General features: G+C 42.3%; 10 protein-coding genes, 2 long non-coding RNA genes, 3 other non-coding genes and 1 pseudogene across 38 annotated transcripts; 6 read left to right on the top strand and 10 right to left on the bottom strand.

The window, feature by feature from the left end:
• Nucleotides 1-6,179: 6,179 nt before the first annotated feature.
• Nucleotides 6,180-55,395, bottom strand: MATR3 (matrin 3). 6 transcript variants are annotated; one of them, XM_010591013.3, is made up of 19 exons: nucleotides 55,353-55,395; nucleotides 53,036-53,146; nucleotides 52,033-52,062; nucleotides 51,386-51,463; nucleotides 50,018-50,098; nucleotides 24,916-25,993; nucleotides 19,870-19,931; nucleotides 18,696-18,737; nucleotides 18,251-18,363; nucleotides 17,944-17,996; nucleotides 17,314-17,439; nucleotides 16,033-16,158; nucleotides 15,679-15,846; nucleotides 14,467-14,598; nucleotides 12,731-12,774; nucleotides 12,260-12,626; nucleotides 10,489-10,852; nucleotides 9,869-9,990; nucleotides 6,180-7,233 (listed from the first exon to the last, which is right to left on the bottom strand). In XM_010591013.3, exons 6-19 carry the CDS (start codon nucleotides 25,816-25,818, stop codon nucleotides 7,183-7,185), a joined length of 2,673 nt encoding a protein of 890 aa, XP_010589315.1. In that variant the 5' UTR covers nucleotides 25,819-25,993; nucleotides 50,018-50,098; nucleotides 51,386-51,463; nucleotides 52,033-52,062; nucleotides 53,036-53,146; nucleotides 55,353-55,395; the 3' UTR covers nucleotides 6,180-7,182. The 6 variants fall into 6 exon arrangements, with proteins under 6 accessions (XP_010589315.1, XP_010589319.1, XP_064132952.1 ...); XM_010591017.3 differs by lacking the exons at nucleotides 50,018-50,098; nucleotides 51,386-51,463; nucleotides 52,033-52,062; nucleotides 53,036-53,146; nucleotides 55,353-55,395 and adding exons at nucleotides 30,060-30,135; nucleotides 37,758-37,774; XM_064276882.1 differs by lacking the exons at nucleotides 50,018-50,098; nucleotides 51,386-51,463; nucleotides 52,033-52,062; nucleotides 53,036-53,146; nucleotides 55,353-55,395 and adding an exon at nucleotides 37,758-37,890.
• Nucleotides 50,168-50,366, bottom strand: LOC111751882 (small nucleolar RNA SNORA74). Its single transcript, XR_002786957.1, has one exon. It is a non-coding gene; the product is annotated as a small nucleolar RNA SNORA74 (small nucleolar RNA).
• A 64,380-nt stretch (nucleotides 55,396-119,775) lies between the features above and the next one.
• Nucleotides 119,776-444,616, top strand: SIL1 (SIL1 nucleotide exchange factor). 8 transcript variants are annotated; one of them, XM_064276810.1, is made up of 11 exons: nucleotides 205,007-205,115; nucleotides 205,334-205,413; nucleotides 207,434-207,548; nucleotides 214,975-215,110; nucleotides 293,769-293,889; nucleotides 303,751-303,850; nucleotides 327,194-327,385; nucleotides 337,621-337,742; nucleotides 427,102-427,198; nucleotides 427,697-427,861; nucleotides 431,375-431,893. In XM_064276810.1, exons 1-11 carry the CDS (start codon nucleotides 205,107-205,109, stop codon nucleotides 431,729-431,731), a joined length of 1,494 nt encoding a protein of 497 aa, XP_064132880.1. In that variant the 5' UTR covers nucleotides 205,007-205,106; the 3' UTR covers nucleotides 431,732-431,893. The 8 variants fall into 8 exon arrangements, with proteins under 8 accessions (XP_064132889.1, XP_064132906.1, XP_064132915.1 ...); XM_064276819.1 differs by lacking the exons at nucleotides 205,007-205,115; nucleotides 205,334-205,413 and adding an exon at nucleotides 119,776-119,873; XM_064276836.1 differs by lacking the exons at nucleotides 205,007-205,115; nucleotides 205,334-205,413; nucleotides 214,975-215,110 and adding exons at nucleotides 119,813-119,873; nucleotides 126,561-126,671.
• Nucleotides 121,550-122,573, bottom strand: LOC111750995 (large ribosomal subunit protein eL33-like; annotated as a pseudogene).
• On the bottom strand, nucleotides 444,604-640,007 carry CTNNA1 (catenin alpha 1). Its single transcript, XM_064276791.1, has 18 exons — nucleotides 639,913-640,007; nucleotides 605,425-605,531; nucleotides 603,907-604,102; nucleotides 573,538-573,704; nucleotides 572,632-572,751; nucleotides 565,388-565,657; nucleotides 562,561-562,764; nucleotides 501,599-501,679; nucleotides 500,257-500,409; nucleotides 481,089-481,181; nucleotides 468,057-468,213; nucleotides 460,306-460,506; nucleotides 459,615-459,766; nucleotides 455,546-455,656; nucleotides 454,197-454,378; nucleotides 453,953-454,058; nucleotides 452,109-452,243; nucleotides 444,604-445,841 (listed from the first exon to the last, which is right to left on the bottom strand). Exons 2-18 carry the CDS (start codon nucleotides 605,527-605,529, stop codon nucleotides 445,554-445,556), a joined length of 2,721 nt encoding a protein of 906 aa, XP_064132861.1. The 5' UTR covers nucleotides 605,530-605,531; nucleotides 639,913-640,007; the 3' UTR covers nucleotides 444,604-445,553.
• LRRTM2 (leucine rich repeat transmembrane neuronal 2) lies at nucleotides 512,846-517,001 on the top strand. The gene has a single exon (XM_064276864.1). It carries the CDS (start codon nucleotides 512,903-512,905, stop codon nucleotides 514,415-514,417), a length of 1,515 nt encoding a protein of 504 aa, XP_064132934.1. The 5' UTR covers nucleotides 512,846-512,902; the 3' UTR covers nucleotides 514,418-517,001.
• An 84,349-nt stretch (nucleotides 640,008-724,356) lies between the features above and the next one.
• Nucleotides 724,357-833,662, bottom strand: LOC111750993 (uncharacterized). 7 transcript variants are annotated; one of them, XR_010319429.1, is made up of 6 exons: nucleotides 832,600-833,662; nucleotides 826,460-826,550; nucleotides 825,974-826,080; nucleotides 824,406-824,570; nucleotides 747,278-747,398; nucleotides 724,357-740,503 (listed from the first exon to the last, which is right to left on the bottom strand). It is a non-coding gene; the product is annotated as an uncharacterized LOC111750993 (long non-coding RNA). The 7 variants fall into 7 exon arrangements; XR_010319427.1 differs by lacking the exon at nucleotides 724,357-740,503 and adding an exon at nucleotides 740,566-744,493; XR_010319431.1 differs by lacking the exons at nucleotides 724,357-740,503; nucleotides 747,278-747,398 and adding exons at nucleotides 819,416-819,528; nucleotides 827,787-827,914.
• On the top strand, nucleotides 833,637-853,987 carry HSPA9 (heat shock protein family A (Hsp70) member 9). The gene is made up of 17 exons (XM_003404525.4): nucleotides 833,637-833,804; nucleotides 835,311-835,369; nucleotides 835,599-835,686; nucleotides 836,392-836,573; nucleotides 837,389-837,513; nucleotides 838,121-838,194; nucleotides 838,287-838,393; nucleotides 840,495-840,657; nucleotides 841,116-841,208; nucleotides 845,817-846,026; nucleotides 846,870-847,097; nucleotides 847,976-848,080; nucleotides 849,111-849,228; nucleotides 849,634-849,728; nucleotides 852,888-852,980; nucleotides 853,162-853,302; nucleotides 853,628-853,987. The coding sequence occupies exons 1-17, from the start codon at nucleotides 833,724-833,726 to the stop codon at nucleotides 853,703-853,705; spliced, it is 2,040 nt and encodes a 679-aa protein (XP_003404573.1). The 5' UTR covers nucleotides 833,637-833,723; the 3' UTR covers nucleotides 853,706-853,987.
• On the top strand, nucleotides 846,455-846,529 carry LOC111751883 (small nucleolar RNA SNORD63). The gene has a single exon (XR_002786958.1). It is a non-coding gene; the product is annotated as a small nucleolar RNA SNORD63 (small nucleolar RNA).
• On the top strand, nucleotides 847,578-847,649 carry LOC111751886 (small nucleolar RNA SNORD63). The gene has a single exon (XR_002786960.1). It is a non-coding gene; the product is annotated as a small nucleolar RNA SNORD63 (small nucleolar RNA).
• Nucleotides 853,988-869,932: 15,945 nt separating the features above from the next.
• On the top strand, nucleotides 869,933-898,126 carry ETF1 (eukaryotic translation termination factor 1). 3 transcript variants are annotated; one of them, XM_064276729.1, is made up of 12 exons: nucleotides 869,933-870,060; nucleotides 870,221-870,324; nucleotides 877,131-877,225; nucleotides 885,568-885,743; nucleotides 886,138-886,277; nucleotides 891,469-891,607; nucleotides 891,943-892,133; nucleotides 892,893-893,022; nucleotides 893,608-893,763; nucleotides 894,438-894,502; nucleotides 895,262-895,409; nucleotides 895,834-898,126. In XM_064276729.1, the coding sequence occupies exons 4-12, from the start codon at nucleotides 885,581-885,583 to the stop codon at nucleotides 895,914-895,916; spliced, it is 1,215 nt and encodes a 404-aa protein (XP_064132799.1). In that variant the 5' UTR covers nucleotides 869,933-870,060; nucleotides 870,221-870,324; nucleotides 877,131-877,225; nucleotides 885,568-885,580; the 3' UTR covers nucleotides 895,917-898,126. The 3 variants fall into 3 exon arrangements, with proteins under 3 accessions (XP_064132799.1, XP_003404572.1, XP_023405183.1); XM_003404524.4 differs by lacking the exon at nucleotides 877,131-877,225 and having other exon boundaries at nucleotides 869,950-870,060; XM_023549415.2 differs by lacking the exons at nucleotides 869,933-870,060; nucleotides 870,221-870,324; nucleotides 877,131-877,225 and adding an exon at nucleotides 870,342-870,444.
• A 766-nt stretch (nucleotides 898,127-898,892) lies between these two features.
• Nucleotides 898,893-908,572, bottom strand: LOC111750987 (uncharacterized). Of its 2 annotated transcripts, none has more exons than XR_002786056.2 (5): nucleotides 907,893-908,457; nucleotides 907,258-907,505; nucleotides 905,994-906,182; nucleotides 902,464-902,519; nucleotides 898,893-902,070 (listed from the first exon to the last, which is right to left on the bottom strand). It is a non-coding gene; the product is annotated as an uncharacterized LOC111750987 (long non-coding RNA). The 2 variants fall into 2 exon arrangements; XR_002786055.2 differs by lacking the exon at nucleotides 907,893-908,457 and adding an exon at nucleotides 908,465-908,572 and having other exon boundaries at nucleotides 898,894-902,070.
• Nucleotides 908,573-922,082: 13,510 nt separating this feature from the next.
• EGR1 (early growth response 1) lies at nucleotides 922,083-925,877 on the bottom strand. Its single transcript, XM_003404523.4, has 2 exons — nucleotides 925,364-925,877; nucleotides 922,083-924,662 (listed from the first exon to the last, which is right to left on the bottom strand). The coding sequence occupies exons 1-2, from the start codon at nucleotides 925,656-925,658 to the stop codon at nucleotides 923,311-923,313; spliced, it is 1,647 nt and encodes a 548-aa protein (XP_003404571.1). The 5' UTR covers nucleotides 925,659-925,877; the 3' UTR covers nucleotides 922,083-923,310.
• An 8,061-nt stretch (nucleotides 925,878-933,938) lies between these two features.
• REEP2 (receptor accessory protein 2) lies at nucleotides 933,939-943,365 on the bottom strand. Its single transcript, XM_064276717.1, has 7 exons — nucleotides 943,244-943,365; nucleotides 942,765-942,841; nucleotides 941,262-941,382; nucleotides 940,978-941,091; nucleotides 940,465-940,612; nucleotides 940,220-940,350; nucleotides 933,939-940,125 (listed from the first exon to the last, which is right to left on the bottom strand). The coding sequence occupies exons 2-7, from the start codon at nucleotides 942,830-942,832 to the stop codon at nucleotides 940,057-940,059; spliced, it is 651 nt and encodes a 216-aa protein (XP_064132787.1). The 5' UTR covers nucleotides 942,833-942,841; nucleotides 943,244-943,365; the 3' UTR covers nucleotides 933,939-940,056.
• A 3,736-nt stretch (nucleotides 943,366-947,101) lies between these two features.
• KDM3B (lysine demethylase 3B) lies at nucleotides 947,102-1,024,913 on the bottom strand. 3 transcript variants are annotated; one of them, XM_003404522.3, is made up of 24 exons: nucleotides 1,024,695-1,024,913; nucleotides 1,001,569-1,001,733; nucleotides 1,000,238-1,000,351; nucleotides 999,097-999,202; nucleotides 996,720-996,844; nucleotides 995,058-995,132; nucleotides 991,568-992,167; nucleotides 987,070-988,318; nucleotides 985,953-986,154; nucleotides 981,060-981,274; nucleotides 979,770-979,922; nucleotides 962,928-963,035; nucleotides 960,850-960,977; nucleotides 959,332-959,611; nucleotides 958,387-958,643; nucleotides 955,656-955,922; nucleotides 954,520-954,691; nucleotides 954,043-954,133; nucleotides 953,771-953,901; nucleotides 952,791-952,910; nucleotides 951,534-951,673; nucleotides 951,087-951,263; nucleotides 950,438-950,572; nucleotides 947,102-948,538 (listed from the first exon to the last, which is right to left on the bottom strand). In XM_003404522.3, exons 1-24 carry the CDS (start codon nucleotides 1,024,896-1,024,898, stop codon nucleotides 948,458-948,460), a joined length of 5,295 nt encoding a protein of 1,764 aa, XP_003404570.1. In that variant the 5' UTR covers nucleotides 1,024,899-1,024,913; the 3' UTR covers nucleotides 947,102-948,457. The 3 variants fall into 3 exon arrangements, with proteins under 3 accessions (XP_003404570.1, XP_010589272.2, XP_023405175.1); XM_010590970.3 differs by lacking the exon at nucleotides 1,024,695-1,024,913 and adding an exon at nucleotides 1,014,310-1,015,759; XM_023549407.2 differs by lacking the exon at nucleotides 991,568-992,167.
• Nucleotides 1,024,914-1,025,156: 243 nt separating this feature from the next.
• Nucleotides 1,025,157-1,035,687, bottom strand: FAM53C (family with sequence similarity 53 member C). Its single transcript, XM_023549386.2, has 4 exons — nucleotides 1,035,579-1,035,687; nucleotides 1,035,125-1,035,182; nucleotides 1,032,341-1,033,125; nucleotides 1,025,157-1,031,429 (listed from the first exon to the last, which is right to left on the bottom strand). The coding sequence occupies exons 1-4, from the start codon at nucleotides 1,035,654-1,035,656 to the stop codon at nucleotides 1,031,172-1,031,174; spliced, it is 1,179 nt and encodes a 392-aa protein (XP_023405154.1). The 5' UTR covers nucleotides 1,035,657-1,035,687; the 3' UTR covers nucleotides 1,025,157-1,031,171.
• Nucleotides 1,035,688-1,039,806: the final 4,119 nt, after the last annotated feature.

Raw genomic sequence — 1,039,806 nt, 5'->3', positions numbered from 1 at the left:
ACTTTGTACCCACACACCCAGACCCACACCCCAAAAATGAGTGTCACGCTAAGTGATATGTACCGAGTCACATCCAGAGATCGTGACACAGAAATATGATAAACATAATAAACTAATACAGAGATATACTGATTATCTACAAGCACTTGCCCTGAGACACGTATGGGCACACAAACACAAAGCCGGACCTTTATGTACAAACGCAAAATTTGAATACATGGTTCCCAAGCAGCCTATGGAAACCTTTGTGGCTGAGAGGGGAAATCCCTGTTCAGAGACATCCTGGATAAGACCTTAGGGCCCATGACTTTTTTAGCCCATGATCCTGGATGCAGTACACCCCATACGTTTATTAATCTTATTCATGCTTCTTTACTATCATTGGCAAGCTCCAAGTTACATTTTAAAGTGAAACTAAATACACAGAACAGTGTAAGAAAATTGGATGTTTGAATACGTATACATTGTATTAGAAGGGGACACACAAAAACGGGTAATTTCTTGCCTCTTGGGAGGGCAAATGAGGGACTGGGAAACATTTAAGATTTACCGTTTATTGTAAATCTTCTTGTTACATTAGAGCCTTTTTTAAAACTGTTCTTGCAAGAAAAAAAAATTCTTTTCATGAGAATGCTTGAATCCAGAAATAGGGCTAGTTTTCTTTAGAACCGTTTCATTCATTGAAAACCTGTTTTGTGTTAGTTCCAAAGTCCCAAATAAGGAACACAGGTGCTGTGCTTTAGTCCCCGTCTACCACTCTGGCAAGATTTTGTCTCACATACTTTGGGTATATTATCAGGAGGGATTGGTTCCTGGAGGGCATCGTGCTTAGTAGAGGGTCGACGAAAGAGAACACAACCCTCAACGAGGTGGATGGACAGTGGCTGCAACGATGGGTTCAAGTGTAGTAACAATGGTGAGGGTGGTGCAGGACTGGGTAGTGTTTCCTTCTGTCGTACATAGCGTCGCTGAGTCCAAACCAATTCTACAGCACCGAACATCCTAAACTTAGAGGAAAGGTTTGGTTTTGCTGCCTGTTCTGGGAGGAAAGAGATGATACTATTATCATTCTGTGGAGTATGTTACATCCAAGGGGTATAGGAGAGGTACCTGGGAGATAAACCTCACAGGTTGGAAGAGGCATGAACAGGATGGGGGATACCAAAAATCAAAATAGATGGAAGCTGGATAATCTGTAGTGGAAACCCTGGTGGCGTAGTGGTTAAGTGCTACGGCTGTTAACCAAGAGCTCGGCAGTTCAAATCCGCCAGGTGCTCCTTGGAAACTCTACAGGGCAGTTCTACTCTGAAGGCTCCTCTTCCACTTGTGAAATGGGAGTTCACAATACCCATGCTATCTTTGGATGGTAGTGATGGTCTATGCATGGAAAACACTGCCAATAGAGTGAAGGCTAGTCAGCAATTTGCTAACGGTGAGGACTGAGACACTGCGACGGGACTAGCAGAGGCCCACAGTTTAAAAATACTGTGGAGATTCAGCTGCTTGGTTTGTAGTAACAATCTTAAGTATTGGAGTAGAAATCAAGATGGTAATGAAGAAGCAGGATGACTAGGAATAGGCTTCCACTCTGAAACTCTTAGCACCTTCCTGAACAGCTCTAATTTTTATGAAAATACAAAATATGTACACCTTCTGACCCAAACACCACACATAATCTACCCAAAGAAATTAGACATGTGTGAGGCATAGAAGGATACTCATAGCTATGCTCTGAATGCCAAAAAAACGAAAAGCCTATCAATAGGGAATTAAACTATGGTGTATTAGGATACCCACAATGCAGTTTAAGATAGGTGGCGAAATAGCATGTATAATGTTCTAAAATTGTCTATGTAAACACAGACATACATGGGTATAAATACGAGTAAATGGTCACCAAAATATTGCCATCTCTAGGTGATCAGATTTCGATGGAGTTTTACTATCTTCTGTATACTTTTCTGTATTGTTTGAATTCTGTATGAAAGCTTGAACTGCGTTTAAAAATAAGGGGAAAAAAAAACACTCTGAATTAAAATTTAACATAGGTTTCTACAGTAGCTTGTTAAGAGCCTTGTCCCCATGCTAATCTCACGAGGAAGCTGCGCAGACAATGGTAGCCCAGCATTACTAAATGCTGCATAAAGGCCTAGCAGTGTGGGGATGAGCAAAGGCCCCTGCTCTGAATGAATTTAACAATTCAGGTGAGGAAGTAAACATTCAACACTGAAAGCCTATGTGCCAGCACTGTTCTATGCACTGATATGCAGCAAGGCAGTAAGTAGTTATCTTTTCCTGGAAAAGTCATGCCCAAGTGTTGGGCTTAAAAATGGCCAGGACTTAAAAGGGTGGAATTTGTATATGTTGAGGAGGCAGGCTTTGCTGGATCTAAGAACTGAGTAGATGTGTAATAGAAGAGGGATCTGAGACATTTTGTGCTTATGAACAGCAGAAGCCACAACAGGAAAACAAATTAGGAGGTATTATTAGAGTCTTACTAACTACTTTACCAATAATCAACTTAAAAGGAAATTCCTTTCCACAAGCTTTCAGGCACCACACAAATTCGAAAGAATTCACAAAAACAGGGCATAAATGTGGGCTTATGCTAATACAGGAATCCCTGTGGGTAGTGCAAAGTTAGAGTATTTGCCTGCTAATGTAAAAATTTGAGTCCACACAGAAGTGCCTAAAAGGGCTTAGCAATCTACTTGCAAAAAACCAGATACTGAAAATCCTATGGGACACAGTCCTGCTCTGGCACACACGACAACTAGTTTTGTCCTTACAGAAGTGGAGCAAAAAAAAGCCCATGTAACAAAGGCAGACTGTTGGTAGCTGCCAAGAAAGTAGCTGGGAACTAACTGCAACTTCTGATTGTATGTAGCCAAGTCTTTTCGTGGAAAAGTCTCTCTCCTCAAATTTCCAGATGGCCATTAGCCATTGCTTCTAAGTTGAGCAACGAGAAATTGGTCACGTTTTTGACTGGCAGGGCAATGAGTGAAATTGGAAGAGCATCCATCCTATCAAAGGTTAAAATTCTCCTGCTCTTGGTGTTGGCATATCCCATTTGGATCAGGTCCTTTAAGGCAACATCTCATCAATACTACCATGTATGAAGCACAGTGTCATCACAGTTGATTAAAACCTGCACCCAATGTCAATAATTTCTATCCTGTGTATGCTGAGTGTACGTATCCTCCTGAGGCGGAGGGGCTGACAGACGTTTATTGGCTTTTGTCTGTTATACCTAAGAGGTTGCCCTTTCCTTTAGTTTCCACTTTCACATTTTTCATACTTCCTACTGTGCACTTGACTTCAGAGTTCCTAAGTTGTATAAAAATTACATTAACTTTCTAAAGCTACAATGTTAAGTACAAGAAAAGGTCAGGGCGTAAAACCCCAAGCTAAATTCTTTAAGACTGTGAATATATTTTATTCCTTTCAAAACTGTTATTACCTTCTGACAGTTCTTAGACTTTTTAAAATTCATTTTCCTAAAGAATACTTTGATGGCATACCTTTGTATATTGAGCTGGGGTTAAAGTCCACATTCTTTTGAAGTGTAAAAAGCCAAGAAACATGCCTTCTGGAAAATTACTCCACTCTGGTTCAAGTTCTTTGAATGTCAGGGAGAAATCAAGATTCTTAGAATCAACAGTAGAGCAACAGTAGGACTTTTATCTAATTACTACTTCTCCAAATGAGTCTAGCCAGTTTCGACTTCAAAGTATTATCAATCAACAGGTTGGATGCACCCAAGCGGTTAAGAGAGTAACCATTCTCCCTTTGCCATTCAGTAGAAACTATCTAATATCAAGCTGGTTCATGAAATCCTATGTTGTGACTGACTAGAGGTCCACTGTAGAAGATGGGAAAAGAAACCTAGTCAGGCTTCAGCTAATTCTCAAGACTTCACTAACCTTCCCGGGAAGGTATGAGTGCATGAAGTACCCAGAAGACTTGAACTTTTTTGTTTCCAGCAAAACATGGAGAAGGGCAGGTCTGGGCAGTGCAATTAATTATAGAGGAAAGCAGTATTTATAGGGTCCGGAAACAAGTTTCTTCCACTGATTCACGGAAGAAACCAAACCAAACCGCCCTCCCACCCCAAAAAGGCTTTGCACAAGGTGTGTCCTCAAAAGAGGACAGTAGCGAGACCTGTTCTTCAGGCAATGTTAACTAAATCAGGACTCTAGTTACAACTATCTAAACACACTTTTATAGCTATAGTTAAAGCAATCATTCTCCTAATGTCTCTATTCTTGACATCACTACCTAGTAACCCGCTAAAAATGCAAATTCTCTGGACCCATCCCAAATCTAGTAAATCAGAAATTCCAGGAGTGGGGCCCAGCAATGTTTTAACAGGTTTTTCAGGTACTTTTGATGCATGCTAACATTTGAGAACCTCTGGTATAGAGGAAAAGAATTCAATCATTTTTGCTCTACTGTTGATTCTAGGAATCTTGACTTCTTGCTGATATTCAAAGAACTTGAATCAGGGTGGAGTAATTTTCCAGAAAGCATGCTTCTTGGCTTTTTACACTTTAAAGACGTATACTTTATCCTCAGCTCAACAACTCTATTTCTTGTTAGGGCATACAATCTCAAACTCATAACCTCAATATAGGTGGGTCCCTCCAAACTGCTCCTAGTTGCAGTGCAATGTACTTCAAAATAATCCAGACTCTACCAAATATTTTTCTACTGCCTTTCTGATTAAACAAACAAAAAACTGCAACTTCTCTGCAGATTCTTTACATACCAATGAGCTTTTTTTTGGTCTCAACTTTTAACTTATGCTAATCTGTTGATATTCTTTGGAGTTCCCAGAAATCATTATGAACTTAAAAAAAAAAAAAACTCTTCTCCTATGATAGCCTTGGAAACCCCAGTGGCGTAGTGGTTAAATGCAAAGGCTGCTAACCAAAAGGTCGATAGTTCAAGACCACCAGGCACTCCTTGGAAACCCCATGGAGCAGTTCTACTCTGTCCTATAGGGTAGCTGGTAGCTGATTTGGAATTGAACGGATGGCAACAAGCTTCATTTGTTTTATGATAACCTATGTACTTGCCATAACCTTTAGCATTTAGTATTATTTCCCACTCTCGTCCCACCACCCTTAAAAGGGGGACTGGTATAAGAGAACCTCTCTCTTAGGTTGGAATTTAGATACACAGAATCTGTTTTGTTTTTTTTTATTGTTTAAAATACCTACTGGGGAAGTGGTGGCGGCTTACTCACTCTGGCCAAAAATTCATCTTCCTAATAAAATTTACTTAAATGAGATATTTTCAGGAGTGTAAATGTTCCTAATAAATAACACGTTAAGAGGTTTGGCTTAATCTGTGAATTAGCTGTTACAGATCTATGTATCATTAGCCACTTATTTATGAAAAGTCCTGCTTTTTAAATGCTATCAAATAATGATAGTCAACTAAACGAAGTATTCTTTTCTTGGTATACTCAACAAGTAAGACTTAACAACAAAAAAAAAAAAACCACCACTGACAGGAAACAAGGATTCCACTGTACACATAATGCTTTCTGTAGCTACTGTTAGTTAAAATTTGGAATTAAAAGTGGGCAATTAGTAAAGGCTAAAATTAAATCACGTAAGTAAACTGGCAAGGATTTTTTGTGCATGTTACATTAAAATAATATCATGTGTCCCTAAATGGGACAATAAAATTTTATTTGAAATATCCTTTAATACTTTTGAAAACAGAATCCATCAGTTCTTGTTTATTTTTTAAAATTAAATATTTGTTTTCTGACAACAGATAAATCTCATATATCAATGATCTCAACATAATTACTTTGAAAGGCTGGTAGAACATGATGCTTGCTATTACCAAGTTATTCCCAAATTTACTGTAAAAACAAGTCTAAACACAAGCTTTTGCTATTTCTTTATCCATAGCATTTTAAACTCATAAGGTTTAAAAAAGAACTAATGTCCGATTTTTAGTTATGCAACAGGAACAAGAAATCCACCAGCACCAGAAAGTTTAAAACTCAGGTCTTTAGTAAGAACAGTCTTTAGCACACTCACTCTAGATTAAAAAAAGTAGTAATTTGTTAAAACATGCACAAAAGTGTAACAATGAATAAAAACCACACCTGACAAATATATTGGTTACATTCCAAACACATATAACCAATAAACATGGCCTAGGTTTTCTTTTTTTTATTGGTATTCACTTCAGTAACTTGAATCCACAGATATAAGCAGTTTACAGGTAAACACAGAGTATACATGCAAATTTCTGTTCACAAAGATCACATGTGCAGGTACATGAATTAGAAGCGTGCGTCTAGAATTATGGCCAAACTGTTCTTAAAATGCAGAAAGGTAAAATTACATCTTGAAAATATGGAGAGATGGTCTACACACTTCAAAAATCAAGTGGTGCTTATACCAGAGATGTATGACAGCTACAGGATTCAAGTGACAAGCAGTAAGATCTCAAGAAATTAATACTGGTCAAAGAGAACAGGAATATTTTTACATTTCACTGAAAATACATTGACTACTAGAATACGAAATCTAGCAGGAACTTAGGGAAAAAAATTACAAAATCTAAAGCCAATTACCTAGTATTTCTTATTACCTAAATAACAACATGACATTAAAAGAAAACTGCACCTGCAATCTAATCATCAATCTCATTAATGAAGATCACCAAAAATGAAATGCAACCAAAAAGCTTCAAACTCCAAATGAAAAGTCTGCAAGGCTCAGATTAAACTGTGGAATGTTTCAGATGAAAGTAATAAAAATACAACTGGTTTTGTTCTTTATTGAATGGAATCAAAAGTTGTTGACATTTCTTTGAAGCTTGGAACTACTAAATTTCATTTCTCTGAATGTTTCTACATATCTTTTTCTTAGTGGTGCAAGTTATCTTAAGTAGCTTACAACATCAATCTCTACAAAGTAGTTCTGTCTGTTGCCATTCTGATAAAACAAAAACTATTCATTAACTTAACCGTATCTGTATTTATTCTATAACATTTAAACACATGAAGAGACATCTAGTATTATTCCACTAAAACAAAAGAGTACAATATTTTTCTTCTAACTATCAGTATTGTATTTAAAAAAGGTTAACATTAAAAACAAACCAAAAAAAAAAACATTATTTTCTTTGAAATCATTAAGCTTCTTGCACATCTTAAGCTTCCTTCTTCTGTCTGCGCTCTTCTGCTAATTTATTCAGAAATTTCTGAAAAGTGAAAGAGGAAAAAACAAAAACAAAAAGAATTACAGGAATTAAGTCACCTAAGAAAAACACAACAAATGGATACTAGGGACCTATTCCCAAAATAAAATACTATATCCAAATTTAGGGACTGTAATTTAAAATATAACCTTATCAATATTTTCAAGAATGAGTTATCTTTATTTGTCAGTGTACAAAACTAAACTGGTTCAGAGGACACCACAGTAAGGAATGAAAAATGACAAAAGATGAAAACCTGGTATTAGGATGATTAATCTTAATTTTCAGAGATGAGGAAAAAAAGACCATACTCACACAGAAGAACTGATGCTATTCTAAAAACATAGATCAATTAAAATGACAAATTCATTCAGTGCTCTACCCATCAAACTAGGGGTTGCCAAACATATTTTAAAGGATCAGCAGTCAATGCTTCAGGTTTGTGGGCCACTTGGTCTGTTGCAACTACTCAATTCTGCTGTTACAGCACTAACACAGACAGTAAGTAAGTGAAGATAATGGCTGTGTTCCAATAAAACTAGTTACAAAAGTAGGTGCTGGGCCGCAAAAGTGTAGCTTTCCAATCCGGCATTGGTTAGACCTGTGACTTCTAATCTGGAGTTCCTAGACATGAGAAATCTGTTGAGACACTAACGAAATTAAAAAACATCTATTAAAAAATTTAAGCTAAAACATCAAAAATTTCGTTACTTCTGATTGGAACCTATGAAACAAACTCTAGTTATTACAAATTGACGAGAAAGTTACAACTCATTTTATCTTTCAAACAAATGAAAAATATGTTGAAAGTCTGTGGGACAAAGAACTTGGTTTGGCCCTTTTGACTCTGGTTTCTGAAAGTAACGGAAGCAATAAAAAATAATTCTTTTCCCAAATAGCTGGGCAAGTAGGGGCTACATAGGTCCCACACCTGGCAAACCCATATCAGGAAGGCAGAAAAGTCTGAATGTAGTTACGCATATTCACTGAGGTCCAGATGACTATGAGACATATGACCTGGGCCTTGGAGTGCTCTCTTGGGTATTCCTATACTGGTGAGAAGAGCCATGCAAAGTTCCTGGGGACGATGGAGGCCCTGTGGTGAGCCAGGAACTCTCCCAGTCCTTGCCTGATACATCTCTATGCTTGTATCCTTTCTGGTTATAACAGGTTACTGAAAATACAGGTAATAGTCTCTGTGTTCTGTGGTGTCACGGCAGTCAACTACAAAACCCACGGGGGGCAATGAGAAGCAGCGGAGAGGCTAGAGTTTGCCTATTTTGCAGGACACTCCTAACTTGTGGAGCTCCAACTCTGAGTGGTTACAGTCACAGATAAAGTACTACGTGGGTCACTAGTGTCAAAATAATGGACTGGGCAAGTGGGACTATGAGGTGTCTTAATTTGGAAATGAACCTTATTCTGGCTATTATTCATACAAAGTTATTTATCATCTACTAGTTAAGATATCATTTATAGTGTATTAATTTCGGAATGAAATTGATAAAAATTTCTTCAAAATCGAAGGAAATGATCACAAGTCATCTTCAATAGACCAAACATCTAGGTACAGAGCAAAATATTGTTTATGAATTACTAAGCACCTAGGGATTCCTTCCATATTTAAATACTCTTCTAGGTAATACATAAAGTTTCTGCCCCAAACAAGTAAGTAACCACCATTTTCCCCACAACCAATCATAAAAGATAGCAAAAAAAAAAGGTGATACAGCCAAAAACTGCAACAACTTCCTAAATTTAGGCCCGTCTTTATCCAGCTAGTCAACACACTAAAAAAAATTAATGAATACTAGTTTCTATTATAAAACAGTATAAAAAAACAAGTTATCTGCAATATGAGTTCTTTAACTTCTACTTTCAACCTCCACCCCATATATTTGAATACTTGGTCCTTAAAGTGAACCCTGGCGGTTAATACCTTAGCTGCTAACCAAAAAGGTCGACAGTTCAAATTCACCAGCTGCTCCTTGGAAACCCTATGGGACAGTTCTACTCTGTCCTACAGAGTCGCTATGATACGGAACTGACTCATCATTACTGGGTTTGGTCTTTTTGGTTTGGTCCTTAAAGAGGCCACTAAATAAAAAACAAAATTTCTAAATATCCAAAACAGAATTTGTTATTCTTTAATTATGTTGTGCTTTGTTCCTGTTTTAGCTCTGTATGCTTTTAAAGTCATAAAAATAATTGACAAGTGTCATTCTTAATAATTTGAAGTCAATGTAAAAATTACTAAATATGAAGGGACACAGCACTTTACAAAGTTGAAAAGGTTTTTTATTATTCCATTTGGTTTTTATTCCTCCAGCATCTTCCAAATTATAGGTACACGTCTACCATCCATTTGCAAACACGTCAATGACTTTAATTCCAAGAATATCACACAATTTATAAAATGGTTAGAAATTACAACTATTTTAGTTTAGGTGCGAAAAAAGGTTCAACAGATGTTTCTAGAACTTAAAAGATAACATTTCTCAGTAAAGAGAAATGTTATCGCCAGGATAATGCACCATGATGGTTCCATAGATGGCAGGATTTTTACTTACACATCCCACTTATTTTCATTCATGATTTGTTAATTTTAACAAAACTCTCTTTTTAGATTCAGCCTTACCTTTAATTTCTGATAATGAGGAAGGCTGCTGCAATGAGTATTCTTTGCAACGTCTTCATTTGTATAAAAGAGTGAACACAGCTTACAGTAAAACCCTGTTTTAGGTATCACATAGTCTATACCTAAAAACACAAACATATATTCTTACAAATTAAGTTAACTCAAGATTTTAATTAGTACTGTCACATCTTTTTTCCTGCCAGCGTAATGTGAATATTGAAACACTTTTGAGACGTCCAATATGGCACAAGGTAAAAACAAAAACAAAAAAACCTCCATGACACTATTAGATGAGTTTGTACTTAACCGATGCTTGAGTTCCCTCCTAATTGTATTTTTAAGAAAAGACAGAAATGTGACAGAAAAACAAAGCAATGCTAAATTGTCAGAAATATGAGTAGAAAAAAAAATTGATATGGAAACATAAGATAATAAAAGATCCAGAAACATGGCCAAGAGGGAAAGACAGAAAATATTAATTAAGGTTTACAAATTGTTTTGCACAGAAATAAAGCTAATTTAAAATCCTATTGGAGCTTTTGAAATGAATCTTAAAATTGTATCTTAGTAAGGGTTTGGCTGTGGGGGAGAAAGGAAAAGAACAAAGCCTTAAATCTTACCAACAGGAACATTGGGCTGATATGGTCCAATTCTATACTCATCTGGGATTGTATAGTCTTCCTTGTTTTCATCACTTTGGCCATCTGCATTTTCACTTGTATCTTTGTTGGGATCATCAGCATTCTCAGCAGATTCACCTGTCTCTGTATTTTCCTCGTTTTTAATTCCATTTTCCAATGCTGCTTCACTTTCTTGATCAAGTTCCTCGATCTTGTCCACCTTAATTTCAACCAAACCATCATCATTTTTGTCACCAGATTTAAATGCCATGCCCGATTTACGAAGTTTCTGAAGTTCCGAATCTTCCTCATCACCAACCTCATCTAGAGTGACAAAACCTTCCATACTCCCTGGGAAACGACGCTGTTAAAAAAGACAAATTTACTCTGCAACAATTATCCTGCAGCATCCCTTCCATTGTTTTACTCGAAAGGAAAGGGATAGCGTCTTTGTCTTGAGTCATTCTCTCAAAAAAAAAAAAAAAAAAAAAGACTTTTCCTTCTCTCCCCCAAATCACTGATAATTAACAATTTAGGTTGTTTTAAAATTAAATAATGGAAGGCCTGCCTTACACAAGGAGCAGAAAACAAATGATACAGGACATTTATATTCTACATTTCTGAGATTATACTGCTAAGAGTTTGTCAAATAACTAATTTGATAAAAGTAGTCTGGCAATGTCCTTTGCAAGTAAATACCTCACGATATGATAAAACTCTTGTTTAGAGACTTCTCAGTCTAAAATAGTGCAGGGGTCAAGAAATCAAGCTCTGGAAGCAGACTGCCCAGGGTCAAATTGTGACTGAAATTTAGAAGCTGCAGGACCTAGGACAAGTTATTGCACTTCTCCACAACAAATTTATGAAATAGGTTAATAATGGTATCTGCCACAAATGGTAATTATAAGGATTAAGTTCATTTATATATATATATATATATATATATGAAAAGCTTAGAAAAATTTAGAGCACGTAACAAATGCTCAGTAATTGTCAGCTCTTAAGACTACAAACTTATTACACAAGTCTCCACTCCAGCCAGTAGAATATTTTCAAGACTCAGGCTATCTGACCAAGATGTCAAAGCCTGGACGTACATATTACCTTTCCAATAGTTTAATGTTGCTTAGAAGAAACCAACGGAAAACAATGACAGAAATCTCCTTTCATTCTGCATTTTCGAGAGTCATTTAACATAGTGGGCCTTAAGGACATTTTAATGTTCTAATTCTTAGGTAGTCAGTACTTCAGTGTTTTGTTTTACTGTTCTTTATACTGTTATATACTTTTATATTTATATTCACCTTATAAGCTGCCTTATGTGACATTATTATCTAATGCAGTTTTAAAAGCTATTAATATATTTGATCGAGCTTACATTTCTCAAACTGGAAAATTCTTCAACAATTTCTGAATGAGTGGCAAATTGTTTTTAAGCACCTTGGGTCAGTTAACTTATTGCAAAGTCATGCTCCATCTTTTCAAAAAACAAACTGTATTATAAGGCTATCAGTATTTATTGACTACCACAACACAGAATAGTATATGAGTCAATCTTTCGCCTTTATTACTAAAAAATTCCCAGTGAGAGTTGACATTTTTTGCAACTATAAAAAAAAGTCCTATTTAATCTATACATTGCAGAGTTTAGACTGAAATGTAGTATGGCTTATACATTTTTGTCTGATTAACTTCCCTAAATCTGACTCTGCTAGGGTAAATAATTTGGAACAGTGATCTGATCTAAAACTGGTCAGTATAAAATCTTTACCTTTTTAAGCTTTTTCTTTGCTGCTGAAGCACTTGCATCTTTTTTCACAGCTTTCTCTGAAGGCTCCTTTTTCCCATCAGAAGCCACGTCACCTAAATTAGCAAGATCAGTCTCATCTCCCACTGAACTGCCACTTTCTAGCAGTGCTGCTGCTTCTTCTTCATCTACAAGCAGCTCATCTTCAGATTCAAGAAGCATGTTAGGTTCTTGTTCTGTCTGGTCATCCTTTGTATCTTTCTCACCATCTTCCCCTGATTTCTCTTCTTGTTCTTTACCTTCAGCTGTACTTTCAGTCTTCTGGGAACCATCAGTTTTGGATTTCTTATCGCTTGGAGATTCTTTGCCATCTGGAGAATAAGATCTTTTTCTGAAATAAAAAAGACAGCACCTCAAGTGATTTCCCTGGGTTGCTGAAATATAAGGAAAAATTTAATATACTAGTGCATATAAACACACACAAAAGGAAATTACCGGGATTTATCTTTTTTCAGTAAGTCAATGCCTCTGTTGGGAATCTAAAAGACAAAAGTTTTGCTGAAGTTAAATAAACGTATTAAAATATATTCCTTACAGAACAAGACCACTATTATAAGAATTCGAGAAATAGTTTAAACAGAAAAGAAAATATTCTTTGATGGTTACAATAGTAGAGAGGGAGGGAGAAAGGTATTCATTAATTAGATAGTAGACAAGAACTACATTAGATGAAAGGAAAGACAATACACAATACAGAAGAGGTCAGCACAACTGGACTAAACCAAAAGCAAAGAAATTTCCTGAATAAACTGAACACTTTGAAGGCCAGCATAGCAGGGGCTGGGGTTTAGGTACCATGGTTTTAGGGGACATCTAGGTCAACTGGCATAATAAGATTAAGAAAACATTCTGCATCCCACTTTGGAGAGTGGCGTCGGGGGTCTTAAATGCTTGCAAGAAGCCATGTAAGATGCATCAATTGGTCTCAACCCACCTGGACCAAAGAAGAATGAAGAACATCAAAGCCACAAGGTAATTATGAGCCCGAGAGACAGAAAGGGCCACATAAATCAGAGACTAAATCAGCCTGAGACCAGAAGAACTAGATGATGCCCGGCTACAACCAATGACTGCCCTGACAGGGAACACAACAGAGAACCCCTGAGGGAGGAGGAGAAAGGAGGAGAGCAGTGGGATGCAGACCTCAAATTCACGTAAGAAAGACCAGACTTAATGGTGTGACTTAGGCTAGAAAGACCCTGGAGGTCATGGTCCCAGACCTTCTGTAAGCCTAAGACAGGATCCATTCCCAAAGCCAACTCTTCAGACAGGGATTGGACTGGACCATGGGATAGAAAATGATACTGGTGAGGAGTGAGCTTCTTGGATCAAGTAGACACTGAGACTATGTGGGCAGCTCCTGTCTGGATGGACGATGAGAGGGCAGAGGACGGTCAGAAGCTGGCTGAACGGACACAGGAGTGGAGAGAAGGAATGTGCTGTCTCATTAGAGGGAGAGCAACTAGGAGTACACAACAAGGTGTATATAAATTTTTGTATGAGAGACTGGATTTGTAAACTTTCACTTAAAGCACAATAAAAATTTATACATATGTAAGTATATTCCTTACAGAAAGTGTCAGATTAAAAACTGGTAGCCATCCCTTAAAAGAAAAAATTTACAGGAACTTAAAATATAGAAAGAAGTAGCTCATTTTTGGTTTGATATGTTTCCCACAATACAGTATTTCCTAACATGGTACACACAATGCCAAGTATAAAGTAAAGGCTATTTTGCAGTCCATGGACTATTCTTAAAAGGAAAAAAGAAATCCACTGCATTAGTATTATAAATCTTCACTAACAACCAGTTTTTCAATAATGACCGAGACTGTAACCACAGCTTGTTTTATTTCTGTAACCACACCCAAGTACTTAACCTGCCTATAGTCACCAGTTCATCAAAATCATCACTCCAAGAGAGTTGATAAACTTTTACGGTAACAGAACTGTTTAAAATAAAACTGTAAATAATACACATAAAAATAATGAAAGTTCTCTTTACAGAACATCAGTTAAACTCTTCTGCTACTAGAGAAACCCAGAAAAGAAAAAGGGTTGTTCTCTTTCAACAACCAAATCCTGTATTTTTAGCACACAAAAATGCTTACAAGAATATAGTCTCTCGAAATATACTATAACAAGCTTTAATGATGACAAACACTACATACCCTCAGTACCAGTTTTTTATATTTCTCAGATAGGTCAACCTTCACACATCTCCCCTGAAACCAAAGAGCTTTTTTCAAACAATGATCAACCATTGCCATTGCATCTTCTCTGGTCTCCATCTCAATAAAGGCCTAAAAAAAAAAAAGGGAAATAAAGCATTTTTTTCATATACTTTTGTAAAACTTTAATGTTTATTATCACTTCTATCCACACGTTAGAAAAATATAATCTTTAATACAGAGAGGCTGGTAAGAGTTAAATGTCACTCAATTAACTTAAAGACAACCTGCCAGATTTACAAAATTGTCAAGAATCACCATAGCACCAATTATCCTATGTGGTCATTCTGCAAAAATATAACTAAAGTAATAAACTCAGAAGATATTAACCAAAATACTGCAAGAAAATAAGTCTGGAAGGATACAAACTGAGAATGCTTAGTTACAAAAAGGTGTTTATCTAGGGGAAAAAAAACGAACAAAATCATTAAAGATGCTCTCCACACTCTGAATTTTTAAAAGGAAAAGTATGAAATAATTCACCCATGAAATACGAAGAATTTGTTAAGTCTGTAATATCCAATGTTTGCAAAACATTCTCACATAATGTTGGTATGATGATAAACTGGTACAAATTTTCTGAAGAGCAATTTTGCAATATCAAAGTAAAGAATGCATATATCCAGATCTAGAACGGCAATTCCAAAATTTTATCCCCCAGTTACATGCATTCAAACATGCCAAGATCCACATGGTGTAAAATCCATAGCTGCACTAGTGGTAAGGCCAAAAAACGACCAACTCTAATGTCTATCAACCCAGGAAATTTAAATACATTAGTTTATTCAATGGAATTGTGTATAAAGTGGAAAAGTAATTGGACAATACAATCCCAGCTGAAGAGGGGAGGGAAAAAAAGGCATGCATATACATGCATAGAAAGAATTTTGAAGCAAACCCAAGAAACAAAGTGTTACAAGGCTGGGCAAAAGAAAAGACCTTTACATTTTATACCTGAATTTTCAGTATTGATTGAATGTTTTACCGTAAGCATCTACTTTAACTTAAAAATCCCCCATTCATCACTGCATGGCTAAGAAAATTTACAAAGAAACTCTCTCCTACCCCCTCTTCCCTCAGTGAAATAATATACTGAATAAAATTAAGGCACTTTGTAAAATAATCTTTTCAAAACCACCATATATGTATTACCTGACTTTTCATCCTCATCAATATGTAATTCTTTATTTTCCCAAAGGGCTCAGCAAGTTTGAGGACAGCACTGTCAGAATAACCAGAATGGGGTAAATTGCTGAGATGGATCACACGTCCAAGCTCTTGCTTTTGATCGAACTTCTGATCAGGCTTTCCTTCGGGTTTCTTTATTTTTACAAAACAGAAAGGGCAAGTGAAATGTTGGAACATATGCTATAATTACAAGTCAGTAATTAAGACTATTCTAGTTGTTAGCAACAATTTTAAATAGCAAAACTTAATAATATTAAATTATATTAATACCAAAATGGTAGGTTATACATAACCTGGAAAAAAAAATACTCAATTTACCTTTATTCTTTTATACTTCTGTGATAAATGAACTCTCACTGGCTTGCCAAATACTAATGCTGGTGTAGTTGTATAATAATCCACTGCAGCCTGAGCATCTTCCGTGGTTGCCATTTCAATAAATGCCTAAAATAACACAAAAACATTATTTCTAAAAAAAACTGATCAAAGACTTTCCAGATATTAACTTATTTAAAGTATTTTCAAGAATTGACCATCATGATTTAATTTTTCTATGTGTTTTTTAATTGAGAGCAAATTCACACAGCATTAAATTCACCATTCTAAAGAGTATAATTCAGTGGCATTTAGTATATACATTGTTGTACAACCATCGCCCCAAACATTTTCATTACCCTCAAAGCAGACCCTGTAGCCATTAAGCAGTCACTCCCCATTCTCCCTTACCCAGGTCCCTTACAACATGAATTTTTTTCTGTTTCCATGGACTTACTTATTCGGGATATTTCATATATGTGGACTCACACAAAAAACCGAAACAAACACCCAACACTACCCATTTGCTATTTATTAAAAATTCATGTTATATTACCTTCTTACTACTAAACTACTTCATCATTTACTATACCTACTGAATTTGCAGTAATGATTTGGCACCACTTTGGTTATAGGACAGTTTTACTCTGTCCTATAGAAGTCTGAAATGCCTTTCTAAATAATTTTCCTTTTGCATCCCTTACACAAGTAGTTTGATAATGACAGTTCCTGCTCAGGATTGTAATTTATAAAGTTATTAATAACCCATTAGTTGCTGTTAGCGCCTGTCAAGTAGGCACCTGATTCATGGTGACCCCATGCACAATGGAAGGAAATGCCTGGTTCTGCACCATCCCAGGACTGGTTGTGGATCGGATCAATGTGATTCATAGGGTTTCACTGCTGATTTTCGGAAGTGGATTGCCATGCCTTTTTTCCTAGTCCATTTTAGTCTGGAAGTTCAATTTAAATCTATTTAGCATTCACTGTAAGCCTCACTGACAAACAGGTGGTAGCGCTGCATTAAGTGCACTGGCCAGGAATTGAACCCCAGTCTCCAGTATGGAAGATGAGACTTCTATGCCTGAACCACCAATACTCTCGACCCATTAGTACTACAAATTAATATTGTTGCCTCTATCTGTTACGTTCTATGCTGATTTAAGATTAACACTGAGTTCCTTGATATAAGATTAACACTGAGTTTCTAATACAGAATCATTTAACTTCTTTAAGATATATATCATTGGTATAAATAAATAGTATACATATCTCTACTCATACCTCATTAATTTTATTTAGAATCAGATGATTTGAAATTACTCCGAACGGTTCCACCAGCTGTAATAACTGGTATCTCAAGTTTTTCCCTCGCTGAAAATCCATGATGTGAACAACTCGGCTAGTTTCCTATCAGTTAGGAAAAAAGCAATTCAATATGTATCTTTAAATGCAATGTGATAACAGGTTACACGTTAGAAGTTTACAGTCTATAATTACTACAACAGATTAAGTATTTAAAAGAATTTAAAAACTATACAACAAAGCAAATGTCACTGGGGTAAATTTCTTTTCTGACTACAACTCAATGAGTTATACTATCTCAAAGTTTCAGAAAAGAGCCCCTGCACTGATTTTTACATTGAATAATGTGTATATATCTGGATAGTAAAGTTCCTAACTCTTGAGTAAAACACAAGATCTCCAAAGTATGGGCAAATAAATATAAAGATTTAACTCTTATTTAAGTCATATAAAAGCCTGGGGTTCTCAGACTGCAAAAGTCTGGTAGTTTTCATACTACAGCAATTTTCCAATAATAAGGATTATGACAGGCTCAATCAGCCAGGTTTTAAAAAAATCACAGTTCCGAAAAAAGTAAACACAATAAAAGCAAGAATTGTTATTACTGACCACTCTGCCTTTTTGCATGTGTCTTGATCCTTGCAGGTTTCCGTTTCCAGCGCCTTCATGGGGGAAAAAAAGTTTTTTTTTCTTTTAGCCTTGTAATAAATATACTTGCTATAGTAGGCTAATTAAAAAAAAAAAAAAGTACCTTTCAAAAACAAAGAAATTACTAATATCATATGCCTACCACGTCTTGCCATGCAATGTTATTCAGGAATAACATTTCGATTAGACTTCTTTTGCCTGTAATCACTGCATTTAATGTTTATGGTAAAAGCTCTTAGGGAAAGTAACATGCATTTTATATAATCACCCAGATTTCCTCTTGGTCCAACTGCTGGTCCCCCAAGATGAAATGAGGGAGGTGGAGGTCCCAGAATTCCTGGTGCTGGGTTTGTAGATTGCTGCAACATGAATGGATCACCCCTAGAAATGTGACGATAATAAAGATGATAAAGGGGTCCGTCAGAAATAATTAAGATTTATTATTAAAGTACCCTATGACCTCTTCAAACTTGGGAAAATTTGTGTGTGAAGAATGAAAAAAGTCTGTAATAGCACTATTAGAAAAAAAATCATAATAGAAATTACTACATGAAATACATTCTTTTAATTCAACCACAATAACTTATACAAAACTCTCATATATCCAGTAAAGAAATTTTGAAAATAATTTTATTTACAAAATGTTGAAGTTAAACCTGAATTCCTTACATTGATCTCCTTTACAAACAATAGCTTAAAAAAATTTAACTTACATTGTGTGTCCTGTATCATTGTCAGGATTCCATTCTGGGTAGCTTTAAAAAGACCAGAAAATTAACTTTAAAATAAAACTGTCCTTTTCACAAAGCAGCCTCGTTTGGCCTCTAAAACAGAGGATTATTTATTAGTAAAGTTATTTGAGGGCCTAATGTTAGCAATATTAACAGTTTTAAAGCATGTCATATAGGTATTTCCAAAGTTAAGAAAAATTTTGTTAAGTTCAAAATAATTCAAATGAATGAGAATAAACCTATTCCGTATTCCTTGAAAACGTTAAAGTTAAAACTTTTTCTGTATTTGTTAAACCATAAGGAAGAAAAGTGCTATATGAGGAATTGGAAATGTGGGTTATATAAGTGAAACAAAAAGAGACCACAGTGCTTCCTCCTCCAGTATTAAATACAAAGAGCAGAGTGGTGACACTAAGAAAGTTTAACCTAAACAGAGCCGGGTATATGTGAAAATTGCCATGCCAGTGAATCATGGGCATTGTGTGCTGCTATGGGAAGGAGTTTCTTTAGAAATTCTGTTTCATTATAGCAGCTTAAACTCAGAACCAAATGGTAAAAGTATCTCAACAAGTTAAAAATACACCATGAATTGGACACAGGGAATACACGGTGGAGAGAAGGAGTGTGTTGTCTCATTAGGTAGAGAGCAGCTAGGAGTACATAGCAAAGTGTGTTTAAGTTTTTGTATGAGAGGCTGATTCGATTTGTAAACTTTCACTTAAAGTACAATTAAAAGAAAAAACCATGAAGGATATTGCTTGACAACCAGTTTGTAACTTTTAATAACCTTTCCTTTTCTGAATCTCCTTTATTTTTAGATGTATTACTGGAAGTGCTATTAAAAAGTGTATCTATTCTACGTATCAAAGGCTATCTTTAAGTCTATTAAAGTTTCCAAACTTGTTTAAAAAAAAAAAAATTTAACCTAGCGATAATATTACGTAAACAAGGTATTACTACATCACCATCACTTCATCTGGTATTCAACAGGAAGTTTTAAATGTAAGCATTTTATTTGTAATTAGTATTGCCAGGACGATATCAACTACGTAGCAGTAACACTGTGGATACAAGTAAATGATGAACTCCCCCAAATCAATCAATGACTGTTTCTGATTTGCGATAAGGATGCTTTAAAGGTATTTCAAACTCCTACATTTCAAGAAGAAGCTGGCATCGACGACTGTGACTTGCTCCATTGATATGTTGACTCCACTCCTGCAGCAAAGTAAATTAGTAGAATTAACAAAAATAAAGCTAAAATACTTTCATTTGAACCATCCAAACTCTAGGGCGTTAATCTATGCAGTATCATAGGTTTTACAAACACCTACCCATTCATTAAATCACACTGATTTAATTTAAAACAATTTCTCTGAATCCTGATAACTTGATCCTGCCCTCAAATACGCTACGCACATTCTTGGAAAAACTGGATAATTTGGTTAGCATACTAAGAGGCCTGACAGGGAAAAAATATAATGAGTATCAAGAGATCAAGAGTAGTTAATGGACCTTGAGTTCAGCAAGGCAAATTAATTTCTGCTATGGACCAATTTGAAATATATTATGAGAACTATTTTAAGGGAATCTAAATATGATTAAAAATACCAATGTTTAGATCTACTTTCCTATAATACATGCTATAAATATGAACAATTAGTTAAAAATAGAATCTTTTATTTCACCCAGCCCATGAGGTGTTGTTGGCGTTGTACCAACAGTACTAACTACTAAATATGTAGTGAAAAACGCACCATGGTTTGTGCTATAAAAGTTTAAAGCGATTCAATAAAAATGACTTTTCTAGAAAATACTCTTTTATAAAAAAAACTAGGCTTTCGTTACATTTCTCAAAAATAAAAAAGCAAACTTCAGGATGCCAATTTTCAAATTTTAAGAGGGAAGCATATTACATTCTGTCCTATTTGTCCCTTTGTGATTTATTTTAAATTTAAAGGAGTTAACTTTCTCCCTATTTCATTGAAATAAATTTTCCTTTCTTTAGCAAAAAAATCCAAAAACGTAAGTATAAGTGAGTTACATTCCCAAAGCTGCCACTTTAGAAGATGTGAATACGTGGTATTATTTAAATTCACTGTTACCACAGGGTTGTTGTGAAAAGTGAGTTAATAAATATAAAAAACTTATCAGAACATTGCCAGGAATACAGAAGTGCTTAAAAAAAAAAAGTGAACTATAATTACACTGTTTATAAAGCCATCTTGTTTTGCAATTCTTTCTTCACAACTATTATTAAATGTTGTTTTACAAATTCCCACAAGTTGAGACAATTCTACAATACCCACATTATCTAATACAATTTTATTTGGAATATAAAACATGGTCAGGCAATTTTTTGTATAAGGGAGTCTCACTTAGACCTAAGGTAAGGCACCCAATTATAAGAGATATTCTTTCGGTGAGCTTCAGAATGGTATTTTATAAACAGGACCCTAATTTTTAAAAGGTGACTTATATTACACTAGTTTACATCCATTCTTATGCTCCAAGAGAATGAACTAAAACCCTGTGGAAGATCTGAGATGAACACATTGAGGCAGAATGGTACTTTCTCAGAACTTGCATGCGCTATCAAATACTATTACCATGAATCTCTAAAGCTAGAGTGTCTTTTTAAAAAAATAACGGCTAGTATAAGGAAGGAACTCAAAGAGATCTCTCTTCAGCTGGCTCTACAAGCAGGTATTTGGGATATGAAAAGTTTCTACTTGCAAAGCAACAGAACTGTGACTTGCTAGAGGTCGCTTTTTAAATGGCTGTAAGCAAGATGTCACCACAGGTAAATTTCAAACTTCAGAAGAGGGATTAAATAAATGCCTTTATTTATTTATTTAAACTAAAAATCTCCAGGTTTAAAATATCCCTGAAAAGTAGTATTTTGGGAAAGGAATGAAAGTTTTCCTATTAGGCAAGCTTCTAATTCACAGGAGACAGAAAGGGTATATAACCGAACCGAAATTATTTATACCCAAGCCCCCATGCTCTTTAAAGGTTCAGACTTACAGTAAAAGTGGGGCTGGTCTTTCAAAGTGCTAAAAAGCCAAGATGAGAAAATGAGATATGGACTTCCCAAACCCAGCCATTACTAATCTGCACTACCGGGAGCAACTCATCTCTCACCGTTTAGTCTAAAGTAAGGACTAAAAATCAAGAGAATTAAAAAAACATATCCTTGGATTTTACATTGACTCTTACATCAGATTAATAAAGAATGAGGATTCGATTTTTTAATTCAGAGGTTTCTGCAGGAAAACTACATTCACCTTAATGCTTTTAATACAAAAGCTATATAAAGAAAGAATAACGTGGAGAAGCACTTCTGGAATGGAGGAATAAAGAATAATTTAAGGGTTTCCTTCTAGAATAATACTAAGAGGAAAAATATGAACTCAAGTGACAAGACAGTGAGAGGGCTGTATGGGCAGTTTTATTTAAGTGTAAGGAACCTGCGGGAATTTTTTGTGTAGAAAAGCACCCAAGGTTCTAAAATGACCCAGGAAGAAATAAAACCAACAGCATCCCTGGAAGTTACTTAAAAATGTCAAAAATAATGACACTCCTATGATGGCAAATTATATAATGTTTTCAACCTAAAGTTCTTTTTTTCATAGAACTTTTGATCATGCAGGCTTTAAAGTTACCACTAAATAAAAAGAACAGATTTTCCAAGTTTATGCAGCAATACCAGAGAGCAGGATTAAATGTTAAAAAAAACTTCACTGTCTACTTCCACCACAGGAATTTCCCCTAAAATCAGTTTCCACATCAGCTATAAAATGAGAGGTCTACTTGTACAGTGAACAGTTATTTTATCAATAACGTAGATACAAAGAAAACATCAGCTATGTTAAGGAAACTAGAAAACATTAAGAGAATCCAGGTGCTTAAACGTCTTAAAATTGACCAAACTTAAAAATGTCATAAATTTTCAAATCAAACAATTAAACAAAAGGCCTCTAAAATTGTTCTTAAATGCACTCAATATTCTGACAAAACATGAAAGCTAGTTAAGGTCTAAGCATTTTTACCGGCTAAAAATACCTCTTATGCTAGTAAAGGAAAAATATATCTTACTCTCGAATCCAGTTTCGTCAAGTACTTTAAAACTGCTCGTTTGTTAATTTAGATCCATTTAAAACAGCCTTCTTCAGGAACTAGGAGGTAGCAAAATCTTGAGAATAAAGTCTTTTCTCTGATCAAAGCCCTCTCATGGTTCTCTCTTGTTCCTTTCCTGCACTATGCTTTTCTACGTGCTGGCAGCGAAGTTAAATTACTGCTCAAAGTCAGGAAGTAAGCGTCCACTGACAGCTTTATAGTGGACTTATGATGACTCCAGTAGCAAAAATTTTAAGTCCCCTAAAATTGCTTTCATTTGAGACACTGTAACTGGCTATTCCCCTTGGAATTTATTATCTTTTTTGAGAACATTGGTTGTAATACCATTGCAGCTATCGTTTCTTTATAAACGGGCAAAAGTAATACAGCAAAAAACAGGAGTCACCATACCTTAAAGGACTTTTTCATTTTATCAACTCACACCAAATCTACAACTTAGTTTAGTAATGTACGAAGAATAAAGTCCATGATATTCTAAGTACATCTAACAAAAAATCTGAAAGAAGGTAACACCAAAAGCACCTACCGAATAAAATATGATGACTTTTATGAGTTTGGGGGCTCTATTTCTTAGATGAAAATAAACCTATAAACCTAAACTCAGCATTTATCATAACTTATTTTGGTGTAGATTAAAGACTAAAATATTCGTTTGTGTACTTGAACTATTTTATATAGCAATTCAAAAGATTGTTGTATTATATAAAGACTTTTAAGCTAAAAATTATTTTTAAAGACATATTTTTCAAAGTACTCCGTAAACTCAAACTAAGAGAAGTCTCTTCACTTAATTATCCAAGAGACCAAAATTCTGAGATCCAAACACAAGAGACAGAGTGGTAATACATTTTAATAGAATTTTTAAGATAAAATCTCCAATAATACACGATTTAGGCTACTCAAAAGTCAATACTCACTAAAAAATAAATTTCAAAGGAGTAGATATGAAAAGAACATGACCCTTCCAGATGTTACTGTAAAGAAAAAGCCTGTAATAGTAACCATCGAATCAATTTCATGGCAGCACCATGTTGCAGTTAAGTAGAATAACTATACAGCACATCAGGAAAAATGGATGGTCACAGATCAAGCTGGTGGAGTGCTATGTAGTTGACTTTAAGTCAACTGCACTGTATGTGTATTTTTTAAATCAGTGAGAATGAATAACACTGAAAAAGTTGAAAGAGAAAGGACAACATATTCAAAAGGGCATTTTGAAAAAGTTCCCATTTTGCCAGATGTGATATGATAATTACAGCGAAGGAGAATTAGATTTTTTTTGGTTGTTCAAATGACTATACCAGAAGTCTAAGTCTAAATCAGAAAAAGAATATGCTTACAAGGAACACAGAGCAGAATACTGCAGTAGTTGATTTTTCCAAGTCTCTAATGGGATAGATGCAATATGGGATAATAAAAAGTGAATTCTGAAGTATGTTTAAGAAAGTTGTGGAAAAGGAGGAAAAAAAATGATGAAAAATTTCAGTCATACTATGAGAGTTTGTGTTAAAGGGAAATCAAAAAAGGAAGAATGAGCTAATCTAAAATATGAAACATACTGAAACACCAGGGCTCTACATTAACGCTTTCCCTATAAGCCACAGATAAGGAAAAAAAGAGAATTGTTCAAGAATACATCTTTACTACATACAAATCAGCAATCAAGACAGATGGAGAGCTAAACTCTAGCATCCTGAATGGCAGAGCACATTGACTGCAAAATAAATAAAAATACTTAAAACAATTCAACAAAGCAGACAAAAAACCTGCTTAAATATATGATTAAGAAGAACATATTGATGCCAAAACCCAACAAGATAATCCCAGTGGATGACAGTTTTGTGGCCAGAAGTAATCTAGGCAGATTGTATTAATGTAAAGCCCTGGTTTAAAATGCTCAAAAACAATTACCTTCCAAATAAAGTAAGTGTTCTCAAAAGTATAAAAATTCTTGATCAACTCAGTGTCATCAGACTACAGAAATAGAGTAAAAGATTTAGGTAAAAACAGAATAGGCACTACAATGTAAAAGAAATTAGAAGTATCTGTTGGATTAACTCACCTTATTAGAATGAACTGGCAAATCACATATAGAGCACAGATGGGGATAACCCTTCGGTAAGAGTCCATGGAAGTCTTCAATATTGCTACTTGGAGGAGCGCCTCTCTTTTTCTCAAAGAGAGATCTCTCTTGTAAGGGGCCAGGACCACGTCCCATCCTCTCATACTCACTGTCAAATTTATGATAGTTATGCGAGGTCTCACCAAAAAAAGAATCATCCCTACACCTTTCTCCATCTCTTAATCTGTCATCTTCATAATCCATTCTGTCATAATAACCAGATTCTTGAGAACGACTTCCATGGTCATAATCAAGCACTGGGTTGAGACTAGGACCACGATCATCAAAACTATCTCTTCTAAAGTGCCTTTTTTCTTCCCAATCATCCCTAGGTACTCTGTATGGTGGATCCCGTGTAGCAGATCTGCCATCTCTACCATAACTCAATGTAGGGCCTTCTTCAGTTCTCCTCCTTTTAAGCTGTAGAAGGATTTGGGGCAAATTCTCAGGAGTAATCTTGTCCTCTGGATAACGACTCAGTTCATCTAAGTCTCTAGCAGACAGACCAAAGCTGGCCAAAATGTTACTGGCCTGGTCTGCTTCTCCACGGTGTTGAGAAGACAAAGGAAGTGGACCTCTACTTCCGATGTTAAATATAGACTGCAAATTATGGGAAGAAGTACTAGCAGAAGACAGTGCACCTTGTTGATTCAATGAAGAACTCATTCCAAGATTCATTAAACTAGCAAGGCGTGCAGTACCCTGGTTCATCCTTCCAAGAGATGCTGGCATACTTAAAGACTGGGTAGCAGCAGCAAGAAGGCCTATTCCTGCTGCAGACAGGTCACGCCCATGACCCTGTGAGTCCCTACTGAGAGATGACTGCTGGAATGACTTGGACATTGTAGAACTATCTCTTGTCTATTTTATAGATCAAAAAAAAATTTTTTTAAGACGGCCAAAAAGAAAGCTCACACTAGAAAGCTAAGTTAACTTTGCTTCAAAAAATGGTAACGCCAAGAAAAAGGATCAATAAGGACTGGAGAATCTTCTTCAAGCTGAGAACCAGCAGACAACTCTGTAGAAAAATAAGCAATTTTAGTCATAAATCCCTTTAAGTAGATGCTGTTTTTTAGAAAAAAAAAAAAAACAAAAAACAAAAACTTATGCATCATGTTGATTAAAAAAAAAAACATTTAAGATCTCAAACTTACAAGGAACTTATTACATATCTTAAATGGATTCCAGATGTATGCAGCGCCTGCATGTATTTAAAAAGCAGACTTTTGTACTAAAGTTTAACTATTAAAGGGAATTTTATACTAAGTTTAAAAACATTTAAATTGAAGGGTTAGATGTCCGAGTACATAAAAATTTCAATAAAAATATAGATGGGTCTTTTCTTTTAGAAGAATAAAATATACCCTATAGTATGATGCTTAAGTTCCAGGAGAAGACTAAAACAAACAAAAAGTCTAGGTCAGCAAGTCCAAGATGAATCAATTGTATTTTGCTTTGGAAAATGAGACCTATTATCACTACCAGAAAGAACCTAGTAAAATCATAAGTACATGAAGCTTAAGTGCCAAGTACCTACTATAGTAAGATCTAAGACCAAACACAACAGTTGAGACCTTTATGCAGCAAAATAAATTTGAGGTGAAGACAGACAGATGTAAGAAAAATAAGTCATCTCCTACTGTATAAGGATTTCTACCCATATTTAAACCATTTAACTGCCTTCTTACTGCCCATCCTACACCAGGCAGTGCTTATTTCGTATCTAATACTTTTAAGGCAAGGAGAACCAAGTCTGATCAGTACAGGAATAGGAGATCTCCCAAGAAAAACCCAGGCACAGGAAGTACAGGTAATTTAAAGAAGTGACACTCTCTCCAAGTTGGCATCAATCAATGATCATTTAATGCTTAGGGGCTACAGCACCTCTAGGGCTCAAAACAGATAAAAATGAAATCTTGGTTACAGAGATTTGTGTGAACTTTTCTCAAGAATAGTCCACCTGGGGAATTTAAATTCTGAATCTGAATACGATCACCAAGATGTCTTTCTGGATGAAACTATTTTCAATTTCTTCCTTAAATTATCATTTTACCTTATCTTTTGTTTCAGTTACATAAGAATTTACAAAGCATTTATGATTCTCATAAAATATTAAAAGATATACATAAATGTCCTCAACGAAACAATTTTATAATCACAACTACATACATAGGTTAACTTTAAGGTTATGTTTGCACAGAATTCTATTACAAGGCATTGCGCAGACAAATTTTATACATTTGATCACTCATACACCTAAGCACTGATAGTTAATAAATTAAACTTCATTACAGCAAAAACCAGTCACTATTCAATAGTTACAAGTCTATTATGAGGCCAATTCCACCAATGATAGATTAAAGCAAGGATACACTGGACGAAAACAGTGTCAGAAGAAGTTAAAAAAAAAAAAAAGTTAGAGTTAAGAAAGATTAGATTTTTTAAAAAAAGATGTAATAAAAGTTAAAAAGACACAGAAATGCTATCAGAGGTGACCAGAGTTAAAGAGAATGTTTTTGCACACCAAGAAAGATGAATTTGAGAAAAGACACCAAAGAAACCAGTGCTAGATGAGATCCACTATGTAAAACTACTTAAGCGTTAAAATAAGATTATAAAAGACAAAAGTGGACTTCCTTGGATGAAAGTTTCTTTGATATGTCATGTAAACACCATACACAAATGGCAGCTAACAGGTAGAACTCTCTAAATTGTTCATGTATCCTATAAAAATACCTTAGGTGGTTTCTCAAAATATCAAGGTTATTAATTGCAGCTTTATAGCTAAAGTTTTGTATTACCGAAAAGCTAGTCTTTTGAAAGAACTATTCTTTCCCCTCAGGGAAACTCTGTAAAATATAAAAACTGACCATATTTTAAAAGAAAATGATTGTTAGAATACAGAGATCTCAATATTTTTTTCCTGTAGCTTATGTGACAACAGCGAATCTACAAAAGGTTAAGAGAAGTAAAAAGATGATAATCTTAAGACAAAACATAAAATGGATGTCAGCAAAACTCAGAAAAAGGACAACACAATGTAAATTCCAGAATTTGTAATTCCGTGAGAATAATCTTAACATTTTTGAGTTGAGTTTCAACCTAAAATGCAGTCACACACACAAGAACACGATAGTAGTATTACTAAAAAGGAACTTAAGGCCTGCTGTAGGACCTTCGATCGAAACAATTAACCAAACCAAATTCTTTAAAAAATCTTTTATTAGAAGAATTGAGAGAATTCAGACACACGTTGGCGTTGCTGAACATAAGTTGTTCCGTACGAGCCATTTTTAAAGGCTCATTTAAACAAACCTGCTGCCTATTAGTAACCCATCACAAAGGACATTTACTAAATTACTAGGAATTAATTAGCTTCTTTTACCTTATGTTTTTATCTGTAATTATACAATTTTGAAAATAACCTACTAGAATGTAGTGTCAAAACCCAATGTACCCATTAAATCTATACGTTCATCAATGCAGTTATCTTTCACTTCCAAAACAAAAGCAGCTCAACCCAAAACCATTAAAAAAAAAACTATCAACATTATCCATAATTTGATTTCGAAATGCCATTTTCTATAATCTGATGCTCAAATTATTAACTTCTAGGTCTTAAAAGTCATTTATATAGACAACTTTGAAGAAAAATGGAAAAGCTGTTAGTCAACTGTCCTGGAAATGTCAGCTTCTTATTCAAAATCTGAGCAAGTACTGTCCTTACGTAGAGTTAGAAAATAAATTTCAGTTAATAATATTCTACCTGCATTCCATGAGCAGCTGATACTCTTTATTGGGCTTCTTTTCTTCTCCAATTAAAAGTAGTGGAATACCAGAATATTTCACAGCTCAAAGTTTAACATACTCAGAAAATTAATGTAGAACAAAAGCAAACCGTTGTTCCGTATCTGGATTTCCTCATGTGTAAAATAAAGATTACCTAATTGTCTTTTTTTGTCTTTTTTTTTCCCAGAGGTTATTTAGCAGGATTACTAGAATGGGAATAAGATGGCCTTAGTTCTTAAAATATATTAAAAAAAAAAAAAAGGAAAAAACCTTCCACTTCTAACTTAGAAGTAAAAAATACTATGTTTTAAAGGTATCTTTACAGCCAATATTTAATTATGTTCTCGAGTTGTAAGATAATCATTCCTTAAAAACTAATTATAATTTCTTATAGTATTTCCCCCTCTGAATTACAAACACATACAAAGGAATGGTGGGAGCAAAAAATTTCAGATCTCCCAAATATTTTATCAAGCTCAAACACCCTTGTGAATTGTAAAAAAGGCCCAAATATATTTAGGGTAGCAACCAACAAAAACAATTAGTATTAAAAAAACGTCTTAACCGTATCACTGCTGGATGACAGGGATAGTTCACTATCAGTTATTTCAAAGAAACATCATTTGGAAAGGTAGATTTGATTTTTGTTATTAATCACACAAAAATATTGATTAAAGATTTCTGTGATCAGGACTTTTAAAGCAAACACCTAACTCAGTTTAAATACAAGGTTAACTACTAAGTTCTTATTACTTTCTTTCCCCAGATTACAGTCTTTTTATCGATCTTCTTCTCACACATTAATCTTTCTCACTTATTAATTTTAAAGTGGGTTTATAAAGAACTTACCAACCTAGTTTCAAGTGTTAGAAATTTTTCATTTTAATGTTAGTTAGCATTACTATATCTTTCTTCAATATATTTTCTAACTTTCATTTAAGGGTTTGATTTTTCGAATTATAATAATATCTGAGGAACTACTCAATTTCTTCCTAGAATTTGAACTACTCTAAAATCTTTTAATGTGTGCCTTTCAGTACCATAATCTCATCTTGGTACAGCAAATACCTTTAGGCAACTGGGATTTTTAAAAATAACGTATTAACGTAAATAGTAAACCCCTTAGGAAACAGACTCCCAGTTCTATTAACTTCAGTTTTGTATTGAGCAATACGTGCATCACAACACACACAAAAAGATAAAACGTTATAAAATGTAGTGCCCCAGGAAGGCTGAAAAATAGTATTAATACTTTTAAGCACTTTAAGGCTATTGCTCTTAATCCACCGACAGACCTGAATTCAACTTCTAGACCACTTCTTGATCCTTAGGTCAATGATAGATAAAAGTATTGCAGAGCGCCTTCAGCTGCTGAGAAGATAAAAAATTTTATGTTAATCAGTGGAATGGATTCCTGTTCAGGCTTGGAACAGTATTTACTTTCTTCTTCCTAGGATTTAAAAAAAATCTCCCAGTGACTTTCGATTAATTAGGCAGTAAACGTTTTCAGATTAAGGCTACTGGAATCTGATTCAAAACCCACAGCTCAGAAGAGAACTTCATTCCATTTGCCTGACACTGCTGACTCTTGATTTGATCTGATACTAACTTGGCTTACTCTCTCTCCACTTAAAACTAGAGGCTTCCCTCAAGGCTCCACTCTGCGCCCTTTAAGGTTTCCAAACTCACTCAATTAATGCTATGCTACTCTCTTGGTTTCCACAACATTTGTACAACTCTTTATTTGATAAAAACAGATTTTTGGAGCTTGAATGCTTTGATTCCAACCCTGCTTTACTACACAATAGCTATGTGAACCTTCTGCAATTTAACAGCTTCATTTTTGTTTCCTCCCATGTAAAATGGGAGTAAAAATAATACCTACACTTCACAAGGCTGTAGACTAAGGATTAAACAAATCAGTTTGTGTAATAGTTAGAACAATGTCTGGGCACATAGTAAACACTCGTAATATTTTTTTTTACCTAATTTAATCCTTACAAGTCTAAGAAATACAACTTATTTTTCCTTTATTTTTAGATGAGAAAACAAACTGTAGATGCAAAAAAGACTGTTCCAGGGACACATGAATAAAACCTGCGAAAGTCAAACCTGTGTTAAGACGGAAACCTGTCAGAGAAGGAAACTAAAATATCTTCCATGAATACGAGTGATTAAAAAATGCTAAGACTGTATTCTATCGAGATGGAAAACTTTTGAGACCTGGGAAAACAAAGCAGTTTCGCTGAGTACCGGTTCTCACAAGTTTCACTGCGTTATCTTTTTTCATTTACACTGTACTCCCTATTTCATATATCAACTTTAAGGTCCCATCTATTTCTATGAAAAATCTGGATTCAAAATTGGACTTTGTCACCTCCCACCTTTAAAGACCAGATTTAAAAACTGGCAGTAACCCTGACAAAGTAAGAACTGAGAAAGAAAAGCTGGTTTCTAGTGAAAGCAGACAAACATATATCTCCTCTTTACTCTCTATTGCCAATCTGTCTTTAAATTACCTTTTTGCCCTTCAAAATGCAGCCCCTGCCTTTCTATTCCCTCTGCCATAACGTTACTCAAGATTCTCAGGGTTCGTGCTTTTCATCCGGTATCCCTGCATCCACGGTCACAAGCTCATCACCTTCCAATATATAAGTCCTGAAATTTCACTCTCCTGCTGAATAGCCTACAATGGCTCCCTACTACTTTTACCACATGAAGTCCTTACTATAGTTTTTCAATGCCTTTTGCATGCTGGGGCCATCTTGTTTCTCTAAATCTATCACCCACCATATTCATACAAGAAAGGTCAGCTTGCTATTCCATTGTCAGAGTTCATGCAAATGCAATTCTCATTAGCTGGAACACATTCTCCCACTCCTCATTCAAGAAGCCCTGGTTGCATAGCGGTTAAGAGCTACAGCTGCTAACCAAAAGGTCGGCAGTTCAAATCCACCAGGCGCTCCTTGGAAATTCTATGGGACAGTTCTACTCTATCCTATAGAGTCGCTAAGAGTTGGAATCAACTAGAAGGCAACACGTTTTTTGTTCTCATTTAATAACACTGTTAATTCTCTTTAGGCACAAAAACCAAACCAGTTGTCACCGACTTGGTTCCAACTCATGGGAACCCCCATGTTTCGCAAAACAGAACAGACTCCATAGGGTTTTCATCGTTGTGACTTTTTTGGAAGATCACCAGGCCTTTTTTCTGAGGTGCCTCTGGGTGGATTCAAATCACCAACCTTTCAGTTGGTAGCCAAGCGCTTAACCATGTGCACCACCCAAGGGGCTCCTTTAGGCCCAAATCTATTGCTATCGAGTTGATTCTGATGCATAGGGCCCCTACAGGACAGGGGTTTCTAAAGAATGGCTGGTGGATTCAAAATGCCAATCTTTTGGTTAACCTTAGCTCGCCATTATCTACGTTCAGGCCTCCGCTTTTATTCACGCAATAGGTTATGAACACTACCCATAAAAAAACCCACTGCCGTTGAAGTCGATTCTGACTCACAGTGACCCTATAGGCACTATCGTGTATACAAATACCCATGAATCTAACACCCAACTGTAGAAACATTAAGACCACCTTAGAAACCTTCCATCTGCCAGTTTCCAAGGCACTCCCCCTTAAGTGTATCCTTAAAGATGTGTTTTTGAACTTTATACAAATTGACTTAATACGTATGTATTGTTCTTACTCTTTAAAATTGATTTATACACACTTATACACGAACAGGAAACCCTGGTGGCTTAGTGGTTAAGTGCTACGGCTGCTAACCCAGAGGTTCTAAGTTCGAATCCGCCAGGCGCTCCTTGCAAACTCTATTGGGCAGTTCTACTCTGTCCTCTAGGGTCGCTTTGAATCGGAATCAACTCAACGGCAGTGGGTTTGGTTTTATACATAAACAAATTAGATCTACATTTCATTGCCGTATAGATGTTATGGCACATATCCATTCTGAAGATGGACATTTAGGCCATTTCCAATTTATTGCTAATACCAAGAATGTTCCTATGAATATTCTGTGTCTCCTTGTGGTTAAACGCAAAACTTCCCTCCTCCACATGCTTTTCCAGAATACTATGCTCTACCCATGAATAGACAGGACTGTTAAAACTGATCTGTTGTTTCACATCTTCACAAAAGAATATTTTAAGTACAAATGTATACACTTATCTGATATTACTGTTTCTTCCCAACTACTGCTCAAGTCAGGCGACCAAACGCTTGCAAATTTTCACATGTAGCATAGGTTCTTCTATAAGTCACTATATCAAAGAGAAATATTTAATATGCTTCTACTTCTCAGAGAATGGAAAAACCATATGAATCACCTTGGAAGATCTGAAAGCTGTCCATCTTCTAACTGAAAAGCAACCAATGATACTACAATCAATGAGCCTATTTAGACCCCTAATATTAATTACTGCTTTTCATACTAACAGCATTTATTGCCACCCACCACACCTTACCATAGAAGTTTGTTGTTTTCCCTCTTTGCCCTCTGCCAAGCAGCAGAAGCCCGAAGAACCACCGCCCCCCAAATCCCTGTGAGTATCCTTTTATTTTTTCCCCCTACTAACCTATTTCTGTACCAACAACCACAGGCTACTGGCCCTACTAGTGAGACTGTAGATCAAAGAGAATGTCAGAGACACTATTTTTTAAATAAGGTTGCAGGAAAAAAACACAAGTCTTTTATGTCAACTATCCTTTAAATTTTGAAATAGTTCTAGAAAATCAAAAAACCTAAGCTTTCATTGCTACTTCATGTAGATTTTAATTTCAAAGAGTTTTGAGTGTTATTTACCCAGAAAAATCAGGGCTTTATATACAATTAGAAAATTATGTCTAAGCCACATCATATCCAAGCGGTCCATTCCACAAAGACCTGCCATAGTAATAAATTACATGCAGGTCATTAAAGACAGCACAGCACTTTATCATTTACTTCTTACTATATTACAAGTTTACATCTAAGCTTATAGTAGTAAAAAGCCATAATAAGGCAAAAAGTAAAGTTCAACTCATTTAAAAAATCATTTATAAAATTCCTTTTCAAGGTTAAAAAAAACAAAAACCAAACCCAGTTCCGCTGAGTCAATTCCGACTCATAGCAACCCTATAGGACAGAGTAGAACTGCCCCATAGTTTCCCAGGAGCACCTGGCGGATTCGAACTGTTGACCCTTTGGTTAACAGCTGTAGCACTTAACCACTATGCCACCAGGGGTTCCTTTTCAAGGTTATATACCTAAAAGTCTCTTGATCCATACTTACATTCTCTGTCTTTTAGTTCTCCACTACACTTCTCTATATACAAACCTTTCAATCAAGAATTTCAGAGCTCCTGATCTTGATAAGAAAGGCCCACTACATGGCTTAAGTATTATAAATTATTGTACTTGATTTCCTGACGCATTTGTAAACTTGGAAAAAACCAATGATACAAAAAATTGCAAAACTAAACTGTGTCCACAACCCTTCCACCCCATCCCCCCCAAATCTAGCTTCGTTCACTCCAAATGTTGGGTCAGTCATCTACTCTTATCACCTCTTACAAATGTGGGAGAGTTCTAATGTAATCCTAACTAAACCCACTGCCATCAAGTTGATTCCGACTCATAAGGACCCTATAGGACAGAGCAGAACTACCCCATGGGGTTCCCAAGGCTGTATTCTTTACGGAAGCAGACCGCCACATCTATCTTCCATGGAGTTGCTGACCTTTTGGCTCACAGCTGAGCACTTAACCACTGCACCACCAGGGTTCCTTAATCCTAAAAGAGGTACATAAAAACAGAGAAAAAGCACTCTTCACTAAAAGATTCTTGTAAGAAAAACATCTAACAAACCATTATTCAATTCCAGCCATCAAAATGGTTTCACTCTTAAAATAGCTGATGCTGCAGTTCATATCGTAACCTAATTAGTATTAGACCCAATAATAAAACAGCAAGTTTAATCTTTATATAATATTTTCAGACACGCTTGTTTACACATAATAACCTGAATATCTTATGCAATAAGGACTAATTTTTGTCACTTCTGAATACCCGGTACACATCAGGCTTCATGAAGTGGGCTCACTTCTATCTCAATTCCTCTTTAAAAATACAAGGGATTCTAAACAACAAACAAGAAACTCCAGGATATCTGAAGTTTCCGTTTAATCACTTCTAGAATTTACAATTTTTTTAAACTTCCTTTCTTACGTAAAACTAAAAAGAATTTCAGAAAAAAAAAAAAAAAAAGGATACAGAAATCATCCATAATGCCAACATACAGTTACCAACATTTTTTGGTGTTATCTCCCCTCTATTTTTATGCTTACTGACATGTTCTTTCTAAAAACAAACAAAAAAAAAACCAAATTTGACATCAACTTAATTTTATTATGTTTTTCTTTCCAGTCAGTATTATGTACCATTACCATTTCCCCCTCATTATCAAAACCAAACCAGTTGCTGTCGAGTCCATCCCAACTCATGGCATCCCCAGGTGTGTAAAAGTAGAACTGTGCTCCATATTGTTTTCAACGGCAGATTTTTCTGAAGCAGATCGCCAGATCTCCCTTCTGAAGTGCCTCTAAGCACAGTTAACTGTGTGAGCTACCCAGTGCAGTGACTCCCTCCCATCATTACTCTCCTTAAAGACTGTTTTAAATAGTTGTATAGATTTGCATTTGATGGTTACAATACAGTTAACAGATTCCCAACTGTTCAAACTTTAGACTTTTCACATTTAACAGCCCTATGTTAAAGGAATCTTTGACACATTATTTTCTCATAAGCTCCTGTAAGTTAAATTTTTCCATTTCAAGGCCTATACAATGAAGCCCCCTAGACTGAATCAAGATCCAAAGGGGTCTAGACCAGACTGGTAGCAGTACCACTGGTTAACTACGTAACAACCACCACCTCCCTGGATTTTAACCTTTTCTTTCTTCCATAAAACTAGGAATTTGAACTAAATTCAAACTAAAATACAACAGACATTATTGTTGTGTTCATCACTTGATCAAGGGTGGTTAAATCCTAAATTAGATTAAAAACGCTGTATAAAAGCAAACCCATACCGAGAATAGACGCACTACTTAAAATAATGTAATCAATGTTACTGAACTGTACATGCAGAAATTGTTCAGATGGTGTTGTTTTAAGTTTATTTTTCACAATTAAAAAAAAAAAAAAACAAGAACAGCATATCCACATACACAGTTGAAGTACAAGCTAATATTATATGACGTTAACTTCAAAGTAAGAAATGCAATTTAAAGCACTTCAACACAAATATCTTCTGGCTAAACAATCTTTCCCAAATCTTACGTAAGCAACCAGAAGAATCTTCATGAAGCATTTCAATTGTTTAATTTCATGTTTGCAAAAATATTCTAGCCAAGTGGAAAAGGCATAATCAGAATATTTTGCAACAAAAATGTCTCCCCCACCCTTCTTCATTTCTAAAACAATTTATTGTTGAAAACTATGTTAACAGACTGTGTAGATGACATAGCCGTTAGGAAAATAATGAATTTTAAAGACGAAAGTTTATTTTCAATATTTACGAAAACAGCCTAAAATAAAAATTTTACCCACTATCAACTATTCCGTGATTTTTAAGTATATTGTACTTGGGAGAAAAATGTGCTTAGCCGACTATTTTCAATCCCGAACCAAGCTTTGTTCAACACGCAGAACACAGTATCCACACAAAATGACAACGACCTGCGAAAATCAACGGCTCTGAAATTATTCCAGTGCACGTGAAAGACGAGAAATTTCGAATCGCCATAACCATTCTAGAAATGTGAAGCAAATTCCGAAAACCTGTTAACTGATCCAACAGGATTATTACACAAAATAGGGTATTTCACAGAATAGGGCCACAGAAGACGATAAACACCTAGGGGATATTCATCCACAGTAAAGAGTGAAACGGGAAAGTCCCCTTCACAACATTAAAAAAGGGCACGATGCTAGCAATAAAAAGAACAACGATGCGGCGAATACACCACGGTACTCCAAGCCCTTTGTCTGGAAACCGGAAGGTCCCACACCACGCAACCCTCCAGAGGAGGCTGAACTAAATAGTATTTTGATAAATAGAAAAACGATGTGAGGCGACTCTCTAAACAGGAGCTAATCTCCTGCCTCTCTGCGTAGTGCAGAAGGCTTTATCTGCGACGCAATACAAAAAACAAGCGTTAACGTTTCATTTTTCGGCCATTTTTAACGCGATGGGGTGGGGGTGGGGAGGAATTGTTCCAGATGTCCGGCTAAAATCGCGTGTGGGGGGGGGACAAGGGTGGGGGAGTCTTAGTGGGTGCTATGACGTGATGGCCTAGAAGGGGCACAAAGGCCATAATAGGTAAGGAAAGAAACATTAGTCAAATGGCTAAGGGTTTTCGGAGTATGCGAAATCCTCCATCTTGGGGCACATTTGCAGGCGCAGAGGGGAAAAACGCAAACGCACTACGAATCCCGTAAATGGGGCAAGCGCTGTACGACGATTTCACTTTCTTACTTACTCCTCAACCGGGGGCCCCTAATGGACACTCGGTCCCTCAGGCCTCGAGCGCTCCCCCTCCCCGCCCCAGCGCTGCGGCCCTCGTGTAACGGGCACGTCGTCCCGCCCCCGCCCACAGCAAGCCCAGGGCGCGGGAAGCTCGGCCACTCGGCAGCCCTCCGCGCCCCCAAACTCAACCTCCACATCCCGGGCCCTTGACTGGCTGCGTATATCCCCCTCGAACCGCTCACCTCCGCGGCTCGTGGAGGCTGGCTGCGCCGCCCCTGCGCTCCTAACATGGCGGCCGCCGATCAGGCGGTTCACATACGCAGCGCGGCGGGAGGCAGAGCGGGCGAGAGGGAGCGAGCAAGAAAGGCGCGCCGCCGGCTCCCCGCGGCTCTTGTGGCCGTCGCTGCCGCCTCCCGGCGAGCGCGGAGAGCCCCCAACCACACCACCCAGACTCTTACCCGCCTCACGCCTACCTTAAGAAAACGGGAGAGGGAAAAGGAGAGGTGCCTCTCTCTCTCCCAGCGAGCGGGACACGAAGACTCCCACAATCCCCCGCAGCAACGGCGCTAGTAGGAGGTGGCTGCAGCGGCTGCTACCCAAGAGCTAAATCCACTCTCGCGAGAGCGCGCCCCCACCCTCTCGGGTCCAGTTTCGGCGCGCGCCAGGCGCCGCCCCTGACGGCACAAGCACCTTGTAAGAGTTTTGCGTTCCCGTCGTCGTTCTCTTATGCTGGAGCCCGCCTCTCCTATACCCAGCTGAGGCGGGAAATGGACTGAAAGCCATAGCAACGGAGTTCGAGTCCCATTTCCTGAAAAGGTGTTTTCAGCCCCCAAATTGTATAGTGCAGAGATTTAACAGAAGTGTGTCGTAGGAGTCCTTGGCTTAGACTCTACTTACGCTAATTCCCCGATTACTTGCCGAAGAATTGTAGGAAGCGCCAGGGAAAAGGGCCAGAGGGAATACCATTTTGGCTGCTTGCGAAATCAGGAATTCAATGGAGGAGGTTTACTGGTTGGGGCTGGGGGAGACGGCGAGCTCTTTCCCCCCAAATGACCAAACTAAATAGTAAGGGGTTTTAACACGATAAGGAGCCTTAGAAGCATGGCTACTCACTAAAAGGTTGGAAGTTCCAACCCACCCACTGGCTTCTCAGGAGAAAGACTTGGCAATCTGCTTCCCATAAATATACAAGAAAATCCTATGAGGCAGTTCTACTCTGTCACTTGGGCTTGCTGAATTGGAATAGCATCTAAGGCACCCAGCAACAGACAACACAATAAGCATTTTACCTTGGTACTATGATCATCCCTTTGATAGGTGAGGAACCCCTGTGGCGCAGTGGTTTAAGTGCTTGGCTGCTAACACAAAGGTCAGCGACTGGATTCCACTAGCTGAGGGAGAAAGCTGTGCCAGTCTGCTTCGGTAACGATTTACAGCCTTGGAAACACCAATGGGGCAGTCCTACAGGATCTCTATGAGTCGGAATGGGCTTGACTGCAGTGGGTTTTGATAAATTAGAAAACAGAGACGTAAAAAGGTCATGTAATTTAGCCAAGGTGACAAAGCTAGTAAATGGGGTCAGTCTGACTTCTTAAAGACTCTTAACCAGATAGCTAAGTATATATAATACCTGATGGTGGCATTGCTGTAAAAATTAAGTTAACCTTTCAGCCTAGTGGCCTTTGATATATCCACCAAGTATGTAGCAAACCCCTGGTTCACAAGATTGCTTTACTTCAATCTAATTTAGTCAGTGATTCCAGAAATACTTCTGGAATACTTCTCTCGGTGGTTAGGCCTCAGGAAAACGAGCGACACAAAAGCAAACTTTGTTCTTAAAAAGCTTGTGTTATATATAGAAATCGGATCAATAAATATATGTACAAGGCCGTTACAGCTGAGTAACTTGAGGGATGGGAAGCTTTCTTAAGTTACTGAAGTTTGAACTAATATATGATGGGTAGGCATTAACTGGAATCTCAGGGTAGTGCAAACAGTTAGGTACTAGGCTGCTAACCAAAAGCTTGAGTTCACCAAAGGTTTGAGTTCACCCAGAGGGACCCTCAGAAGAAAGGCCTGGCAATCTACTTCCAACAAATCAGCCTTTGAAAACCCTAAGTGTTCTAATCACACACGGGGATGCCATCAGACCAAACTGACTGGACCCAACTGGTTTGATGCTAGGCATTAACTAGGTGAAGGGGAGAAGTAATTTCCAGGTAGGCAGAAGGAACAGCATATATGAAGACCTTGAGGTAGACTTTGGCTGGAAAGTTAGGTTACATTTATTCAAATATAGACTGACAGGCAGGCACCTGAAGTCAGAGATAAATTAGTGATTTCAAGTTCTGCTTAATAACATTAAACTTTTCAAACCTTTTTAAAGCATTGTGCTGGCCATTTAGCAAAACCTCTTGGTAAGTCATTAACAGATTTCTGAAAAATCATTCTGGCTCCACTGTGAAGATAATGGAGCGGGAAAAGATTGAGAAGACCAGGGAACCAGTAGGTTAATATATTTATGAGGAAAAGAGACAAGTCATATATTTGACAAGATATGGAGATGAGGGAGAGAAATATGGATGAATGACAAAAGGACAGTTGACAGGGCTATTTATTAAGAAAAGGAGCACTGGAAGAGGATCGGCTAGGGAGACAAAAGGGTAAGTTCAGTTTGGGACACATTTTTAATACATGGGAAATACAGGTCTTCAGCTCAGGAAGAAGCGAGCAAATAAAGGGTTAGTGGCAAATTTTTAAGTGAATGAAGTAAGTGAAGCAATGGAAGTTGAAAGATGAGAAGACAGTATCATGAAGAGGCCATAGGATCAAGCCTAGGTATAGCTGAATGGCAAAGGAGACTGAAGGGGCTGAAGAAGGTAGAGAGAGCAGAAGAATGTTAAGAGGAAAAGGTGAATACAGGAATAAACTGTAGGTGGTGCTCTGAAAGCCAGAACATTTCAAAGATAAAGTGATCAGCAAGGTCAAATATTACCAAGAGGTCAATATGATGAGCAAAAACACCTAGAAAATTTAGCAACATTTAAAAGTCATTGGTAACATTGAGAATTGCTTCCAGTAAAGTGGGAGAAGACTGGAGGGTCTGAGAGTATGGAAAGGAGGGAGACGCAAACTACCCAAATGCAGAAAAATTTTGGCTAGAGACCAGAGGAGGAAGCTTGTTTTAATACGGGAAAGACTTAAACACAATTAAAGTATTTTTTATCATAGAAAAGGGGTGGTTGAAAAGACAGGGAAGAGAATGGATAATCTGTAATGGAGATTCCTAAAAGAATAAATGAGATCTGTAGACAGAGATGCCTCTACTATAACAAGAGAAATGGAGGACAGGATGGTGCTGAAGAATTCACTAAGTTTGGTGGAAGGAAGACAGGCACTACTGAGGTAACTTCAATTTCTCTGTGAAGTAGGTATCTACTGAGGTGGGCTGGAGTTGTAAGGAGCAGAAAATTCTGAAATAGCCATTGCGAAAACTAGGACTTCAGTTTTAGGGCTCAGATGAATTTAGTGATCAGGAATGTTATTTTAACTAATGTGCCATACTGTATGATTTTCTACAGGCTTGGAGAAGGCATTAGGCAGGATTTACTAAGAGTCTAAGTATCTTCTTTCCACAACAAATCTGATCATCTTCCTATTCTTTGAGCATTTGATTCCAACACACTCCTGTTGTGCCCAGCTCTCAGATGCTCTCTGGAAGCCAGAAACATGTCTGCATGTCAAATTTCAGTTCAGATATGTACCTACCCATGTATTTGTATATGGCTGTAATGCCATCTGGTGATCATGTGGAGAAAAAGTCTGAAACTTTAATTCAGTAATTGCTTATTGAACGTCTGCCTAAAGATGTTGCAGGTCAAAATATTACAGATGCTTACAATATATTACAATGAAGGCACAAAGGAGACCAGCATTAATACAAATCCATTTGTCAAATGCCTATTCCATGCAGGACACTACTTGGTCTTCTGAGGGAGATGGACAAGGAAACCAGACAGTCTGGCCTCAAGATGGGCCTGGGTGAAGAGAGACTGATCACATTAGTGTTACTTATGAGTGGGTGTGGTGTGTATCATAGATGGCAAAGAATGAGGCCTTAGATCAAGAATTGCTGTTGAGACTTTTGAGAGGTCTAAGTGAACCCCTGGTGGTGTGGTGGTTAAGAGCTCGGCTGCTAACCAAAAGGTTGGCAGTTAGAAACCCTACAGAGCAGTTCTTTTCTGTTCTACAGGGTTGCTGCTATAAGTTGGAACTGACTTGATGGCTACAGGTTTTTTTTTTTTTAAATGAAAGGTTAAACAAAAAAAACCAAACCCAGTGCCGTCGAGTTGATTCCGATTCATAGTGACCCTAGGTACAGCTAAATAGTGGAAGCCTTTAAATGTTAACATAGAATTTTGGTTTGAACTAGTAATGAAGACCTTCTACAGTTTTGAGCAGCGCAAGACAAACGTTAAGAGAGTAAGGGCAAATTTTTTAAGTACCACGCAACTCATTAAAACTGATTCATTAGTTGAATATGATTAGCCATGTCACCGATAACACTCCTTTTCTTAAAGGTTCTTTTGAATAAAAAAAATTAAACTTGACAAAAGTAAAAGGTCTAAGTAAAATGTTGCAAAATGGGATTAACACCTCTGAACTCAATTATTTTCAATTCCCAGTGCAGCTGTAACAAAAAATACTACAAGTGGGTAGCTTTAAAAACAAAGTTTATTGTCTCAGTTTTAGAGGTTATAAGTCCAAAGCAGGGGGTAGAGTCGTTGTCAGTAGCCCCCAGCATTCCCTGGCTTGTAGATTCCTCAGTCTCATCCCCCGTTGTGTCGCTCACCTTCTGTTTTCCCTTTTTATAAGAAACTACTCACGAGGGAATACATTTAGGATGTACCCTAGTGCAGCCTGACCTCATTAACATACAAAAGAAAACATCTATTTCCAAACAGGTGATATCTCCAAGTATACGGGTTAGGACTTCAACGTAACTTTCTGGAAGACACAACTCTATCCATTAACAATAATCAGTTGACACTCAGCAAATATTATTTAAAAGCCTATTATATGCCAGGAAAAACTGAGTACACAGTAGTTAAAGGGACTCTGCTCCCATGTTGCCCAGAAATCTGGTAGAATTGTACTATACTAAGCAGTGTAGTACTAGGACAGCATTGTGACTAGCTTACACCAATAGAATGCAGAAATGCATCTTTCATCCACTTAAAACCTAGTTGCAATCCTATGAGAAACCCATGACCTATCAAGGCTATATGAAAGAGGACCAAGGAAGGCCCTCTAGTCAACAGCACCAGCTGAGCATCCAGGAGGCAGCCATTACCAGCTGCCAGCCAAAGTGGGTGAGTAACCAAGAGAGCTATCTTGGAAGTTCCAACCCAATCCCAGCCAAATCCATGTAGAACACAACCACCCACTAAGTCCAGAAAGTTTTATTAAACGGTGCTGTTCAAGAACAGACTCCATAAGTTTATGTCAAGGGCCAGATAGTATTTTAGGATTGTGCCCACATGGTCTCTCTGCCACACTCAACTCTACCATTGTAGTGCAAAACCAGCCATATACAATTATGCCAACAAGTGAGCATAGCTGTGTTCTACTAAAATTAAAATTTCACAAAATGAAATATTTCAATTGTATTTTAATTGTCTGGTCAGAGGATGCACGTTTTTAATCTTAAAAACTAAACTGCCCTCCACAGAGGTTGTACCAATTTATTCTGAACAAATAAGTGTCTTGTTTTCCCACTTTGATAACTGTTATTGTAATCTGTTTGAAAATCTGATGGCTGAAAAATGGAATCTCAACTATAATTTTTATTTGCATCTCCTATTAATACTGGGGTTAAGAATCACCTGTGAACTATTCATATCTTTTGCCCATTTATCGAATTTTTAGGTTTTTACTTTTTGATTTATAAAAATTTTGTAAAGGAAAACACTTGGGAAGCATCTCTTAGCCTTTTTTGTTATTTATGGTGTTTTGGCATTCAGAATTTTCTTTAATGAAAATTAACACAGTTCTAGCACATGGTCAACATACAGTAAATGCTGCCAATATTCTAGAGTGAGACACTAACTTCTACTGTATATTTATACCAATACCCTAAAATGACAAAAAAAAAAAAAAAAAACACATATAATTAATTACTTTTATATAGCCCCACAGTAAACATGTTAAAGTTCCCATTTAAATCTGCTTTTAACAAGTTTTATCCTGGCACCTACCTGGCAGTGCTATGCCTGCTAGTAAAATACGATCTGTACGCTATATTTGCACTGAAAAATGTTTAACAAATTTCCGTAACTATAAGATATTTACAGATTACCAAAAAAGTAACAGAAATCTCACATATACTTGAGTGAACAGATATCTCAAATTTGAACAGTAAATTCTCCGTGAATCCACTATGTTTAATATTTCTGAAGCTAAATTTATCTGCAAGTATCTGTGCACTAGGTTATAACGAGAAATCCTGGTGACATAGTGATTAAGAACTATGGCTGCTAACCAGAAGGTTGGCAGTTCAAATCCACCAGGCACTCCTTGGAAACCCTGTGGGGCAGTTCTACTCTGTCATATAGGGTTGCTCTGAGTCGGAATCGACTCAACGGCAACAAGTTAGGTTATAATGACCAAAAAGCAGACAAATTGTGGGATGACATCAAGGACATTATACATGAAGAAAGCAAAAGGCCATTAAAAAGACGGGGGAAAAAAGATCGAAATGGATGTCACAAGGGGCTCTGAAACTTGCTCTTGAACTAGTAGCTAAAGCAAATGGAAGAAATAATGAAGTTAAAGAGATGAACAGAAGATTTCAAAGGATGACTCAAAAAGACAAAGTATTTTGCACGTGCAAAGATCTGCAGTTAGAAAATCAAAAGGGAAGAACACACTTGGCATTTCTGCCAAGAACTGAAGAGAAAATTCAAGCCTTGAGTTGCAATATTGAAGGATTCTATTGGCAAAATACTGCACGACACAGGAAGCATCAAGAGAAGATGGAAGGAATATGCAGTCCCTGTACCAAAAAGAATTGGTAGACGTTCAACCATTTCAGGAGGTAACATAATCAAGAACCGATGGTACTGATGGAAGAAGTTCAACCTGCACTGAAGGCACTGGTGAAAAACAAGGTTCCAAAAACTGATGGAATACTGATGGAGATGTTTTAACAAACAGATGCAGCACTGGAGTCCAAGAAGTTTCTATACCAAAAAATCTGGAAGATGGCTACCTGGCCAACCAACTGGAAGCGATCCATATTTGCGCCCATTCCAAAGAAAGGTGATCCAGTGGACTGCAGAAACTATCAAACATTATCATTAATATCACGTGCAAGTAAAATTTTGCTGGAAATCATTCAAAAACAGTTGCAGCAGTACATTGACATGGAACTGCCAGAAATTAACCCAGATTCAGAAGAGGATGTGAAACAAGGAGTATTATTGCTGATGTCAGATGGATCTTGGCTGAAAGCCGAAAATACTAGAAAGATGTTTACCTGTGTTTTATCGACTATGCAAAGGCATTTGACTGAGTGGATCATAACGAATTATGGTTAACATTGGGACACATGGGAATTCCAGAACACCTAACTGTGCTTGTGCAGAACCTGTACATATACTACGAGGCAGTCATTCAAACAGAACAGGGGGATATTGTGGTTTAAAATCAGGAAAGCTGTGTCAGGGTTGTATCCTTCACCATACTTAGTCAATCTGTATGATGAATAAATAATCCGAGAAGCTGGACTATATGAAGAACTTGGCATCAGAATTGAAGGATCACTTATTAACAGCCTGCAATGAAGAGATGACACAACCTTGTTTCTAAAAGCTAAGAGGACTTGAAGCACTTACTAATGAAAATCAAAGACTACAGATTTCAGTATGGATTACACCTCAACACAAAGAATAAAGTCCCTACAACTGCACCAATAAGCAACATTATAAGCAGAAAAAATATTGAAGTTGTCAAGGATTTCATTTTACTTGGATCCATGATCAACGCTCATGGGGAGCAGCAGTCAAGAACTCAGTGGACATGTAGCATTGAGCAAAACTGCTGCAAAAGACCTCTTTTGTTAAAAAACAAAGATGTCACCTTGAGGACTAAGGTGCATCTGACCCAAGCCACAGTACTTTCAATGAAAAAGGAAAGCCAAAGAAGAATTGATGCATTTGAATTACAGTGCTGCCGAAGAATACGGAATATGCCATGGATTGCCAGAAGAACAAAAAAATCTGTCTTGGAAGAAGTACAGCTAGAATGCTCCTTAGAAGCAAGGATGGCAAGACTTCACCTTCTGTACTTTGGACATGTTTTCAGGAGGGAACAGTCCCCAGAGAAGGACATCATGCTTAGTAGAGGGTCAGTGAAAAAGAGGAAGTCTCTCAATGGGATGGAATGACACAGTGGCTGCAACAATGGGCTCAAACATACCAACAATTGTGAGGATGGTACAGGACCAGGCAGTCTCGTTCTTTTGCACACAGGGTCGTTAATGAGGTGGAAGCAATGCAACGGCATCTAACATCAGGCTGTATCTTTAAGGTCTACTAGCAAATAATTTGGAAATTTGACTCTTGTTTTCATGTTCTTCCTGGGATACCAGTGAAAAGCATTTCTATGCTCTCTTATCTTGGGTACATTATGACACATAGATATAAATATTTATCAGCTGAGCCTTTTTTCCGTCAGCTGTCGGTAGAACTGAAGCTGCCCAAGTGTAGGAAGGTGAGGTAAACCCTCAGAAGCTGGTGCACAGTATCTTTTCAAAGCACTCTTACATGGCATCTGTATCTGGTCCTGTGATATGATGTGAAGTACAGGTGGTGCTCTGATAGTCAGAAAAGACTGCAGAATTGCCGACTGAGCTGAGGTCTCAGAGTAGATAATTAACAAAGTTGAAAAGAAAGGTTAAACCAGAAAGGGAAAACAGCAATGTGGCCAGAAGGGAATCTGAGTGGTAAAGATGAGAGGATGGGAGAGGTAAGGTTTAGACTATGCAAGGCCTGACAGGCATGTTAAGGTCAACAGGGAGTACATCTTATTGATCACCAATGTCAAGCAGACAATTAATAAAAGCCATAAACCCATAAAAAGGCTAGCAGTTAAATGACCAGACTCTGATAATGCAAATGAGAGGGAGGTTGAGGGTCTGAGAAATAAAATGTGAGAATGCCCTGTAGAGAATAAGCATGGTTATATTCTAGCATAGAAGGTAGGAAGTAGAAGCCCAGTGTAGAAAAGTGCCATGGGTGTAGCACTAGTTGGGGCTAGGATAGAACTTTTCTGTTCTGTCCCTTTTTTTCCTCCCATTCATTATCCTATGTGCAATCCATCACTGGCTAGGGTTACCAGCATATCATAACAAGTTTAGATAGCCATACTTTGCCCACTGGAAGTTCTTGAGAGACTTACAGCAGAGTAAAATGAAGAAGTTCTACCATTTGCTGCTCTAGAGGAGCCCTGATTTTAACTCAGAGGGTCTCTGCCTTGAAGTATATATATCTCTACTTTCCTTCAACTGAACTGGACACTAGGGCCTAGGCTCTGGCTCCTCCCTTCAACCAGCAGCTGATACAAAATCCCCATCCTCTACTCTGAGCTCATACAGTAAAAATAATCAGTTCTGAGGACTAGCGTACTCATTTATAAAAGACAACAGGCTCAACTACATATTCCAAATAAAGCAATAAATGAAGACCACAAAATAAAAATGCATTGAGTATCAAAAATGTTTATAAAATATAGGGGGCAATGAACTAAGGATCCTGGTTAGTATACATGTACTTCCTTGTTCTGTCAGCTGATATGGCTCAGATGGCAGCACCTCAGTAACAAGGAGCACATCTGCTGCTCAGGTCTTGGTTCCTAATACCATTCTCTAGTAAAAGGAACCAGGGCTCCTTGGATGAATAGTTGATTCTGGGACTGGGGCAGGAAAATTAACATCAGCTGAAGCAGACCATAGTCACATAAAACAAAGTGCTTTTTGAAAAATGCCCACAATGGTGGGGATATGCCAAAGGGGCACAGGAGCATAAATAAATGAATAAACAAATGGGGGAGAAGAGACAAATCTTCAGAGCAGAATTTCAAATAAGTAATGTAGATACTCTGCCCTCTAGGAAGTAGAACGCAATTCCCCTCTCAGTTAAGAGTGAGCTATGCGTAGTGATTTCTTTCTAAGAATATAGTATAGAAAGGGAGAAAAAGGAATAACTTTATAATGGAGAAACCTGGCAAACATGACCTCAGCCAGGTGATCAAGGTTAACATAAACAGTGATAAGTAATGTTGCTAGTATGTACCCTTAACATGTGATGAAAATGGCACTTTACCTCTGTGGTCTTACTCCCCAAAACCCCATAATCCCATTCTAATCATTAGAAAAGCTTAGACAATCCCAATAGAGAGTCTTTCTACAAAATACCCAACTGATACTCCTCAAAACTGTCAAGATCACCAAAAACAAGGAAAAGTCTGAGAAACTGTCACAGCCAAGAGGTGCTTAAGGAAACATGCCAACTAAATGTAATGTGGTATCCTGGATGAGATTTTGGAACAGAAAAGGGACATCAGTTAAAAACTGGAAATCTGAATAATGTATGGGCTTTGGTTAATAATAATGAAGCAGAGCCTTTTTCACCACCCTGAAGGGCCTTTAGTAGAGGAGAGGTAAGGCCCAATGAGTAACAGGGGGGCTCCTTTGAACCAAGCCTTAGATTATTCAGTTGACAAATACATAACTTAGCTCATTAAAAGTGTTTCTAAACAGCAGTGAGGGGACTGATGTTGCCAAGCAGAGATTTTAAGTATTAGTTGATTTGTTAGTTCAACCAAATTGTTTTCCAAGAGAATATTAAAAGGGCCATTAACTGGAGCTGTTCATAAAGCCCTAATTAAGCAATACGATTCACACGAGTCATTGTCACTCGAGTTCTTAATTAGTTGCTCTTAGCAGGTTGTTTTCTTTTGTGTGAATTCCTAAACACTTAGCCACCTTTTTGTGTCCCTTTGGGACTGCAGAATTTATTGCTCTTGGTTTTATTTTCCTGTTTAAAATTTAGATGTGATCCAAAATTTCAATGCAAAAAACCCATTGTCAGTATTTTCTTCCAACCCTGTAAAAAAGTAAAATACTGACAAGTGCCAGGGAAAGCTCTTAATAATTGGGATCCCCTGCTCACCTTCATTGCTTTTCCTCTTACCATGGTACCTGAAGAGATGTACCTGTGTTTACTAACTTCTTATCTATGGCAGAAGAAGGCAGCTTGGGTATTTATAACATAGTAGTCCATTTGGACTTTATCCATTGCATCATGGGAAAATACAGAAAGGGATGGGATGAATAAAAAAGGTACTTTGAAACGTTTTGCTTCATGATATGTCTTCTTAGACTTACCAGGAAATAAAATTCTTCGCTTAAAAAAAAAAATTCAAGTCAACTGGGAGGAGGTGACTATACTTATCAAGTAGGAAATCGCATTAAATCATTTTAATTTGCACGATTAAGCCACTGAAAGCTCTTAAACTGAATACAAGCGTCAACACAAGAGCCCTTCTCTGTGCACACGGGTAGCCCTACTGTGGTCAAGACAACCCACATGCTCAGAGGAATCTGAAACTGTGTATCTTAAATCCTATAGCTATTCATAACATATAAGCTTTCCTCCTTTCCTTAAGGGCCATTTTTATTTCACTACTTATTATTTAGTGATCACAGGCATTGCTGAAAACCGAAAACTGCTGTTCTTCCTTTAGACCTCCCTTGAGCGTACATTAAAAATGGAAAGAACCACTATGCAAAGAGTAACCCTGTGAACAAGTACATACAAACCAACCCCCAAACACATGCAAATAAGGACTATTCTCCTACTAGATAATTTACTAAAGTTACCTTAGTCCTCTAGAATATGAGAAGAGTTTAAGGCTATAAGACAAAGAAAACTGACCATGGAATTTTTAAAGGAGACATGTTGTTATTGCAAGAGGCTGACTGGCTCTGCATGTGTCGCTAAAGAGCTGTTCAACTCTCAAGGTCCAAATTTTATTCTCCAGTTCAGGGATTGGCAAGCTATAGTTCATAGGGTAATTTCGGCCTGCCACCTGTTTTGGAATGGCCTTGGAGCTAAAACTGGTTTTTACATTTTTAAATGGTTGGGGGGACAGATGGTACAACTATCTTGTGACACTGAAAATTTTATAAAATCCCAATTTCAGTGCCCAGAAACAAAGTTTTATTGGAAGACAGACATGCTTATTTGTTGTCATATTATCTATGGCTGCTCAGAGTTGAATAGTTGCAACAGACACCAAATTGCCCACAAGCCTAATATATACCTGGCCCTTTGCAGATCCCTACTCTACAACAGCACTATATAATAAGACTTTCTGCATCGATGCAAAAGTTCTGAGTTTCCACTATGGTAGTCATTAGCCAAATATTGGGGCTAAGAAACTGAATTTTTAAATTTTATTTTAATCAATTTAAATAGCCACACGTAACTTGTAGCTATTGCATAGCAAAGCTCTAGAAAATGAGGGGTTAGTTTAAGTCTTGGACTTAGACTCAAAATATCCTCTACAACTGACACTCTACAAAACTTAAAAAAACATAAATTTTAAGTTTTTCCATCCATCTGAGCTGATACAAATTAATTAGAACCTACATGAAAAAAGGACTACATACACTTCTTATCTTGGTGTCACACAGAGCTGTCAAGATATTGAGGTCCTGGTGGAGGCAGGTTTCTCATTCACGTCAAGGTACCTAGTAATCAAGAGGAAAAGAATGACAGGCTGTCCCTAAGACAGGGCTCTTTTCTAACAAGGAAAAAAAATTGTTTGCACCCAGACTAGGACCAACTCCACAGGAGGAGTCACTCCACTCTCAGAGGTGCAAATGCTACCGAAAGGTACTAACCTCAACACCAAAACAGTGCTTGGAGCCAGACCTCAACAAAGGCAGCACTTGTTCTCCCAACAGTGTAACACCACCCCAGGCATCACACTAGCCTGGATAGCTGACAACCATTGGGTGATTCCTTAAACAGTTTTCCTATTCTTGTTTCAGAACCTTGGCACTCCAGGTAGAAGACCTGCATAAAGGCATCACTATGAACGAGTGTTCTGCTCCTGTAAAGATTTCAGCCTCGGAAACCCTATGGGGCAATTCTACCTTGTCACATAGGGTTGCTATGAGTTGGAATCAACTTGATGGTACACAGCAAAATGAAATGAATGTTTACTGCAAAAGGTCAGGGCCACAAAAAGACAAATATGATATAATCCCACTTACATGAAATAGGCAAATGTATAGAGACCACAGTGGTTACCAGAGGTGTAAAGCAGGAGAAGTCATTGCTTAAGGGGCACTGAGTATTTTAATAGTGGTGAAACAGTCTGGAAACAGATAGTGGTGATGGCTGCACAATATAAATTTATCTAATATCACTGAAATTATACACATAAAAAACACTGAATTGGCAAATATTTTGTTACATATATATTTCCCACAATAAAACAATCTAAAAAAAAGAAAAAAAAAGGAGGGGCAGGGAAGCTTTGGTTCCAGACCCTGCTGCCAAACCCTTGAAACAAATACAAAAGAGGAATCCCTTTCCCATGACTTCAGTGTTTCATTCAACATTCAAGGCGTTCCTGCCATGTGCCAGGCACCGTGGTTGGGATCTAGCAGTGATCAAGGCAAGATACACTATTATCCTTTCCCTGATGAAACTTGCAATCTGTCTTAAGACGCTAGTGTTGCTTCCAAGTCCAACTGCTAGCAGATTCTAGCAGTATGTGTCATTTAATTAAGGCCTTTCCTCTCTCCCTAAAAATTCCTCAGACTTAATGGCACAGATAATCTGAGATCCTAGATGACTTCAGAATGTAACCACTAAATTCCTACCAAGCCTTTTACTGCTCAGACGCTGAATTTGCTGGGGACAAGTACGGGTGGTTTTGCCTCCCAACTGTTTCCTGATGGACACCAACTAGCCAAAAGGCTTGGCACATGGAAGGCAGTCAGTATTTGAAAAATAGGGACATTTACCTGAAAACTAGAGGTGCAGACTGTCCTCCTGACACTAATTTCCTTTCGTCAGGAGTGCTGCTCTATTTTCAAATCATCCTAAAAAGAAACAGACAAGCAGATGTGATACATTTCCCACAGATTCCATCCTTCTATACTCAAGACTAAAACAGCAGCGTGTAAGGTAGCTTTTCTACAGAGATCAAAACAGGGTACTACTGACATTTATGATTAATCATAATTTCTATGGTCTCAGCAATTATTTTATTTCCCATTTTTCTCCCTACAAGATGAGTACCATAAAGCCAACCATCCCCCAAGCCCTCTAGATATCATTAGTCTTAAGACCCCATATGTAAAAGGCTATTCACAATGAACACTTGAGGCATTCACACAAAGCACTCAATGTTTAGCTATGAGAATCCTTCTACAGGAAGCCAATCCATGGAAAAGAACACGCTTTGATAAATAACTTCCCCAATCCTCACCAGCTCCTCCCGTGGAAACTAGGATGTAGCTTTTCACAGAAGCAGTAACTAAGTCAGTTCTTCTGGACGAGCTCCAGCATCACCCTGAGTGTTAAGTGTTTGCTTAACACTGAGAAGCATCTCTTCTCAGAAAATTAGTATTCTAAAACAAAATCACTAGAAAGGGGACTCAATACTTACTGTTCTAAGGGGCAACAACTCTGTCCACGCCTGAAAATCAATAAGAAATCAACACAAATACTGTCATACCAAAGAAGAAAATGAGTAAGGTTGTAGTTAGCCTAGTACCTTCCTACCAAAAAAAAAAAGAACAATCAACCAACCACTTGCCATCTAGTTGATTCCAACTCATGGCAACCCCATGTGTTGCAGAGTAAAACTGTGCTCCAGAGTTTTCAAGGCTGTGACATTTTGGAAGCAGATTGCCAGGCCTTTCTTCCAAGGCTCCAGGTGGGTTCAAACCACCAATCTCTAGGTTAGTGGTCAAGCACTAAACTGTCTGCACCATCCAGGGACTAGAAGTACCTTCCTAAAGTCTCTCCATCAATTATTTTTATATTAAAGAGCTAGAGAAGAATGCCCATGATTTTAGAGCAAATATACATCAACATTTCCCTAACACTGCATTCCCATAGATAACTACAGCTATGAAACCCCTACATAAAGAGAGCAATATGACTAGCTTTGTATGGTGGTGGAGTAGAAGCCATGCCCTTTGATTTCAGTGAGATGAGCAAAAATCGCATCTCACACTTCCATCCCTTTTGAGAACGTAGTTGGTACTCAAAGGTTATTGCCATATTCTTCAAACAGGAAAAAAAATTGCTATGACAAATAAAAGCCCTCTATTTGTACATTCCTCCCTGGCTTGACTACCTTTGTTCAGTTTCAAACATATGATTCATACTAGCCAAACCTGTTGGACCAGAACCATTAAGATCTGGATTTTTAGGCTTCTCTCAACAAAAGTCATGCTCTTGCAGGTTTAACCTTAATAGATAGGGAACTGTGCTGGCATCCTGGTACAGTTGACAACAGAGTTGGAATGAACAAGGCCCAGAATGCCAACCAGCTAAATATGGGCTGCTGTTCTCCCAGCGGTATAACACTTGCCTAGGTACTAGGCAACCTAGGCAGCTGCCTATAGCTGGGGCCAAAGGGGGGCTAAGGGGATTGCACTCACCTGGGGTAGCAGCTGCCCAATGTTCACAGCTGGTCTCTGTGCAATTAAACCACTTCAGGTCAGTCAGCCAGCAGTTACTGAACACTTATGTGTAGAGCTCAGGAATCCTGCCTGCAAAAGTCCAAAACTTAGTGAGGTTTAAGCAAGAAAACAGTAGCCAATGAAACAATAAAACAAAACCCCTTTAGCTTTGTTTTCACCTGTAGCCCTAGTGGTGCAATGGTTAAGAGCTATGGGGAGCTACAGAAACCCTATGGGGCAATTCTACTCCGTCCTATTGGGCTGCTATGAGTCGGAATCGACTCGCTGGCAACAGGTTTGGTTTTCATTGGTTATGTTTCAGTGGTTCAACAATAGCATATTAAAGGCCTAGTCAACAACTACAGATAGCTTGGCTCCATAATTTATCAGCCATGTGACATTAGGCAATTAATTTAACCTCTCTGTACCTCAGTGTCCTCATTTGTAAAATGAAAACAGTAATAGTACTCTGTACACATAGGAAAACCCTGGTGGTGTAGCGGTTAAGAGCTATGGCTGCTAACCAAAAGGTGGGCAGTTCTATTCTGTCCTTTAGGGTTGCTGTGAGTTGCAATCTACTCAATGGCAACAGGTTTGGTTTGGCTTCCTACATATAAGGATGGTTGGGGAGCAAAGGAGAATGAAGAACACAGGGTAATTATGAGTCCAAGAGACAGAAAGGCCACATAAGTCAGAGACAACATCAGCCTGAGGACAGAAGAACTAGATCGCCCCAGCTACAACTGCCCTGACGATGAACACAACAGAGAATCAGTGGTGGAGCAGAACAGCAGTGGGATGCAGACCTCAAATTCTCATAAAAAGATCAGACTTAATGGTCTGACTGAGACTAGAAGGACTCTGGAGATCATGGTCCCCAAATCTTCTGTTAGTCAAAGACTGGAACCATTCTCAAAGACAGACAGGGATTGGACTGGACTATAAAACAGAAAACGATACTGGTGAGGAGTGAGCTTCTTCGATCAAGCACATAGGAGAGACTATGTGAGCAGCTCCTGTCTGGAGGAGAGATGAGAAGGCAGAGGGGGACAGAAGCTGGCTGAATAGACAAGGAAATACAGGGTGAGAAGGAATGTGCTGTCTCATCAGGGCGAGAGCAACTAGGAGTATATAACAAGGTGTATGTAAGTTTTTTTATGAGACTGACTTGATGTGTAAACTTTCACTTAAAGCACAATAAAAATTAAAAAAAAAAAGGTTGGGAGGCTTAAAAGGAATACAAGTTAAATTGTGTCCAAAAGATAATATCTAGCATAGAGTGGGCACTCAGTAAACACTTGATATTATGAAAAACTACATTTCAAGCAAGAAGATATGAAGCAGGGTGAGTATAAGTGGAAAAGTTACCCTTGGAGAGCAATGGACAGTGAAATTGAAAGGCTGTTTTAAACTAGATTGAGGAGGACCTGGAATGTGGGACCTCTCGAGAAGGACAATAAAAGCAGCACTTTAGAAAAATAATTGGATGAAGTGATGGTTGTGAGGGGAAATGGAAGCAGTTAGGGTGCCATTCTTGCCAAGGACCTCAACTATGCGTTGAAAACAATCAAAATGTTTACAGGAATTTTAATAAGCATTCCCACCAGCTCCCCCACCCCTTCACCCTTAAAATTTATCATATTTATATAAAGTAGAAAGCCCTGATGGTCCAATGGTTAAGCACTGGCTGCTAACCGAAAGGTCGGCAGTTTGAACCCACCAGCCAGCCGCTCTACGGGGCAAAGATGTGGTAGTCTGCTTCTCTAAAGATGATAGCCTATGAAACCCCTCAGGCAGTTCTCCTCTGTCTTATATGGCTGCTATACGGTAACTATGAGCCGGAATCGACCGGACAGGAACGGGTTTGGGGTTTGTTTTTGTACATACAGTATCTAAAACAATGCCTTTTTCCAGCCATCCTCTAAGTTCACTCCTAAGTAAAGTAAGAAGAACGTGAATAGAGGGGCTCATTGTCTTTAACAACAGTGTGCCCCTTTCCGGGGCTTCGGTTGAAACACCTGACCCAACTCCACCCAGAGGCGTATTCTTCACCAACCTTCCCAGGTTCGTGGACCCGGCGCCCCGAGGAGCGAGGCTCTGTGAGACAGGATACATGGTGGAATATAGGGAGAGACTCCGGGGCTACTATCACCCATTCGAGATGCCTTCTAAGCCCCGAGCCACGTGGAAAGGAACCCCAACGTCGCCCCGCGCCCCTGCAGAGCCTCCCCACAGCTACCTCTTATCCTGGGCTGACAGGCCTTCAAGACCTTCTCCCCACTCGGTCCTTACTCACCCACACGTGTCCGCAGCTCCACAAGGAGCAGCCGCCTGGTCACAGGCCGAAAGCGAAAGGGCAGCTGGGAGCCGAGGGGAGCCCCGCCCCGGGGCCGCGGCTGGGCGGGGCCTCAGTGGGCTGGGGAAGGGCCGAAAGTGCGAGCGCCGAGGGGGAGGTGATCCTACTCCAGGGAGGAGCCAGACCCCCAGAGGAAGGGCTGGAGTTCGAACAAAGCAACATTTCTTTGAACCATTTCTTACTTACGGATTGAAGGGCCTCTGGATTTGGAATTGCTAAAGAGAGAATCGGGTGTGTCTTAGTGGGGCCGTACTTCAAGCCTGCCCCCACCGAGCGCCCCAGGGACGCCTGTCCATTTCACAAGCGTGGCGCCTTTCGGCTCCTGCAAGCCCAGTCCAAGCTTTTTCATTTCCCAGGCAGATCCTCTTTCTGGCTTTCTGCGGCAGCGCTGTCACTTAGCTAATGAATCGCCCACCCACGCAGACCACCTTGGTCTAGTCTTGGAAACCTCTCCGGGAGGTTTTCGGAATGACCGCCTCGCATACTAACTAACCTTTCAGGACCCCATCCTTAATGCCCTGCGGAGGAATCTTAGCTGAGCTGTAGACACTAAACACTGGCTTTCTCTGCCAGAGCTGCCCTGCGCGGTGGCACAATAAGCCAGGGAGACAACGTCCTTGGTCTACACACAGACTGCCTGCCAGGTAACCAGCGTTTCATTTGGGAACTAAGACTGCCTTCCCCTACTAACCTAAGTCAGTATGTTTCTGGCCTGTTGGACAGATGGTGAAGCTGAGGCACAGAGGGGCAAAACCCAGCAGCAGTAATTCCTAAAGTCATTCCCCAAATCCCGCAAATTCTAGAGTCCCTCCTTTCCCCCTCCCCCTCAAGGGCTCTGCTGATCTATTGTACCTGGCACCATTGCGAGGAGCCCCTAGGAATCACATTGCCCTTGGCATCCACCAACATGTTTCATTACTATTTCCCCAGCTCTTTCATAATGAAAAAATGTGCTTCCAGCAAGAGACCTTAGGCTCTGGGACCACGGGAGATGCTGGAGTAGTGGCAAGAACAAATTCTCCCCGGTTTTGATGGAGTTGGACACAGGCTCTAGTTGGGAAAAGGCTTACATAAATACAGTAATTAAAAAAGCCACATGATCAGTGCTTGGCTGATAGGCAGGAGCTCTGCTTTGCAGTAAAATAGGAATGTGGCTGAGGACTGCTGCCATAATCAATGCCCGCATCTGGCTGTCACTGTGTGTTCGTAAAGGAGGGTTATGAGAGCTATAAAACCAGGCAGATTGGGTGGGTAATTGTCCTGCGGAGCTCTGCTACGGGGAAAAATTACGTTGGCATCTCTTTTTTTTTTTCTTTCCTTCCAAACTCACAAAGTGGAGAAGGCAGAGCTACCCTGAGGATTCATGAAAAGGAAAGATGTGTGTCAACGTGTGTGTGTGTGTGTGTGTGTGCTTTCAGAGACAGGAAGTAATTGAGGATAGGGAGATACTAGGGCCTTTGGGGAGAGAGAAGCCAATGACCTGGTAACAATTGGGTTCACCAATTAGTCCAGGTAGAAGGCAGGATATGTGTGGCAGGAAAGCCAGCCATTACGAGTAAGGCTGTGCAGTGGGCCGTGTGCTTATGTAATACTGAAAATGCAGCCATCTTTTTTAGGTATAGGCCTTTCAGTATCCTTTGGAGAAACCCTAGATTATGATTTCTTTTCCTCGTTAAAAAAAAATATATATATAGTTAAGAAAAAAGTCTTTATAACCCATTTTCTTGAACATCTATCCTTTTAGATTCTGAATTCATTTTTGGTGAATTGATTTATGTGGTGTTTTACCTCTATTAGCAACTACTTTTCTACCTTTTTGTTTGTTTCATATTCTTGCAAAGATGAAATTGTTAGGAGTAATAATGAAAAAGAAAAGGAAAATTATCTAGAGGGGGGGAAAAAGGCATCCAGAAGAAAAGGTAAAGAATTAGAGCAGGTCCATTAGCTCTGAGTTTGATTCATAACTGAAAGTCTGGCCCCCGGTGACAACAGGTCCACAAGCTTTTTGCCTGCCTTTTTCCTTTCTCTTCCACCTGTCCTACCCTTCTCACCTCCCTCCCTGCCTTTTGCTCTCTGAGTCTGCTGTTTTCCTCTCCTTCGTATAACCACGTTTAGAGAAGTACTTAATCATTTGCTCAGTCAGCCAATCAACATTTGTTGATCATTTACCATGTGCCAAACCCTGTTCAGGTGCTGCAAATAACATAAGAGCAATAGAGATTCCTGCCTACTGAAGTTTATAGTCTAGTGGAAAAAGAAAGACAAGTACTATAGACATCCATGGGCATGTGTAAGGTGGCAGGTAACCCAGCCTGGAGGGTTAGGGAGATTACTAGTGGTAGCTGGTCCTAAAGGCTTAAAGTAGAGGAGGGACACCTCCCCCATCCTAATACTCCTCTTGCTGCTTTGTAATGTCTACTCAAGTTAGAGGGGAATTCTGCAGTTGTCCTTGTTATTTAATTCTCAAAAGCATAGTTAGAGGCCTGAAAGATCTGCAGTTCTTATTGTGGTCTGCATGGTCATTGCCAATTATAACGATTAGAAAGAACTTTTTATTTTCGGTCCTGTGACCTCTCAGAGCTCCTTCTTCAGCCTAGAAATTTAGGGTATTTGGGTGGGCAGAACAAATAGATGCAAAGGGCTAGACTGTGTACTCCCATGCTTTTTCTCCCTAATTCAATTCCCTCATAATCATTTGGTTCAATATTTATGGTGTACATACCATGTAGAAGGCATGTGAGACCTGAAAGAATCAGAATCTCATTATCCCTTCCAATTAAATCATTAATATAAGGTCATCCGTATAAATAAAACTCTTTTGACAATAGGCAATGTGGCATAAAGAATAGGTGCAAGGCAGCCTGGGTTGCTGGGCTACCTCTACAGCATGTGGGGAAAATATCCTGATGACATCAGCCAGAGGAAGACCAATTCCCAGTCCTTGGAATTGAGTAAATTCCAGGACTTGGCTCCCTCCTCACATGACTCCAATCCTCCCTTCTTTTGATTTCTAGACTCAATTTGTTAGTCTATTTCCACACCTCTCATTTTCTCACTAACCCCAACCCCCACAACGTCCAAATTGGCCCTCCAAATAGGGAAACCATTTGCCGGAAATTCATTAAGCTGAACACATGGGAAATTATAGAGGAGATTTTACTTGTCACTTAGGCTCAGATATAGAAAGTAATTTCAAAAGGACAGTGGAGAGAGACTATTTTTATCTTGCTTGTATGTGCTGAGTTTTCTTTTCTTGCTGTCTCTCATTCTCTTCCTGGCTACCTTTCTGCTTCCTTGTTTCTTCTTTTAACTAAATGTTGACCTTTTTGATACTTGTCCCAGGTTCTCCTCTTTTGCTTTTTTAGAGTCTTCTCTTTCTGTTTTATCATTCATTCATTCAACAAATGTTAAGTATCTACCATCCTAGGCATTAAGAGTGATATAGTGATGAGTAAAACAGCCGTAGTCCTCACCATTATGGAGTTTACAGTCTAATGAGGGAGGTAGGCATTGGTCATAGAAAAACTTTGAAAGAATAATTTCCGTCTTTCTGATGTTAAGTTCACCTTCCAGTAAATGAGCAAGTGAAAATAGCCAGAATTCCAGCATGTTTGAGAGATTGGAGAATAAACCATATATTTCACAGAAATGCAAGGAAACCAAAGACCTAGATTTCTGTGTGATATATAGAAGCCTCCTAGGTAGAGAGAACATGGATTTGGGAGTGAGATGTGGATCTGATTCTGACTCTGCCACTTACATATTAGCTGTGTCACTTTAGCTAAGTGACTTCCCTCTGAATCTCAGGTCTCTTACCTATAAAATGGGAATAGTGATCTTTATACTTTATGGTTGTTTCCGGATTGCATGAGATATGTATAAGGGACCAGGCAGATGCTCAATGTATATCATTTCCTTTCCATTACCTCCCTATTCCACTTTTGAATCTCACAACAACAAAAAAAGTAACCTCCCAATTAATTGAAATTGAGGGGCCTCAAATGGTATACCTGGAGAGATGTGTTGTTACTATACTTGTTAGTATGATTGGCAATATATACGCAATTTATGGCAGTCAGATCACTCCCTTCTTCTGGAGTAAGACCCAAGAAACCAAGCCCATTGCCATTGAGTCAGTTCTGACTCGTGGCAACCCCATGTATATTACAGAATAAAACTGCTCCATAGGGTTTTCTTGGCTGTAATCTTTACAGAAGCAGATCGCCAGGCTTTTCTTCTGTGGTGCTGCTGGTAATAGAGCAAAACTGCTTGTCCCCCCCCCCCCCGCGGCCTTCTGGGGCAAGGGAGAGTCAGTAATTAGTATAAGACTGAAATGAGACACAACAAAGGATTTCCTTACAGGAAATGTGAGTGGATGCCTAAGAGACGCTGCAGAATTTCCTTTTCTAAGAGTATCTGTTTGGACAGGGCTGGGGCAGGCCTACCTGGAGGTAGAGAATGAACCTGAAGACCTCTTCATGTCCCCTCTAACCTAAGGAATCCTTGCGGGAGGAATTGCTGCCCCCTCCCTTTTCCTTGGGCTCTGAGGAGATGAATGCTGCAAAGAAAGGCTTATTTCTCATAAGCAAAGGCAAAAGGGGCAGCTGCCATTTCAGGCGCTTAATAAGTACACTAAATTAAGAAGCCGCTGATTTGGTATACCTGATTCCTCCTCCCTGTTAAAGAATACATCTCTACAATCAGTGGTTCCTTGAAGCCGTCACTTCCTGAAAAAGAAGCCTGTGCTCCAGCCGTGGAAGCTGGCAGAGACAACTTTCAAAGGAATATTCGGGGCAGCACTAGGATTCCTGGACTCCCCTCCTCGACCCCGTCCATAGAAATTCCAGGTTGCCTTTGTTCTGTAGTCTTTTTGAAAGGGATTAGTTTAGTGGTCCTTTTTTTTCCTCACCGCCATTTTTCTTTCTTCCTCCTCCTCCTTTCCCTTGTTCTCACGTTCTTTTCCTCCTATTCCTTCTCCTCCTCCTCCTCCCTCCTCCCAATCTCCATTTCAGCTGTTGGATCTCATCGCCCACAGCATTAGGATTTCTGTACCAAGAACTGTAGAATTTCTACTCGGTCTACAGCAGTAATAACAATGAAACTGGTGAGCGCCAGAACTTCGACAGGACTGCTTTGTTTTTCCGGATCTCACAAGTTTTCTGCCTTTGACAGGATGCAGTCTTATCATTTTCCTTACTGGGCATGACTCGTATGGGCCAGTAAACAAGAGACCGAGGTGGGAGAACAAGAAAGGCACCTTTATTTCATCGAGGTGGGAGAACAAGAAAGGCACCTTTATTTCATTGTACAAGGAAAATGGAATCAGTTGGAACTGCTGCTGCCAAGACTGTTTACCAAAGGCAGGCAGGCAAGTTACTTTTAAAAGGTATTATAAGTAGGGAGATCAAACAAGTTAGGTCAGCAACATTCTTAATCATACCACGCAGGCGCAATGGTGTTTACATATACCCTCCAAGCAAAAAAAAAAAAGCAAAAGCAGGGTTCAAAAGCAAAGCGGGGGTCGGGGGGTGGCAGGGAGCCCAGCAAAGGAAACAATTTTGTAATACAACACTGTAGGGGAGGAAGCCAGGTAAAGAATACCGCACTGTAGGGGCTCCATCTTACTATTGCTCGTTTTGGTGGAAAATATTTGAGTTTTCCTTCTCTGACTCACAGTTTCAGACTTTCACAGGTTCCACTTATCCTGATAACAAACAAATGCTCTGTATTTGTACAGACCAGGTTTTCTCAAAGTATAGTGTGGTGCACTGGGAGAAGACATTTCAGTGCAGGACTTTGAGGGCCTTTCATGTGCTAATGTAAATTGTGAATGTCCTAGAGGGGAATGTTGGGACCCACATTTCCCAAACCTCTTTGACCAGAGCACCTCTCCTTGCAGCATTTCCTGGGACAAGTCTTTGGAGCATATTCAGAAACACGTGTTGAATTTTTTGTGAATGCTAAAACATCTCATTTCATTCCTACAACCAGCCTATGATAGCCTCACTTTATAAATGAGTAAAACTGAGGCTCAGAGAAGTTACATCCTGGCTCATGGACACGTAGCTAGCCAGTGAGCAATAAAGCCAGATCTTCTCATTTATGGTCCTAGTCAGCACTGCCTTGTACTACATTTAAACATAATGTATGTGGCATATCCTAATATGACATGTGATGATGTGTGGCATCACATGGCATATAATATGGGATCTTGAAGACATACTATTATTGATGAATTATAACTTTTTTTCCCATTCAACTAAATATGCATTATGTACCCTTGGAAACCCTGGTGGCATAGGGGCTGAGAGCTATGGCTGCTAGCCAAAAGGTCAGCAGTTCGAATCCATCAGGTGCTCCTTGAAAAGTCTATGGGGCAGTTCTGCTCTGTCCTATAGGGTCCTGTGATACCGCAGAGTATCAGAAGAGACTCTACTAGCAACTTTTTTTTTTTTTTTTTAATGTGCTAAGCACAATTCCAGGTGTTAGGGATAGAGCAGTAACCAAAACATAAATACACTTAAAAATTCCTACCTTTGACAAATAATCCAATTAAAAAATGGGCAAAAGATATGAACAGATACTTCACTAAAGAAGACATTCAGGTAGCTAACAGATACATGAGGAAATGCTCGCGATCATTAGCCATTAGAGAAATGCAAGTCAAAACTAAATGAGATTTCATCTCCAACAAGGCTGGCATTAATCCAAAAACAGACAAAATAACAAATGTTGGAGAGGCTATGGAGAGACTGGAACACTTATACACTGCTGGTGGGAATGTAAAATGGTACAACAATTTTGGAAATCGATTTGACGCTTCCTTAAAAAGCCAGAAATAGAACTACCATACGATCCAGCAATCCCACTCTTTACAATATATCTTAGAGAAATAAGAGCCATTACCCAAACAGATATATGCACACCCATGTTTATTGAAGCACTGTTTACAATAGCAAAAATTTGGAAGCAACCACGGTGCCTACCAACGGATGAAGGGATAAATAAATTATGGTATATTCACACAATGGAATACTACGCATCGATAAAGAACAGTGATGAATCTGTGAAACATTTCATAACATGGAGGAATCTGGAAGGCATTATGCTGAGTGAAATTACTCAGTTGCAATAGGAAAAATATCGTATAAGACCACTATTATAAGAACTCAAGAATAGTTTAAACAGGGAAGAAAATATTATTTGATGGTTACAAGAGGGGGGAGGGAGGGAAGGTGCGAGAGGGGTATTCACTAGATAGTAGATAAGAACTACATTAGGTGAAGGGTGAGACAACAGACAATACAGGGGAAGTCAGCACAACTGGACTAAACCAAAAGCAAAGAAGTTTCCTGAATAAACTGAATGATTCGAAGGCCAGTGTAGTAGGGGCAGGGGTTTGGGGACCATAGTTTCAGGGGACATCTAAGTTAATTGGGATAATAAAATCTATTAAGAAAACATTCTGCAACCCACTTTGGAGAGTGGCTTCTGGGGTCTTAAACGCTAGAAGGGGGCCATCTAAAATGCATCAATTGGTTTCAGCCCACCTGGATCAAAGGAGAATGAAGAACACCAAAGACACAAGGTGCTCACGAGCCCAAGAGTCAGAAAGGGCCACATAAACCAGAGACTACATCATCCTGAGACCAGAAGAACTAGATGGTGCCTGGCTACAACTAATGACTGTCCTGACAGGGAATACAACAGAGAACCCCTGAGGGAGCAGGAGAGCAGTGGGATACAGACCCCAAATTCTTGTAAAAAGACCAGACTTAATGGTCTGACTGAGACTAGAAGGACCCTGGTGGTCACAGCCCCAGACCTTCTGTTGGCCCAGGACAGGAACCATTCCCAAAGCCAACTCTTCAGACATGGATTGGAGTGGACAATGGGTTGGAGAGGGATGCTGGTGAGGAGTGAGCTTCTTGCATCAGGTGGACACTTGAGACTATCTCGGCATCTCCTGCCTGGAGGGTAGATGAGAGGTACAGGGGATTAGAAGCTGGCGAAAAAGACAAGAAAAGAGAGAGTGGAGGGAGGGAGCGGGCTGTCTCATTAGGGGGAGAGCAATTGGGAGTATGTAGCAAGGTATATGTAAGTTTTTATGTGAGAGACTGACTTGATTTGTAAACTTTCACATAAAGCACAATAAAAATTAAAAAAAAAAAAAATCCTTACCTTAATAGAGCTTACAGCCTAGTGGAGAAGATAATATACGATTTTCAAATTGGAGTAACAGTTCTACTAACCTATTGTCAGTTGAGTTGATTCTGACTCATAGCACTTTGACTTTTAACCACTTTGCCACCAGGTCTCCAACGTTTTGTCTAACCAGTCAAAATTTTCCAGAGAGGAAAGAACTTGCAAAGACTCTTATACCCCCATTTTCTCAACATTGTCATGGAAACAGGACCAGAACAGTGTTTATATAATAATGTTTACCCTAAAATACAGTTTCTAGTCTCACCTTAAGAGTTTCTGCTTCTAGAAACTGACTGCACATAGGTAATCCTTCAAAAGAACACAATGCCTAAGGCAAAACAGTCTTTACTAATTTGTCTAGACCATTGTTTGACTTAAAGTTGACTTTTAGAAGCCAGTTTTCTCAAGGCTCAAGGTTCAAAAGAATATCTCAGGGCAATGGCCTGAGTGAGTCACCACCCCAACTCCATGGAACCCAGAAATCTAGATTCCTAGAGAATTAAAACTCTGTTTCTCAATATGTAAAATGTTATTATAAAGGTCATATAATTATTAGGGCCAAAGATAAAAATAAAGCAGGCAAAGGGATAGGGAACGTGTGGGAGTTGTACTTTAAGGGGTGGGGAGAGTTCAAAGAAGGCTACACTGAAAAGGTGACATTTAACCTGAAAGAGGTTAAATAACAACCCTATAGTAGAGCTGTCCCATAGGGTTTCCAAGGAGCACCTGATAGCTTCAAAGTGCCTATTTTTTGGTTAGCAGCTATAGCTCTTAACCATTATGCCACCATGGTTTCTGAAAGAGTTAAGGGAGTGACCATATAGAGATGGGAGTAGAGGGTGGCCTCAGGCTGAGAGAAAAGCAAATTCAAAGACCCTGAGGCAGGAGTGAGCCTAGGGTGAGGCAGAGCTGGGAAAGGAGTGGGAGTGGTAAGTGATAAGATTAGATACTGATGGGGGTGGTGGCCAGATGACAGATCTTGAAAAGTGATATAATACAGATGATAAGTCATGATGTAATAATAATACCACCATAGGACAGGTGTATTATGTTGCTGCATAACAAGTTACCCCCGAAACTTTAAGTGCTTAAAACAACAAACATCTCACATAGTTCCTGAGCGCCTGGAACTAAAAGCAGCTTAGCTGGGCCTTTCTGGCTCACAGCCTGTCATGAGATTACAGTTAAGATGCCCACTAGGATTTTAGTCATCTGAAGGCTTGACTGAGGCTGGAGAATGAGTGTCCAAGCTCACTTATGTAGCTGATGACTGAAGGCCTCACTTCCTTGCCACATGAGCCTTTCCATAGGGCTGTTCACAACATGTCATCTGGTTTCTCCTAGAAAGAAAGTGACAAGAAGGAAGCCATTCTGTCTTTTATAATCTAATATTGGAAGTAACATATCATTACTTCTGTCATATTTTATTGGCCACACAGACTAACCCAGGTACAATGTGGGAAAGAACTTACACAAGGGTGTGACTACCAGGAGATAGGGCTGGCTACCACAACCTATTTGCAGAAAGCTTCCTCAGAGTAAAAAAAAAAAAAAAATGCCTCTTAAATATAAAATACCAACTATATGCCAGGTATTGTGGTGGAAAGCAAAGATTTTTAGAGTGTGGCCTCTAAAATACTCAAGCTCATAACTTTATCGGGGTTGAGGCCTGAACAAGGACAAAACAGAGAGCAGAAATCTGCTGAGAATCTGAAGGTCTTATTTCCATTCTGCATGAGTATGCTTGTTTCTTCAAGGCCCCACTTCCTTTAGGCCTGCCCTCATTATTTCATTTGCCCAATTAACACAATTTAGGATAATCTTAAACCTGTAAAGAAAAAAAAATTTTTTTTCTTTGAGGAGAGCTGTAGAGCTTCAAAGGCAGGATAGGACCCTTCTGGGTAATTTAACCTTGAGATGACGCTAGACTTTTATGAAGGGCAGAGTAGACCCACTCATTCCTCCAGAATCCCTAGGGATCTTCTTTTTGAAAAAGACGCATCCTGCCAAATCCAAGAAGCATGACCACAGGGAACAGAGGACTTACTCTGTCCCTGAAGGCCGCTACTGGTTTATCCAGAGATGAAGAGATGGCTCTCCTGAAACCCAGGGTCAGCCTCTTGCCCAACCCCTGCCAAACTTGGTCTTGGCTGTGCAGCCATATTTTGCCAGTTTCCTAAGCTGATCAGCAGATGGCATCGCAGCCTCAGGAGCGAGCAGCTGATACTGCTGTCAAGAATAATGGTACTAGAAGGAGCTTAGGCTCCTGGCTTGGCATCCAGGGGCTCCTGGGGCCAGGCCCTTGTCTCCCCAGCTCCTGGCTCACAGAAGTTTCTGTTCTTACCCTGCAGATTAGAGTACTCAGGCAACTATTCAGAGAGCTAAACCTGGAGCCCCTAATTAGGAAACAGATGGTAAACACAGGGTCTTTTCTGAGAAAGATGAAAATCGGGGGTTGCTGTTCCCAGAACACTGCCTGTCCCTTGATTATGAGGGTCCACATGGGGTATACCCTGGTTTAGGGGCTGGAAGATCCCAGATAGAAGCCTCCTGGGATGGCCAGATGGGGCCAGAGACAACTCAAGGGATCAGTTGGCTCCAGAAAGCATCTAGGGGATTCCAAGGGTTTGAAATTCAATCTGTTTTTTCTAGTGACCCAGATGAAGAGCTATACCCCAGGGCTGCCCCCCAGCAACACAGGCAGGGCTCAGTCCTGCAGGCTTTACATCTGTGCCTCAGTCTCCTCCTCTCTCCTTATGTTTCTTACTCCTCCTCTCTGGTCTACCTTTTCTCTCTTTCCCTTTTCTTCTCCCGTATCTCTCTCTTCAGGTCTTTCTCTCTGTGGATCTGTTTTTATCTCCATTCCAGAGTAGGAAAAAAAAGTGGTTACCAACGGTCTCAGCAACGTGGCCTTGGGCACTGCGGCTGCAACACCATTGTCTGTCTTTAGGAACTCAGACCTTCTCCATCTGGCCTTCCTTTTGTTTTTCCCTCCCTGCTGCTCCTGCTCCTAGCTGCAAGGAGCCCTGGGCAAAGGGAAGTTCAGAGTCACTAAAAGCAGATACTTGGGGACCTCTACCTCTAGAATTCACTTCTCTGGAACGTGTGCTCCTGCTTTGTAGCTCCAGAGAGTCCCCAGGGGCTTCCGGGTAGAACAGAGATTCACTGAATCTCCTGTTCACTGAGCACCCACTATAGGCCACTAGAATGTGAGCTGGAGGACAGCTCTGCCTTGTTCACCACTGCACTCATAGTATTTACCATATAGTAGATAGATACTCAGGAGCCCTGGTGGTGCAGTGGTTAAAGTGCTCAGCTGCTAACCAAAAGGTTGGCATTTCGAACCCACCTGTGGGAGAAGGATGTGGCAGTTTTCTGTAAAGATTTATAGCCTTGGAAACCCTATGGAGGCAGTTCTACTGTGACCTCTAGGGTTGCTATGAGCTGGAATCCACTCAATGGCAGTGGGGTTTAGATAGCAGGTTCCCTGGGTGGCACAAATGGTTAAGCAGTTGACAACTAACTGAAAGGTCGGCGCTCAAACTCACCCAGAGGTACCTCAGAAGATGGGCCTAGCGATCTGCCTCTGAAAGGTCACAGCCTTGAAAACCCTGTGGAACAGCTCTACTCTGCACAGATGGGGTCGCCATGAGTTGGAATTGACTTGACAGCAACTACCACCACTACAAGATAGATACTCAATAAACACTTGTTAAAAATAATGAGAGGATTGATGGAAGGATGAATGCTAAACTCTGTATAGGCACTGAGAGTACAAACATTGAAGGTGCCATTTTAGTCCATAAAGAGAGAGGAACACCCAGATCAGCAATCATATTTGATCCAGAGTGGTAATTACCAGGACAAGGATACCAAAAAAAAGAAAACCTCCTGCCCTCACATTGATTCCGACCCATAGCAACCCTATAGGACAGAGTAGAACTGCCCCATAGGGTTTCCAAGGAGCAGCTGGTGGATGCGAACTGCTGGCCTTTTGGTTAGCAGCAGAATGCTTAACTACTATACCACCAGGGCTCCAACAGAATAAAAATGATGGTGGTAAAATCTGCAGTGTGTGTCTGAGTCTGTATTGGAAACACAGGGGAGGCTTGATTCACTTACCAATTCAGCTGTTATCTATGGAGAGCCCGTTGGTACTAGACTCTGGGCTACGGTAGGGAATAAGGCAGGTTCTTGCCCTCAGGGAGCTCCCAGTTGAGTGTGGGAGACATATGAGTAAATAAATAAAAGAAAAAAAACCATTGCTGTGGAGCCAATTTTGACTTATGGTGACCCCATGTATTACAGAGTAGAACTGCTTCATAGGGTTTTATTGCCTGTAATTTTATGAAAGCAGATCACCAGGCTGGGGGATTTTGAACCACCAGCATCTAGGTTAGCATCGAACTACAAACCACTCGTGTCACTGTCTTAGTTTCCTAGTGCAGCTATAACAGAAATACCACAAGTGGGTGGCTTTAAGGAACAGAAATTCACTTTCTCGCAGTTTAAAAGGCTAGAAGTCTGACTTCAGGGCATTGGCTCTAGAGGAAGGCTTTCTCTTTACTGGCTCTGGGGGAAGGTTTTGTCTCTTTTCAGCTTCTGTTCCTGGCTCTGGGGTGAAGGTTCTTGTCTCTCTTTAGCTTCTATTCCTTGGTGATCTTTATGTGACGTGGCATCTATCTCCCTCCATCTGTGCTTGCTTGCTTCTAGGCCTGATCCAATACACTGACATGGGCCATTAAGCTAGCAAAGAAATCCCTTTTCCCAAATGGGATTACATCCACTGGTATAAGAGTGAGGATTTATAACACATAGTTTTGGGAGGACTCAACTTAATCCGTAACAGCCACCCAGGGACCTGAGTAAATAAATAGTAACAAAAGAGGCTAAAGGGTAGGGGGAGAGGGGAAGATACTGGGCAGTGGGAACAGAAAGCAGAGGCAGCTGGCCTAGTCTGGGATCTCTGGAAGCCTTCCTGGTGAAATGAGTTCAGGCTGAGACCTACCTGAAGGGTCAATAGAAATTAGCTGGGGAAAGAGAGTTCCGGGACAAGAGAGAATAGGCAGGATTCAAAGAACTGAGCAAACGTATCAGGAACTTTGGCTTGAGTACCAGTAGGGTGACAGGCAGGGCCAGAAGAGAAAAAGCAAGAGAAGTAGATAGAAGTGGGGGTGGAAGAGCCTCCAAAACCAGGTTAAGGAGTTATGATTTTACCCTGAGGGCATGAGAAACCATTTAAGAGTATCAAGAAGGGAAGTGATAAGATCAAGTTTGCATTTTAGAAATATTACTCTGGGTGCAGAGTGGAAAATGGATGGAGTGAGACCAGGGTGGCATCCTAGAATCCAGTTAGGGAGTAGTCCGGGCAAGAAATGACAGCCTGAATGATGATGCTGTCAGTAGGGGTAGAGGTCATGTTTGAGTTGAGATTTAGAGTAATTAGAAATTTCCCTAGTGAAAAACTTCGTGGTGGTGGTGGTGGTGGGGTGCTGGCATTTCAGAGAGAGAAAATGTACATGCAAAGTTTTCAAGAACCTGTCATATTCTAGGAAGTGCAAGTGGTTATGTATTTTTAGCCTGTGAAATAGAGCAGGGGTAGGTAGTGGAAGATGAAACAGGGAGGATCTAACCTTTGCTGAATGGTCCTTGAATGGTACAAACAGCTTGCACTAGGCTGCTAATCCAAAGATTGGTGGTTGGAACTCACCCAATGGCATGGCGGAAAAAAGGCCTGGAGATCTCCTTCTGTAAAGATTACAGGCAAGAAAACTTTATGGAACAGTTCTACACTGTGACATATGAGTTCACCATGAGTAGAATCAACTCAATGGCAACTTTTTTTTTTTTTTCTTTAACTTTTGCTAAAGAGCCTGGGAAGCCCAGATGAGGCCAGGCCCCTTTTGTTAGAGCTGGGGGAGGAGAGGGGAGTTACCAGATATCCGGGTTGTCTGAAGGGCTTCCAGAAGGTCCTGATCAATGCAGGCACTTTCAGAACAAACAAGTCACCCAAAACCCAGAAGACAAGAGCAAACAGTGTCCAAGTAGTAGAAGGAGGAAGTGGGAACTGGAGTAGGCAGGTGGATCAAAAAAGGCAGTGGAGAGAATGGGCAGAGAGGACTGGCTTCCTAGTGCAGGGAGGCCAGCAGTGCTGAGGGAGATGGGCCCCATTAGAACCTGGAAATCCCTTTTTCAGAACTGTCCAGCCCTGAACTCACTCTTTCCCCTTCTGCCTCCAGATCTCAAGTGCTTCATACACACGTCGCTAATTTTTTTTCCTCAAAGAAGAGATTTGGAAAATGAGAGAGAGCATGCATGGACTAGTTAGAGTAATGGTTAAGCAAATGGGCTCTGCTTCTTCCTTCATTCCTGACTTAGGGAAAATAAGCCATTTTCTTCACCTGTGAAGTAGGAATTATAATCGTGCTTACCTCATAGGTGCTGAAAGATTTAAATGAGGTAATGTGTACAAAAAGCGTAAAACAGATGGTTCTCAATAAATCTTTGATGTTATTACTTTTACTGAAATTTTTGTATGAGCCAAATGGGGCAAGATATGTGGGGGTGGTTTGGTGAAGGGGCAGAGGGCGATAGGAACAGATGTAAAAGAGGTGGGCTGAATGGAAAGGTGCTGAGTTCCACCTGTTCAGAATTCTTCAGTGGCTTCCCTGGCCTACAGGACAAAATCTTAACTCATTTACATCCATCCATCAAGGCCCTCCATCAAGGATGGCTCCTGCCTTCCTGTTCTGCCCCATCCCCCACTACTCCTCCACCTCGCTTTGCAAACTAAACATGACACCACCACTTGTCATTCTCAGAACATGCCAGGGTCTTCAAGCCTTTGCGTGAGGCATTTTTTTCTGGAGAGAAAATGGATCCTAAAATCTGTCATCATAACAAACGCCAGGAAGCTTTCAGAGACCTGGGGCAGTGTCGGAAAGGGACCCAGGTTGTGTTTATTAGGGAGGAGCATGGGGAACTAAGGAGGGAGGTAGCAAGAAAAAGTTAATATGGCTCAAATAAATGACATTTGACAGACTGCAGGCAGGCCAATGGGCATGCTTCCCTTGGCAGAGAGGCTAAGACAGGAAGAAAGGTGAGAGGGGGAAGCTCCAACATATCCAGGGTCCTCTACTCCCACCCCTGTTCTCTATCTCCTTCTTCCTTTTAGGTTTCTATTTCCCTGGGAGAGAATTTTTGGCCTGGGAGTATTGTGGGAGGATTCACTTGTTCTGTTAAGAGCCTTAGCTAAGGTCCTAGGATACAAAGATCCAATATAATATAATGTGGAAAAAAAGGTGCCTCATAAAGACGTGTGCAAAGGACTACAGGAGCCTGGTGGAAGTTGTAGCTAAGCCTGCCAAGGGGAACCTGAGATAGTTTCAAAGAGGAGGGAGCTGGGCTTTGGCAAAAGAGTAGATTATCAAACGGGAAAGGGTTTCCAAGGGTGACCACAGCATGAATGGAGGCAGATTCTGCCTGGTTACTGTAAAAAAAAAAAATTTTTTTTTTTTTTTTTTTACTGTAAAGACATGTTATATTCTTTACTTCCTTTCCTTTCTCCCATCTCCAGAGGGGAGTTCTGAGCTCTCTTTCCTTCCTCTTCTCCCAGCCCATCCTTAGAATTAGTATTCAAGAGAAATATTAGTGATCTTATAGGTCATCCTGGTCTTTTGAATCTTACAGTTGGGGAAACTGAGACCCAGAGGGAGGAAGAGATTTAAGATCTCTTGGTGTATGAAGAACTTAGATCTAGAACTCAGGATTTAAGACTCATCTTCTGCTCACATTGCCCAGTGTCACACTGCCTCACCCACTTTGGTTCCATTCTCCATCTGCAGCCCCAGAGGCTGGGATTTTTTTTTTTTTTTTTTTTTCCAGCTGAGGACAGAAGAAATCTTAACCTTACCCTATTATCCAATAATGGAGCCCTGGTGGCACAGTGGTTAAGTGTTTGGCTGCTAACCAAAAAGTTGACAGATTGTATCTGCCAGCCGTTCCTTGAAAACCCTATAGGGCAGTTCTACTCTGTCTTATAGGGTCATTTTGAGTCGGAATCGACTCGACAGCAACAGGCTTTTTACAGGTTATTGTCTAATTATAATAACTGCAGCAACTATTCTCTTTTGGACATTTCTTGTACATTAGGTACAGTTCTAGGTTCTGGGAACCACAAACAAAACAAAGTCTCCACTAATGTGTAGCTTATGTTCTAGAGTGGGGACAGAAGTTAAGCAAATAAACATACAATGTGTCAGGTGGTGATAAGTGCTATGAACAAAATTAAGGTTGGCAAGGGGGATTGAGTATGGCTATGATGGGCTATTTTAGATAGGGGTGTGTATTAGTTATCTATTGCTGCATAACTACTCTGTGTTAGAGGCTTAAAACAGTAATAAACATTTATTATCTCTCACAGTTCTGAGGGTCAGGAATTTGGGAGCGGCTTAGCTGGTGGTTGTGGCTCAGGTTTTCTCATGAAGTCAAGATGTCAGCCAGGACTGCAGTCATATGACACCAAAAACCAAACCAAACTCAGTGCCAGCGAGTTGATTCTGACTCATAGCGACCCTGTAGGACAGAGTAGAACTGCCCCATAGAGTTTCCAAGGAGCACCTGGAGGACTCAAACTACCGACCCTTTGGTTAGCAGCCGTAGCACTTACCCGCTACACCACCAGAGTTTCCTAGCTTTGACTAAGTCTGGTGGATCTACTTCCGAGATGGCTCACTCACATGGTTGTTAGCAGAGGCCTCAGTTGCTTACCACGTGGCTTTCTCTACAGGGCTATTTGAGTGTCCTCACAACATGGCAGCTGGCTTTTACCACAGCAAGTGATCCAAGAAAGAGAACAAGGAGAAAGCCACGATGCTTTTTAAAATTTTCAAAACTTTTTTATTTTGGAATAATTTCAGATTTACAGACAAGTTGCAAAGATAGTACAGAGAGTTTCCATATACCCTTCACCCAACTTCCCGTGTTAACATCTTACGTAACCATAGTACATTTGTCAAAACTTAAGAAATTAACATTGGTACACTATTAACTATAGACTTTTGATTTGGATTTCACCAGTTTTTCCATTAATGTCCTTTTTATGTTCCAGGTTTCAATCTAGGATACCATGTTGCATTTAGTCATCATGCCTCCTTAGTTTTCTTCAATCTGTGGCAGTTTCTCAGTCTTTCCTTGTTTTTCATGCCCTCGATGATTTTGAAGAGTACTAATTAGGTATTTTGTAGAATGCCCCTCAATTTGAGTTTGTCTGATATTTTCCCATGATTAGATCGGGATTATCACAATGCCTCCTATGACCTTGTCTTGGAAGCCACATACTGTTACTTCCATCATATTCTGGTCTTTAGAAAGGAATCACTAAGTCCAGCCAACAATCAAGGGGAAAGGAATTAAACTCCATATGTTGAAGGGAGAAATATCAAAGAATTTGTGCGTATATTTTAAAATCACCACAGGGAGGTTAGGAAGGCCTCCCTGATGAGGTAACGTTTGACTCAAGACTTGAAATAAGCAAGGGAACAAGCCATGGAGATATCAGAGTAAAGCACTGCAGGCAAAGGGGTCAGCACATGCAAAGGACCTGAGGCAGGAGTATACTCAGTATGTTTGAGGAACAGTCCGGAATCCAGTGTGACTTACCAGAGAGAGCAAGAGGGAGATGGTAGAGCATGAGATCATAAAGCTTGTGGGCTGGGGGAGAGGGGTGGGGATAATGTAGGGCCTTGTAGGCCATGGTAAAGATTTTGGATTTTATGCAGAGTGAATGGGGAGCCATTGGAGGATTTTGAGAAGAGAAGTGACATGATTTTAAAAGGATCACTCTGACTGCTGTGTGAATAGACTATAGGATCAAGGGTGAAGTCTGATGTCAGATAAGGAAGAAATCAGTGTTCTTCCAGAAGGAGGCTCTTTCCGTGGTGCAAGTGAGAGGTAATACTTATTGTTTTCGTTTGATCTCTACCTCAAGGGCCATTATGAGTATTAAATAAGGTAACACATTTAGAGGCAGCCCTGGTGACACATTGGTTAAGCACTTGGGTACTAACCAAATGGTTGGCGTTTCAAACCCACCAGCTGCTTCATGGGAGAAAGATGTGGGAGTCTGCTTCCGTAAAGATTTACAGCCTTGGAAACCCTATGGGGCAGTTCCACTCTGTCCTATAGGGTTGCTATGATTCAGAATCAACTCCATGGCAATGGAAAATATATTTAGGGTGCTTGGCACTTAGTGGACACTCAGCATAGCAAGGTTTTGAGGAGCAGCAGTATCTAGAGGAAGCATATGAATGTCTATGAGCCTGAACAATGTTCTTTTATTTTTTTTAGGTGGCCTGGCTCTGGGGATACAAAAAAGAGACTTGACTTTGGGGAGCTCAGAGTCCAGAGGGTTGGGCATTCCTGCAAGAAATAACCCAGCACAATTGGCCAAGTACTACAGCTCATTGGGGACAGGGGGGAATGCCTGAATTTAGGAATTGGGGAAAGTACCAAAAAGGAGACTTTAGTATTAGCTAGATGGAAAAGGGAGAAAGGGACTTCTGGGCAGAAGGAATAGCATGTGCAAAGGCCCAGCAGCCCCAATTAGGCCAGTGTGTTTCTGTGCCTCCTTTAACACCACTCATGTTTTTCAGAGGCTCAGAAAAGGTAGATGAGCCAGGCTTTACTCTCAGGGCTGTCTGAATCTCAAGGCTCACATTCCCAAACACTCTGATATATGCTGACATGGCTTTCCTGCACTTAACCCATAGTCTTGCTTGTTATTCCCTCAGCATGCCCTACTGTGCAATGGATTGAGAGTTTTCAAAGCCCTGATGAGAGAGGAAAGGCCAGGCTTATTATCCCTGATTTATACTTACCGCAACTAATACTAACTAGCACATAGAGAGGGAGAGAAAATACCTCTGTCAGGGTGTGAGATTCCCGTGACCAAGGCTTTGGTGAGGCTTCTGTAGATGAGAATGTGGAAGGTGGGTCCTGTGACCCTGAGACCTGCACATACCCATCTCACCCTGACCCACCACAACAGATCAAAAAACACTGCAGGAGAGCTGGGCAGGGAGAGTTTGGCCCATTTTATAGATGGAGGTGCACGGAAAAGGTTTTGGCACAAAATTAAACTTCCGCTTGGCCTCTGAAATCACCAATTGCAATTCAGTTGGGTAAGCTGTCTCTCACGAGAGTCCCAGAAAAGAAAAACAAAGAAAGAAACAGGGAAGCAAAAAGAACAAAAGTGAGAGTAAGAAGAATTGAAGGGGATACAATTAGAAAAGGAGGCAAAATTAATCCTGGGACAGGAAGGGGCAGAAAGTTTAAGCAAAGAAGAAGAAACAGAAAACAGCTGAAGAGTAGGGAGGAGAAAATGCACTATTTCCTAACTAAATAAACGTCAGCTGATAATAATCCCCTCCATTTTTTATGCAGTGATATAGCACCTTAGGAGTCAAGATGGTGAAGTGGTTAAGTGATATAGCTGCTGACCAAAAAAGATCAGCAGTTCAAACCCTCCAGCCACTCCTTGGAAACCCTAAGGGGCAGTTCTTTTTCTGTAGGGTCACTATGGGTTAGAATCGACCTGAGGGCAGCAGGTTTATAACACCTTCAGAGCCTGCCCTCAGTTCACTGTCACCAACATCCTGTTTGGGAGGCAGATCCGATGTTCACTCCCCATGAGTGTCTCATTTCTTCATTCATTTAACAAATACGTATTGAGAATTGGTACAGTGGTTAAGAGCTTGGCTTGTTAAAGTGTTTAAAAGATTGACAGTTTGAATCCACCAGCTGCTCTTGGAAAACCCTTCGGAGCAGTTCTACTCTACCCTATAGAATCACTATGAGTCGGGATCCACTCAACAGCAATGGGTTTGGTTTTTGGGTTTTATGAGTCAGAATAAGCAACATCATGATAAATGGCAAAGAAGTTGAAGTTGTCAAGGATTTCATTCTTGGATCAATAATCAATGTCCATGGAAGCAGTAGTCAAGAAACCAAATGACATATTGCATTAGGCAAATCTGTTGCAAAAGACCTCTTTAAAGTGCTAAAAAACAAAGATGTCACTTTGATAACTAAGATGTGCCTGACCCAAGTCTTGGTCTTTTCAATCACCTCATATACATACAGAGTGAAGAAGGAAGCCTGAAGAAGAATGGATGCATTTGAATTGTGGTGTTGACAAAGAACATTGAATATGCCATGGACTGCCAGAAGAACAAACAAATCTGTCTTGGAGAAAGTACAGCCAGAATGCTCCTTAGAAGCAAGGATGGTGAACCTTCTTCCCGCTTACTTTGACATGTTATCGGGAGGGACCAATCCCTGGAGAAGGACATCATGCTTGGTAGAGTAGAACGTCAGCAAAAATTAGATAGGAAGACCCTCAATGAAATGGATTGACACAGTGGCTGCAACCAGTGGGCTCAAACATAGCAATGATTGTGAGGATGATGCAGAACCGGGCAACGTTTTATTCTATTACACAGCACATTAGATTAATATGAGTTGGAGCTGACTTGACGGCACCAAACAACAACATGGGTCAGAAACTGTTCAAGGTACTGGGTATATAGCTGTGAACAAAGCAGCTGTGAACAAACACATAAGTAAGTTGATAAGACCATTTTAAACAGTGGTAAGTGCTGTGAGGAACTCTGGCGGCACAGTGGGTAAGAGTTTGACTGCTAACCAAAAGGTTGGCAGTTTGAATCCACCAGCTGCTCCTTGGAAGCCCTATGGGGCAGTTCTACTATGACTCGGTGGCAGTGAGTTTTTTGGTTTAAGTGCTATGAAGAAAATAAAGCAGAGTAATAGGACGGGATGTCAGGAGAGGCTGCTGCAGCTAGGGTGCCCTCATCTGTACAATTGGATAATAACAGGACTTTCCTCACTGGGTAACTCTGAGGATTATAGCAATTAATACAAATCAGTGCCTGGCACAGAGTGAGTTCTCATGACCATTATCCTGTATGGTCAAGACCTGTTTCTCTGAGCAAGTTTTATTACCTTTGTTTGACTGTGTGCCCTTTAAAAGCAACAGCTATTATCCATCTTGTTTTCTGTTGTATAGCCAACCCCACAATGCCTAGCATACAATCAGTAAATATTCATTGTTGGAGGAATGAATAAATTCTCATCTTACCAATGAAGAAACCAAGGCTGAGAGAATTTAGAGGATTTGTCTAAAGCCATCCAGCTAAGTTAATGGCAGAGCAGGTACTGGGACCCAGCCCCCTGGAACAGAAGGACTTTAGGCCCAGGTTTTTTATTCCTGATGTTCCTAGAATCCACCTGTTCTCTGGATAAAAGTGGACAGATAATGGTGGAATGTGATGGGAAGAGGTTCCAAGAGGCCTTTGATGCTACCATAAAAGTTGACTTAAAAGCAGCCCTGTACCCTGGGACTGTACTCACTCTTCTAACCTCCCCTGACCAGCCATGAAGGCAAGAGAGCTTGGCATTCACCCAAAAGACCTCTCAATTTGTCTCACCTCCATTCACATCCTGCAGAATCATTCCCATTCCTTCCCATCACTAACCTTTGGATGCTGAGACAGCTTTCCTTCTTCCTTCCTTTTGTCCCTCCCTTCTCGTTTCTTTCTATCCCTTCCTCCCTTCCTTCTGCCCTCCTCGCCTAAAGCTCTCCCTTTCTCCCAGTCTCTTCCCCTCACATTCATCCCTCTCTTTCCTGATCTCTGATCTTCCTCCCTCCCCTTTTCTTTCTTTCCCTCCTTCCTTCCCTCCCTTATAAAGCAATAGCTTTCCTCTTTCCTCCCTAAATTGAAGGGCAGTGGTGTTGTAAAACAAATCTGCTGTCAATAAAAGTACATTTCCACTGTATTCATTCCCATGCAGAGAAGATTTATCAGGGTCTCCCACCCTGCACTGTTATGTAAATGTGGTAATCCAGTGGAAATATGATCTCTGGGAAGTCTGAGGATAAAATCACCATAAAAACTATCAATTACCCACTGGGCTTGGGTTTGGTTAACTCGCTCACTGCCTGGCCTGCCTCCTTGACAGGTAGTGACGGATTATAAAAGACGCTTTCTGCCTTCTTGGGCCCTGGGAGGTCATCTGGGGGATCAAATGTTTGTAAAGTGCTTGAGAAATTATAAAGTGCTACATAATTCAAGGGTATTATTATTTCAGTTGTCACATGGGCTGTCTCTGTGCCTCTTGAGTTTGACAGATGTCTGCTCTGTCTGCAAGCTTGGATTAACCCCAAGCTTGGGTGTCTGTAGCTTCCTTCTGACTGCCTTACTTACAAGCAATACCCTGTCTTTTCCCTCTTTCTAGGTAGCTCCTGGGCATCTTAGCATGACATTGATATTTGTTTGCCCGAGAAGTTTGATAAGAAGATGAGTTCTAGAAGGGGATGAGAATCTTTGAGTAGCCCTCCACATTCCCACCCCCCAGGAGTGGAGAGATAGGCAGATCTTCCAGAAAGATGGGGGACTAGGTTGGAGGCTAGGATGGAAGCTCTCAGCCCCAGCCCAACCCCAGGGCGGCTATACTGAGGGCCTCAGGATTGCATGCGCAGCCTCTACCAACCTCCATGACTCAGGGACTTGCTCAAAGAGCTCCACACTGCCCTCTGTTCCCAAGGCAGCCAGGACAGCCTGGTAGTTAAAGAGCCCAGGACTTGAGTCCTGCATATGAATCTCAGCTCTGCTACTTTCCAAGTTAGTTTTCGCTCACTTTCTGCATCTGCAAAATGACAGTGATAATAATATCTGCCTCATAGAGTTGTGATTGGAATAAACAAGATGAAACTTGTCTCGTTTTACTTAGTGTGTGGTAAAACAATTTACTTATTAATTTGTTTAGCATGTAGCAAAACATTTTTATTGTTTTGAGTGTTGCTCAGAATGCTTTCTAGAGTCATAGGCCTTGCCCCTCAAAGGCCTGGCCATAGGGATTTAGATCTTGCCTGGTCATCTCTCTCAAGGAAGGACCCTAGGTCTGAGTTGTGTCTACTTTCCTTGGAGTCAGGCTGTTTCAACCCAGTAGCTAAGGAACCAGAGGAGGCAATGGAAAGGCAAGAAGAGTTTTGGGGGAGGTGGGTGTCTCTTACTTATAAGTGTCAAGAGTCATAGCTGGAAGTGAGGGAGGTGGCGGGGGTGGAGGGAGGAGGGAAGAGCATAGGATGTCTCTAAGCTGTCAGAATCCGGATGGGGCCCTGGCACTTCCTGCCACCCTCAGTCTTGGGAATGAGTCACTGGAGGGAGGAGTAGGGGAGGCGTCACACTCTGCCCACAGAGCATCAGGCTCGGTTCCCCAAGAGAGCGGTGGGAGGGAGAAGGGGATCCAGAGCTCAGGAATGAGAGGAACTGGGAATAAAGGGAAGGAGGAGGAGCTCTTAAAGCTCAGCTCACCTATCACAAGGCCAGGGAGGCCAGGCTCCATTCTCTATCTCCTGTGCAAGCTTCATTGCCCTCCCTGGCCATGAATACTCAAGCCACAATTGCTCTCCTGACTTCTGCCTCTGCCATCCTGGGTCAGCCTGTCTGTCAGTAGGCTCTAACCAGTTGTCTCCAAAGAAGGGTGCTTTACATCCTTCTGTTCACCCACAGTGAGGGAGGGAATGAGGGTCCACCATCCCACTTCCATTTGGCCAACTCTTAAAAGTCTCCTCCTCTTTAAAAGCAACTTGCCCATGACTATTGCAGCACTTGACTCATTTTGTTGTTTTTTTTCCCCCCCAGGAATGCCTGATTCCTCAGCCTTCTAGATCCTTAAAGTCAAGGATTTCTTTGTGTCCCTAGAGCCCAGCTAAAGGTCAGGCATAAATGTATGAATCTGGCCTTGGCCCACAAATACAGTTTTCCTTCTTTCAATGCTGTTCTCTGGCTTTTCCTAATAGTTCCCATTTGCTGAGCTCCTACTATGTGCTAGGTGTCTTTAGACATTGTCTTAGGCTAGACTGAAATATATATATATGTGTATATATATACATATATATCTCTCAAGAAAATGGCTCATGCGGTTGTAGAGGCTGGGAGTCCCGAGTCCATGGGTCAGGCATCAGGCGTCAGGCCGGAGGTTTCTCCTCACTCATGTAGCTGTAGGGGCTGATGAACCCAAGATCCACAGGTCAAACGGCAGGCTGCTGGCTCATGGCTGGGATGGCTGATAAATCTAAGATTGGCAGGTAAGACAGCAGGCTACTAGCCCAAGTCCCGAGAACTGGAGGTTAGATGCTGATGAGCCAAATGCAGGATCCAGAGCAGAGCAAAAGCCAAAAAGCATTGCCAGAAAGTCCACATATATTGGATGTAGACCACACCCTCAAGGAAACTCCTTTCAACTGATTAGCTACTCACAGCAGATCCCATCATGGAGGTGATCACATTATATCAGATCTCATCATGGAGGAGATTACATTACTATACAACTGCTAAACTACATCACGACTGACAAACCACTGAGAAGCATGGCCTAGCCAAGTTGACACACAACCTTAAGGATCACATATGTTGTAATGTATTTAATCCTCAAAATGACCTAATGCTCGTTTTACAGATGAGGAAACTGAGCTCAGTGAGGTTACGTAATTTGTTCGAGATCACACAGTTAGCAGGTGGCGAAACTGGGACTTGACAGCTAAGGCCTCACTATTTTTGTTGTTTGTTTTAAGAACCTTATATAATTATTATTTTTAATAGTGTTTTAGGTAAAGTTGTACAGAGCAAATTAGTTTCTCACTGAACAATTAATGCATATATTGTTTTGTGACATTGGTTGCCAACCACATGACGTGTCAATACTCCCCTTCTCAACCTTGAATTCCCCATTACCAGCTTTCCTGTCACCTCTTACCTTCTTGTCCTTGCCCATAGGCTGGTGTGCTCATTTAATCTCATTTTGTTTAATGGGCCTGTTTTTTTTTTTTAATCTTTGGCTGAAGAGTGACTCTCAGGAGTGAAGGTATCTGGGGTCTTTTATTATTATTTTGTATATGCGTAATTGAGTAACATTCATCATATTCATCTTGTTCAACCATCACCACTGTTCATTTCCAAATTTTTCTGTCACCATTATTATTATTTTTTTCATAAAACTATTAGACATCTCACTTATAATAATTACATACAGAAATTTTTTTGGGGGGGATTGCCTATTGCTTTCATATACACATATAATTACATATATCAGCTTTATTGAGCTATAATTCGTATACCATACCATTCACCCATCTAAAGTGTTTTATTGACTATGCAAAGGCATTCGACTGTGTGGATCCTAACAAACCATGGATAACATTGCAAAGAATGGGAATTCCTGAACACTTAATTGTGCTCATGAGGAACCTTTACATAGATCAAGAGGCAGTTAGTTGTTCGGACAGAACAAGGGAATACTGATCGGTTTAAAGTCAGGAAAGATGTGTATCAGGGTTGTATTCTTTCACCATACCTATTTAATCTGTATGCTGAACAAATAATACGAGAAGCTGGACTATATAAAGAAGAACGGGGCATCAGGATTGGAGGAAGAGTCATTAACAACCTGCGTTATGCAGATGACACAACCTTGCTTGCTGAAAGTGAAGAGGACTTGAAGTACTTACTAATGAAGATCAAAGACCACACCTTTCAGTATGGATTACACCTCAACATAAAGAAAACAAAATCCTCACAAGTGGACCAACGAGCAACATCACGATAAATGGAGAAAAGATTGAGGTTGTCAAGGATTTCATTTTACTTGGATCCACAATCAACAACCATGAAAGCAGCAGTTAAGAAATCAAAAGATGCATCTCATTGGGTAAATCTGCTGCAAAGGACCTCTTCAAGGTGTTGAAGAGCAAAGATGTCACCCTGAAGACTAAGGTGCACCTGACTCAAGCCATGGTATTTTCAATCACATCGTATGCATGTGAAAGCTGGACAATGAATAAGGAAGACCGAAGAAGAGTTGACGCCTTTGAATTGTGGTGTTGGCGAAGCATATCGAATATACCATGGACTGCCAAAAGAATGAACAAATCTGTCTTAGAGGTGCAGCCAGAATGCTCCTTAGAGGCAAGGATGGCAAGACTGCGTCTTACGTACTTTGGACATGTTGTCAGGAGGGATCAGTCCCTGGACAAGGACATCATGCTTGGCAGAGTACAGGGTCAGCGGAAAAGAGGAAGACCCTCAACGAGGTGGTTTGACACAGTGGCTGCAACAATGAGCTCAAGCATAACAATGATTGTAAGGATGGTGCAGGACCAGGCAGTGTTTCGTTCTGTTGTGCATAGAGTCGCTATGAGCCAGAAGCGACTCGACGGCACCTAACAACAACAACAACAAAGTGTACAATTCAGTAGTTTTTAGTATATTCACAGAGTTGTACAACCATTGCCACAATCGATCCTGAAATTTTTCATCACCCAAAAAGACACCATATATCCATTAATAGTCACTTGCCATTTCTCCCCATACCTTCCAGCCGTAAGCAACCACTAATATACTTTCTGTCTCTGGATTTGCCTATTCTGAACATTTCATATAAATGGATTCACATAATATATGATCTTTTGTAATTGGCTTCTTTCACTTAGCACTATGTTTGCAAGTTTCATCGTGTTGTAGCATGTGTTAGCACTCCATTCATTTTTATTGCCAAATAATATTCCGCTCTATGGATATACTACATTTTTATTAATCCAGTCATCTGTTTATGTATATTTGGGTTATTTCTTCTTTTTGGCTTTCTTGGCTATTGTAAATAATGTGTTATGAACATTTCTGCACAAGTTTTTGTGTGGGCATATGTTTTCAATTATCCTAGGAGTGGATTTGCTGGGTCATATGGTAATTCTTGGAGCCCTGGTAGTGTAGTGGTTAAGGACTCAGCTGTTAACCAAAAGGTCGGCAGTTCAAATTCACCAGCCGCTCTCTGGACACCCTATGGGGCAGTTCTGCTCTGTCCTGTAGGGTCACCATGTGTCAGAACTGACTCCATGGCACCTAACAACAACAACAACAATGGTAACTGTATGTTTAACCATTTGAGAAAGCGCTAGACTGTTTTCCAAAGCAGCTGTACCATTTTATACCCCCACCAGCAATATATGAGGGTTCCAGTTTCTCCATATCCTCACCAACACTTGTTATTAACTATCTTTTTTATTATATCCATTCTAGTGGTGTGAAGTATCTTGTTGTGGTTTTGGTTTGTTTCCCAGATGACTAATGATACTGAATATTTTTTCATATGCTTACTGTCCATTTAAGGAGTCCTGGTGGTACAGTGGTTAAAGCACTTGGCTGTTAATTGAAAGGATGGTGGTTCGAACCCACCAGCCACTCTGCACTAGGAAGATATGGCAGTCTGCTTTCATAAAGATTACACTCAAAACCAAACCCACTGCCACTGGGTTGATTCCAACTCATGGTGACCTTATAGGATAGAGTAGAGCTGCCCCATAGAGTTTCCAAAGCTATAAATCTTTATGGAAGCAGACTGCCACATCTTTCTCTCATCAGGCAGCTGGTGGGTTTGAACCACAAACCTTTTGGTTAGCAGATGAACTCTTTAACCACTATGCCACCAGGGCTCCTCATAAAGATTAAAGCCTTGGAAACCCTATGAGGCAGTTCTTCTTTGTCATATAGGGTCACTATGAATTGGAATTGACTTGATGGCACCGGGTTTGGTTTTTGGTATTGTCTATTTGCCTATCTTCTTTAGAGAAATGTTGATTCAGATCATTTGCTCATTTTTTAGTGGGGTTATTTGGCTTTTTATTACTGAGTCGTAAGAGTTCTTTATATATTCTAGATACAAGTACCTTATCAGGTATATGACTTGCAAATATATTCTCCTATTCTGTATGTTGTCTTTTCACTTTCTGTTTTTCAAATTTTTATTGTGCTTTAAGTGAAAGTTTACAAATCAAGTCAGTCTCTCATACAAAAATTTATATACACCTTGCTATATACTCCTAATTGCTCTCCCCCTAATGAGACAGCACATTCCTTCTTTCTACTCTCTATTTTCGTCTCTATTCGGCCAGCTTCTGACCCCCTCTGCCCTCTCATCTCCCCTCCAGACAGGAGCTGCCCACATAGTCTCATGTGTCTACTTGATCCAAGAAGCTCACTCCTCACCAGTATCATTTTCTATCCCATAGTCCAGTCTAATCCCTGTCTGAAGAGTTGGCGGAAACCCTGGTAGCGTAGTGGTTAAGTGCTATGGCTGCTAACCAAAAGGTCGGCAGTTCGAATCTGCCAGGTGCTCCTTGGAAACTCTAATAGGCAGTTATACTCTGTCCTATAGGGTCACTATGAGTCGGAATCAACTCGATGGCAGTGGGTTTGGTCTTTTTTTTTTTTTTTTTTTTTGAAGAGTTGGCTTTGGGAATGATTCCTGTCTTGGGCTAACAGAAGGTCTGGGGACCATGACCTCCGGGGTCCTTCTAGCCTCAGACCATTAAGTATGTTTTTTTTTTTTTTTTTACGAGAATTTAAGGTCGGCATCCCACTGCTCTCCTGCTCACTCGGGGGTTCTTTGTTGTGTTCCCTGTCAGGGCAGTCATTGGTTGTAGCCGGGTACCATCTAGTTCTTCTGGTCTCAGGCTGATGTAGTCCATGGTTTATGTGGCCCTTTATGTCTCTTGGGGTCATAATTATCTTGTGTCTTTGGTGTTCTTCATTCTCCTTTGCTCCAGGTGGGTTGAGACCCATTGATGCATCTTACATGGCTGCTTGCTAGCATTTAAGACCCGAGACGCCACTCTCCAAAGTGGGATGCAGAATGTTTTCTTAATAGATTTTATTATGCCAGTTGACTTAGATGTCCCACGAAACCATGGTCCCCAAACCCCCGCCCCTGCTATTCTGGCCTTTGAAGCGTTCAGTTTATGCAGGAAACTTCTTTGTTTTTGGTTTAGTCCAGTTGTGCTGACCTCTCCTGTGTGTTGTCTTTCCCTTCACCTAAAATAGTTCTTATCTACCATCTAATTTTTTTTTTAGTTAGTGAATACCCCTCTGCCTCCCTCCCCACTCTCGTAACGACAAGAGTGTGTTCTTCTCTGTTTAAACTATTTCTCGAGTTCCTATAATAGTGGTCTCATACAATGTTTGTCCTTTTGCAACTGACTAATTTCACTCAGCATAATGCCTCCCAGATTCTTCCAAGTTATGAAATGTTTCATGGGTTCATCATTGTTCTTTATGGATGTGTAGTATTCCATTGTGTGAATATACCATAATTTATTTTATCCCTTCATCTGTTGATAGGCACCTTGGTAGCTTCCATCTTTTTGCTGTTGTAAACAGTGCTGCAGTGAACATGGGTGTGCATATATCTGTTCGTGTAAAAGCTCTTATTTCTCTAGGGTATATTCCAAGGAGTGGGATTGCTGGATCATATTGTAGTTCTATTTCCAGCTTTTTAAGAAAGCACCAAATCGATTTCCAAAGTGGTTGTACCATTTTACATTCCACCAGCAGTGTATAAGTGTTCCAGTCTCTCCACAACCTCTCCAATATTTATTATTTTTGTTTTTTGGATTAATGCCAGCCTTGTTGGAGTGAGAAGGGATCTCATTGTAGTTTTGATTTGCATTTCTTTAATGGCTAATGATTGTGAGCATTTCCTCGTGTATGTGTTAGCTACCTGAATGTCTTCTTTAGTGAAGTGTCTGTCATATCTTTGGCCATTTTTTTTTTAAATAATTTTTATTGTGCTTTAAGTGAAAGTTTACAAATCAAGTCAGTCTGTCACATATAAGCTTATATACACCTTACTTCATACTCCCACTTACTCTCCCCCTAATAAGTCAGCCCGCTCCCTCCTTTCAGTCTCTCCTTTCGTGACAATTTTGCCAGTTTCTAACCCTCTCTACCCTCCTATCTCCCCTCCAGACAGGAGATGCCAACACAGTCTCAAGTGTCCACCTAATACAAGTAGCTCACTCTTCGTCACCATCTCTCTCCAACCCATTGTCCAGTCCCTTCCATGTCTGATGAGTTGTCTTCAGGAATGGTTCCTGTCCTGGGCCAACAGAAGGTCTGGGGACCATGACCATTGGGATTCCTCTAGTCTCAGTCAGACCATTAAGTATGGTCTTTTTATGAGTATTTGAGGTCTGCAGCCCACTGATCTCCTGCTCCCTCAGAGGTTCCCTGTTGTGCTCCCTGTCAGGGCAGTCATCGATTGTGGCCGGGCACCATCTAGTTCTTCTGGTCTCAGGATGATGTAAGTCTCTGGTTCATGTGGCCCTTTCTGTCTCTTGGGCTCATAGTTATCGTGTGACCTTGGTGTTCTTCATTCTCCTTTGATCCAGGTGGGTTGAGATCAATTGACGCATCTTAGATGGCCGCTTGTTAGCATTTAAGACCCCAGATGCCACATTTCAAAGTCGGATGCAGAATGTTTTCATAATAGAATTATTTTGCCAATTGACTTAGAAGTCCCCTTAAGCCATAGTCCCCAAACCCCCGCCCTTGCTCCGCTGACCTCTGAAGCATTCATTTTATCCCTGAAACTTCTTTGCTTTTGGTCCAGTCCAGTTGAGCTGACCTTCTGTGTATTGAGTATTGTCCTTCCCTTCACCCAAAGTAGTTCTTATCTACTAACTAATCAGTAAATAACCCTCCCGCACCCTCCCTCCCTCCCCCTCTCATAACCACAAAAGTATGTGTTCTTCTTAGTTTCTACTATTTCTCAAGATCTTATAATAGTGGTCTTATACAATATTTGTCCTTTTGCCTCTAATTTCACTCAGCATAATTCCTTCCAGGTTCCTCCACGTTATGAAATGTTTCACAGATTCGTCACTGTTCTTTATCGATGCGTACTATTCCATTGTGTGAATATACCACAATTTATTTAACCATTCATCTGTTGATGGACACCTTGGTTGCTTCCAGCTTTTTGCTATTGTAAACAGAGCTGCAATAAACATGGGTGTGCATATATCTGTTTGTGTGAAGGCTCTTATTTCTCTAGGGTATATTCCGAGGAGTGGGATTTCTGGGTTGTATGGTAGTTCGATTTTTAACTTTTTAAGAAAATGCCAGATAGATTTCCAAAGTGGTTGTACCATTTTACATTCCCACCAGCAGTGTATAGGAGTTCCAATCTCTCTGCAGCCTCTCCAACATTTATTATTTTGTGTTTTTTGGATTAATACCAGCCTTGTTGGAGTGAGATGGAATCTCATCCTAGTTTTAATTTGCATTTCTCTAATGGCTAATGATCGAGAGCATTTTCTCATGTATCTGCTAGCTGCCTGAATATCTTCTTTAGTGAAGTGCGTGTTCATATCCTTTGCCCACTTCTTGATTGGGTTGTTTGTCTTTTTGTGGTTGAGTTTTAACAGAATCATATAGATTTTAGAGATCAGCCTTTGGCCATTTTTTAATTGGGTTATTTGTCTTTTTGTAGTTGAGTTTTTGCAGTAGCATGTAGATTTTAGAGATCAGACGCTGATCGGAAATGTCATGGCTAAAAACTTTTTCCCAGTCTGCAGGTAATCTTTTTACTCTTTTGGTGAAGTCTTTGGATGAGCATAGGTGTTTGATTTTTAGGAGCTCCCAGTTATCTAGTTTCTCTTCTTGCGTTTATGCATTGTTAGTAATGTTTTATATACTGTTTATGCCATGTATTAGGGCTCCTAGTGTTGTCCCTATTTTTTCTTCCATGATCTTTACCATTTTAGATTTTATATTTAGGCCTTTGATCCATTTTGAGTTAGTCTTTGTGCATGGTGTGAGGTATGGGTCTTTTTTCATTTTTTTGCAGATGGATATCCAGTTATGCCAGTGCCATTTGTTAAAGAGACTGTCTTTTTCCCATTTAACTGACTTTGGGCCTTGGTCAAATATCAGCTGCTCATACGTGGATGGATTTATATCTGGATTCTCAATTCTGTCCCATTGGTGTATGTATCTGTTGTTGTACCAGTACCGGGCTGTTTTTACTATGGCGGTATAATAGGTTCTAAAGTCAGGTAGAGTGAGGCCTCCCACTTTGTTCTTCTTTTTCAGTAACGGTTTATTTATCTGGGGCATCTTTTGCTTCCATATGAAGCTGGTGATTTGTTTCTCCATCTCATTGAAAAATGTCTTTGGAATTTGGATTGGAATTGCATTGCATCTGTAGATTGCTTTTGGTAGAATAGACATTTTTACAGTGGTAAGCCTTCCTATCCGTGAGCAAGGTATGTTTTTCCACTTATGTAGGTCCTTTTTAGTTTCTTGCACTAGTACTTTGTAGTTTTCTTTGTATAGGTCTTTTACATCTTTGGTAAATTTATTCCTAAGTATTTTATCTCCTTAGGGGCTACTGTAAATGGTATTGATTTGGTGATTTCCTCTTCGATGTTCTTTTTGTTGGTGTAGAGGAATCCAACTGATTTTTGTATGTTTATCTTGTATCCTGATTCTCTGCTGAACTCTTGTATTAGTTTCAGTAGTCTTCTTGAGGATTCTTTAGGGTTTTCTGTGTATAAGATCGTGTCATCTGTAAATAAAGATACTTTTACTTCTTCCTTACGAATCTGGAAGGCCTTTATTTCTTTACCTAGCAGAATTGCTCTGGCTAGGACCGCCAGCACAATGTTGAATAAGAGTGGTGATAAAGGGCATCGTTGTTGTCTGGTTCCTGATCCCAAGGAGAATGCCTTCAGGCTCTTACCATTTAGGATGATGTTGGATGTTAGCTTTGTATAAATGCCCTTTTTATGTTGAGGAATTTTTCTTCTCTTCCTATTTTGCTGAGAGTTTTTATCATGAATGGGCTTTTTACTTTTTTGATGATGCCCTTTGAAGCACAAAAGTTTTAAATTTTGATGAAGCCCACCTTATCGTTTTTCCTTTTTTTGTCACTTGTGCATTTGGTGTCATATCTAAGAAGGCTTTGCCTAACCCAAGATTATGAAGACTTACTCCTATATTTTCTTCTAAGAGTTTTGTAGTTTTAGCTCTTACACTTAAGTCTATAATACATTTTTAGTTAATTTTTATACATGGCGTGAAGAAGAGGTCCAACTTCATTTTTTTTCCACGTGGATATCAGTTGTTCTAGCACCGTTTGTTGAAAAGACTGTTCTTTCCCCATTGTATTATCTCGGCACCCTTATTGAATATCTATTGACCATAAGTATGAGAGTCTTAATTCTAGTCCATTGTCCTATATTTCTGTCCTGATGCCAGTACCAAACTGTCTTGATTTCTGTAGCTTCATAGTAAGTTTTAAAACTGAGAAGTGTTAGTCCTCCAACTTTGTTATTTTTCTTCAAGGTTGTTTTGGCTATTCTAGGTCCCTTGAATTTCCATGTGAATTGTAGGATGAGCATGATGATTTCTGCAAAAAACCAGGTGGGATTTTGATAGGAATTGTGTTGAATCGGAGATTAATTTGGGGAGAAAGCCCTAGCTCTTACCCAGGATACCATACCATCTATCAATCCCAATGAAAAGGTGAAGGGAAGGGCATGCAAGGGGAGAGACAGAGAGAGAGAGGAGAAGGAAAATGAAGGAGAGGAGAAGGAAGGTGAAGAAAATAAGGAAAGGGGAGTAGTCACTAATATGGAGCAAAGAGAAGTGAATCCAGGTATGAGGAAATCCCAGGTCATTCAAGAGGTAGAATCTTGGGATCACTGAATTCTTCCTCACCAGATGTGTCTTCCGTTAACTCCAATTTCAGCCTGTATATGGGTAGATAGCCTGGCTCCTTTCCTCTCAAGATCAGTTTCCTCTTTTCCCTAGGATCTCTTCCAAATATCTGGAAGTTATGGGGATGCCTTATATGGCTACATTTGTGGGACTTAATGGAAGGTCCCTATGGAAAAGCTTCTTGTCTCAATAATGGAGAGAAACAAATCTTATTCCTACCCCTTTTCTGCAGTGGAAAGTTTTATAGCCCCTTCTTTGTAATGTCAGGGATGTTGGCCTGCCCTGGGAATTTTGCCCGGGGGAGACTGGCATCTGGAGGGTTTGTGAGTCTTAGAGGGTGCTGTGGGGTGTGTGCAGGGTGAGAAATAGAGCTGTGACTCTGATGGCCTCATGATCCGGTGAACTCAGCTAGGTTCATAGTGTCTTGCTACAATCTGTACCTTCTGTAACCTTACCTGGACCATCTCCTTGACTAAGACCTGGTGAGGGAGTGAGGGTATGGGAGATGGGGGGACAGACTGGAGAAGAAGTGAGCTTAACTTCTTCCAAGTAGATGGAGAAGGGATGACTGAAATTGCTCATTTAGCAAACAATTTCTCCAGGTATAGAAAATCCTGTTAAATGACAATTCTTATTGTCTCTAGCTCCTTGGAAGAGCAGCTCTGGGCTTTGTGAAGACCAAGGTACAATCTTGCTGAATCTGGTCGAACAGTCATCACCAATAATAAGCTAAAACCCAGAAGCAGGCAAACTTCACCAGGTCTCCCTGTCTCTTCCCACCCTTTCACCCTAGTCCCTCATGTCATCCGTCAGTTATCTGATTAGTTGAGACTTTTCTCTGCCCATTGTAATATAAATAGCAAGCATTTTATGGGTCCCCATTAAGCAATGTGATCAGCGTCAATTACCTAATGAGGCTCCGGAAAGTTGTGATTTAAAATCCTGTCCTCAATTGTGACTCAGCTTTGTCTGGAGCCAACGTGATAATTGCAGTGACATCCAAACTAATTACACTCCAGATGTGTGGCCCCACTCCCAGCCTGAGTTTGTCTTTGGGGAAATTCACACTCTGCCCAAGGGGACTGATCTCTATACTTTATCCTGAAAGGGAGAGTTTCACATGTCCTTTCAAGACTCAGGGGGTTATGAGTGAACCTACTCAGTTCTATCCTGCAGTCTCAGGTACAAGGGTCTCTGGGTGTAGAATGAAGAGTGTGGGGCCTGAGGGAAGTACAGGAACACAGGAGAATATGAGCTCCCCAAGGGCAGGGATTTTGTCCCTTTTGGTCTCTGCTGTTTCCATAGTCTCCGGAACATTACCTGGCACATGGTAGGGGGCGTCATAAATAGCTGGCGAATGAAGGAACCGAATCTCAGGATGGTTTCTTCAGCCAACAACCCCTTCTCTTTGCAGTATACTCCTTCCCCCCACTGGAGCCCTCATAGATTTTAGGGAGGATAAAAGCTGGAGTCGTCACAGGTTCTAGAGAGGATATATGCTGGAGTCTAAATGATAAGTGTGTTAGACCTGTGATCAGTTTAGGTGTAGTTCCCTGGAAGATGAGGAGAGATTTTTCTTGTATTCTGTGATGATCCTTGTAGCCTGAAGATAGTAATTGCCCAGTTTGGGCTGGTGGCCTGAGACACAAATATTTGATGGCGACAATCTGGAGAGTGTCATTTTCTCTCTCTCTCTAAATATCCCTCATCCCACCCCTGGACAGGATGATATTCTGGCTTTTTCCAGAGCAACACAAATGGTCCCTTCTCTTCCTCACTTTTCTTCGCTTTTCTCTTAGATAAAAAGCAATTTGAAGTCACTTGCCAAATCCATTTGTCAATTTTCGATTGTCATTTATTCAGTGTCTTAGCAGCATTTGACCCAGTTGATCACATCTTTCCTTTTGAAACACTTTTTTCACTTGGATTCCTGGGCATCAACACTCTCTTGGTTTTCCTCCTGCTTTACCTTGTAGCTCCTTCCCAACCTTCATTCCTTTTACATGTTCCAGGCCCAGAATTCCGTCTTCTATCCACACTCATTTCTAGGTGATCTTCTCTAGCATCAAACTTTAAATGCTTTCTATCGATGTATGGATGGATGGACGCATGGATATATAGATGGACAATGAATGACTAAACAAATGGATAGATTATTAGATGTATGAATGAATAAAAAAACAGATGGATAGAAGTTGGTGCCACCACTATCTACTCCAGTTGCTCATGATAGAAACTGGGTGGTGAGGGGCCTCATTCTTGATTCGTTTCACACTTCCCACATTCAATCAACTAAGTCCTACCAATTTTACCCCTCAAATATTTCTCAGATTTGTTCCCTATTTTTCATTTCAACTTCTATGGCTATAGTACAGGCTGTCTTCATTCCTTGGATGGTGCTACAACCTTCTAACTTACCTCTCCTCTTTCAGCCTTGTACTCATCCTACCACATTCCACATTCCTGCCAGAGGAATCATTCTAAAATGCAACTATACCTGTGTCACTCCCCTGCTTAAGCCCTTAGAGTAAGTTTAAATTCCTTAGTATGACATAAAGCAGCTATGATGACCTGGAGCTTGGCCATTTCTCTGGCTTCTACTCCTGTCACTCTCTACCTTATAATGAGAAAAATTGGACTTCATAAAAGTAAAAATAAAAAACCATTTGTGCATCAAAAGATATAATCAAGAAAGTGAAGAGACACCTTGCAGAATAGGAGAAAATATTTGGGAGCCATATATTTGATAAGGGTTTAATATCCTGAATATATAAAGAACTCTTATGACTCAACAACAAAAAGACAAACAACTCAATAAAAATATAGGCTAAGGACTGGAATAGACTTTTCACCAAAGAAGATATCCAAATGGCCAAAAAGCATGAAAAGGTGCTCAATATCACAGCCATCTAAAATGCTTCAATTGGTCTCAACCCACTTGAAGCAAAGAAGGATGAAGAACATCAAAGACACAAGGTAATTATGAGCTCAAGAGACAGAAAGGGCCACATAAATCAGAGACTAAATCAGCCTGAGACCAGAAGAACTAGATGGTACCCGGCTACGACCAATGACTTCCCTGACAGGGAACTCAACAGAGAACCCCTGAGGGAGCAGGAAAGCAGTGGGATGCAGACCTCCAATTTCCATAAAAAAAACCAGACTTAATGGTCTGACTGAGACTGGAAGGACCCCAGAGGTCATGGTGCCCAGGCCTTCTGTTAGCCCAAGACAGGAACTATTCCCAAAGCCAATTCTTCAGACAGGGACTGGACTGGACTATAGAATAGAAAATGATACTGGTGAGGAGTGAGCTTCTTGTATCAAGTAGACACATGAGACTATGTGGGAGCTCCTGTCTGGAGGTGAGATGAGAAGGCAGAGGGGGACAGAAGCTGACTGAATGGACATGGAAATAGAGGTTGGAGAGAAGGTGTGTGCTGTCTCATTAGGGGGAGAGCAACTAGGAGAATATAGCAAGGTGTATATAAATTTTTCTATGAGAGACTGACTTGATTTGTAAACTTTCACTTAAAGTACAATAAAAATTAAAAGAAAAGATGCTCAACATCAAATGCAAATCAAAACCATAGTGAAATACCACTTCACACCCAAAAGGATAACTATTATAAACACTTTTTTAAAGAAAGGAAAATAAGTATTGGAGAGAATGTGGAGAAATTGTAATTCTTACTGTGTGTCATGGATTGAATGGTGTTCCCCCAAAAATATGTCAACTTGGCTAGGCTATGATTCCCAGTATTGTGTGATTGCCCACCATTTTGTCATCTGATGTGATTTTTCTATTGTTGTAAATCCTTCCTGTATGATGTTAATGAGGTAGGGTTAGAGGCAGTTATGTTAACGAGATATGACTCAATCAGTCTCTTTTGAGATATAAAAGAGAGAATCGAGCACAGAGACATGGGGACTTCATACCACCAAGAAAGCAGTGCTAGGAGCAGAGCATGTCCTTTGGACCCGAGGTTTCTATGCTGAGAAGCTCCTAGACCAGGGGAAAATTGATGACAAAGACTTCCCCCAGAACCAACAGAGAAAGAAAGCCTTCCCCTGGAGCTGACACCCTAAATTTGGACTTCTAGCCTACTAGACTGTGAGAGAATAAACTTCTGTTTGTTAAAGTCATCCACTGGTGGTATTTCTGTTACAGCAGCACTAGATAATTAAGACACTGTGGGAGAAAGTTTGGTGGTTCCTCAAAAAGTTAAACATAGAATTACCGTAAAAAACCAAACCAAACCCATTGCCATTGAGTTGATTCCAACTCAGAGCGACACTATAGGACAGAGTAGAACTGCCCCACAGGGTTTCTGAGGAGCAGCTGAGCTCTTAACCACTGCACCACCAGGGCTCCAGAATTACCCTACGACTTTGAAATTCTACTCCTTGTTATATACCCAAAGGAATTGAAAGCAGAGACTCAAACAGTACTTGTACACCAATGTTCATGACAGCATTACCCACAGTAGTCAAAAGGTAGAAACAACCCAAATGCCCATGAACAGATGAATAAGACCCATTGCTGTCGAGTTGATTCTGACTCATAGTGGCCCTACAGGACAGCGTGAAGCTGCCTCATAGAGTTTCCTGGAAGCCCCTGTTGGATTTGAACTGCTGACCTTTTGGTTAGCGGCTGTAGCTCTTTGCAACTACGCCACCAGGGTTTCCAACAGATGAATAGATAAACAAAATGTGGCATACTGGTTTATGTACAATGGAATATTATTCTGCCGTAAAAAGGAATGAAGTTCTAATACATGCCACAACATGGATGAACCTTGAAAATATTTTTCTAAGTGAAATAAGCAGGATACAAAAGGGTAAATAATGTACGATCTCATTTATATGAACTATCTAGAATAGACAAATGCATGGAAACTGAAAGTAGATTAGTGGTTACCATGGGCTGAGTAGGGGAGAGGATGGGGAGTTACTGCTGAAGGAGTACAGCGTTTCTGTTTGGGGTGACAGAAAGCTTTGGAAACAAGTAGTGGTGATGGTCGCATAACATTGTGAGTGTGAGTAATGCCACTGGGTTGTACTCTTGAAAAAGGTTAAAAATGGAAAATTTTATGTTGGGTATATTTTACCACCAAAAAAAAAAGAGAAAGAAAAGAAATACCAGACTGCTTGTGGTTCCCACCATGGATCATGCTGCTTCCCATCTCTGTCCTATACTCATACTGGTCCTTCAATCTGGAATGCTCTTCCCTCATCTCAGTATCACGGAATGCTTACCTGCTTTTAGTTGTTGCAAGTACCTACTTTTTTAGCTGTGTTTATGCTTATTAACAGGGCCAGGACTATGGTGTAAAATTTAAGAAGAGCTTTGTAAGTGAAAGTGAGTATTTCCTTACATTTTTTTTTGACCTAGGTGCCTCATTTGCCTCACCCTAGTTTCCTAGATTGGGAGCTTCTTGAGGGTAAGAACTTTCTTTTTTACTCCTGTAATCTCTTGTACACTGACTGGTGCCTAGTAGGTGCTCAGTTAATGTTTGTGGGAAGGAGAGAGGAAGGATGAATTAAAGGTTCACTGCCAGGGACTTCAAATCTAGATAATATCATGTACTGGCTGTGGGTATCTGAGCATGTTATTTCTCTGTACCTCAATTTCCTCATTTGTGGAAAAAGAATAAACACTATTTCCATCATAGAATCTCCACCTCTGTTTTAAAGGAAATTGTCCTTTTCATCAACATTTTCAAATTTATTGACTTAACATTCTTTATGATATTCTGTTATGACTTTAAATTTTTTGCTAGGTCTGCAGTTATGTCCCCTTTGAAAAATTTTGATATTGTTTATTTAAGCCTTATCCTTTTCTTGATCAAGCTTGTAAAAAAGTTTTGTTGATGTTCTTAGTATCTTTCTTTTCTAATTTATTAATGTTGCCTTGGTCACGATTTCTTCCTTCTGCTTTCTTTTGAGTTAATCTCTTCTTTTTTAATATTTTGAGTTGGATTTTTTTTTCACCTTTTCTTTTTTTCTTATGTAAGCATTTAAATCCATACATTTCCCTTTAAGTACCACTTTAGCTGTACTCCACAGCTATCTTTCATTTCTAAATATCTCTATTATTATTTTTTTTTTGTCCCTTGAGTTTAGAAGTTTTTCCAAATGCATGGGGCCCTTGTTATCCTTGCATTGTTGAGGTCTTTGATTTCTTGGCATCTGATGAGGTATGCTGTCTGGTCTAGTATTTGACCAGAGTTTTTGTAGATGTTTCATGGGTGCTTGAAAAGAGAATTGTTAGTTGCCTTACAGGGTTATTGTGAAGATAAATATTAGATATAACATGAAGAGCACTTAAAACAGTGCTGAGCACTTAATATACTCTCAAGAAGTGGTAGCTATCGTTGTTGCTGCTGATGCTGTTATTGTTATTATTACTGGTGACTGACAACCTCGGTGGTTGCTCTGTGTGTCACTGGGTATCCTGGAAATTGGAGAAATCAAGCCCTTCCTCTTCCACAGGTCAATGCTTTACAATTCACTGTCTACACTGAACGTGTTGTTGTTGGATGCTGTCCAGTGGATTCCAACACACAGTGACCCGCTTGACAGAGTAGAACTGCCTCATAGAGTTTTCTTGGTTGTATTTTTTTTATATATACATTAGGTGAAAATTTACAGAGCAAATTAGATTTTTATTCGATAGTTTGTATATAAAGTGTTTCATGGCCTTCGCTTCATGCCCTACCATGTGTCAGCACTCTCCATTTCCATCCTGGGTTCCCCATTTCCTTTCGTCCTGATTTTCTACCCCTTCCTGTCTTCTTGTCTTTGCCTTGGGCAAACATTGCCCTTTCGATCATGTATGAGAGATTGTTTTAAGGAACACGTTCCTCTCGGGTGTTATTGTTTGTTTTATGGGCTTGTCCATTGTTTGGCTGGAAGGTGATATACAGGAATGGTTTCAGTTCCAGGTCAGACAGGTGCCTTAGGGCTATAGTCTTGGGGGTTCTTCCAGTCTCTGTCAGACCAGTAAGTCTGGTCTTTTTTATGAATTTGATTTTTTGTTCTACACTTTTCTCCCCTGCTCTGTCTGGGACCCTTTGTTGTAATCTCAGTCAGAGTGGTTGGTATTGGCTGTATTTTTTATGGAAGCAAATGGCAGGTCTTTCTCCCTCAGAGCCTCAGGGTGGGTTCAAACCACCAACCTTTGCGTTAGCAATTGAATGCTTAACCACTCCTCCAACAGGGCTCCTTACACTGACCCCACACACAAGCACTCATCTCATTTATAGTAGAACAAGCTCTGAGTTTAAGTTGTACTCACCTGCACTGAGGCCCTGGCTTGTCCCTTCACTAGCTGTCACCCTTACCCCAAACTCTTTCTTTACTTGTAAAAATAGGGATAATCTTGGACTTGCAGGGTTATTGGGAGGATTACTGTGAAGGCCTTCAACATAGGCCTGGGCACAAAGTAGACCTTTGGTAAGTGTTGGTTTATTTCCCTTTCCTTCCACTGAGTCTGCAAGGATGGAGAGGAAATGAAGTTAGAGCTGACTGGCTGCTGTTACAGCCTTCTCAGCTCTCCTTATCTGATCTTCCTCTCTCCTTAGAAAGCCTCCTTCTGGTCGCTGCACAGCTGTATCCTCTGATGCCCCTCCCAGGGAGCAGGTTGAAACCAGCAGTGACTGAGGGAGAGGGGAGAGGGAAGGAAAGGGTATGTTGGCACAAACAGATCAGCACCTTGCCTCCTGCTGAGTTAGCCTGACAACTGCTTGGACAGAATTTTCATTTTATCTCCCATCTGGAGCAGCCCAATTAATTTTTTTTTTGAAAAAATTTTTAAAAAATAATTTTCATTGTGCTTTAAGTGAGAGTTTACAAATCAAGTCAGTCTCTCACACAAAAACCCATATACACCTTGCTACACACTCCCAATTATTCTGCCCCTAATGAGACAGCCCACTCTCTCCCTCCACTCTCTCTTTTTGTGTCCATTTCACCACCTTCTAACCCCCTCCACCCTCTCATCTCCCCTCCATGCAGGAGATGCCAACATAGTCTCAAGTGTCCACCTGATTCAAGAAGCTCACTCCTCACCAGCATCCCTCTCCAACCCATTGTCCAGTCCAATCCATGTCTGAAGAGTTGGCTTCGGGAATGGTTCCTGTCCTGGGCCAACAGAAGGTCTGGGGGCCATGACCACTGGGGTTGTTCTAGTCTCAGTCAGACCATTAAGTCTGGTCTTATGAGAATTTGGGGTCTGCATCCCACTTGCCCAATTAATTTTTTAGGCCACCAGTTACATCTCGCAGATGACAGTTCCCCAGACCCTCAGTGAGAGTAGGGTCTTCCTCCTCAGCAGCCACACAAACTTGAGGTTTGCCCCTGCCCTTCATGGAGTCCCTGGTCAGATGAACATCTTGGGGACCACTCCTGCCTTGCCCTGGAGCTGTTGCTGAGCTTCCCTTCAACACTGATTGCAATTTCTCCTACCTTCTCTTCTTGAGGCCTCAGTCCTAGTGTGCCAAGTGGGTTGCCTGGTTTTCCTACCTTTGAATCCAGGAAGGAGGAGGCATGAAACACAGAAGCACAGGTGCTAAAGGGGAAGAAAAAGGGAAGATCTGGACAGGGGTATTTTAAAAGTACTTCCAGACAAAGACAGGTATTTTGCCTCCATTTTACCACTACCTGTAGTTCCTTTGTCTCCTGTCATTTCGTCCCTCCCACTCTGATTTCCACACATAGATCAGACAAGGTTCATTTTCTCTCCTTCTGCCTCCAGACTGCTAGAGAAAACCACAGAACCATGCTCACGAGTGCCAGTGTCTGATTTCCAGTTGTTGTCTGGTCTTCAGTGCCCCTTGGTAAGCCTTTTAACGTTCCCAGCCCCCAGTCTCTCATTCTCCTGTTAGGGGCACTTGGGGGTTGTTTGCAGTTTTAGCTATTATGAATAATTGGTATGAACATTCTTATACACTTATTTTTGTGGACATATGTTTTTCTGTTTCTTGGGTAAATATCTAGGAGTGGAAATGCAGGTCATAGGATAGGTGTATATTTAACTTTATAAGAAACTGCCAGTTTTGCCAAATGGTTGTACTACCTGGAACACTTTTTAAAAAGAAAGATCCCTGCACTCTAGAATCAGAACATCCCAGGGATAAAGGGCAGCAGGCTGTATTTTTTTTTTTTTTTTTTTTGAGTGGAATATCTAAATTCTTTATTTGGAAATGGGTATTTTATCAGAGACCTCTTAGGCACCATTTCTAATCCTCTTGGCTCTCCTATCTCTGTTTCACATGCTACTGTGACAATCAGCTCTGAAGGCTCAGATTTACCTCATGAGGGACCAACATCACAACCTCCTGCACTTTGTCCTTGTGTCACCTGACTCCCCACCCTTCTCTGGGTTTCTGTGTTGATGCTGAGGTGGGCGATGCCCCAGGATCAGAGCCCACACATGCACAGCCAGGTGCCTTGTTGACTCTGGGTGTGTGTGTGGTCTGTGTATTCAGTGAATGGTCATTGTGGTGGGGGTCAGTATGATGTTAGGGTATGTACATATGATTTTCATATTTGGGTACAATCAGAAGGTAGATGGTCATTTCAGGGTGTCTGTATGTATGTTTGCTATGGTCAATTGGGTGTATCGACATGTGGGATCTTGGACAATGTGCAATGAGTGTATGCTTGTTCTCAGCGTTTTGTATATTTTAAAGGTAGACTAATGTGAGAATGTGTGGTCAGTGTGTGAATTCAGGATGTGTGGTCAGAACATGTGTGAGTTCTCAGTGTAGATGTGTTGTCAGAATACACAATCATCTGCAATATCTAAGCGTGTCTTGCATTGATTTTCATGTGGTCAGAAGTTTTTTTTTTTTTTTTTTTTTTAATTTTTATTAAGCTTCAAGTGAACATTTACCATTCCAATCAGTCTGTCACATGTAGGTTTACATACATCTTACTCCCTTCTCCCACTTGCTCTCCCCCTATTGAGTCAGCCCTTACAGTCTCTCGTTTCGTGCCAATTTTACCTTCTTCCATCTCTCTCTATCTTCCCATCCCCCCTCCAGTCAAGAGTTGCCAACACACTCTCCCGTGTCCACCTGATTTAATTAGCTCGCTCTTCATCAGTATCTCTCTCCCCCCCACTGACCAGTCCTTTTCATGCCTGATGATTTGTCTTCGGGGTTGGTTCCTGTCCTGTGCCATCAGAAGTTCTGGGGAGCATTGTCTCTGGGATTCCTCTAGTCGCAATCATACCATTAGGTGTGGTCTTTTAATGAGAATTTGGGGTCTGTATCCCATTGGTCTCCTGCTCCCTCAGGAGTTGTCTCTTGTGCTCCCTGACAGGGCAGACATCGATTGTGGCCGGGCACCAACTTGTTCTTCTGGTCTCAGGATATTGTAGGTCTCTGGTTCAAGTGGCCCTTTCTGTCTCTTGGGTTCTTAGTTGTCGTGTGACCTTGGTGTTCTTCCTTTGCCTTTGCTCCCGGTGGGTTGAGACCAGGCTGTATTTTTTTAAAGCTTCCCATATGATTTTGATGCAGCTGGTTCATTGATTGGCTTTTGGAAACCATTGGACTACACTTGGTGTCTTTTCTTTCTCATTTTCCATTCTCTGCTCAATAACTGTAATTATGATTTCCATGTCCAGCATGTGTCATCGTTGTAAACAATGGAATAGTTGGCTAACAGCGATTTAAACAGTAGGGACATTTATTTATCTAACATAACAAGACATCCAGAGGTAGGTGGTTCCAGATTTGGTTAATTCATCCACTCAATAATGTCATCAAGGGCTCAGGCTTTCCTCTTTTCCCCTTTGTCATCCTAAGGGTATTTACTCCATTTCTGGGCCTGTCCCCTCACAGTCCCGAGATGGCTGCCATAGCTCTAAACAGCATTAGCTCACATGACAACCTCGAAGACAGGAAGGAAAGGAGCTGAAAAATTCTCCCTGAATATATTTCTTGTATAAGGGAAGAAAATATTTTCCAGAAACTTTCAAAAGACTTCCCCCCAAGTCCATTATCCCAAACGGGGTTACCTATCCATCTCTAGGTTTAAAGGGGGAGAGGGAGCTGAGAAAGTATCTGATATTTTTGAGCCCCTGTAGTGGGAGGTGGAGCCCTGGTGGTACAGTGGCTAAGAGCTATGGTGCCAACCAAAACGTTGACCGTTTGAATCCACCAGCCACTCCTTGGAAACCCCCTAGGACAGTTCTACTCTGTCCTATAGGGTTGCTATGAGTTGCAATTGACTTGACAGTAAATTTTTTTTTTTAATAGTGGGAGGTAGTCCCTGTCAGTAAGGAAGAAGGGTGGGAAAATGGTTTTTGGTAGGTAATAACAGTGTCTTCGGCATGACCTCTCTAAAACTGCTCTTAAAAGGTCACCAAGGATCTCCTTAATTGCTACATCCAATGATTTCTCTCCAGTTTTCCTTGTACTTGACCTCACTGTGGTGTTTAACTTTGCTGGCTCCCTCTTTCTTGAAACTCTTCTCTTGGTTTCTGCTATACATTTTTTGTACCTCTCTAATTACAGCCTTCTCTACTATCCTTCTCCTCTTCATATGTTGGTATCATCCTGGGTTTTGAACCAGACCCTGTGTTGGCAGCTCTGAGCATTTAACCAAGCAGTTCACCCTAACCATGTGAGCAAGACCTAATGACAGCTGATTGAACCCTTGAACTCTTTGTGTTTGGCTACGGGATTCCTTTCCCCCTATAGTCCTGAATCTCCCTTTGCTATGTCTCTCTTCTTTTAAAGACCTATTGCTGTTTCTAAGGTCCTTACCAGTTTTTTCTTAAGTATTGACTTTTTTTTTAAAGTTATTTATAACCTCTCCTATGCTTGGTCCTAGAGCTGAAGGGACCCTTGTTTTACCACACATCCTGGGATTCTGGAGTACAAGTGAATTGCTCTGTATAATAAAAGAAGATAAATTTGGAGCCCCGGAGTTTAAAAGATCAAGAAGGAAGAGACTAGAGTCACTTGAGAAATCAGTGATGGAAAAGCTGAGAAAGACCTACCACTTATGGTTATGTAACGGAATCTGGATGAGACGTGTCAAGTGCAACAATGTGTGTTGTGACTCCTCTCTATGATTGCACAAATTTTCGTTGAAAACTTCTGAAGCCACTATGTATGTGGTGTGACTCAATTTCAGGTAGACACCAATGAGGGGACCGCAGATTTTATGAGGCTAGCCCCACGTCCAAGTCAACTCAGACTGTTGAAGCCTCTCTCACTGCTCTCTCTGTTTTTGGCATTGTACCCCTCCCAGCTTGCCCTCCACAAGCCAGGCAGAGTGACCTAAGACACAAACCCAGATCATTTCCTTAAAACCTTTAATGGCTCCCAAATTGGCATTTCTCAAACCTGGGATTCATGGACCCCTGGGGACACATTTTCAGGGGTCTTGAGTACCTTTTAAGAAGTTTCTTCCTTATTTGTTTTAATTTCAAGATTAACCTTAAAAAAAAAAAAAAGTGCACATAGTTTGTAATACCCAGGTGGCCACCTTTTAATCAAGCACTTTCAGGAGATTTTAGTGCCTTGGTTTGCACTTGTATTTATCGATTGGATTGGATTGGTGCCAAGTAATCTTCTGAAATGATAGCATTTAACATTATTTTTATCTCATTGTTCACAGCGCCTGGCACATTGTAGGTGTTCAAGAAAGATTCATTGAGTAAATAAATGAGTGGATAAAGTTTCTCAAACTGGTTTCCCTGGATAGCTCCTTGGGGACCCTCTATAGTCTGAGGTCTTCTTAGCATGGCATGTGAGTCTCTTCACAATCAAGTCATTAGCATAAAATAGTCAACTAGCCGGAATACTACCTAACTCATTCTATGAAGCCACCATCTCCCTGATACCAAAACCAGGTAAAGACATCACAAAAAAAGAAAATTACAGACCTATATCCCTCATGAACATAGATGCAAAAATCCTCAACAAAATTCTAGCCAATAGAATTCAACAACATATCAAAAAAATAATTCACCACGACCAAGTGGGATTTATACCAGGTATGCAAGGCTGGTTTAATATTAGAAAAACCATTAATGTAATCCACCATATAAATAAAACAAAAGACAAAAACCACATGATCTTATCAATTGATGCAGAAAAGGCATTTGACAAAGTCCAACACCCATTTATGATAAAAACTCTCACCAAAATAGGAATTGAAGGAAAATTCCTCAACATAATAAAGGGCATCTATACAAAGCCAACAGCCAACATCACTCTAAATGGAGAGAGCCTGAAAGCATTTCCCTTGAGAACCGGAACCAGACAAGGATGCCCTTTATCACAGCTCTTATTCAACATTGTGCTAGAAGTCCTAGCCAGAGCAATTAGGCTAGACAAAGAAATAAAGGGCATCCAGATTGGCAAGGAGGAAGTAAAATTATCTCTCTTTGCAGATGACATGATTTTATACACAGAAAACCCTAAGAAATCCTCCAGAAAACTACTGAAACTAATAGAAGAGTTTGGCAGAGTCTCAGGTTATAAGATAAACATACAAAAATCACTTGCATTCCTCTACACCAACAAAAAGAACATCGAAGAGGAAATCACCAAATCAATACCATTCACAGTAGCCCCCAAGAAGATAAAATACTTAGGAATAAATCTTACCAAAGACGTAGAAGACCTATACAAAGAAAACTACAAAGTACTATTACAAGAAACTAAAAAGGACCTACTTAAGTGGAAAAACATACCTTGCTCATGGATAGGAAGACTTAACATAGTAAAAATGTCTATTCTACCAAAAGCCATCTATACATACAATGCACTTCCGATCCAAATTCCAATGACATTTTTTAATGCGATGGAGAAACAAATCACCAACTTCATTTGGAAGGGAAAGAAGCCTCGGATAAGCAAAACATTACTGAAAAAGAAGAAGAAAGTGGGAGGCCTCACTCTACCTGATTTCAGAACCTATTATACATCCACAGTAGTCAAAACAGCCTGGTACTGGTACAACAACAGACACATAGACCAGTGGAACAGAATGGAGAACCCAGATATAAATCCATCCACATATGAGCAGCTGGTATTTGACAAAGGCCCAGTGTCAGTTAATTGGGGAAAAGATAGTCTTTTTTTACAAATGATGCTGGCATAACTGGATATCCATTTGCAAAAGAATGAAACAGGACCCATACCTCACACCATGCACAAAAACTAACTCCAAGTGGATCAAAGACCTAAACATAAACACTAAAACGATAAAGATCATGGAAGAAAAAATAGGGACAACCTTAGGAGCCTTAATACAAGGCATAAACAGAATACAAAACATTACCAAAAATGACCAAGAGAAACCAGATAACTGGGAGCTCCTAAAAATCAAACACCTATGCTCATCTAGAGACTTCACCAAAAGAGTAAAAAGACCACCTACAGACTGGGAAAGAATTTTCAGCTATGACATCTCCGACCAGCGCCTGATCTCTAAAATCTATATGATTGTGTCAAAACTCAACCACAAAAAGACAAACAACCCAATCAAGAAGTGGGCAAAGGATATGAACACACACTTCACTAAAGAAGATATTCAGGCAGCTAGCAGACACATGAGAAAATGCTCTCGATCGTTAGCCATTAGAGAAATGCAAATTAAAACTACGATGAGATTCCATCTCACTCCAACAAGGCTGGTATTAATCCAAAACACAAAATAATAAATGTTGGAGAGGCTGTGGAGAGATTGGAACTCTTATACACCGCTGGTGGGAATGTAAAATGGTACAACCACTTTGGAAGTCTATCTGGCATTATCTTAAACAGTTAGAAATAGAACTACCATACAACCCAGAAATCCCACTCCTCGGAATATACCCTAGAGAAATAAGAGCCTTCACACAAACAGATATATGCACACCCATGTTTACTGCAGCACTGTTTACAATAGCAAAAAGCTGGAAGCAACCAAGGTGTCCATCAACGGATGAATGGGTAAATAAACTGTGGTATATTCACACAATGGAATACTACACATCGATAACGAACAGTGACGAATCTGTGAAACATTTCATAACATGGAGGAACCTGGAAGGCATTATGCTGAGCGAAATCAGTCAGAGGCAAAAGGACAAATATTGTATAAGACCACTATTATAAGATCTTGAGAAATAGTATAAACTGAGAAGAACGCATACTTTTGTGGTTATGAGGGGAGGAGGGAGGGAGGGTGGGAGAGGGTTTTTTACTGATTAATTAGTAGATAAGAACTGCTTTAGGTGAAGGGAAGGACAATACTCAATACATGGAAGGTCAGCTCAACTGGACTGGACCAAAAGCAAAGAAGTTTCCGGGATAAAATGAATGCTTCAGAGGTCAGCGGAGCAAGGGCGAGGGTTTGGGGACCATGGTTTAAGGGAACTTATAAGACAATTGGCAAAATAATTCTATTACGAAAACATTCTGCATCCCACTTTGAAATGTGGCTTCTGGGGTCTTAAATGCTAACAAGTGGCCATCTAAGATGCATCAATTGGTCTCAACCCACCTGGATCAAAGGAGAATGAAGAACACCAAGGTCACACGATAACTATGAGCCCAAGAGACAGAAAGGGCCACATGAACCAGAGACCTACATCATCCTGAGACCAGAAGAACTAGTTGGTGCCCGGCCACAATCGATGACTGCCCTGACAGGGAGCACAACAGAGAACCCCTGAGGGAGCGGGAGATCAGTGGGATGCAGATCCCAAATTCTCACAAAAAGACCATACTTAATGGTCTGACTGAGACTAGAGGAATCCTGGCAGTCATGGTCCCCAGACCTTCTGTTGGCCCAGGACAGGAACCATTCCCGAAGACAACTCATCAGACATGAAAGGGACTGGACAGTGGGTAGGAGAGAGATGCTGATGAAGAGGGAGCTAATTATATCAGGTGGACACTTGAGACTGTGTTGGCATCTCCTGTCTGGAGGGGGGATGGAGGATAGAGAGAGTTGGAAGCTGGCAAAATTGTCACGAAAGGAGAGACTGGAAGGGCTGACTCATTAGGGGGAGAGCAAGTGGGAGTACGGAGTAAGGTGTATATAAACTTATATGTCACAGTCTGACTTGATTTGTAAACGTTCACTTGAAGCTCAATAAAAGTTAATAAAAAAAAAAAAGGAAAAAAAAATAGTCAACTAGCAAGTTTACCAGACAGTCTGGGGAGGATGTGGGGGTGTAGTCCTCTTTAGAAAATAAAAAAAATGAAGTATAAAGGATTTATGAGCATTTTGACAGGGCAGACGTGATATGCAAATAACTTACAAAATAATGCAAATGACATGCAACTCCTCATGCAAATGAGCATCTTGTCTTTGGGATCAACTGCCTGGGTATTCACTAACTTGTCTGCAGTTCTGGCAGTAAATCTTTCAAGGGCTCAGGATGTGAGTTGCTTTGGTGGGGATGTGTATGTACTGGGGAGGAGGTGATGGGAAGGGGTCTCTCAAGAAGGAGTTAGAAAAATCATTCTGTTGGAATATTTCAAGGGCTGGCCTTTTGTAATTGGAGAGGGAGCTCAGCGGGGTATGGGTAATGAAATGCAACTCCCTCTGTACCTTCAACTCTTCAGCCACTTCTCATCTCTTGTCCCAACCATCTCACACTATCCTGGCTCTGGTCTACAGGGGTACGGAGTTCCCTGGCCTTCAGTCCGTCCTCACCAAGAGGACCACAGAAAAGCCTGAGATAAGAGCTCTTGCAAATCCTATCTAGAAGAAGTTAAGAGCAGGGTGTGGAGTTCTGTGTTTTCCAGTCTTATGACAAGCTGAATTTCTGCTAGACCTGTTAGAAAAAATGAGTGGTTATAAGAAGCATGAGGGCTTTCTGAGAAATATAGTTCCTTTAGCTCATGCCAGTGATGCGGTAGCTGACAAAACTGGAAGCTTACTTGGAAGTCTAAAGGAAAAAAATGTCAACTGTGACTTTTTTCATTATAAAAACCTGTTCTTCTCTGTCTTTGGTGTGAAAGGGAATTTTTAGTCACACAGACTCTCTCCTCAATGAGTATAAAAATATTGGGCAACTGAAACAAAAGAGCTTCTAGCAGATATAGTTTTAACATAATTCAAAACCTGTTTTTTCTCTGACCCATTGCTTTGTAATCAGACTTGGATTCAAATACTCACCTCTCAGCTCTATAAACTGGGGCAACTTACTCAATGCTTTGAGGTTCAGTTTCCTCATCTGCAAAATAGGAATAAAAGTAGAATTCTTACGGGGTTGCTCTGAGGGTTAAATGAGATAATGCATGTATGTAGCACAGTGCCTGGCTTACAGTGCCTCGCTCATTCCATAGATGTAGCTATTCGCAGTGGTCATCTGTGGCTTTGCTACCTAGTGTCCATTCACCCTCCCTCTGATAACTGTACTCCATTTCTTTCTGGTGAACCATCATCCTTCCCCCATGAAGTCTATGTGGATCCACTGAAGTTGACTCCATGTTAAGCAATAGGACTAGAGTATGTGATTTAGGTTTAAACCAATCAGACCATTCCATCCTCCAGGTCACAGTTATTGGTTCAAGAATGGGCACATACCTAGAGTTATCATATGACCCAGCAATTCTACCCCTTGGTATATATCCAAGAGAATTGAAAACATATGTTCACTTAAAAACTTTTATATGAATGTTTATAGCAGCATTATTCGTAATAGCTCCAAATTGGAAACAACCCAAATGTCCATCATCTGATGAACAGATAAACAAAAAATGTTATCTATAAAATGGACTATTATTCAGTCTTAAAAAGGAATAAAGTAATTCATACTACAACCTTGCAAACCTTGAAAATATTTTGCTAAGTGAAAGAAGCGAGACACTAAAGGTCAGATATTGTATGATTTCATTTATATAAAATGTCCAGAATAGGCAAGTCCATAAAGACAGAAAGTAAATTAGTGGTTGCCAGGGACTGAGGGGGAGAAGAAATGAGGAATGACTGCTAATGGGTTTGGGGTTTCTTTTTGGGTGATGAATTAATGTTCTGGAATTAGATAGTGATGATGGTTGCACAATTTTGTGAATATATCAAAACCCATTGACTTATATTCCTTAAAAAGGTGAATTTCTTTCAGGGGTTTACAACCAATGTCACAAAACAAGTTGTGTATAAATTGTTGACTGGGAAACTAATTTGCTCTGTAAACTTTCATCTAAACCACAATAAAATGTTAAAAAATAAAAAACAATAAAACTGAAACTAAAAAAAAAAAAGTGAATTTTGTGGTAAGTGAATTATATCTCAATAAAAATAAAATAAAAGAATGGGCGCATGACTTAGGCTAACCCACTGCCGTCAAGTTGATGCTGACTCATAGTGACCATATCAGGCAGAGTAGAACGGCCCCATAGGGTTTCCAAGGCTGTAAATCTTTACGGAAGCAGACTGCCTAATCTTTTCCCCATGGAGCGGCTGGTGGGTTCAAACAGCCAAGCAGCAGAGCACTTTAATCACTGTGCGATCAGGGCTCCTTAGAGACAATAAGACTCAATTCAGTCCTTTGGAGCTTGAAGGGAGCAAATTAGCTCCTTTCCTGCAGGACTCTAGCTTGAGAGAATATAGGGTTTGGAGCTACTGATCTGTCTTGCTATGTGTAGAGCCTGGGATTAAATCATCCAACCCAGCTGAAAGCAGAGCCAAGAATGAAGAGACACCAAGACCTGGTTACATACTGGGGCTAGAGTAACTAATTTGCCTGGAACTTCCCTGGTTTTAGCACCAAAATCCTGCATCCTGGTTGGTCACCCTAGCTCTGAATCCAGCTCTGCTTGAAACTCAAGAGCTCTACCCATGGGCTTTTCAATTACACAAGTCAATAAATTTCTTTTTCATTTTAGCCAGTGTCACAGGTTAGTTTTCTCCAGAAACAGGCTCTGAGACAGAGTTTTGGCTTCAAGATGTTTGTTAGGGAACGACACCCAGGATTGGGCAGAGGAAGAAGTTAAATGGCAATGCAGGTCCTTGGCCAACCCAACGGGGAACTCTGGAGCAAGTGTTGTTCTTCGGAAGACCCCACATTGGGCCAAAATGGTTGGGCATTTATACTCTCCTCTGCAAACTTCTAATCCTCTTTCAAGTCTCAGCCTAAATGTTGCTGTTTGGAGGATGCTTTTCCTAAACCCCTAGTGATATTAAGTCCCACGTGGCCTATCTCTTTTATGTGTAGTAATTTAATAATTATATTTTTGTTTAATATTTGTCTTTTAGCTTCATGAGAGAAGGGACTGCTTTGGTTAGCTATTGTTAGATAACTACCCCAAAACTTAATGCCTTAAAACAGGGGTCGGCAAATTAGGGTCCACCAGCCAAAACCAGCCTGTGGCCTGTTGTTTGTATTGCCGGCAAGCTAAAAATAGTTTTTACATTTGTAAGGGTCATCTGACTGTGTGGATCATAACAAATTATGGATAACATTGTGAAGAATGGGAATTCCAGAACAATTAATTGTGCACAGGTGGAACCTGTACATAAACCAAGAGGCAGTCGTTCGAAGAAAATGAGGGGATACTGCATGGTTTAAAGTCAGGAAAGGTGTGCATCAGGGTTGTTTCCTTTTACTGTACTTATTAGTACAGTATAGTGAGCAAATAATCTGGGAAGGCGGGCTGCATGAAGAAGAATGGGGCATCAGGATCGGAGGAAGACTCAGTAACAACCTGTGATATGCAGATGACACAACCTTGCTTGCTGAAAGTGAAGAGGACTTGAAGTACTTACTGATGAAGATCAAAGACTACAGCCTTCAGTATGGATTATGCCTCAACATAAAGAAAACAAAAACTCTCTCAAATGACCAATGAGCAACATAATGATAAACAGAGAAAGTATAGACGTTGTCAAAGTTTTCATTTTACTTGGATCCACAATCAACAGCCATGGAAGCAGCAGTCAAGAAATCAAATGGCTTATTGCATTGGACATGCCTGCTGCAAAAGATCTCTTTAAAATGTTAAAAAGCAAAGATGTCACTTAGAGGACTAAGGTGAGTCTGACCCAAGCCATAGTATTTTCAATTGCTTCATACGTATGTAAAAGCTAGAGTATGAATAAGGAAGACCAAAGAAGAATTGATGATGCATTTGCATTATGGTGTTGGCAACGAATATTGAATATACCGTGGACTGCTGGAAGAACGAACAAATTGTCTTGGAGCAACTATAGCCAGAATACTCCTTAAAAGCGAGGATGGCAAGACTTTGTCTCGTACTTTGGACATGGTATCAGGAGGTACCAGTTCCTGCAGAAGGACATCATGCTTGGTAAAGCAGAAGGTCAGTGAAAAAGAGGAAGACCCTCAATGAGATGAACTGATGCAGTGGCTGCAACAATAGGCTCAAACATAGCAGCAATTGTAAAGATGGTGCTTTACAATTTTATTGTACATAGGGTCACTCTGAGTCAGAACCAACTCGAGGGCACTGTTGTGGATTGCACTGTGTCCCCCAAAAATGTGTGTCAACTTGACTAGGCCAGGATTCTTAGTATTGTGTGATTGTCCACCATTTTGTCATCTAATATCATTTTCCTATGTGTTGTAAATCCTACCAAAAAACCCCAGTGCCGTCGAGTCAATTCCTACCTGTATGATGTTAATGGAAACCCTAGTGGTGTAGTGGTTAAGAGCTCTGCTCCTAACCAAAAGGTCAGCAGTTCAAATCTACCAGGTACTCCTTGGAAACCCTATGGGGCAGTTCTGTTCTATCCTATAGGGTTGCTATGAGTCAGAATGGACTTAAAGGCAATGGGTTTGGTGTTTTTGTTTTTTTTTTAATGATGTTAATGAGGCAGGACTGGAGGCAGTTATGTTATATCTCACAATTTTGTGGTTCAGGAATTCAGGAAGTATTTGGCTGAGTGAGTCTTCTGCTCTATATGATGTTGACTGGGATCTCTCAGCGGTATTCAGCTGGAGGCTGGTCTGGTCTAAAAGGTCCAAGTTGGCTTTCCTCACATGTCTAGTGCCTTGTGAAGGTGGTTGGAAGGCTGGACTCAGCTGGGTCTCTTTTCCTTTCCATGTTTTCTCCATCAGAGTGGTTTGACTTCTTACAGTGGTTTAGGACTCCAAGAGACAAGAGGGGAAGTTCTCAAAGACTAGGACTATAACTGGTATAACGTTACTTCTTTTGTTACCTTATTGGTCAAAGCAGTCAGAGGCCAGCCTAGATTCAAAGGAAGGGGAAATAGACCCCACCTCTCAATGACAAGAGTGGCAAAGAATTCATGGCCATCTTTAATTTGCCTTAGGACTAAGTCTGTTCACTCATCATTGAATTCGCAGCTCTTAGCACAGCACCTGATGGCATGAACTCAATAAATCTGTTAACTGACACATTCAGTGTCTTCAGCTGGGTTCTCTAAAGAAGCAAAACTAGTGAAGCGTATATACATATATACATATATGTATATATGTATGTATGTGTGTATGGATAGAGAGAGAGATTTATGTCAAGGAAATGGTTCACATGGTTGTAGAGGATGGAAAGTCCCAAGTCCATGGGTCAGAGTGAAGGCTTCTCCTGACTCATGTAGATGCAGGGGCTGGCAAATCTAAAATCAGCAAGTCAGACAGCAGGCCTCCAGCTCATAGGCTGCACAGGCTGACAAATCCCAAGACGACAGGTAAGCTGCTAGCTCAAGTCCCAAGAACGGGAGGTCAGAAGAACAGGACCCAGCTGCAGGATCCAGAGTGAGCAAAAGCCCACAAGCCTTGCCAGAAATTCCACCTATATTGGATGCAGGCCACACTCCCAAGGAAACTCCCTTTTAACTGACTGACTGCTTATAAAGGATCTTGTCATGGGGATGATCACATTATATTAGATCTCATCATTGAGGTGATTACATTACCACACAGCTGGCAAACTACATCATAACTGCCAAACCACTGAGAATCATGGCCCAGCCAAGTTGATACATAACCTTAACCATCAATCTCAGATAGGTGGAATCTGCTGTATTTGTGATGTTAAAAGTATTAGGTTTGGAGATATATTGAAGCCGAGGTTTATTTGGACCGTTACAATTAGCCAGTTGCCATCAAATTTATTCTGACTCATGGTGACCACACATATGTCAGAGTAAAACTGTGCTCCATAGGGTTTTTAATGGCTCATTTTTCAGAAGTAGATTGTTAGGCCTTTCTTCTGAGGCACATCTGAGTAGACTCAAACCTCCAACTTTTTTTTTTTTTAAACAATTTTTATTGTACTTTAAGTGAAAATTTACAAATCAAGTCAGTCTGTCACACACAAGCCTATATACACCTTACTACATACTCCGATTTACTCTCCCCCTAATGAGCCAGCCCGCTCCCTCCTTCCAGCTTTTCCTTTCATGACCTTTTTGCCAGTCGAACCTCCAACTTTTTGATTACCAGCCAAGCACATTAACCATTTGCACCACCCAGGGGTCTTGGACCCCTAGGAGTACTCCATTCCATACGTCCTGTTTTGGTTTTCTGTGGGCTTAGCACTGAGCTGCATTTTAGTACCTCTGAACTTCAATTTCCTTTTTGGTAAATGAGGGGCAATAAAATTTGTATCTCACAGGATTCTTCTGAGAATTAAATGACATAATGAATGTGAGAAAGCTTTATAAATTGTGAAGTTCTGTTTAGTGTTAGGTTATTATTATTGTTGTCACCACTGCTCAGGCCAGGGAGTGGCCAAGGCCAGAGCCCGTTTACCTTCCCTGGGAAAGAGCCCCTCATCCTCATCCCCCTCTCCAGTTTTCACTCCTGCCAGTTCCTGAAAAGCAGGTGCTAGGAGAGGGAAGTAGGGTTCCTATGGTTTGCAAGCCAGTTGCAGCCAGGAAGATTTACTTCCCTACTGTGATTCTAATGATGGTTCGATAGGTTTCATAATTCCATAACGATCTTGGTGCCAATGCCTCCCACCCTGGCTGTCTCTGTAGAGACTGTGGGGAAATGGGAAGTCACACCAACTAAACAAATAAGAAGGATTAGTTGTATGTGGCCAGCACCTTATCGCCTGAGCCAGCCTATTGTGTCCTCCAACATATGGAGTAACAAAGACGCTGCTGAGAAAAACAACATCCAACTTGTCATCCTCACTTGACTCAGGGAATACAGTATTACTTTTCCCAGAAGAGCCTCGGAAATCCTTTGCCCCACAGGGGTCTGGGGACCATAGTTTCAGGGGATATCTAAGTTAACTGGCATAATAAAATCTACTAAGAAAACATTCTGCATCCCACTTTGAAGAGTGACATCTGGGGTCTTAAAAGCTACCAAGCGGCCATCTAAGATGCATCAATTGGTCTCAACCCACCTGGAGCAAAAGAGAATGAAGAACACCAAGGACACAAGGCGATTACAAGCCCAAGAGACAGAAAGGGCCACATGAACCAGAGACTACATCATCCTGAGGCCAGAAGAAGTAGATGGTGCCTGGCTACAACCGATGACTGCCTGACAGGGAACACAACAGGGAGGGAGCAGGAGAGCAGTGGGATGCAGACCACAAATTCTCATAAGACCAGACTTAATGGTCTGACTGAGACCAGAAGGACCCTGGTGGCCATGGCCCCCAAACCTTCTGTTGGCCCAGGACAGGAACCATTCCCGAAGCCAACTCTTCAGACATGGGTTGGACTGGACAATGGGTTGGAGAGGGATGCTGGTGAGGAGTGAGCTTCTTGAATCAGGTGGACACTTGAGACTATGTTGGCATCTCCTGCCTGGAGGGGAGATGAGAGGGTGGAGGGGGTTAGAAGGTGGTGAAATGGACACAAAAAGAGAGAGTGGAGGGAGGGAGCAGGCTGTCTCATTAGGGGGAGAGTAATTGGGAGTGTGTAGCAAGGTGTATATGGGTTTTTGTGTGAGAGACTGACTTGATTTGTAAACTTGCACTTAAAGCACAATAAAAATCATAAAAAAAAAAAAAGAAAAGAAATCCTTTGCCCCAGAGACACTCAGATACTTTCCATTTCCTGTGTGTCTCATTTTTGACTGGAAGGAGAGTTTGTCTACCTGGTAATACCTATTCTTCCAACCTTTTCACAAAAACCCACCTACTGCCCAGGCATGATGTATAATGTGTATGCAGGTCTGAGAGTAGGATAATTACTTGAGAATAGTAAGTAGGGACATAAAACAAGGTCACCTCTGTGAATTTGTAAGTACTTACATGTGTATTTGTGCGTGATTTAAATTTACCAAGATCTAGCACAATGCCTGGGTAGCCAACAAGTATGGAAAATAATAATACTAATAGATAAAAGCTCGAGCTAACCAAAAGATTGGCAGTTCAAATCCACCAGCTGCTCCTTGGAAACTCTATGGGGGCAGTTCTACCGTGCTCTATAGGGTCACTATGAGTTGGGACCGACTCAACAGCACCTAACAACCACGACAATAATAGATAAGATATATTCAGCATTACTTGTGTGCCAGGCACTGGGATGAATGCTTTACATATATATTTTTTCTTATTTAATTCTCATAACAATTATTGAGGTGAGCACCAATATTATCTCCATTTTATGGATAAGGAAATTCCCCTGTAATGTTGGTTAGGGTTAAGTGATTTGCTCAGCTAATGAGGGACAGAGTTAGGATTTGAACCCAGGTCTCTGCAATTCCAAAACCTGTTCTTAATTGCTTCATAATCCCAAATTCAGGCTCTCTGCTCACAGTGATATTGGATTTGATGATATGATGTCCTGAGACATGCCACACAGCAACCCTTATTCCCTACATGTGGTCCCCCAAAGCTATGGTGAGGAATTTGGAAGCCTGAGGAAAACATCAGAGAGGGAAAGGTGAACTGGCTGACTAGATACTGTGCAAGGAAAAGAAAAGATAAAAAGTGATCCATGGAGGTGATACAAGAGAGACATGGGAGAAAAGAATTGCGTAAGTAGGCTTTCAAGTTGTCTGCTATGGAGTGTGTGGTGTTAACATCCTCCCCCATCACTGCTACAACACCTTCAGTGAATTCTGCATTTCTTCCTGATGCTTTTGTGGGGATGGGTTCCTCATGAGGAAGTGGAAGATGAGGGGACAGCTCACATCTAGATTATATACTCCAACTACCCTCAAACTTATTTCCTTAGAGTTTCTGACTGGTTTTCAAGGCTTCTATATATGTGTATAAGGAGCTTCGGTGGTGCAATGGTTAAACACTTGGCTGCTAATCGAAAGGTCAGTAGTTCAAACTTGCCAGTGGCTCCAGGGGAAAAGATATCTAGTGATCTGTTCCTGTAAAGTTTACAGCCTAGGAAAACCTATGGGACATGAGTCGGAATTGAATCAACAGCACATAACAACAATATATGTGTATGTTTGGATGCTTGACTACATACCCACTCCTTACTTACAGATGTGGTTAGATTCCAAAGACCAGGTCATTATGCAAAAATAAGTGTTATGCAAAAGCGGAGGATGACCACATCAGATCACAAAATAATTATATGGGACACTCAAGTCCCTCTGGACCTGAGAGGCAGAAAATGTTGGTGGGTGCTGTATGTCTCACTGGTTGTGAAAAGGTTTCTACCAGACTTACATCATTAATGTGCAAAATAGGTAGTAGATATCTTACTATTGTTATAAAACTGAAACGTTGGATAATGAGATAGTCGAAAAGGGAGTAGTAATTGTGTAATTGTGTGGGTAATACATCTATAGGAATGTGTGCGGTTGTGTGACAGTGTTCATGTATGTGAATCCAGAATGTTTTGATTTATCTACATGTGTAAACATGTCTGTATGTTTTATATATGTGCATGAGTGTGGGTGCTTATACCAGGGTACGTGTACTGTGTAAATGGGGCTTGTGGCAGATTGTATTTTCCAGGGCTGTCTGCCATGATATATCCATCCCACATGTTCTTTTTACAATGAGATGCTGACACTCCTCCGGCTGAGGTGGTATGATCTCTTTCCCTTTCCTTGAGCATAGACAGAGCCTTGTGACTGCCTCAACCAATACAGTATGGCAGAAGTGATGCTATGTAACTTGTGATGCTTGGTCATAAAAAAATGTCATGCACTTTTACCTCTTGTTGTCTTGGAATTCTCAGTCTTGGAAACCTACCACCAAGGTGTAAGGAGGCCAAGCAGCTACTTGGAGAGGCCACTTGTTGGTGTCCTGGCTGACAACACCAGCAGAGGTCCCAAATGACAGCCAGTACCAAATACCATTCATGTGAATAAGCATCTTGCCTTGTTGAGCCACCCCAGCTGACAGTGCATGGAGCAGAGTCAATTCTTCTATGCGAAGTCCTGCACAAATTGCTAAATAAAAGATTGTTGTTCTTTTAAGCCACTAAGGTGTGGGATGCTTTGTTATGCAGTAATAGATATCTAGAACAGGGCTATAGCTGTGTCTGCCCTAACTGTGTGTATACAGTAGTGCTCTGATTCAGTGCCTCTGTGGGTTCCTGCAGGTAGTGCATTTATGTCAGATGTTTGTGGACATGAGTAGCTGTGTGGTCGAAGGTGCTTCTGGAGACAGAATCATGGTTCTTGGGGCTTTACTCTGATCTCAGTGGGATGTTGTTTGGTGAGAACCCTTTGAAATTTTGACTGTCTTCTGCGTATCTTCTTTTGAGTGTTTCTCCTTTGAACCAGAGTGTTTCTCCTTTGAGAGCAAATGCAGCTTAAATTTACGTACCTGTTCTTGGTCCAAGCCCCTTCGAGCTGCCAAAGACTTCCAGCAGGTGGGAGGCTGCCATCCAGAGCCCTTGTGTCCCTTTTTTGCAGGAGCTAGAAACACTTTTTCTCTTTTCCTTTTTCTGCTATTGAGGCCTTTAAAAATAAACCAGAGACGGAACAGAGCATAGTCACTGGGGCCTTGAGATCTCTTGAGGATGAAGAGGGTCAAAATTCTTGACTGCCACAAAGGAAGCTGCTAATATAGGCTCAAGTGTGCCTGTGACCTAGGCTAGAGATTATCTGGTTTCTGCCCTGCCTTGGCTGTTGAAGTCTGCTCCATCTCAGTGTAGCCCAGATGGTACTAGGCAGAGGACCCTGGTTCTGAAGATGCCCAGTTCCTCTTGGTCTGCTCCGTAGTACCATTCAGCTTTCTGTTTCTTTCACAGGATTTAGCAGCTAGACTTAGCTTTTCTGGGAACACTGAGGGCTCTAGCTTCACACAGTTGCCCTTGCACTGCCTTCCAGGACCACTAAAGCATTGGTGTCCAGTAGATCTTTCTATAATAATGGAAATGTCCTGTAATCTGAGCAGTTCAGTATGGTAGCTATTAGGCACATGTGGCGATTGAGCACTTGAAATGTGGCTAGTGGGACTAAGAAGCTGAATTTTAAATTTTATTTAATTTAAATTAATTTAAATTTAAATAGCTACATGTGGCTACTGGCTACCATATTGGAAAGCACAGTTTTGGAGAGTTCAGAAAGAAAAAAAATTTGTTTTATGTGTAAAATGAGACTAAAGTCTGTGCTGCCTACCTCACAGGGATGTTTAGAGCAAACGAAATGATGAATGTGAAGGAACTTTACTCATAAGGGTTCTGGATAGAAAGACAGCACTATGAACTGAGTTGCCTTATTCTTATTTTTTTAATATTTCTTTCTAAAAATATTGTTTATATTTATGTTTTATGGCCTTTTCTGGACTGTTTTGATTTGTTCTATTTACATTTCTGTGTTTCCATTTAATCCTGAGCTCTTCTCAGGATAAGAACCTGATAGGGCTGTTGCACAGTTGTGTCCCCACAGCCTATGGCTGGTGTGTAGCTGGGTGCTCATATTCAAGTGAATGAAATGTCTGGGGTCCAGAAGGATTCCTGGCAGCAGGGTTTGAGCTGCATGATGAAAACTGGGTGGGCAGAGAGGAGGCACGACAATACCATGGTGAGACTGCTGGGCCTCCTGGCTTCTGCTCCCCACACTCAGCATTCTAGGCCCACCCAGAGACAGCAGGGAGCCAATTCCTGATGCTGGAAATGATTTACCCCAATAGGATATTAGGCCTGTGGGAGATGAATTGAGAAAGACTGATCAGAGGAGAAGTGATGTTCTCAACACATTCTGCTTGTTAAGGAAGGCCAGATTGATCATATAAATTTCTGCCTAGCCAGGCTCCAAGGTGGGTATTGTGGATTCCTTTCATTAGATTGATGGTGGCTGTGTTGAAGGTGATTTCTCACACTCTCTACCCTTCCAAGCACCTGCTCTTCTGAGGGGTGCAAAAGGGAACCTAGAAGCTCTCAACAGGGATGCAAGGAAGAGACAGCTTTTTAGTTGTTGTGTACTTATTTAAAAGGATATTTTAAATTTATTTTTGCTCAATTACAAGAGTAATACCGGAAAATGAAGAGAGGAGACTACAAGCTCCTCCTTGCTTGGGGGCCATATAAGTAGATGCTATCTGCTTAGCCTGGCCCTGCACACTTGCTTCAGCAGGTCAGGAGGCTTGAGTTCACAGCTAGTTCCTCTGAGAAGTTGGTTTTCAGTTAGGGCTTTTCAAGGCTTGGAGCTGGGTACACAAGGTATCCCTTTCCTAAATACCTGAGCTGGTTAGATTTGTCCTAAGGAGGAAGCCAGGCCCCTGTGAGTACTGGCAGCTGTTCTAGCTGGGCTCTTCTCTTGGTCCATGTGTACATTTATTCATTCTATCATTAAGATTTGAGCTTACCCTATTTTAAGCATCTACTCTTGTAGCACTTTATTAATATTTTTTATAGCATGTTCCAGCTTTGATTGTAATTTATATGTTCATTCTGTAATTTATCACTCATGTGATGAATATTTGCTGAGCATTTATTATCTGTCCTCATGGTACTAGGCAGTGACACAGCTAGAATTATTCCTGAGCCCAGCTACTTTTTTTAAAAAAATTTTTATTGTGCTTTAAGTGAAACTTTACAAATCAAGTCAGTCTCTCATACAAAAATTTATATACACCTTGCTATATACTCCTAGTTGCTCCCCCCTCCTCCGCAGTGAGACGGCACATTCCTTCCTACCACTCTATTTTCGTGTCCATTCGGCCAGCTTCTGACCCCTCTGCCCTCTCATCTCCCCTCCAGACAGGAGCTGCCCACATACTCTCATGTGTCTCCTTGATCTAAGAAGCTCATTCTTCACCAGTATCATTTTCTATCCCACAGTCCAGTCCAATCCCTGTCTGAAGAGTTGGCTTTGGGAATGGTTCTTGTCTTGGGCTAACAGAAGGCATGGGGACCATGACCTGTGGGGTCCTTTTAGTCTCAGTCAGACCATTAAGTCTGATCTTTTTCCTAGAATTTGAGGTCTGGATCCCACTGCTCTCCTGCTCCCTCAGGGGTTCTCTGTTGTGTTCCCTGTCGGAGAGCCCAGCTACTTTTGCTGCCGTCCTGGGTGTTCCATGGGATGGGAGAAGTGTCTTGAGGGAAGTGTCCTATCTAGGCCTTTCTCATAAACTGGCACTTCCCATTCAACTATTGTCCAGGGGCTTATTCTGAGCCTGTTCTCCCTCCCCAGGCCGTCAACCAAGGTTTGCTCAGTGGTCACAATGTCAGTTTTCCATCTGCTTGATGTAAACATAAACAAGAAGGTAACTGACTGCTAAATAGATACTCAATGCTTCAAAAAGAGAAAGGAATGCCAGAGATAGGTTGCTTGCTCTCAGGGGAATATCTGCTGTTTGAGGGAGGTAATTGTTCGCATTATCCTGTTCTCCACTCACAGATGACCAGGAATCACTGTGTTGGGGCTCTGAGGGCTTTACACAGGACCCTGTTTTACTGGTCAGGTTAAGCAAGTCTAGGCAAGGGGAAGGTCCAACATAGTGGTGTAGTGGAAGAGAATAGGACTTTGGAGGCACCTAAATCTGGCTTGAATTCTCAGTTCTGCCACTTCGTTACTGTATGACCTTGTGTAAGTCTTTTAAACTCTTTGAGTCTCAGCTTCTCCATCTATAAAAAAGAATGACAGTTCTGATTTTAGGAAGTTACGAGACGTAGGTATAATGTGTATGCACATATAAAATAACAGATATTCAGCGGTAGAGCAGAATTAGAATTGCAGGTGATATTTTATTTTTAAAATAATTGTCGTTGTCAAAAATTCACAAAGTGTGTGACCCGCAGGTGGCCTATTTCGCATGAAGTTTCAAAGGATCATTTACTGCTTCAGATTCTGCTGCTATCCCGATCCGACTCACAACAGCTTGATGTATTTTTACCCTTATCTCCCCACCCCTCCTTTTTTTTTCCTAAAAATCCTTCCGCGAGAAAAAAAAATTACGCTGATAGGAAATCAAACAATAAACTTCAAAGTTCTATTTTGGTCAAGCTTCTAAGCAAAACAGGCCCTCATACTTCTTTTGGCGTGTCTAACTCTACCGAGGGACACAGAAAAAAGTTCAGTAGTTCTGTGAATGAGACGCTAGGGGGCGGGATTTAGCAGGAGTCGAAAGAGGAGGAGCTAACAACTCCACGTGCAGAAAGGGAGTGAGGCGGCTGGCCGCCGCTCTGAAAAAAAACCAGCTGCTCTGGCAGGTTGCAATTGGGCGAGGCGGCGAGCTACGTAATAGCCGCGCGCTCACGGGTTCAGGCAGTCGCCGCCGCGTCTGCGCACCGGCCGCCTGGAATTGTGGGGGTTGTGTTTGCCCCTCGGCTGCCGCGCTGGAAGCCGAAGGTAGGGGCGGTGAGGGCCGCCCGGCCCTGAAGCTAGGCTGGGGTCCTAGGGGTCTAGCCCGAGCCTCCTGCAGCCAGTGGCCTCGGCGCCTTCCCAGCAGTGTTCTGGGGCCTCCACAACCCTCCCTATCCTACGCAGTGTCTCCAAAGCGGGAGGTCAAAGTGGGCCTTGAGCTTCTTGGTACTGTCCACAGACCTGGCCCCTCAGCTCATGGGATGCCGTCCCTACCATTGCCACTCACGTCTTTAGTAACCTTTCTTCAGCGGCAGGAGATGAGGTCGTGGGCGTCTGAGGCTGGTTTCTGGTGCCGCCTGTGTTGTTTCCATCTACCAGCCTCAGTTTCAGCATCTGTCCAAAGAAGGGGTGGATTAGGTGATCTCCAGTACCCCTCCACTGTTGGAATTCCGGCTCCCTGCCGGGATCTGTTTACTCCATCCATCATGTGGATTCGCGCCCTTCTGCCCCGCTTCTTGTTTCTGCTATCCATTTGCATTTTCCGTAAATGAAGCTTACCTTTATAGGTGGCACAGTGGTTTAGAGCTCAGGCTGCTAACCAGAAGTTCGGTAGTTTGAGTTCACCAGCCTCTTCTTGGAAACGCTGTGGAGCAGTTCTGTTCTGTCCAAATGGTCACTATGAGTCGACGGCCACGGGTTTTATAGTAGAGGTTATAGAGTTTGGTGTGTTTCAGGTCACCTAGAAAATTTGTGCATAGCCCTGGGCTCCACTCCTAGGGATTTCGATATGGTGGGGCATGGGAATCTGCAAGTTATCCAGGTGTTTCCGATTCATATGGTTTCGGAGTCCTTGCCTTGAGGCTCTCTTTGTTGGGTAGGAGAGAACGAGTCGGCACGTCTGAGCCCCTGGGATGGGACCGCAGGTGGGAAAGGTGAGGAATCAGGAAAATACCCAACACATGAGAGGCCAGTGGCCTTCCTTTGCACTGTAGGAGTTAGAGGGCGATTTGACGCCTTAAAAAAAATATTGACAACCTATATGTAAGATCAGTTTTCTAATAAGTATTTTAAAATGCCTGGTTTTGGTTCAAGCCCAGCTGGCTTTGCTGCCTCAATAAAAACAAAACCACGAATTGCTTTTGGGGATAGAGAGGACTAGATTAACACAAACTAGGTAGGCAGATCCTGAGGAGAAGAAAACGTCCATATTTGCAAAGAGAAGAAACTGATGTGTGTATAAACGCTAAGTGTTTGTTTTGACAGCGTGAAAATGTTGTGTGTCTGTCTTTTTAACTCTCACCCCACCCAAGCTTTTTTTTTTCCTCTGATAATAGTATAGCCAAATTTGGGGATTAGATAGGATTTTGATGGGAGGCAGAGCATGATATTAGGATTGATGTTTGTACAACATCGGTCAGGACTTAGTCTGTGGCTTCACTTGAGAACATGGCTCTTGGATACTTAAGATACTATTGCTACATCAAATTTATTTTAGCCTTTTTTTAGAGTGTTTAATCTGCTAATTAACACGTGTTCTGATGAAATTGGCAATGCAGAAGATTTACTGCCTGGATTTTATGGATGATGGGAATGGTAAATATGTCAGTAGGGATGTGGCAGCTTGGGAATCAAAAATTGCCTGGTACTTTGATTCCAGCTTTGATCCCCTTCCCTGCTGTCTTCTGAAGGCCAGCTATTACTTGCTTCTCTTCAGAGACCAACCTTGAGCCCTGGTGTGTTTCATTGGCAGGAAAAAAAGCTAATTAAGTGAAATAGAAAAGTAACAAAATGGATTTTTAAATAATAGACATGCCAGAACTTGATCTTCCAGAGGATGTTCTCCTTTAGAATGGTGTATGTAGGTGTGGGAGTTGGGGATTGAAGGTGGCATCATGTAAGTATTATGGCCATCATCCAAAGCAGTTTTGAAAATCCATCTCTGAAATTATCTTCCCGGAGACTTAAAAACAAGTCTACAATTTTATTTACTTTTCAATAAGCTGGAATCTTTGAAGGGTACAATATCACATGGATTCTGTGTTCAGTGGCCTTAGCAGGAAGGTTGCTCCGCAATTTGGCATGAACCATGCCACTGTTTTCATGGGTACGAATTAACATTTCCCCAGATTACTCTGGTTTTGTTAGGTTTGCCGCCAGGAGTCACTGTGTTGTTTCTTGTTTTGTACACATAAGCACATCTCTTGGCTAAATAGAATTCAGTTTCATCTCAGGCATAAACACTTTCAATTTTAGAAGAGCTATGTGCTTCCTCTGGTTCTGGAGACCGTGCTTATAATCAGCAAAAATGGCCTTGTACCACAGTCTTCCAGACATATTTGCCGTTTTACAAGCTGTTCCAAGCAGGCCTGCACAGGCTCACAGGCACATTAAAATAAATAAATTGTGGTGAAAATACAAACAAAACATCACTCCAACAGTTTCTACTGAAATACAGTAACATTGATTATATTCTTCATGTTGTGCAACTGTTATTGCTATCCTTTTCCAAGTTATTCCACTGCCATTAACCTAAACTCAGTGCCCCTTAAGCAAAAATTCTCACTTCTCACCTCCCTCGCATTGCTGGTAACCACTACTAATCTTTGGTCCTTATGTATTTGCTTATTCCATATAAGTGAGATCATATAGTATTTGTCCTTTCGTGACTGATTTTGCTCGGCATGATGTTTTCAAGGTTCATTCATGTTGTAGCATGGATCAGGACTTCATTTCTCTTTACGGCTAAGTAAGATTCCATTGTATATATATACCACATTTTGTTTATTCACTCACCTGTTGATAGATGTTCAGTTGTTTCTACCTTTTGGCTATTGTGAAAAGTGCTGCAGTGCACCTTGGTGTACAGGTTTTTGTCTGTGTTCCTGCTTTAACTTCTGGTTATAGACCTAGGATTGGGATTGCTGGGTCATATGGTAATTCTATGTTCAACTTTTTGAGGAACTGCCAAACTTTCACATTGGCTGTACCATTTTACTTTCCCACCAGCAATAAAGGAAACCCTGGTGGCATAGTAGTTAGGAGCTCCAGGTGCTAACCTAAAGGTCAGCAGTTCAAGACCACTAGGCGCACCTTGGAAAGTCTGTGGGGTAGTTCTACTCTGTCCTGTAGGGCTGCTATGAGTCGGAATCAACTCAAGGGCAACGGGTTTGGGTACCAGCAATGAATGACGGTTCTGTCTCTCCACAACCTTGCCGACACCTGTTTTCTGTTTTTTTAATCTTTGCCATTCTAATGGGAGTGAGGTGGTATCTCAGTTGTGGTTTTGATGAGGGAGCCCTGGTGGTGCAGTGGTTAAGAGATGGCTGCTAACCCAGCTGCTGCTTGGAAACCTTATGGGGCAGTTCTGCTTTGTCCTATAGGGTCACTATGAGTTGGAATTGACTCGGTGGCAATGTTTTTTTTTTTTTTTAATAGTTAATGAAGGAGCCCTGGTAGTACAGTGGTACAGCTGCTAACTGAAAGGTCGGTGGTTCAAACCCACCAGCTGCTTTGTGGCAGAAAGATGTGGTAGCCTGCTTTTGTAAAGATTTATGCCTTAGAAATCCTATGGGGCAGTTCTCCCTGTCCTATAGACTCATTATGAGTTTGAATCTACTCCACAGTGCTGGGTTTGATGGTTTGTAATGGCTAAAGATGTTGAACATCTTTTCATGGGCTTGTTGGCCATTTGAATATCCTCTTTGGTGAAATGTCTGTTCAAGTCTTTTGCCCATTTTTTGATCAGGTGGTCTTTTTGTTGTAGAAGTTTTTTTTAATATAGGATATTAGACGTTTATTGGATATATGGTTCCCATAGGGCATTTTAAAACTATATAAGTCTCATCAATACATGCTACTAACTGTATTCTCTTTTTAAACCCAAATGTCATGGTTAAGTAGCCTTGTTATATGAATTGTCCTTAGATGAATTAGCAGTTCTTTTGAAGTGGACATAACAGAACTTTGGGAGTCTGGTGAGCATCAGATTTGATTCTCAGTCTCCCATTTAGTAGCCATATGACCTTGGAAAGTTGCTTCATGTCTTAGGTTCTGTTTTCTTTCATAAAGATGGGACTGATATTTACTTCAAAGAGTGATTAAGTGAGGTAATACACATTAAAGCTCTTGGAACATAGTTGGAATGCAATAAATTTTGTTTTCACCCTTAAAGAATAAAGATTTGCTATTAGACTATCAAAAGCACATGAGAGGCTCTAAAGGCAAGTTGTATCTTTTTCCAAATAGGTAGATGCCTTCTAATGCTCTTTTCCCTTTTGTATCAATATGTTTGTGGATTCATGTGCTGACCTTCTCATCTTGCCTCCTGTCTTTTTCATTTATTCTTCATGCTCGCCTAAGTGAAGCTGTTCAGAAGACTGTCTGCCAGTCTTTTTGGAGTAAGCCTCTTTTCAGGAGAGCTAATCTGAAGACTTTTACAATGCCATCCCCTTGGTTGTGTATTCCTAGAGATTTTTCTCTGGGGCTACAGCTGGTGCTTGGATCACTCTGTGTAGCACAGGCATCTCTAACTCCTAGATTTGATGTCAATTTGGAGACCCGTCCTTGTGGAGCTAATCTTTTCTCTAAGTGAGATGAATACTTTATCCTTCTCTGAGTCTGCCTTAAGCTGCAAGCCTGAGTCTTCATAGCAGAGAGCTTCGTATTTTAATTATATGTGGTCTAAAGGGAGGATATGCTGTCCTTTTCTTTGTTTACTTTCATCAAAGGCTTCACGGTTGAGTAGGAGGAGAATAGCCTGTCACCATTTAAGTGGGACTGGGTGACCCCTGTTTCCTAAAATCAATGATAACTGAGTTTGTCTGTGACAAAACCCTTGTAAAAGGTTTAAGCTGCTCAGGACACATGTGAAGAACCTCATGGAATTTTTCCTGAAAAATGCTTGGCTTGTGAGGTGTTTACACCTGGCATCCTCACTTGTATAATTTCCTAAATCGGAGACAGTGAGAATCCAATAGCAAGAGAACTGTGTTTAGCCCAGACTTGTAGTTCCTTCAGGTTCCACTAGGCACCTCTGGGCAATTCATAAACAAGGGCGTGATTGGCTGTGTCTGCCCTCTCATCCTCCACATCCTGCCTTCGGCTTCATGTTTGAGGCATTGAGAAGGAAGTGGCATAGTCAAAGTATGGGTAACATTCCATGCCAAGGCCTTGATGGAGGTCAGGGGCAGAGACTCTGAGCCCAAGGCTGAGCAAATGGCAAATGCTAGTCTGGTCAGTTGAATGCTGCTGAAGTGCTGTGAAGCTGTAACAGCCACCATGTTCCTTGGTGTCACCTCATTTGTGAAATGGGAATGCCTTTATCCATCTCTCCCATGAGAAGAGTAAACAGCCAGCCTGGTTTGCCCAGGACAAAGGGTTTCCCACATGTGGGACTTTTCAGTGCCAAAACCAGGGAAGTCCAGGGCAAACTGGGACAAGTTAGTCACCCTACCCCTGAGCATTATACAGACTAATGAATGCACTATCCTTGTGGAAACTAGGTCAGCTCTTTTTTTTGGTTATCTAATCGAGTTCATTATTGCCTTTTTAGACCTTTTTTCCCTAATACTCCACTTCCCTCCTCCCCCATGAAATTTTACTACCACAGAAACGCTATATATTTGTTAACGTACTGTCTCCCTTTGGAAGGCCACAAACTGTCGTGAAATCTGTTTTTTCACCCCTAAAAATCAATTTTCACCCTCTTGGGGGCGATATTGCCCCCACTGAGAAAACGTGATATAATCTTATAATCTCTCTAATAGGATCATCAAGGCTTGTTTTCTATTTAGAAGATGCAGCCTTTTCAATGCCTCAAACACCAAAACTAGTGAGAGCAGGGGAACATTATCTCATCCAATCCTGTAAAATAGATGGTATTATCCCCATTTTGCAGATGAAATAACTGAGCTCAGTGAGGCTAAGTGATTTGACCTAGGTCAAAAAACTTGGTATACCACCAGGATTTAAGCCTAGCTCTGACTTCAAAGCTCTTCCTCTTGGACTGTGCAGCCCCTCCTCCCCGACCACAAGTCTGCAGTTATCAGCAGGACATTTGGCTATTTAACTTACTTTTCTTGAGCTCTGTGTAAAATGTTGGGGACAGACTCTAAGGTGAAAAGTCAGTTCCTGCTATTGAGGAGCTCACTGAGTTGTTTTTCCAAGGTGGGGATACCTTAGGGCCAGTGTTTTTGTCACCTTCTCGTGGTTGGGCTTCTAGTGAGACGGTTGGCTGTGTCATGGAAAGAATTAAGCTAGTTGGCCTTTAGCAGGGTCAGTGCTGTGGATTTGTTCTTGCTAGTTCCATTTCCCAACCAACTGCATTGTTCCTAATCAGCTGATCATGTTGCCCACAGGGTATAACCCAAAGGGTATTTATAGCAGGCCTGGTAAGTTCCTTGGCAGTAAGATAATTGTGAGCAATAGGATTAGTAAGAATGGCATTTCTACTTTGCTTATCGATAGTCCTAATAATTCAGAGCAGAAGTTGTTTGTCCTTTTCTGAAGTTATTCCAGGTTGTCTGTTTTGATGCCTAATGCTATTAAGAGATTTAGAGGAGGATTGGAATGTGGGTGTAACTGGAGGTGGGCATGGGAGGTATGATTTTTACTTGGACTCCTTCAAAGAGACTGGAATTGAGTTTATTGTTTTTTTTTCTTCCAAATCTTGGACTTTAAGATGTTCCATTTACTGTCTGCTTCTCTGGTGCCTCTTGGGCCTTCTCTTTTCAGAGCTGAGCCTGCTGTTGGCCCAGGTGTTCCCTAACTGGATGTTGGAACCTTTGGGTAGTGTCTGCTGTTTAGCCTATGTCACATTTCACATCCACAGAGAAATGGAGAGAGGTATGTTTCTAAGATCTGCTCACTCACTTTGTAATGACTAGGGAAGTTCTAAGTTATGCCTCTTTATTATCTTCACAGGCAGAGGAACATCTCAGTAGTAAGTGAACCAGTCTTTAGGTCTAGCCAGTTCCTTCTCTCCAAGTAGCCTGTTCCTTCTGTCTTCTGATGGGGAGGAGTTCTAGAAACTAGAAAACGAGTCTGAAATGCATTCCAAAGCTCTGGTGAGAAAGTCTGATCCCAGTGGATTTTTAAATGGGCATTTCTTTACCTCTGGGAAATGCTGATGGTGCAGTGGTTAAGAGCTGTGGCTGCTAACCAAAAGGATGGCAGTTCACATCCACCGGGCACTCCTTGGAAACCCTATAGGGCAGTTCTACTCTGTCATATACAGTCGCTGTGAGTCGGAATCAACGTGATGTCAATGGTTATTTATTTATTTTTTTTATTAACTTTTATTGAGCTTCAAGTGAACGTTTACAAATCAAGTCAGTCTGTCACATATAAGTTTATATACATCTTACTCCTTACTCCCACTTGCTCTCCCCCTAATGAGTCAGCCCTTCCAGTCTCTCCTTTCCTGACAGTTTTGCCAGCTTCCAACTCTCTCTATCCTCCCATCCCCCCTCCAGACAGGAGATGCCAACACAGTCTCAAGTGTCCACCTGATATAATTAGCTCACTCTTCTTCAGCATCTCTCTCCTACCCACTGTCCAGTCCCTTTCATGTCTGATGAGTTGTCTTCGGGAATGGTTCCTGTCCTGGGCCAACAGAAGGTTTGGGGACCATGCCCGCCGGGATTCCTCTAGTCTCAGTCAGACCATTAAGTCTGGTCTTTTTATGAGAATTTGGGGTCTGCATCCCACTGATCTCCCGCTCCCTCAGGGGTTCTCTGTTGTGCTCCCTGTCAGGGCAGTCATCGATTGTGGCCGGGCACCAACTAGTTCTTCTGGTTTCAGGATGATGTAGGTCTCTGGTTCATGTGGCCCTTTCTGACTCTTGGGCTCTTAGTTGTCGTGTGACCTTGGTGTTCTTCATTCTCCTTTGCTCCAGATGGATTGAGACCAATTGATGCATCTTAGATGGCCGCTTGTTAGCATTTAAGACCCCAGACGCCACATTGCAAAGTGGGATGCAGAATGTTTTCATAACAGAATTATTTTGCCAATTGACTTAGAAGTCCCCTTAGAGCATGGTTCCCAAACCCCCGCCCTTGCTCCGCTGACCTTTGAAGCATTCATTTTATCCCGGAAACTTCTTTGCTTTTGGTCCCGTCCAACTGGGCTGACCTTCCATGTATTGAGTGTTGTCCTTCCCTTCACCTAAAGCAGTTCTTATCTACTAATTAATCGGTAAAAAACTCTCTCCCTCCCTCCCTCCCTCCCCCCCTCGTAACCACAAAGGTATGTGTTCTTCTCAGTTTATACTATTTCTCAAGATCTTATAATAGTGGTCTTATACAATATTTGTCCTTTTGCCTCTGACTGATTTCGCTCAGCATAATGCCTTCCAGGTTCCTCCATGTTATGAAATGTTTCACAGATTCGTCACTGTTCGTTATCGATGTGTAGTATTCCATTGTGTGAATATACCACAGTTTATTTACCCATTCATCCGTTGATGGACACCTTGGTTGCTTCCAGCTTTTTGCTATTGTAAACAGTGCTGCAGTAAACATGGGTGTGCATATATCTGTTTGTGTGAAGGCTCTTATTTCTCTAGGGTATATTCCGAGGAGTGGGATTTCTGGGTTGTATGGTAGTTCTATTTGTAACTGTTTAAGATAACGCCAGATAGATGTCCAAAGTGGTTGTACCATTTTACATTCCCACCAGCAGTGTATAAGAGTTCCAATCTCTCCACAGCCTCTCCAACATTTATTATTTTGTGTTTTGGATTAATGCCAGCCTTGATGGAGTGAGATGGAATCTCATCGTAGTTTTAATTTGCATTTCTCTAATGGCTAATGATCGAGAGCATTTTCTCATGTGTCTTTTAGCTGCCTGAATATCTTCTTTAGTGAAGTGTGTGTTCATTTCCTTTGCCCACTTCTTGATTGGGTTGTTTGTCTTTTTGTGGTTGAGTTTTGACAGAATCATGTAGATTTTAGAGATCAGGCGCTGGTCGGAGATGTCATAGCTGAAAATTCTTTCCCAGTCTCTAGGTGGTCTTTTTACTCTTTTGGTGAAGTCTTTAGATGAGCACAGGTGTTTGATTTTTAGGAGCTCCCAGTTATCTGGTTTCTCTTCGTCATTTTTGGTAATGTTTTGTATTCTGTTTATGCCTTGTATTAAGGCTCCTAAGGTTGTCCCAATTTTTTCTTCCATGATCTTTATCGTTTTAGTCTTTATGTTTAGGTCTTTGATCCACTTGGAGTTAGTTTTTGTGCATGGTGTGCGGTATGGGTCCTGTTTCCTTTTTTTGCAAATGGATATCCAATTATGCCAGCATCATTTGTTAAAAAGACTATCTTTTCCCCAATTAAGTGACACTGGGCCTTTGTCAAATATCAGGTGCTCATATGTGGTTGGATTTATATCTGGGTTCTCCATTCTGTTCCACTGGTCTATGTGTCTGTTGTTGTACCAATACCAGGCTGTTTTGACTACTGTGGATATATAATAGGTTCTGAAATCAGGTAGAGTGAGGCCTCCCACTTTCTTCTTCTTTTTCAGTAATGCTTTGCTTATCCGAGGCTTCTTTCCCTTCCATATGAAGTTGGTGATTTTTTTCTCTATCACCTTAAAAAATGTCATTGGAGTTTGGATCGGAAGTGCATTGTATGTATAGATGGCTTTTGGTAGAATAGACATTTTTACTATGTTACGTCTTCCTATCCATGAGCAAGGTATGTTTTTCCACTTAAGTAGGTCGTTTTTAATTTCTTGTAGTAGAGCTTTGTAGTTTTCTTTGTATAGGTCTTTTACATCCTTGGTCAGATTTATTCCTAAGTATTTTATCTTCTTGGGGGCTACTGTGAATGGTATTGATTTGGTGATTTCCTCTTCGATGTTCTTTTTGTTGATGTAGAGGAATGCAAGTGATTTTTGTATGTTTATCTTATAACCTGAGACTCTGCCAAACTCTTCTATTAGTTTCAGTAGTTTTCTGGAGGATTCCTTAGGGTTTTCTGTGTATAAGGTCATGTCATCTGCAAATAGAGATAATTTTACTTCCTCCTTGCCAATCTGGATGCCCTTTACTTCTTTGTCTAGCCTAATTGCCCTGGGTAGGACTTCTAGCACGATGTTGAGTAAGAGCTGTGATAAAGGGCATCCTTGTCTGGTTCCTGTTCTCAAGGGAAATGCTTTCAGGTTCTCTCCATTTAGAATGATGTTGGCTGTTGGCTTTGCATAGATGCCCTTTATTATGTTGAGGAATTTTCCTTCAATTCCTACTTTGGTGAGAGTTTTTATCATAAAAGGGTGTTGGACTTTGTCAAATGCCTTTTCTGCATCAATTGATAAGATCATGTGGTTTTTGTCTTTTGTTTTATTTATTTGGTGGATTACATTAATGGTTTTTCTGATATTAAACCAGCCTTGCATACCTGGTAGAAACCCCACTTGATCGTGGTGAATTATTTTTTTGATATGTTGTTGAATTCTATTGGCTAGAATTTTGTTGAGGATTTTTGCATCTATGTTCATGAGGGATATAGGTCTGTAATTTTCTTTTTTTGTGATGTCTTTACCTGGTTTTGGTATCAGGGAGATGGTGGCTTCATAGAATGAGTTGGGTAGTATTCCGTCATTTTCTATGCCTTGGAATACCTTTAGTAGTAGTGGTGTTAACTCTTCTCTGAAAGTGTGGTAGAACTCTGCAGTAAAGCCGTCCGGGCCAGGGCTTTTTGTTTTTGGAAGTTTTTTGATTACCGTTTCAATCTCTTTTTTTGTTATGGGTCTATTTAGTTGTTCTACTTCTGCATGTGTTTAGGTAGGTGGTGTTTTTCCAGGAATTCATGGATTTCTTCTATGTTTGCAAATTTGTTAGAGTACAATTTTTCGTAATAATCTGATATGATTCTTTAAATTCAGTTGGGTCTGTTGTGATGTGGCCCTTCTCATTTCTTATTCGGGTTATTTGTTTCCTTTCCTGTATTTCTTTAGTCAGTCTAGCCAATGGTTTATCAATTTTGTTAATTTTTTCGAAGAACCAGCTTTTGGCTTTGTTAATTCTTTCAATTGTTTTTCTGTTCTCTAATTCATTTAGTTCAGCTCTAATTTTTATTATTTGTTTTCTTCTGGTGCCTGATGGATTCTTTTGTTGCTGACTTTCTATTTGTTCAAGTTGTAGGGACAGTTCTCTGATTTTGGCTCTTTCTTCTTTTTGTATGTGTGGATTTATCGATACAAATTGGCCTCCGAGCACTGCTTTTGCTGTGTCCCAGAGGTTTTGATAGGAAGTATTTTCATTCTCGTTGCATTCTATGAATTTCCTTATTCCCTCCTTAATGTCTTCTATAACCCAGTCTTTTTTCAGGAGGGTATTGTTCAGTTTCCAATATTTGATTTTTTTTTCCCTAGTTTTTCTGTTAATGATTTCTAGTTTTATTGCCTTGTGGTCTGAGAAGATGCTTTGTAATATTTCGATGTTTTGGATTCTGGAAAGGTTTGTTTTATGACCTAATATGTGGTCTATTCTAGAGAATGTTCCATGTGCGCTAGAAAAAAAAGTATACTTTGCAGCAGTTGGGTGGAGAGTTCTGTATAAGTCAATGAGGTCAAGTTGGTTGATTGTAATTAGGTCTTCCGTGTCTCTATTGAGCTTCTTACTGGATGTCCTGTCCTTCTCTGAAAGTGATCTGTTGAAGTCTCCTAGTATAATTGTGGAGGTGTCTATCTCACTTTTCAGGTCTGTTAAAATTTGCTTTATGTATCTTGCAGCCCTGTCATTGGGTGCATAAATATTTAATATGGTTATGTCTTCCTAATCAATTGTCCCTTTTATCATTATGTAGCATCCTTCTTTATCCTTTGTGGTGGATTTAAGTCTAAAGTCTGTTTTGTCAGAAATTAATATTGCTACTCCTCTTCTTTTTTGCTTGTTGTTTGCTTGATATATTTTTTTCCATCCTTTGAGTTTTAGTTTGTTTGTGTCTCTAAGTCTAAGGTGTGTCTCTTGTAGGCAGCATATAGACGGATCGTGTTTCTTTATCCAGTCTGAGACTCTCTGTCTCTTTATTGGTGCATTTAGTCCATTTACATTCAGGGTAATTATAGATAAATAAGTGTTTAGTGTTGTCATTTTGATGCTTTTTTATGTGTGTTGTTGACAATTTCATTTTTCCACATACTTTTTTGTGCTGAGACGTTTTTCTTAGTAAATTGTGAGATCCTCATTTTCGTAGTGTTTTACTTTATGTTTGTTGGGATGTTACGTTTTTCTTGGATTTTATCTTGAGTTATGGAGTTGTTATACCTCTTTGTGGTTACCTTAATATTTACCCCTATTTTTCTAAGTAAAAACCTAACTTGTAATGTTCTGTATCGTCTTGTATCACTCTCCATATGGCTGTTCTATGCCACCTGTATTTAGTCCCTCTTTTTGATTATTGTGATCTTTTACATATTGACTTCAGTGATTCCCTGTTATGAGCATTTTTTTTTTAATTAATATTAATTTGTTTTTGTGATTTCCCTATTTGAGTTGATATCAGGATGTTCTGTTTTGTGACCTCGTGCTGTGCTGGTATCTGATATTATTTGTTTTCTGACCAAACAATATCCTTTAGTATTTCTTGTAGCTTTGGTTTGGTTTTTGCAAATTCTCTAAACTTGTGTTTATCTGTAAAAATCTTAATTTCGCCTTCATATTTCAGAGATAGTTTTGCTGGATATATGATCCTTGGCTGGCAGTTTTTCTCCTTCAGTGTTCTGTATATGTCGTCCCATTCCCTTCTTGCCTGCATGGTTTCTGCTGAGTAGTCTGAACTTATTGATTCTACCTTGAAGGTGACCTTTCTTTTCTCTCTGGCTGCTTTAAAAATTTTCTCTTTATCTTTGGTTTTGGCAAGTTTGATGATAATATGTCTTGGTGTTTTTCTTTTTGGATCAGTCTTTAATGGGGTTCGATTAGAATCTTGGATAGATATCCTTTCGTCTTTCATGATGTCAGGGAAGTTTTCTGTCAGGAGATCTTCAACTATTTTCTCTGTGTTTTCTGTCCTCCCTCCCTGTTCTGGGACTCCAGTCACACGCAAGTTATCCTTCTTGATAGAGTCCCACATGATTCTTAGGGTTTCTTCATTTTTTTTAATTCTTTTATCTGATTTTTTTTTCATCTGTGTTGGTGTTAATTCCCTGGTCCTCCAGATTTCCCAGTCTGCATTCTAATTGCTCGAGTCAGCTCCTCTGACTTCCTATTGCGTTGTCTAATTCTGTAATTTTATTGTTAATCTTTCAGATTTCTACATGCTGTCTCTCTATGGATTCTTGCAACTTATTAATTTTTCCACTATGTTCTTGAATAATCTTTTTGAGTTCTTCAACTGTTTTATCAGTGTGTTCCTTGGCTTTTTCTGCAGTTTGCCTTATTTCATTTCTGAGGTCATCCCTGATGTCTTGAAGCATTCTGTAAATTAGTTTTTTATATTCTGTATCTGATAATTCCAAGATTGTATCTTCATTTGGGAAAGATTTTGATTCTTTTGTTTGGGGGGTTGTAGAAGCTGTCATGGTCTGCTTCTTTATGTGGTTTGATGTCGACTGCTGTCTCCGAGCCAGCACTGGGAAACTTGTTTTTCCAGAAATTCTGCTGAAAAAAAAATGCAGTCAGATCCCTATCAGAACTGCCTTTGGATTATAACCGCCACCTTGTTCCCTGTAAGGATGAAAGTCCGAGATTTGGTTCATATATGCTTGGCTGTAGCTGGTTCTGTGTTTTTAGTCCAATTAGGGATGGATTTTTGGTCCCTGGGTTTTTTGTGGTTCCTTCTCTCAGGCCGGAAGAGTGGGTTAGGAAAAGACCAAAAAAAAAAAAAAAAGGAAAAGCAAAGCCACCGCGGAGCCGGAGCTGTTCTCCCCCTGGCTCAGGAAATTCCAATGTTAATGAAGCCGACTGGGGAGGGTGGGGGAGGGATCAGAGAGATAGGAGAGTAGCACCTCGGAATATAGCCAGAGTTGCTTGTCTTGCTTGGAATGACTGTTATATTTGAGGTTCCCCGGGGGGCTTGTCGCCTATGTGTGCTGGCTGTGTGGAGATTGCCCCCGGGGGTCTGGCCCGCTGAAGCCTCGGTCAGATCCTCCGCTGCCAGTCCAAATCCTAGCGTCAAGGTTCCCCTGCTGGGACGCTTTACTCCCGGCTCCAAAATCAGTCGCTGCCTCCCGGGGATTTCTCGTCCCGCTAGCCGAGTCGCTGTGCCGCTCCTGCGGACCGGCTGGGCCCCCTCCCGGGGTTAGTTCAGGGGAGTAGGGCTGTGCCCCGTGCTTGCGCCATGACAGTGCCCAGTCAAATACCCAGCGCCAGGGTTCCCCGGCTGGGACGCAGCACTCCCAGCTCCAAAACCAGTCACTGCGTCCCGGAGAGTTCTCCCACCAGCCGTGTCGCCACGCCGCCCGCACGGACTGGCTGGGCCCCCTCCCGGGTTCAGTTCGGGGGGTAGGGCTGCGCCCCTTGTTTGCACTGTCGCAAGATTTATGAGTTCAGCTCCCCTGGGCCCAGATGCCCGGCGCCAAGGTTACCTGCCTGGGGCGCTGGCTCCAGCCTCCGAAAACAGTCGCTGCTTCCCTGTATTTGTTCGTTTTCCGTCTCTAAATCTGTGTTTGTTGTTGTGGGTTCGTAGATTGTTATGTATGTGATCGATTCACTTGTTTTTCCTAGTCTTTGTTGCAAGAGGGATCCGGGGTAGCATCTACCTAGTCCGCCATCTTGGCCCCCTCCCCCTATTTTTTTTTTTTTTAACCTCTGCGAGTTGTCTTATGCTTAAATGCCTCTTGTTTCTGTGTGACTCCTAAGGGGGCAGCAGATGTCTGACCAAGTTCTAGAAAACTAGTAGGCTTCAGTCCAACGGAAGTAACATAAAGTAGGACAGTCAATACAGACAACATTGATTGGTCATGCTTTGAGTTCAGTGAATAGTAGGCATTCGAAGCTTAAGGGGGCAGATCTAAGCAAGGTCTTTAAGGTTGATTTCTTTTCCCCCTTCCACCCTCCTCCTTCCCAGTATCATACTCATGGGTTGGGAGTTCAGTTTGATTGTATTGATAAAAGATGTCTTGATCCTTGGACCCAGCTGCTGAAGTCTAAAATCGTAGTGTTTCTAGGCTGAAAGAGATCATCCCAGAGATCCTTGCAGCCACAGGACTGGGCCTGGTTCAGCTCCAAGGGATGGTTTTTTGTGGTTCCTTGGGTGAGTGAAGAGTCAGGAGATAATGGGTTCTAGTTCTGCTTCTGCCACTGCCCGCTTACTCAGTTTTGTAGACTAGCTACCATTCAGTGGGTTCTTACTTTGCTGATGACAAAACTGAGCCTCAGAGAAGTGAAGTGAGCCACATACCTTTTAGGGCCACCAGTGTATATTAATGGCAGAGCTGGGACTCAAGCCAGGGAACTCACAGAGGGTGACCATAGAAGTTGTTAGAATTGTTTAAAGTGTCGTAAAGATTCAAGATGCTATTGCAGTTAAAATCTCCAGAGAAGGAGAAAGCCCCGCCTCTACTGGCTTCCTTGTATTATCTTAACAGTCCTCACTGTTGAAGGGCTTTGTCTGTCATGTTGATTTTTCTCCTTCTCATGTCCAAGCGGAGCCCTGGTGGTGCAGTGGTTAAGAGCTCGGCTGCTAATGAAAAGGTCAACAGATTGAATCCATCAGCCACTCCTTGGAAACCCTGTGGGGCAGTTCTACTCTGTCCTATAGGGTCACTATGAGTTGGAATCGACTTGACAGCAATGGGTTTGGTTTTTTGGGTTTTCATATCCAAGTGTGTTTCCTCTTGTTCTTACCTCAGTGAAGTAGATTTGAAGTTTTCCTCTGTAGTAGGAGTAAAGAAATAGTGCTCAGCCCAGACTGCTGTGATTTTTTTCTGTAAAGAACAGGGCCAGATGCACCAGTGGACCTCATCTGGTGACCCAAGCAAACCTTTAATATATCTCTAAAAGAGAGAGAAGAAATGAATGGTATGTCAGAATGGTTTAAAAACACTTTGGAGTCAAATCACTTGGGTCATATTCTTCTCTCTACTTATTAGCTGTCAGATCTTGAGGGAGTTACTTATTTTCTCTAAGCCTTAGTTTAGGTTCGTGATCTGTAAAATGGGAATAGTAATAGCCGCCTTTGTAGCTGTCTTGAGAATGAGAGAATGCATATGGAGAGTGCTTCTTCTGGTACAGTGTAAGTGCTGCGCATTGTCATCATTATCATCAACAATGACAACCATAGCAGTTTCCAGTTCCTGACCCAAGACTTGGTTTGAGACTAAATTATGCTGACCAAGCCAGTTGTATCTAAACCATTGCATCATTGTCTGTCTTCTTTGGTGGTTGGTTTATTATTTGTATCAGCAGTCACAGCTAGCTCATGATGAATAACTAAAAGTTGTGAATAGCAAGGAACTTTGCAGCTTCCTTGCAGTCTCCTTCCTTATTCGACTCTTCCTACCTTTCTGAGGTGCTCTCTCACTGAGTGCCCAAGCCAGCAGACTCTGTTTTCTGGGCGGTTTCTGACATGAGTATTTTATTAGAGCAGGACTGGCTGGTCCAGAGCCTGCCTGGGGCCCTCTGACAGTGTGTTCTCCTTGTCTCTTGCTTTCTGCTCTTTAGCCAGACATGAAGCAATTAGCTCATTAAGAGAACTTTGACTTCTGTTATGGCTTTCCTCTGATTTGTTTGCCCATTTCTGGTCCTTGTGCAGGGTCAGGAGGGCACAGTCAAATACACTGACCCGAATTTTGTGTTGAAGTTGACTTTTTGTCCCTTTGAGATTTACATTTGATTCTGTGTAGCTGTGGGGGTGGATAGGGGGCCAAAGCTCCTGATCTCAAGGTGAAAAAATTTTTTTTAATTGTGCTTTAAGTGAAAGTTTACAGCTCAAGTTAGTTTCTCATACAAAAATTTATACACACATTGTTACGTGACCCTAGTTGCTCTCCTTGTAACGTGACAGCACACTCCTTTCCACCCTGGATTTCCTGTGCCCGTTCAACCAGCTCCTGTCCCCTTCTCATCTTGCCTCTGGACAGGAGCTGCCCTTTAGTCTCATGTATCTACTTGAACTAAGAAGCACACCCTTCACGAGTATCTTATGTCTTATAAATAGCCCAGTCTAATCTTTGTCTGAAGAGTTGGCTTTGGGAATGGTTTTAGTTCTGGGTTAACAGAGGATCTGGGGGCCAGGTCTTCCGGGGTTCCTCCAGTCTCAGACCATTAAGTCTGGTTTTTTTAAACTAGAATTTGAGTTCTGCACCCCACATTTCTCCTCTGTCAGGGACTCTCTGTTGTGTTCCCTGTTAGCGCGGTCATTGGTGATATTCGGGCACCATCCAGTTCTTCTGGTCTCATGCTGATGGAGTCTCTGGTTTGTGTGGGCTCTTTCTGACTCTTGGGCTAATGTTTTCTTGTGTCTTTGGTGTTCTTCATTCTCCTTTGCTCCAGATGGTTTGGGACCAATTGATGCATCTTAGATGGCTGCTCACTAGCTTTTGAGACTCCAGACGCCGCTCACCAAAGTGGGATGCAGAACATTTTCTTAATAAACTTCGTTATGTCAGTTGACCTAGATGTCCCCCAAACCATCATCCCTAGATCCCCACCCCTGCTACTCTGTCCCTTGAAGTGTTTGGTTGTATTCAGGAAACTTTTCAGCTTTTGGCTTAGTCCAGTTGTGCGGACTTCTCTGTATTGTGTGTTATCCTTTCCTTCACCTAATCTAATTCTTGTCTACTATCTAGTTAGTGAATACCCTTCTTCCCTCCCCATCCTTGTAACCATCAAAGAATATTTTCTTCTATGTTTCAACCTTTTCTTGAGTTCTTATAATAGTGGTTTCATACAATAATTGTCCTTTTGTGATAAATTTTACTCAGTATAATGCCTTCCAGATTCCTCCTTGTTACGTTTTGTGGATTCCTTGTTGTTGTTTACCATTGCTTAGTATTCCGTTGTGTGAATATACCATAATTTGTTTATCCATTTGTCCATTGATGGCACCTAGGTTGTTTTCGTCTTTTCGCTATTGTGAACAGTGCTGCAGTGAACATGGGTATGCATATATGTTTGTGTGACGGCTCTTTTTTCTCTAGGTTATATTCCAAGGAGTGGGATTGCTGGATTGTATTGTACTTTTATTTCTAGTCAAGCTGAATTTTTAAAAACAAAACGTACCATTACTATAGCCTCTGCCTTCCCTCTTCAAATGAAGCAAATATAGTAAAGCCCACTATTATGGAAAAAAGACCAATCTGAATTGGTAAAAAATAGGAATTAAAGAGTGCTTTCCGGGAAACACCATTGTCTTAGGTTTTTTGGTGAGTTTCTGAAGTATCTTCCCGTGTTTCCCATTACTTTCTCCCAAGTTACTGCAAGAGCCTCCTCCTGTCTCATGTTTCTGCTCCCTCTAGGTCATTGTACACTACTGCCATGTCAGCCTTTCTACACACAGTGCTGCTAATCAGAGCACTTCAGTGGCATCCACTGACTACTGCATAAATTCAAATGTATTAGTTGTCCTGATGTTCCAAGCCTGTGGCAGTGTATCCTTGTCCTATGACTTTAATTATATCCTTTACCGTCACCAGCATATACCCTTTGCTCTTGATAAACTGGTCTACGTGGTCCTCTAAGCATGCCTCATGTTTGTGCCTCTGCCAGTTTCTTTGCTCAATACCCTCTCCCTAGTGCCCTACTTTATGCCGTAGAGCCACCTTCTTCAGTGAGCCTCGTCTGATGCTGCCTCATCTGTATTGCCATAGCAACACCTTGATTATAGAATTCAGCTTGCTGTATTCTTGTCAGTTATTTGTCTCTCATTATATGAGCTTCTCAAGGACATGGGCTGTTCTTTATTTTCTGTTCCCAGCTTAATGCTCTATTAACATGAATGCCGTAAATATGCTTGTTGAATGTATTAAAATGAAAGCTAGAGGAAAGGTAATAATTCTGTTCAAATCCCACTTCTTCCCTTGACTACTCCCAGTCAACTCACACAGCACTGTGTGTCCGAACCAGTCTGAATCCTTGGAATAAGTCTTCCCAACTGGATTACAAATTTCTGGAGGGCAGAGATTGCATCCCTCATTGTTTTTTGTGTCCCTAGCACAGCTCCCAACACATAGAGGGCATTCAGTAAATGCTTGTGAATGCAAGAGTCCTCTACCATTTGGTCAGCTGACATGCCTGCCAGTTGATTTGTCTGTTCTGTCACTTGCTGACCAGGGGTCTCCAACTCAGATGCTTTTAGGGCCAGGCAGGGAACAGTCAGTGAGGCAACAGGAATTGGTGGGTATGTGTCAAACTGGAGCACTCGTGTCCTTTCAGAGGGGCAGCTGCTACTCAGCCTGTTGCTGTCATGGGTGAATGTGCCTCTACTGTGGCCTGATAATCTCACGTTGCAGCAGAAGCCAGAAATCAAGATTTTTATGTGAGATCTCAGGGCTGTGGTCCAGATTTGACCTCTAGGCCCCCATCGTAGCCTTTGTGTAGGGGCTAGAGTTTCACACATTTAAATTCCTTGTCGAGGGAGAAAGAGGGGGAGGGTATTACCTGAAAGCTTATGAAGGAGTCTGATGAAAGCCTAGCTTTGGCTGAGAGTGTCCTGTAAATTTCTAGGGGCAGTGTTTTAATCTTTTGGGCAAGGTCCTGCAGAGCTTCCTGTATTGCCTGGGCTTTATCTTCCCTTGTATTCTGATTTCATTGGGCTATGGAAAGCAACTTTTGTCTCTAGAAAGATGGTGATTCAGGGACTTCTGTAATTTTTGCCCTTTTTGTTCAGTCTTTGCTGAAACAGGTTTGATGGTTGTTTCTGCTTCTGGCTACTTCCAAAAGCCTGGTGGTCAGGCAGGTTTAGCTAGAGGATTTAGGGCCAGGCTTGGCTACAGAGAACCCTCGTGTTAATGACATCTCCAAGAAGGGGTTCTGGGTGAACAAACACAACAGAAAGGGAAATATATTGTACAAAATCATTGCCTGAATGTGGTCAGCCAAGGGGCAAAGCAGTATAATAAAAAAAAAAAAAATAGCCAGAGGGAAATCAGCACCTCCACAGAACCTTTAGTTGGGCAGTATCTTATCCTCTGGCTGTCCTTGTTCTTTTCATGGTCCCTAAGTGCCCCCAGTCATCTGCCTAATAGCAGCAATAATACTCAGCAAAGAAAAGGAAACCAGACTGTTGATTCAAGCTTTCCTGAAAGATATCACACCCTGATGAGAACCCTTAAACCAAACCAAACCCAAACCAAACCCAGTGCCATCGAGTCGATTCCTAGGACAGAGCAGAACTGCCCCATAGAGTTTCCAAGGAGCGCCTGGTGGATTTGAACTGCTGACCCTTTGGTTAGCAGCTGTAGCACTTAACCACTACGCCACCAGGGTTTCCAATGAGGACCCTTAGTTCTCTCTATTCAAGAGAGAACAGGCCTGTGTAACTGAAAGTCTGAAAGAGGGGAGGGCTCAAACCAGAAGAGGAAGGGCCACCACAGCACCATTCCCGCCCCAACTGAAAGTGTCCCCTGCAGTGCTTTCTTGCTTGGCATTACCACATAGGTCTGAGAGTATTGCCATCAATGGTATCCTTATCTGAGGCAGAATGTAGCTGATTGGAATATCTCTGGAAGGATACGTGGGGCACTGAAAACAGTGGCTGCCTCTGGTGAGGGCCTTGGGCGGCTGGAGAATGGGGGAGGAGAAAGACTTGTTTTTCACTGTATGCTTTTGTGGGCCTATTCAAATTTAAACAATGTGCGTGTTTTATTACTAGTTTTTAAAATGTATCTGAGCAGACCCATGTGTGATGTCTTCTTCAGATTCCACTCTGTCCTCTCTTTACTCCTGAAGTGTGGGTTCTCTTGCAAAAACCTGAACCTAGTGACTGTAGACTGCCTCTCAGAGGCGGCAGTCTTGCTTCTCTGCTCCCCAGAAGTGTCTTAGGTGTTCTTATCCAGGGATCTTTGGGATAACAGTCAGTCCTAATGTGTGTTCAGCATTTTGCTGTTTATAAAGGGTTTTCAAATACATTATTTTATCTGATCCTTATGACATCCCCATTTTATAGAGGTAAGAGATTGAGGTTTGGAGAGCCTAAATGACTTACTCAGGGTCATACAGCTAGTTAGGGACAGAGCTCTGACTAATCCAGGTGGGCATATATCATCTTCATGCCCCTTGCTCTCAGTTCTTGTGGTAGTGATGCAGTCCTTTTTGAATTCTTTTACTGGTTTCCAGAGCTGTTTCAGTTAGGGCATGTCTTAGTCATCTAGTGCTGCTATAACGGAAATACCACAAGTGGATGGCTTTAACAAAGAGAAATTTATTTCTTCACAGTATACAAGTCAAAATTCAGGGCATCAGCTCCAGGGGAAGGCTTTCTCTCTCTTTTGGCTCAGGAGAAAGGTCCTTCTCATCAGTCATCCCCTGGACTAGGAGCTTCTCCACATAGGAACCTCAGGTCCAAAGGATGTGCTCTGCTCCTAGCACTGCTTTCTTGGTGGTATGAGGTCCCCACTCTCTGCTTAACTTCCTGTTTCTTTTGTCTCTTGTAAGATAAAAGGTGGTGAGGCCACACTCCAGAGAAACTCTCTTCATGTTGGATCAGGGATGTGACCTTAGTAGGAGTGTTACAATTCCACCCTAATCCTCTTTAACATAAAATTACAATCACAAAATGGAGGACAACCACGCAATACTGGGAATCATGGCCTAACTAAGCTGACACATATTTTTGGGAGACACAGTTCAATCTGTGACAGGGCAGGAGTGGAGCAGTGGTGGTCCCTCTTTCTCTCCTGGTTTGAGCTCTCTCCTCTTTTGGACTTTCAGTTACATAGGCCTATTCTTTCTGGAATAAAGGAGCCAAGAGTAGGTTTCTCCATATTCTATATGGGGTAAACTAAGGATGTCTCCATCAGGGTGTGATACCTTTCAGGGAAGCTTGAATTGACAGTCTAGTTTCCTTTTCTTTGCTGAGTATTATTGCTGCTATTAGGCAGAAGGCTTTGTTTCCAGGTTACAGGTCTTTTTAGCAAAGAAGCAAATGTGTAAGAGGATTGGAAGGACTCATGTAGTCCTTGGATATAATTTAATGCTCCACGTCCCAAAGAGAGTAAACATTGTAAAGTGTGCAAGATGGGTTTGGATTAATATCCTGACAACACATGACTTAGCATGTAGGGCATTCCTTGGAGACCCTCCTCATCAAACACAGCTTGTCTTTGCCGGTGGCCTCTTCTCATAGGTCTTTCCAGCAGCTATTGTGCACCTGGGTAAATCATCAGCTTCACTAAACTTGGGGGGGTGGGGAGGGTAAAATTTTGAATGATGAAGGGCCTCAAACAGGAGATGAAATAAACAGACTTATGAGACAGTGTGTTTTAGAACTACTGCGTTTCCTCTGGGTTTGTCCAGTGTATTCAACTCCACTAGAACACTGGTTGATCCTTGTTGCTCGCCTCTTCAGAATACAACATTGAAAATCACCTTGGCCTTTCTACTCTGCTGTCCCTGACATCACAGGTATGGAAGGTCTCTGGAAGCTCCGGGGAGGCAGAGAGAACTGTAGAGGGAAGGTTCAGTTGCTTCTAAGGACCAAGCAGAAATCCTTGGCTTTTTACCTCTGATACTTCCCACTTAAATCAGAGTTAGGTGGCCTCCGAAGAGAATTCTGTGCATTGCTGACACAGCTTGGAGTAGGGAGGCTCCTGGTACCTCCTTTGCAATCTCTGAAGATAATTTGTTGGGGGACATGTAGAGATCGTGCTCAGATTGTCTTTGCCTCACCCAGCCCTGACCTGTTGCTGTGCCAAGGAAGGTTGCCCTAGAGAGAGGTACCAGCTGGTGACTTAGGTCCTCACTGGTGGGTAGCTTTGTAGGTCTGAAAACTTAGCTTTCATAGTTCACCTAATTTCAAGTTCCAGGGGGCTATCTCAGGCACATAAACTTCATAAGAGACTATCAAGCCACAGTTCTGGTTAATTAACTCTGAGGAACATGACTACCAAGTTAATTTGTTTGGATGGGAACAGCATTCTCTCCCTTATAGGAAGGAAAGGTTAGGTTGGAAGCTAGATCACCCTTGGTGGAAATCAAAGTGGACAATGGTAAAATGCTTTTGGACGGGAACAGCGGACATACCCAGATTTAGACCATATACTAGCTATGAGATTTTAGATGAGTTATTTAACCTCTTGGAACTTATTTCCTCATCTGTAAAACTTCCTGGGGTTTTCAGATAAGCACATAGTAAGCATTCAGTAAATGTTTTGAATTCACTTGCTGTCCTCTCCTCCCCACTTTGTCCTAGGTCTATACCTGTAGTCTGGCCAAAATACACCTGTCAGATGTATTGTGGTGCCTTGGAATGTATTGGAGAGAGCCTCATTTTTATTCTCTACCTTCCCTTTTATGTACTCTTTGCAGACAATGGCCCTTCTGTTACCATAGGTTACAGTAAGAACAACTACATTCTAGCTCTCATCAATCAGTTCCCACCCAAGGATTCTTTCTGGTCACCATTTAGTCCACATTTACTTACTGAGCACCCACAGTGTGCCAGGTGCTGCTGCATGCCCTGCCCTCAGTAACACCTCTCCAAACTTCTTCCTTAGATCGATTAATCCTGTGGATGACTGATCTTGTTCATTCAATGTCACTTCATATTAATTTCCTTCTGAGAGGGCAATCATCTTCCTAGACCTAGGGGACAGTGCCCCTTTGTACCGCCTGGGCCTTGCCTGCTGGCTCGGCTGCTTCCAAGCGATGAGTACAGTGTGCTGAGGCTGAAGGAGAAAGCCCCGTGGGTTACTACTGCCTCTGCCACACATGTCCCAAGAGGCTGTGCTTGGCACTCCTGAATGTTCCTTTTCTCCTTGCACACAGATTATAGTGTTCACTGGTAATTTAAATTCAAGTAACCTTCTACCCCCTTGCTGCCTTAAAAAAAAAAGCCCTGTGTATTACAGGGTAGAGAACAAAGCAGGCCAGCCTCAGTCCCCTGGCAGTGGTTTGTTTTATCGTGTATATTTTTTATGTAGTCTCACCATGGGTTGCCTTTGCTTTAATAGGGGTAATGTGTGATTCAGGCATATAGATATTCTGCAGTCATAGAATCTTACATCTTTCTCTACTTTGTCATAAATAGTGTGACTGGTAAATTCAAGGGTTCTGGGACTTGTTTCTCTGCTTTAGGCTCCCGACTCCATCCTGGTCCCCAGTGGGCTCTGCATAAGGAAGGCCCTGCAGCCTGGATGATGGATTTCTCAGCTTCAAAACAGGGCCTTGAAGATAGCTGTCTGCTCCCCCCTTCCTCTCCCTGTTGCCAATTTTACCAGCAGTTGCCAAGAAGTGTGTGGGGGGAAGCAGGCAGACTAGCTCTCTGGGAGCCATTTATTTGAGAACTCCTAGTTGAGAGATGCATTTTCCTCAGCTTCTTCTCTTGCTTTGGTGTGTAGCATTGTGATTTGGTACTGCTTGTCCCTCTGCAATACTGAAGCCTGTGTATGACTCTTCCAGGCCTTTTGGGGTTTTTAGCAATAAATTGCTTGCTGGTTGGTGTTTCCCGCAAATTCTGTCATCTTCCTGGGACGGAGGTGGGTGTCAACAGTTAAGGACCCAGTCGAGCCTCTGTTTCTGGCACTGTGACCCTGGAAGACATGCTGAGTGAGACCAGATGAGCTGTGTTTCCCATTGCTATTGGGGATGGGCATTTGCTGCAGTTGGATTTAGCTTTAAGAGTCACACCAGAGGCTTGATTGCAAAGGAGAGAGCACTGCATAATTATTGCCTATGTACCAGTTAAACCTATCAGCCAACAGATGTCAAGTGCAGGAAAAATGCACAATAATGTTATTACAATGGCATGATAGTTATCATCATAATAATCAGCTGGCATAGCTTTTGATAAGAGGCAGATCCTGAAATGAATACAGGGGGAAGGGTTAACCTTGAAGTACAGCACGATGAATGGGTGCTTAACCTTGTATGAAGTAAACGTGTGGTTGTGGAGAATTCAGGTTTGGAGTTGCTAAACTCTGCATAGTCAGGGGAGCTATGGGACTTTAGCTGGGGTTGTTTTCCTGATGGTATGAATGGAACACACCTTCCTTTCGTTTGAGGTGCTCTGGGCTGCATGATTGCCATCCCAGCCCCCAGCAACAGTTGGTTTTGGGAAAGGCAGAGACAATCCCTGTGGGCTCATATGGGATTTTCAGAAAATCCAGCCTCATTCCCATTCCTGCAGATGATGAAGTCTGGTCCCTACAGCAAACTGCGCTCCATCCCTAGTCAGTGGTGGTGGATGTCAATTGTGTACATGCCGATTGTGGTAGGCTCTGTTCATGCAGAACAGGCTTTCTGTTCCGAGGGAGCTTGTTGGAGGCTTTATTCCTATTCAGGTAGGAAGGTGATGGCAAACGGGTGACGAGGAGGAAGGGCAGCAGCAGGGCTGGGCTCATGGATGACCCCCACAGGCAGCAGTAGAATAGAAGAAATAGTCTCACTAGCTGTGGGCTAGTTGCTTAACCTCTCTGAGCATCAGTTTCCCATCTGTGTATGTGCTCTTCTATTTCTCATTTGTTTTTCACTAACGGCCCTGTCTGAAGTGCCTGTCACTGTGCCCACCCACCCTAAAGAATAGAAGAGCTTCTGTAGGGGGGAATTTTCCCTCAGCTAGAGCAAAAAAAAATAAATAAATAAAGAGCTTTACGTGAGCTTTCTCAGGCGCTGGTGCTGCTTCCCTGAGCCACAATCTGTAGACTTCCTCTGAAGCTGCCTCATCAGGGAAGACTTTGATATTTAATGTTTGGGCACATCTCTGCCTTATCCAAGGAGTAAGAGTTAGGGCTTTAAATCCTCTCAGGGAATGGTGTACTTGCTTCTGCCCCAGCCTCCTGTGGCCTTGCCCCCTCCCTTTTTTTCTTCGGATGGGTCACTTGGGGACACCACCTACCCTGGGGAACACTTGTTTCTTGCAAGGGATACTTGGTTGTTTGGCTCAGTGTCTTTCCTGGGTAAAGGTTTTTGTGTTTCTCTCTGTCTGGGTCTTTGCTGTGGATTTTTATTTTGGAAGCCTGGGGCACTCAGAGAGATGATCATCTTTTTAGACTATTTTTGGCTGTAGGCCAGCTTATCACTATGGCTACCACCAGCCTGAAGAATGGCAGGACATGGAAAGTAACTTCTGTAAGAAATTTGGGAAAGATGAAGTAGGGAGGGCAAAGAAGAGTTTGGCTTAAGGTCACGTGGGAGAACAGATTCTCTGAGCACAATGGCTTGATTTGGACAGAGCTTCATTTCCCATTTTCCTGAAATTTTGTTCTTTTGGTCAACAAACGTAGAACACATGTTACATTCCAGACATGGTATGCCTGTGGTGGGCCCTGGTATACCAGCATGATCAAGTCAGATACAGTTCTTGCTTAGAGTGTATTGATGAATATAGACAATCCAATTAGAATCACACACATAAATGTAAAATTCCGCTTGTAATTAGTGTACTGAAAGAAAGGAATGTGGTACCATGAGAACATTTGACAGGAATTTTGACTGGGTCCTGGGATTAAGAGAGTATCAGGGAAGGGTTCCTTGAGGAAGTAGTGTTTAAGTTAAATTGTGAAGAACAGATAGATATTTACTAAGCAAACTGGGATGAGGTTGAAGAGCATTTCAGGCAGAAAGCCTGGCTTTTGCAAAGTTTCCTTGGGATCAAAGAAACATAACTTCTATGAGGAACTGAACGAATGTGTGGCCAAAGCACAGAGTGAGGAGAATGGGTACAAAATGAAGCTGGGGGGATTGGCAAGGTCAGCCATTTGGCCCTGAAGGCCTCCGTAAGACATTGTGTCTTTACCTTGAGAGCAGTGGGAAGCCTTTGGAGGGTGGTCAAGAACAGTTGTGATGGTGAGATGATTGGATTTGCATTATGAATAGATTACCCTGTCGGACAGTATGTTGGATAGGTTTCGATGAGGGAATGAGAATGAAGATCAGAAAAAGAACATTATTGTAATGGGTTCCCCGTTTTCCTTCAGTCGGCTGAATGATAATCTTGAGACTGACCCCCTGAAGTGTTGCCTTGTTCCTCCTGATTCAAGTCCTCTCTCAGTGCTTGTAATCAGCATATTATTGGAGCCACCTGGCCACTCAGTAGAAGCGGTGGCTCAGGGAGCCAACATTTGACATTTTTCCACCTGCCCAGAAAAAGGCCTGGAGGTTTCAGACCTGTCACTTGTTAACGTCTGACAGTTACAGAGCCCTTTGTAACCTGCTGTCTTGCTGTCCCTCTGTTGGCTGTCACTACCAGGTGGGGGCTACCCCTTTCACCTTGGATCACTTAAGCCACCGACTCTGGCAACTCCCTGAGATGTGATGTGCCAAGTTAGCAGTGCCAGCACCTGCAGTTTGTGTAACATTCAACTCTGGTTGATATAGGTGTGCACGTGTTCTCTCTTGGAAGCCGCCAATGTCTAGGGGGCAGGAAAGGGCCTGGAGTTATTCTTTCCACTGTATAGCCTGTGGTGTAAAGAAGCCTAGGTCAATCAAATGCTGCAGACCACGTGTTAAGTGCATGGGCGGTTCCAGACCCTAGACCAGTCCTTCTTCAGTGGTATGGTGGCCTTGCCTACCGTTCCTTTTGTTTACTCATCTGGAAGGCCATGCAGCACACTGGTTAGGAGCATGGCCTATGAACTTGGCAGACTTTTGTTAGAATCTTGGGTTCCTCGTTTACAAGCTTTGTGACCCTGGATGAATTGCTTTTCTTCTCTGACTTAGTTGTCTCAGCTTTAAACGGGAAATAATAGTACAGTAAAACCTGTGAGAGCTGGAATATGATGGCACTGTCTTGTTTTTCTGGGTCTCTCAAGTTTCCTCCTTTGACAGGCTGCAGTCTTACCACTTTTCTGTTCTCTATTAGTGGAAAATATTTGAATTTTCCTTCTCTGACAGGTTTCTGCCTCACACAGATTCCAGCTTTCACAGATTTTACTAGGTCTACCTCACAAAGTTACTGTGAAGTATAAATGAGAATATATAAAAGGTGCTTAGCACAGTTCCTGCAGAGGATAAATGCCGAATACAAGAGGGTAATCATCTTAAGATTAATTTGGCCAGCATTTTCCCCCCATATTTGCTATGTGCCAGGGGAAACAAGTATAAAGATGGGGTCCTGGCTTTGAGGTGTTCAGTCTTGTGGTTGCCTCTCCTGACACTTGTCCTGTGTGGTCATGCTTCAGCAACCCAAGGAGCTTCCCTAGAGAGTAGCCTAGAGGGGATCCAGACCAGATGCGCACTTGGTGACACTGTCTCTGGTGGAACTGTTCCAACTCCTCATCCAGGCCGCCGCCTCTTTCATGGCGCCAGCCTTCACACTGCTTGGGGGCAGGGAGTGCCCAGCTCTTGGTATAGTGGCCCACTTCCTGCTAGGACTACACCGTCTGGAACAGCCTTTTCTTTTTGCTGCTTCATAAGTCTCCATATTTGGTCGTGAACATCCCTGCCCTCTTGTCTGTTCTTTAAAACACTTTTATTGTGCTGTTAATTTTCCTTTGTGAAATACAATGAGAGATGGTTGACATAGAAGAGACTGTGAAAAATAAGCTGGGTTCTGTTTTCTGTAAAGGTTATTTCCGTACTGGGTTATTGAAATAAAATTCTCACCAGTGGTCTTAGGGGGAAATGACTTTTGTAATGGGATTGTATTTGGTGGAGGTGTTGGGAAAAGATAATTTGATTACATTTGATTTCTTTGTTGTGGAAAGAAACGAAAGCCGTTCCTGTTTTCCAAACTGGTACCTACATTGGCTGAGAAGATGAGAGGATTTGTTAGTCTGGAGTTGGAAGTGGTAGGTGTACGCTCTGACCTGGGCGTGCACTTTCTTCCTCATTCGTGGGAGAGTTTTGGGTTGCCATGATGAGTTTGTGTGTCCCTTCATTCACTCACCAGTCATTTATGTATGCACTGCACTCTATAGGAAAAAATAGAATTCCACTTCTACTAATTATTACCTTTGTGACCTTGTGCTGATTACTTCTCTGACTTTGCTTCCTCTTCTGAATAAGGGTGTACTGATACCTACCTCCGTTAGTTACGATTAAATGAGATAACACAAGTCATGTGCCTTGATGGGTCTGGCAGGTGCTTAATGAATGGTGAGGATTAAAATGCCTTCAGAGAACTGAAACCCCCTTAGGGAGAGAAGCCATGGACCCTAGGTGCTGAGAGAGCCTGGCCAAAGGGCACAGGGCAGTGAGATTGGGTTTGACTAGTTATGGAAGGTTTCTTGAAGAAAATGTCAGGCCCCAATCTGTGTCTCTCAATGAGGAAGATGAGTGACTACTTCTGGTAAAGGAAAGCTGATAGGTAGAAGCCTTGACTGTTGTCTCTTCTCCCCTTGTCACAGAAGGGGGTGGAATCATAATCATCATTGCAACATGGTTGGGAGCCCTGGTTCGTGAGTCACACAGACCTGAGTTCCCATTCTGCCGTTGTCATGTACTTGCTGTGTGACCGTGGGCAGGTCATTTCACCTCCTCTCTGAGCCTTGGTTTTCTCATCTGTAAAGTGGAAATAATATCTACTCATAGGGTTGGGTGAGGAATAAAGAAAATAATTATGTAAAACACTTAGCACAGTGCCCTTTACATAGTACATATCCAATAAATGATAGATTACAAAAAACACGAACAAGCATTTCCCTTGGGAAATTCAACTGTTCTAAACCCCATGGCCAGAGAACTTTTTTGAAGAAACAGTTTACATCTTGGAATCAGTTATTAACTTCCTTCAATAAGTTCTTAAGTGGCATATCACTCCACTGCCTCTAAGTATGATGGTATAACCGAGCCAAACTTGTTGCTGTCAAGTCAATTCCGACTCATAGCGACCCTATAGGACAGAATAGAACTGCCCCATAGAGTTCCCAGGAGTGCTTGGTGGATTTGAACTGCCGACCTTTTGGTTAGGAGACATAGCACTTAACCACTACACCGTCAAGGTTTCCATGATGGTATAGTTTACCATCATACTTAGAATAAATCCAAATTCATCACCTTGGTTACAAGGCCTTTCACGATCCGATGCCTGCCTGCCTGCCTGCCTTGGCAGCCTCATTTCCTACGCTCTATTCATTGCTTTCTGTGTTTTGGCCACAGTGACCTTCTTTCTGTTTCTCAGACAGAAGGCATTTGCTCCAGCTGTACCTGCTACCTGGAATACTCTTCCCTCATCTTCACTTGATTGGCTCTTTGCCATTCAGCTACCAGCTCTGCTGTTTACTGAATAGAGAGACTCTTACTTTCCTCTGGAAACCCTGGTGGCATAGTGGTTAAGTGCTATAGCCACTAACCAAAGGGTCGGGAATTTGAATCCACCAGGCACTCCTTGGAAGCTCTGTGGGGCAGTTCTACTCTGTCCTATAGGGTCACTATGAGTTGGAATCGACTTGACGGCACTGGGTTTGGTTTTTTACTTTCCTCTGGTATAAAGTAGCTACTCATGCCACCATAGCATAGCTGTCTGATATTTTGCTTGTTGATTCTCTTTTCCCTCCACCAGAATGTAAGTTCTATGAGCATAGGGACCATGATTGCCATGTTCACAACTCTATTCCCAGTGCCAAGAACAGTGCCTGAAACATAGTAGATGATCAAACAAAATTTGTTGAATGAATGAGCTTGTGAATGAGAATGTGTTCTGTTTTCTTGTTTTGCAGGACTTGGGAACACAGGTGTTCACATTCATACTCTTTTTTTTTTCCTAAATAAATGTAATTAAGGTGATTTTTTTTCTTGTTTATTACTAAGGGTACCCCCTCACTCTAACATCATCATTTAGAACTTTCTGAGGAGAGGCCTTGCTTCATTTTATGTGGCTTTCTTCCTGGAGTTTTGTTTTTAGCAAGGGAGTTTGTGATGGGTGGGCTTTGGGCATTGGTTTTTAGGTTTTCTATTATAAAGAAGCAAGCTTTAGTACATTGTCTTAGAATAAAACAAACACAAAAGCTCAGCAGGACAAGGCAAATTTGTCCCAACTTGATCTTCCAGTGACACTTTTTGCAATACTACCTAAGTTCTTAGAGAGGGGCATTAGACAAGAATTGACAATGGCCAGATAGAAACAAATTCACATAATGTGAGTGAATTTTGGTGGCGAGGTGAAACATGGAGAGGTTACAGAGGATAGCACTTCTCTTTCTGGCAGTGGCCAGGTTTTTTTTTTTTTTTAATTGTGTGTGCTTTAAGTGAAAGTTTACAAATCAAGTCAGTCTCTCATTCAAAAATTTATATACATCTTGCTATATACTCCTAATTGATCTCCCCCTAATGAGACAATGTACCCCTACTCTCCACTCTCGTGTCCATTCGGCCAGCTTCTGTCACCCCCTGCCCTCTCATCTCCCCTCCAGACACAAGCTGCCCACATACTCTCATGTTCATGTGTCTACTTGATCCAAGAAGCTTACTCTTCACCAGTATCATTTTCTATCCCATAGTCCAGTCCAATCCCTGTCTGAATAGTTGGCTCTGGAAATGGTTCCTGTCTTGGGCTAACAGGCGGTCTTGGGAGCCATGACCTCTGGGGTCATTCTAGTCTCAGTCAGACCATTAAGTCTGGTCTTTTCCCTAGAATTTGAGGTCTGCATCCCACTGCTCTCCTGCTCCGTCAGGGGTTCTCTATTGTGTTCCCTGTCAGGGCAGTCATCAGTTGTAGTGGGGCAGCATCTAGTTTCTTCCTGGTTTCAGGCTGATGTAGTCTGTGGTTTATGTGGCCCTTTCTGTCTCTTGGGCTCATAATTACCTTATATCTTTTGTGTTCTTCATTCTCCTTTGCTCTAGGTGGATGGAGACCAGTTGATGCATCTTAGATGGCCTCTTGCTAGTATTTAAGATCCCAGATGCCATTCTCCAAAGTGGGATGTAGAATGTTTTCTTAATAGATTTTATTATGAGCGGCCAGGTTTTTAATGGCAAATGTTGGCAGTATGAGTGAGGCTCTGGATCAGTAGCTGTTCCCCTTTCAGAAGGCCTATAACCTGGGATGCTGTAGGAACTGTAGAGAGCTGTTCAGTGGTGGTGGGCCCACCTGCTGAGGTCTAGGCAATCCTTTTTTTTACTTTTACTAGGGAATCACTTCAAGTTCCTTGGAATAAGGAGGAGGTGGGACTCCAGCCACCTTTGCAAATGTTTGAGCCCTAAATGTTATCAGAGCTCAGGGTCCTGGTCCTAAATCTAAGAGAAGGCAAGGGTGTCTGGAGCAGGCTTAGCAGAGACATGGATTTGTATTTCTAAAAAAGTTCTGTATTTATGGAGAACAGTAGCCCTGCAGGTACTGGTCTCCGCTCATTCCTAGGACTCCATTTCTCCCACCCAAAGCTACCTTCTCCTTTTCCTTTCCTTTACCCGCGTAGTTGGAGCCCTGGTGGCGCAGTGGTTAAGAGCTTAGGCTGCTAACCAAAAGGTTGGCAGTTCAAATCCACCAGTTGCTCCTTGGAAACCCTATGTGAGCAGTTGTGCTCTGTCCTGTAGGTTCGCTATCAGTCGGAACTGACTCAATGGCAACCAGTTTTGGTTACCCACTGTCATGGATTGAATTGTGTCCCCCCAAGATATGTGTATCAGTTTGGCTAGGCCATGACTCCCAGTATTGTGTGATTGTCCACCATTTTGTCATCTGATGTTAGTGAGGTGGAATAGGTGGCAGTTATGTTAATGAGGCAGGACTCAGTCTACAAGGTTGGGTTGTGTCTTAAGTCAATCTCTTTTGAGATATAAAAGAGAGAAGCGAGCAGAGAGATGGGGACCTCATACCTCCAAGAAAGCAGCATGGAGAGCAGAGCTTGTCCTTTGGACCCAGGGTTCCTGTGCAGAGAAACTCCTGGTCCAGGGGAAGATTGATAACAAGAACCATCCTCCAGAGATGACAGAGAAAGCCTTCGTCTGGAGCTGACACCCTGAATTTGGACTTCTAGCCTACTAGACTGTGAGAGCGTAAACTTCTGTTTGTTAAAGCCATCCACTTGTGGTACTTCTGTAACAACAGCACTAGATGACTAAGACACCCGCATAGTTACTTTAACCTGCCTTAGGTATCGTTGACTCTTCACTATTCATAAAGCTCTCAAATGTAGGACACTGGACAGCTTCTTTGTCAGCTTTCTCCTTTGCTTATTTTCCTCTTTTGAAGGACTTAGCCTTATGGCTAACTTAGGGTACTCAGTCACACTTGCTACTACTTTAAAGCTGGTATGTTAACTTGCTATAGTTACTAACCATCCTACACCCCTCTAGGGTAACCTTTAACTTATGTTTAAACTTATTCAGAAGTCCATTTTAGTAAAGAAAAACAAATTTTTTTTTAAATGCAAGAATTTTAGCTTATAATAAGTTAGCAAGACAGGTATTTGAAGGATTTGGGTCCAGAAGGTGGCTTTTTGGTAAAAGAATGAGTTACTCTCAAGCATCTTTCTCTGGGCTCAAAAATCATTATTAAGCATCTTCTCATTTCTTTCAACTCCCCTTTTAAGTCTTTTCTGGGCTAAGTGATGATCCCTATTCCTTTCGTCTTTTCTCACTTAGGCTATTTCCTGGCCCTTGTATTGTTTCTGCAGTGCTTGTTCAAAAGAGTGTTTTCTTTCAGTGTTTTTCACAGCTGTCTTCTGGACCAAGGTTTTGGTAATGTGTGAGGCTCCATCTCTTCCATTCCCAAAGTCTATAACATACCTTTCTGTGCTGGTAAAGATGTGGTTGGGATGGATAAAGTGTACTGTTATACCCTCCCACCATGTTTTGACTACCATTCATGATGTCATTTAAAGGTGGACAGACCAACCAGAGTCCCCAAAACTGGAGATGCCCCTGAACTTCAGGTGTGGTGATGGTCTGAGTTTCTATGATGCCTAATCAGGCTGTTTTTTTTTTTAATTTTATTTTTTAGATTGAGAGTGTTTTTGTTTTGTTAGAGAGTAAACAATGGACATCTCTTTTTATTTTAACTTGCATTTTTTTCTTCTTCTTTCCTTAATTTCTAAGTGAGAGCTCCTTCAAAATCAGTTGCCAACCTTGTGTTCACAAGGATTTGGAGGCTCAGGCCTCCCGGCCTTGCTCCCATATTCTTACTTATGTGTCTGATACAATAATAGACCACTATGGAAACAGCTCTCAAATGTCTTTTTTCTCTCTCTCTCTCTCTTACACACGCGTACGCACACACACGCACACCCAGCAGTATTCTAAGGAATGGGCACTTCTCTAAGAGGAGTCACCCTATTTTATACAGATGCCCTCCATTCCAGAAAAATTCAGGAGATGTTGAAAGAGGTAGAATTAGGATTTTTTTTCCCCAAGAGGCCTCAAAGCTCTTAAAATAAACCTTGAAAAATCTGGTGCTCTGAGCCTCAGCTCTGAAAGCAGACAAATTGCAATCCTGATACAGTAATACTCGCCTTCTCTCCTCTGATCTTTTTCCATTTTTCTCTCAATTTATTTTAACATCCCCCTTTATGGTCTTCCCTTTCTAGAAAGTCTATTCAGGCCTTCCTTGCTGGCTCCTGGCAAGAGAGGCAGCAGGGCTTCCGGCCCTAACTTACAGTTTACATTTCTTCTCCATTCCCTCTCCTTGCCGTCCAGGCTCCCCATCTTACAGCATTCTACTGGCCTCTCCCTTATCAGAATGAATGGTGCTGCCTGGAATGATTTGTAGCCTTGGCATTTGGTGTCTTCATGGCATAGTGGTTAAGAGCTATGGCTGCTAACCAAAAGGTCAGGAGTTCGAATCTATCAGGTGCTCCTTGGAAACTCCATAGGGCAGTTCTCCTCTGTCCTGTAGGGTCACTATAAGTTGGAATCGACTCTACGGCAGTGGGGTTTTTTGGGGGGAGGGGGAGGGGGACTGGCCTAGTGATTTGGGTGGGAGGAAGTAGGGGTGGGGACCTAGGAACCTGTTTTGTACATGTGCTGCTAGTGGAAGAGATGGAGGCTTTTTCTTTTCTTGGTACTTTCTCCTTGCTGCCAGCCCCAGCCCTGGTGAGCCCCATTGCCAGGGGATATGGAGAACTCTACCATAATTAATTCTGGGAATTATCCTATGAAGTTGCAAAATAGCATTTCAGACCAAGATGTCAGAGAGTCTCCCTGCAGTTCCCATGGAACAAGCTGACCTTTCAGTTACATTTTTTCGGGATCTTTGGGGGCCCATTTAAGAGCTAAAGCAATAATTACGATTAAGCAAAGACAACTAATTTGGAGCCAGATATTTTAATGAGAAGCTTAAAAAAGCAGAACCTGCTGATACATAATAAATAGGAGTCTGAGCTTTGTTCTCGTCTTACTTATTCCTTCCCCTTTTGCATTAGTTTTTGTTTTTCTCCCCCAGACACGGGGGCTGTCCATTATTTTATTTCCCTGGTGGTAGGATGAGAATCTTTTTGATGACAGCCTGCTGAGATTCAGGCAGGTGGTTGAAGCAGGGGTGGGCTGTCTACACATACTGCTAAATCCAGGGGTTTGGGTTCATCTTGGGGAGAGGTAAGCTTGCTTTCATTTCTAGATCCTTTTGCATCTTCAAGGTGTCTTTAGGGACTGTCTATTTTCCAGATGATTCTCTCTGAGGTAATGAGAAATGGAAGAAATTTTCCAGACAGTTCTAAGAGCAGTTTTGCCAATCTTTTAGAGATCCAATGCAAAAATATGTGGATTTGTCTCCTTAAAGTCTTCTCTAGGTGACAGTGGTAAGGTCCGCCAATTCACCTGGGAGCCAGGTAGTATCATGTGGTAGTTGAGACCTTGGGCTTTGGATCAGACCTGCTTTCTAATTCTGACTCTGCCATTGACTAGCTTTGTGACCTTGGGAAAGTGACAAACTCTCTGAGCCTCAGCTTCCTCATTTGTAATAATGGTCCTTAAATGACATAAGGTTGTTGTAAGCCCAGTGTCTGGTCAGTAAATATTCCCTGTTAGCTGTAATTGTTATTTTGGGGTACTGATGGAAAATAAGATTGAACCTTCTCGGCAAGAGAAATGAAAGTAGAAAGTTGCTAGAAGAACCTTGAAGGAAGATATAGGGTTGAGGGAGAGGAAGGAAAAAAAAAAAAAACCTACAAAAAAAAAGGGAAGTAGATGAACTCTGGGTACTCTAATGATACGTCTTGTTTACTACATTAGTATGTTCCAGGACTCCCCCTTTGCTAGTCTACCAAGATAATTGTTCTCCCAGGAACCCCAAGCTGGTTCCCTTGGCTCCTCAGCAGAGATTTAATAGCCACAGTAGCCACAATGCCATCTATTACAAAGACATTATTTTCAAAACCATATTGCTGTGTTTTTGCCACCTGCACTTTGAAGTGTTATAAATAATTAAGGCTGAAGTGTACTTTCAGGATATGTTTGAAAAATGCACTTTGGGAAGCTGTACCTTTGCCCTGACAACGTGTTTATTAGCTTGCATGTTAATTCCAGGGTTGGTTAACCTGAGGTACCTCTGCAGCAGCCTGCTCACGTCAACTCTCATCCCAAAGGCCTCAAGAGAGGGGCTCATCTTGGCTCACTCCTTCTCTCAGTGTTCCTGAGAAGTCATCAAGTGGTGAACAGCAGCCCTTCTCGGGGCAGAGGGGAAACTGAAATATGTGCTGGTCAGGGACTTGTAGGCTGATATTCCTCCCCAAATATGTCTGTGGGAAAGAATAAATTGTGGCTGGATGGAGCAGAGGGCCAGAGGTTAGGAGCCTCTCTGTCTTGAAAAACAGTTAAGTGCAAACAAATACATTAGATGAAAGCCTTTGTTAGACAGTTTCTTTTGCTTTCTCATGAAGATGTTGGACTCAGGGCTCTTTCTCTCCATACCTGATAATTAGTACACTAAGATGTTGATTCAGTCTCTGATAAGTAAGCATTTGCTGTGATGGGGGAAGAAAGAAGAGGCTCATCTGGGGAACCACAGCTGAGGAGCTGTCCAGTGCCAGTTGCTTTAAGCCTTGGCAGGGTCACTTAGAAACAGGGAGACTATATATTGGGGAGACTGTATGCAAGGAAAGAATGAGGTACTGGGTCTAAGAGAACAGGCCTGGAATCACAAGGACCTAGGTTCACAGCTTGACTTTGCCACTACTAGCTGGGCTTATCAGTTTTTTGTGGCTGCTGTAACAAACTACCTCAAACTTGGTATCTTAAAACAACAGAAATTTATTTTCTCATGATTCTGGAGGTCTGAAGTCTGAAATGGGTGTCACTGAGCTGAAATCAAGGTTTTGGCAGGGCTGTGCTCCCTCCAGAGGCTCTAGGGAAGAATGTGTTCCTTACCTCTTCAGCTTGTGGTAGCTGCTGGTGTTTATTGGCTTGTGTCCACATCTCTCTAATCCTCAAGGCGAACGTCTTCAAACCTTTTTTTTGCCCTGTCTTTGTATTGGCTTCTTCTCTGTGTACCACTCTCTTATAAGGACACTTGTGATTGCATTTAGAGCCTGCAGGAATAATCCAGGCTACTCATTTCAAAACCGTTAATCCCATTTGCAAAGACCCTTTTTCCTTACAAGTAACATTTACAGGGAGTAGGACCTGATATATTTGGGGGCCATCCTGCTTACCATACTGGGCGATTTTGGGCATGTAATTTTTACCAGTCAGCTTGTCTACAAAATAAAAATGGTAATCATATCTTCTGTGCTGAACTGCCACAATGCTTAAGTGAGATCTTTGCATGTGGAATACTTGGCATGATGCCAGGTGTCTAAGTTATCTAGTACTGCTATAACAGAAATACTGCAAATGGATGGCTCCAACAGAGAGAAGCTTGTTTTCTCACAGTCCAGTAGGCCAAAAGTCCAAATTCAGGGTGTCAGCTCCAGGGGAAGGCTTTCTCTGTCATCTCTGGAGGAAGGTTCTTGTCATCAATCTTCCCCTGGACAAGGAGCTTCTCTGCTCAGGAACCCTGGATCCAAAGGATGCAGTCTGCTCTCCACACTGCTTTCTTGGTGGTATGAGGTCCCCAACTCTCTGCTTGCTTCCCTTTCCTTTTATCTCTTGTAAGATAAAAGGTGGTGCAGGTCACACCCCAGGAATATTCCTTTATATTGGATCAGAGATGTGACCTGAGCAAGGGTGTTACATCCCACCCTAATCCTCTTTAACCACAGGTGGAGATTATGATTTGTAACACATAGGAAAATCACAAAATGGAGGACAACCAGAAAATACTGGGAATCATAGCCTAATCAAGTTGACATATTTTTTGGGACCACAGTTCAATCCCTGACATCAGGTATGTAGTTGGTTGGTGCCTAGTGCTTGAAAACCTGTTGCTGTTGAGTCCATTCCAACTCACAGTGACCCTATATCACAGAGTAGAACTGCCACATAGGGTTTCCAAGGAGCGCCTCGTGGATTTGAACTGCTGACCTTGTGGTTCACAGCCATAACTCTTAACCACTGCACTACCACGGTTTGCCTAGTACTTAGCAAGTATTATTATTTATATACATATGTTACTCCTTGGAAACTCTTTGGGGCAGTTCTACTCTGTCCTATAGGGTCGCTATGAGTCGGAATCGACTCGATGGCACTGGGTTTTTTTCTGAATACATATATTGTTGTTAGCTGCTGTGGAGTCGGCCCCCTACTTACGGTGACCACATGTGTTACAGAGTAGGACTGCTCCATAGAGTTTTTTTTTTAACTGTAACCTTTATGGAAACAGTTCACCAGGCCTTTCTTCCGTGGAACTGCTGGGTGAGTTTGAACCACCAGCCTTTAGGTTAGCAGCTGATTGCAAACTGCTTGCTCTACTCAGGTTCCCTGCACGTATTATACATTACTGCCCTGGTGGCACAATGGTTAAGCACTTGGCTGCTAACCAAAAAGTCTATGGTTTGAACCCAGCCAGTGGCTCCACGGGAGAAAAGACCTGGTGATCTGTTCCCATAAAGATTACAGCCTAGGAAGTCCTGTGGGGCTGTTCTACTCTGTCATATAGGGTCACTATGAGACAGCATTTATTCAACAGCACATAACAATAACAATGTTACTGTTTAGCCATCTTCTGAAGGGAGAGGAATAGTTCTTAAGAAATTATTTGACACTTCCTCTTACCATCCCCCCTCATCTGTGGCCCCCTTAGTTAGCCCTGGGATCTCTGACCATTAGCTTTCATGGTCAGCAGATGTCCCTAAGGCAACCCTCTTACCCAGTCCCCATTTTTCCTTTCTCTGTGCCTGGGCTGGTCTCTGGGAATAGGCTTCACCCTTCAGAGGGTATAACCTGGCTTGTGCCTGTTTGTGCCCATACACTTAGGAAGATGCTTGGACTCTGGAATTATTCCCAGTTACCATTCAAGACAGTTTGCTATGTTGCTGCTTTCCTGTAGATAATTGTGGCTCCATAATGGAGGATATTATTTTTACAGTGGTATTTAGTATCTGCTAGCTATTTTTTTTTTTTTTTTTTTTTAGCTATTAGCCAAAAGGCAAGTGTCCCCAGTGAGGTACTGTAAATACATTTTATCTGTTCTGTTACCTGCTGTTTCATGAACACATCCCTGAAGCATTTTAATCTTGTTTTTCATACTTGTCTTCAAGTGAGGAATTGCTCTGATTTGCAACTTTGGGGGATAATTACTATGTTCATTAATTTCTGTTCTTCCCCTCCACTTATTACTGGTTCCTTGAGAAAAAATTTCCCCTAAATCTACACTAACGGGAGACAAGTCACTTGATTAAAAAGAGTGTTTTACAACACTGATTTCTGTGGTTCCCTTGGTACGGCATTGGGAGGGCTGTGTCAATGTCTCCTTAGGGGTGCAGGTATCCCTGGTCTAGATTGAGATGAATAAGAGACTTTTGAGGGGCTTCTGACCCTTACGATATTTTTTGCACTGGGGTATTCCTGGGCAAGGGACAGGAGAGGCTCACATGGTTTCTTTCCTATCTATGATTCAATCATAGACATTAATCAAGCATGTGTTATGTGTGGGACATTGTGTGCAGCATTTTGGGGGGGTATGGTTCTATGGTTCTTGGCTTACAGGGGTGCTTGGAATGTGTTGGTTAAATGAATGTGTGGCTGGATAGAAGGGGCTTAGCATTCAGAGAGGCTGAAGGGCAGGCCCCTGGGTCAGTGCCTGTGGGCTAGCAGATGAGGGGCTCTATAGCTTCTATCAAAATTTAACAGAATTAGGAACATTCTCTTGAGGGTCATGATGCCATAGCACTTGGATCTGTAAAAGGAAGCAGTAGTGGAGGGCTGGGCTGATGATAATTAATTTTTTCCTGAAATTTTGGCCTCATGAGCCCCCTCTTCTTTTTACTGTAGACAGGAACTGTTACGTATGTTCTGTGTAAATATTAATGTTTTATAATTGTAAAGTGACCATCCAAGAGAGAAAAATAGTGGTTTGGACAAGTTGGCTCAGGATAGGGCAGAGTCAGGGATGTGTGTGAGATGCCAGGGAAAAGAAGGTGATAAGGCAGAAGCCAGAAAGGTTTTGAATTAATTTAGAATGGGAGTCCAGCTTAGATAAGTCTAATTTGGGCTACATACCCAGGGGAAGAGCACAGGAGGAATTTCTGTCTGTGAGAATGGGGTGGGACAGAGAACAATTAGCCTGATATACTGGGGGAAAGGAGAGATGTGAAAGAATGGCTTAATTCTGAGGTACCTTTCTTACATGTGCCACCATTATGATATTTGTCACACCATGTGGCAGTTATTTGTTATATGCTTTTTTCTTCTCCTAGAAGTCAGGAGGGGACTTGATCAGCTTTGCATCTCGCTTATTTTACACCGTGTTCGTCACATAGCAGGTGCCGTACAGATGACTGATGAACATGCTTGAGGCTAATGCCTGACCAAGCCATCCAGAAGGGTCTAGTTTCCATAAGGACTGTGAAATATAAGGGATTGGGGGATGTGTGAATAATAACTGGCTTGTTGGGGGGGAGGGTTGTGAATCAAGATAGAACTGAGAAGCAAACCTGAATACAGTCTCTAAATCATCCCTCAAGGATTTACTAATTGTCTTTTCTGTGTCAGGCATCAGACTGTATGGGAAGAATGGATGTGGCCTGTGTCCTTAGGATTCTTAAGGTCTCACGGGGAGAAAGACAAACTATATACGAAAGTGTTATGAGTGCTGTGAGCAGGGAAGAACAGGGTGCTGTGGCAGCTTGTAATCTGGTCAACTGGAAAGTGTTGGGAAAGGCCTCCTAGAGGAAGTATCTTTTAAGCTGAAATCTTTAGAATATATAGAAATTTGCCTACTCACACTAGATAAAGAGATGGGGAAACAGCATTCTAAGCAGAGGGAATGACATGTGCAGAGGCCTAGAGGTGTGAGGCAGGATGTCTTAGAGCATTGGCGGGGAGGGGCGGAGGGGAAGTTCCATAAGGCCAACTGTAGACAGGGAGAAGAAGGAGATGAAGCTGGAGACATAGGTAGGGGTTGGATGGTGGAGAGCCTGGATAGGAAAAGCCTGTTTTATCTTGGTGGCCTGGAAAACCTTTGAGTGATTTCTTGCAGAGGACGATAGGACCAAATTCGTGTTCTGGCTGTAGAATAGTCCCTTTAACACTTAATCAAGGGGGTGTACTTGTAATTTGCTGATCTTTTACCCCAAGATCCTTTGACGCTGCTGCAAAATCTGCCCACTTGCTCTAAATCACTGTCTGAGTGTGGGAGCCTGAAGCATGGTGGAGAGCACAGCCTACCACAGGCCTGAGTCGCTGGTGTTTGATCTCAGACCCAGAGCCCAAGGCTGTGTTGCTGAGCCTGAGGTGTTCAGGACTTCAGCTCCTGCCTCTTCTGCAACTCTTCCCGCTCTCACCTCACAGCCCCTTCGGAGCAGCTTAAAATTACCTGCCTCTGCTTTGTGCTCTCTATAAGTTGAACATTCTTATGACAATGTCAAATCAGTGGGAAAATTTTTGAAAAGTAGAATCGAGAAATAAAGACCTCTTTGCCTTTTCTCCTTGCAAGGGAATTTGAAAAATATAGAAATTCTATGTTAAATATCCTCGGGGTTTCCTTTCCTTCCCTTTTGAAAATTTTTTCCATTAACCAAAAATCCGACAGAGATGCTTGTGGGAAGATAATTCCTTTTGGCTGGAGCTTAAGCTCCACATTGTGAGCTTTTTAATTTTCTTTCGTTGGTGGTGGGTTGGGACCCAACTGTGCAGTTGCTAGAGCTCATCACAGTCCTGTTGCCGGGCAGGTTATCTCTGTGAATCTGTATATTTTCCCCTTGTACCTACCTAATGAAAGCCAAATTAAATGAATTTTTGATCAAGTAGATGAATGACTGGTTTTTCCTTAGAAAAGAAACCACAAGGTCCCCAAAATACTAGATACAATAAAAAGTGAAGTTTTTATTTGCATGTGTGCTTGTTAGGCCTGGCTTTAATGTCAGGAAAACAGGAGGTGTTGTTAAAGTGGTTATTTGGAAAGATGCCATGTCAGGGAGACGAAAGCAGTGCTTCTCCTTTACTCTTCTTCTTGTTCAGAGTTTGTGCGTTCCTTTGTATTCCCAGCACTTGGCACAGGTATATAGTACATGGTAGGTGCTTGGAGACATCTGAGTGAATGAAGGGATGATTTCAAGCAGGGCTTTCTTTCTCTCCCATTGCCTTCTTCCTCCAACACTTCAGCCTGCTGCTTTTCACTTGTTAATCCATTTTTTGTTCATTCAGCAAACACTCCTCCTGGGCTGGTGAGGGCCAGAGGTGGGAAATGAGGTGAAGAAACGTTTTCTTTGAGTTGAGCCTGGGAAGCATGGCTAGATCTTTCCTTCTTCCTCAGTACCTGTGATGTCCTTCACTTTGGGAAACAGGTTTTCAAGCTACTATCAACACCAACATCGTTCTCCTGAAAATTGCTGCCTTCTTCCTGCCTTGGTGGAAGGAAATGGTTCTACCAAATGGTTTTCCTTATAGGAAAGGAAGGTGGTAGAGGAATGGAATGGGAGAAGACTGTCAGCTCACTAGCCATGCCTGTGGTATTTCTCCTTGTGTTGTGAGGGATGGGACTGTGGGGAGCTGAGCTTCCCTTGCCTGGGATTTAATTGCCATAGTCATAGGTCTGGCTTTGGCCTGTGGGCTCCTAAGGCCTTGGCAACTCCAGAGGACTCTCTTAAAGCACCAAGCTGTCCTCCCAACCCACATTCCTGTTTGCTACTGCAATTGAATGGGCTCCCTGAGTGCCCCTCTCCATCTGAGGAGGAAAGTGACTTTTATTGAGAGCTTCTTTGAGGAAAAAAAAAAAAAAAAAAGAAAAAAAAATTTTTTTTTTTTTCCTCAAAGGGACTCAGGAGACTGGATATTCTAGAAACCTGGGCTGAGCAAATAAGAGATTCAGTAAGCTGTATGCTTTCTGCATCCTCCTTGTGCTGCTCTGCTTGGGTTTGGCCTTATTCAGAGCATGCTTGGGTTCCCCTCACCTTAGAGGTGGGGGTGGGTATAACGTTTTGGGCCTGTGAGCAGAATTGAGAGGGGGAAGGGAGATATTTAGTAAATAAAATTGATAGTCCTTGAAGATGGATGGATACGGGAGAGGGAGGTGTTGAGAGCTCTTGGTTTTCTGGCTTGTGCAGTAGATGGGCAGCTCTAGAAGGAGGTTCGGGGTTGTGGAAGGAAGAGCATGAGCTCAACTTTGGACTGTTTAGTGGGAAACATAGGAGAGGGGAGCAGAGCAGGCATATCCTCCAGGAGAGGTGGCACAAAGACTGTGCCTAAAATTTCAGGCTGCTTTCTTATTCAAGTATCCACTAGAGTTTTAGGCCACTGTGACTGAGTAATACAGTCCAACTCCAGATTCAGTTTACTGGCTTCTTTTATTAATAAATGTTGAGAATTGGCAAGAGTTAACAAATCCCTGAACTTCAAGGCAAAGGAATGAGTTCAAAAGCAGAGTTTACCAACAGTGGAGACCCTCCTATCCACGTAGCAGGCTTACCATGGGCTTCCTTCTCTCCCTTTCCCCACCCCTTACATTGTGGAAAAACGTGGAGCAGTTCTGAAAAGGAGATTCCAGAGGTTTGCTGAGACAGTGCAGTTTGCTGTGTTTAGAACCCATCTGGCCCATCTGGCCAAGCAGGTTCTCTGTAAGCCCTTTGCTCCAACCTTGTGGAAATAAGTGCAATTCCTAGTTTCATGCCTTTAGACCTTCAAAGGAACCCTGGTGGCAGAGTGGTTAAGAGTTCAGCTGCTAACCAAAAGGTTGCCAGTTTGAATCTACCAGCTGCTCCTTGGAAACCCTATACGGCACTCGTATTCTGTTGTGTAGGGTTGCTGTGAGTCGGAATCCACTTGATAGCAAGAGGTTTTAGACCCTTCAAAAAATATTCTTGCCTCTGCCTGGGATGCCTTTTTCATTGTCTTTGTTTGGCTAACTCCTTTTCCTCTTTTAATCTTTAAAAGCTCACCTCTTCCAGGAAGTTTTCCATGACCCCCATCTCCTGCCTCAAAAACCTCTGAGCCATCCCTATCAAGGCTCTTAAAACCCAGCACTTAAACAATAATTGCTTGTCTGTCTCCATTGCCCCTCTGGAAGCTCCTGAAGGATAGGACTCCTATTTGCTTAATCTTTGTATCCCCAGCAGCTGGCACATGCCTTGGATGCACCAGGTCTCAGTAAATATGTGTTGAAGGATGAATAATCTGCTGATGGATGTGTTGGGGGTGGCAGCAACTGGATGTTTATTCCCTAGTAGGCAGTAAGGGCTTCTTTATCTTCTGATAGTGCACAAAAAATGGGAGTGCTAGCAAATTCTTTTCAGAAATATTTTTCTGGATTGGCATGGCTGTTAACTGCTCATCTGGGGTTGAAATGGCTTTGGCTAGGTGTGGAGCCGCAGGTAGTGAGCAGCGTGAGCATAGTGCTCTTCTGTTTTTCTGGATGCTCTCCATGTTTTTGTGAGCTACAACCCAAACATCTGGCTTTGAGGCCAGGGCTTGTGCCTAGTTGTTTATGGGAGTGGTTGCCTTGCCTGATGAGAGTCAGTAATACTAACCAGGCTTCCTGTACACAGTGTTTTCTGCTGGCATTACCAGGGGCTGCAATAGCTGTTCTAAGGAGAACTGCCACAAGAGGAATCCCTGAGCAGTGAGAGACGGGGTGGAGTAATTGCAAAATTGTCTCCTACTTTGTGGGGAGGGCAGGCCCTTTAGGCAAAAGACAATAGGGAGAATAAGGGGGGAGGGAGGTGCTGAGTGGCAAAGACAAGAAGTAACGCTAACCGAGAGGTGAGGAGATGGTTCTGTAAGGAAACTAGAAAGAACTGGGGCCCCTGCTCTAACAGTAGGCAAGGGAGGGCATCTCTCGTACCCTTGATGCTCTTAAAATGATGTTGTCTTACTCATGACCCAGTAGAATTGGGTTCAGAGCCTCTGCTGCCCAAATGTAGGCTCCAAATACTTAATGATCCTTGGCTGAATGTGCTGTGCTCTGTCTGGAGGCAGTTAGTGAGACAGACTGTTTCCAGGATATATTTACCTGAGCAGGTAGCTGGCATGTCATCCCCCTTCACTGGTGTGGTGAGGCGGCTAGCAGGCACGCGGTCCGCATGGAGCCTACTGTGGCAGGAGAGATTTCCTGGGACTCTGTTGGTATTCCCATCACAAGCTCACTCACTGGAACCCAGAGCCCCTTTGCAGGTTCCAGAATGGCTGGGCTGTACCCCTGTCAGTTGCAGGCTGATGACTCCTGGCAGGCTGGGATTTGGTTGGTGGCATCTTGCAAGGCCCCCTGACCCTACCTGCTGTCATGAATACTGTTTTGTTCCCCTTGTGCATGCCTGAATGTTTCATGATCTACCACTTTTAAGGAGAACAGATACCAGATGGGGAAAGTATCTCTCTTGGGTTTCTGTGTGCTTTTTTTTTTTAAATGCACTTTAAAAAATAAATCGTTGCCCGGTTTGGCAATTTTTCGTGCTCAGAATGTGTTTATTTGCCATGTTCTTGCTGCCCTATGGAGACCAGCAGAGCTGTGAAGAGAAACTACCTCATTAGGAGACTCTAGAAGAAAACTAGGGCTCTCCTGGGACGTCCTCAGTGTTACGGTCCCTTCGACTTCCACAGCCTGCCAAGTCCAGGGCCTAGGAATGGCCCCCTATGGGGAAATGTGTTCTGTGCCACTGTCCAAGGATCTTAAGAAATTTAATTAAGCAACTAATAGACTAGGTTGTGTTTAAGCTAAAGTGTGATTTTGTTGACATTAAACACAGTTAGTTAAATATCAGTTAATTAGAGCTTTTAATATTGCTTCTTGAACTCAAGGTTGGTTACTGTAGTTGACATAGGTACTTGACAAGCTTAAGTTCACTGTGGAGGCATGGGACACAGTTGAACATGGACTCAGAGGAGGAGGGAAAGAGCGAACACATAATTTACAGCTGCTGAAATAGTTCAGCTGTTTCCCTTGCTGATTGCTCTCTCCTCGGACTGCTGATGCAGTGAATTGTTAATGGGGTGGGCTCTTGCTGTGCCAATCAGGGTTGGGATGAGGCCATTTTGATTGTTGAGAGTAAACTCTCAGATTGGGAGGAACGCTTTAAGTTTGAAACTAATGCCACATCCCCCCTCAAACCCAGCACAGGATCTAAGTTTTGAGGTATGTTGTGATATGAGGGCTACATCCTGTTGGATGATGGCAGGCACCTAAGTGCTGAGTGTTGTTGATTCGGTAATGAGGGAAAGTGGAAGATAAGCGTCTAGGGGTAGAATTCAGATTACAGAGCTGCAAACACTGAGTTGCCTGCAGAGCAGATGTGTATGGAGCGGTTGCAAGCCTGTGGAAGATGTTCCTGCCTGAAAAGAGCTACTTTGCATGGGTGCCAGAGTGAACATAACTATTCTGAATTAAGGTGCTCATTTGCTCACCGGTTCATCTCTCTACTCATTCATTCACTTAACTTGTTCATCAGTCATACTTTTATTGTCTACTGTGTGTTGGGGAGTCCCTGGGTGGTGTAAATGGTTAAGCACTTGACTGCTAACCAAAAAGGTTCACTCAGAGGCAACTTGGAAGAAAGGCATGGCGATCTACTTCTGAAAGATCAGCCATTGAAAACCCTATGCAGCGTAGTTCTACTCTGACACATGTGGGGTCGCCATAAGTCAGAATGGACTTCATGCCAACCCTTTTTTTTTTAAATTGTGTGTTGGACCCTGTACCAGAAGTCATCCTTGTTCTCAGGGATTTTATATATACTATGCAGAAAAAAAAAAAAAATGGCTCTCATGATAGAGACCACACAGAGAATTATGAGTATACATAGAGGAGCAACAGAATATTGCATATTAAATCCAGCAGGATATAGAAATAATAATATGACCAAGTTCGGCTTATTCCAGGAATGTGAGGGTGGTTTTACATTAGAAAACATACGCATATAATTCGCCACATTAATAAGTTAAAGGAAAAACTGTATGATCATCTTAGTAGATGTGGAAAACATACTTGTTAAAATTTAGCACCTGTTTATGATAACTGGTTTAAATCGGGAAAGGTGTGTGTCAGGGTTATATCCTTTCACGATACTTGCTCAATCTGTATGGTGAGCAAGTAATCCGAGAAGCTATTTGAAAAAGAACACGGCATCAGTATTGGAAGAAGACTTTTTAACAACCTGTGATATGCAGATGACAGCCTTTCTTGCTGAAAGTGAAGAGGACTTGAAACACTTACTGATGAAGATCAAAGACCACAGCCTTCAGTATGGATTACACCTCAACATAAAACAAAAATCCTTACAAATGGACCAATAAGCAACATCACGATAAACGGAAAAGATTGACGTTGTCAAAGGATATTTTACTTGGATCCACACTCAATGCCCAAGCAACAGTCAAGAAATCAAACAACGTATGACATTGGGCATAACTGCTGGAAAAGCCCTCTTTAAAGTATTCAAAAGCAAAAATGTTTTCCAAAGTGGTTGTACCATTTAACATTCATGCCATCATCAGGGTCTCCAGTTTCTCACCAACAGTCGTTATTGCCTTTTTTTTCTTTTTAAAATTATAGCTGTATGATGGGTGTGAAGTGGTATCTCATTATGGTTTTGATTTGGATTTCCGTAATGACTAACGGTCCACCACTCTTCTGTCAGTTTGTCGTACCGTGGTGGCTTGCATATTGCTGTGATTCTGTAAGCTCTGCCACTGGTAGTTAAGATACCATCAGGGTCACCCATGGTAGACAGGTTTCCTTACATTTTTGGTGAATGATTTTCAACAAGTGTGCCACCGGAGCTTCCAGACTAGGACAGACTAGGAAGAGGGACCTGGTGATCTACTTCTGAAAATTAGCCAGTGAAAACTATGAATCACAACAGGACATTGTCTAATATAGTGCTGGAAGATGAGCCCCTCAGGTTGGCATGCACTCAAAATATGACTGGGGAAAAGCTGCCTTTGAATTACTGTGTTGGTGGGGAATTATTGAATACACCATGGACTGCCAAAAGAATGAACAGATCTGTTTTGGAAGAAGTACAGCCAGAATGCTCCTTAGAAGCAAGGATGGCGAGACTTGGTCTCATGTACTTTGGACATGTTATCAGGAGGGACCAGGCTCTGGAGAGGACATCATGCGGATAGAGGGTCAGTGAAAAAGAGAAGACCCTCAATGAGATGAATTGACACAGTGGCTGCAGCAATGGGCCCAAATGTAGTAATGATTGTGAGGACGGTGCAGCACTGGGCAGTGTTTCGTTCTGTTACACTTAGAGTCGTTATGAGTTGGAGCCAACTTGACGGCGCCTAACAGCAACAGTTACTAATGATGTTGAGCGTGCTTTCATGTACTTATTGGCTTATTGTATATTTTCTAAAGAGAAATAGCTGTTAAAATCCTTTGCTCATTTTTAAATTGGGTTTTTTTTTCTTCTTATGTTGAGTTGTAACAGTTCTTTATCTGTTTTGGATGTTGTCGTTGTTACTTGCCGTCGAGTTGATTCCAACTCATGGCAACTCCATGTGTGTCAGAGTAGAACTTTGCCCCATAGGGTTTTCAAGGCTGTGACCTTTCAGAAGCAGATCACCAGGTCTGTCTTTTGAGGAGCCTCTGGGTGGGTTTGAACCACCAACCTTGTGGCTACTAGTGTAGTGCTTAACTGTCTTCACCACTCAGAAACTCTATATTCTGTACCCTCGTTAGAAATATGATTTTATATGATCCATTGTGAGGAAAATTGTTTGAGGAATTGGTGGAGGGGAGAGGTCAAAATTTTTTTTTTTGCGTGTGGATTTCCACTTGTCCCAGTACCATTTATTGAAAAGACTATTCCTTTCCTCTTTGAATTGTCTTGGCACTTTGTCAAAAATCAGTTACCATAAATGTAAGGGTTTAGTTCTAGAATTTCAGTTCTCTTCCACTGATCTATATGTCTGTTCTTATGACAGTACTACATTTTCTTGATTATTGTAGCTTTGTAGTAAGTTTTGAAATCAGGACATATGACTCCTCCAGCTTTGTTCTTTTTAAGATTATTTTGGCTATTCTAGGTTCCTTGCGTTTTCATCTGATGCATAAGATCAGCTTGTCAATTTCTGCAAAAAAGGCAGGTGACATTTTGATGGGGATTGTATTGAATCTGTAGATCAGTTTGGGTAGTATTGCTGTCATATCATCATTAAGTCTTCCGATTAATGATTATGGGATGTCTTTTCATATATATATTTTTTGGGTCTTTAAATTTCTTTCAACAATGTTCGTACAGTTTTTAGTATACAACTCTTGCAATTCTTTTGTTAAATATATTTCTAAGTATTTTATCCTTTTGGATGTTATTATAAATGGAATTTTCTTAATTTCAATTTTGGATTCTTCATCGCTATTGTATAGCAATAGAATTGATTTTTGAAAAATAATTTTTATTGTGCTTTAAGTGAAAGTTTACAAATCAAGTCAGTCTGTCACATATAAGCTTATATACATCTTACTCCATACTACCACTTACTCTCCGCCTAATGCGTCAGCCCACTCCCTCCTTCCAGTCTCTCCTTTCCTGACAATTTTGCCAGTTTGTAACCCTCTCTACCCTCCTATCTCCCCTCCAGACAGGAGATGCCGACACAGGCTAAAGTGTCCACCTGATACAAGTAGCTCACTCTTCGTCACCATCTCTCTCCAACCCACTGTCCAGTCCCTTCCATGTCTGATGAGTTGTTTTCAGGAATGGTTCCTGTCCTGGGCCAACAGAAGGTTTGGGGACCATGACCGCCGGGATTCCTCTAGTCTCAGTCAGACCATTAAGTCTGGTCTTTTTATGAGAATTTGGGGTCTGCATCCCACTGATCTCCTGCTCCTTCAGGGGTTCTCTGTTGTGCTCCCTGTCAGGGCAGTCATCGGTTGTGGCCAGGCACCATCTAGTTCTTCTGGTCTCAGGATGATGTAAGTCTCTGGTTCATGTGGCCCTTTCTGTCTCTTGGGCTCATAGTTATCGTGTGACCTTGGTGTTCTTCATTCTCCTTTGATCCAGGTGGGTTGAGACCAATTGATGCATCTTAGATGGCTGCTTGTTAGCATTTAAGACCCCAGACGCCACATTTCAAAGTGGGATGCAGAATGTTTTCATAATAGAATTATTTTGCCAATTGACTTAGAAGTCCCCTTAAGCCATAGTCCCCCAACCCCCGCCCTTGCTCCGCTGACCTTTGAAGCATTCATTTTATCTCGGAAACTTCTTTGCTTTTGGTCCAGTCCAGTTGAGCTGACCTTCCATGTATTGAGTATTGTCCTCCCCTTCACCTAAAGTAGTTTTTATCTACTAACTAATCAGTAAATAACCCTCTCCCACCTTCCCTCCCACTCCCCCGTCGTAACCACAAAAGTATGTGTTCTTCTCAGTTTATACTATTTCTCAAGATCTTATAATAGTGGTCTTATACAATATTTGTCCTTTTGCCTCTGACTAATTTCACTCAGCATAATGCCTTCCAGGTTCCTCCATGTTATGAAATGTTTCACAGATTCGTCACTGTTCTTTATCGATGCGTAGTATTCCATTGTGTGAATATACCACAGTTTATTTAACCATTCATCCATTGATGGACACCTTGGTTGCTTCGAGCCTTTTGCTGTTGTAAACAGAGCTGCAATAAACATGGGTGTGCATATATCTGTTTGTGTGAAGGCTCTTATTTCTCTAGGGTATATTCCGAGGAGTGGGATTTCTGGGTTGTATGGTAGTTCTATTTCTAACTTTTTTTGAAAATGCCAGATAGATTTCCAAAGTGGTTGTACCATTTTACATTCCCACCAGCAGTGTATAGGAGTTCCAATCTCTCCGCAGCCTCTCCAACATTTATTATTTTGTGTTTTTTGGATTAATGCCAGCCTTGTTGGAGTAAGATGGAATCTCATAGTAGTTTTAATTTGCATTTCTCTAATGGCTAATGATCGAGAGCATTTTCTCATGTATCTGTTAGCTGCCTGAATATCTTCTTTAGTGAAGTGCATGTTCATATCCTTTGCCCACTTCTTGATTGGGTTGTTTGTCTTTTTGTGGTTGAGTTTTGACTGAAGCATATAGATTTTAGAGATCAGGCGCTGGTTGGAGATGTCATCGCTGAAAATTCTTTCCCAGTCTGTAGGTGGTCTTTTTACTCTTTTGGTGAAGTCTTTAGATGAGCATAGGTGTTTGATTTTTAGGAGCTCCCAGTTATCTGGTTTCTCTTCGTCATTGTTGGTAATGTTTTGTATTCTGTTTATGCCTTGTATTAGGGCTCCTAAGGTTGTCCCTATTTTTTCTTCCATGATCTTTATCATTTTAGTGTTTATGTTTAGGTCTTTGATCCACTTGGAGTTAGTTTTTGTGCATGGTGTGAGGTATGGGTCCTGTTTCATTTTTTTGTAAATGCATATCCAATTATGCCAGCACCATTTGTTAAAAAGACTATCTTCTCTCCACTTAACTGACACTGGTCCTTTGTCAAATATCAGGTGCTCATATGTGGATGGATTTATATCTGGGTTCTCAATTCTGCTCCATTGGTCTATGTGTCTGTTGTTGTACCAGTACCAGGCTGTTTTGACTACTGTGGATGTATAATAGGTTCTAAAATCAGGTAGAGTGAGGCCTCCCACTTTCTTCTTCTTTTTCAGTAATGCTTTACTTACTCGGGGCTTCTTTACCTTCCATATGAAGTTGGTGATTTGTTTCTCCATCACCTTAAAAAATGTCATTGGAATTTGGATCGGAAGTGCATTGTATGTATAGAAGACTTTTGGTAGAATAGACATTTTTACTATGTTAAGTCTTCCTATCCATGAGCAAGGTATGTTTTTCCACTTAAGTAGGTCCTTTTTAGTTTCTTGTAATAGTACTTTGTAGTTTTCTTTGTATAGGTCTTTTACATCCTTGGTAGGATTTATTCCTAAGTATTTTATCTTCTTGGGGGCTACTGTGAATGGTATTGATTTGGTGATTTCCTCTTCGATGTTCTTTTTGTTGATGTAGAGGAATGCAAGTGATTTTTGTATGTTTATCTTATAACCTGAGACTCTGCCAAACTCTTCTATTAGTTTCAGTAGTTTTCTGGAGGATTCCTTAGGGTTCTCTGTGTATAAGATCATGTCATCTGCAAATAGAGATAATTTTACTTCCTCCTTGCCAATCTGGATGCCCTTTATTTCTTTGTCTAGCCTAATTGCTCTGGCTAGGACCTCTAGCCCAATGTTGAACAAGAGCGGTGATAAAGGGCATCCTTGTCTGGTTCCCATTCTCAAGGGAAATGCTTTCAGGCTCTCTCCATTTAGAGTGATGTTGGCTGTTGGCTTTGTATAGATGCCCTTTATTATGTTGAGGAATTTTCCTTCATTTCCTATTTTGGTGAGAGTTTTTATCATAAATGGGTATTGGGCTTTGTCAAATGCCTTTTCTGCATCAATTGATAAGATCATGTGGTTTTTGTCTTTTGTTTTATTTATATGGTGGATTGCATTAATGGTTTTTCTAATATTAAACCAGCCTTGCATAAAAAAAATTATTTTGTTTTATTTTATTTTTTTTACCTGGTATAAATCCCACTTGGTTGTGGTGGATTATTTTTTTGGTATGTTGTTGAATTCTATTGGCTAGAATTTTGTTGAGGATTTTTGCATCTATGTTCATGAGGGATATAGGTCTGTAATTTTCTTTTTTTGTGATGTCTTTACCTGGTTTTGGTATCAGGGAGATGGTGGCTTCATAGAATGAGTTAGGTAGTATCCTGTCATTTTCTATGCTTTGAAATACCTTTAGTAGTAGTGGTGTTAACTCTTCTCTGAAAGTGTGGTAGAACTCTGCAGTAAGGCCGTCCGGGCCAGGGCTTTTTTTTGTTGGGAGTTTTTTGATTACCGTTGCAATCTCTTTTTTTGTTATGGGTCTATTTAGTTGTTCTACTTCTGCATGTGTTAGTTTAGGTAGGTAGTGTTTTTCTAGGAATTCATCCATTTCATCTATGTTTGCAAATTTGTTAGAGTACAGTTTTTCGTAATAATCTGATATGATTCTTTTAATTTCAGTTGGGTCCGTTGTGATGTGGCCCATCTCGTTTCTTATTCGGGTTATTTGTTTCCTTTCCTGTATTTCTTTAGTCAGTCTAGCCAATGGTTTATCAATTTTGTTAATTTTTTCGAAGAACCAGCTTTTGGCTTTGTTAATTCTTTCGATTGTTTTTCTGTTCTCTAATTCATTTAGTTCACCTCTAATTTTTATTATTTGTTTTCTTCTGGTGCCTGATGGATTCTTTTGTTGCTGACTTTCTATTTGTTCAAGTTGTAGGGACAGTTCTCTGATTTTGGCTCTTTCTTCTTTTTGTATGTGTGGATTTATCGATATAAATTGACCTCTGAGCACTGCTTTTGCTGTGTCCCAGAGGTTTTGGTAGGAGGTGTTTTCATTCTCATTGCATTCTATGAATTTCTTTATTCGCTCCTTAATATCTTCTATAACCCAATCTTTTTTGAGCACGGTATTGTGCAGTTTCCAAGTATTGGATTTGTTTTCCCTAATTTTTCTGTTATTGATTTCCACTTTTATGGCCTTGTGGTCTGAGAAGATGCTTTGTAATATTTCGATGCTTTGGATTCTGCAAAGGTTTGTTTTACGACCTAATATGTGGTCTATTCTAGAGAATGTTCCATGTGCGCTAGAAAAAAAAGTATACTTTGCAGCAGTTGGGTGGAGTGTTCTGTATAAGTCTATGAGGTCAAGTTGGTTGATTGTAGCAATTAGGTCTTCCATCTCTCTATTGAGCTTCTTACTGGATGTCCTGTCCTTCTCCGAAAGTGATGTGTTGAAGTCTCTTACTATAATTGTGGAGGTGTCTATCTCACTTTTCAGGTCTGTTAAAGTTTGTTTTATGTATCTTGCAGCCCTGTCATTGGGTGCATAAATATTTAATATGGTTATATCTTCCCGGTCAATTGTCCCTTTAATCATTATGTAGTGTCCTTCTTTATCCTTTGTGGTGGATTTAACTTTAAAGTCTATTTTGTCAGAAATTAATATTGCTACTCCTGCTCTTTTTTGCTTGTTGTTTGCTTGATATATTTTTTTCCATCCTTTGAGTTTTAGTTTGTTTGTGTCTCTAAGTGTAAGGTGTGTCTCTTACAGGCAGCATATAGATGGAGTGTGTTTCTTTATTCAGTCTGAGACTCTCTGTCTCTTTATTGGTGCATTTAGTCCATTTACATTCATCGTAATTATAGATAAGTATGTGTTTTTAGTGCTGTCATTTTGATGCCTTTTTATGTGTGTTGTTGACAATTTCATGTTTCCACTTACTTTTTTGTGCTGAGACGTTTTTCTCTGTAAATTGTGTGTTCCTCATTTTCATAGTATTTGACTTTATGTTTGCTGAGTCGTTACGTTTTTCTTGGGTTTTTTTTTTTTGAGTTATGGAGTTGTTATACCTCTTTGTGGTTATCTTAATATTTACCCCTATTTTTCTAAGTAAAAACCTAAGTTGTATTGTCGTATATTGCCTTGTTTCCTGCTCCATACGGCAGTTCTATGCCACCTGTGTTAGTCCCTCTTTTTGATTATTGTGATCTTTTACGTACTGACTTCAGTGGTTCCCTGTTTTGAGTGTTGCTTTCTTTTTAAAATTAATCTTAATTTGTTTTTGTGATTTCTCTATTTGAGTTGATATCAGGATGTTCTGTTCTGTGGCCTTGTGTTGTGCTGGTATCTGATATTATTGGTTTTCTGACCAGACAATTTCCTTTAGTATTTCTTTTAGCTTTGGTTTGGTTTTTGCAAATTCTCTAAGCTTGTGTTTATTTGTAAATGTTTTAATTTTGCCTTCATATTTGAGAGAGAGTTTTGCTGGATATATGATCCTTGGCTGGCAGTTTTTCTCCTTCAGTGCTCTATATATGTCATCCCATTGCCTTCTTGCCTGCATGGTTTCTGCTGAGCAGTCTGAACTTATTCTTAGTGATTCTCCTTTGTAGGAGACCTTTCTTTTCTCCCTGGCTGCTTTTAAAATTTTCTCTTTATCTTTGGTTTTGGCAAGTTTGATGATACTATGTCTTGGTGATTTTCTTTTTGGATCAATCTTAAATGGTGTTCGATGAGTATCTTGGATAGATATCCTTTCGTCTTTCATGATGTCAGGGAAGTTTTCTGCCAAGAGATCTTCGATTATTCTCTCTGTATTTTCTGTCATCTCTCCCTGTTCTGGAACTCCAATCACACGCAAGTTATTCTTCTTGATAGAGTCCCACGTGATTCTTAGGGTTTCTTCATTTTTTAAAATTCTTTTATCTGATTTTTTCCCAGCTGTATATATATTTTTTTTATATAAAAAAAAAAATTTTTTTTTTTCTTTTTTAATATGGGCGTTAGTTCCCTTGTCCTCCAGATCCCCCACCCTGCGTTCCAATTGCTTGAGTCTGCTCCTCTGACTTCGTATTGAGTTGTCTAATTCTGTAATTTTACTGTTGATCTTTTGGATTTCTGAATGCTGTCTCTCTATGGATTCTTGCAGCTTATTAATTTTTCCACTATGTTCTTGAATAATCTTTTTGAGTTCTTCAACTGCTTTATCAGTGTGTTCCTTGGCTTTTTCTGTTGATTGCCTTATTTCATTTCTGAGGTCATCCCTGATGTCTTGAAGCATTCTGCAAATTAGTTTTTCATATTCTGCATCTGGCAATTCTAGGATTGTATCTTCATTTGGGAAAGATTTTAATTCTTTAGTTTGGGGAGTTGTAGAAGCAATCATGGTCTGTTTCTTTATGTGGTTTGATATCGACTGCTGTCTCTGAGCCATCTCTAAGATAATGTAGTGATTTATTCTATATTTGTTCACTGAGTCTTATCTTGTTTTGTTTTCTTTCAATATATGTAGATGGGCTACTAAATTGTGCTGTCTTGATTGTTGTAGCCCTTGAATCACTTATGTTCTATTACCAGCTGGTTTGGGCTGTTACCAGATATATATGCCTGAGTCCATTCACTATTCTTGAGTAGAATCTGATTTTGGGTCATCAAGTGTGTGGTGCAGACTGTCACCTATCCACCTCGAGAAGTAGTGGTGATAGTTGTGTGCACCAGATTCTAGTAGCAGCAGGATTTCACACTCCAGGTGGGGCAGGATGCTGACAGGCTTCCCCCAAGTGCCAGTGAGGTATTTGTGTCTGTATTCCTAAAGCACTTTGGTGGATGGACTCTGCAGCTGTACCTTAGGCCCCCAGTGCAAGTACCTCTACAGATTGGTAGATGTCACCCTCCTTAGACCCCTAAGGCAGGAGGCTAGGTGGTCTGGAGGGGAGCTTCAGCCCTCAGTTCCCCGTTGTGGGTCAGTGAGGGCTCTGTTGAATATGCAGAGATATCAGACCTGGGAAACCTGTCTTTCCAGTAATCTGCTAAAACAATTACAGTCAGATCCCTATCAGAATTTCCTTTGCATTAAAATAGCCACCTTGTACCCTGTAGGGGTGAAAGCCGAAGACTGTGGATCACATATGTTTGGCTGGAGCTGGTTCTGGGTCCCTGGGTTTTTTGTAGCTGCTTCTCTCAGGCCATGAGAATGGGTTAGGAAAAGAAAAACAACAACAAAAAAAAAAACAAAAAAAAACCACAGTGCACTTCACTCTCTGGCTCAGGAAATTCCAATGTTAATGAAGCCGCCTAGGAAGGGGAGGGGAGGGGAGGGTTCAGATAAATAGGAGAGAGTAGCACCCCGGAATATAGACAAAGTAACTTATCTTGCTTGGGATGACTGTTTTATCTGAGATTCCCAAGGGGCGTGTTGACTGTGTGCGCTGGCTGGGTAGAGGTTGTCCCCAAGGGTCAGGTCCGCGTCCTGTGCTTGTGCTGTCTCAGAAGCCGTGGTCAGTTCCTCCGCTCCCAGTCTAAAGCCCAGCGCCATGGTCAGTTCCTGCGCTCCCAGTCCAAAGCCCAGCGCTAAGGTTCCCCGGCTGGGATGCCGCACTCCAGGCTCCAAAACCAGTCACTGCCTTCCAGTGACTTCTCCTCCTGTCAGCCGCGTCACTGCGCTGCCTGCGTGCGCTGGCTGGGCTTCCCCCGAGGTCACTTCTGGGGGCTAGGGCTGTGTCCTGTGTTTGCACTGTCTCAGGATAAGGTGCTCAGCTCCCCTGCGTTCAGTCCAAAGCCCGGCGCCAAGGTTTCCTGACTGGGACGCTGGCTCCAGGCTCCGAAAACAGTCACTGCTTCCCCGTGGTTGTTCGTTCTCAGTCTCTGTCACTCAGGTCAACTCTTTAGATCTGTGTTTGATGGTCAGGGTTTGTAGATTGTCATGTATGTGATCGATTCACTTGTTTTTCCGAGTCTTTGTTGCAAGAGGGATCCGAGGTAGCTTCTACCTAGTGAGCCATCTTGGCCCCGCCTCCAGAATTGATTTTTGTATATTGATCTTATAGCCTGTAAACTTGCTGAACTCGTTTTCCTGCAAATTTGTTGAATTCTACTAGTTTTTTTGTGGCTTCCTTAGAATTTTCTATATACAAGATCATGTTACCTGTGAGTACAGATAGTTTTACTTTCACCATTCCCATCTGGATACCTTTTATTATTATTTTTTCTTTCCTAATTGCCCTGGCTAGAACTTCCAGTATAAAGTTGAATAGATGTAGCAATGGGGCATCTTTGTTTTGTTCCTGATCTTAGTGGAAAAGCTTTCAGAGTTTCACTGTTAGGTATGATGTCACCTGTGGGTTTTTCATATATGTCCTTTTCAGGTTAAGAAAGGTCTCTTCTATCCCTTGTTTTCTGTGTGTGTGTCTTTTAATAATTCTTTACTGTGTTTTCAGTGAAGGTTTACACAGCAGTTTAGCTTCCCATTCAACGATTTCTATGCAGATTGTTCAGTGACATTGGTTACATTTTAACTGTTCATGAACATTGTTATTATTTCTGTTCTGGTTGTTCCCTTTCCATTAATCTAGTTTCCCTGCCCCCTTACCTTCTCATCTTTGTTTTAAAGTAACTGTTGATTGGGCTTATATAAATGATTTTTCAGAGGAGCGCAGTATTCACAGGTGAGCTGATCTGTTTTAGCTAAAATGTGACCTCAGGGGCTAGTTTCAGTTTAAGGTTTAAAGAGTATTTCAGGACAATAGTCTCGGGGAGTCCTCCAGTGTCAACTGGTCCAGAAAGTCTGGGTTTCTAAGGAATTTTTTTTTGTTTTTTGTAATAATTTTTGTTGAGCTTTAAGTGAACGTTCTAAGGAATTAAAAAAAAAAATTGTGCTTTAGGCAAAAGTTTACAGCTCAAGTTAATTTTTCGTACAAAAATATGTACACATGTTGTTTTGTGACATTAGTTACAATCTGCACAATGTGACAACATACTTCCCCTTTCCATCCTGGCTTCCCTGTATCTATTCAGCCAGTTCCTGCCCCTTCCTATCTTCTTATCCTGCCTCTGGAAAGGAGCTGCCTATTTGGTCTTATGTATCTGATTTAACTAAGAAGCACACTCCTCATGAGTATTATTTTTTGTTTTATAATCCTGTCAAATCTTGGTCTGAAGAGTGGGCTTCAGGAATGGTTTTATTTCTATGTTAATGGAGCATCCTGGGACCATAGTTTCGCGGGTTCCTCCAGTCTCTGTTAGACCATTAAGTTTCGTCTTTGTACGTGGATTTGAGTTCTGCTCTGCACTTTTCTCCTGCTCCTTCCGGGACTCTCTGTTGTATTCCCTGTCATTGGTGGTAGCTGGGCCCTGGTGGCGTAATGGTTAAGTGCTACGGCTGCTAACCAAAGGGTCAGCAGCTTGAATCTGCCAGGTGCTCCTTGGAAACTCTATGGGGCAGTTCTACTCTGTCCTATAGGGTTGCTATGAGTCGGAATCAACTCTACGGCACTGGGTTTGGTTTTGGTTTTGGGCACTATCTAGTTCTTCTGGCCTCAGGCTGCTGGAGTCTCTGGTGTATTTTTGTCTTTTGGGCTAATATCTTCCTTGAGTCTTTGGTGTTCTTCATCCTTTTTTGCTACAAGTGGGTTGGGACCTAGATTTTTTAAGAATTTAAGGCTCCACATTTTTCTCCCATTTTATCAGGATCCATTGTTGTGGCTTTCTGTGTGTTTTTATTATGAAAAAGGGTTAGATTTTGTCGAGTGTTCTTTTTGTGTTTGTTTAGATGATCATGTGGTTTTTGTCCCTTATTCTATTAATATGGTGTATTATATTGATTGGTTTTCATATTTTAAACCAACCTTACTTTCTGGGGATAAATCACATTTGGTCAAGATGTAGAATCCTTTTTATATGTTGCTAGATTCAGTTTGCAAATATTTTGTTGAGAATTTTTGTGTCTATTCATAGAAAGTATTGGTTTGTAGTTTCTTGTGATATCCTTGTCTAGCTTTGGTATCAGGGTAATACTGGCCTTATATAATGAGTTGGAAAGTGTTCCCTCCACAGTTTTGCAAGAGTTTTTGAAAGATTCATGTTAATTCTTCAAACTTTTGGTAGAATTCACCAGCGAAGTTATCCGGGCCTGGGATTTTCTTTGTGGGAATTTTTGATTGCTAATGCAGTTTCTTTATTTGTAGGTCTATTCAGGTTTTCTATTTCTTCTTGAGTCACAGATTTGTCTTGAGACACAGTTTTGATAGTTGTGTCTTTCTAGGAACTTGTCCATTTCATCTATGTTATTTAATTTGTTGGTGTACAAATTGTTCATAGTATTCTCTTATAGTCCTTTTTATTTCTGTAAGGTTGGTAGCTGTAAGCCCCTCTTACCGATTTTGGTAATTTGAGTCTCTTTTTTCCTTGGTCAGTCTCGCTAAAGGTTTGTCAAGTTTGTTGATATTTTGAAAGAACCAGCTTTTGGCTTTGTTGATTTGCTTTATTGTTCTTGTGTTCTCTATTTCATTTATTTCTACTCTACCATATTTTTACGCAAATAACGCACACCTTCTAAGTTTATTTGCCAATCATGCTCTCTCCCCCGCGAGGTATTTTTGTAAGTGTTACTATGCCAATTTTTTTTACATGTTGTTGTAAAAAAATTTGCGTAGTATACTTAAAAAAATACCTCTCAGGGGATGGGCATGGTTGACAAACAGCCTTAGAGGGTGTGCATTATTTGTGTAAAAATATGGTTTTTTAACCTTCTGCTTGCCTTGGGTTTAGTTTGCTGTTTTTCTAGTTTCTTAAAGTAGATGATTATGTAACTAGTTTGAGATCTTTCTTCTTTTTAATATAGGCATTTATGGTTATAAATTTCTCTTTAAGCACTACTTTAGCTTCATCCCATAAATTTTTGTATTTTGTGTTTTTGTTTTCATTCATCTCAGTGTATTTTCCAATATTCTTTGTGATTTCTTCTATAACCTGTTTATTATTTAGGAGTATGCTGTTTAATTTCCACATGTTTGAGTATTTCCCAACTTTTCCTCTGTTGCTGATTTCCACTTTCATTCCATTATGGCCAAAGAACATAGTTTGTATGATTTCAGTGCTTTTACATTTACTGAGACTTGTTTTTATGACCTAACATATGGCCTATCCTGGAGAATGTTCTTTGTGCACTTGATATGAATGCATTTTCTCCTGTTGTTGGGGGGAGTGTTGCATAGATGTCTGTTAAGTCTAGTTGGTTTCTAGTGGTTTTCATATTTTTTTTCTTTGTTGATCCTTTGCCTATGTGTTGTATCCATTATTGAAAGTGGGATATTGATATCTGAAATTAGTATTGTTGAATTGTCTATTTGTATATTTTTGTCAGTTTTCCTTTACGTATTTTGGGACTCTGTTAGATGTGTAAATATTTATAGCTGTTAGTCTTATTTTTCATCACCATAAAATGTTCTTGTTTCTAGTCATGATTTTTGTATTAAAGTCTATTTTGTCTGATTCTACTGCAGCCACTCCATTGTTGCTATTTATGTGGTATATCATTTCTACCCTGTTACTTTCAACCTGTTAGAGTCTTTGAATCTAAACTGTGTCTCTTGTAGATAGCATATAGTTGGATCGTTTTTAAAAAATCATTTTGCCAATCTGTGCCTTTTGATTGGAGTGTTTAATCTATTTGTATTTAATGTAACATTTAATGTAATTACTGGCAATGTAGGATTTACATCTGCCATTTTGTTATGTCTTCTACATATGTTATGTCTTTTTTGTTCCTCTAGTGCTGTACTTATGCCTTCTTTAGTGTTAAGTAGGTCTTTTTTTAGTATACCATTTTAATTCCCTTGTAATTTCTTTTGCTGTGTTTCTTTGAGTTATTTTCTTAGTGGTTGCCCAGGCAATTACAATTAACATTTTAACTTATGACAATATAGTTCAGATTAATATTGACTTAATTTCAGTGCTGTACAAAATTTTTGCTCCTACATAGATTCATTCCCTGCCTGTCCTTTTTGTGCTGTTATTGTCATAAAAATTACATACTTATACAGTATATGATCATAAACACAATTTTGTAATTATTGCTTTATACTGTTGAGTTAACAAATAGAAGTTTTATTGTTTGTTATATTTACCTATGTACTTACCATTATTAGTGCCCTTTGTTTCTTCATGTGGTGCCTTAGTTATCTTGAGCTGCTATAACAGAAGTACCACAAGTGGATGGCTTTAAGAAAGAGAAATTTATTCTCTCACAGTCTAGGAGACTAGAAGTCCAAATTCAGGGTGCCAGCTCCAGGGGAAGGCTTTCCGTTTCTGTCGGCTCTGGGGGAAGGTCCTTATCATAAGTCTTCCCCAGTTGAAGAGCTTCTCAGTGTGGGGACCCTGGGTCCAAAGGACACACTATTCTCCTGGCTCTTGTTTCTTGGTGGTATGAAGTCCCCCCACTCTCTGTTCACTTCCCTTCCCTTTTATTTCCTGTAAGATAAAAGGGGATGCAGGCCACACCCCAGGGAAACTCCCTTCGCTTTGGATCAGGGATGTGATCTGAGTAAGGATGTTACATCTGCCCTAATCCTCTGTAACCTAATCTAATCTTGCCTCATTTAACCACAGGCAGAGATTAGGATTTACAACACATAGGAAAATTACATCAGTCACAAAATGATGGATAACCATACAATACTGGGAATCATGGCCTAACCAAGTTGACACATATTTTTTGGGTACACAATTCAATCCATGACATGTGGGTTCAAGTTACTTTCTAGTTGTCTTTTAGCTATAAGGACTTTCTTTAGTCGTTTTTAAAGGGAAAGTTTGCCTGCATTGAATTCTCTCAGTTTTTGTTTATCTGGGAATTCTTAATATCTCCTTCATTTTGGAAGGTATGGTTTTCACTGTACATAGAATTTTTGGTGGACAATTTTTTTTTTCAGTACTTTGAATGTGCCATCTCACTATCTTCTGGCCTTCATGGTTTCAAATGAGAAATCAGCTGTTAATCTTATTGAGGAGCCCTCGTGCATGATGACTGATACCTCCCCGTTTTTTTTCCATTGTGATATAATTGACATGCTTTGAAATTCACCCTCTTAAGGGGTTCAGTGTAATTGTTTTTAGTGTATTTCCAAGGTTATGCAACCATCACCATTATCTGATTTTAGAGCATTTTCACACCCCAAAAAGAAACTCTATGCTTATTAGCAAGTTGCTTCTCTCTTGCTGCTTTCGAGATTCTCTTCTTCATCTTTAGACAGTTTGGTTATGATGTGCCTAGGTGTGGATCTCTTTGACTCTATCCTACTTGGAGTTCTTTGAGCTTCTTAGATGTGTAGAATAATGTTTTTCATAACATTTGGGAAGTTTTTGACCATGGTTTCATTAAATACTCTTTCTTCTCCTTCCTCTTTCTGTTCTCCAGTGTCTCCCAGTGAGTATGGTGGTATGCTTGATGGTGTCCCTCAGGTGTCTGAATTTCTGTTAATTTTTTATTCCTTTTTTTCCTTAAATTGGGTGATTTTAATTGACCTGCTTTCAAGCTCAGGATTCTTTCTTCTGCCAGTTCAAATCTGCTGTTGAGCCCGTCTAGTGAATTTTTCATTTCAGTTATCGTACTTATCAGTCCAGAATTTCTATTTGGTTCTGTTTTTATAAAAATAACTTTATCTCTTTATTCTATTGTCAGGAGCCCTGGTGGTGCAGCGGTTAAGAGTTAGGCTGCTGACCAAACGACTGGTGGTTTGACCCCACCAGCCATTCTGCAGGAGAAAGATGTGACAGTCTACTTCCATAAAGATTTATGGCCTTGAAAACCTTATATGGCAGTTCTACTCTGTCATATATGGTCATTATGGTCAGAATCAGCTCAACAGCAGTGGTTTTATTTGTATTCTCTATTTGGTGAGACATCAATCTCATACTTCCCTTTAGTCCTTTAGACATGGTTTCCTTTAGTTCTTTGAACATTTTATAATAGCTGATTTAAAGTCTTTGTCTAGCAAGTCCAATATCTGTGCTTCCGTAGAGACATTTTCTATTGACTGTTTTTTTTCCTTTGTATGTACCATAAAACTTTTCTGTTTATTTGCATGTCTCATTTTTTTTGTTGTTGTTGATTACTGAACTTTTAAAATAATATAATGTGGCAACTCTGGAAATAAGATTCCTTCCTAGAGTTTCTTTTATTGTTGTTGCTGCCTGTTTGGTGACTTGAATTAATTCCATAAAATATGTATTTTTTGTTGTGTGTGGCCACTGAAATCTCTATTTGGCTAGCTTAGTGGTCAGCTAATCATTGGACAGAGATTTACTTAAATGCCTGAAACCAGTAAGCCTCTTAGCCTTTGCTGAGGGACTCTGTGTGTTGGGACATGACTTTAAGACTCCAGCAGTTTACAACTCTGTTTTAGTTTACAACATGCTTGTTCAGAGACTCAAGGTCGGCCAGAAGTGACAGTTCAGGACCTCTCAGGTCTTTCCTGGACATACACACAACCCTGTGTATGTGTGTGGCTTTCTAGATTCCTAGGAATATGTCAGAACTTTTCAAAACCCCCTTGCGACATCTCATTCCTCAGCTCTTCCTTTTAAGTTTCTTGGCCAGCCTCTTGTTTGCCCCAACTGCTATTCCCATCTCAGGCAGCTGTGATGTTAAACAGTTGCAACTGACTGTTTTTGACAAATGGTGAAGGGGAGTGGTGGGGGAGGGGCTGTTTGCAGTGAGTGAGCTCTAAGTCAAGGCAAATAAAGATGAACCCTGCCAGTGGGCATTTACGGGGAGCTGTTAAACAGGTCAAATAATGACAGTTCTCTGCAAGTGGTGATTTCCGGGGATCTCGAAACTGTTCTACCCCCTCCAGGGCTGTTAGGATCCTGGTTTTCACAGTTATCATAGTTGAAAGTCTCTTGGTTTTCAAAGGCTAGTAAGGGGTTTGGGAGAAGGGCGTAGGAATAGGGGAAGTGAAATGCCACAAAGCTCACTGTTTTTTTACCAGGATACAGCCATTTTTATTAAAAAAAAAAAAAAAAGCTCATTGGATTGTTTCAAGCTTTTAGTTAATTTCTAGAGTTCTGAAATTGATTTTCACACCTTTTGCCAGTGTCCTTTCTGCTTTTATGGAGGAGCAGACTTCCAGAGATTCTTACTCCTTCATTCTGGAAGTTCTCTTGTTAGAATGTACATTTTAACAAGATTACAGGTGATTCATATACACATTAAAGTTTGAGAAGCACTGCTCTAGGTGATGAAACAGGATGGAATCATTGTATAAACTGGCCTGCTGAGACTGGGGCATAGGGTGGTGATAACAGGCAAGTTTTCTCATGGAGGAGGGAGTGAGTTAGAGTATTATGAATTGAATTATGTCTCCTAAAAGTGTGTTATAAATCTAACCCCTATTCCTGTGGCTATAATCCCATTTGGGAATGGGTTTTCTTTGTTATGATAATTCGTATTAGTGTAGGGTGTGCCTTAAGTCAGTCGTTCTTGAGATATGAAAGAGCAGATTAGGCATAGAGAAGCAAGCAGAGATGGAGGAAGACAGATGCCATACCACATGAAGATTGCCAAGGAACCAAGAAAGAGAAGCTCAAAAGAGATAAGGACTTTCCCCTAGAGCCGACAGAGAAAGCCTTCCCCTAGAGCTGGTGCCCTGAATTCAGATTTCTAGCTTCCTAAACTGTTTGTTAGAACCACCCACTTGTATTTCTGTTATAGCAGCACTAGATAACTAAGACAATGGGCTACTTTGGAAATCAGGGTAGCGATCTGGCTGGAACTAGACATTTCAGATTCATCTACATAGAGGATGTAATTGCAACCATGAGAGAGGTTGAGATCACCAAGGGGCAAAAAGAGCAGTGGACTGAGGACAGAACTTTAGAGGATACGCTCCATTTAATAAAGGGGAGCTGGAGGAAGAAGGGCCCATAAGGAAGGTGAGGATGATCAGAGTACCAGAAGAGCCAGGATGATGAGAGTCAGGAAGGCTATGGAAGGTACCTGTTAGTTTGTTACATGGGAAGAGTATGGCTGGCTGAACCTGTGTAGATGGATTGAGTTAACTAAATTACCAACTGTCCTCTAGAGGAAAGCTGATTTTGAAGAGGGAAGATAAGCAGCATTTTTCAAACTTTAGCTTTTGTCAGAATCATCTGTAGGTTGCTAGCCCCTACTCCTAAAGTTTCTGATTCACTAGGGCAGAGATGGGACCCCAAAATTTGCACTTATGCAAAGTTGCCAGGTGGTGCTGATGCTACTGTGGACCACACTTTGAGACTCACTGGTCTAAAGCTTGGGGATACTTTCTAGGGATGGAAGCCTTAATCAGACCAGAACTATGAAGAGCTCTTGTCAGCTAGGGAATCGTTCCAGGATTCTGGATGCCATTCGGAGGTACTCAAACTGGGGTGGGGACTCTTGCATACGTGTTGCATGGTTTGGAGTTTGGTCCACTCCCGCCCTTCTTAACAGGGACTTTGCTGACTAGCAGGCCCTGGGATGTCATGCATGGTGGTGGGTACCCATTTGACATTCTGGCCTTGAAACTGGGCCAGGTCAACTTTTTCACATTCTGTCCGGATACCTCCACCTTGACCATCTGCCTAGGGAGCCAATCATACTGATGATCCAGACTGAAAATGCCCTGGCAAACAGGGCCAAGTTGGTAAGTTGGACTTTCAGAGTGAGCTTTTCCCCCATGTGCTGTTTATCTGGGCTGATGGGTGGATGGTCTGGTCTTGGTCTAGAGGAACAAGCCATATCGGGGACAAGATCAAGTCAGCCAACAAGGGTTCTGTATTGAAAATAATATTTATTTAAAGCATGTTTTCATATATCTAACATTTTAGGAAGACTCCGTAGAGCACAGCTTTCCGTAATTCTAAGTTCACATCTGATCGTAGAGGTGGTCACACCACACTTTTTTCAAAGCAATTCATATACAGATACTTTTACATTCTGCTGCTTCCACTCAACGATATCTTATGTATCTGTTTCCATGTGTCACCACAGTCCATATTCTTATTTTAACGGCAACATCATTTACCATTGTGCTGTTCCAGATGACCCTTTTTTTGTTGTTGATTTTATTCAATCAACAGATATTTTTTGAGTGCCAGGCACAGTGCTGGCCAATGAGGATACAGCAGTAGGTTAGGTGGACAATTGTCCCTACCCTTTTGGAGCTCCAGTCTGGTGGTTCTGGTTGTTATAAGCCCATGAAGTGGAACTTCAGTGACCTCCTAATTCTGCCCTGGAAAGGATGAAGAGGTTGTGCAGTCCCTAGCTCTGGCTTCTATTGCTGCTTTCTAAAATTCAAGCGAAGCCTTGCAGTTCTGCGCATTGCTGGGCTCTCAGTAAAGCCCAGGATGGGGAGCCGTGGGACCATGGCAAAGACAGCTTTGAAACGGGGCTGCCAGAGCAGGGAAGACTGCCGTTTCCTAGGCAATACTCTGCTTAATATTTTTAGTGCGTGGTCACGGCAGAACTAAATGTGGTTTCTGATCCCAAATTGGTAATAAATGTAGACATATTTAGAGTCTGAAACAATGCATTTAAAATCCTCTGCTCCTTAATTGTCCTGCCAAGTGCTGAGTTTAGGTTTCTTTGTTTCTTGGCTACTTACCCAGCCTCCCACCATCTCTCGGAGAAGGCGCCTGGATTTTCTCTGGGCGTTAGGTAGGATTGTGAAAGCCGTGAGTTATGGCTCCCCGAGCTGTGTTGAGAGGCATTTGATTTTTGCGTTTCTGCCCACGTATGTAAATGTGTACACTTTAAAATTCATCTCCCTTTCAAGTTTTTAAGGATCTGGGATTATAAGTAGTCTTGGGCTCTCAGGTGTGTTAAAAATAAAATGTTTCAGTTGCTGACTTACCTGGAAGACATTGTCAGTGCCGGTGTGGTGGTGCTAGTTCTGTGTTTGGTGATCTGTCCTCGTGCTGCTGCTGTTTCTGTGAGTAAATGCTGTTTTCTCAGGGCTCCTGAATTAGTTTAGGAGCACCCTAATTGTTGCCTAGCTTATCATTGCAAAGTTGTAATTTGTGTCTCAAGTTGCCCAGACAGTAGCCGTTTTCTCATGGCATTGCCTTTAATAGGAGTTTCTTTTTAATAATTGTGCTGTCTGAGACTCAGATGTTGAAAGCCATACTGTCCACTGAATGTGAACAGGACATCAACCACCTGAGGGCAGAGATGGTTGTTTTTATATGTTTCGTTCTATAGTGTGGTGCCCAGTGTGCTCTGGGGACTGAGGCTAATGCTTAAATATCTTTGGCACCTGTTTTTAGATTATCAGTGCTAAATGTTTACAACCCAGACTGCCAGACTGACTGGTACAGGATATGGGTTGGTGTGCTTTCCTATTTGTAGATAGTTTGGAGCTACGGATTGGAAGTCATACCTCCTCCCTCCCTTGGTTCCGCTAAGAGGCCATGACCCTCTCTAGAAGCTTGGAGACAGCAGGGGAAAGGTAGGATGAACTCTGATCCCCTCTGTAGCCCCAGACTGTGATATGCGCATGAGTATGTGAAAGTCTCGGGGGTTCTTTGGAAGCAGGCTGTAGAGAAGAAAGCCCATTGTGTTTACTGTTAGGAGATCCAGTTATTATTTTAAAGGAAAGGGAAGAAGGCAATCCTGGGGGCCTTTTCACTGGATGCTAGCTGACCCTGTCTAGAGTGGTCCCAGCAGTCTGGGTCTACTGCACTTGCTCTGACTGCTCCTGTTTTCCCTAATTCTCCCATAGAGGCAGGAGAACAGCAGCAGGAATTTGGAGATAGGCCTGAGTCATCAGGCAGCTGGGCTCTGAAGTGGCTACTCTCAGTCAATTCTTCAGTGGGCACTGATGCAGAGCCAGCCAGTGTTGCATAAAGGTTTCAATGGAAATGTGCCTGTACCAAAAACCAAGCCCATTGCTGTTGAGTTGATTCTGACTCATAGGGACCCTGTGTGTGTCTGTAGCCACCAAGAATGTGTGTTGGCAGACCTGTGGCTCAGGGAAGCTGGGCTCCAAGGAGGGCCTTGGTGTCAGAACAGAATACAATTCTGTACGGGCATGAAGCTCTCATTGCCATTGCTTATCCTGCTCTCTGCTCAGAATTTTCTCTAACAATGATTAGTAGTAGGAGCCACGAGCTTCTTGAGCCCTGTGCTATGTACTTTATTTAACCTCATTTAATCCTGACAACCATCCTAATATGGTTACTATCATATCCCTTCTACAGGTGAAGAAATGGAAACTTGGAGAAGTTAAGCATGTAGCTCAAAGGCACACAGCTATTCAGGGGAGACCTGGGTTGGACTCCAGAACCTGCACTATTCCACTGGAGTGGAGGTGGAGCAGCTTATGGTAATGGCTGTTACCATCAGATACATGCCAATTACTCCCAGGACCTCAGGCGGTGTCAGGGAGCAAGTATAAGGAATAGGTCCCCTTGCCCCCTCCTTGCTAGGAGCTTACAGTCTAGGGCCTATTGGAAAGTACACCAACCAGGGCTGGGGCATTTCTCTAATTCACCTGGCTACTTACTGGTATGCTTAGGCAAGCCCTGTCCCCTTTCTGGGCTCCGTTTTCTTCATTTGCCATGTGGAAGTAATTGTATGTATTTCCTGGATATGACTGGTTGGAAATGATCTTAGATATTGTCTTGGGCAACTTTTACCCAATACAGGTCTCCCCTCCTTCTGCCAGGTTCTCGTCAGACAGTTGCGGGTATGTGAGGGGAGTGCTTGGTTTTGGGCTCTTTGAGTGGGAGCAGGGACGTTTTTGCCTCTTGTACAACTGGGCAGCTTAAGTGGCAGGAGGTTAGGAGCATGCCTTAAGCCACACAGGGTACCAATGACCCAGCTGCCGTCTGAGCCGAGGATTTTCTTCCTCCTGAATGTTGTGCCTCTGTTGTGGGTGGGCTAGGCCAAGGGTATTCAGTACTCAATGTGTATATATGTGTGTGTGCGTGCGCCTACACCCACGCACACAGTGTGCAGACAACTTGGATATGGTAGAGGTGGGTCTCTCCACAAGAGGGCCCCAGTAGGCTCAATTAAAACTTTCCTGTTACGACAGAAAATGTGTCCCTTTTATACCGGACAAATAAAATAATGAGTCAGTTTTCTGTGGCTTATTTCACAGACCACTGGACAGGCAGCATGGTCAGTGAAAAGAGCATGGGTTCTAGGGCCAAAATGACTTGGAGTCCTGCCTCTACTTCCCTCTGGCTGCAGGAACTCTAACAAGTTACTTAACCTCTCTGAATTTCAGTCTCCTCATTGGTAAAATGAGCAGAATATTAGACTTCCTCAGAGGGTTGTTATGAAGAGTAAATGAGCTTAGTACTGGACTTGGAACGTAGAAAGTGGTCTGTAAGTGTTGACTATATTATTTGACAAGATTTATTTTCCCTGGGATGCCCAGGTATTGCATTTGAATACTGAGGGAAAGGAGTGTCACAGGGGTGTTTCTCTCCCTCTTCCACCCCAAGTGCTACAGTTTTGATTCTTACAGCTTTACTAAGTGTAAGGACTAAAGCTACTGAGCAGCGCCAGGCATGGTTGAGAGTTCAGAGAAGGTAGAGTTATGTTTGATGAGAGTTTCTTCTTGAAGAATTTGCTGAAGAATTTTCCTCCCTGCCTCCTCCCTCTGCTGTGCGATTGTGTTCCATCACAAGGAGGGAGAGTAGCTCTATACATCGTAGGCACCTATTATATGCATTGGAGAATCCCTCTATAGTGCCACTGGAATGAGTTTTTTCTCAGTTATCATTAAGAACATAGTGAAAATGTTGAAAACAAGGCCTTTAGAGAAGTGGCGCTGAAGCTCGAAACTTCTGCGAACCCGCCTTTGTGCCTCCATTTCTTTTGAAGGACCCTTTGGCTGCCTCATTACCAAATCCAATGGATTTTTCTCTTCATTCTCATTGATTTCTTGATATTGTTGCCCACAACTTGATTTTCTCAGGATTCTCTCCTCTCTTGACCTGTGTAATTCCGTACTATTCTTGTTGCTCTTATACCCTGACTGCTCTTCCTTGGTTTCCTGGCTTGCTCCTCTTCCTTTTCCTAACCACAGCCATAAGTTGAAGACTATAATCTTGACCCACTCTTACTTTCTCTCTAAGTTTTATCCCTAGGACAGCAACTCTGCTTCTGTTGCTTTGGTTATCACTTCTGTGTGAAAGCTCCCTTCCAGCATTCAGATTCTTTGAAGGCTGTGGCTGAGTAGGATAGATCTGGAGATGGTTAGGCAGGGCTCCCTTTCATTCGATCACTTTGTTCATCACTTGATTTCTTTTAGATGGAGCCACTATCTTTTGTCTCTGAGATTGTAATTTTTTGCTAATCTGCTTGGCTACCTTCTTGAAGATCTGTTTTTTTTTTTTTTTCCCCTAATCAGTTGGGAAAGGTTGGTCATATCCCCTACCTCTTAAGAGTACAGCATGTTGAGAAGGGGCCGGGAATGCCCTTTCAGTGCCCTTCCCACTTCATCCCATCCTGTATTGCCCTCCTTACAGGCCTCTAGTCTCAGCTGGGCCACTGGAGCCCTTCTTGGCTCTGTGTATCCTCAGGCAGGGCCAACACCTATGCTTGCACTGCCACTAGAAAGGCCTCCCTTGGGCTCTCCCTTGTAGGCTGCCTGTGTGAATTTTGATTTTGTAGCTCTGGCCTGGAGGAGGCTGAGGTCCACTGTGAACCTTCTACTCTCCAATAGCCTTCCTTGATCACTTCCTTCTTGAGTACCTTAGGTTTGTTAAGAGTAGTCCCCGTTTGCTTGGCCCTACGCATGACTTTCACTACTATCCTCACAAGTGGACCAATAAACAACATCATGATAATTGAAGAAAATATTGAAGTTGTCAAGTGTTAATAGGCAAAGATGTCACTTTGAGGACTAAGATTCGCCTGACCCAAGCCATGGTATTTTCATTTGCCTTTTATATGCATGCAACAGCTAAACAATGAATAAGGAAGATGGAAGGAAAATTGATGCATTTGAATCATGGTGTTGGCAAAGAATATTGAATATACCATGGACTGCCAGAAGAGCAAACAAATCTGTCTTGGAAGAAGTACAACCAGAATGCTCCTTAGAAGCGAGGATGGTGGGACTTTGTCTCATTTGCTTTGGACATGTTGTCAGGAAGGACCAGTCCCTGAAGAAGGACATCATACTTGGTGTCATGGATTGAATTGTGTCCCCCCAAAATATCTGTCAACTTGGCTAGGCCATGATTCCCAGTATTGTGTGACTGTCCACCATTTTGTCACCTGATACAATTTTCCTGTGTGTTGTAAATCCTACCTTTATGATGTTAATGAGGCAAGATTAGAGACAGTTATGTTAATGAGGCAAGACTCAATCTGCAAGATTAAGTTGTGTTTTAAATCAGTCTCTTTTGAGATATAAAAGAAGTGAGCAGAGAGACAGGGGGACCTCAAACCACCAAGAAACAAGAACCAGCAGAATAGCACATCCTTTAGACCCAGAGCCTCCTCAGCTGGGGAAGATTGATGACAAGGACTTTCCCCCAGAGTGGACAGAGAGAGAAAGCCTTCCCCTGGAGCTGGCACCCTGAATTCGGACTTCTAGTGTCCTAGACTGTGAGAGAATAAATTTCTCTTTTTTACAGCCGTCCACTTCTGGTGTTTCTGTAATAGCGGCACTAGATAACTAAGACACTTGGTAAAATAGAGGGTCAATGAAAAAGAGGAAGACCCTGAACAAGATGAATTGACACAGTGGCTGCAACAGTGGGCTCAAACATAGCAACGATTGTGAGGATGGCGCAGGACTGGGCGATGTACCATTCTGTTGGGCATAGGGTCACTGAGTCGGAACGGACTGGAGAGCACCTAACAACAACAGGCATGACTTTCGTACTTGGGGTGGATACCATCCCCATTGCACAAATCTAGAGTGACTCAGGCATATTCCAAATCCAGCCTCCTAGACAGTTAGGGGCTGGACTGGGGTTAGAAGCCACATTTTTGTTGTTGTTGTTCAAGTGCTCTGTCCACTTAATTGCTGTCTACCTCCTGACTTACTGTTTGGTTTTTTACTGATGGGAAAAAAGCCTGTTTGCCTGACTACTACAAACTTGTTTCTCTTGTCCTTCAAATTAGTCTTTAAAAATCCATTTCTTTTCTTAAGCCTTTGCACATTGTTCTCCCTTGTCAGGGCTGTCCTCTCAGTGTCTTCTTTGGATTGTTTCTTCAGCTTCATATTTGCTCAAGCTAGGTGGTGAGCTTCTGTTTGTGAAGAGGTGACTGTGTATGTGTGTATGAGCTTGCCCATAAATAGTAATGAATTCGTGTCTGTGGGAAGAGCTCATCCCCTATCCTTCAGTTTGGGAATTGTGGCCTAGCCAAGTGACATTGTCTTACAAGATGCTCCTGCAGCTGGCAGTTCTGCGTGCTGGTGGCCTGGCTTTCTGGACGTGAGGATGAGGGAGAAGCATTGGATGGCCTGGGTCTGCCTTGGGACTCAGCAGGAAGTTGACTTGGTCTTTCCATTTTCAGAGGGTCTTCCTTTAACATCTTTTTCTTTTACCTCCTCGTAGTAACTACCCAACAAAGGGCTTTGGCCCTCCAATTTGAGGGTGTAGTCAGCTGGAGAATATGTGGATCTTGCATGAGGCCGGAGCTCTGGAGAGTGGCCCCAGCGTACCTGGCCTAGCTCTTCGACTACTAAACGAAAGGTTGGCAGTTTGAACCCACCGAGAGGTGCCTTGCAAGAAAGGTCTGGCAATCTGCTTTTGAAGGATCACAGCCTTGAAAACCCTATGGAGCGCAGTTCTATTCTACCCTGAAGCACATGGGATCGCATGAGTTGGAATCAACTCTAGGGCAATGAGTTTGGGTTTTTTTTTTTTGATACCACCTTTTGAAGTAGGAATCCTTGTTATCCCCTACTTCATAGATGAAGAAACTGAAGCATAGTGAAGTTGTGTCCAAGATCGCATACCTAGGAATTGACAGAGCCAAGATTTAGCCTTAGGTCTGTTGGACTCTAAGGTCCAAGTGCTATACTTCGTACCAGATGCTTTTGTCCCTTTATGTCAGTTTTCTCCTATAAAATGGAAGTAGGAATTCTCACCTTTTCATTTTTTCCAGATGATTTGGGAAAACAAAAGCATAGTCATATACCGTAGGTTAAGAACATGGGCATTTTATGAAATGGAGCTATAAGGACTCTGAGGCAGGCTGCTGAGGTGGATTTGCCTGCCCAGGATGCTTGTCCCCTTTTTCACTTCTCCCTGAGTTCTGCTCCTGAAGTTTGAGGACAGGCAGCCACTATCCACAGGGCCTGCCAGCCATGTCAGAAGCTGCCAGAGACCCAGCAGTTCACTCTACCTCCCTCTCTTGGCTTCTTGCCGTCTGTATCCAATTCTTTTGTTTTTCTGTCTCTAGAGAAGACAAAAGTTACAGGAGGATGTCTTGTTTACACAGCATCCCGCCCGCTCCCCCAGTCTTGTCTGAATTGAGTGGAGGACATGAGGGACAAGGGAGGCAAGGGCTAGAGAGTCTGCAGGCCTCCTCCTACACACTCCCCAAGCATCTGCTCCGGGCTGCAGTAAGCTGGCAATACAGATTGCTGAGAGCATCCAACGTCTATTTAAGTAGAGGTACAGTTTTGATAGAAAAATCGGCATCTCAAGTACCTTTTTATCTCTTTTGTCCTGAAGCCCAAGGATGCTTAAGGAAAGACTTGCTGGTGATACACTGAAGTAGGTTCCCCTTTCCCGTACTTAGCGATGGTGTTTTAAGTCAGAAGAAGGCCATAAATGTAAAGATGCAGATCTGTCCTCCATTGAGAGCCAAGGATGATGGGAAGGTTTGTTTTGCAGGGTATACAGGGGCAGGTGATCAGGTGAACCCAGGGTTAGTGGATGGCAAGTGGTTTGGGGAGGGCACCGCCCACAGGCCAAGTGTGCCATACTATGCCTCAATGGGAAATCATGATTTTGGCTTTACTTATGTCAGAGACTGATGTTCCCTTTCACTGCTGCTGCTGCCTAGGTCCCTGTCTGTGATGGTAGCCTTACTGGTAGGAATAGCTCTGTGCCACTTCCCCCTTCACCTTTCCCTCACCTTCATCATGAAGTCCAGGGAAAACTATGCCTGCTTGCTTTCCACCTACCACTTCTTGAGTAAGGACCAAGACCAGGTGACATGGCTGCAGGCCAGGCCTTAAGAGGACACCGATACCCATGCCTCCGTGCTGCAGAGTTTGCTCTTGCTCCCTAGGTGCCCCTGCCAAGCCTAGGAAACTGTCTCACACTTGTCTCCCAGCCACACTTCTCCGAGGTCTCTCCCTAGTCTCTACTCCACCCCACCCCATGTGTTCAGCTTCTCTCTGTCTCTCGCTCCTGTTTTCTTGGAAAAATAGAGAGGTAGTAGATAGGTCAGGTGTGTAGTCTATATGGAATTACTGGGTGGAGATGAAGGATCCACTTGCGAATCGATCTCTCATCCTTAGTATCAGCAGAAAGTGCTTCTGAGAATGTTAGTGTGTGTGCCAGAGATGGCGTTGGCTGGGAGCCCTGTGGGAGCTGCCATTCCCCCCCTCCGCCCCGCCCCGCCCCACCCCAACACACCCTTCCCATTCCAGGAGGTTGGGGAAGCTGCCGTTTGTGTATTAGCCGCCCTTGACCTCTTCCTTACTCCCTTCTGGGCCTCCTCTTCCTGCTCATTTGTCTTCTTTGCCCTTGACTTCTTCCTTCTTATTTACCTGTTCTCGTCATCTTTTTCCTGAGCACCAGTTTCAGCATTCATCCCTGGCTATAAGAAGGGAGCATTTAACTCTATGTGTGTATATGCATATACACAAGAACACTCTTATGTCAGGGAAGGGATAATCTTGGTTCTCTCTTACTGTATGTTGTCCTAATAATGCTGTGAGCCCCTTGGTTCCATCCTTTATTCCTTTTTTCTCACAGCCAGGGCTGCAGGGTTTAGAAAGGTATAGAGCATGATAGGAAGCTCCAAGGCTGTGTGTACTCTCTTGAGATCCTTCTGCTTAGGCCTCCCAAGCCTTCTCCCTTACGATATGGCAGCTCCTGCCCTTTGGACATCCTCACCCAGCCTGGCCCCTCTCCTCCTCACACCCAGGCATGCCCAGACACCTGCTTGCAGCACCTAGTGTGAACTTAACTCCCTCTCTTTCAGTGTGATTGGTACGCCAGGGAGTCAGGTTGCTGGGGGAAGCTCATGTGGCACTCAGCCATTCCATTTTGTCGACAAAAAGAGAGGGGGAAACTGGCAGAAAGCAAAGGCTTTTGCTGCTGGGTGAGTGTAGCAGCTATTTTTAGTACCCAAGCCTTTGCTTTTCCATTTGGCTGTGCTTTTTTAGCTCAGTGTCAGTCCAGCAGGGCTGTTTTCCTTCATGGCTGCAGATGTCCTTAGGGAAAGTTTCTGTGTGCCTTGTGGCAAGGGGGTAATAACCTCTGAGAGCAGTTCAGGCACGGCTTTTGTTCCCACTGCAGTCATGTCATGGGACCAATTTCTTGAGGCAGAATAGAGAGAAATGTGGTAGGGTTGGAATTGAGAAAACGTAAACACCACTCTCTTCAGAAATGTTCTCCTGTAATTAATTCACTTAAGCCTCTATTGAGTAAATCACCCTAGTGAGGTATATTGGGGGCGAGGGATAAACACAGAGACCTTTTATAAGGGTAGTGTAAATGGTTTGTGCTCTACTGCTAACCAGAGGTTGGTGTTTGCAGTTCACCTAGCAGCAGCACAGAAGAAAAGCCTGGTGAGCTGCTTTCGTAAAGATAAAAAAAAAAAAAAAATTACAGCCAAGAAAACCCTATGGAACAGTTCTGTTCTGTACACATGCGGTTGCCATGAGTCAGAATTGACTCAATAGCAGTGGGTTTGGTTGTTTTTTTTTTCTGGAGGAGGGGTTGATAGACATTCGGATTTTTGTTTTTCTAGATCATTTGCCAATTTGGATTAAGTTCATTTGACTTCCGTTCCAGTTTATTGATTAAATAGCCAATTTTTCTGCTGAAGAGCATAGTCTGCTGAAGAGCAGCTCGCAGTTGGGCAAGTAGAGAGAGGTGTGTCATGAACTGTTCGGCAGAAGAAGGCTCAGGTGGATAGTGAAGCACGCTATCTTTGAGGAGCCTCGGTGACGGTGACATTGTAGGACTCCCTGCCTAAAATCTTCCATTGGCTTCTCATGGCCTTTTGAATAAAATGTAGACTCCGTACTAATGCCTACAAGCCCCTTTCTACTCCTCCAACCTTACCTCATTCCACTGTGCTGCAGCCAGCAGATCTTTTATTTATTTTCAATTTCTCAAAAATTTGATAACTCATACCGCCTCAGAGCCTTTCCACACATTGTTCCCTCTGTGTGGGACACTTGCTTTTCTTACAGTTGGCCGTTCTTACCTTCAGGTCCAGTCCAAATTCATCTCCTCTTTTCCTGCCTTGTTTACCCTTATTCTCCTTCTCTGTACCCTGTTCCCTTCTATGACTGTGCTCGCTACAAGTTGTGATTTTTGTATTTATTTTTGTTTTATTACCTGTCTCCCCAGCTAGACTGTGATAGCAGGGACTTATGTTTTGTTCATCTGGTGTCTGACCACAGTAGATACTCAATGAATATCTATTGAATATGTCAAGTAAATTGAGATGGACATGGTGGTGGTTGTAGTCCCATGGTAAACAAGATCATCCAGGCTCTCTTGGGACTGAGCCAAGCATTTCCTGAGGAGGGACCCTTTGGTTGGCTGTGCTCAAGGAGACTGGATTTGAGCTGAGGCAAAGGGAGCCACTCAAGGGGGCTGGAAACTGGGCCTACTCTTCAGGGGTAATATGAGCCCCTCCTGGTTTGGCATAGGCCATCCCCTCCACTCCTAGCTCTTGTGATCTCCTAGGCCATTTGAGCTGAATTTGAACTTGCTTGTATTCCCTCATGTATTGGGGCATCCTGTAGAGGCAGTGGTCTTTCCTTTTCCTTTTTGACCTGTCTTGACTCTTGGGCTTACTAACTATGTCACCACCAGAACCCTGGAGATGGTTTTTTGCTCATGCTGTGTGTTAGTGTTTCCTAGCCTTTCTTATACTGATGGGAATCATAATGCCATATGTAAAATAATAGAGTGGAATGTGGATGGGACCAAGCTCCCATCGTAAACATTACTGCCATATGGGAGTAATGATGATGGTGGTGAGACCCACCTGTTGCTTGTGTAGGGCTTTGTGCTTTCAGCATTGTGATCATGTTTGTGCTTGACAGTGGCTCTGTGAGGTCAGTCTTTAGGTACCAAAAACTTCATTTAGTGGATGATGAAACTGTGGAGATGATGAGCCTTCAGTAAGTGGCAGATACTACTCTATCCTTGGGGTGGGACTTAACAAGCATTATCATGTAATCCTCGTAACCCTAAAAGAGGCCCCCCATTTTTAAAAATAATTTTTATTGTGCTTTAAATGAAAGTTTACAAATCAAGTCAGTCTCTCACACAAAAACCCATGTACACCTTGCTACACACTCCCAGTTACTCTCCCACTAATGAGACAGCCCGCTGTCTCCCTCCACTCTCTCTTTTTGTGTCCTTATCGCCAGCTTCTAACCCCCTCCACCCTCTCATCTCCCCTCCAGGCAGGAGATGCCAACATAGTCTCAAGTGTCCACCTGATCCAAGAAGCTCACACCTCACCAGCATCCCTCTCCAACCCATTGTCCAGTCCAATCCATGTCTGAAGAGTTGGCTTCAGGAATGGTTCCTGTCCTGGGGCAACAGAAGGTCTGGGGGCTATGACCACCGGGGTCATTCCAGTCTCAGTCAGACCATTAAGTCTGGTCTTATGAGAATTTGTGGTCTGCATCCCACTGCTCTCCTGCTCCCTCAAGGGTTCTCTGTTGTATTCCCTGTCAAGGCAGTCATCAGTTGTAGCTGGGCACCATCTAGTTCTTCTGGTCTCAGGATGATGTAGTCTCTGGTTCATGTGGCCCTTTCTGTCTCTTGGGCTCTTAATCGCCTTGTGCCCTTGGTGTTCTTCATTTTCCTTTGATCTAGGTGGGTTGAGACCAATTGATGCATCTTAGATAGCTGCTTGGTAGCGTTAAAGACCACAGACGTCACTCTTCAAAGTGGGATGCAGAATGTTTTCTTAATAGATTTTATTATGTCAGTTGACTTAGATGTCCCCTGAAAGCATGGTCTCCAGACCCCTGCCCCTGCTACGCTGGCCTTCGAAGCATTCAGTTTGTTCAGAAAACATTTTTGCTTTTGGTTTAGTCCAATTGTGCTGACCTCCCCTGTATCGTGTGCTTTCTCTTCACCTAAAGTAGTTCTTATCTACTATCTAATTAGTGAATGCCCCTCTCCCCCCCGCCTCTCATAACCACAAAAGAATGTTTTCGTCTCAGTTTAAACTATTTCTCAAGTTCTTATAATAATAGTCTTATACAATATTTGTCCTTTTGCAACTGACTAATCTCACTCAGCATAATGCCTTCCAGGCTCCTCCATGTTATGAAATGTTTCACAGATTCCTCACTGTTCTTTATGGATGCGTAGTATTCCATTGTGTGAATGTACCATAATTTATTTATCCATTCATCCATTGATGGGCAACTTGGTTGCTTCCATGTTTTTGCTATTGTAAACAGTGCTGCAGTAAACATGGGAGTGCAGATATCTGTTTGTGTAAAGGCTCTTATTTCTTTAGGATATATTCCAAGGAGTGGGATTGCTGGATCGTATGGTAGTTCTATTTCTAGCTTTTTAAGGAAGCGCCAAATCTATTTCCAAAGTGGTTGTACCATTTTACATTCCCACCAGCAGTGTAGAAGTGTTCCAGTCTCTTCACAACCTCTCCAACATTTATTCTTCTGTGTTTTTTGGATTAATGCCAGCCTTGTTGGTGTGAGATGAAATTTCATTGTAGTTTTGATCTGCATTTCTCTAATGGCTAATGATCGTGAACATTTCCTCATATATCTGTTAGCTACCTGAATGTCTTCTTTAGTGAAGTGTCTATTCATATCTTCTGCTCATTTTTTAATTGGGTTATTTGTCTTTTTGCAGTTGAGTTTTTGCAGTATTATGTAGATTTTAGAGATCAGGCGCTGATCAGAAATGTCACAGCTAAAAACTTTTTCCCAGTCTGTAGGTAGTCTTTTTACTCTTTTGGTGAAGTCTTTGGATAAGCATAGGTGTTTGATTTTTAGGAGCTCCCAGTTATCTAGTTTTTCTTCTGCAGTCTTTGTAATGTTTTGTATATTGTTTATGCCATGTATGAGGGCTCCTAACGTTGTCCCCATTTTTTCTTCCATGATCTTTATCATTTTAGATGTTATATTTAGGTCTTTAATCCATTTTGAGTTAGTTTTTGTGCATGGAGTGAGTTAGTTTTTGTGCATGGAGTGGTCTTTTTTCATTTTTTTTGCAGATGGATATCCAGTTATGCCAGCACCATTTGTTAAAAAGACTGTCTTTTCCCCATTTAACTGTTTTGGGGCCTTTGTCAAATATCAGCTGCTCATATGTGGATGGATTTATGTGTGTATTCTCAACTTTGTTCCATTGGTCCATGTATCTGTTGTTGTACCAGTACCAGCCTGTTTTGACTACTGTGGTGGTATAATAGGTTGTAAAATCAGGTAAAGTAAGGCCTCCCACTTTGTTCTTCTTTTTCAGTAATGCCTTATTTATCCGGGGCCTCTTTCCGTTCCATATAAAGTTGGTGATTTGTTTCTCCATCTCATTAAAGAATGTCATTGGAGTTTGGATCGGAATTGCATTAAATGTATAGATCGCTTTTAGTAGAATAGACATTTTCACAATGTTAAGTCTTCCTATCCATGAGCAAGGTATGTTTTTCCACTTACGTAAGTCTCTTTTGGTTTCTTGCAGAAGTGTACTGTAGTTTTCTTCGTGTAAGTCTTTTACATCTCTGGTAAGATCTATTCCCAAGTATTTTATCTTCTTGGGGGCTACTGTAAATGGCATTGATTTGGTGATTTCCTCTTCGATGTTCTTTTTGTTGGTGTAGAGGAATCCAACTGATTTTTGTGTGTTTATCTTGTATCCCGATACTCTGCTGAACTCTATTAGTTTCAGTAGTTTTCTGGGGGATTCCTTAGGGTTTTCTGTGTATAAGACCATGTCATCTGCAAATAGAGATACTTTTACTGCTTCCTTGCCAATCTGGATGCCCTTGAATTGTTTATCTAGCCTGATTGCTCTGGCTAGGACTTCCAGCACAATGTTGAATAAGAGTGGTGATAAAGGACATCCTTGTCGGGTTCCTGATCTCAGTGGGAATGCTTTCAGGCTCTCTCCATTTAGGGTGATGTTGGCTGTTGGCTTTGTATAAATGCCCTTTATTATGTTGAGGAATTTTCCTTCTATTCCTATTTTGCTGAGAGGTTTTATCATGAATGGGTGTTCAACTTTGTCAAATGCCTTTTCTGCATTAATTGATAAAATCATGTGATTCTTGTCTTTTGTTTTATTTTTGTGGTGGATTACATTAATTGTTTTTCTAATGTTGAACCATCCCTGCATACCTGGTGTGAATCCCACTTGGTCATGGTGGATTATTTTTTTGAATATGTTGTTGAATTCTATTGGCTAGAGTTTTGTTGAGGATTTTTGCATCTATATTCATGAGGGATATTGTTCTGTAATTTTCTTTTCCTATGGTGTCTTTACCTGGTTTTGGTATCAGGGATATGGTGGCTTTATAGAATGAGTTTGGTAGTATTCCGTCCTTTTCTATGCTCTGAAATACCTGTAGTAGTAGTGGTGTTAACTCTTCTCTGAAAGTTTGGTAGAACTCTGCAGTGAAGCCATCAGGACCAGGGCTTTTTTTGTTGGGAGTTTTTTGATTACCTTTTCAATCTCTTGTTATGGGTCTATTTAGTTGTTCTACCTCTGTTTGTGTTAGTTTAGGTAGGTAGTGTGTTTCTAGGAATTCATCTATTTCTTCTAGGTTTTCAAATTTGAGTATAGTTTTTCATACTAATCTGATATGATTCTTTTGATTTCAGTTGGGTCTGTTGTAATATCGCCCATCTCATTTCTTATTAGGGTTATTTGCTTCCTCTTCTGTTTTTCTTTTGTCATTTTGGCCAGTGGTTTATCAATTTTTTCAGAAAACTAGCTTTTGGTCTTGTTAATTCTTTCAATTGTTTTTCTGTTTTCTATTTCATTTAGTTTAGCTCTGCTTTTTATTATTTGTTTTCTTCTGGTGCCTGTGGGTTTCTTTTGTTCCCCTCTTTCTATTTGTTCAAGTTGTAGGGATAACTCTTTGATTTTGGCCCTTTCTTCTTTTTGGATGTGTGCATTTACTGGTATAAATTGGCCTCTGAGCACCGCTTTTGCTGTGTCCCAAAGGTCCTGATAGGAAGTGTTTTCGTTCTCATTGGATTCTATGAATTTCTTTATTCCATCCTTAATGTCTTCTATAATCCAGTCTTTTTTGAGCAGGGTATTGTTCAGTTTCCAAGTGTTTGATTTCTTTTCCCTGCTTTTCCTGTTGTTGATTTCCACTTTTATGGCCTTATGGTCAGAGAAGATGCTCTGTAATATTTCAGTGTTTTGGATTCTGCTAAGGCTTGCTTTATGACCTAATATGTGGTGTATTCTAGAGAATGTTCCATGTGCACTAGAAAAGAAAGTATACTTGGTTGCTGTTGGGTAGAGTGTTCTGAATATGTCTACGAGGTCAAGTTGGTTGACTGTGGCATTTAGATCCTCCGTGTCTTTATTGAGCTTCTTTCTGGAGGTCCTCTCCTTCACTGAAAGTGGTATGTTAAAGTTTCCTACTATTATTTTGGAGCTGTCTATCTCACTTTCCAGTGCTGATAGAGCTTGTTTTATGTATCTTGCAGCCCTGTCATTGGGTGCATAAATATTTAATATGGTTATATCTTCTTGGTGTATTGTCCCTTTAATCATTATATAGTGTCCTTCCTCGTCCTTTCTGATGGATTTAACTTTAAAGTCTCTTTTGTCAGAAATTAATATTGCCACTCCTGCTCTTTTTTGATTGTTGTTTGCTTGATATATTTTTTTCCATCCTTTGAGTTTTAGTTTGTTTGTGTCTCTGAGTCTAAGGTGTGTCTCTTGTAGGCAGCATATAGATGGATCATGTTTTTTAATCCATTCTGCCACTCTCTGTCTCTTTATTGGTGTATTTAGTGCATTTACATTCAGGGTAATTATGGATATGTGTGAATTTAGTGCTATCATTTTGATGTCTGTTTTTGTGTGTTGTTGACAGTGTCTTTTTCCCACTTGATTTTATGTGCTGAGTAGATTTTCTTTATCTATTGTCCTTTGCTCATATTTGTTGTTGTTGATTTTGTTTCTGCTGAGTCTGTATTTTTCCCTCGTATTTTATTTTGATGAGTAGGGTAGTTTGTCTCCTTTGTGGTTACCTTATTATTTACCCCTATTTTTCTAAATTTAAACCTAATTTTATTTCTTTGTATCGCTGTATCTTCCTGTCCATCTGGAAGGTGTGTGATTACATTTCTTGGTCCCTCTTTATTATTTTAATGTTGTCTTCTTTTATATGATTACATCGCTGTTATGCTGTTTTGGGCTTTTTTTGTTTGTTTATAATCTTGCTTTGTTTTTTTGGATTTCCCTGTCTGGGTTGACTTCTGGTTGCTCTGCCCAGTGTTCTCTTGGGTTGATACCTGATATTATTGATTTTCTAACCAAGGAATTCCCTTTATTATTTCTTGTTGTTTTGGTTTGGTTTTTACTAATTCCCTAAATTTGTGTTTATCTGGAAATGTCTTAATTTCACCTTCATATTTAAGAGGCAGTTTTGCTGGATATATGAATCTTGGCAGGCAATTTTTTTCCTTCGGTTTTTAAAATATGTCATCCCGTTGCCTTCTTGCCTGCATGGTTTCTGCTGAGTAGTCCGAGCTTATTATTGGCTCTCCTTTGTAGGTGACTTTTTGTTTATCCCTTTGCTGCTCTTATAATTCTCTCTTTATCTTTGGTTTTGGCGAGTTTGATTATAATATGTCTTGGTGACTTTCTTTTCACATCTACCTTATGTGGAGTTCTATGAGCATCTTGAATAGATATATCCTCATCTTTCAGAGTATCACGGAAGTTTACTACCAACAAATCTTCAACAATTTTCTGTGTATTTTCTGTTATCCCTCCCTCTTCTGGTACTCCAGTCATTTGTAGGTTCTTGAATAATCTTTCTAATCTGTTCAGTTGCTTTATCTTTGTGTTCCTTGGCTTGTTCTGCGTATTGCCTCATTTCCTTCCTGATGTCTTGAAGGGTTCTGTATGTTAAACTTTTGTGTTCTGGCTTTGGTAATTCCAGGAATGCACTTTCATCTAGAAGATCCCTGGATTCTTTGTTTTGAGAGCCTGTTGAGGTGATCAAGGTCTGTTTCTTTATGTGACTTGATATTGACTGTTGTCTCTGAGCCATCTATAAGTTACTGTATTTGTTTATGCTTGCTTACTGTATCGTAGCTTCTTGCCTTGTTTTGTTTTGGTATATCCCTATGGGTTGCTTGAGTGAGCTAGCTTGATTATTTTCACCTTTGGAGCTCTGGTATCCTCTCCCCAGCTGGCTAGAGCTGTTATCAGGTATGTCAGGCTAGGAGTCCATTCAGTTTTCTTGTATGAATTCAGCTCAGGTTTCCAGGTAGCTGATCACCAAGTGTGTGGTACAGGCTCTGTCCTACAGCCTTAGAGGGGCAGGGGTGATTGGCATATACACCGGTATCTGATTGCAGCGGGGTGTCACTCTCTGAACAAGGCAGGGGGCTGAGAACTGACCCCCAGGTGTCTCTGAGGAAAATGCATCTCTGTTTCCTAGAGCGTGCTGGTGGGTGGGTTCTACAGAGGGACAATAGGCGCCCAAATTTTTTGGTTGTAAGGACTGGGAGGCACCAGTTATCTTTGGACCCCTGTCGTGGGTGGCTGGGTGACCTTAGTGGAGCTACCAGTCCTTAGATCCCTGATGTGGGTAGGTGAGGACCTTGTTTAATAGGCAAAGCAATGTCAAACGTCAAACACTCACTTCTTTACGGCACAGCTGAAATGGTTGGAGTTTGCCCACAAGGGCCTATTCTCCCGAAATAGGCCCACACAGGTCCATGCAGAAGGGAAAGGTGCTCAAGGTCCGTGGACAGTTTATGCCTGGACAGGAGCCGCTTCTGTCCTGAGCTCCCCTGGTTAATGGAGCTAGCAAATTATCTTTTCCCCCAAGTTGCAAATTTTTTCCTTCCCTAAGGCCGGGAGGATGGCTGTAGGTGCTCACCAGGGTCTATCTCAGGCCCAGGGATTCAGCCGCTGAAGCCGGCTTGGGCGGGGTGGCGGGGGGTGTGTTAAAATATACGCAAGTACTTATTAGCTTTTCCCGAGTGGGCCATTCTTCTCAGGTTCCGGAAGTGTGAGTAGGCTGTATGGCTGGCTGCTTCTGCCTGAAGAAACTGCCGCTGATTGCTAGTACCAGCCTGCCGCCGCAGCTCTGGGAATGTTGCCTGAGGGCTCCCCATGATTCAGGTCCAGTAACTCCTTTCCACTTCTGAACGGTCTCTTCCTCCCCCTGCCCCTCAGTTCGTTGCCTAAGCTTGCCTTTGATGCTCAGGGCTCCCAGCTTGTCACAAATATACTGGTTTCACTTGTTTTTTCGGGTCTTTGTTGTAAAGAGGGCTCACCGGAAGCGTCTGTCTATTCCACCATCTTGGCTCTGCCCCCTCCCCCCCATTTTTTTCTAACAGATGAAGAAACTGAGACACAGAGAGGGTAATAACTTGCTCAGTGCCACCCACCTAATCATTGTTGGAGCTGGGACTCAAATGTAAGTCTGACTTTAAAGCCCGTGCTTTTAACTATGCTGCTATGACTGCGCCTCAGAGCTATGATGTCTCTAGGCCAAGATCACACCCTAGGACACTGGAAAAATTGGAACCATGGTTACGGTGACCCAACTCCTGGTTTAGGTGACTTCCGTTATGGATATCTTGCTCCTCCCTCCCCTTAGATCCCTTCCCTCCTTCCCTAAATTCACTTACACGTTCACATTACCAGACGTGATGAAACGAGTTCCTTTATATGGGCTTTTGCCTTGGTTCTTTGGAAAAACATTTTGAGAGATTTTCCGCCTAAGCCCCATGGACTTACCTTTGCCTTAGTTTTCTACTCAGAGGGTTTGTTACTTTTGTCCAGGTTGATTGATATTTCCTGGGTGAGCTGTAAACAAGGATGGTTTGCTACTTTTTGCCTGGCCCTGGGCTGTAGCCTGCCCTGTGATTGGTATGCACCTTGCAGAGATTGATCAATAAACTGTGCAGATGAAGTGACTGTGGACTATGTAAATGAAATGTCTGTAGCCTCCTATGCAAATGAAGTATCTGTGGCCTACCAAGATGGGATTGGTCAGTTCCTGGCCCTGGTGGGAGGGCCATGCCTTGAAATTGGTGAGGAGTTTGTAGATATAAGCAGCCAACCTCACAGAGGTTTTAGCGACAGAGAGTAGCAGAAAGAAGAGAGAAGAAGCAGAGAAAGGAGGGAAGGAACCTCCTAAAAGAGTTGTAAACTGAAGGTGGTGACAGTCCTGGAATGGTCCCAGTGGCAGAGCCAGCAGCAACAGGTCTGGAAGGGGCTGTATGGCAGAGTTGGTGGTGACAGATGGTAGGGCCAAGAGGAGCCTGTTCTCAGTGGGATGAGAGGAGCCTAGAGAGCTGTCCTGCACTGAAGAAGGGAGACTTTGCCTACATGCTTCTTGATCCTGAGTTGTAGCCTGTTACTTATGGTCTGTGAGTTCTGTGTGGCCACTGCAACAGATTATCGAACCTAGCAAAGAAGTAGAGAGTGCCATGGGAGGGACAGCTCATGTCAGAATTGGTAAAAAGGTTGGAGGATGGAGGTATGTCTCACCTCCACCTCACAGGGCTCAGCCTTGGGCTGACCTTGATTTGCATTATCCCGGCTGAAGTTAGACAGGTTCTGATGCTACTACTCCCACCATTTTACACCAGGTCAGATGAATGTTGCATTTTAGGTCTTTGTAAGATTCTGAATACAAAATAAATACCATGTGATCTTTATCACAGATTATAAAACTCATAGCAAATTAAATTTAGTGGTTCTTTTAGTCTTTGCAGTTGCTTTAATGAGCAAAGTTACTTAATGCATTCTTGTGGCATTTTAGTTTTAACAGCTAATTGGGGCTGCACTTTGGTTTTCAAAGCAGCTAGGGCAAGTAGAGACTGTTCTGGACCCAAAGTTTGGCATCATTCTCAGAGAATGCTTACAAAAATTATCTCCCCTCCCCAAGAAACTTCTGGCACGGTTCCAGATACATGTGAGAGACTGAAAGGTAATGTGAAAGGCTTTGTGGCTTGGAAATGTTGAACCTGACTGGTTTAGGAGGCACCGATGGCATCTATCTTCAAACATGACAGTGGGTATAATTTAAAAGCAGATGGTTATAAAGACTTAAGTGTATTTGGGCCCATGTTTATTCACATGCAGATCAATTCGTCAGTTTCCCTCTCTGACCAACATAGCTGACACCACTGCCCACAACCTAACAAGTTGATGATGACGAAAGAAGGGACTGGGCTGTTACAGTTCACAGTTCTGATTGGCTGTAGAGTTCCAAACAAGGGCATATCCCTCTTCAGGTGGCTAGACTCCTTGTGGAAGATGGAAGCTTACTTCAGATTTCTCTACCCCTGTGGTAGAAGACCTGTGATACCTCTATGCAGAAAATGTCTTAAGTCTCTCAAATGGGTGACATCATGAGAATCGTGATGCTACGGGACCAGGCTGCAGCTTCCCATTGACCCTCTGTTTTCTGTGTTTGCACTCCTCAGGTCTCTAACTGTGACTCCCCAGGGCCTGCCCCCTTCCAGAATGGCTCCTCTGGGCATGCTGTTCGGATTGCTGATGGGCTCTTGGTTTACCTTCTGCCTCAGCCATCAGAACCCTGTAAGTATTGTATTGCACGTGGGAGGATTCCCTAATGGGGTCAGAGAAAGCCTCGGTGTCACCAAGGTTGCTGTGGGAGTGGGGTGGGCATTTATTTTTTCCTCTTATAGAAATGTGGCCAGCACTGGGAATGTGGCAAAATTTCCTGGCACAGTTTATCATTGTCATCATCATCAGCTTACCGTTTACCAAGCACTGTATTAAGTACTTTATATATATTCTCATTTAATCCTCCCACAACCCTACGAAGTAGGCAGCTACAATTATTATCCTCATTTTCTAAAGGAGGAGACTAAGACTCATAGACATTAAGTAACTTGGCCAAAATCACACTGCCAGTTTTTGGCACAGGTGGGAGGTCAGGATTCTCCCTAGAGGTTGATTGCCTTGTGGTGAGCACTAATCCCCAGCAACACTCTGCTTCTTCCTCTGCTCCCCTCTTCCTGTACTTCCCTCAGACTGTATGTTTGTCTTCCACCCACCTCTACCATTTTCTGCCTATTCTTTCCAGGCTTCTCTTCATTAACTCAGACCTCATTGCTCAGGGCTTCTGTCATTGCCACAGGCAGGAGCAGAACACCCTAAAACGCCCTGCTGCGCTTGGCCTAGGCTCCTAGACCTGTTGCCCCAGCTTGTTCTAGCAACAGCCTGTCCTTGACCAGCTCCATGCCCTCCCTTCTCCCTCCCTTGAGAAGCCCTGTCAGCTCTTTGACAGTCTCACCCTCCCCTGGCCACCTTTCCCAACCCCCAGGGCTCCCACTAAATGTTGGATAAAGCACTGGAGGCTTTGGAGCAGGAGGCCCTTGAAGTGCAAATGACAGTTGTGATGAATTTAATAACAATCCAGCTCAGCTGAGGTTCACCTCTAGCTTGTGGCAAGCTTCCGCCTTCCCTCTGAAGTCATTTGTTTTCTCTCTGCCTTTTTCCCCACTTTGTGGAGCAGGAGAGAACGTACAGTTGGGAGTCACGATTCCTTTTTGAGCTTTTAGTGTTCTCTGACTAAGATCCTGTTGATGCCTTTTTTTGGCCTCTTCTTAAGGATGCTGAGAATGTGATCCCTGTGGCCTCCAAGGGTGGGACTGGTCACAGCATGAGGTTGAGATAGCCTCTTGCATGGTCTAGCTGTGGAATGACCCAGAAAGGTACCCAAGAGTCTCAAGGGAGAATCAGAGCTGTGTCCCCTCTCCAACCTCCAGCTCATGAGAAACTCTGTGCTCTCCATCATGAGCTTTAGCAGATGCACAATTAACAAAAGCGTGCTGATGAATTTACTTAAGGACCGTGTGTTAGTAAGTCCCTTTTGGATAATAGTCCAACTAAATAGATGAGCTTTCAGAGCCATAATTATTCTGGCCCATTTATATTAGCTCTATTGAGTCTAGTCTCAGAAAAAATGTTAATACTGACTTTCATCAACAGAAGCTGCTTTTATCCTTACGTCTGTTCCTAAGCTGTATCCATTTGTCATAATCTTTCATCATGTGCTAAGCACAAGTAGGAGTCGAAGGATCTTTTCTCTCATACCATAAAAACTGCTGCCCTGATGGCATTTAAAATCCAAATTTCGAAAGCCAGCCACCTTCACAACAGGGAAAACGTGTAGGGATAGGAAGGAGGCTTATGATCCATTCTCCAGAGCCTGGGGTCCAGGCAAATACTCCTGGTGACCCGGAATTGTCCTCCCCTAAGGCATTTGTGTAGGTTGATGGCTACCCAGGAGAAGTTGGCTGCATATCAGGGTACTATCCTCCCTCCCTGGGATGTACTTCCTGGGATGCCACATCTTAGGAGGAGTGAGGATTGTGTGGTACTGGCCTTCAAAGAGGAGGGAAGGAGTGGAGTCTTCCCAGTGGAAGGAGCATAAGCCCTGCATAAACCCATTTTGCCACCTATTTGGCAAGATATTAACCATATCTGAGCTTTATTTCCTCATCTGTAAAACAGGGATGGTACTTCCCTCTTAACGTTTTAGTGCCGATTAAATGTGATTGTATATGTGAGCACCTAAAATTGGGACTGGCACAGTATGGTCAATGAGTGGTCAATAAATGTCAACTATTACTTTTAGTAAAGAGTTGACTGCTTCTTTGGTTTATTTTGGGGTGGTGTCAGGCAGGAGACCTCTGCAGTACGCCTCTGTCTGTCAGCCCGCCATTAGGGATTCATTCATTCTCTTGGATCTTGAAGGCTTTGGTCTTTAAGAATCTCTCATTCAGGAAGTGTGACATGGTAAGCTGTTGTCAGCTAACACCTTAGCTGGGTTTTCTTGCCAGTCAGTTGAGAGGAAACTGGTACTTAGAGTGATGGTGGTGGGAAGAAGAAAGTGCTGGGGATCCAGGAGGGGAGGGAGCTCTTCTCAAAGCCAGCTAGGAAGGCACCAAAGTATGGGATTACTTCAGAGCTGACCAAGGACTGGCCTGCCTTTCTCACTTTTTTGTCTTGCCCTCCTGTTCAGGATATTGCCCAGACATAGAGAGGCTGGTCTTCCTTGTCCCTTCTCTGGGACTGTGGTTTTTCACCTTTCTTATGAAAGTCTTTGTTTGGAGAGGGAGATGTGCTGCTAAATGTGCTAATGTGCTCTCGTTGTCCCAGCTTCATTCCGTCAGCATCCAGGGCACTACCATTAGTCTGTATGCCCAAAAACAGAAACACAAACGTGTCAGAATTTATACATGGGTTTTGGAGCCAAGCAGGCCTGGACTGAAATCTCTGCTGCTATTCTTAGCAGTGTGGTTTTTGAACAGGCCCAATATCCGTCTTCACCTATAAAATGGGAATAATATTACATACTTCACAGGTGAGACTAGGATGAGTTGAGGCACGCACGCATGGGAGGCACTTTAGCCCAGTGTCTGGTGTATAACGCCAAAAAAAAAAAACAACCCATTGTTGTTGAGTTGATTCTGACTCATAGTGACTCTATAGAACAGAGTAGAACTGCCCCATAGGGTTTCTGAGCAGCAGCGGGTGAATTTGAACTACCGATCTTTTGGTTAGCAGCTCTTAACCACACTACCAGGGCTCTACCTGGTATATTAACCAAAACCAAACCTGTTGTCATTGAGTCTATTCTGACTCATAGTGACCCTAAAGGATGGAGTAGAACTGCCCCACAGGGTTTCCAAGGAGCAGCTGGTGGATTCAAACTGTTGACCTTTAGTAGCAGCCAAACTCTAAACCAGTACACCACCAGGGCTCCGCCTGGTATATAGAAAAAGAAAAACAAAAAACAAACCTGTTGCCATCAAGTCAAGTCCAACTCATAGTGACCCTAAAGGACAGAGTAGAACTGCCTCACAGGGCTTCTAAGGAAAAAAAAAAAAAAAAATGAGTGCCTGGTAAATTCAGACTGCAGGCCTTTTGGTTAGCACTGAACCACTGTGCCACAAGGGTTTTGGTATATTGTAAGGGCTTAATAAATGGTAAACTCTTCAGCCTATGATAAGTTCATATGGCTGGCTGGATGTGATTTGGGCAGCCTAAGGGCGCTCACAGCCAGATCTGATGACTAGGGTGGGCTGGGTAGACAGGGGAGCATGGAATTTGTGTCACCCATACTAACCAAAAGGTTGGAGGTTTGAGTCCACCTAGAGGTGCCTTGGAAGAAAGGTTTAGTAATCTACTTCAGAAGCATCAGCCATTGAAAGAAAGCATTATGGAGCACAGTTCTACTCTGACACAGATGGAGTCTCTATGAGTTGGAATTGACTTCACGGCAACTGGTTTACTGTAAAATAATGGCTTTCTGTGTGTGTGTGGCTTAAAATCTGATTCAAAGATGATACCAGGAGAAAGCTCAGAAACTTTTTTTTTATTTTTAAAATTTTTATTGTGCTTTAAGTGAAAGTTTACAAATCAAGTCAGTCTCTCATACAAAAATTTATGTATACCTTGCTATATACTCTTAGTTGCTCTCCCCCTAATGAGACAGCATGCTCCTCTCCACTCTCTATTTTTGTGTCTATTTGGCCAGCTTCTGACCCTTCTGCCCTCTCATCTCCCATCCAGACAGGAGCTGCCCACATAGTCTCATGTGTCTAACTTGAGCCAAGAAGCTCACTCCTCACCAGTATTGTTTTCTATCCTATAGTCCAGTCTATTTGGGAATAGTTCCTGTGTTGGGCTAATAGAAGTTCTGGGGACCATGACCTCCCGGGTCCTTCTAAGTCTCAGTCACAGCATTAAGTCTGGTCTTTTTACGAGAATTTGAGGTCTGCATCCTACTGCTCTCCTACTCCTTCAGGGGCTCTCTGTTGTATTCCCTGTCAGGGCAGTGATCAGTTGTAGCCAGGCACCTTCTTCTGGTCTCAGGCTGATTTAGTATGTGGTTTATGTGGCTTTTTCTGTCTCTTGGGCTCATAATTACCTTGTGTCTTTGGTGTTCTTTATTCTTTGCTCCAGGTGGGTTGAATCCAATTGATGCATCTTAGATGGCTGCTTGCTTAATGTTTAAGATCACAGATGCCACTCTGCAAAGTGGGATGCAGAATGTTTTCTTAATAGATTTTATTATGCCAGTTGACCCTGCCCCTGCTATACTGGCCTTTGAAGTGTTCAGTTTATTCAGGAAACTTCTCAAAAAACATTTTTGAGCAATGACAGGATTGTTACAAATGTTTTGCCCCCTATAGCTTGGAATCTAAGTGGTTTAAGGGCACTGTGCCTCAGTAGTCCACCAGTCTCATTGTTCTAATTCTTCCTTTTGAATCTTTCCTGTTAACCTTGTTAAAGAAATCTAGGAAAAAAAAAGCTTTTTCAGCCCCCAGTTGTCAAAATGAATGCTAACCCTTGCCTAGATTTTCATGGGTTTCCTGCCATGTTCCCATCATCTCTGTTCCCTTTGTCTCTTTCTGCTTCTTTTGATAATGATAGTTTGACTGCTTGCATACAACTGCACCTGCCAGGAGTTACCTGGCTAAAGCAAGAGTTGCAATTTGAAGTTTAGATATGTTTAGTTTGGCCCTTTTAGTGTTCTAAAAATAAGAAAATTTCACATAGAAATCTTGATTTTTGTTTTCTTAAAATTGAATGTCTGCATGGCAGTGGTGAGCCAGCTACATAGCAGCTGCTTTCCTTAGTCAAGGCAGGAGGGCTCCAGTTCCCCCAGTCCCCACCACTCCCTGTTGTTTTACACCTGGCCCACTTCACTCATTTACATCCATCCCTGCCTGGTCCCTGAAGGCACTGGATCAACATACCTCTAAGGCAAATTTTATTAACATTCTCTTAGTTCCATGGTCTTGTGTGTGGTAGAGCTTCTAGCAGGGGCTGACCAGCATTAGTGGGCCTGTAATACATAAACTCCAGGTACTTAGCCTACAAGGCAGTCTTTGTTGTGGGATGTGGGCTAGTGTCTAGCCTCCAGCAGACTCAGTACCTTGGGCTTGCCTTAGTCTAAGGCATCCAGAAGACAACCTTGTAGGAGGGAACGTTCATTCACCACATTTGTTAAGAATTATAAAGCTGAGCCCTATCCCAGGTGTGAGGGTACAGTGGTGAAAGAGACTACTAATATAGTGGCTGCCCTCAGGAACTCAAATATTGGAAGTCCTTGACATCCATGTCCTCAGAATGTAGGATGCCTCCTGCCAGTCTCTTCTCTTCAGGCTCATGAGCACACCTGCTCTTCTGTTCCTAGGTTTCTTTTGAGCTCAGATTTATCAAATTTCAAGTTGAAGGGGTGGGAAAGGTTTGAGGGATCAAGCTGCACTGGTGGCCACCACCCCAACCTGAACCTGCCTGAACGATGCCGTGTTGTACAGTCAGTCTTGGATGTCATAGCACGGACTCATGTGACCTGGACCCTGTGCTATGATTGATTGCCTCTGCAAGTAGTGATAGTAGTGGCTACCATGTACCTAGGGCTGCTGTTTGACATTGTAGAACCTCATCTAATGAATGAGTTAGATACTGCTATTATTTCTACTTCATAAATGTAGGAACCGAGGCTTAGAAAGTTAAGTAATTTTCTCAGTTACAAGAAACTGGGATTCAAATTTGGGGTTATCTGATGTAGAGCTTGAGTATTAAACACTGCTGTAGTCAGTGCCTCTCATTACATGTGACATGATTTGAGGGCCTCTGCTTGTCCAAGATACTGTCCTTACTGGTCCTTAACAAGGTCTGAAATTCTGCCATCTGAATTTCATGACTTTATTTCTTGTTAAAAGGCAAAAATTCTTGGAGGGGCTTTACACTGTCATCATCAACACCTTAACACCTTAACCTTTCTTACGACAGCTAATTAAAGATGAGACCCTGAGGGATCCCAGCACATAGGGGTACCTATCTGGAGCTGGGGCACTGCTCAAATGAGATGCATTATTACCCCCATGCAGGGTTACAATTGCTGGGAGACCAAAATGAGATCTATGTAAAATACCTAGCACAGGTTTGGGTCCTTAGTAGGAATTCAAAAAATATACCTATTATTATTAGGGGAAGAATTGGGAGGTAGAGGAAAGGTGATGACAGGGGAGGCAGGAGGGCTGAAATAACCTCCTTGTGTGCTAGTGTGGGTTCCTCCTTGCTCTCCCAAATGTAGTTTCCCAGAGCTCTGGAACCCTCCAGTTCCAATTTCTTGAGGCCTTGCTGCTTTTATGCAAGAACAGGTTTAAAAATGGGACAGGAAGGATGGGAGGCTGGGAAGGAGCAAAATGAATAATACTTTGTATTTCTTTTGCATCTCTGTTTCCTGAGCTCAAAGTGCTCCACAGACACCGTCTCATTAATCCTCCGTGCTCTCCACAGGGTGAAGGGAAACAGGTTTAGGAAACAGTTTCCAACCTGGGCATCTTCCTCCCTCAGACCAGCTGGGCTCTCACCTTCCCACTGGCACCTGTTTCTCTATGGATTGGAACATCCCAAGAGATCATTTATGCCCTGTAGGTCCCCTGGGGAGTTGCCAAAGCCCTAACGGTTTCCTGCTGGGCTTCTTGGGAATCAGTTGGGCCTCAGCTGCCAGCTTTTGCATATCTGTGGTGGCCATCTGAAGCCTTACTCTCCTCTTTAGATGTGTTTCTTTCTTTTATAAGTATCTTTATTATAAAAGTAATATGTATAAGCTTTAAACACCAAACAGTTATAGTAGTATATCAAATAAAAGGTTAAAGGCCCTGTTGTCTCCTTTTGCCAGCCCCTCTCCCTAGTATGTTCCCTTGATCCCCTCTAGATAGTATGGAACCTTCTGGACCATTTCCTTACGCGTATACAAAGGTACTATATACACAAAATAATATGCTATGTTCATTTAATCACATTCTGTCACACATGTTGGTTCTGAGGTTAACCTTGTGAAAGAAATTGCATGTGTCCAAGAGGAGAAGAGGGGTATGGAAGGAAAAGAATATGCCACCGTAGGTTATTTTCTTTCCACTTGCCTGGTGCCTAGCTGTGGTGGGCTGTGCCCTCTGTTTTCTTTTCTTAGAAGGAGTTTGCACTGACCAACCCAGAGAAGAGTACCACCAAAGAAACAGAGAGAAAAGCCAAAGCAAAGGAGGAGCTGGACACCGAGGTCCTGGAGGTGTTTCACCCGACCCATGAGTGGCAGGCTCTTCAACCAGGTACCAGTCCCAGCCCTGTCCCTGTTAAACACATTCTGAATTCAGCCTGCATATGTCCTTTGTCCCCTCAGGGCTGCTTTAAAGGAGTCGACACTCTCTGGCCTGCTGGAGAGGAGCAGTGTGGCCCGTCAGAGTGGTGGCTGCTGCAGGGCTCAGGGACCTTCATTTTCTAGCAGAACAGAGATTGTAGCATCTGAGTGCCCTGGAAGGAAGGCAGGTGGTGGGTGGCCGTGCTTTCTGAGCAAGTGATTGAAACCTTTCTTTCCTTGCACTTCTGAAGCACAGGAGAGGCAGTGACATGTGCCTTGCTCTGCAAATGCTATTTTGGGCTCTGCTGCTCGGCTCAGTGCCGCTGAAATATTGTTCACGGGAGAGTCCTGAGCACCAGTGTGAAGCAGGAGTGTTCTGTTGTCAAAGGAACCTGTGCCAAAAAGTGGGCTGGTCCTGGCCTGGTTTTTAAATGGGGCATCCTCAGGAGGAATGACTTTCTGACCCTTTCATGGGCCTAATATAATCATGAAAACAGTTAGCAGTTATGGAGTGTTTACCATGTGCAGGTACTGTGCTAGTGCTTGGTGTGTATAATCTTGCTCAGTTCTCATAATAGTAGGAACTAGTGTCTTTATTTTCAGATGAAAACATTAAGGCTGAGAAAGGTTAGGTAACTCGTCCTATGTCATTCAGCTACACCGATAGTTTGACCGCAGAGCCTGGACCTTCCCTCCTCCCTCTAGCCCTTCCCAGTCCCAGCTGTCCTTGCTGGAGCCCCACTATGCTGACACCTGGGCCTGTTCTCAGGGGTAGGCTGTTTGCATTCTGCACTGTGCAAAGTGAATGGCAAATCCTGGCAGCTGCCATAGTGTAGTGTCATCAGCTTCTTGCCAATAATCATCACCATGTCCTCACTGCCCCTGTTGCTGCTGTGCTGGCAGGGGCAGCGTTTGCTGTGCCAGCCAAGTTTCTGGTAGCAATAGCACTCCTGCTGGGGTTGCATACGGGTAGTTGCTGCCACAGAGGTATGATGCAGCACCAAGGAAGCCAAGTGGGAGCTCATGGCATTAGGCAGGTTTTAGGAACAGAGGTACTGGGTTCAGCAGATACAACTCCTGGCTGCCTTTCTTCAGCTTCCCTGAGAACTAAGCCCCTGTTTTTTGAGGACTAAAACTAGAGGGGCTACTAGGAGTATGGAAGGGAAGATATGGACTTTATCCATTTCTTTTATGTAATGTAGCTTATACCACTTTTAACCAGGTGAGTGCCTGGAGCTGATGCAAGTCAACATCTGGTGTCCCCACTCCTCCATCTGCTCTTGTGGCAGAGTCAGTAGCACCCTTCAAGGCCCTGGGTCCACATTACAGAGCAAGGCTGAAGGGTCTGACACTGAGCCCTTGTCCAGCCCTCTAGGCAGTGGGGCTGAGCAGAAGAGCCCTCTCTGTATCTGTGGAGAGGGACAGCCAGAAACTGAGTGATAAGGGACATGTGGACTCTTAGGACTCTTAGAGCCTCATGGAGAATTGGAGTGGAGGACTGGCTTTTACATTTAACCCAGGGCCTGATATGCCGTTGACATCCTCCCATGCCTTCTAGTTTCTCAAGGGCCTCTCATAAACTCTTATGCTCCAACTTCCCTTGAAGCTGCCCCAAAGCCTTCTCTCCCTACTCCTGAGATCTCAGTGGACAGTTAGTCAACTTTGCAGTTGAGTACAAACACTCAGGCCCTGTAGCTTGGAGGGCAAAGCAATTCTTGTTCTAGTCAAGCGTGCCTCACCCCAAACCCTGTCTTCCCTACCCTTCATTCCCAAAGCAGGACCGGTGGGTGAGGGGAGGTTAGGTGAGAGGTTTGTTCTGGCATCAGCGTGTGATGTAGGATGATTTGGGGTCTGGTGCTGTGGAGTGAGACCAGTGGAGGCAGACAAGATATTCTCAGGCTTTAGTGTAAGTCTGAGGTGTGTTCTATGTATACTGAGAAGGTTTTATTGTATGCCTGTCTATTGTTAGGAAATTGACTTCAGTGGTATGTGTGGATGGCAGGCACTTGCCTTCAACCAGAGTATAATATTTAATTTGCTACATTCTAAGTTCCACCTGGGAGTTTGCAACACAGCTATATAGAGGTAAAAAGGTTCATAGCTTATTCTGGAGACTTCTTTAATGGGTAGGTGAATAGAGAGTATAGTTTAGTGGTAAAGAGGACAGACTTGACACAGGCAGTCCTGGCTTCACATCCTAGCTTTGCTGCTTAGGGGATCTTGGGCAAGTCACAGAAACCTCCTGCTCTTCAGTTTCCCCCTCAGTGACATGGAAATGTCCTGCCCTGCCTCCTGCAGAGGCTGTTATGACGATTCAATGAGATGGTGAATGTGGCGCCCTCGGCCCAGTTCCTGGCCTTAAGACATTGTTCAGTACATAGCAGTCCTGATTTTAAATGGTAAATTTCCACTCACATCACCCTTTCAGTTCAATTGTGGAATTGGATGCCAGTGAAGGTGCATGAGTATGTTGCTTTCCTGCCCTCTCTGGTCTTAAGACAGAGAAAGATGTGAAGAAGAGACTTCCATGGTCATGAATGTTGTTTTCCTTCTGTCCCTCCACAGAGATTTTGATGAGGGAGTAGAGTTAAGCACGAGCAGAAGGGATTAGCAGAGCATGCCTTGCTTCTGAATCAGGGACATGGCACATGGTAGAGAACCTTTGAGAAAATGGCAAACCAGCTAGTTTATGTTGACAGTTATTGACCCTAGTTCAGTACCTTCTGTCCCCTCAGATCTTTGGAGGCAGGACCAAAGCTTTCTTGTCTTCTAGCCTCCAAGGGGGTACTACTGGGGAACATGGGCTGTTTTGGCTATAGACTGGGCTCATTTGAAGGCAGATTTCCAGACTGCCTGCAGTGGCCTGAAACATCAGGGGGACTAACCCATGACTTCATGGGCGTCTCCACCAGGCCAGGTGGGAATTGGGCTCTAGCCATTCAGCCCTGAAGCAGCTGCAGGTCACTCTCCTGGAGTTAGCCTGCCTGTTATTACTGCCAGCATCCTCACTGTGAGCCACTTGTTCCTGGAAGTGATTTTCCTGTCTTTCTTCTGGTTTATTTTGGGATCTGCCTCACCTTACGGAGGCACAGCAAGCATCTGAGTGTAGATTCAGCATCATCTGTTCACAAGCAAGCAGAGGAAAGCAGTTTGTTGGCAGGTCCTTTGGGTTCTGGGCAGGCCACTCAGAAATTTGTACTGGGGCTGAGGACCCTTGAACGCCAGGAATTTGTGCCTTTGTACTTATTACCAGAAGCCAACCTTGGCCAGATTTGGTGGGGCTTCTGCTCCCTGGGCGTTTTATGAGATCCTGCTTTGTGCCATGTACTGCACTGGTGGCCAGAGATAGAGATAACAACTCACATTTATGGAACATAGACTCTGCCAGGTGTCCTTTGAGGGCAGGTGCTATAACTGTTCTCGTTTTTACGGACAAAAGGGAGTCTTAGACAGAAGTGACTTACCCAGCTGTCTTGGTTGTCTAGTACTGCTATGACAGAAATACCACAAGTAGATGGCTTTAACAATGAGAAGTTTATTTTCTCACAGTCTAGGAAGCTAGAAGTCTGAATTCAGGGCAACAGTTCCAGGGAAAGGCTTTTTCTCTCTGTCAGCTCTGGGGGAAGGTCCTTGTCAAGAATTTTCCCTTGTTGTGGAGCTTCTCAGCACAGGGACCCTGGGTCCAAAGGACATGCTATTCTCCTGGCTCTTGTTTCTTGATGGTATGAGGTCCCCCTGTCTCTCTGCTCGCTTCTCTCTTTTATACCTCAAAAGAGGTTGACTTAAGACATTGCCTGATTTTGTATATTGAGTCCTGCCTTATTCACATAACTGCCTCTAATCCTGCCTCATTAACATTGTAGAAGTAGGTTTTATAACACATAGGAAAATCATATCAGGTAACAAAATGGTGGTCAGTCACACAATACTGAGAGTCATGGACTAGCCAAGTTGACACACATTTTTGGGGGGGACACAATTCAATCCATAACATCGATCAACCAGTAAGTGATAGAGTTGAGATTCAAACCTAGCTTTTTCTGGCTCTAAAGCTAGAGCTTACTAACCACTGTGTCATACTGACTTCCTGGGTAGCAAATAGGACATGACCCCTGCACTTCAGTACCTGATAGTCTCACAGAGGATACAGAGACAGAAGAGGCACCGAAGTGTTTCAGTTGTCCTGGTAGAAGTGTCTTGGGCTCATTGGGGGCAGAGAGGAGGGTATGGCAAGGTCAGAGTCTTTTCTCTCTACTTCCGAGATCTTGGTGGGGTGGTTAGTCAAATTTTGCTCATGCTGAACTCCAGCCCCACCTCAGTTCTGTTTTTGAGCTGTGTGGCCTTGGTCAGGTTGCTTAGAATCTCTGAACCTTAGTTTCCTCATCTGAAAATAAAGATATCTATCTCACAAAGATGATGTGAGAATTAAGTAAGAGTAACACATATAAAGTACTTTGCATAAGGCCTGGCACATAGGAAGTATTCAATAAGTGGCTGTATTTGTCATTTTTAAAAATATACTTTTGTTCCTGAAGTGGTTTGTCTCCCTTTCCTTGGAGACCTGAAGGTGAAGTGAGGGTAGGAGGCAGCCTGGGCAAAGGGCCTTCTCATACTGACCATTCACCGGTACCTGTGTGTCAGCCCCACGTGGACCCAGGCTATGAGCACAGCCAGGCTCAAACTTGGGACTCTTTATTGACCTGAGTTGACTTCCAGGCAGCTGTGAGAGTCTTTGAAATATTGGCATTAGCACAAAAAGCCCACTCGATAGGAGCATGCAGAAAGCCTGTGCAGGAACATGTTCATGGGGGAGGGGGAGGTTGGGAAGGAAAAGGAAAAAAAACCAAATCATCAACAACTGATGAGAGCAATCCAAGAATTATAGAGCACCAGCCATCTGGTCAGATCATTTTCAGATCTACACGAGCAATAGGAGGGAATTGAATTTTAAAAACCTCATTTATAGTAGACCAACTACTCTGATTTCAAGTATTTAAGAGACCAGTCTGATTTCCTGCAGGCCCTGGGCATCTCTCTGAAGGGGAGCACCTGACTCTGGCCTGGGTGATTCTGCAGGACTGTCTCAGTGGGCCCTTTGTCCCCTTGCAGCTTGGGAGGGGCTGTAAATGAAGTGGGACCAAGGGGTAAAGCTCCCAGTGTCTTCTGGCTTGGATCTGTGGTTGCGAGGCAGGTGACCCCCCCACCCCAGCCTCCACTTTTCAGCCTAGAGGGATCTCCCTTATGTGTCATCTCATTGCCCAGGATGGTCCCCAAGAGTATGACCTACGTGTATCCCATCCTCCACACATAGACATGACCAAACACCTTGAAGGCCATGAGCAGTTGGGGAGGGTTAGTTAAGGGCAGTTCATACCTAAGCCCCCATGTCTCATCAAAGTGGGGCAGTGCTAATGGCCAGAGGAGGGAGATAGCCCGGGGCCTCTGTCGATCTTCCATCTTAGTCCAAACATAGTGCTGTAAAGATGGGTCAGGGGATGGATAGAGGATTTTGTGTAGGTGTTGGGGGTGGTTTGTCTCCTTTTTTATACACAAGTTGCTGCGTCCAGCAACTTCACAGGGGGAAGTGTTCACCAGAACTTTTCTTCAGTGCTACTTCCTTTTGAAGTCCCCTGGGATTTCCTAAGAACTTCATTTGTTCTTCTCCTCCCTGTACTTCTGACCTATCTTGCTGTTCCTACAGCCTCCCCAGCCTTTGTTAAGTATTCTTCACCCTGAATTCTTCATCCTTTGCTCTTTGGAAATACAAATTTGTCAGGGGGCATCACTTGGGGAATGGCAGGATACGAGGCTTCTTGAGGCCTGTAGGAGCAGTGTCTTCTGAGGCTTCAAATTATCCTCTACTGGGAGAAAAAAGAGCAGTGGACTAGAATACATGAAGGCCCTAGAAGGCTCCACACAGACAATTTACATCTCTTCATCTCAGAGAGAACTCACTCATTGCCGATGTGTGGAGGTTTCTTTCTAGCCTCCCAGGATGGCTGCCCATTGCCCCTTAACAGCCATACCCCACACTTGTCTGAAGCAGCAGGTGGAGGACCGGGCAGGAAGGCCTGTGACTTCCATGGAAGTCACTGCCAAGGCTGAGGCCACTTTGAGGCCAGCTGGCTGAGTTCCCTGTTGGCACCAGAGCATCTTTGCCTGGGCTTTGGTCTTCATTACCCGGACGGAACAGGCCTGGGTCCAGTTTGCAGTCTGTGGACTTGGGTGGTGATGGAGAGCAGCTGTTGGCCATCTTCTTTCTAACAAGCATTTGTATGCTTAATACTCACCCCAGGCCCTTCTCCTCCCCTTCCTCTGCTTCCATCCAACTGTTCTGTGTGAGGTTTAATCAAGAGTACTTGGCACAGTGGCAGAGCCTCAGCTCTCAAAGGCCTTGACACCCAAATTGCCTGAGATGAAAACTTAGACCGGAATAGGGATGATAGAAAACTAGCTGCCAAATGAGTTCCAGCCCTCATGCCAAGGACTTAGCCTTAATTCAGAGAATCTGTGTAGCCCTGACTTTTCCTCCTCTCATACTGGCCTTATTTTGCTGGCTAAGACAGTCCAGGCCATCTCCAAGTTAGGACTAACCAGGCTTGGGAATAGCTCTCAAGGGCTGGCCTCGAGATGGAATGAAAGACCCTTTTCCAGAAACTCTTACATTCTTAGTTTTGTCCTACTGGAGGTAGGAATTGATCTGTAGGGAGGTAATATTTGATTAGGAGTGCTGGTGGCACAGTGCTTAAGTGCTCGGTTGCTAACTGAAAGATCAGTAGTTCGAATCCACCAGCTGCTCTTGGGGAGAAAGATTTGACAGTCTGCTTCCTTAATGATTTACAGCCTTGGAAACATTTTGAGGCAGTTCTCCTCTGTCCTACAGGGCTGCTATGAGTCAGATCCACTCAATGGCAGTGGGTTTTTGGCATATTTGACTAGGTAGAGAAGAAGACAGGGTAGTAAACATGAATGGAGGGGAGGATGACATGAACAAAGACCTGAAGGTGAGAGTACATCTGCCTGGTTGCAGAGGCTGGTGTGTGTAGAGGATGTTGCTGGAGGGCAGCATCTACTCTATGAGGGAGGGTTGGGGAAGAAGGAAGTAGAGGCAGTATGGAGGAAAACTGACAAAGGCCAGTAGATTTAAAGATGTGAAAGTAAGTGTAACCTATGAGTGTATAGTTATGGGGCTGTGCCATAAGTGGGAGATGAAGAAATGAGGAAAGGAGATGTGAACCTCTGGGTTTGAGGTGTTTGGAAGTAAGTGGAAGAGAACTAAAATGATAATTTCAGAGATAGCCAGATCAAAAAACTTGTTTATTTCGTGTTAGTATTTGTTGAACTCCTACAGCGTTCCACGTATAGTGCTTGATGCTGATATCTTGGTGGGCATGACAGAGGCTTGTTTGTCTGGGCTTATGGAGTCCCAAACAGCTAACAGGCACAGACTGTTTAGCTCTGTGAGAGCACAGAAGAGGGCCCCTGAAGGAAAGGCATCCCAGAGGCAGGGGCATCGAAGTTAGGTGAAAAGAGCTTTTGTGTATGTTGGAAGGCAGAAGGGAAAGGAACCAGTGTTTGACAGAGATCTAAAATCCCAGAGAGGAGACTGTTGATGGGACAAAGTTGTTTAGGTGGCAAATGAAAAGTCTTGGCCCCATGAATATGATGAGCCTTGGAAAGAAGAATCAGAGGCTAAATGGAAACACCTTTGTGGGTGAGCTAGGCAGGAAAGTTGAGGAAGTTCCCATTAGAAGTCTTCAAGTTTCTCAGCCAAGCTGAGGGTGGGGCTTCTGTCTTGGATGATGGAAGAGGACTTTCACCCTTGAGGTACTTGAGGAATGGAAAGAAGGTTAGAAAGTACCACGGTTGGGAAGATCCCTGGACACTCAAGAGAAGAGAAATAAGCATCATCCAGCATCAGAAAGGGCCCTTTTGACATTTGACAACCTGACTTTGTGGGGGGCCAGGACTAGTAGATTTGGTAACTTTCTTGAGCAGTCTGAGCCCTGGACAGTAGATAGGTGGATAGTGGGATAGCTTCTGTCAGAGGAATGATGGGCAGATGATTTAGGAGGCTACTGGGGACTGTGTGGAGTGAGTGAGGGAGACCTTTGTCTATCTGGCCTATAGGGCTTTGTGAGGAAGAAGGGTGGGTAACTGGAGAGCTTTCCTGGATGCTCCTCTGAACCTATTTCAGCCTTCTCTCTTCTGAAGACAGGGAGTATCAGGACTCTTTGAGGCCCCTAGCAATGCCCAAGGTCAGGGTGGTGTTGGCACCCAACTGATCTTCTGGGCAAGCCTGAAAAGAACCTGAATAGAACAGGGCTTTGTGTGTAGGGGGCTCTGTAACCCTTTTGTTGCTTGTGCTCTAATCAGGCTGATTGTATTTCTGTTCATGTTGGAGTTTCGTTATTGTTCATAAAGTAATAGATCATTAGTCTTGCCTTATTTCTTATAGTATGTTGATTCGGCAAAAAAAGATAGAGTTCTATTTTAATTTCTTTAGTTCTCAGAACAGTCTGTTTACGGTTTGTATAATACAGTTGTTTGAAAGGAGAAAACCATTTCTTTGGATTAAAAAGCTTGTTATTTGATTACATATGGCCGTAATTAGCTTATCTGGGCAGAGGTGAGTTTTTATGGAATAGTAATATGGTGTATTTGTAAAGTTCTTTTTGCCTGGGAAGGAGGGGGGAGAAAAAACTACCCCTGCCTCTACCCTAGAAGTGCTCTAAATGTTGCATAGACATCATCTTGTTTATTTCCATTCCATCATCCTGGTTTTGCCAAGTCAGGCTTTTAGACAAAGGATGAGGAGGCTATCTAGTATCTCATGGCCCAAAATGAGGGAGAATTAAACAAAGAAACAAAAAAACCAAAACCCAGTGCCATCGAGTCAATTCTGACTCATAGCCACCCCATAGGACAGAGTAGACCTGCCCCATAGAGTTTCCAAGGAAGAGGGAGAATTAGGACCCAGTAATACTAGCCTAATTGTTGGGGGAAGAGAAGAAAACAAACATTTTTGGGGGAAACCTTCTTGTGCTAGTACATTATTTCATGGTGCCCTCAAGGTGCCCCATAAAGGAGTGGTTATATTTTATCTTGGTCCCTTTTGACCCTGTGGTCAGTCACTGAAGAGGCTTCAGCTCCCATTTCTTTTCCCAGGATTTCCTTTCTTACTTCTGAAGATAGATACTGTGGGACCATTGCCTGAAAGCATTAGTACTTTCTGAGGTCTATGTGGGAACAAAATAGACTTTATAATATGAATTTTGGAGGTTACTGATATTGAGAGGATGTAGCTTAGAGCTGCCCAGTCTTGTTTTTCTAGGTTAGATCTTAGCGATCCTTGAGGCAGATCCAGATGTTCCTAAACACAGTGGAGTAAGTGACCCTGTGTACAGTGTGATTTGAGGGGTATTAGTTGACTTTTACATTCCCAGTGGGTTAGATCACAGATGGAGAAGCTGAAGGAATTGTTCCCAAAAGACGGTTAGCATTTCAACTTTCAGTATTTTTTTATGTTCTTTTTTTGTTGTGTTTTTTTAAATTAATTTTTATTGTGCTTTAAGTGAAAGTTTATGAATCGAGTCAGTCTGTCATACAAAAATTTATATACACCTTGCTATATACTCCTGATTGCTCTCCCCCGAATGAGACAACACACTCCTTCCCTCCACTCTCTCTTTTTGTGTCCATTTGGCCAGCTTCTGACCCCCTCTGCTCTCTCATCTCCCTTCCAGACAGGAACTGCCTACATAGTCTCATGTGTCTACTTGATCCAAGAAGCTCACTCTTCCCCAGTATCATTTTCTATCCCATAGTCCAGTCCAATCCCTGTCTGAAGAGTTGGCTTTGGGAATGGTTCCTGTCTTGGGCCAACAGAAGGCTTGGGAACCATGACCTCCGGGGTCCTTCTAGTCTCAGTCAGACCATTAAGTCTGGTCTTTTCCCTAGAATTTGAGGTCTGCATCCCACCGTTCTCCTGCTCCCTCACGGATTCTCTGTTGTGTTCCCTGTCAGGACAGTCATCGGTTGTAGCCAGGCACCATCTAGTTCTTCTGGCCTCAGGCTGATGTAGTCTCTGGTTTATTTGGTCCTTTCTATCTCTTGGGCTCATAATTACCTTGTATCTTTGGTGTTCTTCATTCTCCTTTGCTCCAGGTGGGTTGAGACCAATTGATGCATCTTAGATGGCCGCTTGGTAGCGTTTAAGAGCCCAGGTGCCACTCTCCAAAGTGGGATGCAGAACGTTTTCTTAATAGATTTTATTATGCCAATTGACTTAGCTGTCCCCTGAAACCATGGTCCCCAAACCCTGCCCCTGCTATTCTGGACTTTGAAGCGTTCAGTTTATTCAGGAAATTTCTTTGCTTTTAGTTTAGTCCAGTTGTGCTGGCCTCGCCTGTATTGTGTTGTCTTTCCCTTCACCTAAAGTAGTTCTTATCTACTATCTAATTACTGAATACCCTTCTCCTACCCTTCCTCCCTCCCCCTTCTCGTAACCATCAAGGAATATTTTTTTCTCTGTTTAAACTATTTCTCGAGTTCTTATAATAGTGGTCTTATGCAGTATTTGTCCTTTTGCAACTAATTTCACTCAGCCTAATGTGTTCCAGATTCCTCCATCTTATGAAATGTTGCACGGAGTCATCATTGTTCTTTACTGATCCGTAGTATTCCATTGTGTGAATATACCATAATTTATTTATCCGTTCATCCATTGATGGGCACCTTGGTTGCTTCCATCTTTTTACTATTGTAAACAGTGCTGCGATAAACATGGGTGTGCATATATCTCTAGGATATATTCCAAGGAGTGGGATTGCTGGATCGTATGGTAATTCTATTTCTAGTTTTTTTAAGAAAGCGCCAAATCAATTTGCAAAGTGGTTGTACCATTTACATTCCCACCAGCGGTGTCTAAGCATTCCAGTCTCTCCATAGCCTGTCCAATATTTATTATTTTGTGTTTTTTGGATTAATGTCAGCCTTGTTGGAGTGAGATGGAATCTCATTGTAGTTTTGATTTTCATTTCTGTAATGGCTAATGATCATGAGTATTTCATCACGTATCTGTTAGCTACCTGAATGTCTGCTTTATCGACTTTCAGTATTTGATCAAAATAGCTAGTTGATGATACTTTGGGGTTAGACATAGAACTTCAGAATGGAGGGGCTCTTTCTTCATAAAGTTGACAGTAATAGTTGCAGTCAGATGAAAGGTTTGATTAACAGGAGTGTGTTGGGGGGTGCACCTTGGAGGGTAAAGGTGAGTGGGGAGAAGTATGAGGAACACTGGTCAAGGGAATGCTGAGTCTTTGTCACCTAGTTGCTGGCGTCGTCTAACCCTGCTAATGTACGTCAGTGAAAGCCTAGGTTTTGTAATGGCTCGGTTGGAACAAAATGCTCTCTTTTTCCTCTGTTTCTGGTTTTTCATGCTCCGAGATTCTCTCTTTCCTTTTCTCCCTGTCTGCCCTCTCTGCCTTCTTTTCTCCCATGCTGTAATGGCCTCTATTTGCAGCTGAGTGGCGGGTGGCAGGGATGGATAGATATGGGGCATATAGCTGGGGGAATATTCTTCAATTCTGCCAGCATCAAAGAAATGACTTCCAAGCCAATCCGTCTAGCCACGTATTCCGCTGATCTGTCAGAATGAGAGGACAAACACATTAGCATTGCCAGAAAAGGGATTTGGGAAAAATCAAGTCTGTGGAACTGAGTGATCTAAAGTCACAAGCATTAAAAATGAATCCTGGAGCTCTTCCCAGCCCATCTCCCAGAGCCCTGTCCCTTGACACTGAGACCCTGTGCTACATCATTGGTTTGCACCTCAACTTTCCCAAAGAGCCTAGTGCTTAAGAGAAGGCACTGGCTTATGTTGTCTGTCATTGGATGTTTCTGGACATGACGTGGAAAAGAATCCCAGAGGGCTTTGTTTTGTTTTGCTTTTTACTCTGTGACTGTCATGTCTCCATACACTTGTAAAGGCCTTTGGAAGACTGTTCTCTCTGGTGTTGAGCACACCCACGTGCCCATAGATTTTCCCTCTGCCTGCTACCGAACCATAGTGACATCTCAGAAGAGCAGTGGCCTTCTCCATTGTCCATAGGCCAGGAAAGGGCTTCTAGTCATGAGAAAGAAGTCTTCTGGCTTTATGAGCAGAACTTAAAAATTAAAGTGTAGTATTTTATCTCCTTTGGAGAAAAGAAAAAAGCCTAGAATGCCCTTTCTTCAAAGAGACATGTCCTTCATACAGAGGAGTGGCCGGAGAGCTGAGCCCAGGCTGTATTTTGGCATCTGGTTGTGGCAGTGCCTTGATTATTTAGACAGTTTAGTGTTGTAGAGTTAGTCCACCTGGGTTCACACTTCTGCTCTCCTTTGGGAAATTACTTAATTCCACCAAGGTTTAATGAAATATTCCCATATGTAAAATGAAGATACTAATAATACCTACTTCAGAGAGTTGTTTCAGATAGTAAATAAGGTAAGCATATGGAGTGTTTAATATAGTGCCAGGTACATAGAATAGCTCAATAGATGTTAGCTGCTTTTGTTTCTCTTGTATTAAAAATGAGAAGCCCAAATTGAGGTACAGTCTACAAAATAACCAAACCCATTGCTATCAAGTCGATTCCGACTCACAGCGACCCTATAGTACAGAGTAGAACTGCCCCATAGGGTTTCCAAGGAGCGGCTGGTGGGTTTGAACTGCTGACCCTTTGGTTAGCAGCTGAGCTCTTAACCACTGCACCACCAGGGCTCTGAAACTAACCGGTACTCTTTAAATGTGTCTAGACATAAAGACAAGGAAAAACTGAAGAACTGTTGCGGATTGGAAGAGACTAAGGAGATATGACAACTAATTATAATGTGGGATTCTAGATTAGAATCTGGAACAGAAAAAGGACGTTAGTGGAAAAACTGGTGAAGTCCGTATTAGGCCTATAGTTTAGTTACTAGTATTGTACCAATGTTAATTTCTTAGTTTTGATAATTGTTCTGTGGTAATATAAGATGTTAATATTAGGGGAAGCTGAGTGTATGGGAACTGTGTACTGTTTTTGCAACTTTTCCGTAAGTCTATAATTATTTCAAAATAAGTGAATGTCCAAGTGACCTGTTAGATAAAGGAGAAACTGACCTGGGCGAAGCCATGTGCTCCCAACCCCTGGCACAGCAGGTTGTACCTGACTCAACCCCACCTCCTGTGTCACAAGGAGAGCTCTTACTAAGGGGCCAGGAAGCCTGCCTGTAGAGCTCTTACTAAGGGGCCAGGAAGCCTGCCTGTTTAGCCACGGCACACCTGCTGCATCCTGAGGAGAGATCTGCTCTAGGCAGGTTAATTGGTCAGATAACAATGCAGACATACACCCCAGGTCTGATTCTGTAGCAGTGCCTTACAGGGTCTGGGGAGGAGGCCATTCATTTGGCATTAGGACTCTATGCAGGGCTGAGTGATCAGGGCGCTTGTCTCTATTCCTTCAAATCCTTCCTGTTTCACCCTCTATCTAAGCACCAATCACTATGGCAAGATGTTTGCCGATCTTGGTGCCTACCCCTACGCTCACTGTTTGATCATCCAGAAGAAAGAAAAAGAAGTTCAAACCCAGATTTGCAATCATTTATTATTTTCTTTCCTGTTTTAAGTACCTTGCACTTGCACAAAGCAGGTATTTTGTGTGCTCTTTTTGAGCACAAAAGGTACATGTGCTTTTCTTATGACTGATGTGGCCATCCCTGTCATACTAATAGCAGGGTTTGTAGAAGAAAGCCATTATTATCATTGGGAGAATGTGAGTCTTGGAGTTTTTATTTTTGCAACGAAGTCAGCTGTCAAGGGGGTCTGGAAAGTATAAAGTCTTCCATTCCAGCATACGCCTTCCTCACAAGTATTTATCCTTGGAAGCCCATGTTTTCTAAGTTGAAAAAAAAAAAAAAATCAATGTTAAAAAATGTTCTTTGTATTTTTTAACTCAGTGGCTGAGGTGTACTGCCTTTCGCTATTGATTTACAAATTTTATTGTCAGGCCCTTGGGATATGTGTGGATTACTCAATAGTGTGACAAATGGCCAGGCTCTGAATTATGTTTTTTTGTTTTTATTTTTATTATTATAGAGGAGTTCATAAACCATATTTCTCTATAGGTTATTTTAGACATAAGACTAGTGAACTGTCATTTCTCTTTTAGTCATACATGACTGAAAAAAAAAAGGGGGGGGGTGGGCAATGGTGGTGGGAGGGAGAAGTGCCTGGTTTAAGATTGAATAGTAAACCACTCCTGAAAGCATGTGAATGCAGAGGCTTGAAGTAGACAAACCTCGGGTATTGATTGTGGGAGTGCTTGGGTTAGAAGAGACAGAATCTGCTCGAAATTAAACCTTTTGCCTTACCTTTGGTCTGTCTAGAGCCCCAGAGGAAAGATGATGGTTTTTTCCTCTCTTGGGGTTTTTGTTCAAATAACAAGTGGCCGGAGACCAGAGAATCCTGCCCCCTGAATGGGCCCTCCGTGCTCCTGCCTCCCTCCTGCCCCACGCAGCCACTTATACTGATGGATGTGCAAACCCTTTACAGACAGTTTGGCACTGCCTGGCTCACGGAGATCATCTGTCTCCTTTGAATGAGCAACTTTATGTTTTCAGCTCCTTTTCCCTGCACGGAGAGAAATTGCCTTGTGCCAGCTTCTGCCTTCTGATGGAAATGTTTACCTTCCCTGGGGAAAGGCACTATTCTTTGGGGGTAATGTCTGCCGATGTTCCCTGCCCCTCATGGGAGCATAAGCCTGTGCTCTAGTGCTCAAGGGTGGACGAGGGGAGGCAGCCGTTGGAGCGTGCAGGATTGCCACTGGGGCAGCCATCTGCCAGTGTCGCGGCTCGCAGCCTGCCTCTGAGCCTGCTGCTGGGAGGGAGTGTCTGCACTCTGGGCCTGCATGCATTATGCGCAGCCCATTCCCTAAATGAACTTTCTAAGTGTGTATAACTCAGTTCTACCTTGTTCTTGTATGGCCTGCCTCAGGGCACTGTTCAGAATCTCCCCAAATTATGCAGAGCTAAGCTTCTAGTGCTGAGCATTTAGAGTTTCTGGTAATAGCTGATTTTTTTTTTTTTTTTTTGTGGGGGGAGCTAGATTTTTAAAATTGCAGTGAGCTATTGATTTATGGTTATGGGAAGGTTTGCTTTTTATAGGAAAATTATCAACACAATGATAATATAGTTTCGTGGCAATGGTATTTTGACTCCATCCAAAGCTGCAGTCTGGTCCCCTGGCCTGCCTAGCTCTTTTTGTAATGTGCCCCTTATGATTGGAGGAGGCTGCTTTAGTATTAGAATGAAATCTGGCTTCCAGTCACAGACCCCCACCCTCCCCGGTTGTCACTCCCTTCCTCCCCACCTTCCCTTCCTGAGATGGAGGAGTTTTTGCACATGCTGCTTAGAAAAAGGAGATTCACAGCATGACTCAGTTCTCACCCATGCATCTAAGATTCCTGCCATCCAGTAAATTTTGGCAGACAGGCATTGGTGTGTATGGAGAGCAGTCCTACTTCCCTATCCCTGCACTGCTCCCATTATTGCGTATGCCTTTTGGGTGGAGTCTGGGGTGTGCACCCTCCCACTTCTGCTTTTCTTCTCAAGCAGCCCTTGCTTCTCCTATAGGGCTATTCTTTAGTATCTGTGAGGTACTAGGGACAGTTTTACAATCCAAGCACCTTGTGGAGAGAGTTATGGGAAGAGTTCAAGTCCTGAGGTATTTGAGGGCTTGTGTTAAATATAGTGAGGGTGTAGCAGATTGCCTTGGCCTTACGAACCTGGAGCTGCCTGGAAATCTATTCAAACAAGAAGGTTCACAGTTCCACTCCTCCACTTATAGAGTCTGGATGTATAGGTGTCTTCGTGTCTGTCATGACAGTGTTGACCTCTCAGTGTCATTGAGGTCTCCAGGCTAGGGCTGGTGAGGCCGTGAATGCTGTTGAAGGTGAGTTGCTGATGACATGGGGCTCTCCTTTTTCCTTTAAGGGGAAAAGGAGTATTAGGTTCTAGAAAATTCTTCTTGACTACGAAGACTTGGTTAAATTTTGTCTTCTCACCCACCCCTAGATAAGTCAGGATAACAAAGTCAGGGGCTAAATGGGACTTTGAGTGACCAGAGACAAGGAGAAACCTAGAGGGACAGAGAGGGCCATCTGTTGGTTCACCAGCCTGTAAGAACAAGAGGAAGGATTGCCTTCCTTTGCCTGGCCAGCCGGGGAGACCCATGCTGGATGCACCATTGGCCCAGTCTAGGAGGGAGTGGTGTCTTCTCTCAGAATATTGCTGCTGCCTGGGGGACTCTTGGTCTGCTCCCTACACAGCCATACAGTCATGGAAAAGTAAAGGGTACTTGAGCTGTTTGGCTCCTGTATCAAAGAGACTGTCTACACAGGGAGAAGTTTAGGGCAAGTCTGGACCAGAACAGAAGATACGGCTTGTTTTTTAGCCCAACCAGTGGGAAGCTCTTGTCGTAGGGGGCCCCTCCCCCCTAGTCTGTGTAGATATGTCTGGAGCTAAGCCTCTCCCTTCCAGCCAGTCCCTTGTGGGCTTTCCTTCCCATTTGTGGCTTCACCAAATTGACCTGCTGGATAGTTCTGGAATCTTCCCAGGCCTGCAACACATATGGCTTGGCAGTGAAAGATTTGTGTTGGAGGGCTGCATTTATTGGATGTCCTTTGAAATGAACTTTTCATAGTTCACGAGTACCTCACAGGGGCCCTCTTAAGGGGTCTTGGCTTCCCTTAAACTTCATACTTGTGTGGACTCCCACACACATTCTTGTGTTTTTCATTTTAAACATGGTTGGTAATTAATTGGAGGAGAGAATGGGAATTTGCTTTCCTCTGCACCAGAAGTGCAGTGCTGCTAATTTCATTCTGTGCACTCTCTCTGAGATGAGCAGAGTCCTCTGTGCCCATGTTTAGTACCTCTGTGTTGCTGGACTCTCCGGGCAAAAATTAGGCTAATGTCTCTGACGACTGCATTAGCCACTGAAATGAGGTTCTAAATTGAAGATACTACACCAAGGCTCTCTCCAAGGTATCGCCTTGTTCTGGCTTTTATTATTCAAATTCATTCTCTCAATGATTCTCCACAGACTGACTGGCAGGCAGGTTCAGTGCAGCTCATTGTACTAGCTGAAAGCCAAGATCACCTTTTAAGAAGACAGAGAAAGGAAAGGGGGAAAAAATGAAGCAAAGGATGAATGCTGTAATGCGAAGAGTCAGCAGTTTGTCTGTTCTAAGAGCTACTCAGCAGGCTTGTGCAATGCCCAGAGATAGAAGAGGAAGGGAGCAGAAGAAGGTGGAGGGGGTGACATGGGGATGGGGTATTGCCATTGCATTAGTGGCATCCGTGTTTAAAACTTCACCCCTTTTACCGAGCCCCTAAATATGTGCCTAACAGGGTGCTGAGAACTCCCTCAAAAAGCTTAGTCTTATAGTTTCACTGATCTTCCCTCCATCTTGGGTGTGGAGGTGGCAGCTTGGACTTTAGGATTCTTGCGTTTTACATTGGAAGTAGGAGTCTTCAGCAGTCAAATGCCCAGACAGTTGAGAATATTTCTCTTACATGTCTGTTTTTAGGATGTGTTTTTTTTTTTTTTTTTTATGTGCTGACAAAGTAGTATATTTTCAAAGCAGGAGACTTGGAAGACATAGAAAAGCACGAATGGAAAAACAAAACAAAACAAAAAATAACAAAATCACCCAAATCCCACTATCCAGATGTAAAGGTAACATTATGGCTTGTTTTCTTCTGGTCGTTTTTGCAAAAGTGCTGTCATGCTGTACATAGTATTTTGAGGCTGATACTTTTGATTTGGAAATGGGGAGCTAAATTTTGGAAAGTTTTGGGAGTTATAGCCTCCAGCACATAATAAGGCACACAGTGGGTGGTTTTCAGTTGCTGATTTTTAATCAATTGTATGAATATACAAAGTTATACTTTATTATTACCATTAAACATTTAGGTGGTTTCCAGTTCTTCACTGTTAATAATTCTTTAGTGAACATCCTTGTGTATATTTTTATGTGCTCTCTGACTATATTCTTAGAAGGGATAGATTCTCCAAAGTAGCAGTGCTTGTCTTTTGCCTAGCACTTCAGCTGGGGGAACCTCTTTCTGGGCTGTTTAGACTATCCCATAGTTTTGAGTCTTTCACACTCCTTATTATCAAGTGCCCTGGGGTTTCTTCTTTACCAGGTACCTGGATACTTCTCCCTTGACCAGGAAATAGTAGCTGGCCTCAGGTGAAGCAGGGCAACAAGGACAGAACACACTTTCTCATTGTTTTGTGCTAAGACTATAATGTCCTCAGGAATAGGGACATTATCATCAACCTCTTTGGTAGTAAGCAGTTATTGAGTGCTTGCCCATCTGTGTCCAGTCCAATACCAGATGGAGGATAGATACAAAACTGGGTCCCTACCCTCAAGGGGCTTACTGAGTGATTGGATAACAGAGTTGACATAAGACAGTCTGTACACATTTATCAAGTACCTGCTATATGGTAGGTACTTGTGGCAAGCTATTGTTAGAAAAGCAGAAAAGGCTGAAATGCTGTTTTCCTTCTTAAAGTACATATAAATAAGAGATATGTTTAGAAAAAGTTAACTAACCACACAGGTCAATAAGTGATAATACCCAGTTACATAGACAATGAGTGTTACAGAGGCTTGAAGTTGGTAGACACTTGAGTACTAAGGGCAGCTTCAAAGAGGAGGGTCATTCATTGTGAGCCAGAGTAGTAAAATAAAGCTCAGAGAGAAGATAGGTCATTAGTTTGGGCTTGAGGAAGGGATGACATTTGATGAGGAGGAGTGGGAATGGTTTTCCAGGTGGAAAGAACAGCTTGCAAAGGGGTACTGGCAATAATGACTGTCTTATGATGGAGACCAGATGCAAAGCAGCCACAGGAGCATCCTGGGAGTGGGGATTGCAGAGAGGTAATGAGAGTTAGGGTTGCATCTTGAGAGTTAGGGGATCCAGTGCAGTACACCGTGGATGGGAAACAAAAACTTGTTAAATTTGTTACTGACTAAAGGGCAGGCAAGAAGGTCTTGTTTTCTCTCAGGGCTCCCAGGCTCAGTCCTGGAACCTCTAATCTTCTCTGTCTACACTTATGCCCTTGGTGATCTCATCTGGCCTAATGGCTTTACATTTCACCTATATGCTGATGACTACCAGATTTATATCTCCATCCCAGACTTCTCTTCTGAACTCCAGACCCATGTATCCATCTGCCCAGTGAATACTTTTACTTGGATGTTTAATAGGCATCCCAGATTTAAGATGTCCAAAACTAAGCTCCTGTAACCTTTCCCACTTCGGTTAATGGCAACTCTATCCTTCTGATTACTCAGGCCAAAATTCTTGCAGTTATTCTGACTCCTTTCTTTCTCATACCACACATTCTGACAGCAAGCCTTAATAGCTCTATCTTCAAAGTATATCCAGAATATGATTTCATTACCCCTACTGCCACCATCACCTATCACCTGGGTTATTGTATTAGGCTCCTCTCTGGCCTCCTTTCTTCTGTCCTCATCCCCTATAGTCAGTTTTCAACATAGCAGCCAGAATGATCCCTTTATCATGTCTTCCTGGGCTCAAAAGTATCCTCTAGCTTTCCTTCTCTCATAAAGTAAGACTCAAAATCTCTTCCATGACCTACACATCCTTTGTCATTTCATCTCCTCCTGTTCTCCTCTACATTCTCTCTGCTCTAGCCACTCTTGCTTCCCTCGTGTTCCTAGAACACACCAGGCCCATCACACCTTGTGATCTCAGATGTTGTTCTCCTAGATATCTTTGTGGCTAGCTCCCTCACTTCCCTTACATCTTCACTTAGAAGTGACCTTCTCTCACAATGGCCAAAGCTGAAATGATTTAAACAACAAAATAAATAATGTGATATTGCATTATAACCCAAAATATAAAATAAATATACATGAGTCTGAACTGATATAAATAAATGATTGAATAAATAAATAAGCAGAGGAGAAAAGACAAATCTTTCTTACAGAGAATTCCACTAATATATGTGGATACTCCCCCCTCCAAGAGGTGGAATTTAGTAACCCCTTCGAGTGTGGGCCGAATTTAATGATTAGCTTCTACAGAACAGAGTATGGAAAGGGAAAAATAATAACTTTATAGTGGGGGATTTTGAAGAAATCTTTTTTATAGTTTTATACTTTAAATCCTTATAGTGGAGAAGATATTGAAGTTGTCAAGGATTTCATTTTACTTGGATCCACAATCAAGAAATCAAATCATGTTGCGTTGGGCAAATCTGCTGCAAAAGATCTCTTTAAGATGTTAAAAAGCAAAAAACGTCACCTTGAAGACTAACGTGCCCCTGACCCAAGCCATGGTGTTTTCAATTATCTCATATATATGTGAAAATTGGAAACCTGGTGGCGTAGTGGTTAAGTGCTGCGGCTGCTAACCAAAGGGTCGGCAATTTGAATCCGCCAGGTGCTCCTTGGGAACTCTATGGGGCAGTTCTACTCTGTCCTATGGGGTTGCTATGAGTTGGAATCGACTTGATGGCACTGGGTTTTTGGTATGTGAAAGTTGGGCACTGAGTAAGGAAGACCAAAGAAGCATTGACACCTTTGAATTACGGTGTTGGTGAAGAATATTGAATTTACCATGGACTGCCAAAAGAACGAACAGATCTGTCTTGGGAGAAGTACAACCAGAATGCTCCTTAGAAGCAAGGATGACAAGACTTCATCTCACATACTGTAGACATGTTATCAGGAGGAATCAGTCCCTGGAAAAGGACATCTTGCTTGGTAAAGTAGAAGGTCAGTGAAAAAGAGGAAGACCCTCAATGAGATGGGTTAACAGTGGTTGCAACAAGGGGCTCAAGCATAACAATAATTGTAAGAATATGGTGCAAGACCAGGCAGTGTTTCATTCTGTTGTGTATAGGGCCTCTATGAGTTGGAGGCGATTCGATGGAACCTAACAACAACATAGTGGAGAAGCCTAGCAAGCATTACCTGTGATAATGTCACCAGTGTTGTAATATGGATATGATGTACTCCTTGATATGATGTGATTCGAAGGGCAGTTTACCTTTGTGGTATTCTTCCCCAAGACCAATAACCCCAGTCTACTCATGAGAAAAAATCAGATGAATCCGTATTGAGGGACATGCTATAAAATACCTGAGCAGTACTCTTCCAACTATAAAGGTCACACACACAGACAAAAAAGTGACCTTCTCAACGAGGCCTTTCCTGGCTACTCTCTCAAAAAAATTTTATTTCTTAACATTTCATATCTTCTTTTCCTGGTGGTGCAGTGGTTAAAAGCTAAGGCTGCTAACCACAAAAGGTCGGCAGTTTGAATCCACCAGCCAATCCTTGGAAATCCTATGGGGCAGCTCTACTCTGTCCTAAAGGGTCGCTATGAGTCAGAATCCACTCATTGGCAATATTTTGTTTTTTTTATTTCACCTGCATTATTTTGCTCCTTATCGTTATCTAGCAAACTGTACATTTTCTTACATTGTTTATTGTCTGTTTCCATACTAGAATGTAAGCTCTGAGAGGACGGGGATTTTGTTCTGTCATCCTCAGGGCCCAGAACTATGCTTGACTCATAGCACGTATTCAATAAATATTTGTTAATGAATGAACGAATGAGTTCTTCTTTATCAGCCTTTTATCCTTAAGCAGCGTGAGGGTTTTGTGTATGGGTTTCCTTTCTCTTTTGAGATTTCCCGTGGTTTCCCATTCCAGTGGGGAAAATGATCTTGTTTCTTTTCTGCTTTTGCTCAGCATGGAAATGAAAGTCATGCCAGAGGTGGGTTGTACAGAAATGCTTCCAATGTGTTCACCCCACTGACAGGAAAAGCAAGTAAATAGCATCATTTAGTACTCTCCTGGCAGAAATTGTTCCTCCCGCAGGTGAGGGCTGGTTTATGAGCCACCCCTCCCCCCATTTAAACTTGTGATTTAGGACTGGCTTCATGAGAAGAGGAATAATTTCTGATTCTGGTTCATCCATGACAGATATTGTGCGTGGGTGTGAAGACAGTAGGAGAAGCATAGGACTCTTTGATCTGGAAAAGTAAAGCCAGAGAAGGAAAACTCATTTAATCATAAATATGTACTGAGTTTCCCTATGTCAGACACTGAAAACTTGAATGCTGAAGATACTGGGAATGTAGACTAGTTAGATAAAATCCTGGTCAGTAGAAGCTAACAATACTGTTTGGCCTCAGGGGGGACTAAATTTAGAACAAACTAAAGAAACTCTACCTCACACAGCAAGTAGTAGTAGTTACATGGTTGAAAATATGGCTTCAGAAATACCTTAGAAAAATGCATGGATGACAGCAGTGTAATGGGGGAGATATGGAAAGAGGGTTTTGAGGACCTCCTTTGAACATTATGGAGAAGGACCGATTAATCTCCCATACCTAATGCCTGTGGCTAGGAGTCCTGGATTGGGTTTCCTGTGGGTTCCACTGAAACTTTTATGGAAGTAGTGTTGGGTGGAGAATTGTATTGTTTTGCATCTTTTCTGGTGCAAGAAGTGGGGGAGTGTTCGAAGAAAGATGGATCTGACCAAGCTTTGGAAGATTAGGGGCAGCACCTATTTTTTCTGCCTTGAAACTTAATTCATCACGTATTACATTTTAAAGCCTCATGGAATACAACTCCCCAGGAATGGAGTTACACTGATTGAGGCCTGAACAAAGTCATCAGGAGCAACAAAACTGTAAGATAAAAGATATTTCCCTTGTGCCTGACACACTCCATCTGTTGTTTTCAGGTTCCCCTTGTCTTGAGCCCAAAGACTGTGGTAGTTTTGCTTTCTTTTTGGTGCTATGCCCATCATACCTATGGTGCTCTCTGAACAAAGGCTTGCTCCATGTTGGGCATAGGAATTGGGTCTGGGCCTGTGGCTAGATTCCTTTTGGAGACAAATAAGCATGGCTTCTTGCATCCTTTTCCATTTTGCCTGTCTTAAGAAAGGGGCCAAGGGTTCTCTCCCCTTGCAAGTAGAGCAGAATGTACTTTCTTAAACTATTCAAATATCACAGTTGGGTTCAATTATCTGCAGAAATAGATGCATATAAAAGGAAAACTTACAAAGGACAGATTTAACCTTTCTGTTAAATTTTTTTTTCTTTTTTCAAGGGCACCTAGTTTAAAGTCTAAATGCCCAGGAAAGAAAAGGGGAAAAAAGAAAAGAAAGGAAAAGAAACCAAAGCATTTATAGATTGTTGAGGGTAAATCTGAAGTCTCAGTGATCATTATGCTCTTCACCAGCATTGCAGTCTGCCACGGGCCTTCCCTCCTTGGCCTTCTTCCCCACCTTCCTTCATCTCCTCTTCCCCTTACCCCCACGTTGGATGGTTAGGCAAGGAAAGCTTGCCTACATAAACTGAGATAAAAGCCTCAGTTGTTCTAAGTTCCCAGCTCTGCCTACTTGCTTCTCCAGGCAAGATAAATGGCCTAAGGTCTCACACAGCTGACTTATTCCCATCTCTGGGTCTTGGCACGAACCCTGTCTCCCATTTGCAGGGCAGTATTAGTTTTCCATTGCTGTGTAACAAATTACCACAAACTTAGTGGCTTAAAACAACACCCATTTATTACCTCACTGTTCACATAGGTCAGAAGTCTGGGCTTGAGTTAACTGTATCCCCTTCTCAGGGTCTCACATGCTGAAATCTAGGTGTCACCCAGACTGTGTTCTTTTCTGGAGGCTCTGGGTAAGAATGCACTTCCAAGGTCATTCAGGTTGTTGCCATTGTGTTTTTGAAATCTATTCCTAGAATTCATGCTTCCAGGTCAAAGGGTAAATGCAATTATAATTTTACTAAACGTTGTCAAATTCTGCTTCATAGAGGTTGTGCCATTTTGCATTTGTAACAGCGGTGTATGCAAGTGCTTATTTCGCTATAGTCTCACCTGCAGAGTGTGTATTTGCCAATCTGATAGGTGAGAAATTGTGTCCTGCTGTAGTTTTATTTTGCCTTTTTCACATTATGAGCAAAGATGAGCATTTTAAACAGTTGAGGGATATTGTATATCTTTTTCTATGAACTGTTAATAACTGTAGGCCTTTTTTTATATAGGGTTGTTGACCTTTTTCTTCTTTATTTTTGAAAGCTCTTTATATATTAGGGGTATTAACCCTTTGTCTATGCAGTCTTTTTCCCAGTTTATCATTGTCTTTTTAGTTTTCTTATGATATTTATCTATGTATTTTTAATTTTCATAAATAATTTTTATTTTTACATACTCAAATTTATTAATGCTTCTGGATTTTGAGTCATAATAGAAAAGAATTCACTACTCCCAAGTTAAAGAGAAATTCAACCATGTTTTCTTCTGGTACTTATGTGGTTTCATTTTTTGTATTTAAATATCTAATTTGTTTAGAATTTATCCTGATGTATAGGCATAAGGAATGGATTTAATTTTATCTTTTTCCATATGGCTGTTAAGTTATCTTAACACTGCTTATTAAAAAGTCTGTCCTTTCGCCACAGATCTGAGATGCCATCCTTATTTGTGTACTAAACGTCCATATGCAGTGAAGTCTATTTCTGAATTTTCTGTTCTATTGGTCATTCTGTCTATTCATGTGTCAGTACCAAACCATTTTAATTATAGAGGCTTTGCAATATTCTTTTATTATCTGATGGGCTCTTCTAGTTTTTTTCTTGTGTGCTCCTGTGTGTATGTGAGTGTGTAAATGGCAGTTGGAGTCATGGGAGCTGACAAGCTCTGGGAGAGAGCCAAGCATAGACTCTTGAGAAATTTCAACCCTTAAAGGTCAAGTAGAAGAGGATAGCTAGTAAAGGAACGTGGGGAAGAAGAGAATCTAGAAGTAGGAGGGAATCAGAGGAGCGTTGTCTCAAGAAAGTCAGGGCAGAATGCTTTTAAGATTAAGGTATTGGTCTCCTGTGTCCACTGCTGCCAAGAGGTCTCGTGAGATGAGGGGTAAGAAGTATCAGTGGTTTCCACTGGGTGGGAGTAGAGTGGAGTGGAGAGTGGAGTGAATGGGAGATGAGGAGATTTCAAGTATAGACAACCCTTGAGAAGTTTGTCAGTAGGAGAGAAATAAGGGGAAACAGGAGAAGGTGGTACCCGGAAGGGAATATGGGGTCTAGAGAGGTTTCTCTCTCTCTTTTTTCGTTTAAATTGAGGTTAAATTCATATAACATAAAATTTTAAAGTCAACAATTCAGTGGCATTTAGTACAGTGACAATGTTGTGCAACTACCACCTCTATCTAGTTCCAAGATATTTTCATCACTTTGAGAACAAACCCTGTACCCATTAAGCAGTTACTACCCATCCCTTACTCCCACAACTGCTAACAATCACCGATCTGCATTCCGTGTCTGTGGATTCACCTATCCTAAATATTTCATACAAATGGAATTGTATATGACCTTTTGTGTCTGGCTTATTTTACTTAGCATAATGTTTTCGGGGTTCAGCCATGCTGTAGGATGTGTCAGTACTTCATTCCATTTTACAGTTGAATGATGTTCCTTTGTAAAGATATACCACAGTTTGTTTATCCATTCATCTGTTGATGGATTTTTTTTTAATCGTGGTGAAAATATATGTAACAAAACATTTACCAGTTCAACAATTTTTACATGTATGATTCATTGTCATTAATTACGTTCATTGTTGTTGGACTCATTTTTTTAACAAAGAAGAAACTGGAGACTGCGTATGAATGCTGAGAGATAGGTAGAGGATTCCGGAAAGATGGTGGGTTAGAGGTGAAGTTTTTGAAAAGGTAGACTGTATCCATTTGGAAATGGGAAGTTGGAAAAAGCCCATCCGATAGCTTCTGTTTGCTCAGTGATGTAGGAGCTCAGACCTCCGCGGAGAATAGGGAGTCAGAATTTGAGAGAAGGGTAGAAGCTGTGAACTAGTGGTTGAGTAGAGGAGGAGAACTAGAGAAATGAAGTTATGATCAGTGAATAGTGCTGACACCAAGTTTTCCCTTGAAGGGTGATTTGGGCACATCTGCAACAGTTTAAGTAGTTTAGTTGGGAGCCTAGCTGCAACAGGTGGGGTCCAGGTATATGAGAAGTGGGCTTTTTTAGGATGACTCTTTCCATTATTGCTCCAGAAATTGTAATTAGAAACTGAGCTGATGCACAGGAGCTGAGTAAGCTGGCGAAGCTGATGCTGGAAGTTGCACTCTGTTTCTCAGGTAGAATGAGCTGAGCCTTAGCATTTGAGGACAGGAGCATGTGTTCCTTTGGGGAATGAAATTTTGCTTATTATAAATGCTTTACTCTTAGGCAGTCAACTGACCAGGAATAGTTTGGATTTTGAAAACATTTCAAGATGTTTTTGACTTCACTGTTCTTTGTGAGAGGAATGACCAAAGGAAAAGTGCACCTAGTCAGCAGTTAGCAAATGTTTGCTGAACAAGTGAGTACAAGAACCATTGTGGGCTGAGCAGCAGCAGGAAAAAGAGGGTCAGAATTCTATGTCAACTTTGCAGGGGAGTCTGGACTCCAGAGGCAGCAGCTCAACAGGATTAATAATTGCTGAACATGAAACAAGAAGGGAGGATAGAGCCTGGAGCAGAGGCAGCTTCCTGGGGTAGAGCGGGGAGGTACCCAAGTTATGGTAGATGCAGTTGCCAACTGCCTCAGCATGTCTGTAGGAGGAGAGAGTGGGTGCTTGGCAGTGAATGGTTGGCTGAATGCTTGCCATGTGTAGCCACTTGGAACGAGAAGGGGGATGGTTTAGTAACCCTTTTCCCTGAGGAGGCCTTTCCCCTTTTCCTGTTGTTGAGAAGTTGGCACAAGGCAGGGAAGATCTTTGTCTTTAGCCCAGTTCCTCCTATATCCTTCGAAATTTCAGGGTCCATACCCACCTTTTCTCCTATTGCCTTCCCCTACTTTTGACAGCTCCCTCCTATAGCCTCACAGCCCCCTTTGTCACCTCCTCCCCAACTCTGGTCCATTGATTGCTCCCAGTTCAGATAGCCTGTTGTTTTACCTCGGGGAACCACGCCTATTGCCCATCTGACCTCATCTTTTTTCTATAGTTTCTCAGTGTTCTTGCAGCCTCACTCTTCTCCACATAGCATGAATCTCATGGTGCCTGTAATTTCCAAGATACTATTGCCGTGCCCTTGATTCTCTCACCTTGTTGCCAGATGGGGAAAGAGGTGAGACCATAGCAGGATATTGGGTTAGCAATGAGGAAATGGCTATTGGATGGTAGTTAGGGTCCTGGTGTCTGGGCTGCTGTTGATGTCTGTAGCCCTAAGGGAAGAGTGGAGGTGGGAGGAGGGTAGGAAGAAAGTCTATGAATATAATAATTTATTATTTTAACAACTCTCTTTTTCGTGGAAGTTGATTTTGGCAAATTGCTTCTACATCTGTTATTTCAGTGGAGTCCATTCTTAACTCTTTCCTGACTCTTTTCCTCCTCCTACTTTTCAGATTTAGCTGTTCATCAGAGCTGTCATAAATATTGTTTGTTTCTCTCTTTGCTTTCTGCCTCAGAAATTTCTGGCTTTAGTCCTCATTGCCATGCAGGTGACTCCCAGGCCTGTATTTTCAGCCTCAGCCTCATCCTTTGTGCCCCTATCCCATATTTGCAGCTGCTTGAATTTTATCCACCTGTCCCATTGGTGCTATATACCATTTTAAACTCATCATAATTTCTCTCAAAGCCAGTTCTTCTTCCTGTTTAATCATGGTCTCATCATTCTCCCAGTTACCTCACCTTGAAAGCTGGGTATCTCCCTCCCTTTCTCCTCCCTCCCTCCCCAGCACACCTTCCTTTGCTGTGTCCTATCACTTGTTTCCATTCCTATTGCCCCCCTCTTGTTCCCATCCCATGAGTTCTTACTGAGCTATGGCAATAGCTCCTTGCCCATCTTCCCCATCTCTAGATATGTCTGCCTCCAGCTCAATCCTACACAGAAACCCTGGTGGAGTAGTAGTAAAGAGCTATGACTGCTAACCAAAAGGTTGGCAGTTCGAATCTACCAGGCGCTCCTTGGAAATCCTGTGTAGTGGTTCTACTCTATCCTATAGGGTCGCTGTGAGTCAGAATTGACTCGATGGCAATGATTTGGTTTTTTATTTTTTTGGTTTATTCATATTGTAACATGATTTTTCCCTGAAGAAACCAAAATGCTTCCTCATTGCCTAGAAAGTTAAGGTCTGACCTCAAAACCTGGGATGTGAGGCCCCACAACCTCCCTCTCCTCATCTCTGGCTATGCGCCCCCTTCACACCTCCACACACACTTCGTTTACTAGCCATGAGATTGCTGCATTTCTCTGATTGCATTCTGGACTTTCCTTCCTCCCTGCTTTTGTTCATGTTCCTTTTCATCCTTCAGCTTCTCCATTCTTGCCCCTTAGCCTGCATAATCTTTACCTGTTAAAATCATACTGATTTGTATCCATTGCATTGGAATACAGTGACACTGTTGAGAAATGAGGTAGATGTATATGTGCTGACATATCTAGAAGAAAAAAATATGTTGCAGACAGTATGTAAGGTATGATCCCATTCTTGAAAATATGTGTCACTTACATATGTAAAGAAAAATTGGAAAACTATGCCGTGTTAATGATTATCCTTGAAAAGAAATAATGACTATAAGAGGGATTATTATAGGGTGATTAGAATTCAAGGTTTGGTTTTTAAAAAATAATGGTTTTATATTTTTGTAGTAATCAAAAAACATAAAGCAAGAAAAAAGTGGAGAGAAAGGTTCTTGCCAACCTTCAAGATGCATCTGAATTTTCTTCTCCCTAGTTTCTCCCAGTGGCAGGTACTCTTATTCATATCCCCACTCCTCCCATACCCTCTTGCATGAAGCTCACATCAAGTCTCATATTACAATAGTTTATGGATTTGTCTTATTCCCCTCTTCTTGCTCATGAATCAGGAGCAGTTGAAACCATTTGAATCCTTGAGTCCCTGCTGGGCCTGGCTGGGTGCCATTGGCACCATCAGTGTTTGTTGAGCTGGGAGGCTGCCATGGCTCTGGCATGTGTGGGCATCCTAGGGACGTAGTGCTCCTGTGGTCTGAGAGGGACTCAAGTTCCTGCTCCTTCCATGGCAAGAGCTCTGTGACTGAAGGGGCTGATCAGTTGGCCATTAATTCCTTACCGGTTTCCTGACTAGGATCCTACTGATTATGATTGATAAGGATGTGATTAGAAATCTCATCTGTGTTCCTGCTGATCCCTAGAGGAATCCATTCATGTATAGGAACCTAGGCTCTAACCTAGCATTAGAAAAGTTCAGTTTAGCAACCCATCGTGACACAAAGTGATTGAAGTATGGATTAGTGCCTGCGAAAAAAGGTAGGAGGAAATGATGGAAGGGTTTTTGGCCAAAGGGGCTGAGCTGTCCATCTCCTAAAAAAAAAATTTTTTTTTTTTTTTATTAAGGAATCTGTTATTCTACCAGCCCACTGATCTCTCTGTCGAGCGTAACCATGTCTGCTTTATAGGGACCTCCAGGCCCAAATCAGAGCATGGTGTGGTGAAATGAGTTTCTTTATGTGACCTTTTGCCTTAGTTCTTTGGAAAGATACCTTGAGAAAATTTACCCCTAAGCTCTAAGGAGTACCTTTGCCCTAGTTTTCTACCCGAGAGGGATTGTTTGTTTTGTCCAGGTTGATTGACATTTCCTGTAAGCTGTAAACAACTTTTTGTCTGGTCCTGGGCTGCAGCCTGCCCTGTGATTGGTATGCACCTTGCAGAGATTGGTCAATAGACTATGCATATCAGGTGAACTGTAGCCCGCTATGCAGATGAAGTGTCTGTGGCCTACTGAGATGAGAGGGGATTGATCAGTTTGTAGCCCCTGCTGGAAGGGGCCATGCCTTGAAATTGACAGGGAGTTGTGTATTTAAGCAGCCAACCCTACAGAGGTTTAGCAGAGAGAAAGCAGCAGGAAGATACAAAAAGAAGAGAGAAGCAGAGAGAGGAGGCAAGAAACGTCCTAAAAGAGCTGTAACACTGAAGATAGCAAGAGGCCCAGAAGGGGCCCAGTGGCAGAGCCAGCAGCGACAGACAGCAGGACCAAGAGGAGCCTGTCTTGAGGGGGCCAAGAAGAGGCCTGTTCTGAGAGATAGAGACCTGCACAGCCGAGAGAAGCTGAGAGTGCTTTCCTGCACTGAAGAAGGGACTTCGCCTACATGCTTCTGGATCCTGATTCTGAGTTGTAGCCTGTTGATCCTCATCCCATGTTGTACCCGGTTACTTCCTTAATAAACCACTTAACTGTAAGTATGGTCTGTGAGTTCTGCATGTCCACTGCAACAGATTATTGAACTCAGAAGAGAAGTAGAGAGTGCCATGGGAGGGACTGCTGGTGTAAGGATTGGTAAAAAGGTTAGAAGAGGGAGGTATATCTGACCTCTACCTCATGGGAATCAACTTTGAGCTGATCCTGGTCATCATCCCCCCTGAAGTTAGACAGGTTCTGACAATGCTGATTCTACTGCTACCACCATTTTACACATAGATTCTGGTCTTTGCATCAAACAACTTGTAACAACACAGTGAGAGACTAACTTTCTTTGGGTGGCAGGGGTGATGCTGACGGCTACTTAGGATTCAGTTGTTCCTGTGGTGCTTTTTGCCTCAGTGTGTCCTCAGCCTTGCTCAGACAGAGGGAGGCAGTGTCAGGTAGTGGATGAAATGTTTTTGAAGTCAGACACATCTGGGTTGGAAGATCTAGTTCTACCACCAGCCTGACGCGTACTTTAGGCAGGGACCACTGTGGGTTGCAGCATTCAAAATGCCTTCCATGTTGGTGTTTGGTAAGCATTTGTTGAATTGAGCTAGTTGTGCAACCAGAGTATTCCTATCTATAAAATGGGACTATCTACCCTGTGATACTTAAACAAGATTAAGTAAGGTAATATGTGTATGAAAGCTATTCGAGGGCCTAGTACCAAGAGGTAATTGGTAACTCTAGTTTCCTCTTATCTCATCTCTTCCCCTTTATGCCCTTTAAGATTAGGAGTCTTATGACCTACTGTGTGTGTACTTACTAGGCTGGATTGAGAATGCTTGGGCTGATCTTATTTATAGCAAGTGTGACTACTCTCCCCTAGTAGGGTTGTCTTCTGTGGCCCTTGTAGCCATCTACATAGTTTACGGGTGACTCTGTTCCCAACAGTGGCTCAGGGCATAGCAAAATGCTAGAGTGGAGAGAGCTAAGGACTACGGTAGGTTATTTGAACTCTTTGTCATCTGTTTTCTTATCTGCAAAAGAGTAATATTTACCCTATCTAGAATTTACATTGAATCTAAATCTACTTCTTTCTGAGCGGGCCTCCCCATACCCCATTGTTCCTGAGGGACATTGTGTCCTGTAGCATGCTTCCCTTCCTATTGCCCTGTCTGTATTCACGTCACTACCTGAGTGTCAGTCTTAGGACAGGAATTTACCAAGTGAACCATGACTTAACACCATGTTAGGATAGCAGTGGGTAATGTGCTCATAGTGTAGTTGTCCAACTCTTTTATGAGACTGCCTGCTAGTAAAAAGAATTTTAAGTAGCTTTTAGTTAAAGACACACATATAGAAAACTGTTTAAATTAAAAATAAACTTTCTGTGGGTGTGGTGGTTGGGAAAACAAATATAATAACTACCTTAGCTACCTTAGTTATGGGACCTAAACATTACATATAGTTCTGAATGTCCTGGAAGTTATGAGAAAAGGGAAATATGATGATACATCACATAATTATCTAATAAAAAAGCCAATAATTATATTGGTTATCTGCTGAGAAGGAAGCTTTTTTTTTTTGGTATAAGTAAGAATTTTTCTGAAAGCATTTTTATAATAGACATTAAATTATGTCTGGACAATGTCTTTAACAAGGTTTTTTGTTTCTCCAGAAAATTCAAAAATGTTTTTTGTAGACTACTTCTTACATACAGACCCTGAACAGAATCTGAGAGCATAGAAGAAAGCAGGTTCCTTGAGTTTGTTTTTTAGGGAATGAATCCAGAGAGCATTCTTGTGTTTTAATTTGATACAAGGATACAGTATAGACCCTCATTAGCAGAATGAATAAAGAGCCCGTCTTTTAAAACTACCTTCCTCAAATATCTGCTGTCAGGTTGGTTTTTGCAGGGACTGAATAGTAGTCAGACTAAGATTAAAGTCTCTAGCCAGGATTTGATACACGCCAGCTAACCAGTGTTTTATCTTTCAAGACAATCTTAGCCCACAGCTCTTTATCTGGAATGATCCAACTGTATTCATACTATATGTATTGTGGCAATGTGAAAATGAATGAATATATGTTGACTTTTTTTTAACCTAATGGTTTGTTTAATCGTCTTCATTAGTATGTCCAATGGGCAATAAAATCTATATACAGCAAGTTTTGTGTTTATATATAGCTTTATTTGAAGAAGAATACACTCATTCACAATCTATTGCTAGTTGCAGTAACATGCGTCAGCTACCCCACTGAAGATGGTAGCCTTCAGTTACATAAGAAATTCTTTCATTTGAGATCAGAAGTATAAATATAGGCATAGGAGACCTGCTGAGAGATGTTACTTAAGGCTACATGAGAGAAAGTAGAAATCTCAGATTTTTCTGTCTGTTCCTTTTGGTTTTCTCTTCTTGGTATTTTGAAGTTGGAGTGGGGAAGAAGAGTCCTGGAGTATGTTGGTGTGGCCATTTACTAATGGAGAAATTTTCCTTAGACCTGAGAAATGAGGGAAAACCACAAAGTTGTATGTGAAAAAAGTGACTGTGAAATGATTTTTTTACTTCGTTGAACCTTTTTTTAAAAAAAATTTTTCAAAAATTTTGTTGTGCTTTAAGGGAAAGTTTATAAATCAAGTCAGTCTCTCATATAAAAATTTATATACACCTTGCTTCGTTGAACCTTTTGGTGTCAGATAATCTCATAAGAAGCTACTCAAAAGAGTTTAATTTTCCATTTCTTTTTGACTCAACGGCACTGGGTTTGGGTTTTTTTGAGCTAAAGAAATCCAGGGCAGTTTATGTCCCTTTGCCCCTCGTTAGTAGGTTATTTTCCATCCTGCCCCCCTCAGTCTCTGAAAAAATAGAAAGGGTTATCTAAATTGTTTGAGAGGGCAGGAGGTTCTATACTTGTTTTTATCCATTGTTTATGTTTGCATTCAATTATACTCAGCCTTCCTTTCAGTTATGGAGATTGCCCTTGAACATTTTTGTTTTAGGGAGTGGATCTCTGTTATAACAATTGCTCAGGAGAAAGGGGAATTACCTATAATTCTTGTCCTCAGAAGAGATGTAGTACTAATGGATCCCTGGTCTCCTATCTGACTTCTCTAAAGAGCCACTGCTCTTGCTTACTCCTTGGCTCAGAGTCTCCTGAATTGGAACTGACAGGAGATGCTCAGTATTGTAAACCAGATTTGAGTGTCCCCAGAGAGACTTCTGCTGTAAGGCCCCAGGACTCTAGCTTATGTTTATACTACCTATCATGCCTCTCAAAGCCCTTTTCCATCTGATGTTTCACTGGGCCCCCACTGTACTCCAGGGATGTACCATTGCTGGAAAGGAGGTCTACTTCTGTGCTAATACTGTAGTCACCAGCCATTTGTGACTATTTAAATCAATTAATTAAAATTACAAATTCGGTTCTTTAGTTTCATTAGCCAAATTTCAAGTGCTCAATAGCCACATGTGACCGGAGGCTACTGTAATGAACAGCACAGGTATAGAACATTTCTATCATCACATAAAGTTCTATGAACAACGTTGGTCTAGAAAATCGTTGGCTGATGCTAGTCTGCCTTGATTGGCTGCTGTTGTCAAACTGCAGCCTTTCCTCCTATACTATCACTTAAATAGCTAGTTGATGATGATGATTGTTATTTTGCTGCTTTATTAATTAAAAGTTAACGAGTGAAAAGTGCTAGATATTTCTAGCTAAATCCATTGGCAACAGTACCTAAATTCTGTTTCTTTTGTCTGGGGTGTTTTTTTTTTTTTTTTTTGGTCTGGCATTTTATATGTGTGTCATGTGGTGGTGGTTCTCTATCTGCCAGGAATGGTGAGGAGTTGACATGCAGGTTGTGAGGCTAAACTTGTCAGCAGAGAGGCCATACATGACCACAAGGTTGGACTCTGCAGACTGGTTTTTGTCTTCTTTTCCTACTGCTCTGACTTTTGGAAAAAATAAGTCTGGTGAAATCTGGAGCTCAGCTGGGAAGATGTTTGGGTTTCAGGACCTAGATTGTGAAAATCAGGTCCAAAGGCTTCTAGGAGAGATAAGATCATTCCAGAAATGTTTTTTTTTTTTTTTTCTTATTCCCTAGAAACCTTGAGAGATTGAGAAGATTTTTTGTCTTTTAGGTTATTATAACTCTTTAGTTTTTTTCAGGCAAGATAGAGTTGGCCAAACAGACACATGAGGAAATGCTTGCGATCATTAGCCATTCCATTGCCGTCCTGAGTCGATTTCGACTCATAGTGACCCTATAGGACAGAGTAGAACTGCCTCATAGGGTTTCCAAGGAGTTCCTGGTGTATTCGAACTGCAGACTTTTTGGTTAGCAGCCGAACTCTTAACCACTATGCCACCAGGGTTTCATCAGCCATTAGAGAAATGCAAATCGAAGCTACAATGAGATACCCCGACATTACTGGCACTAATAAAAAAAAAAAAAAAAACAAAATAACACATGTTGGAGAGGTTGAAGGGAGATTGGAACTCTTATGCACTGCTGGTGGGAATGTAAAATGGTATAACCACTATGGAAAATGATAGGGTAGCTCCTTAAAAAAAAGCTAGAAGTAGAAATATCATATGATCCAGGAATCCCATTTAGGAATATATCCTAGAGAAATAAGAGCCAATCTCATGAATAGAAATATGCACACCCATGTTCACTGCGGCATTATTCACAATAGCAAAAAGTGGAAACAACCTAAGTGCCCATCGACAGATGAATGGATAAAGAAATTACGGTACATATATGCACAATGGAATACTACACAGTGATAAAGAACAACGTGTATAAATCTGGAGAGTGTTAGGCTGAGTGAGATAAGTCAATCACAAAAGGACAAATAGTGTATGAGACCACTATAATAAAACTCAAGAAGAGGTTTATGCACAGAAAGAAACAATCTTTGATGGTTACTAGGAGGGAAAGGGTGAGGAGGGGAAATCACTAGATAGTAGACAAGTGTTAACTTTGGTGAAGGGAAGGACAACTCAATATAGGAGAAGTCAGCACAGCTTGACCAAGGCAAAGTCATAGAAGCTTCTTAGACACATTCAGACACCTTGAGCGACCAACTTACTGGGGCTGAGGACTGAGGACTATGGTCTGGGGGACATCTAGGTCAATTGTCATAACATAGTTCGTAAAGAAAATGTTCTACGTGTTACTTTGGTGAGTAGTGTCTGGGTCTTAAAAGCTTGTGAGATTCCATCTGAGATACATCTATTGGCCCCATCCCGTTCAGAACAAAGGAGAATGAAAAAAAACGAAGACACAAGGAAAATTCTAGTCCAAGAGATTAAAGGGCCACATGAACCACAGCCTTCACCAGCTTGAGCCCAGAACAACTAGATGGTGCCTGACTACCACCACCGACCGCTCTGACAGGGATCATCATGGAGGGTCCTGGACAGAGGGGGAGAAAATTGTAGAACAAAATTCAAATTCACAAAAAAAGACCAGACTTACTGATCTGACAGAGACTTATTGATTCCCGAGGTTATGGCCCCTAAAAAAAAAAAAAAAGAAAAAACCCTAGATCCCTACTAACTCAGAGCTGAAGCTACTCCTGAAGTCTACTTTTCAGCCAAAGATTAGACATGTGTATAAAACAAACAATAACACACATAAGAAATGTGCTTCTTAGTTCAATGAAGTAGATGAGACCAAATGGGCAACATCTGTCCAAAAGCAAAGACGAGAATACAGAAAGGGACAGGAAGCCTGGACAAATGGACACAGGGAGCTTGCAGTGGAGAAGGGGAGAGTGCTGACACATTTTGGGGATTGCAGCCAATGTCACAAAACAATTTGTGTGTAAATTTTTTTAATTGTACTTTAGATGAAGGTTTACAGAGCAAATTAGTTTCTCATTAAACAATACACATATTGTTTTGTGACATCGGTTGCCAACCCCACAACATTTCAACACTCTCCCCGTCTCTACCTTGGGTTCCCCGTTACCAGCTTTCCCATCCCCTCCTACCTTCTTGTCCTTGCCCCTGAGCTGGTGTGCCCATTTAGTCTCGTTTTGTTGTATGGGCCTAATCTTTGGCTGAAGGGTAGACCTCAAGAGTGACTTTAGTACTGAGTTAAAAGGGTGTCCAGGGGCCATACTCTTGGGGTTTCGTCAGTCTCTGTCAGACTGATAAGTCTGGTCTTTTTTTTTGTGGGAGTTAGAATTTTGCTTTACATTTTTCTCCAGCTCTGTCCGGCACCCTTTATTGTGATCCCTGTCAGTAGTCCGTGGTGGTAGCTGAGCACCAGCTAGTTGTGCTGGACTCAGTCTGGTGGAGGCTGTGGTAGTTGTGGTCCATTAGTCTTTTGGACTAATCTTTCCCTTGTGTCTTTGGTTTTCTCCATTCTTCCTTGCTCCAGACAGGGTGGGACCAGTAGAGTATTTTAGATGGCTTCTCATAAGCTTTTAAGACCCCAGATGCTACTCACTAAAGTAAGATGTAAAACATTTTCTTTATAAACTATGTTATGCCAATTGAGCTAGATGGCCCCGAGAGCATGTAAGTTTTTTAATCAGAAACTAAAAAAAAAGGTAGGGTTGGCCAAATATTAGAAACACAAGAATGTATAGAAATAAAACATTGTTTATGCATCTAGAAGTGTGAATATGAGACTTTCCATGAAAAAAAAATAGCCACATTTAACAAGTGACACTAGAGGGACATGTTTGCTTCACTGAGGGTCACTGGGCCCATACCAAAATTGACCTCTCTCAAGTCATCTCTAAATATGTACCTTCTCGCTCTGTGCTTTGGTTTACCTAGGTTGTGTTAAAAGGAATGAGGGAAGCATACCCATATATGCTATTCCTCTTACCCTCCCTCCCCCTCTCCCCAAGGTACACTAAAGCATGTGATTTGTGCTAGGATAAGCTGAAGATTTGATTCAAGGGGATGACTCTCTAACAGTGGGATTTCATTAGTAGGATTTTCGGGGGTGTTGAGGTTGAGTGTCTCCCTGATACCTCTCAAATCCTAGCACATCAGTGACCACCTACTCAGTTTGCATGTGTTTTGTGTCTCTGGTTGTCTTAGTCCAGAGCTGTTACTTGTACATTTGACTCAAGCAAAGGTAGAAGACTCTTCTGTGCCTCTGTGTAGGACTGTGCCCACTGCTCTGCCCTTTCAGACTGAGTACAGGTTTATTTAGAAAGGAGGCGTTTAGGAACTTCCAGCTGTTTGATGAGGCCTTGGTATCTGGCTCAGGAGGTATGGTGGAAGCTGTTAGGAACAGCCCTGGGGAATTAAACAATACATTCCCAGAGAGAATGGAAAAGGTTGCTAGACTAGAATAAAAATAGGGGAAGAACTGTTTGGGAAGATAGAGTTTTGTTGTTGGTTGGGACTCTGGCCTCCATTTCCTGGAATTGGGCCTGTTGGAATTTCAGTTAAGAAAAGCTGGTGAGAGCACCAGTCCCATTTGATGGGTAGTCTTTCAGGTGATCTTTTTTTTTTTTTTTTCCCTAAGCCTCAACACTTCTCTGTAGCTCATAGAGATCATAGAATGCCTCCTCCATTCCATTGTCCTTTCTGGAGACACGCTGTCATGCTGGCAACTGTACAGAAATTAAAATTAAAAAGTCACTGTCCCTGGCCACTGTGAGCTTGTAACTGAAAGTTATAGAGAATATGTAACTAGTGCCTTTGACTACATATGTAAAGTTTCTAAAAATGTGAAATAAATGAGGAAGTCTTGGGGACTGGATAGTAGAAGTTTGGGGGGAAATTGAGATATATACTTTTGTATCTTTACTTATATACTTTTTATAGTTTTTAAGTAATTTTATTTATTTTGGAACAAAGTAGGGATTGTATCTTGTGCTGTTAATAAGGCATCATGTATTTAGAACTATGAAATTCTAGAAGAATTTGGGAAACAACTTGGGTTTTAGATCGAATGGTAGGTCAGGGAATGGTTAAAGAACCAGAATTAGCTCTGACGGAAGGAGGGGGAGATGGCTTTTTTTTTCTTTTTGGTGGCTCTTTATTGCTCAACTTGGGTCACAATGGTCTTTGGTTTTTTTTTTTTTTTTTAATTTTATTGTGCTTTAAGTGAAAGTTTACAAATCAAGTCAGTCTCTCACACAAAACCCCATATACACCTTGCTACACACTCCCAATTACTCTCCCCCTAATGAGACAGCCTGCTGTCTCCCTCCACTCTCTCTTTTTGTGTCCTTTTCGCCAGCTTCTAACCCCCTCCACCCTCTCATCTCCCCTTCAGGCAGATGCCAACATAGTCTCAAGTGTCCACCTGATCCAAGAAGCTCACACCTCAGCAGCATCCCTCTCCAACCCATTGTCCAGTCCAATCTATGTCTGCAGAGTTGGCTTTGGGAATGGTTCCTGTCCTGGGGCAACAGAAGGTCTGGGGGCCATGACCACCGGGGCCCTTCCAGTCTCAATCAGACCATTAAGTCTGGTCTTATGAGAATTTGGGGTCTGCATCCCACTGCTCTCCTGCTCCCCCAGAGGTTCTCTGTTGTGTTCCCTGTCAGGGCAGTCATCGGTCGTAGCCAGGCACCATCTAGTTCTTCTGGTCTCAGGATGATGTAGTCTCTGGTTCATGTGGCCCTTTCTGTCTCTTGGGCTCTTAATCGCCTTGTGTCCTTGGTGTTCATTCTCCTTTGATCCGGGTGGGTTGAGACCAATTGATGCATCTTAGATGGCTGCTTGCTAGCTTTTAAGAATGGGTCACAATGGTCTTTGAATAAGAGCGACCCTTACCGATACTAATTGAAATGAAATTTGTTTCTTAGTCACTGTGCTGGTGAAATAATGAGGTAGCTATAAATCTGACCTTTTTTGACATCGTGTCCCCAGTTTTCCCGCTGTCTACTCACCTGTTGAGGAGTCCTGGTGGTGCAGTGGTTAAGAGCTTGGCTTCTAACCAAAAGGTTGAAAGTTGAATCCATCAATTGCTTCTACCCTTGCCCTATGGGGCAGTTCTACTTTATCAGGGAGACACTCAACCTCAGCACCCCCGAAAATCCTACTAATGAAATCCCACTGTTAGAGAGTCATCCCGTTGGATCAAATCTTCAGCTTATCCTAGCACAAATCACAGGCTTTAGTGCACCTTGGGGAGAGGGGGAGGAGGGAGGGTAAGAGAAACAGCATATATGAGTCAGAATCAATTGGATGGCAACAGGTTTGGTTTTTTGGACCCACCTATTGAAGGAGCCCTAGTGGCACAGTGGTTAAAGTGCTCAGCTGCTAACCAAAAGGACAGCAGTTTGAACCCATCAGTGGCTCTGCAGGAGGAAGATGTTGCAGTCTGCGTCTGTAAAGTTTACAGCTTTGGAAACCTTATGGGGCAGTTCTACTTTGTCCTATAGGGTTGTTATTGAATTGGAATTGTCTTGATAGCAATGGGTTTGGTTTTTTTGGACCTACCAATCACAGGCCTTAGGAATAATCATTTGCTCTTCTAAATGGAGGAGCTCTGAGGAACTGCAGCTCAGAGATTGATCTTGGGATGGAGCAATATGCAAATGACTGTATCCGTGTCAAACTTTTGGTGTTCGCAAGGTTTATATATTCAGCCACTTTAGTGGCTTTCCATGCAATGCATTTGGCTTTTAGCTTCAGTTGCTAAAGTAATGGTAACATATTCTATTTTCCATTTGTTTATTTATGGTCTTGTTTTCTACCCTTACAAAACTTGATATAGGTACAAAGCTTCAGAAGTGTACCCATACCAGAGTAATAGATAACTCTGATTTGGTTGCAAGGCAATAATTTCAGTTGACAGGTTTAGCTGATAACATAAAGCACAAGAGAGAAATAGGATCAGTTTATAATGTCAGTAGAACCCCTGAGAGTGAGTTGCTGCCTTGGAGCTGACTCTGGTACTGTTGTTTTGTCTAATATATTTTAAAGTGAAATAAACTGATGTCTGTGAAAATCTGGCTGACCAAGATTAAAGAATAGGACTGTCAATTAGCCACTTCCTTTATGTCACGTTAAGCAACTTTCAGAAGGGAATAAACGACAGGACATTAGAGTCCTGGGAAAGACTTAGGGTTCTGCTTCTCAGGAATGCCAAGAGGTTAAGAGCATGACTGGACCTACTTGTGGCAAGTCCTGTTGGGGATGACAACTTGCCAGCTCTGCCTACCCCATTGTGCCTCCATCCTGGGTAAATGGGACCTTAAAAAGGACGAGATTGTGAAGTCCAGATGTCTGGAAGCTAGACATCATGGGAGGTCTGTCACTGATGACAGCCATTGCCATCCAAAATGATGATAGTAAAATACTTTAGATATTTGGAAAAACTGAAACCAATTCAGCATAACGGGAACTGACACACAGGATCACCATCTCCCACGTTGACGATAAATATTCCTGCTTTACCTTGACATTTATTCCCCATAAATGCACTAGCGTTTATGTAGCATTATCTTGTGATCGTGTTTTATTCCCTGTGGCGTGCTCTGTTATTGATGTCTGCAGAGCCAGGAGAAGTGGTGGGGACTACGTAGGGCATCCAGGAGCAGTTGGCTTTTAGGGAACTGGTTTTAGTTTGGCATAGTTAGTAGGAATAGACATAAAAACTAAGCACACGCATCATTTTCATGCATGTCGGTGGTTACCACACGCTCAGAAAAGCCTCTGGAGTATTGCTTTTCCTCTGTAGAGCAGTTCAGACTGATGTCGTCTAGAGATATCTCAGGCAGCAGAGGAAAAATAAAGTTCTATAGGATGGAAATTTTTAAAATGTTATGCTTTCCACCCATTTCTTTCAAGGCAGAACTTCATGGAACACTGTCCCGGTTGGTCAGGACACCCTCCTCCTTTTAGAGGTTTCTCTGGATAATGCTCGCAGGCTCTGGTTTGTGCTTGTCAGTTATAATGGGCATTTGTTATTAAATATAACCCAGAGATGCTTAGCTCTGGAGGCCAGAAAGGATAAAAGGAAATTATTCCTTTAAAAAAAAAAAAAAAAAAACAGCTCTTTAATCTCTTCCACTCTTACCTCACCCACCACTGCTGTGTGGGTATAAATGTTTCTGAAATGTCCATCTTCTTCCTTTCTTCAGCTTCCCTGCCTAAGTCTTGAGGGTCAGATTGGCTGGATGGGTGAGTGCTGTGTTCAGGGTCATTTAGGAATAAAAGCATAGAGGTTGAACCCAGCATCTTGTCAGTTTGTGTCCAAGCACGCCCCCGTAGTAAAATTTGTCCTTTCTGAATCTGTAAACTTAGTTCTCATGTTAGAATGAAATGGTCACACTTTTCCATAAAGGTCTGCATTGAAGTCATTGGGATAAGCCTGCACTAATTTCTTGGATGCCTTCATGCATTCTTCATCAAGTGTATCCACATTGTTTAAGAAGGAAAATCTTTTTGAACTTCATACACTTTTGGCCTTCTTTTCATGTAAGATTCAAGTATGGCGATGATGGTGTAGTATGTGGTTATGTGAAATTGATCTCTGGCACTCGATACTTCTGGACCACTTCTGTCATTTACTTATTTCTTCGTAATGCTTCTGTGATGGTGAACTGATTGGTAATCAGTATTTGGCAGTATTTGTTTTGTTTTTTTTCTTTTCAAAAATTTCTCTTAAATTATGTAAGTGCCCTGTATCTTAGTCATCTACGGCTGCTATAACAGAGATACCAGAAGTGGATGGCTTAAAAAAGAGTTTATTCTCTCACAGTCCAGTAGGCTAGAAGTCCAAATTCAGGGCTCCGGCTCCAGGGAAAGGCTTTTTCTCTCTGTCAGCTCTGGAGGTAGGGCTTTCTTGTCAGTCTTCCCCTGGACTACAAGCTTCTCTGCACAGGAACCCTGCATCCAAAGGATACACTCTGCTTTAGGTGCTGTTTTTTTAGTGGTATGAGGTTCCCTGTCTCTCTGCTTACTTCTCTCTTTTATATCTCAAAAGAGATTGGCTTAAGACACTATCTAATCTTGTAGACCTCATCAGTATAACTGCCACAATTCATCTCATTACATCATAGTGATAGGATTTGCAACACTTAAGGAAATCACATCAGATGACAGAATGATAGACAGTTGTACAATACTGGGAATTATGACCTAGCCACGTTGACGGATATTTTTGGGGGACACAATTCAATCTGTGACACCCTGTTAATGAGTGGTGGAGATCTGTGCATGTCTTTAAATTTACTTCTGAATCTTGGAGAGCTTGACTTACCTGACAAAATGCTGCAGTATATTATTCCACATAAACAACACAAGTACATGATCTAGTGTTTTCATTTTCTTGGTGATGTTTTCAGCTTCTCTTTTGGTATATCCTTTTTGTGTCTGGTCTTTAGCACACACTCTAGTGTTTGCATTTTGTTGGTGATATTTTCAGCTTCTCTTTTGGTATATCCTTTTTGTGTCTGGTTTTCAGCAATATTTTCTAAGGCATCTAGAATCTGAGTACGATTCCAGGATTGTACTCATTGCTACAGCACACACTTCCCAACGTGTATTAGAAAGACATTTTAATACTTGACCATTCCCGAAATACATTTTAAGAACTGCCCATCAGTGAGTAGATGTGGCAGAAAATGTGTTGAGTAACTGAACAATAGAAAAGAAAAAAAAAAAAAGTGCTTCCAGACAACAATCTACTGTGCTGTGCCACATCCTACGAGATTAAATGAGTGCACAGCACATGGTATGAAAGTGGCATTTTCTTTGCATTCTAAAATTTTCTGTTGCATGCCTTTATAACGCCCTGACATACTGACTGCATTGTCATATGACTGGCCTCTGCACTTACGGAAATCAGTTACGCAAACTTCACATAAATAGCGAAGTAACTTGATTTGCAGTTTCTTCATTAGCATGACTTTTTAAGCTAGTAAATGTGATAAATTGCTTGACAGGTTTCCCATCTGTTGGTGATACATATCATAAAACAATACCTAGCTGATCTGTATGAGAAAGATCAGGAGTTCCATCTACACTTATTTCACTGAAAATAGCTGATCAAACTTTATCACTTATTAAGTTTACAAATTCTTTACACATTGTTTTAGACATATATGATGGGTTGCCCTTTCCTGTGTTATTGTTTTATGAGATGTGATGTGCTAAAAATGGATCAAACTGAGCAACAAGTTCAAGTAAACTCCCAAAATTTCCATTTTGTGGGGACCCAAACATTTCTTCCTTGAAAAGATAATCCATGTTCAGTGATTGCTATAATGACAGCAATAACCTGCTGCAAAACGGCTTTCCAGTACTGGCGTTCTTCATTAATTTGTATTTCCAGTTCGTGAATTAAGCCAAAACCATGTCTTCATTTTAAATATGACAACATACAGCCTCCGTGAATTGAACTGTTTTCATGTCTATCATATGAGTTGCACCAATCGCTAAATTCATCTGTAGAAAATCAAGAATTAAACGATTTAAGACTGAATAGTTTGCAAACAAAACAATATACAGAGCTGACTTATCGAGGATACGGTAGCCACTCCTTCTTATAATTTTCACCATTAGCTTTACACCCTAGAAGCATATTCTAGCTACAGAACCTTGTTTGTTTACCATCCAGAAATTTTGGACACAGATTTCCAAATGGTCTACTGTGATGTTGACAATCATTTGGCCCTCTTGGGAGACAATAATTTACATCATTGGAAGAAAAATTATTCCACAAAGCAAGATCTGTGTTTGCTATTTATGGGGTGTGCATATGCAACAAATTCAGATTTTAAAATAGTTTCACTTTTCTATACTGTTAATTTTTTTTCCCTACAGCAAGGAATGAATGTAGAATTTGGCTGTTATATTCATATTGCTATTAGTAATTTCAGCAATGGCAGCACTAGTACAACAATTTGCACCCATTAAACTCGAGCGTTAACAGAAGAAGTCTCTTCTGATTCATTATGTTTTAAAAAGGAAGTTAATTTTTTAAATGTCTTTAGGGAATCATGAATCCTTTTCTTTTTATCTTCTGCGAGCTTTTGTTTTTGTGCTGCACTTAGTTGTTGCCATTTCATTTTACCTGGATATAAAATTATGTCACTTTTTAAATTTTGTTTCACTGTAGCAAATAAATTTGAATAATTGAAAATAATATTTATAAAACAAGTAAAAGTTAGGAAATTTACATTCAGATTTGGACGTTAATGCAAAAATTTATGTTTGAAAGTTAGTAATTTAAAAATTTGTTTTGGAATGTGTAATTTTGTTCTTCAGTTCTGAGTCAGTCAAAAGAAATAGTACACAAAAGGCATTCGGAAATAATTTTCTTCATTTGTTGTATGACTTTTGTTGACAGGCCATTTGCAGCTCTCCGTAAGTGTTTTTTGTCTTGAAATAATACTTAAAACATTGTGCACTCACTTTCCAGCCTCTGACGCTGTGTCTTCACCGTTCATTGGACTGCTGCTGATACCTGATGGGGGTGAGAGCAGTCACAAAGAGCAAGATACAAATACAAGGGTATGCTCAACCTGAAGACGCACTCTGTTTCTCTTTGTGCAGGACCAGACACGTAATGAGTCACGTGATTACAGTGCTGCTTGTGTGTTCTTATATGCTCAATGAGAGACAACGGAATGTGAGGTTATACCCAACCGGTCTGAGATGAAAAGGAATATAAAGTTGTTTATTTTATGTAAAACTTATAAAATGGTACGAATTTCATTTAGTGCCCTGCCAGTTCCCTTCCACTGTGACACTTGCTTTTCCTTGTGTCATGTCTGCTTGGCATCTATGGGTTTTTGCTTTGGATTACTGTTGTTCTTTTGTTGATGCCCTTCGCACATTCTTACCTTGCTTATTGGATTATATGTCCCTGGTATCACTCTTAGAACCACAAGCAAAATGGGAGAGACATACAAAGACCAAGAATCGCACTGACAGAAAGAGAGTTAAGAGATCTAAATAGAATGAGAGAGAAATATGATTTAGTTCTTAACTGTTAGTAAACTACACACTGTGGACTTCAGAGAATTATTACCTCTGATCACATGCTTTAGTGGATCAACAGTTTTTCATAGCTCTACAACTACTCTTTATCCTAAACTTTCAGATGTTCCCAAGCCCACCAAGCAGAAACAAGTGAAAGCTGGTGGTTAGGAAGGCCATGACAAGAACAATGTGACCTGAGACTAGCTGGTAAAGTCTCTGAAAGTACATGTGAAAATTTTAAGTATACAATTATATTTTTCTGAGGAGAAGATCCCTGGTTTTCACCAGATTCTTAAAGAAGACACACAAACACTCATAGCTTAGAGAGCCTTTGGGCCAATGTTGGCAAGGCCATGCAGCAGTAGGCATTCTGATATACTGTAGGTAAGGGAGTAAATTAGTACAACACTTTTGGGCATCTGGCACTGTCTATTAAAACTGTAAATGTTCATTTGACCCAGCAGATTCCACTTCTAGGAATTTATCCAACAAAAATGTTCACAGAAATGTACAGTGATATATGGATAGAATGTTACTACAGCATTTAAATTAAAAAACAATACAGATGTCCATAAACATAATACAATATGTCCCTCCAGTGGAATACTATAGTCTTGAACAAGAAAGAGGGAGACTTGTATTGACATAAAAAGATGATTAAGGCAGATTAAGCAAAAAGAACAAGCTGTAAATATATTTTATCTCTTAAAAAAAAAAGTCAACGTGGCAGTAGATCCCTGAGTGGTGCAAATGGTTTGCCCTCGACTACTAACTGAAAGGCTGGTGATTCAGATCCACTTAGTGGGGCCATGGAATAAAGGCCTGGCAATCTCCTTCCAAAAATCAGCCAGTGAAAACCTTATGAATCACAGTGGTCCGATCCGCAACCCATCATGCGGATGGTGCAGGACCAGGCAACATTTCATTCTGTTGTGCATAGGGTCACCATGAGTCAGGGACAACAGTATGGCAGCAGCATAGTTCTTTAATCTAACCAAATTCCTACACAAAAGCAGAATCAGTGACTAGATAGCAAAACAAAACCCACAGACAACATTTGTATCAATACTAAGTGCAAAGGTATCCATGAACTCCAAAGTATAAGCAAGTAAGGAGAAATTACCAAGTGACATCAGATCTGTAAGAATATCAGCCTTTGTGTGGGAGGAAGCAATGAGGTGTCTGATACACCCAAGAACAGGAAAACCCAAGGTAACATTCACTGTTGGGGTAGCAGCAGTTGAACCTAGGAAAGGCTTTTCCTGATCAAGTAGTGGATAAGTGCAAGAACCCTGTGGTAAGATCTGAAGGGGTTAGAGAAGTCTGGCTCCATTGAGCTCTCAAAACTGATCAACCAGGGCTCCCTACCAGGACAGGGCTGAACACTGAGGAAGCACTGCCAGGAGTGGAATAAAAATTGAGCAGAACTGGGACAATAGAGATAAAAGAAGCGTCCAGGTAAAAGCTGGGGAGGGGAACAGAGCCAGGAAAGCTCATGGAGCAAGCTGCCATGTTTTGGAATACTAGATGAAAACATCTAGAGAGGGAGCTCTGTGAAATTACAAGTAGACACATGAGACTATGTGGGCAGCTTCTATCTGGAGGCAAGATGAGAAGGCAGAGGGGGACAGGAGGTGGTTGAATGGGTGTGGGAAATACAGGGTGGAGAGAAAGAGTGTGCTGTCACAGTATAGGGAGAGCAACTAGGGTCATATAGCAGTGTGTGTGTAAGTTTCGTATGATGTACTGACTTGAACTGTAAACTTAAAGCACAATAAAAAAAAGGGATCTCTGTGAAATTAGAAAAAGTAATTAAAAACAAGCTTTTTTCTGAAAGTTTAAGAAATCTAATTTCACAGAAAAATGAACAGGAAAATATTGAGGTCAAATCCTACACAAAGTTATTATAAGAAAAAAAGATAATAAGGAGAATAACATCCTCACAGACAATAAAAGCAAGCCAGGAAGACATGACCACAAACAGATCAAAACTGTAACTTACTATTTCAAAATGAACTAGATATTTTTTAAATGTTACAAGATATGAAAGAACATAAATCAGAACTGAGGTGCTAGAACTCAAGAACTTTCAAGTGACCAAAGATGAGACAATTTGAGCTTCAATAAAGCTAATAGATAGAATGGATTGAAATCCACCAAATATGCTTAAATTCATGAGTTCATAAAGGAAAATGAGAAATAAAACAACAAATGAACATAACAAAAAATGCCTTAAATAGAAATTGAAAAGGAAAATCTGAAAAATGAAGAAAAAAAAAAAAAAGATTTGCAAGAAACTGATAAACACTGAAGATGAAGAAGATCCAACATATGGATAAGGAAGAAAACCCATACAACAAATACCAAAAACCGTAATTAAAAAGAAAAGTTTATTTAGGCATCTAAGCAAAACCAGCAAGTGACTTATAAATAAATCAGATTGTCATGAGTGTTTTTAACAGCAAAGCTTGCTGCCAGCAGAGGATTAAATAACATAATTAAGATACTCAATAAAACAAACAAAATGTGAAGATTTTAGATCTATCCAAAGTGACTTTCAGGTATAAAGACCACAGATAGTCTTATCAACAGAGGGAAATACAGAATATTTTTTCAATGATCTCTTCTTGAAGAATTTACTAGAAAATATATTTTAGACAACCAAAAATAACTAGAGAGGTCATTATATAACTCTCAAGTTACGTTATTTGTCTTAGGCTGGATTATCTAGAGAAATAACCCAGCAAAGCACATAAATTGATTTATATCAAGGAAATGGCTCACGTGATTGTAGAGACTGAAAAGTCCCAAGTCTGTGGGTCAGAAAAGAGGCTTCTGATTCACGTAGTCACAGGGGTTGGTGAATCCAGGATTGAAAGGCCAGAGAACAGGGCTGTTGCTCACAGGCTGTGAAGATCACCGAATCCTGAGATTGGCAGGCAGGACCGCAGGTAAGCTGCTAGCTCAGGTTTCAAGAACTGGAGGTCATATGAACAGGAGCCAGCTGCAGGATCCAGAAAAGCAAATCCCCAGCAAGGACAGAAGGAAGAGATAGATGGCAGAGGGCGGAGAGATGAAGGCTGATAGGGGGATGGTAAGCTGCCATAGGCCCTACCCCCACCAGTACACCATCATGGGGGTGATCACGCATCAAATCTCAACAAAGAAGTGATCACAACATTATACAACTGCCAAAATACTGGGAATCATGGCCCAGCCAAGTTGACACACAGTCTTAACCATCACATCATTACATAGCTGCCAAGTTACATCATTATATAACTCCCAAATTACATCATTAGTTAACTGCCACCCGGCTGAGAATCATGGCCCAGCCAAGTTGAAACTTAACTCTAACCGTCAAAGCCAGTGTTACTCTTGCCTGGTACCTTGGCATTCATTACTGCCAGATGTACATCATTAATGCAAAAAATAGATAGTAGACTTTTTACTGCTGTCTTAAATGCGAAATGTCAGATAATAGGATAGTCCATAAGTGAGGAGGTGTATTTGTTTTCTGATCATTGCATTTTCTTTTGTGATATCTTTTCATTTTGTTCATTTATAGTTATAGCATTTATTACAAAACAAGCGTCAAAACTGAAGTGTGATTTGTTTAAAGCAAAATTGGTGGAAGTCAGTTTTTTGTTGTGGGAGGTCAACAGAATTTTACATTGATTGTTGAAACAACTAAGTTCACTGATTCATTTTCTTTGCTGTAGAATATGTGGAATATCATTTTTGTAGGAAATGTATATAATAAAAATCTTGGTACCCCACATCCACTAAAAATTAGAATCTAGTTCATCTTATTCCTCTATAAAGGCATATGCCACTTTGAGGTTCAATTGCTAATATACTCATTTTAAAAAGAAGTTACATCATGGGTAGTGTCTTAGGCTGGGTTCTCTAGAGAACCAAAATCAGAGATGCGTGTGTGTGTGTGTGTGTGTGTGTGTATATATATGTATGTATGTATAGAGAGAGGGGAGGAGGGAAGAGAGAGAGTATCTCAAGGAAATGGCTCGTGTGGTTGTAGAGGCTGGCAAGTTCCAAGTCTGTGAGTCAGGTGTCAAGCTTCTACTGACTCATGTATGTGTAGGGGCTGACGAATCCAAGATTGGCAGGCAAGACAGCAGAGCTGCTGGCTCAAGTCTGAAGACCTGGAGGTCAGATGATGACAAGCTGGATGCAGGATCTAGAGCAAGCAAGTGAGCTTTTCCAGAATGTCCATATATATATTGGATGCAGGCCACACCTCTGGGGAAGCTCCCCTTAGAACTGATTGGCTGATCACATGAGATTACATCGTAAAGAATGACTACATCATTACATAACTGCCAAACTGCATTCATATATAACTGCCAAACTACATCAATACACGACTGCCAAACCACTGAGAGTCATGGCCCAGCCAAGTTGACACACAACCTTAACCATCACACATAGCTAAGACACACACACACAGTGCAAGGCAAGGCAGTGTTTCATTCTGTTGTACATAGGGTTACTACGAGTCAGAACTGACTTGATGGCACCTAACAACAACAAGAATATGTAACTTACGTATTCCATTCAAATGCATGAGTAAGCAGAGGAGGGGGCACCACAGATTATCATTGTTTAGGGCTCTCACATGCCTTAATCTGGCCTTGAGTGATACTGTAGGATTAAAATACATTAAAAAATGTGTTGTATTTGTTAAATTAAGTTTTATTTTCCCATGATTTCAAGTTAAAAACTGTTTAAATTTTGCAACAAAACATCCCTCCGCTTCACATTTCAGAAAGAGGGAATTGCTTGTTTTTCTTCCCATAAAACTCACTCATCTTCGTTCTGGAACATATACACAGTGGACATGTACTATTACCTGGCGCTCTGTATGGCAGTGTAGGAAATGTTAAGATGTCCTGACTTCAAGGAGAATATAACCTATTGGAGAAAATTTGACACGTGTCATAATTAAAAAAAAAAAAAATTGATTGTGCCTTAAGTTAAAGTGTACAAATCAAGTCACTTGCTCATACAAAAACTTATACACACCTTGCTATGTACTTCTAGCTGCTTTCTCCTGAATGAGACAGCATACTCCTCCTCTCGACCCTGTATTCCTCGTGTCCATTCAACCAGCTCCCGTCCCCCTCTGTCTTCTCTTCTTGCCTCCAGACAGAAGCTGCCTACGTACTCTCATGTGTTTACTTGAGCCAAGAAGCTCACTCCTCACCAGTATCATTTTCTGTCATATAGTCCAGTCTAATCCCTGTCTGAAGGGTTGGTTTCTGGAATGGTTCCAGTCTTGGGCTAACAGAGGGTCCAGGGACCATGACCTCCAGGGTCCCTCTAGTCTCAGTCAGACCATTAAGTCTGGTCTTTTTCATGTGAATTTGAGGTCTGCATCCCACCGTTCTTCTGCTCTGTCAGGGATTCTCTGTTGTGTTCCCTGTCAAGGCAGTCATGAGTTGTAGCTGGGCACCATCTAGTTCTTCTTGTCTCAGGCTGATGGAGTCTTTGGTTTATGTAGCCCTTTCTGTCTCTTGGACTCATTTTTACCTCGTGTCTTTGGTGTTCTGTATGCACCTTTGCTCCAGGTGGGTTGAGACCAATAGGTGCATCTTAGATGACCACTTGCTAGCGTTTAAGACCCTAGACGCAACTCCCCAAAGTGGGATGCAGAATGTTTTCTTAATAGATTTTATTATGCCAGTTGACCTAGATGTCTCCTGAAACCATGGTCTCAGACCCCCATCCCTGCTACCCTGGCCTTCAAAGCGTTCGGACAAGTATCATAATTTTTATTGATTTGTTTCCATCACTAAAACAGTGATCTCAAGAGTATAGAGGCTATGTTTCAACCTTGGTTTCCTGAAAACTGGACACATAGTAGGTGGTCAGTAAATGACTGCTTAATGAGTAGTAAGAACCCAAATGTCTAAGAGAAAATGAATACAGGAAGTGCCATTAGAGAGGAAGCAAGACACTCTGGAGATCAAAAGGAAGGGATAAGAATATGTAAAATTGCATGCAGTTTGGTGTTTGAGCTATGCCATTAAAAAATGGTTTGAATTTGACAGGCTAAAAGCAGAAGAAAAGGTAGTTTCAAGGTTCAAGGAAAGCATGGGGTGAGTTTGGCCAGAGCACAGGGTACCTTTGGTTGAGGGGAGATAAGGCAGACAGTATTAGGCGGGGACCTTATTGGGTTAGGTAGGCTTTGAACACCAGAAGGGGCATTGGTACTTAGGAGAGCAGCAAGGATCCACTGAAGGCTTTTAAGAAGGAATGTGCCTACAGGGCTGCAGTGCAGGATGCATTGAAACAAGGAGGGAACATTGATCTTGTCAGTGGGGGTTTGATCTCATAAGGTTTTTTCTAGCTAAGGATGCTGGAGTCCTTGGAGTTCTGAGGGATTTGCCTTCACTTTTATAAACTGAAAAATGGGAGGCAGGAAGAGGGCATTGTGGAGATGGCTCATTGGGAGATGACTTCAGTCAAAAGGGATCCACCCCAAAGGACTCGGTAGGGACTTGAATCTGTTTATGAGTGTGAGGGAGGATCATGATTAGAGCTTCCAAGTACTGCCTGGGTATGTACAAGAGACTTGAGAATATATGGCAAGCAGAAGTGTACATAATGAAGTGACAGTTGCAAAGTTCATATTAGGTGCTCAGGATTGGGAGTGTTGAGGGAAGGCACAGCTGGGGGCGGTGTCAGTTGTTTTGACGGCTGGGTGGAGGTCTGGAGCAGGCTGCTTGTCAGAAGTATGCTCATCAGCAGATTTGCTGGAGCACCAGCCTTGTGCTTAGCGGCCCAGAACATCCAGGCATCCTTGCCCATGCTTGGGTGGGCACCCGCCGGCACAGCCTCCTGAGGTGCAGAAAGCCAGAGCAGGACAGCTGCTTGTATAAGCTCTTGGTGCATTGTTGCAAAACTGGCTTAAGCCCATTATTGAGCTAAATTTATCAGGAAACTTAAAACCTTCCACCTTGTTCCTGGTTGGCAGTTGCTCTCATTTAAATCCTCCCCATGTTTACCTAAGTTATGCTGCTGGATGTAGCCTCTTTGATTTCTGTTCTGATGTTGCGGGGAGTGGGATAGAGACTGCCCATCTTAAATGGTTTTGGTTAGCCTGCAGGTGGTCTGATCCAAGGAAGGCTGTAGGGGATATTTTCATTGTAGTACAGGCCTGGTTTAACTGGCTCATTTGCCGCCTTCAGTTTGGATGCCCTGAAGCCTTCATGTTATTGAACTTTTGCAGCTTTAACGTCGCAGCCTGATATGAAAATTCTACGAAAACCGTGTACTCACCTCTCCTCTGTAGAACACAAACAATTATGTATCGAGAGCCTAGTAATGCTCAGTGTGACTGTCTATCATAGCACTGGTCCCTGCCTCATAGCCGGGAAGGCTGAGCAAGTCACAGAGAGGCAAGAGCCAGGCAAACAGCTCTCTGGTATCCATGCTAAGCGTATCACTTGTATCATCTCTTCTCACAATGAACTAAAATAGGTACTGCAAGCCCCATTCTGCAGATGAGGGTTACAGGTGTTTTGCCAAAGGTCTCAGAGCTATTAAATGGTGGAACTGAGCCTGGAACCAGGCTCTTCCTGAGCCTGTACCTTCTACCACCAGGCTGAACAACTGCCCAGGTCACCCCAGTGTTAGAGGTTGTAGTTCCTTCTGGTGAAACTAGAAATGCAGGTAAAGAAAAAGCAAAGCGTGGCACTCCTTAGTAGGTCTCTTAATACTGATGATCCAGCACTTTAAGCTAAGAGGCAATAAATTGGGATCATTATTAAGCTTTAGCAGGTGAAAGAAAGTTCATTTGACTGACCTGTTTTGTTGTTCCTGTTGCCTATTTTTAAGGGGACCCTCCCTCAGTGGCGGGGAGGGGGGCGGTGCAAGGACTTGGGGCCAGTTGCTTCCATGACTGCTTCCCCTTTCTGTTCTTGTTGCACCATCTGCTTCTTCTACTCTGATTTGCATTCTGTCTTCCCCACATCCTCCAAAAGAGATTGTAGAGTTCCATCCTTTAGAGTGGAAATTCTGGTGGCATAGTCGTTAAGAGCTAGGCTGCTAACCAAAAGGTTGGCAGTTTGAATTCACCAGGTGCTCCTTGGAAACCGTATGTTCTGTGTCCTGTAGGGTCACTATGAGTCGGAATCGACTCAACAGCAACAGATATCCTTTAGAGCTGGTCCACAGAGAAATTCTGCCCTAGGATTTCTGCTGCAGTCATATCTATGGATTTCCTCAATTTCCCCTGTAGGGACCATCTCAGCTGAGGGGCTTTTGTAGCAGGCACTGGGGTAATTGTAGAGGTCAGGAGTAGTTGATACTGTTTTTGAAATAACTCATAACACTGTGTTTGGCCATAGAGGTTAACTGTAAATGAGAAGAAATAGAGCCAATTATGATGTCAGGATCCCTGTGGACTGGTAGGGTGGGGGAAAAAAGGATTAAAAATTAAAATGTAATATCTTGGCATGTTGGCTTTTTACCCCCTTATTAAATTATGACTTCTGTTTGAGGAAAATAAATGAGAACAAAGGGTATGTTTAGAATACAGCCTTTGTTTTTAAATTTGACTAATGAGTGGTTTTAGCACTTTCATTTGGTTCTCGTCAACCTGTGTTCAAAGTATCAATTAACCAATAAATATTATGAAAAATAAGTGTCAGAAATGGTTGCACCACTCCTGCTAATGAGCTGCTAATGAAATTGTGCCTGGGTGGGCAATGTTGGTCTTCTTCAGAAAATGAGCAGTCATGGAGTTAAGGCCCCTGACCCCTGGGAGATGGGTGCTTTTAACTCCTTCACTCCCGATCTGCCCGTTTTTTCCCTCCTCATTATGAAGATGCTCATTGCCCATATCTCACGGTTAACTTCAATGATAGTGTGGATTTAAAAAATGCAGTTTTATTTGCCTCAACAATTTCTACGTGGGTTTATAGAGGTGGAAGAACTCTAACTGTGCAGCAGTTTATTTCCAACTGCCAGGCCTTTGGTCTGTTGGTGATTCTCTTCTAGATTTCTTGAGCCTTTTTCAGTCTTTCCATCCTCAACACACACATGCACACATGCACAATTGAAATAGAGGGATGTCTGACCGCGTTCAAGGTTTTGTAGGGATGAGGGAGTGGGATAGTAGACCACAGTCATCAGGGTTATTGAAAACCAGATTCCCAACATCAATGTCAAAGCCCCAGTGCTCTGATTAAGGGGGTGTGCCACACCTGTTAGTTGCACTTACTGGGTCTTCTAGGCTTAAGAGGAACTTGGGACATATCGGAGGTAGAGGTAGAAGGAGAGCAAAAGCAATTCACGGGATAGGAAGTTGGTGCAGGATGCTCATCATGGGTCTCTGGTCAAAATCCTTCTGCTCCTTCTCCTCTGTTCTCCTTTATTCTACCCCTGGGCTTATTGAATTTTGGGGCTCTGATGGGTCCCCTGGGCTGGTGGGAGGAATCACTGTACATGCTAAAGGGTCTGGTGCTATTTGGGGAAAGGCTGACGGGGTCAAATCAGGATTCTTAGTATTTTTGGCCAAAATACTATTAACCCTTACTGCCGTCTCAGTCTTACCATTCCCTCCCTAGCTCTCTAGTTCAGGCCTTATTATGTCCATTTAGGACAATTATAACAGCCTTCCAACTGGCCTCCTTGCTTATCTCTGTTTTATGTGCTGAGCTCCAAATGCTTTAAATAAGCGTGTCCACTTTTTTGCTTGGCCAAAAGCTGTTCCCTGGACTTGGAACTTAAGTGTCCTATACTCCCTATCCCTCTATTTATGTCAGACTCCTCAAAGGCAGGAATTGGTCTTGTTTATGATGGCATCCTTCCAAGTGTCCAGCACAGTGAGTGGTACTGAGTGGCTATGCAGTAAGCTGTGGGAGAGGGAACACATACAAAAGAGCAGGCCCTTGCCAAATCCTCAATAAATGTCAGTTGTGGAAAGAACCTCCTCACATCCTACATATGGCTACTTTGAACCCTTGTTGGTTGTTGAACCTTGATGGTTGTTCAGAGTGTGGTTGTTCAGGGTACCTCTCCCACTGTAACACAGGAAATCGTCTAAGTAGCACTGTCAGTTTTTGTCTCGGAGAGCACTGCTCTTGTGAATTCTGTGTATAGAGTTTGGTGACCAGCTGGTGTCTGTCCCCCTTGAGGGCTAGGAAAGGAGATGCTAGTTAGATCCCAGCAGATGAGATTTTGGGGAGTGGTTCCTGGGAGTGGTGGGAGCTGTCAGGGTACCTGTTCTCTGAGGGAAACTATAGCCCTCTTGTCCTGAGGGGCTTTAATGCAGGGGAGGAATTTCTGCCTTTCTGAGACGCTAAATCAGGGAACTTTTCTAAGGCTCTGCCCAGATTCTATACTCTGTGACTCAAGGTAAAAAGTCAGTTTGGAGAATATTTTCATTGACTAATTTTGTTATAGTTTGGTCATTTTAGAAAATGCATAATTATAGTTCAGACTATTCACTATTTGTTTTGCTGTTTTGAAAAACGGGTCTCTGTTTATGGTTCCCTTAAAAAAATAATAACGTTAAGCATTGGTTAAGGGTTCAGCACCCTGGAGAGGTTTGTGCACAGTTTTTGTTACTGGTTCAGTTTAAGTCTCTGCCTTGGATACAGGATAGATGCGCATTTGTGTTGAGGTGGGGATCTTGCCAGGTCTTGTTTGGGTGTTTTGAATAAAAATGTAGGAGGAGAGGGCTGTGGTAGTCATGGCAACCGGGCCTGTAAAGCCTGTGCTTTGATCAGCCCTGGTTAGGAGCTAGGAGGCCCCAGTGAGGTGAATGGCTTTCCTTCCTGTTCCATATTCCTCCTATCCCTTCTGGCCTGGGAGGAAGGAAGAGCCAGCATTCAAGATGACCTTTCTGGAGCCCTAATATGTGTCTAGAGCTGAGTCTGAGCTGTGGGCACAAGTAATTGGTCCCTGCACTCCAGAAACTGAGCATAGTTGGGAGTTTTTGCTCTAGTTATCACATAAAGAATTGATAAATAAAATGTCCTTGTTTTATCTGGTTGACATTTACCCTTTTTGGCCTGTGTGTCCTGAAGCACTTTTAACTTCTGAGTGCTGACATAGCTTTCTCATTTGTTCTTCACAACAATTTAGCACATTATGGAAAGTGGTTGTGATAGAGTCTTCTCATTTGACACGTAAGGGCATGAAGATTCAGAAGGATGATGGAATTTGACTAAACTCACCCTGCTGTCAAAGACAGAGCTAAGTTGGGCAGCAGACTCCCTGGGCTCATGGTGGCATACCAGTTCTCATGTGAGCAGGCCATGCTGGGGCAGCCCTTGATTTTTTTGCCATTGCCCAGGGTGACTTAAAGGAGTGTGGAAAACCCTGGAGTGGGAGGTCTCTGGGCAGGAGTCTGCAGAGGGCACCCCATACCTCTCACTCCTCCCAAAGCCACATAACTACCAACCCTTCTGATGCCAAGACAGACACGGAGAGCACTGTAGCATCTCAGTTGGCTGTATCTCTGCTGAAGGAGGGCAGCCGGGCTGCACAGCATTCTCACTGAAGGCACTGGCCAAGGAGGGGGCTGTCACTGAGAGTCCAGGAGGAACAAGTTTCTAATTACTTTTGAGCACTAGGATGGGTTGAGACAAAAGCTGTGTCAAGTAAAATTTATCAGTATGTACAACTTAATTTTTCTAGCAGTCAGATTGGCTGTCTGTGGGTTGAATTCTATTTATAGATACTTATTATTTGGCTTTTACATTTTAAATTTGAATATTTTTAGAAGGGGCGTGTAGTAATTTCCCAGGGCTGCCTTAACGAAATACCATAAACTGGGTGATTTATAGGAAAGGAAATTTATTGTCTCAGTTCTAGAAGCTAGATGTCCAAATTCAGGATGTCAGCAGGGCCATGTTCTCTCTGAAGGGTCTGGGGAAAATCCTTTCTTGCCTCTCCCAGGTTCTGGTAGCCTCAAGTGTCCCTTGGCTTGCGGTTGCAGCGTGTGGCCATCTCCCCTATGTGTGTGTCTCTTTGTATCTTTTATAAGATCACCACTCATTTTGGATTAGGCCACCCCCTACTCCAGTATTACATCATGTTAACTTAGCTGATAACATCTTCAAAGACCCTGTTTTGAAACAAGGTCATGCTCATAGGTACCAGGGGCTAGGACTTCAATATCTTTTTGGGGGACACAATTCAGCCCATAACAGAGCATTTTTTATAGCTTTCACCACTCTCTGTTGTCTTATAGATGGCCCTCCTCACTTGTCTCTCTTACCTGCCTGCTTCCTGTGGGCATTTGAGTTGGTACCTACCTCTCAGATCAACTATTTCTTACCTGGTCTCATGTCGGGGTTCGTCTTACCCAGGTGCTTCATGGTCTCAGGCTTCCTAGATTTCCTTTCCCTCTTTTTATCCTATCCAAGATTGCCTTCCTGAGGCTATGTGTAAGCTCTGAGCTTAGCTCTTGTCTTAGGCTGGGTTCTCTAGAGAAGCAAAACCAATAAAGCATATATATATATATATATATATATATATATATGTATCAAAAAAAATTTTAAAAACCAAACCTGTTGCTGTTGAGTCGATTCCCACTTATAGTGACCCTATAGGTTTTTTTTTTTTTTTTTTTTTATAGGTTAGAGTAGAACTTCCCCATAGGGTTTCCAAGGAGCGCCTCTTGGATTCGAACATGCATATATATGTATATAGAAAGCATATATATATATGCATGCATAGAGAGAGAGATTTATGTCAAGGAAATGGCTTGTGCAGTTTTTATTTATTTTTATTGTGCTTTAAGTGAAAATTTACAGCTCAAGTTAGTTTCTCATATAAAAATTTATACACACATTGCTATGTGATCCTAGTTTCTATCCCTGTACTGTGACAGCATGGTCCTCCTTTCCACGCCGGATTTCCTGTGTCCATTCAACCAACTTCTGTCCCTTTCTGCCTTCTCATCTCACCTCTGGACTGGAGCTGCCCATTTAGTCTCATTTATCTATTTGACTAAGAAGCACACTCTTTGTGAGCATTGTTTTATGTCTTACAGTCCAGTCTAATCTTTGTCTGAAAAGTTGGCTTCAGGAATGGTTTTAGTTCTGGGTTAAGAAAGTCTGGGGACCATGTCTTCTAGGGTTCCTCCAGCCTCAGTCAGACCATTAAGTCTGATCTTTTAAATAGAATTTGAGTTCTATACCCCAGTTTTTTCCTGCTCTGTCAGGGACTCTGTTGGGTTTTCTGTCAGGGCCGTCATTGGTGTTAGTCGGGCACCATCTAGTACTTCTGGTCTCAGGTTGATGCAGCCTCTGGTTTATGTGGCCCTTTTTGTCTCTTGGGATAATATGTTCCTTGTGTCTTTGGTGTACTTCGTTCTCTTTTGCTACAGGTGGGTTGGGACCAATTGATGCATCTTAGATGGCCACTTGCTAGCTCTTAAGACCCCAGATGCCACCACCAAAGTGGAATGCAAGAAATTTTCGTAATGAACTTTGTTATGTCAATTGATCTAGATGTCCCCTGAAACCATGGTCCCCAGACCCCTGCCCCTGCTACTCTGGCCTTCAAAGTGGTTGTATTCAGGAAACTTCTTAGTTTTTGTTTTCGTCCAGTTGTATTGACTTCCTCTGTATTGTGTGTTGTCCTTCACTTCACCTAAGATAATTCGTGTCTACTATCTAGTTAGTGAATTCCCCTCTTCCTCCCTCACCACCCTCGTTACCATCAACGAGTACTTTCTTCTGTGTTTAAACCTCTTTAGAGTTCTTATATTAGTGGTCTCATACAATATTTTGTCCTTTGGCCACTGAGTAATTTTGCTCAGCGTAATGCCTTCCAGATTTTTCCATGTTATGACAAGTTTCACAGATTCTTTGTTGTTTTTTATCATTGTGTAGAATTCCATTGTGTGAATATATCATAATTTGTTTATCCATCCATCTGTTGATGTTTCTATCTTTTTGCTGTCATGAACAGTGCTGCAGTGAACATGGGTGTGCTTAAATCTATTCGTGTGATGGCTCTTATTTCTCTAGGATGTATTCCAAGGAGTGGGATTGCTGGATTGTATGGTATTTCTATTTCTAGCTTTTTAAGGAAACATCAAATGAATTTCCAAAGTGATTGTACCGTTTTATATTCCCACCAGCAGTGTATAAGTGTTCCAGCCTCTCCATAACCTCCCCAACATTTATTATTTTGTGTTTTTTGGATTAGTGCTAGCCTTGTTGGGATGAGATGGTATCTCATTATAGTTTGATTTGTGTTCCTCTAGTGGCTAATGTCCTATAGGGTCGCTATGAGTCAGAAACGACTCGATGGCACTGGGTTTTTTTTTTTTTTTTTTTTTTTAATGGCTAAAGATCATGAGCATTTCCTCATGTATCTGTTAGCTGCCTGAATGTCTTCTTTCGTGAAGTGCCTGTTCATATTCTTTGCTCATTTTTTAATTGGGTCATTTGTCTTTTTATTGTTGAGATTTTGCAGTATCTTACAGATTTTAGAGATTAGACCCTGATTGGGTATGTTGTAGCAAAAATTTTTTCCCAGTATGTAGGTTATCTTTTTACTCTCTTGGTAAAGTCTTTTGAAGAGCATAAGTGTATGATTTTTAGGAGTTCCCAGTTATCTAGTTTCTCTTCTGCTGTTTGTGCATTGTTAGTAATGTTTTATATACTGTTTATGCCATGTATTAGGGCTCCTGGTATTGTCCCTATTTTTTCTTCCATGATCTTTATCATTTTAGATTTTATATTTAGGCCCTTGATTCATTTTGTGTTAGTTTTTGTGCATGATATTCACACAGTTTTTAGAGGTTGTAATGTCCCAAGTCCGTGGGGCAGGAAAGAGGACTCTTTTGATTTATGTAGCTGCAGGGGCTGGAGAACCCAAGATCAGCAGGCCCAAAAGCAGGGCCGTTGGAGACTTCTGGTGATTCATGTAGCCACAGGGGCTGGCAAACCCAAGATCAGCAGGTCGGAGAGCAAGGCTGTAGCAGTCTGTAAAGATCAACACATCTCAAGATCCGCAGGCAGGCTGTTAGCTCAAGTCCCAAGAACTGCAGGTCAGATAACGGGAGCCAGCTGCAGGATCTAGAACAGGCAAAAGCCTGGTAAGGTGAGCAGGAAGGAAGTAGGTGGAGGAGGGTGGGAAGATGAAGGCTGAGGGGGCGTGAGGCACCACAGGCCCCAACCCCCGCCAGTACCACTTAGAGCATATCCCATCGTGGGAGTGATCACATATCAGATCTCAACAGGGAAGTGATCACAACATTATACAACTGCCAAAACACTGAGACTCATGTCCCAGCCAAGTTGACACAACAATCTTAACCATCACAGCTCTCTACCCTGGCCCCTAGAAATACTTGCATCACATTGGACTACGTCTGATAGACAGTTACTTTTCAGGGATTCACAGGAAATAGTACTGCTTTATCCAAAGGAATGAATGAAAAAAAAAAAAAAGTTTTATTGAGGTATGATTTATATGACATAAAATTCATTCATTTTAAGTGTACATTAGGAATAATTCTGAAATGTCCTAGAGAAGGTTGGTAGAATGGATAGGTGGTTTCTAGACTATGGTGTTTAATGGACCAGAAAAACCCCCAAGGAAAATTTGGAGAACCAAAGGCCAATTTTCTACTTTGCTGAGGAAAGGACATTAATATAGAAACAACTAAATACTATCCATCTCGTTTTCTTATTTTATAAAAAGACATTTTAGCACTAAAAAGATAGAAACTATATAATTTCAGAAAAAAGCTGTTATTTATATTGGGTACTTTTAACTTCTTGTTCCAGGATCATTGAATAGATTGCTGCAATAAACACATCACCTAAAAACTCAGAAGCTTAAAAAACAGTAATTTATTTTTGTGGTTTTGACTTTTAGAACTGTAATAATTGTTTACATAACCTCCGTATGTCCCCCAAATAAACCAACCATAATGTGGCGGTGGGGGCTGCAAAATGGAATACAAACACTAACAAATGAACCATACCAAAGGGGATGAGAAAGAAAAGAAGTAACCCCTCTAACTTGGGAAAACAGTATCTTTCTTGACTGAGTACTGTAATACTGAAGACGAAAGAACTCTGTATAAATGCTATAATCTAGACAGTAAATGTGCTTCCCACAGGGGTGTGGGCTAGCAATTTTGAAACTATTTTATATATATTAGAATTGAACAATAAGTAAATGTATTGTAGGTGATGAGAGCCAGATTTCTCACTGTTGGAGAAAGAAATTACAAATAAGGAAAGCAGGAATACTAAAATAAACCCTGTGGTATTAGATTGGATTCTGAGGTTTCAGTATGAACTTATATGACTTTAACTTATATATAACTTTATATATATATGTATGTGTATATATATATACACATACATACATACATACATACATGTGTATATACACATAGATACACAGATATAAATGGGTATGTATGTGTGAGTTAGTCACGTACATAAATTTCCTAGCTCCGTCCACTGAGAAAGCCTAAAAGCAATGACATCCCATTTGAAATGGGCACACCTAGCACCCGTCTTGGTTTCTAAATGCTGTTCTCTAATAAAAGAAACCAGGCCCCTTTGAGAAGTGGTTGATTTCAGTGCTTGGGCAAGGAAAATACAAAATGAGCCTGGAACATCTTATGGAACCAGAAAGTAAGGAAACACTTAAAAAATAAAAAAAGGAGGGGCAAGGACTAGTCAGAAAAACACAAGTGCAAACCTGAAGGAGCTCCTAATTATCAAAGCTGAAACAATTTGAGCAACAAAATAAATATAGTATTAGATTAAAACCCATACCAGCCACAATTGCTGTTGAGTCAATTCCTACTAGTAGCAACCCCATATAACCCATAGAATACAATAAATTAGTATATACTATTATAAATAAATAGATAGATAGATGAAGAAGTAAATTTTTCCTTGCAGTGAAACTCTAATAAATGTGGAAAGGAGAGAAATAGAAAATTGCCGTTAGACAAATACCACAGTGGTAATTTTTGCAGATGAAGTCCTGTGATAGCTGGCAAAGGCTTAAAGAAAAAAGGAATTTGCATAATCTCCAAGTATTTACTCCATGATTTTTTTTTTTTTAACAATTCAGTGGCTTTTAGTACATTTATAAGGTTGTGCAACTATTGCCAGTATTTAATTCCAGAATATTTTCATCAACCCAAAAGGAAACCCCATATTGTTAGCAGTCACTTCCATTTCCCCTTCCCCAATCCCAAGCAATGCCCTGTCCATATTAAGGACACTAATCTACTATCACTATGGATTTGGCCATTCTGGACATTTTATATAAAGGAATCATACAATATGTGGCTTTTTGTATATGGCTTCTTTCATTTAGCATAATGTTTTCAAAGTTCGTCATGTTGTACCATGTATCAGAGCTTCATTTCTCTTAAAAAAAAAGAAAAGAAAAAACCAAAAAACTCATCCTTGAGTCGATTCTGACTCATAGCAACCCTATAGGACAGAGTAAAACTGCCACGTAGAGTTTCCAAGGAGCACCGGTGGATCCCAACTGCCGACCTTTTGGTTAGCAGCTGTAGCTCTTAACCACTACGCCACCAGGGTTTCCATTAATCTGTAACCATGAGTGATAAAAACCAAAAAAAAAGAAAAAAACCCACTGCCGTCGAGTCGATTCTGCATTGTATATATACACCACCTTTAGTTTTGATCAGTTGATGGACATTTGGGTTGTTTTCACATTTTGGCTGTTGTGACTAACGCTATAGTGAACATTGGTATACAGGTACCTGTTTGAATCCCTGCTTTCAAGTGTTTGGACTATATATCTGGGAGTGAAATTCCTGGGTCATATGGTAACTCTATGGTTAACTTTTTGAGAAACTGTCAAATTGTTTTCCACAGTGGTTTCTCCCATGATTTTGTTTATTACAGTGGAAAAACACTAGAAATTCACCTTTATTAGCTAACTAAGGCCAATATCACCAGTAGTAAGACATAAAGATATTATAAATCCTGTGATATGATACACTGAGAAGAACACAGCATCATTTTTTTGATGCTTCTGCCAGGGATGCATGTCCTCAGTCTAATAGTCATGGGAGGATACCAGGCATGCCTAAATAACTGATAAGTATTTCTTGATGGTGTCAACATTAGGAAAGACAAGGACAGACTGGGCAACCGTTGCAGATCAGGAGACTACGGAAAAACAACAACCAAAGGTTATGTGGAGTCCTGGAACAAAAGGAGGATGTTAGTGGAAACACTGATAAGGTTCAAAAAGCGTCTTCAGTTTGGTTAATTGTATTATTAATTTCCTGTTGTTGTTGGTAGGTACTGTGGAGTTGGTTCTGACTCATATCAACCCTATGTACAACAGAATGAAAAACTGCCCTGTCCTACGTCATCCTCCCGGTCTTTCTTATGTTTGAGCCCATTGTTGCAGCTACTGTGTCAGTCCATCTTGTTGAGGGTCTTCCTCTTTTTCGCTGATCCTCTACCTTACCAAGCATGATGTCTTTCTCCAGGGGCTGGTCCCTCCTGATAATATGCCCAAAGTACATGAGACTAAGTCTCACCATCCTCCCGTCTATGGAACATTATGGCTGTACCTTTTCCGAGACAGACTCGTTTGTTCTTCTGGCAGTCAATGGTACATTCAATATTCTTTGCCAACATAATGATTCAAACCCATCAATTTTTCTTCGGTCTTCCTTACGCACTGTCTAGCTTTCACATGCATATGAGGGGATTGAAAAAACCATGGCTTGGGTCACGTGCACCTTAGTTCTCAAAGTAACATCTTCGCTTTTTAACACTTTAAAGAGGTCTTTTGCAGCATATTTAACCAATGCAATAAAAACATTCTTTGATTCTTTTATTGTGCCTTACGTGAAAGTTTACAAATCAAGTCAGTCTCTCATACAAAAACTTACGTACACCTTGCTATATACTCCTAATTGCTCTCCCCCTAATGAGACAGCATACTCCTTCCCTCCACTCACTCTTTTCCTATCCGTTTGGCCAGCCTCTGACCCCCTCCACCTTCTCATCTCCCCTCCAGACAGGAGATGCCAACATAGTCTCAAGTGTCTACTTGATCCAAGAAGCTCATTCTTCACCAGTATTATTTTCTATCCAATTGTCCAGTCCAATCCCTGTCTGAAGAGTTGGCTTTGGGAATGGTTCCTGTCTTGGGCAACAGAAGGTCTGGGGACCATGACCACTAGGGTCCCTCTAGTCTCAGTCAGACTATTAAGTCTGGTCTTTTTATGTGTATTTGGGGTCTGCGTCCCCTGCTCTCCTGCTACCTCGGGGGTTCTCTGTTATGTTCCCTGTCAGGGCAGTCATTGGTTGTAGCCTGGTGCCATCTAGTACGTCTGGTCTGAGGCTGATGTAGTCTCTGGTTTATGTGGCCCTTTCTGTCTCTTGGGCTCATAATTCCCTTGTGTCTTTGGTGTTCTTCATTCTCCTCTGCTCCAGGTAGGTTGAGACCCATTGATGCATCTTAGATGGCCGCTTGCTAGCGTTTAAGACTCCAGACGCCACTCTCCAAAGTGGGGTGCAGAATGTTTTCTTAATAGATTTTATTATGCCAGTTGACTTAGATGTCCCCCGAAACCATGGTTCCCAAACCCCCGCCCCTGCAATTCTGGCCTTCGAAGCGTTCAGTTTATGCAGGAAACTTCTTTGCTTTTGGTTTAGTCCAGTTGTGCTGACCTCTCCTGTTCTGTGTGTTGTCTTTCCCTTCACCTAAAATAGTTCTTATCTACTAATTAATGAATACCCCTCTGCCTCCCTCCCCCCTCCCTCCCCCCTCTTGTAATCATCAAAGAATATTCTCTATTTAAACTATTTCTCGAGTTCTTATAATAGTGGTCTTATACAGTATTTTTCCTTTTGCAACTGACTAATTTCACTCAGCATAATGCCTTCCAGATTCCTCCATGTTATGAAATGTTTCCTGAATTCATCACTGTTCTTTATCGATGTGTAGTATTCCATTGTGTGAATATACCGTAATTTATATATCCAGTCATTTGTTGATGGGCACCTTGGTTACTTCCGTCTTTTTGCTGTTGTAAACAGTGCTGCAATGAACACGGGTGTGCGTATATCTGTTCGTGTAAAGGCCCTTATTTCTCTAGGATATATTCCAAGGAGTGGGATTCTGGATTGAATGGTAGTTCTATTTCTAGCTTTTTAAGGAAGTGCCACATCGATTTCCAAAGTTGTTGTACCATTTTACATTCCCACCAGCAGTGTCTAAGTATTCCAGTATCTCCACAACCTCTTCAAATTTTATTATTTTGTGTTTTTTGGATTAATGCCAGCCTTGTTGGAATGAGATGGAATCTCATTGTAGTTTTGATTTGCATTTCTCCAATAGCTAATCATTATGAGCATTTCCTCATGTATCTGTTAGCTACCTGAATGCCTTCTTTAGTGAAGTGTCTGTTCATATCTTTTGCCCAGTTTTTAATTGGGTTATTTGTCTTTTTGTAGTTGAGTTTTTGGGGTATCATGTAGATTTTAGAGATTAGATGCTGATCGGAAATGTCATAGCTAAAAACTTTTTCCCAGTCTGTAGGTAGTCTTTTTACTCTTTTGGTGAAGTCTTTGGATGAGCATAGGCGTTTGGTTTTTAGGAGCTCCCAGTTATCTAGTTTCTCTTCTGCGTTGTTAGTAATATTTTGTATACTGTTTATGCCATGTATCAGGGCTCCTAACACTCTCTCTATTTTTTCTTCCATGATCTTTATTGTTTTAGATTTTATATTTAGGTCTTTGCTCCATTTTGAGTTAGTTTTTGTGCATGGTGTGAGGTATGGGTCTTGTTTCATTTTTTTTGCAGATGGATATCCAGTTATGCCAGCACTGTTTGTTAAAGACACTGTCTTTTCCCCGTTTAACTGACTTCGGGCCTTTGTCAAATACCAGCTGCTCATATGTGGATGGATTTATGTCTGGATTCTCACTTCTGTTCCGTTGGTCTGTGTATCTGTTGTTGTACCAGTACCAGGCTGTTTTAACTACTGTGGCAGTATAATAGCTTTTAAAATCAGGTAGATGAGACCTCCCACATTGTTCTTCTTTTTCATTAATGCTTTACTTATCCGAGGTGTCTTTTGCTTCCATATGAAGCTGGTGATTTGTTTCTCCATCTCATTAAAAAATGTTGGAATTTGGATCAGAATTGCATTGTATGTATAGATTGTTTTGGGTAGAGTAGACATTTTTACAGTGTTAAGTCTTCCTATCCATGAGCAAGGTATGTTTTTCCACGTATGTAAGTCTCTCTTGATTACTTGTGGTAGTGTCTTCTACTTTTCTTTGTATAAGTCTTTTACATCCCTGGTAAGATTTATTGCTAAGTATTTTATCTTCTTGGGGACTACTGTAGATGGTATTGATTTGGTGATTTCCTCTTCAGTGTTCTTTTTTGTTGGTGTAGAGGAATCCAGCCGATTGTTGTATGTTTATCTTGTATCCTGATACTCTGCTGAACGCTTCCATTAGTTTCAGTAGGTTTCTTGAGGATTCCTTAGGGTTTTCTGTGTATAAGATCATGTCACCTGCAAATAAAGATACTTCTTCCTTACCAATCTGGATTCCCTTTATTTCTTTATCTAGCCGAATTGCTCTGGCTAAGACTTCCAGCACAATTTTGAATAAGAGTTGTAATAAAGGGCATCCTGGTCTGGTTCCCAATCTCAAGGGGGGAATGCTTTCAGACTCTCTGCATTTAGGATGATGTTGGATACTGGCTTTGTATAAATGCCCTTTAGTATGCTGAGGAATTTTTCTTCTGTTGCTATTTTGCTGAGAATTTTTATCATGAATGGGTTTTGAACTTTGTCAAATGCCTTTTCTGCATCAATTGATAAAATCAGGTGGTTCTTGTCTTTTGTTTATATTATGGATTACATTAATTGCTTTTCTAATGTTGAACCATCCCTGCATACCTGGTATGAATCCCACTTGGTCCAGGTGAATTATTTTTTTGATGTGTTGTTGAATTCTGTTTGCTAGAATTTTGTTGAGGATTTTTGCATGTAAGTTCATGAGGGATAAACCCAAGTAATTTTCTTTTTTTGTGGTGTCTTTACCTGGTTTTGGTATCAAAGATATGCTGGCTTCATAGAATGAGTTTGGTAGTATTCCGTCCTTTTCTCTGCTCTGAAATACCTTTAGTAGTAGTAGCGTTAACACTTCTCAGAATGTTTGGTAGACCTCTGCAGTGAAGCCGTTCCCAGGCCATGACTTTTTTTGGTTGGTAGTTTTTTGATTACCTTTTCAATCTCTTCGTTTATTATGGGCCTATTTAGTTGTTCTACCTCTGTTTGTGTTAGTTTAGGTAGATAGTGTGTTTCTAGGAATTTATCCATTTCTTCTAGGTTTTCAAATTTGTTAGAGTACAATTTTTCGCAGTAATCTGATATGATTCTTTTAATTTCTGTTGGGTCTGTTGTAATATCGCCCATCTCATTTCTTATTTGGCTTATTTGCTTCCTGTCCTGATTTTCTTTTGTCAGTTTGGTCAGTGGTTTATCACTTTGGTTAATTTTTTCAAAGAACCAGCTTTTGGTCTTGTTAATTGTTTCAATTATTTTTGTTTTCTATTTCATTTAATTCTGCTCTAATTTTTATTATTTGTTTTCTTCTGGTGCCTGAAGGTTTCTTTTGTTGCTCTCTTCCTGTTTGTTCAAGTTATAGGGATAGTTCTTTGATTTTGGTCCTTTCTTCTTTTTGGATGTGTGCATGTATTGAAATAAATTGACCTCTGAGCACTGCTTTCGGTGTGTCCCAAAGGTTCTGATAGGAAGTGTTTCATTCTCATTGGATTCTATGAATTTCTTTATTCCATCCTTCATGTCTTCTACAACCCAGTCATTTTTGAACAGGGTGTTGTTTAGTTTCCAGGCGTTTGACTTCTTTTCCCTGCTTTTTCTGTTATTGATTTCTGCTTTTATGGCCTTTCGGTCAGAGAAGATGCTTTGTAATACTTCGATGTTTTGGATTCTGCTAAGGCTTGCTTTATGACCTAATACGTGGTCTATTCTAGAGAATGTTCCATGTGCGCTAGAAAAGAAAGTGTACTTGGCTGCTGTTGGGTGGAGTGTTCTGAATATGTCTATGAGGTCAAGTTGGTTGATTGTGGCATTTAGATCTTCCTTGTCTTTATTGAGCTTCTTTCTGGATGTTCTGTCCTTCACTGAAAGTGTTGTGTTGAAGTCTCCTACTGTAATTGTAGAGCTGTCTATCTCACTTTCCAGTGCTGATAGTTTGTTTTATGTATCTTGCAGCCCTGTAATTGGGTGCATAAATATTTAATATGGTTATATCCTCCTGGTATGTTGTCCCTTTAATCATTATATAGTGTCCTTCCTTATCCTTTGTGGTGGATTTAATTTTAAAGTCTCTCTTGTCAGAAATTAATATTGCCACTCCTGCTCTTTTTGATTGTTGTTTGCTCGATATATTTTTTTCCATCCTTTGAGTTTTAGTTTGTGTCTCTAAGTCTAAGGTGTGTCTCTTATATAGGCAGCATATAGATGGATAATGTTTTTTTTTTAATCCATTCTGCCACTCTCTGTCCCTTTATTGATGCATTTAGTCCATTGAGCATCATTATGGGTAGGTATGAATTTAGTGCTATCATTTTGATGTCTCTTTTTGTGTGTTTTTGACTGTTTCTTTTTCCCACTTAATATTTTGTGCTGAGTAGTTTATATATTGTCTTTTCCTCTCATCTGTTGTTGTTGATTTTGTTTCTGCTGAGTCTCTATTTTTTTCTTGTATTTATTTTGATGTGTAGGATAGTTTGTCTCCTTTGTGATTACCTTAATATTTACCCATGTTTCTAAATTTAAACCTAACTTTTATTTGTTAATATGACCTTGTCTACCTCTCTATATGAAAGAGCTATGACTACATTTCTTATAAAAAATTCTTAGTTCCTCTTTATTGTTTTAATGTTGTCTTCTTTTACATAGTAACATCACTGTTTCCCTGTTTTGAGCGTTTTTTTTTTAAACTTGATTTATTTTTGTGATTTCCCTATTTGCATTGACATCTGATTGTTGTATCCAGTGTTCTACTCTTTGGTTGATACCTGATATTACTGGTTTTCTAACCAAAGAGCTCCCTTTAATATTTCTTGTAGTTTTGGTTTGGTTTCCAGAGATTCCCTAAAGTTCTGTTTATCTGGAAATGTCCTAATTTCACCTTCATATTTGAGAGACACTTTTGCTGGATATATGATTCTTGGCTGGCAATTTTTTTCCTTCAGTGCTTTATTTAAGTCATCCCATCACTGTCTTGCCTGCATGGTTTCTGCTGAGTCGTCTGAGCTTTTTCTTACTGACTCTCCTTTGTAGGTGAATTTTCCTTTATCCCTAGCTGCTCTTAAAATTCCCTCTTTATCTTTGATTTTGTCAAGTTGGATCATAATAGTCTTGGTGACTTTCTTTTAACATCTACCTTATGTGGAGTTCAGTGAGTGTCTTGGATAGATATCTTCTCATCTTTCATGATATCAGGGAAGTTTTCTGCCAAGAAATCTTCTACAATTCTCACTGTATTTTCTGTTATCCCTCCCCATTCTGGTACTCCAATCACTCGTATGTTATTTCTCTTGATAGAGCTCCACGTGATTCTTAAGGTTTCTTCATTTTTTTAAATTCTTTTATCTGATTTTTCTTCAAATATATTAGTGCCAAGTGCTTTATCTTCAAGTTCACCAGTTCTGCCTTCTACTTGCTCAAGTGTGCTCTTCTGACTTTATCGAGTTGTCTAATTCTGTAATTTTATTGTCAGTCTTCTGAATTTGTGATTGCTGTCTGTCTGTGAATTCTTCTAGCTTATTAAATTTTTTGTTATGTTCCTGAATAACCTTTTTAATTCCTTCAACTTCTTTATCTGTGAGGTCCTTGGCTTGTTCTGCATATTGCCAGATCCTGTTCCTGATCCCGTTCCCTTTCGTGATGTCTTAAAGAGTTCTGTATATTAATCTTTCGTATTCTGCATCCAGTAATTCCAGAAAGGTACTTTGATCTAGAATATCCCTTGGTTCTTTGTTTTGAGAGCTTGTTGAAGCGATCATGATCTGTTTCTTTATGTGGATTGGTAATGACTGTTGTCTCTGAGTCATCTGTAAGTTATCGTATTAGTTTATTTTATGTTTGCTTACTGTATCCTAGCTTCTTGCTTTGTTTTGTTTTGATATGCCCAAATGGGTTGCCTGAGTAAGGTAGCTTGATTATTTTCTCCTTTGAAGCTCTGACGTCCTGTCACCAGACAGCTAGAGCTGTTATCAGATATATCAGGTAGGAGTCCATTCTCTTTTCTTGTATGGATTTGGCTTAGGTGTCCAGGTAGCTGCTCATCAAGTGTGTGGTTCAGGCTCTGTCCTACAGTCTTAGAGAGGCAGGGGTGGTTGGGGTAGGTATCGGTATCTGGTTGCAGCAGAGGGCCATGCTCTGAACAAGGCAGGGGACTGGGAATCATCCCCCAAGTGTCTCTGAGGGAAGTGCGTCCCTCTTCCCTAGAGCATACAGGTGGGTGGGTTCTGCAGACAGACCGTTGGCACCTGATGTTTTTGGTTATAAGTACTGGGAGGTACCAGTTATCCTTAGACCTCTGTCGTGGGTGGCTGGGTGACCTGAGTGGAGCCACCAGTCCTTAGGCCCCTGATGTGGGTAGGTGAGGACCTTGTTTAATAGGCAAAGTGGTGTCAAAGATCAAACACCTTCTTCTCCACTGCACAGCTGAAACAGTCGTAGTCTGCCAACAAGTGCCTATTCTCCTGAAATAGGCCCACACAGGTCTATGCAGGGGGGGGGGAAAGGTACTCAAAGTCCACGGACTGTTTATGCCTGGACAAGAGCTGCTTCTGTCCTGAGCTCCCCTGGTTAGTGGAGCTGGCAAATTATCTTTTCCCCCAGTTGCGAATTCATCCTTCTCTAAGGCTGGGAGGATGGCTCTAGGTGCTCAACTGGGTATGTCTTAGGCCCAGGGAAATCAACAGCCACTGAAGCTGGCTGGGAGGGAAGGGGGGTGTGGTAAAATATACGCAAGTACTTAGCTTTTGCCGAGAGCACCGTTCTTCTCTGGCTCTGGTGGTGTGAGTAGGTTGTGCGGCTGGCTGTTTCTCCCTGAGGAAACTGCGGCTGAACACTAGTACTAGCCCACCGCAGCTGCTCCCGGGAATGGTGCCTGAGCATTCCTGGCAATCCAGGTCTGGTAACTCCTCTCCACTTCTGAACCGTCTCTTCCTCCTCTTGCTGCTCAGTCCATTTTCTAACTTTACCTTTGATGTTCAGGGCTCCTAGCTTGTCATAAGTATAATCGTTTCACTTGTTTTTTCAGGTCTTTGTTGTACAAGGGTTCGCCGGAAGTGTCTGTCTATTCAGCCATCTTGGCCCCACCTATCTTTTGATTTCTTGACTGCTGCTTCAATGGGTGTTGTTTGTGGATCCAAGTAAAATGAAATCCTTGACAACTTCAGTCTTTTCTCTGTTTATCATGATGTTGCTTATTGGTCCAGTTGTGAGAATTTTTGTTTTCTTTAGTTGAGGCGAAATCCATAGTGAAGGCTGTGGTCTTTGATCTTCATCAGTAAATACTTCACGTCCCCTTCATGTTCGGCAAGAAAGGTTGTGTTATGTGCTTAACGCAGGTTGTTCATGAGTCTTTCTCCAATCCTGATGCCCCATTCTTCTTCATATAGTCCAGCTTCTTGTATCATTTGCTCAGCATACAGATTCAATAGGTATGGTGAAATGATACAACCCTAACACACGCCTTTCCTGACTTTAAACCACTCAGTATTCTCTTGTTCTGTCTGAACAACTGCTTCTTGATCTATGTACAGGTTCCTCGTGAGCACAATGAAGGGATCTGGAATCTACATTCTTCACAATGTAATCCATAATTTTTTATGAACCACACAGTCAAATGCCTTTGCATAGTTAATAAAACATAGGTAAAAATCCTTCTGGTATTCTCTGCTTTCAGCCAGAATCCGACTAACGTCAGCAGTGATATCAGTTGTTCCACGTCCTCCTCTGAGTCTGGCTTGAATTTCTGGCAGTTCCCTGTTGATGTACTGCTGGAACTGTTTTTGAATGATCTTCAGCAAAGTTTTTCTCATGTGTGATATTGATATTGTTCCATAATTTCTGCATTTTGTTCGATCATCTTTCTTTGGAATGGGCACAAATATGGATCTCTTCCAGTTAGTTGGCCGGGTAGCTGTCTTCCAGATTTCTCGGCATGGCCGAGTGAGCACTTCTAGCAGTGCATCCATTTGTTGAAACATCTCAGTTGGTCTTCTGTCAATTCCTGTAGCCTCGTTTTTCACAAATGCCTTCGGTGCAGCTTGGAATTCTTCATTCAGTACCATCAGTTCTTGATAATATGCTACCTCCTGAAAGGGCTGAAGGCCTATCAGTTCTTTTTGGTACAGCGATTCTGTATATTCCTTCCATCTTATTTTTAATGCTTCCTGCATTACTCAATATTTTGTTCATAGACTCCTTCAGAATTGCAGCTTGAAGTGTGAATTTTTTCTTCAGTCTTTCAGACTTGAGAAATGCCAAGCATGTTCTTCCTGTTTGGTTTTCTAACTCTAGGTCTTTGCACATCTCATTATAATGCTTCACTTTGTCTTCTGGAGCTGTCCTTTGAAATCTTCGGTTCACCTCTTTTACTTCATCATTTCTTCCATTAGCTTTTGCTACTCTGCATTTAAGAACATGTTTCAGAGTCTCTTCTGACATCCATTTTTGTCTTTTCTTTCTTTCCTGTCTTTTTAGTGACCTTTTCCATTCTTCATGTATAATGTCTTTGATGTCATCCCACAACTTGTCTGGTCTTCAGTCATTAGTGTTGAGTGTATCAGATCTCTTCTTGATGGTCTTCAAATTCAGATGGGATATATTCAAGTTTGTATATTGGCTCTTCCAAACTTGTTTTAATTTTCTTCAGCTTCAACTTGGACATGCATATGAGCAGTTGATGGTCTGTTCCATAGTTGACCCCTGGCCTTATTCTGACTGATGATATTGAGCTTCTCCATCATCTCTTTCTGCATATGTAGTCAGTGTGATTCCTGTGCTTTCCATCTGGTGATGTCCACCTGTATACTCTCTGTTTATGTTGCTGAGAAAAAGTATTTGCAATGAATAAGATATTCTGTCACCAAGACCATATTTTCTGACTACTGATCCTTCATCTTTCTTTCCAACTTTTGCATTTCAATTACTGGTAATTATCAATGCATCTTGATTGTATGTTTGTTTAATTCCAGACTGCAGAAGTTGATAAAAATCTTCAGTTTCCTCATATTTGCCATTAGTGGTTGGTGAATAATTTTGAATAATAGTCATATTAACTGGTCTTCCTTGTTGTATGGATATTATCCCATCACTGACAGCATTGTACTTGAGGATGGTTCTTGAAATGTTCTTTTTGGTGATAAATGCTGTGGCTTTCCTCTTCAATTTGTCATTCCCGGCATAGTAGACCATATGATTGTCTGATTCAAAATGGCCAATACCAGTCCATTTCAGTTCACTGATGCCTAGGATATTTCTTTTTTGACAACCTCCAGTTTTCCTAGATTCATACTTTGTATGTTCCACATTGCAATTACTGATGGATGTTTGCAGCTGTTCTCATTTTGAGTCATGCCACATCAGCAAATGAAGGTCCTAAAATCTTTACTCCGTCCATGTCATTAAGGTAGACTCTACTCTGAGGAGGCAGCTCTCCCTCAGTCGTATTTTGAGTGCCTTCTGATCTGAGGGGCTCATCTTCTGGCACTGTTTCAGACAACTTTCCACGGTGTTTATAAGGTTTTCACTGGCCAGTTTTTTCAGAAGTAGACCGCTGGGTACTTCGTTTTATTTTGTCTTAGTCTGTACACTCCACTGAAACCAGTCCACCACGGGTGACCCTGCTGGTATTTGAAATACAGGTGCCATAGTTTCCAGCATCTCAGTAATGCCCAAGCCACTGCAGTCCAACAAACTGACATATTTGTGGTGGGTTAATTTCTAAGTTTTGATAATTGCATTACAGTTGTGTAGATGTTAACATTGAGGAAAACTGTATGAGGGATATATGGAAACTCCTGTGCTGTATTTGCAATTTTTGTATAAGTTTAAAGATAGTTCAAAGGGGAAAGTGAAAAGCAACCAAAAACTCATTTATTGTTCACATATCTTGCCAATCAGCTGGACTTGGTCCTGATCTGTGATTTGGGTCCAGGTTTGCTTCATGCGTCTCTAGCGCTTATTGGACCAGAAGGCTAGTGGTGGCATGTTCTTCTCATGGTGATGGCAGAAGCTCAAGAGACAAGCCAACCATGCAAACACATTTCAAACCTCAGTTTGTGGCATATTTACTAGCATCTCATAGGTCAAAGCATGTCACAAGCCACCCCAAAGTCAAGTGGCAGGAAAGTACACACTCCCTCTAGCAGGAGGAATTGCAAAGTCACATGGCAGAGAGTATAGAAGAAAATTGGGAACAAGGATGAGATCAAACACGGATTTTTTTCCCCTAGGAAGAGCATAAGGTTTTTACCTGGTTCTTGGGCTGTGATTAAAGTCAGTGACAGAGAGTCTCAGTGGAGGTCAAAACTCAAGCATGATGTCACCTTACCTAATGTGAATAAGTTGTCTTCCGACTGGGACACTCATCCTTGGGATCTACCCCTACAGGAGTCAGTGACGGGAAGACAGACATTGTAGGCTTTGTCGGCCTGTTTTCCTTTCTGGATCCCTATCTTATTTTCTGCCTGTCCCCTTGCCTTCCACCCCTCAATCCTTGACTCTTTACCTTTAGCTGCGTGTGTGTTGTGACTTCTCTTTGCTACTGCTCTTCCCTAGTGTTCCTGCCCTTGAGGCCTTGAAGGATGCAGGTCAGATGACACATTCTCTATAACTTGGCTCTTTTCCCACTGGGGTGGAAACATTTGAAATACTGTATTTTCTGCTGCCTCTGCTGTTGCTGCTACCATGGCTGGTTTCGTATATTTTAAATGAGCACAACCTGAATTTTAAGTTAATGGTATTGTGGCTGCTCTTGCCCCCTGTGGTGGCTTATGTGAAGGGAGTAATTTTGGAATTTTCCCCAAATAAAATTAATTGATTCACATAAGATCTTAGTCTCTTCCTTGGCCAGCTTAGCACAGTATAACCTGTTATGTTCTGAAGCTTATAATCTCATATACTTTTTTCTTTTCCATTTCTCTTTGACCGAAAGTCTGTAAAATCAAGATGCTATTATTGCTAGCATTAATACTGCTACTACTAAAAACAACTATTACTATGACTGTTAATTATTATGAATCTACCTGCCCTATTGAAAATCCTTATTGGCCTTTTCAGAGCTATTAAAAGCACACATCCCTACATCAACTAGAATTTTCTCTCTTTCATTTTCAGTTTTTCACTCAACAAATTACTACTGAGGGTTTACTATATGCTAGACTGTGTGAGAGGCCCTGGGGATAAAATGGTGAGCATTCATGTAACCTAGATAAATATGAAAACTAAAATAAAGCCACTGACTGTGGTCAGGACTTGGAAGAAATGTTTCATTATGCTATGAAAGCCTTTGGAGGGGTGCGAGCTGTTCTGGTCTAGGTAGATTGAGGATGCCTCTCAGAGGAATCTTAGCTGGGATTGGGAGGATGAGGAGATAGAGGCTGGGTTTGGAAAGAGCATACTGGACAAAGGAAACTGCAGGTGAAACAGCCTCATGGTGGGAGGGAGCATGGTTCTTTCAGGGAGTGGGAAAAGGCCAGTGTGGCCTAGATTGTGGGGAGTGAAGGGTGGACAAGGCTTAAGAGGCAGGCAGGGACTGGATACTGCTAGGCCTCATCAGCTGGGGTGAGGATTTTTATCTTTATTCTAAGAACAGTAGAAAATCATTAAAGACTTTGAAGCAATGGAATAACGTGGTCAGATTTGTATTTTGGAAAAAAAAAATCATTTATTAGAAAAAACAGCATGGTTAAGAGCGACTAGGGGTGGCCAGTTGGGAGGCTATTGCAGTATCCAGAAGAGTGATTGTGATGGCCTGGACAGGAGCAGTGATGGGGAAGATGGAGAGAAGGGGATGCATGTAACAGAAATAGCAAGAAAAATCGACAGGTTTTGGATATAGACTGGGTATGGGTGATGGTGGTGTTTCGTCAGTTTGGGTCTCTTGAGGTAAGGCCACCTACCCCCCTCACAATGCTAAAGAGGCTACCTTTTGCTTCATAATTATAAGAATAGGATAGAAATTGCCAGTTCTTTGTTCTTGGAAACCCTGGTGGCATAGTGGTTAAGTGCTACAGCTGCTAACCAGAAGGTCAGCAATTCGAATCCGCTAGGTGCTTCTTGGAAAGCTGTGGGGCAGTTCTTCTCTGTCTTATAGGGAAGCTATGGGTCCGAATTGTCTCGACAGCAACGGGTTGTTGTTCTTGCCAGTATTTGGCCTCACTTCCTCCTGGAACCAGCTTCCTCAGCTGTTAGCTTTATTTTGCTACTTGAGCTTGGGCTTCATGATGCCACACTACCCTAGCAGCCTCCCCACAGCCCTTCCAATTCTGCCAGCCTCTTCTGCTTGCCTCCTGAATGCGGCCTCTCAGTTTCTGTGTCCGAGCCTAGGCACAGGGGCCTCCCTCTGTTTGGGATTCCTTTTTTCCAAGTCTGGGTCTCATTTTTTGCCTCATTTAACCTCCAACATAACTTATTCAAGAGGTTTTCCAGAGAAGGATTTCCACACTCCACTCTGGACATATTTTTAATCGTTGCAGCATTTTGGATGGATTTTGGATCAGAAGAAAGATCCCATGTGCGCATGTAGTTATACACTGGAAGTTCCCATTTTATTTCACCAAGGATACAAAAACTCCCCACTGAAATGGGGTAGCAGGAAAAGAAAAAGCATGTCTTGGGTGGTGTTTCCCTGGCTCTGTGCCTCTCTGATGGGAGTACAGTGGCTGGTGAAGCTCTGAGTTCACTGGGATCTTGAATTAAGAAAACTATTGAATCCTTGTTACATCATTGCCCTTTTATACTCAGAGTTTCCTGATGGTTCATGAGAATCTGTGATATGCTGTTCCATGGAAGAAGTTTTTTTAGATTGCCATCCTTTTTTGGTTCTTGAATCAAACTTAGCACCAGCAAGGCGATGCCATCCTCAGGCAGGAGAAAGCTGAGTCAATGCTCAGGGGTCAGAGCAGTATCTCTGCTTCTAGATTTCCTGTCTTCAGTCAGTGAAGAGCCTTTTCCCTGAAACTCTGTATCCTTGTTACCATTCACTTTTGTCTTTGTATTTCTAGTGCTTACCACAGTGGCTGGTGTATAGTAGCTGCTCGGTAAATATCATCTGCATGAATGAATGAATAAGTGTAACATTCCTTTTGTAGTAGGTGATCTTGCGCAGTTGCTTTTTAACCATCCTTGGGTAATTGTGTGCAGTTGTGTATATGAGTATCTCATTCACTCATGACTCTTGTTTTCCCTGTTAGTGGATCAGCTCCTCTGAGACAGGTCGGTGTTGGTTTTTAATTTTTGTTGGTTCCAGTCCTGGCCTCCTTGGCTTGCTGCATCCTCCTGCCTTCCAGGCTCTGTCTTCTTCCTTCTCATAAAAGTTAAGTGCCACAAATTTTTGTGCCAAGCTCTGGCCTGGGGCAGAGGAAATAAAGAAGGAAGAGACAGAGTCCCTGTGCTCAAGGAGGAGAGAGCTGGATTAAACAGATGAGAGTGGTGAAGTGTAAGCATGCTGGCATGGCAGGCTGTCTGGGATTCTGTGGGACCCAGGGGAGGGGGAGGAAGGTGTGATGGAGGAGGCAGTAATACAGCTGCGTCCTGAAGAATGAGTAGGTATTTACCAGGGTGCTGTAAGTACATAGCAAAAAGGTTTATTTGCTCAATTTAAAGAAAACATGTTGTTGTTGTTGTTGTTAGTTGCCCTCAAGTCATTTCCAACTCCTGGTGATCCCATGTGTTACAGAGTAGAACTGTTCTATAGGGTTTTCTTGGTTGTAATCTGAATAAAAGCAAATTGCCAGGCCTTTTCTTCCATGGTACAGCTGGGTGGGTTCAAACTGCCAACCTTCAGGTTAGCAGTCAAGCAAAAACTGCCACATAGGGGCCTTAGGATAGCTTAAATATGCAGGTTCTGATGAGGAGGCATTGGTCTCTGGGTTCAAGTGTGGATCCCCTTGCCTACCTTGCCTCATTGCCTTATTAGATGTGGACTAGCAAAGGGAGTATATGTGAATGGTGTGTGTGTGTAGCAGAGAGAGAAGAAAAGAGAGATGGATGGGTGAATTAAGGAGGGAAGTGAACACAGCAGAGTCTGGTCTTCATGAACTAATAAGTCCTCTTGGCCTTTTCGCCAGCCATTTCATCCCAGTGCCCCACCAGGGACCCTGCACTTCATGAGCCTTCTCTCTTCTTGTCTTTTAGGTCAGGCCGTCCCTGCAGGATCTCACGTGCGGCTGAATCTCCAGACTGGGGCAAGAGAAGTGAAACTCCAATATGAGGACAAATTCCGAAATAATTTGAAAAGGTCGAAAAAAGGCAAAAGGTACAGTGTCATCCCTAGGGACTGGGAGGGTAAGTGATGGCATCGATTCTGTAATACTGAAAGTAATGACGATGTAATGTTTCTTCCCCAGATTCATGCAATTTTTTTTTTTTTTAATTTGAAATTTAACAGCCTAGAATTTGTAATAAATCTGTCAGGGTTTTATGGAAGTTTACTTCTACAGTCTTTGGAAAGAAACAGTTTGCAAAGCAAATTGATATGTTAAAAAAGGCTGTAGGGGGAATGCTTAACCTGCTTTAAAAATGAAGCTATTTTTCCCAGTACTTTAAGAGCAACCCATTTGAATCCGAACAATTAATGTGCTGATTACAGATGAGTCATCTATTCATTAAAACAGGCCTGTTAGGCTTCTGCTTTGCAGTAATACTTCCTTGGTGAACAATAAAATTGCATTTTAAAGTCTTTAATTCAGACTAACTTTTCTTCCTGTTAGTCCATATTAAAACAGGCTTTCTTATGGTATAAAAGTAGAGGCCATTGCAGTGCTCCAATGGTTAGAGGTTCCAGTTTAGATTATTTGATTTTGGAGAATTCACTGTCTCTATTTTTCTGTCCTTTGCCTTGAATTAACAAGCTTTCTCTGCTTAGTATTTGATTTGTGCATGAGAGGAGAAAGAGGTTGAGGTATGGGCTTACAGGGGCTGCTGGACGTGTGTGATTTTGAAGGTTGTCATAAATACTAGCCATGAAGTTTCTAACACAGGGGCCAGCAAACTCTGCCTGTTTTTGTATGACCCATGAGCTAAGTTGGTTTTTACATTTACTAATGGTTTGAAAAATAAAAAGAATATTTCATGACTTATGAGAATCATATAAAATTTAGGTTTCAGTGTCCATAAATAAAGTTTTATTGACTTATAGCCACGTAATTCATTTACAGATTGTGGCTGCTTTCTTGCTACAGTGGCAGAGTTGAGTAGTTGGGAAAGAGAAGCCATAAGGCCCTCAAAACCTAAAATATCATCTGGCCATTACAGATAGTTTGTAAATCCCTGTTCTTGTACATGTAAGTTCTGCATGGATTGAGTGGGGTTAGTGTGTTACTCAGTCCTTTGATTTTTGTTATTTAAAGAACGCTTTTAGTTAGATAGGATGCATCCTAAAATTAGAAGGGACCCTAGAGATCCAGTTCTTAATCTGAGTCTTTTTGACGATTAAAAAAAAAAATTTTTGACGATACACCTGACAAAAAGGTTATTCAGCTGTCCATGCACCTCTTCAGTCAGGTAGCACTCACAACCCCACAAAGCAGCCTGCTCAGATTTGGGCAGTTTTCACTGTTAGAAAATTCTGCTTTATTTTTAGAGAGAGGCATTTGGCTTCCTTGCAGTCTCCTCAAACTAGGAAGAATCTTTCATCTTCCTCCCTGTCTCCAGATAAGCCTGTACCTGGAGTGGCCCATGTCATAGGATTATTCCTTTCTCACAGCCATCTAAGAAAGAATCAAACGTCACTCTCCTAGCCCTTGCCAACCTCTCTTCATCCCCAGCATACATATATACACATATTTCACTGTCTCAAAGTATGTTTAGGAAGTCTTTGTCACATTTAAACCAAGTCTTACTTTCTAAATTAAAAAAAAAAAAAAAAAGTATTTTTTTCTTGGTTTACAAATACTTAAATTAGGAACTTGATTAGAGTTTCTTGTTGATTTTTATACGGTTGGATATTACTTCTCTAATACCTGATCATCAGTAGAAGTTTACTGCCTTGTCTGTTGCTCACATCTTTTTAGAGCAGAAAGCAGAGCCATCTATGTGGTTTGTAGTAGACCCACCATAAGGAAGAAATATTTGTCCCCACTCCTGCCTCTTTACTTTTCTCCTTCGGAATTTTTCTGAGAGTTCTGCACTGGAATGGCCTCCAGGATATTCTGGACCTGCCTTCTTCCTTCTCAGTGTTTACAGCGAGTGGCAAATCTGTCTGAACAGAAGCCCAAAGGGCATTGACAAAGTGGTGTGGGTGTTCAGCGCTGTGAGTTCAGAGAGTCTCTGGCTGCCTTTGGCAGCAACTCCCCCCCCCGCCCCGCCCCGCCCCAGGGTGGACCTCATCCTGTGCTTCTCTAATTCCACTCCCCAGTGTCTTCTCAGCTCTTTATGACTGGAATGAGAACAGAGGCCTAAGTATGTTGGCCAGTCCCCTGAAATTGTTACAGTATTTTGCTTACCTGTTTGTTCTGTTTTGGGGACAAGATCCACAGCTTCCACCAGATTGTCAAAGAATTTGGTGATCCCCCAAAAAGTACTAGGTTAGAGAGAGATAGAGATAATACATTAAGCCTAATCCATAACAGCCTCTTCATTGGTCCTGCTGGATGTGTGGCTGTCCATTCTGCTACCTTGAGCTACAGTGCCTATGGGCACTATGGCCTCGGACAGGATCCCTGACCCTGGCTTGTCCTAGAGGCTTCTTCTGGCACTGCCTGACCTCAGTGCGTATTTGGCTCGTTTCAGCAGGTTTTCCACTTGCTATTTATGTTTTTGGCATTGCCATCCTCACTGGTTTTAGGTAATCATCCCCCTATGCTTAGAGGAGCCCGGGTGGTGAAGTGGTTAAGAGCTCAGGCTGCTAACCAAAAGGTCAGCAGTTCAAATCCACCAGTTGCTGCCTGTAAACCCTATGGGGCAGTTCTACTCTGTCCTATAGGGTTCCTATGAGTCTGAATCGACTCCACAACAACCACATGCTTAGAAAACTGAAGTATGAACTACACTGAAGTTGTCCCATCTTGGATTGTGCACTTACCAAGGTACAATATGGTATAGTGGTTAGGGGGGTAGGCAAGGATAGAGCCACTTACTTGCTCTGTTTATTCATTTCACAGAGACCTATTGAGTGTTCATATGCCAGGCACTGGGAATACAGTAGTAAACAAAATAAACAATAGGTCATCCTCACAGAGGCTGGCAGACAAAAAACAGACAGGTAAAGAAACACACAAATAATATAATTACAGATTGTGATAAGTGCTAAGGAAGAAATAAACAAGGTGATGAGTCCCTGGAGAAGGCCACTTTAGATAGGATAGTTTGGGAAGTTTTCATCAAGATGATGTTTGAGCTGAGATCTGAAGAAGGAAGATGATTTAGCTATCCAGAGGGTTAGGTTTATAAGCTTAGGGTTAAGTATTTTAGGCAGAGGAAACAAGATGAACCCCTGGCTTTGTCAAGGAAGAGTTTTCATTGTGTTTGAGAAACAAAAATGATCAAGGTGACTAGAGACTAGGAGAAGGAAAGAGACTGATAGGAGATGAGTTTGGAGAGGTAGATAGGGGGCATATCGTGTGGAGTTTTAAGGAACATGTTGAGTGTACTTCACATAATTTTAAGTGCGGTGGAAAGCCATCGGAGGATTTTATGCAGGAGAATGATTTGCTTTAATGATCTTGGGAAAGATCATTTTAGTTGTTATGTGTGTGGAAAACAGATTGAAGGTGGACCAAAAAGGAAGCACAGAGGCAATTAGGATGTCATTTAAGTAGACCAGGGATGACATAATGGCCTAGTCTAGGATGTCACAGTGGAAAGTGGATGGATTTGGAGATTTAATTTTGTGGTAGAACCTACAGGACTTGTTTATGATTTAGATGTAGAAGTTGAGACAAACGGGGTAGTAAGAGTAAAGCCTCTTGGTCTCAACCCACCTGGAGCAAAGGAAAATGAAGAATGCAAGGTAATTATGAGCCCAAGAGGCAGAAAGGGCCACATAAAGCAGAGACTGCATTAGCCTGGGACCAGAAGAACTGGATGGTGCCCAGCTACAACCAATGACTGTCCTGACAGGGAACACAACAGAGAATCCCTGAGGGAGTTGGAGAGCAGTGGGCTGCAGACCCCAAATTCTCGTAGAAAGACCAGACTTAATGGTCTAACTGAGACTAGAATAACCCCGGAGATCATGGTCCCCAGACCTTCTGTTAGCCCAAGACAGGACCTATTCCCGAAGCCAACTCTTCAGACAGGGATTGGACTGGACTATGGGATAAACAATGATACTGGTGAAGTATGAGCTTTTGGGATCAAGTATACGCATAAGACTATGTTGGCATCTCCTGTCTGAAGGGGAGATGAGAGGGTAGAGGGGGTCAGAAGCTGGTGGAATGGACAGGAAAAGAGAGAGTGGAGGGAAGGAGTGTGCTGTCTCATTAGGGGGAGAGCAATGAAGAGTATATAGCAAGGTGTTGATAAATTTTTGTGTGAGAGTCTGACTTGATTTGTAAACTTTCACTTAAAGCACAATTAAAAAAAAAAGAGTAAAGCCTCATTTTGGGGTTTGAGCAGCTGGGTGTTTGGAGTTACCATTTATTGACATAGAAAAGATTGAGAGAGGAACAGGCTTATGAGGAGAAGAATCAAGAGGCTATGTTTTAGATGTAATGAGTTTGAGGTACCTGTTAAACATCCAAGATCAGAGGGGTGATAAATCAGTTATGTAGTTGTAAAAAGATTGATATCCTAGGCATTAGTGAGCTGAAATGAACTGTATTGGCCGTTTTGAATCGGGCAATCATATGGTCTACTAAACTGGAAATGACAAATTGAAGAGGAATGGTATCACATTCATTGTCAAAAAGAACATTTCAAGATCTATCCTGAAGTACAATGCTGTCAGTGATAGGATAATATCCATACACCTACATGGAAGACCAGTTAATACAACTGTAATTCAAATTTACACAACAACAACTAAGGCCAAAAATGAACAGTTGAAGATTTTTGCCAACCTCCACAGCCTGAAATCAATCAAGTGTGCAATTAAGATGCATTGATAATCACTGGTGATTGGAATATGAAAGTTGGGAACAAAAAAGAAGGATCAGTAGTTGGAAAATATGGCCTTGGTGATAGAAATGATGCTGGAGATCCACTTGATAGAACTTTGCAAGACCATTGACTTATTCATTGCAGATACCTTTTTTCACCAACATAAGCTACAACTATGCACGTGGATCTTGCTGGATGGAATACACAGGAATCAAAACTACATCTGTGGAAAGAGATGATGGAGAAACTCAATATAATGAGTCAGAATAAGGCCAGGGGCTGACTGAGGAACAGACCATCAATTGCTCATGTGCAAGTTCAAGCTGAAGCTTAAGAAAGTTAAAACAAGTCCACGAGAGCCAAAATATGACCTTGATTATGTCCTAGCTGAATTTAGAGATCATCTCAAGAATAGAGTTGACCCATTGAATACTAATAACCGAATACCAGATGAGTTGTAGGATGTCATTAAGGACAACATACATAAAGGAAATAAAAAGTCATTAAAAAGACAGGAAGAAAAGAAAAGACCAAAATAGATGTCAGAAGAGATTCAGATTGGTGCCCATTCCAAAGAAAGATGATTCAGCAGAATGCAGAAATTATTGAACAATATCATAAGCAAGTAAAATTTTGCTGAAGATCATTCAAAAATGATTGCAGCAGTACATTGGCAAGGAATTGCCAGAAATTCAAGCTGGATTCAGAAGATGATGTGAAACAATTGATACAATTGCTAACGTCAGATAGATTTTGGCTGAAAACAGAGACTACCAGAAAGGTGTTTACCTATGTCTTATTCACTATGCGGAGGCATTCGACTGTGTGGATCGTAACAAATTATGAATAACATTGCAAAGAATGGGAATTCCGGAACAATTAATTGTGCTCACGAGGAACTTATACATAGACCAAGAGGCAGTTGTTGGAACAGAACAAGAGGCTATTTAGTGGTTTAAAATCAGGGAAGGCATGCTTCAGCATTGTATCCTTTTACCATACTTATTTAATCTGTATGCTAAGCAGACAATCCAAGAAGCTAGACTATATGAAGAAGAATGGGGCAGCAGGATTGGAGGAAGACTCGTTAACAACCTGAAGTACACAGGTGATACAACCTTGCTTGCTGAAATCGAAGAGGACATAAAGCACTTACTGATGAAGATCAAAGACTACAGCCTTCAGTATGGATTACACCTCAACGTAAAGAAAACAAAAATCCTCACAACTGGACCAATAAGCAACATCATGATAAACAGAGGAAGTATTGAAGTTATCAAGGATTTCATTTTACCTAAGTCCACGATCAGCCCTCATGGAAGCAGCAGTCAAGAAATCAAACGGGGTATTGCATTGGGCAAATGTGCTTCAAAAGACCTCTTTGAAATATTAAAAAGCAAAGATGTCAGTTGGAGGATTAAGGTGTGCCTGTCTCAAGCCATGGTATTTTCATTCACCTCATATGCATGTGAAAGCTGGACAGTGAATTAGGAAGACCAAAGAAGAATTGATGCCTTTGAATTATGGAGTTGGCAATGAATATTGAATATACCATGGACTGCCAGAAGAACGAAGAAATCTGTCTTAGAAGTAGTACAGCCATAATGCTCCTTAGAAGCAAGGATGGGAAGACTTCGTCTTAAGTACTTTGGACATGTTGTCAGTAAAGACTAGTCCCTGGGGAAGGACAACATGCTTGGTGTCTTAGTCATCTAGGGCTGCTGTAACAGAAATACCACAAGGGGATGGCTTTAACAAAGAGAAATTTATTTCTTCACAGTTAAGTAGGCTAAAAGTCCAAATTCAGGGTGTCAGCTCCAGGGGAAAGCTTTGTCAGCGTTCTCATCAATCATTCCCCGGACTGGGAGCTTCTCTGTGCAAGGACCCCAGGTCCAAAGGACGTGCTCTGCTCCTGGCACTGCTTTCTTGGTGGTATGAGGTCCCCCTGCCTCTCTGCTTTCTTCTCTGTTTTATATCTTAAGAGATTGCCTCAAAACACAATCCAATCTTGTATATTGAGTCCTGCCTCACTAACACAACTGCAGCCCATCCTACCTCATTGACATCATAGAGGCAGGATTTACAACATAGAGGAAAATCACACAATACCAGGAATCATGGCCCAGCCAAATTGAAACACATATTTTGGGGGGGTCATAATTCAGTCCATGCCACTTGGTAGAGGGTCAGCGAAAAGGAGGAAGACCTTCAACAAGATGGATTGACACAGTGGCTGCGACAGTGGGCTCAAACATTGCAGTGACTGTGAGGATGGTGCAGGACCAGGTAGTCTTTCATTGTGTTGTACATAGGGTCACTGTGAGTTGGAACCAACTCAATGACACCTAACAACAACAACACAATAGTCTAGTGCTCTGGGGAGAGGTTTGGGCTAAAGATGTGAATCTGGGCATCATTGGCAAATAGATATTTAAAGAGAACTAGGGGAGAGTGTGAAGATAGAGAAGATTGTCCAGGACTGAATTTCAAAGCATTCCATATATGGAGTTTAGGTAAGAAAGGAGGAGCCAGTTAAAGGGTTAGAGCCGGAGTAAGGAAGAGGAAGAACCAGGAGAGTCTGGTAATAAGAAGCCAAGAAAGGAGAGTGTTTCAAGAAAGGAAGGGTGAACTGTGTAAATGCTTCTGAGTAGTTGAGGAACACGAAGTTGGAGAAGGGTCCACTGGATTTGACCATCCACTTATTGGTAATTTAGGGAGCAGTTTTAGTGCAGTTGCAGGGACAAAATCCAGATTAGATTAAATGGTAATGTAAATAGGAGTCAAGAAGGTGGGAATCGTGAGTCAAGAGAATGTGTTCAAAAAATTTTACTTTGATGGAAAGTAGGGAAATGGCATGATAACTAGAAAAAACTGTGAAGTTAAAGTATGCTGATGGGAATAATCCTATATAAAGGGAGAGCTTGATGATACAAGAGAGAAGGGTATAATTATGAGAGTTAAAGCTTTTAAAAAGGCAAGTGGGACCTGGAGTGTAAGATTGATAGAAGCAGGGACACTGTCATCCATTATAGCAGAAGGGAAAGCAGAGAATATTGATCCAGGTGCAGGTTGGTTTATAGAGTTGATGATGGGAAGATGAGGGAGTTCCTGCTGATAATGTCTATTTTCTCAGTGAAGAATGAGGTGAGATTGCCAACTGAGGGTGGGGTGTGTGTGCGTGCACATGTGGCTTTTTCATGTGTGTAGTTGGGGTTGAGAGTAGGCGTGATGATGGATGACCTGGTAGGGTGAGACTTAAGACAGTAAACAGATAGGAGACATGGCAGGATTCGTCCTGACCAAGTCTGAGAGGAGGAATAATGTATTCACTTATAACCCTCAATACTTAGCTCCCAGGGAGGGGAGGAGCCAGGGCAGTGGCATCCTCATGCAATGGGCAGTGGATGGGGCTCTGCAGGGCAGGGGATGCTCTCTCATGTCTTACAGGAGTGTGCTGATGATTTGAATAAAATATTACTTTTTAAGACATTAACATAGTACTCAACACATGGTTAAGTGCTCAATAAGTAGGAGTGATTAACTGTTATTCATTAGCTTAGGAGGACTGAGAAGACAAGTTATTTTTCCCAGGGGCCTAGGATGAAGCAAAGACTGAATGAGTAAATCCCTGAGAGCTTGGCCCTCTCATGAGAGCTGAAGTTGCTGGGGTCTTGGACTCTGAGATATATGCACTGTCTTTCCTGGAGTAGAACAGGCCAGTGGTCCCTGTCTTGATTACCTAGTCCCGCTGTAACAAAAAATACAAGTGAGTGGCTTTAAAGAACAGAATTCTATTTTCTCGCAGTTCTTGTGGCTAAAAGTCTAAATCAGGGTCTCAGCTGTGTCAATTCCTTCTGTAGGACTCTCTCTCCTAGTTTCTGGTATCTGCCAGCAATCATTGGTGTTCCTTGGCTTGTTCTCACATGGCATCTGTCTTCTCCTTATGTGTGTCTCTGTGTTTGTTTTGTTCTTGTTATAAGACACCACTTAGAAGTGATTAGGTTTAGGATCCATCCTACTCTGGTATGACCTCATTAACATAAGAAGACCCATATTTCCAAACATTGTCATGTTTACAGGTACAGGGATTAGGATGTCAACATAACATTTTGGGGGACACAGTTCAATCTGTAACAGTCCCTTCTTCCCCCACCTCTGAAATCTCATGGGTTATCCTTAGCCCACCTATAGCTGGACAGTCTTGTCAAGCATAGCCCATATTCCACACTTCCCTTTGACTGCATCACCTTTGTTCTTACCTCTCCTCACTGAACTGAAATGAGTGCCAGTGGCAAAATCTTGCCCCTCATGGCTGCCTTCTCTCCAGTCAAGACAAATGGCTGTAGCTTGGATTGGTTCCAGGAGCCTTTGTGGGGATACCACTCTTTAGTCTTTGGCAGGTTCCCAAGATTACAGCTATGTTGGTTCCTTTCCTATCCTTCCTCCCCTTGGAGGCTAACTGAGGAAAATGGGTGTCCTAGATCCTAGTACTCCATGTCTCAAATCCCTTCCATTGTTATGTTGATACATACCTTCTGCACCTTCTCTGTGCCCAGGGATTGGTCTTCAGGTCTGAATTTACCCAACCCAGTTTTGCGAAGACAGGCTGGTTTGTCAAACCAGATCTGGCACACATGGTGAGGCTCAGGACCCTGTTGTTTTCTTTTCTAGAAGAACATAAATAGGGTGCGTGTTACTCCTTGTGTCTGTGTCCACTGCCTTCCAGGAAGTCCTGCCCTGGCATGTGCTGAGGGAACAGCATCGCACAGACATTCCAGGGTTGCTTCTGCCTGGGCAGCTGACTGAAGCTCTCTGTCCATGGTGTCCATGTCTGCTCCATGCCCTTCTCTCCTTTCTCATGAAATGACCCTAACATCAGCCATGTCTTTCCCCCTTAGCTTTAAGGTCAGGTCACCCTGTTGGACCTTTGGTTGCCCAAAAGCGAAGGCAGGATAATGCAGTCAGAGTCAGACCTGGTCTGGCCCTACTTGCCTTGGGCCGCTGGCCTCCCAGGAGGGTTTTCTTTATTGGGAAAAGTGATGCCTCCCTCCTGACTCTCAGCTTCTCTTTGGGGTAGGCTGGACATCAACACTGATGCCTACACATCTGAAGACCTCAAGAGTGCGCTGGCAAAACTCAAGGATGGGGCAGAGATGGAGAGTTCAAAGGAAGACAAGGTGAGTGATATTCTTCTCAGGGAGTTAATATGAGCCAGCAGGACAGCCATGGTGTTTTTGCAGATAAGAGAATCACTTTTCCCTGAAACTTTTACAATAAACATGGGATAATAATAATAGTAATAGCGTAAAATGATTTAAAGAACAGTTAATGTCAAATAACTAACCCTTCATAGACTATTAAAAAATATATATTGGGAGCATTTCTGTCATAGTTAAGGTTAGAATCCAACTTTCCATTATATGTATGGGGGAATTGAGGTACAGAGCAAAGGTGGCCATACTCTACATTGTCATAGACATGAGGAGGAGAATAGAAAGTAAACCCCAGATCTCCTTATTTATAATTAAACACAAGCTTGTTCCAAAAGGACAGCGAAGCTAGGCCAGGAAGGAAGAGTTCTGGGTGCTTGTTATTGTCCTTTAAATCTGAAGCAAATTCATTCTGTCTTTGGGCCTCAAATTCCCTAAATGTAAAACGTGGAGCTGGAACACGAGGATAGCCGAGGTTTCCTCCATCTCCAAATTACAAGTTCAGGGAATGAGAACAGAAAAGAGGTGGAATTACTGCATACAAGATAGTGTATAGCCTCTAGACCCTGTCCCTAATATCAGAAGGTTCCTAGGCATAGACCTAAACTAAAGAGAAATACTACTCTTAGATGGACCATGAGCTCAAGCAATAGCTAGAAAATATCATAAATCATCTCTTTACATTCCAGTTGAGTCCTGTCAGGTCTTAAAAGAGCCTCCTCTGACGGCCGCCTTGGAGACCTTTCTAAATTCTCTCTCCCTCTTCTCACAGTTCTTTTAGCCTTTGTATGTCTTCTCCCCAGAATCATGGCAGTCACTTGGAGAGGCAGCATTAGACCTTTGACAACTTGAATGTTAGTGGAGGAAGCCTTGGGTCCTTCAAATCCTTGGGAACTAAGTATTTCTGAGATACATGAACTTTTTTTTCTTTTTTGGTGAGGATTGGGAGGTTGGTGTTTGACTTAATAATTTGTGTTAATATGCAAGCCAAGTCTCCATGTCTTTACTCATCTTACCGAAGTCACGCTTCCCAGCATGGAAAGTGTATGTGGTATGGGAAGGCGGAAGCAGGCTGGCAGCAGCAGCAGCAGTGGGTGAAGGAAGATGATGCAGAGAATTTTATCCTGTCACAGGTGCATTAGCTGAGTGGGGTAAGGAAAAATGAATTCTCTACCTGGTGAAGGCAGGCCAGGAGAGGACAGCAGTGTATGCCTAAGTGCCTCGGGCAGAGATTGGTGTTCGTGTAGTCAGGGTTTGGGCTCCTTCCCACCTACCACCTCTGAAGCCCCCCTTACCACGGGCTCCATGTGGGACCGATGGGAACGTAAAAGTCAGCTTCTGTCCTATGTCTTCTCTGCAGATTAAAAAAAAACCCATGCTGTCCAGTCATAGCGTCATATGAGTCAGTTCCCACTCATAGCGACCCTATGAGTCTCTGCAGATAGAAGACCAATTCTTCCCCTTCCTCTTCTCTGTCCTCCCTTTTTGGGAGCTCAGTGGTCTTTCTTTCCTCAGGGAATGGCATTTTTGTGTTTTTTCCCCCATAATTCAGTTAGGGTAGAAAAGTATGAATATTTATGAAAAGATTTTTTAAAAATGTAAAATCAAGAGATTATTTAAAAGTTTTCAGTTGCTGTTTTTGCAATTAAAAATAATCCTCTCCCCTTGCATGGGAGATTTCAGTACCAGTACCCAAATGAAAAATCCCAGAACCAGCTGATTCAAGTCAGCTGCCCTGTTCTGAGGTATACTTGTCCACCCTCTGTCTTTACTTCCTTGGAGCTTAGGTTCCTAGCTTCTTCAGTGAGGTGCTGGGTCCTGGGGTCCTTCTCCCACTTCCCTTTGGAGCCCATCCAGACTGACTCAGCTCACTGCCAATGTGCTACCAGAGCTGACTCTGGGAATGGAAAATCAATCGACTTAAAGTAGGTTGGGGAGTTTCTTACATGTCTGAAGCTTCTGGTTTTGGATGCTATCATACTTTATGTTTACCAATCTTTAAACCAAGCCTGTGTGGTAGCTTGTAAGGGCAGGATGGTGCTTTGCTATTTATAAAGACAGTACTGTCTGAAAGGCCACATCCTGTCAATTGAGTATTTTTCTGGGTTTGATTTTTTGGGGGAAAGGGCATCAATTCCATTGTATCTAGTGGTACCTTAGTAGATTTGATTGATTTAGTCCTTCCCAGAGTCCTTTGCTTCTGAGAAAAAAGCCTTGCTTCACCCAACAGATTTGGGCTTTTATTGTTGAGTCTGATCCATTTTTCCTTCTATATTACCATATATATTGCTTAATGCTTTATGTCTTATCATATCGGTTGTTGTTCACCTATATCCTAGAAATTACTCCAGTTTATAATATGGCCTTCCTAAGCCAGTTGCTAGATAAGATGGAGTAGACCCGTTTCTCCCTATTCTTCCTGCTAAAGACAACTAAAAACCTTGGCTCTCATACTAAAAGAAAACATAGGAGACACTGGAAGGTAGAGAGAAGATGACAGACTGGATAGCTGTCTGGGTTTTCTTTTTGTCTTCTATATACCTCAGACTGGGTGCTGGAGAAGCCTGCAACCTGGAAATATAGGTTGCGGACTATAAAAACCCTAAGAGAAATCTGCTCTCCCTAGACAAAGGACTGTGAAAAAGCAGCCTAACAGGACAAAAATCTCTTTGCCAGTACCCATCCTACTTGTAGTAAACTGCACTTTGATTCCTCCACCAAGGTAGCATCAGCAGAAGCCAAGCAGGCAGCCTGCATCTGTACCCCTTCCTAGTGGCAGCAAGGTAGTGAGAGGCAAAGCTTCACTTCCTCTGCCATGGTGGTATGAGTGGGGACCAAGTGTTGAGACTGGTTTTCTATCCCCTGCCTGGGTGTAGCAGGCTGGTTTTCCCACTAGATATTGTCAGCAAGGAACCTGAACTGCCTCCTGCCAGGCAGCGCCAAGGTGGTGTTTCACTCACCCCTGCTGAGGTGGTGTCAGTGGGGGTAGATGAGGAGTCTATAATTCCACTCCCATCTGGTGGCAACAAGGTGGTGCGAGGCAGCATCACTTCCCCCTGCAGAGTAGTGTCAGTTATTGTGAGGAGCCTCAACTTCCTCCCCCAGACAATGACCATGAAAGAGTATTTTACTTCCCTCACTGGGGTGGTATGAGTGGAGGCCAGGAGAGGAATCTGGACTATTACCCTGTTGTGGTTTGAATCGTGTCCCCAAACATAGGTGTTGTAAATTTTAACTCCTATACCTGTGGTTATAATCCCATTTGGGAATAGGTTTTTTTGTTATGTTAATTAGACAGTATTACTGTAGGGTATGTCTTAAATTAATCTCTTTTGAGATATAAAAAAGATTAAACAAGCAAGCAATCAAGTATAGATAGGGAAAGAGAGATGCCAAGCTATGTGAAGATGGCCTGGGAGCAGAAGTTCCAAAGACACAAGGACCTTCCTCTAGAGCCTACAGAGAAAGAAAACCTTTCCCTAGGGCCAGCACCCTGATTCAGACTTCTAGCCTCCTAACTGTGAGAAAGTAAATTTCTGTTTGTAAAGTCACCGATTTGTGGTATTTCTGTTATAGCAGCACTAGATAACTAAGACGCACTCCCAGTGTCCAGTATTGGCAGGTGACGCTCTTCTCCCTCTTAACTAGAGTAGGGGGAGGATGTTGGAGAGAAAGGAGCTAGAGAAAGGGATTTGCATATAAAGTTCTGGGAAGACCCCATATTGACCTTCACAAGAAACTGACCAGTATTAACACAGCAAAATTATTTGAGAACTGAATTACAGTGTGGAATATTGTCCAGATTTTCATATTAGCCTTTGAGTAGCACGCAAAGGAAGCAGACCAGAATAGCACTTCAAAGGCTTTGAAAACTAAATTGTCATTGGAGCCCCAGCACATAAAAGTAACCCAGAACCAGCATGCTACACCTAAATAGAGTGACTGCCTAATAAATAAGATTAAATAGAATCAGATCTCATAATTTAACAATTAGGATATCTGAGATGTGATCAAAATTCACGCATTATACCAAGAACCAGAAAAATCACAACTTGAATTAAAAAAGAAAATCAATAGATGCTGTCATGGATTGAATTGTGCCCCAAAATATCTGTCAACTTGGCTAGGTCATGATTCCCAGTATTGTATGATTTTCTACCATTTTGTCATCTGATGTGATTTCCCTATGTGTTGTTTAAGTCCTATCATTATGATATAATGAGAAGAATTAGCAGCAGTTATATTGAGATCTATAAGATTAGATAGTGTCTTAAGCCAATCTCTTTTGAGATATAAAAGAGGGAAGCGAGCAGAGAGACACAGGGACCTCATACCATCAAGAAAGCAGCACTGGGAACAGAATGTGTCCTTTGGGCCTGAGGTTCTTGTGCAGAGAAGCTCCTAAACTATGGGATGATTGATGACAAGAACCTTCCTCCAGAGTCGACAGAGGGATAAAGCCATTCCTGGAGCTGCCACCCTGAATTTGGACTTCTGGCCTGCTGGACTATGAGAGAATAAACATCTCTTTGTTAAAGCCATCCACCTGTGGTATTTTCGTTACAGCAGCACTAGATGACTAACACAGATGCCAACATTGAGATGACTTAGAAGTTGGAGTTATCTGACGAGAGTTTTAAAGCAACCATCATAAAAATACTTTAATAAGCAATTATGAACCCTCTTGAAACAAATGAAAACTTCAGCAAAGAAATAGAAGATATATGTAGAAAATTGAAGTTATAGAACTGAAAATATAACTAAAATGAAAACCTCACTGGATAGGCTCAATAGCGTACTAGAGATGACAAAGAAATAAAAAACGAAGACAATTAGAGGTACACAAGAATAAAGAGTAACTATCGTAAATGCTGTAACATATACAATCCTGCAACAACAGTAATAACAATAATTTTTGAGTAGATAATTAGGCAAATATGTATGCTACATAGGTGTGGGAGGTTGTTCAGGAGTATACCTGCGTGCATATATAGGTACCAGAAAACCAAATCCATTACCATCAAGTCGATTTCAACTCATTGCGACCCTATAGGACAGAGTAGAACCAACCCATAGGGTTTCCAAGTAATGCCAGGTGAATTCGAACTGCTGACCTTTTGGTTAGCAGCTATAGCTCTTAACGACTGTGCCACTAGGGTATCCATGCATATATAGGTAGGGATTGGATATTTCTACTTATATATTTGTAAATGTTGCATGTATACTCATCTATATAACAGAGCACATAGGGAACATAGTTATAGAAACAGCTCAGATATTGAGACTGAACTACTAGACTTGAAGGCTAAAGACTAACAGTCTCAGGGGACATCTAGGTCAGTTGACAAATCATAGTTCATAAAGATAATGTCTACATCTCAGTCTGATGAGTAGCATCTGGGGCCTTAAAAACTTGCAAGCACTAAGAAACATCTCTTGGTTTCATCCTGCCTGGAGCAAAGGAGAATGAAGAAAAACTAAGAATCAAGGAAGCAATTAGTCCAAAGGACTAATGGCCCACGGGAACCACAATCTCTACTACCCTGAGACCAGAAAAACCGGATGGTGCCCAGCTACCACTACCAACAAGTCTGACTGGGACCACAATAGAAGATCCTGGTTAGAATGGGTAAAAAATGTGGAACAAAATTCAAATTAAAAGAAAAACAGACTTATTGGTCTGATAGAGACTAGAGGAACCCCCAAGACTATTGCCCTAAGACAACATTCTAACATGAAACCGAAGACACTCTAGGAGGACACCTTTAAGCCAAATAATAGGTGGGCCGATAAAATAAACAATAACACTTGTGAAGAATGTGCCTCTTGGAACAATCAACTATACAAGACCAAAAGGGAAACATTTGCCCCAAACCGAAGATGAGAAGGCAGGGAGGGGCAGGGAAACCGGACTAATGGAAGTAGGGAACTCAGAGAGGCAATGGGGAGAATGCTGACAAGCTGGGTGGATTACAACCAATATGACAGAACAATTTGTATATGAATTACTGATTGGAAAACTAATTTGCTGTGTAAACTTCCACCTAAAAAACAACAAAATATTTAAAAAAGAAAAAGACATGTCATAGTCAAACTTCTAAAAACTAAAAACAGAAAATATCTCAAGAACAGCTAGAGAGAAACAATGAATAGCAGCAAATTTCTCTATGATTTTTGTAGAGGCCAGAAGGATGTAGCATATTTTCCAAGTGCTGAAAAAAACAGACTTTCACTTGGAGTTCCCTAGTCAATGAAAAGATCCTTCATGAGTGAAAGGGCAATCAAGACATTCTCAAACAAAGGAAAATTGAGAGAATTTTTTACCAAGAGACCTACCTTAAAAGAAGGGCTAAAGGATTGTCTCCACATAAAAATGAAGTAATAACAGAAGAAAACTTGGAACATCAGGAAGGAAAAAAGAAAAATGGAGTAAACATAGAAAGTATAATAGACCGTCTTATCCTCTTGGGTTTTAAAAATTATGTTTGATAGTTTAAGCAAAAACCATGACATCATCTGATGTGGTTCTCAATGATGTAGAGAAAATATTTAAGACGATTTTAAAGACAAAGGATTAAGAGAGTTAATTGGAAGTAAGTTTTCTACACTTCAAAGTGGTAAAATATTGGCATCAGTAAACTATGATAAGTTATTTATATATATTTTAATAGCTAGATCACTAAAAATACTCTATAAAGAGATATTCTCAAAAACACTACAGATATATAAAAATGCAATTCTAGAAAGTATAACCCACAGGAAGGCAAGAAAAGGGAACAGAGGAACAAAAACAGAGGGAACAGAAAAAAAAAAAGGCAGACTTGAGCTCTTAACATATCGATAATTACATTAAATGTAAATGATCTAAATATAATTGTTAAAAAACATGATGGTAGCATAGATTGAAAAAAAAATGACCCAAATATATGTTGTCTACAAAAAACTCAAATATGATGATAAAGCAGGTTGAAAGTGAAAGGATGGAAAGTATATCATGTAAGCATTAGTTAAAAAAAAAAAAAAGAAGAGGTGGAGTCAAGATGGTGGAATAGACAGACAGTTCCGGAGAGCCTTCTTTACAACAAAGACCCGAAAAAACAAGTGAAACAAGTATATTTGTGACAAGCTGGAAGCCCTGAGCTTCAAAGACAAGCTTAGAAAATGAACTGGGGGGCAGGGGGAGGAAGAGATCGTTAAGAAGCGGAGAGGAGTTACTGGGCCTGAATTGCAGGGAGCCCTCAGGTACCATTCCTGGAGCAGTGGCAGCAGGCTGGTACTATTGTTCAGCCGCAGTTTCCTTAGGGAGAAGCAGGCAGCCACACAGCTTACTCACATCTCTGGAGCCTGAGAAGAACGGTGCACTTGGCAAAAGCTAAGTACTTTCATGTGTTTTACCGCGCCCCCCTCCCCCAAGCTGGCTTCAGCAGCTGAATTCCCTGGGCCAGACATAGGCCCTGTTGAGCACCTAGAGCCATCCTCCCAGACTTCGAGGAGGAAAAAATTTTCAATGGTAGAAAAAGATAATTTGCCAGCTCCACTAACTGGGGGAGCTCAGAACAGAAGCAGCTTTTGTCCAGGCATAAACCGTCCATGGGCTTTGAGCAGCTTTCCCTACTGCGTGGACCTGTGTGGGCCTATTTCGGGAGAATAGGCCCTTGTTGGCCTATTCTGTGCAGTGGAGAGGTGGGTGTTTGACGTTTGACATTGCTTTGCCTATTAAACAAGGTCCTCACCTACCCACATCAGGGATCTAAAGACTGGTAGCTCCACTCAGGTCACCCAGCCACCCGCGACAGGGGTCCAAGGATAACTGGTAACTCCCTGTACTTACAACCCAAAAATTTGGGTACCCATGGTCTGTCTGCAGAACCCACCCACCTGCATGTTCTGGGGAACAGGTACGCATTTTCCTCAGAGACACTCGGGGTCGATTCTTAGCCCCCTGCCTTGTTCAGAGCATGACCCCCTGCTGCAAACAGATACCGGTATATATGCCAATCACCCGTGCCCCTCTAAGACTGTAGGACAGAGCCTGTACCACACACTTGGTGATCAGCTACCTGGACACCTGAGCTGAATTCAAAAAAGAAAAGTGAATGGACTCCTAGACTGATATACCTGATAACAGCTCTAGCCAGCTGGGGACAGGATGTCAGAGCTCCAAAGGCGAAAATAAGCTAGCTCACTCAAGCAACCCATTTAGGTATAACTAAACAAAACAAAGCAAGAAACTACGACACAGTAAGCAAGCATAAACTAATACAATAACTTATAGATGGCTCGGAGACAACAGTCAATATCAAGTCACATAAAGAAACTGACCATGATCACCTCAACAAGCTCTCAAAACAAAGAATCCAGGGATCTTCTAGATGAAAGTGCATTCCTGGAATGACCACAGGCAGAACAGAAAAGTTTAATATACAGAACCCTTCAAGACATCCGGAAGGAAATGAGACAATATGCAGAACAAGCCAAGGAACACACAGATAAAGCAACTGAACAGATTAGAAAGATTATTCATGAACATAATGAAAAATTTAATAAGCTGGAAAAATCCATAGACAGCAATCAGAAATTCAGAAGATTAACAATAAAATTACAGAAGTAGACAACGCAACAGAAAATCAGAGAAGCAGAACTGAGCAAGTAGAAGCCAAAATTTCTGACCTTGAAGATAAATCACTTGGCGCTAATATATTTGAAGAAAAATCAGATAAAAGAATTAAAAAAAATGAAGAAACCTTAAGAATCATGTGGGACTCTATCAAGAGAAATAACCTACAAGTGGTTGGAGTAGAACAGGGAGGGATACCAGAAAATACAGAGAGAGAATTGTTGAAGATTTTTTAACCAAAAACTTCCCTGATACTGTGAAAGATGAGAAGGTATCTATCTAAGATGCTTATTGAACTCCACATAAGGTAGATGTTAAAAGAAAGTCACCAAGACATATTATAATCAAACTTGCCAAAATCAAAGATAAAGAGAGAATTTTAAGAGCAGCTAGGGATAAACGAAAAGTCACCTGCAAAGGAAAGCCAATAAGAATGAGCTCGGACAACTCGGCAGAAACCATGCAGGCAAGAAGGCAATTGGATGACTTATTTAAAAAATTGAAGGAAAAAAATTGCCACCCAAGAATCATATATCCAGCAAAACTGTCTCTTAAAAATGAAGGTGAAATTAGGACATTTCCAGATAAACAGAAGTTTAGGGAATTCATAAAAACCAAACCAAAACTACAAGAAATACTAAAGGGAGTTCTTTGGTTAGAAAATCAGTAATATCAGGTATGAACCCAAGATTAGAACACTGAACAGAGCAATCAGAATTCAACCCAGACAGGGAAATAAACAAAGCAAGACTATTAAGAACAAAACAAAAAAAAAAGCTCAAAATAAAAAGCGATGTTATTATATACAAGAAGACAACATTAAAACAATAGACAGGGACTAAGAAATGTAATCATAGATCTTCCATATGGAGAGGAAGATACGGCAATACAAAGAAATGAAAGTTAGGTTTAAATTTAGAAAAATAGGGGTAAGTAATAAGGTAACCACAAAGGAGACAAACTATGCTACTCATCAAAACAAAATACAAGAAAAAAATAGAGACTCAGCAGAAACAAAATCAGCAATGAATATGAGGAAAGGACAATATATAAAGAGAATCTACTCTGCACATAAAATCAGGTGGGAGAAAGAAACTGTCAACAACACACAAAAAAAGACATGAAATTGATAGCACTAAATTCATACCTATCCATAATTACCCTGAATTTAAATGGGCTAAATGCACCAATAAAGAGACAGAGAGTGGCAGAATGGATTAAAAAACAAGATCTGTCTATATGCTGCCTACAAGAGACACATCTTAGACTTAGAGACACAAACAAACTTAAACTCAAAGGATGGAAAAAAATATATCAAGCAAACAACAATCGAAAAAGAGCAGGAGTGGCATTATTAATTTCTGACAAAATAGACTTTAAAGTTAAATCCATCAGAAAGGATAAGGAAGGGCACTAATGATTAAAGGCACAATATACCTAGAAGATATAACCATATTAAATATTTATGCACCCAATGACAGGGCTGCAAGATACATAAAATAAACTCTATCAGCATTGGAACGTGAGATAGACAGCTCCAAAATAATAGTTGGAGACTTCAACACACCACTTTTGGTGAAGGACAGGACATCGAGAAAGAAGCTCAATAAAGACACGGAAGATCTAAATGCCACAGTCAACCAACTTGACCTCGTAGACATATTCAGAACACTCTACCCAACAGCAACCAAGTACACTTTCTTTTCTAGTGCACATGAAACATTCTCGAGAATAGACCACATGTTAGGCCATAAAGCAAGCCTTAGCAGAATCCAAAACATTGAAATATTACAAAGCATCTTCTCTGACCATAAGGCCATAAAGGTGGAAATCAGTAACAGAAAAAGCAGGGAAAAGAAATCAAACACTTGGAAACTGAACAATACCCTGCTCAAAAAAGACTGGATTATGGAAGACATTAAGGATGGAATAAAGAAATTCATAGAATCCAAAGAGAATGAAAACACTTCCTATCAGAACCTTTGGGACACAGCAAAAGCAGTGCTCAGAGGTCAATTTATATCAATAAATGCACATATCCAAAAAGAAGAGAGGGCCAAAATCAAAGAATTATCCCTACAACTTGAACAAATAGAAAGAGAGCAACAAATGAAACCCTCCGGCTCCAGAAGAAAACAAATAATAAAAATTAGAGCAGAACTGAATGAAATAGAAAACAGAAAAACAATTGAAAGAATTAACAAGACCAAAAGCTGGTTCTTTGAAAAAATCGACAAAAGTGATAAACCACTAGACAAAATGACAAAAGAAAAACAGGAGAGGAAGCAAATAACCCAAATAAGAAATGAGATGGGCAATATTACAACAGACCCAACTGAAATTAAAAGAATCATATTAGATTACTATGAAAAATTTTGCTCTAAGAAATTTGAAAACCTAGAAGAAAAATGGATAAATTTCTAGAAACACACTACCTACCTAAACTAACACAACAGGGGTAGGGGGGTAGAACAACTGAATAGACCCATAACAAACGAAGAGATTGAAAAGGTAATAAAAAAACTCCCAACCAAAAAAAGCCCTGGTCTGGATGGCTTCACTGCAGAATTCTACCAAACTTTCAGAGAAGAGTTAACACAACTACCACTAAAGGTATTTTAGAGCATAGGAAAGGACAGAATAGTACCAAACTCATTCTATGAAGCCACCATATCCCTGATACCAAAACTAGGTGAAGACACCACAAGAAAAGAAAATTATAGACCTATATCCCTCATGAACGTAGATGCAAACATCCTCAACAAAATTCTAGCCAATAGAATTCAACAACATATCAAAAAAATTTAAAAATGCCCAAAAGATATGAACAGACACTTCACTAAAGAAGACATGCAGGTAGCTAACAGATACATGAGGAAATGCTCACGATCATTAGCCATTAGAGAAATGCAGATCAAAACTACAATGAGATTTCATCTCACTCCAACAAGGCTGGCATTAATCCAAAAAACACAAAATAATAAATGTTGGAGAGGCTGTGGAGAGATTGGAACACTTATACATTGCTGGTGGGAATGTAAAATGGTACAACCACTTTGGAAATCGATTTGGCACGTCCTTAAAAAAGTAGAAATAGAACTACCATACGATGCAGCAATCCCACTCCTTGGAATATATCCTAGAGAAATAAGAGCCATTACACGAATAGATATGTGCACACGCATGTTTATTGCAGGAATGTTTACAATAGCAAAAAGATGGAAGCAACAAAGGTGCCTGTCAACGGATGAATGGATAAATAAATTATGGTATATTCACACAATGGAATACTACCCATTGATAAAGAACAGTGAGGAATCTGTGAAACATTTCGTAACATGGAGGAACCTGGAAGGCATTATGCTGAGTGAAATTAGTTGCGAAAGGACAAATATTGTACAAGACCACTATTATAAGAACTTCTGAAATAGTTTAAATTGAGAACAAAATATTGTTTTGTGGTTACGAGAGGGGGGAGGGAGGGTGGGAGAAGGGCATTTACTAATTAGATAGTAGATAAGAACTACCTTAGGTGAAGGGAAAGACAGCACACAGTACAGGGGAGGTCAGCACAACTGGACTAAACCAAAAGCAAAGAAGTTTCCTGAATAAACTGAATGCTTCGAAGACCTGCGTAGCAGGGGCAAGGGTCTGGGGACCGTGGTTTCAGGGGACATCTAAGTCAATTGGCATAATAAAGTCTGTTGAGAAAATACTCTGCATTCCAGTTTAAAGAGTGGTGCCTGGGGTCTTAAACGCTAGCAAGCAGCCATCTAAGATGCATCAATTGGTCTCAACACACCTGGATCAAAGGAGAAGGAAGAACATCAAGGACACAAGGTGATTACGAGCCCAAGAGACGGAAAGGGCCACATGAACCAGAGAGCACATCATCCTGAGACCAGAAGAACTAGATGGTGCCTGGCTACAATGGATGACTGCCCTGACAGGGAACACAACAGAGAACCTGTGAGGGAGCGGAAGAGCTGTGGGATGCAGACCCCAAATTCTCATAAAAAGATCAGACTTAACGGTCTGACTGAGACTTGAAGGACCCCAGCCACCATGGCCCCCAGACCTTCTGTTGGCCCAGGACAGGAACCATTTCTGAAGCCAACTCTTCAGACATGGGTTGGACTGGGGAAGGGGTTGGAGAGGGATACTAGTAAGGAGTGAGGTTCTTGGATCAGGTGGACACTTCAGACTATGTTGGCATCTCCTACCTGGAGGGGAGATGAGAGGGTAGAGGTGATTAGAAGCAGGCAAAATGGACACAAAAAGAGAGAGTGGATGGAGGGAATGGGCTGTCTCATTAGGGGGAGAGTAATTGGGAGTATATAGCAAGGTGTATATGGGTTTTTGTGTGAGAAACTGGCTTGTAAACTTTCACTTAAAGCACAATAGAAAGTATAAAAAAAGAAAACAAAAATTGGCTATATTAATACCAGATAAAGTTGACTTCAGAACAAAGAATATTATAAAAGGCAAAGAGGACTATTACATAATGATAAAAGGGTCGGTCCACCAAGAAGACATAGCAATCCTAAATGTGTATGCACCAAATAACAGGGCTTTAAAATACATGAAACAAAAACTGATAGAACTGAAAGGAGAAACAGAAAAATTCACAGGCATAGTAGGGGACTTCTGTCCTTTTCTCTGCAATTGATAGAACTACTAGATAGATAATCAGTAAAGATATAGAAGAGCTGAATAATACCATCAACCAGCAAGATTTAATTGATTCCACAAAATAATAACAAAATAGATGTTCTTTTCAAGTGACCATGGAGCGTTCACCAAGACAGACCACATCCTGGGTAATAAAACAAACCTCTACGGACTTTAAAAGAGTTGAGAGTATATAGACTATATTCTCTGGCCTTAATAGAATCAAACTAGAAACCAGAAATGAAAAAATAATAGGAATATCTGCAAACTCTTGAGTCTAAGAGGAAAGAACCAAACCAAAAACCCAATGCCGTCGAGTCGATTCCAACTCATAGCGACCCTATAGGACGGGGTAGAACTGCCCCATAGGGTTTCCAAGGAGCGCCTGGCGGATTCAAACTACCGACCCTTTGGTTAGCGGCCGTAGCACTTAACCACTACACCATCAGGGTTTCCAAGAGGGAAATTTAAAAAGTTCATTGAACTGAATAAAAATGAAAATACAACTTATTAAATTCGTTGGATACGAATAAAGCAATGTTAAGAGGGAAGTTTATACTATCGTTCTTTTTTTTTTTATTAACTTTTATTAAGCTTCAAGTGAACGTTTACAAATCCAATCAGTCTGTCACATATAAGTTTACATACACCTTACTCCGTACTCCCACCTGCTCTTCCCCTATTGAGTCAGCCCTTTCAGTCTCTCCTTTCGTGACAATTTTGCCAGCTTCCCTCTCTCTCTATCCTCCCATCCCCCCTCCAGACAAGAGCTGCCAACACACTCTCAAGTGTCCACCTGATATAATTAGCTCACTCTTCATCAGCATCTCTCTCCCATCCGCTGACCAGTCCCTTTCATGTCTGATGAGTTGTCTTCGGGAATGGTTCCTGTCCTGTGCCGACAGAAGGTCTGGGGAGCATGGCCGCCGGGATTCCTCTAGTCTCAGTCAGACCATTAAGTATGGTCTTTTTATGAGAATTTGGGTATACTATCGTTCTTAAATTAGAAAAGAAGCAAGGTTTAAAAACTACAGCTTCTACATCAAAAAACTAGAAAAAAACGAGTGAAACAAGCAAAAGGACAGAGATAATAGAGAACAAAATCAATGAAATTGAAATCAGAGAAGCAGAGAAAATCAGTGAAACCAGAAGTTGGTAAACTTCTAGAAAGCCTGACAAAGAATAAAAGTAATTAAGGTACAAATTACCAATATAAGGAATGAAACAGGGAGTGTCATTACAGATTCTGTGTATATTAGAAGAATAATAATACTAGGAACAACAACTATGCATAGAAATTCAGCTTAAATGAATGCTCCAATTCTTTTTGAAACATATACTATAGAAATCTACCCAATATGAAATAACTAATCATACTATATAGGAATGGTCTGTATCTATTAAAGAAGTTCCCCCATGTGTCTGTCAGTTTGTCGTACTGTGGGGGCTTGCATGTTGCTGTGATTTTCGAAGCTATGCCACCGGTATTCAGTTACCACCAGGGTCACTTATGGAGGACAGATTTCAGCTGAGCTTCCAGACTAAGACAGACTAGGAAGAAGGACCTAGCAGTCTACTCTGGAAAAGTATTAGCCAGTGAAAACCTTATGAATAGAAGTGGAACATTGTCTAATATAGTGCTGGAAGATGAGCCCCCCAGGTTGGAAGGCACTCAAAAGATGAGTGGGGAAGAGGTGCCTCCTCAAAATAGAGTTGACCTTAATGACGTGGACGGAATAAAGCTTTTGGGACCTTCATTTGCTGATGTGGCACAACTCGAAATGAGAAGAAACAGCTGCAGACACCCATTAATAATTAGAAACTGGAATGTACGAAGTATTAACCTAGGAAAATTGGAAATCATCAGAAATGAAATGGAACACATAGACATTGATATCCTAGGCATTAGTGAGCTGAAATGGACTGGTATTGGCCATTTTGAATCAGACAATCATATAGTCTACTATGCTGGGAATGACAACTCGAAGAGGAACAGTGTTGCAATCAATGTCAAAAAGAACGTTTTAAGATGTGTCCTGAAGTACAGCGTTGTCAGTGATAGGATAATATCCTTATGCCTACAAGGAAGACCAGTTAACACAATTATTATTCAAATTAACGCACCAACCACTAGGGCCAAAGATGAAGAAATAGAAGATTTTTATCAGCTGCGGCAGTCTGAGATTGATGGAACGTGCAGTCAAGATGCATTGATAATTACTGGCGATTGGAATGCAAAAGTTGGAAATGAAGAAGGATCGGTAGTTGGAAAATATGGCCTTGGTGATAGAAACAATGCCGGAGATTGAATGACAGAATTTTGCAAGACCAACGACTTCTTCATTGTAAATACCTTCTTTCACCAACATAAATGGCGACACATACACATGGACCTCGGCAGGAGGAACACACAGAAATCAAATTGACTACATCTGTGGAAGGAGACGATGGAAAAGCTCAATATCAGTCAGAACAAGGCCAGGGGCCGACTGTGGAACAGACCATCAATTCCTCATATGCAAGTTCAAGCTGAAACTGAAGAAAATCAGAGCAAGTCCATGAGAACCAAAATATGACCTTGAGTACATCCCACCTGAATTTAGAGACCATCTGAAGAATAGATTTGAGGCTTGGAACACTAGTGACTGAAGACCAGATGAGTTGTGGAATGACATCAAGGACATCATACATGAAGAAAGCAAGAGGTCATTGAAAAGACAGGAAAGAAAGAAAAGACCAAGATGGATGTCAGAGGAGACTCTGAAACTTGCTCTTGAACATCGAGCAGCTAAAGCAAAAGGAAGAATTGATGAAGTAAAAGAACTGAATAGAAGATTTCAAAGGGTGGCTCGAAAAGACAAAGTATTATAATGACATATGTAAAGAGCTGGAGATGGAAAACCAAAAGGGAAGAATACGCTCGGCGTTTCTCAAGCTGAAAGAACTGAAGAAAAAATTCAAGCCTCGAGTTGCAAGTGACGGGTTCCATGGGGAAAATATTAAATGATGCAGGAAGCATCAAAAGAAGATGGAAGGAATACACAGAGCCATTACACCAAAAAGAATTAGTCGTTGTTCAGCCATTTCAAGAGGTGGCATATGATCAGGAACTGATGGTACTGAAGGAAGAAGTCCAAGCTGCTCTGAAGGCATTGGCGAAAAACAAGGCTCCAGGAATTGATGGGATATCAGTTGAGATGTTTCAACAAACAGATGCATCGCTGGAGGTGCTCACTTGTCTATGCCAAGAAATATGGAAGACAGCTTCTTGGCCAACTGACCAGAAGAGATCCATATTTATGCCTTTTCCCAAGAAAGGTGATCCAACCACATGTGGAAATTATAGAGCAATATCGTTAATATCACACGCAAGCAAAATTTTGCTGAAGATCATTCAAAAATGGCTGCAGCAGTATATCGACAGGGAACGGGCAGAAATTCAGGCCGGTTTCAGAAGAGGATGTGGAACCAGGGATATCATTGCTTATGTCAGATGGATCCTGGCTAAAAGCAGAGAATACCAGAAGGATGTTTACCTGTGCTTTATTGACTATGCAAAGGCATTCGACTGTGTGGATCATAACACACTATGGATAACGTTGCGAAGAGTGGGAATTCCAGAACACTTAATTGTGTTCATGAGGAACCTTTACATAGATCAAAAGGCAGTTGTTTGGACAGAACAAGGGGATACTGATTGGTTTAAAGTCAGGAAAGGTGTGCATCAGGGTTGTATTCTTTCACCATATCTATTCAGTCTGTATGCTGAGCAAATAATTCGAGAAGGTGGACTATATGAAGAAGAATGGGGCATCAGGATTGAAGGAAGACTCACTAATAACCTGTGTTATGCATACGACACAACCTTGCTTGCTGAAAGTGAAGAGGACCTGAAGCACTTACTAATGAAAATGAAAGACTACAGCCTTCAGCATGGATTGCACCTCAACATAAAATGAAGATCCTCATAATAGGACCAATGAGGAATGTCATGATAAACGGTGAAAAGATTGAAGTTGTCAAGGATTTCATCTTACTTGGAACCACAATCAACAGCTGTGGAAGCAGCAGTCAAGAAATCAAAAGACGCATTGCATTGGGCAAATCTGCTGCAAAGGACCTCTTTGAAGTGTTGAAGAGCAAAGATGTCACCTTGAAGACTATGGTGCGCCTGACCCAAGCCATGGTATTTTCAATTGCAACATATGCATGTGAAACCTGGACAATGAATAAGGAAGACCAAAGAAGAATTGACGCCTTTGAATTGTGGTGTTGGCGAAAATATTGAATATATCATGGACTGCCAAAAGAATGAACAAATCTGTCTTAGAAGAAGTAAAGGCAGAATGTTCCTTAGAAGCAAGGATGGCGAAACTGCGTGTTATATACTTTGGAGATGTTGTCAGGGGGGATCAGTCCCTGGAGAAGGGCATCATGCTTGGCAGAGTACAGGGTCAGAGGAAAAGAGGAAGACCCTCAACGAGGTTGATTGAGAAAGTGGCTGCAACAATGAGCTCAAGCATAACAACGATTGTAAGGATGGCTCATGACCAGGCAGTGTTCATTCTGTTGTGCGTAGGGTCGCTATGAGTCGGAACCGACTCGACGGCACCTAACAAGAACAACATTAAAGAAGTTTAGTTTGTTGTGAAAAATCTCCCCAAAAAGGAATTTCTAGGCCCATGTAGTTTTACTGGAGTCTTCTACCAAACGTTTATGAAGAATTAACATCAGTTCTACACAATCTCTTCCAGCAAATGCATAAGGGAGGAGCAGTTCCCAATTTATCTTACAAGGCCAGTAATATACTGCTACCTAAACCAGAAAAAATACAAAAAAAGAAAACTACAGACCAATATCCCTCATGAAGATAGATGTAAAAGTCTTCAACAGAATATTAGCAAATCAAATTCAACAGTATAAGAAAAATTATATACTGAACCAAGTGGGATTAACTGAGAAATACAAGGCTGGTTTAATATATGAAAATCAGTCAGTGCAACCCATCATATCAGAAACTAAGGAAGAAAGTTTCATGATCATATATCAGTTATGCAAAAACAAAAGAAAACTTTTGACAAATTTCAATACCTATTCATGATAAAAACTCAGAAATACAGAGGACCTTCCTCAGCCTGATAAAAAGGATCTACAAAAACATCTCTACCCAATATCATACTTATGGTGAAAGACTGAATCTTTGCCATTAAAGATCAGGAGCAAGGCAAGGATACCTACTCTTAGCACTCTTATTCAGCATAGTCCTAACCAATGCAATAAGGCAAGAAAAGGAAATAAAAGACGTATAGATTGCAAAGGAAGAACTAAAACTATCCCTATTTTCAAATGCCATGATTGTCTATATAGAATTCCCAAAGAACCTACAAAAAAGAACCTTCTAGAATGAATAAGTGAATTCAGAAAGGTCAGAATACACGACTGACATAAATCAATTGTATGTCTATATACTAGCAACAAATATTTAGAAATTGAAATAAAAAGCACAGTACTATTTACAGTTGTTCCCCTGAAAATAAAATACTTAGTAATAACTCTAACAAAACATGTACAGGATCTACATGCTGATAATTACAAAGCTCTCATAAAAGAAATCAAGGAATATTTAGATAAATGAAGACACATACTGTGTCCAGGAGTTGGAAGACTAAGCATAGTAAAAAATGTCAGTTCTCCCTGAATTGATCTATAGGTTTAGTGCAATTCCTATCAAAATCCCATCAAGAAACATTGAGAATTAAAGTATTTTATTTTGTCATAAGATTCAGGGACAGGGGAAGGAAGACCGAGGAATCAGGGGTGGATGGTAGGGAAGCAAGAATAGTGGAAATAGAACAACTAGAAATGAAATAATGAGAATGTTGATGCAATGTCAAAGATGTAACCAATGTCATTGAACAGTATGTGTACGAATTGTTGAATGGAAGCCTAGTTTGTTGTGTAAATTTTCACCAAAAACTCAATAAAACGTTAACAAGAATAGTTTGAACAGGGCTTTTCTTCCGTGATATAAAGCAAGCATTCTTTCTATGTCTTGGTGAATTGTCATACTCCTTTCTATGTACGGATCAGAGTCCAACATTTTATCCTTTGTGCTTTCAGTGTTGTGAAATATCTCTGAGAGTTCCTTTAATGTGAAGTTATTTGCTAACATCACTTCATCTTTTTTGTCACTTTCCTAAGTCGTTAAGTTTGCCTTTGTTAAGTTCCTCTGGCTGCATATCTAGAGTATATAGAATAGCAGGAGCCTTGGTGGTGAAGTGGTTAAGAGCTCAGGCCGCTAACAAAAACGTCAGCAGTTCAAATCCACCTGCTGCTCCTTGGAAACCGTGTGGGGCAGTTCTACTCTGTCCTATAGGATTGCTGTGAGTTGGAATAGATTTGACAGAATACAACAACATAGAGTAGGCTGGTTAGCATTCCCACGGTCCGTTATTTCTTCTGTAATTCCAGTTGTATTCATTTTGAATTTCACTACCAGAGTTATCACTGTTACTTTCTGCACTTCCATCTTTGCCAGCCAATTCTCTCTTTTAGTTATCCATTTTTTGTAAAATGTTATCTGGGTTTATCATTGGGAGACGAGGAGCAACACAACTGAATGCTTTGTTTTTGTGTGAACTAAATAACAGATGCACAGTGACCAATCACTGACTGACTTCGAAGATGTGATGTGATCGATCAGTCACTGATCATGGTGGACATTTGTTATTTATGTAGTGATTTGTGGACTGAAGAACTAACAGCAAGTTTGTACTTTATGAAATTATTCATAGTTAATATACTGTGGTAACTGAAATTTGAGTCATGTTGGGGGACTGGTGTTATTTAAACTGATATTTGGAACTGGTGCGTATGAGAACCATGCAAAGTAGGGACTGCCGTGTTTGACAAAGGACTTGAGTCTGGAATCTGTACTCACAAAACTTAATCATAATATACTTCCCAACAACCTGTTTGGAAAATGGACATTTCACCAAAGATGATATGTGGGTGGCAAATTAGCACCATTATTGGCTGTTAGGGAAATGCAAATTAAATCTACAACAAGAGATCACTACATGTCGTAGGCTGGGTTCTCTAGAGAAGCAAAATTAGTGACGTGTATAAATATATGCAGAGATTTATATTAAGGAAACAGCTCACACGATTGTAGGGGTTGGAACATCCCAAGTCCTTGGATCAGTGTAGAGTCCTTTCCCAATTCACGGAGCCGCAGAAGCTGGTGAACCCAAGATGAGCAGGTTGGAGAGCAGGAATTCTGCTTACAGGTTGTAATGGCTGAGAAATCCCCAAGGTCAGCAGGCAAGACCACAAGGTTTCTCCTGAGTCAGCTGCAGGAGCTGGCGAACCCAAGATAGGGAGGTCGGGAGCAGGACTCCTGCTCACAGGCCATGAAGATCGGTGAAGCCCAAGATGGACAGGTAAGCTGCTAGCTCAAGTACCAAGAACCAGAGGTCAGACAAGAGACAGCTGGTGGATCCAGAACAGGCTAACAACCTTTGCAAGGCAAGCAGGAAAAAGGAAGTAGATGGTGGAAGGTGGAGAGATGAAGGCTGAGGGGACTGTGAGCTGCCACAGGCCCCACCCCCACCAGTACCACTCAGCAGATTCCATCCTGGGGGTGATCACATATCACATTTCAACAGGAAAGTGATCACAACATTATACAACTGCCAAACACTGAGTATCATGGCCCAGCCAAGTTGACACACAGTCTCAACCATCATACTACATATCTAGTAAAATGGCTAAAATGAAAAATGGTGATAGTACTAAATACTGGTGAGGATGTAGAGAAACTGGATCTTTCATATATTGCTAATGGGAGTCGTAAAGTGGTATGGCCACTCTGGAAAGTAGTTTGGCAGTTTCTTATAAAACTAAGGAGCACTGGTGGTGCAGTGGTTAAGAGTTTGCTGCTAAACAAAAGGTGGGCAGTTCAAGTCCACCAGCTGCTCCTTGGAAACCCTATGGGGCAGTTCTGCTCTGTCCTGTAGGGTTACTATGGGTCGGAATCAGCTCGATGGCAACAGGTTTGGTTTGGTTTTGGATATAGAACTAAACATAAGCTTATCATGTGACATAGCATTTGCACTTGTGGGCATTTATCCCAGAGAAATAAACACTTATGTTTATGAAAAACCTGTACACAGGTGCTCATAGCAGGTTTATTCATAATAGCCAAAACCTGGAAACAACTCATGTTCTTCAACAGATGAATGGTTAAACAAACTGTGGTACATCTGTATGATGGAATACTACTCAGCAACAACAACAAAAGAACTATTGATATGTGCAATAATTTGGATGGATCTCAGTGAAAAAAGGCAGTCTCATAAGGTTATATACTATATGATTCCATTTATATAACATTCCTCAAATGCCAGAATTATAGAGATCGAGAACAAATTAGTGGTTTCCAGGGAACAGAGACAGGAGATGGGGTGAGAGGATGGGGCATACCTATAAAAGAGGAGCATGGAGAAGTTCTTTGGTGGTGATGGAACAGTAATGTAGCTTGATTGTTTGGGTGGTTACATGAATCTATATATTGGATGGAATAGTATGGAACTATGCACACACACACACACAAACAAGTGCATATAAAAACTGGTGAAATCTTGAGTAAGACTTGTAGCCTAGTTTACAGTATTGTACTTGTGTCAGTTTTTTTTTTGGTTTTGATACTGTACTGTCATTATGTAGAATGTTACCATTAAGGAAAGCTGAATGAAAGGTACATGGTACACTCTAGCTAACCTATGTTTGTAACATCCTTTGAGTTTATAATTATTTCAAAATAAAAAGTTAAACCAAGAAAAAGTCCTCTCTGAGGACTAGGCACAAGCCATTTTTGTAAGGCAGAGGTGGCGAGTTTCTTATCTTGTTCACTTGCATGTCATTCCACAATTCTGGACAGTGACTCAGCCTTCCCAAACCTCTTTGCCTGGGTTTTGGTGACCACCCAGGGCACTCTAGCTGGGTTCAGGGAGAACATGTCACTATTGTTTTAGCTCAAGCAGGATGTGGCACCCCATAGTTGTGATTGCTCTGCTAGGAGCTTATCTTTTTTAGGATAGGCTGATTCATTTCTTTGGTTGGTGTTTCTGTGCAGCACTTGGAACTAGGCAGAGAAACCCATAGGTAATAGTTGAGCAATTTGGAGCTGACAGCTGCTCATCATCCTGCTTCTTATAAATATTTGTGCCTTTTGATTTTTCTTGGAAGGTAGAAACAGAAACCACTGTAACCTTTCAGACTGTCTTTGTAAGCAGCATCCTCTAAAATCAGGAAGAAAACAGTGTGTCACATGTATAAAATATCCAATTAAAGTCCTTTATTCACTTCCAACATAACTTTATTTTAAAAATCTTTATATGTGTGTGGGGTGGGAAGGGATTGAGAGAAAATTGCTTGAGGTCTCAGCATAGTACATAAAGTAATTTAGCTATTTCAAACAGTCGAACACATTGTACACCTGTGGTTAGATTGACAGTAATGACAGTGATTTAATTTTCATCAGCAAATTGCTTCTGCTCTGACAACTCATTACCCACAGTTTCCTATGCCTGGGTTTCCCTAAAATGTGGCCGGATTGGGCAGGGCAAGGCCAAGATATTCCAAGAGTGGAAGTTAGAGAACCAGGGCGTGGATTATTTTACTTCAGACCACAGTTGTCCCGCGTGAGGTTAGAGGTTGAAGGTGAGCTTTTGTTACTTCCTCTGACTTCAGTGATTACAAGAAGACTTTCCATACTTCTTGAAAATTGGAAGATGAGCTAGAGTAAGTGTACCTTGGAAAATCTTGAGTGTGTTTCTGGAGCAGAAGGCTATATTGGTAGGCTGTAAGGACTGTCTTCTCTGGGCGTCTCAGAATGTACAGGTTAAATAAGATTGGGAGTCCTGGAGCAACAGTTCTTTGGTTGAGCCTGGGCAACCACAGAGGTCTTGGGCATATGTTTCCAACTGATTGGTTAATCACCTCTTTGCTACTCTCCTTAGGCAAGGCAGGCTGAGGTAAAGCGGCTGTTCCGTCCCATTGAGGAATTGAAGAAGGACTTCGCTGAGCTGAATGTCGTCATTGAAACTGACATGCAGATCATGGTACGGCTGATCAACAAATTCAATAGTTCCAGTTCCAGCCTGGAAGAGAAGATTGCTGCACTCTTTGATCTAGAATATTACGTCCATCAGGTACTGTAGTTCTTTGTCCACAACTCTGACTTTTAATTAACAGCTCCAAAAATAAATCCTTCTCTTTCGAGCTCTAAGAAGATGACATTAGCATCTTTGCTTCCCTCACAGGGCATAGAGTATTGTTAATCTAGGTGAATGTCTATCTGAGTAAGAAACATTCTTAGAGGCCAGCCTCTTTTTTATTTGGAGTGTTACCTCTTTTATTTTTCCAACGCTGAGGTTACAGTAAAAACATAGACATAGTCCCTGTCCTGTGGAGCTCATAGTCTGGAAGGGGGAACAGACAAATGAACAATTAAATAATGAGATAATGAAAGATCGTGATAAAGCCATCAAAGAGTAATGTGGGAGTATATAAGAGGAGAGCTTAGCCAGTCAGGGTATTAGGGAAACCTTCTCTGAGGATGTAACATTTAGGTTGTGCGTTAAAGGATGAGTAGGGGTTGGCTAGGTGAAGAGGAGGTGTTTTAGTTTCTTAGTGCTGCTGTAACAGAAATACCACAGTGGGTGGCTTTAACAAACAGAAATTTATTTTCTCAGTTTGTTGTGTGCCGCCGAGTCAATTCTGACTCACAGCAACCTTGTAGGGCAGAGTAGACCTGTCCCACGTGGTTTCTGAGGCTGTGATCCTTATGCGAAGAGATCCCCAGGTCTTTTCTCCCAGGGAGCAGCTGGTGGGTTTGAACTGCCATCCTTTTGGTTAGTAGCCAAGTGCTTAACCACTGTACCACCAGGCCTCCTTTCTCACAGTTTAGGAAGCTAGACGTCCGAATTCAGGGCACTAGCTCTAGGGGAAGGCTTTCTCTCTCTGTTGGCTCTGAGTGTAGGTCCTTGCCTCTTTTCAGCTTCTGTTCCTCAGTTCCTTGGTGATCTTCCTGTGACATGGCATCTGTCTTCCCCCATGGGTGCTTCCTTGCTTCTGTGCCTAATCTTCACCTTTTATATCTCAAAAGTGATTGGCTTAAAACATACCCAACACTGATATGGCCTCATTAACTTCACAGAGAAAATCCTATTCCCAAATGTGATTGTATCCACAGGTATAGGGGTTAGGATTTACAGCACGTATTTTTTTGGGGACACAATTCAATCCATGATAGGGGGTAGTAGAGCAGAGTTCAGCAGGCTACAGTCATGCACCAGATCTAGCCTGCTGCCAGCTTTTGTAAATAAAGTTTTATTGGAACATAGCCACACCCATTTGTTTTCATACCTTCTATGGCTGTTTTCATGCTACAAGGCTAGAGTTGAATAGTTGTGACAGAAACCATGTGACTCACAAAGCCAAAAACATTTACTATCAGGCTGTTTATAGAAAAAAATTGCCAACCTTTGGATTAGAGCATTCCAGACAGGGGAGACAGCCTACGTATCCATGAGGGATTGGTTCCAGGTCCCCTGCAGATTCCAAAATCTGAGGATGCTCAAGTCCCTTATATAAAATGGTATAGTATTTGCACATAACCTAGGCACATCTTCCCATGTACTTTAAATCATCTCTAGATTATTTATAATACCTAAGACAATGAAGATGCTCTATAACTAGTTTCATCACAACTGAAGACTTGCTCTGGAAGGTAGCCTTTCTCTCTGAGTTCCTTGAGCTCTTCTGGGAACACCGATGCTGCCTGGCATCAGCTGATGCTGATTCTCCCTTGATCTTTAAGTTCTTGAGGCTGTAGTGCTTAACATAGCTAGCCAGCCATCTCTTACTAGCCTTAAACTTCTTCCTCTCATTCGCCTCAATCCCCTTACACTTAGCCTTTGAGGGATTGCTTTGCCTACTTAACTGCCTTTTAGGAGCCATTTTTTCACAGAAACAAAGGGTGCACGCAACACAAGTAATGAACTAAACAAAAGTGAGGCAAACAGTGCTCAAATATTGAGTGCTGGAGAGAGACTGGGGATCTGTGAAATGGCAGGAGGCTACAGCAGGGTGTGCCTACACATCACTTCATTCGAGTGGATTTAGCATAGTGCTCCACACGTGGCAAATTCAAGTTTTGCATTTTGGAACTTTTCTATTTCCTCAAATATTTTTGATCTGTGGTTGGTTGAATCCTTGGATATGGAACCTGTTAACATGGAGGGCCAACTGTACGAAGATTCTGAGGCAGAGATGAGTCTCAACTGAGGACCTGGAAAAGATTAGAATGCCTGGAGCACAATGACTGAAAGGTTGAGTAGCATGAATAAAGAGGAGAAGTTAGGAAGTCAGAGAAGGGGGCGTTTGGTCCATCATTCTGTTTATGATTTTAACCTTAATCTTAACCACTGGAGAGTTTGAAGCAGGAAGTGACTGATCAGACTTGTATTATAATTATAATAGCTAATATTTATTGAGCATATCACATACTAGGCACTGCTTTGTTTTGTATACATTAACTCTTTGACTTCCACGACTACCTTATGAGTAGACAGTACTATTAATCCCATTTTATACTTGAGGAAGATGAGGAACAGTGAGGTAATCTGACTGCTCAAGGTCACCCAGCTAGAGAGTGATAGAGCTGGGATTTGCAGAAAGGTCTTTCTGACCCTAAACCCTGTGTTTATGACCTGTTGGCCTCTCACAGGATACTGGTACCTTTTGAATGAAACTCAAAAGGGAACAGGAGCTAAGAAGGAAGGGCCAGGAGGAGCCATTCATTTATTTAATAAATAGATTTATTGAGTACCTTCACCTAGGCACCATTCCAGGCACTTGAAATACATCTATATGAATAAAATTGGAGCTTACGTTCTAACAGAGCAGACAGACAATAAGTGTCACAAATAAATCATACATAATGTGTTAGAAGATGATAAGTACTGTGGGAAGACAAAATGTAGAACAAGGTAAGGATTGGCGGTGTTGGGGAGGAGCATTTCAGGGAGAAGGAACAGCAAGTCAAAAGCTCTAAGGTGGGGAGTACCTAGCATGTTTGAGGAACTGCAAGGAGATCAGTGTGGCTGGAAATGAGGGAAGAGGGAAGGAAAAGTAGATGAAGCCCAGAGATAATGGGAGGAAGATCATGAGGACCTTGTAGGCCATGGAAAAGAGTGAAATTGGATATTGTTGGAGGATGTGAAACGGAAGAATGACATAATCTGATTTACTTTAAAAAGGATCTCTCCAGCTGCTATGTACTAGCATGGAGGCGGAGGGCATGGGTAGAAGCAGGGAGACTAGATAGGAGTCTATTGCAGTGTTCTAGACTAGGGACGATGGTGGCCCAGGAAGGCCATGTAATCATAATCAAAAGCTTGTTTGAGATCCTCATCAAGACATATAGTCTCAGCGTCCTCCCACGCACGACAGTGTCCTTATTCTCTATAAAGTAGGCTAAAAGACAGCTTTTCTTTCTTTTGGATTTTGCCAGCTTTTGTTGTGAGAGAGGATGAGTGTGTACTGTATCTGAAGCAATTATGGAGCAGTCTCTTCATCTACTCTTTCTGCTTGTAACTCTTGCTCAGGCCTCAAATAGGAGGACTGTTCCCCTTAGGGAAAAAATTGACCTGGGTTCTCTTTTTACATTTCCAGCCTTTTTCTCCAGGGTGAAAAAGGGAAAACTCCAACAGCTTTTCCATTATAGGTATTTAAAGGATGAAGGATCCTAGGGGATATTGGCCAACTCAGTCCTGCTGTGATATTGACAGCTTTTATTTTTTCCTATCTTAACATACTTGGACGGGTCTTTAGGATCAGGTTTCTACAGGCTCTTGCTTTAGCTGCAGCACGAAAGGCCAAGATGACTGGAGAGCCTGTCATACCTAGAAGAGAAGGAGTGCACAGGAAGCTTGGGTTAGCAGTGCTCTAACAAAGTTGTCTACCCGTTCCCGCAGGCCCTCCAGTCATCTGGCAGTGTCATCCCCAGGGTGACATTCCATCCTGCTCTCATGGGTCACTGGGTAAACAGTTTCATGGACAGCACTAGACACAGCCAGAGGTCAGCCCAGGAACCAGTCCCCTGGCAGAGGCCAAGGTTGTGCTTCTTGGCAGAAGGGTGATAAATATTCTAGGTCATTGGTCTTTTGATTGGAAGTGTAAGGTCCTTGGTTTAGGCTGGTCCATCAGGCTGCCATGAAACAGTACTAAATTGAGATTTCACAGGGGGATTGAAGGATATATTTTGGCCTTGAGTTCCAGTTGTGATGGGGAATTGGGGTTATATAGGGCTAGCTTTGAGGAACATAGGACTTTTTTAGCCAGGAAACTCCCTAGTCTGCTCCCATTCCACTGAATGGTAGTTTTGAGGAGCCATGGGCTTCAAAGACTCGAACTGGGTCTGCCTGAGGATTCCTCACAGCCGTATTTGAATTATTAAACAGGATTTGTGAAAAGCAAAACCTTGTGTATGGAAAACAGTTGGTGAGTTATTTATGAGGATCAGCCTTTGTCTGCCCCATCCATCCTGGAGCGGTGTACTTTCCTTCCCTCTTGTGACTTCTCAATTATTTACCACCATTTCTCCTTTTCTCGGTTTCTTGTTCTCTCACAGCCATGTCAGTGCTCTGGTTCTTTCCTTTTCTCTTCAGTCGTGGCACAGTTCTCCTTTTGTCTGCTTTCAGATGTGCTCCCTCCCTCTGCCTTGGGGTCTTCTCTGCCTGTGCTGTCCTATCCTAAAGACAGCCTAGGAAGAGTTCTGGCCCCAGACTCGGATGAAGAACTGTGGACCTGGGTCCTGGTCATGCCCTCCTCCCATGTGATGCTGGGCAGAGCCCAGCTTTTGGAGCTTGGTCCTTCAGGTGTGCAGTGAGCAGAAAGACTCTTTTCTTCCTCACTTCCAGTGAAATTTTAAATGAGAAAAACCTGAAAAACACTGAAGTGCTTATATAAATGTCAGCATATCATGCTGAACTATCATTGTAGTAGTAAAGATAAGCTGAGTCTAAAACAGGATCTCTGTGAATGGGGGCTGTGTTGCTTTGTGCTTGACAGAGTGGCAACTGTTCTGCTAGGAACTCATACCAACTTTGATAAGTGACTGACCCAGGCATGAAATGACAGGACCCTGAGCCATGGTTTTGTTTCTGGAAAACCTAGAGGAAGGGGAATCAAAGGAGAGGCAGTGAATTCTTAGATTTTAAAATCAAGCATGTTAGGAAGGAAAGCTTAGTAAGTACTGTTTGTGTTTATGTCAGCAAAGCACCCAACTTTGAATCTCCATAGTTAGCTGGTTTTAGCCTGTTAATCATTCCTCTTTGTAAGGACCAATTGGAGCAAAAAAGTCTTGGCTCTGACTTGTGGCCGCATGGTATTGCAGATTTGATGCGTACTTCATGACTTTGGATTAACCATCTCTTGAGGTTTGTGATGCCAGGGCCTCCTCCATTTTGTTGGCACAGATACCTCAGATTGCCCTTTTGCTTCATAATGGAGTTTATTTCAGGAATATTTTTTATGATCAAATTTATTCAACGATTATTTATTGAGCACTTAACTATATGCCCACCACTATTCCAATCAATGGGGCTGTAACAGTGGACAGAGAGACAAAAGCCCCTGTTCTGTGAAGATTATATCAAAATGTATAAGAGTGATTTTCCAAGTGGTAAAAGCGGGTTAGACCCACCCAAAAATATTGGCAGTGTCAAACACAATGTTTTCCTTTCAAACTCAATTTCTCAGTCACAGCCCTTTTCCAGTTTGGAGGCAGAGGTGGGAAATTGCTCTGTGAAATCTGGAGGGAAAAAGGTGGGTAGAAGTCATGTTGTTGTTGGGCTCTAGCTTCCTGAGTTTTCCCAATGATTTGTAAAGTGGGATCATGTCTTAGTTATCTAGTGCTGCTATAACAGAAATACCACAGGAGGATGGCTTTAACAAACAGAAATTTATTCTCGAACAGTTCAGGAGGCTAGAAGTCCAAATTCAGGGCATCAGCTTCAGGGGAAGGCTTTCTCTCTCTGTTGACTCTGAGAGAAGGTCCTTGTCGTCAGTCTTCCCCTGGCTAGGAGCTTCTCAGCGTAGGCACCCCAGGTCCAAAGGACATGCTCCGTTCCTGGCTCTTCTTTCTTGGTGGTATGAGGTCCCTCTCTGTTCACTTCTCCCTTTTATATTTCAGAAATAGATTGAAGATACATCCTAACCCTGTAGATTGTATCTGGCCTCATTAATATGATTGCCTCCAATTCTGCCTCATTAACATCATAGAGGTTAGAATTTACAACACATAGTATAATAGTATCAGATCACAAAATGGAGGACAACCACACAATACTAGGAATCACGGCCTAGCCAAGTTGACACACATTTTTTTTTTTTAATTTTTATTGTGCTTTAAGTGAAAGATTACAAATCAAGTCAGTCTCTCATACAAAAATTTATATACACCTTGCTATATACTCCCTAGTTGCTCTCCCTGACACACATTTTTGAAGGACACAATTCAATCCATAACATTCCACTCTTGGCCCCTCAAAATTCATGTCCTTGCTACATGTAAAACACATTCACCCCATTATATCATCCCAGAAGTCTTAAAACAACAAGTCTGTCTTAGTTATCTAGTGCTGCTATAATAGAAATATCCAAGTAGATGGCTTTAACAAACAGAAATTTATTGTCTCACAGTCTAGGAGACTAGAAGTCCGAATTCAGGGCACTAGCTCCAGGGGAAGGCTTTCTCTCTCTGTTGGCTCTGGGGGAAGGTTCTTGCCGTCAGTCTTCTTCTGGTCTAGGAGCTTCTCAGTGCAGGGACCCCGGGTCCAAAAGATGTGCTCTGCTCCTGGTGCTTCTTTCTTGGTGGTATGAAATCCCTCTAACTCTCTGCTTGCTTCTTTTTCCTTTTATATCTCTTTTAAGATAAAAGGTGATACAGACCACATCCCAGGGAAACTCCTGTTATATCAGATGAAGGCTGTGACCTGAGTAAGGATGTTGCATCCCACTTAATCCCCTTTAACATAACCTCATCTTGCCTCATCAATCACTGGCAGCGATTAGGATTTATAACACATAGGAAAATTACATCAGATCACAAAATGGAGGACAACTACATAATACTGGGAATCATGGCCTAACAAAATTGACACATATTTTGGGAGGACACTATTCAATCCATGACGGAGTCCAAAAATTCCATCCTGGGGCAAAATTCCTCTTCATCTGTGAAATCTAAAATCCAAACACTCTGTTTCCACAGTACAATGGTAGAATTAGCACAAGGTAGATATTTCGATTACAAATGGGAGAACTTGGAGGGAAAGAAGAAATAACAGGCACCAAGCATGTCAGCAGAACACGTTAAATTAGCTCTCAAGGCTTGAAAATAATCCTGTGTACCCTGAGACCATTTAGGCAATGGCCCTGCCCTCCAGACTCTGGGTGTTGGCGACACTCTCTGGATTCTGGATTCTCGGCCCTAGGCTTCAGCTCCGCCTTCCAGGGCCACTGTGACAGCAACTCTGTACCCTTGGATTTGGGCAGCCCTATTCTCCTAGTCTGTTTGAGTGACAACCCTACCACCCTGGCCCTGGCAGGCCCCATTCTTCTGCCCCTTGTGCATGTCAGCCCCACCCCCCTTAGCTTTGGTTAGCAAATTCAGCCCCATCTCACTGGCACTTGTGAAAGGTGGCCCCACATTCTAGAATCTAGTTGGTGAAGACCTGACTCCTAAACCTAGGAAGCTGTGGTCCCACCCTTTGAGACCCAGCAGGCTGTGATTCCACCTTTTGAGACCCCAGAGCTTGTGGCCCTACCCTTTGAGACTGAGGCAGCTCTGCTTCCTGTGCTCCTTGTCTCTTCTGCTTCCTGGTTCCCTGATGACTTGGCCCCTTGGATCTCTCAGGCTGGCTGGGGTCTGCACTGCTTGGACAAGTGTTACAGAGCTCTTTAGCTCTACTGATAAGTACCTGGAGGCATCCCTACTCCACCAGAAAACTTTGTCTGGCAGGTACTCTCTGCTGCTTGGGTCGGCAAACCTAGCTCCACTGGTAAGTGCCCAGAGGCTTCCTACTCTGCCAGGAAGCCTCTTGCCTGAAGGCATTCAGTTGTCTTGCTCCATGGGTTGGTTCCTGTGCCATCTTGAACTGGTCTCCTGGTTCTGCTGCAGCTGTTCTCTGCTGCTGCTTCTTGCCTTCTGCACTCTCTGGTTTTACAGCTCTCCTCACTTCCTTCTAAGCCCTGACCAGAATTGTCTTTGATGTCCATAATTCCACCAACAGTCTCTTCAAGCCTTTTACTATTAGACACTTTAAAACTCTTCTAGCCTCTACTCATTACTCAGTTCTGAAGCCTCTTCCACACTGGAGGTATCTGTTTAGAGCAGTACTCTGCCGGTACCAAATTCTGTCTTAGTTGTCTACTGCTGCTATAACAGAAATACCACAAGTGGATGGCTTTAACAAACAGAAATTTATTCTGTCACAGTTTAGGAGGCTAGAAGTCTAAATTCAGGGTGCCAGCTCCAGGGGAAGGCTTTCTTACTCTGTCGACTCTGAGAGAAGGTCATTGTCATAGATTGAATTGTGTCCCCACAAAATACCTGTCAACTTGGCTAGGTCATGATTCCCAGTATTTTATGATTGTCTACCATTTTGTCATCTGATATGATTTCCCTATGTGTTGTAAACCTATCACTATGACGTAATGAGATAAATTAGTGGCAGTTATATTGATGAGATCTACAAGATTAGATAGTGTCTTAAGTCAATCTCTTTTGAGATATAAAAGAGAGAAGCAAGCAGAGAGACATGGGGAGCTCATACCACCAAGAAAGCATTTCCAGGAACAGAGCACATCCTTTGGACCTGAGGTATCTGTGCTAAGATGATCTTAGACCAAGGGAAGACTAATGACAAGGACCTTCCTCCAGAGTCGACAGAGATAAAAAGCCTTCCCCTGGAGCTGGTACCCTGAATCAGTACATCTAGCCTACTGGACTGTGGGAGAATAAACTTGTCTTTGTTAAAGCCATCCACTTGTGATATTTCTGTTATAGCAGCATTAGATAACCAAGACAGTCCTTGGCATCAATTTTCCCCTGGTCTGGGAGCTTTTTAGCATGGGGACCCTGGGTCCAAAGGATGTGCTCTGCTTCTGGCTCTTTTCCCTTGGTGATATGAGGTCCTTCTCTGCTCATTTCTCTCTTTTATATGTCAAAAGAGATTGACTCAAGATACAACCTAATCCTGTAGATTGAGTCCTGCTTCATTAACATAACTGCCTCTGGTCCTGCCTCATTGACATAACAGAGGTTAGGATTTACAACACATATTATAACAGCTTCAGATCACAGAATTGAGGACAACAACGTAATACTGGTAATCACAGCCTTGCGAAGTTGACACACATTTCTGAGGGACACAATTCATTGCATAACAGATCAACATGTGGGTAAGAGGCAGCCTTTGTAGCAACAAGGATATCTTCGAGGGAGTCTGCAGCTGCTAAATGGGGAAAAGAGGATCCAGTGACTTTTCTGAGGGAACTGAGTCATCTTATTCCAGGGTACTAAAGAAACTTGGGGAATGAGATCCCCTACAGAATAAAGTCTGGACTCAGGGCTTTGGACCTTAAATGATAGCCTAGGCCAATGCTGTCAAATGGAGCTTTCTGTGATGATGGAGTTGTTCTGCGCTGCCCATTACAGTTGCCGCTAGACACTAACACAGACCTAGACTAAAGCCTTTGAGAGGCTTTTGTGATGATCTTATCATGAATGTTTTCAGATTTAGTCAACCTTAGAATGTCTGAGGTGAAAGGAGAAAACAGGAGGTATTGTTGTTACTCCTCTTCCTAGTACTCATCCATCATCCCCACTACAGGGCCCCTTTTATAGGTCTTGGCTTCTAATTAAAAATCAGCTTTTTTGTTTTTTTTAAGTCTCTGCTGCCTCCACTGCCCTCATTGGAACTGGACATGAACAGGAAGCATGGCACCATTTGGTGGTGCTGATGATGCGAGGTTCTTTGTGTTAATAGCTTGTACATTAAGAGTAAGCTTTGTGACTCACTACGATATTGGAATTTTCCAGGACATGTTTGGTATAAGCAATAGCTAGGTGCCATTTCCTTTGATTCCCACGCAGGTGCTCATAAATTGTGTTAGATGAATTAGAGGCTCTCAAATTTAAGATTATTAAAATTTTGTGTTTGTTTTTGAAAACCATGTCCTAGTTAGACAGAAAGGCCACCAGTGCTTTTTACTTGGTTTTTAAATTTGTTTTTGGACAGTCACCAAAAGAAAGGATATAAGAAGAGCTCTACTTTCCTTGATGGTTGTTCTGTACTAAGCAGTGCCTTTGTTGCAGATGGATAATGCTCAGGACCTGTTTTCCTTTGGGGGCCTTCAAGTGGTGATCAATGGGCTGAACAGCACAGAGCCCCTGGTGAAGGAGTACGCTGCATTTGTGCTTGGGGCTGCCTTTTCCAGGTGAGCAGTATGGATGGATGTCTCATTGGCGCAGATGGTTTGAACCCCTCGGGTGAAATCTAGCTTTATTCTTCAGCTGGTTGGATGGGAAAAAAGGTTACAGTTGAACTCCTGCACATCCATTCCCAAATTGCAGAGTTATCCCCAGGGAACTGGAGTAAGGATTTGCCCTCATCCCAAGTAGATACGAATTTTTACTCATATTGTCACCATCTATGACTCTGTTCCCCCATCTTATATGTGTAGACATTTAATAACTCACCTTTTTTTTTTTAATTCTTATTGTCCTTTAAATGAAAGTTTACAAATCAAGTCAGTCTCTCAAAGAAAAATTTACATACACCTTGCTGTATACTCCTAGTTGCTCTCCCCCTAATAAGACAGCACACTCCTTCTCTCCACTGTCTATTTTTGTGTCCATTTGGCCAGATTCTGACCCCACTGCCCTCTCATCTCCCCTTCAGACAGGAGCTGCCCACATAGTCTCATGTGCCTACTTGGTCCAAGAAGCTCACTCCTCACCAGTATCATTTTCTATCCCATAGTCCAGTCCAGTCCCTGTCTGAACAGTTGGCTTTGGGAATGGTTCCTGTCTTGGGCTAACAGAAGGCCTGGGGACCATGACCTCCGGTGTCCTTCTGGTCTCAGTCAGACCATTAAGTCTGGTCTTTTTACGTTAATAACTCACTCTTGATCTCATTCTCTGTTTCATTCTACTAAAATAGACCAACCAAAGACAGTAGGGAGGGCGGGGAATAAACTCCAAGAATTGATCCTTTTGACAGTGAAGCTACATCTTGTGATGAATAAAATATGAACCTGACCGATGAAGGCATATTGAGGGGACTGTGTCTTCACTTAGTTGTTCAGAGCCAGTCAACAAGTAGCCAGGCTATTACGCTTTTTGAATTAAGAGTTGTTTAGAATTTCAGTTAGTCTTGCTTATGCTTGAAGACTGATTGGGCAAGAGGAGTGGGGAGGCAGCATCTCCAAAGAGTGAATGTAGAAAGATATGTGGGCACTACAGCATTATACTCATCCTGAAAATGTTAAGATGTCTTCATGCTGCAATTGGTTCATTGGAGCTATAACTCCTCCCGCTTTTGAAAATCTGCTCTTTAGACCATTTGTGCCTCTAAAATGGGAACCAACATTCTTATCCTTGCTGCAGTGACATGGGAGGTGGCTATTAGAAGTTGCCTGGCATACATGTCGTGGGGTTGTTAACCAGTGTCATACAACAATGTGTGTATTGTTTGATGAGAAACTAGTTTGTTCTGTAAGCCTTCATCTAAAGTTCAATTAAAAAAAAAAAGGAAAGAAAAAAAAAAAAAGTTCCCTGGCTTGACTGCAGGGACCGTGATATTGCAGGAGAAAGGCTATTCTGAACATGTTTACACTGAAGGCCTATGTTTGAGAAGATTTCCTTTTCCTTTATCCATTCTCATCTTTATTTAATTAGAACCTCAGTTCGATACCTGTCATCCTGAAAGGCTCCAGCATCTTTTCTTAGTATATTGAGGGACAGAGCTGAGAAGCTAGGAAGAGTTGTTCTGTGAGGTGAGGCTGAGAGCACTGCAGGCCTTTCTCTTTGTTTGACTTACCAGTACACTGCCTTGATCATCAAGCCCTGGTTGTCATGTGATTGTGTTGTTGACAGGCAAGGCTGGGGCCTCCCGGGAGACTCCACCACCCCTGGTCTCACCTCTCAGAACCAGAGAGTCTCCTGGGAAGCCCTCCCCTGGGAAGGGAGAGGATCTGAGTTTTTTAGTGGTCACTGCAGTTTCAGCCTTGGGGAAGTGTAGGGTCTTATCCTAATGAGGCTTTAGAGGCTTGAACTTTTGCTTTCAAGCCAGAAAAGAACTGAATCAAACATTATTAATCTATCTCCAGACCCTTCTTGAAAATCTCTATAATCTCAAGTGCCTTCTTTCTACCTTCAATCTGAACAAATTACCCTACATGTCTCTTGCCACCGATTCTAGAAATACATTTCTTGGGGGAAACCGTGTAACATCTTGCTGTCACATCCTAGTTAAGGAGGACTAACTAAGTGACTTGAGAGGCATGCATTGGGCCTGCTTAGCAAGCCATAACTTATCCAGGGGCTGTGCCAATATGTGGCATTATTAAGACTTTTCCGTGATTGTATTAGCGTAAGACTGGGTTAACATTTATGCAGCATCACTAAAATTTAAATAGAGATAAATATAAAATATTCAAATTTAGTGTTTTGGTGGCAAGCAAACTGCTGTATTCAAAATGTTCTAGCTGGGCTTTTGATGGCTCACTGGAGAGCTGTTACAATGACGGCATGGTATGGCGCCAGAGCTTTTGGAAGCCAACAGCAGGCTCCTGAACATCATGAATATGTCAGTGTTTTATGTAAAGAGGAACTTGATGCAAGGTAAGAATATTTCTAGCCAGAGAGTCAGGTTTCAGTGCTCTAGTGTGATGTTCACTATTTACTCTTGATGTCCTAGGTATTGGCTGTGTACCTCTCTACCTGTCCACAGTCCCATGTGCACATACATACCAAACACATGCACGTGCACACACACACTAACTGAATGAACTGACTCTTTCTCAAGAGGGTATTCAAGGGATAGTGAGCACCTTAGAATCATGGAGTCCCAGGGCAAAGAGTATATCCTGAGGTCATTCCTTCTAGCTTTTTGTTGATGGGCAAGAGTACTGCCCCGTTTGTCCAGATGTTTTGGTATTTGGGAGCAGTAGGCAGACCACATGTAGAAGTCCTGGTGGTACAGTGGTTAAGAGCTTGGCAGCTAACCAAAAGGTTGCAGTTTGAATCTACAAGCCACTCCTTGGAAACTCTGTGGGGCAGTTCTACTCTGCCCTATAGGGTCACTGTGAGTGGGAATCGACTCAATGGCAATGTTTTGTTTTTTTTAAGCAGACCTCTGGACCTGGAGTCACAAAATTTAGGTGCAAGTTCAGTCTCTAACATTTTCTTGCTTTGTGCCCATGGGCAAGTGATTTTACCTTTCTGAGCTTCAGCTATTTCTTATGTTAACTGGGGTCAATAATAGATGTCCTGTGTGTTTCAGCCCTAAGGTGTTGAGTGAGTATCAAATAATATAGAGTAAAAGAAAAAAAAAAAGCCAAACCAGTTGGTGTTGATTCAAACTGATGGTGACCCTGCGTGTTGCAGACTAGAACTGCGCTGCAGGGGGTTTTCATGGCTGTGACCTTTTGAATCTGATGACATTTCTTCCAAGGTGCCTCTAGGTGGGTATGAACCACCAACCTTTACATTAAGTCCTGTGAAAATGGTTATAAAGCACCTCTCAGTTATAAGGTGGTATAGTAATATCACCATTGCCTGCATTATGATGTGTCCTTTTTACTGTGAGTTTTTACTATAAGGAAGTTCTTTCTTAGGTTAAACCTGAATCATCTTTCTATATTATAGACCTTTATCCTCCTCATTTTCTCTTCTCTTAAATGCTCATGTTCTATTACATGTTTCTTGGTGCTAATCTTGCTGCTTCATGTAGGTGTTTATTTGCCTGCCTGGGTTAATTACTTAATACGGCGTCCATATATTTCCATGGATGAAGATATCTCATCTCTGGTGTTAAACATGATGCAATTATTCCAGGATCAAGGAGAGATTGTTGACATAAATGTAACTGATGTGGCCACTAAATGTTACATGGCCACTGAAGTAAAATTTGTCTCTCCTCTATTTGAATGTTATTCACGCTTGTTTGTGGGTCACATACTCTCATTTTCTGCTATTTGTTGCCCAAGCCCTTGCATAAGGAGATTTGAGGCGGGGAGGAGGCTGGTGCTTTTAAACATTTCATCTTTTCATGGTGTCACTTTTTTTTTTTTAAACCTTCTTCCTCCTTCTTCAAGTCAGTTGTTTTCATTAGCCTTTCTGTGACCTGATTACCTCTTCACGATGGCACCTGTGTGTCTGTCTGCAGTCTGACCTACCAGGAGTCTCTGGAGTCCCAGACAAGTCATTTGTGTTTCTGTATAGGGAAGTCTCAGCAAGGCCTTGTGAATTTAAGAGCCCATGCAGCCTTCTGTAATCTGGTTTTGGTTTTAGTTCTAAGCAAACTGGCTGCCTGCTTTTGGTTTCCTCTTGCCTCTCTGCACGTAGCATTTACTTTTTTTTTTTTTTATAATTTTTATTGTGCTTTAAGTGAAAGTTTACAAATCAAGTCAATCTCTCACACAAAAACCCATATACACCTTGCTACACACTCCCAATTACGCTCCCCCTAATGAGGTAGTCTGCTCTCTCCCTCCACTCTCTCTTTTCGTGTCCATTTCTCCAGCTTCGAACCCTCTCCACCCTCTCATCTCCCCTTCAGGCAGGAGATGCCAACATAGTCTCAGGTGTCCACCTGATCCAAGAAGCTCACTTCTCACCAGCATCCCTCTCCAACCCATTGTCCAGTCCAACCCATGTCTGAAGAGTTGGCTTTGGGAATGGTTCCTGTCCTGGGGCAACAGAAGGTCTGGGAGCCATGACCACCGGAGTCCTTCTAGTCTCAGTCAGACCATTAAATCTGGTCTTATGAGAATCTGTGGTCTGCATCCCACTGCTCTCCTGCTCCCTCAGGGGTTCTTTGTTGTGTTCCCTGTCCGGGCAGTCATCAGTTGTAGCCAGGCACCATCTAGTTCTTCTCGTCTCAGGATGATGTAGTAGTCACTGGTTCATGTGGCCCTTTCTGTCTCTCGGGCTCATAATCACCTTGTGTCCTTGATGTTCTTCATTCTTCTTTGATCCAGGTGAGTAGAGACCAACTGATGCATCTTAGATGGCTGCTTGCTAGCATTTAAGACCCCAGATGCCACTCTTCAAAGTGGGATGCAGAATGTTTTGTTAATAGGTTTTATTATGCCAATTGACTTAGATGTCCCCTGAAACCATGGTCCCCAGACCCCTGCCCCTGCGTAGCTTTTACATTTTCACTATCAAAAATTAAACTATCAAGACTGGTGTGCCTACCCCAGATATCACTGGCTTTTGCTGTCCTCATGCCCCTGTCTTAGTCACTTTTGGCCTCCTAAATCCATTTTAAGAGCTCACATTCTCATCTGTACGTGTATGAGTTATTGTGTAATTATATGAGCTTGTAAGTGTTCACTGTACCCAGTGCTTTTGTTTGAACGAGTCCACAGTCTGTAGGATGTCGTGGAACTGAGCCCTATACAAAGGATGTACACGTGCCATCCGTCACAGTGAGGTTGTGTTCTGTTGTATTGGATCCCTAGAACAGGATTCTGTTTTAACTTCTCTCTCCTTGGCAGATTTTAGGTTACACATACCCTTTTCCAAAATGAATGGTCTCCCCTGCACCCCCTCATCCTGTGCTTTGTTGGCTCTCCAGTGTCCTCAGTTGTACTCACCCCACTGAGGTTTTACCAGTTCATTTTTAGCCATTTTCCCTATGTCATATCTGCATCTCATCTGTATCTTCTCCTTTTGAAACCTGATGGCTTTTGTGAGCTTGCCGAAACGCAGCATTCTTAACTCTTTACTTATACCATCCACTGGATACTTTGAAATTCATTTCCCATTTTTTCCAAGATCTTATATTCTCTGACCACCCCCCATTATCTCTTCACATCTTCATCTCTCCTGGTGAGCATGATTTTTGTCCTTCTTGTGACCTCCAGCCCCTGCACGCCTTCCTGTTTTCCTTATCGCCACCAGTGTTCCTCACTCTTTCTCTCTGTCTAGGCTCCTTCGTCTTAGCTCACAGATGTGTTCAGGTTACCTGTCTACTAACCCCTGTCCTGCCACCAACCTATCCATTGACTTCCTTTTATTTCTAAGCTTCTTGAAAGAGTGGAAAAAAAGGGGGGGTCGAAACGAGTGCACTTGAGTATGATGTTAACGTTCTCAAAACGATTATTCCCACAATCTGGTTTCTGTCCCTGCCATTGTGAAATTTTCCAAGAGTACTTTGACATCGTTAACATCTCTGTAGCAGTCAACAATGATGACCTCTGCTTTCCTTTGGAAACTTTACTTCTTGGCTGCCATGTCATTGTAGTCTCTTGGTTCTTGGATTACTTGAATTACTCCCTCTCCTTTTCATTGTCTGGCAACATCCTCTTCTTACTGTATCCTAATTGTAGCTATTCATCACAGTTCTTCTGAACTTGTTCTTCTTCTCTTCTTTTATATTCTCCCCCCAGTGGGCCTGTTTGTTCCATGGGTTTAAGTCTTCCCTCATTGTGGGTGAATCCCATGTCTACATTTAAGTCCAGCCTTTCTCTTGAGGTCCCATCCTCTATCTCTGGTACCAGACTGTCTGATTGTACCTCAAACTCAAAAAGAAATAAAAGAAACTTATTTGTCTCCCTCATAAACTAGGTTTTTCCCCCATTCTTTTTCTTCATCTTTGTCGCTATGATATAGTCACCAAGCTTGGAACTCCTGAATGACACAAGTCATCTCTCTTTATTCTCTCATTCAGCTAGTGAACAAGTTTTGTAGATTTTTATCTTGACTGTTATTGTTTACTAAACCACTGTTCTACATTCCTTTTCTACTTTAAGGAACCATGATATTGTGAGGGCAGCAGCATGCTCAGGGAGGGGGTTGTCTCCCCAAATTATAGGAAATGAGACATGGTTAGTGTAAACCAAGTATGGTAATCCTGTTCTCCATGGCTGGAGATTGGTTTAAAGATGAGCATTATCTTTATGTCTCCTTTCTCACCAGTGAGACATAAAGAGGTGTTTGCTGGGATGGCTTCTGGAAAGATTTTGCTCCTTTATGAAAAAAGAGATAGCAAGGAGACCCTGCCCATTTCTTCCTGCCTTGACTGCAATTGTCTTGGAGCTGCAGGACCTGTCTTGGACCTGTGAGGTGAGATACACAAAGTCAGCCTGCTGAGGAGGATAAGGTGATGTGGTTTAGCCACTGTAATGATTCTGAAAGCATTTGCTTCCATACTTCTTATATGAGAGATAGTTAATGTCTTTGTTTTTTTAACACAATGTTAGTCACTGTTCTGTTACTTGCAACTGAACACATCTATATTGATAACATTTCCAAAATCTCTCTGGAATCTTTTGAATTCCCCCTCGTTTTCTTCATAGCATTCATCTCAATTTTCAGTTATATATTTGATTACTTGTTTGCTGTTGATGTCCCTTAGATAGTGCTAGGAGGATCGGATCCCTTCTCTGTCTTAATCTTGCTATCTCCCTGTATAACACGACCTAGCATTGAGCAGATGTTAAGGAAATAATTACTGAATGAATGAATGAGAAAACAAAGGAGTGAACTGATACCCAGGAAATGAAATGTTTTTCAGATAGCATATGGGGGTTGCGTGGAGAGTGCTGTCTTTTTTATTAATGATGCAGTAGTAGATGATTCAGATTCCACATCATGACCCTTTAAAATCTAAGGTCAAGGAAATGAATGTGTAGCCCCACTGGCTGAAGGCCCAGAAAGTAGAAGGTTAGAGATTGTGATGAGGTCAGACATTGAGAGATGCCAGCATTTGAATAAAAGTTCAGATGTGACCTTTAGGACTAGTTCTGACCTCCTGATCCAGTAGTTAATTTTTCCACACTCCCCCTGTGACAGGCTTGCCCAAACCATTTTGTATGTGACAAATTGATGCACATATTAACCAAGATCAGCCCAGGCAATTGGGTAGCTATGACTCTTAAGCTGCATTCAAAGTCTGATTACTTTTTTTTAATGGCAATTAATGACAAATAGAAAATGAGCTGTAAGCATGACCAGCCATCCTGAGTACTGTGGAAACCAAGACTTCATTCTGAAGAGGGAGGCACCATTTTGCTTAATGAACTTGCCCCTTCAGCATTTCTTTTGACTGTATCTCTGTGACATGCCCTTGCCTCCCCCACATCCTCTGTGTGGCTGTCTGCAGACTTTTTCTTTAACCCCAGCCCACAAAGTTCTTTCCTTTATCTTCAGTTTTATTAGCGGGTTCCCCTCCGCCCCACCCCCGGACTGCTAAGTATTACATCTACTTCTCAGTTGTACTTCAGTTGTTTCATCTGTTTCCCTAGCAAAACCGAAAGCCTCTTGAGAGCGGGAACTGGTGCCCAAGTCTGTGGTACCCACTGCATCTTATAAAGGGGTAAGTTGCCTGTGGCTGCTTAGAATGTTTCACAGTCTCACCCCAAAGCTGAAATCACCAAAATTTTGTTGGAGGAAAGAAGCCACTATTGAGCAGAAAGTCTTTTTATTTTCTATACTTCTATTTTGTTTGATTTTTCTTCTAGTAAGTATGTATTGCATTTGTAATTAAAATTTAAATAATAAGTAACAGCAACAATAGAAGAGCAGGGAGACTTCTCTATCTAGCAAATGGTGGTTTACATTTCCCAAGAGGCGCTCTTGGTTCAGAATACCTGAAGATGCTCAATTAAATATTTAAACATTCCCTCAAATGCACAATTCAGCTCGCAGGAAACTTCTAGGGCTGCTGTTTCGTGCAACTCCAGGGGGGATTAATAACATCGTATTCTTTATGTGATGGCCTTGCAAGAAAATCAGAGAAATCCTAAAGCTAAATATAATGGAAAGCACAAATCCTAAGAGATACAGAATGCTGAAACCAACATATGTCCTGGAGACATTTGCCTTTCTCTAGTGGCTGAGGGATTTTGGTTTCAACAGGCTTTGTTAAGTAGGGGGACAGGAAACAAAGCCTAGAATCCATGAAAGGGAGAATTAGAAAATAAAAATCTGCTCGTCTAAAGGAGATATCGAGGAAACTTGGTTTTCAGTGGAAAGGAAAAAAATTGTCCAGAAAATTCTTCACCCAAGCAAGCCCTGGAGTACATTTGGGCTGCAAATCATACTGTTTTTATGCTCTGAAAGTCTCCAAGCTGATAATTTAGTTTAAAATGGTTTCAACAAATTAAAAAGCTGAAAAAAAAGTCTGCAACTTATATCACAGAGCATTAATATTCCTAATATATATAAAGAGTACCTAAAAATAGAAAATAAACCGACTAACAATCCTGTTAAAACCCTGGTGGCGTAGTAGTTAAGAGCTACAGCTCCTGACTAAAAGGTTGGCAGTTCAAATCTACCAAGTGCTCCTTGGAAACCATATGGGACAGTTCTCCTCTGTTCTGTAGAGTTGTTATGAGTTGGAGTCGACTCAATGACAACAGGTTTGGTTTTGGAACAACCCTATAGAAAAACAGGCTAGCCATACAGTTCATAGAATAAAAGAAATGGAGATGGCTAACCATCTGAAAAGATGCTCAACATTGTTCTTTAGAAGAGAAACACCAATTAAAACTACACTGAGATACTACTTCTCATCAGACTGGCAGAAGTCCAAATATTGACAGCATATTCTGTTGGCAAAGCGGTGGGAAAACAGGTTCTTACACATTGTTGGTGGAACTGTAAAATGCCACAGCCTTTATGGAAGGAAATTTGTCAAATCTAGCAAAATTATATATGCATTTATTCTTTGAAATAGGATTCTCACGGCCAGGCTTGTACCTCTAAAATACATTGGCAAAAATATAAAAAGACATGTATGTTCAAGGTTATTCATTATAGCACTATTTATAATAGCAAAAGACCAGAGACAACCCAAATGACCATCAGTAGGGAACTGATTAAATAATTTATATAATTTATTCCATGGTATACTCTACAGATATAGTAAGGATTGAAGAATATTTATATATACTATAGCATATTTTGTATAGCAGTATTTTCCAGGATATATTGTTAAATGAAAAAAGGAAGGTGGAAGGTAGAGAAAAGTAGGAATAAAATGCCATTATGTGCGTGTGTTTATATTTTTAAAAATAATTAAAAAGTAAAATTTACTAATGGGAAAGGAACTTTACAACCATGCACATATTTTATATAATTTTAAAACAAAATTTAAATTTAAAAATTCATAAAAATTGAAAGCAAAATGAAGTAAGTGAATCTGTCTATAAAACTGGTGGCATAACTACACAGAGAGAAACTATTTTGTGTGATTAAAAAAGCCATAATTCAGAGTCTCAGGTTATAAGATAAACATACAAAGATCACTTGGATTCCTCTACATCAACAAAAAGAACATCGAAGAGGAAATCACCAAATCAATACCATTCACAGTAGCCCCCAAGAAGATAAAATACTTAGGAATAAATCTTACCAAAGATGTAAAAGACCTATACAAAGAAAACTACAAAGTACTACTGCAAGAAACTAAAAAGGACCTACTGAAGTGGAAAAACATACCTTGCTCATGGATAGGAAGACTTAACATAGTAAAAATGTCTGTTCTACCAAAAGCCATCTATACATACAATACACTTCCGATCCAAATTCCAATGACATTTTTTAATGTGACGGAGAAACAAATCACCAACTTCATTTGGAAGGGAAAGAAGCCTTGGATAAGTAAAGCATTACTGAAAAAGGAGAAGAAAGTGGGAGGCCTCACTCTACCTGATTTTAGAACCTATTGTACAGCCACAATAATCAAAACAGCCTGGTACTGGTACAACAACAGGCACATAGACCAATGGAACAGAATTGAGAACCCAGATATAAATCCATCCACATATGAGCAGCTGATATCTGACAAAGGCCCAGTGTTAGTTAACTGGGGAGAAGATAGTCTTTTTAACAAATGGTACTGGCATAACTGGATATGCATTTGCAAAAAAAATGAAACAGGACCCATACCTCACACCATGCACAAAAACTAACTCCAAGTGGACCAAAGACCTAAACATAACGACTAAAACGATAAAGATCATGGAAGAAAAAATAGGGACAACGTTAGGAGCCCTAATACAAGGCATAAACAGAATACAAAACATTACCAAAAATGATGAAGGGAAACCAGATAACTGGGAGCTCCTAAAAATCAAACACCTATGCTCATCTAAAGACTTCACCAAAACAGTAAAAAGACCACCTACAGATTGGGAAAGAATTTTCAGTGATGACATCTCCAACCAGTGCCTCATCTCTAAAATCAATATGATTCTGTTAAAACTCAACCACAAAAAGACAAACAACCCAATCAAGAAGTGGGCAAAGGATATGAACACACACTTCACTAAAGAAGATATTCAGGCAGCTAACAGATACATGAGAAAATGCTCTCAATCATTAGCCATTAGAGAAATGCAAATTAAAACTACGATGAGATTCCATCTCACACCAACAAGGCTGGCATTAATCCAAAAAACACAAAATAATAAATGTTGGAGAGGCTGTGGAGAGATTGGAACTCTTATGCACTGCTGGTGGGAATGTAAAATGGTGCAACCACTTTGGAAATCTATCTGGCATTATCTTAAACAGTTAGAAATAGAACTACCATACAACCCAGAAATCCTACTCCTCGGAATATACCCTAGAGAAATAAGAGCCTTCACACAAACAGATGTATACACACCCATGTTTATTGCAGCTCTGTTTAAAAAAAAAAAAAAAAAGCAAAAAGCTCGAAACAACCAAGGTGACCATCAACGGATGAATGGTTAAATAAATTGTGGTATATTCACACAATGGAATGTTACGCATTGATAAAGAACAGTGATGAATCTGTGAAACATTTCATAACATGGAGGAACCTGGAAGGCATTATGCTGAGTGAAATTAGTCAGAGGCAAAAGGACAAATATTGTATAATACCACTATTATAAGATCTTGAGAAATAGTATAAACTGAGAAGAACACATACTTTTGTGGTTACGAGGGAGGGGATGAAGGGAGGGTGGGAGAGGGTTATTTACTGATTAGTTAGTAGATAAGAACTACTTTAGGTGAAGGGGAGGAGAATACTCAATACAGGGAAGGTCAGCTCAACTGGACTGGACCAAAAGCACAGAAGTTTCCGGGATAAACTGAATGCTTCAAAGGTCAGCAGAGCAAGGGCGGGGGTTTGGGGACTATGGCTTAAGGGGACTTCTAAGTCAATTGGCAAAATAATACTATTATGAAAACATTCTGCATCCCACTTTGAAATGTGGCATCTGGGGTCTTAAATGCTAACAAGCAGCCATCTAAGATGCATCAATTGGTCTCAACCCACCTGGATCAAAGGAGAATGAAGAACACCAAGGTCACACGACAACTAAGAGCCCAAGAGACAGAAAGGGCCACATGAACCAGAGACCTACATCATCCTGAGACCAGAAGAACTAGTTGGTGCCCGGCCACAATCGATGACTGCCCTGACAGGGAGCACAACAGAGAACCCCTGAGGGAGCAGGAGATCAGTGGGATGCAGACCCCCAATTCTCATAAAAAGACCAGACTTAATGGTTTCTGGCTGAGACCAGAGGAATCCCGGCAGTCGTGGTCCCCAAACCTTCTGTTGCCCCAGGACAGGAACTATTCCTGAAGACAACTCATCAGACATGGAAGGGACTGGACAATGGGTTGGAGAGAGATGGTGATGAAGATTGAGCTACTTGTATCAGGTGGACACTTGAGACTGTGTTGGCATCTCCTGTCTGGAGGGGAGATAGGAGGGTAGAGAGGGTTGGAGACTGGCGAAATTGTCACGAAAGGAGAGACTGGAAGGGCTGACTCATTAAAGCAAATTAGGGGGAGATTAAGTGGGAGTATGGAGTAAGGTGTATATAAGCTTATATGTGACAGACTGACTTGGTTTGTAAACGTTCACTTAAAGCTCAGTAAAAATTATTAAAAAAAAAAAAAAAAGCCACAATTTATAAAATTCTAACTCAAAAAGAAAGACCAGACTTGCTGGCCTGACAGAGACTGGAGAATCCCTGAGAGTATGGCCCCTGGACACCCTTTCGGCTCAGTAATGAGGTCACTCCTGAGGTTCATCTTTCAGTTGAAGATTGAACAGGCCCATGGAACAGAAGAAGACTAATGGGGTTTACCAGGCCTGGGACAAGGACTGGAAGGCAGGAGGGAACAGGAAAGCTGGTAATAGGGAACTGAGGATTGAGAAGGGAGAGTGTTGACATGTCGTGGGGTTGTTAACCAATGTCAGAGAACAATGTGTGTACTTACTCTTTGATGAGTCTTGGTATTGTTATTCTGAGACTGTTGTACGTATTGTGGGATAAAGCAAATAAATAGTTATGCTGGTGTCTCTGAAAGCCAGGATTTTCAGCATGAGAGAAAAGGAGGTACTGGTATGTCATCAGAGATTGAGTAAAATCTCCCATACTCTTCAGTTTGAATTGGAAGTATTAGTGTGAATTTTTGATGAATCTTATCCTAAAGATATATATATATTTTTAGCTCTGTCTACCAAAAGGGTCTAGAAGAAAGACAACCCAATAACATCGAGCGCCCTTAACTCCCAGATTGTATTTTCTATATATCATTTCCCTCTAAAATAGTATTTTTCAGTAAAAGGAACTGTGATTTTATGGTGAAATGGCTGATTTCAGGTCTGGAGTAGAATATGTACAAGATAATCTGGTGCGGTGGATTAATTACTTTTGTGTGTGGCCTTTCTAGCCATGGTCTTGTAACTCCTACCCAGGTGATTGGGCAGGACTGTGTGATAGGATTATTGTCGTGCACCAAGGGGATTGGTCAGTTTTGCCTTAAAAGAGAGCCAGTTCCAGAGCATAGAGGACGATCCTGCCACCACCAAGGAGATGAACAGCTGGGAATAGAGAGTGGGTCCTTTGGACATGGAATCCCTGCACCGAGAAGTTCCTGGAAGCAGGAGACTTAGAGAGAGTAAGCTGTAACCCTGAAGATAGTGAGAAGTGGTGGCAGTAGAGACCCAGCAGCAGGAGATAGTGCTATGGGCTTCCTGGCCCACAGGGAAAGAAAGCTGAGTGCCTTTAGAGCCAAGGAGAGGTGTGCCTGTAAGCACAGCTGAGAAGAGGCTGTCCTGATAAAAGATCTGTATCCTTAAGTGTTACTGAGCCTGAATTGTAACCTGTTACTTCCCTAATAATCTCCAAAATTGTGAGTATGGTCTGTGAGTTCTGTGTGGCCATTGCAATGAATTATTGAATGCAGCAGAGAAATAGAGAGTGCTGTGGGAGGGACAGTTGGTATCAGAGTTGGTAAAGATGGCCAAGAGAGGAGGCATGTCTGACCTCCACCTCATAGGAGTCAGCCTTGGGCTGTTGATCTTGTTTGTCCTTTCCCCTTGTGAAGTTGGAGGAGGCCAGACATTGCCCTCATGCCATTTTTACATCTTGGAATAGCTTGCCATAATAGAAAGCAAGGAAGCTGTGAAAAACTACTATGGTCATGTGAAAAGGATGTAGGAGTCAGCTTGAAAAGGTTCCCATTGACCAAAGATTGGGCAGTTTGCACTTCAAGAAGAATAATATCGACAATGAATTCTAACTATCAAATATGTTTTAATTTCTGAGTTCATTATGGAGTTCATCATGATGCTTAAAAAAGGAAAGAAAGAAAACAAAACAAAAGAAAACAAGAACCCTGTTGGCCATATTTGGAAGATACTAGGGGAAAAAAAAAAAAGGAACTAACTAATAATAATCAAAAGTAGTAAACAGATTAAGCAATCAAGCATTTATTCTACCTTCCCAGTATGAACTGAGCCTCAGGGTAACGAAATAGTTGATGAGGGGAAGTTTAACAGAAAGAGTAATACAATTAGAATGTCACCATTTTGTAACCCCTCATGAATTAATAAGGAGCCGTGGTGGTGCAACGGTTAAGTGCTTGGCTGCTAACCGAAAGGTTGGTGGTTAGAACCCACCCCATAGCTTCATGGGAGAAAGACCTGGTGATCTGCTCCCATAAAGATTAAAACCCCTTGCCGTCAAGTTGGATCTGACTCATAGCAACCCTGTTAAGACAGAGTAGAATTCTCCCACAGGGTTTCCAAGGCTGTAAATTTTATATGGAAGCCAACTGCCACATCTTTCTCCCTCGGAGCTGCTGGTGCATTGGAACTGCCGACCTTTCAGTAGCAGCCGAGTACTTGACCATTGTGCCACCGTGGCTTTATTACAGCCTAGAAAACCCTATGGGACAGTTCTCCTCTGTCACATGGGGTCTCTAGGAGTCAAAATCCACTCAATGGCAACTGACAACAATAATGAACTAATGCATCTAGGCAATGATCATCAATAAGTGCTAACATTACAAAAAGAAAGGCAATCGAACATCATGTTCCTTACAGTGAATGTTGTGGTGCACGTCTAGATATCCCTTAAGGAATAAGGCATTTATTCCCCCCAGTTCTGGATTATCTACTACTCAAGGCTAATAACTGAGTTCCTCCAAGAATAAATCCAGAAGGAAGCTACTCTACCCAATGTTACCTAGCAGTGCCACAGTGCAGAGGTTCTAAGGCTTCTGCCCTTGCCTCAAAAGAGACAACTTTAAAAGACCATCCCAGTTCCAGAGTTCCCTGTGGGATCAGTTGACACCTCTACTGCAATTGCGTTACAATTCAACTTTTTCCGTTGCCTAATCCTGCTTCCCTCATGCCTCACAGTTCCCAAAAGCACTCCCCAGTACACCTCCTGCCCGAAAGTCTTAGTCTTTTTCCTGGGACGTGCCTGCTAGTAGAAGTACATACTACCACGCATGAAGTACTTTTGATATAAAATCAAATCTGCATCTGATCAGGCTTCAAGATCCAACTAATAATTTAAAGGAAATATTGGGGGCAGGGGATATGTTAATTGGTATAATGGATGTGCAATCAGTGAAATCCAGGATGTGGGAAACTGTAGGACAAACTACTTGATTGTTTTAACAAATAAATTACAAGAAAAAAGAGAGAGGGGATAAAACCCATAAATTAAAATATACTTAACTTTTTTTTTTAAGATAAATATCAACCAATTACAATGTATTTAGATTTTGATCTAACCAGCAATGTATTAAAAAAAAAAAAAAGATAATTGCGGAAATTTAAATACTTAACATGGTATTTAATAATATTAAGGAAGTGTTTTTTTTTTTTTTTTTTAAAGAATAAAATTTTATCTTCTCACAGTTAAGAGACCAAAAATCAAAAACAAGGTCTTGGCTATGTTGATTCCTTCCTCACCAGTGGCCCCGGGCATGCCTGGGTGATCCTCACATGGCGTTTACCTTCTCCATGTGTGGGTGCCTCTTTGTATAATCTGCTTGTTTTAGGATTTGGAGATGATTAGATTTAGAACCCACCCAGATGGGTATTATCTAATTAACATAACAGAAAACCTTGTTCTAAACAGGATCACACCCACAGTTATAGAGGTTAGGATTCCAGCATACATTTTGTGATACCTTTTTTTTTTATTCTTCATATAGTCCAGCTTATTGGATTATTTGCTCAGAATACAGATCGAATAAGTATGGTGAAAGGATATGACCCTAATGTACATCTTTCCTGACATTAAACCGTGCAGTATCACCTTGTTATGTTTGAATGACTGCCTCTTGGTCTAGTACAGATTCCTCGTGAGCACAGTTAAGTGTTTGGAATTCTCATTCTTCACGATTTATCCACAATTTGTTATGATTCTCACAGCCAAATGCCTTTGCATAGTCAATAAAATACAGGTAAACATCTTTCTGGTATTCTCTGCTTTCAGCCAGGCTCCGTCTGACATCAGCAATGATAGCCCTTGATCAACGCCCTCTTCTTAATTCTGCTTGAGTTTCTGGTGGTTCATGTTGATATACTGCTGCAACTGCTTTTGAATGATCTTCAGCAAAATTTTACTTGTACATGGTATTGATGATATTGTTAGATAATTTCTGCATTCTGTTGGGTCACCTTTCTTTGGAATGGGTATAAATATGGATCTCTTCCAGTTGGTTGGCCAGGTAGCTGTCTTCCAAATTCCCTGGGATAGATGAATGAGCACTTCCAGCACTGCATCCATTTGTTGAAACATCCCAATTGGTATTCCGTCAATTCTTGGAGATTTGTTTTTTGCAAATGCTTTCAGTGCAGCTTGGACCCTTTCCTGCAGTACCATTAGTTCTTGATCATATGCTGCCTCCTGAAATGGTTCAATGTCGGCCAATTCTTTTTGGTACAGTGACTCTGTATTCCTTCCATCTTCTTTTAATAATTCCTGTGTCGTTTAATGTTTTCCCCGTGGAATCCTTCAATGTTGCAACTTGAGGCTTGAGTTTTTTCTTCAATTCTTTCAGCTTGACAAATGTCGAATGTGTTCTCTTTTGGTTTTCTATCTCCAGGTCTTTGCACATTTCATAATTCTTTACTTTGTCTTTTTGAGTCACCCTTTGAAATCGTCTGTTCAGTTCTTTACTTCATCATTTATTCCTTTTGCATTAGCTACTTTCAAAAGGAAGTTTCAGAGTCTCTTCTGACATCATTTTCAACTTTTCTTTCTTTCCTCTTTTTAATTTCCTCTTGGCTTTCTTCATGTATGATGTCCTTGATGTCATTCCACAGCTCATCTCCTCTTCAGTCGTTAGTGTTCAGTGCGTCAAATCTGTTCTTGAGATAGTCTCTGAATTCAGGTGGAATATATCCAAGGTCGTACTTTGGCTCTGTTCTGACGTCAGCCCCTGGCCTTATTCTAACTGATAATACTGAGCTTTTCCATTGTCTCTCCCCACAGATGGAGTCGATTTGATTCCTCTCTATTCCATCCGGCAAGGTCCATGTTTATAGTTGTTGTTTATGTTGTTGAAAAACAGTATTTGCAATGAAGAAGTTGTTGGTCTTGCAAAATTCTGTCATGCAATCTGCAGCATCCATTCCATCACCAAGGCCATATTTTCCAACTAGCAATCCTTCTTTGTTTCCAGCTTTCGAATTCCAATCACCAGTAATATCAATGCATCTTTGACTGCATGTTTGATCAATTTTACACTGCAGAAGCTGGTAAAAAATCTTTTGTTTCTTCATCTTTGGCCTTAGTGGTGCATAAATTTGAATAATAGTCATGTTAACTGGTCTTGCTTATAGGCATATGGGTATTATCCTATCACTGACAGTGTTGTACTTCAGGATAGATCATGAAATGTTCATTTTGACAATGAACATGACACTATTCCTCTTCATTTCGTCATTCCCAGCATAGTAGACTATATGACTGTCTGGTTGAAAATGGCCAGTACCAGTCCATTTCAGCTTACTAATGCCTAGGATATCATTGTTTATGGATTTCATTTCATTTTTGACGATTTCCGATTTTCCTAGATTCATACTTCGTACACTCCACGTTCCCATTATTAATGGATGTTTGAAGCTGTTTCTTCTCATTTTGAGTCATGCTGAATCAGCAAATGAAGGTCCCAAAAGCTTGACTCCATCCGCATCATTAAGGTTTGTAGGTATAGGGGTTAGGATTTGAACACATATTTTGGGAAACACAATTCAGTCTATTCAATTAAGTAAATATAGATCAATATTTTCATTATTAATGGTTACCTAATGGTTCTCTTGGAGCCCTGGTGGTGCAGTGGTTAAGAGATCGGTTGCTAACCAAAAGGTTGGCAGTTCAAATCTGTGAGCTGCTCCTTGGAAACCCTATGGGGTAGTTCTGCTCTGTCCTGTAGGGTTGTCATGAGTCGGAATCAACTTGATGGCAACAAGTTTGGTTTTCTTTTTAATGTTTGTCTTGACTGTGTGTACTGTATTTTGCCGTTTCCGTATTGATAGATATTAGATTGTTCCAATTTTTCCCTTATTACAGCACTTACTCATACATCCTTTTACATATAGCTTTTCCTGCTTGGAATCTGTTTAGGATGAATTCCTAGAAATGGAATTGCTATATCAAGGGATATACACTCTTTACATTTTTCCCCAGCAGTTTATAATGAAAAATTTGAAGTGTACAACAGTGTTGAAAGAATTTTACACTGAGTTCTTGTATACCCATCACCTATATTCTACCATTGACATTCTACTATACCTGCTTTATTAGATACCTGTCCATTTACCCATTTTGTCAATATATCCTATTTTTTGGATATACTTCAAAGTAAATTGCTGGCATCAGTACGCTTCTTTCTAAATGTTTCAGCAGCAAATAATTAATTAGAATTCAATATTTGTTTACAGTTTTTCTTCAGATGTATACTTTGTATACAATGAAAGTCACAAATCTTAAATGTACATTCATGGAGTTTTGACAAATGCATGTATCTGTGTAACACAAACATCTATCAAGAACATTACCATTGCTGTGGAAGCTGCCTTCATTCCCCTCCCAGTTAACTCCTGCTCTGACTGTGAAAGAGGTAACTGCTTTTCTGATTTTTTTTTTCCCCTACTACCTTAGGCTGAGTTCTCTAGAGAAGGAAAACCATTGAAGTGTATAAATACATATATTAAGGGAATGGCTTATGTGGTTGTAGAAGCTGGAATGTCCTAAGTCTGTGGGTCAGGCTGGAGGCTTCTTCTGATTCATGTAGCTGCAGGTGCTGATGAACCCAAGGTCGGCAAGTCAGACAGCAGAGCTCTTGGTCAGACTGTGAAGACCAACAAATCCCAAGATCAGCAGGCAAGATGGCAGGTAAGCTACTAGCTCAAGTCCCAAGAACCAGAGGTCAGACAAACAGGAGCCAGCTTCAGGATCCAGGGAAAGCAAAAGCCCACAAGCCTTGCCAGAAAATCCACCTATATTGTATCCAGGCCACACACTCAAGAAAACTCCCTTTCAACTTATTGGCTACTCACAAGCAGATCCCATCATAGAGGAGGTCACGTTATTTCAGGTCACATCATGGAGATGGTTACATCATTATACAACTGTTAACTACATCACAACAGTGAAACTACTAAGAATCCTGGGCCAGCCAAGTTGACACACAACCTTAATGATCTCACCTACTGTCTTAGTCCTGTAGTGCTGCTATAATAGAAACACCACTAGTGAATGACTTTGACAAAGAGAAACTTATTTTCTCACAGTCTAGTAGGCTAGAAGTCCAAATTCAGGGCATCAGCTCCAGGGGAAGGTTTTCCCTCTCTGTTGGCTGTGGAAGAAGGTCCTTCTCATCAGTCTTCCCCTGGACTAAGAGCTTCTCCTTGTAGGAGCCCCAGCTCCAAGAGACATGCTCTGCTCCTGGCACTGCCTTCTTGGTGGTATGAAGTCCCCATTTGGTAAGTATTCACATGAGACACAAACATCTTTCCTTCTTTGACCCATTCAGAGAATTCTATCCACGTACATCTTCTCCATAAATCCTCATCTCAGATTTTCCAATCCTTGACCATCCAGCCAAACCATTGGCCACACCTTGTGAATCAGTATACAGTCGCACATCTGGCATTTCTGCTTCCAAACAAAGTGAACAGCCAGGTGCACTGCTTGAAGTTATGCCCACTGGGAGGATTTCCCTTCACTGCTGTCCTTCAGGGAGGTCTCAGAAAGGGGTTGTAGTGCTGCTGTTGCCACTTTTGAGTGGTGCCTGCAAACTGCTCAGAACCATCTGTAAACTAGGCATGAGTTTTCTCTACCTTAGTCAACTGATTATAAGGAACACCCCATGAGGCCATAGGTGTGGACTAGGAGGTGGAAGGTAATGTGACAGGAGTGGAGACTGGGGGCATTTGAGCCACTTTCTTGTGCAACTTGTACCTTCAGATCCTGTTTGGGCCCAGTCTTGTATATACCAGTTCCATTTAACGATGGAGTTCTGCTGTGCGTGTCCAACTTTATGACTTTGTGAGTGAGACAACACCGAGTTCATGATGGGCACCTCAGGCCGCATGGTGACTTGGTGTTCCATGGTTAAGTGTTCAGTCTCTACTAAGGCCCATTAACAAGCCAAAAGCTGTTTCTCAAAAGGAAAGTAGTTATCTGCAGAGGATGGCAGGGCTTTGCTCCAAAATCTTAAGGGACTGCACTGTGATTCACCAATAGGGGACTGCCAAAGACTCCAAACAGCATCTCTATCTGCCACGGACACTTCAAGCACAATTGGAGTAGCTGGATCATATGCCTCAAGTTGCAGAGTGGCTTGCACAGCAGCCTGAACCTGTTGCACAGCCTTCTCTTTTTCTGGGCCCAGCTGAAAACTAGCAGCTTTTCAAGTCACTTGAAAAATAGGCCGGAGTAGCACACCCAGATGAGGAATGTGTTGCCTCCAAAATCCAAAGAGCCCCACTAGGCGTTGTGCCTCCTTTTTAGTTGTGGGAGCAACTAGATGCAGTAACTTACCTTTCATCTTAGAAGGAATATCTTGACATGCCGCACACCACTGGACCCCCAGGAATTTCACTGAAGTAGAAGGTGCCCAAATTTTTGTGGGATTAATTTCCCACCCTCTGGCACGCAAATGTTTTACCAATAAGTCCAGAGTCATTGACACTTCTTCCTTACTAGATCCATTCAGCATAATATCGTCAATATAATGGACCAGTGTGACATCTTGTGGAAGGGAAAGGCAATCAAGGTCCCTATGATTTAAATTATAACATGGGGCTAGAGAGTTGATGTAGCCCTGAGGTAGGCAAGTGAAGGTGTATTGCCAGCCTTGCCAGCTGAAAGCAAACTGCTTCTGATGGTCCTTCGAGACAGATATGGAGAAAAAGGAATTAGCCAGATCAATAGCTGCATACCAGGTACCAGGAGATGTATTAATTTGCTCAAGTAATGAGACTACACCTGGAACAGCAGCTGCAATTGGAGTCACTATCTGCTTAAGTTTTCAGTAATCTACTGCGATTCTCCAAGATCTATCTGTTTTTTGCACAGGTCAGATAGGCAAGTTGAATGGGGATGTGGTGGGAGTCACCACCCCTACATCCTTTAAGTCCTTGATGGTGGCAGTAATCTCTGCATTCCCTCCAGGAATGCAGTATTGCTTTTGGTTTACTATTTTCCTAGGTAGGCGCAGTTCTAATGTCTTCCACTTGGCTTTTTGTACCGTAATAGCCCTTACTCCATTGTCAGGGATCTGGTGTGAGGGTTCTGCCAGTTGCAGAGTATATTCCAATTATGAATTCTGGAATTGGGGAAGTCACTGTAGGGTGAGTTTGGGGACCCACTGAACCTACTGTAAGTCAGACATGAGCCAAGACTCCATTAATAACCTGACCTCCATATGCCTCCACTCTGACTCGTGGGCCACAGTGATATTTTGGGTCTCCTGGAATTAGTGTCAGTTCAGAGCCAGTGTCCAGTAATCCCTGAAAAGCCTAATTGTTTCCTTTTCCCCAGTGAACAATCACTCTTGTAAAAGGCCGTAGATAACTTTGGGGAAGGCTAGGAGAGAGATTAACAGTATAAATTTTTGGCAGCATATTGGAGTCCTTCCTTAAGGGGACCCAGCCTCCCCTTCATTCAAGGGGTTGTGGGTCTTTAAACTTGCTAAGCTCTGAGAATTGATTGACGGACCCCGACTCTCTTTTCTGGTGATTCAGGTTAGACTGATATTCACCTGACCTGGAATTCATCTGTTTGTACAGATCAGGTAAATAGTAGATTTCCTATTCATTTCACTCCTAGGGACACCATGACTAAGTAGCCAATGCGATAAGTCCATACGAGTCAGGCTATTCTGATTACAGCTTTGACTCCAGTATCCATTACTGTAACCATACCCAACTTGCCTTTGTCGATGGAGTGCCGCCACTTGGCCCTTACTACCAGGTCCAGTCAGCCCTGTTGTAGTTAGCTGTCTTAATTCAGTTAGGGCAGTTTCCACTATCAAATCTGATTTACATAAAATAGCAATCACAGCAGTCTTGAAGGATGCTGGGGCTCCCTTCACAAATTTGTTCCTCACAGTTGCGGTAAAAGTTGTGTCCTCTGGGCATTCCATGTGTGGGTCTGTGGGTCTAACCTGATAAATCCACTCTAATATGCCAGTTTCCCTAAGCCTTTGGATACCTTCTTCTACAGTATACCAAGGCAGGTCTGGTACTTCAGTTTGATTTAGTGTAGGGTACCGTGTAATCCATGCCTCAACAACCCAACCAAATAAACTATTAGATCCTTTCCTACTTGAGCTGAAACATTAAATGAAGATTCTGTGCTTAGTGGACCTGTATCAATAAACGCATACTGATCCATCTTTATGTTCCTTGCACCACCGTCCCACACCCTTAATAGCCATTTCCACACATATTCCCCAGGTTTCTGTTTGTACATATTGGAAAAGTCAAGCTGTTCCTTTGGAGTGTAGCGTAGCTCCTCCTGCGTCACACTTTGTACTTCCCCTTTTGGGGCTCACTGGGACTAAAGTCTAGTTATAGGTCTAGAAACCAGAATCAGTAGTGTGGAATTGTTTTGAGAACATTCAGCATTGTCCTGTAAAGCATCTGCCTCAGGCGATGCCCCAGGCAACAACTCAGGCAACAGTTCTTTAGAGGCAGCTGGGCTGGGGCTAATGACATTAGATGGGAATGGAGGGGCTAATGGTTTTTCTGGGCAGGGTGGCTTAGCAGACAAACATGAAGTAATCTGTTCAGGTGGGTGTGGTTCTTTTGGCAGGAATGATTCAGTGGGATATAGGGGCTCAGTGTCTCCAGATTCGTGATTATCTGCCCATACGTCCCCATCCCAAGTTTCAGGATCCTGTTTCTTCCGAATCAGTGCCCTCTCTTTAACTTCAGACTCCTCTTGAGGTTGGCAGTTGAACTGGTGTTGTAATTTAGCCACTCTTAAAATAAGACTCTGGGTTCAGTTTTTGGCAATATCAGCCCTGTTACTACAAGAAACAAGGCTTTCTTTCAAAGCGCAAGTGGAAACTTTGAGGTCATTTATGAGGCACTTGGCCTTTGATTCTGAAGGCCTGAGAGCATCTCTTTCTTTCACCAGTTTGTCTAAGGAAAGTAGGCCCAACCAACCAACTTCCTTTTATTTCTCATTCTGACAAAACTGTAGAAAGATATCACACATGTGTTCACTCAGAGCCTTGGCCTTTCACCAATACCTGATCTACTGGTGGTGATATTTTGTGTATTTGTATCACTACCTCCATGGATTAGCAGTGCCCTCTTTACTGCTGGAAGCAGAGTCCTCAGCATCTTTAAGACTAAACAGACTTGAGAATCAATTTGGAAAACTCATCCTTACAATGTTGTTTCTCTAGAACCACTCTCCGTACCAAATGTGTTTGGCCAAGTTCTCTAGAGAAGCAAAACCAGTAAAGCATATAAATATATACAGAGAGAGATTTATATCAAGGAAATGGCTCATGCAGTTGTAGAGGTTGGAACATCCCAAGTCTGTCAATCAATGTCATGGATTAAATTGTGTCCCCCCAAAATATGTGTGAACTTGGTTAGGCCAAATTGTGGTTTTCCTCCATTTTGTGATTTTAATTTTATGTTAAAGAGGATTAGGGTGGGATTGTAACACCCTTAACTAAAGTCACATCCCTGATCCAATGTAAAGGGAGTTTCCCTGAGGTATTTTTTTTTTATAGCCTGTACCATCTTTTATCTTACAAGAGATAAAAAGAAAGGGAAGCAAGCAGAGAGTTGGGGACCTCTTAACACCAAGAAAGCAGCACCGGGAGCAGAGTGTATCCTTTGGTCTTAGGGTCCCTGTGCCTGAGAAGCTCCTTGATGAGGTGAAGATTGATGACAAGGAATCTTCCTCCAGAGCCGATAGAGAAAGCCATACCCTGGAGCTGACACCCTGATGTGGACTTGTAACCCACTAGACTGTGAGAGAATAATTTTCTCTTTGTTAAAGCCGTCTACTTGTGGTATTTCTGTTATAGCAGCACTAGATGACTAAGACAATCAGGATGGAGGCTTCTCCTGATGCACGTAGCCACAGAGGCTGATGAACCCAAGATCAGCAGGTTGGATGTCAGGGCTCTTATTCGCAGGCTGTGAAGGTGGATGAATCCCAAGATCGGCAGGCAAGACTGCAAGGCTTTTCCTGATTGATATAGCTGCAGGAGCTGGGGAACCCAAGGTTGGCAGGTCCGAGAGCAGAGCTCTTGCTCACAGGCTGTGAAGATTGATGAATCCCAAGACCAGCTGATAAGCTGCTAGTTCAAGTCCCAAGTCTGTCAGATGAACAGGAATCAGCTGCAGGATCCCCAAGCAGGCAAAAGCCAGAACGCCCACTTATATTCTGATGCAGGCCACATGCCCAGGGAAACTCCCTTTCAACTGATTGGCTGCTCACAGCAGATCCCATCCTGGGGATGATCACATATAAACACTGAGAATCATGGCCCAGCCAAGTTGACACACAATCTTAACCATCACACTCTCCTAGCAGTTTACCCTCTTATTCAAAATGGAAATGCCCTTTTTCTGTATACTTACCATAACTGGCTTTTGTTCATCTTTTTGAACCTTGCCAGTTAGAAATGTAATAAATAGTATTCCATTATTTTTACTTCAATTTATTTAATTTTTGGTGAACGTAGATATTTTTTCCTATCTTTATTGGCCGTTTGTGGGGGGTGTGTGTGTATGTGAATTTTCCTATTTATGTTTAGTGTTCAGTTTTTTTCTTCAGGGAATTATAATTGCTCTTTATATTTTTGGGATTAACCTTTTGTGTTGCAAGTATTTTTTTCAGAGTTTGTCATTTCTCTATCAACCGTATTTATAGTACTTTTCTATGTGGAAGTTAAAAACGTTTATGTAGACTTGTGAAATTTTTATGGTTTCTATTTCTTGCCAATGCCTTCAGTGCAACTTGGACTTCTTCACTCAGTGTCATCCATTATTGATCATATGCTGCCTCCTGAAATGGTTGAACATTGACCAATTCTTTTTGGTATAGTGACTGTATTCCTTCCATTTGCTTTTAATGCTTTCTGTGTTACTCAATATTTTTCCCATAGAATCCTTTGGTATTGCAATATTGAATTTTTTCTTCAATTCTTTCGCTTGAGAAATGCTAGGTGTTTTCTTTCCTTTTTGTTTTCCAATTCTAGGTCTTTACACATGTAATTATAATACTTTGTCTTCTCGAGCCACCTTTTGAAATCTTTTTTCAGCTCTTTCACTTCATTCTTTCTTCCTTTTGCTTTAACTACTGTACGTTCAAGAGCAAGTTTCATAATCTCTTATGACATCCATTTTGGCCTTTTCTTTCTTTACCGTTTTTTTAATGACTTTGCTTTCTTCATGTATGATGCTCTTGATGTCATCCCACAACTCGTCTGGTCTTCAGTCAGTAGTGTTCAGTGCATCAAGTCTATTCTTGAGATGGTCTCTAAGTTCAGGTGAGATATACTCAAGGTTCTATTTTTACTCTCATGGACTTGTTTTAATTTTCTTCAGCTTCAACTTGCATGTGAGCAACTGATGGTCTGTTCCGCAGTCAGCCCCTGGCTTTGTTGTGATTGATGATATTGAGCTTCTCCATCGTCTCTTTCCATAGATGTAGTCAATTTGATTCCCATATATTCCATCCAGCAAGGTCCATGTGTATGGTTGCTGTTTATATTGTTGAAAAAAATATTTCCAATGAATAAGTTATTGGTCTTGCAAAATTGTATCATGTGATCTCCAACATCATGTCTGTCACCAAGGCCATATTTTCCAGCTACTGATCCTTCTTCTTTGTTTCCAACTTTTGCATGCGAAACACCAGTAATAGCAATGCACCTTGACTGCATGTTTGATGAATTTCAGACCGCAGAAGTTGGTAAAATTCTTCAATTTCTTCATCTTTGACATTAGTGTTTGGTGGATAAATTTGAATAATACCATATTAACTGGTCTTGCTTATAAGCATATGGATATTATCCTATCACTGACAGCATTGCACTTCAGGATAGATCTTGAAGTGTTCTTTTTGACGATAAATGTGATACTGTTCCTTTTCAATTTTTTATTCCCAGCATAACTGACCATATGACTGTCCAATTCAGAGTGGCCAATACCAGTTCATTTCTGCTCACTAATGCCTAAGATATCGATCTTCAAGCATTCCATTTCACTTTTGACAACTTCCAGTTTTCCTTGATTTATACTTCCAGTTTGTACTTCCATGTTCCAATTACTAATGGATGTTTGCAGCTCTTCCTTCTCATTTTGAGTCATGCCACATCAGCAAATTAAGGTCCCAAAAGCTTTACTCTGTCCACATCAAAAAGGATGACTCTACTTTTTTTTTTTTTTTTCTGAAATTGTTTTTTATTACATTTGCAAGATTACAGATTTGTATGACAAAAAAAAATTTATGTCAGGGTCCCACCCTCGTATGTAATTTGCTCCTGCTCCCCCAAGGTATCCAATGTTAATAGACACATGTGTATCCTTCCCTACGTTTCTCTGCAGGGACACATACACACAGTCACAGGAACACAAGTACATCTGCTGGGGTGTTTACTTTTTTTTTTTTTTTATTAACTTTTATTGAGCTTCAAGTGAACGTTTACAAATCACATCAAACTGTCACACACAAGTTCATATACACCTTACTCCGTACTCCCATGTTCTCTCCCCCTAATAAGTCGGCTCTTCCAGTCTCTCCTTTCGTGACAATTTTGCCAGCTTCCAACTCTCTCTATCCTCCATCCCCCCTCCAGACAGGAGATGCCAACACAGTCTCAAATGTCCACCTGATACAAATAGCTCACTCTTCATCAGCATCTCTCTCCTACCCACTGTCCAGTCCCTTTCATGTCTGATGAGTTGTCTTTGGGAATGGTTCCTGTCCTGTGCCAACAGAAGGTTTGGGGACCCTGACCGCCGGGATTCCTCTAGTCTCAGTCAGACCATTAAGTATGGTCTTTTTATGAGAATTTGGGGTCTGCATCCCACTGATCTCCTGCTCCCTCAGGGGTCCTCTGCTGTGCTCCCTGTCAGGCCAGTCATCGATTGTGGCCGGGCACCAACTAGTTCTTCTGGTCTCAGAATGATGTAGGTCTCTGGTTCATGTGGCCCTTTCTGTCTCTTGGGCTCTTAGTTATTGTGTGACCTTGGTATTCTTCATTCTCCTTTGACCCAGGTGGGTTGAGACCAATTAATGCATCTTAGATGGCTGCTTGTTAGCATTTAAGACCGCAGATGCCACATTTCAAAGTGGGATGCAGAATGTTTTCATAATAAAATTATTTTGCAAATTGACTTAAAAGTCCCCTTAAACCATGGTCCCCAAACCCCCGCCCTTGCTCCGCTGACCTTTGAAGCATTTAGTTTATCCCAGAAACTTCTTTGCTTTTGGTCCAGTCCAGTTGAGCTGACCTTCCATGTATTGAGTATTGTCCTTCCCTTCACCTAAAGTAGTTCTTATCTACTAACTAATCAGTAAAAAACCCTCTTCCACCCTCCCTCCCTCCCCTCCTCATAACCACAAAAGTATGTGTTCTTCTCAGTTTATACTATTTCTCAAGATCTTGTAATAGTGGTCTTATACAATATTTGTCCTTTTGCCTCTGACTAATTTCACTCAGCATAATGCCTTCCAGGTTCCTCCATGTTATGAAATGTTTCACAGATTTGTCACTGTTCTTTATCGATGCGTAGTATTCCATTGTGTGAATATACCACAATTTATTTAACCATTCATCCATTGATGGACACCTTGGTTGCTTCGAGCTTTTTGCTATCGTAAACAGAGCTGCAATAAACATGGGTGTGCATATATCTGTTTGTGTGAAGGCTCTTATTTCTCTAGGGTATATTCCGAGGAGTGGGATTTCTGGGTTGTATGGTAGTTCTATTTGTAACTGTTTAAGATAACGCCAGATAGATGTCCAAAGTGGTTGTACCATTTTACATTCCCACCAGCAGTGTATAAGAGTTCCAGTCTCCCCGCAGCCTCTCCAACATTTATTATTTTGTGTTTTTTGGATTAATGCCAGCCTTGTTGGAGTGAGATGGAATCTCATCGTAGTTTTAATTTGCATTTCTCTAATGGCTAATGATCGAGAGCATTTTCTCATGTATCTGTTAGCTGCCTGAATATCTTCTTTAGTGAAGTGTGTGTTCATATCCTTTGCCCACTTCTTGATTGGGTTGTTTGTCTTTTTGTGGTTGAGTTTTAACAGAATCATATAGATTTTAGAGATGAGGCGCTGGTCGGAGATGTCATTGCTGAAAATTCTTTCCCAATCTGTAGGTGGTCTTTTTACTGTTTTGGTGAAGTCTTTAGATGAGCATAGGTGTTTGATCTTTAGGAGCTCCCAGTTATCTGGTTTCTCTTCGTCATTTTTGGTAATGTTTTGTATTCTATTTATGCCTTGTATTAGGGCTCCTAGGGTTGTCCCTATTTTTTCTTCCATGATCTTTATCGTTTTAGTCTTTATGTTTAGGTCTTTGGTCCACTTGGAGTTAGTTTTTGTGCATGGTGTGAGGTATGGGTCCTGTTTCATTTTTTTGCAAATGCATATCCAGTTATGCCAGTACCATTTGTTAAAAAGACTATCTTTTCCCCAGTTAACTGACACTGGGCCTTTGTCAAATATCAGCTGCTCATATGTGGATGGATTTATTTCTAGGTTCTCCATTCTGTTTCCATTGGTCTATGTGCCTGTTGTTGTACCAGTACCAGGCTGTTTTGATTATTGTGGCTGTATAATAGGTTCTAAAATCAGGTAGAGTGAGGCCTCCCACTTTGTTCTCCTTTTTCAGTAATGCTTTGCTTCTCCGAGGCTTCTTTCCCTTCCATATGAAGTTGGTGATTTGTTTCTCCGTCACATTAAAAAATGTCATTGGAATTTGAATTGGAAGTGTATTGTATGTATAGATGGCTTTTGGTAGAACAGACTTTTTTACTATGTTAAGTCTTCCTATCCATGAGCAAGGTATGTTTTTCCACTTCAGTAGGTCCTTTTTAGTTTCTTGTAGTAGTACTTTGTAGTTTTCTTTGTACAGGTCTTTTACATCTTTGGTAAGATTTATTCCTAAGTATTTTATCTTCTTGGGGGCTACTGTGAATGGTATTGATTTGGTTATTTCCTCTTCGATGTTCTTTTTGTTGGTGTAAAGGAATCCAAGTGATCTTTGGATGTTTATCTTATAACCTGAGACTCTGCCAAACTCTTCTATTAGTTTCAGTAGTTTTCTGGAGGATTCCTTCGGGTTTTCTGTGTATAAGATCATGTCATCTGCAAATAGAGATAATTTTACTTCCTCCTTGCCAATCCGGATGCCCTTTATTTCTTTGTCTAGCCTAATTGCTCTGGCTAGGACCTGTAGCACGATGTTGAATAAGAGCGGTGATAAAGGGCATCCTTGTCTGGGTCCCATTCTCAAGGGAAATGCTTTCAGGCTCTCTCCATTTAGAGTGATGTTGGCTGTTGGCTTTGTATAAATGCCCTTTATTATGTTGAGGAATTTTCCTTCAATTCCTATTTTGGTGAGAGTTTTTATCATAAATGGGTGTTGGGCTTTGTCAAATGCCTTTTTTGCATCAGTTGATAAGATCATGTGGTTTTTGTCTTTTGTTTTATTTATATGGTGGATTACATTAATGGTTTTTCTAATATTAAACCAGCCTTGCATACCTGGTATAAATCCCACTTGGTCGTGGTGAATTATTTTTTTGATATGTTGTTGAATTCTATTGGCCAGAATTTTGTTGAGGATTTTTGCATCTATGTTCATGAGGGATATAGGTCTGTAATTTTCTTTTTTTTGTGATGTCTTTACCTGGTTTTGGTATCAGGGAGATGGTGGCTTCATAGAATGAGTTAGGTAGTATTCCGTCATTTTCTGTGCTTTGAAATACCTTTAGTAGTAGTGGTGTTAACTCTTCTCTGAAAGTGTGGTAGAACTCTGCAGTAAAGCCATCCGGGCCAGGGCTTTTTTTTGTTGGGAGTTTTTTGATTACCTTTTCAATCTCTTTTTTTGTTATGGGTCTATTTAGTTGTTCTACTTCTGATTGTGTTAGTTTAGGTAGGTAGTGTTTTTCCCGGAATTCATCCATTTCTTGTAGGTTTTCAAATTTGTTAGAGTACAATTTTTCATAATAATCTGATATGATTCTTTTAATTTCAGTTGGGTCCGTTGTGATGTGGCCCATCTCGTTTCTTATTCGGGTTATTTGTTTCCTTTCCTGTATTTCTTTAGTCAGTCTGGCCAATGCTTTATCAATTTTGTTAATTTTTTCAAAGAACCAGCTGTTGGCTTTGTTAATTCTTTCAATTGTTTTTCTGTTCTCTAATTCATTTAGTTCAGCTCTGATTTTTATTATTTGTTTTCTTCTGATGCATGATGGATTCTTTTGTTGCTCAGTTTCTATTTGTTCAAGTTGTAGGGACAGTTCTCTGATTTTGGCTCTTTCTTCTTTTTGTATGTGTGCATTTATCGATATAAATTGGCCTCTGAGCACTGCTTTTGCTGTGTCCCAGAGGTTTTGATAGGAAATATTTTCATTCTCATTGCATTCTATGAATTTCCTTATTCCCTCCTTAATGTCTTCTATAACCCAGTCTTTTTTCAGGAAGGTATTGTTCAGTTTCCAAGTATTTGATTTCTTTTCCCTAATTTTTCTGTTATTGATTTCCACTTTCATGGCCTTGTGGTCTGAGAAGATGCTTTGTAATATTTTGATGTTTTGGATTCTGGAAAGGTTTGTTTTATGACCTAATATGTGGGCTATTCTAGAGAATGTTCCATGTGCGCTAGAAAAAAAAGTATACTTTGCAGCAGTTGGGTGGAGAGTTCTGTATAAGTCAATGAGGTCAAGTTGGTTGATTGTTGTAATTAGGTCTTCTGTGTCTCTATTGAGCTTCTTACTGGATGTCCTGTCCTTCTCCGAAAGTTGTGTGTTGAAGTCTCCTACTGTAATTGTGGAGGTGTCTATCTCACTTTTCAGGTCTGTTAAATTTTGATTTATGTATCTTGCAGCCCTGTCATTGGGTGCATAAATATTTAATATGGTTATATCTTCCTGGTCAATTGTCCCTTTTATCATTATGTAGTGTCCTTTATCCTTTGTGGTGGATTTAAGTTTAAAGTCTATTTTGTCAGAAATTAATATTGCTACTCCTGCTGTTTTTTGCTTATTGTTTGCTTGATATGTTTTTTTCCATCCTTTGATTTTTAGTTTGTTTGTGTCTCTAAGTCTAAGGTGTGTCTCTTGTAGGCAGCATATAGACGGATCGTGTTTCTTTATCTAGTCTGAGACTCTCCGTCTCTTTACTGGTGCATTTAGTCCATTTACATTCAGCGTAATTATAGATAAGTATGTGTTTTAGTGTTGTCATTTTGATGCCTTTTTATGTGTGTTGTTGACAGTTTCATTTTCCACTTACTTTTTTGTGCTGAGACGTTTTTCTTTGTAAATTGTGTGTTCCTCATTTTCATAGTATTTGACTTTATGTTTGCTGAGTCGTTACGTTTTTCTTGGTTTTTTTTTTTTGAGTTATGGAGTTGTTATACCTCTTTGTGGTTATCTTAATATTTACGCCAAAATTTCATACTCATACTGTTTTGTGACATTGATTGCAATCCCTACAACGTGACATTACTCTCCCTCTTTCTACTCCAGGTTTCCCATGTCCATTCATCCAGTTTTCCTGTCCTTTCTTGTCTTCTCATCTTGATTTTGGTCAGGTGTTGCCCATTTGGTCTCATATATTCGACTGAACTAGGAAGCTTGTTCCTCCCATGTGTTATTGTTTTATAAGCCTGTCTAATCTATCTGAAAAGTGTCCTTCGGGTGTGGCTTCAGTTCTGCATTAGCAGGGTGTCCGAGGGCCATAGTCTTGGGGATTTCTCCAGTCTCTATCAGACTCGTAGGTCTGTTCTTTTTTTGTGAATTTGAATTTTGTTCTACGTTTTTCTCCTGCTCTGTCCAGAACCCTCTATTGTGATCCCTGCCAGAGCAGTGGGTGGTGGTAGTCAAGGACCATCTGGTTCTTCTGGCTCAGGCTGGTGGGGGTTGTGGTTCATGTGGTCCTCTAGTCCTTTGGGCTAATATTTTCCTTGGGTCTTTGGTTTTCTTCATTCTTCTTCCCTGGATGGGATTGGACCCATAGATGTATCTTAGAAGGCTGTGCACAAGCTGTTAAGACCCCAGACACTGTTCACCAAAGTAAGATGTAGAACATTTTCTTTATTTTGCATTATGCCAGTTGACCTAGATGTCCCCCGAGACCATGGTCCCCAGCCTTCAACCCCAGCAGCTTGGTCCCTCGAGGTATTTGGATGTGTCTAGGAAGCTTCTTTGACTTTTACTTGGGCAGATTGTGCTGACTTCCCCTATATTGTGTGTTGTCTTTCCCTTCATCAGAGTTGACACTTTTCTACTGCGTAGTTAATTATTTCCCCTGCTTATCTCTCCTCTCCCTTTTAACTTTCAAAGATTCCTTTTTTCTGTATGTAAACCTTTTATGTTTTTTTATAATAGTGGTCTCATGCAATATTTGACCCTTTGTGATTGACTTATTTGACTCAGCATAGTACCCTCCAGATTTATCCATGTTGTGAGATGTTTTGGAAATTCATCATTGTTCTTTATCCTTGCGTAAAATTCCATTGTATTTACGTACCATAATTCGTTTATCCGTTCATCTGTTGATGGGCAGTTAAAGTCTGATTATTCAATAGTTTATGTTTTTTCATTTTTCTTGGATGTTCTTTTTGGGCATTCATATCATCTAAAAATAACCACAGTGTTTTTTTCTTCCTTTTTAATCTTTACCCCTCATTTTTCTTTCCTTTCTTATCACATTGTCTAGCACCTTTGATATAATGTTTATTGAAATAGTAACAGTAGGCATCTGTGTCCTTTTCCTGTCTTTAAAGGGAATGCTTCTTGTATTTTACCATTATATATGTTGTTTGTTGTAGGTTGTTAATAGATTAAAAACATCCTCTTCTATTCTTCGTTTGCTAAGATTTTTTTTTAAATCTGAATTGTTATTAGATTTTATTGACAGTTTTTTTTCAGAATCTATGGAGTTATTATATTCTGTTACTTTACAAATGTGATGAATTGCTCTAAGAGATTTTCTAATATTCTGCTTGGCTGTGATGTATTATTATCTTTAATATTTAGTTAGATTTAGTTTGCTAGTTTTATTGCACATTAGGTGAAAGTTTACAGAGCAAATTAGTTTCTCATTTGATAGTTTGTACATTAAGTGTTCCATGACATTAGTTTCATTTCCCACAATGTGCCAACACTCCCCCATTTCCATCCTAGTTTTCCCATTCCATTTTGTCCTGAATTGCTACTTAAACAAATAATTTCTTTTGTAAGGATCAGCACAAAGCTGGTTCCCATGAGGTAGAAGTTAAAGATGTCCCAAATGTCCAGTTTGTCGAAGCTGCTGTTTCACTCCATCATCTCTAACATGTACCCTCAATACTCCCCCTCCTGTTCTGTAATTTACTGTAACATCTCACAGAACCCATGAACCATATTTAAGGAGATGGCTCAACTGGTTGTGGAGGCTGGGAAGTCTGAAATCTGTGAGTCAAGTATAGGCTTCTTCCAAACCACATGGCTGCAGGGGCTGATAAACCCAAACTGGCAGTTCATATCTCAGGCTGCTGGCTCACGAGGCTGCACGAATCAAGTCAGACGATAGGCCACCAGCCCACGGGGCTGTGGAGGCTGGAGAATCCCAGAATGGGCAGATCAGACAGTAGGCTCCTGGGTCAAGTCACAAGAACCGAAGGTCAGTTGATCTGAACCAGACAAGGGATGCAGACAGAGAGAGAGAGATCCACGCCAGATCATCCACACATATATCTTAGATGCAGGCCATGCCCCAGGGAAGAGCGTAACTTTAGTAAGGGTAGGACTCCAAGGCTGTGACCTAAGACACACCCCATACCAACCCTGTCTCGCCAACATGTAGAAGTCAGGATCCACAACACACAAAATGGAGGACATTCATACAGTATTGGGAATCATGGCCTAGCCAAGTTGACACATAACCCCAACCATCACAGGTTCCATATACCTTATTTGCATAGTCCCACTCAATCATTGTGTGTGAGTCTCAAAGACCATGGCTAAAAGGGCCATATTTAGTAATTCATTACACAGCACTACGCCTTCCTGCCTTGTCATCTTTAGTTTGGGTAAGTGTTGCCCTTTTAATCTTGTATAATTGATTGTCTTAAGGAGCACATTCTCCTCAAGTGTTACTGTTTATTTTGTGTGCCTGTCTATGGTTTGACTGAAGGCTGATGCCTTAGGCTATGTTCTCTAGAGATGCAAAGCCAGTGAAGCATACACACACACACACACGCAGAAATTTATCTCAAGAAAATGGTTCACACAGTTGTAGAGACTGGCAAGTCCCAAGTCCGTGGGTCAGGAGTCAGACTGGAGACTTCTCCTGACTCTCATAGCTGCAGGGGCTGATGAACCCAAGATCCACTGTTCAGACGGTAGGCTGCTGGCTTACTGCTGTAAAGGCTGATGAATTCAAGATCAGCAGGTAAGATGACAGGCTGCTGGCCCAAGTCCCAAGAACTGGAGGTCAGATGCTGATTAGCAGAATGCAGGATCCAGAGTAGAGCAAAAGCTAGTGAGCTTTTTCAGAAAGTGCACATATATTGGATACAGGCCACACCCCCAAGGAAACTCCTTTTCAACTGATTAGCTGCTCACAGCAGATCCCATCATGGAGGTGGTCACATTATATCAGATCTCATTATGGAAGATTACATCATTATACAACTGCCAGACTACATCATAACTGCCAAACCACTGAGAATCATGGCCTAGCCAAGTTGACACACAACCTTAACGATCACAGGTGGTCTCTGGGAATTGCTTCAGTTCCAGTTCAGAAGGGTGCCTTAGGACCATGATCTTGGGGGTTCCTCCCGTCTTTGTTGGACCAGTAAGTCTGATCTTTTTTCTGAATTTGATTTTTCTGCAGTTTTTCTCCTGCTCTGTCCAGGACCCTGTGTTGTGATTCCAGCCAGAGCAGTCACTTGTGGTAGCTGAGCACCATTTAGTTCTTCTGGTCTCAGGTTCCTGTAGGCTGTGGTTCATGTGGTCCATTAGTCCTTTGGACAAATTACTCCCTTGGGTCTTTGGTTTTCTTAATTCTCCTTTGCTCCAGTAGTAGGACATCAATAGTTTTATCTTAGATGGCTGCTCGCAAGCTTTTAAGACCCTAGATGCTATTCACCAAAGTAGGATGCAGAACTTTGTTTTTATGAACTGTGTTGTAACAACTGATGTAGATGTCCCCTAGTGTGTGGTCCTTCATCTTTGAGCCTAAGAACTTCACCCCGTGAAGCATTTGGTTATATCTAAGAAGGTTCCCTGACTGTGGCCCTTGTGTACTCTATTGTCTATATTAATATATAAGTCTCACCTACAGTTACGTACGTAGAAGTATCCACCACCAAACCTATATCTGCAGGTGTGTGTTTTCCTTTATACCCTCTGACATCTCTTGGCATATCTAACTATCCATTTGTAAATTAGTGTTAACACTATTGTTGCAGGATTGTCTATGCTATAATAATTACCATTGTTTCCCTTTGTTCTTGCATTCCTCTCAGTAGTCCTCCCATGCCTTGGTCACGTTTTGCTGACTTTCCCAGTATTGTGTATTGCCTTTCCCTTCATAAGTATTAACATGTGTCTTTTATCTATTTCGTGGTTTTCCCTCCTTCCCCCTCCCATCCCTGGTAACCATCGAAGAAAATTTTCTCTGTGTGTGTGTGTAAACCTTTTCTTGTTTCTTTATAATAGTGGTCTTGTGCAATATATGTCCTTTTGTGATTGACTTATTTCATCAGCATAATGTCCACCAAATTCATCTGTGTTGTGAGATGTTTCACAAATTCATCTTTATTCTTTGCCGTTACATAGTATTCCATTGTGTGTATGTACCACATTTTGTTAATCTCTTTGTTAATGGGCACTTAGGTTGTTTCCATCTTTTTGCTATTGTGAATAATGCTGCATTGAACATGGGTGTATATATGTGTATTCATGCCACAGCTCTTATTTCTATAGGGTATATACTTAGGAGTGGTGTTGCTGGGTCCTGTGATATTTCTAGCTTTTTAAGGAACTGCCATACTGTTTCCCAAAGTGGTTGTACCATTTTACATTACCACCAGCAGCGTATAAAAGTTCCAGTCTCTCTGCAGCCTCTCCAACATTTGTTTTCTGTTTTTTTGATTAGTGCCAGTAATGTCAGGGTGAGATGGTATCTCATTGTAGTTTTGATTTGCATCTCTCTAAAGGCTAATGGGGAAACCCTGGTGGCATAGTGGTTAAGTGCGACGACTACTAACCTAAGGGTCGGCAGTTCAAATCCTCCAGGCCCTCCTTGGAAACTCTGTGGGGCAGTTCTACTCTGTCCTATGGGGTCGCTATGAGTCGGAATCAACTTGATGGCACTGGGTTTTGTTTTGTTTTAAAGGCTAATGGGAGCCCTGGCGGCATGGTGGTTAAGTGTCTGGCTGCTCACCAAAAGGTTGGCAGTTAAAATCCACCAAATATTCCTTGGAAACCTTATGGAGCAGTTCTACTCTGTGCTATAGAGTCACTATGGGTTGGAATTGACTTGATGGCAATGGGTTTGGGTTTTTGGCTTAATGGCTAATGAGTCAGACTTGATGGCATCAGGTTTGGTTTTTCAAATAATGGCTAATGATCACGAGCATTTCTTCATATATTTGTTAGCCATGTGAATGTCTTCTTTGGTGAAGTGTCTGTTCATATTCTTTGCCTATTTTTTAATTGAATTATTTGCCTTTTTCATGTTAAGTTACTGAAGTTTTCTATATATTTTAGAGATTAAACCCTTGTCAGATATGTTGTAGCCAAAAATTTTTCCCAGTCTGTAGGTTCTCTTTTTACTTTTTTGGAGAAGTCTTTTGTTTAAGCACAAGTGTTTAATTAGTTTGCTAATTTTTCACTTAAAATTTTTACATCTATGATTATAAATGATATTGGCCATATGATTCCTGTTATACCATTCTCGTTTGGTTTTATGACAAAGTTATATTGTTGTTGTTAGGTGCCATTGAGTTTGTTCTGACTCATATACAACAGAACAAAACACTGCCTCGTTTTGTGCCGTCCTCACAATTGTTGCTATGTTTGAGCCCATTGTTGCAGCCACTCTGTCACTACATCTTGTCAAGGGTCTTTCTGTTTTGCACGGATCCTCTGCTTTGCCAGGAGGGACTGGTCCCTTCTGATAACACGTTCAAAGTACAGGAAACAAAGCCTCACCATCCTCGCTTCCAAGGAATGCTCTGGCTACATTTCTTCCAAGACAGATTTGTTCCATGATATATTCAATATTCTTCTCCAACACCACAATTCAAAGGCATCAGTTCTTCTTAGGTCTTCCTTCTTTGTTGTCCAACTTTCACATGCATATGAGGTGATTAAAAATATCATGGCTTGGATCAGCGCACTTTAGTCCTCAAAGTGACATCTTTGCTTTTTAACATTTGAAAGAGATCTTTTGCAGGAGTTTTGCCCAATGCAACACATCCTTTCATTTCTTGATTGCTGCTTCCGTGGGCGTTGATTATGGATCCAAGTAAAATGAAATCCTTGACAGCATCAGTCTTTTCTCCGTTTATTATGATGTTGCTTATTGGTCCAGTTGTGAAGATTCTTGTTTTCTTTATGTTGAATTGTAATCTAAACTGAAGGCTGTAGTCTTTGATCTTCATCAGTGCTTCAAGTCCTCTTTGCAAGCAAGGTTGTGTCATCTGCATATTGCAAGTTGTTAATGAGTCTTCTGCTAATCCTGATGCCACATATCAAATTTATAGTGATACAAGAGGATTTGGTGTGTGTTCCTTTTCTTTCTAGTGTCTAGAATATTTTGTATAAGATAGGGATTGTCAGTTCCTTAAAAGCTTGATAAAATGAATCTGTAAAACTCTCTGGGCCTGATACTTTTTTGTGGGTAGATTTTTAATTTGTTATTCAGTTTCATTAATATTTTAAGTTTCTTTAGACTTTCTCTTCCTGAGTTAATTTTAGTCTTTTTTCCTATATAAACTTATTTATTTCATTTAGTTTATTAAATTTATTGACATGAAGTTGTTTATAGTATTCTCTTGGTATTTAAAAAAAATCTATACTCCATCTATAGTTACGGTCTCCCTATTCATTCCTAATATTGTTTTTCTGTGCTCTCATTTTTTAGTTGGTCAGTCTGACTAGAGGTTCGTCTTCTATTAATCTTTTAACTTTGTTGGTCTTTTTATCCCCCCTTTGTTTTCTGTTTATTTCTGCAATTAACTTTATTATTTTCTTCTGTATTCTCTTTTTGGGTTCACTCTGTTGTTCTTTTCCTAACTTCTCAAGTTCAATGCATAGCTTATCAATACTTAGTCTTTTTATATTTGAAAATAAATATGAGGCTTTAGTTTTCCCTGTATATACCATTTAAGCTAAATGTTTTGTGACTTTTGACTATTTTTTAATCTATGAATTATTTAGTAATGTGTATTTTAGTTTTCTAAATAGTGTTTTCTGTTACATTTTTGTTATTTTTAGTTTTATTGTGTTGTGTATGATAGTGATGCTTCAGTATTTGTTGAGACTCTTTTTTGCTTGGTAGGTGATTAGTTTTTGTAAATGTTCTGTGGGTGCTTCTAAACAATGAGTGTTTTTTATTTGTTGGATGTGGGCATATATAAATTTTTTTGCTTTGTGTTTGTGTATTTAATTTTATATATAAGGTGTTCATGCTTCCTATTTATTTTCTTATTAAGTTGTAGCGGAAACCTTGGTGGCGTAGTGGTTAAGTGCTACAGCTGCTAACGAAAAGATCAGCAGTTTGAATCCGCCGGATGCTCCTTGGAAACTCTGTGGGGCATTTCTACTCTGTCCTATAGGGTCGCTATGAGTCGAAATCAACTCGATGGCACTGGCTTTGGTTTGGTTTGGTTTGGTTTAAGTTGTAGCAGTCTCACTTTTCTGAAATTTGTAATAAAGTCTCTTACTATGGTTATGTTTCTGTTTTTCTCTAAAATTGACCAATTTTTGATTTATTTTTCTTGTGCCAAGGTTGTTGAATGTATACAGATTTCAGATTCTAATAACTTCCTGGTGAATTTTACCTTATATCATTAAATTATGATCACCTTTACCCCAGTAAGGCATTTTTGACTTATATTAATTTTGCCTGAAATTAATATATCTACCACCTTTTTTCCTGTATTTTCTTAGTATATCTTTTTCCATCCCTTTTCTTTCATTTTTTCTCATCATTATATTTTACATATATCTTTTTTACACAGCATATAGCTAGATTCTGTTTTATTAATCTAATTAAGCATCTTTGTTTTTAATTTGGTGAATTTAATCCACTTCCTTTTATTTACTGACATTTGAGTTTATTTCTACCACCTGTTTTAGTGATTACCTTTTAGTTTTTAACATGATCGATTGCCCTGATGTTGTTTAGTTTTCTACCTCCTCTCAAAGAACACAAGAACTGTAAGAATGCTTAAACTCCAGTTTCTCCAGTCTCCATTTTCCATTGTATTGTTGGCTAATGTTTTGTTTCCAGTTTTTTCCCATAATTTTTATTTTATTGGTTGTTTTGAGGATCACTACAGAGGCATTATGAACAATTTGTGCACAACTCTTAATGTATATACCAAAAATCTAAAAAGTCATGTGTACTAATAACTCTTTTTTAAATTCCAGATTTGAATTTGGAGGCAAATTTTCCTTAATAGGATATCAAGTACCAGTTATCTTTAATTGTTGATAAGCTGTTACATCGTTGTTGTTTTTAGGTCCCGTCAAGTCTGTTCCCACTCATAGCAATCCATATGCACAACAGAACGAAACACTGCCTGGTCCTGCGCCACCCTCACAATTGTTGCTATGTTGAGCCCACGGTTGCAGCCATTCTGTCAATCCATCTCATTGAGGGTCTTCCTCTTTTTCACTGACCCTCTACTTTACCACACATGATGTCCTTCTCCAGGGACTGATCTCTCCTGACAACATGTCCAAAGTATGTGAGACGCAGTCTTGCCATCCTTGGTTCCAAGGAGCATTCTGATTGTACTTCCAAGACAGATTTGCTTATTCTTTTGGCAATCCATGGTATATTCCGTAACCTTCGCCAACTCGACAGTTCAAAGGGGTCAATTCTTCGGTCTTTATTATTCATTGTCCAGCTTTTTCATGCATATGAGGCAATTGACAACACCATGGCTTGAGTCAGGCGCACCTTAGTCCTCAGGGTGACATCTTTGCTTTTTAACACTTTAAAAAGAGATCTCTTGCAGCCGATTTGCTCAGTGCAATGCGTCTTTTGATTTCTTGACTGCTGCTTGTATGGGTGTTCATTGTGGATCCAGGTAAAATGAAATCCTTGACAACCTGAGTCTTCGTTTATCATGATGTTGCTTTTTAGTCCAGTTGTGAGGACATTTATTTTCTTTATGTTCAGGTGTAATCCATATTGAAAGCTGTGGTCTTTGATCTTCATCAGTAAGTGCTTCAAGTCCTCTTCACTTTCAGCAAGGTTGTTTCATCTGCATAATGCAGGTTTTTAATCCTGATGCCTCATTCTTCTTCATATAGTCCAGTCTCTAGGATTATTTGCTCAGCATACAGATTAAACAGCTATGGTGAAAGGATATAAATCTGATGCACACCTTTCCTGACTTTAAACCATGCAGTATCCCCTTGTACTGTTCTAACGACTGCCTCTTTATCCATATACAGATTCCTTATGAGTACAATTAAGTGTTCCGGAATTCCCATTCTCTGCAATGTTATCCATAATTTATTATGATCCGCACAGTCAAATGCCTGAGCATAGTCAATAAAACATGGGTCAATATCTTCCTGGTATTCTCTGCTTTCAGCCAGGATCCATCTGAAATCAGCAATGCTAATCTCTGGCTCCATGTCCTCTTCTAAATCCAGCTTGAGGCAGTTCCTTGTCAATATACTGCTGCAGCCACTTTTGAATGATCTTCAGCAAAATCTTACTTGTGTGTGATATTAATGGTATTGTCTGATAATTTCCACATTCGGTTGGATCATCTTTCTTGGGAATAGGCATAAATATGGATCTCTTCCAATTGGTTGGCCAGGTAGCTGTCTTCCAAATTTCTTGGCATAGATGAGTGATTACTTCCAGTGCTGCATCCGTTTGTTGAAACACCTCAATTGATATTCTGTCATTTTCTGGAGCCTTGTTTTTTGCTAATGCCTTCAGTGCAGCTTGGACTTCTTCCTTCAGTACCATCAATTCTTGATCCTATGTTACCTCCTGAAGTGGTCGAACATCAACCAATTCTTTTTGGTATAGTGACTCGGTGTATTCCTTCCATCTTCTTTTGATGCTTCCTGCATTTTTTAGTAATATTTTACCTGTAGAATCCTTCTGTATTGCAACTCGAGGCTTGAATTTTTTCTTCATTTCTTTCAGCTTGAGAAATTCTGAGCGTGTTCTTCCCTTTTGGTTTTCTATCTCTAGCTCTTTGCGCATGTCATCATAATACTTTGTCTTCTTGAGCCGCCCTTTGAAATCTTCTGTTCAGCTCTTTTATTTCATTATTTTTTCCTTTCACTACTCCACATTCAAGAAAAAGTTTCAGAGTCTCTTCTGACATCCATTTAGGTCTTTTCTTTCTCTCCTGTCTTTTTAATGACCTCTTGCTTTCTTTGTGTATGATGTCATTCCACAACTTGTCTGGTCTTCACTCATTAGCGTTCAGCGTGTCAAGTCTATTCTTGAGATGGTCTCTAAGTTCAGGTGGAATATACTCAGGGTCATACTTTGGCTTTCATTGACTTCTAATTTTCTTCCGTTTCAACTTAAGCTTGCATATGAGTATTGATGATCTGATCTGCAGTCTGCCCCTGGCCTTATTCTGACAGATGATATTGAGTTTTTCCATCGTCTCTTCCCACAGATGTAGTCTTTTTGATTCCTAGGTATTCCATCTGGTGAGGTCCACGTGTATAGTTGCTGTTTATGTTGGTGAAAAAAGGTATTTGCAATGAAGAAGTTATTGGTCTTGCAAAATTCAATCATATGATCTCTGACATCAATTCTATCACCAAGGCCATATTTTCCAACTACCAGTGCTTCTTCTTTGTTTCCAACTTTTGAATTCCAATTACCAGTAATTATCAGTGCATCCTGATTGCATGTTTGATCAATTTCAGACTGCAGAAGTTGGTAAAAATCTTCAGTGTCTTCATCTTTGGCCTTAGTGGTTGGTCCGTAAATTTGAATAATAGTTGTATTAACTGGCCTTCTTTGTAGGCGTGTGAATATTATCCTCTCACTGACAGCATTGTACTTGAGGACAGATTTTGTAATATTCTTTTTGACAATGAATGCGATGCCATTCCTCTTCAAGTTGTCATTCCCGGCATAGTAGACCATATGGTTATCTGATTCAAAATGGCTGACTCCAGTCCATTACATCTTACTAATGCCTAGGATATCAATGTTTATGCATTCTATTTCATTTTTGATGATTTATAATTTTCCTAGATTCATACTGCATGTGTTCTGGGTTCTATTTAGTAATGGATGTTCGCAGCTGTGTCTTCTCATTTTGAGTCATGCCACATCAACAAATGAAGGTCCCAAAAGCTTGACTCCATTCACATCATTAAGGTCAACTCTATGTTGAGGAGGCAGGTTTTCCCCAGCCATCTTTTAAGTGCCTTCCAAACTGAGGGGGTCATCTTCCCACAGTATATCAGACAGTGCTCTCCTGCTATTCATAAGGTTTTCACTAGCTAATTCTTTTCAGAAGTAGACTGCTGGCCGCTTCTTCCTAGTCTGTCTTAGTCTGGAATCTCAGATGAAACCTGTCCACCATGGGTGACCCTGCTGGCATTTGAGTACCAGTGGTATAGCTTCCAGCATCACAGAAGCACGCAAGCCCCCCATAGTACAACAAACCAACAGACTTAGGGGGATGTTACATCATAAGTCCCACTACTTCACAATTTAATATCACACACGCTACACACTCAAAAGTTCAACCTGAAAACTGGAGTACTACGTCCAAAGATGTTACAGAATGCACACAATTCTGACAGGGAGAGCCAGGATAAGGGAGCCATTTTCTTTAAGAAACAAGTCTACTAAAAAACAACATAGAAATAGAAGTAATTTAAAATGTTCAAGACATAAATGCATGACTGTGAGTCCAAATTGCCATTAAGTATCCAGTTCATTTTTAACCAACTTCATAAATTAGACATTATTATCATTATCAAGAAGCCATGGTGGCATAGGTGTTAAGAGCTTGGCTGCTGACCAGAAGATCTGCAGTTTGATTCCACCAGCTGTTGCTTCAAAACCCTATGGGGCAGTTCTACTCTGTCCTGTAGGGTCGCTATGAGTCGGAATTGACTCAGTGGGAGTGGGTATGGGTATCATTATCATTATCAGTATTTTACAGTTGATACTTATTTGTGTTTATCAACATGTTTACTAATTTCTTTGCCCACTTTTTCCCTCTGGGGTTCAATTTCTTATAGTTTTTTTTTTCAGCAAATGTCTGGAAGTCATAAGCTTTCTTAGTTTTTCTTGATAATATCATCATTTTGCCTCATTCTTGAATGATGGTATTCCTACTTATCCTTCTCATATCTATGTTGTTGTCGTTAGGTGCCATCGAGTCGATTCCAATGCATAGCGACCCCATGTGATAGAATAGAACTGCCCCCACAGAGTTTTCTAGGCTGTAATCTTTTTTTTTTTCTTTTAATTATGCTTTAAGGGAAAGTTTACAGCTCAAGTTAGTTTCTCGTACAAAAACTTATACACACTTTGTTATGTGACCCTAGTTGCTATCCCCATAATATGTCAGCACACTCCTCTTTTCCACTCTGGATTTCCTGTGTCCATTTAACCAGCTCCTGTCCCTTTTTGCCTTCTCATCTCACCTCTGGGCAAGAGTTGCCCATTTAGTCTCATGCATCTACTTGAACTAAGAAGCACATTCTTCACAAGTATCATTTTATGTCTTATAGTCCAGTCTAATTTTTGTCTGAAGAGTTGGCTTTGGAAATGGTCTCAGTTCTGCGTTAACAGAGAGCCCGGGGGCATGTCTTCTGGGGTTCCTCCAGTCTCAGACCATTAAATCTTGTCTTTTTACTAGAATTTGAGTTCTGCACTCCACTTTTTTCCTGCTCCATCAGGGACTCTGGTGTGTTCCCTGTCATTGGTGGTATCTAGACTGTAATCTTTACAGGAGTGGAGCATCAGGTCTTTCTTCCATGGAGCAGAAGGATGGTTCGAACAGCCAAACTTTCAGTTTGCAGCTGAGCATTTAACCATTGCACCACCAGGGCTCCTTTCTGGTATCTGTAGTGATGAAAAATCTATTGCTAATCTAGCTGTTTTTCTTCTGTAGGTAGTCAGTTTTCCTTTTGTTGTTTTAATGTTTTTAATTTGTATTTCATGACCAACAAATTTTACCGTTTCGTCTGAAAACCAAGAGCTACCTAAAGCAGAGACCCTTCCCACGTTTATCTTAAAAGCGTAGTCTTAAGCTTAAAGGTGAATCATAAATATTGGACTGGCTGCCAAACTCAAAACTCAAGTTTGGCTGAATCAACAAATGCTTTTAGGCATGAGTGGCTTCAGTACTGATTTTCTCTGGGTTCCCTCTCTCCCTTAGCTTTTGTCCTGATAGTTTCTAATCATCTGTTTGCTTTTTGATACTTTCAAGGAAATATTTTTTTGTGTTCTATCTAGCTTTTTGATGGTTTTTAGAGGACAGGTTGGTCTGAATAGTCTAACTCACCATAATTGGAGATGGGAGTTGGCTATTGATTTTTATAAAAAATATTTCCAGCTATCTTACTTAATTGCCTTACTGTTTCTAATAGGTTTTCAGTTGATTCTTGTTTTTTTTTTTTTTTGCAGTCATAATACCTGTAAAGACTGATTTTCTTTTTTTTTTTTTCTATTTGTAATAGTGGTAGTATCGGGTTCTTGTACCCATTTTAAGCAGGGATGCTTTCAGTATTTCATGGCTATTCATGAAACCAGGACTTGGAAATGCGTATGTATTTTTGTTTGTGTTATCTATTTATTTGTGTTTGTTTATGTTAAGTAAATGTGTTATGCTAATATTAAGTATATTAATCAATTTCGTTTTTACCAAAGGGTGCTGCTAGAAATTTATGGTGAATTTTATGCCTTTTGCCCTCTACCAAGGTGACTATATGATATACTTCTCCTGTGACCTCTTTTTTAGTGATTTGTATTTATGTATTTTCTAGTAGTGAATAATCCTTACCTTTCTGGGATAAATTTTCTTGGTCATTGTTCTGGCTATCTATTGCTGTATAACAAATTACCACAAACTTAGCAGCGTAAAACAATGCACATTTATTATATCACAGTTTCTCTGGGTCATAGAGTGTAGACATGGTATTGTTGTATCCTCTGCAAGGCCACAGATCAAGGTAAGGCTCAGCTGGTGAAGGATCTCCTTCCAGGCTCACATGGTTGTTGGCAGAATTCAGTTCTTTGCAGGTTGTTAGACTGAGGGTCTCAGTTTCTTGCTGGCCGGAAGATGGAGGCCACCCTCTCAGTCCCTTGCCACGTGGTCCTCTCCATAGTCAGCTCACAACCTGGCAGCTTATTTCTTCAAAGTCAGCAAGGGAGAGATGTTTCTCAGCAAAACATATGTAACTCCAGCAGTCTTATGGACTGTAGCCATGTACCCGTAATCACATACATCCTGTTAAATTTGCTGTATTTTATTTGTTAGAAACAAGTCATACTTCCATACTGAAGGGGAAGGGATTATACAAGAATATGTTGGGTTTTGGTCTAGACATTATGAGTTTGACCATAAGTGACAGAAAATATCACAAATAAGATACATGTTTATTTTTCTCTCAAGTAGGCAATGTGTTCAGGTCAGCAAGCTAGGGCAGGTGTGGCAGCTGTGCTTCAGGTAGACCCTAGGATCTTGAGCTTCTTCCAGTAACACTGTCATTCATCCTAAGGAGTACCCTTTTCTCATCATCCCAGATGGCACAATCTGCATTCCAGAAAGTCTCATAAGGGAGATCCTAGAAGCTGTCAAATACTACTTCTGCTTATATCCTATCGTCTAAAACTTAGTCCCATGGCCATACTGAGCTGCAGTGGAGGTTGAGAAATGTGGTCTTCATTCATTATTTGCCCAGAAAAAGATTCTGCTACTGTAGAGGAATGGGAGAACAGATAATGAGGGACCACTAGTAGTTTCTGCCATGGTTAGGTTTATTAAGGGGGGAAAAAAAAGTTTCTCTTTGCTCTGGAATAGTTTAGCATAGAATTATTTATTTCTTGGAGATTTGAAAACATAGCTTGAGAAATTACCAATAACTTATTTCCTTATCTGGACAATGGACAGGACTTGAAAAGCATAGTACACCAGAGAGGACTGGACTAACCTGGACTAGGTATAGTGTGGATAAGACTGGTTTAGGAAAGGAGCCAGCCACTACAGGGCCTTTACACATGTTGTCTCATTGAATCCTTAACGACAGCTCTTGGTGCTTCTTGGAGGGAGCTATATGTCCAAGGGCACTTAGGTAATTTATTGGAAAGCTACACTTTCATCCTAGAACTTTGATGTTAAAACCCATGTTTTTTTCCATAGTTTGAAGAGCTAACAGATTCACACATGAAGGGCCATCCCTCTGAGGGTCTTGATTGGAGGCCCTAGACTTTTTCTTCTTTAGTCACCACACTCTTGATTTTGATATTTGGCAGTTATAAGAAATAAGATGGGGAGAAAGTAGGTGGAATTTGTGGAAAGGTCTCCTTATTCAGGCTAGTTCCCACAGCCACCAGGCTGAGTGGGGATATGGCTGGATAAAAGGCTGTTTTGTACCTTCGTTCCTTCCCTGGTCCACATATACATGTAGGAGGTGTGGAATGCAGTGACTGGATTGAGCGTCATTAGGAATGGAATTCCCACAGGCTTCTGCCCATTGGCAGTGAACCCTGAAAACAGCTCCTCTGACCAACCTTTCCAGACATAGGTCTGCTCAAATTGTGGTAAGCAGTTTTCTAAACTCTGCTGCTCTGGTTCATTTTTCTGAACATTCAAGCCCTGTCCGAGTGGTTTCTCTGTGAGATTTAAGTCGCAGGGTTATAGATAGGGAGCCTTCCCCCATACGTCCTTTCTTCTCTCCTTCCTGTAAAACACTGTGTTTTGTTTGTTGAATCCTGATCAGTTAGGAGCTTTCTCTCCGGCCCTGTTCTGCTGGTAATAGTAGTCTGTTAAAGAGGGGAGACCAATAAAGGAAAGGGGAATGGCAATAACTGAATGTTGGCAGGAAATATCACCCTGCCTCCCCTCCCGCTCATGACTACAGCCATGCTTTGCAGCCTTGTGTTTCCTGGGTGTAAGACCTCGGGGGGAGTCTCAGGGCTTTTTCTGGAAGTTAGCCGCATCCCATTATCTCGAAATGTGTGTGAAATGTTTAATGTACAGCATTGAGTAAGAGGCTGTCATGTGGCTGTGAAACAGAAGAATTTCCATATATCGGACAATCCATAATCTCTTTGTTTCAGGGAAGTCTCTAAGACTGGCTTCCCAGGCAGCCTCCCAGCCCCCATTGCATTCCACTTGCGTACACAACCTTGAGGTTTAAAGCTAATTTATTTCTAACCCATTTTTTTCAGCTTTTATACTGTATTTAATCAGTTGCCTTGGTCCCACTGCCACTTCAGCAAGGCTGCCGGGAAAGGATTATAGCTGGGCCTTGCTGTCCCAGTCTCCATCCAGAGCATCTGGCCAGTGTGCCAGAATGCAGGGTGTCTCAGAGGCCTTCTTTTCTCTCTGACTGGGAAGCTTAGGGTGGGTTGGGTTGGGGAGTCTCCTGTCATGGATCCCTCTCTGTGTAGAGCACCCAGAAAAGGAAAGGATAAAGGGGACTGAAGGTTCTTTTAAAAAAGCCAGCTGGAAAATGTGTAAAAAATAAAACGCAGACCACCTGCCTAATTCCCAGGAGTCCCTCCAAGTTATCTTTTGTGGTTACCTGGTCAGTTAGACTCTCAAGGCAAAACATTGAATTTGAAGGCTGTCCCAGTATGGTTTCTGTTTAACATTAGACTGGAAGTTCTAGGGGCAAGTGGTGGATTGTGGAGGAACTTTCCCTAACAGAAAGCACTTGGTGCCTTCACTCTGAACAAGTGTCTTTCCAGTCTTTATTTTCTTAGTGGAAAACTCTTTTGGGTAAGTGTAGGCCCACGTTGGAGTCGGTGCTAAGATATGAAGAGAAGTAAAGGCCAAGCAGAAAGTGGGCACAGGAGTGTACTTGCCTGGGAATTCTCAGCCAGGAAGTGAGGACAGGAATGAGTGTGCCCTAGTGCATAACTGTCTTAGTCATCTAGTGCTGCTATAACAGAAATACCGCAAGTGGATGGCTTTAACAAAGAGAAATTTATTTTCTCACAGTCTTTTTTTTAGTAGGCTGGAAGTCCAAATTCAGGGCGTCAGCTCCAGGGGAAGGCTTTCTGTCTGTGTTGGCTCTGGAGGGAGTCCTTCTTGTCAGTCTTCCTCTGGTCAAGGAGCTTCTCAGGCACAGTGACCCCAGGTCCAAAGGACACACTCTACTTCCGGTCCTGGTTTCTTGGTGGTATGCGGTCCCCTTGTCTCTCTGCTCGCTTCTTTCTTTTATATCTCAAGAGATACAAAGATTGAGTCCTGCCTCACTAACACAACTGCCACCCATCCTCCCTCATTAACATCACAGAGGCAGGATTTGCAGCATAAGAAAATCACACAATACCTGGAATCATGGCCCAGCCAAATTGATACACACATTTTGAGGGGACATAATTCAATCCATGACAATACCTGTGGCATTTAACATGAAATCCCAAATGCAGGGATGCTCTTGCTAAAGAGCTGTGGACAGCGATCAGTGGCTGAATGGAGAGGCCTCAAATCCCACTCAGTGCCTCTGTTGAAATGATTTTTTCAAGACCGAAGAGTGAGTTGGCAGGCAGAATGAGAAAATGAGTCATGGCTTTGGTTTTTCAGGCTAAGATACGGCCTTCAGGTGGCATTTCCTGCCCCGCCAGAGAACCTCTGGGGTCTGAAATGATATGTTTCTGCAAGGTTTAAATAATGGCCCCCTCCCCAGCCCTGTAACTCACTTTTGATTATGCCTTAAATGAGCAGCAGTTTCCCCTCTTGCAAAAGATAAGTAATTGTTGTGCCTCATGGAGTAATGGGTGTCTTATTCAAAGAAGCCTAGCCTTCACTCCTAGCCTTTCTTTCCTTCCTGTCTGCCTGCCTGCCTCCATTTTCCCTTCTCTCCTTCCCTGCTAGGGCTTATCTTCAGATCTGCGTAGTGGCCACTTGGGTCCCCACGTGTCTCTTGCTCTTACCCCTGCAGTCTTGAAGTTTATACCTGGAGGAGGCTCACTAAAGCTGTGTGGTAAGAGACATGTAAGACTCTTGTTTTCCCCATGGAGCACAGTTAGACTTCTCTGTAGTATTTTGGTAAATGTCCAGATGAGTGTCTGTGAGGTGGCTTATTTAAATTTATGCCTTCAGCTTTGATTTGGTAATATATTCACATGGTTCAGGATTCAAAGGACACAAAAGGGCATGGTGAAAACACTTCCTCCCACCCCTGCCTCCATGCTGCCCAGTTTCCCTTCCTCACGGCAACTGAGGTTGCCAGTTTCTTTTAGAGATACTTATGCATATTCAAGCAAATACACCCATATATTGTTTTTTTTCCTTGCTTTTACACAAGAAGTATTTTACTATAAAAACATGGTTCTATAACTTGCATTTTTCTATTTAACAGTATATCTTGGATATCATTCTTTATCAGCACATAAAGAGTTTCTTATGAGGTAGCCTTTGTTTTTAATAAACAGTGACTCAGGTGGAAGCTTTTGGGAAATGCATGCACTGACCCATGTTTAAAAACAACAGAGTGCTCCAATTAATTAGACTTATTACTAGGCAAAATTTATTGTCTAAATGAAGGATGTGTTTGATTGTTGTGTCTAAGAAGTGATTACTGATGGCTTTTTAGAGCCAGTATGACTCACAAAGCATCTTTGATGTTAAGTTTGGAATGAATGTGTCATTAGCTCTGATTGGGAGTTTTGTACAATTCAGAATTTCAGTGTAAAACCCATTAAGACAATAAAGAGGCTACATGCTGGGTCACCTTGGCTATAGTGTGACCTTTTTAACAACCCAGGTGTAAGGGGGCTGTGCTAGGTGTGCCCTGGCCACTAGGAGCTTTGGACTCTCTAGAGAGGCCTAGATGCTTTGTCTTTGTAACTGTGAAAAGTAAAAGTGAAAAGCTTGGCTGTTTGCATTTTCCCTGCCAAAACCTGCTGACAAGTTAGAAATGCTTCCAGTCCCAGGTGACCAATTGGTTGGGCCATGGCCCTTTTGTGGTCGTATTTCTGGTAAAGAGGCCATCCCCAGAGTGAAGAGAGATGAGTGGGAAATGGATAAGAGGCCTCCATCCTTAGTGTTTGCCAAGGCAGCTGCTTTAATGCTTCTGGGAGAGTGTCTCAGTTATCTAGTGCTGCTGTAATAGAAATACCACAGTGGGTGGCTAAAAGTCCAAATTCAGAGCACCAGCTCCAGGGAAAGGCATACTCTTTCCGTCAGGCTTCTCTTCAGTGTTCCCCTGGACTAGGAGTTTCTCCCGCAGGGACCCTGGATCTAAAGGATGCGCTGTGCTCCCAGTACTGCTTTCTTGGTGGTAGGAGGCCCCCAACTCTCTGCTTGCTTCCCTTTCCTTTTATTTCTTGTAAGATAAAAGGTGGTGCAGGGCACACCCCAGGGAAACTCGCTTTACAATTGGATCAGGGATATGACTTAGTAAGGGTGTTACAATCCCACCGTAATCCTCTTTAACATAAAATTACAATCACAAAATGGAGGACAACCACACAATACTGGGAATCATGGCCCAGCCAAATAGACACACACATTTTTGGGGGACATAATTCAGTCCATGACAGAGACCTGCCCTTTAGAGGGGCATGAGGGCTTAGAATCCTCAGGACCAACCTAAGACCTCCAGAGGTCCTAAACCCTGAAAGGACATGATTACCCTCAGCATCTCTCACACACAAATAGGTAATTTAAAATAAAAATAATTCTAAATTATTTCCACTAGTTGAAGGATGACTAGTTTGACTTTTAAAAATATAATGTATGAAATATCAAATTGACTCAATTTTTTCTCACATTTCTGGGTACCCCTGCTTTGCTGATGCCCAAGGACAAGTTGAGCCTGTTGGATGGTCCAACGTTGACAGTTTCTGGTTCTCCTTAGGAGCTGCTCTCTTCCTAGGATTTGGGTGCCAGGAGTTACGTTACAACTGAAGAATTGAGGTTTTTTAAAAAATGTTCTTTTGTTTATTTAATAATGTCTGAACGTTAGAATAGTTCTGAAATTTTCCTCCAAGAAATGTGCTTTCTTCTTGAGTGTTCCATGATGAAATCAGTCTTAATTTCAGCTTAACTAGTGTGTAAAAACACACAGGGAGTGATTATTAGTCCCCGAAGGAGGCAAGACAGATGGAGCCCAGAATGGAATTGGCTTTATGATTAAGTGAATCCTTGAAGAGTTGAATAGAGTTAGAGCTGATTTGACCCAATCAGTGCCTTGAGACGGCTGGTGCTGTCCTGAGCCTGGGAGAGGAAAGGGTCACAATAACCCAGATTTATCCTCTATTAAAATGGATTGGATGTACGTACCAGACGGCTCCCATTTTTAAACCATTGATGCAGGATAATTGGAATGGAAACAAACAAGATTAGAACTAGATTACAGGTATTTGTGCAAGTTGCCTCCAAAATCAATCAGAGCCTGTGATTTGTTCTGAGAGCTTGTTATCATTAGAGTGAATCATTGAAACTCAGAGGCACATCTGGAGCTGTCCAGCCAGGAGGGGAAAGGGGGGAGGGGTGCAGAGAGCTGCTTGGAGTTGGAAACTAGTTACAACTCCACATTGCTTTCTGTCTTTTTGGGCAGAAGTCTTCCAGAGAGAATTTTAATTTAATTTTGCTCTTTTTTCTTTCCAGCAGGGATGCATAATGTATAGGTTTGAAATGACTGTCTCTTCCCCCACAGTGAATAAATGGATTTATTTATTTTTTTTTTAATGTTTGGATCAAATAGCCACCTAGGGCAGCTGCTGCTTATGGGGACCCTGCAATCCAGGGAGAGGGAGAGAGAAAGCCTGGTGCTCTGTTGCTGTGAGGGGCCGCAGCCACATTAATCACCAAGTCCATCAGGGTGGTGGGTGCACTGATGCCTTGCAGAATATTGTCGATGGAGTTAGAGAGCTTGATGTTTGCCTTCACGGAAACCTACCCAAGTTATTGCCTCAACCCTCTGCTACCACATATTTCTAGCCATTGTTTTGGAGCTGGATGTGGGCCAGGGAGCCCTGATCCAGAGTAACACTGATCTAATCCTGAACCCAGGAATTTGGAAACATGGGTCACAGTTCTAGGTCTAAGCCAGCTAACTGACATTTCAGCAATCATTTTACTCTTATGGAACTTTTAGTACCTCCTTGTAAAAACAGAACAAAACAAAAAGACCCAAACCACTGCCACTGAGTCAATTCCAACTCATAGCAACCCTCTACAGAGTAGAACCACCTCATAGGTTTCCAAGGCTGTCAGTCTTTATGGAAGTGACTGCCAGCCACATCTCTCTTCTACCAAGTGACTGGTGAGTTCGAACCACCGACCTTTTGGTTAGCAGCCGAATGCCTTAGTCACTGCGCCACCAGTGCTTCTCCTGTAAAAAACAAGGGGACTTTATATCTGAGTTTCTTTCTAGCTTGAGAAGTGTGACATGGTCCCTTTCCTTTCTGAGCTGTCTTCCAGGAGCTGGTACCCATGCCAGGTCATGGGCAGTGTGCTGGGCACGGGTTTAGGGTGACAGACCCGTAGAAGCCCCACCTGATATGCAAGCCTCACCCTTATCTTCAAATTATGCTTTTTATTTTTCTTTTCATTTTTCCATTTTGAGCTCTTGTGAGTCAGCTCATTTACATGGGAGTCAGCCAGAAGGACAGCGGCTTGAAGTCTACTTTCATTTTGCCGTGGGAGGTGTTTTCCTATTGAATTGCTAACCAGGCAGGTCAGAGGGAATCATAAGTGATTTCATGAATCCCTAGATGGAAACGAGTATAGCTAAGGGTCTCAGAAAGAGGTTTAAAAAAAAAAAAAATTCCTTGATGTTGTTTCTCAACTCTGTTGTGCTTAAAAGATGCCACCCCCAAGGGAAAATGAGACTTCTTGGTCCTACATCAGAAATGGGGAAACCGAGGCCCATGCCACACACTCGGGTTGCTATAGAGATAAGAACTGAACCCTGCTTCCCTTCCCATTTCTGCGGTGCCATGTCCTGTCATTGCCTTGGTCGCTACCTGCATTGTGTTAAGCATCAAAAAAAACAAGCATAAAGGAGTCTAATTTGCCTGTTTTGTTGGTGTCCCTTTGTGAAGAATCCCACTGCTGTCAAGGCGATTCCGACTCATAGCGACCCTATAGGACAGAGTAGAACTGCCCGATAGAGTTTCCAAGGAGCACCTGGTGGATTCGAACTGCCAACCTCTTGGTTAGCAGCTGTAGCACTTAACCACTATGCAACCAGGGTTTCCTTTGTGAAGAATAGAGCCTGAAAAAAATATCTCATCCCCTTGCATCTGATACAGCCTTTGTTCTTGTCAGAGGCATCTTTTCCCTTGCCATCTCAGCCTCAGCTGGACCCTTTGCCCACACCCTGACCCAGGCTTCCAAGAGCCAGCAGTGCTCAGCAGATTTTCCTTCCTGTTTTTGTGTGGGTATGTTGATGTGGGAGGTGTCAATCCTGCTGGGCCATACCTAGTCTCCTAGAACTGAAGGGACGCAAGCATGTATAGGAGAGGAAGAGGTTGGTGGGGCAATGTCCATCTTGCCTGGGACTAAGTAGCACTTAGCATTCAGGGGCTAAGGAGTTCACTCCTCTTTTGTTCTTACGCATGGATCTTAGCTCCCATCTTCCTAAAGCAGTGTTTCTTCTGGAGTCCTAGAGGACAGGCTAAGGAGTTAACCCTGCTGGTTATATAAGGTGGAGAAGGAAGTTGGCGGTGTCTTTCTTAGCCTTGGACTCTCCAGGGCTTGGTTGGTTAGAAGGCAGCTGTGCTTATGAAACCTGTACTCTGGACTAGGAAGCATTCTAGTTACCTTTGCTAATCCCTGACGTAGCTCAATGTGACAGAAAAAAAGAGAAAACCAAACTCATTGCCATCGATTTCGACTCATAGTGACTCTATAGGGCAGAGCAGAACTACCCCATAAGGTTTCCAAGGACTAGTTGGTGGGTTCGAACTGCCAACCTTTTAGTTAGCAGCCTCATCTGTCTGTCCGTTGCCCAGAGCTGTGAGTGGGGTATGTATCAGGGAAATGGCTGGATGAGCTGTTCCCAGAGTAAGAAGCCCTTGTCCAGGGGTGGTTAGGATCCACCTCTGGTCTCTGGGAGAAGGTATGCCAACTAGGCCTGTATCTCACAGAGACTGTCTCTGTCTGCTTGTGTATCACCGTCACTCACACTCACAGTTTCTGCTAGGTTTCCTTATCTCCTTTTCTTGGGGTGAGGCTTCTCTATTATAACTGGGTAGATGGACAGGCTGTACTGGGAAGGGCTGGAACATAGGAAGCCTCTTAGGGTAAGGGGGTGGTGGTGGGACAGGCATCTACTTGAATGTCTCATGGAGTAAGAAGGACCCATTCTTGCCCTGCTACCTTCTTTTGTGACACCTCAGCCTCTGGACTACTGGGCAAATGTGATTCTCGATGACAATCAGGAAGGAAGGACTGAGCCAGGTAGCTGTCATGACTAAGGGCTTCCCTCCTTGACAGTTGCTTTTTGAAATAGTGCCTGATGCCATCCTCCCCTCAAGGCTTTGTTGCTAAGAGGTGAGTTTTCTGCTTGTTGTTAGTTGCTATCAAGCCAGCCCCCAACTTATAGCAACCCATGTGTTACAGAGAGCTATTCCCATAGAGTTTCCTTGGCTGTAATCTTATTTATTTATTTATTTTTATTGTACTGTAGATGAAGCTTTACAGAACAAACTAGTTTCTTATCAAACAGTTAGTACACACATTGTTCTATGACATTGGTTAACACTCTCCCTTCCCAACCCTGGGTTCCCTATTACCAGCTTTCCTGTTCTCTCCTGCCTTCGAGTCCTTGCCCCAGGGCTGGTGCGCTCCTTTAGTCTTGTTTTGTTGCATGGGTCTGTTTAATCTTTTGCTGAAGGGCAAACCTCAGGAGCGACCTCATTATTAGCCAAAAGGGTATCTGGGGGCCATACTCTCAGGGTTTCTCTGGTCTCTGTCAGGCCAGCAAGCCTGGTCTTTTTTTTTTTTTTCAGTTAGAATTTTGTTGTACATTTTTCTCCAGCTCTCTTCCTGGACCCTCTATTGTCAGAGCAGTCAGTGGTGGTAGCCAGGCACCATCTAGCTATACTGGACTCAGTCTGGTGGAGGCTGTGGTAGATGTGGTCTATTAGTCCTTTGGACTAATCTTTCCCTTGTGTCTTTAGTTTTCTTCATTCTCTCTTGCTCCTGAAGGGGTGATACCAGTGGAGTATCCTAGATGGCCGCTCACAGGCTTTTAAGACACCAGATGCTACTCACCAAAGTAGAGTGTAGAACATATTCTTTATAAGCTATGTTATTTGGCTATAATCTTTACGGAAGCAGATTCCCAGGCTTTTCTCCTGCAGAGCTGCTGGGGGTTCAAACTGCCAACCTTTAGGTTAGCAGCCAAGTGCAAACTGCTTGCGCCACCCAGGCTCTGCTTTGTCTGCTAAACATCCCGAAAGAACCGTGCGGGACAATCCCTACAGGAAGCAGAAATGTTAGTGCCATCCAGGGATTCTGAGGGATCCAGAGGCCAGGACCCTTAGGGAACCCACTGACTTGCACAGTGACCTTGGCCAAACTTTTTGTCCTCTCTGTGCTCATACCTGGAAGTGGGAAATATTCTCCTACACCTCCTGGGGCCATGGAGAGATAGATGAGAGTGTCCCTACAAAATGCTCCAATTGTCTTGGAAGAAAAATATCGTATCTCTGCCAGTTGTTGTTATTAATAGTGACACTTGAAAATCAGTAGGGCATAGGTCTAAGGAGCTGCAAGTACTGCCCACGCCTGTTTGTTTTCCAATTTATTCTGACCTTTTCCTAATGAAGGGAGGGGTAGGTACTGCCCACCCTGTGTACCTCACTGGTGGTTGTAAGGATTAACCTCGATGTAATGAGCACAGATGGAACCTGTAAACTGTACAAATACACTTGGTGGCTGTACTTTCTGCCCATGGCACACAGGCTAAGAGAGGCCACCTCATTTGACAAATGTGTACTGAATTTCAGTTCTGTGTTAAGTTCTCAGGGGATAGAAAGATGCATTTGACACAGTTACTGCCCTCAAAATGGTTAGAGTCTAGACAAAGACATAAAGCATGCTTAGAAATAGCCAAAGTATACCTACAACATGCCAGGCACTGAGCTAAGAGGTTTACCTACATTTTCTCATTGAATCTGGCTGAGTAAGTACTGTTATGAAGTAAGTACAATTATTAATCCCATTTTACACTTGAGGTAATTGAGGCTTAGGGAGGTCAAGTACTTGCCCAAGGTCACATAGCTATACTATGTTAGAGCCAAGACATGAAGCCAGTCAGTGTGACTTAAAAGCCAGGTGCTTAATCACCGTGCCGTGCCGAGTACTGGTAAATGCTATAAGAGAGATGTCCCAGAGGTGAGAGAACTCCCTTTTCCCAGAAAAACTCGGCCAAGATTCTGGGCCCTTGGCACAGGACTGGAACTGCAGCCCCTGCTGGCCACTGGCTCACATACAGTCTGGGTCCCTATTGTTTTTTTTCTCAGTGGGTGATTATCAGTCTGTATTTCTTGCCTTTATTTCCAAGGCAATAAATGTAAATACAGACCTGTGCCATAGGTGAGATCCAATCCCATGAGGAAAATCCTGGTGTATGAGTATCAGGACTGGGCAGTGGATAAGAAACTTGATTTTTGCTGCTCAATAATCCGGTGAAATGACCCTTGTCAAACACTCCCGTGATGAGGTGGATTCCGAATCTTCCCTGGGGAGGGTAGTTTGGGGCTTCTTTCCTCCTTTTTGGTACATTATGTTCTGGTGCCTCTGTAGTTGAATTTTCCAGTGAGTCCTCTATTGACCTGCCCCCTTCTCCTAAGAGCTCTTTTTGGGTTCATTGAGAGCATCGTTGCCCTCTGAGCAAGGCCGGGCTCTGCTTGTGGTCGGGGATCCAGAACACATCTCAGAAATCATCTCCTCATTTCCAGAGACAGGCACCCACGGCGAGCCTCTGTTGGAAACGTGAGGCTGCCATGGCAGCGCTGGACCCACCACACTGGGAGGAGAATCTGCCTCTTGTCACCAAGCATAGGAGAGGAACCCTGCCTTTGGGGAGAGGGTCAAGAGCAATATTTTTAGCAAGCAGTTGTTCAGTCAGCCACTTTAAAAATAAATAACACCCTGTCTTTCTAATTGGCACCACTTGTCATCCCCTGTCCTTGCTTTTCACACAGTGAACTGTTCATGAATATTTATTTACCGTCCCAGAGGCAGTGCCATATATGTGTGTGTGTGTGTTACATGCTTGCACATCTCTCAAACTTACTCTGTCCCTTCTTGCTTTTCTATCATAAAAGGTGGCATCATGGAAGGCAGGGAATGGAAGGACAGGGACCTCGTCTTTGAACCCCTTTCTTTGATGCTGCAACTGATGAGTTCTCATACCTCTATTCTAGACTCTTGCTTATCCGTAAGGTTACCTCTTCCTCTGCCCTAGGGCTTCTAGCAGACTGGGTGTCCAAACTGTCTACCTTTTTCAGACCTCAGCCAAACTTGAGCTCCCATACCATACCTCCAGCCTCTTTGCCTGGCTAGTGAAATGCCTCCTCTCCGCAGTCAAGTCCCGGATCACTGACGTGCTTTGATGAGACACCCCGTCTTGGACATTCAGGTCTAAGATTTGTTTTTTGTTCTTGGCAAAGGCTAGGTTAGGGGGGTGGGGAGCCAGCTTTCACCTCCCTTTTTCCAGGAAAGCCTCTGCTTGTCAGCCATACAGACAAACTGAGCTCCAGCAGTTTTGAAAACTAGAGGAGCCTGAAGCCTGCCTCAGGGATGTTGTTGTGAGCTGAGGACTCTGGAGAGAACCACCCCCTCATGACTGGACCCCTCTGCCTGAGGTGTCCCTATTCCTGAGTCCTTGTTCTCTCTTTGGCTCTTCAGGGTGACTGAGTAAACAAGATGACTGCATGAGCATTTAAATGAGGGAGTCTGTTATTGATTACGATGTATACTTCTCAGGCATGTTGCATCTAACACCCCTCAATGCCCTTTTCCCCACCTTCCTATAGAAGACTACATTCTCTCCCTCTTAATAAATTCTGTGGATTGGAAATTATTCCAGAGATCATCTCGTTCACTCCTTGCCTCCCAGCAGAAAACCCTCTTTCATAATTTAGTGCAACACTTACCCTTTCTGGCCTTAAAAATTCATTAATTCATTCAAAAAAATATTTATTGAGCACCTCCTATATATCAGATACTCTGCTAGACTGGGAATATAGTGCTGAACAAGACAGGTCTCTCTTCTTCCATAGCTTATCTTTTAGTCAGGGGAGACAGTAAACAAATTAATTTTTAAAAGTCAGCAAGTACATCATCAAAATTAAAAAACCTTTATTCTTCACAGGATACCATAAAGAAAGTGAAAAGATACCCACAGAATGGAAGAAGATTTTTGCATACCATATATATGATAATGGATTTGTATCTACAATATATAAATAACTGTTACAGCTCAATAATAAAAAGACAAATAATCTGATTAAAAATGGGCAAAGGATCTGAATAGACAGCTCTCCAAAGAAGTTATACAAATACCCAATAAGTGCACAAAAAGACTGCCAACATCACTATCCATCAGGGAAACGCAAATTAAAACCACAATAAGATACCACTTCGTACCCATTAGCATGGCTATTATCAAAAAGGCAGATAGTAACAAGTGTTGATGAGGATGTGGAAAAATTGATACACTAATACACTGCTGGTAGGAATGGAAAATGGTGCAGCCACTTTGGAAAATAGTCTGACATTTTATCAGATGGTTAAGCATAGTTACTGTATGGTCCAGCAGTTCCACTCTGAAGTATATACCTAGGAGAAATGAAAACATTGTCCAGGTAAAAACTTGTACAAGAATTTTCATAGCAGCTTTATTCATAATAGCCAAAAAGTAGAAACAACTCAAATGTCCATTAACTGATCAATGGATAAGCAAACTGTAATATATCTGTATAATGGAATATTATTCAGAATAAAAAGAGATGAAGTACTTATACATGCTGCAGCATGGATGAACCTTGAAAACATTATGCTAAGAGAAAGAAGTGAGTAACAAAGGACCACATATTGTGATTCTGTTTATATGAAATGTCCAGAATAGGCAAGTCTATATAGACAGTAGATTAGTGGTTGCCTAGGGCTTGGCAAAGAACCCCTGGTGGTGCAGTGGTTAAGTGCTTGGCTGCTAACAGAAAGGTCAGCAGTTTGAACCCACCAGCTACTCCACAGGAGAAAAGTGTGGCAGTCTGCTTCTGTAAATATTACAGCCTTGGAAATCCTATGGGGCAGTTCTACTCTGTCCTATGGGGTCACAGTGAGTTGGAATTGACTCGACGGCAACAGGTTTTTTGGCTTCGGGCTTGGAAGGGGGCAAATTGGAGTGAAAGAAGGAGTGGCCATCAATGGACATAGGGTTTTTTTTTGGAGAGGGGTGGTGAAAATGTTCCAAAATGGATTATGGGAATGGTTTTACAACTCTGTTACTATACTAAAAGCCACTGAATTTTCCACTTTAAATGGGGAAATTGTATGTTATGTGAATTATATTTCAATAAAACTGTTAAAAAGTCGTAATTAAGGGTCCCAGACGGAGCTGGAGAAAAATGTAGAACAAAATTCTAACTCAAGAAGAAAAGCCAGGCTTGCTGGCCTGACAGAGACTGGACAAACCCTGAGAATATGGCCCCCATGACACCCTTTCAGCTCAGTAATGAGGTCACTCCTGAGGTTCACCCTTCAGCCAAAGATTGAACAGGCCCATGGAACAAAACAAGTCTAAAGGGGCACACCAGCCCTGGGGCAGGGACTAGAAGGCAGGAGGGAACAGGAAAGCTGGTAATAGGGAGCCCAGGGTTGAGAAGGGAGAGTGTTGACATGTTGTGAGGTTGTTAACCAGTGTCATAGAACAATGTGTGTACTAACTGTTTGATAAGAAACTAGTTTGTTCTGTAAAGCTTCCTCTAAAGTACAATAAAAAAATCTTTTTTTTCAAAAAAAATCAATGATTAAGTATTATGAAGAAAATAAAATATGATTATATAGGGATTCTTTAGATGGGGCAGTTAGGGAAGGCCATTCTGAAGAAGTGTCATTCTGGCTTCAGCTCAAATGTCAAGATGGAGTCAGCCATGCACAAATTAGAGTAAGAGTTTTCCAGTCAGAGGAAACAGTCAGTGCAAGGGCCCTGAGGCAGGGACAAGCTTGGTCAAACAGTGGAGTAGCCACAAGGCCAATGTGACTGGAGTAGGGTGAGGTAGAGAGACAGTATGAAGAGGTGAGTGTGGGGAAGTTGGCATAGTGCCTTGCAGGGCTTAGAGGCCAAGATAAGATATATTTGGATTTTAAGGGCAATGGGAAGCCATTGGTGGCTTTAATCAGGGGAGTAACAAGATCTGATTACATTTTTTAATCGATCCTTCTGCTTTGTGAGAAAGAGCTTCACGTTTTCAGAAGGTAGAGCTTCCTACCCTGTCATCTTATAATTTTCATCCTTTCCATCAGGATTCTGGGTTGTAGATGTAATGGTCACAATAGTCCTCCATAACTGGGAAGATTATTGTTCTCCAGATTAAGAAATGGAGTCAGATAGCTTCTATGTCTCTGCATGAATGGACTACTTCCATCATGAGATTATGGCTGTTCAGGCTCAGGACCATTGTATCTAACTGTCTTTCCAAAGTTGGGGCTCGCTCTGGCCATGGGACCCTGGTCTTAAGATGAGTAGGGCAGTCCTGTTGCCCCCACCAGCCATTAGCGGACCTACCTCCTTCCCCTGAGGTTGAGGCTGATCTGGAGGGTAGGAGCACAGGGTAGAAGTTCTACAACCCATGGCTGGTTTGGGATGAGCCTATTTACAGTTCCAGGCAACTCTTGAGAGGCTGTGTGATACTGTGAATTAGGATATAAGGCAGGAGGTAGACTGCCTGGATTTGAATCCTGACTCTGCCACTCATTAGCTGTGTAAGCTTGGGCAAGTTATTTCATCACTCAAGCAGTTACCTCGTCTGTAAAGTAGGGATGGTAATAGCACTTACTTAGGGTTGGTGGAACTATGTAGAGGTCCTTGACCCCCAAATGTTTCTTCTCCTGATGCTACTGCCTGAAATTCTATTAATATCGTTGGGAATTAGTTCTTTGGTGTTCTACATCTATCACTTCTCTTTGTGGGCAAATGAGAGATAGTTCTGTGGGATCCATATAACTTCTTTGAGCCTATACTTAACCTCTTTAAGCCTGAGCTTCCTCACCTGAGAAATGGAGAGGACATTAGTGCTTCACAGAGTCATTGTGAGGATTAAATGAGACAATATATAGATATATAGAAAGCACCTAGCACAGAGCAGGGCACATGGTAAGGAAATACAATAAGCACTGTCACTGATAGTATTATTAATATTAGTATCACGTCATTGTCATTGTTAACGCATATTGCCTCTAAGTGAGGCTGAGAGAGAGGCAGTGACTTGCCAAGCAACACAAAGGGAATCTGGGCCTGGGAGTGAGGTCTTCTTCCCTCTTCTAGCATTCATACTTTCCATCTTAAATTTTTTTCCACAGGATGTGGGAACCACAAATAGAAGTTTGGGCAACTCCCAATTATCCCTAGTGTGACTAATTCACTCTGAGATAATCTGTGTGCCTTGCTGGCTTCCCAAATCAGCTGAGTGGATTATGCTCCTCTGTCAGTTATTCAACGGTACAAGTAATTGGGAGCTGGAATTAGAAAGTGAAGGCCACGAGGTCATCTCCTGTTGTTCTCAGTTGCCCAGCTCTGCCAGTGGCAATGTTTCAGAGGAACATGGGAGCTGTAGAGCAGGGTCCAAGAGGGTAGGAGAAAGGTGATGACAGGTATGCAGATAAAGGATGAGTGCCTAGGATGACAAGCTGGGAGAGGCAAAGCAGCTTTATGAAGGCTGCTTTTCTTTGCCCCTGGGCAGAGGGAGAGGCCCTGTTGGAGCTAAGCGTTCTGCTTCCTAGGAGCTCTTTGGATTCGAACTTGATTCTGGAATGTTAGACCTTCCTGGAGACTTTTAAAATATGATTGACCATCCCTCCTTCCTTCTAAGTGCTGCTGTGTTTGGCATCTGGGGACTGTACCAGGAGACCCAAGGAGCATCTCCTTTCTGTAAAGTAGGGCCTTTACATTGAAAATGACATGCGTGGTCATGATCCGTTCATATAGAAATAAATGAGTGGATATTTATATACAGATAGTATATATTTTTGATATATAATACTGTATAAAAATCAGCTGCTACCCTGAGGGTATGGGGAAGAGGGACTTTTCTGTTTTGCACCCTTCTGTACTGCTGGATGGAAACCCAGGTGGTGTAGTGGTTAAGAGTTATGGCTGCTAACCAAAAGGTTGGCAGCTCAGATCCACCAGGGACTCCTTGGAAAACCTATGGGACAGTTCTACTCTGTCCCATAAAATTGCTCTGAGTCGGAATCGGCTTGACGGCAATGGGTTCGTTTGTTTGTTTGTTTTTTTAATACTGCCTAGTGGAGCCCTGGTGGCGCAGTAGTTAAGAGCGTGGCTGCTAACCAAAAGGTCAGCACTTGGAATCCAGCAGCCACTTCTTGGAAATCAACAGATTTTTAAACTGCTTGAAAGGAGGAGCCCCTGGTGGTGCAGTGGTTAAGCACTGGGCTGCTAACTGAAAGGTGGGTGTTTTGAACCACCAGCCACTCCATGGGAAAAAGATGTGGCAGTCTGCTTCCATGAAGATTATAGCCTTGGAAACCCTATGAGGCAATTCTAATGTACCCTATAGGGTTGCTATGAGTCAGAATCAACTTGATGGCAGTGGGTTTATAATGCTTGAATTTTTTTCTTTTTTTCCTCATGAGCTTATATTATTTTCTAATTAACAGAAGTAAAAGTAATAAAATTAAGACATGTAAGAAGTTGCTGTTGGATTTTGTGGCAATGGCCCTTTAAACTGTGTTTTAGTTCTCACAGATGCTTTCTGGGGACTATACCAGGAGACCCAAGGAACATCTTTCTGTCAAGTAGGGCCTCTACATTGAAAATGACATGTGTGGTCATGATCTGTTCATATAGTAGAAATATGATTGGCCTTTCATTGGCTTGAGTTTGGGGGTGGACTTGCCCAGATTCCTTCAGTCAGGTGGCCCAGGCTCATCTCAGAGCTGTGTTCCCCTTATTGGGGCTAAACGGGTACTTCTTTACCCTCAAGTCACCAGTGCTTTGGCTCTGAGGCTGCTGTTTCCCACTAGCTCATATTACCCCTCTGTCTTCTTCCATGAGGCCCCCAGAACCATTTTGCCTGGTTCTGCTGAACCCAGGCTATCCTGAAGTTACCAGCATGGTCCTCTCTTTGCCTCTGGGGAGAAGAATTAAACTCTTGATTCAGACACTATTTTGGTATGTGCACTTTGTCCACATTCAGTAGTTTCGAAGGGGGATAAAGGTTAGTTGCTCTTTGAACTGTTCCTCTGGGTTTTTAAAAAACACACTTTCATTTAGTTTGTGACTCAAGAAAAATTGTTTGAGCTCAGTTTGGGGTTCACAGTTACTGAGGTTCATTCCAGGTTTTGGTTGGTGATTGGCTCCAGCCTGCGCTCAGGAAGGACAGAGGAAAAGTGGGAGGTGGGAGCTTTCTCTCTGGGGCTCTTAACAGCAGCAGTAAATTGTGGTGTGTGTGGAGCAGGAGCAGAGCCAGCTCAAAGAGCTCCAGGCCAGAGGGCCCATCCGTGGGCAAGCTGCTTTTCAGCCTGGCTCCATGTGCTTACATCTGGGCCCAGCATGGGAACACTGAACCAGACCTTCAAACATGGCTCTTAGCACCAGGCATAGCCAGAGCATTTAGCTGCTCTACGTGGGAGCTGAGCTGCATTTTTCTACATTTTTAGGGAAGCCTCAGTGGGTAGGTACTAGTGACCGAAAGGACTTGGTATCCTCGTGTTGGCTGGTACCCCTGCTTAGGGCAGGCCCCAGGTCAATGATGAAGCTAACCTGATGGAATCACTTAAGAATGTGCATAACTCAGGAGCTGGAGCTAGTTATACTTCTGCTGGGTCTGCCTCCTGAGGGTCCTTATAACCCCCGCCCCGTCCCCAGTGGCCTAGGAGCAAAGTGACCTCCTAAATGTGTCTCATCTCCCCCAGGGTTCCCAACAGAGCTCAGTCTGGGCTTTTGGTGGAAGGGTGTTACCTATGTGGCCTGAAGGAGATCTGAGTTCCCAGAGATGCTTGAGAAGGGAAGCTGCTTTGAAAATTAGATACATGATTGAGGCTGTTGCCTGGAACCTGCTGAGGGAAGTTGGAGGAGTGTGTGGTGGACCCTGGAGGTGAGGAAGGAAGGCCAAGGGACCTCTCGTCCTTCAAGCCAAATTGGGGCTAGGTACCACCGCCAGCCCTTTGTGTTCAGCACTGAACAAAATGATGGCAGTGGTGGCAGTGGGGATGTGTGATAGCTTTTCTACTTCTCTAGCAAAAATACCTCCCTGCCCTCCCTAAGAGATGGGAATATCTTGGAATAGAGAGCCATCCTATAGAACGATGGGTATGAATGAGGATCAACTCAGGGCTGAGCCTCATCCCTATCCTTGTCTCCTTATCAAAGGTGCTGAGCTAAGCTTTCCAGTGTTGGGGCATTTATTCTCCGAGGGTGGTGCTCTGGGAAGGAGATGCAAATTGGTGGGTGCTGAAAGCCTCCAAGGAGTTTGGCTGCCTGGGGGCTCCTCTCTGTGCATTAGTACTGTATGCATTTCCTAAGTATGGAGCTTAGGAAACTATGTTTGTTGTTCATATGACCCCATACGTGGGCCTTGGGGACAGGTCTAAATGGACTGGCTGCTGTTAAAGGGACAAGCAGCAGAGCCTTTGGGGCATTTAAAGTTAGTAGGGTCGAACTGGATCTCTGCAGTCAGAGCCCCAAATAGACTGATTTACAATCTAGTCCCAGCAATTATTATCTAGGACGTTGGCTTGAGGTGGTATAAAACAACGTAATGGGCTCTGAAGGCTTTTGCTCTATGTGTCTCCCAACACATTCTTTCTCTCCTTTTTCCTTTTGAAAACAGCACTTCTTTCCTTTGGGAATCTTTTCACCAGTACTATATGGCTAGGTGAGGGCTGGTCATATGACTTACACTAGCCAGTGATACCTCTTCCATCTGTACAGTGATTGGTCACAGTGGTAGGTATGCGCTCAGCTGTGCTTTTACCTTTGTCTTTCTTTATCATGATGGGACCCAACAAACTCCCTTTTTGCTTAGGTGAGTTTGAATCCAGTTTTGATCACTTAAAACCAGAGTTTTGAATAATTTGAAACACCCCCCATTTGATCTGACTGTTTAATCCCATGACTATTGCTGTGTCACAGGGAAGCTGCTTCCTTAGTGAAGCCCTGTGCCTAACACTGTGCTTTGCACACACTGAGTGCTCACCTCACGTTTGTCATGTGAGTGACTGCACCCGCACCTTCTGCTGCCAACTTTAGGGAGGAGAGTGAAGGCTTGAGGCTGAATCTCCAGCCCTGCTCTACTGGTGTCAGTGAATACTGTCATGCGGACATGCATTTTTTGACTCCCTTCTCCTCTGCCTGAGCTTCTGCAGAAATAAATGCAATCTGTCAGTCTTGCTTTGCAGGGGCCTTGCCAAACATGCCAGTGGTGGGGAGTTTATCGGTCTACCTCAGGCTGCCTTCTTCTAGATGCAGACAGGACACCTTACCCCCATGGCACAACATTGTTGGTAGCCGTGGGTCTGATTATCTCCCTCTGAAATCAGGCTGTGCCCTGTTGCTCAGTTTGAGCTGATGTTAAATTTATTGTGCCTAAAACACCGGGCCAGTGTATGAGGTTCCTTGCCCACTGCTTCTCTCCCAGGCTGCTTGTGCCAGATGCAGGGCCCTTGTGAGGCTGTTAGGTGTCTCTCTGTGGCAGATTCATTGTTCCATATTTTTATTTAATTACTTACTTTTACAGCTCTTAGAATAAATCTAATTATCCATCTGTTATGCTACATTATGCCACTGCAGTTTATGCAGTTCTTTCTCGTTGTATGATATTTGTCAACTTGACCTTGCCCTCTTCCAATGTTCTTACTCCTCTGTGTGGCTCTGTGCCACTTTCTTAATGGATCTCCAGCACCAGTCAGTCTACCAGGGCCCCCAAGCATTGCTGACTGTGAGTGGCTCTTAGATGGAGCAGAGACTGGTGGAGTTTGGAGTCTTACAGGAAGAAGAGAGTGACCAAGAGCCATCTCTACTGTGATGCTGACCTGACATAGGGCTGGAAAGTTGGATTCGTATTGGAGTGCCAGAAAAAAAGCACAGAAGTTCCAGCCTAGACCTCCTGGCCTTTGTCAAGGAGGACAGCCAGTAAAGGTCAGGCTGAAAGGAGATGACAGTGGCCACCATGGACATGTCTGTGTATTCCCACACCATGGCTGGCAAGTGGGGCCTAACCTTAGGATTGGTCAGGGATGAGCTTAGACACAAGCAGAGGCCGTAGTTACCTAACAGAGGTGATTTAAAGAACTATGTGGAGGTCCTTCACTCCCAAATCTTTTTTCTCTCAATGCTGCTGCCAGCAAGTCAATTAATACCCTTGGGAACTGATTTTTTGGTATTCTACATCTATCACCTCTCTTTGTAGGCAAATGTAGATAGTTTCAGAAGGGGTACTTCATAGGGTTGTTGAATACATCTGCTATATCATTCTCCTCAAAACCAAAAAACCAAACCCAGAGCCGTTGAGTCAATTCCGACTCATAGCGACCCTATAGGTCAGAGTAGAACTGCCCCATAGAGTTTCCAAGGAGTGCCTGGCAGATTCCAACTGCCGACCCTTTGGTTAGCAGCCGTAGCACTTAATCACTATGCCACCAGGGTTTCCCTTTTTCCTTAAAAAAAAAAAAGTTTTTTTTCCTTAAGGAGGTAGGAAATGGGTGGGGATGGGGACTCATGAGGGAGTTGATTAAGGGAATCAAACTAAAGAGGAAGAGGAGGAGAGGACAAAATTGAGGACATTGGCTGGGGTCTGCCCTGTGTGAGCTCTTAGTGAGTAAGGTGCTTACAAAAGTAGGGAGGTCGTTGCCCAGCCCATCCATGTACCTAGTTACAGGGCTAGGCAATCCAGGCAGGGAAAAATGAGCTAAGCTAGAGAAGGGACATGGAGCTGGGCCCAGAGCCAGCTTCATCTCTTCCAGCAGCTCCTGCTAGTTGAGTACCTACCAGGTGCTGGGTGTTGGGCCAGACCATCTAGAGAGTGAGGAAACAGATAAACAAGGCAGCAAGGCACAGTCCATGTCCTAGAGGGAAATTATATGGTTTGGCATAGGAAATAGGCTTTGACCAGGTCTGTGAAGAGCTGTGAAGGAGAAAGAGAGCCTCAGGAATGCATAGCAGGGTCCGTGCTGGTCAGGTGGCCAGCAAGTGTTTCTTTGAGGAAGTGATGTCTAGGGTGAGATGTGGAGGAGTGAAAACTAGCCAGATGAAGACAGGGCAGGCACGGAGGGAAAGGGGGCTGGAGTAGGGCAGTTCAGGCAGAGGCAGTAGAGCAGCATATTTGAGAAATTCTGGGAGTGTGGCTGTGGAGGAGGGAGGAGCTTCTCCCTTATCTTTGTCAGTCACTTTTGACTCTGAAATAGGGTCATTTTCAGCAGAATCCTGAATGGAAGCACTGAGGTGCCGCTGTTACTGCTTCCAAAACGCGTACCCTGGGGTCCAGGGAGGACCTGTATGTGGCCAGTAGGCTTCCTGGTGAAGGACTTTGCTCAGAGGCTGTGTGTTCTACGCCTCATCCTCCAGGGTGTCTACCGCCCAGGGCAGTGTCTGCTACATAGGACTGACAGGATTCCTCTTCCTAGTCCCCCAACCCTCCTCCAGCCAACCCCACATTAAAGGCCTTCTGACTTGGATGTGGGCCCAGGCTGGAGCTCATTATAACCGTGTGACCAGGCCCTCCATTTTCCTTCCAGGTTAAGCCTTGGCAGGCATCAAAGACTCCCAGGAACACCCCACAGGCCTTCTCCCTTAATGATCTCCCGCCCTCAATCTGCATGGCCTCCTTAGCCCAGTGTTCCCCACTAGAGCGTTTGGTGACTTTCCACAAGTTTCCTCCCATTCCAACAAGCAGGATTCAGTGACTAATTGCTGGTATTTTTTTCCCCTCAAGACTCTATTTATATAGACTTGTCATGTTGGAGGTGGGGGAGAATGAGCTTTAGTCTTGCAGGGGGCGGGGAGCCGTTGTTCCTCGCTATTGCCATCATTAGACTGAGGCCCATGTGGCACTGATGTCCACACTTTGTCTTTATTCTTGTATTTTTATGTCGTTTCAACATTTGGTTCTTTGAACATCTAACATCCCTTTTATGTTTCTCATCTCACACAGAAGATTGTTGTATTTTGTCCGCCTCCTAAGCTGCATTTTCCTTTTGTCGGATTTCTCACTTTCTTCTTTATTGTATTTTGATCAGTGTGGCCATGTAGGTCTAGGTTTTATTGGGAGATTTTCATCCTGGCAGTGGCCCTCAGGGCCTGGGTCTTCTTGTAAAAGCCGGGCTCTGACTCAGGCCCCTAAAGCAGGCCTTTCTGGGCCAGTGTGAGAGGGAGCCCAGCTCAGTATCTGTCCAGGGAAATTCTAGCCCAGTGGTTCTCAAACTTGAGCATACCTCAGTAGCACTGGGAAGGCTTGCTAAAATACAGATTGCCAGATACAACCCCCAGAGTTCCTGATTTAGTAAACCTGAGCTAGGGCCGAGAATTTGCATTTCTAACTTGTTCCCAGGTAATGCTGGTGCCACTAGCCCAGGGACCACACTTTGAAAACTACTGGTCTAGTGTAATTTCTCCTTCTTAATTAAGCTAGAGTGTTCAGGGCCCTTGGGAGGAGAGACCAGGTTTCTTCTCCAGTCTGGGTCCAAGAACACTTCCCAGTTCACTAAAACTAAATGATGGAAGATGTTGGCAGTGGCAGTTAAACACTCTTACTGTGATTTCACTTGCCCTGTCTCATTTGATCCTCACAGCAAACCCATTGGTTCAGTAGGACAGCTTTTTGACAAATAATTGAAGTAAAGTTCACATAAGTTAAGGACTCCTTCTTGGTCATTCAGCTAGTAGTTGGTGGTATATCCCCAGTGGAATCCAGGTCTCTTAACACCCATTCTAGAACTTGCCTGACTCTGCCACTTATTAGCTATGTGGCTTTGGGCTAAACTGCCTAGCTCTCTGTGACTCAGTTTCTTGATTAGTAAACTGGGGTAATAGTGTCTGTCTCATGCAGTTGTCATGAGAATTAACATGAGTTCACATTTGAAAAGCACTTTAGAACTATTAAGTGGGAACAGCTATGAAGGGCTGTCCTTTGCATTTCTGTGTCACAAGAGGCCCAGGAGAATACACTACCACCTACCAGGCAGCATTATCTGGGGCCACCACAATGAGGCTCAATCACTTTGGATAACATTTGCCTTTGGAAGTTGAAGATGGAGTTGTAGCTGATGGGCTGGGTCAGTGTGTGAACTCTAGGACCAGGAGGAGAACAAGGCACCCCGAGTCATCAGGGCCACTCTCCCAGGAGCTGCTGCAGTTGAGGCCCTTCCACCACTCAGCCCAGGAGTGGCCCTTATGGTGCTAGTGTATAAGGAAGAGAGGGTATGTCTGCCCTTTTGGTGTTATTCTTTCTGCCTTTCTTCCACCTGCTGCCTTGGGCATTTACATCAGGCAGTCCTGATAATGCTAGTAATAATATTGAACACTGTGTGCCAGGGACTGTTAGACATTCAACATCTCATTTAATCCTCACAACCTTACGAAATAAACCCTCATTTTACAAACAAGGAAGCTTGGACAAAGACAGGTTAATTAACCTTCTCCAGGTCACGCAGAAAATAAGCCCAGAATTCAAACTGAAATTTATCTGGCTCCAGAGCCCATGTTCTTTACCACTGCTACGCTGCCTCCTTGGTTCCTGCCATGATATTTCCCTCTGGGGTGCCGTCTTCTCCCTTCCGTGGGTACCTAATCTTGACCTGTTCCTAGGATCCTTTGCCCCTCAGTTCAGTGTCCAGAGTTTGGGTCTGTCACAGTACCTTATTCATCTTTGTTTATATCTTCCTGTTATGGATTGAATTGCATCCCAAACAAATATGTGTATCAATTTGGCTAGGCCATGAATCCCAGTATTACGTGACTGTCCATCATTCTGTCATCTGATGTGATTTTCCTGTGTGTTGTAAATCCTATCTCTGTGGTGTTAATGATTTGGGATTAGTGGAAGTTATTTAATGAGGCAGGACTCAATCTACAAGATTAGATTTAGTCTTAAGCCAATCTCTTGAGATACAAAAGAGAAGTTAGCAGAGAGATGGGGATTTCATACCACTAAGAAAGAAGCACTGGGAGAATAGTGTGTCCTTTGGACCCAGGATGCCTGAGCTGAGAAGCTCCTTGAGCAAGGGAGGATTGATGACAAGGTCCTTCACCCAGAGTTGACAGAGAGAAAGCCTTCCCCTAGAGCTGGCACCCTGAATTTGGACTTCTAGCCTCCTGTGCTATGAGAGAATAAATTTCTCTTTGTTAAAGCCATCCATTTGTAGTATTTCTGTCATAGCAGCACTAGATGACTAAAACACTTCCACAGAACCTAACACAAAGCCTTGTACAGTGGGTGACCTATGATCCATTTATGCCTCTTATCCTATTACAATAATTTTAATAGTGCCCCCTTTCACTCTTAAAAAGTGTCCCAGTTTGGACAATAAATTATGTAGTCACTCTACTTAAACCTGACTGACACCCCCATCCCAGGGGCAGTGACATTTTTACAGGGGGCCCTGAAAGACAGAATTGTCTTTAAGACTCAAGGAAATAAATCCCAAATGGTGAAATTTTAAGTACTTTAATAGCTAAGAGAATTGAGGCAAATGTTCTGCTCAGTGCTCCACAAATCTGCCACAAATAACTATTTACAAGGCCAGACTTCAGGGCTGTGGGGGTAACTCGGTCTGTACCCTGATTCAGCAGGTCAGGAGTTCTACTGTGGCTACACGGACGTGTCTGACAAGTAAGGTCGCAAAAGGGGAGGGAGTGCTTTTGCTTCCCCACCTTTCTGTAGGCAGAAGCAAACCCTGCCTGCTAGTTGCTGTCAAGTCAACTCTGACTCATGGTGACCCCATGTATATCAGAGTAGAACTGTGATCCATAGGGTTTTCAATGACTGATTTTTCAGAACTAGATTACCAGACCTTTCTTCCGAGGTGCCTCTGAGTGGACTCAAATTTCCAACCTTTCTGTTAGCGGCTTAGTACATACCCAAAAACCCAAACCAAACTGTTTGCTATGGAGTCCCTTCTGACGTGTGACACCTGCATGTGTTACAGAGTGTAACTGTGTTCCATAGCATTCTCAGCGGCTCTGATCTTTTGGAAGCAGATCACCTGGTCTCTCTTCTGAGGCACTTCTGGGTCGGTTGAAACCACCATCCTTCCAGTTAGTAGCATGTACTTAACGTTTATGCTACCCAAGGAATCAAACTCCTGTCTAACATTTCGCCATCCTTAAGTCTACTCTTTCAGCAGGAGCTAGTTGGGGATAAGCTCTCTCCACGGTGCCGAAGTCCCATGCTTAAGCCCTGGCGGAAGCCCTGGACTCAGCTTTCCCGTGCTTCCTTGTCTGGGATTCTGTTCACCTCAGGCCCTGCCTCTCTGCCCTGGATGTTGGTCCATGTTGAGAGCTGGACCCAGGCCCACCGTCAGCTGTGGCATGTGCAAGTCACATTCCAGCCTGTGTCCTGGCCCCATTTGCAGGCAGCTGGAAACTGTTGTGCATATGTCAGTTTACACTTGAACTGTTTTAATGTTTTTTCTTTTAAGTTGCAATCTAAAATTCAGCCAGACAGGCTTTAACAAGCACTAAATCGTCAAGCCTTTTGTTTCCCTTGCTATTCAAGCCATAGAGATTTTGTGTTTGATTCAGCAACGATTGCTGAATCTTAAACAAACCATTTACATTTTGACATTAACTATTTTATGAGTGTAACTTTTTCTTTGGGATTAGAATAATTCCCACAGAAGGCTTTTTAATGATTTATCAGAAAAAGAGTTAAAAGAGTCTGTGGAAGGTGATTCTTAACGTTTTCTTTGAGAAAAAAAAAGAGTGGATTTGTGTCTGACTTTAGCTGGGTAATAACTATATGATTTTAGCCCTTCTCCTTCTGTCTTACTGACTTTTGATCTTGTCAAGATTGTTCTTCCAGGAAGCCTTCCATTTTTCAGGTTAAACCTAATATTGAAGTCTCACCAAGTGACTAGTCTAATTGAATACCTCTCTGCATGTCTCTGTTGGCTGTTAATTTTGTCCAATAGGGGCAGGGACTATTTTCGTTCCTTGCTCTGGCTCCAAGATGCTTAGCTGAGGACCTGTGTACTCTGGGCCCAATCAGTATTTCTCCACCAGCTGACTGGACAAAGAGCCTCAGACAAATAGCATGTTCACAAACAAAACCATCCTATCATCCTGTCTGCAGAAAAAAAAAAAAAAGCTGTAAGTAATTGGGACTTTTCTCCAGTTCTTAGAGTTCTCCACAGAATGAAGGGGCCTTCGGTTTCCTTTTAGGCTCTCATTCCAGCATTTGGTGAGTCAGGCCCAAAGAGTCTTAGGTGAGGTCAGGTCTCCCAATTTTGTTTCAGCATCAGGATCAGAGAAAGTTCTGTCTCTTTCTCAACCTGGAAGAATATCCTCTTGGAATGAACCGTGAGCCTGGCTGGGAAGTCAGCAGATCTGCTTCATTCAGTTTTCTCCCCTATTAAAACACCAGAGAAGCAGCTGGGGACAGGAAATCCATGCTATCCGGAGCCATAAGGCCATCCCCATGAAATGGAGCTGACCAAAGAGACCACGTTGATCTGCCCCCATGGAAAATGAGGCTGCCTCAGTGGCACACTTGCCTCTCAGAACTAGAACTAATTGTTCAAAAAGATCTTTCCAGATATCAATGATGCAAAATATTTGGGTGGCTCACCATATTGTTCACAATATTTAAACAGTCAGAAACCTTAAATATCTGAGCAGAACCTCAGCAAACAAAGGATATTTTGGGGACTTATTATGTATGTCGCACAGCAGAGGGATTTGTAGTTGATACGACTTGCAGATCCTGTAAACGAAGCATTTCAGTGTCATTTTCAGCTATAGACCATCCCACGATCATTGCCTTTTCTTTTGCTGTTCAGAGAGGGCCGGCCCATTCATAAACATTTCCACAGTCATGTAGAAAAAGCAGAATAGCCCCTGCTTGATTCCGTTGGCTCTGATTGAGGGAATGAGGAGGTTGGAGGGAGAAAGGATTGATTTCCCAACACATTCCAGAACTCTTGAGGGCAAGATCTGGGCCAGTAAGGAAGCTTCTTCCTGAGCCGCTAAGAAGTGTATTGCCTGTAGCTTGGAGCAAGGATTGGCTGGGTGGTTTCCCTGAAGCCCCTCTTACACTGTAGAGTCTGATCTACTGTGCTCTTCACCAGCCGCTAGCACCTGTGGGGATAGTTGTATCACCAGTGGGTATATAAAAAAAAAATTCTCTGTGCTCTCTGATAAATCTTGAAAAATCTCCCATACAGTGTAGTCTAAATTTTCTTCTGCTTAACCTTGTTACTCGTACTTTGCCTCCCTCACATTGCCTGAGACAGTTATTCGGAGACATTCTTTGAATAATTATAGGCCACAGATAATTTCTCTTTACCCCTCTCTCTTCCATGTTCCCCACCCTGTGGCCTCCCTTTAGCCAGTTCTAATTAACTGCTTTGATCCTTTCTCCGTGTCTCTCCTTCTACCTTGTTAATTACATTTCTCCCCCATGAATTCCTTCTGTACTGTCTTTGTCTGTCCAGCCAGAGGAGCTGAGAATGAGAATCTAGGGCCACTCAGTGGGAGGTGGTGTGTTCTTCTTTGTCCCCCACCACAGGTCAGAAGGTGGTAAGAATCCCCAGCAAAGGCCTTTGGTAAAACAAGTACCAATAGGTTGCTGAGAGTGAGCGCATCATAATTCCTACCGTGACTGCGACTGAGGGGTGTTTTCTGCTGTGCTGTGAGGATGGTATGAGTACTGCTGTTCACTCTTTCCCCCATTCCTGGGCTCCCCTATCAGATGGCCTGGACAGTCCCATGCCCCCCCCCATTCTTCTAGTGCAAAGGACAAGTTGTTCCCCCTCTCCAGGTTAGATTAGGGCTGCATGAGATGGAGCCTCTCAAGGTAGAAAGAGGGAGGAACTACCTTCTGAGGAACCTGGAAGCCCTGGCATTCTGTCTGTCTTAGAAGTAAAATAAAAATGACAATTTTTATTAAATGGTACAGTATAACAAAACTGTTATTTGAATGCTTGGTATTTGTCAGGAACTGTGCTAATCTCTTTATATATGTTATCGTATTTCATCCTACAGCAATCCCATGAGATAAATGTTATCATTAATCCCCATTTTACAGATGAAGAAACTGAGGTCCAAAGAGGATTAGTAACTTATTGTAGTCACATAGCTTGAAAACAGTAGAACTAGGCTTTGAACCCAGGTCTCTTTGACTCCAGAACAGCTCTTATTACTTTGATACTGAGTTTGGATTTCTTGGTAGAAAAAAAGTTCCGATCATTGGCACTTAACCCACCCAATCTCAAGAAAAAATCGCCTGTGGTAAGGTGTTATCTGTTCACCCTCAATGTGGAAGAGGCTTTCTGAATTGAGATTATAAAACTGGTGCAGAAGCAAGCTGGTATGGTGCTATAGATCTTTACGTATCTGACCAACTAGAAATCTCCTTCTACAAAAAAAAAAACGATGAATTCTTGACTTGCATTAATTCTTAATTCACTTTTCTGACAGTTTCATCTCTCGGGAGGTTAGGGAAGCAATAACGAAAAGGACCTTGCAAATTATATTCTAAGCAACAGGAAGGATTTGTTTGAAGTGAAAGTGTTGGGAACCCTGGCAGAAAGTGACCATGTTTGCGGAAGCCAAGGAGAATGCACAGCTCTCAGACTCTGAGTTTTCAGAAGGTCCAGGGAAAAGGAGATGTGAATGCTGGGCAAGAGTTTCTAGAGGGAAGCTGGTTCATAATCTGAGAAAATGAAATGTGCTTAACACAGTCAAAAGTAGATTACTGTAAGGAACAAGAAAGGAGACACCTAAAGGGATGAACATAGCTGCGTGGGGAGCAGTTAGAGTTGAAATTTTGTCTAAGACGTGAAAAAAAGAGCCTATAACCAAGAACAAATAGAGAAGAAAGGTGTAAACCTCTGAGAACACTGTCAGGAATACTAGATGGGTAAGACCTGGGAGATGCTGAGAGCAATCAAAGGACTTGAGCAGTTAGTGTTCAGAGTGAGAGAAATGGCAGGCAAGGCTTAGGCCACCTGCTTCTGTCAGATGATTCAGTGTAGCAAATGATAGAAAGGGCATCTCAGTTTTCTCTTCTATTTATGTTTTTTCTCTGACTTATCTTTCAAGGAGAGTAGCCTTTCTGTCAGAAGGAGTAAAACAAACATGGTTAAGAAGAACTTGACCTCAAGAGTGTTGGAAGAAGTAAAAGAGCAATCTAGCCTGTCCAAATTAGAGTCTGAAAAATCAAATGTCAGATGAAAACTTATGGACATCATCATGAGACCTGTGTGTGTGTGCGTGAGAGAGTGAGAGAGAATCTTTGTGGCATCTTGGGGGTTAAGAGAGGGACAAGAAGACAGGATGGGTGACTATTTTGGTTTTCAAGATGACAGCGCAAGTTTTTGAGACTTGTGATTTGTGAACGTGTCTAAAGAGAACAGATGATCTTTTGGAACTAGCATGGGTTCCGTAAGAACAGGTCTTGCCAGATTAACTTAATTCTTTCTTTCCTTTCTTCTCATTTTCCTTCCTTCTTACTTTGCATCCTCTTTTTTTTCTTCTAGATGTATAGAAAAGTATATGAATCTTAGGGTACCACTTGATGAATAATTAAAAATGAACACATCCACATAACCACCACTTAGGTCAAGAAATAGAATTCTGTCAGCACCCCAGAAAACTCGTTTATGCTCCTTCCCTACTCTAATTTCCTTTTTCCAGAAAGAGAAAAGGCAGCCTGGGAGATCAGGCCCATGTTACAGACACAGAAGGAGTCTGCATTTCAGGAAAGTGTCTGACAGAATCTTATGATAACCTAATGGGTCAGGTAGAGAAATTATGATAAAGGCATGAGGGTTTATAGCTTCTTGAACAGTCAGATCTGATGAGTGTTTGTTTATAAAGGGTTCACAGTGTCAACAGAGTCTTCAGGGTAGTGATGTGCCAAAGGGTTCCATGTCAGACTGTCAGAATACCAACGTGGATTCTAGTTCTTACGTGAGGACATGGGGGCAGATGACACAGATCAGGAATGAGTGTGTTGGATACGTGACAAATGAGGATCCAAAAGAATAGTGACAGACTAGGATGAAGGGCCCAGGTAGCAATCTGACTTTTTTTTTTTAATAATTTTTGTTGTGCTTTAAGTGAAAGTTTACAAATCAAGTTAGTCTCTCGCATAAAAACTTATATACACCTTGCTACATATTCCCAATTACTCTCCCCCCCACCCCAATGAGACAGCCTGCTCCCTCCTTCCACTCTCTCTTTTCGTGACTATTTTGGCAGCTTCTAACTCCCTCTACCCTCCCATCTCCCCTCCAGGCAGGAGATGCCAACATAGTCTAAAGTATCCACCTGAACCAAGTAGCTCACACCTCACCAACATCCCTCTCCAACTCATTGTCCAATCCAATCCGTGTCTGACAAGTTGGCTTTGGGAATGGTTCCTGTCGTGGGCCAACGGAAGGTCTGGGGGCCATGATCACTGGGGTCTTTCTAGTCTCAGTCAGACCATTAAGTCCGGTCTTTTTATGAAAATTTGTGGTCTGCATCCCACTGTTCTCCTGCTCCCTCAGGGGTTTTCTGTTGTATTCCCTGAATCTGACATTTTTTATTTTGTTGCTATTAAATTTTAAATTTTAAGGTAATCTGTATTCGTTGTTTTTTAAAAAAGAAAATCTCACCACCCTGAAACAAATACATGGTGTCATATCACCCATACTGTTTGTAACTTGCTTTTTGCCTGGTGACACTTAATATCTATTCTTTAATAAGAATAAATAGGAAACCCTACACTTTTGTGCAGGGCCAGGTTGGGGAACCCCTGGCTCGTCAGAGGAATGTGTGAATAGCTTCCAGTGGCTTAACTTCAGCAGGTCCAGTGTCAGTTCTGTGACGCTTAGAGATAGTCTGAGGCATTAAGCACAGAGTTGGCCTGGTACACAGGAGACTGCACCCACCAGACTCTGGAGGAGTTGGCCATGCTGGAGCCTTGCTGGTAGGTTTGGGCGCCACCTCTGCAGGCATTCATTAGTGCATGGAGTTGTCAGGAAGACAAAGGATTTTAAGAGTGGCGTGAAGAATGACTATAGGATGTTGCATAGTACCTGGGGTCTTAAAAGGTTGCAGGTGGCCCTCCAAGGTACACCAGTTGGTCTATATTTGCTTGGAGCAATAGAGGAAGAAGGAGAGTCAGGAATAGGAGGATACGGAATATGTGGTTAATTGCCCCATGAACAACTGCCCCCTTTGCCATGAGACCAGAAGAATTGGATGGTGCCTGCCTACCATTACTGAACATTTTGATCAAAGATTCTATAGAAGAATCATGATCAAAAGGGAGAACATACAGAACAGAATTTCAAAATCTCATGAAATCGGATTTTTCAGAAGCCATGGAGGCTGGACAAACCCTCAAAACTATTGTCCTGAGATAATCTTTAAACCTTAAACCAAAAATGTCCCCTCAAGTCTTCTTGAAAAGAATGACTGTCAGGGTTCCGTGATGCCAGATTATGAGAGGGTAGCTCTATCTGGGCAGTTGGCTGCTCCTAGCCTTCAGAAGGGCTGGCTTGTTGGGGCAGGACCCTCTCTACGTTGAGAGGGTAGACATGGGATCAAAGGGTATACATTTCAGGAAAGCAGCAGATTTCAGCTCAGTATCAGAAGATGTTTTTCCAGCAGTTGGACATAGTTTAATAAAACTAGCATAAGGCTAGTTTTTTCAAGGACTATGCAGATGACTGTCAGGGATGCTGTACTGGATAAAAGGTTGGGTGTCGGGTCTAGTTACCCCAGGTGCTGGTCCTCAGAACAGTGACTGGCTGACTGGTTAGAATCATGTGGGGTATTCATTTATGAAGAATCAGATTTTTGAGCCCTGTCCTCTTGAGATTCTGATTTAGTACGTATAGAGTAGGGTTGTGAATTAGTATTTTAATAAAGTGCCCAGGTACTCCTTGGAGAAGTGGCTGAATCCAGGGCTGGGACAGGAAAAGTACAAGATCTTGTACAAGAACATCTTGTGCCAGAAAATAAGGAAGTACTCAAAGAATGATGGAAATACGTCAGAAAGACACAGAAGCCAGCATGAAAAGGCTCTCTGATGGTTAAATCGGGATACTTTGAGTATCAAAATAAATAATGATGAAAATAGCTTATAACCCGTAGATTAAATGAGAATCCATGAGTCCATATTGATAAATAATAAATGAATGAATAAATAGATGGGGAAGAAGGAAAATCTCTTCAGTTAGACCTCTAAAAATTAATATGGAAGGAATGATGGAATTAGAAGGTCATTTGACAAATATCATGGTAATAATTTAAGCAAGAATTGGCAATGAATGCTAAAACTAGCAGGAGAAAGTTTGATGAGGAATAGGATGTATTCATAATCTCAAAGCCTCTCTCCACAAAACATTTATAATTTCAAAGGACAAGTAGTATCTTTACAGTGGAAAAATCTGGCAGATACCACTGTAACCAAGTAATCAAAGTGAACATGACCAGCCATGGGGCTAACTGACATCATATGACTCCTGATAAGGTGCACTGAGAATGGCACAACATCGAGTTTACGTCATTCCTGCCAAAATGCATGACCTCAATCTAATCATGAGAAACATCAGTCAAATCCAAAGTGAGGGACATTCTACAACACAACTGTCCTTGCTTTTGAAAAATGTCAATGTCTTGAAAGACAAAGATAGGCTAAGGAAGTTTTCCAGATTAAAGGAAACTAAAGAGACACGCTACTAAATGCATGGTGTGGTCCTGGACCAAAATTATTTTTCTAAAAAGGCTATTATTTGGACAGTTGGCAAAATTGGACCATCTACAGATGTGTCAGAGTTTCCTGATTTTGATAATTGTATTGTGGTTATATTCTTAGGAAATATACCTTGATGCATTTAGAGGTAAAGGGCATCATATCCACAGCTTACTCTCAAATGTTTCAGAAAAGAAGATAATGTGTAGTTATATGTTGTTGTTGTTAGGTGGCATCGAGTCGGTTCTGACTAATAGTGACCCTTTGTACAAAAGAATGAAACACTGCCCTGGTCCCGAACCACCTCACAATTGTTGTCATGCCTGAGCACGTTGTTGCAGCCGCTGTGTCAATCCATCTTGTTGAGGATCTTCCTCTTGACCCTCTACTTTACCAAGCATGATGGCCTTCTCCAGGGACTGATCCCTCCTGGGTAACATGCCCAAAGTATGTGAGACACCGTCTCACCATCTTTGCCTCTAAGGAGCATTCTGGTTATACTTCTTTAAAGACATATTTGTTCTTTCTTTTGGCAGTCCATGGTATATTCAGTATTCTTCACCAATGCCACAATTCAAAGGTGTCAATTCTTCTGTCATTGTTCAGCTTTCGCATGCATGTGAGGCAATTGAAAACACCATGGCTTGGGTCAGGCGCACCTTAGTCTTCAAGGTGACATCTTTGCTTTTCAACACTTTAAAGAGGTCTTTTGCAGCAGATTTGTCCCGTGCAATGCATCTTTTGATTTCTTGACTGCTGCCTCCATGGGCATTGAGAGTGGATCCAAGTAAAATGAAATCCTTAACAACTTCAGGATTTTCCCTGTTTATCATGATTTTCTTATGGTCCAGTTGTGAGAATTTTTGTTTTCTTTGTGTTGAGGCGTAATCCATACTGAAGGCTGTGGTCTTTGATCTTCATAGTAAGTGCTTCAAGTCCTCTTCACATTCACCAAGCAAAGTAGTGTCATCTGTATGACGCAGGTTGTTAATGAGTCTTCCTCCAGTCCCAATGCCCTGTTCTTTGTATACAGCTTCTTGGATTACTTGCTCAGCATACGGATTGAATAGCTATGGTGAAAGGACACAACTCTGATGCATACCTTTCCTGACTTTAAACCACGCAGTATCCCCTTGCTCTGTTTGAATGACTGTCTCCTGATCTATGTACAGGTTCCTCATGAGCACAGTTAAGTGTTCTGGAATTCCCATTCTTCACAATGTTATGATCCACACAGTTGAATACCTGTGCGTAGTCAATAAAACACAGGTAAACATCTTTCTGGTTTTCTCCACTTTCAGCCAAGATCTACCTGGCGTCAGCAGTGATATCAATTGTTCCATGTCTTCTTCTGAGTCTGGCTTGAATTTCTGATAGTTCCCTGTTGATATACTGCTGCAGCTGCTTTTGACTGATCTTCAGCAAAATTTTACTTGAATGTGATATTAATGATATTGTTTGATAATTTCTACATTCGGTTGGATCACCTTTCTTTGGAATAGGCATAAATATGGATCTCTTCCAGTGGCTTGGCCCGGTAGCTGTCTTCCAAATTTCTTGGCATAGATGAGTGAGCACTTCCAGCGCTCTGTTTGTTGAAACTTCTCGGTTGGTATTCTGTCAATTCCTGGAGTCTTGTTTTTTGCTAGTGCCTTCAGTGCAGCCTGGACTTCTTCCTTCAGTACCATTGGTTCCTGACCCTATGTTACCTCCTGAAATGGTTGAACGTCGACCAATTCTTTTTGGTATAGTGACTCTATGTATTCCATCCATCTTCTTTTGATGCTTCCTGCGTCGTTTAATATTTTCCCCGTAGAATCCTTCAGTATTGCAACTTAAGGCTTGAATTTTTTTTTCATCTCTTTCAGCTTGAGAAATGCTGAGTGTGTTCTCCCCTTTTGGTTTTCTATCTCCAGGTCTTTATACATGTCATTATTATATTTTGTCTTCTCGAGCTACCCTTCGAAATCTTTTGTTCAGCCCTTTTACTTCATCATTTCTTCCTTTTTCTTGAGCTATTCAATGTTCAAGAGTAAGTTTCAGAGTCTCTTCTGACATCCATTTTAATGACCTCTTGCTTTCTTCATGGATGATGTCCTTGATGTCACTTCACAGCTTGTCTGGTCTTAGTGTTCAACACACCAAATCTAATCTTGAGATGGTCCCTAAATTCAGGTGGAATACACCCAAGGTCGTACATTGCCTTTTGTGGACCTGTTCTAATTTTCTTCAGTTTCAACTTGAATTTGCATATGAGCAATGGATGGGCTGTTCCTGGCCTTGTCCTGAATAATGATATTCAGCTTTTCCATCATCTCTTTCCACAGGTGTAGTCGATTTGATTCCTGTGTATTCCATCTGGCAAGGTCCACATATACAGTTGCTGTTTATGTTGGTGAAAAAAGGTATTTACAGTGAAGAAATCGTTGGCCTTGCAGTTATCTAGAGTGAGAAAATGAAAACGCAAATGTGGTAAAAATGTTAACAATTGGTGAATGTCTGTGGGAGTTCTTACTATTCTTACAAACTTCTTGAAGTTATTTTTCCGTATAATTACTTTTCTGTGATTATTTTTAAGTGCCCAGTCTGAAATGATTAAAAAAAAAAAGAAAAGTCCCTGGTGACTGTGATACAGTTAAGTTTGAGAGCCAGCAGATGTCTGTCAGGAAGATTCCCTCTGAGGGCCTCCTTATCTCTCCAGAAGTGGGCAGATGTCACCACACAGGTGGGGCTGGAAAGAGGCCCTGGAGTGAGCCTTGTGATTTGGTGAACTGTGAGTTCCCCATGTTTGCTTGCATGATTGGCTTCTGATTGGAGTCCGTATATGAATGGGTGAAATGATACCTCACTTTCCCCTGGTATCCAGATGGAATTCTTGAAGGGCCCAGTGTAGTTGCCACCACGCTTACATTAGGCCAGATGTTTTGTTTCTCTTGGAGGCTTCACTTCATGCGGAAGGTATGTGGCGTTTATTTTTTCCGTGAACCTTTACCATTCTTATTCAAGTTGGTAATCGTCCGTATCTCGATGGATTGATTGATTGATTTCCTAACCACATTAATTCCTAGGTGGTAGGCTAAGGTAGATCTCTGTTGAACCTACCTATTTTACAATTACACATTCTGTAAATCCTTGTGTATCACAGATGATCAAAACCACAGGCTAGGATGCAGAAAAGGTGGGGCCACCAGAGAAGGACTCTTTCTGGGCAAGATGGTAAACATGCACAGCTTCACCAGGCAGGACCGTAGTGGTTAAGCCTGACCACAGCTGCCCCTGGGCTCTCTTCCCCCACCTGCACAGCATCTTCTCAAGGGCATTTCAGAAGACAACAGCAGAGTTTTCTCCATTCTCTGTTATTAAGAGAATAAAAAAAAAAAAATTGTCTGTCTTAGAAGTATTGTGAGGACTCAGGAGAGAGCACAGACTGTACTCTGCCCTCATTGTCATGGGACAAGCCTAGGTCCAGGATCACAGGACACAGGCTTTGCTTCTGGGGTTTCACCTTAACATTTCCATGTCCCACATATAACCAGTCACCCTAATCCTTGTTCCCCACCCCAGAGCTCTGCCTTTTCTAGGTTTTCTCCTTTTCCCCTGATTCACTCTCCCTTTTCACCCATGTTGTTTCAGTTCACCCCATCAGAGTTTCTGTGCACATTCCGAGGCTTTGCACACATTCTTGGTGCCAGTAGCCTGCATGAGCTGTGCAGTCAGACAGGACCCTGCACCCAGAAGGGCCCCATGCTGGGTTTAATGCCCTTCCCTCACCATCTTGAAATTCTGACAGTTTTTGAATGAGGGCCCTGCGTTTTCATTTCATGCTGGGCCCCTCAGGGTGCCAGGGATAGAGAAGGGCAGGTCCTGGATCTGCAATGGGCAGTGTTCTCATGGGGCCCTTGCCAGCTTGGCTGCTCACCCTGAGATCAGCTCATTTCTCCCCCACCCCTCACTTGCTCAGCTTTAGTTAGCTAAAGTATGACCTCTGGCCCTTGGCAGATTGCCCACATCGCTGCCACCCTGACCCAAACTGTTTGGTTTCTGCAAATGCAATCACTTCCATTTCTGTAGTCCCTCTGCGCGCCCCCCCCCCAAGATTTACAAAGTAGCAGCTGCTGCAGTCCCTCTGCACACAGACAGCTGACTTGCCTGCTGATTGTGAATATCCCAGTAATCCAAGTGCTAATGGTATTTATTCAGTCCAGCCAGCTTAGCCCTGAACAAGGTTTATTCTCATTTATCGAGTCAGAGGCGAGCTCCATCCTTAATATCCTTCTGTTGACTTTGAGCACACCAGCTCCACTGATGTCGCAGGGAGGCATACCAGGTCCCTGCCCTTTTAACCCACTCAAATCCCCAACTGTCAGGGCACCCACTTAGCAGTAAGCGAGACTGCCCCCCACCTCAGGCCTGCAGCTCTGGCCCAGAGTCTACAGGGTGAGAGGGGGATGGAGCTAGCATCTCGAGGCTGAATAAAGTTGTGTTCTAAAGGATGTGGTCTGGCCTCTTTGTGTGGGAAACCCACTGTAATTATCTTGCAGCCACAACCCAATGGCCAGCATTTTGACATTCATTAGCTCTTCTCTCCTTATCATAGGGTTTTTTTTTTTAGCTCAGCCTCACAGGTGGGGAGACTGACGAGAAGGCACTTGCCCAAGGTCGTCAGCCATTGTTCACAGGATTTCCGCCAAGGGTCCTCCTTACCTCGCTTTGCTCCTCCCCTAGGCCTCATCTGAGCTCTTTTGGTCGTTTCCCTCCATAACCACACAGTGGAGAGCCTCCAGAGCCCAAGGCTGAGCTGCCTTGGGAGAGAGGGTCTGTTTCTCGGAGCAGGTCAGAGTCTACTGAAGGCGCCAGCGAGGGCAGGACTGCTTGGAGACTCCTGGCTCTGCGCCCCTACATGACATACTGGGGGGCATTAGAATCGCAGTCTGGGTTTTTGCCACCCTCCCTGGGCTGTGTGTCCTCAGCCTCTGACTGGGCAGCATTAAAGGGCCAGCATTCAGAGGAGCGTTTCACGGGGGCTGGATGTCTGAGGAGCCCCTGAACCCACGAGAGCCTTGGGGCAGGGCCCCGAATGAGTATGGGTGCCCTCTTTAAACTGGTAGTGAGAAAAGGCCAGGCAGGGCGTGGGCACAGGGCTGTCCAGCCGAGCTCTGCCACAGGCCCATGCTTGGCCCCCAGTCCTCCTCCACCCACCTAGGTCCTGCAGGGACTTAGGAAATTGGCCTCAACAACTTAAAAAAGGTCATCAGGCTCTCTCCCTTTTCTCTCTTGTGTACTTAGTTTGAGCTCTATTCTCTCCTACTCTAAATGGACTTTACTTCATGGGGATGAGTGGGGAAGTTAGCCTGAGGGAGGGAGGGAAGGTGGGTGGGGCAGTAGTGAGCCTGAGGGAGGGAGGGTGGGTGGAGCAGGAATGAGCTGCTACTGGCATGGCTGTAGCCTGCTCCTGGCTTACATCTATCTACCTCCTGGAGAAGAGAGTTTCTCTCTATCCTGGTTCCAGTGCAGGAAATGAAAAGGCTTTGAGGGGCCAGCCCTGTGGCTTAGGGCATTGGGCTCAGTACACTGGATCACAAGGAGAGGGAGAGGGAGCAGTTTCTCAAAGGAAGGAAGGAAAAGGATGTCAATGCGGGAAGGTAGGGAAGAAGGGACCCTGGGCAGAGAACAGGGACACACCACATAGCCAGAGCAGAGCAGAACTGGAGGGGGCTATGCCTGGCTTGCAGTGTCCTGCTCATCTTCTGGGTTATGGCCCTGCTGCTGGACCCTCTCTGGTGTCCGGGTACCCTGCAGCTCTTGTTTCTGACTCCACACTTAGAACAGCCTGTCTGCTGGCTGGGCAGGGTCTGGATCCTGCGCTGCCCCTCCTCAGTCCATGCCAGCAGACCTACTTGGCACACGACCAGCCTGGCCTCCTGACCTGTCCTGAGACCTGCACTTCTCAACCTCAGTTTCTACAACACTCAGGGCAACCTCCTGAGGAGTGCTCTCCTTGCCTCTCCGCACAAGCTCGTGCTGTTCTTAGAGTACCTGCCATTCCTTCTGTTCATGGATTGTTCCCCTCACCTGTACTCCAGGGCTCACCTCTCCCATGCAGTTCTCCCAGCTCTTGCGGCCCAGACTTCCCTCTTCTTTCTCTGAACCCCGAGAGACCTTAGGCTCAGAGCCGTCTCTGGTGTGGTGTAAAGTTATACAGCCATTCATTCATTCATGCACTCACTCACTCACTCTGAAACCTGTCATTAGAGTTTTATGTTGTCGTTAGGTGCTGTTGAGTCCATCCTGACTTACAGTGACTCTTTGTACAACAGAACGAAACACTGCCCAGGCCTGCGCCATCGTCACAATCATTGCTATGTTTGAGCCCATCGTTGCAGCCACTGTGTCAATCCATCTTGTTGAGGGTCTTCCTCTTTTTCTCTGACCCTCTACTTGTAGTGTGGTCTGTTTCAGATGTATGGGTCATATCTTGATCAGTTGGGGGCCAGAGAGCAGGTGCTTAACTTCCCCAAGGATCTGTCCTGCCTTCTGGGGCTTCTCTGAACAGCTGCTTGGTGGTGGCTTGCCTCTGGATCTTTTCTAGACCAAAATGCTGTCTGGCCCTCTGGCTGCCACCAGAGCCATCGGCAAGAAGTATCAGGAAACCATCTTGCTCATGTCTTTAAAAGGCCTTTGGCATCTTTTCTTTACTCTCCATCAGTTTATTCTTTCTCTAGAGGCCCCAGGGATTTGCCTGTGCAGTATGTACCTCCTCTTTTGCCCCTCTTTCTTTCTTATTGTTTGTGCTTGATTCCTTAGGGGTTTGCATCTTTTCTCCGCTTCTACCAGGTGAGACCCCAGTGGGCAGAGTCCAGGCTTCTATATGCAGGCCCTCCCCCCCCACCCCCAACACTGCCTGTGTTTGTGACAGGGTTCTGCCCTGGGATGTGCCTGGTCTGGCCTGGGGGAGGTCCCTGGACCCAGCATGCTCAGGGTACTCCCTCTGTTCCAGGGCTCTGATCTGGTCTTCTGGAGTTGGCTGGGTGATTTTCTCTCCTCTGGACCTTAGTCACAGCAGATCTGTAAGCAAGGATGGAGCTTCATGTGCTGTGTCTGAGGGCCTTCTATCTGCCTCTCCACAGGCCGTGAGTGACGGGGCTCCTTGGTGGTGCTCCCTGAGGCAGATGTGACACCAGGCTTCGCTGCCCTCCTTCTTTGGGAGGCAGCATTTGACATCTGTGTGAATTTCTCAGCGTGGTCGTTGTCTTTTCCTAGACCCTGCCTGTCTCGAGTGAGCGTTCCTCAGGCACATGATGGCAGAGACAGCCCCAATTAGCTCACTTTTTGATGAAGCAGCTGCTTTTCCTCAAGTCGCTGGAGCAGAGGCCAAGGGGAGGCTGAGCTCCCAGCTCCCCTCCACCACCCTGCATCTCGCCCACCTGCCTGACCAGAGGGCTGTCAGCCTCTCCTCCCCAGGGCCCAGCCCATCTCTAGACTGCTCCTCAGACATAAGGGTGGAGTGACAGTGGGCCAGGCCTGCAGCCCCTGCACTTCCTTCTGGATGCACAGGGATGAAGGACCCTCCCATTTTACAGCTGGGAAACTGGGCTTTGAACCTTGTAGTCAGTCCCTGGTTGGAATAGACTGACTCAAGGCCATTGCCATTCCATTCTGCCAGCTTTTATGGAGCACACTGTGTGCCAGGCCCTTTCCTGTGGGCAGCAGCTCAGAGTGTCATCACTCTTGTTATCTGTCTCCTCTTTTTCTGGGTATCCAACTAGAATCCTGCACCCTGTGGTCTCTCTGTGCTTCCCCACACCTGCCTCACTCTCCAGGATGCTGTGAGCGCATCCTTTCGAGGCTGAGGTTAGAAGGAACAGGTATTTCTTGGGTCTCCAGGGAGCTTGTGGCCTTGCTAAGGTAAGGCAGCCAGAGACAGGTGGGGACTTCGATGCCCTTCATGGGTTGTTGGGCTGCGTATGACAACCACTGTCTGATGTAAGGGCCCTCCCCCTCTGGCCTGGCCCCTCCCCTTTGCTTCTGGCCATAGATGTTTTGCATGCCACCACCCCTCCCCCACCTCTTTGGTGGGCTGCTGTGTTCAGGGATCCTTGACCTTCCCTGAGGGTGGGAGCACGTGGGGTCACTATGCTTGTCACTTGCTTCCTGCTTGGGTTCTGAACCATGTTCCCTTCCCTAATGGAGGTCACTCCCTCTAGGCTCCCCATCCTTTCCTTTGGGAGGGCTGGGCCTGAAATGTTTGTTTTTATCTTGTCACTGTTCCTCCTGCCCAGAATAGGAGAGGAGTTGGCAGAAGCGGCACCGGGTTTCACATTTATCGGTTCCTTCCCTATTGTCCGAAGCCCTGCTACGTCACAGGCTCTGCCAAGCTCTGAGAACACGGAGACAGAGACACAGTAGCCACTCCTAAGTGGGTAGTCTGGTACGGAGACAGATGGGTAGATCCTGTTTTAGGATCTGCTCAGGTATGCTGAGGCTCCCTGGACGTTGCTCTTTCGTCCTACATTCCTCCCACAAGTGTTTACTAAGTGCTGTCTGTTCTTCCCAGAGAGGAGAGGATCCCTGCCCCTGCCCTCGAGGAGCTCCTAGCCCAACGAGGGGGCAGACCCATTAATAATAGCCCCCAATGTGGTACATGCCTGGGATCCTGGAAGAGGGAGCAGCCAACACTGGTTTGGGGTGTGTCAGGGACAGCTTCCCACAGGAAGGACCCTGAAGAAGCCCCTTTGGTGTTGGGAGGATCTTATAATTGTAGAGGTGATTTGCCTTCCCAGATCAGCTCCAGCCCATTGTCTGCTGTAGAGTCGGAGACTGGCAGGGGGGCCCTTGGTCCTGTCTTCTTTGCCATGGGCTGTTGTACCCAGAGGGTTCCACACCAGCTGGTCATTGTTTCCCCAGCTGAGTTCCAGCTTGTTTGGGTGGGACCCTCCCTTGTGTCCTTTGTATCCCCAGGATGGCTGGTGTGGTGTCCGCTCCCTAGCCACCTGACCCTTGGGCTGGCAGTGTGTGGAGTACCCCCACGTTGGGGAGCAGCTGCAAGATCACGCTTTCCTATGCTTCCTCCTCCAGCAACCCAAGGGTCCAAGTGGAGGCCATTGAGGGAGGAGCCCTGCAAAAGCTGCTGGTCATCTTGGCCACTGAACAGCCTCTCGCCACAAAGAAGAAGGTGTGTTTCTGCCCCCTACCTCCCTCCCAGCCTCCAGCAAACCTGTGGAGCCTGAAAGGAAGGGCTCCGTTTCCACAGCGGCTGTGCATGTCACCCCTGGGAGCCTGACTGGTCACCTACTAGGTGCTGTGGGTTGGTGCTTAGACTCAGCTAAGGCAGCACAGCAGCAGTGTGTGAGGGGTCTGGGGCCTGGGCTCAGCTGCAGGTGTGCAGTCTCGGGCTCCACCCCTGCCTTCCCATCCTGGGCCTCCATTTCTCACCCTTTGTCCACTGGGTGACATCAAATGTGTATGGGGTCCCTCCCGGCTCTCACAGCGCTGGGCTCTGAGCCGGATGGGCTGCCCGGGGGTGTAGCTGTACCTGAGGATGTTGGGTGGGGCCAGGGGGAATGGAGGCTGCACTGGGTTCGTTGGGGCACCTCCAGCTGCCTTTTTTGGGCGTTAGGGCAGGCCCAGCTCCGTGTGGCCCCTCACCTGGCCCTCGACCTGTGTCTCCCAGGTCCTGTTTGCACTGTGCTCCTTGCTGCGACACTTCCCCTATGCCCAGCAGCAGTTTCTAAAGCTGGGGGGGCTGCAGGTCCTGAGGAGCCTGGTGCAGGAGAAGGGCATGGAGGTTCTGGCCGTGCGTGTGGTCACTCTGCTTTACGACCTGGTCACTGAGAAGGTGAGTGCCCAGGCCTGCCCCTCTCCCCCCTCACTTTGTGTTTGCTTCTGGCCATTTGACCCTCATCCCCTCCTAAGACTCTTCCATCCATCCATCTATCTATCTGTCCCTGTAACTGAGTGTTCCTGAGCAAACATGTCTGGTCAGGGCTGGAGGAGGTGCTAACCCAAGGTGCCTGAGACATCAGGGAGGATGTCCTGTGGGGAGGGACCACCAGGCTGAAACCTGAAGACTGTCAGGAGGCGGACAGGCCAGGTTGGGGGGTTGGTGCTGGCAGTGGTTAGGACCACATGTTCAGGCGGAGGGGTCAGCACGACTGAAGGCCAGAAACAGCCAGCATCAGGGCCTTCACTGAAACGCAGGGTGGTTTGGCTGAAGCAGCAAGTGGGGTGGTGAGAGCAGGTAGGATGGGGCAGCTGAGCCTGGGTGCCACTTAAGGGCTGGAGGCCATCACAGCAGCCCAGAGACCAGGAGACAGGGCTGGAAGGGTGCTGACTCTTAAGATTCTATGAGCCTGGAGGAGCCTTCTTTGGGAGCTCGGGCTCTAGGCCGGGGCTCCTAATAGCTGCCGTCAAGAACCTGAAGGACCTCAGTTGCCTGCTGGCTGGCAGGAACTTAGTGCCCATCCCACTGTAGTCTTTGCAATCCTGAGAAGTGTCTTAATTAAGGAGGAAAGAACAAAACTAGCCGGGCCTGGATTCTGAATTCAGCTACTGCAGAGAGCATTGGCAGGGCTTTCTCATTGCCTCTCTAGGGCCACACTCTCCACAGAGCCGTGGACTGGTGATTGGTGGAGCTGGGCTGGTGGCTCTGGGGCTGCACTGAGTGTGGGAGGCCTAGGCCCCCTCCTACCCTTCCCGACTATGAACTCCCCCTCCTCTCCAGCCTTCCCTCCCAGAGCAGAGGTCTGTCTCTCTCTGCCATTTGCTCTCTGCCCTTCTGTCTCTCTCTCAGCCTGTCTTGTCTCTCAGTCTGTGTCTGTCTGTCTCTTGGTCCAAGCTGCAGAAATCCAGTTCTCAGAACAGCAGACAGCCATGTGGCGCTCAGATCCACTTACTGAAGCCTGGGCACAGTTGGCATCCTGGGAGGGGCCAGCAAGCCTGGGGAGGGACATGTGTGTTGGCCTGGCGTTTCCCAGGAGAGACTGACCTTTTTCCTCTAATGTCTTGGGTTTGTGTCTGGTGCCCAGTGTGGGTGTCACAGGCGGCGTGGCATTGGCATCACCAAGCACTCCCGCCAAGTGGTCTCCCCAAGGCTGCTGTAGTGAGCCAGAGTTGGGAGCCACCTTGACAGTCTTAGGGGGCTGTCATGATGGGGAGGAGGAACTGGGGTCTCTGTGTAAACAGCACAGAGGGCCATCGTCCTCCAGGAAGGAAGACAGTGGAGGAGCTTAGCCTGAGGGCTTTAGGACAGACTGCAGGCTGTACTCATGATGCAGCCAGGGCTTTTCTGTTCTTGCATTTCCTAAGAAAGAATGAAGAAGTAGCCAAACCAGGGTGGGCCCAGAGCTGCTAGAAGGTGGAGATGGGTCAGGCTGCCCCCTGGGCAGCATGTACCTCAAGGGCGTGGTTGGTATGGGGACAGCAGCTGAACGCAGACTCTGCGTGGAGAGTGTGGATCCACCTCTCAGATTGCAGGGACCTTGGACTCCCCTTCTGTGGTTGTCAGGCCCCAGGCATTTCCGTCTCTGTCCCTTGGCCTGTGGCAGGACCTCTACTGAGAGAGTGTGCCCTGGCAGCCTGGGGGCTCCTGTAGAGGTGGGATGCCCACCTGGATCGTGAGCACAGTGTGACCGTGCCTGCCAGTGCTCCTTCCACAGCATATAGGGAGTCTGGTCTGCCTGATGCTGTGCCAGGTGCTGGGGAGATAGTCTGTGGCCCCTGCCCTCCTGGTGCTTCCAGGCACACACTTATCTGAGACATCCCAGAGTATGTAAGCCAAGGCCTGTGAAAGAGCCCTGACGTCTTCTGTGGATCAGGGGGCGCTGAGGTCTGAGGGGTGGGCTGAGTTACCTGCGGAGGGCAGGTGTGGGATGGGAAGAGCTCCTCAAAGTGGGGACTGTATCTGCAAAAGCTCAGGGGAGAGTCAGTGTGACCAGAGCATAGAGTGAGGGCACATAGAGGGGGCACTACCAAATGCAAGCAGGGACCAAATCCCTCTGGCGTTGGAGTCCCAGGGAAGGGATTTAGCCATTATCATCAGAAATGCCAAGCTGCAAAGGGTCTGAGGCCAATGCCCAAGGTGCTAAGCCCAGGCTTTGTGCTGCAGGGGCTTCTTCAAGCAATCCACTATGGCCCCTGATCTTCTCCTGGACCTCCTTCTTGCCTTCCTAGGCCTCCACATCCCTCATACTCCCCTGGGGTTAGGGCAGGGATTCCTTTTTTTTTCCTGCAGGTACACTCAGTACAGCCATGTGGAGCAATCCCTCCCCTCTTTAACCTCTGCATAGCCTCCCCTGACACTGAAACAAGCTGGTTGCTTGTCAGGTTTCAGGTGTGGCAGCCTGGAAGAATTGGTTCCCACCATATTGTACTGATGGGGCTGGGCTTCTGCACATTCCAGACATGGCCGAGCACGTGATGCCCCTGCTCAAACCTCCTGCAGCTCCCCAGGCCCTTGGAGGGGTACCCAGGGCTCTGCACATTCTGGCCCCAGCCTGGTCTTCAGGTGCTCACACTCCATTTTCCAAAACAACCTCCCCTTCCTCAAACATGAGGCAGGCCCAGGCCTGTTGTGTGGCTTTCCTTATGTGTGGATGGCCCTCCACTCTTGTCCATTTGGACAACTCCCCATTTTGGCCCTCAGGATTTGGGAAAATAACACGTTCCCTCCTTGCACCCCCCCCCCCACTAATAGCAGCTGAGGAGGTGAATTTGGAGTAGTAGTGATGTCGATGATGGTGATGGTGATGACAGTGACAACAGTGTGGTGTATATGATGTGGTACTTGGTAGTGTGCTAATGTTGGTGGAGGGGGCACGTTCATTATTTCCTTCAGGCCCCCCGGAAGTTCTGAAGGGATTACATTATCTCTGTTTAAGAGATGATGATACCGGGTGAGTTTTAGGGAGGTTAAGTGACCAGACCAAGGTCACTGAGCTTGTCAGTGGTGGAGCAGGGACAGGAAGGCAGACTGTCCACCTCACACTGCACTGTTAGATTATGTTTATCTTGGGTTGTTCAATTGCTTTTATTCTTCTGCTGGACCTGGAGCTCCTTGAGAGACAATGTCTTTAACTTGGTTTCTCCAGCACCTGGCACAGTGCTCAGTTGTTTTTGGTGAGTGGATGGATGGATGAATGGACAGATGGACATATGGATGGGTGGGTGAGCATGTGTGAACCGTGGACCCAGTTGCCCTTCTCTGTGTAGGTCCTTTGAGGCCCAAGGGGATAGAGAAAGGGTGGGGCCTCAGGGTTCACATCTGACGGGCAGGGCTGGCTTTGTGTGCCCTGACTGCTCTCTGTCTTCTCTCCGCAAACCCCTCCCTGGCGCCTGGCTGTGCGGACGGCAGATGTTTGCCGAGGAGGAGGCTGAGCTGACCCGTGAGACCTCCCCAGAGAAGCTGCAGCAGTATCGCCAGGTGCACCTCCTGCCAGGCCTGCAGGAACAGGGCTGGTGTGCGATCACCGCCAGCCTCCTGGCACTGCCTGAGCATGATGCCCGCGAAAAGGTGCTGCAGACTCTGGGCGCTCTCCTGGCCACCTGCCGAGACCACTACCGTCAGGACGCCCAGCTCAGCAGGACGCTGGCCAGCCTGCAGGCAGAGTACCAGGCGCTGGCTGCACTGGAGCTCCAGGATGGCGAGGAGGAGGGCTACTTCCAGGAACTACTGGGCTCTATCAACAGCTTCCTGCAGGGGCTGAGATGAAGCTCCCGCTCACACCAGACCAGACTGGGGTTCTGCTAGCAAGGCTGAGAGACACCAGCTGGGTGGAACTCCGTGGGACATCAGGCAGGAGGGAAGACTTCCCTCTAGGGCATGGGGATCATCTGGGCAGTGCTAACTTGGCCATTAAATGGAGACACGAGGGCCATTGTCTCTCTGCCTTCTGTGTGTCTGTATCTTAGCCAGTGCAGGCTATGCCCCCCCTCCCCCCACCACCAGCCGTAGTTAGTTGAGCTATTGGGCGACATGCTGGATGGTCAGCCCAGGGTGGCCCCAGTAACAGGCCCCAGGGGAGAGGTCTGGGCTCAGGAGTTGGGAGCCCCTGGTTGGGACCCAGCTCTTCACACCCAGTAGCTCTGTGACTTTGGGAAGTCACTTAACTTCTCTGAGCCTGTTCCTCATCTGTCAAGGGGAATGCCATTACATGAGAGAAAGTACACATAAAGCACAACACCAGGGACCCCCACCCTGGCTACAAGGGAAGGTGGGGCCATCTTCTCACTGTCCTCTCTGCCCTGTGTCCAGGTAACAGCATCTAGGCCACTGGCGGTGGCGGGAGCTCAATGACATCCCACACGCAAGAGATGCTCGTAAGCATGGGCAGCTGATGGCCACAGGAGCCATTGGAGACAGGGCCTCAGTGGAGAAAGGACACTGTGACAGATCCTAGACCCTAGAAGCCCTTGGGTGTGGGCCTCACTTTGGGAGAGGAGGGATCTTGCTAAAGCTGGCATTGGGAGCCTAGGCTAGCTCAGGCCTGCCCTGCCCATCTGACAGGGCAAGGGTGCCTCTGGGTAAGCGTGGAGTGGACCCCTGTCCTTGCCCCTTGCCTCTGTCTGTGCTGGAGCTGGGCCAAGCCTGAGGAGGAAGCCTCGGGGTCGGGGGGCAACTGAGTCTGGCAAGTCCTGGCCCCCACCCCAGAGAGGCTGAGTGCCAGGCTGGGAGCCTGCTGCAGGTTGCCACGGCAACCCCAGCTCCAGGCTTTCCTGATTTGGATTCTGGTGTGTTTGTTTTTCAGCCTTTCCAATGCACCAGAGGCTCACTCCTGCTGGCTCAGGCAGCCCCTCCCGGCCTCCAGGAGGTGAAGTCAGGAAAGCCAGAGCTGGGGTGTAGTCTCATCTCCTTACCTCCAGGCCTAAACCAAAACCAAACCAAACCCATCGCTGTCGAATTCCAACTCCTAGCGACCCTATACAACAGAGCAGAACTGCCCCATGGGGTTTTCAAGGAGCACCTGGTGGATTCAAACTGCTGACCTTTTGGTTAGCGGCCGTAGCTCCTAACCAGTGCACTACCAGGGTTTCCACCTCTAGGCCTAGGATGTAGAAATTCCAGCCTTACTGAGCTGATGGGGAAACTGAGGCCCAGAGAAATGTGGGATAAGTGGTGGCCTCCTTTGCTTAGCCTCAGACCCTCTCCTACCCACCTCCTGCACAGCACCAGGAGGCTTGGGAGCAGACCTGTGGACTGCGCATAGCCCTTCACTGGAGGGAAGCAGGAGCCCCAGGCTTACATTTCCCCGGGGTTGGAAGCCCTTGAGGGCTTGGGCACAGTGGGGACCAGACCTGAGTACCCACTGCCTCACTACCTCTATTTTTAACCCCTCAGTAGCCTTTGAAGGAGATAATGTACAATGAAGAAATCATGGCTCAGAAAGCTTTAATGATCTGTCTGAGGCCGTGCAGCTTGTGGTGGCAGAGCTGGGGTTTGGATCATGCTGTGGAGGCCTTGAGTGTGCGGCTGAAAAGGGGACAGTGTTTAATTTGATGGGCAGTGGGGTAGGAGTCTCGAAACCTCTTGGGGCCAGGGACAGAGGTCAGAGCAGCTGTGGCCATGGCAGAGCAGGGCCTGGCTCAGGTTATGGTCAAGAGACACTTCAGAGATGGTATCGGCAGGCTCTGCAGGTGGATTTGAGAAAGGGGGAAGGTGAGACTTGGGATGGGGCACACTCCGGGAGAGAGGAGGGTTGGGGTTGGGAACCAGTCTGGTCTGGGTCTCATCCTTGCAGAGGTAAGCACTGAGCTGGAGCAGGTGCAGCTGTTCAGTGAGGGCTGGCAAAAATGTGGGACCCTGCGGGTGGAGGCCGGGGATCTCAGAGACCTTGAGGTCTCTGTGACCACCAGGGTCTTATCTTGGGTGTGGGTAGGGGCCCCCATGGGAGGAGATATACTAACAGAGCACAGACCTGAGGTCCCCAGTGTCCTCTGCCCCAGGTGTGCTGCACAAAATGGTCAGAGCAGCAGGCCAACCTTGACCTTTGGGCCACAAGCTCTTGGGAGGTCCGTAGGAGCCAAGGAAAGAGCATCTGGGGGCTATGGTGAGGAGGGTTGGGCCAGTGCAGAGAGGCTGAGCCCACAGGTTGGGTGGGATGGCTCCTGCCTTCTTCCTCCTCGTCGTCATACACAGAGAGAGGGCATCAGGGATGGTGAAGCTGTGCTCAGACCCCAGGCCAACTTCTGGTGTGCAGCCTGTGTTCTCATTGGCCTTCTCTGGGTCTGTCCTCGGCCCTGAAGCAGACCCTCTGAGGAGACAGGCAGCAGTATGGCTCGGGGTTTGGGGTCAGGCTGCTTGGTGTAGGTTCTGGTTTCACCACTCATTTTGTCACTGATTGCTGTCCATAGATCTGGGAGGAACCCTGTCTCTGCCCTTTGTGTGCCATCCTGGGAGCTGTGGCCATGGCGAAGGGGTATAACCTGGGCTGGAAGTTAGGCAGGAAATGGTAATGGGAGATGTGGGAGCTGTAATCACCAGAACTGGGTGATGTGACCTCTTACCACCAGGGCCTACAGGCTGCTTTTCTCTTACTGCGACCCCTGTCCTATGGTGGGGCCACTGGGCTCTCAGCCTGATGGCGAGGACTAGGATGGGAGCTGTGACTGGCCAACATGCTGTAGGCACTGGCTGGTTGTTTGTTCCTGGCTCTCCCACTGGGCTGTACTAGGTCCTCCATGTGAGAGGATGATAGCGATGGGGAATAGGGTGGTGGTCCCAGGTCTCTTGGGGGAGGCAGTTACAGTGTGACATGAGCTGTGATGGGGGTGGCTTGGGCCACTGGAGCTGAAGAGGCCCCAGACGGACCTAGTTGAGGAGGTCAGGCGAGGCCTCCCAGAGCAATCATAGCCAAGCTGAGACATGAAGGATGCTTGAATGGGCCAGGCGAGGTGAGGAGAGGTTTTCAGTCCTAAGAAGATACCAGGAAGGCCTGAGGTGAGAGCGAGTGATACGTTTGAAGAATCTACAAATTTATCGTAGCTGGAAGAAATGAAGGGGGTGAAGGACCAAGGGGCCGAAGGTATAGCTTAGAGGGATTAGTGGGGCCAGATCCTCCAGCACCTGGTCAGTCTTGCCTAGAAGTGTGTCCTCATCCTGGTGGAGTGGGGAACAAGGGGAGAGTTATAGGCATTCTCTTGGCTGCTGCTCATTATTTGTTCCACAAATCTGATTTAGTACTGCTCTGAGCTGGGCATTGCTCTAGAGCACAAAGTGGTAAATAGAATGGACACACCCCTGCTCTCCTCTCCGGTAGGGGGTCAGGGGCACAGACCATGAATGCCAAGAGCTATGAAGAAAAATAAAGCAAGGTGAGGGGATAAAGAGTGTCAGGAGCTGCTGTTGTAGATCAGTTGGTCAGAGAAGGCCTCTCTGCGGAGGTGGAATGTGAACAGAGGCCTGAAGGCAGTGAGCTATGTGGAGAAGTGCTTTGTTGGCCAAGGGAATAGCAAGAGCAAAGGTCCTAAGGTGGGAATACAGCTGTGGTGTTTCAAGAAAAGCAGTGAAAGCCAGTGTGCCTGGAGCAGAGTCAAGGGGAGACTAAACAATGAGGCCAGGGAGGTAGCCAGGGGAGAGATTGTGGAGGTTGTAGTAAGGACTTTAGATTTTTTTTTCTTTTTTAAAAATTTTGTGTTTTAGGTGAAAGTTTACAGTGCAAATTAGATTCTCATTCAAAAATTTATACACAAATTGTTTTGTGCATTGGTTACAATCCCCTCAGTGTGTCAGTATGCTCCCCCTTTTCCCTTTATACTCTGGGGTTCCCTGTGTCCATTCGTCCAGGTTTCCTGTTCCCTCCTGCCTTCTTGTTTCTGGTTTTGGGCAGGTGTTGTATACTTGATTAACTAAGGAACACGTTCCTCATGTGTGTTACTGTTTGTTTTATAAGCCTTTAGTTGAAAGGTGGACTTAAGGAGTGGCTTCAGTTCTGAGTTAGCAGGATGTCTCGGGGCCATAGCTCAGGGGGGTTCCTCTAGTCTCTGTCAAACCAGTAAGCCTGGTCTTTTTTTGTGAACTTGTATTTTGTTCTATGTTTTTCTCCCCCCAGCTCTGTCTGGGACCCTCTATTTTGATCCCTGTCAAAGCTGTCAGTGGTGGTAGCCAGGCACCATCTAGTTCTTCTGGGCTTAGGCTGGTAGAGGCTGTGGTTCATGTGTATTTGGTTTTCTTCATTCTCCTTAGCTCCGAATGTGATGGGACTAAGATGTATTTTAGATAGCTGTTCACAAGCTTTTAAGATCCCAGACACTACTCACTGAAGTAGGATGTAGAACATTTTGTTTATGAACTACGTTAGGCCAGTTGACCTAAATGTCCCCCAAGACCATGGTCCACAGCCCTCAGCCCCAGTAAACTGGTCCCTCAAAGGGTTTGGATGTATCTAGGAAGCTTCTATGACTTTGCCTTGGTCAAATTGTGCTGCTGACTTCCCCTATACTGTGTGATGTCTTTTCCTTCACCAAAGTTAATACTTACCTACTATCTATTAGTGATTTCCCTTCCCAACCCCCTTCCCTCCCTCATTACCATCAAAGATTGCTTTTTTTCCTGTAAGCCTTTTCTTGTATTTTTATAATAGTGGTCTCATACATTATTTGTCCCTTTGTGATTGAATTATTTCACTCAGCATAATGCCCTCCAGATTCATCCATGTTGTGAGATGTGATTCATCATTGTTATTTATCATTGTGTAATATTTCATTGTATATATGTACCATAATTTATCCATTCACCTGATGAAGGGTACTTAGGTTGCTTCCATCTTTTTGCAATTATGAATAGTGCTGCAATGAACATGGGTGTGCATATGTCTATTCATGTGATGGTTTTTATTCTTCTAGGATATATTCCTATAAGTGGGATTACTGGATCTTATGGTATTTCTATTTCTAGCTTTTTAAGGAGGCGCCATATCGTTTTCCATAGTGGTTTATACCATTTTACATTCCCACCAGCAGTGCGTAAGAGTTCCAGTTTCCCCACAACCTCTCCAGCATATTTATTTTCTGTTTTGTTTTATTAGTGCCAGTAATGTTGGGTTGAGATTGTATCTCATTGTAGTTTTGATTTGGATTTCTAGATTTTTCTTTGAGATGGGAGCCGGTGGAGAGTTTTGAGCAGAGGAAAGAACTGATAGTGCTTTCGTTTTTTAACAGGATCACTTTATTGCAGTGTTGTGAATACAGTATACAGAGACAAGGATGGAAACAGGGAGATCAGTGAGTAGTCTATTACAGAATCCAGGTGAGAGTTGATGTGGCTTGAACCGGGGTGACAATAGAGGAGGTGTTGAGAAGTGGTGAGATTTCAGATATGTTTTAAAGGTAGAGCTGCAAGGATTTGCTGACTGATTGGATGTGGGTTGTGAGAAAACAAGAGCCAAGGATGAAGCCTTACTTCAGGGCTTGCGCAAATGGTGTGTGGGCAAGAGAGAGGGAAGAGTAGGAACAAAGATCAGGGCTTTGATGGGTATTTGTTTTGGGCATGTTTATACTGAGATGCTAACTGGACATTCAACAGAGATGTTGAATAGGCAGCTGAGATAGAGTCTGGAACCTAGAGAAGAGGGCACATCTGAAGAGAGACTTGGAAGCAGGGTATGCTGAAGCCAGCTCATACCAGCTTGGAGCCGTGTGGATATTGGAAACACTGTGAGCTCATTGTTACACATGACTGGTATTAAAAATTAAATTATATAAACTATATTAAAAAGAAAAGGTAATTTTAAAAAAACTAGAAGAGCGAACTAAACCCAAAGACAGCAGAAGAAAAGGAAATAATAAAGAGCAAAAGCCAGTAAAACTGGAAACAGAAAAACTGAAGAGAAAATCAATGAAATTAAAAGATGGTTCTTTGAAAAAAGAGTGGACGCAAATTACCAGTATTAATAATGAAAGGGATATCACTACAGACCCAACAAGCATTAAAATGATAATAAGTAAAAACTACATACAACTCTATGTCCACAAATTGGACAACTTAGAAGAAATGATGGAAAAATTCCTTGAAAAACACTGTTATTAGTCTTCTGTTACTGCTATAACAAATTACTGCAAACTTAGTGCCTTAAAACAACAAAAACATATTGTTTTATAGTTCTGTGGGTCATAAGTTTGACATGGATCTCATAGGTTAAAAAAATTGATTTTTTTATAAAGACAAGTTGATTCTAGAAGTTATATGAAAATGCATAGGAACCAGAATAGCTAAAGTGATTTGAAAAAGGAATGAACTTGAAGGATTCATACTATCTGATTTTAGGACTTACTATAAAGCTATAGTAATCAAGACAGTGTGGCATTGGTGAAAGGACAGATACATAGATCAGTGAATCACTAGAGAGAGCTAAAAAATAGACCCACACAGATACAGTTAATTGATTTTTGACAAAGATGCAAAGTCACTGGAGAAATGATAGTCTTTTCAATAAATGGTGCTGGAACATTATTGGACATGCACATGCAAAAAAAAAGAACCTTATACCTCACACCTTACACAAAATTTAACTCAAAATTGATCACAGACCTAAAGATAAAATGTAAATTTATAGAACTTTTAGGAGAAAAATCTTTGTGGCTTTGAGTTAGGCAAAGAGTTCTTAGATCTAACACCAAAAACACAATCCATAAAATAAAAAATTGATAAATTAGACTTAATCAAAATTAAAAGCTTTTGCTCTGAAAGACATTTTTAAGAAAATGAAGAGACAAGCCACAGACAGGGAGAAAATATTTGCAAATCACACACCTGACAAAGGAGTTGTATCCAGAATATATAAAGAACTCTGAAAGCTCATCAATAAAACAACCCAATTAAAGAAAAAATGGGCAAAAGATTTGAAAAAACTTCACCTAAGAAGATACACAGATGGCAGATAAACACAGGAAAGATGCTTAATGTCATTACTTATTAGGGAAATACAAATTAAAGTCCCTACTACATACCTATTAGCATGCCTAAAAAAACAAACAAAAAAAAAACCTGGCAGTAGGATGTGCTGGTAACGATGTGAAGCAACTGGAACCTTCATGTATTGCTGATGGGGTGCATAATGATGCAGCCACCTATGGAAAACAGTTTGGTTGTTTCTTATAAAGTCGAATATATACTGACCGTGTTAGGTGCTGTCGGGTCGATTCTGACTCATAGCCACCCTATACGACAGAGTAGAACTGCCCCATAGAGGTTCCAAGGAGCGACTAGTAAATCTGAACTGCCAACCTTTTGGTTAGCGGCCGAGCTCTTAACCACTACGCCACCAGGGCTCCATACTGACCATACAACATAGCAATCTCACTTGTAGGTATTTACCCACAGTCAGTGAAAACCTGTACACAAATGCTTATACCAACTTCCATAATTGCCCCAAACCAGAAACAACTAAAATGTTTAACTGGGGAATGAATAAACAAACTAGGGTATGTCCACGCAATGGATCACTACTCAGCAATAACAAGGAACGAACACAACGTGGTTGACTATCAAATGCATTATGTGGAATGAGAGAAGCTAGACGCAAAAGGGTATATGCGGCATGATTTCATTTATATGACATTCTGGAAGGGACACCACTATACAGAGGGTGTTGCCAGGAGTTAAGTATAGGGGAGGGGCTGCTACAATGGAGGAGCACGGAATCTTTTGCGGGGGGGGGGCGGTGATAGAGCTGTATCTTGACTGGGTGGTGGTTACACAACTATGCATTTGTAAAAACTCAGAATTCTTAAGCAAAACAAGCGTATTTTACTGTACAGAAATTTAAAAGTAATACTCAAAACTTATCCTTTTGTAATTATTTTATTACAGTTTACAATTTTCTATGCTCTTGAAGTTTTTTAGGTGTTGTATCTGTAGCTTGGAAATACGACATAGCGGCTCCTTGCTTCTCTTCCCAAGGACTTCCTGTTGGTCGCTTGAAATCTGCTATGGTTGGAGTGTTTACACTGTGGAAATTGGGAAATGCTACAAAACAGGGCTGGATTTATTATTCTGTTGATTGTCTAGACTGAAGAAAATGTTAATAATGCTGATTAAACTTACAAGTGTGCTTTGTCTGTTGTGGTTATATTATGCAGAACACAAAAGGTTGAGATTGTCTTTCAGTATTTAGCAAGTATTATCTGACTCAGCAAAGAAGTGACCTACTGACAGGTGAAATTCCAACATAGGCTTTTGTTGTTTAATCTTACTCCTTAAGGTAAACCAGCACACTCATGTCAGAACTACTCTCAACCATAGGGTGGCTACGGATTCAAGAGTTCAGCAAAAATCAAGAGACAGCATTCTGTAAGAATAAATTGGCTATATGGAATTTATAGTAAAAAAGTATTGTGTATTTATTACTGTATTTGTAAACTATGTGCTACAGTTCCCTTAGAGCAGTAAAACTAAATGCGTGTGTGTGTGCGTGTGTGTGTGTGTGTGTGTGTGTTCCCCTCATGTCCCTACCCCAGATAACTAGTTGTTAGAAATTCACCAGCACACCACTGCCTGGGAGGCTGATGTGGAGGGTGCAGGCAGAGATCTGAGCCCTGGACCCCCTCGACACTAGAGGTCAAGAGGAGAATGACCTGGTAAAGGTGCTGAGGAGCAGAGATCTGAAGGGTGTGGAACCATGGACATCTAGAGAAGGTGTGAGGATGAGGAGGGCGTGGCCACTGGCCTCACGTGCTGCTAAGAGGTAAGAGAGAAGAACGGAGTGGTGTGAGCTGAGTGGAGCTGGGAAGTGGAGACAGTGAGTGTGAAAACTCATCTGAGGAGTTTTGTATGAGGGGAGGAGAGAGATGGATTCAAGGGATGCTTTTTTGGATTGTCTTTTATTTAACTATGGGAGATATCAGAGCATGTCTTTTGTGTGCTGATGAGGGAAAATTTGATGAGGCAAGGAAAACAGTTATGGTGGCAAGTCCTTGAGTGACCGGGGCCCAGTCATAGCCAAGGGTGGCCTCAGCCAGGTGCCTGGAGAGTGCTGGGGAACAGATGCAGGGAAGGGGCAGATGTGGTGGGAGCATGGGGGAGCTTCTGGGGGAAGGTTGGGGAGCATAGACGGATGGTCAGAACCTCTGGGGGCTTTGTAGGGCCTGGAGCTTGAAGCTGGGTGGGAGGCTGAGCCACTTGCCAGCTGCCTCTTTGGTAAGGGGCTTCAACTCTGAGTGTTTTCTCAGCTGTAAGATAGCATTGATGCCTCCTGCGTTGGTTTTAAAGTGAAGTGGGAAGATGCAATAAAGGCCTTCCACAGGCTCTGGGAGGTCCCAGAACATAGCTGCTCCTTCCATCTTCAGTGGGTGTGACCCTAGCCTGGGTGGAGGGTGCAAGATGTTGGGCAGGGCAGCTGTGAGGAGAGGTGAGTTGGGGCCTTTGAGATGTATGTCCAAGGGCCACGGGGAGCCCCTGCAGGGTGGCTAGCAGGTCAAGGCCAAGGGTAGAGCATACTTGGGATACAGTGAGGGCTGGGGGAAAGCTGGACTGTTGCAGTTGCTGAGTGCAGGTAGAGCTGTGTGCAGGTAGAGCTGTGTGCGAGTAGAAGGTGACAGGCTGGTGATGTGTCATGGGGTGGAGGGAGCTGGGACTATTGGCTTCCCTACCACAAGGGGCACGTCTGTCCTGGCTGAGAAGCAACGATCCTCAGGATGCAGAGAGGAGGCAACCACCTCACCTGCAGGGTGGCAGGAGAGCGCACACCTGAGGGCCTTCAGACCAGGTCTGCATGTAGGGGGAGTCAGGTCTCCCTCTTCTGCTCAGCCCAGGCTGGGCCACTTTTAGATCATGGTCTCTAAGGAGGATGGGAAGGAGATTTCTGGACAGGCCTCTGGAGCCACCTCAGCTGCATGTCTTTTGTCTTCTAGTAATTTTTATAGATTGGTTTAAATAAATATATGGTTCATATAGTTCAAGTGTTGGTCAAGCACGTGCTCGGACCTTCGCTGGATGATGGGGTAAGACCAGCGCTGTTCCCTGAAGGAACCTGGAGTCAGTCTGGGTGTCGTGGTGCTGTCACCGCATGTGCTGAGGTGGCGGCGGAGGTAAGCGACATCCTCACTGAGGCCTGGGGAGCAAGGGAGGGGTGTGGGCTGTTTCCTAGTGTGGTACAAGGGGTGATCTTAGGTGGTATGTGAGTGAAATTTATGGTGATGACTGGCAGAGGCAGGTGACTGAAGCAGGGGAGAGCAGGCAGTGATGGCTTAAGATGGCCAGACACTGAGTCGTCACATGGCACGTGCAGTGGGTAGCCCCCTGAAGGCGTCATGCAGAGGCTGACTTGGCGAGATGTGTTTTAGATTCTTTTGCTACTGGTGGATATGGATAATGGAGTCTGGGGCTGAGGTAGGGGGCTGATTTAGGAGGCTTTGCAGTAAGTAACCCAGATGCAGAGGTAGGAACTTGGCCTCTGCTTCAGGGAAGCAGATGGATAGGGGATCTGGGGGGTAAACTAGATAGAGACTGGGGACTGCTGGGGTGTGGGCTCTGGGACAGCCAGGCGAGGCGGTTGGCAACAGAATATCTGGAGGGTGGTTTTAGAGTCTGATAAACTGATGACCACAAAAGCAATGCATGTCCTGGGTCAGCATGGGGCAGGGGCCAAGTAAAGGGAGGCCAGAACCTTCTGAACCCAGCCCCACTAGGGAAGGCAGCTAGAGATCCCAGGGGTAGCAAATATCTACTGAGTGTCTTCTACGTGCCAGGCAGTGTACTGGAGATTGAGTACTGAGCAAAAGAAAGATCTCCACCCATGTGGAGCTTACATTTTTGCCAAGGCGAGAGAGAACTGAAATAAATGGGTAAGCAAGGCACTCAGTGCTACAAGGATAAGGCAGGGTAAGGATTTAGAGAATGACCATGGTCGGAATGTTTTTCTGGTAAGGTGACTTTTGATGGGACACTTGAAGACAGTCCTAAAGAAAGCAGATATCTCTGCCAATAAGTGGATTCTAGGCTGAGGCGGGAGCGTGCTTTGCTTGGTACGTTTGAAGAATTTGAGGGAGACCAGGCTAAGAAGCAGAATGACAAAGAATAGCAAGAGAACAGGTCAGAGTGGGGCAAGAGGCCACACTTGTGACTTAGAACTTTGGCTTTTACCAAGGGAGACAGAAACTGCTGGAAGCTTTGGGCTAAGGCAGTGACATGATCTGACTTTTGTATTCTAGGGCTATTCTCACTGCTTTGTGGAGTAGATGTGGGAGTTTGGGGCAGAGGTCAGGAAGCAAGGAAGTTGCAGGCAAGACTAGCGGGGAGGCAACAGTCTAGCCACAGATGACTGGCATTGGCACCCCTTGTCCCCTCACACTGCACAAGGGTGAGTCTGTGACCAACAGAACACAGCAGAAGTGATGACATATCCCTTCTGAGATCAGCTTGTAAAAAGGCACTGCAGTTGTTGTTCTGGTAGACAAGTCCCTCTGGAGGAAGCCAGCTACCATGTGTCAGCTGTTCTGTGGAAAGGCCCATGTGGCCAGGGATAGCCTCTGCCAGCAGCCATAGGAGCAAGTTGGGAACCAGATCCTCCAGCCCATCAAGCCTTCTAAGAGTGCAGCTTCATGAGAAACCAAGTCTGAACCACCCAGCAAAGCTGCTTCTAGATTCTCCACCTTCAGAAACTGTGAGGTAGAGCAATTTGTTACACAGTAACGGGCAAGTAATACAATGATGATGGCTGAGACCAGGTAATAAGTAAACAAGTAAGAAGCTGGCTCCTGGATATATTCTAGAGTTTGATTTGTAGGCATCAGGCCTGAGAAGTGAGGTGACGGGTAGTGCCAGTCTGCAAGGTGCGGAAGGCCACAAGGAGGAGGGCTCTGGGGTTAGAGGGCAGAGATGGCAGCATGATTTGGAAAAGTCAAGTTTGAGATGTTTATTGGAACCCAAGTGCAGAGTCCAGGAGGCAGTTATACAAGTTGAGTTCAGAGGCAAAATCTGCATGTGGATGGTGTAAAGCCAGGAGTGTGGCTGAGATAAGAAGAAGAGGTCCAGGTCTTGAGCCTGGGAACAGCTAGGAAAAGGAGAAGGAATATGGAGTAGTACCTACCAAATAAGAGAAAAAATCACAAGACGAGTGTGATGTCCTGGTAATCAAGTGAAGAGAGTTTCAGAAGGTGGGGAGTGTTCTCCTGAGAGGGTTGGTAAGATGAAGAAAGAGCCAGTCTGTTTGGCCCTGTGGAGGTGGCCACCTTGACAAGAGGGACAGGGTGGAGTGGTCAAGATGAGAGCTGACTGAATGGTGCGCGGAAATGGGAGTGAGGAAGGGAGTTTTGTTCAAGATGGGAATGTTTGCTAGGAAGTGACACAGGTTAGGGAGAGTTTTTCTTTTTAATGCAGCTATGGCCTGGTCTGGTGGTATGCCGATGGGAGTGACTCAGGAGAGAGAGCGGCGAGGAGAAGCACAGAAGTCTCCAATGTTTCGACCTGAACTACTAGAAGAATGGACATGCATATCCCTGAGTTGAAGTACAGTCTACCTCGCTGGGCAACACAGTCCTGGGGGAAGAAGACACCCTGGAGGGCACACACTGTGGGCACATCCAGGAAAGGTTTAATATAAAACTTATGACTCTACTGGAAGGTTGAGAAAAGGACTTTGGCTTCTTAGATTTGGTTTCATAGTGGACTTTATTGGGAAAAGTTAGTGTAAAATCATTAAAACTCAAAAAATTTAAATAAGACAGTAAAATTATTATACCTTGTAGCTGCAGTAATCGCTATAGTAATCACAAATAATGTAAAGTCTAAATTATTGCCTAAGCAAACACTATTTTTTGCCAAGCTTCTGTTGCAAGCCCAAGGCAGGAAGCACTGCAATTATTAGACATGAGCCCAATGATGAATTTGCATTTGAGGTTGGAAGAAAGGGGAAAAAGCAATGTTCTGATTACAGCATCACAACATTCTAGCCTGAAAAAATGCAACGTTATTAATGTCCTATAACAGAGTACATTAGTAATTTTAACCATGCATTAAAATTCTCATTTTATGTCATAAAGAGAGCAGTTTTCTTCATGCTACATTGTTTTACCGAGTTTTATATGGTTTGTCCCTCTGAACACCTTTCTGAGAACGTAGTTTTCTAGGGAATGCTTCCTAAGATACCTGGTTGCTCACCACGGGTTGTCTTTGGTCATTTAATACCAGACCAGGCAAGTACTTGAGCCTGTATTGGTGGAAGCACCCTCTCCTATACCAGGGTGAGTCAGACTCCCTTCCCTCAAACCCACAGTGCCACCAATAAGAACGGGCATCACGACATGGCCAAGAGGATTACTAACAAGTTAATGTGGGATTCTCGAGGATTACTAACAAGTTAATGTGGGATTCTCTTTGGTTATGGAATTCTTACTTATGCTTATAAAAAATATAGCTAGAAATATGCTCCTGAATTCTAAAAGCATTTCTGACCATCTGAAATATGTCCTTGCAAAATTCACCACCTGGCCAGGCTTAAAATCTGCCTATTTACCTGTGGAATCTAGCACTGGTGTTCTATTTAGCAAATACATTGAGTGAAGAACAGTGATCTTTAGAAGCCACAAGGGCTGGAGCAGGCTTAGATGCTGTCCATAGCTTTGAACTCACTAAGGGCCTGCACAGGGTTCACATGCTTCTTCTGAGATGCCCGTTTGATCTTGGTCTGCGTCTCATCCTGTTTCTCTCTCTTCACCAAGGGCTTTTTCTCAGGTGCCTTCATCTTCCACGACACGGCAGGGAGGTTGAGGGAGGCCATGCCCTGAGACTTCTGGTATTTGGTGGAGGCTACGTAGGACGCCTTCACTGTCTGCACCACAGCATTCATCAGGTTCTTGGCCGCCTGGATCAGCGACATGGCGCTGTCCACCTAGAAGGACAGACAGGTGGTGGTGAGCACAGGCCCAACCTCCAGCCCCACCTTCCCTGGGGACCTGGGGCTGCTGCAGTACCTGACAGTGCCACCACCACCACCCCGCCCCCTCCAGGACCAGGGTCTGGAACGGGCCAGAGAATTCCTGACTAGCCTTCTCCAGGGCTGCTCTTATCCAAATACCCTGGAAATGCCCATGTTTCAGATCTTTGAAGAAAAGGGAGTGGTAACAGACACAAGACACCATCACCTTGGGATGCCACTCACACGTTTTTATTCGATAAAACAAGTTGGAGGAGGATCTGCCTCTTTTTTTGGCACTCTGAATGGTCAGAGAGCTATAACCACAAGCCCCGTTAACGGCCACAGAAGGGGAGGAGGAAAGAAGTGAAGCCATCCTGGGACCTCTGCCCCCCTTCAGCAGTGTCTTGGTTATCTAGTTCTGTGCTGCTATAACAGACATACCATAAATGGGTGGTTTAACAAATTTATTTTCTCAGTTTGTTGTTGTTAGCACTGTCGAGTCTGTTTCAACTCATAGCGGCCCTATGCACAACAGAATGAAACACTGCCCGGGAACTACACCATCCTCATGATCTATCTTTGAGCCATCCTATGTTTGAGGCCACTGTGGCAGCCACTGTGTCAATCCATCTCACTGAGGTCTTCCTCTTTTTTTTGCTGACCTTTTACTTTTCCAAGCATGATGTCCTTCTCCAGGGACTAGTCCCTCCTAAAAACAGGTCCAAAGTATGTGAGACAAAGTCTTGCCATCCTCACTTCTAATGAGCATTCTGGCTGTAATTCTTCCAAGACAGATTTGTTGTTTGTTCTACTGGCAGTCCATGGAATATTCAATATTCTTCACCAACACCATAATTCAAAGGCATCAATTCTTTGGTCTTCCTTATTCATTTTCCAGCTTTCACATGCATATGAGTTGATTGAAAATACCATGGCTTGGGTCAGGTGTACCTTACTACTCAAGGTGACCCAAAAGCGACCCTATAGGACAGAGTAGAACTGCCTCCATAGAGTTTCCAAGGAGAGCCTGGCGGATTCGAACTGCTGACCCTTTAGTTAGCAGCCGTAGCATTTAACCACTACGCCACCAGGGTTTCCACTCAAGGTGACAGCTTTGCTTTATTAACAATTTAAAGATGTCTCTTGAAGCAGATTTGCCCAATGAAATAATGTCATTTGATTTCTTGACTGCTACTTCCATGGGTGTTGATTGTAGATCCAAGTAAAATGAAATCCTTGACAACTTCATCTTTTCTCCATTTATCATCATGTTGCTTAGTTCCAGTCGCAAGAATTTTTGTTTTCTTTATGTCGAGCTATAATCCATACTGAAAGCTGTAATCTTTGATGTTTATCAGTAAGTGCTTCCTTCCTAGCAAGCAAGATTGTGTCAGCTGCATATCAAAGGCCATATTTTCCAACTAACAATCCTTCTTTGTTTCCACCTTTCCCATTCCAATCACCAGTAATTATCAATGCATCCTGACTGCATGTTTCATCAAATTCTGACTACAGAAGTTGGTTAAAAAAAAAAAAAAACTCAATTTCTTCATTTTTGGCATTAACAGTTGCTGTAATGCTAGAATCTATATCACCAGTATTTCAAATACCAGCAGGGTTACCCATCTACTTCTGAAAAAATTTGCCAGTGAAAACCTTATGGATAGCAGCGGAACACTGTCTGGTATAGTGCTGGAAGATGAGAATATGAGTCCTTCAGGGTGGTGGTGGTTAGGTGTCATCAAGTCAGTTCCGACTCATAGCGACCCTATGCACAACAGAACCAAACACTGCCCGGTCCTGTGCCATCCTTACAATTGTTATGCTTGAGCTCATTGTTGCAGCCACTGTGTCAGTCCACCTCGTTGAGGGTCCCTCTTTTCCTCTGACCCAGTACTTTGTCAAGCGTGTTGTCCTTCTCCAGGGACTGATCCCTCCTGACAACATGTCCAAAGTATGTAAGATGCAGTCTCAACATCCTTGCTTCGAAGGAGCATTCTGGTTGTACTTCTTCTAAGATTTGTTTATTCTTTTGGCAGTCCATGGTATATTCCGTATTCTTTGCCAACACCACAATTCAAAGGCATCAATTCTTCAGTCTTCCTTATTCAATTGTTCAGCTTTCACATGCATATGATGCCATTGGGTCAGGCACACCTTAGTCTTCAAGGTGACACCTTTCTCTTCAACACTTTAAAGAGGTCCTTTGCAGCAGATTTACCCAATACAACCCGTCTTTTGATTTCTTGACTGCTGCTTCCATGGCTGTTGATTGTGGATCCAAGTAAAATGAAATCCTTGACAACCTCAATCTCTTCGTTTATCATGATGTTGCTCATTGGTCCAGTTGTGAGGATTTTTGTTTTCTTTATGTTGAGGTACAATCCATACTGAAGGCTGTGGTCTTTGATCTTCATTAGTAAGTGCTTCAAGTCCTCTTCACTTTCAGCAAGCAAGGCTGTGTCATCTGCATAACACAGGTTATGAATGAGTCTTCCTCCAATCCTGATGCCCTGTTCTTCTTCACATAGTCCAGCTTCTCATATTATTTATTCAGCATACAGTTGAATAGGTATGGTGAAAGAATACAACCCTGACACACACCTTTCCTGACTTTAAACCACTCAGTATCCCCTTGTTTTGTCCGAACAACTGCCTCTTGATCTATGTAAAGGTTCCTCATGAGCACAACTAAGTCTTCTGGAATTCCCATAATTTGTTATGATCCACACAGTCGAATGCCTTTGCATAGTCAATAAACACAGGTAAACATCTTTCTGGTATTCTCTGCTTTCAGCCAGGATGCATCTGACATCAGCAGTGATATCCCTAGTTCCACGTCCTCTTCTGAAACCTGCCTGAATTTCTGGCAGTTCCCTGTCGATATTCTGCTGTAGCTGTTTTGAACAATCTTCAGCCAAAATTTTGCTTGTGTGTGATATTAATAATACTGTTCCATAATTTCCACATTCGGTTGGATCACCTTTCTTGGGAATAGGTATAAATATGGATCTCTTCCAGTCAGCTGACCAGGAAGCTGTCTTCCATATTTCTTGGCATAGATGAGTGAGCACCTCCAGCACTGCATCCGTTTGTTGAAACATCTCAATTGATATTCCATCAATTCCTGGAGCCTTGTTTTTCGCCAGTGCCTTCAGAGCACCTTGAACTTTTCTTCCTTCAGTACCGTCGGTTCCTAATGATATGCCACCTCTTGAAATGGTTGAATATCGACTAATTCTTTTTGGTATAATGACTCTGTGTATTCCTTCCATCTTCTTTTGATGCTTCCTACATTGTTTAACATTTTCCCCATAGAATCCTTCACTATTGCAACTCGAGGCTTGAATTTTTTCTTCAGTTCTTTCAGCTTGAGAAACGCTGAGTGTGTTCTTCCCTTTTGGTTTTCCATCTCCAGCTCTTTACACGTCATTGTAATACTTTGTCTTCTCGAGCCGCACTTTGAAATCTTCTGTTCAGTTCCTTCATCAATTCTTCCTTTTGCTTTAGCTGCTCGACATTCATAAGCAAGTTTCAGTCTCCTCTGACATCCATCTTGGTCTTTTCTTTCTTTCCTGTCTTTTCAGTGACCTCTTGCTTTCTTCATGTTTGATGTCATTCCACAACTTGTCTGGTCTTTGGTCACTAGTGTTCAATGCGTCAAATCTATTCTTCAAATGGTCTCTAAATTCAGGTGGGATGTACTCAAGGTCATATTTTGGCTCTCATGGACTTGCTCTGATTTTCTTCAGTTTCAGGTTGAACTTGCATATGAGGAGTTGATGGTCTGTTCCACCGTCGGCCCCTGGCCTTGTTCTGACTGATGATATTGAGCTTTTCCATCATCTCTTTCCACAGATGTAGTCAATTTGATTTCTGTGTGTTCCATTTGATGAGGTACATGTGTATAGTCGCCGTTTATTTTGGTGAAGGAAGGTATTTGCAATGAAGAAGTCGTTGGTCTTGCAAAATTCTATCATTTGATCTCCGGCATTGTTTCTATTACCAAGGCCATATTTTCCAACTACTGATCCTTCTTTGTTTCCAACTTTTGCTTTCCAACCGCCAGTAATTATCAATGCATCTTGATTGCCTGTTCGATCAATTTCAGACTGCAGCAGCTGATAAAAATCTATTTCTTCATCTTTGGCCCTAGTTGTTGGTGTGTAAATTTGAGTAACAGTCATATTAACTGGTCTTTCTTGTAGGCGTATGGATATTATCCTGACACTGACAGCATTTGTACTTCAGGATAGATCTTGAAAAGTTCTTTTTGACAATGAATGCAACACCATTCCTCTTCAAGCTGTCATTCCCAGCATAGTAGACTATATGATTGTCTGATTCAAAATGGCCAATACCAGCCCAATTCAGCTAATGCCTAGGATATAGATGTTTATGAGTTTCATTTCATTTTTTATGATTTCCAATTTTCCTAGATTCATACTTCGTACATTTCCAGGTTCCAATTACTGATGGATGTCTGCAGCTGTTCTCATTTTGAGTCGTACCACATCAGCAAATGACGGTCCCAAAAGCTTTACTCCATCCACGTCATTAAGGTTGACTCTACTTTGAGGAGGCAGCTCTTCCCCAGTCATCTTTTGAGTGCCTTCCAACCTGGGGGGCTCATCTTCCAGCACTGTATCAATGTTCAGCTGCTATTCATAAGGCTTTCACTGGCTAATAGTTTTCAGAAGCAGACTGCCGCATCCTTCTTCCTAATCTGGAAGCTCAGCTGAAACCTGTCCTCCATGGGTTACCCTGCTGGTATCTAAGTAACAGTGGCATAGCTTCCACCATCACAGCAACACGCAAGCCGCCCTAGTACGACAAACTGACAGACACGTGGGGGCCTTAGGTTGGAAGGCTCTCAAAATATGACTGGGGAAGAGCTACCTTCTCAAAGTAGAGTCGATCTTAATGATGTGGATGGAGTAAAGCTTTCAGAACCTTTATCTGCTGATATGGAATGACTCAAAAGGAGAAGCAGCAGCTGTAAACATGCATTAATAATTAGAACATGGAATGTATGAAGTATGAATCTAGAAAAATTGGAAGTCATCAAAATGAAATCCTAGGCATTAGGGAGCTGAAATGGACTGGTATTGGCCATTCTGAATCAGACTGTTACATGGTCTACAATGCTGGGAACAAATTGAAGACAAATGGCGTTGCTTTCATAGTCAAAAGGAACATTTTAAGATCTATCTTGAAATACAGTGTTGTCAGCGATAGGATAATTTCCACATGGCTACAAGGAAGACCAATTCTTCTCACAGTTTAGGAGGCTGGAGTCAGAATTGAGGGTGCCGGCTCTTTCTGTCTTGGCTCTGGGGGAACATCCCTGTCCTTGAGCTTCTGCTCCTGGGCAGTCTTCATGTGTCTTGGCATCTGTCTTCCCCTATCTCTGCTGCTTCTGCTTTCTAGTTTAATCTCCTTTATATCTCAAAAGAGAGTACATCAAGACACACCTCACACTAATCCTGCCCGTTAACAGACAACCCATTCCCAAATGGGTTTGTAATCACAGCCATAGAGATTAGAATTTATAACACATATTTTTGGGGGACATGATTCAATCTATAACAAGCAGCCAATTATGACATAGTGGGTCTCCTCCCCCACATGGAGAACAGGGGTAATTTGCTCCCTAGAGATAGGGGCATTTATGTTGTAGCAGATGAGCAAATGGTATCAGTATCTCTAACAGTACAAAGGATTTCTTTTAGAAGACATTCAATGGAATTCCTGGAAGCCAAGTGGAGGCTGGTACACTCAGCAAAGCTACTTCTTCCCCCTCCCCAAGGTGAGAAGGGGTCCAGGATGGTGACAGTAAACAGAAAAAGAAACAAATACTCTGAGAGGGCAGAGGAGGTCTGAGAAAGCAACCTATGTCTACTTAGCAGTTTTTGAACAAGCTTAACTCCTGTCTGGGGGGAAGAAAAGCAAGGAAGATAAAAATATTTTTGCCAGTGAGTGGCCAGCAAACAAGAAGACGCTGCCCTTGTAATGGCTCCCCACTGTCCCGGCTTCACCATGCTGAAAAGAACTGCAATTTAGCAGGGAGCAAAGTGTGCTGCCCTGGTCTCCAGGGGCCAAGAAAACCTTGGTTTCCCCCATTACATGCACACCCACTTTGGGCAGGTAAGGAGTATAGTGAGCAATAGGCTACTTTCGTTTCAGAACAAGGTCCAGCACACTCCTACTGACCCGTGTTTTCTTGGAGATAAAACTTACCCCTGAGACAACAAGCTCCCCGCCGAGGTTCTGCACCTCGGCCTTGACTTTGCTGCAGATGTTGAGCTGGTGGCAGTAGAGGGCGATGCGCTGCAGGTAGGCCAGCAGGTCCTGCTTGCAGGCGGAGTCTGGGCACTGTCAGAAGAGCACATTAGCACCAGGACCTTCTGGCCCAACCACCACCCCTGGCTATTCCAAAAGGCTCAGTGGGGGACTACCTCGCATCCTCTCTTCTTGCTGGAGCAAATGGCAAGAGAGCTGAGTTCTCTAATTTCCTGGGGACGGTCACATCCCTACCCTCCTATCTGCTTGAGGATGGAGGCAAGTGAACCCCATGACACCAGGAAATCACCAATGTCAAGGATTCTACTGCAGACCTTTCATGAGCGTGGAAGCCTGTGGCCTTTGAAGGAGAGAAAAACCCTCAGTAAGCAAGAGCCTGGCTACAGGGAAGAGTCAGAATGTTTTGAGCTAGGTAATAACCACCCAAATGTATAGCTCTTCTGCTCAGAGGCACTTTATCTGCTCAATTATGATGCACACTATAAACATCAGAGGAAAGGAAACATTCATTTTAAGCAAATATGAAGGAACAGTGAGTAAACCAAAGCCTGAAAAGGGGTGCTCAGGGACTGTGAGGTCATGTGGGAAAACTCAAGGGAGAGGGTGGCCGTGCCTGGGTCCCCTCTTGCTGTCAAAGCTCAGGGCTATGGAGGTGCCTAATCAGGGCAGGGTCGGAAGGTTCTACCCAAAGAAGGAACCTCTCAAATGTTCACAGTAAAATTTTCTTCCAGGGAAGGCTGGGGTGCAGTGAATGACAGAGAGTAGTTACAGTGAGGCCAGAGGGACCTTGTAGACCACACTGAAGACTGCATTTTATTCTAAGAAGCTACTGCAGGATTCTGAGCAGGACTTAGCATTTGTGTTTTGCATTTTAACATGATCAGATAGGTGAGCATGCTGGGTCTGTGTGGAGAATGGACTGGAGAGGAAAGAGTAGGAAATCAGGAATAGCAAGGAGTGACTAAGCTGGGGGTTGTGGAGAGGAAAAGATGGATGGTGTTAAGATACATATGGCCAGCAGAAGCAACAGGCTTTTGGTATTGGGTTGCACCTAAGAGAGGAGAGTCAAGGATGACTCCTGAGTCTTTGGCTTGAGCACTGAGTGACAGCTGTCACTCATCCTGCAGCCTGGATGCAGACAGAGAGGCTGATACCGCAGGGAGAGTGGGGAGAGGTGCAGCTAGGGAGTGTAACTGCAAAGGAGAAATAGCATCTCTGATAATGACTCTCAGAGCTTCAAAGGAAATGTGTTACAAAACTTTCAGTAGGAGGGACCCACAACTGTTTTAGGTATCAGCACGAGGGAATAAAGAGGTGAAGGCTGCTGAGGACACAGTGCTGATGCCACAGAAGCCTGTTCCATACTGGCCACACATTAGCCTTCAAAGGACTGGCCAAGTAGGTTCCTGGTTCTTATAGTGTGTCAGTGCTGGCCCAGAGCTAAAGTTCTGAAGACAGAGAACTGAGAGATAATAAAATAAGAGTAGAAGCCTTTTTTAGCCATCAACCAATGGAAATTTTCAGAATATATACACCCGCTTTACAGGCAAACTGAGCCTAACTCACAGGACTTGTCAAAGAAAAAAGCAGGAACTCAGAAGTCTTTAAAAATCTATGCCAGTATATTCATCAAGTAGGTTGGCAAGTTAAAAACAATTTTGAGCTAAGTGAAAAGAGCTATGACCCATGCAGTACATGGCTAGAGCGACCTCAGGAATGGGCTAGGCTGCCTAAGCCCCAGGACGAAGCTGAGAGACCCACACGGCTAATCTGTCACTTACATGGTCTGCAATGGTACGGCCAAGCTTATCCATCCTGGAACCTGCCTCAGCAATTTTCTTGGCGGCACTGATCACATCTGAGGTATTTTTGAGTGGTCCTTTACCGCTATAAAAAGAACAACAAGAATCACTGTATATGAAGCCCTTCAGAGCTGGGAGATAAGGGAAAACCTAAGATGCCTACATGGTGGCAGGGACTTGTAGGGGGAAAACTGTCCTGGTACAGTGTGGTGTGCAATCTCACCGGGTGAAGTCGGTCATCTCCATCATAATCATGCACATCTGCTTGGCCAGTACGATGATGTCGTTGCCACTGTCGTCCCATTTGGACACTTCAGCATCCAGCTTGCTCTTTTCTTCCTGGAAGCTGGCCACCTGCTCTGCAATCTTTGCTTTCTGCTCCTGGGGAAGCTGAGCCATGATCGCCTAAAAGCAGAGACACAGAAAGCTCTACATAAAGAGAATATGAAGTTCTCATGGTGAATTAGCCAAGAGTATTTCCAACCGGCAATCTATGACATCGGTAGGATAATGCTTTAATAGGTTTCATTTTGCCTGAAGGGCTATTCTCATCTTGCTCAGAAGTCTATGGCAGCCTGAATTCCCGACCCACTTTCTAGAACAAGTTCTAGTGTGGAGGGAAATGGAGTGTGAGGGGTAGAAGGCCAATATGGAAGCTTCGTGATCACACCTGCACAGGGACAGAACCTGCTACCTTCATTCTCTTGGTTTCAGCTGCGGGCTCTTGCAGTGGGCAGAGTGAGGGAAAGAAGAGGCTAATGCAGAGGGCTGTTGACCTGATGGGCCCTCAACAGACATTTCCCCTGGCCACATTCATCTTTACAGCTCCAACTTTTCGAGGTAAACTGGAAGTAGTTTTTGAATGTAAGCTGGGAGGAGGGAATGTGCAGGAGAACGTGCTGAGAAATACACATTTTGGCTACCTGACACGGCATTAAATCTTATTAAAAGCAGTACTTGGAGGCCACTGCCCATTTTAAGCCCCACCAACTCTAGGGTCCGGCGTACCTTCCCACTCAGCTTACTAAAGTGCCAGTGATGGGGCCTAAAACACACTTGCTATTCAAAATTATTTCCAAGAAATGAAAAAAGAAAAAAGACTCCTTGGAAATTTTTTCATGGTGTTCTCCCAAAACATAGATGCTATCGATTAAGGATTTAATGACTCAAAGGGATACAGTGGCTCTGACTGGTTTTCTCAAATGCACCACTTATTTTTTTCTTTTTAATTCATGAATAATTAAATATTCCATACCCATGGTATCACTGGGATAGGCAAAAGCAGCCATCTTTTTTTGAGTTTCCCAATCTTTTTAACAAACACTACTGCAGGATCCCAGGGCTCTCCCTCTGCAGGCCTTGGGCTCCAGTGAAGAGGCTCCTGTTTCTGCCCTGGTCCCAGCTGAGAAGACATTTTGGAGGAACCTACAGCTGACCTAGCAGGTGCTACAACATAGGTTAATTTCACTCCTCCTGAAGCAGAAAAAGAGGGAAAGTGGGGTTCTAGATACCGAGAGTCTGCTTTCCCGTAAAAGATGAGCTCCGCAGATGCCCCCCAGGATGTTCTCTTACCCGGGCACTTTGGCCGGCGATCAGCTGATCGTCTTCTGTTTGGACGCTTGTTCTACTTCTGACGTCAAAATCTTCCGTCTCAAAGTCAGAGTCATCCAACTCCTCAGGGGTCTGCCAACAAGACAGAGATCGTGAGTCAAACACAGCCCTGGGCCTCCATGGTCCTGCCTCTGAGGCTCTGGGCCCACCATACACCTGTTACCTGCTATTACACTGGTAACAGTGGCTGGCTCCCTGTGACCACTGTTGCTGCCCCTAAACCAGAGGCCTAGTAAGTCCACAGGGGAGAACATGAAACCTGGCTCTAGAATCCATGCAGATCAAATTCTGGATTTTAATGTGCAGTGTTTGGAACAGCTCTGGGACTAAAGTTAAAGCTGCTCATTATTCATCTTTGAGTCTGCTTCACAAAAGCACCGGCCAGCCGCCAGTCAGGTGGCAGGTGTGGGTACCTCACCGGGACTGCCTAAAGGGCCAGGATTCTTTTATGGGGATAGGGCTTCACTTTCAACTACTTAGTCAAGAGGCCCTTACTTTGTATAACACAAGGTTTTCACTTCTTAATGTACTTCCGCAACACCTGCATCTTAAAAAGGTGAGAATTGTCCTGGGCAGAAAGGGTGCTATCTTAAAAATAAAGGTGTTTTATACAGCATTAAGCAGATTCTTATACCTTTCCCACTTTATGACAAACAGAAAATTAAATGAATTAAATAATACAGGACCTTACTTTAGGGAATCAAAGGCTTTTTTTTTTTTTTAACTTTTATCAAAATATCAAAGAAAAATAGAGGGAATATAGCAGGTAAAGGCTGAGTAAATACCAAAGGGACTGATTACTGGTCTTAGCTCTTTGCTTTAATTATGAAATAAAATTCTTATTTTGCACAAACTGTCAGCCTCTCGTGATTAGCTGCTGACTTGAAACATAATGCCAACTTCTGGAAGTTATCAGCTGAGGGGCAGCAGGAACAGCTGGGGCTGGCTCCTGGCCCTGCCAGCCAGCCTGTGACAGGCGATCAGCGAGGCAAGTCCCTCATCTGCACCAGGACCTAATCCAGGCCCAGCCCCAGGCCTGCCGAGATGCTTCAGTGAGACAACACGCGAGAATGCGCTCTGAAATGGCCCAAAGTGTCTTAGGTTTGTACATGTGCAGAGGCTAGGCCTGCCCTCAAGGTGAGAGCAGTGGCCACATCTACTCTCAGGGCCACATGGGCACTAGTGGGCGCAGAGTCCTGCTGACTCAGCAGCACATTTTAATGCTGGGCTCACAGATATCGGTAGAGTTTGGTGTGCGTGTCTGTTAAGAAGCTTCTTCAAGGACTGCCTTACATTATCTCTACTTCCTGACCACCCACCACTCTCAACAGCCCATCATGGACCCAAGAACTGTTCTTGCCAAGATAACCAAATACCCTCTTTTTTCTTTTCTTCTTTTATTCATGAAATATTTGTTGGGTATCTGTGTGCCAACCACTGTTCTGGGCTCCAGAGATAAATATGACCAACATAGGCAAAAATCCCTGGTTTTACAATGCTTATATTCTACTAGGAAAAATGAGACCAAAGTGAATGATTTGACATATTAGAAATTATCACTGCTATTAATAAATAAATAAAGCAGTGAAGAGGGATTTTAAATGACTGATCAGGAAAGGTCTTATGAAAAAGTGACGTCTGAGCGGAGACCTGAGGGCAGTGAGGTAGGAACACGACAGGTACCTGGGGGGAGCACTTCAGTAGGAAGGAGGAGCCACCTTGTTGCCTTCAGGTCACAGGGCCAGCAGGAGCCCTGAGAGCACAGAGGACAGCAGGAGAAGAGCTGAGAGGTGCGGGCTCATCTCCTAGAGAGGGGCATTGTGGCCAGTGCTAAGGACTGAGGTTCTCGGGCAGCTTTTGGAGCTTAAGCAGTAGTTATGTGATCTGCTTTAGGTTTAAAAAGGTCACTAACTGATTTGTGGATAATGAGAGTGCAGGCAGCTAAGGGTGGGAACAATGGTGAGGGTCTAGATTTATTGTGAAGGTAGAGCCAACATAATGTGCAGATAGATCAGATGTGGGTTATGAGACAGAATAGGAAATTTCAGGGGTGAATCCAAGTTTATGGCATGAGCAACTGAAAGGCTAGAGCTGCGATCAGCTGACACGCAATGACTGTGGGTGGGACGGGTTGGAGGCAGAGAGTCAGGAGCTCAGGCTGGGACAGAAGCTTACGATGCCTATTAGACAATCAAGCAGTGAGAGACAGTAGGCAAGGTGGCAAGATAGAATGGAACTCAGGCAGTCAACATCTAGATGGTAATCTCAGGCTTTGCATACCACAGGAATGACTAGAGACAGAAAAGAGGTCCAGGACTTGGCTATGGGGCATACCAATGTTAACAGGCTGCAAAGATGAGGAGTAACCAGCGAAAGAGGCTGAGGAGGAGGGGGGTCAAGTGGTAGATTTTTTTTTTTAAGATGAGAGAAAAAACAGCATGTTTGTGTGCTTGGGAAAGGGCTGGAGGCGGGGGGGGAGGTGGTGAACTGATAGAGCAAGAGGGGGTGCCATCTAATGCCCCAGCAGAGGGCATGCCCTTAGCGAGCAGCACACTAAGAGGGCCATCCATGGTAACAGGAAAGAGGCGGAATACATGAGCACAGATGCAGCAGGGCAGATGTTCCAGCTGCCTCAGGAGAAAAGGGAACGAGGCCATCCATGTGGAGAGGATGGAGACACAGGTGTGAGAGGCTTAAGGACAGGAACGCATGAAATGGTCAAAGAGCCTAGCACGAGCATATATCAGTGAAATCTAGCTGTTGCCTGCGGAACACGGTATAGAAAAGCACAGGCACCCTGACCGGAGTCACTGAATCCGTGACCTTTGGTCCTCCCACACACAGTCACACCAGAGGTCACACTCCAGTCCTAGACTCTTAAATCCCACAGGCTTTCACCTCAGACACCCGACAACTCCTCCTCCTCATTAGGGTTTCTTTTTTTTTTTTTCTATTTCTAGGTATCTGTCTGCATGAAAAGAACTTGGGGAAACAGGGCTGTGTGCATTACCACTGGTAAATGTGACCCAGGGACCCTGTCACACCACCAAGTGTTACTGACTTCCTTGGGCTCAGTCAGGCCCTTGTTGAATGCAGGTTCTTCATCAGCACAGCAGCAGGAATGAAGAAAGCAAAACCCACCAGCAATGGGAGAGAATATCTGCTTATCTTGGGAGATCTGACCAGCAAACCATAGAGGCTGAAATGGTACTCCCCAGGCCAACTAGATCCATAGCACAGCAAAGCAGCATCAATGCATCAGGTAGGCGCCCATTCCCACTGTCACTCTATAGCTAGGGTAAAGCCTGGCCCAGAGACCTGGGAGATGGCCATGTGGACCTGGGGAGAGTCCTGCTCTCAGCTTTCAGAATGACATGCTCATTATCAGAGCAGCATGCAAAGGGTCAACTAGTCTGGGAAAAGCAACTGTGAGACCGAGGCCCAGTACCCTGGAGGGGTCGGTAGTTTTCTGAAACCCCTCTGTTCATGCCAACCCAGAGGGGGCCCTGGACTTTTCCTCAGGCACTGTGAACCGCTCGGTGCTCACTCAGCCTCATGCTAGAGAGGCACCACCAGGGGCTGGCACAACCCTTCTTTCCCATCCTGAACATACTGAAGTTCTACCAGGGAATGCTTGCCTGCAGCCACTGTGAGGAGGGGGGCGCTAGTGTGAAGAGCAACTTAAACCCGCATTAGGAAAATGCCCCTTTCTCTGAAATTAACAGTCTTTATTTTTTGTAGTTCCTTCTAACTCAAACTGAAGTCTCATATTGCACTGACTGTTTGCTCTAAATTAAATCCTCAAGGCCAACTCATGCTAGCTCCCCTTCTCAGCCCAAGTTTGGGCTCTAACTTGCAACTAACAGTCATTTTAGACAACATAATTAAATATATCTCATTCTAAAAGCCTTTAGATTCATGGCTTTAATATACTGCCACCACATCTGCTGAGTTCCAGAATGATGCATTGCTCGAGTTTAGCAAATGATAAGAAAGAAGCTGTTAAAACATCTGAAATGCAGTTACTCACCCTTATCATCAACACTGCTTTCCTGATGTCCCGGATGCCATCGTACACCAGGCGGGAGGCATCGATAAACTCATTCTCGTCCATGGGCTGGGCGGGGTCTGAGCTGAGGGCTTCCACCGCCGCTTCCACTTGCTCGGTGAAACGTGGCATGACTGTGGGGAGAGAAGCATACCAGATCCTGATGGCCAAGAGGACACGGTCATTCCACCAACCCTCCCTAAATCCCTCAGGCCGTCAGACAGAGGCGAGGTGTATGAGGAAGAGCCTCTGCTGCTACCATATGAAGGGTATTTATGGTTGAAATAATTTAAATACAGTATTTTATAAACACTCGAGTCATTTTCTTTGTCTCTGACTAGATTCTGCAACACAGAACTTGAAGTGAAATTTTCTTGAGGCTATGTTTGGGTCTCACCTTAATTTTGTATTTATTTACTAACAGGAGACTTAACTCAGAAGTACATCTTTATGTGTTCACAATTAGCCATGATCACGCACTACAAGGAAGAAAATGTGCTTGTGAGGTCTTCATCCTGCTAACTTCTCATGAGTTAGATGTTTCACCCAGAACTCTCCTCTTATGACCTGAGCTCTGATTCCCTAACAGCATGGCCCTGCCCTACTTAGGCCATGGCAGGGGGGTGGGGGGAATGGGGGGTGGGGGACAATGGACAAGGAGGAGCCTCCACACCTGTGTTGGAAAGCAGCTTGGTGGCCTCCAGAACCTTCTCCGTGTAGACCCCTGGCTCGTAGTTGTCCATCTCTGAGGTGACCACATGAATGACCCGGGCTGCCCGGCCTCGAATTGCTCCAGCTGTGCGGTCTAACCCATCCACATCTTTTTCTTGCAGAGCAATGACGCATTTGTTCACATCTTCCAAAATGTGATTCTCTGAGCAACAAGAAAAGCCAAATGAGGGAGGAGGTCTTCCATAGAAGGTGACAACTGTAAGCTAGCCTCTATTATTTCTTCCATGCTTCCTCTGTGCCAGCCACAGTGCCAAAAACTTTACATGTATCATTCATTCATTTCACTGAAGAGACCAGGTGAGCTGTTAAATTGTCCCACAGAAACTCAACCTATAATAACCCCTAAGAACCATCTTTAATTCAGGTTAGGAAAAAAAAAAAAGTCCATTTCTGAAGCATAGTTCTACAGACCAGCTCAAAATTCAGATCACAGACAAATCTGTGAAACATTTCATAACATGGAGGAACCTGGAAGGCATTATGCTGAGTGAAATTAGTCAGAGGCAAAAGGACAAATATTCTGTAAGACCACTATTATAAGATCTTGAGAAATAGTATAAACTGAGAAGAACACATACTTTTGTGGTTACAAGGGGCGGGGGGAAGGAGGGTGGGAGAGGGTTTTTTACTGATTATTTAGTAGATAGGAACTACTTTAGGTGAAGGGAAGGACAATACTCAATACATGGAAGGTCAGCTCAACTGGACTGGACCAAAAGCAAAGAAGTTTCCGGGACAAACTGAATACTTCAAAGGTCAGCGAAGCAAGGGCCGGGGTTTGGGGACTATGGCTTAAGGGGACTTCTAAGTCAATTGGCAAAATAATTCTATTATGAAAACATTCCACACCCCACTTTGAAGTGTGGCATCTGGGGTCTTAAATGCTAACAAGCGGCCATCTAAGATGCATCAATTGGTCTCAACCCACCTGGAGCAAAGGAGAATGAAGATCACCAGGGTCACACGATAACTATGAGCCCAAGAGACAGAAAGGGCCACATGAACCAGAGACTTACATCATCCTGAGACCAGAAGAACTAGATGGTGCCTGGCCACAACCCATGACTGCCCTGACAGGGAGCACAACAGAGAACCTCTGAGGGAGCAGGAGAACCGTGGGGTGCAGACCCCAAATTCTCATAAAAAGACCAGACTTTATGGTCTGACTGAGACTAGAAGAATTCCGGCGGTCATGATCCCCAAACCTTCTGTTGGCCCAGGACAGGAACCATTCCCGAAGACAACTCATCAGACATGGAAGGGACTGGACAATGGGTTGGAGAGAGATGCTGATGAAGAGTGAGCTACTTGTATCAGGTGGACACTTGAGACTGTGTTGGCATCTCCTGTCTGGAGGGGAGATGGGAGGGTAGAGAGGGTTAGAAACTGGCAAAACCATCATGGAAGGAGAGACTGGAAGGAGGGAGCGAGCTGACACATTAGGGGGAGAGTAAGTGGGAGTATGGAGTAAGATGTATATAAGCTTATATGTGACAGACTGACTTGATTTGTAAACTTTCACTTAAAGCACAATAAAAATTATTAAAAAAAAAATTCAGATCACAGAAACCTTAATATCTACTCTTTACTTTACTCTTAGTTTCACTGATCTTACATTCCCAAGTCTAAATCAGAAGAACAAAATTCCACCGTAAGGCTTTTATCCTCCCCACCCCTGCCGCCCCTAAGATGCCAATGGTGTTCAAACAATCTACCAAGAAGCCAACACAGCCCTGGGACAGAAGAAGGTCCTGGAAAGCAGGCTAAAGCCTCCTTTGGAGGGCTCTGAGGAGCCCACATGAGGCAAAACATTTAATAACCTTCTCGTGGTAAGCAGTTGGGCCAATTACGAGTCCCTAGTGGCATCCACCAGTCATAAAGTTGGGTTTTGGAGGACCCATCTCTAGAACGGAGATAGTAAGTTTGACCTCATAAGACAACCAAAACAAGAATGGTCATGATGCCACTTCTTTTCATCCCAAGGTGAGCTGGGGCAAGCAGTATTTGGCACATCTAGCCAAGATGGGGGCCACCACAATGCCCTGCCTGTAGGCTGCAGCCCGAGAACCAAGGCTCTTCTCTAATTCCCAAGAGACAGTAGGCAGGGACTCTTTAAGGGATAAGACCTTTGTTCTGAGACCACAGGTATGATGGAATAAGATTTAAAAAAAAAATTATTAATGATATGGAAGAACTGAAAAGACACTTGGTAAAAAAAACTAGAAGACAGGAAATAGAATTCCTGTTAAAGAAGGAAAAATGAATTCCTATAATAAAGAAGACCTAATCTAGCCTCTACTAGTTCGGAAATTATTGTGCTATCAAAAGAGAAAACATATTAATCTAATATAAACAGATTTTAGGGTATATATTTGAATCAATCACAAGAATAAAATGGTCTGGGGACCCCCTCCAGAGCACCTTTTATATGCTATGTGCTAATTTAAACCGACTATGCCTGCCCAGGAAACCCTGGTGGTATAGTGGTTAAGAGCTTGGCTGCTAACCAAAAGGTCATCAGTTCAAATCCACCAGGCACTCCCTGGAAACCCTATGGGACAGTTCTACTCTGTCCTATAGGGTCACTGCTATGAGCTGGAATCAACTCGATGGCAATGGGTTTTTTTTTTTAGTGCCTGCCCACCATACAAGGCACTGGGTTTAAACTGCTGCCTTTACTGAATCTGGCACACCGTTTATCTGTCAGATGAACCATCACACATTAGTATCACGTATCACTAAAAAAAGAAGAGATGCTGGTAATCCAATGTTTTCTCATATTGATTTTAACACTTATCCAGGTTTCAGAAATGTTAATACATGGAGGGGGGAAAGTGTATCTTCAAATCAATGAAGCATGGCATTCTCTTTTGTTCATTAAATGGTGGCCCAAACTTCCACCTGCAATTAGATATCCATGTTTTAAAAAATCAATTTGGACCTTCTTCAGCTCAGACAGGCTTTCTTTCAGATGAACCCAAACCAGGGAAGGGTTTTCCATTCTCTAGCAACAAAGGAAGCCCTTTCATTTCAGGAAGCTGACTAAAGTCAGATTCTCTACGTTCACTCAACAGCCATCTCTGGGAAAGCCCTGGCCTGGCTGAGGCCACAGCACCCCCAGGACACAGCCCCGAGCCTGCTCTCTGCTCCCAGGCCCTAGGGGAGGCTGAGAGTCCACTGAACCTGCACAAATCGGGTGAGGAGGTAGGTGCCCACGCTAATTTACCCATAAATTACCTTAGTTTTAATTGAATTTCCAAGGAAACAGAATGGATCTGTTATGATGAAACACACCAATCGACACCCCATTAAAGGCTGATTGTCCAATATGGTCTTTATTTACAGGTGTGTTTCAACAAGAAAAAAAAATCCTCACTCACACACACCAGTCTGTCTGTCTATCTATCTATTTATACACACACACACACATATACACAGAGCTATATGTAGATTAACACAAAAGGGACCACACTATGGACGCAATTATATCCATTTTTCACCTAAAAACCTTTCTAGGTCTGCCCATAAAGAGCTCTTGTGTCTATTTTAATGGCTGCATAGTACCCTGCTGAATGCATGGAAGGGCCATAATTCACTTATCCAGTCTTCTTTTAGACATCTGGGTTGAAGTGAATATCCTGGAACAGGTATTTTGGCAAACTTTGGTATACATATCCTTGGGGAAAATTTCTAGCAATGAAATTACTGAGTCAAAGGGTATATACGTTTAAAATAGACACATGGTGCCTAATTGCCCTTGAGGAACCATGCCAACTGGCACCCTCCTGAAAGACTGCAAAAATTTACATTTCAGTCCACAGCATGTAATAACAGGGCCTGCTCTGTGCACCCTTTGCCCTGGATATCTTTATTGGTGTACCTTTTATGCACACACAGGAGATAATAATATTGCTTAATACTTTATAGTGCTTACTCTATGCCAGGCACTGTTCTGACTACTTAACATTTAACTCTCTATGTAGTACGCACTGTTTTTTATCATCGTTAATCAATGAAGAAATTGGGGCACAGAAGTATTGAGTGATTTGCCCAAGGTCACACAACAGGCAGTAGGCATCAGGAGTCAGGAATCAAACCTGAATTTATCACTAGCGATACCACTTCCTCCAAAGGAACTCTTATTTTCAGGTTTTTATTTTTGCTATTAAAGAAAAAAATTAGTTGCAATAATCCTTTTATTTAATAATCTTCCAATCAGACCAAATTTTATGAGCACATTGACACTTAATGAAGGAGAGTACAAGTTACCACTCTTGTGTATTGCCCCAAAGTATTTCCTGCGATATATCATTTGTTTCCAAGAGCATTTGGTAAAGAAACATGATAAATCCAATTAGAACCACTCCGAGCAACCGTTTTTAAAAAAACAAATCCAAAGCTTCAGCATGTAAGCGGAATAAACAAAGGACAAAGTAAATTGCATTTCCATGGAAAACATTTATCAAATGAAATTCAAACAGTCTTTATCACTTTGATAAATTTCAAACCATGCTCCTTAAGAAATCAGTCAATATAAATATATTCTTGGTTTGCTGCATGCTGTCCAGCATCTCAAGCTGTCTCCAGTATTTACAAGGCAACACTCTGAATACAACAGCCTGGGGAAGAAGAATTCCCACTCCTTCTTCCCTAAGGGTGGCATGTATGTCCCCTTCTTCATTAGCAAGTGCCACTATCTTATGTTCGACATGCAGCGACCCAAGCTCCCCATGCTCTAAAGCCTCATGAAAAGCTTGTATCTGGGTCTTGGTGACGTCACCAGGTCATACACAAGATGGCCATTACCTTTTAAACTACAAATCAGGATCAAAACCCACTGCCGTCAATAAGACTGCCACATCTTTCTCTCAAGGAGCAGCTGGTGGGTTTGAACCACGGGCCTTTCAGTTAGCAGCCAAGTGTTTTAACCACTGCCCCACCAGGGCTTCCCTACAAATCAGGACATGACTTACGAGAAGTATAAGGAAACTTCTGAGACTAAAAGGACAGAATACCCAGCAGCAGTTGAGATGAAGCAGCAGAGGGCCCTCTCAGCCCTGCTCCCTAAGTAACTTCCCTTGTTTGGGTTCCCAGTGAGTAAGCCAAGCTACAGGGAATGCCCAGGTCCCAAGGATTCAAAGAGAGAATTTCATGGTAGAAAATCATCAGTGAAAATATTCCACAAGACCTCTCACACTGCCAAAGGACCACAGGCTCCAGAATACAGAGAAACACCAATCCAAAGAATCATGCAGCCCCTTTACATTTCATTCAGCAAAATTTTATGAAGCGCACCTGTCTTAAGCTAGGCCCTGGGCTGGGCACTCGCCTGGCAGCCCTTCTACTTGGAAACCAGTCCCTCTCACTGACAGGCACACTGAAACACCTGTGTGCCTCCGGGCAAGTGGCCAAAAAGGTGAATGGGGCAGATGAGGGAGAGCCCAGCCAGATCTGGCTTCTCGTCTAAATTCTGCCGAATGCTGCAGATGATGCCTGCCTGCCAATCTGTGGCACACTTCCAGAGAGCTAAGGACTGAGGACCAGTGAGGGGCTGGTCCAATCAGGAGTTGGAGTCCCCTCAACAAGAACCATTGCTCCCCTGCCTCAGCTGGGCATCAGGTGAGATGAGGTAACTTCTCTAGTCCCCCCACGTAACAAGTGTTAAACCGGCCATGGTGAGGTAGGTGTGTGAGGGGATAAAGGAGCATAATACTAAATATTTAATTGGTCGATCCAGTAGAACTCCCACCCCCTAAAAAGCACACCATAAAAATCAGAGGAACTGTGCATAATGGCCGTTGCCCTATTAACTATTTAATTATTCAACAGTTCTAAGCAAGCCTGTGACAGAACATTAGAAAAACATGCCAGGCAGACCTCTAAAATTCAGATGCTCTGAAAACAACACAACACTACTTCCTAATGAGAGAATTGTTCCATGTTTTTATTTGCTAAATGGAAACTGTCTAAACTCCTTTCCATCAAGTCCCCCCTCTCTTATACTCTCCTACATTTACATAAAAATTGAACATACTCACCAGACAAGAGTGTGTCTATTAGAGGATCTGATTTCTCTTTTCCATTCTTCTATTTTATGTCATATATACCCTGAACATATTGTCTGGATCCCACTAAATGCTGCTGCTGGATTCCTTTTGTTCTCCGATTTGAAGAACGGTGCATGAGAGACATTTGATTCTATTAAATTTTATTTTCCTGTAAGAAGGCCTGAAAATCCCTTGAGACCAACCCTGAGAGATCCATAACCTAATCACAAGAAAGTAAGTTTGGAAATCTATCCGGAAGGGGGCTTTGCATTTAGATTTCAGAATTTTTTGTTTGCTTGAAAGTGTGCTGTGAAGGTGGAATGTTTTTCTCTAAACCTATAAAAGAATAATTCAGTACTTTATTGGGAAAAGCAGCAGAAGGCCAAGGTTTCCCCAAACAGCCATCGCTGCATTTCTGGCACCTGCAAGATGTGCTTATGAATGGGTTTTTGCTTCAAAGTACCACCACCTGCAATTTGGCAGCCCCCGCAGCAGCACGGGCCACCCCCTTCTCTCTGCACTTCAGGGAGTGCAGGCTCCCCACTGGTACAGGCAAAGCCCAGGGAGCGAGCAGAGACAGGGAGACATTGGTATGCGGAACACGCCGTCCCCCTTATATAGGTCACTGCTGAAGGACCGTGCTGTGCACGTACTTAGCCCCGCTTCTGTTTCAAGGCCCACTGCCACTCACATCTCCTCTGTTCTAGCCTGCAGCTCCCTGGGGTGACAGGTAGTTTCAGCCCTACAGGCACCCAGCCGCTGACTCTGCCCACAGCCTCTAGCCTCAGGAAGCCTGGCACTCCCAGACAGCAGGCAGTGTGGCCATTTGAAGGGCAACCACAGCCCCATTAAATGGAGAATGCCTTTATACTTACTCAACTCTAAGGAGATGGGACTGAGATTTATCTCTGTGTGATAAACACTATGAATTGCATCCGACAGACATTTTCTATATGAATGCAATTTACTATGTCATTACCAGTTTATGTTTATATAATGAAATCAACTGTTTTTGTGAGGTGAATTACCCAGATTTATTTTTTTCCAAATTCATAATTAAATGGCCCTTAAATACTTCCTCCCTGTTTTCTATCTGTGCATCATGCAGACACAGAAGAGTCTGGGAAAAGTAGGCAGTTAAAACTATGATCATTTCTAAGGGAGAGAGAAGAGGCTTTCCAAGAAGGGAAAAATTATTTTAAAAGAAACTAAAGGTGATGGTGGTGGGAGTTGCTTCTAAGTTTCACAGCCTCTGGCCAGAACACAGGTCAATGATTTTTTATAAAAACAACAGTAGCAACTGGGGTGGGTGGCCATAATGCCATATAGGTCACACTTGCAGGCTCTCACTCTATACAAACAAGGGGAAAAAGCTCTCCAGCTGCCTTTCAAATCACGCTTCTGAGGTCAAATCAGCCACTCCGAGCCCTGAGACAAGACAAGAGAAACTACTCCAATGCCACCTTCCAATGCTCAGCAGTCAGGGGTAGCTTTTTTTTTTTTTTTTTTTTTTAATTAAAATGAAAACCCATACAATATTATTGCCAGACTACTTTACCTGCCCAGACTTGAGGACTTTTTGATTGTAACTTAGTTGGAAGCAATTACCCACATCTCATATGCTTCTCTGGGGAACCCTTATTACCTGAGACAGCCAAGAAGTCATCAATGGAAGTAATGTCATCTACAGCATCGGTGAGGACACGGACTTGTTTTTCCCATTGTTCTTTAAAAAGATCCATGTTCTCTTGGGCCAGTTTACTCTGTGGTTTTGCCGCTAATGCCAGTGCAGCATTGATAACCTGCAAGAGACATTCAAGTTCATTGTTAACTCTCTTTTTCAGAGCCATGCAAATAAAAGAGACAGGGCAATGCAGTCAATAGATTGGCCACAGCTTTGTCTCACCTGCATTTCACGAGGACCCTGTACGTGCTACCACAAACCTTACGAAGTTGAAGCAGAGAAATGCTAAACAACAGGTTTTACGTATCAATGTAGAATACATATTTTATCTAGAAACTAAGAGCAAGTATAAAATAATAAAAAGTACCTCCTTGTATATAAATTTTTGTATGAGAGACTGACTTGACTCGTAAACTTTCACTTAAAGCACAATAAAATTTTTTTTAAAAAGAACCTCTTATCTCTCTACTCTGCAACAGCAACTCCTTACAATTTTTGGTATTCTGTTCCAGGCTTTTTTCTCCTAATATATACACGTATGTAGACGCATCAAAAAATATCCAATTACGTGACATAAACTGACTATTCTGTCCCTTCCTTTTAATACTTACCCATATAATTATGTATTAAAACATTACTACTGTACCTAAATATGTTATATTTCAATGCCACAGGCAGCCCTCTACCCTTTTTTTAAAAACTGAGGCATAACTGACATGTAATAAACTGAATGTAGAGTATAATCTAAAAAATCTCTTTTAAAATGTTTTGAGATGTAATTCACATATCAAACAATTCACTCATTAAAAAGTGTACAATTCAATGCTTGTTTTTTTTAGTATATTCAGAGTTGTGCAATTATTACCACAATCAATTTTAGAACATTTTCATCCCCACAAAAGAAACCTTGTACCCATTATCAGTCATTCCCCGTTTCCCTGACCCTTTGTCTCTACAGATTTGCCTACAATGGACATTTCATATAAATGCAATCTTACAATAAATAGACTTGTGACTAGCTTCTTTACTCAGCATGTTTTAAAGCTTCATCCATGTTGTAGCATGTATCAGTACTTCATTCTTTTTTATTACTAATAAAAATATTTTACTTATCCATTTATCAGTTGATAGGCAGTTGTTTCTACTTTTTGGTTATTATGAATAATGCTGCTGTGAATATTATACACATTTTTGTGTTTTCATTTCTCTTGGGTATATACCTAGAAATGGAATTGTTAGGTCATGTGGTAACTCTGTTTAACCACTTAAGAAGCTGTCAGACTGTTCTCCAAAGTGGCTACACCATTTCACATTCCCACTAGTACGAGAGTTCCAATTTCTCCATACCTTCTCTACTTACTCCCCCCTTTTTATTACAGTCATCCTCGTGGGTGTGAAGTGGTATCTGATTGTGGTTTTGATTTGCATTTCCCTGACCCCTGGTGATGTTAAGCATCTTTTCATGTGCTTATCGACCATCTGTACATCCTTCTTTGGATAAGTGTCTATTCAGATCCTCTGATATACTCTTTAATGAGTGAATAATGAGAGTAACAGAAAAATGAAGGATTCATTAGTTTTCTAGGTCCATGGGTGCTTATGGGTTAGGGGGAAAATCTGTTTATAATAATGGAACTTGGAAGCATAGCAAAGACAGGAGGGAACTGGTATGACGGAGCAGAGATCTAAATGAGTCAGAAGAATAGTTGCTATAGAGGCATCTGGGCATGCAAACCTGAGGGTAGGCGCTGGGATGATATTTTAGGTGCTACACAGGCCAGCAGATCATGTGTATAATTTCCAGCATACCGGGCGGCTATTAAAAAATGATGTTAGACTAAAGATGACTCAGACCCACTAGGCTGGTGTCACTACTCCTCTTCCAACCTAAACACTTGGACACCGGTAGATCTGATACAATTATTAACAGGCATGGGGGCAGCAAGCCACCCTAGTTTATTAACTACTAATAGCCTAACACTCTCAAATGTGTCCCAGTTTGGTAATAAATTAGAGAAGGCATCCTATCTTCCTCAGATGTTTTGCTGTGGTTTCCCATTTTCTTCAGTTTAAGGCTCATTTGATGGCATCTCTTCCTTCTTGCCATTCATTTCCTACTAGATGTCTTCACCATTATGGACTACTCTCTTCATTAATTAATTCATTAATTCACTCAAGTAATTAATACAGCAGAGTAGAGCTAGGCCTTATAAGAATATTTGGCTGGAGAAAGTGTTTCCTAAGATAGCCAAGTAAACATGGGCAAGGAATTAATTTTATGTTTTAAATACTAAGATAATTTCCCTTCACAAAGAGAAAATTGCTCTTTGTTCTGTAATATATCTTATTTCATACAGTATAATGGGGGAAAAGCACCTTGTTTAGGGTTAACTTTCTCATTTTGATTATAAAACTATTTACAGATAAAAAGCCATTTAAGTGACCCAAGAAAAACATCTGATAAAATGTTAATACTCATTTATAATGACTCTTGGTAATTAATAGGTATGTCTTTAACATACTACCCAAACAGCCATCCAAAATGATACTTATTAGTGAACCACTAAAATTACTTATCTTAAAAATCAAGATTTTATTGATCAGCACACCTTCTATAACCATTATATAAATAATAATATTATAGCCTTTCTAACCAATGAAATAATATGGTAAATGGAAATAAGAGAAAAAGCTATTGGGAAGGAGACAAAATTTACTTTTGAATGCAAATGATCTTTGTCTATCTAGGAAACTGAAGTGAATCAACTGAAAGCACTCTCAGAATTATGAAGAGTTCATTAAGCTAGAGACAATATAAATACATTTTTTAAAAAATCAGTACCTTTCCATGTACTGGGGCGGGTGGGAAATATATATATATATACACATACACGCACACACACACAAAGTGAGAGATGTTAGCTCTTCATAAAAGCAATTAATACAAAATACACAGGATTAAATTTGTAAATAAATGCAGAGGCCTGATATTTTAAAAAAAAGAGGCTTTCTGTGGTCATTTAAAAAAATAAATAAATAAGTGGAAACACGTTCCATGTGCAGGGATAGGAAGACTCAATATGTAAAAAATGTTAATTTCTCCACAAATTAATTGTTAGGTTTACTGCAATTCCCATCAAAATTCTGACCAACATTTATTCACAAATTAATCTGGAACAATAAATGGTTGAGAGCAGTCAAGAAAATCTTTGGGATAAAGAGGAGGGAGACGGTTAAAATGCAGTATAAAGCTATAGTAACTAAAACAGAAGAGAATTTAATGTGTGAGAAAAGCGGTATCACAAATCAGTGGGGAATGGGTTATTTCATGTATTTTGGTACATTATTTTTTACATTCGATCAGATACTCTGGGAAAAATGAAGTTATAGCTTCACTTCATAATTTTATGTACTAGGATTGTTTCCAGATACATAACAAATTAAATTAAAAACAAAGCTAGAAGAATGTATTTATTAACAAATGTTTAAATAGAAATATTTCTTATGTCTAGAAAATTCTTGTTTCCAAGTAACAACGGGAGAAATCATTTTGTAAATTTGATTATATTACTTTTGTATTTAAATATAAGAGATGAAATGTATGGTGTTAGATAAATCAGTAAGAACACCAACAAAATACCAGTAGAAAAATGGGAAAAAGACATGGACAGCTTCCTAAGGTGAAGTACAAATTACTAGGAAACAAATTAGGGAAAAGTTTACTCACCTGTTATCAAGGAAATGCAAATTAATGAGAGTTACTTTTTTGCTTAGAAAATTTACTAAGAGTCAAAAAATAGGCACGACCACTGTATTGAATGGTAACTTTTAAAATGTTGCTGTTGGCTAGAACCTCGGTAGTGTTGAATAGAAGTGGCGTCAGTGGACATACTTGACTTGTTTCTGCCATTACGTATGATATTAGCTGTTGATTGTTTGTATCTGTCCTTTATCAGGTTGAGGAATTCTATTCCTAGTTTGCACTGTTTTTATCAGTACTGAATGTTGGATTTTGTCAAATTCATTTTCTGTTTTTTCATTCCCACTATTCTGGCTACTCCTTCTGTCCCCTTTGCTGTCTTGTCTTCTTCTACCAGTGTTAGAGTTTCTCAAGGCTCAGTTCTGTGCTGCCTTCTCTCCTCTTTCTACATCCACTCCTACCATCCCCAGGCATTATCATTAAATCTCATAATTTTAATTACCAACTATTTGTCAACTACTCCCATTATCTCCTACCCCTAGACCACTCATTCTAAACCCCAACTCATATACCAGCTACATGCCCAGTATGCCTTCCCTGATGTCTCAGATGATTTCCTGTTCCTCCTCCAGTCTTGGATATCTGTGAATGGCACCATCATCCAAATCCATTTGCTTTAGCTAGAAACTAAGCTGTCATATTGACTCCTCCTCCTTTCCTCTCACTCCCCAACTTCCCATCAATTACTTATCAAGTCCTATCAATCCTATCTCCACAACACCTCAGATCTCTCCACTTCAACTCCACTGGCACCTCTCATATCAGCTGCTACAAGAGCTACTATTATTATAACAGCCTCCTAACTGCTTCTACTCTTCTCCACCATGCAGATGGTTTGGCTCACTGCGTACCCAGCAAAATGAATGAAAACAGATTCACAGGAAGGCACATCAGTATGAAATGTCATATACTTTCCACGTATCTTTCACAGGTAACTATTAGAGGATGTGTTCCATCGGAACTAGGGAATAAACCAAGGAAGAAGGAAAACAGGGGATCCAATATGAGAAAGACAATGGAAATTCTCGGGATGATAGTGAAGGGAAGTCCCAAGGTTACGGCTGTACAGCAAATCTATAGAAGAGCTTGCCCAGACTGAGGCAGGCTTGAAGGGCAGTCTCCAGGAAAAAGAAAAAAACAGGATGTCTTGCTCTGTTCAACTGTACTGATGTTACAATTCTGTGGGAAATTTGCGGAGAAATACCGATAGCAAATAAACAGCAAGGCAATGATTAACTCCAGAAAAAAGTGCACAAGAAAAAAATTCAATCATACCATATCATAGTATACTACTCAGCTGTAAACAATATTTTCACAATGTAAACAGTGAATATTACCTGAATCCACAGAATATTGTTTGAGCCTACTATATTTTCCATTGTCCCTTGCTTCACTTTTTCTGGCTTCAATTCCACAGTTCATTTTAATCAGCTGTGTATCTACTCAATTCTCTTACCCCTGTTTTATTTTGTTGTAGTTATTTGAAAAAACCTCAGTCATCGTTAAATCCAACTTTCAACCTACAACGATGCTGCTAAACTTAGCTTAAAATAAACAAATGTAACCATGGTGACTGGGTCTCACATTAAAATTATTGGTCACTGAACTTCACCTGGACTCTTAGTGTTGGGGGCAGCAAGGAACTGCCTTTCCTTAGTCCAGTCATTCTTTCCCTCTCCTTAAGTCTGGACCCTAAATTAGTAATTGTTTCATACCTTCTCTAGCTCCTCGAACCTCTAACACCTCTGCCAGCATCCTCTCTCCACTTATAACTCTGCTCCCTATTTCAATGAGAAGATGGATGCAATCAAAACAGTGTCTCTACAGATTCCTATCACATCTGTCCATCCACTTCAGCTGTGCCCATGTATTTTGTTTTTCTTCCTGTTAACTATGGGTGCTCCTGTCTATGCTCCTATCCCAAAACAATCCCTCTACTTGTCCACTGGGTTTCATTTCCTCTCCTCTATTCCAGGATACTGCTCTAGCAAGTCTCCCCTCTCTTCATCAAAATTTACCTCATTTCCGTAGGAAGGAAGGCTAGGGAGGGAGGGAGGGAAAGAGGGAGGGAGGGAAGGAAAGAAAAAACACTCTCAACCTCATACCCGCCTCGTGCTACCATCCCATCTCTCCACGATCCTTACATAGTGCAATATCCTCTGAAGTATTTTTCTATTGCTCCTATTTACAAATTACCACAAACGTAGTGGCTTAAAACAACACGCTACCACCCCATGTCTCCACAGTCCTTACACAAAAAAAGAGATGTCAACTTTCTATATTCTTCTCTCTTGGACTCACTCCAATCAGGCCTGTCTACTCTAAAGTCCTCTTGTCCAAGGTCAACTATGACCTCTATATGTTGCTAAATTCAATGATCAATTCTCAGTTCACGTTCTACAACCATATGACATAAAGAATCACTCTTCCTAGAAACACTTTTTTCCCAACTTGGCTTCTAAGGTGTAACCAGATTCTCATCTTAATAACCATTATTCAGTCTCCTTTGCTGGACCCTGCTTCTCTCTCCAACCTCTAAATGTTACAGAACCCCAGGTTCAGTCCCAGACCTTTTCTCTATCTATATTCAGTCTCTTGGTGATCTCATTCAGGCCTTAAGCACCATGTATATGCTAATGAGTCTCACATTTATATATACTGTTCAGATTTCTCCCCTGAACTCTAGTCTTGTATCTCTACCTACCTACCTAACACCACCTCTTGGATGTCTAATGTTGTATGTCGTCAAGTTGACTCCGACTCAAAGCTACCCCACTGTCCCACCGAGTTCTGTAGGCTGTACTCTACAGGAGCAGATTGCCAGGTCTTTTCTCCCAAGAAGCCACTGGTAGGTTTGAACTGTCAACCTTTTGGTTAGCAGCAGAACACTTAACCATTGTGTCACCAGGCCTCCTCTAGATGTCTAACAGGCACCTCAAAATTAACATGCCCACAACTGAACAAAACCATTCTTGCCCATCAAAATAAATGGCAACTCCATCCCTCCAGTTGTTTAGGCTCACCCTTTTTCCCACACTTCACATCCAATCTACCTTCAAAATATATTGAGACTCTAACCACTGGCCACCACTTCCACTGTACTATTGCCTAGATTTGTACAATTGCCTCTGAATTAGTTTCCCATTGCAGCTGCAACAAATTACCATAAACTCTGTGGCTTAAAACAACACAAGTTTATTATCTTTCAGTTCAGAGGTGAGAAGTCTAAAATGGGTGTTGTGGGGCTAAAATCAAGGTGTCTGCAGAGCTGCATTCCTTTCAGGGCTTCAAACCAGTTCGAACTGGTTTAGTTATGAAGAAAAACCAGAAGAGACCCATATGTTTAAAATTTGTGTGATCCAGACTGATAACCAGAATGGGGACAATTACGGGTTGATGCCCTGGAATGGGAGACTTGGAAGAGGCATAGTGAGCCCCTTCAGGAGTCTGTTAAGTGAGTCTGGATTATTGGCAGGACTGTGGAGAATGATACACATTTAACGGGGCACAGTCGACTGCCATCATTGAGTGACGCACTGCTGTTTCCAACTCTGCTCAAAATCCAATGGGCAAGAATTTGGCTGCTATGCAACACATATAATGCCCTTGTTTTCTAAGAGGGAGATTTAAGTTTCTAGCAGGGCTTCGACCTGTTGATTTTTCCTGTTCTAGTTTTAGTTATTGTTCCAGGTCACCCAAATTTTGAAAATTTACCAACTTTTATGATACCACAATCAGACAAAGACTTCATAAGTAAAGAAAACAAGAGACAGTATCAACATGCAAACCTTACAGAAAGACCTCAGTGTTTCTGGGGGTGTGTTACCTGCCTAGGCCCAAACTCAGTCTGGGGGTTGGGGTGAGGGGATACAGCAAATGCTCAGAGAAACTTTTGGTCAGAAGCATCTCCCCTCAAGTTCTTTTGTGAATTTTGAGCTTTGTAGGAAAATTAGATTAGAGAAAACCAGAAGCAGAAAAGTGAAGTGATTCATAAGTGGATGGTCCCAGCCTGAGACCAGAAGAACCAAATGGTGCCCGGCTACCACCAATGAAGGCCCTGACAGGGAACACAACAGAGAGTCCCTGACAGAGCAGAAGAAAAGTGGGATGCAGAACTCAAATTCCAGTAAAAAGACCAGACTTAATGATCTGACTGAGACCAGAGGGACCCTGGACGACATGGCCCCCAGACTCTGTTAGCCCAAAACTAAAACTATTCCCTGAAGCCAACACTTTAGACAAAGATTAGACTGGACTATAACACATTAAATGATACCTGTGAAGAGTATGCTTCTTAGCTCAAGCAGATACACAAGCCTAAATGGGCAGCTTCTGTTTGGAGGCGAGATGAGAAGGCAGGGGGACAGGAGCTGGTTGAATGGTCATGGGAAATAAAGGGTAGAAAGAAGGAGTGTGCTGTCACATTATAGGGAGAGCAACTAGGGTCACATAACAATGTTTACGTATAAATTTTTGTATGAGAAGCTAACTTGAACTGTAAACTTTCACTTAAAGCACAACTGAAAAAAGGAAGTGGGTGGCCTACAATTGTGATGTGCTGGGTACATGAGAGATGAGGCGACAGGTCTACCCTGGCTGGGAGGCCTCAGATGTTCCTTTAAGAGCCATATGCTTCCTTACCACCTAGAGGCCAGGTCTGTCTGGGCTGGTGCTTATTTGATGTTTGTCAAGCCTGCCAGCCACAAAGTGATCAGGGTTTTCACAAGCACAACAGAAGAAGCAATATATAAGATAAAACTGAGGCAGAAGAAAGAACGGACAGTTCAGAAGTTATTTCTCAATTTAGTGAGAAGCTGAAAAAGAAATGCAGATAAGTAGTGGTTTCAAGTACTTAATTCACCCCTTGTGTAGATTTCCAAGCGAGGCCATGCATTAAAACGGGGCTATATGAATTATTAAAAGACCAGATTTATATTAACTTAAATGTGTGATACTCATTCTTGCATAACAAACTAAGAAAAATAAAATATTAAATGAGATCATTTCCAGAATGCCCTTCTTTGATTTTAAAAAGTCGCAACTGTCAGAAACAGGCGGCTGGCAGGGTTGTTTTTTGTGTCTTTTTATTTTGGTTTTTGGTTCTGGCCAGCCCCAAGTGGTTTTGAATTACAATATTTTAAGCAGCTGCCATAGACTTGGGCACACTCACCAGCAAGGTATAATGTTGTCCAGGACATCTGGGGAACAGATTCAGGTCCTTCCCCCAACCAAAGCTCGTGAGGCTAGGGCTCTCTGCTCATATGGAGGCAGGTCCCCTTTCTGACAAACAGAGTGAGGCAGTGCAGTCACAAAGCAGAAGACAAGACAGGGAGAGAGCTGACCTACTTCCTTTCCTACTCATGTAACAGCAAATCACCAAAAATTTTGAGTGCTTTTTTCTCAGGCAACAAAATAAGCCATTTTCAAGTTTAAAAGCATCCACATTTCCTCCTTTTATTTGTTGCTGTTAGCTGCAATCAAGTCAGCCCCCGACTCATGGTGACCTCAGGCACAATGGGACTGGACTGTTGTGATCCACAGGGTTTTCACTGGCTGATATTTAGTAGATCACCAGGCCTTTCTTCCCAGTCTTAGCCTGGAAACTGTAAAAGCCTGTTCAGCGTCACAGCTAAACTCTAGCATACAATGACAGATGGTGGTGGCTGTGCCTGAGGGTACACTTGCCGGGGATGAAACCCCGTCTCCCACATGGAAGCGAGAATTCTCCACTGAACCACCACTGCCCTTCTTCCTCCTCTACTCAACTTGAATTTCTCAAATATTCACAGTTAATGTTGCTTAACTGCTGAAAATTTAGAACTTTAGAACCAAATTTCCTACTTCTAAAAGTTAATTTGCTATAGGGCAAACTGAAAAATGGGGATGAAAACTCCTCTGGGGGCTCCATCTGTCACCTCTCCCCACCAGATAGGGACAAAGAGGTGTAGGTGCCAACTGTGGACAGGACCAAAGAAAAGGGACCCTCAGGAAAGCCACACAAGGGAGCACAGCAGCCTGGGTGTGAGGGACATCAAACATCCTGTAAAACTTAACACATACTCTGGACTGTGGACAGCGTAAACAGTAGGCTCACAATAAGGAAAACGTTTTAATATACAGGTAGCCCCAACTTATGACAGGATTCCATTCCAGTGGCTCCACTGTCAGTCAGTAATGACATGACTTAAACACCTCATTTTTTTTTTTAAGTTTTCATTATTATTACCTTTTTTTAAATTATTATCTTTATAAATCCAATCTTGGTCTTTGGGGGGTGGAAATATGACATATAAACATAAATTTTAACATTGTGGTACATATTACTAACGATAAGATGTAATTAAAAAAAAAAAAGTCAAAAGTGTAGTTCGTCATAACTTGTATCTTAAGTCGGGGATTATCCGTAATAAACGTTTGTCCACATAATGCATATTACGTATCAAACACCCTCTTAAACCCCTGGTGAATTAAGTGGTGAATTAAGTAACTACCAAGTTATCTCCTGTTGCCTAGAGTCTATTTATCAAGCAAGCCAGTGACTCGGGAAGCAGTAGCTCAGGACAAGGATCCCAAGTCCCTCAGATATTGCCCACGACAGGCTGGAGACTAGGGAGAGAGCTCCACAATCAAATCCTTCTGCCTCAGAGGGACGAATATCAGCCACCTTCAAAGACGGGTCCTTTGAATATGAAAGGGGTAGACAGGGTAGTCCAGATCCAGATCCCAGAAGGGTTTGATTTATGCCCAAGATTTTCAAAACTTTGAATTCGTTACCAATCATTTAAAATTAAGACTTGACAGTGACGAGTTAGAGCGAAGTCTTGGCTGTCTCATTTAGAAACAGCATGTGCTGCCCAGCCTGCCATTACCATATCTTCAAACAATTCCTGGATTGGCCATTACCAAACCTGCCTGGCCCCAGGGGCAGAGCAGGGTAGCAATGAGCCCAGGTGAGCATCCAGAACAACAATCACACCTGGAAAAAACACCTTTTTATCCAAGACATATCATCAGTACCGAGTGTGGTTGCCACTGTCTGTCTCAGCTCACTCTCCCGAGGTCTGTATAGCAGCAGAAATGAAACTGGAAAGGTGAGAATGAAATAAATGAAACTTTCCAACAGCAATCTCAAATCTGTGTGGCATGGCCCAGCAGTGCATGATCTATGCACACACATCATTTCATTAGGATCTACTAGACTCTACATGTGATTTTCTTCCCCCCCCCACCCCTTGGCTTTAAGATCATTTATAAAAATACTCTTGGTAGGTGTGATCAGCGTATGTTACCATCTGTTTCAGCCGATATGTGAAAGCATTGTCGCTTTTCAAGCATTTCAGAACCAAATGGAGAACCAAAGACATTAAAAATAAAACGCTGATAGGGTAAAATGGCAAACTTGAGAAAGGATGCCAAATCTTCAGAAACCCACTCTACATTTATTTCATACAACTTGGTCATCCATGACCTTTCTGGAGGTGGCGACTGAACCCGCTGGATTATTATCTGTACAGCTGTCAATCACTGGCAGATTTCACGACAGGAATAAAGCTAGGAAAAGGTCCCTCAGGTGAACTGGGTTCACACTGGTATGAAGATGAAGCAACTCTCATCGCAAACTAACCCATGTGGTTGGGAATTAGAACAAATGCCCTAATTAACCTATGCAGCAGTTAGGTTCCCTGATAAACAGCCACCCAGACAAGCTTTACTTACTTTGGTTGCCTACCTTGCATGTTAGGGATTATTATCTGAAAGCACCAAAGTAACAGTCCCAGGGTATTTTAAAGTTGGCCACAGACATAGTAACTTCATTCCTGCGACCTCTACTCCATCACTGTAGTCTCTTGGCTTATTCCCCTTTATTCGTGGCCAATGCCATTTGGCAGGACACTCAGAGAGGGGGGACGCGTAAGTCCTCAGTTAGCATGAAGCCCCATCTACGTATGGGTCAATTTTAGGGACATATCTGAAATTAATCTAGTATTTCAGAAACATTCTCGTCCAAGTTATAGAAAACAGGTTCTTTAAAATGTACCAACATATGGGAGGGCCACAGCACATGTGTCTCTACATCAGCTAGACTCAGACTGTGACAGAGAAGGTTGGGAAACATTTCATTCTGGAAGGTCCATTCTATCCTTCCATTCTGCACAGTATGTTCCCGTGAGCATTCTCTACTTGAGAAATCAGAGAGGCAATTCTTTCACTGACACCTCACACACTGCTTCGAAATCCCTGGGAATGGCAAGGAGTTTATCAGGCTGTACAAACAGGACCGCTCCCCTCACAGGAGGCAGGCAACACATCATCACTTAACAAAGCATCGGTCGGTCAATGTCCTCCAGAGTCTTTCTAGTCTCAGATACTTAACCTAGCCTTTAATACTGGTCTTCCAATATGCCATCATCAATGGAGAAATGCTCTTGATTTTACTTTTTACTTCAGTAGCTGACTGAATTAAGTTATTAACATCTGTATCATAAGGCTACTTAGAGTAAGGGCCCTGGTTCTTGAATCTGGTTCCCTCCAACAGAGACTCAAATACCAAGTATTAAAATGGAGTGTAGGTGGATGGCTGTTTCTCTTACAGGCTTGAGAGGTAACCATCCTGATTTCAAGGCTGCCAGATGCTTGCAAATGGCCCTCCCTCAAAGAGGGTGTAGACTAGGCAGTGCTCATCACCATTTTCCAGCAATGGCAGGCACTATGCATTTTAAATGAAGGGCAAGGGGGTATTAATATGTGATGCCCTGAGGAAGGAAACCCTGGTGGCATAGTGGTTTGGCTGCTAACCAAAGGGTTGGCAGTTCGAATCCACCAGGCACTCCTTGGAAACTCTATGGGGCTGTTCTACTCAGTCCTATAGGGTCGCTGTGAGTCGGAATCTACTTGACGGCACTGGGTTTGGGTTGGGCCCTGAGGAAATTTCACTTGAAGTTAAAACAGTGTGAGTCTAAAGGGGCACACCAGCCCAGGGGCAAGGACTAAAAGGCAGGAGGGGACAGGAAAGCTGGAAATAGGGAACCCAAAGTCAAGAAAGGGAAGTGTTGACATGTCATGGGGTTGTTAATCAATGTCATAAAACAATATGTATACTGTTTAATGAGAAGCTAGTTTGCTCTGTAAACCTTCGTCTACAGAACAATAATAAATAAATTAAATAAACCCTGTCTTTACTCCCAAAAAAATCCAATTTGGTGATATCTCAAACGCTGCTGCTTGTACTTTACCTGAGGACAGAGGGCTTCTAATTGGCTTGCAGACATTCGGACAAGCTTCACACCTTCTTCATTGTTTGAGATAGAACAGGCCAGGTTGGCAACCTATAAGAAGGAACAACATAAAAAGATCTTTAAAGATATTTTTCTTTTGACTGCTAAGGGAAACAAACACATGCCCACCTCACCAAACCCCAGACCATTCCAGAATAGATGACAAGAGCATATCCGGCATTTTTTAGAGACTTCTCAAGTCTTTTGGGGACACATTTTTTAGCTCTGTGCTAGGCACATAACACAGACTCGTAACACAGGTCACACTGCGGCTGGTGAGAGAGCCTTGAAAAATCCTCGGGCCTGTAACTTGAGTAACCTGCCTGTAAACTGTAGTCACTCTACAAAGATGTTCTCCTGGCATGGGCAATGATTTAAGAAAAGCTGCAGAGTCAAGGCATCTGGATAGATTTGTTGGTAACTGCATTTTGCAGCTGTTCTCAAAGGAAGGAAATCAAAATTCTAAGTTGCTATTCTCATTTGGCAGGTGAATGGATGGTTACTTTAAGCCAAGATGAGGATTATTTGAACAAAGGCTATTTTCCAAATTTAAAAAAAAATAGTATTGAGACAACGTCAAGATGGAATAAAGGCCATCCTCATCAAAAATGGAAGAAAACAGGGATGATGTCCCGTAGTTAAGTACAAAACTGTCCTTCCACTGGGCTCTCAAAAACACTGACAGCTGGACTCTTTCCTGAATGATGCTGCTTAATTTGAAATACAATCTTTACCTTCCCATCCAACTGTCTCATGATTCAGCTCATGTACAACTATAGCCAGAAACAATCTAAGTTGTGTCATACTTCCTCTGCTGAAACTCTAGCTGTGCTGAGAATGTTGCTCTGTAGTGACTGCTAAGGCTATGATCATTTCCCAGTGTTTCTAAATGAATAGACTTGCCAACTCCATTAGCAATTCCAGGACCCAACTGAATCCACAGTGCTGAGACACATCCTTCCCCTAGTTGCAAATTGAGTTATGAATGATAGAGGCGTAGGCAGTTGAATATCAAAGGCACTTTCCGGGAATTTAAATGCCAAGAGTAAACAAGGGCAGTGGCAATAACCTTTGATTTTCACTCCTCCACCGAACTTAAGCACATAAGCACACGAGAAAAATTATACACTATTATGGCTGTTGTTTTGCAGTGTGTTACAGTTAAGATTATCAGCTTTCTATAAGACTGCTAACTATCAGAATTCCGCAATGCCTAATAACCACAAAGAGAAACAAAGGAAGCAACATGCAATTTAAACAAAAATGTAAGCAAACTGAAAATTAGGCCAGATCTATCATGTTTATGGGGCCTTCAAAATCACACCAAGAAGTAACATCTGTGCTCCCTGCAGCTCAGAAGACCACCTTCTGACGTAACTGGATGGCAGCAGAGGTACTGCTCTCCATGATGACAATGTGTAGAGCTAACTGTAGTTTTATTTTTAAATATCACTGCAAAATACAACCTAAACTAAATTTTGTAAAACATAAGATTTTTTTATAAAACCATAACCACCAAGATGTACGTTTTATGACGCTACACTGAAGGAGAAAGCTTAAATTACATGCGTTCACGAAGGGTAATCTACAACTTCTGTTGCTTTACAGAAAAACAAATATGAAATTTTATGTTGATCACTGAATGTGCAGTTTGGGAATCACGAAGATCACTGGAGAGTTGAGTGTACTACCCAGCACCCTGCCCCATTCTCACTGTTTAGGAGGCCAGCCAACAAAATGTTGGATTCAGAAGGGCCAGGCACTGTTTCTGCCTTCCACCCTCTAGTCATTTTATTGCAATTTATATTCTCCCATTTTCACAAGTCCTTAAAACTCAGAAAAAAATATTTAACTTAAGAAGCAAAAGATTCCATAAGTAGTACCTACTACCAGATCAGACACATGAGGGTGATTTACGGCTAAGGCTGAAATGGCTGACTCCTTTAAACCATCTTTGCTACTTCCTGATACAAATCCTAACAAAACAAAGGTTATGGAAGACTTGTTCTTTATTTTAAAACATTACTTAAAAACATTTCTGATGTACTGTCAAGGCAGTAATGTTCTACGCATGCACACTGCCTGTTCCAGGAGGTGCCCTGCCTGGCCTGGGAGGAGGAAGTGGGCACCTGCCACTGCCAACCGTCTCCAGATGAATGCGCTTCAATTCGCGCCCCAGGGACAGGGCTACTCACTTCTAACAATGACAAACGTGCAAATGCAACATCTCTGTGAGGCTAACCTCATGTATTAGTGCCACATTCAACTACAGTGAAAGCTGGGGGGCAGGGAAAGGGTCTTCCTAAATGCCTCCTGCAGCGGCAAATCTGAGGCTCTAGAAACCTGGGAGAGCAGTTAATACTGAGACTAAAAAAGAATCTGAAGTTTGAAGTAAAGACATTTGCAACAGCAAACTTACACAGAGAACCCCGCATAGTCGAGACTCCATAGAGGGATGAGTAGTATCTCTAACTTTGTTTGGAGAATAAATTATTATATCTTTGCTACCACGGTAATTAGTATATTAGTAATTTAAATGTCTGATTCCTGCTAATCCCAGAGGTGGGCTAACACTGACACTAAGTCCACTAGCTTTGAGTTGTGAAGCCTTTTTTGCACTGCTTCTGCCTATCCTAGGTAAGTGTGGGCCAAGATTTCCGGACAGCCCTGGAGGTGGGCGGGGGAGGACTGGTCTTGGGTTCTTGCTGGTTTCTGTCACTGCCCAGTAAAACAATCTGAGCTGTGGAGGAAAAGGGCGTCACAGCCAGGGTGTGTCACTTCAACATATATGACACCTGTGCATGATGAGAAAAGACAACTTTTTTCGGTCATTTAGGAAATTTTTACACGCTGGATTTTCTTTACTTACAAATTCTGCGTTGGAAAAAACAATCCTCTTCTGATCATTTTTCTTCATTATATATGCTGTGATGACTAAAATAAAGTTCAAATTTGCTTAAGTCAAACAAACAGGTCATTTTGTACTACCCTCAGTAACTGCTCCTGGCTTCTTATTTGGCTGAGTTTCTCCACTGTTTCTTACCCTGAAACCTTTGTAGGAAGACAAGGAAAGATTTCTTTCTGCTCTTGGTAATCTACTAATTACTGCTCTAATAACCTGCCACAAGTGAGAAGAGCTGTGGGAGGGGGAACTTTAAAGTCTAAGTTAGTGACACCATGCCCTAAATAGCAGGCCATTGGGCTGAAGCTGAAAACCTAGATCACTTGCCTTGTGCCCTTGGATCAAGCTACCACATGAGTTCTCTTCTTTAAAACTGGATGGTAAAGCAAATCTGAACTCATAAAAAGTCAAAAATAACAATGAAAACAGTAATTCAATTTTTCAAACTTGTCTTAAGTGAGAAGTCCCAATTATAGGTCATTAAATAAATTTCAGAGCCACTCAAGAAGTATCCAACAATCATTCCCAGTCCCCCAGATGAAATGATGATGGAACACAGGTTAAGCCACATCTTTCCGATTTCCAGGGAAGGGTGCTGGCAATCTTACTAGGAGGAATAAGAAATCATACTAACATCTTCTTACTGTAAGGTTGAAGTCCACAGGCTGGGTTAGCCCCTTACCAGGTCATAGCTATTTGGATCACAACTTGGTGGCCTTGCCTTTTTAGAGGGTTATTGTTGTTAGGTGCCATTGATTCAGTTCTGACTAACAGCAATCCAATGTACAACAGAAAGAAACATTGCTCCATCCTGCGTCATCCTCGTGATCATTGTTATGCTTGACCCCACTGTTGCAGCCACTGTTATCAGTCCATCTCATTGAGGGTCTTCCTCTTTTTTGCTGACCCTCTACTTTACCAAGCACGATATCCTTCTCTAGGGATGATCCCTCCTGACAACATGTCCAAAGTATGTGAGACATAGTCTCACTATCTTTGCCTCTAAGGAGCATTCTTGTTGTACTTCTTCCAAGACAGATTTGTTTGTTCTTTCGGCAGTCCACGGTATATTTGATGTTCTTTGCCAACACCATAATTCAAAGGCATCAATTCTTCTTCAGTCTTCTTTATTCACTGTCCAGCTTTCACATGCATATGAAGCAACTGAAAATACCATGGCTTGGGTTAGGCACACCTTAAGTCCTTAAAGTGTTATCTTTGCTTTTTAATACTTTAAAGAGGTCTTTTGCAGCAGATTTGCCCACTGCAATGTATTGTTTGATTTCTTGACTGCTGCTTCCATGGGTGTTGACTGTGTATTCAAATAAAATGAACTCCCTGACAACTTCAATCTTTTCTCCATTTATCATGATGTTGCTTACTGGTCCAATTGTGAGGATTTTTGTTTCCTTTATGGTGAGGTGTAATCAGTACCGAAGGCTGTGGTCTTTGATCTTCACCAGTAAGTGCTTCAAGTCCTCTTGACTTCTGGCAAGGAAGGTTGTGTCATTTGCATAATGCAGGTTGTTGAGTCTTCCTCCAAACCCGATGCCGTGTCCTTCTTCTTATTGTCCAGCTTCTCAGGCTGTGAAAGGATATAACCCAGATGCACACCTTTCCTGACTTTAAACCATACAGCATTCCCTTGTTCTGTTCGAATGACTGCCTACTGGTCTGTGTACAGGTTCCTCATAAGCACAATTAAGTGTTCAGGAATTCCCATTCTTTGCAATGTTATCCATAATTTATTATGATCCACACATTCAAATGCCTTTGCACAGTCAATAAAACACACGTAAACATCTTTCTGGTATTCTTTGCTTTCAGCTAGGATCCACCTGACATCAGCAATGATATCCCTCGTTCCACATCCTCTTCTGAATCGGGCTTGAAATTCCGGCAATCTTCTTTCAATGTACTGCTGCAGCTGCTTTTGTATAATCTTTAGCAAAATTTCATTTGTGTGTGATATTAATGATATTGTTCAATAATTTCCACATTTGGTTGGATCTGCTTTCTTGGGGATAGGCATAAATATGGATCTCTTCCAGTCGGCTGGCCAGGTAGCTGTCTTCCAAATTTCTTCACAAAGATGAGTGAGCACCATAAACCAGAGACTCCATCTAGCCTGAGACTGGAAGAACTATACGGTGCCCAGCTACTACCACCAATGACTGCCCTGACAGGGCGCACAATAGAGAACCCCTGATGGGGCAGAAGAAAAGTGGGATGCAGACCTCAAATTCTAGTAAAAACACCACACTTAATGGTCTGACTGAGGCTACAGGGATCCCAGTGGCCATGGCCCCCGGACTCTCTGTTAGCTCAAAACTAAAAATTCCTGAAGCCAACCCTTCAGACAAAGATAAAACTGGACTATAAGACATAAAATGATACTGGTGAGGAGTGTGCATCTTAGCTCAAGTAGACACATGAGGCTGTGTGGGCAGCTCCTGTCTGGAGGCGAGGTGAGAAGGCAGAGGGGGACAGGAGCTGGTTGAATGGACAGGGGAAATACAGGGTAGAGAGAAGGAGTATGCTGTCACATTGTAGGGAGAGCAACTAGGGTCACATCATAATGTGTGTGTAAGTTTTTGTACAGGAATCTGACTTGAATTATAAACTTTCACTTAAAGCACAATAAAAAAAAAATTGTTTTAATAACAAAAAAAAAAATGACTGAGCACTTCCAGAGCTGCATTAGTTTGCTGAAACATCACAATTGGTATTCCATCAATTCCTGGAGCTTTGTTTTTCACCAATGTCTTCAGTGCAGCTTAGTCTGGAAGTTCAGCTGAAACCTGTCCACCATGGGGGACCCTGCTGGTGTTTGAATACTGGTGGCATAGCTTCGGAAACCCTGGTGGCATAGTGGTTAAGTGCTACGGCTGCTTACCAAGAGGTCGGCAGTTCAAATCCGCCAGGCGTTCCTTGGAAACTCTATGGGGCAGTTCTACTCTGTCCTACAGGATCGCTATGAGTCGGAATCGACTTGATGGCAGTGGGTTAGGTTTTCGGTTTTTAGCATAGCTTCCAGCATCACAGCAACACACAAGCCCCCAGAGTACAATGAACTGATAAACGCATAGGGGTTTAGAGGGTAGTTACAAGGAGAGAAAGGAAAAAAAAAAAAAAATCACAGGGAACATACCGTTACATTTATTATTAAAACGTTGGGGCCCCTATTCATTTAATCATTCACTGTCTCTTATATAGAAGTCCCATGTTAAGGAATTCTTTAGATTTTATTGTTATGATAGACTCTATTTCCCATGGGGAAAAAATGGGCATACTGCCTCCATTTTGATACAAGAACTACAGAGTTGATTGTTTTACCCTTTCCCCCTTGCTACCAAGAAGTACACTGCCAAATCCGAATTCAAGCATGGCAATTATAGTTCATACATGTCTATTATTCTTTTTCTTGGTCCTGAGTTTCTATATCTATTTTATCATGTTTTGTTCAAAATAATCAGATAAAAAACAGAATTAGAAATAACGAACTTCCTAAAAAGTGACAAGGTCTTTTAAACAGCTTGGCTATTTGATATTTTTTTAAAGGTTTTCATTTGTAGATCACCACCCAGATGATCTTATAACCATTTCCATTTCCATGGTATTATATGGACCACTTAGAAGGTTCTCTATTTCTACCTAACTGCTTGAATAATCCAGCAATAAAGCTAGTAAGAGAGCCCATTTAGGCACACAGTCCGTCAGCTCCACTGAAGAGGAATCAGGAGGGCCTACACTCTTTCCTGGAACAGAGAAGGTGGAGCAGGGTGCTTGCTTATTAAGCATTCCTACCAATGCTCGGGGAGAAAAGAAGACTCTTGCTGCCCCTTAGAACAATGTTCCTCCACTGACTCTCACCATCCTGAGATTTGACCAGGTGGTTAAGTTCAGGGGGAAAAAAAAAAATTTGTTTGGAGGTAAGCAATTAAAAATAGTACATGCAAGCCACTTTTGTCTCAGAAAGCTCCATGCATCTGAACTTACAGACCCTTGAAAATGTGAGAAAACCAAGCTCAATATGTTTAAAGAATTACTCTGGATTCCAAGGTCAGCATTCCCCAAGGACATCTGATTGTTTTCATGCAAACATCCTACAGTCCCAAAATACTGAAATTTCATTTAATTTGTTATTTGCAAGGATTTCAGGCTACAGTATCTTACAGAGGCACTGAAAAAATACCCAAGATGTCACAGGTAGATTGTATAAGGTCAGTGTTTAATCCAAATGCTCCTTAGAGAGCCTTCTTCAAGGCCACTTTACCAAGCATTATCAGTGTACCACAGTATAAAAGTTAGAACGCAGATCATTCAATTTGCAGTTAAAATACACATTTCAAACCAATAAAGCCATATCCTACGAAGTCCTAGATAATGAGAAATACTTGCGGGGGGCAGGAGGGAGGCAATAATAATCCAGCTTAAAAGCGTATCAGTTACATTCACGTTTTGGTTCTTAATTCACAAGGCAGTGAAGGAGATTTATTATAGCAAATTCATTATAATAAAAGACACGTTTTAATACAATGTCTAGAGCTGAGGGGAACGGGATACTAAATGATATATGGTTTTTATAGGTAGGACTTCATGAACTGCCTTCTGTATGTATTCCACTCTCTCAATTTGTGAATCTGAATAAGGACTCAGAAGAGAGCAAAATTAAAGGAAAAACTGATAGCTCTTTAGCTATTAAGCTGCTCACAGCCAAAGGAGGTGGGCAAAGAATGAAGCAAATAAAAACGACACATGGGTATTGCATTATTGACAAAAGGGTTAACATTTCTGACAGCAAATAAGTTTTTCACCTCCGTATACTTTAAATTGAAGAGCAACGTTAAAAAAAAAAATCATTAATTAGATAGATATAGGTGAGAGTCAAGTACAAAAGACCCTATCTTTACCTTGAAGCACAGCCATGCCACTTTATAAACAGATGAAAGAATAGCTGTCGGTTATACATTCTAGAACATAAGAAACTGGTAAAGAGACGTGTCACCCGGCCCAGTGATACTGGCCCTGAGCTCCTGCTCCCCCCAACTCAGTGGTATTTGGGGACATACAACATCTATGCACCCTTCAGAGAAGAAAAGGGGCTTTAACACGATGTAGAAAGTGGACAGATTCTACTGACAACTGAGGTATGAGGCAGTCAGGGGTCCACCAAGGCCCTGAGAAAATAGGAAAGAGAGGTCCCATGGCAATAATCCTGCTATTTGCTTTCAAGTGAAATTACAAAAGTCACTTAATAAGGGTCCAATAGGCATTCAGCCCCACACAGCCTCAATGAAACTGTGCACACAGAGGGACTGGAAGAATTTGCTTCTGCTTATACAACTTCAATAGTCAGCATGTGGCTTTTACTCTTGAAACCAACCTTACATTTCCATAATGTCATATGTATACAGAAGGCACCATAAAAGGTTTCCATTTCTGAGAGGGTGTGCTCCCCAATACTATTCAGGAACTATTAATATATTTGAAGCAACTTCACATGATACCCCAAATTAAAACATAACCTTGCTATACTATTTTATTCAGTCTAAGGGGAAAGTTTTCCTATTAAAGCAATACATAAGACTTCCAAAGCTCAAGTTAGCAAGAGCCAACACATCTGCTCCAATTTTATTTTGGTTATGTATTAAAACTGCTGCTGAAGGAACAGCTTTTACCCAGCTTCCATTTCCAACTCTGATCAAATAGATAACTATTTTCGCATGTCACCTCAGTACCATTTATACATTATACAAAATGTACACACTATATAATGTATTTTATTATTATTATTATTGGCTCCCTCTCTCCCTAGTAGAAGGTAATCTTCATATGGGTAGAGATTTTTGTTTTATTTACTACTATTTCCCTAATGCCCAGAAGAGTGACTGGGACATATTAAAGCAAAACCCAAACCAGCGGCCATTGAGTTGATTCCGACTCATGGCAACCTCATATAGTGCAGAGTAGAACAGTGCTCCCTAGGGTTTTCAAGGTTGTGACCTATCAGAAGAAGATCACCAGGCCTTTATTTCCAAGGTGCCTCTGGGAGGGTTCCAACTGTCAACCTTTTAGTGAGAAGTCAAGGACTTAACTGTATATGCCACCTAGGGACTCTCAGGAACTCCATAAATATTTGGTGTAAGAATCCATTACAACTTTTCTCCCTCAACCTCAGAAAGTTTTCTATAGGTTTGTGAAAGCTTTTATTCTAGCCAAAGAAAATATTACTAAATAACTGTCATTTAACCTTAAAAAAAAAAAAAAAAGTCTCCCAATTTTTCCCACCATCTCCACATCCCAAAACATTTTACAATTCATATCTTCATGTACACATTATTGAGAATGATGCACCATGGCGCTCTTTTGGATGGACATTACAGATACTTCAGTAAGACAAAGCTCACGAACACAGATGTTCAATCATTACACAGAGTTCTGTGTTCCTAAATCTACAGTCCTCAGACCACCTGAGTCAGAATTATTTGGGGATAGGATCCAGGAACATGAATGTTAAACTCTAATGTTTATTAACTTTGGGGACCACTAGGTTCATTCATCTAATAATTTTTGAGCACCTACTATGTTCCACCACTACTCGTCTGTCAGTTTGTTGTACTGTGGTGGCTTGCAAGTAGCTGTGAGGAAGAAATTGAATGTTTTCATCAACCTCTGCCATCTGAAATTGAGCAAACACGCAATCAAGATGCACTGATTAACTAATGAATGGAATGTGAAAGTTAGAAACCAAGAGGAAGGATCAGTATTTGGAAAATATGGCCTTGGTAATAGATAGGACACCAGAGACTGCAAGGTAGAATTCTGCAAGACTGAGGACCTATTCATTGGAAATAGCTTTTTAAGGCAGCTACACACGTGGACCTCACCAGATGGAATATACAGGAATCAAACTGACTACATCTGTGGAAAGAGACAATGGAGATGCTCCATATCATTGGTCAGAACAAGGCCAGGGGCTGACTGCGGAAAAGACTATCGACTGCTCATAAGCAAGTTCAATTTGAAGCTGAAGAAAACTAAAGTCCACGAGAGCCAAAGTACAACCTCAAATATATCCCACCTGAATTTAGAGACCATTTCAAGAATAGATTTGATGCACTGAACCCTAATGACCGAAGACCAGACTAGTTGTGGGATGACATCAAGGACATCATACTTAAGGAAAGTAAAAGGTCATTAAAAAGACAGGAAAGAAAGAAAAGTCGAAAATGATGTCACAAAAGACCCTGAAACTTGCTCTTTAACGTACAGTAGCTAATGCAAATGGAAGAAATGATGAAGTAAAAGGGCTGAACAGAAGATTTCAAAGGGCGACTTGAGAAGACTAATAAGTATTATAATGAAATGTGCGAAGGCCTGCAGATAAAAAAAAAACCAAAGGGAAGAGTACACTCAGCATTTCTCAAGCTGAAGAACTGAAGAAAAAATTCAAGCCCTGAGTTACAATTCTGAATAAGTCTATGGGCAAAACACTGAACGACGTAGGAAGCATAAAAAGGTGATGGAAAGAATATACAGAGTCACTGTACCAAAAAGAACTGGTCAACGTTCAACCATTTCAGGAGGCAGCATACGATCAAGAACTGATGGTATTCAAGGAAGAAATCCTAGCCGCACTGAAGGCACTGATGAAAAACAAGGCTCCAGGAACTGACGGAACACCAATTGAGATGTTTAAACAAAAAGATGCAGCACTGGCGGTGCTCACTCATCTATGCCAGGAAATTTGGAAGATGGCTACCTGGGCAACCAAATGGAAGAGATCCATATTTGTGCCCATTTCAAAGAAAGGCGATCCAACAGAATGCAGAAAGTATCGAACAATATCATTAATATCACAAGCCAGTAAAATTTTGCAACAATGGTTGCACCAGTACATTGACATGGAACTTCCAGGAATTCTAGCTGGATTCAGAAGACCACATGGAATGAGGGAAATCACTGCTGATGTCAGATGCATCTTGGCTGAAAGCAGAGAATACTAGAAAGATGTTTACCTGTGTTTTATTGATTAGGCAAAGGCAAATGTGTGGCTCATAACAAATTATGGGTAACACTGCCAAGAATGGAAATCCCAGAACACTTAATTATGCTCATGAGGAACCTGTACACACACCAAGAGGCAGTCATTCGAACAGAACAAGGGAATACTGCGTGGTTTAAAATCAGAAAAGGTGTGCGTCAGGGTTGTATTCTTTCATTATACTTATCCAATCTGTATGTTGAGCAAATAATTCAAGAAATGACTATATGAAGATGACGAGGGTATCAGGATCGGAGGAAGATCAACAACCTGCAATATGCAGATGACACAACCTTGCTTGCTGAAAGCAAGGAGGACTTGAAGAACGTACTGATGAAGATCAAAGACTACAGCCTTCAGTATGGATTACACCTCGACATAAAGAAAACAAAAATCCTCACAACTGGACCAATACGTCACATCACGATAAAAAGAGAAAAGATTGAAGTTGTAAAGGAGTTCATTTTACTTGGATCCATAATCAACACCCATGCAAGCAGCAGTCAAGAAATCAAACAACAAATTGCAGCGGGCAAATCTACTCCAGAAGACCTCTTTAAAGCATTAAAAAGCAAAGATGTCACTTTAAGGACTAAGGCGTGCCTAACCCAAGCCTTTTTTTTTTAACCCAAGCCATGGTGCTTTCAATTGTCTCATATGCATGTGAAAGCTGGGCAATGAATAAAGAAGACTGAAGAAGAATTGATGCCTCTGAACTATAGTGTTGGCAAAGAATATGGAATATACCATGGTCTGGGTTATCTAATGCTACTGTAACAGAAGTACCACAAGTGCATGGTTTTAGAAAGAGAAATTTATTTCCTCACAGTAAAGTAGGATAAAAGCCCACATTCAGAGTGTCAGCTCCAGGGGAAGGCTTTCTCTCTCTGTTGGCTCTGGAGGAAATGCCCTTGTCCTCAATCTTCCCCTGGCTGAGGAGCTTCTCAGGCTTAGGGACCCCGGGTCCAAAGGACGTACTCTGCTCCTGGCGCGGCTTTCTTGGTGGTATGAGGTCCCCTTGTCTCTCTGCTCACTTCTTTTACATCTCAAGAGATTGCCTCTAAACACAATCCAATCTTGGAGACTGAGCTCTGCCTCACTAACACAACTTCCACCCATCCTCCCTCATTAACACCACTGAGGCAGGATTCACAACATATAGTAAAACCACACAACACCAGGAATCACGGCCCAGCCAAACTGATACACACATTTTTGGGAGATATAATTCAATCCATAACAACCATGGACTGCCAAAAGAACAAACAAATCTGTCTTGGAAGAAGTATATAACCAGAATGTTCCTTAGAAAAAAGTGGTGGTGACACTTTGTCTCCCATACTCTGGACATGTTATCAGGAGGGACCAGTCCCTGGGGAAGGACATCACATTTGGTAAAGTAGAGGGTCAGTGAAAAAGAGGAAGATCCTCAACGAGATGGATTGACACAGTGGCTGCAACAATGGGGTCAAGCATAGTAATTCTGAGGATGGCACAGGACTGGGCTGTGTTTCATTCTGATGTACACAGGGTCTCTCTGAGTCAGAAGTGACTCGGTGGCATCTGACAACAACACTGTGTTCCAAAGGAACCATGGTGGCGCAGTAGTTAAGTCCTTAGCTGCTAACCAATAGGTCAGCGGTTCAAACCCAGCAGCCACTGCATGGGAGAAAAGATGTGGCAGTCTGCTTTGGTAAAGATTACTGCTTTGGAAACTGAGGCAGTTCTACTCTGTACAGGGTCACTATGAGTTGAAATCTACTTGATGGCAACAAGTTTTTTTTTTTTTTTTAATTTTATTTTTTTTTGTTTACTGTGTTCCAGGCACTGTCCTAGGCCCATGTTCTCGTAGAGTGTACATTCTACTGGAGTATCGGAGGGGGAGGGCAGACAAATGAGAAAATTGAACCCAATAATGTCAGGTAATAGGAAGTGTCATGAAGGACATAAAACATGGTAACAGATGAAAAATGACTGGTAGAGGGTAGGATAGAGGGGTGAGGCATCCAGGAAAGCCCCTCTGGGGAGGTGACATTTGGGCAGAGGTCCGTATGATAAGTGGACAGAGAACTCCAAGCAGAGGGCACAGCAAGTGCAGAGGACATGAGGTGGGGACAAGCTTGGGTATGGTGTAAGAGGAAGAAGTATTCAGGTATGTTGGGGGCTAATCAGTGAGGGACACACTGGGCTAAAAAAAGGCAGTGGAAAGGCAGGAATGAGGCCTCACGGGCAACGGTTCAGAGCCTGGATTTTAGGATTTTATATCAAAGAGTGCCTGGAAGCCACTGAGGGTGTGGGTGGGGGTCTTGAAGCAAAGGAATGCCATTATCTGCTCTAATGGGACTGTGTTGGCTGCTTTCCAGAAGTCCAATGAGAGATAATGGCTTGACTGGGGGGGGATGGTGAAAATAAAGGAAAGTAGAACGAGCTGGCACATTATGAAGGCTGCACCAAGAGGACGTTAGATTACACACGGAACATGAGGGAAAAAGAGGAATCAAAGATGACTTAGATTTTTGGCTTGAACAACCGAGTGGGGCAAAAAAAAGCACAAAGATGTTTATCAGTGCATTATATATAACAATAAAAGACTAAAAACCACCGTTGTTGTTGTTAGCTGTCACCAAGTGGATTGTGACTCATGGCAACCCCATGTATGCAGAACTGTGGTTAAGCGTTTGGCTGCTAACCCAAAGGTCAGCAGTTCGAATCCACCACCTGCTCCTTGGAAACCCTATGGGGCAATTCTACTCTGTCCTATAGGGTCACTATGAATCAGAATCAACTCGACGGCAACGGTTTTTTATAGGGTTTTCAAGGCTGTGACCTTTCAGAAGCAGATCACCAAGCCTATCTTCTGAGGCGCCTCTGGGTAAGTTCAAATCACCAACCTTTTGGCTAGTAGGTGAGTGCTTAACTGTTTGCACCATCTAGGAACTCCCCAAAACAACATAAATAACCTTATTGCCTAATGGTAGGAGACGGGTTAAACAAATGGAACAGTAAACAATCAGTGTAAGTGCCATAAATGAGTACTTCACAACATGGTAAAATGGCCACAGTACACTGGGCGGGGGGGCAGGGGAGAGATTACAAAACTATGATGATGTTAACCTCGAAAAAAAAAAAAAAACCAGTATGTTGAGTTTTGTGTATTTAAGAAAAAAAAAGCTCACATACGGATAAGATAAAATGTGTGTAAATCTACCCCAAAGTGTTATTTGCTTTATTTTCTTTGTGCTTCTCTTATCTGTATTTTCTATAGAGAACTTGTATTTTGTTAGTAGCTTTAAAAAAAAAAAAGGCTATATTTCAAAATGGTAGTGGAGTCCCTGGGTGGTGCAAACAATTAACTTGCTCAGCTGCTAACCAAAACGTTGGAGGTTCAAGTCCAGCCCAAAGTACCTTGGAAGCAAGGCCTGGAGACCTGCTTCTGAAAAATTAGCTACTGGAGGAGCAGAGTTCTACTCTGACATGCATGAGGTCTCCATGAGTCAGGGCATGATTATAACTGGTTAAAATGGTCGCCAAACTGCATTTAAACTTAATGTAAATTTGTGCTTTATCTTTTTTTTTTTCCCCCAGGCACCTTGCTGCACAGGGATACTTGCAGAGTAATTTCTCTAATAATAAAGACGAGCAGATGAGTCTAAGCACTGTTGCCCTAGAGCAACCTGGCATACGCTGGCTGGTCAGAGTTTTATTTGATGCGAGATCCCTACTGCAGCAATTGCACACCGTTCCCAAATGGTTCTGGGAGGGGCCTGGCTTCCAACAGCTAATAAATCACACCACACACTTCAGGGGTCAGCTGTGAGAAGCGTTCATCTAACCCCAGCCACAGCTACCTGATCTACTGCAGCACCCAAGTGTTCGTTGGGAAAATTTAAACAAACAAAAGTTTAAATGTAAGCCCAAAATATTTTTAGAGAACAGCAACTTATTAAACATTAAGCAAGGTCAGAATGATCATACCTGAGCCAACACAGATAACTAATTTTTCAACCACAAGCCGTAACCACAAAGTCACTTTGCAAAGCAGATGTTCTCTATCAACCTTGCTTATTTGCTTCCCATTTTCTAAGTGAGTTTTCATAATATGAAATTACTGGACACATTAGCAGAACCTGCTCTGGGAAGTGGACAGGCAGCCCGTATCTACAAAGAAGCTGCTAGACCAGACTATGCTTCCTACAGGTGCCCCAATTTGAATGGGGTAACCATTGCAGACATTGAAAAGGCATGAGGGGAACAGTGTAGACATGTTTGATCTAGATATCTTAGACTCCCCACTGACAAAAATGAAGGGATTTTTAATTGCCTGAAGGGCCCGCTATATACAAAGAAGTGTTTGATCAAGAGAATGGTGTCTAGTGGCAAGCTGAAAGGTTCTACCCTGTGTCTTAGACAATATTTTTAAAAATCAGATTTGATAAAGGGAGAAAAGATGTAATTATTTTTAAAAATGACACAGGTTTGGGAGGGATAGCTAATAATATTAATAATGCCAGCAACAATTCCGACAGAACATTCGACTTGTTTCAGAAGTTTACACTGCATGTGGGTCAAAACTGCAAGTAGAGCCAAACAACTGGCCACACCCATGTGGACAAGAATGGAGAATGGGACTGGGCAGCAGCAACTCCTGCAGAGGGACCCCTGGGGCTCTGGTGGACTGCGTGCGCAGTGGAAACTGCATAGCGAGAATGCTGCTCAAAAGGCTGAAGCCGTCTTGCTGTACACTGGTCAGAGTCTCCCTCAGGAATGACAAAGGCCTTGACTGGTCTGTGCCCATTGGTCTGCCCCTGAAGCAGGCATTCAATGAGGGCTGGCACCTGAGTGGAAGGCATTCAGAGAAGAGCAGGGGAGAAGAGAGCCTCTGAAAGGCCAAAGGAAATCATCTAGACCAGCACGGTCCAATAGAAATATAACGTGAGCCACATATGTATTTTTAAAAAATTTTAGTAGCCACATTATAAAAAGGTGAAATTAATTATAATATAGTTTATTTAATCTTAATGTTTATCATTTTAACATGTAATCAATATAAAAATTATTAAGGAGATACTTTATATTCTTTTTTTATACTACAGCTTTGAAATCTGATGTGTACTTTACACCTAAGAGCATCCTCAATTCAGCCTAGGCCTGTATGCGTACCAACAAGAAGACAGACTGAGGTAAGTTCCAGAGAAGCTAACTGTGGCTCCTCTTTCCTAACAGCCAGAGACCCCACTGATAGAGTGTGCTGCCTCGGGAGGGACTGATTTCCCTCCCAGCACTGAGGGGATTTATACACCAGACTGAAAATCTATGAGTCCACTCTGGTTTGAGGAGATGGGGAGATCCCTTTAGAGAACAGAAAACCTGGCTCTTACAGGGCAGAACCCAGGGAAAAGGAAAAGGCCAACACCACAAAGTACAGCAGGCAAGAGAAGTAGTAAAGCACTAGGTAAGTGGCCACAAACAGGGTCTACATAAAGCTGCAGGAAAAAAACCTAGCCCATCTTACCTCCTCCTTCTATGTTCTATAGCAAGCCAGGCTGCCACACGTAGCCACGCAACCTGAACACCATGCATCCTACACATCGTCAAGATGCAGAAGGCTGCCCCTCTAAAACATAACTGGCAGAATGGCTGCAGAAGAGAGTTTCTCTCTTCCTGCTAGAGGCCTATCACCCCCAGGCCTGCCCAGCTTTTATACAGCACTCTTTTTCTAAACCTCCAAGGGAAATGGCAAATGGCCCCTAAAACCAGAGTTGGCCTCTGGAAATTTATTCCATTTAGGAGGGAATTAACCAAAAGGAATGAAAAAACTGGTGGTTAACAAAACAATCATAGTGAAGTACCTTACCTTTGCTTAAACAAATCTCTCACTAGTTCAAAGTGTTCAATTTTATTATAATACAAAAGTAGTGAGGGGAGAAGCCCTGTCATTGAAGAATAAACTTCAGCCTTGAGTCAGGAATTTAAGGCTTCAACAACACTTTAAAAACTCATTTCCTTTTCATGCACATATGCAATTATATATCCAAGTGTCTCTATTACCATAAATGTAATTTAACTGTTTGCAGAATGGCACTATGAAGTCTATGGTTACGCCTCAAGCGATGAAAGGCCATGTGTCGTTCAATACATGTATAATATGTGTGGGGAGCGATGGGGGTGGAGGGCATGGAGAGGGGAGAGGTGAGGAAGGGTTCAGAACTGAGCTGTGATGGGGAACACCAAACTCTAGGGAGTCCTTGGTTATAAGTTTCAGAATGAAAAAGTATAATCATGGAAAAAACTCCTGAAGCACGGTCTCTAATCCCATCAGGTCCACCTAACACTTGCCTGTGGGTGTTAGGCTGTCCACCAATCCAATGACCTTGATGGCACAGCTGTCATTGTTGGAAGAATGCAAACTGGGTGGCTTCAGGAAAGTTACTTAACCTCTCTAAGCCTCCACTTCCTTACCTGAGAAATGTGGTTGTGAGAAGTACACTGCACTTGCACACACCTAGCACAGAGTAGGCATTCAGCAGGTGTCGGCTCTGTTAGGCTGGAGAGGCTGGTGATGACACAGCTGGCCCGATAAAGAGCCATCCAGCTCCAGTACAGACAAAGGCTGCCTTCTGAAGTTCAGCCATTACTGGTGCCTGTCACCCAATGCCCTGAGCTGGTAGTGTCTCCTCGCTTCCTGCCACATACTGGTGGGGTACAAACAGCCACCGAACTCTCTAATGCGTAGGCTACTTATTGGAGGTTGGCTTTCTGAAGACAATCTTTGAACATATGGAGGTTATACCTCATGCTGTCATGTGATTATCGTGAACAAGATTATGTTCAATGGAGACACAAAACGATAGTCTCCCAATTTTAATTCCAAATGTCAGAATCGTAACTCGAACAGCAGACTGGCCTATGTATTCTGTACATAATTAATTCAGGCCAGAATAACACTTAATATTCAAAGAAAACCAGATTTAAAATTAGTAATGCATATAATGTGATTACTGGTATTTTCCTTGGAATATTCTTATGGCATTAACTTGGCCTAGTATCACTATAAATCCAAATGTGCAAGACACGTTTTACATAAAGGCTCATTTTCTATTCTTACATACTAGCCAACTTACCAAGTGTTCTATGGAATATCTTTTCCAAATATTATATGTTCTGCATGGAGGTTATAACATCAAATAGCTTGGGCACATGCTTACTGTGTCAAATTTCCAATATACAATAATAATGAATAAATTAAATAATAATTTCTGTTAGCAAAAGGCAGGAGCAGTCTAACTTACCTGAAAATTAAATGGCAATTCACACCTCTTACAGATTTCTATTATACAAACATATCTAACCAGTGGCATGTTAAGGCTTAGTTTCTTCACTTTTAAAATAAGAGGACTGGGCTAAATGCATATGGCTAAACACCTGACATGCACCATCTCTTTTAGTCCTCAAAATAGCTCTGAGGTAGGTATTATTATCATCCTCATATTACAGACAAGAAATGGAAATTCGGAGAGTTAAGTAACTTGCCAGGATTCAAGCCCAGGCAGTTTGACTCCAGCTCTTAACCACACCTCTCTTCTATACTGTCTTGCCAGTTAGGGGTACATTACCCAATAGACAAAGTAAGCACAGTGCTTACCTTGCTTACCGGATCATCTATAGTGAACAATTTCACTTTTTTTTTTTTCACCCCATCAAAGATTCTGCTTCTAGGAATGGCTGGCATCTGTCTCTCTCTCAAGCCCACAGCACCTTCCTACAGAATCAAAGCCTCTTCAAATTTATAGTCCCTGACAGGGGTAGATAACCTGGTAAGCAAAGTAAGCACAGGTTTACTTGTTCAGTACAGATTAGTAAATAAGCACAAGTACGCCTGTGCTTGTCTTGCCTATTGGATAATCCACTTCGGTTTTTAATCATTATCCACCTTTATTTATCTGCCTTAACATGAAGTGGAGACGTCAAATTTCCAGGATAGAAACCTATATCATACACACTAATTAAACTATTTGACAAGAACGGTAGTTTTATATAAATCTTACGTATAATGCAAGACTATCACTCTGTACACATTGTGGTCCCTTAATAATTTTAGATGATTAAATAACATCTGTTTAAAAATCAAACCATTCCACCAAGTTACCTACAGTTACGAAACTGCTGATAACACTTACCTCAATCAATTTGTTGGCATGTTCACGGAAAACCTGGGCATACTCCTTAACTTCTTTTTCATTTCCATTCTTTGCAGCTTCGATCAATACTAAAAGTGGAACGTTGGTTTCCAGGAAAGAATCTGAAACGTGGTCCATGACAGCTTTGCGGAGCTAATAATTAAATTGTAAAAAATTTGATTTTATTTTGACCAAAATGCTAGATCACTGTTTTTCTCTTGAACTTTTAAATCTAATGGAAGCACATAATAACTTGGCTGCACTTCCATACTGATCCCTCATGTAAGCCATGCAGTTCTGTAAACCGCAGCACAGGAAACATATGATGGTGGACAGAATGCTTTACATTGTAGTTACAGCATTTCAGCAACAGAATCTCAGCTTTCAAGACGGTATCTTTTTTCCTCAGGAATTACAAAACTGAGGCTTACATCTTAAAGGAATAATGGAATGTAAGTTGAACAGAAAGTAGCTCCGGTGTGAGTTGGCCCATAACCTTGGAATATATGTAATTAGCCTAATAGGCTAAATAAAAATGATTGGGGGATGTGGCATTTTCTGGTTTATCCGAACAAGATTAGCACACCATGAACCTTAAACTAAAACGACATCTTTATAACCATTTGTGATACTGCTTCACCAAAAGGAAACTATGGATTTAGTGATATATTCCAATTTTAAGTTTACTTTTGATCATACATGAGGAATAAAATATCCCTCCACTAAATCTTGGATATTGTACTATTATTACAACTTCTTTTTATGTCTTAGTACTTTTTTTAAAAAAATTAATTCAACCCTACCTTCTTTAAAGACTAAAATTCAACTTAATTCCAGAAAGTTAATGGGGTTATTTAACATTAAATGAGGAGAATCTTTACCCTGTATTTACTAACTAGGATGATTCAGCACCCAAGTACACCCACCATATTCAAACTATAAACTCTTCTCTACCAAGGATCCAAGAGAAATACAAGTTTGTAATCAAAATGGGACAAGTCAAATAAATAACTGGGATTTCTGTCTCTATATAAGCTAATATATTGAGATCCTTTAGGGTATTTTCACAGGTTCCAAAGTCATTTTAAACTGATTCTCTTACCTGTACATCCTTTTCACATTAAAGCTAATTTACTCAGTCTATCCCAAAGGGACTGAATTATTCCAGGTCCCCGTGAGATTAGCCATTTAGAAGCTTATTACCAAATACACAGGCAGAGATAGTCGCTTTCCAGAGAAAATCTACCCTTTTTCCTAATAATATATGAGTATTCGTTGAGATTTTAATCAAAACTACAAAATTGAGAATTTGGGCAAGAAATGGTGCTTTCTTCCAGCTTACCTGTCGACGTAAGTCCCTGGTCTTCTTGGTCATTTTATCTATTGCAGAATTGAGTGCATCGCTTCTTTCTTTACGTCCAGCCTGGGGCGGGGGTGGGGGGGGGGATGAGTTGCACAATTTAGAACTTTAATAATCCATAGTTATTTATGTTTAAATCAACACTAAAAAAAGCACATTTTTTTTAATTCAAAATTGGAAAATAAAAAGAAAAACTATGTGTCTTTGCCCATAAAAACCCAACCATACTATTCTTAGGCTCCACATTATCAGATGATTAGAATTGAGGTCGTTTTGCCAAAATAAGGGAAGCCAAGAGTCAAAGACTTTCATTTAAAGTTTGGCTTTAAAAATTAAATTTGTATTTTAATTTAAGGTTCATGTTACACCACTTTCACTAATGAACCCACTCTCCTTAAACTGCAAGCAAGAACAAGTCACACCTGATTCTGATGAACTCTGAGATCTGAGGAATGTCAAGATGTGAAAGATGGCACCTGGCACTGAAACAATGTGAAAATAAATTTTAAAACTAAAATGTACCTTGATGGGTCAGAGTTATTAATATATACTACACGGCTGGAATTAAGAGTGTTTTGTAAAATTACCTCAATCGTATTTTTTAAATTCTAGGCTATGCTTAATGCAATGGTACTGCAGAGCAAAGAATATATTAGCCATTGCTAGAGAGGTATGTAAATCAGCATTCTCCAGAGGTCATCGGGTCGTGTTGAGATTTGCCCGGGCAACATTTTAAGCAAAATGAAAATAGATTATGATTGAAAGAAAAGAGACAAATGCAATTATCAAAGATAGAGGTAGCCATGCCTCTGAAAGTAACTTTTAAGACATCAACTAGGTTAAACTATGAAATATATTAAAAGTTTGTTCCCACAGGCTGTCCAGGCCAATAAGTATGCCTTTTTTCTGTAAAACATGTTAGTAATCATAGGAGACATGCCAGTGGACCAAGGAATTTAGCCCTATGTTCTCCCTTTGGGTGCCCTCTTGAACCATTTTGGTAGGGGTAAACCAGCACAGCAGATGAGTGGCTGGGGATCAGGACAGCTGGTTATATGTTTATTGAGTGCCTTTTATGTACATATGTTACTCACTTTACCTCTTAACCTCCCCCATCTGTTTAACGGAGACAATGCCACTTGTCCCTCTGCCCCCATTACTATGTACTGGAAAAAGGAGAAGGAATACTGAGGTAGGTTATAGGTTATCTGGGACTCTGGTGGTGCAGCGGTTAAGAGCTACAGTTGCTAACCAAAAGGTCAGCAGTTCGAATCCACCAGCCGCTCCTTGGAAACCCTATACGGCAGTTCTACTCTATCCTATAGGGTAGCTATGAGTCAGAACTGACCCGACAGCAATGGGTGTTTGGTTTATAGATTATCTGGGAGCTCTGGTGGCACAGTGGTTACAAGCTTGGCTGCTAACCACAAAGTTAGCAGTTTGAATTCACCAGCAGCTCCTTGAAAGCCCTATGGGGGCAGCTCTACTTGGTCCTATAGGGTTGCTATGAGTCGGAATAAACTCCATGGCGACACTTTTTTTTTTTTGGTACAAGTTATTTGTTGTTATTGTGTGCTATCACATTGATTCCGACTCATAGTGACAGCATGTGACAGAGTAGAACTGCCCCATAGAGTTTCCAAGACTGCAGATTGCCAGGTCTTTTCTCCCACACATCAGCTGGTAGGTTCAAACCGCCATCCTTTTGTTAGCAGCCAAGCACTTAACCAATGTACCACAAGGGCTCCTCATAGGTTATTTAGTAGAGAACAAAACGGAGACAAGGGGGGACTTATGAATATTAACAGCTGAAATACAAGTGAGAGATTGATAGGGTCATTATCAAATATGGTCAGGGTTGCATCCTTCACTTTGCCCCCCCAATACTCCTATACTGTTAATGAAATTAAACAGTTCACTGTATTAGTGTGGGAAAAAGTCACCCTCAACAAAAACAAATTCAGTTAAGAGAATTTCTACCTGCAGAAATAAGCTGTGGTTTATTCAGGGCCTTCAGTCAGAACAGGAGTCACACTGAAAGTATCATTAGTTACTGACAATCTCAAATATCAAAATACCAAGGTCTAAGGCAAAAGTGGCCACAACTGAATCAAAAATCAAACTGACCTCATAATTAAAGCTTTAACCAGGAAAATCTCAGTATTCCTTAGACACTCAAGTACTCACTTCAAGTAAACTTCTCTAAATAAACCCAATAAAACATAGTAAAGTTCCAGCCACATTTTTTGAGAGTTTCTTAATAGATCATTTGTTCCAGAAAACATTTGGAATTTGAAACCCGAAAGCTGGACTGTTCAGTGACCTCAGGAGAGCCCAATTCCCTTATGCCTCAAATGCCCAGGAATTTTCTTGAATTTGGGTAAAAAGATTTACTTTGAAAGTTATGTAAAGGCAAGTTCTTGTCCTTGACTTTTGAGGGAATTATATTCACACAGCGAAATTCACTTTAAGATACAACCCACATCATGAATCTCTTAATTCCATCTTTGTCAAACTACCCTAAAAATCAATTTGTCTCTCTCCTTACTGCAGGAAATAGAGGTTTGTGCCTCATTAATCAGGAAGGGTAGTTCAGCTGCAGTTATTTACGGAACCTTTTACGTTATACTAGACAGACCACCTTTTCAATCAAGCAGCCCTTTAAAAAAAAAAAAAAAAGGAATCCACAAAGCAAATTCATGGTTCTAACCATTTAAAATATAATACGGGTAAGTACACACACAGCCTTAACACTGAGCTTGGTAAAGTCTGCTGATCTTCAAATCAAAATTTTAATTCTCAATTAAATTAAAGCTCTTATGATTTTTTCTACTTCTAGTTTAAGCTGGGCAAAAGTAAACTTGCTCAAACAATGTTAGAAAAGGCAATCCTGTAGCATAATAACTTCCTGGAAGTAGCACGGAAACTTTAAAATGTAAGTAACCCTCAGTTCCCACCTATTTGAGAGATTCCATTCTATTGAGCAAAGACACCACCCAGGTTCACACAATTTTGATAAAGGTATTCCTATCAAAGAGTGGCAAAAGGGCCTTCTAACTAAAAAGACAGGGCATGTTTAGGGCCTTGTCTTAGTCATCTAGTGCTGCTACAACAGAAATACCATAAGTAGATGGCTCTAACCAAGAGAAATTTATTTCTTTACAGTGAAGCAGGCTAAAAGTCCAAATTCAGGGTGTCAGCTCCAGGGGAAGGCTTTCTCTCTCTGTCCGCCTTCTCATCAGTCTTACCCCTGACTAGGAGTTTCTCCATACCGGGACCCCGGGTCCAAAGGATGCGCTCTGCTCCTGGCACTACTTTCTTGGTGGTATGAGGCCCCCCACTCTCTGCTTGCTTCCCTTTCCTTTTTATCTCTTGAGAGATAAAAACTAGTACCGGCCACACCCTAGGGAAACTCCCTTTACACTGGATCAGGAATGTGACCTGTGTAAGGGTGTTACAATCAAAATGGAGGACAACCACACAATACTGGAAATCATGGCCTAGCCAAATTGATACACACATTTTGCGGGGGACATAATTCAATCCATGACAGGCTTCAGCATAAAGCTTCTCTCCAACAAGTAAATAATCTGCTTGAGTTGAGGAGAGGCAAATGTTACCAGCTGGATGATGGCCTCTAGCCACACAGTTCTGGCTGAGATAGTAAAAAGGCTTTTCAAGCTCATCTTTAACAGAAGCATGAAGGAGCTACTCCACCTTACTCTTGTGTGGACAGACTACTATTTCTTTCAACAAACTAAGCAGCCATTGGATTGGGCAGAACTAGCCATAATCCTCCCCTCAAGCAGTTTATAATATGAGATAAAATTACTCAGAACAACATATAATACAGCAATACCCTGTACTGTGCAGGACCTGATATGAGTTCTGAATGACCTAAGTGCGGATTAGAATAGTAAATGCAAGGGATGCAGAGAAGATTACATTTAAAATAGGCATTGATTTTTTTTAAAAATAAGAAGAAGAAATAGAACTTCCTGGAGGATTTTACTCCATTTTGATGGTGACCTCTGAAAGAAGCCTGTCTTCTTCAGAGAACTGACTACTGCCTAAGAAAGAGCAAACGTTCTCCTATAACAAATTCATAATCCACCAACCACATATACACACAGCCTTTGCCACAGATGACACCACGTCTCACTGCTGTGGCAGGTGACTATGTCCACCAGTTCCTCACCCATACCCTACATCCTTCTCAACTCCTTGACTCCACTCTACTCCACCCCTTATTAGTTTGCCTCAAATTCCCAGCAACAGCTAGGAAGAGGTGCAATATGTCCCTGGCAATGCTGGCGGAAATTCAAGGCACAATTTAGTCCCCAGAAATAATATGACAAAGGTCGGGTGAGCCCAGAGAAAACTACTCAACGTAAAAGGTAACTGCACAAGATAAATATCATTTCACACTGCTTCCAGGGAAAAACAAGCTCTAAATTGAAGATTCTCTTCAAGACTCTTCTGCCAGGGGCTTCCTTCTCTTCTTACTCTGCACACTGTGCCTGGTGGAGCCTGGCCATTCCCATGACTTCAATGACTATGGTTACTCCACCATCTTCCAGCTATGATCCATCCACATGCATTTCGGTTCTTCAGACATGTCATGTTCTCACTCACCTGTCTGGGATACTTCCTGCCCCCTCCCCCGAACCCCACACACACTTCTTTTAACCTCTATCCATCCCTTAGATGAGGTATCGCTTCCTTGTAGAAGCTTCTTTTAGCCAACTTCAGCCTTAAGTTCAAGTTAGGTCTCTCTCCCCACAGCACCTCACACTTCCCCATCACAGCCCTTCTCAGATCATATGCTGGGATAATTACCTGTGAGCCTGCCTGTCTCCCACTGGATATGAATTAAACAAGAAACCAAGGACCAATCAGACAGACACAGGATTTAGTGTGTAATGTATGTGGCAAATCATCAGTCTCCTGCCTACTAATCATTAATGAAAATATAAGACTTTTCAAACGATCCCAAATACTTCTTTCTATCCTCATTTTAACTTAAAATAACGTTGGCAAGAGCAGAGGAGGAGGTAAAAGCCAATGTTTTAACCCTTAAATATTTAAGGACTATTTAACAGAAAACAGGAAGGTCTGATTAATTTAACAAGTAGGCCTAACTCATTAGACACAAGACCTCCACCAGTCATGATGCACGAGTAACCCTCAGTTCCCAGAAAATTAAACAAATGTCAAGAAACTAAGAACTATGGCATTCCATAAAGCCTGAGTCAGAATGGGTATGTGATGCCTCTTCCACACAAGACAAGAAACAGGAAGGACTAGAGCAGCACCTCCACTTCCACGTTGTTGTGTGCCATCGAGTTAATTCTGACTCACAGCAACCCTATAGGACATAGTAGAACTGTCCCACAGGGTTTCCAAGAAGCAGCAGGTGGATTCAAACCGCCAGCCCTTTTGTTAGCAGCCTGAGCTCTTAGCCACTTTGCCACCTGGGCTCCCCACTTTCAGGTACTAAACAGAAAAACTAAGGCTATCACGTATAGACTAGAGGCCTTCAAGTAAAGTAGGGGGTGAGGAACTTTAGAAGGGAAGTCATTTCCAAGCTCCTGCTCACAGGTGGAAATAACTCTGAGAAGAATGGAAACTTTAATATTAATGAGCCTCTTGAGAAAACAATGTTTGAAAACCAAGGAAGACCAGCATTTATTAAAGAGTCAATTCATGTCTTCCTAAGTAGAACTAAAAGGTTTGCTGGGAACTGGGCAACGCATTGCCATTTAATATGCGGTTAGTATATAACATGAGAAGCAATATGACCCTGGTTGTTCCACCTGGCCCACAGATGGTTGACAGACTCAGCATAAATGGAATACTGGAAGCCCTACGCAAAAGCTGAGTAGTTCAATCCTAGAATAAAATGGTTGTATAGACCTGCATTCTCAAACTCATTTTAAGGAGTATCTTCTCCTTAGGTTACAAAGAACAGAACAATTTCTAGTTTGCCTCATGTTACTATTTAATCCTATAAATTAAAAAAAAAAAAAGGTAGGAGACTCTAATAAATATCTCCTTTCTTTCTCTTTTTGCCATAAAGAGCAGAAGTTTAGAAATGTACTTTACAGATTTGCCTGGGTATTTTCCCAGATGACAGAGCTAGCCTACTCACCACCTTTACATTTTTCTTGGCTCAACGCTACAACACACCCAGAACCTTGCTGGGGTGCCTATCAATTCCAAAAAGCTTCTCAGCTCTGGCCAGAGAATCGTGCTGAAACATGGCTTTTCGGGTATCCCACCATGGCTAACAGTTACACCACGTCCAGTTACATGGCTGCTATAGCACAGAAATGACCATCGGTAAATGAACCGCAATGAACATGTGGCACCTTCTCACCAAATCCTGAGACATCAGAACTATTCCTCTCTTCCCAGGGAAAAAAAATGACAAAATTCACAGCAAAGAAAGGTCAGAGGATTCTGAGAGAATGAAATTTTCAAGCTTCAGGAACCAAGCCTGATAGCATCTAGCCAACATACATGCAAATTCACCCCCTTTAAATTTAGCCAATTGGGTCAGAGAGTCCACTAAAATTAAAAGGGGATTCTTCAAATAAGTATGAGTGGGTAGATTAACTCTTAGTTCTATCTTGTGCAAATGGCTTTGCGCAGCACATGGTTATCAATGGAGGAGGAAACACATCTAAATCAAGGCAACACAAAATGTAAAGAAAGAGAAGGTAGAAAGACAAACCCAAACTTGGCTATGTTCCAGAATAAAAAAAGCATGTTACACACACAGGAAGGGGAAACATGTAAAGCCACCAACAGAACAACTTTCAACTACTCTTTAGCCAGCCTCCAACATGAAAGATTGGGGAAGCCATCACTCCCTACATTTCTATCTGCCTCTGTTCCATAGGTTCTGTTTCTTGGGAAGACAGACAAACTGACCATGTTTACTGCCAAATCCCAGTGATCCTCTAGGGTTTCCCATAATCTTCTCCCAACCTCTTTCTCTCCTCCCTCCAAAAGCAAAAAATAAAAGGACTAGTAAAATTATATACTCTAATGTGGGTCTCAATACAATATAGGCCAAGTATGTGGTTGCCAAAAAGACTCCCCAAATCTAGGATCTCCACCCTAAAAACTGCTATCACTTATTAATAAATGTGAAGAGATTCTCCAAGTAGAAACCAAGACCCCAAGTAACAAGGTTTATTTTAAAAGACTTTTCCAGAGTCCCTCTGTGTAGCACCTGAGGTCAGGGTATTAAAAATTTTGGAGTTGGGCATGATTAGTTAAAAGAAACATTAGGCCTTTTAGCATAAAGCAAAATATCAAACTATCTCCCTACCACAATAGAAGATTTCACTTATATGCCTATACATCTGCTTCTTCAAGTGGGGGAAATAACTCTCCCTAATTTTTTTTTTAATCAGTAATATGTGTTAAATGCAAACTCTCAGGCAGAGGAATGCAGACAACTACTTTCACCTAAGTCCCCCATTTGACTCAGATTTGCTTAAAACCACCTACAAAGAGGAGCTGGATTAGATTTTACTTCTCCTTTGCCTTATCACGAACATCCAAAGCAGTGAAAACTGAAACAGATGATATGGATAGTACCTTCCAGAAGTAGTAAAAAAGTCACTTTAATTAAGTCAAAGGCATATGTATGCATAATAAAGCTGCTCTAAAATGAAACCAAGAAAAAGGTTAGTTCAGAAAGAACAAGAGCTTCTGTTTAGCCCTGTTAGCTAAAGAAGGTAAAGATTAAAAACGGTAACAAAATTCCATCAATGGAAGTGCATACTCCACCAGTTTTAAGGCAAATATCACATCTTCTTTGACGCTACAGTCTGTACACCTTTTGAAGTCAAAGAGAAGGCAGGTAAGAAAGGTGGCTGGTGGCCCAGAAGGAACTGCGTTCTCTGGGTGCTGTGATACAGCAGGCATTATTACCCACTTCTCCAGATACATCGAAAAATAATTACTCTCGATTGCATCTGTGCTTCTCTGGGCAATTTTCCTTGCCCACAAATCTGTTATAATAGTACTCGGATAATATAATTTAAGTAGTATCAATTTGTTAAGACATAAGAGGTATGCCAAGCAGACCAGAGAACAGAAAGGAACCAAGAGTCTGAGGGGAAGGAGATACTTTTCCTTCTGAAGAAATTTTCACATATAGCTCATTCCTAATCATAGTTGCTCTAATCCAATTGACTCAAATGCTTTTCTCTACACGGAACTAAAGTTGTTACTTGAGGGAAGAATTTAATCCAGTCCTCCTGCATAGCAAAGGTTTTTTTCATTTGAGGGTGGCTGACTTCGATAATGGCAATTACACTATCACAAGGCCTTTTTTCCTTTTTAAAAAAAGTTAGAAGAGGCCACCCCTATGAGAGTCCCCTCCTTGGGACTTTTAGGAGAAAAGTTCCTGAGGAACAGTGGTTCTGAAACATTGTGAGTCCTAGGCCCTGTAAGAATCTGATTAAACCTATAAACCTTATCTACAGAAAAATGCACAAAATGCAACAAAATTTTTCTGTCGGTGGATGCAGGTTAAGAACACTTAGCCTACAGAGTGTGGAAAGGATCAAGGTCAGTGGGAGAATGGTTGTCCTTGGGGTCTAAAAGGGGACATGTCTCCCCCTCTTCCTTAACCAGAAAGTAGGAACACAGTGGGAGTACCAACGCAGGTTCATACCTGAGGACATAAGCAACTTCAGCTGGGGGGCTTCCTTTGGGCCCGGCAGAGGCCAGGACTCAGAACTGTGCTGCACTCTGAGGCTCTGCCTACCTAATCTTCTTTGCTTCCCCTCTCTTTGCACAAGTATTAGACCTGCTTTGTGGTCTGAAGGCTCTCTTGGCCTACTCTACCCTTACCAGGTGTTTCCCACCAAAAAAAACTCTTATAGTTCTAATCTCATCTTGGGGCCTGCTTCTGTGAGGACTCACAATGACACATCTTTATTTTGGCAGTTCACAGCACCTTTACACAAGGTCCCAAGGAACGGTCCTTGGCGTGTTCCAGTCCTTACTCCAACACAGAAACTATACCCCAGTGACTTCTTAAACTTGTCCAGTGGGATGAAACCCTAGGAAGCCAACAGTCTGATGATTTTCTTGTTTCACAGATGCCAGGGTAGGTTTGAGATTTCTGTCTCCATGTCTAAGAAAAGACCTACTGCGGATAAGTGCCAGTGGTATGGGAGAAACTGATATATAGGGCCAAATCAATAAGTCAAGATGTGTATATAAGAGGCCTTACCTTCGTTAGGCTTGGAAATGTGACACTGGCTCATGCTAGAAACATTTTTCACATTTATACAACATTAAACCTGGAGCTGTATATCCATAACCAAAGTCTAAAAAGTGACGATACTATTCAGCAGAGAGAAGCTAGAGTTAGGTCAAGTAAAAACAGCCAAAGCAAAAATCCTATTAAAAAATATGAATCACCTTTTTTATGCACTACAGATTCCTATAACAGTTAGTACAAGACTCAAGTCAGTTCTTACATGTGCCAGTATTCAGTGCAAAAATGCTCTATTGTTTGAGCACCACAACCCCAAACCCAGCATCAGCTGAGGCTTTCAGTTGAAGGAGTTCTGGGGTAAATACAAGGAAGCATGTCAGAATCCAGCCACACTATATCACTTATTCTAAATAATTTCTGCTCCAGTGTTAATGCTTAATGCATGCAGTATTAAAATGACTGCATCAACCCACCCTTTTCTCCTAGTAGAACATCAAAAATCAACTCAGCATTATTCTTCAGTCAGCATGATGATAAAACATTGTTACAGAATAGGACAGAGAGAAGTCTTTTTAATGAGAGTTCTCCTGAAATTCTCAGGGTAAAATAACCAAATGTTTTGTTTTGCAAGCATCTTTCCCCCTACCCTTTATACTTGGTTTATGATGTTAAGCTCTTAATGACAAGAGAAGCCACTTCCACTTAGCTAGTTTACCAACACATCTAAAGCAAATCAGAGTCATACTTCTATTTTAACCAAACATGACAGCAAGATGATTGAGGAGCAGCTTTCCAAACTGCCAGAGCAGCGGGCACTATCTTGCACAGTCTGGCATTAAATCAGCACTTCATAAATCGTGCAGGCTCCTGCCCATTTAGATGATCTCTCTGTGCAGAATCGGCAGTCTAACACTGGCTCTCGCAAGCATTAAAAATCATTACTATGCTAACCCGACTCACTCACTGTTCAGACGGGTCTTCTTGAATGCAGCCTTTATTACAACCTCACTGCTGCTTCCTACACTGAAGGAATACCATGTTTTTAAGTCAGCAGTTCTTCTTTCTCGCTTTATTATAATCAGGTGGTCTTGCAACAACCCCAATACTGTTACAAAGCACGGCGCTTTGTAACAGTAAAGCTTCTGGAAAACCCAAACAAAAGACACGTCACCCAGTGACGTCAGCCTATATACAGTTCTGTGTGGTCGCGGCACATAAGCAAATCCATTCTTGTGCCGTTTCTCGGAAAAGCTTTTCAGTAAATGCACTCATGCTGCTCCAGGAGCTCTTCTCTGCAACAAGCTGCCCATCTGCCATCAACAAGTTAAGACCAAGAGAACTAACGGCTGCGGAAAGACTGAAGCTTTGATTAACCAGCTGAGCAGTTGGAGGAAGAGAAAATATCTTATATGCGAAGCTGATTTAGAGGATCAGAGCGGTCACAGAAAATGAAGCCAGTGCCTTCCAGAGGAATATCCTAAAGAAAAATAAACAACTCACCCTGGTGGATTAAATTTTACTCAGAGAGCCTGGGACATAGAAAACAGGAAACTGGTCAGAGGCTCCTGCATGTTAGAGCCTTTTACAGACTCACTGTGCTGAGTCTAAGAACCGCGACTGAATGCAGCCTCCAATGTGCTCAGAAGAATGGGTAAGTCCATGCATTCATATGTCTTGTACAGTCAGCAAGGAATCATGCTTTTAAATGAGCCACTGAATTCACATATAGGAGTGAAACTGTTGTCACATTTTTTGATTTTGAGGTTTATCTGAAAGCATATAATGCTGATGACAGGGACATGTTTTATTCTATTTTTAAATATTCAAGTTTTGTTCCAGTTATACTAACAAGGTTAGTTTTTCTGCAGCAAATGCAAAATAAGTTATATGCAGTGAAATCTTCACCATAATGTTGCTGTTTTTTGTTGTTTTTTTTTTCCCCCAATAGCCCATATGATCTGCTGAAAAATATCCTATCTTCTTGTTTCCTTAAATTATATTCTGCAGGCTTACATTTCAAGTGGCCATTAGGGGCCCCTATGCTGGCAGCAATATATGCAATGAGTATGGTTTTAAAAATGCTGCCTGCCCTGGGTATGGCGTGTCCACCCAAATGCCGCTGCGAGAAGCTGCTCTTCTACTGCGACTCTCAGGGCTTCCACTCAGTGCCAAACACCACTGACAAGGGCTCTCTGGGCCTGTCCCTGAGGCACAATCATATCGCGGAGCTCGAAAGGGATCAATTTGCCAGCTTCAGTCAACTTACCTGGCTCCACTTAGACCACAATCAAATTTCAACAGTAAAAGAAGATGCTTTTCAAGGACTATATAAACTTAGGGAATTAATCTTAAGTTCCAACAAAATATTTTACTTGCCAAACACAACTTTTACCCAACTAATCAACCTGCAAAATTTGGACCTGTCTTTTAATCAGCTGTCATCTCTGCACCCAGAGCTTTTCTACGGCCTCCGGAAACTGCAGACCTTGCATTTACGGTCCAACTCCCTGCGGACTATCCCAGTACGCCTGTTCTGGGACTGTCGTAGTCTGGAGTTTCTGGATTTGAGCACAAACCGTTTGCGAAGTTTGGCTCGCAATGGATTTGCGGGATTAATCAAACTGAAAGAGCTTCACCTAGAGCACAACCAGCTGACGAAGATTAATTTTGCTCATTTCCTACGGCTAAGCAGTCTGCACACGCTCTTCTTACAATGGAACAAAATTAGCAACTTGACATGTGGGATGGAGTGGACCTGGGGCACTTTAGAAAAGCTAGACCTGACTGGAAATGAAATCAAAGCCATTGACTTGGTGGTGTTTGAAACTATGCCTAACCTTAAAATACTCCTCCTGGATAACAACAAGTTAAATAGCCTTGATTCCAAGATCTTAAACTCCCTGAGATCCCTGACGACTGTTGGCCTCTCTGGCAATCTGTGGGAATGCAGCCCCGGAATATGTGCTTTGGCCTCCTGGCTGGGCAGTTTCCAAGGTCGGTGGGAGCATTCCATCCTATGCCACAGCCCTGACCACACCCAAGGAGAGGATATTCTAGATGCAGTCCATGGATTTCAGCTCTGCTGGAATTTGTCAACCGCTGTCACTGCTATGGCTACAACTTATAGAGATCCAACCACTGAATACACAAAAAGAATAAGCTCATCAAGTTACCATGTGGGAGACAAAGAAATCCCAACTACTGCAGGCATAGCAGTTACCACCGAGGAACACTTTCCTGAACCAGACAATGCCATCTTCACTCAGCGGGTAATTACAGGAACAATGGCTTTATTGTTTTCTTTCTTTTTTATTATTTTTATAGTGTTCATCTCCAGGAAGTGCTGCCCTCCCACTTTAAGAAGAATTAGGCAGTGCTCAATGATTCAGAACCACAGGCAGCTCCGATCCCAAACACGGCTCCATATGTCAAACATGTCAGACCAAGGACCGTATAATGAATATGAAGCCACCCATGAAGGACCCTTCATCATCATTAATGGCTATGGACAGTGCAAGTGTCAGCAGCTGCCATACAAAGAATGTGAAGTATAATATCTACCTGTCATCAAAAATCACATCAGATAAGTAACCTATTTTACATAGTAGGGGCTAAATACATATCTAATTTTTACCAATGGTGACATTAAGCCTAATTTTCCAAGCCAAGTGGAGACTTAGTTTTTGAAGTGTTGAAGTATTTTTAATTTTTTTTTAACAAAACCATATTTTAAGTGTTAAATGAAGCAATGCTCACATTAATTTGCATTCCTGTTGGAAAGTTAAAAAATGCTCACTTCAAAATAAGATGTTTCATGTATGTAATTATATACTACCATGTGTAAACATTTACACTAAGGTCTCCATATGCTATTTTTTTCTACTGAACACAGTTTGGAAAGAAGCTACTAAGCAGAAAAAGACAGGGATCAATACTTGTTTGACCATTGCACTCCATCCCACATACCACAACTGGCTTGCTGCTTAAAAGGAGGCTGAGCAAAGTTCTCTTGTATGATAATTTGGTATTAACTAAAATCAACAATCTACTGCCAGTATGGGAAGTAGATTTTCACATATGCTGAAGACTGGTGAATATTAAATACTCTTTTTCCAGAGTTTTTGCCTGGGTTAGTAGATATTATCAAAGTCCACATCATGAATTCAGAACCCTTTATGTAATTCTAATAAGCTGAGTGACTCTTTAATATACTTAAACAATAAATTCAAGTGTTTGTGAAAAGGTCTCATTAAAATGAAATCAATACTAAATAATTACACTGACATCATACATCTCTAGCTTGTCTTATAATGGACATGGTGATTTATGTGGCATTTAGGCTATTATTTTAAGCTAGTAATTACCATTTTACTAATTAATTTACTAAATCCTATATTTACATGTATATTTTAAAAAAGATTTAAAAACTATCTGAGATAAATTGAGTCAATTTAACAATCCTATGACACGCTCCCTTCCTCATTTGGAATACATACACACAACAGTCTCTTCTTTCCCTCTTTCAACAGTCATGATCAAAGATGCCTTGACAAAAAGGTTTAAACCTCTTTCTTCTGCCTTTTCCTGATCTTCAAACCTCAAAGAGCCAAATTAAAAATAATTGGCTAGCAACAGGCATAACACTGATTCTTGTTAGAATGCATTATAAAGGAACCATGAAAAAAAACCACTTCCTAAAATATTATATGCTAAACTTCACCTTTTAATAAACATACATATCTACATTGTAAAAGCAGTTCTAAGGGAAGGAAAGGACATATTACCCAGTCAAACCCTCTCATGGGTAGAACACCTTACATGCCTATTGCAGCCACACAGCAGTTAAGAGAGGACGAAGGGGAAAGGCAGCATTATGAAATCTGGCTCTCACAGAAGCAGGTTAACTGCAACTGTAAGACAGCCAGGACACGATCTCCATCATACAGGGCAAGGGCCCAGGAGCTGAAGGGGTGGGGGAGAGGTTTTCGTGCTATCAATATAAACATCTCAAAATTAACAAATGATAATGGTGCCACATCTTCATGCAGGAAGAACAAGTATTTCATTTCCTCAATTATGATTTCTGTGGAGAAACTATGACGTGTTTGGGAATTCGATACAAGTTATAAATTCACATTTAAAATTTTTCCATAAACAAGGATATATATGTGTACTAGCAAAATCTGTGAAATCAGAGCACTCACTTAATTTTAGAAGAATGAGCATTTTTACAACTGCCATTTTACCTTATGTGAAAAAAGGCATAAATCCTTAGAGAAAACCACTACCATTTAAAAAAAAAAAGTTATCTTTTCCTAAACATGACCGTTAATATAATGATATTCTTCATTCAAGGCATGTTTTCCTCCCAGGTTTGAACTGAAAACATTATGACTACAGTTTAACCCTTAAGAATTAATCAACGTTTTTACTTTTTAATATTACCAGAATGCATGCCTGTATTTCAAAGAAAATGTGCCTCAGTAAAATGCAAATAAGATCACAAATTATGGTAAAATGGGCTCTCTTAATTTTTTTAAGGTGGGCAGATTACTCTGACAAAGACTCAACCCAGTCCAGCTGATTCTGAACGGTGAGCATTTCATCTCTTATTAACGCCAGCCCTGGGCTTGCCTGGGCAGGGACAGAAGCAGATTTAGCAGGAGAGAGTGCAGCTCACTGCTTCTCCACCAAAGGGATGGATCAGAAGCTCCCTACAAATAAGAGGTCTACGAGCTAAAATTTACCAACCCAGTTATCAGGGTGACCACAGCCATTTGTCAGGGAACAGACTGGTCACATCATAACTGCCCTAAGCATACAAGATTTCATCAGTCCTGAAGGATAGCGGAGAAGGAGTATCTTCCATTATTTCAACCACCACCAAAATTAATTCAAACTTTGAGTTGGAAGGGTAAGAAATATTGGCTGGGGATCCCCACATTAATCCTAAAGGTTACAGTTAGTAAAATGGACCACCAACTGGCAAAATCCTAAATGCACGTGCAAAAAGCAAACTGGAAAAGCCTGCTATTTAATATGGTAATGCAGGGGAACAGCATAACCAAGGCCACCGAGGTACTTTCCCTTGAAAAATAATAGATTTCTTTTTTTGCTCTCCATTTTTTTTTTTTTTTTGGTAATGTCCTCTGAAAAAAATGAGTAACAGTGTCAAAAAGGTATTTTCCTTTTTCATTTACAAAGCAAATTTCCCTTTCCTATTGCCTATAGAAGGCAGGGTTTCATTTAATTTTGGTCTATATGTGTTTCAGTATCAGCACAGGTTTGAAGATGAGACTGTTGGGCATCTGTGCTCTCTTTACCAACTGGCTAGGATGGAACATCACGGCAACACTGCAGATGCTGTTAACACAGTGTTCAGGCTTTCATTATTTTTGGTGGAGTTTTATCCTCTCCCTTTCCCACCCCTCCTCCCATCTTTTTTTTTTTGGTGGAGGTAGGGGTAATTCATTTTCAAGCTTAGAGGAAAACGACCACTTAACCAGGAACCAGAAAAATAATTAAATCTTTCGGGAAAAAATGAAAACTAAAAGCTAAAGAAGGCTATGATACTGTACCCACCTAGCAACCAAGAGCTAGTTTGGAATCATTCAGATTCATTTCTGTAGCTCGCCAGAGATTTCAATCACCTTTCTGAAAAGAGAGCGGGCTGGTAAATTTGCAAATCCACACACGACTCTGAGAATACCCACTCCCAACATCAAAAAGCAAAGATACCAATTTTTTAGACCAAAAATCTGTACTAACACAGGTAATTTCTTGATGTGCCTAAGTTAATTTCTGTACCAATTCGATGAATGGAATTGAATGAATTTCCCAACTCCACTAATTATTAAAATCCACCTCCTTATTCTAATGCTAGTCACTAGGGGCTAGACTCCATCTTTCCAATAAAAATGAACCCTGTGTAGCACTAGGTCTGAATCCTAAAATTCAAAACAGGGAAATCACTTTCTTAAGGTATACTTCCTACACACAGGTATCAGGAAAAAAAAAAAAAAGTTATAAAATGCCCTGTTCTCTCTCTCTCTCAACTGTGGATATCAACATGAAATTTTTTAAAGAATAATTTTAGCAGCTGACTTACATGATTATTCTCCTAACAGAGCAATACAGTGACAGGCGTGTCTCAAAAGTTTGCTTTGGAACATGCTTTTCATATCTTAGTGGTTAAAGTCCTTCAGCCAGAAAAAGACAAAGGGCCACCCACAGATAATTAAGCATTTCTCTATCTAACCTGGGGCAAACTCATAGTACTTGAATAAGACCAAAAACAAACACAAAATGACTGTTTAAGCTTTCACACTGCTGTTGCAAACATTGGAAACTTCTACTCTTTCAACTAACCTTTTCCTCCTTGGTGATTTAAAAAAAAAGCCTGATATATGGAATGTTTGGTGAACCTTCCTACGGACACTGAGACCGGAGACTCGAAGTACAGTCAAAACACATTGTGTTCAATCACCTTCAAGAGCCATTTTTTGGTGGGAGGTGGGAAGGTGGGCTGGGGGTGGGAAGAAACTATTATATGGGAGTCTTTGGGGAGGGCAAGGGTAACATAAAGTGCAGTGTACAGGAAAGTTTTGTTATTAAAAATTGTGTATACTGTAAAAAATGATTTTTTTTTTTTAATTTTTCCTTGGTAACCTATCAATTTTGACATGTGAAATTTGAAAAGCCATTTGTGACAGATATAAAAACCTCAAGTGAACAGTTGTTTTATACCATGTACCTCTACAAAGCCAAATGTGCCCGTGGGCAGCTACTCACCTCGTCTTCATCGAGAGAGGCAAAAACAGAGAAGGGGGTAGGAAGTATACACCTAGAAAAGCCATTATGCCAATAAAAAACAGCCATGCTATAAGAAGCTGCTCTATCATGATCGCACAAATCTTAGCAAGTAGACAATTAGCTATCCCTGGGGCTCACAGAGCCTAGGAAGGCCACCCCCCACCCCCCCACCCCATGGTGGACCACTGCCTCAGCCTGGGGACCTTCGAAAAGGCACCCAATAGCCAGTACCTAGGACCAGTAGCAACTTGGCCTCTATCTCAAGGGTCAGTTAGGGTAGATCCCAACAGCGCCTTGCACACCGATGGGGGTGCGGGGGGTGCTGACCATGCTGGGACCACCAGCATCCCTGTATGACCCACTCTACCCCAAACACCAGATCAGTAAGTATGGATAGGGGAAAGGAAGGGAAGATTTGTGACTAGTGTCCCTCCCGTGGCACAGATAAACACCCTGGGACAGGATGCTATGCCTGGGTGGTTCTGGTGGCAGAACTGCCCTGGCCTTGAGGTGCTGACTGCCAGCAGTCTGCCAGGCTTGCCAGGATGCACTTGCCACTCCTCCAGCCCTGCGGCAGTACCAGGCAGGCGAGAACAAGTCAAGTCACGCCTCTTCCCAGGCCCAGTGACACTGGGATCAGAAAGTCTACAAGAGACAGAGCTCTGACGCCAGGAAATCTCAGCAGTAACTAGGGCAAAGGCAGGAAGCACAGCACACAATTTTACTGTCAAATTTGCACAGTATGCACTCAAGGGCATAGGTGATGGTTTTAAATTGCACAAAAGGAACTAATTCATACCCTTTATGAAATAAAAGCACAGCTTATTAACAAATAATTCGCATACATTTTAATCTTGAAAATCCCATGTAAAGCTACATCTGATTTCTTTATCGGTTATTTTAATTAATTTTGCCAGTATGCCACAGCATTCTCAGGTTCCCACTCAAATTTATAATCGATTTCTTCAACGTCTGTTTAAAGAGAGTTTTTTTTTCCCCCCTTTAAATATATCTAACCATCTTAGTACTCAAATCTTCCTTAGAGAAACAAAATGTACTACAAATTTTCTTTTACAAAGACAGGAAGAAGAGGTGAAAATCAAACCTAATCCAAACATCTCTCCTTAGCATGAGTTTCAGTTTCTCCCTCACTAGCAATGTTTTGGGAACACTCTTAAGGGACCGAACCTTGAACCTCCCCCTTCCCCTATCTGAAGGGGGCATTTTAAGAGCAAGAAATCTCCAAAGGCAAGTACAGTGAAGCATCCTATCCTGGGAAGCCCACAAACTGAATAATTCATCTCTACACATGGAGGCCCAAGTGCAAGGCTTCCCCCACGCCTCCAACAGAGGAATCCCTCACAGGAAATCCAGCAGGAAGGGATGCCTGTGAAGGACAGCCCTGACCACAGAGGCCAATGGTTCCACCTCTACCCTAAGAGAGAAGGGTCAGTCAGAACTCTCCTTGCCCCGTGGAGGCTCATCCCTCACTGGGAAATCAGATTTTTAACTGCAGCCCCAGAGAAAATTCTCAAAGAATTTTTTTACTTTTCACCAAGAGACACTACCAAGAACCACAGGAAAGAAATGTAAAAATGTCATAGTTAAGCATTACTGAATATCCATTCACAATTGTGCTTCAGAGTACAAAAACTCCATCTCTGTAGCTATTAGATGCGGCCGACTCGATTCCAACTCATAGCGACCCCATGCAGAACTACCCCATATGGTTTTCTTAGCTACAATCTTTTTTCTTTTTCCTATAGTCAGTATTCTTTTTTTTTTTAATTGTATTTATTTTGTTGTTGAGAATATACACAGCAAAACATGTGCCAATTCAATATTTTCTACATGTACAATTCAGTGACACTGATTACATTCTTCAAGTCGTGCAACCGTTCTCACGCTCCTTTACTGGGTTGTTTCTCCCCCACTAATATAAACTTATTGCCCCATAAGTTTCCTATCTAATCTTTCAATTTGCTGTTGTCAATTTGATCCCATATAGATATATCTTAAAAGAGCACAATGCTCAAGGCAGGCATTCTTTACTAGTTAAGCTGAACTACTGTTGGTTTTAAGAAAACTTGAGGGAATATTTTTGGTTTAAGGTTTAAAGATTATACCAGGGCAATAGTTTCAGGAGTTCATTTAGTTTCCATGGCTCCAAAAAATCTGAATTGCATTTTCCCCCCTTTGATTGAGACTTTTCTATAGATTCTTTGATAAAAATGTTCAGTAATAGTAGCTGGGCACCACAGTATTATTTAAGTAAGCAAAATGTAAAAAACAACGTAAATGCCCATTGGCTGCAATCTTTAAGGAAGCAAACTGCCAAGTGTTCCTCCTGGGGAGACACTGGGTAGGTTCAAACAGCCTACCTTTGGGTCAGCAGCCGAGTGCTGGCATTTGTACAAAAAAAAAAAAAAAGATTTACACAATCTCCAGGTTGCTTTTTCTGGAAAATCACCAGACAAAAGCCCCATGGCATTTTTATTAGCCAGCCTGTTTTTAATCAACGTAAGAGTAAAAAAAAAGTTCTCCTGTGATAAACAACAACAACAACAAAAAACACTTCCCATGGTCTAGAGGTCCCTGGGTGGTCCAAAAGATTTGCACTCAGCTACTGGCCTAAAGGTGTGCAGTTTGAACCTACCCAGCAGTGTGTGGAAAAAAGGCCTGGCGATCTGCTTCCATAAAGATTACAACCAAGAAAACCCTATGGAACAGTTTTACAGAACATGGGGTTGCCATGAGTTGGAACCAACTAGAGGGTAACAAGTTTGGCTTTTTTTGGTTTGGCTGCCAAAGACATGGAAGGTAACCGCGTATCACCCAAAACTTCTGAAAACAATGTATTTAGTATTTACACATAACCTACTTCTATAGAATCAAGAAACTTAGAATACTATATTCATATGTACAGAATAAAAATAATGATGTAAAATTATCAAAAGAGGGTATTCATAACCCCAAGGGTCCAGAATTATTTGTCAGAGGAAATTATAATTAAATTTTGACATTCTGTGTGAGCTCACAGATTTCCCAAGATCCTAAAGGGCTTTGATAACTCACGAAAAAGGGTTAGGAAGCCCTGAGAGGGCAATGGAACAGATTTTTCTACTATACAGCAATTTTACCCTGATCTTCCAGGTGGTTAAAGCCAAGAACTAACAGTTTTCATCTGATAAAATGGAGTATAGCGGCTTATCTGGGGAGAGAATCAGGCACAAAAGCCTGTGAATTACTTATAAAATGGAGTCGACTGTAAGAACGATTAAAAAAAAAACACACACACACATAACTGACAGGATCTCCAAGGAAGTTTTGGAGAATAGGCAGGCTTGTTCTTCATTTCAACCCTTGATGAAAATCTAAGGGTAAGAAGCCGACACAAGCACGTTGCATGCTTTGTGCTGATCTAGTCAAGGCTAGAGCCTTGAACATCTATAGAAATGCATGTGCACCATGGTTCCTCCTTATCACCTCCCTGGGACCCAAACTACGGTGTTCCAACACCCCGTAAATACTACCACATTACATTGCAAGGAATCCCTGGGTGGTGCAAATGGTTAAGCACCATGGTACTAACTGAAATTGTTGGCGGTCTGAACCCACCCAGAGGCTCCGCGGAAGATGGGTTGGTAATCTGCATCCAAAAGGTCACAGGCTTGAAAACCCTATGGAGCAGTTCTACTCTGTACACGTGGGGTCACCGTGGATCGGAAACTGACTTGATGGCAACTAACAACATTATACATCTTCTAAACTAGAAGGACAATTTGAAATTTAAAACATCTTCCACTACATCCTGAATGAGCAGACTCATGTTTCATGCCTCATCTCTAGTGCTAACAATAATCATAAATAGTCTCCTTGGTAAAAATCTTTCAGATGATAATTAATTTCCTAACAAAGAACACATTTTAAAAAGTTAAAACAATCACTGGTCTAAATAGCTGTTAGAAATTTACATGTCTCTTTAAAATTTAAAACTCATTCTAAGGTCACTAGAGAAACCACCCAGATTCCAGGAGGAGCAAGTAACATGGCAGTTAAGAGGCTGCTCCACACCTGGGCCTGTCACCCTGAAGAAGTCCCTAACCTCATGCCTAAAACTGAATTAACAGCAGTAACAACCACACCAAAAAAAAAAAAAAAAAACTGTGCCGTCCAGTCGATTTCAACTGACAGCAACCCTACTGGACAGAGCAGAACTGCTCCGAAGAGTTTCCGAGGAGCACCTGGTTGATTCAAACAGCCCACCTTTTGGTTAGGAGCTGTAGCATTTAACCACTATGCCACCAGGGAACAATCGTAACCCCAAAACCCACTGCTGTCAAGTCAATTCCAATTCATAATGACACTGTAGGAGTTAATACATTTACATTCCTGAGAACAGACTGCACATTGTAAAAGCTCAGTAAATGTTTGGTATTTTTTAATAGCAATATGTGGAGAATCATATGGTACAGATTCAGCAGGTATAAAATGAAGTCACAATAAAAGCATGTTAGACCCATGGATTGCTCTCCGAAGCTCCCTACTTCTAGTTTTTCTTCTCTCACCAAGTCAATATGCAGTACCCAAAATGAAGACTGATAATTAATCAGAGCTTTTAATAAGCCTCAAGAGCCTGGATATACTTTTTACATCTAATATTAACATAAAACCAATCATATTATCTCAGAGTCAAGTAATCTGCTTTACAAAATATAATATTAGATATAGCATTACTCTGGTTTACCTTTATGAATTGAGGCTAAATTTCTAAAGGTTTAGAAACTCTAATTCCAATTCTGGGTAAGGCAGTCATTTAAAATCTAATGATCCCTCTTTTCCTTGTGCATTAAAATTATATAGGACAACACATCTATCCATTATCATAAATTGACAATATTTTTCAAAAGAAATAAAAAAAATCTCATTGACGTCTCAGCTTCTCACAACTATATCTTAGGGCAAAATACATGGTTGAGAATTAAGGATTATTGTTATGTTCATCCTCTGATAAGACAAAAATGTACTTCCAACCTACCATATCTAATTTAGGAAGCAGCCCGTCCAATTGTGGCAGATTTGGTTTCCAGGCAGATTTGCCAGAATTATTGAGTGGCGTAGGCAGGGAAGGTATGAGAATTTAAAAACATGAGGACAACCCAACACTCCAGTGCACACAAGAGGGTATGATCTGCAAAAGCTGAATAGTGATCCTCCATATTACCAAAATTTCTATTAAATATAATGCTTGCTCAAAATTAACCTGTCTAAACAACCCAATCAAAAAGTGGGCAAAGGATATGAACACACACTTCACTAAAGAAGATATTCAGGCTGCTAACAGATACATGAGAAAATGCTCTCCATCATTAGCCATTAGAGAAATGCAAATTAAAACCACGATGAGATTCCATCTCACTCCAACAAGGCTGGCATTAATCCAAAAAACACAAAATAATAAATGTTGGAGAGGCTGCGGAGAGACTGGAACTCTTATACACTGCTGGTGGGAATGTAAAATGGTACAACCACTTTGGAAATCTATCTGGCGTTTTCTTAAAAAGTTAGAAATAGAACTACCATACAACCCAGAAATCCCACTCCTCGGAATATACCCTAGAGAAATAAGAGCCTTCACACAAACAGATATATGCACACCCATGTTTACTGCAGCACTGTTTACAACAGCAAAAAGCTGGAAGCAACCAAGGTGTCCATCAACGGATGAATGGGTAAATAAATTGTGGTATATTCACACAATGGAATACTACGCATTGATAAAGAACAGTGACGAATCTGTGAAACATTTCATAACATGGAGGAACCTGGAAGGCATTATGCTGAGCGAAATTAGTCAGAGGTAAAAGGACAAATATTGTATAAGACCACTACTATAAGATCTTGAGAAATAGTATAAACTGAGAAGAACACATACTTTTGTGGTTATGAGGGGGGGAGGGAGGGAGGGTGGGAGAGGGTTTTTTACTGATTAATTAGTAGATAAGAACTGCTTTAGGTGAAGGGAAGGACAATACTCAATACAAGGAAGGTCAGCTCAACTGGACTGGACCAAAAGCAAAGAAGTTTCCGGGATAAAATGAATGCTTCAAAGGTCAGTGGAGCAAGGGCGGGGGTTTGGGGACCATGGTTTAAGGGGACTTCTAAGTCAATTGGCAAAATAATTCTATTATGAAAACATTCTGCATCCCACTTTGAAATGTGGCGTCTGGGGTCTTAAATGCCAACAAGCGGCCATCTAAGATGCATCAATTGGTCTCAACCCACCTGGATCAAAGGAGAATGAAGAACTCCAAGGTCACACGACAACTAAAAGCCCAAGAGACAGAAAGGGCCACATGAACCAGAGACCTACATCATCCTGAGACCAGAAGAACTAGTTGGTGCCCGGCCACAATCGATGACTGCCCTGACAGGGAGCACAACAGAGAACCCCTGAGGGAGCAGGAGATCAGTGGGATGCAGACCCCAAATTCGCATAAAAAGACCATACTTAATGGTCTGACTGAGACTAGAGGAATCCCGGCAGTCACGGTCCCCAAACCTTCTGTTGGCACAGGACAGGAACCATTCCCGAAGACAACTCATCAGACATTAAAGGGACTGGACAGTGGGTAGGAGAGAGATGCTGATGAAGAGTGAGCTAATTATATCAGGTGGACACTTGAGACTGTGTTGGCATCTCCTGTCTGGAGGGGGGATGGGAGGATAGAGAGAGTTGGAAGCTGGCAAAATTGTCACGAAAGGAGAGACTGGAAGGGCTGACTCATTAGGGGGAGAGCAAGTGGGAGTAAGGTGTATATAAACTTATATGTGACAGTCTGACTTGATTTGTAAACGTTCACTTGAAGCTCAATAAAAGTTAATTAAAAAAAAAATTCAGGTGCAAAAACCAGCATTAAAACACAACCACAACTATTATAAGAACTCAAGAAATAGTTTAAATAGAGAAGAACATATTCTTTGATGGTTATGAGAGGGCGGAGGGAGGGAGAGGTGTTTTCACTAATTAGATACTAGATAAGAACTACTTTATGTGAAGGGAAAGACAACACACAATACAGGAGAGGTCAGCACAACTGGACTAAACCAAAAGCAGTTTCCTAAAGAAACTCAATGCTTCCAAGGCCAGCGTAGCAGGGGCAGGGGTTTGGGGACCATGGTTTTAGGGGACATCTAAGTCAACTGACATAATAAAATCTATTAAGAAAACATTCTGCATCCCACTTTGGAGAATGGCGTCTGGGGTCTTAAACGCTAGCAAGTGGCCACTGAAGATGCATCAATTGGCCTCAACCCACCTGGATCAAAGGAGAATGAAGAACACCAAAGACACAGGGTAATTATGAGTCCAAGAGACAGAAAGGACCATGTGAACCAGAGAGTACATCAGCCTGAGACCAGATGAACTAGATGGTGTCCGGCTACAACCGATGACTGCCGTGACAGGAAACACAACAGAGAACCCCTAAGAGAGCAGGAGAGCAGTGGGATGCAGACCCCAAATTCTTATAAAAAGACCAGACTTAATGGTCTGAGACTAGAAGGGCCCCGGTGGTCATGGCCCCCAGACCTTCTGTTACCCCAAAACAGGAACCATTCCCAAAGCCAACTTTTCAGACAGGGATTGGACTGGACAATGGGATACAAAAAGATACTGGTGAAGAATGAGCTTCTCGGATCAAGCAGACACATGAGACTATGTTGGCATCTCCTATCCAGAGGGGAGATGAGAGGGCAGAGGGAGTCAGAAGCTGGCAGAATCGACATGAAAAGAGAGAGTGGAGGGAGAGAGTGGGCTGGCTGTCTTATTGGGGGAGCGCAATTAGGAGAATATAGCAAGGTGTGTATAAATCTTTGTACGAGAGACTGACTTGATTTGTAAACTTTCACTTAAAGCACAATAAAAATTAAAAAAAAAATTTAAAAACTTTTGCTCATCAAAAGACTTTACCAAAGAAATGAAAAGACAAGTGTCTCAGTCATCTAGTGCTGCTGTAACAGAAATACAAGTGAATGGCTTTAACAAACAGAAGTCTATTCTCTCACAGTCTAGGAGGCTAGAAGTCCAAATTCAGGGCGTCAGCTCCAGGGGAGGCTTTCTGTTTCAGCTCTGGGGGAAAGTTCTTTTCATCAATCTTCCTCTAGACCAGGAACTTCTCTGCACAGGAGCCCCGGTCCAAAGAACGTACTCTGCTCCCCGTGCTGCTTTCTTGGTGGTATGATGTCCCCCTGTCTCTTTGCTCACTCTCTTTTATATCTCAAAAGAGACTGTCTCAGGACATAATCCAAACTGCTGCCTATCCCACCTCATTAACATCATAGAGGCAGGATTTACAACACATAGGAAAGCTACACCAGATAACAAAATGGTGAACAATTACAATATACTGGGAATCACCGCCTAGCCAAATTGATATACATGTTTTCGGGGGGACACAATTCAATCCATGACAACAAGCTACCAACTTGGAGAATGTCTTTGGAAACCATTTATCTGACAGCAATCTAATAACCAAAATATATATAAAACTTTAACAACAACAAAAAGACAAATGACCCAATCTTAAAATGGGCAAAGGACTTGAACAGCCATTTTACCAAATAGGACAGGCAACTAGCTACCAACCACATGAAAAGATGTTCAGCGTTATTAGCCACCAAAACCACAACAAGATATCATTTCACTTCCACTAGAATGCCTGGCGAAGTGGTTAAGAGCTCAGCGCTAACCAAAAGTCGGCAGCTCAAATCCACCAGCCACTGCTTGGAAACCCTATGGGACAGTTCTACTCTGTCCTATAGCATCACTGAGTCGGAATGGACTTGACAGCAATGAGTCTGGTATTTTGTTGTTGTTGTTTAGGATGGCTAAGATTAAAAAGAAAATAACAAAATGTCAATGAGGGCGTGGGGAAACTGTAACACTTATCCATTGCTGGTGGGAATGCAAAATGGTACAGCCATCATAGAAAACAACGAGGTGGTTCCTCAAAAAACTAAAAACAGAACTACTATATAACCCAACAATTCCACTCCTAGGTATATGCCCAAAAGTCTTGAAAGCAGAGACTCATACACCAATGTTCACTGCAGCACTATGCACAATAGCCAAAAGGTATAAAGAACCTAAACACCCATTGACAGGTGAACGGATAAACAAAATGCGGTACATAGATACAATGGAATACTACTCAGCCAGTGGGAGAAATGAAATTTTGATACATGCTACCATATGGATGGAGCTTGAAGACATTTTATGCTGAGCGAAATAAGCTAATCACAAAAGGGCAAATACTGTACGGCCTTACGTATATAAAAAGACAACAAAAGGCACATACACACACATAAAAGAACTGTGCTTAGGAGCAACTTGATAGTGCCACTTCTCCCTGATCAACCTCTCTACTTTGCCTTGAATTTAACAAGGGGAAAATGGCAGTGGGAAGGAAAGGGAAAGGAATCCCCGCCTTCTCTGCACTCTTACAGGTGTCTGGGACAGTGCCACGGTCACTACATCTCACTTTTTTCTCCTGACAATCCTTCGGGCCAGTGTGTGTAAAACTGCTCCCTAACACTTGCCGTCAACTTCCAACAACTAGAGCCCATTTTATTATTGTGTTAAAACTGTCGGTCTCAGATTTATCTGTTACTCTACATGAAAACCTAACAGCAGGTGGTCAGAAATTCTCTTCCTTCTGATGCAGCCTTCCTGAGGTGTCAAAAGGCATTAGGGTGCATCAGCAATATCATCATGTAGACACCCAATTTGTGCTTGCTTAGATTTAGATGTGAGATGAATCGCAGACAGATACAATGTGAAGAACAGGACAAACTGTAAAGGACTTTTACCTAACGTCTAGTTGACACTCCCATCAAATACATCACCCTAAATTATATTAAATATTATTAAACAAATATATTTCCACCTAAACACACAATCTACTAGGTTCCCAAAACAATAATCGGTATCTGGGAACCTTTTAAACATTTTATGTCAATTTTAAAACACACACACACATACACACAACTCAGTTTAAATTGAGGAGGGGATTTGGGTATTATATAAAACCTAAGAAAGGGTGGACCCTTTTTATTCCATCACTAACTGAATTCCAAGATCTGTTATCAATTAAGAAGACTATGAGTGAAATAGATTGAGATGGGGAGAAATAGGGGAAGAGTAAGATGCTGTTTTTGACATGTTAAAGCTGGGATGTTTATTAGACATCCAAGTAGAGTTGGCAAGTAGGCAGTTAGATATACAAGCCTGCAGTCCAGGGGATGGGTCCAGACTGGGAATACAAGTTATTAGAAATATCATCAGTGAACAGAGGTATTTAAAGTCATGAGCCTAGATGAGATCACCAAGGGAAAGAGTAGATGGAGAATCGCAGAGCCACATTTTCCTCCCCGGACCAATCCGAGGAATCTTTAAACAGTTATCTCTCATGTGGCAGTCACACACACACACACACACACACACACACACACACGAGTGTCAACGGCAGGATGACCTCTCTATGTCACTTGCGCATAACATGTGCTGCTGGAAAACTAACAGGAATACGGTCAGCTTAATTCATGAAAGTGGGGGCAGTGGTGGTTCAGTGGTGGAATTCTCCCCTTGCACCACCCTCAGTGAATTGAGGGGAGACTTGGATTCAATTCCTGGCCAATGCACCTCGTGCACAGTAGCCACCGCCTTTCTGGCATTGAAGGCCTACATGTTGCTGTGATGCTGAAGAGTTCTCTGTGGGACTTCCAGACTAAGGCAGACTAGGAAGAAAGGCCTGGAGATCTACTTCTGAAAATTAGCCAATGAAAACCCTACGGTCCGATCCACCACTGACCACGGGGATGACGCAGGACCAGGCAGCATTTTGTTCTGTTGTACATAGCTCACCATGAGTCAGAGGCCAACTTGACAGCTAACATGAAAATGATCTGAAACATATATGAAAGGAACTTTTATCAATTAAGGGTCTGTACACAACCGATTCAGGGTGTCAGTGTGATGACTATTTTAAATCCATAATTCATTACACCTATGCGTGTTCTCCATGCCGAGCAGGTGCAGAGATGGCCCTGTCCTCGATGAGGTCAGTGTAATAAACTAAGAGAACCAACAAAAGACAATCGGAAAATCAAGTTTTAATTTTGGGGGAAATGTATAGATTGAACCACAAGATAGCCAAATATTCTGTACCTTGACAGAGGTTTGGGTTACAAGGTGTATTCATTTATCAACACTCATCAAATAGTACACTTAAGATTTATAAACTTCACTGTATATAACTTTTACCTTTAAAAAACTAACTCTAGTAAATGACAGGCATGCTACAATGTTTAAAGGTAAAGTGTACAAGCGTCTTCAGCTGACCGAAATGCAGCAAAACAAGACGGATACAGGAATGAATACACATGTGATAAAGCCAATATAGCAAATGTTAATCACAGAATCTAGGAGGTCTGTTATGGATGTATCAATCTCATATAATTCTTGCAGCTTTTCTGTATGTATAAAAATTTTCATAATATACTATACTGAAGTCATTCGAGAGGTTCACCCTTCAGCCAAAGATTAGACAGGCCCATAAAACAATAATACTCGTAGCTCAACCATGTATACGAGACTAAATGGGTACACCAGCCCAGGGGCAAGGGTGATAAAGGAGGGGGGAACAGGAAACGTGGACTAATGAAAATGGGGAACCCAAGGTTGAAATGGGGAGAGTGTTGACATGTCACGGATTGGCAACCACTGTCACAAAATAATGTGTATTAAATGTTTAATGAGAGACTCATTTACCCTGTAAACCTGCATCTAAAGCCCAAAAAGAGAAAAATAATAAATAAAACTTTTTTCATAATAAAATGTTGGGGAAAAGGAAAAAACAATTACAATTGTAATTTATGTATGGGTAATCTAACACACCATCCCTCTCAGTTAGACCAGCAGTATGGCATGGTGGTTAAGAGCTCAGGCTCGGAGCCAGGCTGGGTTCAAAGTGTGTACCACCTCCACCTACCAGCTGTGAGACCTTGGGCAAATCATTTAACCTCTGTGCCTCAAGAGGACCAAACTCATGCTTTGCAGATTAAATGTGAATGCATCTAAAGCACCAGAACAATTTCTGGCACACGCAAACCAGCTGTCCCCCAGTCAATTCTTACTGATGGCGACTTCATTGGTTTCAGAGTAGAGCTGCTCTATAGGGTCTTCACAGCTGTGACTTTTAGGAGGCAGACTGCCAGGCCTTTCTTCTGAGGCACCTCTGGCTGGGTTCCAACCACCAAACTGTTCAGTCAGTAGTTGAGGGTTTAACCATTTGCACACCATCCAGGGACTCCTTCCTTGCACACAGATAGCACTGAAGTGTGAACTCTAACTGTTGTTGACTTTTAAATAATTCAACAAGTATTACTTTGACTTCCACCACATCCACATCAACATACTAGATGCTAAGTTCCTTGCCCTCAGGAACTCGTAAGTTTAACTGGAGATAAAACAATATAACGATAAATAACTAATACCAGAGAATAAACCCAAAATTGTGAACTGCATGATGCCACCCAGATTACAGATCATTTAAAGGACAGCTAGGACACTGAAGAATGCAGTGGCGAAATGAGCCTTGAGCTCAGTCTAAAAGTATCAGCAATATTTTAACATGGCCGAGGCAGGGGGAACCAGAGCCCCAATCTGACAGATAATACCAGTAGATGCAGCTACTGTAGGCTTGGCCAAGGTAAAGCCAAAAGACAGGGGCCCTCTGGGCCCAGGCAGAGAGCTTAGATATATATAGCATGGTTGGCTAGGGCAGGCACTCCAGATTTCTGGAGAGAGCCAGGATATGATATCAAAACAGTCATCTAGAAAGAAGTATTCCGGCAATTTTTCTTGTTTTGCTCAGAAAAACAAAACTCATAAACTTTCACAATCAGAAAAGGGCTGGTAAGTAGATGGACAAGGGAAGAAATTTCTTTAAAGGACAGGCAAAGGGTAAGAACTAATTGCCAAGTGAGAAAAGAACAAATGACCCTCCCTAACAGGTTCGATCAAGAGAAACATGCAGCAGATTGGGGCATGAGGGAAAATGATTGCAAAATCAAAAAAGTTTCAGAGTTCCCAGGCTAAATTTCAAGTGTTCACTACTAATGTCCACTCTAAAAATATTTTCTAAAAAGATGCACAGTTCCCTCCTAATATGCTTCCATATTTACAGCATTCTTTTCAAGCCTCAATAAGGGCTTCTTCTCATGAGTTAGACACAGAAAACACAAGACCCAGTTTCTCCTTTGTGAAATACGGAGCATAAACAAAGGAAAAGCTCTTGCTTGGATCTTGTGATGGCTAACTTTATGTGTCAACTTGGCTTAGCTTATGCTGCCCAGCTGATTGGTCAAACACTAGTCTAGAGTATGGAGTATTTATATGTGACTAGCATTTTAAAATAATTGGCCTTAAGTAAACCAGATTACCCCTCATAATGTAAGTGGGCCTTCTCCAATCAGTCGAAGGACTTAAGAGCAAAAATGGAGGTTACCTGATGGAGGATTCTGCCTTCAGACTATAAATTGACATTCTGCCAGAATTTTTCATTCTCCCCCACCTCCTGACCTACCAATTAGGGACATAAGACTGCTGCAGTATCCAGCATGTCATCCAACCTACAGATTTTGGACTTGCTAACCCCCACAAATATGTAAGCCAATTCCTCAAAAATCTCTCCCCCCTTTCCTCCCCCCCCCACCCCATCTCCGTATATATCTGTATATATCACTGGTTCCCATTTCTCTAGAGAGCCCTAAGACAGGTCCCATTCACCCTAGTAAAAACCTGCCCCTTTTTCCAATTTTAACTGTGTACTCTTAAATTTTTTGCAAGATAAGTTTTAAACTTTTAGAATAATTTATGGCATCTTAATGTGGTTCAGGAGCTCTAGTGGCACAGTGGTTAACTATCTGGCAGCTAACCAAGAGGTCGGCAGTTTGAACCCACCAGCTGCTCCTTGGAAGCCCTATGGGGCAGTTCTGCTCTGGCAATCCACGTGGCAATGGGTTTGGTTTTTGGTAATGTGGTACCTGAGCCCTGGTGGTGCAGTGGTTAAGAGCTCAGCTGCTAACTAAAAGGTCAGCAGTTTGCATCTACCAGCTGCTCCTTGGAAACCTATGGGGCAATTCTACTCTGTCCTACAGGGTTCGCTATGAGTCACAATCAACCAACAGCAACAGGTTTGGTTTGATTTGGTTTTAATGTGGTACAAGTAGTAAACAAAATGCAGCAGCACAGTGTAGTGACAACCTGTTAATTTAACTCCCTCACATACTACAAAAGAACCTTATTATAAGGTTTAATTTGTTACTTTCATATATAAGAGGTTCATTAATGGCTTTACTATTAAAACCTCAGTGGAACTGCTGTTTTTGTTTTAAAAAACTATGTGGTATGACTGCTAATACAATTTTAATAAAGTCCCAAACTATTATCTACCTCCCACCTTAGTAACAGAAATTGAAGATGAAAAATGATATCTTCAGGGTTACATGTCAAAACAACAACAGGTTTCAGGATTTCAGAATCCCTTCATCCCCTACCCAAATTTTACTCTATCCTGTCTCTTTTTCCCCTCTCCATAATCAAATACTTTATCTTTCTTTAGAAAGACTCTTTTTCAGAAATCATTGTAATTATAAGAGCTTTTCAATGTCTCAAATAAAAGCACACATTTCTTTTCTTTCCGTATTTTCATTACAATCAAGACCAGCTGACAACTCAAATTTCTCCACTTAAACAAACCATGGAAATTATCACATGACCAGACTGAAGGATTCTACACTAATTTTTATTTAATCAAAGTGGGAAAAAAACAACCCAAATAGGGAATATCTACCAGAAATCTTTTTACAAGAAGGCAACGGACATGCTGTTCCCCTTGCTGAGGAAGTGACAAAGTGGGGACCTTGTCTCACCCACCAAACATTAAATGGAAGTGTTGAGTTCTCTACACACCTCCAGGCAAGGGTCAGCAACTAAGAACACCGGTAAAACAGTATTCTAAGCTAAAAATGAGAAAATGAAAACTCACCGAGGTATAAAATTTTAGGAAACAGGCAGAAAAATGCTTAACCTAGTATGTACTTGTTTTTTTTCTGATTGCTATTAAAGGGCTTTTATTGGTAACTTCATGATTTCCTGCAACCTCAGTAATATTTAGAGATAGGGAATACAAAAGCTGGCTGGTTAGCTTGCTTGGTTAGAACATGGTTTTGGTCTCTGTGTGGACCAGTTTTGCTCTTCATATCCAAACATTTTTTTCCCTCTGAAATGGAAAATATCTGTCAACGGTTACAACTGGCACTCAAAACTGTGAAAACGTATTACCAATGAAGGGGGAAAAATCACTCAAAGTTTAGGTTCCACAGACTAAGAAATACCTCTACATATACAGGATCATATTATTTCTGAATCACTGTTAGTCTTTTTAATGGATAATGTTTACATAAGACAAGGAAGAAGAAGAAGACATCACAAAAAAATTAGCCAAAGAAAAGGGAACTGAAAAAATGTCTATGGAGATGGCTTATTTGAATTTCTTTAATAGAGAAGCCTAATGGGTCAAATCAATTCTGCCCTTAAAATCCTTCATTCTATTTTCACTGTACCACATAATTTCTATATTTTACAGTATTGCAGTTGGAGGAGTTTGTCAAACTGTTCTTTCCTCCTCTTCTTCTCCCACTTAAGTTTCTCTTCAGTGATGCTTTGCAGCCCACTCATTCAACATTTTGTTCGGTCTTTCCTTAGTTGGGAGTTCTCAAGCATTTACACTTTTTACTTAAGTCTACGTAAAAGAACGTGTGTACGGCATGAGTACATACGGTTCAGCTAGGGAAAAATGGAAGCAAACAGACACAGATAAAGATAAAAGAGCTCCCATTTATTTCAGAGAGAAAGCCATTATTTAGACCATTTCTTGTCAAAGTTTTTTTTTTTTTTTTTTTTAACTTTGGCTCTCCCCCCTGATTCTGAGTCTTATACTGGCTGTTTCTACTTGACGAGAAAAAGAACCACTCACTTGAATATGTGTAGAGTCACATTCAGTGCTTGCATTCAGGAATTTGTGTATCTGTAAATACTGTGCAGATACACACAAATTTCACAGGTGTTCGTAAAAATAAAAACAAAATAAATGTTCTTAAAACCAGATCAAATGAATTCTGATCCTAAATAATTAAAATGGCCTGTATAAAAATTAAAAAAAACCCAAAAGCTCAAAGCCAGGCATTTAATTGTATTCAATTTGTATTTGGAATATCTCAGTTTATAGGAAATTTATGTGAAAATCTCATTTAAAATGTGAGAATTCTTTCCTAGAACCACTTGTTGGTCTCTTCAGTCTTTATTCATATTACTTTTGTATGCACTACACACGCACAGAGCCGTTAACACCTTCCTTTTGGATATTTTTGTTCAATTCTTAAGCAAGAACTAGGAAATACGTCTTTTTAATACAGTTGTGTCATACACATGTGGGTGAGTTAAGATTTCCCTTCTGAAGATTAACCATTAATGGAGGATCCTAGGATTCAAGCACTAGCTGTCGGTGTCAGTAACTCATAACTTATTAAATCTCTAAGGTCAAAAAGAAAATCTATTAGTGTTGAAACACAACTAAGTTTAGACCAATTTCTTAAACTAAAAAACCCATTGCCGTCAAGTCGATTTCAACTCATAGCAACCCTATGGGACAGCGTTGAACTGCCCCAAAGGGTTTCCAAGGAGCGGCTGATGGATTCGAACTGCTGACCTTTTGGTTAGCAGCCAATTGCTTAACTACTATCTCACGAGGACTCCGCTTAAACTAAAGCAAATATTTAATACATGACAGGGTAGTATTTCAGTTCAGTAGTTAAAAGATGGTTTGTCTAATAAATGGTGTAAACACAACCCACTATCCAACTGGAGGAAAATTAAGTTAGAGTCATTGTTAGTCATTATACAGACTGTGGTAGATTTATATTGTGTGAATTTAGCTAATCACCAACTATGTTTCCCAGAATTCCCTTCCCTGCATAGATCCAAGTTAGCCTAGGCCACAGAGGACATCCATTCTTGCATGAAGTTTGGAAGGCAGAAATGAAACCACAACCATCTTCTTTTTATGCTGGGATGGCTGTTGCAGGCACATGGCACTACGGCAGCTCAGACACTTTGTTGCTTCTCTGCTGTCTCACTTTAGTGACATGGGGCAGCAACCAAGACCACAGCTCCTACACAATTTTTCTCCTTTAGCTTTTCTGACTCCTGGGTTAGGTACATGTTTAGATCTGTGAAACAGACAGTCAGCTTCTCCTTCAGAAAACCCCCATCCTCAAAGCTGGAGTGAGAGGCCATCCTTGTAGGATTCAGTTCCTGTTCCAGAGTGACCTTGCTTCACATATAGCATCCATCTTCTCTTACTAACTGCCCATTCTGCTAATGTCTGGCTCCAGCACCACATACAAAAGCAAACACTTCATATAAACTGTTCAATTTGCTTCCAACATTGCATATGGTCAAATTCCTGTAATAAATCCCTTACATATAATTCCTAGCTGTTCTGCTTCCGTGACTGAACTCTGAGCCACATCAGGGTGTGTTGGTATGTAAAATCAAAGGGGGAGAAAACATTCTTTTCCAAAACAGGAAATCCAGCCGTAAAACAAAAGATAAGTATGTTGTTGTTGTCAGAGGCCATCAAGTCAGTTTGAATCCACTGCAACCCTATGTACAACAGAACAAAACACTGCCTGGTCCTGCGCCATGCTCACAATCCTTGTTATGCTTGAGCCCGTTGTTACGGCCACTGTGCCAATTTACCTTGTTGAGGGTCTTCCTCTTTTTTGCTGACTCTCTATCAAGCATGACATCCTTCTCCAAGAACTGATCTCTCCTGACAACGTGTCCAAAGTATGTAAGATGTATTCTCGCCACCCTTGCTCCTAAGGAGCATTCTGATTGTACTTCTACCCAGACAGAACTTTTCGTTCTTTTGGCAGTCCAAGATATATTCAACATTCTTCGCCGACACCACAATTCAAAGGCATCAATTCTTCTTCGGTCTTCTTTATTCACTGTCCAGCTTTTGCATGCATATGATGAGACTGAAAATACCATGGCTAGGGTCAGGCGCACCTTAATCTTCAAGGTGACACCTTTGCTTTTCAACACTCTAAAAGAGATCTTTTGCAGCAGGTCTGCCCAGTGCAATGTGTCTTTTGATCTCCTGACTGCTGCTTCCATGGGTGTTGACTATGGATCCAAGTAAAATGAAATCCTTGACAACTTCAATCTTTTCTCCATTTATCATGATGTTGCTTATTGGTCCAGTTGTGAGGATTTTTGTTTTATGTTGAGGTGCAATCCATACTGAAGGCTGTGGTCTTTGATCTTCATCAGTAAGCACTTCAAGTCCCCTTTACTTTCAGCAAGCAAGGCTGTATCATCTGCATATTGCACGTTGTTAATGAGTCTTCCACCAATCCTGATGCCTCGTTCTTCTTCATATAGTCCAGCTTCTTGAATTATTTGCTCAGCATACAGACTGAATAGGTATGGTGAAAGGGTATAACCTTGACACATACCTTTCCTGACCTTAAACCATGCAGTATCCCCTTGTTTTGTATACATACATGAAAATAAAAACTGGTTAAAAAATATACTCATAACCAATCCCAAAAGACAAATGACAGATTCACATGAACCAGACATTAGATAATAGCTGTAATACATAAAGAGCTTCAGCAAGGGAAAAACACACACAGGCCATTAGAAAACTGGGCAGGAGATATGAATAGGCAATTCACAGAAGAGCAATTCCAATAACCTACAAGTATATAAAAAGATTATCTGAATTCAACGCTGGTTAGGGAAATACAAATTAAAGCAATAGTAAGCTATTACATTACTTCACACCCATCAGACTAGCAAAATTAAAACAAGTAACACCTACTGTTAGAGAAGATGTGAAAAAGAGGCTATTTTCTTACACTGGTAATAGAACTGCAACTAGTTTTAGCCATTTTGAAAAATAATCTGTCAACATCCATTCTGATAAAAATATATGTGTACCTTTCAACCCAATATAACACAGAAATAAATTCCAGAATCTATCCCATATACACAAGGATATATAGTCAAGGGCGTTTACTGCAACACTGTTCATGTGCTTTAAAAAACTTTAAAAGTGAATGTTCATAGCAAAAGGGGAGTGGTCAAATAATTTATGGTATATCCACACCATGAAATATTATACAGCAAATAAAAGAATGCGTTAGTGGTAAACTACGAGACTGCAAAGTATTTCCATGAGGTATTGTTGAAAGAAATTAAGACACACAGGTTTGCAAACAATAATCCCAGTTTGATCAAACATTTATACCAAAAAAAAAAAAAAAATCCTATGGGGGGGGGATATTATATAAGAAAAACATAGAGACATTCATACCAGATTGTTAAGTCTGGCTCTTTGAGGAAGCAGGATGTGGGAGAAACATAGGTGGAAGGAAGAAGACAGAAGAAAGGGGAAAATAAGAGCACCCAACGTGTACATGATTCCATTTATGGAAAAGCTGTGTGTGTGTGTATAAATTAAAAGACAGTATTGCCTTTGCCTCTGTGTATTTTGTTTCGTATAGCTGTACTTGTCAAAATGATTGTAATATTAAAAGAGAAATACAGGCTATAGGAAGGAACTATTAGAGCTCTATAGTAATCATCAAATTCACAGGGTGTAAGGTAAGTGATAACCAAGTTTTTAAAAAGGCAGAAAATGAAAGAAGCATGAAGGCAATAGAGAAGAGGCTGGAATCATTGTCCTGGAACACTGCCCAAGAAAGGTAGAAGGTAACTGCCTGAGCTTAGCCTAGAAGAAGCAGGAAACATAGATATGGTAATGGGGGGTTCTGCTGTTAGCCCACACCCTCATAGGCAAGGCTCATCTTCACTGGGGATGCACTGATGCACTGTCAAAAACACTGAAATACTCCATACCCTACCAGTACCTAAAGGGTTAATGTCAGGCCTAGTAGAACTAACTACCTTCAAGCAGATGCAACTAATAACAACCCCATGTGTGTCAGAGTAGAACTGTGATTTATGGGGTTTTTAAATGGTTGACTGTTTTCAGAATTAGATCTCCAAGCCTTTCTTCCAAGGCATCTCTGGGTGAGCTGAACCTCCAACCTTTCAGGGCCTCAAGGATTCAGCTCCAGCACTAGTTAGTGTACAATATACTGTGTCTCCCCTGCTTGGAGGCAGAAATCATCCATCCCCTCCTTGACTATCAAAGCCACTTTCACCCACACACATCACCTCTCATGATGAACAGCTGCCATGATCAACTGGACAACCTCTAGAGAATGTAAGGCCAAGAGCCCCAGAAGCCCTAAGGTCAGAGATAGGCACAGTAGTGGCCAGAAGGATAGGAAAAGAGGCTCAGTGAGCAAGAAGCCTAAAAAAGAAAATGAGGGTGGCAATGTGGGTTCTTCTCTCTTCTCTCATGGTTATCCATGCTGTGCTCCAGTCAGATACATTTTATGGAATTAACCTGAACCTGAACTTCCCAGGCATACATCCCTGGTGACAATACATTACATGCTTTCTTGCACAAGGCAAAAAGTGCCTTTTATTTGTTTCTTTATTTATTTATTGAACAGTCTTCTTTCTTCCTAGAGCATAGCATGCCCATTTTATGCCATGCTTCTAGGTAACGCTCAATATCCCCTAAGCCAAATTTAAAAACTCTTTGTGCGTGGCTAAAGGTTCAATATTAGAATGCAGAAACCACTATCAATCACCAAAATACCTACTAGACAATTTTTTTTTTTTTGTAGTGATAATGGGCATACTTTAAATCTAAAGAGGTATCATCTTTTGGGCTCCAAAACCCCAAAGCACCCATTCAAGGTTAACAAAGAACATATGAAGACTTTCTAGACAAGGGCCCAGAGCTAAAAATCATAGGAGCTGTCCAGTAAGTAAAACTGAATGAGAAACTATAGTAAAATGGTAAAACCTTAAAAGTTATTATAGAGAATAAAGGCTACTTGAAACCATCTATGATGAAAAAAGGTAATAAATTAACAAAGCATAAAACCACCTGACACCCCATAATAGACATATGAGAGAAGACAGAAAATGTCTAATGGCTATATAGGTAACACACTAATTCAAAAAACCAAACCCATTGCCGTTGAGTCGATTCCAACTCATAGCAACCCGATAGTAGAACTGCCCCACAAGGTTTCCAAGTAGTAGCTGGTGGATTCAAACTGCTGATCTTCTAATTAGCAACTGAGTTCTTAACCACTGTACCATCAGGGCTCCAGATACAGGGAAGAAGACAGGAAATGACAGCTATATAGATAATACACTAAGATGGGCTATTATTATTAATTATTTTGAAATAGAAGTATCGCCCATATACAGACCAGTCAATAACAGAGATCTGGCCTAGGGCCACCCAATTTAACTTGGTTGAAAAACATTCAGCCATGACACAAGACACTTGATTACATTCCCAACAAGTGGGGTTTATAGACTTCATCAGCTGATGCCACAGTAGAGAGAAAGGAACAGGGACATCTGGGATTAAATGTCTAAGAAAGAAAGCAAAGACAGGGCACAATTTTCTTAGGAGTAAAAAGGGAGGATGCAGAAAGTTCTGGCCGAAAAGAGGATGTGAGATGACATTCAGTAGCCGTAAGAGTAAAGAATATTTAGGAAAATACATTTTAAAAGATAAAATAGGTAGAAGTCAGCAAACTGTCATAGCAAAACCTATTTCACAAGCAAGTAATATTAACTCTCAATACAAGATCAAAATACACATACAATAATCTTTAAATTGACTTTCTCCCATGTGTATAGGCATACTTTGTTTATGCATAAAATATTTCTGGAGGGAGATAAAAGAAACTGTAGTGAGAGATACTAGAAGGCTAGGAAACGGGGTGAGAGGTGATGTCTCACTATATATGTATTATACACTTTTAAATTTGAACCATGTGAACACATTACCTATTTTACGAATTTAAAAAAAAGAAAACTTTATATTAGGTATAAAGAAATGATGCAGCCTTGAGGACCTCAGCTCAGTAACAGAGGCCGTTTTCGAAAACAAGAAAACCTATGAGAGCCAGAAAATGAAATGCTTTTCTATTACTCTGAGCTTTAGTGTCATTTCTGAAGCAACTAACCATTATTCCAATAAACAAGTTTATTATTTATAAACAGATAACATCTGAAGGCAACTGTTCATATACCAGCCAGCCCACATGCCTCGCTTCAAAGCCAGCACAGCTTAACTATATAGATTTTTTCTAATAAGACTTTTCTCTTCAGCCATTTTAGAACTCTAAAGAGAATGGTTAAAACATTAAAGGAAAAGAGACCTTCTAGCACAATGGTTAAGAATTCAGCTGCTAACCAAAAGGTCAGCAGTTTGAAGCCACCAGCTGCTTCTTGGAAACTCTATGGGGCAGTTCTACTCTGTCCTATAGGGTCGCTATGAGTAGGAATTGACTCAACAGCAATGGGTTGTTTTCTGTTGGTTTTTTTTTTAAGATCACACTACCCGCCCCACGTAGTCTTTTTTTATACTACATAGGCAATGCCTAACCTTAATGTTTTTTGGTTAATTATTCAACCACCTAACAGGCATGCAAATTCTCTTAAACAATGAGTAAGTATTTGTGGATGGGTTTATTAATAAGACCAGAAAAGGTCCTATTCATAACAGCTTCTTTCTGTAGGGATAGAAAAGATTTTTTTTTTAAATAAGCTAGAGAGGAAATATAAATACAACTTATAGAAAACGAACAAGAAAAGACAGTATTCAAATAAAAAGTCTATTTCAAATGCAATTGCCAAATAAATCCAAAATGGGTGGGAAAGAATAATGAAAAGATTTTATACAGAGATGCCCATAACAAAACTCAATTCAGAGAATGAACACTGATGATCAGAAACTCGCTTCTCTATGCCAGATAACTCAGAATTAACTATAAAGAAGTATTTCAGATCCAAGCAAAATGTACATTTTAATAGTAAAGAGAACATATTTTGAATCTGGGAATAAGGCCACCAACTTCACGCAAGACAGTTAAGACAAACGGAGAACAATAAAATAACCTCTGCATCACAGTTGGCAGAAACATACTTGCTAAGCAACAGGAAATTAATATAATCTTTAGACATTATTACCAGAATGCACATAAAAAAGGGAAAACTCTCCAAATATATTTGACCACTGTGAAAAAGAGAAGAGAAGTGAAGGGGAGAGAGAGAATCAATTAAACTCTTTCACTCAAAAGAATGAAAATGCAACTACTCTAAGTCACCAAGAGGCAGAATTGGTTTTAAAAAGTGTAAAAAAAAAAGAAGAAGAAGATGACTTGAAAGTTGAACCATCCAGACTACAGTAACTTTATTGGTAACAGCAGTGGTAATAGTGGCAGCGTTATTAATGGCTAGGGCTGTGCCCTGCACTGTGCTGTTTGACACTCTCACAGCCGTGCCTCCTGCAGAGGTACCATCATCATCCCCAGCTCACACCGGAGGCAACTGAGACGGCAGAGTTTTGGTCACTTCATACTAACTGCTGTTAGAACAATACCTCCCTGCAGAAAATCCCTTCGATAAAAAATTTAATGTCAACAATCTATTTGTATTAGTAAATAGGTAGTTCAAACATCTCTAGAGGGGAAATTAAGCCTCAAATTAGGTAGACTTTATTAACCCAAGAAGCAAGACTACTGAATACAGCCTAAGCAAAAGAGAATATTAAAGAAACAAAAGAGTCACTTATTCACCTCTACAAGCATAGGGTAACAGTAAAAGTTCCTGACAACCTCACAAACCTAATGTTACAACTGTCCTGTATAACCTCTGCCATTTTCAGTTTCTAACCTTCAACTCCTCAGTCCCAGGTAAGGAAACACTAATCTCATTAGTACCAAACTCCAAGCAGCAACAAAACTGCACAAGCGTTTCCTTTCTGCAATTCATCTTTGATTTACTTGGGGCAGCAAAGAGGTGCCCCACCTCTGGGAACATCAATTTAGAGATCTATGTTCTAACCCAAAAGAGGCTTCAAAAGCAACTGTCCACACTGATCTGACTGCTCCTACCAAAACACATCTTCCTCACTTCCTGCCAGTGCCTGAAATTTTACCATCAAGCTCCTCAAGAATTTTATCTTTAACAACAACCAAAAGCTGCACATATTCCCCAGATAAAGCAACAATATGTGTATTTGACTTTTTCAACTAACACTTTCACTAAGAAATTATGACAGGTAAAAAGGAGTTTTGTCAGTTTTCCTTATTGCAGAAAAAGCTTAAGAATTTTTAAAAATTCCTTCTGTCACATGAATTTGTCTTTGGGTGTCCTAGTTCAAGCTGGTAGCAAGCACCAGTAGTCTAAGGAAATAAACCCACATAGCAAGTTAACATTACTTAAAAAAACAAAAACAGAAAGAGGTCATTATGGTTCATTTGACACCTTATTAGTGGCTACAATTTTATATTATGTACACAGCATAGTAAGACTTATTTTCTGCTGGTAAAGTTATTGCTGGCTTCTATAATGTAACTGAGCAAGCTTCTGTGATAAAGCCTCCAGATCACTAAAAGTTTGGGGAGACTGTTAACCTTGGTCTACATTTCACCATAGGCTGGGCCAGCCTCTTGCTTTAACCAAAGTTGGCAGTTTAACTCCACTGGGTAGCAGCAAACTCTACAGGGTCTGCCACACCAATTTGGTAGGTGCACCACAGAGACCAGGAAAAGCCTGTATGAACAAAACTGAAAAATTCATGTACCACCCATGGCAGGAAACAAGGAAAATCTATTGTACATAAACAAAGTAATTAATTAATGTTGTTTAAGCCAGCCACTTCACCTATAACCTACTATAGATATTTTTGCAAATTCTTGAAGTTCAAATGGCCCTGAACTATAGCATGAGGTACTATCAGCACCATTATTTCAATAAAAATTTCCCCCAAACCCATTATATTTCTCTGGCCCCCTGAAATATTTCAAAATTATTATGTAATTAATATAAAAGCTGACTCATTTTCATTTTTCTCAGAATTTTTGAGTCAAATTCTAGGTTATTATACGCAGAATCTTCAAAAAAGACTTACAAAATCCAAAATATTTTAAAATGTGATAATTTAAGGGTCAAGAATTTGCATATTGTACAGCTCCACAACTCTTCCACAAAGGAGACAAAATAAAAATTAAAAAAATAGCTTGAAATGATATCTGTTTACTCTGATTTCTGAGTTTCTATTTTTGATTCTGTAACCCTTAACTGGACATTTTCATAATCTAAATGAAACAGCCACAGAAAATTGCTAGCCATCGAATTCACCTGGCACTCCCCGGAAAGCCTATGGGGCAGTTCTACTCCCTCCAATAGGGTCTCTATGGGTCAGAAAGGACTGGGAATGATGAGAGAGGTTATAACCCCACTTGGGAATGAGTTTTCTTTGTTATGTTAATGAGGCAGTATTAGTGTAGGGTGTGTCTTAAATCAATCTCTTTTGAGACTTAAAAGCGTAGATTAAGCATGCAGCAAGAAAGCACAGATGGGGGAAGATAGATGCCATGCTTCATGAGATCTCCAAGGAACCACAAAACAGACAAGGATCTTCCCCCAGAACCAACAGAGAGAGAAAACTTCCCCCCCAACCCCCAGCCAGCGTCCTGAATTCGAACCTCTAACTTCCTAAACTGAGAGAAAATAAATTTTTATTTGTTAAAGCCACTCATTTGTGATATTTCTGTCATAGCAGCATTAGATAACTATGTCAGAATTGTAACTTAAAATACTAATAAACATCACTAGACTACATACATGTCAGGATGCATGTTAATATTTAAATACTAAATTTTAAATACTCAGGGCATGGTGAGCACACTTGGTATAAGCTAAAAAGCTCTAAATTCGTTGTCTTTTCTTAAAAGTAATTTTTAATAGATATCCAGCCTAAATTTGCCCCTAAGCCTCCACGATCACAAATTAATCCATTCTCTTTCAACACTCTTCAGGTAATTCCTATTTGTGAAAAACAGTACCAAGGCCATCAAAACCAAATTATGCTCCCTCACACATACAAGTGCAGCACTTCTTCAACACCTACCAGCAGTTAAACAAAAACATACAAAGACAAAGCCCATATACACACTTCTGAAGTTTTATCCAATACTTCCAACATGACAATAAGTAACCATTCTTATTCTATATCATGTGACCTTCTTAGGCTGAAGAAAGTACAAACTAGATCCAAGTCCAGCTGTGCTGAACTTAACAGGGCCTTAAAGAATGTCAGACACTCTCCTTCCTCCACCCACATTAAATATACACCCCCTAAAACTGTTGATTCACCGGATTCTGAGCTGCCAAATAAAGTAGACTAGCTTAGTGTTTGACATTTCCTTTTGGCAGTCATTAGTCCTTAATGTGTCACTGTCTACAGGCTAAATGGAAATGTTTTATTCGTTTCTACTTTAGCAGTTCATTTTCTTGGGCCTGAGGAAATGTATCAAAGGCTAAATTCACCCCAGAAGAAAGCTGCCAATCTAAGATTTTATAATATGAAAATAATATGATCAAAACACCTCTCTCCACAGCCCCCTATCACTAGACTGTCTGCATCAGTCATGCCTTCTTATGCAGTAGCTTTCTACCCAGGAACAAATTAAAGGGAAAAAAGCAAACATTCCCAAGACCTCTAACAATATCAGTGAGCCACCCACTAAAAGAAGACTGCCTTTAGCCAATTTTACCTGTAAAATGGTTCTTCAATGGTTCTTCATTCCCACCACGCCAAGAAGTTTTCCATTCCCTGAACACTAATTCCTGAATCTCATTCTATTATTGCTTCTTCTTTCACCTACTTCCCAATGCCAGCCCTTTCTTTCTTTCTGTCCTCGTATATCCTATTTAATATAAACAGTTCTATACTTGTTCCAGTACTTTATAATTATAAAAAAACTGTTTATGCTTTTTGCTAAACCTCCATCTTACTATATCATCTCCTCTAAGCCAGATCTCCTAATTCTTATTTTCACCCCCAAAAAGAACATCAAAAAGGGAAAAAAGACAAAGACAATAGTAGACTGGATGTTTATAATCAAACAAGGCTCTCTCTGGCTAGGAGCCATGTCTTTTAATAATGAACAGCAAAAGCAAGGAATCTGAAACCACGATGGCCAACAAAATAGTGTTTAAGCAAAATGTGTTGAGGCAAATTCTCAATTAATAGAAAACCTGTAGAAGGCAAGACCTCACGTACCCAAAAAAAAAAAAAAAAACTCATTACTACTATTTCTATTAAATTCTATTCAACCAAAGGCTAGTGAACAACAGTGTAAACATCACTACTAAATTATGTAACAGTCAAGTAGATTTTAAAAAAGTTTCTTACTACATGTGACATAGCCTTAAAAATATGACTAGGGAAGAGCCGGGACTCCGGTAATGCTTACGGAACTAGACTATGGACTGCCTAGATGATTAAGCAACGATCATTTCTGACCTTTAAAAAAAAAAAGTAGTTACTAAGAATTCATCCAAGAAAAATCTGCATCATTCAATGACTATAGTAGTTATGCTTCTTTTTGGGTACAGGGAACTCAAATTGAATCTAGTGACAGAGGATTTGCTCCAAGGACAAATATGCAGAAGAACCAGAGCACAGCTGGGAGCCCAGAAAGCCCAAAACCTTCCTCTTAGCTGACTCCAATCTCAAATACCCAACCCACTCTCATCCTCTATACTGCTATCTAACTCATAGCTGCCGCTCACCCACAAATTGACTTTGCAGACCCCTCATGACCCTTACTCTACTTAATGGCATCATTTCCGGCTTCAGTTCTCATTAGTAACTGCCTGTTTGCCCATTATTTTCCTGTACAAATTCCCAAGAGAATCTAATTGGCCTAAGAGACATCATAACCACGAGCCTGCCTGTGAACCAGGCAGTGAGAAGGGGGCTGGGCGGGATAAAAACAAAGCCTTCTAGGGGTTGCAAGACAGACAAATGTCCACAAAATGGCTATATACATGACAAGCACTGTGTCCTGAAACTTCTAATATGCTGACACCTCCTCAGACAACCATAATGGTGGTTAAGAGACACCATTTTTTAAACTTTTTATTATGGAATTTTCTAAACATACCCAAAAGAAGAGAACAGTCAACGAACTCACTCGTGTAACCATCACCAAGCTTTACCAACCATCAACTTTCTGTTGTTCGTTTCATTTATCACCCTTTTGTTAGATTTGTTTTGAAATACTCCAGCAAAAAACTAACACATCATGTCATTTCATTTCATAAGGAATTCTCTTTTATGTACCACTCCCATAAACCTAGTTCATACTGGCTATACTTAAATCTTAAGGGTTAAGAGAACTGCCACCTGGCCAAATCAAAAACATATAGCTACTGACATTATTATAAACCTAAAATTAATATAATCTGTCTCAGAGCGATTTTAAGAAAATGGCTAATTTTGCGCTGGTTCTAGGAAAACCTAGTCAAAAAGGATAGTCTGATTCTAGCCTTTATGGTTTGCCAAAATGAAATAGCTGTAGACAGCAAATAAGATCTAGCCACTGGAGTCAAATTATCTAGGTCTTTGGAATTTTAATTTTATAATTTTATTTTTTCTGAATGTTATAAAATCTAATGCTGCTTTAAAAAAGAAGCTTTGAGCCTCTTTCTTCAATTAAGAAATTTTAATAATCTAAAAAAAAAAATTTTTTTTTTTTTAACTGAGAAGCGAAGGCATGGAACCCTTTAACAAAACAAAAATCTCTAATTACGGGTATATATTTTAAAAAAAGTTTTTTTATATATTTTTTTTATGAATAACTTTAAAAAATTTCCCTTGTATAAATGGCTTTATTTTTTCCACCAATAATACAGAATCTTAAAAGAAACATAAACATAAGCAATTAAATATGTTATGCTTCTCAGCAACAAGTGTATTCATTAGTATGACCTTTTAAGATTCTTCTAAGTATCACTGATCAAATATTTATGATTTTTCTTACAAAATACTTCAGGTCATTTTACATCAGGGCCTAATAAGCAATTTTCATACAGACACAAGAACAAAGGCAAGCCAAAGCATAAATCTTTTCATTCTTAGAAGATGAGTTTTATATTATAACTCTCCCTTCAAAGCAGGTAAGAAGGAATTCAGGACAGGTAAGGTTTTAAAGGACAATTAGCAAGGAAGTCCTGAAATAAGATGCCACACTGCATTCTATTTGGTAGACTATTACAAGATACAAATTATAAAACCAAAAGTTAGAATATCTGCAACTAGAATAAAATCAGAACAGGAAGCCAATCATTTCAACACATCTGAAAATAATACTTGTAAGACAATTTACTGACCAGATGTTATTTTAGCATAAAGCAATTCAAAGGAACTATCTTCCTGATATTATGCTTCCAAATTGTGCCAAATCATGAAAAGACTTTAACTGCCATTTTCAAAGACTCTGACCAAACAGATTCAGTTCTCAGCCGTCTTTGGTTCTAAATATCCAATATCCCACTTTAAAATAAATAAGCTATTTAGTGACTGGCAAATACTTACTAAGCAGCCATCAGATGTTAACACAGATTCAACCCAAAATAAACAGAAAGAATAAAGACATCTACTCAGAGAAGAAAAACATCACATTTCACAGGCTCTCGCCCTTCTAATTTTGCATTATGACTAAGAATTATGTCAACCAAAGTGGCAACTTTCAACAGAGCAGGCCTGAAGTCAGAGAAGAGGAAATTTCCTGGCAGACAGGGCCATATATGTCTCTGGCAAGGATAGTTCAGAAGCTCACAACAGAACCTGATTCTAGAGAAGCATCTGAATGACATACCTAAATGTAACTACGTCTAATGAGCGGTGAAAGGGTTAAGGCAAAAAACAAAATACAGTTGGTTGGAGGTGGGGGGGAAGAGACACATACAAACACAATTTGTTTAATCCTAAACTGCCATATTCACAATGAGTTCTCATAAACAAACTTAAGTCCTGTAAAATAACATTAAAAAAAAAAATGCTTTTAAAGATCAATGGACAGAAAATATTAGGGTAAAAAGTTATGATTGATAAGCTTTTGGTTTTACATGTTTGTCTCATATGGGTATTCTAAATAAAATAAACAAGTGGCCTCCCAAAACGCTTAGTTGGCTACATTTAAATAATTACAACATTTTCAACAAATCCACTTTTTATTATCAACATACAACAACTTCGCCAAAAGTAAAACCTAGTCCGTGGGCCAAAAAAGAGTAAATGAGGAAAAGTAACTGTATTATAATTTCCTAATACCAATTTGCATGTATTTAACACTTTCTACTTTTATGTTCACATCAAATATGATATTTCTCCCAGACAGGGGGACGGGGGGAACCCCCGTTGTCATCTACAATTAAATGTTTGAACTCCAGGATCATGCAAACTGGGAATGGGGGCTGACATTGTGACTCTTTGCTATAGCAGACAGCAAGGAATGGAGCAGACATGCAAAGCTCAGAAGAACCTGTCACAAGAGACCTGGAGGGCAGCCTTGGTCCCTGCCAATCCAGATCCCTGTCCACTCTGTTCTCTGCTACACTTCATTTTCTGCTCTTTCGTTTCAACGCATTTTGATATTTTTGCAGTAACACCACCTGTCTGCATTAAGCCCCACCCCCACCCCACCCCCATTTTACTTGATCTTGTTCAAGAGGTTCCCTTGTGTCTTTTAACAAGGTCAAGTAGAATGGCAGCTATTACTGACCCCGTTCTACAGTTGATAAAGCAGCCCTGAGGACATTAACTTACTTGACCAAGCTTTAATGAGTCCTATCCTGTGGAAGCATCAGCTTATTGGCCAACGTCCATGATATCACATGTGAAGAGATACCACCAGGAGTAGCACTGGACTAAAAGTTAAAAACTTCAGTTCTACTCCTAACTGTTCTTATCTGCGTATGACCATGGCCGAGTTACTTCACTGGTTTTGAGTTAGGCTCAATTCTGAAAATTAGTTGGTTGGGTTCTGGTTCTGGTTAAGATGCAGTTAAACACACTCCACCCTGTCTATTCCACTGAATGCAACTAAAAACCCTAGACAAAATTCAAGAAGCATCTGAAAACTGAATGGAAAAATACATAATTATAGTTAAAGATGTTTAACATCCCTTTCTCAATAATCATTGGAACAAGTAGGACCTCCCCCCCCAAAAAAAAAACCAGCAAGGATACAGAAGAACTGAATAATGCCATCCACCAACCGAATCTAACTGATGTTTACACAGAATACACATTCTCTTCAAGTACATACAGAGCATTCACAAAGGTAGAACTGGGAACTAAAACAAATTTCAACAAACAATTTAAAAGAACTAAAATCATGCAAAGTATTCAACCGAATTAAATGAGAAATCAGTAACAGACTGCAAGAAAATCTCCAAATACTTGGAAATGAAAGAGCATACTTCTAAGTAATCCATGGTTAAAGAAAGAAAAAAAATTTTTTTAATTTTGAACTAAACAAAAAATGAAAATACAACATACCAAAATTTCTGGTAGCCAAAGCAAGGCTTACATGGAAATTTGTAGCATTAAATGCTTATATTAGGAAAAAAAACAAAAGGTCTCAATGCAATAATCTAAGTTTTGACCTTAAAAATTGGAAAAAGAGTAAAATAAATCCAAAGTAACCAGAAGGAAGAAAATATTAAAAAGAACAGGAATCAATGAAAACTAAAAACAATAGAGAAAAATCATTAAAACCGAAGCTGTTTTTTTTTTTTAAGATCAATAAAACTGATAAACCTGTAGCCAGAATGACAAAGAAAAAAGAGAAGCTACAAGTTACCAACATCAGGAATGAGACTATCACTTGGATTCCACAGATACTAAAAAAGATAATAAGGAAATGCTGCAAACCACTCTATGTATAAAACTGACTCAAGAAGAAACCTGAATAGTCACGTGTGTATGAAAGAAATTGAATTTGTAATTAAAAGCCTTCCAAAAAATTAGTTGGTAGGACTAGATTAGGGTCAGCAAGCTTCTTCTGTACGTGGCCAGTGTTACGGATTGACTTGTGTCCCCAAAAAACGTATGTCAACTTCGCTAGGCCATGATTCCCAGTACTGTGTGGTTCTCCATTTTGTGATCTGATGTAATTATCCTGTGTGCTGTAAATCCTATAGGGATCGACTCTACTGCAATGGGTTTGGATTTTGCTTTTGTTGTAAATCCTAACCTCTATGATGTTAATGAGGTGGGTTTAGAGGCAGTTATGTTAATAAGGCAGGACTCTATCTAGAAGGTTGTGTTTTAAGTCAATCTTGTCTGAGATACAAAAGAGAAAAGCTGTGGGAGAGACATGGAAACCTCATGCCACCAAGAAAGAGCCAGGCGAATAGCGCCTCCTTTGGGCCAGGGATCCCTGCACTGAGAAGCTCCTCGATCAGGGAAGACTGATGACAAGGACCTTCCCTCAGAGCCGACAGAGAAGGCCTTCCCCTGGAGCTGGCACCTTGAATTTGTAGGCTGTGTGAGGACAAATTTCTATCCACTTGTGGTATTTGTTATAGCAGCACTAGATAACTGAGACAGACAGAGAGCAAATGTTTTAGCTTTGGAGGCCATACTGTCCCTGTCGCAACTACACGACTCTGCCGTTACAGTGGAAAAACAGCCACAGATGATACTCAAACAAGTCAGTGTTGGAATAAAACTTTATTTACAAAAATAGGAGGCAGGCCAGATTTGACCCAAGGGCTATAATTTGTAGACCTCCTAGACTGGATGATAACTAATGTCACTTCCAAATTCTAAACTTCATAATTTCATACTTCTGTGGTAAAAAATCTCTTTGATATACATCTCAAGAAAAGTAAAAAGCAAATGCTATCAACAGAGATAACTGACTGTTTTGACCAAGACTTGCTAGAAATCTACATTAAAAAAAAAGTCAAATCAGTCTAGAATGAACCATTACCTCAAAAAGATAAATCAAGATTTTAATACATGTAAAAAAAAAAAATCCTCAAATTTTCTGTATTAGTACTACTTTAAAAATGGTCACAGAATATAAGTCTAAACAAAACCTAAAGATCCAAGACCCAAAAACTATGGCTCTAAGTTTATTTTTAAACTCTGTGTCATTGTGAATATAAGAAACACTGTCAAAAACAAGGGGGAAAAATAGAAAATTTACAGTGCCCATCACTGTACCCCCTAAAAATAATTACTAACATTCTGATGTATTTAGGGGTTATTGCCTTTTAATCTAGAAATATTTTTTAGATATGAAATCTTTTCAAGCCTGTCAGACATCTAAAGAGCATAAAGTGATACCAAGGGCAGTCTAACGGCAATCTCCTGGAGGCTAAAACCCTATCCGTCTGCAGCCTGACACTGGGCAGGCTTCCATGTCTGTTCCATCATCCTGATTTCAAGGGACCACTGTACTATTGCTCCATCAGGCCAGCATCGCTTCATCTAATACATAAACATACATCTTTCTGGATATAAAAGGTTAAGAACTTGCCTGTTAAATATTGCAATTCATAATGCCAGAGTAGCATACATAGAAAGTACCTCAAGCCTCTCTTAAAAAGCAACACAAAATACAACCGGGGTGAGACATCTTCCTTAGAACTGAAGTCTTTTAAACCTCTCATCGTACACCATAGGAAAATCACACATTCATTTTTGACAAAGAAGGTTTCCAAATTAAACAAATGCAGCTCTGTGTCACTGTGAATATAAAAAGCGAGTCTTACACATGCTCAGATTTTGCATTCAATGCAACATCTATTTATATCCAAATTCTCCCCAATATACTAGGCAGCTCACAGAAAAGCTTACACTAACAAATCAATAAAATCATCTGCAAGCACAGCCACAAAACTATGGACTAAGAAGTACAGGTGAGATTCTACTGCAGGAAATCCAAGGGTTCAAACAAAGACGGAAATCCTAGGGTATTGTACAACAAAATTCATCCCCGATAGATGCACATCACAGGGCCAGTGTAAATATCCATGACACTGGAGTACCACCAAAGAATCTAGCATGGGAGGATACTGTAAAAAGCTTTCTTATACTGCATGGGCTTATTTTATGTAATCTGGGTTATTTAATTTCAGAACAGATATTTATAAAGTTTTACAACGGAAAACTCCACTGCAAGTAAAGATGATGATGTAACACCCTATTTGTTGATTTGGGAAGATGACCAATGGTAGAAGTAAGTGTTAAAAGCTCAGGCTTTCAGATCAGACAGATAGATCTGGATTCAAATCCCAGCTGTACATGTATGTATTTTTTAGCAACAGTCCAGTAGGGTTATTATGGAGGTAAAAGAAGCAATAAATGGCATGTGGCAAACAGTATTATATAGTAGATAATCCTTAATTTCACTGCCAAACAAAAAAGAAAAGATAAACATATTCTGAATTAAGGCTGGAATGCTACATAACAAAAATGAGAAGTGGGATTACAGGTGGTATGTAATGAATGCAGAACTTTCATAATCAGGGGAAAAAAATTTTTTTTAAGTTATTTTCATTATAAAGACCAGAAAACGTGGCCACAAAATAATGCAGTAGAGCAAGCTCCGTGAAGACGGAGTCCTTCAAAGGCTGGGAGGCTCTGGCTGTGTTGAAGTGATTCCAGGAAGGCATTTGTAAAACTGAGAAGGGATTAGCAACCAAATTGAGTGCTTCCCTTTGCTACAATAACAATTTATCTTTTCAAATGATCTTTGAAAGTGAGCATTAACTGCACACTATTCATACATTCCACATCAAACTATTACCCAAATCTAATTAAAATTTTATACCTGATACATTAACATAATCAACTCCTCAAATGCATGTCCACTCCAACACAAAAAATGTGCAGTGCTGTCACTCCTCTTTGGAGACCCTACCAATCACTACATACAATGTTTTTGAATAAGAACAAAATAAAATTTACTTTAAGCAATATCATTCTCACCAGGTCCTAAAACACCAATTTTCTTCTGCCTAAAGCTACAGTTTGAAACCTTAAATTAAAAAACAGGAAGCTATAATGGGTTACCATGCATGGATTACTGTACCAGTTAGACAGACATCCAATGACTAGGTTGATGCTAAATGCTTATCTACTCACCTTAGCCAGCCAGTTATCCAGTAGTTAGAGCTATCCAACAGAAATATAACGCAAGCCAGAAACACAAACCACAACTACATTTTAAGTTTTCTAGTAGCCATTTTAAAAAAGTAAAAAGAAACAAGTAAAATTAATTTGAATAATATTTTATTTAACCCAATATAGCCAAAATATTATTAATGAGATGTTTTACATTCTTTTTTTGTGTACTGAGTCTTCAAAATACAGTGTGAATTTTACACTCATAGCACATCTCAGTTCAGAAGTCACATTTCAAGTGCTCAACAGCCACATGTGGTTAGTGGCACAGACCTAGAGCTTGTTCTCATCAATTACAAGCCCTAACTCTGGTCACTCAACAAGTGATCATGAATTGCCGAGCAAGATTACTCAGGCCAAAACCAAATGCCATTCACTTCAAAGATTGAAAGTCATCTATGTTTTCAGATTTGTATTTTCTGGGGGGTGGAGGGTGTTTGTTTTTTAAGGAGATAAGGGATTGAGGTGGAGTGTGGTAATCTAGACAAATAAACTTGATCCCAATAAATTCTACCACTGTAACAACTTTAGGCAAGTGCTTTAACAAAGAGAGAAAGGAACACATAAAAGGGTCTGCATATTCCTCAGCAGAATGGAAAGTATGAAATAAGGAATTCAGCTGCATAAAGCATTAGAACACACAACTGGGCTCCAAAGTCAGCTACATTACTTAAGAAACAAATTTTAATCCATTAACTTAATAGTTTGTTTTAACCCCTTCACCTATGTCTGAATCCTAGTTACATGAATATTTTAGGCTTATACACAGACAACATTAAGATGGTTAACTATATTTTAAAAATGAACAACAAAAACACTGCATAGAAAATAGAAGAGGAAAAAATGGAAATATATATCCCCAAATGTTAACAGTGATATATGGCAATAAACAGAATACCAAACATAAATAAAAATGCATAAACAGCAGAAGATGAAGTAGATCAATGGGACCTCCTAAAAATTAAACACTTATGTTAATCAAAAGACTTCTCCAAAAAAACAAAAAGAGAACCTACTGACTGGGGAAAAAAGTTTTTGGCTGTGACATATTTAACAAAGCTCTACACCCTAAAATTCTTAAAAAATTTCAATACCTCAACAACCAAAAGACAAACAGTCCAATTAAAATGGGCAAAGGATATGACCAGACACTTCACCAAATAAGACACTCAGATGGCTAATAAATACATGAAGAAATGCTCACAATCAATAGCCATTAAAGAGATGAAAATCAAAACTACAATGAAATACCATTTCACCCCATCATTACTGGCACTAATCAAAAAAAAAAAAAAAAACCCAGAAAAATGGCAAATGTTGCTGTTGCAGAGGTTGTGGAGAGGCTGGAACTCTTCTACACTTCTGGTGGGAATGTAAACAGTACAACCACTTTGGAAAACAATACGGAGCTCCTTAAAAAGAAAACAGAAATACCATATGCACAGCAATCCCATTCCTAGTTATATACCATAAAGAAATAAGAGCCATGACATGAACTGACATATGTACACCCATGTTCACTGCAGCATTATTCACAATAACAAAAAGATGGAAACCTAAGTGCTCATCAACAGATGAATGGATTAAAAGCAAACTGTGGTACATACACACAATGGAATACCACATAACAATCAAGAAAAACAACAAATTCGCAAAACATCTCACAACTTGGATGAATTTGGAGGACATTATACTGAATGAAATAAGTCAATCAAAAAGGATAAATATCGTATGAGACCACTATTATAAACAAGAAAAGGTTTATACATGGGAGGGGAAAAAAAAACTTTCTTGATGGTTATTAGAGATTAGGGGCGCGGGGAGATTACCAAATAGATAGAAGACATGTGTTAATATTGGTGAAAGAAAAGCCTATACACAATATGGGGGCAGTCAGCAAAACATGACCAAGACATGAGAGAACACTGTGAGGAACACAAGAATAAAAGACAACAATGGTAAATACTATATCCTACAACCACAGTATCAACAAACACTAAATTATATGAATGGATACGTGAGAAGATATATACACCAAGAGGTGTGGGAGGGTATAAGGGAACACTCTCAACCTGCAGATACAGGTTTGGTGGTGGATATTTCTACATATATAACTGTAGGTATTGCCTATACATTAATATAGACAATTGAGCACACAAGGACCACAGTCAGGGCAACTTCTTAGTCATAATCAAACACCTCACGAGAAAACGAAATTCCCAGGCTCGAAAACGAAGAACCATAGATCTGGGGGACATCTATGTCAATTGGCACAACATAGTTCATAAAGACAAAGTTCTATATCCTACTTTGGTGAGTAGCGTCCGGGGTCTTCAAACCTTGAGAGCAGCCATCTAAGATACAACTATTGGTCTCTTATGTCTGGAGCAAAGAGAATTAAAAAAAAAAAATCAAAGATCCAAGGGAGTAATTAGCCCAAAGGGTTAACGGACAACATAAACAATACAGCCTACATGACCAAAAGAACTAGATGTACTGGCTACGACAACCACTCACTCTGACTGGGATCACAACAGAGGGCACTGGACAGAGCCGGAGAAAAACTACGTAACAAAAAATCAAATTCTCACAAAAGACCAGACTTACTGGTCTGACAGACTAAAGGAACCCCAAGACTACAGCCCTAAGATACCCTTCAGAACTGAAATTAAAGCCATTCCCAGAGACCACCTTTTAGCCAAACCATAGACAGTCCCATAAGATAAATAATAACACCCAAAAGGAACATGCTCCTTAGAACAATCAATTATATTAGATCAAAAAGGCAACATTTAAAGACCAGAGCTACTGGTCTGACAGAGACTAGAGGAAACTCTGAGGATATGGCCCCCCGACACCCTGCTAACTCAGAACTGAAGCTAGTCTCAAAGCCCACTTTTCAGCCAAAGATAAGACAGGCCTATAAAACATATGGTAACACACATGAAGAATATGATTCTTAGTTCAATGAAGTATATGAGACCAAATGGGCAACTCCTGCCCAAAGGCAAAACAAGAAGGCAGGAAGGGACAGAAAAACTGGATGAATGGGCACCGGGAACCTGGAGTGGAAAGGGGAAGACTGCTGATACATTGCGGGGATTGCAACCAATGTCACAAAACAATGTGTATGAATTTTTGAATGAGAAACTAATTTACGCTATAAACTTTCACATACAATAAAATTAAAAGCAAATGGGGGGGGGGGCAACATTTGCCCAAAAGCAAAGATGAAAAAGCAGGAAGGCGAAGAAAATCAGGATGAAAAGAAAACGGGCAACAGAAATGGGGAGAGTGCTGACATATTGTGAGGAACGAAACTAACGTCATGGAACACTTTATGTACAAACTATCAAATGGGAAACTAATTTGCTCTGTAAAATTTTCATCTGAGGCACAATAAAAAACGTAAAATATAATAAAAAATAGTAGCAGTAGTTCATCTAATGCAGGTGTATGACTTGATTATAAAACATAAACAAGGGGAGAGAGTGCTGACATATTCAGGGTTTGCAACCAATGTCACGAAACAAGCTGTGTATTATTTGTAATAATGGGAAGCTAATAAGCTCTGTAAACTTTCACCTAAACAACAAAAAATTCAAAATATAATAAAACAAAAATTGCAATAACTTTTTTCAAATTAGATGACATTTTAATTTCAATCCATTCACTTCTAAACATTTTAAGATAAGACACCCATCCAAGCTCTTTTCCTTTCTCTAGAACCTTCACAGGCAGAGCAACCTCGGGCTGATATAGCAGGAACAAATTAAACTTAACCACATTTCATTTCAAGGACACCTGGAAGTCATTTGTGAAACTACCAGGATCCACTGAATAGTCGCAATACTCTACTGTCATGCCTCTGAGGCGCTTCCATAATGTTAAGTAAGTAAGGGTCAAATGCATTACTTTTACATCAATATCTCTTAAAGCATCACACAGAAAGCTAGCTATTGAGCCAAGACAAACTCTTCAGACCACAGTATAAGCAGGAACATTAAGACTGCTGGTCTCTTGACGCTTCGAGCCTTTAAAATGAAATTTGGCCCTCACCTGATGAATTAAATTTAACTCCGCGCTAAGATATTACTTTCTCTATTCCTTATTTCATAGTATTTGGTTTAATTTTTTCTACAAATTACATCTGTATATTGAAAGACCTTCAGGAAGTAAACATAAACTGTTTGCAGCTTCTCCCCCCTGTTCCCTCTAGAACATAATGCCCATAAGGGCAAGGATCTTTGTTTTTAATCACTAATGTATCCCTAGTGCTCACCACCCGTGTGTCAGTTTGTCGTACTATAGTGGCTTGAGTGTTGCTATGATGATGGAAGCTATGCCACTGGTATTTCAAATACCAGCAGGGTCACCCATGGTGGGCAAGTTTCAGCTGAACTTCTAGTCTATGATAGACTACGCCATCAGGTGGGATCTACCACTAAATGAGGAAATCACGTTTGGTGATATAGAGGGCCAAAGAAGGTGTAGGAGATCCTCGGGGAGGTGGACTGGCACAATAGCATCAACGATGGTCTCGAACATGCTGGCAATTATGGGGATGATGCAGGACCAAAGGTAAGGTTCTGTTCTTTTGTACATAAGGTCAATATGCATTGGAGTCAAATTGATGGCAGCTAACAACATCAATAATCTCTAGTGCCATGAATATCCAAAATAATTAATTTTGTTCATTCTCCCAATTCAGCCAGCATTCATTAAGCAAGCATTTACTGAACACCTGTTCTAGACCCTCAAAGAATATTTTAAATAGTTCCCATCTCCAAAAGCTTAACACCTGGTTGCAGAAAAGACATGGATAAAGGAAATAAAGCAACAATTAAAGGAAATACACAATTAAGTGCAAAACTTCGAGCACCAAAGAAATAATCCAGGATAGTACAGTTTAAAATAGCCTTCAGCAAAGAGATGAGAAAAAATGTGAGCCTTGAAGGCAGAGCAAAAAACCCATTTCTGTCGAGACAATTCCAACCCACAGTGACCCTGTACAACAGCGTAGAACTGCCCCGTGGGGTTTCTAAGGCTGTAATTTTTATGGAAACAGACTGCCACATCTTTCTCCCACAGAGGAGCTCGTGGGTTCAAAAAACCAACATTTTGATTAGCAGCTGAGCAATTAACCACTGTGCTACCAGGGCTCCTGAAGGAAGAGCAGGTTAGGTTTAAACAGGCGGGAAGGAAATTTCAAGAACAGAATGAACAATGTCTTACCAAGGGCATAAGCTCCACCTAACCTGAGTAAGCAGAACACATTGGAAAATGCAGACAGTAAAAGAGAGCCTGGACTAAGGCAATGGCAGTGAAAACAGAACAGGTTCTCAACCTTAGTTACATATTGGGATCACCTGGGGAGCTTTAAAATATACTGACACCTGGATCCCAGCCCAAGTATTTCTCCTTCATTGGTCTGAATCAATACACATCCAAAGTTAAGAATCACTGTCTAAAGGGAAAAACCAAAGGTACTTAATAACCGGCAACATAAGATGAAGAGATAAGACTCAGAAATTATGACAAGATTTTAAGATTGTGTATCTATAAAAACAGTGGCATTACAAGAGAATCCAGGAAACAAAAAGTGAACATACACAAGCACTTCTGGACTTTACCACTCTGTCTACATAATGTTCCACATGGTAAACCAGTTTTTATACATCTGGGTTATCTCAATTCTCCACATACTGCCACAATTACTTGTCTAACACATCATTCATCTTAAAACTTAAAATGAACCGTTTTTTAAAAATTAAGATAGAACTCAATCAAAAGAACATAAATAAATCTGCCATAAAGTCTTCTCAGGTTTCCCAGTTAGAAATAATTTCATTCTCCTTGTAATTCCCACGGCATTTCAGCTTCACTTATTAATGGCATCCCCATTAAATGTCCTGTACAGACCTAACTATTCCAGAAGGGAGGGATCAGTACTCCATTCCTCTTATACAGTGCCAAGCACACTGCTTTACATATGGCACACACTCAATATGAACTGAATGACAGGCAGACATTGCTGGTTAAAGTCGGATTGTCACAAGAGGTTCTAAGTGTTTTTGACTACTTCATAAATAACCAAAAATCTGTTCCCAGTTGCTTCTGCTTCCTACAGACCCTTTTATCGTTCTAAGCTTTCTTCAAGCGTTGCTCCATTTTCCTCCCCCTTTATCTTCACTTCATCACTTTTTGACAGGACCTAGCTAGCTCACTGTTAAAATAAAATGAAGCTAAAGATTTTTATCATAAAGAGAAACATACCCATCTCTAAATTACATTTCTGATTCTCACCTATTATAAACCTTAAATTTCAGCCAAAAATCAAGCATTGGTCTAGTTTTTACTTACAAAATAAAATGAATGTAAGCATGCTCTTATGGTCTCCACGCCTTCAGTATAAATGAGTGCTTCCCACCTTTTCTTACATCATGGCATGAACAAAAAGCACTATCTGTATGACATTCTTGGGAGTAATCAAAACAGAAAGTACTACTTGTATGACACTCTTGAGAGTAACCAGAAGGTAACTTATGACCACGAATGGCTAGCCCAGGAGGTCTGACCAACCCAAGGGCTCAAGGGATACCTTGTACATCAGTTAGGAAACTCTAATATGCAACAATCAGGACAGATTTACCACATACTCTTCCCCATCTCATAACTACTTCAAACATTATGTACCACTCCAGCACTACATATGATTAAAAAACCAAACCCTTTGCCAGTGAGTCAATTCGGACTCATTGCAACCCTACAGGACAGCACAGAACTGCCCCATAGGGTTTCCAAGGCTATAATCTTTACGGAAGTAGATTGCCATGCCTTTCTTCCAAAGAGCAGCTGGTGAGTTTGAACCACCAAAGTTTTTCAATTAGCAGCCCAACACCTAACCACCGCACCACCAGGGCTCCTCTTACACCATGGGGCCTCTATTTTCTTATTTAAGATTTTAACATTGTGAGCCATTCTTCAACTTTGCCGTTTTTTATTATCTTCTGATTTTCAAGCTTCGATATGGATTTTTAAATGTGTCCCACATTTTAAATGTGCCTTATCAACTACTTTTTCCATTTGATTTAACTAAGACTCTAATCTCATTTTTCTGAGATAGACTGCCTATGATCAAAACATGGCAACTGTCTGAAAAATTCAATATACTTCACTAATTTTGCAATATCGTAGAAACAAGATAAACACAGGAAGGGATTCATCTTCACCCTAGGAATTCCTTCATAACTCACCATTATACGTTCACTTATATAGGCATATAAGTGAACAAATAAGATATATGGCAAATGAACAAATGAGAAAGGATCAAGATCTTTTTTCTGAAAAGGGTTATATATGCCAAAAATACCAGTGACGATGACTAATTCATGTTGCCCCTCTCCCCCGAAAACGATTTTATACAACTGTAATTTAATTTATTCCTTCTTTGCCACAGTAAAATATTGACTACAAGGTCTATAAAACCATATTGCCATCTAGTCGATTTAGACACATAGCAATCCTATAGGACAGAGTAGAACTGCCCCAAAGGGCTTCTGAGGCTGAAATCTTTACGAAAGCAGACTGTTCCATCTTTCTCTCACAGAAGAGCTGGTGGGTTTGAACCACTGACTTTTCAGTTAACAGCTGAGCACTTAACCACTGTACCACCAGGGCTCCCTACAAGGTCTATAAAACCCATTGCCGTTGAGTCGATCCCAAGTCATATCGACCCTATACAACACAGCAGGACTGCCCCATGGTTTCCAAGAAGTGGCTGGTGGATTTGAACTGCCGACCTTTTGGTTTGCGGCCAAACTCTTAACCACTGTGTCACCAGGGCTCCACAAGGTCTATAGTGACCCTAAATTAGCATTAAATAATTAGAATTGAAGAGGGAAGGAAAAAGTAAGACATTAACAATAGAGAAAAATCAACAAAGTATTTTCTAAAACAAAAAGTCAGGTGTCAAATACAAGTCTAAAAACTAAAAAAAAGAAAAAAACTATGCAGTTTGCCTAATACAACTCTACTTGGCAATTGCCTACTCTTATTTTGTGTGGTTGATAAAAATATTTCATAAACTATAAATATTAAAGAGATGGATCTTCAGTATTCTCTGTCCAAAATTAGATGTCCACCTAAATGTGATAATGGAATTTTAGTTGTATAGGTCTTTATCTTTAGCAGATGCATGCTGAAATATTTAGAGGTGAAGTGTCACAGTATCTGCAACTTACTTTTAAAAGTTTCAGAGGAAAAAAAGGGGAAATGTATGTGTATATGTATATATACACATACGATTACACACACATACATGCACATGTATCTAACTGGTAAATCTAGATAAAGGGTATAACAGATGTACACTGTACGATTTTTATAAGTTTAAAATTTTTCAAAATAAAACTTTGGGGAGGAAATAGTCACCCAGGAGGCCATTTACCATTCCTTAAAGAATCTGCCCACCCAAAAGAGTCAAGGAAATTTTTTACATTTATAGTTAAAACATCTCAGATCCAACATGTTATGGAAAACTCCTCAGACATAAATACTTGACTTCAAAGAAAAATTCTAACACTCACGTTGCCCATGTACTCAGACAGCAGGTCCTGCAGGGCCTGGCGGACTGCGTTGCACTCTGCCACAATTCGTTCACGCCGGTCATCACGTGTGCAGGATGAGTCTGCCATTAGGGCAGCTCCACTAATGATGCTTTCCAGGCGTTCCTCAAGGGAAGGCCTAAAGCGCTCCTCGCTGAAGCTCAAGGGGTCCACGATGATTTGTTTCTGCAGAGGAAGCATTACTGAAGTTAGTGCTAATCGCTGTTCCCTCCATTATCCAATAAAGTGAGTCAAGTGTTGGTATCAAGATTTAACACAAAAATCTCAATGCATGAAAGAAAGTCATACATTTTGGAAGATGAGGTGCCATCCCATATAAGTTGGCCTCTGATAGATCACTTCCCAAAGAAGGTACTGAAAGCAATACTACCCAGTACAACAGGCCTAGGTAAGGCATGATACCAAAGATGTAAATACAAATATGCTGACATAAAAATCATGTTCGAACTGCTTAATGTGAATACCTACAGGTCAGCCTATACAGTATTAGTAAGTCATCAAATAAGAATTACAAGAAAAACCAGTTATCTTTTTCTTTTGATGTGTACAGTATACATGCTATATTACATTAGTAAAACTGTTTCATGGGGAAAAAAATAAGAACAAAACTGGCCTCTGACCTCAAAGTTTCAGAAAGGGATGCATTCATAATGAAATTCAATTCTCACCTCACACATCTAATGAAATTTTATAAACAAACAATTTTTGATCTCAAATTCATCCTGATGTGTCTAACAGATTTTCCTTCCTTAAAGACCTACAGATATTCTGTAAAAGATATCCAACCTCCCCAACAAAACCACTCCACTCTGTGAGGCGTATCCGTTCTAAAACAAATAAATTCTTTCTCTGTATTCCCCTTCCTTCCTCTCCCTTCCCTGACTCCATTAAACACAGGTTTACCAGTGACTAGTGAGGTCTGGTCACAGCAAGCTATAGGTATAAGGTCAAACATCAACACCTCTAGGATAGCAACTACTGGCCTCCCTCCAACTTCTCTACTTGATACAATTAATGTTCACACTGGTAAATATCTGTACAAATATTTTGCCTTTTTCCTTATAGGGACTATGTTTCTATTCACTTCAACCTAAATGTCAGTTTTTTTTCTACCGAAACCTTGCCCTTTTTCGGTAAGTAAACATTTCCTCCTTCCCTACCAAAGAAACTTCAGTTTTGAAACTGAACATACAATATCTTGAGTTCATTATTAACTTACATTTTAGCTGGCCATTTTTCTTACCAGATTAAGTTATTACAGGTTTTATCTGGTCCAAACTGCATATACGATGCTTGTGGCCAGTGAGAATAAGGCGTGAATGGGTCACAGAATTCTAAAAGTTTTTTAGCAATGGACCTGACATCACTTGGCCCAATTCCCTCTTTTTACAAATGAAGGAACTGTGGCCCTAAGAGGTTAAGTGGCTTCTGATACAGATTACTCAAATGAGGGCAAAATGCCATCCTTGCTGTCTTCAAAGAGGCAAGTTCTTAATACTACAAAATTTGAGTAGTGAAAAGCAACAGTGCCAGTAAATTGTAAGATGCATCACAAGTGTTTGCTATAAAGTTATTTAATGTTTAAGGTTCCAGGGTAAAAATTCAGTTCTAATACCATGGTCTTTAGACTTACCACTGTCTTTATGATTTATGAAAGTTTTAAATCAGCCATGCACATCAGCAAGGATCAGTTACCCAAGTCAAAGAAAAAGGGTGAGACAAAGGTAAGAAACAAAAGGTAAAAGCAAGGAAAAACTGTTAAAAACAAAATGCACTCCACTATATTGATTCTATACCTGAAAGTATATTTTTTACTTATGAAAGAATGCTGGTCACCTATAAGACAATTTTCTCTTACTTAAAAAAAGTACCCAACACTTGGTTTTACAGATATATAATCTTCAAACCCTGGTTGCATAGTGGTTAAGAGCTACAGCTGCTAACCAAAGGCCTGCAGTTTGAATCCACCAGATGCTCCTTGAAAACCACATGGGGCAGTTCTACTCTGTCTACAGAGTCTCTATGAGTTGGAATCGACTGGACAGCAACAGGTTTCGATTTTTTTTTTTTTTTTGGTATACCTTCAAAAAATCTTAAGCTGCTGCCACCTACTGGAAGCCATAAGGCATTATGGTTAAGAATAAAAAACAAAATAATTTTTAAAAAATTAAGATTAGAGTTGTACACATAAGACAGTGAGCTTGCACATCTGTTGTAAAAGGTAATTATATGGCACTGTGCTAAGAAGGTATTTTAATCCCAAATTTGCTCCTACTTGATTAAATTTTTGTCCGTTATTATTTCAATTTAGTCACTGCCAAGATAAGTGCATCTAGACAGACAAGTAAGATTACAGTGTAAGTAAGATTCTGCTGCAGCCACTTATGATATGTCTGTATCTCCTACTAGACTATGAGCCCCTGGAAGGCTAAGCCAAAGTCCACATCGCCTTCGTATCTCTCATAGCTTCATATCTGCAAGATCAAAATTTTGGTTGAAATGAACCAAACTCATATCCTCAATAAAGAATGAACTCATGGGAAACACAAATTGTACAGAAGAATTCAGAATTTTAACTCAAACAAAAATAAAAAACCGAAAAGATGAACACTTTAGGTCAAGTCAAGATCAAGCAGGCTGATGATTCATAACAATTTCTTTCCACTTAGACTGCAAATCTAAGTGGAAACTGAGCTTTCATTAGAAGCCTTGATCACATATCCCTAAGAGCCTGTTGTCTTTTGGGTGGTGGTCAAGAGCCTGAAGATTCCTCCCAAGTATAACTTACATCAAAGTTATTGAGCGCGTAAGCCAGTTCTCCTCCACCACCACCCTGGTGCTGGGAGGCATCGTCTGACGCGGTGGCCTGGGCAGCGTTGGAAATGCCCGTGACCGCCTGCTGCAGCTGCTTGTATATCAGGTCCCTGTTGGCCTTATAGGCTGCGACATCAGGGTGCTGTAGGCATGCCTGGGATGCAGTATAGAGGATCGGAACATTTTTCTGCAGGATTCCTCTGGCTGCAGCCATCTGATCACGATGGCCCGCATCTTTCAGTTCCTACAAAGGTGAAAAAGGAATTGGAACAATCTTTACATGCATTCCAGTCATATAAAAATTTGTTAGTAAATGCTGAAAAATTAGAATTTCTACTAATAGACACAATATCATTAACAGTCTGGCCTGAAAGGTAATTACAAGGGAGGCAATATGGCTTAGCAGGAAAGAGTCCAAACTTTGAAATCAGACAGACCTAGAATTAAATCTTCAACTCTACTTCTTCCTAGCTATTGCGGTCCTTTTTAAAACTCTGTACTCAGTTTCTCTTTCTGCAAAATAGGAGCAATAGTAGTACCACTCATATACTTATTAGAGGACTAAATGGGATAATGCATGTAAAGCACCTAGCACAGTACTAAACAAGGCACGAAATAAAAGGCAAAACATAAAACTGCCTAGTATTGTAATTACAGTTAATAAAGATGTATATACTTATCCTGACCAAAATAGAAAGATCATTTGGAGATACATTTAAACACAGTATCATTTATTATGAGGACTTCTTTTTTTATTGTTATACAAATTCATTAAGAGTTTTGTGAAAGTTGGGATGGGATACCACAACTGTATATGAACTATGCAAACTGACCAGGTGAGGACTCGGCAGCCTATTCTCAGAAGTACACAACTTGCGCTTAGCCCCCTCCTACCCCAAAAGGCCACCTTAGGACACAGAAGCATCCTTTCTTCACACAGTAAAGCCAAACAGTTCACTGATCAAAAACAGGTCATTCAGGCATAAAGCTGAGGCCCATGTGCTCCATGATCTCAAAGAGGTATTTCATTGTAATACTCTGCACAGTTGTGGCCTTGAGTGACTGTCCTTTTTCTGTTTGCTTTACTTAATAATTATAATCCAGTTAAAAAGACTTGAGGTTCCTAGCATTGTTTCCACTTCTGGCATCAACTTGGTACAACACTGGGCAGGATAATAAATGCTAAGTGACAAATTTGCATTACTGACAATAAGAAAGATTGGAATGGGGTATTTCTGGTACCCCATTGTTATTCAAATTACTCAGCAGAAGGAAAAGAAACCCAAGTCTTTCATAAATGTGGGTCATCATCACAGAGGAAGAATACAGGCGGTAACCCTAACTAACCACAGTATCTGTTCCAACTCCATTTTACATATGATCATAGAATTCCAATGTTAATATCATCAACTAAATCCTAGAGGTTTAAAACTGAGTTATTACATGTGTAAACGGTAAAAGAAAATTGGCTAACATAGAAAAGGCTGAAGTCAATTACTCAATTAAAAGTCTGATTTAGCCACTTAATGGCTCATCTTTCTAGATGAGCTCCTAAGTAAGCACTGGAAACATGAAACTGGCTTCCTTTTTCTGAAACTCTACCTCGGTATGTATCTTAGGTTTGCATCTTTATTGAAACCTTGTATAATATGACAGCTTACTTCTCCTCCTAGAATTCTTTTCTCATTTGGCATCTGAATTTGCATCTAATAACTCACAGCCCTCCAAATGTCCTGTAGCTCAGTACATTAGGCTAAATATTCAGAAACAGGACCCTGCGGATTTAGAAAATCAGCGATCATTTCAAGATTCAAGTTAATCTGTATGACAAGAGGCTGAAGCTAACCATTATGCTTCAACACCTGGTGCACATATTCTGTGTGGCATTTTCTAAATGTCCTGCCCTCCCTACAATCTCAGGGACTCTAATTTAAGTCTCCTAGGGAGGCACTTGCCTTTACGCATTTATACTGTCCTCTCTTTTATAAAACACTTTGTAATCAGCTTTGGCATCCCTCCTAAGTATCTGTAACACAGATGAGTACAGCATCTTACACAGGTTACCAAAGACACGTCCACCTAAAGTTAACAGGTGCCAGAATTACTATTCAACAGCTTACTTTCCTAAAGCCACAGTCAGGCCTGGTACGATAAACTTCTACCTCTCCAAAGACTACATTTGGTTAAATATTCAGAAACAGAACCCTATGGCTTTATAGACTCCAGCTATGACAAGGGGCTGGAACTAACCATGAGTCTTAAACAGCCAGTGAACATGTTCTGTGTGGTTATTTTCTAAATTTCCTGCCTTCACCACATGTGTATCTCTGGTAGATCCTATTTACCAGGTACGGTGGATATATTTTAATCTATGATGAAAATGACAACTAAATAGTATCATTCGTCCTAACTGCTGAAGTGTTCTACTTTCTCTCTTTAGAACTGTTTTTGCCTTGCATAAGGAAATTAGATTTTGTTAAGACAGGAAAATGGACACTATTTAAGGTAATAAGAATAGTTATCAGTCAAAAGCATTCTTTTCAAGATACACAGTGGTGATAGGGAGCCCTGGTAGCACAATGGTTAAGCACTGGGCTGCTGACTAAAAAGCTGGCGGTTTGAACCCACCCAGCAGCTCCACAGGGGAAAGACCTGGTGATCTGCTTCCACAAAGATTACCCTATGGGGAGGTTCTACTTTATTACTTGGGATCGCTATGAGTTGAAATCGACTTGACGCCACCTAACAACAACACAGTGCTGATACTTAAGTCAGATTACAGAAAAAAGCGAGCTTTTAAGCTATACAGTAAATAACATGAAATCAGAGCCCACTGGGTCTATGATTCCCAACCTCACCAATCCAGTTACGATTCAGACAAACTCAAGATCAGCCAAACAAATGTATAAAGAGGAAATAATGGAATTCAACGTAATCCGAACTATCCATCCCAAGCAGCAACCAAGAAATAAAGGGTAACTTCTGAGCAATCTGTAACACTATTTCTACCCAAGAGCTGAAAATTAAATTGAAAGTATCCTCTCATTTCTTTCTGAACAATATAAAACTGAAGCCTTGATACATTTGATCAAAATGTCTTCTCTTTAATTCAGACAACTATACTTAAAGAAATGGTCCATGGACAAACAACCCACGTAGTCCAGAATACTTACAAATAAAACACTGACAGTACCATTGCCAACGGCTCTGTTCAGATTTTCAGAAAAATAATCATGGAAGCCAGAATTAGGTAAGAAATAAGAAGCATCAAGTTCTCGCCAAATACCTCAACAAGTTCTATGTACCTGGGCGGATGGAATGCAAACATCAGAGCATTCCATCTCAGTCTGCTGGGGAGCAAGGCTGACAATGTGAGGCAGAGGTGGTCCTCTTCACAGAGACCAGGGGTGATGCCAACTCCTCCTTACCTCTGCAATCATTTTTACCATTACAGCCAAAGAAGAGCCTAACGGAAATCCAACACTTCTAGTCAGCAAATAATACTCTAGCCCAAGAAAGAAATAACGGATTAGGGTAGTACTTAGAATCCCATTACAGGATGGATTAATAGTATAGCAAAGTGATTTTTTCACTCATTCTTTAAACAAATAATTATTGAACACTACTAGGTCCAGGCAACATTCTACACATTGGAGATAAATGGTGTAGTGTTAAAAAAAAAAAAAAAATACCGTATCCCTGTCCTCTGGAGCCAGCCGGCCTGGATTCAAATCCTGGCTCCACCAATTTCTAGATAATGGCCTTGCACAAATTACTTTATCTGTGCTGCAGTTGCTTCATCTATAAAAATTAATATGTGACAAAGTGTTAGATCTATCTTATACTCTTTTGTAAAGATTGAGTTTATGTTTATAAAGGGCTTATGAGAGTATTTTAGCACACAGTAAACACTTTATTGGAGCTATCCATTACCATCAGCAACATCACCACAACTACCACACCAAATCCCAGAAAATCCTTAAGGACAATTAGGTAAATTCCAGAGAGCCAGCTAACCTTATGAGGTTTATCATTTCCTCATTGGGTGGCTGCCTACTCAAATGATAAGAAGGCTAAGCCAAATACTGCTCTTTAGGAAATACTCCCTTTTCTAAACTAGAGGTGCCTGCAAAGATGAGAGGTCACTGAGAGGTAAATTACTACATACCATGGGTAATGAAAAAGTCAAAGGTCCAAACAGTCTAGCGGGCTAAACACATAAAAAAAAACACATAGCAGTGGGGAAATTCTGCCAGAAAACACACATGAGAAATATGACCAGTTGCTAAAGGAGGCCAGTTGTCAGAATTCAAAGGGAGAATAAAGTTTCTACCAGGCTGGGCCCTCAGGATGAAATGAATAGAAGTTTAATTCCCATGAGAAACACTAACTTAAAGGAATACACACTAAGGCCCAGGTCCTATGAATAGCCATTTTGTGAACAGGAGGCATACAGGAGTCTACAGCCAGGCTACTCAAAGGTTTCTCTTGTAGAAGGTTAAGGCTACAGGTTAAGGAATTAAGGAAAACTACAATGACTATGACATAATACAAAGCCAAGAAAAACTTTAAAATAGGAACAGGTATCACTCAGAATTCCAACAGAAAATAATAAAAGCAAATTGGGTAATTCAAAGACGGTTTGGGGACTATGTTACAAAGGTACAGGCAAGGTACAAGGAAACCACAAGGCTGTTTAGTGTTTAGGACACTTAAACCTGAAGCGGGCAAGAGGAAGCAGCAACTACCTGAACTGAGGAAGAAGGTAAATTTTAGCCACCCAGAGCAACCAGCAAGGAAAGAGTCAGGGCAATTTCGACCCCAGCCTCACTCTGACCCCAGCCTCACTCTCCTCTGTCTCCTGCTGGTACTCCTACTCGCCAAGCCCTGAGGGGCAAAGGAACCCTTGGATAGAAGCCAGACAGGTCAGGTTCCTGGTGCAGAGCTGGATGAACAAGGATGGAAAGCAGATGTGGAAGGGTAAACAGAACAATAACCAGCATATGCACAGAAGTTCAGAATTTTTGTGACATCATATTTCAGAAATGTTTGACATTTACTATTACTTTTTTTCTAACACATCAGGAATTATGTATACGGAACTCTTCTTGGATTCATGGCACAAAGGATTAAAACTCAGCCGATATTACTTTCTATTAAGTTTCTCCAGTAGCATACAAAATTCTGGATTGTTAGTATGTTTTACCTCAAGAGCATCATCTGTTTACTTATTCCACCATTTTGCAAAGATACATAATATTAAGTGGCAGTCTAAATGTCCTTACTTTGCTCAAATAACAGCAAGTCTTCAAAAACCAGTATCAGACTGTTAAGACAGTACTATTCATCAAACTTTGTTTTTAAATATAACTAACATTTATTTCACTTATTCAAATGAGAATTTATATCAAGAACATTAAGTATAATAAATCATGAACATAAACTGGCTACCTTGCCATATTTGTAGAATTATCAGACTATTGACAAGTTTTCTTAGAATCAATCAGTACCAACAAAAAGAAAAAAGCTACTTGTGATTTATATGGTAAAGAGATAAGTCAACAAGATAAATGATCAAAGCACACTGTGCCTACACTAACTAAATTCCTCAAGCAGTACACCAAATCTAACTATATTATTGTATATACTGGAAATGTTAAAAGCAGGATCTTAAATGTTCAGAGTCAATTTGATTACATCTTATGAGCAACATGAGTTAATACTATGGCTTGAAATACAAGCAATAGCTACTATTCACTGATCGCCTAGTGCTGAGGGACTACTAGTACCAGATATTGTACTTAACACTTTAGATACATTATTTAATTCTATCTCCTCAACCCTGTGGGGGAGAGATTATACTCTAAGGTAAATATAAATGAATGAAGGTTACAAAAAGTCTCCAAAGCTGATGTTGTCATATATTAGACATTTATAGTACTGACAACCATCTTCCCTTAATAAAAATGGCACTGTTGGCTGCTACCCAAGCCCGCTCCACACGCCCACTCTATCCCCATTTTCCTCCTGCCTGTCAGAGCTCTTCTTGGGTGTTCCTGTCCTCAGGAAGCCTATCCTTATCCACCAGGCAGAAGATGGATCTTGATTACTCTGCATCAGGGATGGTAGCTCCTTTCCTCTTGCCAATGATTGGTGGGGAATGGGCGTGTTACACAATTCAGATTTACGAAAAGTCTTCTGGGGGCTTCTAGACTTGTTAACTTACAAAGACAGACATGGAAGAAAGTTTCTTTTTTCCCACCAGACACACTGATCTGTGCAAATGTCATGCCTAGAGCTTCTGTGGCCATTGGGAACAGGACACTGAGAATGACAATGCTGGAAAATGTGAAGAACTGGATCCTTGATGACATTGCAAAGCCCCTAAATTTAACAACCCTAGAGTCACTCAATCTACTGTGGGACTACTAGTTAGTGAGAAAATAAATGTCACGTTGTTTAAAGCATTTGGGGTTTTCTGTGAACTGTAGTACAAAGTATACCAACTGAAACAGACACTGACTAACAATAACAAAAATTAGTCTTTTTAGGGCTTTTTTAAAAAATAAAACATCAGGGCTACCAAAGTTATAAACAGCTGGATGGCTACACGTGTATCTTGCCTGCAAAAAACACACCTAAAACACACAGCATCCCACAGGAAAGGTTTCAAAGCAGCCCAGGAGCAAAAAAAAAAAAAAAAACAGTTATCAAGCTTGGAAAAATAAGAATATAATACTAATGTGCCACACAACATAAATTCACAACACTATGGAATTACTAATAAGAAATACTCAAACAGTGACAAAACACTGGGCAGGGGGGTACTTTCTGATATAGACATAATTCTAACATGTTTTAACCTGTTTAGATTTTTCTTAAAATGTGAATTAAACTTCACCAGCCACTCAGGTTAATCCCTCAATGCACCTAACAAAGGCTTATCACCTCTCCAGACACTATCTTCATCTAGAATTACAAAGCCACTTAAAGTAAAATTACCCAAAGAATTAAAATAGGAGCATAACTTGAATGCAATTTAATTACAGCTTTATTAACAACACAATACTGAAAGGATATGCCTTAGTTAAGATGTTTTGATGAAACTGTATTGGCAGAGGGAGGCAATGATACCTTCAGAAAACATAGGCAGATGGATTTTTCTCAATAGTCAGTAATATAAACGGCTTTAATATATCCCCCAAATCATGACTATACCCGTTGTCTTTTGGATGCCATAATGTTCAGCTTATCCACTTCAGGTTTCAGGGCTTTATACTGTATTCCTAAGTCTTGTTCGGTGCCAGCGTTCCTCAGTTTCAAGATACCATCTTCTACCTATAAAACATGCCCCCAGAAAAAGAAAAATTCTGAACTCTAAGTCTGTATATAAAATAGACAGTACCCTAGAATTTTTTACGGCTTTTAACAGCTCCTCAGAAAGCCAGCAATCCAAACTTTCTCTTGAGCTTGCATGGCCCTCAAATATTTAAGCAGCTATTATATCAGAGCATGATAGGTAGTACTGGCCCACAGCAGGAAGGACAGCATTACACTGATCTCTGTCTAAAAATTTAAGGAGCCCTGGTGATGCGACAGTTAAACACTCAGCTGCTAACCAACAGGTCGGCAGTTTGAACCAACCCAGCAGTGCCACAAAAGAAAAGGTCTGGCAATCTGCTTCTGTAAAGATTACAGCCAAGAAAACCCTATGGGGCAGTTCTACTCTGTCACATGGGGTCGTTATGAGTTAGAATCAACTCAATGGCACCCAATAATAACAATCTAAAAGTGTACAATTTAATATATTCTTTGTTTTTCAATTCTGGAACTCTACTGGTACAAGGAAATGTTTAAACATTACTGAAAAAAGGGGAAGGAGTAAAAACAAGACCTTTGCTACAAATTCTTTATTAGAAACAGTAACAACACTAGCTCATAGTGGAACCAGCATCATGTACATTTGGAATAGAGTAGTAAGTGGTATTTAAACAAAAACATCCCTAGTTCATTTAGGTAAACCGGGTTCAAAACCCCACTAAATCCTAAGGAATGCTGAACTAAGTCTTGCCAGGAGCAACCTCACTGTGATAGAGCGAATTACAGACATAGGCCTGTACTTACGACTTTCAGCTGAACAAGTAATTTGTAGACATCTGCCATGTCAGCCAAAATCAGCAGCCGGGTAACGGCAGAGAGCAACGCTCGAGCCGCGCGAACCATGTTGCCACGTTTCACAGAAGAGCAGGGATCATCCGCAAACTCTCCCGCAGCACTCTTCATCAAGTCACCTGTGTCAGAGTGAAAAGGCAAATTCAACAGGAATGTACCTGAATAACTGCCCTATATTTTTTAAAACTGAAATAGTTCAAACTATATATTCTAGGGACAGATTTAGTTTAAAGGTTTTTATTTTTGTTTGTTTTACAGCTGTCACTAAGAATAGAACCCTCATACTGCTGATGAAAGCACAATACCCAGAATGTGATTTGGCACTGCATATCAAGAGCCTTAAAAATACTTCTTCCCTTTGATCTAATAATACCTTTTTCCAGAATGTATCCTAAAAAAATAATTCAAGATTTGAGTGGGACAAAAAATGGATCTAATGTAACTACTCTCCCAATCACAGAATGTGGTAACCACTATGCAGGACTATGACACTTTATTAACTATCCCAAATGTCTAATGTATAAAGCCCTGGTTCATTTTTCTCATAGGAAAACTCACGAACAACTGAAATGCTCCACAATAAACATCTAGGTAAATAAATTACGATGCAGCCTAACAGTTGACTATTATGCAAATATTAATATATCTATGAAAAGTGTTAGGGCTTATGATGAATCCTTAGGCAGAAAAAAGACAAATTATAAATGTATGTGGTCTGTGTTTAAAAATACAGGAAAAAATTGGAAGCCAAAGGCAAGTAATAGTTACCACTAGGTTATTCTGTACTTATTAAAACATTTTCTACAATGAACATGTATTACATCTCTTATCAGGAAAAAAAGAAAAGCTTAAAATGTATAATAGATTTCATTATAGTCATTAGGGATATTCAACTTACACAACCCTGAGTTCAGCAATGCTAAAAATTTATTTTTAACATTTCCTGGAAAACGTATAAAACAACTTAAACTTTTATTATTTATTTCTATTAATAATCTTTAAGGGTACCTACTGTCCCTCTCTTCTCATAGATGGAAGCAACTAGAGGACCACGGCTGTGGCTTGTCCACCTGTTGTACTGAGCACCTGTATGGTAATTATCTCTGGATTCCTAGAAAAGCAATTACTCCCTCCCTGGGACGAGCATGTTCTCTTGAGGTTAAAGCCCAAATAAAGGCCGTGCACTCTCCCACCTCTTCCATGAATGCAAAAAAAAAAGAAAAAGGCACTCTCAAGAAGTCTAGCTATTTCGGAACCCAAAACCAAAAAAACCCATTGCCTTCCAGTCGATTCTGACTCATAGTGACCCTACAGGAGGACAAAGAACTGCCCCATACAGTTTCCAAGGAGTAGCTGGTAGATTCAAACTGCCTGTCTTTTGGTTAGTGGCCGTAGCTCTTAACCACTACACCACTGGGGTTTCCGTTTCTGAACAGACCTACCAAATTTCTCCTAGCTATGAATTTTTGTTGCAGAAATGAGTTTAGGAGGGGAAAGAGTCAAATTCATCCTCAGATGCATATAGCAATTAGACTTAGAAAAACTAGATAGTACATGAAGAGTAAAGGAAGGCACCACATATCTGTCAGGACAGAATTAACTCGTAATGAAGAATTTTAGAGTTAAAAATAAAAGGGTTTTCCTGGATCTAATGAAGTCTTACCTTATATCTTTAGAAAGATACAGACATACGGCAATCACTAAGTGGACACACAAGATAAACAATGGTATTTAAAAAGACTCAGCTCAGTCATTTGCTCATTGTGTTTAGATTTACCTGCTCAACAGCTACCTTCAAGAGCATTCATGCCTTCTTTCAACAAATGTTGAGTGAGCACCTTCTATAAATGAGTCACTATTCTATACACTTGGGGTACAGATAAACTAACCAAACAAAAATCCATGGCTCCAGGGAACTTACATTCTTGTGGAAGGAGAAAGACAATAAACATAATAAGCCAATCATATAGTTTGACAGAAAATAGTACCTTGGGGGTGAGTGGGTTGACAGGAGGAATGGGGAGAGTGGGGATATAAGATGTAATTTAAAACAGGGGGAGAGTCAGGGTAAGCCTCATTGAAAAGGTATCATTTAAAGTCTTGAAAAAGGGTAGGAGCTATATGGCTATCTGCAAGAAGAACATTCCTGGTAAGTGCACACTAGCATGATCACAGAAGGCCAAGGCAGCCCATGTGGCTGGCACAGAGGGAATGAAGAACAGCTTTGTGGGAGGTGCAGAAGTCAGATTTCAAGGGTTATAGAACAAGTTAGGAGCCCTGGTGGTACAGTGATTAAAGCATTAAAGCGCTCAGTTGCTAACCAAAAGATAAGTGGTTCAAACCTGCCAGCTGCTCCGTGGGAGAAAGATGTGGCAGTCTGCTTCCATAAAGATTTCAACCTTGGAAACCCTATGGGGCAGTTCTACTTTGTCCTCCAGGGTCACTATGAGTCAAAATCAACTTGATGGCAACGGGTGGGTGGTATAGGACAAGTTAGAAATAAGACTGCTGTTTCAAGAAGAAGGAAAAGTCTAGAACCTACCAATGGAAAAAAAAATTTTGGGGGGGGTGGTGGCGTAGGGATAGCAGTATGATGAAGAGGGTAGGATCATGAACTCTGTCAGACAGACAGAAACCACAGCTTCAGTACTAAGTAGGCCTCAGTTTCCATAACTGTAAAACAAAGATAATAATACAGACAGTCCTCACTTTACACAGTAGTACAGGATTTTTTTTTAAGCTGAAACAGTACAAAGACACCTTAACAATCAATGGAAAAATTATGATTGTCCCATGACCTTTAAAATTTGTCAAAATATTAAAAGCTCCTTTACTGTCAATTATAAATACAAGAGGAAGTAAAAAAAATAGCACAACTAATATTTATTTAGTACGCTAACTCAGAACATTAGAAACACTGAGCATTAAAGTGTTTGCTTTCTTTGCCAAAAAAAAAAAAAAAAACTCGAAAATAGTTTGAACAATGCTTGCCTTATCGTCACATAACTTAGGATACAGAGCGAGCATCTTTTCTATGCCTTGGTGAATTGTCATACTCCTTGCAAAGTCTGGATCAGTTTCCAACATTTTGTCCTTTTCAATGTCTTGAAATATCTCCAGGAGTTCCTTTAATGTGAAGTTTTTGATGACAGCACTTCCTGTGGGACATCCTTCATCCTTTTTTCTTTATTTACATTGATAAGTACACCTTCACTAAGTTCCTCTGGCTGCACATACAGAGTAAGAGTACCAGCAGGAGGGTCAATATTTCCCCCATCAGCTATTTCTTCTGAAACTCCCATTTATGTTCGATTCAAATTTCAAGCAAGTTTATCACTTTTCATTTCTTTACTGCACTTCCATCTTTGTTAGCTAATTCCCTTTCGATTATCCATTTTTGTAAACCGTCATGTGCATTTACCACTGGTAGACAAAGAGGCAACACAATTCCATACCAAGTAAGATCTGTGCAGTGACCAATCACCAAAAGACTTGGGAAGAACTTGCCAGCCTGGTCACTGATAATGATGTGCGTGTGTTATTTACACAGTGATATGTGTACTTCAGAACTAGCAGAAAAATCTGTACTTTATTCAATTACAGTTAATATACTGTCATAACTAAAGTCTAAACTGCGTAGTTGGGGAACTGGTATTGTTTAACTAAACTGTTGTAATTAAAATGTATACAAATCTGAAACATATAAAGCAAGGGCAGCATGTACCTACCCCCCAGGGCTGCTGTGGAGGTGAAACCAAATTCTCTATGACTCAAAGTACTCAGGAGAGTACTCACAACAGTGCCTGACAGTCACGCCCTATTATCACCGCTGGGATGACTTACAGATAGACTGGGGTGAGGGGAGGCAGAAGGACCCTAAAGACACCTAATGTGGGAATGAAGATTCCGGGTAACAGACAGGAGCACACATAATGAGGACCCAAGAAGCAAGTGAGAGGAGGGAAAGGCAGGTCTTACATCCTCAAAAGAAAAGTGAAGTAGAGGTTGCAAGAGGCTTCCAAGTAGTATAAAGCCTAGCAGTGTCACAGAATCCCATTCTTCTCAGAAGCAGTGAGTAAAGCTCTCCCCTGAAAACTGAGCAGGAGGAAAATGGAAATAAGGGTTTGGGATAGTGAAACAAACTGTGAAACAGCTGCTTACAGGAAATGAAAAAAGGAGTTAACTTGAGGTGAGTTAAAGAACTGTGCCACAGAAGAGCGTACAGTAGGTCAAATGGAGTGAACTTAGACTGTTAAAACTAGTCATCTAAAGGAACCAGACTGCTTCAAAGGCTAGCTTACATTCAAATAAACAAAAGTCTTGGAGATAATTTTAAACACGTAATATTACTGTTGTTGTTGCTGGCTGCCATTGAGTCACCACCAACTCATGGAGACCCCATGTGTTACAGAGTACAACTGCTCCACAAGGTTTTTTTCACTGTAACCTATACAGTGTTAATTCGCCAGGCCTTTTTTATGCAGAGCTGCTGGACAGATTCAAACCATCGACTTTAAGGTTAGCAACTGATCGCAAGCCACTTATGCCATCCAGGCTCAGTAACAGAACTATACTAATCTCCCAATTTTTCACCAACTCCAAACACTCTTTTAACATCCTCCTTTCTCTAAATTTTCACTCTGACCCAGGCTTCTTTTTAAACAGTCTCATGCGTTCTACAGCTAGCGTCACAAAATCATTCCAAAACAATATCAGGTCAAACGACAACAAACAAGTGGAACTAGAAGGAAGAAGCAAAGGTCTAATCTTTTTTAGTTCACAGCCACAATGGCAAATCCTTAACTTCATGGCTAACATAAAGCATTGGGAATGAAAAAAATGAATCAGCAACACACCGTATGATGAACTAAAGCATTTAAATTTTTCTCTCCTCACAGACCCCACGCATCTGTCAGTTTGTCATACTATGGTGGCTTGTGTGTTGCTGTGATCCTGGAAGCTATCCCACTGGTATTTCAAATACCAGCAGGGTCACCCATGGTGGACAGCTTTCAGCTGAGCTTCCAGACTAAGACAGACTAGGAAGAAGGACCTGGAAGTCCATTTCTGAAAAAATTAACCACTCAAAACCTTATAAATAGTAGTAGAGTAGAACATTGTCTGATATAGTGCTGGAAAATGAACCTCTCAAGTTGGAAGGCACTCAAAATACGACTGGGAAAGAGCTGCCTCCTCAAAGTAGAGTCAACCTCAATGACATGGATGGAGTAAAGCTTTCAGGAAATCTTCATCTGCTGATGGGGAATGACTCAAAATGAGAAGAAACATCTGCAAACATCCGTTAATAATAGGAACATGGAATATACAAAGCATGAGTCTAGGAAAACTGAAAATCATCAAAAATGAAATGGAACACAAACAGGAGATAACAAGACTTCATCTCATTTACTTTGAACATGTTATCAGGAGGACATGTTACGTGGAGAAGGATATCATGTTTGGTAAGGGAGAAAAACCAAAACCGCTGCCATGGAGTCGATTCCAACTCATAGCAACCGTGTAAGACAGAGCAGAATTGCCCCATAGAGATTCCAAGAGAAGGCCCTCGACAAGATGGATTGACACAGTGGCTGCAACAACGGCCTCAAACATAAAAAGATTTTGAGGATGGCGTAGGACTGGGCAGTGTTTCATTCTGTTGTACACAGTCATGTGTCATAACGGACTCAACAGCACCTAACAACAACACTACTCACAGAACTATGAAAAAAACATGTAAATAAGCCCTTAGCCAAAGACAGGGCCTCCAACTTTTGCTAAATAGCCATCCCTCTAAAAGAGTCAAGACACTAAGATTGACTTGAGATGTTCAGAATGTAAAAACTTTTCAAATTCAAAAATAATCAAGAATTCTTTAAAAAAAAAGAAATTGTCAATTAATTTACAGATGCATTGAGATCAAAAGCACTCTTTCCACACACACAAAAAAATGGCAAACTGGAAAAAATGAGGCAAACAGTCAATCTGCCCGAAGTCACATGGTCAGCAGAAAAGGCTGAGAAACTAACTGGGTCTTCTGGCCCTGTCCCAACTGTCTCCAATCAAGCACGCTACATGTAGCATTAACTAAGATAAAAAGGAGATGAAACTTAAGAGAACCCAATGCCCTTCCCCTGGTGCTCTCCTCGACTAAGCTGGTTATCAAAGGTAAGCTCCTCTGGAGTTCAAAACAAGGACGAAGGGCAATTATAAAGGAAGTGGACCAAAACCCCACAGTTCTCCTTCAGAATAGGACAAGATCAAGGCCTTTCTGATACATCAAAATATCTCAAGTAAATTCCCTTCAAAGCAACCAAACTTTATAAAGTTACAGCGGAATAACAGGCTTGGAGAAAACTGTGTATGCACACGCAAAAGAGAAAGAAATAAAGGCTTTTTTTTTTTTTTAACCTAAACCTGAAAGACCTAAGATATTTTATTGCATTGCCCCTCTAAAACAAAGAATGGTACAAAGTAATGCTAATGAACACATACCACTTCTATCCCAGAAAGCTGCATGTTATAGGTTAAACAAGGTATCGGAGCTGGGCCTGAATTCCTGCTTTCCTATCTGGCGGCTGTGAGACCTTGGGTTACTTCACCACTCCCTGAGATCTCTCTTCTGTAAATAGAACACAATCTCCCACGTCACTGGGTTGTTAGAAAAATGAAATGAGGTAATACATGCAAAGCAATTATTTACTACACAGTATCCAACACACAGTATGTGGTCAAAGAACAAATACTTCCACACCCCCTTCTACTTTCCTATCTACTTTTTCCAATTTGTAAACCTATTCAGAATATGGTCACTAGCCACATACCAACTGTTTCTCACATTTTTGGATTTTAAAAAGTCTTGATATCAAGTTTCCTGAAGGATGGAGGAAAAGTTGGCTTTTAATTTGTGATATTGACACAGTAAAAGGGGCTTGGTCTGTCACACAAATTTCCATAGTGCAGAAGTAGTAAAAACCGGTGTTTTTGTGGTACTAGTCACAAAGTTTGACTTAGTTCCCCTTGCTGGCCCCTTAGTTTTTCCATCTGTTTTTTTTTTTTTTAAAGTAACGTTAACAGGTCAATCTGAAATTCCGTCCAGTTTTTAGGAAACGGACGTCTCCTTCACCTCTCCTATTTACAACCTGACATCCCATAGAGCCTATATGCAACAAGAATGACTCCCAACCCCAATGCTGTGGTAGAGGGTCCCAATGCCTCAGAAATCCAGTGTGGAAACATCTCCGCAACCTTCAAAAGTTTTCCAGGGAGCCCTGATAGGTATCTCTTGTTGTCTAAAATAACATTAAGAATACTTTTTTTTACTGCGGTAAAACATATGAACAAATAAATTGCTATTTTAATGATTTGTAAGTGTACAATTCAGTGAAATTATCTTTACCATGTTGTACAACCATCACCGTTATCTATTTCCAAAATATTTCATCACCCAAAAAGAAATCAAATTGGGAGTATGTAGCAAGGTGTGTATAAGTTTTTGTGTGAGAGACTGACTTGATTTGTAAACTTTCACTTAAAGCACAATAAAAATTTTTTAAAAAGAGAGACTTTTATACCCACACTGTGTGTACAGTCATGTGCCCCCACACAGTATAGGTATACAAATGCTCCCTTGACAGACCTGGCCTCCCCTGAAATGTTTCCAAGGATGCCATAAAGAAGAGAGCCATCTGTTAAAGACAAAGCCCCACCCAGGAGGTTTTGACTTACCTGATACAGGACTGAGCCCAGAGGCTTGCTGTCTGACCTGTGGATTCTGAGATTTGCTGGTCTCCACAGCCCCTGGGGATGGTGGCCTATCGTGTGACCTGACTGGCCAGCTTCTGCAGCCTCTTCTGGTTTGGACTCGTCAACCCCTACAGCCATGTGGGTCAGGAGAAGCCTATGCCTGACCCACGAATTTGGGACTTGCCAGCCTCCACAACTGTGTGAGCCATTTCTTTTATATGGTTTGTGAGTTCTGTGTTATGTTACAGCAATTTAGGGAACCCAAAGACGGAAGGGAGTAGTGAGGGGACAGGGATTAGTTGATGTTAGAGATGATAAAGTGGTAAAATAGGTTGGAAAAGTTGGACATTTGGGACATCTTTAACCTCAACCTTATAGAAACCAGCTTTGTGCTGAACCTTACAGAATAAATTATTCATTTACTGGACCAACGGAAATGGGGAAACCTAGGTCGAGAAGAAGAGAGTTTTGATATGTTGTGGGGGTGGCAACCAATGTCACAAAACAATAAGTATATTGTTTATTGAGAAACTGATTTGCCCTGTAATCCTTCATATAAAGCACGATAAATTTAAAAAAAAAAAAAAGAAGAAGAAGAAGAAAATCAGTACCCCTTAAGCAGTAACTACCCATCTCCCCTTCTCCTTTGCTCCTGATAATCACTAATAAGCTTTTGTCTCTATGCAGCTGCCTATTCTAGATATTTCAAATAGTGGAATCATACAATATTTATCCTTCTGTGTCTGACTTATTTCACTTAGCACAAAGTTTTCAAGGTTCATTCATGTTGTAGCATGTATCAGAACTTCATTTCTCTTCACGGTTGAATAGTATTTCCTTGTATGTATGTACATACATACAATTTTATCCTTTTACCTATTGATGGTCATTTGAGTTCTCTCTACCTTTTGACTATTGTGAATAATGCTGCAATGAACATTGATGTACAAGTATTTATCTGTTTGAGTTCCTGCATTCAAGTCTTTTGGGTATACACCTAGGAGTGGAATTACTGAGTCATATGGTAATTGTAAAGGAGCCCTGGTGGTGCAACGGTTAAGTACTTGGCTGCTAACCTAAAGGTTGGTGGCTTGAACCCACCCAGAGGCTCTGTGAGAGAAAGACCTGGCGCTTTGCTTCTGTAAAGATTAAAAAAGATTACTACCTAGAAAACACTATGGAGCAGTTCTAACCCTGTCACATGGGGTCACTACAAGTAAGAATCTACTCAACAGCACCTAATAAGAACATGGTAATTCTATGCTTAACTTTTTGAGAAACTCCCAAACTATTTTACACAGAAGTTGCACCAATTTACATTCCCAACTGCAACTCAGAAGGATTCCAATTTCTCTACATTCTTATAAATTCTTGTTAGTTTCAGCAGTCATCTTAGTGTGTGTAAAGTGGTATCTCATCGTGGTTTTGATTTATATTTCTCTGACACCTAATGACACTGGGTGTCTTTTCATGTGCTTTTAACCATTTGTGTATTTGCTTTGGAGAAAAAATGTCTGTTGAAGTTCTCTGCCCATTTTTCAACTAGGTTATCTTTTTGTTGTTGAGTTTTAGAAGTTCTTTGTATATTCTGAATATTAAACCCTTATCAGATATAAGACTACCAAAAATTTTCTCCCAATCTGTAGGCCGTCTCTTCACTTTCTTGGTAAAGCCTTTTGAGTCGCAATAATTTTTTCATTTTGATGATGCCTGATTTAACAATTTTGTCTTTTGCTGCTTGTGCTTTTGTTGTCATATCTAAGAACTCCTTATCAAAACAAGGTCATAATGCAATTACCAAATGTTTTCTTCTAAGAGCTTTATGATTTTAGTTCTTATATTTAGGTCACTGATCTGTTTTGAATTAATTTTCACACATGATCCAACTTCATTTTTTTGCACGTGGAGAACCAGTTGTCCCAGCACCATTTTTTGAAGAACGTATTCTTTCTCAGTTTAATAGACTTGGCAACCTTGTCAAAAATTAATGGGCCACAGATGAATCGGTTTATTTCTGGGCTCTCAATTCCATTCCATTGGTCTATATGTCTATCCTGATGCCCACAACTACACTATTTTGATTACTGTAAGCTTTACAGTACATTTTGAAATTGGGGAGTGTACGTACTCCAATTTTTTTTCTTTTTTAAGATTGTTTTAGCTCTTCAAGGCCCCTTGCAATTCCACATGAATTGGAGGATTGGCTTTTCCATTTTTGCAAAAAAAAAAAAAAAGACTGTTGGAGTTTTGTTAGAGATTACATTCAACCTGTAGACCACTCTGAGCAGTACTAACGTCGTAATAATATTAAGTCTTCCAATCCATAAACACAGGGTGTGTTTCCATTTATTTAGGTCTTTAATTTCCTTCAACAATGCTTTACAGTTTTGAGCGTACAAGTCTTTCACCTCCCTGATCAAATTTATTCCTAGGTATTTTAGGCTTTTAGATGTTATTGTACATGGAATTGTTTTCTTAACATCCTTTCAGATTGTTCATTGCTGGAGTATAGAAACACACCTGGATTTTTAACTGTCGCTCTTATACCCTGCAACTTTGCTAATTTCATTTATTAGCTCTAGCAGCTTTCTGGTGGATTCGTTGGTATTTTCTATACATTGGATCATGCCATCTGCAGATAGAGACAGTTTTACTTCTTCCTTTCTGATTTTGATGTCTTTTTCTTGCCTAATTGTTCTGGCTAGAACTTCCAGTACAATGTTAAATAGCAGTGGTAAAAGCAGGCATTCTTGTCTTGTTCCTGATCTTAGAGGAACGTTTTCAGTCTTTCACCACTGAGTATGTTACCTACGGGTTTTTCATAAATGCTCTTCATCAAGTTGAGGGATTTCCCTTCTATTCCTAGTGTCCTGAATGTTTTCATCAAGAAAGGGACTAAAGATATTTTTAATATGTTCCTTGACTACAGCTTTCTCTATCTTTTAGGTCCAGGGAGAGACATAAACTTTGCTAGCCTAGTAGAAGAACATGGCCTATCTTCTATAAATTACATAGTTCACCCACCCCCAGGTCTTCATTAATGAAATTTTTATTTCCACCTTAAATAGCAGATACACAACAATCTCCACCGCACAGTAATAATGTGTTTATGTCACACGGGAGTAATGGGGGGAATTACACTGACATACAACAAAATATTAACAGTTTATCACAAGGTGATATAGCCTGATGGGTGATTATTTTCTACTGTTGGCCTTTTTTTTCTTTCTTTCGTTCTTTTTAACTTTCTATAACGAACATACTTTCATAGGAAAAAAGTTTTTAAATGATCACAAAAATTAAAAATACTTTTAATGCCTATGTGTGGGTAATATATAAAACTCAGAATTTCCTAGAAAGGTATCATCTAAAACACTCACCAAAAAAAAACTGTCTGTATACAAAATTTCTCTTTTGTGAGGCATAAAAATCCCACGGCTAGTAAAAGAAAAAGTAGAAATATGCAAAAAGGAAAACTAACATGCATTATTAAATCTCTTTTTAAAAGCTTTGTAAAATCTGTTGTCTTGAGATGCTTCTCCAAAATATGGTAAGCTAAATGATGAAATAAGGGGGCTCTCTGCAGCCCCAATCTCACTGCAGTAACTTTTTGTTTAGTTGCCGCAAAGTGGTTCAACTTAGACTCAAAGTAGGCATTTCTTAAACAGAACATTTTGTGACAGAATGCTGTCTGTTGTCAACTGACAAATTTAACAGAGAGAAGATATTTTACGGAACCCACCTGAATATGATTTTGCAAACCAACAAACACGGTCCTGTGTCAAAATGACAGAAGATTCCACGTGAAGAGTTAAAAGCCATTTACCATCTAAAAGATGTTCACTATATCTATTTATTTCAGGATCAATTCATGGCCATACATGGAATTCTCATCCCCTTCTCCCAATGATTTCCTGGGTGACCTTGCTTAAGTCACTCTGGTCTTCTTAGCTGAAATGATATTAAATATCTAAAATCTTTTTTCTTCTCAGGCAGCTATCTCATACTATACTTGTTAACAAAATGGCAGCCTTCAGACTTTAAAAAACTCATTACCACACTCCTTTAAAAATTTGAAAGGTAACTAAAACTCTGGTCATAATATGAAAGGGAAGCCTTTATTTTCTGGTTCAAAATAACCTTCTTAAATCATATTATTCTACAGGGAATATTGTTCAGCCATTAAAAATTATGCTATTAATAAAATCTATTAAGAAAACATTCTGCATCCCACTTTGGTGAGTAACATCTGAGGTCTTATCCGCTAGCAAGAGGCCATCTAAGCTGCATCAACTGGTCTCAACCCACCTGGAGCAAATGAGAATGAAGAACACAAAAGACACAAGGTAATTATGAGCCCAAGAGACAGAAAGGGCCACATAAACCACAGACTACATCAGCCTGAGCCCAGAAAAACTAGATAGTGCCCGGCTACAACCGATGACTGCCCTGACAGGGAACACAACAGAGAACCCTTGATGGAGCAGGAGAGCAGCATGATGCAGACCCCAAATTCTCATAAAAAGGCCAGACGTAACGGTCTGACTGAGACTAGAAGGACCCTAGACCTTCTGCCAGCCGAAGACAGGAACCATTCCCAAAGCCAACTCTTCAGACAGGGATTGCACTAGACTATGGAACAGAAAATGATACTAGTGAAGAATGAGCTTCTTGGATCAAGTAGACTCATAAGACTACGTTGGCATCTCCTGTCTGAAGGGGAGGTGAGTGGGTAGAGGGGGTCAGAAGCTGGCCAAATGGACTCAAAAAGAGAGAGTGAGGGAAGGAGTGTGCTGTCTCATTGGGTGAGAGCAATTAGGAGTATATAGCAAGGTGTTTATAAATTTTTGTATGAGAGTCCGACTTGATTTGTAAACTTTCACTTAAAGCACAATAAAAATTTAAGAATTATGCTATAGAAAAATACTTAATGATACTGGAAGATGTTCAGGATCCACTAAGTAAAAAAGTAAATGACACAACAGAGCACACATATTTCCACCCATGTGAGTATATTAATGGCAAACAAACTACAAAGGTTTAGACCAAATTGTTAACCACTGATTTTATCTCTGGGTAACAAAATTACAGGTAACTTTTATTTTTGGTCTTCTTATCAAAAACATGTTCACTGCAGAAAATTAACTTTTTGTTTAAAAATAAATTCTTAGTTCCAGTCAGGCAGTGGTTGAAGCAAGGCAAAAAAAAAAAAAAAAAAAGGCAAGCAACCAACATCACAGGCAAACATCCCTGTACTCAATAGCTCAGCATCTTGTTACAAGGTGAAAAGTAAAGAAGTCCAGCCCTAGATCTGGATATCTAAAACTTCCCTACCATGGGATTCTTAATTTTTAAAAGTTACTTTTTAGTGCTTTAGCTCCATTGATAAACCAACTTTATATCAAATTATTTTTAAAATATCTGATTAAAGTATCTTAACAAGTGCAATATAACTGAGAAAAAAGTGATACAATTGTTCTTATCTCTTTATACCCATTGTACCAACTCTCATTTTAAAAAATAATGAACTAATACAACCAAGGTTTTAAAAAATTATTTGTTAATTTCAAGATAACCAAGAGTTAACAGCCATTTCCTACCACACCCCATTTACTCCCCTAGGGGAAAAAAAAGAAAAACCACAAGATTAACTCATTTGCCAATTATCTGGTAATAAGACATTTTCCATACTTGTTAATTAAGATAAAGTGACAACACAGTGGCAAAAATTAACAGACTTCACAAAACAGCCCTTACAGTAGCAAGGGAGAATGAAGAAAACTAAAGATACAAGGGGAAGAGTAGTCCAAAGGACTAATGGACCACATCTACCATGGCCTCCACCAGACTGAGTCCAGTATAACTAGATGGTGCCTGGCTACCACCACTGACTGCTCTGACAGGGATCACAATAGAGGGTCCTAGACAGAGCTGGAGAAAAATGTAGAACAAAGTTCTAACTCACAAAAAAGACTAGACTTACTGGCATCACAGAGGCTAGAGAAACCCTGAGAGTATGGACCTCAGGCACCCTTTCAGCTCAATAACGAAGCTACTCCTGAGGTTCACGTTTCAGCCAAGGATTAGACAGGCATTTAAGACAAAATGAGACTAAAGGGGCACACCAGCCCAGAGGCAAGGACTAGAAGGCAAGTTGGTAACAGGGAAACTAAAGTAGAGAAGGGAAAGTGTTGACATGCCATGGGGTTGTTAACCAATGTCATAAAACAATAAGTATATTAACTGTTTAATGACAAACTAGTTTGTTTTGTAAACGCTCATCTTAAGTACAATAAAAAATATAATAATAAAAATAAGAAATAAAATTCTTGTTTCTAAAAGAAGAGACTCTACCTAAGCAGACTGGAGAAAGACTCTTCTGCTGGCCTTGAAGACGCAAACTGCCATGTTGTGAACTGCCTATGGAGAGGGCCATGTGACAGGGAACTGTGGGCAGCCTCTAGGGCATGAGCATGAGGGCAGCCTTCAGCCAACAAGAAGCTGAGACCCTCACTCACACAGCCACCAGGAAATGAATTCTGCCAACAACCCAGATGAGCTTGGAAGCTGACTCTTCCCTAGTTGAGCCTCCAGATGAGAACACAGCCCAGCTGACACTTTGATTACTGCTTGTGAGACCCGGAGCAAAGAACCCAGTTGAACCACGCATGGATTCCCAAACCACAGAAATTGTGAGAAAAGAAATATGTACTATTTTAAGATACTAAGTTTGTGATAATTTATTACATGGCCACAGAAAACTAATACACCTCAAAATAAATAAATAGATCCACAGGAGGGAAAAAAAAAAAAGCCCTTATGGGATGGGACTGAAATGATGGCATATCTGGAATAACCCACATGCCCTGTGGTTCATTCCAAATGAGAATGAACCTGAAAAAAACACTCTGATTCTCTGTACCTTTGCTCCTCCATTCAATGATGCCAGAGGAGTTGGCAAAAAAACAGAGACCCCCTGGAAGATACCTCCATAATTACAGATAAACTGACAATTCATAAGCACCCCTGACAGATGCTTTAAAATAACTTTTTGGAATGTTGTTTTTAATCTACAAAACTGTTTTTCTTTTGAAAGTCAACCCAAGAAACAAACATTTAATATCAAGTTATTTAAATACTGCAAGCCCATCTGGATCAGATACAGCCCAGAAAACAGGTCTCTCAATTTAGCCACTCTTTCCCCACTCCCTGGGGGTGAAGGGACTCTGGGGCGGGGGGCGGGGGAGGGGATTTTTTTTTTTTTTTTTCATTTGAGAATGGATTTTTAAAAAAAGTTAAAATAGAGTACCACACATATTCATGTTCTCATTTTCCTTACTAATTCAAGTGTGCCCTGCTGCTACGCAGAAACACTCTAAAGAGAGGCACTTACTTCCTGATTACACATTCAAATAAATGCATAACATGCATTTCAACTTGGAATTACTTTCTTAAGAAATCAGCCTGTAGAAACCACGTTACTGCAACATCATGGTTGAAGTCACATCAGAGCCAAAATGTTAATACCTACAATAATTTCCTCACCTACACTATATAAAATGTATTAAACCCACTGCCGTCAAGGTCGATTCTGACTCATAGTGACCCTATAAGACAGAGCAGAACTGCCCCATAGGGTTTTCAAGTAGCAGCTGGCGGGTTTGAACTGCCAACCTTTTGTTTAGTAGCCTAGCTTTTAACCACTACGCCATGAGGGTTCCAAATATATTAATGCAGTAATTAATACTACCCACTGTAACTTAAAGTTATTATCCTGGCTACTGTTATTTATTTTTGTGAATTTAAGACAAACTTGGGGGTGTGGGTGGGCAATTGTAAAATGACAGGAATCATCAGAATATAAAAACCTTCTTCTCCTTTCCTTACTTCCTAACTGCCTAGACGAAAACCCAAGGCTTTGAGAAGCAGCATATGCTCACACCAGGGTAGTGATCCAGAAGCGGACAGCATCCTTGACACATCCTGAGTCAAAGAAAATACCGCCTCTACCCTAGAGACTTACAGTTTAAGTCAGACAGACAACTTTAAGACATAAAACACTCTCTTGACAACCAGTTAATGATTTTTTGGAATTTATACTTTGCTTTTCCTGCTCAAGTTAAATGAAGAGCAAGAGAAAACGCGTTAAATGGTGAGACTGGAGGAATGGGGGTCAATAATGAACAATTTTTAAGTTAATCATAGTCCTCTGGAACATGTGAAGGGTAGGAATTGGAGCAGGAGCACTTCTAACAGCAGATCCAGTCATAAGGAGGATCACACGAAAAGAGACATCCGCAAAAATATGAGGAGAAAACAGGATGAAAATTTTACCAAAATGGCAAGAGAAAAAGGCAGGGTGATAAATGAGAAGCCAAAACTCAAAGTAAGAGTATGCGAGAAATCAGCTGATTTCTTGTTAGGCTTAGTGAAGAAAGTGGTTACACTAATATGAAAACCTAATTACCTTAACTTTAATCTTTTTCACAATGTTAAATGCTTGCCTGCTACTGCTCTTCCAGAGCACTTTTTGAAATCCATACTAAACATTCCAGAGTAGGAATACTTATTTGTCATTTTCTCCTTGAAAAATTAAAGAGCCCATATGTAAGATCAAGCTCAGGATCCCAACCTGATTAAAATCACACCAACCAGATCAGAGAAATTAAAATGCAATCTCTCTCTCACACACACACACAAAGCTCTTCAAAGACATGTTTTAAGTCTTCACACCACCAACTCTGCAAACTCAGACTCCACTCTGCCTCCTTCCTGTCTACCTCTCAAACCCTACTCAAAACAGTCCCTGACAGTTGCTTTGTCCTGATCACATCTGCCTTTTAACATCTATCTTTCAGGCTGAGTGTATATTAGATGTGGGTACATCACTCTGAAGCTGTCAACATCTGCATTGGACAGGAGACCAATTTTCACCTCCTTCAATCTGACTTGATCCTCTAGTCAGTTGCCGGGGAGAAAATTATGCCTCAAGAGCCTGATAGCTTGTGCTCAATATTCTTTTGTTAGGGATGAAATACATTGTTATTTTCCTTAAAATTGCCTTGCCAAGATTCACAATGAAAATAGATACACACACACTCACACATATGTATTTTTCTTCTCCCTATACACAAATCAAACCCTGGTAGTGTAGTGGTTAAGCACTACAGCTGCTAACCAAAGGGTCAGCAGTTCGAATCTGCCAGGCACTCCTAGAAAACTCTATGGAGCAGTTCTACTCTGTCCTATAGGGTCGCTATGAGTTGGAATCGACTCGACGGCACTGGGTTTGGTTTTTTGGTTATACACAAATCATTCAGGCTGTACACCAAGATAGCATCTATTTTCTCAAACTCACTACACAATTACTACGATAAATAAAAGACTGTCACTTAATGGATTAAAAACTCTTATCACCTATCCTTCATTTATGAAAATGTCCTAAGAGATCGTCAAGTTTTATCTGACTGAATCTAAGATATTTCACTGGTCCCATCCCGTCTGGAGCAAGGGAGAATGAAGAAAACCAAAGACAAAGGGAAAGATTAGTTCAAAGGACTAATGGACCACAACTACCACAGCCTCCACCAGACTGAGTCCAGCACAACTAGATGGTGCCTGGCTACCACGACCAACTGCTCTGGCAGGGATCACAATAGAGGGTCCCAGAAAGAGCTGGAAATAAATGTAGAAGAAAATTCTAACTCACAAAGAAAGACCAGACTTACTGGTCTGACAGAGACTGGAGAAAACTCTAGAGTATGGCCCCTGGACACCCTTTTAACTCAGTACTAAAGTCACTCCTGGGGTTCACCCTTCAGCCAAAGAGTAGATAGGCCCATAAAACAAACAGTAATACAGGTAGCTCAACCACGAATACCAGATTAAAAGGGCACACCAGGCCATGGGCAAGGACGAGAAGGCAGGAGGAGACACGAAAGCTGGACAAATAGGGATGGGGAACTCACGGTCAAGAAGCGGGTATCTTGTATGTCACGGGGTTGGCAACCAATTTCACAAAACAATATGTGTACTGTTTAACGAAACACTAATTTGCTCTGTATACCTTCATCTAAAGCACAATTAAAAAAATAAAAACAATTTTTTTAAGTTTTATCTGACTGAATAGTTCTGTGCTTTTACTATTTAAGAAAGCTGAGAAGATTTCTGTGCAACAAGACTACGAATCAACTCTTAAGTACTAGAATCACCCAGGTGCTAGCAAACTCAATAGTTTTAACTCTATCGTTTTAATAGAGCAATATTGTTTTAATGCTCCAAAATTGACAACAAGACACTTTCAAAGATATTTTCTGTAACAATTAAGATTTAGTATTGAGTAACACTAATTATTCTCAATAAGTTGAAGTCCTACTTCTCCTAAAGGATAATGCACTTTCACTATTATCAAAGTTCACCTGAAATGGAATAATTATCTGAAAGCCAAAATTTGAAAATAACAAGCCCCCAAAAAAATGTTAAGATAAATATTGCTAAACGTAAGTACTTGATTGTGAAAGGGGGAAAGCTACAAGTCAAACATTAAGGTGCCTGCCTTCTATTTACTAGACAAGGATATTCAGTAATAGAACTTACTTTATTTCGCCTTCTAATCATTTGGGGAGAAGGGGTATACAGGTATCACTATCAAATGTTTTTCCAGTATTGGATTAGAGGTTGCAGTGAGTTATGCAGATGTTTTCACTTTGTCCACCAGGTGAATAACACCACATACAAGAGACGTGATTGGCTTTGGTTAGTGGCATGGTAGTTGTGGAACAAAGATGAAACCAAATGGTCTATTAAGCAGTAAGAATCACTGGCTTTAGCTACAATCCTTGCTGGGTTCAACAGAACTCAACCACCTTTTCCAGGACTACCATAAATCTTGTCCCACTATTAAAACAGAAGATAAAGACACACAATCATTTCTTGATTTTCTACTCCAAATTCGTTCTACCTCTGCTATGCTAACAGATTAGTGATCGGAAATCTAGAAAATCAGCACCTTTGGTCTAATGAATCACGGCTAAATTGCTGCAAACCTAGTAGAATCCCAACCAGTAAGAAAACCAATAATGCTTCAACAAATCAACAGGCAAAGAGGCACTAATGTTTATAGATACTTGTCACAGCCCTAAGGGCTCTCACAAGCACCATCATGTTTCAGATACATTAATAAACCAAAATGGTAAAATGCTTAACATAAAGTACCATCAAATAATGTAAAATTTTAAAAAGAAAATAGCATTTTACATCTATAAAGATAGTAAAATTGTTAACAGTACTATCCCAGTACTGAAGGCCCTGGTGGCGCACTGGTTAAGACTTATGTCACACTATGGCTGCTAACCAAAGGTCGGCAGTTCAAATTCACCAACCATTCCTTGATAACCCTTGGAACAGTTCTACTCTGTCCTATATGGTCACTATGAGTCAGAAGCAACTTGATGGCAACAGGTTTTTTTTTTTTTTTCTTGGGCGGGGGCAGGCGGTGGAAGCCCAATACTGGTCAAGAGAGAAATTTTTTTTTCCATGCAAAATCACATTATTATACCCCACCCCTGTGGAGAGCTCCACTCTCATTCCTGAGATGAACGTATCCTGAGATGAACATGTGACCCAGGCTAGCTAATCAAGGATATAAACAAAAAGGAAAACACTGCATGCACAGTGGTGTTCACTCACTGCAGCGTTATTTATATCAAAAACATGTAAATAATCTATGAGTCCAATAATTGGGAAATAATGCAATATGCAGCTTTTATTTAAAGATTGTAAATTCCAAGGTTATACTAAATCATTAAGGATGCCAGTAATTAAAGGTTTTAATGGCAAATTTTTGATATATATATATTTTACAATAAAAAATTTTAAATGCCTGTGATTGGTATAAAAAAAAATTTTTTTTATTTATTTTTTTTTTTTTAAAGAAGATAAATAAAGATATTGAAAGCTAGACTTAAAACTAGGTAAAATGCACATGCATGTGGCCAGGAGTCGAAAAGGAATACAAAATCAAATAAATATAAAATATGATTTATGATTGCTCTAAAACAGTGAAATACTTACATGTAAATCTAACAAAACATGTTCAGGGTTTGTATGCTAAAGGCTATAAAACACTGATTTAAAAAAAATCAAAACAGATCTAAATAGATGGAAAGACATTCATGGATTAAGACTCAACATAATAAAGACGTCTACTCTTCCCAAACTGACATACAAGTTTAATGTAATTCCTACCAAAATTTTATAGAAACAGGCAAGATTATTCTAAAATGTATATGGAAAGGCAAAAGAACTAGAATAGCTGAAAAAGAATGAAGCGGAAGAAATCACACTACTCAATTTGAAGACTTATACAGCTATCACAATCAACACTATGGGTATTAGAGGGATAGCCACATAGACCAATGGAACAAAACAGAGAACCCAAAAATAGCCCCAGAGAAGTAGGGCCAACTGATTTTTGATTCCAATACACCAATAAAGAGAACGATGAAAAGGAAATCATGGAAACAATACCATTTGTAATATCCCCTAAAAAATAAAATACTTAGGAATAAATCTAACCAGGGATGTAAAAGACCTCTACAAAGAAAACTTTAAAACACTACTGCAAGAAACTAAAAGAGATCTACAAAAATGGAAAAACATACCATGCTCATGGATAGGTAAACTCAACATTGTCAAAATGGCAGTTTTACCCAAAACAATTTACAAATACAATGCGATCCTGATCCAAATACCTACAACGCTCTTTAAAGAAATACAAAAACTAATCATTAACTTCATATGGAAAAGGAAAAAGCCCTGGATAAGTAAAGCACAACTGAAGAAGAATAAAGTAGGAGGGCTAGCACTACTTGACCTGAGAACCTACTATATAGCCACTGTATTCAAAACAGCCTGGTGCTGGTACAATGACAGATACTTTGACCAGTGGAACAGAATTGAGAACCCAGATGTAAATCCATCCACCTACAGTCACCTGATCTTCAACAAGGACTCAAAGTCCATCAAATAGGAAACAGTCATTTAACAAATGGTGCTGGCAAAACTCCATGTCCATCTGCAAAAAAATGAAACAGGACCCATATCTCGCACCATACACAAAAACTAATTTAAAATGCATCAAAAACCTAAATATAAAGCCAAAAACTATAAAGATCATAAAAGAAAAAATAGAATCACTGCTAGAGGCCCTAATATACGACATTAACAGGATACAAATCGTAACTAACGGTACACAAACTTCAGAAGATAAGCTAGATAACTGGGATCTTCTAAAAATTAAACACTTATGCTCATCAAAAGACTTCACCAAAAGAGTAAAAAGAGAATCTAGAGACTGGGGAAAAAAAATTGGCTGCTATGAATCCGACACAGTTCTAATGTCTAAAATCTCCAGGAAAATCCAACACCTCCACAACAAAAATACAAATAATCCAATTTAAAAATGGGCAAAGAAAATGAACATACACTTCATCAAAGAAGACATTCAAGCGGTCAACAGGCACATGAGGAAATGCTTGGGATCACTGGCCATTGGAGAAATGCAAATCAAAACCACAATGAGATATCATCTCACCCCAGCATTACTGGCACAAATCAAAAAAACAGAAAATAACAAATGTTGGAGAGGCTGCGGGGAGACTGGAGCTCTTATGCACTGCTCGTGGGGATGCAAAATGATACGGCCATTTTGGAAAATGATATGGTGCTTCCTTAGAAAGCTGAAAATAGAAATATATGATTCAGCAATCCCACTCCTAGGAACACATCCTAGGGAAACAAGAGTCGTCACAAGAATAGACATATGCACGCTCATGTTCATTGCAGCATTGTTCACAATAGCAAAAAGATGGAAACAACGCAGGTGCCCATCAACAAATGAATGGATAAACAAACCATGGTACACACACAATGGAGTACTTGCTATGTTATAGATAAAGAACAATGATGAATCTGAGAAGCATCTCACAACATGGATGAATCTGGAGGGCATTACGCCGAGTGAAGTAAGTCAATCACAAAAGGACAAATATTGTATGAGGCCACTACTATAAAAACTCGTGAAAAAGTTTACACACAAAAAGAAACAATCTTTGATGGTTACAAGGGAGGAGAGAGGTGGAGACAGAAAAACACTAAACAGACAATAGTACGTGGTAACTTTGGTGAAGGGTGAGACAGTACACAATACTGGGGAAGCCACCACAGCTTGTACAAGGCAAGGTCATAGAAGCTCCACAGACACATCCAAACTCCCCGAGGGACGAAACTGCTGGGCTGAGGGATGTGGGAACCATGGTCTTGGGGAACATCTGGCTCAATTGGCATAAAACAGTTTATAAAGAAAATGTTCTACATTCTACTTTACCGAGTAGCGTCTGGGGTTTTAAAAGCTTCTGAGCAGCCATCTAAGATACTCCACTGGTCTCACCCCTTCAGGAGCAAGGGATAATAAAGAAAATCGAAGACACAAGGGAAAGATTAGTCCAAAGGACTAACGGACCACAACTACCACGGCCTCTATCACTGACTGCTCTGACAAGGATCACAATAGAGGGTCTGGGGCAGAGGTGGAGAAAAATGTAGAAAAAAATTCGAACTCACAAAAAAAGAACAGACTTACTGGCCTCACAAAGACTGGAGAAAACTCTGGGAGTATGGCCCCCAGAAACCTTTTTAGCTTAGTAATAAAGTCACTCTTGAGGTTCACCCTTCAGTCAAAGATTAGACATGCCCATAAAACAAAACGAGACTAAAGGGGCACACCAGCCGAGGGGCAAGGACTAAAAGGCAGGAGGGGACAGGAGAGCTAGTAATAGGAACCCAAGGTTCAGAAGGGAGAATGCTGATATGCCATGGGGTTGGCAACCAGTGTCATAAAACAGTATGTGTACTGTTTAATGAGAGGCCATTTTGTTCTAAAAACCTTCAACTAACATACAATTAAAAAAAAAATTCCAAATTCCATTAAAAAAACAAATAGGGCCAACTGATTTTTGACAAAGGTGCAAAGGAATTCATTGGAGGAAATATAGTCTTTTCAACAAATGATACTAAAGCAATTGAATATTCACAAGCAAATAAATTTTTTAATTCAGAAAATACAAGGCATTAAAAAAAAAAAAGAATTCAGCCTAAACCTTACACCTCATACAAAAAAATAACTAAAAATGGATCAAATATTTAAATGTAAAATTATAAAACTTTTAAAAGGAGAAAATCTTCATTAGCTACAGCCTGATGAAAAGTTCTCAGATTGACATTGAAAGCATGATCCAAAAAGAAAAAGGGAGAAAAAAAAAAAAGATAAATTGGACTTCATCAAAATTAAAAACTTTTGCTCTACAAAAGACCCTGTTAAGAGGATGAAAAGACAAGCTAGATCCACACCACAGAATATTACTCAGCAATAAAAAGGTACAAGCTATTGATACAATTTGGATGAATCTCAAGGATATCATGCCCTTTTAAAAAGAAAAAAAAAAGCCAATCGCAAAAGGTCACACACTGTATGAGTCTATTTACACAACATCACTCTCAAATGACAAAATTATAGGGATAGAAACCAGATTAGTGGTTTCTAAGAGTTAGGAGTGGTGGGGAAAAAAGGGGGATAAATTTAACCATAGAAGGATAGCATGAGAGAGATCTTTGTGGTGATGGAATAGTTCTGTGTATTGACTGCTGTGGCGGTTACACAAATCTATAAACCAGTTTTAAAAAAAAGGTGCCGTCAGGTCGATCCCAACTCATGGCGACCCTATATGTGTCAGTGTGGAACTGTGCTCCAAAGGGTTTTCAATGGCTTATTTTTCTGAAGTAGATCACCAAGCCTTTCTTCCAAGGCACCTCTGCGGAGTCAAACAGCCAGCCTTTCCGTTAGCAGCTGAGCTCTTAACCGTTTGTGCCACCCACAGATGCTTCACACACAAATCTGTATGTGTGGTAAAATAACACAGAATTATATGCATTGTTGTCGTGTGCCATTTGGTCAATTCCAACTCACAGTGTGACCTTACAGGACACAGTAGAACTGCCTGTAAGGTTTCCAAGGCTGTAATCTTCACAGAAACAGACTGCTACATCTTTCTTCCGCTGGGTTGGAACCACCAATCTTTCTGTTAGCAGCTGAGGGCTTAACCACTGACCACCAGGACTCCTTGCACACATTGTACAATATCATTTTCCTGATTTTGATATTTTATTATCGTAACGTAAGATGTAGCCATTGGGGGAACCATTGGAGGAAACTCGATGAAGGTCATACAAGACCTCTGTACTACCTTTGCAGCTTCCTGTGAATCTATAATTATTTCAAAATTAAAAGTAAAAATAATAATTAAAAAAAAAAAACCTGTTAGCTGACTTTTTATTACTGTAAATAAACAATGAAGCAAATATTGTGATGCATTTTTTTTTTTTTTTAATTTGACCAAAATCTGGCACAGGAGAATTCTAATGACTCTAAACTAACGAGTACATACTCTAATTTGGGTAATGTATCTGGCATTCTTAGTAACACACTGCCTCAACACACACCCTATATGACTCAAGACACAAGAAAATAAATCACTACAAATTTTCACTTAACAGATCCCTTAGTTTTATCTATTGAGAAGATCAACCATTTGCACAGGCCAAGCTGGCAGTTAACTTGCATGAGACTGGCCAATTCTCCCTTCCCAATGTCTGCCATGGCAGTCCCTTCCTTATCCCCCAACTACTATGATGGTCTCCTGGCTATCGGTCCTGCCTCCAGGCTCTCTTCCAACCCTTTTGGCCTTTCCTGCACACATCTTAGAGGCTAATCTCCCCAAAATACCACTTTTCCTCATATTCTGTATGGCCCAGATGGCAGAACTTCTTATAACAGGAAGAAAGTTAAGGAGACATATTTCAGTTTAATTTAAGAAGAATAAAAGTATAAAAATAAACACAAACCAATACTGGAAAGAGCTGCTTCCTGAGAGAGTGAGTTCTGTGAGAACCTAAACCATCTAAGCTGTGAGGCTTGGCCCAACCATAGAATTCTCTGGTTCTATGTCATTTCTCTAATAGTCTTCTGCCTTCTTCACCTGGCACTTCAGCCTTCTAAAATCTGGCTCCAACCTCTCTCCTTCTAACCTCTCCTCCCAGCAGTGCTCAAGAACACTCCTCCCTCCTCCAGTCAGGGCCCTCAAGGTTCCCCAAGAACGCCTTGCATAATCTGCTATTTTTCTTACTAGATGCCCTTCCCCCTCCTCCTCCTTCCACCTGTTAAGACCCAGTGAAAGCTCTAACACTTTCAGGAAGTGTTTTTTATCCCAGTGTTACCATCCATTCCTCTGCCCATGACATCCTATTACTTTTTACGTCCACGTGTCCTAATTATAAACTCTGGGACAATAGGAAAAGTAGCCTCCTGTATGCTGGAAGACCAACTGCACGTCACCAGGCAGAGAGGGAAGATGATCATCAGGGACTACAGTCACTCAGCCTTTTCCCACTCTGGTTTCTCCAACACAAACTTCTTCCCATGAAATCTACTGTTGCCCAGTGTACCAATCATCTACCTCTTCAGCAGCTTTACCAAGCAAAGCATCCCCAGAAGCAGTGTGGGATTACATAAAGGTATGCTTCAGCTTCCCTGGATCTTTTCTTCCTTCATCCACCCAGAAATACCCATGAGCTACTGATGAAACGGCAAGTCTCTGATCTTAGCCTCTGAGATCCAAATGTGAATTGTGACTAAGGGATTTTTTTGTCTGTCTTTATCTTGTTCTTGTTGCTGCTTAGAATATATACAACAAAATATACACCAATTCAACAATTTCTATATGTACAATTCAGTGACACTAACTACACTCTTCAAGTTGTACAACCATTTTCCCCCTCCTTTTCTGAATTGTTCTTCCCCCATTAACATAAACCCTCTAAGTTTCCTATCCAAACTTTCAAGTTGCTGTTCTCAACTGGGTCCCATATAGATAGCTTTTAAAGGAGGCACAATGCTTAAGGCAGACATTCTTAACTAATTTGTAAATTGTTTTGTCTAAAGAAGACTTCAAGGGATATTTTCAGTTTAAGGTTTAAAGATTATCTCAGGGCAACAGTTTCAGGGGTTTATCCAGCTTCAATGGCTCCAGAAATTCTGGATTCCATGAGAAATGACTAATAGATTTTAAAACCCTGCTCTAGTAGAAGCTATTCCTTACCACTCCACTTCCAATCTACCATCACTGGTTCTCTTTTTTTAATGTCTCTCCTTTTTCAAACAAGTTTCATTTAGGTCTTTCCAACTCTGTCCTTCAGGTGCCCTCTGCCCAGCTAAGGACCCTCTTTTTCTAGCCAGATCCCTAGTCAAGAATTAATACGTTATATACCAAAGGCAGCTACTACTCTTTTCTATGTACTGTTTATATTTGTGTGTGTGTGTGTGTGTGTGTGTGTGTGTGTGTGTGTGTATAGCAAGTGGCTTAATGAGTAGGTGGTTTCTTTTTTGGAGTAATGAAAATGCTCTGAATTAGTGGTGATAGCTGCACAACTGTAACTGTACTAAAAACCACCGAAATGCACACTTTAAAGTGATGGATTTTATGGTATGTGAATTATATCAATAAAAAAGAAATATAAGATTCTCTACCCTTACCCCTACATTTATACTTGGCACTAGGGAGAAAAATTCATTTTCAATGTTGAGCAAAGAGCCTTTTCTCACATACTCCCTGAAGAGCGGAGTTAATTATCTTACTCAAACATTTAAGTGCCTATCTTGCACCAGGCACCATGTCGGGTGCCACAGAGAACTGTCACCAGAATGGAACAGAACCTGCCCTCCCGGAGACTGGAGAGGCGAAGACATATGACCAAGTTTTATAAGTTGAGAACGACTTGATCAGGATGGGGGAGATGGACGCTGGGAAAGGCTCCCAAGAAGAAAAGAGCACATCTATAAAGTACATATATGCCTCAGCCCATATATTTAACACTTAGGTTGAGCCGAACAATGAAACCCCTCCAGCACAGGGATCTAGATGCTGTGCAATTGGGTTTTGGCTGCCATCCACCACAGGAGGCTCACCTGGCCATTTCTTTAACCATGACATAAAATGTTTTATGTGCATGAATGTTTTTACCCCACTTATAGCATTATAGCAAGTTTTAGTATACTTATAAAGTTCATGTTTATTACCTATGTAATCAAGGATTAATACAAAAGTGAAGTTATGCTACAAAAACTATATATATTCAACTTTCTAGTTATAAGTTATGACTGCACAGAAAGCACAGGGGCAGCACAGGGTATGTACAAACCCAAAGATATGGAAGGGCTTATTTTTGGCTCAAAACCATTATAAATACATACCTAAATATTTCTTCGAAAACAGTGAGCTCTTACATTTTAAAAATCAAGGGATCAGCAAACTTTAGCCTGTGGGTCAAATCCTGCCCACCTGTTGTTTTTGTAAATAAGTTTTATCAGTACACAGCCATGATTCACTCATTTACATACTGCTATAGCTTCAACTTCAACGAAGACCTAATGGCCAGTAAAGTCTAAAATATTTACTATCTGGCCCCTTACAGAAAAAAGGTGCCAACCTGTCCTAGACAAAAGTCGTCAAAACTAATTCAGAATAAAGAAATCTTCTTACACATCCTTTAGCAAGTAGGTGGTCCAGTGGTTAAGCAACAGACTTAAAATACAAATAATTCTAACCCAACTTCTGGAGCTCTGGGTAGGTCATAGTACCCTGTATCTCAGTTTTATGTTTTATATGTCAGTAAAATTCAGAGTAATAAGGTCAGAGTTTTATATAAGCGCTCAAGATTACTGAGGCAAAATCTGGGAAAGCTGTTTGTACTAATTATTTTTCACTGCATAACAAGTTAACCCAAAACTTGGTAGCTGAAAACAAACATTTATTATCTCCCAGGATTTTCTGAGTCAGGAATTCAGTGCTGAATGGGACTGTGGTCATCTGAACATTTGGTTAGAGCTGGAGGATCTGCCTCCAAGGTGGCAGATCAGGGGCACTTCCTGAATGTCCTCATGGGAGGGCAGGTGGCTTCCCCCAGAACAAGTAAGCCAAGAGAAACAGCCAGGTGGACACTATTCCCTTTTTATCACTTCACCTCCAAAGTAATGTATTATCACTTCCATCACATTCTATTCATTAGAAGCAAGTCACTAAGTCCAACCTAGCAGTGAAGTTAGGCTTTACTTTTTGAGGGAGGAGTGCCAGAATCCATGGAAGTATTTTAACACCACTAAAACCAAACCCACTGCTGTTGAGTCAATTCCGACTCATAGCGACACTACAGGACAGAGTAGAACTGCCCCGTGGAGTTTCCAAGGAGCGCCTGGCAGATTTGAACTGTCGACCTCTTGGTAGCAGCCACAGCACTTAACCACTACACCACCAGGGTTTCCTTAACACCACTACTGGGTCTCAAATGATGACTAAGCAGCTTCAACAACATAACCAATAAGGCTTGGTTGATTAAAATAATTTTTGCCTAATCATTTTCACAGTACATATTTTGTTCTATTTATCACACAAGTTTCATCACCATTTGTTAAGATTCTCTAAAGAAAAACAAGCCAAGAGAAAAAAAGCAAGGCATTTCGGCTTTTCGTATCTGATGTGATAATGATGATGAGGCAGTTATATTTTGTCATACTCTGGTTTGGGATTTTTTTTTTTTTCTAGACAGAAGGCAAATTATGGTAAATAGATCATGATCATAAGTAACTGCAAAGCTGGACTTGGGATACACAAGTATTTATGATTCAGGGACACATAAAAAGGATTTCTCAGATATAAACAAAAATAACAGGAAAACAGAAATTTAGGTATGCATTCAAAAATCCTGAGATTTTTTTCTAGAGGGTGAGGATACATATTGTACCATGACTGCTGCAAACACTGCATCAGAAAAAATTCTAAAGCAAGAGATATGCATAAATAAAAAGTTACCTGCAACAAGCAAATGTATTTTGAAAATGTCTTAGTCACTAGACTCAGTGAACACTTGGCCACTCATCGGTTAATATTATTGTGAGTTTCATTACAGGAGACAAAGGCTTTGGAAGCAGAGCTGTCCCACTGAGAACAACAAAGTTGCCACCCTGATTTCCTTAACAGGACTTTAAAAAACTGTCCTGAAATGGACAATTAAACAGCTTTAAATTTATTCAAAATCACCTAGCTAGTAATCTCATCATTTGCAGCCTAAAAATTAAGAAAATATTTACCATTCAAGATTTTTAGTTCACAAATCCAGAACAAGTGAAGATATTGGCTCCATTTAACACACTGCCCTTACTATTACAGGGATGAATATGACGTAAGGATCCACTGGATTATGCACTTTGCTGTAGGCCACCAGAGATCTAGGGAACTTCCCAGAAGCCAGTAAAGCGCTACAGAGTAGGGGCTCAGCGAATATCCAATGGCCCTACAATAACCTACATCCTTGTTCTAGTCCTTCTGCCCGACCAGACCAGAAGCCTAACACCAAATTAAGTTTCAAGAAGTTTATCTCCCAGATTCAAAGTCTTCTTTTCATATTTGTGGAGTCCCTGGGTGGTGCAAATAGTTAAAATGCAGATGCTCACTGAAAGATTAAAGGTTCAAGTATGCCCTGGGGCACACTGGAAGGCCTGGAGATCTACTTCAGGAAAATAAGCCACTGAAAACACTACAGAACACAGTTCTACTCTGACACACAGGGGGTCCCCATGAATCGGAACTGACTAAATGGCAACTAGTTTTCATACCTGCAATACAATTTTTCTTACAGTTAACTACTAGTAAGCTGTGGGTTACCACTTTACTATCAGTTCTGAGTTTCCCAAAACATGATTCCATTAAGCCCAGATTTACTGATTTCAAATACAAACTAGTAAAAATGTGCACAGATGATTTACCATACCAGTTTGACAGAATGGAATAATTGCTAGGGCATTTTCAGAATGTGTAGCCATTTTTCCGTTTTATCACTTCCATATCTTCAAACCAAACCACTGTTGTCGAATAGATTCCTACTCATAGTGAGCCTTATAGGACTTAGAGAATTGCCCCATAGGGTTTCCAAGGCAGTAAATCTTTACGGAAGCAGTCTGCCACATCTTTCCCCCACAGAGCAGCTGGTAGGTTCAAATCACCGACCTTTTGGTTAGCAGCCAAGCACTTTAACCACTGCCCCACCAGGACTCCTCCCCATTACCTTCAGTATGAACCTTAAAAAGAGGTATCAAGTAGGATGAAAGGGAAACTTCTGCCCCATTTATTTGCTATCAAATTGTGCTGCAATATTTCTAAGTCTTAACTATTACCTGAAACATTCAAGAGAAGTGGATTTAGATTCTTCAGAAAGATGTTCCTTTGTAAGCATCACTTCCAATTAAAATATAAGCTAGTAAAACTTACTAAGTCTCCAATAACTGCGTATTACAAGTCATTAAGCAACTGGCAAGGTAAGAATGAGAATACTGACCACAAAAGCCTCCTGTAAGGATTGATCTACTAGAAAGTCCTGCCTCTCTCTATATAAAAAGCAGTATTGACCTACCTTGTTTACGAACATCTTCTACAGCAGCCACAAGCTCCTCCTTGAGAAACTGACTCTCCTTTGCAATTTTATCACCCTTCTCCAGGAAATTCTCAGTTGCTTGTTCAACAGATGCAGCCAAAACATGGGCTTTCTTAGAACGACCTCTCTTCTTATTAGAGGGGCCCTTACTATTCGTGTTTACCAGGGTTGTAACCTAAACATTTCATTAAAAAAAAATAATAAACTGCCGTCAATTAAAATTAAAATAAAAGAAAGGCTAACATCCTTAAAGATTGCAAGAATAAATTATTCACAAGGAAATAAAAATCATATTTATGAGTTTCCACTAACCATTACAAACATACAACTCTGTGTCTAAGATATATAGTATTGAGACTATATTTAGTTTCCAAAATAATTTAGCTAACTTGGTGCCTAAGATAAGAAATATAATAAGTATTTTAATTCCTTAGGAATGATCATTAGGTTTTTATTTTGGTTTTACGAATTAAAGAATGATTACATGTATCTTCTCCTCTATGTATCACTAAGAAGTTCCAGAAAGGGGTTAACAATGAACTTGCTTTACCTGGAGGTCACACACTTTACCACTGTTTTCAATCTTTGAAAAATGTTTTAAAATAACTTGCTTCTGAAGTCTTTTCAGAGTTTATTCACACAAATCTCAACAGTTAATTAGTAAAGGCCCTTAAGAAAGTAATGACTGCCCAAAGAAGCCAACTGTGATGGTGCTTTAAGTCCCAGAACACTTAACCATCATTACTAGTCTAGTGGTGACCCACCAGATGATCTCTAGGTTGATGATTAAAAAAGTGTTAGAGTGTAAATCTGCCAAAGACCTACTGAGGACTCTAGTAGATGAGCTCTAAGAAAGTAAATAGTCCCCTGAGTCTTAACCACACATTCCCACATATACATGTGTATGTATATACATATAAATAAATACTGTTCTTATTTAAGAGTTGAAATGGAGTTGCATTTTTTTTTTTAAAGACACACACACACTAGTAAGTTGTTTCAAAACACTATAAGGTATATAGCTAGTTGCTAACAATTAACAAAATGTCATCACACTGTAATATTTGTATTTGTAACAGACATACACACTCTGATTAACTGCCTGCTAACCGACTCTGCATAACGAAAAGCACGTTAACAAACCATGAGGAGACTTAGCAGTCAAGGCTCCATAATCCATCTTCCTTGGGTTTCCTTTCCAAGGAAAGACTAAGGTATCTCTAAAGTGCCAACATTTGGGAAGCTGCACTATATACCACTAACCCCTATTATTGCCAATAAGACTGAAGAAAATGGCAGCAGCATCTGCACCTAAAAGATTAAATGAATCCATGCATCAATATTTACTAGAGGAGCCAAAGCACACTAAAACATGATCTAAGTACTAACTACTCAAATTAAGGCTTTGAACAAAATGACTTTGCTTTCATGTTTGTTACCCATGCCCACTGCTATGGAACCACATTACAACACGTATTTGTTTTTACAGATTCTTACCTGTGTAACAAGAGGTTCCAACAGTCTTTCAACTGCCAGAGTCCTGATCTCTAGACTTTTGGGGTCCCATTTGAAGTTTATGTTGCCTGCATGGACAGCAGTCATTTCTGAAAGAGGAACAAAAAGTCAAAGTTTGGCAACCATCAAACACGAACATGAAATACATAACTAATCTCCTACTTCAGGGCTTTCATATCACCAAAGCTACATTAACCACAAGATGGAAAAAAAGTCTTAGGAGCCTACACATGTGAATCCAGTAACCCTTAGAACCTATTATACTTAAGATTTCTAGTTCACAAATACCAGGGGTACTATAAGAGGGCATTCCCAAACACAGCTTTTCCCTCTGGGCTTCTCTGGTACCAAGACATATCTACTTTCAGTTTTTTCACACCAACTTTAGAAGTAGGATGAAAAGCTAAAGTGAATAAAGGCTACTTTAAAAGAAATTTCTTCAGAAACTAATTTAGTACAGAAGGTTCTGATTTTTCTTACTTCACAACATTTCTAGTACAGTATGATCTAAAAGGTACACCTCAGCACTTTTTGATGGATTCTTAGAGAACATCTTGTCTTATTCTAGTAAAGCATAAAGCTTAAGTCATTTGCCCTCTGCACCTACAGCTATTATCACTCATAGCCAGAAGAAATTTCAAGTCTCACTTAGTCAAATATCACTGTATCAGTGTCAAGGGAAACTTCCACTGGACAGAGAGTTTAAAACAGGAAAAAAAAAAAAAAAAAAAAACTCCAATGAAAATACCAACCACAGTTAGTATTTGCTTCTAAAAGTAATACCTTCATGATTATTTTAAAAAAGAAAAAACAGAGGTACGTAGCTGAGGTAAACACTAATACAAACTTTCTAGAAGACAAACTGTTGATAGAAATTTAAAACATTAAAAAGGTCCACGGTCTGTAACCCCGCAATTCTAGTTCTAGATTATTAATCTAAAGGAATAACTAAGGTGCGTGTAAAAAAAGATAAATGATATTCACAACAGCACTGTACATAATTATTAAAAACTAGAAACTACCTAAACTTCTAACAGATGACTGAATAAATAAATTTTGAAACGGTTACACAATTAAAGTGTCCTATCCTTAAAAAACTTTGTTTGGGAGGGTTCACATCTTCATTTCTATTAAATACCACTTCCCACTAGAAGGAACCAGGCTTTCTTGGAAAAAAGGCTTATTCCAGGCCTAAGGCATTTTATAGTGCAGAAAGCAAGAAAGAGTATTAAGATCAATGAAATCATACCAAAAAGATACAGGAACCAAGGGCTCCCATTGGCCAAGCTTAACACAATTTGAGTATCAAACAGAATAATGACTGTAACTGCCTATAACAGACCCAAATTCCACAGCCACTGAGTCAATTCCTACTCATAGCAACCCTACAGGACAGAGGAGAACTGCCCCATAGGATTTTCAAGGAGCAGCTGGTGGATCTGAACTGCCAACCTTTTGGTTAGCAGTCAAACACTTAACCACTGCACCACCAGGGCTCCTATAATATAATACATAAAATAAAAATCCTGAAGTCCATGTAATTGTGTGCCATCGAGTCAACTCTAACTCATAGCTACCCCATAGGACAGAGTAGAGCTGCTCCACAGGGCTTCCCGTAGACTGTAATCTTTACAGGAGCAGACTGTCAGGTCTTTTCTCCTGTGGAGCAGCTGGTGGGTTAGCAGCTTAGCACTAAACCGTTGCACCACCAGTGCTCCTTTATAACATAACAAGTAAATGAAAGTGCTTATGTCCATAGAAACAAAGGGCGGGGGGCGCACAAAGACAATTTCTTCACCATAAATGTAGAACAGAATTAGAAAATGACCCTTTTGCAACCCCACCATAATAACTGATTCAGGCAAGGATTATCAATGATGTTAAGACCAGTAGGTAAAAGGTTATTGGGGAATACGATATTTGTAAGGTGCCAAAGTATTACCTGACAGGCTACTTACTAATTACAAAGGGCAAAATACACCTTTACAACGTTGAAATCTGATGGTCACTCCCTTAAATGAACAGCCTACTAATGCCGTTAATGTGACACCTGATATTGTGTATTTCCTAATATGTGATGAAATACGAAACACCTATATCACCTATAAAGTGTTCTCGATTAAAAAAAAAAAAAAATGTTTAATCCACTAGCAAGTGGCCATGTAAGATACATCAATTGCTCTCAACCCACCTGGATCAAAGGAGAAAGAAGAACACCAAGGACACAAGGTAATTACAAGCCCAAGAGACAGAAAGGGCCACATAAACCAGAGACTACATCAGCCTGAGACCACAAGAGCTAGATGGTACCCGGCTACAACTGATGACTGCCCTGACAGGGAACACAACAGAGAACCCCTGAGGGAGCAGGAGAGCAGTGGGATGCAGACCCCAAATTCTCATAAAAAGACCAGACTTAATGGTCTGACTGAGACTAGAAGGACACTGAGGTCGTGGCCCCCAGAACTTCTGCTGGCCCAGGACAGGAACCATTCCCAAAGTCAACTCTTCAGACATGGATTGGACTGGACAATGGGTTGGAGAGGGATGCTGGTGAGGAGTGAGCTTCTTGGATCAGGGGGACACTTGAGACTATTTTGCAGTCTCCTGCCTGGAGGAGAGATGAGAGGGTAGAGGGGGTTAGAAGCTGGTGAAATGGACACGAAAAGAGTGAGTGGAGGGAGGGAGCCGGCAGTCTCATTATGAGGAGCACAATTGGGAGTATGTAACAAGGTGTATATAAGCTTTTGTGTGAGAGACTTTGACTTCGTTTGTAAACTTTCACTTGAAGCACAATAAAAATTTTTAAAAATGTTTAATGCAAGAAGACTAATGAAGCCTCAAAATAGGGATTCTTGATCTTTTTTGTGTGTGTATGTGCCACAGATCCCTTTGGCAGTCTAATGAAGCCTACAAAGCAACACTGTCCAACAGAAATACAATGCAAGCCGCATATGTAATTTTAAATCTTCTAGTAGCTACACTAAAAAAGGCAAAAACAAACTGGTGAAATTCATTTTAATATTTTCTTTAACTCAATATATATCCAAAATATTATCACTTCAATGTGTAATCAATATTTTTTGTAATTATTAGAGATATTTTACAGTCCTGCATACTAAGTCTTCGAAATTGGGTGTGTATTTTCGGTTTACAGCACATCTCAATCCAGACTAGCCACATTTCAAGTGTTCAAAAGCCTCATGTGGCAAGTGGCTACTGTATTGGATAGTGCAGCTATAAAACCTGTCTCAGAATGTTTTTAAATGCATAAAGTAGAACTCAAAGGACTACAAAGGAAACAAATATATTGAAATGTAGTCAACAAAATACAATTACTTAAGAGTGGTAGAAATATTCTGGAACTAGACAGAGGCGCTGGCTGCACAACCCTGAATATATTAAATGCCACTGCATTATTCGCTCTAAAATGGTTACTTTTACGTTAAGTAAATTTCACCTCAATTAAACACTTCTTTTAAACTTTACAAACGTGATAAAGTAACATACGTGTTTCCCTATTACCACATTAAGTAAGATCTGCCAAGAATTCTGATAACTACTTCAAAATACTAATGTACAAGTTTTTTTCAAGATACTATATTAGGATTATTGCAGATACAAAAAACTCTGAGATGTCTACTGGTGGCAAAGTTACAAGTTCAGCTGAAAAACGTGGTTTCCTGCCAGCATTAATAACATAGGGAAATACTAAAGTCCTGTTTGAGGGAGTGAAAACAAAGACAAAATTTTTCCAATCCAAATTCACTGACTCCAGGTTAAGAAACCCTAATCCTGACTGAATTTCAAGTTCACCGGAAGTACAGGGGATACAGAGCATGTTAAGCAACACCATGACGAAACAATCACACAAATCCAGAACGCAGGACATTCTACAACAGGCCTTAACTCTTCGAAAAGTCAGTATTATGAGGGTAAAGGGACTACTCTAGACTAAAAGACTCAACAGACATAAGAATCCAACGCAATATACGTATCTTGTTTGGACTCTGGTTTGAAACAAACAGCTCTAGGACATTGATAGGACTGGTAAATTTTTAATATTGGTAATCACTAGATGATATTATGGAATTACTATTCAATTTCTCAGGTGTGATAATTGAATCGTGGATATGTAGAAAATGGCTTTTTAGGAGATGCATGCTAAAATATTTACAGGTGAAATGTCAAGACGTTAACAACGTTCAAATGGTTCTGCAAAGTAAATGAATATATATAGAGATACCTAGAGAGATATAAATTATCCACATACTTAATTTCTTGATCTTTCCAAGTAAAAAAAATCAAGAAATTATAAATACTTTTAACTGTTGAATCTAGGTAGAGGACATATGGGTGTTTACAGAATTATTTTTTCAACTTCTTGGTATAACAAATTTCTCATCAAAAAAAATGGGGAAAATATATAGAAGTATATGGAGAAAAGTCCAAAATACTACAGAGGATGAAAAAGAGATTTGAAAACAATATTACATATAACTGCAGTGGGAAAATAAAGTAATTGGATATATACACCAAAATATTAATAGTGATGCTATCTACCCACCTGGAGCAAGAAGAATGAAGAACACCAAAGACACAAGGTAATTATGAGCCTAAGAAACTGAAAGGACCACATAAACCAGAGACTACATCCACCTGAGACCAAAAGAACTAAATGGTGCCCAGCCACAACCAATGACTGCCCTAACAGGGAATACAACAGAGAACCCCTGAGGGAGCAGGAGAGCAGTGGGATGCAGATTCCAAATTCTCATAAAAAGGCCAGACTTAACGGTCAGACTGGGACTAGAAGGACCCCAGAGGCCATGGTCCCCAGACCTTCTGTTAGCCCAGAGAGGAACCATTCCCAAAGCCAACTCCTTCAGACAGGGACTGGACTAGACTGGAATATGAGATGGAAAATGATACCGGTGAAGAACAAGCTTCTTGGATCAAGTAGATACATGAGACTATGTTGGCATCTCCTGTCTGGAGGAGTGATGAGAGGGTAGAGGGGGCCAGAAGCTACCCAAATGGACACGAGGAGAGAGGGTGGAGTAAAGAACTGTGCTATCTCAGATGGAGAGCAATTAGGAGTGTATAGCAAAGTGTATGTAAATTTTTGTATGAGAGACTGGCCTGATTCGTAAACTTTCACTTAAAGCACAATAAAAATTAATTAAAATATGAAAAATAGTGATGCTATCCATAAGGGTTGGAGATTATGGGTAGTTTTAGCATTCTTCTCTTTGCTTAACTGTATATTCTGATATAAAATTACACAGGTATTTAGAAAAAGTTATTTCTATAATAAAAAAACAGTTATTATATAAGATGTAGGGGGGACAAAAGAATCAAAAGGCATGCCTGATAATCACTTAACTACTTTAAACATATTTCCTCATTTATAAGACTACCACCAACTTCTTCAGAGGACTTCTGTGAAGATTAACTTAGATAAAACTGAATAAAATAAGAATTCATCAATTCATGCTGATATGAATAAAGGAGGAGGAGAAGTTCTTTCTTATAACAGAAAATCAACTAGTAAATGTAGAATGAATAATGTATTTTTAAAAATCATTTAGGAGCTATCATAGTAATAGATTCAGGCAAGAATGATCAAAGAATGCTAAACTAGTGAGTGAAAGCTTAAAAAACTGCTTACCTAGACTTATACTTAACACCCAAGAGATTATTTATTGATGACAAAGAAGGGAAACAGCAATTTTACACTGGAGAAACTTGGCAGACACCACCTTAACCAAGTGATCAAAATTAGTATCTCTCTAAAGGACCACAACTATCACAACCTAAACCAGACTGAGCCTAGAACTAGATGGTACCCAGTTGCCACTCAGCTGCTCTGGCAGGGATCACAACAGAGGGTCCAAGACAGAGCCAGAGAAAAACGTAGAACAGAATTAAAATTTGCACAAAAAAGACCAGTGTTGCTGGTCTGAAAGAGACTGAAGAAACCGGAGAGCACGGCTCCCAGACACCCTTTTCACTCAGTATTAAAGGCACTCCTAAGGTTCAGCCTTCAGCCAAAGATTAAACAGCTCTATAGATTAAAAAAAAAGTTTTTTTTTTTATAGGCACTGGGTTTGTTTTATGGGGCCAACAATAACACACATGAGGGACATGCTTCATAGTTCAATCATGTGTATGAGACTAATGGGCACACCACCCCAAAAACAAAGATGAGAAGGCATAAAGAGACAGAAAAACCAGAAGAATGCAAACAGGGAAACTGGGGTGGAGAAGGGGAGAGTGTTGACACACTGCAGGGTTGGGAACCAACGTCACAAAACAATTTGTGTAGCAACTGTTTAATGAGAAACTAATTTCCTCTGTAAGCTTTCACCTAAATCACAATTTAAAAAAAAAAATTCGTATCTCCAATTATTGTGCAAAGTGACATCAAAAACCAAAAACCAAATCCATTGCCCTCTAGTCAATTCCGACTCACAGCGAACCTACAGGACAGAATAGAATTGCCCCCGCAGGGTTTCCAAGGAGCACCTGGTAGATTCGAACTGTGACCTTTTGGTTAGCAGCTTCAGCACCTAACCACTACGCCATCAGGGTTTCCAAAGTGACATCTCGTACCTCTAATATGACGCGCTGGGAAGTCTACAAGATCATTTCTGTGGTATTTCCTGCCAAAAGTATATGGCCTCAATCTAGTCACGAGGAAATATCACATAAACTCAAAGAGAGGGATACTCTACAAAATAACTGGCCTGTACTCTTCACAAATAATAAGGATAGGAAAATCGAAGACTGAGAAACTCTTCCAGATTAAAGATGGCTAAAGAGATATGACAACTAAATGCAGTTAAGTATTCTGGATTGAAATTGTACTGAGTGGGGAAAAAAAGTTGACACAATTGATAAAATTTAAATATGGACTCTGAATTAGGCAACAGCATTGCATCCACTGATATTGTATCAATGTTCAACTGCACTGTATTTACAAATGTAGCAATGTCATTTGTCATGGGTTGAAATCTGTCCCCCCAAAAATTCATGTTATCAATTTGATTGGGCCATGATTCCCAGTATTGTGTGGTTGTCCTCCATCGTAATTTCATGCTAAAGAGGATTGGGGGTGGGGGGGGTGGGGAGACTGTAACACCCTTAGTAAGGTCACATCCCTGATCCAATGTAAAGGGAGTTTCCCTGGGGTATGGCCTGCACACCTTTTATCTTAGAAGAGATAAATGGAAAAGGAAGCAAGCAGAGAGTGGGGACCTCATACCACCAAGAAAGCAGCGCCGGGAACAGAGCACGTCCTTTGAACCTGAGGTTCCTGTGCTGAGATGCTACCAGACCAAGGGAAGATAGAGGACAAGGACCTTCCTCCAGAGCTGACAGAGAAAGCCTTCCCCTGGAGCTGGCATCCTTAATGTGAACTTCTAGCCTACCTGTGACAGTGTGTGTGTATCTGTGTGTGTAAAGGGAGAGGTGGAGGGAAAGGGAGAGGCTCTACAGAAAGCAGCATCAAACATTTAAACTCTATATTAAAATGACAAGGAAGAAGTACACATTTGTGACTAGCCCACTCTTGACAATTTTAACAGAAGAATATGTTTATATCCTCTCCCATAAACACACGCTTCAGGTACTAACACACAGACCCCTTTAGATTGCTGAAAAATACTGGTAACAAGCATCATCTTTCACCAAGCCTTATCTAAGCCATCAGGAAATTCTAGAATCACTGGAGGGGCGGTGCTAAAAGGAATCTAGATTTGCTTACTTGATATTTGCCAGTTTCCAGGGAATTTGTTTCACTGCAAGAGGGTAAATTTGCTCTCTACACTCATGACAGGCCTTTACATTGGTTCTTTAAAGCTTATCTGTCCACTAAACTGATCAGCCCTAGTCAGTAAACCTTAGGAGACAGTATGCTCTAGATCGCTAAAGGGCTGATAACAGCTCAACAAATGTCATCAAATGTCACAGATAAAGACATTTCAGAAGGAATAACATGTCCCATGGATCCTCCATCAACACAAATAAAACAAAACCTTTCATAAAACCTGTCACTAACTTATTTCAGGGGTTGTAAAGGGAGGGAAAAGGAGTCCTGGTGGCACAGTAGGTTAAGTGTTCAGGTGATAACCAAAAGGTTACCAGTTCAAACCCACCACCCACTGCACAGGAGAAAGATATGGCACTCTGCTTTCATAATGATTCCCATTGCTGTGAGTCAATTCCAACTCAGAGTAACCCTACAGGACAGAGTAGAACTGCTCCGTAGGGTTTTCAAGGAGCACCTGGTAGATCTGAACTGTCGAACTTCTGGTTAGCAGCCGAACTCTTAGCCACTACACCACCAGGGTTACCCCCATAATGATTACAGTCTTGGAAACCCTCCAAAGCAGTTCTATTCTGTCCTAATGGGTCACTGAGTCTGAATTAACTTGATGGCAACAGGTATGGGTTTGGTTAGTGGGAGGGAGCCAAGAATAATTAAAGTTCCAAGCGTACACTCAGGTGACACTGTATGGTCATAATTTGTATTTAATTATTAATCAGATACAATTCACTCTCCCAAACACAGTATTCCATTTTTCTTGAAATAGAAAGGCTTCTTGGTCTTTTGTTTCTGATTTTGATATTTTAGGGTACAAAATAATTTCACTTTCTTAACTCAAAAAACGCAGAGTGCAAGTGCAATAATAAATTGCGAATGATCCCTGGCCCCTCCGGGTCTGGGGAGACCACTAGTAGAGGCAGGACTGGTTAATGGAAAAGCATGTGCCCAGTTAAAGTAACTGCTGCCCATTAACTCCAAACCAAAAACACCAAACCCACTCCCCTTGAGTGGATTCCAACTCACAGTAATCCTATATAGGACAGAGTAGAACTGCCCCATAGGGTTTCCAAGGAGCAGCTTGGTGAATTCGAACTGTCAATGTTTTGGATAGCAGCCAAGCTCTTAAAAACTGCACCACCAGGGCTCCCCATCAACTCCAGTCAATCTTTATCGTGCAGAAATGCAGACCCAGGGTTACCAGATCATTCAAATTTTTCAACAGAAGCCAGCAATGCAGATTTTCACATGAACTCTCCTAACGTTAATGTTAGTAACTCCTTCCAAAAAATCATTACCGCTGTGCAGGACAAATGTGTCTGTGGATTACGTTTGTCCTGCTGGACAAACCTTGCAACCTCTAAACAAGATTCCTCCCTAAAGTCCCTTCCAGCTCTACAATCTTCGTAAATAACATCTCTTGTCGAGGTCTACTGCCTCCCCCATAAAAATTCACCACTAAAGGTGTTAAAGCAAAGGACTTAATCACTCACTTACATTGAAAAACTTGAAATATACTGACACTTGGAAATTGAGAACCCATTCAGTGTGTTCTCAAGTCTTTCAATAACCATGATGGAAGCAGACTGCCTTGTGCGGCATCTTTAATCAAAACCCCTGCTGAGAGTGACACTGAACATTATTAAACTATGCTACGGAGCCAAGTTATGCTTTTGGTGACCCCTCAACCCTAAAAGGATTTCAAAAAATAAAAGCAGAGAATTTAAAATCTAAAGAGAATGTGTTCTGCTGGAAAGAACACTGGCTTCTGGTACCAGCTTTGTCACTAACTTATTCTCTGACCTTGGGCAAGTCGTTTCACCTTGCTGGGTCCTTGGTTTTCTCACCTATAAAATAAAAGGGGTTAAATTCTATGCTCCAGCTTCATCCAGCCCTTAAATTCTAGCATTCTTTTCATTTATATTATCTCTCAACAGCCTTTAAACTATTTTACTAAACTCAATTAATATTTCCCGTGTTTAGCCCGGTCTTTCTAGCTATATTTTAAGTTTAAGAGTGATAACTAGGTTTATGCTTCTTTATGTACCTTAGTCTCTGGCAAGATGCTTTATACAGAGTAGACACAGTATTGGTTGAACTGAATTTATACAAACCTGATTCAAGAGTATTTACAAGCCAACCAAAACAAAGCTCCTGCCTTAATCTTAGTCATATCTTCTGGTTCTCTACAATTAATGGTATTGTTTACAGCAGCTAAACAAACAACTTTTAAACTCTTGGCAGTCTCTCATTTTCCAATCAACTTACAGAGCACTCCTTCACAAGATCTATTATAAAACCTACTAGAGCTAGCCAACCTTAATGAATTACAGCAACCTTAGGTTTTTCCAGGAGAAATTATGCTTAGTGGAACTAAATGAAAAGTTAAACTGTAGTTACTCAGTCTTCATTACCTTATAAATGACAATCCTGGCTAAGCTTGCTATAAATTCAGAAAGGGGCAGAGATGTAGGCATTTGACTAGCAATCTTTATGATAGAGAAATGGAGAAGCGACAGAAAGAAAATGAAAGCATAGTTCCATCAGAACCAAGGAGGCTGATTGTGGTAAACTGCCTCATTTGCACGAAGAGCTACATACCTTCCCTAAAGACATTAAACATTCATTTACAACAGAATGGCCACATCATTCTTAAAATGTGCCTACTCCAAAGCTTTAAACTATCCTTACCATGCTACTCAATGGCATTTTTTTTTTTAACAGCAAGGTTAAGTTAATGCAATGTTGGAGGATGGTCCATTTGAATGCAAATCAGGAAATTTAGAAATTAAAAGTACCCACTGCACTGTCACACTGCACTAGACACAGGCTGTGATTCCTCAGATCTGTCATAGGTATGCCAAGTTGCATCTGCAATAAGCAGAGTTAACATAGCTGTGGGAACCTCAACTCTCAAATCTCTTGGTAACTGTCAGAAAAAAAAAAAAAGGTAACCCTTACAATTAAGACTCACTCTTTAAGCCAAATCCTGACTATTTTACTAACCCCCCCCAAGCCTGTCACCTTCTTTTCCTAACATGTAAACAGGCTGGGGTTTGGGGGAGGAAAGACAGGGTAAATAAAAGGTATTAAAATGCAGATGGCCCAAGTAAACAAAATGAAAATTTGTTTTTCCCAAGAAAGTAGACAGTCCATTTCTGATTACAATTATAACATCACTATGTTAAAAAAAAAAAAAAAAAACTCTCACTCTTGGTCAAACCTGACAGCCAAAATATAATCAGGGTAAAAAGTTTCCCATCTAGTACAGAGTAACTGGATTACATAAGCATCAACCCATCACATACAAATACATTTTACATCAGGGACTTACACGGCATATGGGAGAAGGAGTTACACCTTCCAGATATACAGGCCTATGAGAAAAAGGATACGTGTCTAGATCTTTAAAAATAATAATCATAGTAACAGTAATAAAGCACCTAAATCATTTTTATTTTGTTCCTTTTCTTATTTTCTTGAGGGTGTCAAAGGCAATGAGGAAATACAGGGAACAGCTGAAACAAAGAATTGCTATACCACAAGCATCAGAGAGACACTGATTACCAAAAGCACTAAAGCCAAGGAAAAAATGTAAACTCCCCCTAAAAAAGATGTCCAGCCAACTATTTTGCCACACACACAGCAAGTATTTGAACATCTTCTTGGTACAGGCACTATTGCAGACAGCACTGAACAAGACAAAAAAGGGACGTGCCTTCACGAAGCATACACTAAAGACGTTAAGTGAATAAATAAGACAACATCAGTGCTAAGAAAAAAATTAAATAGGATAATGAAGTGGGGAACCTCCTTTTAGGTAAAGCACTCAGAGGGCCTTTCTGTCTCCGTAACATTTGAGCTGAAACCTGAAAGTCAAGAAGAGTCAGCCACAATCAGCCATCTATGATGCATTAAGTGGTCTCAATCCACCTGGAGCAAAAGAGAATGAAGGACACCAAAGACCAAGGAAAATATGAGCCCAAGAGAAAGAAAGGGCCACATAAACCAGAGACTCCATCAGCCTGAGCCCAGAAGAACTATATGGTGCCCGGCTACCACCAATGACTGCCCTGCCAAGGAGCACAACAGAGAACCCCTGATGGAGCAGGAGAAAAGTGAGATGCAGACCTTGCATTCTAGTGAAAAGACCAGACTTAATGGTCTCAGACTGGAGGGACCCCAGAGGTCATGGCCCAAAACTAAAACCATTCCCGAAGCCAACTCTTCAGACACAGACTGGACTATAAGACATAAAATGATACCGGTGAGGAGTGAGCTTCTTTGGCTCAGGTAGACACATAAAACTATGTGGGCAGCTCCTGTCTGCAGGCGAGATGAGAAGGCAGAGGGGGACTGGAGTTTGTTCAGTGGACACGGGAAAAACAGAGTGGAGAGAAGGAATATGCTGTCACATTGTAGGGAAAGCAACTAGGGTCACATAACAATGTGTGTTTAAGTTTTTGTATGAGAAACTTACCTGAGTTGTAAACTTTCACTTAAAGCACACACACACACACACACAAAAAAAAAGCAAAGAAGTAAGAGGCTTGAAAGATTAAAAAAAGAGAGAGAGAGCCAACCACATGAGCATCTGGGAAGAGGCAGAGGGCACACAGCTATGAGGAAGCATCTCCAGTCTCAGAAAGTGGAGGTCAGTGTAGTTCAAGAGTAGAGTGAAAAGAGGTGAGAGATCCAGCAAAAGGGAAAAAAAAAAAAAAACCTCCCAAGGTAAAGCAATCATTTGCTCTATAGACCAAATATATATGGTTCTTTTATTTAGTTTCCACCCCACTATGGTTGAGGCTAGTAACTAACAAGGGAACAAGTGTTTGATAGAAAGCTGATAAAGGCCTCATAAAACAACTGATTATAGATGCACAGGAAGTCCCTGTTTCCATAAGAGACTGGATGACTCTGGTCTGAAAAGCAAAGAAGAAACAAGCATCTGGACTGGAAGCACAAGAGAAGAGAGGGAAAAAAAAGGTTTTTGTTTTAAAACAATAGGACTAAAAGGCAGAGAAACTTTTCACACAGCTGAGGAGAAGCCCACAGGAAGAAGAAAAATACAGTCATTTTCTTGGAAAGCCAAGCAAGAAGATGCCTGGACTTGACTAGGAAGTCTGGAAAGTTACCCACATTGAGTGAGAAAACCACCAAGAATCCTCTCTAAGATTTGTCTGGTAGTATATATAACGTTGATGGCCTTTGATTTGAATACATCAATGACTGATCAATTACCATCTTCTGGGATTCTGCTAGGTGCCAGGACAGAAAAACTAATTCGAAATCCCTAGCAGATAATCCATACATTAATTATTAAGTACAAGAGTAAAGATGTTTTTGCCTTTACAACAGAGAAATCTGGTAGACACCACTTAATCTTAAAAAAGTGATTAAACAGCACGACCATCAGTGGAACAACCTGACAAATGTTGTAATGCCCGGAGAAAGATTATTGTTAGCTGCTGCTGAGTCGGCCCCCAACTCTTGGCAACCCCAAGCACAACAGAATGAAATGCTGCCAGGTCCTGCACCAACCCCCATCATTGGATGCAGATCAGACCATTGTGATCCATAGGGTTTCTTTACTGGCTGATTTTTGGAAGTGGATCTCCAGGCCATTCTTCCTAGTCCATCTTAGTGCGCGAGCTCCACTGAAACCTGTTTAGCATCATAGCAACGCACAAGCCCCCACTGACGGGGGGGGTGGCTGCACATGAGATGCACTGGCCAGGAATCAAACCCAAGTTTCCTGCACGGAAGGTGAGAATTCTACCACCGAACCATCACTGCCCTCCTGAGAAAGACGCAATACCATATATGCAGTATTCCTGCCAGAAGTGCAAACAATCAGACAAGTCCACATGTGGGACATTTACAAAACTGATCACAACTCTTAAAAAATGTGTCATGGGGGGCAGGGGGGAGACTGGAAATTAAGACTAAAGAGGTATGACAAGCTAAATGCAGTACGATCTTTTACTTGGTTCCTAGATCAAAAAGAAATCTCTGGGACATCACTGGAATTTGAATATGGACTATACATGAAGTCAGTACTTCTAGGGATCTTGTTAAAAGGCAGATTCTGATTCAGCAGGTCTGAGATGGGGCCTAAGATTCTGCATTTCTCACAAGCTCCCAGGGAAACCCAATGCTGGTTCCTCAGACCACTCTTTAAAAGCAAGCTAATAATATTACTGTATCAACGTGAAAGTTTTTTTGACTAATTATGGTTACGTAGGACAATGTTCTTGTTCTTGGGAGTTATACGTTGAAGAATTTAAAGGTGAAAGACCATGATTGCAGTTTACTTTCAAATAACTCAGAAAAAGTTTATATAGAGTAATTGAGCAAATTTGAGTATGTTAACTGGTGAATTTAGGTGAACTGGTGATTCAAGGGCTCACTGTATCACTCTTTTCTGTAGGTTTGAAGATTTTTTCTCGGGGTGGGGGGGGCGCGGTGAGACAGGGACCTGGGGAGAAAATACCCTGGGCAGAGCTCACAGTTCAGACAGGAAAACAGTTACAAACAAAAAAAAAACCCATTGCTGTTGAGTCAATTCCAACTCATAGTGACCCTACAGGACAGAGTAGAACCACCCCATAGAGTTTCTACAGAGCGCCTGGTGGATTTGAACTGCCTACTGCTTGGTTAGCAGCGGTAGCACTTAACCACCATGCCACCAGGGTTTCCACAGTTACAACAGTAGGTATAAAGCTGTCAAGTGCTCCATGGGTATACAAGACGAGCTTTGGGAGCATTCAGGAGGGAGTTCCCAACTGGCCAGGGAGTCTCACTAAGGATCTGCTATATTGAGAGGGAGGGCAGCTCTTTCAAGTTGCACAAAGGGGCAACAGCACCAGAGAACACTGGCACCTTCCAGGAACCGGTTTTGAGTGAAAAACAGAGGATGAGTGAAACGGCAGAAGATAAGCTGAGAGGTAAACTAAGAAATTAAGAAGGCACTAGAGATTTAGGCTTTATCCTTCCTAACTTAAAAATTACTTTGTACCCATTCTATTTTTGCTTCTAACAATTACTCAGCAGTGAGAAACCCTCAACTGAAAAACAAAGACAAAAGATTGAATCCCAGCTCTTGCAGTTACCATAGTGAAGGCAGAAGCTGCCAGACAGTGCCTTCCCAACCAGAGCTCCATTTGCACAGGTCTACAGAACACCCATCTTTACACACACACAACTGGAGAACGAATTCCTCAAACTCAAAAGGCACCAACCCAAGCATCTTCCCCTGGCATATTCCCCCTGTGGTCTCTGCCATCTCAGCTGAACAAAGCTCAACCAAACAAGGTTCCCCCCTCCCCCCACAAGGAGACTCCATGCCTCCTTTCCTCTTCCTCCTCCCTCCCCCTCCTCTGTACTTCAGTGAACGCCTCACTCAGTAAACACCTCTAGCCCTCTGGCTCAGACACCTGTTACCCCTGGTTTAGAATATCTAGGAGTCTTCTAATGTCCAATCCTTCCTTCAACCTGGCTATCCAGGTAGCAGCCACACCACTTACCATTCTCATTGGGTCACAACCCTCTGAAAGAAAGGAGATCACAGACAGGATGAAGCCAAAACTCTGCAAACACACTGGATCTGCACTAGCCTGTAGCCTTAATCCCCTGCCTCCACTCCATCAAACATCCCCCTGCATGTGCATGCCTCCAAACCTTTATACAAGCTGTTTCCTTTACCCAGACCTTTCCAACTGCAGAAGCTACTCATCTTCCTCCAAGACTCAGACAAATGTCATCTCATCTGCCTCCACACAGAAAGAGCTGTTCCCTCTTTCATGGGTTCCCCAGCACTATACAAGCATCTCTATCTAAAACAGCACTTGCCACATAGCACTTAATCTGTGTGCCTGTCTCCCCGAAACTGTGAGCCACTTTGAGCACAGGAACCATGTCTTTTTCAACGTGGTAACAGTCACCTAATACAGCATTCTATACATGTTTAACTGAAGGTAGGTTTCATCTATGAACACCAACACATGTGGGAAAGAAATAAGAAAAGGGCATAAATGGCTCATTCTTACCTATCAGTGATATTTCTAAGGCTAATCCCACTAGTCTGTAAACTTCTTGAGGTTATCAATGCTGGCTGACAACATTCTTAAGATCTCTGGCATTTGGCACACTGCTTTGCAAAGCAAGCTTCTAATAAATGTGCTGTATTTAACTGAACCTTTCCCACTGCGACTGATATACAGCAGACTAAATACTACCTTAGATTAAACCCATTGCCTTTGGGTCAATTCTGACTGATAGTGACCCTACAGGACAGAGCAGAAATGTCCCCAAAGGGTTTCCAAGGAGCGGCTGGTGAATTCGAGCCTTTTGGTTAGCAGCCAAGCTCTTAACCACTATGCCACCAGGGCTCCACTCTAGATTAAAGCTACATAGAAAATATCACATTTTTCACTGGTCTTAATGGTTCCAAATAAGCTTAAATTTCTCTCAAGGCTGCCATTTTCCATTTCCACGGGCTTTTTTTTTTTTCTATTTCAAGGGATCAAGATCACATTTTCACTTAGCCACTTCTCTGCAAAATGACAAGTCCTGAGTTTTTCTGAGAACATGGTGACCTCAGGTCCAAGGAAGCAAGAAAATGGTAACAGATGATTATAGGAAACCTCTGCCAATCTAGAGATTCCTAGGAATAGAAAACCCCATGAAAACTCACTTGTCTGTAACAGTAGTTTACCTCTCCCTCTCAGCTTCTGGCTTATTCACTGCATTATCATTTTTCACAAACCATGATTAAAAGTCTGGACTAATATTAAAATATTTAACATAATGAAATATTCAACATACCATGAAAGAATAGTAACAATGCATCTTTGCTTTGGAATAAAGTATGAATCAGAGCCACACAGGGCAAATGGACTATCAAAAAAGGCTCCTATCATTCACATCACTTGAAACCGGCTGTAGTGAATACATTTTCTGAGCTATGCCTAAGGCAGAACCTTCAGTTTCAAGAACGCTCTGCAACCTAACCTGCGTACAGGATTATGTAATCTGGTAATTAGCCAGGCCTCCAACTCATATCTTCAACTCATAATGCCAAATACTAACAAAATAAACTGTAGCAATAAAACTTTCTCAAGCTATAATTGGTGGTCCACTTATTCATGGCAGTATTTAATAATGAAGTCTTTATGGCATCAAACCCAAAACAAAAACCAAACCCAGTGCCGTCGAAAACCAGTCCAGGGAAATCTCAGCTTCCCTTCCCTGGTCAGTTCAGTCCCTAGCTGCTCCATGCAGCCATTTCTCTTTCATCCCCATTTACCCAGGGCCAGGTCTGTAAGCACCAATCCCCTCTATATTTCTTAAGTCCAACAATCCAGTGGAACTCACAAACTGTAGGGAAAAGGCTATCTTTAATCTAGAAGGAGAAGAGGTTATAAACACAAAGGAATGAAGTTAGGAGGGGTCTCAGCACAGAGCTTCCATGTCCCCAGGAGACAGCTTATCCTCCCAACAGGAGGATGTAACTATGTTTGGGATGTAACTGTGTTCGGGATGTAACTATGTTCAATATAACTATGTTCCAGATGTAACTATGTTCCAGATGTAACTATGTTCCAGATGTAACTATGTTCCAGATGTAACTATGTTCCAGATGTAACTATGTTCGTTCTCTCCAACTGAGAAGCTCCAGTGAGCCTCTGTCTCCCATGGCCTTTTACTGGCCTCACCATGTGGACCCTGAGGCTTAGTCAGCATCAGACCAGGAGGTGATCCCTTTTGGTTAGGTCAAGCCCCAACTAATTGACCTCACGTGTGGTCCTGTTCTCAGAAACCAGGACCAAAGGCCAAATTGTTTACTGCAAAGGAGTTCCGTACCTCCCAGTCTTAAAACAAGAAAATGAGGGAGCCCTGGTGGCACAGCGGCTAATGCATTCGGCTGCAAACCAAAAGGTTGGCAAACCCACCCACCACTCTTAGGGAGAAAAACGTGGCACTCTGCTTCCGTAAAGACTGTAGCCTTGGAAACCCTATGGGGAAGTTCTACTCTGTCCTACAGTGTTGCTATGAGTTGGAATCAATTCCACTAACACAACAACAACAGCTCAATATAATGTAATGGAATAACCAAAACTAAGGAATCCAGGAAAGAACTAGCCTTTAAATTAACAATTAAGAATAACACCAATTATTTAAAACAAAGATGGCTGTTGTTAGTTGCTGTCGAGTCAGTTTCAACTCATGGCTACCCTACGTGTGCCAACTAGAACTGCTCCGTAGAGTTTTGCAGGCTGCAACTTTTGGAAACAGATCGCCAGACCCATCTTCTGAGGTGCCCTTGAGTGGGTTTGAACCGCCAACCATTTTGCTAGTAGTCAAGCACTTAATCCGTTTGTGCCACCCAGGAACTCAAAATAGAATGGATAGATTACTCATTACAAAATTTTAAAGTCCTAGTAGCCTTAAAAAAATAAACATTAAAAAAAAAACCTCTTATCAGATGAAAATTACAATAACTTACACAATGTTAATTTCTCCCTTCTTTTAATAAAATTGGAATAAAGAAAATGACAGAAATTCTAAAAGTCAAATCACACTACTCATACAATACTTATTCCAAATGATCAAATGCTGCAAATATTTAGAGTAATACTCAAAGTTGTCCACCAAACTGTACTCGCATTATATACAATAATGGAAACTTGCAGCCAGTAAAAAAGCACATATTAAATCCCAATCAAAAAGTGGGGTTGATAGATGACAGTCCATCAACAAGTAAACAGAAATGCATGCTAATTTCAAGCTCCATTAGAAATGGGGTTGGGAGGGCATGCTCGCATATGAAGAAAAAGTGTGATAGTTATGAAAAAGCTAAAGAAGAAAATAATGAACATTTAGGGGCTCCAAAGAGAAAGGGTAATGCTGAAGTGCTCTTTGAAGGTAAGTATTTCTGCATACTTTAGACTTTCAGTAATGGGTAAGTTCAGTACAGTACTCTCCCAAGTGAGCAAACAGCATGAAACAGGGCAAGGCAAGCCATACTGTCCACTTTCCACACCGCTAGGCCCATTCAATCCAGGCCCACAGCGTGGAGACTGAGCAGACTTCCTTGCTAAATAAACCACACCCACAAGAACTGGAAGCAAGCACACAAGCACCTGCACAAATTTCAGGAACTGATACTCTATGAGACTCCCAGATGCCTGATGTGTTTGACTTTTTTTCTTAACAGAAAACAGAAGGTACTAATAAGACAAATTCTCCAACATATAATCACCAAAATTCTTTAAGACTCAAAGGGTGTGGCTTCACAGTCACTCATGAGGAAAAAAATTATTTGGACAGGGAACACAGAAAGGATGATCGATTTCATATTTTTCACTACTTTATCTCTACGTAGAAAGTCAAACTCGCAAAGACATTTTTTAAATAACTTATTTTACCTGGTTTTTTTTCCTTCATTTTTTAACATGGCAAAATTCACTCTTTTTCATGTACTATCCTCTGAGTTTTGACAAACTCATACAGTTGGGTAATCACCTCCACAATCAAAACATAAAAAATTAAATAATGTGAAGACAGGGCCAAATGGCAGATGCTTCCAGTAATCCCTCTTACAACAAACACTCGAAAAAACAAGCGAAACAATGATATTTATGACAAGGTAGGGGCCCTGATCATCAAAGGCAAAGTCAGAAAACGGACTGAGCAGCACAGGGACGAAGAAGACAGCTCAGAAGCAGAGAGGAGTTGCTGGACCTGAATCGCCAGGAAACCTCAGGCACCACTCCTGGGAGCGAATGCTGTGGACTGGTGGTAGCATTCAGCCGCAATTTCCTCAGGGAGAAACAGCCAGCCGCACAGCCTACTCACACCTCCAGGACTAGAGAAGAATGGCGTTCTTGGCAAAAGCTAAGTACTTGCCTATATTTTACCATGCCCCCCCCCCCGCCCCCAACTGGCTTTAGTGGCTGTTGATTTCCCTGGGCCTGAGATAGGCCCTGCTGAGCAACCTAAGCCATTCTCCTGGCCTTGGAGAAGGAATAAATTCACAATTGGGGAAAAAGATAATCTGCCAGCTCCACTAACCTGGGGAGCTCAGGATAGAAGCGATTCATGTCCCAGCATAAACAGTCTGTGGACTGTGGATACCTTTCCCCCCCTGCATGGACCTGTGCGGGCCTACTTCAGGAGAATACACCCTTGTTGGCTGACTGCAACTTGTTAAGCTGTGCAGTGGAGAGGTGAGTATTTGATGTTTGACACCACTTTGCCTAATAAACAGGATCCTCACGTACCCACATCAGGGGCCTAAGGACTGGTGGCTCCACTCAGGTCACCCAGCCACTCACGACAGGGGTCCAAGGATAACTGGTATCTCCCAGTCCTCACAACCAAAAGCATTGGGTGCCCATGGTCCATTTGCAGAACAACCCACCTATGCACTCTAGGAAACAGGGACGCACTTTCCTCACAGACACTTGGGGGACAGTCGTCAGCCCCCTGCCTTGTTCAGAGTGTGACCCCCTGCTGCAACCAGACACAGATACCTATACCAATCACCCTTGCCCCTCTAAGACTGTAGGACAGAGCCTGTACCACATGCTTCATGACCAGCTACCTGGACAGTTGAGCTGAATCCATACAAGAAAAGTGAATGGACTCCTAGGCTGATATACCTGATCACTGCTCTAGCCATTTGGTGACAGGACATGACAGCTTCAAAGGCAAAAATAATCAAGCTACCTCACTCAAGCAACCCATTTGGGCATATCAAAACAAAACAAAAAGCAAGAAGCTAGGATACGGTAAGCAAATATAAACTAATACAATGACTTATAGATGGCTTGGAGACAATAGCTGGTATCAAGTCACATAAAGATAAAGACCGTGATCGCTTCAACAAGCTCTCAAAACAAAGAACCAAGCGTTCTTCTGGATGAAGGTGCCTTCCTGAAACTACGGATGAAGAATACACAAGATTAATATACAGAACTCTTCAAGACATCAGGAAGGAGATCAGGCAACATGCAGAACAAGCCAAGGAACACACAGATAAAGCAGCTGAAGAAATGAAAAAGGTTATTCAAGAACATAATGAAAAATTTAATAAGCTGCAAGAATCCACAGAGAGACAACGATCAGAAATTCAAAAGATTAACAATAAAACTACAGAATCAGACAACTAAACAGAAAGTCAGAGGAGCACAATTGATCAAAGTGGAAGGCAGAATTGGTGAGATTAAACATAAAGCACTTAGTACTAATATATTTGAAAAAAAATCAGATTAAACAATTAAAAACAATGAAGAAACCGTAAGAATCATGTGGGACTCTAGCAAGAGAAATAACCTATGAGTGACTGGAGTACCTGAACAGGGAGGGATAACAGAAAATACAGAGAATTGTTGAAGATTTGTTGGCTGAAAACTTCCCTGATATCGTGAAAGATAAGAAGATATCTATCCAAGATGCTCATTGAACTCCACATAAGGTAGATCCTAAAAGAAAGTCACCAATACATATTATAATCAAACTTGCCAAAGCCAAACATAAAGCAAATTTTAAGAGCGGCTAGGGATAAACAAAAGTCAACAACAAAGGACAGTCAATAAGAATAAGCTCAGACTACTCCGCAGAAACCATGCAGGCAAGAAGGTGATGGGATGACTTAAATAAAGCATTGAAGGAAAAAAATTTCCAGCCAAAAGTCATATATCCAGCAAAACTGTCTCTCAAATATGAAGTTGAAATTAAGACATTTCCAGATAAACAGAAGTTTAGGGAATTCGTAAAAATAACCAAACCAAAACTAAAAGAAATACTAACGGGAGTTCTCTGGTAAGAAAATCAGTAATATTAGATATTATTCCAAGACTAGAATGCTGGACAGAGCAATCAGATGTCAACCCAGATAGGGAAATCACAAAAATAAATCAAGATTAAAAAAAACGCTCAAAAGAGGGAAAAAGCAATGTTATTATGTAAAGAAGACAACATTAAAACAATAAAGAGGGACTGAGAAATGTAGTCATAGATCTTTCATATGGAAAGGAAGACAAGGCGATATAAAGAAATAAAAGTTAGCTTTAAACTTAGAAAAACGGGTAAAAATTAACGTAACCACAAAGGAGACTAGCAATCCTAAACATCAAAATAAAATACAAGAAAAAAATACTCAGCAGAAACAAAATCAACAACAAGGAACAAAAGAAAAAGGCAATATATAAAGATAAACTACTCAGCACAAAAAATTAAGTGGGAAAAAGAAACTGTCAACAACAAAAAAAAGACATTAAAATGACAGCACTAAACTCATAAAAAAAAAAAAAATACCTATCCATAATTATGCTGAATGTAAAAGGACTAAATGCACCAATAAAGAGACAGAGAGGGGCAGAATGGATAAAAAAAACATGATCCATCTATATGCTGCCTACAAGAGACACGCCTTAGAGACACAAACTCAAAGGATGGAAAAAAATATATCAAGCAAACAACAATCAAAAAAGAGCAGGAGTGGCAATATTAATTTCTGACATAATAGACTTTAAAGTTAAATCCACCACAAAGAATAAGGAAGGACACTACATAACGATTAAAGGAACAATATACCAAGAGGATATAACCATATTAAATATTTATCCACCAATGACAGGGCTGCAAGATATATAATACAAACTCTAACAGCATTGAAAAGTGAGATAGACAGCTCCACAATAATAGTAGGAGACTTCAACATAGCACTTTCAGGACATCCAGAAAGAAGCTCAATAAAGACATGGAAGATCTAAATGTCACAATCAATCAACTTGACCTCACAGACATATACAGAACACTCCACCCAACAGCAGCCAAGTACACTTTCTTTTCTGGTGCACATGTAACATTCTCTAGAACAGACCACATATTATGTCATAAAGCAAGCTTTAGCAGAATCCAAAACATCAAAATATCACAAAGCATCTTCTCTAACCATAAGGCCATAAATCAATAACAGAAAAGGCAGGGAAAAGAAGTCAAACACTTGGAAACTGAAAAATACTCTGCTCAAAAATGACTGGGTTGTAGAAGATATGAAGGATGGAATAAAGAAATTCATAGAATCCAATGAGAATGAAAACACCTCCTATCAGAACCTTTGGGACACAGTGAAAGCAGCGCTTAAGAGGCCGATTTATATCAATAAATGCACACATACAAAAAGAAGAAAGAGCCAAAATCAAAGAGTTATTCCTACAACTTGAACAAATAGAAAGAAGGCAACAAAAAAAACCCTCGGGCAAAAGAAAGCAAATAATAAAAATTAGAGCAGAATTAAATGAAATAGAGAACAGAAAAACAATTGAAAGAGTTGACAAGACCAAAAGCTGGTTCTTTGAAAAAATTAGCAAACCTTATAAACCACTGGCCAAATTGACAAAAGGAAAACAGGAGAGGAAGCAAATAACCCAACTAAGAAATGAGATGGGTGATTTCACAACAGACCCAACTGAAATTAAAAGAACCATATCAGATTACTACGAAAAATTGTACTCTAAGAAATTTGAAAACCTAGAAGAAATGGATGAATTCCTAGAAACACACTACCTACCTAAACTAACACAAACAGAGGTAGAACAATTAAATAGACCCATAACAAAAGAAGAGATTGAAAAGGTGAATAAAAAACTCCCAACTAAAAAAAGCCCTGGCCCAGACAGCTTCACTGCAGAGTTCTACCAAACTTCCAAGAAGAGCTAACACCACTACTATCAAAGGTATTTCAGAGCATAGAAAAGGACAGGATACTCCCAACCTCATTCTATGAAGCCAGCATATCCCTGATAACAAAAACCAGGTAAAGACAACACAAAAAAAGAATATTACAGACCTATACGTGGGTTTTTTATATCCCTCATGAACTTAGATGCAAAAATCCTCAACAAAATTCTAGCCAACAGAATTCAACAACACACCAAAAAAATAACTCACCATGACCAAGTGGGATTCATACCAGGTATGCAGGGATGACTCAACATTAGAAAAACAATTAATGTAATCCATCAAGTAAATAAAACAAAAAACAAGAACCACATGATCTTATCAATTGATGCAGAAAAGGCATTTGACAAAGTTCAACACCCATTCATGACAAAAACTCTCAGCAAAATAGGAATAGAAGGAAAATTACTCAACATGATAACATGCATTTATACCAAAGCCAACAGCCAACTTCATCCTAAATGGAGAGAGTCTGAAAGCATTTCCCTTGAGATCGGGAACCAGACAAGGATGCCCTTTATCACCACTCTTATTCAACCCTGTGCTGGAGGTCCTAGCCAGAGCAATTAGGCTAAAGAAATAAAGGGCATCCAGATTGGTAAGGAAGAAGTCAAAGTGTCTCTATTTGCAGATGTCATGATCTTATATACAGAAAACCCTAAGGAATCCTCAAGAAAACTAATGAAACTAATAGATGAGTTCAGCAGAGAATAAGGATACAAGATAAACATACAAAATCAGTTGGATTCCTCTTTACCAACAAAAAGAACATTGAAGAGGACATCACCAAATCAATACCATTTACACTAGACCCCAAGAAGATAAAATACTTAGGAATAAATCTTACCAGAAATATAAAAGACCTATACAAAGAAACTATGAAACACTACTGCAAGAAACCAAATGAGACCTACCTAACTGCTCATGGACAGGAAGACTTTAACACAGTAAAAATGTCTATTCTACTAAAAGCGATCTATGCATACAATGCAATTCCGATCCAAATTCCAACGACATTTTTTAATGAGAGGGAGAAAAAAATCACCAACTTCATACGGAAAGGTAAGAGGCCCCGATATGTAAAGCATTACTGAAGAAGAAGAACAAAGTGGGAGGGAGGCCTCACTCTACCTGATTTTAGAACCTATTATACCACCACAGTAGTCAAAACAGCCTGGTACTGGTACAACAACAGATACGCAGACCAATGGAACAGAATTGAGAATTCAGACAGAAATCTATCCACATATGAGCAGCTGATACTTGACAAAAGCCCAAAGTCAGTTAGATGGGAAAAAGACAGTCTCTTTAACAAAGGGTGCTGGCATAACTGGATATCCATCTGCAAAAAATGAAACAAGACCCACACCTCACACCATGCACAAAAACTAACTCAAAATGGATCAAAGACCTAAATATAAAATCTAAAATGATAAAGATCATGGAAGAAAAAATAGGGACAATACTAGGAGACCTAATACATGGCATAAGCAGTATACAAAACATTACTACTAATGCAGAAGAGAAGCTAGACAACTGGGAGCTCCTAAAAATCAAACATCTATGCTCATCCAAAGACTTCGCCAAGAGTAAAAAGATTACCTACAGACTGGGAAAGAGTTTTTAGCTGTGATATTTCCTATCAGCATCTGATCTCTAAAATCTACATGATAATGCAAAAACTCAACTACAAAAAGACAAATAACCCCATTAAAATGGGCAAAGGATATGAACAGGCACTACACTAAGACAGACATTCAGGTAGTTAACAGAGACATGAAGAAATGTTCACGATCATTAGCCATTAGAAAAATGCAAATCAAAACTACAATGAGATTCCATCTCACTCCAACAAGGCTGGGGTTAATCTAAAAAACACAAAATAATAAATGTTGGAGAGGCTGTAGAGAAATTGGAACACTTATACACTGCTGGTGGGGATGTAAAATGGTACTACTATTTTGGAAATCAATTTGACGCTTCCTTAAAAGACTAAAAAAAGAACTACCATATGATCCAGCAATCCCACTTCTTGGAATACATCCTAGAGAAATAAGGGTCTTTACACAAACAGACATATGCACACACACGTTCATTGCATCACCGTTTACAACAGCAAAAAGACAGAAGCAACAAAGGTGCCCATCAATGGATAAATGGATAAATAAATTATGGTATATACTCATACACTGGAATACTATGCATCGATAAAGAACAATAATGAATCTGTGAAACATTTCATAACATGGAGGAATCTGGAAGACATTGTGTTGAGTGAAATTAACCCATAAAAAAAAAAAAGTGAAATTAGCCAGTTGCAAAAGGACAAATATTGTATGAGACCACTATTATAGGAACTCGAAAAATAGTTTAAACAGAAAAGAAACTATTCTTCGATGGTTAGGAGAGGGAGGGTGTTTTCACTAATTAGATAGTAGATAAGAACTATTTTATTTTAGGTGAAGGGAAAGACAACACACAATACAGGAGAGGTCAGCACAACGGGACTAAACCAAAAGCAAAGAAGTTTCCTGAATAAACTGAATGCTTTGAAGGTCAGCGTAGCAGGGTCGGGGGTTTGGGGACCATGGTTTCAGGGGACATCTAAGTCAACTGGCATAATAAAATCTATTAAAGTATTCTGCATCCCACTTTGGAGAGTGGCATCTGGGGTCTTAAATGCTATCAAGTGGCCATCTAAGAGGCATCAGCTGGTCTCAAACCACCCAAAGCAAAGGAGAACGAAGAACACCAAACATACAAGGTAATTATGAGCCCAAGAGACAGAAGGACCACATAAAGCAGAGACGACATTAGCCTGGGACCAGAAGAACTAAATGGTGCCCGGCTATAACTGATGACTGCCCTGACAGGGAACACAACAGAGAAACCCTGAGAGAACAGGAGAGCAGCGGGGTGTAGACCTCAAATTCTAGTAAAAAGACCAGACTTAACGGTCTGAGACTAGAAGGACCCCAGAGGTCATGGTCCGCAGACCTTCCGTTAGCCCAAGGCAGGAACCATTTCCAAAGCCAACTCTTCAGACAGGGATTGGACTGGACTATGGAACAGAAAATGATACAGGTGAAGAGTGAGCTTCTTGGATCAAGTAGACACATGAGACTATGTGGGCAGCTCTTGTCTGGAGGGGAGATGAGAGGGGAGAGGGGGTCAGAAGCTGGCTCAATGGACACAAAAAGAGTGGAGGAAAGGAGTGTGCTGTTTCATTACAGGGAGAGCAACTAGGAGTATATTGCAAGGTGTATATAAATTTTTATATGAAAGACTGACTTGGCTTGTCAACTTATACTTTAAGCACAATAAAAAAATTTTTTTTTAATTTCAAAACATTTAGATGTGTAAAAAAAAATTAAATTACGTTATTTTCACAACAGCATTGTACATACAACCTCTTAAGAAGGCTGAACAAGGACTACGGGTCAGCAGGTGGCCATGCAGATCCACAACAACTACCAGACAAAAATTCACTGCCTCATCAACAGCAGCATCAGCCCATGGCCTTTCTAGGGCTTATTTTATGAGTTTGTCAAAACTCATAGAACAGTAAACCAAAGAGAGTGAATTTTATTACATATCAAAAATGAAAAAAATAAACTCATTAAAAAATATCTTTTTCCCGTCTGGAGCACGGGAGAACGAAGAAAACCAAAGACACAAGGGTAAGGTTAGTCCAAAGGACTAATGGACCACAATTACCACAGCCTCTACCAGACTGAGTTCAGCACAACGAGATGGTGCCGGCTATCACCACCAACTGTCCTAACAAGGATCGCAATAGAGGGTCCCGGGCAGAGGTGAAGAAAAACGCAGAACAAAACCCTAACTCACAAAAAAAGACCATACTTACTGGCCTGAAAGAGATTGGAGAAACCCTGAAAGTATGGCCCCTGGTCACCCTTATAGCTTGGTAATTAAGTCACTCCTGAGGTTCACCCTTCATCCAAAGATTAGACAGGCCAATAAAACAAAATGAGACTAAAGGTGCACACCAGCCCAGCAGCAAGGACGCGAAGGCAGGAGGGCACAGGAAAGCTGGTAATACGGAACAGAAGGTCAAGAAGTAGAGACAGCTAACATGTCATAGGGTTGGTAACCAATATCACAAAACAATGTGTGCACTGTTTAAGGAAAACCTAGTTTGTTCTGTACACCTTCATCTGAAATATAGGAATTTTTTTAAAATTTGTGTGTGAAATTCTTCAGACAGGGACTGGACTGGACTGTGGCACAGAGAATGTACTGGTGAAGAGTGAAGTTCTTGGATCTAGCAGACACAGGAAACTATGTGGGCAGCTCCTGTCTGAATGGGAGATGAGAAGGCAGAGCGGTTCAGAAGCTGGCTGAATGGACACAAAAACAGACAGTGGAAAGACGAAGTGTGCTGTCTCATTAGGGGGAAAGCAACCAGGAGTATATAGCAAGGTGTATATAAATTTTTGTAGGAGAGACTGACTTGATTTGTAAACTTTCACTTAAAGCACAATAAAAATTAAAAAAAAAAATTTGTGAGTTCGCCCTTCTATAGAGAGATTAAATAGTGAAAAACATGGGGGCACTGGTGGTTCAGCGGTAGAATTCTTGCTTTGCATGTGGGAAACCAGGGTTCTATTCACAGCCAACGCACCCTCACACACAGCGACCACCCATTTGTCAGTGGAGGCCTGTGTGTTGTTATGCTGAACAGCTTTCAGTGGAGCTTCCAGACTAAGACTAATGAGGAAGAAAGGCCTGGCCACCTACTTTCAAAAAGCAACCAATGGAAAAAACCCTATGGATCACTGTGGCCCAATCCACAACCATGCATGAGGACACCATGAATTGGGGCCCCAATCTGATGTCAGCTAACAACAACAGTGGAAAACATTTATGAAATCAGCCTGATTTCAGTCTGAGGGATATTAGGGCCTCTATCCAAGAATGGGTATGGCCTGCCATCAACTTTTCCTTTCAGTTTACAGATCCCACTGTCAAGTATTCAAACAATAGATCCATGATGTTTAAAATGGAAAATACCCTGATATAGCATAGATGCAAATAAACTACATTCTGGGGGAGTGGGAGGGCAATTTCAGAAATTTTTAAAGCTACAAAAAAGTACCTTTTTCCCCTAGAAATTCCACTTCTGAGAAGTTACTCTTAAGAAATGTATCAAGGATGGACATAAAGATTTAGCTACAAAGTAAAGCAACACAGGAAGCAAGCTAAATGCCCAGGAAGAACTGGTTAAAGAAGCCACATGATGGAATAGGAGGGGATCATTAACGTGCTGTGTTAGCATTGTGAGACTAACCATATTTCGTCAATTTAAAGCATACATTATTTCACATTTTTTAGACTTTAGTCTAAAATCTGGGCACATCTTAGAATTGATGGCATTTCCTAGTTTATTTGGCAGCGTTTCTTCTTTCCTCGTGGCACATAAAATAAAGTTGGTGGTTGTTGGTAAGTGTCAGCAAGTCAACTCCCACTCACAGTGACCCCGTGTACAACAGAACAAAATGTCGCCTGGTCCCGTGCCATCCTCACAACTGTTGCTATGTCTGAGACCATTATGCCAGGCATTGTGTCAGTCCATCTCGTTAAGGGTTAAATAAAGGATTAAATAAAGGTTAATCTTACTCTAATAATAGGGGGAAATGTTCAAGTTTTAAGTGGACAGTAGATTACAAAAGAGCACATAAAGTAAAATCCAGCTTTTATAAAAGCTATTTTATAGTCAACATACATGCCTAGAGAAAAGATGAAAGGATATAAATCCAAGTGTTAACAGTGTTTATCCCTGGATGATATAAATATGAATTTTTTTTTTTTTTTAATTTTAAGTAGTCAGATGTCAAGCTGTACCTCCACCCCCGTATCAACCTGGCACAACCCTATACATAGCACAAGTACATCTGCCATAACTAATTTAATACTGATTAAATAGTACATACTATAGGCAAAGAAATGAGTCAAGTATCACAGAAAACAGAGATACAAAACAATGTAATTGCCTTCAAGGAACTAAGCATCTAACAAAAGAACTGACATTCTAGAAGTCTTAACAAAGGTTAAGTCAGCACCTTAATGACATTTAAACGCTGAACTTGTTCACTGGTTTTACTTGCAAGACAATCCACTTAACATGGATAAAAACATATCCTGTCCAGCACTCCATAATTTAAAAAATAAAATAGAATTTTTTCACATCAGAAGTTAATATAAATATCCTTTATAAATCATCTTTTTCATTATACAGATGACAAAGTTCAAACTCTCAGCTGAGTCTCATAAGATTAAAAACTCCTAAAAGCACGTTATAATCGTAACTCATCAGACAATGGACACATAACCAACAACAAATTAGCAATAGGAGGAAATGCCCCACCACACAACTCTTTGCTGTTTATTATGACCTTTTAAGAATTTTTTTTAGAACTCTTTCTAGATGCTTTCCTTGCTCACTATATGCTCCAGTGCTGGAGGGTATAGGTGGCAGTAGTTAAGAGCTCAGCTGCTAACCAAAAGGTTGGCAGTTCAAATCTACCAGCTGTTCTTTGGAAGCCCTGTGGGGCAGTTCTACTCTGTCCTATAGGGTCTCTATGAGAGGGAATCGACTCAATGGCAACAGTTTGGTTTTGGTTTGAACAGTAACTTAAACTTAGTCCCTGCCCTCAGGGTAAAAAAAGAGTTCAGCTGAAAAAAATACAGTTTATATATATATATATATATAAAATGAGAAAGCTGTAACCCCATGCAAATTTGTAGTTCAGATAAAGATCACTTTCAGTGATGGTGAACAAAGTCTCAACGGAAAAAGCATGTTAATCGGCCTTCAGAAATGGATAGCATTTGTGTCAAAGAGGGATGAAACATTCCAAAACACGGCCAACAGCAAAGGAACATTAGCACAAATGCCTGGCAAATGCAGAAGACATGCAGCAGCAACTTAAAGTAGAAAATAAACTTGAAAAAGTAAGTTAGGGCCAGAACTTCGAAGCCTTAACACCAATTTAAGAGTATGACCTCTTTATTTAATGCAACAAGTTATCAGTTGTTTCTCAAATGAGAATCAGAGCTTTGCTTATATGTAAAAGACTGGAATTTCCAGGAGGAAACCGTACAAACTTTGGCAAACACTTACTGAGCAACCATAATGTTTCAAATCCTGGGATTAAAAACTGAGGGCAGTGGAGGGGTGGCTACAGGCTACAAAGGGAGTCGGGATTTCTGGAGTGCTGTTTTTTTCCTACCTCTTGATATGGGTAGTGTTCACTCTGTAATTCAATGAGCAGGTACTCATGATTTGAGCACTTTTTTGCATGTATGTTATACTTTAATAAGAAAAGGTTTACTTAAAAATAAAGGCCTAGACCCCACCTCCAGGAAACTCCCAGCTGAGAGGAAGTCATTCATAAAAATATTGACCAGATAGTGTGACAGATGCAAATACAGAAGATGTACAAGGTACCCATGAAGACTGAGGGTCCAAGAGAAAACCCAGAGGCAATGGCGTCAAACTTGAGTTTTAAAGAATAAATGAGTTTGTTACATGGATAGGTGGCTCAGACAAAGGATAAACATTTGAAAAAAGGCATTTAAATAAAGAAATAAAACAATTTATCCAGAAAACCTCAAGTACTTTTGAAAGTTCAGAGATATGGAATAATTCTCAATTTCCCCAAAACAGGAATTTATTATACGTACAAACCAAACCCAATGCTGTCAAGTCGATTCCAACTCATAGCAACCCTATAGGACAGAGCAGAACTGCCCTATAGGGTTTCCAAGGAGCACCTGGTGGATTCGAACTGCCGACCTTTCAGTTAACAGCCGTAACTCTTAGCCACTGTGCCACCAGGGTTTCCTTTAAGTACAAGGCTCTCCCTAATCTGATTGTTGCCTCATCTGCACGGCTCCACCCACAAACTAGACTCCAAACAGAAAAGACTGGTTTTTTCCCTTCTTCATTCAACAAACACTTTATTTGCCCTCCATGTCCAGTAACTGCCAAGGGCTAAAGCTACCAGTCCCTGCCTTCAAGGAGCTTCACTTTCCAGCAGGGACATCAAGAATAAGTCACAGTACAATGTAGCACACCACCCTGCACAAAGAGGCTTGCTACCAAAAATGAAAGCGGTAACACTCAGCTGAATCTAGAGCTATAACTAAGAATACACCAGTAAACACAGTAATAGAGTACAAGAAGGAAGAAACAACATTTATTGAGAAACCTAGACCCCCACATCCAATGCACATTCAAGTCCTGTCTTATTTCTCGAAAACACAACTCCCTTCATCCCTACCACCTTCACCCCTACATCTTTCTAGCTTAACTGCCTATTTCCACTTGTATAAGCCTTCTCCAAACGCTAGCAAGAGAGATCTTCTTTAAAATGTTATCAGATGATTAAACTCCCTACAATGGCTTCTTATAGCTCTTAGAATAAAGTCCAAACATAGCCCTGAGCGACGTGGCCCCTGCCCTCCCAGGCAACCTCATGTGAGGCTTCTCTCCACCTAAGAGTATTTAATCTACACAGGTCTTCTCTGAGGTCCCTAAACACGTGGAGTTCTTTCCTGTCTCAGGACTTTTAAACATGCAGAGTGCCCTGTTCCCTCCGTTCAGCTCTTCATCAGAATACATACAAACCCCCACAACCAGGGCTATCCCTCATGCCTCAAACCAATGTCACTTTCTCAAAGAAATTCCCAATGGCACAACCATTAAGCACTCTACTGCTAACCAAAAGGTTGGCAGTTTGAGCACACCAGTGGCTCAGAGGGAGAAAAGACCTGGCAACCTGCTCCCATAAAGATTTCTGCCTAAGAAACCCTATTGGGCAGTTCTACTCTGCACAGTGTGCAGGATTGCTGAGTCAGAATTGACTTGACAGTCGCACACAACAACCTCCACATCTGGTTTATGGAGCAGAATTAAGAGAATGAGGAGCCCCATTTTAGACATGTTGAATTTGAGAAGCCCCTGAGACACCCCAGGAGCAATCCAGTGCACGGATGACTCTGGGGGTCAGGAGAGACATCTGCACTCCAATAGAGACTTGGGCTTCAGCACATAAGGTTGATGGCAGGAAGACTATCCACTTGGGATGGGGGCATCCCTCACCTCTAAGTCACTGTATGGAATGAGATGTTACTGATAGGAGTGAGGGTGAATACTGCATCAATGGTGTAGAGGTAGAAAAGAATCAAAATAACACTGGATAAAATCCTGTGTATGAGTACATTTTAAAAAAAAAAAAAAAAGAGTAAGAAGCAGTAGCCAAACATATAACCAAAACCAGGAAGAGTTGTACCACCAAACCAAAACCAAACCCGCTGCCGTGGAAATCCTATGTCCTTTTAAGCTTCTCAAGACTTCCTCCTTTCACCTGACAAAACCCTACTCATGTTTCAAAGGCCAGTTAAAAAGCCACCACCTCCTGGAAGCCTTTCCCAGCTTCTCCAAAGAAAACTACCCCTCCCCCTATGCCTCCACAAAGTTTCTTTGTATATTTGTTGTATATCCGACCCATACAAAAGCTTTTAAACAGTACTGTTATGGCACTTATCTAAGTCTGCCCTGTGGGGCGGGGCGGGGGGGGTTCCTCCCCTATTACACTGTGAACCCTGAAGGGTACAGACCATATCTTACTCATTTGTGAACCCTTAACTAGGTGGATAAAAAATTATCTGTAACTTAACAATAGTCAAGAAGGGTAAGTAATTGGGCAGCAGCTATAGATAGGTACCCCACTCATTCCTCTTGTAAAACAACAAATCCTAATAAATTTGACTTACAAGTTTATATCTTCTTAAAGCAACACACACCTGTACAGTTTTTTAAAAATCACTGCTAAGCACAAAATATCCTCTCACCAAAACATCTATCCTGTCAAAAAATAATGATGTAATCATTTCCTTCAACAAAATTACGAAATGCTCTTTATTTAGTTGAGGGCTATGCATCATACCGTCTTTTCTAAGTTGTTGTAAATCCTCTACAAAACAAATACAAAAATATTACGAAAACGCAGGAGGACACAAGGATGTCCATCCTGGCCTTGGGCCAAGTGCTGCCTGCATTATTAGGAAGCCATGGCTGCCAATCCAAGGTTAGGCATTCAGTCAACATTTTTTCCAACAAGTGCTATTGTCTCTCTTTCACACACACGATATATTAAAAGTCAACAAAAAAAAGACGCTGTAACGTCACTCTTGAAAACAAGGGCACGTCCAATTTACCACACAGGAAGTCTGAGTAATTTCACAAAAAAGGTTAACATGGTACACGCCAAAAGTCCACACGGGTGTGGCGCACCTTACCAACACGGCTAAGGCAGGGAGAGGGAGAACTAACTTTCACACTCGCTCGGGGCCCGGAATGTGGGTGCGCGCGCGGGCTCAGGAAAAGCCCGGTTCAGCAGACAGTGAAGTTTCAGCGGCCCGTGACGGGAGCTGAGGCAACAGAAACCACAAAACCAGAGAACAATCACATCACCGGAAAAATCAATTCACCAAACACACACAATCACTGGAACAACGCGCAGATTCTTCACGAAAACGGCCGAGGCGGCCCAGCGCGGGGCCGGCGCGCGCACCGAGCCCACTTTAACGAAGTTTAGAAACCCGGAGAAACTTTTCCGCGAGGAAGCGCAGGGGCTGCGCGGGGCTTCCGCCTCTCCAGCCGCCGCGGCCCCTCAGCTCCTCCAGCGCCAGGGAGGCGGGCCCCGCCCGCCCAGCCAGCCAGGGCCCGGCCGGGGGCCCGCACGGGAAACGGCCGCCGGCCGGAGGCTGGACCCCCGCCCGCCGCGAGCCCAATTCCAGGCGGCGCCCGCTCGGGAGGGCCCGAGGACGCCCGGGCCGGCTGGGGAGCTCGCGCGAAGAGTTACCTGCGGCGAGCGGGGCGAGCGCGGGAGGACCGGAGCACCGAGGCCGACAGCCGCCGCTTTGTCTCCCTCCCGTCGGGCTCGGAGGAGGAAATGGGCCGCCCGGGGCCCCCGCCCCTTCCCGCCCCCCGCCCCCCGCCCCGCGGCCCCGGCCCCGCCCGCCCTTCCCGGAGCCTCCCTCTGGCGCGCTCTTCCCGGCGCCTCCCGCCGCAGCCGCCGCCCCGCCCGCTTTTCCCGGCTCCGTCTGGCCCCCGCTTTATGGGGGAGCCTCGACGCGAAGAGGCCCTCTGGCAGGGCTCGGCCCGGACCCCCTCAGGACTTCTTCCTCTCAGCTCCCCACCCCAGTCACTTCATTCCAGGCTTGTAGTGGGCGCTCAGGCCTGGAATGACCTCCGAGAGGAAGGAGGAGCGGCGACTCCTAGAACAGCCCCGCGGGGGAGGGTGGGGGAGGGCAGGTGAGTCACCGCGTTGCGCACAGGTGAGTCTCGGGGCACGGTTTCGCGCAAGCCCAGCCCCTGGCCGGTGCCCCAGGCACTGGGCGCGGCAACGTGAGGTTCTGGGCACGCTCCTCGAAAAGTGGCACAGGTGTCCCCGAGTCAGACGTTCCCAGGAAAGTGTACTAGGTTCGTCCCCTAGTTTTACTTAAGGAGAAACTGAGGCTAAATAAAGGTCCCACAGCTTAAGGCAGAGTGGAACTACGATCAAACACTGGGGATCTCTTAGGTTGTGAGGTGAAATCGCCCTAGAAATCACCTAATCCATCCTCTCAACAGTTGGGGAAACCGGGATCCCTCCTCCTGGTCGCGAAATTTTTTTATAGCAGCGTCCCCCCCCCCCCCCAGGATGCCCCCCTCTCACGCAAACGCACACACACACACTTTAGGGTCCTGGCTTCTATCCTTATCCCTCAGGGCACTTGTTGTTATTGGGTGCCTTCAAGTCCGTTCGGACTCATAGCGAGTTTATGTACAACAGAACAAAACACGGCCCAGTCCTTCGCCATCCTCACAGTCGTTGTTACGCTTGAGCCCATTGTTGCAGCCACTGTGTCAATACATCTCGTTGAGCAACTTCCTCTTTTTTGCTCACCCTTATACTCTACCAAGCATGGGGTCCTTCTCCAGGAACTGATACCCTCCTGATAAAATGGCCAAAGTATGTGAAAAAAAAGTTTCGCCATCCTTGCTTCTAATGATCATTATGGCTGTACTTCTTCAAAGACAGATTTGTTCATTCTTTTGGCAGTCCATGGTATATTCAGTATTCTTCACCAACACTGTAATTCAAAGGCATCAATTCTTCTTCAGTCTTCTTCACTCATAGTCCAGCTTTCATATGCATATGAGGCAATTGAAACCACCATGGCTTGGGTTAGGTGCACTTTAGTCCTTAAAGTGACATCTTTGCTTTTTAACACTTTAAAGAGATCTTTTGCTGCAGATTTTCCCAATGCAATGTGTCTTTTGATTTCTTCACTGGTGCTCCCATTGGTGTTGATTATGGATCCAAGTAAAATGAAATGCTTGACAACTTCAATTTTTTTCTCTATTTGTCACGATGTTGCTTATTGGTCCAGTAGTTAGAATTTTTGTTTTCTGTAAGTTCAGGTGTAATCCATATTGAAGGCTCTGGTCTTTGATCTTCATCAATAAGTGCTTCAAGTCCTCTTTCATCAAACAAGGTTGTGCATATGCATATGGAAGGTTGTTAGTCTTCCTCCAATCTTGATGCCCTTTTCTCCCTCATATAGTCTAGCTTCTCAGATTATTTGCTAGCACAGACTGAATAAATATGGTGAAAAGACACAACCCTGACGCACACCTTTCTTGACTTTAAACCACACGGTATCCCCTGGTTCTGTTCAAACGACTGCCTCTTGGTCTAAGTACAGGTTCCTTATGAGCACAATTAAGTGTTCTAGAATTCCCATTTTTCACAATGTTATCCATAATTTGTTATGATCCACACAGTCGAATGCCTTTGCATAGTCAATGAAACACAGGTAAGCAACTTTCTGGTATTCTCTTTCACCCAGGATCCATCTGTCATCAGCAGGGATATCCCTGGTTCCACATCCTGTTCTAAATCCAGCTTGACTTTCTGGTAGTTCCCTGTCGATGTACTACTGCAATCACTTTTGAATGATCTTCAGTGACATTTTACCTGTGCGTGATATTACTAGTATTATATGATAATTTCCACATCCTGTGGGATCACCTTTTTTGGAATGGGTACAAATATGGTTCTCTTCCAGTCGGTTGGCCAGGTAGCTGTCTTCCAAATTTCTTGACAGAGACGGGTGAACACTTTCAGCACCGCATCCATTTGTTGAAACACCTCAATTAGTATTCCATCAATTCCTGGAGCTTTGTTTTTCGCCAATGCTTTCAATGCTTTTTTCAATGCAGCTTGGGCCTCTTCCTTCAGTACCATTGGTTCTTGATCATATGCTACCTATTGAAATGGTTGAATGTCAACCAATTCTTTTTGGTACATGACTGTGTATTCCTTTTATCTTCTTTTTATGCTTCGTGTGTCATTTAGTAGTTTCCCCATAGAATCCTTCAATATTGCAACTTGAGGCTTGAATTTCTTCTTCAGTTTTTTTCAGCTTGAGAAACGCCCAGCATGTTCTTCTTTTGGTTTTGTATCTCTAGGTCTTGGCACATTTCATTATAATTGTCTTTTCGAGCAGCCCTTTGAAATCTTCTGTTCAGATTTTTGACTTCATCATTTCTTCCTTTTGCTTTAGCTACAACAGCAGTGGGTTTTTACTCTATGTTCAAGAGGAACTTTCAGAGTCTCTTCTGACATCCATTTTGTTCTTTCCTTTTTAATGACCTCTTGCTTCTTTCATGTATGATGTCCTTGATGTCATTCCAGAACTCATCCGGTCTTCAGTCATTAGTGTTCAATGCGTCAAATCTATTCTTGAGATGGTCTCTAAATTCAAGTGGGATGTACTCAAGGTCTTATTTTGGCTCTAATGAACTTTTTCTAATTTTCTTCAACTTCAGTGTGAACTTGATGTTTTCCACAGTCGGCCCCTAGCCTTGTTCTGGCTGATGATATTGAGCTTTACCATCGTCTCTTTCCACAGATGTAGTCAATTTGATTCCTGTGTATTCCATCTGGTGAGGTCCACATATATAGTTGCTATTTATGTTGTTGAGAAAAGGTATTTGCAATGAAGAGGTTGTTGGTCTTGCAAAATTGTATCATGCTATCTCCAGCATTGTTTCTATCACCAGTGCCATACTTTCCAACTACTGAGCCTTCTTTGTTTCCAACTTGCACGTTCCAATTGCCAGTAATTATCAATGCATCTTGATTGTGTGTTGATCAATTTTAGACTGCAGAAGCTGGTAAAAGTCTTCAATTTCTTCATCTTTGACCTTAGTGGTTGGTGGATAAATTTGAATAATAGTCATATTATTATGAAACCCTGGTGGTGTAGTGGTTAAGTGCTATTGCTGCTAACCAAGAGGTTGGCAGTTCGAATCTGCCAGGTGTTCCTTGGAAACTCTATTAGGCAGTTCTACTCTGTCCTATAGGGTTGCTATGAGTTGGAATAGACTTGACAGCAGTGGGTTTTTTGGGTTAGTCATATTAATTGGTTTTCCTTGTAGGCATATGTATATTATTCTATCACTGATAGTGTTGTACTTTAGGATAGATCTTGAAATGCTTTTTTTGATGATGAACACAATGCCGTTCTTCAATTTGTCTTTCCTGGCATAGTAGACCGTATGATTATATGATTCAAAATGCCTATACAAGTCCATTTCAGCTCACTAATGCCTAAGATATCAATGTTTATGCATTCCATTTCATTTTTGATGATCTCCAATTTTCCTAGATTCATACTTTGTATATTCCATGTTCCTATTATTAATGGATTTTTGAAGCTGTTTCTTCTCTTTTTGAGTCATGCCACATCAGCAAATGAAGGTCCCAAAAGTTTGACTCCATCCACTCACTATCATTGACTCTACTTTGAAGAGGCTACTCTTCCCCAGTTGTCTTTTGAGTGCCTCCTTCCCTGAGGGGCTCATCTTCTAGCGCTATATCAGAGAGTGTTCTGCTGTTGGGTATTCACTGGCTAATTTTTTTCAGAAGTGGACTGCCAGGTTCTTCTTCCTAGTCTATTTTAGTCTGAAAGCCCAGCTGAAACCTGTCCACCATGGGTGACCCTGCTGGTATTTGAATACCCATGGCATAGCTTCCAGTATCACACCAACATGCAAGCCCCCCACAGTATGAAATTTTATTCCTATCCTTTATTCCATAAAGGATAGGAATAAAATTTTCTAAGTTTGCCACATGCAAACCTGTGGCAAACTTAGAAAATTTTATTCCTATCCTTTATGGTGAATACTCCTTTAAAAAAAAAACACAAAACAAAACATACTATATACTTACTATGAGCCTGAGATGGAAAACCCCAATGATGTTTCTCATGAGTCATGGAATGATGAACCGGGTTGATTTCAGTATTGGCCTATAAATCCAAAATAATCCAAGACAACAATATCCACTGCTGGCTCTGTGCTGATGGATAAGCTAAAGCTTATCCTGCCTTCAGCATCTACTATTCACAACTCCTTTCCCCTAGAGAATGCAAACTCCTGGAAGATAGGAGCTGTATCCCCTACGGCACTTAGTACAACTCCTTTCCCCTAGGAAGTGCCCAGTGACCTAATATGAGTAAAAGTGCCCACTGTAATTCAAAGCACTATGGTTTGCAGTAGTTAAAAGATACTGACAAAGGGCAATAGGACCATGAGGTAGGCAAAGAACCACTTCAGGAGAGGCAAACCTTTACAAGGCCAAGCACGCACGGGGCCTTTGTAAGCACAGAACCCTATGCTACTGCACAGGTCACACACACATAAAGCCAAGCCTGGATTCCCTTGTTGTATTTTATATATTAAATTTATATATCTGAGTCCCCTAACCAACTGTGAAATTTCTAAAGGGCAGGAACAGCTTATTTGGTAGGTAATAACTTCCTTGAATCAATAAATCAATGAGTGAGTGTGGTTTGAGTTGGTTCTTAAACAACAGGTAGGATTTCAACAGGCAGAAATGAAATCTTCCACGTGAAGGGATCATCATAAGTAATGCTAGAATTGAAGATGAAAGTACAGAGTTTATTTAGGGACACAAGGGTCTAGGTGAAGAGAAAATATGATGAGACTTGCAGCATAATTTCTTAAACTAAGGGGAGTTAGTTCCCTACCTCCAAGAAAGTCTGAAAAGTTTCTTGAGCAATTGCTGTATCCCAGGTTCTTGCTACGTGTTGGGGAAGGAGCAGTGAATAAAACTGACTTGATCCCTGTTCTCATACAACTTAAAATGTAGGAGAGGAAACACATATTAAAACCAGTGAACTACTGAAAAAAATGAAGAGCAAGTGTGAAGATGGGAGGGAGAAATAAGTAGGTTTGGGGAGAAAGTAACCTAGTTCAGTGACCTGAGAAAATGACCTTTATGCTGAGACCCACTGCCATCAGGCTTTAGCACCCAGCTCTCCACCAAAACTGTTTTTATCAAAGGTCCCCAATGATCTTCATGTTGTCAAATCCACTTGTCAGTCTCTGTCCTCAGCTGTCTTGTACCATCAGCAGTGTTTGATCAAGCTCCTCCTTGAAATGCTCTTCTTCATTCATCCTCAAGGGCATCAGGCTCTTCTGATTTTCCTCCAACCTCCCTGGCCCCAACTGCTTAGTTTTCTTTGATGATTTCTTCTAAATCATCCCAACGTCTAAGTGTTGGGGCAGCGGTTCTCAAAGTGCAGTCTAGGGGCCCCTGAGACCCTTTCAGAGAGTCTGAGGTTAAAACTATTTTCATATTAATACTAAGATATCATTTGCCTTTTTCACTCTCATTTTCTCATGGGTATACAGTAGAGTGCTCCACAGGCTACATGATGTATGATACAGCATCAGATGAAATGTAGAAGCAGATATGAGACTCCACCTGTCATTAAATCAGAAATTAAACCAGACATTAGATATTTGCAAAAAGGCACAACAATGATACTTCTCACGGAATTTTTTGTTTTAGAAAACATTATTTACCTTTAAAAAATGTTATTTGTGATAACATGTAGGTTTGTTACTGTTTTTAAATTAATATTTCAAAATTTTCTGTTTTAATTTCCAGTGCAGTAAATACTGCTAGATAAAACTCACATAAAAGCTCTTTAAGAGCTTCAAACCCTGAGGGACCAAATTACTGGGCTAAGGGCTATGAGGATCATGGTGTCAGGGAGCATCTAGCTCAACTGACATACACAGTTTAGAAAGAACATGTTCTATATTCCACTTTGGTAAGTAACATCTGGGGTCTTAAAAGCTTCTTAGTGGCCATCTAAGATATTCCACTGGTCCTACCCCATCTGAGCAAGGGAAAATGAAGAAAACTAAAGACACAAGGGAAAGATTAATCCAAATGACTAATGGACCACAAGTACTACAGCCTCACCAGACTGAGTCCAGCACAACTAAATGGTACCCAGCTACTACCATCGACTGCTCTGACAGGGATCACAACAGAGGGTCCCGGGCAGAGCTGGAGATAAGTGTAAAACAAAATTCTGACTCACCAAAAAAAAAAAAAAAAGACCACACTTACTGGTCTGACAGAGACTGGAGAAACCCTGAGAGTATGGCCCCCAGATACAATTTTAGGTCAGTGATGAAGTCACTCCTGAGGTTTACCCTTCAGCCAAAGATTAGACAAGGCCCAAAAAACAAAATGAGACTAAAGGGGCACACCAGCTCAGGGGCAAGGACAAGAAGGCAGGAGGGGACAGGAAAGCTGGTAATAGGGAACCCAAGGTTGAGAAGGGAGAGCGTTGATAATGTCGTGGGGTTGGTAACCAATGTCACAAAACAGTATGTGTACTAAAATTGTTTAATGAGATGCTAGTTCTGTAAACCTTCATCTAAAGTATAATCATAATAAAAATTAATGAGCTAAGAGCCTCAAAAAAATTTAAGAATGTAAAGTGGGTCTTAAGATTTAAAAACTGCTGTTGAGTGTTTTTCTGTCTACCCTATACCTCTTGGTGATCTTACCCAGTCTTTTGACTTTAAATATGCTGACAACTCCAGGTTTCTATCTCTAACCTGAACCTTTCCCCTGAATTCCAGACTTGTGTACCCAGCTATTTGCTATCTTCATTTGGATATCCAGTAGGCATCTAGGCTTCTCAAACTTTGTGTCCAAAACTGATTTCCTGATACCCTCCTCCAAACCTGCTGATCTCACAGTTTTCTTCATTTCAGTAAACGCTAACTGCATCTTATGATTGTTTAGGCCATAAACCTTGGAGTCATCCTTGGCCAGTCTTTTTCTCCCACCCATTTTATATCTGATTCTTCAGCAAATCTTGTTTCTACCTTCAAAGTACATTCAGAATCTGCCAAGTTTTAACCATCTCCACTGTTACCATCATGAGTCAAGCCAACAGGCTTAGCCTGAAGAATGTCTTGGTAGCCTCCTAACTGGTCTCTCTACTTCTGCCCTTGCCTCCCTTAGTCTAGTCTCAATTCCTGTTAAAATGTGTCACTCCTGCTCTGCCCAAAACCCTCCAATGGCTGCCTTCTCACTCAGAATAAAAGGCAAGGTCCTTATAAGGGCCTCTAAAGCTCATTTGCCCCTCCTCCAGCCCCCTCACACTTTTCTGACACAGTGGCCTCTTTATTATTCCTGGAAAACCTCAGGAAGGCTCTCGCCTTAGGGCCTTTGCTTTCTGCCTGGAATTCTGTCTTCGAAATAACTGCCTGACTCACTCTCTCACCTCCTCCGTGTCTTTGTTCAGCTGTCACTTTCTCAGTGGAGGCTTTCTCTGTCTAAACTTTAACTCCTTTCACTAACATCCCATCCCCCGCATCTCTGCTTTATTTTTCTCCTTAGCATGTATCACCTTCTGACATAATATGTATTTTAATTTTCTTATTGTTTTTTCCTGTCTTCCTTCCACTAGAATATAAGCCCCATGAGGGCTAAGATTTTTGTCTTTTTTTTTTTTTTTTTTTACTGCTTTATCCCTAGTGCCTAGAATAGCACCTGGCACAAGAGCAGGTACCTCAATAAATACTAGTTAAGTGAATGAGATCTAGAGGAGTTAGCCAGGTAGATGGGAAAAAAGGAAAAAAGTTTGATTCTAGACCAAGGGAACAAGTTTGAAGGCTCTGGGGTGCATTCCAGGAAAAGAAGTCTTGTGTTTGGAAGCGGGTGAGGTCAGCAGAGAACAGACAGGAGAGAGCTTTGTAAGGCTTTAGATTTTACTGTGTGGGGAATAGAGATCCACAAAGAATTTTAAGCAAAGGAATAACATGATCAGATTTTGGTTCTTAAACGTTCACTTTGGAAAGAAGCTCATTGTAAAGCAATGCATATGCTATCCCATTTTTGTTTGAACAGTATGTACATATTCCTTTTTTTTTTAATTGAGTTTTTGGTGAAAGATTACACAGCAAGTTAGGTTTCCATTTGACAATTTCTACATAAATTGTTCACTGACATTAGTTACATTTACCACAGTTTGTTATCATTCTCTTTGATTGTGTCTATACTCATCCATATATGCTAAAACACTCGTTTTTACTTTGGTTGTGCTGTGCTCACTACATCTACAATCAGTGCCACTTTTCCCATCACCAAAAGAAAGTCTCTATAGGCAAAAGAACAACCAAATCTGCCTTGGGAGAAATACAACCCAAATGCTCCTTAGAAGCAAGGATGGTGAGACTATGTCTTACATAGTTTGGTCTTGTTATCAGGAGAGATCAGTCCCTGGAGAAGGACATCATATCTGGTAAAGTACAGGGTCAATGAAAAAGAGGAAGACCCTCAACAAGATGGATTGATACAGTGGCTGCAACAATGGGCTCAAGCATAACAAGATCGGGCATGGCGAAGGACGGGGCAGTGTTTCATTCTGTTGTACGTAAGGTCGCTATGAGTCAGAACCGACTCGACGGCATCTAACAACACAACAGTCTAAAATGTGCTTTCCCCTTCCCCCTCTCCCAGGTAACCATCAATGAACATTGGTCTCTCTATATTCATCTGCTCTTCTTATAGAAGAGGGATCATATTTGTCCTTGTTGTTGTTAGGTGCTGTTGAGTCGCTTCTGACTTACAGCGACCCTACGTACAACAGAATGAAACACTGCCAGGTCCTGCACCACCCTAACAATCGTTGTTATACTTGAGCCCACTGTTGCAACCACGGTGTCAATCCATCTCATTGAGGGTCTTCCTCTTTTTCCCTGATCCTCTACTTTACCAAACATGATGTCCTTTTCGAGGGACTGATCCCTCCAGATAATATGTTCAAACTATGTGAGACGTAGTTTTGCCATCCTTGCTTTTAAGGAACATTCTGGATGTACTTCTTCCAAGACAGATTTGTTCGTTCTTTTGGCAGTCTATGGTATATTCAATATTCTTCAACAATACCACAATTCAAAGGCATCAGTTCTTTGATCTTGCTTATTCATTGTCCAGCTTTAGCATGCATGTGAGGTGACTGAAAACACCATGGCTTGGGTCAGGCACACCTGAATCTTCAAGGGGACATCTTTGTTTTTTAACCCTTTAAAAACGTCTTTCGCAACAGATTTGCCAAATGCAATGTGTCTTTTGATTTCTTGACTGCTGCTTCCATGGGTGTTGATTGTGGATCCAAGTAAAATGAAATCCTTGACAACGTCAATCTTTTCTCTATTTATCATGAAGTTACTTATTTGTCCGTATATACTTATTTCACTTAGCATTATGCCCTCCAGGTCCATTCATGTTATATGTTCCGTGGACTCATCATTGTTCTTTACGGTTGTATAGTATTCCATTGCATGTAGTACCACAATTGGATTATCCATTCATCCATTGAAGGGCACTTCAGTTGTTTTATTTGCTATTGTGAATAAAGCAGCAATGAACATAGGTGTGCATATACCTGTTCGTTCCTGTCATCATTTTTAGGTCTCTAGGGTGAGTGCAATTGCTGGATCCTAGGGTAATTCTATTTCTAATTTTTTAAGGACGTGTCATACCATTTTCCATAGAGGTTATACTATTTTATATTCCCACCAGCAATGGAGAAGGGTTCCAATCACCCCACATCCGAGCCAACATTTGTTGTTGTCTACTTTTTTTTTTTTAATCAGTACCATTTTAGCCAGGGTAAGATGGTTTCTCATTGTAGTTTTTATTTGTGTCTTTCTAATGGCTAACCCTGGTGGCATAGTGATTAAGAGCTATGCTGCTGACCAAAAGATCGGCAGGTTGAATCCACCAGGCACTTCTTGTAAACTCTATGGGGCAGTTCTCCTCTGTCCTATAGGGTCACTAAGAGTTGGAATTGACTCGATGGCAACGGGTTTTTTTTTTTTTTTTTTTTAATGGCTAATGATTGTGAACATCTTTTCATATGTTTGTTGCCTGCTTGGATGTCCTCATTTGTGCAGGTGCTGTTCATGTTCCTTGCCCATTTTGTGATTGGGTTGTCTTTTTGTGCATATTCCTTTTAATGCTCTTTTCTCATAGGAGCTGATCCATTTAAAACATATCATTCCTCTGTTCAAAATCTGCCAGTGCTTCCCATATCTCTTGGAATAAAATCTACATGATCTTACCCAGTAACCTCTCACCCATCTTTGACTTTCCCTTTCCATCTCTTCATTCCAGACCACACTGGGGTCCCAGGTGTTCTTGTAACACATCAAGCACTGTCCTGCCTCAGGGCTTTTGCATTTCCAGTTCCACCAAGTAGTCCCTTAGCTCATTCCCTTACTTCATTCAATTCTCTGCTCAAATATCACCTTGTCTGAGAGGTTTTCCCTGACTACCCTTTGTAAAATGACACCAGCACCCACTTCCCTTCCTCTGTTCCCATTTTACTTCCCTATCCTACTGTAGCTCATAACACTTATCATTCCTAACATACTACATATTTTAGTTTACTTATTGTCTTCTCCCATTAGAATGTAAGCTTTATCAAAGCAGGCATTTTTTTATACACAGTTGTAATCCTAGCACCTAGAACAGTACCTGGCAGTTAGCAAGTCCTCAGCTGAATAAATGAATAGTAAAAGGTATGTGAGGATACACAGCAAAGTGTTATAGTGCTTATACCCAGGGAGGGGAGTAGGGAGGACTTTTATGGTTTACTCTGTATTCTTATATAATTATGTGTTGCTTGAATATTTTACAGTGAAGTGCTAAATTCATTGCCATGGAGTCAATTCTGACTCCTAGCAACCATATAGGACAGAGTAGAACTGCCCCATAGGGTTTCCAAGGCTGTAATCTTTATGCAAGCAGACTGCCACATCTTTCTCCTGTGGAACAGCTGGGGAGTTTGAACTGCCGACCTTTCAGTTAGCAACTGAGTATTTAACCACTGTACCACCAGGGCTCCTATTCATGCACTACTTGTGTGATAAAATGGTTAAATTAAAAGATCATTTTGACTGCAGTACAGGACGTGGATTTGAGGAGTACAAAGTGGGTGCCAAGCCTAGGAGCAGAAAAGTGAAGAAGTCAGACAAGGTTTCTGTCCTTATGGATTGTGATGGTTAAGATTGTGTGTCAACTTGGCTGGGCCATGATTCTCAGTATTTGGCCATTGTACAATGTTGTCGTCACTTACCTGTTGAAATTTGATATGTGATGACCCCCACGATGGAATCTGCTGAGCGGTACTGCAGGGGTGGGACCTGTGGTGGCTCACTGCCCCCTAGGCCTTCATCTCTCCACCTTCCACCACATATTTCCTTCCTGCTCACTTTGCCAAGGTTTTTGGCTTCCTCTGGATCCAGCAGCTGCCTCTTGTCTGACCTCTGGTATTTGGGACTTGAGCTAGCAGCTTACCTGTCCATCTTCGAACTCATCGATTTTCACAGACTGTGAGCAAGGGTCCTGCTCCCCGACCTGCCGATCTTGAGTTCACCATCTCCTGCAGCTACATGAATCAGGACAGACCTTGCAGTCTGGCCTGCCAACATTGGGATTCCTCGACCTTCACGGCCTGTGAGCAGAAGCCCTGCTCTCCAACCTGACAATCTTGGGTTCACCAGCTTCTGTGGCTCCATGAATTGGGAAAGGCCTCTATCCTGATCACAGACTTGGGACATTTCAGCCTCTACAATTGTGTAAGCTGTTTCCTTGATACAAATCTCTCTACATATATATTTATACACTTTACTGGTTTTGCTTCTCTAGAGAATCCAGTCTAAGACATTTGGTACCAGGAGTTGGGTGTTGCTCTAACAGAGAGCTAAAATGTGGAAGCGGTTTTGAAACTGTGAAACTGTGAATGGATAGAAGACTCAGAATAAAGTGAGGAGAACTGTTAACACTGGAGAAGGCACAGATGGTAAGAAACCAGAAGACCAGCACCAGACACCACTGGAGCCAACCCACGGAGCAAGAGAGCTGAGTGCCTATGCACAGGAGGCTTCCTGGCAGAGTGGGGTACCTCCAGGCACTTATTGGTGGAGCTACAGAGCTTTGGAACACTTGCCCCAGCAGGACAGATGTGGGCATGAGGCTCGAGGAGCTGAGAGGCCAAGAAACCAGGAAGCAGAAGCTGAAGAGACAAGGAACACTGGAAGCCAAGCTGCCTCAGTCTCAAAAGGTATGGCCATGACCTCTGGGGTTTCAAAGGGTGGAGCCATGGCCTCTGGGGTTTCTAAGGGTGGAGTCATCACTCAGATGGGCTAGGAGAATGGTGCATCTAAAGTCGAGGGAGCAGAGTTGCTGTTCCAGTGGACCTGGAAGGTGAAACTGATGACCAGGGCCAAGGAGTCTCCACTCAGAATTCAGATAGTGTGGCCAGTACCTAGAGTCTGGAGGGCAGGGCCACTGTGTAAATTGTCTCAGAACAGAGGATTATTTTCAAAGCCTTGAGGGCTAATGTATTCTGCTGACTTGCTTGGTGCCCATTATGCCTTCCTTCCCTCCAGTTCCTCCCATTTGTAATGGAAATGTCTAGCTGTGCCTCTTCTACCATTGTACTTTTGGTAATTCCAGGAAGGTACCTTCATCCAGAAGATCCTTTGATTCTCTGTGTTGAGAGTTTGTTGAAGTGATCACGGTCTGTTTCTTTATGTGGTTTGATATTGCCTGTTATCTCCAAGCCATCTATAAGTTATTTTATGTTTGCTTACTGTATCCTAGTTTCTTGCTTTCTTTTGTTTTGATTTGCCCAAATGGGTTGCTTGAGTGAGCTAGCTTGATTATTTTCACCTTTGGAGCTCTGATGTCCTGTCACCAGATGGCTAGAGCCGTTATCAGGTATATAAGCTTACGAGTTCATTCACTTTTCTTGTGTGGATTCAGCTTAGGTGTCCAGGTAGCTGATCATCAAGTATGTGATACAGTCTCTGTCATACAGTCTTAGAGGGGCAGGGGTGTTTGGTGTAGGTGCCGGTATCTGATTGCAGCAGGGAGTCATACTCTGAACAAGGCAGGGGGCTGACAACCGTCCCTCGAGTGTCTCTGAGAAAAGCACGTCCCTCTTCTCTAGAGTGTACAGGTGGGTGGGTTCTGCATACAGACCATGGGCACCCAATGCTTTTGGTTGTATGGGCTGGGAGATATCAGTTATCCTTGCACCCCATCACAGGTGGCTGGGTGATCTGAATGGAGCCACCAGTCCTTAGGCTACTAATGAGGGTAGGTGAGGATCCTGTTTAATAGGCAAAGCGGTCTCAAATAGCAAACACCCACCTCTCCACCACACAGCTAAAACAGTTGTTGTCTGCCAACAAGGGCCTATTCTCCTGAAATAGGCCCATACAGGTCCATGCAGAGGGGAAAGGTATTCAAAGTCCACGGACAGGAGACGCTTCTGTCCTGAGCTCCCCCGGGTAGTGGAGCTGGCAAATTATCTTTTCCCCCTGATGTGAATGTATTACTTCTCCAAGGCCAGGAAGATGGCTCCGGGCACTCAGCAGGGCCTATCTCAGGCCCAGGGAAATCAACAGCTGCTGAAGCTGGCTTGAGGGCAGGGGCACAGTAAAATATACGCAATTTGTCGAGAGCACGGTTCTTCTCTGGTTCTGGAAGTGTCAGTAGGCTGTGCAACTGGCTGCTTCTCCCTGAGGAAACTGTGGCAGAAGGCTACCACAGGCCCGCCGAAGCCACTCCCAGGAATGGTGCCTGAGGGATCCCAGCAATTCAGGTCCGGCAACTCCTCTCTGCTTCTGAACTGCCTCTCACTCCCCTTGGTGCCCAGTCCATTTTCTAACTTTGCCTTCGATGTTCAGGGCTCCTAGCTTGTGATAAATATAATCATTTCACTTGATTTCTCCGATCTTTATTGTAAAAGGGATCACCAGAAGCATCTGGCTATTCCTCCATCTTGGCCCTGCCTCCCTACCATTGTACTTCTGGAAGCAGATAACTTGTATTCTAGATTTCTCAGTGAGGAAGAATTTTTGGATTTGGGACTTGGAGTTAATTTAAGACTTTTGATATAATATGATGTGGTGAATATGTTTTACATGTGGCAAGGACATGAATTTTGGGGGACTAAAGGGTGGAATGTCATGGATTGAACTTTGTCCCCCCAAAATATCTGTCACCTTGGCTAGGTCATGATTCCCTTGTGTAACTGCCCACCATTTTATCTTCTGATGTGATTTCTCTATACGTTGTAAATCCTATCACTATGGTGTAATAGGATGGATTAGCAGCAATTATACTGATGAGGTCTACAAGACTAGGTAGTGTTTTAAGCCAGTCTCTTTTGAGATATAAAAGAGGAGTGAGCAGAAAGACATGGGAACCTCATACCACCAAGAAAGCAGAGCAGGAGTAGAGTACATCCTCTGGACCTGAGGTTCCTGTGCTGAGATGCTCCCAGACCAAGGAAGACTGATGACAAGGACCTTCCTCCAGAGCCAAAAGAAAGAGACAGTCTTGCCTTGGAGCTGGCACCCTGAATTCAGACTTCTGGGCTACTGGACTGTGAGAGAATAAACTTCTCTTTATTAAAGCCATCCACTATTTCTGTTACAGCAGCACTAGATGACTAAGACAGTCACTGATGCCAGTTGGTGGCATTTGGATTGAAACTTTCTTACTTAAAGTTGCTGAACATAGTGCACGTACCCATGACCCAGGAGGATTAAGGCTGTATCAGGAATATTAAGTGGGAAAAGGAAAATCAATTTTTAGGAAGTATTCTAAAAAATAATGCAAAATAATAATGTCAAAGTGTCCATAAAGATGAACTATCAGAGATCAGTTTAGAGATTCTCTACATGATGAGAACTTCATTATTATAGTAAAATTTGTGTAAGGTGGCAACTTGTCAGAGAAGAACAACTCAAATATTTTACACTAAAATAAGCAGAAGAAAAGTGGTAAGACTGCACCCTGTCAAAGGTGGAGAACTTGCGAGACCTGGAAGAACAAGGCAGTCCCGTTGCGTTCTGGGTCTCACAGGTTTCTCTGTATTTATCTACCTCATGCTGGTAAAAACTTTACAGTTTGCAAAGCATTTTCCTATGTGTTATCTCCTATAAGGAAAGTAGAACCAAAATGAGTGATGATGACAAGACTGGATTTGGCAGCTTTGGAGTGAAAAGTTGGAAAATCTTTACCTCTTGGTGTGGCCATGAAAAGATAAGCACTCCCTCCCATCAGTCCCACAGAAGAGAATATCAAAGGGACTCTTGCCTTAGCCTGGGGAAGGCCAGCAAGGGGGGTTGGTTGTATGTGGATTTGGACAAAAGGCAGTAAAAACACAGGTAACCAAAGTGTGAGACCACATCAGGGTTTAAGACAATTAGATGCCTAGTGACTCTGGTGGCCTGGCACTTTCAGTCCTTTTCAGATGGGTGGGGGAAAAGCACTGAAGGCCCACCCACCCTGGGAGTTTTGCCCATTAGCTTAGTGAAAATCAGAGTATTTTCCTTATTTCTGTGTAGCTCAATAATTCTCAACTCTGGCTGCATATTAGAATCATCTGGAGAGCTTTAAAAAAATAAAATACCTGGGCACCACCCCCAGAGGTTCAATTCAGTTGTTCTTGGAAAGGGACTAAACGTTTTTTAAATTTCCCTAGGTGATGCTAATGTGCACCCAGAGTCAAGAACCACTCTGACACAGTCTAAACCTGAGGAAAAAATGAAGTTAAGTCATGTATTCTTAAAGCTCATTCATTAATTCATTTGTTCATATAGTAATAATTATTTTAACACTCTCAATGACTCAAAATAATAATAGCTCCTATTTACTAAGTCTTTGTTATGTGCCAGGAGAGCTTCATATTTCATCCAAGTCTCAACATTCTTAAGGTGGTGGTATTAGTTGCCGTCAAGTTGGCTCCAACTCATGGCAACTCCATGTACAACAGAATAAAGCACTGCCTGGCCCTGTGCCACTTTCCATCACTACTCAGACAATATTCTGTTGGGCTACATAGGTTTTCACTGGCTAATTCTTGGAAGTAGATCACCAGGCCTTTCTTCCTAGTCTGTATTAGTCTGGAAGCTCCACTGAAACCTGTCCACCATGGGTGACCCTGCTAGTAGTACCTGAAATACCAGTGGCATGGCTTCAAGCATCATAGTCAACACGGAAGCCTCCACAGTATAACAAACTGACAGATCGTGGTGGAATCCTAAGGTAACCAGAAACCAAACCAAACCCGTTGCTGTCGAGTTGATTCTGATTCATAGTGACCCTATAGAACAGGGTAGAACTGCCCCCATAGGGTTTCCAAGGCTGTAAATCTTTATGGAAGCAGACTGCCACATCTTTCTCCCATGGAGCAGCTGGTGGGTTCAATCTGCTGATCTTTCAGTTAGCAGCTGAGTGCTTTAAACACTGTACCACCAGGGCTCCTTAATCCTAAAGTAGTTACTAATATAGTCCTCATTCGATAAATGAGAAAACAGAGAATTAGATCTCACTGGGAATACGTGACAGCTCTGGGACCCAGGTCTGCCAAAATCCAGAGCCAGGCTCTTAACCACTGCCACTTAGCATCTAAAATGGCAATAGCTTAAAAAAAAAATCTTTGTTGAAAAGCCACCATTTATATTCAAAACGGCTGTCATGTCAGGACCATACCATGATGGAGGTAATTTAAATACCGGGTTGTAATGCTGCATACGTTTTGCCTTTTTACACAGCTTCAAAGGGTCTGACAGGTGAGGCTGGTTGGGAGGCTGGGAGGGTGGCAAGGGCTCACTTACATCCCTTCCAGGCCTCTTCTAACAGAGGATGGCATTGGCTTTAACCAGTGAGTTAAGTTTTAAAGAAAAAGAGCCAAACTTAGCCCCCTTGACACTTATGAAAGATGTGTGAGGCTCTCTTTATTCATGTTATTCATCTTTCCTGAAGAAACTGAAATCAAGATTTAGTTCTTAAAATCAGTTGGCAGTAGGTGTTCAGGATTCTTTCCTCTCTGATATGATCAAAGATGTATACACAAAAACAAACACTTCCCGCCCCTTTCATTCTCATATTTTTGTTGATAACAATGGAGAAAGAGAACCTGGGGGGAAAGAAGTTAAAGACTGTGACAGCGAAGCAAAATTGTATCTAAAAAAAAGTCATTCAAAAAGAGAAGGGGAGTGGAAGAGGGGGGTTGTGCTTTTTTCTTCTCTTAAAGCATCAGTAGGCTTTATTATGGAAACCTGGCTTTTTGTATTCACAATTTTTAAAATTCTTTTTTTTGTCTGGCATTTTCAGATTTTTATAGGGGTATGAAAAGTGCTACCAAAATAGAAGTGTTACACTGTAACATACACTGAATTAAATTTATACATTTTCAATTTCAGATGTATCAATGAATAAGTCATCTGTCTCCATTCATTGTTTCTGTTGTGTAACAATTAAAAAAAAAAAATTCCAAGAAACTTGGAGAAAAAGAAAACCTGTTAGAACAGAGGAGAGAGATACACCTGCCAGGAATCTTTATGTCCCACACACATCCCCATATGGGCACTCTGAATACAGGAGGACTAAAACAGGAAGCCGGGGCAGCCTTTGTTTTTGGTTCACCCATATTGGATTTGATTCTAGGTTGACTGGAGTCAGGCAGGCTGAGGAGGCTCTGGATTCTTGGATTCCATGAGCTCACAGTGGAGCCAGGCAAACCCACATTCCATCCTGGCTCCCTCCATCAGTTCTTACCAGCCCAGCTTCTTTATTTCTTTAAGCACAATAAATCATTATGTGTCTGCCTGTGAGTCATTTACCCATTCATTTGCTCAATCAACAGATATTTTGGGGCATTTACTATGTGCAACTATATGTAACGGGCCAGCAAGGGCAAGGGAGACCCTCGGCGAGATGGACTGGCACAACAGCCACAATGATGAACGTGCCAGCGACCATGAGGATGACACAGAACCAGGCAATGTTTTGTTCTGTTGTACATAAGGTCACCATGAGTCAAAGTCAACTTGACAGCAGCTATCTATCTACTATGTGTAACACATTGTACTAGACCCTGGAGATACGGGTGGGCAAGACAGACATGATGTCTGACCTCATGAAATTTATATTCTAGAGACAAGGGAGAAAGATAATACACAGGTAACAATTAAATGAACAATATGATTTCAGATAGGAGTAAGGATTAAGAGTGATAGGAAAAAGGAGTGCTCATTTAGACAGAGTTGAGACATGAAAGACCAGAATGAGCCCTATGATGGGGCAGAACATCCCAGAGGAGGAAATAGGAAGGGTAAAAGGCCCTAAGGTGGGAATAAGCCTGGCATATTCAAGGAACAGGAAGAAGGCCAGTGTGCTGAGGGGTAGTAAATGAGGAAAAGAGTAGTACTGGATGAGGTCAGAGTTGTAGGCAGGAGCCAAACCACGTAAAATCTCGTAGGTGATGGTAAGGAGTTTGGATTTTACTTTAAGAGCATTGGGAAACCCCTAGGGGGTTAAGCAGTGGAGTGAACATGAACTGATCTGCATTTTAAAAAGGTCACTTTGGCTGCTATGTGAAGAATGAAGTGTAAGGGAAAGTGAATGAGTGCCTGTCATCATTCATTCATTTATTCAAAAATATTTTTTGAGTGCCTAATTGCCAGGCACTGTGCCAACGACTAGGAAATCATGGTGAGCAAAACATCATTCCTTCCCTCAAGGAGCTTACAGGACAGCTGGGGAGACAGAGAAGTACATATGCCTCTATAACAGAATGATCTAAGTGCCATGCTGGGGTAATCTCCATGTGTTTTGGGAGCCCAGAGGAATTCATTCATTCATTCAATAAATATTTATGTGCTCTTGAGATACAATAGGGAACAAAACAGGCAAGGCACATAACCTCACAGTGTTTACAGATTAGTGGGGGAGACAGACATTAATAAAACACTCTCACAGGCATGTCATTACCCATTGTGATATGAGCTGTGAAAGAAAAATAAAATGAGAGTATTTAAGAAGAGTGAAATGCAGGTAAGTAGTTACATAGGTAAAAAGGGAAGGAAGAGTGCTGTGGACCCACTGAGCTCCAGCCTCAGCTCTGTGGGTCCAGAAAGGCTTTCTGATATCTAAACTGAGTCCTGAAGGATGAGTAGGAGTTAGCCAGGTGAAGGAGACTTGGAGGGGAAAGGAATGCACCCCAGGCTAAGGTAACAGCTGTACAAAAGCATGGAGGCAAGAGTACATAGTGAATTCAGGGGAAAATAAGTGGTTCAGTATGGCTGAGCTGTAGAGTGGGAAGACAGCAGCATGGTAAAAAGGATGGATAAGAAAGCAGGATCATAATTGTGCCATGCTAAGAAATTCTTTTGAACTTCATCCTGAGGGCAACAGAAAACTGCTAAAGGATTTTAAGCACGAGAGTGACAGAGCCGGACAGAGTGTTAGAAACTGCTCTGGCCACAGAGAGGCGGCTAGGCTGAGCCCCCACAATGTGCCACACTTTATCTAGCACAGTAAATCCTACTGAAATGGGCATTACGCCCTCAGTGAAATCCCTGTTGGTAAATTTCTCTAGGCTGAGCGAAGATCAGGTTATCAAATGACATTGGCCATCTCTTTACTGCTCTCTCCCCATTGTCTGCATCCCAGACCAGGCCCAGCAGGAGTCATGAATTTTTAAGGCAGTTATACAGTGCACTGAACACCAACCCATCAATACCTCTAGGCCTGGGCCCACCAGGGACCCCAGTTTCCTCTTCTAATGGACTGGGATGCGGTGTACAGTACAAGGCCCCCTTAGTTCTCAATGGTTTATTCTTCCTCATGAATTTGCTTAAGATGAGGCTGTGACCCCTGCCTACTATCATTTGCCATCAGCAGTTTTGCTCTTGTTTTGAACTACTTTCAGCCAAATGGCTGGTTCTATGAACCAAAGCTCTTTTTTCCTGGTGGTTGGCAGTGTCTTCTGACAGGCATACTGTGTCTCCGCTGAGGCTGAGGCCCAGGAGATCGGAGTGAGGTTTCTAAAATGTGGTCTAGGCAGGTCTTCCCTGCCTCAAATGGCTTCTCATTTTTAGAGGATAAAATCTAAACAGTTTAGCCTGGCCTACAAGGCCCTTGGAAACCCTGGGTGGTGCGAACGGTTAACAAGCTCAGCTGCTCACCAAAATGTTGGAGGCTGGGGGCTTGAATCCACCCAGAGGTACCTCAGAAGAAAGGCCTGGTGATACACTTCCAAAAAATCAGCCACCGCAGTCCCTCTGGAGTGCAGTTCTGCTTTGATACACATGGGATCGCCATGAATCGGAGTTGACTCAACAGCCACTGTTTTTTTTTACAGGGTCCTTTGGAATCTGCTCCTTTCCACCAGCTTTTTCCTGACTGGAAGTCTTTTCCTCAGATCTTTCCATAGTGGCTCCTTCTCATCATTCAGGTCTCAATTCAAATGTCTCCTCCTCAAAATTGTCTCCCTGATGACCTAATCTAAGGTAGCTGGCTAGTCATTCTCTACCCTATTACTCTATTTTATTTTCTTCATAGTACATGTCACCATCCAAAATTATTTATCTACTTGCTTGTCTGTCTTCTCCCTCTAGAATGTAGCCTACTAGCAGGGACTTTGTCTGTCTTGCTCACTGTGTCATTCCCAATACCTAGAACAATGGCTGGCACAGAGTAGGTGCCAAATGAATGAATGGTCTTAACCTATCTTTCTAACCTCATTCCACTCCATTTCTGTACTTAATCCCTAAGCTTTGGACAAAAGGAGGTCTATGGGGGCCTTCAGGCCTGCCTTGCTAATTGAGGCTGCTAATTCCTTTGGCCTGGAATGTCTTTCCTCCTCTCCTAGCCACCCACCTCCCCAACACATTGATACTCTCTTTTCTTTCAGATTTTGAAATCCTCCCAGGTACTCAAGCCTGGCACACATCTCTGTCAAGGTGCATCTCACTGCAGTGGTGCATGCACCTGACACCTATCCCACCTGTCTGTGAGCTCCTGAAGGAAGGCATCTGTTCACCTAGGACCCAGTATAGTAATCAGCACACAGTAGGTACTTCACTAATGTTTGACTAGGCACTAAGATGTAGTTCAGAGAAACATGGATTAGGAAACTGGTCATTTTTATGGCAATCATAGGAAGAGTTCTCATAAACTTGAACCTAAGCAGAGTGGCAGCCACTTCTTATGGGCCAAACCAGGAAAATAGCACCATATTAACTAGTAACTACGAGAAGAAAGGGGTGGATGTAGTCAAAAAGATGCTGCTTCTCACATCCAGGTATTCCCAAGTGGGCAAAAGTAGTTAAGTCATGGTGAGAGGTATAAGACATTTGCACTATCCACACAGACAGGTTCAATCAAAAAGGCCCAAGAGAAGTGCCAACTAAAGTTTGCACAGTGCTTTCCACTCCACCAAGCACTTCTTCAAGCCTTATCTCACTGGGGTCGATTGTGGGGGTGGGAAGGAAAGTAGGTTTCAGCCTATCAGTGAAGCTCAGAGAGGCACAGCAGCCTGTCCAAGAAGACACCACTAGGGCAAGTTGCTGTATAGGTGTCCTTTTATGCTGCCATTTGGGAGCCCTTAACATGCTCACCCAAGCTTTAGTTGCTAAGCTCTTAGAAGTCTGTGTAATTATTATTGTCTAAAATATAGAATAGCAAAATGTGCAGTTAGTTGCTTTTAATAAAGGGCTTTTGGATAATGCTGATAATGCCGAAGATGACAGCAATTTTGATAATGATGATAATGAAGATGCTAGCCTTAAAGACAAGGACCAGAAGGGAACTGTTCTTAGGAATGCAGTTGGTTCTACAAGGACTATGGAGTCTGGGGTCTTGGAAGTGATGCAGAAAAAGTATGGAAGCCCAACCTTTCCTTGAGTAGATCTGAATTATTTACCAACAGCAGCAGCGGCATTGTCTGGTCACAGAATTTCCAAGAGAATGTTGTAAGTCATCAGAAAATAAGTATTGTTTCAAATATCGTATTGATACTAACTTTCTTGATTGGCAGCAGTTGACATCTTACTTTCTTGCATCCTAAAATTCTTGTTGCCTAAGTTTTATTTTAGTGTATGGGTATAAATAAAATTATTCAATGAAATAATATTAAAAAGTCTCTAAGTGTGCTGACAGGCACCTCCATCTCATTAAATGTGAATCTCTTTACAATGTAACTTGGTTTTTTTTGGGGGGGGAAGAAAACAAAAAAAGGAGTAGACAACCATGGTGTGGTATTTTTCGGTACGTAGGTGAGGCAGGCGCCCACACATCCCTCTGAAAAATAAAGACAGTGCCTCACTTCTCCCAGCTTGGAGGGGGTGGGGCTGAGATGGCCTGGCAGTGCTTCATCAGTGTCACCTTCCTTGAGAGTCAGCAAGCCCTTCACTCCCACCTCTTAACTTCAATGCTCTGCAAAGCAGCTGCCAATAAGAGGCATAGGGAGTCAAGTCCCATCTCTGTGGGCGGTGATGCCTCAGCACTGAGATGGACAGGAGCGTGCCCAGTCCTGGCAGCTGGACCCCCTGAGACAGGCATTCACAAAGACCACTACTGCCCAGGGGTCTGCATGTCCTGTCCAGGGAAAAAACATCACTATGTCCCTCAGGGACAGGTCTGGGTGGGGGTCATCATTAGATCACCCACTGGTCTTCTCAGCCAATTTGGCAGCCAGGGTAAAAATAGCACCAGCCACATCGTTTTCCAAAATTAAGGGCCATGCTATAGCAAATGTATGCAGATGTATACAGACACAGATGGGAACAAGTGTATTTAATTGTAAATGAGTCTGAACAGAGCAAATGAGATTTCCCTTATATTTGGGTTCCAAAAATTACAGAGCAAATGTGCCTGAGGCAGAAACAAACCAAAAAAAAATATATAGATGGAGGTAGGTTGTTGACTCAGGAGCCCGTGGGATGGAACCTTTGGCATCCATAGGCTGTAGTGGCTTCGCTCTCCTCTGGGGGTTATGAAAGAGTCCTGGCTCCACAGAGGCCCTGAAGTGGCCAACGTGCTAATGGAAATGGACACAAGCATAGATGAGCAGGAACCATATGCCCATCAGTTCCAGAGAAAGTGGGGAAAGCAACCGAGGCCTGTGATGTGACTGTCCCCAAGGAGGGATTCAAAAGGCAGCTCTTGTGTCCTCAGAGAAAACAAACTGAGGCAGGGAAGAAGAGACAGAGAAAAAAACATCTCTGTCCAGCTCCATGTGGCCAGAGAGGAAGACAAAGTGGAAGATGAATGAGGACAGAATGCTTTGTGTTTGGAAAGCACCATTTCTCCGTAAACCCAGTGCCCTCGAGTCGTTTCCGACTCAAGGAAGACACCTATTAGAGTTCCAGGCTCCTGGAAGACAATCAGTAAATACTAGAAAGAAAAACAATGGAAGAAAGGAAGGAAGAATATGTCATCCCGCAAGTCTCTTCCATACTGGTAAGTGCATCTGGTGCTGGCGTAAAGAACTGTGAAAGCAAAAAGGCAAATTGGTCCAAGTAAAAGGAACATGCTTCAAAAGACCTCAGTGCCCTCCTCCTGGACTCAGGGGAATGTAGAGGATGGCATGAAAGCAAGACACACCGGATCCTGCCAGGCTCTCTGTGAGCTCATCCCCTCGGCAGACAGCAGTCTGGGAAGACATGCCTACCTCCTTGCATCTGAGCAATTGTAATTTGCGCCTTAGGGAACAAAAACATTGGTTCCACCACAGTGGGTGAACTATCCCTAGAGGCAGGAGCCTGACATGCAAGTCAGGAAGCTTCCTGCATCTGGGCATCCTCAGAACTCAGCACAGGTCTGGTACAGGGTAGGCATTTAATAAAAGCCTATGAGGAGATGAATGTATGAATAACCACAACAAAGACTCTGTTGGTCCCCACCCTAAAATGGTCTAACACTGTGGTTTGGACCTTTACTTCTCCCTCCTCAGGCTTGTTTCTTCTGTGTACTGATGATTTTCTCACTTTCTACCTGGAGGGGCAGCAAACTGAGCTTGCCATGGGTCCCACTCCCCAGGATGGAGGATTCCAGGAGGGCACAAAGCATTTAAAGCCTTTTCTTTGGGATGGAGCGAGAGGAGCTTTAGTCCCAGCCAACCCTGTGTTCTTTGGCCAATTACCTTCGCAGTCCTGGCCTCATCTCTCCAGAAAGCCAGCAGGGCTGGATTGGCCACCCAGACACTTGAGCCCAAACCCACACCCCCACCTCTCTAATCCACCCCCACCCCCACACTCCACTGCAGGTATTTCAGCCCCAAAGAAAGCTGATATTGTGTGCCTGATGTTCTGCAGGGCAGCTCTAGGGAGGAGGGGTCCTAGGAAAACACACACCCAGCTTGAGTGCCACACACCCAAGAGAACCATGTGCCTTAGCTCCACAGATCCTCAGAGCCACCCTCTCGGTACCCACCCTGCCAGTTGCCAGTGGATACAGGAGTGAAAGAGGAAAATGCAGAAATGCAGTTCACAGCACATCCAGCACAGCTGTGTGCAGCCCAGCATCACCACCGCAGCTTGCCTCTGCCACATGCCAGCCTGGTGGAAGGGTTTACTTAAAATGAAGTCGATGAGAGCTGAAGAACCAGCTACAGGCAGAGCCCCATGTCTACTTTTCACGGGCCTTATTTTGATGCTAAACTAGTTGCTATTGAGTCAATTCTGACTCATGGCAACCTGATGTGTGTCTGAGTAGAACTGTGCTCCATAAGGTTTTCAATGGCTGATCTCTCAGAAGCAGATCACTAGGCCTTTCTTCCGAAACATCTCTGGGTACACTTGAACCTCCAACCTTTCAGTTAGCAGCCGAGCACATTAACCTTGCCTTCTTTACCTGATTCTGTACTACATGTTTCACTTTCTAGCCCCTGCATCTCCCTTCCTCCTGTTTTTCATCTTCTCTTATCGTTTCTTTTATCTTCTCCCCTTCTTCCTCACCTGTTCCATTTGTTCAGAACTTTATAGTTTATGAAGCTCTTTCAGATGCATCAGGCATAATAAATGTCTTTTAAGTTAAGGGACAAATGTGACAGAGCAGGGACTGTAGCATTTACCAAAGTAGGAATCAGAAGGCAGATTTTGGTAAGATGGAGAAAAGAGATAAAGACTCTGTCAGTATAATAACCACCAGACCTACACTTTAAGAGGAGGAGGCATCTTGTAGAGGTTCACCCTACTGGGAAAAGAGGCCCTCTCTTTCATCTCCTCCTAGCAGGACCTCGAAGCTGATTTCCATGCTTGTGTTTTGTGAGACATCTGTTCCAGTTTGGGTTCTCCCAAAACAGACCTGGTGTCGTGGATTGAATTGTGTCCCCAAAAAATATCTGTCAACTTGCCTAAGTCATGATTCCCAGTATTGTATGATTGTCTACCATTTTGTCATCTGATATGATTTCCTTATGTGTTGTAAATTCTATCACTATGATATGAGATGGATTAGTGGCAGTTCTATTGATGAGATCTACAAGATTAGATAGTGTTTTTAGCCAATCTCTTTTGCGATATAAAAAAGAGAAGCGAGCAGGGACACATGGGAACCTCATATCTTCAAGAAAGAAGCACCCAGAGCAAAGCGCGTCCTTTGGACCTGGGGTTCCTACACAGAGAAGCCCCTAGTCCAGGGGAAGATTGATAAGAAGGACCTTCCTCCAGAGCCAACAGACAGAGAAAGCCTTTCCCTGGAACTGACGCCCGGAATTTGGACTTCTAGCCTACTAGACTGTGAGAAAATAAATTTCTCTTTGTTAAGGCCATCCACTTGTGGTATTTCTGCTATAGCAGCACTAGATGACTAAAAAACTAAGACACCCTGAAACGGGTTCAAGTACAAATAAGTTATTTGGAAGGTGATTCCAGGAACCACTGGTAGAAGAGTGAGGAAATGAGACAGAGAAAAGAAGGAAGCCATTAAAGACTGCATTATTAACCTGTTAAATTATTACTCTGAACACATGGAGCTCAGACCTGCTGGGGAACTCTGGAAGATAATGGAACATGCCTCAGGCTTGGGTGAGGAAGCTGGGGTATTTATCCAACAACCCCCACTTCTGTCATTGGTTGACAGTGCTTTCCAAGCTGAGCTTTTAACTCTCTGGCAATTTCCACTTTTCCTGTGCAGACACCTAGTATGTTCCTGCAACCAGAACAAAACCCTGAGGTGTTTGCACTAAGCAGTCTCTGGTGCGTAGAGGGAAGGGCTGAAAACATTTCAGCAGGGCAGCAACATCTACTACAAACTCCTGAGGCCTTCCAACCAACACCTTTTTACCTGACCCAGTTTGAGAGGTTTCTGTTCCTTGAAACCAAACTGCCCCTCACTAAGATATTCCCCGTTTTAATCACCACTGCTGATGAAAGCACACAAAGTTCCCTCACCATTCCCTTCTTTCTCTGGTCTCTGTTACCTTAAAAAGTCCCTCTTTCCCACTTCGAAATGTCTTTGAATTTCCACCAATTTTTTTCCTTCTCTCTTGCCTTGGAATGTTTTCCTTCCACTTGAGCTTTTGTTTACACACACACATTCACAAACACCCTGTTTCCTCCAACACTTTGTTCTCTTATCAGTTATCTTTCTGGAATGTTGAGCAGCAGTTCTGAGAGGACAATGTTCCAGGCACAGGAAGCAACAAGAGCCAGCACATAAATAGGGCCACAATAGTGCACAGCCCAATGGCTTCCCAACACTCAAAGTCCAAGCCCCTGAGCCCGGAATTCAGTACCCTTAATCCAACTTACAGAGGAGTACTGGTGGTGCAGTGGTTAAGCCCTCAACTGCAAACAAAAAGGTCAGCAGTTCAAACTGACCAGCCACTCCATGGAAGAAAGATGTGGCAGTTTGCTTCCATAAAGATTATAGCCTTGGAAACCCTATGGGGCAGTTCTACTCTTTCCTATATGGTTGGTATGAGTCAGAATCAACTTGATGGAGACAGGTTTGGGTTTGGAATCCAACTTACATTTGTGCCCGTTGGCACAAATGATTAAGTCCTTGACTACTAGTCAAAAGGTTAGTGGTTCCAACCCACCCAGAAGCTCCTCAAATCCACCCAAAGGTGCCTTGGAAGACAGGACTGGCAATCTGCTTCCAAAAGTTTACAGCATTAAAAACCCTATGGAGTAGTTCTACTCTGGACAATTGGGATTGCCATGATCAACTCCACATCCCTAATAACAATTCGACATACAGGGTACCATTTTTACCTTGTCTACTTCTTTCTTTTCCTACATGTCTCATTAATCAACAAATATTTATTGTAGGTTTACTATAGGTCAGGCAGGGGCCAGGCACCAGAAGAACAGCAATGAATAAAACAGACACTGGTACACGGTCCCTGTCCTCAAAGAGTTTACGGACCATTAAGAGGGGGGAAGAGAGATGGAGGTAGAGATCCTGGGAAAGTTCCCTTGCTTTTAACCAGAAAGCATGTCAGGGGAGGAGCCCAGACTCATCTGCCCTTCTGGTCTCCAGTGATTCCTGCCTCCTGGTATTCATATCTGCCTGTGTGACCAATAGAATCAGGAAGAAATAATGATATGTAGCTTCTGAGGTTAGGATATAAAAGACACTGCAGCTTCTGCCTTGATGTCTCTCTCTCTGTCATCATTTGCTCTAGGATTCAGTTGCCACATCATGAGCACCCCTATGGAAAGGGCCATGTGGTAGAAACTGAGACTTCCAGCAAACAGCCATGTGAGTGACCCATCTTGGAAGTAGTTATGGTTAAGATCATGTGTTGACTTGGGTAGGCCATGATTCTCAGTGGTTTGGTAGATATCATGTAACTATCCTCCATTTTGTGATCTGATGTGAATAGGCAATCACTTGTGTGATGGATTGAATTGTTTCCCCCCCAAAATATGTATCAACTTGGTTAGGCCATGATTCCCAGTCTTGTGTGGTTGTCCTCCATTTTGTGATTATAATTTTATGTTGAGAGGATTAGGGTGGGATTTTAACACCACCCTTACTCAGGTCACCTCCCTGATCCAAGGTAAAGGGAGTTTCCCTGGGGTGTGGCTTGCACCACCTTTTATCTCTCAAGAGCTTGTCCTTTGGACATGGGGTCCCTGTGCCTGAGAAGCTCCTTGACCAGGAGAAGATTGAGGACAAGGACCTTCCTCCAGAGCCAACAGAGAGAGAATGCCTTCCCCTGGAGCCAACGCCCTGAATTTGGACTTGTAACCTACTAGATTGTGAGAAAATAAATTTCTCTTTGTTAAAGCCATCCACTTGTGGTATTTCTGTTACAGCAGTACTACATGACTAAGACAGAATTTCATACTGAGAGAGTGGGGTGCTGCTCTAACAGATACTTAAACTGTGGAAGCGGTTTTGAAACTGTGAATGGATAGAGTTGCGACAGTGGCAGAGGACCAGCGCAGCAGAGAACCTGCAGCTGCAGAGAGGCGGCAACAGCAGAGAACCAGTAGCAGCAGAACCAGGAGATGAGTGCCAGCCACCGCTGAAGCCAACCCACGGAACGAGAGAGCTGAGTGCCTGTGCGCTTGGGGCTTCCTGGCGGAGTGGGGTTCTTCTAGACACTTACTGGTGGAGCTAGGCTTGCTGACCCATGGAGCCAGAAAGCTGCCTGTGTGCAGGAGACTTCCTGGTGGAGTGGGGTGCCTCCGGGCACTTATCAGTGGAGCTACAGAACTTTGGAACACTTACCCCAGCAGGGCAGATGCGGGCACGAGGCCCAAGGAGACGAGAGGCCAAGAAACTAGGAAACAGAAGCTAAATAGAGACAATACAAGGAGACGAGCTGCCTCAGTCTCAAAAGGTATGCCCATGACCTCAAGGGTTTCAAAGGGTGGAGCCATGGCCTCTGGTGTTCCTAAGGGTGGAGTTGCCACTCAGATGGTAGAGGAGAATGGTGCGCCTAAAGCCAAGAGAGCAGAGTTGCTGTCCCAGTGGGTCTGGAAGGCAGAGCTAAAGCCCAGGGCTGAGGGGCATCCACTCAGAATCTGGAGAGTGTGACCAATACCTAGAGGCTGGAGGGCAGGGTTATTGTGTAAATCATCTCAGAGAACAGAGGATTATTTTCAAAGCCTTGAAGACTAATGTAATGGTTCTGCTGACTTGCTTGGTGCCTGTTATGCCTTCTTCCCCTTAAGCTTCTCTCATTTGTAATGGAAATGTCTAGCACGTGCCTGTTCTGCTATTGTACCATTGGAAAAAGATAACTTATATTCTAGATTTCACAGATAAAGAGGAATTTTTGAATTTTGGACTTGGAGTTAGGGCTTTTCCTATGATATGACAGGGTGAATATGCTTTGCATGTTGCAAGGATGTAATTTTTGGAGGGCCAAAAGGTGGAATGTCATGGATTGCATTGTGTCCCCCCCACAAAATATGTGTCAAGTTGGTTAGGCCATGATTCCCAGTATTGTGTGGTTGTCCTCCATTTTGTGATTTGTAATCTTATGTTGAGAGGATTAGGGAGGGATTGTACCACCATCCTTACTCAGGTCACCTCCCTGATCCAAGGTAAATGGAGCTTCCCTGGGGTGTGGCCTGCACCAACTTTCATCTCTCAAGAGATAAAAGGGAAGCATGCAGAGAGTTGGGGACCTCATACCACGAAGAAGGCAGTACCAGGAGCAGAGCATGTCCTTTGTACATGGGGTCCCTGAGCCTGGAAAGCTCCTTGACCAGGGGAAGACTGAGGACAAGGACCTTCCTCCAGAGCCGACATAGACAGAAAGCCTTCCCCTGGAGCTGACACCCTGAATTTGGACTTGTAACCTACTAGACTGTGAGAAAATAAATTTCTCTTTGTTAAAGCCATCTACTTGTGGTTATAGCAGTACTAGATGACTAAGACAACTTGAAAGGGGATTTTACTTGGTGTTGTCACCTGCATCCAACATATATAAATGTTCTGGCACAGCTCTCTTGCTTTCGATCCTACAACCGACTTGTCATCCTCTGACCTCCAGTTCTTGGGATGTGACCCGGTAGCCTGCTGTCTGACCTGCAGATTTTGAGATTCGCCAGCTCCCACAGCCCCATGAGCCAGCAGCCTACCATCTGACCTGCCAATTTTGGGTTTGTCAGCCCTTGCAGCCATGTGAGTCAGGAGAGGCCTCCAACCTAACGCCTGACCCACGAATTTGGGCATTGCCAGCCTCCACAACTGCATGAGTCATTTCCTTGAAATAAATCTCTGTGTGTGTGTATATATATATAAATATATATAATATATACATTTCACTGATTTTGCTCCCAGCCTAAGACATTTGGTAGTAAGAGTGGATCTAGAGGAACAAAATCATGAGTTTTCTGAATTGGTTCTCAAGTCTGGCTAGTCTTTTTTTTTTTTTTGTACTTTAAGTGAAACTTTGCAAATCACGTCAGTCTCTCATACAAAAATTCATATACACCTTGCTATGTACTCCTAGTTGCTCTCCCCCAATGAAACAGTACACTCCTTTTCTCCACCCTGTATTCCCCGTGTCCATTCAGCCAGCTTCTGTCCCCCTCTGCCTTTTCATCTCCCCTCCAGACAGGAGCTGCCCACTTAGTCTCATGTGTCTACTTGAGCCAAGAAGCTCACTCCTCACTGGTATCATTTTCTGTCTTATAGTCCAGTCCAATCCCTGTCTGCAGAGTTTAGTCCAGTCCAATCTCTGTCTGCAGAGTTGGCTTTGGGAATGGATCTGGCTAGTCTTAAAAGTGCTGATGACCCTACCTCCAGGAGTAAAGAGGGCACTGTTAGCCCATTGTGTGAGGTGATAATAGAAATATGCAAAATATCACCACCAATGGATCAAATATTTGTGAGTGACAAGGCTCTGGGTGATTGCATATTTAATACTATTCTAGAAGCAGGTTGGTTGGTTCTATTTTCACTAGTCAAAGCGGTGAAAAAAGGGATGAGCTCAAAGCTTCAGAGTCACAGCTCAAGTGCCACATACAAGACCTGAAAGTTGCCACTTGTGCCCTGAAAGTCTTATTTCATATAGTAACATAGTTGATATTGCCGAAAACCAAACCCAGAGTCTTACTGTAAGAGATGCTGAATTACACCACCAACTGAATTCCCAACCTCGAATGGGGTCTGAAGTTAAAGTGATGGCATTGATTGGGAAGAAATAAGATCTTGTAAGTTGGGATGGAGACATATGGGCAGACATTCAGGAAGCTGAGGACACAGAGCCCCTAAATTCCATTGAATCACTCCTGCCACCAGAACCAGCTCTCTCATGCCCATCTGAAGAGATTACTCCATCTTTGTCTGCTAAGCCACCCTGCCCAGTAAAACTATTATCCCTTCCACCCCAATTGATGAGATTAACCCAGCTGTGCCTGAAGAGTCTTTGTCTGAGATATTGCCTGGGGTGCTGCCTAGGACATTGCCTGGAGTATCACCTGAGGCAGATGCCTTACAAGACACTGCTGGATTTCCCTGGGATGCACCCCCATCACCCATTTTTGCTTCTAGACTTATAACTAAAGTCTCAGTGAGCCCCAAGAGGTGAAGTACAAAGTGTGACCCAGAAGGAGGCACGCTATACTCCAAAAGAACTACTTGATTTTTCTAATATATACAAACAGAAACCTTGGAGAATATGTGTGGGAATGGCTGTTAAGAGTATGGGATAATGATGCAAGAACATAAAGTTGGATCACTCTAAGTTTATTTATATGGACCTAGTAAGCACAGATTCTTTATTCAACGTTTCAGCTCGAGAGGTTAGAAAAGGGTCTAATAGTTTATTTGATTGGTTCACTGAAGCATGGATTAAGTGGTGACCCATCTTGGTATACTATACAAGAAGGTACTCAAAGGCTTAGGGAAATTGGTATGTTAGAGTAAATTTATCAGGTTAGACCCACAGACCACCACTGGAGTACCCAGAAGACATACCCTTTACCACAACAGTAAGGAACAAATCTGTGAAGGGAGCCCCAGCATCCTTGAACACTGCTGTGATTGCTATTTTATGTAAATCAGATTTGACAGTGGAAACTGCCCTAACTGAATTAAGACACCTAACTACAATGGGGCTGATTGGACCCCATGGTAGTAGGGGCCACGTGGCAGCACTTAGTTGACAGAGATAAGGTGGGCTTGGTTATCATAATGGACAGCAAATTCAACGCAGTAATCAGGATAGTCTTGAGTCATATGGCCATATGGCATCAGCTACTTAGTCATGGTGTCCCTAGGAGTGAAACAGATGGGAAACCTACTAAGTATTTACTTGATCTGTATAAGCAGAAGAATTCTAGGTCAAGCAAACAGCAGTCTAACTTGAATTGCAAGAATAGAGAGTCATGGCTCCTCAATCAATTCCCAGATTTGTGCCAGCTTACAGACCCACAACCCCTTGAATGAAGGGGGGAGCCAGGTCCCCTTGAGGAAGTACCCCACAACACTGCCAAAAATTTATACTGTTACTCTTTCTCCCAGCCTTCCCTAAAGAGATCTATGGCGTCTTATGAGAGTGACTGTTCACTAGGGAAAGGAAATACCTGGTACCTGGTATGAAGCTATTGATCTGGCCAATGCCTTTCTCTCGATTCCAGTTTTGAAGGAACACCAGAATTAGTTTGCCTTCAGCTGCCAAGGCTAGCAATACACCTTCACTGTTCTACCTCAGGGGTATATCAACTTTCCAGCCCTATGTCACAATTTAGTCTGCAGGGACCTTTATCACCCTTCCTTTCCACAAGACATCACACTGGCCCTTTACAGGGATGACATTATGCTGATTGGTCCTAGTAAGGAAGATATATCAATGACTCTGGACTTATTGGTAAGACTTTTGCATGATAAAGGTGAGAAATTAATCTGACAAAAATTCAGGCACATTCCACCTCAGTGAAATTCCTGCAGATCCAGTGGTGGGGGAAATGTCCATATTCTTTCTAAAGAGAAGGACAAGTTATTACATCTGGCCCTCCTACAACTAAAACTGAGGCACAATGCCTGGTACCTCTTTGGATTTTGGAGGCAACATATCCCTTATTTGGGTGTGCTGCTCCAGCCTATTTGTCAAGAGGCTAGAAAAGCTGCTAGTTTTAAGTGGGACCCAGAACAAGAGAAGGCTCTGCAACAGGTTCAGCCACGATACAAGCTGCTCTGCCACTTGGGCCATATGATCCAGTTAATCTAGTGGTGCTTGAAGTGTCAGTGGCAGAGATGCTGTTTGGAGTCTTTGGCAGGCCTCTATTGGTGAATCATATTGCAGACCCTTAGGATTTTGGAGTAAAGCTCTGCCATCCTCTGCAGATAACTACTCTCCTTTGAGAAACAGCTTTTTGGCTTGTTACTGGGCCTTAGTAAAGACTGAACGCTTAACCATGAGCTACCAAGTCACTATGTGGCCTGAACTGCCCACCATGAACTGTGTGTTGTCTGACCCACAGAGTCATAAAGTTGGACATGCACAATAAATCTCCATTATTAAATGAAAGTGTTATATACAAGGCACAAGTTACATGAGGAAGTAGCCTAAATGCTCATGGTACCAACTCCTATCACATTATACTCTTTCTATCACTCTGTACCTATGGCCTCATGGGGAGTTCCTTAGGATCAGTTGACTGAGGAAGAGAAAACTCATGCCTGGTTTACAGATGGTTCAGTGCTATATGCAGGCACCACTTAGAAGTGGACAGCAGCAGCACTGCAGCCCTTTTCTGGGACCTCCCTGAAGAACAGTGGTGAAGGAAAATCCTCCCACTGGACAGAACTCTGAGCAATGCACCTGGTTATTTATTTCACTTGAAAGAACAGATGGCCAGATATGAGACTGTATACTGATTCACGGGCTGTGGCTAATGGTTTGGTTGTCTGATTAGGGACTTGGAATGAACATGATTGGAAAATTGGTGAAAAGGAGGTGTGGGGAAAAGGCATGTGATGTGAATAGATCTCTCTGAATGAGCCAAAGAAGTGAAGATATTTGTATCTTATGTGAATGCTCACCTAACGGTGACCTCAATAGAGGGCGATTTTAAAAGTCAGGTGGATAGGATGACACATTCTGTGGATAAAGGTTAGCCTTGTTCCCCAGCCACTCCTGTCACTGCCTCAATGGGCTCATGAACAAAGTGGCCATAGTGGCAGGGATGGAGGTTATGCATGGGTTTAACAACACAGAATTCCACTTACCAAGGCCAACTAGGCTACAGCCACTGCTGAGTGCCCAATCTGCCAGGAGCAGAGACCAACACTGAGTCCCTGATATGATGCCATTCCTAGGGGCCATTAGCCAGCAACCTGGTGGCAGGTTGAATACGTTGGATAAGTTCCATTATGGAAAGGGCAGTATTTTGTTCTTTCTGGGATGGACACTTACTCTGGATATGGATTTGCATTCCCTGCACACAATGCTTCTGCCAAAACGGTATCCCATACAGCATTGTCTTGGATCAAGGGACTCATTTCACAGCAAATTAAGTGCAGCAGTGGACCCATGCTCATAGAATTCACTGGTCTTACCATGTTCCCCATCATCCTGAAGCAGCTGGTTTGACTGAATCATGGAATGGCCATCTAACGACACAGTTACAGTGCCAGCTAGGTGGTAATACCTTGCAAGGTTGGGGCAATGTTCTCCAAGAGGCTGTACATGCTGTGTCTTAGGCTGGGTTCTCTAGAGAAGCAAAACCAGTAAAGCATTTGAATATATACTTACAGAGAGATTTATATCAAGGACATGGCTTAAGCGGTTGTAGGGGCTAGAATGTCCCTAGTCCATGTGTCAGGATAGAGGCTTCTGATGCACATAGCCACAGGGTCTGGTGAACCCAAGATCAGCAGGTCAGAGAGTAGGACTCTTGTTCACAGGCTGTGAAGATCCACAAATCCCAAAGATCAGCAGGCAAGACCACATGTAAGCTGCTAGCTCAAGTCCCAAGAACTGGAGATCAGCTGAATGGGAGCCAGCAGCAGGATCCAGAGTGAGCAAAAGCCGACATACCCCACCAGAATATCCACCCACATTCAATGGGGGTCACACACCCAAGGAAATCCCCCTTCAGCTAAGTGGCTGCTCACAGCAGATCCCATCATGGAGGTGACCACACAATATCAAATCTCATCATGGAAATGATCACACCATCACATGACTATCAAATGACTGAGAATCATGGCCCAGCCAAGTCAACACATAACCCCAGCCATCACATGCTCTAAACCAGCATCCACTATATGGTGCTGTTTCTCCCATAGCCAGAAATTCATGGGTCCAGGAATCAAGGGGTAGAAATGGGAGTGGCACCACTTACTATTACCCCTAATGACCTACTTGCAAAATTTTTGCTTCCTGTCCCCACAACCCTATGCTCTGCAGGTCTAGAGGTCTTAGTTCAAAATGGAGGAATGCTTCCACCAGGAGACACGTCACTGATTCCACTGAATTGGAAGTTAAGAATTCCACCTGGCCACTTTTGGGTCCTCATGCATCTGGATCAACAGGCAAAGAAGGTAGTTCTAAATACCAGTTACAACTATGTAACCAGTTGCAGAAATGAAGACTGTAATTGTTTTCAGTATTTCTTCCTTTTGTTATATGTATACGTGTGTGTATATATATGTAAACGGGGCTCGTGCATTTTCAGCTGTACACGTTAGTTATGTTAGGCACAAGTATGATTTTATAATTCTTTATTTGGAGATTATATGGCTTAAGGAGATGCGTACAGGTCCCAAGTTGACAAGGGGTGTACTATAATGGTTAAGGTTATGTGTCAACTTGGCTAGGCCATGATTCTCAGTGGTTTGGCAGATATTATGTAATCATCCTCCATTTAGTGATCTGATTTGTGCAGCCAATCAGTTAAGAGGTGGTGCAGCCTGCATCCAATACATATGGATATTTTCTGGCAAAGCCCTCTTGCTCTCATTCCTGTGTCCAACTTGTCATCTTCTGACCTCAGTTCTTGGGATGTGAGCCAGCGGCCTGCCATCTGACCTGCAGATTTTGGGTTCATTGGCCCCTGCAACCAGTTGAGTCAGGAGAAGCCTCCATCCTGACACCTGACCCAAGGATTTGGAACTTGCTAGCTTCCACAGCTGCAGGAGACACCTCCTTGAAATAAATCTCTCTATATATTTATCTTTATGTATATACTTCACTGGTTTTGTTCCTTAAAGAACCCAGCCTAAGACAGAAGTATATCCTCCAGCCCCAATCAAGCCTCCAGATGACTACAGCCCCAGCCAATACAACCTTATGAACCTGAACCAGAACCACCTAGCTATACTACTCCCTGATTTCTGACCCTCAGAAACTGTGAGATAATAAACGTTTATTTCTTGTAAACCACATTTTGGGATAATTTGTTAAGTAGCAAGAAAGAACTATATATCACCTTTCACTCTATAACCTGCCCCTTGATATCCAGGACCTTTCTGCTTGTTCCATATGGTTCCCATTGCCCACCTTGTCACTAGTAGTATCTCTTGCTGGGCTCAACAAAAAGTGTTACAACATGATTCTGAAGCTGTTTTCAAAGCCTCAGAGTTTGCTAAAACATTACATGTTTTTCTTTCCCTTAGCAGTTTTTTTCCCCTAATTTATGCTTCAAAGAAGCCATAAGTTCTTATTCATTTGCACTCACCTCTCCCCCGTGGCTTTGTGAGAGTGACTTGATTTGTGCGAGGACTCTCTCTGAGCCTCTTAAGTGTCTACTCTCTTTGTGAACAAAAGAATTGAGCTTGCCAAGAGTAAATGGAACTTGGACCTCAAAAGGTTAGAGTTGGATTTTAAATCTAGAATTTGTGTTCTAAGTGGACTTCCAACTTGGCAGCCTCTGTGCCCTCCTCTGATCCAGTCTCTCTGCCTCACTGGACTGCTCTTTCCATCAGAGCTATACAAACACTTCCCAGGGTGGTTTCCTCAGAGGGGATGATGGCAATACACACTGGAATACAGAATTATCTTAAAGCTATAGCACAGGGTTGGACTTGCTTGTAACCAAATCACAGGAAACAGTAGAGGGTTCAAGCTCTAACCTTGATTTTCTTCTTTTTGTTTTTATTTTCTACCCTGAGAAGCAGCTCTGGAAATTTCCAAGGGATATTAACCTACCTACCTGCCCCAGTTCACCACCTGAATTAAACCATTTCTCTAGGCTCTGTGATAGCCCAGAATGGGACATGAAACAGAAAAGAGAGAAGCAGTTTTAGTTATTTTGGCAACTTCAGTTCTGTCCCTCTGCTTTGGAGCAAATGCAGATTGCTCTGAAAGGCCTCTTTCATATGTTCTTCTCACCTTCTTCTTTGCTCTCTCTTACCTTCTCTTCACTTCTTTCTGATTCCTTTTCTCTCTCTTTATCTTTCAAAAGCCTAAAGGAGAGAGAGGGGATAGAGAAAACGATCTATAGAGCACCTACTATGTAGAAGATTGTTATTTCTTTTATTCATCACAAGAGCCAAGTGAGGAAGGAACTGGTGGCAGTTTTAAAACATGGCTTCAAATTCTGTGACCATCTTCTGAGTGGTTGGGTCTATGTCCTCTCCCTTAAATCTGGGCAGGCTGTGACTTCTTTGACCACAGAGTGCAGTGGAAATGATGCTGTGTGACTCCCAAGGCCAGATCATAAATAGCCATGAAGTTCCTGCCTCATTGGCTGGGACACTTACTCCTGGGGCCCAGAATCACCATGTAAAAAGACCATGAGGCCACTATGCTGTGAGGAAGCCCAAGCCATGTGGAGAGGCCATGTATGGATGCTCTGGTCAACAGTCCCAACTGAGCCTAGCCTCAAGTCATCTCAGGCACCAGACTTACAAGTGAAAAAACCTCCAGATAATTCCAGCTATTAAAGTCATCCATTCATTCAAGTCATCCCAGCTGAAGCCCCAGACACTATGAAGCAGAAATAAGCCATACTTCCAGACTTATTGGACCCACTGAGGCTGGAGGAGTCCCTGAGATTATGGCCTTGATTTACTTCTCAAACCTTGAATTGAAATTATCCCCGAAAGTCATCTTTAAACTAAGTGACAGTTTATTTCAAAATGTAAAGATGTCACTCACCCTTGAGTATTGAGTTTTTTGTTTTGTTTTGTTTTTTAATTATCTATATAATTTAATGGGCTCAACAGAAAAGTGTTACAATAATGATCAATAGCTATTTTAAAGCATAGATGATAAGAAGGTTGAGGGGCAGGGAATTTTAAGTCTAAGGTAGCGAAACAACTAGAAGTAACAAGAATATTGACACAATGTGAAGAATGTAACCAATGTCACTGATCATTATGTCTAGGAAGTGTAGAATAGGAGCAGGTTTTGCTGTATGTTTTCACCAAAAATAAAAATAAATAAGGCATCCCCACTGTGCCCTGTCCAAATTCTTCACCCACAGAATTTGTGCACATGACAAATTGTGTGTTTTTTTTTTTTTAATGCCACTAAGTTTGGGGTTGTTTGTTACTCAGCAATAGATATCCATAATGATATTGTTTTTTATGTTGCACAGATATGGAAACTGAGACTTGGAGAAATTAAACTATAAGGCTAATAAATGGCAGAAGGATTTGAACCCAGATCTGTCCAAAAAAAAAAAAAAAAAGTTGAGAGTTTTTCCACTAAGGACCCAATCAGGGATATGGGTGAAGGAACTGGCTGAGTTGTAGGTAAGAATCAAAATGATTGCACTGTTCCTCAATTGAACCACACCCTGAATCCTGCACTCACCTTCCCATCATAGGGCAGACATGCCCACACACTTCAACTCCTGGAGATACTCGGCAAAAATCAGTCCAGCTTCCCTGACTGGTTATTGTCTGATGCTGAACAGGAGAAGCTGGAGCAGGATCCTGGACCTGTATACTGGTGCCACACTGACCCGTTTTCAGGCAGATTCTGCCCTCCAGGAGATGCTCTGAGCTAGCATCTCTCTGAGGACCAATCAGACGCCCTTTGAAGATTGGCCTAGAAAAATCTGGGTCCATTTACGGAGTGAAGGTGAAGCCCTTTTGGCTCTTTGTCTCCTGTGGAGAGGAGACATAGGGTGTGGCCCCTCCTCTCCCTTTCCTGTTTACAGTGGTGCTGAGAGTTCCATTTCATTAATCTTTTAGTTTCTCTGGGGACTGTCAGGTGCCAGGTACTATAAGAAGTGTGAAATTTAACTACTTTTTCATCAAGGCAAAAAATTCAGCCTGCAGAGATTCAAGTGCTGGGAATCGGCTGGTAAAAGACAGGATCCCTATTGTCAACTTTCAATAAATTGCAAGTGAAGCACGATCAGGCTCTGAATTATCACAGCAAGTACTCTCAGGAGCTTTTGCTGTCCAACAAGAGACTGGCAGTAAGAATTCGGTCCAGGAAGGGGGCCAGATTGAAGCCACAACTCTGCTACTTCTGATGGCTGGCTGCTTCCAATCACCCATCATTTTTGTCCAGAATGTACCACAGTCCCCACAGATGCTCACTATCCTACTATGTAGACCTTCTACACCTCCTCCCATCCGCTCAGGCCCACCTCCCCCACCTCCCTGCTATTGCAATTATTTCTGGTGAGCACTGCTGGCTGAGTTTTCCAAAGGTACAACCCTGGCCATTAACCTTTAAAGAGCAAAATGCCAGCAGTGCTGCATGATGGGGAGCACACCTTCCATTTACAGCTGCTTTTTCAAAAAAAAAAAAAAAACAAGGTGCTGGGCAAAGAGAGAATTTTGCTTTAATATAAAGCAGGTGCTTAGAATTAATGCAGGGGAAAAAAGCAGGACCATGAAGGGATCCAAGCAAGCAGCGGAGATCAAACAGGAGATGTTTGGCAGCATACCGCTGGAGGGCTCTGAGGCTGAAGCTACTAGGAGCAGCTTTGGCCAATTCTATAAGGGAAATTATTATTTACTAAGCTCTTACTATGTGTCAGGGGCCATGGGAGATGTTTTACAATCATTATGTATTCCTCATTGCAAACCTGTGAGTTCCCACTTTATGGATGAGTAAACTGAGCCTCAGAAAGAGGTTAATTGCCGCAAGTCACACAGCTCGTGTAGGAGGATCTGAGATTCAAACCCAGATTTGTGTTACTCTACATTCTCTATTTCACCTATTGCTAGAGAAAAGTATTTATTATCCTCGCCATGACACAGATATACCAATGTGTGACCACCCACCCTCTTCAAAAGGAAAAAAGACAAAGAAGGTTAAGGTTATAAACTGACCTAAATGAAAGGATCTTTTATCCCCCTTGAGAAGGTCCCAGAAGAAGCTGTGAATGTTAAGTGTTGGATTCAAAATCTGTAGTCCATGACACCCACCATTCCTAACTCTGCCTCCTGAATCCTTACCCATTCCTCACAGACAAGACTAAATGTCATCCCATCCAGGATGCTTCTCAAGCACCTTCTTTTCTTTCTTTAAATTAATTTAAAGATTACTCAAAGAACCTGTTTCTTCGGGCTGGTAGAACACTGATGCCTAGTCATTCCATCCACCTCTAGGATGCTCAGAGTCTCAGGCAGTGTCACCACTGACACATCCATCATCCCAGCCCCCTGGTCCCTTCAGATCGGGAAGCTCCATGGTTTGGGGGCCAGACTTGGGGCAGGAGGCCTTCTCTAGTGCACTCCCTTGGAGGTGCTGCCAAGGAGTGGGGTTCAAGTCTGCACAACTCAGGAGACCCCTGACTTTAGCTCTCTTCCCAGTATGGATGCCCTCCAGGCCAACCTTTCTCTCCCTACCCACTCTAGGACCCGAGTATTGTCTCACAAATGAGCTTGAGTTTGGGGGAAAAAAACAAAACAGCACAAAATGGCAAGTTTCCATTCATTTTCCATTATTTCCCACCATGGGAAATGAAACCACCATGCACTCAGTTGCAAACCTAAAACTTAGGAATCATTTTCAATTCTTTTCTTTCTCTTATAGCATATAATATCCAAGCCATCAACCTGTTGCCTTTACCTTCAAAATATATCCAGAATCTGACCCTTCTCACCGTCTCCACTGCTACCACCTCAGTCCATACCCCATCATCTCTTACTTGGACTATTGCAGTAGACTCTTAACTAATTTTCCTGCTTCAATTCTTGCTCCCCTTTAGTTTATTTTCAGCACATCTAGAGCTGCACTGTCCACTATGGTAGCCATTGACCACATGTGGCTATTTAAACATAATTTTAAATTAACTAAAATTAAATAAATTAAAATTTTTTCAGTTCCTCAGTCATACTTGCCATATTTCAAGTGCCACACGTTAAACCAGCTGGTGTTGAGTCGAGTCTGACTCCTGGTGACCCCACGTGTGTCAGAGTGAAACTGTGCTCCGAAGGGTTTTCAGTGGCTGATTTTTCAGAACTAGATCACCAGGCCTTTTTCCAAGGTGCCTCCGGGTGGACTTGAATTGCCAACCTTTTGATTAGCAGCCAAGTGTATTAACTATCTGTGCTACCTTAGGACTCCAGCCACATGGTGGTTGCCCTATTTGACAGCAAAGACAGAATATTTCACTATTGAAGAAAGTTCTATTAGGCAATGCTGATATAGAGTGAGCCTTTTAACTCTTAAGTCACATCATGTCTCTTCCCTGCTCAAAATATTTCAGTGTCTTCCCGTTATACTTAGAAAAAAATATCCAAAGATCTGATCATGATCTACAGACATTAAGTGACCAGGTCCCCTGCAACACCTTCTATCTCATTTCCTATTGTTCTCTGTCTTTCACTCAGTTTTTCAGCCACCGGTTTCTTTGACATCCCTCCAATATACCAAGCATTCTCCTTACTCAGGGCCTTTGTAGTTTGCTATTCTCTCTGTTTCAAACAGTCCTCCCTTTAATAATCACAGGGACGAGTCCTTCATTTCATTTAGATCTCTGCTCAAATGTACTCTCCCCCTAGATCACCTTATCTGAAAAGAGTCATGTCTTATCCCTCTACCCCCAGTTACTCTCTATCCACTTATTCTGCACTATCTTACTTTATAGCACTTCTCACAATGACATCGTATTATATATGTATTTGTTTTGTGTCTGTCCCATTAGAACTCATGCTCCATGCTGGCAGAGGTTTTGTCGTTTTGTTCACTGCTCTATCCCTTGTGCCTAAAACACTCCCTGGCACCCAGGAGGGACTCAATGAATGTTTATTGATTGACTAAACAGCTGAATGGTGTTTTCTGTTCTACAAATGCCCCTGAGGCAAAGAATTGCATAGAACTTGGTTATTTTCTTGGAATGCGGAAGAGGGAAAAAGTATAGGGAGAACAAATGAACTAATATCTTAATAAATTATCCTGCTACAAGCACATATTATAGAATCTGGTATATACACCATGCTGTATGCTGTTATAAGGCTTGTTTTGAAAATGTGGCTATGTTCCAGCATGATTGGTATATATAAGGAACAATGTGAGCAAAACACAAATTTTGTGTTTCCTTCTGCATGATTTCATCCACGAGAAACACTAGGTGAACACAGAAAACTGCACCCAGCTGAACCCACATAGGAATACACAAAGCATACACACCTCAGAACACATCTACTAGCTACCTCAGTTCACCACATATTATGAACCACACCCATCCACATCTGCAGTTACAACTGTCCATCGAATTTTAGATAACCCTCCTTCAACCACTACACAATAACTGCTAAGCTTTAACTTTTCTGATACCCACTTTGACAAGAAAACTTCAGGTCTTTTTCAAGGTGAAGTATCATATTTACGATAGTATTTAGGCTTTTCTTAACCATTTAACATTTTTAAAACTGGGCTACTATTTTTACCACTGGACTAAACCAAACGCTAAGAAGTCTCCTAAACACAACCGAACACTTTGAGGAACAGTGTAGCAGGGGCGGGGGTCTGGGGACCATGGTTTCAGGGGACACCTAGGTAAATTGGCATAGCCAAGTTTATTAAGACAATGTTCTGCATCCCACCTTGGTAAGTGGTGTCTGGGGTCTTAAAAGTTAGTGAACGGCCATCTAAGATGGGTGTATCAATTGGTCCCAATCCAGCTGGAGCAAAAGAGAATGAAGAACACGAAAGACACAAGGAAAATATTAGCCCAAGAGACAAAAACCAAAAACCCAAACTCGTTGCCATCGAGTCAATTCCGACTCATAGCAACCTTATAGGACAGAGTAGAACTGCCCCATAGGGTTTCCAAGGAGCACCTGGTAAATTCAAACTGCCAGCCTTTTGGTTAGCAGCCACAGCACTTAACCACTATGCTTCCACGGTTTCCCAGGAGACAGAAACCCACTGCCGTCGAGTCGATTCTGACTCATAGTGACCCTATAGGACAGAGAAGAACTTCCCCATAGGGTTTCCAAGAAGCACCTGGTAGATTTGAACTGCCGACCTTTTGGTTACCAGACGTAACTCTTAATCACTACAGCACCAGGGTTTCCCAAGAGACAAAAGGGGCCACATAAACCAGAGACCCCATCAGCCTGAGACCAGAAGAACTAGATGGTGCCCAGTTACCACCAATGACTGCCCTGACAGGGTACATAACAGAGAGTCCCTGACAGAGCAGAAGAAAAGTGGGGTGCAGAACTCAAATTCTAGTAAAAAGACCAGGCTTAATGGTCTGAGACTGGAGGAACCCCAGAAGACATAGCCCCCAGACTCTGTTAACCCAGAACTAAAACCATTCCCGAAGCCAACCCCTCAGACAAAGAATAGACTATAAGACCTAAAATCACACTCGTGAAGAGTGTGATTTTTAGTTCAAGTAGATACATGAGACTAAATAAATGGGCAGCTCCTGTCTGGAGGTGAGATGAGAAGGCAGAAAGGAATAGGAGCTGGTTGAATGGCAAAGAGAAATCTGGGGTGGAAAGGGGGTGTGTGCTGTCACATTATAGGGAGAGACACTATGGTAACATGACAATGTGTGTATAAATTTTTGTATGAGAAACTAACTTGAGCTTTCACATAAAGCTCAATTAAAAAACAAAACTGTGCTACCATTTTTATTAGATTCCTACTTTTTTTAAAAAATGTATCACTGAAGTTTTTTTTTAATAATTTTTATTGTGCTTTAAGTGAAAGTTTACAGATCAAGTCAGTATCTCACACAAAAACCCATATGCACCTTGCTACACACTCCCAATTACTCTTCCCCTTTTTTTAATGAGACAGCCTGCTCTCTTCCTCCTCTCTCTCTTTCCATGCCCATTTCACCAGCTTCTAACCCCCTCTACCTTCTCATCTCCCCTCCAGGCAGGAGATGCCAACAGTCTCAAGTGTCCACCTGATCCAAGAAGCTCACTCCTCACCAGCATCCCTCTCCAACACATTGTCCAGTCCAATCCATGTCTGAAGAGTTGGCTTTGGGAATGGTTCCTGTCCTGGGCCAACAGAAGGTCTAGGGGCCATGACCACCGGGGTCCTTCCAGTCTCAGTCAGACCATTAAGTCTGGTCTCATGAGAATTTGGGGTCTGCATCCCACTGCTCTCCTGCTCCCTCAGGGGTTCTCTGTTGTGTTAAATGTATCACTGAAGTTTTTGAGGGTTATGTCTCTAACCCCATTTTTTTCATAAGCCCTGTGGGATTTTGCAAGCCTTGATGAGGTTTAGGAACACACGTGTTGCCTCGTAGCTGAACTGTCTGTAATTGGGTTCATATATCCTCTTCTCCACTCTCCACCCAACTAGATGGAAAACATCTGAAGGGTAGGGGCTATTCCTTTTTGAATCCCCAAAACCCTGCAAGACAGCAGCTTAGCATGTAATAGATGCTCACGAAATGTTTGCTGCTTAATTCCTTCCACCTTAGCCACCTTTCAGGATATCTCCATTAACACCTCCTGCGCACTCCATCTATCAAACTGCGCTTGGACCAGAGGTGCTGTGAAGAAACTGAGAAGAAAACTCCTCAGGGAAGGTGTTTTCTGGCAGGCAGCCCTGCCCTCCCTGACAAGCTCCCAGGGGTTTTCCAGTGGGAGCCGATGAACTTTCTCTTGCGCCAGCCCGAGCCCCCACCGCCGTGCTCACTGCTCTGAAGAGCCCCCCACGGTGAAGGGAGGGAGGGTGTAGAGCCTAGGCAGTTGTACCAGCAGGCAGCCCCCACACCGGCCCTGCAGCACCCAACAGATGCAGCAGCTTGTGCTGTGAGGAGGCCCCACATAAGATATATTAACATCACAAAAGTTAATGGACCAGAAAGGGAAAAAATTAACATAAATTACCTTCAGCTGAAATCCTGCCTTCCTTGGCAACTGGAGAACAAGTTCAATGTGATGCCAGAGGAAAATCAGGCCTTAGGAAGCAGAGGACTTAATGGGCTAAAATATCACCTCAGACCCTCCCAGGAAAACAATAACTCCATGATCATCTAAGCCAAGCAACAAATTACGCAGGGCAAGTGGCACAAGGCGGCTGGTTTTATTTACGCTGCTTCCTGAATAGTCCTTTGTGCAGTCAGGACTTTATGCAGCTTTTGCTGGGTGTGCAATAGCATTCCAGGGGGAGATGTTAACTTATTCCTGTATGGGTAACCTTAGGGTGGCCCTCTCGTGTTTCCTTAGGTACTAGTAGTGAGAATTGTCTTTGTTAGGAAACTACCTCCAAGGCTTCTTTAAGTGTAAAAAATCAACCCTTCCAGTGTCCTCCTGCAGGGCTTAGAGGGGCTGTGGGAGGCTTACAGAGAGCAGAATTCCTTGGTATAAAATTTCGAGTTTCCAGAAAGCTGGAAGGAAGAGGAAACATGAGAAAGTGGGTCTACACGGCAAGGAGGCAGGCTGGTGTTAGAGAGGAAAAGATGAGCAGTGGCTGAGAGAGGCCTAGTGACAGGAATGACCAGGGGCCATTTAAGAACAACAATGCTCAAGCTTCAATTTTAAGTTGTTGGCTGAGCTGTGTGGTATATGCCCCCTTTGTTTCCCTCAAGCTTTCAGTAAGCCTCCCACACAGCCTTAAATTCGGGACGCTTTGGAAGGTGAAGAAATAAGGGCAACATGAGAGGGGAAAAGGTTGATGCACACAATAGGTCAAGAGTTTAGCAGCAACAGGAAATAACAGCAGGCACTTTTATACCACTTACCCAGTGCCAGATACTATTTTAAACGCTTTATATTCATATATTGGGGAAACCCTGGTAGCATAGTGGTTAAGAGCTGTGGCTGCTAACCCAAAGGTCAGCGGTTCGAATCCACCTGGCGCTCCTTGGAAACTGTATGGGGCAGTTCTACTCTGTCCTATAGGGTCGCTATGAGTCAGAATCGACTTGACAGCAATGGGTTTGGCTTTTTTTTTTTTTTTTATATTCACGTATTACTGGTAACACATTTATTCTCATACCAACCCTATGAAGGAGGAACTATTATTATCCTCAATTTATATTTGAGCAAACTGAGGCACAGAGATCTTAAATAACTTTTCGGCACAGCTCATAAGTGGCAGGGCTGGAATGTGAACCCAAGCAGTGGGCTCCAAAGCCATTCACTTAAACACTACACATTACAGTCCCTTAAAAAAAAAAAAAAAGTTGCTATTGAGTCAATTCCAACTCATAGCGACCCTATAGGACAGAGCAGAACTGCTCCATAAGATTTCCAAGGAGTGGCTGATGGATTCAAACTGCCGACTTTTTGGTTAGCAGCCATAGCTCTTAACTACTGTGCCACCAAGGCTCCACTGTCCCTTAAGAATCCTCAAAGTCATGAGGCGGGGGGACATAGGGTTCCCCATTGTATACGGGAACGGGAAACAGCTTGAGTCCTTCTATCGGACCATGGAGGAAAGGGTGACTCCAGGACTAATGTTGAGCATCTTTTCGTGTGCTTTTTGACTATTTGCGTATCTTCTTTTGACAAATGTCTATTCAAATCCTTTGCCCATTTTTTAATTGGGTTATTTGTCTTTTTATTATTAGTTGTAAGAGTATATATCCTAAATATAAGTTCCTTATCAGATATAAGGGATTTGCAAAAAATTTCTCCCGATCTGTGGACTGTCTTTTCACTTTCTTGATGGTGTCCTTCAAAACACAAAATTTTTGAAATTTTGATAAAGTCCAATTTATCTATTTTTTCCTTTGGTTGTCTATGTTTCTGTCATATCCAAGAAACTATTGCCTAAGCCAAGGTCACAAAGATTTACACCTATTTTTTATTCTAAGATTTTTATAGTCTTAGCTCTTACATTTAGGCCCACTTTGAATTAATTTTCATATGTGGCATGAAGTAGGAGGCCCGCTTTATTCTTTTGCATGGGGATAGTCAATTGTCCTAATGCCATTTGTTGAAAAGACTATTCTTTCCCCATTGAATTGTCTTGACACCCTTGGTGAAAATCAACTGACCACAAATACAGGAGTTTATTTCTGGAATCTCAATTCTACTCTATTGATCTATATGTTTATCTTTATGCTAGTACCACACTGTCTTGATTACTGTAACTTTGTAGTAAATCTGCGAATTTTAGAGTGTGAGTCCTCCATCCTTATTCTTTCTTTTCAAGATTGTTTCAATTCTTCTGAGTCCCTTCAATTTCCATATAAATTTTAGGATCGGCTTATCAATTTCTGCAAAAAAGTCTCCTGGGATTTTGATGGCAACAGCACTGAATTTTCATTTATTGCTCCTCTGACACGCTCCCTTTCTTTATGTAGATTCTAGTTTCTGACCAATATAATCTTTCTTCTCTTGAAGAACTTCTTTTAAGATTTCTTACAAGTCTGATCCACTGTCAACAAATTCCCTCAGGTTTTGTCTGTGAAAGTCTTTATTTCTCCTCTACTTTTGAAAAAACAATTTCATTGGACACAAAATTCTAGGTTGGTGGATTTTCTCTTTCAACACTTTAAATATTTCACTCTTTTTTTCTTTACATGATTTCTGATGAGAAATCCAATGTAATTTTTACCCCCTTCTGTTTTTATCCTTTGGCTTTGTGACAGTTAAAATTGCATGTCAGCTTGGTTGGGCCATGATTCTCAGTGGTTTGGTAGTTATATAATGATGTAAATTGGTAGTTGTATAATGATGTAGTTTGGCAGTTATGTAATGATGTAGTCATCCTCCATGATGTGATCTGATGTGATCAGCCAATCAGTTGTAAGGGGAGTTTCCTTGGAGGTATGGCCTGCATCCAAAATATGTATGGATGTTCTGGCAAAGTTTGTTTACTTGCTCTGGATCTTGCATCCAGCTCATCATCACCTGACCTCCAGTTCTTGGGACTTGAGACAGCAGCCTGCAGTAGTGCCTCCTGTTTTAGTCATCTAGTGCTGCTGTAACAGAAATACCACAAATGGATGGTTTTAACAAAGAGAAGTTTATTCTCCCACAGTCCAGTAGGCTAGATGTCTGAATTCAGGGTGCCAGCTCCACGGGAAGGCTCTCTCTGTTGGCTCTGGAGGAAGGTCCTTGTCATTAGTCTTCCCTTGGTCTGGGAGTATCTCAGCACAGGAACCTCAGCTCCAAAGGACGTGTTCTGCTCCTGGCACTTCTTTCTCGGTGGTACGAGGTTCCCAGCTCTCTCCTTGCTTCCCTTTCATTTCTTGAGATAAAGGGTGGTGCAGGCCACATCCCAGGGAAACTCCCTGTACATTGGATCAGGGAGGTGACCTGAGTAAGGATGGTGTTACAATCCCACCCTAATCCTCTCAACATAAAATTACAACCACAAAATGGAGGACAACCACAGAATACTGGGAATGATGGCCTAACCAAGTTAATACACACATTTTGGGGGGTACGTAATTCAATCTATGACACCTGCCAATCTTGAGATTTGTCAGCCTCTGCAGCCTGTGAGCAAGTGGCCTGCCATCTGACCTGCCAATCTTGGGTTTGTCAGCCCCTGCAGCTACGTAAGTCAGGAGAAGCCCCCAGCCTGATGCCTGACCCATGGGCTTGGGACTTGCCAGACTCTACAACTGTGTGACCAGTGCTGAGTGATGGGCAGCTACCAAAGGGCATTCATGCTGAAGTGTTGGTACAGCTGCCAGTAGGCACAGAAATGGTGCCATCCCTCTCGGGGCCACTCACTGATTCTCAGCTCTTGAATGCTGAGATGGGTAATCTCTCAGGCTCATTATCCCAGGAAAGCATCTTCCTGGGCCAGCCTTGGAGCAATAGACCAGTGGCCCTGAAGTCCAGTTCCCAGCACCTATGTGCCCTTGGAATTTCTCCTGCCAGGAAGGACAAGGTGCCTTCTCCAGGAATGTCATTGGCAGAAAGGGTAAGAACCATATAAATTATATTTCCAAGCCTTTTCCTAATCACATCAAAGTCCTTTGCAAGGAGTCTTCTGTGCTAACTGGAGTTTGATAATTACAAATTATTTCTAGCAGAAATGCTGACTGTGGGAAAGTAGGTTAGAGCAAATTCGATTCATATTAAGGCCATGGTCAGATCATCATGAACCTTCAGGGTATTTATTTTTCCATCAGCTCCTCCCTAGCTCCTCCACCTCCCTCTTTGGCCTGACTGAGCTGGAGACTTGCCTAATACAAATAACTGCATTAAAATAAAATCATGCGAAAGCTCAGGGGAACACGCCTGAGTAATGGAGAAGATAATAAGCTTGGATAACCACCCTAGCCCTCTCCTCTTACTTCCTCAAGGCAGGTGAAGGTTCACAACTGATTTGGGATCACTTCTAACAGTAAACAGGAGAGAAACTAGAGCTTAAGTGGTTTAAGAAAAAAAATTTTAATAGTGTACCAGATCCCTATCATTCCACTGATCCACACTCAGTCCACATATCTCTGAAATAATTCCCACTTTCTAAGTTATGATGCAGGGAGCTGTGGGTGTGTGTTGATCAGACTAGACATGAAAAACAAACCAACATGGAGGTGGCTTCATTCACTCACTCATTCATTCATTTATTCATTCTTTCTTTCATCAAACATCTGAGAGCTGACTCTGTTCCAGGCATTGTGCTGACTATAGGAGATGCAGTGATGAGGGAGCGGGACACAAGCAATCCAGTCCTTGCCCTCTACTTGCTCACAGTATAAGGTGGAGGCAGATATGTAGCCAGTTAGGTCACACTACCAGCAAATTTGTTGTCTCCCAGAATCTGCAGCTTAACACTCCTTTTCTTCAGCTTGGGTTGGGGGGAGAGGGTATTATCTCACCTCTTCCTCTAGAAGCTGGAAATTAGAGTTGTTAATTCGTCATTTAAAAACCAATGCAACGAAGGACGGGAAAAAAGGCTGAGAAAAAAGAAGGGAGAGCTGTCATCCCCTATGTTGTTTTTAGGAGCCTTCGTATCATAGTGGTTAAGGGCTACAGCTCCTCACCAAAAGGTTGCCAGTTCGAATCTACCAGCCACTCCTTGGGAACCCTATAGGGCAGCCACTATGAGTTAGAATCAGAATCGACAGACAAAACTCTGTCCAGTCCTGGGCCATCTCTGTGATCAGTTGAGGATTGGACTATCTTCATCTGTGGGACTGGACTGCAGTCCATCTTAATCCAATGAAACCTGTTCAGCATCATAACACCATGAAGTGCACTGATTGGGAAACGAACCCGGGTCTCCCACAAGGGAGGCAAGAATTCTACCACTGAACCACTAATGCCCCGTGGTCATCCCCTGTAGGAGGGCTTTTTCCATTGATCTGTTGTTGTTGTCGTGTGCCATTGAGTCAATTCCAACTAAGAGCAACCCTGTATGATAGAGTTCAACTGCCCCATAGGGTTTCCTAGGCTTTAATCTTTATGAGAGAAGATCACCAGGTTTTTTTTTTCCCATGGAGTCACTGGTGGGAGCCGCCATCCTTTTTGTTAGCAGCGGAACACTTAACCATTATGCCACAGGGCTCCTTCCATTGATCTAGTCCCTACAGAATGGATGACTGCTGTTCTCAGAGATATAACTCTTTGAACATCAGGTCTAGATCCAAAAGTGAAGGAGATCAGGAGATCATGAAGAAAACCCAAAAAAAGTGTCTGAACCTAAAAGGTTAGTTTGTTCTGCTGCTGCCAATAACGTGGAACTCCTCCCTGCCTGCCTTCCCAAAAGATAACGAGAATAAGGACGAGAATGGCCAAAAAGGGTCTTGAGGTACATGGAAGGAACATCAGGGAACACAGCTCTCAGTCTATCAGCAGCAACGATGGCATTCCACTGTGGGGTGAATTGCTTGAGGACAGCTGGGGGCTGATTTAGCTTATTATCACAAAAATTCTATGCCTTTTTATTTTTGGGCATGGTGGTCATGTTTTCAGCTCCTCCAGGGCCTGGATTTTTGGGGAGAGTCATCCCTCAAACCTTTTCTCAGTGTGAAATGGTTTGCTGCATTTCCAGGGCTTAATTGTCCACACCAGCTAAAAGCACTCTGCCAGTAATGAAAATATATCCATCTCTTTTTTATCAAGAAAAAAAGGATAATAACCCAGCCAGCTTTAGCTTAAATTTTATTGAACATCAGCCCAGCTAGTTTCCAAGGACATCTCTGATGTGAAGTACAGAAGGTGCAGGGGGCGCGAGACAGAAAAGGTCCGGGGGGGGGGGAGGGCGGGGGGAGGGATGATGGGCAAAAGATTGCCCAAAGCTGTCATCCTTACCTCCTCAGAGTACACAGCTTCCCAAAATGACAGAAGTCCATTCCCAAAGAGCTGGAGAACACAACTACTAAAAAGTTAAAACCCCTTTGGTTCCCATACGGAAGATGAACAACAATAGCAATAATAATAACTATGGTACTTTACAGTGTTCAAAGGATATACACAGATGCTCTTTCATCTGATCCTTACAACAACCTCCCTGAAGGACTAGCAGAACAGATGTTATCGAATCATTTTTAGAGATAAGGAAACTGAGACTTAAGGAAGGGAAGTGACTTACTCAATGTCACCAGCTGGCGTTAGAGTCAGTCTGATGCCTGAGCTGGGCAGTCTTTCCATACCTTCTTACCCAGAGGCAGGGTGAGTCCTGAGGGGTGGTGGGAAGTTCCTGGTGCAAGATGGGGCAAGGTCTTCAGGGGTTTATAGAGTTTTGAAAGACTATATTTGAAGAACCTAAAACAAACTCTGAATTCCCTCAACTCCATCTCTATAACATCTTATAGGAGCCCTGGTGGCTCAGTGGTTAAGCACTTGGCCACTAACCAAAAGGTCAACAGTTGGAAACCACCAGCTGCCCCATGGGAGAAAGATGTGGTAGTCTTCTTCCATAAAGATTACAGCCTTGGACACCCTATGGGGCAGTTCTACTCCATCCTACAGGGTCACTATGAGTCAGAACTGACTTGACAGCAATGGATCTGGTTTTAACCTCCTCTTTTATACAGATAGATGCTCCAGCCACACTGGCCTCCTGTGGCCAATATATATATATATATATATATGTTTTTTTTTTTAATTTTTATTGTGCTTTAAGTGAAAGTTCACAAACCAAGTCAGTCTCTCATATGAAAACTGATATACCCCTTGCTATTACTCCTAGTTGCTCTCCCTCTAATAAGGCAGCACACTCCTTCCCTCCACTCTCCATTTTTGTGTCCATTCAGCCAGCTTCTGACCCTCTATCCTCTCATTTCTTCTCCAGACAGGAGCTGCCCACATAGTCTCATGTGTCTGCTTGATCCAAGAAACTCACTCTTTACCAGTATCATTTTCCAGTCCAATCCTTGTCTGAAGAGTTGGCTTTGGGAACGGTTCCAGTCTTGGGCTAACTCATCTGGGGACCATGACCTTCGGGGTCCTTCTAGTCTCAGTCAGACCATTAAGTCTGGTCTTTTTAAGAGAATTTGAGGTCTACATCCCACTGCTCTCTTGCTCCCTCAAGGGTCCTCTGTTGTGTTTCCTGTCAGGGCAGTCATCAGTTGTAGCTAAGCACCTTCTAGTTCTTCTGGTCTCAGGCTGATGTAGTCTCTGGTTTATGTGGCCCTTTATGTCTCTTGGGCTCATAATTACCTTGTGTCTTTGGTGTTCTTCATTCTCCTTTGCTCCAGGTGGACTGAGACCAATTGATGCATCTTAGATGGCCACTTGCTAGCATTTAAGAACCCAGACGCCACTCTCCAAAGTGGGGTGCAGAATGTTTTCTTAATAGATTTTATTATTGTGGCCAATATTCTTTTTAATAATTTTTATTGAGCTTTAAGTGAACGTTTACAAATCGAATCAGTCTGTCATATATAAGCTTATATACACCTTACTCCATACTCCCACTTAATCTCCCCCTAATGAGTCAGCCCTTCCAGTCTCTCCTTTCGTGACAATTTTGCCAGTCTCCAGCCCTCTCTACCCTCCCATCTCCCCTCCAGACAGGAGATGCCAACACAGTCTCAAGTGTCCACCTGATACAAGTAGCTCACTCTTCGTCACCATCTCTCTCCAACCCATTGTCCAGTCCCTTCCATGTCTGATGAGTTGTCTTCAGGAATAGTTCCTGTCCTGGGGCAACAGAAGGTTTGGCGAACACGACTGCGGGGATTCCTCTGGTCTCAGTCAGACCATTAAGTCTGGTCTTTTTATGAGAATTTGGGGTCTGCATCCCACTGATCTCCTGCTCCCTCAGGGGTTCTCTGTTGTGCTCCCTGTCAGGGCAGTCATCTGTTGTGGCCGGGCACCATCTAGTTCTTCTGGTCTCAGGATGATATAAGTCTCTGGTTCATGTGGCCCCTTCTGTCTCTTGGGATCAGTTATTGTGTGACCTTGGTGTTCTTCGTTCTCCTTTGATCCAGGTGGGTTGAGACCAACTGATGCATCTTAGATGGCTGCTTGTTAGCAATTAAAACCCCAGATGCCTCATTTCAAAGTGGGATGCAGAATGTTTTCATAATAGAATTATTTTGCCAATTGACTTAGAAGTCCCCTTAAGCCATAGTCCCCAAACCCCCGCCCTTGCTCCACTGACCTTTGAAGCATTCAGTTTATCCAGGAAACTTCTTTGCTTTTGGTCCAGTCCAGTTGAGCTGACCTTCCGTGTATTGAGTATTGTCCTTCCCTTCACCTAAATTAGTTCTTATCTACTAACTAATCAGTAAATAACCCTCTCCCACCCTCCCTCCTTCCCCACCTCGTGACCACAAAAGTATGTGTTCTTCTCAGTTTATACTATTTCTCAAGATCTTGTAATAGTGGTCTTATACAATATTTGTCCTTTTGCCTCTGACTAATTTCACTCAGCATAATGCCTTCCAGGTTCCTCCATGTTATGAAATGTTTCACAGATTCGTCACTGTTCTTTATTGATGCGTAGTATTCCATTGTGTGAATATACCACAATTTATTTAACCATTCATCTGTTGATGGACACCTTGGTTGCTTCCAGCTTTTTGCTATTGTAAACAGAGCTGCAATAAATATGGGTGTGCATATATCTGTTCATGGAAAGGCTCTTATTTCTCTAGGGTATATTCCGAGGAGTGGGATTTCTGGGTTGTATGGTAGTTCTATTTCTAACTTTTTAAGAAAACGCCAGATAGATTTCCAAAGTGGTTGTACCATTTTACATTTCCACCAGCAGTGTATAAGAGTTCCAGTCTCTCCGCAGCCTCTCCAACATTTATTATTTTGTGTTTTTTGGATTAATGCCAGCCTTGTTGGAGTGAGATGGAATCTCATCGTAGTTTTAATTTGCATTTCTCTAATGGCTAATGATGGAGAGCATTTTCTCATGTATCTGTTAGCAGCCTGAATATCTTCTTTAGTGAAGTGTGTGTTCATATCCTTTGCCCACTTCTTGATTGGGTTGTTTGTCTTTTTGTGGTTGAGTTTTAACAGAATCATATAGATTTTAGAGATCAGGCGCTGGTCGGAGATGTCATAGTTGAAAATTCTTTCCCAATCTGTAGGTGGTCTTTTTACTCTTTTGGTGAAGTCTTTAGATGAGCACAGGTGTTTGATTTTTAGGAGCTCCTAGTTATCTGGTTTCTCTTCGTCATTTTTGGTAATGTTTTGTAATCTGTTTATGTGTGGCCAATATTCTTGACTACCTACTTACAACCAGCTGTTCCCCCACTTCATCCTCATTCACAAAAGCCTAGTTTTGCTCTCAGAAGCCTGTTTTTTGTCAGTAGTCAGGAGGACTGGTTTATCAGTGAAGTTCAGTAGAAGCTAGGCCTTTCCCCTGTCCCACTTTAAGCCAATCTTAGTAATTCCATTGACCTTGCCAAAAAAAAAATATCCATTGTCAATGAATCAATTCCGACTCATGGTGACCCCATGTGTCACAGAGCGGAACTGTGCTCCATAGGGTTTCCTGGCTATAATCTTTACAGAAGCAGGTGGCCAGGCATTTCTTCTGAGGCGCTGCTGCGTGGGATCCAACCACCAGAGTTTAGGTTAGTAGTTGAGTGCAAACCATTTGTGCCACCCAGGGACCTACTCACTTTGCCAGCGACCAGCTTAGGAAAGGGCATGTTATATAATTTTGTTATGTTATGCGATGTGAAAGGAAATCTGTGCAGGGTCCTAGGAAATGTTCCCTCGCTCTGAAAAGGATAGAGTTTGCCCTCTTGTTCTGTGCCATTGGATGTTATATGAGGATGAGGACATTGCATGAGGTTAGAGCTTTGGCAGCCATCTTGGAACCTAAGAAGGAAGTCAGCCTGAGAGGATGACTGAGCAGAAAGAAGGAAATAGTCTGGCCCTGAGTGATGTTAACTTGTTAAATTAACCAACCAGACTCCTACCGCCCACCCCCTCATATTCTTTATGTGAAATAATAAATTTTCTATTTTATGCTATTTTGAATTGGGATTTCTCTCCCTTTCCACTAAAGCATTCTAAATGATACACTTACTTCCTGTTCTTCAAACCTTCAAGTTCTCATCTCAAGGTATCTGCCTGCTCCTAGCTGTTCCCACTGTCTGGAGTACTTTTCCACCAGATATTCACATAGCTATCTCCTTATCATTCAGACCTCAGCGTAAAGGTCACTTCTGCAGAGACACCTTCCATAAACCACCTAATATAAGCCAGTTTTCCAGTCACTGTGCTTTCTTTAGGAGCCCTGGTGGCACAGTGGTTAGGCATTCAACTGTTAACCAAAAGGTCAGTGGTTTGAACCCACCAGCTGCTCTGAAGGAAAAAGATGTGGCAGTCTGTTTCCAAAAAGATTTACAGCCTTGGAAACCCTATGGGGCAGTTCTACTCTGTCCTATAGGGTCCCTACAAGTTGGAACTGACTCGAAGGCAATGGGTTTTGTTTGGTTTGGTGCTTTGTTTACAGCACTTATAAGTATCAGAAATTATCTTTTTATTTATGTTTACTCGTTCATTGACTTTTCCTCACTAGAGTGTAAGCTCTATGTGAGTAAGAACTGTGCCTGGCTGGCTCACCACTGTACTCCCAGCACTTGGCACAGGGCCTAGCACATAGTAGGTCCTCAATAAGCATTTGGCGAATGAGTAAATGAACCCCAAAGACAATCTCACCATGCTGCTCCCCAATCCCACTCTCCCCTGTGGCTGTTTGAATATAGTTCCAGAACCTTAGCCTTTTCCGAATTCCTTTTACAAAAATCTAAATCTCAGAATCAGAAAGAAAGAAGGCAGCAGAGAAGAAAAACATCATAAAAGCAAAATTATTTTCAGCTAAAATGTAAAATGAGAGCAGACTGATTGCATAACATATGCAGATACATGCAAATTACCATCCAAGTTAAATAGGGTAGAAGTTTAAAGTGGTGGGAAGTCCCATGTTGGGTGTGTTTTCCTTCTGACTGGGAAGTGGTATCAACTTCTTCAGGCTCAGAAGGTGAGGATGCTGACATTCACTAGGAAAAAAATCAATTAAGAGTTACAGAAGAAAAAATCATTTAGTTGTTGGGTTTTTCTAAGAGACAGAAATAAAAAAACATTCAACTCATCCACTTTAAATGTTAGGAATAGAAAGCATAAGCCTCTATTCAGTTTTAGATGATGGCCAACTAAGATTACAGAAGAAGAGGGAGAAAGAAAACAGGAGAAAGAAGAGGAAGGGTGAAAGACCAAATTACAGCCCCCAAGTTACCCAAATCATTCAAAAGCATGTTACCTAATCCATATACCAATAATTTTTTATATTCACAGAAAGAAAAAAAACAGCCCTCTGGATTATTTAAAAAAAAAAGGATATAGATTTTCAGAGTGTGTCATTAAAACTGTTTAAATTCCTATCTAAAACGTGGGAGAGAGGGTACTTACCCATTTGTTCAAAACGTCCCAGACCTTGAAGTTGTTAGATGCTGTCCAGTCGGTTCTGATTCATACCAACCCCATGCATAACAAACGGAACATTGCCCGGTCCTGAGCCATCCTTACAATTCTTGTTATGCTTGAGCTCATGGTTGCAGCCACTGTGTCAATCCACTTCGTTGAGGATCTTCCCCTTTTCCTCTGACCCTGTACTCTGCCAAGCATGATGTCCTTCTCCAGGGACTGATCCCGCCTGACAACACGTCCAAACTATGTAAGACACAGTCTCGCCATCCTTGCTTCCAAGGGGCATTCTGGTTGTACTTCTTCCAAGGCAGATTTGTTCATTCTTTTGGCAGCCCATGCTATATTCAGTATTCTTCACCAACACCACAATTAGAAGGCGTCAATTCTTCTTTGGTCTGTCTTATTCATTGTCCGGCTTTCACATGGATATGATGGGATTGAAAATACCATGGCTTGGGTCAGGTACACCTTAGTCTTCAAGGTGACATCTTTGCTTTTCAACACTTTAAAGAGGTCCTTTGCAGCAGATTTACCCAATGCAATGCATCTTGATTTCTTGATTGCTGCTTCCATGGCTGTTGATTGTGGATCCAAGTAAAGTGAAATCCTTGACAACTTCAATCTTTTCTCAGTGTACCATGATGTTGCTCGTTGGTCCAGTTGTGAGGATTTTTGTTTCCTTTATGTTGAGGTGCAATCCATACTGAAGGCTGTGGTCTTTGATCTTCTTTAGTAAGTGCTTCAAGTCCTCTTCACTTTCAGCAAGCAAGGTTGTATCATCTGCATAACATAGGTTATTAATGAGTCTTCCTCCAAGCTTCATCCCCTGTTCTTCTTCATATAGTCCAGCTTCTCATATTCTTTGCTCAGCATACAGGTTGAATGGGTATGGTGAAAGAATACAACCCTGATGCACACCTTTCCTGACTTTAAGCCAATCAGTATCCCCTTGTTCTGTCTGAACAATTGCCTCTTGATCTATGTAAAGGTTCCTCATAATCACAATTAAGTGTTCTAGAATTCCCATTCTTCACAATGTTATCCATAATTTGTTATCATCCACACTATGGAATACCTTTGCATAGTCAATAAAACACAGGTTTTTTTTAAACATCCTTCTGGTATTTTCTGCTTTCAGCCAGGATGCATCTGACATCAGCAATGATATCCCTGGTTCCACGTCCTCTTCTGAAACCGGCCTGAATTTCTGGCAGCTCCCTGTCGATATTCTGCAGTAGGCGTTTTTGAATGATCTTCAGCAAAATTTTGCTTGTGTGTGATATTAATGATACTGTCCTATAATTTCCACATTCGGTTGGATCATCTTTCTTGGAATAGGCATAAATATGGATCTCTTCAGTCAGTTGGCCAGGAAGCTGTCTTCCATATTTCTTGGCATAGACAAGTGAGCACCTCCAGCACTGCATCCGTTTGTTGAAACATCTCAATTGATATTCCTTCAATTCCTGGAGCCTTGCTTTTCGCCAGTGCCTTCAGAGCTCCTTGGACTTTTCTTCCTTCAATACCATTGGTTCCCGATCATATGCCACCTCCTGAAATGGTTGAACATCAACTAATTCTTTTTGGTATAATGACTCTGTGTACTCCTTCCATCTTCTTTTGATGCTTCCTGCGTCATTTAATATTTTCCCCGTAGAATCCTTCACTATTGCAACTCAAGAATTGAATTTTTTCTTCGGTTCTTTCAGCTTAAAAAATGCCGAGCATGTTCTTCCCTTTTGGTTTTCCATTTCCAGCTCTTTGCACATGTCATTATAATATTTTACTTTGTCTTTTCGAGCTGCCCTTGGAAATCTTCAGTTCAGTTCTTCTACTTCATCAATTCTTCCCTTTGCTTTAGCTGCTCGATGCTCAAGAACAAGTTTCAGAGTCTCCTCTGACATCCATCTTGGTCTTTTCTTTCTTTCCTGTCTTTTCAATGACCTCTTGCTTTCTTCATGTATGATGTCCTTGATGTCATTCCACAACTCGTCTGGTCTTTGGTCACTAGTGTTCAGTGGATCAAATCTATTATTCAGATGGTCTCTAAATTCAGGTGGGATGTACTCAAAGTCATACTTTAGCTCTCGTGGACTTCCTCTGATTTTCTTCAGTTTCAGCTTGAACTTGCATATGACCAATTGATGGTCTGTTCCACAGTCGGCCCCTGGCCTTGTTCTGACTGATGATATTGAGCTTTTCCATTGTCTCTCTCCACAGATGTAGTCAATTTGATTTCTGTGTGTTCCATCTGGCGAGGTCCATACAGTCGCCGTTTATGTTGGTGAAAGAAGGTATTTGCAATGAAGAAGTCGTTGGTCTTGCAAAATTCTATCATTCGATCTCCGGCATTGTTTCTATCACCAAGGCCATATTTTCCAACTACTGATCCTTCTTCTCTGTTTCCAACTTTCGCATTCCAATCGCCAGTAATTATCAATGCATCTTGATTGTATGTTTGATTAATTCCAGACAGCAGCAGCTGATAAAAGTCTTCTATTTCTTCATCTTTGGCCCTAGTGGTTGGTACATAAGGCCGCTTCACTTTCAGCAAGCAAGGTTGTGTTATCTGCATAACGCAGGTTGTTAAAAAATCTTCCTCCAATCCTGATGCCCCGTTCTTCTTCATACAGTCCAGCTTCTCGTATTTCAGAAGTAGACTGCCGGGTCCTTCTTCCTAGTATGTCTTAGTCTGAAAGCTAAGCTGAAACCTGTCCTCCATGGGTGACCCTGCTGGTATCTGAATACCGGTGGCATAGCTTCCAGCATCACAGCAACATGCAAGCCCCCAAGTACGACAAACTGACAGACACGTGGGGGAGATCTTGAAGAAGGTGCTGGGAAATACCTGAGAACAGGATGTGGGCACTGTACCTGCCTTCACGAAGTTTGCATTCTCTTGGGTTCTCTATTCTCGTAATTTTCAATTGTGAAAACACCTTGTCTTAGTCATCTAGTGCTGCTATAACAGAAATATCACAAGTGGATGGCTTTAACAAGAGAAATTTATTTTCTCACAATCTATTAGGCTAGAAGTTCAAATTCAGGGCATCAGCTCCAGGGGAAGGCTTTCTCTCTCTGTTGGCTCTGGAGGAAGGTCCTTGTCATCAATCTTCCCCTAGACTAGGAGCATCTCCTCGAAGGAACCCAGGGTCCAAAAGACGTGCTCTGTTTCTGGTCCTGCTTTCTTGGTGGTATGAGGTCCCCAGTTCTCTGCTTTTTCCCTTTCCTTTTATCTCTTGTAAAATAAAAGGTGGTGCGGACCACACCCCAGGGAAGCTCCCTTTACACTGGATCTGGGATGTGGCCTAAGCAAGGGTGTTACATCCCCCCCAACCTCTTTAACCACAGGCAGAGATTATGATTTATAACACATAGGAAAATCACAAAATGGAGAACGACCACACTACTGGGAATCATGGCCTAACCAAACTGACACATATTTTTGGGTGACACAATTCAATCCACGATACTGACTTCCTCTCACTCCTGCTCACTTAGCTCCAGCTACACCGGCTCCTTCCTGTTCCTCCACACGCATCCCACAATCCTGAATTAGTCTTTGCACTCAGCGTCCCTCTGCCTGAAGAGCACTGCCTCCATCAACCCTGACCCCTTCATTCCCTCACCTTTTCAGGTCTTGATTCAGTTGTCACCTTCTCATGGAAGCCTACCTATTTAAAGTCTACAACTCCTCTTCCCTCCACACTCCCTAACCTCTTTCTCTAACTTCTTTTTCTCCATAACTCCTGTCACTCTCTAACTTATTACATATTTTACTCATTTGTCTTGCTTATTATCTGTGTCCGCCTGTAGAATATAAGCTCTGTGAGAGCAGGGATTTTTGTCCGTTTTGTTCATTGCTGTATTCTCAGTCCCTTGAAGAGTGACTGATAAATTAGGCACTCAAAAAGTATTTGTTGATAGCCTTTAATTTGAATTTAGTTTTATGGGGAAAGTGACTAAATTGCTCTTATTTCTGTCATTTCACAGAGTACCAGTGAAAACTTTATCAGAGGCCCATCCTGGTCCTCACACTCATGCTTGGGAAGCCCTGAACACACCTATGACCAGTCCAAGAAACAGTGGGCCTTCTTTGGTGCTCAGTTTAAATTGTCTAAGTGCCTGAGCGGCAAATGTCAGCGCCTCCTCTTAAACGCAGGCAGATTTACTTTGCAGACGGTAAGGATGCATTTTAATTTGTTGATGTGAAATCTTAATTGAACTAAACTGTTAGAGGTAGTCTCTGTTCTCTGTCATAGTCTTAATTTAGTTGGCAAAACAAGATATCATCAGAGGAAATTCACAAGCAAAGATGTTGTGCCCAGAGGGTTTGGGAACAGCCTCTGGGGTTTGGAGGCAGGGTGGAGTGTGACTGGCACAAGCTCGAACCCCACCCCCATAATTTAGGATGCAAACTTGGCTTTCCAAGGATGCTCAGCTGGCGTTGCAAGGGGTCTGACACATGGGCCCTCCCAAAGCAACCAGGATAAAAGCTACTCCTGCTCATGTGTTCGGTGATGTCTTTTTAGTGTTAGAGTTGAGGACAGTGGAGGGATTTCTTACCAATAGGTACAGAAGTGTAGAAGAGGCCAGCTCTATTACTCATTTGCTATGGGACCTTGAGCAGGTCTCTTCCCCTGCCTGGGTCTCAGTTTCCCCATCTGTGCCAATGTGGTTGGAATCCATGTCTCTGAAGCCTTCCATCACCAACATGCTATGTATGACTTTCCCAGGACTCTCAGGCTCGTGTCAGGGTCAAGCCTGAGGTTCCTTACTCTTGCCCACCAATCCTTGCTGAGCAGTCTACTCAAGCCCCTGGACATGACATATGGTTTCATCACTGGCCTCATTGTCTCCTACAGGACGTCAGGCTGTAGGTCTTTCACTTAAAGTGGCCTCATCTCTACCCACAGAATCACAGGTTGTGATTGCCCTGCCCCAAGAACAGGCCTTAGGAGTCATTCTCTTGGTAGCAGATGCCCGCCCCATCCCTTTCCTTGGCTCCTACCCCCAGGGGCCTTCTACACATGCTGCTTATCCCATCCCTGAAGCTTCTGTCCACCAAAAATTACTACCTTCCTCCAAGCTCACCCCTACTGTAGTACCCTGGACAGGCAGAGGCAAGTCACCAGTGATGGATGGCTTGAATTGGGGCGCCTGGGCAGTCTACTCAGATTCCTGCATTATCTTTTTACAACAAATGCCTCCACAAGAGTGTTCCCAGGGAAGTGACCAAGGCCTTGGTATCTTCCTCTCAAGCATAGCTATAAAAGGGCCAGGGGCAGCTTCCTTGAGGGTCAAGTTTCTGAGCTGGAAGATCCTCACCCTGGTGACTCACAGGCTAGAGCAGAAGGGTTGCAAGTCCCAGTCCCTTGCATTTGGTCGCAAGCTCTTTCTCATGCTGGAAACCATGTGCCAGAAGGCTTAGATAAAGGCAACGCTATGGAGAAGAAAGAATACGGCTTTGCAGTAGAAACCACCTGGCAAGTCCCTTCTGCTCCCTGAGCCTGTTTCTTCATCTGTTAGGTAGGGATAATAATACCTACCACAGAGAATTGTTGAGAGAAAGAGAATTCGATGACAGAATGCTTCTGGAATGCCCAGCACTGTGCTTGCTCCATAGCATGCACTCTCTAAATGGCAGCTGTTGATGCCATAATTACTATTATTATTAAAGTTCTAGCACAGTGCCTGGCATCTAGAACATGCTCGATAAATAAATGGAATTGTGATCCTCATCCTCCAGAGGACACGCAGAGCTGCAGAGTTCAACTCTTTGGAGATGGCAACAAACTACAGATCACGCAGGCACATCCTTGAGAGTCCTCTCTCCCTGAATTCTTCTCTTGCTCTGCTTCCCCCTCAGTCTGTGAGAAGGCCAGGGTCACAGAAACTTTGATATCTGTTCAGTGGGGTGATGGCATTTGGGAGATAAACTATAAGCTCTGCCTTCCGCTGCTCTTGGTGAAAGCTGGAGATGGCCTGTTCCCATCACAGATGGAAAGTCTGAGGATGCTAATCTAATCTAAAGCCAGGAGGACTTCTCGTACAGGAAGGGCCTGGACTTATGAGCTACCGTCCTTGGGGCAGCTCCTTCATACCCGGGTTTGGGTAGAGACCAGGGCCCAGCCTTTATTAGGCAGGAGTTTTTTCTACTGATAGGATCAGAAACCTCACTCAAACTCCTAAGCAAAATGGAATGCACTGACTCCCAGACTTGGGAAGAATTCTAGTGAAGAGCCAATCAAAGGAAGGAAATGCTACCAGAACCAAGGCCACAGGGACTGAATTGAGGACCTGGGATGCAGGGACACACTCTTACAAGAAGAAAATAAAACCTGATGGTGTGATAGAGACTGAGCCCACTTTATGTGGGGAGGTCAGAGAAGGTAGCACGGCCAGACCTGTGGATGGGGCATCTTCAGGCAGAGGTAATAACCAATGCAAAGTCCAAAAGGTACTTTTCAAGGAATGGAAGGAAGACAGTGTGTCTGGAGAGCAGTGAGACAGGGCAGAGCAGTGAGAGATGAGGACCAAAAAAGAGGCAAGGGCCAGATCATGAAGGCCGTTTTAGGCCAAGATATGGGTTTTTTATTTTACTCAAAGAACTGTGGGGAAGCCATTGAAGAGTTTTAAACAACAGAGGAGGCCAGGGGCCAGGGGCCAGGGTAGAAGCAGGTTTGGGTGGAAAGGCTAGGCAACTGCAGGTTTGGGTGAAGGTGGGGATAAGTGTTCTGTTCTGGTCATGTTGAATTTGAGATGCCTATTAGACATCAAGGAGTCCCTACCCGTTGCTATCAAGTTGGTTCCGACTCATAGCGACCCTATGGGACAGAGTAGAACTCCTCCACAGGGTTTCCAAAGAGTAGTTGGTAGATTCAAACTGTTGACCTTTTGGTTAGCAGCCGAGCTCTCTAACCATTGTGCCACCAGGGCTCCAGGGAGTCACTGGGTGGTACAAATGGTTAACACACTTGGCTGCTAACCAAAAGGTTGGAGGTTTGAGTCTACCCAGAGTCATCTTGGAAGAAAGGCCTGGAGATCTGCTTCCCAAAAATCAGCCACTGAAAATTCTATGGAGCACTTTTCTCTCTGACATGGTTACCATAAGTCAAAATCTACTCAAAGACAACTTTTTTTTTTTTTTTAATACATCAAATGGGATGTCAAGTGGGCTGATAAGTTCACAAGGCTGAAATTCAGGAGATGGGTCTAGTTTGGCAATATTAATTTGGCAGTCATGAAAACAGCCATGAGGCTAGATGTAGATGGAGAAGGGGCACTAGGCTCAGCTCTGGGATTTTACAATATTTAGTGTTTCAGCAGAGGAGTGGCCAGCATTGAAGACTGGGAAGCAGCAGGCAGTGAGGCCAAAGAAAATCAGGAGACTGTGGTATCCTGGAAACCAAAAGGAGAGCATGTTTCAAGAAGGAAGGAGCAATCAACTATGTTGAGAAGGATGAGGACTGAGAAGTAGCTCTTGGATCTGGCAGCAGGCTGACCACTGATGATTCTAACATGATCAGTTTCAGTGGGATGGCAGGCATGGAAGCCCACTAGAGTGGCTGAAGAAAGAATGTGAGAGGAGAGACTGGAGGCAGCAACTATACACAACTCTCTCAAAAAGTTTTTCTATGAAGTACAGTAGAAATATTGGGTGGCAAAAGGGGGATGTGGGCTTATGGGAGGGTCATTTATTTAATGTTCTAAAGCTAGGATACGTTGAAAAATATTTGTCTGTTCATGAGAATGTTCTAGTGTAGCAGGTGGCCTTTGATGGGAGCAGGGACACTCAATCCACTGTATAATGAGGGGAGGCTGATCACATGGGTATAGGTACAGGTACCAAAAAAACCAAACCTGTTGCTGTTAAGTCGGTCCCGACTCATAGCGACCCTATAGGACAGAGTAGAACTGTCCCATAGGGTTTCCAAGGAGCACCTGGTAGATTCGAACTGCCAACCTTTTGGTTAGCAGCCGTAGCTCTTAACCACACCACCAGGGTTTCCATATGTACAGGTTGGTAGGTAAAATTGGTCCTAGAAAAATGAGGGAGTTCCTATCTGAGTGCTTCTGTTTTCTCCACGAGATATGAAGCAAGGTCATCAGCTGAAGGTGAGGGTGAAGAGAATGAAAGATGTTTGAAGAGACAGGAGAAGGTATGAAGTAGAAGTTTTGAAAAGTGGGGAATGAACATATTAGAGGAGAGTCAGAGGATTACAGAGCAGTGTTCTGTGTCCTCTTGACGTTTCCCATTCATACTTAGGACTCTTTCTAGACATCCTTCTTCTGGGGCTGCACCTCCTCTCAGGAAAGTGTTCTGATTGGCCCTGTTTAGGTCATATGCCTATCTCTGGTCCAATCACTGTGTCCAGAGGATGAGATAGTATGATTGGACAGACTTAAGTCACATGCCTACCCCTGCAACCAGAGGGGCTGTGGTGTGCTTGGCAGCCCCACCAGAACCACGTGGAAAGGGGGAGGGGCAGTCCTCCAAAGAAAACAGGGCTGTTAGGTAGACAAAAAGCAACAGCTGTTCACTCTTCCCTATTGCTCTCACAGAATTGTCCTGAGGCCCAGTGAGACAGCGTCTGTAAAACTGCGCTGTGAACTGTATATAGCACTACACAAGACAAGGGATTATTACAATTGCCTTAGTAAATACTGGATTCATTTATGAATTAGACCATTCAATAAATAGCATCTAAGTAGGGCTTTGTGCTAAGTCCATGAAGAATAAGAGACAAATCATGAATCAAATATGAGCCTCCCCATTAAGTGGCTTTCAGCTTACTAAAGTTTTATAAGTAAGCTTTTGCCAGGTTTTGTTGTGATAACAAACAACCCCAAAATCTTTGTGGTTTAAAACAATAAAAGTTTATATTTTGCTCATCAGCTGCAGGGTAACTTCAGCTCTGCTCCAAGTTTCTCCTTCATCCTAGCACATGCTATTCGTGTGGCAGAGGGTAAAGAACAACGGCGGAACCATGTGATGGCTCTCAAAGCTTCTGCTCTGATAACTTCCATCCTCATTTGATTAGCCAAAGCAAGTCACATGGCCAAACCTGATAACAATGGGGTGGTGAAGTATCCTTCTCCCACAGGGAGATATTTAAAGTCGCATGGCAACGTGTGGGAAAACTATAATACTTTTACAGAAGGGAGAAATGAACAATTGGGAAAAATAAAATGAACACAAAGGGGTAGAAAGAAGTACATGCACGCCATTATATAACAGAAATTGGTCAGAGTCCTATGATCCAGAGCATTAGGCATTCAGAAGAGAGAGCAATCAATTATGGTTGGGGAGATCAGGTTTTTGGGCTGGATCTTTAATAACACTAAAGGATCTAGACAGGTATAGAAGAAGGCAGGGCATTCTAGCAAGGGGAACAGCATGAGAAAAGCACAGAAGAGGGAATGAAGAGTGTTTACACAGAGAATGGTGAATGGTTTAGTTAGCCTAAAGCACAGGAATTGGGGAGGAAATAATGGAAGAATGGCCAAAGAGATTCCCTGCCAGCCTCTAAGAAAAACAGGCTGCCACACCCACCCCAGTAATCCAGCTGCCCAACCAGGAGTTCCTGGACTGTAAAAGTGCTTGCAATTGGTAGTAACCAAGTCCAGAGCAGGTGGGCCTTTGGCTGGACTCTCCTGCCCTGCCTGGCTTGGTCAAGTCGAGGCCCTGGTCCAAGGTCAGCCTCTCTCTCCCAACGCTTCACTCAAAGTCTTATTGGCCATGTTCTTATAAAGGTTTCAGTGGGTTTTCCATTTGTTTCTTCTGTCTCCCTCAGCAGACTGGTATCTAGACGGCACTCTCAAATCAGGAGATGTTAAAACCCAAAAAGATCTCTGTGAGGCGTTCCCAGAGCCAGGTCGATGGACAAGATAACCAGGTGCATCACCCAGTCTGGCGACAGAAGCCTCTGTCCTCACCCTGCCAGCAGCTTCTCTCTTTCACTGTAGCTGTAAGGGAAGTCGCTTGGTTGAGAATAAGATCTCATAATTTATTCTGTTCATAATGTCATAAAAGAAAAGTATAATGGCTCTTTAGAGTTGTACGCATTACAGTAGGAATTTCATTGTCTTTTTGGATTCAGCTTATTACAGCAATGATTTGGGTTATATGTTTATGTAACAGAAACTTTCTGTTCCTTATTATGTGATAAGAATGTGATGATCGGTAAAATTAATTTGATAACAATCTTGTTTGTTTTCTTTGTAGTTATTAAATGTAGTACACAGAATAGAAAAGCTCTGTGAGAGTGGGTCCTGGATTGTTGGAATTAATGAGCTGCCTGCAGCATGGTGGGCGTATGGTCTGATTGATACTGGCCCTGGGCAGGTTTGCACTTTTAATCATTAATGCCCTGCAGCCTGCTGGAAGCAGGGAAGAGAAATGGGCTGTCTAGGACGTGCCAGGAAACAGGGGCAAGGACCACAGGGAGGCCTTTCACTGCCCAGAAGGGCCCTGCCTGAAGGCACAAGCGGAGTTCAGGGCCCTGCTGCTGGGTACAAACCTTGGTGGTCCTGCCGCTGGGAAGGCAGGGAGATGTCTCCCTTGCATGGTCTCCAATGCCAAATACCTCAGTAGGTCCCAGGGCCCATCTCAGGCCTGAGGGGAGGCTTACATATCACTAATTTCATCATTCATTCACTCAAAAATATGTACTATCAACTCTTTGCCAGGCACTGTTCCGGGTGCTGGGGATATAATGATAAACAGGACAGACAAGCTCTCTGCTCTTTCAGAGCCTCATATGAGTCTGGGAAGCAGACAATAAGCAAGTAAAGAAATAAATAATCAAGATAAGGTCAATTAGTAATAAGTACTGTGACGACAATAAAAGGGTGTTATGATAAGAGTACTAGGCAGTAGGATAGGGTTACTCTAAATAAGGTGATCAGGGAAGGCTGTTCTGTAAAGCTGACATTTATGCTGACTCCTGAGACAGGGGAAGAAGCCACTTTTGCAAAGTGCTGGGAGCAGGGGGATGTATTCTGGATGTGGGAACAACAGGTGCAAAGGCTCCAAGGTAGGAAAAGGCTGCCATTATTTGAGGAACAGAAAGGAGACAGTGTGACTGAAGCATAGTGAGCAAGATGGAGAATGATCACAGTTGAGGTCAGAGAGTTAAAAGTCAATATTAGGGATCGAATTGTGCCCTACAAAAATACGTGTTGGAATCCTAACCCCTATACCTGTGTTTATAATGCTGTTTGGAAATAGGGCTTTCTTTGTTATGTTAATTAGATCATACGTGGCAGGGTGGGTTCTAAATCTAATCACTTCTTAGTTATCAAAAGAGCAGATTAGACACACACACACACACACACACACGGGAAGACAGACGCCATGTGATGCAACACCTAGGACTACTGACAAGACTGTGATTTGGATTTTTAGTCTCCAGAACTGTGGGAAAATAAATTTTTGTTCTTTAAAGACACCCACATTTGTGGTATTTGTGTTAAAGCAGCGCTAGCTAAGATAGATTATGCAATGTCTTGTAAAACCTACTGTATTAGTCTATAGGCAATCAGGAAAATCAGAAATTGCTCTTAAGTATTTCAAATAGAAGGAATTCAGTTTGAGAAATTGGTAACAAACATGATAAAAGGGCTAGAGGAACAAAAACAGGGAGGTAAGGCTCACCAAAGATTAGTAATTACAGCAAGTCACTATCAATCCTAAGGCTGAAAGACCAAAACGGAAAATGGTGATAACCATTGCCTACAATTGCTGTGCGCTGAGGCTGCTGTGTAGGAATTGAACTGCCTGAGAAGGAGCCCAGGAGCAAACAATGTAGCCATTGCTAGAGGTGTCATCCAGATGCAGAAAAGGAAACGGCTTCTCTCTTACTCCTGTCTCCAGTCTCCAGTGTTTCCAATGGCTAGAACCTAACAGGAAGCCAGCTATCAAAGGAGTGTAGGAAATGTAGATTGCTGGCTCCCAAGACGAGGGAGGAGATGTGGAAGGGCAAACGTGGAACTGAAAGATACCACTTTCCAGCACACCAAAGTAAGGAGCTTGGGTGTAATTCTACAGGACCCCTTCATGAGCCCTGCTCCTTATACGCAGAACAGGCTGCTGGGACAATCTGATTACTTCACTCCACATCTGTAAAATGGGAATGACAATAGTAACAACCACACAGGTTTGTTGCAAGGATTCAGGGAGATAATGTATGTAAAATACTTAGCACAGTGCCTGGTACCTAGTAAGATTTCAATAAATATTAGGTATATATGAAACTGGAGCCTTGGTGGTGCAGTGGTTAAGAGCTACAGCTGCTAACCAAGAGGTCGTCAGTTCGAATCCACCAGCCGCTCCTTGGGAACACTATGGGATAGTTCTACTCTGTCCTATAGGATTGCTATGAGTCGGAGTTGACTTGACAGCAACAGGTTTGGGTTTTGTTTTTTAAATAAGCTATACTGAAAGTACAACCAGCATCACATGGAGTACACACAGCCTTTCTGATACGAAAAAGGAGGTCCTTGCACTTGGAAAGGAAAGGTCAGGGACTAAGAATTTTAAAGAGAGTTCAGTCTGGACAAACTGACAGGATCAGAGAATCTCCATTTCCAGTTTGGCTCCCATAGGGTTCACGCAGAAGGCCTTGGCTATGCTCTGCTTCTGCAGGCTCTCTTGGGCCTAAGTGGGTAAAACGGTGTTAATGACTCCTTTCTGCAGATAAGGAGGCTGGAGCTCAGAGAGTTAAAGTAACCTGCCTAAGGGCACAGAGCTAGTAAATGTCAAAGCCAAGATGTGAACTCTGGTGGGCCTGGCTCCAAGGCCAGGGTGCTTAGCCATTACAGTCCCCAGCCTCTTTTGCAAATGAGGACAAGATCCTGATTCAGAAAGTGCAGGAACAGGCTCAAGACTTGCAGAAGTGGAAAGTAAAGCCTTTTTCTGCCTGGGAACTCCCTAGAAACAAGGCACCTGGTTATGTTCACATACAGAAGGAACCTGGGGATTATCCCCAAGACTCCATCCAACCATCCTTTGAGATCTTCCAGTGATACTCCTGCTTCTTCTTAAAAAAAAAAAAAAAATTAGAGCACCATAAACCCTGCCCTAAATCCCACAGCGCCTTAGCCTCCTTGACTCTTGGATGCCATAGTGCTGTGTCTGGGCCTCAATTATACACTGTCTGCTGTGTATCATTCCCACTAATGCTTTTTAACCTTTAAAACACACAGATCCCTGAGAACACATGCCCTGGTTTGAGAAACCTGTGTGAAAAGATTAAATGCTGCACTCTAGGTGACCGATCACCACGGCTCTGAAAATTGTAAGACAGCTGTCACAGTCATCCAGATTATGCAGAGTATGTTCTTGTTAACAGGCATTTTAAGATTTTTACTAAAATAAACACTCAAAATTTAAATATTCTCATAATAAACTTTGTGGTCCCCAAAGACAGATTTTATCTTTATAACAGGCATGAACTGTTCCATGACATAATGTAGCATTTCATTATCTCTCTAAATCAAAATTAAATCCAGTTTAAGTTCTGTGGATACCAGGTTATTGTTCTATCTCTTCCCTCTCTCCTGAGTAAAAGCATTATACACCTACATTCACTGCCAAGTAACTTTGCAAGTTCCTCCCACTGTGGATGGTGAGTATTTCTCTATCTCTTGACTCTGGGCTTAGCCATGTGACTTGTTTGTTTTTTTTTTTTTTAGTAATTTTTATTGTGCTTTAAGTGAAAGTTTACAAATCAAGTCAGTCTCTCACACAAAAACCCATATACACCTTGCTACATACTCCCAATTACTCTTCCCCTTTTTTTAATGAGACAGCCTGCTCTCTCCCTCCTCTCTCTCTTTCCATGTCCATTTCATCAGCTTCTAATCCCCTCTACCTTCTCATCTCCCCTCCAGGCAGGAGATGCCAACATAGTCTCAAGTGTCCACCTGATCCAAGAAGCTCACTCCTCACCAGCATTCCTCTCCTACCCATTGGCCAGTCCAATCCATGTCTGAAGAGTTGGCTTTGGGAATGGTTCCTGTCCTGGGCCAACAGAAGGTCTGGGGGCCATGACCACCGAGGTCCTTCCAGTCTCAGTCAGACCATTAAGTCTGGTCTTATGAGAATTTGGCCATGTGACTTGTTTTGACCAGTGGTATGCTAGCAGACATGACACCAGCAGACGCTTAAAATGGGCCTGCACATAGGGGCTGGCATTCTTGTTCTTCTGCTATCTACATGCGATGAACATTCCCAGGATAGCCTGCTGGTCCTGAGAGGAGGATGACAGACTTGTGGAACAGTGCAAACCACCCCAGCCACAGTCAGCCTAGATCAACTAGCCGCCATTTGGCCCCTAAACATGCAATCTAATTAATGCTTACCGTTGCACGCCACTGAAATTTTGTAATTGTTTATTATACAGAATTATTGTGGCCACAGTTAACTGATACAAGCTTCTTCTTACTAAGATTACTAGGTCCTTGATTCATGCCAGTTGCCACAGCTGTGCTCCCTGGCCATGAAGTCCACCGAAGGTGAGCACTCTGAGGCAGCTTCATCTCCTCTGTGATAAGTCCAACCATGGTGACCTTTACTAAAGCTCCCAAAGCTGTGGCCCTTTGAGCTCAGCCTTCATAGACACCCATGGCCTTCAGTAAAATCTGCTTGCCTGGGCTTCATATCCTTGGACAACTCTTTAATTTTCTTTGTCTCATCTGTAAAATGGAAACAAAAACAGTACCTACTTCACAGGGTTTGTGTGAGAAATAAGTGAATGAAGGTAAAGTGTTTAACACAGTGCCTAGCACATAATAAGTGCTGAACAAATGATAGCTGTTATCATCCTGTATTTGTTGGACAAATACTCTTCCTCCTAGGTCCTCCCTTCTCAGAGGCCCTGCATTCATGAGCACTCAGGTCATTCCCTTTCTAGTCTTGAGAATTCCAATCAACCCACTTGAGTAGACCCATCTCTCTTTAATCTGGGAAGCATCAGGCCTCCTATCCTAACCTCTATTAAAAAGGCCTGTTTGGAAGTTGTCTTCTGGGTAGCCTGCTGCTTGGTAATCTCATTTCTACCCTGAAACAAACAACTATTCACAGGGTTCTAGAATGACCAAACCTCAAGGACACAAAGTTTGGCTCTCCTCGGAGGCATGGAATGCCTTTCATAACTTTGAGGTGAGCCTGCAGCTGAGAAAAACTAGAGGGTTATTTTCTCAATAGGTCATTCTGCTACGTTTAATTCTCAAAAAAATCTTCACTACTAGATTGTGAACTCCTTGACTATGTTTCATTAGGTGCTTTATAAATGCTGGGTAAATGAATGAATGAAGAATATTGGTTACGGGGCCAAGACAATTTCCAATCTAGGGGTGGAGCAATAAGCATGAACACCCACCGTATGCCCAATTCCCATGGTTGACACTAAGGCCCATACAAGAAAAGTACCAAGGCACAGAGACTGGTAGTTAAGTCCTCCAAGACTTAAATCTACAAAGAAAACAAAGCTCAACCACAAGAATCATTTGCTAACTGCAGCAGAGAGAGCCCAATAAAGTGCTTGGTTCAGAAGCTGCTGTGGGCTTGATGGAGCACAAGTGGTTTTAGGGAAGGAAGAGACAGGATGTAGCTTAAGGTCTGGAGGTCTTAGAGGGCTCAGACACTTAGAGGGGAGGGCCTCTGGTTTATCCTGTGCCTGAGAGCATCACGAGGAAAGGCACAGCACAGAAATAAGCTCGCTATTTGTGGAAAATAACAAGGAGACCAGACTGACCTGGCCATGGGACTTGTGATAGAGAGTCATGGGAGGTAATCTTGGCTATTTCAGGCTATGGCCTGGGTGTGGAGACCTAAAAGTCAGGCCAGAAGGTGGGTGGCAACAAAGAACAGGTTCCTAAGGCCAGGTACGACACGTGTCCACTAACAGCAGGGGCACCCTTTCCTCTCATTCCAGTACGAGGTGAGATCTGACTCTAAGCCAGGGACTCCAGGTATCAGCCACCAGAAGGGCAGCCTTTTCAGATCTTCTAGGAAAGTGAAATTGGTGTTGGTGAGGATTCTTTGGTTGTAAGCAATAGAAAAACTCTAGTGAAATTATGTAAAAAAAAAAAAAGACTATATTAGAAAGAAATGGGATATCTCATAGAATCAAAGGAAAAGCTGAAGAGGCTGCCCCAGAAAGATGAGGAACCAGGACAGTGAAATCAAGGGGAACCAGAGCTAATGAGTAGTATCTTCATGGTGCTATCTTGTGTACAAATGAACTTCATTTTCATGTCATTCCACTCAAGATTCAAGGGAGAGTGTAATGGATTGAATTGTGTCCCCCAAATACATGTGTCAACTTGGTTAGGCCATGTGTGGCTGTCCTCCATTCTGTGATTTTCCTATGTGGTATAAATCATAATCTCTGCCTGTGGTTAAAGAGGATTAGGTGGGATGTAACACCCTTGCTTAGGTCATATCTTTGATCTAATGTAAAGGGAGTTTCCCTGGGGCGTGGCCTGCACTACCTTTTCTCTCTCCAGAGATAAAAAGGAAAGGGGAGCAAGCAGAGGTTTGGGAACCTCATACTCCCAAAAAAAGCAGCGCCAGGAGCAAAGCGCATCCTTTGGATCTGAGGTTCCTGCACTGAGATGCTCCCAGATCCAGGGAAGACTGATGACAAGGACCTTCCTCCAGAGCTGACAGAGAGAGAAAGCCTTCCCCTGGGGCTGGCACCTGAATTCAGACTTCTAGTCTACTGGACTGTGAAAGAATAAACTTCCCTTTGTTAAAGCCATCCACTTGTGGTATTTCTGTTAGAGCAGCACTAGATGACTAAGACAGAGAGAGTGCATGTGATTGGCCTAGCTTGGGTCACCTGCTAATTTCTTAGCCAGTGGATGAAGGGTGTTATCATCGACAGTCCCCCAAAATCATAATTTCTGAAGCAGTACCTAAAACCAAATCTCCAAAGCTGGTGCCAGGAGGAATGGATACTAGGAAGGCCAAAACAACAGTGCCCTACCACAGAGTATGTGCTTTGGGAAAACCTAGAGGCCACTTGGCTGAGGAGGCTGGGGAGGGGGAAGGATGGAGCAATCACCTGAACCCTGGAGTACTCATTTGTGGCAAAGTTCTGAGCCTGTGTCCCCAGCTCAGAGCTTAGAACCTACCTCAATTTCCTCCATCAGTGGTCTTCATGGCGACCAGGGTAAGAACTGAACTGGTGTAGACGGAGGGACTTACTAAAGTTCAATCTGTGAGCACCAGGGCAGTGTTGAGAAATGGACCCGTGGCATTTAATAATTCCAAGGAGGAGGAGGGAGGGAGTTGGCATTTCCAGGGATAAGTCAAGCTGGAACCGCAGGCCCTTTCTCAGTATCTGAGATGCTGAGAGGTCTAGGAAGCACCCCCAGCTTCCTCAGCTCCTCAGCTCCAAACAGATTTTCAGAAGGTAATGGGTAGAGGCCACTGCCCATGTAGTGGAGAAGTGAGCAGAACCTCCTGCCAATCAAAACGTGGTCCAATGGGGGCAGGAGTTTGTTAGAAAAATGTAATTACCCAGTTTACCTATTTCTAAAACCTGGCATAAGGCGAGTGGGATCATCTGGGAACATTGATGGTGAACAGCCAGGGCAGAGGTACACTCAGGGGAACTGAAATCCTCCCCACATGGCTAGAGCCTCCCCTGAGCCTGGCCCAGACCTGGCCGGTCTCAGCCTGAGCGATGGAATGGGTTCTGTGCACAAGATGGCACAGGGACTTGCAAACTTTTTAGGAACCAGGTAGAAGGTGAGCTAAGGGTGGGATGTGACATGGGGGGGAGGAGATAAGAGGGTGCCAGATTCACTCTCCACCCTTCTCTGCCCTGCTCAGTGGCCCAGGAAGCTGACCTTTATGTATTGCCCTAGCTCCCTGCCCTTAACTTCCTGTTGGGTTGACTAATGGGAGGCAATGGCAGGAGATAAGATGAGGAGAGGAGAGAGAGATAAAGGTATTTATTCTCCATCCTCAACCCTTCACTGCTGGGCCAAGGTATTGGCAGTGGCTGCATTCCTCAAGAGAAGGCCACTGGGCCTGTGGGCAATGGTTCTCCCCAGCCACACCTTCGCCAGGTTCTCACGCTCCCTCTCCCTACCCCTTCCAGCCTATAGCTGATAAAGGTTTCCTCTATGGCTAGGCCTAAAGTGCCATCAGTGTCCTCTGTTGTTTTCTTAACCCTGCCCACCTATGAAGAGTTCGTTCATTAACCTCTCTCTAATTTACTCTCTCAGGGTGCCATCTGTTTCCTGCAGCAACCTTGTTGGGCTCCCCTGCCCAGCATGCCTCAGAATGACCAACAGTGATCAAGGAATCCAGGTCAAGTGTTCCCTGGTGTTTGACAGAGCCCTTAAGAGGTGATTTTGTCCTCTCCCTGCCTCCACATGTGGAGAATAAGGAATGGAGTAGAGACTGGCCAGCCCAGGAAAGGCCTTCAGTTGCCCACCCAAATGGGTTCTCTCTCCTTCTCCTCTTGCTATCTTAGACTGTTCCTTGTCCCCTCAATGAAAAACAAGCAGCTCTGCTCTCCATGGACTCCTTTCAGCAGGGAAGCTGGGGCCCACTTTACAACCAACCCCTAAACCTCGGCTGTCTTCCACTTGCCTCTTCCTTTGCCCAGAGATAATCCTCTTCTCTGTCCTCCTCTTCAGAGCATGGTGGGGAGCAGGAAGAAAGGTTGCAACCCTTCTCTGAGCTTTGTGATCTTTCCCCAGACCTTGGTTTCCTTAGGAAACAGCAGGCAGGGGTGGGCCTGTCTCTGAAGATAAGACAACTGCTTATTAAGGAAGCTGAGAACCCAGGGAGGTGACTAATAGCGTCAGGAGCAGAGCCCAGAGGGAGCAGAGAGTGTGCAATGGGATTAGAACTGACTGTGGAAGGAAAGAGGAGAGTCAGCCCAGAGTAGGTAAGACTCTGACTCCCAAGGGGTTCTCTTCGATAAAACAAAACGAGCCTCCTCCACAACCTGACCCTCTATCTCATGAGAGCTGTCATCTTAGAAAAGAAGACCACACTGTCACTTTGTGTGTGGGGAGGAGTAGCTGGGACATGGGTACAGACAAGGATGTTTAGTCATTCATTCCACAAACATCTATTGAGTGCTTACTACATTCTGGGGGCTGTTCTAGGTACTGGGAACACAGCAGTGAATCAATCAGACACAGTCCCTGCCTTCATGGAGCTTGCTTTCTGGCTTCCTGCTGCATTTAAAATCCCAAATCCCTACTGTAACCCACAAAATCACACATGGTCTGTTCCCTGTCCTCCTCTCCAATTGCATTTTGTGTCCCTCTTCCCTTCTCTCACTCTGCTCTAGCCACAAAAGCCTTTTTGCTATAGTCTGAGCCCCCCAAGTTTATTCTTGCTCAGAGCTCTTGCATTGGTTGTTTCCTCTGCCCACAACACTCTTCTCCCAGATCTTCTCCTTCTGTTCTTTCAGGTCTCAGCCAAGGGCCTTCCTGAGCAGAAAGAAAAGCATTCCAGAAGGGGGAAAAACATGTTTCAAAGTCCTGAGATGGGAAAGAGTTTGGTACGTTTGAAGAACTGAAAGGAGACCAGTATGGCTGGGGTATAGAGGGAAAAGGGAAAAAGGAAGTGATTTAGCCTGAGCTCCCCTGAAAAACGAGACTGGAATGAAGGCTGTGATCCAGGGAGTAGGAGTAAGGCGCAGGGGAGACAGAAGGAGAGCCAATACGAGAATGTATTACTGAGTTGGTCGCAGCTTCAACCAACCAGGTAACATTCTGAAAAGCTTTATGAAGGACATCTTAGAACCATCCTCCTAGGGCAAGAAAGAAGGTAACATTTATCCATGGTTCCCTCCTCCATTGATCAAGAGTTGCCCCAAGACATCTAGGTCAATTGGCATAACAAAGTTCATTAAGAAAATGTTCTGCATCCCACTTTGGTGAGTGGCTTCGGGGGTCTTAAAAGCTAGCGAGCGAGTGGCCATCTAAGATATATCAATTGGTCCCAACCCACCTGGAGCAAAAGAGAATGAAGGACACCAAAGACACAAGGAAAACATTAGCCCAAGAGACAAAAGGGGCCACATAAACCAGAGACTCCATCAGCCTGAGACCAGAAGAACTAGATGGTGTCCAGCTACCACCAATGACCACCCTGACAGGGAACATAACATAGAGTCCCTGACAGAGCAGGACAAAAGTGGGGTGTAGAACTCAAATTCTAGTAAAAAGACCAGACTTAACGGTCTGACTGAGACTGGAAGAACCCCAGAAGACACAACCCCCGGACTCTCTGTTAACCCAGAACTAAAACCATTCCTGAAGCCAACCCTTCAGACAAAGAATAGGCTGGACTAAAGACCTAAAATGATACTCGTGAAGAATGTGCTTCTTAGTTCAAGTAGAAACACGAGACTAAACGGGCAGCTCCTGTGCGGAGGCAAGATAAGAAGGCAGAAAGGGGTAAGAGCTGGTTAAATGGACATGGGAAATCTGTGGTGGAAAGGAGGAATGTGAGGTCACATTACAGGGATAGCAACTAGGGTCACATAACAATGTGTGTATAAATATTTGTATGAGAAACTAACTGGAGCTGTAAACTTTCACCTAAAGCGCAATTAAAAAAAATAATAATATAATTGCCCCAAGGTAATAACCACTCTGCATTTCCAGGATGCGCAGGCACAAAAGCCAAGCAGTTCCCTGGCCACAGAGAAACTCTGGGGCAGAAAACAAGAGGGTAAGGTCAGGGGCCTGAGAGTGAGGTGCTGTTAGGCTGTGCCTGCATGAACTGTTGAAGCCTATGTGGAGCTGGTTGTCACAGCAGTGGCTGAATTAAGAGGAGAGGCTGAGAGAATGTGAGGTGTCAGAGCAAAAGGGACCCAACACGAGGCTGGGGAGGGAGGCTGAAGATAAGAGGGATGAGCTGTGTACACCAGAAGAAGGGGGGTGGAAGCTGGGCAGGCAAAGGTTCCAACACGAGTGGAAGAGTGAATTGCTGTGGCCTGAGGCCCCAGAAGGCAGCCCCTGGCCAGACCTCCTCTTTGTATGGTGCCCAACCAGGCCACTGCCTTCCCCTTCCTGTTCCAAGGGGGCCATTTCTCACTTTTTTGGGAATTTCCTAATTATCCCATAGCATCAGCCCATGGGACATGTGAGGGGGTGAGGCATTGTATTTCTCAAGGTACTTGCTTGTGACCTGTGTTGGATGGAAGGCTGGGAAGGATTCTCAGTGTTTATTACAAGACTCTGGCCTGGTGCCTAAGTGTGCACCTTCTCTCAGTAATCAATATCTATTTACTACTGGGCATCTACCATGTGCCAGGCTCTGACCCAGGCACTGGGGATGCAACAGCGAACAGACAGCAATGGTCCTTCTCACTGAGCTCACATCCTAGTGGGTGACGTGCATTCTTGGTACACATTATATGCATGTTTCACCGTGTACATGGAACAGGCATGTGCTACCTTGTGGGGGCCTGTGATGCCACTTCACTTCCTCCATGACCTCCCCCTGCCTTGCCCCTGTCCCCACTCCCTGCTCCCCTCTCCAGCCTAGCACTGAAGGCCCCAGGCAGAGGAACAATTCCAACCCCCTCACACTAGGGACCAGCTCATTCTGATTTCTCAAGAAGTTTAATTTTGCCAACAGCCAGAGGCAATGACAGCAGCTCTGGAAATCTGGCTGCTGGTACTCTGGGCTGGACTAGGCAGCCCAGAAATAATTGCCTGTTTGAGTGTTTTATTGGAATGTGCACGTGATTCCTGATTCTTGTGGGGACCGTTCCCTCCTAGGGCAGCTTCTTAATGTGAGGAATGGATTACACCCGTGAGGCTGGTGGAGGCTGCTTCCAGGAGGAAGGGTAGGTTGGCCTCCAGGAAGAACCTTGCCCATCCTCCTTCCTCCTAAAACACTTTATTTGAGCAGGTGTTTGGAGAGCACCTGCAATCCTTTTTTGTCACACGCACCCAAACCTCATCACCTTGTGGTCATAAAGTTTACCCCAGGGCCAGCCTCAAATCCCCCAACTGAGGATAGGTGTTATGAGTTGAATTGTGTCCCCTCAAAATATGTTTTAAATCCTAATCTCTATGCCTGTGACTATAATACCATTTGAGAAAGGGTTGTCTTTGTTATGTTAATGAGGCAGGATTAGCTGTGGGGTGTTCTTGAGTCAATCTCTTTTGAGATATAAAAGAGATTAAACAATAGAGTACAGCAGAGATTGGAGAAGAGAGGCCAAGTCACAGGAAGACTGCCCAGGAGCAGAAGCTCAGAAGAGACAAAGACCTTCCTCCAGAGCCGACAGAGAGAGAATGCCTTCCCCTAGAGCCGGCACCCTGAATTCAGACTTCTAGTCTCCTAAACTCAGAAAATAAATTTCTGTTTGTTAAAACCACCCTCTTGTTTTATTTCTGTTATAGCAGCACTAGATAACTAAGAGAGTGGGTGACCCTGAGACTCAGAATCTGAGCTCAGAAGGCTGCCTTGCTCTCTCTGAGTCTCCCTTTGCCACTGTACTTTGTGTGGCATTCCTGCATCAACTTGCTCTGAATAGGGAAACAGAATGTTATGACGATGAGTCCAGATTTTGCTGGGTGTGAAACCAACCAGATGGATCCTAATGCTACATCCTGGCTCCATCCACCAGACCTGCGGCCACACCAAGATGGCTGCTCCCTCTGTGGCTATTGTTGGGGAGTGGAGGAAGTAATCAGGCTGAGAGAGAGAGAATGGGAAGAAAATGATGAATCCAAGGGAAGAGATTTCATTGACCTGCCCCAAATCTGGTATGGTCTTTCCAAGGTCAAGACTACCCCTTTGACTCCAGTCCAGACAGTGCTTCCCAGGCTTCCTGGGGCTCCCGTACCACACCCCTGACTTGCCCAGTGCCCTTGACTAGGACAGCAGATACTGGGGTGGGGGGTAGAAGGGAGGAGCTTTGTGTCCATGCAATTATTTCAGCTCCCCGACTCCGCCAAAACCCTCTGGGACTACAAGCCCGTTGACTAAATTCTCTCTAAAATAATCACCCTTCATCTAGACTATGATTTAGTCATGAAGGACATAACGAATGGCAATCAGGGTGGTTGTAGGGGACCACTGTTTAGTATTCCCTGGAGTAGGATACATTGGAACCTGGTGGCACAGTGGTTAAAGCTCTCAGCTACTAACAGAAAGGTCGGTGGTTCAAACCGACCAGCTGCTCCATGGGAGAAAGATGTGGCAGTCTGCTTCTGAAAAGACTTACAGCTTGGGAAACCCTATTGGGCAGTTCTACTCTTTCTTACAGGGTGAGTATGAGTTGGAATGGACTCCATGGCAGTGGGTTTGGTTTCTTTTGGGGAGGGGGAGTGGAACTCAAGGACTTCTATGCCTGGTGAACTCCTGCTAAAGCTGCTCACTGTTCCTGTCCACCACCAGGTCCACAGAAGGGGAGTGCCATTTCATTCCTCCCCTTTGGCTTAGCTCCTGAAAAACACCTACTCATCGTTCAAAATCATGATCAAAGATCACCTCTTCTCTGAAGGCTTCCCTGATCCTTTTCCAGGCAGAGCTGATCACTCTCATCCAAGTCAACATTTCACTCTATAATTTAGACAGCCTGATCTTGAACAAGTTACTATTACTGACCCTCTGTAAAATGAGGGTAATATATCCCTTGCAGGGTTACGAGCTCTGGTGGCACAGTACTTAAAGTGCTTGGCTGCTACCTGAAAAGTTGATGATTTGAGCCTACCAGCCACTATGTGGGAGAAAGATGTGGTAGTCTGTTTACTGAAAGATTACAGCCTTAGAAACCCTATGGGGCTGTTCTACTCTGTCCTATAAGGTCACTGTGAGTTGGAATCAGCAGTGGGTTTGGTTTTTTGGCAGGGTTAGAGATAATGTTTTTTAAAATTTAGTGTTGTTTGGGAATAGACAGTGGTTAACAGTTACACAACATTGTGAATGTACTTAATGCCACTGAGTTGTACATTTAAAAATGGTTAAAACGGTAAATTTATATTACATATATTTTACCACAATAAAAGAAGAGGGATAAGTGTTAACTCTGGTGAAGGGTAAGACAGTACAAAATACTGGGGAAGTCAGCACAACTCGTACAAGGCAAGGTCATGGGAGCTCCATAGATACATCTAAACTCCCTGAGGGACCGAATTACTGGGCTGAGGCTGTGAGGACCATGGTCCTGGGGAACGTACAGCTCCATAAGCATAATATAGTTTATAAAGAAAACGTTCTTCATTCTACTTTGGTGAGTAGTGTCTGGGGTCTTTAAAGCTTGTGAGCAGCCATATAAGACACTCCACTGACCTCACCCTGTCAGGAGCAAGGGAGAATGAAGAAAACCAAAGACACAATGGAAGGATTAGTCCAAAGAACCAATGGACCACAACTACCACAGCCTCCACCAGACTGAGTCCAGCACAACTAGATGGTGCCTGGCTACCACCACTGACTGCTCTAATAGGGATCACAATAGAGGGTCCCAGACAGAGCTGGAGAAAAACGTAGAACAAAATTCTAATTCACAAAAAAAGACCAGACTTACTGGCCTGACAGAGACTGGAGAAACCCTGAAAGTATGGCCCCCAGATACCCTTTTACCTGAGTAATGAAGTCTCACTCCTGAGGTTCACCCTTCAGCCAAAGACTAGACAGACCCATGAAACAAAATGAGACTAAAGGGGCAAACCAGCCCAGGGGCAGGACTAGAAGGCAGGAGGGAACAGGAAAGCTGGTAATAAGGAACCCAAGGTCAAGAACGGAGAGTGTTGACACATCATGGGGTTGGTAATCAATGTCACAAAACAATATGTGTACTAACTGTTTAATGAGAAGCTAGTTTGTTCGGTGAACCTTCATCTAAAGTACAATAATAAAGAAAGAAAAGAAAAATGTAAAACAAACAAAACAAGAAACCTAGTGTAGTATTTGGCACAGTTCCAAAAACCCAGTGCCGTCAAGTCGATTCCGACTCATAGCGACCCTATAGGACAGAGTAGAACTGCCCCATAGAGTTTCCAAGGAGCGCCTGGCGGATTCGAAACTGCACACAGTCAGGGCTCAGAAAATAGCAGCTTTTGGAGTGATGGCACTGTTTTTCAGATGTCTGTTTACATGTCTGCCACCTCTAGTAGATTGTGGACTCCTTAAGGACCAGGGCCACAGCCAAGTAATTGCTATATGCATGGCAACCTGGCTGGCTCAGTGTAAATACTCAATAAAAGATAATGTCAGCATTATCATTAGCTAGTCTTTAAGTGTTTACCATGTTCTAGGCACTGTTCCAAGCAATTTACCAATATTATCTCATTTAATCTTCATAACAATTCTATAAGGTAGGTATCATCACCCCCACTTCACAGATGAGTAAACTGAAGTTAATCAAGTTTAGACAATTTGCCTAAGGTCACACTGTAAGTGAAAAATGGAGGCAGTTTTTTAATCAGGTCGGTCTGATTTCAGAGGTTTTGATCAACTACCATACTTGACAGCCTAGCATGCTCTGTACTGTATTGTAGTCCTGGGTCCACATGTATTCCTCTTCTACCAGACTGTGAAACCTCTGACAAGTGGGACTAGATTGATTTATTTCTGTAGCCCATGTCCCCGACACAGATCCCGGCACACAGGAGATGCCCCAGTCAATGTTTCTTGGATGAGCAGATGAGAAAAGGAGAGGAAGAAAGGAAAAGGTCAAGGGCAGGTACTAGGGCTAGTGGGACAAGAGACTTTTTGTGCCAGAGAGCTACGTGGGGTGTGAAGCCAGAAGTTGGCAGGGGAGAGGAAGCCCCTTCCCAATCCTAAGACTCCTGGCCTGCACTGGGAGAAACAGAGAGAGGTGTGTGGTACGTGAGAGACCCAGCATTTGAGAGAATAGGAAACAAAAGTAAGCAGCAGTATCTGTGTCTCAGAAGACTAGACAGTTGGGGTGGAAGAGTCACCTACCGCTCAGACTTAACATTTGGGACCCAACATACTGGTCAAAGGGCTCAGAGACACTGACCTTACTCAGAAGGGTTGTAGCCTTGGAGAAGAAAACCTTGATGGAGATAAATTTCTCCAGTGTGTGGGTGGATGTGTCTCTGTTCCTTGTTTTCCTGTCAGCACCCTGGGGTGGGGAGAGCTGCCTACCTATATGACCTCAGGGCACCTTCACCTGCTACCTCTGAGCCTGGCCCAGCTTCTTCAAACCCAGATACTGCTGGGGAGGGAGAGGGAACTTTTAATTTACATTTCTCCCCTTGATTCATTGTCCAGGCAACTATTTGACTGCTTCACTAGAATATTCTTTAATTCTGAGTTTCTTTTTCTCATTATAGCTCGAAAATTAAAATCTCTCTGCCTTGGGCAAGTGAAGGCTGAGTGAGGGACGGCCGCTGCTGCCACACATTTCTTATTTAATTTGGAAACATCAATGCTTTCTCTAGGGCAAGTGACCTAGAGGACAGGGCAGACTTTAGCCTCCCTCCTTCCCATGTCGCCTGTATTAATCCTCCCATTATTCTGGCAGCCCTCACTGATCTGGCCTAATCACAAACTTAATAACACCTTGTGCTTGTAAAGCTCGTCCACGTGCATTATTTCCAGCTGATCCTCACAACAGCCCTGCAAGGAAGGAAAGCAGGTGCTCTTCTCTGTTTTTATTAATGAGAGAACTGAAGGCCCAGTGCATTTTACAGATGACAGTCACGGCCCCTGAAGTCCTCGGAGAGGGTACATTAGGGTGGGGGTGGTAGAAGTTGTAGCCCCTCCCCTTCAGGTCTCCTTTCTTGGGATTCCCATAAGGCAGGGCTGCCTCTTTTCCTTGCCCCCAGTACACTGAATGGGGGACCCACTCAGAAGCAGTATGATCTAGGGCAGCTCCCAACCCCTCTCTGAGTCTCAACTTCCTTATATTTAAAAGAGGAAACCAACCAAAAACAAACCCATTGCCATCAAGTTGATTCAGACTCATAGCAACCCTATAGGACACAGTAGAACTGTTCCATAGGGTTTCCAAGGAGCGGCTGGTGGATTCAAACTGTTGACCTTTTGGTTAGCAGCCGAATGCTTAACCACTGCGCCCCCAGGGCTCCATTTAAAAGAAGGGCTACCTTAAATTATGTCTAGCCCCAACTAGCAGTGATGTGCCCAGAGCCCAGGGGATACGAGAACAGTTGTTCTCTGTTGCTTCTCTCCGTGTTGCTGGCTCCCTGTCCTCAGGTGGCGGCTGCTGCTCCCTCTGTGAGCACATTCAACTGTATTTGCCCTGCTCTTCTGTATTCCATGCAGAGCTCTTCCTGATTTGCTCACAAACCCGCAGAGGGAAATTTTGGTCCAGGTGGGGTCTCCTAGTGCCGTTCCAGACCACCCCCTCTAAGAGGGGATAAGAGATGGCAATCTGGTGGAAGGTGACCCGTGGACTTGCCTCAAAGCTTCAGTAGCACACTATTTTACCTAGCACTATCGGAGGTGGTTGCGTGGCCTCCAATGTCAGAGCTGGTGGAGACACTAGGTCTGGAGCATTTTCCCCTCACTGGAGGACACAAAAAAAAAAAATTTTTTTTTTTCTTTTGGAGGACACAGGTCCTCGGAAGGAAGGCTGCACCTGTGTCTCCAGCAGCATTAGAAGTTGTGACTGCCTGCTATGCTGGCGAACAGCAGCACCAGCCTCCTAGGGGCACAGCTCTGGCAGAAAAGGAGCTCTTGTTCTACTTTTGCCCCCACCTCAACTCCCCCTGAGGATCTGGTAGTTTTCTACTTTCTTCTACTTCCCTTTGTGGGCTGCAGAGCCCTGCCGTGTGCCTCCCTGTGGGAACCAGGGCTCAAGGTCTCACGTGACCCTAAACTTCTCCAACAAGCTCATGTTGTTCCTGGTGTGAAATGACAGCCATCCTCATCTCCCTTCCCTCTTCCTCAGGAATCAGGAGCCTTGGGTCAGACTGCTCACTTTTCCCCCACCCTAACCCCAAGGGCCTCAGAACTCCAAACCAGCAGAAGGGCTGGCCCTAGGCCACCAGGGGCTTTCTAAAGGTAGTGAGAGGAGGAGGGAGAGCTGAGGGAGGGGGAGGGGAATGAATACTTATTAGAGATAAAGGTCTTGTGTTGCAACTCTAAACCAAAAAGGAGGATGCATTGTTGAGGCAAGGAAAATGAAAATGGGCAAGGAAGAAAACCGAGGATTTGGAATCAGATAGATCTGAGTTCAAATTTCAGCTCTACCACAAGCTGTGAAATCTTAGGCAAGCTCTGCAATCCTCAGTTTCCTCCTTGGTAAAATGGCTATGATACAATAGTGATTATTTGGTAGTGTTGTTGCAGGATTAAATGAAATAATATACAATAAGACACTTACCATGGTAACTGGCAAGTATTAGGGACTCAGTAAGTGGTTGCTATCATTATTATTGTTGGTATTATTATTGTTGTTGATGGAGAGTTAGGAAGCAAAGATTGGAGATCATACTCTGGCAGAGGTACTCAGCCAGTGAGTAAGGGCAGGAAATCCCTAGCCGGGGCTCTCCACCAGAAGCTATCTCCAGTCTCATGAAATACCTCTCCAGAGTCATCTTGTTGACTCACACATAGACATAAAGGCTTTGATTTCCCTGGGACAGCTCACTGTACACTGGGAACAAACAGCATCTTGGGAAATTTGAGACACAGAGACTAGGCAGTTGAGTCCCTCTCACTGTCAGATAAAGAGGCCCCTGTTCTGATTCCTGTCAGTGGCAAAGGAGGACGCTTAGGCTCCCACTGAGCAGGAGGGCCAGGCCAGAAGGAACAAAGTTTGGGCAGATGCCAAAGCCTTGGAAAAGGACTGAGGTCCCAAGAGAGAAACCAGAGCTGCCCAGTAGGTACTGTCTTCCCCCTTGTGCCTCTCGCCCTCACTCCCCCTCCCCATTCCTAGTTCCCCAGCCTCCATCTCTGACATGGAGGACAGGCTCAAGCTGAGACATGGCAGGGTAGGTGGGTGATATTATAAACAATGGGACTCCTCTCCTGGGGGAGCTGGTTTGGAGTGTTGGGTTTCCTCCTGTATCACTAGGACTAGAGGACCCAGATATGATCAGAGTCCCAGAAAAATGGGGTAACAGTTCTAAGATCCTAAGAGTCCACAGTTGCCAGCTTCACCTCACTCCACCCTGTCTCTCTTCCTCTAGTCCCAGTTCCCCTTCTCTTTTTTTTCCTCTGACCCTCTCCTTTCCATCTTTTTTTCTCTGTCTCTTCCTCTTTCTCCTCTCCTTATCCAGAGCTGGCTTTGTAAAATTTCCACTTCTGTTCCCAGGTTCCCTACACATAAGCAGTCCCTCTCTGTTTCTCTTGGTCCTGGTCCCTCTCTCGTTTTCTCATTTGTAGCTCTGATGTCTCATCCAGAAGCAGGGATTGCTGCTTTCTCTGATCAAACCAAACCAAACCCACTGCCATTGAGTCTATTTTGCCTTATAGCATCCCTACAGGGCAGAGTACATCTGTCCCATAGGGTTTCCAAGGAGCGGATGGTGCCGACCTTTTGGTTAGCAGCTGTAGCTCTTAACCACTAGGGCTCCCTTTCTCTGACAGAGGCTTACAGAAGGCTAAGCGCTAGGGCTGGGGTAGCTCAGGCTCCTCAGGGGCATGTGGGGGTAGGGGCTGGGCCATGTGGAAGAGGAAAGCATGAGCTGGCTCATGAGAGCATAAAGATGGCATAGACAAATGGAATGCAGTATTGATTGGACTCTGCATGACTCATCACCTCGGGGGAGAGATCTGGGAGAATGATGTCATTGTTGGACCTGGTAGTGACACTGGCAGCTGTACCCCATGCCTGCCTTAAGACTTTTTCCTGCCTTCCTAACTTTTTTGCCTATACATCACAGGGCAGGGCTGGGGAAGCAGGTTTCACTTTTGATGACATTCAAAACCACAATGTGGTTTTCTTAGACCAAAACCTTCCTTCCCACATCCTCACCTCCACTTCCTCTGCCTTGGTAGGTGTACTAATATGTACACAGACATTCACTGTCTCACATGTGTGCACACTTTTTACCTGCGTAACAGCTGACGTGTATGCACATACACACATACACACTCACACATACTTCCACCTGCCATCTGTTTCCGTCAATCGGAAGAATCCCATAAACTGAGCCTCCAAACTGTGCTAGGGAATCCTAGGGGCTGATTCTCCCTGGGAGTGATCTGAGGAGTAACTGTGCTCTTAATGCCATGTCCCTCTTGACATCAATGGCTACACACTTGAGCCTAAGTAAGCTCAGCATTGGGTAGGCATGTGTGTCCCTGAGTGTGTACATTTCCAACTATACAATCAAGGGGAAACTGGGAAGCTATGAGGTTGGTCGGGTGGGGGCCTGGTGAGATATGTGGAAGAGGACAACTTCAGTAGGTCCAGGGGTTTTTAGAAGCTGACTCCAAGACAAAAGTCATTATCATTCCACTCCCCTACCCCCCAATTGAATGTATCTTTCTTTCCTTCTATATTCTGGGAAGAGAGAAAGTTGAATCTCACTTGGTGTCTTAGTTATCTAGTGCTGCTATAACAGAAATATCACAAGTGGATGGCTTTAACAAACAGAAATTTATTCTCTCACAGTCTAGTAGGCTAGAAGTCCAAATTCTGGGTGCCGGCTCCAGGGGAAGGCTTTCTCTTTCTGTCGGCTCTGGAGGAAGGTCCTTGTCATCAATCTTCTCTTGGTCTAGGAGCTTCTCTGTGCAGGAACCCCAGGTCCAAAGGTCATGCTCTGCTCCCAGTGCTATTTTCTTGGTGGTATGAGATCTCCCTGTCTCTCTGCTCTCTTCTATATCTCAAAAGAGAGTGGCTTAAAATATAACCTAATCTTGTAGATTGAGCCCTGCCCTCATTAACATAACTGCCACTATTCCCACATCATTAACATCATAGAGGAAGGATTTACAACACACAGGAAATTCACATCAGATGACAAAATGGTGGACAATCTCACAATATTGGAAATCATGGCCTAGCCAAGTTGATACATATTTTGGGGGGATACAATTGAATCCAGTTACTTGGTAACAAAATTCCAGGATTCTTGCTTAAGCTGGGGCAGAAGAAGGGTTCCCAACATGAGTGTGAATACTGTTGTTGTTGCTGTTAGGTGCTGTCAAGTCGATTCCAACTCAGAGTGACCCTAGGTACTACAGAAGGAAACACTGCCCGGTCCTGCGACATCCTCACAATCGTTGCTATGTTTGAGCCCACTGTTGCAGCCACTATGTCAATCTATCTCACTGATGATCTTCCTCTTTTTTGCTGACCCTCCACCTTACCAAGCACAATGTCCTTCTTGAGGGACTGTCCAAAGTATGTGAGACGAAGTCTCACCATCCTTGCTTCCAAGGAGCACTCCAGCTGTACTTCTTCCAAGACAGACTTCTTTGTTCTTCTGGCTGCCCGTGGTATATTCAATATTCTTTGCCAACACCATAATTCAAAGGCATCAATTCTTCTTTGGTCTTCCTTATTCATAGTCCAGCTTTTGCATGCATATGAGGTGACTGAAAATATCATCACTTGGATCAGGTGTTAGTCCTCAAAGTGACATCTTTGCTTCTTCAACACTTTGTTTTTGTTATGTGCCTGTCAGTCAATACCAACTTATAGTGACTCGATAGGACAGACTAGAACTGGCCCATAGGGTTTCCAAGGAGCAGGTGCTGGGTTTGAACTGCTGGCCTTTTGGTTAGCAACCTGGGCTCTTACCCACTGCGCCACCAGGGCTCTGCTTTAGAGAGGTCTATTGCAGCAGATCTTCCCAACACAACATGTCTTCTGATTTCTTGACTGCTGTTTCTGTGGGAGCTGATTGTGGATCCAAGTAAAATGAAATCCTTGACAACTTCAATCTTGTTTCTATTTATCATGATGTTGCTTACTGATACAGTTGTGAGGATTTTTTTTTTTTTTATGCTGAGGTGTAATCCATAACTGAAGGCTGTAGTCTTTTATCTCCCTCAGTAACTGCTTCAAGTCTTCTTTGCTTTTAGCAAACAAAAAAACATCGTGTCACCTGTGTATCGCAGGTTGTTAATGAGTCTTCCACCAATCCCGATACCCCATTCTTCTTCATATAGTCCATCTTCTTGGATTATTTGCTCAGCACAGACTGAATAAGTATGGTAAAAGGATATAACCCTAATGAACACCTCTTCTGATTTTGAAACATGCAGTATCCCCTTGTTCTGTTCAAATGACTGCCTCTTGGTTTATGTACAGGTTCTGCATGAGTACAGTTAAGTGCTCTGGAATTCCCATTCTTCGCAATGTTATCCATAGTTTTTTTTTTTATTGTGCTTCAGGTGAAAGTTTACAGAGCAAATTAGTTTCTCATTAAACAGTTAATACACAAATTGTTTTGTGACACTGGTTTTCAACCCCATGATGTGTCAACACTCTCCCCTTCTTCACCCTGAGTTCCCTGTTTCCATTCGTCCAGTTTTCCTGTCCCTTCCTACCTTCTAATCTTTGCTTTTTGGCCAGTATGCCCATTTAATCTCATATACATGACTGAACTACAAAGCACGTTCTTCACATGTGTTACTGTTTGCCCTATGTCTAACCTTTGGCTGAAGGGTGAACCTTGGGAGTGACTTCAGTACTGAGTTAAAAGGGTGTGATAAGGTTGCATGTCAACTTGGCTGGGCCATGATTCTTAGTAGTTTGAGAGTTATGATGTAGTTTGGCAGTTGTTGGAAACCCTGGTGGCGTAGTGGTTAAGTGCTACGGCTGCTAACCAACAGCTTGGCAGTTCAGATCCGCCAGGTGCTCCTTGGAAGCTCTGTGGGGCAGTTCTACTCTGTCCTATAGGGTCACTATGAGTCGGAATCTACTCAATGGCTGCAAGTTATAATAATGTGACACCTCCATGATGAGTTTTGATATAATGTGATTACCTCCATGACGGGATCTGCTGTGAGCAGCCCATCAGCTGAAAGGGAGTTTCCTTGGGGGGTGTGGCCTGCATCCAATATAGGTGGACTTTCTGGCAAGGCTTGTGGGCTTTTGCTTGCTCTGTATCCTATAGCTGGCTTCTGTTCGTCTGACCTCTGGTTCTTGGGACTTGAGCTAGCAGCTTATCTGCCGTCTTGCCTGCTGACCTTGGGATTCATCAGTCTTCACAGTCTGTGAACCAGAGCCCTGCTGTCTGACCTGCTGATCTTAATTTCACCAGCCCCTGCAGCTACATGAATTGGGAGAAGCCTCCAGCCCGACCCACAGATTTGGGACATTCCACCCTCTACAACCACGTGAACCATTTCCCTGATATAAATTCCTCTCTCTCTATATTTGTATGCTTTACTGGTTTTGCTTCTCTAGAAAACCCAGCCTAAGACAAAGGGTGTCTGGGGGCCATACTCTTGGGGTTCCTCCAACCTCTTATCAGACTGGCAAGTCTAGTCATTTTCTTGTGAATCTGAATTTTGTTCTACATTTTTCTCCCACTCTGTCCGAGATCCTCTATTGTGAGCCCTGTCAGAGCAGTCAGTGGTGGTAGCCAGGCACCATGCAGTTGTGCTGGACTCAGTCTGGTGGAGGTTGTGGTAATTGTGGTCCATTAGTCCTTTGGACTAAGGTCTTTCCCTTGTGTTTTTGGTTTTCTTCATTCTCCTTTGCTCCAGCCAGGATGGGACCAGCAGATGTATCTTAGATGGCTGCTCACAGGCTTTTAAGACCCCAGATGCTACTCGCCACAGTCAGATATAGGACATTTTCTTTATAAACTATGTTATGCAAATTGAGCTAGATATCTCCTGAGACCATGGTTCCCAGCCTATAGCCCAGTAACTCAGTCCATAATCTGTTATGATCCACACAGCCAAATCCCTTTGGATAGTCAATAAAACAGAGGTAAACATCTTTTGGGTACTCTCTGCTTTCAGCCAAGATCCATCTGACATCAGCAATGATATTCCTCATTCCATGTCCTTTTCTGAATCTGGCTTGAATTTCTGGCAGTTCCCTGTCGATGAACTGCTGAATATTAATGATATGTAAATTATATGCAGATGCAACGAAAGCAAAAATAAATAGCTTGTGGCTCCTGAAAAAGAACAATTAGTCTGAGGTGAAGGCAGTGGAGGAGTAACAGCCCAAATAATAGGGTGACTTCCAGAACCTGGGTGAAGGATGGAGACACTCCAGCCCCCTGAAGATTCCGGCCTATCTATGATATGGCAGAAATTATTTGTTTTGGCCATGAACAACTGTCTTAGGCTAGGTTCTCTGGAGGACCAAAACCAGTGAAGCATATACGTAAATATATAGATTTATTTCAAGGAAATGACTCACACAATTATGGAGCTGGCAAGGCTCAGATACATGGGTCAGGAGGCAGGCTAGAGGCTTCTCCTGATTCATGTGGTAGCAGGGGCTGATGAACCCAAAATCTGCAGGTCAGATGGCTGGCTGCTGGCTCACGGGGCTGTGGGAGCTGTCGAATCCAAGATCTGCAAGTCAGGCAGCAGGGTGCTGGCTCACGTTCCAAGAACCAGAGGTCAGAGGATGATGAGGTGAATGCAGGATTGATTACAGGACTGAGAAAACAAGCTTTGCCAAATATCCATATATATTAGATGCAGGCCACAACCCCAAGGAAACTCCCCTTTCAACTGATTGGCTGCTCACATCAGATCACAAAATGGAGGTTGATTATACAATATCTGTCAAACCACTGAGAATCATGGCCTAGCCAAGTTGACACATAACCATAACCATCACAGCAACCAAGTGACAAGTATTTATAAAATGCCCTCTTGATTCCATGGCAAAAGTGAATTTTCCCTGAAGTGAAAGAAGCTTAAGCTTCGGGGCTCCTCATTTGCACAAACCTCTCCCAATACCTGTACTGAACTTTGTGCTCATAATTTTCTGTTTCTTAAAGAGGGCTCCCCAAATTGTATAAGCTTTTTGCGCCACAAAATCTGGAACCACCCCTGCATTGAAGGGAATGATCTGTAAAACGTAGACAAGCTCCCTGTTCTTAGGTTAACTGGCAGTCTCCTCTGAAATCACCTCTTTCTATTAGAGATGACGAACTGTCGGCATGGCCTTGTACAACCCTTCCTCTGAGCAGAAGAGGACTGGATGACCCCACGGCTCCTGGTGGTACCAGGACCCTACAATCTTCTGCCTAAAGGCTCATGTGGGAGAAGGATGAAGGTAGCTGCTTTGCTGATAAAGGGAATGTAAATCTCTTGCCCAAACCCTGGTAACCCCAGGAAGCAAATATCTGATAATAAGTAATAATAATACTTTACATATGGAAAGCCTTTGAGAGTTTCTAAAGGGAATGTGTCATTTGATCATCATGACAACCCTGAGGCAGGAAGGAGAGGTATTTGTTACAGACAAGGAAACCGAGGCTCAGAAAATCAAATGACAATTATAATACCAGTTGCCATGGAATAGACTCTGACTCATGGCAACTCTATATGTGTCAGAGTAGAACTGTGCTCCATAGGGTTTGTGATAGTTGATTTTTCAGAAGTAGAACATCAGGCCTTTCCTCTGAGATGTCTCTGAGTAGACTCAAACCTCTAACCTTTGGGTTAGCAGCTGAGCATGTTAACCATTTACACCACCCAGGGACTCTGACAATAATAGCTCACGCTTGAATGCTGTTACACGAATTACAGTAGGCACGGTTACGTAATACTAACTCATTTAATCTGCCCAACAACCCTATGAGATAAGTATTATTATAACTGTCACTTTAGACATAGGGAACTATGCACAGACAGGTTAAGCAACTTGCCTTTGTCAGACTGCTAAACATATCAGAGCCAAGATTTGAACTCAGGGAGCCTGGCTACAGAGTTCTTGCTCTTACTCAGGTCTCTACTCAAATAACTTGTCCAAGGTTACAAGCTAGAAACAGCAAAATCAGAATTCAAATCCAGATCTGACTCCAGACCCCTTTCTCATCACCACTAAGCACTACCACCACCCTAATGAACCAGAAAGTCCCCAGGCCACGAATGGACAGGGACTTGGAAGGAGGGACAAGGGGAATGGTGGGTAATCTAGGTGATTGGCCTTAAGGACCAGGGTCTAGCCACACAAATGGCCACTGAGGAAGGATGAACACCAGTGTTTCCCCTGGGCTTACAGCTCAAGAAGGGAGGAGAGTGAGCAATTGTCAACCAGCAAAGAGCCTGGGGAGGCTTCTTAAAGAAGCTGGAACTTCAGTTACCTCCTGGGCCCTTAAGGACCAAAGTCTTGGACCATCTCTCCTCACTCCCAGAATTCTCTGATGAATGAAATCAAGATTACGGTCAGAGGGGTGCTTAGGGAGACCACAATGGCAACAAAGTAAAGAATGATGGATTAGGGGTGGAGGTGAGCTGGTGGGAGACAATTGCAAAAATCCAGCTAGGAAGTGAAGAGGCCCCTAATGAACCAAGGCTGTGGTGTGGAGAGGAAGCATGCTGCAGGAGCGAATGAACGAAGGGTGGAGAGAGGTTTCTTCTTCAAATGACACAGCCCATATTTATTCGGGCTCCAGTGGAAGAAAGGGGCAGGCAATAAACAATGAGGCCTTCAGGATGAGCAGCCGCTGGAAGCTGCCAGAGTTCATAACATCCCATCTTCCTGTTCTCTGGGCCCCCAATCATGCTGGTTGCCCCCAAGCTCTTTGTGTGAGTGTGTGTGTGTGTGAGAAAGAAAGTGTGTGTGTGTGATTGAGATGGGGAGAAGTGTCAACCCTGGGCTCTGGGGCCACACACAGGGAGGAGCGCTACGGGGAGCATCAGGGGAGCGTGATTTAGAGCTTCATTCCCATTGCCCTTAACTGTGCTGCAAGGACAGTTCAATGTAATATATAATTACTGCCGCCCAACAAGGCTGCACTGTACACAGAGCTCCCCACCTTCCTCCCGCTCCCCTCTGCCTGCCTTCAGACTATAAATCAGTTTTCAATCCTGAGTGCTACCTGTAAATGTTCAGGCTCAGGATCCTTGCCTCATATTCCTGCATCCCTGGGGGGTGATTCAGGTGCTCAGTGGCCCCCCTTCCCCTGGTCCTGATTCTGACATTGTTCTTATCCCCTGATTGATGGTGGGAGGGGCAGTGAGGGAGCTGGGATTGGCTCTAGGGTCTCTGGGGCTCTGGCTCAGGGAGTAGGGGTGGATGGGTCTGTGTCTACCTTAGCCCGCCCCAAGGTTGGCACTGCCCAGGGTGCAGCACTGTGGACACATTCCAGGTTAGTTGGGTGGGAAGACATTTATACTGACCGCCCCCCCGCAACAATGGCAACCTTTCCCCAGCCCTGCAGCCCCTTCACTGGCCCAGGATGTGCCAGGAGGCAGGTGGGCACCTTCCCTGGAGAGTCTTAGAATGACAGTACCCTTACTACAGGATGCGCAGGGGATGAGTAGGTACCAGCTGTGGCTTTGCCCTGAGCTGGGATGGAAAATGCCATGGTGCCCTTGGGGGTAATAAAAGGACAAAGCAAGAGAAGAATTCTTGATTTGTACCTAGTAGGTCTTTGAGGACTTCGATTTTTCCTTTAGAAAAAAGTTGGATGCTTTTTTTCTCCCTTTCCTGCCCCCTCCCCCTTTGCTAGGATATCTCCAATAGCCTCCTTGCTGGTCTACCTGCATCCACTAGTACCCCTCCAATGCATCCTTCTGCTGAATGGAAATCAGATCATGCCTCACTCCCCTGATTAAACCTCTTCATGAGTTTCCCTCCTCTCTTAGGATAATACCAGATGCCTCGCCATGGCTCAGAAGACCTGACCCTGCCCAATCTTAACCACCCAAACCTCATCAAGTGCCACTCCTTCCCTCATCACCTCACTCCAGTCACACTGCTTTCTGTTTCTCCATCACTCCCACCACAGGGCTTTTGCACTGGCAGTTTCACAGCCTTGAATGCTCTTCTCCTGGCTCCTACTCTTCCACGTCTGTTCAAAAGTCACCACCTTCTCCTGATTACTCCATTTGAAGTAGGTTCCCCTGGCCCTGACCTGTTACTTTCTATCTCAGCATCTTATTTGTTCACTTTGAACTACTTACCATAATTCATAATTCTATATTTATTGTCTGGTTTCCTTGTTTCTTTTTTTTTGGATCTTCCCCTAGGGCAGGGACGATGCTGTCTTATTCATCACTGTATTCTCTAGGTACTTAGCATAATGCCTGCCACATAGTAACCAAAAACCAAACCCAACACATTGACTCTGACTCAGCACATAGTAGGTACCATTATTTTTTGAATAAACTGAAGGCAAGGGGAGTGACTGCCAATATGAAGTCTTAGAGGCTGAAGCTGATTCTACCTACCTCAATTTGCAAACAGCCAGTAAGATTCATCCTTCCCTAGGAGATCAGGTTTCGCCCAGGGCCTCAGCCCTCTTTGCTCTCCTTTGGGAAGACTTCTTTGGCCATAGGCTCCTGCTGGCTGCTTCTGGAGCTGCCATTCCAGGACCAGACCATCAGTAACCAGTATTCACCTCCCCTTCCCCATCAAGTTCTTCGCTAAGATTACCAGCCAAGCTTGGGCCAGCCCAAACTGATACCTGTGCCTGCTGGTGAGGGCAGAGAAGAGCAGAGAAGGAGGAGGGGGTGTGTGGACCAGGGACTCAAGTTAGGGACAGCAAAGGTGAGCTGAGGAAGCTCTTATAGGCACACATCACAGGCATCCTAATATGCATGAAGTAAATGCAAATTAACTGAAAGTACCCTTTGAATAAGCAGCTTTTATTAACCGAGCTGCTCTAATCCCTGAATAGCTTTAGTGGCCTAGAGGAGTTTCCTGGTGGGGGAGGGGTGGAAACGTGGATTTGCTGTCAGGAACCAACTCTGCGCCCTTGTCCCTGTGTTTTTACATTCAGGACATGCTTCTTGCAGCTAATGGAATTCAGAGATCTCTAACCTCAGTCTTCGTATTCCACTCCCCATCCCCCGCCCCCTTGAGTCTGGGGAGCCTGGCCTCTCTGTTTGCCAGAGGCTGAGGCTGGTGGATGCTGCATCATGGCTTGAGTGCATCCCTGGGACTATAAGCAACTGAGTGTGGCTTCAGTGATCAGCTCTGTCGGGTCTCCAGTGACCAGGTGGAACCAGAGGTGGACACATATCCCTGAACCTGTGTATAGAGGAGTGTGCTGTGTGTGCCCGCAGGTCTGTATGTTACCCACATCCCTAAGAACAAGCATCATGGTTTTTGTCTGTTCTGCGCAGATGTGTGTACCATCCCCCGATGCCATGGCTCCATCCATTTATACTCCTCCTCAGGTTGTGGGGTGGCTGGCCTCAGCTGGGAAGTCATGCTTCTTCAAGAACTAATGACTTTTATCAGAATGATAATGAACTGATGACACATGGAAACCCCTGGGCTCTGGAGAAAAGCCAGAGAAAGAGCAACTGGGGACAGAGTAGAGGCTGGAGGGACTTGGGGGATCAAGGACCATGTCTCTCAGAAGGCCCATTCTAGCTCTGTTTAGATTTTAGAGGGCTAAGCAGGTAGGCACAAAGGAGGCCCAGGGGATGCTGGAAACATGATCGATATCCTCTGCCTGCCTGCCTCTTCCTGAACCCTCTGTTTGCTGCTTTGCCGTCTCTCCCTCTCCTGCCCTCTGAAGCACTCACCTTGACTCTGAGGCCTGAGGGGTAAGGCTGGCTAGTCCAAACTCCTCCCTCTTGGCCCTAACCCAAAGCTGGGTCCTAGTCAGAGAGGGAGAAGGGGTGTCACTCCTAGGTCTCAGATAAAAGAATTCTGAGAGAGCCAGGAACACACATGTGGTCCAAGCAGGCCTTGGAGCACCGGAAACTGGAAAGCTGCCCCTTGGGCATGGAGCCTGCTAAGGCTAATTGACCTCACTGTTGTTTACAATGGATTTAGGGCCAGGTGAGCATCAGTGGGGAAAGGGCAGGAGAGTCTAGGAGCTTGCAGAGCATACACACTGTAGGGACCTGGAAGATTACAAACAGGAACATTGGTCAGAGAAGGTAAGTGATATCCCCCCAAAGATTTCAGAGAGACTTCATGCAGGCCTGGGCCTGCAGCGCTCAGGGGGCTCACCTTGCTGGAAAACCTGCTCTACCCCACTACTGAGAGGCAGCCACCTTTCCTAAGCTAGAGAATTCTGGGCCCCGTAGAGAGCCTGGCGCACAGTAAGTGCTCCATAAATATTAGCTCTTGTGACTATTAGCATAATCTCCTGGTAGAAAGGTTCTGAGGTTCTAAGGGTGGTCCCTGGAGAGAGGGCTCAGCCTCTAGGAGCCTGGGAGTCACCAGCATGGGGCGGGAGGTGCAAAGCCGGCATGGTGCCAAGGTGCTAGGGGACTGAGGATGGAGGGACTCTGGCTCCCATGGTGGCCTCCCCCTGCCCCAACTTTCCAGCTTCATCCTCCCTTTGAGCCCTGTAAGGTGTCCTCCCTCTGTCCCAGACAGGCCCAGTGACCTTTTGCTCAAGTCTGCAAATACACTCTTGGCGAGCCTTGGAAATGAAATTGTGCTCAACATTTGTATAGGGCTTTTCCATCACCTAGCCCTTTACAGACATTAGCTAATTAAACGGAGGAGGAGCAGGGTCTTGCCTCCGCAGATGAGGGACTCCAGGCCCTGCTGATCTGGGCAGCTTGTATCTCATTCCTCCCTTCTGTCCCCACATAGTTGGGCTTACTCTAGAGAGGCCAGCACCTGGGGAGTTGGCCATTGAGTCAGAAAGCAAGGGGAGGAGGGAATCCTACACTATGTTGAGTAGGTGGGGAATTTTCCTGAGGTCATTCTGTCCCACAGCCAGCCATACCCAGCAACTGGCCCAGTCTGAAAATGCCACCAAGTGTCTGTCATGAATGAGCCAGCCACCATATAAGCCAGTACTTCTCCCCCTTTGGAGCCCTGGTGGAGCAGTGGTTAAGAGCTACAGCTGCTAGCCAAAAGATGAGCAGTTTGAATCCATCAGACGCTCCTTGGAAACCCTATGGGGCAGTTCTACTCTGTCCTATAGGGTCAGGATAAGTTGCAATCTACTCGAAGGCAACGTTTTTTTTTTTCTCCCTCCATTCAGCTGTTAATCGAAAGGTTGGTGGTTCGAGCCCACCCAGGGACAGATGTTTGGAAACCCCGGTTACGTAGTGGTTAAGAGCTATGGGTGCTAACCAAAAGGTCGGCAGTTCGAATCTACCAGGCGCTCCTTGGAAACTCTATGAGGTGGTTCTACTCTGTCCTATAGGGTTGCTATGAGTCAGAATCAACTTGATGGCAATGGGTTTGTTTTTGGTTTAGGAGGAGATGAGGACAAACAGTAAACAGAGCTTGGGCAAGTTGTCAAATCTCCTTCCAAGATGGCTAGGGGAGCAGGGTAGCTGCACACAGCAATTTGGCCTGATCTAGGGACCAGGGCCAACCTCTCAGCCCATCTGAGAGTCAATCCTAGAAAGCAGCTCCCAGCCTGGAGAGAAGCGCCTAAACCTCTACTCTCCGCCCTCCCCACTCCACCCATGTTCTTCCTGTGATGAGATCCCAAGTCATTTCCCCATTCCCATCTACTCCCCACCGTACTCAGACCCTGCCTATGCCAGCAGTGAGTGGAACTATCCTCCATCAGACAGCAAGTCAATTTCCATCTGGGAAGAAGGGAAAGGAGGGAGGAGGCGGAATGTAAGAGAGAGAGAGTTGAGAGAGAGATCCATCCAAGACTAAGGCTGAAAGGGAGAAGGACCGAGAGAGAAACACAGAGACAGGTTATAGAGAGTGACCTAGAGAGGAAATAGGCCATATTTTGGACTGAAACTGTCAAAGAAAGGAAAGGAAGAAGACGGAGGAGGAAGGGTGGAAGAAACAGCCCCACAAATCTCTTGGCACGGCCAGGGGCACCCCATGTAGGAATCCCCCCCAGAAGGCCTGAGGGAACCTCCACAAGCCCCTAGAAGGAGCACCCCACCTTACACCCTGGCTTTCTCTCCTCCCTTACCCCATTGGAAGGACTGCATCTGCAGGTACCCTCCTCAGGTGTGTGGGCTCCTCCGAGAGGCTGGAGGTGCACATACTCCATGATCCCATGGAAGGGACTAAAAGGCTGGAGGCCCAGGCCCTCTTCCCACAGTGAGTGTTCCCAGGGTCCAGCTGCCCCTGCCCACCCTGATCCCATCAGTCTGCCTGGTGCCGACTGGGGAGTCAGCAATTCTGGAGGCCCCGCCACGTCCAACAGAGGAGGGCCTGACCTTCCCTCACCGTAATTACCTGTCTCATAAAAAACAGGCACTGAACTTCATGAAACCAATTAAGACTGAAGGGCCAAGGCAGGGGAGCAAGCAGGAGTCCAGGCAGCTCTGGTAACCCTGTAACAGTGGGAGCCAAATCCAAGGACAGAGCAGTACCTGACAGCTCCCTTCCCTCAGGCCCAGCCCGAGGGGCTGCACAAGCTTATAAAGCTCCTACAGAAGGAACAGAAGCTGAGGTGAGACACAAGGAAGGACTGTCTGGCTGGCAGGGGCAGTGAGCACTGGAAAGGCTTCTTCCCTTTTCTGAGCAGCAGCCCAACAGAGCCTAGCTCCTCTCTCGGATTCCAGGAAGACTGAAGACCTTCCCATCAAGTTACCAAGGCAACTACAGACCTACAAGACTCCCAATGATGATACAGAGAGCAGATACCGACAGGAGCCCCACAAGGCTGCAGGAGTGGGGATAAACATTTGAGGATGAGCAGGGAGGCAGGGGCTCAGGCCAGAGCAAATGCCCCCACTTCTCTGTTCATTCTGTTCCAGGATCTGTTTTACTGCACGTTGTGAGTTTGCTTTATATAGCTCAGTCCCATGTAGGTGAGAAGATGAGATCAAAGCTTCCTTCACTGTCAAGTGTGGATGGGGGAGCGGGAGGGCTCTTTCACAACTTCCCAGCATTCCAGACTCTTTGACTCTGACTCCAACTCCTGGCCTAGTCCACCTGCTTCTAACGGCCTGTGGGTCTCTCTTCCATAGCCACCGGCTCTCCCCACGACGGACCTCTGGGCTGCTTTGGAATCAGACAGAAGCGCGTTTGGCTCTTGGTTGTCATTTTTCTAAAAATGTGACCTTGGGCAAGTCACTTCTCTCTCAGTCTCAGTTTCCTTAGCTGTGAAATGGGTATAGTATGATACATTCCCAGGATTCAATGATACCATGCACGTACTGTGCTTGCAGAGCCAGGGCCTTGCACTGAATCAGTTTAAAAAAAAAAAAAAAAAACAACTGTTAAAATTTTATCATTATTACTACTATTTAAATTTTTATTATCAAGTACGTACCTCTGTTTACTCATGTGTAAAAGAGAAATCATAATTAGACATAATTCAATGGGTTGTTTGAAGATTACATGAGATAAAACACATAAAATGTTTAGATCAATGCCTAACCTATGGAAAGCACCCAATGAACAGGAGCTGTTACTATTATGGACCTTACATGCCCCTTTCCCTCAGGCCTTCAGAGTATATACTGAAAGCTGCAGGGCTGGGGAACTATCACCAAGCTAGCCTAACTCCTAGTTCCCTAAGCGGAAAGGGCTGTGAAAATGAAGCTTCCTGAACTGGAGCGTGCGGGAATCATGCCCAGTGGTAGTGCCACTGAGCTTCCAACTTACTTCCTGACCAGGATGAGCCTTTGACTTCTGTACTCCCTCGTCTCAGGAGCCTAAGGTTCCCTAAGTTGGCTGATATCTAGCTAATGCCCAGTGTCATTTAGAAAGGGAAAAAAGTTTTGTCAGATGTCCAGCTGAGGGAGGAGACACAAGGGAATAAATCAGAGGACCACATGTTGTTGTTGTTCTTAGGTGCCACTGAGTCAGTTCCGCCTCGCTGCAACCGTAAGTAAAACAGACTGAAACACTGTCCCGTCTTGTGTCATCCTCACAATTGTTGTCATGCTTGAGCCTATTGTTGCAGTCACTGTGTCAATCCATCTCATTGAGGGTCTTCCTCTTTTTTGCTGACCCTCTACTTTCCCAAGCATGATGTCCTTCTCCAGGGACTGGTGCCTCCCAATAACATGTCCAAAGTATGTGAGACAAAGTCTCGCCATCCATGCCTCCAAGGAACATTCTGGCTGTACTTCCTCCAAGAGAGATCTGTTTGTTCTTTTGGTAGTCCATAGCATGTTCAATATTCTTCGCCAACACTGAAATTCAAAGGCTTCAATTCTTTGGTTTTCCTTATTCATTGTCCAGCTTTAGCATGCATATTGAGGCAACTGAAAATACCACGGCTTGGGTCAGGCGCACCTTAGTCCTTAAAGTGGCATCTTAGCTTTTTAATACTTTCAAGAGATCTTTTGCAGATTTGCCCAATGCAACGCATCTTTTGATTTCTTGGCTGCTCCTTCTACGGGTGTTGATTGTGAATGCAAGTAAAATGAAATCCTTGACAACTTCACTCTTTTCTAGGTTTATCATGATGTTGCTTATTGGTCCAGTTACGAGGATTTTCGTTTTTTTATTTCTGCGCCTGCTTTTTTTTTTTTTATTATTGTACTTTAGATGAAGGTTTACGGAGCAAATTAGTTTCTCATTAAACAATTAATATAAATTATTACTAAACAATATAAATGGTTTAATTAGTTTAAACAATTAATATTAATATAATAATTAACAAAACATTGTTTTGTGACATTGGTTGCCAACCCCATAACATGTCAACACTCTCCCCTTCTGGACCTTGGGTTCCCCATTACCAACTTTTCTGTCCCCTCCTACCTTCTTGTTCTTGCCCCTGGGTTGTTGTACCCTTTTAGTCTTGTTTTGTTTTAGGGGCCTATCTAATCTTTGGCTGAAGGGTGAACATCAGGAGCGACTTCAGTACTGAGGTTAAAGGGGTGCCCAGAGCCACACTCCTGAGTTTCTCCAGTCTCCGTCAGATCAGTAAGTCTGGTCTTTTTTTGTGAGTTAAAATTTTCTTCTATATTTTTCTCCAGGTCTGTCTGGGACTCTCTATTGTGATCCCTGTCAAGGCAGTTGGTGGTGGGAGACAGGCACCATCTAGTTATGCTGGACTCAGTCTGGTGGAGGCTATGGTAGTTGGGATCCATTAGTCCTTTTGATTAATCTTTCCCTTGTGTCTTTGGGTTTCTTCATTCTCCCGTGCTCCAGGCAGATTTTTGTTTTCTTCATGTTGAGGTGTTTAACAGAGTATTGCATGGAGGAGGGTAAGATATCTCTTAAAGGTTCCTGCCTTTTGTTGGTGCAGCTAAAGCCTCATTTCAGTAAGATATCAAATCTGACCAAGCGGGGCAGACTGCTCCCAAACCCTCACCATCTTCCTCCCTGAAAACACCAACACTCTTCCTGGGCCCTGCCATACTTGGACCTTTGAGACCAGCTCCCAGCATCCCCTTCACTACCAAGCAACACAACAGTTCAGGCCAATCTGTGATGGGCTTTGGAACTGATGCAGCCTTCCTCATCCTCAGACCTGTCCGCACATCTGTAGCTCCCCAACAAATTGCACAACTGGGTGTCCCGGGAGTTCCCAGTGTGTACCATAATGCCACTGAAAGAATTTAGGTGAAACCTCAGGAAGAATGTTTTCGTTGAAAGGAATGAGAGACACAGGGAAAAGGCTCAAGGCAAGGTATGGAATTTGCTTCTCTTCAGATTTTCAGAAAGGGCACCCATTTCTACTCCCTACTGCCCTAGAGAGTTTGAGAGTTCATGCCTCAGTGGGGGTAGAGTAAGGCGGGCCTGAGCTTGTCTTTCCCTCCCCCTGCTCTCCTCCTCCTCAGCCCAACAGAGATCCTGCTTTAATTTTCAAGGCAAACCTGAGGGCCCTACAGGAAAAGGTACACCCGAGGTTGACCTGGGCGTTTCTTCCCCAAGAACAAATCCACACCCTCAAGTCTGTGCCCCCAGCTCTGCTGGCAATGAAGACCAGAAATCCCATCCTCCATACTGGCCACCACACCCTGGACATTCCCCCACCCTTTGGACAGACAGAAATTGGAGGTGCTGAAGCCAAAGGAGTCCCTGGGTAGTGCAAATGGTTAACACTTTCAGCTGCCAACTGAAAGGCTGGTATTCAAGTTTACCCAGACGCACCTCAGAAGAAAGGTCTGGTGTTCTACTTCCAAAAAAAATCAGCCATTAAAAACCCTATGGAAGGATGGAAAAATATATATCAAGCAAACAACAATCAAAAAAGAGCAGGAGTGGCAATATTAATGTCTGACATAATAGACTTTAAAGTTAAATCCATCAGAAAGGATAAGGAAGGACACTATATAATGATTAAAGGGACAATACACCAAGAAGATATAACCATATTAAATATTTATGCACCCAATGACAGGGCTGCAAGATACATAAACTCTATCAGCATTGAAAGGTGAGATAGACAGCTCCACAATAATAGTAGGAGACTTCAACACACCACTTTCGGTGAAGGACAGGACATCCAGAAAGAAGCTCAATAAAGACATGGAAGATCTAAATGCCACAATCAACCAACTTGACCTCACAGACATATACAGAACACTCCACCCAACAGCAACCAAGTATACTTTCTTTTCTGGTGCACATGTAACATTCTCTAGAATAGACCACATATTAGGTCACAAAGTAACCTTAGCAGAATCCAAAACACTGAAATATTACAAAGCATCTTCTCTGACCAAAAGGCCATAAAAGTGGAAATTAGTAACAGGAAAAGCAGGGAAAAGAAATCAAACACTTGGAAACTGAACAATACCCTGCTCCAAAAAGACTGGATTATAGAAGACATTAAGGATGGATTCATAGAATCCAATGAGAATGAAAACACTTCCTATCAGAACCTTTGGGACACAGCAAAAGTGGTGCTCAGAGGCCAATTTATATCAATAAATGCACACATCCAAAAAGAAGAAAGGGCCAAACTCAAAGAATTATCCCTACAGCATGACCAAGTGGGATTCATACCAGGTACGCAGGGATGGTTCAACATTAGAAAAAACAATTAATGTAATCTACCACATAAATAACACAAAAGACAAGAATCACATGATTTTATGAATTCATGCAGAAAAGGCCCTCAGGCCTTCTGTTGGCTCAGGACAGGAACCGTTCCCGAAGCCAACTCTTCAGACTTGGGTTCGACTGGACAATGGGTTGGAGAGGGATGCTGGTGAGGAGTGAGCTTCTTGGATCAGGTGAACACTTGAGACTATGTTGGCATCTCCTGCCTGGAGGGGAGATGAGAGGGTGGAGGGGGTTAGACGCTGGCGAAAAGGACACGAAAAGAGAGAATGGAGGGAGAGAGTGGGCTGTCTCATTAGGGGGAGAGTAACTGGGAGTGTGTAGCAAGGTGTATATGGGTTTTTGTGTGAAAGACTGACTTGATTTGTAAACTTTCACTTAAAGCACAATAAAAATTATTTAAAAAAAAAAAAAAACCTATGGAGCACAGTTCTACTCTGACAGACATGGGGTTTCCATGAGTTAAAATCAGCTCAACAGCAACTGCCTTTAGAAGCCAAAGCACTTTTCTTCTGGGGCTATATAACCTGATACAAATATCTTACCCTCCCTGTGCACATACATGAATACCTACACAGGTCCTGTTACTGGAAACGAGAAATTTCTGAGGATCCAGTGGCTTTAGGATGACAGGGTAGGGGCTGTGGAAGCCTAGGGGGACTACCAGAAAAAAAGACAGGAGCAGGACCTTTTGGGCAGCAGCTGACCTTCTGGGCTTACCCTCAGGTCAGCTGCTGCCCAGAAGCCACAGCTGTGTTAACAACAGGGTCAGGAATGTGCCACACCCCCCAACCTGGGCAGACTCCCTGCCTCGCCCCATTCCCATCTTACTCCCAGACAGGACTGGGAACAGTCACAGAGGACCATGTTAGACCTGGGAGAAAGAGAGAGCCATTTTCCCATGATAAAGCACCTAGTGGGCCCCCCCACAAAAAAAAAAACAAAAAAAAAACCCAGTGCCACTGAGTCGATTCCAACTCACAGAAACCCTGGTGGCATAGTGGTTAAGTGCTACAGCTGCTAACCAAAGGGATGGCAGTTCAAATCCGCGAGGCACATCTTGGAAACTGTACAGGGCAGTTCTACTTTGTCCTATAGGGTCGCTATGAGATGACCTAGTGGGCAGGGTATGGGAAATAACAACACAAATGAATCTCAAAATAATTCGGAAGAAAACTGAAACATACAGCTCCCAAAAGACCGCCAAACCCGGGTCAGCTGCTGGGGGCTGGCAAAGAGCCAGGAGATACACTGTCCCTGAACTGGGGCTGACCTGGCTTGGCCATGGCTCCCAGACAGAGACCTACCCCAGCTCTGCCCCACTAGCTTATCTCCCAGAGGAAGAGCCTGAGTCCCTTTCACCCCAAGAAGTTTTGGGGACAAATCAGAAAAGCCAGTTTTCTCCCAAGTGTTTGTCTCTTGCTAGAAAAAGATTGCTCCCAGTTCTCAAAGGGTCTGCCCTGCTCACCTTCAGATTGACAGATGGACAGACAAAATTTCTGATGTTCTCTGGGCCAAAACTGAAGCCATCAACCCCAAATCACCTCCTGGGATGACCCAGGAGCTCCCCCTGCTGTTTGGCTTGGCTGAAGCCAGATGGGGGTAGAGGAAGGATACAGTCTCATAGCGACTCTATAGGAGAGAGGAGAACTACCCCCATGGGGTTTCCAAGAAGCAGCTGATGGATTCAAACTGCCATCCTTTTGGTTTGCAGCTGAGCTCTTAACCACTGTGCCACTAGGGCTCCTGAAGAAAGGAAGGAGGATGCTTAAAGAAGTGGATTCTATTTGCAGTGCCCACACCCTAATCCAGCTGCTTCAGGAGGAGGCCCCACCAGTTGGGGTCATGTTTTAGATTCCCCCCCATCACTGCCGAACTCCAAACCAGAGCTGGACTTCCCCAGGGGGCATGAGAGACCAGGGAAGCAGATGTCCAGGGAACGGTAGTCCTGAGAGAAGTATGCCTAGGCTATCACATGCAGGGCCTGCAGCCTGGTCTCTGGGCACATGCACAGAGCTCTGAAGAGGGCTGTCCAGCTTGCAGATGTCCCCGGCTTCAGGAGAAAGCCATGTTCTGCAAAGCAAAATCAACCTCCTCTGAGCCTGAGAAAGGAAGCTGTGACACACTCAGTGAATCATCTAAGGGGAATGAGTGTGTGGTAGGGGGATCTGCCAGCCTTGGGGAGCGAAGTTGCTTCTCCCCAGTAACTCCCCCAAGTGCCAGTGGGGCACATCTAAATTGACCATTGGCAAATAATCATAGCTCTTTCCAAAAAGACCTCCAACCCCTTTCTGAAAGTACAGGAGTGGCCAGCAGATTCCTCGGGTCTCTGCAGTTCTAACATATAAGATTCCTATAAAAGCCTGTAGGATTCCACAGCTCACCCCTAGTGTGGCTGCCTTCTCTCTTGGCCCACCTACTAATCCTCAATTCCAGTTTGTTCTTTAATCTGATTTAAATCCATTTTGGTGTATCCTGAACGATGGCAACACTTTCCACTTTCAAGACGGAGGGAGAGGGGAAAGGAAAGGTGATATTCAGAGACTGAGGAAGAGAAAAAAGCAGCAAGAATAAGGGGCAGAGCAATGACAGAATAAGACCCAACTAAGTAACTGTGGTGAGGCAGCGGTGGTTCAGTGGTACAATTCCTGCCTCCCTTGAGGAAGACCCAGATTTGATTCCTGGCCAGTGCACCTCATACACATCTACCACCTCCCTCAGTGGAGGCTTGCGTGTGGGAGGGGTAGAAAAAGGCGTGGTTTGGGGCAGCAGCATCCCTAAGTGATGCCAATATCCTCTGCCTCGTTTCCCCCCATAATTAAAAAAAAAAAGGCGGGGAGGGGGGTGCGTAAGCCCTCCTAGTCAATCCCTACAGGCATTTTGTGGTTGTCCTGGCTTCCCAAAATAGCTGACCAGGCTACCCTCAGCCATACCCTGCCAAGGTAGCCTCTACTTCTCAGACTTTGGAAAGTCATTCCAGGGTATCTCACCTTGAAAGATAGATCTGCTCTTGGAATGCAGGAAGACAGTGATGAGCTCAGCCACTCGCTAGCACCCTACTTCCATTAACTCCTGTGTCCAAACAATTTCTTTAAGTCACCAACGATGAGGCTGCAGGAGGGGAAGACAAGTCCAAGACATCAATCTCCAGGGGGTATTCCTTCTTTAAACCTGGTCAAGGCCAGGCAGGAGAAATATCACACACATACTCTGGGGGCTCCTGGGGCAAAGTAATGGAAAAGAGACCCCTCACCCCCCCACTCAAGGTACCTCTGCCTCCTCTTAAGTACCTTCTTGTCTGTCTATCCTTTCCTGTGGGTTTTTGGAAAGATAATACAGGCATGGGCTTGCCCTGCCCTTCCTGGAGGTTTCAGGGTGACCAGCACACAGGAGGACCCAAAGGTGTGGGGCATGAGAAGAATAAGATCTGCATTTCAGGTCCCAGTTTACCCATTCCTTCTCAGATTATCCCACTTAATACCCACATCTTATAGATAAGGAAGCAGAAGCTCAGAGGGTAAGTGGACTTGCCCAAAGCTATCCAGGTAGGAAGGGAGAAGTCTGTGTCAAGGACAGGTCTTCCACCTCCAAAACATGCCTCCAGAGAGATCATGTCCTAGTAGGGAAGGGGGTCAGGAAGCAGGTGACATTTCAGTTGCTAAGGATGCCCATCTATCCTTGACTCCTGATTCAGATATTAGCTCGAATCTACAGTTCTTGTCTACAGTGCTCACACTGCCTGCCCCCAAGCCAGCTGGGAGGTTTACACATCTCGGAGGTGGGCCATGTGGGGTCTGGAGGACAGAAGGACAGAAAAGGAAAAGCTGCCATTTCTACGGGGTCCAGGAGCAAGAGAGAGGAAGAGACCTGGGCAGATGGGTCTGAACTGGCCACGTGGGAAGGCTGGGCAGAGGGAAACGAGGGGGGTGGGGCGAATGCGGCCTGGCTGAAGCACAGCTTTGCCCAACTGGCAACTGGAGCACTTCTTCCTTCCTCCAGCTCTCACCCCATCTCTCTCCAAATTCCTGGTGATTCTTTCCAGATGGGCACCGCTCCTTCCATGAAGGGAATGGCATGTGGAGGGAGGCTGTGGACTGATTACTAACACCATAGCCTTCTTCCAGCAGCAGCAGGCTGGGGAGCTGGCAGCTCAGACCACCACAGGAACAGCTTGTAATATTCTGTTCCAGCAGATTGGAGAGGGTTCCCCGTGGCTCAACCCTGAAGCTGAGGAGCCAGGATGGAAAAAGCAGGATAGAGGGAGTTCCTGAGCTCTTGGCCAACCAGCTGGCTTCTTGGTGACCGGGAATGCAGGTGCCAGATAAGCTCTCTTGCCTGGAAGCAGAAAAGTCAACATCATCCAGCCCTATGATTCTGATGGCTGTTGGCTGTCAAAGTTGGTTGGGTCCTCAACCTCTCTCAGGACCTGGAGGGAAAGGTGAGCAGGAACCAGTCACTGGCACATGCTAGCTCCCTTCAACCCTTCTTTTAGTAGCAGAAACTCATCTCCTTTCTGAAGTGTTTTGTTGGAAGTAGGAGGAGGGGTATCTTTCCCTCCCAGGATCTTGTGGAGCTGCCAGTGGTTTGAGTTGTCTAGTGGTACCAAACACAACATGAGATGTCAAGAGGAACAAGAGACAAATATTTCAAGATTGAATTCAAGGGATGGCCTCCTGTCTGAGAGTATTACCTGGTTAACCTTAAATGAGGGCACCTACCCTTGCACCTCTGTTCCCTCTGCAGATCAAAGCCACAAAACCCAAACTCTACAGGAGTAGCTGCAGAAGGGGCAGCTGATTCAGAATCTTAAAGCTGGAGGGTCCTAGGGATCCCCTAGATTGTAAGCTAAAGTTCCTCACACCTATTTAGAGACATAATTAAATCATAACTTTTGGATTTTGAAGGGGGATCTAGGTGACGTGAGAGAGTCTTTCACACATGTTGTTGTTGTTAAGTGCCACTGAACCAACCCCAACTCACAGCAACCTCATGTGACAGAGTAAAACTGTCCCATAGGGTTTTCTAGGCTGCAATCTTTACGGAAGCAGGTTGCCTGTGGAACAGCTGGGTGGATTCGAATTGCCAACATTCTGATAGCACCTGAGAGCTTAATCATTGTGCTTCCAGGGCTCCCTTTCACACACAGAGGTGTTCAATAAATGCCAGATGAGGGCCACTGGTACAGGAATACGCTTCCTAAGGAGGTCAGTGTCCCCTAATTTGAGAGGAGAGAAGGCTCAAGTAGATATAGGGCAGGGGGATCTTGCTGCTTCAGCCAAGGTGACCAGGGGGTCTATTTCTGGTAAAAAAAAAAAAAAAAAAATTCTGGTACTCATATCAAAATGGAGGTGGGCGGACAGGTCATCATTAGATCAACTATGCTGGCATGCATCATTCTCGGGTCACCTCTGAGCCTAGCTGGGCCCTGATCCTTGTCTAGACGCTTCCTCTCCAGCCAAGGCTGGGAGGCTAGTATAGACACTCACAACCTCACTTTTCACAGTGATGCCATTAAGGAGCCTGATTAGCAGGGCCCCATGCCGGGCTGCTAATGGGTTGGGGACATTAAGCATAAATGGTTTCCCAGACATAGGCCTGAGTAGAGCACAGGAAGGAACAAATATTTTAATCTCAAAGAAACAGAAGCGTAGGAGGGGATGGGGTTCCCTCTGCTTATTCTGCATTTACTGTTCTCCCATCCTCCACCTCCAACAGTTTCTGTAATTCTCAGGTCCAGGGATTCCCTGCTCAGGGGTGGGGGGAGCATAATGGGGGAGAACAGATCTTCACTCATCCAGACGTACAGGAGTGGAGGAGACATGCAAAGATTTATAGGAAGGGAAATTTCTGGGCTTGCCTTGGCCATTTGAACAACACTGACAGTCAAGAAGTCCTTGATATCTAATTTAAAATAATCTTGCTGTAACTCAAGTCCACTTCTCCTTGACTGGGGAGTGGGAAAAAAGGATTGAAGATCAGATATGGGACACCTTTAGATTCAAATTGGTTGCTCTAAACCAGTGGCTCTCAAAGAGTGGTTGGGATTAGCATCAGCCTATCAGCTGGGAACCTGTTAAAAACAAAAATTCTCAGGCCCCACCCCAGACCTAATGAATCAGAAATTCTGGAGGTGGGACAGCCAATCTTGTTTTAGCAAGCCCTCCAGGTAGTTCTGACACTTGCTGAAGTTTGAGAATCACAACTCTTGGCCCTATCCCTCCAGTGGAACAGGAAGGCAGGGAGAGGAACTAGGAGGGGATGCAACAAGCCTCCTCATCCAGAGGAAAAAGAAACTGGAACCTTCTCAACAGGGAAATCCAGAGCCAGGCCTCAGAGGGGGCTTCTGATCTTCTTCAGCGGTAAATGTCAAAGCAGTGTCTAAGTGGCCCAGCAAAGAGGAGTCTGGGGAAAATAACTGTGACCTTTTGCATTTTGCCCAGAGCAAGAAAGGATAATAGAACAATCCTTTCAGATAATTTATCTCCTGCTCCGTCCAAGCTTTTCAAAGCTAACTTCTCCCCAGCTGGAGGCCCCTGACACTCTCCCCTCCATGTCTCCAGCCCTCTGCCCACCCCAACCCTCTTTTGCTTTTTCTCCTCATCCACTGAATGAAAACTGGTTTTAACTGCTTCTTAAGCACAGGATCTGTGATTGAGGCCCTACTGCATATGGATAAGAAGAACAAGCCCACCATAACCTAGAACTATAACCTATCATGGGACAGCCTCTCTTCATAGCTTCCTCTTCTCCCCCTTTACCCCCCTTTTTTTTAATTCTACCTCCTCCCCCAGGGCCACCCCAGTTCATGGTGCTGTCATAAAGAAGGAGAAAACCAGTTGCCACCCAGGAGATCCCAACTCATGGCGACCCCATGTGTGTCAAAGTAGAATGTGCTCTGGACACAGATCACCAGGCTTTTCTTCCAATGTGCCTCTAGGTGAACTCAGACTGCCAACCTTGAGGTTAGCAGCTAAGCACATTAACTGTTTGCATTACCCAGGGGCTCCTAAAGAAAGAAGGAAGCTACCCTTTTCCTGATAACCACATGTGAATGATCACACCCGGAGAAAAAAAAAGATGAAATCTAGGCTCCTAACCAACCCATGTTTCCTGAGGGCCAGGGCTGGTCTACAGCTTATGCTCCTTTTTTATCTTCCATACAGATACACTGAATGTTTAACAAGTATTTGATAAGCTCCCAGAAGCCAGAAACAAAGGAGTCTCTGCTTTCAAACTAGAACCACAACAGAGATCAAGAAGGGGGTCCTACCTGAAATGACTAGGGAAGAAGCCCCATCCAGTCACCTTTGTGTCCATGTACTGCCACCTTCCTGTGCTCATTCATTCAACAAGCATATATAGTGCACCTCCTATATGTGGAGCCCTGGTGGCGCAGCGGTTAAGAGGTTAGCTGCTAACCAACAGGTCGGCAGCTCAAATCCACCAGCCACTCCTTGGAAACCCTATGGGGCAGTTCTACTCTGTCCTTATAGGGTCGCTATAAGTTGGAATCAACTCAACAGCAGTAGGTTTGGGTTTTTTGTGTGTGTGCGTGTCCTATATATGGAGCCTAGATCTTAACTTCTTATGATATGCCTTGGAGTAAAACAAAGTAGGAGCTAGAAATGGTGGGAACGGAAGTCAAGAAAAGCCTCTCTGAATATTTTTGGAAGTGAACCCTGGTCTAGAGTTCCTAGTCTACTGTCACTAGCTACTATTGGGGGGTGGGGGATGGAAGGATACTTTTTCAAAGATGAATGAACATCACTCGGTGGAAGAATGAGTTGAAGCCTGGAGCGGGCTGCGAAAGAGGGAGCAGAGTAGGAGATGAGGTCAGAGAGAAATCAGTGCTCAAATTATACAGGGCCTTGAGGACCACAGTAAGGATTTTAGATTTCATTCAGAGTGAAACAAGAAGCCAATGGGAGGTTCTGCACAGAGGAGTGACACGTTCCGATTTAACAGAAACCCTGGTGGCATAATGGTTAAGTGATACAGCTGCTGACCAAAAGGTCAGCAGTTCGAATCCACCAGGTGCTCCCTGGAAACTCTATGGGGCAGTTCTACTCTGTCCTATAGGGTCTCTATGAGTTGAAATCTAGTCAACGACAATGACAACAGGTTTTTTCACTCTGAATGCCATGTTGAGAACCGCCTGGAGGGGGCAGAGCAGAATCAGGGTAACCACTTAGGAGGCTGTGACAGAGATTAACTGTTCCCTCAAATTTATTCTTTCCTCTCATGTTTTAGCTGGGTACATGCTACATTTCCCAACCTTCCTTTCATCTAAGTATGGTATATGACAAAATGTTGGCCAACAGAATTTGAGCAGAAGCCATATATGCAATTTTTAGGTCAGTTTCTTAGAGCAATGGGCCTGCCCTCCACTTCTTCCTTCTCCCCTTTCCACTGGCTAGAATCTCATGTGCACGATGTGCCAGCTGGAGCAACCATATTAGTCTACAAGATGGAAGTTAGATGTTGAAAAAGACAAAGTGGCAAACCAGCATGACTGGATCAACCCTGGAAGACTTAAGCACAATCTCACACTTCAGAAAAAAGCAATCTTCTATCTTGTTTAAAGTACAGCACTGTATTTTAGGGACTCTGATAATCTGTACTGTAACTAACCCAGAGGCTATTGCAACTGCCCACACAAGATCTGATGGTGGCTCTGACAAGGGTAGTCACAGTGTAACTGGAAATAAGTGGTCAGATTCTGGTGATAACTTGAAGGGTAGAGCTGAGAACGTTTTCTGAGGGATTGGATAAGGGGATGTGGAAGAAGGAGAAGAGCTAGGAATGACTCCAAGGCTTAGGGCCTGGTAGAACGGAGTTGCATTTATTGCAGTGGGAAAGACCGGGGGACCACTGAGTTTAAGAGGACTCTGAGAGACAGTCATATGGAAATGTCAAGTGGGCAGCTGCATATGAGTCTAGAGCAGACTGGAGATGTAGGGGCTAAAGATATCCATTTGTGGATGAGATTACTTAGGGAGTGAGAGTGGGCAGAGAAGAAAGGTGTGACAACAGTCTTGGGGCATTCCAACAGGTAGAGACGGGGAAGATGAGAAGCAACCAGCAAAGGAGACTATGGGGGCAGGTGGAGAATTGAGAGAGGAGTGTGCAGGAGGCCAAATGAAAACAGTGTTTTAAGAAGCAGTGAGTGACCATCTGTATTAGATGTTGCTGCTAGGTTGAGTAAGATAATGACTAAAAAATTACTCCACTGAAATTGGCAACATGGAAGCCATCAGTGACCTCGATAAGAAAATTTTCAGTGGAGCAATACAGACAAGAGAGAATGAGAAGACAGGAAGTGAAGACAGAGTACAGACAACTCTGAATTCCTGGCAGGTAGAAATCATTCCTGCAGTTTAACTCCCATCCTTCCTAGTACTGGTCCAAGCATTCTGAAGGAGATAAGGGCACCCCACAACAAAACCTTACCCAGTTCCCTGCACCCATAGGTCTGAATGACTCTGTGATGTGGTCTCTCCTTTCTCGGTGTCTCCTGCCTCTGGAGCCCAGGCCTCTCTGCAGCTCTCCCTCTGCCCTGCTGGCTCCCAAGGCCACTCTCAAGGACTGCCTTGGCAGGCTACGCAGCCAGGCCTGACTCTCCTGGTTCATAATTAGTGCTGCTGCTAACGATGTTTGGCCCCTGTGGAATAGCAACCTGGGAAGTTCTAATACTTCCAATTTTCCCCCTCAGTGCTTTTCCAGATGCAATATCCCAGCCAGCACCTTGTGCTCCAGCCTTGGGTGCTGGCTGCCTCTTCACTAGGGAGAATTAAGCCCATGCCTCGGATGCCACTCCAGAGGGCCTAATCAGTTAGCTGAAGTCATCTCCTGGCCATTATCACGGCATTATCACATTAACACAGGCACCAGCTTCAGGTTACTGCAGGGGAGGGGGTAGGGGCACCAGGCCAGCTCTACACCACACACAATTGAGCAAGCGTGATCGGAAAACTGATGGCTGGAGAAAGGGCCCCTCCCAGACAAGGCTCTCTGAAATTTCCCAGAGATACAGCACAACCGTGGAAACCCTGGTGGCGTAGGTGTTAAGTGCTATGGTTGCTAACCAAAGGGTCAGCAGTTCAAATCCACCAGACGCTCCTTGGAAACTCTCTATGGGGCAGTTCTACTCTATCCTATAGGGTCGCTATGAGTCAGAATCGGCTCGACAGCACTGGGTTTTATAGCTCAACCATCTACTCAGTTGTGGAGCCTGGTGCTCCTCTCTCCAGGGGACAGAGCTTCAACAGCGAGAGCCCTGGACATTGCCCGGTGGCCTGGCATCCTGGGGCTGGGCCTGGGTCTGGTCAAGTCTTAGGCCCGGCTCAACTCTGTCTTAGTGGCCCCCAGTCCTGCCCTCTTGCTCTGAAAATTGCTCAGCTTACAGGAGCGTACTGATCTCCCAGGTCTGGGGACTTGACTTTACTGCCCCAGTGGGCCTCCAGCTCTCTGGGGCAGTGGACTGTGGTGGACTCTATGCCTCAGGGTCTTGGAGGAGCGGTTAGAGGAGTGCTTGGGTTAAGGGCAGCACTAGGACTGATTGGACCATGGATTCTGTTACAGAAAATGAACAACGAAGCCAGCATTTATAAAGTGCTCACTACATGGGAGGCCCAATGTAGGATTTTGCAGAATTATCACAAGTAATCCTTATTTTTAGTTGAAGTGATCAGTTCAATCAATACAACCTATTACACTTCTGTTCAAATCTAACACTAACTACATAATCCAGTACTTCTTCCTCTGACCCTAGCCACCCAGAGCTAGGTCAGATCTCACAAATTAAAAGTGCAGAGCCCTCCACACTGCCAAGTCTGTTCAAGATCTGAGATGCCAATCATAAGCTTGGGGGTACCCAACACATCCTCACTCCTGATCTGTGGGAGACAAATGTGGAGGTTTCCCACTACCCCCTCAGTATGCCAACCCTAAGTGTGGGGGTTCCCAGGCCCCCCTCATTTCTGACCTGCTGACTCCCACTATGACCTTGGGTTCAATGATTAGTTAGAATGACTTACAGAACTCAGGAAAGCATTATGCTTAGGATTATAGTTTTATTATAGTAAAATGAACACAAATGAAGAGACACATAGGGTAAGGTCCCCAACATGGAGCTTCTATGTTCCAAAATGGGACTTGCTACCTTCCCATGTGTACTGATGTCTTCCACCAACCAGGAAGCCCATGGAACTCCTGTCTCCAGAGCCTTTATTGGGGCCTCATTATGTAACTCAATGTAGAGCCCTCATCCCCTGAGGTCAACTGATATTACATAGTGGGTCCTTCTGGCCTGGTCAGCCCCCTCCAAGAGATAATCTATTATAGCATAGCCTTTTAGGTAGGTGTGGTCTGGAAGCCTCATCAAAGACACTTCAATCACTGGGAAAATTCCAAGGATTTAGAGGTTATCTCTCAAGAACCAAGGACAAAAAGCAAATTCTTTTGGTAAAGTTAAATTCTTTAGCCCTACAGTGAAGTAGAAATTATCCCCCCCCCCTTTTTTTTTTTTTTTTTACTGATGAGGACACTGAGGAACACACAGGGAAAGCAGTCTTGTGTTTCCCAAAGACAGGCAGGCAGGAAGAGGATTTGAAACTCACTGCCATCCAGTCGATTCCAACTCATAGTAACCCTACAGGACAGAGAAGAACTGCCCCCACAGGGTTTCCAAGGCTGTAATCTTTACAGACTTCAATTGTTACCATCTTTCTCCTGCGCAGTAGCTGGTAGATTCAAAACACTGACCTTTAAGTTAGCAGCCAAGTGCTTAACCACTGTAGTACTAGGGCTCCACTAGAGGATTTGAAGTTGACCCCATTCCAAAGCCTGGGCTCTTTGTAGTTCCCCACGCCAAGGTGCCCAGGGTCTAGAACCATGTGGGACTGTACCCATGATGTCATACACAGTGGACCGTGGCCAGCAGTTTCTACCCAGCATGGTTTGTACTTCTCAGGAAGTTTCCCAAAGCAAGGCCAGGCACTATTAGTCAAAGTCTTTTGTCCATCTCACATTACCCAGCAGGACAGGGTTCCTATCACATCCTTCTTTAAACTGGTACCTCTCTCCAGATCTTATTGCATTCATTCCCAGGGTGCTGGGCCCTCAACACTACTCAGGGCTTACCCTCCACAGCATGGAATAATGAGAAGAGGAGGGCTATGCATACAGATGGGCTTGGGTTTGAAATCTGTCTCTGTCACTCTGTAACCATTTGGGGCTGGCACTCATGAAAAAAGAGACCCCCTCAACTTAGCTCAAGCATAGAAGGTTAGTGGTCAAAATGCATGAAAAGCAACATGGGGCCTCTCAGGAAACTCCAGAAGTAAGCAATGAAGCTGGGGAGGAGTCTAGAGTCAATACTCCTCAGTGGCTGGAGGTCATGGCTCTTCCTTCTCATGATCTTCCCACCCTTCATTGATTCACTCACACTGGGCATGGCTGCTTTTCTTTCAGGCTCTGGTTCCTCCTGGGGAACACTTTGCCTGAGGTTTCTAAGACAGAGAATCTCCTTGACCCAGTTCCTCTTTTTGTACCAGGCCATCAGTCAGAGGTAACTAACCAGCCTACAGATTAAACGTCCTTGGGTAAGAACCTCCCCTGGTCCAATCACCTAGGTGAGAGGAAGATGGAGTGGGTAAATGGTAGTTCAAGAAATTGGGAGGATCCATGCTTCACACCATACACAAAAACAAATCTAAAGTGGATTAAAGACCTAAATGTGCAAATTAAAACCATAAAAGTCTTAGAAGAAAAAGCAGGGCAACATTGTCAGGCCTAGCTTTCAACAATGGATTATCTAATGGCAAAAGCACAAATAGCAAAACACAAAATGAATAAATTGGACCTCATAAAAATTAAAAACTTTTGTTCATCAAAAGACTTTACCAAAAAAGTAAAAAGACAAGCTATTGACTACAATATCTTTAAAATCCATAATCCAACAACAGTCTAATAACCAAAAAGTATATAAAACTTTGACAACTTAACAACAAAAAGACAACCCAATCATAAAACGGGCAAAGGACTTGAATAGACATTTCACCAAAGACGACATTCAAACAGCCACCAAACACATGAAAAGATGCTAAGCATCATTAGTCATCAGAGAGATACAAATCAAAACCACAAGGAGATATCATTTTATTCCCACTAGGATGGCTAAGATAAAATAAGCAGAAAATAACAAATGTTGGTGAGGATGTAGGGAAATTGGAACCCTACTCATTGCTGGTAGGAATGAAAAATGGTACAACTGTTATGGAAAACAATGTGGTGGTTCCTCAAAAAACTAAAAATAGAACTACCATATGACCCAGCAATTCCACTCCTAGGTATATACCCAAAAGACTTGAAAGCAGACTCAATCAGAGACTTGTGCACCAATGTTCACTGAAGCACTATTCACAATAGCCAAAAGGTGGAAATAACCTAAATGCCCATCAACAGATGAATGGATAATGTGGTACATACATACAATGGAATATTACTCAACCAGTAGGAGACATGAAGTCTTGATACATGCTACAATATGGATGGATCTTGAAAAAACACTGAGTGAAATAAGTCAATCACGGAAGGACAAATATTGTATGACCTCACTTATGTTTAATAGCTCAGGCTGCTAACCGAAAGGTCAGCAGTTTGAGTCCATCAGCCGCTCCTTGGAAACCCTATAGGACAGTTCTACTCTATCCTATAGGATCACTATGAGTTGGAATCGACTTGATGGCAATGGGCTAACTTATATAAAAAGACATGAAAAGGTAAACGTATAGAGAAAAAAGTTTATTAGTGGTTACCAGAGGCAGCAGGGAAGGACAAGGGTGGGTGATGGAAATACCGCATTGATTAAGGGTAGGGTTGCACAGCTGATTATTTTAACTGCTGTCAGTAAGTTGTACACCTGTAAAAAGTTGAACTGACAAAAGCTGTATGATAGATGTAGAGTAGCTGAGGCTGTCTATGTGTAACCAAAAACTTTATGGGATTTGGTTTCTTGGTTTGGAGGTTTAGGGTCTTGGATGGTTTCACGGGACATCCCTGTTAAGTGGCCTAATAAGATGTTTAGTGCCTCTGTTCTACCTCCTAGTTCAATGAATAGTGCCTGGTGTCTTAAAAGCTTGCAAACGGCCATCTAAGGCACAACTGGTCTCTGTTCACCTAAAACAGAGGAAGAAGGAGAGTCATGAACATGAGGAAAATATGGAATGTGTGAACAATTGCCTCCTATGTCATGAGACCAGAAGAACTGGATGCTGCCTGGTTACCATTACTGAACAATTTGATCAAAGATTCCATAAAAGAATGCTGATCAAAAGGGGGAAAATACAGAACAGAATTTCAGACTCTCATGGACTCCAGACTTCCTGCAGCCATGAAGGATGGATGAACCCCTGAAGCTACTGTCCTGAGATGTAATCTTTAAAACTTAAACCAAAATATCCCCTGAAGTCTTCTTAAAATCAAATAATCTAGCTTAACCAGTAAAAAAACTTCTACCTTGAATATTATGCTTTTAAGAACTGTCTATATGGAATTACACTGACAACAGCAACTTGAAATATTAGACAGGAACCTTGGGGGCAGTGAATTTATGTCAATAGGGATGAACAACTCAGAAAAAGAAGGTGAGAATGGTTACACAATTCGAAGAATACAATCAATGTTACTAAATGGTACATGTAGAAACTGTTGAATTGGTGTTTTGCCGTGTATATTCTCAACAACTACAAAAAAACAAAGTTTTATATACATATAAAAAAAGAAATTGGGAGGATATATGATGGAATATGTAATATAGACTGCAGCAAAATTTTGGCCAGTACAGAGTCCCTTAGAGGGGGATGTGGCGTGGGCAGGAAGAATAAACAGGTCTAATATACTGCGTTACTTTAGTTATGTAGCCTCTTTAAGCCTCAGTTGTTTTTTTGCCTATACAAATGGATAATAATTCCTACCTCATAGGGTTGCTGTAAAGGCTAAATGATTTAGAACAAAAACAAAAACTAAATGGTAGAACAAAAGTCAAAATGTCTGCCACACAGTAGGTGCTTAATAAATGTTGGTTTCTCTTCCATTCTATCCTCTAAGAAAGGCTATTTCCAGTGTTATATTGACCTCAGCTGAAAAACCCTTGAGAAGGCACTCTGCCTTCTCCAGCAGGCTAAGGGTTCCCTGAGGACAATATCACGATTCTCTTTTTATTTCCCTCTTGGCACTTCCACCTGATCTATTTTATTCTCTCTTGCTGAAACAGGCCTCCTAACCAAGCACCTCATAGGCAAGAAAGATTGTGTATCTTCCCTTATAATCCTTAACGACTAGTACTGCTAGCTAACCCTGTCCAAGAGCTGCTGGCAGCAAGAGAGATGGGGAGCAAAGAGGGCTCCTATGTCAAATAGAAGATAAATTTGCTCTCATGCTTAGGAGGACACTTTGATGGAACACCTAACAAAAGGCAGCATTTTTCTTTGAAAAGCTGTGAGACAAAAGGAAAAAAAAGGTCTTCCCCCAACTGGAGAGCCCAGGAGCAGAAGACTTATTTTTCAGTGGTTAATCCATGCTTGGAGTCCTTGGATGGTATAAATGGTTAACGTGCTCAGCTGTGCCTTGAAAGGTTGGAGGTTCAAGTCTACCCAGAGGCACCTTAAAAGAAAGGACTGACAATCTACTTATGAAAAATCAGCCACCGAAAAACCTATGGAGCACAGTTCTACTCTGATACACATGGGGTTACCATGAGTTAGAATCAATTCAGCAGCTGGTTTGGTTTTTTTTAATCCCTGCTTAGAGGGATTGTCCTAGGTCTCATTCAATCATTGACTCAGCAAATATTTATAAAACGTCTACTATGTGGCTGTCTCTGCTCTCATGAAATTTATAATCTTGTCAGGGAAAGATATTAATCAAACAATCCCACTAATAAATATGTAAGTACAAACCATGATAAGTGTTTATGAAGGAAGGGAACATGATTCTATGAGAACCTATGACAAAGAAACTGACTCAGATTGGGGCGTCAGACCATGCTGAAGATTCTGGTCTTCATCCTGACAGCAACAGGAGGTCATTGAAAGGTTTTAAGCAGGGTTTTGGTGTGATTAGACTTGTGTTTTGAAAAGATCACTCTGGCTACAGTGAGAATGGATTAAAGGGGGACTGTGAAGCAGGGGCACAACTAAGGTATGACAGGTAGGGTGCACCCCCTGGGCACCACACGTGAATGAGCAGTTTCTATTGGCCATCACAGTTTCTACTGCCAGCTGTGAGAGATCATTCAGCAATTTAACACTAATTGCCCTAGGTGCCATTTTGTGGTAATTTCAGCAAGAGGTAACAGTAACTTTGACTTCAGTGGTGGTGGTGATGGAGATGAAAAGTAATGGCTTAAAGAGATAATTTACGAGGCAAAATTAATAGAATTTGGTGACTGAATAAGTGGGTGGGGGGACATGGTGATGACAAGGATTCTGGCTTGTGTAACTGGATGGAAGGCAACAAGGGAGGAGATCACAAGTGAAGTCTTAGACATGTTGATCTTAAGTGCCTCTGAGGTATATCCAAGTGGCAGTGTTGAGTTGTTACTGGATACATGGGTCTAGAGCTCCAGGAGAAGCCAGGACTAGAGATAAAAAAATGTGTGGGTCATTTTGCTCAGGGGGAAACTAAGGTATGAAAGCAGTAGACAAGTTCACCCAAGGAGACAGTAGAGAGTAAGAAGAAAAAAGGGCCTACAGCCAAGCCCTGAGGGACTCATACGTCACTTAGGGCAGCAGTTCTCAAAGTGTGGTCCCTGGGCTTCTGGAGGTCCCCAAAACTCTCCCTAAGGTCTGTAAGTTCAAAACTGTTTTCATGATACTACTAACATTATTTGCTTTTTTCATTGTGTTGAAGTTTGCGTTGATGGTGCAGAAGCAATAGTGGGTAAAACAGCTAGCAACTTGGCACAAATCAAGGCAGTGGCACTACACTGGACTAGTCATTGTGTCTTCACTGCCATGTACTCACAGTAAAAAAAAATTCACTTTCACTTAGGAATGTCCTTGATAAAAGTACAAACTATTAATTTTTATTATTTCTCAACCCTTGAGTATGTCTTTTAATATTCTGTCTGACAAAATAGGAAGTACACATAAAGCGTTTCTGTTGTATCCCAAAATACAACTGTCCCCAGGAAAAGCACTTGTGTAACTGTTTGAGTTTCAAGCTGAACTAGCCTCTTTTTTCATGGAACACCATTTTTACTTGAAAGAACGACTAAGACACAAACTAAGATTTATTCAGACGTGGGTATTTGGCAGACAGTTTCCCAAAAATGAACAAAGCAAGCCTGTCACTTCAAAGAAAGCAACTGACAGTATTTACTGCCAATGATAAAATTCAAGCTTTCAAAAGAAAATCACAATTCTGGAATACTTGTATCTGCCACCATGAACTTGACAGCTTCCCAATACTTAAAGACTTCCCTGATGAGACTGATGGTGACCCATAATGAACGTGATTTTTCAATACTGTATAATGAAATCTATCAACATTTGGAAGATCTATATAACTCACCAAAAACCCCAAACAACCAAACCCACTACCATGGAGTCGATTTCAACTCATAGTGACCCTACAGACAGAGCAGAACTGCCCCATACGGTTTCCAAGGCTGCCACATCTTTCACCCTTGAACCAACGATCTTTAGCTTAGTAGCCGAATGCTTTAACCACTGCTCCACAAGGGCTCCTTCTGTATAACTCAGTGGACCAATATTTTCCAAATGACAGAGGCATGATGTTACAAAATCCATTCAAAGTGTAAGATAAACCAACGGATTTTAATGTAATAGAGTAGAATTTGATTGCTATGGCTTCAGATTCCACACTGCAACTACCTTTTTTTTTTTTTTTTTTTTTGCAACTTTTAAGAAAATGCCGCCATGTTGAGTTTTGGTGAAGTATCAAAGAAAAGTATCCACAACTATCTGAAAACTAAATTACTCTTCCCTTTTCAAACTGTGTGAGGCCATATTTTCTTCATGTACTTCAACCAAAACAATGTACTGAGACTTATTGAAGGCAGAAGCAGATATGAGAATCCAGGTGTCTTCTTTTAAGCCAGATACTAACAAGATTTGTTAAAAAAAAAAAAAAAAAAGCAAAACATGCCATTCCTCTCCCTAATCTTTTTTGTTTTGGAAAATAGTTATTTTTCACCGTAATAAGTTATTTATGCTAACATATAATAAACACGAGTCGGAATCGACTCAACGGCAACAGGTTTTTTTAAATAATGTTTATTATTTCTATTTTAAAATGGACTAATATTCTTCTAATGTATCGGTTTTAATTGAGATGAAATTCACATAATATAAAATTATTCATTTTAAAGTGAAACAATTCAGTGGCCTTTAGTTCATTCACAATTTTGTGAAACCACCACTTCTGTCTAGTTCCAAAATATTCTCATCACCCCAAAAGGAAACCCCATACTCATTAAGCAGTTGCTCACTATTCTACCCCTTCCCCATGAGCCCCTGACAACCTCAATCTGCATTCTGTCTCTATGGATTTACCTATTCTGGATATTTCAAATGGCAACCATCCAATATGTGATCTTTTGTATCTGCTTCTTTCACTTAGCATAACACTTTCATGGTTCATGTAAGTTGTAACATGTATCAGTACTTCATTATTCTTTATGACTGAATAATATTTATGTATCTATATATCACAATATTTTTATCCATGTATCCACCGATGAACATTGGGCTGTTTCTACCTTTTGGCTATTGTGAATAGTGCTGCTATGAACATGCATGTACATGTATTTGTAATTCTTTGACGTGTATACCTAGGAATGGAATGAATCATTGGGTGTATGGTGATTTTATGTTTAATTTTTGAAGATGTGCCAAACTTTTCCACAGCAGCTGAACCATTTTACATTCACAGCAACAATGTACAAGCGTTCCAATTTCTCCATATCCTCACTATTATTTTCCATTTTTTTATTCAGTTTTAATTTTTAACACAGTAAATATCAACAAAACCAAAAGCTTTTAGAGGTGTTTAATAATTTTTAAAGAGTTTAAGGGAATCCAGAGACCAAAAAAATTGACAACTGCTGATTTACAAACTGCAATCCCCTCTCCATGAACAAACAGTTTGGAATATGATAATTCTTCTAATTGGTAAGTATCTCTAGGGAAGAGGAAATATTATTACGACTCACATATGCTCACGACATTTTAGAGCTACAGAGGTGAACTACACCAGTTCCAGAGAGGGCTCCAAAAAACTCCCCATCAGAAAGTTCCCCCCACCATCCCTTTTACTTCCCCTCCAAATAAGTAATGGTTTTAATGACTCAATCAAACCCAACGTCTTACACCATCAACACCACCACCTATCCCATAGCACATTCTACCATCAATTCTTCCATCTGAGCCTGGTCAGAGGCAGTGCTAGAGGAAGGGAGGATGAAAGGGGCAGACAGGGTCAGACCTGCTTCTAAAATGCCAGCACATTCAATTTGTCAAGTATTTGCATGAATTTCCTCTTGAGTTCACAGGCTCCTAACTCAGCAGAATTAAAATGGAGTGAAGTAATTAGAGCAGCAGGCTTGGGAGGATGTTCTGGGCCTAACTTGCACAGGAAATGTGGGGCAGGGAAGGAGAAAGAGCCTTAAAGCAGAGGGGTTAGGCAAGAGACCCATCTCAAGTGTCAGCAACAGGGGAAAGCCTTCATTCCCTAGTCCCTCTGTCAGCAGCACTCCTCTCAGCTCTGCTTCCTGAGAACCTTCTCCTGGGCTGGCACTTCACAAACAGGCTGCAATCCCCCTTTCTGGTCCTCTTTTCACACACTGGCACCAGATGCACTTTCTCTCTCCCCACTCATACTAAACTCACCCCTCTCCCATACACCACGGCTCTTTGTGCCTTTTCACATGCTCTTACTACACTGAACTAACTGCGTGCACGTCTGACTCTCCCAGGAGACCAGTGGTTCCCCAACCTCTGGATCTATTTCATACATACCTTGCATCCCACCCTCTAAGCAAATTGCCCCCTCATAATAAGACTTCCTTGGTTTGGTCCCCAGATTGACTCCTACAGTAGTTTAAACACTTAGGGCCTAAGTTATAAGTACGATGATGCAGTGCAGTTATAGCGTGGTAGTTTGAGTTAAAGTGCTAATACTATATTTGATAGTGGGAGTGTGACTGGCTAAGCAATGCAATTTGAAGAAATTGGTGGGTGGGTTATTTGTGCCTGGGCCATGAAAACCCTGAATGCCTGGCTAATTTTAATAAAAGTTGATGATCACATTCCATTATCCCATAGAAGACAGGGCAAGAAGCCTCTGTATGGGCATCCTGTTCCTGTTTCACCAGCTTTTCTTGTTATACCCTGCTGGACCCTCTGACAGAATTGCTGTCCTTCCCTCAATCAGATGAGTTGAACCTAGACCTCCTGGGGCCTGTGGGCTCCTGGAGTATCAGCCATCCCCTCTTGCTGTCAGGAGGAGCAGCCCCTGTCTGGAGAAGAGATTGCTGAATCCTGGCTCTCTTGAGGCACAGAGACCCTCTATTCCCCCTCTAATCCCACTGAGTCTATGGAGGGTAAGAAGTGGCATGAGAGCTTGTTTTGTCTGTCATGTCGAAAAATCCATGTCCCCTGAATAGGTCCACTCTGTTAGATAAGAAAGGTCTGCTCTTAGACCCACCTTTGGAATGAGGAAATAAATCTTTAGCTAGGCTAAAACAATCAACTGTAAATTTCCCCTCAACACATACAATTTTTGGGATATGACAAAGGACTGCTGACTTTTCATTTTGCCAAGTAAGGAAATTTAAAATACAAACAAGCAAACAAACAAAACTACTAACATCTCTTCAGCAAAGAATGGACATATTTAACAATCAAAGAAGGAAGAATAAAACCTCTAACTAAAGAGGACAGTTTTTATACTGAATATATTTAGCTTTATTAAAGTCTCACTATATTATCCTTGCCTTTCATTTCACCATGGCAGCAAAACAGACCAGTGAATACTCTAGTGTGGAGTTTGGAAAGAAATTAACTTGAGAATTCCTTTAGGCCACAGAAAACATTTGGTGTCAAGTTGATTCTGACTCACCGCGACCCCACATGTGTCAGAGTACAACTGCATGCCAGAGGCTTTTCAGTGACTGATCTTTCAGAAGTCGATCTCCAGGCCTTAACTCCAAGGCACCTCTGGATGGACTCAAACCTCCAACCTTTTTGTTAGCAACTAAGCACTTTAACAGTGTGCACCACCCAGGGACTCCCCTTTAGGCAGGGAGTAGATTTTTATTCATTTGTATATTCCCAAGACCTACCTCAGAACAAAAAGATTAAAGACCACACAGTCTTCAGTATGGATTACACCTCAACATAAAAGAAAAATCCTCACAACTGGACCAATAAGCAACATCATGATGAACGGAGAAAAGACTGAAGTTGTCAAGGATTTCATTTTACTTGGATCCACAATCAACACCCATGGAACCAGCAGTCAAGAAATCAAAAGACACATTGCACTGGGCAAATCTGCTCCAAAAGACCTCTTTAAAGTGTTGAAAAGCAAAGATGTTACCTTGAAGACTAAGGTGCACCTGACTCAAGCCATGGTACCTTCAACAGCATCATACACATGCGAAAGCTGGACAATGAACAAGGAAGACCAAAGAAGAATTGAGGCCTTTGAAATGTGGTGTTGGAGGAGAATATCGAATATTCCATGGACTGCCGAAAGAATGAACAAATCTGTCTTGGATGAAGTACAACCAGAATGCTCCTTAGAAGCAAGAATAGTGAGACTGTATCTTACATATTTTGGACCTGTTGTCAGGAGGGATCAGTCTCTGGAGAAGGATATCATGCTTGGTCAAGCACAGTGTCAACCGAAAAGAGGAAGACCCTCAACAAGATGGACTGACACAGTGGCTGCAACAATGGGCTCAAGCATAACAAGGATTGTGAGCATGGTACAGGACTGGGCAGTGTTTCGTTCTGTGGTATAGAGTTAGAACCGACTCAACAGCACCTAACAACACCAACAGCCTCAGAACCCAGCTTATGATAAGTGCATCCTACATTTTTGCAAAAAGAGAGAGAGTGAGGAAGGACTGATCAGGATAGGAGATATATGTCAAGTCTTGTTTTACTTGGGACCCTGTGATGTCTTTTTAGAGCAAAGATCCGATGACTCTACTCCCTTGTTTAACAACCGTCAGTAGTTCCCCACTGCCTATTCAACAAAGTCCAAACTTCTTAGTAGAGTACACTGCCTATGCAACAAAGTCCAAACTTCTTAGTAGAGTATACCAGTCCCCTCACAACTATCTCCAGCCTTCCTTTCTAGTCTGCTTTTCAAACACTGTGCAGGATACCCTTGCCTCTACTCATACTAAACTCTCCATTCCCCCCATTCACCATGGTCTTTGTGCCTTTGCACATCCTGTTTCCTATGCCTGGAATCTGCTTTGTCCCTCTTTTTGGACTGGCCAACTCTCAACTCATAATTTAAGAAGATCTAACTTAAGTGGCTCTTTCCCTCCCTTTTTCATGTTAGTTGTTTCTTCCTCTAAGATCACACAATACCAACAGCAATTACCAACCTGTCTCTCCCACAAGACTGTGGCTCTTAGAGGGCAAGGACAATCACTTTTCCATTCTCACATCTCTAGTGTGTAACGCTGTTTATGAATAAATGAATGGATGGAAAAACTCGATGAGCTAACCAACTAACCTCTCTATCTTGCTGCGCAGTCCAGAGTAAGAGGCAACTGTGGATTAGTGGAGTAAATTCAGGTTCCTTTTCTTGTAGGAGCCCTGGTAGCACAGTGGTTAAGAACTCGGCTGCTAACCAAAAGGTCAGTATTTCGAATCCACCAGCTGCTCCTTGGAAACCCCACGGGGCAGTTCTACTCTGTCCCACAGGGTCCCTATCAGTCCAAATCAACTCGATGGGAACAGGTTTTGTTTTAGTTTTTCCTGCAGGTTATGAAAAGCAATCTGAGACAACCCTACTCCCTGACCAAAACCCCAATGCATTCTTCATTACCTTTAATGGCTGAGAGGGAGAATAAGGAAAATTCAAGTTTCATGTCCCCACAAAGTCACTCATACCAACACATTCCCCTCCGCCAATGCCAAGAACACTAACAGGGGTCTTAGTGCTCGGTAAAGGGAAAGAGCCATCTGGGTTGAGGGCCTAAATTTAGGTTTTTTTTGAAACTGAGGCTGTAGCTGAAGAGTAGAATCTGAGAGTATTGATCACTCCTACACAATCCCCAAATATAAAATGTGGGAAAATATAAGATCTCACCCATGAAGCCATCTTTCCTATGGTCCTTCTCTGCTTGTTCCTAATTATGAACATAATTAATTTTAATGAGTCATCCTCCATCAATTCCACATTAACTTGTTTCATGTCTTTCAGCCATAATACTAAAATAGTGGGAGGATATCTTTAACATAACTGGATGTTATGGATTGAATAGTGTCCCCAAAAAATATGTATCAGATTGGCTTGGCCATGATTCCCAGTATTGTGTGGTTGTCCACCATTTTATGACCTGATGTGATTATTCTCTGTGCTGTAAATCCTAACCTCTGTGATGTCAATGAGGCAGAATTAGAGGCAGTTATATTAACGAGGCAGGACTCAATCTACAGGATTAGGTTGTATCTTGAGTCAATCCCCTTTTAAGTGTAAAAGAGAGAGGTCAGCAGTGAAGAGAGGGACCTCCTACTACCAAGAAAGAAGTGACGTGAGTGGAGCGCATCCCTTGACCCAGGGTCCCTGTGCTGAGAAGCTCCTAGACCAGGGAAAGACTAATGTCAAGGACCTTCCCCCAGAACCAACAGAGAGAGAGAATCTTACCCTAGAGCTGGTGGTCTGAAATTGGACTTCTAGCCTAAACTGTGAGAGAATAAATTTCTATTTGTTAAAGCCATCCACTTGTGGCATTTCTGTTATAGCAGCACTAGGTAACTAAGATATTGGGGCTTAGCTAAAACTCCTCTCACCCAGGCTCCACCTGCCTTCTGACAGATTAGCTCATTCAAGGCATTATTAAGTGCCGGGAAATCAGAGATACACGTTGCGGTGCAATGGGTTTCTCTTTTAGATGGTCTTTCTGGCCTTGGGTTTATAATTCTGCCAAAAAATGATTTTTGGGCTACAGTCTAACCTGTGATTGGTCTATTTTACACACTTTGCCAGGATTGGTCAATTTGATATTCAAATAGTGATTTGAAAATCCACCCGATCAGACTGACTGACTTGTGGTTCACTGAGGGGATTGGTCCGCTTGTGGTTCTGCTGCAACGGCCATGCTTTGAAATCGGCAAGTTGTTTGCTTATATAAGCAGCCAACTGCCACAGAGGATTTTTGAGAGAAGCAGAGAGAGAAGAGAGGCAAGAAGAGAGAAGAGGAATCTCCTAAAAGAGCTGTAACACTGAAAACTGAGAGAAGCGGCAGAGAAACGGTGACGGCAGTACAAGTGGTAGGAATCACGAGACAGGCAGATGGCAGTGGTAGACAAGTCAGCCTGCAGAGTGGAGCTGGGCACCTCTGGACAGGTGGTTGTCAATGGAGCTGGATACTCTATAAGGGCAAAGCAGCTGCAGACTGGGCCCTTGTGTACAAACGCCTGAACAGAACAGATGGCAGCGTGGGGACCAAGCTGGCCTGCCTTTGGCAGCAGCAGATGCCCCAGCTGTGCTAAGAGCTTAACCCTAAGGCTGAGTGGGGTCCGGTCCTGAGGGTCAGGCTTGAGGGCCAAGAGGAGGCCAAGAGCATCCCTGTCCAGAAGGGGCGTGCACTGTTGAGAAGGGCGGGCTGCTTGCGTACACAGCTGAGAGCAGTCGAGAGAGCTACTCTGGTTGAAAGCTGTCCTGATTGAAAACTGCATCCTATCTCCTGAGTTGTATTCTGTTACTTCCAAGTTGATCCTGATCCTGAGTTGTAGCCTGTTACTTCTCTCTCTAATAAACCACCTACCTATGAGTATGGTCTAGGAATTCTGTGTAGCCACTGCAATGAATTATCAAACCCAGCAGAAAAGGAGTGGGGAACAGCTAGTATCAGAAATGGTGAACAAGTTGGAGAGTGGAGGTGTGTCTACCTCCACTGCATAGGAACCAATTTTGTGCTAATCTTGATTCTTATCCCTCTGGAATCTGGATGAATTCTGATGCAAGATTACACCTGTCCAAGTCCAAGTCCAAGCACATTTACAGAATCATAGAATTTTAACCCTCCTTCCTTGGGGACCTGCCACAACCTGGAGTCAATGGTGCAGCCAGCTCATCACCCCAGGGCAGGGATAGGAGGAGGCAGAAAGACTAAGGGTCAATGAACACAGAGGTTTGGGAAGACCAAGAGGGAGAGGGAGAACAAAGACATTCAAAGATAAAAATGACCAAAGCGAGCAGGGAAGGGCCAGAGAACAAAGATGACAAGAGGACGAAGAACATACAAGTAAATGTTCACAAAGGTGAAAACAAAGAAGTGGGAAAAGGGAGTAAACAAGAGGCCAATCCTATTGGAAGATATGGTAATTCCTCAAGAGTAGGTGCAGCCTTATACTTTTTATGGCATCCCTCATATAGCTCCCAAAAGTACTCAATAAGAACTACACTGATATTCCAGTACTACTTACGGATCAGGCCTTCTACAGGAGAATCCAAGGCTATGGTCCTTCATGACCCCAGAATTGGGATTCTGGCATTCAGGGCACCCCTAAATTCTCTTCCCATCGCAGGTGCTCAATCTTGCCTGTTAGAGGCAGGATTTCAGGTTGTATAGACTTGATGTCAGCAGGGTCTACCCCAGGGGAAAATCTGCTCCCTGTGCTGGGCCTGCACACCCAGAAGGTGATGGTTAACCCAACAAGTTGTGATATTTGCACACTTTCCCAACCGTTAGTAAATAACTCCCTATGCCTGGATGCACAGGAGCCCCAAACAATGAAGTACTGATGAGGATGCCTGTCTCCAGTGTACACTCTGCCTGTCTCCCCTTACAGAACTCCTCATTTAATTTGAGCACAAGGGCTGCTTTCCCAGGCTAGTTCCCTGAGCCAGCCTCTCTTTCTACCCCCTTCAGCTATCTGTTCACTGAACTGCCATTGCCTGTGGGTCTGGGTCTCTTCTACCATTTTTTCCTTTAATTTACATTCTTTTGGTTGCTTTTTTTCCTGTGTTCTAACTTCCTACTTGGTCCCTCTTGTTCCAAGCATTCTCTGCTCTGCTGTACTTCTCAATGGCTTGATGAAGGTGTTTCCAATTCTTTCCCTTTTAGATCCCCCAACAAATCTATTCCTGGAATTATCCTCGTAAGGATGCCTGCATCTTATAACCTCTTCTCTCTCTCTCTTCTTTTTTAGGGAAAAATTTGTATCTTTATTTTCACTAAACTTTAACTGAAATTTAAAATTTCTTTCAATAATGAATGCAGGCCATATACCACAGTAGTATTAGTGGTATCTACGGCTTTGTCACCAATAGAAATCACAGGTATTTTCATATGCATCACTATAACCTCCTCTCTTATGAGTTCTTACCTAATCTGACTCCCTTTAGCTTTGCAGTTAAATCCAGTGGTAATAGTGAAATAGATCATAAAAAAAAAAAAAAAAAAAAATCCCTCGTTAGACTAGAAACCTAGTCTCCAAATTCTACTCTTCTTTTCTCATGTCCAAAATATCCTGGAGCCTTTGAGTTTTTAGTACAGGCCCTGCTGGAACCTCCTTGAGCTCTAGTGTTTACCTCTAGAAAGCAATGAAAAAATACAGCAAGAGGCTAGGGGCATGCCGGCAACTGCTCATTAGCAGGCCAGAAATGATGGCTTCAATGTCATTCCTTGTTTCATTTATTCTCAGGCTGCTCCCTCCCCTCCTTCATAAGCTAGTTCTTATTTCAAAAAGTCAAAAGTAATAACATTGCTCTCCACAGTTCAACAGGTTCCATGGTTCCTCTCAGTCACACACACCCCCCAGGCCCTCTGCTCAATCTCTTCCCATCATTTTCCTTTAATCCCTCTGCCTCCTCTCCCACACTCCTTGCAGAGGGAGTTCAGGTTACTGTTCTTCCTCAAAGTCCTACGCTCTTCCTAGAACCTTCTGAGCTCATTCTCAGCTAGCTTGGTGATCACAATGCTAAATACACACTTTATGATCTGCTTTGCATTCACTGATTTCCTCATGCCATAGTCCCAGGCTACACTTCTATCAGAGATGACCCTACAGAAACTTGCCGTCCCACAGAGAATTGAAAAATTCCAAGAGTACCATAACACAGCTAGATTTATCTTCTCCATTCCAACAAAAGGAATTATAATCTCAGAGCTGGTTGTTATTGTTAGGTGCCATCAAGTCGGCTCTGACTTACAGTGACCCTGGGCATAACAGAATGGACTGACTCATAATGCCAAGGCACTGGCCATACAAGCCTGGGTCTGGACCATGAGCCAAGATTTCTGTGGCGGCAGCCCTTCTGCAGGCACCTGCATAGTGCTTTGATATGTCTCTTGCTGACATGCTTTAACATCCTTGGTCAGTAAAATACGTTGTTGTTAGTTGCCATCAAATTGGCTTCTATTCATGGTGACCTTATGTATAACAGAATGAAACGTTGCCCAGTTCTGCACCATCTTCATGATTGTTGGTATGTTTGAGTAGTACCTTCCAACCTAGGGGGTTCATTTTCCACTACCATATTGGGCAATATTTTGTTGTGATCCATAGTTTTTCACTGGCTAATTTTCAGAAGTAGACTGACAGGCCTTTCTCCCTAGTCTGTCTTAATCTGGAAGTTCTGCTGAAACCTGTCTACCATGGGTGACCCTGGTGGTATTTAAAATACCAGCGGCATAGCTTCCAACATCACAGCAACACGAACCACCAAGGTATGGGACAAACTGACAACTAGTGACAGTAAAATATAAAGAGACACAATACAGCATGTGGGGTAAGGCATGGAGCTTTGGGGTCAAAACTTGAATTTAAGTTTTGCTCTGATACTTAATACCTACATGACCTTGGTTAAGCTACTTAACTTCTCTGAGCCTTCGTTCTAAAATAACAGTACCTCCCTGGTTGGAAGGACTAGCTGAGAACATGTATATAAGGCATTTAATACAATGCAGAGTACATAATGAGCACTCAATAAACGATGGAAGTAATTATGATCATATATGATAAACATCAATAAATCAGATAAACTATTAAAATTCATTATAGGCTTTTTAAATAAATACAGCTTTACTATTTCTTTAAAATATTGCTTCTAGGAGTTGCTTTAATGAATTGCTAGAAAAGAGTGATTTATAAGTACCATATTGTTAGAATGCAAATAAAAACTTCAAAGAAGTGAAAAGAAACTTGTTTTCTTGAGTGAGACAAACATTTCCCTTGGGATCTTGTTTACAAATTCAAATATTTTGTAAGCAAATAGTACTAAGATAAACTCCAGCCCTATTTAGGTGAAATGATCACAAAACTGTATTCCCGAGCTTTGCGTAAAATGAGGTTTTTACCTGATAGAAAAGGAGCTGTTCCCCAAACAAAATGCTCTTCTTTCAAAAACACAAGGAAAAGTATCTGCCCTGTTTTTTCCTTTTAAAGAGCTTTATTCTAATGCCACGAAATGTTGGGTAATGGCCAACCTATTGTATAAATACAATCAGTGTTCAATTATTCATGTGTGGATTATCCAAGGCAGATGTTTAACGAACCCTGTGCTGGCTTCTTTCTATCTGCCTTTATCTTTCCTGCTCCCCCAACACACTCACAAGTACACACATACACAGACACTTACACTCATGCATAGTCACACTCGTAACCAATTCACTCCCTCACATACACATTCACACAGACACACACACATTCACATGCACTAACATATACTAACCTCATGGATTGAATTATGTCCCCTCCTAAAATGTGTGTATCAACTTGGTTAGACCATGATTCCCAGTAGTCTATGGTTGTCCTCCATTTCGTGATTGTAATTTTATGTTAAAGAAGATTAGGGTGGGATTGTAACACCCTTACCAAGTCACATCCCTGATCCAATGTAAAGGGGGTTTCGCTGGGGTGTGGCCTGCGCCACTTTTTCTCTCTCAAGAGATAAAAGAAAAGGGAAGCTAGCAGAGAGTTGGGGACCTCATACCACCAAGAAAGCAGCACCAGGGGCAGAACGCGCCTTTGGACCTGGGGTCCCTGCGCCTGAGAAGCTCTTCGACCAGGGGAAGATTGAGGACAAGGACCTTCCTCCAGAGCCAACAGAGAGAGAAAGCTTTCTCCTGGAGCCGATGCCCTGAATTTGGACTTGTAACCTACTGCCATCTAGACTGTGAGAAAATATATTTCTCTTTGTTAAAGCCATCCACTTGTGGTACTTCTGTTATAGCAGCATTGGATGACTAAGACAACAAACAACATACAGAAACATTCTCACACTCATACTTGCACACTTGTTAGCTGTTGTTGTTAGGTACCTTCCAGTCAGTCCCAAAAAGCCATCATCACAACCGTTGCTATGCTTGAGTCCACTGCTGAAGCCACTGTGTCAATCCATTTCGTTGAGGGTCTTCCCCTCTTCTGTTGACCCTCTACCTTACCAAGTATGACATTCTTCTCCAAAGAATGGTCCTTCCTGATAACATGTCCAAAGTTTGTAAGATGAAGTCTTCTAAGAAGCATTCTGGGTATACTTCTTTCAAGACAGATTTGTTAGTTCTTCTGGCAAACCCACTGCTGTCAAGTCCATTCCGACTCATAGAGACCCTGTAGGACAGAGTAGAACTGCCCCATAGGGTTTCAAAGGAGCACCTGCGGGATTCAAACTGCTGACCTTTTGGTTAGCAGCCGTAGCTCTTAACCACTACACCGCCAGGGTTTCTGGCAGTCCATGGTATATTCAATATTATTCCCCAACACCAAAATTCAAAGGTATCAATTCTTCTTTGGTCTTACTTATTCATTGTCCAGCTTTCACGTGTTTTTTAAGGCAACTGAAAATACCACGGCTTGGGTCAGGTGCACCTTAGTCCTCTAAGTGACATCTTTACTTTTGAACACTTTAAAGAGGTCTTTTGCAGCAGATTTGCCCAATGCAATACATCGTTTCATTTTCTGACTGCTGATTCCACGGACATTGATTGTGGATCCAAGTAAAATTAAATCCTTACAACTTCAATATTTTCTCTACCATGATATTGTTTATTGGTCCAGTTGTGAGGATTTCTATTTTATGTTGAGGTGTAATACATACCGAAGGGATGTGATAGTCACACATAATCATATACACTAACACACACATACTCCACTCTACCCAAAGCAAGCAGAGCCCAGAACTGCCTATTCTGGTGGTAACAAAAGAAAAAATAGTTGGTCCCTCAGAAACGCACCTTCATTCCCTTTCTACCTCACTGTCGGTCTCCCTTTTTAGAACCTCACAGGGAGGGAAGGGGGAAAGCGGAAGGAAGGGAGGAAAAGAAATCATGGTGTATGTCCTCACCCAGCAGTATACAGGCTATGAGAAACAGAAAGCTCCTGCTCCCTGTGGACTGGCATCTCTCTTGCCATTTTACTGATACTTTAGGGTGTTTTTCTCTCTACAGCACCCACGCTCCCTCCCCTTCTGCCAAAGCTTCCAGTTGTAAAGAGAGGCTGGTGGGGTTGGGGCAAGGGAATGCAGCTAGGTAGCCTCAGGGCTGAGTTACAGCTCCCCCTCCAGGAGCAGGGAGGAGGCAGATTAAGCTACAGACAACTCCTAGTAGCCACCCCTAGAACTGACCTCAGACATATCCAGAGCATCTGTGTATACACACACGGCTTGTACACCACACCCCACCCCCCCAAAAAACAAAAGCACACAGAGCCATACATTCAGTAACACTCAGGCAGGAAATCCTATGTCACAGTGGCACAGACCTGACCGAAGCAATGCATACCCAAGGCTCTCCTCCTTTGATCCCTTCTTCCCTCTGCTGGGCCAGAGGCTGCTGCTGGGTGCTGGGCATATTTGGGTGTAAGAGAATGGCGAGTCCTTAGTACGTTGACTCTCTTATCACCTGGCACTTCAAGCAGAGGAACCACCTTGCAAGGGTCAGCAGACTACTCAACTCCCTCCTCACCGCTCCCTCACAGAGAACCTATGGGCTCCCTCCCAGGACTCCAGCAGCATACAAGTTCTGGCCAGGAGGGGCTATAGCCCACAGGCTGTAACACCCAGGACTTGAGGCAGCAGAGAAGCTGGAGTTGGCAGGAGGCCTCCTGGCTCCCTTCGCGTTATGATGGAGAGGTCCTGGACTGATCTGATTGAAGAGACCCCCTCTACACGAAGGAAGGAGAACGGATTTGACAACCTCTCTGAGCTCTCTCGAAGCTCCAGCAGAACAACCCAGTGAAAGACAGCTGACAAGTCTAAATACCAGGCTTAAATATGGAGTACCTAACATTGCCAGGAGGAGCCCTGGTGGCGCAGTGGTTAAGCGTTTGGCTGCTAATCAAAAGGTCAGCAGTTTGAACCCACCAGCTGCTCTGCATGAGAAAGATGTGGCAGTCTACTTTCGTGAGGATTTACAGCCTTGGAAACCCTATGGGGCAGTTCTACTCTGTCCTACAGGGTCCTATGAGTCAGAATCAACTTGATGGCAAAGGGTTTGGTTTTGGATTGGAATATCACCAGGCTAGGCCTTATCAGCAAAGTCCAAAGAAGGACATTTCTCTACTGTATCAGGATAAAAGGTGAGACTTTTTGGGCTCAGTTTCAAGTAGCCATCTAAGATGAACTCAGTCCTTTTCCTTTCAAACCACTGGTGAGCAAGAACACTGCCTTCTTTCCTCCCTAAATCCCTCTCTTTATTGAGCATCTATGCTATTCTTTGTACCTTATACACATTATTTTATTTTAATTTAAATAACTTCACAAGGTATTGTGGAGAAAGCTTTTAAATGACTTGATCGAGACTACACAGCAAGCAAATGAAGAGCCAGGATTTTCCCCCATGCCTGGGTAACTGCAAAACCTTTGCCCTTTCCACTGCTTCTCAAGGAGTGTAGGAGTGTGTCTGGAGGGGGACATAGTATGACCCCAATACCCCGCAGCATGTTTTCTCCCCTTTCAAAATGGGCAACTGAGAGCTTAACATAACTACGGCCATGATAAACCCATAAATTGTTCTTCCTCTGCCTGCCTCCTTCACATACCTGTGTTATTGACTTTGTTTTGACCAAATGTTAATGACTTTGTTCTTTGTTTTAAACTGATGTAAATAACCTTTTGTTCTGTCCGGACTACCTGTAGTAGCATACAACCCCCACAGGTAAGTTGGAGCCCAGGTATCAGATATGTGTATCTTTAGCCTAATAAAGAAATATCTGGCAGGGGACTACAAAGACACTTGTAACCCTTGTAAGATTCTGTATAAGCTCTAATGTAAAACTGGTCTTTGGGGCTCCATGGAGACAGCCTGTGTTGCTGCTGTGTCCCCCGTGATATATGTATCTCCTTAATAAACTTCCTCACTCTTTCTGACTTGGAATATGTTTTAGTGGCTTGACTACTCCAGGGCATGGACCCTCATCGGGTAACAATAATGATGGAGGAAAAAGAGAAGGAACCAGCCAGTTGAACCTCTTCCCAGGGAGAAAGAGTAGCACACCCTCTGCTCTAGCTCCAAGCATTGTCAATCAGATGGTCCCAGCCCCCTCAGACATGGCCCTGCCCTGAGTAGACAATGCCAGAGCCATGGTGATTTGTTTAGAGCTGCTTCTCCTTCAGGACCTCAGACTTTTTGGCCAGTGTGCTGCGTGGCTGCAGGAAGCCCAGCCTCAGACATACAGAGAATGTGTTAAATCAGAAATATTTTTTATATTAATAAGCACATGGTGATGCAGGCTGTTTGTTCAGGCCAATGTGCCACCTAAGTTAGAATGCGCCAAACTCCCTCCTCCTGCCTCCCCAAATTTCTCCCCCTCCTCAGGTCCTGGCTGTTACACACACAGACATCTGGCAGGGAAAGTCCATTGCCTCATTCCCTATTGCAGGCCTACCGTTACTTTGCAAAGCTGGACTTGCCAGTTTCCCCAGGCTCTGAGGTCTCTCCTAGACCTCCCATATCATTCATACGGGTTGGGCTTTCTTGAGATTATACCTCTTAAAGAGGATGCCACCAAAAGCTGATCTCATCTCATCCTGCTCCAAATAAAGCTGCTCTTCCCTTCAGCCCAAACATAATTCATTCAAATACTCATTCATTCAAAAAGTATTTATTGAGTGTGACCCCAATACCACCCAGCATGTTTTCTCCTTTTTCAAAATGGGCAACTGAGAGCTTATCATAACTAAGGCCATGATAAATCTATAAGCTGTTCTTCCTCTGCCTGCCTCCTTCACATACCTGTGTTAATGACTTTGTTTTAAACTGATGCAAATAACCTTTTGTTCTGTCCAGACTACCTGTGGCATACAACCCCCACAGGAAAGTTGTATATCTTTAGCCTAATAAAGAAATGTCTGGCAGGGGACTACAAAGACACCTGTAGCCCTTGTAAGATTCTATATAAGCTCTAATGTAAAACTGGTCTTTGGGACTCCACAGAGACAGCCTGTGTTGCTGCCGGTCCCCGGTGATGTATGCATCTCCTTAATAAACTTTCTCACTCTGACTTGGAGTATGTTTCACTGGCTCGACTGCTCCCGGGCACGGACCCTAATCCGGTAACACTGAGCATCTACTCTGAGCCACTGCCGTCAAGTCGATTCTGACTCATAGTGACCCTATAGGACAGAGTAGAACTACCCCACAGAGTTTCCAAGGAGCACCTGGTGGATTTGAACTGCCGACCTCTTGGTTAGCAGCTGTAGCATTTAACCACTAGGCAACCATGGTTTCGCCTCCTATGAGTCGGAATCAACTTGACGGCACTGGGTTTGGTTTTGTTTTACTCGGAGCCAGAAACTGTTCTAGGTGCAGGGATATGGTGGTAACAAGACAGAAAAGCATGCTGCTCTCAAGGAGGTTGAATTCTAGTGGGGGGAGGAGATGTAAGAAATGAGTAAACTAATAATCAGCACCAGGCTGAATATCAAATAAGATGATATGATAGAATAGGGATTAGATCAGCAAACTGTGGCCCACAGACCAAATCTGCCCACTGCCTGTTTTGTAAATAAAATAAAGAATGCTCAGCAGGGGACAACTTTTTCTCTTTTCATTCATACTTTTAAATTAATTTTTAAATATATAATACGTTCAATGATTCTAAATTAAAAAAAAAGAAAGAAAAGGCTATGCAGAGAAGTCTCTCTCCCACCTGTTTCCCAGCTAGTTAGTTCTCCCTGTAACAAATATTAACTTCTTATATATCCTTCGAGAGAAATTTATGCACATAAAAGAAAATTAACCCCAAAAACCAAACCTGTTGCCACCAAGTCAATTCTGACTCATAGCGACCCTATAGGACAGAGTAGAACTGCCCCACAGAGTTTCCAAGGAGCACCTGGCAGATTCAAACTGCTGACCCTTTGGTTAGCAGCTGTAGCACTTAAGCACTACGCCACCAGGGTTTCCAACAGCTCTATAAAAAAAAAAAAAGCTCTATAGTGTCCATATATTGCTGGTCCTGAGTATCCACACTGGACTGAGAGGAGAATCATTCCTGGCATCCTCTAGTCTTCCTTGCTATCAAGTCTTAAAAAGGGGCCACTCAATCTTTTAACGATAGCATTCATCTATATATGTTTACACTTATTTGTAGGAATGGGAAGAAAGGTATAGAGCAGACAATGGTGTATGGAAGGGTGGTGGTGATAACATGATTAGCATTTCTAGAGGCAAGTTCTGCACTAAGAAGTCTCAGTCCAGGAGCTTGGAGAAGGCTTTGTAAAGATGATCATCACCAACCTGAATGGAGTAGAAGGGATTTTTCCATGATGGCAAAGACAAAGAGCAATAACTAACTCTCCATCAGAGCTTTGCTTTGCATAATGTAGTGAATTCTCAATTCATGCAATAGCTGTGTGGTAGGAAATTTTCAATCTCAAGTTTTCTGTGAGCATCTACTGTATGTTCAGTGTCTTGGGGAAGGCAGGCAAAGTAAAGCACTTAGTCCCTACCCTGAAGGAGATTATAATTCAGCTAGGGAAGAAAAATTGAAAACGTGAAATAATGATGGGTTAACCTAGATGGTGTGAACTAAATCAGAGAAGCTAGGGGTTAACATATGCAAGAGCTATCAAAGACTCATAAGGAAGGAGAAATATGAGCTGAGTCTTAAAGGGTAGAGAGAATCATAATAATAGCGACACTTTGATCAAAAAGATAATGTGAATAAGAGGACAGCAATTGGCACAATGTCTTAGTTATCTAGTGCTGCTATAACAGAAATACCACACGTGAATGGCTTTAACAAACAAAAGTTTTCTCACAATTTAGGAAGCTAGAAGTTTGAATTCAGGGTGCTGGCTCTAGGGGAAGGCTTTCTCTGTCGGCTCTGGAGGAAGGTTCTTATCTCTTCTGACCTTCTGCTCCTGGACAGTCTGCATGTGGTTTGGCATCTCTCTTCCCTCATCTCTGTTTCTCTTGCTTGATTGTTTAATCTCTTTTATATCTCAAAAGAGACTGATTTAAGACACACCCTACACTAATCCTGTCTCATTAACATAACAAAGACAACCGTTTCCCAAATGGGATTATAACCATAGGCACAGAGGTTAGGATTTACAACACATATTTTGGGTGTACACAATTCAATCCATAACATTCCACCCTTAAACACAATTCAATCCATAACATTCCACCCTTTAAGAAAGTTTTTTCCACCCTTTAGCCCCACAAAATTTGCCACATGCAAAACACATTCACCCCATCACATCATCCCAAAAATCTTAAATCAACTCCAAGTCCAAAATCTCATCTTCTCAGTCATCTAAACCAAATATGGGTGAAACTTCGGTGTATTCTATCCTGGGGCAAAATTCCTCTTCATCTGCAAACTTGTGAAATTTAATTACACGTTATATCCTTCCAAAGTACAATGGTAGAACAGGCACAGGGTAGACATTTCTATTACAAATGGGAGAAACTGGGTGGATGGAAGGGAAAATGGGCACCAAGCAAGTCCAAAACCCAGCAGACAATTTACATAGCTCTCAAGGCTTAAAAATAATCTTCTATTCTCTGAGACTATCTGGGCAATGGCCCTGCCCTCCAGACTCTTGGTATATGCCATAACCTCTCAATTCTAGGTGGAGGCCCTTCAGCCCTGGCCTTCAGCTCTGCCTTCCAGGCCCACAAGGACAGCAACTCTGCTCCCTTGGCTTTGGGCAGCCCCATTCTCCTAGTCCATCTGAGTGGTGATCCACCTCAACAGTGGCAGGCCTGGTTCTTCTGCTCTTTGGGCATGGCGGCCCCACCCCCTCGAGTTTGGGTAGCAGTCCCACCCCCATGACACACCTTAATGGCAGTCCCACACTCCGGGACTGAGTTGGTGAAGATCCAAACATCTGACTCTTTGAAGCCTAGGAGGCTGTGGCCCTACCATTTGAGATTCAGGAGACTGTGGCCCCACCGTTTGAAACTGAGAAGGCCCTGCTTCCCATGCTCCTTCCAACAGTTCTGCTGAGCTCTAAATTTCTCCAAGAATGATCTTTTTCTTTTCTTGGAGCACAAAAGACATTAGCTCCTTTGGTCTGTTTCCTCCTTGTAGAATTTCAAGAGACAGTTTTCTTTCCTTTTGCCCTGTCTCTGACCCCTTCGGTCTAAGCTGATGGGTTTTCTCCTGTGGTAGTTGGTTAGATTCATCAGTCACAGGCTTAATCTCTTTAACAAAAGATTATGTAGCCAAGTCTTTGGTGAACATTCTAGGACATGTGTCCTTAGTTTGTATAACAGAATCTTCCAAATCTTTAAGTTCTGTTTTTATTTTGCACAGTTCTTTTTTTCTTCTTTGGAACCCTAATGAGGGGATTTGTCAGTTTTGTCATCCTGCTAGGCTTAAAATGAGCCACCTCAGAGATGGACAGGGAGGACCTCGCTATCACCAAGAAGAAGAGCCGGGAGTGAAGTTTATCTTTTGGACTCAGGATCCCTGTGCTGAGAAGCTCCTAGATCCAGGAGACAGAGGGAGAGAGAGAGCTGTAACCCTGAAGATGGTGTGAGGCAGTGAAAAATGGTGGCAGCAGAACCAGGAGACCAGTGCAAGATGACTTCCCAGTCTACAGAGCAAAGTGGTTACAGTAGGCTTGTGAATCCATGGAGCAAGACAGCTGAGTACCTTTGGCAAGAGACTTCCTGGCAGAGTAGGGTGCCTCTGGGCACTTATGGGGAAGGTAAACAGCTTTTTAACATTTGTAGTAATCTGGGATCTGGTTTGTGCATGCCTTGGTCACGATATATTTTTTTTTTTTTTATTGTGCTGAGTGGAAGTTTACAATTCAAGTCATTTTCTCATACAAACACTTATACACACATTGTTATGTGACCCTAGTTGCTCTCCCTACAATGTGACAGCACACTCCTTCTCTCCACACTGTATTTCTCATGTCCACTCAACCAGCTCCTGTCCCCTCTGCCTTCTCATCTCACCTCCAGACTGGAGCTATCCATGCAGTCTCATGTGCCTACTTCAGCTAAGAAGCACACTTCCCACCCCCCGGCGGTCCTTCTAGTCTCAGTCAGACCATTAAGTCTGGTCTTTTTACTAGAATTTGAGGTCGGCATCCTACTTTGCTCTTGCTCCATTAGGGATTCTCTGTTGTGATCCCTGTCAGGGCGGTAATCGGTGGTAGCCGAGCACCATCTATTAATTCCGGTCTCACGTTGACGAAGTCTCTGGTTTATGTGGGCCCTTTCTTTCTCTTGGGCTCATATTTTCCTTGTGTCTTTGGTGTTCTTCATTCTCCTTTGCTCCAGGTGCGTTGAGGCCAATTGATGCATCTTAGATAGCCACTTGCTAGTTTTTTAGACCCCAGAGGTCACTCACCAAAGTGGGATGCAGAATGTTTTCTTAACATACTTTGTTATGCCAATTGACCTAGATGTCCCCTGAAACCATGGTCCCCAGTTCCCTGCCCCTGCTACTCTGTCACTCGAAGTTTTTAATTGTATTCAGGAAAATTCTTAGTTTTCGGTTTAGTCCAGTTGTGCTGACTTCCCTTGTACTGCACAGTTCATTTTTAAGGCTGTCTCTTTCCTCTCACATTTTACTATAAGCAGCAAGGAGAAACCACTTGGCCCTTTAAGGTCTTGCTTAGAAATCTCATCAGCCAGATATTCAATACCTGAATTCATCACTTACAAGTTCTACCTCCTACCAAACATTTGAACATGACTCAGACAAGTTTTTTGCCACCACATAAAAAGTATCACCCTTCTTCCATTGTCCAATCATGTGTTCACCATTTTCTTTAAAAGCCTCACCAGGAGCACATTTAACATCCATATTTCTAGCAACATTCTGTTGTTGGTGCCATACGTATTCTCTGAGACGATAGAGACTTTATACCTCTCCTCACTTCCTTCTGAGCCCTCACCAGAATTGCCTTGAATGTCCATAATTCTACCAACAGTTTCTTTGAAGCAATCTAGGTTTTTACCACCAGGTACCTTATAACTTTTTCAGTTTCCATCCATTCCAAAACCACTTCCGCATTTTAGGTATCTGTTAGAGCAGCACCCCACTCTTCCAGTACCAAATTCAGTCTTAGTTATTTAGTGCTGCTATAACAGAAATACCACCAGTGGGTGGATTTAACAAACTGCAATTTATTTTCTCACACTTTAGGCGGCTAGAAGTCTGAATTCAGGGCGCCAGCTCTAGGGGAAGGTTTTCTGTTTCTGTTGGCTCTTCAGCTTGTTTCCTGGTTCCTTGGAGTTCTCCATGTGGCGTGGCGTCAATCATCCCCCCTCTCTACTTCTCTCATTTGTTTGTTTAATTCCTTTTATATCTCAAAAGAGATTGACTCAAGATACACTCTATACTGTCTGGGGTCTTAAAAGCTTGTGAGCAGCCATCTAATATACTCCACTGGTCTCAACCTGTCTGGAGCAAGGGAGAAAGAAGAAAATCAAAGACACAAGGGAAAGATTAGTCCAAAGGACTAATGGACCACAACTCCCATAGCCTCCACCAGACTGAGTCCAACACAACTAGATGGTGCCCCACTACCACCACCAACTGCTCTGACAGTGATCACGATAGAGGGTCCCAGACAGAGCTGAAGAAAAATGAAAAACAAAATCCTAACTCACACACATACACAAAAGGACCATACTTACTGGTCTGATGGAGACTGGAGAAACCCTGAGAGTATGGCCCCTGGACACCCTTATAGCTCAGTAATGAAGTTCATCCTTCAGCCAAAGATTAGACAGGTTCATAAAGCAAAACAGAACTAAATGGGCACACCAGCCCAGGGCCAAGGATGAGAAGGCAGGAGGAGACAGAAAAGCTGGTAATGGGGAATCCAAGGTGGAGAAGGGGACAGTATTGACAAGTTGTGGGGTTGGCAACCAATGCCACAAAACAATACCTGCAGTAATTGTTTAATGAGAAACGAGTTTGCTCTGTAAACCTTCACCTAAAATACAATTTTTAAAAAATTACAGTAAAAAAAAAGATACATCCTACACTAATCCTGTCTCATTCACATTACAAAGACAACCCATTCCCAAATGGGATTATAACCACAGGTATAGACCTCAGGATTTACAACACATATTTCTGGGGAACATTATTCAATCCATAACACACTATAACTTCTCCAAAACTGGTAGCTTCTTCTCCTTTTTCCTTTTTAATAATTTTTATTTTGCTTTAGATGAAAGTTTACAAATCAAGTCAGTCTCTCACATAAGAACTTATATACACCTTGCTACATACTCCCAATTACTCTCCCCCTAATGAGACAGCCCACTCTCTCCCTCCACTCTCTCTTTTCGTGTCCATTTCGCCAGCTTCTAACCCCCTCCCCATCCTCTCATCTCCCCTTCAGGCAGGAGATGCCAACATCGTCTCAAGTGTCCACCTGATCCTAGAAGCTCACTCCTCACCAGCATCCCTCTCCAGCCCATTATCCAGTCCAATCCATGTCTGAAGAGTTGGCCTCAGGAATGGTTCCTCTCCTGGGCCAACAGAAGGTCCAGGGGCCATGACCACCAAGGTCCTTCAAGTCTCAGTCAGACCATTAAGTCTGGTCTATTTATGAGAATTTGGGGTCTGCATCTCACTGCTCTCCTGCTCCCTCAGGGGTTCTCTGTTGTGTTCCCTGTCAGGGCAGCCATCGATTTTAATCAGGCACCATCTAGTTCTTCTGGTCTCGGGATGATGTAGTCTCTGATTCATGTGGCCCTTTCTGTCTCTTGGGCTCATTAATTACCTTGTGTCCTTGGTGTTCTTCATTCTTCTTTGATCCAGGTGGGTTGAGACCAATTGATGCATCTTAGATGGCTGCTTGTTAGCATTAAAGACCCAGACGCCACTGTTCAAAGTGTGATGCAAAATGTTTTCCTCATAGATTTTATTACACTAATTGACTCAGATGTCCCCTGAAATCATGGTCCCCAAACCCCTGCCCCTGCTACACTGGCATTCGAAGCATTCAGTATATTCAGGAAACTTCCTTGCTTTTGGTTTAGTCTAGTTGTGCTGACCTCCCCTGTATTGTGTGTTGTCTTTCCCTTCACCTAAAGTAGTTCTTATCTACCAACTAATTAGTGAATACCCCTCTCCCACCCTCCCTCCTCTCCTAACCATAAAAGAATGTTTTCTTCTCAGTTTAAACTATTTCTCAAGTTCTTATAATAGTGGTCTTATACAATATTTGTCCTTTGGCAACTGACTAATTTCACTAAGCATTATGCCTTCCAGGTTCCTCCATGTTATGAAATGTTTCACAGATTCCTCACTGTTCTTATCGATGAGTAGTAGTCTATTGCGTGAATATACCATAATTTATTTATCCATTCATCCATTGATGGGCACCTTGGTTGTTTCCATCTTTTTGCTATTGTAAACAGTGCTGCAATAAACATGGGTGTGCATGTATCTGTTCGTGTAAAGGCTCTTACTTCTCTAGGATATATTCCGAGGAGTGGGGTTGCTGGATCGTATGGTAGTTCTATTTCTAGCTTTTTAAGGAACTGCCAAATCGATTTCCAAAGTGGTTGTACCATTTGACATTCCCAGCAGCAGTGTAGAAGTGTTCCAATCTCTCCACAGCCTCTCCAACATTTATTCTTTTGTGTTTTTTGGACTAATGCCAGCCTTGCTGGAGTAAGATGAAATCTCCATTGTAGTTTTGATCTGCATTTCTCTAATGGCTAATGATCGTGAACATTTCCTCATATATCTGTTAGCTACCTGAATGTCTTCTTTAGTGAAGTGTCTATTCATATCTTTTGCCCATTTTTTAATTGGGCTATTTGTCTTTTTGTAGTTCAGTTTTTGCACTATCATGTAGATTTTAGAGACCTGACACTGATAAGAAACGTCATAGCTAAAAACTTTTTCCCAGTCTGTAGGTAGTCTTTTTACTCTTTTGGCGAAGCCTTTGGATGAGCATAGGTGTTTGATTTTTAGAACTCCCAGTTATCTAGTTTTTCTTCTGAATTGTTAATAACGTTTTGTATACTGTTTATGCCATGTATTAGGGTTCCTAACGTTGTCCCTATTTTTTCTTCTATGATCTTTATCGTTTTAGATATTATATTTAGGTCTTTGATCCATTCTGAGCTCGTTTTTGTGCATGGAGTGAGGTATGGGTCTTGTTTCATTTTTTTTGCAGATGGATATCCAGTTATGCCAGCACCATTTGTTAAAAACTGTCTTTTCCCCAGTTAACTGTTTTGGGGCCTTTGTCAAATATCAACTGCTCATATGTGGGTGGATTTATGTCTGGATTCTCAATTCTGTTCCATTGGTCCATGTTATCTGTTGTTGTACCAGTACCAGGCTGTTTTGACTACTGTGGCGGTATAATAGGTTCTAAAATCAGGTAAAGTAAGGACTCCCACTTCGTTCTTCTTTTTCAGTAATGCCTTATTTATCCGGGGCCTCTTTCCCTTCCATGTGAAGTTGGTGATTTGTTTCTCCATCTCATTAAAGAATGTCGCTAGGATTTGGATCGGAATTGTATTAAAAGTATAGATCGCTTTTGGTAGAATAGACATTTTTATAATGTTAAGTCTTCCTATCCATGCGTGAGGTACGTTTTCCACTTATGTAAGTCTCTTTTGGTTTCTTGCAAAAGTGTACTGTAGTTTTCTTTGTATAAGTCTTTTACATCTCTGGTAAGATTTATTCCTAAGTATTTTATCTTCTTGGGGGCTACTGTAAATGGCATTGATTTGGTGATTTCCTCTTCAGTGTTCTCTTTGTTGATGTACAGGAATCCAGCTGATTTTTGTATGTTTATCTTGTATCACGATACTCTGCTGAATTCTTCTATTAGTTTCAGTAGTTTTCTGGAGGGTTCCTTAAGGTTTTCTGTGTATAAAATCAAGTCATCTGCAAACAGAGATACTTTTACCTCTTCCTTGCCAATCTGGATGCCCTTTATTTCTTTATCTAGCCTAATTGCTCTGGCTAGGACTTCCAGCACAATGTTGAATAAGAGTGGTGATTAAGGGCATCCCTGTCTGGTTCCCGATCTCAATGGGACTGTTTTCAGGCGCTCTCTCCATTTACGGTGATGTTCACTGTTGGCTTTGTATAAATGCCCTTTATTATGTTGAGGAATTTTCCTTCTATTCCTATTTTGCGGAGAGGTTTTATCATGAATGGGTGTTGAACTTTGTCAAATGCCTTTTCTGCATCAATTGATAAAATCATGTGATTCTTGTCTTTTGTTTTTATTTATGTGGTGGATTACATTAATTGTTTTTCTAATGTTGAACTATCCCTGCATACCTGGTATGAATCCCACTTGGTCATGGTGAATTATTTTTTGATGTTGTTGAATTCTATTGGCTAGAATTTTGTTGAGGATTTTTGCATCTACATTCATGAGGGATATGTTCTATAATTTTCTTTTCCTGTGGTGTCTTTACCTGGTTTTGGTTATCAGGGATATGGTGGCTTCATAGAATAAGTTTGGTAGTATTCCCTCCCTTTCTATGCTCTGAAATACCTGTAGTAGTAGTGGCGTTAACTCTTCTCTGAAAGGTCGGTAGAATTCTGCAGTGAAGCCATCCGGACCAGGGCTTTTTTTGTTGGGAGTTTTTTGATTACCTTTTCAATCTCTTCTTTTGTTATGGGTCTATTTAGTTGTTCTACCTCTGTTTGTGTTAGTTCAGGTAGGTAGTGTGTTTCTAGGAATTCATCCATTTCTTCTGGGTTTCCAAATTTGTTAGAGTACAATTTTTCATAGTAATCTGATATGATTCTTTTAATTTCAGTTGGGTCTGTTGTAACATCACCCATCTCATTTCTTAGTCGGGTTATTTGCTTCCTCTCCTCTTTTTCTTTTGTCAGTTTGGCCAGTGGCTTATCAATTTTGTTGATTTTTTCAAAAAACCAGCTTTTGGTCTTGTCAACTCTTTCAATTGTTTTTCTGCTATTTCATTTAATTCTGCTCTAATTTTTATTATTTGTTTTCTTCTGGCGCCTGTGGGTTTCTTTTGTTCCCCTCTTTCTATTTGTTCAAGCTGTAGGGATAATTCTTTGATTTTGGCCCTTTCTTCTTTTTGGATGTGTGCATTTATTGATATAAATTGGCCTCTGAGCACCACTTTTGCTGTGTCCCAAAGGTTCTGGTAGGAAGTGTTTTCATTCTCATTGGATTCTATGAATTTCTTTATTCCATCCTTAATGTCTTCTATAATCCAGTCTTTTTGGAGCAAGGTATTGTTCAGTTTCCAAGTGTTTGATTTCTTTTCCCTGCTTTTCCTGTTACTAATTTCCACTTTTATGGCCTTTTGGTCAGAGAAGATGCTTTGTAATATATCAGTGTTTTGGATTCTGCTAAGGCTTGCTTTGTGACCTGATATGTGGTCTATTCTAGAGAATGTTACATGTGCACCAGAAAAGAAAGTATACTTGGTTGCTGTTGGGTGGAGTGTTCTGTATATGTCTGTGAGGTCAAGTTGGTTGATTGTGGCATTTAGATCTTCCATGTCTTTATTGAGCTTCTTTCTGGATGTCCTGTCCTTCACCGAAAGTGGTGTGTTTAAGTCTCCTACTATTATTGTGGAGCTGTCTATCTCACCTTTCAATGCTGATAGAGTTTGTTTTATGTATCTTGCAGCCCTGTCATTGGGTGCATAAATATTTAATATGGTTATATCTTCTCGGTGTATTGTCCCTTTAATCATTATACAGTGTCCTTCCTCATCCTTTCTGAGGGATTTAACTTTAAAGCCTATTTTGTGAGAAATTAATATTGCCACTCCTGCTCTTTTTTGATTGTTGTTCGCTTGATATATTTTTTTCCATCCTTTCAGTTTTAGTTTGTTTGTGTCTCTAAGTCTAAGGTGTGTCTCTTGTAGGCAGTATATAGACGAATCTTGTTTTTTAATCCATTCTGCCACTCTGTCTCTTTATTGGTGCATTTAGTCCATTTACTTTCAGGGTAATTATGGACAGGTATGAATTTTTTTTGTTTTTTATCATCTTGATGTCTTTTTTTGTGTGTTGTTGACAGTTTCTTTTTCCCACTTAATTTTATGTGCTGAGTAGGTTATCTTTATATATTGTCCTTTTCTCATATTTGTTGTTGTTGATTTTGTTTCTGCTGAGTCTCTATTTTTTTTTTTGTATTTTATTTTGATGAGTAAGATAGTTTGCTTTGTGGTTACCTCATTAGTTACACGTATTTTTCTAAATTTAAACCTAACTTTTATTTCTTTGTATCGCCATATCTTCCTCTCCATCTGGAAGGTGTTTGATTACATTTCTTAGTCCCTCTTTATTATTCTAATGTCTTCTTTTATATAATAACATCACTGTTAGCCTGTTTTGAGCTTTCTTTTATTTTTTTAAATAATCTTTGTTTTTTTGGATTTCCCTGTCTGGGTTGACTTCTGGTTGCTCTGCCCAGTGTTCTAGTCTTGGGTTGATACCTGATATTGATTTCCTAACCAAAGAACTCCCTTTAGTATTTCTTGTAGTTTTGGTTTGGTTTTTACAAATTCCCTAAACTTGTGTTTATCTGGAAATGTCTTAATTTCACCTTCACATTTAAGAGACAGTTTTGATTGATATATGATTCTTGGCAGGCAATTTTTTTCCTTCAATTTCTTAAATACGTCATCCCATCGCCTTCTTGTCTGCACGGTTTCTGCCGAATAGTCCAAGCTTATTCTTATTGGCTCTCCTTTGTAGGTGACTTTTTGTTTATCCCTCGTTGCTCTTATAATTCTCTCTTTATCTTTGGTTTTGGCAACTTTGATTGTAATACGTCTTTGTGACTTTCTTTTAACATCTACCTTATGTGGAGTTCAATGAGCATCTTGGGTAGATATCTTCTCATCTTTCGCGATATCTGGGAAGTTTCATGCCAACCAATCTTCAACAATTATCTCTGTATTTTCTGCTATCCCTCCCTGTTCTGGTACTCCAATCACTCGTAGGTTATTTCTCTTGATAGAGTCCCACATGATTCTTAAGGTTTCTTCATTTTTTTTAATTCTTTCACCTGATTTTTCTTCAAATATAGCAGTGCCATGTAATTTATCTTCGAGTTCTGAAATTCTAGCTTCTCCTTGCTCAATTCCACTCCTCTGACTTTCTATTGAGTTGTCTACTTCTCTAATTTTATTGTTAATCTTTTGGATTTCTGATTGCTGCCTGTCTATGGATTTTTCCAGCTTATTAAGCTTTTCATTACATTCCTGAATAATCTTTCTAATTTCTTCAATTGCTTTATCTGTGTGTTCCTTGGCTCATTCTGTGTATTGCCTCATTTCCTTCCTGATGTCTCGAAGAGTTCTGTATATTAAACTTTTGTACTCTGCATCCGCTAATTCCAGGTATGCACTTTCATCTAGATCCCTGGATTCTGTGTTTTGAGAGCCTGTTGAGGTGATCAAGGTCTGTTTCTTTATGTGACTTGATATTGACTGTTGTCTCTGAGCCATCTATAAGTTATTGTATTAGTTTATGCTTGCTCACTGTGTTGTAGCTTTTTTGCTTTGTTTTGTTTTGGTATACCCCTATGGGTTGTTTGAGTGAGCTAGCTTGATTATGTTCGCCTTTGGAGCTCTGAAGTCCTGCTCCCAGCTGGCTAGAGCTGTTATCAGGTATATCAGTCTAGGAGTCCACTCAGTTTTCTTGTATGAATTCAGCTCAGGTTTCCAGGTAGCTGATCACCAAGCGTGTGGTACTGGCTCTGTCCTACAGTCTTAGAGGGGCAGGGGTGATTGGCGTATATACCGGTATCCGATTGCAGCAGGGGGTCACACTCTGAACAAGGCAGGGGGCTGAGAACCGACCCCCGAGTGTCTCTGAGGAAAGTGCGTCCCTGTTCCCTACAGCATGCAGGTGGGTGGGTTCTGCAGATGGACCATGGGTACCCAAAGTTTTTGGTTGTAAGGACTGGGAGGTACCAGTTATCTTTGGACCCCTGTCACAGGTGGCTGGGTGACCTGAGTGGAGCTACCAGTCCTTAGGTCTCTGATGTGAGTAGGTGGGGACCTTGTTTAATAGGCAAAGCAATGTCAAACATCAAACACCCACCTCTCCACCTCACAGCTGAAATGGTTGGAGTCTGCCAACAAGCACCTATTCTCCTGAAATAGGCCCACACAGGTCCATGAAGAAGGGAAAGGTGCTCAAAGTCCACGGACGGTTTATGCCTGGACAGGAGCTGCTTCTGTCCTGAGTTCCCTCGGTTAGTGCAGCTAGCAAATTATCCTTTCCCCCAAATGCAAATTTATTCCTTCCCCAAGGCCAGGAGGATGGCTCCTAGTGCTCAACAGTGCCTATCTCAGGCGCAAGGAATTCAGCCGCTGAAGCTGATCTGCGGCGGGGGGGGGGGGGGGGGGGGGGAACACTTTAAAATACATGCAAGTACTTAGCTTTTGCCAAGAGTGCCGTTCTCCTTAGGTTCCGGAGGTGTGAGTGGGCTGTGCGGCTGGCTGCTTCTCCCTGAGGAAACTGTGGCCGAACGCTAGTACCAGCCCGCTGCCGCCGCCACAGCCACTCTGGGAATGGTGCCTGAGGGCTCCCCGTGATTCAGGTCCAGTAACTCCTCTCTGCTGCTGAACGGACTCTCCCCCCCCCACCCCTCAGTTCGTTTTCTAAGCTTGCCTTTGAAGCTCAGGGGTCCCAGCTTGTCACAAACACTCATTTCACTTGTTTTTTTGGGTCTTTGTTGTAAAGAGGGCTCGCAGAAAGCATCTGTCTATTCTGCCATCTGGGCTGTGCCTCCCGTCTTCTTCTTCTTATGGTTATTTACAGTGGTGGCACAGTGGTTAAGAGCTATGGCTGCTAACCAAAAGGTCGGCAGTTTGAATCTACCAGCCACTCCTTGGAAACCCTATGAGGCAGTTCTACTCTGTCCAGTGGAGTCCCCACTAGTCAGAATCGACATGGTATGGTACAGTTTACAAAACAGTTTCTCATAAGCTATCTAATTTGATATTTACAACAGCCTTGGGATTGGGTAGGGCAAATGTTACTGTTTCCATTTTATAGGTGAAGAAACAGAGGCTCAGGGTGATTAAATACATTACCCAAAGTCACAGAGCAAGATGGAAACTCAGGTGTTTTGACTCCATAGAGTGCAAGCCTCCCTCACTGTGAAGAAAACAGCAGGCAATTCAAGCAGGCAGAACAGCAGGAACAAGAGAAAGAAGCAGGGAGACTTGGTAAACCAAACGTCAGTTGTACCAAGAGTCTGCATACTATGCCTTCTCCCCTAAGTAGTCCTCATATTCCCTGACACATGTCCTGCCTGGCTCAGGAAGAGGAGACACTTGTGGGTGGACAACCTCAACAGAATAGGAAAACTGTGAGCAAGGGAAACTCATCACTTGTACAATCTCATTAGCACTGCAGACCTACCTACACACACACATCAGACCTGCAGGTTGTCAATGGCAAGTCACCAAGCCTGAGGCCTGAAGTAAATTGGGCTGCATCTCAGAAAAACAAGGTTATGTTACTCACATTAAGTATTCGTGTGGAATAAAATGCCAGGATTCTGCTGAATGCCCTGAAGGGCAATCCTCCATACCCTTCCCTCAGGTCCACCTAAAAGCATACTGGTGCTGCCCTGTCTCTTCCCTGGTGGGGCAGTGGTTAAGAGCTCGGCTGCTATCTAAAAGGTCAGCAGTTCGAATCCACCAGCCACTCCCTGGAAACCCTATGGGGCAGTTCCACTCTGCCCAATAAGGTCGCTATGAGTTGAAATTGACTCGATGCCAACAGGTTTGGTTTTTTGGTTTTGTCTCTTCCCAGAGGGGACTGGCTGAGATAAGCCACTGACCTAACCTGTTGCCTGTCAGGGCCAGGCTGTGAGGCCTACTGGGCTGGAGGCTTCAGAGACTACCTTTGGAACAAGACTGCCTTCTGGGGTTGCCCCTAGCAATTAAGCTGCCCATGCAGTGCTTCTCTTAGAGGAGACTTGGGCACTGAGGAAGGGTAGGGTCCCTGAAAAAGTGGCTGCAGGAAGCATGTCAGCCATTGTCCTCCTCCACTCCTCCCAGCCCCAAGCCTTCCTCTCCTGATGAGTACAAGTACCCTCCCCTCACCTGTCTTCCCCAGATCGGCAGGATGGCCTGAGATTTCTCCCAGAAGACTATGGAGTGTGCCCTGGTGGGGAGAAGCTGTTTGCCTTGCAGCAGAGATCTAGGCTTGGGGTCTCCAACACATCCTTGGACAGTTCCTGGCATACTATATGACCTCAAATAACTAATATTATTTCACCCTTTAAGGTTCGACATCCTCTTCTCCAAGAAGCCTACCCTGACTGGCCTCTTCTGCCTTAGGTAGGGATAGGTGCCCCAGCCCATGTTCCCATAAAACCCTGAACATCACTCTATCATAGATATACAACAGGATGATGTGTACTATCTGTTTTTATTAGTTCCTTGAGATTAAGTACTGTCTCTTATTGTAGCACAGGACCTGGGACATAAGAGCCACAAAATAAATGCTTGTTGACTGGATAAGTAGATGAGTGAGAACATAAGATTCTGATAGGAGGACACAGAGGGGCAGGATGAAGCATTTCAAGCACTGGCTGGAAGAAGCAGCCAGTGCAGAGCACAGACGGGCTCAGAATGACTCAACTGTCTAGGATATAGGGTGTGTAAAGAGAGCAGGGAAGGTAGGCTGGGCCCATCCAGGTCAGTATTAAAAGCTGAATGAATATATTTAGGACAGAAGAGCAGCAAGTTCCAAGCAGTGCTTCAGGAATCAGATCAGCCAGGTGTGCAGGATGGACTGGAGGGGAGAGCCAGCTGGCAGGGGAACTAGTCAGGAGATTGTTTTGACAGTCCAGATTTGATGTGTAGAGGGTCTAGACAAGAGCAGTGACAGGAGGAAATGAAAACAAGAAATAAATAAACCACCCAAACCCTGTTGGATGGCTTCTTCACGCAGCCTGGGAACATCAGCCGCTGCCTGACCTTGGCTAATTAGCATCCCGTGGTTGCCATCTGACTGACTGAGCCACTATTCTCTGCAGGAATCCTAGCTGCCACCCTGAGTGCTACCATACTTCAAGGGAGAAAAGTGGCTGTGGGTGAGCATAAGCCTGGGGGACATTTCCCAAACCAGTTGTTGGTTGCTGTCGAGTTGATTCTGACTCATAGTGGCCCAATGTATATTAGCATGCAGGTTGCAGAGAAAATGAGCTCTCTGCTCAGATAATTTTGAGGAACTTCAAATTTAACTAAGGAAAAAAACAGTTTCTTTAATATCTCAAAGGAGTTATATACTTCTCAGTGTTTACCAGCCTTAAATGACATTGGACCCTCTTTCTCGCCATACCCATTTACAGTTCTTAAAAGACCACTCACAAAACAGCTGGGAACCTCTGGAATCAAGGTTGTTTGCCTTGCCTCCTGTAGTATGCAGCATCTGGACTACATCTACTTCCAGCACACTGCCTGTTCACCTATCGCCTACTTGTTTAGAGGAGTAGCTTCACCCACAGCCCTACCTCAGAAATACAGAGGCTGGTTTACAAGCTCTGGCTCTGAAGCCAGTCAGTCTGCGTTCAAATCCTACCTCTACCACTTAACAGTTATTTAGCCTCTCTGTGCTTCAGTTTCCTTATCTATATAACGGGGAAAATCTGAGAACCTACTTCAGTAGGGCTGTTTGGATGGTTAGTGAGATTAGCCACGCAGAGCACGGCTCTATACTTGGTGCAGAGTAATCCCTCAATAAATGTGAGCCACTATTACTATCTTATACAATCATGTTTTCTACAATGAGAGCCCAAGCCCTCCAACCATACCTCTGAACAACAGTGAGCACTAACTCAAAGATGACCGGATGAGGCCTGGTATGAAAAAGTGAGGGGGATCAGATTCACTTTTTGGGGAATCAGGAATGGAACATGGGGCCACATAATTAGTGGTGGGAATGAAAGCTGGAAAGATGCATAAAGGAGCCAGGACATATGGTCGAGACACGAGAGTCATGGCAAGCAACTTTGTTCAGACTCTGCCCCTCGCTTTCCATGCCTGCACATCTGCATTCCCATTTTCTGACTGTCCTTGTTTTTATCCCTCTATCAGAGTGGCAACAAGCCCTCAAGTATTTCAAGCTAGGGGCTTCTTGGCTGGAGTACCAGATCAATAACCACTGCAATTGTGCAGTGGTTAAGAGCTCGGCTGTTAACCAAAAAACTCAGCAGCTGGAATCCACCAGCCACTCCCTGGAAATCCTATGGGGCAGTTCTACGCTGTCCTGTACAGTCACTGTGAGTCAGAACAGCAACGGGGTTTACTACTGTAGGAGTAAGAAGCTCAGGTCACATTCTCAGTAACTATAGGGGACACCACTTTACTATATCTCTTCCTCTCCCTTATCTCCTTGCCCTCATCCCCGACACACACACGCGCGCGCGTGCGCGCGCAAGCACTCACTTTTCCAGATGCTTACCTTGAACCCGGTAACTTTCACATATTCCAAAGAAAGGCCTTTGGATTTGCAAGACAGCATTTTACAAAGCACTTTCATAGTGTATATACAACTTATCTGATTTTGAAAATAGCCTTCTGAGGGTGGCATTATTATCCAATTTTAGAGATGAAAAACTAAAGCTTAGAGAAGTTAAATGAATGAGTCAAGGTCACACAGCTATATGTGTCAGGATCTGAACCTAGCACTTCTGACCTCTAAGCCAGGGGCCTGTCTATTTGTACTCTCTACCCCAGCCTTCCAACCAACCCAGGACTCTGGGTCAGGACAGTATCCTTGAGAACCACAGCCCTGATCTGACCTAGAACCTGTGCCTGGGTAGGTTAAGCTCAGTCCTGTAGATCTGTGGATATGCAGCACTCCAAAAACCTAGTTTTGCCTCTGGAAGTGACTTTTGAGGAGGTGAGCTGGCAAGGGCATTCCTGGCAGAGGGATGCCAGGAGCAAAGTCTTGGATCAGAGTTGTTCTGCCCACTCTTGTCAGACTCTCCTCTGGGGAAATCTCCAGTAGCTGTGATATGGTTGGGTTCAGTATTCTGCCCTGATGAGATTTGACAGCAACTAAAAGACTGGAGTGGGAAGATACTAAGGCTGAAAATCCCTTAGTAGAAACATGGATCCCTGTTACCACCTTTTGTATTCTCTGTGTACTGGGGACTCAGGAAGTCTCAGGCACCATGTTTACCTGATGGGTTGTAAATTTCCTTTATTAGCCAGGTCAAAAGACATCTCATCCTTCTCCTGCCTCCAGAGGGGGTATGCACCCAACTAAGCAATTCAAGGTGGGTCTGTCTGCTTCCTTTGTGTCACTCTTTAGACCTGTCCCTCCTTTTCCTCCTGCAACGAGCAACAGTTTCCTCTTGCTCATAACTCAGTTTCTAAATCCTGGGGCTTACTTCACCTCTCTTCTCTCTCCTCCCCTCTCCTTTCCCAGAGGGGCACCCCTAAGTTCCCTATGCTTTTATCCTCTGAATTGCAGGATCTACAATTTCTTCATTATAAGACCTGTTGCCATTGAGTCGATTTCGACTCACAGCGACCCCATAGGGCAGAGAACTGTCCCATAGGGTTTACAAAGAGCGGGTGGTGGACTCGAAATGCCAATCTTTTGGTTAGCAGCTGAGCTCTTAACCACTGTGTCACCAGAGCTCCTCATTACGAGGGGGAAAGGATTTACTCCTTACTTGGCCTGTTTCACCCAGCTGGCTCCTGAGCCTGTGGGAATGACAAGGCAGGTGGTCTGAGGACCCATTCTACCTTATTCAAATTGCTACCCTTCCAGCTCCAACTCAGCTGCCAAAGGCTGCCATGGCACACAGACTAAGGGAACCACAAAGCTCCCCCAGCAAACCACAAAGGTCAACACACCAGATTTATAACTGCAAATAGAAACTTCAAAGGGACATAGAGGAAAGCTCCAAGCTTTCTTTTTTAGTTTCTCTCTCTTACACACAATCTCTTTCTTTACAAGGGAATGTTAATGGAGTCGTCCATTAACTGTAGCAGCTGCCAGACCATTACGCTGACTGGGCAGAGGGCCTGAACCCATTTATTCCAAACTACAACCCCATCACATATCCCAGGTTTTTATCGTTTCATTTCCAAATTGTGCTTCAGCCAGGGCACTGAATGCCAACTCCCAGTTTGAGAGTCTACAGGCTTCCCTGGAGTACATACTGACCTACCAGTCACAGAGGCAGCGTGAGGAGAAATGGGAGAGAGGACAGCGGAAAGGGTAAATCAGCATTACTCTTCCTCCAAAGCCCACCCATGACAGGAGCTGGCTGAAAGGACATGGGAAATCCGGGGTAGAAAGGAGGAGTGTGCTGTCACATTATAGGAAGAGCAACTAGGGTCACATAACAATGTGTGTATAAATTTTTGTATGAGAAACTAACTTGAACTATAAACTTTTACTTACAGCACAATTTAAAAAAAAAAGATTACAGCCTGGGAAGCCCTATGGGGCAATTCTACTCTTTTACATAGGGTTTCTATGAGTCGGAATCAACTCAAGGACAGTCAACAATAAGACCTTGTCTCTAGCCTTCAGCACTGCCATTAAAATGTAAGCTTCCTGGTTCCCAAAATGGGCTCCGGTTTTGGTTTAAGGCTCCACCTGCAGTTCAATCTTTGTCTTAGTATCACCAAGCTTTCCCTACTTTCTTCTAAATTCAACCATGCATTTAAGAAAAACTTGCTGTACTGTATATTTCCAGGTTTTTTTTTTTTTTTTATCAGAGTATTTCAGTGGTTTTACAATTCCAGATTTCTGGAAAATGAAGTTGCCAAGATGAGCACTAAAATCCATCTGGTCAATCCTGTTGCACGTTGCAGCATCATCTGTCTGGAATTCTAAGTCTAATCCAGAATCTGAGGAAGACAGGCCTGGTGAAGACAGGGTTCCTCACGCCTTATCCTCCAGAAGTCTGGGGATGGAGGGAGTGTTCCCATCCTATACTCCCTATATTGTCAGGGTTTTTAAAGTAGCGATAGATAGCTTTTGTTCTTGAACTTTAGTTGTTTAAATTCACTGATCATAAGAAGCCCTAATCATGAAAAATCTTTTTGAAGAAAAAGGATCAACTAGTTCTTGGTTTTAGGTGTCTTAAGTGCTCCATGTGGTTTTGAAGTTCCAAATTAATGGTCTGTTGGGTAATGGAGATAAACTCCTGGGAATCCCTGGATCTAGGAAGCCATCTGTTCTTCTCTCCAGGGACACTGAAGATACTTGGAGCCCACAAGTCAATCTGCCTTCTTAGAATAAAAACCAGTCAGTCCTTAGAATAAAAGGAGTAGAAAATAAACATTTCCCACTCTTACCTGGATACATGAAAATGGAAACTTTGCCTTACTCTTTTTTCACTTGGATGCTTCTTTAACAAAGAAGCATGTCTTCTCTGAGAAAAAAATATTAAAGTGGAAATAAAAATCATTCATTCAGTAAACATTTATTGTGCACGTTTTATGTCTTTATTAGGCATGAAGAAGAAAGGCTACATACAACAGATGAGAAGATCAGGTTCCTGGTGTGGACCACTGTAACCTACAAATCTACCTCATTAGAGATCTGACAAAAGGGCATATTTATTAAAGGAGACTGGCAGATAATGGCCTGCTCTGGACGTATATTTGCTAACTGGAGTAGATGTGGCTCAAACAGCACTGGGCACACCCAGTGAACGCACCCTCACATATGTACAGCATCAGAGAGTTGAGACAAGTACGTGGGCTTGGGAGAGGGGGCATACATGTTCCCTAGTCTCCTCAAAAAGTGTCCTGTTGGAAACCTAATGTGACAGTCAAAAGTACATAAAATCCAATAATTTGTCCGATAAAAGTCACAATTCTGTCTTATCACAGTATAAAGGCATCAAGTTTTCATGAGAATAGAAAATAAATACAAAGATTATAAATGCTACCTTGTAATTTTAAGTTATAAGTGTAATTCTTTGCTATGGATTGAATTATGTCTTCCCAAAATATGTGTTGTAAATCCTAATCCCTACACCTGTGGTTAGAATCCTATTTGGGAATGGGTTTTGTTTGTTATGTTAATGAGAGTATTAGTATAGGATGTGTCTTATATCAATCTTTTTCAAGATACAAAAGAGATTAAACAAGCAAGTGAGCAAGCAGAGATGGGGGAAGAGAGATGCCAAGCCACATGAAGACTGCCCATGAGCAGAAGCTCAAAAGATACGAGGACCTTCCCCAAAAACCCACAAAGAGAGAAAGCTTTCCCTCAGAGCCAGCACCCAGAATTTGGACTTCTAGCCTCCAAACTGTGAAAAGACAAATTTGTTTGTTAAAGCCAAAAAAAAAAAAAAAGCACCGGTATATGGAATCACTCTCTATGGCAACTGTCTATAGTTGCGACAACTTATTACAATACTACAAAGTAAAAAAGCTTCTCTCAAACGGAAGACTCTCTCTCTAGACTATGGCCTTAATACAAGCATCTGCCTGTCTCTTCAGTCTGGTACCTGCCCTGCCCTCCATGGTGAGTTATTAGAAAGTCATACGCTTTACCAGCTGTTTCGAATGAAGACAATAAAACAATTTCAAGTACAGTGTGGGAAAATTCAGAGTATCGGCTATGTATAATCTGGCAAATTATGGGAACATAGCTTTGTCAAAGAGTAGAACTCTGGCTTAGCACAGAAGTGTGATTTCAGTGCTTAGTTCTTCCTGCTTCTCCCAACCTTCTCCCTTGATCCGTGATTCTTGGAGAAACCATTGTACAAATATTAACTGAGTCCACTACGTGTCAGGCTGCTCCTCCTGGCACAGCTCTCGGGTTCATGGCAACTGGCTGGCTTCTCCCTGTGGTTCCCTAATACCACAAACTGGTTTCCTGGATACTATGACCAGAAGGCTCCTCAAAACAGCTTTTACTGACTTTCTTTTTACTTGTGCTTTAAGTGAAACTTTACAGAGCAAATTAGTTTCTCATTCAAGAATTTATACACAAATTGTTTTATAACATTGGTTGCAATCCCTGCAATGTGTCAACACTCTCCCCTTCCACACCCCAATTCTCCCTTTCCATTCACCCATTATTCCTGTCTCTTCCTGCCTTCTCATCAATGCTTTTGGGCAGGTGTTGCCCTTTTGGTCTCATACACATGCTTGAACTAAGAAGCCTGTTCCTCATGTGTGCAGTTTGTTTCATAAGCCTGTCTAATCTTTGGCAGAAGGATAAAACTTCGGGAGTGGCTTAGTTCTGAGTTAAACGGGTGTCCAGGGACCATAGTCTCAGAGGTTCTTCCACTCTCTGTCAGACCAGTAAGTCTGGTCTTTTTTGTGTGTGTGAATTTGAATTTTGTTCTACATTCTTCTCCTGCTCTGTCCAGAGGCCCTCTATTGTGATACCTGTCAGAGCAGTTGGTGGTGGTAGCTGGGCACCATCTAGTTCTTCTGGGCTCAGGCTGTGGGACTTATGATTTGATAGTCCTTTGGACTAGTATTTCCCTTGCATCTTTGGTTTTCTTCATTATCCTTTGCTCCAGATGGGTGATTTCGTATTTTCTTGCACTGAGCTTGCCTTTTTTCATACCTGACTCTAGAAAGGGCCATTCACAACTAACTACTGAACCCATAATCTGTGTTTCTTAACAATTTCATTTAAATGAGCTAGATGTACTTTACAGTCAAGGAGGAGTAGACAGTTCATACCGTAATGGACATGTGTTCCTCTCAAGGATTGCTTTTTTAGGTTACCAGTCTCTCTCCCACTCCTTAGTTATTCCAAGTCCACAAACATGATTCTGGAGAGGCAACATCCTCCCCATAACTTCAAGAGTGGGGACATAACCCAAGGCTAACCAATTAGTTTACTCAAGACTTCTGGGCCCAGCAACAGGTTCAGAGAAGGACATATGGTGGAAAGGGCTTTTGCAGGAGCTATGTTTTTTTATGGAAATATATATATGCTCTCTCCATCTGGAATGATGAACTCTAAGGGTGGGACGGGTCTGAAGCTGCTAGTGGCCATCTTGCTGTCATGTGGGAAGCCTGTCTGAGAATGAAGCAAAGCAGCACAACCAAAACCAAGTGACGGAGATAGTCTATACCCTGACATATCATTTGAACTCCTGGATCTAATCATTCTGAAGCAAGTCTACTCTTTGCTGAAGATGTTAAAGAGGAAAGTAGACAGCTCCCTTTCAGTTATCTTTCTGGGAAAAGGTCCTTATATTGTTGTTCCACTGAGTCAGCTCTGACTCATGGTGACTCCACCTACAATAGAACAAACTGTTGCCTGATTCTGTGCCATCTTTACAATTATTGGTATACTGGTCCATTGTTGCTGCCGCTGTGTATTTTGAGTGCCTTCCAACCTAGGGGGCTCATCTTCTCGCACTATATTGAATAATATTTGGTTGTGACCCATAGGGTCTTCACTGGCTAATTTTTAGAAGTAGATCATCAGGCCTTTCTTCCATCTGTCTTAGTATGGAAGCTCCTGTGAAGCCTACGTACCATGGGTGGCCCTGTTGGTACTAAAAATATCAATGGCAAAGCTTCAACTATCACAGCAACACACAAGCCCCCACAGTACAAGAACTGACAGACGAGTGGTGCATCCTTATACTACCTCTACTTTTTTCCCTTGCACAAAATACGATGGGAGAAAAGTTATGAAAATGGATAAGAGTTGTCCAAAATTTCCCCTTTCACCTCTAGATCTAAACACAAGATCCCAGATCTCTTGAGAACAAGGATCATAAGCCATTCCCATTCTAAAAACAGTGAGTCAACTAAGTATTGTTGAAGAGGTTAGGGATATTTGAGGCATGTCCACAAAGCATTTACTGTGCTCTCTCACACATTTTGCCTGAGGGCCACTATCAAAATAGATGGACCAAGGTATGACCCAGTGGTATGGCAGGAGAGGGTTCTCTGCCCTTTTACCTACTCCATCCTTCCCCATTCTCACTGCTAACAGGAAAGGAGGTTTTTCGACATAACAGTGCACTGAAGTTAAGTTCTTAAAGGTGACCAGAAGCAGTAAGAGATTGTTTTGCAGAAGCTTTCTTGGAAGAATGTTTAAGAAGCCACCCTCATCCTCCCAAGATAGAGCCAGACCCTGATCTCACATCTCACAGGAGAAAGCAAAGGGCAAAAAAGGAAGAGGGAGAGAGACCAAAGAGGAAGGAGCTTCTATGTTCTCATTTCAGGTGATTATTCCCATTTTATAGATGAGGAGCCTGAAGAACAGAAATGTTAACTAATTTTCTCAAGATCAACCAGTTAAGAAGCAGAGGTTATATTCAAGCCCAACTAGTCTGGCTACAGAGTCATGGCTCTACTCACTACACTATAGTGCCTCTTTTCACACAGTAGTAAGAGATACGTTAACAGCTGTACGTTTTATCTGTTTACTCTCTATAAAAGGCTATCAGAAAAGTTCTGACAAACCCTACATTCTAAATCTGCAACTACACTGAGAGACCCATTAATTCCTCCACTACAAACAATGCTACTGTCCTTTCTAACGGATCACCTATTAATTCATTAACAGTATTTGCCAGGCACAAAGAGTAGAATTCTAGTTCATCCAGGGCTGGCCTGTGGCTCTCTTTGTGAGAAGTCAAGTGGGTGGGACCAAGCTCAGAGAGACAGAATTGAGGGACGCCCAAATGCCACCATTCCTGAAGCACAGAAGCAGTCAGATTCAGGATCAGTTATTTCTATATAAAGAAAAGCTCTAAACAAAGCTACTCTCAGATAGGTTTATAAATGGGTTCCCCCCCCAGGCACTTGCTAATTTTCTACCTTTTATCACACAATCCTAGGAAAAGGTAGGATGAGAATTAGTAGGACTAGTTACAGTTTATAGAGGAAGAACACATGATTCAGAGATGGCAAGTTAGGTTATTGAAAATGGAGTGTGACCCAAGTCTTTCATTTTTCTCAGATCTATTTTTCATCACCTCTGTAAGTTGGCAATGGGGGTGAAAGGGTTAGAAGTGGTGTAGGAGAACAATGCACATTTGTATAAAAGTCAATAGGACAGAGGGGTGGGAAAGGTTCTTTATAATTGAATTGAAGAGAAATGATCAAAAGCCACCACTGAAAGGCTTGGGAAACAAGATGCCAAAGTACAAAGGTCAATTTATATTATCAAAAGAGTGAAAAAAGTCCCCCCACGCCCGGTGTCTTAGTTTCCTAGGGCTTCCAGAACAAAATTCCATAAACTGGGTGGCTTTGAAGAACAGAAATTTATTGTCTCAGAGTTCTGGAGTTTGAATTCAAGGCTTCAGCAGGGCCATGCTCTGTGTCTGCTCTAGGGAAAAATCCTTCTTTGTCTTTTCCAGCTTCTCACTGTCCTGTTTCTTGGCATTCCTTGGCTTTCTGATGCATCTTCACATAGTGCCTCCTCCTGTGTCACCCTGTCTCCACTTCTATTCTCCCCTTTTATAAGACATTACTCAGAAGGGACTAGGACCTACCCTACTGCAATATGACCTCATTAACTGACCACATCTTCAAAGAAAGATCCTATATCCAAACAAGGGCGCATTCACCAGTACAGGCGTTAGAATGTCAACATATCGTTTTGGGAGATGCAATTCAATCCGTAACACCTGGTGACAAAAAAACTCAAAACAAAACAGCATCATTAAGTCAATAGGCTGAGCAAAACACAGCAGAGGAGTTACAGGACCTGAGTACATGAAGTTCCCCATCAGAGCGGGCAGTTTCTTAAGCAGGTTCTGGGCTTCTCCTCTCAGAGAACTGTGGACTCTACCCGGGAGAGTGTGGAGCCTAGGACACAGCTGGCACCCAATCAGAGAACCTAAACTAAACCAAACGCACTGCCATCAAGTCAGTTCTGATTCATAAAAAAAAAAACAGAGTAGAACTGCCCCATATAGTTTCCAAAGCTGTAAATCTTTATGGAAGCAGGCTGCCTCATCTTTCTCCTGCAGAGCAGCTGGTGGGTTCGAATCTCCAACCTTTCAGTTAGCAGCCAAGCACTTAACCACTGCGCCACCAGGGCTCCTTAATCAGAGCACAGATCCACTCAACCAACTCTGCTATCTAGTCATGGCTCAAGGGCTCTTACAGTGAAAGTGTTTCCTTTACTGGGTAATCCCTTGGAACCTCAGCCTGTGGCTCTTTGCTAACAAGGCTATTTACACCCTTGCTGGCAAAGAAAGCACAGCTGTCCACCAGATGCCTGTTGAAGGACCCATCTATTGATAGAAGAGCACACCAGCTTCTCATCTTTCTCAGCAGACCTTTATTTCTCTGTGCTTTTTGTACACAGGAATTAAAAAAAAAAAAAAAACCCATTGTCATCAAGTCTATTTGACTCATAATGACCTTACAGGACGGAGTAGAACTGCCTCATAGGGCTTCCAAGGCCGTAAATCTTTACAGAAGCAGACTGCCACATCTTTCTCCTAAAGAGCAGCTGGTGGGTTCAAATCGCTAGCCTTTCAGTTAGCAGCTACGTGCTTTAACCACTGTCCCACCAGGGCTCCCTGGCATAGGAATAGGGGTTGCTATTCCCAGTATTAATTATCATTGTGTATTAATCATCTTCCTTATATTCACGAAGAACTATACAGCCATTTGCTTTGTTCAATACTCTACCACTTGGGAGAGCTGCCATCTGAGGCTGAGTTCCATGGCAGCACAGCCTGAGACAGGATTCTGGTCACATAATTTATTGAGGAGTGGCCATCTGGTTGTGCCCTGTGCCCTCCCCAAAGTTCTCCAGGGGTAAGGGGATCCTACCATAGACCCCCACTGCCTAGGACTTGGTTCTATCGTCTCCACCTCATCTTATCTCTTATGCCTTACAGTTATTTCAGGCACTCAAGTACAATTGCTTCTGCAGTAATTCCAGAGAGGAACAAAGGGAATGAAGGAAGCAGGAAAGGATACAGTTGCAGCTTTGTTTCTGGCCTCAGCCTTACCAAGTGGTAGATCTCAGGAGTGTGAATGGCACCAAAACAATGATGTTTCCCTGAAGTAAAGGGGCTGGCCTTTGTACCTCCTTGACTGAGAGCTGCAGGGGGCATTGTGAGGAGCCTTTGATCCATCAAGAGCAATTTTCTGGAGAAGGGGCAACTGTGAGACATTGGAACCCAACACAGCAGCTGGGGGATGGGTACACTGACTTGGTAAAGGAGATCTGGGCAGTGGAACAAGAGCATTCACTACAGCTACCATTTTGTAAACAGGGAAAACAGACAACTGTTGGCTAGATTTATTCCATGGAGCCATCTCCCTCGCGCCTAAGTTCTTGTAGGAATCACATTAGTTGATGGATGCAGAAGAGACAAGTACAGCCCAACTATCTGAGCTAGCCTTAGGATCTCCCAACGGTTTTTCGCTCCTCTATCTCAGCAGATGCTGCTTTTTGCCCTAGGAAAATAGGCCTGTGATTGTCTGCAACCTCAGACCTTGGTAAGCTGTAGGTGACAGCAGGGCCATCTGTGTGCGCTCCTATCCAGCTCAGGCTTTGAAGCTCAGAAGCAGAGCCATTAACATTCTCTTCAGCCCTCAGACAGTTCTCTTTAGCCCTTGTTAGTCTCATCTTCTTCCCTCCTGACTTTTTCATCGAGTGGCAGCTTCCTTGTTCCTAGATCCTTTTCTTCTCTTCAAAGAGCTCTGGGCTTCAGGGAGGCCTGTGCCCAAGAGACTTGCCAGACACATCTAGATTCTAAATGAAGAGGAGACGGTGCAGCCTGCATTGCAGCTAAGATGCAAGGACCCCGCCCCCCCCCCCCAACTCCTCCAACAGACCATTTCAGGATTCAGCAAAGGAGCAACCAGGGGGCTGGCTTTTCCCCTGGCTTCTTGGGCAGTATGCAGTGGTTATGCTTTAGATTATGGAGGCTATCACTACTTCTAGATTTGGGCTACTTAGATAAAGTCAGGGAGGAGAGTGACAGGTCCTGCCCTCAGACAGTAGCAATCCATCCGCTGCTCCTCCTCCATCCTAAAGCTAAGAGAGGAGGTGAGGAGGACCCTCCATTTCACAGAAGAGGTCCTATAGGCCCAAGAGGGGCAGAGGGAAGTTCTCAGTGAGAACACATTCATGCCTTCATTATTTATTAAAAACAAAACAAAACCTGTCAAGTCAGTGACACCATGTGTTACAGAGTGAAACTGCTCCATAGGGCTTAGTTGGCTATAATCTTTATAGAAGCAGATCACTAGGCCTTTCTTTCATGGTGCCACCTCTGGGCAGGTTTGAACTGCTAGCCTTTAGTACAAGCTGTTTGTGCCACCCAGGCCCCTCCCATTTTTTATTAAGTGCTGCTATATTTTCCACTGTGTGGTGGGTTTTTAGAAAATGGAAGAAGCTAAGACAGACTAGGAAGAAAGGCCTGACAATCTATTTCCAAAAATCTGCCAACAAAAACTATGGATCACAATGGTCTGATCCACAACGGATCACAGGGACAGCACAGGACCAGGCACCGCTTAGTTCCATTATGCACGGGGTTGCCATGAGCCAGGGGATAACTCAATGGCAGCTAACAACAACAAGCAATTTCAAAAAACAAGGAACCTTAAATTCTACCAGCCCAAAAGTAAATTTTTTAAGCAGTTTGCAGATTTTAGTAAATAGCACTCCAGTACCTGCAATTCAGACAGAGAAGAGTGAAGTTCGGGAGATGGTCATTCAGCTTCATCGTCCAAACTTTCCTCTTAAGGTTGTCCTTTCCCATCAAGAGCCACTGGGTGCACCCTGTGTCCTCCCGAGGTTTTCCAGGGGTGAGGGAATCCTGCCTTAGTCCCCCACTGCCCAGGACTTGGTTCTGTCGTCTCCACTTCACTTCTCTTATGCCCTCTAGTTATCTCAGGCAAACAAGTACTTCTTACTACTGCTTCTGCAGTAATTCCAGAGAGGCACATGAAAACAGCTTCCCCAGGATCATATTTTACCAAACTCCTCTGCAGACAGGACAACAGTCACAGCAATGAGGTATGATCATTTGTATTCATTTCCCTGTCCCTTCTGGCCTCCAATCTGGGCCCAGCATCACCTAGCACAGCAGCCCAGGTGGGCCCAGAGGCACTCAGAGAAAGACTGCTACTCCATCTGCTGGCCTGACAGCAGCACCGGGCCAGGGCCTTTGAATTCCTAGCAAGGTAGGCTCTGGCTTTGAACTGGGAGACCAAGATGCCTTTTCATCAAGATAGAGAAAAGAAATTCAACCATGTTGTCAAAGGTAATGACACCTACCCCTCCCACATTAAACCACAGACAGATACAAATATAGCTGGAAACCACAGAGCCAAGGATTACCGACCTCTCTAAAAGGAGCTGAGGAGGAAACCCAGCAACCGGTGATTGCTATGGGCAAGCATTACTTTGGGGCTGTCATAGGGACCTGAATCGAAGAAAAAAAAAAGATACCACCAAATCCCAGGGACAGTGGGGATTTAGGAAAAACACTGATTAAATAAGGCATTTTCTTTTCTTCTTTTCATCGGATTCTTCATCTTTTTGCCTTCTTTATGAAAAATGCTTTGTTCTGCAGATTATTTAACTATTCCCCAGGGCCTGTGGTCCATCCAGGGTCATCTTTCTGCTCACAATTTCTTATTTATTTGTTCTTACTGGGGTGAAAGGATGGGGTCAATTTTACTAGAAAAAAAAATACAGATGAGGATAATTAAGTTTCCTCAATAGAAAAGAGAAGGGAAACAATGACATTGTCTACCCTTACTCAGAAATTAATTTCTTGGTTCCTGAAACCCCTTGTTTGACTACAGTAACTAGTCTGTGTTATTTGGAAGTTTCACCGAGGTTCCAATAGGTAGTATCCGTGTCATACCAAAGTGAGATGCCCGTAAAGATGCAAATTTTCACAGGAAACAGTTGGAGATCAGTTAAGGAACTCTAAAACCCCCAGTCATATCAAGAGTGAAAAAAAAAGTTGTTGGATGTCAAGAGTTTTTTTAAGACGAATGCATTTGTTGAGAAATGCTGGTATGCTGTGGGTATCCCCTCCAAAGAAAGAGGGGTGCCTATGTTTCACCATAATCCTGATGAAAAGAGCTTAAAGGGGACCCCTCATAGAGCTGATATGTGTCACCTGCAGTTATGGGAACAGAGTAGACTCATTTCTGACTCTAGCCCAAGAAATCTAAGGGCCACGAATATGAACTGGCAGCTACTTTGTGATACTGGGGTCTGCTCATCATCTCGGAGCTTGTGTAGGCAAAGAACCTGTTTCTCACAGACCTGAGGTGGGCCACATGCACGGGTGTGGAGATCATCTTAGAGCCTGTCCAAGAGGACTGTCAGAGGGCAAACAGTTCTCAGCAGAAGAGAAACTAGAAATGGACTTTCCTAGTTATCTAGTGCTGTTATAACAGAAATACCACAACTGGATGGCTTTGATAATCAGGAATTTATTCTCTCACAGTCTAGAAGGCTAGAAGTCCGAATTCAAAGTGCCACCTCCCAGGGAAGGCTTTCTGTCTCTGTCGGTTCTGGGGGAAGGTCCTTGTCATCAATCTTCCCCTGGTCTAGGAGCTTCTCAGTGTAGTGACCCCAGGTCCAAAGGACATGCACCACTCCTGGTGCTTCTTTCTTGGTGGCATGAGGTCCCTCTCCTCTCTGCTAGCTTCTCCCTTTTCTATCTCAAAAGAGATTGACTCAAAATACAACCTAATCCTGGAGACTGTGTCCTGCCTCATTAACATAACTGCCTGTAATCCTGCCTCATTAACATCATAAGAGGTTAGGATTTACAACACAGGATAAGGGCATCAGTTCACGAAATGTTAGACAACCACCACGTAATACTGGAAATCATAGTTTAGCCAAGTTGATCAACATTTTGGGGACACAATTTAATCCACAACACGGACTGTACAGGAAGACGGACCCTGGGTGGTACAAATGGTTAACGCACTCAGTTGCTAACTGAAAGGCTGGAGGTTCAAGTCCACCCAGAGGCAACTTGAAAGAAAGGCCTGGTGATCTACTTCCAAAAACTCGGCCATGGAAAACCCTATGGAGCACAGTTCTACTCTGTCACACATACAGGGTCACTATGAGTCAGAATCAACTCAATGGCAACCTTTTTTTTATTTTTTGTTAGAAGGAAAAAACCATCAACAGATGAGAGTGCCCTTGCCCAGGTCAAGGGAACTACAGCAGTATGTGGGCTGGGGGCTGGGGGGTGGGGTGTGTGTGAGGAGGTGAGTGCAGATCTCTGAAGAACCTACAAAAGTATCCCAGGAGAAAACTAGATTTAAACATAGGCCACGACTACCCAGAGAGTACAAAGCCAACTGAACAACACAAGACAAGTTCAATCTTCCCTGATGCCTCTTACCTCCCTAGGCTCTAATCCTGGAAAGGTCAGAAACCTCTGGGAAGAAAAAAGGACCTCACCCTCTTTTGCTTTTTTGCAGTAGGTCCCTGATGGGATAGGACAAATACTTTAATCTTGAAAAAAATACTGGAAACACTGATGATATCTCTGTGCTGAACATTTTAAGTACCTAATTGAGATCATGTTTTATTACATAAAGAATCTACAAAAAAAAAAAAAAAAACCTGCTGCCATCAAGTTGATTCTGACTCATAGTGACCCTATAGGACAGAGTGGAACTGCCCCATAAATCTTTACCTAGGCAGACTGCCACATCTTTCTCCCACGAAGCAGCTGGTAGGTTTGAACCCCCAATCTTTCAGTTAGCAGCCGAGCACTTAACCACTGCACCACCAGGGCTCCTTAAAAGTGACTATAACCCCTGTAACCCATTGCCGTTCGGTTGATTCTGGCTCCTAGCAACCCTACAGGACAGAATGGAACTGCCCCATAGGGTTTCCAAGGAGCCACTGGTGGGGTTAAACTGCCGAACTTTTGGTTAACAGCTGAGCTCTTAACCACTGAGCCACCAAGGTCCCATAAAAGTGATTATAGGGCCCCTTAATGGTTTTAATACCTATAAGGAGAAACCCTGGTGGCGTAGTGGTTAAGTGGTACCGCTGCTGACCAAAAGGTCGGCAGTTTGAATCCACCAGGCACTCCTTAGAAACTCTATGGGGCAGTTCCACGCTGTCCTGCAGGGTTGGTATGAGGCGGAATCGACTCAATGGCAATGGGTTTGGTTTTTTGGTTTGGAATATCTACAAGAGTTTCTGTTATGATTACCCCCATAAATCCTATTTGTCAGTGTTCCAGTTCAAATTATAAAAGCTGTCCCTCTACCTTTATGTAAAAAATAAAAACACAACCCAAGGAGTCATAACAGGAGGAGCTGTTGTCAGTGCTAATAGTTCCCCTTGGTGTAACAACACATTGATGTCCTTATTGGAAATTAGGACAATGGCTTCAAGCTCTGCCCAGTTCTCCCCTTCCTTCCTAATTTCCCAGAGGAGCCTCTACTCCCTCCTTCTGTTATGCCACATATGTACCACAGTTCTGAATGCAGATACTTTTAACAGCATCCTAAAGCTCCCGATGCTGTCACAGTCCTGCCCTACACCTTACCCCTTGCACCCTGCCTACTTCAGAGACAACACAGGGAGTTGGAAAGCATCTCAGCAGTTTCAGGGTCTCCTCTGTGACAGCACTTATAGCCATCTACCCATTTTTACCTCCTCATTCTTTCCCTTTAGCTGGAGGAACGAGATATATACACATACACCCACACATTGTTGTTGTCAGGTGCCATCAGGTTGGTTCCGACTTATAGCAACCCTGTGTACAACAGAACAAAACACTGCCTGGTCCCGTGCCATCCTTGCAGTTGTTGCTATGCTTGAGCCTATCGTTGCAGCCACTGTGTCAATCCACCTCATTGAGGTTCTTCCTCTTTTTCGCTAACTGTCTACTTTACCAAGTATGATGTCCTTCTCCAGAAACTAGTCCATCCTGGTAACATGTCAAAAATAAATGAGACAGGAGGGGGGGCCAAGATGGCTGACTACGTAGACGCTACCTCGGATCCCTCTTGCAACAAAGACTCGGAAAAACAAGTGAATCGATCACATACACGACAATCTACGAACCCTGAACAACAAACACAGATTTAAAGAGTTGACCTGAGTGACAGAGACGGAGAACAAACAACTATGGGGAGGTAGCGACTGTTTTCAGAGCCTGGAGCCAGCGTCCCAGTCAGGTAACCTTGGCGCCGGGCTTAGGTCTGGGCGCAGAGGTGCTGAACACAACATCTTGTGACGGCGCAAACACAGGGCGCAGCCCTACCCCCCTGAACTGACCCCGGGAGGGGGCCCAGCCGGTCCGCGCGGGCAGCGTGGTGACCCGGCTGGTGGGAGGAGAAGTCCCCAGGAGGCAGTGACTGGGTTTGGACCCAGGAGTGCAGCGTCCCAGCCGGGGAACCTTGGCGCCGGGCTTTGGACTGGGCACAGGGGAGCTGAACACGGCATCCTGTCATGGTGCAAACACGGGGCGCAGCCCTACCGCCTTGAACAAACCACGGGAGGGGGCCCAGCTGGTCCGCACAGGCCGCTCGGCAACGAGGCTGGCCGGAGAAGTCCCTGGGAGGCAGCGACTGATTTTGGAGCCGGGAGTGCAGCGTCCCAGCAGGGGAACCTTGACGCTGGACTTTGGACTGGCAGCAGAGGATCTGACTGCGGCTTCAGCGGGCCAGAACCTCGGGGGCAATCTCTACACAGCCAGCAAACATAGGCAAGACGCCCCTCGGGAATCTTACATAAAATAGTCATCCCGAGCAAGATAAGCAACTTTGGCTATATTCCGGGGTGCTACTCTCTCCTGTTTATCTGAATCCTCCCCTCCCCTTCCCAGGCGGCTTCATTAACATTGGAATTTCCTGAGCCAGAGGGAGAGCGGCTCCGGCTCCACAGCTTTGCTTTTCCCTTTTTTTTTTTTTGGTCTTTTCCTAACCCATTCTTCCGGCCTGAGGGAAGCAACCACAAAAAACCCAGGGACCAAAAATCCTTCCCTAATTGGACTAAAAACACAGAATGAGCTCCAGCCAAGCATATATGATCCATATCTCGGGCTTTCATCCCTGCAGGGAACAAGGTGCCTGTTATAAAGCAAAGGCATTTCTGATAGGGATCTGACTGCATTTTTTTTAGCAGATTTACCGGAAAAACAAGTTTCCCAGGTCTGATATCTCTGCTTATTCAACAGAGCCCTCACTGACCCACAACAGGGAACTGAGGGCTGAAGCTCCCCCCAGACCACCTAGCCTCTTGCCTTAGGGGTCTAAGGAGGGTGACACCTACCAATCTGTAGAGATACTTGCACTGGGGGCCTAAGGTACAGCTGCAGAGCCCTCCCACCAAGGTGCTTTAGGAATAGAGACACACCTACCTCACTGACACTTGGGGGAAGCCTGTTAGCATCCTGCGCCCCTGGAGTGTGAACCCCAGCTGCTAATAGAATCTGGTGCACACAGCTATCACCACTACTTCTCGAGGTGGATAGGTGTTAGGGTGCAGCACACACTTGATGACCCAAAATCAGATTCTACTCAAGAAAAGTGAATAGACTCAGGCATATGTATCTGGCAACAGCCCAAACCATCTGGTAACAGGTCATAAGTAAGTCAAGGGCTACAACAAACAAGACAGCACAATCTAGTAGCCCATCTACGTATACTGAAAGAAAACAAAACAAGATAAGACTCAGTGAGCAAATATAGAATAAATCTCTACAATATCTTAGTGATGGCTTGGAGACAGCAGTCGATATCAAACGACATAAAGAAGCAGACCATTACAGATTCTATAACCCCCCAAACAAAAGAATCAAAATCTTTCCCAAATGAAGATACAATCCTGGAATTATCAGGTACAGAATATAAAAAACTAATTTACAGAATGCTTCAAGACATCAGGGATGACCTCAGAAATGAAATAAGGCAAACTACAGAAAAAGCCAAGGAGCACACTGATAAAACAGTTGAAGAACTCAAAAAGATTATTCAAGAACATAGTGGAAAAATTAATAAGTTGCAAGAATCCATAAAGAGACAGCATGCAGAAATCCAAAAGATTAACAATAAAATTACAGAATTAGACAACGCAATAGGAAGTCAGAGGAGCTGACTCGAGCAATTAGAATGCAGACTGGGAAATCTGGAGGACCAGGGAATCAACACCAACATAGCTGAAAAAAAATCAGATAAAAGAATTAAAAAAAATGAAGAAACCCTAAGAATCATGTGGGAGTCTATCAAGAAGGATAACTTGCGTGTGATTGGAGTCCCAGAACAGGGAGGGAGGACAGAAAACACAGAGAAAATAGTTGAAGATCTGCTGACAGAAAACTTCCCTGACATCATGAAAGACGAAAGGATATCTATCCAAGATGCTCATCGAACCCCATTTAAGATTGATCCAAAAAGAAAATCACCAAGACATATTATCATCAAACTTGCCAAAACCAAAGATAAAGAGAAAATTTTAAAAGCAGCCAGGGAGAAAAGAAAGGTCTCCTACAATGGAGAATCAATAAGAATAAGTTCAGACTCCTTAGCAGAAACCATGCAGGCAAGAAGGCAATGGGATGACATATATAAAGCACTGAAGGAGAAAAACTGCCAGCCAAGGATCATATATCCAGCAAAACTCTCTCTGAAATATGAAGGAGAAATTCAGATATTTACAGATAAACACAAGCTTAGAGAATTTGCAAAAACCAAACCAAAGCTACAACAAATACTAAAGGAAATTGTTTGGTCAGAAAACCAATAATATCAGATACCAGCACAACACAAGGTCACAGAACAGAACATCCTGATATCAACTCAAATAGGGAAATCACAAAAACAAATTAAGATTAATTAAAAAAAAATGCTCAAAACAGGAAATCATTGAAGTCAATATGTAAAAGATCACAATAATCAAAAAGAGGGACTAAATACAGGTGGCATAGAACTGCCATATGCAGAGGGATACAAGGCAATATAGGACAATACAAGTTAAGTTAGGTTTTTACTTAGAAAAATAGGGGTAAATATTAAGGTAACCACAGAGAGGTATAACAACTCCATAACTCAAAATAAAAACCAAGAAAAACGTAATGACTCAACAAACATAAAGTCAAATACTATGAAAATGAGGATCTCACAATTTACAAAGAAAAACGTCTCAGCACAAAAAAGTGGAAAAATGAAATTGTCAACAACACACATAAAAAAGCATCAAAATGACAATACTAAACACTTACTTATCTATAATTATGCTGAATGTAAATGGACTAAATGCACCAATAAAGAGACAGAGAGTCTCGGACTGGATAAAGAAACACGATCCGTCTATATGCTGCCTACAAGAGACACACCTTAGACTTAGAGACACAAACAAACTAAAACTCAAAGGATGGAAAAAATATATCAAGCAAACAATAAGCAAAAAAGAAGAGGAGTAGCAATATTAATTCTGACAGAATAGACTTTAAACTTAAATCCACCGCAAAGGATAAAGAAGGACACTATATAATGATAAAAGGGACAATTGATCAGGAAGATATAACCATATTAAATATTGATGCACCCAATGACAGGGCTGCAAGATACATAAAGCAAATTTTAACAGAACTGAAAAGTGAGACAGACACCTCCACAATTATAGTAGGAGACTTCAACACATCACTTTCGGAGAAGGACAGGACATCCAGTAAGAAGCTCAATAGAGACACAGAAGACCTAATTACAACAATCAACCAACTTGACCTCATTGACTTATACAGAACTCTCCACCCAACTGCTGCAAAGTATACTTTTTTTTCTAGCGCACATGGAACATTCTCTAGAATAGACCACATACTAGGGCATAAAACAAACCTTTCCAGAATCCAAAACATCGAAATATTACAAAGCATCTTCTCAGACCACAAGGCCATAAAAGTGGAAATCAATAACAGAAAAATTAGGGAAAAGAAATCAAATACTTGGAAAATGAACAATACCCTCCTGAAAAAAGACTGGGTTATAGAAGACATTAAGAAGGAATACGGAAGTTCATAGAATGCAACGAGAATGAAAACACTTCCTATCAAAACCTCTGGGACACAGCAAAAGCAGTGCTCAGAGGTCAATTTATATCGATAAATGCAGACATACAAAAAGAAGAAAGAGCCAAAATCAGAGAACTGTCCCTACAACTTGAACAAATAGAAAGTGAGCAACAAAAGAATCCATCAGGCACCAGAAGAAAACAAATAATAAAAATTAGAGCTGAACTAAATGAATTAGAGAACAGAAAAACAATTGAAAGAATTAACAAAGCCAAAAGCTGGTTCTTTGAGAAAATTAACAAAATTAATAAACCATTGGCTAGACTTGACTAAAGAAATACAGGAAAGGAAACAAATAACCTGAGTAAGAAACGAGAAGGGCCACATCACAACAGACCCAACTGAAATTAAAAGAATCATATCAGATTATTACGAAATATTGTACTCTAACAAATTTGCAAACCTAGAAGAAATGGATGAATTCCTGGAAAAACACTACCTACCTAAACTAACACATGCAAAAGTAGAACAACTAAATAGACCCATAACAAAAAAAGAGATTGCAATGGTAATAAACTCCCAACAAAAAAAAGCCCTGGCCCGGATGGCTTTACTGCAGAGTTCTACCGAACTTTCAGAGAAGAGTTAACACCACTACTACTAAAGGTATTTCAAAGCACAGAAAATGACAGAATACTACCTAACTCATTCTATGAAGCCACCATCTCCCTGATACCAAAACCAGGTAAAGACATCACAAAAAAAGAAAATTACAGACCTATATCCCTCATGAACATACATGCAAAAATCCTCAACAAAATTCTAGCCAACAGAATTCAACAACATATCAAAAAAATAATCCACCACGACCAAGTGGGATTTATACCAGGTATGCAAGGCTGGTTTAATATTAGAAAAACCATTAATGTAATCCACCATATAAATAAAACAAAAGACAAAAACCACATGATCTTATCAATTGATGCAGAAACGGCATTTGACAAAGTCCGACACCCATTTATGATAAAAACTCTCACCAAAATAGGAATTGAAGGAAAATTCCTCAACATAATAAAGGGCATCTATGCAAAGCCAACAGCCAACATCACTCTAAATGGAGAGAGCCTGAAAGCATTTCCCTTGAGAACAGGAACCAGACAAGGATGCCCTTTATCACCGCTCTTATTCAACATCGTGCTACAGGTCCTAGCCAGAGCAATTAGGCTAGACAAAGAAATAAAGGGCATCCGGATTGGCAAAGAGGAAGTAAAATTATCTCTATTTGCAGATGACATGATCTTATACACAGAAAACCCTAAGGAATCCTCCAGAAAACTACTGAAACTAATAGAAGAGTTTGGCAGAGTCTCAGGTTATAAGATAAACATACAAAAATCATTTGGATTCCTCTACATCAACAAAAAGAACATCGAAGAGGAAATAACCAAATCAATACCATTCACAGTAGCCTCCAAGAACATAAAAGACTTAGGAATAAATCTTACCAAGAATGTAAAAGACCTATACAAAGAAAACTACAAAGCTCTACTACAAGAAATTAAAAAGGACATACTTAAGTGGAAAAACATACCTTGCTCGTGGATAGGAAAACTTAACATAGTAAAAATGTCTATTCTACCAAAAGCCATCTATACATACAATGCACTTCCGATCCAAATTCCAATGTCATTTTTTAATGTGATAGAGAATCAAATCACCAACTTCATATGGAAGGGAAAGAAGCCTCGGATAAGCAAAGCATTACTGAAAAAGAAGAAGAAAGTGGGAGGCCTCACTTTACCTGATTTCAGAACCTATTATACATCCACCGTAGTCAAAACAGTCTGGTACTGGTACAACAACAGATACATAGACCAGCGGAACAGAATTGAGAACCCAGATATAAATCCATCCACATATGAGCAGCTGGTATTTGACAAAGGCCCAGTGTCAGTTAATTGGGGAGAAGATAGTCTTTTTAACAAATGGTGCTGGCATAACTGGATATCCATTTGCAAAAAAATAAAACAGGACCCATACCTCACGCCATGCACAAAAACTAACTCCAAGTGGATCAAAGACCTAAACATAAACACTAAAACGATAAAGATCATGGAAGAAAAAATAGGGACAACCTTAGGAGCCCTAATACAAGGCATAAACAGAATACAAAACATTACCAAAAATGACGAAGAGAAACCAGATAACTGGGAGCTCCTAAAGATCAAACACCTATGCTCATCTAAAGACTTCACCAAAACAGTAAAAAGACCACCTACAGATTGGGAAAGAATTTTCAGCTATGACATCTCCAACCAGCGCCTGATCTCTAAAATCTATATGATTCTGTCAAAACTCAACCACAAAAAGACAAACAACCCAATCAAGAAGTGGGCAAAGGATATGAACACACACTTCACTAAAGAAGATATTCAGGCAGCTAACAGATACATGAGAAAATGCTCTCGATCATTAGCCATTAGAGAAATGCAAATTAAAACTACGATGAGATTCCATGTCACTCCAACAAGGCTGGCATTAATCCAAAAAACACAAAATAATAAATGTTGGAAAGGCTGCAGAGAGATTGGAACTCTTATACACTGCTGGTGGGAATGTAAAATGGTACAACCACTTTGGAAATCTATCTGGCATTATCTTAAACAGTTAGAAATAGAACTACCATACAACCCAGAAATTCCAGTCCTCGGAATATACCCTAGAGAAATAAGAGCCTTCACACAAACAGATATATGCACACCCATATTTATTGCAGCTCAGTTTACAATAGCAAAAAGCTGGAAGCAACCAAGGTGTCCATCAACGGATGAATGGTTAAATAAATTGTGGTATATTCACACAATGGAATACTATGCATCGATAAAGAACAGTGACAAATCTGTGAAACATTTCATAACATGGAGGAACCTGGAAGGCATTATGCTGAGTGAAATTAGTCAGAGGTAAAAGGACAAATATTGTATAAGACCACTATTATAAGATCTTGAGAAATAGTATAAACTGAGAAGAACACATACTTTTGTGGTTACGGGGGGGGGAAGGAGGGAGGGTGGGAGAGGGTTTTTTACTGATTAATTAGTAGATAAGAACCACTTTAGGTGAAGGGAAGGACAATACTCAATACATGGAAGGTCAGCTCAACTGGACTGGACCAAAAGCAAAGAAGTTTCCGGGACAAATTGAATGCTTCAAAGGTCAGCGGAGCAAGGGCGGGGGTTTGGGGACCATGGTTTAAGGGGACTTCTAAGTCAATTGGCAAAATAATTCTATTATGAAAACATTCTGCATCCCACTTTGAAGTGTGGTGTCTGGGGTCTTAAATGCTAACAAGCGGCCATCTAAGATGCATCAATTGGTCTCAACCCACCTGGATCAAAGGAGAATGAAGAACTCCAAGGTCACACGATAACTAAGAGCCCAAGAGACAGAAAGGGCCACATGAACCAGAGACCTACATCATTCTGAGACCAGAAGAACTAGTTGGTGCCCGGCCACAATCGATGACTGCCCTGACAGGGAGCACAACAGAGAACCCCTGAGGGAGCAGGAGATCAGTGGGATGCAGACCCCAAATTCTCACAAAAAGACCATACTTAATGGTCTGACTGAGACTAGAGGAATCCCGGCGGTCATGGTCCCCAAACCTTCTGTTGGCACAGGACAGGAATCATTCCCGAAGACAACTCATCAGACATGAAAGGGACTGGACAGTGGGTAGGAGAGAGATGCTGATGAAGAGTGAGCTATTTATATCAGGCGGACACTTGAGACTGTGTTGGCATCTCCTGTCTGGAGGGGGGATGGGAGGATAGAGAGAGTTGGAAGCTGGCAAAATGGTCACGAAAGGAGAGACTGGAAGGGCTGACTCATTAGGGGGAGAGCAAATGGGAGTACGGAGTAAGGTGTATATAAACTTATATGTGACAGTCTGACTTGATTTGTAAACGTTCACTTGAAGCTCAATAAAAGTTAATAAATAAATAAATAAATGAGACAAAGTCTCTCCATCCTCACTTCTAAGGAGCATCCTGGTTGTACTTCTACCAAGACAGATTTGTTCATTCTTTTGGCAGTCCATGGTACATTCAATATTCTTCTCCAAAACCACAATTCAAAGGTGTCAGTTCTTCTTCGGTCTTCCTTATTCATCGTCCAGCTTTCCCATGCATAGGAGGCGATTGAAAACACCATGGCTTGGGTCAGGTGCACCTTAGTCTTCAAGGTGACATCTTTGCTTTTCAACACTTTAAAGAGGCTTTTGCAGTAGATTTGTCCAATGCAATGCGTCTTTTAATTTCTTGACGGCTGCTTCCATGGGTGTTGACTGTGGATCCAAGTAAAATGAAATCCTTGACAACTTTAATCTTTTCTCCATTTATCATGATGTTGCTTATTGGTCCAGTTGTGAGGATTTTTGTTTTATGTTGAGGTGTAATCCATACTGAAGGCTCTGGTCTTTGATCTTCATCAGCAAGTGCTTCAGGTCCTCTTCACTTTCAATAAGCAAGGTTGTGTCATCTATATAACACAGGTTGTTAATGAGTCTTTCTCCATCTTTATGCCCTGTTCTTCTTCATATAGTCCAGCTTCTTGAATTATTTGTACACCCACACACAAAACTCTATATAAGGAAAATTACATACATGTACATGGATTCTATGCCCTCTGTGAATGTACAACTTAAAACAAGTAACATTAAACAAACAATCCTAAATATATAAACAGCAGAAAAGCAGTATTAAACCAATATATAAATAAACAGCTGGGTAAGTGCTTGACTGAGATGCAAGCACAGTCGGTCAATTAATAAATGTTTACTGAGCATCTACTAGGTGCCAGGCCAGGTTCTGGGCTAGGTTCTGGCAATAAAATGGTGACCAAAACAGACACAGTGCCTGCACACATGGAGCTTTCAAAATAACAAGATAAATACTTAAGTATTTACTAAAAGGTAGTTTGATGAATATAAGTGTACAAAGTGCTGTGAAAGATAATATGCAGAACTGGTGTGGGCATTAGGAATCTAATCTACAATCTGGTCTGGGGTTAGAGAAGCTTTCCTATACAAGTGACATTTAAACTGAGACCTGAAGGATAAGTAAAAATCAAAACCAAACCAGTCGCCATCAAGTTGACTCCAACTCAAGGCAATTCCATTTGTGTTAAAGTGCAACTGTGCTCCATAGAGTTTTCACAATGGCTGATTTTTTGGAAGTAGATTGCCAGCCTTTTCTTTGGAGGTGTCTCTGGTTGGACTCTAACTGCCAACTGTTTGGTTAGCAGCTGAGTGTATTAACTGTTTCACCACCCAGGGATCCCCGAAAAAATAAGCAGGGTTAGACAAATGGCTAGTGAGAAGAGTGCTCTAGGGAGAGGGAACGGTGTATGAGAAGACAGAAGCAACACATTCAAGGAATGCAAGAAGGCCTGTGTGGCTAGAGTGAATCTATGAAAGGGGAAAGGAACTAAGGTGAGGGGTTTGAAGCAATCAGGAAGCAAGGTGATTTTAAATGCTGATTAAGAACAAAGCAAGTAAAAATTATAGGCTCAAAGATTCACAGGGTTGCACTTTGGTGAGAGGCATCTGGGGTCTTAAACTAGCAAGTGGCCATCTAAGATGCATCAACTGGTCTCAACCCACCTGGAGCAAAGAAGAAGGAAGAAGACACGTGGTAAAGATGAGCCCAAGGGATAGGGCCACATAAATCAGAGATTCCACCGGGCTGAGGCCAGAAAAACTAGATGGTGCCTGGCTACCATGGATCACTGCTCTGACAGGGAACACAACAGGGAATCCCTGACGGAGCAGGAGAACAGTGGGATGCAGATCTCAAATTCTGGTAAAAAGACCAGACTTAATGGTCTGAGACTAGAGGGACCCTGGAGATCATGGTACCTGGACCCTTTGTTAGCCCAAGACTGGAACCATTCCCAAAGCCAACTCTTCAGACAGGGATTGGCCTGGACTAGAAGACAGAAAATGATACTGGTTAGGAGTGAGCTTCTTGGCTCAAGGAGACACATGAGACTGTGGGCAACTCCTGTCTGGAGGCGAGATGAGAAGGAAGAGGGAGACAGGAGTTAGTTGAATGGACATGGGGAATACAGGGAGAAGAGGAAGAATGTGCTCTCTCAGGGGGAGGCAGAGTAGCTAGGAATACATAGCAAGGTGTATATAACTTTTTGTATGAGAGACTGACTTGATTTGTAAACTTTCGCTTAAAGCACAATAAATAAACATTAAAAAAAAGATTCATAGGGTTGTAAGGAACTTTAAAGGTCATCTAGTTCAGCCACTGGAACCCTGGTGGCACAGTAGTTAAGAGCTCAGCTGCTAACCAAGAGATTGCCATTTTGAATCCACCAGCCGCTCCTTGGAAACACCATGGGGCAGTTCTACCCTGTCCTATAGGGTCGCTACAAGTTGGAATCGACTCGACAGCAATGGGTTTGGGTTTTTAGTTCAACCACTCAGATGATGCTGGAATCCTCTCTGCTCATTCCCTACCACTGGATCATGACAGATGAAAGGCTAGAAACGGTCACAGGGGTCTGGTGTAAGGGAGCAAGTGAAGTGCCCAAGGGGCAAGGCAAGAGAATTCTTGGTTCCATTTCTCTAAGATCAGAGTATGAGTTGGAGCTCTCCCTCTGGTCATCCGGCCTATTGATGTGACGACAACCCCACAGGATCAGTCAAGGAGTGCATAACAACCATTCATGTTTATTAACCATAGGCTGGTGGGAAGATAATTACTTTGAGCAGGTGTCAGGGAGGTTGGTTTGTTCAAGAGGGTCTGGCTAGTTTGCAGTCATGACAGAGAAACCTACTGTGAAGAGCTGAGCAAGGCAGCATGTGTGCCAGCCAAAGGACAGTAAAGCCACAGCGAGAACCACCCAGAGGAGCTCTGGTCCATTTACTGCATAGGTGGAATTTGTTCATCATTATTGGAGCAGCTGCCTCTTTCTGTGCTACAGGCAGAACAAGGAGGCTACTCCTTGGTGATATAAGCCAATGAAACATTTATGTTTTTATGGCACTGACGAAACCTGGCCCCTTCTTCACTTTATTTTCTTGCTTCACACTGCATGGCAGTGTGCTCAGGAAAACTCCCATCTTCACGTCATTATGATCATTAATCAGCATTTAGTAAGCACCCCACATTATGAAGCACCCTGTTGTGGCTCAGGATACAAGGAAGTGGATGTCTCTGCCCTTAAGGGGCTCACACAGAGAGAACATGCACCAGAAGATGAACCATAACCTCAGGTACCAAATGGACATACAGGAAAGAGCTAGGCTTTTGTGGCGGGCTGGACCACTGTGGAGTAGGCTAACTTCCAAAGCGTTCTGAGGAGCTGACACTTGATCTGGGTGTCACATAGGAATCAGGTGTGATGAGGAGGTGGGAAAGCACAGAGATATCAGAGGAACAGTGTTAGATCAAGGGCTTCTAACAAAGGAGTAATGGGAAATCAGGTTTGAAAGGTAAAGGAAATCATTAAAGTCCCTGATGGTAGGCTGAGGAGCTTTAAGTTTATCCTGGAGACTGTGAGAAGTCACTGAGGGTTTGTGAGCAAGAGTATCAGGATGATTATCCTGGTTGGAAAGTACAGAATAATTTGAATGGGGAAAAGAAAAAAAGCAAGGTAGCCAGGAGATGAGCATAACTTTTACATTTTTCTTCTCTTTTTGTGCTGCACTGGAAAGCTGGACTGCAGATTTTTTTTTTAACCTACCATGAAAGTTCAAAGAAAAGAGAACAAAAATTTTGTTTGTAGTGATAGGGGTTTGGGATTTAAAAGGCCAAAAAAAGACTACTATAAAAGAACAATAGAGAATCTAGAGTTTGAGGAAATTGACCTCAGAGTGCATGATACAGGGTGGGGTTTCATGCAGACTAGAAAGAAATTCCTCTGGGCGGTGGATGTGCAAGAGAAACAGTTTGCATGGCCTGGAACAGGGGAAACCAAGCCTTAATCCCTGGCAGCACCTGAGGAGGGAGTATCACCCTAGAGAACACTGGCCACGTGATGCATCTAGAAGACAGGACCCCAGTCAGCAGAATCATAGCCTCACAAAAGATTCCTGTGAGGCAAAGATGAAGAGCAGTTAGTCAGTCCTTGGACTGAGGGATGGTACAAATAATCGGGAGAGCAGGTATCTCAGGGATAACCAAGAATTCAAAGCCCTCTCCAATGTCATGGCAAAGTATAAGATCCTGAAATCACAACTCAAACCTGAAGATGAGGAAAAAATGATGTTAAATTTCCTACCAGTCAGATGGGATAGGAGTAGATAATTGGAGTTCCTACACACGAGTTTATATATTGAGTCATATATGCTATAAGGCTACAGTTTAAGTGTGAAAGGATGAAACCCTAGACTAGAATGATAGCAATGAGACGACAAAGACATGAAAGCCCTAGAGATGTTAAGAAGGATTAAAAGAACTTGATCTACTACCCACAGTCTACAAAAAATCCAGGACACACTGAGAATGCAGAAAGTTTCTCCTTGCCTCTGTCATTCTCTACCCATAGGCATACCTACAGGAAACACCAAGTAAATGCTTTGTAAGTTATTCTCAGCATCCATAAGTTATGATGAAATGCAAACTTAAAAAGATATATTCTCTCCCCAAGGCTGTATGTTAGTATTCAAGTGGACAGGGTAATAAAAAATAATTTTTTGAAGATGAAATTTAGTCACTGAGTTTTCACTTCATGCCAGGTATGGTGGGTACTGACAATAACAAGGCTAGTAAATTTTGGTTCCTTCCTTGAGGCATTCAGTCTAGTGAGAGGAATGGATATGCCAACAAATAATTACACTCCCCTGTGCCGTGCTATAGGTCCCTGGGTGACTCAAGCGGTTTGCAATTGGCTGCTAACCTAAAGGTTGGCTGTCCAAACCCATCCAGCAGCACCATGGAAGAAAGGTCTGGCAATCTGCTTCCACAGAAGATTGCAGCCAAGAAAGTCCTATGGAACAGTTCTACTCTGCAACACACAGGGTGGCGACGAGTTGGAAACAACTAGACGGCAATGGGTTTGGTTTTTTGTGATGTGTCATAACAGAGCTGTAAATAAATGCTCTAGAAGTACAGGGGATCAAGTAACAATCTCTGCCTCAGGAAACTGGAGAAGGCTTTACAAAGAAGTGACATTTAAGTGGGTTTTACAGGATGAGTAGGAGCTCAACATTTGGATAAGAAGAAGAGCATTCCAGATAGTAGGAACAGAATGCACAAGGCATGGAGGCATAAAAGAACCAATGAGTCTGGGATAGGAGGAAGGGTGGCGCAAAAGGAGGTGACAGGAAATGAGCCTCCCAGTATTTTCACTAGATTAATTAAATTACAAGGATCACGTAAGTGATTTTGCAAATTCACAAATAGTTAAGGAGTTATCGCCAAGCCTCTGAATTTAGATTCACAGGGTTAAGATGAAACAACAAAGATGGAAACACAATTACACTTAGTCAAAAAGATGTTCTACCTGGAATTGGCCCCTACGATCTTCAGCCAAGGGTAGGCCACCCACATGATGAACACTGGAAGGGTAGCCATTCATATACTGACCCCAAAGGACTTCTGATGTACACCAAAGGGAAGAAGTCGCATGTCACATGTCACCTGGTGTATGGTCCTGTGCTGCAGACTCCTGAAGAATTACAGGAACACTTATCAACCGTCAGAAAACCTAACAGCCTCAGGCAAAACTTCATCTTTGTCTCTGGTTTTCTCTTTGAGAGTCTGTCACTAAAAGCACTAGCACCTTTCCCTTCCTTAATAATGTGCTATCTCGTAGCTTTCTTCACCTATCAAGTGAGCAACTTTCAGGAAAAACACTTCAGTTTAACACCATATTCCAGGAGTAGGGATAAAGCCTGAGAACTCAGGGGTGCATATCTGCACAGCGCTTCATGCATTCCTGTGCCAGGGATAACTTGTCTTTAGGCCCTACTCCTTCCCTGTCTTTGACCCCGAAGAGACAGGCAGTGTGGACGAGGGTAAAACTAGCCTACTGTGACGGTTACTGTTATGTGTCAACTTGGCTAGGCTATGATTCTCAGTGGTTTGGCAGAAACTATGTAATCACCTTCCATTTTGTGATGTGAGCAGTCAATCAGCTGAACAGGGAGTTTTCTTGGGAGTATGGCCTGCTTTCAGTATATAAATCGGTATTCTGGCAAAGCTCCCTCTCCTTTCCTGATCTTGTACTCTTCTCATCGCCTGACCTCTGGTTCTTGGGATGTAGCCTTCAGAAGTCTCTGGCTTGTTATCTGACCTGCAAATTTTGGATTTGCCAACCCCTACAGCCCCATGAGTCAGCTGAAGCCTTCAGCCTGCCACCTGACCTGCAGGTTTTGGGTTCATCAGCCCCTACAATCAAGTGACCCAACAGAGGTCTTCAGATAGCCACCACAACTGAGTAAATCATTTCCTTGAAGTAAATTTCTCTAGATATATGTTTACATATGCTTCACTGGTTTCGCTCCTCTAGAGAACCCAGACTAAGACACCTGCTAAGATTAGTATATCTTTAATCCATGGCAACTTTATGTAAAATATGCTATAAGAAGAAAACACCCCCAAAACTCCAGAGGGTTTTTTCCTAATAATGTACCTCAAGATTTATTGAAATGTCTGAATCCCATTTTCAGCACACTGTTTTAGATTGCAAATCTACAGGTTATATATTTTGTGATGTATTTCTGATAGAATTCATAGATCAGGGAAGAAAAACCATTATTGATACATTCTTTGAAGGTGAAGGGAGGATCTTTGAAAACTGACTTCAACCAAAAAAAAAAAGTAATTTGGTTTTAATCTTCAAATAAAAAGTGTATTCGATTTTGAAAAACAATCATTGAGACTCACATTTTTATGTTTAATAATAACCACCTTGAAATTGGTCTGCCTCAGAGGACAGCACGATTCTGAGCTATCTTAGCATGAATGATTTACGACATTCACAAACTTGGCAACTACATCAGTTTTCCTAAACCTGGCACCCAACACCACCTGCATGTTGAGTGAAGATTTATGATTTATAAAACTCACCTCATTATGCAGAAGTACATGAATTCTCTTCTTTGTGCAGTCTATAACTCCCAAGACAGATGAGAAGGCAGGTATGTCTAAGAATTTATGGTTCTCTCCTGCTAAAGCTGAAGTTTTAGAGAAAAACTTAAAAAATAACTGGCCCTTTGGAGAAAAATAGCTTTAGCTAACCATTACACCCGCAAATGATGAAACAACTACAGCCCACCATTATATTTTACACGAACAAAGAAGCTAACTATGAAAGTCACTTTAATCACAGCACTGAACTATGTCTACATTTTGAATGCTGCAGTAATAGAACTGAAGTGACTCTATGGAAATATCAAGCACTCTGTCAGTTTAATTTTTCCCTCACTTTGGTGTGTGTCTGAGTCTGCCTGCTGAGATTTCCCATCAAGTAGCCCAGCCAGATCTGCAGGCATAGACTTCAGCAAAGACAACTGAATACCTTGTTGGGACCAATGGCTTCCAGGGTATACCCACCGAGTGAAGAAACGCAAGTGCTGAGTAGGATTCAGAAATGAAGCTTTTTTTCAAAGATGTTTTAGAAATGCAGCAAGTCTCTCCACACACGCTGCAAAAAATCGAGAGCACAGAAGGTTCAATCGAACAAATTTATGTATCTCAAGAAAGAATAAGATATATAAACAGTTGTTTAAAATGACAAGCATGGGACCAGGCTGACATGCAGAAATCTTTAAACAAGATAATCCTAAGTGAAAAAAGCAGAACACAAAAATGGTAAGCACCCATGTGGACTGGAAAAAGGTAAGGTTGGTGTTTCAGGTTAGAGATTCTCAATAATATAAAAACCAAAAAACCTATTGCCATCAAGTCAATTCTGACTCAGAACAACCTATAGGACAAAGGAGAGCTGCCCCATAGGATTTCCAAGGAGTGGCTGACAGATTCAAACTGCTGACTTTTTGGTTAGCAGCCATAGCACTTAACCCTGGGCCATCAGGACTCCCAACGACATAAAGTTGAGTGAGAAACAGTAAAACTCTAAATAATTCATTTTCAAATTTCCCTATCAGGAAATGCTCTTTAATCTAAGAAGTACCCTGTCCTTCCCTGGTCTGAAGTATTCCACCCTCTTTGGCCTTTGAAAGTGTAGAACACCAGTACTTGAATACCTAAATTCACAGGGGAAAAAAAAAAATGTTGCCATCGAATCAACTCCAATTCATGGTGACCCCACATATCACAGAGTAGAACTGCTCCATAGGGTTTTCTTGGCTGTAATCTTTTAATCTTTACAGAACCAGATTATCAGGCCTTTTTTCCAAGGTGTTGCTAGGGTGGTTCAAACTGCCAACCTTTAGCTTAGTCACCACATGCAACATCTGTGCCACCCAGGGACTACAAATCCACAGAAGTAGGCTGAAAATGTAAACTACTTTAAGTCTTCAATTAGGAGTTGGAAAATTACTTGAAGAAATGTGGGAAAACCCCTTCCAGCTTATTAGTATCTAAATATAGATTTAGGAAGATTATTCTTATACTGTTAGTCCCTTGATTTCTCAAATATATTTAGGATTTGCCCAGTTCTGACTTCGTGCTTTAATAATGCCTTATGTCTGCCTGTGCCAGGGTGGTTGCTCTAACTTACAGAAATGATGCCATACTCACAAAATGGTGTTCTAGGGCAAGAGAGCAATATCAAAGAACCACAAGATATGCGCTAGGAGAAGTGAAGTCTCTTTGGCAATTGGGAATATATTGGAAAGCAGAGCAGATGCACAGATAGACCCCAGAGAAGAATTACATTTGGGTTCGGGGACGTGGTTACCACTTCTAACTAAGCTACCTGTTGAAACTTCGCCACTGAAACACAGATGCTGTTCTCCTGCATCTCCAGAAACTCTGGGAGCTGGTGTTCTGTTGGCTGCGTTTAATCCTGAGAGTGATCTCCCTATCTCAGGTCAGGCAATCATGCTATAAGAGAATGAGAGAAAAGTGGGCCAGCACGCCTCACACACACACATCCCACATAACAACCAAGGCCACAGGAGACTTCCTTCCGCAAAGCTACTTGGAGGCACAGAGCCCAGTCAAGGTGGCCTCATCCACTGCCTCTGTGGAGTTGCCTCTGTATTTTGCCAGTATTAGTGACAGTTCATTAATCTACAGTGGAAGAAAGGCATCATGAGACCCTCAGCAGCTATAATGTCCACAGTTCCCCTTCTTCCCTGAAGAAGTGGTCACAGCACTCCTTCCAGGTAAACTAGCTTGCTTTGGGTCATGTCACACACAGCACTCCCCAACCACAAGAATTTGGCACCCAAACCAAAGGCTGGGCCTATGATCTGAACCAGTGACCCTAGAGAGAGCTTGGTACAAGAACTCTGTTCAGTAAATGCACTTCATAGGGGATGGAGCCAAGCCAAATAGAGAAAGGATTCAAGGGTGGTGCAAGCAGCCCAGAGTAGACTTGCAGGACAGGAGGAAAATATTCAAATGTCCGATTTATATTTATCTTTTTATTTTTATATATGTTTAATAACATTTATCGTATCTCAATACTATATACAGTCTACAGATACATAAATACATAATATAAAGTATGTTCTCAAATATTTTTCTAACAGGGATGCATACTGAAAAAGTTTGGAGATAAGAAGACACCAGTTGTGTGGATTGTTTCTAAATAAAGTGTGGCCTTTAATGCCTATCCTCCATCTGAATCCCCTGTGGAACTTGTTAAACACACAGATTCCTTGGCCCCACCTCATACCTACAGGGCCTAAATCTCTGGGTATGAGGCAGTGGGGATCTCTACGTTTAAAGAGCTTAATTCTGATGCTTCCTCAAGTTTGGAAACCACTGCGGTAGAATTACAGAAGTAGACACGATGAAGCTAAGCTATGAAAGAGGCAGTCAGTACAGATGGAATACCAGCAACCTGTTTCTGAAGAAGGCAGATAACTGGCCATTATAGCTCCTGTTGGGGCCTGACCAAGGAGAAGGAGCCACTCTCACTGTTCTTCCAGAACTCTGGCTCTGTGGACATTAAGACAATGCCTGTATTTCTCCAACTAGCCTTCATTACCCTTGGAAACTCTATGGGGCAGTTCTACTCTGTCCTATAGGGTTACTATCAGTCAGAATTGACTTGATGGCAATGGGTTTCTTTTTTTTCTTTTAATGCTAGTCAAGAATAAATTAAAATTCTGGCCCTTTAAACTAAGAAATTCAGAAATGACTCCTGTATCCTTCCAAATTAAATATTAAATGGATCTTCATGAAGAACAAAGCTCTGGTTTTGCCAGCCCCACCCCCTCCTCAGATGAGGGTTTCCTACACAGGGTCACTGACCTACCCGAGTCAACTGTTTTTCAAAGCTGGATGAAATTTCATGGCAAGGTTAACTGACTGCTTTCTACCCTGTGCAATGAGACTACATTATCCCTGATGTAAACGCCCTATCTAATCAAAGTGACATCTTATCTTGTTTTATTGCTGCCTTTTCTTTCAAAGCCATCCTCTATTTCTCTTTTCAGAAGGAGTGCAGGTCGGTGGGCTACCAGGCATTCAGTGTAAAGTGAAATCTGCTAATTGTTGCCACCCCTTGGAACAGAGACCCATGAACACTTTGCTGCCCAGTTGATTTTGACTTGTAGCTACCCTATAGGACAGAGTAGGGCTGTCCATAGGGTTTCCAAGGAGCACTGGGTCGATTCAAAATGCCAACCTTTTGGTTAGGAGCCAAATTCTTAACTATTACTGCCACCAGCGTTTCGTGGGGACCGAGACATCACCTGACATAATACTTCCTAGGTTTCACTGGGGCAAGCTCTGTTGAATCAGGCTAGAACCTACAGCAGTGTAGGTTCTGGGGTCAGACAGCCTAGCTTCAAATTCTGGCTTTGACATTCAATTGCTACGTGACTCATACAACATACTTAACCACACCAAGCCTCGCTTTCCATATCTGCAAAATGGGAGTACCAATCATATTTACTTGAGACCATTACTGTGATCATTCTATTACATAACACATATAAAGCATTTAGGACAGTGTGTGGCACCCAAGTAAACACTCCAAACCTATCCAATTACTATCCTAATGACAATTCCCATTAATGGCTGGGAGTTAAATTCTTAAAAGTTGAAATTAGTTACTTGTCTTCAAATACACAAAAATAACAATCATGCTAGCTAAAATATTATTAAAAACATAGTGTATGCAGGTATTGACAGCCACCTGTTGTTTGGTACCCATATGGAAATTACGTGCCAACTCCTTCCACTTCCCAGTGTGACACTGAGATGACAAAAGAGAACTGAGACATATAGTACTGTGCAGTATGATAAAGAATTATACCGCCTGGTTCTGGATTTGTCCATTCTTATTCATTTGCACCCTCATTTCCCTTATTTTTTAGACTCAGGCTCATTCCTTCAAGCCATGAGGCTACAGGTTATATTAATTTGAAAGGCAGTCCAGAAGCCTGTCCTTCACACTGGCAAATATAATTAAGTCCCCATGCTCTGGCTCCTGCTCTGAAATGAGTATCTAAAGCTACCACATCCCCCTTGTGGTCATGAAGAGTATTTTCAAGGTCCCTGGCTGGAAACCACCAGGAATATCAATTTTACATGTACCCACAGAAGCATAGCCTCAGACACTCTTTACCTAATACCATCTGATTCCAGGATTAACACTTTGTGGCTTTTTAAGAGGAAGCAAAACAAACTCTTAAGAGAACCAGGTGAGAGAAGAGGAAAGTAAGGAGGAAGCGGTTACGCCAGCTACTTCAACCTGCCCTCCTTCCTGTCATACATAACTTAAGGATGTAAAGTTTTCCATTTGTATCTTACTTCAATGCTTAGTACTACCTGTCATTCCTATGTTGTCAGGGTTGTATCCTTTCACCATATTTATTCACTCTGTATATGCTGAACAAATAATCCAAGAAGATGGACTATATGAAGAATGGGCATCAGGACTGGAGGAAGACTCATCAACAACCTGCGATATGCAGATGGCACAACCTTGCTTGCTGAACATGAAGAGGACTTAAAGCACTTACTGATGAAGATCAAAGACTACAGCCTTCGGTATGGTTTATACCTCAACATAAAGAAAACAAAAATCCTCACAACTGGACCAATAAGCAACATCAGGATAAATGGAGAAAACACTGAAGTTGTCAAGGATTTCATTTTACTTGGATTCACAATCAACATCCATGGAAGCAGCAGTCAAGAAATCAAACGACATACATATTTGTCCAATCTGCTGCAAAAGGCCTGTTTAAAGTGTTCAAAAGCAAAGATGTCACTGTGAGGACTAAGGTGTGCTTGACCCAAGCCATGGTATTTTCAATTGCCTCATAACATGCAAAAGGTGGGTAATGAATAAGACCGAAGAATTGATGTCTTTGAGTTACGGTACTGGCGAAGACTATTGAATATATACCATGGACTGCCAGAAGAACTAACAAATCTCTTGGAAGAAGTACAGCCAGAATGCCCCTTAGAAGAGAGAATGGCATGACTTTGTCTCAGATACTTTGGGCATGTTACCAGGAGGAATCAGTACCTGGAGAAGGACATCATGCTTGGTAAAGTAGAGGGTAAGCAGAAAAGAGGAAGACCCTCAAAGAGATGGACTGACGCAATGACTGCAACACTGGGCTCACATAGCAATGACTGTAAGGATGGCGCAGGACAGGGCAGTGTTTAGTGCTGTTGTATATACAGTGACTATGAATTAGAACTCACTGTACAGCACCAAACAGCAACACTGTCTTAGAATATAAATATCCACAAACGGGAGTCGTTAGCCTGTAACTCTGACCTAGGGCAAGCCTACCTCTGAGCAACTGGTTGTAGTTGTTAGGTACCATCCAGTCGGTTCCAACTGAAAGCAACTCTACATACACAGAACAGAACGAAACACTGCCCAGTCCTGCACCATCCTCCTGACTGTTGCCATGCTTAAGCCCACCGTTGCAGCCACTGTGTCAATCCCTCTCTTTGAGGGTCTTTCTCTTTTTTTCTGACCCTCTACTTTACCAAGCATGATATTCTTCTCCAGGGACTGATCCTTCCTGGTAACATGTCCAAAGTACGTGAGTTGAGGTCTCGACAACCTTTCTTCTAAGGGGCATTCTGGTTGCACTTCTTTGAAACATATTTATTAGTTCTTCTGGCAGTCCATGGTATATGCAATATTCTCCCCCAAAACCATAATTCAAATACCCTGTATTACTGTAAACAGACTACTAAGAATAATATAATAAAACAAAGCAGTTAGCATTTAAAAAAGTTTGCATAGGCTTTTTATTTCTTTTAGAATCTGCGTAATTTATAACCGCTGTTACGTTTTACTTTTGTTTCTTACTCGCACTTTCATTCTCCTCAGAATGTAAACTCTGTCGTCTTTCTCTCCCAACCTTCCCCGCCCCCCGAATTCCTTCACAATTCCTCACACAGTGGCGATCATTCAATAAGACAGATTTTTCTGAAGGAACAGGTAGGGGACTAGAGCATTTTTCTCTTTTGAAAGAGAACTTTAAGGACAAATTGCTTCATCTCCAAAATCAAGCTCAATCTCATCTGCCATCTCATCAGTTTAGTTCATGTATTCCTTTCATTGTATTCCCACAACCTACCTAGAACACATGGCAGGCACTCCAGCGCATATTTGTTGAATTCTATCCTTTTCTTAAACGTCTGAAACTGGTCACAGCGCGCAGAGTGGCCACTGACAACTCCTTGTTAGAGAACCCACAACCTCTGTTGCTAGCAACCAACCCAAGGTTTGAGAAGGGCGAGAAGAACCTCAGATAGATGCGGCACACCCAGCTGGGAAGAGCCCGAGCTCTGATATTTTTTTTCATGATGGTTTGCACGATGATTAGCTTAACGCGACCCAGTGGTCTGTGCGAACAAAAAGCTGCTTTAGTAGTTCGCAACTCGAGATCTTTGTGGTAGAACACAGCACGAATTTGTCTAAGGACAAAACATTCAGGTGTACTCAAGTTACTGCAATAGCACCCGGCAGCCAAAAAACCGACAAAGGGTGGGGGAAAGCAACAAACGTTCTACGCCTGAAATTTATACTGAACAAAGCCCTGGGACAAAATGGCGTCCTCCGGAAGGAGCTGAAACGGGGGTAAAAGATGCACGCGCTCTGGGTGTGCACGCGCCCAGGCTCGCCCCGGGCTACGCTCAGGCCAAACCGGCGTACGCAGGAGCATCCAACGAGCTCTGCAGTTAGTCTCCACCCCCGTTTTCCGACACTCTCTGTGCACATGCGCTCCAGGCCATACTCCGGAAGCCAGATGCGCAGGCGCAACAGGCTCCGCCTCCCACGTACCTGACGCAAGACAACTGTAATCGTTTCGCAATTTATCCCGTGTGACCTTGAGTCTTTCCTGCCACGAAGGACCGGGGCTGTCCGAGGTGCTGCCTTTATACGCCTTCTAGTCCCGTCGTCTCTCAATGAGCCTAGACCCACCGCGAACGGAACGAGCGGTCACACTTTTTGCAGGCATCATGTTGCGGAGAACATTGTTAGTACTCCGTAAATCCGGGAGTGGCGGTTACATAGTCTCTGGACAGGCGGCGCAGGCGGCGCTTCAGCGGAAGAGCGGACCTGCGGGTCGCAGTGACCAACCCCCGCCCCCTACCCCACGTGGTTGGAGGATTCCAGAAGGGTTGCTACCGCCGCGCAGCGCAGCTCCCGGCCGTCCGAGCGACTGTTTGCTGTTCTGTACTCCCTCGTCTAGCCGCCATGCTAAGCGCCAGCCGAGCCGCGGCCGCCCGTCTGGTCGGCGCCGCAGCCTCCCGAGGCTCCACGGTCGCCCGCCACCAGGTGAGGAACTGCTGGGCCTTCCCCGAGGGGCTCATGTCCTCGGGCCTCAGTTCGGTAGGCCGCGGCCTTCGCGGTCACAATACTCGTGCAGAGAGGAGGAGAAAAGGAAGATAATGGGCCGTTTGTAATTAGCGTTGCCGGTTCAATGCCTCATTTGAGGCTTTGACTCCGTGCCTCGCGCCCTGCTGAGTCACACTCCTCGCGTTCAAGTCTCATCCCACGAGATAGCGGGTAGTGGTCCTTAGAGTCCGTTCTGTGGCTGTTGGACACGTTTGTCCATGGGAGCGAGGGCTGCAGTCTTTTGGAAGGGAGCCGCTACTCTGTTTTCACCCAAGGATCTGAGGTTAGCTGTCCTTTCCCGCAAATGCTGTCCTTAACGTAAAGTACAGGGTGTTCAGGGACACTGGCTGTGATGAAACGAATATACAAAGGCATTTAAACAATGAGTGGAAAATCAAGCCCTTGTTTCTTCCGTAGGAGGGTTATAGCTAGTTTAAGAAAGCAAATAAAAATGTTGTTGTTGAGTCGATTCGGAGTCATAGTGACCCTACAGGACAGGGTAGAACTGCCCCATAGAGCTTCCAAGGAGCACCTGGTGGATTTGAACTGCTCACCCTTTGATTAGGAGCCTTAGCCCTGAACCACTATGCCACCAGGGTTTCCTCTGCCTAGTCAGTTGTCCCAAAATCGTTGGTGTAAAATTGTGCTCCTTATTTCAGATGAAAAAAAAAAAACGTGGAATGGTTGCTGGTTATCATCTAATACCAAAAACGTGTCTTGGGAGAACAGGAGTTGTATTTCTCTCTTGCATTCACGTGGGGTTTAAGGAGGGCTGTGAGTAGCCTGAGGTTAGGTTGTAACTAGTGTTTTCTGTCCTGTTTAGAAGCCATTTCTGAAAAATTTTTTTAAGTTGACTCCACAAAACTAATAACCTTAGTCTTTTTAAAGCAGTTGGATGGCAGAGTTACAGGAAGTGTACTGGATAAATCTTAAATCCATGCCTGTAATATGTGCTTATTTAGGGCTTAGATGTTGGTTGTTCGTGACGGTGAAATTGAGAAGCTCCTCAATAGTATTTTACATTACAGTGGTTCTTGACCAACGGCAATTTTGTCCCTCAAGGAACCATTTGGCAATGTCCAGAGACATTTTTTGTTGTCACAAGTTGGGGAGTAGAGGCCAGATACGCTGCTAAACATAAACAGCCCCTCATAAGGAAGATTTGTGTCAAAATATCAGTATTGAGGTTGTGAAGCCCTGTTGTAATGCAATTCAAGACAGCTTTATATCAACTTACTTGGAAAATTTTGTACCGCATTGAAATTTCTTTGTTATTTAGTACCCTAATCCCTTTTGTAGGTGAAACATAGATTTCATTCCACTGTATACATGGTAGTCACACAGCACAAAGAAAGCCTCACAGTTACAAGTGTTCTCTGGAAGAATAATTGGAATAAGCCCAGTTTTCTTAAGTAGTTGATGGCTTATTTTTTTTTTCCTTTTTAGGATAGTTGGAACGGCCTTAGTCATGAGGCTTTTAGAATTGTTTCAAGGCGGGACTATGCGTAAGTGTAACTTCATTTTCTTTGAAAGATAGTTATGTTGAACACCAAACTAGTGGCCATAAATTTGATAAATGTTTTTCAGGAAAGTATACCATCCATGTATGTTTATTTATAGGATATAAAATGTGCTATTATTTTCCATGTCAAGATTTTTTTTACGTATTTCTGCGGCAGTTTTGGAGAGCACTATTATAACGGTAAGCATAACATTGTCTTAAATGCCTTACAGGTCAGAAGCAATCAAGGGAGCAGTTGTTGGTATTGATTTGGGTACTACCAACTCCTGTGTAGCAGTTATGGAAGGGAAACAAGCAAAGGTGAGCATGAATGATACCTGATGACTCTCCAGTTTGTACCTTAAAAGCTGCCTTTAGTTTATTAAAGACTCATCATGGTGAACGTTTTGTGCTTAATTACATGATGCTGACTACTGAATGGATTTGATTTCCAGGGTAGCATTTGTATCTCCTGGTATGGAGGTGGGACTGTAAGTTGACTGTTGGGTCTTGTTAGGATGACTTGCACTGTTGATTACTCCTGTAATCAGAATCTTGAATTCTTGTAAGTTAGTCAAGCTGGCTGCAGAAATAGGCTAGAAGCACGTGGAGCTCCAGGGATACCATGAGCTACATCCTAAACTAAAGCATGTTCTTAGGTGCTGTCTATTGTCTACAATAAAAAACCAAAACCTGTTGCCGTTGAGTCAATTCCAACTGATAGTGACCTTATAGGCCAGAGTAGAACTGCCCTATACGGTTTCCAAGGAGTGCCTGGTAGATTCAAACTGCTGACCTTTCGGTTAGCAGCCGTAGCTCTTAACCACTATGCCACTAGGATTTCCTTTGCCTACAATAGTAGGTATTTATTGTGTTAGCACTCGTAGAGAAGTAAAGCATGCCCGTTAGTACTTTTCTTGAGCGTTTGTTTTGCTATTTGGGGTCTATTTTATGTCTTAAACTTTCGATGCAAAGACACGAGCGATAACTGGAACTTCATTTCCTGTCTCACCTTGGATGTTTTAGGTGCTGGAGAATGCCGAAGGTGCCAGAACAACCCCTTCAGTTGTGGCCTTTACAGCAGATGGTGAACGACTTGTCGGCATGCCGGCCAAGCGGCAGGCTGTCACCAACCCAAACAACACCTTCTATGCCACCAAGCGTCTCATTGGCCGCCGATACGATGACCCTGAAGTACAGAAAGACATGTGAGTGATAGCAAAAACGTAGTTTGTAAGGGCCACACAGAACAATCATTGAGCACTTTGATCAGGATCCCTGGGTATAAACCTTGCCCCTGCTAAAAGGGTGTTTCATTTGAAAAATAATTCAGTTCTGCATTCACAAATTAGTCTTTGCTATATTAACATGACTATTTGAAGATTTGACTAAGTGTTTCTGGGCTGTGTAATTTGGTGTTGAACGCATAAGTAAGGCAGGTAGCAGCATAGGTGCTATCAGGTGTTGATATCTATGTAGAAAAACAAACTTGGGGAGGTGGTCTGCCTTCCCAATTAAATATATTGCAAGTGTAGGTAGAGACCCCTGTTGTGTAAATCCTGTTTTGCGGGAAGTAAAGATGGAAGCTTGCATGTTGCTATGATGCTGAACAGGTTTCAGTAGAGGTTGCAGACTAAGATGGACTAGGAAGAGAGACCTGGCAATCTACTTCCAAAAATCAGCCAATGAAAACCCAATAATGGATCACAACAGCCGTATCCCCCCAGCTGATCGTAGGGGTGGTGCAGGACTGGGCAGCATTTTCTTCCGTTGTGCATGAGAGCCCCATGGGTTAGGGGCTGACTCAGTGTCGGCTAACAATGACAATTTTCAGGTTTTATCAGAATGTTTTCACATGTTAGTGATTACATTCTAAGAGTTTTCATTAAATGAATTTCTAAAGTTCTCGTTTGTTGGCCAGGGTCTCTTGAGTGGAGGATGGACATTCATGACTTAATGGTAACCTTGGTGTGATTGGTTGCACTGGCAAGCTTTTTCAAATGCAGTGTTTATGTTTTTTCAGTAAAAATGTTCCGTTTAAAATTGTCCGTTCCTCCAATGGTGATGCCTGGGTTGAAGCACACGGAAAACTCTATTCTCCAAGTCAGATCGGAGCATTTGTGTTGATGAAGATGAAGGAGACTGCAGGTGAGTAGAGTTGAGTTTACATTTGGGGGAGTTCAAAGAATTCAGTGATTCTTCTGATCACTAGCTTGCATACCCTAATGTCCCTTAGATGAGCCTGTGGTGTCTTTTGTACAGAACACTTAGGAATGGCAAAACTCTTCATACTTTTCCTCCAGATTGAATTTATCTTTAAGTTTTCCTGTAGTTGCTCCCACTCCCCCCGCCTGTGGGGGAGGTAGTGTTCTTTATTGAAAGCCAGAACCACTACACAGAGCTCTTGTTTCTGTTGGGTAAAATTTAGATCTTCCCATTTGAAGAAACTAGTGACCATTTAAAGTCTGACCGTAGGTCATCTATGATGAAAGGCATTTCTGAGCTTGTGCTCATGTTTGCTAGTTTGATCAGTCTTTATTAAAATGTTAAAGATGAGATCTAGGGTTTTCAACCAGCTTTATAGTGTTTTCTCAAAAGATCTCTATGTGTTAGGTCACATGCTGAAGAACCAAAGAGTGTTTGTTGTCTGTGGCTCCAAAAAAGAGTGATACAGTTGTTAGGCTTTATTAATAATTCTTTTGTCTACTTTATCTAACAAAATACCATGGTTTAATTTTATTTTTTTGTTTTCCAGAAAATTATTTGGGGCATGCAGCAAAAAATGCTGTTATCACAGTCCCAGCTTATTTCAATGACTCTCAGAGACAGGTGAGGTCAATTAGTATTCTTACTCATGAAAATTAATAGTACTTGGGAAACAAGGCTGGGAAAATGCTATTTTTTTTCTTTGTTTTCTATAGGCCACTAAGGATGCTGGCCAGATATCTGGACTAAATGTGCTTCGAGTGATTAATGAACCCACAGCTGCTGCTCTGGCCTATGGTCTAGACAAGTCTGAAGATAAAATGTAAGTTTGTACAGTAAATTCAACCTGAATGTGTGAAAGCAAGTTTGTGGAGTCATGAAACTTAGCCTCAATTTTTGTTTTGATTTATTTGTTGTTGAGCTTTGTACTAAAGTGAAAATGTACTGCTTTGATTTTTGAGGTCATTTTTCATTCATTTGAAGATGATTTATTTTAAATAGTTGTTCTTGGCTGCTTTGGTATGGATGTTAGCAAGTGTTCATCTAAAAATGTTGAGTGTAGTCCATTTTATTGCTTTAAAAAAATGAATGTCAATGAGATCCCATGTTTAACAAGGCTGGCATTAATCCAAAAAATACAAAATAATAAATGTTGGAGAGTTGTGGAGAGACTGGAACACGGGTACACTGCTGGTGGGAATGTAAAATGGTACAACCACTTTGGAAATCAATTTGGCGCTTCCTTAAAAAACTAGAAGTAAAATTACCATACAATCCAGCCATCCCACTCCTTGGAATATATCCTAGAGAAAAGAGCCTTTACACGAACAGATAGATGCACACCCACGTTCATTGCAGCACTGTTTACAATAGCAAAAAGATGGAAGCAACCAAGGTGCCCATCAACGGATGAGTGGATAAATAAATTATGATGTATTCACACAATGGAATACTATGTATTGATAAAGAACAACGGTGAATCCGTGAAACATTTCATAACATGGAGGAATCTGGAAGGCATTATGCTGAGTGAAATTAGTTGCAAAAGGACAAATATTCTATGAGACCATTATTATAAAAACTTAAGGGATACTTTAAATGCAGACGAAAATATACTTTGATGGTTACAAGAGTGGGGAGGAAGGAAGGGAGGAGGGTATTCACTAGATAGTAGAGAACTGTTTTAGATGAGAGAAAGACAACACACAGGAGAGGTCAGCACAACTGGACTAAACCAAAAGCAGTTTCCTGAATAAACGGAACACTTTGAAGGGCCGGGGGTTTGGGGACCATGGTTTCAGGGGCCATCTAGGTCAATTGGCATAATAAAATCTATTAAGAAACAGTCTGCATCCCACTTTGGAGAGTGGCATCTGGGGTCTTAACGCTAGCAAGAGGCCATCTAAGATGCATCAATGGGTCTCAACCCACCTGTAGCGAAGGAGAATGAAGGACACCAAAGACAAAGTGATTGTGAGCCCAAGACAGAAAAACCAAAACCAAACCCACTGCGGTCGAGTCAATTCCAACTCATGGCGACCCTATAGAACAGAGTAGAACTGCCCTGTAGAGTTTCCAAGGAGCGCCTAGTGGATTCGAACTGCCTGCCTTTCGATTAACAGCCGTAGTGCTTAACACTATGCGACCAGGGTTTCCCCGAGACAGAAAGGGCCACATAAATCAGAGACTACAGCTTTAGACCAGAAGAACTAGACAGTGCGCAGCTGCAATCTGACTGCCCTGACAAGGAACACAACAGAGAACCCCTGAGGGAGCAGGAGAACAGTGGGATGCAGACCTCAAATTCTTGTAAAAAGACCAGACTTAATGGTCTGACTGAGACTAGAATGACTCCAGAGGTCATGGTCCCCAGATCTTCTGTTAGCCCAAGACAGGAACCATTCCCAAAACCAGTTCTTCAGACGGACTGGATTGGGCTGTGGGATAGAAAATGATACTGGCGAGGAGTGAGCTTCTTGGCCCACGTAGCGAAATGAGACTATGTGGGCAGCTCCTGTCTGGATGGGAGATGAGAAGGCAGAGGCGGGGACAGAAGCTGAATGGCCATGGGAATACAGGATGGAGAAAAGGAGTGTGCTATCTAGTTAGGGGAAGAGCAACTAGGAATGTACAGCAAGGTGTATATAAATTTTTGTATGAGAGACTGACTTGATTTGTAAACTTTTGCTTAAAGCACAATAAAAATAAATTTTTTTTAAACGAATGTGTTTTGTTCTAGCTGCGTGTGTGTGATTTACATGTTAGCAATTAGGGCCGTGCATTAACGGACATGTCAATTGGGCAGTTGTAAAATTTTGTTACTGCTTATACCTACCTCAGGAAAATAAGTTTATATTCATTTGGTTATTGAAATTTATACTCGTCGTAAGTTTTGTTCCTTAATTCCTCCTTTTTATTTTTAGCATTGCCGTGTATGATTTAGGTGGTGGAACTTTTGATATTTCTATCCTGGAAATTCAGAAAGGAGTATTTGAGGTGAAATCCACCAATGGAGACACTTTCTTAGGTGGAGAAGACTTTGACCAGGCCTTGCTACGACACATTGTAAAGGAATTCAAGAGAGAGGTTAGTTACCAGTGTAGCTAGTGTGTAGATGTTGAGATATTTAGAATTTCTTTGTTCTGATTGCTGTTAGCTTTGTTCACAATTTTTTGCCCTTCCTAGAGAGTTCAGTGGCTTGATTGAACTTTCTGGTTATTGTTCAGATTTGGAACAAATGACAACATTGAAAGGTTATAACAACCATTATACCATAGTGGAAAAGGAATTATCAGAACTCCTTTTTTGAGTTAGAATTCTAGGGCTAAAAAGAACCAAGCATCAGCTCAGCTTCCTTACTCCAGGCACAGATACCTTTCTTAGAATAGGTTATTTTTCCCTATCGATTTTTAAGAGAGAAAAAAAAAACACACACAGTAATTCTCTTACGCTTGTTTATAGAAGTGTGGCTCCACTTTGTGTTGTTGCAGCTTTTTGCTGCAGTTTGACATCTCCCTAATACTTGTGTTACCTTCTCCCTGTAGTCGGGTGTTGATCTGACCAAAGACAACATGGCGCTTCAGAGGGTGCGAGAAGCTGCCGAGAAGGCCAAGTGTGAACTCTCCTCATCTGTGCAGGTGAGATATGGAAAAGTCTTGAAGGATATTTTCATTCCGAGTCTTTTGAATAGCATATCCTAATTGGCCTGGTGTCGGTCTGGTCTTTTTATAGTTTTCTGGCTGGCGGAAGAGCTGTTAGGAGTAAAAGAGCAATGTGGTCTTTAGTTTTTATGGATGAGCTGAAATTTTTTAACCACCCAAATCAGAAGTTGTGTATTGTAGTCAAATAATTAAGCTGACATATAAATAACACTCTATTCATTTGTTTGCTGTAAGTTTAAAGGCATTGATATTACTGCTTTTTATTGATATATAGGCTAGGGATGTGTAAAATTAAAATTAGTAGTCTGGAAATACTGAGGCTCTCAGAACTGCTACTGTCTTCACTGTAAAACACTTCACCTTGTGAATTGTGTGAGCCTCTAATTGGCCGTTTTTTATTTGAGTCATCAATCGAGAAAATGAGTTTTGAAACCAGCCATGTGTGAAGGCTCAGGTATATGTGAAGCTCTGTGAGCATCAGATTTGTTGAGCTTCTGTTTAAGGTCAGTATGATTTGCTGTTTTGAGAGGTGGAGCTTCACTTTTCCCGCGATGACTAAGAACACTTGTACAAAGCATGCTAGGTTGGGGTCAGAGATCTGCCAAAACGGAAGGCAGGAGAACCGTCTCCAGGTCTCGGCTGACAGCGGGAGAGCGGAGCTGGTGACTTTAGTTATCAGCTTCACCTTCCACACTGGAAGCGAAGAGGTATTTATGGAAGCTGCTGTTGTGTCCATAAAGTGGTTGCTGCTAATTAACCATCAGTCAAACCTGTTTTGATTTTTTTTTTTTTTTAAGCATCTGTGAGGAGTGTCAAATTTGTGTAAACTCATCCCTGGAGGTGATTTGTCCCTGCTATTATATGCGACGGCAAACCTTTGCAATATAGTGGTTGGGGTTAAAATAATGCGACACTGACAGAGGATGGCTTGTAATTCTTCCCGAGGACATGGCAGTTTTTGGGCGGGAATGTTGGAGGAACTTTTAGGTGGTGTGATTGTATTCTATTGATAGGTATTTGGATTGCCTTCCAGCATTTTACTATTCTAGCAAAATATACTGAGTATTGAGTATTCTGTACGTTCACACTTGTGCACATAAATTTATCCTATAGGTACGCCTGTAAGATAAATTACTGCAAGCAGAGCAATTATTACTCTAATAGTTTACAATGTAGTGTAAGGAGATGGATGTTAATTATAAAATTATGTAAGTAAATGTCAAAACCAGAAGCACTATAATATCAAGAGAGTGCAGACAGTGCAACTCAGATACTTACACACCGGTGTTCATTGTAGCATTATTCATAGTAGTGAAAAAGTGGGAAAACTCAAGTGTCTGTCAGACAGTGAATGGGGTAAACAAAACGTTTGTCCACAAAATATTATACAGAATGGAAGATTGCTCAGCCATAAAGAGAAGTGAAGTTCTGATACATGCTGTAACATGGATGAACCTAGAAAATGTGCTGAGTTAAGTAAGTCAGACAGTAGTAGAAATGTTGTATGATCTCATTTATATGAACTACCTAGACAGGGCAGATGCATTAGAGGTGGAAGTTTATAAGTGGTTACCAAGGGTTGGGGGAGGGAAAAATGCAGCTTCTGCAGTCAGAGTGCTGGGGTTCAAATCCCTATTTTATCACTTGTTGTGTGACCTTGGGTGAATTACCCAACATTTGTTTGCTTTCTTATCTACAAAATGAGGGTAATAGTGGTTCCTTCTCTCCTTCGAGTTGTGAAGATCAGTAAATTATTGATGTATAACATGCTTACAACAACATGTAAGTAAGTACACTAAATGTAAGCTATTACTAATTTTAACAAATGGTACAAAGGAAAGGTTTGTACTAGAGAAACCTGACCTAGGTGTTTGGCATATCAGACTAGCTTCTGAAAGATGAGATAACCGAGAAAAGATAAAAGGGATAGCATGTGTAAGGCTCTAGAGTGAGAAGAAGACCTGAAAAGAGGGCCAGTGTGGCTGAAGTGCATTGAGGGTGGGAGTGCATGGAAAGCGAGGCTAGAGCCTTTTTAGATTGGGAATTTGGTGTCTCCTGAGGTGAAACGAGTATAAACCACTGAGGAGTTTTAATTTGGGAAGGTAACATGGAAGTTTTTTTTTTTATTATTTCTTGTGTTTTAGATGAACGTTTACAGAGGAAATTAGTTTTTCATTAAACAGTGCACATATTTTTTGACACTGGGTGCTAACCCTACAACGTGTCAACACTCTCCCCTTCTCAGCTATTATCAGCTTTCCTCTCCCCTCCTGCATTTTCATCCTTGCCCCTGGGTTGATGTGCCCAGTTAGTCTCATTTTGTTTTATGGCCCTGTACTTACTTACTAGCTGAGCTGTAAGGGTGTCAGACCAGTAGGTCTGGTCTTTTTTATGAGTTAGGATTTTGTTCTATATTTATCCCCAGCACTGTCCAGGACTCTCTATTGTGATCCATGCCAGAGCAGTTGGTGGTGGTAGCTGGGCACCATCTAGTTGTGCTGGACTCAGTCTGGTGGAAGCTGTTGTGTTGTGGTCCATTAGTCATTAGGGCTAATCTTTCCCTTATGTCTTTCGTGTTTTTCATTCTTCCTTGCTCCAGATGGGGTAGAACCAGTGGAGTATCTTAGATGGCAGCTCACAAGCTTTTAAAACCCCAGACGCTACTCACTGAAGGAGAACGTAGAACATTTTCTTTATAAACTGTTATGCCATTTGAGCTAAGTGTCCCCTTAGACCGTGGTCCCCAGCCCTAAGCCCAGGAATTTGGTCCCTCAGGGAGCTAGGATGTGTCTATGGAGCTTCCATGACCTTGTCTTGGTCAAGTTGTGCTGACTTTCCCAGAATTGTGTATTGTCTTACTCTTCGTGAAAGTTACCGCTTATCTATTGTCTATTTAGTGTTTTTCCCTCTGCACCCTTTCCCTCCCCTCATAACCATCAAAGATTTTTTCTTTTTGTGTGTAAATCTTTTCATGAGTTTTTATGATAGTGGTCTCATACAATATTTGTCCTTTTCTGATTGATTTATGTCAGTCAGCATAATGTGTGGAAGTAATATTTTGATCTGTGGAAAGCACTCTGCTTAAGGTGGAGAGGAAAGTTGTTCGATCAATGGTCCTGTGGCAGAGGGTAGCCTGAATGGATATAGGTAGACTGGGAGGTTATTGTACCACACCAGGTGATGAGAGGAACAGAGTGTACTAATGAAAGGAAAGTGATTGGATTTGAGAGAGGAGGAGGAGGTGGTAAGCAGGTTATAACTTTGGAATGGTTGAGAGTTGATATTCCTGGAATTTTTCAGGTTGTCATTAACTTTTAAGAGTTTAGGTTCGTGCTAATATGGTAGCCACTTGTGGGTATTTAAATTAATTGAAATTAGATTTAAAAAATTTTGTTTCTCATTTGCCCTGGTCTCAATTCAAGAGTTCAGTGGCCATATGTGGCTAAGGGCTCCTGAATTGGACGGCACAGATAATGAGTAGAATTAATTTAAATAGTTAACATTTTGTAAAGAAAGAAGGAAATTACCTACAATGTTTTTTAAAGCAGTACCTAGTATCACTATTTTTACAGAGATGTGTTAACTATTTATTAAGCATTTAAATGTCCAGGGCTTTTCTCCCAAAGAAAGGTGGTTAAAGGCCTGCTCCCCTCAGTCTTTACTCCCTGCTGGCCTTGCTTTGATGTGAAGTTGGAGGGGAGTCAAAAGGTAATTCTGGTACTGAGGGTTCACCTCTGGGACAGCTGTTTAATTACACGTTATAAGATCCCATACCTTATTGGAATTTGGGATTTATTAAATACTGGATGCTACATGGTGTGATTGTAGCAGTGTCCGCTGCTCTCCACAAATGTGATGACAGTACAAAAGTCAGTCCTTGAGCTTTTTTTAATAAGAGCATTTCAGTAGCTTTCTTGCCATCTTCCTGAAACTTAAAAAGTCAGGGTTGGCGGCAAGTTATTTCTTTCAGAACATACCTTTTGGCATTTTTTTCATGTACGTGAGGTACTTTTAAAACTTGATGAAAGGGAAAAACGTTGATAGTATGATTCTAAGTGTATGTTTAGTGGCAGGACAGTTCTTTATCTCCTGAACTGGGATATTTCTGGCTTGTCTATTCTATTGTCTTTTGTTAATAACTATAAAACCTATTGGCTGTGGTGTCAGTTCAGACTCAGAGCGACCTTGTAGGACAGAGTAGAACTGTCCCATAGGGTTTTGAAGGCTGTAAATCTTTATGGAAGCAGACTGCCACATCTTTCTCCTGCAGGGCAGCTGGTGGGTTCGAACCACTGACCTTTCAGCCAGCAGCTGAGTGCTTAACTGCTGCACCACCAGGGCTCTTTTTAATAATTGTGAATGTCACTAAAACAGATTGTGTGGTGCTTGTCTCTGGGGGAGGTAAGAGGTTGCATCTTAGAGTCACTGTTTGGTGGCTGTTCGTTTAAAGTAGGCCTGACCTTCCCTATGGCTTTTCAAGTCTTCCTGTTCTGTGGTATGATGTTAAATTTAATTGAAAGAGTAAAGAAACTTAACAACCTCTGGTGTTGCCACTAACATGCAATTAAACACTTCTCTTTGCAGACTGACATCAACTTGCCATATCTTACAATGGATGCTTCTGGACCCAAGCATTTGAACATGAAGCTGACTCGGGCTCAATTTGAGGGTATTGTCACTGACCTAATCAGGAGGACTATCGCCCCGTGCCAGAAAGCCATGCAAGATGCAGAAGTCAGCAAGAGTGACATAGGAGAAGTGATTCTTGTTGGTGGCATGACTAGGATGCCCAAGGTATAGACCCATGAAATTCTTGGCATAGAGAGAAAATAGAACCAGCATATGATGTTTTCTTGGAATAGGTGGCTTAGGTTGTATGTCTGCTGCTGTTGAATTGATTGCAACTCAGCAGTCTTGTGTTGTATAGGTTATACAGGATGACCTGAGAGGGGGATGAGTTTGTGCCTTTACTAAAGAGTTCTTCTCAGTCTTTCCTTTTTTTAATTCAAGGGTTTAAGAAAGGGCATTAGAAGGACAGAATGTCTTTGGGATGATAATGGGAGGATCCTAAACTTAAGTCTTATAAAATGTTTAAGAATGAAACGATGTTTGCAATCAGAGATCGCTTAAAACTTTGGTGCTAACTAGTCCGGAGGATCTTTCGGACATGTGTCTATGAAGTATAGTGTCTGGGGTTTCTAATTGCATCTCTTCAAAGATCTGTGCAATGATGCATTTTATTCATCAACACATCATTCTGAAAAGAGAGGTGTGTAGAAAACTAATGACTGAGCACAGAATCTGTTGACGGTGTAATTCTTGCATTGCATCCTACACAGAATTGTCTTGGTACTGAGTTGGGGACTTGAATATTTTCTTAATGTTTCCTTTGGAATACAGGAGCTTAAGAAAATACGAACAGAGTAAGCCTGCTGGGGGTCTTGAGCCAGGAAGATACCTTAGTACTAGTAAATTATCCCAGATAATATTCAGGTAGAAATAGTTTGAGTAAGCATTTTTAGATCTGAAACAACCTGTCCTGAGATTTGCTGGGGGCTTGGAACAGAAACGCTCTCTCTCCTTCCCAGGCAGTAGACCTGAGTGATGGGTGACAGATTCTTTCTCCTTTATGCTCAGGTTCAACAGACCGTGCAGGATCTTTTTGGCCGAGCCCCAAGTAAAGCTGTTAATCCTGATGAGGCTGTGGCCATTGGAGCTGCCATTCAGGGAGGTGTGTTGGCTGGTGATGTCACAGATGTGCTACTCCTGGATGTCACTCCCCTGTCTCTGGGTATTGAGACTCTGGGTGGCGTCTTTACCAAACTTATTAACAGGAACACCACTATTCCAACCAAGAAAAGCCAGGTAAGAATCACCCCTCCCTACCTTGTCACAAAGACATTAGGTTCTGTGATGGATGTGATGACAACCATTTTAGTGAACTTTTCCGGAAAACTTCCTTTTTTGTTAACAGTCCAGACTAGTTGATTGTGGGTATTGAGAATCTTTTTTGTTCCTGAAAAAGTTCTAACCTGTTAGGCAGCAATAATGATTATAGGTAGGGCATCAGTAGTGTCTCCTTCACAGGATTAACATAACTTGCCCAAAGGAGCCCTAGCGTTTGGGACTGATGCTTTGTATTCTTATGTTTTCAAAGGCAGTAAAAAAAAAAAAAAAAAGTGGCCTGACCAAGACTAAGGGAGTGTGTGCTTATGGGTGAATGATAGGGTACAATGGGGCCCCAAGATACAAAGCAGGGAAATTTGAAGATGGCTTTGTCTTGTATTAAGAGTTATTTTCTTTTTTTTCCACCTCCCCTGAAAAACTGTGGCTTTTGCTGTATTTGTGCAATGATGTATTTGCCAACACATCATTCTGAAGAAAAGTATGTGTGGTGACTTTTTATCACTGAGCACAAGATATACCTGGTGTCTCTGTTCGTTTCCCCAGATGAGCATGTTTCAGCATCTTGTTTTTTAGCTTCTTTTCTTGAGCCCTCTGTGTTAATGCTGCATCTTTGTAAAATGCATTTGCTTGACTGAGAAAATAGTTATTGTATGCCCTTTTGCTGTCCTAATCCTCCTGTTCCCTGCAAGGACTTAAGCCTTTGCTTTTGAACATCCAGTATATTTAGGACTCTTCCAGTGTTGGGATGTGAATTTTTATTTCTGGTTTGCTTTTTGTCTGCCTAGGGGGAGTAGTTTAATCATACTGCCAACCCAGGAAGTTTCCTTCCTCTCTAGGTATTTTCTACAGCTGCTGATGGGCAGACTCAAGTGGAGATTAAAGTGTGCCAGGGTGAGAGAGAGATGGCTGGAGATAACAAACTTCTTGGACAGTTTACTTTGGTAGGTATTGTGAATTCTGAATATTGTGCTTCTTAATGTTGTAACTATAGAGTTAGACTATATTCTGTCCTTTAAAAATAATACAGTAAACTGTTGACATTCAGAGACACATGCCATGGTCTTGAGAAAGTATGTAGAGGAGTTCACTGATGGCTTCACTTTTATCTAAAAACTTTGCTTGTTCTTGTTGCTTAGGAACTTCATCAAGTAGTTGATAAATACCCCCAAAACTTTTGCCCTAAATTAATCTTTAAACACTAAACCAAATATATTCCCTGATGTCTTTTTAAAGCTGTAGTTTAGCTTAACTAGTAAAGAATTTCTGTCTTGAGCATTGTGCTCTTTTAAGATCTATCTGTATGGGATCAAAGTGACAACAGTAACTCGAAAGATTAGAGAGAAACCTTAGGAGGCAGTGAGTTTATGTTAATGCGGTAGAAACAACTCATACAAGGGGAATGAGAATGGTTGTACAACTCAAAAGACATAATCAACATCACTGAATTGTACATGTAGAAAATGTTGAATTGGTGCATGTTTTTGCTGTGTATATTTTCAACAATAAAAAAATAAGTTATTAAACCTCCCTCCCCTCCAAAAAAAGTTGGTAAATATAAGAGCCAGGGAAATAATGTAGAAACATTGCTGGCTGAAAGGAATTTCTGATTACTAGCTTAAAAGGCACTTGATCTCTTTCCTGGTTTCTAATCAGCATTGCTTACTGGTTCTTAGTGAGATGAACAGTACTAGGGAGATTTGCTCATTTACTGTGCCCCCAGTATATCCAGCCAGTAGGGTGGTTACTTGCTATAGCCAATCTTCACTGTTATGAGCCCCTTTTATTTTAGGCAGCAATGAAACTACTGCCCTCACTTATAAGCTTGGGGTTTCGTGTGTTTAATTAAATGATGATCTCACATGTTACTCCCGGGAATCAAGTGAATTATTCCCGCAGAAGACCATATAGATTTGGAAATGTAGCACTGGACCCCTCTGAGTGGAGCTTATTCTGAATGTTTTTGGATTTTAGATTGGAATTCCCCCAGCCCCTCGTGGAGTCCCTCAAATTGAAGTTACATTTGACATTGATGCCAATGGGATCGTACATGTTTCTGCCAAAGATAAGGGCACAGGACGTGAGCAACAGAGTAAGTAGTCTTAGTTATCAGATTGTAAGAGTGCGGTGAGGGACCTTAGAGTTCCTTGTTAGGAACTAAAGCCTCTAGGTCGTACCCAGTCTCAGGGTAAAATGCCCCATTTCTACTCTAAGATTCACGTTAACAGGTGTGTTTATTCTTCAGAACAGGCAAGCACTGAGCCTCTGGATTGCCAGAATTCCAGTAGGCAGACCAATTGGTCTTTGTATATTTCAGACCCTTAATTTCTTTGTTGCTTATTGTAGGACAACAAGGTATTCCCCTTCTTCATAATTTGCATCAAGATTGGCTACTCGGAGCAGGAATACTATTTTTCTTAATGTGGTAGAGGAATAAGAGGCATATAATTTACCTGGGAACTAATAAATACCTTTTTTTTTTTTTTTTTAATTACAGTCGTGATCCAGTCTTCTGGTGGGTTAAGCAAAGACGATATTGAAAATATGGTTAAAAATGCAGAGAAGTATGCTGAGGAAGACCGGCGAAAGAAGGTGATTACTTTCAGCCTTTTTTTTTTTTTTTTTCCTAAGTTCCTATCGTGCTTTAAGTGAAAGTTTATAAATCAAGTTAGTCTCTCATACAAAAATCTATATATACCTTGCTGTATACTCCTAATTGCTCTTCCCCTAGTAAGACAGCACACTCCTTTCCTCCATTCTAATTTGTTTCCATTCAGCCAGCTTCTGATCCCCTCTGCTGTATCATCTCCCCTTCAGACAGGAGATGCCGACATAGTCTCATGTGTGTACTTGATCCAAGAAGCTCATTCTTCCCCAGTATCATTTTCTGTCCCATTGTCCAATCCAATCCCTGTCTATACAGCTGGCTTTGGGACTGGCTCTTGTCTTGGGATAACAAGGTCTGGGGACCATGACCTCTGAGGTCCTTCTAGTCTCAGTCAGACCATTAAGTCTGGTCTCTCTATGAGAATTTGGGGTCTGCATCCCACTGCTCTCCTGCTCCCTCGGGCTGTCTGTTGCGCACCCTGTCAGGGCAGTCATCAGTTGTAGCCGGGCACCATCTGGCTCTTCTGGTCTCAGGCTGATGCAGTTTCTGGTTTATGTGATCCTTTCTGTCTCTTGGGCTCATAATTACCTGGTGTCTTTGGTGTTCTTCATTCTCCTGTGCTCCAGGTGGGTTGAGACCCATTGATGCATCTTAAATGGCCGCTTGCTAGCATTAAGACCCCAGAAGCCACTCTCCAAAGTGGGATGCAGAATGTTTTCTTAATAGATTTTATCATGCCAGTTGACGTAGCTGTCACTTGAAACCATGGTCCCCCAACCCCCGCACCTGCATTTAGTTTATTCAGGAAACTGCTTTTAGTTTAGTCCAGTTGTGCGGACCTCGCCTGTACTGTGTGTTGTCTTTCCCTTCGCCTGAAGTAATTCTTATCTACTATCTAACTAGTGAAAAACCTCTTTCCCTCCCTCCCTCCCTCCCTCCCTCCCTCGTAACCATCAAAGAATATTTTTTCTGTCTTTGAACTATTTCTCGAGTTCTTACAATAGTGGTCTTATACAGTATTTGTCCTTTTGCAACTAATTTCACTCAGCATAATGCCTTCCAGATTCCTCCATGTTATGAAACGTTTCATGGATTCATCTTTGTTCTTTATCAGTGTGTAGCATTCCGTTGTCTGAATATACCATAATTTATTTATCTATTCATCCGTTGATGGGCACCTTGGTTGCTTCCATCTTTTTGCTATTATAGACAGTGCTGCGATGAACATGGGTGTGCATATATGTTTGTGTAAAACCTGTTATTTCTCTAGGGTATATTCCAAGGAGTGGGATTGCTGGATCGTACAGTAATTCTATTTCTAGTTTTTTAAGGAAGCGCCAAATCAATTTCCAAAGTGGTTGTACCATTTGACATTCCCACCAGCAGTGTATAAATGTTCCAGTCTCTCCACAACATCTCCAACATTTATTGTTTTGTGTTTTTTGGATTAATGCCAGCCTTGTTGGAGTGAGACGGAATCTTATTGTAGTTTCGATTTGCATTTCTCTAATGGCTAATGATAGTGAGCATTTTCTCATGTATTTGTTAGCTGCGTGAATGTTGTCTTTAGTGAAGTGCCTGTCCATATCCTTTGCCCATTTTTTAATTGGGTTATTTGCCTTTTTGTAGTTGAGTTTTTGCAGTATCGTGTAGATTTTAGAGATCAGGTGCTGATCAGAAATGTCACAGGTAAAAACTTTTTCCCAGTCTGTAGGTAGTCTATTTACTCTTTTGGTGAAGTCTTTGGGTGAGCATAGGTGTTTGATTTTTCAGAGCTCCCAATCATCTAGTTACTTTTCTGCATTGTTAGTAATGTTTCGTGTACTGTTTATACCATGTATCAGGGCTCCTAAAGTTGTCCCTATATTTTCTTCCATGATCTTAATCATTTTAGGTTTTATATTTAGGTCTTTGATCCATTTTGAGTTAGTTTTTATGCATGGTGTGAGGTATGGTTTTGTTTCATTTTTTTGCAGATGGATATCCAGTTATGCCAACACCGTTGTTAAAGAGACTGTGTTTTCTCCATGTAACTGACTTTGGGCCTTCGTCAAATATCAGCTGCTCATATATGGATGGATTTGTGTCTGGATTCTCAGTTCTGTTCTATTGGTCTATATATCTTTTGTTGTACCAGTACCAGGTTGTTTTGACTACTGTGGCGGTATACTAGGTTCTAAAATCAGGTAGTGTGAGGCCTCCCACTTTGTTGTTGTTCTTCAGTAATGCTTTACTTATCCGGGGCCTCTTTTCCTTCCATATGAAGTTGGTGGTTTGTTTCTCCATCTCATTGAAAAATGTCGTCAGAATTGGAATTGGAATATATATCGCTTTTGGTAGAATAGATATTTTTACAATGTTACGGTTTCCTATCCATAAGCAAGGTGTGTTTTTCCACTTACTTAGGTCTCTTTTGGTTTATTGCAGTGTAGTGTCTTGTAGTTTTCTTCCTAAGTATTTTATCTTCTTGGGGGCTACTGGAAATGCTGTTGATTTGGTCATTTCCTCTTTGATGTTCTTCTTGTTGGTGTAGAGGAATCCAACTAATTTTTGTATGTTTATCTTGTATTCTGATACTCTGTTGAACTCTTAGTTTCAGTAGCTTTCTTGAGGATTCTTTAGGGTTTTCTGTGTATAAGATCATGTCATATGCAAATAGAGATACTTCTTCCTTATTCAATCTGGATGCCCTTTATTTCTTTATCTAGCCTAATTGCTCTGGCTAGGACCTCCAGCACAATGTTGAATTAGAGTGGTGATAAAGGGCATCCTTGTCTGGTTCTTGATCTCAAGGGGAATGCTTTCAGACTCATTTATTAGCTGCTTAATCTTTGTAAAGCTGGGAGGTAAAAGTAGGAGTTTGGACAGATGTCATTGAATTTAACCTTCTCCTTTGATCATAACTTTTGCTGGAATCCCTTTCTTATTTCTTCTTCCATCAAAATTCTCATGTTACAGAATCCAGCTCAAATCCTTGAAGCTGTCCCAGACTACCCCAAACCACAGCAGTTTCTGCTTTTTACTCTGTAACTGTAAGCACTTTGTGTGTAGCAGTCAGCATATTGCCTTGCCCAGTGTGGACATTCTGCACACTTTGTTGATTAGGAAATCTTCCTTCATACCAAAGTTCTCATGTCCTTCAGGAACGAGTTGAAGCAGTTAACATGGCTGAAGGAATCATTCATGACACAGAAACCAAGATGGAAGAATTCAAGGACCAATTGCCTGCTGATGAGGTGAGTTCTATTTTTAAACGGCTCAGAAAGTTGGGAGGCATCATCACTAATGTCAGTAAAGTTCATCTCTCTTTGTAGTCTTAGTAGAGGTTTAGTTTTTATAAATGTTTCTGAATACGAGTGCTCCATGGAATGGAACAGTAGACCTTGAAAAAGAGGGTTTTTTGTTTTGTTTTCTAAGTGCAACAAACTAAAAGAAGAGATTTCCAAAATGAGGGAGCTTCTGGCTCGAAAAGACAGTGAAACAGGAGAAAACATAAGGCAGGCCGCATCCTCCCTTCAGCAGGCATCTTTGAAGCTCTTCGAAATGGCATACAAAAAGGTACAAGGGCTGAAGAGTTCTTCTTAATGTAGATTTTGCTTCTAACTTGATTTAACTCCTCTTGATTACTGGCTCTTACTGGTGGCTCCCTGTATAGCCATTTGTGAAATTGGGAGTGAGTATTTATTAGAGTTGGAAACATCTTTATTGCTTTTTTGACTGTTGGGTCAGAGGCTGGGGTCAAAGGGAAAGAATCACGGAAACGACCAATAGTGTACAAGTGGGGAAGGAGGATGGGATAGATGAAGAATATGTGCTTCCTTTATTTTAGAGTTCAATGGAAAGTAAACAAAGTCTGAGTTTCTTTCATATGTTTTCTTAACAGATGGCATCTGAGCGAGAAGGCTCTGGAAGTTCTGGCACTGGGGAACAAAAAGAAGATCAAAAGGAGGAGAAACAGTAACAGTCAATTTTGGAGCAGAAAGGAAAACATGACGCTTGGGAGTGAAGGGATTTCCTGAGCAGAAAGGGCAAACTTCAGTCTTACTGTGTTTTTGCAGTATTCTATATGTAATTTCCTTAATATGTAAATTTAGTGACCATTAGCTGATGATCATTTAATGAGTGATAAATTCCAACAGTACAGAGTTCACAATGTTCTGTCCCTAGCCTGCCATTTTTCAGCTGCATGTAAAAGGGGGGAGAGGAAAGGGGATGTATTGATCATTATAAAGACTTAACATTGTTTTGTGTTGAAGTGGCTGTATTTTCGGGGGTGGGGTGAAACCATCTCACATACAATGAAAGTAGTCGGCCATAGTCATGGAGCTGGACCATATAGGAAGAGATCCTTCTAGTTAGTTGAGTACTACTGTACTGGCCCCGTGTGTATGTGGAGTCCTTCAACTCAGGCTTTGCAAGGTGAGCCAGCCATATCTGTTGGTAAGTGGGTGGAGAAGCTTCGTTAATGGAAAACTATAAGCTAGTTATTTATGTTAGGCACAGCTTTTAAAGCAAGGTAATAACGAGCTCCCTAACTTTCCTAAAGTGTATTTTTCTAGCTACTTTCTGGTCTGTGTGGCTGGCACCTGCATCACCTACATCTTTGATTGTTCTTTTTGATCCATTCTGGATTTAAAAAAAATAATAAATATGAAAAGCATTTTGATCTTATTTGTGAGGGGTGAGGCTCTGAGATTTAGCTTCAAGAATGATGTGATTCATGCTTCTTGATTTCCCTAACCTAGAGTCATTTGGGAAACACAGGATTATGCTAACACTGGCTAAGATTTGAAAGGGCTGGTGTAATGAAATAATAAGCAGTGTCACCAAGGGCAAGTCTAGTTCGGGGCAGGGGGGTGTGTTTCTCCTTCTTGAGCACCCCCCCCCCATTAAAAGTTTGGGACCTTGAAACAATCTGCAGATATTTACCTGTTGTAAAAACCAGGGCTGCTATTTCAAGCTGCCTTCAGCTCCAAGAGCAAAAAACCCAACCAGAGTTAACACACATAACAGAAACTGATAACTAGTAATAAGTCCTAAGGTATGATTTTGGTGGCTCAGGAATCCAGGTTCTTTTCATACTTCTGCTCTTCTATTCTCAATATGTTGGTTTGTCCAAGATTCTCTGCTGTAGTTAGTTGTCACATGCAGACAACTACAGAAGCAGAAAGGTGACATCTTTTGTATCTCATTGTTGGAACTTAGCTCCCAGGTCTCCCAGCAGACTTCCCTTCGTGTTTCTTGAGTTACTGTCATGTGCATATGCCTACAGGAGTTTGCCATCAAGAACATGGCAAGACCCCCATCAGATATAATGCCTCCATTTACAGTGTTTGGTGTAATGATACCTATAAATTAAGTTCATAGATATTAAACTATATGGAATTCAGATACTATACTTTCTAAAAAACTCAATACAAGAAATCAATATAGTGCTCTAACAAAGGAAATTATTTACAAAATAATTAACCTTCCTGGGAAGTTCAGTGTTCAAACGCTCATGTAAAAGCTTCTTGGGATTCATGTGAAAAATAAGTTTAAGGCTCAAGTTTTCACCCACATGATTTTATAGGATATGCAGTAATCCTTCATTGTGAAAGGACTTCTGTGGTGTCTCGGAAGACAGTAGTTGGCCCTTGCGTACTAAATGCCTCTAGTGTCTTCCATTCAGTGTGACAACTAAAAAGCCCCTGATGGATTTCCAAGCACCCCAATTAAAACCTGGCTTATATTAACCAAGATTGATTCTTGGCAATCAGGAATAGGAGCCCAGCACTCCTCAAACAAAATTTGAGTTGTTAGGAAGAACTATTTGGTAGGTCACAGCTACTTAAATCGCCCGTGAGTAGAGGTGAACATATAATAGCATTTCAGTCACTTACCAGTGAAGCTGCCATTACAGCGAACAGTCTTGAAAGGCAAAAACATTGTTTTTATTCTAAAGGTACACTCTCCCTTGTGTGGTAATAAGTGCTTAAAAGATTCCAAAAGGAACTTCAATTTCCGTCTTATTCCAGCCCCCTTAAGTCATCTAATGTCAGTGAACTGCTTATAGTTTTGCTCCTAGAGTCAACAAATCATATCAGCCTTCAGGGTACACCTAGAATCAACATCTCCACTGCTTCCACTTCAGTATAAATCACCACTTAGTTACTGAAGGTTTTAACTGGTCTCCCCTCACTGACACTCTTGTACCTTGGTCTTTTCCCACAGCAGTCAGATTGCTCCTTTTAAAAGGTAAGTCAGATCACTTCACTCCCCTGCCAGAGCTTTTCCTAAAACCTACATGATCTGCCCCTCCCTCACTACTTTTCTTTTCCAACTGCAATTTGATCTCATGGTCCTTGCCCTTGCTGGAAATAGTCTTCTCTTAGAGATCTACTTGGCGCACTCCCTCATTTTTTTCCATAAGGTTATGAAATACATGTAAGATAGCAGCCCCTCCCTGAGTTCTGTCATTTCCTATCCTTTTTTTTGTTCTTCCCATGAGGCCAGAGAGTTGTTTACTGCGATTACCTAGAACAGTGCTTGACATAAGCAATAAATGAGTTTACCCACTGTTTAAAAACCTGAGTGGTTTACTTTTTCCATCTTACAGATTAAAGTCCCTTTAAAAAAAAAAAAATTATAAATTGTCATCATCTGGGGAACAACTAGTTTCTACCAAATTCAGAAACTAGTTAAGTGGTAAAAGATAAAAGTTCTAAATTGGAAAAATCAGAGAAATTGGAAGTGGTATTAAAAAGAAAAATAATGTAGCCTGAAATTTTCCTGGGCTAGTCAAGGATGGGAGTGACCAGAAAAATTAATTTGCAACCCTATGATTTATACTTCCTAGATACAGAGTCCAATTCTATTGCTGACTAATTCTGTATAACCTTAAGAAAATTATGCTATCTACCTATATTAATATTTTCAACCTTTTTTGAAATTTTCAAACCAATTCTTAGGATTAAGAAAATAAAATTGATGAAAAATTTTAAGAATCATCTGAGTGGAAACATAACTTTCAGCTAGATTCACCAATTAACATTTGGCCACATATGCTTCTCTGTATGTACACACCAAAAGAAAAACAGCTGATGTCTTTCCAACTTATGTAATCCCTAGTGTTACAGACTGCCAGGCCTTCCACCTTACCACCTTGGTAGGTTCAAACTGTCAACATTTAGGTTAGTAGTTGAGCACAGACTGTACCACAAGTGCACAAATTTTGTTTCCCCCTGAATATCATGTCACTTGCACTCCTAAATAGTTAAATTTTGTAAGTACGGAACTTTCTCCCCAAAACTATCAAAATCAGGAAAGTTAACTGATGTAATGCTAGTATTTAATACACTGTCCATATTCAAATTTTCCTAATTGACTTCAGAATCAAATCAAGGATCACACATGGCATTTGTGTTTTCTTTAAGAAGAGTTTCTTTTGTCTTTTTTTTTTAAATAATTTTTATTGTGCTTTAAGTGAAAGTTTACAAATCAAGTCTGTCACACACAAGCCTATAAAACACTTTACTACATACTCCCATTTACTCTCCCCCTAATGAGCCAGCCTGCTCCCTCCTTCCAGTCTCTCCTTTCGTGACAATTTTGCCAGTTTCTAACCCTTTCTACCCTCCCATCTCCCCTCCAGACAGGAGATGCCAACACAGTCTCAAGTGTCCACCTGATACACATAGCTCACTCTTGATCAGCATCTCCAACCCATTGTCCAGTCCCTTCCATGTCTGATGAGTTGTCTTCGGGAATGGTTCCTGTCCTGGGCCAACAGAAGGTTTGGGGACCATGACCGCTAGGATTCTTCTGGTCTCAGTCAGACCATTAAGTCTGGTCTTTTTGTGAGAATTTGGGGTCTGCATCCCACTGTTCTCCTGCTCCCTCAGGGGTTCTTTGTTGTGTTCCCTGTCAGGGCAGTCATCGGTTGTGGCCAGGCACCATCTAGTTCTTCTGGTCTCAGGATGATTTAAGTCTCAAGTTCATGTGGCCCTTTGTGTCTCGGGCTCATAGTTATCGCATGACCTTGGTGTTCATTCTCCTTTGATCCAGGTGGGTTGAGACCAATTGATGCATCTTAGATGGCTGCTTGGTAGCATTTAAGACCCCAGATGCCACACTTCAAAGTGGGATGCAGAATGTTTTCATAATAGAATTTATTTTGCCAATTGACTTAGAAGTCCCCTTAAGCCATAGTCTCCAAACCCCCGCCCTTGCTCCGCTGACCTTCCAAGCATTCAGTTTATCCCGGAAACTGCTTTTGGTCCAGTCCAGTTGAGCTGACCTTCCCTGTATTGAGTATTGTCCTTCCATTCACCTGTAGTTCTTATCTACTAACTAATCAGTAAATAACCCTCTCCCACCCTCCCTCCCCCCCCCCTTGTAACCACAAAAGAATGTATTCTTCTCAGTTTATACTATTTCTCAAGGTCTTATAATAGTGGTCTTAATACAATATTTGTCCTTTTGCATGTGACTAATTTCACTCAGCATAATGCCTTCCAGGTTCCTCCATGTTATGAAATGTTTCACAGATTCATCACTGTTCTTTATCGATGCGTAGTATTCCATTGTGTGAATATACCATAATTTATTTTGCCTTTTTTGTTAATGGCATTTTTGAAGGGTACTGGCCATTTGTTCTTCAAAATAGCCCTCGTTTGAATTTGCCTAATTATTCTTTGTTCTCAGTCAGGTACACACATTATTGGTAGGAATACTACACAGGTGGTGTGTCCTTATCAGTGCATCAGTTACTATGGAGAATAAGATGTTAATTTGTTTCAATATTGCTTTGATCTATATTTAATTATAAAGGTACCCTTAATAAGTAATCACAGTGGTTAAGAGCACAGCTGCTGACCAAAATGTTGGCACTTCGAATCCAGCAGCCGCTCTTTGGAAGCCCTTTAGAACAGTTCTCTGTCCTGTAGAGTTGCCATGAGTCGGAATCACGTGATGGCAACAGGATTTTAATAAGTAATCTGTGAGGGTGGCTTAATTTTTAAGTATAGTGTTTATACTAGAGATTCTGTAGGAAGTAGGGGCAGTAATATAGATGGTGGATCAGAAAATGGGGAGTGAAGACACCCAAATTTTGGAATAAATTTTAAGACCACTTTCAGATACCACTGCAACTCTGCTCTTCAATTCTAAAACCACTTTTTTTGTGTGCTTAGATGAAGGTTTACGGAACTGGCTTCTCCTTAAACAATTAGTACACGTAGTTTTTTGATGTTGGTTACCAACCCCAACAACATGTCAACACCCTCACTTCTCAACCTTGGGTTTCCTATTACTAGTTTTCCTGTCCCCTCCTGCCTTCTAGTCCTTGTCCCTGGGCTGGTGTGCCCTTCCTTTAGTCTGTTTTATGGGCCTGTCTAATCTTTGGCTGAAGGATGAGCCTCGGGATTGACTTCATTACTGAGCTACAAGGGTGTCTGGGGGCCGGCCACACTCTTAGGGTTTCTCCAGCCTGTATCAGGCCAGCAAGTCCAATCTTTTTTTTTTTTTTTGAGTTAGAATTTTGTTGTACATTTTTCGCCAACTGTCTGGGACCTTCTACTGTGATCGCTGTCACAGAAGTCAGTGGTGGTAGCCAGGCACCATCTAGTTGTGCTGGACTCAGTCTGGCGGAGGCTGTGGTAGTTGTGGTCCATTAGTCCTTTGGACTAATCTTTCCCTTGTGTCTTTGGTTTTCTTCATTGTCCCTTGCCCCTAGCAGGGTGAGACCAGTGGAGTATTTTAGATGGCCACTCACAAGCTTTCAAGACCCCAGATGCTACTCAACAAAGCAGAATGCAGACCATTTTCTTTAAAAACTATATTATGCCAGTTGAGCTAGATATCCCCCAAGACCATGGTCCCCACAGTCCTCAGCCTAGTAATTTGGTCCCTCAGGGAGTTTCAGTGTGTCTGTGGAGCTTCCATGGCCTTCCCTTGGACAAGTTGTGCTGGATTCCCTAAGATTGTGTAGTCTTACTCTTCACCAAAGTTACCACTTGTCTACTCTCTATTTAGTGGTTTTCCCTCCTCACCCCTCCCCTCCCTCGTAACCATCAAAGATTGTTTCTTTTTGTGTGTAAACCTTTTCATGAGTTTTTATAGTAGTGATCTCATACAATATTTGTCCTTTTCTGATTGACTTATTTCACCCAGCATAATACTTTCCAGACTCATCCATGTTGTGAGATGCTTCACAGATTCATCATTGTTCCTTTATGGTTGCATAGTACTCCACTGTGTGTGTAACATAGGTTAAGGCTGCCTTTTTTAAAGGGCTTTTTCTCTCACTCCAGGCCATTAGTATCAGGATGCAGAACTCAGTGAAAACAAGCCCTAGGACAGATAGAAGAGCTGTAGGGTGACCTACATCACTGAATTACATAAAAGCAGTATGATTTTAGCAATTACAGAAAGTAGAACCATATGAAACTGTTCATTGTTGGCAATTTCATATGGTTAAACCTAATACAATGAGCCATCAAATCCACTTTCACTACAGCGGGTCAGGAAACTATTCAAAGAGGCAGCATCTGAACACTGAATTAGCCTTTAATAATTACAGGTGACAACTGTGAATGAGATCTGGAAACAGGAAAATAAGATATTTCGCCTAAATCACAGGCTCTTAAACTGAGATTCTTGGTCCCCCTGACCCAGAGGGTGGGGGTTGGGAGAGATGGCGACGGGACATGAGTGTGGGGAATCCCCACAGGTGGACTTCTACCTACTACTACCTGTTGCCGTCAAGTCGATTCCAACTCATAGCGATGCTATAGACTAAGAGTAGAACTGTCCCATAGTTTCCACAGAGCACCTGGTGGAGTATAGATCTGGGGGTCTATAATCACTGATACAAAATGTAAGATTGTGAGTATTACTTTTTCTGGGGAAAATGGTCCATTTTTTTCACTGGTTGTTGAAGGAGTCCATTACCTAAAAAGGGTTAAGAACCACAGATTTCCTAAGTGGAAAATCAATAATTTGACTTGAGATCTAATTGGATTAAGTCATACCCTCCCTCTCAGCTCCACCCTTCGTGCCATATTGCCCTTACCTCAATCCTGCCCCTGCATTTCCTCAGCATCCTTGGGATCCTCTGTGATCCCATCCCCACCCAGCCCACACTGGCTTTTTCACTCGAACTCTCATACTCTATTTCCCAGCTTTTTATATGTTCACAGCAACTTACTACCTTTTTTATTATGCATTCCCCCACCTTCCTTTGGATTGTTCTAAAGCAAATTCCAGAAACCATATTTTACTCAGCACTTTAGTATATACTTCTAAAAGGAGTATTCTATAAAATATAACAATGTCGTCATCCCACCTAAGAAAATAACTCCTTAATAGTGAACACCATGAGTTTGAATTTTCTCAGTAGTTGCATAATTTTTCAAATAATTGGTTTGTTTGAAACAGGAACCAAATTAGGGCCACACCATTTATTAGTTGATGTGTCTCTTGAGTCTCTCAATCTGTAGGTTTCACTGCCTCTTTTTCACCCCCTTTGCAATTTATTTGTTGAAGAAACTGGATCATGGGTCCTGTAGAGTCTCTTACATTCCCAGTTTGCTGATTACATCCCTGGTGTCATTTAACATGTTCCTCTGTAACCACTAGATCTAATTGTCTTTTAGCAAGAATATTTAATAGGCAGTGTGCACTTCCATCAGAAGGTACATAATTCTGGCTGGCTCTTTCGTGATATTCGCAGCCACTGATGACCTTTACCTAGATCTCTAATTTCATTAAGAGTATATAGTATTGTACTTTCTTCTGCATTTTTAGCTGGAATACTTCTATATTGAGAAACTTTCCCTCATAAACAGTATTGGGTTACCCTGAGGTACAGTTTATATGGAAAGGTGGGTTAATGTTTACTTATTTACTAATTTTTAGAGTGAATTGGTATAGTTATTAATCATAAGTGAAGCCAATGAGGTTTCTTGGGTGTCATTATGAACTTACGGATTTTAACTTAGAAGTATTTCAATGTTACAATTATTGATGCTCAAAGTATTCTGACTTTGTGGTGTGGGAGTTTCTTCCCATTTGCTCTTGATAGGACTCCAGTGGTCTGTTTCCTTGCTTCCTGATATGACAGATGTTCCAGGCTCATCTTGTTTATTTCTGCCTCAGTCCCAGAAACAGCTACTTCTTTTATATTGGTTAGCATGCCTGCATCTCCCTCCACCCCGCCCCCCACAAAAAAAACCCTAAGTTCAACGAGTGGGCTAAATCAAACTTCTCAGCACTCATCCCAGTGCTGGACAAAGACTGGTACTCAAAAAATACTTATGGAATTGAACTAAAAGATTAGCATCTGTCTTAGTTACCTAGTGCTGCCGTAACAGAAATACTGCAAGCCGGTGGTTTTATTGTTAGGTGGTGTTAGGTGCCGTGGAGTCAATTCCGACTCATAGCGACCTTATGTACAACAGAACAAAACACTGCCTGGTCCTGCACCATCCTCACATTCGTTATGCTTGAGCCCGTTGTTGCAGCTACTGTGTCAGTCCATCTCATTGAGGGTCTTCCTCTTTTTCACTGACCCTCTACTTTACCGAGCACGATATCCTTCTCCAGGGATTGACCCCTCCTGATAACATGTCCGAAGTATATGAGGCAAAGTCTCACCATCCTTGCTTCTAATGAGCGTTCTGGCTGTACTTCTTCCAAGACAGACATGTTTTGGGGCAGTGCACGGTATATTCAGTATTCTTCGCCACCACCATAATTCAAAGGCTTTAACGAATTTATTTTCTCACAGTTTAGGAGGCTGTAAGTCCAAATTCAGGGTGCTTCCTCTAAAGAAAGGATTTCTCTTTCGGCTCTGGGGGAAGGTCCTCCTTCCTTGGTGATCTTCAAGTGGCTTGGCATCTCCCCCCATCTTTGCTTGCTTAATCTATTTTATATCTCAAAAGAGACTGACTTAAGACACACCCTATACTAATACTGTATCATTAACATAACAAAAAAACCCATTCCCAAATGGAATTGTAACCACTACAAGGGTTAGGATTTACAACATTATTTGGGGGATACAATTCAATCCATAATAGCATCTCACTAATTCTTCTTGTTGAGCCAAACAAGGGATAAGCACTTGCCTCCCTAGGTGGTCCAAGGGTATGGCTAGCCACTTTGTCTCCTCCTGCTAATTATGCTTACATGCTGTGTGCAGATCTTCTCTGGCTAGTGCACTCTCCCTAGAATTCTTTAATAAAAAAAAAAAATTAGGATAACTGGAGAACAAAAGGAAAAGAATTATAGTTCTCTATGGGCTTTGTTCTTAAAGGAGGAAATCATTATAGGGTAAAGCATTTAAAGGCCAACATCTGCCTAATTTAACAAGACAAATTCACTGAAGATGTTTGGTCACCTAAAGAGGAAACTGCTACCATTTCTTAGTCGAAGCCCCCACTCCCACTAAAAGGCTACAATTTACCACTAGATGTTCACAGGGAGTAAATGATACCTTCCAAAACCAACCCAGTGCCTTCGAGTCGATTCCGACCAATAGTGACCCTATAGGACAGAGTAGAACTGTCTTAAGAGTTTCCAAGGAGCGCCTGGCAGATTCGAACTGCCGACCCTTTGGTTTGCAGCCGTAGCACTTAACCACTGCACCCCCAGGGTTTCCAAATGATACCTTATGCTAGCCTATTTCAAGTCACTTTTGCAAAGATTACATCTATAGGTAACTGTCTTAAGTCAGTTTACGCAAATCCTAAATCCCATGTATTACGTTGTTCCCACTACAGCTTAGGTCCTCTTCCCTTGGCTTTTAGTTACTGTAAGATTTCTTTATTTAAGGATGGAGTCTACAGAACTGCATTCCTCAAATTCGTTATGCTTAAGGGCAGATTAGACACTCCTTTATTGACTTCACTACTTCGTGAAGTACTTTTGAGATAGTCTAAACATAGAGATTTTTCTATTATTTCTCAAGGTACAAAAACAACTTTTTTCTTTAAACAAAATCTTATATGGAACTCTTTGAAGGATCAGGGCCATGGAATATAATAAGCACATAACTATTCAGATACTTAGGACCAGAGGAAAAAATTTACTGAAGTAGTTTAAGCAGCCCTGGTGGCGCAGTAAAATGCTCGGCTGCTAACAGAAATGTCGGCAGTTGGAACCCACCAGCCTCTCTCCCAGAGAAAGATGTAGCAGCCTGCTTCCGTAAAGATTACAGCCTCGGAAACCCTATGGGGCACTTGTACCCTGTCCTATAGGGTCACTATGAGTCGAAATAGACTTGATGGCAATGGGTTTGGTTTGGGGTTTAATGTAGTTTCATTTTCAACTCGAAAAGCCACGGATTCTAACAATTACTAACACATCGGCCACTGAAGCTGGAGAAAGATCCCACAGACCTATTTTACTGGCTCTTCTTTCCACTAGGAAAACAAATCCCAAGAATTATACTTTGGATCTGCTCTACCTTCAGTCTCTCATCTTTATTTTCTGCTGGAGAATGAAGTGAATAGTCTCCCAATCCTCAACAGATGAGTACAGAAAATAGTGGAAGAGGAAAAAACCAATTAAGGGAAACTAAAAAATTAAAGGAATTAACATTCATGGATGACTTCTTATATGCTTGCTAGGCAGCTAACAACAGAAATGGTACTCGGCACTTTTTGTAAGTTTTTTAATCCAACAGTGGTCCCACAAATACCTGTAAAAATGGCATGATGGCATCAGACATCCTTGTCTAACTTCACAAGGGGAAGCAGAATCAAGATCCACATCAGCTCAAAGCTGATTCCTATGAGGTAAAAGTGAGACATACCTCCTCTCTCCAAACTTTTACCAGTTCTGAAACCAGCCATCCCTCTCACAGCACTCTGCTTCTCTGCTGGGTTTGATAATTCATTGCAATGACCACACAGAACTTACAGACCTGCTCAAAGTTATGGGGTTTATTAGGGAAGTAACAGGTTACAATTCAGGATCAGGAATGACTCAATACAGTTCTTCGATCAGGACAGTTTCCTCTCAACCCATGCCCACAGGCAGGCCTCTCTCTGGCCCTGGCCTCTCCATCCCTCAGCCAAGTGTTACAAAGCTCTTTTAGTTCTGCCAGTAAAGTCCCAAGAGGCACCCCACTCCCACAGTAAACCTTGGCACAAAGGCACTCAGCTCTCTGGATCCGTGGGTTGGAAAGCCTTGTTTGGCCAAGTGCCTGGAGGCATCCCACTCCGTCAGCAAGTCTCCTGCCCAAAGGTACTCTGCTCTCCTGCTCCATGGATCATGAAGCCCACTACACTGTCTCAAACCGGTCTCCTGTACTACTGCCACCACTTCTCCCCATCTCACACCGTCTCTGGTGTTACAGTTCCCTCTGTCTCGTGGGTCTAGGAGGCTCTCAGTGCAGGGACCCTGGGTCCAAAGGATGCACTCTACTCCTAGCTCTTCTTTCTTGAGAGTAGTGAGGACCCCTCTCTACACCTCTGAAATGGCTCATCTTAAGCCTAGTAGGATGGCAAAACGGACCAATCCCCTTGTTATTTGCATGGTCCCGCCCCCACAAAGGAAACCCCGGTGGCATAGTGGTTAAGAGCTACAGCTGCTAACCAAAAGGTCAGCAATTAGAATCCACCAGCCACTCCTTGGAAACTCTATGGGCCAGTTCTATTCTGTCCTACAGGGTCGCTATGAGTTGGAATCAACGGCAATGGGTTTGGGTTTTTTCTGGTACCCCCACAAAGGTTCCATGAACCTTATTTGCATTGTTAGCAAGCTGTCTAATACCCTTGGTGGGTAACAAGCACCTTATTTGCATAGTCTCACCCAATCACTTTGTGGGAGTCACAAGACCATGAATGGCTAGAAGGGCCATATTAAGTAATTCAACGCACCCAGTACCCTTAGGTGGTGCAAACAGTTAAACTTTCGGACTACTAGCCAAAAGGTTGGCAGTTCAAACTCACCCAGATATGCCTTGGTAGACAGGCCTGGTAATCTGCTTCTGAAAGGTCATAGCCTTGAAAATCTGATGGCACAGTTTTACTCTGACACATGGGGAGGTCACCATGAGTCAGAATCAACTCAACTGCAACAACTTTCCCATTTACAGATTAAAAAAACAGATTCTAAGAGACTTAAGAAATCAATTGCCCAGTGTAAAAACAGCTTAGGGGCAGTATTTGACCTCTTTAGCTTCACCTGGGGAAGGAGAATCAAGATCAATAGCACATGACTGATTCCTATGAAACAGAGGTCAGACATGCCTCCTCTCTCCACCATCTTTACCCATTCTGAAACCAACTGTCCCTCCCATGACACTCTCTACTTCTGTACTGGGTTCCATAATTCACTGCCACACAGAACTCACAGACAATACAATTATGTGGTTTATCAGAGAAGTAGAAGGTTACAATTTAGGCTTAGGAACATTCAGGATACAGTTCTTCTATCAGGACAGCCTCTTTTCAGCTGTGCTTGCAATCACACACCTCTCTGGTCCTACGCCTCTGTCCTGCTCAGGGAAATGTTAAAAAGCTCTTTTAACCCCCCTGCCAATAAGTGCCCAGAGGCACCACTCAGCCAGTAACCCTTGGTCCAAAGACACTCAGCTTTCTAGATCCATGGGCCAGGAAGTCCACTGCACGGTCTCCCGCCAGTCTCTCCTACCATGATTTATCTGCCACTGCTTCTCAGTGAAGGGATCCTGGGTCCAAAGAATACACTCTCCGCTCCTGGTTGTTCTTCCTTGGTGGTTGTGGGGTCCTGTCTTTCCTGCCTCTGGGGTGGCTCCTTTCAAGCCTAGCAGAATAGCAAAACTGACCAATCCCCTTGGTGGGCCACAATTACCCTATTTGCACAGTCTCACCCTATCACTTGGGAGTTATCACAGCAAGAAAGGCCACAAAAAAAGTAATCCATCACACCACACCCAGGTTAAGGAGCAGAGTCAGGCTAAAACCTTAGGCTGCCTAGCTCCAGGTCTTTCCTCTAACAACCCTGACTTCCCAAAGAGTGAACTGCATAGCCCTTAACAAAGCTCTCCACAACCACCCCTTCCCACCCTCCTTCCTCACCCTGGCTACTCTTGAACTCACCTTCACATTAGTAACCATTATCTCATTCTGTAACTAACAGCACTGTGTTCTCAAGCTGTCATTATTTTCTACATCAAAACTTTTAACAATCCATTCCTTTCCTTTCTCTCCTACTCCACCCATTTGCTGGGAATGTCTCATGTACCCCAACATATAACTTTATTACCTAATGTTAGAGCTGGAGAGGAAGTTCTGATATCATCAACCACCATTCCTTCATTTTTTAAAGAAATGAAGTTACATATTCTAGTCTCATTATATAGAATTTGAAAAATCTGTATCATCCTCCCAGACACTGAGTGGTCATGGTCCCATTTTGAAGCCTCCTCCTTGCTGAAGGGAATCGTATTCCTGCTCCATTCCTCTCAAATCACTTCTGTTGGAAATCCATCCCAGCCTTTACCTCTAACACACTGATCTCCAATTCTGAATGCAGAGATGGTGAATCTGCAGCAACTAAGCAGATGAATGTTGGGGGCTACAGTTAAACTGCCTTGGTCTGGAATATTCTAAAAACACATTGCATATCTTGGTAATCACCAACTTTCAAAGGATTCAAATGTTGACAAACAACAATCCTAACTGGGATGTCACCATGCTTATTTCGGCATGAATCACAGAAGAGCAAGCCTGTGAGCTGGTTTAGAAAGCCTGTAAACTGATTAAGCGCAGACCTGAAGTAATGCAATAAACACAAACATATAAACAAGCAGGAAAGGTAGATCAAGGCAACCCAGTGTAGAAAATAGGAAATGGGGCAAGAGGAATGAATTAGGGAAAAGATTGGGACACAGTAAACTCCCAGTCAATTAAAAAAAAAAACAAAACACTGCCATTGAGTCGATTCCGATTCATAGCGACCGTACAAAACAGAGTAGAACTGCCCCATAGGGTTTCCAAGGCTGTAAATTTTTATGGATGCAGACAGCCACATCTTTCTCCCACAAAGCAGCTGGTGCTGCAGCTGGTGGGGTCGAACCATTGACCATACAGATAGCGGCTGAGCACTTTAACCACTGTGCCGCCAGGGATATAGTCAGCCAATAAGCAGTGTTTATGACTATTCACTTCAAAAAGTTTCATTATTAAGTACCATGAATGGCACGTAGCAGAAATACAATATTATATACTGAGTGAACATATGATGAAAAATTACAAAATGAAACCTAAAGAAGAGATTCCATGTTGGGAAAATTCACTTCCTGAGGGAGAGAGAAGACTTGCCCTACAGGAGATCTTGGTTCCCACCCTATGGAAACATAATTAATGGGAGGGCTGCATGACATAATGCACAAGACACTGAACATGGAATCTGGAAGCCATGAACTAGCCGCGTGACTCTAAGCAAATCTCTTTCACCTTCCTTTGACTCAATTTCCTCATCTATGATATGAGGTTGATACCCTCCCTCCATCTCCAAGATGCAGACAAAGTCGAGATCACATGCAAAAAGGATTCAAAGTCCACGCAAATCCATTTACCTGAATGACATCACCATTTGCAGGTCTCATAAACAATCTCAAACTTAATACACTCAAGATGATATTTTTAATCAATCCCCAACACCTGCTCCTCATCTTTGCCATCTCAGTAAATGTCACCATTTCAATACACTGGGAGTCATTCTTTCTCATCCTGCACATCCAATCCATCATCCAATCCTAGCCATTCTTGCTCCTATAGATATCAATATCCACTCACTTCTACTTTAGACTACAATCATCTCTCACCTGAATTACTGCAGCACTCTAAATGATCACTAGGCTTCCACTCTTTCTCCAATCCAAGCAGAAACATCTCCTTAAAAACACAGCCATAAATCTTCACCTCACCTCCTTAGCTCTTGACTCTTTAATCTGCCTATTGTTCTTAAAGAAAGAGGGGGAACTCCTAAACCTGCCTTACAACCTGACCCTACAAGATATGTCCCCTGGCTCCTTCTCGCGCCACTCTTCCCATTCAACTCTACTCCAGCACAGTTTTTTTTTGTTGTTGTTGTTGCTGTTGTTGTTCCTCACACGTGTTCGCATAAAGTGTTTGCAGATTGCCATATTCTTCATCTGACAAAGTCCTACTTAGTCCTTAGGTCTCATTCCAGTGTTGGGCCCGTCACACACATACAGAACACCCTGCAGTACTTACCACATTTATGTATTTGAGCAATTATTTTACTATACAAAAGTATAAAATCATAGTTAACCCAGGTACAGGTAGACTGTGAACTCCATGAGGGTAGGCACTGTTACTAGTTTGGTTCTGTCCTGTATCCCCAGGAAAACAGGATCTAGCACACCGTTTGCGCTCAAATATTTGAAAGAATCCAACTGAAGTAGGTGAGGGGAGCCATAAAGTAGCCAACTAAAAAACCTAACTCAAAAAGATAAAGTTCTCATTTATACAGCTGCCCATCTTCAGCATTCTCCTCTGTCTGCACTCTCAACAGCCGAGACCATTCATAGGGCCAGATACTTCAGGTCTCCAACCTCAGGCAGCCCTTGCCTTCTTCCACCCCACAAAATCCTAGCAGTGAGGCGATTACTTCTTTAGCCCAGGGTGGGGAAGGTCCCAACAGAGCCCACTGATCCAGAGTCGGAATACTGGTCCGCGCAGCCGTGACGTAAGCAGGCCCGAGCAATTCGTCACCGATGAAGCCGCTCAACGCCAGATGCTTCTTTGAGGCTTCTCAGACGCCATTCAAATAGCCTGTCAGAATCAGACCGCCCAGCCGCACGTCGCAGAGCCTCAAACATCCACTTCATCACCTAGGAAGGATGGATCAGAAGAAGACCTTTGCGCCTCGCCCTTTAAGAACCACCCCCTCATCGAGCCTGGCGGAGGGCTGACTATATCATCGCGAGAGCACCGGTTTCCGCCCGCTTCCTTCTCCCGGCTTGCCGGGCCGGAAGGGAAAGCGGTATCTCCCACCCCCTGCCCTACCTCACAAGGCAGCGCGGCTTCAGCTGTGGCCAATGGACGGGCCCATTGCAGGCCGCTGCGCAGAGAGCCAATGGAGAGTCGCGGCGCGCGCAGAGCTTTCCCCTTGGCACCCGCCGAACCCCTCCCTTCCGCCCGCCGCCTTCCACTCCGCCCCTGGCGGAGGAAGTGATGTCACAGGCCCCATGTGAGCGGATTGCAACACATGCAGCTGCCTGGAGAGAGGGAGCCGGTGTCCTACGTCAGAGCCGCCGCCGCCGCGGAGCCGCCGCCGGGGAGGAGCAGCCGCTGCCGCCCAGGACTGGGCCCTTAGGTGAGCCACGGGGAGGGAAAAGCCGGCGACCAACGCGCCGGACCGCGCGGACTGGAGAGAGGAGGGCAGCTTAGGGTAGCGAGGAAGGGGGCCGCTCTGCCCCAGCGGCGGCGCTAACTCTGTGGTCTTGGTGTCTCCGGGCCCCGCCGGGCCGCTCTAGGGAGGAGGAGGCGAGAAGATGGCGGACGACCCCAGTGCTGCCGACAGGAACGTGGAGATCTGGAAGATCAAGAAGCTTATCAAGAGCTTGGAGGCGGCCCGCGGGTGAGCGCCGCGTCCGGCCCCCCCGTGCCCTCCTGGTTCCTGGACCCCTCAGGATGGCCCCCGCGCCGCATGGCCGGATGAGGAGAACCAGGCACTAGCCAACTCCCGCCTTCTGGACCTGTGGGTAGTAGCCCCGGACTCAGGGGCGAGGGTCTGCGCGGTTGTCCCTGGAAGGGGTCCTTCCCCGTTTGGGGGTAAAGGGCCGCGCTCCCGGGGCTCACACTACTCGACCCCGTCGTGGTAGTGCAACGATACTTTTTTATCTTTCGAAGCCTCTGAATCCATCACCTCACTCTTCGAGCCCCAGGTGCTGCCACTCGACTCTGGCGCTGTTGGGAAGGGCCCGGCCTTCCTTTCCACATGCCCTTCCCTTATTTCCTCTCTTCCTTTCGCTTCACGTTCTTTAGCCAGACTTCATTAAAATGGCCTCTGCCTCCCGGTCCTCTGAGGCCCGAGTGGATGAAGTTTGGATGGAGTGGGAAGGCGAGGTGGCAGGGACAACCTCTCTCCGACTCCCCTGATTTTTCTGGGTCTTCTATCTCCTCGAGATGACTTCCCCAAGTCCTGTAATTATACCGGAGCTTCCTGGTGTTAGCTGTTCCAGGACTCACTTATAAACTGGAAATGCCAACGCGGGAGTGATGGAGGAGGGGAAGTTTTGTTTGACATGTCTAGATCTATATATTCAGAAGTCTGGGTTATGGGGCCTTGTGATATGAACCCTAACAACAGGGTCCCTGTTGGCCTTTCTCTGGAATTTCTGAGAATACCAGTATAGAGGTGCCTGGTGTACTAATACTTGTTGAAATTCAGAACTGAATTAAGTGGGTTTGGAGTCTCTTGTAAATTTTTATAAGAAACTGTAGGTGTGTCTATTATGGGAATAATAGACTAAATTAAAACTGGCCACAATTTTTTTTTTCCCACTAGTGTTCATTTGAGAAAGATGTGCCAGAAGTGTTCCTGTTTTGTCACTTTATTTTATTTTTTTTCCCAGTCACAGGAACCTTTTACTTACAGGAAGTCACCCCCCCAAAAAAAAAATCTTGGAACATGACATATTCCAAGCATTCTTAGAATAGCAGAGTGGCTTGCCCCAGACCATGTGAAAAGTTGATTTCAGCACAAGAATTAGAGATTCTAGTTTCTAACCCAGGTTTGTCATTGACCACTAGATTTGCAGTGATAGGATGGCCACCCTTCAAGCTCTTCATAGTTACTGCCATATGAATTGAGGTGTGCTTGAGTCCACTGAAGGCCCAGGGTTAGCAGACTGGTTTTGCTGTGGTGTTTTGTTCTTAATAAATTAGTGACAGATTTGGGATGAGTCTTCTGAAAGTTGGCCATATTTGGTGACTCGGGCTTTGGCTTACTCTTTCACTAGTGCCCTGTGGGAACTAGTGATTATAATGTGAATTGAAGATAACAACTTTTTTTTTTATTATTCCTTAGTTTTGTTTTTCTTTTAGTTTAATAGAATAATCAGGTCTAGTTAATAATCTTACAGAAACCTGAATACAGATGATTCTGTACCACATGGTAAAGTGACTGACTATCCCCCAACTGTACAGGAGGGCTAATATAGGTCATGACCCATTATGTTGCATTTCCAGGAATTAGCCAGACTCTGTAGTTTCACTAGACTTTTCTGTTGTGTTACTTGAAGCCTTCAACTGAGCATTGGTTTTATAGATTTTTGTTGTTGTAGTGTTGTTTAAAGTTGGTGTATGTGACCTGTAGATTTGTTCTCTTACTATTTTCATTTGGAGGCAGTTTAGATGACAGTTTGTATTCTCAGATTCTTACATCAGAATTTGCATATGTTATGGTCTCTGAGGAAACCCTGGTGGTGTAGTGGTTAAGTTTGAATCCGCCAGGTGCTCCTTGGAAAGTCTATGGCGCAGTTCTACACTGTCCTATAGGGTCGCTATGAGTTGGAATCGACTCGACGGCACTGAGTTAGGGTATGGTCTCTGAAGCAGTCTTAAAGTATGAATTCCTGACTAATTTGTCTATTATCTGAGTGAAGTAACACTGAAAATTTAAAATCTCGGCCTTCTCAGTAAGAAAGACTGAAGTTTATTCTTTTTGGCTCAGAAATTTTTCAGTACATACTAATTTATTTTGGGGAATAACAAGATTGTATTTTCATGCCTGAGTTATGTTAAAGTCAGACACTTTAGATTTTCTTAGAATTGTTTTGGAGATGAGGTGTTTCCCCCAGGAATGTAGAATTCTGGGTGTGAGAATCAGGGATCGGTTTGTTGTTTAGCTATCAAGATGTTCTGGGATAAAAAGTGATTTTGAAATTGAGATACTAGTCAGTATGTGTTTGCCTCTTGATGTATGACCTAAATGTAATATAGCTTAAAAGGGAACTACCTGCAAAAACAGACTCTCTTAATAATACCCGTGAACTAAGTAAAGTAAGCACGATAATTATTGAACACTTACTATGTTATAGACACTGGCTAAATGATAACATTATTTCATTTAATCTTTATAGTAAGTATTGCTACGATTTGATACACAAGGGATCCTGGTTGCTGAGAGGTTAAGTAACTTGTCCAAAATGTCACAGAGCTATAATGTAGCAAAGCCCAGGACTCCTATTGCACAATGGATATATTTTGTGTTCAAAAAAATACAAGACTAGATTTACTCAGAATGTAATCTGAGATGTAACAGACTGTTTTTCATGTTATCCTGTCTGTGGAAGAGCATTTATAAGAGCCAGAATTGCTAAAATGGGGAACTTGGTAGGATTTTGTTTGGTAGCCAGCATCAGTTGAAAGAAGTGACACATATTAATTTGAATTCAAGTTGGGTGGAACATGCTTATTTGGTTTCCTATAAGCCTGGTTGAATATTAGGTTCTGTGTGTCGTAGTGGAAATAACCAGCTAATTCTTTTTCTGTACATAAGTCCCACTTAAAGTTGGTGATACTTCCCTGTTTATGAGTACTCCTGGTATATTCTCCACAGTTGGCTTAATGAGGACAAGCGTGTACATAAGCCAAAACTGGAACTAGGGCCATGTCAGTGGAACCGTAGTTGCGGGTATCCTGAATAAGGAACTAAAGCAGGTGAACTTTTGTTACAAGAAAGGTAGGTGGGAAATTTGGGAGGGTGGGCGGTGTATGGCTTTTGCCTAGATTCTTTTTAGGTATGGTGTGGTGTTTTTTGTCTTGTTTTTTTCCTGTCTTGTGTGTGGTCAAGAGGTAACCCCAGAAACAGTGTTGGAAGCTTTATAGTTTTCAGGTAGTAAAATCGTAACCAGAGCCGTTTCTAGCCAAGGACAGTGGTGAATGTGACAAAGGAACAGGCAGGGTTAATTGGTTAAGTTGTGTCTGTGGGTGTTAGTTTTGTTTTTTTTTTATCTTTAGCCAGGAACCTTGTATATTTTAGATATAGTGAGGGCTTAGTCAGATAATCCTCATGGCCTTCCACCCATGCTTGAAGATCATTGCGGCTTGTAAACTTCATTTGGGTCTTTTACTCTAGTCTGTGGGTATTTTTAAAGCTTACTGTTTAGTTAAGAATAACTTGTGGATATCTTGATTTTGAAGGAAATTAAAATTTCCAGGCCACACATAGCCTTTTTTTTTTTTTGCCAAAAAATAGAATCATATTTGTAAGAAATCTCTGCAAAATTCCTCACATTCTGTTCGTTTAAAAGTTAAAAAATTTTGAGATTGTTGAATGTCTTATGGATTAATAATATGAATTATTTAATCTATATGGTTTGAATAAATTCAAGTGTGTTACATATGTTTAAGTAACTTTCCCAAGGGGAATTTGTTGATTATAGAACGTTTAACTAAATGTTGATAAAAGGAATATTCCAGCACTGAATTTCAGTTATTTTTATGTTTACTTTAGTTCTCAATATTCTTGAAGTGCTTATTATAACTTAAGTGATACTTTTTAGCCTTTTATACCATACCTGAGCCACTCAGGATCGAGGCTCTTAGAGGGCTTTTATCATCCTCACTTCTGGTATTTTTCTTTTTCTGTTTCCAGTGGTTAGACAGATAAAAGACCTCAAGAGAGGAAAGTCAAGAATTAAAAATGTTTTAAATTATTCAAGAAGAGATGAGTATAGAACAAACAACTGCAGAGGTCCTGGTGGCCCTCAACAAGTACCGAGGGCAAGTTATTCTTTCCAAGCTTTGGAGTTGTGTTCTGGCATGGTGTTCTGTGTACTGTGAACCTAATGAACAATCTCTCTGTCTTTGAATTTCAAGTCTTGACAGACTTCTCGTTGTAATAGCAGATAATACTTATCCTTCCAGGGAAGAAAGACATGCTCCTAGGTAAGCAAGAGCACCTAATTAGAATACCATTTAGGGCAGAGTGCAATGTAGGTTATAGGTTACTGCTCCTTCCACCCCCCCAACACACACACATAGATCCTTTGGACCTTTTTTGTAGAGGACGCTTTTTCTTTGAACTTGGGGGTTGAGGGTGTGCTCAGCGCAGCCTCCTATGCTGGGAAGACGTTTGGTTCTGAGAAAACTCTAAAAGTTGTGTCAGCTTTGTAGCAAGGCTAAATGGTTTCGATCCTTTTTAATGAGTAGGAAGGAGAAACTTCTTTCCCTGGATATGACCAATTGCATCCAGACTATTCTCCAGGAATCTCAGAATAGAACTTCGTCCTAGGATACATTCTGTAGGAGTCTCTTAATTCTTCAGCAGCCTGCTTTCTTAGTGATGGGGAGAGGGGATTAGGGAGGAGGTTCAAAGCTCTTTTCTCCAGCAGGTTGGAAAGATGATGAGAGTATTAAGTTTCTTGTTGGAGCACTGTCCTTGGAGAACATGGTGAAGTTCCCTCTAATAACAACTTTGGCTTATGCCACTTCACATACTTTGAACCCTTGCCTACTGTCTGTTTCGGAATGAAAAATTGCCCTTTCCTATTTTTGTCACTTTCTGAAGAGATACTTTTTTCTTTCTTTGAATCTAAGTGAATGAACATTAAGAAAAAAAATGGTCTTGGCCTTTTTCTCACCTCTCCAGAAGCATAACTGAGTTTGATTAAAAGCCATGGTTTCCTTATTAGCCTCTTGTGGATACAAAGATGAAAACAGACTTGATTTCTTCTAAATTGACAGATGGATCAAGCTTTTTGTGCTTTAATCCAGCCCTTTCTTAAACCTGTGCTCTTCCATATACTTAATTTGTATATAATAGGTGCCTTATAAGTGTCTATTTTATATGTTTGCTTTCTCCCTTTTTTAACCATCTAAGTTGTTTTATCTTTTGACTTTGACAGTAGTTATTAGACGTGTAGCTTTCGTTCAGTGTGTATTTTTACTGCCTTTACGTCTTGTTGCAATCCTTCCTACCAGATCCAAAGGACTTGACATTTTCAGGTGCCTGACAACTGCTTCTTGTGCAGATAACTCAGGATTGCTGGGCTTGCACTCTTCTGTTTTTCCATTTTCATGTGATTGTCTAAAGTCTCCTTACTATTATCCAGTAATCTGACAAGCTTCATCAAACATCTGCTGTAAGTTGGGCACTAGACATTTTGGAAGAAATGTGTGATGAGAACGTGGTCTGAAACAACTCTGGAGTTGTGAACCATTTCTAGCCCCGTATTAATAAGTATAGAATAATACATACAGTACATGTTGAGGAGATGTAGCGTAAGGCTATGACTATGGTTAAGACTAAAGGGAGATGAGTTTTGAACAGGTTCTTGAATGAGGTGTTGGACATTGTCAAATGTAATCTTTACAGAAGCAGGTGATGATGGCCAGGACTTTCTTCCATGAAGCTGCTGAGTGGGTTCGAACCACCTACCTTTAGGTTAGCAGCCAGTCACAAACCACTTGGTGCCCATGTCGTTAGGTGCCGTTGAGTCATTTCCAACTGAAAGCAACCCAGTGTGACAGTAGAACTATCCCATAGGGTTTTCTAAGCTATACTCTTTACAGAAGCAGGTTGCCAGCTCTTTTTTCCTGTGGAGCTGCTGGGTGGGTTTGGTTGGCAGCCTAGGGCCACCAGGGCTCCTTTATGTTGATGTATATGTAATGTCCTAGTCAAGAGAGAAAATGTTACTTTGAGTGTTAGTATTACTTGGCTGATACTGTATCTTTGCTGCAATGATGGAGTGAAGCTATAGCTGCTTTGCAACTTTGAAATTGTAATTGAAATTCATTCTTGGTAAAAGCCAGCTAGCCTAAAATTAGATTCAAAAGCTTTGTGTTGGTTGATGGTTGGTAAGCTGTCAGTATCGAAATAGTGCAGGGTTTTTGTACATGTGTGCCCTGTTGGTAAAGTTGGCATGACTGAATTTAGGACAATCCCATTACAAGTTTGCCCTTCAGCCTAAATAAACTTTAGTTTGCAAGTAATGAAAATATGCTTGTGTTGATCCTGAAATGTTAATTCCTTAATGTCTGTGATATTTTTAACTTTTTACTGAAAGAAGTTCTTACTTTCATGGTTCTCCCATTTTCTAGCATCTTCTGGCCCTTATGACTCTACTTGAGCAAGGTGGATCCTCAGGAAAGATTCAGAATTAGCAGTTCATGGCTAAGATGTGTTTTAACCAAGTGATGAAACGAATTTTCTGAAGATGAATAGCATACTTTTTTGTACTCACAATAGCTCTTATTACTGTCATTTCGTGTATGAAGAAGTTGAAGTACAGACAGATTAAGTAGCTTGCCTAATATCACAGCCTAGTAAAGGGTAGTGCCAGATTCTGTTCTGATTTTTCTGATTTCAAAGCCTGTCATCTTAACTATTATACCATACTGCCTGGCTCTTTGATTAGCTTTTCTTTTGCTAAATAGAAACATCTCCCATTCCATTCTGAAAGGAGGACTCTTGTTCAAGGAGATTTGCAGTTTACCAGAGGGAGCAGGTGTGCTGAGACCCAGGAGCAAAGGTAAAAGGAAAACAGGCGTGTTATTTGCAAATCTACCCAAGGAAGAACTTGGGTACTAAACATGTTTATCCTTAATGACCATCTGGTGGTGAGGGAAATAAGTTGCTGCTAAATCACTCCCTAGAAGCTCATTTGTGTATTAGAAAGATTAACTTGAAGCGTATGATTTTGTTTTATTTGAAAAATGTTTCCATAGTAGTCAAGAAAGATATGAGGTGGACATCCAGGTGCTATGACTCTTTTGGCCAGCAACAGCCTTGATCATTTTTAGGGTCCCTTTTTTTTATAGTCAGTGGCAGTCAGTTCCTAACACGGTTGATTTTTTTTTTTTAAGACAAAGCAAATGCCTAGAATTATAGAGGAAGTGATGCTGTACCTGGCATGTAAATTTTTGTTTTGGATGACTGAATAATCCTAACACTTTTGAGGATAAAACACTAAAAACCTTTGCAAACTCTCTCCTGAAAAGTATTGGGACATATGAGTTCTGTTCCCTGGGGTAGAGCCTGTTCAATCATCTCCGTATGTTCAGATCTTGGTCTTTTCTCACGTCTGGTAATGATGTCTAACCATAAGGTCACTTGCACAAACCCAATTTTGGGTAACTTTGTGTCATCCCTTTGGGCAGGAACAGAATCCTCTCTCCTGGTTTGGTATTCTAACCAAGCTCTTCACAAAAGGCAGCTCCATCCACCGTGGGCTGCATCATAGGTCGTAAGCAGGGGGAGACATCAAGGTGAGGATGAACCTGGCATATAAAAATTAAGGGTGACAAAAGCAGATACTCTAGAAGTGTTAGTTTCGTTATGGTAAAAGACTAACCAGTAGGGCACTTTGCGTGTTTTAGTGGAGTAAAAGCAGGGGGCAGATAGGCATTTTTAGCCGCATATTAGTCCCTATCCAAGGATTGGCGAGTTTTTATTTGGTGTTCTCTTTGGCAGTTTAGAATAAATTTCTAGTGTCTGAGGAGAATGTATAAGGAAGACCCTATTTTTGATGTTAGGAATTAACCATTTATTCATTCATCAAATGTTTGAGCCCCCAGCAGGTGCTAAATTGATCTCAGCCATCACGATGCTTAAGGGCCTAGTGTAAACAGTCTGTTAGAGGTTGCTTGATACTTGGAGGAAGAGAAAGCTGAGGTCAGATCTCAGACCCATTTGAAGTTGCCGATATCCAGATAGAAGTGACTGAACCTGGCTTATATCAGAATACTTAGAATACTAAACCCACATGTTGGAGAAAGTCATTGTAAGATTTTATGTAATACACATATTTAAAGTTTTAGAAGGGACTGAATCTCTACAGTTCTGCCTTATGATAAATCACGAAAAACTGTTTCCAGTGTTCTGGCCGTATTGTTTTGGGCTGTGGTGTTTTTGTTTTTGTTGGGGTCGGGGGGGTCCTTTTGTTCTGTTGGAACATTTTGCTAGTCCTGTAATCCAGTAATGGTGAAACTGAGGCCCAAAAGGAATTATGTAACTTGCCGTAGGTCACACAGCCATTAAAATGATGGAATAGGGGCATGAACTCAAATCAGCCTTGTTCTAAAACTTGTGTTCCTAATCACCCTTTTATTCTGTTCCCATATTAAACCCATTTCAAAAAGATCCCCTTAGTTTCAAAGTTTAAACTCAGCTTTGTGTACTTGGTGGAAGAAGGCAAATAGAAAACCCACTGTCAATAAAAGAGTTTTGGAAATGAGTAAAAATTGGGGAGGAACTGATTGATTTTAAGCTGGTATTCTGTATCATGCTGCTAGGTTATACTTTCCAGAAATGATCTGCTGAGACTTGAGGCTGAGCTTTGTGGGTAATGGATATGAGCCTGAAAGGGGACTTATGGTGGAAACTTTGACTTTCCATATCGTAGGCACCACCCAGTCTTCAAACACTATGAAAGCTTCTTTGGGGCATACACTCTAAATCCCAACCAGAGAGATAGATAGTGGTCAGTCTCTAAAATGTTCCTGGTCCTGACTTGAAAGTTGTTCTATTACTTAGGGGTGGGTGAGAGGTGAATGGCAGGGCATTTGATGGGGAGTGGGTGTTCTGCCTGGTAAAAGTTGGAAATCTATGAGCTGTCACAGTTCAGTACTGTTGTGTTATTGCTAGGGTAAATGGCGGCAGCTTGCCTGCAGCAAGTGGGTTCTGTGGGTTTCTCTTCTTTGGGTGGGGGTGAGGTCATGGAGACCGTTTTCCTTTAGCTGGCCCAAGGTATCCTCCTTTCAGGCACAGAAAACAAACCAGGCATCGTGATTCCTAACCCTAGCTATGCATTTAGAATCATTGATATTTGAATATTCAGACATCTCACCTCCGATCACCACCACCCTCTCTTCTGTTCAAGAGCTTGAATCAGAATGTAAGAACTGGGGATCTTTTGTTTGTTTTGTTTTGGTGTTTTAGAAACCTCACCAAGGGTTCTGGAGTTCTCATGCAAACTGATCAGTGGACAAGCTTGTGGGAACCACATTTTTTTCTTTTAAGCTTTTTAATCTCCCTTTCTAAAATGTTCTTGAGCATTGTCAATGATAAACACTGGTAAGATCTTTGTAGGCTTTTTCCTTGTCAAAGGGTACCTAGATTTTCTTGTTTCCTTGTCGTTCTTATGACTATCTGCATCATCCAGTGCTGCCCAGGGTTTACTTTGAGTATTTCTTATTCCTGAGTGACCTGTTCAGTCCTGACAATTCAGGTAACTGTATAAATGTTTCTCTGTCCAAGGAAGAGAAACTTTTTTTTTTTTTTTTTATCTATTGCCTGTTGTTGAGAGTGAGGGAAGGGGAAACTGTCAGCTTTCTTTTTAAATTCTCTTCCTTCCTAAGTTTTTTTTATCTAGTTTTATTTACTGTTCATATTTAGTCTGTTTACAACTATACTTCCTCCTGTCTCCCAGCTGTTTTATCTCTCAGAAGTTTGTCCTCTGGGTGGAAGCACTGAGAAATGCTTTTTTGTTAGGGAAAAGACCCCTAAAGCTGGTAAGAACAAGAAGGGATCTGAGAGCAGAGGCCCGCGGAGCTTCGCAGGGCACTTTGTTCCTTGTTATGTCTTATTCTGTCCAGTTTTTACCACCTGCATGTGAATCATAGCTGCACCTCATGATTCATTGGAGCTTCTTGAATGAGAGCCTTTTGATTCTGGAAAAGGAATATAGTGACAAAGCAGAAGAGTGTATAAAAACTATTAAAATTTTAAAAGTTTGTAGTTTGTGTAGCAAGCAGCTCCTTAGAGCTTTATTTCTTATTCTCCCCTGAGGGCTGTTCTTTCTACTTGAATGTGAAAATTTTTCAGCTTCCTTATTTTTATTTCAGTGTTTACACAAACTGGTCTAACAACTTTGATTGGATTGGGAGGCGGGCAGGCAAGTGTTTATCTTGTTTGGAAACTTTCCTGGAAAATCTTTAACCTGCTTGTATTAAACCTAACGTACAAAACATCAAGAGTTACAAAGTATCCTTTAAATTTCTAAAGAAGCAGCAATCTAATAATTCTGTTTTCTCTCCTCCCCATCAGGTGTCTTAAAATAAAGGGGAATTCAGAAACTTTAGTTTTCCCCCACAGAGAGTAAGGACAGGCAAACTAAGAAAGGTAATCTTTTGTACATAGTTCAGAATTCAAAAGGAGTGAGAAACCAAGACTTGACTTTGAAATAGTATTTCACACGTAGCAACTTGGTAAAAATCTACCAAACAAAAATAGGTTTTTTGTCAAGCTACACTTCTGAACCATTTTTAATGGGATCCTAGAACAAGATTTTACGTTCTCAAGTGTCTTTACCACTTTGTCCGCTCTGGAATGTTATATGGGTGTGAGTGTAAGGTTGCCCAGCTTGGCCCTATACAGTAGGGTTGCTTAATGAATGTTTGTCTTCTTAACCTATCTGCAGTGGAAAGTAAATGCCCTCCATATCATCATCTTACTTTAAGGATTTCCTTCAGGCATTTTGCGTTCACTCAGTTAATTTGTCCCAGCATCCTCTTAAGCCTCAAACTTTCCATAGTCTGGAGTTTGGTGCCTGTTCTTGTGTCAGCTCTGAGTTTTCACCCCTGCTATCCTGGGAGCCCCTTCTCATTCCTTTCCCTACTGATTGCCGCTTGCTAGTTCCATCTCCTAGGAGACTACTTGGTAAATCAGAGCATGTTGGCTTTTTAAAAACTGAGTCCTTTCGAGAAATAACTCCCTTGGTTTCTAGAGATTCTGAGAGTCTCTAGGGTGAGGAGATATTCCCCCATCAGAATTACCCATTTGAAAGTAAGCATAAGCTAGTAAAGTCAGTATTTCAGCTTATCTGTCCTTGGTTTTCTCCCACTTTGTATTTTTTCATATTCTGTACAGGCATGAGTTGACAATCCCTACATGGGGACAGCTAGGTGAGCATCAACAGTCTAGACCACTGGAAGCTGAAAATCACTTGTCTGATGCTTCCAGCCCCTCCCAGAGCAAACTCCTTTTCGCCTCCTTGGTCTGTAGTTTGACATAACTCAAGACAGAATCATCAAAAAGGCTTTTCAGAAATTCCACTTTAAAAGACTAACAAGATAAATTATTAGAGAAAGAGCAGTTTGTTGCATTTGATTACTTAAAAATAGACTTCAAAAAACACAAACTGTAAAGAGCATGTTTTGTTTTTGGTTTTTTGTTATTGTTTGCTTTTTCCCGTAATAGAAGACATCAGTTTGTTTCATTTGGGAATTCTTTCTCCATCCAGTTCAGAAAATGGAACCTGGCCACAGGCAGGATTATACATATGTCTAATCTTTTGATTTCTAGGCACTTTGTCCTGGTTGAGAAAAGTTCCTTTTGTGTAGTTAGGCTATGAAAATGAAAACTAAAAACCTGAAAGTGATACATCTGACTGAGAGTATATGTGTGTAAGCAAGTATTCTTACAGAACCATTTTAGTTTGTCAGTACTGTATTTGAAATTTTAGCTGATTTAAAGAATGGTAATAGATAACATTTACATAGATGAAGAAATAACTGGGTCAGATGTTTTATAATGAAGTGTATCTTGGAAGCAGCTTTGTTTTATGATCATTGTGCTTGTTTGTGATGACAGCTAAAGCTGCATATGATAAATTTCCTTGATTCTTTAGTTTGGTAAGATTACTTGCTTCCCTATCCAAGGGGTGGCAGCAAAGCACACATCATACTCTCCATTGTACTTTTGATCAACTTGTAGTTTACTGGGGAAAGTATCACAAAGGTTATGAACCAGCCTTCTAGGTTTTGAGTAGACACCCCAACAGAAACAGTACTGGTTTTAGAGATGTCAATCAGCTGACAGTTTTAAGTATGCCTATTTCTGGTGGTAGAAGGACTGGATAGCCAACTTGTCTGCTTGTAAAGAAAACTCTAAACTATGCCTGTGAAGAAAACAGGTCTGGAGGACCTGTGAAATTTACCACTAGGAGGAATTTCTAGAAGGCAAGGTCTCATGGAGATATGGTTTCTTTGCAGTGCTAATAACGGAGGAGAAAACAAACATAATGGTGCACATTTGTTAAATTAATTTTACCCTATGAAGAAATGTTTCCAAGTACCTCATTTCACATTTTCAGACTTCAGACACTTGTAGTTACAAAGGTAGCATAGGGGTTTTCTGTACTTTTGTTTGTTGTTCTCACTGTGTCTCTTTCTTACTAATCACTTGGCACATAAGCCCATTTGACTCGACATTGTACCCAGCTTTCCAGTCTCTTTTTCTTGCCAGCTTCCATTGGACTATGGATATGTGAAATTCTACTAAAGTTGGCGTATTAGACTACTGTGACATTATACAAGCTCTGTAATTAGGGAAAAGTTTAGAGTTTCTGGCAGTCTTCCCAATTGCTCTTTCTTTGCCCCCACTTGTTCTCCCATGACACTAATAATTATAGCTATTAAACTTGTAGCCCTCAAGGACATCATCTATAAAAACCTCAGGAAGTAACTTTCTTACAGATTGATTAAGTATCAGGTAGAAACAGTTCGTTAGGTGACATCACATTTCTTAAGGTGCTTTGGCTCATTCATACCTTATCCTTTTTCTGCAAGATACAAATTAACTTAATTTACACTGATAGCTGTTGTAATAAAGCCAGCCTTCAGATCTGGTCAGAGCAGATTTTGGGCTGTTAATTTTGTGTGTGTGTATGTGTGTGTATTTGATTCTACTTCCCATTGCCACTCGTTCACCTTATAAAATTGGTAATCTAGGTTGTTTTTTTTTTAACGTAGTAAATTGACATTCCTAACTTAGTAAACACATTTCTCAGGAAGACATGGTTTTTCTGTGTATTTTCTAGAGTAAGCTATTGGGTTGAGACCAAGAAATGTATATTAAAAGGAATATCATATTATGGATTGTCTAAGTCTTTCCCATAGGGTTTTTTTTTTAATAGCTTCATTGAGGTAAAATTAACATACTATGCTACCAAGGTTCATCCATGTTGTAGCACGTATACTACTCCATTCTTTTTACGGCCAAATAATATTCCATCGTGTGGATACATCACATTTTGTTTATCAGTTTGTTGGTTGACATCAGCTGTTACGAATAATCTGGTATTGGTATTTGTGTACACATTTTTGTGTGAGCATATTTTCATTCTCTTGGCTGTATAGCTAGAAGTGGAATTGCTGGGCCAGACTGTTTTCCAAAGTGGCTGTATCGTTTTACATACCTACCAGTGATGAATAAGATTGCAGTTTCTCCCTCCTCCTTGTCAGCACTTGTTATCTTTCTGATGATGATAGCCATCCTAGTGGGTGTGAAGTATTTCTCATTGTGGTCTGGTTTGTATTTTCCTGATGATCAGTGATGTTGAGTATCTTTTATTGATCATTTGTCTATCTTTGGAGAAAAGTCTATTCCGATACTTTGCCTATTATTAAATTATTGGTCTTTTATTACTGAGTTGTAGGAGTTGTTTACATATTCTAGTAATTCCTAACCAGATACATGATTTGCAAATATTTTCTCCTGTATGTTGTCTTTATGTTCTTAATGGTGTCCTTTGAAGCACAAAAGAAGAGTCGGGGGTAAATTCATTTAAAGAATATAACTTAATAGCCACCTTTTTTTGAAAAGGAATCACCTGGAGTGAACTTCCTGGGTGATTTTGACATCTTGTATTATCAGGAAAAATGAGTAAGTTTAAGATGGCTTATTTTTTTGTTTCTTAACATGTAAATGGACTAACTGGTATGTTTTGATAGGCCATTTTGTTTGCTTCAAGTAGAACTAGGAATATTGAAATGAAGTATTTCTTAACTGATGGTACTGATAAATATCTAGGGAATTTGCAGGTAAAAAGATATGTTGCTGGCATCTTTATTGAGGTTACAGAGAAAGATGCTAATGGCCGCTCAAAAGGGACCTTGGTTGTCGTGTCCCCTGTTTTGAGAATTTGGCCCTGTTTTTTTTTTAGTTCTAGAAACATGAATTGGTTTGGGCACCCAGAATTGATCAGACTCTCAGTGCCTTGTTCTTTTTAATCAAACCCAGAAGTGATTGATACGTAAAATGTTTTCTCCGTGTAGAAAGAGCGTGTGTCTGTGAGAGAGAGATTGTGTGACTGGGATATTTACGTGCATTCCAAGGCTTTCCTTTCCCATTCATTATCAAGGTACTTAGGAGGCTGAATCAGTGATTATAAAGTTTTCTTGGTGAGCCTGGAATTTAAAACAAAGGGGGGTGGGGAACAGGATGATGTTGATGATAGTGGTATTGCATCTAGGCTTTGGAAAGCTGAATTAGGGAGGGGGAGAATTCTGCCTAGCAGATTTAAGAATTCTTATGCTTTATTTGGAGCCCTGGTGGCACAGTGGTTAAAAGCTATGGCTGCTAACCAAAAGGTCGGCGGTTCAAATCCACTGACCGCTCCTTGGAAACCTTATGGGGGATCAGTTCTACTCTGTCATATAGGGTTGCTCTGAGTCGTAATCTACTCGACCACAACTTTTTTTTGGTTGTTGTTGTGTTTTTATGTGTTATTTAATTTATTCATTATCCTGCTATGATATCTCCCACTGAAGAGCACACAACTTAGATTCCAAACCTCTGCCATGGTCAGGACTCACTGTCAAATACCAGCCTTTCATCGATATCGATCGCTCCCTTGTCAAAGTGCCTTACTTCTTTACATAGCTAATCCCGCTCACTGTTCATTCAAATAATTGAGCAACTACCATATTTTGAACAAGGTACCTAGCTCTGGATATATGTTGAATGACACTAGTATAGTCCCTGCCTTCCTGATCATCTCACTCTTGCTTCCTTTCCTAATGACAAGCATGAAATTAAACTCTCTCCTTATGTGGTGTGTGACTCTCTAACGAGTTATTCTTTCTTCCACAGCAATGGCACAAGCATGATATCGTTGATCATTCCTCCCAAAGACCAGATATCACGAGTGGCAAAAATGTTAGCAGATGAGTTTGGAACTGCATCTAACATTAAGTCACGAGTAAACCGCCTTTCAGTCCTGGGAGCCATTACATCTGTACAACAAAGACTCAAACTTTATAACAAAGGTAATCTGGAGCTTGAACATATTCCTCCTCTGCCTTGTCCATCTTGGTATTTTCCACATTGATGCTGCTGTCGTGCTTTGGTCACTCACTGGTGCTTGCTTCAGCCAGCTGTCATCAGTACCTCTTTCACCTTGATGTTTACCTTTTTTTTTTTAAGTGTATTTGTTTAAAGTTAAGTCATATTTACTGTACTTAAAAGGGATAAATCCTACCAGAAACATCTCAGAGGAAGTTTCAAAATTAGGAAGAGAAATCTTCCTGAGAGATTTAAAAATTCTTATGCTTTAAATTATGATCTAGATGGGCAGGGGCCATAGGTTGTGGAAACATTTTCTATTAACTGAGAGAAATTGGCTGTGGGTTTAAGTAGAGATATTGTTTATGTTCTTTGCAGTACCTCCAAATGGTCTGGTTGTTTACTGTGGAACAATTGTAACAGAAGAAGGAAAGGAAAAGAAAGTCAACATTGACTTCGAGCCTTTCAAACCAATTAATACATCATTGTATTTGTGTGACAACAAATTCCATACAGAGGTAAGTAAGAAGTTCAAGCACAGGACAATTTCATCATGCCAACAAGAAATTCATTAGCAATCACTCTGAAGTCTCCCCAGCTACCCAAGAAATAGGCAACCACTAATCTGCTTTTTGTTTGGGCATTTCATATAATGGAATCATACAATGTGTGACCTTTTGTGACTGGCTTCATTCATTCATTCATGTTTTCGAGGTTCCTCCATGTTGTAGCGTGTATCAGTACTTTATTGAATGGAATTACTGGGTTATATGTAACCCTCTGTTTACCCTTTTGAGGAACTGCAAGTCAGTTCCCAAAAGTGGCTGCACCACTTTTTTTTTCCACCAATGATGAGAGTCCCATTTCTCCATATCCTCACCGATACTTGTTATTATCTGTCTTTGTTTATTATAGCCATTCTAAGTTGGTGTGTGGTGTATCTTCTTGTGGTTTTGATTTGTATCTTCCTAAAGACAAATGATGTCGAACATCTTCTTGTGTGCTTATTGGCCATTTGTCTGTTGTCTTTGGGAAAATATCTATTCCAATTCTTTGCTCATTATTAAGCTGGGTTATTTGTCTTTTATTATTCAGTTGTAGGAGTTATTTACATATTCTAGATACAACTCTATTAAAAGATACATGATTTGCAAATACTTTCTCCTATTCTGTGGGTTACCTTTGCACTTTCTTTATAGTGTCCTTTGAAGCATAAAAGTTTTAAATTTTGATGGAAGTCCAGTTTATTTTTTCATGTTGCCTATCTATGCTTTTGTTATCATATCTAAAAAGGTTTTGCCTAATGTGAAATGACAAAGATATGCTACTGTGTTCTATTCTAAGAGTTTTATAGTTTTAGGTCTTATATTCAGACATACAAGGAATTTTGAGTTAATTTTTTTGTATGGTGTGAGGAGTGGGTCCAGCATCATTTTTTTGAATGTGAATATCCAGTCTCATCCCCATTTGTTGAAAAGGCTATTCTTTCCCCCATTAAATTGTCTTGGCACTTTTGTTAAAAATCAATTGAAGATAAATGAGAGTGTTTATTTCTGGACTTCCTAATTAGTTTTTTACATAGTTTTAATCCCAGGTCACTAGTAGTTAAGTGCTTGAGAAAAGCATGTAAAAAATACTAGTTTTGCAAGGCATCTGTTTTAATGAAAGGGGGACACGTATATGAAACCTTGTGTTTCATATTTTGGGTATGTAGAACTTTATCAGAGCCTGGACTAGGGAGGCAACTCTCAGGGTCATGCAGGTGCAGTCTTGGCACTTGGACAACCCCAAGAGTAAGCACCTTCTTAAATTTTGCAGCATCAAGCATCTCCTGTGCCTTACCCTAGTCTTGGCTCTGTTGGCTAACAAACAAGGGGATTTCTTGAGTTTTTTAAGTCTACTCTCTCCTGATTTGTTCTTGCCAGTTTACTGAAGAATTAAAATGTTACCACTCCAGATATTCTGTGATTAAACTGGAAAAGGCCTCAGTGTTGTGTTAGGGTTCAGAGACAAACCCACTACTCTTAGCAAAAGTTGATTGATACCCTATCTGAATCCCTAAGTGAAATAGGAGAGGAGGCCTGTAAAAGTTCAGTCAAAGGATGTCATAAAAATGCCATTTGCTGGGACATTTGCTCCAACCAATCCTTTGGGAAAGCCAGGTTTCTAGTATCTTCTTCAGTCTTGAATTTATCATGACACCAGTCATTCAGCATGTTTGGGGAGAGTGCTAAATTGGTTTTGGAGAACTAATTACAGACAGAGAAATAATTGGTTACTTGATTTCCATCTCTCCCTGTGTACCAGTGATATTTGCCTTACATTTCCTTCGTTTTTGGCTCACACATAGTAAATCTTTAATAACAGGACTGTAAGAGTTTATTTATTTTTTTTAAGAGTTTATTTTAATTAAACTTTTGAGTGACAAAGCCAGCCATAAGATGAACTTTAATCGTGGAGAAGAAACCTCATTAGAGTGACCTAAATCAGTCAACAGTGGAACAATCAGGAATTCACAGCTGGCTCCTAGTTCAGCCTCTTGCCTTTCATCAACCTAGGGAAAAACTCTGCAGTGGAATTAGAACTGGCATTTGTCGACACAGTTTACAATGGATCGTTTTTGCTAAATTGACAGGAATTCCAATTCCAGCTGGACCTTGGTTGACTGCATAGAAAGTTAAGACTGTTTTTCTCTTAGTTACCTCAGCCTCCTTCTGTAGAGGCTTCATTGGGGAGGCTCTTTGTGCCCTGTCACACTTAGTTGTATCTGGTTTGATCAAAGTAGATCTTTTTGATTTGAATCTTGTTGATTTGAACAGTACCTGGCACTCACGTTGTCTGCCTTTAGCTCACTTATTAAGTTAGCTTTATTGGTTTTTCTGAACCTTAACTCCACTTCCAAAATACCGTATAATCTTGATAGCTTTGTTTACGTTGGCTTTAACAGATACACCAGTAACTAGAAATGAACGTAGCATACTGTACAACACAGTTTATGCCCTGCTTAATCTGGTTGATTGTATATTCTTAATGAGGGATAAATCTATTTCCTAATTAGTAAACTTTTCGAAAACCTCAATTAAGCAAGCTAAGAGATCATTATGATAAGGCTGTATTTTTCACATGTACAGTGTTCATGACTTAATGCTAATTATCAAGCATAGTTTGGGTAGGATAAAGATTGATGCTTAGTGATTAATCTGCTTGCTAGTCAATTCCTGAAGGAGCTATTTTCTTCCTTAGTTAAAATGGGATGGGTAATAATTTCTTAGCTCTAAAGGGGCTGCCACCTAGCAGTTAGTGATCTGCCAAGCCTACATATTCAGACTTCATGAAAACTTCTATGTGGGTCCCAGACTGTTTTAATATTTGCTCTTTTAGGAGGCAAAAACATGGGATATAATGCTATTTCAGAAGGAGCGTTTTCACCATGAAGACTCAATCATTAGCTGTAATGCCATTAAAATTGAGGTTGAATTTTTTATACAGGTATTAATGATGCTCAGTACACGAGTTAAATGGAACGTTTCAAAACTAGAAGGCCTCCCCCCAATCCCCGGTTCAGTACGCTTTATTATTCCATCAGCTATTAGGTCTGTAAAGATTTTTGAACAAATACCAAAATAATATGTTTAGCATTATCAGTTTCAAAAAAAGACAATACATTGTATGTGTGCATGTGTTTATATGTTTGTGTTTGCACATATTTATATACTTATATATGTTATATACATGACATACAGAATGAAATGCTTTGGAGGGTATGAGACTTTACCCAGTGGATATCTCAGAGCCCTGGGATTAGAGAATGGATTGATGTTATAGAATGTAAATTTTTCATTTTTCGCTTTTATACACTTACGTGTTCTTTGAATTTTTAAATAATGGTTATATATTACTTCTGTAACTGGAAAAAAAAAGACTACATCAGAATTGTCAAACCAATGAGCATCTCAACCCCAATGGTTTAGTTCAGGTCAAAGGCTGGCATTGCCTGGGACTTTTCTTCAGTGAGACAGTTTCCTGCCGGTGGGTGGAGCTGTGGGACAAGTTGAACTCTGCCTTGAGCCTACCTCTTGAGAGGCATGACTGATTGCAGCAGAGTGTCCCCATGGTTCGGGCCCCCACATTCATCACTGAGCTCTGGGGGTAGGTACTGATTTGTTTTACTATTTAGGACGTTGAAAAAGGCCCATGTGAATCCCCAGGCATAGGCCACCTCCTGGTCCAAGACCCCCACTAGGTGCAGCAGGTACTGCTTGTAGGGGGCACTGGCCACGGAGTGGAGCTCAGCCAGCCTGAAGGGGCACCATGCCCAGGCCTAAGGCCAGCACAAAGAGAGCAACACCCTTGCACTTGGCTTCCAGAGACAAAGTCCTTAGCTTTTCCCAGTCCCAACTGCTGACCACATTGGCGAAGAAGATGCATGCTGTCTGCGGTAGTGGGGCTGCCAGGAGCACCTTCTCCAGTGTCCATTCCAGAGCATGGCCCAGGGTAGGGGCTCCCTGCAGGGGACGGCCCGCAGCCTTGAGGACATGCTGCTGCATCTGAATCCGGTGGTCACAGGAGGTCAGATGGAAGCTCTCATTCACAGGAGGGCATCCGGTGGCGGGATGTGCCCAGCTGCGTGGTCACCTCCAGGTGAGGCTTAAGGCCACACAGTACATGTCAGCATCAGCGTCATTGGAGCCGTCCACCACAAATGCCACATCCACATCCACCACCAGGCACCCCTGCACGCCAAGGTCACAGTCTAGGTGGGGTCAGCACTTGTCATAGCAGAGAGTACAGTGGGCCATATACTCCACATCCTGTTGCCTTATCATCTCCCAGATGAACAGGTGAAATCTGCTGGTCGCATCCATCACCAGGGCATCTAGAAGGTTGTGCTCTCCCGTGAAGGTGATGACCACAGGAACGATGTCCAGTGCACTGGGTTCCAGCGTGGCTGTGCTGATAGAAGCCACATCATAGGCCCAGCCTGCTCAAAGAACACAGCCTCCTTCCTCATGAGAAGCCCCAAGCACACGTCAGAACTAGAAGACCTTTTTTATAGACTTTCTGGGTTTTGTACTCATGTACTCTAGAGTTGATTTACAAGATATTCTAATTTGTCATGGAAGATACTGCCTATTCATGCTGGGGTTACTAATGGTAACAGAAATTCAACTTTTGGAAGTTAGATCCTTAATTTGAATTTTATGCTCCACAGACTGTCATCAGTCTAAATCAAATCAAGGGCTAGGAAAAAGTTGAGCCTGCAACTCTCTACTGGTTTTGTATTTACTTGCCCTGATCAGGTATGTGAAGCCCTGGTGGTGCAATGGTTAAGCATTTGGCTGCTATCCAAAAGGGCGGCAGTTTAAATCCACCATCTGCTCCTTGGAAGCCCTGTGGGGCAGTTCTACTCTGTACTATAGGGCTGCCACCATGACTCAAAATTTACTCGACAGCAGTGGGATTCTTTTGGTCAGGTGTGTTGAAGGGCTTCATATATGTTCCATTGGTTATTTCTACAACAGGTTCTAGTTCGTAGGATTTACATATTTATAGTAGAAATCTATAAATTATTTCATAAGATGGTTTTGTCATAGTACTTATACCATGATGAGTGGGATGAAAAGGTTTGTATATATCCTTTGGGGTTTTGTCTTGATGTCAGCAAAAAGCTTTGGAGCTTATTGTATGGTACATATATTCGTTTTTCAGGCTCTTACAGCGCTACTTTCGGATGATAGCAAGTTTGGCTTCATTGTAATAGATGGTAGTGGTGCACTTTTTGGCACACTCCAAGGAAACACAAGAGAAGTCCTGCACAAATTCACTGTGGATCTTCCAAAGAAACACGGTAATATAGGAGAACATGAACCCACTTGCTCTGTGTTTAGCAGTAAGAAAGTAAATATATAGGGGATAAAGTAAACCCAGATGATGTGGAGAGACGCATCACAGGATGACTCATGATTCAGTGATGCTTGTGGCTTTTCACTTAACATCGGAATTAGTGATGGCTTTCTGAGAACGAGTAACAATTTATGCTAACCATTTACTTAAGGGAATAGTGATTTTTGTCTTTGTGCTTTTCTTGGGTAATAGCATGATTGATTAACTTATTTTTTAATTGGCAACATGTTTTGTACTTCTTAATAATTGCCTTTTTCTCACCACTTTTTTATGTCAAAGGTAGAGGAGGTCAGTCTGCCTTGCGTTTTGCCCGTTTAAGAATGGAAAAACGACATAATTATGTTCGGAAAGTAGCTGAGACTGCTGTGCAGCTGTTTATTTCTGGGGACAAAGTGAATGTGGCTGGTCTCGTTTTAGCTGGATCAGCTGACTTTAAAACTGAACTAAGTCAATCTGATATGTTTGATCAGGTAAGTGAGAAATAGGTGCCCCATTATTTGAGTCTACATGAGAGTGGGCAAGTCCTCCGTATGCGGACTGAGACCTGTCTTTGACTTTTATAGTGATATGCTCTCTGTATTAAAAACCTAGCTCTTAGTTAAATGATTGTGTACTTCCAGGCTTTTACTAGGAAACATTCCCTGTACTTTTCTGGATGTCTCTTTTTTGAAATCACCCATTTTTAGGTGGAATCATTCTGGGCCTTGTGGGAGTCCTCTGGTTCATTGGGTTGCTATAATTGACTTAAAAATGGTAGTTATTTCATGGAAACTAGAAGCTAGCATTCCTATTTTTTCCTCATTTATTTATTGAGGTAAGTGAAGCAGTGAGACTTTCAGCAATATGACAAAACTGATTAAGCCTAAAGCGTTTAATACCAGAAAGATCTTGTGGTTTATCACATAGGTTTACGTTTAGCCATAAAACATTCCCAGGGTGTTCATCTGGAAGAGGTAGCATTATGATAGGAGGCACACCAAAGAAACTGTTTTGGTGCTTTGTTATCTTGTAAGGCAGGAGCCTTTCCTTAACAAGAAACTTGTTTTTTTCTTGTGTTTCGTGCAGTATAGATCACTGAAAGAGCTACTCTTAAGTAAACTGGGCTTCTTCCTCATATTCTCCCTCTTCAGCTATTGTGGTACTGGGCCTTGCATGCCATTAAAAAGTAGTGGGTCTTGGCAAAAATGTTTTGAATGTACTGATGAGACTTTTTTTTTTAATTGTGTCAGAGGTTGCAATCAAAAGTTTTAAAATTAGTTGATATCTCCTATGGTGGTGAAAATGGATTCAACCAAGCTATTGAGTTATCTACTGAAGTCCTCTCCAACGTGAAGTTCATTCAAGAGAAGAAATTAATAGGTATCAGTGAAATGCAGCTAATTTATTTATCCTATGGATGTTTTTATATATATATGTACCTGATGGTATATGAAACAAGACACTGAATGGATAACAATAAAATTTAGCGTTTTAATTTAGTAGGGTGACGAATAGGCCTAAATTAAAAATTAATGTGGCTGTTGTTTATCCTTGTTTCTCATTTAACTAAACATATACACATTTCCAAGTGATTGCACGTTTGGGGCCAACTGTTAACTCTTGGAAGTCAGTTTGTGGAACTTCAGATAATGGCATGGTTTTCACTGATTTTTGGTATTTAATAAAGTTTTGGGTTTCTCACTCTCTCTCGGCAGCCCTGGTGGCACAGTGGTTAAGAGCTACAGCTGCTAACCAAAAGGTCAGCAGTTTGAATCCACCAGGTGCTCTTTGGAAACTGGGCAGTTCTACTCTGTCTTGTAGGGTTGCTGTGAGTCAAAATCAACTTGATGGCAACGGGTTTGGTTTTTCTTTTTTTTTGTCTCTCTCTGGTTTTGAGTAAGAGATTCTATATCTGTAAGAGAAACTTCAGTATATATGTTCTTATTGACCTGTTCTTAACCACAGGACGATACTTTGATGAAATCAGCCAGGACACGGGCAAGTACTGTTTTGGAGTTGAAGATACACTAAAGGCTTTGGAAATGGGAGCTGTAGAGATTCTAATAGTCTACGAAAATCTGGATATAATGAGATATGTTCTTCATTGCCAAGGCACAGAAGGTATGAGAATTAGAAAATAGGGTTGCTGTTTGTTACTGACCTGTGCATTCAGGAAGCCTACAGTGGAGAAATGAGATGGCCAATTTCACGACCCATGAGAAGGCAGCTCCTGCCCCTTGTCCCCCACCCTTTCAGTCTTTAGGAGCTTTTTCTGCTTGAACTGTTTGATACTTTTGTTAGTTGCCATCAAGTAGGCTGCAACTCATGGTAACATATATAATGGAATGAAACATTGTCCAGTCCTGTGCCGTCTCCATGGTCTTTGATATGTTTAGGCCCATTGTTACAGCTGTTAACATCAATTTATCTTATTGAGGGTTTTCCTCATTTTCACTGACTTCCTACTTGACCAAACATGATGTCATTTTCAAGCATTTGGTCTTTCCTGATGACCAGTTCACAGTGAGGAAGACAGTCTCGCCATCCTCTCTTTTAAGGAGGATGCTTAAGGTAGTTAAATTTCCTGAGGACCAGGACTGTATAATTGATGTCTTTGGTGTTTTCTTATGATAGCAGTGTACCTGGTAGGTGCTCAGTGCACGCTACTAGCATGCTTATGAAAGAGGGTTTATAGGATGAGTTCAGGAGCCCTCTCTCTAACCTTGTCTCATGGGGCTAACGCTTGTTAATATGTGAGAACCAAGTTAACATGTTTTTTCCCCCTAAAACTGCAGAGGAGAAAATTCTCTATCTAACTCCAGAACAAGAAAAGGATAAATCTCATTTCACAGACAAAGAGGTACGTGATTGTTTTCTTGGTTTGGTGATTCATGCAAGGAAGCATAAATCTATGCGTTAGATTTCTGGCAGCTTAGGGCATTTGCCTGAGGAATCCCAACCTCATACATATTGGGGCGGGGGGGGGATGTCAATGGGAGGTGGTCAACTCCTATTTTTAAAGTAGTTAAGCAATCAGGAAAACATTTCATCCTTTAAATAGTAGAGAAGGTTTAATTGGATAGTGCCTCTCCTGTGCTGCGAAATCTCTTCCACTAAAACAGTTTCCCCGGGTTTGGTCTAAATGCGTCACCGAAGCTTAAAGGGTCATTTTCCCAGTGGAGATCTCTTTTTTAAGTGATAGCTTCCTCGAATTCCGAGTTGGAGGGCTTTGCTCTTAACTAGGCTGCTCCAAAGAGCAGTTCTGGCACATCTCTCCGGGCTCTTGAATGAGTGCTGCCTAAAGACACTTTACAGCAGCCTGGCTTCGAGAGTCAACAGCAGAAATCTTAAGTTGAAAATCTGCTAAGTATGTGTCCACATTTTATAACTGAGGCTAGAGCTTGGAGACAAGTGTTGTTTGAAATAATCAGAATATCTGTGCTATTAGTTATGTCACCAGAAACTGGAATTTACTTGGAGAGTTTTATACACACATTGACACACAGTATGAGAAAGGGAGAATGAGAATAATGGCTGGGTTGGGGAGGTGGCACAGGAGGAACTAAGTTTTCATGTCTCTTAATCCCATTGTTTACATATCTCATGGTGGCCCCTGTAGACAGGACAGGAACATGAGCTGATTGAGAGCATGCCCCTACTGGAATGGTTTGCTAACAACTACAAAAAATTTGGAGCCACATTGGAAATTGTCACAGATAAGTCACAAGAAGGATCCCAGTTTGTGAAAGGATTTGGTGGAATTGGAGGTGAGTAGCAAACCAGAAGAAAACCAAAAACCAAACCCGTTGCCTTCAAGTTGATTCCCTACTCATAGTGACCCTATAGGACAGAGTTTCCAAGGAGCGCCGGGTGGATTTGATTTGCCGACCTTTTTAGTTAGCAGCCATACCATACTCTTAAACGCTGCGCCGCCAGGGTTTCAGCAAATCAGAAAGCTTAACTTAAAACCGGGGTCTTGAGCCAGAACCAGGGTCTCAGGCCAGGGTCTTTGCCTGGGCATCCTCAAATGAGATGTGCTCACCATCCTTTAGATAGGCAGCACGTGGCTTAGGTTTGAGCTCATTTTTACTGTCACCTCTTTGCCCTGTAATTCTGCCAGGGATTCGAGCTTTCCCTTATTAGCGTGAACCTTCTCCACACCATGACTTACCCTTTGGTTTGTTTCCCCAGGTATCTTGCGGTACCGAGTAGATTTCCAGGGAATGGAATACCAAGGAGGAGACGATGAATTTTTTGACCTTGATGACTACTAGGTAGTCGACATGGGTCCGGCAAAACGTGCCTCACCCTCCAGCATCCAACCCAAGGAGCATACCCATGGTGGAATCCAAACAGATCCCTGCCTTACAATTGGAACATTTCCAGAACTTAATCCGTGAGCATTGGATATTGAAAAGAAAACCGAAACAAAACCAGACCCGGCCCTACACTTTGGTTTGTCGTGGTGTCAGCGCAGCAGCCTACAACTAAGTTCTTAAATGCCACTATGGACTAATTTAAAAAAGAATCCCAGTTTTTACTTTTACTTGGTGGTGAAAATTGGTTGCTCTTGTATTTTATGGGGAAAAAAATGATTTTTTTAACCTTCATACATAGAAGCAAAAATACTTTAACTGCTGTAAACCTTCAAAAGTTAATAGAAGTGACATCATACTGGTTTGTTTCTTATTTTGATTGGAGAAAAATTAAATTGCTGCATTTCGCAGTGACCCATTTACATGGCATTCTCAGCTTAGACTGCATAAGAAGAAATATATGTGGTGAAATGTTGGAACCATTTCTCTCTTGGTCTCTGTTTAATGTTGAAAGGGTGAGCTAATACAAGGCATTTTCAACTTCACTCCCTCACACCCCTTCCCCCTCCAGACTGGCAGTTTCAAGGATGCAAATTGCATTGCAAAGTCAGACTGACTCATGAAGCATTTGGGCCGGTGCACTGTGTCCTTCCATCTGTTTTACAGAAGCATTTGTGCCCAGGGTTTGGGAACCCTCAAGCATCGATTGCTTTGACAAAGGTTCCCATAATCTTAGCCTACTAGAAACCAGTTTGGGATGGATATGATGGGGCTTCTGTGCTTTTGCTGGGATTGGGAGAAATAAAACATGCAATTTAAGTGGAAGCAAAGAAATTTTTAAAAAATCTTATTTTGCTTGGGTCTATCCTTGGTAAAAGGGAGGTGTTCGTGTTTTCCTTGTGTTGGATGGCATGAGATTATGTGAACATTTTGATTTTAATAAAATGATCTGCAAGGTTTTTCACAGGAACGACGGACAAGACACGTATGACTGTGCATGTAATTATAAACCCTTGACCTCCTGGTGGGGTTGAAGCATCTGTTTCACATATGGGACTTAGAAGCACCTCTCATGAGAAATTGTGGGAGGGGGGTGGGAAGGGCGGGAAGGGGTGGGACACAGCTTCTGGCACCAAGCATTAACCATGTTGGATCCAAAAGGGGGCCTGAAACCCTGGGCTTCACAGTTGGGCTATAAGTTGGACTTGAACCCAGCTGATGTGCAAGGTCATGGCGTGCCCGAGATGGTGACAGTGAACAAAGCGTGCAGAATGTGCCCAGTGGTAGCAATGAAAAAGCATACCAAATGGACTTTGAAGGACCAAAGGTTTAAAAAGTCAATTGGTATCACCCCCTACACTGACTAGGGTAGAGGGGTGCATTTGGTTTTCAAATTGGGTACTTTTAACACATAGTGCCTGACTGCTGTTCTTCACTGACTTTTGACTCAGTCACTTGTAGCTTTATTGGTCTGAACCAGCACCTTGTTCCCAGGTTACAGACCTACCTATCGTTCCATAATCCTGTTTCACTTGAATGAAGGGAGTATGTCTTAAAATGTAGTTTCTGGTTCTCACACTGTACCCTGAGGTCCAAATGACTGTCAAGTGTGTAACCTGATGTCTCAAACCCCAGTGAGAAGAGTCACTTCTTTGGTGTTCACCAGCGCGAGAAGCTTCACCGGAACAGGCTTTTGCTTTGGGCTCTGCTGTTTGTTTGCAGAAAACCCAAGAGCGAGCAAACATGCTCTCTTCACAGCAGTACCTTAGGGTTTTGCCATTGTAAATGGGTCTAATGTGATATGACAAGACCAGAGAAATTGGATGTAAATTTACATTTTTGGATATGCTTGTTGTTTCACATGATACATTTAGGGTATGCAGCTCCTTTTGTAGTTTTTATTTTTACTATTTAAGTTTGGAAATGATGCCAAATTTTTGTATTTCTTTAATCAATGTGTTCTCTTCGGTGATATATATTGCATTATATATTGATGTGTGTATCAATATATACTGATATGTATTACACATACAAACACATAAATAAGAGGGGGTGAAAACCGTAGCCTTTGCATTCTCTATAGCCTCTGCAGAGAGATCTTCAGCAGCGAAATCTTGGTGTTGTGATGTACAGAAATGGAGAAGAGTATTAAACCATATTTAAGAATATACTTTGTGTGTTTGAGATTCTTTAGGACTGTGCCTGGAAAGGTCTGTGCTGTGGAGGCAGTGTAAAGTGCTCTGGCTCTGAGACGTGTCAGTTTAGTCAAGGCAGATAACTTCAGCCTTAAATTTGAGCTCTTTTCATTACATTCGCTTGTGCAAGGGTATATGCAAAAGGGTGTCTGAGACCATGATCCCAAAATTATGCAAGGGGAAGGAGGTTCAAGCTGTTGGGGCACACCTAATTGGTATATTTCACATGCACTCAAAAGAGAAATGTGTGGATTTTTTTTTTTAAGGCATTTTAAATGTTATGCCAGGTAATTCTTAACATCCCTTGAAGGAAGATGGTGTACCCCAGCAACTGAGACCAAAGAGGTTAAGTTGCAGCTCTGTAATAGCAAAGCCAAAATTTTATCCCAGACCTAATTCCAAAATTTTCTTTCTGCAGCTGGCTGCCTTCAAGTCCTATAACAGAATAGCCGAGGTGAAAGAGCAGAAACTAAGCCTAGACCCTTTCCCTCCCACCCTCACTGGTCTTACATACCTGGTGCTGGATAAGAGTATTCACCCCTGTCCTTAAATCCATCCAAGAGCAAGTCAGGGCTGGCCCAGTGGTGCAGGGTTCCAAGAGCAGGAGAGAATTTGTTTCATTTGCTTTCCCCAAAGACTGAGGTGATTACAGCCCCCCTTCTATTTGGTAGTTTAGGAAGCCTTGTTGAACCAGCGTGGTGCATGGTTTGCTTCCCTCCAGAACTGAGAAGAAAAAACATGAAATTGGCCAATAACGGCAATCCCATCACTGCTTTTTCAGCATATTTTCGTACCTTTTCTCCTTTGCTCTAGATGATAGCCCTGATGAAACCCAATCACTCTCTGGGACGTGCCTGTGCGTGGCAGAGGTAGGGGTTTTTTTCCTTCTAATGCAATGCTAGGTGCTGTTCCTGAAGTCAAAAGTTGTTGGAAGGTAGAACAGTGGTGCCGGATGTGTGGGCTGTGGTGGTTGCCAGTCTGGGCCTGCAGCGCTTGCCATCTTTTGTTCTCTGGCTCTGGTTCCCATGCCATGATGCTCCCAGACAGGCACAGTGGATTCAGGGCTGAGCGCCAAGGTGAAATTTAAGACTCATGCCAGCTTCTCTCTTGTTGCCAGTTTGAGTGAGTGCCAGCTGGCACTCCCACCTGCCAAGTCCCCACCCTGATGGAGACTTCGCCTCCAGGGACATAGGAACTGGCCAGCAGAGGAGTGTCTAAGTGTCACATTAAACTCAGTGTGAAGCAGGACTCAGTTGCTTGTTGGTCTGACAGCACTGGGTGCAAAGTTGCTGAGGACATGGCTGAACAGCAGAGGAACTTAGAGGTACCTCGCCCAAGGTTTTCCTTTGAAAATCAACTCATGAACTCGGTTTCAGGTATAGTGATCTCCAGGAGTCCTTTCCTGAAACTGACTGGCACTGTCATCCTGGGGCTCAGTTAAGGGCCAGGACAAACAGTTTTAACAGCTCTGGTTCCAGCTCTGCCATTCATTACCTGGACTTGTAGCTTAAGCTAAGTCTCTTCCTATCCCTCAGTTTCCAGCTGAAAAGCTATCAGGGTAGTATAGTGGTGAGCCAAAAAAAAAAAAAGAAATATATTGTAGTCGAGTCGATTCCAAATCATGGTAACCCTATAGGACAGAGTAGAACCACCCCATAGGATTTCTAAGGAGCGGCTGGTGGGTTTGAACTGTGGCCTTTTGATTAGCAGTCAAGCTTTTAACCACTGCACCATCAGGGGTCCACAGTGGTGAGTGGGAGATTTGAAATCTAACTAGGTTATAAAATCTTTTGAGACCTTGGCAAATCAACCTATGAGTTGCAATTTCCTTACATGTAATACTGCCTACTAAGAACTGCAGTAAGGATTAAATGCAGTGATGCACGTGAAGTGCACAGTACAGAGCCTGGTATTTGGCAAGGACTCTGATGGGAGTTGGTCTGATCCCTCCACTATAACCTTGGTCCTTTGGAGGTGGCCAGGATGCATTTTTTCTGGTGACCATGAGGTGGTGCTAGAGTTAAGGACAGTGGCTGTGAAGGACCATTTGCTCCTGGTGGGATTTCTGACAAGTATGAGGTGCCTGGGACAGCTTGCTTTGCCTTTAAAATACAGAGAAGTGGAGAAGGCAAAACTACCAAAGGAAGCAGGGATGAGAGAAGAGAGGAGAGCACCAGCTCTGTCCAGTTTCCTCATCACTCAGTCTGGGCTTTGACCCATCAAGTCGATTCCAACTCTCGGTGACCTTATGTGTTGTAGAGTAGAACTCCATAGGGTCTTCTTGGCTGTAATCTTTCAAGAAGCAGATCGCCAGGCCTTTTCCTTGGTGCTGTTGGGTGGATTCGAACCACCAACCTTTAAGTTAGTAGTCAAGCACAAAATTGTCTGTACCACTCAAGGACCTAGGATGGTACAGTGGTTAAGTACTCAGCTGCCAACCAAAGGGTCAGCAGTTTGAACCCACCAGCCGCTTTGTGGCAGCCTGCTTCTGCAGATTGACAGCCGTTGAAAACCTATGGGGCACTTCTACTCTGTCCTATAGGGTCGCCAGGAGTCAGAATCAACTCACTGGCAGTGGGTTTGGGTAACATTGAACAGTTACTATGCACCAGGCACGTTGCTAAGTGTGTCACATGCATCATCTCATTTAAGCCTTAGAAAAACGTAATGAGATAGGCACTGTTAATAACCACTTGCCCAAGTTCACAGCGACTAATGGGAAAAGCCAAGGCTCAAAGTCAAGTCTGTTTGGTCCTGAAGCTAATGCAAAGGCAGATCATTCCTCACTCAAGCAAGGACAGAACAGTTGCTGGTACAACTGAGAAGATAACGACTCACTAACCCCTGTCGTGCTTTCAGAGACAACAAACGACTCAGACTGAATCTGCAAGGCACCGAGCATCCTGGCCTTCGCGTGCGCACGTGGCACCCGTAGGTGTTTTGACTGGTCAGCCCAGCTTAGTTAGCTACAGCCACAGCTGGGGATGGTCAAATGGAGCTCCTTTGGGCTCTCTGTAGAGGGGCTCTGAATTTATCCAGCATCATTACAGTAGAAAGTACACACATAAGGGAAATTCTCAGATACTAGGGTATCTTAAAAATATTTGTCACTAGGACAACTAACGCAATTGAAATTGAAATTGAAACATGGACTATAGATAAGTATTGTATCCATGCAGAATTTCCCATATTTGATAACTGCATGTTGTTATGTAAGAAAATACTCTTCTCCTTAGGAAATATACATTGAAGTATCAAAGGATTTAAAATAAGGAATTTTTATTAAGGAAATTTTTTGGAATTCCAGAAATGTAGACCAAAAAAAAAATCACACAGTCTGAAAAACAGTCTTTTAACTTTTGGGCTTTTTGCTTCCAGTCTTTTGTCTTTTATTAGGTATGCAGAATTTTTGTTTGGGAAGGTAGGGTTCTTCTAGGGGGGCTTTTTTTTTTTCCTCATTAAAAAAAATAGTTATGCTGTGTATACCACTTATAATCTTGTTTCTTTCTCTAAACTTATCATTTGCCGTGTTGTTACATAATTCTTAAACATAAATGATAAAAGATAGCATTTGGGTTCTAAATGGTTCACAAGGTATTTAAAACAAAACTGGTTTGATTCTTAATTCAGGTTTGTTTTTTAGTCAATTTGGATTTGAGTCAGAGGTCAGCATTTAACAGTTTGTTCTGCTGCAGGGTTTGAAGTTCAGGAAAAATCAAATCCCTACTGGGTCAACCAGTGGGACTGGGGGCTGGTGGGGCCCAGGCTAGAAGGAAGAGAGCAGACACTGGGCCAGGAGAGGAGCTGCTGTCACACGCCTCAGGTTTAAATCAGGGTTGGCCAGGTGTTGATGAGATGAGGCAGTAGTAAGAACAGGGCTTCTTGGAGGGCCCTTGACCCCAGCGAGGTGAGCAACCCTGGAGGCAAAGAAAGGTGGAGCTGTACCTGGGAATTTAGAGCCCATCCTAAGAAAGGACAAGACTCATTATACTCTAGCTCTTTATCTACAGCCATTCCCTTATTTAGCTCTTCTGTTGCCCCAGTATTTTAACTTCTTGTATCAGTTGCCATTGAGTCAATTCCGACTCATGGCAACCCCGTGAGTGTCAGAGTAGAACTGTGCTCCACAGGATTTCCAATGGCTATGACCTTTCAGAAGATCGCCAGTCCTTTCTTCCAGGATGCTTCTGAGTGGTTCAAATCATCAACCTTTCAGTTGGTAGCTGAGTACTTAACCATTTGCGCCACCCAGGGATTTTAACTTCTTCGGGAATCGTAATTTTATCACTTGAAGGGGCCTTTGACCTTACCTATTCCAGTCCCCTTGTTGATAAGGAAGGTGAAGCCCAGAGAGCACCATAATGACCTGTGGAATTGATGCAGCAAATCAGCAGAGCCAACATGAGCAGCTGATGTTACAACTCCAAACACAGTGCTCTTACATGTGGATGATCTTGTTATTCTTCATCTAAGCCCTATTCTCCCCAGTTGCTATGGATGAGAAAAGGGAGGATCAGAGACAGCAAGTAAGTGTGGCCTGAAACCAGAGAGAGCTGGGAGAGGAAAGGTGGCCAACATCCAGGTGGAGTTATGAAAGCTGTTTTGAAGTCATTTCCCTCTGAGTCAGGGTTGGCATGAGTGTGTAGATTAACTTGTTTCTCCAGCCCCAGGGGTTCCAAATTTGCCCCATCTAGGTTTCCCTGACTGCCACAGACTTCCAGCTCCCTCTCCCACTATGCTGAGATATCCTACCTCCCTCTGCCCCTTCTGCTTGGCACTCTATTCCCACCCAAGGTAAACCTAGAGGGCAAACCCATTTCCAGGGAAGCCAAGAGGCCAGGGAAGGAGGGTGGAAACTTCAGAGAAAGGCATCAAGCAGAAATGGCAAAGGGGCAAGGGTGGGAAGTCTGGGCTGGGGAATGAGGAGATATCAGGGCTGGATGTTGGGGTAGGGGGGCATTCCTGTGCTTAGAGCTCGAGGCCTTCCCTTATACCCCTGTCAAACTCTGATTCTGAAGAAAGGCAACATGGAAGCGGCTCAGCCCCTCCCTGGGGAACTACGCAAAGGCCCTTAGAAACCAGTCTGTTCCAGCCTTCTGTTTCAACAGACACATCTCACTGCCACCTCTGTTCTTCAGTTGGGCTCAGGTCAACCCCAGTGTCATCCTTTCATTCAGTAAGCATGTACTGATACTAAGTGGTTACCTCTCATTCCCTCTTCCCCCCCGCCAGCTCCAGGCAACCACGAATCTGTTTCCTGTCTCTATGAATTTATTCTAGATATTTCATACAAATGTAATCATACAATATGAGACCTTTTGTATCTTGCTCCTTTCACTTAGTATAAAATTGTTTTCGAGGTTCATTCAAATTGTAACATGTATTAGGACTTCATTCCTTTTTATGGCTGAATAATAATGTTCCGTGTGTGTGTGTGCGCGTGCGTATGTGCGTGCGTGTATGTGTGTGTGGAGAGAAAGGAAAAAGACCTTGGGTACTGCAAACAGCTAAACACTTGACTACTAACCAAAAGGTTGGCAGTTTGAACCCACCCAGAGGCACCTTAGAAGGAAGTGCTGACAATCTGCTTCTGAGAGGTCACAGCTATGAAAACCCTATGCAGCACTGTTCTCTGCAACACACGAGTCAAAATCCGCTCAGCAGCAACTGGAGTTTATTCATTCATCCATTGATGGACATCTGGGTTGCTTCCATCTTTTCAGTACTGTGTTCAGTGATGCTATGAACATACCTGTACATGTTTCAATTATTTTGGGTATATACCTAAGAGTGGAATTGCTGAGTCATATGGCAAATATGGTAATTCTATGTTTAACATTATGAAGAACTGCCAAACTGTTTTCCACAGTGGCTGAGCCATTTTACATTCCCACTAGCAATGTTCAAGGGTTCCAATTTCTCCATATAGTTGCCAACACTTGTAATTTTCTGAAGTTTTTTATTTTTATTCAATAGCCATCCTATTGTCTGTGAAGTGGTATTATGGTTTTGATTTGCGTTTCTCTAAAACATACCAACAATCCTGAAGATGGCACAGGACCTGGCAACATTTTGTTCTATTATACATAAGGTCGCCATGAGTCAGAGATGACTCGAGGGCAACTAAAAATGGCAACTAATGATTTTGAGCATCTTTTCATGTGCTTATTGACCATTTGTATGTCTTTGGAGAAATGCCTATTCAAGCCCTTTTACCCATTTTTTAATTGGGCTGTTTTCTCTTTTTGTTATTGAGTTGTATGCAAGTGTTCTTTATATATTCTGGATACTGGACTCTTATCAGATAGATGACTTGAAAAATTTTTCTCCCAGTCTGTGAGCTGAGGTTTTACTTTCTTGATTATGTCTTTTGATGCACAAAAGTTTTTAATTTTGATGAAGTCCAACTTATTTTTTCTTTGGTGCTTGTGGTGTTGGTGTTATATCTACAAATCCACTGCCAAATCCAAGGTCATGAAGACTTAATTACCGTACCTTTATAGCAAGTTTTGAAATAGGCAAGTGTGAGTGTTCCCACTTTGTTCTTTTTCCATATTGCTTTGGCTATTCTGGATCCCTTGCAATTCTATATGAATTGGACACTTGGCCTTTCCATTTTTACAAAGGTTGCTGGAATTTTGAGAGGGATTGCACTGAATCTGTAGGTTACTTTAGGTAGTACTGAACATCATAACAATTTTAATCTCCCGTTCCGTGAACACGGGATGTCTTTCCATTTATTTAGGTCTTCTTTGAATTCTTTCAAGAAGCCCTAGTGGCGCAGTGGTTAAAGCACTCAGCTGCAAACTGAAAGGTCATTGGCCAAACCTACCAGCCACTATAGGGAGAAAGATGTGGCAATCTGCTTCTATAAGATCGTAGCCTTAGAAACGCTATAAGGCAGTTCCTCTCTGTCCTATAGGGTCGCTATGAGTCCAAATCAACAACGGCAGTAGGTTTGGTTTGGTTTGTGGTTAATTTCTTTCAGTAATATTTTTAGTTTTCAGTGTACAAGTCTTTCACCCCTTTGGTTAAACTTATCCCTAGGTATTTTTGGATGCTATTATAAATGAAATTGTTTTCTTAATTTCCTTAGGAAATTAATTCATTGCTGGCGTCATTCTCATTTTGATTTGCATCTTGCTGATGACTAATGGTTTTGAGCATCTTTTCAGGTACTTATTAGCCATTCGTACATCTTTTTTGATGAAGTGTGGTCCTTTATTCTTAGTCTCCAACTTTGCACTTCTGTGGGTGGACAGAGGAGGGGCCCCTTTATCTCCCAGATACCTTTCTTCCTCCCTTCTTCCCTTTTTCTTTACTTTCAAAAAATACTTAACAGCTGGAGGGGCAGCACAGTGCAGGAGGCCATCTCCAACCCCCTCAGCCGCTGCCAGAGGACTTTCCCAAACCCTGGCAGATCAGAGTGGGTCCTCATTAAGCTTCCTGGGAGGATTCCCTGGCAGCTCTCCTGCCTGCCTGTAGTATCTGCATCATGGGACAAAGCAGGAAAGCACTAGCAGCAAGAGAGGTGCACATGGCAGCAAGAGGCTCAGGCCAGCTGGACCGTATCTGTCTGCCTCACCTCACTCACCTGGCTGCTCAGTAGCCAGAGGTACCTACTAGGTACCAGCATGAAGGCAGCCTCATGTCATGGCTAAAGTTCCTATCACAATTCTATCACTCAAGAACTTGGTGAAACGTACTTAACGGCTGAAGCTGTTTACCAATCTGTAAAACACTGTGATTAAATGTGACAATGAAGTGTGTATCGAACTCTCCATAAACAATATTAGCTTTTATAGATTCATATTCATTCACGCAACAATTGTTCTCATACCTGGCAATGGTGATATAGTAGTCAACAAGGCAGACACAGTGTCAACAAAGAGCATCCAATAAATACAGCATACTGGAGGTGGGGGCAAAAGTGGCCCCCAACCAGTCTTGGTAGGATGAGATTGCATTTCCTTTAGCAAGATCACTTGTTACAACCTGAAGACAGGATTGGTACTGGTGGTTAGAGGTTCTGTTGAGGAAATAAGTACAGGAAAATAATGAGAAGAAAAAAATGCATTGAAATACCAGAAGACGTCATACTGGGTGTAGACCCTTTTTGCAAAATGCCTCAGCTTCTCAATCCCCAGGTTCCAACATACCCACAGTGTCAAAAAAAAAAAAAAAAAACTCACTGCCGTCAAGTCAATTCCAACTCATAGCAACCCTATAGGACAGAGTAGAACTGCCCCATAGAGTTTCCAAGGAGCGCCCGGCGGATTCAAACTGCCAACCTTTTGGTTAGCAGCCATAGCACTTAACCACTATGCCACCAGGGTTTCCACCCACAGTGTAGGGTAAGGGTAAAAAAATCTGAGGCCCAGGGCCACTAGAGTATCAAGGCAGGAAGCAGCCCAGGACCCCTACCACTTCATAGGGCTCTCAGGGGTTCAAAGGCCACGCACCCAGAAAAGAAGACAGGGCCTGCCCAGCAGAGGCCTGGGGCTCCTGCAAATTCTGTAGCAGAAGAGGTTGCCAGGGCTCCCCAGCTCCTCTCAGGCCTTCCCCCTCTGCTCAGCTATAAATAGCTTTCCTGTTTCCAGCAGGGGATCTCCCAGCCCTGTGAGGAGCAGGCACCGCCTCCTCACCCAGAGCTGCCCTCAGCCTAGAGGAGGAGGGGTGGTGACTGGCAGGGTGGGAACCAGCACACTGAGAGCCCAGCCTCTGTAAACTACATTACCCACAACCCTAGCTCTGAAGAGGAGGCTGCGGAGGGCCTGCAGCCTTGGTTTTGAAAACAGGGCTGAGAGGTATCCTTGGGCCTGGGTGTGCAGCCCATAACCTGAGACCTTTTTTTTCCCCCTCAAAAAACACCTAAACCTTCAGTCCTGGACCTTAGAGATTATCTCCTCTGTGCACCCAATTTGCAGGCACCGGGAGACAACAAAGCATGTATCTGCATGCAGCCCACGTGCGCCACCCAAGACTGGAAGCCTGTGAATTATTTTATTCTAGATCAAGCCCAGAGGCTGACTGGTGCTAGAAAAGAACCCTTCCCTAGCATATTCCCCCACGCCAATCTCTGAACCTTTCTTCCCCTATCTCACCTGATGCAGAAGGACGCAGGGCTGGCTCACAGGTTGCTTCAGCAGGAAGCCTGGACTCTGATGACATGCTTGCTTCTGGGAGCGCAGTGGGTTAGGGAACTGCTGCTGCTTTCGTCTCTGCTGAGGTCTGGTGTCTCTCTCTGACCTTTGTTCATCTTGCGCAGATCAGGTCAGCGTGACATCAGGCTGGGCCAGGTTTAAGTCCCCAGAGGCTCTGGAGGGAGGGCCTTGTGGGGGCTTGCTGTTTCCTGCAGTGGATAAACCAGTGAAATTTTTTTTTTTTTTTTTTTTTTTGGTCAGGCTGAGGGGTAGGGGGGCAGCACTCCCAGATGAGGAAGGGCACACTGTAGACCCTCCACCAGACCCCAGTCCCACTTGAGGTGTACATCTACCCCAGCTGTGGCTCCTCCCCTCTCTCTCTAACCTTCCCCACAGAATCAAACTACCCATGCAACCTTCTGCAGCCTGGGAATCTCCAGACCTCGGAGCCACAGTACGTAGAGATGCCAGGATGGGACCTAAAGTCAGAGACTCGTCCAAGGTGAAAAGGGACTGTGGCAGGCCTGCCCACAAACGGGGTCGTTTCCCTCCGTCCCCTCAGACACAATAATAACCGTATTTTATTAAGTACTTACATTGCTAGACACCAGGAATGCAAAGATGAGTAAGATCAAATCGCAGTCGCAATAAATGAACAGATGTATATTGTGTTTAGTGTATAACAGACTGTGAGGTGGAGGTGGAGGCGGAGGGATGGAAAACTGCGGGAGGTAGGGATCCCCCCCCCCGCCCCGACAACCAGCAAGCCCTCACAAGGATAGGTACCAGTTAGTTCTACCAGAATGGGGTAGGAAGGGCATCCCAGGCAGAGGGGGCAGTTTGAGTAAAGGCAGGGAGGAACGGTAAACAGCAAAAAGGGAGAAATACAAGTAGTTAGATATTACCGTAGACTAACTTGCAAAATGCAAGGGGAGGAGGGGTAAGGCGAGGAGCCACAGGCTCCACGCCTAGGAGTTTGGGCTGTAGCTTCTGGGCTGGGAGCCCCTGAAGGGTTTCCAGCAAGGGTGTGCTGTGTTGTGGCATGAGGGAGAAAAGTGGGACAAAATATGAAACCGGTGGGGGACAGTGGGAACCTCAGACCTTTTGAGGTAAGAGGAAGACACGGCGCCTACATGGGGACTACCCAGCCCGCCTGCCCCGCGTTCACCTCCGCTGGGTCCGGGCCGCGATGGGGCCGGGCTGCGCGTTCCCAGCCTCGGGTGCCCGCCGGGTTCCTCCCGCCGTCCGCCCCCTCTTTGGCAGGGGTCCCCTGGCCGCTGGCCCCCGGGCGCGGGCGGACCCAGAAAGCTGGGCTCCCGGCCCGCAGCCACCCGCGGGCCGCCTGCCAGACGCGCCGGGAAGGAAACGCCTTGTATGGGCCTCGGGCAGGGAGGAAGCGCCTTGTAGGGCTCCCGGAGGAAGCGCCATACATGGCGATGGGCGGGCGGGGGCGGGCGGGGGCGGGCCGGAGGCGGGGAGCCCGCCCGGGATGGAGGCCGCTTCCGCCGCCGCTGGTCGCGGGGTCCTGGGCCGCACCGCCCCCGGCCGCGTCCCCGGCCCTCCTGGCACACACCCCCGGCCGCGGCCCCTCCTGTCCTCCCCCCCGCACGTTTCTCGTCTCCGCCTCCGTCTTTGCGGGGGGCACGGAGGATGGGAGCATCGGGAATAGGGGAGGGCGCGGGCCGCAAGGGCGGAGCGGGACCCTCGGGCTCAGCGCGGCGCTGGATCGTACCCGGCTCCGGCGCCGGACGAGCCGAGGTGGAACCCCAGCCCGGCCACGCACTCGCTGTGACCTTGGGTAAAACGCGCTTGTCTCTGAGCCGCGGTTTCCTCTTCCGAGGTTTGTGGGGACAAAATGAGCGGATGCTGGTTAAGCATCTCCTGGTGCGGGCAAGGACGGCGAATCACTGCCGGCGGGGCTGGCTTTCCCAGACACCAGCCATCTGTGTCCCTTTAGCCTCTTCTCAGCCGACATGGTTCCTGGGAAGTCTGGAGAGAAGACTAAATGGGGAGCTGACGGATTCTGTAGAGATCGTTCCAGAAGAACATAGGGTAACCTTGAGATCTGGGGTTTTCCCTTTCAGGCTGTGGGATTCGGACAGAGCGGCCTCGGATGCCACCGCTTACCAGCTAGTTGGTTAACCCTTTCTGAACCTCAATTTCCTGATTTCCTCCTAAAATGGAGATAATAATCCTGATTTGCAGGTTCGTTCTGATAATTAAATGGTGTGTGTGTGCCTGCTCGCGCAAGTAAAGTGCCTGGCATGTAGTAGGTTCTTAATAAGGGTCATTTCCTCTGCTCTCTGTGCACTTTCTGGATTGAATTGTGGGTGCCGGGGCAGGGAGAGATGAAGGCCTTGAGTGCTAGGCCATCATTCCTGGAAGCCCTGCCCCTAGGGGCAGACTGTCCCTCCTTTGGGAGCTGTGAGGCCTTACTGCCAAGAGTTGGTACCTTTATTAGAGGTGTGTCTGTGGCCCTCATGCTCTCCTGTCTCAGTTCAGCCATCTCTCTGATAATCTGCGGTCCCTGCTGGCTGCTCTGTAATGGCATATCGAGGTCAACAGGGATTTGATTTTCTCTACCTAGCTCAGAGCATAGGTGACCTCCTGGACTGTCTGGCAAGGGCAAAAAGAACCTGGAGAAAGTTCCCATCACAGCCAGAACCTGGTATCTAGGACACCATCCCCTCCCACGCCTGCTGTCAGTACCACACCCACACATTTCAACAAGAGATGGGTATCAATCTCACGAAAACATTTCCCAATCCTCACTGGTTGGCTTTGCCCTGCACTCCTTGGTCCCACCCATCCTGGAGTCTCACTTAAATCTAACCTGCATCTTCCTACCACCCAGTGGCAGCCCTATCCTGCTGCACTGCAGTTAGCAACCTCTAATGTGTTCCAGGCAAGTTTGTGGACACACAATAGATGTGTATCACCCATGGCCTTGGGCCTTATTTCCTTTCATCCCTGTTCGGCAAGGAGGCTGTGGTCGGCATGGTAACCTTCCCTATAAAAGTTGCAAAAGTTGCAGCCCTCAAGGATGTTTTTCAGTTCCAACAGAGATGCAGCTCCTTCCCTCCTCCTTCCACCTCTCCCTCCCCCGCAGATCACAGGGTGACACGTAGCTGTGTCATTCTGGCCTTCCCCAGCATGAGGACATGGAGCTGGTAGCACAAAAGAAGGACTGGTTCATGGAGGACAGCAGAGGGCTTAAGGGAGATGCTGATGGAATCTCTGAGGAACAGGTTCCTTCTGCCCTGCATGTCAATCCTTGGCCACCCATAGAAAGCAGCTCTGAGGCCCAGCATATTTAGGGAGTCTCTCAGGATCTCACAGTGAATGGTAATCACACATCTTCACTAAAACGAGGGGCCCAACAAATGTCATGACGCTGGTGCTTGATTTTGTAGAATAAGCTGACAAATCATAAAGCTAGCCTCCAGAATCCACTAGTTTCCTTTCTGCTCAATCCTGTGGAATAAATGAATTTATTAACCATCTCCTATGTTCCTCATTCATTATTTCAACTAACTTTCCCCCACAGTCCTAGATCACCTATTTTACAAATGAGGAAACTAGAATATCGGCAAAGATCTTAATGACTTGACCAAAAATCACATGGCCATGGAATGACAGCACCAGGACAGGAGCCCAGGCCTTCAGATTCTAAATCCTACACCCTTTCTACTATGTCCTGGGTTCATCTGTATTTGCTGCTGTGCTACCGATAAATCCTTCTCCCTAGGCCTTTCTAGGGGGACGTCAGGAAAAAAATGTGGCATTGGCATCCATCCCCCTGGCTTGCGTGGTACTGTGTGGCCCTGCATGGCCTGGCTGCAGCAGAGTCCTCAAACCTGAGGCTTCCCTCTGCCAGCTGCCCTGTCTCCGTCATGGAGTTTCCCCAGCAGAGGGCAATCCTAGGGAAAGTGGTTCCCAGCTGCCAGCTTCATCTAGGCAAAATCGCATTAGAGCCAGCCCTGGCTTCCCTCAGTCCCTCCAGAGTGAGCACATTCAGCTCCCCCGCAAAAGGGAGGGGGAGTGATGCATGGAGAAAAAAAGGAAACTTCCATTTCTTTCTCTCCCTGCCTAGGAACCACTTGGCCTTGAGCTGCCACTCATCTAGTAGGTGCAGAAGATTAATACTGATCCTCATGGGATTACAGACTTCTCTAAAATGAATCCTTGGGCAAATCTTTGCTAGGGAGACACTAAGAATAAAGCTGTGGGTTTGAATGTGGTGGAAGGGAAGTAGAGGCAGGTCTCAAGAGGAAGGGAGATTTCCTGGGCTGCTTCCTCCTCTCCCCATATCTCCTTTTCTGGTTGTGATTCTTCCTTTCCCCAGGTCTGCTGTCCAAAATGACCAGAACGATCATGTCCTAGCAGTTGGAACAGGGGTGAGGGAGAGAGCAGTAGGAGAAGGGAACTCCTGCATTGTGACTGCAAACTAAGCAGACTAGACCAGACCCGTAGCCGTTGAATTGATTCCAACTCATAGTGATCCTATCGGACAGAGTAGAACTGCCCCATAGGGTTTCCGAAGAGCAGCTGGTGGATCCGAACTCCCAACCTTTCGGTTAGCGGCCAAGCTCTTAACCACTGCGCCATCAGGGTTCCAACCTAAACAGGGAGAGGTGTTAATAGCATTAATAGCAAATATTTATTTACATTGTGTCAGCCACTCTTCATTTATTATTCATTTAATCCCCACCTTCAGGTGGGGCCTACTGTTATCCCTGTTTCAGAGTTGAGAAAAATGAGTCTTATCAGCTCTTCAATAACAATAGCTCCAAATTAATGGGAGTGGGCTAAGCACTCTATAGACATTGTCTCATTTAATTCCCAACAGAAACCAAAGAGATGGAACCATTATGCCCGTTTTCTATAGGTGATGGCTAAGTATTTAAGTGGCAGAGTGAGTGTCTTAGTTTCCTAGGGCTGCTGTAACAAAAGGCCACAAAAAAAAAAAAAAGTAGAAGGTGTTAAAGAACAGAACTTATGATCTTACAGCTGTGGAAGCTAGAAGGACAAATCAGGGTATGGACTCTCCTAGCTCCTAGTGGCTCCTGGCAATCTTTGGCGTCCTTTGGCTTGCATCTGCCTCCACAGTCACATGGCCGTTCTTCAGTCTAATTCTCCATATCTCTTCTCTTTTATAAGACACTCCGATGGGATTAGGACCGCCCCTCCTCCATTATGACCTCATGTTACTGATAATATCTTCAAAGACCCTGTTTCCAAAGAAGGTCAAGTTCATAGGTACCAAGGGCTAGGACTTCAACATATCTTTTGGAGGACACAATTCAGTCCATAACAGTGAGGTATTAGAGTGGGTCTGTGTGATTCCAGAGCGCATGTGCTTGACCACTTTGTCTTGCTGCTTCCTGACTCACATGGCTTTTCTCCTTCCGGGGCTCGTGCTCAATAGGCTGAGACCTCGAAAATCTCCCCACACCTACATTCCCCTAGCGCTCACCACACAGGTAAAAGACAGCCTGGCCCAGAGCATTCACTTTAATTCAGACTTACTACCAGAGTTTTTATAGGGCCTGGGCAGGTAGGCACGGGCCATGAGGGGCCCTGCTGCAATGTATCCTGGAACTCTGGCTGTCAGCTGTCAGGAGGAGACCTTAAGAGGCCTTTAGAACCCTCCCCAAGCCTTGAGATTTCCCTAAGAGAGGTGAAAATGTCTAAATTGAACAGACCTCAGGAGGTCTCCCGAAGACCCAGGGAGGTGCTTCTGGGAGAAGAGGATGGGGAGCCCAGCAGTTTCAATCAGGGAGACCCAAGAACTGCAGCCTTTTAGTGTACGCCCTAGAACTGAAGGCTGTCAGCCAGGCTGGCTCCCAGAGGCTTCTGCACTGTTACAGGAGCATGACTCCATTGTTCCCACCCCTGCTGCAGGGCTGTGGGTGGCAAACACTTCAACTCCTGAGTCAGAGGAAAGGTTCCACTTCACTTTCCCTGGAACGGAAAGTCAAGGATGCAACAATGGGTCTGGAGAGGAAGGAGAACTGGCAAGTGAGAATAATGCTCACTTCCTTCCCTACCATCTCTTTTATTTTTTAAACATTTTATTGATTGATTTTTTTCATTACAAGAGTGATGCATATTCATTGCAGAAAATACAGATGATGGAAATACGATGTATTAGCATATGAGTGTCCTACCTTCTTCCTCTCCTTTTACCCATCCACCAAAAGGTTTCTACCTCAAAATCCATGCCCACTCCCCAGCTAGGAAAGTTTGCTTTCGCCAGCCAAATGCCTGTATTTCTTGTGATGCAGAATCAAAATTGTAAGGGGATGCTGGTTACAGAGAAAGAATGTGACTTAGAGATCCAATGCAATCTGTCAAATCCCAAAAGTGACAAATTCTTCAGGACAAATAACCTGGTTTCTTCAATAAATAAATAGCAGAAGGTACTATTATGGATGAAAAGAAACTTAAAAGACCTAGCAACTAAATGTAAAGTGGGATTTTTTAGGGGTGTTAACTCAAAAAAGGAACTTAAAAAAATACTTATGAGTAAAGATATATATTGAAGTATTTACAGATGAAATTACATAATGTATGAGATTTGCTTCAAAATAACCCAGTATGTGTGCGGCAGCGGGCAAGGGGTGGTGTGATATAGATGAAACCAGACTGGCCGTGAATTGATAATCCTTGAACTGGTTGATAGGTACAGAGAGGTTCATGACACCGTTACCCTCTACTTTTTTGAATGTTGAAAATTTCCACAATAAAAAAGCATGAGACTTGATCTATTCATGAAAGTAGGGCATATTTAGAAGTTATACCTTATTGGAGAAAAATGGGTTAAAAATGAATAGTTGAGGTAACTCATACTTTATTGAAAGCTGAAATTAGAAGCATGTATAAAATCTGAAAGTGGCCAGTCTGAATTATTGTTATTATTACTGTTATCATTGCAATAACTAAATCAGAAGTGGACTGGGGGCATGAGGGCTGTCCTGAGGAGGTGGGAAGAAGTGCAACCTTTCAAACACACAGGAGCACAGCCTAACTAAGTTGCCTGCCTTCTCTCTAGTACCACATTGGTCCTTGTTGTCTATAGGAAAAATACAACTCCTTGAACTGGCACTGAGGTCCTTCCCAGTCTGGCCCCAACCTGCCTTTCCAGCTCCATTTCCTGCCTCTCCTCGCCTTATTTCCTGGACACACCACCATTCATTCGCTGGTTCCTGAACACATTGGCCTTTCACACCTTCTTGCTTTTGCACTTGCTATTTCCTCTGCCTACAAGTCCTTCTTCTGTGAACTCCCAATCTTCTTTCTACACCCTGCTACTGCATCTCCTCCTCCTTGTCGGAAGCAGTCATTCCCTGCTCTGTGCACACCTCTAATATATCACGTTATTACTGATTTCTAAATCTCCTCCCACCCAATTCTGTGCTGCCCCAGAGTGGGGACTCTATTTTGTTTACCTTTATGTGTTCAGGGTACGGTATAAAGTAGGTGTTTGAGCAGTGTTTTTTGGATAACAGACTGAGCAACTAAAGGAGCAATATAGTACTGACCATGGCCCCAGGAAAGTTACCAGACTTGGGCTTTTCCTTCCAAGAGGTACCCAACTAACTCAGGGCATTAAAGCAAACAGCCTGACCCAAGAATAACTAACAAGTGTTAACAACAACACAGTAATAAGCAGAAGAAAGAAAGTGAAGAGAAAGGCTTTGAGCCTTGTGGTATGTGTGAGTTATATGTTGGAAATGGGATGGAGAGATCTTGTCACAAGCAAGATGCCGAGAGTTCTCCAAGAAATAGTTGGGGGAGCTTGGTGAGCTAATAGAATAGCAACTGTTCCTGATTTTTAAAAACCTACAGCCTCAAAATTTAAAAGCCAGCAACAGCTGCCCAGTGGTTCTCTCCTGCCAGATGATCCACCTAGAGGGAGTATTAAACAAACAATTGTATCCACTCAGCAAAGGATCTAGAGCCCTGAGTCCCTAGGAAACATTCCCTTCTTTATATTTTAGCATTCTTTTTTTTTTTTTTTTTTAACACCTTGCTGTTGAAGGAGCAGATGCCTGTAGGGGCAGAAAATACTGCATCAGGGAACCTTCACAAAGACCCCCTACCTCACACTGGAAATTAGTCATTTGCTTAATGAGACTTTTTTTTTTCTTTTTCTTTCTTAAATAGAATGATTTTCTTCTGATGATGAAAATACCTGCTCATTTGGAAAACCCAGAAAAGTACAAAGAATAGGATAAAAAATCTCCATAATCTCACCACCTAAAAATAACAACCATTAACAGTTGATGTACATGCGTGTGTTTTATAAATTGGGAATCGCACCACATAAAGTTTTATATCTTACTTTTGTAGTAAGCATTGTGAGCATTTTTCCATGTCAATAATTATTTTAGAACATTATTTATAATGAATGGCTAATAGTCCATCAAATGCTGTATTTTAGCCACTACCCATCGGACATGTATGCTGTTGCCAGTTTCTCTCCATTACGAACAATACCGTGAATAACAGCAGTCCTGGCAGAATGGCTAGGTCAGAGGGCATGAATCTGGTAAGCCTCTTGGTATATGCTATTGAATTGGCCTCAGGAAAGCTTGTACCAGTTTATTCTCCTTCCAACAGCGTGGTGGAGTTTTGTGTATCAAGGTGTTTTCCCTCCTTTCAACATGTTTGAACAAGGTAAGGTGTTTCTATATTTTTCACAATGAACATATACCATACTTGATAATTAGGAAGAAATTCCTGTTGTCTCCTTAAAGGAAAAGAAAAAAGTAAGCATTATTTTCCCCGTTAAGCAGATGAGGAGCCTGGGGCCTATGGATGAATAACTTAAAGACTTGCTTTATGAGGTCTGACAGTTAGGGCTGAGGAGACTGAAAAAGTGTCTCTGGATAGAACAAAAGTACTTCTGAGAAGCTTTAAGGACCTTTCATTTTCTCACCAAAATAAAATCTGGTTCTGAAGAAAATAAAAGATGGCTCTAAGGAGACAATCTAGGGGCATCTTCACAAATCTGAGGGGACAAAATCAGTTCTGAGACCTCTGTGATGGGATCAGAGGCAGTCACTACTCCAGAGTTTCTGTTTTATAGGGTCTTGGGGACAATCAAAATTGTGTTTACATCATTAACAGAAGGTTGAGAATGCCCCAAGAGTACCACTTGGCCCTATCACTGATCTGAGAGTGCTTACAAGTGGATTGAGTCAGGTAAATCTGAGGAAATTAAATAGGTGGCTCTGAGAAGACAGTTTGAGGTGAACAATTGGTATTGAGGCAACTGAAAAGAAACTTCAGAATAGATTCATTTCCACCTATTTGCTTCCCCCAGATTTCTTAAATCCCCTCCCTCTAAATGAGCCTTGAATGATAGTTTGAAGAGGACTTCAATTCCCACTACCCCTAAACCTACAGGAAAGAGGACCCAAGAGGACACCACCAGGGATGGAGGAAAGGTCTGTAGGATGAAACAAACAAGGGAAGTCCACCAGGATAGTGAGCACTCAAAGACAGGGAAGGAAAGGATGATTCTTTAAAAATGACTTTATTAAGGTATAATTTATATATGATAAAATTAGCCCATTGTAAGTGTACAATTCAATGAATTTTAGTAAATTTATAGAATTGTGTCAACAACATAATATTTTTAGAATATTTCCATCATCCAAAAATAACATGCACATTTGCAGTCAATACCCATTCTCACCTCTAATCCTAGGCAGCTGCTAATCTGTTTTCTGTCTAAATTTCCCCTTTCTGGACATTTCAGATAAACAGAATCATACCACGTGTAGTCCTGGCATCTAGCTTCTTTTATTTAGCATAATGTTTTTGAGGTTTATCTGTGTTGTGACATGTATCAGTATTTCATTTATTTTCATTGCTAAAAAGTATTCCATTGTATAGATAAACATTTCATTTATCTATTCATCCACTGATGGACATTGGAATTATTTCCATCTTTTGGCTATTATGAATAATGTTGCTATGAATATTCATATACAAGTTCTTGTGTGAATATGTTTTCATTTCCTTTGGGTACATACTCAGGAGTGAAATTACTGGGTCAAGTCGTTAAAAGCTCTGCTATTACCCAAAAGGTCAGAAGTTTGAATCTACCAGCCACCCCTTGGGAACCCTATATAGGGCAGTTCTAATCTGTCCTATAGGGTCGTTATGAGTCGGAATTGACAGCAATGTGTTTGTTTTGTTTTGGTTTGGTTCTTATGGTAAATGTATGTTTAAATTTATAAGAAATGGCCAAAATATTTTTTAAAGTGGCTGCACATTTTTACATCCCAACCAGCAATGTAGGAGAGTTCTAGCTTCTCCATATCCTCACCAACACTTGTTATTGTCTATCTGGAAAAGATAATTTTCTAGGATAATTCTTAAAATGAGCAGAGCATGCAGTCAGCCCCCCCCCAGTTGCTGTCCAGTCAACTCCAACTCATGACTACTTCATGTATGTTAGAGCAGAACTGTGCCCCTTAGGGTTTTTGGTGGCTGGTTTTTCGGAAGTAAATCACCAGGCCATTCTCCCAAGGTGCCCACTAGGTGTGTTGGATACCTTTTCTCCTTGGAAACCTTAAGTCTTACCAAGGACTTGTATACATTTGTCGAGCTGAATAAATAATGATAATGTACCTTGCTCAGCCCCAATCATCTCATTACCAGGAAGATATAAACAAATGGGTGAGAGTTTGAAGTAGAGCAAGAAAAATGATGAAAGCGCTGGGTCTGTTTATTTGAAGAAAGATTAGAAGATGCAAATCTTTTAGGAAGCTGGGCCCTGACTCTGTGAGTGTGGGGGGACCTGGTACTTATCACCTTGAGTAAGAGGGAGGTGAGTAAATGGGGACATGGTGGGAAGAAACAGCCAGAGTAGAGGGATTTTGGAGGAAGAGATAGGAGAGAAAATCTACACAAAGACTTGTGCTGGAATGTTCACAGCAACTTCTTTTGCAAGAGCACCAAAGGGAGACAACCCAAATATCCACCCACAGGTGACAGGATAAATTATGGTATAGTTCTACAGTGGAATACTACTCAGCAGTAAGAAAGAATGAGCCATCTATACATGTAACATGGATGAATCTCAAAATAACAATGTTAGGGGAAAGAACCCAGGCCATACTGAATACATACTGAATGATTCTCTTTATATAAAACTCTAGAAAATGCAAACTCATTTATAGTGACAGAAATTAGATCAGTGATTGCCTGAGGGGTGGAAGGAGAGACAGATTACCAAGGGATACAAGGAAATTTTTTGAGGTGATGTATATATTCACTATCTTAATTGCAGTGATAGAGTCACTTGTGTACACATATGTCAAACTCATCAAATTGTACACTTTATATGTACAGTTTATTGTATATCAACTGTACCTCAATAGAGTTGTAATAAAAATTAAAAAAAAAAATCCCCTCAGTCCTGAGTATAACAGGCTTGGAGAAAGCTCCCTGAAAAGGGAGATGAGATAAATTTAGCTGAGGAGCTGAGGGCACCAGCTTGTCCTATGAGATCTTCTCAAGTAAGCTTACCAGCCACAAAAGGCTCTCCCAGGTCTGAGCAATAGGAAAAGAGAGACTCAGGAAGAAAAATGACTGAAACGAAGGGCTAGATTTGCTATTTGGATGCAAAAATATCACTAGGACCCAAAGGTTTATGGGTAAAATGTTGCAATCTTATTTGCTTGACACCTGATTCTTTTAGAATTGGCTTCATTTCCCTCAGGACCCTGGTATCTCACTCTGCCCAGCACCACACCCTTTCAAACTGCCCTAAGTATGGGATGAGCCAGCCCAAACAGCTGTGGGATGGGGGAAGGGGACATGGCAGGGGATAACTCCGACCCTATAGTGCCCATGTTGTTGTTTGTTAGGTGCTGTAAAGTAGATTTTGACTCACAGCAACCCCATATGACAGAGTAGAACTGCCCCATAGGGTTTCCTAGACTGTAATCTTTAGGGGAGCAAATCTCCAGGTCTTTTTCCTGAGGAGCAACTTGGTGGGTTTTGTCAACCTTTCAGTTTACAACCAAGCACTTAACCTTTGCGCCACCAGGGCTCCTATTCCACCCATAAAAAAAAAAAATACCTAACTCTATTTCTTCCTGGACAGGGAGGGACAGGGACGGGGGACTCCAAGTGGGAGGAAGTAGAAAAAAGCACACTGCAAACCCCATCGTGCCAACTAGACTAAACTCCACCTTCCTGAGTACCTTGAATCTTTCAAAACAGATACGGCTGAACATTCCTGACATTCAAGAGAAATCAATACCTCTCAGGTATGAAGAAAGGAGCCCTCATGGCAAAGTGGTTAAGTGCTCAGCTGCTACCCCAAAAGGTGGCTTTTTGAATCCACTAGCCACTCCATGGGAGAAAGATATGAGAGTCTGCTTCCATAAAGATTATAGCCTTGGAAATACTATGGGGCAATTCTACAGTGTCCTATATGGTAGGTGTGATTTAGAATCTACTGGATGGCAATGTAACTGGTCAGGTAGGAGGAGGAAGGGTCAAGGGTCCTTAGGACCTGGTTGTTTCTATTAGTTCAAAGCCTAAACCCGTCTTAAACTGGATGAGTTAGTTTTCCTGCCCCCTCTCCACCCTACTCCTCTCTGTCCTTCCCCACATCTCTGAAGCCAAAGACAATGTCCCCAGGTAGCAATCAATTGTTCAGCACTCTATGGGGCCTTTCCCAAACCTCAGCCTTTAGGATGATGACAGCTTTTATCAGCACTGCCCTGTGACCTTGCTTTCAGATTCCTCTCACAGGGGCAGGAGCTAAAATCAACACTTTTGTTTTTCTTTGTATCAGCCAACCCATTCAGTATACTATAAGACTGTAAAATGGGGCAATTTTTTGAGTCTTGTCCTATTTCAGCCATTCAAAGAAACTTGAGTTTGAACTGTCAGACCTGGTAACAGGACTAATGAAAAACAGCTAGCAGGCTTGGCAGAGTTTCTCAACAAGCCATCTACATCAGAATCGCCTGGGGTGCTTGTTATCAAGGCCAGTTCCAGGACCCCATACCAGACCTAAGGAATCAGGTGCTCTGGGAATGGCACATGGGAATATGAATTTTTAACAAGCTAACCCTAGTGATTCTGATGTGCTATGATATTTGGGATCCTCTGCTTTAAAGGAATAAAGTCTCTTTGCCCCTTCTTTCATTTTTTATTCTTGCCATGTTTCGTTTCCTGGGAGTCTGGGGTGAGATACTCTTAAGAATGTAGAACAGGCATAGACTTGTGTTCCTGGCCCTGGAGTGAGATGAGGAAGGGTAGGTGGGGCTGGAAAGAAGTTTGCCAGTAGAAATATTGTCGCATCAGGCATGGCAATTTTGCCAAGAGGCTCACAAGGACGTGCCATTTGCTAGAGAAGGTGGCCTGGTTTGCCCAACTCCAGGCTCAGGAGTCTGGTATCATGGGTAGAGATCCACAGTGTTGGTGGTAGGGGAATAGAATGGAAGAAAAAGAGGTGGACCCATGGTAGGGGGTGATTAGAATTCCCTTGGTCTCAGGAGAAGGTGTGAGCTGAGATCCTCAGGGGAGGAGAAGGAGGAGAGGCAGCTTAGCCCTTGACTTTACTCAGAGCCTGATAACCATACAGGATAGAGGGGATACTTCATTGCCCCTGATTTTGGGAGTCAGAAGTTGGGAGACGAAGCCAAGGCTCAAAAATTCCAGAACACTAAAGCTATTTTACTCATCTGCACAATGGATGGTGGTGTCTGACCAATTCATAAAAGACTCAGAAGTCAGGGTTGCCAGTAGTGCTTCCATTTGGTAATCTATCCCATCCACACTCCTGGGTAAAGGCTTAGCCGACATCTTCCTGCCTCACACATAAACCAAGTCAATCTCATTGATTCCTACTTACCCTTCCCAACTCCATTTTTCCACATTTCCTAAGCTCCCAGGTGGGCTGGGTGCCTTTCTCTATGTTCGCATAGGACCCCATGCTTGCCCACGTTATGTAATGCCAAACTGTAACTTTTGACTGACATCTCTATCTCCCCTACCAATGCTTCGCATTCCTTAAGAACAGGCACTGTTCCGTTGTGCCCAGCTTAAGGCCTCCCACAGAGCTGAGAGATGCTCACAAGCCTATAAGGATTACTCCAACAGTGAGTGGACTCTCAGAGAGCTGGTGCCAGAGGAACCAAGCACCTCACGCCTCATACACAATGTGGACAGACTTTGCCCAGATAGAGACCTTAGACACCAAGCCAGGCTCCTGCCCACTCTGCCCTGAGTCCCAGGAGGCTGCCAAGGATCACAGCTCCAGCTGGCAAGTGGTGAAATTTTCTTCCTGGAAGGATTCTTGGCTTAAGACCTGGCCCTTGCCTTTTCTATCCTTCTTCAACAACCTGATTGCTGAGGAAGGGTCGTGGGAGGGAGAGACAGACTGAGGCAGCCCCAGCATTGTTACTGTTTCCCAAAGCCCTTGTGACCTCCCTGTACTTATCTCCCTCAAGCGCTCATGGCAGGGATTCCCACGGATGGAGATGTTTCCTAATACTGGGTAGAGGTGGGGGGTGCCTCTGGCCACACATGTCCCACCTCTAACTCCAGGCTTCTTGAGCTTTAACTAACCAAGGTAGAGTACAGCCTGGTCCTCATAAATAATCCACTCCAGAAATGCACAGAGGGTACGACTCTGGTTGGAGCATCTTTAACTCTGTAAAGGCCCCAGAGTCTTTAGAAAACCTCAAATCCCACAATAGGGACAGTACTGTGCGGCCTCTCCCCTAGCCCAGGAAACACACACCAAATAACAGCTATTTTATTTTCTTTTAATTTTTCTGAAGGATATACACCACATATCCCATGGGCAATAAAGCGCATTCAATGTGTTTATAAGCCAAACAGTCACTTTGTTTAAGCAAACACATGTACAAAGTAAAAGAAAACCACAAAATAATGAACTGCATGTTCATAACATACAAAAATCGCTGCCTACTCAGTAGGTAACTACAACATTCCAACTCCTGAATATATTTATAAATTTACATTTTCAGTTAAAAAAATAGACTTTTGAGAGTTCAGATTTTTAGATTTTTTTTTCTTACATTCTGGAGAACCAAGGCTCAGCTCAGTCCTCTTCCTGGTTTTGCTCCCAAAGCCTCCCCCGAATCATCAATCCCTGCCCCCCTTAAGGCTAGAGGTGAGCACATCCCTCACAACCGCACATGTCAAGCCATCAGCAAGGCGCATCACACAAAAGGCACCAAGACGTGAAACTTTTTTAAAACCTAAAGGACGAAAAATAAAACCACTTTCAAAAAAAGAAAAACCAAACCACATTTTGCCACATGTGAGAGTACGGTCGAGCAATATTTACAAAAAGGTTAACGGAACATCACTCTGACACATGCGCTGATTAACACCTAGGACTGCTGTTTCAAAAAAAGCTTCAGACTCATCATCACAGCATCATCACAAAATAGAGGATCACCAATGGTTTGCTTGGCTTTTCTTTTTTTTTCCTCAAAGTGAGGACTTAATTCCAAATAATACAATAGAATATGCAAATTATCTTCACATCAAGACTACCCCAGGAAAAACGAAATCCATGGCACGGACACTGTACAAGGTGCAGGGGAGGGCTTTTAGGGCCCAAACCCCATTTTGCCAACTCAGTTTTCTAGCATTGAAGGGAGCAAGGGGTCAGGCATACGATGGAAATGATACTGAAATGATATATCCAAAATCCATGCAAATCTAGTTCTTTGGATAGAGGTGAAGAACTTAGACATGGCTGTTTCAGGCAGCTGAAGTCAAATGGAGTAGGAATTGGGGGAGGAAGGGGAAGTGGGCAGAAAGGATTATTTGCCAATAGACCTTCCATGATGACCTTTGGGTCAAGGAGAGGGAGGAGAGCACTCAGCTCTGAGAACCTCCCTCTGACCTTAGAGGACCCCCCTCCTATGGCCAGGTCCTCCTCCTGTCCTGTAAGTCTCTTGTGTTTCTTTTTCTCCCTTTTTTCTTTTCTTTTTCCCTTCAGCAAATTTCAATTGTCCTGGGAGAAAATGTGGCCGTCATGTCCGAAAGCCCTGTGGAGGCGCTGAAGGAGTTGGCAACTGCTGAGGAAGGGAAGCTGCTGACTTGGGCCGGGAAAGCAGGGGGAACCGAGGAGTATGTGGTGGCCACTGAAGGTGAGGAGAAGCCACTGTGGACAGGGGACGGGTAGGTCGAAGAGCCGGGAGAGGAGTAAGAGGTGGGCACCGGCGATGGGTATGAGGTGGTGGCTGGGGACGGGTAAGAGGTAGTGACTGGGGACGGGTAAGAGGTAGTGACTGGGGATGGGTAAGAGGTAGCAACTGGGGATGGGTAGGAAGAGAGGGAGGAGGTGGCCGAAGAGGCCACAACACTTTTATCTGCTTTCTTGTCCTTCTGCCGCAAGTGGATCTTGGTATGCCTTTTGCGTTCATCGCTTCTGGCAAACTTTCTCCCACAAATGTCGCAGGCAAAGGGCTTCTCGCCTGTGTGGGTGCGGATGTGGGTGGTAAGGTGGTCACTGCGGCTGAAGTTGCGCATGCAGATGCGACACTGGAAGGGCTTCTGGCCCGTGTGGATGCGGATGTGGCGAGTAAGCTCGTCAGAACGGGAGAAGCGGCGATCGCAGGACTCCACCGGGCAGGCGTAGGGACGTTCGTGGGGAGGAGTCTTGCTGGGCCGGTTGGGGTACTTGCGCATGCGGCTGGGTTTGATAAGCTGGGACTGATAAGTGTTATTGAGGGCCTTCAAGTCTTGGGAGCCCGACTGTGTGGCAAAGGCCTTGATGGTGGAGAGCGGAGTGAGCGAAGGCTGCTGAGTGCGGCTCTCCAGTCCCTGGAAGGGCTTCTGTTCTGGGGTGCCTAGGCCCAGGTCCCCCTGCTGCTGTGGAAACAGGTAGTCGGGGATCATTGGAACCTGGAAACCGCCCTTGGCAGCAGGGTAGGCAGGAGGCGGGTACTGAAGCGCAGTGCCAGCCGAACCAGAAAAGGACTGGCTTTGTGGCTCTGGGAAAATGTCAGTGTTGGGTGTGGGGAAGGTGGGCGCTGCAGAGTAAATGGGGCTGCTGTCGTTGGACTGTACTGCGCAGCTCAGGGGTGGGCTCTGGGAGGCAGAGGAAGAGGAGGAGGCCGCTGGAGAGGGCGCAGAGGTTGAGGTGGCTGGTGGGTTGCTCATGCTCACGAGGCCACTGACCAGGCTGAAGAGGGGCTCGGGCCACAGGGTGTTGCCACTGTTGGGCGCAGGCTCAAGAGAGAAGCGGCCAGTGTAGGTGATGGGGGGCAGCCGGGTGGTTTGGCTGGGGTAGCTCGTCTCCACCAGCACCTTCTCATTATTCAGAGAGATGTCAGGAAAAGGCTCTGGCAGGAGAGAGAGTGAAAGGGGAGGCCTGGTTACTGGAAAGCAATCACTGGAGAAGAAAGAGGGCCCGAACTGCCAGGCAAGAGGTCGGGCCGGCTACCATTGACTCCCGAGCTGGTTAATAATTGATAGAAGCAGATTGCAATGTTCCTGGATGCGCTCCAGCGGCAGAGCCCATTTCAACAACAGCTGACGCAAATACGGAGAATCCCCCTCCATTGCTGCTCCCAGCGCACCGCAGCGGCGGCTGCGCGAGCTAGGGATTCCCGCCAGCACCCCCAAAGCCTCGGCTAGTGCGCGCCCCCTACCCGGGGCTGCCTGGACATCTCTGATCACGGATCACTGCCCTTCCTTGGGGACAGACGACAAGCAAGGCAAGCCTTCCTGGAGAGGGGGGGCTCAGTCCTGCTCATCAAAACAAGTCCTCCCCCTCTGCACCCACCCACGCAGCCACTGAGATCTCCATCCAAAACAAAAGCTCGCTCCTCTGCGCACCGCTAGGGACCAGGGAGGGGGGTGTCCCTAGGCATCCCTCTAACACATGACCCTGGGGATAACAAGAATGGAAGGGAAACCCCATTAGCATCCCTAAGGACCAAGAAGGCTCCTACGGTGAGGGGGCGCTGCAGAGGCCTTGGGGAAGGACTGGATACCAGGATGGGGGCGAAGGGGCTAATCCACGGCGCAGGCCTCCGTTTACCTGCGGTGAGGTGCTCGTAGGGTTGCTCGCCTGCCTCCCCCTGAGGGTTGAAGGCGCTGCTGCTGCTGTTGCTGCCGCTCCCTCCACCTCCACCGCCCCCGCTGCTGCTGCTGTTACCGCCGCTGCCCTCAGGGGCTCCGGCGGCACCGAGGAACTGGGGCGCCCCGTTGCTCAGCAGCATCATCTCTTCCAGCTTGGGGTAGTTGTCCATGGTGGGCGAGTGAGGAAAGGAGCCGAACGGGTCGGAGATCTGCAGCGGGGACATCAGCTGCATCTCGGCTTTGGCCGCGGCCATCCCGGTCGGGCGGGCTGGGAGCTGGTGTTAGGGCAGGTGGGTGCAGCCCGGGGACAGAGCTGCGGGGGACACACTCGCGGGCGCCAGGCCGGGTCACATGCGGGGCGCGGGGCACACTGGGGAGAGCGCAGGCGGGGTCCCCAGGCTTGCCCTCGCCGCGGGCCGGTGTGGACGCCGCGCTGCAGCGGAAGCTGGGGTAGGGGCCGGTCCTGCGGCGGCGGCTGGCGGTGGCTGCTAGCGGCGGCGGCGGCGGCTCCCCAAGTTCTGCGCGCTGGGATCTCTCGCGACTCCCCGGATCCGCCTCTATTTGAAGGGTCTGGAACGGCACGGGCCCGCCTCCGTCGTGACGTACATGGCCATATATGGGAAGCAGGAAGCCCTAATATGGCAGGACGGGCCGGGAAGACCCGGAGTGACGCGAAGCCCCCTATTGGAAAGCGGTGGGCACCCCCATCCCGCACCCAGGGCCCCGAGCCGGCTCTCGCACCCTGGGAGCCCAGGCTTCGGGGAAGCCCTGTGCTCCAGCCACAGCTGGGGCCTCCCAGACCCAAGCTGCTTCAGAGTTCTCGGCGTTGCCCCCGCCTCTTCCCTCCGCCTTCTTCCCTCCTCCCGGGGCCGGAAGCGGCCGGGCCATATCGGGCCACTCCAAATCAGGCGCTGCCCAAATAAGGATTGTTCCGGCGGGGGATCCTTCCTGCTCCTTATATGGCGTTTCCGGGTCGCTGCTTGAAGCTGCCTCGCTCTCGCCCTCCCCCCAAGTTCCGAGCCGGGAGTCCAAGTGTGCTCAGGATAGGGGGCACCCGCGCGGGGAGGGCGCGGGGTGCAGAGCGCAGGGCGCACAGCCGCTCAGGCGGCTCCCCGGCAGGGACTGGCCTGGGGAAGCCTGCGCCCGGGGCGGGGGCGAGGGCAAGTCGGGCCGGGGCTCTGCCGCCGTCATCCAGGGTCCGCCCGCCCACCTCTGGGACCGTGGGAGAGAGCCCGGAGCGGAGGGGAGGAGCTAGGGCACAGGTTGCCCTAGGGAGGTGGAGCCTTGACCCCAGGCCTCGTCCAATGGCAGGGCGCCTTTCTAGGTGTCACCTGGGAAACTGAGGCTAGGAAATCCTGACCCCGTGCTTCCTGGGCCCCTGTGCGTAGCGGTGGGTCGCTTGCATCTCCGCTACCTGTAATAGTGGAATGGGTCTGCTGGGGCCTGGGAACCTCTCTGCGCCCCCAGAACCAAAAGGCTTGTTCCCTGGTCCCTTCCGGGGAAAACCCCACCGTTGGGGGACAGGATGAGGAAGCCTGCCCTAGAAGACACTTAAGTCCTATTCTGAGGGGCTGGTGGTACTTGTGGTGGTGGTGGTGAGGGATTTCTCCACCCTTCCCAGAGAATGGCACTGGGGATGGAGTCCAAGTGGAGGCAGGGCGGAAGCGGTGGGAGTCAAGAGAGGGCTTCCCTACGGACTGTCTGGGGACCCCAGGCTTGGCGCGAAGAAAGGAACCAACTTAGTGGCTCTGTGCTGCCCCCTGGAGGTCCCCTCTCCAGCTCCACTCGGGGGCCCCTGGCCGGGAGGGCTCTTCCGCCGCCTCCTCGCTGCTCCTCCTGGTTGCTGTGCTTGGCGCCCAGCCAGGCCGGGGGAGTCTTAGACGCAGTGAGACCGCACTGAGCAGGCGCCGCAGCCTGGGCTCTCCCTGCAGTCCCTGGGGAGCCGCCACCGCCGAGGCTGCCAGACTCCAGGATAGCACACCTCCCTCCCTGAGCCAGAGCAGGGGTGGGGGTGAGGATTCTCGCAGGTCTCCTGGGAGCGAAACGCGAACAGGAAAGCCCTTCCCGCAGTCAAATGCGCACCCCAAAGAGAACAGGGATTCCAGGAATGGAAAGCTCCGCTCTAGCTCTGTATCCAGGGGAGATGCTGTTTTTTTCTGAATTTAAAAAGAAAGCAGAAGGTGCGTGTATGGAAGAAGGGTGCTGACGATACCGGGGTCGGAGGGGGTGGGTCAGGCCAGAGTTCAAGGTCAGGGGGTTTGAATAGGGGAACTCTCTTGGGCTTCATCCCTCTGTATGCTCCCCCTTACCCCACACAAATTTTCTTATAAAAATCGGCTTAAGGAATCCAGCAATGAACCAGGATGGTCTCTGGGTCTTGCCTCTGGGCTCTAGGTTTGGGGTCCCCGTCCCAGGGACCATGGGGGAGGGGTGACACTTCCACTGTCCACCTATGTGCTAATTTATGGCAGGAGTGATGCCGCTCTCTGAGGCCTCCTGCTGCAGGGCAGGAAGGGCAGGCCAGGGAGGTTCGCACGGCCCTGTGTTAGAATGCTCATTTTGCCATAAGTGGGGTACCTTTTGGCCAAGCTTTTTGTATCTTCCTCTCCTCGACTGTGAAATTGGGTTAATATTAACGATATCCACATTGAAGGATTGTTGTGAATACAAACTTTCACAGGCTGCCATCTGTGAATTCCCAAAGCACAGTGCCTAACTTGCAGTTGGCATTTGATAAACAGTGGCTACTGTTATTTTCAGGGGGTTTGAACCGATCTGGTCACCCACAGGTCACCCACCCATCCTCAGCCTCCAAGCAAACCCCAGAGCTCCTATTCTGAAAAGTTGTCTAGAGAGGGAGAAACATTCCAGTTCTAACACAGGAAACATTGTCCCTAAAAGCTAAGCTGAATCCTTCTTGCTGTGGTAGAACATCATATCCTGGAGCAGTTTTTCAACCTTGACTGTGCGGCAGAATCACCCATGGAATTCTGAAAAAGAAAGGTTTTACTCTAGACCAACTGAATCACAATCTTCAGGAGTGGAATCCTGAGTGTGTGAGCTCAAGAAAATGAGCAGGGCCTCAGCCTGGGCTCCCTGAGGTATCCCTGGGGCTAGAGTAAGCCAGTTCCCTTGATTCTAATGTGCAAGCTGACCTAAGGTATCTTTAGGTCCTCATTGAAGCTGGGCACTGGAAATCCTTGTAGTCTGCAACTTTTGTTTTGCCTACCCAACATCAATTCCCCTTTCTTTTCATAACTACTTCTCAGCCAGTAATTTCCTTTGGGAAACCACCCCAATCAATGTGGTTGGGAGATGACTCCACCCTAGATCTAGGAATGGATATGTAACTCAGGCCTGGCTATTCATCTAGGATGCATTAATCTCCCCAGCCATAGTGATTGATACAAGGTGGGCACAGGACCCAAACCAGACCGATGAGAATCACTTCAGGGCCTTTTTCTGGAATTCTCCAGAAAGAGGAATTCTCTCCCCACCCCCCTCCGGCCCCATGGTACTAAGCCAATAGAATAAGCCTGGAGGCCATCTTGCCCCCAGGACTGGAGAACCTACCTCCAATGCAGAGGAAATCACAGAAGAGAGACACACACAAAGAGTAGGTCCCTGGACTCAGCCTGGTCTTTCTAGTTATTTAAGCCAATTAATTATTTTTTAATTTAATCCAGTTTGAGTTCAATTTCTGTTACTTGCAACAGGTTCTGATTAATACGCTCATTATCAACAATGACAAAAAAATTTTCTGTGGGTAAGGCCTGGGAGTAGGGACTAAAACATAGACTCCTGCCTCTAAAGAGCTTCTACAGTTCAGTAGAAGGGAGCCTGAATTCTCTGTTACAAGAGAACTAAGAATAGAAAGCTAGCCACCAAGAGCCAGTGACTATAAGGAACATAGGAGATAAGAGGAGGAGGGAGAGATTCCAGGGGGCCTTGAGGAAGGCAGAGAAGATGAAGAGGATTTGGAGGAGAAAGAACATGAGAAGGACCAAATTTTGAGGTGAGGAAGTGAGAGTCTATTTCAGGCAGGGGATGGGGGTGGGGGTGGGGTTGCCAGGAGGGCCCATGTGTGGTCTGTCTGGGGAAAATGGGGCAAAGGAGAGAGGGTTCTACTGGGGAGTTGTAGGAGGCAGGATTTAATAAAATAGTCATTCTTTTAAAAAAGGTTTATTGGTCTCATATAAATAATTATTTAAAAGAGCTCAATGCTCATGGCAAACATTCTTTACTAAGTTAGCTATACTGTTGTTTAAAGATTACTCTGAAGCATAGATGAGTTTAGGGGGTAGTGAGTCTAAGTCAACGGTGGTAAAACAATACAGGTAGAGGTAGAATGGTGACACAATGTGAAGAATGTAACCAATGATATTGAACTGTACACGTAGAAAGAAATGAATGGATGCATGTTTTGTTGCGTGTGTTTTCACCAAAATTTAAAGAAAGGTTTATTGTCCCCACTGCTTGTATCAGGCACTATGCTAAGTCCTGGGGATACCACAGTGAGGAAGGGCTTTTGCCCTCATGGGTTAGACAGAAATGAACAGTTCAGTAAATAAAAAGGATAATTTCAGATTATGGTAAGTGTAACACAGGAAACAAGAGAAGCGAGGGGTGAATTACAGGGGCAGGGCCCCTGGCAGGGAAAGGACAAAGGGGAGGTGAAAGAAGGCATTTACTCAAAGATACAGGATGACAAGGGAGTGTGGTGGGTGGAAGAGCTTTCCAGGCAGAGGGGGCAGCTGTGCAAAGGCCTTAGCAGGGAAAGAGCTTTGGCCATGATGAGTGTAGGACCTCAGGCTCAGGCGTGGGCAGCGAGAATGTTTAGGGCTCAAGCTGCCCCTCTCTACCCTCACTCTCCCTTGTTTGGCCCTCTACAGCTTGTACAGAAGGTGGCCTTCTGGGGTGTCCGCTCCTGGAAAGCAGCTTCTGCCTAGAAACAGTGGGAGGAGCTGACTCCAAGCTCCTACATGTTGCCCAGACTTTAGCCTCCCTGATATGGGACAACCGTGAGAAGGAAGGCTGGAAGGCCTCCTCCCTCGAGATCACGCTGCTGACCTGACTTCTCAGTTGCAGGGCTGAGGGCCTCTAAGTCATCCCCACTCTCCTCTGGTCTGTCTTTTGGCCAATGGCACACTTTTGTTCACTGTGATAGAGGACAAAAACCAAAAACCCATTGCTGTCAAGTCAATTCTGACTCATAGTGACCCTATAGGACAGAGTAGAACTGCCCTATAGAGTTCTCAAGGAGCACCTGGAGGATTTGAACTGCTGACCTCTCGGTTAGCAGCCGTAGCACTTAAGCACTATGCCACCAGAGTTTGGATTGGAGGACAGGGAAAGGAAGAGACATGGTGAAAAGAATTGGCCCCTCCCAAGGAGCTAAATCTCAGTTTGCCCTTGTGAGCACCAAAACTGTGACCGACAACCCAAATGGAACAACAGACCTGGAGCCTGAAGGAAACCAGGTTGAGAATAGGGAAGGCTCTTAGCACTTCTGCACTGTGGCCTGGGTGCCTGCTGGGCCTCAAGGGGTGCTTAGGGATGAGCCTGGAACTCTCAGACCTTGCTGGTCAGGTGACTGGTCTGCAGGCCTCAGCTGCTGTCTGCTCTCAGACTTTCCCTGCAGAAGGGAGAGTAGGAGGAAAAGGCAGAGGTGAGAGAAGAAATGACTTTGGCAATGGCAGCTGAGTCTCCAGGAGAAAACCAGTGGAAACCATCTATGCTTCGGACACCCAACCCGGGGCTGAGCAGGCTGCAGCTTTCAGAGAAAACAAGCCCCTTTTTCCACTGCCACTTCCTCCTCCCCAACCCTGGGCCACGTCAGCACCCACAAGTGCTGTGACTGGCCCAGGACTCAGGAAATGACTCTCTGGGAGTCTGTCTGGGGTGCTCGTCACACTTTCCGATGGCTGATGGCTCCACTGAAAACGTGGAGGGCCTGGCCTTGAGGGGTCTGGGGCAGCTCTTCTCCCACCCTGGGGGGGGGGGGTCTTTTTTTTTTTTTTTAATTGTGGTAAATATATATGTATCAAAACATTTGACATTTTGACAATCTTCACATGTACAGTTCAGTGACATTCATTGGTCTTGAGGGGTGAGAAGAAACATGAAGAGGTCAGGCATGGGGTGGGAACAGAAGGTAAACAGAGAGGGTAGGAGAAATAGCAGGTCATGAAGACAGGGGAGATGAGAGAGATTCCTCCCAGAGTGTCACCATGTGAAGCTAGCATGTCTAATCCAGTTACAGGTGGGGAGCAGAGTGCCAGGGAACTCTGAGCGCTAGGGTAGCTGGGGACAGACCAGATTCTGAGAGGGCACATGCCAAGCCATGCTGAGGTCTGGCCCAGAGGGTCCCCTGGGCTCTGAAGAGGGTACCTGGCCTGCTCTGGACAGTTAGTCTGGGGCTGCAGGTGGGGAGTTCTTCCTGAGAGGAGAAGGGTCTGGACTGCTGTCCTCAGAGTCTGCCTGAGGGGTAGGACGGAGTTAGGTTAGGCCTGAAGTGGCAAACACTGGGGCATAATCTCCTGAGGAGGGGGTGAACCTGTCCTCCATTGGGTCTGCTCAGGCAAGATGGAATGGGTAGAGGTAGGTGAGCACTTAGTTAGAGCTCTCTAGGTCCTCTCTGTCCCTAGAGTGCACCACAGGTGCAGAAAGAGACCACTGTCCTTGGGTGTCAGTCCCTCCGCCCTAGGCTGGGCAGCCCTGCTCCCAGGCCGGGGTCTAGTAGGACCCTGGGCTCAGAGAACAATCCAGACCAGCCTGAGGCTTCTTTGCTCCCCCACCTCCAGCTGAGTGTGGAGCAAAGCTGGCTGCAGAAATCTCTGGAAGCTTGTTGGGCAGGCAGAGGGAGAGGAGCATTACATAAGAGCCCACTGATGTTCAGGAAGTGGAGAGCAGCCTTTAGATTAGAAAGGCAACGTTGCCATCCAGCCCAGAAAGGCAGGAATAGCAACGGCTGTTATTTCTGGCCCCTCACCACCACCCAGTCCTGGGGCCGCTCTGCTCCTTGATGGGTGAACTTGGACTCTGCAGACCTGGTGGGGATGGTGGCAGGCGATGGAGGGGGTGGGCAGCACCTGGGGTTCCCTACTTTGACACTGCCCCCAGCCCACATGCCAGGATGCAGCAAAAACAGCAATAATACTGTCAGTGGTGCTTGTTTCCTGGAATTTTCCTTCATCTCTGGGTGCACTCTCCACCCTCACTCCCCGACACATTCACTACGTGACAGGCTCTGTGCTAAACAGCTGACAGGCATTTAGTCCTCACAGTGTCTTATGAGGTAGGTACCATTCTCACTCCCATTTCACTGATGAGGAAACAGGCTCAGAGAGGGCAGGCGACTTGTGCAAGGTCACAGAGCCAGGATCCCAACTCAGACAGTCTGATCTCAGAACCCTCTAGCTGAACCCCAGCTCACACCAAGAACTGTTCTCTGGGGTCCCAGGATGAATCAGACCCCTACAAGGGTTTCTGAGTCAAATAGGGAAGACAGACATATTTTAATTAATTCATTCAACAATTATTTACCAAAAACTGTGGGCATACTCTAGGCATTAAAGACACAAAGAGAGGTAAGGGAGGTATCCCTTTTTTGCAGCTCACAGCCTAGCAAATAAGCAATTACAACAGTGTGATGCATGTTATAATGGGGGGAGCGCAGAAACTGTGGGAACCCCTAATCCAGGTCCCAGACCACTGAAGTGATTCCCAGGCAGAGAATCAGGTTGGCTTTTTTAAATAATCAAGGAAGCCTGGGTCGGGGAGGGCAGGTGGTGAGACCAAGTAGTCATCCACGCAAGAGTCCAGGTGAGGGGGTGAGGCTGGCTGGATCAGCCCCAGCTATCACCGGGACTCCTCTCATGTGCCGCCAAGTCAGAGGCAGGAAGACAGCAAGGAAAACTGACATCCAAATCTACTGGCAGGTGGTTCAGCCCAAGGGGGCGTCCCATTTCCCTTGGTGCGGTGGCAATAGGGTGGTTAGGGAGGCTGGATGGGAGGGTTCTCTTTTTTTGTTTCTCCTCCAAGTACCCTTGTATCTACTACACTCACATGGGAGCCCTGTGTTAGGATAAAGTTACAATGAGTGACTGAAGAGGAAGCTGGCACCCAGAACCAGGAGGAAGAGCTTCCATCCAAAAGATCACATTGACAAGTGGTGATAAGAGGGAGGGAGTATCCCCTCCCATCCCTAGAACTCCCGCAGAAGGGTCTTTGCTTAACTCTGGGCAGAGGCAGCACTCTGTTCCTACCAGGAGGCAAATGGAGGGATCTTTGGAACTTCCAGGACCCAGCTCCCCTCAGGTCCAGCTGCAGAGAGGCCATCATGCAGATGATGGCATCTTGAAGCTGACATGGGACTCTGTTTTTATTCATCATCCAGAGGGAGTGACCTCGAGTCATCACAAGAGGGATTAAAGTGTGATTTAAGAAATTCATGGGTTCCTATATACCGGTAGCAGCATCTCTGTCTCTGGATATTTTTTAAGAACCAGAGAATCCTTTGTTACCCCCAAATCCCCACCCCCCAGACTGGGTAATGCCTGCAGTGGCTAAACTGGTCTAGGAAAGAGGCTTTAGGGGTCACCCTGGGTTGATAGGCAACCCTGGTTGCACAGTGGTTAAGGGCTACAGCTGCTAACCAAAAGGTCGGCAGTTTGAATCCACCAGGTACTACATGGAAACCCTATGGGGCAGTTCTACTCTGTCCTTTAGGGTCTCTATGAGTGAGAATCGACTCGAAGGCAATGGGTTTTGTTTTGTCTTCTGGTTTCTGGGGTGATAGTTCTGGGCTGGTTTATTTTTAGGAGCTGAGTAATGGGGTTCCACTGCCTTCTCTTGGGCTCTGGGTACCCCCCAGCCTGGACCCAACTTTCTCCTTTCTCTGACAACATTCAGGCTGTCTCACTTTTTTTCTCCCAGGCTAAATCGGGAGTGTGAAACTGCTCTTCCTCCCAATTTAGCTTTTGAATTAAAGTGAGAACTGAATGTGGCTGGAAAGCTGACTCCCATCTGTGTGAGGGTTAGAGAGAGAAAAGGAGAGAGCAAGCACGGCACATGCTGGGGGAGCCAGAGCAAGGGTAGCTGACCTGGGCAGCTCCTGTATAGATCAGACACCCCTCCTCAGGAGTGGGCAAACTGCTCAGCAGAGAGACACTGAGATATGAAGGGTGGTGTTTTTCCAGGAGGGGAAGAATGCTGCGGGAACTTCATTCAAACGTTCCACAAAGATGTGCTGAGTGCTTATCGTGTGCCAGGCCCTGTGCTAAATGCAGGGGAAACAGCGGTGAACCAGGCCGACCCATTGCCTAACCCCTCACCCACTCCTGGCTTTCAGTCTGGTGGGGAAACAGCCAGGAAATAGGCAATGGGCAAACAGGGTGATGTGTGGTGGGGGAGGGGAAGGGTGCAACAGGGCTTGGAGGGGCACCTGACAGTTTGGGAGTGTGGCAGGGGAGTCACATCTGAGCTGAGAGCTGAAGCACACACAGGAGCTGACTAAGTGAAGCTGAGAACAGGAGTGCTTCAGGTAGAAGGAACTGTGCATGCAAAGGTTTGAGTGGGCCTGGCTTTTGCAAAGGAGGGAGCTGATGCTCGGTGAGCTGGGCTCAAGAGGACTCAAGAGCTTCCACTGGTTCCTCCTACTCTCCACCTCCCCTTCCTTCTCTCTCCATCCCTTCTTCCAGGAGAACAAAACCAGATGAAAGTCATCTGGTCTTCAGAAGTCTAGGAGTCCCAGAAGCTCAGGCTCCAAATAGTTGAGGTGCAGGGGATGGGGGCTGAGGCCTTTGCCTCTTTCTGAGTCCGCCACTTAGAAAACTGGAACCGGCAGGTTCAAGATGCTGATGGAGGAGAGGAAACGATACCTCGACCACATTATGGGAAACAAAGGTAACAGGAAGGGTCTCTGCTTGGTTTAGCTTACCCCATCCTTCCCTGGGAAGCTGCCCCATCTGCTCACCTGGCTGAGACCATCACTGGTTCATTTATTCTCAGCTGATGGGGCTGAATCATGTTTCTAGATGAGGTTTTTGACAAAGAATGACCTGCTGTTAGGGGAGACAGGAAAGAGCTGTCTAGGGGCAAGGGACAGGGGCGTGCATTGCCCTGTCAGACTTCAAGCTCCCCATTGACAGGCACAGCTAAGCGATGCTGGTGTAAAACTCACCATCAATATTTCAGGCAGCATTATTTATTAATCATTCATCTGGCTGTGACAAAAGGAGAGGGTTATTCATAGGGGATGCAAGGCTGGTGGGGTCAATTTAGGAAGGAGGTCAGGGAAAGGTAGACCAGTGAGGAGCCCCACCCTTGGCCCCTGCAAAAATGCCCTGGGATGCTAGGGCTTGGGGACTAGGGTCTTTGTCTCCTCTTTCAACCCCACAGTACCCCAAATGGAAATAAGGGAAGGGGCAGAGAAACCTGGGCCAGGCCTGTGACTGCCACTGTGGCCCTTATGGAGGTCATATCCAGGGAAACTGCAGCTGCGTGAACTTCCCTCACCTCTGGTGTTCCCTACCCTCTCTGCCCTGCCCAGGTCTGTCCCTCTCCCCACCTGTCCCTGAAACCAGCTCCAGCCGCCTCTCTAGATGCCACTTTAGAATCCCAGGCTGGGTCCCTTAGGCTGCAAGGCCCTCTCAGATTAGCCTGGCAATGTCCCTGCTCCTGGTCCTCATCCCAAGGTAGTGTCTGCCTTCCTGATCTGACCATCTCCTGTGGGAAGTGAGCAGGTGTACGTACACACGCAGGATGGGTTTAGGAAGCTGGGAGCGATTACTCGAGAATCCACAGGCGTTCTGTCCTGTCCACCAACAGGGGTGTTTTTCTTCATGAGCCTCCAACTCCAGGGAGTAGAGTGTGAGGCCCTCTGCTTGCCTAAGGCCGTGCAGGAGGCTGGCTGCGGGAGAAGGATGTCTCCCCCAAGGAGGGGGGAATCTTGCACTGGGAGGGAGCTGCGCCATCTAGTGGGCTTTTTCCCTCCCTGCAGGTGTCTCTCCCACACATCGTTGCTTCTAGCTAACATCTGCGAGATGCGACCCGGGAGGACCAAAATGAAGATAGCTGTCTGGGTCTGAGGATTCAAGGTGCCCCTTTCCCCCAGGCAAACCAGACCCAGGTCAGAGAGGAAAGACTACGGCAACCGAGAAGATCAGGGAGTGATCTTGTGCTGGCTGAAATTTAAGGCAATGGGGACCAAACCAGAGGTTACAACAGAAGAGATTGAGGTTAGGGAGGGTGCTGGAGATATTTTGCTCTTTAGGGGTTTTTATCTGGCTCCTGGAAGCCAGCAGGGGCTTCTGGCCTGGAAACAGCCTCCTCTTATCATCACGGATGCACCAGACGTGGAGACGGGACCCACAGAGCCACCCCTCCTCCTCTGCCCGCCCCCCTCCCTCCAGGCCATGCAAGGCGGGGCTCAGCTCTGCTGATCAGAGCGAGAGCTGGCACAGGCTGGAGCTGCTGGCTTTCCTCTGACATCACAGCATGGAAATCCCATTTTGAGCAGGTTCTCTGGGTGTGGGCACCCACGAGGGAGGGAGGGGAAGCCAGCTGAAGCAGCTTGAGGCTTAAGGCTATCATAGACAGGGGCCTTATTCTTAGAGGGCTGTCCAATATCCCTAAGGAGGCCTGGGCATGGGACACAGGGTTAGACCTCAGTTCCAGCCTCTACTCCAAAGCCATTACCTCTCAACACTCCCCAGCGACCCAGCCAGTGATCAAGCCCACACTGACTGCACCCTCCACAGAGCTCTGACCTTACACTTCTGTCCTGACATCTCTTTCCCACTTCATTGGTCTGGAAAAATCTACTGAGGCAGAGGGCAGAGGACAGGTTGTCCCAGGGGATGAGGAGACAGCAAGACGTCGCCTAGACCCAGAGATGTCCCATCAGCCTCTTCCCAGGAGCCTTTCTACCCATTCTTTTTTGGTACCCTTTATCTCCCCTCTCCTCCTCTGTACCACAGGGGCTTAGGCTCTATGCCTAGAGCTCTAGAAGCCTGGATGTTTCCATGGCAACAAACCAATGAGCGTGGAAATCTAAGCATGTTCCTGTGGACATGGTGAAACCCAGATGTGCATGGAGAACTGTGGGATCTGGCAGTGACCTCCTTAGCCACCAGTCACTGTGGGTGCAAGCATATGTATCTGAGTGTGAGCCTTTGAGTATGTGCGCGAGGTATGCAGCAAATGGGATTTAGGTTACAGAGGTCCTAGCCTGGTTTCCTGGCCATGTGGTAGCTGCTAGCAGGGGACTGCAGCATCTTACTCTCTGGGGATTTTTCTAGAACAACAGAACCTCTCCCCTGAATTCTGTCCTGGCACCTTCCCCTCTTTTCTGATAGAGAAGTGGGTCACATTGCTCAGAGGCCAATGGTGAAAGGAATGACCTCTAGAGGATTCCAGGGAAGATGAGAGGGGTAGCTCACATCCTGCCCCCACCATGACCTCATTTCAAGAGGCTAGCTTAGCTCAAGTGTGGTGGGAGGACACGCCCCTCTGATGCCAAGACAGGGGCCAGCCTGGGTTCCAGAGCCTGGGTCCAAGTCCCCACTCACATCCCCTCATGTTCTGCTTCCTCCATTTTCCCTCCACAAGGCTGAGTTGATATTTCTCTGCTCAGCTCTCCCTCCCTCCCTCTCCATTCTTTTCCTTTGTCTTCCTCCAGTCCTTCCCCTTCTCCTGGGTTCTGGCCTCCCAGAATCTCATTCTCAGCCAATTTTGTTTCTTGCCCCCTGGTGACTATGGCTCTATCTCTGGAGGGAGGGCTCAGGCCCCATACCTGGCTGCCTCCCTCTTTCTTCTATCCTCCCTCTAGGCCAACAGTTCAGAGCTCACCCCCTCCCTGTCCTGGTACCACACCAAGGCTCGCCTCTTTGGACCCAGCCCTTGGTTTCCGGTCCTCCTTGCTGGCCCCCTTTTTTGATTCAGGAGCTAGTTCTTCCACAGCCCCTGTCTTAGTTTCTGATACCTGCCTCCTCCCTCTTCCCACCTGTTTCTTCCTCTCAGCTCTGGTTTACACACACATATACCCTCCCATCATTTCTTGGCCTTTCTAGGCACTGTGGCCACCCAACCCCCAGGCCCTGCCCAGAAGCCCTAAATCTCATTCTTTATTCCCTGGGGGCCTCCTCAGAGTTTTTGTCCCCAGAGCCTACACCTGGCACTTTTGGTGTGGTACCAGAAAGCCCATTGGGGGAGGGGGCCTCAGGGCTGGATTCCGAAGACTAAGACAACCCTTGGCCCTTTTTTTTTTTTTTTTCCCCTTGACCTTTCTTAAGTCCTCGGTCCCTCCTAGGCCCCTGGCTCTATAAAAAAGAAAAATACTGAACCCCAAATATGTTTTTCCAGATGGAACCAACTGAAAATCAGAGATCCTGGGGTTCACCAGTCTGACTTCTCTTCTCCCAACCCCCCTGCCCTGGCTGGGCCTTATCTCTCACCTGTGGACTGGACGGGGCAAGAACAAAGCACAGAGGCCCCAAAACATGAAGTGCCAGAGTTTGGTTTATTGGTTCATCCAGTGTCAAAGGTACAATGTTCACCCTCTTTCCACAGAATTGGGAGTACCTTGGCTCCTGAAGCTTTTCTTGTCCACATGTTACTCCTGACCCTGACTGAAACCAAGGCAGAAGCTGGGGCAGGATGTGAGGTGAAGCTGGGCTCTGGCAGGGTCTGCTCACAGAGGGCCCAGTCAGCTTGGCACAAGAAGAATGCCTGAGGGGAGGGAGGAGGATGGGCCTCCAGGTGAAGAGGCAAGTTGCCAGCTCAGCAGGGGCCCCTACAGTTGCCTGAGGGGTTGAGGAGCCCAGTCCAGGGGCAATGCAGGACAGAGGACGAGGTGTGAGGCCCCTTGGAGCCCATTTTCTCATGGGCTGGAGTTCACCAAGGCTCAGCCATTAGGCAGGAGGGATGGGAAGGGGAAAGGGCCAGCTGGTTGTGGGGCTGGGAAGGGAGAAGGGGGGAGGGGGAAGGTCCTTTACCCAAGCTTCTCCCAGCGCTAGATCCAGAAAGATGCACTCATGTGAGCATGCGTGCACACACACTCCCACACACACCCCTGGAAACCCCACTTCTTTTTCTTAGTGGGGACATGTGGTAGGTACATAGCCAGGAAAGAACCCCCCTGCTGCAGCTCCAGCTTGGCCATTCTGTCATTTATGCACACACCAATCTCCACCCCAGATGGCTGAAGCCTGGAGGCCCCTGCCCAGGTTGCCCAAGGCCTTCCCTACTCACTCCCTCTCTCTCAGATAGTTCATGTGGGCTGTGCCCCCTCCCTGGGGAGAATAGTGGGGACATGCTAGGATCTCAGAGAAGGGGATGGCCATGGTCTTCAGCAAGGCACTGGGTGGGCGGAAGAATAATGGTGCAGGCTCCCAGGAGCCCCCACCTCCTTGGGCGCTCGGTCCTCAGCCCCTGGTTCAGCCTCTACCCTCAACCCTCACAGCAGGGCCTCCCTCCTATTTCCCAAGCCCTTTCCAGAGAAGCAGCCACTGGGGCAGGCACCAGAAATAGCCATCTGAAGGTGCCCCTGGGCCTGAGACATCTGGGCCACTGGCACAGCTGTAGAGCAGGGGCTGGGGGTGGGGCTGAGGCTTTCTGCTTGCTCTGTAGCCTGCAGGGGGGTGGGGGACCTCAAGCTGAGTCGCCCCCACCAGAGGCCTTCTTCTTGGGCCGGGTCTTCAGCGTCTTGGAAGCCAGTGGCTGTGGGAAGGAGGGAGGAAAACAGAGGGAGAGAGCAAAACAGCTTGGAACCACCTTCTTCCATATTTCCCCAGGCTCTGGCCCATGCTCTCACCTCAGCTTTGGGCACTTTTTTGATGGATTTGACTCTCTTGGGGGCCTTGTCCCCTGTGTCATCCTCAGAGGTCTCTGTCCGGGGGTCAGCCTGGTTCATGCTAGACCTTAAACTCAGGGCAGGGTCATCTCCTGGTTGGGGGGAAAGGTGAACAGAGGTCTAGGTCTCTCTCCCACCTGGTCTCCCCTGGTCACAGCCACCCCCTCCCCCCCCCCCCCCCGCCCAGCCTAGGGCCCTGGCTGTACCTAAGTCCTCGATGGTGTCCAGGAGGCTGCCAGGGCCGGGTCGGAGGCGGCCATCAGGCCCCTGCAGGGGCAGTGCATCCTCATCCCGGATCAGGGTCAGGTCCTGCATGCTGAAGCTTCGGAGCTTCTCTGACAGCACCCCCTGGCCCTAGGGTCACCACCACGCACCGGGAGAGCCGAAGGAAAGGGGCGGGGTGGAGATAGAGGTCACCATGGTGCTGACAGCAGCCCCTGGGCTCAGCACTTCACCCACACTGTCCTCACCAAGTCCTACAAGAGTGCTGAGAGGATGGTGCCACATTTTCCTTTTTTACAGATAAGGAAACTGGCACAGAAGTAGAAGTGACTTGCCTGAGGTCACACAGCTGGAGAGTGGTAGAGCCAGGACTTGAACCCAGAGCTGTGCAAGCCCAAAGCTTCCACAGCCCTGAGGACAGGTAGACGCAAAGGGGGCCAGGGGAACAAGATCAACAAGCTGGGGGCCCTGGGAGTCCGGGTGTGCCCCCATCTCACCTTGGCAGCAGCTGTGACCGCAGCATTGGCGGCCAGGTTCAGGCCCCTTTTGCCCACCCTCATCATGGTCTCATAGCTTTTGTCTCGGGCCTGCGTGATGTACTCGTCAATCTCCTAAGGAGTCAATGGGAAGAAGGAAGAAGTGAGGGGTGGGCCCTTCTGGGGAGGACCTGCCCTGCCCTTGTTCACACCTGACAATGGCACCGAAAGGTTGCTTTAGGTTCCAGGCACCAAAGGGAAAGCCAGAAATGTATTTGGCTGCAGGCTGGGAGTGAGGGGCAAACCTTCTCCTTGTTGGACAGTGTTGGGTGCACGAACTTGCGGTAGAGCACGCTGGAGCCCTTGGTGTAAGGGGACAGCAGCCATATCACGAAGGCAATCTTGAGCTCAAAGTAGAAGGGGAACCTGTTGGGGGAGGTGGGACAGAGGCAAGTGGCAAAGCACAGGGCAAGGAGTCAGGAGGTATGCTGGCTCAGCAACACTATTCCCTGCCTGACCCTGGACAGCCTCCCCTGTATTAGCACACTGGGGTCACCATTGGCTCATGCAAATCATCATTATTAACTCCCAAGGCCACTGGGAGACTCAGCTGAGCCTCCAAATGGGAAGGTGAAAGGTGACCCAGAAGGAATTCCCCTTGGCAGCAGCTGTCCTTGTCCCTCCTCCCTCTAAGTCCCCACCCTCTCTTACAGATCATCCCATTCCCTCTGCCCTGGGATCAACACTATCCGAGGTGAGCTCCCTAAACCCTGCCAGGTCTACACCTGGGCCTTCGCCACCTTCCCTTCCTGCCCTCCCTCCCATGAAGCAGATGGGGGCTTCTCCAGCTGTGCACTGGATCCATCTCTTGCTGCCATGGCATGACCTTGCTTTTAAGGACTGGTCTCCATTCTCCACACTATAAACTCCTCCAGACCTTCCACACCCTCACAAGGCCGTCATGAAAGTCTCCTTCCCTTGTGTTAAGAGGTATCTATGATCACTACCCTGAGTTTCTAACCAGTTACTCTTCTAATCTAACCCTCTCCTTCCTCTGCCAGAACTGTTTTTTCTCAAAGGCCATAAGGCCTTCAGAAGCTACAAATGCAATAACCTTTTGTTCTCCACCCTTCTATAAAATTCTTCTGACTTCTAAGTACTGCACTTTACTAGTCCTCTCTTCCATGAGGCGTTTATTCATTCAATGAACATTTTTGAGCTCCTGCTGTACATATGTGGATGATTAAGACATATTCCCTGTCCTCAAAGTGCTCATGCACAGTCCAGTAAAAAAAAAAAACAAAACAAACCTGTTGCTGTTGAGTCGATTCCGACTCATAGCAACCCTATAGGACAGAGTAGAACTGCCCCATAGAGTTTCCAAGGAGCGCCTGGTGGATTTGAACTGCTGACCTTTTGGTTAGCAGCTGTAGCACTTAACCAGTATACCACCAGGGTTTCCCATAGTCCAGTAGTACCTGGAAAAAAGCCTTTGAAATACAAGCATCCAATGTTTATGGGATTGAATCACATCTCTATTTTACAAGTAGGAAAACTGAGGCACAGAGAGCTGTGATCTGCCCAAGGTTAGTGTGGCAGAAACAGGTCTCCTGAATTCCACTGTGGTGCTCTGGCTGCCAACAGAAAGAATGTGGGGGTTATGTCTCTGCTTATTCTGCTGACCAGGAATCCATGGGAACTTGGGGGAGCTCTACCCTGGGTCTCAATCTTCTGTCTGGCTGGCTGGGTGGAGCAAGTCAGAGGCCCTAGACCCCGAGCTGCTGGGTAGGAGGGATGCTGGACCTCACCAGGAGAGCACGATATCCGTGAGTGTCTCTGCTGTGGTGAAGAAGGCAAAGACGATCCAGTACATCATCCATTTCACCTGAGAGTGCAGAGGGCCGTGTTCACTGGGGCCTGGGGCTGAGGGGCCAGGGACACCCACGAACGTAGCTCTGCCTACCAATCACTCCACAGCTGGGGGGTCATCCAGGACCCCAACTCTGTCCTATTGATCATGCCAGGCAGGGGGAATACCCAGGACTCCCTCCACCTCTGCCTACCAGCTATGCTGGGGGTATGGTGGGGAAAGGACTCCCAGGACCTTAACTTTGCCTGAAGATCACATCAGGGCTGGGGGAATGAAGACCCAGGACCGTCCTTTGACCCAAGATCTCCTTAGTGGCTGGCATCATTGTGACAAAGTCACCCCCATTTGTAATCTGACCCACTGTCCTCCCCCTCTGCTGTGTGGGTTGGGTGGGAGATGAAGGGGTCATACACTCACATATTCCTTTACGTTTTTTGTCTTCACGGCCTTGTAGGAAGAATAGGCTGGGTACAGGGTGCCAAAGATGAGCCTAGGGAGGTAGGCATGGTTACTGGGCCCCTTGAACAGGGGCAGTGGCCTCTCCCTCCCAGCACTGCATCAGTTCCTGGGTAGGTAAGGGGAGAAGGGACAGAACTCCAGAGTACCAGCTTGGCTGGAGTGATGAATTCAGGTCAGGGGTTAACAAGCAGTCAAGACTCAGGTGATATACATGCATGGAGACCCCCAGTCAGCTGGGGTGATTCCCCTCTTCCATTGCTCAGTTTTTCTCCAGCCCCTGAGGCACAGATGAGGCCAGTGTGGTTCCCTTAGCCAAGCTCCTTGGTTATGTATAAACATATCATGGGGAGTGGAGGTCTGTCACTGCCACGGGGATTTCTTCCTTCTTCAGACACCATGCCCACTGGTGCACATCTGCCCTTACCCTCTGCCGCCCTGTCTCAGAGCCAGGCTGGGCAGGGCCAGCTCTGCAGCGGAACTGGACACCACCTAACAGGGCACTCTGCCTGGCAGTCAGAAGCACCACTGTGGCCCTGGGGAGGAGAGGACACAGGGGCAGGAAGCCCTGGAAGGGGCACGGAAGTTAAATCCCCCTTGTAAACTCCCTCGGGGCCAGGCTCAGGGGAGGGCCCTGGCTGGAGTGGGGCCTGCTGGTGATCCCATTACAAACCACAGGTAAGACACAGGGTGAGGACAGAGAAGACTGATGCTCCTCAGGGAACTCACTGGAGCAGAAGAGAAGCAGCCACCCCGAAGGCTGCATGGAGGAACGAGGGCCCTGGCTTCCCTCTAGGGAGGTTTGTGGGGAGAGGAAGGTAGGGACCCCAGGGTGTCCAGAGGAAGCCAGGACAGAGGCATGTGACAGCACCAAATGGAGGAAAACGCAGCGGGGAGGAGTTGCTGGGGAGTCATTTCCCCAAGCTGGGGGCTGAGGGGCAGGGTCCTGAGCTAGGGCAGGGGTTTGCTCTGAGGCTGTGGGGAGTCCTTGTCAGATCCACGCCTTGACAATGTGTGGGTGGCCTGTTCCCACACAGACCTGCCTGATCAAGGCAGGATACTTCCAAATGGGTTTGTGCAGATTGGGTAAGGGGGCAGAATCCGCCACTAAAAGTCTGGGGTCATGGGGAATGGTTTCTCCTGCAGCCGGGGGAGGTGACAGGGGCATAGTTCCACGCTCTGGCTGGCAGCCTAGAATGAAGGCCGCCTAATGTTCTTCCCCCAGTGGCTTTCACAGTCCCAGGCTGAGCACATACATCCTCTTCCAGTCACCTCCCACACTTTGTCCTCCAAGCATCTTTGCTTGGAGATGTCCTCCCTGGGGGGTCGTAGGCCTTCAGGGCATGTGCCCTCACCCCCAGTCCCTTGACAACACCAGGAGCAGGGTCTGGGCCCTTTGGGAAGGCCAAGGGAGCTGGCTACGGCTCTAAGCTGTGGAATGGGTCCATGGGAGTGATGAGGCTCTGCCCTGCTCCCCACTCTTTTCAATTGCTCCTCTTCCCTCAGGGAGAGGAGGGCCCAGGTCTGGGGAGCTCCTCGAGCCAGACCTGCTACGTGGGGGAGGGGGCTGCCCGGCACTCCTTATAAATCAAGCCTTGTGGCTCAACCCTGATAATGGGGGACGGTGCAGGGTGGTCAATGGGGAAATTAAAAATTCAAGGGGTGGGTGACGTCCCTGGGAAGTCAGGCCTGTCATCCTCCCCCATGTTCCCTCCTCCCGTCCTGGGTCCCACACCTCTATGACCCTGGGGAGCACTAATAGGGACAACGCGCCTTTAGGTGGCTCTGCTGTATGAAGCCGCGGGAGAGTTCCAGCCCAGGCTTTAATACCCTCCCCCCCATCCCTAACCCCCATCACCCGGAGCCCCCCACGCCTCCCCCTAACGGGCCGCGCCCCGCCGCCGCCGCCGCCGCACTCACACCACCAGGCGGGAGATGATCCAGGACACCATGGCAGGGCCGGGCGGGGCGCGGGGCGGGGACCCGGCCCGGCCGAGGATGCAGCTGCCCGAGGCCGGGCGGCGGCAGCAGGAGCCGCAGTAACAGCAGCAGTAGCAGCCGCCGCGGGGGCAGCGGAGCGCGGAGTCGCCGCCGTTAAAGGGGAGGTGCCTGCCGCAGCGGCGGGCCGTGGGCGGTGGCGGCTCTTAAAGGGGAGGCCGCGGCGGCGTAGGCGGCAGCGGTGCGCCCCCTGCACCTGCTGTCGCCGGGCATGCGCCTCTGACCCTCTGTGCCCTGCCTTCCTCCAATCGCCTGTTCTTTCTTGGGTTCCACGTCCTGGGCTGAGGTCCACGGACACCTTCACGGTTCCATCAGCCCCAGTCCATCCGCTGCCCTGCCCACACCAGGCAGAAAGGCTTAAACAGCCCAGGAGAAACAATAGCTGTAATTTATTGAGTGCTTACTGTGTGCCAGGCCCTGTGCTAGAGTGTCACATCCATCATCTCAGTGAGTCCTTATGACCACCCTATAAGGCAGAGGTTATAATTATCCTCATTTCTAACATAAGGAAATGGGAAGCCTAGGGAGGTTCAATAATTTGCCCAGGGTTACAAAACCACTAAGTCATGTTGTTAAGATATGAAGCCAGGAAATTAACTTTAAACAGGCTATTTCCCCCAACTGTTGACTAGCAAACCCCCCCTCCCCCTGTAGACACCTATCCCAAAGCTCCTGCAGTCAAGGGTACAGCTGCACTGTCCACTCCTCCCCTTCTGCTTCCTAACCTTTGCAGGGGAACAGACCCAGGGGCTCCCAAAGGGGCACAGGAGGAGGTGACCTCTTCAAACAAAGGGAATAAAAAAAACAAACCAACCAATCAACCCCTGGTAGGTTATGGACCCAGGGTCTCCAGTTTCACCCCCATCAGCAAGCACTGGCTGCAGTGGACGCCCTAATTCTAAAACATTTATATTGAGAATGTAGGCTAGCTCATCTCCTGATTTTCACCAAAGCAACCAAGCTCCACCCTCCCCCTCTTTTGTATGCCATTGCTCTCCTTTTCTGTTCCATTTCAAAGCTTCTGCATTCCTCTACCCTTTATGTTGAATTGTAATCCTTCTAGTGACCACATCATCAACCCGTGCCCATCCAGGCTGAAAGGACATGCTCACAGTGCTGTATTTCAAAGAGTTACTGTCCTATTCAAACCCAGTATCCTTGAACCACACAATGGTCTATTTCCACCCTGATAATTATATTTTCAGGCTCAAACGTTTGGAAGATGTTTTTCCAACAGGCTCCAGGGAGGCAGCCTCTAACAACTCTCACTATTCTGTACACCTTCCTTTCCAAAGGGCCCTCTCTATTTGGAATGTAGTCTGTCCTCACTCCTCAAGCCACTTTGCTGCTTGATAAATAAAATTAAATCCCATTTGGGTATTCTCCTGACACTAAGGCAGATCCAGGGCTACATGTTTCATATGTGGTCAGTCAGGCCTTCTGCTTTGAGGAATCCCACAACTGACTGCCCAAAACCCTGATCAGGCCACACACTATGGCCTTCCCCCTTTCTCCCAGACTCTGCCTCAGGAAGGTAGGACCCCACCTTTCCCATTCCATTCACAGAGCATAAACTATGGGTAAACTCTTTCGTCCTCCTACCTTCTAACTCTTGTGGCCCCTTCCTCTCACCCCAAAACCCACAACCGCACTCATCTCGCCCTAGCACGTCCCTTTCTCCCAATTGGTTCTAAGTTTAGGGAGCAAAGAGCAATAATTGGGTGCAGCAATGTAATGAGCCATCCCACCTCAACACTGTCCTCAACCTGGTCCTGATTTTGGAAGGGTTGGCACGGGAAGAATTTAGTCCACTCCAAAAAGATTTGTTAGATTTTTAATAAGAACATGGAAATCCCAATCAGCCCTTCAACAAAATTAAAATACAGAAAGTGAAATTAAAAGTATTCTACAGTAAATGACTTTTATTAAAAAAAAAAAAAAAGTAACTGTGAACATATAAACAAGCCTGCAGGACACTACAGTACAGCTGGAGAGAAGATAGATACATTTCCCAATGTACCTATGGGCCAATGAATTCCATCATTTTCAAATAATTCTTAATAAAACTCCACTGAGCTGGAAAGTTTTGTTAAAAAATATTTCTGGACAAAAAAAAAAAAACCCAAAACAAAAAACTCATGTTGAAAATCAAACTTTCCTTCCCATTTGGAAACTTACGATGAGTCCCAAGGGAACGCTGGTAATAGGTGAAAATGGTTCCTGGAGTCACCAGTGTGTGTACGCACGGAACACAACACACCTCAGACATGACAAAGTTCTTTCTCCGATGACTATTCCCTCAAGACAGAACTGAGATGGGAGGGGGAGAAACTAAAAGAATCCTAAAATGCCAATTCTTTTAAATTCTGCTTTGGCTGATTTTGTGCTATAATGGGCAGCTGATTTCTAAAAAATCATAGTTATAGTTCCTCAAAGAGTTTTATCGAAAGGAAGACTAAATGTAATGTGCCTTTCCTCAAGCCAGGAAAACAACTGTGGTTTTTCAAAAAGTCTAAAAATATCTACTTTCATGAAATAGTAACTATTTCACTACAAACCTATTTTTCACTAAATACACACGTTTCCTAATCCTGGAGCCTTCTGGGAAAAGCAGTGGGTTCTCCCTGGATCCTACAAGACTCCAGTGTTCACGGGAGAGTGTGGGGAATGGCTTCACCCCGTGTCCTGGAATGGGCCGCGTCAGAGGTCACGTGCAGAGACACTGTCAGGCTTCCACCAGGCATGTTTAAGCAATTACTCCATACTTGTACCAGTTATGTAAGCCCCCTACCTCCAAACACATTCCCACCTAACTAGGCACGAGAGAAAAAGAAAAGAAAGATGTGCCCACATTCCTGGTTTCCACAAATCTGAAATCACGAGAATGTGCAGGAAAGCCCAGCGGTATTTGGGCAATTCGGATTCCCAAAAGCCCATGAGATGGGGTTGTGGCACCCTAGGCTTGGAGTCTGAAAACTGCGTGTGTGAACAGTGCGACTTTCCTGTGTCAACCTTCAGTGTTGAGGCAGCGTAGAAAAGAGTGGCTGGAGAGTTTGTAATACTGACCACACTGGCTCCGAGTGAAAGGCCTCTGCTCCAGCAGAGAATCCTGCCGTTCCCTGTATGTGTTGTGAGTGAAAGACCTGCTTCACAGGAGAATTTGGAATTTTACCACGCCTAAGACCTTGCCAGTTTGGATTCATGAGCCTTGAGGGTGCCAACAGCATCTTTCACTGCATGGTAAATGATGTTCTTCACCTAGAGAGAGCAATCAGCAGAGTCAGTTCATGGCTGCCCCATGCTGTATTCTGTAAATGCAAATATATGTTCTACATTGGCTATAAACCCACTTGTTAATGAGGAAACTCTCCAACAAGAATGATTTATAAGTTACATAGGACACAAGGTCTATAATCAGAAGAGGTCTGTAATCAGGTGGAATCACTTGAAAGGCTATATACCTAATCACCATTATCTGTGTGCTTACTATGTGCTGGACCCTGTTGTTATGCTCTTCGCATGGGCTCTCATTTAATCCTCACCATAATCTTACAAGGCAAATTCTATTATTATTCCTATTTCACAGATGAGACACTGAGGCAACTAAGGTACCTTGGTCAAGAACCTTCCTTGAGGTTCTACAGTTAAAAAGAGTGCGCTGAAGTAATAGTGGCAGGTATGATTATGGAATTTTGTGTGTGTGTGTGCACATATATATATTCTAAATTTTCTAAAAGGAACATGTATTACTTGTGAAGTAGGAAGATATCATAAAAGTTACTCAAATAAAATGAACAGGCTAAAGCAGTTTTTAAAAAAGGCCAACATTAAGATAGTGGCTATTTTGGGGGAGGGAAAGTAGGGAAATGAAATGGGGAAAGGTGCACTGGGGCTTCAGCTGCATTTATTCTGTTTTATTTCTCAAACAGAGTGATGGGCACCCAAGTTTCCCTCATGCTATTCTCTATTAATTTTTTGGTATTAAGTCAACAAATATTTACTGAATACCTACTATGTGTCAGACATTATGCAAGGGAAAAGTAGTGAAGAAACAGTAAAATCCCTTACATAGCTTACATTTTAACAAGGGTAGAAACAAACAGGTAAATGTATATAGTATGTCAGATACTGAAAAATACTACAGAAAAAAATAAAGCAATGTAAGGGGATTATGTGTGCTGGAGCAGGAGTTGATGTTGTTATTCTAAATGAGGTGGGTGCTCAGGAAAGATCTTATGGGTAAAGTGACATGTTACAAGTACAGACCTGAAGTATTCTATCTATAATGTCAATGTTATGATGCTTTATATTATAACCTTATGGTCAAACTGTTCCATACTTTTGAAAAATGAATAGCAAAACAGATCAGACTCAGGGTTGAAGGTGACTGACTCTACCAGCAACCAAGAAAAACCTCCTCCGACCTGATCCATCGCTGACCAAAGAATATACGCTTGAGCCACCGGCATGAAGTAGGAAAGAAGGCCACAAGTGAAAGGCTGGGGGAGTGGTGATTCAGATTGCTGAATTTCTGCCTGGGGAATCTTGCTTCTTGATTCTTTGTTCTTTTTATGCCACTAAAGCACCCAACTGTATTAACAGTGAAATTCTGCCCTTGAAGTTCCAGTTCATTTCAGGAGCAGAGGAAAGAACCATAATCTGATTATCCAGCTTGGATCTACGAGGGGAAACCAGTCCTTGCCCCTATGAATTAAATCCCTAGGGAAGGGATTACAGTCCCTAGCAGGGCTCTAACGAAATGAGTATGAAGAGAAATCTACTTTGCGACAATACCCTTTCTCAGAAACATGCTCAGAACACACTACCACAGTGCTTTTCCCACCTGACTGGGAAAGTCAGTTTTTATCAGTTACTAATGCTGAAAACACCGTGCCTCTCAAGGGCAAAGAAACAGAGAACTGGCACACTGGAAACAATCAGGTTAAAAGGTGAGTATTCTCTAAAGACAAATTGAAGAGAAGAGACTAAATGCTCTTGAAAGGAGGACTCCACTCATGTCCCAGACATGGTCTCCCTTAGTTATTTCTCCTTCACTGTCAGAGCTCCCAGAGAGCACCCTAAGGATGGAGAATGCACCCTCTGTGCACGGAGTATGAGATGAGCGGACAGCGTGGCGGCGAAGGAGGAATTATTTACCTGCAGTTTATCCTCATGGTTTGTATGCGTGTTAGAGAGATGCCTGAATTCCTGGGTCAGGCGGAAACAGTGCTTTACGTGTTCGGGAGAGACAAAGTCTTCTGCTACTTTTATGCAACTGTATAGATTGTGAACCTGGGGGCAAGTTGGGGAGGAGGGAGAGCAGAGAGAAAACATCAGGCATTAGAGATTCAATAACACATGGAAAATGTCCATGACATAGTTTAAAAAATAAATTATAGAATACTGTTATTCCACTTTTATAAAAATAACAAATGCAGAAAAATTATAAGTGTAAATGTATAAATAAAAATATTAGTACATGCACAGAACAGGAGTCTGGAAAAATACACACCAGAGTTAACAGTAGGCTGGCTACCTCTGGGAAGGAAACTAGATTGGGAGGGCAGTATAAGGAGATGGGAAAGGCGTGTGGCCAGGGTAGCTGAGCTGGGACTTTTGCTTTAAAATTTTTATAATGAAGCATTTAACATTGCAAAGAAGAAAATTAAAAAGCAAAAAAAAAAATTTACAGTGAAAGAGCAAGGAGCTTAATCTAGGTATTTATACCTCTTGCCAGATTAGCAAAAAAAGAAGAAATAAAGAAGCCCATGGAGCTGTCAAGCCCAATTCCTACGTTGGCATTCACCTGGTGCGGAGCTCCAGCAGGTATGAAGACGGCATCACCCAGGAACTGCACGATGGCCCAGCCTTGCACGCCATACTCCTCGTACAGTCGCTTACGGAGGGTCTGGTCCAGGTACCAACTTTGGTCATGAATTGGGTCATGATCAGGGGGATTTTCTTGGCCTTGTTCTTCTCCAACCTAAAACCATGACCAAAATCCAAACAGGGCAAAATAAATACATAAAAATTATAAACAGCATAAATCCAACTTGCTGCAGCAATGTCCCTAGTGGGCCAAAACTTCTCCTTGATTCTATTCAACATCCTCTATGTGTAGAGTCAGACCTTTAGAGCATTTTGACAAGAGCTACCATGCCAAGGGACTCCACATGAGAAACCCTGGACAAGCCATCTCAGAACCCAGATCCTCAGTCTGTGAGCTGGGAGCACAGCCCAACCAGAGTCACACCTTTCGGAGCAGCTCCCGAATCTTTTCTGCATCCTTGGCTGCATAGATGTGCCACAAAGCACCTGGCTTCTCCTTTCCATCATGAATCCTTTGCTTTGTCACCTCATCAGCATCACCCTCGTCAATAGTCTTGAGTACTTCTGAAAAGAGCAACAGGACACTTTTCAATGTAACCAGCCATTTCAGCATCTCTAGTGGTGAAGTGCTACGGGTGCTAACCAAAAGGTCGGCAGTTTGAATCCACCAGGTGCTCCTTGGAAACTCTGTGGGGCAGTTCTACTCTGTCCTATAGGGTCGCTATGAGTTGGAATTGACTCGACGGCAGTGGGTGGGTGGGAGTGAAGCAAAATGTCCACTTTCAAATAAGATTAGTCTCCACTACTCTCCAACTCTCTGAAGACAAATAAGGTAGAATCAAAGGATCAAAACTCATACACACGGGGAGAGTGACACTAAACCTTTGTTACTTAACAGAGCTTCCACATTTTTCCTTTAAGCATACTTCTTGCTCCAACCGTACAACCACAATAGCAGATTATTTCCTGCTCCAAGTAAACAGGTTCTATATACTTTCTTGAGGCCTCTTCAAACTAGGATTCTGTGGGTTCAAGTCCACAAAGCATAAAGCTTCTCTGGAATGTTACAAGGGTATGTTGCTAATGCTGGTCTATTACAATCCCCTAAGACAACATAATGGAAGGATCTACAGGAGTGCAGCATCAAACGCAAATGTATTGCAGGAAATATACCAAGATAATAACATCGATTATTCCTGGACCCTGAGACATTGAATTATTTTCTTCTTTAAAATTTTTTACATTAAAAAAAAATTCCATGATGAGCACTTACTAAGTTTAACGCTGAGATGCTAGGGAGTACAAATGCAGTAAAATATCACTTTTATGATTCACTTCTGTGTGGGTGACCTGGCTTTTTCACCTGTGACCCCACTGACAGCCAGAGCTAATCCAGCTGATGAGCCGAGCAGGCTGGTTTGCTCTCTCTCCTTCGTGCCTCTTTTTGATGCTACACACTGAGGGGAAAAGGGCAGCATTCCCACAAGATAATGACTCTGGACAAAGATACCAGTTTAGCACCCTTCTCTGCTAAAGCTTCTTTGTATAGTGGCACCAACTATACATTAGGCTTGTAGGGACTTAAGAAAAAGCCGCTGGCACTGCCTGAGGAGGAAGATACCCAATTCTACCCCAAGGCCATGCTTCACCATCTTGAAGCAGTGGGTTCTAGAAATCATACCTTCATCATGAGCACCCTCCCCGATGGGGATTCCAACATACACCATCACATTAACTGCATCAGACACATCTAAGTGAAGATTGGTTGTGCCAACTCTTCTATCTTCTGCAGTTATCAAACCTAAAAGATAAAAGGAAGACACGCAAGGTGAAGCAGTGCTATTCTGAAGAATCCATATAGACCCTACAGCTGAAAACATGCCCAAACATGGTCTTAAACGAGTAACACTGGGAGAATGAAATATATCTGTGTATCTGGCAATGACTCTTCTCATCTCTTTTCTACTGCTTTAAGAATGAATAGCTAGGTTAACACCATCAGTTAGCTTTGGTCACAGAACCCACTTCAAGTCTAAAAGCTCTCTCTCCTTCAAAAGCAAAACACCTACGGGCATTACTGCCATTCAAATAAAGCTGGACTTGCACAGTGATTTAGTACATTACTAGGACTTCACAAAGAGCTGATGGGGTAACATGGTACCCAGACTTCTTCACTGTTATTTTACAAAGTCTCTTAAAACCGAATATTATGTCTCCTTGGCTAGAATTTTTGAGAGGAAACGTTCTAACTACTAGAAACATACAAGCTTATGGACTAGGCCCACAGGAACGTTACATAAATCAATTTCCATAAATCAACATAATAAAAGCAAGCATATTCAAAATTATTCTGGATACTTTTAACTTTGCCAGCACCTATCATCTGCTTTCAATCATCTCTATACATGACTCTGACAACTGATCTCACTCTGTAGGTGAAATGAAAGTAAAAAATAAACAACTCATTGCCGTCAAGTTGATTCTGACTCATAGCAACCCTAGAGGACACAGTAAAACTGCCCCATAGGGTTTCCAAGGAGAGGCTGGTGGATTCGAACTGCCGACCTTTTGGTTAGCAGCCGAGTTCTTAACCACTGTGCCACCAGGGCTCCAAAATAAGAATAGTGCCCAAAACAGGCAATTCTGGCCTCTCCCTCCTACCATAGGCATTGTACATCTTGGGGCCCAGATCAGGCCTGACAAAGTAGCTGGGCAGCCTAGAGGCCAGATTGAGCCTGCCGTCTCGTTTGGTATATTCTGGCAGAGGAAGGTTCTCCATCAGATCTTCAAACCTACAAAAAGGCAGGAAAGATGACTTAGCTTCTTACAGAAGAAAAAATTTAAGAGGCAAAAGTTTACTTTTCTGTGATTACCCCATGATGACTTTAACAAGGCTCAAGTCTCTGAAGATGGCACCACTTTAGATCACTAACCTTGTTGGCATCATGTCTCGAAAATCTTCCCCAGGAGGCCAGTCCTTGAGTTTGAGCACCATTGGCTGCCCATCTTCTGATCTTAGTCGCTCTGGAAGAGAGAAAGCACTGCCACAAACATCTGCTGGGTGGGGCTGCTACCAGCTTTTCCAGTGACTACAAGTTTTAGGAGACTAGCCTCTTATTTTCAGACTTGTAAAACCCCCATAATGCATCAGGTGGGCTTTTCGCTTCTTGCTGTGCTTTTCCATCTCACAGGGATTCCACACCCCCTCCTCAGAATCAAAGTGCTCCATATACCCCAGCCATACTCTGTGAGCGATGTTATTGCTATGCAGGCTGTTTTTGGCCCCAAGAAAGAATGGTCTTCTCACAAAAAGGATATAATTTGTAACGTCTTTTCCAGGGGCAGGGCTGGGTGTATAGATGCTTACTCCCCAGTGTGCTATTATTGAACCAGGTATCAAAGCTACTTACTGCATATGATCTCAAAACCATCCCAGAAATCCCGAACTTTCACATCAGAAATTATAGCACAATTCCTGCAGTTCACCAAGTCTACATCCTGGTCTCCAAATTCCTGGCTAAAGGCTTCTGGCTTCCAGAGTTCAGACTTGAGCTTTTTATGTACCCCTGAAACGAGCACGGGCTGTGGAAACAAAAGTATTCCAAACAGAGCCATTTAGAAAGTGCTTTTAGCTCTAGGCTTAAGGGACAGAATAGGCAGGGTTCCTAGGGAAGTCTCTTCTTCTCCTCCACACTGATCTATTGTTCCTTCACAGTTTTATAATCTCTGAATTTCGACAGGTCAGCTAAAGCAAGCAGAAACCATTTCTACCCTACTATTATTCTTGATTCTCACCCTGAAGAGCATGCCACATAAATCACTTCTGCTGCCCTGGTATCTACCACTATCTTGAGGTGAGAGGACAAAAAAGCTGACAAATGCAACTTTAAGAACACTTCCTCACACTGAAAATGGAAAACCATCCAGACAATTCTATAACCTCCCTCCTTCTCAAGCACCTCCTAAAATATAAAAATCAGGGAATGTTATCACACAAACTTGTGTGGCTTTGAAACATTTACCTAGAAAAGTACCGCACATCTCTACCCACCCTTGCTCCACCCCCATATCACACTTAAGGATTTTCCTGCAAAGTGTCATCAATGCTAGATCACCAACTAACAGAAATTTCAACTGCCCTTTTAGGAACAAGGTGGTGTAGTGGTTAAGAGCTTGGCTGCTAACCAAAAGGCTGGCAGTTCGAATCCACCAGCTGCTTTTTGGAAACTCTAAAGGGCAGTCCTACTCTGTCCTACAGGGTTGCTATGAGTTGAAATCCACTCAACCGCAACAGATTATGGGTTTAAGAACAAAAAGCTACACAGTTTACAAATAAAAGGATCCACAACGTAGTTTTAAGAATCTTTTTGGTTTTTAAAAATCTAAGACAAGTCTAAGCAGCAAGGCTGTCTACAAGAAATTAGTTACTATGTCTAAATCTTTCTGGCAAAAAATCTCCTAGAGACAGCAGGAACTATCCTGGTAGCTGTGGCCAGCCGGAACACAGGCAGATAGCTGGCCCTGGGAACTACTTTTTCTTTCTTACCTGGCCTTGCTTCCAACACTCCCGGAAGATCTTCCAATTGTTTTTGTTGCTAGGGTCGTGGAGACATAGAAGCCTCCCATCACAGAGCCAGGAGTGAGAAGTATGGGGGTCTAGTACATTTAACCCCATCACCATCTCCTTCACTTCCTTCTGGGTATCAGTCAAGTTACAGCCCCGTTTTGCAGCATCTGAGGTTTTCTTATTTTCTACCACTGAGGCAATGATGTGGTCAAGGAAGTTGGGTAGGCTGGCCTTGCTCTTCACCCCCTGCCAGACACAAATCCATCAAGTTAGCTTGACAGAGGCACCATGAGAAGTGCATTTAAAACAAAAACAAAAACCCTAACAGCTGCCATTCAGAAGAAGGAGTTCTGATCTATCTGATTAAATTCCCTAAGTAATTTAAATGTCCTTTCTAATTGGAGGGGGTGCTCTTAAGGCATTATCTCAAATTCCCTATCTTTCATCTTTTGCCTTACATATATAAAAGACAAGTATAGGAAGATCCCCTCTGCCTCAACAGATTTGAGACCTATATAAACCATATACAAGTAGATTTCAGGATCACACAGTGCTATAACTGAGTTAAAGACCAAATTTAGTTTGTATGCCCAAGGGATACAATATTTTAATTATGTCACTGAAGTGACAGTGGTTTTCTACCAGGCTGTATACCCCAATAAAGGGGAGTACTAGAGTATACAGGAGGAAGTGTATATTTTGAAAGCAATGTTCCATCCCCCAGTTTTTCCCTTGCTACTATGCTACCGAGAATCTCTCATCTGCTCCAGGTGATAAGAAAGCTCAGGCCAGAGATGAAAGTGACATATCTAAAGTCACAAAACCAAAGGAGGTGGGGAGTGTCTGTAAACATGAAAATCCTATGCCTGAAGTATCACTAATCACTATAAGGTCCCTATAATCATATAACAACCTGGGAAAACTAAAAAAAAAAAAAAACTGGGAGCAGGAGCAAGTCCAAACAAAATAGAGCTCAAAATAATTGCTTTTTTTAAAAAGTCATTTGTCCAAAAGAGAAATAAATAACCCAAATTGTATAGGGCTCAACAACACACAGTTCATTAAATTTTGGCCCTTAATCATAGAACAGAATGAGAAAGATGTTTATATAATTATATGAAATGATTTCTTAGACATATATGCTGAAAAACAGAAAAGGTATAGAACATTTTGTAAAAAGAGGGGAAAAAATACATTTATACATGATATCTCTGAAAGGACACTCAATAACCACTGGTGACCTCCAGAAAGGAAACGGGTAGCTGGGAGACAGGAGCAGGAAGGAGATTTTTCACTATAAACCTTTTTGTATCTTTTAAATTTTGTGCCTTGTGAATTCATTCAATGTTTACTAAACATCTACTATGTATCAAATACTGTGGCGCTACGGATATAGCAGTGAACAAAACAATAAAAAAAAATCTCTGCCTTTAAGGCAAGGAGAAAGATACAATAAGTAAATAAAACATATAGTAATAAGTGCTATGAAAAAAAATTAAAGACAAATACATGTGGAGAATGGGAGTGGAACGGGCTTTTAAAATGGGTGATCTAACAAGACTTACTCAGGAGGTGACATTTCAGCAGGTGACATTACTCAGGAGAGGAAGCTGATGATGAAGGAAGCCATATGGAAAAAAAGAATTCTAGGTGGAGAAAATGACAAATGCAAAGGCCCTGAATAGGGAGCATGCATGGCCTCATTCAAGGAACAGTAAGGAGGCCTGCGTGGCTGGAGCAGAGTGAACAAGAGGTAAGTGTTAGTTGAGGTCAGAGTGAGGAGGCAAAGAAGATCAGACAGGGTTAGGGCCTTGTGACTGCTTATATTATGAGAAAGACAGGAAGCCCTTGGAAGATTTTAGGCAAAGGTGACAGGATCTGTCAGTGATCTGTCGTCAGTACTGTCAGCTTTGGGAACATAGTTGGGCTCTGGGGTTGTTACTGCTACAGTTCCTCTTCCACCTGAGAAAATGATTTTATTTCCAGAAGAGGCACAGCAGCACTCTACCTGCTGTGTTGAGGACAGACTATATAGAGGAAAGGGCAGAAACAAGGACCTTAACGAGGTTACTGCAAAAATTCAGGCAAGAGAAGATGCTGGCTCAAACCAGACGGGAAGTAGTGGAGCGGATGAGAAATGGGTAGATTCTGAATACATTCTGAAAATCAAACTGAAAGAATTTTCTGACAGATTAGATGTAAAATGTGAGGGAGGGGAATCCCAAATGTCTCCAAAACTACTGGCAGAAGCAACTGGAATGATGGAGATGCCACTGATCAAGAGAGGGAAACTAAAGAAGAGCAGGCTTATGGGCAGAAGATCAGTTGTCTGGTCTTAGATATGTTAGGTTTAAGATGTATATTAGATATCCAAGAAAATACAATAAAAATGCACTGCTTAGGTTAAAAAAAAAAAAAAATTAAAGTACTGTCTGCTATTGTCAAGGAAAAAAGTGATAAACATAACAACTATTCGCAGATGATTGAAAAATTTCAATGTCTCAACTCCTACTGACTTCCTAACATGTAACAAAAAGTTTAACTACCTTAAAAGGATCGCAAGCATTCCTAAAACTTAATGTAAAGAGAGATCCTGTCAACTGGACAGACAATGCAGACCCCCCACGTACCCTCTAACTCGGTGATCAGATCTCTGATAGTTCTTTCATGGAAAAGCAGCACATGCTGGAGTTGTAGAAAGGACACTTACTGCTGAAGATGTAGAGAAGACCGGGGGGAAGGGTATGCCTGTGTCCAAGGGGGTTTGAGGAAGCTTTCCGGGCCCGGAGTGAAGGAGGTCTCGAAGGCTAGAGCCTTCGGTTTTGTTGTTGGAGGCAGTGGGACCCAGTAATAGACTGTTAAAAAGCTTTGGAGTCAACGGAGAGACCTTTGCAGTGGAGTTGAACGAATCCAGCCCAAAGGGTGAATGAGACTCTTTACTGAGCACCGACCTCAGGGACCCTGCTTCTGTAAGAACATAACCAGGAAGAGCATTAAGCACAACAAAGAATACCCAGCAGGCAACTGACTCCTAAAAATCAGTCAAGTGGGAAGGAGGAAAGACTCTCTTGTCCTTCCTGCCCCCAAACTATACTGTTTGGCTGGGTCGAGCCTGACCAGCTATGAATCTGGGAGGTCTCATGGCCAAAGAGAGGCTTTCCTACTTCCTTTCTATTACAGACCTTGATTTCAAGCTTCTTTATATTCCCATCCATCTTTCATCTCTCTCACTTCTAAGTCAGTATTTCTTCAAGTGGGTCTCCAGAATCCTTGTAGTGAATCACCTGTAGTGCTTGTCAAAAATGGAGATTCTTGATTTAATAGTTCTGAGTGGGGCATAAGAATCTGCATATTAACAGATTCCCCAGGTGAGTCCTCTAAGTCTAACTCTCAATGCTGGTTGCGTAACACAATTATCTGGGAAGCTTGTTATAAGCCCTGTATCAAATCTAAGGAGGTCTAGGGTAGGGCCCAGGAATGTGTCTTTTTTTAAAAAAAGCTCCACTTCTAGAAAGAAGTTGAAAGAGATTCCTTCATTTTTTATGATCAGCCAGAGAAAGCAAGTGGCATGTTTCATAAATGTGGATGGTAATGTGTGAGTTTGAAGAGCCCCAGAATGACCCACAGGCCGGGCAGAGGCTTGTGTTTATCTCACCTTTTGTTTCTTCTTTAGCCTTCTGAGTCGCTAAATCTGCCAACCAGTGGAGGGCAGAAGAGGGTGGGGCTGTGTCAGGGCAAGGGGGCCTGATGGCTTTTGGCTCACTATTGCTACTAGATGCTGAACTGTCTGCTTTCAAAGGTTCTTCAGGTCTGATGTCAGTGCTGTCGGCTTTGGGAACATGGTCAGACTCCAAAGTTGCCACTGCTGCTGTTCCTCCTCCCCCTGAGAAGGTGGTTTCATTTCCAGAAGAGGCACTAGGGTTTATGCTAGGAAGCTAAAACAGAAGGCCAACATGGTTAGAGTGCTGTCCTTGGATAGAAAAAATAAAATCCAAATAGTAATGGCTGCTGACACTAAATACCTCTGGGAAGAACAATGTAAAACTGTCCCATACACTCCTATTTCATTCAGTCGTTCTTTCATTCCACATATATTTATTGAGTTCTACAACATGCCAGAAACTATGCTAGGTTTGTGGAAAAAGTAGCGAGTAAGACTTGAACTTTATAGTCTAAAATAGTGCTTTTGTTTAGCATGCCTGAGACTCAATTTCCATAATGGAAAATTGGCATTAAGATGACCTCATAGGTTGTTCTGAGGATTAAATGAGATTGCATTTGTAAAGGGCTTAGCATAGTGTCTGGCACACATAAATGCTCAATAAACGCTTATTATTTTATTACTGAATTTTCCAAATGCCTAGCTCTAGTATGTCAACTCTACTGAAAATATATCTTCAGATCCCTGGGCTATATCCATGGTCCAGACTGACCATGTGTTAGAAGTGTTCCTAGAAGGGTCTCCAAATGTAAGCGGTTTTTTTTTTTAAATAGCCTGTGTTTAAAATAGTCCTCATCAAACTGGATTGACCTCTGCCTCTGACAAAGCAATGAGAAAACCACTGGCTCTCTCTGGAGGCAGGGGATTGCTTTCAGAGTAGAAAGAAGGCTCAACTTGGTGGACCAATCTCCCTATTTCTGTCCTCTTTGTGTACAATGACCACAGTAATAGGGACTAAACACACAGGTAAGACTGAGAAGACTGACAGGGTTCCCAGTAACCTTTTCTATACTCTTCACCCTGAGGTACAAATCTTGACAAGATACAAAGAATCTCTTGGTGTTATTTATCAACTAAACTTGAAATGATTTATTGATGAATGAAGATAAGCCTGTGCCAGTCAGGGGAATTAAAGTCCCTTGAGTAACTCTTTTGAGGCCCTCTTTAGAAAGGCTAAGGAGCCCTAGTGGTGTAGTGGTTAAAAAGCTCGGCTGCTAACCAAAAGATCAGCAGTTCAAACCCACCAGCCACTTCTCAGGAGAAAGATGTCGCAGTCTGCTTCCGTAAATATTACAACCTTGGAAACCCTATGGGGCAGTTCTACTCTGCCCTATAGGGTCGCTTTGAGTCAGAATCGACTTGTAGCCTAAAAAGGCTACAGTGCCTGGGACATTTCCTTGTACCAACAACTTGAGCTTCACTCACAGCTATACCCCCACACACCACTTCTACCTGTGACATCCCATTGGTGACAGCAGGTCTCAACACAGATTTGTTTTGCCGACTAATACAAGGGCAATTTGCTTTAATTCCCCACTTGCCCCGGGCAGCATGTACCATGTCTCCAATATTGTAAAGAGCTGGAAAAAAAGATAGCAATAATAACATCAGAATGCTTGTATGTGCCAGCTATTGCGGTAAGGACTTTACACACATTACCTCCCTCAATCCTTACCACACTTCAATGAGGGAGCTATTTTCACATGTAATTTTTGATAATGAAACTGAAGTTCAGAGAAATTAGGTCGTCTGCTCAAGTACATGACAGTATATGGAAGCACTAAGACTTTAACCCAGGTATATCTAGCCCTGAAGTTCTGTGTACTTTGAACTACTAAGCTATACTCTCTCCTTCCTTTAGTAAACATTAACAAGGTGCCTTCCAGGAGAAGCTCTAGGGGTAGATTCCTGAATGTTCAGAGTATGTACAAATTAATGGAGTTGTATACTTGAGATTTATGTACCTAAGTTATACCTAAAAAGAAAAGCAAAAAAAATGAGGGCAATGTAAATTAAAAAAAAATTTTTTACTGTACTTTAAGTGAAAGTTTACAAATCAAGTCAGTCTCTCATATAAAAATTTATATATACATTGCTATATACTCCTAGTTGCTCTCCCCCTAATGAGACAGTACACTCCTTCCCTCTACCCTCTATTTTTGTGTCCATTCGGCCAGCTTCTGTTCCCCTCTGCCCTCTCATCTTGCCTCTGGACAGGAGCTGCCCATATAGTCTCATGTGTCTACTTGATCCAAGGAGCTCACTCCTCACCAGTATCATTTTCTATCTTATAGTCCAGACCAATCTTGTCTGAAGAGTTGGCTTTGGGGATGGTTCCTGTCTTGGGCTAATAGAGGGTCTGGGGACCAGGACATCTGGGGTCCTTCTAGTCTCGGTCAGACCATTAAGTCTGGTCTTTTTACGAGAATTTGAAGTCTGCATCTCACTGCTCTCCTGCTCCCTCTGGGGTTCTCTGTTGTGTTCCCTGTCAGGGCAGTCATCGGATGTAGCCAGGCACCATTCTAGTTCTTCTGGCCTCAGGTTGATCTAGTCTGTGGTTTACGTGGTCTTTTCTGTCTCTTGCGCTCATAATTACCTCGTGTCTTTGGTGTTCTTCATTCTCATTTGCTCCAGGTGGGTTGAGACCAAGAGCAATGTAAATTTAACACAAATATTTAACCAATGCTTAGACCAGTAGGCAGCAGGTATCCTACCACTGCACACAGGTACCCCTTCTGCTTAAAAGCACTAAGGTATAGGGGGTTCCAGGTGGTGCTCCCCAGAGCCTTCCTACTTCATGGAGGAGAATATAGGCAATAGTTGAGCAGATGGAGCCCTGGTGGAACAGCAGTAAAAGCGCTTGGCTGCTAACCGAAAGGTCAGCAGTTTGAAACCACCAGTGGCCCTGTGGCAGAAAGATGTGGCAATCTGCTTTCATGAAGATTTACAGCTTTAGAAACCCTATGGAACAGTTCTACTCTGTCCTATAGGGTCCCTATGAGTTGGAATTACTCAGCGGCAGTGGGTTTGGTTTGGAGTTGAGCAGATTCACCACCTACCTTCAATGCATGTACGTTAATGTAGAAGCCTGGTCACACAGATTTTCTGAAGGAATCACTGAAGTAAGTTGGGACTGTGATATATACATGTCTATCCTACTGTTAAGCTGCCTTCCTCATGAATTCAAGAGATTTGATTTCATTCATCTGGATTTTTACAAGCCTAAAACAAGAGGTCTTCATGGAAGCCTAGAAGCTGGCTTTTTCCATTCTCACTCTGCCAACCATAGGAGTATGAACTGGTATCTGGAAAAGTGACCCGCCCCTCTGACCAGAAAGGAGAGCTGAGTGTGCAGCAGCAGCATGCAACCTAACACACATCTAAATACCCAGATCCTCAGAGCAATCTGGTAGGACTCAAAAAGAATCAGGATGAGATACAACATTACACCAAATTTTATGGTATGTGAATTTCATCTGAATTAAAAAATTTATTTTCTTCAACAAACCTTAAAAAAGGAAATTCCTTACCTGTGCCAGGGATGATCTGTGTGGGCATGAGGTTCTCTGGTTCATGGGACTGTCCCTTTGCACACTTCAACCAGGAGAAAACCTCTTCATCACCCATTTCTTCTGTCTCTGAAACAGAAATGAAATGACTTCACTTATTTTATGAGGGTCACAAGGTGTTATCACTACCAGTGAGTGGGAGTTTCGGAACTAATCCTAAAGGTCAATTTTCTCTTTGACCAAAAAAAGGTAACAGTTAAAAATCATATTTATTGAGGTATAATTTACATACAGCAAATTTGACAACTTAAAGCACGCACTTCAATAAGTTTCCACAAATGTACACAGTTGTGTAGACACCACCACAATCATGATATGGAACATTTCCACACATCCCCTCCGCCAGGTTCCCTCAAGCCCTTTTTAATCAATATTCTTCCCTCCCCACCTGGCCACCACTGATCAACTTTCTAATACTAAAGTTTTATATTTTGTAGATTTTCATATAAATGGATCCTATGTAGCCATGCACACACACACACACACGGCCATGCCCCCACGTGTCGGTCAGTTTGTTGTACTGTGCGGGCTTGCGTGTTCCTGTCATGCTGGAAGCTATGCCACCAGTTGTCCGATACCAGCAGGGTCACCCATGGAGAACAGGTTTCAGCTGAGCTTCCAGACTAAGACAGACTAGGAAGAAGGACCCGGCAGTCTACTTCTGAAAAGCATTAGCCAGTGAAAACTTTATGAATAGCAGTGGAACACTGTCTGATATAGTGCTGGAAGATGAGCCCCCCAGTTGGAAGGCACTCAAAAGATGACTGGGGAAGAGATGCCTCCTCAGAGTAGAGTCGACCTTAATGATGTGGATGGAGTAAAGCTTTCAGGACGTTCATTCACTGATGTGGCACGACTCAAAATGAGAAGAAACAGCTGCAAACATCCATTAATAATCGGAACCTGGAATGTACAAAGTATGAATCTAGGAAAATTGGAAATCGTCAAAAATGAAATGGAACGCATAAACATCGATATGCTAGGCATTACTGAGCTGAAATGGACTGGTATTCGCCATTTTGAATCAGACAATCATACAGTCTACTATGCTGGGAATGACAAATTGAAGAACAATGGTGTTGCATTCATCATCAAAAAGAACGTTTCAAGATCTGTCTTGAAGTACAATGCTGTCAGTGATAGGATAATATCCATACGCCTATAAGGAAGACCAGTTAATACGACTATTGTTCAAATTTTCGTGCCAACCACTAGGGCCAAAGATGAAGAAATAGAAGATTTTTATCAGCTGCTGCAGTCTGAAATTGATTGAACATGCAATCAAGATACACTGATAATTACTGGCGATTGGAATGCAAAAGTTGGAAACAAAGAAGGATCTATAGTTGGAAAATATGACCTTGGTGATAGAAACAATGCCGGAGATCGAATGATAGAATTTTGCAAGTCTAATGACTTCATTGCAAATACCTTCTTTCACCAATATAAACGGTGACTACACACATTTTATACACATGGACCTCGCCAGGTGGAGCACACAGAAATCAAATTGACTGCATCTGTGGAAAGAGATGATGGGAAAGCTCAATATCATCAGTCAGAACAAGGCCAGGGGCCGACTGTAGAACAGACCATCAATCGCTCATATGTAAGATCAAGCTGAAACTGAAGAAAATCAGAGCAAGTCCAAGAGAGCCAAAATATGACCTTGAGTATATCCCGCCTGAACTTAGAGACCATCTGAAGAATAGATTTGATGCATCAAACACTAGTGACCAAAGACCTGACGAGTTGTGGAATGACATCAAGGACATCATCCATGAAGAAAGCAAGAGGTCACTGAAAAGACAGGAAAAAAAGAAAAGACCAAGGCAGATGTCAGAAAAGACTCTGAAACTTGCTCTCGAACGTCAAGCAGCTAAAGCCAAAGAAAGAATTGATGAAGTAAAACAACTGAACAGAAGATTTCAAAGGGCCTCTCGAGGAGACAAAGTAAAGTATTATAACGACATGTGCAAAGAGCTGGAGATGGAAAACCAAAAGGGAAGAACACGCTCGGTGTTTCTCAAGCTGAAAGAACTGAAGAAAAAATTCAAGCCTCGAGTTGCAATAGTGAAGGATTCTATGGGGAAAATATTAGACGACGCAGGAAGCATCAAAAGAAGATGGAAGGAATACATAGAGTCATTATACCAAAAAGAATTAGTCAATGTTCAGCCATTTCAAGAGGAGGCATATGATCAGGAACCGATGGTACTGAAGGAAGAAGTCCAAGCTGCTCTGAAGGCATTGGCAAAAAACAAGGCTCCAGGAATTGATGGAATATCAACTGAGGTGATTCAATAAACAGGTGCAGCACTGGAGGTGCTCACTCGTCTATGACAAGAAATATCGAAGACAGCTTCCTGGCCAACTGACTGGAAGAGATCCATTTTGTGCCTATTCCCAAGAAAGGTGATCCAACCGAACGTAGAAATTATAGAACAATATCATTAATATCCCACGCAAGCAAAATTTTGCTGAAGATCATTCAAAAATGGTTGCAGCAGTGTATCGACAGGGAACCGCCAGAAATTCAGGCCAGTTTCAGAAGAGGATGTGGAACCAGGGATATCATTGCTGATGCAGATGGATCCTGACTGAAAGCAGAGAATACCAGAAGGACGTTTACCTGTGTTTTATTGACTATGCAAAGGCATTCGACTGTGTGGATCATAACAAATTATGGATAACAATGTGAAGAATGGGAATTCCAGAACACTTAATTGTGCTCACGAGGAACCTTTACATAGATCAAGAGGCAGTTGTTTGGACAGAACAAGGGGATACTGAGTGGTTTAAAGTCAGGAAAAGTGTGCGTCAGGGTTGTATTCTTTTACCATATGTATTCAATCTGTATGCTGAGCAAATAATCTGAGAAGCTGGACTAGAGGAAGAAGAACAGGGCATCAGGATTGGAGGAAAACTGATTAACAACCTGCGTTACGCAGATGACACAACCTTGCTTGCGGAAAGTGAAGAGGACTTGAAGGACCTACTAATGAAGATCAAAGACCACAGCCTTCAGTATGGATTGCACCTCAACATAAGGAAAACAAAAATCCTCACAACTGGACCAATGAGCAACATCATGATAAATGGAGAAAAGATCGGAGTTGTCAAGGATTTCATTTTACTTGGATCCACAATCAACAGCCATGGATGCAGCAGTCAAGAACTCAAAAGACACATTGCATTGGGTAAATCTGCTGCAAAGGACCTCTTTAAAGTGTTGAAGAGCAAAGATGTCACCTTGAAGACTAAGGTGCGCCTTACCCAAGCTGTGGTATTTTCAATCACATCATATGCATGTGAAAGCTGGACAATGAATAAGGAAGACCTAAGAAGAACTGACGCCTATGAATTGTGGTGTTGGCATAGAATACTGAATATACCACAGACTGCCAAAAGAACAAACAAATCTGTCTTGGAAGAAGTAAAACCAGAGTGCTCCTTAGAAGCAAGGATGGTGAGACTGCATCTTACATACTTTGGACATGTTGTCAGGAGGGATTAGTCCCTGGAGAAGGACATCATGCTTGGCAGAGTACAGGGTCAGCGGAAAAGGGGAAGATCCTCAATGAGGTGGACTGACACAGTGGCTGCAACAATGAGCTCAAGCATAACAACGATTGTAGGGATGGCTCAGGACTGGGCAGTGTTTCATTCTGTTGTGCATAGGGTCGCTATGAGTTGGAACTGACTCGACGGCACCTAACGACAACAACATGTAGCCATGTGTCAGGCTTCTTTCATTTAGCATAATTTTTTGAGATTCATCCATAATGGGTATATCAGCAATTCATTCCTTTTTATGGCTGAGTAGTATTCCATAGTATGGATGTACCACAATACCTTTACCCATCCGTCAGTGGATGGACATTTTGATTGTTTCCAATTTTTGGCTATTGTGAATAAAGCTGCTACAAATGTCCATATACAAGTATTTATGTGAACATGCTTTCATTTCTCTCAGTTAAATACCTAGGAGTGGGATGTTGGGTAATATGGTTAAGTGCATGTTTAACTTTATAAGAAATGGCCATACTGTTTTGCAAAGTGACTATACCAATTTACATTCCTACCAGCAATGTTTAAGAATTACAGTTCCTCCACATCCTTGTCAACACATGGTACTGTCAGTTTTTCTAAATGGATATGTAGTGGTAATTCACTATGGTTTTAATTTGCATTTCCTTAATGACTAATGACAAAATTTTTCATGGGCTTATTTGCCATTCATATTTCTTTGGTGAAGTATCTATTTACATCTTTCCCCATTTTAAAATTGAGTTGCTTGTCTTCTTGTTATTGAACTGTACACAATCTTTACATATTATAGATACAAATCCTTTACTTAGCAAATATTTGATTGACAAATATCTTCTCCCAGTCTGTGGCTTCCCTTTTTAACAGTGTCTTTTTTTTTTTAATTTATTGTGGTGAAATATATATAACAAAAGTTTACATTTTAACCATCTTAAAGTGTACAATTCAGTGAAGTTAATTATATTCACTATGTGGTGCTGCCATCACCACGATCTATTTTCCAAAGTTTTACATCACCCCAAACAGAAATTCAGTACCCTTTCAGCATTAACATCCATTCCCTACTCCCCCCAGCCCTTGGTAACTACTAATAAACTTTTGTCTCTATGCATTTGGCTTTTTCTAGATTTTTCATGTAAGTGGGATCATACAATATATGTCCTTTTGTGTCTGATTTATTCACTCAGCATGTGTTCATAATGTTTTTGTTGAGGGAAGTCCCTCAGTGAGATGGATTTATGGTGGCTCCAACAATGGGTTCAAACAGCAATGACTGTGAGGATGGCGCAGGACTAGACAGGGTTTCGTTCTGTTGTACACCTGGTCATTATGAGCTGGAACTGACTGAATGGCATCTCGCAACAACGTTCTTAAGGTTCATTCATTTTACGGCATGTTTCAGAACTTCATTTCTCTTTATGACTAATATTCTATTGCACGTATTTATCACATTTTGTTTATCCATTCATTCTTTGAAAGACGGGCTGTTTCCATCTTTTGGCTATTGTGAACAGTGCTGCTATGAACATATGTGTACATGTCCCTGCTTTAAAATCTCTTGGGTACATACCTATGGGTGGAATTGCTTGGTCGTATGGTGTCATGGATTGAATTGTGTCCCCCAATATATGCACTGAAATCCTAAACCCTATTTTTTTTTATACCTGTGGATGTAACCCCGTTTGGAAATAATTTTTGTTATGTTAATGAAGACATATAATATAGGATAGGCTCCATTCAGGCAGCTAGCAGATACATGAGGAAATGTTCACAATCATTAGCCGTTAGAGAAATGCTAACCAAAACTACAATGAGATACCATCTCACCCCAACGAGGCTAGCATTAATCTGAAAAACACAAAATAATAAATGTTGGAGAGGTTGTGGAGAGACTGGAACACTTATACACTGCTAGTGGGAATGTAAAATGGTATGACCACTTTGGAAATCAATTTGGCGCTTCCTTAAAAAGCTAGAAATAGAACTACCATACGATCCAGCAATACCACTCCTTGGAATGTATCCTAGAGAAATAAGAGCCCTCACACGAATAGGTATATGCACACCCATGTTCACCGCAGCACTGTTCTTAGAGCAAAAAGATGGAAGCAACCAAAGTGCCCATCAACGGAGGAATGGATAAAAAATTATGGTATATTCACAGAATGGAATACTATGCAACAATAAAGAACAGTGATGAATCTGTGAAACATCTCATAACATGGATGAATCTGGAAGGCATTACGCTGAGTGAAATTAGTTGCAAAAAGACAAACATTTATGAGACCACTATTATAAGAACTCAAGAAAAGTTTTAAACACAGAAGAAAACATTCTTTGATGGTTACTAGGGTAAAAAAAAAAAAAAAAAGGGTAGGGTGGGAGGGAGAGGGGTATTCCCTAACTAGATAGTAGATAGGAATTACTTTGGGTGAAGAGAAGGACAACACACAATACAGGGGAAGTCAGCATAACTGGACTAAACAAAAAGCTAAGAAGAGTCCTGAATACAGCCAAACACTTCAAGGGACAGAGTAGCAGGGGAGGGGGTCTGGGGACCATGGCTTCAGGGGGCATCTAGGTCAACTGGCATAACAAAATTCATTAAGTGAATGCTCTACATCCCACTTTGGTGAATGGTGTCTGGGGTTTTAAAAGCTGGCAAGCGGCTATCTAAGATGCATCAATTGGTCCCAAACCTCCTGAAGCAAAGAAGAAAGAAGACCACCAAAGATATAAGGAAAATATGAGCCCAAGAGACAGAAAGGGCCACATAAACCAGAGACTCCACCAGCCTAAAGACCAGAAGAACTAGATGGTACTCAACTACCACCAATGACTGCCCTGACAGGGAACACAACACAGAGTCCCTGATGGAATGGTAGAAAAGTGGGGTGCAGAACTCAAATTCTAGTAGAAAGACCAGACTTGATGGTCTGACTGAGACTGGAGGGACCCCAGAAGACATGGCCCCCAGAATCTGTTGGCCCAGAACTAAAACCAGTCCTGAAGCCAACTCTTCAGACACAGACTGGACTATAAGACATAAAATGATACTGTTGAAGAATGTGCTTCTTGGCTTAAGTAGATACGTGAGGCTAAACGGGCAGCTCCTGTTTGGAGGCGAGATGAGAAGGCAGAAGGGGACAGGAGGTGGTTGAATTGACATGGGAAATACAGGATGGAGAAAAGGAATGTGCTGTCACATTGTAGAGAGAGCAACTAGGGTCATATAACAATGTATAAGTTTTTGTGTAAGAAACTGACTGGAATTGTAAACTTTCACTTAAAGCACAACAAAAAAATGAAATAAAATAGAGTAGGCCCTAAACCCTAATCCCTTCTGAGTAGTGTCTTATATGAGCAGAACAGACACAGTAAAACACAACAGAAAGACAGATAACATGTGAAGATACATCTCCAAGTAGCCAAGGAATGCCCAGGACTACTGACAAGCAAAGACCCTCCCCTAGATCCAATACCCTGATTTGGACTTCTAGCCTCTAAAACTGTGAGACGATACATTTTGTTCTTTAAAGCCACCCACTTGTGACAGTTTTTGTTACAGCAGTACTAGGTAACTAAGACACATGGTAATTCTATGCTGAGGGACCAACACACTGTTTTTCACAGGAGTTGCAACATTTTATATTACCACCAGCAATGCAAGAGGGTTCTGATATCTTTACATCCTCATCAACACTTGTTAGTTTCTGTATTTTTGATAACAGGACATTCTAATGGACGTGAGGTAATATCCATTTTGGTTTTGATTTCTATTTCCCTAATGATGAATGATGAGCCCTGGTGGCACAGTGGCTAAGAGCTTGCTGCTAAACAAAAGCTCGGCAGTTCGAATCCACCAGTTGCATCTCGGAAATCCCATGCGGGCAGTTCTACTGTGTCCTATGGAGTTGCTATGAGTTGGAATCAACTCATCAGCAACAGGTTTTTTTGGTTAATGATGCATGAGAAGCCCTGGTGGCACAGTGGCTAAGAGCTCCGCTGCTAACCAGAAGGTCAGTGGTTCAAACCTAACAGCCCTCTGGGGAACAAAGATGTGGCAGTCTACTCCCATAAAGATTATAGCCTTGGAAACACTATGGGGCATTTCTACTCTGCCCTGTAGGGTTGCTATGAGTCAAAGGATTGACTCGACAGCAATAGGTTTTGTTTTTTTGGTTTGACTAACGACTGTGAGTCGTGCTTATTGGCCATTTATATGTTTTCTTTGGAAAAATGTCTATTCAAGACCTTTGTCCATTTTTTAACTGGGTTGTCTGTCTTTTTTATTAAGTTGTAGTTCCTTTATATATCCTGAATACTAGACCCTTATTAGATACATGATCACCAAATAATTTCTCCCGTTCTGTAGGATGTCTCTTTACTTTCTTGATAAAGTTCTTTGATGCACAAAAATTTTTCATTTTGAAGAAGTCCAATTTATCTATATATTCTTTTGTTCCTCTTGCTTTCTGGGTGTCTTTTGAAGAGCAAAAATTTTTACTTTTGATGACATGGTTTTTCTTTCGCTTTTTGTGTCCTAAGAAATATTTGTCTAACCCAAGGAAACAAACATTTTTCTCCTATTCTTTTTTCTAGATGTTTTATAGTTATAGCTCTTATGTTTAGACATATGATCCACTTGAGTTAATTTCTGCATAAGATGTGAGGGAAAGATGGAGGTCCATTTTTTTCCTTTGACTATGGATATACAATTGGTTCAATACCATTTGTGGACAGGATCATTCTTTCCCTGTTGAATTATATTGGCACCTGTGCCAAAAATCCACTGACTATTTATGTGTGGGTCTATTTTCTAGACTGTCTATTCTGTTCCATAACCAAACTGTCTTGATTTCTGTAGCTTTATAATAAGTCTTGAAATGAAGCAGTTAAAAGTCCTCAAACTTTGTTCCTCTTTTTCAAAATTGTTTTCATTATTTTAGGTTCTCTGTATTTCATACAAAATTTAGAACCAGCTTGACAATTGCTACAAAAAAGCCCATTTGGATTTTGATTGGAATCTCTAGATTACTTAGAATACCTAATAAAATGTAAATGCTATGTAGTTGTTTCATCACTTGAAGACTTGCTCTGGAAGATAGCCTTTCTCTTCTGAGAATGCTGATGCTGCCTGGGCATCAGCCAACGCCAATGGCTCCTGTGAGCCTGAACTTCCTGAGGCTGTAGCGCTTTACATAGCTAGCCAGCCAGCCCTTCTTAGCCTTAACTTTCCCTCTCTTGCTCTCCTCAACGCCCTCACACTATGCTTTGAGGGACTGCTTTGACCACTTAAGATGATTTTAAAGTATATGGGAGAATGTGTGTAGGTTATGTGTAAATACTAAGCCATATATATAAGACACTTGAGCATCCTCGGATTTTGGGATCCATGGGGGGTCCTCGAACCAATCCCCCTTGGATGCCAAGGGGTGACTGTATATAGATTTTTTATGTTGGTTTTTTTCCTTCAACCTTGCTAATATCATTTCTTAGTTCTAATAGTACTGTAGATTTAAGATTTTGTACATAGATGATCACGTCATCTGTGAACAAAGATCATTTTACTTCTTTCTTTCCAGTCTGTGTGCCTTTTATTTCTTTGCTGTGCTTTCATTTTATTTGTCTTATTTCTTTGTACTGATTAGGACCTCCAGTACAATGTTGACCAGAAATCATGAAAATGAACATTCTTGTTTTGTCCCTGATCCTAGGGGTAAAGATTCAGTCTTTCACATTAAGTATGATGGTCCTATCTGTACCTAGTTCAGTGTTTCTCAACCTTTATTTGTTGTTGTTAGGCGTCACTGAGATGATTCTGACTCATAGCAACCCCAAGTGACAGAGTAGAACTGCCCCATAGGGTTTTATCATTCTCCTAAACAGCATTTTTAGACTTTTTGTAATTACACTCTCCATCCCATAAAATTTTAATGCCACAGATATAATGTATATCTGTTTATGTACTGTGGTCCTTTAGAAAGGCACAAGCCATTGTAATACCTAAAATTTTTTTGTGCCTAAGAACCAATTTTCATCCCTTGTTGAGAATACATGACTTTGTTGATAATTCTAACAAATGATTTTTCCGCATTTCTTGAGATCATATGGTTCTTTTTTAGTCTATTAATATGGTGGTGGATTGCACTGATATATTTTCAAATGTTAAACCCAAGCTTTCATTTGTTGGAAAAACCTGATTTGGTCATGATGTATATTCTTTTTATGTATCTTTGGACTTAAAGATTTATATCTATGTTCAAGACAGACATCAGGTCTATAGTTTTCTTGTAATGTTTTAATTTTAGCTCATAAAATGAGCTTGTAAAGTGTTGTCTCTGATTTTCTGAAACAGTCTATATATAACTGGTATTATTTCTTCCTTAAATGTTTGGTATACCTTACCATTAAAGCCAGCTGGGCCTGAAATTTTCTTTGTTGGAATATTTTTTAAACTACGAATTTAATTTTTCTGAAAACATAAGGTTATTCAGGTTATCTGTATCTTCTTGAGGAAACTCTAATGGTTTGTCTTTCAAGGAATTTGTTCATTATATCTCAGATGTCAAATTTATCAGCATGAAGTTCATAATATTACCTTGTTATTATTTTTTTTAATAAGGAGCCCTGGTGGTGCAGTGGTTAAGTGGTCAGCTGCTAATAGAGAGGTCGGTTGGTTTGAACCAATCAGCCACTCCATGGGAGAAAGATGTGGCAGTCTGCTTTTGTGAAGTTTACAGCCTTGGAAACACTACGGGGCAGTGCTACTCTGTTCTACAGGGTCACTACGAGTCAGAACCAACTCTACAGCAATAGGTTTGGTTCCTTTGGTATCCTTTTAATGTCTGAATGATCTATAGTGATTCTCTCTCCTCATATTGTAATTTGTATGTTCTCATTGTTTTTCTAGTTTTTTACGGCAGAAGTTTAGATGTTTGAGACATTTCTTTTTCTAATACAGGTGGTTAAGTACTATATACTCCCCTCTAAGTACTGGGTTTTTTTTTTTTTTTTGGGGTAAGTACTGTTTTAGCTACATACCACAAATGTTAATGTTTTCTCATCCATTTCAAAATATTTTCTGACTTCTCTTGTGATTTTTTCTTTGACCCAAGGGCTATTTAGAAGTGTATGGTTTAACTTCCAAATGCTTAGGTATTTCCAGATATCTTTCTGGTATTGGTTTCTAAATTAATTCTGTTGTGGGTAGAGATTTCCATTGCCTTAAATTTACTGGGACTTATTTTATGACTCAAGGGTATAGTCTGCTTTGGCAAATGTTCCATGTGCACTCAAAAATATATATTCTGCTATTGCTGGATGGAGTGTTCTAGAAACGTCAATTGGGTCAAGATGACTGATGGTATTGCGCAAGTCTTCTATATTCTTACTGATTTTCTGTCTACTTGTTCTATCAATTATTGATAGTTCTGAAACCTGGAATTATAGTTGTGAATTTGTCTATTTCTTCATACGGTTGCATTGTATACTTTAAACCTCTGTTAAAAGCTCTGTTATTAACTACATAAATATTTAGGATTGTTATGTTCTATTGATGAATTGATCCTTTTATTATTATGAAATAATCCACTTTATACTTAGTAATATTATTTGTTCTGAAATTTACTTTATCTGATATTAATAGTCACTCTAGCTTTCTTCTGAATAATGTGAACACCATATATTATTTTTCATTGTTTTACTTTTAACTTATCTGTGTCTTCCTGGAAACCCTGGTGGCGTAGTGGTTAAGTGCTATGGCTGCTAACCAAACGGTCGGCTGTTCCACTCTGCCAGGTGCTCCTTGGAAACTCTATGGGGCAGTTCTACCCTGTCCTATAGGGTCACTATGAGTTGGAATCAACTCAACAGCACTGGGTTTGGTTTTTGGTTTGGTGTCTTCCTATTCAAAGTAGGTTTCTTGTAGACAGTATTATACCTGGGTCTTTTTTTTTTTTTTTAATCCAATCTGATAATACCTGCCTTTTAATTGGAGTGTTTAGGAATCCCTGGATGGCACAAACAGTTAAACGTTTGACAACTAACGAAAGGTTGGTGGTTCTGAACCCACCCAGAGGTGCCTCTAAAGAAAGACCTGGTGATCTACTTCTAAAAAATTAGCTATTAAAAACCCTATGGAGCACAGTTGTACCGTGACACACACAGTTGCCATGAGTCAGAACCGACTTGACGGCAACTGGTTTGGTTTTGACTGGAGTTTCAGGCTTTATTGTTGAGTTTAAATTTACTACCTTGCTATTTGTTTTCTCTTTGCCCCCTTTTTCTTTTGAATTAATTAAATTTTTTAAAATTGGATTTTATTTCCACTTTTAGCTTATTAGCTGTACTTATTTTTTTAGTGGTTGCTCTAGAGTTCACAGTATAAATTTTTTTATATTATACCACTTCACATATGTTGTTGTAGTTGTGTGCTTTTGAGTTGATTTCAACTCATAGCGACCTTATAAGACAGAGCGGAGCTGCCCCATAGGGTTTCCAAGGCTGTAATCTTTATGGAAGCAGACTGCCACATCTTTCTGTTGCAGAGTGGCTGATGAGTTCGAACTGCCAACCTTTCAGTTAGCAGGCAAGCACTTAACCACTGCACCAGCACAACTCCTTTACTTCGTATATAAAAAACAAAAACCAAACCCAGTGCCCTACAGGACAGAGTAGAACTGCCCCATAGAGTTTCCAAGGAGCACCTGGTGGATTCGAACCGCCAACTCTTTGGTTAGCAGCCGTAGCACTTGACCACTACGCCACCAGGGTTTCCACACTTCATATATAGTGGTATAAAAACTTATAAAACTATACCTTCATTCCTTCCTCCTTTCCTTTGTGCTACTGTTATACATTCTAATTTTACATGTATTATAAACGCACAATATGCGGCTTTTTTTTTTTGCTTTAATCAATTATCTTTCAAAAAGATTAAAAATGAGAAAAAATGGTCTTTTATTGTTAGCCATATATATATCATTTAGGGTATTCTTCATTCCTCTGTATAAATCCAAAATTTCTATTATCCTATCATTTTCTTCTGAGTAACTTCCTTTAAATTTATTGTAGTACAGATCTACTGGTGATTAATTCTATCAACTTTTCTTGGTCTGAAAAAGTATTTCATTTCCAATTTTTAAAAGATATTTTCATTATTTTAAATTCTTGGTTAATCGGTTTTTTATATTCAGCACTTTAAATATGTCATTCCATTGTCTTCTGACCTGTAGAGTTTTCTGACAAGTCATTCTTATCTTTGTTACTCTGTAACGTAGCCTTTTTTCTTCCGGGTGCTTTTCAGATTTTCTCTTTATCACTAGTTTTCAGCAATTTGATTATGATGTGCATTGGTGTAGCTTTCTTAATGTTTCTTCTGCTTGGGGTTCATTGAGCTTGTTAGATTTTTGGATTTACAGTTTCCATCAAATTGGGAATTTTTTTGTCTTTATTCAAGTATTTTTTCAGTCCCCTTTCACCTTTATTTTTGGGACTCCAATTACATGTTCGATAGATTGCCTGATATTTTGTGCAGCTCACTAAGGCACTCTCCATTTTTAAAATTTAAGTCTTTTTACTCTCTGTACTTCATTTTGGATAGTTTCTATTGCCATGTCTTCAAATTCATTGTTCTTTTGTTCTGCAGTGTCTAATCTGTTGTTTATTCAGTGGTTTTTGTCACTGTCATTTTTGAGACATTCTTGATCTTTAGAAGTAACAATTGGGTCTTTTGCATAACTTTTTTTCCAGTGATTTTACTTTTATTTTTTAATTATATTTATGTGAACATTTACATAGGAAATTAATTTCTCATTGAACAGTTAACACAAATTATTTTGTGACATTGGCTGCCAACCCTGCAATGTGTCAACCCCCCCCTTCTCAACCTTGGGCTCCCTAATTCCATTCATCCTACTTTCCTGTCCTCCCCTCCTGCCTTCTCGTCCTTGCCCCTGGGCTGGTGTGCCCATTTAATCTCATATCATAGTTGAGCTACGTGTATTATTGTTTGTTTTATGGGTCTGTCTAATCTTTGGCTAAAGGGAACCACAGGAGTGACTTCAGTACCAAGTTAAAAGGGTTTCTCCAGTCTCTGTCAGACCAGTAAGTCTGGTCTTTTTTGTGAGTTAGAATTTTGTCCTACATTTTTCTCTCGCTCTCACTCTCTATTGTGATCCCTGCTAGAGTAGTCGGTGGTGGTAACCTGGCACCATCTAGCTGCTCTGGGCTCAGTCTGGTGGAGGTTGTGGTAGTTGTGGTCCATAAGTCCCTTGGACTGATCTTTTCATTGAGTCTTTGGTCTTCTTCATTCTCCTTTCCTCCAGCCAGGATGGAATCAATAGATGTATCTTAAATGGCTGCTCTCAGGCTCTTAAGACCCCAGATACTACTCACCACGGTCGGATGTAGAAATTTTCTTTATAGGCTATGTGATGCCAACTGAGCTAGATGTCCTCTGGTCTTTTGTATATCTTCTATTTCTATCACATGTTCATGTTTTTCATTATACCCTTATACAATGTATGACAGCTGCTTTAAACTCCTTTTCTACTGATTCCATCATTACTGTCATTTCTGGATTTATTTTAACTGATTTCTTTTTCTAGTTTATCGACCATATTTTTCTGCTTTTTGTATACGTGATAATCCTTGACTGAATGCAGAACTTTGTGACTTTTACGTTTCTGGGTATTGGATTTTATTGTAATCCTTTAAAAAATGTTTGCTTTTCATCTGGTGCACAGTTAAATAACTTGCAGATCAGTCTGATCCTTCCAAGGCCTGCTTTACATTTTGTCAAACTGGCTCTGGAGCGATCCTTATTATGCTAAGATGTGACCCTTCTGGATTCTACCCAATGTCTTCACGTTCTGGCTGGTGGGAGTACAAATTATTCCCAGCCCTTTACGAGTTCTCCAAATTATTTAACCTATTACCTTCCGAAAGTTCTTTCCTGGATCTTGGGGAGTTTTTTCTCATGCACGGGCAGCTCACTACTACTTAGACAAAAAACTGAGGGAATCACTGCGTATCTCCAGTGTTCTCGGTCCGTGCATCTCCTACCACTTCTGTACTATGCCTCACATTTCCTGGATTCTGATCTCTGTCTTCTCAACTTAGGGAGGTTGCTAAGCTCTCTTTTCGTTCTCTTTCCCTGCGCTACAGCCTAGAAATTGCCTCTAGACAGCAAGCTGGGGCAGCTGTAGTACTCACTTTGTTCCCTTCTCTCAGGAATCAGTCCCCTGTTGTGCAATGTCTGAAAGTTATTATTTCATATATTTCGTCTTGTTTTCCTTTTTATGGCAGGAGAGCAATTCATTTAGCAGTTAATCTTTTGTGGGCTGGAGTGGAAGACTCTGAGAACTAACATTTATGAAGCACCTAGTGGGTGTTAGGCCCTGTACTAACCACTTTACATAGATCATCTCATTTAATCCTCACAACAATGTAGTGGGGAAAGTACTGATATTATCTTTGTTTTATAAATGAGGACACTGAGGCTCTGAGGGGTTAGGTAACTAGCCTAAGATACCATAGTTGGTATAGTTAGATGTGGCAGTAGGTTTCAAATCCCCATACCCTAAGCTCTAAACCACTATGTTATACTGGTTTCACTGTCTCTCTAAAGAGGGAAGAAAGAGAAAGTCAACAGGCAAGGAGGATTCTTGGCATATAATAAGATAAAGCAAGAGCCAAGGGAAGCAAAGGATTTGAACAGACATTTCTCCAAAAAAGATCTACAAATGGCCAATAAGCACAAGAAAAGATGCTCAACATCATTAGCCATTAGGGAAATGCAAACCAAAACCAAAATGAAATGTTACTTCACACCCAGTAAAAAAACCCAGTGCTGTTGAGTAGATTCTGACTCATAGCAACCCTAAAGGACAGAGTAGAACCGCCCCATAGTTTCCAAAGGGTGCCCGGCAGATTCGAACTGCCGACCCTTTGGTTAGCAGCCGTAGCACTTAATCACTACGCCACCAGGGTTTCCCAGTATAAGAGCTATAATAAAAAAGACAGATAATTACATGTGCTGGTGAGGATGTGGAAAAATTGGAGCCCTCATACACTGGTTGCGGAAATGTAAAACGGTATAGCTGCAGTTTAGTTTCTCAGTAAGTTAAACCCAGAGTTACCATTTTTGTTGTTGTGTGCTGTCAAGTCAATTGCAACTCAAAGCGACCCTATATGACAGAGCAGAACTGCCCCATAGGGTTTCCTAGGCAGTAATCTTTATGGGAGCAGACTGCCTGGTCTTTTCTCCCGCAGAGCCACTGGTGGATTGGAACCACCAACCTTCTTCAGTTAGCAGCCAAGTGCTTAACCATCATGCCACCAGAGTTACCATATGACCCAGCAATTCCATTCTAGGTATGTATCTAAGAGAATTAAAAACATATGCTCACAAAAATCTGTACATATTTTGTTTTCTCCTTTGAATATCTCTACATAAAAAGTTTTATTTTATTTATAAAACAAAACAAAAAACCTGTACATAAATATTCATAATGGTATTATTCATAATATCCAAGAAGTGGAAACAACCCAAATATCCATCCACTGATGAACGGATAAACAAAATGTGGTGAACTCCATATCCCCCCCAAAAAACTCCAGAAAGAACAGAAAAAATGGAATGTTATTTGGCAATAAAAAGGAATAAAGTACTGATCTAAGTGCTACAACAAAGATAAAGCTTCACTAGCTAAGTGAAAGAAGCCAGACACAAAAGGTCACATATTGCATGATTTCATTTATATGAAAATGTCCAAAATAGGCAAATGCCCACAGAGAGAAAACAGATTACTGGCTACCAAGGGCTGGGGGAGTAGAGAATGGGGAGTAACTGCTAACGGGTATGGGGTTTCTTTTCGGGCTGATGAAGATATTCTGGAATTACGATAGTAGGGATTCTGGCACAACCTTGTGAATATATTAAAGATCACTGGATTGTAAGCTCTAAAACAGTGAGTTCTATGGCATGTGAATTATCTCAATAACGTTATTATTTAAAAAAATAACAAAAAAGCCAAACAAAGAGAAGATGAAGAATAACCCTTCTTGGCTTGTTTTAGTCTTCCCAGTTAGTATTGGTGATTGAAAGACTTCACAATACAACAAAGATGAACAAAGCTAAGCAGCTAATGTGGGGGCACAAACTCACTCTTGCTTTAATTCCCATGTCCCATACCTCCACTGACACACATCTACAAGTTACTTTTAGAACTGCATAGGATATTTGCTTACCACTGCGTGGACGGCTTTTCCTGAGCCGGTAACAGTCAAGGCAGACCCCAAATCCGCATTTGCGACAAACCCAGTGGATATTGAAAAGAGTTGTTTCACACACATCACACATTTCCCGAACACCACGCACTGCTCGCTTCCATGCCACTTTCTCTGAAAGAGGAAGATGAATATTGTTAGCACTGACCATGCTAACCAACAGCAAAAGACCCCAGATTCACTGATCCTTACTCCAGTCTTTTTGTCCAGAAATCGAACTCGAAGATCCTGAAGTGTTTCTATAATTGCATAAGAAACAAATACATGGAATTTCTAATATTTCTAAATAAACTGTAAAATTATTTATAATATAATGATATTTCAAGGGCTTGTGGTAATACCAGGATATAACCTAGTGTCAACATGGAAGGAATGCCACATGTTGCCACTTAAGATGCTGTAAAATTAAGTATCATGCTCAGCCTATATGTTGTTTCTTTCCATCTCTTCCCAAATAGCTTTAAGCCATGTAAGTATGGTTAAATAAACAAGGACAAAACATAAAAAAAAGATACTGTAAAATTTTCAATCTTGGAGAGCTTAAAATAAGGTTTTTCTTTCCCCTTGAAACTGAGGCATTTCACAGCACAATTTTCTTTGGTCTGGAAATAGGGTATGGTATCTCACAGAAATGGAAATATTATATACATATGAATAATCTAGGTTCTAGGTATGAAACATGGCACCCAGTAGCACTTGATCTGTTTACAATCCATAGAGTATCAATTACTAATAAAAATTGGTTCAAAGCAAACTGAAGTGGTGGTCAAAATGAATGTGATGACAGCTGTGCTACAAAAACGAAAGGCAAGCAGGGAAGGTGTTTTGGGGTTTGTTAATTGCCAAAGACTGAAACAATGAGGTCTGCTGAATATGGTTAGGGATTCAGCCAGTACTTAGATTTCTACAAAGAGAAGTCTTGTCAGTCTTATTGCTGATTTTGTTATTGTTGTTGTTTTGTGACTTAGGAGACCCCATGTGTTACAGAGCAGAATTACTCTACAGGGTTTTCTTTGCTGTAATCTTTACAGAAGCAGATTGCCAGGCCTGCTTCTACTGCAGTGTTGCCAGGGGTTTTTGAACCATCAACTTTTTGGTTACCAGCCGAGTGCAAACCATTTATATTGCCCAGGGGCCTTTTCAGTCTTAATTCATGCATAGAAAATGCCATTCTGCCACAGCTCCCATTATATCAAAGAAAATGAGTTTCCAACTAGGAGTGTGCAAAAGTCGAGCAAGAGGGTGCCTTACGGTGTGGCTCCACCATCATCATGGCCTCCTTCTCGGACATCACAAGCTGGCAGAACTGGTCCCCGACATTGGCCAGGATATACTTTGAGGTCTCTAGGTCTATCCCTTCTGCTAGGGAGGAAGAAGGAATCCACAGGTTCATAGCATCAGGATCACTTTGCTGGGGGCTCAAAAACCCCTCCACACGGAGTACTCCCTTTCGAGTGAAGATCAACCTGAGACGGGAAGGTAGACAGTCAAATACATGGTAAATAGCAGCAGCCATGCAAACTAACACACAATTAAAATCTTAGGACCTAAAAGAAATCAAATGAGACTTAATAGGAATTGAGTTAAAAACTTACCACATTTGACCAACACATTACGCACTATCCTACACGAATAGGAATACTTGCTAACACTTTGTTGTTGTTAGGTGCTGTCCAGTTGGTTTCGACTCATAGTGGCCCAACAGGACAGAGTAGAACTGCTCCACAGGGTTTCTAAGGAGCAGCTGGTAGATTTGAACGGCCGACCTTTAGGTTAGCAGCTGAACTCTTATCCACTACATCACCAGGGTAGAATGTATGAATTCCTTAATAAGATATCCCCAGAATTACTTATCAGTTTCTATCTCTACCTACTCCACACCACTAAACGTGACCAGAGAAAAATGCTCACTGTCACACTTTAAATTCATGTCCACCTACCTCAGGTGAATCCTTAATATTGCCTGGCAGTCTCAGTCCAGTTTCCTGGTGTACCCACTTTCCTTGATGCCTGCTTTATAACATTTCCTTTCTTTCCAAACCTCTAACATTACAACCCCCATGAAGACTTTGTTTCCTATTCTCCAAAGAAAACAGGAGCTAGAAAACAGTTTACACAAGCTCCCATCACCACATTACCATACCTTCCTGCAACTGGGCCCATGTGCACCATTTCAGCTCCTGTTACTATGCCAATTTCTCCATCTATACATCCTATCCTTTTCATCCAACTCAAAGACATCCCTCCACTACTTCTCTCCTCTTTGGTACATCATCAATTTTCCTTCCTACTGAGTTATTCTTGTCAGCATTTAAATTTGTCATAATTTCTACCTCAAAAATTCTCTCTGCCCCACATACTCCTCCATTTACGTGCTCATTGCAGCAAAGTTCCTTGAAAGAGTTGTCTATACTCGTTGTTGCCAGTTCCTTTCCCTTTTATTTTCTCTTAATCCACTCCAATCAAGGTTTCTCCCCACTAATCTACCAAAACTATTTTTGACAAGGTTATTCTGCCTTCTGAAATCATTGGTCGCTTCTATTCTTACATGATCCGCCAGCAGCATTTGACATAGTTCATTATTCCTTCCTGGAAATACTTTCTTTAGCTGGCTTCCAGAATACCTCACTCCCTTGGTTTTCTTACTATCTCACAGGCTCAGTCTCCTCTACTTGTTCCTTACCTTCCCCATCTTGAATGCTGGAGACCTCAAGAACTCAGTCTTTGGACTGCTGCTTATGATGGTTAATGTTATGTGTCAACTTGGCGAAGCTATGATTTTCACTGGTTTGGCAGACACCGGACTGGTTACTTTTCCATAATGTAATAAATGTAATCATCTTCTATGATATGCTTGTAATCAGCTAATCAGTTGAAAGGGGGTGTTTCCTTAGGGGTGTGGCCTTCCTCCCTGTATATAAATGGATATTCTCGCAAAGCTTGCTCGATTGCTCTCGCTCTCTTGACCCTGTGTTCCACTTGTTGCTTGACCTCCAGTTCCTGGCATGTAAGCCTGCAGAAGTCTTCAGCCTGCCGCCTGACCCGGAGATTCTGGTTCGCCAGCCCCTGCAATCCTGTGAAACAGCAGAGGTCTCCAGCCTACTGCCTGACCTACAGATTGGGACTTGCCAGCCTCCACAACTGCATGAGCCATTTCCTTGAAGTAAATCTCTCTTTATATATGTATGTGTACACATATATACATATATGTATAGATACACATATGTGTATGTGCGTATACAAACATACACACCTCTCACTGGTTTTGCTCCTCTACAGAACCCAGACTAAGACACTGCTCTTTATCTACACTCTAACTCCTTGGGTGATCTAAGGCACACAGCTTTAAATACTTGATAATGACTTTCGAATTTATATCTCTACCTTGAGCCTCTTCCCTTAACTCTAGAATTGTATATCTAGCTGTCCTCTTGTGGCACCGTGAACTATTTAATATGGCCCTTCTAATCATTCATGGTCTTGCGACTCTCACAAAATGACTGGATGGGACTATGCAAGTAAGGTGCTTATGGGACCCTTGTAGGGGAGTGTCAGTTTTGCCATCCCATTAAGCTTAAAAGCAGGGCCAATCCCAGAGCAGAGGGGGGTTCTTACTACCACCAAGAAGAGACTGGGGTGGAGTGTGTCCTCTGGACTTAGCGTTCCAGCTCTGAGAACTTTTAGACTCAGGAGACAGAGCTATAACACTGGAGACATCAAGAAGTGGCAGCAGGGAAACGGTGGCAGCAGAACGAGGAGACTGGTGCCAGATGGAACAGTGAGCTTCCTGGCCCACAGGGCAAGACAGCTACAGTAGGTATCCTGACTCACAGAGCAAAGAGAGCTGAGCATCTTCGGGCCAAGGCTTATTGGCAGAGTGGGGTGTCTCTGGGCACTTATAGGAGGAACTAAAGAGCTTTGTAACACTTGCCTGTGCAGGGCAGAGGCTGGGCTGAGGGGCTAAGAGCCGAGAGAGAGTCCAGTCTGTGGGCATGGCTGATGAGCCGTCTGGACAGAAGAACAGTATCCTGAGAGGTTTCTGATCCTGAATTGTAACCTATTACTTCCCTAATAAACCCCATAACTATGAGTATGTTCTGTGAGTTCTGTTTGGCTATTGCGATGAATTATTGAACTCAGCTGAGAAGCAGAGAGTGCCATGGGAGGGATGGTTAGTGTCAGAACTGGTAAAAAAGGTTGGAGAGAGGAGGTATGTTTGACCTCCACCTCACAGGAATCAGCTTTGGGCTGATGTTGATCTTGATTCTCTCTTGACTGCCTTGTGAAGTTAGAGGTGGTGCTATTTTTCACCTCTCAACATTTCCATTTGGAAATCTAATAGGCATCTCAAATTTAACATGCCCAAATGAAAATTCCCCATTTTCTCGCCAAACCTGCCTTTCCCTCGAAAATCTCTTTTTCAGTAAATGGCAAACCCATTCTTCCAGTTTTCGGGCCCAAAGTCTCGGAATCATCCTTGACTCCTTTCTTTCTTTCGTATTATACATCTAATCCATCAGAAAATCATGTGGGCTCTACCTTCAAAATATATCCAGATCATGGTTGAGCAACATGATGAGTGCACTTAATGTTACTGAACTGTACAGGTAAAGACTGTTGAAAAGGCAAATGTGTTGTTACCTATATATTTACCGCAATTAAAACAGAACAGGTGGTGGACCAGATTTGGTCAGTGGGCCACAGTTTGCCAACCTCTCATATAGGTCATTCCAAGCCTGAAGCCATCAATGTTTCTATATCTTCCAGGTCAAGCCAATGAGCTCACTTTTTAAATTTGAAAAAAATAAAAAATAAAATAAATAACCCAGAATCCAGCCACTTCTTATCACCTCCATCACAACCTCCCTGGTCTAAGCCACCATCATTTCTCACCTGGATAATTTCAACAGTCTCCTAGCTTCCCTGTGCTTTTGCCCTTGCCTCCATATATTCTATTCCCGAGAAGATAGAGTGATCCTCTAAAATATTCATCAGTGTTACTCATCAGCTCTAAACCTTCAATGACTTTTTTTTTTTCTCCAATGACTTCTTATTCCGCTTAAAAGCCAAGGACCTTAGAATAGACCTTTAAAATCTGGTCCCATCATTACCTCTCTGACCTCAACTCCCCCAACCCCTGCCTTGCATACTCTTTGTTCTGGCCAACCTAGCCTCATATTGCTCCACGAATGCACCAAGAATACTCTGGCTTCAGAATGGTTGTACTTGTTGTTCCCTCTACCTAAAATACTTTTCTCCCAGAAAACTGCATGGTTCACTCCCTAAGTCTTTCAGATTATTACTTAAATCTCATCTACTCAGCCTGTTCTGTAGCCTCTCTGGTCTACTACCCCCAATCCACTTTCCTTTACTTTTCTCACAGTATTTATTAGCCAGCATAACATGTATTTAACTTTTTTCCCCTCATCTACTGTCTGACTCCCCAACTTGAACGTAAACCTCTTGAGGGCTGGAATTTGATGCGTTTGCTCATTTCTGAATCCTCAATGTCCAGAACAATGGGTGGCACATATTATGAACTTGATAAATATTTGCTCATTAAGTGAATTGACATTGAATGGCTAAACTCCTTAGCTTTCTTTATTGTAAAAATTAAAGATTCTTGGCAGATTGTTTAGAAGAAACTTCTCTTCTGAGTTTATCCAGCACAGGGACAGTGACTAAACAGCTGTTGTCTGGTAAATGCAGGGGATAGTCCCAGGATTTTCATCAGTTCTGTTTGAAAGACTCTCACATTATTATCTCCTAATTGTACTTCCCCCTTCTCTCTGAAACGACTAAAGTTACTCTAGCACTGGGGAGGAGTAAATGGTCAGGCAGATCCATAACACAAAATGGTTTCAAATGGAGCCCGTGTTAGGACTAACTAACTCAGTGTTGCACAGAGGTTAGCGGCAGAGATTACTCAACTTCAGTTCTCCAAGGACAAAGCCACATGTCATTTCACAATCCAAACAACTAAGTGGTTACTATGGCCGAGTCCTAGCACAGACTCTGAAAGCAATGGGGTTAAAAAAGGCAAGGAGAAAGATGGTGAGACATGTTTACAGCTTCAGAGAAAGAGTGGGAGTTATGTGTCACTAATGGAAACTGGGAAAGAGGAAAAGAGGGGAGTTTGGGTACCTCCGGAAGTGAAAGAAGCGACAAGCCACAGTGGAATCATCTTGTTCCTGTTCCTTAAACTTCCGATACCGCTCTAGGCGGCACTCACGGCACTTGTGCAGATGAGGGGCCACATTGATGCATGACCCGTCCTGCAGAAAGGGCTCTCCGGACTGCTTCAGTTTCTTCACTTTGCTCACATCTTTCAGCACTGATTGGCCAACTGTGGCAAGGGAGGGAGGAGAAAAGGCTGGTCATGAGACATATAAATGGGGCTTGATAACACGATCCTCTTGGAGACAGACACCTGTCCTGTCGTGGGCCATTCTTCCTTGTACTGCTTGGGCATGTGCCCATGAGTTCTCATCTCTGATGATAAGGGAAGGCAAGGAGGAAAGAGGTTTCAACCGGAAGCTAAGGATCATGGAGAATTTGTTTGAGAAGTGCCACATTATAGCAAAACAACTCTGGGCATGGTGAAACCCAAGAAAAGTAGAGGTAGTTACCACCTGCCTCTAGCCTCTCAGAATATGGCTGTTTTACTAATTAAGGCCTTTGGGCTCCCATAAGACACCAATTCCTATTCACAGCAGTTACTTTTACCACAGAACTTTCTCCCTTGCCCTTATACATTGTGCACCATAATCTCATACCACAGGAGTTAATGATTTTTGATAGAGGTGCTAATATATGTTCTAGAGAGGAGCAAACTGAGGGGTGATTCTCTTTGCTTCATCAAATCTACAAAGGGCTGCTATGTGAGAATGGAAATCAGTACTCAGTCATTCCCTTTAAGTAAATTAAAATGATGGGCCAAAGCAAAGTAGAAAGGTATGAGCTAAACACAAGGAAATAGTTTCCGAAGAAAAATAACGGACTGCCAAGGAAGATCAAGGATCTTCCTTTGTGAGAGTAACATTACAGAGGAAAGACATCCCTCTCACAGTGCTGGTTTAGATGCAATCCTGCCCTGAACCAGAAAGTCTGATGAAGGGTCTCTGTTGGACCCTTTTGGCTATGTAATTCTATGAGATTACAGAACTTTCCATCAAAGTGAGGGCTTCTGCTGCCCAAGAGCACAGCACGTATTTGAGGCCAGCGCCAGGGCAAAGCCCACGTGTAGCCCCAGCAGGATCACCTTTCAGAGGGGCAGTCCGAGGCCGGCCTTTGGGGGCCTGCTTCCCTTTGCCTTTGCCCAGCAACAGCTCAGCACTGCGCTCCCCATTGGGGCCCAGTTTCCCCATTAGGTGCTCTGGAATCCCCTTCAGGCCAGTCTTGGCCTGCAGCTGCTCCTCAGAGTCGCTCAAATCTGACAGGTCACTGTTGGTGCTGGAGTCTGAGTCCTGTCTGCAAGCCAAGCTTCGCTCATCCAGTGAGAACCTTTTCACAGCTTCAAAAGGAGCTTTGTTCTCCTGTGAAAAATCTGCGGGAGAGGACAGAAAGCCGCCTGAGTGCCTGCCAAAGACGGTACTAAAGGTTTTGAGGAGGGGATTGTCCTGCTGCCCAGGCCCCACAGTTGGCCTCTCCTCTGTGGGGCTGGAGGAGAGAGTAGGCATTTCAATGGGCTGGGTGAGGCTGCTGGTGGGCGAGCTGGAGCGGCCATTCCCCATGGCAGAGAGGCTTGGGCCTCCGGTGGTAAGAGTTGAGCCTAGAACACCTGGCACCAACTTGGAGGAATCAGTTGTGATGAAGAGGGTTTTCTTCTTAGCTAATGATGCTGAATCTGCAGAGGAGTGAGACTCAGGCCAGCTGGGTGCTGCCTTGGAGGTGACAGTGTTAGCAGAAGAAGAGCCACCTGATGCCTGAGATGCAAAGCTGCTGAAAGGGCTATGTTCGACTTTCTCCACAAATGCCAGGAAAGGGTTAGAGGGCTCTTCTCGGGATAATTTGGGGGGCTGTAAAAATAGATTTTCATGACTCTCTGGTGTGCGAGTATTTAGGAGGCTCCGTGGGAAGGCTGGTGTGAGGGTGGGCATGGACTCTGCAGGCACTTTCCGGTCCACAGAGCTGCCAGCCTTAGAGCCTGGCTTAGTGTCTGCTCCAAGAGCGGGTCTGCTTTTACACAGGCCCGAGCTCAGGCTCTCAAGGCTTTGTTTGAAAGAGTCCCGGCTGGAGGAATCATCAGCCAAACTCTCTGAAACGGTAGTGAAGTAGTTACTGGTAGGTAAAGTTTGCGACATGCACTGAAAAAACAAGTTTTTGGAGAGATCAGAGTCTTTCTGAGACTCTGGTGTAGAGCTACAGCCAAAAGAGAAGCCCAAAGGTTTGTTCTCTGTAGCTAGAACCCCATTGGACTGGCTCCTTCCACTTCCAAAAGTCAAAGGTTGTGATGAACTTGGGAGAGATGTTCCAAATCCAGAAGAGGCCAGAATAGAACTTCTTGAATTCTGGAAGGAAGATAGCCTGAGTTAGTGATGCTGGCTTTTCAGGACAGTCTTAGATCTCTTTCTTAGAGCTAAGTGGTCATTAGATCAATATTTCTTGGGGGTCAACCAACTTTTCTTTCCTATAACTCTATGGAACGGCTCTTATAACTGGATTTCGCCAGCACTGGGGAAGAAACCTGCCACAGACCACACAGTAGGAACATTTAGCAAGGTGAACCAGAGAGAGCAGGATGTCAGTCATCCTGCCACCCCCTTGGTTGTTGGCCAGTTGGTTCACATAGTGCCAGGAGGCTGTGTAGGCTTCTTAGTACCAAGAAACCGGAAAAAAGGGTTCTTGAACAGATATTAACTTTTACTTTGAAATATAACTAGTGACCCTTGTAATATTAATCCACCTCAATGACTTTTGGGGCTATTGTTAAAGTTTTTATTTATTTAAGCTACTGCAAATTGCCCGTTTTACAAAGTGATTTCAGTCCTATCACAAGTCCATTGTAATTAAAAGTATTATCTTTATTAGTCCAGAACTGTCCAAGATAGACCCTTTGGAACTTGGCCATCTATGAGTCTAAGTTCACCTAAAAGTTGAACAAATCTGTTGCAATTAAAGTTAGTACTACAGATGCTCACTTAAAAAAACAAGATGTTTACTAAGCCGTTTTGTTAGCATTAGGATCTACCAAGCCTCCAAAGGGGAAAAGTGTTTATCTACTGGCATACCCACCAAACAAAAACATTCAGCATAACAAAGTGGAAATGATAAAACATTTTCCTTTCATTCTTTTACCTTGACAATATTAACTTTTACATGTGATGATTATGTGTATAAGGGGTGTGAGCACTTTCATATCTATATTACACACCCATAAACATACAGAGAAAAACACCTAGATGTAGATATGAGCCCTTACTTAATACTTGTTAATAAAACTAGCACTTGACTTACAAACCACAGATTGTAAAAATAATAATAATGACTTCCAAGAGGTAGGGGATGATATTGCAAAATATTCACTTTAAAACAAACATTGGAAATGAAAATTATTCTGTGACTGTTTAATGGGCATGAGGTTTCCTTTCGGGGTGGTGAAAAAGATCTAGAACTGACTAGTAGTGATGGCTGAACACTGTTGTACACTAAATGTCACTTGAATTATACTCCTTAAAATGGTTAAAGTTGTAAATTTTACAACAACTAAAAATATATATATTCCAGATAAACAAAAGGTCTGTTGTTTAAAAATGAGGAGTTTCAATTTATTTAAGCTATTCTTTAAATATGCAAGAGGAATCTACATTAGAACTCTCTTTGAGGACTACACGGAGGCAAAGGCACCAGCTAGGACATCTGTGGCTTGCCTACAACAGACATTTGCAGCAGAGACTGCTTCAGGCCATTTTAGTGTTAAAAAATTAAAGCTCATTTTTCTTTTCCTTCACACTAACCAGTAATCATTGGTTTAAATCCCTTTCCTACAAAAAAGAAGAGAATAGACGGAGCCCTGACACTCTGGTGTTGTTTCACTAGTAAGATTTGGCCATGATCCTTTACACCTGCATGACTGCAAGGAACCAGCATGGGTAGCTCATGGTTCACTACTAAAGTTGGCTACCTTTTAAAAATACACACATACATGAAAAATAGTTTGCATGGTCTTTCATTTTCCTTCAAATGACTGAATTCCAAATCCTTTTCTCATAAGAAAGTGATGATAAACTGGTATTAACTCAGTTTTTAGGGCAAAAAGTTTTCTGATGGCTATGTTCCCATTTAATATTTGGCACCATAGTGGAAACATCCATTTCTGTGCTTTAAAATCATATCCCAAGAGAAGACCTAGGCTGAAACATCAGCAAAATGACTGACACAGTCACAGAAATTTCTCCAACCTCTTTGGAAAATGCCCTTTGCATCTATTCAGCTTTTGCTACTCAGAGAATAAGAGCATTCAGTGGATCTCTTTTTGTAGCATACAAAAATTTGGTCTATTTTATAATCCACATTTACATTCACACTGCCTTTGACTGCAAGTTTATTTTAAATAATTCAGGCAGTCTGATGGCTTACACACACTAGAAATCCACTAAGATCCTCAACTGGTTTTCTTGGGAATGCTGGTCAACTAACAGAGGACAAACCAAGAACAGTGTGAAATTTGCATTTGCAGGCCCCTGCTCCCGCCCCAATCCCTGCATACCAGGAATTAACAAATTGTGCATTTGCTGGGGAAGGGAAGAAGTCAGATGAAATGTATATGCAGCTTTATCTGGTATTGTTATACCTAAAATGATTCCATTTTAGGATATGAGAGCTCCTTCAAATAGGGATATCAATTCCTTATTTGTAATATACAGTACTTAGCACACAGTAGTTTCTTATACATAATTTTAAAAAATTCACTAAGCATTTCATCTTTGTATTTCATACTCCAGCTTGAGTTAACAGCCAGTGTGGAGAAAAAAAAAAATATGACTAGCATCATAAATCATACTCTGGTAGCCAAAATAAGGCAAAGGCTATGTAACTGATTTTGATATTGTTTCAAATTTGGACTGGGAAGTCAATTTGATGTCAACTTGTGTTTAAAAATAGTTCCATTTTAATAACAATATATGCACAGCTGATAAAGAATATTGTAAACTAGATACTATTGTGATTAATTCCATCAAACTTTTTCAGGTAAGGCCTAAAAAGATGAAGTTAGAGGAAAGAGCGAAAAAAAGAAAAAAACCCACAGACTTTTATGGCCATATGAAATCATAAAGAAACCCAGCCTCAAGAGAAAATATAGAAAATGAACTTAAAATAGGGGCTGGTAATGGTAGCTAGCACATAGCCTTAATTATAGTGTTCACTATTACCAACACTGTAATTCATTAACCTTGCCTCTTAAAGGCCTGGTGGAGGCTCAGTCACTAGGTGAACTAAATAGATAATTGAATTACAAAGATTCCCCACCAGATCTATTTTAATATCTCATTAAATTGGGTTGTATAATCAGTTTTTGATTAGCCCAATTGTTCAGGTGACTTTAAAGAGCTGATAAAGTTATTAAAATATACACATTTGCCCAGTGAGAGAGGAGTTACCTCATCAAGCAGTAAAAACCTAGTCAGAGCGTACAATTTAAGCACACCTCAGAAATACTCCTTTCCTGTGACATTTCAGACACTTTCTGATGCATTAACAACAAGTGAGGGTATAAAAGGGAATGTACATCTTGCAAATCTGCCCCTGTAGCAACTCACCTCTCCTGAGGCCTGTGGCCGGCTGCCTTTCTGTTTTTCCGGCCCAGTCCCTGCTGCAAGGCCAGTGTCTGAGATCCTCACCGTGGCTGGGGTGGAGCTGGCGGTAGTGACCACAGCTGTTGAAGCCACCATGCCCTGTCCAACTTGTTCCAGTGTTTTTCCTGCCTCTTTGTTTTCAGCTCCACCCACCTCTGGGGCCAAAGGTGTCTGACCTGTGGCTGTAGAATATGGAGTGAAAGGTACAGGTGTGTCCCCACCTACAGGTTCATCCTGTACCACCAGTGTCCTGCCGTTTTCTTTGGTGTAAGTGGCAAAGCGAATGTTGCGATTAATCTGGGGGACAAACGTAGACGGTGGCTGCTTGGCCCTCTGATCCAGCCCTGGCTCTCCACTGGCATTCCCTCCTTTCCAGGACCCTCGGCTCGCCTCACCTCCATCGCTCCCATTACTGTCTACTTCACCCCTGTCTCCTTTTAATTTCTTTGATGCAGGGTCACACCCAGAGTCCGAAGCATTTTTCCTCCTCCGGCCATCTTTCCCCTCTATGCTCTCTCTCTTCTTCTTTCCTTTGGAAGATTTTACTGCTTTTAACGTACCCCCCTACAAAACAAAATTCAAAAAAGATTTATTACGAGGGACCTTCCGTCCTGTGAAAACCATAAACCATCAGCTCTTTCCCATCTCTAGAAGCAGTCAAACCAGGCACAGATTTCCAAGTGCTAATGCCAGCTCTAAGACATTCCCTTTGTTCAAAAGTTGCAATCTTCCTATGACTCAATTCACTTATACACACACACGCATTCAAGATAATGGTTAGTGGAGGTTAACTCACTTGGCAAACCTTCCCCTGAATAAAATTTTGTGTAGACTGCTAGAGCAAAAAATCTAAAAACTTCTAGGCTGGCAGCTCATTTGCCTCTTGATTAAAAAATTCTCTTTATTACATACTTATCTCCTTGTTTGACAGAAACCCGCTTTTCAAGTACTGAAATATGAATATTGCCTCTACCCAGAAATCACTAAAAACTGGTGATAACTTAAAAAATGGGAAAACCAACATTTTTAAGTCTGTGACCAAAGGAAAAGTGAGCCAAGCAGAGACAGGTTTGAATTGCTCTTAAAGCACTATAAAGACTCAAACAATCTCCAGACCTTATTTCAAAGCATTAGGCATAGGGAAAAAATTTAAAAAACAACAACAAAAAAAACAGGCTACCAGATGTCCAACTGCCAAATCTGTTATCTCTTCCAGTAATTTCAGCAGATTTCATAAAATCTTACTTGTACCTTATTTGAGAAATCAAGCAACCTAAGAAGATACAGGATTAGAAGAACAATTGCCATCTCTAAATAAATTCCTTCCCTGAGAAGGGTGAGGGGAAGAGAGCAGCAGATACATCTACCGTTCTCTCTCGCAATCTTTATGCAGCAAGGACTTATGTTACATCGGGAACATTCTTAGTCTGTATATCTCACCACGAAACAAGTATTGTTTTTACCTTTTATTCAGATAAAATGTATTGGTATAGTAATAAGCTAGTGACATACAGTTATTTAGCCATTAGTATTTATCAACTTAAATAATAGACTCTTACTACCCTTAAATGTTTATAGATTCTTTGTATACACTGATGTCTTTATTGATAACTGCTAAAATTGAAATTTTTTCAAATTTTATATTTTGTCTTGCCACTCCTAGTTTCTACATTTTTCAATTTTTTTTGTCGCCTTCATTTCCATCTTTTCTCCGTTAATTTCCTTCTATAATCAAAGCTCTAGATTTACTTTCGTTTCCCCATTTCTGGTAATATTATCTAAGTTTCTAAATATTTCATTCAAGAACTGTTCCTATTTGCTGAGCATTTTTTACATTTGATCTGCTTTTAAAATTTTTTATCCTTTTCTTAACCTCTACTACCACCAGTTTTCAGTGTTGTGAATTACAGAAGTGCTATCAGTGAAATTTCTCCTTCTTTTTGTGTTTACTCTTCCATACTCACACTTAAAGGAGTTGAGGTGATAATGGGTCTGAGTTATTGTAAAAGTTGGCAGAACTGTCATCATAATTGTACAGTAAAACCTGCAAAAGCCGGAACCTGTATAAGGCGAAAACCTTTCAGAGAAGGAAAATATACATATTTTCCACTAATAGAGAGCAACAGAAAAGTGGTAAGACTGCACCCTGTCAAAAGCGGAAAACTTGTGAGACCCAGAAAAACAAGGCAGTCCTGTCAAGTTTTGGCTCTAACAAGTTTCACTGTATTTTGCTGGCCATGAAGAAAGTCACATCATGACAAAACTGAAAAGTGAAGAACCAACATTTGCTGCTGAAAACCACAGATCCCACCTCTAACTCAGTCAGCCAACTTGCAGAACCTGGCTCATAGCAACCTCCTACCATTATTACCTAAGCATCACTGATATATGCATTTCCTACTGCTGCTGAGCAGGTGGCCTAGGACACAGCAGTACTATCTGGCCAGCTGAGCAGTACCTGGCATATGATAGGTGCTGAATGAATGAATGAAATAAAGAAAAGACTATAAAAAGGGTCCTCAAACACTATCAGAGTAACAGGTGTTTTCAGTCATACAACCAGTCAAGAGACATATCCTACAGGACCAGGCAATCTTTTGTTCTGTTATACACGAAGTCACCATGAGTTGGAGCTGACTCAATGACAGCTAACAACAACAATATCATAGTGAAAAGCTATTAAGTTTTCCCCGATTCTTCTGTTCCCACACTGATTTTGTTTTTATCAAGTCAAGCATGACTAGATAAAGAAGAAAGGATGGTAATCTTAGTGGGAGTGGTCAAGGCAACAATATCACAGAGGTGTTAAAATACTACAAGGAATATGTAGGCAGCTGGCTTTAATTTGAAGGAAACGCACACAGAATTCATTGATTGGTTCAAGTACTGATTTATAATGTAATTTTTTTTTTGCTATGATAATTTTGAATAAACCAAGAGTTGGCCTGGTTCACAATAATTACAGAGTAGTCCACTGTGTGCTGAGCACTGAACTAGGCACCTCCCAGAATTTGATTCCTCCTGAGAATACAAAATACAGACTCCCTTGGAGCTCACTACCACCTAATGGAAAGAAGAAGAGGATGTAGTTTTTGTTCCATTGCTTGTTCCTGGATAGGTCACGAGTACTACCACTGTTTATTACAGCTTTCACTGTCTACTGTATCTTTCAAATATACCTGTCCTGAAAGAATGTTAAGAAGAAACAGTCAGGCCTTGGATTTTAAAAACCACTAGGGAACATAGCCATGATTAAAAAAGTTTGCTCAGCAGACAGGTCTCTCTCTTGAAACTATCATCCTTCAACTGGACAGACCATGGAGAAGGCAAGAAATGTAGACTGGCTAAAGCTAAAACCCAAAGGGATTTATGGATAACACACTAATAGAGAAATCTACAAAACAAGATAGTGTAAGCTCATGAGTTTACTCAAAGACTCAGCTCATTACTGTACCTCGCTCTGAGGCGTCGAGTTGTCCATCAGCATCACATGGATCAGCCTGGGATCCACTGACTTGATCTCACCACTCTAGGATAGGAGCAGGATAGCAAAGAATATACAAAAGAGGAAAAAGACATTTAAAGGCTTGTCCACCAAAGACATAATTATGTATTTTTCTAATCTGTGCAATTGTCTCTACTCCCCCATTAGAATGAAAGCTCCACGAGAACAGAAATTTCTACCATCTCATTCACTGCTGTAACAGTAACACCTGAAATAAGATCTGGACTACAGTGAATATTCAAATATTTGTTAAATGATGAACAAAAGATTTGAGCTCAACTCCCAATGTCTCTTTTAGGGATGTTAATTTTAAATTTTACATTTCTAGAACCTTTCTATTTTGTATACTATGGAAACCAAAAGCCTTCAGAGTCAATAATCACTGAAAGTACTGCTCTACTATCAAAGAATAAAAACTTTGGGGAAGGGAGCTCATTTGACAGAAAGTATCAAATGTAATAAGCATATCCTTTGACTAGCAGAAACATCCAGGAATTTATTTTAATAAATAATGTGAAACAGTGCACAATTATATATACTTAAGAATATATACTGTGGTATTATTTGTATTAGTGGAAATACTGGCCATGATTTAAAGGTCTACCAACATTAGGTCAAACCAGTTATGATACATTCATTAAGTAGAATATTATGAATCTATTTAACAGAGATGAGGCAGATCTCTATACTTACATAGAAAGATGTTTGTAGTATACAATTAAGTTAAAAAGGTAAATTAAAGAACTCTACGTATTTATATGCTACTAAAGTGTGATTCATATAATTATATATCATATAAACAGATAACACAAATATTATCATATATTACATAGACATCCAGAGAAAGTATCTGGAATATGAGTATATGAGATACATACCAAACTGTTAATGGTGGTTACCACTGGGGAGTGATATTTGCCTAAGGGAAGGGTTGGCTTGCAATATCTACTTTATACACACATACATTGTTTGAAATTTTTTAAATTAAGATTACTTTAATAACTTCTTAAAAACTCAATAAAGACATAAATAAATAAAAACTTTTATGCTTATATTACCTATGACTGCTAAGGGAAAGTCTGAAATCAATTTGAAGATACCATAAATACATACTGGTTTGCCTCAAAACACTCATCTACTGTTTTTCCTAGACAATTCTCCAGGTATCTCTAGTTACTACACTCTTTCTATTTATTTCATTAGAAACAATTCATTTTTTTCCAGCACCTAAGGGAGAGGGGTAGAAGTATTACAGAAGCAATTGCTGACTAGTCTTTTAACTATTAACCTTTATGAATATGAGATAAAATAAGGATAATACCAGCTTATATTTTTATATTGTTTTACAGGTTTCAAAGCACTTTCAAATACATTATGTCAGGCCCCAAAACTGTACTGTTAAGACAGCAAGGGTTTATATAATTACCTCAAACTTATAGATGAGAAACTGAAGTTCAGAAAGTTGAACTGCTTATCTTAATGTCATACAACCATTAAGAGATGGAGCCAAGAATAGAATTCAAATCTTACACATACTTAAATGTTCCTTTTTTCTACACCACTCTCTGGAAAGGGATGGGTGGACCTTAAACCAAATAACATAGACCTCACCTCAGTTACTGATACCTCCATAAGACGAGTGATGGAGTCCTGATGGCTTACAACACCGTAGAGCCAACCTTCTTCCCCCTCTGGCTGGTATATTTTGACCCTGTGACCTTGAACACTGTAGGGACCTAAGGGAGAGATCAGTCAGTATCATGGACTGAACTGTGTCCCCCCAAAATATGTGTCAACTTGACTAGGCCATGATTTCTAGTATTGCCTGGTTGTCTTCTATTTTGTGATCTAATGAAATTACCCTTCATTTTGTGATGAGTTGTAAATCCTAACCTCTATATGTTAATGAGGTAGGATCAGTGTGGGGTATATCTTGAGTCACAGCCTTGCTTGAGTCACATCTTTTCTCTTATAAGTGATAAAAGGAGAAAGAAGTGAGCAGAGAGGTGAAGGATTACTGCCAAGAAAGAAGAGGTGGGAGCAAAGCACATCCCTTGGACCTGGGGTCCCTGAGCTAAGAACCTCCTAGACCCAGGAGAAGACTGACGCCAGGACACATTGAGATCTCCAAGGAACATCGGGGCCCACAGATCTTGAAAGGTCACAAGGACTTCCCCCAGAGCCAACAGAGATAAAAGCCTTCCCCTAGAGCTGGCGCCCTGAATTCAGACTTCTAGCCTCCTAAACTGTGACAGAAGATTCGTTTGCTAAAGCTATTCATTTGTGGTATTTCTGTTATAGCAGCACTAGATAACTAAGACAGTGCTGAATTTTTTGGCTAAGCTGTATTTCATAACTGTTTCTAACAGCAGAAGGAAAACTGTATCTTATAAATATTTGGTACTTTCAGTCCCCTTGTACAGAGATGAATAAATGGTCAATTCCATATTTACCATACTTCGCAATTTAAAAACATGAATGGTTTTGCCCAGTGACCTTTGTAAACTCCAGTTATCTGAAGATTCCTCAGAATTTCCCAAACCCCTGATTCCACTTTGTCTCAATCTTCCAATTCAGGAAGTAATGCAAGGAGGAAAGGAAATTTAGAAATTAAAAATTAAATGTAGTATGGAAATGTACCTGACACGTACATAAAAAAAAATGGGAGGCCACTAAACTAAATGCACTATTATGTTAAGTGACCACAGGAATGATATACAACCGTTTGTAGTCTGCTATCTGGCTTTCAGTAACAGTGGACAGAGTCCAATTTATGGGGTTTCAGCCTCTGCATTAGTAATAGTCTGAACAAACATAGCACCAGTCTTCCTAGGACACAGAGCTTCAAAGATATTACTGTAACAGCAGGTCATGTTATCCTGCAATTCTAGCTGATTCTCCAAGAAGGGCAGATTTGCTCTTCTTCCTGCATGTCTTGTACATTCAAGACTACGTAGCTAGATCATTACTGACTTTAGATTATTCTCTCTTGGAGCTATAATTAGCTTAATTTTTCTCTACATACATCCCCACCCATCATTCTGTCCACTCAATTTTCTTCTCTCCTCCTACCAATTTTTCCTTACATTTTCTTCTTCCATATCTTTCCTTATTAAATATCATTTTATCCTGATATCCTCCTTCCCCAAGTAGATCAGTTTTCCTACCTTCACCTGTTTAAATTTATTTTTACCAAAGACCCTGTTTCACTGAAAATCAGTTATTATGAAGCCCAGAAAGGAAGAAAAGTGGTTGTGCAACATGAAGGGAAGGATAAATGAATAGTCTGCCCTTTGTGTAGAATCCTGGGCAAAACCTGTACCTGAACTGCAAAAAGCTAACAATTTGTTGTTTTCATTCTTAATAATAACATGCTATTAATGTGAATGGAAAAACTGGTGGCGTAGTTGTTAAGTGCTACGGCTGCTAACCAAAAGGTCAGCAGTTCGAATCCACCAGGCGTTCCTTAGAAACTCTATGGAGCAGTTCTCCTATAAGGTCGCTCTCTGTTGGAATTGACTTGATGGCAACGGGTTTGGGGTTTTTTTGGTATTAATGTGAATAAGCCTGTTGCTTTATGAATATACCTTGTACTCTAAGTTGTTATTTATTGGTGTTAATAGTCCTTAGTCCTTGAACACTTCACAGACAGTAAATTCACTTTGGGTAGAAATTTTCTAGCTCATGGCTGTATCCCCAGTGCCTTAGCATGTGTCTAGTACATGGTAAGTTCTTAATAAAGAGTTAAGAAATGAAAAACAAAACCCACACCAACACTGTGTATTATGAAATACAGCATGAAGAAGTAATACTAATCTGAGTGAGATCTCATTTTTCCAGTCTATTCTAGAGATCCAGCTAAGTGGAAATACTCATTAACTCTACTCACAAAAAAGGAAATATGCACAAATGTTTAAGGTGTCCCACTCTATCGCTCTTCTCATTCACCTGATTCAGAATTCAAGGACAAAAGACTACCTGTTCTTACCTCGGCTGAATATCTCTTGTAGTTTTTGGTCACTGATCAAAGCATTAACTGCTTCTCTCAGTGCAGCATGTTCCAAAAGAATCTGGTTTTGGCTATCTGTTCCCATCTGGTAAAGATAAAGGAAGAAAACAACTGAATATTAAAATGATTAGCAATGGCATCTCACCAGATGAGAAAAACCATACCCCCAAGAGGCTCCACATCAGCATTTGCTAAGGAATGTTCTCTAGAAACCTAGTCTCATGAGACGGTCTGCAAAAACTAAGGATGCCAGGATCAATTAGACATAATTAACATTATGTAACTTTCTACATACAATAGCATAGTATAGGCTTTGAGAAGTCATGTAGCAAAGAAATCTACTTTGGCCAGTGTTTCCCATACTTATTTGCCCACTAAACATTTTAATCCATGTAAATATTTTTATTTATTTTGATATTTACTTATTCAACATTCTGAGTGCCTACTACATACAAGCACTGGAATTATAAAGATGAATAAAGGAAGGCTGTTTGCCTTTGGGAGGGAACAAAACGTATCAATAAGAAATAAATATTAATATCCCACAGAACATGACAAACTCTTACAAATCTCTCAATTTTTAACTGTTGGGCAGCAACTCTTACAAGTGAGAAATACTTCATTAAACAAAATAATCTCAACTTTCTATCTTCCTTAAATTCTGAAACTCCAACTCAGATGTTATTTTATTTAAACTACCAACTTACCCCTTTCTCTTTGTAACTAAAGATATACCTAAGCTCTTAAATCTTTCATGCTGCTCGGAACCAGCCCGAACTCCCAGCCTATCCTGCCACCAACATAAGCATAGGCCCCTTCAGACTCAAGTTACAGAAGTAGTCACCTTTAAGGAAGCCACCTCTTTTACAGAGATGCTTAGAATTGTGGTCTTAAGTTCTGGGTGGTTTTGGGGTGAAGTGGGGTGGGGTGTTCAGAAGAGGAAAAAGTCTCAGCCACTAAACGTACTTTTCAAGGGAACACAGAAACTTTCAACGGTACATGGAAATTATTGGAGGAAGTATCTGTTTCAACGGTAAAAGAAACACCTCATATTTATATCAACAAAGAAACTACCAAGGAAAGAAATAACAAGGCTCTGGACTAGAGCACGTTTAAGTACCTGGAACAGATGCAACCCATTAGCATCTGACAGGAAGCGAAGCTCTCGATCCAAAAGGTATTCAACTGGAACCACAGAACCCAAACCCAATTTATCTACTAGTGGAGTGAAAGTCTGTAAAGCATAATGAAAAGAAATTGATTAGAACTTGCAAAAGAAAAAAAATTCTAATTCAATCGAATCTCTAACTTGAAAGAAATATCAATTATTAATACCTTCTACTCCAGTAAATATAGAAAAAACCAAACCAAACCTGTTACTGTTGAGTTGATTCTGACTCATAGTGACCCACAGGACAGACTAGAGATGCCCCACGGGGTTTCCAAGCAGCACCTGGTAGATTCGAACTGCCAACCTTTTTGGTTAACAGCCGAGCTCTTAACCACTATACCACCACGGCTCTATACAGATAAGCTAAAGCTTAAGTCCTTGGAAACATGCCCAAGCTGGCACCTGCCCCTCAAATAATCACAGGAAGCAAACTATAACAGAAAATCAGCTCAATACTCCTTTTCATGGCTAAAAAGGACAAGAGGAATGAAAATTTCCTCATTCTCCCTAGGGATCGAACTAATCTTGGTAGGCTTCAAAGGGGTTAAATTACAGTTAATTTCCAGAATAAGAGTTACACCTTCATCATTTCTAGAGTGCCTCAATTCTTGGTGAGATTTCTAAAATAATAAATAAATAATATACAATATACATGGGTAAATTCATATTACTATTACATAAATAGCCTACAAAATTCACCTAAGAAGTCCCAAATACATTCTATAAAAAGTTTCCTTTAAAAGTTCGGTTGGAAGGTGGCCTTAAACAAAAGATGACAGTTTAGAAAGTGGTAAAATGTTCAACCAATAGGTAGATAATATTTGTTTTGAATATCATTTATTTAATTTGACTAGCCACAGAAGAATCAGATTTTTTTTTTTTAATGTGACCATTTATACCTATACTTTGCTAACAGGATAGATAGAAACAAATAGATACTAAGAATTAAATTTCATACCACTATTTGTTTCACTTCATAAAACACAACTTGATTAAAAAAAAAAAAAATTTAAGGATTACGAACACTTTCAAAACCTTGCTATGAAAAAAGACTAGAGGTGAAAAAATTCTTTATAGAGAAAAAAGTATCAAATATTTAATATTATAAGGTTTCAGAGGACACTGGAGAAAAGATTTCTCCTAATTTTTGCTTTGGTAATTCAGAATAAAAGGGTGTTAAGGACAAGAAATTTCCTCAAGAGTTCAGCTGCTGAGTGGATACCACAAGTACAGTACAGGAGTAAAGTCAACTCTGTCCCTAACCCATAAGAGACACTCACCAGGGCTGGCCACTGTGCAATTGAGACTCTAGTGCCTTGGAGGACTGGATCCTTCCGGGGTGCCCATACAAGTGACCCTTCCAGCAGAAGCACAATAACTTCTTCAGCATGAACTTTAACCCAGGAGTGTTGCTTCCAGTTACAGCCATCAAATTCTACAAATATCTGTTAAAAAAAGAAAAGGAGTTTGCAAGTCACATTTGGAAAAATCCCACACTATAACCTATAAACAAATGTAAATCCTATGCTTTGAACAAATAACTGGAAAAAATTCTACTAACTTGTTTTTAAGTTCTTTTAATGGATTTCAATAAAATTGATTATACTTCTGAGAGCCAGAAAGCTGATTCTCAGCCCCACTATGAGAAGAAGGGAAAGAAGTAAAGGAACATGAGCTACCCATAATCACTCAATAACTTTTAGCCATGTCCCTAATGAAATTTGTAACTTTTAGTTTCCTGCTCACATCTATACATGCTAGCTGGGGGCTTAGGATGTATAAGTCACTGTGCTAGGTTCAGAAATACATAGAGGAATCTGGCACACTTCCTGGTCTCAAGGAGCTCATAATCTAATAGGAAGAGAAATCTTTTACATTTCTACTGAAAATGACTATAGACTTCTTTTATTAATTAAAAAAAAAGGTGATATGTGCACATGGTACAAAATTCAAAAGGAACTGTATTGAAAAAAAAACATCTTGCCCTCCTACTCCTGCTTGCAGATTTTTTAAGTGTCACTGCCAGCATGATCTCATATCTGCTAGCTGAGACATGCTGTAGCTACAACAGTGCTTTGCTTCCTCCCAGTAGAGTCACTCCACTTTTTGGACATCATAAAGAGTTTCTGAAAGTGATTCATGTCAAATGAAACAACATTTAAAAAATAAATATTATGCTTAGATTGGGCTTTTTCTCTATAAATTGACTTCTGAACATGATTCAATACAGAATAAAGAGCAAGATATAGGACAAATATTATATAAGACCACTATTATAAGAACTCGAGAAATAGTTTAAAAAGAGAAGAATATATTCTTTGATGGTTACGAGATGGGGGAGGGATGAAGGGAGGAAGAGGGGTATTCACTAATTAGATAGTAGATAAGAACTACTTTAGGTAAAGCGAAAGACAACATAATACAAGAGAGGTCAGCACAACTGGACTAAACCAAAAGTAAAGAAGTTTCTTGAATAAACTGTCCTTCGAAGGCCAGCACAGCAGGGGTGGGGGTTTGGGGACCATGGTTTCAGGGGACATCTAAGTCAACTGGCATAATAAAATCTATTAAGAAAACATTCTGCATCCCACTTTGGAGAGTGGCATCTGGGGTCTTAAACGCTAGCAGGCAGCCATCTAAGATGCATCAATTGGTCTCAACCCACCTGGAGCAAAGGAGAATGAAGAACTCCATAGACAGAAGGTAATTATGAGCCCAAGAGACAGAAGGGCCACATAAGGCAGAGACTACATCAGCCTGAGACCAGAAGAACTAGATGGTGCCCGGCTACAACCAATGACTCACTCCCCTGACAGGGAACACAACAGAGAACCCTTGAGGGAGCAGGAGAACAGTAGGATGCAGACCCCAAATCTCATAAAAAGGCCAGGCTTAATGGTCTGACAGAGACTAGAAGGATCCCAGTGGTCATGGTCCCCAGATCTTCAGTTAGCCCAAGACAGGAACCATTCCCAAAGCCAACTCTTCAGACAGGGACTGGACTGGACAATGGGATAGAAAATGATGCTGGTGAAGAATAAGCTTCTTGGATCAAGTAGACACATGAGTCTATGTTGGCATCTCCTACCTGGAGGGGGGATGAGAGGGCAGAGGGGGTCAGAAGCTGGTGCAATGGACACGAAAAGAGAGGGTGGAGGGAAGGGGTATGCTGTCTCATTAGGGGGAAGCAATTAGGAGTATATAGCAAGGTTTATACAAATTTTTGAATGAGAGACTGACTTGATTTGTAAACTTTCACTTAAAGCACACACACAAAAAAAGAGCAAGATCATAAACATATAGTTAACACTATTCAGAATATATATGTCTAGTGCCTAACATATAGGTGGTCACATAAAAGCTTGAGCATTCATTTATTTAGATTGTATTTCATCTTCAAACCAGTTTTCTTCGAGTCCACTCTGACTCCTGGTGACCCCATGTGTGTCAGAGTAGAAATCTATGGAGCACAGTTCTACTTTAACACACATGGGGCCACCAGGAGTCAGAGTCAACTCAATGGCAACTGGTTTTTACCTTCGAAGAATTTTAGTTGACTTTTGGAAAACATATGCAATAAAATGGCAAAAGATAAATTAAAAATCAGGGCCAAGGAAAATAAATTTCAACAAAATGTCACTATCCAAGTGAAAAAAAGGAAAATTAAGCAAGCAATAAGGATTTACACAACTGCTATGATTGAGTGACACATCTGTCTCTGAGCTTCACAAAGGCCAACCTGAAAATGGCAGGAAGGTCAGTCTCACAGTTATCACTGTGCAAAAGAAAAACATAGAGCAATTACTCAAGAAAGCAAAGCTTTCCCATTCACTTGGCTATATAAGAAATTTCTCACATGAAGCTTCCTAGAAGCAACAAGGAGTGATGTAGGTCACACTAGAATTCCAGTAACTCTCAACAGGGAACTGGAGAGTTATTAGGAAGATCCATAAATTCTAGCGTACCATGCACTTCTTATAGACTGAATACATTGTTTTGCACATGTATGTACTATTATTTTCAAATATATGTAGATTATATGATGAATAAAATTCAAAACCATTACTGAATTCACAATAGTTTTTGTCAGCATGTATGTTCTCATCTAACCAACATAAAAATTATAATTACAGTTACATGAAAACTCATGATACTTATACTTGAAAAGCCACCATGTGTCTGTCAGTTTGTTGTAGTGTGGTGACCTGTGTGTTGCTGTGATGCTGGAAGCTATGCCGCTAGTATTTAAAAATACAAGTAGGGTCACCCATGATAGACAGGTTTCAGCAGAGCTTCCAGGCTAAGATAGACTAGGAAGAAGGACCTAGGGGTCTACTTCTGAAAAAACTGGCCAGTGAAAACCTTATCAATAGCAGCGGAACATTATCTGATACAGTGCTGGAAGATGAGCCCCTCAGGTTGGAAGGCACTCAAAAATACCACTCAAATAGAGAAGAGCTGCCTCCTCAAAGTAGAGTTGACCTTAATGACGTAGATGGAGTAAAACTTCAGAACCTTCATTTACTGATGTGGCATGACTCAAAACGAGAAGAAACAGCTGCGAATATCCATTAATAATCAGAACATGGAATCTATGAAGTATGAATCTAGGAAAATAGGAAGTCATGAAAAATGAAATGGAACACATAAAGATCAACATTTAGGCATTAGTAAGCTGAAATGGACTGGTATTGGCCTTTGTGAATCAGACAATCATATGGTCTACTATGCCGAGAATGACAAATTGAAGAGGAATGGCATTGCATTCATCCTCAAAAAGAATATTTCAAGAACTATGCTGCCAGTGGTAGGATAATATTCAAATGCCTAAAAGGAAGACAGTTAATACAAATATTATTCATGTTTAAGCACCAAGCACTAATGCCAAAGATGAATAAATTGAAGATTTTTACCAGCATCTACAGTTTGAAATTGATCAAACATGCAATCAAGATGCACCGATAACGAATGGCGACTGGAATGCAAAAGTTGGAAACAAAGAAGGATCTACAGTTGGAAAATACAGCCTTGGTGATAGGAATGACCCTGGAGATCACGCGACAGTTTTCTGCAAGACCAACGACTTATTTGTTGCAAATACCATTTTTCAATAACATAAACTACGACTATATATATAAAAAATAAATAAATAAAAAAAAATTTTTTTTATATACGTGGACTTCACCTGATAGAAAACACAGGAATCAAATCAACTACTTCTGTGGAAAGAGATGATGGAGAAGCTCAGTATCATCAGTCAGAACAACTCCAGGGGCCTACTGTGCAACAGACCATCAAATGCTCATAGGCAAGTTCAAGTGGAAGATGAAGAATATTAAAACAAGTCCATGAGAGCCAAAATGACCTTGAGTATATCCCACCTGATTTTAGAGACCATCTCAAGAGTAGATTTAATGTGATTAACCCTAATGGTTGAAGACCAGACAAGTTGTGTGAGGATATCAAGGACATCATACATGAAGAAAGCAAAAGGTCATTAAAAAGACAGGAAAGAAATGATCAAAACAGATGTCAGAAGAAGACTCTGAAACTCGTTTTTGAATGCAGAGTAGCTAAAGAGAATGGAAGAAATGATGAAATAAAGAGCTGAACAGAGGATTTCAAACGGCGGCTTGAGAAGACAAAGTATTATAATAAAATGTGCAAAGACCTGGAGTTAGAAAACCAAAAGGGAAGAACATTCTCAGGATTTCTCAAGCTGAAAGAATTGAAGAAAAAATTCAAGCCTCAAGTTGCAATACTGAAGGGTACTATGGGCAAAATGGAGCTCTGGCGGCACAGTGGTTAAGAGCTCAGTTGCTAATCAAAAGGTCAGCAGTTCGAATCCACCAGCTGATACTTAGAAGCCTACGGGATAGTTCTACTCTGTCCTATAGGGTCAATATCAGTTGGAATTGACTCCATGGCAACATGTTTGTTGGGTTTATGGGCAAAATATAGAATGACACAGAAAGCATCAAAAAAGAAGGAATATACAGAGTCACTGTACCAAAAAGAATTGGTTAACATTCAATCATTTCAGGAGGTAGTATGTGATCAAGGACCAATGGTACTGAAGGAAGAAGTCAAAGATGCACTGGAGGCACCGGTGAAAGACGAGGCTCCAGAAATTAATGGAATACCAATTGAGATGTTTCAACAAACAGATGCAGTGCTGGAGGTCACTTACGTCACTTGTCTATGCCAAGACATTTGGAAAACAGCTACGTGGCCAACCAACTGGAAGAGATTCATATCTGTGCCAATTCCAAAGAAAGGTGATCCAACAGAATGCAGAAATTATCAAATAATATCATTAATATCACATGCAAGTAAAATTTTGCTGAAGGTAATTCAAAAACGGTTGCAGCAGTATATCAACAGAGAGCTGCCAGAAATTCAAGGTGAATTCAGAAGAGGATGTGGTACGAGGGATATCACTGTTGATGTCAGATGGATCTCGGCTGAAGGTAGAATATACCAGAAAGATGTTTACCTGTGTTTTACTGACTATGCAAAGGCATTCAACTGTGTGGATCATAATAAATTGTGGATAACACTGCAAAGAATGGGAATTTCAGGACACTTAATTGTCATCATGCAGAACCTGTACATAGACCAAGAGGCAGTCAGTTGAACAGAACAAGGGGACACCACATAGTTTAAAGTCGGGAAAGGTGTGCGTCAAGGTTGTATCCTTTCACCGTATTTACTCCATATGTATGCTGGGCAGATAAGGTGAGATGCTGGACTATATGAAGAAGAATGTGGCATCAGGACTGGCAGAAGACTCATTAACAACCTGCAATATACAGATGACACAACCTTGCTTGCTGAAAGTGAAGAGGACCTGAAACTCTTACTGATGAAGAGCAAAGACTGCAGCCCTCAATATGGGTTACGCTCCAACATAAAGAAAACAAAAATCTTCACAACTGGACCAATAAGCAACATCATGATAAATGGAGAAAAGACTGAAGTTGTCAAGGATTTCACTTTACTTGGATCCACAATCAATGCTCACGGAAGCAACAGCCAAAAAAAAAATCAAATGATACATTGCATCAGGCAAATCTGCTGCAAAAGGCCTCTTTAAAGAGTTCAAAAGCAAAGATGTCACTTTGAGGACTAAGGTGCATCTGACCGAAGCCATATTTTCAATCGCATCATATGCATGCGAAAGCTGGACAATGATGAGGAAGAACAAAGAAGAACAGAAACATCTGAATTCCGGTACTGGTGAAGAATACTGAATATACCATGGACTGCCAGAAGAAGGAAGAGGTCTGTCTGAGAAGAAGTACAGCCAGAACACTCCTTGGAAGTGAGGATGATGCGACTTCATGTCATGTACTTTGGACATGTTATCAGGAGGGACCAGTCCCTGGAGAAGAACATAATGCTTTGTAAGGTAGACAGTTAGCAAAAAAGACCCTCAACAAGGTGGGTTGACAGTGGGTGCAAGAATGGGCTCAAACATAGCAATGACTGTGAGGATGGTGCAGGACCAGGCAGTGTTTTGTTCTGTTGTAAACAGGGTCGCTATTAGTCGGAAGTGACTCGATGGCATCTAACAATGACCTACTTGAAAAGTATTGAACCATAGCTCTGTAGCACAGCATTAAGCTTGATCTCTTCACAGGTAATAAATACCTGCAAATTAAGTGCATTGCTAAAAAGTTATTCCAGAAATTAAATTCATTATATAAAGCTCTAGCAACACCATGATAAATGGGGAAAAGACTGAAGTTGTCAAGGATTTCATTTCACTTGGATCCACAATCAACACCCATGGAAGCAGCAGTCAAGAAATCAAAAGACGCATTGCACCGGGCAAATTTGCTGCAAAAGACTAAGGTGTGCCTGACCCAAGCTGTGGTATTTTCAATCACATCATATGCACGCAAAAGCTAGACAGTGAATAACGAAGACTGAAGGAGAACTGAGATTTCTGAACTGCAGTGTTGGCCAAGAATACTGAATATACCATGGACTGTCAAAAGAACAAACAAATCTGTCTTAGACGAAGTACAACCAGAACACTCCTTGGAAGCAAGGATGGAGAAACTATGTTTTACATACTTCGGACATGTTGTCAGGACGGATCAGTTCCTAGAGAAGGACATCATGCTTGATAAAGCAGAGAGTCATTGAAAAAGAGGAAGACCCTCAACGAGATGGACTGACACAGTGGCTGCAACAATGGGCTCAAGCGTAACAACGATTGTGAGCATGGCACAGGACTGGGCAGTGTTTGGTTCTATAGTACACAGGGTAGCTATGAGTCGGAACTGACTCGTCGGCACCTAACAGCAACAACATATAAAGCTCTAGTTTTGTCATTTATAATACATCAAGTATGCTTCATATGTACTTAAAGTATGATCGGGAAGCAAGACTCAGGGAAGGGAAGCATGATTCTTACAGAGAAAGAAGAGACCACTGAACTGTACTATATTTAATATATGAATGAGCTCATTTATATAAGCACACACGTTCTAGGGGAATAAGACATAGTCACTGCCTTCGAGTAACTTACAAGCAAATGGAAAGACTGATGTATTCAAAATTACATTTAAATGGCGATTCAGGCACAAAAGGTACTGCAGTAAAACCTGTGTAAGGTGGAGATCCATCAGAGAAGGAAAACTAAAATATTTTCCACTAAGAGAGAGCAGCAGAATAGTGGTAAGACTGCACCCCCTCAAAGGTGGAAAACGTGCAAGACTCGAAAAAACAAGGCAGTCCCTGTCGAGTTCCAGCTCACAGGTTTCACTGTACTAGCATAATAAACAAAGCTTAGGGTTTTTGTTCCAGCAAGTTTGGATCTGAATCTCAGCTTCACTCTCTATATTTAAACTTGGACAAGTCACTTTTCCCTCCTCAAGTCTTGGTCAGTTGTAAAGCACTATTTGGACAATAATATGCCATATAATAAATAGAAATAAAGTATGGTGGATACTCAGAGGCAGGAGAGATCACGTCGGGTGTTCAGAGTGACTGGTAGAAGCTGAGGCCAACAAAAGTACCACTCAGGTTCTGGGATGGTTAAGAAACTATGGCACAAAGTGAGGAAGCAGTGGAGATGAGCCTAAAAAGATGAGGGGTTGATAGAGAAGGCCTTGAATACTGAGATAAAAAATCTGAACTACATCCAGCTGACAATGGGAGGCATATGTGTGTGTCTGCATTTGTGCACAATTGCCTTTACAAAGTTTCTGTCCAGGGTCAAGACGTAATCAGAGCAGCTGGTTTTAGGAAAAATCAGCTGGTAGTGGGTGTAGATGGATTAGAGTAGTGGGGAAGGAGGAAAGGGGTTCCCACATGACCCAGGATGGGAGCAATGAGACCAGGATCTAGGAGCCTTCTCTTACCAAGCCTTGTTGACTGGCTGGATATGGAAGTAAGGAGAATTAAAAAATGGCTTGGATTCTGAACCAATCTGGTGCTAGCATACCTGGAAAATAAGAGGCGCTGGAGTGGAGTTCACAAGTAATGAGTTAATCTGCACTGACTCAGAGAGGATAGAGAAGGGAGAGGTAGACTGCAGCTACTCTTGGAAAGAATGCTTGTGCGAACTGCCCCGTGTTCCTGAGAGATAGGGGCTGACTTCAAGAAGTCTGTAGATTAGCTGGTATTTAGAAAATAGTTGAAAAACAAGTTATTTCTAAATGTTTTTGGTCATGTTGTCCATGATGAATCTCCTATATAAAAACCCCTTGCTCCGTGCGGTTTCAGAGCACTCTGTAATCTCACTCAGTGCCGCCCAGCTCCAGTTACTATTCCTTCAATAAGCCTCTTTTCCTCTTTAACTCTTAACAGAATGGGAGAGTTTCTTCTTTGTCAGAGGCCAGGATCTATGAACCTTCTATCACCAAGCCTTCATGAGGCTGGATGTGGTGCTAAGGAGAAATAAAAAATGACTAGGATCGTGAACCAGAGACTAAGAGAAGAGTGGTATCATTACAAAGATACATTGAAGTGAGGTGGCGGTGAGGGCTGGAGGACAGACAAGACCCTGCAAGCCATGAAAAGGAGCACGGCTTGTTCAATGCCCAGGCTGGGTCTAACCGAGTGACACAGCACTCTTCTGGGCATCACTCAGAAAACCAGAGGCTGAGGTTCCATGGTGACTGACGGCTGGGTGCCATGCTACATTTCTCACCTGCCAACCACTCTAAAAATCAATATAGGAATCATAAAATTCTAAGTCACACCAACATGTGAACACAGACCATAAACTAAAATTCAAGAACCCAACACTAAAAAAGCTCATTATGCTAACGCTGTAACGATTTTATTCATGGTACATAAGAACTTGAACTAATCATTTAAAAAGTTAACACTCAAGAATCTTATCATCACTTATCTGGAAACATCAGGGTAAAGCTGAAATATTTGGAAGCGAGATTTCGCCTAGTTTAAGTGCAATTATCTCTTAACCTGCCTGGGCAAAGGATATGGAATAAAGTATTAACTTGACAACAACCACAGCACTATACATTCTGGGATCAAGCAACAGCTTCAAGTTAATGATATGAATTTGTTTTGAGAGCGATATGGAATGTGTATACATGTAAAAACGTTCTTCTGGCAGTAAGGCTTAATTCTGGTCCTAGCAGTCCGCTCACCTCCTAGCTAGAAAAATGGAAGGAGTTAGAATGTACTAGGCAAAGCAACCATTTAATACCAAAGCACACAGAACATGTACTCTTAAAACGGTAGTGGTAAGGCCACAAGACACAGAAGAAGTAATATAATCTAACAAACATCAATACGGTAGTGGTTGGATTGAGTCAGAGATGACTAAGCGAGGCTGGTAATCTGAATGGACTAGAACTGAACAGTTTGAGTTTTTTTTTTTTAAGTTGGATTAGATTTCTACTATTAAAGTAAAAGTTGCAAACAGTACTGCACATACTATAGCTGGAAACTAAGGACTGGATGTAAAGTATTTCAATAGTTCAGGAAAGCTAGTGTTAAAACTCTTGGCTTTCGTTTAAAATTTTTCTTTACGGCTTAAACATGATTTATACTCATTTTAGTGACATTAAAGTCAAACAAGTCTTAGAAAATCAATTAAGTTACCTTCTGATAGATAAAATCAGATGGTAATCTGAGTAATTTAGGGCTATGTGTTTGTCATGTAATCATCAGCAGTTTGGATTCTGCTTTCCCCAAGGACATTCTTACAAGTAATAACATTATTCATACATTCATTCACTCAACAAAAACACAAAGAATTCCTCTTATACACATAGCACTTGCCAGGGCCCAGAATATCAAGGTGAATATGGTAGCATTTGGCAGGAGGGACCCACAGCCTAGATGAACCAACAGAGAGGTACAGAAATTATTACAGAACTATTTTTTTTTTTTTTTTTTTATGTAATAAGGGTGATGATAAAGATATGAACAACATACCATGTTAGGCTAGAGAAGGCACCTGCCTCGGGAAACTAGAATGGTTTTACAGAAGAGGTAGTAGCATCTCAGCTGGGTCTTAAAGGACAAGCTGCATTCTTCCAGCAGAGAATGGAGGGAAAGACTTTCCAATGGGTGCAAGGGCAGAGAAAAATAAAAAACTGAGGGTCTATGAAGAGGGTGAGGCTAGTAAGTAGGTTATAATGAGCTCTGCATGGCATCTTAATGGGTGATAAGTTGAAACCTGTTAGCAAAGGTGTCTTGTTTGGCCAGCACAGCTTTTGTTTTTTTTTTAAATGTACATTTGAATATCTTTAGGCAGTTCCTGCACTCTCCAGCTGTTTGGTCTCTCACCCAGCTGTTTCTCACAAGCCTGGTCCCTGGAGGCATCTGAGTTTATATTGCTTGTTATAGGTCCTGAGGGAGTCACTGATAGTTTTAAAGGAGACAATGGGCAGTGACACGGTAAAATATGTTTTAGAAAGATGATGCCATTTGGGAGGAAAAAACTTAACACTCAGTTTAAATAGGAAATCAAAGTAGAAATTACAAAGTATTTTATAATTAGGTGAATGGCTAAACAGACAGAACTTATTCATACTATGGAAAAATATAGAGCAGTTTAAAAGAATGAGATACATAGCTAATGGACTAACTTGGAAAGAGCTCCAATTGATTTCGGGACGGGGAGGAGAGAGATTAGTATGGGAGAATTAACAGTATTTCAGCCTTATCATTCTTTTCTTTAAAAAGAATGTATTCGTACATTACATAATTAACATTAAAAAGGAAAGTAGTAACTTTGGGGTCAGCTTGAAAAATAAATTACAGAGGAAAGAAACTGGAGGCAGGGAGACTAAATTACAAAGCAATAACGCAACAGGAACCTAAACCAATAGGAAGATTGTATGAACAGAAAGTATATTTGAGAAATTAGAGATAAAAACAACAGGATAAGTGATGACTGTGAGGGGGTAAAAGAGAGAGAAACTTAATGCCAAGGTTCTTCTCATTTCCAATTTCCCTACCTACTTTCTAAATGAAATCTGAACTCTATTACAAATGACTTTACAAACTTGTGGGATATTGTCACATCTAAGATGGGGAACAATGCATGCCTAGAATACTCCTGTTTTCAAACAAAAAAAATAATTTTTTCTCTATGGTTCCTTTGATTTTCAAGAGATAGCTTTCTAACAATTACCCCCAATTTTTTAAATACTTTGTAACATCCTGAATAAAATGTATTCAGGGATAACCTGAATAAAAACTCAAGCATATATAGTGCTTTTAGAGAGGATGGACTTGCAAAGATCTGGATTTGCATCTCAACTCCCCCATTTCTTAGCTGTATAGCCAAGAGCAAGATACTTTAGCCTCTTTGAGCCTCACTTCCCATTGTCTATAAATAGGGACAATAAGCACCTCAAAGGATTGTCTGTAGGGATTAAGTGAAAATAAAAAGGTCAAGTGCCTAGCAGAACACAGGCTCCAGATAAGCTCATTCCTTAAGTATACGCATACGATTAGTTTGGAGATAAACTGATATGAATTAAAAAAAAAAAAAAAGAAATGAAATTTCCTATATATTAAGGACCTTAAAATATGCTCTGGTGGCAGAGTAGTTAAGCGCTAGAGCTGCTAACTGCAAGATTAGAGGTTGAAACCCATCAGCCACTCTGTGGGAGAAAGATGTAACAGTAGGCTTCCATAAAGATTTACAGCCTTGCAAACCCTAGGGCAGTTCCATTCTGTCTATAGGGTCACTCTGAGTTGAAATTGACTCGACTGGCAATGGGTTTGTTTGGTTTTTAAATATGTTCTCACTTCATGGAAACCCTGGTGGCATAGTGGTTAAGTGCTACGGCTGCTAACCAAAGGGCTGGCAGTTCCAATCTGTCCTATAGGGTCGTTATGAGTCGGAATCGACTTGAAAGCACTGGTTTTGGTTTCTCACTTTATATTTCCATTAGACCACTTCTGCAGGTAATCCTGGGAAATAATACTAAACACAGAAAAGGGTTTATTCACAAAAATGCTCATCACAGCATGATAAACCTAAAATCTGAAATAATATCTAACAAAAGAACACTTAAATAAAGTATCCAGTCAATAAAAATTATATTCATAAGGTTTTCTTATACAGCATTTATTACTTTCTTTCCAATTATGAAAGCAAACATGTTACTTGTGTAAAATATAGAAAAACACTAAGAAAATTAGAATCACTCATAATACAAAGTTTATAATAAAAGAAAATAATTGCTATATAAATGAAAGAACAAAACTCGAAATTGAAAATACAGTATGAATTCAATTATACTTTTTAATATCCTAAAAAAAATTTAAAAAACTATATATGTAACAAAAAAATAAACAGCAGTTTCTAATAGGTTGTGAGACTACAGGTATGATTTTTTTCCTTAATATTATTTAAACAATTTCTACATTTTGTTTAATGCATAAATAGGTATGCATTACTTCAGAATCAGAAAAGGAAACATCAAATGCTTCTAATCTAAGAAAACAACTCAAAAAAAAAAAAAAGAAAACAACTCAAGTAAGATATAAATCACAAAACCCAAGGGATCACGTACCTTGGGGTTGGAGTCCCAAATATGATTCCAATAATAGCAAGACAAAGAAATTAGTAGTGAGTCCATCTCAATTTAAAAAAATCTAAAAGAAAAAAAAACTTAAAAGATTATAAATACCTCCTACCAGGGGGCCATAGAGTAGAAATCTCACAATAAATCAAAAGCTGAAGTTAACCTAAAGGTTTCTAAACATTCTACTTTTTTAGATAGGGTAGTCAGGAAAGGTCTTTTAAAACAACAGAAAAATCCATGTGTTCTCTGTCCTCAAAGATCTTACAATCTAGTGGGGGAGATAAGCTATATATCTGTAACAAGAAAGTCTGCCACAAATATTCCAAAAGAGATGTCCACAAAGTGCTAAAGACGGAAAAAAGAAAAAAAAAAAAATGCCGGGGATTCAGAAAGGCTTTAGAGAGGTAGCAGCACCTAGGATAAGTGGGCTTTTTACTCTCTTTATAGGATTTCAACATTAAAAGCAAAGGGTAGAGGCAGAACAAAGTAATGAAGGTCAAAAAGTATTAGGAAAGCTTGAGGATCACCAAATCAGGGCCATAAATACCCTTTATGTAAATTGCTGTGAATTCCCTTTTGGCAACCCCCAAGGATGCTTCTTATCTATAATGTGGTCTCCAGAGTAGACCAGGAGGGGGCTCTATGCAGATCTCTGTATAGGTATATCTCCCACTGTAAATTAATAATCTTGTATGTGGATTTACAAATCAGTCTCCAGGGAGTTTGGTTAGTGAGAATCGGTCCCCTAGAGTCTGATTACCCCTGAAATTACAAAAAAAAAAAAAAGTTTCTGCCCTTGTGAAACTGAGACAGGTCACACTACTTGAGTCACTATTAAACAAAAAGGAAGGTTTTACCCTTCTACAGAACAAGGATAAAAGACACTTTGGCATTGAGGATGAAAGGGTGGGATGGCAGGGCTTAAAAACCACCAACCTGTCAAAGGCAGCAGAAAACTGAGAAGCAACAACAGGTGTGTGTCCTCCAAGCCTTGTGGAAGAAAAGCCTACAGGAAACCACCCCAGCTGTTGTTGAGAATTATCACTGACAACAGAAAACGCCATGTTACTTAACCACCATTTAGAGTGGTAGTGGGGTAGTCTGGTGGTGGAGGGGGAACTAAATCAACCAGAACAAGTTGGGAAAGAGACCCAGGCAAGTAAGTACTAAAAGAGGGAATGAGCCCTTCGCAGGTGAGAGTTAGTGAAGCAAGTTCCTTAAAAACAAGTGGTAATAAAGAGAAAAGATCTGATTGTATAAAGGGAGAGGATGCTGGACAAAATAACCAGTGTATAATGTGATCAGTGGTGGATACGTGGCACAGCCCTAAAATATACACTGCAAAGACAAATTAAGATAGCACTATATGAGGTGAGGATTAAAAATTACACACATATACACAGTATATAAAATAAGACAAGCTTTTTTTTTAAAAAAAAATGATTATATGAAATACTTGAGTGCCTGAAAAACTCAACTGTGGCTCAGTGTTTCAAAATAGATCTGCTGCTATGAGAGTTACAATGAAAAGTATGCTTAAAGGGACTCACATTCTTACTGTCAAATATGTACGATCTTGTATTTAAACTCTCTAAAGAATACACTAATCCATAAAAAAACATTCTATTTAATCAACAGAGCACAGTATCTCACAATATCACTGGTTCTTACTTAACTTTCAGACTTATAAGTAAGAGAAGGACACTTAAGGATACTCATTAAAAACTACAAACTCCCATTTCTTATATTACGACTGTTTGTACGTGGATTGAGAACAAATAATGGATTATACATTAAAAACACGGTATTATCCTGGACACCCAGCACTCATCTGCCAGTTTGTCACACTGTGGTGGCTTGCGTGTTGCTGTGATGCTGGAAGTTATGCCACCTGTACTTCAAATACTAGCAGGGTCACCCATGGTGGACAGGTTTCAGCAGTTTCCAGACGAAGACAGGCTCAGAAGAAGGACCTGGTGATCCACTTCAAAAAAAAAAAAAACTGGCCAGTGAAAACCTTATGAATAGAGTGTCTGACAGTGCAGGAAGATGAAACTCTCAGTTTGGAAGGCACTCAAAATACCATTGGGTAAGATGCCTCCTCAAAGTAGAGTTGACCTTAATGACGTGGATGCAGTGAAGCTTTTGGGACCTTTATTTGCTGATGTGGCATGACTCAAAATGAGAAGAAACAGCTGCTAACATCCATTAATAATCAGAACGTGGACTGTACAAAGTATAAATCTAGGAAAATTGGAAGTCACCAAAAATGAAATACATAAAGATCAAATCCTAGGCATTAACGAGCTGAAATGGACTGGTGCTGGCCTTTTTGAATCAGACAATCATATGGTCTGCTATGCAGGGAATCACAAATTGAAGAGGAACAACATTGCATTCAGTGTCTAAGAGAACATTTCCAAGATTTGTCCTGAAATACAATGCTGTCAGTGAAAGGATAATATCCATATGCCATACAAGGAAGTCAAGTTCGTATGACTATATTCAATTTACACACCAACCACTAATGCCAAAGATGAAGAAATTAAAGTTTTTACCAACAACTGCAGGCTCAAATTGATCAAACATGCAATCAAGATGCATTGATAATTACTGGTGACTGAAATGCAAAAGTTAGAAATAAAAAAGAAGGATCTGTGGTTGGAAAATATGGTCTCGAAACGAGACTGCAGAGATTGCATGATAGAATTTTGCAAGACCGACAAATTATTCATTGCAAATACCTTTTTTTAACAACATAAACATTGGCTATACACGTGCACCTCACTGGATAGAATACACAGTAATCAAACTGACTGGTCTGTGGAATGTGACGAAGAAGAAACTCAATATCATTAGTCAGTAAAAAGCTAGGGGCCGACTACTGCAACAGATCATCAATAAAATTGCTCATATATAAGTTCCGTTGAAATTGAAGAAAATTAAAACAAGTCCACGAGAGCCAAAGTATGACCCTGAGTATATCACATCTGAATTTGGAGGGAGACCATCTTGGGAAGAGGTTTGGCGCACGGAACACCAATGACCGAAAACCAGACAAGTTGTGGAATGACATCAAGGACATTATACACCAAGAAAGCAAAAGGTCATTAAAAAGACAGGAAAGAAAGAAAAGACCAAAATGGATGTCAGAAGAGACTCTGAAACTTGCTCTTGAACATGGAGTGACTAAAGCAAATGGTAAAAATGATCAAGGAAAAGAGCTGAACAGAAGATTTCAAACGAGAAGACAAAGTATTGTAATGAAATGTGCAAAGACCTGGAGTTAGAAAACCAAAAGGGAAGAACACATTCAGCATTCCTCAAGCTGGAAGAAATGAAGAAAAAATCCAAGCCTCAAGTTGTGATACTGAAGGATTCTCTGTGCAAAATGCTGCATGACACAGGAAGCATCAAAAGAAGATGGAAGGAACACACAGAGTCACTGTACCAAAAACTGGTTGACTTCCAACCATTTCAGGAGGTAGCATATGACCAAGAACCAATGGTACTGAAAGGAGAAGTCCAAGCTGCACTGATGGCACTGGTGAAAGACAAGACTCCAGGAATTGAAGGAAGTACCAATTGAGATGTTTCAACAAACAGCTAAAACACTAGAAGGGCTCACTGGTCTATGCCAAGAAATTTGGAAGACAGCTACCTGGGCAACCGAATGGAAGAGATCCGTATTTGTGCCCATTCCAAAGAAAGGTGATCCAATGGAATGTGGAAAGTATCGAACAGTATCACCAATGTAACAGGTAAGTAAGATTTTGGTGAAGCTTTGAAGTGTGGCGTCTGGGTTCTTAAACGCTAGCAAGCGGCCATCTAAGATGCATCAATGAGTCTCAGCCCACCTGGATCAAAGGAGAATGAAGAACACCAAGGTCACAAGGTAATTATGAGCCCAAGAGACAGAAAGGGCTACATGAACTAGAGACTGCATCATCCTGAGACCAGAAGAACTAGATGGTGCCGGCCACAACCGAAGACTGCCCTGATAGGGAGCACAACAGAGAACCCCTGAGGGAGCAGGAGAACAATGGAATGCAGACCACAAATTCTCATAAAAAAACCAGGCTTAATGGTCTGACTAAGACTAGAAGAATCCTGGCAGTCATGGTCCCAAAACCTTCTGTTGGCCCAGGACAGGAACCATTCCCTAAGCCAACACATCAGACATGGATTGGACTGGACAATGGGTTGGAGAGAGATGCTGATCAGGAGTGAGCTACTTGCATCAGGTGGACATTTGAGACTATGTTGGCATCTCCTGTCTGGAGGGAAGATGCGAGGATAGAGGGGGTTAGAAACTGGCAAAATGGTCACAAAAGGAGAGACTGGAAGGAGGGAGCGGGCTGACTCATTAGGCGGAGAGTAAGTGGGAGTATGTAGTAAGGTGTATATAAGTTTATATGTGAGAGACTGACTTGATTTGTAAACTTTCACTTAAAGCACAATTAAAAAAAAAAAAAAAACTTGGTGAAGATAATTCAACAACGGTTCCAAGAGTACATCAACAGGGAACTGCCAGAAAATCAAGCTGGATTGTCAGAAGACAATGTGGTAATGAGGGATCATTGCTGATGTCTGATGGATTGTGGCTGAAAGCAGAAAATACCAGAAAGATGTTTACCTGTGTTTTATTGACTATGCAAAGGCATTTGGCTGTGTGAATCATAACAAATCATGGATAACACTGGGAAGAATGGGAATTCCAGAACATTTAAATTGCTGTCATATGGAACCACTACATAGATCAAGAGGCAGTCGTTCCATCAGAACAAGGAAATCCTGCATGGTCTAAAATCAGGAAAGGTGTGCATCAGGGTTGTATCCTTTCACCATACTTATTCAATTTGAATGCCTTACAAATAATCCGAGAAGCTGGACTCTATGAAGAACATGGCATCAGGATTGGAGGAAGACTCATTAACAACCTATAATATGCACATGACACAACCTTGCTTGCAGAAAGCGAAGAGGACTTGAAGCACTTACTGATGAAGATCGAAGACTACACAGCCTTCAGTATGGATTACACCTCAATATAAAGAAAAGAAAATCTTCACAGCTGGACCAATAAGCAACATCATAATAAACGAAGAAAATACTGAAGTTGTCAAGGATTTCATTTTACTTGCATCCACAATCAACACCATGGAATCAGCAGTCAAGAAATCAAAAGACAGATTACACTGGGCTAATCTGCTACAAAAGACCCCTTACAAGTGTTCAAAAGCAAAGGCATTACTTTGAGGACTAAAGTTGGCCAGACTCATATGACTGGCATTTTTAATCACCTGATATGCATGCAAAAGCTGGACAATGAATAAAGAAGACCGAAGAAGAACCTCTGAATTATGGTGTTCGTGAAGAATACGGAATATACCATGGACTGCCAGAAGAACAAAATAATCTGTCTTGGAAGAAGCACTGCATGAACGCTCCTTAGAAAAGGGGATTGCGAGACTCTGTGTCATGTACTCTGGACATGTTATCAGGAGTGACCAGTCCCTGGAGAAGGACATCATGCTTGATAGAGGGTCAGCAAAAAAGAGGAAGACCCTCAATGAGATGAACTGACACAGTGGCTGCAACAATAGGCTCAAACATAGCAACAATCTTAGTATGGCACAGGACCAGGCAGTGTTTGGTTCTGCTATACATAGGGTGGCTATGAGTCTGACTTGGCAGCACCTAACAACTACAATAATCCTGGACACTACTATATTTATTACATTGTCTATAGACAAAGTAGAGAAGTATTTTAGAGTTCACCTACCCTGAGAGACAGGAAAAGTTGGGTGTGGAGGACAGGGTAAAAAAAATAAGGCAGATATGCTTTCACTCCTTTTGGACGACTCCCAGATAGAAGAAACCTGGTACTAGCCTGAACACTGCTACAGTTATTACATTATCTAGAATCAAAGGAAAGGAATATTTTAGAGTCCACCTTTCCCCAAGACAGAGATTAAAGATTAAGGGATAAAAAAATAAGGCAGATATGCTTTCATTCCTCTTTCAAGTTCTAGATAGCTGAGACAGCTCAGGTAGACATTCAAAACAAACTGATGCTACTAAAAGCATCATTTAATTCTATCATACAGCAAGAAAAGGATGGTTTAATAAAACTGGTGCTGTTAATCAACAGAAAAAAAAAATTTAGATTCCCCTACCTCACACGTCATGCACAAAAATATTCTGGATGGGCCAAAGAAAATAAATAAAAGGGAAAAATAAAAAACGAAAATATTAAAAAGAAATTTTGAAGAATATTTATATAGGCTCAAAATGGAGGCAATTTTCCTAAAGCAAGCAAACCCAGAAGCTATAAAGAAAAGTCAGAGAGATCTGACGACATAAAATTTTTATTTTTCTGTATGGCAAAACAAGCCATATGCAAAGTCAAAAGACACATGAGAGAAAATTACCGCAGCACACTTGACAGGTAAAGAGTTAATATCCCTAATATGCACAGAACTTATAGTGAACAATAAAGGCAACTGCCATTTCTTTTTTAAAGTGGGCAAAAGATGTGCACAGATAATTTATAAAAGAAATGAAAAAGTCCCATAAACACAGAAAAAGGCTGGTAGTCACAGAAATGCTAGATACTATTTTTTTTCACCCATTAGACTGACAAAAATGAGAAAGACTGATGACACCCTGAATGGCAAGAGTGAAGGGAAACAGCACTACAAGCACTGTTGGTGGGAGTATGAAATGCTACAATCTTACGGGAAAATAACCTGGCATTACCTAAAAAAATAATAAATACATACACTCCTTAACCTAACAATTCCACTCATGTATGGCTAAACTACAGAAATAAAACCACATTATATAAGGATATACGTACAAGTGGAAACCCTGGTGGAGTAGTGGTTAAGTGCTACGGCTGCTAAGCAAAAGGTCAACAGTTCGAATCCACCAGGCACTCCTTAGCAACTCTCTGGGGCAGTTCTACTCTGTCCTATAGGGTCGCTATGAGTCGGAATAGACTCGACAGCAACTGGTTTTATATGTACAAATATATTTACCACTGCATTGTTTGTAGTGCCAAAAACAACTTAAATAACTTGAATTTCCACCAAAATGAGGAATAACTGAATGAATTATGATACATCTATTCTATGGAATATAATGTAGCTATCAAAAAAAAAGTAAGAGCTATAGATATTAATGCCCGTGATATAGGTAATGTTAAATGGAAAAAAAAAAAAAAAAAGCAGGCTGCATAGTAGCGTGCAGTATAATACCATTTGTGGGGTGGGGGGGAACTCAACTCTTTGCATATGGATGAATGTTTATATACATACTATATATATATATATATATATATATATATATATATATATATATATACTACCAGCATTAAGATAAGCAAAGATAACTTACCATTCCTTGGTGGAATTAGTAAGAGTGGGGTAGAGATTATTGGCTTTTTCTGTGCACACTTTTGGCTGTTTGACATTTTGCCAAATGCAAGTTACGCTTTTATAACAACAACAAAAAAAGGGAAACATTCATTTTTTTGTTTATGTGTATTTACCTACCATACCTATATATACGACGGTCCCAAGTTTTCTGTAACTTACATGAGCCAATAATGATATAGGAACATAAAGAGGACACCAGATTAGGAAAGAAGAGTTACAAACAAACGCATAAAAATCAATTAAAGTAATTTGGCCACAGGATTTTTTTTTTTTTTTTTTTAACATAATAGATCTACTTTGAAACACAAACAAAGCTACTATTCCATGGGGGGAGGGGGATCGTTTTTCCTGCTTCAGCTATAAATCTCAGTAGTTACTTGTCAGTGTAGCTTTGATGGTGGAGATCCTCACCTATCATAACCTTATCAACAAAACTCCCAATCATTTCCTTTTTCTCATATTTCATCTTAGGTAGCACATGACTTTGCTACTGTTTTTCCAAAAAAGGGTTCATTAAATGGATCTGTACTATATTTTGAAAGATTTCTGGGTCAAAATATATTTAGGAAGAGGGTTATTAATGGATCCTAAAATTGAGAAGTGTTTTCAATCATTTCAGAAAATCATTCATTCAACCCTCAATTACTCATCCTTAACAGGGGGCGCCCTGCTACGCATTACTCAAAACCAAGCATGCCTGAAAACATCTTAAACATAACTGAATGAAAATCTGTCCAATCACAGACCGGTTGCTTGTAAACTCCACCCTTGAGTACAGGAAGAGCACTTTTGATTGGAGGACGGTTGTGTTTACTACAGAGTGTGGTGCAAATTGGAAAAGCCCACATGCCCTGGGTCCAAAGGAAATCTCTTTAATGAAAAAGGAAAACAAAACGGCTAGCTCTTATTCTACACGAGCCATTGTCATTAATTGAGTCTCATTACAGTAAGAGCAATTCTTGAGCAGTTTTGAAAGCTGGTAAAATATTTATTCTAAAGGCTGAGTTTTGTTGTTGTTTTCTCATCTCTGTTCCTCCGCATACATACAAGCAAAAATGTATTCTCGAAGCCCAAATCTGCTTTTGCTTCTATATGCATACAGCTCCATGCAAGACTTCAACTCAGTTGTAATGTACACCTTGCTTTAAATTCCAAGAATCACTGCAACTTTTTACTTGGTTTATGAAATCAACCCCATGGGCCTAAGAGCAAAATATTCAATATTTAGTTTAGCAGAATGTGTCCAGCATTTCAGTGAGTTTCAAAAACCTATGCCCTTAGGGAACACAGGAAACTAACTGAATGGGTAGCCATTTCAGGTGCAGAGCTCATTAGCAATTCATTTGATGGAGAAAACCATCATTGGAGAACCAGAAAATAAAATTTAGACTGAAAAACTAGGGCAAACTAGGCCGTTGGTCAAAGTTTGCATATAATGGTGGATCTTAAGTATGTTTTGCATCCAAGGGTATAGAGTGAACTACTCAATCTGAGAGGAACACCTCTATCCCACCCCAACACAAAAAGTCATTTTATAAAAAGAGGGCAGAGGAATTTACTTTACTCTCCCAATCTCCCTTCTGAATCATCATGCCCACCACCTTTAGTTTTTTACAAATTTGCCCCACTGAAGTCTCGTAAATGTCCTAACGGCTTTTCTAATAGAGCACCGAGAAAGATCAAAGCAAATGAACTCAAGTGGGAGAAGCAAAGCTGAGGCCTAAGGCAGCACAAGCCTAGCAACCAAAAAGCTTGTACATGGGGGGGTGGGGGTTAGGGGGTAGGGAGCCTGGCACTGTTAAATCAGTAGGTAGAAAAACGAATATCAGAATCCTACAATATAACTCACAAAGCCCACAAAATGCATTCAAGTTTACAGTGAGTAAAATATCTGCATAAGCAAGTTCATCAAGAATATTTACCTTCTGCCAGCTGATCTATTACATTCCGAAAGAATCCTCCTATTTTTCATAGCCTTATCTCACCAAAGAAGCTCGGGCGGCTATCAGAATGCGGAACCAAAGAGGCTTACAGACGTTCAAAGACAATATTTTGCCGCCACATTAACAAAAATAATACATCACGGTCCCGATGTATTAAACAGTTAAAGTTCTATTACTAAACAACTTTAATCACAAAACACACCGAGTCACGTATTCGAAAGCGGCCAAGCTTCAGCACAAAGTTTCAAAACAAAACCTCTCCCAAGGCTGGAGAAGAGTAGCCGAGCTGGGAGCAAAAATCACCAGCAGCCCCATTCGGCTGCTAAGACAGATCTCAAACTTATAAAAAACAGCCACAACTGCAGCTCCTGTCACCCAGAGGCGCAAAGAGAGAGTCCAAAAGAGTCTCGAGAGCTGGCCGTTCTGGAGACCGCCAGGCCGAGCACGGCTCAGACAAGAAGGAAGTAACTGCCAGATAAAAAAGCCCCGAGCAGCTCCGACTGCAGCCTGTGCCTCCCACAACTGCCCACATTCCCGCCCCATTCGGGGCTCCGGGAGGACGGGAACAGGGCGCAGGTCTACCGGGAGAGGCTGAAGAGCACAGGTCCGCGTCTTCCAGGAGGCAGCGGTAGCACCGACCGAACTCCGAGGGGCCAGGAAACCCAGGGCGCAGGGGTCTGCTCGGAACGCGCGCGTTTGAGGGGGACGCCGAAAAAGGGGTCGCCCAGGAGGCGGGGCCTGCCGGCTGGAAGCTGCAGCTCCAAGCGCCCCGGCCGCCCCCCGGGGGAAACCGAGACGCGCACCTCGGCGCGGAAGCCATGCCGGCCAGAGCTCCGGGTGCCTAAGAGCCGGCGGGGGGCGCTGAGGAGATCGGGGGGCGCGGAACTGGGGCACCCCCACCCCACCGCCCCCTCACAAAGGCCCCCGGGGAGGCCGCCCGCAGGCCCCTCAGCCCCGGTGTCGAGTGCCTGACTCGGCCGCCACTCACCGCTAGGTCCTGGGGCACCGCCCCGCTCATGGCCCGCACCGTGCCGGCCCGCCAGGCCCGAGTGCGCAGCGCAGGCCCCGGATCTCCGCCTGCCGCCGCCGCTGCTGCCGCCGCCGCGGGAACCGAAGCCGAGGCTGAGGCCGCGGTGTCCGCGAACAGAAGCAGCAGCCGCTTGCCCACCGGGGAGGCCGCCGCGTCCGCCATCGCCAGGGCCGCCCGGACCCGCACTCCAGCCCACCGCCTCCCACCACCTCCGCTGCCGAACGCCCGATCCGCCCGCAAGGCCTCCCTCCGCACCACCCGCGGCCGCGGCTCCCCCCACCCCCCCCAACAGCCACCACCAACCACCGGCGCCGCGCAGCGCCCCCCGTGGCCGGGAGCGGAGCCGCAGCCTGGGCTCCGCACAGCGCCCCCCGCGCTCCGGAGCAGGACGGCAGCTCCGGGCCCCTCTTAGCGCTCCGCCCCAACCTCCCCGGGGCCTGCAGTGCCCCCTGCGGCCGGGAGGGGAATTGCAGATCCGGCCGGGGGTGTGGAGGTGGGCGGGTCCTTCAGTCTCCCATGGCACCATCTTGGTCCCAGCCTTCCCTCAGAGGGGTCCCGTATCTGAGGCTTTAGCTTACCCTTCTCAGACACCAAAGACTTTTATTTAGGTGACAGACTGAGGGGCAACGTACCTACTGGGTAGATGTTTTCAGTTAATAAGTCGGTGCCCCATACCCCCTTGATTTCCTATCCTGAAAATATAAGCTACTTTCTCCCCATTGGCCCATGGATAAAATAGCTCCCTTCTCATTGGCCCATAAGTAACATGCCATTCCATTCTATAACCCAAACCGGCCCTGAAGTGGATTCAAACTCATAGTGCCTCCATGTGTGTCAGAGTAGAACCATGCTCCAGAGGGTTTTCAGTGACTGACTTTTTGGAAGCAGATCTCCAGGCCTTTTTTCCAAGGTACCTCTGGGTAGACTTGAACTTCCACCCTTTCAGTTATCAGCCAACTGTGTTAACCATTTGCACCATCCAGGAACTCTTTTCCATTCTATACTGCCAATAAATACTTCATGGGTTCCTTTCCTATCAGACAATGTGTTACATACATTGGATGTTATGACACATTCCACTGGCTGAAGGCAGTGTGCCAGCATCTTGGTTTTTGCCTTTAACCCATGGAACTTCCCTTTTCTAGACAATGTTATTGAGTAAGTCCTAGGGTTTCTCAACTCAACTCAAATTTTAGGGGAAATGGAGAGACTGAGTAAAGGGACACTCTTCTATGGTTCAGTAGCATCACATCTTACCAAGGAAACAGTAGGGCTGGGAGCAAAGAAAACCCCTTCACTCCTACCTGAATTTGGTTCAGATGTAGAAGATCGATAGCTCCTGCTGAGTTATCCACTGCTTCACCCAGTGGAAAGTGTCATTATCACATCCAGTGGCTGTAACACATTGCCCAATGGGAAAGGAACCCATGAAGTATTTATTGGCAGTATAGAATGGCAAGAGTTCCTGGGTGGGGCAAATGGTTAACATGGTTGGCAGATAACTGAAAGGTTGGAAGTTCAAGTCTACCCAGAGGGGGCAGTAGAGAAGGGAAGATGCTAAGATTTTTTCTAGATTGGTATGGTTGCCCTGCCTCAACCACCAAGGAGTGGACAAACTCAAAAGTTTAACTTTGATAATGTCAGAGACTAAGTAGTTCCATGGTTTCACAGATGCAGAGATTAAGTATATACGGAAAAAAACCACCCAGTGCCGTCGAGTCGATATGTGGAAGCAGATACAAACCAGAAAGATAAAGGGCCTACTAATAACTTAAAGTGGCCATTTCTTTTAATGATCTGCTGGCAGTAGCTGATTCTTTCTCTAAGACTTCTGTGACTGCCAAGTTATCTCCTGTCCAGAACCTGTCTACACCCTTGGCCTACTTTTCTTGTACCAAAGTTTAGGGGCCACCAACTACTGACATTTATAAAAATACAAAATATCTAGGGAAGTCACTCTAGAACTAACACTACAGAGCACCAAGTAAACACTTGCTTAGACTTTCTCTCTCCCTGTTCCTTGGAACTTCCATCTCCCACCAACCTGAGGCCAGACTCAGAATGCTTGTTTGGGCCAAGAGACCCCTCTTAAGTACAAGTTGTAGTTGGCGGGAGGGGAACAAGAGTGAATCCATACAGGACCTAGCTACTCTGCAGCTTTCCTATCAAAATTCACTGCTGGGATTTTCTCACATGGGGCACTAATTACTATCTTAGTGTCCAAGGCTGGCTTCTCCCAGCACCAGAGACAGAAATGTGCATTAGTTCAGGGATGGGAGGGGCAGAGGTAGGAAATTCATTCAAAAATATGCTGGGAACTTTTCATGTGCTAGAATCTTTTCAAATTGTTGGGGACATAACAGTGAATAAAACAAAACTCCTGCCCTCATGAAGTTTGCATTCTTTCCTATACTAGCAGGACTTCAGGAATGGAAAATATATCATACTCAGCCTCACAAAATAAGCACAATAGAAAAATCCAACAAAATAATTCAAAAGAAAGGAAAAAGGGGGTGGAGGAAGTCACTTCAGATGTTCAAACTTTACCCCTCCTCTAGCAATAGGTGAAATGAAACAGCAGTTTTAAGGAGAAAAACTGTAATTCTAAGCTTCTCCAACCACACACCACGGCACCCCTCAAGCCCCTCTTTTTGTTTTCAGGGCAGGTGACAAATCCCACTCTTTTTAGGATGTATTTTTGCCCCCTGAAAGGTTCCTGCTCCAGGTATTCAAGCCAATCCTATCCTCCTGCACACTTCATTGGTATTCAATGGTGAGTGTCTCCAGTTTAAAGCAGGAAACTAGGACATAGGCTAAGCAACTTGACTCTTCTTGCCACCTGGCAAGTTAGCACCACAGCTGGTAAAGAAGGCTAAGCCTTAGGCACAGAGGCTCCTGTCTGGATCTCTAAGCAACTAGATTTCACCCACACACATTGGAAGAATGCTAACATAGAGAGAAGAAAGGGTGGAATAGAAAGGTCTAAAATAGAGAGTGAGTGAGCCACATAGCTCCTTTCAGCACACAAACATTCCAAATTGAAGCATTAGTGAAAAATACCTTCTTCTAGGACAAAAGAGCTCTGCTGCTAGGATAATTTTTCAACAGCAGTATTTTTAGGAGGGAGAAATTGCCAATGTCTTTGGATCTGAATTCTGACGACAAAATCTTCATCTCTCCAAGACCTAACATGAAAATGCATAAGAAAGGAAGAGATTCCTGGCTAAGTCTCCCACCCTGCCTTCTCTCCCCACCTCCGAAAGCCTACAAACCAATCTAGACAAGTTCCTGACTGTACCACCAAGCATTTCTCAAGGTGCTGAAATGTATTAATACTCGACTTTAACTTGCTGGAAGTGAGATTAACAGTAGGGAAGAGGAGACAGGTATAAATATCAGAGAAACACAGCAAGGCAGGCTGCCAGAAATAACCAAGGCCTTAACAGAAGCCTGGGCCATAGAATATGATCTGCTGTGAGCTGTGAAGGGCCTGGAGACCAGATGCCACCCTCTAAGGGCCAAGGCCCAACCATGTCCTAGAAGAAGGGCTGGAAGAGTTAGGCAGCTTTCTCCCTGCCTCTTCCTTGCCTTTCTTTGTGCGGAAGGGAAGAAGACACTGTAGTACACAAGGTTGCTTGGGAAAATGGATTATTCTAATAAAACTTTATTTTTTCAAACACAGCCACAGAGGCAGGACCTCATGTTTAACACACACAGACTTATGGATTTTTTTTTTTTTAATATAAAACAAAGTTTACGAAATTTTTTTTTTCTTTCACTTTTTGTATTTGTAATCCCATCAGCACAGGGACTTTGGCAGCAGGTGGGAGTGAAGGGCAGCTGGAACTGCCACTGGGCAGTCACCGGGCACAGGAGGAGAGCACCAGCCTGGGAGTGGCTTCACTCACACACGCAAGAATACTCACCTACTGGTCAGCCACACCACACACACAGCACGGATGGAGATGGCTACCCAGCGTCAACCACAAGCCCTGCAGAGGTGTACTCCACTGTGGGTAAGCCCAGTACGTGAAAATCCAAATAGTCAAAACAGCTGAAGTAGAGGGAAGTTGCTTGCTTTACAAAAGAAGCAATCATAGGCTGCTTTTAAATGGTCAGCAGTCCAAATGCATTGAAAAATAGCATCTGGTTTACACAGAACTGTTGAAACAGATCTATTGTGTAAAGCGAAATGAACCACTTCTTGAAAAGGCTTGTCCCAGGCCCAGGGGTGCTTAGACTAGGAAGCAAGATGATAGTTCTGGCAAGTTTAACCTTCCAGTCTTAAAGTAATGGAATTCAACTACGATATCTATAGACTTTCTCCCCTAAGGATGCTGCCCTTGGGCTTCGGGGAAACCAAGATAGAGGCAGAATTACTGCCCTCACTTCTTTAGCTTAGGGCCCAGAGACTCCACTGGCATTGTCAGTGGCCTAATAGAAGCTGGCACAGCCAATCTGCAGCAGAGAGCCCAGGGATGAGGATGCCCCAGAAGGAAAAGAAGCTGGCACCAGGGAAATTATGACCTATATTATGGCCTGAAGAGGGAGAAGAGCCAGGGGAGAGATGAAACCAATGATGGTCAACTCCTAGGCTCATGGTTTCCCTGGTTTCCCCGGAGCAGTTCCTCAGGCCCCACAGACCTGGTGGCCCACTGGTAATACGTGGTAACTTGTAGGAGAGGAGCCCTGGAAGGGTAGAGCCTCTGAGTGCCAGAGGCTCAAGAAGACATGGCCACCTCTTCTCTGGAAAACAGGCGAGAAGGCCGGAGCCTCACTGATGCTCTTATTTGACATGTGGGAGTCCCAGAAAATGTCAGGATCAACTTCACAAGAAAGAAAACACATAGACCTTGGACTGTTCCCATAACATGAGGAACTTGGGTCCTAAGATACCCTGGAAATTTAAAAGAAAATGGCCCTTCTTCTAATAAACAGGGAAGGCAGGTCCAAGTTGGTCCTGCAAGGTCTAATCAAAGCTGGACAAAGCCTCACAAACTATTGTAGTGACAGCTTCAGTACACCATTTCCACTGGTGCCAGCCCTACCATGGTAGTTGCAGTCCTTAAATACATCACTGTAGCCACTGAGTCCTGCTGCCCTAGCTCAAGTTGTGGGTGAGAAACTTAAAAAAGGAAATTCAATCCAACAACAACAAACTCCCAATTGCTCCTCACAGCCTTTGCTTTACACATCCTCAGCCAATCCCTTAGTGAGCCCCAACCTCCCTGTGGTCTCTCAGGGCCAATTAGAGGCACATAAACATTTCCTGGCAGGAATGGAAGACAAGCAAACTAGTAAATGCAGGCACCCATTTCTCAAGCAGGTCAGAAGAGAGGTTGGGCCTGGATCTTACAAGAATAGGCTTCCTTACAGTCTGCTTGCAATGGGCAGTGCTAGGGTGAGCTCATTCATGCCTGCAGGACCTGAACACCGTATCTCCTGCGGCAAGTCTGCCTTAATAAATACTGGGGACCAACACAGGATCTTCATTCCTCGTCTCTGACTTCAAAGGTCAGAGTGTGAGGGCAGAAAGGTCCCTTCAGTAAAAAGGAAAAGTGAAAGATGGAGCCCTTCAGAACTGCCTCAGTTGCCCACATGAGCTTGCATCTACTTAGAGAGTGAGAGAGGCAGGATGCATATAGCCTAGGCAATCTGATGAGAAAAAAAGGCCAGCTCAGTATAAATGTGGAGCCTCCCCTCCAGCCCAATACTAGATCCACCTAGTGGGAGGGGATAGGGATGAGGAAAAGACCATTAATTGAGGTCACAGAACTTAAAAGACCCAAAACAGAGTCCTTTGCAGAGCCAGTGGTGCTGACAGATCACAAGCCTCGCTCCAGAGCTATTCAGAAAAAAGGAAAACTTGGTGCCCTTCTAACTCCTTGACCAAGCCTACTGTCCTGTGAAAACTCAGCATCCTGGGGAATCACGATGCTCTGCTGTTAGGAAGCAAACCCCTTCCTTCCCTAAGGCTACGCAAACACGCCTTTACTTGAACACACTCCCATGCACACAAACGCTCTCACACAATTTCTCTGAGGAGGCTGACTGAACCTCCCACCCTAGCCAAATTCTAAGACACAAGTGCCCTTTGAAGCAAAGGGGCTAGTGAAATTCCCCGAGCTGGGGTCAGCAGACCCCTTCCTTCCCTGCCCATCGCTCTGTCAGTGGCAGGGATACTCACACTCAGGGCCGCCATGGGAAGGGTCTGCTCTGGGGCTGTCCCTCCCGCCACCAGCTCCGTTTATCTTGTCCCGGCCAGTCTCTCGGCATGGTTGAGCTTCCTGGAGTGAGAAGATTTCCGGCTGCCCTGAGTCGGAGCCCTCCACTCACCCCCGTTCCCAGGCTGGGCCCCCAGCCTTGGGGCCTCGACACTTGTTAGTAGGCATAAGAGAGTCAGTCTGTGTGGCCCCAGGAAGTAGCCTCTCAGTTTTAGTTCTCCTCAATCAGATTCAAGTCCAGATCCCCAAAGTCCTGCTGGCACAGTGTCCGTTTGCTTAGCGTCTGCCGCCCCCACCGCACGGCCCCTTCCTCCTCCTCTTCGCTTTCACTCAGCACCTGGGAGGAACCCCCAACTGGGCTGCAGGAAGCAGAGAGGGGTGGGGGGCTACAGGCCATAAACCATGGTGGAGAAACGCTGCTGCCTTCCCGGGCTGTATCTTGAAGACAGAGACCTCCTGAGTATGGTTTCTGCCAAACAAATAACAAAGTTAAGAAGGCAAAGAAAGATACTAACTTCCTAGAGCATGTTGGTCCAAGTAGTATCTCAAAGTGTCCTTTTCAGCTACCCTTAAAGGCAGGAGTCCTAGGTTTTAGGGTGAGCTTTGTGAATTTCCTGATAAAATCTAGAAAATGTAGTATACATGTACATTTTTCTGGGGAAAGAGTCAATAGTTTCCGTCGGATTCAAGATTAGAAGCTTGTTTATAAGCTCCATGTGGGCAAAGATATTGTCTAGTTGTTTCACTACTAAATTCCCAGGGTCTAGTCAGAAGCTGGTACATAGTAGGTATTCAATAAATGTTTACTGAATGGTTGGAGGCCAGTATGAATAAATTCTCAAAGAGGCTTGTGACCCAGTGGTCTAGAAGAACAAAAGTGAAAAAAGTGGGCAAGTGCATACAACAACTGCATTTATAGTAAGTCAAAAAAGCATTTGTTGGACAGATGAATGATATAGCAGCCTGTCTTGCTTAAGCTCTCACAGACCCACTTGAAGCACTGAAGAGCAAGTGGCTAAATCAGCCTTGAGTACAAGAGGTTGGGGGCACTGATGATAGGACTTTTGTAGCATATGCCTCTTCTAAGAGGAGGGAAAGTGTCTCTAACAGGGCACCCTGGGATCCCTGTTGGAAGGTTTAACATAGATCTCACCCCAGTTTCTCTGGAACATCCAGGACTGAATACAGGACTTACAGTGCTAAAACCAGGACAATCTTGGGCAAACCAAGATGGTAGGTTACCCTGGCAAAACCTCAGAGAGAAAAGAGCTCTAGGGGAGGTCCTACCAAGAGGGCCTGGAGCAAGGGGACAGCTTAAGAGTAGGATGAGAACTGAGTCCCCCCATTCCCGCCAAGCTCCCCTTGTCCCACTGGTTCCACCTGATTCATCTTGTCAAAGTCCAAGGAAGGCCGCAGCCGCCGTGGGTCCTCCTCGTGGCGCCGCTTGACCCCAGCTTTGCGGGCATCCAGATCACAAGGCTGTGAGCGGCTCCGGGGAAGATTGCGGAGGCCCCGAGGTCTCCAGGGCAGCTCCGGGGAGGATGCGGGGGAGCTCCGAGCAGAGGGCAGAAAGCGGCTTGCTTGCGGGCCCAGGCTGGGTGACAGGGAGAAGCGACGCTGGGGTGGACAAGGTGACAGGGACTCAGCATCACTTTCCCAGGAGCCACTTTGTGGGGAGGCAGCACAGGGTCGAGAGGAATCTTGGGCTAGGGCAAGGCTGAAGAAAGGGGGGCTGCAGGGTCTGTGGGCTGGGGCACATTGAGAAGAGGCACTGGGAGCTTGGAGGAACCTGAGGCTGGAGACCCGCTTTGGGGGGCTCTGGTGAGGCACCTGCGGCCCGCCCCCTCCACCACTGCCCCTGTGCTTGATGGGAGTCCACAGCTTGGAGGGGGCGGGCCGCCACACCGGCTGCCAGCGAGACAGGTCCACGGGCACTGAGAGTGAGCGGCAATGCCTCTTGGATGGAGGGGCAGGGGTCACAGGGAGTTTCTCTGAGTCTGGGGGCTCAGGGCTTAGGACTTGGGGGAGGGGTTGCTCCTGTAGGGAACTTCCTCGGCTGGGTGGTCTGAGGTGCAGGCTCAAGCCTGAGGAGTGGTAGCTGAGGTTGAGGCTGTCCTGGAATTCGGCACAGGAACAGTGGGACAGACCCCTCCAGGAAGCACCTTCTGGAAGGCATTCATAATAAAAATAATATTAAGGACAGCTAACAATATTCAAGAGCTTACTATGTGCCACACACCGTACTGAGCACCGAGCACTTTACATAGGCTATCTGATTTCCTCTTCCCAAAACCTCATGAGGTAGGTACTATTATTATCTCCATTTCATAGATGAGAGAAGTCCAGTAACTTGCCTAAGGTTATACAGCAATCAAATGACCACGGCAGGATTCAAACCTAAGTGACACCAAGGCTAGATTCCTTAACCGCTGTGCTATACTGCTTCCATTATGAGAAATCACCTGGAATCTAAAATATATTTTCATGTACTGCCGCCACTCCTTCTCCAAGGTAAAACGAGTCAAGCAAAACAGACAGGCATATGTCTATGCTCTGCTCATCCCTCACCCCACTCACCCAGCACTACTCAGCGTCTCCCCTACTCCTCTACCCTGGGTTCTGAAAAACAGGCCTATGCTCTCCTTCCTTGACCTCTCCTCTTCCCATGTGTCAAAAACACCAAGATGTAAGTAAGGTGCTACAAAGAGGTAAAAAGTAATCAAGCAGATAAGAGATCACTTTTACTTCTAAGGAGAGCAAACGGGGTAGCGAAAAGGCCTTTGACGGAAGAACCAATGCCTGGGAAACCCTAAGACTTGGTGTTGCTCGTGTTCCTGACTACCCACACACCGATTCCTTTCCCTTAGGCCTTCTCTTAAATCCAAACAGAATGGGGAGACTGAGGGATGAGACAGGAAACTGACTAAAAGGAATGGTCCTCACTCTCTACATTCTAACCAAAACTGTGACTTTTGGGAGACAGTTAATTAAGGGACACAAGGCCTACTCCAACTGCCTCTGGTTAAAAAAAAAAAAAAAAAATTTTTTTTTTTTTTTTGGTTAGCTGGCTGGAATTTACAGGGCTGGAGATTCAGAGCAACCGACAAATATTATGAACTTAAGACTTGATGATGGAGAAAACTCACACTTGACTTTACTTGGTCAACAGCTCTCCCCCACTATTATCCTCCATGAGAGCAGGGACCATGTGTCCAGTGTGTACTTCTAACACAGTACCTGGCTCTCAGCAAGTATTTAATAAACAGGAGGCAGAGGTTGAATGGTGATGCTTTTACAAATCATGTCCCTCGTGAGGTATCCCAGAAAATAAAACAAGATGCAGAATGGCCTAGCAGCATGGATTAGGGAGTTCTGGTTGTCTACTTCATCTAAATGTCTCCACAATCAGATTCTTTGATCAAGTAATTCATAATCTGGGAATTTATGCCTCAGATATATTTTCACATATGCAAAATGACATATGTCCAAGGTTAGCCACCAAAGTTTTGTATGTCATAACAAAAGGCTGGAAATAACCTAAATAAACATCAATAGGAGACTGGTTAGATACACTGATACATCCATACTATGCAATCACATGCAGCTATTAAAAAATAAGAAAACGCTTAATGCACTCATATGGAAGATCTCCTAACTATATTAGTTAACTGAAAAAAATAAGGTACAGAATTACATATATAGTAACCAACCTTTTGTATTAAACAAAAAAGTGTAGATAAGAATGTACATTATATTCTTTTTATTTGTATAAAGAAACTCTGGCTGGATATTTAAGAAACTAATTAACAGGAGTTACTTTTAGGGAGATGATGAAAGCTGGGTGAATAGGGGACAAGAGCGGAAGGGAGGCTTTTCTCCATATAGCCTTGCTGTTGTTATTCAAAAATTTTTCTACTATGTGAGTATATTGCCTCTTCAAAAAAATTAGATTATGAAAGTCCCCACAAGGTTAGGGTAACAGCAAACGAAAACAGGTAACTTCCATCCTGTAGCAGTAAAATAGAGACAATCAACTCATCTTACAAAGTGACCCTTACAACAAAATTCTGCAAGTAGGCTAGCTAGCCCTGGCCACTGGAAGTCATGAAAGCAATGTGTGAATGCACGCACGCACGCACACACACACACACACAGATGCCTTACCAGACACAAGCTGGAAAGGGTTCCCACAGTTGGAGATGTCTGCATGATCAGGCAAAGGCTAAGAGAGAAAGAATATCCATAGTCATTCCAGCTCAGGACGCACTGACAGACTTCCAGGAAGCCCTCTTCAGCTCATCCCTGAATTTGTGGGCTGTAGGGATGTGAGGGACTGCTAAGTTCTCTTCCTCTTGTCCTCCCAAAGTTAGTCAGTAAAACAATCAACATCTTCCAACATCTCAAACCCTTCTCCACCCAAGTTTTAAGTGCCCCTTCTCTACCAATGGAACGATCCCTGCCCCTTCCTTTTGGGCCGGGTTTTGAGCCTTTAGTGGGCTCTTCCAGTACAAGTACCACGATTCATACAGCACAGGACAAGGGTGAAGTAGTAGCAACAAACAGCCTCAGAAAAAAGGAGGGGGGGGGCTGTGGAGAAGCAGGAAGACTGGTCTTTTACCAGACTGATGCTGAAGCGTGTGCATTTCAGCTCATCCAGAGTCTGCTTCTGTAGCTGCTCAGTGATCAGGGTTATCATGATTCTCCCCAGGATTTGACTTGCACAATTTGGAGCAAATGATGGATGTCTTCCCTGTCGTTCTTCCAGACCTCACTCGTGAGCCGTCTTCTGCCACTGCAGCACCATTCTAGCACCATTGGGACTTCCCTCTCCAGTCATGCCTGCTGAGTCTGCCAATTACAGAGGGACCAGCCCCAAGTGATATTAGAGATGTACCTGGTCCAAAGGTGGAAAATGCATGGCACACACACCACAGCACCCCTACACCTCTGGCAGACATTATTAATTGATCACAGCTCTTTCCTGCTAAGCCTAAACACAGTCTCAGAACACAGCCTCAGAAACATTCTGAACTTGGCATTTCAGATATCCAGTAAAATGAACTGTAGTTGACAAGCAAGTTGAAACCTATCTGCCATTCCTAACCTGGTTCATGCTCTGCTGAGTCTACCCAGAACCCCAGCACCACTGAGAAAACAGCTGAAAGGAAAGAGAGGGATGCCCAAATGGTTATTCCCATTCTAATTAACCCAATGTTTTCCTTATCTTCCAGTCAGGGTCAGAAGAGAACAGAAACACCGTTCTCCCAAACTACAGAACAGAGAGACGCAGTGATCATAAGAATGACTTTCTGCTTTAGACCAATCAGAATAAATAAGATTTTATGTCCTCCCTTAGCTTGAACAGCTGATACATTACTGTTCTCCAACAGACACTGTGCATATTCTCTGGTAAAATGGAAGAGGATAAAGGAACACTATCAGGGTAGTTTTCATTACATTTCAACTCTATACATATTAAAAACAACAACAATTCCTCTTTGACTTCATCCAACTAAGTTTTTAGTCTGATCTAACTCCAAGACCATGCATACAGTTAATCAAGACTCTCTCGGAGTCAATTTCTGGTCAGAAGCAAACCAACTCATCAGAGAACAGGCTTCAAGATCACACAATTGCCTGAGGGGTCTTGCTCAAGGGAAATTCGGAGGTTAACCTAGTGTCACAGTGGTACCATTCTGCCCACTCCCAAAAATGACAAGCAGGAAGACAGTCCACCAGAATGTGCAGATAAAATTTGCTAAAACAATAACAACAACAAAAAAAAACCCTTGCCATAGAGTCAAGTTCGACTCATAGCATCCCAAAAGGACAAAGTAGAACTGCCCCACAGGGTTTCCAAGGAGCGTCTGGTGGATTCAAACTGTGACCTTCTGGTTAGCAGGTAAACTCTTAAGCAGCTCCTAGAGAGAACAAAGGATCAAAAAAATCTAAATCTTAATCCAGCTTCCTCTGATAGTTTTAGCAAATCATTTAACCTTCCTTGGCCTCAGTTTACCCATATGTAAAATGGGCACAATAATCTTAATCTGTACCCAGGGTGGAAATAACATGAAACGTGAATAATGTACAAAAGCATACCACCTGGCCTGTATGAATCAGGAATCCACATAGACTGCCATTTCTCACCCCTCGTTTGTTACTCTGCAGAGCCTCGGGATACCAGAAGCGATGATATCATTAAGATGAAGAAGGCAATAGAGTCTGTCTCTCTGGCTGTGTACCAACAAAAGCCCAAGAGGGCTCTTCTGTGACCTTGGGGCAAATCACTCTCTACTTTTTCAAAAAACAGAGAATCATCTTTATTCCATTCCCACCTCAGAGAGAGGCCACAAGGAAGAGCAAAGGAAAACATGTGAATGTAGTTGGAGTTTTTTGGAAAAAAGGTGCCAGAGAAGTCAATCATCATTATAGTTAACTGTCGTTATCATGCATAATTATTAACGCTCTGAACAAAGTCCTAGTTTCCTGAGAACTCACTTTAGTTGCTTACACTACGTTCTTGTGGCAGAAGCTAACGCTTGTATCACTTCTGCTCTTGATTTCTTAACTCTGCCCCCAAAGATCAATCGGAGAGGGAACCTAACTGCAGGCTTTTACCCCAAAGACCCCAGGCCTCAGGCTGACCGGCCATGAGGAGCAGGGAGTGAGGCCAACTCTTTCAAGCTTTTCATGAGGCATTTGGCCAAACAGCAAACTCCCAGCCCTCTCTGGGATCAAGTGAAGAGAGTGATTTTGTGTTTTCCTGCATTTTAATTGTTGGGATGTGGCCACACACAGCGGTAATTGGAACAATGCAACTACCACCACGCAACTGATACTCTCAGCCTGAGTTTCCTAAAACAGGCCAGGCTGAAAGGGGGAACAGAACGGAAGCCATAAGGAATCAAACCAGGACACAAAAGAAGGCAAACCAGCTCCGCGAGGGGCCTCCTCTTTCTCAGGCAGGCTTTGAAAAAAGTATCTAAAAAGCCCTCTCTTGGCCGCCTTCGTTCCCCTTCCATTTTGTATGTCTGAGGGGTAGATATAGCCCTGAACGTTCATGAAACAAGTTAAAACTTCTCAGCTTAACAACTGGCACAGGGATCAGCCCTTCACTGAGCAGCAGGCCTCTAGACTCTCCTCACAACCCCACCAGGTCCAACTCTCAGTCCAGGCTTTCCCTCCTCCACAAGCCCCCTAAAATTAAGATCGGACCCCACTTCATCTCCCATACACGGCAGTAACCAGTGACACTCGGGCCTCAGGGATGCTGAGGTTGTGCTGAAACCTCGAACCTAAGATTAAGTCAAGCCAAGGGGAAGAAGAATCACATATCCCCTGGGGACCTTCCCCCCAGGTCCCAGCCCCACACCTCTGGGGGAGACCAAAGAAAAACATGAGAGGCAGAGAGGTGCAGGCACAGGTAAGAGGGGACCTGACTGCTCTTCCTCCATATAGCTCTGGTGGCGATAAGGGTGACAAGTGGGGTGCACCCCTCCCCCAACCCCGATGAAGAAGCAAAAGGCTAGGCCCCCTCCAATCTTCCACCTCTCCCTCTGCTGCCCTGCCTGTCCCCGCGGGGTGGGGCATAGGGCGTCCGCTGGCCCCTGCGGGGCGGGGGTGGGGAGGGCCAGGGCTAGCTCAAGGGGGTTGTCGTTCGCCTCTTCCCACTCAGCTTCCATCATCTGGCCTCGGGAAGCGTACTCAGGACGCAGGGGATGGAGAGGGTCTGGGACCTAGCACTCAGCTACCCCCTCCCCCACCAGGTCCCGTGCTCTCCCCGCGGAGGCGGCCTGAGAAGCCCGGCCGCGCGGGCGGCTGGGTTGGGGGAGGGGAGAAAGGGAAGAAGGAGTGACGGTCGAGGTGCCCGCCCCAAGGCCCCAGCACCACCTGCCCTCCGCCACCTACCGCAGCTCCTCCAGCTCCCAGGGCCGCGGCCGGAGCAGCTCTGAGCGTTCGGTTCGCCCCACGGTGCCCTTAAAAGGCGCCGGCGCGAACCAATGGGCCCCTGAGGAGAGTGGGAGGATCGCACCAGTTCAAAGAATCCTCCTGAATCGCCCGCTGGGGCTTAAGCCCCGCGTCGTTTCCCTCTCAAAGTCTTTCTCGGATAGCGCTGTCAGGAACGAGCCTGGCGCTTTGATTTAGGATTGAGGATGGTTGCCTCCCTATCGGGTAACCCCCCCTCAAATATTGCGGAAGGTGGACGTGCCCAGTTGGAGGCATATCTAGAAACCCGCGGGTGAAGCCGTACCCGACGAAGGTAAACAAAGCCATCGCCCCCGCCCTCCATTTCTCCATTGGCCCAAGTGCAGCTTCCCACTTAGTTCGGACCGCGTAACAGAATTAGCCGAGGCTCCTCTCACCTGTTCTTCTGTCCCGCCTTATACCGCCGCCTCTGTAAAGGAATCCCCTTTCCTGCTGCGGAGGACCGGTCCGCAGCGTAAAGGCTGCTGGGACGTGTAGTCCAAGTGCCGATTAGGGCCTGCTCTGAGTCCCTGGAGCCCCTCTTCCAGCTGCTGGATCGGCTCGAACCTTATAAACGCAGCATTTACAACGGATGCGGGGCCGTTCCCACTAGATTCTGTAATTAGCCTTCAGCCAGAACACTTTGTAAAGCTGAGGAGGGCCTAGGGCTGTTCACTCTTTCTCCTCCCTCTCCCCCCCCCGCCCCATCAGGATGAGGTAATGGGATTGTGATTATGACATCATAGGCGGTTCAGTTGCTTGCGGGGGTGGGGGGTGTGGAGGGGTACAGTGGTTATATCTGGACCACTTTTTTTTTAAGACCGAGAGGGAGGGAGGGAGCAGATGGGGAAAAGATGTTGACGGCGCTATTTCCTCTTGAG

This window comes from Loxodonta africana, chromosome 2 (genome assembly GCF_030014295.1).
Source record: "Loxodonta africana isolate mLoxAfr1 chromosome 2, mLoxAfr1.hap2, whole genome shotgun sequence".
Classification (NCBI taxonomy): Eukaryota; Metazoa; Chordata; class Mammalia; order Proboscidea; family Elephantidae; genus Loxodonta; species Loxodonta africana.
Note: the sequence above shows the minus strand (reverse complement) of the source record. Positions and strands in the feature narration are given on the sequence as shown.

Coding starts and splice junctions, on each gene's coding strand:
- SIL1 (XM_064276799.1), top strand. CDS start 188,802: ATGGTTACTATCATATCCCTTCTACAGGTGAAGAAATGGAAACTTGGA. Junction 188,954..207,433: donor TGGAGGTGGAGCAGCTTATG/GTAATGGCTGTT, acceptor TGCACTCCTCAG/GTCTCTAACTGTGACTCCCC. Junction 293,890..303,750: donor AGGTCGAAAAAAGGCAAAAG/GTACAGTGTCAT, acceptor TCTTTGGGGTAG/GCTGGACATCAACACTGATG.
- HSPA9 (XM_003404525.4), top strand. CDS start 833,724: ATGCTAAGCGCCAGCCGAGCCGCGGCCGCCCGTCTGGTCGGCGCCGCA. Junction 833,805..835,310: donor CCACGGTCGCCCGCCACCAG/GTGAGGAACTGC, acceptor TTTCCTTTTTAG/GATAGTTGGAACGGCCTTAG. Junction 841,209..845,816: donor AACTCTCCTCATCTGTGCAG/GTGAGATATGGA, acceptor TTCTCTTTGCAG/ACTGACATCAACTTGCCATA.
- KDM3B (XM_003404522.3), bottom strand. CDS start 1,024,898: ATGGCGGACGCGGCGGCCTCCCCGGTGGGCAAGCGGCTGCTGCTTCTG. Junction 999,203..1,000,237: donor ATGGGTTGCATCTGTTCCAG/GTACTTAAACGT, acceptor TATCTTTACCAG/ATGGGAACAGATAGCCAAAA. Junction 979,923..981,059: donor GATGATGGTGGAGCCACACC/GTAAGGCACCCT, acceptor TTCCTCTTTCAG/AGAAAGTGGCATGGAAGCGA.
- REEP2 (XM_064276717.1), bottom strand. CDS start 942,832: ATGATGTACTGGATCGTCTTTGCCTTCTTCACCACAGCAGAGACACTC. Junction 941,383..942,764: donor ACGGATATCGTGCTCTCCTG/GTGAGGTCCAGC, acceptor CTCCCCCAACAG/GTTCCCCTTCTACTTTGAGC. Junction 940,126..940,219: donor AAAAAGTGCCCAAAGCTGAG/GTGAGAGCATGG, acceptor TCCTTCCCACAG/CCACTGGCTTCCAAGACGCT.
- CTNNA1 (XM_064276791.1), bottom strand. CDS start 605,529: ATGACTGCTGTCCATGCAGGCAACATAAACTTCAAATGGGACCCCAAA. Junction 500,410..501,598: donor CCAGGGACTTACGTCGACAG/GTAAGCTGGAAG, acceptor TTTAATTATTAG/CTCCGCAAAGCTGTCATGGA. Junction 454,059..454,196: donor GAGATGACCGACTTCACCCG/GTGAGATTGCAC, acceptor TTCTTTTTATAG/CGGTAAAGGACCACTCAAAA.
- EGR1 (XM_003404523.4), bottom strand. CDS start 925,658: ATGGCCGCGGCCAAAGCCGAGATGCAGCTGATGTCCCCGCTGCAGATC. Junction 924,663..925,363: donor CTACGAGCACCTCACCGCAG/GTAAACGGAGGC, acceptor CTCTCCTGCCAG/AGCCTTTTCCTGACATCTCT.
- FAM53C (XM_023549386.2), bottom strand. CDS start 1,035,656: ATGATAACCCTGATCACTGAGCAGCTACAGAAGCAGACTCTGGATGAG. Junction 1,035,183..1,035,578: donor CACGCTTCAGCATCAGTCTG/GTAAAAGACCAG, acceptor TTTCTCTCTTAG/CCTTTGCCTGATCATGCAGA. Junction 1,031,430..1,032,340: donor ACTTTGACAAGATGAATCAG/GTGGAACCAGTG, acceptor TTTGTTTGGCAG/AAACCATACTCAGGAGGTCT.
- ETF1 (XM_003404524.4), top strand. CDS start 870,239: ATGGCGGACGACCCCAGTGCTGCCGACAGGAACGTGGAGATCTGGAAG. Junction 885,744..886,137: donor ACTCAAACTTTATAACAAAG/GTAATCTGGAGC, acceptor TGTTCTTTGCAG/TACCTCCAAATGGTCTGGTT. Junction 886,278..891,468: donor ACAACAAATTCCATACAGAG/GTAAGTAAGAAG, acceptor TTCGTTTTTCAG/GCTCTTACAGCGCTACTTTC.
- LRRTM2 (XM_064276864.1), top strand. CDS start 512,903: ATGCTGGCAGCAATATATGCAATGAGTATGGTTTTAAAAATGCTGCCT.
- MATR3 (XM_010591013.3), bottom strand. CDS start 25,818: ATGTCCAAGTCATTCCAGCAGTCATCTCTCAGTAGGGACTCACAGGGT. Junction 18,738..19,869: donor TGCCAGCTTCTTCTTGAAAT/GTAGGAGTTTGA, acceptor GTCTTTTTAAAG/CTACCCAGAATGGAATCCTG. Junction 12,775..14,466: donor ATAAAAAACTGGTACTGAGG/GTATGTAGTGTT, acceptor TTTGTCTTTTAG/ATTCCCAACAGAGGCATTGA.